At 51.6% G+C, this 1,042,538-nt stretch overlaps 264 protein-coding genes and 10 non-coding genes across 274 annotated transcripts; 157 read left to right on the forward strand and 117 right to left on the reverse strand.

Annotated features, from left to right (window-relative positions):
• Positions 1-8,033: 8,033 nt before the first annotated feature.
• SMAC4_07019 (uncharacterized protein) lies at positions 8,034-9,132 on the forward strand (the record flags this gene model as incomplete). The annotated part of the gene is made up of 2 exons (XM_003349619.2): positions 8,034-8,970; positions 9,029-9,132. Exons 1-2 carry the CDS (start codon positions 8,595-8,597, stop codon positions 9,130-9,132), a joined length of 480 nt encoding a protein of 159 aa, XP_003349667.1. The 5' UTR covers positions 8,034-8,594.
• A 1,614-nt stretch (positions 9,133-10,746) lies between these two features.
• Positions 10,747-11,983, forward strand: SMAC4_07020 (40S ribosomal protein eS1; the record flags this gene model as incomplete). The annotated part of the gene is made up of 5 exons (XM_003349620.1): positions 10,747-10,760; positions 10,975-11,059; positions 11,128-11,153; positions 11,273-11,774; positions 11,840-11,983. The coding sequence occupies 5 exons, from the start codon at positions 10,747-10,749 to the stop codon at positions 11,981-11,983; spliced, it is 771 nt and encodes a 256-aa protein (XP_003349668.1).
• Positions 11,984-13,306: 1,323 nt separating this feature from the next.
• On the forward strand, positions 13,307-14,706 carry SMAC4_07021 (uncharacterized protein; the record flags this gene model as incomplete). Its single annotated transcript, XM_003349621.2, has 5 exons — positions 13,307-13,379; positions 13,621-13,691; positions 13,865-13,918; positions 14,036-14,197; positions 14,297-14,706. 5 exons carry the CDS (start codon positions 13,307-13,309, stop codon positions 14,564-14,566), a joined length of 630 nt encoding a protein of 209 aa, XP_003349669.1. The 3' UTR covers positions 14,567-14,706.
• Positions 14,707-15,040: 334 nt separating this feature from the next.
• SMAC4_07022 (uncharacterized protein) lies at positions 15,041-16,641 on the reverse strand. Its single transcript, XM_003349622.2, has 4 exons — positions 16,179-16,641; positions 15,953-15,992; positions 15,227-15,869; positions 15,041-15,135 (listed from the first exon to the last, which is right to left on the reverse strand). Exons 1-4 carry the CDS (start codon positions 16,514-16,516, stop codon positions 15,104-15,106), a joined length of 1,053 nt encoding a protein of 350 aa, XP_003349670.1. The 5' UTR covers positions 16,517-16,641; the 3' UTR covers positions 15,041-15,103.
• A 299-nt stretch (positions 16,642-16,940) lies between these two features.
• Positions 16,941-20,360, reverse strand: SMAC4_07023 (uncharacterized protein). The gene is made up of 4 exons (XM_003349623.3): positions 19,251-20,360; positions 18,916-19,191; positions 18,578-18,862; positions 16,941-18,524 (listed from the first exon to the last, which is right to left on the reverse strand). The coding sequence occupies exons 1-4, from the start codon at positions 20,112-20,114 to the stop codon at positions 17,007-17,009; spliced, it is 2,943 nt and encodes a 980-aa protein (XP_003349671.2). The 5' UTR covers positions 20,115-20,360; the 3' UTR covers positions 16,941-17,006.
• A 186-nt stretch (positions 20,361-20,546) lies between these two features.
• SMAC4_07024 (uncharacterized protein) lies at positions 20,547-23,150 on the forward strand. The gene is made up of 2 exons (XM_066090552.1): positions 20,547-21,640; positions 21,698-23,150. The coding sequence occupies exons 1-2, from the start codon at positions 20,868-20,870 to the stop codon at positions 22,980-22,982; spliced, it is 2,058 nt and encodes a 685-aa protein (XP_065946052.1). The 5' UTR covers positions 20,547-20,867; the 3' UTR covers positions 22,983-23,150.
• Positions 23,151-23,492: 342 nt separating this feature from the next.
• On the reverse strand, positions 23,493-28,969 carry SMAC4_07025 (uncharacterized protein). The gene is made up of 2 exons (XM_003349625.2): positions 27,995-28,969; positions 23,493-27,920 (listed from the first exon to the last, which is right to left on the reverse strand). The coding sequence occupies exons 1-2, from the start codon at positions 28,470-28,472 to the stop codon at positions 23,890-23,892; spliced, it is 4,509 nt and encodes a 1,502-aa protein (XP_003349673.2). The 5' UTR covers positions 28,473-28,969; the 3' UTR covers positions 23,493-23,889.
• Positions 28,970-30,677: 1,708 nt separating this feature from the next.
• Positions 30,678-33,047, reverse strand: SMAC4_07026 (uncharacterized protein). Its single transcript, XM_066090553.1, has 3 exons — positions 32,011-33,047; positions 31,122-31,908; positions 30,678-31,044 (listed from the first exon to the last, which is right to left on the reverse strand). Exons 1-3 carry the CDS (start codon positions 32,620-32,622, stop codon positions 30,827-30,829), a joined length of 1,617 nt encoding a protein of 538 aa, XP_065946053.1. The 5' UTR covers positions 32,623-33,047; the 3' UTR covers positions 30,678-30,826.
• A 338-nt stretch (positions 33,048-33,385) lies between these two features.
• SMAC4_07027 (uncharacterized protein) lies at positions 33,386-35,541 on the forward strand. Its single transcript, XM_066090554.1, has 2 exons — positions 33,386-33,688; positions 33,771-35,541. The coding sequence occupies exons 1-2, from the start codon at positions 33,466-33,468 to the stop codon at positions 34,964-34,966; spliced, it is 1,419 nt and encodes a 472-aa protein (XP_065946054.1). The 5' UTR covers positions 33,386-33,465; the 3' UTR covers positions 34,967-35,541.
• A 199-nt stretch (positions 35,542-35,740) lies between these two features.
• SMAC4_07028 (uncharacterized protein) lies at positions 35,741-37,441 on the forward strand. The gene is made up of 2 exons (XM_003349628.2): positions 35,741-36,162; positions 36,234-37,441. The coding sequence occupies exons 1-2, from the start codon at positions 36,012-36,014 to the stop codon at positions 37,325-37,327; spliced, it is 1,245 nt and encodes a 414-aa protein (XP_003349676.1). The 5' UTR covers positions 35,741-36,011; the 3' UTR covers positions 37,328-37,441.
• A 3,003-nt stretch (positions 37,442-40,444) lies between these two features.
• Positions 40,445-45,291, forward strand: SMAC4_07029 (uncharacterized protein; the record flags this gene model as incomplete). The annotated part of the gene is made up of 2 exons (XM_003349629.2): positions 40,445-40,556; positions 40,619-45,291. 2 exons carry the CDS (start codon positions 40,445-40,447, stop codon positions 44,527-44,529), a joined length of 4,023 nt encoding a protein of 1,340 aa, XP_003349677.1. The 3' UTR covers positions 44,530-45,291.
• Positions 45,292-45,380: 89 nt separating this feature from the next.
• SMAC4_07030 (uncharacterized protein) lies at positions 45,381-46,910 on the reverse strand. Its single transcript, XM_003349630.2, has 3 exons — positions 46,099-46,910; positions 45,887-45,989; positions 45,381-45,748 (listed from the first exon to the last, which is right to left on the reverse strand). The coding sequence occupies exons 1-3, from the start codon at positions 46,249-46,251 to the stop codon at positions 45,678-45,680; spliced, it is 327 nt and encodes a 108-aa protein (XP_003349678.1). The 5' UTR covers positions 46,252-46,910; the 3' UTR covers positions 45,381-45,677.
• A 6,498-nt stretch (positions 46,911-53,408) lies between these two features.
• Positions 53,409-55,032, forward strand: SMAC4_07031 (uncharacterized protein). Its single transcript, XM_003349631.2, has 2 exons — positions 53,409-53,894; positions 54,024-55,032. Exons 1-2 carry the CDS (start codon positions 53,716-53,718, stop codon positions 54,982-54,984), a joined length of 1,140 nt encoding a protein of 379 aa, XP_003349679.1. The 5' UTR covers positions 53,409-53,715; the 3' UTR covers positions 54,985-55,032.
• Positions 55,033-56,641: 1,609 nt separating this feature from the next.
• SMAC4_07032 (uncharacterized protein) lies at positions 56,642-57,758 on the reverse strand. The gene is made up of 3 exons (XM_003349632.2): positions 57,610-57,758; positions 57,125-57,519; positions 56,642-57,061 (listed from the first exon to the last, which is right to left on the reverse strand). The coding sequence occupies exons 1-3, from the start codon at positions 57,647-57,649 to the stop codon at positions 56,951-56,953; spliced, it is 546 nt and encodes a 181-aa protein (XP_003349680.1). The 5' UTR covers positions 57,650-57,758; the 3' UTR covers positions 56,642-56,950.
• A 354-nt stretch (positions 57,759-58,112) lies between these two features.
• On the forward strand, positions 58,113-61,183 carry SMAC4_07033 (uncharacterized protein). Its single transcript, XM_003349633.2, has one exon. The coding sequence runs from the start codon at positions 58,413-58,415 to the stop codon at positions 60,681-60,683; it is 2,271 nt and encodes a 756-aa protein (XP_003349681.2). The 5' UTR covers positions 58,113-58,412; the 3' UTR covers positions 60,684-61,183.
• Positions 61,184-63,915: 2,732 nt separating this feature from the next.
• SMAC4_07034 (uncharacterized protein) lies at positions 63,916-65,666 on the forward strand. The gene is made up of 2 exons (XM_003349634.2): positions 63,916-64,541; positions 64,664-65,666. Exons 1-2 carry the CDS (start codon positions 64,014-64,016, stop codon positions 65,144-65,146), a joined length of 1,011 nt encoding a protein of 336 aa, XP_003349682.2. The 5' UTR covers positions 63,916-64,013; the 3' UTR covers positions 65,147-65,666.
• A 265-nt stretch (positions 65,667-65,931) lies between these two features.
• On the reverse strand, positions 65,932-69,158 carry SMAC4_07035 (uncharacterized protein; the record flags this gene model as incomplete). Its single annotated transcript, XM_003349635.2, has 3 exons — positions 65,932-66,759; positions 66,916-68,864; positions 68,928-69,158. The coding sequence occupies 3 exons, from the start codon at positions 69,156-69,158 to the stop codon at positions 66,066-66,068; spliced, it is 2,874 nt and encodes a 957-aa protein (XP_003349683.1). The 3' UTR covers positions 65,932-66,065.
• A 696-nt stretch (positions 69,159-69,854) lies between these two features.
• SMAC4_07036 (uncharacterized protein) lies at positions 69,855-70,836 on the forward strand (the record flags this gene model as incomplete). Its single annotated transcript, XM_024655838.2, has 2 exons — positions 69,855-70,090; positions 70,327-70,836. The coding sequence occupies 2 exons, from the start codon at positions 69,855-69,857 to the stop codon at positions 70,547-70,549; spliced, it is 459 nt and encodes a 152-aa protein (XP_024511662.2). The 3' UTR covers positions 70,550-70,836.
• Positions 70,837-71,056: 220 nt separating this feature from the next.
• On the reverse strand, positions 71,057-72,895 carry SMAC4_07037 (uncharacterized protein). Its single transcript, XM_066090555.1, has 2 exons — positions 72,067-72,895; positions 71,057-72,010 (listed from the first exon to the last, which is right to left on the reverse strand). Exons 1-2 carry the CDS (start codon positions 72,616-72,618, stop codon positions 71,171-71,173), a joined length of 1,392 nt encoding a protein of 463 aa, XP_065946055.1. The 5' UTR covers positions 72,619-72,895; the 3' UTR covers positions 71,057-71,170.
• Positions 72,896-73,389: 494 nt separating this feature from the next.
• Positions 73,390-74,271, reverse strand: SMAC4_07038 (uncharacterized protein; the record flags this gene model as incomplete). Its single annotated transcript, XM_003349638.1, has 1 exon — positions 73,390-74,271. One exon carries the CDS (start codon positions 74,269-74,271, stop codon positions 73,390-73,392), a length of 882 nt encoding a protein of 293 aa, XP_003349686.1.
• A 588-nt stretch (positions 74,272-74,859) lies between these two features.
• Positions 74,860-75,764, forward strand: SMAC4_07039 (uncharacterized protein; the record flags this gene model as incomplete). The annotated part of the gene is made up of 2 exons (XM_003349639.1): positions 74,860-75,684; positions 75,738-75,764. The coding sequence occupies 2 exons, from the start codon at positions 74,860-74,862 to the stop codon at positions 75,762-75,764; spliced, it is 852 nt and encodes a 283-aa protein (XP_003349687.1).
• Positions 75,765-76,067: 303 nt separating this feature from the next.
• On the reverse strand, positions 76,068-79,462 carry SMAC4_07040 (uncharacterized protein). Its single transcript, XM_003349640.2, has 7 exons — positions 78,695-79,462; positions 78,536-78,621; positions 78,361-78,481; positions 78,166-78,279; positions 77,863-78,108; positions 77,062-77,811; positions 76,068-77,005 (listed from the first exon to the last, which is right to left on the reverse strand). The coding sequence occupies exons 1-7, from the start codon at positions 78,723-78,725 to the stop codon at positions 76,674-76,676; spliced, it is 1,680 nt and encodes a 559-aa protein (XP_003349688.1). The 5' UTR covers positions 78,726-79,462; the 3' UTR covers positions 76,068-76,673.
• A 1,368-nt stretch (positions 79,463-80,830) lies between these two features.
• On the forward strand, positions 80,831-84,008 carry SMAC4_07041 (uncharacterized protein). The gene is made up of 4 exons (XM_003349641.2): positions 80,831-82,007; positions 82,301-82,424; positions 82,492-82,641; positions 82,713-84,008. Exons 1-4 carry the CDS (start codon positions 81,738-81,740, stop codon positions 83,375-83,377), a joined length of 1,209 nt encoding a protein of 402 aa, XP_003349689.1. The 5' UTR covers positions 80,831-81,737; the 3' UTR covers positions 83,378-84,008.
• A 112-nt stretch (positions 84,009-84,120) lies between these two features.
• On the forward strand, positions 84,121-89,150 carry SMAC4_07042 (uncharacterized protein; the record flags this gene model as incomplete). The annotated part of the gene is made up of 8 exons (XM_003349642.2): positions 84,121-84,277; positions 84,345-84,429; positions 84,491-84,535; positions 84,598-84,640; positions 84,751-84,913; positions 84,966-85,877; positions 85,936-87,931; positions 88,010-89,150. 8 exons carry the CDS (start codon positions 84,121-84,123, stop codon positions 89,040-89,042), a joined length of 4,434 nt encoding a protein of 1,477 aa, XP_003349690.1. The 3' UTR covers positions 89,043-89,150.
• A 165-nt stretch (positions 89,151-89,315) lies between these two features.
• On the reverse strand, positions 89,316-91,180 carry SMAC4_07044 (uncharacterized protein). Its single transcript, XM_066090556.1, has 2 exons — positions 90,454-91,180; positions 89,316-90,379 (listed from the first exon to the last, which is right to left on the reverse strand). The coding sequence occupies exons 1-2, from the start codon at positions 91,022-91,024 to the stop codon at positions 89,595-89,597; spliced, it is 1,356 nt and encodes a 451-aa protein (XP_065946056.1). The 5' UTR covers positions 91,025-91,180; the 3' UTR covers positions 89,316-89,594.
• Positions 91,181-91,425: 245 nt separating this feature from the next.
• On the forward strand, positions 91,426-92,915 carry SMAC4_07045 (mitochondrial 54S ribosomal protein uL4m). The gene is made up of 2 exons (XM_003349644.2): positions 91,426-91,794; positions 91,873-92,915. The coding sequence occupies exons 1-2, from the start codon at positions 91,714-91,716 to the stop codon at positions 92,839-92,841; spliced, it is 1,050 nt and encodes a 349-aa protein (XP_003349692.1). The 5' UTR covers positions 91,426-91,713; the 3' UTR covers positions 92,842-92,915.
• A 2,760-nt stretch (positions 92,916-95,675) lies between these two features.
• Positions 95,676-97,952, forward strand: SMAC4_07046 (uncharacterized protein). The gene is made up of 3 exons (XM_024655839.2): positions 95,676-96,420; positions 96,641-97,290; positions 97,354-97,952. The coding sequence occupies exons 1-3, from the start codon at positions 96,096-96,098 to the stop codon at positions 97,429-97,431; spliced, it is 1,053 nt and encodes a 350-aa protein (XP_024511663.1). The 5' UTR covers positions 95,676-96,095; the 3' UTR covers positions 97,432-97,952.
• A 1,111-nt stretch (positions 97,953-99,063) lies between these two features.
• Positions 99,064-101,843, reverse strand: SMAC4_07047 (uncharacterized protein). Its single transcript, XM_003349646.2, has 2 exons — positions 101,719-101,843; positions 99,064-101,623 (listed from the first exon to the last, which is right to left on the reverse strand). Exon 2 carries the CDS (start codon positions 101,562-101,564, stop codon positions 99,264-99,266), a length of 2,301 nt encoding a protein of 766 aa, XP_003349694.1. The 5' UTR covers positions 101,565-101,623; positions 101,719-101,843; the 3' UTR covers positions 99,064-99,263.
• Positions 101,844-103,038: 1,195 nt separating this feature from the next.
• SMAC4_07048 (uncharacterized protein) lies at positions 103,039-106,385 on the forward strand (the record flags this gene model as incomplete). The annotated part of the gene is made up of 2 exons (XM_066090557.1): positions 103,039-105,142; positions 105,253-106,385. Exons 1-2 carry the CDS (start codon positions 104,344-104,346, stop codon positions 106,383-106,385), a joined length of 1,932 nt encoding a protein of 643 aa, XP_065946057.1. The 5' UTR covers positions 103,039-104,343.
• Positions 106,386-110,655: 4,270 nt separating this feature from the next.
• On the forward strand, positions 110,656-114,851 carry SMAC4_07049 (uncharacterized protein). Its single transcript, XM_066090558.1, has 6 exons — positions 110,656-111,119; positions 111,202-111,329; positions 111,394-111,458; positions 111,511-111,846; positions 111,903-113,139; positions 113,195-114,851. The coding sequence occupies exons 1-6, from the start codon at positions 110,919-110,921 to the stop codon at positions 113,994-113,996; spliced, it is 2,769 nt and encodes a 922-aa protein (XP_065946058.1). The 5' UTR covers positions 110,656-110,918; the 3' UTR covers positions 113,997-114,851.
• Positions 114,852-115,100: 249 nt separating this feature from the next.
• SMAC4_07050 (uncharacterized protein) lies at positions 115,101-118,864 on the forward strand. The gene is made up of 2 exons (XM_024655840.2): positions 115,101-117,541; positions 117,598-118,864. Exons 1-2 carry the CDS (start codon positions 115,564-115,566, stop codon positions 118,425-118,427), a joined length of 2,808 nt encoding a protein of 935 aa, XP_024511664.2. The 5' UTR covers positions 115,101-115,563; the 3' UTR covers positions 118,428-118,864.
• A 601-nt stretch (positions 118,865-119,465) lies between these two features.
• SMAC4_07051 (uncharacterized protein) lies at positions 119,466-123,830 on the forward strand. The gene is made up of 2 exons (XM_003349650.2): positions 119,466-121,040; positions 121,112-123,830. The coding sequence occupies exons 1-2, from the start codon at positions 120,008-120,010 to the stop codon at positions 122,134-122,136; spliced, it is 2,058 nt and encodes a 685-aa protein (XP_003349698.1). The 5' UTR covers positions 119,466-120,007; the 3' UTR covers positions 122,137-123,830.
• A 5,989-nt stretch (positions 123,831-129,819) lies between these two features.
• SMAC4_07052 (uncharacterized protein) lies at positions 129,820-134,213 on the reverse strand. The gene is made up of 4 exons (XM_024655841.2): positions 133,061-134,213; positions 132,871-133,008; positions 132,108-132,811; positions 129,820-132,044 (listed from the first exon to the last, which is right to left on the reverse strand). Exons 1-4 carry the CDS (start codon positions 133,741-133,743, stop codon positions 131,395-131,397), a joined length of 2,175 nt encoding a protein of 724 aa, XP_024511665.1. The 5' UTR covers positions 133,744-134,213; the 3' UTR covers positions 129,820-131,394.
• Positions 134,214-145,914: 11,701 nt separating this feature from the next.
• On the reverse strand, positions 145,915-147,366 carry SMAC4_07053 (uncharacterized protein). Its single transcript, XM_003349652.2, has 2 exons — positions 147,118-147,366; positions 145,915-147,045 (listed from the first exon to the last, which is right to left on the reverse strand). The coding sequence occupies exons 1-2, from the start codon at positions 147,232-147,234 to the stop codon at positions 146,212-146,214; spliced, it is 951 nt and encodes a 316-aa protein (XP_003349700.1). The 5' UTR covers positions 147,235-147,366; the 3' UTR covers positions 145,915-146,211.
• Positions 147,367-147,854: 488 nt separating this feature from the next.
• Positions 147,855-151,655, forward strand: SMAC4_07054 (uncharacterized protein; the record flags this gene model as incomplete). The annotated part of the gene is made up of 2 exons (XM_003349653.2): positions 147,855-147,940; positions 148,023-151,655. The coding sequence occupies exons 1-2, from the start codon at positions 147,866-147,868 to the stop codon at positions 151,653-151,655; spliced, it is 3,708 nt and encodes a 1,235-aa protein (XP_003349701.1). The 5' UTR covers positions 147,855-147,865.
• Positions 151,656-152,741: 1,086 nt separating this feature from the next.
• Positions 152,742-154,904, forward strand: SMAC4_07061 (uncharacterized protein). The gene is made up of 3 exons (XM_003349660.2): positions 152,742-152,858; positions 152,920-153,676; positions 153,743-154,904. Exons 2-3 carry the CDS (start codon positions 153,051-153,053, stop codon positions 154,839-154,841), a joined length of 1,725 nt encoding a protein of 574 aa, XP_003349708.1. The 5' UTR covers positions 152,742-152,858; positions 152,920-153,050; the 3' UTR covers positions 154,842-154,904.
• Positions 154,905-156,118: 1,214 nt separating this feature from the next.
• On the forward strand, positions 156,119-159,092 carry SMAC4_07062 (uncharacterized protein). The gene is made up of 2 exons (XM_066090560.1): positions 156,119-156,804; positions 156,883-159,092. The coding sequence occupies exon 2, from the start codon at positions 157,732-157,734 to the stop codon at positions 158,905-158,907; it is 1,176 nt and encodes a 391-aa protein (XP_065946059.1). The 5' UTR covers positions 156,119-156,804; positions 156,883-157,731; the 3' UTR covers positions 158,908-159,092.
• Positions 159,093-159,394: 302 nt separating this feature from the next.
• SMAC4_07063 (uncharacterized protein) lies at positions 159,395-161,765 on the forward strand. The gene is made up of 2 exons (XM_066090561.1): positions 159,395-160,040; positions 160,099-161,765. Exons 1-2 carry the CDS (start codon positions 159,751-159,753, stop codon positions 161,630-161,632), a joined length of 1,824 nt encoding a protein of 607 aa, XP_065946060.1. The 5' UTR covers positions 159,395-159,750; the 3' UTR covers positions 161,633-161,765.
• A 498-nt stretch (positions 161,766-162,263) lies between these two features.
• Positions 162,264-163,958, forward strand: SMAC4_07064 (uncharacterized protein; the record flags this gene model as incomplete). Its single annotated transcript, XM_003349663.2, has 1 exon — positions 162,264-163,958. One exon carries the CDS (start codon positions 162,264-162,266, stop codon positions 163,956-163,958), a length of 1,695 nt encoding a protein of 564 aa, XP_003349711.2.
• A 190-nt stretch (positions 163,959-164,148) lies between these two features.
• On the reverse strand, positions 164,149-166,065 carry SMAC4_07065 (uncharacterized protein). Its single transcript, XM_003349664.2, has 3 exons — positions 165,928-166,065; positions 164,913-165,758; positions 164,149-164,846 (listed from the first exon to the last, which is right to left on the reverse strand). The coding sequence occupies exons 1-3, from the start codon at positions 165,957-165,959 to the stop codon at positions 164,651-164,653; spliced, it is 1,074 nt and encodes a 357-aa protein (XP_003349712.1). The 5' UTR covers positions 165,960-166,065; the 3' UTR covers positions 164,149-164,650.
• A 4,622-nt stretch (positions 166,066-170,687) lies between these two features.
• SMAC4_06582 (uncharacterized protein) lies at positions 170,688-173,735 on the forward strand (the record flags this gene model as incomplete). Its single annotated transcript, XM_024655843.2, has 2 exons — positions 170,688-170,873; positions 171,282-173,735. The coding sequence occupies 2 exons, from the start codon at positions 170,688-170,690 to the stop codon at positions 173,412-173,414; spliced, it is 2,319 nt and encodes a 772-aa protein (XP_024511667.1). The 3' UTR covers positions 173,415-173,735.
• Positions 173,736-174,932: 1,197 nt separating this feature from the next.
• On the reverse strand, positions 174,933-176,782 carry SMAC4_06583 (uncharacterized protein; the record flags this gene model as incomplete). The annotated part of the gene is made up of 4 exons (XM_003346068.2): positions 176,598-176,782; positions 176,259-176,470; positions 175,901-176,137; positions 174,933-175,850 (listed from the first exon to the last, which is right to left on the reverse strand). The coding sequence occupies exon 4, from the start codon at positions 175,698-175,700 to the stop codon at positions 174,933-174,935; it is 768 nt and encodes a 255-aa protein (XP_003346116.2). The 5' UTR covers positions 175,701-175,850; positions 175,901-176,137; positions 176,259-176,470; positions 176,598-176,782.
• A 1,794-nt stretch (positions 176,783-178,576) lies between these two features.
• On the reverse strand, positions 178,577-180,498 carry SMAC4_06584 (uncharacterized protein). The gene is made up of 3 exons (XM_003346069.2): positions 179,924-180,498; positions 179,641-179,853; positions 178,577-179,578 (listed from the first exon to the last, which is right to left on the reverse strand). Exons 1-3 carry the CDS (start codon positions 180,088-180,090, stop codon positions 179,098-179,100), a joined length of 861 nt encoding a protein of 286 aa, XP_003346117.1. The 5' UTR covers positions 180,091-180,498; the 3' UTR covers positions 178,577-179,097.
• A 640-nt stretch (positions 180,499-181,138) lies between these two features.
• SMAC4_06585 (uncharacterized protein) lies at positions 181,139-182,026 on the forward strand (the record flags this gene model as incomplete). The annotated part of the gene is made up of 1 exon (XM_003346070.1): positions 181,139-182,026. The coding sequence occupies one exon, from the start codon at positions 181,139-181,141 to the stop codon at positions 182,024-182,026; it is 888 nt and encodes a 295-aa protein (XP_003346118.1).
• An 87-nt stretch (positions 182,027-182,113) lies between these two features.
• SMAC4_06586 (uncharacterized protein) lies at positions 182,114-184,922 on the reverse strand. The gene is made up of 2 exons (XM_003346071.2): positions 183,769-184,922; positions 182,114-183,687 (listed from the first exon to the last, which is right to left on the reverse strand). The coding sequence occupies exons 1-2, from the start codon at positions 183,790-183,792 to the stop codon at positions 182,380-182,382; spliced, it is 1,332 nt and encodes a 443-aa protein (XP_003346119.1). The 5' UTR covers positions 183,793-184,922; the 3' UTR covers positions 182,114-182,379.
• A 2,372-nt stretch (positions 184,923-187,294) lies between these two features.
• On the reverse strand, positions 187,295-189,144 carry SMAC4_06587 (uncharacterized protein). The gene has a single exon (XM_003346072.2). The coding sequence runs from the start codon at positions 189,103-189,105 to the stop codon at positions 187,300-187,302; it is 1,806 nt and encodes a 601-aa protein (XP_003346120.1). The 5' UTR covers positions 189,106-189,144; the 3' UTR covers positions 187,295-187,299.
• Positions 189,145-189,184: 40 nt separating this feature from the next.
• SMAC4_06588 (mitochondrial 37S ribosomal protein uS13m) lies at positions 189,185-190,270 on the forward strand. Its single transcript, XM_003346073.2, has 3 exons — positions 189,185-189,475; positions 189,543-189,587; positions 189,672-190,270. Exons 1-3 carry the CDS (start codon positions 189,317-189,319, stop codon positions 189,981-189,983), a joined length of 516 nt encoding a protein of 171 aa, XP_003346121.2. The 5' UTR covers positions 189,185-189,316; the 3' UTR covers positions 189,984-190,270.
• Position 190,271: 1 nt separating this feature from the next.
• On the reverse strand, positions 190,272-192,254 carry SMAC4_06589 (uncharacterized protein). The gene is made up of 3 exons (XM_003346074.3): positions 191,768-192,254; positions 191,490-191,702; positions 190,272-191,413 (listed from the first exon to the last, which is right to left on the reverse strand). The coding sequence occupies exons 1-3, from the start codon at positions 192,123-192,125 to the stop codon at positions 190,482-190,484; spliced, it is 1,503 nt and encodes a 500-aa protein (XP_003346122.2). The 5' UTR covers positions 192,126-192,254; the 3' UTR covers positions 190,272-190,481.
• Positions 192,255-192,731: 477 nt separating this feature from the next.
• SMAC4_06590 (uncharacterized protein) lies at positions 192,732-196,844 on the forward strand. Its single transcript, XM_003346075.2, has 4 exons — positions 192,732-193,903; positions 193,981-194,162; positions 194,236-195,688; positions 195,751-196,844. Exons 1-4 carry the CDS (start codon positions 193,858-193,860, stop codon positions 196,707-196,709), a joined length of 2,640 nt encoding a protein of 879 aa, XP_003346123.1. The 5' UTR covers positions 192,732-193,857; the 3' UTR covers positions 196,710-196,844.
• Positions 196,845-198,516: 1,672 nt separating this feature from the next.
• SMAC4_06591 (uncharacterized protein) lies at positions 198,517-201,218 on the forward strand (the record flags this gene model as incomplete). Its single annotated transcript, XM_003346076.2, has 1 exon — positions 198,517-201,218. The coding sequence occupies exon 1, from the start codon at positions 198,552-198,554 to the stop codon at positions 201,216-201,218; it is 2,667 nt and encodes an 888-aa protein (XP_003346124.2). The 5' UTR covers positions 198,517-198,551.
• A 26-nt stretch (positions 201,219-201,244) lies between these two features.
• On the reverse strand, positions 201,245-203,510 carry SMAC4_06593 (uncharacterized protein). Its single transcript, XM_003346078.3, has 3 exons — positions 203,158-203,510; positions 202,077-203,075; positions 201,245-201,954 (listed from the first exon to the last, which is right to left on the reverse strand). Exons 1-3 carry the CDS (start codon positions 203,231-203,233, stop codon positions 201,602-201,604), a joined length of 1,428 nt encoding a protein of 475 aa, XP_003346126.3. The 5' UTR covers positions 203,234-203,510; the 3' UTR covers positions 201,245-201,601.
• Positions 203,511-204,350: 840 nt separating this feature from the next.
• On the forward strand, positions 204,351-205,474 carry SMAC4_06594 (uncharacterized protein). The gene is made up of 2 exons (XM_003346079.3): positions 204,351-204,688; positions 204,773-205,474. The coding sequence occupies exons 1-2, from the start codon at positions 204,475-204,477 to the stop codon at positions 205,231-205,233; spliced, it is 675 nt and encodes a 224-aa protein (XP_003346127.2). The 5' UTR covers positions 204,351-204,474; the 3' UTR covers positions 205,234-205,474.
• A 58-nt stretch (positions 205,475-205,532) lies between these two features.
• Positions 205,533-207,071, reverse strand: SMAC4_06595 (uncharacterized protein). The gene is made up of 3 exons (XM_003346080.2): positions 206,933-207,071; positions 206,719-206,881; positions 205,533-206,653 (listed from the first exon to the last, which is right to left on the reverse strand). The coding sequence occupies exons 1-3, from the start codon at positions 206,957-206,959 to the stop codon at positions 205,590-205,592; spliced, it is 1,254 nt and encodes a 417-aa protein (XP_003346128.1). The 5' UTR covers positions 206,960-207,071; the 3' UTR covers positions 205,533-205,589.
• A 7,999-nt stretch (positions 207,072-215,070) lies between these two features.
• SMAC4_06596 (uncharacterized protein) lies at positions 215,071-216,054 on the forward strand (the record flags this gene model as incomplete). The annotated part of the gene is made up of 1 exon (XM_003346081.1): positions 215,071-216,054. One exon carries the CDS (start codon positions 215,071-215,073, stop codon positions 216,052-216,054), a length of 984 nt encoding a protein of 327 aa, XP_003346129.1.
• Positions 216,055-225,085: 9,031 nt separating this feature from the next.
• On the forward strand, positions 225,086-225,193 carry SMAC4_13221 (uncharacterized protein; the record flags this gene model as incomplete). Its single annotated transcript, XM_066091320.1, has 1 exon — positions 225,086-225,193. The coding sequence occupies one exon, from the start codon at positions 225,086-225,088 to the stop codon at positions 225,191-225,193; it is 108 nt and encodes a 35-aa protein (XP_065946061.1).
• Positions 225,194-228,176: 2,983 nt separating this feature from the next.
• Positions 228,177-231,806, forward strand: SMAC4_06597 (uncharacterized protein). The gene is made up of 2 exons (XM_066090478.1): positions 228,177-229,633; positions 229,692-231,806. Exons 1-2 carry the CDS (start codon positions 228,718-228,720, stop codon positions 231,371-231,373), a joined length of 2,598 nt encoding a protein of 865 aa, XP_065946062.1. The 5' UTR covers positions 228,177-228,717; the 3' UTR covers positions 231,374-231,806.
• Positions 231,807-235,146: 3,340 nt separating this feature from the next.
• SMAC4_06598 (uncharacterized protein) lies at positions 235,147-236,777 on the forward strand. Its single transcript, XM_003346083.2, has 2 exons — positions 235,147-235,420; positions 235,495-236,777. Exons 1-2 carry the CDS (start codon positions 235,305-235,307, stop codon positions 236,075-236,077), a joined length of 699 nt encoding a protein of 232 aa, XP_003346131.1. The 5' UTR covers positions 235,147-235,304; the 3' UTR covers positions 236,078-236,777.
• A 79-nt stretch (positions 236,778-236,856) lies between these two features.
• SMAC4_06599 (uncharacterized protein) lies at positions 236,857-239,008 on the reverse strand. Its single transcript, XM_003346084.2, has 3 exons — positions 238,360-239,008; positions 238,044-238,264; positions 236,857-237,962 (listed from the first exon to the last, which is right to left on the reverse strand). The coding sequence occupies exons 1-3, from the start codon at positions 238,525-238,527 to the stop codon at positions 237,230-237,232; spliced, it is 1,122 nt and encodes a 373-aa protein (XP_003346132.1). The 5' UTR covers positions 238,528-239,008; the 3' UTR covers positions 236,857-237,229.
• A 1,242-nt stretch (positions 239,009-240,250) lies between these two features.
• SMAC4_06600 (uncharacterized protein) lies at positions 240,251-246,860 on the reverse strand (the record flags this gene model as incomplete). Its single annotated transcript, XM_003346085.2, has 2 exons — positions 245,951-246,860; positions 240,251-245,817 (listed from the first exon to the last, which is right to left on the reverse strand). The coding sequence occupies exons 1-2, from the start codon at positions 246,027-246,029 to the stop codon at positions 240,251-240,253; spliced, it is 5,646 nt and encodes a 1,881-aa protein (XP_003346133.1). The 5' UTR covers positions 246,030-246,860.
• Positions 246,861-247,191: 331 nt separating this feature from the next.
• Positions 247,192-249,856, reverse strand: SMAC4_06601 (uncharacterized protein). Its single transcript, XM_003346086.2, has 5 exons — positions 248,744-249,856; positions 248,539-248,674; positions 248,375-248,484; positions 247,815-248,317; positions 247,192-247,755 (listed from the first exon to the last, which is right to left on the reverse strand). Exons 1-5 carry the CDS (start codon positions 249,714-249,716, stop codon positions 247,477-247,479), a joined length of 2,001 nt encoding a protein of 666 aa, XP_003346134.2. The 5' UTR covers positions 249,717-249,856; the 3' UTR covers positions 247,192-247,476.
• A 3,495-nt stretch (positions 249,857-253,351) lies between these two features.
• SMAC4_06602 (uncharacterized protein) lies at positions 253,352-257,523 on the forward strand. The gene is made up of 4 exons (XM_003346087.2): positions 253,352-254,853; positions 254,922-255,213; positions 255,267-256,126; positions 256,178-257,523. Exons 1-4 carry the CDS (start codon positions 254,746-254,748, stop codon positions 257,174-257,176), a joined length of 2,259 nt encoding a protein of 752 aa, XP_003346135.1. The 5' UTR covers positions 253,352-254,745; the 3' UTR covers positions 257,177-257,523.
• Positions 257,524-265,460: 7,937 nt separating this feature from the next.
• Positions 265,461-269,664, reverse strand: SMAC4_13222 (uncharacterized protein; the record flags this gene model as incomplete). Its single annotated transcript, XM_024655844.2, has 2 exons — positions 265,461-268,841; positions 268,897-269,664. 2 exons carry the CDS (start codon positions 269,662-269,664, stop codon positions 265,632-265,634), a joined length of 3,978 nt encoding a protein of 1,325 aa, XP_024511668.2. The 3' UTR covers positions 265,461-265,631.
• Positions 269,665-270,249: 585 nt separating this feature from the next.
• On the reverse strand, positions 270,250-271,067 carry SMAC4_12772 (uncharacterized protein). The gene is made up of 2 exons (XM_024655845.2): positions 270,628-271,067; positions 270,250-270,571 (listed from the first exon to the last, which is right to left on the reverse strand). The coding sequence occupies exons 1-2, from the start codon at positions 270,655-270,657 to the stop codon at positions 270,428-270,430; spliced, it is 174 nt and encodes a 57-aa protein (XP_024511669.1). The 5' UTR covers positions 270,658-271,067; the 3' UTR covers positions 270,250-270,427.
• Positions 271,068-276,112: 5,045 nt separating this feature from the next.
• SMAC4_06603 (uncharacterized protein) lies at positions 276,113-279,741 on the reverse strand. Its single transcript, XM_066090479.1, has 5 exons — positions 278,882-279,741; positions 278,723-278,805; positions 278,338-278,635; positions 278,187-278,275; positions 276,113-278,132 (listed from the first exon to the last, which is right to left on the reverse strand). Exons 1-5 carry the CDS (start codon positions 279,219-279,221, stop codon positions 276,357-276,359), a joined length of 2,586 nt encoding a protein of 861 aa, XP_065946063.1. The 5' UTR covers positions 279,222-279,741; the 3' UTR covers positions 276,113-276,356.
• Positions 279,742-281,619: 1,878 nt separating this feature from the next.
• SMAC4_06605 (uncharacterized protein) lies at positions 281,620-285,076 on the reverse strand. The gene is made up of 5 exons (XM_066090480.1): positions 283,782-285,076; positions 283,505-283,689; positions 283,283-283,440; positions 282,969-283,227; positions 281,620-282,915 (listed from the first exon to the last, which is right to left on the reverse strand). The coding sequence occupies exons 1-5, from the start codon at positions 283,900-283,902 to the stop codon at positions 282,571-282,573; spliced, it is 1,068 nt and encodes a 355-aa protein (XP_065946064.1). The 5' UTR covers positions 283,903-285,076; the 3' UTR covers positions 281,620-282,570.
• A 15,181-nt stretch (positions 285,077-300,257) lies between these two features.
• On the forward strand, positions 300,258-302,019 carry SMAC4_06606 (uncharacterized protein; the record flags this gene model as incomplete). Its single annotated transcript, XM_024655846.2, has 4 exons — positions 300,258-300,354; positions 300,833-301,161; positions 301,237-301,474; positions 301,742-302,019. The coding sequence occupies exons 1-4, from the start codon at positions 300,324-300,326 to the stop codon at positions 302,017-302,019; spliced, it is 876 nt and encodes a 291-aa protein (XP_024511670.1). The 5' UTR covers positions 300,258-300,323.
• A 52-nt stretch (positions 302,020-302,071) lies between these two features.
• Positions 302,072-303,465, reverse strand: SMAC4_06607 (uncharacterized protein; the record flags this gene model as incomplete). The annotated part of the gene is made up of 2 exons (XM_003346092.2): positions 302,072-302,260; positions 302,407-303,465. 2 exons carry the CDS (start codon positions 303,463-303,465, stop codon positions 302,096-302,098), a joined length of 1,224 nt encoding a protein of 407 aa, XP_003346140.1. The 3' UTR covers positions 302,072-302,095.
• A 673-nt stretch (positions 303,466-304,138) lies between these two features.
• SMAC4_06608 (uncharacterized protein) lies at positions 304,139-306,551 on the forward strand (the record flags this gene model as incomplete). Its single annotated transcript, XM_066090481.1, has 2 exons — positions 304,139-304,964; positions 305,125-306,551. 2 exons carry the CDS (start codon positions 304,139-304,141, stop codon positions 306,549-306,551), a joined length of 2,253 nt encoding a protein of 750 aa, XP_065946065.1.
• A 6,677-nt stretch (positions 306,552-313,228) lies between these two features.
• On the forward strand, positions 313,229-316,015 carry SMAC4_06609 (uncharacterized protein). The gene is made up of 4 exons (XM_003346094.2): positions 313,229-313,445; positions 313,586-313,714; positions 314,592-314,702; positions 314,774-316,015. Exons 1-4 carry the CDS (start codon positions 313,443-313,445, stop codon positions 315,617-315,619), a joined length of 1,089 nt encoding a protein of 362 aa, XP_003346142.1. The 5' UTR covers positions 313,229-313,442; the 3' UTR covers positions 315,620-316,015.
• Positions 316,016-317,027: 1,012 nt separating this feature from the next.
• On the forward strand, positions 317,028-318,167 carry SMAC4_06610 (uncharacterized protein; the record flags this gene model as incomplete). The annotated part of the gene is made up of 1 exon (XM_024655847.1): positions 317,028-318,167. The coding sequence occupies one exon, from the start codon at positions 317,028-317,030 to the stop codon at positions 318,165-318,167; it is 1,140 nt and encodes a 379-aa protein (XP_024511671.1).
• Positions 318,168-318,325: 158 nt separating this feature from the next.
• Positions 318,326-318,420, forward strand: SMAC4_13223. Its single transcript has 2 exons — positions 318,326-318,363; positions 318,385-318,420. It is a non-coding gene; the product is annotated as a tRNA-Ile (tRNA).
• A 138-nt stretch (positions 318,421-318,558) lies between these two features.
• Positions 318,559-318,632, forward strand: SMAC4_13224. Its single transcript has one exon. It is a non-coding gene; the product is annotated as a tRNA-Val (tRNA).
• A 3,160-nt stretch (positions 318,633-321,792) lies between these two features.
• SMAC4_06611 (uncharacterized protein) lies at positions 321,793-323,546 on the reverse strand. Its single transcript, XM_003346096.2, has 4 exons — positions 323,417-323,546; positions 322,516-323,340; positions 322,425-322,452; positions 321,793-322,322 (listed from the first exon to the last, which is right to left on the reverse strand). The coding sequence occupies exons 1-4, from the start codon at positions 323,513-323,515 to the stop codon at positions 321,799-321,801; spliced, it is 1,476 nt and encodes a 491-aa protein (XP_003346144.1). The 5' UTR covers positions 323,516-323,546; the 3' UTR covers positions 321,793-321,798.
• A 367-nt stretch (positions 323,547-323,913) lies between these two features.
• SMAC4_06612 (uncharacterized protein) lies at positions 323,914-325,645 on the forward strand. Its single transcript, XM_003346097.2, has 2 exons — positions 323,914-324,098; positions 324,206-325,645. The coding sequence occupies exons 1-2, from the start codon at positions 324,005-324,007 to the stop codon at positions 325,420-325,422; spliced, it is 1,311 nt and encodes a 436-aa protein (XP_003346145.1). The 5' UTR covers positions 323,914-324,004; the 3' UTR covers positions 325,423-325,645.
• A 1,954-nt stretch (positions 325,646-327,599) lies between these two features.
• On the forward strand, positions 327,600-329,933 carry SMAC4_06613 (uncharacterized protein). The gene is made up of 3 exons (XM_003346098.2): positions 327,600-327,859; positions 327,923-328,098; positions 328,168-329,933. Exons 1-3 carry the CDS (start codon positions 327,652-327,654, stop codon positions 329,515-329,517), a joined length of 1,734 nt encoding a protein of 577 aa, XP_003346146.1. The 5' UTR covers positions 327,600-327,651; the 3' UTR covers positions 329,518-329,933.
• Positions 329,934-330,323: 390 nt separating this feature from the next.
• SMAC4_06614 (uncharacterized protein) lies at positions 330,324-331,031 on the reverse strand (the record flags this gene model as incomplete). Its single annotated transcript, XM_003346099.1, has 1 exon — positions 330,324-331,031. One exon carries the CDS (start codon positions 331,029-331,031, stop codon positions 330,324-330,326), a length of 708 nt encoding a protein of 235 aa, XP_003346147.1.
• Positions 331,032-332,543: 1,512 nt separating this feature from the next.
• Positions 332,544-335,820, forward strand: SMAC4_06615 (uncharacterized protein). The gene is made up of 3 exons (XM_003346100.2): positions 332,544-333,743; positions 333,804-334,092; positions 334,155-335,820. Exons 1-3 carry the CDS (start codon positions 333,569-333,571, stop codon positions 335,701-335,703), a joined length of 2,013 nt encoding a protein of 670 aa, XP_003346148.1. The 5' UTR covers positions 332,544-333,568; the 3' UTR covers positions 335,704-335,820.
• Positions 335,821-336,819: 999 nt separating this feature from the next.
• On the reverse strand, positions 336,820-338,775 carry SMAC4_06616 (uncharacterized protein). Its single transcript, XM_066090482.1, has 2 exons — positions 337,774-338,775; positions 336,820-337,686 (listed from the first exon to the last, which is right to left on the reverse strand). The coding sequence occupies exons 1-2, from the start codon at positions 338,158-338,160 to the stop codon at positions 337,054-337,056; spliced, it is 1,020 nt and encodes a 339-aa protein (XP_065946066.1). The 5' UTR covers positions 338,161-338,775; the 3' UTR covers positions 336,820-337,053.
• A 1,183-nt stretch (positions 338,776-339,958) lies between these two features.
• SMAC4_06617 (uncharacterized protein) lies at positions 339,959-341,398 on the forward strand (the record flags this gene model as incomplete). Its single annotated transcript, XM_003346102.2, has 3 exons — positions 339,959-340,037; positions 340,247-340,570; positions 340,641-341,398. The coding sequence occupies 3 exons, from the start codon at positions 339,959-339,961 to the stop codon at positions 341,396-341,398; spliced, it is 1,161 nt and encodes a 386-aa protein (XP_003346150.2).
• Positions 341,399-342,203: 805 nt separating this feature from the next.
• SMAC4_06618 (uncharacterized protein) lies at positions 342,204-346,800 on the forward strand (the record flags this gene model as incomplete). The annotated part of the gene is made up of 2 exons (XM_003346103.2): positions 342,204-342,369; positions 342,456-346,800. The coding sequence occupies 2 exons, from the start codon at positions 342,204-342,206 to the stop codon at positions 346,655-346,657; spliced, it is 4,368 nt and encodes a 1,455-aa protein (XP_003346151.1). The 3' UTR covers positions 346,658-346,800.
• Positions 346,801-347,146: 346 nt separating this feature from the next.
• SMAC4_06619 (uncharacterized protein) lies at positions 347,147-350,087 on the forward strand (the record flags this gene model as incomplete). The annotated part of the gene is made up of 1 exon (XM_003346104.3): positions 347,147-350,087. Exon 1 carries the CDS (start codon positions 347,169-347,171, stop codon positions 350,085-350,087), a length of 2,919 nt encoding a protein of 972 aa, XP_003346152.2. The 5' UTR covers positions 347,147-347,168.
• A 218-nt stretch (positions 350,088-350,305) lies between these two features.
• On the reverse strand, positions 350,306-351,466 carry SMAC4_06620 (uncharacterized protein). Its single transcript, XM_003346105.2, has 2 exons — positions 350,864-351,466; positions 350,306-350,778 (listed from the first exon to the last, which is right to left on the reverse strand). The coding sequence occupies exons 1-2, from the start codon at positions 351,117-351,119 to the stop codon at positions 350,645-350,647; spliced, it is 390 nt and encodes a 129-aa protein (XP_003346153.1). The 5' UTR covers positions 351,120-351,466; the 3' UTR covers positions 350,306-350,644.
• A 238-nt stretch (positions 351,467-351,704) lies between these two features.
• Positions 351,705-353,120, forward strand: SMAC4_06621 (uncharacterized protein). The gene is made up of 3 exons (XM_003346106.2): positions 351,705-351,997; positions 352,131-352,242; positions 352,353-353,120. Exons 1-3 carry the CDS (start codon positions 351,960-351,962, stop codon positions 352,998-353,000), a joined length of 798 nt encoding a protein of 265 aa, XP_003346154.1. The 5' UTR covers positions 351,705-351,959; the 3' UTR covers positions 353,001-353,120.
• A 222-nt stretch (positions 353,121-353,342) lies between these two features.
• On the reverse strand, positions 353,343-354,949 carry SMAC4_06622 (uncharacterized protein; the record flags this gene model as incomplete). Its single annotated transcript, XM_003346107.2, has 3 exons — positions 354,658-354,949; positions 354,002-354,483; positions 353,343-353,938 (listed from the first exon to the last, which is right to left on the reverse strand). Exons 2-3 carry the CDS (start codon positions 354,165-354,167, stop codon positions 353,343-353,345), a joined length of 762 nt encoding a protein of 253 aa, XP_003346155.1. The 5' UTR covers positions 354,168-354,483; positions 354,658-354,949.
• Positions 354,950-355,527: 578 nt separating this feature from the next.
• SMAC4_06623 (uncharacterized protein) lies at positions 355,528-357,864 on the forward strand. The gene is made up of 2 exons (XM_003346108.2): positions 355,528-355,739; positions 355,814-357,864. Exons 1-2 carry the CDS (start codon positions 355,683-355,685, stop codon positions 357,728-357,730), a joined length of 1,974 nt encoding a protein of 657 aa, XP_003346156.1. The 5' UTR covers positions 355,528-355,682; the 3' UTR covers positions 357,731-357,864.
• A 4,996-nt stretch (positions 357,865-362,860) lies between these two features.
• SMAC4_06624 (uncharacterized protein) lies at positions 362,861-365,143 on the forward strand (the record flags this gene model as incomplete). The annotated part of the gene is made up of 2 exons (XM_003346109.2): positions 362,861-363,812; positions 364,020-365,143. The coding sequence occupies exons 1-2, from the start codon at positions 363,578-363,580 to the stop codon at positions 365,141-365,143; spliced, it is 1,359 nt and encodes a 452-aa protein (XP_003346157.1). The 5' UTR covers positions 362,861-363,577.
• Positions 365,144-365,446: 303 nt separating this feature from the next.
• On the reverse strand, positions 365,447-366,635 carry SMAC4_06625 (uncharacterized protein). Its single transcript, XM_003346110.2, has 2 exons — positions 366,395-366,635; positions 365,447-366,314 (listed from the first exon to the last, which is right to left on the reverse strand). Exons 1-2 carry the CDS (start codon positions 366,426-366,428, stop codon positions 365,695-365,697), a joined length of 654 nt encoding a protein of 217 aa, XP_003346158.1. The 5' UTR covers positions 366,429-366,635; the 3' UTR covers positions 365,447-365,694.
• A 972-nt stretch (positions 366,636-367,607) lies between these two features.
• On the forward strand, positions 367,608-370,787 carry SMAC4_06626 (uncharacterized protein; the record flags this gene model as incomplete). Its single annotated transcript, XM_024655848.2, has 4 exons — positions 367,608-368,954; positions 369,010-369,525; positions 369,590-370,004; positions 370,059-370,787. The coding sequence occupies 4 exons, from the start codon at positions 367,608-367,610 to the stop codon at positions 370,235-370,237; spliced, it is 2,457 nt and encodes an 818-aa protein (XP_024511672.1). The 3' UTR covers positions 370,238-370,787.
• Positions 370,788-370,831: 44 nt separating this feature from the next.
• Positions 370,832-370,924, forward strand: SMAC4_13225. Its single transcript has 2 exons — positions 370,832-370,868; positions 370,890-370,924. It is a non-coding gene; the product is annotated as a tRNA-Asp (tRNA).
• A 423-nt stretch (positions 370,925-371,347) lies between these two features.
• SMAC4_06627 (uncharacterized protein) lies at positions 371,348-372,479 on the forward strand (the record flags this gene model as incomplete). Its single annotated transcript, XM_066090483.1, has 3 exons — positions 371,348-371,506; positions 371,566-371,740; positions 371,797-372,479. 3 exons carry the CDS (start codon positions 371,348-371,350, stop codon positions 372,477-372,479), a joined length of 1,017 nt encoding a protein of 338 aa, XP_065946067.1.
• Positions 372,480-373,115: 636 nt separating this feature from the next.
• On the forward strand, positions 373,116-374,347 carry SMAC4_06628 (uncharacterized protein; the record flags this gene model as incomplete). Its single annotated transcript, XM_024655849.2, has 2 exons — positions 373,116-373,509; positions 373,597-374,347. The coding sequence occupies 2 exons, from the start codon at positions 373,116-373,118 to the stop codon at positions 374,139-374,141; spliced, it is 939 nt and encodes a 312-aa protein (XP_024511673.1). The 3' UTR covers positions 374,142-374,347.
• Positions 374,348-374,616: 269 nt separating this feature from the next.
• On the forward strand, positions 374,617-375,876 carry SMAC4_13226 (uncharacterized protein; the record flags this gene model as incomplete). Its single annotated transcript, XM_066091321.1, has 2 exons — positions 374,617-374,695; positions 374,751-375,876. The coding sequence occupies exon 2, from the start codon at positions 374,773-374,775 to the stop codon at positions 375,874-375,876; it is 1,104 nt and encodes a 367-aa protein (XP_065946068.1). The 5' UTR covers positions 374,617-374,695; positions 374,751-374,772.
• Positions 375,877-376,057: 181 nt separating this feature from the next.
• On the reverse strand, positions 376,058-377,143 carry SMAC4_13227 (uncharacterized protein). Its single transcript, XM_024655850.2, has 3 exons — positions 376,886-377,143; positions 376,634-376,769; positions 376,058-376,553 (listed from the first exon to the last, which is right to left on the reverse strand). The coding sequence occupies exons 1-3, from the start codon at positions 376,886-376,888 to the stop codon at positions 376,486-376,488; spliced, it is 207 nt and encodes a 68-aa protein (XP_024511674.1). The 5' UTR covers positions 376,889-377,143; the 3' UTR covers positions 376,058-376,485.
• Positions 377,144-377,445: 302 nt separating this feature from the next.
• Positions 377,446-378,596, forward strand: SMAC4_06631 (uncharacterized protein). The gene is made up of 3 exons (XM_003346116.2): positions 377,446-377,882; positions 377,954-378,080; positions 378,283-378,596. Exons 1-3 carry the CDS (start codon positions 377,739-377,741, stop codon positions 378,432-378,434), a joined length of 423 nt encoding a protein of 140 aa, XP_003346164.1. The 5' UTR covers positions 377,446-377,738; the 3' UTR covers positions 378,435-378,596.
• A 442-nt stretch (positions 378,597-379,038) lies between these two features.
• SMAC4_06632 (uncharacterized protein) lies at positions 379,039-381,147 on the reverse strand (the record flags this gene model as incomplete). The annotated part of the gene is made up of 1 exon (XM_003346117.1): positions 379,039-381,147. The coding sequence occupies one exon, from the start codon at positions 381,145-381,147 to the stop codon at positions 379,039-379,041; it is 2,109 nt and encodes a 702-aa protein (XP_003346165.1).
• A 969-nt stretch (positions 381,148-382,116) lies between these two features.
• Positions 382,117-384,001, reverse strand: SMAC4_06633 (uncharacterized protein). The gene is made up of 6 exons (XM_003346118.2): positions 383,711-384,001; positions 383,419-383,517; positions 383,124-383,339; positions 383,034-383,059; positions 382,869-382,964; positions 382,117-382,810 (listed from the first exon to the last, which is right to left on the reverse strand). The coding sequence occupies exons 2-6, from the start codon at positions 383,470-383,472 to the stop codon at positions 382,696-382,698; spliced, it is 507 nt and encodes a 168-aa protein (XP_003346166.1). The 5' UTR covers positions 383,473-383,517; positions 383,711-384,001; the 3' UTR covers positions 382,117-382,695.
• An 87-nt stretch (positions 384,002-384,088) lies between these two features.
• On the forward strand, positions 384,089-384,162 carry SMAC4_13228. Its single transcript has one exon. It is a non-coding gene; the product is annotated as a tRNA-Val (tRNA).
• Positions 384,163-385,361: 1,199 nt separating this feature from the next.
• SMAC4_06634 (uncharacterized protein) lies at positions 385,362-388,923 on the forward strand. The gene is made up of 4 exons (XM_066090484.1): positions 385,362-386,483; positions 386,540-386,833; positions 386,885-387,298; positions 387,380-388,923. The coding sequence occupies exons 1-4, from the start codon at positions 385,882-385,884 to the stop codon at positions 388,380-388,382; spliced, it is 2,313 nt and encodes a 770-aa protein (XP_065946069.1). The 5' UTR covers positions 385,362-385,881; the 3' UTR covers positions 388,383-388,923.
• A 211-nt stretch (positions 388,924-389,134) lies between these two features.
• Positions 389,135-390,441, forward strand: SMAC4_06635 (uncharacterized protein). The gene is made up of 2 exons (XM_003346120.2): positions 389,135-389,396; positions 389,472-390,441. The coding sequence occupies exons 1-2, from the start codon at positions 389,331-389,333 to the stop codon at positions 390,345-390,347; spliced, it is 942 nt and encodes a 313-aa protein (XP_003346168.1). The 5' UTR covers positions 389,135-389,330; the 3' UTR covers positions 390,348-390,441.
• Positions 390,442-391,502: 1,061 nt separating this feature from the next.
• Positions 391,503-393,286, forward strand: SMAC4_06636 (uncharacterized protein). The gene has a single exon (XM_003346121.2). The coding sequence runs from the start codon at positions 391,676-391,678 to the stop codon at positions 393,176-393,178; it is 1,503 nt and encodes a 500-aa protein (XP_003346169.1). The 5' UTR covers positions 391,503-391,675; the 3' UTR covers positions 393,179-393,286.
• Positions 393,287-395,817: 2,531 nt separating this feature from the next.
• On the forward strand, positions 395,818-399,209 carry SMAC4_06637 (uncharacterized protein). Its single transcript, XM_003346122.2, has 5 exons — positions 395,818-396,296; positions 396,518-396,652; positions 396,719-397,303; positions 397,374-398,195; positions 398,283-399,209. Exons 1-5 carry the CDS (start codon positions 396,261-396,263, stop codon positions 398,730-398,732), a joined length of 2,028 nt encoding a protein of 675 aa, XP_003346170.1. The 5' UTR covers positions 395,818-396,260; the 3' UTR covers positions 398,733-399,209.
• A 195-nt stretch (positions 399,210-399,404) lies between these two features.
• Positions 399,405-403,236, reverse strand: SMAC4_06638 (uncharacterized protein). The gene is made up of 4 exons (XM_066090485.1): positions 402,860-403,236; positions 401,584-402,725; positions 400,916-401,512; positions 399,405-400,859 (listed from the first exon to the last, which is right to left on the reverse strand). The coding sequence occupies exons 2-4, from the start codon at positions 401,762-401,764 to the stop codon at positions 399,517-399,519; spliced, it is 2,121 nt and encodes a 706-aa protein (XP_065946070.1). The 5' UTR covers positions 401,765-402,725; positions 402,860-403,236; the 3' UTR covers positions 399,405-399,516.
• A 172-nt stretch (positions 403,237-403,408) lies between these two features.
• Positions 403,409-407,928, forward strand: SMAC4_06639 (uncharacterized protein; the record flags this gene model as incomplete). Its single annotated transcript, XM_003346124.2, has 3 exons — positions 403,409-403,874; positions 403,941-406,796; positions 406,858-407,928. The coding sequence occupies exons 1-3, from the start codon at positions 403,698-403,700 to the stop codon at positions 407,926-407,928; spliced, it is 4,104 nt and encodes a 1,367-aa protein (XP_003346172.2). The 5' UTR covers positions 403,409-403,697.
• A 687-nt stretch (positions 407,929-408,615) lies between these two features.
• On the reverse strand, positions 408,616-410,174 carry SMAC4_06640 (uncharacterized protein). The gene is made up of 4 exons (XM_066090486.1): positions 409,809-410,174; positions 409,546-409,591; positions 409,273-409,390; positions 408,616-409,091 (listed from the first exon to the last, which is right to left on the reverse strand). The coding sequence occupies exons 1-4, from the start codon at positions 409,967-409,969 to the stop codon at positions 408,970-408,972; spliced, it is 447 nt and encodes a 148-aa protein (XP_065946071.1). The 5' UTR covers positions 409,970-410,174; the 3' UTR covers positions 408,616-408,969.
• A 2,372-nt stretch (positions 410,175-412,546) lies between these two features.
• SMAC4_06641 (uncharacterized protein) lies at positions 412,547-414,747 on the forward strand. The gene is made up of 4 exons (XM_003346126.2): positions 412,547-413,142; positions 413,201-413,270; positions 413,330-413,542; positions 413,604-414,747. The coding sequence occupies exons 1-4, from the start codon at positions 412,720-412,722 to the stop codon at positions 413,909-413,911; spliced, it is 1,014 nt and encodes a 337-aa protein (XP_003346174.1). The 5' UTR covers positions 412,547-412,719; the 3' UTR covers positions 413,912-414,747.
• Positions 414,748-415,424: 677 nt separating this feature from the next.
• Positions 415,425-417,393, reverse strand: SMAC4_06642 (uncharacterized protein). The gene is made up of 3 exons (XM_003346127.2): positions 417,129-417,393; positions 415,884-417,023; positions 415,425-415,783 (listed from the first exon to the last, which is right to left on the reverse strand). The coding sequence occupies exon 2, from the start codon at positions 416,871-416,873 to the stop codon at positions 416,025-416,027; it is 849 nt and encodes a 282-aa protein (XP_003346175.1). The 5' UTR covers positions 416,874-417,023; positions 417,129-417,393; the 3' UTR covers positions 415,425-415,783; positions 415,884-416,024.
• Positions 417,394-419,509: 2,116 nt separating this feature from the next.
• SMAC4_06643 (uncharacterized protein) lies at positions 419,510-421,388 on the reverse strand. Its single transcript, XM_003346128.3, has one exon. The coding sequence runs from the start codon at positions 421,223-421,225 to the stop codon at positions 419,999-420,001; it is 1,227 nt and encodes a 408-aa protein (XP_003346176.3). The 5' UTR covers positions 421,226-421,388; the 3' UTR covers positions 419,510-419,998.
• Positions 421,389-428,350: 6,962 nt separating this feature from the next.
• Positions 428,351-429,811, reverse strand: SMAC4_06644 (uncharacterized protein; the record flags this gene model as incomplete). The annotated part of the gene is made up of 1 exon (XM_066090487.1): positions 428,351-429,811. The coding sequence occupies one exon, from the start codon at positions 429,809-429,811 to the stop codon at positions 428,351-428,353; it is 1,461 nt and encodes a 486-aa protein (XP_065946072.1).
• A 423-nt stretch (positions 429,812-430,234) lies between these two features.
• SMAC4_06645 (uncharacterized protein) lies at positions 430,235-433,705 on the reverse strand. The gene is made up of 3 exons (XM_003346130.2): positions 433,419-433,705; positions 432,356-433,364; positions 430,235-432,282 (listed from the first exon to the last, which is right to left on the reverse strand). Exons 2-3 carry the CDS (start codon positions 432,772-432,774, stop codon positions 430,512-430,514), a joined length of 2,190 nt encoding a protein of 729 aa, XP_003346178.1. The 5' UTR covers positions 432,775-433,364; positions 433,419-433,705; the 3' UTR covers positions 430,235-430,511.
• A 226-nt stretch (positions 433,706-433,931) lies between these two features.
• Positions 433,932-438,069, reverse strand: SMAC4_06646 (uncharacterized protein). Its single transcript, XM_024655851.2, has 5 exons — positions 436,995-438,069; positions 436,838-436,935; positions 436,495-436,770; positions 434,885-436,440; positions 433,932-434,822 (listed from the first exon to the last, which is right to left on the reverse strand). Exons 1-5 carry the CDS (start codon positions 437,071-437,073, stop codon positions 434,708-434,710), a joined length of 2,124 nt encoding a protein of 707 aa, XP_024511675.1. The 5' UTR covers positions 437,074-438,069; the 3' UTR covers positions 433,932-434,707.
• A 6,310-nt stretch (positions 438,070-444,379) lies between these two features.
• Positions 444,380-448,624, forward strand: SMAC4_06647 (uncharacterized protein; the record flags this gene model as incomplete). The annotated part of the gene is made up of 3 exons (XM_024655852.2): positions 444,380-445,689; positions 445,741-447,543; positions 447,620-448,624. The coding sequence occupies 3 exons, from the start codon at positions 444,380-444,382 to the stop codon at positions 448,122-448,124; spliced, it is 3,618 nt and encodes a 1,205-aa protein (XP_024511676.1). The 3' UTR covers positions 448,125-448,624.
• Positions 448,625-448,927: 303 nt separating this feature from the next.
• SMAC4_06648 (uncharacterized protein) lies at positions 448,928-453,181 on the reverse strand. Its single transcript, XM_003346133.2, has 4 exons — positions 452,135-453,181; positions 451,887-451,944; positions 451,080-451,786; positions 448,928-451,008 (listed from the first exon to the last, which is right to left on the reverse strand). Exons 1-4 carry the CDS (start codon positions 452,288-452,290, stop codon positions 450,088-450,090), a joined length of 1,842 nt encoding a protein of 613 aa, XP_003346181.1. The 5' UTR covers positions 452,291-453,181; the 3' UTR covers positions 448,928-450,087.
• Positions 453,182-454,991: 1,810 nt separating this feature from the next.
• SMAC4_06649 (uncharacterized protein) lies at positions 454,992-456,364 on the forward strand. The gene is made up of 3 exons (XM_003346134.2): positions 454,992-455,416; positions 455,505-455,580; positions 455,698-456,364. Exons 1-3 carry the CDS (start codon positions 455,371-455,373, stop codon positions 455,873-455,875), a joined length of 300 nt encoding a protein of 99 aa, XP_003346182.1. The 5' UTR covers positions 454,992-455,370; the 3' UTR covers positions 455,876-456,364.
• A 1,123-nt stretch (positions 456,365-457,487) lies between these two features.
• SMAC4_06650 (uncharacterized protein) lies at positions 457,488-459,825 on the forward strand (the record flags this gene model as incomplete). The annotated part of the gene is made up of 1 exon (XM_003346135.2): positions 457,488-459,825. One exon carries the CDS (start codon positions 457,488-457,490, stop codon positions 459,510-459,512), a length of 2,025 nt encoding a protein of 674 aa, XP_003346183.2. The 3' UTR covers positions 459,513-459,825.
• Positions 459,826-460,199: 374 nt separating this feature from the next.
• Positions 460,200-463,784, reverse strand: SMAC4_06651 (uncharacterized protein; the record flags this gene model as incomplete). Its single annotated transcript, XM_003346136.2, has 1 exon — positions 460,200-463,784. The coding sequence occupies one exon, from the start codon at positions 463,782-463,784 to the stop codon at positions 460,200-460,202; it is 3,585 nt and encodes a 1,194-aa protein (XP_003346184.2).
• Positions 463,785-464,306: 522 nt separating this feature from the next.
• SMAC4_06531 (uncharacterized protein) lies at positions 464,307-466,816 on the reverse strand. Its single transcript, XM_066090469.1, has 2 exons — positions 466,368-466,816; positions 464,307-466,307 (listed from the first exon to the last, which is right to left on the reverse strand). The coding sequence occupies exons 1-2, from the start codon at positions 466,399-466,401 to the stop codon at positions 465,001-465,003; spliced, it is 1,341 nt and encodes a 446-aa protein (XP_065946073.1). The 5' UTR covers positions 466,402-466,816; the 3' UTR covers positions 464,307-465,000.
• Positions 466,817-466,896: 80 nt separating this feature from the next.
• On the forward strand, positions 466,897-472,397 carry SMAC4_06532 (uncharacterized protein; the record flags this gene model as incomplete). The annotated part of the gene is made up of 5 exons (XM_003345929.2): positions 466,897-467,838; positions 467,917-468,010; positions 468,079-468,385; positions 468,442-471,875; positions 471,951-472,397. The coding sequence occupies exons 1-5, from the start codon at positions 467,834-467,836 to the stop codon at positions 472,395-472,397; spliced, it is 4,287 nt and encodes a 1,428-aa protein (XP_003345977.1). The 5' UTR covers positions 466,897-467,833.
• A 441-nt stretch (positions 472,398-472,838) lies between these two features.
• On the reverse strand, positions 472,839-474,205 carry SMAC4_06533 (uncharacterized protein). Its single transcript, XM_066090470.1, has 3 exons — positions 473,777-474,205; positions 473,358-473,651; positions 472,839-473,269 (listed from the first exon to the last, which is right to left on the reverse strand). The coding sequence occupies exons 1-3, from the start codon at positions 473,920-473,922 to the stop codon at positions 473,026-473,028; spliced, it is 684 nt and encodes a 227-aa protein (XP_065946074.1). The 5' UTR covers positions 473,923-474,205; the 3' UTR covers positions 472,839-473,025.
• Positions 474,206-474,361: 156 nt separating this feature from the next.
• Positions 474,362-478,349, forward strand: SMAC4_06534 (uncharacterized protein). The gene is made up of 5 exons (XM_066090471.1): positions 474,362-474,688; positions 474,833-475,537; positions 475,589-476,185; positions 476,236-476,479; positions 476,537-478,349. The coding sequence occupies exons 1-5, from the start codon at positions 474,593-474,595 to the stop codon at positions 477,523-477,525; spliced, it is 2,631 nt and encodes an 876-aa protein (XP_065946075.1). The 5' UTR covers positions 474,362-474,592; the 3' UTR covers positions 477,526-478,349.
• A 1,702-nt stretch (positions 478,350-480,051) lies between these two features.
• On the forward strand, positions 480,052-482,790 carry SMAC4_06535 (uncharacterized protein). Its single transcript, XM_003345932.2, has 3 exons — positions 480,052-480,364; positions 480,428-480,564; positions 480,632-482,790. Exons 1-3 carry the CDS (start codon positions 480,299-480,301, stop codon positions 482,490-482,492), a joined length of 2,064 nt encoding a protein of 687 aa, XP_003345980.1. The 5' UTR covers positions 480,052-480,298; the 3' UTR covers positions 482,493-482,790.
• Positions 482,791-482,876: 86 nt separating this feature from the next.
• Positions 482,877-484,498, reverse strand: SMAC4_06536 (uncharacterized protein). The gene is made up of 2 exons (XM_003345933.2): positions 483,950-484,498; positions 482,877-483,856 (listed from the first exon to the last, which is right to left on the reverse strand). Exons 1-2 carry the CDS (start codon positions 484,183-484,185, stop codon positions 483,223-483,225), a joined length of 870 nt encoding a protein of 289 aa, XP_003345981.1. The 5' UTR covers positions 484,186-484,498; the 3' UTR covers positions 482,877-483,222.
• A 268-nt stretch (positions 484,499-484,766) lies between these two features.
• SMAC4_06537 (uncharacterized protein) lies at positions 484,767-487,203 on the forward strand. Its single transcript, XM_003345934.2, has 2 exons — positions 484,767-486,023; positions 486,090-487,203. The coding sequence occupies exons 1-2, from the start codon at positions 485,958-485,960 to the stop codon at positions 486,765-486,767; spliced, it is 744 nt and encodes a 247-aa protein (XP_003345982.1). The 5' UTR covers positions 484,767-485,957; the 3' UTR covers positions 486,768-487,203.
• Positions 487,204-490,347: 3,144 nt separating this feature from the next.
• Positions 490,348-490,539, forward strand: SMAC4_12118 (uncharacterized protein; the record flags this gene model as incomplete). The annotated part of the gene is made up of 1 exon (XM_003345935.1): positions 490,348-490,539. The coding sequence occupies one exon, from the start codon at positions 490,348-490,350 to the stop codon at positions 490,537-490,539; it is 192 nt and encodes a 63-aa protein (XP_003345983.1).
• Positions 490,540-491,421: 882 nt separating this feature from the next.
• Positions 491,422-493,031, reverse strand: SMAC4_06538 (uncharacterized protein). Its single transcript, XM_066090472.1, has 3 exons — positions 492,835-493,031; positions 491,651-492,768; positions 491,422-491,550 (listed from the first exon to the last, which is right to left on the reverse strand). The coding sequence occupies exons 1-3, from the start codon at positions 492,854-492,856 to the stop codon at positions 491,503-491,505; spliced, it is 1,188 nt and encodes a 395-aa protein (XP_065946076.1). The 5' UTR covers positions 492,857-493,031; the 3' UTR covers positions 491,422-491,502.
• A 19-nt stretch (positions 493,032-493,050) lies between these two features.
• Positions 493,051-496,451, forward strand: SMAC4_06539 (uncharacterized protein). Its single transcript, XM_003345937.2, has 4 exons — positions 493,051-493,976; positions 494,033-494,150; positions 494,235-495,536; positions 495,606-496,451. The coding sequence occupies exons 1-4, from the start codon at positions 493,780-493,782 to the stop codon at positions 496,086-496,088; spliced, it is 2,100 nt and encodes a 699-aa protein (XP_003345985.1). The 5' UTR covers positions 493,051-493,779; the 3' UTR covers positions 496,089-496,451.
• Positions 496,452-497,997: 1,546 nt separating this feature from the next.
• Positions 497,998-498,467, reverse strand: SMAC4_06540 (uncharacterized protein; the record flags this gene model as incomplete). Its single annotated transcript, XM_003345938.3, has 1 exon — positions 497,998-498,467. The coding sequence occupies exon 1, from the start codon at positions 498,250-498,252 to the stop codon at positions 497,998-498,000; it is 255 nt and encodes an 84-aa protein (XP_003345986.2). The 5' UTR covers positions 498,253-498,467.
• Positions 498,468-499,907: 1,440 nt separating this feature from the next.
• On the reverse strand, positions 499,908-502,839 carry SMAC4_06541 (uncharacterized protein). Its single transcript, XM_066090473.1, has 2 exons — positions 502,372-502,839; positions 499,908-502,306 (listed from the first exon to the last, which is right to left on the reverse strand). The coding sequence occupies exons 1-2, from the start codon at positions 502,650-502,652 to the stop codon at positions 500,428-500,430; spliced, it is 2,160 nt and encodes a 719-aa protein (XP_065946077.1). The 5' UTR covers positions 502,653-502,839; the 3' UTR covers positions 499,908-500,427.
• A 12-nt stretch (positions 502,840-502,851) lies between these two features.
• On the reverse strand, positions 502,852-509,187 carry SMAC4_06542 (uncharacterized protein). Its single transcript, XM_024655740.2, has 2 exons — positions 507,517-509,187; positions 502,852-507,455 (listed from the first exon to the last, which is right to left on the reverse strand). The coding sequence occupies exons 1-2, from the start codon at positions 507,767-507,769 to the stop codon at positions 504,895-504,897; spliced, it is 2,814 nt and encodes a 937-aa protein (XP_024511573.2). The 5' UTR covers positions 507,770-509,187; the 3' UTR covers positions 502,852-504,894.
• A 5,068-nt stretch (positions 509,188-514,255) lies between these two features.
• On the forward strand, positions 514,256-517,548 carry SMAC4_06543 (uncharacterized protein). Its single transcript, XM_003345941.2, has 2 exons — positions 514,256-514,575; positions 514,874-517,548. The coding sequence occupies exon 2, from the start codon at positions 515,023-515,025 to the stop codon at positions 516,637-516,639; it is 1,617 nt and encodes a 538-aa protein (XP_003345989.1). The 5' UTR covers positions 514,256-514,575; positions 514,874-515,022; the 3' UTR covers positions 516,640-517,548.
• A 35-nt stretch (positions 517,549-517,583) lies between these two features.
• On the reverse strand, positions 517,584-519,773 carry SMAC4_06544 (uncharacterized protein; the record flags this gene model as incomplete). The annotated part of the gene is made up of 2 exons (XM_003345942.2): positions 517,584-519,012; positions 519,636-519,773. The coding sequence occupies 2 exons, from the start codon at positions 519,771-519,773 to the stop codon at positions 518,530-518,532; spliced, it is 621 nt and encodes a 206-aa protein (XP_003345990.1). The 3' UTR covers positions 517,584-518,529.
• Positions 519,774-520,150: 377 nt separating this feature from the next.
• SMAC4_06545 (uncharacterized protein) lies at positions 520,151-522,336 on the reverse strand (the record flags this gene model as incomplete). The annotated part of the gene is made up of 2 exons (XM_003345943.2): positions 520,289-522,336; positions 520,151-520,225 (listed from the first exon to the last, which is right to left on the reverse strand). Exons 1-2 carry the CDS (start codon positions 521,942-521,944, stop codon positions 520,151-520,153), a joined length of 1,731 nt encoding a protein of 576 aa, XP_003345991.1. The 5' UTR covers positions 521,945-522,336.
• A 1,139-nt stretch (positions 522,337-523,475) lies between these two features.
• SMAC4_06546 (uncharacterized protein) lies at positions 523,476-525,243 on the forward strand. Its single transcript, XM_003345944.2, has 4 exons — positions 523,476-524,044; positions 524,214-524,310; positions 524,370-524,515; positions 524,602-525,243. The coding sequence occupies exons 1-4, from the start codon at positions 523,876-523,878 to the stop codon at positions 524,907-524,909; spliced, it is 720 nt and encodes a 239-aa protein (XP_003345992.1). The 5' UTR covers positions 523,476-523,875; the 3' UTR covers positions 524,910-525,243.
• Positions 525,244-525,316: 73 nt separating this feature from the next.
• On the forward strand, positions 525,317-526,737 carry SMAC4_06547 (uncharacterized protein). The gene is made up of 2 exons (XM_003345945.3): positions 525,317-525,910; positions 526,001-526,737. Exons 1-2 carry the CDS (start codon positions 525,482-525,484, stop codon positions 526,391-526,393), a joined length of 822 nt encoding a protein of 273 aa, XP_003345993.3. The 5' UTR covers positions 525,317-525,481; the 3' UTR covers positions 526,394-526,737.
• Positions 526,738-527,454: 717 nt separating this feature from the next.
• On the forward strand, positions 527,455-528,667 carry SMAC4_06548 (uncharacterized protein; the record flags this gene model as incomplete). Its single annotated transcript, XM_003345946.2, has 2 exons — positions 527,455-527,587; positions 527,710-528,667. 2 exons carry the CDS (start codon positions 527,455-527,457, stop codon positions 528,546-528,548), a joined length of 972 nt encoding a protein of 323 aa, XP_003345994.1. The 3' UTR covers positions 528,549-528,667.
• Positions 528,668-528,746: 79 nt separating this feature from the next.
• SMAC4_06549 (60S ribosomal protein eL22) lies at positions 528,747-529,649 on the reverse strand. The gene is made up of 3 exons (XM_003345947.2): positions 529,491-529,649; positions 529,117-529,355; positions 528,747-529,023 (listed from the first exon to the last, which is right to left on the reverse strand). Exons 1-3 carry the CDS (start codon positions 529,503-529,505, stop codon positions 528,897-528,899), a joined length of 381 nt encoding a protein of 126 aa, XP_003345995.1. The 5' UTR covers positions 529,506-529,649; the 3' UTR covers positions 528,747-528,896.
• Positions 529,650-531,386: 1,737 nt separating this feature from the next.
• SMAC4_12752 (uncharacterized protein) lies at positions 531,387-532,954 on the forward strand. Its single transcript, XM_024655741.2, has 3 exons — positions 531,387-532,024; positions 532,119-532,227; positions 532,308-532,954. Exons 1-3 carry the CDS (start codon positions 532,008-532,010, stop codon positions 532,353-532,355), a joined length of 174 nt encoding a protein of 57 aa, XP_024511574.1. The 5' UTR covers positions 531,387-532,007; the 3' UTR covers positions 532,356-532,954.
• Positions 532,955-533,038: 84 nt separating this feature from the next.
• On the reverse strand, positions 533,039-535,049 carry SMAC4_06550 (uncharacterized protein). Its single transcript, XM_003345948.2, has 4 exons — positions 534,799-535,049; positions 533,971-534,482; positions 533,266-533,879; positions 533,039-533,211 (listed from the first exon to the last, which is right to left on the reverse strand). The coding sequence occupies exons 1-4, from the start codon at positions 534,894-534,896 to the stop codon at positions 533,182-533,184; spliced, it is 1,254 nt and encodes a 417-aa protein (XP_003345996.1). The 5' UTR covers positions 534,897-535,049; the 3' UTR covers positions 533,039-533,181.
• Positions 535,050-535,573: 524 nt separating this feature from the next.
• On the forward strand, positions 535,574-537,584 carry SMAC4_06551 (uncharacterized protein). The gene is made up of 3 exons (XM_003345949.2): positions 535,574-535,933; positions 536,051-537,136; positions 537,200-537,584. Exons 1-3 carry the CDS (start codon positions 535,685-535,687, stop codon positions 537,311-537,313), a joined length of 1,449 nt encoding a protein of 482 aa, XP_003345997.1. The 5' UTR covers positions 535,574-535,684; the 3' UTR covers positions 537,314-537,584.
• Positions 537,585-538,938: 1,354 nt separating this feature from the next.
• Positions 538,939-544,064, forward strand: SMAC4_06552 (uncharacterized protein; the record flags this gene model as incomplete). The annotated part of the gene is made up of 3 exons (XM_066090474.1): positions 538,939-541,553; positions 541,617-542,214; positions 542,264-544,064. The coding sequence occupies exons 1-3, from the start codon at positions 541,070-541,072 to the stop codon at positions 544,062-544,064; spliced, it is 2,883 nt and encodes a 960-aa protein (XP_065946078.1). The 5' UTR covers positions 538,939-541,069.
• A 2,160-nt stretch (positions 544,065-546,224) lies between these two features.
• SMAC4_06553 (uncharacterized protein) lies at positions 546,225-548,303 on the forward strand. Its single transcript, XM_024655742.2, has 5 exons — positions 546,225-546,659; positions 546,736-546,962; positions 547,073-547,252; positions 547,321-547,425; positions 547,494-548,303. Exons 1-5 carry the CDS (start codon positions 546,608-546,610, stop codon positions 547,986-547,988), a joined length of 1,059 nt encoding a protein of 352 aa, XP_024511575.1. The 5' UTR covers positions 546,225-546,607; the 3' UTR covers positions 547,989-548,303.
• A 181-nt stretch (positions 548,304-548,484) lies between these two features.
• On the forward strand, positions 548,485-551,328 carry SMAC4_06554 (uncharacterized protein). Its single transcript, XM_003345952.2, has 3 exons — positions 548,485-549,634; positions 549,755-550,054; positions 550,113-551,328. Exons 1-3 carry the CDS (start codon positions 549,575-549,577, stop codon positions 551,061-551,063), a joined length of 1,311 nt encoding a protein of 436 aa, XP_003346000.1. The 5' UTR covers positions 548,485-549,574; the 3' UTR covers positions 551,064-551,328.
• A 257-nt stretch (positions 551,329-551,585) lies between these two features.
• On the forward strand, positions 551,586-554,406 carry SMAC4_06555 (uncharacterized protein). Its single transcript, XM_003345953.2, has 2 exons — positions 551,586-552,643; positions 552,715-554,406. The coding sequence occupies exons 1-2, from the start codon at positions 551,751-551,753 to the stop codon at positions 554,297-554,299; spliced, it is 2,478 nt and encodes an 825-aa protein (XP_003346001.2). The 5' UTR covers positions 551,586-551,750; the 3' UTR covers positions 554,300-554,406.
• Positions 554,407-554,438: 32 nt separating this feature from the next.
• Positions 554,439-555,096, reverse strand: SMAC4_06556 (uncharacterized protein). Its single transcript, XM_003345954.2, has 2 exons — positions 554,834-555,096; positions 554,439-554,745 (listed from the first exon to the last, which is right to left on the reverse strand). The coding sequence occupies exons 1-2, from the start codon at positions 554,978-554,980 to the stop codon at positions 554,500-554,502; spliced, it is 393 nt and encodes a 130-aa protein (XP_003346002.1). The 5' UTR covers positions 554,981-555,096; the 3' UTR covers positions 554,439-554,499.
• A 1,148-nt stretch (positions 555,097-556,244) lies between these two features.
• On the forward strand, positions 556,245-558,395 carry SMAC4_06557 (uncharacterized protein). The gene is made up of 4 exons (XM_003345955.2): positions 556,245-556,741; positions 556,938-557,067; positions 557,167-557,943; positions 558,037-558,395. Exons 1-4 carry the CDS (start codon positions 556,721-556,723, stop codon positions 558,252-558,254), a joined length of 1,146 nt encoding a protein of 381 aa, XP_003346003.1. The 5' UTR covers positions 556,245-556,720; the 3' UTR covers positions 558,255-558,395.
• A 3,691-nt stretch (positions 558,396-562,086) lies between these two features.
• On the forward strand, positions 562,087-563,417 carry SMAC4_06558 (uncharacterized protein). Its single transcript, XM_003345956.2, has 2 exons — positions 562,087-562,469; positions 562,568-563,417. The coding sequence occupies exons 1-2, from the start codon at positions 562,323-562,325 to the stop codon at positions 562,640-562,642; spliced, it is 222 nt and encodes a 73-aa protein (XP_003346004.1). The 5' UTR covers positions 562,087-562,322; the 3' UTR covers positions 562,643-563,417.
• A 1,515-nt stretch (positions 563,418-564,932) lies between these two features.
• SMAC4_06559 (uncharacterized protein) lies at positions 564,933-566,420 on the forward strand. The gene is made up of 2 exons (XM_024655743.2): positions 564,933-565,941; positions 566,097-566,420. Exons 1-2 carry the CDS (start codon positions 565,577-565,579, stop codon positions 566,287-566,289), a joined length of 558 nt encoding a protein of 185 aa, XP_024511576.1. The 5' UTR covers positions 564,933-565,576; the 3' UTR covers positions 566,290-566,420.
• A 693-nt stretch (positions 566,421-567,113) lies between these two features.
• SMAC4_12117 (uncharacterized protein) lies at positions 567,114-571,064 on the reverse strand. Its single transcript, XM_066091063.1, has 2 exons — positions 568,361-571,064; positions 567,114-568,296 (listed from the first exon to the last, which is right to left on the reverse strand). Exons 1-2 carry the CDS (start codon positions 570,464-570,466, stop codon positions 567,361-567,363), a joined length of 3,042 nt encoding a protein of 1,013 aa, XP_065946079.1. The 5' UTR covers positions 570,467-571,064; the 3' UTR covers positions 567,114-567,360.
• A 24-nt stretch (positions 571,065-571,088) lies between these two features.
• SMAC4_06560 (uncharacterized protein) lies at positions 571,089-575,705 on the reverse strand. The gene is made up of 3 exons (XM_003345959.2): positions 574,555-575,705; positions 574,239-574,382; positions 571,089-574,143 (listed from the first exon to the last, which is right to left on the reverse strand). The coding sequence occupies exons 1-3, from the start codon at positions 574,607-574,609 to the stop codon at positions 571,493-571,495; spliced, it is 2,850 nt and encodes a 949-aa protein (XP_003346007.1). The 5' UTR covers positions 574,610-575,705; the 3' UTR covers positions 571,089-571,492.
• Positions 575,706-577,432: 1,727 nt separating this feature from the next.
• Positions 577,433-578,664, forward strand: SMAC4_06561 (uncharacterized protein). Its single transcript, XM_003345960.2, has 3 exons — positions 577,433-577,958; positions 578,070-578,453; positions 578,531-578,664. The coding sequence occupies exons 1-3, from the start codon at positions 577,589-577,591 to the stop codon at positions 578,638-578,640; spliced, it is 864 nt and encodes a 287-aa protein (XP_003346008.1). The 5' UTR covers positions 577,433-577,588; the 3' UTR covers positions 578,641-578,664.
• A 9-nt stretch (positions 578,665-578,673) lies between these two features.
• SMAC4_06562 (uncharacterized protein) lies at positions 578,674-579,573 on the reverse strand (the record flags this gene model as incomplete). The annotated part of the gene is made up of 3 exons (XM_003345961.2): positions 579,139-579,573; positions 578,856-579,004; positions 578,674-578,724 (listed from the first exon to the last, which is right to left on the reverse strand). The coding sequence occupies exons 1-3, from the start codon at positions 579,155-579,157 to the stop codon at positions 578,674-578,676; spliced, it is 219 nt and encodes a 72-aa protein (XP_003346009.1). The 5' UTR covers positions 579,158-579,573.
• A 2,096-nt stretch (positions 579,574-581,669) lies between these two features.
• On the forward strand, positions 581,670-583,650 carry SMAC4_06563 (uncharacterized protein). The gene has a single exon (XM_003345962.2). It carries the CDS (start codon positions 581,779-581,781, stop codon positions 583,072-583,074), a length of 1,296 nt encoding a protein of 431 aa, XP_003346010.1. The 5' UTR covers positions 581,670-581,778; the 3' UTR covers positions 583,075-583,650.
• Positions 583,651-584,611: 961 nt separating this feature from the next.
• Positions 584,612-589,718, reverse strand: SMAC4_06564 (uncharacterized protein). The gene is made up of 2 exons (XM_003345963.2): positions 585,305-589,718; positions 584,612-585,234 (listed from the first exon to the last, which is right to left on the reverse strand). Exons 1-2 carry the CDS (start codon positions 588,924-588,926, stop codon positions 584,681-584,683), a joined length of 4,176 nt encoding a protein of 1,391 aa, XP_003346011.1. The 5' UTR covers positions 588,927-589,718; the 3' UTR covers positions 584,612-584,680.
• Positions 589,719-590,910: 1,192 nt separating this feature from the next.
• On the reverse strand, positions 590,911-592,070 carry SMAC4_06565 (uncharacterized protein). Its single transcript, XM_003345964.2, has 3 exons — positions 591,968-592,070; positions 591,630-591,830; positions 590,911-591,504 (listed from the first exon to the last, which is right to left on the reverse strand). Exons 1-3 carry the CDS (start codon positions 591,981-591,983, stop codon positions 591,341-591,343), a joined length of 381 nt encoding a protein of 126 aa, XP_003346012.1. The 5' UTR covers positions 591,984-592,070; the 3' UTR covers positions 590,911-591,340.
• Positions 592,071-595,567: 3,497 nt separating this feature from the next.
• SMAC4_13229 lies at positions 595,568-595,649 on the reverse strand. Its single transcript has one exon. It is a non-coding gene; the product is annotated as a tRNA-Ser (tRNA).
• An 803-nt stretch (positions 595,650-596,452) lies between these two features.
• Positions 596,453-596,534, forward strand: SMAC4_13230. Its single transcript has one exon. It is a non-coding gene; the product is annotated as a tRNA-Ser (tRNA).
• Positions 596,535-602,185: 5,651 nt separating this feature from the next.
• On the reverse strand, positions 602,186-602,431 carry SMAC4_06566 (uncharacterized protein; the record flags this gene model as incomplete). Its single annotated transcript, XM_003345965.1, has 1 exon — positions 602,186-602,431. One exon carries the CDS (start codon positions 602,429-602,431, stop codon positions 602,186-602,188), a length of 246 nt encoding a protein of 81 aa, XP_003346013.1.
• Positions 602,432-613,181: 10,750 nt separating this feature from the next.
• On the reverse strand, positions 613,182-619,041 carry SMAC4_06567 (uncharacterized protein). The gene is made up of 3 exons (XM_066090475.1): positions 618,466-619,041; positions 615,350-618,326; positions 613,182-615,290 (listed from the first exon to the last, which is right to left on the reverse strand). The coding sequence occupies exons 1-3, from the start codon at positions 618,525-618,527 to the stop codon at positions 614,100-614,102; spliced, it is 4,230 nt and encodes a 1,409-aa protein (XP_065946080.1). The 5' UTR covers positions 618,528-619,041; the 3' UTR covers positions 613,182-614,099.
• A 2,346-nt stretch (positions 619,042-621,387) lies between these two features.
• SMAC4_06568 (uncharacterized protein) lies at positions 621,388-623,817 on the forward strand. The gene is made up of 2 exons (XM_003345967.2): positions 621,388-622,243; positions 622,323-623,817. Exons 1-2 carry the CDS (start codon positions 622,074-622,076, stop codon positions 623,743-623,745), a joined length of 1,593 nt encoding a protein of 530 aa, XP_003346015.1. The 5' UTR covers positions 621,388-622,073; the 3' UTR covers positions 623,746-623,817.
• A 59-nt stretch (positions 623,818-623,876) lies between these two features.
• On the reverse strand, positions 623,877-626,069 carry SMAC4_06569 (uncharacterized protein). Its single transcript, XM_003345968.2, has 2 exons — positions 624,896-626,069; positions 623,877-624,821 (listed from the first exon to the last, which is right to left on the reverse strand). The coding sequence occupies exons 1-2, from the start codon at positions 625,298-625,300 to the stop codon at positions 624,363-624,365; spliced, it is 864 nt and encodes a 287-aa protein (XP_003346016.1). The 5' UTR covers positions 625,301-626,069; the 3' UTR covers positions 623,877-624,362.
• A 2,049-nt stretch (positions 626,070-628,118) lies between these two features.
• On the forward strand, positions 628,119-629,954 carry SMAC4_06570 (uncharacterized protein). The gene has a single exon (XM_003345969.3). The coding sequence runs from the start codon at positions 628,131-628,133 to the stop codon at positions 629,499-629,501; it is 1,371 nt and encodes a 456-aa protein (XP_003346017.2). The 5' UTR covers positions 628,119-628,130; the 3' UTR covers positions 629,502-629,954.
• A 34-nt stretch (positions 629,955-629,988) lies between these two features.
• SMAC4_06571 (uncharacterized protein) lies at positions 629,989-632,234 on the reverse strand. The gene is made up of 3 exons (XM_024655744.2): positions 631,390-632,234; positions 631,270-631,321; positions 629,989-631,132 (listed from the first exon to the last, which is right to left on the reverse strand). The coding sequence occupies exons 1-3, from the start codon at positions 631,604-631,606 to the stop codon at positions 630,022-630,024; spliced, it is 1,380 nt and encodes a 459-aa protein (XP_024511577.1). The 5' UTR covers positions 631,607-632,234; the 3' UTR covers positions 629,989-630,021.
• A 954-nt stretch (positions 632,235-633,188) lies between these two features.
• Positions 633,189-634,321, forward strand: SMAC4_06572 (uncharacterized protein). Its single transcript, XM_003345971.2, has 2 exons — positions 633,189-633,525; positions 633,592-634,321. The coding sequence occupies exons 1-2, from the start codon at positions 633,267-633,269 to the stop codon at positions 634,161-634,163; spliced, it is 831 nt and encodes a 276-aa protein (XP_003346019.1). The 5' UTR covers positions 633,189-633,266; the 3' UTR covers positions 634,164-634,321.
• A 202-nt stretch (positions 634,322-634,523) lies between these two features.
• On the reverse strand, positions 634,524-635,716 carry SMAC4_06573 (uncharacterized protein). The gene is made up of 3 exons (XM_003345972.2): positions 635,454-635,716; positions 634,836-635,044; positions 634,524-634,771 (listed from the first exon to the last, which is right to left on the reverse strand). The coding sequence occupies exons 1-3, from the start codon at positions 635,575-635,577 to the stop codon at positions 634,691-634,693; spliced, it is 414 nt and encodes a 137-aa protein (XP_003346020.1). The 5' UTR covers positions 635,578-635,716; the 3' UTR covers positions 634,524-634,690.
• Positions 635,717-636,424: 708 nt separating this feature from the next.
• Positions 636,425-640,178, reverse strand: SMAC4_06574 (uncharacterized protein). Its single transcript, XM_003345973.3, has 3 exons — positions 638,887-640,178; positions 637,286-638,838; positions 636,425-637,186 (listed from the first exon to the last, which is right to left on the reverse strand). Exons 1-2 carry the CDS (start codon positions 639,436-639,438, stop codon positions 637,519-637,521), a joined length of 1,872 nt encoding a protein of 623 aa, XP_003346021.2. The 5' UTR covers positions 639,439-640,178; the 3' UTR covers positions 636,425-637,186; positions 637,286-637,518.
• Positions 640,179-640,701: 523 nt separating this feature from the next.
• SMAC4_06575 (uncharacterized protein) lies at positions 640,702-641,971 on the forward strand. The gene is made up of 2 exons (XM_003345974.2): positions 640,702-641,110; positions 641,220-641,971. Exons 1-2 carry the CDS (start codon positions 640,949-640,951, stop codon positions 641,538-641,540), a joined length of 483 nt encoding a protein of 160 aa, XP_003346022.1. The 5' UTR covers positions 640,702-640,948; the 3' UTR covers positions 641,541-641,971.
• Positions 641,972-642,344: 373 nt separating this feature from the next.
• SMAC4_06576 (uncharacterized protein) lies at positions 642,345-643,889 on the reverse strand (the record flags this gene model as incomplete). Its single annotated transcript, XM_003345975.1, has 1 exon — positions 642,345-643,889. The coding sequence occupies one exon, from the start codon at positions 643,887-643,889 to the stop codon at positions 642,345-642,347; it is 1,545 nt and encodes a 514-aa protein (XP_003346023.1).
• A 535-nt stretch (positions 643,890-644,424) lies between these two features.
• SMAC4_06577 (uncharacterized protein) lies at positions 644,425-646,071 on the forward strand. Its single transcript, XM_003345976.2, has 3 exons — positions 644,425-644,902; positions 644,983-645,826; positions 645,888-646,071. Exons 1-3 carry the CDS (start codon positions 644,675-644,677, stop codon positions 645,980-645,982), a joined length of 1,167 nt encoding a protein of 388 aa, XP_003346024.1. The 5' UTR covers positions 644,425-644,674; the 3' UTR covers positions 645,983-646,071.
• A 107-nt stretch (positions 646,072-646,178) lies between these two features.
• SMAC4_06578 (uncharacterized protein) lies at positions 646,179-647,432 on the reverse strand (the record flags this gene model as incomplete). Its single annotated transcript, XM_003345977.3, has 2 exons — positions 647,252-647,432; positions 646,179-647,167 (listed from the first exon to the last, which is right to left on the reverse strand). The coding sequence occupies exons 1-2, from the start codon at positions 647,352-647,354 to the stop codon at positions 646,179-646,181; spliced, it is 1,092 nt and encodes a 363-aa protein (XP_003346025.2). The 5' UTR covers positions 647,355-647,432.
• Positions 647,433-650,870: 3,438 nt separating this feature from the next.
• Positions 650,871-651,917, forward strand: SMAC4_06579 (uncharacterized protein; the record flags this gene model as incomplete). Its single annotated transcript, XM_066090476.1, has 3 exons — positions 650,871-650,903; positions 650,988-651,070; positions 651,131-651,917. 3 exons carry the CDS (start codon positions 650,871-650,873, stop codon positions 651,315-651,317), a joined length of 303 nt encoding a protein of 100 aa, XP_065946081.1. The 3' UTR covers positions 651,318-651,917.
• Positions 651,918-655,031: 3,114 nt separating this feature from the next.
• On the forward strand, positions 655,032-657,778 carry SMAC4_06580 (uncharacterized protein). The gene is made up of 6 exons (XM_066090477.1): positions 655,032-655,128; positions 655,192-655,602; positions 655,671-656,173; positions 656,241-656,755; positions 656,824-657,077; positions 657,133-657,778. Exons 2-6 carry the CDS (start codon positions 655,227-655,229, stop codon positions 657,570-657,572), a joined length of 2,088 nt encoding a protein of 695 aa, XP_065946082.1. The 5' UTR covers positions 655,032-655,128; positions 655,192-655,226; the 3' UTR covers positions 657,573-657,778.
• Positions 657,779-657,809: 31 nt separating this feature from the next.
• On the forward strand, positions 657,810-657,905 carry SMAC4_13232. The gene is made up of 2 exons: positions 657,810-657,847; positions 657,870-657,905. It is a non-coding gene; the product is annotated as a tRNA-Ile (tRNA).
• A 2,273-nt stretch (positions 657,906-660,178) lies between these two features.
• Positions 660,179-663,689, reverse strand: SMAC4_06581 (uncharacterized protein). The gene is made up of 2 exons (XM_003345980.2): positions 662,327-663,689; positions 660,179-662,093 (listed from the first exon to the last, which is right to left on the reverse strand). Exons 1-2 carry the CDS (start codon positions 663,055-663,057, stop codon positions 661,970-661,972), a joined length of 855 nt encoding a protein of 284 aa, XP_003346028.1. The 5' UTR covers positions 663,058-663,689; the 3' UTR covers positions 660,179-661,969.
• Positions 663,690-677,472: 13,783 nt separating this feature from the next.
• SMAC4_13233 (uncharacterized protein) lies at positions 677,473-677,730 on the reverse strand (the record flags this gene model as incomplete). Its single annotated transcript, XM_066091322.1, has 1 exon — positions 677,473-677,730. One exon carries the CDS (start codon positions 677,728-677,730, stop codon positions 677,473-677,475), a length of 258 nt encoding a protein of 85 aa, XP_065946083.1.
• A 7,208-nt stretch (positions 677,731-684,938) lies between these two features.
• On the forward strand, positions 684,939-688,995 carry SMAC4_08389 (uncharacterized protein). Its single transcript, XM_003343915.2, has 2 exons — positions 684,939-685,336; positions 685,451-688,995. The coding sequence occupies exon 2, from the start codon at positions 686,244-686,246 to the stop codon at positions 688,155-688,157; it is 1,914 nt and encodes a 637-aa protein (XP_003343963.2). The 5' UTR covers positions 684,939-685,336; positions 685,451-686,243; the 3' UTR covers positions 688,158-688,995.
• A 770-nt stretch (positions 688,996-689,765) lies between these two features.
• SMAC4_08388 (uncharacterized protein) lies at positions 689,766-692,273 on the forward strand (the record flags this gene model as incomplete). Its single annotated transcript, XM_003343914.2, has 1 exon — positions 689,766-692,273. One exon carries the CDS (start codon positions 689,766-689,768, stop codon positions 692,271-692,273), a length of 2,508 nt encoding a protein of 835 aa, XP_003343962.2.
• A 758-nt stretch (positions 692,274-693,031) lies between these two features.
• Positions 693,032-694,372, reverse strand: SMAC4_08386 (uncharacterized protein; the record flags this gene model as incomplete). The annotated part of the gene is made up of 1 exon (XM_003343912.1): positions 693,032-694,372. The coding sequence occupies one exon, from the start codon at positions 694,370-694,372 to the stop codon at positions 693,032-693,034; it is 1,341 nt and encodes a 446-aa protein (XP_003343960.1).
• Positions 694,373-695,914: 1,542 nt separating this feature from the next.
• SMAC4_08385 (uncharacterized protein) lies at positions 695,915-698,071 on the forward strand. The gene is made up of 3 exons (XM_066090793.1): positions 695,915-696,384; positions 696,454-696,704; positions 696,767-698,071. The coding sequence occupies exons 1-3, from the start codon at positions 695,970-695,972 to the stop codon at positions 697,817-697,819; spliced, it is 1,719 nt and encodes a 572-aa protein (XP_065946084.1). The 5' UTR covers positions 695,915-695,969; the 3' UTR covers positions 697,820-698,071.
• Positions 698,072-698,408: 337 nt separating this feature from the next.
• On the forward strand, positions 698,409-698,482 carry SMAC4_13234. Its single transcript has one exon. It is a non-coding gene; the product is annotated as a tRNA-Asn (tRNA).
• A 1,468-nt stretch (positions 698,483-699,950) lies between these two features.
• Positions 699,951-701,395, forward strand: SMAC4_08384 (uncharacterized protein; the record flags this gene model as incomplete). Its single annotated transcript, XM_003343910.2, has 2 exons — positions 699,951-700,890; positions 700,951-701,395. Exons 1-2 carry the CDS (start codon positions 700,460-700,462, stop codon positions 701,393-701,395), a joined length of 876 nt encoding a protein of 291 aa, XP_003343958.1. The 5' UTR covers positions 699,951-700,459.
• Positions 701,396-703,775: 2,380 nt separating this feature from the next.
• On the forward strand, positions 703,776-707,308 carry SMAC4_08383 (uncharacterized protein; the record flags this gene model as incomplete). Its single annotated transcript, XM_003343909.2, has 6 exons — positions 703,776-704,593; positions 704,677-704,900; positions 704,958-705,097; positions 705,161-705,253; positions 705,308-706,055; positions 706,133-707,308. 6 exons carry the CDS (start codon positions 703,776-703,778, stop codon positions 706,282-706,284), a joined length of 2,175 nt encoding a protein of 724 aa, XP_003343957.1. The 3' UTR covers positions 706,285-707,308.
• Positions 707,309-707,451: 143 nt separating this feature from the next.
• Positions 707,452-709,928, reverse strand: SMAC4_08382 (uncharacterized protein). Its single transcript, XM_003343908.2, has 3 exons — positions 709,420-709,928; positions 709,126-709,338; positions 707,452-709,071 (listed from the first exon to the last, which is right to left on the reverse strand). The coding sequence occupies exons 1-3, from the start codon at positions 709,576-709,578 to the stop codon at positions 707,953-707,955; spliced, it is 1,491 nt and encodes a 496-aa protein (XP_003343956.1). The 5' UTR covers positions 709,579-709,928; the 3' UTR covers positions 707,452-707,952.
• A 377-nt stretch (positions 709,929-710,305) lies between these two features.
• Positions 710,306-712,770, reverse strand: SMAC4_08381 (uncharacterized protein; the record flags this gene model as incomplete). Its single annotated transcript, XM_024655745.2, has 3 exons — positions 710,306-711,332; positions 711,402-712,035; positions 712,159-712,770. The coding sequence occupies 3 exons, from the start codon at positions 712,768-712,770 to the stop codon at positions 710,935-710,937; spliced, it is 1,644 nt and encodes a 547-aa protein (XP_024511578.1). The 3' UTR covers positions 710,306-710,934.
• Positions 712,771-717,946: 5,176 nt separating this feature from the next.
• SMAC4_12622 (uncharacterized protein) lies at positions 717,947-724,406 on the reverse strand (the record flags this gene model as incomplete). Its single annotated transcript, XM_066091076.1, has 4 exons — positions 717,947-719,110; positions 719,326-719,536; positions 719,592-723,152; positions 723,852-724,406. 4 exons carry the CDS (start codon positions 724,404-724,406, stop codon positions 718,284-718,286), a joined length of 5,154 nt encoding a protein of 1,717 aa, XP_065946085.1. The 3' UTR covers positions 717,947-718,283.
• An 847-nt stretch (positions 724,407-725,253) lies between these two features.
• SMAC4_08379 (uncharacterized protein) lies at positions 725,254-727,260 on the forward strand (the record flags this gene model as incomplete). The annotated part of the gene is made up of 1 exon (XM_066090792.1): positions 725,254-727,260. The coding sequence occupies one exon, from the start codon at positions 725,254-725,256 to the stop codon at positions 727,258-727,260; it is 2,007 nt and encodes a 668-aa protein (XP_065946086.1).
• Positions 727,261-727,434: 174 nt separating this feature from the next.
• SMAC4_08378 (uncharacterized protein) lies at positions 727,435-729,705 on the forward strand. Its single transcript, XM_003343903.2, has 2 exons — positions 727,435-728,910; positions 728,996-729,705. The coding sequence occupies exons 1-2, from the start codon at positions 728,178-728,180 to the stop codon at positions 729,625-729,627; spliced, it is 1,365 nt and encodes a 454-aa protein (XP_003343951.1). The 5' UTR covers positions 727,435-728,177; the 3' UTR covers positions 729,628-729,705.
• A 19-nt stretch (positions 729,706-729,724) lies between these two features.
• On the reverse strand, positions 729,725-732,258 carry SMAC4_08377 (uncharacterized protein). The gene is made up of 2 exons (XM_066090791.1): positions 731,152-732,258; positions 729,725-730,983 (listed from the first exon to the last, which is right to left on the reverse strand). Exons 1-2 carry the CDS (start codon positions 731,619-731,621, stop codon positions 729,921-729,923), a joined length of 1,533 nt encoding a protein of 510 aa, XP_065946087.1. The 5' UTR covers positions 731,622-732,258; the 3' UTR covers positions 729,725-729,920.
• Positions 732,259-732,511: 253 nt separating this feature from the next.
• Positions 732,512-734,229, reverse strand: SMAC4_08376 (uncharacterized protein). Its single transcript, XM_003343901.2, has 2 exons — positions 733,545-734,229; positions 732,512-733,471 (listed from the first exon to the last, which is right to left on the reverse strand). Exons 1-2 carry the CDS (start codon positions 733,770-733,772, stop codon positions 732,713-732,715), a joined length of 987 nt encoding a protein of 328 aa, XP_003343949.1. The 5' UTR covers positions 733,773-734,229; the 3' UTR covers positions 732,512-732,712.
• Positions 734,230-737,487: 3,258 nt separating this feature from the next.
• Positions 737,488-737,712, forward strand: SMAC4_08375 (uncharacterized protein; the record flags this gene model as incomplete). Its single annotated transcript, XM_003343900.1, has 1 exon — positions 737,488-737,712. One exon carries the CDS (start codon positions 737,488-737,490, stop codon positions 737,710-737,712), a length of 225 nt encoding a protein of 74 aa, XP_003343948.1.
• A 1,032-nt stretch (positions 737,713-738,744) lies between these two features.
• Positions 738,745-740,068, reverse strand: SMAC4_08374 (uncharacterized protein). Its single transcript, XM_003343899.2, has 2 exons — positions 739,827-740,068; positions 738,745-739,656 (listed from the first exon to the last, which is right to left on the reverse strand). Exons 1-2 carry the CDS (start codon positions 739,956-739,958, stop codon positions 738,862-738,864), a joined length of 927 nt encoding a protein of 308 aa, XP_003343947.2. The 5' UTR covers positions 739,959-740,068; the 3' UTR covers positions 738,745-738,861.
• Positions 740,069-740,590: 522 nt separating this feature from the next.
• Positions 740,591-741,646, forward strand: SMAC4_08373 (uncharacterized protein; the record flags this gene model as incomplete). The annotated part of the gene is made up of 2 exons (XM_003343898.2): positions 740,591-741,198; positions 741,296-741,646. Exons 1-2 carry the CDS (start codon positions 740,629-740,631, stop codon positions 741,644-741,646), a joined length of 921 nt encoding a protein of 306 aa, XP_003343946.1. The 5' UTR covers positions 740,591-740,628.
• Positions 741,647-741,746: 100 nt separating this feature from the next.
• On the reverse strand, positions 741,747-742,894 carry SMAC4_08372 (uncharacterized protein). The gene has a single exon (XM_003343897.2). The coding sequence runs from the start codon at positions 742,762-742,764 to the stop codon at positions 741,775-741,777; it is 990 nt and encodes a 329-aa protein (XP_003343945.1). The 5' UTR covers positions 742,765-742,894; the 3' UTR covers positions 741,747-741,774.
• Positions 742,895-743,158: 264 nt separating this feature from the next.
• On the forward strand, positions 743,159-743,245 carry SMAC4_13235. The gene is given in 2 exon segments: positions 743,159-743,195; positions 743,211-743,245. It is a non-coding gene; the product is annotated as a tRNA-Gly (tRNA).
• Positions 743,246-745,912: 2,667 nt separating this feature from the next.
• SMAC4_08371 (uncharacterized protein) lies at positions 745,913-749,506 on the forward strand. Its single transcript, XM_003343896.2, has 3 exons — positions 745,913-747,206; positions 747,310-747,503; positions 747,568-749,506. Exons 2-3 carry the CDS (start codon positions 747,350-747,352, stop codon positions 748,977-748,979), a joined length of 1,566 nt encoding a protein of 521 aa, XP_003343944.1. The 5' UTR covers positions 745,913-747,206; positions 747,310-747,349; the 3' UTR covers positions 748,980-749,506.
• Positions 749,507-750,303: 797 nt separating this feature from the next.
• Positions 750,304-750,696, forward strand: SMAC4_08370 (uncharacterized protein; the record flags this gene model as incomplete). Its single annotated transcript, XM_003343895.1, has 2 exons — positions 750,304-750,556; positions 750,632-750,696. The coding sequence occupies 2 exons, from the start codon at positions 750,304-750,306 to the stop codon at positions 750,694-750,696; spliced, it is 318 nt and encodes a 105-aa protein (XP_003343943.1).
• A 508-nt stretch (positions 750,697-751,204) lies between these two features.
• Positions 751,205-754,208, forward strand: SMAC4_08369 (uncharacterized protein; the record flags this gene model as incomplete). The annotated part of the gene is made up of 2 exons (XM_066090790.1): positions 751,205-752,179; positions 752,610-754,208. The coding sequence occupies 2 exons, from the start codon at positions 751,205-751,207 to the stop codon at positions 754,206-754,208; spliced, it is 2,574 nt and encodes an 857-aa protein (XP_065946088.1).
• A 531-nt stretch (positions 754,209-754,739) lies between these two features.
• On the forward strand, positions 754,740-756,193 carry SMAC4_12618 (uncharacterized protein). Its single transcript, XM_003343893.2, has one exon. The coding sequence runs from the start codon at positions 754,956-754,958 to the stop codon at positions 756,087-756,089; it is 1,134 nt and encodes a 377-aa protein (XP_003343941.1). The 5' UTR covers positions 754,740-754,955; the 3' UTR covers positions 756,090-756,193.
• Positions 756,194-759,822: 3,629 nt separating this feature from the next.
• Positions 759,823-760,668, forward strand: SMAC4_08368 (uncharacterized protein; the record flags this gene model as incomplete). Its single annotated transcript, XM_003343892.1, has 4 exons — positions 759,823-759,935; positions 760,072-760,123; positions 760,286-760,345; positions 760,414-760,668. 4 exons carry the CDS (start codon positions 759,823-759,825, stop codon positions 760,666-760,668), a joined length of 480 nt encoding a protein of 159 aa, XP_003343940.1.
• A 1,075-nt stretch (positions 760,669-761,743) lies between these two features.
• Positions 761,744-762,004, forward strand: SMAC4_08367 (uncharacterized protein; the record flags this gene model as incomplete). The annotated part of the gene is made up of 1 exon (XM_003343891.1): positions 761,744-762,004. One exon carries the CDS (start codon positions 761,744-761,746, stop codon positions 762,002-762,004), a length of 261 nt encoding a protein of 86 aa, XP_003343939.1.
• Positions 762,005-763,118: 1,114 nt separating this feature from the next.
• SMAC4_08366 (uncharacterized protein) lies at positions 763,119-764,414 on the reverse strand (the record flags this gene model as incomplete). The annotated part of the gene is made up of 1 exon (XM_003343890.2): positions 763,119-764,414. The coding sequence occupies exon 1, from the start codon at positions 764,094-764,096 to the stop codon at positions 763,119-763,121; it is 978 nt and encodes a 325-aa protein (XP_003343938.1). The 5' UTR covers positions 764,097-764,414.
• A 550-nt stretch (positions 764,415-764,964) lies between these two features.
• On the forward strand, positions 764,965-766,497 carry SMAC4_08365 (uncharacterized protein; the record flags this gene model as incomplete). Its single annotated transcript, XM_066090789.1, has 2 exons — positions 764,965-765,300; positions 765,398-766,497. The coding sequence occupies exons 1-2, from the start codon at positions 765,216-765,218 to the stop codon at positions 766,495-766,497; spliced, it is 1,185 nt and encodes a 394-aa protein (XP_065946089.1). The 5' UTR covers positions 764,965-765,215.
• Positions 766,498-766,580: 83 nt separating this feature from the next.
• On the reverse strand, positions 766,581-769,071 carry SMAC4_08364 (uncharacterized protein). The gene is made up of 4 exons (XM_003343888.2): positions 768,383-769,071; positions 768,046-768,306; positions 767,350-767,968; positions 766,581-767,288 (listed from the first exon to the last, which is right to left on the reverse strand). Exons 1-4 carry the CDS (start codon positions 768,525-768,527, stop codon positions 767,132-767,134), a joined length of 1,182 nt encoding a protein of 393 aa, XP_003343936.1. The 5' UTR covers positions 768,528-769,071; the 3' UTR covers positions 766,581-767,131.
• A 9-nt stretch (positions 769,072-769,080) lies between these two features.
• On the forward strand, positions 769,081-772,628 carry SMAC4_08363 (uncharacterized protein). Its single transcript, XM_003343887.2, has 2 exons — positions 769,081-769,716; positions 769,777-772,628. The coding sequence occupies exons 1-2, from the start codon at positions 769,648-769,650 to the stop codon at positions 772,471-772,473; spliced, it is 2,766 nt and encodes a 921-aa protein (XP_003343935.1). The 5' UTR covers positions 769,081-769,647; the 3' UTR covers positions 772,474-772,628.
• Positions 772,629-776,345: 3,717 nt separating this feature from the next.
• Positions 776,346-780,298, reverse strand: SMAC4_08362 (uncharacterized protein; the record flags this gene model as incomplete). The annotated part of the gene is made up of 3 exons (XM_003343886.2): positions 776,346-777,622; positions 778,298-779,104; positions 779,190-780,298. 3 exons carry the CDS (start codon positions 780,296-780,298, stop codon positions 777,085-777,087), a joined length of 2,454 nt encoding a protein of 817 aa, XP_003343934.1. The 3' UTR covers positions 776,346-777,084.
• A 2,193-nt stretch (positions 780,299-782,491) lies between these two features.
• Positions 782,492-782,937, reverse strand: SMAC4_13236 (uncharacterized protein; the record flags this gene model as incomplete). The annotated part of the gene is made up of 2 exons (XM_066091323.1): positions 782,492-782,704; positions 782,881-782,937. 2 exons carry the CDS (start codon positions 782,935-782,937, stop codon positions 782,492-782,494), a joined length of 270 nt encoding a protein of 89 aa, XP_065946090.1.
• Positions 782,938-793,865: 10,928 nt separating this feature from the next.
• SMAC4_13237 (uncharacterized protein) lies at positions 793,866-795,047 on the reverse strand. Its single transcript, XM_066091324.1, has 2 exons — positions 794,728-795,047; positions 793,866-794,663 (listed from the first exon to the last, which is right to left on the reverse strand). The coding sequence occupies exons 1-2, from the start codon at positions 794,819-794,821 to the stop codon at positions 794,509-794,511; spliced, it is 249 nt and encodes an 82-aa protein (XP_065946091.1). The 5' UTR covers positions 794,822-795,047; the 3' UTR covers positions 793,866-794,508.
• A 986-nt stretch (positions 795,048-796,033) lies between these two features.
• SMAC4_08361 (uncharacterized protein) lies at positions 796,034-799,782 on the forward strand (the record flags this gene model as incomplete). The annotated part of the gene is made up of 3 exons (XM_003343885.1): positions 796,034-796,371; positions 796,430-798,000; positions 798,050-799,782. 3 exons carry the CDS (start codon positions 796,034-796,036, stop codon positions 799,780-799,782), a joined length of 3,642 nt encoding a protein of 1,213 aa, XP_003343933.1.
• Positions 799,783-800,573: 791 nt separating this feature from the next.
• Positions 800,574-801,026, forward strand: SMAC4_08360 (uncharacterized protein; the record flags this gene model as incomplete). The annotated part of the gene is made up of 1 exon (XM_003343884.2): positions 800,574-801,026. The coding sequence occupies one exon, from the start codon at positions 800,574-800,576 to the stop codon at positions 801,024-801,026; it is 453 nt and encodes a 150-aa protein (XP_003343932.2).
• Positions 801,027-812,163: 11,137 nt separating this feature from the next.
• SMAC4_04067 (uncharacterized protein) lies at positions 812,164-813,470 on the forward strand (the record flags this gene model as incomplete). Its single annotated transcript, XM_003348174.2, has 1 exon — positions 812,164-813,470. One exon carries the CDS (start codon positions 812,164-812,166, stop codon positions 813,340-813,342), a length of 1,179 nt encoding a protein of 392 aa, XP_003348222.1. The 3' UTR covers positions 813,343-813,470.
• Positions 813,471-814,889: 1,419 nt separating this feature from the next.
• Positions 814,890-827,045, forward strand: SMAC4_04066 (uncharacterized protein). Its single transcript, XM_003348173.2, has 3 exons — positions 814,890-815,040; positions 815,115-826,036; positions 826,094-827,045. Exons 1-3 carry the CDS (start codon positions 814,989-814,991, stop codon positions 826,784-826,786), a joined length of 11,667 nt encoding a protein of 3,888 aa, XP_003348221.1. The 5' UTR covers positions 814,890-814,988; the 3' UTR covers positions 826,787-827,045.
• Positions 827,046-828,159: 1,114 nt separating this feature from the next.
• Positions 828,160-830,718, forward strand: SMAC4_04065 (uncharacterized protein; the record flags this gene model as incomplete). The annotated part of the gene is made up of 3 exons (XM_003348172.2): positions 828,160-828,471; positions 828,533-830,380; positions 830,465-830,718. The coding sequence occupies 3 exons, from the start codon at positions 828,160-828,162 to the stop codon at positions 830,621-830,623; spliced, it is 2,319 nt and encodes a 772-aa protein (XP_003348220.1). The 3' UTR covers positions 830,624-830,718.
• Positions 830,719-830,983: 265 nt separating this feature from the next.
• Positions 830,984-833,380, reverse strand: SMAC4_04064 (uncharacterized protein; the record flags this gene model as incomplete). Its single annotated transcript, XM_003348171.2, has 2 exons — positions 832,938-833,380; positions 830,984-832,872 (listed from the first exon to the last, which is right to left on the reverse strand). Exons 1-2 carry the CDS (start codon positions 833,053-833,055, stop codon positions 830,984-830,986), a joined length of 2,007 nt encoding a protein of 668 aa, XP_003348219.2. The 5' UTR covers positions 833,056-833,380.
• A 161-nt stretch (positions 833,381-833,541) lies between these two features.
• On the forward strand, positions 833,542-835,549 carry SMAC4_04063 (uncharacterized protein). Its single transcript, XM_003348170.2, has 4 exons — positions 833,542-834,118; positions 834,392-834,786; positions 834,918-835,117; positions 835,229-835,549. The coding sequence occupies exons 2-4, from the start codon at positions 834,601-834,603 to the stop codon at positions 835,332-835,334; spliced, it is 492 nt and encodes a 163-aa protein (XP_003348218.1). The 5' UTR covers positions 833,542-834,118; positions 834,392-834,600; the 3' UTR covers positions 835,335-835,549.
• Positions 835,550-835,850: 301 nt separating this feature from the next.
• On the forward strand, positions 835,851-836,879 carry SMAC4_04062 (uncharacterized protein; the record flags this gene model as incomplete). Its single annotated transcript, XM_003348169.2, has 1 exon — positions 835,851-836,879. Exon 1 carries the CDS (start codon positions 835,872-835,874, stop codon positions 836,877-836,879), a length of 1,008 nt encoding a protein of 335 aa, XP_003348217.1. The 5' UTR covers positions 835,851-835,871.
• Positions 836,880-836,886: 7 nt separating this feature from the next.
• Positions 836,887-839,902, reverse strand: SMAC4_04061 (uncharacterized protein). The gene is made up of 5 exons (XM_066090042.1): positions 838,821-839,902; positions 838,621-838,739; positions 838,478-838,566; positions 838,339-838,417; positions 836,887-838,275 (listed from the first exon to the last, which is right to left on the reverse strand). Exons 1-5 carry the CDS (start codon positions 839,359-839,361, stop codon positions 837,052-837,054), a joined length of 2,052 nt encoding a protein of 683 aa, XP_065946092.1. The 5' UTR covers positions 839,362-839,902; the 3' UTR covers positions 836,887-837,051.
• Positions 839,903-840,339: 437 nt separating this feature from the next.
• Positions 840,340-840,413, forward strand: SMAC4_13238. The gene has a single exon. It is a non-coding gene; the product is annotated as a tRNA-Asn (tRNA).
• Positions 840,414-840,601: 188 nt separating this feature from the next.
• Positions 840,602-842,624, reverse strand: SMAC4_04060 (uncharacterized protein). The gene is made up of 2 exons (XM_003348167.2): positions 841,819-842,624; positions 840,602-841,687 (listed from the first exon to the last, which is right to left on the reverse strand). The coding sequence occupies exons 1-2, from the start codon at positions 841,988-841,990 to the stop codon at positions 840,876-840,878; spliced, it is 984 nt and encodes a 327-aa protein (XP_003348215.1). The 5' UTR covers positions 841,991-842,624; the 3' UTR covers positions 840,602-840,875.
• A 1,402-nt stretch (positions 842,625-844,026) lies between these two features.
• On the reverse strand, positions 844,027-845,658 carry SMAC4_04059 (uncharacterized protein; the record flags this gene model as incomplete). The annotated part of the gene is made up of 3 exons (XM_003348166.1): positions 844,027-845,252; positions 845,333-845,413; positions 845,466-845,658. 3 exons carry the CDS (start codon positions 845,656-845,658, stop codon positions 844,027-844,029), a joined length of 1,500 nt encoding a protein of 499 aa, XP_003348214.1.
• A 1,314-nt stretch (positions 845,659-846,972) lies between these two features.
• SMAC4_04058 (uncharacterized protein) lies at positions 846,973-848,174 on the reverse strand. Its single transcript, XM_003348165.2, has 2 exons — positions 847,515-848,174; positions 846,973-847,448 (listed from the first exon to the last, which is right to left on the reverse strand). Exons 1-2 carry the CDS (start codon positions 848,139-848,141, stop codon positions 847,365-847,367), a joined length of 711 nt encoding a protein of 236 aa, XP_003348213.1. The 5' UTR covers positions 848,142-848,174; the 3' UTR covers positions 846,973-847,364.
• A 304-nt stretch (positions 848,175-848,478) lies between these two features.
• SMAC4_04057 (uncharacterized protein) lies at positions 848,479-850,613 on the forward strand (the record flags this gene model as incomplete). The annotated part of the gene is made up of 2 exons (XM_003348164.2): positions 848,479-850,271; positions 850,349-850,613. 2 exons carry the CDS (start codon positions 848,479-848,481, stop codon positions 850,461-850,463), a joined length of 1,908 nt encoding a protein of 635 aa, XP_003348212.1. The 3' UTR covers positions 850,464-850,613.
• A 1,304-nt stretch (positions 850,614-851,917) lies between these two features.
• SMAC4_04056 (uncharacterized protein) lies at positions 851,918-854,101 on the reverse strand (the record flags this gene model as incomplete). The annotated part of the gene is made up of 2 exons (XM_066090041.1): positions 851,918-853,817; positions 853,905-854,101. 2 exons carry the CDS (start codon positions 854,099-854,101, stop codon positions 851,918-851,920), a joined length of 2,097 nt encoding a protein of 698 aa, XP_065946093.1.
• Positions 854,102-856,790: 2,689 nt separating this feature from the next.
• SMAC4_04055 (uncharacterized protein) lies at positions 856,791-858,112 on the reverse strand. Its single transcript, XM_024655614.2, has 4 exons — positions 857,968-858,112; positions 857,754-857,911; positions 857,425-857,674; positions 856,791-857,338 (listed from the first exon to the last, which is right to left on the reverse strand). Coding segments are annotated over exons 1-4 (612 nt in total). The 5' UTR covers positions 857,970-858,112; the 3' UTR covers positions 856,791-857,136.
• A 611-nt stretch (positions 858,113-858,723) lies between these two features.
• On the forward strand, positions 858,724-860,613 carry SMAC4_04054 (rRNA processing protein RRP9; the record flags this gene model as incomplete). The annotated part of the gene is made up of 1 exon (XM_003348161.1): positions 858,724-860,613. One exon carries the CDS (start codon positions 858,724-858,726, stop codon positions 860,611-860,613), a length of 1,890 nt encoding a protein of 629 aa, XP_003348209.1.
• A 419-nt stretch (positions 860,614-861,032) lies between these two features.
• Positions 861,033-866,284, reverse strand: SMAC4_04053 (uncharacterized protein). The gene is made up of 5 exons (XM_066090040.1): positions 865,593-866,284; positions 865,456-865,506; positions 865,345-865,399; positions 864,227-865,287; positions 861,033-864,173 (listed from the first exon to the last, which is right to left on the reverse strand). The coding sequence occupies exons 3-5, from the start codon at positions 865,366-865,368 to the stop codon at positions 861,542-861,544; spliced, it is 3,717 nt and encodes a 1,238-aa protein (XP_065946094.1). The 5' UTR covers positions 865,369-865,399; positions 865,456-865,506; positions 865,593-866,284; the 3' UTR covers positions 861,033-861,541.
• A 425-nt stretch (positions 866,285-866,709) lies between these two features.
• Positions 866,710-867,157, reverse strand: SMAC4_13239 (uncharacterized protein; the record flags this gene model as incomplete). Its single annotated transcript, XM_066091325.1, has 2 exons — positions 866,710-866,886; positions 866,975-867,157. 2 exons carry the CDS (start codon positions 867,155-867,157, stop codon positions 866,710-866,712), a joined length of 360 nt encoding a protein of 119 aa, XP_065946095.1.
• A 189-nt stretch (positions 867,158-867,346) lies between these two features.
• SMAC4_04052 (uncharacterized protein) lies at positions 867,347-871,224 on the forward strand (the record flags this gene model as incomplete). The annotated part of the gene is made up of 5 exons (XM_066090039.1): positions 867,347-868,097; positions 868,204-868,796; positions 868,846-868,939; positions 868,993-869,075; positions 869,130-871,224. The coding sequence occupies exons 1-5, from the start codon at positions 867,753-867,755 to the stop codon at positions 871,222-871,224; spliced, it is 3,210 nt and encodes a 1,069-aa protein (XP_065946096.1). The 5' UTR covers positions 867,347-867,752.
• A 212-nt stretch (positions 871,225-871,436) lies between these two features.
• SMAC4_04050 (uncharacterized protein) lies at positions 871,437-872,993 on the reverse strand. Its single transcript, XM_003348157.2, has 5 exons — positions 872,751-872,993; positions 872,613-872,684; positions 872,479-872,523; positions 871,644-872,401; positions 871,437-871,575 (listed from the first exon to the last, which is right to left on the reverse strand). Exons 1-5 carry the CDS (start codon positions 872,916-872,918, stop codon positions 871,527-871,529), a joined length of 1,092 nt encoding a protein of 363 aa, XP_003348205.1. The 5' UTR covers positions 872,919-872,993; the 3' UTR covers positions 871,437-871,526.
• A 271-nt stretch (positions 872,994-873,264) lies between these two features.
• SMAC4_04049 (uncharacterized protein) lies at positions 873,265-877,948 on the forward strand. The gene is made up of 2 exons (XM_003348156.2): positions 873,265-875,019; positions 875,084-877,948. Exons 1-2 carry the CDS (start codon positions 874,503-874,505, stop codon positions 876,817-876,819), a joined length of 2,253 nt encoding a protein of 750 aa, XP_003348204.1. The 5' UTR covers positions 873,265-874,502; the 3' UTR covers positions 876,820-877,948.
• A 1,096-nt stretch (positions 877,949-879,044) lies between these two features.
• Positions 879,045-886,774, reverse strand: SMAC4_04048 (uncharacterized protein). The gene is made up of 2 exons (XM_003348155.2): positions 884,747-886,774; positions 879,045-884,671 (listed from the first exon to the last, which is right to left on the reverse strand). The coding sequence occupies exons 1-2, from the start codon at positions 885,877-885,879 to the stop codon at positions 879,769-879,771; spliced, it is 6,036 nt and encodes a 2,011-aa protein (XP_003348203.2). The 5' UTR covers positions 885,880-886,774; the 3' UTR covers positions 879,045-879,768.
• Positions 886,775-887,803: 1,029 nt separating this feature from the next.
• Positions 887,804-889,216, forward strand: SMAC4_13240 (uncharacterized protein; the record flags this gene model as incomplete). Its single annotated transcript, XM_066091326.1, has 1 exon — positions 887,804-889,216. One exon carries the CDS (start codon positions 887,804-887,806, stop codon positions 889,214-889,216), a length of 1,413 nt encoding a protein of 470 aa, XP_065946097.1.
• A 218-nt stretch (positions 889,217-889,434) lies between these two features.
• SMAC4_04047 (uncharacterized protein) lies at positions 889,435-891,027 on the reverse strand (the record flags this gene model as incomplete). Its single annotated transcript, XM_003348154.2, has 1 exon — positions 889,435-891,027. The coding sequence occupies one exon, from the start codon at positions 891,025-891,027 to the stop codon at positions 889,435-889,437; it is 1,593 nt and encodes a 530-aa protein (XP_003348202.2).
• Positions 891,028-891,493: 466 nt separating this feature from the next.
• SMAC4_04046 (uncharacterized protein) lies at positions 891,494-894,216 on the reverse strand. The gene is made up of 2 exons (XM_003348153.2): positions 892,323-894,216; positions 891,494-892,261 (listed from the first exon to the last, which is right to left on the reverse strand). The coding sequence occupies exons 1-2, from the start codon at positions 892,523-892,525 to the stop codon at positions 891,763-891,765; spliced, it is 702 nt and encodes a 233-aa protein (XP_003348201.1). The 5' UTR covers positions 892,526-894,216; the 3' UTR covers positions 891,494-891,762.
• A 15-nt stretch (positions 894,217-894,231) lies between these two features.
• On the forward strand, positions 894,232-895,392 carry SMAC4_04045 (uncharacterized protein; the record flags this gene model as incomplete). The annotated part of the gene is made up of 3 exons (XM_024655613.2): positions 894,232-894,398; positions 894,461-894,553; positions 894,616-895,392. The coding sequence occupies exons 1-3, from the start codon at positions 894,267-894,269 to the stop codon at positions 895,390-895,392; spliced, it is 1,002 nt and encodes a 333-aa protein (XP_024511488.2). The 5' UTR covers positions 894,232-894,266.
• Positions 895,393-895,695: 303 nt separating this feature from the next.
• On the forward strand, positions 895,696-897,796 carry SMAC4_04044 (uncharacterized protein; the record flags this gene model as incomplete). The annotated part of the gene is made up of 3 exons (XM_003348151.2): positions 895,696-896,105; positions 896,165-896,510; positions 896,572-897,796. Exons 1-3 carry the CDS (start codon positions 895,916-895,918, stop codon positions 897,794-897,796), a joined length of 1,761 nt encoding a protein of 586 aa, XP_003348199.2. The 5' UTR covers positions 895,696-895,915.
• Positions 897,797-897,985: 189 nt separating this feature from the next.
• Positions 897,986-899,049, reverse strand: SMAC4_04043 (uncharacterized protein). Its single transcript, XM_003348150.2, has 3 exons — positions 898,788-899,049; positions 898,483-898,622; positions 897,986-898,328 (listed from the first exon to the last, which is right to left on the reverse strand). Exons 1-3 carry the CDS (start codon positions 899,044-899,046, stop codon positions 898,179-898,181), a joined length of 549 nt encoding a protein of 182 aa, XP_003348198.2. The 5' UTR covers positions 899,047-899,049; the 3' UTR covers positions 897,986-898,178.
• Positions 899,050-899,133: 84 nt separating this feature from the next.
• On the forward strand, positions 899,134-902,934 carry SMAC4_04042 (uncharacterized protein). The gene is made up of 2 exons (XM_066090038.1): positions 899,134-901,262; positions 901,317-902,934. Exons 1-2 carry the CDS (start codon positions 899,539-899,541, stop codon positions 902,737-902,739), a joined length of 3,147 nt encoding a protein of 1,048 aa, XP_065946098.1. The 5' UTR covers positions 899,134-899,538; the 3' UTR covers positions 902,740-902,934.
• Positions 902,935-904,794: 1,860 nt separating this feature from the next.
• Positions 904,795-906,091, forward strand: SMAC4_04041 (uncharacterized protein; the record flags this gene model as incomplete). Its single annotated transcript, XM_066090037.1, has 2 exons — positions 904,795-904,983; positions 905,075-906,091. The coding sequence occupies 2 exons, from the start codon at positions 904,795-904,797 to the stop codon at positions 906,089-906,091; spliced, it is 1,206 nt and encodes a 401-aa protein (XP_065946099.1).
• A 3,675-nt stretch (positions 906,092-909,766) lies between these two features.
• SMAC4_04040 (uncharacterized protein) lies at positions 909,767-912,880 on the forward strand. The gene is made up of 3 exons (XM_066090036.1): positions 909,767-910,082; positions 910,142-910,646; positions 910,711-912,880. Exons 1-3 carry the CDS (start codon positions 909,933-909,935, stop codon positions 912,681-912,683), a joined length of 2,628 nt encoding a protein of 875 aa, XP_065946100.1. The 5' UTR covers positions 909,767-909,932; the 3' UTR covers positions 912,684-912,880.
• Positions 912,881-913,819: 939 nt separating this feature from the next.
• SMAC4_04039 (uncharacterized protein) lies at positions 913,820-916,564 on the forward strand (the record flags this gene model as incomplete). Its single annotated transcript, XM_024655612.2, has 4 exons — positions 913,820-914,045; positions 914,154-914,710; positions 914,808-915,475; positions 915,663-916,564. The coding sequence occupies 4 exons, from the start codon at positions 913,820-913,822 to the stop codon at positions 915,826-915,828; spliced, it is 1,617 nt and encodes a 538-aa protein (XP_024511487.1). The 3' UTR covers positions 915,829-916,564.
• A 321-nt stretch (positions 916,565-916,885) lies between these two features.
• Positions 916,886-921,098, reverse strand: SMAC4_04038 (uncharacterized protein; the record flags this gene model as incomplete). Its single annotated transcript, XM_003348145.3, has 1 exon — positions 916,886-921,098. Exon 1 carries the CDS (start codon positions 920,603-920,605, stop codon positions 916,886-916,888), a length of 3,720 nt encoding a protein of 1,239 aa, XP_003348193.2. The 5' UTR covers positions 920,606-921,098.
• A 3,053-nt stretch (positions 921,099-924,151) lies between these two features.
• On the forward strand, positions 924,152-926,862 carry SMAC4_04037 (uncharacterized protein). Its single transcript, XM_003348144.2, has 6 exons — positions 924,152-925,026; positions 925,147-925,243; positions 925,323-925,413; positions 925,525-926,141; positions 926,280-926,395; positions 926,489-926,862. The coding sequence occupies exons 1-6, from the start codon at positions 924,892-924,894 to the stop codon at positions 926,612-926,614; spliced, it is 1,182 nt and encodes a 393-aa protein (XP_003348192.1). The 5' UTR covers positions 924,152-924,891; the 3' UTR covers positions 926,615-926,862.
• A 169-nt stretch (positions 926,863-927,031) lies between these two features.
• Positions 927,032-929,179, reverse strand: SMAC4_04036 (uncharacterized protein; the record flags this gene model as incomplete). Its single annotated transcript, XM_003348143.2, has 2 exons — positions 928,359-929,179; positions 927,032-928,285 (listed from the first exon to the last, which is right to left on the reverse strand). Exons 1-2 carry the CDS (start codon positions 928,749-928,751, stop codon positions 927,032-927,034), a joined length of 1,647 nt encoding a protein of 548 aa, XP_003348191.2. The 5' UTR covers positions 928,752-929,179.
• A 436-nt stretch (positions 929,180-929,615) lies between these two features.
• On the forward strand, positions 929,616-931,709 carry SMAC4_04035 (uncharacterized protein). The gene is made up of 2 exons (XM_003348142.2): positions 929,616-930,260; positions 930,373-931,709. The coding sequence occupies exons 1-2, from the start codon at positions 930,135-930,137 to the stop codon at positions 931,339-931,341; spliced, it is 1,095 nt and encodes a 364-aa protein (XP_003348190.1). The 5' UTR covers positions 929,616-930,134; the 3' UTR covers positions 931,342-931,709.
• An 8,452-nt stretch (positions 931,710-940,161) lies between these two features.
• SMAC4_13241 (uncharacterized protein) lies at positions 940,162-940,389 on the reverse strand (the record flags this gene model as incomplete). Its single annotated transcript, XM_066091327.1, has 1 exon — positions 940,162-940,389. One exon carries the CDS (start codon positions 940,387-940,389, stop codon positions 940,162-940,164), a length of 228 nt encoding a protein of 75 aa, XP_065946101.1.
• Positions 940,390-940,874: 485 nt separating this feature from the next.
• On the forward strand, positions 940,875-944,051 carry SMAC4_04034 (uncharacterized protein). The gene is made up of 3 exons (XM_003348141.2): positions 940,875-941,230; positions 941,448-942,699; positions 942,763-944,051. Exons 1-3 carry the CDS (start codon positions 941,149-941,151, stop codon positions 943,082-943,084), a joined length of 1,656 nt encoding a protein of 551 aa, XP_003348189.1. The 5' UTR covers positions 940,875-941,148; the 3' UTR covers positions 943,085-944,051.
• Positions 944,052-944,757: 706 nt separating this feature from the next.
• On the forward strand, positions 944,758-947,551 carry SMAC4_04033 (uncharacterized protein). The gene is made up of 4 exons (XM_066090035.1): positions 944,758-945,596; positions 945,702-946,601; positions 946,676-946,841; positions 946,916-947,551. The coding sequence occupies exons 1-4, from the start codon at positions 945,515-945,517 to the stop codon at positions 947,349-947,351; spliced, it is 1,584 nt and encodes a 527-aa protein (XP_065946102.1). The 5' UTR covers positions 944,758-945,514; the 3' UTR covers positions 947,352-947,551.
• A 657-nt stretch (positions 947,552-948,208) lies between these two features.
• Positions 948,209-949,447, reverse strand: SMAC4_04032 (uncharacterized protein). Its single transcript, XM_003348139.2, has 2 exons — positions 949,023-949,447; positions 948,209-948,918 (listed from the first exon to the last, which is right to left on the reverse strand). Exons 1-2 carry the CDS (start codon positions 949,270-949,272, stop codon positions 948,509-948,511), a joined length of 660 nt encoding a protein of 219 aa, XP_003348187.1. The 5' UTR covers positions 949,273-949,447; the 3' UTR covers positions 948,209-948,508.
• Positions 949,448-949,639: 192 nt separating this feature from the next.
• Positions 949,640-951,088, reverse strand: SMAC4_04031 (uncharacterized protein). The gene is made up of 4 exons (XM_003348138.2): positions 950,709-951,088; positions 950,481-950,604; positions 950,091-950,394; positions 949,640-950,018 (listed from the first exon to the last, which is right to left on the reverse strand). Exons 1-4 carry the CDS (start codon positions 950,910-950,912, stop codon positions 950,000-950,002), a joined length of 651 nt encoding a protein of 216 aa, XP_003348186.1. The 5' UTR covers positions 950,913-951,088; the 3' UTR covers positions 949,640-949,999.
• A 196-nt stretch (positions 951,089-951,284) lies between these two features.
• Positions 951,285-952,824, forward strand: SMAC4_04030 (uncharacterized protein). The gene is made up of 3 exons (XM_024655611.2): positions 951,285-951,461; positions 951,518-951,625; positions 951,697-952,824. Exons 1-3 carry the CDS (start codon positions 951,452-951,454, stop codon positions 952,212-952,214), a joined length of 636 nt encoding a protein of 211 aa, XP_024511486.2. The 5' UTR covers positions 951,285-951,451; the 3' UTR covers positions 952,215-952,824.
• Positions 952,825-952,894: 70 nt separating this feature from the next.
• On the reverse strand, positions 952,895-953,939 carry SMAC4_04029 (uncharacterized protein). Its single transcript, XM_003348136.2, has 2 exons — positions 953,578-953,939; positions 952,895-953,395 (listed from the first exon to the last, which is right to left on the reverse strand). Exons 1-2 carry the CDS (start codon positions 953,787-953,789, stop codon positions 952,954-952,956), a joined length of 654 nt encoding a protein of 217 aa, XP_003348184.1. The 5' UTR covers positions 953,790-953,939; the 3' UTR covers positions 952,895-952,953.
• Positions 953,940-954,303: 364 nt separating this feature from the next.
• On the forward strand, positions 954,304-956,251 carry SMAC4_04028 (uncharacterized protein). The gene is made up of 3 exons (XM_003348135.2): positions 954,304-955,338; positions 955,403-955,581; positions 955,655-956,251. Exons 1-3 carry the CDS (start codon positions 954,917-954,919, stop codon positions 956,164-956,166), a joined length of 1,113 nt encoding a protein of 370 aa, XP_003348183.1. The 5' UTR covers positions 954,304-954,916; the 3' UTR covers positions 956,167-956,251.
• Positions 956,252-956,299: 48 nt separating this feature from the next.
• Positions 956,300-957,227, reverse strand: SMAC4_04027 (uncharacterized protein; the record flags this gene model as incomplete). Its single annotated transcript, XM_003348134.1, has 2 exons — positions 956,300-956,966; positions 957,022-957,227. 2 exons carry the CDS (start codon positions 957,225-957,227, stop codon positions 956,300-956,302), a joined length of 873 nt encoding a protein of 290 aa, XP_003348182.1.
• A 193-nt stretch (positions 957,228-957,420) lies between these two features.
• SMAC4_04026 (uncharacterized protein) lies at positions 957,421-958,965 on the reverse strand (the record flags this gene model as incomplete). The annotated part of the gene is made up of 1 exon (XM_003348133.3): positions 957,421-958,965. One exon carries the CDS (start codon positions 958,963-958,965, stop codon positions 957,538-957,540), a length of 1,428 nt encoding a protein of 475 aa, XP_003348181.3. The 3' UTR covers positions 957,421-957,537.
• Positions 958,966-959,091: 126 nt separating this feature from the next.
• Positions 959,092-961,790, forward strand: SMAC4_04025 (uncharacterized protein). Its single transcript, XM_024655610.2, has 3 exons — positions 959,092-959,547; positions 959,762-960,353; positions 960,423-961,790. Exons 1-3 carry the CDS (start codon positions 959,537-959,539, stop codon positions 961,083-961,085), a joined length of 1,266 nt encoding a protein of 421 aa, XP_024511485.1. The 5' UTR covers positions 959,092-959,536; the 3' UTR covers positions 961,086-961,790.
• Positions 961,791-963,230: 1,440 nt separating this feature from the next.
• Positions 963,231-969,759, forward strand: SMAC4_04024 (uncharacterized protein). The gene is made up of 12 exons (XM_003348131.2): positions 963,231-963,793; positions 964,174-964,308; positions 964,368-964,397; positions 964,453-964,517; positions 964,576-965,014; positions 965,069-965,432; positions 965,488-965,942; positions 966,016-966,519; positions 966,585-966,728; positions 966,797-967,075; positions 967,149-967,359; positions 967,417-969,759. Exons 1-12 carry the CDS (start codon positions 963,587-963,589, stop codon positions 969,234-969,236), a joined length of 4,653 nt encoding a protein of 1,550 aa, XP_003348179.2. The 5' UTR covers positions 963,231-963,586; the 3' UTR covers positions 969,237-969,759.
• Positions 969,760-970,582: 823 nt separating this feature from the next.
• On the forward strand, positions 970,583-971,845 carry SMAC4_04023 (uncharacterized protein; the record flags this gene model as incomplete). The annotated part of the gene is made up of 2 exons (XM_003348130.1): positions 970,583-971,266; positions 971,648-971,845. The coding sequence occupies 2 exons, from the start codon at positions 970,583-970,585 to the stop codon at positions 971,843-971,845; spliced, it is 882 nt and encodes a 293-aa protein (XP_003348178.1).
• Positions 971,846-972,819: 974 nt separating this feature from the next.
• Positions 972,820-975,966, forward strand: SMAC4_12855 (uncharacterized protein). Its single transcript, XM_066091111.1, has 4 exons — positions 972,820-973,037; positions 973,246-973,386; positions 973,866-975,555; positions 975,649-975,966. The coding sequence occupies exons 2-4, from the start codon at positions 973,346-973,348 to the stop codon at positions 975,658-975,660; spliced, it is 1,743 nt and encodes a 580-aa protein (XP_065946103.1). The 5' UTR covers positions 972,820-973,037; positions 973,246-973,345; the 3' UTR covers positions 975,661-975,966.
• Positions 975,967-976,223: 257 nt separating this feature from the next.
• On the reverse strand, positions 976,224-978,164 carry SMAC4_04022 (uncharacterized protein). Its single transcript, XM_003348129.2, has 5 exons — positions 977,950-978,164; positions 977,737-977,749; positions 977,475-977,604; positions 977,146-977,409; positions 976,224-977,088 (listed from the first exon to the last, which is right to left on the reverse strand). The coding sequence occupies exons 1-5, from the start codon at positions 977,961-977,963 to the stop codon at positions 977,024-977,026; spliced, it is 486 nt and encodes a 161-aa protein (XP_003348177.1). The 5' UTR covers positions 977,964-978,164; the 3' UTR covers positions 976,224-977,023.
• A 347-nt stretch (positions 978,165-978,511) lies between these two features.
• SMAC4_04021 (small nucleolar ribonucleoprotein SNU13) lies at positions 978,512-979,358 on the forward strand. The gene is made up of 3 exons (XM_003348128.2): positions 978,512-978,797; positions 978,863-978,942; positions 979,010-979,358. The coding sequence occupies exons 1-3, from the start codon at positions 978,664-978,666 to the stop codon at positions 979,180-979,182; spliced, it is 387 nt and encodes a 128-aa protein (XP_003348176.1). The 5' UTR covers positions 978,512-978,663; the 3' UTR covers positions 979,183-979,358.
• A 75-nt stretch (positions 979,359-979,433) lies between these two features.
• On the forward strand, positions 979,434-983,248 carry SMAC4_04020 (uncharacterized protein). The gene is made up of 3 exons (XM_024655609.2): positions 979,434-980,230; positions 980,296-982,126; positions 982,189-983,248. The coding sequence occupies exons 1-3, from the start codon at positions 980,026-980,028 to the stop codon at positions 983,171-983,173; spliced, it is 3,021 nt and encodes a 1,006-aa protein (XP_024511484.2). The 5' UTR covers positions 979,434-980,025; the 3' UTR covers positions 983,174-983,248.
• A 2-nt stretch (positions 983,249-983,250) lies between these two features.
• SMAC4_04019 (uncharacterized protein) lies at positions 983,251-984,980 on the reverse strand. Its single transcript, XM_003348126.2, has one exon. It carries the CDS (start codon positions 984,943-984,945, stop codon positions 983,518-983,520), a length of 1,428 nt encoding a protein of 475 aa, XP_003348174.1. The 5' UTR covers positions 984,946-984,980; the 3' UTR covers positions 983,251-983,517.
• A 1,962-nt stretch (positions 984,981-986,942) lies between these two features.
• On the forward strand, positions 986,943-989,868 carry SMAC4_04018 (uncharacterized protein). The gene is made up of 6 exons (XM_066090034.1): positions 986,943-987,056; positions 987,304-987,350; positions 987,432-987,527; positions 987,619-987,703; positions 987,772-989,430; positions 989,502-989,868. The coding sequence occupies exons 1-6, from the start codon at positions 987,000-987,002 to the stop codon at positions 989,616-989,618; spliced, it is 2,061 nt and encodes a 686-aa protein (XP_065946104.1). The 5' UTR covers positions 986,943-986,999; the 3' UTR covers positions 989,619-989,868.
• A 222-nt stretch (positions 989,869-990,090) lies between these two features.
• SMAC4_04017 (uncharacterized protein) lies at positions 990,091-992,384 on the forward strand. Its single transcript, XM_003348124.2, has 2 exons — positions 990,091-990,350; positions 990,426-992,384. Exons 1-2 carry the CDS (start codon positions 990,297-990,299, stop codon positions 992,199-992,201), a joined length of 1,830 nt encoding a protein of 609 aa, XP_003348172.1. The 5' UTR covers positions 990,091-990,296; the 3' UTR covers positions 992,202-992,384.
• A 578-nt stretch (positions 992,385-992,962) lies between these two features.
• Positions 992,963-994,221, forward strand: SMAC4_04016 (uncharacterized protein; the record flags this gene model as incomplete). The annotated part of the gene is made up of 3 exons (XM_003348123.1): positions 992,963-993,392; positions 993,452-993,655; positions 993,740-994,221. 3 exons carry the CDS (start codon positions 992,963-992,965, stop codon positions 994,219-994,221), a joined length of 1,116 nt encoding a protein of 371 aa, XP_003348171.1.
• A 1,683-nt stretch (positions 994,222-995,904) lies between these two features.
• Positions 995,905-996,960, forward strand: SMAC4_04015 (uncharacterized protein; the record flags this gene model as incomplete). The annotated part of the gene is made up of 2 exons (XM_003348122.1): positions 995,905-996,188; positions 996,252-996,960. 2 exons carry the CDS (start codon positions 995,905-995,907, stop codon positions 996,958-996,960), a joined length of 993 nt encoding a protein of 330 aa, XP_003348170.1.
• Positions 996,961-997,948: 988 nt separating this feature from the next.
• On the reverse strand, positions 997,949-1,000,573 carry SMAC4_04014 (uncharacterized protein). The gene is made up of 2 exons (XM_003348121.2): positions 1,000,112-1,000,573; positions 997,949-999,989 (listed from the first exon to the last, which is right to left on the reverse strand). Exon 2 carries the CDS (start codon positions 999,902-999,904, stop codon positions 998,192-998,194), a length of 1,713 nt encoding a protein of 570 aa, XP_003348169.1. The 5' UTR covers positions 999,905-999,989; positions 1,000,112-1,000,573; the 3' UTR covers positions 997,949-998,191.
• A 662-nt stretch (positions 1,000,574-1,001,235) lies between these two features.
• Positions 1,001,236-1,005,851, forward strand: SMAC4_04013 (uncharacterized protein). The gene is made up of 4 exons (XM_003348120.2): positions 1,001,236-1,001,716; positions 1,001,795-1,001,888; positions 1,001,956-1,005,604; positions 1,005,680-1,005,851. Exons 1-4 carry the CDS (start codon positions 1,001,686-1,001,688, stop codon positions 1,005,695-1,005,697), a joined length of 3,792 nt encoding a protein of 1,263 aa, XP_003348168.1. The 5' UTR covers positions 1,001,236-1,001,685; the 3' UTR covers positions 1,005,698-1,005,851.
• A 374-nt stretch (positions 1,005,852-1,006,225) lies between these two features.
• Positions 1,006,226-1,007,658, reverse strand: SMAC4_04012 (uncharacterized protein; the record flags this gene model as incomplete). The annotated part of the gene is made up of 1 exon (XM_003348119.2): positions 1,006,226-1,007,658. One exon carries the CDS (start codon positions 1,007,656-1,007,658, stop codon positions 1,006,600-1,006,602), a length of 1,059 nt encoding a protein of 352 aa, XP_003348167.1. The 3' UTR covers positions 1,006,226-1,006,599.
• Positions 1,007,659-1,009,017: 1,359 nt separating this feature from the next.
• Positions 1,009,018-1,010,832, forward strand: SMAC4_04011 (uncharacterized protein; the record flags this gene model as incomplete). The annotated part of the gene is made up of 1 exon (XM_003348118.1): positions 1,009,018-1,010,832. One exon carries the CDS (start codon positions 1,009,018-1,009,020, stop codon positions 1,010,830-1,010,832), a length of 1,815 nt encoding a protein of 604 aa, XP_003348166.1.
• Positions 1,010,833-1,011,547: 715 nt separating this feature from the next.
• SMAC4_04010 (uncharacterized protein) lies at positions 1,011,548-1,012,576 on the forward strand. Its single transcript, XM_003348117.2, has 4 exons — positions 1,011,548-1,011,702; positions 1,011,811-1,011,876; positions 1,011,946-1,012,103; positions 1,012,215-1,012,576. Exons 2-4 carry the CDS (start codon positions 1,011,842-1,011,844, stop codon positions 1,012,475-1,012,477), a joined length of 456 nt encoding a protein of 151 aa, XP_003348165.1. The 5' UTR covers positions 1,011,548-1,011,702; positions 1,011,811-1,011,841; the 3' UTR covers positions 1,012,478-1,012,576.
• A 3-nt stretch (positions 1,012,577-1,012,579) lies between these two features.
• On the reverse strand, positions 1,012,580-1,015,261 carry SMAC4_04009 (uncharacterized protein). The gene is made up of 5 exons (XM_066090033.1): positions 1,014,804-1,015,261; positions 1,014,659-1,014,739; positions 1,014,262-1,014,600; positions 1,013,458-1,014,190; positions 1,012,580-1,013,366 (listed from the first exon to the last, which is right to left on the reverse strand). Exons 1-5 carry the CDS (start codon positions 1,014,967-1,014,969, stop codon positions 1,012,796-1,012,798), a joined length of 1,890 nt encoding a protein of 629 aa, XP_065946105.1. The 5' UTR covers positions 1,014,970-1,015,261; the 3' UTR covers positions 1,012,580-1,012,795.
• Positions 1,015,262-1,016,468: 1,207 nt separating this feature from the next.
• On the forward strand, positions 1,016,469-1,019,578 carry SMAC4_04008 (uncharacterized protein). The gene is made up of 5 exons (XM_003348115.2): positions 1,016,469-1,016,899; positions 1,016,973-1,017,103; positions 1,017,164-1,017,938; positions 1,018,001-1,019,098; positions 1,019,162-1,019,578. The coding sequence occupies exons 1-5, from the start codon at positions 1,016,807-1,016,809 to the stop codon at positions 1,019,390-1,019,392; spliced, it is 2,328 nt and encodes a 775-aa protein (XP_003348163.1). The 5' UTR covers positions 1,016,469-1,016,806; the 3' UTR covers positions 1,019,393-1,019,578.
• Positions 1,019,579-1,019,916: 338 nt separating this feature from the next.
• SMAC4_04007 (60S ribosomal uL11 domain-containing protein) lies at positions 1,019,917-1,020,994 on the forward strand. Its single transcript, XM_003348114.2, has 5 exons — positions 1,019,917-1,019,981; positions 1,020,053-1,020,086; positions 1,020,193-1,020,313; positions 1,020,414-1,020,738; positions 1,020,844-1,020,994. The coding sequence occupies exons 1-5, from the start codon at positions 1,019,978-1,019,980 to the stop codon at positions 1,020,855-1,020,857; spliced, it is 498 nt and encodes a 165-aa protein (XP_003348162.2). The 5' UTR covers positions 1,019,917-1,019,977; the 3' UTR covers positions 1,020,858-1,020,994.
• A 6,197-nt stretch (positions 1,020,995-1,027,191) lies between these two features.
• On the forward strand, positions 1,027,192-1,033,443 carry SMAC4_04006 (uncharacterized protein; the record flags this gene model as incomplete). Its single annotated transcript, XM_024655608.2, has 2 exons — positions 1,027,192-1,031,490; positions 1,031,560-1,033,443. 2 exons carry the CDS (start codon positions 1,027,192-1,027,194, stop codon positions 1,032,253-1,032,255), a joined length of 4,995 nt encoding a protein of 1,664 aa, XP_024511483.2. The 3' UTR covers positions 1,032,256-1,033,443.
• A 5,405-nt stretch (positions 1,033,444-1,038,848) lies between these two features.
• On the reverse strand, positions 1,038,849-1,038,995 carry SMAC4_13242 (uncharacterized protein; the record flags this gene model as incomplete). Its single annotated transcript, XM_066091328.1, has 1 exon — positions 1,038,849-1,038,995. The coding sequence occupies one exon, from the start codon at positions 1,038,993-1,038,995 to the stop codon at positions 1,038,849-1,038,851; it is 147 nt and encodes a 48-aa protein (XP_065946106.1).
• Positions 1,038,996-1,042,538: the final 3,543 nt, after the last annotated feature.

Consider the following 1,042,538-nt stretch of genomic DNA (forward strand, 5'->3'; position numbering starts at 1 on the left):
TATTTAAAGCTAAATTAGTAAATAAAATTACCCTTCACATCGAAGCCCATAAGAGCTGGGATTGAAAGAGTACTATACTTAACACTCTAGTTGATGCGAGCCGACGCGAATCAAATAGAGTAATTATGACAGGCTGGAGTGTATATGCTTAGACGGCCAAACTTATAAAAGATAGGACGATGTTCTGCTTGGAAGGCAGAACTTGAAATGTACACTATATAGCCAATGCCAACTTGTGACACTAATATAGTAAAAGGGGGAAATGCAAAGGAGAAAAGTGTGACGGCGCTAGCAGCCAGCGACCCACATATAGGTTCCGCTATCACTCGTGCGACCAGGGTATTTTTCTTTAAGTTTGCACGCTTGTATCTAGTTCTCTTCTTTTCTTCTTCTTCTAATTTGAAATCTTTTGTCATGAATGGAATCTTAGCTTTACCTTTGACTCTCTTATACTATACCCTTGCAGAAAGTACAGAGGAAGAAAAAAAGAAATTTAAAAACGTAATAGTAGTAAATTATTTATTATTTTATAATTGCGGGGTCGATATATTGCAATGTAGGATCTTGCTATTAAAAAAGCTTAAAGAACTACTTAATAATAAAATTACTTCATTTACTTAATTAGAAGTTCTAATTGTAGAATCTAATCTAGTCTATTAATTGCTAATAATTACAACTATTAGTTAATACGTGTCACGGCGTAACTAGAGGACATGTTGTGTATGGTTTGATTATCTTGGACTAAGAATAAGAAGCTGAAGAGGGAAGGAATCCCAAAAGGGAAAGCTCAATACCAGAGCTGGGTTTTGTACCCAGACCACAGACGACAACCAGTGACAGCTGTCACAGCGCTGGCGGACCACTACATCACTAGGCTATGTTCCAAAAGGATACAAGTAACCGAAGCTGGCAATTCGGTCACTCAAGTGGTCTTATATAGTTGTGATAGCAGTCGAGAGGCACAACTGCAAGGCTGCTATCACAACAGCCCAACCCGTGAATGGGATGACCCAATTGAACAGCACTCATGGGAATGGAAGCCTTGATGGCAAGCATGTGACAGCCCAGATGGTGCCAGCCGTCACAATATAAGTAACTTAGGTTGATCTACAAATGCAATATATAGTATTTAAAAGCGTTATAAAAATTAATGCTGAAGGAAGAATCAAAAGCCAAATGCTTGCTCGCTAGGCGCATTTCTTATACAAACTCTTATTTTATTAACAACTTACTAGTAGATCCCTAAACGTATTACTGGGAGTCGTGCTGTAGCGCGCAACTCACACAAGCGACCACCTTCGTACATGTAATTATACGCGTAGCCCAATTAGGTATTACTAGACACTCTATAGGTTTATATAATCTATATACTTATTATTCATATGTCCGGTATTAGTACGCTTAAAGCAAGTATTTAATTACATTTCTAATTCATACTATTCTCCTTTAATTGTAGCTCTCGTCTATATAAGGTCATTCGAAAGTAAATTATTAAGATAAATGACATTTATTAACTTAATTTACTTATTGATAGAGAGGCTATATCTAATTTTAAGTGCCTCGATAGCTGTCACACGGACATCTGCCTACACTCCTTGGTTTGAGGTTCAATAGAGCCTCAATGCTTGACATCAATCCAACCTTGCCATACAATGCCAGCCTTGCCTCGGCCAGACTATTTGGCTAATAGGCACGGCTTACCCGAACTCCTCAACGCCACCAGGCTAAACGAGCTAACCCCAGAACTGCTGATGGCGCTAAACATCATCACAAAGCCACCTTATCATCATAAAAGCAACCACGGCCAACCAAGCAGAAGCAGAGCGCCCGGGCAAAGGCCGGCGCCAGAAGGAAGAAGGAGAATGGATGAAGGCATTTAGAAAGATCCACATGTATACAGGTCGCTAGATAAATGCCTTGGAGCCTCAGGTGACAAGGACCAGTACGTACCCCAGTACGTATCGTTTCTCTTTGACATAAGAAGGCCTTGAAGCCCAGCCTTCCCCTGGAGGTTGAGAGGATCAACAAGGCCTTCGAGACCAAAGTAGTTTATCAGCTGAATTGAACGACTGTTCCAAGCCCAGAATACTGCCCTTGTCACAATAGCGGCGACGTACGCGGACAAATCTTTAAGGGAAACGGTTAGTAAGTTAATTACAATCGAATAAGTTTCATCGCAATTTAGGACGACGAAAGAAATATTTCAAATAACGGCTATTGCAACATACTAATAATAGTAACTGGAAATTAATATTAATCAATAATAAGAAAAAGAGAAAACTAATAAATATTAAATACAATCGAGTGCGATTGAGTATAGAATAATTTAGTAGCGTTATAAGAGAAGAGAGCTAGCGGTGTAACTTCAAAATGTTAGATTTGGACAATTAGGTATGCAATTGAATAATATCAGAATTTTCGAATTATAGGGTAGCCTAAGTTGAATATTGACAATTAGGTACGAATATTAGCAATTAAGATATATAGCAATCCTATGGTATAGAGTAGGTCGATTTTCAAGGGGTAAAAATATATATATTTTAGTACCCATAACCCTAACCCAAAGATTTTGCCGTGTTGCCAAGAAAGCGGGTAAATATTTAAGTCAAGTTGACGATTGTATTTGACTTGCTCAAGTTAAGTAGGAATATTAATTTACTTGCGTATTTACTTATATTTACTCATATTTGCCAAGTACATTTGACTTGTCTCTAGCGCTGATTCATACATACATACATACAGTTCCTTTGCAGCAGCTGCAGCAGCCTGTAACATGTAATAACGGACAGACGGACGGGAGTATGCAGTCCTGCCAGTGTCCTTTTTGCTTTCTTGACACTGATGCGAAGGTTTCTGTAGAGGTGAGCATATACAACAACGCAAAGAGACCTGACCCAAAACACCCAACTGATGATTGACTGGCCCAAAGGAGGTTCCTTCGAGATCACGAGAAAGAGATTACTGGTGGTGTTCCTGGGAGCGAAAGCAGAGTGAAGAAACACTGTGTAGGAGAGTGCCTGAGGATCAGGAGTCCATAGGTGCTATTCGGCCCAACCAACCACTCGGAGACATCTAATTTTCTCTTCTTCAAAAGAAGAGATCGAGATGATATACAGCCCACACAGTCACAGGATTTGCTGGCCTCCCGCCACGACCGGCTGTTGCACGGTCAAATACGTGAGGTGAAGTGGAGGTGAAGAAGAAAGAGTCGATAGGGTAGTCGGATCGGCAAGGTCGGGTCGAACGGGTGAGGCGTCTTCTTGGTCTCGTCAGGTCGTCACCGAGCCGAGTGTGATGTTCAATGTGGAATTGTGATATACAGTACAGTACGTATAACTACGGGGAAAGAAAGGACTTGGCAGGTACGTGCTGTAGTGATGAACGCCCAGAAAGGCCGCGCCGCGGGAATCGGGAGTGAGTGATGGAGCCACCTTTGCCATCATTTCAATCCTTCCGGGGAAAAGAAGCCTTTCTCTCTTAGTTCGTCACGTTTTGACGTTTTGTGATTATCAGGAGATCTTTTCTTAGACCGGAGTGCGTAGATGGGATTACCCCTGGTCCCTGGGACTAGGGTAGGTACCATACTTTCTTGTGGTTGTAAATCGGTAGTTTTAGGGGCGTGCAAGAAGGATGAGATGTCTATCCTAAGCCTCTTTCTGTGTCTTTTTATTTCTGACTGACGTCTTGAGAATCGCTTGCCAGCAAGAGAGGCGTGGTGGCTGACTTGAGTCGCACGGCGCACAGTAGGTATGTCTCGAATGATGGAGGGCTTGTTAGGTATGTATGGGAAGTTAGTAAGTAATAACCCAATATCGAACGGACGGGAATAGGATTCAATAGAAGAGAAAGGATCTAGGATGGTGCCGTCGCCTCTTCCCTTCGCCGCCACCTTCGCTCCAGCCGTGCGGTTCGATAGTCTGAGAAAAAGGCCCATGGTGATACCATTATTGATTTCTGGCGAATGAAAAATCGAAGGGGGGCTTCGGAGTGAGGACCGCAAAAGTGTGTCACAGGTGAGCAAGAGAGAGGTCAACATGAGCGGGACTGCGAATCAGGGAAGAGAAGGTAAGAAACGCACGCCAATGAGAATCAACAAAGCTGAGTAAAATCACTCAAAAACAGGCTTTGGCGATGGAGGACGGAAACATTTCCTCGGTTTGAGATTCTTGGGAGAGGGGGTGGAATGTGTGAAGAAGAAGGTTTAAAGACTGTGTAATAGCAGTAAAGTGACTTGGTTTTGGCCGAAGGCATGCGGAAAGAGCAAGTCACTCACTGTCTGTCTTTGTAAGTGTCCTCCAAGAAGAGGTCGTTGTGGATTGGTCCACATGAATGGACGTCCATTTAGGTGTTCCTTGACCGAACCTAAACTGACGAACACGGGGACGGAGACTCGGGAGTGTCATCCTATCCTGTAGATCTTCGCGTTCTTCTTGTGCTTCGCTCATGTTTCTATCCGCTGTTCTGTGATCATCCGCCGCGCGCCTTGGGGACTCATGACAGCAAGACGCAATGCAACGGGATACAAAATGGAGCAGCACGGGGAAACTAAAGCAGGCAGCTCGCAAGCTTGTCTGTATCTGCCTCCGGCGACGTCGATCATATAAAAACCAAACTACTTGGGGTTTGTAGTGCAGTAGTGGAACCTTTCCTCAACCCCCTACTTATAAAATAAGGGGAAATTTTTCAATAGGACAGCGAAATATTACAAGACAATTTGAATTACAGCCAAAGGATTAAGAAATTTAATAGTGCAGCAACGCTCGCGAACTAAACGACTACAAACCCATTTTTTAAAAAATTACGAAAATTCTAGGAAGTTAAGAAGGCTTCCAAATAATTATTTTCCAATTTGCATTAATTTTAGCTTAAGTGAAAAGGAATGATGGAAGAAAAAAATTCGAAGCGTACCAAACTTTAAAATGCTAAAATACACTTCGTAAATGCACTTATTTAACTTTGGTAGCCAAATAATACCTTTTTTTTTTGCCGAACTCTCCTTAATAGAAATAAAAGCCCAAATTTTTGAATTCTACATTCTGATACAAAGAAAAGCGTATATAATTCTTAGTAAAATTTTAGAAAATTCTAATGTAGTTTGGATGCAATGTATCTCAGCTGGACTATTGGATTTCTTAGTGCTTTAGCTATAGTTGAAATTGCCCTATAATATTTTACTATCTTGTTGAAAAATTCCCCCCTCTTTTATAAAGAGAGGGTTGGGGAAAGGTCCCGCCAACCGAACCGCACTACAACCCCCAAGTAATCAAGAACTTTGCGTGGGAGCCAAAATTTGCAGTAGCAATGAGTAGCTAGTAGCAGAATAGGTAGGCTGTAGGCAACGCAAGCCAGGCAAGGCGAGGGTGCAGTAGTTCCGCGAAAGAAAAACCAAAGAGAAAAAGAAGAAGCGAACGCATTGCTGACTGCAATGGATCTCATAACATCGGATAACTTTTTCGACGTCGGTTCGAAACATGACAGGGCTTACTTGCAGCGACTGCCTAGGAACTGACGGAGCAAAAAGCGGCGAATACTTTGTGAACCAGCCAACGGTTGTTCGGGATGGATGATGAATGAGATATGGCTGCCCAGTGAGCCCATTTGATGCCCTACCAGCCGGCAGTGTTGATAAAATACGCAGTCATTCTCACTGGTCCAATTGATATGAGTGGTGGGGTTTCCTCTGCCCCTCCTTTTTGGGAGGACTGTCTTCGATGTGACTCTCTCTCCAACCGTCAAACCGTCCACAAGGCGTGTAGGCACTTGGCAGTTGAATCGAGCCGGAGACGGAATCCGGGGTCTGACTAGAGAACTAGTTGCTCATGTGTTGCCTACTAGCTAGCTACCACAGTACACGATAACCAGTAGGTACATTCATAGGAAGCTGAATACTATTTGGCGGGCGGGCTGCTGCGCGCACGACATGTCCTCTCACACGTGTGGAAGGCATGAGGAGATGCAGCTATCATCTGTACTCCTTGCATGAGATAGCACAAAATCAGAAACAATACTGTGTGGTTGGAAAGGACTCTGCAAGTGATGATGCTTCCATTTGGGAAGGGATCGTGGTACATGACACTTTCATGTCTAGCTAGCTTCACAAAGTTTACTATGTAGGTTGGTGTAGCTTTAGCCCCGCCGAGATTCGAGTGGCCCTCTGGATCCGTCTCCATCCTTCACCGGGAGTGTCAAGTGTTACTCGATATATCGACTGAATGCGCTGTGTATCCCAAGATTGCTGTCTATCGGGTTTCCCGCCGTGAAACGTGTGGTGGAATGGGATAGTGAAAGATTGTGATGTGGCTACCGGTCAAGGCGGATGCATATGGATAATGGGAAAAAGACAGAGCTTTGGGCCGATATAGAGATTGCAGGTGGGTGATATCGATCACAGAAAAGGCACATCAAAGTGACCATAACCCGCAACCGACAGCACCCAACTCCCACCCTTCATCGTTCGATGGTAAGCTATCCGGAACCCAGGGAAAGGGACTCGCGTGTTGCTTGGCTTGGAAGAAAGGAAGCAGCTGTATGCAGCACTCGTTCCTATAGGAAGGGGACCACTGCTCCTCAACCCAAATGGAACGGAGCGGAAGGGGGTGACTACCCCGAAACATGTCGTCGGCACGAGGGAAATTCGAGATCGGTAGAATCAGGAACGCTTGCGACAATACAGTGACAACGTATCGATCGTCCGCAACGGTGGTTGGCTTGGATCTCGGTTACGGCTTCTCGAGGTGGGAGCGTGTACATCGTGGTGGACTGATACTAACAGCTGGACAAGAAACGACGGATGAGGGGATGATTAGCAGCGACCGACGTTTGATCGAGATGAGAGATATGCCAGCCAACAAGGGCCACAAAAGAAGAAGCCGTACCTGACGAGCCGAGGTGCCCTGGTATACCGTGTTTGATGCCGTTGTTGCCAGAGAATAATACATACGTAATCTTCCAACTTTCTTTGCAAATCGCACTGGCTTGCCGTTCTTTTGTTGTTTTTCTTCCCCTCCTTTTTTGGACGACTTGTTGCATACCTGTTGTCTCTTTCCCCCCCTCTCTCCAGCTAGCACCGTAGCATTGTTCAAGTTGATCAGTTCTCAGCCTCTGTTTAAAGCCCTGTTCGCCTTGGTCAGATACACGAGAGTGACGGATCTAAAACTTGAGTAAAATAAGAGACAGGCGGGTTCTGGGCAAGCTGGAGAAGGCCGTATCGGTGTTAGGCGAAGAGGGCCTGGACGCCTCGATCGACTAACAAGACCGAACAGGACTGGAGCGAGACCACCGGCGTTTCCTGAATTGGGTAGTCTAGGCCTTCTTTTCGGGTCCCTAGTGCTCCCCAGTGTTTCCCCGGTGTGCAGCCAATGCCCAGTAAAGTTGTGAGCTCGAAAAAGAGTCAAGTGAGAAGATGCAACCACCTTGCATGTCGCAGGCTGGAAGTCTGTAAAGTGTCAAGTCTTGAGTGGCTGTCGACGCTGAGTGTACCCCACCTGATGTTTCGTTTTGGCGGTGTTTGGGTCACCGGAGGAGCCAGAGGTACCCTACTGCGACGGCGGTACAGAAGGACCAGCGAGTAGGGCATTGCGAAAAAAACGTCGCTGAAGTGCCGTGGAGAGCGTTGGACTTGGCATGTCCGAGACTCCGCTCTCGCCAGTGAAGCTCTGAATGGCCCGGCGGCCACCGGTCAGCACAGTCGACGAGAAACCGCAACACTTTGGTGTTCCATCCAGTGCCCAAGTTTCCCGGATCTTGGGGGTGCCAGCAATGATCAATGGCAACATGGGGGACCGGGGACCAGGGGTGGAGGGGAAAGGAGGGAGAGGTGGGAGGCCGGGGCATTGGCAAGATGGGGACGATGGGGACGGGGGGACGAGACCAAGACCTGCGGCAGCTACGTAGTGTACTTGGTAGGTACCATGATCCATGGGTCCTCCATTCAGGTGCTGTGCCATCCCATGTCTGCAGACGTGTACGGCGGTCGAGTCCAGAAGAGAAGAAGCACCTCACCAACTCGGTTTATTATCCAGACAAATTGTTTGGTCGTGACATGCACATTGACATGCCTCATGTAACAGGAGATACATCCGAATCGCCCGTTGGTCCGGCCTGGTTGCTTGTTGGACGGCCTGGCCAACTTGTACCGGCCTGATCTAGGCAGGATTACAGGCACAGTCACACAACACTGGGTTTGTTTGGGTGTGTCAAAGGGCTGGTTTTAGGGTGGTCTTCCACTCTCGGCCCCGGAGGCAACAACGGGTAACGGGCGGGTATGCTTAGCCTCCCCTCTCCCCCCTGGCCGACTCAACCATCGACTGACAAGTGGCAACCGAAAGTGCCGCTGTGAATGATACTGTAAGACACCTCCCCGTAGCTAAGCGGAATCGCACATTTCAGCCCAAGAAGGCTGCTTTTCTTCTTATACTCGGGTCCGCCTCGACTTGAAGCCCACCCATTTTGCTTTCTTTCTTCTTCGTCTCCTTATAAACAACGACCGAATTCGATGTGAAAGCCCAGCCCTTTTTGGTGTTCAACACTACAACACCTTGCACTCAACAACAATAACAACAACCTATCAACAACATACCAGACCAACGTTAGACATGGCGTCATCAACTACCGACTCGCGCCGCATGCCGCGCAGAGATTCTTCGACGGCCCGTGGCACCCGGAGCCCCAGCCAGAGGCCAAGACTTCTTCGAGCATCAGCCACCGAGCCCGCCATCACCACCTCCAATGCCAGCCGAGATGCGCTCGCCAACTCGTACTCGTCTCGCAGAGCAACGGAGCTCCTAAGGGTGGCTTACATCTCTGGCGGCTCATCGCCGGACGCCCTCACCAGAGCCACCTCCAGAGCTACTTCTCCCATCTCGACACGGCCACCACCTCCGCCGATGTACGATAGCTTGGGTCGCCACAGTGAGCTATCCTCGTCTCCTATCAGCAACCCAGATGGCTTTGATGAGCTGCGTGATTCCTGTGAGTTGCTTGCTTCTATCACCACTGTTTTCCGGAATTGAAGCTAACCCATCGATAGACTCGCATTCGCACTCGCAGCGGTACTTTAGCTTCCCCAGCTTTGACTTGTATGAGCCGCCCCACCAAGAGGAGGACAAGGAGGCGCACATGAAGTCTCCTTGAAAGGTGTGCTGGGACTGGGGAGGAAATCTGTTTTCGACTTTTTAAGTTTGCGCGACTCGACAAGCAAGCCCGGACTTCCACTTTCGTCATCGGGCCGCTCACCAAGACGACATCAACCCAAAAGAAGCCTCTATCACTCGGGGAACAGTTGCGCCGCCGTGCAAAAGCAATCAGCAGGCGCGATATTCCCAAGGAACAGGACCCTGGTGTCATTGGAACATGGCACACAAGCAGTCCACAATGAATGGGCGCAGGGAAATGGGCGAGGGACAGACGGATTATCCCAGCGTTTTTGATTCCTTCAATCTTATGAATCCCAATTTTGAGGTATTCGAGGTGGGAAACGAACGGATGGCAACGCGAGGCGCGCCGCTTCAGCACATTTCGTAGCTGGCGGGTGCTGCGTGCCCACTGGGTGGTTTCGGCGGAGTCTGTGAGAGCAGGAGATATTCCACGGGGACAAGGGATGAGGAATGGGGATGGAAGAGGCTGGTGATGCTATTTACCCGACCGAGCTGTGGGCCAACCTGAGCTCCCTTGGTCATGAGGACATCGCGGCCAGCAATTATGGCGCCAAGACACGCCTAGGACTTTGTAACGCAGCCAACTGTTGAAGATGCGAGAGTGCCCCGAGGGGTGCCGTGTCCGGTTGGCGACGACAAGACTGTCTTGTGTACAACAAACACAACAACATAGGATACCCGATAGGACTGAAGAATGGAAGTGCAAACTGCAAACTGCAAACAATCCTGGTGCTTTCTGAAACCTTCGTACATGTCGTGAGATGAGATGGCGGTGAATCCAGCAGCAGCAGCAGCAACGTAAGAGACATGGGGGCTGGTTGCTCGTCTCATCTGCTGGTTGAATGTTCGTGTTGTCAGGTAACCACGAGTAGTTGGTAGACATTTGGGACATGGATGAGCTTCGGTGAGTCTGGTGTGAAATAGCGTGATGTTGTTGAGCGGTGATGGCTTCGTATCCGATCGCCAAGGTTCAGTTGCCGGGGAATGCTTCATACAGAAAACAACAGCCAAGTGGCCACGGTAAACAGGTGACGGGGCCATAAACCGTGCGACTTTGGGAATAACACAGCCACATCTTGCTAAAAATGGGCGCACTGATGGTTCTGTTGAAATGTGATTTGGGTTTCGGTGATGCTGACGGCGAATGGTGATGATTTGGTGATGGTGTTTTGGTGACAAAGGCGGGAATGAACCAGTGGTTGAGAACTCACTAAGATCTCAAAAGTGGATGGAATGAAAGAAGGCCCAGTGATTGATGCCTGCACTCTGAAGTGATGGAAGCAAAGTCCCCAGAGTCCAAAGTTCAAGGGACCCAGCTGTGGACAAGAGTGGAGGCAGCAGCTTGGCACCGATAAGCGTTATCAGCTGGCGGCCCCCTGCTCGGCATTGAGCCCTAAGGTCCGAGGGGCCAATCAGGCTTAGGTCTTGGCAAGCCCCACCACCACAGTTTTTCCGGCCTACGCCCACACAACGGGACAGACACAATTTCACCCTTCGAGGAGAGAAAACCAAACTCCGCGTCCCAGATTGCACGGTCTCCATCACCACCCCAAGCAGCACATTTTGTCCCTAGGCACAGGTGCTCGTCAAGATGGCTGTTGGCAAGTACGTTGTCACCCCGAAATATTGCCAAAATCGATGCCATGACGATGCGGACGATGGATTGGAAATAATGAGCGGTCCGCGCAGCCGTCGTGCGGTCGCGAGGCGATGACGAGCTCCCGGTCGCGAATTACAGACAAACAACATCGCCCGATCCGAATCGCGAAATCACAACCCACAAGCAGCGCAGCGGCTAATCACTGGTGTTGGCGTGCAGGAACAAGAGATTGTCCAAGGGCAAGAAGGGTCTTAAGAAGAAGACCCAGGACCCCTTCGCCCGCAAGGACTGGTACGGCATCAAGGTGAGTTTTCGACAAGAATTCGCGATTCTCCAAGAGTGACAACAAACTAACTGGTTCCCCGTCTCTAGGCCCCTGCGCCTTTCAACGTCAGAGAGTAAGCCATCCGCCCGCCCTACATACATACCGATATCTTTTTTCCAGATCCGCACACGCAACTCGACCAGATATCAACACACCAAAATGCGAGAACGATATTCTAACTAGCTTGTTCAGTGTCGGCAAGACCCTGGTCAACCGCACCACCGGTCTCAAGAACGCCAACGATGCTCTGAAGGGCCGCATCTTCGAGGTCTCTCTCGCCGACCTCCAGAAGGATGAGGACCACTCCTTCCGCAAGGTCAAGCTCCGTGTCGATGAGATCCAGGGCAAGAACTGCCTGACCAACTTCCACGGTCTCGACTTCACCTCCGACAAGCTCCGCTCGCTCGTCCGCAAGTGGCAGACTCTCATTGAGGCCAACATCACCGTCAAGACCACCGACGACTATCTCCTCCGCCTCTTCGCCATTGCCTTCACCAAGCGCCGCCCCAACCAGATCAAGAAGACCACCTATGCTGCCTCTTCTCAGATCCGCGCCATCCGCCGCAAGATGACCGAGATCATCCAGCGCGAGGCTTCCAGCTGCACCCTCACCCAGCTCACCTCCAAGCTCATCCCCGAGGTCATCGGCCGCGAGATTGAGAAGGCTACCCAGGGCATCTACCCCCTCCAGAACGTACGTTTGGCCACCAGCTCGAGGAAACGACGCAGCAGCAGATTTGCTAACTCTTTGCGCTACAGGTCCACATCCGCAAGGTCAAGCTGCTCAAGCAGCCCAAGTTCGACCTCGGCTCTCTCATGGCTCTCCACGGCGAGTCTGGCTCCGACGAGGCTGGCCAGAAGGTCGAGCGTGAGTTCAAGGAGACCGTTCTCGAGTCCGTATAAAGGGTTGTCGGTACTGGGGAATGAACGCACTGGGCATGGGTTTCACTCGGGCAATACCTCTCTAGGGCTTTGGTCTTGCTTCTTCGTTGCATTGGCATGGTATCATGGTATTAGTCAAGGTAACGAATACCCTCCCGACAATGAGAAAACGGGAATCAAAAAACGATCACAAATGACCAAAAGTCGAGCGGTGGTTGAAAATGTCGTTTTTTAGAGACGGGGTGACACTCAGCTCAGCGAATTCTACGTGGTTTGGGAGACCTTGCCTGGATATGCGGAAGCACTGTGTAACCGTCGTTGACTTGGGTTTGTGGGGCGTTTAGGGATCTGAATTTCAGCTACGAGGAATCGTCATGAGAAGCAGCCGGAGTCCCATATACCCATGATTTCCGATGGTTGGCCATGAGAAGAGAGGGATGCACAAGCCGTGGTTGACGGGTGTCCGAGCAAGTAGTCCATCCAGCAGCAACAACACCATGTAGGGCGGGTGGACGGCGGTTCAAGTCAGCCACGCGCGTCCCTTGGTGCTTTGTAGTAGCAGTGCGTTCAAAGCCAATCCCAATATTCTCAATATCCATGGTGCAACTTTGTGAGTGACTGTAGGATCGTCGTCACTGAAGTCCAACCCCAACCCTCTTGGAAGTCCCGTGGTGTAGGGTTGTGCGTGAGTTTGGGCCGTCAAGGTAGCCAACCCTCCTGCCCTCGCGATTTTTGGCAAGTCCAGCTCTTACATAAGGAAACGTCATATGAGGGTGCAGGTGCACTCAAAGCGGCAGGTTGTCGCCAGCCCAGTTACCTACGGGGCGATTACGCACCTCTGCGCACCTCCAGTTTCTGGGGAACTAGCAACCCAAGATTTGCAAACGCAAACCTAACAACAAACCTCAAGCTCGTCGACGACTCCAGGGAATCTGATCGGGAACTAAGACGTACCGGAACAGTGTAACATTGCAGGGTTGGAAAGCATCACGACTTTGTTTCGCTTTTTTGTTCGCACCTGAATGACGGGACTTACACGTGCAATTATACCGGACCTCCCTGGGCTTGCGCCAGTTCGCCTTCGATAACCCAGCAACGACCCCTCCGAACCTGTCAACTGTCAACCTCCAACCTCTACATACAAGCTCCCCGCAATTGCTACCGACCTGCCCTAACGACCTAACAACACCGCCTCACTCCATCACCTCGAAACGACCATACCTCATTTCAACACCTGCAATCAGGTCAATCTAGACCGGAGCAAGGATAGAAAACCGACGACCAGCTCCCCTTGAGCCTCCCTCGTTCGATCCACTTGGCCCCGTGGGCTCCCCGCCCAGCCAGATGGCTTCGGATGACGCCCTACCTACGCTCAAGATCCTATTGATCGGGCCATCAGGAGCTGGAAAGTCAGCGTGTAAGTTATCATCTCTGATTCTCAAACCTTTACGTTTTCCCCATTCTCTCCATGGTAATCTGCGCCTGGGGGGTCCAATCTCACTTGAGGACATGGTAATGAGATCAAACAGCTCCATATCCGATGGAAGAGGTGCAAAGGACACGGCTACCATGCTCTCAAGGCATCCGGGGCTTGCTGAACATGCTTAATGCATACCCAAATATGAACGTTTGCACATGGTCTCTGACATTTTCCCCAGTACTCATGCGATATTGTGATGATGAATTCGATCCCGATACGGCGGCTGCAACTATTGGTATCGACTTCAAGGTGAGACATGCTTCTTTTATTTCCTCCTGAACACTCATGTTCCTCTTGATTTGTTCCTTATTCGCAAGTCTCAAGAGCCAGACTGAAGCATTTCCACCCACTGAGCTACCTTCAACAATTCATCATCAGGAAACCTACCGCGCAACAGTAAACTAACACCGTCATACCTCTAGATCAAGAGACTTGCGGTCCGTGGCAAGCCATATCGGCTGACGCTATTTGATACGGTGAGCAACGACCCTCATTTCTTGATGTTGACATACCCATCCCTAAGGCATCCATGCTATACGCTGTCTGTGAGCTTGCTACTGACAAATGAGTCATTGTTGCTCTCTTGATGACAGGCAGGACAAGAAAGATTTCGAACCCTTTCAACCAGCTTCTATCGCGGTGCCCATGGCGTTATTCTTGTCTACGACATTTCCAACAGAGCAAGTTTCATGTCTATGGAACGATGGTTTGACGAAGCCAAATCAAACACCGTAGAGGATGTGGCTCTGTACTTGGTAAGATTTTTTCCCCGGACATCATGAATGTCAAGAGTGACATATGCCCTCATCGGAGTGAAGGGGGTCACGGGTCATTACTAACACAGCAACGCCCAGGTCGGAGCAAAACTTGACAAAGCATCTCGCAACCGGGAAGTCACACAAGAAGAAGGGCTAGCACTAGCAGAACAGCACGGTGCCAGTTTCTGCGAAGCAAGCTCCAAAACGAGCGAGAACGTCCGCCGCCCATTTGTGGAGATCGTCAACCAGATCGTGCAGACGCCAGGTCTGCTCACCAACGCCACGGCAAAACGGCGTTCCGGGACGGTTGTGGTTGACAGCACCACCAACAACGGCTATTTCTCCCTTCCGAACTGCGCGTGCTAATTGGGAACGCACTTTTACGTCCTCCACGCCATCTCACATAATCCGGCTCTTTAGCAGCCGGAGTTGGTTACTCTGATTGAACACACAAGACACACAAGAAACGAGTTCTGATACCCCCTTCAGCCTGTTCATGATTGGCTACGAAACGCATGTTTTGAAGATTTTCCTTATTTCTGCAAGCTTAGGAAAAATGCTAGCTGCTTATCCTGTCTATCGTCTATCGTCTATGTCTAAATCGCATGTTCCTTCCCCGTCATCTCTCTTCGGCATTTTTGGAAGCATTATCTTGTGCTCATAGATTTCGTTGGTAGACCGGTATTCGTGGGCCAGAGCGCTCAGACGAGAAGACGCTTTATGTTCGATCACCGGTCGAGAGCTGAGGGATGTTCGGTATTTGTTGTCTGTTTCGTGTCTTTGTCGTCTCCGCCGTGGTAATGTCATATATGACGGGAATCCCATAGCCTCCAACGAATATCTGTAATACAACAACAAACATCCTTACCACCTCCATATCATAACGGGAGTTTCAGTTGTCTTTTACTCCTTTGGCTCAAGGAACCTGAGAACAGCTATCCACAGCAAAATGGCATAGTTAGCATCACCAACGTCACCCAAAATCTACAGAAGCCCCAGAAAGGAGAGAGGAAGAAGAGGACTCACCCTGTCTAAAAGCCTCTGGATTCTCCGAAATCACCCAATGCCCACTATCAATATCCACCAGCTCAAACAGCGGGAAAAACTGTCCAATAAGCGGCACCACCTCATCAGGCACGTATCGGCTCTTGGTGCCCCTGACAAACAGCGCCGGCTTGGAGAACCTCACGCGATGGGGGTCCTTGAAGGGGAAATCCCCCAAGTGATCCAGACTCTTGCCAATGATCCCCAGCGGGTTCCTGAACTGCAGCGTAGGACTGGGCTTTCCACCGGGGTCGACCCTCGGCCTATGCAGGTTTCCGAGCAAAAACTGGCGCACGACGAGGTTCTTCTCGTAGGGTTCGAGAATCTTGTCCGCAGCTGAGAGCGAAGATACCTTGGCTTCCTCGATCTTTTTCAGGCCCTGGATGTACCGCGCAAACGAGGACTCGAGCCGCGCGTCGACGGGCGCGTTGTCGACCGAGATGATGTTCTGCACCAGGTCCGGGTGCGTGAGGGCGACGGTCATGGCGGCCTTGGCGCCCATGGAGTGCCCGATTAAGGTCGAGTCTTTGAGCCCATGCGCCCGGATGAAGGCGGCGACGTCCTCAGACATGGCGGTGTAATCGTGTCGAGGGGAATGAGGGGATTCGCCGTGGTTGCGGAGGTCCTGGTATGAAAGTTAGAGTCTTGTATATTTTCTTGTATGAAGGGTGTGAAAACATGAGGAGCTTTTTGCAGGGCTTCACTTACGATAGCGAAGATGTGACGACCTAGGTCACGGGCGAGTTGTCTACGCAGAGGAACATGAAGTTAGTTACTGGAATCCCCTTTTTAAATTTTTAAAATTTTTTTCCAAGTTTGCTTAGGTATCATTCCTGTCATCGAAGACCAAATCTGACGAAGCGAATTTCACTTTTCAAAAAGAAAAAAATAGCACAAGCGCTTTTAAACGTTTTATAAGGGCTAGGCTACTCACTTACTCATACTCCTGTTATTCTTCTTGGACCCAAATAGTCCATGAATGAAAATGATCGGCTCCGTCTCCTTGTTCGGCACCCTAGGGTTCTCCGGCGAGTGAAGATCGTAGACGAGAGGGATTGTGGAAACCACCGGGGGCACGGTGTTGGTTGTTGTTGACGAGGGGGTGGCGGCGGAAGAAGAAGCAGAGGAGGAGGATGAGGAGGAGGAGTAGAGTCTTCGGGCCATCATGATGGCGCCGGCGCCAGCGGCGGTTGAGATGGCGGTTGAGCAGCATCCTCCTCCGAGTGATGCCCCGGCCTGGGCGGCCGTGCGGGCGGAGGCTATTCTCATCATTGCTTTTTCGGTGTTTTGAGGCTTGACTCAAGATTTCGGATGTAATAAGAGTCGACAAAGCGAGTACGTGAGATGGTCTTTTGAAAATAAGATTTATCGGTAAATATGTAAGGCTGAAAGAGAGATAGTACGCCGGAAGAGATGGGATGAAGAAAGATCACCGACTACCGCCCTAGCACGGATCGGTTCATGCACAATTCACGCCTTCTGGAAGCAAGTCGTTGCCCGTCACAGTCATTGATACAAGGAGAGAGATCCACTGAGCTGTTTGAGCGATAAGAGCGATTAGCGCACAGACCGTTTACGTCATTTACAGAACTGTGACCGATTTCCATACGCCAAGCACCGAATTCACTCCCGTCCGTCTCGGAGGTCTAGACCCGGCGAACTCGGGAGGGAGTACCCCAGCGTGTTCGGGTAGGCCGGTAAGGTAAAGTATATATGGATACAGATTCCAGTTTTAAACATGTCTCCTGTCTTGAACACGTCATTACACAACCCAAACGCTCTCAGGCGGTCCCATCAAGCTACTCTTCAACCCGCCTACATCCACCACCAACTTGGTCACCACCATCGTCGGCTCCAATAGCCAGAGCCTCAACTCGTGTCTTCCCTTCGCTAACTTTCCCAGACTCTGCTTGGACACATACGCATTCTGAATCACCGCCTCCGCCCATCCAGCCGGTTGCTTGCTCCCATCGCCCATGGGAACCGGCTGCACCGTGGCCAGGCTCGCCCCATCGACACTAAAGCTGTACTTATTCGGACTGTTCGGGTTCGCATTTTCGGAAGGCGAGAGGTACACGGTTAAAGTGGCTGTTGAAGCAGCTGTGAATGTGTAGAAGGGGTAGACTAGCACGTGCCCCTTGCCGCCGGCAGGTTGTGAGGGCGTCTTGGGGGGTAACTTCACTCCTGAGAGGGTGCGTCCGTAGTTGGGCACGATGATGTACTCGGCTGAGGAGGCTGGTGGTGAAGAGAAGTGTTCAGCTTCGATGGAGACTGCGCCGGCGTATTCGACGTGACCTCTGAAATCCGAGGGGATGGCTTCGTTGTCGAGAGGAACGGTGACGGTTGCGACGGTGGAGGGAGAGTCGACGTTGCTGATGGTGAGAGTGGCCGCGCTGGAACCAGACGGTGCGGAGGCCCAGTCTACTGTAATTAAGGAGCGGGCATCTGATGAACCACCGGGAGCGGTAAGTTTGCCTTGCGGGTTTGTGATGTTGATGTAGGATGCGCTTGATGTGATCTTGTAGCTGAAGGTCCCGTTATCGCGGGTGTATATCTCTACCCATCGGTCAACGCCCTTTGGTATAAAGGGGCTAAGCGGAAGAAGGGAGAGCTTTGAGGTGGTAGGGAAGGGGGCTGTGTTTCCTTGAGCAGTTACTCCCATGAGGGCATTTTTGGCGGCTGAGGTGGTGTAACTCAGCTTGGGAAGCGTCTGAGAACCGGGTTCTTGCCAGTTGTTGTATCCGATGTGGTTCTGGCTAAGGATCTTGTCCCATTTTCCGTTCAGGAGAGTGTGGTAGCGCTTGGTTATGGATGAGTCTGCGGAAAAGGCCGTTTGAACTTCTTTGGCGAGCTGGTTGGCACTAGTTCGATGCTCATTTGCGTATTTGCTTCCCATGGCGACTTTGGTGTATATCTCAAAGACTGTCTTACCCGCTAACACAGGATGAAGAACCATCTCGAAGAAAGCGACCTGGACGTCACTCGGCAGACTGTCATGTACAGCTTGAGCCTCCGCGAGCAAGTCGACCCATTCCTGATAGTTCAACTCTGCCTCGTCATAGTTGACAGTGTTGAAGTAGAACGGAGTCCTGCTCAGATCTTCATACTTCATTCGAGCCGTAAGCTTGCCATACGTGCTCATAATGTTAGAAGTTGCTTCGGCCACGGCTCCTCCAAACTGTCGTGAGCTCCAATCGGTGAGCCATGCTTGAATACTGTCAGCCGCCTGGAAGCTCTCCCTGTCCCAGGCCAAGGCCATAAAGTGGGCAGTAGGAAGTTCCTACGAAAATAGTCAGCAGGCACAGTAGGACTCTCGTATAGGTTTCTACATACCAAGGCCTTGAGATCTCCCACGTTGGCGATCCAGATATTCTCTATTCCACGGTCATAAGCAAGAGTCATCTGCTCCCAGGTCTTTTGCAGCTGAATGGTGTTGATCCACTTGTAGTTACGAGGATCTCCGACATAGTCGAAATGATAGTACATCCCAGAACCGCCGCTCCTGTTTGGTTCGTTGCCGATGGGAATTCTGCGAATGTTGCCCCTATTGTCATCACTCCACAGAAGCGTAACATCATCGGAGACCTTCATGCCTTTCTGCCAGTAGCCTGGTACTTCCTGAATGTTTTGTTAGTCTTCATGTTCGAAATCAAAGACCTTTGGCAACGCACCTTGTACATGACCCATGCCTGTGGGATTTGTGGCAGCGGCTTCCCAAGGGCTTTTGTCAGAGCGGATTGTTGCCAGGCAATGACCTCCTCCAGGGCGGCAGCAGTCAGAGTGGCAGAAGCTGCATCACCCGAGCCTCTCATTCCTAGCGTATATATCGTGCTCCAGTTCTTGGACCTGTTGGCTCCTTCTTGCATAAATGACTGCACGCCTCCTTTGTTGCTCTTCCAGTCCCAAGAGCCCTTCAAAAACCTGCTTTGCTCTTTATCTGCTCGGGCCTGCATTCACTTGTAAGCGAAGTTTCAATCCTTCCATTTGTTCACTTGTCACTACGTACCATGGGCTCATGATGGCTTGTCCCCATGAATATCCCATACTCGGTTGCCGTCGGTCCATTCTTGGCGTCATCAAGGTAGAACATGCTAGACCACATAGCAGGCCAGACGTAGTTCCCCTTCATACGGAGAACCAGCTCAAAAATCCGCTTGTAGAAGTCAGTAACGAAAGGACTGCCATACTGGCTGTCTTTGAACTTGGCATGTCCCCAACTCGTAAGACCTGGGGATTCATCGTTGAGGAAGACCCCACGATACTTGACCGAAGGCGGGCCTTCTGTGTAAGTGAGATCGCTCGCCCAGATATACTGCCTCTTCGTTGGAGGGACGTCAGCCCACCAGTACCATGGTGAGACACCAATCTTCTCAGCGACATCGTACGCCCCGAACACGGAACCGCGGAGGTCAGAACCGACAATGGCGAAGGCAGTTTCTTGTCCATCCCAAGGGTTTTGAATGACTTGGTATGAGAACGACTCCCATTTGGATACAAGAGTTGTCGTATCAAGTTTCTTGGAGGCGACTAGACCATCGATAAGGGTGGATCGACCGACTGTGCCAATGATTATGACGGGTTTGGAAGGTTTTGAGGAGGCGGTTGATTTCCAGTCAGCCTTAATGACCGTTGCATTGGTACCGAGAACCTTTCCAAAGTCGACGGCGAGGTCATTGGCAACTCGAATGACACCGGGCAAGTCATCAGGCGCAACTCTGATTTCCGGGGCTAGGTCTGGACCACCAAGTTGTAACCCATTCGGTGTTGAAGAGAAGGTGAAGGGTGAGGGTTTCTTCTGGTAGGCTTCTGCTGAGATTGCGAAGCATAGTGAAGCCAGAGCAAAAGTGAAAAGACGTATAAGAGTCATCATAAACAACTTGCCATGAGCGCTATCGAGAACTGGGTGATCCAATAGTCACCTTTGGAGATATGGTCTTGATATAACGTCGCCATTTTGACCTTTTGAGCCACCCCATAAGAACTTCACGGTATCGGTTCGGAGGTTATGGTAAAGAGAGCGGATAAAGTGAGTGTCACAGTGGGATCGAGGGAGGTTCTTCTAGGAGGCGAACCAAAGAGCTACCGCTTGGCAGCCACGATAGAAAGGAACCTGAATACCGAGTAGATTAACATCATATCTCCTAGGTGATCCTATGGACGGAATATCTTTTGTGGAAGCTCGCACCCCTGCGCTGTCTGGCTGTGTTTGGAAGCTTGGGCCACTCCGCGCGGCTCACCCCGAACCCCACAAGATCCCAAAATATGTCCACAGTTAGGGAGCCCCGCAATTGAGCCTCTTTGAGTCTTGGACAGCGAAGCACAGCGCAACGCGGAGGCCAGAGAGCATCGTGACAGGGGGTGCTTTCAACAACTCGAACCTAGAACTCCAAGCTGCGGAGCCCAACAATCATCGCGACACCATCCTCGGTTGACACTGTGAACGTCACCCACCCCCTTCGACTAGGTTTCCCTCTGACCAAGAACCGGCCGGGTACATACTACTACTACTAATACCTAGCGGCGGATAATGTCAACATAATACAACACAGACAGTCAGCATCAACATACCTCAGCATCCTCGCTTGATCCCTCCTCCCCAGGAGCGGCCACCACCACTATCACCATGTCAGACTCCGCCATCGCCGCCCTCAACTCCCTCCTTCGCGGGACGAGCATCGACGACCATGAGGAAGCTCTGAAGCTCGCCAATTCCGCCATCAAAGCCGCCAAGGGCAACCCTGCCGACCTTAGCACTGCCCAGCACACCCGCGTTGTTGCGCTCGTCAAGCTCGACCGATTCGACGATGCGCTCCGTGCCATTGCTGAAGGAGGCGCCGCCCTCGACAAGACCTGCGTGATCGAGAAGGCATATGCGCTCTACAAGACCGGCGAGCTCGAGGCTGCCGAGCAGTTGCTGGAGAGCACCGGAATCGACACCCGCGGTATGAAGCACCTCGCCGCCCAGGTCGCCTACCGTGCCGAGAAGTTTGATAGAGCTGCCGAGCTATATCAGGAGATGGCCGAGAACCATGAGGATGCTATGTACGGCGAGGAGAACGACTTACGAATCAACATCTTGGCGACCTACTCGCAACTTGAAATGCAGGGCAAGGGTTGGGCTGTGTCAGAGGAGCACAAGAAGCTCAGTAGGGATGAACTTGAGGTCTTCGAGACGGCATACAACGCTGCTTGCGGTAGCATAGCCCAGGGCGACTTCGCCAAGGCTGCTTTCCTGTTCAAGCGTGCCCGGGATTTGTGCGAGGCTTCAGATGATTTGAGCGAGGAGGACAAGAAGTCAGAGCTAGCACCCATCATCGTACAACAAGCCTACGTTGCTACGAAGCTGGGTAATCTGGAAGAGGCTGCGAGGCTCCACGAGGAAGTTGTCCTCTCTGAGTAAGTGCTGTTTGGGAGCTCTGGCAGCATGGACATCACTGACTTTGGATCTTCCAGTATCTCGGACGCATCAACCAAGGCAATTGCCCAAAGCAATGCACTTATCCTCAAGTCTGAGAGCAACCCATACATGGCCCAAAGACTCGCCGACACCCTCTTAGTGGTAACCGGAAACGACCGTTTGTTCGAGGAGCAGGCCACCATTTTCCGCCGCAACAAGTACGTCATCGAGCTTCAAGCGCAGAAGTTTGCGGGCGTCAAGAGCAAGACCGCCAAGATCTTGTCCAACGAGGCCGAGCCGACCATCTCGTCTAGCAAGTGCGATCTAGGCGCCCTCAACGCTGCAGCTGCTTCCGAGCTCCAAACCGGCAAGGAAGCTCTCCGCCGGATCCTCCCTCTGCTAGAGACCCGGCCCACCGACGTCGGCCTCCTCCTGACCGTCGTCCAACTCTACATCCAACTCCAAAACCCTGCTCAGGCGCTCAACGTCCTCGAAGCCTTCTTCAAGCGCCTCGAGACCGCAACAACATCCGACAACAAGGTCGACGTGCGCTTTGCCCCCGGCCTCGTCGCCCTCGCTGTTGCGCTCTACCGCCTACAAGGCCGCCACTCCGCCGTCCGGTCCGAACTCGCCAAGGCCGCCGCGCACTGGCAATCCAAGCAAAAAGCCGCCAGCAGCGGCGACTCACTTCTGCGCGAAGCCGGCATCGAGCTTCTCCGCTCCACGCACCCCTCGGACCTGGCTGCAGCAGGCGAGGCCTTCACACACCTAGTAGCCGCGCAGCCCGACGACCGCACCGCGACGGCCGGACTGATCGCCAGCTTTGCCACCAGCGACTTCGCCAAGGTCGAGCCCTACCTTGGCACCTTGTCCCCCGTCGAGAAGCTCACAGCAGGCGTGGACGTCTCTGCCCTTCTCGACGCCGGAGTGGCCGCCCTCCCCGTCGTTGCCCCCCAACAATCCCAACAAGGCAAGAAGCGCGCCCGCGAGGACGACGACCAGACTACTGGCGAGCAGCAGCAACAAAAACAACAACAACAACAGGCCGCGAAAAAACAGCGCAGAAAGAGGAAACTGCCCAAGAACTACGACCCCGCCAAGCAGCCCGACCCGGAAAGGTGGCTGCCGCTGCGCGACCGCAGCAGCTACAGGCCCAAGGGCCGCAAGGGCAAGAAGCGGGCGCAGGAGGCGACGCAGGGCGGGTATGTCAAGGGCGACGAGGAGACGCTGGAGCTCGCTGGCGGTGCTGGGTCGGTTAAGGTGGAGAAGGCGAACCCGGCTGGTAGTGGTGGAGGAGGAGGTGGTGGCGGAGCGAAGAAGAAGAAGAAGGGGAAGAAATGAATGGATGACTTTAGTGAATGGGTAGTGTGATGGGGTTGTGACCAGGGGAATGAAAAGAGGATGTGTTGGATTTCGATGATGTTTACATTAAGACAAACCAAGATTAGAGTACATAATACAAATACAGATTTGATGATGATGATTGTCGAGTTTGAAGTTATGTCCGCCTGATGTTTAATATCTTTCTAGTAGTACAAGATTTGGTTTGCCGAGCGTAACATTTTTATAAATTAGGGAAAAAATGCTAAGAAAAAAACCTCAGCCATTAAGCAACTTCGAAGCTGTAGGTAGTTGTCGTAGGATATGATTTTATTCGTGACCAAACGGCAATTATCATTTTGCCCCTTAACATACGCAAATAAACTACTTAAAAATTAAAGAGAGAAAAAAATGTTAGGTCCGCAATGGAACGGTTATTGCCCGGTTGGTAAATGGACGGGCCGGCCCGAAACGCTCGTGGCACGAGATAGAGATAACTTTGAAGCGGACAGACATGGAACCTTTGTAGTCAAGTGTATTGAATAGTGTAATGTAATGTACATGCTCTGAGGCTACAAAAACAAAGAAAAAGAGAGATCATGCCAACAAAGGAAGGAATTTAGCTTCATAGGACAGAAAAGGGGCTGCTGTGGTTCTCTGGACAACACGTCGTAAGGACAAGAAAAGACAAGTATTTGTCTGAGGAAGACGAGTGATAATATACAGTTTTGTTTGGGTTGGAAAACATTCTTTTTGATAAATGATATATTAATAAGATATACTCGAATCATGTATGTATGGTTGTCGCACGCATCATAATAACCGATCGAGCGAATGTGGTTCTGAAACAGATGGGTGTTTTTTTTACACAGCAACGACGGTAACAGCAACCCAGACAACTGCCACATCCATCATGACAATAAGAGAATCAAGCATTGATAGCTTTTTGTAGTGGTGGGCTCGCAACCAACTCCTCTCCTTCCTGTAGCACGTCCACCGCCGACGATGACGAAGGACGGGTGGCTTCATCGTTGCTGACATCCTTTTCTTCCTCACTATCCCTCCGCGACGGAGAAACGTCTCTTGTAGCTGCAGGAGCAGACTGCGGGGTGAAAAAGACCGTGTCGCGGTTCTCACCACGGTTGCTGGGCGGCGGCGTCACGTTGAGAACCTCACGTCGCCCCAGGGGGCCGCCGTTCTCCTCGCTTGGCTCCGACTCGCCCTCGATGGGAGGAAGAGGCGTCCGTCGGCCGTCTGAGAAACTGACAGCCGCATCGCTCTCTTCGTCAGAAGGAATGGCCAGGTTCGCAGACGATGAAGGAACGCTCCTCGTCGTCGCATGCTGAGAAGCAGAGTACTTCCTGTGCAAATCTCTGAAGCTCTTAGCGGTCGCAGTGCTGGCGCTGGCAGCAGAGCCGCGGTGCTCACGACGGGCGTGAGACGCCGACCTGGCTGTCAGGATGGATCGAAAGTCGGACCCCTCCGCGACGGTCTGATCACGGCTGCCGCCGTTCTCCGAGCCAAAGCGCTCAGTGCTTTCAGCGATCGACGCGTCATCACGCTGCTTCCAGTGACGGATGCGCTCCTCCGGGGACATGTTCTGCAACTGGAGCTCCGTGCCAAAGTTGATGACCGAAGCTTTCTTGCCATGTACAACAAAAGACCCAGTACTGCGAACGAGAACATCAGGACCCTCCTGGCCGGCCTCATCTGACACAACGCTAGCGCTGGCAGAATCCCTACCCTTCCGGCTGCGGGCGTGGGAGATATGGCCAGCGCCCTCGCGAAGAGTGCGCTGAAAGCTGCGGCGGATTCTGTGCTTCTCCTTTTCAGACTGAGCATTACCGTCCGTATCCGTGGCTAAGCTCGGAGGCCTCTGCTCCGAACCACGACGAGCAGACTCGAGCAGACCGGCTTGCGCCAGGAGGTCACGCTCTTCCGCATCGATATCGTCCTGATCGAACTTGCTTTCCGAGTTAGAGCCCGAGCTCGTCAACCCCCTGGATGGAGTTGCTGCCAAGGAGCGGCTAGAAGATACAGCACTCGACACCGACTTCTTGCGGGGGTCAGTATTCTCTACCTCCTTTTGCTGGAACGTTGGGCCAGTAGCGCTGGTTGGTGGTGTTTGGAAGACGTCAGTTTGGGGAGAGTCTTCGTCTGGCTTCCTAACGACAGTAGGTACTCTGCCCATCAAGGACTGGACAGGAGACTGAGGGCTCTGCGGGTACGCAGAGGTGCGACTGTTTCTCGTGTCCTCTCTAGTAAGAGGCTCCTTGCTGGGTGTCAAAGCGCCAATGGCAGTCTCAGCCTGCATGCCCAACATCTCACGTTCTTCTTCGAGATCCATCAAGAGAATGTCTCGATGACACTTGAGCTTCCAGATCTCCATCCTAGTCCACTTCAGCTGCGCTGCCATCCGCGCTGCGGATAGCAACATCTGCTCACGCGTCTTGGGTTGGATCGGTGCCAGAATTTGGAGATGTCTTGAGTTCCGAAGCTGCATTTCCAGCGTCTTCTCTGTCTGCAACAACTTCTCGTTGGCATCGGCAATCTTCTGCAGCATTATCGCCCTGCGAGCGGCCAATATGTCTTGCGCCATCTTGTGGTCAATCTTGCTTCGTGATACCGAGACTTCTCCTGTTGGCGTCTGGATTCGCTGTGAGCCCGTATCGAGCCTCCTCATGGCTCTGCGTCCTTGCCCGTCGAGATTAGCTCCAACTACACCCCGCATCCGCACTCCAGATGTCCTGAATGCAGCGGCGTAGTTGAGCTTGGCCAGCCAGTCATTCATCTCCTCATCATCCTCGGCAAGGAGAACCTCCTCAAACCCACCGTGCCTGACATAAACAAAGGCGTGCTTGTGCTTTTTATAGCTAGCGTCCATGAGTGCCACGGCACCATCTGTCGACATCAGAGCATCGGGCTTGAACTCTTCCAGGGGCGGTTTGAAAATGCACGGGTCACCGTCGTGGCCCTTTTTGACGTGGTCCTCGAACTGGTGCATAAGATGCTTGATCCAGGTAGTGTTGCGGAAGAAGTATAGCTGGGCTCCAGTAAGAATAGCACCCCACTCCTGCCATGGGGACCTGGTCTTCTTCTTCTTGGTGTCCTTGCGCCACAGTATACCGACCTTGGTGATCTTGATGTCAACGATGCCTGGGTGTGCGTCTTGCGGGTTGTTGGCTGTTTGATCAGACATGAATGCGTCTGGTCGTGACCGTGCTGACACTATCTGCAGTACGCCAGTCTTGAAAAAGGTCTTGTGGAGTTCCTTCATGTTGAGCGTCCTGGCCGTTCCCAAGTAGTTGTATGGATCCTCTAGATGCATCACTTCCCTCAGCGTAGGCCTTAGGATGTCCAACTTATTGTCAATGATTAGAGTGTAAGGATCTATCGGTTCCTTAGCAACCCGTTTTGCTGGATCGGGAGCGGCATGGGGGAATATCGACTTCTTTTTCGACTTATGAGCAATGATTCGCTCGCCATTGATATCCAGATCATCCTCGACATGGATGAACGGCGTATATGTGATATTGTCGTAGAAGACTTCTAGGATCTCATCAAACACGCCTTCGCCGCGCGTGTTCTTGAGGTAGTCCGCCTTCTGCATCTTGTGCTTGTTGTTCTTGTTGAATACATCGGTATGCAGGATCAACAATGAGAAAGCAATGAAGTATGCTTGATCTGCGGTTGCATAGATGCCAGGATTGCACTCATGATAACGGTTGGCAAACGCTTGTAGGGTACGGTCGATCTGTTGAGTCTCCTTGGGTAGTTCCGCCTCCATGAGAAGCTTACGGATAGCCATGTCCATCGGATCTTCGAAGAACTTGAAGCTGCGCATGTAGCTTCGGAGAACGGCCTGTGAGAACTGGTCTGTACCCTTGGAGACAATTGCAGCAATGACGCTCCGACTGACAACCTCCAATAATCGCTCGAGATATTTGCCCGGCGTATCATCTTCGCGACGTTCTGGTAGAATAATCGAGTCCCTTGGTAGTTGTATCGAGTTGTTCTTCGAGTTGCCCGACACTGGCGTTATGGGGGTCATGGCTCCTTGTTGGGTCAGCGTTGAGCTAGAGTTCTGACGTAATCGACTGAGACCAAGGAGATCCCCGAAGCTCTTCCTGCCCGTTGACATGGACGCCCTGGCGGTTGCTGGAGGAGCTAGGTAATCCTCCGTGGATTCTCTTGGCGAGTTTTTGCCTAGGGAGCTCAGAGTCGAGGACCTACCTCGCCTATGCAGCTGTGTCCGTGTAGGTGACGCGCGGCCGGAATTCCGTGAACTTGGTCGGAACAGAGCAGTTGCTGGTGAGCTCGATTTGGAGAATAGAATAGCAGAACCTGTCGGTGGCGTTGTAGCACCATGCTGAGTTGACGGCCGAGATGGGGTTGGTGTTAAATGGGTGCCAGAGCGTGACCTCACTAGCGCGTTTGACGAAGCTGCAGGACCCTGAGAGGAAATCGACATATCAGAGTCCTCTGCCAGGTTCTTCTTTTGGAGGTGTGCAATAGGGAACAGAGATTCGGGCTGCTTCGGTTTCCTGCGCGGGAGCCTAAAGAAGGTGGTCGTGGTGTGAACTGTATGGGTGGTCGTCGTCGTGGTTCCATATACCCTATCGCCTGAGCTCGCATCTGACCTCGAAGATTCGGATAATCGATTGATGGGAAGGGCCAACGTCGTCGTACTTTCATCGCCATAAGCTGGAGGAGCGTGATGTGATGACACCGGTCGCCTCGAGTCGTCAAAAGTGATTTGCTTCCCTCCCTGGTCCGCACCAGCTGTTCGCACATTCTTTCGACGCTCATAGGTATTATCTTCGCTTCTTTCATCAACCTGTTCCATCCTGGAGTGTTCGCCGGATTTGCGACCGAACCGGCTGGAGAACCCCATCCTCGAGGGTCGTCGTTTCGGTACTACGGGTTCGAGGGTAGGCGCGGTGGTGATGATCTCCGGAGCTACAATTGAAACACGGCATGAGTAACTGCTCTTTAGATACGAACAAATGACACATGAGGGGAAAGTCACATACGACGCGGAAGAGGGGGCGGCTTCTCTGAGGCAGCTTGGAGCTTCGCCTTTGCCGCTAGCTGAGAGTCGGACGCATTACGAAACCTCAACATGGAAAAACGCTTGGATTTCGGGGTCTCTGCGGGGACGGAGGGTGATAGGGAGTGGTCGACAGGGTCGTTGCCCGTAGGCGGGGGAGCATTACTTGACGTTGTTGCATCCAGATCGGCAGTGGGCATCACTGGGGTCACCGGGGTCACGGGCGAGACGGGAACGCTTGACAGGGGGACCTCTCCCTCCTCTGGCGTGGTTACGAGAACAGGAAGGTCGGTGGCGGAGCCGGGTCGAGGATGGGTTCCTTTGGCAGGCGGTACGGGAAGAGTGTCAAAGATGGTGTGTCGCCGCATATCAGACTCGCTGGCCGCGTTACCGCGGCGTCGCAGGAAGGGCATGGCTATAGGAATCTGCGTCCGTCGCAATCCATCGGGGACTGCATGCATGGAGGGCGGGCCCTGGGGGTATCGGTTGCGTTCAGTTGTTGTAGAATGAACAGCCCATCAACTCCAATTGCTGTCAATGATGGCCTATGATGGAGAGAAACAGTCCCGCTTAGCGACGGACCGAATGGCACCAAAGCGTGGTCGGAGACGAGCAACGGAAAACGACGGCGGCGGGCTGCGGACGGATTGGGGGTGTCGCTAAACGGTTATCGCGGAACGCGCTCGAGGGATGATGGAAGGCCGTGGCGAAAATGAAGGGCGCAACTGGGGAATACAGTAGTGTAGAAAGGTCGAGCGAGGTATTTCGAATTGAGGTCGCAGGCTGTTCGTCGGGGTCTGGATTGCTGACTGACGACTGGACGTGGCAGGATGTCGGGGGAATGGTTGGAAAGAACGAGCAGTATTACCAAGAGTCTGGGCGGAACTTGGGACGTGGTGGAAGCGTCAGCGAATGTAATCAATGATCCCTTTTTTTGGTAGTGTAGTAGTGAGCGGGAAGTGAGAGACACGAATGGGATGAATGGGATGACGGGGAGGGCGGTCGAATGTCGGTTCGGTTGTCCAGGCCGGGGGCCACACCAGGCCACCTTTTGTCGACTAAGCTAGCACAGGGCTTCGGTTGCTCACTTAGGTCTTATTCGTCTAGCCTAGACAGGTAAGATATGGTAATTGAGATACGTTGTCGTTGAGCAGGATTCTGTAGCGATTTTCGTTTTCCATGCACTTCGTTCTCGGTGCGTTGAGGGAAAGGCAGGTGTAAGCCGGAGGAGAGGGAGACATGCGTACCAAAGAAGGAGGTCGGTAGTAGGTACGTAGCAATCTGAACAGGTATGATGGTTGTTGACTTGTTGCTGTAGGTAGCTAGGTAGTAGCAGGTACACAAGTGACGGGTATGTTGTAGGAAGAAAGAACTTGGAAAGATTGGCGTTTGTAGGTAAGGTCCAGGGTATGGAAAAGGTAACAAGGTAAGGTAAGGTACGGATGTGTAGAAGTCGTGTCAGACTGGTCAGATTTGTTTTCTGTTTGGGGAAAAAAAAGGGGGAGACGGGGCGGGAAATCCAAAAAATAAAAAAAAATAAAAAAAAAAAAATTAAAAAAAAAATTAAAAAATTGGCCCGGCTGATGTGATAAAAGTTCAAGACGATGGAAAGGACGGGAAGCATTCAATGGAAGCAGGCTGGAATCCACGGAAGCATGCAAGTTCCGCTGTCGTTCTTCGGTTCCAAAACTGAAATTCAACATCCCGTCTCTCTCTCTGTTCGTTTTCTGGCAACTCCTCGTTTCCCAGCCGTAACCAGGGCCCCAGGGCAGGTGGATCTCGATAAAGTGGCCGTGGTGGAGTCTCCTTCCCAGCTGAAGGAAGGCCTCTCCAAAAACCCCACCACGCCCAGCTTTCCACTTTCTGAGACTGACCCGCGGGGGCCAATGAGTGGGCCCAAAAATCACGAAATCCAATTCCAGATTGCTTCCTTTTTCTTTTTTCTCCATCAACCACTACTCATTTCAGTCAACACAGAAACATCCGGTTTTGGGCATTAAGCGGTAATTAGATTCTTGCTGTCTTCCAACTTGGCGAGCAGAGAAAAACACCTCGAAGAATGATCAGGATGGATGATGCGCACTATGTATCAGCCAGCCAGCTGGGTACTTAACTAACCAAGACGTCGCGGATGTTGATGTCGCATTCCACGTACCACGAATCCCAAGATTGACCAGAATTTAATATCACGGAACAGTAATGTAAGGTAACAACCAAGAGCTAATTTCAATCGTTATCACCCAAATCAAACTCGGTGCTCCAGTGACTCGGGATTGCGCTGGGCAGTGAGAGTGAAATGAGGGGGTTTCATCCGCTCATTGGGCCTTTTCCGGCCTAACCTCTCCTCTCTAACCTCCCACGTCCTCCTCCACTTTGGACGCTGCCCATGCCACACACCGGGCCCGCTAACGAGGGCCCCACGCCGTTCGATCAGGTTGCAGAGCCAAGAATAAATGTCTGCAAATTAGCTTCTCGGCCACGAGGCTTTCCGCTTCGATCTAAACCCATTTGATACCGAATGTGCTCCAGATACAAAAGGGGACGGGTGGCCGAGGATGAATGCGTGCTCTCTCCCATTGTTCACAATGGAGCCCAGACAACGCCTCATCGGCCGTTCAGCTAGCCAGCCGGCTTCAAGCCACACAAATGTTATGTTAATGTTCACACTCCAGGAACTGACTAAGTGATAAGTATGTATAAAGTGTATATAACTGTCGTTTTGGAAAACCATCTGTAGCTAAGGTATAGAACGCCTGATTATGCCCCCATTCGGAATGTGTAACACTACATCAAACTACGTTATCGTCCGATATGCTCACTTAAGATCTACCCTGCCCTTATCATGCGAGGTGCGGTCATTGGCCTTCGAGATGCTCTCGATCCCGTTGTTTCCAAGCAAAAAGTCTCCAAAATACTTCAGAGCGTTCAACATCTCCTCTCCCGTAGGGATGATATGTGATCTAGGAAGCAAAAACCCATAGCTGCCGGTATCACGGAGCTTGACCTGGTAACTATAACGGGAGTGAAGTTCATCTGTTGTTGCATGTCAGCATATGCCATCCCGTACACTCCAAGCCGTTGTGAAGAGAGGCGATGGGATGAAAACTTACGATAGAACCAATCAATGGCTGAGCCACCAGTAGCCTCGCTACCGGTGTCTTTGCCGGCAACAGTGCCCTCGCATGCGGAACTGACAGTGTAGAAATTCCCACTGGAGAGGCGGATGGCCTTGGCCAGTCCAACTCCCAGCTCCTCAAGATTCTCGCGGTTCGGCGGGTCCTCATCGCAAGTGAAGGTGTAGGGGAAGAGGATCTGCTGCGAGTACGAGTGCAAGTCCAAGTAGCCGATAAACTTGACACCGTTCTCGGTCTGATTCCTTCCCCAGTCGGCCAGGCGGGTAGCCTCAACTGCCTGGAACGGCTCGTCGCCGCCATAGCTCTCTGAGCATGGGTCGACTTGAGATTTGGTCTGATCCCACACAAAGCCGAAAGCCTGGTCGAGATCAAAGCCACGGCACCAGGACACCTTGGTTTGCTGTCTTGATTTGCGCCACAGCCGATCCGTCTTCCACGTGTAATCATAACCGTCTGGGTTGAGCACGGGAATGAAGACGATGTCAAAGTGCTTGAGGAGCTTCGTGACCATCGACTCCTTTCCGTACGCCGTGATGATTGACCACAAGAGGTAGGTCACCGTGCTTGTTGAAATCCATTCACGGCCGTGGAGCCCACCGGTGACGAGAATCGTCTTACGAGTCCCATTGTTGGCGTTCTCGTCGCTGCGATCCCCAATGCGGAAAGAGTGGATAGGCCTTCCCTCGAATGAGTCTCCAATAATTCCCATTTTGGCGATTGAGGGGAACATGCTCTCCATGAGAGCCATCCAGCTTGTAATAACCTATTGCATGTCAGTCCAAGGTGTCACGGAGAGTCTTCTCCCGCAGCAGTTCACTGTTTTAGGTTTCCACGGAAAAATTGAACCAAGAATTGGAGGACTGACCGATAAGGGCTGGTAGTCGTGAAAGAAAATATTTCCCTTCAGATAAGCAGCATCCAGCTTTCCAGCCGCATCTTCAAGTTCTCCTGTCACATCTTTGGTGGGATATGTCGCCCAAACGGCCCCCTCAAGATCAGGAATTAGAACACTCCATTGTGTCTCCAATGGTACCGGGATACGGGTGAGCAGTAGACGAAGTTGATCCTTCTGTAGTCGGATATCCACGAACTGTGGCGTAGAAGCCCAAACGTCCATGCGATTTTCTTTGGCGGCCTGGCCTAAGAGAGTCTGGTCCCTTGGGTTCGTAACATTGAAGCGTACCACAACGTCATCTCGATATCGGGACAGCGGTACAGATACGCTGGGTGAGGTGGAGTCGCTATGTTTAGTCGATGGGTGCCCAAATATGATTTCAGAAACGCTTTCACGTAGCCATGTTAACCCAGGAAAACCACTGCCGCGCGCATCTCGGTAAGTGTTGTCGGTGTTCGCATTGTCGATGAGTCCAACAGGTTGCCCAGCGTGCCGAAAAGCGGCCGCACTGACGGTCGAAGGGGAAAGCGCAAAACCGATAACCAAAGGCAAGGCGGACAGACTCTCCGGAGACAGTCGCATTTTGCCGTTAAGTGAAAGAGAAAGGCAGCATATGAGGTTGGATGAGAGAAGAATACTTTTTGGTGTAAGAAACGAAGTTCCAGCGCCACAGCCGGTTTCACTGGCGTCCCGTCCGTTTTACGTACAGGGCATTGACGCTTTTGGGGCAAATGTTTGGATGTCGTTGGGGCATGGGCAGGCACTTCCAGGGCAGGTGTCCACAGACCTGCCGGGCGGGCGGGTTTGCAGACGGTCCACACCTGGCAGGGCTGACTCGCCAGCTGTCGTTAGGGGATCCATGAGTCGTCCGATTGAGGTCGAAGAAACCAAAGTCGGAATGAACTTCAGCTCAGATCTCTGTTAGCATGACCTCGCGATATGGCATTGAACCACCAAAGCACTTTAAGATGCGAGCCAGATAAACGGAAATGATTGAGCCATCCAGCCATCTGCATACTGACATCTATGTGTAACTGCCAGCCGTGTGACACTCCCAACTGGCTTCCAATCCCAAATTCAACATGCTCACCTTTTAGGCGCCTAACCAGCGGTGACACCGCTGGTTTACAGAAGTCGATTGGCTGATCGCCTCTACGATATTCTGTTTCTAAGCGCGGCTGCGAATGAGAATTCAAGGATTGCAATACTTGTACAGTAGAACTAGTGCTCCCCCCAGCCTGCGTTTTAAGCGTGCCTCAGAAGCCAAGGGTCTCTATTCACGGTTCCGCTTGGGTTGACTTTTGAATGCCCGACGTTGAAAACTTTGATGTTGAGTATCGAATACTTAACCTCGGGGTTGAGTCATTCAACGGGTTAACCACAGTTTATACTGATTCATCCAATTGTTACCGTTCGACTGCAAAGATGGCCTTCAGCGATAGCATCGCGGCCTTGCTGGAAACATACTCCAACTGCGCAACACTCCTAAAAGCCTACAAGCATGATGCCAACGGAGAAGATGGGAACGTCAAGGTGGACGCCCAGAATAAACATCTGCGCAAATCCTTGAAAGCCGATCGTGCAATGGTAGAGCGGGCCTATTCCATCAGATCAGCTGAGTTGGGCAGCCACTTGAAGAGGGGTGATGGTATGATAAAACATTCTCACATACATGGTGGCAGCATAGTTAGGTGACATGCAAAGGTCCTTGTGCTGATAGCTTCCTCTAGCTCGTTCGATATCTGCGGTAGACGGGATATTGAAGAAACTCAAGGCAGCAATTTCTAGTCTGCTCCGTGCCTCAAGCAGCAAGCAAACCCCGGCTCTGAATTACGACGCACTCGGGTCCCTATCTAATTCGTCAAGAATCGAGGCCATCAAGACCATTGACAACCTAGCCCGTCGTTTAGGAGGTTCTTCCCGCACAAGCAGGTCAACGGTGTCCATGTCGTCGAAGCATACGCGGGCCTCTTCACCCTCATCGAGAACTCGACGGCAATATCCACCTCTCTCCAAGTCGGCTTCTCTACCGAAAAGGCGTCACTCCGAGCCCAGCAACCCGACTGCAAGCTCGGTTTCAAATACTAGCCGGCATCGGAGGAAACCACCACCGGCTGAGGAAGAAGCACGAGTGAGTAAACAAAAGTCAAGTCCCAAGGAAAACATCACGGCACCAGCAGAAGTCAGTAATCCGACCGCAAGCGCAGTCTCTTCCTTCAGTCGACCAAGGAAGAAACCACTTATGTCCGAGGAGGAAACAGGAACCGAGGGGAGACACAGGTCAAGTCCTAAGGGGGAGATACCAGCGAATATCAAGAATGCGGCCGCAAGCACAGTTTCCTCCTCTGGTCGACATAAGACTAAGAAACCACCACCACGCAACGATAACGAAACACGAAGGAGCAAAGAAAGGCTACCAAGTTCCAAGACCAAGGAAAGCACTGTGTCGGCCGAAATGGGCAATCCAACTGCAAGCTCGGTGTCTTCCTCCAATCGGCGCAAGACTAAGAAGTCGCCGCCAACCGAGGAGGAAGCAAGAGAAGCGAGCAAGGAACAGTCAACTCCTAAACAGCCTCAAAGAACGAAAGTATCACCCGTACCACCGCCGCCGCCGCCTCCTCCTCCTCCTCCACCACCACCACCAGCAGAACACGTGGTGCAAATCCGACCACATCCTCGAAACAGCCAGTTTGGAACGGCGGTGCGCAATCGGATGTCTTTCATGTCTTTTGCTTCCGGAAGCACAAAACTGGGCGAGATGTCTGACAGAAAATGGCTGGCTCAACACACCATACCCGAGGCCAACTCGGATGAGTACGACGTGCCCGTGCTCTATCCGCTGAAACCATACAGGCCTGAGGTCAAGGAAAAGAAGTTCTTGGGTCTCTTTGGTCGAAGAAGGCAACGGCATGATGATGATGAATGAATGGTCTGGGTCAGCTAGCCCTTGCTCTCTTTGATGTTCAGGTCGTGGCTCCCTGCCGTTGAGATGGCTGGACTGGCACGTGGAGTATCACGGTAGTTGCGGGACTCAAATGCCATACCGGAGGATACTTGGGAAGGAACTTTGTCCAAAAACGAAATTTCGTCAGGAAGGAGGTGAAATCTGGACAGCAGTGACATCGACACCTGATGATATGAAGAAGGTACATGGTCGTGATCGTTCGGGCTCATTTAAGAAATGAGCTGTCGAATTGAAAGAGCTGAGGGCTTTAGTTACCCGTGCTTTCCACTTTAAATACAGCGAGCTATGGTCGGGATCGAACAGATCAGAGCAAGGAAGGGGAAAGAGCGCCCACTAGAGGCACCAAGTCAGACTACGCAGATTAGTGGTAACTGCCTCTCATATTTTTCACACTTGAGGAAGTCACAGTCCTCTCTGAAGCTCTCGGCCCAGGAATCTTACATGCCCTGCTTTCCACTGAGTTTCTCACAGTAAACCGAAGAGCAGTCCGTGTGTCATGATGCGTGTATCACAAGCGCACGTTTGTGAACATGATCACAGAGATGAGGCCAGTTCTCTCTTCCATATCTACAGCGAGTGTCAACAATATGAGGATATGAATCTGAATGGCCATCGGCCTTGGCTTCCGCTGCCTGGCTCCAGCGCCCCTTCAACATACCACGAACCATCAATAGTCGCGGAAGTCAACACGCACATGTGAGGCACGTTCCTCCAACGAACTGACTGCTCTATCCACTCATCCTGTTTCCTGCCTACAACTGCCATCTCCGAGGGATGCTCTGCAATACAACGAGGGGAAATGGCTATCCATGTTGCTGGTTCGTGAAGCCAATCGGTCGGACACAATCGGCATACATAACCAGGGCGGATCCCCCACCTCTTCACGTTCATCTCTAGACTTCTCTCCAGACCAGAAATTCATTCCAGTTTGGTCCACCGTCACTAGCTATATCGCTTTTACCATTCTTTAAACTGCATTCGTACATTTTCTTGTTCAGTCTTCACCATGGTTGTCCTACGCACTCTTGCCGCTTTAGCGATGACTGCAGTGGCTTCGATGGCCTGCCCAAATCAGAGATTCTCGAGGTTCTCAATTCCAGGCCCTCTCGCCATGCAAATTGGGGACAAGGTGGTTCCTCAAGACAATGATGTGGTCCGTAAGTCATAACGAAAGCAACATCTGCTCTTGTCGATGAGGATATGGACAACTGACTTCCTACCCCAACAGTCACCACCCAAGCCCCAAAAATTGGCACGTTTGAGCGTCTGTCCGGCTCCTCCTACACCGCCATCACCGTTCAGCCCTACGGCATCCTCGTCGATAGTATAGACTCCAACCTCCTGTGGCTTCAAAGTGGCCTGAAGCCATCCGCTACTCCATCAAACTTCGAGACATCCCAAGGGCTCTTCCGGGTCTATGAGTTGCTCAATGGCGACAACAAGACAATCTTTCCATGGACTCCGTCAAATCTGCAGGGTCCAGAGCATGCCAGCGTTCTCACACTCCTCTTCGATACCAGCAACATCAGCCCACGGGATGAGCTCTATCTGCAGAACGCAGCACTGAACCCTTTGAGATTCAATTTTGTCAACACGATGGAACAAACCTCGCTTGCAGACAAAGTGGGTGCGGCCGCCCTCTTCCTTGGGACTGCTGATTCCACCAAGAAGCCTTCGTCTGCCGCAAAGACCACCTATGCGACACTACGCAAGGCTTTGAACCTATCTAAAGCCGCGCAGGCACCCTTGATTTATCGCAGAAGCTCCGAAGAACCCGACGCCAATGTGTCTCCAGTTGTCCATCTTGCTCGGGATCTTGCTCGGGACAGGACTGTGACTACAACTACGACTGCATCTCCGGCAGATTACTATCCCATGGTGCCTGCAAGCTCTGAAGAAACCGAAGCCACCGTGTCTCCAGTTGTTCATCTTGCTCGGGATCTTGCTCAGGATCATGCTCGGGACAAAGTTGGGAATACAACTGCGACTGCAACTGTGAATGTTACAACGACTGCAAGTGTGACTGTAACTACGACTGCAACTCCGGTAGACTACTATCCCACATCTGTGCTTGCGAGGTCTGAAGAACCCCACATCACCGTGTCTCCAGCTGTTCATCTTGCTGGGGACAAGAATGCGATTACAACTGCGACTACAACTGAGGCTGTCACTACGACTGCAATTTCGGTTGTAACTACGACTGCACCTCCGGGAGTCCTTTATCCCGCGATCATGATTTCGGATTCGCATTCCTTCGATTCCCACAATAGGATGACTGTGTTTGGTTTTGGTTTGGTGGCCGCCATGCTGTTCGCTCTTTGATTTGACTTGCGCGTTTGGAGAAGTTTTGGCTGAATGCGGGGAAGGAAGGAAGATGATTGTGATGTCGGCTGTACCTACCTTATAACCTATAATCGTAATAGAGATATACCATCCTCTCAAAGTGGCCCCTCGAGCTATCTGATACCTGTTCCCGCCTGCTAGCAATGATGCCCTCCCATGGAAGACTTCGGATGACATGACCCCGCCCCAGGTCGCCTGCGCCGTATAAGGTCCTTACCTAGCCCTAATACCACAACGAGCCCAATGGTCAAATGGCCGAGTGGTTTCTGTTGGTGAAAACCCGTGGGTGCGTGGCACCCATGGTACGTTTTCGTAGGTTGCAGCTGGAGCGTGGTGGTTCGGTCTACCAAGTTTCACTGGGCACTGAGATTTTTGCCTTTTTTTTTTCCAACTTCTGGAATTACTTGATCCTATTCAAATGTGGTTTTTGATTTTTTCTCTCGACTTTTGAGGTTTATAAAGGTGATGTCTGCTGCAGGAGGGAAGGTGGGAGGAGGTGTGCTTTCCGCATCGCGGCCGTGTCACCGCGGTGGCAGATCACTTCACTAACCCGGACATATCTTTGCAAAAGAAAGTGAGTGATTCGCGGAAGGCATCTGGAAAACTCAGAGTGGTAGTATATATAGTTAGCCACGGAGTGCACCCATAGTTCGTCATCTCGTGTTCAGTATGCATTCCGTTACAAACCGATTTTTCTTTTTGCTCGATATAAAGCTGCACCAAGCTGCCTTGTAACTAACCCAGAAGATGATGATGGTAATTGTCATGGGGATGGTGATGGTGATGGTGATGGTGATGGTGATGGTGCAGGCTATTAAGCCGGACGGACGTAAGCAAGCCAGGTGAGCCAGGTAGATCTGTCTCGATTTCAACAAGACTACTCCAGCCAAGATTGGTCAGGTTGAACCGACTTGAAGCAAACTTGAGACTTACCAACTAACTTGCTTTGTGGGTTTTTGGTAAAATTTTGCCTCAAGGATAGGACGTGTCTTGAATTATTTCGAGGAACCGTTTTGCTTCAGTGCCGTTCTCAACAAGAGTATCACCCGTCTGCTCGGACTAGTCAAGTTAACTAGATATTCAAGTCTCGTGGGTAATCAAAGGGAAGATTTACTGCGGTCTATAGAGCTATGCCAGGTGTTATCCGGATTTCTAATTAGCTTGGTTTGGCTTTCGCGAGGCGCTGAATTAGTGAGTATCGACGACGACGGTGATGGCAACGAGGTCGATGCGGATGCGATGCTTCACGTTGTACGAGCCGCCGGTTTGGGATAATTTGTTAGTGTTTACGTTGTCTGATTGGATGCTCGGCTCGTGTTAGTGAAGTGGGTCTGCTGGATTCTTCGATGCATGCAGTTTATCCTCCCTGACTGTTGGTTCGACTGTTATCCTTTGGGGGCCATGATAAGTAAAGTGAGATGCCTTGCATTTGGTTGTCAGACAATTCTTGAGTTGCCAGATATTGAGCCCGTACCACGTGAACCAGTCCTGAGGTTTTCAAGTGTTGGGGAGCTATAGATACTCCCTTACTGGACGGTGGCTGAGACTGTCGGTTCATCCCCACCGCCCGTTTCCCGGTCGACGAAGGGATTTCTGGCGGAGTTGCAGTGGGTGGATTGTGGATTGCGGATTGATATGGACCCCTTTTTCGCCAATTGCGAAACGAATTGTTGAGATCGATGACGATATGCACAACACAACTGAGAATATTCGGTTACCAAAGGTGAAGATTTATGCAGGTGTTGTGGTGTTGTGAAAAGAAAAAGCGTCAGAAACGGAAAATTGTAAGAGCAGTGGCTTGATGTTTTGTTTTGTTGTGTGGTCAGATGTGGTGTTGGAGGTGGCCATTGGAAAACACCAAAAGTTGGAGAACAGTTGTGACAACGCACAGAACTGCGAAAGAGCGTCGGGAAATCCAATGTGAGGAAGAAGTGGGTGAGCGGGTGAAAGCGGCGGGCGTGTTGCGCAGTTGGAGGTGTGGTCAAGCGGGGGGCACCTCACTTTTGGGGGCAAGTATAAATAGGAGCTAGGTATCCCCCGAGTTCCCCAGATTTGCTCTGCAAAGTTCCCTCTTGTTTTTACTTTGCAACCGAGACCCAGACAGGGGGCTATCCAGACTCCGGTTGTTCTGTGAAAGCTGACCGATTTCTGGCTGCTCGTTGGCCGCGTGTTTTGTGACTTTCCCGTTTCGTTGTATTTCGACAGTGGGGGTGAGAGACAGGCGGGATCCTCCGCCAAACACAGCTTCCTGCTTTCCTCCACTGCAAAAAGGTACGTACCTCTCTTAGCAGTTACACACGCCTGTGCACGTGCTCCGGCGCGTTAAGCTGGTCTGGCCATTAAACGAGCATCCGCCAAGGCGCCAGCGCACCCCACATCGCGTCAGTTCCACCAGACAACCTCAAGCTTCCCGCTCTGCCACTCAAAACAGTCTGAACTCTTGCCTTGCACTCCACGACATCCGACGGAATCTGGAACTTGTGGGCTGAGCCCTTTCTTTCATCTCAGGCAAAGAGTTTAGAGAGTCAAGAGCAACGAAGCCGAAAACCATCAATCCTTCTGGTGTAGTCCATGTTCATGCATGCTGACCCTGCATGAACGGTTAGGTTGGTGCCCTTAACGCCAGACGCCAGAACACGCACGCCAGGGCAACGCCAACCTCGCATTCCACGCAGGAAATCAATTAGATTTCATCGTGTCAGGGCTCCACCCATCTACGCGACAAGGCCGAGCCGAACGCGCTTCCATTTCGAGGTCGCCATTCCCACTTTGGCTCACTTCCACTTTACATCCATCTACCAACTAGATACTCTGCCATCCTCAATTTGGGCATGAAGCCAGCCCCTTCCATTAGGTCCACTTGACGTCAGGCTACCTCTAGGTGGTGACGGAACCCTCTGGCTCTCTTTCCGTTCACGACATCACGACCAGGTCCACCTTTCCCTCAACCACCACTACCCTCCACAACAACCGATAATACCAACTATCGCAACACAACACAACAACCCATAACAAAGCTCTGTCGCGACTTCTAGACCCATTGTTGTCGCTTCCCTCAGTCGCGTGCAGGGGCACCGCGGCGTGAAGGACGTCACAATGGCTACCCCAAACAACATGTGGTCTGCGCCCTCACCACACCCTCACCATCACCAGGCTGTCCCGCCGATGGATGGAGATGACTTGGCCATGCAGGTCAGGCCTATGGGCTGTGAGTGCATCTTGATGTCCTGTTTGCCAAACCATGCGCTCTAACCCAGCCCCATGTGATAGTGAAGGTGCTGTATACATTCGATCGAGACGGCCAGGTGTCGTGCTTGGCCCGATGGCCTCACATTCTCCAAATCCAAACACTACCCGTCGACGAAAGGACAACAATCGGCGTGGTGGACCTTCGAACATGCCTCCAGGCTATTGCGCAGTGCAGCCCCGAGATTGTAAACCAACAAGAGAACGATTACACTGTATATGCTGTCGACTATTCAGAGCCGGATACGCCCCTGGTCGGGCAAGGCATGTTGTCGTGGGGCCTGGAGTTCGCAAGCGATCACAACAGCCAACGGCATCAACAACAACAATTGGTGACGGGACGGGTAACTCGGAGTTTGTTGCCCGTGTTCAGCAATGGAAGCCGCGAGACCCTGGAGGTCAAGATGAAGCTCACAGCCGTTGCCAAGATGCAGCGACTCGGATTTTCTGGCATGGACAACACCCTTAGTAATATGCTCAGGTCCGACCCTATACAACCTACAGACATCACCACGTCCGAGTGGGCCTCGTTCATACAGTCCAATCCGGGCCTAGGGAGCTCGGCCAATATGGCTTCCATGCACTCGCCCGCCATGTCTACAGCTCCACTGAACGTCAATCTCAACGGCGATGGTCGCTACAACATGGATATCAGGAGTGATCCGCCTCCACCGCCCACTCGGCCCGCTAGCATACTGCCGAGTGGTTCACAGCCGCAAAATACCGGTCCCGTGGTCAACAATATGCAAAACATGCAGCCTCTCCAGCCTGTTCCTCCACGGCCAGCTCCTACTGGCGAGAGTGCCTCATCCCCGGCTCCAAGCCAGTCTGTCGAGATCCCCGCCAACCAGTCGGCGCGTCCCACCTCGAGACCTTCTAGTAGAGCGTCCCGTACTAGAGTTCCCACCGGAAGACCACGAGGCCGGCCACGCAAGAAGCCTCTTGAAGCAGGCAACACGTCAGGCGTCGAGGAAGCGACTGATGGTGATGATGGCCCGCAAAAGAAGAGAGCCAAAGTTATTAGTGCCGATTTTACTAGTACTGCGCCATTTGGTTCAGCACCAGAGTCGCTGAGAGTTGCAGCAAGTACATCTGGTTCTCTGCGCAACATGAGGCCCGTGGGAGCTGGTGGTAATCCGTCTCTAGGAAATCACGTTCAGGACGTGCCTAGAGCCCCCACCCCTGTTCCGGACGGGTCGATGTTGCAACGGCAACAGAGGAGGCTGATCTTCGAAAACAAAATGAAGTCTGACTTTGCGGGTGATGCAGAGAGCAGCATGTACCAGTCGCGCTTCGGCCAGCAAACCATGCAGAGGAGTATGAGCCACGATGCTCGGTCACCCACCGATTCTATTGGCCAGTCACCAGATCAAGGTTACGTGCCTGAAGACAGTCCCGCGGATATTGGATCATCTCCTCCGGTTCCCAGGACTAGTGCCTACATGCACTCGAGTCCTTATGTTTCAAGTCCAGTCCTCCCGCCAATGCCCGTTCCTATGCCGCAAGTCGACTCAGGCTTTATGAGCGGTGGATTCGACGACATCTTCGATGAGGATGAGCTACTGCAAGATGCCCCTCAAGATCATGGCCAGGAACTACCCGGTCAACCACAAGATCGAATGGTGGTGAGCCCTCCGGTACCGCAAGTTAGCAAACCTAATGCTCGAAAGGGTAACAGGGCCCATCGACAGGGAATTAACTTTCCCTTCCAGGAAGTCAACCCCGGCCCAAAAGAGCTTCTGCCCACAAAGAGCATCTTCAACCCTGCTGGAAAGACGAAGGCGCTGAACAGGGTTGCTCAGGCGACATCAGTCCCACCCATGCCAAAGAAGAACGCGGATCGTCCATTCAAGCGGTCGAATACAGCGCCAAACCCCATAATGTCCGATCACGATCCCCTACTGCAACAACCTAATGATCAGCAAGATGGCGAAACTCATCAGGAAGGGACTGCTTCCCAGAACTCCCAAGCAGTTATGCAAGGCTCTCAAACTCAGCACCAGCCGCCGTTTAACCTTCAGCAACAATCCTCGACCCAAAGCACGGGAAACACATCAGCTCAGCCACCAGCTACCATCCCTGTTACCACTGTGATGCCCATTCCTGAACGGCCCGAACCTGTTCACAGCAAAGCAGCCCAGCCAGCCACAAAGCCCGTCTCGAACAACTCCGCTTCTGCTGCTCCGGCCAGCGATCCCGTTGTAGAATCTACAGGAATGTCCTCCCGCGCAGCACAGTCTGAAGCTCCTGCTCCTGCTCCTGCTCGCGCTCGTCCACCTCCCCCTCGGGAACCTAGCGAGCCCGAAGAACCGCCTCGCTATAACAAGAATATGGTGAAAAAGCAGTCGATCAAGGAGAAACTGGAGGAGGCCATCCAAAGAGGAGAGTCGCCGCCGTTCTGCAATAATTGTGGGGCCATAGAAACACCCACTTGGCGGAAGATTTGGACGCAAGATCATCGCGGAGTTCCTGGCGTCTACGAATTTTCCGACAAACCTGGATTTGTGACCACCATCGATATCCTCGAGAAGGATGCTGATGGACAGTCCATCATGTATCAACTCGTGAAGAAGAATCTTGGGCCTAGGGATGACAAGAAGCTCTGGAAAGAAACTCTTCTCTGCAACCCATGCGGCATCTGGCTCGCCAAGTTCAAAGTTCACAGGCCACAGGACAGGTGGGACAAGGATGCCGCCCGACTTAATCAGCCTCGAAAGAAGAAAAACTCGCGCAACAAGAAACGCAAGAATGATACCCAAACAAACCCAACTTCGGAGGCATATTTCACGACTGACCCTATCGGACCGGCGGATCAGGAATCACCGGAAGAGGCGCAATATCAAAATATGACTCAACCGACACACCAGAATGTGAATGAAATGGAGGACAGCAACAACAACCAATCCTTGCATCACATGATTTTAAACTCGCGTAGCTCCCCAAAGCGACGTGGGCTGGGGTCGACTCACTCTAGGGGCAGTGGAACGGCGGATAGTCCCATCGCAGTAGAGGATGATCTCGGCACCACCAGAAGGCTTCTCTTCCCCTCACCCAGGAAAGGGGGTGCGCTGAAGGTCCTTGGGGAGCTCGCAGGTAACGCCGTCAATGGGACCACTGTGTCTCAAGACCCGAAGTCTGCCGCCATGGGTAAGGAGAACATCGGCCACTCGACCGAGTTCCAGCCGACAAGACGGCCCAATACGCCTGTCCTTCCGGACCAAGACGAGCTCGACCAAGAACTCTTCGGCAGCCCCGTTGACCGGCCATCAACACCACCCCCAAAGAGCTCCTCCTCTGGTATCTTCAAAACGCCTACCCGGCCGACTCCGAACCACCGGCCCATTACTAGGAGTATATCTCGGTCCATCCGTACCGTCCGGTCGGCGCAGAAGTCGCCTGGTCAGCTCTTCACGCAGACTCGACGGATTCCAACCAAGACTCCGCGCGGTACGCGTATCGTCTCCGGTAACAACGGAGGCATTCTCGTTAGCGCGTCCAAGCGGCGAAGCCCCCGCCATGCACGCTTTGCGCTTGACGACAGCCTACACGTGCCTACATCGTCTCCGACCCATGACTTTGAGGCATGGGGCTCACTGAACCAGCTGTTGAGCGAGGCCGACCAGTTCACAGCCAACTCATCGTCGCACGGGCTTCTCGACGTTACCATGCAACACTACGATAGCGACAGCGTGCAGCAGCTCGTCGAGGGCGCGGGTGCTTTGGATTTTGGTAGCTTCATGGGTACCGATATGATCATGCCTAGCTCTCCGCCCATGACGAGGGTTCATCACCATGGAGATGGTGGCAATGGCAGCATGAGCTTTGAGGCGTCGTTGAGCATTGAGAGCTTGTGGGTGGAGACTACGGCTACGGGCGAAGGAGGAGGGAGCGTGGAGGAGAGAAATGCCGCCGCTGATGTGGATGAGTTGAGTTAGGGTCTCAATAATCAGCCGGAGACGCAGCCGGAGCCCCCTGTTGATGCTAATGATGTCCGGATGGGTCAGCTGTTGAGCTTGGATCTGAACAATCAGCTGGAGCCGACCGTTGGAGATACGGGAGGGCATTTCAGCTTTGACACAAATGCCGTGAAAGATCCGCAGTTCTTGCAACAAATGGGCACTGTTATTGTCTAAGTTACCGCAGATGGGAAGGGAAGGAACAAATGTTATTCGCATGTTGGGCGAAAAGTTAAACTACGATATACCCTCAGGAGATGCGGAAAAGCGGGAGGATCACATCACTGATTATACGCCACGCGTCGGCTTCCTTCCTCAATGTTCACCAGAAGAGAAAAGTGAATTGGGGGTTTTGGGCGTCAATATTTGGATGGGATGGGATGGGATGGGATACCATAGCGTTTTCCAGGATTTTCATGATTTTTCTGTTTTATTTTCCCCCTCATCTTGCTCCTTCACTGTCTATTTCCTGTTCCTAGATAATCTCCCTAGCCTCTAGATCACCCCATACCATCACGTCAAACCGTATTACATCACGATGATAGTGAAGTGGAAAGTCCGCAAGTCCGCAAGTCCGCAAGTCCTCCGCATCTCCACGTCTCCACGTCTTTTCTGCTGTCTTTCGTCCCAACCCTCAGAAGGGATGCATGCACCCCGTACGTGTCCTGCACAGTCCTGCGCTGTTCCTGCAAAGCAATATTGCCGCAAGATGAAGTGTCAAAGCGAGGCATGACAACATGTTTCCCCCGCATTCTGCTGCCACTGCCCCCGTACTGCGCCTCCCATGCTGCGTATGATAGTGCACGTGCGAGCTGCGGAGTCGCAGCCGCAAACGCTTGGGCGGTGTCGCAATTTGGTGGCGAAATCTTTTCAAAGTGAATATCGGATGGTTTTTCGTATTTTCGCGGTCTGTGGATGAACTTCCAGGTTTGAGAGCGCGGGGGATGTCGGAGTTACCCAGGGGGATCGCGAGTGACTGAGAGGTCCTTTTGGGTTCTGTGTTGTCATGAGTGGGTATCGATGTGTATTTTCGCCTCTTCTAGGTTGTTGGTTTACTTTACCACCTCACCTAACCTCACCTCGCATCCCTCCTTTCGTCTCATGGCTCATGGCTCGGCCCTTTTCTTTTAGTTCTCGTACAAAAAGAGAGGCTTGTAACGGTGGGTGACTTCCACTACAGCGTTTGCTAGGCTGTAATCTGTAAAAACATGCGTAAGTATGGGTACGTGAGGGCGCGTGAGGGCGCAATCAATACCACTAAGGCATGGAGGAGGGAGGAGGGAGGGCGGATGAGGGATGAGGGACTGGGGGATGGACGACGTGAACAGAAACTTACCAACACCCTGCCCCAAATCAATGGAGCTAAGCACCTTGATGGAAAGATCCGGGTTGACCTTGCCGATGAGCTGGACGCCGTTGTTTGCTGAGAGGTGTGCTTCCTATTTTTTGTTAGTTACGCCATCTCATCTCATCCCAGCCTGTCTTATCATTGAATGTGGTACACATTGTCACATGGAGTGTAATCAAAGAGGAAACAGGCGGACGTACGCGGTTAAGATAGGCATGAATAGTCCCATCAGCATCGATAGTCGCCTCCTCACCGCGGAGCTGGACGACCTTGCCTACGACGGTCACGAGCTTGCCGACATACTGGTTGAGATAGGCGCAGGTGATGCGGGGGGTGGAAGAGTTGCCGTCCATTTTTTTTCTTCGGTGTTCTGTGTCCGTGAGATGATCTCGGTGATATCGGAGATTTGGAGAAAGGATTGAGTGTGGTGAGTGAGTGGCAGTAGAGTTTGTTGGAGAGTTGGTGTTTTGCGGAGCAAAAGTGCCAGTGTCGTGAGTAACGTTGAGGTTGAGGTTCTAATACACTTTCGTTGTTTGTTTGAAGTTGTTGATGGTGATCTTGCTTTTGCTGTTTGTTGTTATCGTGTGTGCTAACAGATTTGGCGTTGCTGCCTGGTTGGATGCTGTTAGTGAAAAGAGTTTCACTACGGGCGGGGCACTGTGGCCCGGCATGTATCGAATTCACGAAGGGCGTGACTTCCGTTCTAGGGATGCTGTGTTAACAGGGAAAATCGCGGTCTTTGATTTATATGCTGGCTAAAGTGTTCAAGAATGCGTAATAAGGAAAGTAAGCAGCAGGCAAGCACTTTGATCGATTTTCACTTTCGGAGTTAGACGACGCGTGTGAATGTCGAAGCAGTTCGGGTCCGGCGCGATACGGGATGGTACTAGTGCCGCACTGTGCCCCTGGCTGCAGTGTTTGGGGGGGATTTATGTAGACTGCCCTGCCAGCACGATGGACAGGGGTGGTCAAGAGCCCCATCTGTCCCTGTGAGCCCTGGAAGGCAGATTGACCCAGTTGACGCCCGTAATTCTGCGGGGATAGCGGGGATACGAGGCCTATGGTTCCGTCTCGACCGATCGATTTCGAATAGCTGGAAACTCGCCGTATGGTGCCATATGGTTCTGAAAACAATCGGGACAGGAATAATATGGCGAGTTGGTTGGCCTGGAGGAACTTGCTGGCTCGGAATCTGTCTCCGTCACGGTTCAATTCACCGGTGATATGTGACAGTCATCTCCAGCGGGGAACTCACCAGCTCATCTCGAGCACTTCATGAACAGCGATGGGATATCTGACATGATTGACGATGTTTTCCGCCTGGCAGGTATTCGTGGTTTGGAGCTCGGACAAAAATCACTGGTACCGTAGGTTTTATTCTCGATCTACCGTAACTAACAGCCCGAAGTGGTTTCCGGACAGATCTTACAGGATAGGCCATCAGATGGGAATTGCAAAAATTATATGTGAGAGGGTGGCTATGGCATATCAAACCACCTGCGGCCTGATCTTTTTTGCTTGTACATGACACCTCTACAGCCGAATATGCAGTAGATGCAGGCTTGTCGCGAAGGCCTTATCAATCAAAACAATGGTTCGCGAATGCGAATATCATGATTTGCTCATATCCATCTTACCTGGACAGATCCAACTGCCTTTTGCTGGAAACCATCCACGAACTGGGAATGGATCTTCTCACCTCCTACCTTGGACGACAAGACAGCTTTATTCTAGATAACTTATAAGTAAGTTGCCCTGCATATGCTAATGCACCGAAAAAGCAAGTCATTTACTTTTCCCCAGTTTGAGATTCAAACCACGACTCCTTGCTTGGACCTCCACTCTTCTGCCATTCCACCTCGTTTCTTCTGTAGGTATGAACCTGTTCCGATGCTTCTGGACTCGCAGAGTGTACGATACCTACCGCATCTACTCACTCGATTGGAATACCCCTTGGCAAGCACCTAAATCTCTTAGCATACATGAAAGCGAGCCGCCATACCTAAGATGGGCATTGAAGCGAGGCGGCCACCTGTTGCTAGTGTACGCTAGACACCGTGACCTCCAGCTCGGTTACCTTCTACCCTCAGTTACTAGCCAAAATTAGGATATCTTTCAAAATAACCACGACTATAACATTTCTAAAAGACTTTGAGTATTGATAATACTAATATATCTTTCCTACAATTTAAACTAATAAATACTTTTCCTTTCAATACTAAAGCTGTAATATACTACTATTTAACTTTTTTCCTTTTTCTAAATATGTACTTTAAATAATGAAAAACAAAGAAAAATATAACACACCTATAAATTTATGTAATAGGGTTACCGCCTAGGGACTGTAGCTTTGATCTATGACTAGAGCTAATATGTAGCGCCATAGCTATATTAGTGCTGCCTATATTAAAACTTAGCTTCTGTGGTAGAACTGCTTTTTAAACAGAATTTTCCTTCTTTATAGAACCTCAATTAGAGTATACTACTAGTACTTATATTAACCGTATTATCCCTCTTATATTAAATTCTATTAATACAATAGATCCAATGGACAAGAATTACTTATTATAAATATAATTAAATATGAAAAGATTGTTAATTAATTTCGTTATAGCTACGACTTTTGTAAAATAATAATAAAATATGTAGTAACTTACTTTAAAGTAATTAACCACTTAATAATACTAAACAGCCTAGTAGTAAATTATAACTATTATTATTGTCACGGCGCTGGCGGACCATTACATCACTAGGCTATGTTCCAAAAGGATACAAGTAACCAAAGCTGGCAATTCAGTCGCTCAAGTGGTCTTATATAGTTGTGATGGCAGTCGAGAGGCACAACTGCAAGGCTGCTATCACAATTATTGAAGAAGAAACGAAATGATAAAAACGTATTTTAATTAATAAGTGTGCCTTTATTTTTGAAATATTTACAAGCAACAAACTCTTAAAAGCTATAAAAACTATAATTTATACTCCTATTACAAATTAGTAATTTACAATAATTACTGCTAATTAGAACGTCCTAATTAATAATATATAAAAAGCCGCCCTTATTTTTTATAATTCTAAGTATGAATATATTCGCTGATTAAAATAAAATGGAATCTTCTTTCCTTTCAATTTTTAAATAAGATAATTAAAATTTATTTACAAAGAAAAGAAAAGTAAGTCTAATTACTATAACAGCCGATGCAATACGGAACTACGTGCGGTTTGAAACAATTATATAAGACTATTTAAGTATTGAATCTTCCAGCTTCAATTACTTGTATTCTTTTGCAGAGACATAGCCTGATTAGTGTAGTAGTCTGCTACAGCTGTAATAATTACTACTAATAAAGTAGGATAGTTAGTATTAATAGAAAGTTTTCTTATTGAGAAAAAAACTAAAAGTAAAAGCTCTTTAGAAACGCAGTAAACTTTCGGATTAATATAATTCCAAAGAATCCTTCGCCAAATTAAAAGGTATTTTCAGTAACGAAAACAAAAAAAATACTTTACCTTTAGTCGGTTATATTTATTTTATTAGAAAGAAAAATAAAATTTTATTAAATTAAGTTCCTACCTTTCAAAAGAACGTTATAAACGTTAGAAGTTTCTTTTAGGAAGACGATTTTAAATTCCTCTAATTCAATACTTCTGTTTGCTACAATGCCTTAACTAGCCTATAATAATAGCACTAATATAGAGATGCTACGGTGAACTATGCACTTGTAGCAGAGCGGAGCGGCAGCTGTCACAGGTTAGCATTGGCTAATGCCAACCTGTGACAGAAGCGGTAGGAAGTACAACAGCAGTACTGAAGGAAGTAGCGTAGTTGCAAAGACAATAGAAAAATGTTGTAAAAGAGATCTTAGAGAGAACTCTGCTCTCAAGACAAAAGAGTACAGTAAACTCTGCACTGTGAGAAACAACTATTATAGTGAACTCTGCACTATAGGAGTAGACTGTATTGTATTCCTTAGATTGTGCTTGCTTGCTTGCTTGCTTGCTTAAGGAGTGACTAACTAAAGGAGAGAAGAGATCTTTATATATACGAACATTAAGTATCTTAAAGCTTCCAGCGTGTAGAAGCTTTTGTAAGTTGATAGGAGTGCTTATAGAAGCACTATACCATGAAAGGAATAAACTGAACCTATAATCTTCTGGTTCATTCCATGATGACAAATTAGTTTAGAAGAAATGCTGAACAAGTTAGAGAATTCCAGAATATAATAGCAAAACCTCTGTATTTTAGCACGTTTTGTAGGAACTGAGTGGACTGATTTTGTAGAAGGAATAGTTTAATTAGCTTTCTATACTACAAGGTAGTCCAAAGCAGTTACAAAGCACAGTACTAGCTACACGTTAATATTATTTCTTATCATTATTATAGTAAATTATGAAAATAATATTCTAGACTTAATAATATATTTATAGTGACTATTTAAATAAAAAATACAGTTAACAGCCAAATTTTTATGCTCGACTAATAAAAGTAAAAGTTTAGCAGCCTTCTAATATAAGAAAGGAAGAAGTAGAAAGATTTATAAATAAGTAAGGCTTTTTATTTTCTCTTTTAAAAGTATTATCTTTAACTTTAGTAATAATAGCCAGCAGATTCTTTTTAATAGTACGCAAAGCGTAAATTTACTTCTTTACTAAAAAAGAGGAGGAGTAGGAAGCCGCCGAAGTATATTTTTTAATAAATTAGTAAAGGGAGTTAAAAGATTCAAACTTAGAGGTACAAAAACAAAGCATTTATAATAATCAAAAGTTTCTAATAGGAATCGTATTAAAATTGGTAATATTTACCGTGAAAATTTTAATAAAAATTGAAAAAAAGAAAAAGAAAAAGAAAAACAAAGAAAAGAATAAAAAAAAAAAGTAAATATTTATATATAAATTTCTAAGTTCAAATAATAAAGCTACACTACTATTAACTAATTAGTGCGGTCGCTATTTAATTACAATGAAGTTGTACAAGTAGTTTTAATAAAAAGTACAAATATATAAAGGAAAAGAAAGGGGGCAGTAATATTATGGAACTACTATCGGGGTACTATAGCTCTATTTTATAATTAAAGCTAATATATAGCGCCGTAGCTATATCGGTACCGCTTATATCAAAACCTCGCTCTTGTAGTGGTGCTGCTTCTTAAATAGACTTTTTCTTCTTTATAAAACCTCAATTAAACTATACAACCAGCAGTCGTATTAACCGTGCTGTCTCCGTTATAATTTGTTATAAATTATCCTTAAATTTAGATTTTATTATAATATTAAACTAGTTGCCATTGGGAAAAATATTGTAGTCTTCGTGGAAAAAGTTTATAAAGTTGCTGATTGATTGCTTATAGCAAGCTTAAAAAGTCCTTTAAAAAAGCTAATTTCAAATTCAAATTAACATATAATACTCTTTATATAGTTTTTATTACCTATATAAATTTTCAAGAGAATATTTTACTTTTTCGCGCTCTTTTTATTGAATTTGACCGGGGGTGAGGGGTGACCAGGCTGGGGGTCATGACGTCTAGGCTCCCAGAACGTTACAGCGGGCCTGCGGGGGTCTTGCAGATGGGGGCCAGTCTAAACTGAGAGGAGTTTAAAGGGTATTCCAATCGAGTGAGAAGATGCGGTACACTGAATGAGGAAGCCTGCCGAGAGGGGTTTGCTTTCAGGTAACGCCAGAGCTGCAGCAAGTGCGGTTCGGAACGGAAAAACAGCCGAGACCAACTTACATGGCGAAGGTAGGCTTCATTTCATGCTCACGTCGAGCTCTCATCCCCATATTCTCGTTCATCATCCTTACAACCCCGCATTGTGCGACGTTATCCCGGGCCAAACAACCTTCGAATTCAACATTCGGTTTGCCGGGGCTCAAGCCACCAAGTCTACCCACTACAACGATCAGATGGAGATTCTCGATTTCCCATCGCTGACCGGTTCTCTGCCATTGGTCACAGTAACGTCTCACCAACTGTCTCCCATGACGGGAACTTTCAATCCGGCCCCAGGCATGGCAGGCTGGCAGGCCTTGGGCAGTATTGCGAGCCGATTACCAACCAAGAGGTACCGCATCTAAGAATGTGTGGGTGTCGAGAGATAAAGTATCTCTTGTGCAGGTAGACGCTTCCAAGTCACAGGCTGTCCGGATCCTGAACACAGTGTTGCGTCGGTCTCCGGAGTTCAGCAAACACCTCATCGGATCCAGGCCCAAGCGCATCGCCCCGCGTCCACAACTGCTATTTAGCTGAGGGGTTGAGATGGGATGAAGCAACTCGAATCGCCAGTGAAGCTCTATGGAGGGTGAAGCCGAGCTAACCTCGTACGCCGCCGACCAAAGCTGCACCTCCAGGCACGGTATCTTCTGCGCAGGGAACAATGCTGCATATCATGGCTTTCTCCTCACCTCGGCTCAAGACCGGGCATTTGATTATTAAGGTTGGGAGGCCAACAAAGCAGACGGAGCCGAGAGGAGCTCAAAGCTTGGGCTTGCCTAACCCAGATGCATCCCAGGATCATGAAATCTTTGGGGACCTGCTCCTTCTGTCTCCGCTTGTCCAATCCTGTCTGCTCAGTCCGCCACGCTAACAACATGGTGTAGCACGGAGGAAAGCATAAGGGTACGGTCATTGTTGCCTGCCTTATACCAGAAAAGAGGTACCATCCATCCCACCTGATGGTAGCCATGGTGGTATCAGACATATTCCGTCAATGTTGCCTGTTCACCAAATGCAAATCCAAGGCCAACTTCCAGATGCGTTTTTCTTTTCCGAGCTGGTGTTTGACAGTTGGTCATTGTTCCCAATCAACTTGGAAAGATCACCATGTCTTCTTCCTTCACCTAACCTCGAATTCCTGCCAGAGACAGCGCACCCAGAGTCTCGATAATCGGCATTCCTATTTCTTTTCGAACTCTCCTTTTTAGATTTTGCTGCATTTCGGGTGCCCAGACAACCGGGCTCCTAGAAATGCAGGATCGAGGAAGGCGCATTGCCTTCTGTTTTCGAGAGTGAACCAGTCCGGTCACACAACGCTCCGGTTTCGTCCCCAACCAGAAAGACGACTTCATCTTATTTCCCAAATAAAATCTACAACTTGGGCAGGTAAGGGTCACGGCCTGTGTTTGAACACTGAAAACAGTCTTCAGTAAAGGCAGTCACGTCCCGTACCAGCCGCCAGATCATTTGCGTTCCTTCCTTCAACAGCCGATTGGACTGTCAGGCCATCAAGACAGCCGGGCTGCCAAGCCAAGCAGAACGGCAGCAGTACCCATCAAGGTACACAGAGCTACGGACAGTGATTGAAGGTGCCTGCCCCTTTTTGCAAAGCGTGGAAGCCCTCCGACTCAGACGCATAGGAATAGATTCCTTCCTTCTCGGTAAGTTGCTAGCCTGGACATCACTTTCCCTTTTTGCAGCAACGATCCTGATATTACCCCTTTTCGAGCTTCAGTTATGCGTATACGCTCGAATTCCTCCGCGTGCCTGCTTCAACACCCACCTTTCCGTCTTTTACTCAATCAGTCCCCCTTGAATCGGTGCTCAAGCGGAACTGGCTCGGCTGGGTTGCACACGAATGCCCTAAGCTTGGGCAATCACCCGGCCGCCCGGTCTTTCCATCCCCAGGAGGGCCGGAGCTCAGGCCCGGAGCAAAACATCCGTCGTGTTCCGGCCTTGACGCCGTCCAGCTTGTGCTTCCGAGTCCCTTCTACCGTATCTGTGTCATCCTCCATCATTATGCTGAGTTCGTCCCAATACACTTGTTGCCGTTCCTGATCGTTAACTCTTTTGTTGGCTCTAGTCACCCCTGAGTGTCACCAACACGCCATGGACACTCCCTCACACTTCTTCAGCGACTCATTGGCATACGAGGATTCCAACCCATACCAAGAGAACGACCAGGATGTCGTGTATGAAGTCCCTCACGAAATCCCCCACGGCATCTCCCACAATATTCCCCATGATGTCCCCCCTGATGTAGGCATGGGCGAGGCCGGGCTTCAGTCGTACCATGTTTTCGATCACAAGCTGTCCATCGACCAATCTCCAATACCGGGCGATGGCCCAACGTTAGGGGAGCGGCCGGGGATATGGGATGGCTTCGCAGAACCAAGCGCCATGGAAACGAACAATAGGCTCTTTGTTGACCCGGGCCTATACGGAGGAGGAAGACATCAGGACGTGAACGGACTAGAAGGGCTCGGTGATCCGGACAGTATGGACGCGAATACAAGCTCTCTTTCCGATGTCATGTCACGGGTTTCCACTCGACGGTCTTCGAGCAATAAGTCAAACTCGCATCGATCATCCCAATCCGGTAGCATGTCGACGGACATAACTCCCCCAGACCAAGATCCGCCCAAGAAAAGGAAACCGAGAAAAAAGGACGCCAACATGGAGGCGGATGAGCACAAGAGGAACAAGTTCCTGGAGCGGAACCGACTCGCCGCGAGCAAGTGTCGGGAGAAGAAGAAGCTGTACACCCAGGAGTTGGAGGGAACAAAGATCAGCCTTGAAGCAAGAAACGGAAGTCTGCAAAGGGAATACAGTATTCTGCTCAGTGAGGTCAGCGATCTGAAGCACCAGTTAATGGTACACGCCAAGTGCAATGACCGCAACATCGACCTGTGGCTTGAGAACGAAGCTCGGCGTTTTGTCCAGACCAGCGATGCCTTTGGTCAACCGTTTGCCGGCCTGGGACAACCTGGACAGACTTCAGGCGTGCCAGGGGTGCCGGGATCCCCCAAAAGTCGACACGCAAGCATAGCTCCAAGCTACCCGGCAATGACAGGAGTCCAGCTCGGTGTTCTTAGACCAGGCGCAGAAGGGCAAGGCGGCAACGGCGGCGGCGGCGGCGGAGGAGGCGGATTGACATACGGTCAGTCACCGGGCATACTTGCTCCTCCAAATGCAAACACCACTGCTCCAACTCACGAGCAATCCGCTTCAGCTTCGGACCTATACCCAACTCCCGGTGGTGCCAGCGGTGGCTTCTCGAACACCATTCCCCCTGGTATGAAGAGAAAGCCTGACATTAACTATGACCACATGCCCGATGACATGTTCAGCGATCAGTCAACTTTTGGGGGCGGATAATGCGTGTGGTCTGGCTGGCAAGACTGAAGCCAAGGAAGAAAGAAGCTAGAGTTCTAGAGAAAGGGGTCAGCCGTTGCTTCCCTGCGTGGTTATATTGAACCTAATGTTTTGCGTGGCTGGTTTTGCGGCATCTCACCACTATCCTTTTTGACACTGTCGTTTCCATGGTTGCTTTGCCAGGCTTGAAATTATTATACGTTAAAACCCCCGTTCGCATGGGGTCATCGCGGAAGGTGCTGCTGGTGGAATTTGATGTTGATGTTTGGCAGCATATTGTCGGTGCATTTGTTGAAATGGCAAAGAGACGGGGCATGCATTGGGTGGAAAGTCGGAGGAGCAAGATTGCGGGCGCCGTTTTGATCGTACTATGAAGAGCATCATATTGCATTTGTTTCGGCATATCTTCGCTTGCTTGGTCAGCCGGATACAGTCGGAATGTCGTGCATAAGGCAAGTGGCATAGGAGTCATAGCAGTGCGAATCCGTGGTATGGTGCGTAGGAGGGGCCAAAAGCCATCATACTCGACATTTGGAAGACCTTCTGAACAACGATATAAGCGGATATACGACAAGGAAAATGCATATACGTACGTATAACTCGACACTGAAGATACGATTTGACGCTGGCATATGTACGCAATAACACAGCTGGAGACTCAATGATGGAGCAGTAGAATACGACAGTGGTAAAGGTAATATAACATGCGCTTCCTCAACACTCGAAGTTGGAAAAAAAAAAAAAAAAAAAAAAAAGAGTCTCAACCATAACCGTTTTGTTCTAGCATTACATAGGGGCCCAGCTGACCGGATACCAACCTCAACTTGAACCGGTGGCGTCACATGGCCAAGATGTTGACGTCTTTCTTCTCTAGCTAATTTTTCCCTTGGCTACTACCCTTTCCCACCTTGCTCTCATCTACACTACACTTTTATCTATCAATCAGACGAACCGTGACGCGAGTCGACGAGATCGAGCCGACTGGTTGGTGAAGTGGTGATCGGCAACTGAAGGCAAGCATTTTCTAGCAAAATGCCAAGACGTCGGAATGTTGTCATCGATCGACCAGGCGGTAGTAGTCTACCAAACACTTTTCTGTTCCTGGGAGGGTTACACCCGCAATTCAGCTAGATGTTGATTTGGGGGGTTATACTACTACTGATATGTTAACTATTCTAGACAGTAAATGTCAGGTTTAAAGAGTCCTGGTCTCTACGTACGTAGAGGGCATGTTTGATTTCTGGACATGCCCTAAATAGATGTTTATGTCCACACTTGGCTTTAGGGTATTTTCAACTACGCGAGTGACCTATAAGTTAAACGCAGTACTTGTACATACCTGCGTCTAACCTATAGCTAGCGGCCGGACTGCATATTCTACGAAAGGTACCTACGAGTCAAAATCTAGGTACAGTATGGGGATGATTGACATGGCTTTACCATAGAGCATGCTCATCTTATGCGTTGTCGTATTGTGAAGAGGTACTGAATAAGGACACCTCAGGACTTCCATTTTCAAGTCACCCTCGATGGTTCTTCACTTCGCCATACCTAACAAGACCAATCGGATATGCCCTGCAGTTAGTTCAACAAGTCTTCTTCGGCTTCAGCGTCAGATACAGCCCCCCAGTTTGCTTTGCATAAAATCTTCACTGATTCCCAAATATCCGAATTGTCTTTTTGATAAACCAGGACGCCGTTATGGCCCTGAACCCAAAAATCCCATGTGACAAAATATCGTCTGAATCCAACATTGTCTAAAATGTAGTAGTGTAGCATGATCCCGGTGTACATGACCCAAACCCAGCCAAATATTCGTCGGCGAACCCGTCCGCCGTGGTATATAGGTAAAACGACAGAATATCCCTGAACGCCTGTCGCCCAGCCCATCCGCAACTTTTGATGCCCCTTTTGAATCCCAAGAAAATGACCAATCACCCATCCGTGAATCCCCAATGGAGTTAGTTGTTCACAGGATCTCCTCATCATCCTCCTGCATCGTCGGCGCAACAGCCGGTATCATGGTCGCAGCCATGAGGCTCTCGACGGCCGCATTCTCATCCATGCCCTCGACCTCGTCCTCCCAGTCGTCGCCGCCATCCTTGTCCATATCCTCATCGTCATCAGCATAGAACGCGCGCACAGCCTCGTCCTCGGCCTTCTTCTGCAGGTCGACCTTCTTCTCCTTCTTAGGGGGCTCCTTGCCGATCTCAGCTAGCGCAACCACGTTGACGTCGTCCCACGTGCGCTTGCGCGACTCGATCACCGCGGCCTTGCGCAAGCTCTTGGCCTTTTTCGTCGAGGTGCGGTCCATGATGGCCTCGGCGCGGTCCATGCTCTTCTCCTGCCTCTTGCGCATCTTGGACGACAGCTGCTTCTTCTTGGCCTTCTTGGTGATGCCGCTGCTGTGGTGGGCGGCCAGGACGGTCGGGCGCAGGTTGACAGATTCTTGAGGGGGGCGGACGCCCTTGAGGGACTTGTCGAGATCGATGCCGGGAGAGGTCTGGCGGCGGGCGGCGCGAGAGTGTTTGCGGACAGCTATGGAAAAGAGGGCAGGGTGGTGTTAGGTAAAGTCATTGTTGAAAGGCGAGACAGTGTTTGATTGTTTAAGGGTGTTGCATTACTTACGCGCCGCCTTGTTGCTCTTTCCAATGGTTCCCTTGGCCATTTTGTTTTAGTTTGACTGAGGATTCTTGTTGCAGGTTGAAGAATCTGTCAGTTCACAGCGAAGTGTCCGGTGATGTTTCGCGGAAAGAGACCCTTCAAACCCGTCGACCCTTCCAAGTGCAGTGGGGGCCTCTTTTCTGTGGAGGGGTGTGAAATTCGGATGTCACTTGGGAACTTTTTTTCGACTGCAGCACCAACTGAATGCCCCACGCGTTGCGCCAAGAATTCTCTGGTTGGACAAGTAAAGGCAGGAGTGCCTGGCCTTCAGTCCCGCATGGCCCACCAAAAAGGGACAAGGAGCTGGGGTAAAGCCCGAGCAGGCTCGAAAGAGGATAGCGCAACCTCACTTTAACCTGGCGGAAGTCACAAGCAAAAAGGTGTCTGTCAATTCTTTCCACTTGCTCCCCAAATTTCCAGCTGTTCATGCTCGCAGCAAAAGCAACAGTAACTGACTCTGACCTACCTACGTTAAGCATCCACCACTCCATCCCGTCCTTCGACAACACTCAAGTCAAAAGAGACGTTATCCTTGACACACCCAATCGCGGTTCGAGAATTCCAACAATCAGTTCCTGGAAACGTCATGGAAGCGGCTTGCACCCGATTTCGTCGCCAGCACTACCGTTTGTCAACTCTCTGAAGCGGCGGTTGAGGCACTGCGACATCGGAGCGTTCTACGCGACCATTCTGCCTTCTCCTAGCTTCACCGCCATCAACGACAGGAGCCTCCGAGGCCTCTCCCAGTATCGCTTTCCCAAGTAACTATGAATTCAGATACCAGACGCATACAAAACCACTACCCTCCGCGCGGCCCCCCCGGCCACCCCAAGAACTACTACCACGCCTACCCAGCTGATCGCCAACTCCGGGACTACATAACCAGCCCAACCATTATCGTATCCGTTATCCTCCTCTTCCTATCCGCCCTCTATCAGCTGTTATTCAGCGACCAGCACACTCGTACGCGCTTAAAAAACATCATCTGGGCCCGCGTGGTCGATATCATTCCCGCCACTTTACTCTTCAAAGTCGACGGCTTCCTCAACCCGCCGCTGTTCCCCAATCCTATGACGCCCGCAGAAATAGACGACTCGCACGAAGCCAAGAGCCAGGCTCTCGGGAGGATATTGGGTCTGGACAAGCCAGGAGGCGTCATGGAATCCGTTACTTCGGCTGGGCTTAAGGGCCTCAGCACCTTGTCCAGCGTCGGCTGGAGCTTCAACCAAAGCGCTTCAGATCGACCGGCAGGATTAGGAAACAACGACAACTCATGCTACCAGAACAGCATTCTCCAGGGCCTGGCTTCGCTCCAGGGCTTGCCCAAGTACCTTGCCCGGGTATCTGAAACCTACAGCGACGCCAAGTCGACGATGCCGACCACACAGGCAATGGCGGGCCTCATCGCAACACTCAACGACAAGGCCAACTATGGGCAATGTGTATGGCCACCCGGCGTACTCAAGAACATGAGCACGTGGCAGCAGCAAGATGCACAAGAGTACTTCTCCAAGTTGCTGGATCAAATCGACAGAGAGGTGGCCAAAGCTGCGGCAACCCACAAGAAGTCCTTGGCATTCGATCGCGATCAGCTGCAGGATGATGGTGCTAGCAGCCTCCACAGCGATGATAGCGGCTACCATAGCTCCGGTCAAAGTTCCTCTAAATCCGACGCACCCACGATCAAGAATCCGCTTGAGGGGCTTATGGCCCAGAGGGTAGTCTGTGTCAAGTGTAAGCACTTTGAAGGACTGGCTATGATTCCCTTCAACTGTTTGACTCTTAATCTCGGCTCTGGACAACTTGGGTACGACCTTTACGAGAGGCTGGACTACAATGCCCGTGTTGAGTTCATCGAAGGTGTGCACTGTCCCAAGTGCTCACTGCTCAAGATGCAGGAGAAGATCAAGGGTCTGATACAGATGCCCATGGTCGCAAATGATGAAACTAGAGTTTCGGAGTTTCGTGAGAGGCTAGCGGCGGTGGAAGAAGCACTCGAAGAAGATATGTTTGACGACAAGACGCTAGCTGAGAAATGCAAGGTTCCGGCTAAGCAGCGAGTCGAGTCGACCAAGACGAAGCAGACGGCAATCTCTCAGCCACCCAAGAGCTTGGTTATCCACATCAACCGATCAGTCTTTGACGAGAGGACCGGCTACATGTACAAAGACACTTCCGCCGTGAGGTTTCCCAGCATGCTGGATCTAGGACCTTGGTGCCTCGGAAGCGCGAAGAAGCGGGCTGATCTGGAAGGCGCAAACGGTATCCTTCCAAGCTCGACCAGCAACGGTGATCGAGCCGCGGAAGACGAGGAGAAATGGAATGTTGAGCCGACAGTCTCCATGGTGGCGGGCTCCCAACGCCCATCGACCCTGACTGGGCCACTATATGAGCTGCGTGCTGTTGTTACACACCAGGGCCGACATGATAATGGCCATTATGTTTGCTACAGGAAGCATTACATCAGCCCTCCCGAGAAGGAAAACCAGGCTGAGGTACCGCTACCACAGCTTGTTGCCGAGGATGAGGCTGCCGCTCCGCATATCCAGGCCCCGGACGAGAAATCAATTGTCGAGACAACTATTACGCACGAAGAAAGCGCCCCAAGCCCTGCCTCGGAAGATGAAGAGAAGACGCTCGTGAGTGATGCTGAAGAGGAAGCTACCTCGCAGTGGTGGCGACTAAGCGACACGGACGTCCTTAAAGTAGACGAAGAGAGCGTGCTTGAAAGGGGCGACGTCTTTATGCTATTCTACGAGTGTGTCGAACCGGAGATGGCACGGATACCGGAACGAGAACCCACGAGGACTCTATCTCCTCAAGCCGAGCTTGCCAATCACGTCGATGATCAGTCAGAGTCCGTTACGTTGGTTGGCTCAGAGAAGCCGGGGGATGTGGAGGTGGTTAAGTCCGAGGCTCCGAAGGCTGTAAAAGATGACCCAACAGCAAACGGAAAGGGGACACTTGAACCGCCGAAGACACCGGCCCATCAGACGGACCCAGCTACGGCGTCGGAGAGCATGGAAAAACTTGACTAGGACTCGGGCTACGAAAGCTCTGCTCCGATTTACTATTTGTCCCCCAGTCCTCTGAGCCGGCGGCATCATAAACGGGGTTACGGTAGCCTGAAGAGGACTGGCCCGAAGCATCATCACTTGAGGCGTCAATGTCCGAGACGTGTTTTTTCTGCATAGCGATACGGCGTTTAGGATGGAAATGAACAGGATGGCGAATGCCCAAGAGTCAAGTTGAGGGTTTATGGCTGCATTGGTATTGTGTTTTTGATAGTGCTCTTTAGACATTAGTTTTTGAATCTTGTTGCTGTCGGGAAAAGCCCAAGTGTAGTGTAAGCAGGCACGGAAGAGCAGGAAGCACAGCAGTACGATCAGCGATTTGATGTATTTGTTACGGTCAAGATAGACAGATTATTGTATCTACAAGTGCAGCCTCACCGCGTTCTGAGACGAGGCTATAAACATACTACAACCCTCCTTCCTGACTTGTGCGTCAGGGGTTCATCTCATGATTGTGAGCCCCTTGCTGCGAACGACGCCCGGGTACATCGATAATTCCCGAACTGGTGGAGTGTGTATTGTTCGATGGACCAGACCTACGAAGCAATAAGCCAATAGGATCCTTCAAAGCCTATCGACACGCTTTCGTCGGGTCAGTCTATGCACGTCAAAATGTCAAGCTGTCAGGTGCGGTAAGTGCATATGACAGACGTGGTTCGAAGTCGAAGTTTAACCGTGATCAACTTATGGAAGTCAATATTCTAATGATAGGCAAGAGAGGAGACCTTAATGTCTTGACCAAGACCTTTGTAGCCCTCAAATTTTGGAATGGCTTCAGAACAGAACGTGCAAGGACAAAATTAACGGGACAAGACTTGGAACACATGGATCATCCACTGCCCCACCACGGCCACTGATCACAGTCTTTCTTGGCTGCCTGTTGGTCCATAGGGCTGTAACCTTGCAAGTTGCAGGACTTCAACTTGCTTGTCAAGTCCGCGGAGGTCGAATGTCATCATTGATTTTCCTAACCCTCGTTTTTTGTCAGAAAGGGGAAGCAATTCAATCGGCACGGTACCGGCCCGTCAGCCCCTCACCAGCCACTGCTCCGAGTATGTACAAGATGTGTACCTCACATACAGTACGCATCTCACCCACCGTTAGGGCACACAAGACCAATCTACTGGGGCGTTGCACTGACCGTGACACCGGAAAGAGATTCGGTTTTTTGAGTTTACCGTTCACAATCCATAGTTCACACCCGCAGCCCGACGGATTTTAGTGTACTGACACAGGACGAATCAGGCACGGGAGCGATTTGAGTTGAGTTGACCAGGGATGCCCGGTTTAACCAATGATCTGCTGTCTTGGCCTTTGTAAAAACTCACGTCAAGCCTGGACCCCAATTCCCCGTCCCCTGCCAGGATTCCATCCAGTTGGTTCTGCCCCTGGCGCTGAGGCTGTTCCATCTTTGCTGCCTGCTGTGTTGAGTGCTTGCTGCCACGATCCGGGCCATCGCTGTCACTGTCAGTCGGCGTTTCCCCCAGCATTTGACAAATCTATCATCCCGTCATCAATCACACATCCGTTCATCCCGTCTCTGTTCTCACCTGTCAACCTCGGGCCCTCCCTCCACCACCCGGGTATCCGTTCGTTCCTCATCAGTCGTTATCCATCGTTATATCGGCAGTCGGCATAGCCTTATCGTTCTCGAAGCAAGCAAACGGAACCGGCATCATCATCAACAGCGCTTTCGGCGGAAGAAGAACACCAGTCTCATCTTGAAACAAAAAGTACCTCTTCACTTCTCACCAGGCCCCAAGCAATCAATCTCAACGCACATACTCCCAAGCCTCTTTTCCAATTGGACGCTTTCTGTTGGGGGCCAGAGCTTCGATAAGCTTACTTTGCGCCAGTAGCTTGGCCTCGGCAAGGCCAGGTATTGGTAGTGTACAGGGCACAGGGGAGGAAGAAGTCGAAGAAAAGAAAAGAAAAGAAAAGGGAAAAAAAGGGATCCAGGAACAGACCGTTTTGGGACTGTGTGTGTGTGGACTCTGTGGATTGTGGACTGCATTGCGAAAGTGAGACCCTGCGTCAAACAGCGAAGCTTGTAGCCCATTTCTTTGCGGACCACCACGGCACAACACACACACACTGCACTCTCACTCGCCCATTCAGCTGTCCTCTGGCTCGCTCACCCTCCTCCATTCCCCGTTCCCGTCTCATTCTGGAGCGTGTCTCTCGCTGAGAACGAAAAAAGACAGAAGCCAAACACAGTTTCAGTGCCACAGTGTCTGTCTCGTCTACACTCAGCCCAGTCTTCTTTTTGGGCCAAACCCTTTCCGAACCTCTGCGGCACCTTAACGGCACAGCAACGGCTAGGCTAGCCCTCCAGCAAGAAGACACTTCCAGCTGCTCCTCCTCCTCCCGTTCTTTCTTCTTGTCCCTTTCCTCTCTGCAGGTTGGGATTTGTTCAGCCTCCTCCAACTAGTCCCCTCCTTCTTTAGGGGCCCTTCTTTGACCAAGGGGGTGTTTGCGCGCGCTTCAGCCTGTGTGCGACTCGCTTTTTCTTTTCGATACCTCTTGTCAGGGACCACGGTCGCTTGTCCACTCGATTCACCGGCGGCACTACCGATCACCCGGAACTTAAGCTTTTCTTGGCTTTGATCTTTTGGATTCCTCGGGATATCGCCCTGACTTGAGCCGTTCGCAACAAAGCGGTCGTTCGGGTTGCGTCTGTGTTTGGACTTGTGGTTCACGATCAGATACACGATACACATCAACTCACCATCACTCGCTCTGTAGACATACTAATCCGTCCGAGGTGGCCATCACTGACCTTGCTCTGACCCTCGTTAATACCTATTATCTCCACCTTTCGTTCATCAACAACCCAGTCGTCGATCATCATGGCCGACGATATCGAGACCCAGGCTGAGAAGGCTCAACCGGTGACCCGGTCCATTCATCCAATCTTTTATATCGCGTAAGGATCCTGCCTTCCACGCCTTCCCAGGGGGCGCGCTGTTGACCACTTGACCTTTTGGCAGGAGTTGGATATTCTTCTCTAATCTCACCATTCTTTTCAACAAGTGGTTGCTTGACCCAGACAGGTTCAGTGAGTACACATGTCCTTACACATGTACGCGTCTTGCCGAACTATACTGACTCTTATAACTGATAGGTTATCGTATGTTCATCAAATATCTGTCCCTGCTTTCACTCACCATAGCCAACTAACCATGAAACCTCGCAGCCACTATCCTAACATGTTGGCATCTCATCTTCGCAACCATCGCCACCCAGCTTCTCGCCAGGACAACCACCCTCCTCGATGGCCGCAAGAACGTCAAGATGACGGGCCGCCTCTACCTGCGCGCCATCGTCCCCATCGGCTTCCTCTTCAGCGGCAGTCTCGTCTGCAGCAACATCGTCTACCTCTACCTCAGCGTCGCCTTCATCCAGATGCTCAAGGCCGCCGCGCCCGTTGCCGTCCTGCTGACCGCCTGGGTCTGGGGCGTTGAGCAGCCGTCGCAGTCGAAGCTGATCAACGTGCTGTTAATCGTCTTTGGTGTCGGACTTGCCAGCTTCGGCGAGATCGCTTTCTCGCTCAAGGGTTTCCTCTACCAGCTCGGTGGAATCGTGTTCGAGGCCATGCGCCTCATCATGATCCAGGTTCTGCTTAAGGGCGACGGCCAGAAGATGGACCCGCTCGTTAGTCTGTACTACTTTGCGCCCGTCTGCGCTTCCATGAATTTTCTGGTTGCGCTGGTCACTGAGGTCCCCTCCTTCCGTATTGCCGACCTTTACAACACGGGCCTTTGGTGTCTCCTCTTGAACGCTGTGGTGGCGTTCATGTTGAATATCAGCAGTGTCTGCCTTGTACGTTTCTTTCTTTCTTGCTTCTCTCTCCCCCCCCCCCCCCCCCCCCCCCTTTCCCTGTTCTTGTTCCCCCATTCATAGCCTGTCCTGTCCACTAACAAAAACCACACAAAACCGTCTAGATCGGCAAAACCTCCGGCCTAGTAATGACCCTCACCGGCATCCTCAAGAACATCCTCCTCGTCGGCGCCTCCGTCATGATCTGGCAGACCTCCATCACCCCGCTGCAGTTCCTCGGCTACGCCATCGCGCTCGCCGGACTCGTCTACTACTCCCTCGGCCGCGACCAGATCGTCGAGATCGCCACCCAGCTGTGGACCTTCCTTCGCAACGTATGGGAGAACTCGCCAGTTTATTCGTCTGTCTCTTCGTCATCAGAAGAAGGAAATGGTCAACAAGGACAAGGAGGAGGCTTGCCGTCGGCGGTTCGAAGAGCGCTGTTAATGGGACTAGGCGTTATGATTGTCGTCATCTTGGCGGCTGGGTATATCTATAGCGGGGTTGACCCAAGTGGTGGCGATGGTGGTGCGGTGGGTGTCGCCAGGCCGCTTGGGGGTGGTGGGGACGCGAGTGGTGTTAAGCCTCCTGTCCAGGTGGCTTCATGATTCATGATTCGGGGGCAAGAGCACGGTGATGGATGGATGGATGGATGGATGGATGGGGAGATGGCCTGCTTGAACACAGCCACAACGAAAAACAAAATGACGAAAGACGGAAAGACGAAAGGATTTAAGAAACGACCGGTTTAATCGATGGAACGAAACGATTTGAAAGGGAAAAAGAACTGAAACGCCTCGAGATATCCATCCATCCAATGCCTCCTCCGTTCTGTCTATCTATCAACGAACAAGACAGATATTGTACACGGCCAGCCGGAACTACGAAAAAAGGAGTGTCTAATACTAGGGAGGTGGATTTGGAAAAAGGATTTGGGCTGGATACTCATGATATAACAACACGACGAAATACCACAAATACAACCAACCAAGGACCGAACGGAACCGGCTAGTGCTAATAAATATATGCTGTATCACCACTACTGTTTCTGGATGATCTTGAACTGGGGAGAAGTGAATTTAGATATATTTAGAGTAGGATGGTGGCTTTGGACGTTAAACGATTTTGTTGTATTATTGTTGATTTAATACATACTACAACGACACGGCATCTACCTAACTTGTTTGGATTCTGGACTGGTTGTTACTGGTTGACACACTTGCTACTACCATATAGTAGCTACACTCTGCGACAGGAAGCCGTCATAAATACATGATATAGGTAGGTAGGGGTGGGTGGTGATAGTCTTGATACACAGTGATGGATACAATTACTTTCTTGAGCGCATGATGCGTCATGCTTGTATTTGTTGGTTTTGGGTTTGGTTTGCCAAAGTGACTTCTGTATTATCGATTGACTATCTACCAACCTGATAATAACACGACTGACTAAGTTATATCTATCTGCCTCTCTTTCTTGCCATCTTGGGGATTCACCAGAAGTCAGAAGTCAGTAACCTAGACGTCCCTACCGTCTTTGACTACGACTCCTATCCCGTCTCCCTCTTCCGCCCGCTCGATCTCCACCACGATCCCTATCGCGGTCGCGGTCGCGGTCACGTCTGGAAGCCGACAGACTCCTGTCCCGCCTTGTGCTATGATGATGACTGTTACGGCGAAGATCCCCTCCTCGGTCCCTGTCACGATCCCTATCGCGACTCCTGTCCCGTCGACTGTCACGACTCCTCTCGCGCCTGCTGTCCCGGTCGCGGTGACGGTCGCTACGGTCTCGACTCCTAGATCGGCTACGACGCCGGACTATCGAGCTTCGACGGCGATCGTCTCGCGTGTCGCGGTCTCTGTCCCGCTCACGATCTCTATCACGATCACGATCGCGGTCCCGGTCCCGGTCCCGGTCGCGACGGTCCCTATCCCTATCCCTCTCTCCCCTCTCATCGCGGCCTCGGTCACCATCATAGCGATCCGGGCCCGGACGAGGTTTGTCCCGGTCTCTTTCTCTCCCCCTTTCGCGTTCTCTATCGCGTTCACGTTCGCGCTCCTCCCTGGCTTCCCTGGCCTCTCTGTCCCTCTCCCGATCCCGCTCGGCAACAACCCTGGCAGCAGTGGAGGGGACATAGCGGTTATCGGAGTCGATCAGCGGCGCTTCACGCTCACGTTCACGCTCGCGCTCGCGATCACCACCACGGTTATTATGGTCGCGGCTGTTGTTGTTGTTATTGTTGTTGTTGTTGTTGTTGTTGTTGTTGTTGTTGTTGTTGTTGTTGTTGTTGTTGTTGTTGTTGTTGTTGTTGTCTCTGTTATCCCGGATGTCTCGGGGAGTGTCCCTGGCGTCTCGTCTCCGCTTGAGATCGGGCGACCGGTCACCACCTCCGTTGGTGCTACCGAGGGGTGTGCCATTACCGGCTCCGATTCGCTTGTCGTCGATTCCGGGGATGGGCATGCCCTTCGCGCGGGCTTGCTTCTGTGCTGCTAGGTAGGCTTTTGCCTCCTGTTCGCGCTTCTTCACTTCTGCTTGTTTCCAAGCTTCCTTTTCATCGCGGTCGAGGTGGGAAGGAGGGCGAGGTGCGGTTGAGGCTATGGAGAGTGGGGTTGTGATCATGGGCACGGTGATTGTTGACGTGCCGGTGGTGGTAGGGCCGCCTGGGGTGGGTGGTGCTACTCGTGCGCTAGGAGTAGGAGCAATGGCCGTCTCTTTGGTGATGGTAATACTAGGGCTCTTGGGAATTTGTGTGGCTGCAGGAGCAGTGGTATCCTTTTCAGCTTCTCGTCGCTCACGCGAACGGGAGCGACTTCTTGCTCGCCTGTCCCGATCCGCTGTCCTTAAGCGAGACCGCGAACGATCCCGGCGATCGACTCTAGGTCGTGGAGAGCGACTCCTCTCACGACCATCTCGTGTAGTGCGTGAACGGCTTCTGGCCCGCCTGGTGTCGTCTCTCCTGTCGGTGATCCTCGCTCGTGAGCGGCTTCTGTCACGACGGTCTGCCGCCCTCCGTCGAGAGCGGCTCCGATCTCTGGCATGCTCATCTCGTCGATCGTCTCGGCGATCCAGTCTGGGACGCGAACGGCTACGCTCTCTCCGATCACGAAGACGGGAGCGACTATGTTCTCGCTTGTGTGAACGGCTTCGCTCGGTACGCCGCGAGGGCGGGGAGGCTGACCTGTCGTCTTTCCGCTTCCGGTCGTCGTCACGATCTCTGTCTTTCTCGACTTCCCTGTCCTTCTCCTTCTCCTTCTCTTTGCCACGATGTCCGCGAGCCCCTAGAGAAGGGCTCTTGCTTCTTCGCGAATCGACCCGAGTGGCGGCTTCCTTGGGTTCCTTGACATCCTTGATGTCAACTGTCTCCTTAGGTTCAATGACCTCCTTTGTCTCCTCAGTGACTCCTGGTTTGCTCGCAACATCTGCTGTCTTCCTGACCTCAGATACCTTTGGTGATGCTCGGCGGATTGGATCGATTGCAGATGCTGGCTTCGTTCGTCTAGGTGGCGGTGCGAGAGTGGTGTCAACCTCCAGCTCAGGTTGTTTCGCAGCTACACGCTTGCTCTCGCGCAAAAGATCGGCCAACGCCTCTTGTTCCAGGCGTTCATTATCCTCCTTGGAGAGTTGCGTCTTCACATCCTCGGGGCGGCCATGGTCATTCCTGCCCTTGGCGTCCCTACTAGGGCGCCTGTCCCGGCCTCTTGACCTATCCCTAGACCTTACCCGACCTCTGTCTCTGTCGCGATCACGATCACGGTCTCTGTGACGATCACGATCCCTGCTGCGATTTCGATCCCTCTCCCTGTGGCGGCGCTCACGGCTGAGCTCCCTTTCCCGTTCACGTTGTTCTCGTCGTGCGCGCCGCTCTTCACGCTCCTTTTCCCTGATGGCGTCTTCCTCGAGCTGCTTCTTCCTCCGTTCTTCCCGCCGTTTCTGCTCTTCTTTTTCCTTGATCTCACGCTCGAGTCTGCGCTTTTTCTCCTCCACCAGTCGGAGTTCTTCACGCACACGTTCCCTCTCTGCACGGCGCGTGGCAGTCTCAGCAGCATATTCTTCGTCCGTCTTGGAGCCGCGGATACGCTCTTCTTCGGCCGCCTCGTCGCCTATCTCTGCACGTCGGAGCTCACGAAGATGTGCCTCTAGTGCGTCGGTATCGATCAGACTCTCGATTACAGCCTGTGCCTTCTGGTAGACTTCGTTCCGGTCGAGGGCGCCGTCGATGAGGGCCGCTGCTTTGCCGCGGTCGAGTGTAAGCAGTTGTAGGGGGTTCCGCTCGACTTCTTGCTCGGCTACTTGGAGTATTTGTTTGACGATCTCGGATTCGTGGTCCTACAGAGCGATTGTGTCAGATATTATGGGGCCATGAGCTGAACACGCTGTGGGAAGACCTACACTAGCGAACTTCTCCCAGACCTGTTTTCGAATAGCATCATATCCGCCCTTTTTCTTGAAGCTGTGAGCTAACCCTTCAATTGCAGATCGTGTGGCCGAAGTGAGCGGTAGGTCAGACGCCTTGAAATTCCTGACGACGATTGGGACACTGATCGGGTTCGGCGTAGCCTCCTGAGTCTCCGCGCCCGAGGCAGCAGGAGCCGACGGCGAGGGATGGATGGCGGTCGACATGGTCAGGCCAGCGGCGGTACCACTTGAGGTTGGAAGAAGTGTGCGCAACAGATCCCTCAGCCAGTAGTGAGGTTATATATAAAGGCCACGGGTACGCAGAATGGTTGCGCAAGTGAAGAGTGTGACCGAACCTTAACACCTCATTGCTGTAAACCTGAGTCGGCGGGGTGCCGGGGCAGTTGACGGTAGCGCAGGTCAGGCAGCGTAATCGGCGGATGAAGGCAGGAGAAGGTTCAGTTCATTTCGTGCCGGCTTGCTAAATGATGGATAACTCCTAGTCGAATATTGTCGGTTTGAAGGATTGGACCTCAAATTCGGGGGAATTGTCGGCTTGTTCGTCTCTAGATTTGGCGGTAGAGTCCTCGGTGAGGTGTAGAGGTATGAAATGATAGTGTAAAGGAAACGCGATGGTGCAGGCAGGGGATTGAGGCGCGTTGCGGTAAAGTTGCTGGACCAGAAAGTTTCAGTGGGGGTCCTGCTACCGGCGATCAGGGAGCCACGGGGCCAAGCCTGGGGCCGGCAGGTGCAGTGAACAGGGGGTGTCGTGCCTGGACTCGGGCAACCCTTTCCCTGGACCGCTGCGGCGCTGCCGTCCTCGATTGAGTCAAATCGATTCAAGGTTGCGGCACGAGCCAGCGGGCGGAAATTTATCTAATACTCTATCTAGGGTTAGGGTCGAAGCTTCAATATCCTTGGATGGAGCAGTCCGACCTTCAGACGAGCTCGCGGGGCGCACGAGCCTCAGACACAGCACTGTACGTCGTCCAAGATACGAACCACCATCGCGAACATCGTCACCTTGCGCCTTCAACCCACGTCGTCGTCAATCTTGCCCATACAAAAGTCGCTGCTCGAGGGGCACATTATACCGCTGAGGTCGCGGTTTCAAAAGCACAAAATGGTTCACAGAATGGTCTTTTGGGCCGGCTTCGGTACGTTGCTCCGCTCTCTGCTCTCTCCATCGCATGGGAAATGGAGGACATGATTCATGAACCACCACCCACCCGCACCAATCCACCATCAATTGTGTACTCCACATGCTGTTTGTCAACAAACACCCATAATCCCAGTCTCTCTCCCTCCCTGCCTCCCTCTCCCATACCTTCATATACTGTAGAGATGTCCATCATAGCTAACCGTCGCCCTCCTTCTTCCTCCCCATCTACAGGCTTGGCCACCCGCGCCTGGCAACTGGGCATCGAGCGACGACCCATCCTCGGCAAGCAAACCCTCTGGGGCTACCCCGTCTTCGCAGCCATCGGCGCCAGCTTCGGCTACTGGGTTCAGGGCGTGGACGAGCGACAGCAGGCCATGCTCCAGGAGCGCAAGCAGGCCATTCTCGACAAGAGGGCGCGGAGGGCGGCGAGGCAACAGGAGGCTGGCCAGGGTGAACCCAAGGCGGCGGCGCATTAAGGAAACGGTTGACTGTTACGGACATCTTCACAAGTTCCCGGTAAAACGGCACGGGAGCGAACCGGGGGGGGGGGGAGACAACCGACTGACTTCCATGGACGCTTTGCTGGTATGGGAAGGGGAAAGTCTGAGAAACGGACCTTATGGAAACAACAGTACATACACATGGGGGATGGAAAGGGAACCCACAGAACCTACCTACACAGCACGTCTATCATCGAAGATAGTGAGAACATATAAACATCAATGCTACAGGCAGACACAGCAAGCCGAGTTCGATGTTGGGAGAGAGGAAGACATTGTTTGGCAATGGAGTCCATTTGAATTAAATGCTCTCTCTGATTTCCCTTCCCGTTTTGGCCTTTCCCTTTCCCTCAAATTTTCTCTCCCTCCGCATTTCTTACCGCTTCAGATGATCTTCTTCGCCGCATACTATGCGGTCTTGGTGAAGCCTCTTTAAGATCCAGGTATCTCTCTCTGTCTACCTACTCTAGCTTTCTGTCTAGCTGGCGCGCCACCACCAGCATATATGAACCCATGTATCTTTCTACATGCTTTCCTTCATCTCGCCGTCCACTCTCACATATACTTTTTGCCGTTTAAGCAATAGTAGGGTCCTCCCGCTTTCTCAACAGTGTCAAGATAGCCTGCGCCGGGGCAAAATCCGTACCGCTCTCGAACTCGGTAATGACACCGGTAATGTACTTGCTGTGCGTGGTATCAAACATCAGCCGGAACGACTCAGCCGAGCATCGCTCGGGGTCAATCTCGTTGTAGGTGAGCGAGTCCACCGAGACACGCTCGCGGTCAAAGTTGATAGTCTCGCAGAGGGCCACCACCTTGACGTTAGCGGCCGAAGCGGCCATGGCAACATCAGCAGTACCCGCGGGAGCGAGCAAAGATCCGTTGGCGAAGATGGCCTCGGTGCCGAGCAGCACGTTGCTCGCCCGCTCGAGGTGCACCCGCAGGCCGCCGAGGTTGGGCGAGTAGAAGACGGGGATGCCGGCCTGCTGTAGCGTCTTGGCGAGCTCCTTGCCGCCCTGGTCGTACGGGTCGTCGATGATGGAGACGGCGAAGTTTTTCCCGTTAGACTTGGCCCGCAAGATGGTCTTCTCTACCAGCCGGTGGCGGCCGTACGTGAGAACAACGCCATCCTCGTCGATCAGCTCAGCGGCGTTTTTGGAAATGACCACCTCGGCCAGGGTGATGCGCTCGTTGATGAAGATGTCGATAAACTCGAGAAGAGACTCCTTCGCCTCGTCCTCGGGCGTGTCGATGTCGAACTTGTTAACCTGGGACTTGAGGAAGCGGATGGCGTTACCCATGGAAAAGGACATGGGACGGCACTCGGTCAAGTACTCGATCTGGGGGTTCAGCACATGGGGGACAAAGTGACGAGAAAGTGAGTTGCCCTTCGGTGTTTCGTAAGACTCAATAACCTATCGTATGTCTTGTCAGTGTCCTGTCCACAGAGTCTGAGAATGAGGTTGCCAACCTTCTTGAACGCCAACAGGGTTGCCTCCAGCCTGGCAATGCTGTCCTTAAGAGCAAAAGTAGCCATCTGCTGGCCGACCGCCAATACGGCAGGGTGCACGTCCTTGTGCGCCTGCGAAGTCTGTATCCGCTTGGCCATGGGCACATGGCTAAAGCACTCGGGAATGCTACTCCTCGGATCCTCCTTGATGACGGCAGCCATCGAAGGCCGCCTTCCACCCACGGACGGCCTGCGGCCGGGAACAGACTTGCCCTGCTGCTGAGAGCCCGATTGGCCGCCCTCCTGCTTTCCACCCTTGCTGCCCTTGCCTCCCTTCGCATCTGCTGCCGCGGCCGCTGGTGGGGCTTCCTTCACCTCCTTCGCCTTTGCCCGTCGTGCTGCCTTCTCGGCCTTGGCCCTGGCTTTTAGCTGAGCGGGAGTGAGCTTCTGTTCGCCGGCGGCGTCTCCTCCGGTAGTGGGTGTGTCTTTGGCGGCAGCGGGCTTAGCCTGTTGCTTCCCCTTCTCCTGTGGTGCGGGAGCCTCAGCGGGAGCCCCAGTCGCTTCGGTAGCCATTTGTTGTATGAGATGCGATGTGCTTGGCGAAGTTGTCGCAAATGTTGTTTAAGACCAATGGGATCCGATTGGGTGAAGGTGAGGTGCGTCCCAAAATTTGCGTCGCGTTTCGACGAGTTAGGTGAGGACTCGAGTGACTGAAAATGAACAGCCGAGTTATCGCTTTGAGATGCAAAAACGGTATTGATGAGCAGGGAGAGGCTAATGGTAGTCTCCCTTTTCACTTTTTTGTTGTGTTGGCACAATGCTAATTCTCAAAGTGCTCAGTGCAGGATCATCAGCCAGATTCTGAACTGAGTCACGGATGCGATCAAGAGGTCGTACCACCAAAAACAACACCCCGCGCCCCGCTTTTCGTACACTGTCAGCCAACCAGGAGTTACAGATTCCGTCCAAGGTTGCCCAACGTCACTCAAAGATTCGGCCAGGACTTAAACTTCCATGGTTACAGTTTACTATGTGAAACTTCTAAATCTCTTCGATGTGGTTACAATCCCATTGTGTCCATGGCAAACCGTAAACATACAAGCTATAGGTAGGATGTTCCATTGCTCGAGGACCACTCACGTCCATCGAATTGACCGGCAAGGAGTGTTTTTATGCGAGGCGTCGGACCTCATTCCCGCCCTGCATCTATAACTATTAGGTACACATATGGTACAAGCATACATATCTACATATTGTCGAGAAAGCCGCGCTTTGAAAGCGACATGCTCCCCCCACTCGCACAACTTCTAAACAACTTGAACCAACGACCGCCTGAAATGGCGCTTATTCATCCTCCTTCTCCTCCTTTTCCTCATTCTGCTCCTCCTCAGCCGCCGCATTCTCCTTCTCCTTCTTGGGTGTAGGGCCCTGGAAGACCATCCGCACCACCTTTCCAAGCTCACCTTCCATGGCCTTCACCTCCTGAACCTTTGGCACCTCGGCAACCGCCTCCCTGATCAAGCGCACAACTTCCTTGCACTCCTCGCCCGTCGCCTGCTTAGTTTTCTGTCCCTTGGCCTTCTTCTGCAGCAGCATGACCTCCACCCTGTGTCCCTTCTGCAGGAACTTCTGGAGCTGTCGCGTGCGGAATCCCAAATCGTGCGCCGCAATCGCCCAGTTGATCTCCAGCTCCTTCTTGGTCACTTGCTTTTTGCGCTCCTCCTTAGCCTTGGCCTTCTGGGCCTCTGCCTCGGCGCGGCGGTCGATGATGACGCACACGGGCCACTCGGGCAGGTCGGGGTTTTTGGGGACCTCCGGGTCGCCGGGCTTGGGCCTGGGCGGCTGCCACACCATCGCCAAGCTGTAACGTTCGCGGTCCAGCCGGCTGATGATGTCCGCTGGCCGTTGCTTTCCTGAGAGATTGCCGTCCAGGCCACGCAGGTGTACAAAGGGTACTTTAATCGCGAGATCGCGCGGTAGGTTCTCCTGCTGTGCGTTCGACTTTGCCTTGCGCATTCCAAAGAATTTCGCTTTCGCCTGGAGAGAGCTTTGGGTCGAGAACGCGCATCGTGTCTGGTTGTTGAGGACGGCAGCAGTCGCGGCGGCAACTGAGAGGCGAGGGAGTAGGACTGTCTGGAGCAGCAGGGGTGCTGGAGCGGACGCGCTGTCGAGGAACACCCTCCGGAGGGCAGCTGCGGAATTGTAAAGGCACGGGGAGGCTCTCATGATCGGATCCGGTTGTTGGGCTTGTCGGGTGGGAATTTGCACCGAGGTTGAGGAACTCGAGGAAGGGCTAAGACGGTGGAAGAAAGGTGAAAGATGTCGTCGCGGGGAAAGAAGAAGAGGCTCTGTGGCAGTTGACGAGTCTAAACCAGAAACACTCTGGGCCGCGGAGCTGATGATGCAGATCCGGAGCCTTTGGGCCAACCACAAAGCTCCAATTCAAAGCTCCCCTGTAAGGTGCACGGGCACCCGATGAAGCCCCACATTTCCGCAAGCTTCCTCCACACCACGAACCGTCTTCGGCCCCACGATCCGGTCGGCCGCCAGCGCTTTGCATATCGCATTCATGATTCCGGGGGATTGAGAGTCTCAACATCCGCGTCGACATTCTCATCGGAAGGCCAAGATCATGAGCTATAGTTGTAACTCTGCATACTGGACAGCTCTTACCTCTAAGCTCACTCACGACTCATCCGATTCACCTCGAATCCCGTGAAACCTCTCAGAGCCATACACGGCTCCAAGTCGTCATCAATCTTCACATCCCGTCTCGTTCATCGGCCCAGGTCACATCCATACACCTAAACACCGATGCCGCCCTCAATACGACCGCCCACCCGGGCTTCCTCCTCACTCCTCTCCCTCCTCGCCGGTCCAACATTACGCACCTCAACCTCCTCACAAGCCACATGCCGACTCACCTTCCAACGACGGACAATTTCCCAAACATTATCCAGGAGACACGATGTCGTCGTCGACACAGCAAGAACGCCACCTCCCAATCACGGCCCAACAGTCGCCGGGTCCGGGATAGACTATAATTCACCTCCATTATCTTCATCCTCCTCCCAGCAACAACAACAACAACAACAACAACAACAACAACAACACCATCAACATTCCATACCACCACCACCACCACCACCCCCTCCCGCCGCAGGGGGGCTCTTCTCCAAAATCCTCCACTTCCTCCGCACCCACCCCCTAACCCTCTCCATCTCCCGCCTCCTCACTCACCTCGACAACCTCCTAGGCCGCCCCTCTTCCCGCCTCCTCTCGCACCCCTTCCACGTGCTCTTCTCCACCTTGAAGCTCCTCGCCTTCACCCATTTATTTCTCGAGCACGTGCTATCCATGGCTCCGGCCTCCGGGCCGTCCATGCTACCCACCTTCGAGGTAGTCGGGGAATGGCTTGTAGTTTCGCGGTTCCATAAATATGGAAATTCGGTGAAAGTGGGCGACTTGGTGGTTTACCAGATCCCTATCAGTACGAGTGGGGAGTTGGGGGTGAAGAGGATCATGGGGATGCCTGGGGATTATGTGCTTGTTGACACGCCTGTGCCGGGGGGAGGGACGGTGGAGGGGGAGGTCTTGGGGGAGAGGCGGGGGGGTGATGGGGATGATATCATGATTCAGGTACGTTTGATTGGTTGTTTGGTTGATGATGGTGATGGTGATCCCGGGTGCAGCGGGGAAGGAGCATAATGTGCAAGTGATCCATCGCTAACAAATTTTGGGGAATGATTTAGGTACCCGAAGGTCACTGTTGGTTGGTTGGAGATAACTTGACGGCCTCGCGAGATTCGAGGACGTTTGGGCCTGTGCCGCTGGCTCTGATCAGGGGCAAAGTGTTTGCCAAGACTCAGTCGAATTGGCTCCCCAAGTTGATAAGAAACCCTTTGGAAAGGGTAGAGCTTGAGGATGTGATGGCTTGACGAGATACCCATACGCAAAGGAGAATAGAAGCAAGCCTGAAGCAGCCCACTGAGGTCAAACCCTTCACCCTGTCAGTTCTGGTTCCTTCTTATGGTCACTCATGTTGGCTTGTGTCAACAAAAACCTGTCTATTTAAGCCGAGGACTAAAAGAAACTAATATCCTATAGCAGTTGCAAAGGTGTGCCCAACTACTATATCTTCACACTTGGACCGAGACCGGTGCCAGATGCGCCTTCGTCAACGCTGTCTCATTTCCATTAAACAATACGGAAAGAAACAAAGCGAACCGAAAAACAAAAAGGGGGGATGGTGTTCGGCGAACAATATAAATTAGGTCTGCGGGCTGATCATGAAACAACAAGCAGCTGGGACCCTGACATGATTTTCGTTATGGTTACAAAAGAAAATAACCCGGATCGGAATACGCACACGAAACGCGCGCCACCCATCATATCCATCAGCCTCTCCGATTTGCCCATAACTGTCGCCTCTTCCAATGGTCGCTTCCTGCCAATACAAAATCCCATGACTTCCCTCCCGTGTATAATCAATCCATTACTAAACAATGCTGCGCCGCAAACTCCACGCCAATCCTATGCGAAATACCTCAAGCCAGTCGAAACCAAGATCGGAAAATGCCAACAAAGCAAAGAGGGTTGAAAAGAATAAAACCATCAACCTCTCTCTTTTAGCCCTCGATGTGGGCCTTGGCATTTCCCTGGCCGAGGAGCTCCAAGCACCGCTGTGCAAGGCTGACCACTTCACCCTCGTCATCGTCCTCCAATTCGTTATCCGACTCAATCTGGCGGTTCGCAATCTGCCTGATCATATCCACAATGTCGTTCGATTTTCCAATCAGCCCAATAAGCTTCTTGTCTTCGGATTCGAGGAGCTGTAGCAGGGTCCAAATCGCAATGTGTTGGAAAGTGGCGTCGCCGCTAGCGAGGAATCTGCTCAAGTAGCCATGGATGCCATCGCTTGGTTCGTTCCAGTTATGGATGAAGATGCTGTAATCGCCCACTGTTTGTTTGTCAGTATGTCGGACCCGGAAACGGTTCAACAAGGAATCGACTAACCTTTAGATGAGAGGTTACCCAAAGCCGCAGCACTGTTTCCTTGAACCTCGATGCTAGGTGACTTGGTAAGAGGAATCAAAACCTCAAACACACCGAGCTCCAAAAGATTTGTTTTGAGTTCATCACTCAACGCCAAAACGGCAATGGCTGCGGTCATCTCTGACTGTACGGTCACCGGAACCTCCAACACCAACTGCTTGCATTTCTGTACAGCACCAGCCTCGAGCACCAACGCCTTGTTCCGGTCCGAGCTCGCCGCGAGATTCCTGAGGGTAGAGATGGCATGGCACTGGATCTCCTCATTGTCGGTCGACCCTAGGAGGTCGACCAATGGTTTCAAGAATCCGGCCTCGATAATGGGGGACTCGTTCATTGGATGGATAGAGATATTTCGAATGCAGGCAACAGCCGACAGGATGAGCGGTAGGTACGACGACTGAAGAAGACGGAGAAGGGGGCCGAGGCCGCTGGCGCGAACAATTTCCAACTGGTACTTTTCGTCCGAGGCGAGATTTCGAAGGGCCAAGGCGGCCTGGCACTGAACCTTGGGTGAAGAGGAGTCCATCAAGTTGACAAGAGACTGAACAAGCCGAGGTTCGGTTTGCGCAAGCTTCCGCCTGTTGTTGGCATCGACGGCAATGTTGCTGAGGGCGGTGGTGCAGTAATACTGGACGTCGACATCGGTGGAAGACAATAGCTGAACCAATACAGGGATAGCGCCGGCATTTACCAGTTGTTGGCGGTTTTCATCTGTCAAGTGTTAGCGGTGTGTAAATGATGTCCGTCACGGTACAAGCCTACCGGAGTGTGTCATGTTCAGAAGAGCGCCAGTAGCATTGCGTTGAACTCTCATGTCCCTAGATTTGGCGAGTCGTGTCAATGGTCCCAGAGCCCCGGAGCGTGCGATCTTGGCCTTGTTGTCTTCGTGTGTGGCCAAGTTAGTGATACAGCCAACGGCGTTACACTGAACCTCGACGTTGGGCGACATCATTTGGCGGATAAGGGGGGCCAAACCACCAAGCTGGACAATCAAGACCTTGTTCTCAGCTGTTTGCTTGTTAGCCATCGCTGCCACACTAATACGCCTCCAAGAAGAGTACATACTGTTTACCGCGAGGTTGCCCAGCGCCGCACTGGCTGCCCTTTGAACTTCGATGTCGGAATTTTGGAGAAGGAAGAGGATGGGTTCGAGAGTGTCCCTATCAACAGCTCGAACATCTGGTATAAGCGAACACAAAGTCAGCGACGTGATGGCCGAAACAAAGGGTATTGGTGCCGTGTTTTTCCAACAATACGTACCTCGCTCGGTGATTTCAGCAAACGTCAGACTTGCACTCCGTTGAAGATCGATATTCTCCGAGTAGACGAGAGTGCTCAGGGCGCGTAGGGGCTCTCCGGAGAAGAAGTCGGTCTCTCCACGCTACACATGTGTTAGCGCTTCCGTCATGACGTGGGCAGATATCGGTATGCATACGTTTTCGAGGTACTGGAGGAGGTCGGCAACGGCTTCCCGCTCACTATCGGCGAGGACATTATCATACAAGCCGTCGCGGGATTTGCCTGCCGGGTCCCGTTAGCTTTACTCCACGCATGCCATATGTATAAACGGAGGGGGGAGAAAGGCATTACATACCTCCGCAGCACGAGGAACAGGAAGCGCCCATGGCTGCTGGGGGACGCGAATCGATCTGCCGCCAACCGCGATGTACAACAGAAAGGACGGGCGTTTTTTTGGCTGTTGGTGTCGCGAAGTGGTGATGGCGATGATTGTCGTGGAATGCCGGGGAAGTCGAAGGGCCCCCGGTGTTATTGTTCTGGGTCCGGCAGGCGGTCGGTGGTGCCCTGGTCGGTGTCGGGAGTCGGATCGGTCGCTCCACAACAAAGTGGACGGTGGACGCAGGGGTTCTGGACGTTTGCGAGGGCAGCGAGAGCGAAGCGAAATCAATGACACAAATGATCGAAGACAAGCAGCGAAGTGAAGAGCCAAAGCAGGCCTCGAACGGAGCTCGGAGTATTGTGAAATCGGTAATGATGTGAGAAGCCGATGTTTCTCTGATGGTTGACGATAGAGGTTTCCGCAAAATCGGGGGACGTGGACGGTGTCGAGCGGGAACGGGCGACAGGACCCGATGTTGAATGTTTTTTGGGGGAGGGATTGTTGGGTTGCGTGAGGCGGCAGGACAGGACAGCGGAGAAGGTGGAAGGAATCACGGTCACAAAGAGATGGAAGAGACAACGCTAGGAATAGTGTAGCTCGCTCCACTGCTGGTCTGCTTGGTCGCGGAATGGAAGCAAAGCACGATGGACACGGACAGACACAATATGGATCACGTTGCCTTGCCCCGGTGCTGCTGCCCTTGTTGTTAATGCGAACAAATCTGTTGAACGGGGAGCGGCGGCAGAGGCATGAATGATGGATGGGTGAGCATCGTCGAAAGCTGCCTCGCAATCGCGCCCTGGAACCCCAATCACAGCGCACCATCACAGACTCACAGCGAGGCAGCTTCCCAAGGCTCGAGCCAGGGCCCGGGCGTCTGGGGTGAAAAAAGTGGGCCGTGCGCTGAGGTGGCACCTGCGGTTGCGCTGGACTGCTGAGGTGGTAGTGCTGGATGGTCCTTGCTACCCGAGCTACCGTGCCATCGGATGTCATCACCACAACGACGACGACCCCAACCTCCATGGATTCAGGGCCCAAAGGTAAAACCCGACCCAAAGCAACTCCAAAGGAATCATTGGATTCATTGCCGGCAGCGGGCAGGCGGACACGGGTGACCAGACACCCACGTCCATTGTTGGGTTGCAACAGCTATTCTTTCCTTTTCTAGAGTCTCCTCTTTGGCGTGCATTCTACATCAAACTGAACAGTATCACTTGCACTCCCGTCGGGTCTTTCCACTCTCAATGACATCCTGGTCCGAGCCGCATCACAAGAACAAGTCACCTCACCCACTATCACGATACAGAGACTGTGTAGAGGTACCTACACTATAGAATACACAACCTTCTGGCTTTCTTTTTGTCTCCGGGCCCAAAGGTTGTGTGGTGTCTCGGCACCAAGGAATACCCGACTCGTGTGCTTTGTCACACAAAGGGACCTGGGTGGTTTACGTTGTTAACAGACATACCGGTAGCTGTGTGTTCCGTCTAACATTAGGTAGAAGGATGGCTTGACGTAGTGCGGTGATAACCGTTTAGTGTCAGTTTGGAGATGCATGGAGGTGTCAGATGCGTATCTTGTCATGTTCATTGATCGTCATTCATCCGTCTGCTTTAGGGCTGGGCACGTTTATATGGAATCGTGGCACGATAATGGACTGCTTGGCCAGTATAGGTATGAGAACTAGGTGCTCAACCTGGGCGTTGGTGGACGTTTACACAACATGATGAACGTTCAACATCTGAAACATGGACATAGCTTTCCATATCTTGAATTTGTGAAGACATCGGAGATCTTATATCGCCGTTCATGCCGAAGATGTTCTGAATCCCTTGCTCAAACCAAGCAGTGTGAGCGTACCTCTATATAATCGTTAGCTCCCCAAGTCAGGCCACTAATACGGTATTCACATTCAACTCTTGCAACCAAAGAAGGGCTCAGCCGTATCTTTCGGGATTCTTTGAATACAAGTAGATGCCAAGCTTTTAACATGACAACCTGGAACATGTTAAGCTGTGAAGCTGTGAAGCGTTAAAATTTTAACTTTAAATCATACGTATAAGGTGAAGATAGTAAGAGCAGCCTTAAAAGGTTAAGGACAGACACACTCGTCCGGTCTCGGTCACGAATGGTAACGGTAAAAGCTTATCTACACGTGTATACAAGCCTTGACCGGGGCTCTTATCGGTTCCCAGCCCAGCTCCTGCACCAAAAGGAGGGGTCTGGGGTCAACACCCCAATAGCCGCCATCGCTACTGGTGGAAGCCCGATAAATGGAGCCCTCTGGCGGCCCAGCGCAATCAACATGGAAGCATCCCCTCCTCCGTGACAGGCTCTATTGTGTAGCGCTCTGCAAGTGGAGGGAGTCGAGTCCTCCCTGACAACGCCGACTTCTGCCCGTTCCGTCCAGCTTGTGAATCATTGCTCTAGATCACCATCCCTTTCCCATTCGAGTGCTCCCGTCCCATCATCTCCGAAATACCGTTGCGGGCGGATTCGACATCTTGCCTCTGAACGGGTCGACCGACTAGACGAAAAGCACGGCGATCAAGTTAATAATTCCATCTCGGTCGATTGCGCCCAAGTCCGTCTTCTCTGCCACTTGCGACGGCTACAGCTAGATCGTCCCGACTAAGTCGCTTCACCTTTCTTGCCCTTCTTTTTTTCCGTCCCTCGGCTATCATCCAAACGACATCCCCTCCGTCTTCGTCGCTTGCACTTCCCGGTCGGAAGTTACACACAACTCACCAACTCTACCCAAAGCCAATTGACGTAAAACCCCGAGACCGCCCACGCAGTCACAACCAAGGGGACAGGGAAAGACACAGTTAAAGGGCCGAGAGGAAGAGAGGGTATATCCAAGATATCGATACAGAGACATAGTCCAAAACTGTACCGGTAGAAAATTGTGGCTGGGCGGCGATTCAATCCTCCGTCAACGGAATCAAAGCTCCAAGTACCGAGCAAGACAAAGCTACAACGGGGGTCCCTCCCCAATGTATGTTCCACGACCACGATAATGGACGACTCTCGTACTCCCCCTGACCAGGCGGCGGCTTCTGGTACCGGCAGTGATGCCGCCAGTGTTTCTCCCCAGGCTCCCCAGCCTTCCACAACCTCAGTTGGGAACAGCAATACCGATCCTAATCTCAATGGCCCGTTGCCGCTCCGACCTGGTCACGAGCTACCTTTCGTTGCGCCATCATCCTACCTTCGTCCCAAACTAAGCAGTCGCACAATGTCAGATAAGACGTCAAATCCCCTGGACAAGGAGCAGATGCAGGGTCTGGTGAGCATCCCATTTCCGAGACAGCACACCCAAACTTCTCCCTACCTTCGATCCCTTCTTTCTCTTTGACTTTCATCCACATGAGAGTCCCATGGTCGCAAACTGCCTCTGTCAGCCTAGTTCGGTTCAATCCTTCCGGCTCGGATGGCCTCTATGCGGGATGCCGGCTTCCATGGCCCTAGTCCTTGCTTATGCTATGCTGCCAAAGAAGGCAATTTGGCAAAAGAAAAACGACAACACACACTTGGCCTTTCTTTACTGGTTTCTGGCTGACTGACCGTCGATGCAAACAGAGAGGGGTTCGCGAGTTCCTCAAGGTCCGCACCAGCTACGATGTCCTGCCGCTCTCCTTCCGCCTAATCATACTTGACAACGATCTGCTCATCAGAAAGAGTCTGAATATTCTGATCCAAAACGGTATGATAACAACTTGGAGCCGGTTCAGCCAGTGTGGTAACATTTGATGCTGACTCTCGTTATTCAGGCATTGTCTCGGCGCCGCTCTGGGACTCGCGTAACGGAACATTTGCTGGCTTGCTTACTAGCACCGACTACATCAACGTCATCCAGTACTATTGCCAGTTCCCCCATGAGATCGACCAAGTCGATCAGTTCCGGCTGAGTAGCCTTCGAGGTGAGTGCCATTATCAGGGGCCATCAAGGTTCTCTCTTGCGGGGCATCAGGCTGACAAGTAATGCGCGTAGATATCGAAAGGGCCATTGGTGTCCTGCCGCTCGAGACCGTATCCGTCCATCCCATGCGCCCATTGTACGAAGCCTGCCGAAGAATGCTTAAGACGCGAGCTCGGAGAATTCCCTTGATCGACACGGACGACGAGACCGGCCGAGAGACGGTTGTCAGCGTGATCACGCAATACCGCATCCTGAAGTTCATTGCGGTCAACAACGAGCAGCATACAATGTTGCTAAAGAAGCCCGTGAGGGAGATTGGCCTGGGGACCTACACCGACCTCGCTACGGCCACCATGAACAGCTCCGTTTTGGACGTCATTCACCTCATGGTCAAATACAACATCTCGGCTGTGCCAATCGTCGACAAGGATAACCGAGTTCTCAATCTCTTTGAAGCCGTCGACGTCATCCCCTGTATCAAAGGGGGTGCGTATGACGAGCTGACAGCGACCGTTGGTGACGCCTTGTCCCAGAGAGCTGAAGATTTTGCAGGAATCTACACATGCAGTGAAGAGGACCGCCTGGACTCGATATTCGAGACTATCCGAAAGTCTCGAGTCCATAGGTTAATTGTTGTTGACGATGACAGCCGCCTCAAAGGCATCATCTCTCTCTCGGATATCCTCAAATACGTGTTGCTCTACGGCGAGGAAGAGGATGACCTACAGGAGTATTAAAAGGGGAACACAAGGAATGGGCGGCACTTGTCATGGCCTAGCTAGGTTGGCTATAGGAGGATATGGTTTTGGTTTGCATTGCATGGCGCTTTTCTGGACGGTATGTGAAATTAGTGGAATAATAGGATTGTATATCCTTAACCCCCGATGGGCGACATAGACGGGTTCTTCTCTTTCCCTGGAACACGGTAAGAGGTGTTGTTATTGCTGATTAATGGCTTTCTGGTGGTCTTGACAAAGACCTCTACCTTGTCCCCAACAGCACGGGATTGATGTGGCTACCTTGGTAGTGATAATTAGCTGGCGAGCATATATAGATATGGCTACCTGAACGTTGAACTGACAACGCGGCAGGTTCAGATGAGAATGGGTTTGCTTCGAGTTGAAAAAACAAGTGCAATGGCACCAGCCTGTAGTCTAGACTCTAGGCATTAATGTAAGGAACTTGGCGACGATCGTGACTGTTGCTTCGGGTCTCACATTTCTCTGTTCACTCCACCTTCCTGTTGAGAAGATATCAGTCTTTTCGAGAAGGAACAGGTTGGACACAAAGAGCGACATGTGAACACGGGAAGCAGCAGTTGACAACAAACGACGCGATGCTTTCAAACCATGCTTTGGGCTTTCTGGAGCTCTTCTACACAACATCATCAGTTTACAACCACTTTGGATATCTTGTCTTGCCACCCGCCTCCCGAATACCTTCCTTTACTTGTTTGAACGACTGTATATCTTCCAAAGACATGCAAAACTATCATTACGAAACCGATCGGGCATCGATTGCATCGGTCGGTACTCCCTCGACCACCAAGAGCTTCTTGCCCAGACGCGTACCAAAGAGAGGGCAGACGGATGATACATCGACTACATGGCGCGGTATCCCTCAGTCTGCCACAGCAGGTCATTTCCCGGATCCTGTGGCATATAGGCGTGCGGACAGAAGCAGTGCGACATGGACATTATCCAGTGGCGATGTGGGCGGCTGCTCCGATGCCCATGAACTCCAAGATCGAGGGGACTTTGTCCGAGAGTACAACAGACTCGCAACCAAGGTTAGCTCATTTGCGTTTTGCAAGTCATTCTTGTCTGCGACCCACTGACTAGAGGTTATAGCATGGGCTACGTCTACTTTCGCCCGACGACGATGGCCACTCCTCGGTAAGTCGCCTTTATACACTCATCGCTCCATGAACCATTGACTAATAAAACACTTGATTCAGAGAGAAACCTCCCCAAGTCCGCACAGAAGGGGATGGTTTTCCCGTACGTTCCGGCGCCACCCGTCGGGTGCCAGCAATACCAGCTCAGCAAAATCGGGACGGTCGGAAAGAAAAGCGAGCCATAGACGGAGCATCAGCGATCTAGCATTGCAGTTGGTACACTCAGCAAAACGGGACGTTCTCAAAGATGAAGACTTGCAATCTCTTGTCCGTTTGTGCGGCAAGAGCATGTTCTACTTGCCATCCGAATATGCGCCCAGCTCCTTGATTCTCCCAACATGCCTTCGCGCAACCGCCCAATATCTTGTACAACACGGTAAGACCTGCATACTTCCACGCTGGTGAGGCATTCACTGATGACTTTACAGCTACGGAGACTCGCGGTGTCTTTAGAATCCCTGGGTCTGTTCGAGTGGTTAATGCCCTCTATGACTACTACTGCGCCGAAGGAGATCCGGACGAGATATCGAGCACAACCCGCTGCCCAAGCCTCCCAGTCCACATTAAGGCCGGTGTTGACGACGTGGCTTCAGCATTCAAGCGTCTTCTCTCTGGTCTTCCGGGCGGCATCCTCGGATCCCTCCCATTGTTTGACACAATGGTCTCAATACAAAGTCAGTTAAACGGGGATCCCGAGGTCACGAAAACCAAGCAGACGAAGCTCCGTGCCAGACTGATTGCGCTGGCAATTGGCAGTGTTAGGTCTCAATTACGTCGGGAGCTGATATGTGCAGTCTTTGGTCTCCTGTGCTTGATCGGACGCGTTGCTGAGACGGCACCCCGCGAGGATGAATTTGGAAGACCATTGCCTACAGCAGACCTAATGGGCTACAATGCTCTAGGTATCGTCTTTGGGCCGCTTTTGGCCGGTGATCTTCTCAACTCCTACTCAATCCGAAGCTCTAGTGTTCGCCTCATACTATCCCCAGTGAGCCCACCGCCCAACAGCAAGTGGGAAAAAAAGAAGTACATGGCATCAGAGGAGGCTATTGCCCTTTGCTTTCCAGATATGGACAAAATACATGTTGCCAACAGCATTGCCGAGATGCTCATAACCCATTGGCGGGAGGTTGTCAAGCAAATGAGGAGCCTTGATGTGTTGAGGGTGGTTGGGTCGGGCATTGCCGACCATTGTACTTCACGAAAGGGATCACTGCGTCCTTCCGTCTCGGAGCCATTTGTTCTACGAAAGCCACCTGAATGGCAACAGAATGGTCCGCAAACAGGCTCTTTTCAAGTATCGGAATCCCCTATTCCTCCGAGCCCAACGCCCGAAACTCGTATGTCCATCCCCATCTCAATCCCTGTTGGTGTCTTGCTGACCGGACGATAAACCAGGTGGACGAGTACCTAGCGGAGGACTACGAGCAGACAGACCGCGACCTACACTTGTGATACCTCGACAGCGCCCAAGATCCTCGCGCTCATTGTCTCGGAGTCGACTGAATACGCCAGGACCTGTGGTGTTATTGTCTCCTACCGAGGAAGAGCCTTCTGCAGGTGGTGCGTCTCTCTCGAAAAGACAATCAAAGGGCTCGATCACGTTTGTCGAAGAAACACCATCTCGTCCATACCGTGAGGGTCAACAATTTGATTCTGAGTATGCCGAAAGGAGACAGACAGGGTCCCCGACCAAATTGCAACCTGTCATACCAGACTCACAAATGCCCCGGACAGTCAGACGTCGGGGCAGCCTGATCAAAAGCTTTACAGAAGGGCTTGACGTCCATCCATTGGCCAGCTTCCGCGATCGAAAAGGAAATAAGAGTCAAGGGGATGCGCCGGTGTCGGTCTTTGGTGAGCCGACGACCAAAATGAGGAACTGTGGCTCTAGAGCAGAAGATTCAGAGCTGACTCCAAAGCCATCTGTGAGAGCCCCATCACAGGATCGTATGTCCATAAACAGTGGTCAAACGGATGCAAATGGAACGCTCCCGGACGGAAAGGTCAAAGTTAAGAGCTCGGGACACAGGCTTTCGAGGTTTCCAGGTTGGAGATGGGGAGAAAGATCTAACAAATCGACAGACCCGGCTGAATCAGCTGTAGAACATCCTAGTTCCGTCGTATCTTCTTCAGGACGCTCTTCTCGCCAAAAGGGTCGACGAAGATTGTCATTCCACTTGCGAAAATCGATAACAGCGGCTTCGGCGGAGGAACAGGCAGGTCAACAAGTCCTTGATCCCTCTCAAACCCCAACGGAGTGTTCAGCTGGCGCTGAGGAGACACCAAAACCGAGTGTCAAAACTAGCCATTATTCTGGCGGCCCTTTGAGTCACTTTGCAACATTAAGCCGGGCTACGGGCCGCATAGCTCGAACGGATCGCAGTCAAGAACCTCCCAGTAGACCACCAACAGCACATGAACAATCTCACGCAAAATCACGGGCAAGATCGTTGGCATCGAAGATACCTCGCGCACGGAGATCCGATCGGCGACAGACTCAAAGGTCTAGTCGGGAGTCTATTCGTCGTAGTACTATTCCCAGCAAGAGTCCTTCCAAACATATTCTTGCCTCTGTTCCTCCTGAGGTTCAATATGAAGAAGATCGGATCATTTCTGGCCAGGAGAAGCAAGTGCCGGGGTCAGGACCATCGGCTGTCCTGAAACATGACCGCATGGCTGATTACGCACTGTCCGCTACGTCCTTTGATGGAGATCTCCGACCACCAACTACCCCCTCAAGGCCAACATCTTACTACAGCAAGTCCTTCACCGGGAGTGCGGTTAGGGCAATGGCTGCGATGTTTGAGTCTGCTGCTGCGAAGGACAAAGACTTGAAGAGGCCTGAATTTCTCCCCATGCCTACGAGAATGACTGGTAGTGTGCTTTCGCATTATACTGTGAATCCGCCATCACCACGGAAATCACTGTCGTCGCCATTCGAAACACCTGAAAAAGGTACCGGTGGCATTCATACAGAAGGGCGCAGGGAACATGCAGAATCTAAAGGCAGTTCCAACAAGAGTTCCGGACGAGGAAGTCATGATGGGGTGGATGACGAGGACGAGAGAACAACGAGCCTAGCCGTGACATGGGAAAGGAGGTCAAAGAACTCGAATGAGCGGGCGAACGAGCAACAAAGCCACAAGCCAACTAGAGACCCTTATAAAAGGGCCGTTAAGGACCGCTCATTTGAACAGGAGGGCGACGTTCGGTTGATCCGACCAACGACCAGTGCTGGCGGCAACAATACTAAAAGCTTGTTCGGCAACGAAGCTCAATACGTACCCTTACCACAATCACCTCATATACTGAGACCTTTCAGCGCACCCATTGGAGCTCCAGATGCAAACAAGGGCTCCAGGGTTCCGATCGAATCCGGCACTTCGAACTAGTTGCTTGAAAGTGCTCTCCATCAGAATCCAAGGCATCGTTTTCAATCAACCCCACCCGTAACAAACGCCGTCGCTAGCGACTTGATGATTCTCCAAGCGCAAATTCGCCGCCTGCAAACACAACTCGACATCAAGACGGAGGAAAACGACCATCTCCGCCGCAAACTAGCAAGCTTTGGTGCGGGTCAGTGTAGTCTCCCGAAGGAAGTAAGCGTACGACGAAGCACAAGCATCAAGTTGAGCGAGCACCTGCGGCAGACGGAACGCGAGTGCAAGGCATGGCGGGAGAGAGCAGAGGCGGCGGAGATGAGAGTGGCAATTTTGGAGAGGTTGCTGAGGAGTAAGGTGGACGGGAAATCTTTCAATGAGGAAGAACGTGGAGGTGAGAAGATGACTACAGACTCAAAAGCCAATCCACCATCCACTTCTCAGCACACTTTTACAACAGAAGTTTACCGAAGCAATGGAACTGTTCGAGATCGACTCCGAAAGTTGTGCGGGGCCCTGGACGGTTGCTCTGAGATCGAATCCTATGAAGAGTTGGTGGAGGAGGAGGAAGAAGGCACTGTGAGGTGTGCTAGTGTACCTGTATGGAGTGATGGAGAGTATGAAGGCCCAGGGTCATCTAGTGATGAAACACCAGAACGGAGCAAGGACGAACGGTGTGTGTTGCAGGAGAAAGAGGTGGATGTTCAACAAATTACCACGGGGGAAGACGACAATGATGATGGTGTCCTGGAGCAAGATATAGAGTTGCCAGACTGGGATGCGAACGGCAGACATTCTTATGGCACAGATGAAGGGGAAGAGGAGCATCTATCTGCGAAAATAGGAAGTTATGAGCAAGATGACTGTCACGCATTGGGAAAGGATGGCAATGCACTTGACGCCAACAGAGCAACACTTGAGATAGGGTTGGCTGGATCCTCTGACATCAACGATCTCGCATGGAAGATATGCGAAGATGCCGAAGAGGGCGTGGCGGTGGATAAGGCGGAGGGAGAGACAATGGCAGTCATGAATAAGTGGATGACAGAGAATGATGAAAATGGGAAGAGGAAGAGGAGGAAGAGAAGGGAAAGTGTGACAAGCATCGACTTGTGGATGTAACGGAGCATGCAGAGATGCGAATTGAGTAGCCTACGCAGAGATATATGGAGCTTATCGGGGACATGCTGTTAGGAGTTGTATGTCAGCTGCATTGTTTACTGATTTCCTTTTTTGGACGGATGGTGTAAGGGGCTCAATGATAGGAAAGCTGAGAATATCTTAGGATAAGTGTACCAGGCCACGATAGACGTCTACGTTGAGATAGTCACACGTCTGGTTGTTCTATAGGCTTTAGTCAACATACATTGGATTGCATGATCCTCTTACTTTACCGCACTTATAACGTTCATGGCTTGTATTTGTACATTGATTAGGCGTTTTCCGCGCCCTTTTGATCTACTCATGTCTGATATAACTATAGTACAATACAAGGCAGCTTCACCCACCGGCAAAGACCATCCCACTGCCACGCCACGCGTCGTCGTCTCGGCCGTCGTAACGTGACGAATGCCGCTCTCCACAACAACAGCATCAACAAGAGGACAACATTGCTGACCACAACGCTCGCATCTGCACCTACTACACCCACATCCGTACTCAAGCGCTCCCTTTTTACGCAATGCGCTTGACGTACTTCCACAAGCTCTTGTACTTGGGCTTCTGCCTCTTGGCTTCCCAACCCCTGGCCTTGCGGGGCGGCTTGAGCGAGGCGAACTTCTGGCGCTTGAACTCGATCTCGGCGCCGGGAATGCCGTGCCTCTCCATGACCTCGGCGGTGCCCTCGTCCCACTCGGAACGGAAGAGGTTGAAGCCGACGGGCTCGAGGTCGAACTTTTCGCGGAAGCCCTTGAGCGAGAAGTTCTCGCGGTTCTCCAGATGCTTCCTGAGCGTCTCGCCATCGATCTTGGCGCCGGCCTTCTGCTCCAGCACGAAGACGTTGAGGCGGTGATAGGGCGAACCCTTCTGCGCAAAGGGAGGAAGCCAGGGCTTGCCGACGTCACCCTCGACGCGGTCGCCGACGCTGCGCAGCGACAGAACCGTCTTCGACGGGTCCCACGGAATGTTGGAAGCGAGGAAGTGGCACCGGCGCGAGAACCGGTCGTGATCAACATCGGGCACGTCCGAGTCGATGACCACCACGGTCAGCAGGCGCTCGCCCTTGTCGAAGACTTGCATGCGAAGTGTCGGGGCGACCTCGGTCACGCGGGAATCGAGGATCGCGCCGGGGGAGACTTGGTAGCCGCGGAAGGAAAGCTTGACGTCCATGGATGGGTCGAAAGAGGGCAGCAGATCGGGCACGACGTGGAACTGCGAGATACGTTGGGCGATGATCTTGTAGTCCATGGAACGCCAGCGGCGCTCGGCGAGGAAACGGTAGACGGGCTTGGTCATGTCACCTGTTTGGAGGAAATATGTTAGTTAGCTTGATGGGACCTGGGGGAGGGAGCATAAGCGGAAGTCATGTACGCACCCCTGCCATCCTCGAAGCGCCTCTTCACCTCGGGGTCGTTGATGTCGGCCAGGATCTTGAGCTCCTCAACGTAGTTCCTCAAGCTCTTGATCCGTGTCTGCTTGGCGGCCTCGCCGCCCTCGAACTCGCTAGCATCCCGCGCCTCGAGCAGCTTGATCTTCTCCGTCTCCTTGACAATCTGGGCAATCTTGGCCGCGCGGTCCTGCTGCAAGATCTTGCGCGCCTCCTGGAAGCACTGGTACGGCAGCTGCTCGAAGGGGAGGTTACCGGTCGTAGCCAGGGCGGCCCTTCTCCTTCGCGATCCAAGCTCTGGTCCTCCAACTACTGTGTCTGCTACTCCCGCCGACTTGGCTTCGGTGGCCGAAGGAGGAGGGGGTGGTGGTGTTGTGGTGGTGGAATCGGCAGAAGGGGTGGTGGTGGTGGTGGCGCCTTCATCTTTGCGCATCGGGGTCGAGGAAAAGGGCCGAACGGCGGCGACGGCGACGGACCGGGTCGAACATGTCGCAGCGCCGGGGCCGGCTTGCCGGAGACAGCGGACGAGTGGCCGCGCGACCTGCTGACACGTCGACATGGCGGGTGGGAATATGCGTGTATTCGAAGGAAGTGCGGGATCGCTCTCAATCGAGAGGAGCTGCACTCAAGGTCGGGTTCGGTCGACGGGGAGGACGGGGTCGAGGACGGGACGGGGACGGAGGGTTCGTGGTCCTTCAATTGCTGCAGCCCACTCGGACTCGGACCAGACACAGACTCGAACTGCGGCCAAAATTTCGTGGACCCCGGGCCGGCAGCACAGTGCGTTAATTGGAAGTACTTCGTAGTGGGGGTTGCAGTTAGCTGGTGTTCCCCGCGCAAGAGCTCGCCAGGTACGGGTACCAAAGCGCTGCAGCGCACTGTACGTGCACGTTGCACTCCAGATCTTTTTTCTCCAGACTCCCCTCGTCGGCCGAATCGATGCGACTTGACTGGGAGGACCGGCGCCCGCGACAAACCATCGTACATCCCGTTAGAGCCCCGTCTCGGTCCCGTTCCGTTGTCCCTCCCCCTCGTCCCGAAGCGCGCTCCACGTTTCCGTAGTACCGCACAGTCCGTACCGCACAGGCCCGTGGTTGCTCTCGTCTCTCTTTCTCTCATCTCTTTTCCTTCCGCGAACAACTGCCCCGAGCACCACCACGCTGACCTCCACCACTCCCGGTCACCACCCGCAACTCGAGTTGCATTAACTTGTAACTCCCGTCGCCTTGCCATATCACAACAGTCGCCATGGCCGGCAAGGGTCTCAAGAGCCTCAATGAGGCCATGAAGGCGCTGAGCATTGCTTCGCAGCCATGCAGGGCACTGCCGGTTCGTCTTCTACCTCCGCCGTCTTGCTACTTGTCCGCCGACTACCTTCGCTCACCAGTACAAATCATGTCCCACTAGATGCGCCCATCCTCTATTCTCTCCTCCAGACGGTCGATGGCCTCCGTAGCCACCCCTCCCGCCGCCGACATCACAAGATCGGTCTCGGAACCATGGCAACCCAGTATGAGCACCAACACGACTGCCAGCCTCGACAACATTGCCCGCGCCGGAAAGGTACTAACCCAGGATTCAGTCACCAACGTTCCTGTTACTGTCTATTCCTTCCCCGAACTCGAGCCGCGCTCCCTCGAATCCTACTCAGCCCGTCACCTCCACCTCCCGCTGCGTCGCGATATCCTCCACTTGGCCGTCATCTACGAGGGTGACTCGACACGACTGGGCATGGCGTCCTCCAAGACTCGCTACGAAGTTCACGGTTCGCACAAGAAGATGATTGCACAGAAGGGTACCGGTCACGCCCGCCGCGGTACCAAGCAGTCACCTCTGCAGAAGGGTGGTGGAAAGTCCTTTGGTCCCAAGCCCCGCGACTTCAGCACGAAGCTCAACAAGAAGGTCTACGATCTGGCCTGGCGCACCGCGCTGTCCTACCGCTACAAGCGCGGCGAGCTCATCGTCACCGAGGACGGCCTCGACCTCCCGCTCCCCGACGACTTCCTCTGGCTTGCCGGTGGCGGTAAGCTCAGCCGCGAGCTCGAGGACGCCTACGTCCGCAAGTGGGTTCGCGAGTTCATGACCGGCTTGAACTGGGGCAAGGAGGCTGGCAGGACGACCTTCATTACGGGCGACAAGCGCCCCAACCTTTTCACCGGATTCGAGTTGGCCGGTGCCGAGGGTCGCGCTTTGGAGTTATGGGACGTCGATGTCAAGGACCTCTTGGAGACGGGCAGGATAGTGATCGAGCGCAGTGCTCTCAAGGAGATGATCAAGGACCACCAGAGCGACCTTGTCACTCGTGTAGCAGTCAAGGGGCTCCGCCAAAAGGGACCCAAGCTTGGCGAGGTGCTCGTCAGGGCGCCGAGAAACTAGACAGAGGAAAAGAAGAAGATGATGAAGCGAATGCGTGTGTGCAACCACCGGCAACACTCTTGTACCATATCATGAATCGCGCAAGGAGGGCTGACTGAAGAAGACGGTTCGGCCAGCACGATATCAGTGTAATATCCATGTTCCCTTGTATGATGTACCTATGCGACTTTCCCTTGTTATTGAGAAGCAATTGGCGTATCTTGCTATCAGAACTTATCTGGTGGATAACCTCCGTTGTAACTGCAACCGTCGAAGCAGTAAAACCGGACCTTGCCTGTCGGGGAGGAGCATTGTGAGTTGGTGACAGCTCGTTCCTTATGTTGATATGAATGACATATACAATTATACAAAGAGTTGAGAATATGCAATAGGAAGGGGGTTGCGTAATTGTCTGTGACTGTGACTATCATGAGCAACTGCCATTGAGCGCCAGAGTGCTTGCAGTGAAGTGGCAGTGTTCGGTTCACCGAGCAAGGAATGACTGGGCAGTGACAGTCATCGTCGGCGTGATGCCTTCATCAAACAACCAAGGAGCTAGAGACATGAGATGGAAGTTGCAGCCAACTGCCTGAACAAGCTTGGCAGTCCCGCCTCAGCCCGTTGCCGGCCCGCCATGAAATTCCTCCCGGAATTTGCACTGGTGCACGGACCAGTGGTCAGGGCCCCTCCCCGCGCCTATTTAACCAAGCCAACCCTTCCCCGAATCTTTCAAACTCTTTCCTTTCTCCTTCTTTTTTTTCTCCATCCAAGTGCAGGGGTTTTACGCGTATCAGTGAGGATTCGTCCGAGATCGCGTTTTTGCTAGTTGAAAACTACATACCTGACCGCTCTCAGTTGGCTTCGGCTGGCTGGGGAATTTTTGGAAACATACAAATCCTATTCTTCGGACTGGAGACTTTTTCTTTCGAAAAACCCATTTCTCTTTATCTTTCACTGCCTACGGTTCCTACCTTGTTGAGGGGCCGTGGTGAGGAAGGAAACAAATCACGAATAATGCATGGCGTCGCGAGTCGCGTGGTTCTGTTTAGGTTCTAGGGGAGGGCTGAGGAGTAAAGATTCCACGAGCCGTGTCCATGCGACTCGTGCCGACAACGCGGGGTTATTTTGGGATCGTGATGCAGTCTCGCGGGCAGTTCTGGCGGTGTGAAAGTCAATGTTTCGCATTGCCTTGGTTTTGTTTCGCGGTCATCTGGACGCGGTCTGCCTCGAATGGGAAAACCTCACCTTGGAAGCCTGGTCCATGAGTGTCCGGAAAGTTCAAAAAAATATGTATGTCTACGCGTCCTTGGATTCAGCCGCCAGCTGTAAAGTGTCGTGATATTGCCGTTGCCAAAGTTGCGCTGTGTGTATGGATTCGGCCTTGCTACCAAGTTCATCACAAGCGTGCACACATCTTGCATTCGTGTATCCAGAGATCCCCTCAGCTCGCTTGCCTCGCCCTCTCGGCAAACGACAAATGGTCGATCTTGTAGACAAAGACAAAGCCTTCATCTGGATTATTCCATTGCTTCCGACATCACCACTCATGACATGACGTCGAAGGGCCCGAATATCGTTCAAGCTTTGGAGCGACGATCCTGCCCATCAACATGCGCCAACTGACTTCACTGCAACGAAACGAGGCGTGGCCGGGGCTGTCCGCTCCGGTCCTCGCTCCCTACACGGACCCTGGCACCACCAGGCTACCGTACACGATACCTACAGTATGGCATGTCGAGTCAACAATGGCGGCATGGAGGACGAGTCGTCAAATGTTGACAAAAGTAGTTCAGGGTCCAAATCAGCATCTCATTGTTGTCCAATCCCGTCACTTGTTCTCCTGGATAATGCTCCTTGTTTGCGTACTGTAATCAAAACGTATTGGCAGTTACTAGTCTCAGAGCTCTCTCGCTTCAATGCAAAACAGATTCCCCTAGCATTCTCAGAGGGACGAACCAATGTCAAGGGAGGATGGCTGTTTGGATAAGAGACCGCTCCCAGACCTTTCCCGCGATACCTCTCCGAAACCTGGACCCGTCCTAGATCGCAAGATCGAAAGCCATGGTCATAATAGGCACAAGATGTCAGCATGTCTTGCAGCAGCAGATTTGAACTGGCCGAGCCGTTGTGTAGTAAGCATCAGCAGCGGAGATACACTGTGATATCGGTGGGAGAATTGAGAAAGAAAGTGGGAATGCCGATTGGCCGGCGCGACGATTTCCAGATGCCAAGACCAGAAGTGTGAAGGCTGGAAGGTCGGCTCACCAACACGTTCCATGAAGTTGACTGCCCACTGGGGCCCGTGGGCAAGAAGAGACTTTCGACGCTGCTAGAGTTTTCGCTCCACTCAGCTGGCCAGATACGCCGTCAGATTGGTCAGCTTCGGTCACTGACCGTGTCAGGTTACGAACGGTTACTGTAAGATTGTATGATACGCCTGCCGCGTGACACAGTGCACCGCTGAAAACTGGAGGTGCGTCGCGCTGCTGGCTGGGCGAATGGCCCTGCTACCAGTCCCCGGCCGTCTTTGGCTGAAAGGCCAGGGCCGTCCAACTCTGCCTTCCACACCCGCTCGCCTCCTCCAAGTCCAAGGCGGGCGCCCTGTCTTGTTCACTCCAGCATCATCAACCGAACAACCCAAAACCCACCACCAACACCGACTGACAATCAAATCTGTCGCCTAACCCATCCAGCATCGCCGAGCGCCGACACGAGGCCAGCGATCACCGAAACGCCATTCGAGTCGATTCATTTCCGACTCTGATTTTTTCGATATTTCCTAGCGTTATCTGTCGACCGCCTATCTGGATTGATTGAGTTGGAAGTTGCAGTTTGGGGGAGTTGCACGCGGGCGGAGAGCGAAAGCTTCTGCGACAGTCGCCGGCAGTTTAGGCTCGCGACTCGACACGGCGAAAACACTCTTCCCCCTTCGACGAGCGCCCGCTTTCAGGCCTCCCTCTTGGACACCGCTGTCTCGTCACCATATCGGGCTTCGTCGGCCGATTATCAGCATCGCGTCACATCCGCTTCACGAGCGTCGGAGCGTGACACCCACCACCTGCTGTTAGGGAGCGGTGGAATTTCGTTGTTGTTTGTCTGAAGGAAAGAACAGACGCAGGTTCATTTCTTTGTTATCGCCGGACCACCACTTGTCTGCAGCGGACAAGACAGAGACAATCGCTTTCGCGCCAAGGATCCTGGTCGTTTATCCGTCGTTGTTCGGTCGCCTCACTCAACGTCTTCAACGACTCCACCAATTTTGCCATCATTGAAAAATGATGTCTTTTCACCCCCAGACCCCGCAAAGCCCCTCGCATTTCTCGCCCAGTTCGAGTGATCAATCCACGAGCATGTCAGGCTCCATGATTTCCACCACGACGACCTTGCCGACCCCAGCCCACAGCGTAAACGGCAGCTCCCTCGCCAACGACATGTCGTTCACAGACATTGTCATGGGAGAGAACTCTCCCCAGAAGCGCAAGCGCACCGCCGACGATGTAGGCGATCGAGAGCAGAAGAAAGTCCACATCGAGGACCGCAAACTTGGTATTGACGACCTCCATTTGGACGTTGGTGAAAAATACCTCCTTTGCAGATCTCGTAAGGCTCCCTTCACCTGCACCCACACGCAGCAGCAGCAGCGGCAGTGGCATATGCGAGAGATGCGATCCCGCTCGTTGTGGCTCATGTTGCCACAGCGACGGGCATTATCTCTCCGTCTGCTTTCCTGCCCACACCCCGTGCCAGTCACTGGGTGACCGATTATCGGTATTGTTTGTTGCACATTGAGAAGAGTCTTCGTTAACATTGACAATTGCAGAGCATCAACCGCCTCGTCCTCATCTGTCCGAAGACCTTTTCGAGATGTTTGGTTTGGCGGATCTTGCTGCTGAGTACGCGCGCATTAAAGACGGCCAGAAGAATGCTCTCCGCAAGACGTACAAGGGCCACATCAAGAAGCTGGGAGTGCAAGGTCACTTTGACTCGGTGAAGACGGATGAAAAGGACCCTGAGAGGATAGAGTACCTCATGGCCTGTCCCCAGGAAGAGTGGAACGCGCACTTTGTTAGAGGCAAGGAGATCACCAGGGGTTTCTCGTCAGACATGAAGAGCAAGATGTCGAGGGCTGTTACTATGAGCAGGGGGACCGTCCCTTCTACCCTTTGGAACAACTCGGTTCTTGGGGATATCGCAACGACCTCGTTGAAGGCGCACCTCAATCAGCCGCCATCCGCAAGACCCACGGCGCCGAACACCCCTTTGGCTTACGGGGGCCCAGCCATGCAACGTGTGAAGCCGCAGACCCCCGGTTTCCAGGACAACCGGCCCAGGCGCAACATCAAGAAGCGAGGCTACGGCGATTCCAGTTTTGAGGGCTACGGCGAAGGGTACGAGGATGATGGCGGGTTGGAGACAGGATACTCCACCGGCGAGGGTGACATGGCCTCTGGGTTCAAGCGTCGCAAAAAGGTGCTTATTTGAAGCAACGTCCCCGGTTGAGAGATTGGGGCACCCTTTGCTGACATCATACAGACTCAGCCCGGTACTCAGTCGTATGCGCAAGGCCGGCAGCAGTCGGGCTATGGCCATCATGGCGTGTCCGGGATATGACGTCCTGCGCGCGGCAGAAAGAGGAACGAGTACGCCGAGCCGCCGCCCTTACGGCAGATACCAACTGTTTTATCGTCGAGAACCAGCGAGACGTTTACGAATAGCCACGAGACATAATGCCGCCATGCATTTCCTTCGAAACGGCTTAAACGACCCGCCTGATCAGTGTTCAGGGTGATACCTGGATGATCAGAGATGTTTGTGGGACAAAACCGGTACGGAAGACAGGTCAGATCTTTTTGAGGCTCACACCTATGGCGAAAGTCTGGGATAAAGGCACAACGGGCGGTACTCGGGAGGTTGGCTCGGGGGCAGTAGTACGAGTCATCCTCATTGGCACACAAACAGTAGTCACTGGCGGTGTTAACTCATCGAAAGTTCTGTTGTCTGTTGTGCTTCATCTGCAGAACATCAAAACGTCTGCGACTTTTGCTTTTTTTGCTCTTTTTTTTCTTTTACCAAAACACATAACACGACATATACCAGCATGGCGTTCAGGGGGGGGGTTCTGCTTTTTTTTTTCTTTTTTTTCACAACACGTTTATTCTACGACTTGGTTTCCGGCTGATTTTTCACCATCACACAAGAATGCAAAAATGGGGTCCCAACATAACCCTTCTACATTGTCTGATTATTTGCATACTGCTCGGTTTTTTTCTCATCAGCTCTCTTAAGAAAAAAAGTGGTGGGAACCGAGGAAGAGAGAAGAAAGGAAAGAGAATGATATGGATCTCTCTATTGGTCTATTTTTTATGAAAGGAAGGGTGGAAGGAAAGCGAAGGTTGATACCATTCGGAGCGCGAAGAGGGAAAGGAATGCGCGCGCTCCGCGACGGAAATATAGGGTCCTTTTAGTAGTTAGGGGACAGAGGGGAGAGGGGATCACGGTCAGGTGTAGAACGAAGCGAAGCCCAAGTTGGTGGCTGGCTGGGCTTACGCGGAGATGGCGACTCTGAGGGTGATGGTTTCTAGACCGATCATGCTGGCCTCGCTCGTATACCCCTACTAGTTTAGTTCCAAAAGAGAAGTAAAAAAAGATGATGGCGACTTAATCAGAAGAGGAGAGAGAGAGAGAGAGAGAGGAGAGACAGTACGGAACAAGAGTCTTCATCCAGCCTTGTGTTAATGGAAGTGGTTCGTTCGTCCTTGAGAGTTACCTACCATGCGTGTGTGTGCTTTTTGCCTTTTGCCTTTCTGCTTACTTTGTCTGCCGGTGTCCATTGTTGCTTGTTTGTTTGTGATTTTGTTTTGTGTTTTGTTGTTTTCGAGTAGCGCAAAGTTTAGACAAAAAGGACTGGATTGAGCGCGTTATGGGAGGGAGGGATGGATGGATGGGATGAAAGACGGATAGGATGGGATGAAAGGAGGCGGATAGCTGAGGGTGCGCGGATGGATGGAGGGATGGATGAACAATGTCACATGTTTAATATAGGAAACAATGGAGTTGAATGGAACATCTTTAGCAAAGGACAAAGTCCTTTCATGCTTGCTTTACAGCTTGACATAAAGGCACACACGGACGATGTCGTTTTGTGGCTGACTGAGAGGACGACTTTGTTGGTATGCGGATCGCATGTGTGCATAGACTAAGTCTCAACGGCTCATTACTCTGCGCAGTCCATTCTTTACTACCCATCTCAGCTATCCTGTCGTCTTCTATCTGCATGTCTGTCATCGATGGGTCACTTGTCCTATTCCCCCATTGCCCTCATGTAGTGTGTGGTGTCTGTCATGTCATACTCATCCTTCCGTACCCATTCAGTACCCAACCCATCCCGAGCTATCTATCGTTCCATCATCCACCCCCTAAGCTACCCTCACTCAGTCTCTCACTCAATCAAGATCCAACCCCTGCATGCCCTCAAGCAACAACCTCTTGCTCGCATCATCATGCACCCACCCCACGATCCTCGAGCTGACATCCCCCACCAGCTTATCGTAATGCGGCCCCGGAAAGAACAAGCCGCAATGGGCGCCGACCTCGTCCACGCCCTCCATGTAGATCTGGATCCAAGTCGGGTCCATGAAGCCATTGCTGGATTTGGAGGGGACCATGCAGAATTTGCGAAGTTTTTGTTTCTTTGGTTCTTTCTCTTTCTCCTTCTTTTTCTTTGAGTCGTTTACTTTTTGCTTGTCCTTGTTCTTGTCCTTGTTCTTGTCCTTGTTCTTGTCTTTGTTTCTCGTGGTGTTGGTTGTTGTTGATGTTGATGCCTCCCCATTGCCGCCGTTTTCATTGTCCTCACCATCCGCAGACCCCGAAAGCGCCAAGTGATGACTCTCCAACTCGCCAATCCTCTCCGCCGTCGAACTCGCCTTGATCTTCTCTTCCTTCTTCTGTTTCCGCTCCCACTCCTTCTTGTCCTTCTTCTCCTGCTTCTCGGCCTCTTTCTTTATCTTCTCCTGCTGCTTCTTGGTGTCCCGCTGGAGTTTGGCTTGCGCCTTCTCGTGCTTCTCGACGATTTTCAGCCGCTCTTTCAGGATCTTGTCCCGGTTCTTGACGGCTGCTTCGTACTCCTTCCGTGCTTGCTTGGCGTCCTTTTCGGCTTGCTTGCGCGCTTCTTTAGAGGGTATGGTGCTGAGGTCAATAGCTGGGGGTGGCGAAGGGGTTTGGGGGATTGCGGGGAGGTCCGGCATGGGGAGGGAGGAGGGGAGGGTTGTTAGGGTGCTTGTTTCGTCGCCGTCGCCGTCGTCGCTGCTGCTTTTGCTCCTGGTTTCGGCTCCGCTGACGTTGCTGATGGAATGTTCGGCAGTCTTGTTAACATCTTCGTGAGAGACGTATGCAGGGGGCTTATCCTCTTCCTTTCGGTGTTCCGGTTGGTGGATGGGGTCGTCATCGGATAGGGGTACGGGTTCCAGTTCTGTGAGTTCCAATTCTTCTGAGCTCCGTGGAGTTGACGTTTGAGATCTGGCGGTATCGAAAGATTCACGCTCGGGGACCGCTTTCTCGGCCATTTTCGCCTTCGAGTGCGACCTCGAATGTCCTTCTGGAGCAGCCTCCGAAGTGACCGTTGGAGCAATACTCTTGCGAGCTTCCTTGTCCTTGAGTATCCCTGTAGAAACGGTATAGTAGTTCACGAATCGCACTCTGACCTCCTTGTCTGTTGAGGACTGTCTCAACTCATCCACATCTTCCAACTTCCTCAACCTGTTATACCTGGACTTCATGCCGGGGTAGTCGGCCAGACAGCCGCCAAACTCCAAGTGCGATATGATGTGGTTAGTAGCCGCCTCAACAAGATTCTCTTGGCTATGTTTTTGCGCAAAATGAGCAATGTTCTTCAACCAGCCTCGATCCACGAAGGATACATCGTTGAAGAACTTGGGGTTGAAGTAAGGATCTGGAGCCGAGGGAGAGGACATTGATGATGGCGTCAGCCTGGGTATAGGTGAAGTTGCCTCCGGAGGAGGGTAGATCTCGGAGTAGATAGATGCATCTGGTGATAGCCCTGGTGAGGGCTGGGCGACAAGCATTTGAGACTCTTGTCCCGCGTTCGTAGCTCCTGGAGGAGCTGGCGCCTTACGAAAAAGACTTGCAATTCCTGATACCACAATACCTGGATGGAGGCCTAGCAATGGAGCATCCAAAGACAGAGTTCCCAAGATCTGATGGCGAAACGGGGAGTCGCTGTAGACTACATCTTGAGGTTGACGGGGCAAAAGAGCAACTTCAGCGGCCAGCAGGCCACCCATAGAGTGGCCTATCAAGACAACATCGGTGGTGGGCGACTCGTGTGGCATAAGCCAGTTACTGAAGTTATCCCGGGCCACGGTAATGGACTTGTAAGTCTTGTAGCGGGGATAGATCTTGGAGTGGATGACGTGTGTCTCGGCCAGGGCTTCTCGAAGGAAGCTGTGGACATGAGCGGGAAAGGAGCGAAAGGAAGAGTCGTTGCCCATGAAGCCATGGATGTAGATAACGAGCAGCGTCCTCCTTTGCGAGTCCCTGTAACTGCCTGTCGGGGTGGACGGAGCCAAGGACTGTGTGGACGAAGTTCGAGGGTCGACCGGCCTGTTCCATTGCGAATACGGATAATTCGCTGGAGGGGGAATCGAGTTGTCTAGGCCGTGCCCTTGATCTGCCGTCCAGGGGTATTCCGAGGCATTTTGAAGATGTTGTTGCTCTTTATCAACCATGGCGATGCTTGGCAGTGGTGATTGTAAATGTAAGAAGGACGGCCGTGTTGATGGCCCCCCTGACGATGACGATACTGCCCCTGTCAGCGATTGATCTTCTACATATGGCACGGTCCCCGGCGGATTAGCCACTGAAGTCGGATTTGATACGTACCTGATTCAAGGGAAACGGTTGACTAGACAGTGAATTGAGAGTGTTCTGAGTTGCTTTCATGTGGGAGTTTGACCATGTATGTCGGTCGTTCTGCATCTGTCCACTTACTGGTGAGGTGGTTTTTGCCCACTACGAATGTACCACTACCTATAGTGTAAGGTCCGGGTACAGCGGGCTGTAGGACGGGCTGGACAGTTGACCTCAGGCGGTTAGAACTAGGTAAGGTAGTACCTTAGTTGACGATCCCCGCTTACAGCTAAAAGGGGTACCTTGTAGGCGAGACAATCATCGGCTGGCCGGAACTTCCAGGACAATCTCGCAATGACGGGAACTGAGGACAAACGAGGCGATTACTATCGTTTATCGGTTGGCCTGAGCGTTGAATATCAAATTCGACGGGATTTCCGCGATACAAGATGTCACTGTTACGGTACCTGGATACATGGAATCCTTGAGTAGGTGTTTTTCGGCTGGACTGCGTTTGCTACCTTATCAGCCTGGACCAGGACATTCAGTTCAACATGATTCATCTGTGGCACGTATCATCATTTTTCAACACAGCAGGGAGAAAGCCCGAGTTGGATTGTCCAAGGCTCGACCACGGCTTGACCCAAGGCTAAGCCACAGAGGCAGAGGTCAAAGATATGGAAAGTCAGATGGGGGAACTCTAGACTGGGAGACGGGACAGTGCCTTTTTATCGTCGCTCTTTCCATTCATGTGTGCGGTAACACAACACGAGACGGAGTGTGACGGTTGCGACATTTGCGAGATGCCAACCTCAACGACTGCAACTGCCCAGGCCCAAATGAGATTGAGCTTCGTATCGGCCATGGTTTCCATGTTGTGGATGCGTGGATGCTTGCCGGTATCAAAAGCTCTCCTTGATAATAAAAAGTGGTCCTAAGCAGCACCCCAGGTCCCGACTGCAGGTCCCAACAGGCGGGCCTGGCGGGGTAGGAGCCTCTTTGCTGCGCCCATCAGGGAAATCCCGAATGTTTCAAATGTTGATCGCAAAAAGATGTGCCTCTTGAATCGTGATTCTCAGGAGGCTCCTTCCCAGTCGATTCCCAAGTGCCAAAAGCCACGCCGTATCCATCGATGCCTGCCTTCAAGTTGTCCCCAGCTCATTCATCGGCATTCAGTTGTGCAATTGTTTTTGCTGTTTGTATGGACCGTCCGTTTAAATTGCAGCCATCGACTTTTGGCCAGTGCATTTACAGTACGACAGCCGGCCAATCACCGCATCAGACGTTGAGCGACTGCGGTGGACCTGATTGGCCAATGATGGGGCACATCCGACCAGAGTGGATTCCAGTGAGCCATGCGGCCCATGCCTGCCATGGCAATCATGGGTTTTCTGTTTTTGCTGGGTCGGCCACGGGGTAAAAGCGCAAAGAGGAGACATCGGGCCAAGGAAGCGAAATTACAGAGACGTGTTGGGTCCCGTGTTGGCCCCGAAAATGGCTCCAAATGCCCCCAAATGGACCCGTCCTAAGGGCATGTCGAGGCAACGACGAGGCATGTTGGACGCCGCGCTAGAAGGGATCCCGCAGCGGAGACCCTTTCTCAGGGCCACACCATTCAGGGCACCTGCAACTTCGACGCCGCGCGCGCAACGGGAGAGGGCGTGGAGGGCAGGCAGGAGGGACTGAGAGCCATGCCGCCATCATTTCAGGTGCAGGGCCCAGGAGAGGAGGGCATGCGCAGACGGCTGCGAGGGTTGCGACTTGCGAGGGCATGTTGTGCCCAATTTTGGCATCTCATTTCATCTGCGAGCCAGCCCATGGATTGATTGTATGGGTGTATGGGTATGGTATGGATTGTGGATGGCGTGGTTCCCGGAGGTTATTATCGTCGTGCAGCCCGCCCCCCGTTGTTCATTCAATGTTTTTCGGTCTTTCTCTCCTCTTTGCCTGTTCCTTCTCTCCACCGGCTCATATCTTGTTTTTCTGTCGTTATCGTTTCATTCGTTTTATTTCCCACAACCAGGCCATGTTGTTGACAGTCTGAAAAGGCCGAGTTGACTCCATCACAGCGCGGACGAGTACCGACCATTGAGAGACAACCTAGACTCCGACGGGGAACCGAAAACTGTCAAAGAGGTGGACTCCGAACACGACAGAGAAAGGAAGAAAGAAAGAAAAGGAAAAGAAAGAATTGGACCCCAAAGACTACCGACTACCTACCGACCACCGACCAAAGGATGGATTCGATGAGATCGTGCCCATGATCTTTTTACTTTTACCTACAATGCGCCAGCCAACCAATACCTTGAGTAGCTGTTGTTGTTCCATCGTCTCGTCGCCGCCATCATCAGCGTAGCTTCGCAGCTGTCGATTACGAACTATTGCAGACCGACCCGGCCACCCGCACACTCGAATACGGGAAACCTGTCGTCCTCTTGGAATCACCAGATCACGAAATCTCACTGCCAAATTCCTTGGCCAACCCCCGGCCCCGCGGCAAAAAGTCACCAAAAGCCGTCCATCTTGGACAAGTCGCTCGTTTAACCCTCGTCGCTCGTTGATCGCAGCCACATTGCGCGCCCAACAGCCCTCCAACAACCGGCACAACCCACCCGCAAGTCACTGGGCTGCCTGGCTGCAGGCACCACCACACACGCCATGACTAACCACATTGGCGGGCCTTCACTCTCTCAGGCCCGCAAAACCATGAACATCGACCATTCCCATACAGGCTCCAGCGCTGGGCACAACCACCGCCATTTGCACCACCAACAACACAACCAACAGCAGCAGCCACGCCAGCTCCATCCGGAAGAGGAACCTGAACTTGATCTCGATCAAACTCCTCACCAACACCAACACCACATCCACACCCACACTCACAGCCACAACTACAACCACAACCTCAACCACAACCACGCTCGCTACCACCACCAAGAACATTCATCACATGAAGACAGCGACAACAACACCTCTCAACGTCTCGACATTCGTTCACCACTAGACGACGCCACCACCCACCAACAACAACAGCAATCCGAACCAGGACTACTAAATGCACGTTCAGTGTTAGTGGTCCAGACTGTGTCCGTCATCAAGATCATAGATGACGCCGGCGCTCTCGTCCACTTCTCGACTCTGGCATCCCAACCTGCTACGCAGTCACCCGACCCTGTGGCCGTGTTAACTGCCGACGTTAGAGACCTGGGTAGCCAGTTGCCCACCCTGTCCGTCTCAGTTCCGGGACTTGGCGATGGGACACCGTCGCCAACTGCCTCCGTCGACACGGAGTCGTCTATAACGTCCGCTATTCTGTCTCTGCCCTCTGGCGTGTCTGCGCCGGGGGCCTTGACGTCCGCTCTTTACAACACTTCGTCCGTATCATACGATGATGGCGCCTCGACCTTCCCCACACTATCGTTATCCTCGGGTCTTTTCAACTCTTCTTCTTCTTCAAGTATGCATATGCACCTTCTTTCGTCCCATCTTTCCCCCAGTCAGATAGCTTCCATCCCATGCGCAGTGAGTGACAGACATGCTGACCAATGTGCGCGACTCGTCATATAGCTCGCATCCCATCGTTTTACGCCAACGGCACACATGTGTCCCATTCCTTGTTCGCAAACACCACCCGAACATCGATCTATGCAAGCTCGACTTCCACCTTCGCTTCTTCCACTAAAAGCCGAGCTTCAACCACTCGATTCACCTCCACCTCGTCGGGTGTGCCGACTCTCGTAGCAGGTGGAACCGGAGGAGGCAACAGCGGTAATGGGGGTGCCGGTGGCGAATCCGCAAACCCCGCCGGAGCGACCGACTCTCCATATGTCGACCCCGACAACACGGACGACAACTCGAGCGGCCTTACGCCCACCGCTCAGCGATCCATCATCGGAGGCGTCGTAGGCGGGGCGGCCGGCATGGCCCTTATTGCGTTCCTGTTATTGTTCCTTCTCAAATGGAAAAAGCGAAATGGCGGCGGCAACATCCGGTTGCTGGGCGAGGGTGGAGCTCTGGCGGCTGCAGCCCGGAAACGGGGCGGGCATGAGCAGGGAGGAGGAGCTCTGGAAGGAGGAGGAGGCGGCAGTGGTGGAGGTGGTGGAGGAAATGGAGGAGGAGGAGGAGGAGGAGGAGAAGGAGGAGGAGGAGGAATGACGGAAAGAGGTCTTCCATATGCAGTCCCGTCTGCTCTTGCCAGCCTCACGGGGGCAAAGCGATTTTCAGCTGCGTCAGCCGAGCCCCCAGTTGCAGAACGGGGCTTTTACCGGGTATCAGGCAAGAAGCTGATATCCGTTCTAGAATCCGGCGGAGATGGGTACAGCGACCCGGATCCGCACGAGAGTGTTTACTACCGGGATTCCATGGCGTTTGGTGATGGGACGGCAGGCGCCCTCGGCCTCGGTGGGCAAAGACTCAAACTTGGATCTCCCATGCGGCCCATAAGTGGCGTCCCCGTCTTTAGGTCAGGACCGGGGAGGACCGCGATTGTTCAGCAGGATGGAGGATCACCAGGAGTTGTAGGAGGATCAAGCCCCTTTTCAGATGACACGCACCCGGTAACGCCCACGTCACCGATTGGCAGTCATGGACCCCCAAGTCCGCCCGCACGTGCTTCATTAATGCCAGACCCCATCGGTCGGAGTCTGGTATCACGGGATGGGTCCCGAGGATCTGGGTCAAGATTTACTGAGGATATGTGATGGGATGGATATCTTTTTTTCATCTCATTTCTTTTTGGACATAGCCTTTTTTTGTACCATCTTGTACCCACATCAAGCCATCCAATTTTTTCCCTTCTTTTGCAATCATTTGTTAAAAATCTTGAAATCTTCATTGGATATGATATCAACCTTCTTTTTGATTCTTGTCTCTTTCTTTCTTTCTCTCAAAAGTTTCACGCTTTCGCCATTTAACTGGGCGAAATGTGGTAAGACATTCCTTTCGGCGCCATTTGTCGTTGTTGTACATGTTTCTTTTTCTGAACTCCCCTCCAACTTTTAGCACACGTACGCATTCTTGATTCTATAATGTCTTGTGGTTATCAGATGTTGTTGGAGGCACGGGCATAACGGACGGACTACGTACGCCGTGCCATGTTCAGTTGCTGTGGAGGGAAAATGGAAATGGGGTGGAGGAATTTTGGATACATGATAAAAGCTCTGTTTTTTTCAACTTCGTTTCATGGTTTTGGTGTTCAGGAGGCGGCGGCGGCCGGCCGGCGGGGAAGGAAGGAATGGAAGTGTTTGGCTGGAGGGCAGGTGGGCAGGTGGGCATATACCTTGGGCTATATGATAGATATGAAGATAGGGAAGGGAAGGGAAGGGAAGGGAAGGGAACTAAGTAGTAGTGCAAGTAGTGGAAAGCGAAGAAAGAGAAGAAGAAGTAAAGTGCTGCAGCAGAAAGAAAATCTGGGTTTCTTGAGACTGAACTGATAGTGATTCCATTCCCCGTACAGTAGCTGTCGCGTAAGCAGGGCCGGTCGAATTGAGCGATCATCTCCATCAGGTACCTATCGTGTAACATCCATCTCCTGGTGGTTGTTCAGTCTTCAGCCCGTCCCCGTTCGAGAAATACGGATGGCCCAATCGGAAGTATAGTATGGACGTGATAGCGTGGCCGGGTCGGATGCTCTCGTTCTTTTATTCCCGTGTATGTACACGTTGCACATGTACATGTACCGGTCGACGTGCGTGTGAGAGGACAGAAAGGAGGCGTTAATCAACAAGAGAAGAAGAGCGGCGTCGGTGTAAGGTAACAACTGAAGAGCTGTGCGATGGGATCATTGTGTTACCCCAAAGTGGCGGAAGGGGGATCGTATCGTATATGGATGGTCGTAGTAGAAGGAGTATCGAAGGGGGGTTCTGGTTGTGATCCAAATTATGGTACGAGGGAGACGAAGAATAATAATAACAATAATAATAAAGAACGGAGGGACTAAAATACGTAAAAGAAGATGGGAGATGAGCGCAAAGAGACAACTGAAAACCGGAAGAGAAGAGTCTCAAGTTATGTGAGAAGTAAAAGGCAAGTCCGGAGAAGAAAAAAATTACCATTCGTAAAGTCAAAGTCAAAAGCTGCAGAAGCAGTGGTTGCCATCCCAACTGCCATGCCATGCGCCAGAGCCTCCTCCTCCTGTCCACTACCTACCTAACATCACATCACACATGATGCAACGCGATAACATGTCATTCATAATTAAGGGTTCGCTTCAAGTGAAGTGTGTGTAGGTACATGCATGAAATGAAAGAAAGATGTCCGAAAGTTTTTTCTTCTCTCTCTTCCCTTTCCACAATGAGGTTCTTTACGTCAATCACATCGTGACATCGTGACATCGTGACATCGTGACATCCCTGCGACCCAAGGCAGCCAAAGCAAGGAGTTAATTTGAGACACTCATGAAACTTCCATGGGATAATGGGGGAAGGGGAGAAGCTATTCACAGTACAGTAAGAGACTGGTCTAAGAGCGTAGCATCAAGCGATGAATGGATGGATGGATGGGTGAATAAAACGGCCGGACGCCTTCCTTCCCGCTCGGCGCCCTCATGCTTGCCTACTACTGGCTGTCTCATCATTCAGTTAGTGTGATTCCTTCCTCGTGTTGCTTGTGCGCTTGGACGGCTAGACGGAGGGTCAAAAAAACACGGGCGAAGACGGGAAGTTGTGTAGTGTAATTGGATGGCTCGGATAGGAAAGGTTGACGCTCGATGATAACTGTTTTGTGGATAGAAGAATGAATGCAATGGCAGGCTGGCAGGCTGGTTGGCTGACAAATGCCAATCTTGGAGGAGATGGATGAAGTGTGGGATTTGGATGGCCGTAACGCCGACTATCAATTTCGATACTCGATCTATGGCTTGCTCTCTTGCATACCTACCGTTGAGATTTCCGCATCAAGTCTATGACCACCTACCTACCTCTCTGTGGGTGTATGAGTCGAAATGAAGCACAGGGAGACATGATACATGAGACATGATGGCTTTTATGGCGAGGTTATCGTGCCGTGCCGTGCCGTGCCGCAATGCACAATGCCCACCTACCGCCATACACCTACATTACAGTATTCACACATGAAAAACAGTTATGCAGATTACGGTTCGGGGTTAACGCCGTCATCAAGCCGCATCAAGCCGCCTCAAACCTTGATGTGATCTTGTCCCGAGGACTTGCATCCAATGGGTTTTAGGAAGAGAGAGATGGCTGATGATGCTTCCTAGCCTTGGCATCTTGCCCCGGGGTTCTGCAACTTTGCGGCGTAGTGAAATTGACGACGACATGGAATGGGGACAATGAAGGAAAAGGCCTTGCTGAAAACTACCTATGGATAGGAGGCTTGCCGCTTGCTTGGCTGAACTCGGTCAACTCAATGGTTGTTGCCGAGACCATATCGGAGATTTTATGGAACGGACGTTGTGATGCAGAAACAGCTTCCGGTGCCTTTGTGCCAGGGCTTTGCGATGGGCCAAGGAGAACCCCTTTCTTGGATCGGTTTGGGGTAAAAGCCGTGGGAAGTAAATACACACTACCCAGGGGGACGGGGCTTCCATGATATGTATGTTCGGCGATATGGTCGTGCTTGATATGCTTCAGACAGCAGTGAAGGTGCTGATGGTTTGGGTTCCAACCGGAATTTGGCTTATCATCTTGATGATATATCCCTTTTACTATCGTGGTTCTGAAAAAGAAATGGCGTCGTTTTGGTGGAGTGGCAAGTTTCATGTTTCATCCTCGACTCGAACCGTTGTTCCCAGCAAGCTCGAGGAAGGCAGTCATCGTGGGGTCGAGGTCTGGGCCACTCGAGGTGATGCCCCCATGTTGGAGTTGCAGCTCTGGCAACTGCAGCTGAGCTTCTCTTCAGCAGATGTCAACTCCACAGGAGTTAGGGGAAGTTTGCACATCATACTGTAATCACCAACACAACGAGCCTATCAGCGTCCAAGCTCGCTGTGAATAACGCCCGGGCGTCCGACTCAGGTCCTTCCTCTTTCGTCGCATCTTCTTCTTCCACTTCGTGCCTGCACTTCGATGCTCGGTTGACAAATGACTGCTGCATCCATCAAAGTTTCCACTTCTCTTGCATATTCTCTTTTTGTTCTCCAGACATCCCATCATCACCACATAAACGCATATCGACCTCTCTGGTTTTCGGGTTTCGAGCCGTCATTCGCTTCAGCCCTACCGCAATCTCACTTGGACCCTTTGAACAGCGAATCCCTTACGGCGAGCAGTCGGTACCGACAGCGCCCTCCATGCTCTGTGCTATACCGCACTAGCATACAACTGGGGCCACTAATCGTCCGACAAGAATCCTATCAAGCTGCACGTCTTCCTTTCTAGTTCATCTTTCCACATCCTCTTCACGCCGTTGGAAACCGTTTTACGGGACGCCCACCCATAGCCTACCCACGGCCCAGAGAGGTCCCCTAGCCCACAAGGAGCCTCAACGGCTAGGTATACGTGTATACCGGTCAAGCGCGGGCAACGGTCTAGAAGGGGCTTGCGGATGGATTTCTCCGCTTCAAATCTCACTGGACTCGGCGCACAACCACACATCACAAACCTGGAGTTAGCGACAACTTACCTCTACTGAAGACATCGAGTGCCGACCGCACACTGCTTAAAGGAATATTCAAACACGGCTCCGGATTTCCGAGCGATCCGGTCTGTTTTCCGGCCCCTTGATTCGACCGTCAAGTCTGACAATAGTGGTGTGAGGCGGGCTATAGTCAAGTCCCACGTTGTCCTTCACGTCCATTGCTACCACTCTACCACAGACCGCAGACGGGACCATCCGATAGGAGACCAAGAGATACCACAGACCACAGCCCAGTGTACGGTGTGAGAGGTGTGAGGGTGTGAAAGGCCTCCGGCTCCAGCTACTACACCACCTGCCCCTGCGTAACAACAGCACTCCTGCCCCTGTACCCCGGGCGCCTAGCTTATTTTTTTCGAGCCTCGACTCCAGTTCCCGTCAGGCCCATCTACCACACTACCCGCCGCCAGATCTCCCAGTTCATCAACGGCTTTCCACATTCTCCCTAATACATAACATCCGACTCCCTTCGACACCACCAACGTCACAGCCCGATAAGTGAAGTGCAAAACACTTATCTGACCGACCCCTGACCCCATAAGGCGACCAGGCGATCGCGATTCCGTTCAACGTATACTGTGTTTCTCGAGAGTTATATATATACACGGCGACGGCTGTCTCTTGCCACCACCACCACCACCATGGATCACCTCCACGGCGGTTTCCAGATGCCCATGGCACCTCCACCGCTGTTGAACCAGCCGCCTCAGATCTTCGGGGGCTACACGGAACATGGCATGCCCATCCAGCAACTACCGCATGACCTAGCTGTCGCACAAATGTTTGGAGAGCATGGACTACTTGAAGACACCAGCGAGGCAAAGAGGAGGAGGATAGCAAGGGTGAGTCATGGTTAGATATTGACGGAAATCAGAAATCAGGGAGGTAACAGTCGCTAACAAAAGTTCTTTCCCATCTCCCTAGGCTTGCGATATGTGTAGAAAGAAGAAGATCAAGTGTGATGGAAAGCTGCCAGCTTGCACACACTGCATAAACTACAAGACCGACTGCGTCTTTACCCAAGTGGAAAAGAAAAGGAGTCCTCCCAAGGGGTATGTCGCACCTCCACAGACCCTCAGGGTTGTGAACATTGGCTTATCGTTAAATGCCATGCAGTGCCAAGTACATTGAAGGCCTCGAGAACCGGCTGGGTCGCATGGAACATTTGTTGAGACTATCAGGTGCGTTTATTGATTTACCGTTGGCCTGTCATTGTACTCACCAGCTCGGCAGGTCTGCTTGGAGACGATGATAATGGGGCCACCGATCTCGGAACGCTGGAGAAGAAACTCGCAGAGAAGACAGCACAGTCGAGACAAAATTCACAGGCTGCCGCTTCCAACCCTACTTCACCTCAGACAACACCGGGTCAAGATGGAAACAATTCGACACCTCGCAGCTCGCTAGCCTCGCCTATGCCTGAACCTGCTAAAGATAAAGAGGGAGAAAAAAGGCCCTTGATAGCTCCCGACAAGGAGGACAAGAAGGAGACAGAACAGGAGGTCTCAGCCCTGTCTGAAATGATGTGCTCCCTCGTCACCAACACCAACGGCGAGACTCGCTACATTGGTACGTGCTCAACTTGTAGATTTTGCGCTGATTGTGTCACTGCTAACTCGTGACAGGATCATCTTCCGGTTTCTCAATCTTCTCTCCCAAGGGCATTCAGTGGGTCAATGAGAAGATGGGTGACAACTCCTTCCAGCAGATGATCTCCGATGTCTCGGTCGATGACCACAAGTGGACAAAATGGAAGCCTGACGTTTTTGGCGATCTGTTCCGCCGCGTAATTTTCAAGGAGCTACCTCCCAAGCCCGAAGCCATGTCTCTCCTCAAGGACTACTTTGAGAACTTCAACTGCATGTTTCCGCTCTTTCATCAGCCGACATTTATGCACCTAGTCGAAAGACAGTATTCCCCCGACCCGTATCAGGGGTCCGGATGGTGGGCGAGCTTGAACGTGGCGCTGGCTATTGCTTACCGTCTGCGGGTAATGAGCAACTTGGTTCCACAGGAAGAGGATGATAAGGCTTGGGGTCATATGAAGAATGCCATGGCAGTCTTCCCCGAGCTGACCATGCGTAACACTGACCTACTCAGTGTCCAGGCTCTTTTGGGAATGTCGCTCTTCATGCAGGGCACTCCTAACCCACAACCTTCGTTCCTTCTCATTGCTACAGCAATCCGTCTTTCACACACTATCGGCCTCCATAAGCGCGGAACCGGCTTCAACCTGAACCCAATTGAGATCGAACAGCGGAAACGGGTATTTTGGATCGCTTATATGTTGGATAAGGACCTCTGCTTACGATCTGGGCGACCGCCTGGACAAGACGATGACGATATGAACGTTGACCTTCCTGACGAAGACCCTGCCGACGGCATCGGTAATATTCCCCTTGCCGACGGCAAAGGAAAGATGAACCTTTTCAGAAAGATGGTTGAGATCTCCATCGTGGAGAGCAAGGTGTACAAACGACTGTACGCGACGAAGGCTACGAAGCAGTCGGATGGTGAACTGTTGAACACCATCGGAGAGTTGGACCAGGAACTCGAAGACTGGAAGGACAGCATCCCCATCGACTTCCGACCCGAGCATGAAATCAAGGCGTCCCATACACCACTAATCCTTCACGTCGTCATGCTGCATTTCACCTATTACAACTGCTTGACAACTATTCATCGCATGTCTATCCACCACGGATACTGGACTAGTCGCCTGTCAAATTTTGCCATCCAAGGCCTCAATGCAAGGCCCTTGAACCCTAGAATCTTCTCCTCGGCAGCCCTGTGCACATCGGCCGCGCGAGCCTCGATTTCCCTGCTGAAGTACATCCCTCAAGGCGACTTTTCGTGCGTCTGGTAAGTCTCACCCTCGATCAAAATGACATTGTACACTTGCTAATAAGAGTTACAGGATGGTGCTGTACTTCCCTGTCTCTGCCCTGGTGACATTATTCGGAAACATCCTCCAAAATCCTTTGGACCCTAGAGCACGCTCCGACGCAAAACTTATGAATGTGGTTGTGACTTTTCTGTCCATGCTTGGCCACGAGGCCGAAACCGGCGGTGTTCACCGCATGCTCGGTATTTGCGCTGAATTCGAGCGCATTGCTAAGGTCGTCATCGATAAAGCTGAGAAGGATAATTCGTCGCGACGCAAGCGCAAGGTGCAGGAGCAAGCCTCTGGTAACAAGGCACCATCGAGCAATACAGCACCCACGGATCCTGCATCTTCATTCAATCCGAACGCGACCATGACACCGCGGCCACCGACAACGAGCAGTACAGCCACACCACAGCCAAACCAGGGATCAGTGAAAGATCATCTTTCGCCGGGTGTACAAAGCACCCGCACCCCAGGGAGCGGATACAGTCCATTCAGCCAGAGTCCATCACCGGGGATGGCACCCAACGGATGGAATGACGGCTTCACAACTGACGCGCCGACAGGCATGGAGGGCATTGACTACAGCAATTGGGCTGATATGACTGGATTTGGTGCCATCGCGAATATGAACCCTGCCGACTCTGCAGTTGATGGGCTGCCAGACCCGTCTGCCGGCGACCCAAGAGCGATTTACCAGCAGCCGATGTTGCCACAGGATTTGTTCAGTTTACCAGTGACATTGGACTGGAACTGGGCAGAGATGAGCGGTGGTGAATATCCCAGTGTCGAGAATGGAAACTTTGGCAGCGATGTATCGCAGCAACGGTGACAGTGAAAGGGTCATCTCGAGCAAAGTGTTGGAAACTTGGGATGAGAAAAGGTCATGGAACCTAGACAAAAGGGGTTTGAAAATCTTGAGGATTAAGAAGAGAACCATTGGATGGAAGACGAAACCACGTTTTATGCATTTTATTGCATTGGGGAGCGGGCTATGATGGAGGGAAGGATATACACGACTTTGAAGGGTTTTATACGGTCTGTATCAGGAGGATACGCGTTGCATTCTGATGCTGAAAAACTCTCATCTCTGTTGCTATTTAACATTTACATTCTGGAGGGTCATAACATTTCAACAAGTTGTTTTGACTCATTATTTTCAATAGTTGTTTTAAGAGGAGGTACTTTCATACTCACAATATGGTACACATTTTGGCAGATGACTCCCCTTTTGTTGACGACTGGACACCATGGGTTTCCAGCAGAGGCTGGACACACCTGTGGATCCCGGAGAAATAGCAGCTTGTCAAGGAAATCTCCAAGGTGGAGAACCATCTCGCAAGGCGTTTGTGGGGAGCTGTGGATGATGTTGAAACTTGAAAGAACGAAGTCAGAAGGGGCTGGATCGTCTTTCTCGTCAGGTTTGTGTCTCCTTGCGCTCGCGGTCTAGCCAGCTGAGTTCGAGCCCAAGGCAAAAAATATCTAGTGTTCGGCAACACCGAGGACGGCGATAGATGTAGAGCTCGATGGATTGCAAACACAAGTGGCAAGGAGGAGCCGCAATTGGCGATGTTGATTGGTGACGGTGACGCTTGTTTGCAAAAGCTTATACGGTAAGCTGGATGTCATTTCTAGGATATGAGTTCAATACAGAAATTGAAGCTATTCCGAACAGTTTGTTTGTTCGACTTTAGAACAGACCGTTTAGACTCGTCCAAACGAACAGGCTGCCTTGACACGTGACGCAAGAGTGAGGATCATAGATGTCTGGAGTTGGAGTTTTGGAGGTGCCCGAGCGCTGAAGCTCGTCAGGGTCCAGCGGGTTGTCTGAGGCAGCTCCGACCCGAGTGTGGAGCATTTGGTACCTACCTACGGGCGGGTGGGGTCGTCGGCCGCATGATGCAAATGGCTTGACTTGATTTTCTCCAGTTGCCGCCCCCCGTCGGCCATATCGGACCAGGTGGAAGCCGCTTTGCGTGCAGTGTCAGTCAGTCCAGTCCACAGTCCAGTCAGGCCAGCTCGCCGGCTCCGTACCTCTACCGCCCCCACGACATACATCGTGTAGTACATCATCAAGTTACCTGCCTGCCCACCATCAACAACCCCGAGTCGACTACCTGCAGTCGCAACCTTCCAACGTCCCATCGCAAGCTCACCACCACCACCGAGTTCCCGCGACCTTCTGGGCGCTCACCAATTCACGTCGCCAAAAGTGCACAGCAGCTAGGGGACGACCAGTTGCACATCCATCTTTTTATTTCTAGATACACTGTTTTCCTCGATTGGGGTGTGCCCGCACTAAGCTCCAGCTTGGAATCCCATCCGCGCATCGCGCAACCACCCTTGACCTACCCCTCCCCCCTCAGCTCTCCTCCCCATATTCGACCGTTCCTCTTATCATGGCGGTCAGATTCCGACAATCGTCCCAGCAGCTTGCGCTTTGCGCCAGGCAGGCTCTCCGGACTGCCACCCGGCCCGCATACCGTGCATCCCGCCTCCCCCGCGCCTCCCTCTCGTCCGCTCGCCAGCTGCCCACCTCGAGGCTCTACTCGACACAATCGACCGAGAAGCCCGAACCCAAGAAGGATGACGACAACAGCTCGCCCAAGCCCGAGGAGAAGGAGGAAGACTTCGAGCCCAGACGCCCCTTACCCCCAGGATGGGTGCGCATGGAGAAGCAGGACCTGAAGGATTTCGACGCTTTCATACAGAAGGCCTCGGCGAAGACCGGAATCAAGATTGAGGGCCAGGATGTTATCCTCCAAGGCATCAAGCACTACGGCTGCCCACAAGAGACGCGAGAGCTTCTCAAAAAGTGGATCAGTGGCAACATCACCATCTTCGAGCAGCTCAGATGTATGAAGGCTCTGGTTATGCTGGCCAAGGACCTCGGTGAGCACGAGGTCGAATACATGAGGAGGAACCCTAGCGCCAAGTCTATTGCCAAGGGGCTCAATGACAACACCTTCACTTCGAACCAGCCAGAGAGCGACAGGAAAGCGCAGACGTCGGCGGAGGAGCAGAAGCAGCAAAGCCAAGGCAAGGAAGCCGGTGAGAAGCAAACCGGCCAAGAAGGAAAGCAAAGTGGCGAGCAACAAGGCCAGCAAGGGCCCAAGAGGCCCGGTGCTCAGGGTCAAGGCCAGGGCCAAGGAGGCCAGGAGCCTCCCCAGAGTGGTCCTCTTGACGGCGGTCTCATGAACTACGTTATTGGTACCGCCGTTCTGTTCTGGACCTACAAGGTGCTGTTCCCCGGAAACGACTCCCGCGAGATCACTTGGCAAGAGCTACGGAAGAACTTCCTGGAGAAGGGCCTGGTCGAGAAGCTCACGGTCATCAAGGATCGCGTAGTTGTGGATCTCAACAAGGAGGCTACCAGGCAGATGTACCCCGAGTCGGCCGCCACTGCCCCGGGCTTCCACTACTACTTCTCTATCGGCTCTATCGACGCGTTCGAGAGGAGATTAGACGAGGCCCAGTCCGAGCTCGGAATCCCGCCTGCTGAGAGGATACCTGTCAGCTATGCCAACGAGTTCAGCTGGGGTAACGTCATCCTTGCCTTTGGCCCTACCCTGGTGCTCGTCGGTCTGCTTGCCTACATCTCCAAAAGAGGTCCCGGTGGCGCTGGCGGCCCCGGTGGCATGTTCGGTATCGGCAAGAGCAAGGCCAAGATGTTCAACCACGATTCCGCGGTCAAGGTCAAGTTCTCGGATGTCGCTGGTATGGATGAGGCCAAGGTCGAGATTATGGAGTTCGTCCAGTTCCTCAAGGAGCCCGAGCGCTTCCAGAAGCTCGGTGCCAAGATCCCCCGTGGTGCCATCCTCTCTGGTCCTCCCGGTACCGGTAAGACTCTGCTTGCCAAGGCGACTGCCGGTGAATCCCAGGTTCCCTTCTTCAGCGTCAGTGGTTCCGAGTTCGTGGAGATGTTCGTCGGTGTCGGTGCATCCCGTGTCCGTGATCTCTTCGCCACGGCGCGGAAGAACGCTCCCTGCATTATCTTCATCGATGAAATCGATGCCATTGGTCGGTCTCGTTCCGACGGCGGCTTCAGGGGTGGAGGAAACGACGAGCGCGAGGCTACCCTTAACCAGATTCTTACGGAGATGGACGGTTTCAACACGACTGAACAGGTGGTCGTCCTTGCCGGTACCAACAGACCTGATGTTCTCGACAAAGCTCTTATGCGTCCCGGTCGCTTCGACAGGCACATCAACATTGACAGGCCTACGATGAAGGGTCGTCAAGACATCTTCAAGGTCCATCTGGCCAAGATTGTGACCAAGGAGGATATCGAGTACCTCACCGGTCGTCTCGCTGCCTTGACCCCTGGCTTCGCTGGTGCTGACATTGCCAACGTCGTCAACGAGGCTGCCCTTGTCGGTATGTATTCCCTTCCTTGCTGACTTCTTGAGGCAAAATGCTAACATTGTGAACAGCTGCCAGAGCGAGCGCGGAGACGGTCGCTATGACCCACTTTGAGCAGGCTATCGAGCGTGTCATCGGCGGTCTGGAGCGCAAGTCTCTGGTTCTCAGTCCCGAGGAGAAGCGGACAGTTGCCTACCACGAGGCTGGCCACGCCATTTGCGGCTGGTTCTTCCAGTGGGCCGATCCTCTCCTCAAGGTCTCCATTATTCCCCGTGGCCAGGGCGCGCTCGGCTACGCCCAGTACCTGCCTTCCGGTGACGCCTACCTCATGAACACCAAGCAGCTGATGGACCGCATGGCCATGACTCTTGGTGGTCGTGTGTCCGAGGAGATCCACTTCCCCGTCGTGACAACGGGCGCCAGCGACGACTTCAAGAAGGTCACTAATATGGCGCGGGCCATGGTGACGCAGTGGGGCATGTCGGAGAAGGTGGGCATGCTGCACTTTGACGACAGCGCGGAGCGGTTCCAGAAGCCCTTCGCCGAGTCGACGGCGCAGGCAATCGATAACGAGGTGAAGCGCATCGTCGACGAGGCTTACAAGCAGTGCAAGGACCTCTTGACGGCCAAGAAGAAGGAGGTCGGCATGGTGGCCGAGGAGCTCCTCAGGAAGGAGGTCCTGTCGCGCGACGACCTCGTCCGCCTCCTCGGCCCCCGTGAGTGGCCCGACAAGGAGGAGTTCTCCAAGTACTTCAACGGCGAGCGCAAGGGCGCGCCACCACCGTTCCCTGTGGAGAATACCGATACTCCCGAGGAGTCGGGGCCGACACCGGCTATGAAGGAGGGTGAAGCCGACAAGGCCGTGGGCAACAAGGAGGGTGAGAGCAAGGAGACAATGTGATTGGGGATGGTGATGAGATAGATGGATTGGCGGTGGATACCGGAATGTGGATGAAGTAGGGAAGTTGTTATTGTTGATGTTTTGTACCACCATATGTTATCTTTACAAAGGGGGGGGGGGGCGTTTCTTATACGTTTTTTGTTTGTTCAAGAAGAAGAAAGCATTAAGGATGAAGAGAAAAAGAGAGAGAAGAGAGAAAGGTCATGATGATGATGATGCCCTCGCAGCGCGTGAGTCGATGCCACCACTAAATACCTGGGTTCATTAGGTTCTTTTCATCTCTTGTACACAAAACTTGTAACTGTACTCTATTCTACTCTTGTACTCATATCGAGATTTGGACTTGGGTTGGGGAAGACAGAAAAGAAAAGCGGAAGGATATGAACACACATGATAAATGTGATCATTCATTCAAGACCAGACTTTGTTCACAAGCAAGCGCATCGCTATAGCGAGCATGTTATATCATCATCACTGAAAATGAAGATGGACGGGAGAAGAAACTGGGATGGGCATCGTTTGGGGTGTGTGTATTGGAAAGCATCGTCAATTGCATAAACAGAATGATTGCTTTCGAATTAAGATGTCTGGCGATACACCATGGAAGTATTTTTGAAAAGTGTCTGACTCTGGAACGGAACTCATGTGCCGGCGATATCAGTATATCGCCGTTTCTAACCTAACTAACTCTATGAGGAAAGCTGGAGGGGCTTTTTGCGGCGGTCTGTAGCGGGCGTTCGTCACCGATGTATGGCTTGGAAAGGGACCCACTATTTTCTCGCCGCTGAAATAATGAATGAAGATAGCGTTCGGCGGGACAGGGGTCAGTTTGGGGAAGGGATACTGTAGCCAAGAATTGACCGTCAATTGAAGAACGGAAAATTTGAACTATGAACAAAACGTAGATAGGAGGGCATGGGGTTTCCTAGCTTCATTCAATGATTTCTATCCAGCTTATTCCCGGAGTCGTGTCCTGTCCTTACTCCTGCAACTAAGAACTGGACGGTGAATATCGAAAAAAAAAAAAAAAAAAAAAGTTTGTCTTTACACTCACTGCGTACCTTGAGGTACCTCTACACACTCAACGCACGCACGCGTCGCCGATCACATCACGGCGGCGACATCGACGACATTTACGACGACAACGACGATCACATCAAAGCCATTGTGTCTGAATCATTGAACCTCACCGACGACTACATTACCCTGATCATTGGCGACAGTTCAGAAGCGCAGGATTCCTTTGTGTGTTGTTTAGCTTGAAGCACTACCATACGGCATTGGCTTCCATTGGCTTTGGCGGTTTCGCGAATTCATCAACTCATCCCCGACGGTGCTGTCGGCAAGTGAAATCCGGCTCATCTCATCAATACGATAACCAAGAGGGCGCGGACGGGAGAGTGAAATGAAACGAAGCGAAACGAAACAGAACAAAGCCATTGAGGTACCCCACAGGCCATACATAGGCCACGGCGACGCAACTTCCCCCTTCATCAACCAACTTCAGTTCCGGAAGTTCAGCGCTGAGGTATCAGGGTGAGATTCTCCAAAAAACTTGCAACGACTGAATACGGACTCCAATGGCATCAACGACAAAACCGGACCCCGGTCCCGGCCCGGGTGACTCCAGCAGTTTCACCCTCCCGGGATCCATCCCCGGGACCGGAGGACTCCGCACCGATACCACCACCGATGACCGAGAACCCGGAGCCGTCCCCGGAACGAAACAGAGAAACCCCAAATGGTACAAAATCCATCTCTTCCGGGGCATGATCAACGACCTGCGGCGGCGAGCGCCCTACTACCTCTCCGACTGGACCGACGCCTGGAACTACCGCGTCATCCCCGCCACCGTCTACATGTACTTCGCCAACATCCTTCCGGCCCTGGCCTTCTCCCTGGACATGTTCACCAAGACGGACCGGATGTACGGCGTCAACGAAGTCCTGCTGGCCAGCGTGCTGGGCGCCGTGGTTTTCAGCGTCCTAGCGTGCCAGCCCTTGGTCATCGTGGGCGTGACGGGCCCCATCACCGTGTTCAACTATACCGTGTACGACATCATGGAGCCGACGGGGACGAACTACATGGCGTTCATGTGCTGGATTGGGCTTTGGTCGCTTGTTTTCCACTGGATTTTGGCGGTCACGAACTCTTGCAACTGGTTGCGTTATGTCACGAGGTTTCCGTGCGACATCTTTGGCTTCTACGTGGCGTTTATTTACCTGCAAAAGGGCATTCAGGTGTTGGAGCGGCTGGGCGACGCGGAGCCGTTTTACCTGTCGGTCGTGGTGGCCTTGTGCGTCTTTGCTATTGCGTACATCTGTGGCGAGCTGGGGGACAGTAGCCTGTTTAACCACACGGTGAGGGTGTTTTTGAAGGATTACGGGACGCCGTTGACGGTGGTGTTCTTCACGGGGTTCGTCCACTTTGGGAAGATGGAGAATATCCATCTGGAGAACTTGGAGGTTAGCAAGGCGTTTTTCCCGACGCCGCACGAGGATGGCTGGATCAGAGGGTGGTTTATCCACTTTTGGGATATACCCGTGGGACATATCTTCTTGGCTATTCCGTTTGCTTTGCTGTTGACTATTCTCTTTTGGTTTGATCATAATGGTGAGTATCTACCTACCTTACCTTCTCTCAGCCGTAACTTGCCCGGCAAACCATTAACACCACATACTCAGTCTCCTCCCTCATTGCCCAAGGCACCGAATTCCCCCTCCGCAAGCCCGCCGGCTTCCATTGGGACCTCTTCCTCCTCGGCCTAACCACCGGCGTCTCCGGTCTTCTCGGCCTCCCCTTCCCCAACGGCCTCATCCCGCAAGCGCCCTTCCACACGGCCTCTCTGTGCGTAACCAAAGTCGTCACAAACGACGACACGGACGCGGACTCTTCCGAAGCCAAGGGCCATCCTTCATCAGAGTCATACGAATACAAACCCGTCTCCGTCGTCGAGCAACGCGTATCCAACCTCGCCCAAGGGCTGCTCACGCTAGGAACCATGAGCGGCCCCCTCCTCATCGTCCTCCATCTGATCCCGCAGGGCGTGTTGGCAGGCCTCTTCTTCATCATGGGCTACCAAGCGCTTGCCGGCAACGGGATCACGCAGAAGCTGATCTTTCTGTTCAAAGACAGCCGGCTGACCAGCCCCAACCACCCGCTCAACAACAAAGCGCTGAGGAGAAGCCGGGTTTGGCTGTTTGTCATCATCGAGCTGGTCGGCTTCGGCGCGACGTTCGCGATCACCCAGACTGTTGCGGCCGTGGGCTTTCCCGTGGTCATCTTTGCGCTGATCCCCGTCAGGGCCATGTTGTTGCCGAAGTGGCTGAGCAGGGAGGAGCTGGTAGCGTTGGATGGGCCGACGGCTAGCCCGTTTACTATGGAGAGTGTGGGCGGGGCATATGGGGGCGTTGAGGAGGCCGAGGAGGGTGGGGAGAGCAGTAGTGGTGCTGATGAGGGCAGTGGTGGTGGTGGTGTTGTGCTCGGTGGTGGTTCCTCTTCGGCTGTGGGAAGGAGTAAGTCGAAGAATAGTAAGGTGACCGGTGAGAAGAGCGCGGAGGAGTTGGCAGAGCTGGGGCAGGGTGGTCGTTTGTCGGTTGGAAGTGGCAGGAGCTCGTTGCGGAGGGGAATCACGGCTGTGGATAAGATTCAGCAGGGGCATAGCCAGGGACAGGTGCACAGGAGAGGCCATCATCAGGCTGGGAGGTAATGGAGGAGCAGTGAGAGATGATGACCATCTAGACGAAAAATATGTCGGTAATATGTAATCTTGTCGTTCTCGAAGGGGGTATGGACATGTAAAAGCCAGAGGTAATCTTGGAAAGGAAAGAGGAAGCAAAATAGGAATGGACAGGATACTTAGATAGTTGGGTGGAGATAAATCTTATGAACGTACTATAGATTCAAGCTAATGACTGGTTATACTCGGTACATAAACCAGCTAGCTGTCTCTAGGAGGATGCGGTAGTTGTCGGTCGGTCTTTGCATCACGATGTTGAGCATGGCTCAGCTACTTTGCATCATACATTGCATCCGCGTGTTGTATTTTCAGAGGCTGTGATGTCTTTATGCAATAATGCAGTTACCTTTGATAACGTGAGAAGACGGTACCTAGTCAAGCAACGGGATCTCGATTTCTTCCTACCCTGAAGTACGCTGGTGACAAAGATATTTCTCCCTCTTGAGTGATTCACTTCATTCTGCCCAGCCAGTCTGCTACCTCTAGCCAGATTCTGTCATTTTAGCTTGACTCACCCCTCCCTCTGTCATGTCCCACTCATTGCGCCTTCCAAACCTGAAGAAGCAAATGTCTTCCTTCCTTCCCACCTCATCCGTTCATCAAATGGCCCACTTGCACCTGCCGGACGGGCCACTAATGTGTGAACTTGCTCGAGTGGAAACGAGCGGCTGCTATTTCCTTTTTATGCTTTCCTCATGGAATGGAAGTGGCCTGAGGATCATAGGGTGGCACCTTCGTTCCCTTCGCACTTCTCTTATTTTCTTCTTGCACCCACTCCGCCTTCCTAGCGGACTGCTCCTTCCCGCCCGACCTGTCTGTCTCTCCGCAATCATCAAGGTTATCGCCCATTACCTGTATGGACTGAAAATCCCGTCCGTCTCTCAAGGTTCTTGCCACTGCAGGTCTCGTCCAGATTCCCCTCCTTGTCTTCTGGTGCTTCCAGCTTCAAGTTCCTCTGGTCTAGTCTCAACTGTTCGAACTTCGAAGTAGCGAAATGTAACTGGAAGGCTGCAGGCTCTGCTGCTCGAACGATGTCGACAATGACAGGATGTGGATAGGTTTTCGTTGCCCCTTCCATTGTTCGTTGTTATTTAATCCCTTTCCTTTCCTTTTTCTTCCGGCGTCTCCTTGCTCTTGTTATTGACGCTTTACTTGTATCTCTTGGCTCCTTCCTTCTCCGGTCGTCCCGTCCAATCTGCTTTGCTTCTTTTGTATGACTTCTCCTACTCTTGCCCTCTGCTTCCTATGTCTCACTCGTGTGTTGCCATCTGAGATTTTTTTTCCTGCGCAGACGGTATTTACTCTGTATGAGTAGGCTGGCATCATCAGGGCTTCGGTATCGAGTGCTCGGTGGATTGACTTCTTGTCGAGGATACTTCGCAGGTGTTGCCTCTAGTAGTACCGCGCAAAAATCACGGTAGTGTCTGATGACGGAAATATACGGTTCGTGGAGGTTGGCCGTGTCGAGATGGATTCGGTGGGGTCTGGTAAGCTTTGGTCGTGTTGTATACTTCAAGATGATTTATCCAACGTCTTTTGTGTTTTCTCACAGCAGAAAACCCAAGCAGCACTTCCTCAACAGCGAGATCGTAAAAACATCAAGGTTAGATGGGCACTTTATACCATTTCTCTCTGCTCTGGATTCATCAAAGCGCCGCATGAGACGTCTCATCCCCTTTGACCAACACAAACGCACAATCTATCTTTACTTTATTAGTATTAAGTCTACCAAACAGACCCTTAATTGACACCGCTGTCACAGTCATTGACAAGCGACTTATCAATCTAAATCGATCTACGAAATGTGTGCTTGTTTTTTTTATCACGCGCCCTCGCGTGCGCGGGCGGTTGACAAGGCGGGATCATCACGAAAAGGGACTCCAGTAGTATGGGAGAGGTCGCGGCTCGCGTAATAGAGCATAGTGGCCGGCCAGTTGAAATGGAATAGCAGTGGCCCCTTTGTCCTCCCAGAGCCATGGAATACATTATTGTAGGAGTCGGAGAGGCCAGTTAAGAGAGAGAACCAGAGCTTTCACGCAGAGGTTGCAATTTGGAGTTGGGGAGGTTGGGTATCAAACACACTATAACTAGATGGAGTAGTTATTACTAGCCGTGAATATGGGCTCATGGATCTCGGGCAGTCTTGCTTAAGAATCGAGCACATCAGCTCAGTGTACTCCTCATGACCCAATGCCAACTGTCTTAGCTAAAGAGCTTGTCGGCTTTCCCGAAGCCCACGTTTCTTTTCAGATAAGTTGCTGGTTCTCTAGAGAAGGCTTCTGTCAACTCGGGCATGATGGCACCTGCATACCCCCTCTCCGGGCGAATCAGGCTCGCCCATGGTAGCCCATGGTCGAAGGATCGATAGTTTGTTCAAGTACCGTTGGCTTCTGCTAGCCGGATGTCGCTTTCGACTCGCCTGGACAGCCGTATGGAGTGACTTACTGTGATGAATGCAACCCCTACTCAACAGATTGTACCAACGACAACGGATACCACGGCCCCAGCGAGATGCAATACATTTGCTCTTCGGGCCCGTCTTCTGATAATTATTTTGGCCAGCCAGCCGCTTCATACACATTCGGACGCTTTCAGAACAAACAGCCCGGGTGGTCACGAAGAGTGGTAGGCAACTCAGAGACGACCAAGTTCGCGGTCCGTTGCTGAATTGTTTGAATCTACCGAGAATCCCAGTTGTGGCGCAAGAAACAAACTGTTGTTATCGTGGAGTGATCACCGAAAGCCGGGATGTTGGTCCCTATCCCGTGCCTCTTGCCAACGCCAGGGGCGGCTTGGGAGAGAGAACGGCTGGTTGGCGCTCGAGATCAGATCTAGTCGACCACCCCTTGCTTCGAAGTACCCAAGGCGTTTCGACATATTGACCGTTCGACAAACTCATTGACCACACGCTGGAACAACCAAGGTAACTTCGGCTCACGATTGCTTTATCTCCACATGACAAGGTCAGAGGTATGGTGCAAGAAAGCACAGAGATTCCAGACCTCTCTCGCCCTGTACTAGTGACCCGTGCAGTGGTAGTCACTGGAAACACAAGCCGCGAAACCTGTACCGAATTTCTGGCTCATTCGTACCTGTGGGTCATTTTCTGAGAACAGTCAGGCCCAGAGCTTCGAGCTCACGCCGGGTTTCCTAGAACTTCAGTCCTGCCCTGGCATCTGCCGATCCCGACGGCTTAGAATATGAACTTGACCTAATCCTAGGGTCCTTCCAACATGAGAGATAGATGTATCTGTCAAGGATGGAGCAGCTGTCCCAAGAGCTCTGGACTGGCCTCTAAAGACAGCCCATCACGCTCAGCAAGACATAGTAATTTAGCCGGAAGGCACCGTATATTGAGCGGACCCAAATGTGCCCTCCATTTGGTCAGGCGATGCTCACAGCAACGCTGGAGATGGGCTTTGGCGATGGCCGACATGGGTAGGCTGGGGGTGATGGATACGAGATGGCAGAGAGGTCGGCATCATCTTGCCTCCGTCCAACAGTTCTTGTGTGGCGGTCCCGCCAGTCTGGGCAACTCGGATGGCGCAACACCGTTTCGGCCCATAGATAATGCACCCGGGATACACTAAAGATCTGGACTAGCGAGGACTACAGGAAAGTCCAATATTTTGGCGAGGAGGAGCTGAGTCCGAAGGGAAATCCAGGAGTGTCTGTGATAATGCCGAACCGTCGTCACTCAGCGACGTTGCACTTGCGGGACACTGCGGAGACAGCCCAGGGACCGGCCCAAGGTCGAATCGATAGGAGTCTGGATTCCATCTTCATCATATAGCTCGACTTGTCAACTATAACCCGTAGCTCGTTCCCGCCAAGCCAAGTACTCAGGTAGCGAGAGCAAGTCCATCTACTGAATCTGGGCTGTTTGTCATCTGGTTGCTATTTGACGTGACGTGGTCAGAGAATGGACGTTCAGGTAAAAGAAGGGCATCCATTGGCATAGGAGGAGGATAGTATTGTTGGAAAATGTTACTACTGCTAAGCCATCAAACAAAGTGATGCCAACGGGGCATGATGTGAGGGAGTGATGAAAGACTGGAGGAAGCTGTGGTTCACCCAGCAATCGATGCTCCAAGGCTGCAGATGCCATGCCGTTACGGCGTTGCATCCTGCCAAGTGCCTGCCAGTGCCTGCCGCACGGCTCTCGGCTGAAGAGTGTCGGTCACATCGAATGGACAGGTGGAGCCACACACAAGCCTGCCCCTGGCTCTTTTAGGCAGATATGGTCTGTGCGCATGTCGTTGTGGTCGTCTCTTTCCGTGAGATCGGCCACGGGCCGTCAGGTTGAAGGAAGTGCAACCGTGACAATGTCAACGACGGACGGTCAACAACGGTCAACGACAGAAGGAATGAAGGGCTGGACAATGAAACTGAAGTGACGTGACAAGTGCCGCAGTGAGCACCTTGAGGGCACGGCTGCCACGGCTCGGGCTCTCAGCGTCCCTCTTTCCCTTTCCATCGACTGTCGTCCAGTTGAGCCGTTGAAGGTGTTCCCGGGTTCCTTCCTAACATCACACTCGGCTCCCGTCTTGCTCAATTTCGGTCCCGTGTCTGTCATCTTGGCTTTCCACTCACGCTTTCCATCACCTTACATTTGATGATCCATCTTGCATCTTGCACCAACTAGTCCATCTCGTTTACTATCGCCTTCCTCTTTGAGCCAGGCGGTCCCCGTCAGTCCCAGCATTCAAGTCCCAGTTGGAGTTGTATTCCCACAACAACCATCATGATCCTCTTCCCGGAAACTCAATACATTCAGCACATCCAACAACGGACTCGGCTGGGCCGATACCGATGGCAAACTCGCTTGTTCTCATCTCCAGCCACACCGGGAGCTCACATATCCATGCTGCCCCGGCTGTTTCAATCGATCGGACCAGCGCAGCACGCCGGCATGGCCGCGGCGCACACGACCTAGGTACCACTACCGTAGGGTGGGAATGCGCTCATGGATTTCGGACATAATCCCCGCGCCAGAGCCCGACGACAGCCAGCACCAGCACCAGCACCGGCCGTGTTCCCCCTAACGATCCCAACAACCCTCCGGGCTCGACGGCAACAGTTACCGACGAGCCATGCCGTCCTCAGCTTCTCATTCAGCGGAACTGTTCAGGTGCCAATAGGCGATAGTTTCTGTGTGACCCGTCCGTTCTGGATCCTCGTACCATACGTCCATACGGTACGAGACATACAGCAGACTCCAGGCTGTCTGTTGTTGCACATCTGGCCCGCCACCTCGGAAGCCTCATCAGCCTCTACCCCTGAACGATAATCCCATCGCTGTCCTTGGAGTGGCAGCGGCAGTATGCGCTACGGCTACCCACTACGCTCATGTGCCGTCTCAGGCGTTGGTTTGGTACGCTCTTCGTTCCGCTCCTGGGTCCGGATTGCTCTTGGATGCCCTGCTCAAGCTGGCCCTGCCATGCTGTGCAACCCGATCCCATGCGACGAATCCTTTGCCTTTGTGGTACATGGTACTTCTTGCCATGTTAGCCTTCTTGTTAAATCAATAGCTCGACGGAAACATGGCTGAGCATCGTCATGTTAGGAGGAGGAAAACGGTGTCGCAGTGTAACAACTCCGCTCCGTTAGGGCAACCTTGTCGACCACAGCGCCATTCTGGACCAATCGAACCTCAACACTCCCTCTTCTACCGGACACCAGCGAGGAACCTCTTCACTTCTGTACCATCTTTTTCGTCTCGCCAGACCTTATTCCGAGCGGTGGCACGGCATACCCTCTAGTGCTTGCAAAGCCCACAGCGAGATGCAAGATAGGCTACACAAATGCCATGCCCATGCCATGTTTTCTGCAGCTTGTCACCTACAGCACACCACATCCATGGACCAGCCCCGCCCTGGTTACACGGATCAAACCAACGGGCTTGCAGAGACGCCTAGCTTTCTCAATGAGCCAGTACGCACATGAGGATAGCCGTCTCTGTGTATCTCGACAACTCACAATGTTGAAGTAATAAGCCTTGGTTGACGATGGCCCGTCCGACAGTCAGAATCGGAGCTTCACAGTTGCTCTCCCGGTTCTTCGGAGGGAACGACAAAAAGTAGACCAAACCGGTTGCGGTGGCCCACTGCCTCGTTAACCTGACGCCGGATCCAACCGTCCAGGTTGCATTTGCGGTATTGGTCAACCCGTCGAAGCATGAGGAGACCAGGAAATTTGCGACTTTCCCCGGATTATCAATATAACGACACGAGTTACATCCCCGTAACCTCAGTGAAGGACCAGCAGCTACGATTAAGAGCCGAGCACAATCATATTGATCCAGGAGGCATACAACCTTGTTTGTCCCGCACCGGCGGACGGAGCCAACAGCCTGTGGTTACTACAAAGTCAAGTCGGTGCTGCAGTGACATACTCCGCAAAACCTTCTTTTGCAGAGTAACCTATCACCAATGGGGAATGCTCTAATAGTCCATTCCGCTGTGCTCCTACGGATGATGATAAACGTAGCACGTTTCTTCATCTTTCTATTTTCCGATCGGGGCTGCCGCAACCCGCCAATGGGTGTCTAATCGTCGCCCACATACCACCCTTTCTGGGAAGCAATGACGATACATGAATATTGAGCTCAAGATTGGCGCTTGAAACATTTGGCACCAGATTTGAGCATGCAGTACCCACCTTCTACCGGCTGGCATCTACCCACAAGAATAATGTGGAATTCGCGACACAAAAGGCTCGGTCACAATCAACTGCGAACGAAACGCAGAAGAAAAGGGCAGTACCGTCAGGCATGAGTCCCTGCTGCTTTCCGGAATGGAAGCTTTCCAGAGTCAGCGGAATGTCCTGCTTGCTGTTCCCTTTTCTTCCTCGCGGCATGGCGACTGCATCAAGCCAAGATCAGGTTTGCGCTGATTGCAAGGGATGAAGCAAGTACCCATGCTCACCCGAACAGTTATGTACCCCAACTCCTGATCGCCGTGACCTTTTCGACCCTTCCATTCGTTTCACACCCCCCCAAGCTTCCACGATACACCCCACTAGACCCTTGACCTCTAGCGAGCTCTCAGGCACGTCAGATCCAACGCTTATTTCCCCAGTCCAACTCCCGCCCTTGCTAGTGTAATGCTTGTTTGAGCCGAGAGGATACGGTGTGTATGATCTGCACAGTATGCACTTAACACGGAAGTTTCCAGTGTCCTTTAACCACGCAGTAACGGAAGTGAATGGGTGTTTTCGTTTCCGTTCATTGTTGGTCGCAAGTGCTCTCTGTTACTTCGGGGTTTCACGTCGGAGGAAACGAAATGACGGTGTTGCTGAATGATGCCTGCTCTGCTTTTTCTCGATCTTGGCAGTTGACTTCCTCCGAGATGAAGCCGTCGCAAGGCTGGCCAACCGGAAGAACGGGATGCCATAGAGTTGGATTCTCAACTCCAAAACAAGTGTAATCTGACTGCTTCTTTTCCTTCTTGCGCTTTCTCCATTGAGACTACCTTCCTCCCCAGCAGCCGTGTTGAGTTTTCTGAGCATACACGAATTACTAAACAAAATTGTGATGGGAAGCTCAGATCATCAGATAACCAATGGCACGGCAGCGGAATGGAACCATGGCAGACAAACCATCATCAGATGAACGGTTCGTCATCTGTCCGCACTGTCTCTTGATTTCTTGCTTCTACTCCTCAACCACCCAGCATTTCACTTGCTATCCAAACATACACGCCGTTGGCCCGATGGCCCATTGTGAACACGAACCGTCATCCTCGAAGTCGATGGTTTGAACGGAAGGAAGCATCCGATTACATCACCAAAAAGCAGAGTACCATCACCCCTCATAAAGCCGTCCGTACCTGGCATGCATAGCCCTTGCATGATAGGGATGCAACTGGACTGCCCGGTAAACCACGCTGTTCCCGTTCATGCAATGCCCACGCCGTTTCTCCTTACCTTTTTTCTGCGGCTATTCTGCGCTGTTCTGCTGCTGCTTCTGGCTGAATAGATATCTTGCAGATAACGCTAATCTGAGTTCGGTCTCATTTTCTATGGTATGAAGTCTGTTTCTTTCCTCTGGGCCGTCTTTACATGCCCACACATGATACTGTCTCGTCCGTCCTACCGTCCGAAAGGATGAGGGAGGGCAAACGAAACGAAACAAGCAACGGGCAACACTGGCGAGCCACAATCCGTCCGTCGAAGAGGCCGAATTGGGGCTTTCGGATTTGGACGAAAATTTTTGCGCTGTTCTACCGGACTATGCTACGTTACTTCGCTGGAGGAAGAAAAAAGGAAACCGAGAGGAACACCGGCAGAGCGAGTATCACGGAGTGTCCGTCTGAAAGGGGAAAGAATGAAGATGAACAGACCCATGATGTCCAGTTGGCTCCCCTAGTGACATTGGCCAAAACCAAAAGACAGAGACGTACAACCCCTCAAGCTGTCTAGTCTAGCCCGTTGATTCGACGAGCGTTACCGGTATACTTGCTCGTTAGTGTTTCGGCTTGTGTAGCGTGCCGAAGTGGAATAAGGGAAGATAAAGACAACCGCCGCAAAAGTGAGCGAGCCCTTGTTCTTGATGCCGGTACCCCCATCACTTCGTTTTGTCTCGGCCATGGGTAACTACAAACATTCTTAATATCGGTAAAGGAACCAATGGAATGCCTTGGAGGTTAAACTCGTTGCAATGTGTGTAAGGCACAAGAAATTGAATACACAGATGCCGAGTTTTGAACACTCTGCGGCCACCGCTTTCACCCGTCCGAAATGATGCTATCATTCACCACCCCTCTACATGAGCCACCTAGAGAAACAATCTCCTTGAGGAATCCTCAGTAGTCGTAACCTTGACAAACCGTTGAATACCACTGAAACACCAAGATCATACATAGTGAAGAGTCATGGAAGAATTCAAACAAGCTGAAGCGAACAAAACAAAAGGAACGAATTCGTAGAAGCATCAAGAAGCCGCCCTGGTATATGGAATATAATGCCAGCGAGACATGTGACAAACAAACCGAACAAACCGAAGTGTCTTTTCCGTTTCCGCAAAGATCATACGCCACGAGAAATACAGCAAAAGAGATTGCCAACATATACCGCGTTACCACCCAAAAGGCACATTGCCACCCAAATCTTTGGTAAACACCCAAGGCAAATCTAGCAGCGACCCATATAGACCAACCCGACAAAAGTATGCCCACCCATGTCGTTTTCGGAAGAAGGAGAAAATAGTTGTTGTCATGTCGTGAATGTTCAAACTGCCGCGCCATATGCTCCACTCCCCTGTGCACTTGAAACTGCAGGCGCTGTTCCTGAATAACTCCGTTTCCGCTTCATGCCTAGGGGGTCATGCGCAGAATAATCGTTGGTCGTGCTGCGATGGCTTGCCGAATTATGATGGCCATGGCCCAACCCCAAGGCACTCCCTCCAAAATTATCCCTCAGCGGCTGTGTATTCCTCGAAGTTCCTCCACCACTCGACATGCTGGCCTGAAACGCTTGCGAGAAGTCGTTGGGAGGAGCGATTGGGGCGCTCATATGGGGAATGGAATAGTCCGTTGCCCCTGTCAGTGGCGGTGGCCTGTAGGGTGATGTACGGGGAAGGGAGTAATCGACGGGCGCCGAGAGGGGTGCGGAAGGGAAGCTCGACGCAGAGTAGCTAGAAGAGACGCCTCCACTTCCTAGCTGAGAAGTAGACGGTGTACGAGTAGAAGTTGGCGAATGTGCTGCTGACTGTAAGCTGTTGGCTCCTGCCGTCGAGCGAAATTGCGTTCGCAGATCGAGACCAAGAGGTAATGAGGCTGAGGAAGCCCTCAAGCGCGAGTTTCTCTGAGAGTTGTTTTGAAGACTAGATGATTGATAGTTGGGGTAACTCAAGTGAGTAGGGGACTGGACGGTCGATCCTATATGAAGCTGATCAGCCATTAGATATGATAATAGCAAGACTCAATCGAATAACAGCTTACCCGCATAGTGAGTTGAGTCATAGCTTCCCAAGCCAGCCGTGGGGGTACTGTTCATATGATCCTGGTGGTACAGGGTTTGCGGCCTGCTACCCATTGGGGGTGAAGTGTTGCTGCCATGATAGGTTGTATAATCAAGGGAATCGCCCTTCCATGACATACTGGTTCGGAGTGGAGATTGAAGTGTATCGGTTCGAGACCTATTCATGGCCTCTCGAAGTTGAAGGGGTTGTAATGGGCGTATTTGATGCCGTGAATGATGATTATGCATATGTACGCTCGTGTCGAGACCAGGTTGTCGTGCAAATGGATTTGACGACCGTGCTCCAGCGCTCAATGGCCCCGAGAGATGATTGCTGTATCCGTATCTATCGGTAGAAGGGGGTGACATTGGTGAAAGAATGTCTGGGTTGTTGAGCGAGTTCGAGGGATGGAAGCCTATACTCCCAAACGCGGGGCTCAAACCGGTCGGCGAGAGATGGTCATCGGTATCAGACCGCCGCACGTCTACCATAAGCGGTCTCATCATGTGGTCTGCATAAGAAGAGGCAGCAAAATCAACGGGTGAGGTTAAGGGTGTCCCAAGACCGTGAACCGCTCCATAAGGGGCATGAAGTGCCTGGACATTGTCGAAATCGTCGGGAACTGCCCTCATTTTCATAACGCGGTCCCTTTCGTCCGCTGTCAAGCGCTTGATCTTTGCTCGCCTAGCAGTTTATTAATCCACTGATCAAACTATTTATTGGTTCTGATTTGAGAGACTTACCGATTCTGGAACCAGACTTGTACCTGACGAGGGCTCAAGCCGGGTATTTCTCGAGAAAGTCGTTCTCTATGCGCGGCATCAGGATGGGGCTGTTTGGCGAACTCGCTCATTAAGAATCGTGTCTGCTGGTGGGTGAGCCTGGGCCAGTTAGTGTCTGGTTGGGTTCCTTGCGAGTTGCCGTCTGAATTACCTGAACCGCTTCATCTTCCGGCGCTGCGCTGTTCTCTCCGCTGCTGTTTGTGGCAGTGCTTGCGCCTGAGGCTCCCCTTCGACATCACCATCTATCATTTCTTCATCATCCAACACATCGTCATCCTCCTCTTTGATCGTCGACTGTGCTTCATTCATTGACTGTGCTGTGGATGATGATGGTCCATGAGCGGCCGAAGAAACGGAGCTTTGTGGATGGGAGCCGAGCGCATGATTAGGGGTTTCTGTGGACGTATGAGATTCTTCGTGTGTCGTCTCTGTAGCCTTTTGGGCATACGGCTCGCTGTGGCTTTCTGCCTGCTCAGCAACTGGGGACGGCTGCTTCGGTTGCCGTAGACCTAGAGGATCGGCTCTGTGTCCTAATGGCGAAGTTACCCGCTTGGATGGTTCGATCTCTAGAGGATTGCCTGAGCCAACCACAGATCGTGGTTGAGCTTGGGGGTTCGCAGTGTCTGTCGAGCCCGAAACGTGTTCGTATGACTGTGAATAGATATTGGTGTCGCCTTGCGAAAGGAATGAGTACTGGCCCTGCCAGTCCGACTGCGTCACGGGGTCAAAGTTCGACATACGTAGACTGTCTGCCGACTTAGGATAAGATGATCCGAACTTGCTGATAGACCAAGGACTTTGCTCCGTAGCTCCTTGCCTGGACGTAGCGAGCATTGGAATGACAAAAGCTCCCTGAGTATGCGGTGAATCTTATGCTCGTTGGCGAGATCGCTGCTGGTCCTTGTTGTGCCACGGGCAGCACGGGAAGCTAATCTCTGTTGCTGGGGGAGCCTTGAACGTGGTTGATGTAGCGAGTGAAGCTAAAGGAATCGGGCTGATAGTGCTGATAGCGGAAGTCTCAAACGCACATCGATGTCTGATTTTTCGTAACGGCAACTCCTATTCTGGAGGTTCGATGTTGCCGAAGACTATTGATAAGTCGGGGGTGATTCAATGACCAAGAAGTTATGGGGTTGTGCCGACAATCGCGGGATCCAAATCCGTGGTGCTAGGCTATCGCTTGTTTAAACGAGACGGAAAGCTCTGGGGAACGGGGCGAAGAAGTGTTCCTCGTTTGTACAGCGCTCGGGTATGGGTATGTTGTACCAAAACTGCAGAGTTGACCAGTCAAAATGAAGATCAAAACGAAGCAGTGGTGTAAGTAAACCGGCTACTGAGAAGGCCACTAGTCCACCGATTTACTGGTAAACGCTCCAACAAACCCTTGTTGGCGGTCTAGTTGGTTGGGCAATGGTGGTCTCCTGTTGACAGATAAAGAGCGGGTTGATGGCAAGAGTGTCTATAAAAACGGTTGGCGTCAAAATCCTTGTAGGATACTGTTTCTTGTTCTCATAGGTCCTCGTCAAGGAAAGCCAGATCCAGAACACTCAAGATGTTGTGGGGTGTATGTGTAAGTAATAAGGCCTTTCCTTGATGCCCTCTTGGCTGGTAGGACAGGTGTAGGATTAATACCGGCGGAGCCCCCAATTCAAACGGAGAAGGGTCGAGGCAGGCTCTGAATACAGACAGGGTCTGCACGGGCAGCCACAACAAACTTGGGAAGAGTTTGGATATGGAGTATCAGGGGACCAGGCACCAGATGGCGGTTGCTCGGTAAGGCGTGGCCTTTGGGGGCGTGTTTGAAAGAGTCCCTGAAATAGAGGCAAGCCGCAACTAATCGCCTCTGGCATGTAATACAGAAGACGGTCGACAACGAACGGCACAGCTGAGCCACACCGTTATATTCACTCGCTCTGAGTGTCCACCTGTGACGACGGGGCTCTAGTGATCAGTTCAAGATCATCGGGGTCTCGGCTGAATGGCTAATGCTGTACCAATAAGGCGTTCGGACCATCTGGGGCATGCCACTATGGTATCATCCGTGAGCAGGCTATAAAGAAACAGAGAAAACGCCAACAACTTAAACGGCGAGTAGCAGTGGAAGCCACATGGGAAGTGTAGAAATCTGCTTAGCAGCGAGGAAACGGTATGGCAAGCGCCGTGGTAAGCCCAGAACAAGGTCGCAAGAGGACAAGGCATGCATGGATACTGGTCGAGACGAGGTAGGCAAGGGCTTGTGGGCCAATGAGGCCGGCGCAAACATCCGACACTCATGGAGGCAAGACAAGGTCGTTCAACCGTAGGCTGCAGGCAAGCACTTGCGAGGACGCCGGTAACGCACTTCAAGTTGCATTCTAGGCAGGAAGTGATCTCACAGTCTCACAGTGTAGACGGAACATAACCCAGCGCGTTCAGCTGGAAACCCGTCATCATAGCTTTGTAGTATGCAACCGAGAGATGATTGCAGAGAAGGTACAAGTCCAGGCCGTGCGTGGTATCTTGGTTCGATCAGGGTGAACAGCTGATTGGTCTTTTGCGACTGAGTCCTTTGTCGATTCCACGGACGAAGGCATGACCGTTACAGAGTCGCCTTTCCCGTTAGGCCAATGAGAAAGGTTAACGACCCAAAGCAAGGGTTACGATGCCAATGTTGCTTGTTCCTTGGTCTGCGTGTAGGAGTGATGATGAAGAGGGGCCGGCCATGAAGGAATAAAGCAGGGGGTGAACGCAGATCAGATTAGGTAGCGAGAAGAGGGATAAGATGGAGGTCTCCTTTCAGCAAACCACACAACACCGTAAGGTCGGGATACCAGTGCTGGTTGGGGCAGTCAGTTGAGCTGGGTATGGTGGTGCGGGAAAGGAGGGGGAGCATCCGGCGATGCTGGGGAATTGAAAGTCATCCTTGTAACATGGCACCTCTGAGTACTTTGTGGCGGCAGAGCAGGGGGGTCCGATGGGGAGATCATTGATGGGCAGATCTTTCTTGCTGATGTCCCATCTGAACCCAAAAAGGCTTGACGACCTGGAGCACTGTTGGGTTTGATGTCGCCCTGGCAGCATCTGGACCTCTTTACAGGGCTCCATGAACCGAACTCCCAGCTTTGCAGACGCTGAAGCCTGGAATGCAGCGGGCCGGCCTGAACCGAGCGAATTTGCGTGTTGTTAAGCAGCAGGAATCGGGACCTGAGGCAGAGGGTTGAGCCGTGTGACCTTGTCTGTCACCTTAATGACAAGCCGAGGTATGCCTAGCTCACACGGCACTAGGCCAGTGTGCAAGCAGTGTGAGCTACATCTCTCGCTAGGTAAAATTCCGCCTTTCTCATCCGTCAGAACTTGTTGAGGAGACAAGTGCGAATGGCTCCATGGGTAGGGAATGACAAGGGCTAGGCTCAACCGAACCATGGCATTTATCCTGGGCAGCTATATCAATACGTCCCCCCTCCTTCAAGATAGACTTCCCCACGGTAGTCAATGCCGGCGTACGCGATGGCTTTGAGGTGCTACTTGACCTCCACTTGTTGGAGACGTATGCTTGTAAGGAGGAAAACATAGGAAGCTCAAGGCATGGGAGTCCATGGGCGGCGTGAGCGAGTAAGGAGTCGAGGAGAGGTGCGCCGAATAAGCCGTAGGCTGATATGATGTGTTACCTCCCAGGAAGCTAAAAAGGCTGGGTCCGGTGGGGTCTAGTGTAACTGTACGATAAAAAGCCCAGGAGAGTCGCGGTACCTAGAGGTAAATAGTGTGGGCTAGGTACAGGTAGGAGCGTGAAGGAAAGGTGTCTTGCAGGCGAAGGGTGGCATTGAGAAGTTCTGCGGTCTGCGGTCTGTGTTTTGCTCGAGCGTGGACGGCGGACGCGAGGAGACGGTCGTGTCGTTGCTAATGCCGTGCCAAGACGAAGGAGCACAGGTGCAGTTGGGCTAGAAAGGTGGCTCAACGGTCGAATCTTCTTCGGGGAACACACTCCGTGGGCGTGGACGCAGTCAAGACGCCAGATCCCAAGCCGGCGCATGCCATGGCTCCCATGGCTTCGAGAGGGTGCCCATGCAGAAGACAGGGGGCAGTATAGACAAGGGCCATGTCCCGTTGCAGGGGCAGCAGGGCAGCTGTATGGATAAGCGTAAAGGTAACGGCAGGGTAGGTAGCCAGGCGAGCCAGGGGTGCAGCCCACCACCACTACCATTTCCATGACAGCGAGAGCCACGGCTTGCACGGTTTCATCAGGGGCTGGCATTTGTGAGACGCGACGGTGACATCCAACAGCATGGGCGTGTTGCTGTCCGTACGATGCCGAAACGGGCCAAGAGCATAGACTGCTCGCTGATGGGGTGCGTCAATGATATCCCCCATCCGTTCTCCTGCCCTAGAAGCAAGGCCTAGCAGCCGTTATGCTTGTCTGGGTAGGGAACGGCATTCTAGCTTTATCCCGACAGCTAGGCACAGTGTTCCTGAATCTTGCCTAATCCGGATCGCCAATGGTCGAGGTTTGCGCAAAATGGTTCCAAATACTTGCGGCCTGGATCAGTCAAGCAGTCAGCGATTGGCACGGCCAAAAGTGCACGATTTCGGATGACTTACCTTGCTGTCCAAGATAAAAGCTGTTGAGACATTCAAGAGGAACAGATGCGTAGCCGGCAACGGAAGTGATGGGAGGAATACTGCAGTGGATTCAGGTTTGGGAGGAGAAAATTGGTTTCTGCGCGTACACGAATTGGATTCAAAATGGACGGGATCAATGTGGGAAAATCCAATCTGTCCAGGTCAATGTGCAAGAATAAGCAAGTGGATCCAAGACTGAGAAGAATAGAAAAGTCACTCGACGATATCGTGGGAATGAGGGAAGGTGCCTTTGCTTCCACTTCCAGTTACCTTGGCACCTCCTTCCGGCTTCTCACAGACCTTCTTGGTTGCTACCTTCCACTTGGTGGGCACTTGCCGTATGAGTGCCCTGTCTTGAGGCCAAACGCTGGCAGGCACACAGATGGGAGCAAATGGAAGCATCCCTATGACTTCCAAAACTGTAGTGAAGTCATAAGTTGAGGAAATGGATGTGGTCCAGACATCATCACCAGCGTCATCTCTAATGATCTCGATTCAGTCTGTCACTTTCTTTTTTGCGTCTCTGGGGGCCATGTAAGATCTTTTGCGCTCTGGGGGCTTCATCGCAGCGAATGGGGGAGCCAAGAGACGCTCGATTGGGAAGGTGGGTTGCGCCATCCGGGTCGATCCAGATTTCCCAGGTTCACTGCAGAGCATCAGAGCAAGAGGAACTTGATCGAAGAAGCAAAGTGAGCTAAGAGGTACCCTGCCTCTTCTCGCTGTCTTGCACATTTCACCAGATAGTCTGAGACCCGTCTGGAAGTAGGTATCCCTCCACCAGCTCTGAGCCCCAGCTTCACCTGTCGCGTGTACGACTCATAGTCTGTATCGTTCATCAGCAGATGGTTTCATACCATGGAAGAGATGCCGGAATATTTACAAACCGTAACCTCCGTCTGACATGGTTGACTTGGCACCAATATGCATAGGGTTGAGATGGAGGCACAGATGCGGCGGGCAGGGCGGGCAAGGCGGGTAGCTGACAACTTGAGGTCAAGGTGTAGCATTCCTACCATTGTCTCTCACCTTTTTCCACATGGCATCCAATGGAAACTTGCTGGAGAAACGAGCTTGAGGTGCGCAGAGGTATTCCTGCAGCTACCCCTCAGATTAAGGACTGTAACGGAAGAGGGGAGAGACCTCATACACACATAATACCTACCCCGTCTGGTCCTGTCTAGCAAGGCCCAAGTTTGTCTGCACGCAACCCCCTGGCTGGGCCGAGTTTGCTAGGCCATGCTAACCACTCGCTGCTGAAGCATGATTCAAATCGTGAATACGAGGACCATGTGGAAATTTCAGGTCGCCAGTTGTGTCTGGACTCCCGAACTCGGGTAGATCTGAGAAAGTGTCCGTACCTACTGCTGCGTATAATCGCCAACGAGCTCATGATGGACGGGTGTGACGGGTGTGACTGGGTAACATTGTACAAGACTGCTACCCAGGGAGCCCAAGCACCCAGGCATCGCCTCTGCTATTGTCGCACGTCATCTTCTCACTTGTAGCCGACTTTCGGCCCGTTCCATGCTCGATGGCCTTTAGGAGATGGTGCGTGACCCTTGAGGGTTGGTCAACTCAGCGAAGAAAGTCGCCTGGTTGGTCGATACCGTCTGCATCTCGGCTCGACCTCGTGTGATACTCAGCCTAGTACGAGGGCTCATGGGTACAGGACCGACAACTGTAAAGATGCGGCCGGACATTTTGTCTGCAATCTGAGCGGCGATGCTGATTTCCCAGCCAAGTGTCCGTTGTCAAGGACCGGGGGACCAAAGACAACACCAAGTGAACGAATCGGTGCGATCCGGGGTGATGATATAAATGCGATTTGTCGAGCCGAAACGGCGCAGCACCCGCTCAATCTTAGCAAGGACGGAAGGACAATGTCGACTGAGCCGTCTGGACGTGTGGTGCTGTCTTGGCTGGGCCAGGACTATCCCCAAAATTGACGCGACGGTTGATCATCTTCGGACTGGCTGGGTCCGTTTCCGCGATGCGGCCCGCTGGCACTGCTCTCACCATAACGGGCGGGGCATGGGGACATTTGGAATGGCGACGGGAAGCCTTTTTGTTTCAGGAGTCGGCTTGTTGAGCCGAGAATAGCTGTGCTGTACAGAAGCGCGCGCGGCGGCGAACCAACTAAAAGTCAGTCCACGGCTGAGATACCTATCATGAGTGAGGGTTGTCCGAGGAATGTCAAAGGACAATCAGAATTCAAAGGCCAGCTGCCCTGATGTTCGTGTCAAACGTCAATGCGCTTGGCTGACAGCTGCAACTTAGAATTGATTGGAGAATGCAGCAGCTGGCACCTGTTAGCTTCATTGGTCGGCATTTGCACCAAACTGGCAACTTCCACAAGTACGAGTGCAAGCGAACTCGCCAACTTGAACTTCATCGAGTGAGCGCAGATGGGCAGGAGCGACTGGAAGCGGGACACAACTTGAACTTTTTGCACGATCCCAGCCAAAACATGTCTCTCCCCCACGAATCGAAGCGGGACGAAATCTAGTACCTTTACTCCTCAGCTCCCATTCCTGAGCTCCCATTCCTGAACTCCCGCCCCTGCGCACAAAGCACCATACTGGCACCGTGACTGACCGACAGCTGGGGTTTTCATGAACCATGATTGAACCACCGCAGCCGATTACAACCTCATCCTCCGATTTGCCCGACGTGCTGCCGGCGCCGGTGCAACTGGTGCACATCTTCTCGGCTTCCTTCTTTTTTATTCCTGGCTTCATTCCCACCTCCGCGCCTCCATGTTAGAGGTACTGACTGAGTCTACATGGCGATGTTGACTGGAGTCTGGACACTGCTAGTCCTGGGTGATGAGCCATCGGTCGGCACCTAGGTAAACAGACCAGTTTGGGTTTCACGAACTTGAGGCCAGGACTGCAAGCTGCCTGTGCTGGCTTGAACGGTGTGGTGCGGACATGGCAAGTCTGTTTTTGACTGTGCTCGAAGCGCCAGAACACCAAACCCCCAGGTTGCCGCTCTCTCCCGCTCTTCGACACTCCCCTCCCGTCTCTTGATGTTTGTCGGTCCCGATGACACTTTTTTGACTCGCCATGCTGGCAGTGTGGTTCAGGCAGGGGCCCCTTTATTCTACTTCCCTTCTCTGATACTCGCCCTGGCCATGATTCTTGAACACCATCATCGGTCTACTCCGCTCTGCTCCATGCCTGTCTCTACGCGAACCGCTGTCTTGGGTATTAGGCGTTCTGCTGTATGGCCTGGTCCAAATTGCACCGACCGAGACGGCACATGTCTGGGTACCTTTATCTCACTTTCCACACAAGGTACGTATAGACGATCCTCATTCATGTCTACCTGCTCCCTGACACCTAACCTCGACTCCATCCTTTCTTCTAGTGCTCTCAACCTGGCACAGGCCAGTAGACATCCTGTCAAGATGTTAGCCGCAACCGCTATGCATACCTGGGCGGCTTTGTCCGACTTGCACACACCCTTTACCCACAAGTACCACAAACATACGGTGGAAAGGAAGCTTCGGACATATCACACCTCCAGCGGTTTCTTGCGTAAATCCTCCCCTTGGGATTGAATGTCGCTGAGCATGCCAAACCGTCACGAGGAGGAGCCGCTTGATCGAGGCTCTCGCCGAGCTGGCCTTGCTGTGAAACACGGTGACACAAACAAGACGTTGTCCTCGCACAATCTCCCGTCTCTCGCTCAGCGCGTCCCTGCATTTGTGACCTTCGGCGACAACCTTGTGTGAGCGGCCAGCTTCTGGATACCTTCGACATGGAAACCTCTGGTGTTGGCATGCAGCAATCCGCAATATTGAGCCAATGGCTTGGAACCCCAGCCATCGTGCCCAACTCGTCACAAGTCACACATCGGGCAAGCAGCAAGTCAATGGGAACCGCACAAATCTCTCACAATCTCGTGAATCGCTACATCATGGCTTTGGCCGTTGGCGGCGTGGAAGCCATGTGTGTCGGCTGCGTGCCTATGTTGGAAGCAGGCGCTCTACTAGCAAACCCGAAATCGAGCCGGCAAGAGCATGACCAAGTTCCTCCTCCAAGCAACGATTCCGGGTATGTCAAGGTGATACGAAAATAGGCATTGCATCTGTGCTTCGATTATATGGGCTACGGCCACAGCTCGGTCTCCTCTCAAATTCACCTTTTCCAGTTATGGATTGACTCAAACTTCCCGGTCGAAACATCTTGTCGTCTGTCATGGGACAGGGGTGGAATGTAATCAAAAACCCGTCACTCAATCCTCCAATTTTCCAGAACAGCTAGTATCCTTGGACAGACGATAACGATATCTGACCCTCTGGTTGCACATGTTTCGATTGGACCTTCTTGCGAAGTGACCTACACCAACCAAACCATACGCGGCTTTCCGATGTGCGACATCGTGCAGATGCGGTTGATGTGCCCTCGCACGTGTAGAAAGCTGGAAAGTTGAAGCCAGAATGCCCGAGGATGCAGTCCACTGTAAAACACGAGGCCGATATCAGTGGCGTCGGCATTCTAGTCCAAGCGAATTACAGGTCCACAATTCACGCCTCAACGGCTGAACTATTGGGATCGAGTAGTTCGGTGCCCTGGGACGCGATCTTTTATCTCTATGTCTGGGGGAAGCTTAGCATAGCTATATGTTGGAATGCGTATGATGGGAATCCCGACAAGGAAAAGATGGCTTTGTTCTGCAATCAACATCTCCGCCTAATATCAACCCGCGCCCAAAACAGGCGACGAAATCGCACCCCAGCTTTTATATTTCCATCACTGCCCGCAATCATGTGATGTCAAGCATGGGAGATGGAGGGCCTAGTGATCTCAAGGTGGGAAAAAACCATCTATCAGATAATGTTGGTGAAAGAAGCACTTCACGAAATCGGCTCAAGTAACTGACTTGCGCAACAACATACCCGGTGACCTGCCGCTGTCCCCTTTGATCAATCAATCAGTGAGGGAAAACCTATGCACAACACAGGGATCTCACCTGGTTGGAGGCAAGAGAGCAAAGGTATCACAACAAGGGCCTGCGTCTTAATACTTCTGCAGCAACTCCTTCAGCTTCTTCTTCGCCTTCTTATGATGATGCGAAATGCGGTGCGCTCGATATCAAAAGAGTCCACGCTCTGTCTGAGGGATTGGAGCGGATTGAAGTAGACGGGAAATGGCAACTGATGGGATCCGACTGATTTTCATCTGGGTCACAAATAAGCCTGATATTGTTACCACGGTGGCTATGTCACCTTGCCTTCATGATTGCTCTTTATTCCGTGGCGGCTACATGTTTAGCCGCTGAAAGATGACCCGCCGTGAGGCACCGTCTGATCCACCTTTTCCTTTGCAGATTTCCGTCCTTCGGATATGACATGTCTGTGGAAAGGCGGTATCAACTGTAGCAGATGTCCACGATTACGAGCCTTCCAAATGGTTGGACGTTTTCGCCTTGATTGTGGGACAGCGCCCGTCCAGATGCGCATATACGTATCGAGACCATATCATTTAATTCAAGGGGGAAGGAAAGCTTCAAGAGACCCGGCCGTGTAACTGTCACGCCCGAGACCAGAGCACTCGCCTGCCCGTCGGTCAGCGTCTGTGTCAAAACAACTTGCGTTGGCATGTGTATGCCGAGGAGTCGAAGCTTTCATCAGATACCCTCGTCGTTCGCAAGTGGAATTAACGACGGTCTTCGCGAAGCATACCCGGGATTTGCGCATCTCACACTCATACCTGCAATGGGGAGAGTACAACCCCGATAACGAATCTCGCTGTTGGAGGTGGAAGACCTGCAGAGAGAAACCCCATCGACCGTATCTGTAAGAAACTTCTCATTTGAGGCGCCTCCTGACAATGCTCGAGTGCATCACATCACTCAGACGTTCACCCAATTTTATCATCCGAGTCATACCCTCTCACCGTGGCGGACTCCACCATTCCACCATTCCACCACACAGAAACATTGAAGGCTAACCTATAGTCTAGGAAAAGGGCATGCCTCTAGCTTGATGCACTCTCGGCGCCGCTCCCGAACATCATGCAGTGCTGCTTATGTGTTGGCTGCTGAGTGTTAGCAGTTATCGACTAGTCCATCGAGCCTCTGCTCATTTCTTGCTCGACAGGGATCATCACACCCACCATACAAACCAAGGATAGTATCGTTCGGCATATTACCTGTTCTCTATGAGTGGGCAGGCACGGAATTTTACATATCACCTCTCACACACCCCCTTTTGCCTGGCCTGCTTGGCCACGGCTCGCCTCTCGCTTCCGGCCCTCCACTTTCGTCATGCTGCTTTCTACTGGCATGCTTCTTCAACATCCGATCTCACGCCTGAGGCCAGGGAAGGGGGTGTAGACACTAAGCGAAAACGTGGAGAAGGGGGCAAGGGCGAATGAAAAACCTGGAAGGTTACCCAAGTGGGTGAAGAAGGTATGCCGTCTCGCAGTCACTGGTCTTTTGCACTTGCATATGCTGGTGGTGGTGGACTGGGTATTACCTCTACAACCCCGGCCTCCTTTACCCCGCCGCTTTCGGGAGCCATTAGTCTCGTGTGGGTCGTCTTCTTCTCCTGCCAGTTCCAGTAGTAGAACTACAAACGACGTGACAACTACCCGGGATGCTATGTCCGAATAAAGAAAGAAGGGCGACGAGAAGAACGAGGGGGATATCAACCTCCCTCTTTTCCGGTTACGTTACTGTCTCGATGAAAGAAACGGAGAGGGTGCAGTGACTTGGTCGGTCTATCACCACCCCATCCCCCGACGACTTTGCAGCTAGTACGGCCCTATGGTGCGATGAATGGCTGATCTTCACCCCCTCTTTGTTTTCTGGTCCGTTGGACACCCGGACACCATCAGTCACGAGCGAGTGGGAAGTCCCGAAGCCGTCATCTGATTTGATGGAAAGCAAGGGAAGAATTCGCCGTCTTCGTTCTTTCGTGACACAGCTGGAGCTTATGCGACAAACTATCTAGTCACACGCAGAATGAGCGAAAACAGAGAGACCAACCATATGGAATGTGAATGTGTACTTTTGCGGGATGTAGTCATAAGTTGTCTTCGGGCCATGGATCCGATAGTTCGCTAGTTGTTGGCTTTACCCTGGACAGCGCGAGTCTCGTTACGAGTTGATCCGATTTTGACGTTCGACTGTCCATTGTGTTCCGGTCATCTGCCCTTCTTGGACAAGATGGGTCATTGGAAAGTGTTTTTCGTCTCCGTTACGGTGAGTTTGAAATAACCGCGATTCCTAGTTGCTTCTCCTTGATGGACACAGACACTCGGTAACAAAGCATCACAGGATCAAGAAGAAGCCATCTTACCTACTACATAGGCTCTGACAGGTTGGCATCCTTAAACCACCTATATACAAGTTTATCATAGCTCACTAGATACTGACAGAAGGGAAGCTGACCATCGGAACCTTCACCGCAGAGACCAGACATCGGACGAAAGCCCATCCGCCAGCCGGCCAGTCACCAGCCAGCCAGCGCTCCTTCCATTTGACCGTCGCCCACTGCCCGGCCACGCAACGAAACCTACCTACCACCAGTCACCGGCACTGAGGTTTATATACTAGGTCTTTCACCCAACTCTCGTCCCCTCCAGGTGGGACAATAGTCAAGCGGTTGAACGAAGCGCACGTTCACTTCAACAGGGCCAGATTCGCCAGTCAACACACCCTATGCGTTCGATTCCCAACGGCAGCGGCAAGATTTTCGGCCTCCCCGATTCACTGTCCCATCTATCCCTCCTAAGTCACTGCACTGTCCGACGCTCTTCTAACCAGGTCACTGCACTTCACTGCCTATATGTACCGAAGCCTACAACACGATAACAATACGACGATTCGATTCGGCGCACACGGCGGAAAACTGATGAGGAGGCATCGGTTGAGGGATCTGGGGGCGCTGCTTGACTATTGTTCTATTATCTTTTTTTGCAGCTTTTTCTTGCCCCTCTTATTATGGGTGACTTTGCTCGCAAATTGCTCGCTGGTATTTGCACCTTCGTTATTCCCTTCGCTCCTTCTCACCTCGTTATATCATATGAAGGCGACAAGTGGTAAGTGATCTTGAAGTGACTGCTTCGAAGTTACGGTTGACTATCGTGAGACATTTGTTATTATTTTGCTCTCGGCTGTGTCGCAGGTCCGCGTTGACTACCTCGTAAACGAGGAATATATTAATCTTTGGAATCCAATTAGGGCCCCACGCTGATGTGCTTATGGTCTATGTTCCCATGTTCGGAAACCCGTCGCGAGGTTCAATGTCGACAGTTGAATACTAATAAATGAGCTTGCGGAGGTGTTGAGGGTTGGCAAATCCTTGTTGAATGACCGTGATAGGAGTCGGCCATGGTATTGTCATGCTCATCCGAAGGAGCGAAGATCGGACACTTAAGGGAAATTATGATAGACGTTATGCATTATACCACTTATCCAAACTGACTTGCTCTATATATCCGACGTCTATACACATATTCGTCGCTGAAACGCATTCTCTTGCTGGCAACTTCGTCGAGTGGGCTTCTCTGCCCGGTACCATTCCCGGTCCTGTTGTTTACAAACGTCCCTATGCTCGCACTGGCAGCACCACGGTTAATCACCCCGAGATACTGCCGAAGCTATCCAAAATGGACATACCACTCTTCAATGCCTGTTAGCCATTGTTCGCTAACAAACACTCCTCCACATGCCCGTTTTCGCCTGACAGTCCATTTACTGGTAGTCATAAAAGCCCTTGCCGCTCTTCTTGCCCAACCAGCCAGCATCAACCATATTGCGCAAGTGCACACTAGGCCTATACTTGGAATCGCCCGTCTCCTCGTACAACACCTTCATGATAGCCAAGCAGGTATCAAGACCGATGAAGTCCGCCAGCTGGAGGGGACCCATGGGCACGTTGGTGCCGTTCTTCATGATGGCATCGATCGAATCGCGGTCGCCGACGCCCGTCTCAAGGCAGATGATGGCCTCGTTGATGTACGGCATCAGGATGCGGTTGGCCAGGAAGCCCGGGCTGTCCTTGGAGATGGAGGGGATCTTGCCCAGCTTCTTGCAGAACTCGACGGCGGTGTCGAGGGTTTCCTGGCTGGTCTGCAGGCCGCTGATGATCTCGACGCCCTTCTGGACGGGGACCGGGTTCATGAAGTGCGTGGACACGACGCGCGAGCTGTTGGAGGTGTCGTTGGGGTCCTTGGTCGTGGAAGCGGCGATGCGCGTGATGGAGATGGAAGATGTGTTGGTCGCCAGGATGGCGTGCTTGGGGCAGATCTCGGCGAGCTTGGAGAAGATATCAAACTTAAGCTGGGGGATCTCCGGCACGGCCTCGATCACGAAGTCGACGCTGTGCAGGTCGTCGAGGCTCGTGGTGGGCTGGAGAAGGGCGCGGGCCGCGTCGGCCTCGTCCTGGGTGATACGGTGCTTGGCAATGTCCTTGCTCAGAAGCTTGTCGGCGAAGGCGAGGCCCTTGTCGAGAGACTTTTGAGAGGCGTCAACGAGGGTGATGGGGACCTTGGCCTTGGTGGCGGCGACGAGGGCGATGCCCAGACCCTGAAGAATAAAGAGGATAGGTTAGCCGTTAATGTTGAAGATATGGTTATGAGTGACATGGGACGAACTCACCATCTGGCCGGCACCAACGACACCGAGCCTCTTGACCTCGGCAGCGTTGCGGGCGCATGTCGAGCTGAAGGCGCGAGCGCCAGTGGGCAGCTTCTGGGCGAGGGTTCTGGCGAGCATTTTGAAGGTAGTCTACGGTGAAAGTAAACAAAGCAGACGCTGTAACTGAGAAACCGGAAGGAAACAGATAGAAAAAAAGTGCAAGACAGAAAATGCGAATGCGACGATGCGACGATGTGAAGTGGAAGTTGTCCGATTCGGTTAACCTCGGCCGTCTCCGTCTCCAATTCGACGTCACAAGCCCGGCCCGGGCCACGGGGGCACAGGGGGTTACGGGCGGCTCTAGGCGGGGGAAATGGGGTCGGTTTTAGGGCGTATGGGGTACGCTAACCCACCTGCTCAGGGGGTATTTGCGGGCTTGATTGGCCAATTCGGCATCATTCATCCCCTTGTCCGCAGCTTCTCCATGGGGTTGAAATCGGGGTATTGCCGTAAGACCTTAGGAAAAACCTGTTAAACGGCTAGAAAGATAAGCAAGCCAAGACCTTGATACCATGAATTTCCATTAAAGTACGACACGCTCGACGCGTCTCCCACCCCTTCAAACGCGTCTCCCGATGAAGGGCGCCGACTGATGACAACACCCACGCGATAACAAAACGACATCCAGAACCAGCTGAGAGTTGAGGAGAGTTTGTGTGGTACCCATATGACACAGTTCTAGTCTTGGAAGCTGGGATCTCTGCGCAAAATGGAGGCCGCAGACATCAACGACGATGTCGTCCACCCGGAAGTGCGGGCGCACATCACCAACCTGGTCTCGGCGGTATGTTCTCTTCCACTTTTGGACCCCTTGTGTACATGATACTTGTGGCATGGTTGAGTACTGACTTTGGCGACTCAAATAGCTCGGTGGTTACAGCGTGGACGAAGATGGAAGCTACAAGCTCGGTGACGAAGCCCTCGACGTCTTGCGCGACCTGAAGAAATGGATCCGATTCTACGACGAAAAGACCAACCGTATGGACGTTGCCAGATGCCTGGCTGAAGCGAATCTCGTCGGCGGCGATCTACTCCAGATCTTGACACTATGGCCCCAGAACGAAACCGACAGCAAATACAAAGCCCGTATCGCCCTAGCCTGCTTCGAGGTCATGGTGCCCCTTACTTGGCCCATAGAGAAGGAGCGCGCGGAAATGACAATCAACCACCATCGCCACATGCCGGTCCTACAGCTTGCCCAGCTTGGCTATAAGCGCGCCATCATAAACTTCGATGCGATACCCATCCTCAACACCGCCGTCAGGGTAGCCCTGCCCTCCATGGCCATGCCTATTGGCGAGCGGACACCTCGAGACCTGGCTATCATTAAGCTCATTCTGTTCTTCCTGAGGAATGTTGCCATGATTGCACCTCCTCAAGGTGTCAAGTACGAAGGCGACGAGACACAGGTATCCAGGTCGGCCACCATCGATGCCTTCTCATACCAAGACATATTTTTGACCCTCCTCACCCTTGCTTCCAACATGGGCGAGGACTTCCGCACCGAGGATGTGATTGTTATGGAGATTATCTTTCATCTTGTCAAGAGAGTTGACCCCAGTTCGCTCTTCGTCAGCGAAAAGCAACTCAACAAAGCAAAGGGACAAGAGCTGGCATCGGAGATGCGCAAGGAAACCGCTATGCTGAAATCGTACAACAAAACTACAACCACCCGTCATAGTCGATTTGGAACAATGATATGGGTGAAACGAGCAGACGGAAAGATGGTGACAGTATCTGGCCAAGAGGCTCTTTTGGACGCCAAGACACGGGAGAGGAAGATGGATAGCTCAAAAACATTCAGACCGCCGAGGAGGGCGAGGAAACCCGAGAGGGAACCCAAAGACCTTGGGCCTCCAGTGACACTAGACGAAAGAGCTCGTCAGCAGCTTCGATCATTCGTCCAAGACTTCCTTGACTCGGGTTTCAACCCCTTGTTTCTGCACGTGAGGCAATCGATCGACCGGGAGGCATTGCATGTGCTGAACCAGCATAAGAGCCAGTTCTTCTACCTTGTCGCCTGGTTCCTCGAAGCCGAGCGGATGCGCAGAAAGGCCAAAAGGGAGGAGTCAAAGTCGACGTCCGCAGCCGGAGAAGAGGTGAACAGCTTTAACCTCGTTGCTGCTGTACTCCAACAGGAAATGTTCGCTTCCATGAACCGTGCGCTTGACCGGTCCTATAGTGATAAAGACTGGCAGTTGCTTACCTCGGTCATGCGATGCTACACCCAGATCTTCCTTACGGTCCAGGAGATGTCCGAGTCTCCCAATGAGGAGGACCAGGAGATTGCCGAAAACACCCTCAGCCGTCTCTTCTACGAGGAGACAACCCACGACCTTATCGCGAATATCGCCCGAACATACAAGGACCAAGGCTTCGAATATCTTGATGCGGCAACGGAGCTGGTCCACACTTTCCTCCGCATGTTGGAAGGTTACTCTAAGCAAAATGTTGACTTGCAGGTGCGCTCGCGGAAGCGAGCCCGCCGAAAGAAGAAGGCTGCTAAAGCTGCCGCTGCAGCAGCAACTACAGCTCCCGGTGAGGAAGCAGAAGACGTTGGCGTTCCCGAAGAGAATGATGCCGACGATTCTGGAGACGATGAGCAGCATGCAGAGCGGGTTACTCAGGAGCGCAAGTTTGAGTTTGGGAAATTCGCCATCAGATTTGCTCCTCAGGGTGTTGTCGACACATTTGTCGCCTTAACGAAATTCTATCGGGATTTGAATGATACGCAGCTGAAACGCGCTCATCGCTACTTCTATCGTGTTGCTTTCAAACAGGAACTAGGCGTCATGCTGTTTCGACTGGACATCATTAATCTCTTTTACAACATGGTGAAAGGCCCTGAGCCCTTGGACAAAAACTCGCCGATGTTCAAGGAGTGGGAAGAACTCTCTAAGCAGATAATCCGGAAGTGTGTCAAGAAGCTTCAAGAGCGGCCTGCGCTGTTTACCGAATTGCTCTTTTCCAAGATCGGCAGCACGACACACTTCCTTGAGCATGGCTACGAGAAGCCTGTTACCACAACTACCCCACGACCTGGTGCCGAGCTGGAGTTCAAGCGCGCCACAGAGCGCGACGAGCAGATCGGCATTGCGGTCAGCGTACTCATCGACAAACAGCAAACTGAGCACCTCCAATGGCTCAAGGATCAGCTAACAAGCGCAATGAACGAGCGGCAAGCATGGGAGAACGTAGACAAGGCCATGGCGGCCACTACGGAGGGCGCAGCTGACGGTGAAGCTGGCGAAGACAGCATGAACAAATCAGCACCGCCACATGTCACCATCCGCCCTGATACCGAAGCGCGCCGCACAGCCATGTTCAAGAACCCGCACCTCCGTCTCCTCATGCGCCTAGTCGGCATGGAGCGCCTCACCCCTACTCTCGACGAAACCCCTGACTCGACATGGATTCTCCCAGGCAACCACACCGCCGAGGCGATTCAAGATACCATCGATCTCATAAACAAAGCCGAGTTCTCCCCTCCCACCTTCGAGGACGGCGGCTCAGCCGAAGACCAGCTCCGGCGCAAGTCCGCCGCCGCTTCCCGCAGGACACGCGCCGCATATGACGACGACGAAGAAGAAATCCGCGGGTTCCTCGGTGACGACGACGATGAAGGCGGTATCGGCGAAGACTTCCTCTTTGCACCGGGTGGCCCCACCGCACGTAAGCCGGACGCCAGGCCGCAGAAAAAGCGCCAGCGCAGGCGCCGGAGAGAGGCTGGCAGTGGAGACGAGGAAGATGAGGGGGTGTCGGATGAAGTGTTGGCTGCGCGGGCGAAGAAGAGGAGGGAGAAGGAGCTGGAGAAGATGAGGAAGATCAAGAGTGAAATGTACGTGCATGCAAGCGACGACGAGACGGACGATGAAAGGGATCGGGAGTTCTTTGAGCGTGAGAAGAAGAGGCAGGAGGCGAAGGACTCGACTTTTGATAGCATGCTTGGAACGTTGGGGTTGTCAGTGTTGTCGCAGGTAAATGGTGGGGAGAAGAGCGCGTGGGAGGCGGTGTTGGATGATGAGGATGGTAGTGATGGGAGTGAAGGTGAGGGGGGGAGGAGTGCGAAGCGGAGGAAGAAGCAGGTTGCTTCTGATTCCGAAGAAGAAGAGGAGGAAGAGGAGGACAGTGATGAAGAGTTGCCGACGAAACCGGTTAAGGCCTCAAAGACGAAGAAGAAGGCAGCACCGAAACGACCAGTAAGGAGGTCTGCGGCACTCAAGAAGAAGGCTGTTGTGGAGCTCAGCGACGATGAAGAGGAAGAGGAAGAAGAAGAAGACGAGGAGGAGGATGCCATGGACGTGGATTCGGATAACGAACGCACGACAACGAAGGACGCACCCCCGCCATCCAGCCCCGGTGACGGGCTAGGGAGGAGAATAAACAAAATGGTGATGGATGATAACGACGAGGATGAGGATGATCAGCCGGTTGTGGCCGCTCGCCAAAGGCCTAGAGCCAGGGGAGGATTCGTCATTGACAGCAGTGATGAAGAGTAGATAAAGACACCACTGTGTCTATGTTTCATTGATTACCGCAGTGTAGTTTGGTCCGGTTGATGGGAATATTCAAGAGCATAGCGTGTTTGGTTGGGGTTTGGGGTTCTGGTTTGGCTAAAAGAGGCTAGAAGTGTAAGAGATTGTATGAGATACCATGGGATTAAAAGCAGCTGTCACGAGTCACTTTACGTATGCAATGCACCAAAATATCTGGCCCTCCGATCATTCACTTATATGTTGTAAACAGATCCTTCCGTGCCACACTGCAGTCGTGCTTCCCGCCCATTGGGCGATTAGACTGGGAGTGTTGGGCCGCGTTTACGCTATGGGCAACACATGATTTACACTGGCAATAGGCCTCGGTTTGCTCTCGGATTAATGGTTTTGGTGGACAGTTAGGGCATTGCTCTTAATTTTGTATGCTAGACTCACCGGTGCGGCACGTCTCATGCCCTACGGGAGGCGGAAGTAGACGTTAAAAATAACAACAACAACAACAACAACAACAACAACAACAACAACAACAACAACAACAACAACAACAACAACAACAACAACAACAACTGCAGTCGTGCTTGGCGAAATGTTTGTTTATTTTACCCCTGACTTATACGATCCCACTCATCAGTTTGCTTGTCGTCGGTGTAAGTCCATATCCAACCCTAACCCTTAGTACAGTGGCTTGTTGGAGCACGTCATTGACCTGGGAAAAGATCGAGGGAACGGCTTCAACACCAGCTTTATAAGTTTGATGACCAAGAGCTTGATGATCATCCCAAAGCTTGAACTATCGCGCCCTTTAATGATCGTCGGCTGAAAGATTAACGAATGGCCGAGCCCAAATCCTCCGATGTCCGAAACAAAGTCGCACTCAGTGAAACCGTTCCCTTTTTGGAGAAGGATTTGCCCCGCCCGAACATGCACACCAATCCGGATATCGCACTAACTATTTACGGTCCACTGGCGCCGTGAACGGCATTGGCACCCGGTAACGCCATATCAGCATGCATGCTAAAGCGCGTCCCGGTCCGGATGTCTTTTTTATCAAAATCCTTTTTCTCTTCTTGTGTTGAGTGACTAAAAAGAGGACGACCGTCGACAATCTCCGTTACAAGAGTAGGTCGCACAAGCTGGCACAATAGTTACCCTCCCGTCATCGATTGTCGGTTGTCTCGGACTCGGGTGTCCTCCGGTGATACCAAGGTACGTGGCTATTTCCGAGCGAACGCTGATGACTACCTACATAGATGCTAATTCCACGTAGCAGATCAGTACTGGAGCTCAAGGTGTCGTGTCTCATTGAGCTGTGCACCGGATCCTTTCTTCAGTGTTTCTTCAAACTTCGGGGTTGACTTGGATTCATCGCCTGGAAAAGCGATAGATCCCACCTAGAAAATGACTGGAATCACAACAGGCCACTCAAACGGTGACCGGGTCGTCGCCGCTCCCGGAAGCAGTCGTCACGACGTCGACGAGACAACATCACTCCTAAGCGGCACTACCCTCGAGGCCAACAAACCCATCAACAAGGCCGTAGAAGACGGCAGTGACGACGTTGGCAGCACTGGTGATGGCGAAATAACCATCGTGGCTGATGAGCTGTCCACCACCCGTCTGGTCGTCATTTTCGGCACAACTTGGGTGGGCGTCTTCCTCGGCGCCATCGATGCCAGCATCATCGCCACGCTGTCGGCCCCCATCGCGAGCGAGTTCCAGTCCTTGAGTCTGCTGTCGTGGATAGCTACCGCCTATCTCATTGCCAATGCGGCCTGCCAGCCCTTATCCGGTCGTATGACCGACATCTTTGGGCGCGGCCCCGGTTTGGTGTTTAGCAACGTTCTGTTCTCGCTAGGCAACCTCATTTGCGGTGTAGCCAAGAATGAGCAGACCATGATCCTCGGCAGAGTAATAGCCGGAATTGGGGGTGGTGGACTGATGAGTATTAGCACCTTTTTGGGATCGGATTTGGTTCCTTTGAGGAAGAGAGGTGTGGTTCAGGGTTTGGGTAATATTTTCTACGGGTAATTTATCATTCATTGCATGCTTTGGCTCATCAGCAAGTTTCTTACTGACAACTGTTTTTGCAGAGCCGGTGCCATGCTAGGCGGTGTTTTTGGCGGCTTCCTCAACGACACCTCCTCCTGGGGCTGGCGCCTTGCCTTCCTCGTCCAGGTTCCCGTCAGTCTTGTCTCGGCCGTGCTGGTCTACTTCCTCGTCAAGGTCCCTCCCAAGGTCTCCAACAAGTCGCTCATCTCGCGCATCGACTTCCTGGGCTCTTTCTTCACCATCACCTTCCTCATTCTCCTACTCCTGGGTCTCAATGCCGGTGGTAACGTCGTGCCCTGGACGCACCCGCTTGTGCTGATCTCCATTCCCCTATCCTTCATCATGCTCGCCGGCTTCATCTATTGGGAATCTCGCCCCTGCAACACCCAACCCATCATCCCCGTCCGCCTGCTCGCCCACCGTACCGTCTTCACCGCCTGCGTCACCAACCTCATGTGCACCATGGTCACCATGATGCTCACCTTCTACGTCCCCATTTACCTGATGGTTCTCGGTCACACCCCCACCCAAGCCGGTCTCCGCTTGCTCGCCTCCCCGCTGGCCGTCTGCTTCACCAGCTTCGGCTCGGGCCTGATCATGAAGGCCACCGGCTTGTACAAGGCGTTGGGCATCGCCGTCGTCTCGACGCTCGTTGCGGGCGTCGCCGTCCTCACCACCCTAGGTCTGCACACTCCCGGCTGGATTGTCTTTGTGGCCCTCTTCCTAATCGGAGGCGGCTACGGCGGCATGTTGACCGTCACCATGGTCGCCTGCATTGCGGCGGTAGACCACTCGCAGCAGGCCGTCATCACGAGCGCTACTTACGCTTTCCGCTCGGTTGGTGCGACGGTGGGCATCACGGTTGCGTCGACGGTGTACCAGAACATCCTCAAGACGGAGCTGTGGGCCCGCTTCGGTGATTGGCCGGGGGCGGAGCAGCAGATTGGTAGGATCAGAGACGACTTGGGCGAGCTGAACAGGTTGCCGCTGGCGTGGAGGGAGGGCGTGATGGAGTCGTTCATGGCGGCGTTCAGGGGCGTTTGGTTCACAGCCTTGGGCATGGCAGCGGCTGGGTTGGTGGCTGTTTCTTTGATGAAGCAGCATAAGCTGCATTCGACCCTCACGAGACGCGAGGATTGAATGAATGGCGGTGGATATGGAGCTGCGCCTTAAGTATGGCTAGAAGCTGTTTTTTTTTTTTTTTTTTTTTTTTTTTTTTTTTTTGGGGGGGGGGGGGTATGGGTGCGCTTGTGTTCAATGAAGAAAAATGATTGAGCTTGGTTACGCGGGTGTTCCGTTTGGTAGGTTTTAAAAGTCTGTTTGGCGTTGCCGTTGCGAAGGGTTCTCTCATTTTTGTTGCCATTTTTCTTTGCTTTGCAATATATTGTCTTTTCTCCTTTGCAACAAGATAGGTTACAAATATGCCAAGCTCTATGATCGCGATGTCCCCAACACACATAAATCAAGCAAAAGTGGCCTCAGCCATTTTGACCTTTTCTTTTCTCCAGTCTGCAATCGCCTGTCGCACATTCTTTTACGCTCTTATCCCAAAATTCCCCTGTGGCGTCACCATGTTACTTGGAATTGTCGCCAACCCACCAAAACCAAAAATGACGCCGCTAAAGAAGGACAGCTCGAGATATGTTCCCCATACACATCGATGGATTTCCATGAGGACGTCAACTTTCAAGGGGTACCTGACATTGTCTGAAGCGAGTTTCCAGACTAATTCATACGGACGGGCTCTTGGAGACTCCCTTCGTCTTGTGTTGACAATCCATATGGCTCGGGTTGCACAGTCGATATACATTCTGATCTCGGTACCCATGCATTGCAACTGACTGAATGGTAGCTCCTCTTCAAATGTGAGGTCATTCCGAGATGTCACGTACATACCATCATCAACATTCCCAATCCTGTTGGCTGTCTGTAAGACGGACGGGGGACTCGTCAGATATTCGGAGCTTGATCTCGGACTCGGAGCAGCAAGCCAATCATACCCCGGTCATTTTGGTGTAAGCTCGGAGTATGGCGGGCGACAGAGACAGATAGCGAATTCCATAGAGGTACAGACTGATTCCTTCGGACGGCTCGCTGCTGACAGCAATTTTTCTCTTCAATTCAATTCCAATTTCTTGTTTTCCCCCACTCTTCTACCCCGAGGATTGGTGTTTCTGCCGTAATTTCTTTACCAAGATTTTTTGATGCCGTAGTCAAGCTATACCAACCAACCTTGTTCAATCGGATTTCACTTTCGGAGTGGACCCTGACTTACACCGAGAGAGACGACTTACACGGCTTCCATTCGGAGGACAGTGTTCCCTAGGGGACTATGGCCGAGCCAGAACGGCGGCCCCTAAGGCTACGGCCCCAAGTGTAAGTGCTCCCTGGTATCTCCTATCGATATTAATAAGAATGTAAGTCACACGAGACTAATGGATCCATCCAGGTCGTGTGCGCTTTGCCGGAGGCGTAAAGTCCGGTGCAATCGGGAGACACCCTGCAGCAACTGTATTCGCTCAAGAACGTCCACGGCTGCGTCTATCAGGTCCATCCGCTTCCGCAACCTTTACCACCTGCACCGCAAAGGTCACCACGTCCGCTCGCTGCTTGTGATACTTCCACCAGAGACAGTCAAGCCCCTCCAAGCCTTGTCCAGCAGGGTCCCTTTGTCCGGTCGGTTCCAATTTCCCGGTCATCGGTTCCGGTTTCAGGTTCTTTCGTCACGATACCACCGTTTCCTACACCTTCAGCAAGCGGATCATCAATTGTTGTCTCGGGCCGTTCCTCGAAAGCTTCGTCTTGCGCCGATGCCTCGAGTTTAACGCACTCACCTGCCGCAACGATTCGGTCTACGGCTTTGGTCTCCAGCTCCAATCCCGACGTACTGAGGAGGAGAATTTGGGAGCTTGAGGAACAGTTGTCAAGAGCAGAACTTTCACGGTCCTCAAACACAGAAGCATCTTCAAGCCCGACAATCACACATGAATCTTCTCTTGCAGGCACGTTCACAACTCAGGCAGCCAGTACCTCTCGGATTGTCAATGTTTTTCACAAAAGCCGTCTGTTTGGCCAGAGCCATTGGGTCAATGGCGTTATCTTGGTGAGCAGTACCCGTGGTAGACGTCCGTTGTCCCCTTTTACCACTGCAGACACTTGTTGACCATAAAGCCCAACACAGCTGTTGGATATTTTCGAAACGTTCGAGCCCATGATCCGCAACGGCACCGCAAATAAGTCCATGGCAGGCGTTCCAAAGTGCAAAGCCTTAGCCCGAACCATCAAGGCCCAACGGACTCCGCCATGGCCAGCCATACCAACTCGCGATCTGCCCCCAAGGGCTATTACCGACCAACTCATCGACTGCTATCTTAGGACTTTTGAGTCCTTATACCAGGTCTTGCACATCCCTAGCTTCAAGCACGACTATGAGGCACTCTGGGAGCCCGCGCCGGTGCATCCGGATCCGGACCAACCGCCGCAGCGTGTCGATATGGCTTTCCTGGTCCAGGTCAAGCTCGTGCTTGCCATTGGCGCCACCGTTTACGACCAAGACTTTTCTCTCCGCCCCTCTTGCATCCGCTGGGTGTATGAGGCGCTCACATTCACCTCGGAACCAGAATTTAAGTCCCAATTGAACATCAAGTCCCTGCAAACCGACATCCTGCTACTGCTAGCGCGTGAAACGGCCGGCATAGGTGGAAATCTGGTTTGGATTTCGGCGGGTTCCTTGCTAAGGACGGCGGTGTACATGGGTTTGCACAGGGACCCGGCGCACCTCCCAAAGAGGACAGTGTTTGCCGCCGAAATGCAAAGGCGGCTGTGGAATACCGTGCTTGAGCTAACAGTGTCGTGCAGTATGAATGCCGGAGCGCCGCCGTAGATATCCCTGGACGACTATGACACAGAGCCACCGGGCAACTACCACGATGAACAGCTTGTGGAAACTCCTGTGGACAATGGGAGTGACCTTTCGCCCGTAATAGCGCAACCAGAAAGTAAATTTACAGAAACTTCCGTTGCAATCGCCATGCGGAAGATCCTTCCCATCAGGCTTGCAATCGCAAGGTTTCTGAACGACCTCGGATCGACTCGTCGGCTGGGCGATATGGCACCTGCATATCAGGAATCATTGGATCTCGATAGGGATCTGAGAGCAGCGTATAGAAACCTCACTCGAACCCTTCAAGTGTTTTCTCGCGACTTGTCCGAGGTGTGCTGGCCGGGTTCATGGTCGCCATCTCTGCTCTTCCCGTCTCAATTTATCGATCTCGTCATCAACCGTGACCTCTTGGCCCTTCACATCCCCTTCTACAGCGCTGCTCTCCACAAAGCTGCCTACGCCTTTTCGCGAAAAGTCGTGGTTGAATCCTGCTTCAAGATCTGGCATGCTGTCAACCCTCGGCCAACCTCCCCTTCCTCGTCAGATGCCACTCGGCAAGATGCCAACGCCCGAAGAACCATCAACCAATACATTCACCGCCTAGCTTCGCACGGCGCAGACTTCTGCCGCAACGCAGGGTTTCAAGTAAGCATGCTCCTCCTCGGCGAGCTGCACGCCCAGATCAGAGAAGAAACCGAAACAAGTGCTTCTCCCGTAGACCGATCACTCCTGCGACCGGATCTGCTCGCTATGGTAACCGAGGCCAAGGACTGGACCATGCGCAGCATCACCGCGGGTGAAACCAACGTGAAGGGATACCTGTTTGCCAGTATGGTGTCGGCGCAGATTGAAGGGATGATGGAAGGCCTGGAAGGAGAGGAGGCACTTGCGCAGATACTGGTGAAGGCGGCGGGTGAGGTTGTGGATAAGTGTGTGCCGCTCCTGGAGATGTTGGAGAGGGAGACGAGGATGAGGATGGCGAGTAGTGGGGACATTGATTCTGAGCAAACGCAAGGGCGAGAACAGAGACAAGGAGAAGCAGGAGCGGGGATGGTATCACAACAACAATATGAAGCAGACGGTTCGGCGATCACTCATGAATCGGAATCGGCGCTGGGAATAATGGGTTACTGGGATATGTTGGTGAGTGTTCTGCCCTTCACCATGTCTTGCTTGGGTCATTTGCTAATTAATGAGTTGACGGCTGCACTGCAGATGTTGGACGCTCAACACATCAGTGATTTTGGAAGCATCGCTGAACCGATGAATTGGGCGTTCATCGGAGCCACGTCATTCAGCGCAGGTGGGCCATTTATCTGGTAGTTTAAGTGACGGTGAAGAGACTTTGGGATGATGAGAAGGAGGCTGGTTGTTTGATGTTGACGGGTTGTACCTAGTATTGTACCCTAACACTCAATCCCCAATTCCTTAGCAGCAATCTTTCATCGAATCGGTTGTGTTCCTTTCAAAGATTGGAACCAGCCCCTGCCTGTTCAAATTCCTTCCCTGTCCATTCGTTCAGATCGGACCACTGCGCCTTCTACCCACAAAAGTGAAGCCTCATGACGTTACCAAACAACATGCCCGTTTTGCAGTCTTCAGGTGAAAAGTCGCGGCGTCGCCTTGGTCAGCAGTACGCGGATGCCAAGACCTGACGATGAAGTGTACGTACCCGCTTTCCCAAAATGTCTGGATGACAGATGAATCTAGGCATCCAGAAATGGGAACGACGACCGAGACTCCATCTATAAAAGTTATCCTTGCCAAAACTTGAACCGAGGCTCGTCTCCAGATCTCAAATTCTGGATTTGTTTTTTTGTCAATACCCAAAAAATTTACGAGGTTCCTCCTCAATCTCCGCTTCTCCTAAGGATCTAAACACCAATATTTCCTGATCCACCCTACATCTCTTTATCATTACCACTCCTGGACCACAGTCGGCTTTGTCTATCTGATACCGAAATCGCCGCCAATATCCAGAAACGGCAGTTCTGACTACGTCCTCAAAACGTCAAGAATTTTTACCAAATACTCAAGAACGGTCTCTGTGACGAACTGATAGCCAAAGTTTGTTGGCTCGTTACTTGCCTCGACTCAGGTCACACCCCAGGCTTATCAACTTAACAAACACCACAAGACAGGCCCGATAGCCACTCCACAGCAACTATGGGACTATCTTCATATCTGCCGAGCATTGTTCCGGCGTTTCCAGAGTATACAGGGCCCTACAAAGTGGGCGCTATTGACATCGAAATCCCAATATCGGAGATTGGCTCAGTGAGCGCAACGCCAAACGAAGCTGATCACATCCACACCATTCAGTTCAGAGTATACTATCCCGCCACCCCCGACACAAATAATGAGGGCATTACCTGGCTCCCGCCTCCTCAGCGTCTTGCTGTTTGGGCTTATAGCCAGTTTCTTGGGTTGAGTTCCAGAGTCGCATCTGTTCTATCGTCAGTATCACACCACCCTTGTCACTGATCGTGAAAACTGGGCTAACTCTGCTTTCAGATTTTTGCCCAGGCATCTCCATTACATCAAGATCCCGGTTCACGCAAACGCTACTCTCCTACCTCCTCAGTCGGCTGGCAATCCGCAAGCTCGATGGCCGACGGTTCTCTTCTCTCATGGACTTGGCGGTAGCCGAAACGCATACAGTCATGTTGCCGGATCTCTAGCGTCTCATGGCATGGTTGTGTTTTGCCCCGAGCATCGAGACGCCAGCGCGGCCATATCCGTAATCCGCGATCCCAAAGACCCCAAGTTGTCGCACATTGTACGCTGTCTTCGCATTGAGCATGTCCATACCCCCGAAGTCTGGGCCAGGCGTGAGACTCAGATCCGGATCCGCGCATGGGAAATAGGACTTCTCATGGAAGCGATCCACCGGATTGACCTTGGCGATAACGACATCATCAAGGCCAACCTCTGTACACCGAGTCTCACTCCGCTGTCAGCTCTGTACCAGTTTACTGGACGACTTGATGTACATGAGCCTGGTAAGATGATCTTTGGCGGCCACTCTTTCGGCGCCGCTACCGTGGTTCAGGTGGTCAAGAGCACATACTATGTCGACCACCCAAACATCGCCAAGTGGGATAACCCTCTCTTCAGACCAGTGGAGGACTCGGCCATCCGCCGTCAGGTCACCGAAAACACACCGACGTTCCTGCTCGATATGTGGTGCTTCCCTATCCTCTCGGCCGCATCCGCCCCTCTCTTCAACTTGCCGCTCCCCGCCTATTCTCCTACCGCTGCCTCTCCTGTCGGCGGTAACGGTATCTTGGCCATCGAGTCCGAGGCATTTTACAAATGGAAGGAGAACATGCACAGCACAGCACGTATCGTCTCCCCGGACCCTTCAGCAAAGACCGTTTCTCAGGCTGCGTTCGAGAGACCAGGTACCAAGAAAAAGAAGGGATCAGCGACAAAGCTAAGCGAGCCTAGCCTTTTCTACGTCCAGAACAGCGCCCATCTAAATCAGAGCGACTTTGGTGTCCTGTTCCCGTGGGCCGTAAAGAAAATCTTTAAGGGAGAGCAGCCTGAGCGGATTCTTCGGTTGAATATGCGCGCTGTTCTGCAGTTCCTGAGAGAGAACGGAGTCAGCGTTGCGAGGACCTGGTATGGTGATCTTGTGGAAGGCGGAACGGAAGAGAACATTGAGCTCAACAAGGAGAAGGGCGTCAATGACGGCATACACGAGGATAAAGCGATTCTTGAGAAGAGATCTACCGCAGAAAAGGAGGGAGACGCCCAAGATGAAAAGAAGGGAGAGAAAACGGCTGGGTCAATCGAGGCCTGGAGGTGGATCAACATCATCGGTATGGGCGCAGAATCTGGTCCTAGTGAGGCTGGACTGCAGTCGGGTGAGACCACGGCCCAAGAGGCAGAAGAAGCCGAACGCGATGAGGAGGAAATGGAAAGAGAGATGGAGCCTGGAATGAAGCACGATGATGTTGCGGAGCCTGCGACGGCAGCAACTTTCCCTAGTGAGGGCATCACCAGGAATGCTCGGGCGGAAGTAGACGAGCACACAACTCCTTAGGACTGCCTTGTGATGTAAAGTTTGCTGGCTTGGCTGGAATAGGAAGGAGAGGTTTAGAAGGGGGACTTCGATACCTAGGATGAGACAAAGCTTCCGCAAGGAAATCATTGATAGACGTCAACCCTTCTGGCATACACAAAAGAATATTACACAACCCGTTCCTGAATCCATATCAGAGCCTCTCTGAGTGGGCATCTTGAAACCGCCACAGCCAGGAAAGTGTTGCGCGCGATGAAATATGATGCAAGAATAACCAGAGGATGTTCTTGTAAGTGAGACTTCGGCAGGATGGGTGTATGACGGGTTGAAGTCGGGAAAAGTGGGGTTGTGCCGGCTTGTTGCCGGAGTACGAGCTCCACCCGGCAGGCAACTGGAGCTCTTGTGGGGCGGTTTCAGCGTCACATTCATTCGCTAGTGCCGGGATGGGCTTCGCTTCGAGTTGACGGTGTCGTGCCATTGATCAACTTGACATCGAAACTTCCCCGGAATTTTAGCTTTCACACCACTCTGAACATCAAACAGCACTATTCGGCCCATTCATCTTGTTCTTACACGGCATAACAACAAGACGAAATCCCCACCGGCTAAGATTCATAGTGTCCCGCAAGTTAACGATCATCAACCGTCCATAATGTCGAACCTCAAACGCCCTGCGAAAGAGGCCTTCGACGCCGTGGAAGGCCTCTCGCCAGCTTCGAAGAAGTCTAGAATCGATGATTACAGCAAGAGCCTTACACCAGCAAGCGCAGTCGAAAATGGCGACGAAACACGCGAAGGATCAAACGAGGAGAAGGCGGAACAGACCAATGGCGACAACAACAACAACGCTGAAGTAAACGACGAGGAGGATGACGACCTGAGGGCGGACGAGGACGAGGAGGTCGAGGAGAAGGCGCCAATCCGACAAGCCGCGCCAACAGAAGGCTACGACGATCTCTACCTCGACACCATCGACCGCAACGTTCTTGACTTCGACTTTGAGAAGCTATGTTCCATCAGCCTGTCCAACATCAACGTGTACGCGTGCCTCGTATGCGGCAAGTACTTCCAGGGTCGCGGCCCAAAATCGCACGCCTACTTCCACGCGCTCGACGAGGGCCACCACGTGTACATCAACATGAGCACGCAAAAGGTCTACGTGCTACCGGAGGGCTACGAAGTGAAATCCAAATCGCTCGACGACATCAAGTACGTCTCGGACCCGCGCTACACGCGCCAGGAGGTGATGGACCTAGACCGCAAGCCGCACCTGTCGCGCACGCTCCTGGGGAAGGAATACGTGCCCGGGTTTGTGGGCATGAACAACATCAAGGAGAACGACTACCTGAACGTGATCGTGCAAGCCCTCTCGCACGTCTCGCCCCTGCGCAACTTTTTCCTGCTGGAAGACTTCTCCAACGCGCCCGAGCTCGTCAAGCGCACATCCATCCTCTTCCGCAAGATCTGGAACCCGCGCGCCTTCAAATCGCACGTCTCCCCCCACGAACTCCTCCAGGAAATCTCCCTGCGGTCCAACAAGAAATTCACCCTAACCCAACAATCCGACCCCGTCGAGTTCCTCTCCTGGTTCCTCAACCACCTGCACCTCGGGCTGGGCGGCTCCAAGACCAAACCCCACTCCTCCGTCATCCAGCACATCTTCCAAGGAAAACTCAAAGTCGAATCGCAAGCCATCACCGCGCGCGCCGACCAGGTGCACGATCGTTTACGATTCGAAGAAGCCACGGACGTGCAATCTTCCGTTTCCCGCTTCCTTCTTCTGACTTTAGACCTACCGCCCGCACCTTTATTCCAAGACGAGCAAGAACGCAACATCATCCCGCAAGTGCCCCTGACCACGATCCTAGCCAAATACAACGGCGTAACGGCCCAAGAACTCAATGCCCAGCGAAAGCGGTACCGACTTCAACACCCTCTACCCCCATTCTTGGTGTTCCACATCAAGCGGTTCAGCAAGAACAAGTTTGTCTCGGAAAGGAATCCGACCATCGTGACTTTCGATGCGCGCAACTTGGACGTTTCGCCCTATGTGGAACCGGATCCGAATTCGCAGCATCAACACGGGGAGCCCATTTGGTATGATCTGGTAGCGAACGTGGTGCATGAGGCGGTTAGGAATAAGGAGGATGTGGCGGATAGTGTCGGGGAAGAGAGGAAGACGTGGAAGGTGCAATTGCGGGATAAGGCGACGGATGAGTGGGTGGTGGCGCAGGATTTGTTTGTTGATAAGGTGCGGAGCGAGTTGTTGTATTTGAGTGAGAGTTATTTGCAGATTTGGGAGAGGAGAAGGGAACCTCCCATGGGTAAGGGGAAGGGGAAGGCGTGATGATCGGATCACAGGTGCATAGGTAGGCGGAGGATATCCGTACAAGACACTTGGTAATGAGCAATGGCTCTTGGATGAAAAAGTGTAGTCATACCCGGTGGGATGGAAAAACATATATACGCATTCTGAACTGCGTTTTCTTTTGCCGTGAAGCCTGGCCGGGAAATCAACCGCTTACCCATATGTCTGATATGCCTCATACATCACTACAGTTACATATGCTCAAGATCCATCAACCTTGCCACGAACAAGCATATATTGGTCGTAATATTTCGCTTGGCTTAGTCCACCGTCCCATCCCATTTCATCCAGCCGTCCATTCAACCATCCGACCTTTAACCCCGTTTCGAACCCGCTATCGTCCCATCAAAATGATACGCCGTGCGAGTAAATCAAGTTCAAGTAAAAACGCGCAGTAAAAGGAAGGGGGAAACTGCCGTTTCCAATCCAATAACCACCTCCTTTCCGCATCAAGGGAAAAGAGTTTCCCAAAACTGAATAAGCCATGCTTGCTGCTGCTTTTCCGTTTGGATACTGTACATATGTTTTGCTTCGAGGTAGGACCGACGAGGCGCCTGACCTTATTACGCGCACTTAGCACGCCTTGTAACGTTGTTGTCGTCAGCGTCACTAGATAGAGTGGATCGCCGCCCGGTGGAAAATTGACGGATAGACGTCGCGATCGAACAGGGCTAGGTGTTCAGAGGTTGCGGGCGGCTATCAGTCTGTTGCTGTTGCCTAATGGTGGTCCGCTTGTCGCCGTCGCGGTTGTTCGCCTTTTCGCGACGCGACTCCTCAATGGCCGTGCGCTGCTGGATGCTCGAGTCGTGGCTCTTCCACTCGACCTTGGTCTCGGAGGGGAACGAAAGGGTCCGGCGCATGGTTTCACTGTGTAGCTAAAGTTAGTCGAAGATCACCAGAGTGACTATCCGGAACCAATGAGTGAAAACTTACCGAATCTTCAGGACCCGCTGGCCATTAGCCCGAGCCCAGATGCTGAGAATGTCCTCGCCGTTCCGAACGCTGAGGACAATGCCGCAGACATCGTCGTTGGCGTCGCCAAACTGATCACCGATCAGAGCTAGCAGAATGTCCTCCCAGTAGCGATCGGCCACACCCTTGCGCAGGCGCACAATCCACTTTCCTCCGTTCTTGTTCTCTTCGTCCTCCCATATTGGCCGAATTCCTTTCTTGAACAGGTGATAGTCGGATACCAGCGGCAGACCCGAGGGGCGCTTGAGGTGCTGATAGACAGCGAAGAACTGCTCAGCCGTCTCGCAGGTGGCGATAGGGTGCAGAGTCTTCTCATACTCGATGAAGCCGTTAGCCTTCGAGATGGGGGGCCGGTACCAGAAAACCCAGCTGTTGCGTAGCTGGTGATTTAGGCCCGAACTCGGGGAGTTGGAGACTGCGCCCTGAGCCCTCTTGTTGGCATCGGCAAGAGAGGCGCTGGAGGCAGTCTTTCCAACGGTCTTGCTGCTCAAGCCGCCCTCCTTGCTAGATTTCTCAGCAGAGGGTGTCTTTGCGGCATGACCGATAAGGGCAGTCTCGAACGGGTTGCCGCTAGACTTGGGGGTCTTGGCCGAACCGAACGAGGCGAATGCGCCAGATCCAAGGCCGAAAGCGCTCGAAGCGCCGGCCGTGGGCGACACCAGTCCGCCCGGGGTAGTTATAGAGTTGAAAGGGTTGGTCTTTCCGTGCGACGAGCTATCACCGCCGAATCGCTTGGAGAATGTGCGTGAAGACGAATTATCGACCTGGCCGCCGGACCCAGGTGTTGTCAATGAGAGCTTGCTCGAGCTATGAGAGTGAACAAAGGCATGTCAGTCAGCGGTTCGGGATGTGTTGAGTTGATTACCGTTTATGGCCATGTGTGATCGACCTCGTGGGTGGGGGAACGGGGGAGGGTGGAAGGTAAGGTAGAGGGGAAGAAGTATGCTGGGGTAAAAGGCAAAAACTCAACACTCACTTGGTACGGCGACTCCATAGGTTGGTATCCATGGAGAAGTCGGGAACCAAAAACTCGACGAACGAGAGAAAGGAAAGGAAAAGGGTATGTAGGAATACTCGTCACCGGAAGACTAATGCAACACAGTGAGCGGCGGCGCAAGCAATTCTTCAGATGCCGTACTGCAAGAAAAGCTAGCCTGTAATTATGCGGAAAGCCGGCGTATAGTGGGTGTTCGAGTCGTCGCGGGAGCGGGCACAGGGGCGGCAGCGGCGACGAGAAAGGATGACGGAGTTGGTGGTAATAGTAGCAGCGGTAGTGCAAATGATGTCAGGTAACTGAAGGATCTGGCAACAGCCCTGGGGCCGTAGAGGTGGTAGACGGGAATTCGTGATAGGGTGAAACCTTTGGACCTCGAAGGTGGCGGGCAATATTTTGCAGTGACGACGATTACTGCTGTGGTCAATCCGTCTCGTCCCTGTCTCAGTAGTATCTGGTGGTGAGGTCTAATAAGAGGGTAGGTATCGAGGGGGGGGGGGGGGGGGGGGGGGGGGGGGCAGGCGAGTGCAGGTACAGGCGTTCCTGGATTGCAGACGGAGGCTTGAGGTCGATCCGACACGGACGGGAATTTGGGCTTTGGGATGCGTGATAGATGGTGGTTGAATAGGATTGGTTGGAGGGCGAGGCGGGATGACGGGTTTTGGAGGTTTTGCTTGGGACGTTGGATCAGATCGATGGAGTGGATGGAATTCGGAAATCGTGAAAAAGGAAGAACAAATCTTGACCTATGGACCGCAAAGGCCCCGAGGCGAACAGTGGGCGCCCATCTGCGACCGAGAGACCACCAAAAACCCAGCCCGTCAGTGGCCAGTGGCAGCGACCGAGGGCGAAGTGGTCCGCGCAGTGGCGGGTCCACCATCCACTATCACGGGTCTCTCATCCCTTTAGCAGTGAAATTGAACCACTTTTTGCCAAGCCTTCTTCTACCTGCTATACTTCGTGACTTCGAGGCGACTTCGAGAGGGGTTGCCAAGCTCGCTAACAGGCTTGTCCATACAATCAATCAACGATGTTAAATGTGTACTTTTTGCTAATAAAATCAGTGATTTTATATTATTTATTAAGGATGAGAATAGATTTACTAGATTGTATCTACTTTGAATGCTTTTTAAGATATTAAATAAAAATATTATCAAGCCTTGCTAAGCTTTTATTGGTATTATAGCAATAAATTTATTTAATAATTTGAATTGTAATAAGCTTTCTATAAATAATTATTGTATTAGCGACCCTTTTTATCTCGCTAATTAGTTATGTAATAGAAAGATATATCTCTATTCAGATTAATTAAAGCTAAATACTAACGCTAATAAGTGTAATTTTTGTCATACGTTAACATTGGCCATATAGTGTGCATTCCGAGTTCTACCTTGCAAGCAGAACATTATCCTATCTTTTGTAGATTTGGCTGTCTGAGCATATGTACCCTAGCCTGTTATAGTATGTTCTGCTTAAACGGTGGGTTCGATTCCCGACCATGGCAATTTCTAGGGCGATTTTGAGATACTCTTGTTGGCACTTAATCAAGCGCAGCTCCTAAGAATGCAATAGCAATTGAGGGCTATGGATGCAAATCGAAGAGTACTGAAATGCCACGTATTGGCTCATTGGAAAATGTCCAACTTAGCAGGAAGTTGAATTTTTAGGTAGTGCTATATAAGCCATCACATTGCGATAAATCCTCTGCGACATTGTTATCCTCAGAAATGGGGCCGGAGCCGGGGCCTTATCTTGAAGATTATTAAAAGATAACTTCACTTTAAAAGTAGATAGTGATACAGGTTGACATTGGCTATATAGTATGTATTCCAAGTTCTGCTTTGCAAGCAGAACATCGTCCTATCTTTTGTAAGTTTGGCCGTCTGGGTATATGTACCTTAGCTTGTCATAATTTAATAATTAATTTTAAAGATGATTGCGACGACAAAATCCGCGACGATAGTTTTTCTAGACTACCAAGTAACCTTATCTCTAGTAATAAACTTCTTATAGTAAATTAGCGCCGCCTAAGCAAATAAAATCGTCCGATCCAATATTCAATAATTAATTTTCCTAATAATATACCAATTAAAACTATAAGGCTTATACCATTCAAACTACAGTATTTTTATATTAATACATTTAATTTGTACAATTTTCTCTTCGAACTTATTCGTAGCAATAATAGTATATTCATAACAGAAATATACTTTAACAGCGTTCTTATTTCTCTTTTATCAGCATTTTTCAAATGTTTTTCCCGCTGTAAGGTAAAGTAGTAAATTATTTGGACCAACATTTAAAAAATTTCGTTACTAAGCAATGACGACTTTTACTCCTCTAGTACCAAATAGTTACTAACGTATATAAAAGAATTATATGCTTTGCTTATTACATTACGATGTATTAGTCTTTATATTAAATTAAACTTCCTATTATATTAGTAGAAGAAAGAAGAGCGCTCGAATTACTTTATTTATGATTAAATACTTTTCTTTCAATTTGAAATATTATTGCAGCGGTTCTATATATAGGATCTCTTTTAAAAGAATTTTGATTTATAGGATAAAATCTGCAAATTTAATAAATATATTTAAAAAATCTATATTAAAATACGTACCCCACTATAAAATTTCACTAGCAATAAGAAAATAATAAAGTATACTAGTAAGAATAAAGTAACAGTCCATATTTCTAATTAGTTAATATTTTACAGTATTAACTATTATGTTTGTACGTTCGGCGAATATTTTTTTCGATTAGCAATAGTGTTATAATAAAAAGGTTATTGTCATAGAATGCACTCAGGTGCTTCTTCCGGAACAAACTATATAAGACTACTCGAGCGACTAAACTGCCAGCTTTAGTTATTTGTATCCTTTTGAAATATAACCTAGTAGTGTAGTAGTCTGCCAGCGCCATAACACCTAGCGTGTTAGATAAAAAGTAAACTATGACTTTCCTACGCTATATTACTTGCAATATTAGTATTTATAAGTGAGACTGTTATTAGATAGTTTATTTACGCTAGTTAGATTTAGGAATAGTGTTACTTAATTCAAAATTTATTAGTTCACTTCTTTCCTACATTCTATTCTGTATGCTCCACATCTAGTGCAATGTCAAAAGTGCTGCAAAAGCAGGTAAAATCAAGATATCTGTATAGGTACAAATGTTAATGTGGATTTAAATAGCCAATTGGCTGTCCTTCCAGAGGCCTTAGTACAAAATGGTTCAATTTCACCGCTAAAGGGATTGTCGAGGTGCTTAACTCTCACTCTCGGTGCAGTGTTCGTCGCTGTCATTTTCCTTCCTGTGTATCCGGTGAGCCGTCCAGCCGTCCCTCTCTCCCTGCCCCCCTGCCTGCCCGTTCCCTGAGAACATCGTCGCTGGAAGCTCAGAAAGCCCCACCCTGCCAGATGCTGTCGGGATTCCATGCAACGTGACTGGTCACTTCCAGCGGTGCATGCTTGCAGGGCAGCACCAGCAACGTTATGGGCGGTGAGCGGCGGCAGTAAGAGCAGACCCGCCGGTGGAACGTGCAAGATTTCAACTCAAAATGGCGCGACAAATTTCATTCTCCTTTCCTCCTCTTCTTCTTCTTCACAATCACGACCACAAATCCATAAAACACCGTTGGGCTGCACCTGATCGCTTCCGCGCGACCGACGATACGGATTGTGAAGTCAAGAAGAACTCCTCTAAATTGCCCTTGTTTAAAACCATCATCACGAGAGCCCCATTTGCGCGGCGTCCATGATGCGATGATGACCTGAAACAAGATCCGGACATCTCCTATTCCTATACCACAATGTTCTTGTATCTGGCTCGCTGCTGGTAGTTGTGCTGCGTATCCCCTCCTGCTTGTTGCCGTCAGGATGAAACCATGGATCGAGGCCGTACCCTGTAATGTGCATCGCATTCATTGTACATCGGGCTCTCCATCCATTGTTGATAGACACATGGCCATGAACCTCGGATCCACGAATGGTAAGTCCCAGTGTGCCTTCTCGTTTTCTGCGGCCCAATGCGCGTTCATGATGATACGAACATCATCCGGTAAACCGATTCAACAATGACGGAACCTGTCCGTGTTACATTTTGCGATACGGGCGAGGGTCCAACGTCATGGGTTGAATATGAGGAGTCGATATGGCATTCATATTCTGAAATCTGCGATACACCAAATCCGATTCTCAATTGACGTGGCTTTGTGTTGCTCGAGGCTAACTCGGCTGCTTCTCTACTAGATTCCTACAGGAACACGATCGCGGTTTTCGAGAGCCCAGACTTGAGATGACCGGCGTTCGAAAGTCTAAGTGCTGACTGCAAACTGACTCGGATGAAACATAAGAGGTCTTGGTCACAAAGGAGGGAGGAGGGTGGCAGACAATGTATCCTCAGCGTCGGGTACTAAGAAAGTAACCGATATGGTAGAGGTAGGTGCGTTCAGTAAGTGCTTCTGTTACCGGGAACTCTTCATTGTCGAGATGGGAAACACGAATGGATTTAGAGCCAATGATTGTAACGATATATCACAACTTTTTGAGGTTTGCCGCCAGTTTGGATTTCTTGGCCTTATTTTCAGCCCAAGTTCACTTACCTTGCAAGAACTGTCACTCTTTGGTCCTACCAACTTCCTCATCATGAGTGGAACATTGATACATTCCCATATAATCGCTTACCTTGAATGGCAATGCATTGCTGCTGGTATGCTTTGATATCTTTTGCTTTCAATATCAATGTCTGGGGCTGCCTTCAAGCCTCAGCAGCATCTCGGCGGCGCAAACAGAACTGCCGTTCTCCACACTGGCGACGGAACGCGCTGTCACCGCGACCATTGGCTGCCTCGAAGGGCCTCCTTACGTCAGGGAGCCAAAGAGGCCAAGGGATTCGACAAGCTACCCCACGCTACAACCTTCCCTGGAGTGGGGTAAAGGCTTTCCCGACCAGACAAGGTACCATTTGGAGAAGTGACGGCAGACCCCTTTGATCCTTTTCGGCTTTTTTTTTCTTAGTGACCACCTGACCGGGACATGGCAATTTGTTTCTCATCTGTGTAGACTTTGTCGCCCTTAGTTTGTGCCTTATCCCAAGATTCACGCTCAATACAGACTTTCTAGCCTTTGCAATTGGAAGACGAGGTACATCATCAAAGTGTCAGACAGTACTTGCCTAGGTGTACCTCCGACTGCGGAGTAAGAAAGACCCCGCCATCCCAACAATCACTGGAGGGTTGTCTCCTTGCAGCAGGGGTAGTCACCGTTTCTACCTACAGACAAAGAGTCACCACTCTTCAACACCACAACCACCAACAACAACACACCACTGCTGAGGTTCAATACTCAACGGTCATTTTAACGACATATATACACAGAATATCGCCATACAGAACCGAAATACGCACGATACCGTCCACAATGGAGAAGATCACGGACAAGGTCGCGGCCTTACCGCCCGACAGCAACTACTTCTCGCTCGAGTTCTTCCCTCCCAAGACCGCAATGGGCTTTGCCAACCTGCGCGACCGTCTCGAACGTATGGCCAGAGGACTTAGGCCGCTTTTCGTCAATGTCACCTGGGGCGCCGGAGGCTCAACCGCCCAGAAGTCTCTCGAGCTTGCCGAAATCTGCCAGCGCGAGCTCGGCCTCACAACATGTCTCCATCTTACATGCACAAACATGAGCCGCCGCTTGCTAGACAAGACTCTCGAGGACGCAAAGGTCCTCGGAATCCGCAACATTCTTGCTCTCAGAGGCGACCCCCCTAGGGCCGCCGAATACCACGATGAGAATGACCCTGAACCTACCGATGACGAGGAGTTTTCCTGGGCCGCCGACCTTGTCCGCTATATCAAGAAGAACCACGGCGACTACTTCTGCATTGGTGTTGCCGCCTATCCCGAGGGCCACGCAGATCAGAGTCACCCCCGTGAGCAGAGCTTGGAGCATGATCTCCCTTATCTTGTCGAAAAAGTCCAGGCCGGTGCCGATTTTATCATGACACAACTCTTCTTCGACATCGACGCTTACGAGCATTTCGAGAATACTCTGCGAGGCCACCCCAGTGGCGCCTTCAAGGACGTCCTTATCATCCCCGGCCTTATGCCCATCCAGAGCTACCAAATGATCAAGAGAACGACAAAACTCAGTCACGCCAAGATCCCACCGGCTCTTATGGCCCGCCTCGACGCTGTCAAGGGAGACGATGAGAAGGTCAAGATGGAAGGTGTTGCAATTGTCAGCGAGATCATCGAGCGCATCAAGGAGATCAAGAGCAGGACACATACCCCGCGAGGCTTCCACTTCTATACCCTGAACCTGGAGAAGGCTGTCGCATTTATCGCTGAAGGCACGAACCTCATTCCTCCTGGAACGCCCGAAGAGGACGAGTCTGCCATCCTGCCGGACTTCCCTCAACTTATGATCAATGGGTCTTCGGTCCCAACTCGTTCGATTCAGGGGCTGTCCACTAGAAAAGGCTCAATTGGCTCCGACCCGCGGGATCGGGTTATTGTGGCCAACCCGAGACCCTCGCACCCTGATTACGAGGCTTCGCCTTCACAGGCCGGTCTCCTGGCAGAACCCGTCAACACCAGAGCCAACACACTGGCGATCTCCGAAGGCGAGGGTGTCTTGGGCCGTGAAGCGACGTGGGATGACTTCCCCAACGGTAGATGGGGTGACGCCAGGTCTCCGGCCTACGGTCAAATCGACGGCTACGGCGTCAGCCTGCACGTCACCGTGCCCCAGGCGCTCCAGCTGTGGGGCTCCCCCAAGACCACAGAGGATATCAACAACATCCTCATCCGTCATCTGAAGGGTGAGCTTTCCGCCATTCCCTGGAGCGAAGAGGGCTTCAACGCTGAGACGGAAGCCATCCGGGACAACCTGATCAAGCTCAACTCCAAGGGCTGGTGGTCGCTCGCCTCCCAGCCGGCCGTGAACGGCCTGCGCTCCAGCGACGGCACCTTCGGTTGGGGTCCCCACAACGGCTTCGTGTTCCAAAAAGCCTTTGTCGAGTTCTTCATCCCCTCGGCCGACTGGCGGGCGCTCGAGGCGAAGCTGAAGCAGCCGGACATGAAGGATGTCGTGTGCTTCTATGCCACCAACGCCGCAGGCGACTTTGTCAGCACCGACACGGTCAACTTCCGCGCGAGAATGGCCGCCGATGCGGACGGCACTACTTCGGAGGCCGACCGCAGGCCGCACGAGCCTAGCACCAACGCCGTCACCTGGGGCGTGTTCCCCGGCAAGGAGATCCTGACGCCGACCATCATTGAGGAGGTCAGTTTCCGTGCTTGGAGCGAGGAGGCGTTTGGCATCTGGAGTGAGTGGGCCAAGATCTACGAAAAGGGATCCGACACCCAGAAGTTGTTGGAGGACTTGAAGGAGGATCTTTGGCTGGTTAATGTGATTCATCATGATTATGTTGAGAGGGACGGCCTTTGGGAGTTGTTGTTTCAGTAGATTTGACTGATGACGGAAGGAAGGGATTGCGTCATCTAAGGTCTGAGGGGAAGAAGTAGCACAACAGTATTGAAGGGTGTTTCACAGTGACAGGTTTAAATTAGATGCATCTGAGGCGGGTTGGGTTGGACGGAACCAAGCATAAAAAAGTTACGGGTTACATGTGTTGTACAATGAAGTGAAACTGAGGGGAGGGTTTGTTACTTTTCGTCTTTGTATAGGTAGAGTTATAGGTGTCACTTGTATTGGGTGAAGATACGAAAAGGCGTGGAAGAATTATCAACTGCTTTGTGGTTATCTGGGAACCTTTGGATTGTCCTAATGCTCTTCCCTTTCCATCTTGTGATCTGTAACGTTGAACTTGTAAGTTCCATTGATTAGAGAAACACCAAGTGGACCATGATTCCATACTATCAAATTCAGTTGCGCAGAGCAAAACGGGTTTTAAGAAGCCGAACCCTTAACTTGCGAATCTCTTTACTCTACATACATGAATCTCTACAAACACTGAATCTTCTTGAATAGATAACCGCAAAGAAAGAAAGATCTCCCTCCCATTGAAATGCACCATGCACCATGCGCCATTCGCCATGCGCCATTTCGCCGTTCGCCATTCAACCAACGACCACCCACCCATGTTTGATGACTAAGTTGCATTCCATTCCAGTCAAGTCCCTTCAACCACCACCTCACGCCGAATGCGAATGCGATATCGCCAGACCTCCTCCTTGCCCTCCAAAAAAACTCTCGACCAGACCAGCTCGCTCAAACTCCTCAACGCCCTTCCCAAGCCCTATCTAACCCGGAACAGATCCAGTCGAGCTTGATGAAATGCGGCTGAAAAGAATTCGATGGTTGATGCTCGAGAAACAAGCAGCGGAAGAAGAAATTGAGGATGGACCTGAGATCTGCTACTGCTGAAAAGCAAGAATGGCTGAGTGGCTGGCTGACTGGCTGACTGACTGACTGGGTATCCCTCGCCTCGCTGGATGGTTAAAGGTGCTCTAATCTTCCAACCTCAACGATCTCCAGGATGCCCGCGAGAATTGTACTGTATGTACACCCCGAGACGCTTCGAACCCGATCGCATACCATAAGGTAGGTAAATGGCAAGTATTCTTGTCCCGAAAGTATCATGCCCGAGTAGCGGGATTCTTCTTGCTGGTGACCTGATGTAGTACCAGGACTGGCTGCGTAGGTCCCTCAAGGTAGCCAGGTTTCCTGATATAGCAAGACCGTGACCCCATTCCATACTGTTCCGTATCTTTGAATTTCCGTTCTTTTTTTTGTTTTTGTGTTTTTGTGTTTTGTGTTGTGGGAGTGTGAAAGCAAAGAAGCAAGATTTTTGTTCCCACGTTCCCTAGTAACCCGGCCGACCATGAGCCCGAATGCTGAATGCCGAAAGAAAAGAAGGAACAAACCCGAAAGAAGAAAAAAAATATTGCTCAGATAATCGCAAACGTGGTTGTTGTCGGTGTCAGTGGGGTCTGATGGTTGCTGTTAACTGCCGTGGATGCTTTAGATCTCATATTGATCCTCATCCACGTAGAAGGACCCCATGTCACCGCCGTTCCCGTTCATGGTGCTCGGCAGGTTCATGCCCATTCCCATGTTACCCATGCCGCCCATGCCGCCCATGCCGGCATTAGTCATGGTAAAAGAAGGCTGGCTGAAGTTTCGATGTCCATGACCCTGTCCTCCGTGTCCGTTAGATGGCACCATTGTACGCTGAACGGCGGCGCCAAGAGCACCCTGCGACTGCGAGTGATCATCTTCGTCGTCACTAACGATGTTGATGTAGCCTGCAGTTTGCTGGGACTGCTGCTGGGAGTATCCACCGCCGTTGCTGTTGCTGTGGAAGCCGTGTGAGGTGTTGTAGTTGTTACTGACCGAGGTGTTGCCGCCGCCGCCAAAGATGTTAGTGGTTGAAGAAGCAAAGCTGGTAGACACTCCGCCGTCGAAGGACATGCCGGCGCCGTTGCTGTAGGAGATGGACTGAGACTGGGACTGGCTCTGGCTTTGAGCAGTGGGAGGGAACTCGGGCGCGGGAGTGTGGTACTCGGATGCGGCGCGGTCGTTGCGGGCCATGGTGTTGGAAGAACCAAAGTAATCTCCATTACCAGCATTGCTGCCGGTAGCAGAGATAGTAGCAGATGCTGCAGAAGTGGTCAGCGGCATGGGCGACGGCGAAGGCAGTCTATCGCTGACCTCAAAGGTCTCATCGAGATAATCGAGGGGCTCGGTCTTGAAGAGTGGCTGGGCGATCGGCGCGGCAGAACCAGACATGCGTCTGGGAGGCAAAGCAGTCTTGATCGGAGTGGTGCGTGTCTTCTTGGCCAAGTGGCCGGTCGGCGAGTCATCGTCCAAAGCGTCGTAATCAACGGAGGCAGCCGACTCGTCCTTATCCGTAGTCGTTTTCGGCTCTACGTAGCTGGCCTTTTTGGCCGTGGATCTTCTCGGCTTCGCTGTGGTATTGGTGCTTCTACCCGTGGCGGGGGTTCCACCGCCGCGGCTCCTGCCTGAGGCCGGAGTGCCGCCGGGTTGACGCCCGCGCTTGCGGCCTGAGGGGGTTTTGGCGGCTCCTGAGCCGGCGTTGTTGAAAGCTTCAACAGGGTCGTTGCCGTTATCCGCTGCGTTTCTCATGGCTTCGGCAGCCTGTTTGACGCCTCGAAACTGGAACTGCAGGCCGTCCGCAGTGGATTCGCCGAAGTATTTGGCAAGTTCTAGAGCGAAAGACAGTGTTAGCCATGTTCAGGAAGGCCACGAGAATGATGTGAGCTGCAAGTAAAGTTGAGACGGCCAAATATTTAAGAATGATGACGAAGTGACTGGTGTTGATGTTACCAAGGTGCTTCATACCGCGGGGTTCGTGGATGTCAACCTCCTCCGGATCATCGCCCCTGGTAACAGCAAGGCGCAAGCCATCCGCCTGCTTACGGACAGGGCGGAAGCGATGCTCAATAGCACTCATGGTCGCCGTCTTTCCATAGTGCTGCGCGATTGCTGGAATCTCATCAGCATCCTGAGTTGGGACTCGACCACTGGAAGAGCTGAGACTGGTGATGATTTTCTGACACGCTCATATTTGATGCGCTGGACGCGTGAGAGAGTGGGGAGCCATGGAGCAGACCACGTCGAGAGATGAAGTGATAGGAAGGAACAAAGAAATGATATGTTTCTTACCCTTGTAGTTGAGCCTCAGCTCAGGATGGGCCGCGATAACAGCGGCCAGAAGGCGTGCCTGGGCCTCGTAGGTCTTAAAGTTCGCCGGCATCTTGATTCTATTGTGAGATTGTCAGTTGGTATCGCGACGCAAGAGTGACGGACGGGGTACGAACTCGGTAAATGGCGAAAGGATTGACAGTCTGCTGAAGTTCACTGACCTGGTTCAGGTTCCGAGAGAGTTGGAGCGTCTTGTTCGGGAAATGATTTAGCTGTGGTAGACCAAATAAGTATAGATATATACGTCCGATCCACCATTGAAGTATTCGTTGCTTTCCTCTCTGCGGTCTTCCTCGGTACTCGTGTATTTGTGGAAGAAGGAGAAAGAAAACAGAGAAGGTGGGGTGAAAGATAAAAATCCAAACAGCGAGAAGTTTACGCGGTGAAAGATTGAACTTGGGAGTCATAGGCAACGGGATGGTTTACATCGGATGTGGTTTCCCCGGTAACTTTTATCATCTGATGTTCCTCGAGGTCGATGGATGACGGCAAGTGGAAGGCCTAGAATTCGGAAAGCAAACATACCTCCCTGTGGAAGCGTAATTTGGTCCGAGTTTCGAATTTGAGGCCAGATAGGTAGCCGCTGATGACGATGGTTAGCCAAAGTTCATTTGTGAGGGTAGGATGGATAAGGAAAACGGAAGATTCCTTGGTGATCAGGATCAAACAGACTCGGGAGGTGAAACTGGTGAGGAAAAAGCCCCATAATGGACTTCGGAACAAATGAACAGTGCCAACAATTTGGCTTGTATCAACATGAGAGATATATCGGGGCATTGGAAGCGATTGAGGAATACTGAGGGTATGCGAGGAGAGTCCTGATTCCAGAGGTGCTCAAAGAGCAGACCTCGATCTCGGATGCGGTTCATATGTCGGCATGCCCATATTCGATGTTTAACAAGAGGAAGCACATGTAAATAAGAACTGGAAAAAAAAAAGGGAAACGAAGTACCAAAGCAACGGAAGGAAATCAAATTCTTGAATTGAACAACTTGTATTTAAAATCGACCATGACTTACCTGTTAATCAGCTAACACTCAACGCCAGACGCGCATCCAGTCCGTTCGGCAAGCAGACACGAAATCCGGGGTTTGTCGGTCTTCAAGGTGTTTCTCTATCGTAAAATGAACACCCAGAGCAGGAATTGTTGCTCGATACCCAAGTAGAGCATGTAAAAGCCGAGTGTTTTTGCCAGTGAAACCGAGAGGCTAGTACTGGCCCGCAGCCCCCCCTTTTGGTGATGTAAACAAAGAGTGGTTGAGGTCTGGCGTGTGTGTGATGTTGTTGCCCAGAGCAATAAAGCTTGGCCCGAGGCTTTGTTTACTTTCTGTCAGCCCCCCACTTCTTCTCAATCAGGGGGGAACTTTTTTTTTGGGCTGCAACAAGCGAATTCTGCTCGCTCGTGAGATGGAAGATGAGTGGACTGCCCGCTCTTTTTGCACACTCCACTCGGTGGTGGGAGTTGGTTCAGATTTGTTTGCCCGAGACTTGGATGGGGAGATATCGGACGCTTGCGTGTCAGGATTCTGGGGGGTTTTCGGGGAACACAAAGATAATAGAAAACCTTCTTGTATCTTGTCATCTTGAAACAACTTTCTCAAAGCTTAATTTGCGAGTTTGAAGCTCCTTCAGTCAGTAATCCGGACGTGGCTAGGTGTCGTCTACTACCAAAGCTTCACCAGCCAAAAGAGAGACAGGGGTGAGCTGTCCACCCCTGACAAATTCGCGACCCAAGACTTGTTAGATTTGTAGGTGGATTTATAGCTAGCTATTTCTAGGTTAGCCTCCCCACTATCTAATTTTTAGCACTAGGGACTCTCTTCTAGATATTTCAAACACTTTCTAATCTTTTGGCACGGTCGTACATACAAATTATTCAATTAATTAATTTTGTATAGTTAATTTAATAATTAATAGAAGATATTTAATTGGAAAGATCTAAGCTTGGTTTATCTTTGGTGTCATCTGAAAGGTTGTGAGTTCGATTCCTGCTCTCCTCACTTCCATCTAGTTTTTTAAGTGGATTTACAAGTAGCCATTTCTAGGTTAACTTCCCAACCATCTAATTTCTAGTACTAAGGACCCCTTCTAAGTATCTCGAACACCCCCCAACCTTCTGGCACGGTCGTATACACAGATTACTCAATCAATCAATCCTGCACGGCCAATCTGACAAGACTGTCTCCAAATCCAAGCAAACAAAATATCCAAGATCCTGGTCGCATGATTGGTTGCACAGAACGGGTTTGAACATGGACAGGCCACCGCTTCTGGTGCAAGGGATGAGAATGCGAGCAAGATTTGAGGCTGATGAATATGGGACGGGGAAAGAAAGAAAATGCAAAGGATATTCAACTATAACCAGCTTTGCCAAGCCAGTGCCGACCAGGAGCAACTAAAAGGGGCCTTCTCGCAGCCATTCTACATTAATAATAATACTCTAAAAATCATCCTCTACCCTCTATATTATCCTCTTATCAGCCGCGTTCGACGTCCGCCTCGCCGCAACACCCTCACGGCCAGTAACCACGCTATGGCTCCCAGGCACGGGGTAATCGTCGAGCGGGTGATCCTTAATAGCCCCCGAGACACCCTCGCCGCTTCCGTACATCAGATACTGGACGCCAAGGTAGGAGTCGCAGCAGGCCTGGAAGATGCCGCAGCCCTTGAAGGACCAGGGGATCTCGCCAGCCGAGGTGAAGAACCAGAACATCTTCATGGCGTCACCGGCCAGCCACATGGCCAAGACCGACACGCGGAAACCCTTGCACGAGCGAGACTTGTGGTTGACGAGGATCTGGGGGATGGGAAGGGTCGCTTCGATGGAGAGTCCGATGTAGCCGATGAGCGAGGAGTAGGACATGTAGAGGGACTCGAAGGGCGAGAAAAGGATCTGGCAGACGACGAGGCCGGCGAAGAAGTAGAGGACGAATTGCCAGTATCTGTTTTTTCTGGGTCAGCTTTCATGTATTCCAACACAGAGATCACCAATTGGAACACGTACGGCTTGGGTGACTTCCACTGCCAGAAGTTGTATGGGCGCTGGTATTCCTCGTCTTGGGCCTTTGCGAACGGAACAGCGGAGTCACCTCCCCTGGAGGACGGAGCAGGGCGGTGGTCCAGCGCGACCTTGAGGAGCACGATTTGAACTCCGACCATGATGAGGGACTGGATGAGCAGGGCGGTGTCATACTTGGCTCCGGGATAGTAGAATATCCTGTTGAATCTCGAGCGTTAGCTGGAGTCGCGAGTCGCAATCCGGGCCTTGGAATTGGGGCGCAACTAACCTGAGCAAAGAGGCAACAAGCATGATCAAGGGAATGTCCAAAGAGAAGCCGGCGCTGGACTTGGCCTTGTGCATGGAGTGCGCTTGGTCACCATAGGAGAGGATGGGCGAGAGGATGATGAAGAGGGGAGTGATGCTGCCCGAGAGGGCCGTGACCCACCACCACATTGCGTCGGCGTGTTTATAGGTGAGAGGCGCGTGGTAGCCGGGTCGATGTATGTATGATTAGGACGCAACCGTGTATATGTGATCGCAAAGGACTATGTATCGTCGCGCTTCGCGTTGGTGTTGCGGTATCCAAAAATGTCTTACGACGAAGAAAAAGGGGGTCGAATGGGATCGTCGAGACGGGAAAGAATTATCGAAGGCTGGCGCGTCAAGTGGTACGGCGCATAGATGTCAAGCCGTGTGTCGTGTTGGTCGTCTCTGTACACTCGCAAAACAAAGTAAAATAAGATTAAAAACACGAATATCACCAAAGAAAGGAGTTTGTTAAAAAGAAGGTTGGACGGTTCACCGATCCGCTGGACTCGAACTCGGCATTCGAAGCCCTGCAAGGTCCAAGGCGGGAGCCCGAAACGTGGGGATTTTTCGGCCCCTGGAGACAAGTCAGGAATGGGAACCAATTGGCGTCGATCTCGGACGGGGACCGGCACTGATGCCCCTGGAGCGCGATTGGCGATGTGGACCTGTCATTGAGGGTGACATTGAGTGGTGTACAGGTATTTCAGGTACTTGACTTGTATAACACTTCGATGTTTCTTCATCATGTGCCATGTAGTTGTCTGAGCCGGTAGAATTTCACCTGAGCAGTTGATGTGCATCTCCAGCCGCATATGCGTCTTTTACGTTCTTGACAACTCCAGGTCGACAGTTCACATCGAGCTTCAGCAGTACAGATCCAATGTACCTTGATCACGGGTTGTAAGGAACAGGTACATGAAGATAAGAAAGTGGATCCGCACTTACAGGTACCTACCCCTCCACGCCATTCCATGTTCTGTAAATATCTCTTGCTCATGGTAGGCCTCGAACATGATGGCGTTTGCAACACATCTTCAAAACTCTTTACGACTACGGTGTCGGACAGCCCATATGAGTCCTTAATGACTAAGCCCAATGAAAAAGTAAAGCATTGTTAAGCCAGGCCAGCATAAAGAACATATCCTCAACCACAATCATCAAGAGAAGCTCACCATTCATCATACGACTCACAATGTCCGAACAACTAGCCGACGAGCTCGAAGCCATCAACTCCATCTACGGCGACGGCACCCTCCTCCCATCCGACGACTCACAGTCACCATCCACCTACATCCTGACCCTTCCCGACGAAGTCACCACATCAACACTCCGTCTCCAGTTCCCCCCAGCCTACCCCGATGAACCACCCGTGGTTCTCGGCACCCACTCCTCCGGCGAGCACGCTAAGCGCGGCGCCGCCGCTCGGGATCTGGCTCTCTTCCGGGACGCAGTCGGCGAGGTTTACGAGCCTGGACAAGTCTGTCTGTTCGACGCCATTGAGCAAGTGAAGGAGCTTATAGCCGCAGTTACCACAGCGGAGAAGGAGGATGACCATGAGGAAGAGGAAGACAGCGAGAAGAAAATATCATCGTATGACGCAGATGCTCCCTCATCAGATTCACACACTGGATCTGGAGGAGACCAACTCGGCCCCGAACCACCCTGGACGCTCTCCCTGCCCCATATCGAACTAAAATCAACCTTCATCGCCCGCTGCGCGCCCGTTTCGTCTCCGGCACAAGCGGCGCAGTACCTGCAGCACCTGCTGGCGTCGGACAAGCGGGTGCGGGCGGCCACGCATAACATCACGGCGTGGCGGATCCGGGGGCCGAACGGGACTTCGTTCCAGGACTGTGACGACGACGGCGAGACGGCGGCCGGCGGCAGGCTGCTGCATCTGATGCAGCTGATGGACCTGTGGGACACCATGGTTGTGGTGACGCGGTGGTATGGCGGCCAGAAGCTGGGGCCGAGGAGGTTTGCGCTGATCAATGGCGCAGCAAGGGATGCGTTTGTTAGGGCGGGGTTGGTGGAGGAGGAGAATAAGCAGGAGGGGAGGAGAAAGAAGGGTGGGAAATGAGGAGGTTTGTGGTGGTGATAGCCTCAAGATCGCCCAGCTTTGAGTGCTGACAATAATGGCACAGCAATAAACACCAAGGACCGACGACGACAAGATCTACAACGGCTATTTAGCGGGAATCAAAATGAATTATTCGCTAGATCACAGTCAAAACACCATCCAGCTCCGTCCAGCCATGCAACTTTTCCCGAAGACTACAGCCAATGCACGACTACCCTCGCGCCGGTTTTTTTTCACCATGAATGGCTATTCTCAAAGCCGAAAGCTCCGCACATCAAAGGCCAATCAAAGAGAACATCAACGCAACACAACATGTCCTTCTCAGCCTAGCATCACCACAATGACGGTCTCACTCACCCCTGCTTTTTCAGCAACGGCTCCAAGATTCCCAAAGCCGTCACAGCCTGCTCACAAGACAAGATCACCGCGCCGGCCCTCGCCGTCGACAAATATGACAGCTCCGCGCTCTCGGTCATGGGCATGTCCTTGACCAACCGCCCGGCCACCCCCGAAACGATGCCCGTTGCCTCGAACGGCAAGTTGACCAGGTCGAGAAAGATGGGCACCAGCGTGCCCTCCGTCGGTCCCACGAGCGAGTCGCCGAACAGATCCACCAGCGCCTTGTCCAGCAGCAAGCTAGGGGGGTCATCCTGCGCCAGGGTCACCGACAGGAACCGGGGCTGCGACACCAGTGCCGAGATGATGCTCGTGTACAGCTTGGTGTCGACCGTGTCGATCCAGCTGTTTCTCCTCCTCCTTGGATAACCGCCGCTGCCATTCGTGTCACCGTTCTCGCCGCCGGTCATCGAGTTACTATGTCCATGCCCGCGTCCGCCCTCGCCCCCTCCGCCGCCATGGATACTCGTCTTCTCCCTCCCTGAGCAATGCACCAGCCTCAGTCCCGGTTCCACAAACGGCACCACATTCCGCCTCTTGAGCGTCTCAAACGTTTTGAGCTGCAGCTCGCCCGCATCCGACGGCGGCGGCGTAGTCGGCACACTAGTCAACGGGGTCAACATTCCACCAAGCCCGCCGGCACTTCCACTTCCACTTGATCCTCCCCTGGCATGATGATGATACCCCATCATCGTCCCGGACGTCATAGTCACCGACCCCCTCCTCGACCCGTACCCATACCCTTCAAACCCATTTTCTCCATCGCCCCCTTCCTCCTCAACAAACACGAACCCGCCCTTGGCCCTCAACGTCTCCACCACCGCTTTTCGGTCTTTCGTCGGCACCAGGATGAAATCCGAGTAATACGTCGTGATGAAGAAAATCGGGATCCCCGCCAGCGCTAAAGGGCAGGTCAAATCGACGACGCGCGAGCCGGCGTCCATGCCCGCGCTGATGACGGAGAAGACGGCGTAAGCATCTTTGGAAACCGAAATAGTCTTTGCTTGGTCTTTGGGGAGGCGCGCGATGGCGGGCTCGAAGACAGTGCGGGCCCAGGAGGAGGGGCACACGATGGAACATTCGAGGGGAGTGATGGAGATGTTTAGGAAGGTTGTTTCATCTTGGTGGTGATGGTGGATGGCTGTTGATGACGAGTTGATGTCTGATGGTAATGGTTGGCTGGGTGGGAGAAGGATTTGGAGGATGGGTTGGAGAAAAGTTGGGTAGAGAGGGAGGGGTATGTGGATTAGACTCAGTGTTCCATCCTGTGAGCAAGCGTTAGTGATGCATTGTGAGGGAAGAAAACACTGGGATAAGGAAAAACAAAATGAGAGAGGTCTAGTTACCAGGAAGGTTATTTGTGCGTTCATAGCCGTGAGTGTATGTGTGTTGACTGCTCCTTATAGTTTTTGAAACTCCTTGTTGACCCTAGCAGAAGACTTCGTCTTGGTGGTTGATCAGGCGAAGAAACGCTAGGAGGAAACCCTTCCCACTTTTGTCTCCTTGTTCTCCTTTTGAATTTCAGATGGAGTCGGTTTAAGTCGGTTGAGTGATGAAAAATGAGGTGATCAAGGTGTGACCTTGTGACGTCTCTCGAAAAGAGGAGTCGAGTTGTAGGTAAACAGTTTTGGAGTAACACCTGGGTAAGGTGAAGGTGATATGCGTTTTGAGGGGTCCTCTTGGCTTGTAGTGTAGGTGACTGTCCCGACTCCCGATCTGTTCCGCACGAGCCAATGCAATCTGTCACGTCACAGGGTCTTGTTGTTGTTGGTTGATTGTCGATCCGCGAGATAGGAGATAGATAGGAGAATTGGCTTGGTGGCCTTTGGTGAAATATGTAAGGTAGGCTCGGTCGATGGGCCTGAAGGAGCGAGCAACAGTCCCCGAGGATAGGAGCGAGATGGGAATGGAACTAAATGGGCGGGGTATCGTCAAAAGTATATAAGATAGGAGATTGTGAAAGTGGACTGGAGGATGGTTGGGTGGATGAGTCAAGTCCCAACCAAAAGGAGAGAGATAAAAGGGTAGGGTACCTAGGTATTAAAGGGATTTGAGGTGGAGAGGAGAACGAAAGCAAAAGTAAAAAGAAATTGGGGAGATGATGAGGATGTCGAAGACAAATGGAAGTTCGTCAAAGTGATGACTTAATGGAAGAGATGTGAGCGTGTGACTTGCTTCTCCAGTTTCACTTCCTTCCGTCGGTTCTCTAACTGCTTGTCTGCCTGCTTCTCTTTGTGAGGTAAAAGCTTGGCGGGGGACAGAGCCAGGACCGGACCCGAGATCGGTGGGGGAGGGGGACGAGGGGATAGGGCCGCGTCTGGGCCCGAGAGACGAACTGATAAGGTAGAGGTACCTCTTGTCTGTGATTCCACTTGTGCTGTAAGCCGGGGGTGGAAGTGGTGCAAGTGGAGGGACTTGGGGAAATGATGGGCGTTGTGTTCGAGAACCTCTTTGGCCAGGTCCAAAATAGTTTAGTCTCAAGCTGGACAATCGGACTAAGAACCTAGAAGAAAAGTTCATCTGCATAAGTATGATGATGATGCCTACATGCGACGCAGTATCTTAGTGCTATGGGCTATCAATGCTACTTATGGAATGCAGGTCACAGTGATGCGAGCCCCCTAAATTTGATATTTGGAATGGTCACCGGGTTGCATACCCAGGGGGTTGATGATAGGCAGTTCCTCTGGTAGTGCAATTGCAAACGTTGTGTCCAGTGCAGGCAGGTGCCAGGCGGTGGGGGTGAGGGTGATAGAATACCTAATCCGACAAAACACCGACAACCAAAATATCAGAAAAAAAAACAAAAAACGAAGCCGGTGAACAATGTCTTTCTACAGAAACCCCGATGATTTCAGATGAAGTGCATGCTGGTACATCACCTAAACATTTATTTCATCTCTTTTCCCACCTCCGTGCTTGCGCATGTGCAGGTAAACGCCGGCGCTTGTCATGTCACCTCGGGTAGTACATCTAGCACTTTTGGGATGCTCGAGATCCCACAAGCCTAGAACCTATGTCGGCCTTTCTTTTTGAAACATTCGACAACTTCTGTCTCACATTGCTTTTGTCTTTGCGGGATGTTGACTTCGGTGTGCGGATTCGACAATCGATTCACCTTCTGCGGTGGTTTAGCTATCCGAATTGAATCATCATCACCAAGCACGTTCCCATAAGTGGATGACGACTAGGACGACGTTTTATGTACAGCTACTTTTACGCAACCGTCACCACCACCATTACCACCACCAACTTCAAGCCCAACAAGGCAAGTCCTCTCAAAGGAAACCCTCCCACCACCAACGCTCTGGACGAACGGGAGTAAAAAAATGGGTTACAATGCATCCTTCTCTAACGTACAATGACGGCAATAAGCATGTAGGCTGCTGTGGGCATGTAGAAGAAAGAAACGCAGGTACCTAACCTCATCTCTACTTTGCTTTCAAGGTTGCCTATCAGCCAGCCAGCCAGCCATTGTTCTTTCAACATCCATTCAGCTTCATGCCATTGCTAGGTGACGACCTGGCACCACCACCACGACAACAACCCTCACGAAAGAGACGTTGGCTCTTTCTCCGACCATCAAAAGAGCTGACAACCGACCTGCGAGCCGCCATGATGAACCTAGGAAGGGATGACGATTTGACCGGCGTGGGAAGAGCTGAGATCTCATCACTCGTCGGGGGTGCTTCTAAGCGTGTGTGTGGGGAAATTTCTCTTGTGGCGCAAAAAAAAAAAAAAAAAAAAAAAAAAAAAAAAAAAAATTTCAAATCCCGAACGGTGAACCCCCCGCCTGCCTGCCTTCCATTTTCGGTCGTCAGCCTGGACAAACAGCCAGCATGGGATGGAGAGGAAGAGATCTATCAGTTTTTGTTTTCCTTTCGGACTGCTGAGGCATTGCACGCTCTGGGGTAGTTGATGCAACGTCCCTATATCTCAGCCTCAGAAAGACCAAGCCAGCTTCTCGACAAGCCTTCACCTGAGAATTTCCTTGCCTCTTAGTTACACACCGGTCATCTGGAAAGGAAAACGGCACTGTAACTGTCAGAAGCCACCCCGAGAAACCTGGGTTAGCCCTTTGTACAACAAGAGATAACGCAGCGAAAGAAACGCCTTGTTTCAAAAGCTTTGTTCGGTTCTCGTATGATTGGCCAAATGAGCTCACTAAATGTATGTTCTGGTTTGCTCTGCCATTCTGGTTCTGGCACATATTCCTGGTTGACAGGTCGAGGTACCCGGGCTTGTGCCCCCCGGAGGAGGAGGAGGGTTGCGCATCCTATATCGGCCCGAGTTTGACTTGTATAATGTCTCGTGACAGCGTCTTTCTGCGAGCGAGCTATCAAGAAATGTGAAGATGAAGACATGGCATACAAAGACCACAGTTGATACCAATCGGGGCCTCGAGTCTTCTTGTCCAGCTCAAGATGCAACAGCAGACTGCAAGAAGGCTACAGAGCCCTCCGATCCAGGGGCGTGCTGCAGCGTGCAACAGATCGCCTCAACCTTGTCAGGTATTGCGACATGCTAGCTGGCGGTTCCCTATCGAAGAAGAATGCGGCCACTACGCGCACCGAAGGCGTGCAGAGGTTCGAAACGACCGTCCTGCAATTCTGTCCATTTGCGGCGGAATAACCCCCTGGAGAGATAGGCAAGTGGGATAGGATAACCTGGATGGACACAGTATAGGTAATACCAGGTCAACACAAGTCAAATGTTGTGCAACACCCCGCAAATATCCCAGGGGTACGATATTCGAAGGGAATGTTGTAGGTACACAGAGGTACATATGCGTGTGAAAGAAAGTGAGGTGGCTGGGGAGGAGGAGAGAAGGCACTCATCCGACATTCATTTTATTTCCTGCTACACACATCTTTCTTTTATTTCTTGATACCAACGACGACGAGGTTCCGGGGGCTCTGGCCATAGTCAAACACCGTCTCCACCCAGCAGTCGCGCACGATGTCGGAATGTTCCTTGAGGAACAGGTACCGGTCGGTCACGATGAGGGACTCAACTACCATCGCGCTGAAGGCCATCAAGCTCCAGATGGCGCTGAGCTCCCTCTTGCGGGGCAGGTACGCGGCCTCGTACTTGGCAATCTCCTCGTCAGTGATGTCGCTCAGCTTCTCGCGCACGATCTGGCTGTACTGGCTAAAGTCCGTGTTGGTCGTCAGCTTGGTGATCGCTCCGCGGACGTACGCGCTAAAGGAGGTGTAGCATTGCTTCCTGAGTGAGCCGATTACGACGGGGTTGGTGCTGAAGTTGAAGGGGCTTTCTTTGCCCTCTTCCTCGCCCTCGCCGTCGCTGGGCCCGTGGTAAACCTTTGAAATGACACCCTTGTCGAGGAATATCCTTTGCAAGACGGCGCGGTAGAAGTGGCGGGTGAAGAAGGCATCACTCTCCTTGTCGGTCCAGTTCCCGGGTGCTTGACACGCCATCATACGGGCTGTGATATTGAGTCTGATGCCTTGGTCATTGTAGGTAGAGAGCTTCTCGCTCATGGGAAACCCCTGGGGATCCCGTCTTTCGGACTCCCTGACAACACGAGCATTCAGTGGCTGAAGGGTTGGCCGACTGAAGCAAGGCTTGAAAGTGGGAGGTCCCAGCTTTTCGGTAAGAAGGTTGTAGCAGCAACCCACGATTGCAACGGCGTGGATAGATGAATTGAGAACCATGGACCGGATGCCGTAGTGAGAGAGGTTGCCACATGAGTGAATGGACACGGCCATCATGCTGAGATCATCCTCGCTGTGGGTTTCCGTGTACTCCAGCTGCGAGATAACAGGGGCCAAATCGGCATCTCCCAACTTGGCGACGACATATTCAATGCTGCCCTTTCCTTCCTCCCGCGCATAAGTGGCCTGAAGCTCCTTTCTCGATCGGAGGTCAATGGTGGCAATATCTTCGTCTGCCACACCCAATGCCTTTGCGGCGCGCTTCAGCGCTTCTTCGTCGTTGACTTCTGATGGGTCTACGCTTTCCATAATACGATGGTAGAGCTTCTTGTTGCGTATCCTCTTCTCCCGCTCAGCCAGACCGGACAGGATATCGAGATCCTTGGCGCCTGCTGTGTTGGCCTCCTTGCTCTCCACGGCAACAATATGCTTGTTGTACGGAGGGCTCGCCAAAGCGCGGCCCAGATAATTCTGGCCACTGCCAAAGTCTACCAAGTGCGTCAGTTCCTGTCCCCTAACCCGAGCGACGTCCTCAGAGAGTCTGTCGATGTATCCGGAAAAGTGAGTGACCTCGTGGACTTTCTTGGTGTTCATGCCCAGAGCCACCTGCCGAGGGAGTACTGGTAGTTTCGGCTTGCTTGGTTGAAAGGAGCGGCGCAAAGAAAGTTTCCTGATGTCCTTGACATACTGAACCAGCGTCTCTGGAGGTTGTTGTTCGGGGCCAGTTTGTCCGGCAAGTGCGTCGAGATCATCTCTCATCAAGAAATCCAAAAGCACCATGGGCTCGGTCTGCACCAGGTAGTCCTGCCATTCCTTGGGCACCGCAGAGACGAAGAGGCCGGGCTCGCTGGTGAAGAAGTCTAGAATGTGAACACCACCACAGAGAAACTGGAAAAGGTGGGAATTGGTCGCAAAGTCCAGCAGGCTGTCGACATATTCGTCCGCAGATGAGAACTCATCCGAGTACGGAAGAGGCTTTTCCGGCCTCGCAGTAAAGTCGACTGTCATGATTTTGTTTTGATTGGGATTATGGTGAGTGGTTGTTCATCTACATTTGGCACATCGCCATGAAATTTTGGCTTTCTTTTTGCAAGACTCATACGGTAAAGTGTTTACAGAGGTACATCGGGCTTGGTAACTTTTAGGCTGCCAGCTGGCGGAATGCCAAGCTCCAGCTGCTCAGAGCACCCGATGCTCCACTGCGGATTTTCGCTGGCCAATGCGGGCTCCCCCACGCTCCGTCGCCTGCCCGGCAAGCCTGCACGCCCGGGTTCCATATCGCGAGTTGCGGTTGCTTGGAGAGTCGAGACTCCTCCGCGATTCCAGAACCGAGTTATGCCCATTGCGACAAGGTAACTTATCGTCGGCTAACAAGATGGTACCTACGGCCCCTACAATTCCCTAGGTTATCGCTGTTCAACAGAGTTCTAACGTTCCGTCTTTAGGTGTTCATCCTGGGAGTCAACTTCAATGAGCAGAAGCTCGTCCAGGTGCGCTGCCCTCGTCCTCGTCCTTGCACTCCCACGATGTCCTGGAAGAACCACCCCGGTTAACTCTCATCTCCCAAACCACAGAAAGCTCTCGAGAGCTTCTACGGCCTAGGCCAGCAGGCCTCCGCCCGCATTCTGGCCAAATACTCAATCCATCCGCGCGCCAAGATGGGCACCCTCCCGCCCAAGATCGTCACCGCGCTGACGGCCGAACTGTCGACCATGACCATCGAGAACGACGCCAGGAGGCTGGTGCTGGACAACATCAAGCGCCTTCGTGATATGGGTACCTACCGCGGTCGTCGTCATGCCATGGGTCTGCCCGTGCGCGGTCAACAGACGAGGAACCAGATCGCCAACGCGAGGAAGCTCAACAAGATCGAGCGCCACGGTTGAGCGGGTCGACGAGGGTGATGGGAGCGTTAAGGAACATCACGGCATCTGGATATACCTGGAGCAACTTCTTTACTCGACACTTGCTTCGGTGGTCCGGGGCTGGGATCAAATACATGGGCAGAAGAGAAGAACGAGTTGCGCCTGACCTGGCTTAGCCGGGTGTCGACGAGCTATTAGGGCAGGCGGGCAGGCAGACTCAGTGTACGATACGTCAAGCCAGAACAAAACCACGCTGAGACGCGAGAGGGATTAGGCGCGGCGTTGTAGGACAATTCATCGGGTTAAGACAAAACAAGGGCAACTTTTTTTTTTTTTTCGACTACGGTGTTCGGATCATGACGGCCGTCTGTAATAACCCCATCATCTAGTTCATATGCTAGCCAGGTCTTGTATCGGATATAAGCCGCCTAGAACATGAAGGCTAATTTTGTAGCTATTTATCCAACCAAGCTTTACGGAAACATCCACTTATCTACTCCCTTACCCCCACTCATATTTCTACTCTTCAGGCATCAAGTCTTTCAGATCATCCTCAAGAGCCGGCTCACCAACCTTCTGCATCTCAACCGCCACACGCTCAACATCGCTCCACACGCGGAGGATGTTTCCGCCCACGATCTTGCTCGCGTCCGCATCACTAACACCACGTCTAAGCAGCTCAGCTACCAGATCCGGATAGCGCGAGACATCCTCCAGACCCTTGGGAACTGTCGGAATCCCATCAAAATCGCTGCCGAGACCGACATGATCATACCCAATCAGCTTGCCAATATGAATGATATGCTCAGCCACATGCTCCAAAGTCGCGTTTTCCGGGTCAAAATCTGGCAGTCCATCGTCCCTCTCCGGGGCCGCCACGCACGAGATGAAGTCCGGCGAGAAGTTGACCATAACCAGCGAGTTGCGCTGCTTGACCAGCTGCAAAACATCGTCCGGCACATTGCGCGGGTGCGGGCACAGCGCGTAGGCGCTCGAGTGGCTGAAGATGACGGGGGCTCTGCTTCCGTTCCATTCTTTACCGGTCCCTCCCAAAACATCCTTCATGGTCTCGACGCTGGTATGGGACAGATCCACGATCATGCCGATGCGGTTCATCTCGTTGACCAGGGCTTCGCCGGCCGGGCTGACGCCGCCCCAGTGGGAGGGCGCTTTCCGGAACGGATTCTCCTGCAGGGCCGCGTCGGCGTACTTGTTGCCGCAGTTGTGAACAAGCGTCGCGTAGCGGACGCCCAGGGCGTGGTAGCGGCGCAAAGTGGCGGCCGAGTTGCCGATCTGGTGAAGACCTTCGATGCCCATAGGCGAGATGAGCTGGTTGTGGTGCTTCCAGGCTTTGAGAGCCCCTTTGCTGGAGACGGCCGGGCCGAAGTCCTTGGGGTAGGCGGCGCGGAGACGGTCGACTAGGTCGATTTGTTGGAGTGTTGCCTCGACGGCTAGAGGTTGGTGACAATGATTGTATCAGTTTCTTTGTAGCCTATGTAGGAAGTGTTGTAAACGGATTGGACCAACCGGGCAGATAGTTTTCATCAGAGAAATCGGTGCCGTTGGCAGGGCAGGGCCAAAACAAGCTCCAGAAAGCTCCTCCGTTCATGCCATCTCTCAGGCGCGCAAGGTCGACATGGCCGGGGAGCGTGCCGTCTTCCCAGCCGGTGGTGAAGTTCTTGTCATTGATGTGATTGTTGAATTTCCAGCGCAGCATAATGGGCAAATCATTGTGTCCATCTAGTCACATTGTTAGTATTTGTTTCTTCTCTGGGGTAATAATTGCTGTTGATCTGTGGTCTTACCGATCAATGGAGTGTGTTTTAGGATGTACTTCACGCGTCTTTCAATGTTCTTCTCACTCGAAGAACCTGTCATGCAACCCGACATGCCATAGCTCACGGGCCGGAGGAAGACGTGAAGCAACAAAAGCGAGATGAACACGGCGCCCCAGAACTTGCGGCCAACTCCTCGCCGTTGGCGCGTGTTAGGAGCATCTAAGCGCTCAACGTCCCCGACATCGCGGGACTTCTCTTCTTTCATTTTTTCAAGGACGACTTTTTCTTTACCGACGATTGTGGTAACGCGATGATTGAGGGAAAGGGAAAAGAGAGGAGTGAGTTTAGGGTCACAGTTGTTAAAACAGGGCAGAGTGTTTACCATGTGTCGTCGTTGAAGGATTAGAAATCGCCTAAAGCTTAGCGGGGTTACTTCATCTTAGAGAGGTAGCCCGACGCATTGTCATTCGGTCAGCCCGACCTGGAAATGCATACGTCTCGAGTCGAATGCAAAAGAAGCGTGTAAATCATAGCCCTTAAATCGACGATGCATCGTATATAAGGGAGAACGAGACACAGTATTTTGGTGTTTAGATGACATGGGATGAAGACTCGAGCTACCACACCATCTTCGGCATCTTGAGGGTGTTGCTGCACTAAGATCTGGGGTATCTTGGCGTCATATGTGGAAACTTTAAAGCGCAGAATCCATGTTAATAACTGACCACACAAAACCTTTGCAAATTCCTCTTCTATCTTACACCCAGGGGAAAAAGGCCCTCAAAGGACGATAGTAAACTGAACCGTTCATTTGATTGTCTCTCCTCGGCGATAGTGACCCTGCTGACGGCTAACTGCCCGCTGCCCGATGGTGATGCTTACTCCGTGATGAGAGTCAAGGAGGCTCAGGTCTTGGCACATGGGATTCGACGAGGGACGCCCACAGTGGGGTTCACAGCCCAAGGTCTCAGCCAGAGCCAGCCCAGCACTCGCGGACCATCTTCAACTTTCCAGAAAACAAGCACGGGAAATCTAGGCTCCATCTCCAAAGACCCCTCGACCCCTACACGAGACGTTGAGGTTATTTTAGGGCGTACATGTACCTCACGTGTGGACCCGACGGTCCTTCCTTCTGACGCTGCCCCTCCAATGAAACTTGGAACTGGGTGAGGACTTGGAGATCAACTGGCGTGCTGAACGAGAGAACCTCTGGCTGCCCGACGAGACAATCCACCGTGACACCTTCCAGTGGACACCGTCCTGCACTTGCACTTCCACTTCGGCCTGCACCTGCAAGCGCATCCATCCTGCCTTCCAATTCTGAGTGCATCCATCTGCGTGCTGTAGGGTACTACGAAGTTGTGTGTTGCCCCTGTTTCACGAATGCCAGTTCGTCCCTTCTGCTCACTGCCCTTTTCGCACTGCGACCACAACATCGACTTTTGCTTGTGTTCTTCCACTTTGCTTCTCTGTCTGAGCCCTCCCCTGAAGCTCACTTCCCCAAGTGTTTCTTCAACTTCTTTCCATTGGGACACTTTAGCAGGCGATTTTGCTCTTGTATCAGATTCTTTGTTTCCTTCCTAGCTCCGTCGGCGCCTATCGCCAACTTCATTGACACCACTACCTACACTATCCAGATAGAGAATTCCAAGCCCTTATCCGGATAGTTGGATCCCACGACAAGGAGACCGACTTTTGTGCTCCGTTAAGAGACACCCCCGCCGCTGTCACGGTGCCTGCGTCGTCTCCATCCCCGGCCACTCGGCGGCGCTGCGCCCCCCCTTTAATCCCAGACCCGCCAAACCTACCCACCTTCCCGCCGCCTAGTTCAACTCTCAAAGAACGACACTGACGGAATCAACCACCCCGGACCGACTTGGACCTGCCCTGACGGATCGCATACCGTATTCACCGGCCTCTCCTCAATCAGAACTAGGCGAGGATTGTCAGCTGGGATCCTGCTTGCCTCAGCCTCACTCTAGCACCACGCCGACCAAAACTCTGGCTGCCCCTGCTGCCACAACTTTTCCCACATCCCGCCTTAATTCGTCCCAACATCATCGTCGAAGCTACATACCACCGACATACACCGTCGAGCGATAGCCCTCCTCACCACAATGCCGGGCTTCGCGGACTCCTTCTGGTCCAACGACTACGCCGCAGGTAAGTAGTCTGGCTGTCCCCCAGTGGATCCGCTGACTATTCGTTGTTGTCGACGGTGCTGACGCAGATGTGCTCAGGCCTCGGGGTCCTGTTTGGCAAGCTCCAGCAAGGCGTGGTCGAAAACCGCCAACTCCTGACCATCGCTCGCATGCGCGCCGAAGCCGAAGACGTATATGGTCAACGTCTATCCGAAATTGCCCCTGCCGTTGACAAGATTCCAAACGGCTTCAACCGCGACGATGGCGCAAGCGTGCGCAAGGTACGAATCACATGCCGGCAAACACCAGGCTTCATCATCGCTGAGATGGTTTTGACTAACATGTTTCCGCCAGGCTTATGAAGGTGTGCGGACCGAGATGGAGGACGCCTCCAAGAACCACAAGAAGATTGCGCAGAACATTCGAGACCTAGTTGTGAACCCCTTTACGCGCTGGTGCGACGCCCACGAATCTCGACTCCAAAACTCGCAGGAAGAGCTCCAGGCAAAGATCAAGGCCCACGACAAGCAGGCTGAAGTGGTCAAGAAGCTGCGCAGCAACTATTTCAACAAGTGCCGCCTGGTAGAGGATCTCGAGGAAGAAAACAAGTTGGCCTTCCAAGACCCCGAATCCGCAGCGAGCCCGAAGCCCAAGCAACCAATTCCCGAAATCAAGGTTGAGCCCGAGGAGGAGGAAGATGACGAGCCGTTCGAGATTGGCGATGAGACCTACTCGCCCGACCAGATCAAGAAGATCCTCGCCCACATGCTCAACAACATCAAGATGGGCGAAACGAAGGTCCCAATTCTGGGAACGTACCAGAACACATCGGCTGGCACGGATATTGTCGAATACTTTCAACGGCACATGGGCACCACGAGCGTCAGTTACGCGGAGAGAATCGGCCAGGACCTTATCACCCACGGCTTCTTGCGTTTGATCGGTAATGTTGGAAACACCTTCGCCAACAGTTCCAGGATGTTCTACCAATGGCGCCCCCAGGCTTTCAAGTTGGCCGGTGTCCCGGAAAAGAAGGCGCCTGTTAACAGAACATTCTCGATGCCCCTGTCCAACGGATCCGAAGGAAGCGACTCGCCAGTTGTCGGTGCCGTGAGCGAGTATCTTGCCAACTGGAACATCCCCGGCGTCAATAATGGGCGCCCTAACGAGACTCCGTCTGAGCGCATGCGACGTGAGGCCAGAGAGGCAGATGAGAAGTACAAGGCTGCTGTCCAGAAGCTGGATGAGATGCGTTGTGAGCTCGAGGAGGCCATCTTTCTGCACCTCAAGTTCCTCGAGCGTTGCGAGCTTGACAGGCTCAAGGCTATCAAGACCGTGGTGTTGGACTTTTCTGGTACCATCAGCAACGTCATTCCCAGTCTGCAGTCTACTGTGGACAACATGATGCTTTATCAGGAGACGGTCCAGCCACTGGGCGACCTCCGTTATCTGTTGGAGAACTATCGGACTGGTAGCTTTGTACCCAAGGTTGTGACCTACGAGAACTACTACAACAAGGTCGATGAGCAGACATTTGGTGTTGATCTCGAGGCCCGTGCTCGGGCGGATAAGAAGCGCGTGCCGATCATTGTCACTACCTTGCTAACATACCTGGATCACCATTACCCGGATCTTGAGGGCGATGAGGCTCGTCGTGGGGTATGGCTCCATGAAGTCTCCCTCAAGGACACTCACAAACTGCGCAACAAGGTCAACAATGGAAAGCCTCCCTCGCTGGAAGTCTTCGCCGAGTTTGATGTTGCCACTGTTGCCAGTCTATTGAAGCTCTACCTGCTTGAACTCCCTGGTATGTTCTGCACCATAATCCTGTAGAATCTTGGCACCGCCTTACTGACACTGATGTTTTAGACTCTTTGGTATCATCTCATGTCTACGAAATCATCCGAACTATCTACAACACAACACAAGACAGTAGTGAAGACGCCCGTATCCCTGTTCTCCAACAGACCCTGTCGCAGCTACGCCTCACCAACATTGCTACGCTCGATGCTTGCATGAACCACTTTACACGCCTCATCGAGCTCACTTCTGCCGACGAGGACTATGTGGCCAAGCTGGCAACTACCTTGGCGCCATGCATTCTCCGCCCACGTACCGAGACATCACTCACCATGGAGGAGAAGCACGCCTACCGCTTGATTCGCGACCTGTTTGCGCATAAGGATGCGATCTTCAGTGAATTGAAGCGCATGTCCACTCTTGGCGCGTCTGCTTCCATTTCAGGAAACAACAACCGTCCACGCGCAATTTCTACCGACGAGAGCAACCGTAGGGCGCACATGGAGGAGCGAAACCGATTAATCCTGGAGAAGGCCAACGGCGGCAGAAGCAGAGCCACCTCGCCTGCACCGGGACCGCGCGCTCACCGTCGTGACAGGAGCGTTGGCGGACCTGAGACCCGGTTCCCCATTTCCCCCAGCGGTATCACAAGCCCTACTTCTAGCCAGCAGCATGGTAAGAGGCCAAGCTTGGGCCCTGTGCTGCCCAAGAGGTCCAGTCTCGAGGTTCCGGATGAGGCTGGTTCAAGCCTGAGCCACCCAGCCGATGGAAACCTGAATGGCGCTGCTCCCGCTGAGGCCGGGACACCCAAGTCGGAGACAGCTGACCCCTTGGCGGATAAGCGTAGCAGCTTGGTAGAGAAGCGCAACAGCTTGGGTCGGAGTGGTGCACGCATCTCGGCCGGCCGTCGAATCCCTGTGGTTGCCTCCACAACCGCTTCTCAGCAGCAAAGTGGAAGTGAGAAGGAGAACTCGACTGGCCATGGGCATGCACCAGTGACGCTTACGGACGCTCCGATGGATTACTAGAGGCGAAACGTTGGGGCTAGGTAGATAGAGGTGCTCGGTCTGGTTGGGTAGCATTGGAAAAGATGGGAACGTGGTAATTATGACTCGAATGATAACTATGACATTTTATCCGTATCGCTTTTTATATTCGCTTCCCTTCCTCGGAGGTGTATCCGTTGTATATGGGTTCTCACAGATGGGTAGGAAGCCAGCGCCAAGATCATCGGCTACATACGTGATGCCATCCACATCTCTCCCCTTTTCAGCCCTATAGGTCTTGGCCAAGCCACTGACATCTTAGCAGGTAGCCGCTAAAATCCCTGGTAAGGCCAGTGAAATAAGGGTCCAGAAACACCGGCTGGACGGACGATCTTCAGCTTGATAATAGTGTATCGATGGCGGCTTGCAACCCTCCGGTATTGCTCCATGGTTTCACGCAACTCTGAAGAATCATTGAATTGCTTCTGTCAAAAGTGCATATCCGGCAAGGAGGACGGGCCATCGCTAGCTACCTACTACTTTCCGCGTTTGTTTCGTAGCTTCCATTTACGTTGGGTCCAAAGAGAAGGCGCCATGGACGAGCACATTCACTTGTTAAAAGCTAAAGTTCTAGACTTACAAGGCCAGGAAGAAACTCAACGTGAATGCCATAGCCATGTCCTTTTTTCCGGATTTTATCAAAAAACAAACCACAACCGGAATCTTCCATGGGTCCAGGTGTTGTTCTATCGTCATAAGTGGCAGCCCAGTGTCCACTCGGCGAGCAATGAAAGCTAGCCAAAAGGGTTGTAAAAATAAACCGAACACATCACGGTCAATACATTACACATTCAAGTATCTCCCCAACCACTTTAAACCTATCCTCAAGGCGTTTGCTGAACGGTCTAATCCATAAGTAAGTCTCGCTAATGTGTTTTAAAATTCTTGTGATCCGTATCACAGTTTTGTAACGGCCTTTCGTAGCCAAAGCGAGACATGTTGGACTTGTCTATTCGGCTTCTATGTTTTTTATTGACCCTTGGCTTGGCAACCGGCCAGCCCAATTCGCACGCCGCTGGCAGGGGTAATCTCCAGGCCTGTACGAACTACACTAGGGACGTTTGGGGCACTGTGGTAGTCCTTTACGGTTTCCCTCAGAACGGATGAAATCCAACGTCAGCAAGAGCAATTGACAAACCAAAGCTTCATTTCGAATTGCCAACGACACCACTGCAGCGTCCGGGCTGTTCTTTCATCAAACCAGTCGCGATTGCTTCTCTTCATACGCTCAATGGCTTCAAACACTTTGAACAACAAAGCTGGAGGCAAAGGTTCAATACGCACCTGTCGGACAGGCCTGGCCGGTTGACTCACCAAACACTGTGTGCACTGCAGAGCAAAGACTGGTACACCAACTCGCCGGTCCCAAAGCAGCTAAACCCTCTCGTTCGCCGTTGACTGTGAGGTGGTGGCATTACTCTTTCACCGGACGGATTTTCTATCAACGCTGTTTGCAGGATGGCTGTAGCTTCCCAAGTTGCCTCATGACAGGGAAACTGTCCGTCAAGATGAAAAGGCTCTCCACTCGTTTGTGGCAGTGATAGACAATAAACATGCGGCAGTGCCTCTTCAATGGAGTACATAAGGGCGGCCGCCCTCCGCTTCGTTTCCCATCTTTTCTGATCTGGACACACTCAACCTCTCATCTTCTTCTCTCACCCGCTGATCGACAGCATCGAGCTCAATCGTCACCAGTAAGTGGATAAACAACGCGTTGGAAACAGATCCCCAGCGGCAAAATCTTACCACTCATTATAGTCAAAACTTTATACGCATCGTACCCAAAAAAAACATAGACGCTTCTTCGGATCAACACCCGCAAACATGGCCGCCTCTTCAGAAATTCTCTCCCAGACCCTCTCCTCCATCACCTCCATCAAGCTGGACCAGCTCCAGAAGCAAAGGGATGCATACGAGACCGCAAAAGACGCTCTCATCTCGGCTGCCGACAAGGAGACCGATGTCCGCAAGCGCGCAAAGACCCTTCTCGACGGCCGCGACAAGCTGCCATCCATCAAGGAGGCTAGTAACCCCATGCTGTCAGCCGCCAACCTCAAGCGGTTTGTGGAGCAGGCGGCATTTGACCCGTCCGTGTCAGAGGTTCTTCTGCGCGAGTACGAGGAGGCGGTGAAGAAGGAGTTGAACATGACGAGCAACAAGTACAGATTTGCCAGCGTGTACGGCCAAATGGTGAACGAATGGACCAAGAAGACAGGGGTTGAAGGAGGTGACGGGGTTGCTAAGGATGACTTCGTCCCCGTTGGAAGGAAAGAGATGCACGAGCAGAGGAAGACGTGGGAAGAGTTTGTTTTTGCCGCCAAGGAGACGGATAAGGACGCCATCAAGCAGTATCTGGAGGACGTCTTCGTCGGGTCTTCAAAGGACTGCCAGCGTGCTCTGGCAGACCTGAGAAAGAATTTCAAGGACCTTCAGGACAGCAAGCATTCGAATTGGTCACACCCCTTCAACGAGAAGGTGGTCAAGGGATGCATCGAGGGCATCCTGCGGAGCAACAACGTGACGGGTGAGAAGCGCAGCACCCTTCGCGACTTTTCGAACAACTCGGTCGTCCTGCAGGAAATTGCGGATGTGCTCAACATGCGTATAGAAGCGCGCGCATCTTGGACCTGGGAGGAGCCTGTGGTGGTCGAGCAGCGTCGGGCTCTGAATGGGAAGTACAGGTTCTTCGTAGACGAGGACCTACTGCATTCACTGCTCCTCGAATACATTTTCCGCACCTGGGCAACCTTGATTCGACAACAGTTCAAGCATCTCGTCGATTCCAAGGGCGTATGGAAGCCTGACACGAGACCCATGTCAAAGCAGGATGCGAGACGCCGACAGTTTTTCCTGGACGACAAACAATCCCTCTCCAGTTACGGCAGCGTTGCCGAAAACCGCGATACTTACTTCAAGGATGAAATTCTGCTGGATCATCTCCCCCTGGAGATGTGGGAGATCCGTGGCGGGTATGATGATTCCTCGGAGGCGGATGCGGACAAGGAGCAGGATACGAGAGACGCGCCCCTAAAAGTGGTACAGGGTCTCATGCACCGGCTTGAATCCGACATTCTCGTCCAGAGGCACTTGGGTAATGAACTAAGTGTCATCCGATCCGATTTCAGATGGTTCGGGCCTGGACTGCCCCACTCGAGCATATTCGCCGTGATGGAGTTCTTTGGCTTCAACGAGGAGTGGCTTGACTTTTTCAAGCGTGTGCTAGAGGCTCCCATCAGGTTCAAGGAAGATCCCACTGACACTGCCTTTGGCGTCCGCAAGCGTGGTGTCCCAATCAGCAGCACAATCTCCGACGTTGTGGGCGAGTCCGTGCTGTTCTGCCTAGACTTTGCTGTCAACCAGAAGGCCGATGGAACTCCCCTCTACCGTCTTCACGACGACATGTGGCTTTGGGGTACCATGGAGAAGTGCTCTAAGGCATGGAAGGTGGTGACGGAGTTTACCGAGGTCCTGGGGCTGAGTCTCAATGAAGAGAAGACAGGCTCGGCGATCATTCTTCCCAAGAACAAGAAGGCGGACTTGGAGTCAGGCAAGGAGGATACAGCCAAGACCAGCCACAACCTCCCATCCGGCCCCATCACCTGGGGTTTCCTCGAACTCAACCCCTCAACGGGCCACTTCGAGATCGATGAGGCCAAAGTCGACAAGCATATCGACGAGTTGCGCCGCCAGCTCGCCGCTTGCCAGAGTATGTTCGATTGGGTGCAAGCCTGGAACATCTACGGCGACCGCTTTTTCACCAACTTTTTCGGCCGCCCCGCTGCCTGCAACGGCCGCGCCCACGTTGACAGCATGCTTGCCATGTTCGCGCGTATCCAGCAGAAGCTCTTCCCCGACCACGCCGCCGGGGTGGGAGCCTACGTCAAGGACATGATCAGCTCGCGCTTCGGCATCTCGTCCATCCCCGACGGATACCTCTTTTTCCCCACCTCAATGGGCGGTCTCGGTCTCCGTAATCCGTTCGTCTCGCTCTTCCTGATTCGTGATGGCCTGGAGAAGACACCCGAGGAGATGCTGGCCGAATACGAAGAGGAGGAAGAGACTGCGTACCGCAGAGCGAAGGAGGTTTTTGAGTTGCGCGAGGTGGAACGCAGCGTTAAGCAGTCAAGTTCCTACGACAGATTCTCGGACAGAGGAGGAGACTCGTTCAAGGACCTTGAGGGCGAGCCTTTCATGAGCTATGAGGAGTTCACGCGGCACAGGGAGCTGACGTCGTTGAAGCTTTCGGCGCTTTACCGGAACCTGTTGAAGGAGCCGTACACGAAGGACGTGGAGCTCAAGGGCGATGTCAAGGCGGCACTCGAGGATGAGGATGAGTGGGACAACATGAGCAGCTACGACAAGTGGGTGGTGCAGCTGTTCCATCGGGAGGTGGTGGACATGTTTGGTGGCTTGGCGGTCGTTGACAAGGCGCTGCTGCCCATTGGGCTGATGACCATGCTGAGGCAGAGCCGATTCCAGTGGCAGGGCTGAGTGAGTCGCGCAGATTTACTAGTAGGGCGGGAAGGGCGACAGGGAAAGAATTTCGAGGGCAATGTAAGATAATGACTATACAACTTAAACAGGATAAGGGCCTTGGAATATCAAAAGATGGCAAAAGAGTCAAGATAAGGGTGGTGTTGGTGGGTTTGATAAGCATGTATGATCGCCGCTCTGAACTTTAGATGGGATACGCTTAACATATCTCCGCTTCCAAAATAAAAGATAATGCGCTCAGCACATTTGAAAAGAGGGCAACGCTGCCTTACTCTATAGTACTGTTGTAAATCCCGTTCCTGAAAATCGTGTCTCATGTTCGCATCACCACTCGAACTGTCACCCTGCCCCATACTTGACGCTCCATCCGAACGTCCCCTTTAAACCTTGAACTTCTTGGGGTCCAGCTTGTCAATGTCCGCACTCTTGGCCTGGCCATCGAAAATCAGCTCAGACATCAACAAGCCGGTGGCTGGCCCGTTCTGGATTCCCCAGCACGTATGTCCGGCGGCAATCCACAGACCAGGCGTAGAAGTTTGGCCTATAAGCGGGCCTCTCTCCTCTCCAAATCGGACATGCTGAGGGAGGTAGCAGGCCTGCTTAGCTTTGACGGGGGCGGACGCGAGAACCGGGCTGATGGTGGCAATGTAGGAAATCAGGTCGTTGCACTGGTCTTCGTCGCACTGGACTTGATCTGCTGTTTCGGGCAGAGGGACGTTTTTGTCTGGTTCGCCTGTTTTGTTTTGATTCGTTTGTCAGTCATCCCAAGTTGTATGTATCCTGGGTATGATGGGTTGGAAAAGAAGCGGACGGTAAAGCAAATTCTGATAAAAGAAAAATGTAAAGTGAACATACCACAAGCATAAGCCTCCCCAAACGGCCTCGCATAAATCTCCGGATCCACATGACCTCTATGCTTCCTCTTCTGCCCCTTTTCCCTTCGGTGCTCCGGCGTCCACTCGCTCGGCAGCTCAATGTCCGTGAACACCGCGTACGGACTCACTTCCGCCTCGTACACCACGCTGTGGGCGCGCAACCCTTCGATCTTGGACCGGGGCAGGATCTTACCCGTCCAGGGACCGGCGGTTAGGATCACGTCTGTTACGTCCGTGATGGTCTTTGTTTCGTCGTTGTTATTGCGGTCTACGTATTCGACAGTGTCCACCCGGCCGTTGGGAGAGGAGGAGGACGAGGTGATGTTGGTGACCTTGGCGCCCAACCTGATATCGACGCCTTTAGAGGCGGCTAGGTCCGCCATGGTGTTGGTGAAGTGGAACGGATGCGCTTGAGCGGTTTCCGTCTCGCCCCGTCGGCCCATGACGTCCCACGAGCGAACGAGCGAGGAGTCCACCCAGTCGAGGTCAGAGGGGAGGACTGATTCGGAGAGGAGGGAGGTCGCGGCCGTGTCTTGTTTGGGAAGCTTTTCCCAGTCCTTTTCGGAATCTTTCGAGTCTTTGTTGTCGGTGCCTTGGATGGGAAGGTTGGCGTTGGGAGCTGCCGCGGTAGTGTCGGCGGGTTCCTTCAGGTCGGCGGTTGTCGAAGTTGATGTCCCCTGGCCGCGAGCTTGAAGGTCGGCATTCTTGACGACGGCACCGATAGTTCCGCAGCCGATCTTTTGCCGGTAACCCCAGCGCTCGGCCCCGTTATGCTCATCGGCAAGTTCCCGGTGGAGGCGGTAGGAGAGGGGAACGAGACATTCGGGATAAGCCCAGAGGGCGAGGAGACCGCCAGCTTTACCAGATGCACCCGCGGCGATGGAGCTGGCCTCGAGGAGGGTGATGGTATGCTGGGCCGGGTCGAATTTGGGATGGCGGGTAAGGAAGTAGGCGGTTGTGCAACCGATGATGCCGCCACCTGATGTGGTGATGTTGTGTTAGTTGAGAGCTATCGATTATGCGGGGAACCTACCCTAGTGGAGAAAAGTGACTGAACATACCGACAATGACAATGTTTCTTTTCTGTTGCTGGGCAGCCATCTTGACGAGTTGGTTAGTACGCAGCAAAGTGTTCATCAACGTTGGAATCTTCTTCAACGCCAGTTTGTTGTTGTTGATGATGGCTCTGAAAGTGAGGGGATCATGTCCCACCTCTCGAACGACGTCAACGGAGTGGCTATTGACGGCCTACCCACGTCTCTCTGCCACGAGCTACCCCACACGCTTCATTGCTGCGGTTAGTTTCCTTTTTTGGACGGGAATGTCAACTCGGAGACATTCATTGCCTCGCACTTGACCCATGTCTTGAGCTTGTCTTTGCTACCATCCTCTGTTCGATCTGAAGCTTCACAATCCAACAATCGGATGTTGCAATTCACTTCAATTGTGAAAGACTAAGGAGACCATGATCCAAACTGTGGTGTTTTGAGTTCCCGAACACAGAGACACCAATATCAGACTCCTCACCCGCTAATGCAATGATGATGTCAAAGCCAAGGATTTGTGTTCCCCGCCATCACTGGTGGTTCCTCTGCGTGTACCCACGGGTTTGCCGGGCAATCGAAGAAATCAGTTTTGAGCGTCGTAAGCTTTCCAATCCAAATGGCGTGACAGGAACCATCTGGGTGTCTTTTTGAGTTCTTTATATCAAAAGTTTCCGATCTTCAGGGCCCTCCTGCGTAGCGGGGCAGTCGTCCGCGATCGGAAAATAGGCGGCGCATGTCAACGCCGACTTGGGCGCTCGGTCGGGGTTCCTTGAACAGTAAACGGTCCCTGCCGAGGCGCCTGGGCTGTTGCTTAGTAATTCTCATAGCACGTCAGAACACCAAAAGCAAAGGGTCCCGAAGTATCGCAATAGTAGATCGACCAGAACAAATACAGACGTTAAGGTAAGGTACCGGCAGTAGAAGCTTGACTGAGCCAAGCAACGGAAACAACGGATGAAACACAAAGACGGGATCGAAAATCGACGCGAAGAAGATGTTTGAGTTGAATGTTCAACATGTGCTCACTGCCGTGATGGGATGGAACGACCAAGAAAGGGACCGCCGTAGGTAGCCAATGGCCCCACGCGGGAAACGCCCCGTAACGCTGGAACTGCGCAGGCACACGCTCGGGAACTCCCAGAACCCGCGCCGGGGTAGCTGTCTCACCTCATCCTTGTTCTCTCCGAATGTGAGCAAGGGCCTTTGTCGAACGTCGGAGGGAGTTCTCGCCGCCACGCAATCCCCGTTCAAATAACAAGCACCACCTTTCGCCTTTCTCACTCGTGTCATTCTCGACCTCTTTTGATCTTTGCCATTATCTCTCATTACCATATGATACCCCGCTGCTGCCATCGTTCATCAGCCGTTGCACTCACTCGCCTTGTGAAACCATCACAACTACCCTCAATCTCATCTCATCAACAACTTCAACTGCCAGTCTCCAAACCAGCATTCTATCACCAACCAATCACTCCCAGACACTTCGCGACAACAACAGTCAACATGTCTTCCGCCACTACCTTTTACGACTTCAAGTCCCTCGACAGTAAGCCACTCACTCACCCACCATTTCTCTCATCATTCACTCATCACCTAACCCATACTAACCAACCCACCCCCCGCTTAACAGAGAAGGGCTCCGAACTCCCGCTCTCCACCTACCAAGGCAAAGTCGTCCTCGTCGTCAACGTTGCCTCCAAGTGCGGCTTCACCCCGCAATACGCAGGCCTCGAGAGCGTCTACAAGGAGATCAAGGAGAAGTACCCCAACGACTTTGAGATCCTGGGTTTCCCGTGCAACCAGTTTGGCGGGCAGGAGCCGGGAACCGAGGAGGAGATCAGCTCGTTCTGCCAGCTCAACTATGGCGTCTCGTTTCCCATCATGAAGAAGGTCGAGGTCAACGGCGACAACGCCACGCCCGTGTACGAGTGGATGAAGAACGAGAAGCCCGGCCTGATGGGGCTGAAGCGCATCAAGTGGAACTTTGAGAAGTTTTTGATTGGAAAGGATGGCAAGGTTAAGGGAAGGTGGGCGAGCACGACTAAGCCGGAGAGTCTGAAGGATGCTATTCTTAAGGAGTTGGGCGAGTAAAAATCTCACACTTTTTCTTTCTGCGTCATGAGAGGGAGGTGGCTAACCGACTGCCGAGGGGGTGTAGAGGAGGGAGGTGCTAAGCTCTAGCTATGAGATGGATGGATGCATGAAGTTACGGTGCTATCGAGGGATGCTATTTCGTTCGGATCGATGAAATGCAAGTTTATACCCCGGTCATTCACATTTACCGTCCATCTTTGCAAACAGCAATGGAGTGATTTCCATGCCAGGTACCCGTGAAGATCTGTGGTGAAAAGGATATGAGAATTGTCATGACCAACCCCGTGATCCAAATTGATTTTCTTTGAAGTTGTTAACAAAGAAGGAACAAAAAGGGACCAGAGGTATCAAAACTAAATAAGCGTCCACTCCCCATCCTTCCTCTCAATCCTGACCTCCCGATTCTCGTCGATACTCCTGCGCCCCGCCTCCAAAATAGCCGTGGTAGCAATCGTATTCCTCAGCGTCGGCAAGCCCTTGTTATCCAAATCCCTCGGCGTCAGCGTACCCGCATTCACCGCCCGACACCCATCCACAAACTTCTCCATCGACACATATCCGTACCCCGACTGCCCGGCAAAGTTACCGTCCTCATCGGGCGCATACTTCATGTAAAACGGGTTATACCACATCAGCTGTCCCGCCGAGTCCTCGGCAACGTCGTAGCCGCGCTTGGCCTGGTCGATGCGGATCTCGCCGCCCTGCGCCAGGTAGTGGAAGTACTGATTAGAATGAACGCCGGCCTTCTGCGGCGCTGTCCACGAAGCCGTGTACACGCCCGTGGCGTGCTTGGTGGGATCGTCCTCCTTTTGCCAGTGGACGAGCAAGCTGATGGTATCCTCGGTCTTCTCATGGCACCCCAAGCTGACGGCGACGCCGGTGGAGGCCGAGGCGGATACCTTGACGGGCACGTAGCCCAGCTGCGACACCATCGAGTCGCAGATGTCAACGTGGTGGCTGTTGAGGTAGTACGAGATGTCCGAGTCGATACCCGCCCAGGCGGCGAACGTCTGCAGCTGCGACTTGGGTTGCGACATGTAGCTGTAGAAGTAGTTGAAGTCACCCAGGTTCTTGGCCCGGTGCTTGGCGTCCGCGTAGGCAGGGTCGAAGCGCTTGTGGTGCTCGATGTAGACGTACACGCCGTGCTTCTCGGCCGCTTCGAGGAGGGCGATGTGGTGTGCGAGCTCCTTGACGGCGGGCTTGGTGATCATGACGTGGATCTTGCGCTCGATGGCGTACAGGGCGATGGGGTAGTGAGTGGTGTCCGGCGTGAAGATGGTGATGGCGTCGCCGGGCTGGAGGGCGTCGATGGCGGCCTTGTAGGATTCCGGGTCTTTGGCATTGTCGGCGGGGAAGGAGTCGAACGAGGTGTCGAGTTTGTTGTAGACTTGGGTAATGTTCTTGTTGAGATGTTCCCCTGGAGGTTTGACGGTGGTCAGTACGAGGGCTGCTTCCAAGCTTCATGCCTCGGGGGGAACTCACGAATTGCTGGAAACTTTGTGCCATTGACACCGACCATGCCAAGCTTGCCGACCTTGCCTCTTCGACGAAGATCGAACATGGACAGTCCAACAACACCAACCTTCTTGTCCGAGCCGGAGGCACCGCCGCCGACGAAGCCGGTGGTGTACTCACCAGTACCGACCTAACCAAGTTAGTGATCGTATCACTCAGGTTCTGTATGCTGGAAACTTACCATCAACACATTGAGGGGAGAGGCCATGTTGGGCAACTTGATCTTGGGTCAATTGGAAAAAGATTGGCTCGAGTGAAGGAATGCCGGCAGTGTTTGTCTCTCGAAGGATGCTGGATGCTCGTTTGTATATGGAGGGAGCTCGACGGGAAGAGCTTAGCCGGGGTTGGATGCCGCTGGACTGATAAAGTATGTTACTGGACTATCTCGTGGCCGGAATAATTATCGTGACACGACTTTCAAGCTATTACACTTCGGGCCTTTTTGTCTGGAGTCTATTCACAACCACCCATCCCGTCATGGAAGGTTATCCTGGGCTTGACTCTCTTGGCCCCGGGGATATGAATTCCAACGTCTCGGTGAAATTGATATCATTGGAGCGAATAGAATCAGTTGGTCAATACATACGCGGTCAATACATGGGATGGATTCTGCCGATCAGGTCCCGCGAAAACGGGTTGTGTACCTTGATGGCCTCGCCATCTTTCAGTCCCATGTTATTGTCCATCGAGGTAACTACATACCGCCATTGCTAGCGTCACTAGGAGCTAAGATGTGCTTTTCTTTATTTAGCTTCCATGTTTCTCATGAAGATATCGAGCTTATATATCGTCATGACTTTGGCGGCTTGTGGACTTCAGGAAAAAGATGAACAAGAACCGTTTCATGGTGGAGGTACGTACCTTGGACGCGGGGATGCTTTCATTGGCGGGGTCGTGAGGGGGAAGGGAAGTGTGAATTTACCGTACTGCGAGGGGAGGGGGGTGTTACGAGTCGTATTTGAACGAGTTGAAAATTTGAAAGTGTTGTGTAATAGTAAACTCTGGTTTAACGTTTTAAATTATAGACGTTTGTGCATTTTGACGTTTGAGTGGGGCGAACTGTTAATTGACAGCTCGCATTACCAAATGTTTAAATTTTCTTAGACGTTTTGAAGCCCCAAATATATAGAAAATAACTAACATATACATATTAAATAAATATATAATTTGTATTTACACACTGAATTCCAGACCTCACTTACTAAATTTATAACTATATATATATTGTCTCATCATGCTATACTATTTATATAGTCTACCTAATAAGTAAGCGGTTATAACAAGCTAGGGTGCATATGTCCAGATGGCCAAACCTACAATAGATAGGACAATATTCTACTTACAAGGCAGAACTCGGAATGCACACTATATAGCTAATGCCAACCTGTGACAGCGGTGCTGCTTCCTTTCTTAGTCTAAAAGAAAAACTATGTTGTTAAATACTGAATGAAAACCCTTAGCTTCTTCATTTCCAACCGTAATCCTAAATCCGAACTTTCATCTCATCTTCAGGGCTCAGGAGTAGAGGAGGAGGGTGTTACTTGTGGTACTGGATTTCTTCGCTGATTGGCCGGTTAGCTGCCTGTTGTCACAGGTTAGCATTGGCTATATAGTGTGCATTCCGAGTTCTGCCTTGCAAGTAGAACATTATCCTATCTTTTGTAGGTTTGGCCGTCTGGGCATATGCATCCTAGCCTGTCATAAATATTACTGCTACTGATTTTGTCTCTGTTTTAATCTTTATTCTTTTTATTAGTTAGATATTAAAGGCCTTAGTTACTGTCACGGAATGCACTCGGATGCCTCTTCCAGGACAAACTATATAAGACCACTTGAGCGATCGAACTGCCAGCTTCGGTTACTTGTATCTTTTTGAAACATAGCTTAGTGGTGTAGTGGTCTGCCAGCGCCGTAACAGTTACTATAATTAATGAACGAGGAATAATTGCAAGTAATATAATTGAGTTTATTATAATAGTAGTATAAATTTGCGTGAAAATATTGATTAAGGATATCTTCATAGATGGAAATAGGGAAATTAATTATATCAAAGTTTATTTTATCATTGCCTTAGTTGATAAGGAGTTTGTTGGGAGTATAAAAATTGAAGTTACTATTACTACTATGATTATTGCTACTAGACCTATTATTACTACTAAGGTCCCTCAAGAAATATATATTTATTTTATAGTAATACTTAGTATTTTTGATATTAGTAGCGATAGTACGCCAAATTTTAAATTATATTTAAAATAAATATCTTTAGAAGCTTCCTGTAAGCGAATATATTGTAGAGCCGCTTATTGATTTCTTTAGAAATGTAGTGAGCCTTCATAATATTATTAAGACCGTACAAATTTATAAAATTAGTTGTTTCTATTTTAAAATTGGTAAATAATATATTCTTTATGTAAAATTCTTGTAAGTGGCAACTAGTGTTTATTTTGAAGTTTATATTTTAGAAATAGTTAGTGAGGTAGGTTATAGATTCTTTATTAGTCTTTCAGTACGAATTATTTATATTGGAGTCTATTTAAATACTTTAAAAATTATTTTAATTATTAGAAATAATTTGTAAGGTGAGCAATATAGTAATACAAGTGATTTTAATATTTTTATTAATATAAGAAAAATGATAATACTTTTATCAAGATTAAATATAAAACGCTAAGTTTTAAAACTTTTATACTTGTGTCACACGGACATTTCCCATAGTCTAAGGGTTAGGGTTGCAAGGCTCAACAGAGCCTCAACACCTGGAATGAGCTTTGAGATGCCCGGTGGCCCCAGGGCTACGACACTCACTTCGGCCGGACTCTCGGCCACGGGTACTAATTACCCGAGCCCCTTCCGACACTACCAAGCTAGCGAGCCAACTAGGGAAGTGCTGAAACACTGATGAAACATCATAAGACAATCCTCAGAAGTAACACAGCCAAACTAAGCAAGAAGCACGGCACCCAGAAGGAAGATAGAGAATGGATGAAGGCATTCAGATCCACATGTATGCAGACTGCTAGATAGAAGCCTTGAAGCCCCAGGCAACAAGGCTTAATACGTGCCTCAAGTACGTACTGATTCCCTTTGGCATAAGAAGGCCTGGAAGCCCAACCTTCTCTGGAGGTTAAGAAGATCAACAAGGCCTTCGAGATCAAATTAGTTTATCAGCGGAATTGAACTACTGTTCCAAGCCCAGAACACTACCCTTATCACAACTTGCGAGCGCACGTAATCTTCTTTTTACTTATAAAAATAAGTGAATTTTCTATTATTTAACGAGGAAAGGTAGCTATTTTATTGTGACAGGCTGGGATGCATATGCCCAGACGGCCAAACCTACAAAAGATAGGACGATGTTCTGCTTGCAAGGCAGAACTCGGAATGCACACTATATAGCCAATGTCAACCTGTGACATTTATTAGTAAGAATAATATTATTTTTATTATTAATATTTGTACAAATATTAGTATTATAAGTTTTAATAGCGTTGTAGTCCACGATTAAAGTATTATACTATTTTTGGAGAGCGGCGAGCTTTGCTTGGAGCTGGATGTAATTGAGATTTTTCAAATTAAAATTATTTTGGACTTTATTAATAATAGACTAGGCAATATTTAGATTCTTTTTGTTTCTTTCAAAATTAGTAGTGATATTTTCGTAAAAAGAGAATTGGGTATAGTAAAAAAAGCTAAACAGGGTGTCACAGGTTGACATTGGCTATATAATGTGCATTCCGAGTTCTGCCTTGCAAGCAGAATATTGTCTTATCCTTTGTAGGTTTAGCCGTCTGGGCATGTGCATCCTAGCCTGTCATACAGGATAATAACCGAGCGGAAAGCTAGGTTTTGATTAAATGAAATATATTATTAAAATTGTTTGCTGCAATGCCCTAACTGGCCTATAATAATAGCACCAGTATTGTGATGGCAGCCTTGCAGTTGTGCCTCTCGACTGCTATCACAACTATATAAGACCACTTGAGCGACTGAATTGCCAGCTTCGGTTACTTGTATCCTTTTGGAACATAGCCTAGTAATGTAGTGGTCCGCCAGCGCCGTGACAAGTATAAAGATAATACAGTGAACTATGCACTTGTAGCAGAGCGGAGCGGAAGCGGTAGGAAGTACAACAGCAGTGTTGAAGGAAGCAGCGTAGTTGCAAAGACAATAGAAGGATGTTGTAAAAGAGGTCTTAGAGAGAACTCTGCTCTCAAGACAAAAGAGCACAGTGGACTCTGCACTGTGAGAAACAATTATTATAGTGAACTCTGCACTATAGGAGTAGACTGTATTGTATTGCTTGGACTGTGCTTGCTTGCTTGCTTAAGGAGTGACTAACTAAAGGAGAGAAGAGGTCTTTATATACACGAACGTTAAGTATCTAGAAGCTTTTAGAGTGTAGGAGCTTTTGTAAGTTGATAGAAGTGCTTGTAGAAGCACTATAATATGAAGGAATGAACTGAATCTATAAGCTTCTGGTACATTCTATGATGACAAATCAGTCTAGAAGGAATGTTGAACAAGTTAGAGATTCTCAGAATACAGTGGCAAAACCTCTGTATTCTAGTACGTTCTGTGGAGGCTGAGTAGACTAATTTTGTAGAAGGAATAGTTCAATCAGTCTTCTATACTACAAGGTAGTATAAGATAGTTACAAGGCACAGTACTAGCTACACGTTAACAAAAATAAATACAAGAAGTTATTTATTCATTTTTATTATTTTTAATATTAGTAATAAAGTTAATAACAGTTAGGGTTTGTAGAAGTTTGAGAAGCGTTATATAACAAACGATCGTATCGAAAGTAATTATTTTATTAAATACGTTACGTATCTTTCTAAAATTGAAAGAGTTAGTAATAACTAGAAGGGTACTAAAATTAAGGAAATTACTATTTCATTTATTATTAGAGGGCGAAAAATAAACGGAATCGCTACTTAAGTTACTAAATATTAAATAATAAAAATCCAAAAAAGAAGAGATTGGGTGAGACTGTAAGGGTTCTACGAGATATACACGCAGGTAGGCCTTGGTGAAAGTTGTAATATTTGACAAAGAGGAAAAGAGAAGTTTGTGCCATATGGCATGGAACTTGCAGCTAAATACACAAGAGAGGTGCGGATATCAAAGGTGCCAGAAACGCCAAGGTCAGAACTATGGTTCGTGCAGCGCACCTTAGGAGTGCACTCAACCGGAGGGCAGGCCTGGCTTATATTGGGTTCAAGCCAGGCAGACACCCTAGGCGCTAGCTTTATGACAGAGACGAGCTTTATCTATTAAATAAAGGGAGCCCGGCCTTACTTATTAAATAAAGGTTAGCGATCTTAGATAGTTGTAATGTTGGTTATTAATGCTTATATTAGATTCAATTCCTCGTCAGGCGAGGCGATCTTTATATAAGCGCACGGAGGGTTTTTATCCGGCTACGGTACGGTTTTTCCCACCAACTAAAAACGGAAGCAGCACCGCATACCCACTGGGTAGACTATGTAGATAGTTTAGCGTGATAAGACAATATATATATATAAGCGCGCGATTAATAGAATTAATCTCATAACAAATAAACGAGGGGTTGCACTATAAATATAATAATCAAAACGAGTAATCAACTATTACGGATAAAGAGTTAATAGTAAATTTAATTATACGTAATTATACAAAGAAAGAAAGGAAGTAAGTACGACGAATAATTAGAAGAATAACTTTATGTAAGCTTAGGTACAAGATCTACTTAGCGGGTTGATTTATAGTATTTAAGCTATTATTAATTAACAATAACCGTAACTACGATAGCAGGTTAACCGCTGCTACACTCGCGGCTATAATAGTGATATAGTTTTAGAAGCTGTATACTATTATATAAATACAGCATAAGCTAGCCTTGTAGTAACCACTTTTCTATATATAACTATAAGAGCGGCCCAGTTATGTAATTAAGCATTCCATAGGTCTATGTAATCTATATATCCAATATGCATAAATCCAGTATTATTATTATATTGTGCTTATTATTATTGTATTAGTATTTGAAAGTAGTTTTATAGTTTTAATAACGATATATATTATTCCCGACCCAACCCTAAAGTTCAGAGTTAGGGTATAGTGTACGGGCGCGTAGCGGCTAAGTGCGGGTACCTGGGTAAAGTAGGACTAAGAGCTGAGCAATTCAAGTTAGAACTAATTACAATAGAGATAGTAGTTTAATTGATTTTAGATACCCTTTTAAATTAGGTATTTTTCACCTTTAAATGTTTAAATCCCAATTGTTGTCAAGAATTTCAGAAGTTATTTATAAATAGTATATAGATAGTCTCGCTAATCTAAACATTTAGCTATTCTAAGCATTTCACATCCTCTTATCGTTTTTATATATAAACATTTGTAACTTTTCAACACGTACTTCATCACGTAATTTTCGAAATATTTGAACAATATAACTATCGAAAAACTATAAATTGACAGTTCCCAACACCACCCCCCCCTCGCAGTACGGTAGTGGGTAGAAGGTGGGGTGCAGCCCCCCAGCACCCCCGGCCGACCCGCTCCTTCCCCCACGCTAACTTTTGGGGCTCCTTTTCCCCGCATTCTCCCCACTTCATCCAAACATCGTCATGCTTGACATTCTTTCCTCCGTTCCACCTTCTCTTTGTTTTTGCGTTTGAATTGCTTCTCCCAACCTTCCATGGTTTCAGGCTAGACTTCCCTCCTAGTAGGACCTTTCCAACAGCATTCCATCCTCACCGAGTAAGCCTCTTTTCTTGTCCGGTTGGAGGGACTCCAAAATGTGACGGTGGGGGTGTGCTCCAATCCTTGCCGTCGACACTTATGAAGCCAACTTGATTGGAGGAAATATTTGTTCCGTCTCGTGGCCGACACCAGAAGGGCTGCTAGCAGGCCTCCCCAGACTGCTTGGCACTTGTGAGCCTTCGCTTGACGTTCTCGCCGCCATCGTAAAGATCATGGATGGGTGCACTTCAATGTATGTACTACCTCACTCTTCATCAACCAACAAGCACAGCGGTCATCATTCAGTCCGTGACAGATGTCATGAAGCCAGAGTCGATCCAGAGTAACAGCCGGTCATGTTTACACCATCTCACCTTTTAGGTATTTGTCGAGATGACATCAATTCGGCAAGCTCCTCAGCTTGGGACATGTCTTCGAGTTCAAGACACCTTCTAACCGCCAGGAGCGAACATGTTTCTGACCGTCGTCTCTAACAGGCCACGTTGACGTTTTCTGCACTAGATATTTCTGCAGATCACCAGGCCATATTGTTGGGTCTCATATTGACCGGGTCAATGACAGTATATCGAGCCCGAGCTTGTTCGGCAAATTCCTTCTTCGCTCGCCGGATCCTGAGCTTTGAAAGGTGTTTGGAACTCACTCAAGGCCAGACACTCAGTATCTTGAAGCCGCGACGTACATTTAAAAACAAGTGTCTTGGACTTCAACGGTCCACAAGGAGATCATCCAAGAGTTCCTGGATATATCCCTTGGCGGAGCCCAATGACCCGGAAACCTCGATTTCGACCGCCGGATGAGCCGCCGCCATTCCCTCCCATTGACCCCATTGTTTTCCCGCTCGCCGCCATACCAAACCAAGTTAAGGCGATATTTTGGACAAACAAAAGGTGGATGCGTGATTTGTTTCCCCATAGATTCCTCTACCCTGGGAATTCGTCCCCCACCTTCTTCGTCAACTTTGGGGTATTTAAGCTCGGAGGACTGGCAGACCTTGAGATTTCCCTTTTCTTCCTTAGACCAATCAATCCATCAACTTTCTCTCCATTGGTTTCATTCCCCATATTGCTCCGTCCTACCACCCCCCGTCCGGCTGTCATATCCCTGGGGTGAGCCCCTCTCATAACATCTCCTCCTCCATCACCATCCCCCATCCGGGTCCATCTAATGGCTCGCTTCAACACTTAGCCGCTGTCTGTTTGCCTTGCCCTTTGTTTTTACCAAATCCCGTCTTCGGCCAGCAGGAACCGCACAGGCTGATGCCTTTGGTTGGTCGCCTCGGACCAATGTCCGAGCGAGCTGCTCCTGGCTGGTGAACTTTTTGCTTCAACAACACACCATGATGCCCCACAGTTGGGGTAGTGAGTCGGGCAATGCTAGATTGTTTGTCACCATGAACTTTCTTTTCTCGAATAAGTAGAAGGCGTTCCCTCGCTTGCTTACACCCGCTCATTCTGCCTGTTGCCTCCTTGTTCTGATCCCTCTACCACTACCTCCGTACATCACGCCTATCCAAAGCCTCAAAGCTTCAATCACTTGGCCCATTTCCTGTTGCCATACATACATACATCCACCATGACTGTGTCCAATGGTGCTACGAACGGCCAGCAGGCCCCGAGAAGACTTCTTTCATGCGGCATCTACGCCCCGACTATGACCTTCTTCGACCCCGAGACTGAGGACCTCGACATTCTCACCATCAAGAAGCACGCCGCACGCCTGGTTAAGGATGGACTTGCTGGTCTGGTAACTATGGGCTCCAATGGAGAGGCTGTTCATTGTACACGAGAGGAAAAGGCGGCAGTTACCCGCGCCACCAGGGAAGCTTTGGATGAGGCCGGTTTCAAGGACACACCCATCATTGTTGGCACAACTGAGGGTAGTGTTAGGGGAACAATCGAGTTGTGCAAGATCGCCCAGGAAGCTGGCGGCGATTACGTCCTACTCCTCCCACCCTCATACTTCCGTTTCCTCATGGACGAGCAAGCAATTCACGACTACTTCATTGCCGTGGCCGACGAAAGCCCTCTACCGCTCGTTCTTTACAACTACCCTGGAGCCGTTGCCGGTATCGACATGGACTCGGACCTGCTGATTAAGCTCGCCGCCCACCCCAACATCGTGGGCACCAAATTCACCTGCGGAAACACCGGCAAGCTCACACGAGTGGCACAGGCGAGTGACGCCAAGACTCCATGGGCCGAAGGATCTGGCTACATGGCATTTGGTGGAATGTGCGACTTCACTGTCCAGACCTTGGCCAGCGGCGGCAGCGGTATCATTGCCGGCGGAGCCAACGTGATGCCCAAGGTGTGCGTCAAGGTTTGGAACCTGTATGTGGAGGGAAAGATTGACGAAGCCATTGCGCTCCAGAAGACGCTTGCCAAGGGCGATTGGTTCTTGACCAAGTCTGCCATTGCCGGCACTAAGCAGGCTATTCAGAGCTATTTTGGATATGGTGGATACCCCAGGCGACCGCTCAAGAGGCTGGAAAAGGCCCGGGTGAACACCATCGAAGAGGGTATTAAGGAGGTTATGGAGATCGAGAAGTCACTGTAGTGGAGTGGAAGATGATGGATGGAAGACAGGGAAACATGATGGCAGTGAGCCCTTGAGTCCCTCATCACCTTCCTTCGTTGCCCAAGGAACGTGGGCAGTATCACCCAGGCCCTGGACGGACTTAAAACCCTTGGTTTTATGTCTCAATCTTGTGAGTAATGTGTATTATCTTCAAGGGCACAAAGGAATACGAAGAAGTCCTACTGTATGTAGGATCATGCGAATAATAATACACGAAACGATTGAAGTAACAAGTGTTCCCAAGTATGAAGAGTGAGCTCACCGTAACTGCGTTGATAGCGCAACATATCTAGCACGGCAGTCGACAAACACTTCTTTCCCATTCCATACCCTTTGAAGATTCCATGCGCCACTCTTTACGAGCCCATCGCCTGTAGCATATACCTGACTGTGAACCACTCTACCCTGGGATCTCTAAAAACACAACAGTGATATGGTTCCGTTTTGCATCGCCTCGGACCCAATGTCAACAGACCGTTTCACGACAAGTCTCAACCGTGATCTTATGGCCGAGCGTCAGTAACAAAATCTGGAACCAGAGAGTATTGAGCCGCGGTATGTAACTCTTGAATCTAAGCAGAAAATAGCTTACACGTTATGGCAGAGGCAACAAGCTGTCATCGGAAAATGGGTCTTTTACCCTATTACAACTACCTGACTTTGCTGCTGGGATAAAGTCGCAAGGTTACGAAGTGACACACAATAAGAAGGCGGACCTGGGCAGTCTTGGTCTTTCTTCTCAAGTCAGTACCGCAGAGATATACTGGAAGACACACAGCTATAGCAATATAGATTTTTCTTATAGTTATTTATAACGCTTGAGTCTTTCTTGTATAACACTTGAGGTACGAGGGACAATATAGCGAAGCTTGTAGCGTATAGTAAAGATATATCTTCATTCTTTGTTCACTTCTCTCCTCGCTTCTCTTCCTCTCTCTTTTCCTACTCGGGAACCTCCTTGCTCCTATGTCGGTCTTCTTGAGACGCAGCCAGAGATTCTAAAAGGGTTTTAACGACAGACAGACAGACATGCATCAAGACCGCCCTAGTGGGCCCCGTTGCCGTTCCGATTATATCTTGAGATTCTGGAGCAGCCGGGGATGACATTCATCTCTTTGGCACTTTTTTTCTTCCGTCTTTCCATTCTTGATTCTATTTTTAATTTAATTTCTTTCCTGGTCATAGCCGACTGCCTCTGGGTAGAACTATGAGACGAAACAAAGAAAAAGGCTAATAGCATTCACCAAAAAAAAGCGTAATGGTTCCTCTACTTTATTGGATAGATACCCATCGTTCTGTTGAGTTCATGTGAGAGGGTGGCATAATGCCCACAATGCTTTCACATGAGATGTGTCTTTCTGGAAGTGATGATTCCTTCCCCTCGTCACCCCCTGGGCAACGGAGTTGGATTGCAGCAGGTGTTGATAGGACGTAATGAAACTGACTGGGAAAGAGAGAGGTGGGTTGAGGCAGTGGGATTTATTTTTGGAAGGAGAAAACTCAAGAGGGGGACTTGGAAGCCTGAAAATATCAGCTCCCTCCAGGAAGAGACATGTTCAAAGCAGGTTCACTGTCTGGAAGGGAATATGCAACAAGTAAACCCGCTTCGCTCCTTCCGCAACGTATTCACAATCCGGGTCTCTTCAGATTATCAGCTGTTCGGGGAAATTTCGTTCTGAATTACTCGCTCTTTCCTACCCACACTCTATCGCTCCTTCTTTGTATACGTCGACCCTCCGACCGCCAATCTGGGGAAGGCACGATTACGGTCTAAATCCTGTAGTTTTGACTCGGTCCTACTGCTAGTTGTTGTTTATAGAAAGCTTTGTGAATATGAGCATAGTAAATGCCAAAATCATCTCTACTCCTACAACCATCAATGTTTGTAATGACAACTTGGTCGTGGATTCATGGATCAACTGTTGCGATTTAAAAGCAAATGACAAGTACGTGTATAATAGGCATTTGATTGTACCACGGGTCAAGCCACTGACAACTTCGCCACTCACATATAACGCCAGTACAAGTGATATAATGATACTCTCGGAGCTCGGCAAAACGGGCATCCCAGAACCATTTTCGAGGGCTGGAACTGCAAGACACTCGCAGGTTCAAGGACCTGTTTTAATTTTCAGCTCAGCAAACTTGTGAGATGTCGACCGCCCGATGACTCGCAAGAAGGTGAATCTTTGGTTTTCCGACTCATCGACGATGTTAGCGGACAGTTTCTAGCGATGTATCCAGATGTATACGCGCAGTAGGTGTAGCAAAGTCTCCATCGGAACGCACGTAGACCCTGAGCTCACCATTAGAAAACCCCCATGTTCCATCGTGATGCTTACCAGCTGCTACTGTCAGGGTCCTTCCTTAAATATGTGCGCTGTTTCGGAGGTAGTACTCGGCGACGAGCTTAACAGGTGCCGCCGACCCATTCAACTTATGCAGGACAAGTGACAAACTGCACCTTTTACCTACTGTGTACACTACATACCTACATGTCCAGTCTCCGTCCCGGACGGACACCCAACCTCCCGCTCGGGAGCCGTTGCGCCGTTCAGTTTCGTAATGCAGCCGGCAGCAAGGTATGTAAAGTGGACGGATGCAACGCCGCCGGAGGCACTGATGGTACGGACTCGGCACAGACATACCGCCGAAATCCAACAAGTCTGAAGTTTCTTCTTTTTTGTCACACGTGCTCTCGGGACCTGAACAGCTGGCTGCGTTCCGCTGGATTGTACACTCCTGCCGATGCCGACACGTAGCCAAGGAAAACCAAGGGAGACCCGGCAAAGCATTTCCTCGGTCGGCAGCGGGCGATCATCGATCGGATGGCTGGTGAACTGTTGTTCGTGGCATCCCATCCCCTATTCCGTACCTTACGGGGACCTCACACTTCATGTTCGAAACACCGTGACAGCGTGTCCAGCAGGTTAGCTAGCCTTGCGAGCCTGGCTCGAAGAATTGATCACCAGGATTCCTTCCCAACGACCGGCGAGGACTTGACAGGAACACAGGCAAACAGACAGATAGACACGACAACAACTCTGACACACACACATGTCGCGTGAACGAAACTTCATCGTCTACTAGTGCCGCCCATTCCCCTATCGACCGCCATAGACAGGAAGAGCGATGTCACTCCGACTAGTCCCCGCGTGAAGAGTCGTGCAGTCGCGTTTCATCGTCCTGGCGATAGTTCGAAAAATCTTACCCGGGGCAGACAGAGCCTGGGCTACACGTACAGCGAGCGGGCGAGATTCCCAGCCCCGTGTGTTGGGAATTTTAGAACCTGAGCCAACTCGGGCTTTTATTAACTGGCAAACCATGGAAGACGCCAAGATGACTCCTTTTTTTTGTGACCCGATCTCGCGAGAAACAATAGGCATTATTGGGGTTGTTGGGCGGCAGTTACATGTATCTACCTGAGGTGAAGTGACGATCAGCAAATATCGAGTGTTAGAAAAGCGTACGGAGACGGAAGAGTTTTGGAAAAAGGTTCACTCAGCATGTCAAGCATCATTCCAGTCCAGTATTGCTCGCTTGAGTTTTCTGAATCACGGCTCGAAGTGCAATCTGTTCCTATGTCGAACAAAAAGGGACGTCCAAAGGAAAGGGCCCATTGGTCAACGAGAGACAAAATCGTCTAGGCAACGAGTCAGATCTCGTGGTGTCTGGTTCGTATGTCTGTCTGTCTGATGCCGTGATCTTGCCACTGAGCACCAGGCACTCTCCTCGCATCCGCATCTCATACCCATATCCGTACAAACTGCAACACGGGGCGGTTGTAGTGTATTGAATCAGGGCATGTAGCACTGGGATGGAGACAAATCAGTGTGGATTCTTGAAGCAGTGAAAACTCGAGGCAGTTGGGCGCAGCTGTTTGAACGTCAAGAGTTCCAGAACCTGGTAGTCGAGCAGAGAGGAGCATTGTCTCCAAGACTGATGGCCTCGAACACAGTGAGAAAACCAACCCCGAGATTGAAAGTGGCGATCCTTCGGGAGCGGAAAGAGCTGTGCCTCCCCCGCAGTAGTGAGATTGTCTCCGTCAAAGTCAGTTGTGTAGTGTACATACAGTAATTGGTACCAAGACGGAGTTCCGGATGTGGTGAGAACGTATGTGCACGGGTGAGGGTGACGATAGCCAACTCTGACGAGTGTAGTGTAGTGTATCTCGTAGTGTAGAGCTGTCGTCGTCTGTGTCGATCAGCGATCCGGAAGCGTCCTCTGCAAGCACTGCAGCAGAGCTAACGACACAGTTTGTGGAGGGAAAAGATGGTAGTATCAGTACCCGTACAGCCTCCGTAATCTCGAACCGTACTGTAGATGATCTGTGGAGAGCTTTTCAGAGTCCACTTCGCCGTCCGTCAGAATAATCGGATACCGGAAAGAAGCTACGGCACGAAAGAAAAAAAAACAATATCATGACATCCCGGTTGCCCAGGCCGATTTCGCTGTTCACCTCGAGCAGAATTCAATGCCGGGACACCAACAGCCTCGGTGACAAGGTGAGGAGATCCGATTCCGGCGAGACTATATGAGAAGAGCGGAGCGCATAGTGTAGTGTTAGGAAGTCTCCGGGTGCCCAGACGTTCGAGGTGTGAAGAACTGGAATCCCTTCGACGGAGCCGTGGGCTGGACGAATCAGCAAGACTCGCGTGCTGCTGTCCAGGATTGCAACGTTCCATCGCCAATCAATCTAAGTGGGAACAGGCCAATGGGCGGCCGAGACCTATTGAATCTGGATGCGGCGGGCTCCGAAGTCCAGCTGATAATATCAATCTAAAAACACCCCTTCAGACTGGTGGGTGTTGGATTCGATATTTGGAATCTTGAAGTCTGTGACGCCTGATATCTTGTGAAGAGACGGTTGATAGTGGTTGTGGTGAGAGATTGGCAACAACTCCCAGCTCTTGTGCCTACCACAGATATCAACAATGTCGATAACCAATACGCTCAAATTGTCGCTTCCCGAAGCTGTATCGTTGCGACTTGCACAGCGGAGGACTCATAATTTCATCTGGTAGCATATGGCATCTGCCATTGTCGAAATTCAAGGACTCCAACGCTAGCTGAAAGTGAATCATGAGGAAAAGCCCGGACGGACGATGATGTCCGTTGTTTCGGAGTGAGCTCACAGCCACGGGCATCCCGTACCACAGCCACATCAGTGAGCCAGGTTAAGGGGCGCTCCGAGAAATGGCCGACAGCCAAGCCACAGCTCTATCCGGGAGACGGAGTGCGGGAGTCTTCGGAACGGGAGGTGGGCGAGAAGCTTGGGGGTGAAATTGAGGTTGGGAGTTGGAACACCGACGACGAGGTGAGGTGAGGTTGCAGTGAGACAATGCCGCGGCCCTGTGAGAGGTGTCAGAGCTTTGTACCTCTGTACATAGTGCATTATCAATTATTGGATCCACCAATGAGAACTAAGCTATATGACTTCAGCTACGTCCAGATTGGGCTAGTGGATGCGGACCTGCAGGTTCACTGCAGAAGCCCAATTTGAACCTTCCCGTCTGTTGAAGCATCACAGGACACTCCACTGGAAGAGCTTCGCTTCAGAGGCAGAGGCAGCTTGTTCAACCCCATTGATGGGCGAGGAGGGATTGACATGGCAGTTTTCCAGCACGTGGCCATTGACGGAGAAGACGGCTCGGATAACCTCCAGAGATCTAATCATTGACGGCTGACATACACAGCAGAAGGAAGCTTCTGCATCAAACTTTCAGTCGGTATCATTCAAGACCCCGCCGACATTCAAACGAACGAGCAACAAACTATTGCCCTCATTTCATGTAAGAGAATGACTCGGGCATAAGGAAAACAGCGTTGAATGAGGATGAATGACCGGCAAGAACTTGTTGAAACAGATCACGCGGTCCTTCTCCTCGACATCTGCGCGGTATCCAGGTGCCGAGCCAAGAAGGGCTGTCCTGGTGGTTGAAACAACACGGAGAAGAAAAGAAAAGAGGAAAAAACAGGACATGGGCTCAATTTCCCCGCATTATTGTCGTCCACCGACGTTCGCGACCTTTAGGTGCGATTTTGTCAGCAGGCTAGGGCTGCTGTGGACAAGGATCGGCATGGCCAGTGCGAGGTGATGAGTGGTGATGGGTGGTGATAGCGGGTAGAGAAGGGGCGCTATCATCTCTTTTGACAATGACAGCGTGACGAACTGCGCAGAAAAGACAGGAGATGCTTCTTTTCAAATTCTAGCGTCCAGGTACCAGAAACGTTGGGGATCGAAATGGGTGCCCGACTATCCTCTTTCCATCAATGTCAGCTCCGCATCAAGACATCTCTGGGTTTGTCTTCAGCTCGTGCATTCTTTCATGCGTCTTATCTCGACATCAAATCGTCTCACAGCGCAATGTACTGGGTGGAGCTTCTCTGACGCCTTCTCGTTAGTGCTGCTAGTGTGTTTTCGGTAGTCTGGGCGAACATGGGGTGGTCAAGGATCCAATGAAGAGTCAACTGAAAGTTGTTCGGACGCTCGGGCAGTCAACCGAACGGATATTCCCACTTCAGTGGAGGCTGTTGTTGGAAAAAGAGGAAACACTTGAAGAAAAATAGAAGAAAAAGGACATGGGCGATTTGATGCCTTTTTTTGAGATAGCTTCCTGCACGAACCGCAAGTTTCTGGTCTGCTAGTGTCAAATTTGTGATGGTGCAATTTGCTGGTCGCCGACCGTCACACAAGGCACTTTCTCCCTCAACAATGACGGAAGTCTGACATGTGAAAGAAAGGGAAGAAACGCAAAGAGCTTACCTGGGTGGGCCTGGCTAAAGATTCCAGTATCCAGCAATATTGAGCAGCAAATATAGCCGACCAGCTCGCGACGCGTTACACCTCATATCTATGCCATGACATTTTGGCGGTGTAAGATGCAGGAACTGCCGTGTAAGAAGCATCATAAAATTGACAAAATTTTTTAAAGTCAGTTTCGAGAAAAAGATCAAAATGGTTCAATATCCTGTGCTATGTACTCAGCTCATCAACATCTCATGAGAGCGTCAGCCGCCGTCTTCTCAGACACGCGACCTCTGGCTGTCTCGGAATACCCTATGGTCCATCATTTGGCCGACTTCTCGAGCGGTTATCTTCAGAAGATTACCTAGAGAGCAAAAAGAAAGAAGACCCCCACACAGTTACATGGTGCCAGCACGCAATGCCGTGCCGTGGTGTTCGCTTGTTCTGTGACGGAGCTTTTTACCATGACGGGCTAGACCAGCCGTTCACCTCATGTCGCGAAACTCAACAAAGTCCAATGGCCAAGCAGTCAAGAATGCTGGCTTGTGGAAGTTAGAAGGCTCGCTGGGCGTTACGGGCTTTCCAACGACCGAGAGGCCAAGCGCAAAGGGTCTTCTGGGTGCAACTATAGATGGATCGCTGGTTGATACCGTAGGCGAGCTGCAGCAAGGCTCTTCAGCACTGCTTCACCAAGGTTGAAAGTATCGAGAAGTAACTCTTCCTACCCGACAGTCATGAGAACAAAAGCTGGATAGGTACAGGAAACCGTCGTCAGAGGTTTGACTGTGGCTAACAGACGGGAAGGGGCGACGAATCAAGGAGCCTCAGTTGCGAAATCCCCTGTGGCGCCGCGGGCTTTCTCAGTTCAGTCTCGTCAGTTGGTGGTGGGAAGGATCGAAACGAACACCTCCATCAGTATCTGCATGTCAGCACAAGGTCAGCAACGGGAAGGATGGGGGCACAAGTGGAATGATTTGAAGTGTGCAGTGGACTGTGGAGTGGCAATCGCCCTCGACTCGATTCTCCCGCAAACCGCACTGAAGAGATTTGTCGCTGTCATCTGTCTTTTCAGTTGTCATCCACTTTGCTCCATGTCGACCATTGTACACAGTATGGTGACATATGATGCTGTTTAAGTTTCTTTTTTTAAAGAAAGGCTTTTTAGAGTTTCTGTAGGGGGTCCCGCCCGCCGTCCTTGCCGTCCTGGAACTGCAACGATGAACTGCCCTGGATTTCGATTTCCACAGATCTGCCTGAATCCCTTTCTCAGATCTGTCCCCACAGCCGCCGGGACCCACGGGTCGCCGGGCCCCGAGGTACATGCCGGCCCCAGTACATTCAGTACGGAGTGGAGAGTTCAATGGTACACAAAAGTTAAGACCCTCTAGACATCACCAGCGTCATTGAGGTATTTCGGTACGTATCCTCCTTTCCGAGCATGATCCGAACCTACTGTAAAATGTGATTTCTTGGCCAGAGTCGCCAAAGGGTTTCGAAGGACTCGCAAAGAAGGACCCGTCCGCATCCCACGGGCACTGCCGAGATCATCTTCCTGGAAGACTCTTCATGAGAAGGCCAAACCTTGCGAGCTTGCCCATGGAAAAACCTCGCAGAGGGGCATCCCTGTGGGAAAATGTCCACCGCTTGAAGTTGAAACTCGATGATTTTGCGCTGCTCGGAAATGAAAGAAGTGTTGAAAGAGTCGCATTCCGAGGGTTCAAATTGCATCTGTGAATGGAACCCTATGATAATATTTTTTTTTCCTCTTCTCTCTTTGCTTGGAGTTCCACTGCAGAGCTTCGGGCAGCGCTTCAACGTGGGAGGCGCGCGTATTTTCTTTTCGAAGAAAAAGTGGGCAAGTTAGGTTGCCCCTGGAGCAAGCATTCAGACGTCACATCGTGTCCGTTTGATAAGGCACTTGATCTTCCCTTTCTTTTCCTGTGGTGTATCAAAAGTCAATCGTACGACCGTTGCTACGTAACGCCAATGCTTCCCAGTACAAACCTGACCCAGCAACTTGCAACACCGCACAAGTATCGACGTTGTCCTTGTTAATATAGGTCTTTTTGACTTTTGCAGTGTAGTGTTTGAATGTGGTTGTTCTCTGATGCTTGTTGTGATGTCAGTCAAGGTTCTTGCTCGCCGCATAACACATCATCTCCGCTATCTCTCACCCACGTTCGCTTCAGCAGTCTGCCAATCCATGCCACGTTGATCCGGCTTCAACCACCACCACCGCAGATTCGGCGTCGGCCGATAAAAATGGGGGCATCTTCTGGTTCGCTCACCCAAGGTCACCCGCATGGAAGCCCAGCAGAAGGCGTAGAAGTCAGGAAAAAGCTGGGATTATTATGCTCAGAATGCAGTTGACAAGAGACAAGTCGCATGGACTTGTGCCGGTTTGGGGAGGTGAAAGACGTCTTGATCGGCGCCATGCAGTACTAATCTAACCTCGCGTGCGGTGGACGTGTTGTACCGCGTCGGAATTGGGATAGGGGACCACACTGGGCGGCCAGGTGTTTCGGTTAATTTTATCCTTCTTGACCTTCGATATCCGCAAGGCAATCGCGAAGAGGTACCTAACTCGAGACTGGGGTAGTCATCCTGCCATGGTACATTTCTGCTACACGGCACTGAATGAATTACACTCCAACCAGCTAGTCATGCTCTGCTTTTCCGTCATCGCTCTGACCCAAGAACCGAGGAGCAATCCTGCGGCCGAGATTAAAAGGCTGACAGATATATTGAGCGCAGCTAACTCAGGACGGCTTAGGTATCACACGCGCCTGGAAAGAAAACCGGATATATCATAGTTGAGCCGTCATGAAGCACCGCCGTCGCTAGGCGGTGAGAGAAGAATGAATGAGTACTGTTATCGGTGATAAATTGCTTGTGCGTGTTGACATGTATCAAGTGTGAGGTGTTCCTGCTGGTTCGGCCCACGAGACTGCGCCGACGTTGATACGAGAGCCCTGGTCGATAACACCATCACATCATAGCCAGGGGATTCGAATTGCTGTCCAACTGGAGCATCGTCGGTGGGGGACAGAGGTATGCTGTATTTGAGTGAAAACATGTGACGTGGTGCTGGAAGATGGGGAGCCCATGGTGGTTCCATCAGACGGGAGTTAGCGATCGATGAAGACTCCCAAGTCCAATCAATCGAGTGTAAACACCATGGTCATAGCGTATCGCGCAAGAGAATGAGGTCGTGATAATTAACAGCAGAGCTTAGACAGGTCATGGTGTTGTTTAATAATAATAATAATGAATTTTTCGACCTAGTTCTACCAAACATGGTGTTGTTTGTTAACTATAAGGGTGGGCTGACGGGAGCTGACAGTGATATGATAAAGGAGATTGCAATGCCTCCTGATTAGCCTTTTCAGAACAGGCATTTCCGGTGGGCATCTTGTCTTTCAGTGACGGATGGGAAATATGAACTTCATATTGACACTTTCACCGAGGAGGAAAGATCACACACGCACACACACAACCTTACTGCAATTGCTGCGCAGCGGGACGCTCAGTGCCCAAGCTTTACAAGCGATCCACCTTTTCCTTTACTAGTCCGAAAGTGGTTAATTAGGTGGATAAAAGTCTACAGGGATTGAGCTCATTGGCGGCACGGTGCGAGGCTGCCCCCGCACAGTTCTCAGTGTGAGTACGAAAAGAGCCAATGAAAGGAGATTGCCAGCCTTCTCCCTGTCTGTTGAACTCCCTCCTTTCGCTCCAGTTGTTTGTCGTCCGTCGCAACCTCGCAACCACACAGTTCGTGCTCGCCCACCATCCCAACGCCATCCTATCGGCCACCCTGCCAGCCAGCCAACCAACCAGTCAGCCAACCAACCAGTCAGCCAACCAACCAGTCAGCCAACCAACCAGTCAGCCAGCCCTTCGTCCATGCAAGTCAACTGCCCTGGAAGTCTCCCGGGTCCTTGTGAGCCCTCTTCCCCAGTGTCCCACCAAAGAAGCTTGTTATAGTCTGATGCTACGTCGTTTATCAGGGCATTGCACCATCCTGCCCATAGGCTCAGGGGGCTCCCGTTTGCACAGGCTTACAGCACCTGAAGCCATCTCCGTCATCCAGATTTCCGAAAACCCGACATCAAAAGCCGCCGTGGTCTCGTGGACTTCCCGAATACTAGACTCTCCATCGCCATGGGGTTCGCCGTCTACACTACGGCTAAGAGATTTGGCGCGTCTAAAATGTCTCGGAGACAGATCCAGGAAGCACTTGGCGAGCAATGGAAGCCGAAACGTGCAAAATTGGTGCCAAGCTGGAGAAGCGGATTCGGGAATTCACTGAATCACTGAATCCTGTTCCTGCAATCACAGCACCAAAAGCTAGTTCCAGGGGACCCCGTCCAGTCCTTCAGTCCCTGCACACGACGATAACATGCTTCGTAGGGCCTGGGGATCCATGTCTTGGTGAACCAGCGTTCACCTTGACACGACATCGAGCAACAAGTGCACTAAGACGACGCCGAGGTGGGTGTCTGTTCCATCTGGCCGACCTCTTTATACTGTCAGTATGAATATGGCGTATGTGTACTTGCCGTACCAGTAACTCTTCAGACTTGTTTTCTTTGCAGAAGGGCATCCTGTCTTCCCAGGGGCAACGTTCCCCAATCAGTCTCAGTGGTTCGTCAGTGGCTTGACTGGTTGCCCACACGCAAGACATATCTACATGTGCTCATCCCAAGTCGGCCGCCTCTCGGCTCTTTGGCTCAAAGAGAGAAGATGAACGACAGCAAACCACCCATACCGTCAAGTTGTTGGTGTTCAAATCGACCCGAAGCTGAGCCGTTCAGGGTATTGCCATGTGCGGATTCGCCCGGGAGGCTTAAGACTTTGGTTACTCAAGGAGAGGCTGCGCCATACAGTTAATTGCTCTTACGCAGTCTCTTCCAATCCTGCTCGACTACACTTCCAAACATCCTCGGCCGCCCAAAATACCTTCTCGTCCTGGACGAAATGGTATTTTCTCAAAACAACGGTTGGCATCTCGCTTACACGGCGCTCTCTTCTCGGCGCTCTCATCATCTCTGCTGCTGTTATCCCTATTAGTAGGGCTAGTCATCATCCGCAGCAACCAAGCACCAGACAGTCAGGCAGTCTCAAGCGGATTGCCCTTCCAAGAACCATCTCCACCTAGGAACCAGAATGGAGCCTGCTGCTACTTGCAGGGTGTTGGCGCGGGCGTGCGACCAAGACGCCCTCCTCCACTCCCCATCACCCCTTGTCGCTCTCGTGTCCCCTCATTTGTTATTCGCCGGCCGTTGCACCCACTCCAGGGCCTCTCTCCGCCCCCGGCAGAGAGGGCGCGACACTTGAGACTCGAGAGAAAAAGCCCCGGGCTAAAGATGGCCCCCCTTGTACTTACTTGTACACATGTACATGCCTACCCCATCAATATCAAGGGGGTACGGATACGCTAGCGGGCCACACTAAGGACTAAGCAGTGCGCTAGGTGACTGGTCAAGCGGGCGAATTGCTGCTTGGTTGCTGGCTGGCCATGCTGCATGCAAGACAAGCCTCGATGTCTCCCGCGGCTTCGTTAGATAGACTCGCTCACTCTTCGTCGCTGTCGCTGGGGGTTTTCAGTTAAAGACTGGCCATCCACCAGAGACCGCCTCCCCATCGCTAGATGCCACCCCCTCTACCTTTCTACTCTTTCCCACTTCCAGGTCTATTCGCCTCCCCACTATGGGCCAAGTCTTTCCATATTAACGCCCATTTACCCATACCACTCAACTTCCGTCATCGACAGTCCGGACCCGTGTCTTGGATAAACTTGCCCGTCGACTGTTTGGATAGCTTCTCCTTATGATACCTTTGGGGCTCGATACCTGCAGCATACCTAACCACCACGTCCCGCAGTCGTCACCACCATGACTGCCCCAATCAACACCCCACCTGCTGCGACTGCTAAGGATGCTGCTTCTGCGAGGAAGCGTAGGAGAAGGGCGCCCGCTGGCGGAGCCGCCGACGATTGCTTCACCTGCGCCAAGAGGAATGTCAAGTGCGACCGGAGGAGGCCGTATTGTTCGCAATGCTTGGAGATCGGAAACGAGTGCTCGGGATACAAGACTCAGTTGACCTGGGGTGTCGGTGTTGCCAGTCGAGGCAAGCTTCGAGGCCTGTCGCTACCCATCGCCAAGTCACCACCAGTGAACCCCGGAAAAGGAGTGACGGCATTGAAGTCGCCAACAACGAGGCAACGCACTAGCTCTATCGCATCCGTCAGCCAGTACTCGGAGACAGAGGATCGTGTTAAGCGTGAAGGGACAGAGCAGCCGTCTATAGACCTTCACTCACCTCTTCATTCACCACTGTCGGGCCCGCCTTTTCATCACTTCGATATGTCTCACATGTCGCCCGTGACGGAAGCTCCACCACCTGGCTGGACTCACATCCCGTTCACCTCACCCATGTCTCCGCATGATGGCCCAGGATATCCAGGAAGAAGCATGTCGCTTTCCATGGCATCCCACATGGACTCCATAAGTGAAGCTGACTACATGTCTCCCATCGCTCACTCGTTCCCGAGAGACGATATCTCTTATATCCACAGTCCTCTTCACAGCCCGACCGTCATCTACGATAGCTACCCCGGCCATGGCTCATCCGTCCAACATACTCCTCCATCCGCTATCATGATCGAGCCTCACAGGCCTCCGCCCTCGTGTCCCAGCCTCGGTTACTCACCTTCAGAGCCTGCTTCCAGCCTCCCTTCGCGTGTATCTCATGTGGACAATTTGGAAGCTCAGTTGAGTCGCAAGATGGTGCAAGAGTGTGATGTTTTCGGTGAGCCACTATACTCTCGGCGGTCGGGCTACCCATACTAACGGCAGCGCCATTTAAGTGCCGGGAACGCCATCCGACATTGAGGTGTTTAGTACGAGCGTCCAATCTCACGGCCCATTCTGGGCGCCATCTAGCGCAGACGACGAATCACTTTCGCAAAGCGTCCAAGAGCATAACCAGCTACCATGGCCGGCTTCGTTTCCATCGCAATCGCCCTCTCCGATCCTGCGAGTGAGCCCTGATCTTATCCATAAGATGCCCTTCTTCATGGACTACTACGAGAAGACCATTTGCCCCGGCATGGTCTTTATCGACAACCCCAGCAACCCCTTTAGGGAACACATCTTGCAACTTGGTACTACTAGCAGGAGCTTGCAACATGCCATTTGCGCACTCTCCGCATGCAACCTCAGGATAAAGCGACGGCTCAGTCTTGGACAGCACAGGCGCGATGTTGGAGAAAAGCGATTAGATTCCAGCCCCTTCGACGGCTACTCAGATACACAGCCAGAGGACCAGTCCCTCTCCGAGGAGTATCAGCACAGGAACCTAGCTGTTCATCTTCTGAATGAGCAGCTTAATGACCCGGAAAAGTCAACTCACGACTCGGTCCTGGCTACCATTCTCATACTTTGCCATTACCGGATGGCCGAGTCCGGCGTCGCCAAGTTTCAAACGCAGTTCGCAGGGGTCAAGAAGATCCTAGGACTGCGCAGAATGTCTCCTTATCCTGCATCGCGAGACTCGGCATGGATGGAGGCGCTATTTACTTACTTTGATGCTATCACCGCCAGCGTCAACGATCGGGAAGCTCAGCTCAACACCTCATTCTATGGCCTTCTTCCCGACTCTCAACTTCTTCCCCCTGGTACCGAAAACCTTGTGGGCTGCGATCGTGAATTGTTCAAAACGATTGTCAAGCTAGGCCGTCTGAACTTGCTTTCCCAACATCGACCAGTACAAAACCTCCTGGCCAATGCCCAGCGTGGACGCGGCAGCAGCATATCTGGCACCCCTTCGCCTCTCAGTGGCAGCTTCAAGCCCTCCCCGCCTGAGCACCATCACATGTTCGGAAGCTTCCAGTCTATGAGGTTTGAGGGCAGCGGATTTGGCTCGGCCATGGAGGATGACGAAATGATGGGGATGGGCCACACATCCATGGGATACGACGATCATGGTAGCACATTCTGGCGCGAGTGGAAGGATGCGCGCACCGCCCTGCAGAGCTGGGAGTTTGACGCATCGAGGGTAGTAGCCTCGTTGGCCCCAACACCGTCGTCGCCGCCTCCTACAGGCTCACAGGTGCGCGACCTCAGCTCGCTGAGCGAGGCATTCCGGTACGCAGCGCTTCTGTATACGGAACGCCTGGCCAGTCCCCACCTCCCCAGCTATCATAGTCACTTCCGGGATCTGGTTAGCCAAGTTGTCTACTATGCCACTAGCCTGGAAGCAGGCAGCGGCGCGGAAAAGTTCTTGCTCTGGCCTCTGTTTGTGGCTGGAAGCGAGTGCGTCAACGTACTACAGCAGAATATTGTCCGGTCCAAGTGCCGCGATATTATGGCTCGCAGCGGCTACATGAACAACATGGCTGCCTTGGACGTTCTGGAACGCCTGTGGGCAGAGGATGTCAAGGAAGATGGTCCCGGTGCCAAAATGAGGGGCATGATGCGCAGCGGACCATTCAACTGGTCGAGGTGCATTGGGGGACCCGGTGTGGATGTGGAATGGATCATGTTCTGAGGTTTAACAAGCGGCATGGGGGGTGGGTGTATGCTCACCATGACAAGGTGAAAGGGGGGGTTGCTTTGGCTTACTACTGCTATTACTACTTACTGGTGTTTTGTCCATCTTTTGGGAGCGGGATCTCTCTGTTTTCGGGTTACTTCTTTGGTCTGGGTCTGGTCACGGCGCTTAGGCACACAAAAAAAGCCTTTCTTCACATGTACTACTATATGCATATATGACCAGGGATGGATGGGATGACGGATTGGGGAGCATACGGGGAAGGGACGGAAAGGCTTTTGCTCTTTCGGTTTGTGGGTTTGTTTAGCTTCGGATAGGGAGGAAAGACAGGCTAGTTGGGCAGGCATCTGGTTCTTGCCCCCGTCGAGAGAAATGAACAAAATAACCAACATGCACGTCAATCCGAACTGAGATTTTGCGCCCGAACAGCAGTGAGAGTGAAACAAATGGAAGGAAAGGAAGGGCCCCGGGCCCAGCGGACCCTGACACTCGCTCCTACCTTGATCGCGGGGGTTCATCAGGCTCCATCGATCACTCCTCCCCGTTCCTTCCTTTCATCGGCTTTCGATGGCATTTCGGTTTGGAAATGCGCCTTCTCTCGGTTCTTTCCCATCTCTTCCACCGTTCCTATCCGCCATGTCGGGCTCTGAGTCCCCCAACATTCATACATACGTACATAAGGTAGGAGCATTGTACATCGCCAAGCTTACCGCAGCGATGGCATCATCGTAACCCTTCCTTCGTCTTGGCTTACATACTCTTGGGCTTCATGCCTGAACGTTGCACTCAGAGGTCTACCTCTACGAGCTCTACTACCGAGAAACGCGAGATGGTACTGTAGCTACACAGGTGGCACGAGTACATGCGTAGCAGGCAGGGCTTCATCGAACAGAGGGGCAGGGGAGGAGGTATGTAGTGTAGCGAAGGTGTACATAGACGCCCAATACCTACCCTAATTGTCATTATCTAAATACTACCTGCCTTTAATGTGTCGTCTTCTTGGGGGTCATTCATGGTGGCTTCAGTGCTTGGCTTCTGCTATGCTGCCGCCCGTCTACCGCTTCTTCACGGTCAATGGGAGTTACTCCAGGCTTGGTGTGGAGGTTCCGGACGGAACTCGAGAAAGGAATGATACAGTAATACATGATTCTAGAAGCTGTGGACTGAGAAGTGTGAAAGTTTACTATGTATGTGTTTGTGTGAGTATGATGTGTGAGTGTGAGGGTGAGTAATGAGTGGACGAATGGTGAGTGGTCACGATGGCGGTCAGTCGACGAGGGCATCGTCAATTGAGGATATCTCAGCGATAGTAGCTCTACTTGCCATGTCGTACCTAAGGACTATATAAGAAAAAAAACTTGTGAGTAGGAGAACTTTGAAGGCTGAACAAAACCAGCTGGAAATGATAATTGATTCGAACTTGGAAATGTCTAGAACTAGGTGCCCATTTTCGAGCTTCAGTCGAGCGTCAAAAGCCTGGCCCTGAGGAGAAAGACCACAACCGTTTACCAGCAGCAAAAATCTGATATGTCTTCTTTGGAGTACTACACATGACTTGCTAGCTAGGTAGTTTCAACCCTCAACATTACGCACCAAGGTGAGGAGCTCCTCTTCTTCCTTGCAATTGTACACTAGGTACACAGGTATGTAGCCAAGGTAGCCAAGGCTCCGCCGACTTGTTGTGAATCTTGGACTGAATCTCTTGGCCCCTTTTACCTTATTACGTACGTACATTCTCAAAATCCGGGGTAGCGCCTAAACCTAGACCCTTCGCGGCATCCGATGCAGTAGTAGACCGTGAAACCCCCAGAGAACTAGTAAGGAGAGGGGGGAGGGGGCAAAAGAAGAGGATACTACACAGTACCTAGAAAAGGCGGGAATATTTCGACCCTTCCATTGTTGAAGATTCAAGACATTCGTGAATTGTGAGAGAGGGGAAAGAGGCCGACGATCGTGGTGTGTAAGACGGGCGAGTACTTACCTTCGTCCGTCCGTTCCGTCGAAAACCGAGTTTTCCCTCCCTCCCGTCCTCTCAAGTTGTCAGCAATGGAGATCGATCGTGGATTATTATGTATGTGACTGACTGACAGAGAGACTGACCTCAATTAAGTAAGTCTACGTACTATGGATACAAGACACACTTTGTTCAGTGCTCACAGTTATCTCTCTCAAGCATCTCGCAAACGATGGGGTGATGCTAATCAAAAGGTTCCTTTCTTCACTCGTTACTACCACGTGAGGATCCTACCCCCATCCATTATCAGCTCGCGTAACCAGGTAAGTGGTACTGAGGTAGTCTAAGTACTAAGAAGTAGATAGCAAAGTACACCTCGCTCGCTGCTACCTACACTACTGCACATCCGCCAAAAAAAAATCCCACATCCCGCTCATTTCGACAAAAGCTCATGGGCTGCTGGGTTCGCGCCTAAGCTTGAATAGGAAGGCGGTTTTTGCAGCAGAAACAGTCGAGCGCTCCTCCTCCTCCTCCTCCTCCTCACGAAGTTTGAGGTTTCAATGTTGGAGTGGGGTTTTTGGGGAGAGTGGGAGAGTACCTAGTGTAGAGAGAGAGTTGGGGAAGACATCACGACCTCGGTCACTGTTTAGGTATAAACGCCTAGGAAACGGTGAAAGGTGATTGGTTGGCAGCTAGATCCATCCCCCTTGTCGAACGGCTTCCCATTTTCAGGAGTGTTCCTCCGGGCTCTCTGAGGGGCATTGTCCGGCCTGTCGCAGGGTGATGGATCGGATGTACTTTAATCAAAAAAAAGTTACCAGTTATTTTCCATATCGAATATCTTCGGAAGGTATAAGCCAACGTCTTGAGGCGAGTTGAGGCGATAAAAAAAAAAGAGAGATTTCAGGTTGACCGGCGTGCCTGCGTGGAGAATGGTGGCGGGGCCACGGGGAAGGTTCGGGGACGGACGGGAGCGAGTACTACTTTCAGGAACCAGAAAAGTGTGCAAGTCGGCATGCTAAACAAAGGTTGTTAGGTCCTTTCACATCCCAATTGGTGACGATCATGGTTGTGATGGTGAAGTGGTGGTTGTGAATGGTGGTGAGTGTCAGGATGTTTCGCCTCGGAGACCGGCGCGACTGCTGGCGCCTCACCACTTGCGAACAGTATAACAAGCCATTGCGGGAACCTGCATTGAAGGGGGCAAGAAGCTGTGGCTGTGGCTGCAAAATTAGGGGGTCCAGCTCCCAGAGAATGATAGTTAGGTAAGTGCCATCATTACTCTTGGGAGAAGAGTTGACGAACAACCTGGTGATGGTGACGAGTGTTCGGGGGGCAGGCAAGCTGCCCACCCTGAAAGGTTGGATCCTGGGATGCTTAACAGAAAAGTGCAAATAAACGTCAGGCCTAACAATTAATTTCGCAGACGCTGCGGTGGACGCACATACCGTGCACTAACGTAATGTTAGTGTGTGGGGAGCTTTGTATGCATTCTGCGGGCGAAAGGCACTATGACACTAACTGCACTTTTCAGCGTGAACCTTGCTGTAGGGAGAGAGAGATAAAGACAAGAGATAATAGCATAGAAGAGGTGAGGGAGCGTAACTTGCATCTTTACATAGAATACACAATTACACTCAAAGACTGTATCTTTGTTACGGGCCTCTGTCTTTGCCAGCTGGCGGCCAGATCCAGGTGCAAGTCCAGCACTGGTACCGATAAGATACAATAGCCCCACTATCATTCTCTTATCGGGCAGGAGCCATTGCAGTTCGAGTTCAATCGAGTTCTGGGGTATGGTTTCCCCAGAAATTTTGGTTCAACTTCCGTCTTCGTTGTCGTCGTCGCCGTCATCGTATTTTGCTGTTTCACTCCCATCCCGCCTTCTTCTTTTTCCGATATTCTGGCAGTCGAACTCCTGTCCTTTCAACAACAACAACACTCAGCAGTTTTTCCTCGAAAACCACAGCAACAATGGGCAGAGAACTCCAGAAGCGCAAGAAGCGCTCGTCTCGCGCCACCGTCCAGACGCATACCATCAAGAAGAAGCACTTGAACCCCCAGGGCAGCGGTATCGTTGCCAAAGCATGGTCAGTACTCTTTTTTTCTCAACAGTTTTGAGAAAGGGATCGATTACTGATTCGCAACCTTTGATGTACAATAGGAACAAGAAGGAGACCCTCTCGCAGAACTACTCCCGCTTCGGTCTCGTCGCTAAGCTCGGCACCGCCGCCGGCGGCATGGCCAAGAAGTGCGCTTCCGCCAACTACGCCGGAATCACCAAGGACGACCCCCTGGCCGTCAAGTCCTCCGACCGCGGCCTGCTGCAGGTGCGCGAGGTCAAGGTGGAGCGTGACGCCTCGGGCAAGATCGTCAAGATTTTGCGCCAGGAGAACCCGCTCAACGACCCGCTCAACGAGATCGAGTCCGACTCCGAATCCGAGGAACCCAAGCACAACCCGACCCACGACATCGAATGGAACGGCATCAGCGACGACCGTCAGGAGGAGACGATTGATCAGAGCAGCCGGCCCGAGGTCATCCGCATGCTCGAGGAGGAGGCGTCGCGCCCCGTGGAGAAGACGGTGCGGTACCAGAGCGAGCGCGAGCTCGAGTGGTTGCAGAAGCTGGTGGCCAAGCACGGCGACGATGTGGCTGCCATGGTTCGCGATATCAAGCTCAACCCTATGCAGCAGACCAAGGGCGACATTTCCAAGAGGTTGAAGAAGGCTGGTTTGTTGCAGTGAGCGGAACGGACAATGGAAGAGACCTGGAGGGGAGAGACGGCAAGCGAGCGTGATGCCACCATCTTTAGAGTGTGATTGCTCGAAATGGGGTGGTTGCTTTTGGGGCCTTGCTGAGCTGGCTTCATGATTGAGGAGAGGGAGGTGGGGGCAAGGGAGCCAGTGCTACAGGTGCCCGGGCAAGTTCCAGCCTCATCCAGTAGGCTGGACCACGAAAGTCTGCGGGCGGCAGGGAGGAATAGAGCTCCAGCCCATTTTACATCAGCCAGAGAAGCACAAGTCCCGGTTCTCTCTTCTCCCGAGCTCTGTCGACCAGGAACAGCTGGGTTTAGGGACCGGTCCTTGGATCTCTCTTTCCTTACTCTCCCGCCGCTGTCGCCCCATCCCTCTTTATTTCATGGAGCGACCCTCTGATGGAAAGGGCAGGCATGCTTTCCTCAAGCTCCCCCAACCTTAACTTTAGAAAGGGGAATTTCCTCAGGTCAAGGTCGCAACCAGCATGGACAATGAACGGCATCACTTCGTATTGCGCTCCCCTTGCTCGGCGATAATAAGAGAGCACAAAAAGGAGGAAGGGGGACAGGGGTCAGGATTTTCTGTGCAGCATACATGCTATTTATTCATCACCCAAGATCATAGGCGTTTTAGGCGTTTCTCAAAGTACATGGAAAGAATTTAGTCATTCAGCCACATATATCCTATACCACCTAACAGTCATATACCAAGCAAGGCATAGGTAAAAATATTTCAACGAAGCCGATATGGGAACTATATATGGTAGTGGTTTATTGTCATTGAATTCATAAAAGGTATATCTCTCTTCTTTTTTTATGCATGATAAAACCACCAAGAAGGACCTGTGACGCCTCGCCAACGACACCCCATAAAAGCAAAAGCCTACACACACATACATACAGAAGAAAAAAGCCCAAGATGTTTCGTCTAATGCCAGCCAGCCAACCCCCCATAACAAAAAAGGAAAGCAGGTTAGCCAAAGACAGTTTTTTACATGACCCAAGCATGCTTTGCGGCGCACAGCAGCTACCCAGTAATCATCCGCTTGCCAGATTCAAAATCGACCAGTCCAGCTCATCCATCATCCCTATCCCTTGATTTCACTTCCCCTCCCTTTCTTTTCTTTTATCCCTTAACTTTTTACACATGTCCCCGTTCAATTCCTACCCGGTTGTAGGGGGCTTGCGGGAATCTCGTCGATGGCTCATCCTCATAGTCCCCATCATGCACACTAGGGGGGGCGTACCGGCTACCGCCACCGACGGAGGACTGATAGTCGTTGTCGTTATCAAACGGGTTATCCTGCCTGAAGGGGTTCTCCGACGGCGCCACCGAGCTTGCGCCGTACCGGCTGGTTTGGCTTCCCAGGTAGCTCGGCGTCACGCCGCGGTTGTATGAGTCAGCAGACAAATCGGTCAAGGGCGTGGCGCCGCGGTACGGGTCGGGCGTGCGGGCCGTGTTCATGCTCAGAGGGGTCTGGCCGCGATACGGGTCGGGCGTCATCTGGCTCAGGGGCGTGTGGCCACGGTACGGGTCGACCGAGAGGCTGCTAGCCGTCGGGGCGCCGTAGGGGTCCGAATAGTCCGAGCGTCCGCCGCCGCCGCCGACTTGGCCGCCGAGGTGCGTGTTGGTGTCGTCGTAGTCCGAGTGTCCACCGATTCCGCCGCCAATCTGGCTGTGCTCATCGTCCCGGTCGTTCACGTTAACGGGCGCATAGGCTTCTTCGTCGTGGGGGGCGAGCGAAAAGGCGGCCTTGTCGGGGTCGATGTTCTGGTTGCGGGCGTGCAGGTTGTCGTAGCCGGGGAGACGGTTGTTCCACTTGTAATACATGAGGGTGTAGATGCTCAGGAAGGTGGTAACACAGAAGAAGAGGCTGAATATCAGAAAAGAGATGTTGTTAGTGAGGTGCCCGAGGGGAATTCTTTGCGCTGGTGGACGCGCTGGTGGGACGTACAAAACAAAGAAGCCAAGACCGACGATGGCCTTGCTGATGCCGCACACAGACATGCATGAGCCAGCAGTGTTGAATGCAGCCTGGGTGGAAAAGGCAGAAAGCCAGATGATTGCCATAGAAGCGTCAACGGCGACCATGGCATGCGGCTGCGCGAGCTTGCGTGTCCGAGGGAATCGCGGGGCCATGCCTAGGTAGATCCACGCCGGTATCGAAATGAAGAACTGTTTGTGTGGTTTGGCAACGTCAGTCTCTGGTTTTCCTCTATTCTACCACTACTACTTCTATTTCGATTGGAAAGATGTGAGTTTAGACGTACCACTGCGAAGGTCCAGCCATTCTGGCCATTGATGGGCACCTTATCAGTCTTGAAGACGGCAATTTCCAAACACCATACTACAAAGCCCAAAACAATCTGGGCAACGTGGAAGATCAGTTTGAAGAGGGGGATCTTCTCCGGGTCGAGCTCCCAAGCTTGCCAGCCCATTTTTGCCAATCCGTGATGATGACTCTGGTGATTGGTGTTGATATGTTTCGGTAGAGTTTGGCGGTTTTGTTTGTTTCAACTGGCGACGCCGCGGTGTACAAGTAGCGCTGGAGGGGTTGCGTGGGATGCTCGATGTATCACGGTCGTCGAAATAAGCTCTTGAGACTCGCGGTGTTTAGGCGCTGCTAGGCCGGTTTCGAAGTTGGGATGACAGCCGACAGAACAGGTACGAGAGCTCGGGTTGGAATCAGGGCAATTTGCAATGTCGGTGCAATGTGTGCGGGATGTGCGATGCGCGCGCGTGCAACAGCCTCGTGACAGAGCAATCTGAAGTGTGCTTGCTGATGACGGTACAGTTTTGGACTCTTTGGAGGTCAGATGAAACAGAAAAACGAGTCGGTACGCCTGAGATGAAGTCAGAAACACAATGTTGGCCGGATATCCTGAAGGGTAAAACGCTGGAAGAAAGCTAGTAGCTGAGCTGTTCGAAGGGAAGAAGAGGAGGAGGTGGTTGGCAATGTCGTGCAAGATGGTTTGAGCGTCTTCGTCTGAATCTTGTCTGGGCTTGTCGCAAGTGCCTGGCAAACCCCCGATGGGAAGTGGGCCATCAACCAGGGTGCCCGCCTGTCGTGCAGTGCATCTTGGAGGAAGGACTGGACCCGAATGACGAAGGCGCAGTCCAAACCCGGGCACATGGCTCCACCCTGGCACTGGCCCAGCCACCGCGACAAACTCCTGGAGGGCTGTCTTGCACTGGTTTGCTGACCATTTTCTTGGACAGCGGCAAGCCGACAGACTGATCATGGACCAAGCATATGCGTACATAATATTGGTAGCACATACATAGGGCAGAGAGGGGTGGGCAAAAAGCATATATCACACAGCATATGATAACCAACCACCGGCGTTTACAGGACTACAATACCTCTAGGAGTCTCTGAACTTCTGAAGCGAGCGGCTGAGACTGAGAGAGAGGGATATAAGAGACAAGGGCCCCACGCTTGATATTCAGGTTCGCGGTGGATGCCCCACTGATCTCCCAGCCAGCTTGTGCCAGCTTATCCAAGTCTTCAAGCTGAAGCTGTCAAAGCTGTCAAGCTGTCAAACTGGCTTGCAAGAAACAAACACTGAGGACGCCGCAGATGTATAAGAATAATAGAGAGGCATTTGTGAGTCTGCTCATCAGCAGCTGCTTCCCGAATCCAACCCGATCCGATTAACTGCATGCTTTCCACCTCTTGGGAGCGTGTCTTGGCTGTTTCGGGGTGACCGTGTCAAAAATGGTACCTCTGGCCGTGAGGTGTGCCGGGAGGCAGCCCGTGCCCGGGCCGGCCAAGCCCCTGAAGGCTTTCATCCCAATTCGGCAAAAGGTAAACAATCACCATCGTCACTAAAACAGATGCAACTTGTATATCACGCTTGAACCCAGTCACGCTAGAGCGCAAGCAAGCAAGCAACAGAGATATACAACCAAAAAAGACCAAGAAGAAACCAAGATATAAAACCGAGTTCGCACGATAATGATGTCTATATATTCCCACTGGGTATCCCTGAATGCACGTAACGTTCGTACCAAGCAAGTATTGTAAGCAGCAACAGCAGCCAAACTTCTGTGTCGCTGATGTTATCCATCCCATCAAATTCCGCTGTCCCATCTTTCCCCATTTATCGAATCCCATCCCATCCCTTTCCTTCTTTCCCCACTAACAATCGCTCACCAAAATCAACTCAATCGCAACTGACTAACCCTCGCCCCCGCCCTCCTCACTCCCAAGCCCGAACCCGAACCCGAGCCCGGACTAGGACTAACCGCCCTACTACCCCTTGCACTCCCCGCTCTACTACCCCCTCTACTCCCCGCCGCACTTTGGCTGGGACTCGTCATCATATAACTCTGATCTATCTTCCAGATCCAATCCATCTTGTCCTTCTCGCTCCTCGCCGCAAACAGCCACGTGTTGTCCGTCCCGTAGATGGCGAACACGCCTGCTTGTAGGCGCTCGCTTAGTCGGTGGAGACCACCGCCTTGTTGTTGTTGCGGAGGTGAGGGCCCGTTGGTGGCAAGCGTGCCAGTGGAGGATGCCGGGGAACTGGTGCCGCTGCGGAGGGAAACGGCCGATGTTCTCCCGCCGCCGCCGCCACTGCCGCTTGCTACCCTGCCGTTGCTGCTCCTCGCTGTGGAAGTCATCGGGTTGGGCGAAGGGAGCGGGCTGAAGGTGGGCCAGAGGGAGGAGATGAGGAGGGAGGAGGGTGAGCGGCGTTGTTGTGGCTGGGGTGTGGGTGTGCTGACGTTGCCGTTAGATGTCCTGCCTCCTGCTGAGCCACTCATAATGGTGTCTAGGGGTCCACTTGAGCGACCGTTAGTGGCTCCTCTAGAGTTGTTATTCATGTTTCCGTTCAGGTTGTCTAGTGAGCCGTAACCATCATCAGATCCGGGCCCGCCACCATAGTCATCGTTCAGCAAACCTAGTATCCCCGGCTGGCTATCGACGCGCGAGTTCCTCAGACTCACGATCCCAACTTCTTCTCCATCTGCCACGCTGTGGATATGGAGATACGGTCTCCTCAGTTCGACGAACCGTTTGTTCCACTTGGTCGCATCGCTGTTGGGGACGAGAAGGTAGCCGCCCTTGAGAACTGTGGGGTTCTTGGGCACGCGGATGACGGACGCCACAAACTCCAGAGTCGAATTTTGATCAGAAATCGAGTCCGCGTAGCCATCAGTGGGCGGATCGGTGTTAGCAGGACTGAGGATCTTGACTGTTGGGTCCGGGTAGCGTTGCCAGAGCCTTAGGCAACTGTTGAGGAGGTAGGTTTGAGCGTCCGTATACTCCGAAGGAGGTTTAGTTGGGTCGGTGGCGTCTGGCGTGGGTTGATTATATTCTGTACCATTTGGTTGCTCCTCCTCCTTTGATTCAGTATTTGATGCATCTTCCTCCTCCGGAGATGATCCTTCCTCGGACGTCTGTACCTCAAGCTCCTCTGGCGGGTCATCCTTCAACAGCTCAGCAATCGAGTCCGTCTCACTATTGGTTTTAGGTGGCGGCAGATCAGAATCGTTCTCTGCCTCATCCAGGCCATTCGACAGGTTATTTGGATCATTAAACCCAAGCTTTCTCAAGGTTCCTTGCACCGCCGTAAGCTCAGTCATCATTCTCTTCTTCTTCCGCGCACTGATGTAGTCTGCCACGAGTGATACGCCTCTCGGCGTCCAGGTGCCGAGGTTCTCTTCACCCTTGACATAGTCATGCTGGCTACTCATCCGCCATAGGTCACCGACGCGTTTGATGGGCGCTGGGCGCATCTGTACCGTGAAGATACCTGTGGATGAGTGCACGATGCGGATGTTCTGCCAGAGCGAGGAGAACATGGATGTCTGGCGAACGAAGTTGCGTGATACGATCTGGACAGCGACCGGAAGAGAGAACTTGATCGGTTCGGCGAGCTTCTCTGAATCGATCTCCCAGGAGACAGTCATTTGCACGCGGTACTTTTCTGACGTAACACGGTCGAGCAACAACGAGTTATGAAGACTAGAGTCCCACTGCCCAATCAGGGTAACACTCCGGGTTCCATTGGCGTTCACCCTGAAAGTAGGCTCAGATACGAGTCGAAGGGGCAGAGGAGGGCTCGCTGAGCCCATGTCGGGAGTTTTGCCTGCGCTATCCAAGAGTGCAATCTTGCCGACCCGCAAAGATTTCGCATCGTTCCATGGTAGAGCATCGCCCGAGCTATGAGTGACGGTGATGGCGACCCGTCTTTGCAAGCCTTGATGAAGTTGGAACGTGCCATTGTCAAGTTCACTTGTCTGTGTAACTTCGACGGGCATATAATCGCCCTCCTCATTCAGCTCCAGTATCTGTACCCGTACAAGCAAATCGTGCTTCTCCTCAGTGTAGAAGTGGGTTTCGTTGATTCTTGCACCCTTGGGCTTACTTTGGGACGTAGGTACCGCATCGCGCATATCATCCCAGCTGAGCAGCTTGTCGAGATGCATCGCTGAAACCTTGGCGAAAATAGCCACTCTGAGGCAAGTGTCTTGAGACGCAAACAGCGGAATGCCCATGCTATGAACACTCTCGAACCGAATGGGCCCCTCGTCAAAGTCTCTGATCATCTGGGTGGTGGTAATACCGTCCTCCTCAGAAATGCCAGGGATGAAGAGCTGGGCGTGCACTTCTGTACCCTCACGTTCGGCGAATCCGATCATCTCGTGCATCACCACGTTGAACTTGAGCGTATTAGTCGGCGCCCTCGCACTCGAAGGCTCTAACGCCAGCTTGATCATGCCAATAGCGTGCGATGTGTGCGGGGATGTCACGTCGAGAGTGAAGTCCTGTACCCGGCTCTCAAAGACAGTCTTCAACGGCACATCCACTTCGCCCACCAGTGTGTACTGCGGCATACATGTCTCGACGAAGGGGTTATCGAGGCTCAAATGTTGCGCGTATTCGGGTTGATCGAGATACTGGAACATCTGCCGCATCTGCCTCACCCGGTCGTGGAGCTTCTCTATGCTCCAAAGGTGGACGACGCTGTGCTTGTAATCAACGACGCGAATGCCGACGCACGGCTTCGGTGCCGTTTCGAGAGCAATGTCGTCTCCCTCACCAGTCAGCCCATTAAGCACCATGTCGTAAGATGAGCAAAGAAGATGACCGACGTCTACGATCGTGAACTGGAAGACGACGCTCTCATTAAGCTCATGACTCATGACTTGTGCCTCCTTGAGAGTGGCAGCATGCTGCAGTACTGCCTCAGCCATGAGGACGTAGCGTCGACTCCTCCATTTCCTAACCACCGCCTTTGCACGCTCGATCTCGTCTGCAGAGAGCTTCGGGTTGGCCTTGGGCCGCTTGAGCGGATCCAACTTCTCGATCTTTTCTTCGAACTGGCGTTTTTGTACCTCCAATTGTTTTTGCATGTCGGCCTTGAGCTGCATCAGCGTTTCCTCCATCTTGGCCTTCTCCTTCTTGATCTCCTCCACCTCCACGTTCGCTGCCTCGGCCGTCTTCAGCTGATCCTTGTACTCCTCCTTCTGCTTGTCGAGTTGGCTCTGCATCACGTCTCGAATCTGACCCAGCTTCTCCTCCGTCTCTCCTTGTTTGGGCGTTGATGGCATGGTGAGGGCGGTGTCCAGAGAGAAGTTGTCGAGAGTGCCGGTGGACATGTACTTCTCCCTTATCGGGTACGACGCCATGGACTCCATATCTTCATCCCCTTCCCGAACATTCACTCTTTCAGCTCGTGCTCGTTGGACGTCCTCAAAAAGCGCATTCAGTTCTTCGTCTGTCAGTTTGGCAAAATTTTGATCTGTTCCAAGGATGGCCCCTGCCGCTTCCCTTCGCGCAAAGGACCAATCTGATTCTTTTGTGTTTCTTGAAAACGGCGCGGGTGAGTCTGGACGGCTGCTTTCGCCTTCAGACACCGCCGTACTAAGGCTTCGGTGGTGGTTATGGCTGGGACTTAGGGCTGGCGATTTCTCCAAAGCCTGCAATTGATTTGCTGTGACGGATTGTCTTAGTAGGCTTTGTTGCTCGGCGCGCTCTGCTCGTTCTGCTTTCGCCTCAAGAGGATGGTTGAATCTGAAGATGTGAAAATCGCCCAGTATGATGCGATATCCAGAATGAAGTCGAGTGGGCTCAGTTACTCGTTTGCCGTTCACCATGACAGCCGCACCCTCCTTTGGGATGACAGTCACCGTTCCATCAGCCGCATTCTCAAAGACGCAGTGTTCGTGGAGGATCCTCGACCCGTTCAGACGAATATTTGCTTGGTGCTCTGCGTTTGACTCGACGTTGCCGACACTTGTTGAGCCTGGTTTGAGGTTATACACCAAGCACTCTGCTAGTAGCGGGTCGTCGGAAAGATTGACCAAATGGGGCATCTTCTTGGGGGTCGACATGCCGATAAAGCCCTTTTCAATGCTGATGCCCAGCTCTTCAAGCGCAGCTTCTCTTTCTTTGTGAATTTCTTCGGTTTTCTGCAGCTTCTGCTCCCAGGTCTGGTTCAGATCCTGCAGAAGCTTCTCGGATTGATTCAGTTGCTCTGCAATCTCGGCTTTGGAGACCTTCTTGACGGTGCCGTCCGGCGCTGTGATGCTGACAATCTGCTTTTCTAACGGCGTTCCCTCTGCGTAAACCTCCTCTCCCGGTACAGGAGCACCACCGATGCCTCCACTGCCGCCACCCAGTTTGCTTCTCAGTTGAGCCAATTCTTCCTTTAGCTCGCGGATCATGCGGGCATTGGCGTCCTCGTTGACAACAGCGTGGTTCTTGATTCTCTTGGCCGAATCAGCATAACGGAGCGTACTAAGCGTCTCGTCGTAGTTGATATCGGCTGGACTGATGGCTGCTATCATTGCCGTCATACTGTTACCGCCTAACGAATCCTTCAACAACCAGGTGAGGACACTGTCTCGATATGGTACTTGGCCGGCCGCGCCCCCTTTCTTTTTCTTCCCGGTAGAGAGGTCTGCTAGGGCTGCAATAACGCGCCCAAGCGTCGACAGAGACCGGTTAATCTCGGCACCTTCTTTGAGGCGGGCACCGGTGGCTCCAGTAGACGTTGCTCTTTCTGAACCTGCCAGATCCACCAGACTGATCTTGGCCGCTTTCTCCATTTCCATTTTCGTCTCGGGATCGAATCGTTTTTGGGTCAACATAAGGGTAAAGACAGCGTGACTTCGACTGGAGGTTTCGTTCATGTTGGTAGCCGCAACTGTTCGGGCCTTGTTTCCCTCGTCCATCAAGTGTTCGATCTCCTGGAAACTCCCCACGACAAGCTTGGCCAAGTCTTCAACGTAAGGACCTGTTGACGGATGTTCTCGGACCTTGAGATTTCCCTTGTTCGCCGGGTTGAGCAGGTCGCGTACACGTTCGTTGTAAATTTCGAGATAGGAGACTTCGACTGTACAGCGCAAGGTCTTGTCTTGTTGCATCTCGTTTATTCGCTTGAACATGTCCTGGCAAATCATGGGGATAATACCGGCATCCTTGCCATATCCCATCATCGAGTAGGACTTGCCGGAACCGGTTTGGCCGTAGGCAAAGATACAATTGTTGTAGCCCTGGAAGGCATTGTCGAGCAGCGGTTTTCCCAAGTCCTCATGTAGTTGATCTTGTCCGGCGTAGTTGGGCGCACTCTTGTCGAAGGACCAGTATGACCTGTCAAAAGCGAAAACCTTTCGGCCTGTGTCCTTACCACCCTTTGCTACGGCGTCAGGCGGAGGGGTAAGAACCGTCTGGTTGTCCTTCATTTCTACGATACACTGTGCACCGCGGTCGTGTTCTGGAATCGGGTAGTCGCATCATCAGTGTCTGTCTGCATGACGTAGGGACGAGCGCGTTCCATGGGTTTCCCTTCGTTGAAGGTTTCGCTCTTCAGCGCCGGCAACAGAGCTTCTTCGTATATAAGCACTCACCTCTTCCGTTGAAGGGACGACATCTGACCACAACCTTGATGTTTCCTCCACCCCCCATTGGGGCCGCGCCTGGAGCCATGGTGTCGCGAGAATGGCTCTACCGGTATCGCGGAGCGTCGCAGTGCTGTATGTATATATATCGGCTGGCCGCACGAGTGACCAAGGAGCTGTCGAAAGAGGTCCGCGATTCGTCTGGGTGGCCTTGTTTGAACAGTCGTTCTTATTCGGGCGTGGTTACAGCTTCCGAACGTCCCAACATGTGTTTCCCAGATCCGGCCGAACGGCAACGTCACTCATTCTACCATGCGCCGGGGGATTGCTGCGGAAGGGTCAAGACCAGCTCGTGTCTAGAAGTTGTCGAGATGTCGGTGGCTCGCTGCCGTGTTATGTTGCTTGACCACAGTCGTTCACTGTCGTCGTCTGGTCGACGGCAATCGCTGCAGGTGGACGGATGACGGCGCACAAGAGAGAACAAATTGGGGGATATGGGGCCGGGGGTTGTGAAGAGCGCGTGAAGTGCCCGTGATCGTCGCCGTTGTTGTGGCAGCCGCTGACGCTGTCGCGAAAAGGGAGATGCTCTACTGGTAGCTAGTAGGGTCCCAGGGTCGTGTATGCGTGTCTGCGTGTGTAGGTCGTTCAGTCGTTCAACGACCGCAGCTCGGAAGCTGCAAAGCCGATGTATGGTGTCGCAACAACAGTCAATGCTCGGGAAATCGTCAGATCGTAATAAAAGTCAAATTTGTAGATCAATAGGAACGCGGATTGTCGAGTCGAAGGAAAGGGAGCGAACGATGCCTGCCCGTGCTTGGTTGAATCTGACAGTTGGCTTGGAGGTAGTTGTTGGTTCCTTGCTTCGGGTTCTAGTTTGACGATTCGATCCCGCTCGTCGAGGTGAGTGGTCCTCCCCGCCGTTGGCGCCTGCAGCGGGTTTCTGCAATGAGTGTCCCGCTGCGGGCATGTGCCGCTATGAATGTGACAGCTTGGAAGGAAAGCCTGTGACGCGAGGCGCGCAGCAGTGTCACCACTGTAAATTCAGCCTGGGAGATGCCTGCTGCTTGTGCACGCCCTGGCATGTGCTCGATTCCCGCAGCGAATCGCTTTCTGATTGGTCACTTCTCTTCTTGTCCCCCACAGCTTGACTAACATCAGCTTGCGTCCCAATGTCCAACGTGGTCCTCATGCTGTGCACCTGTCGTCCAATGTGTTTGTTCCAGACGGAAACAAATGAAAATCCAAAGTTCTGGCAATTTTGTACTTATTCACAGGTAAGCTACCTACCGGAAGAGGGTAATTATGCTCTTAACCCGCCAAGAGCGTCTCCAGTTAACAAGCCGCTGTTGGTACATTGAGACATGTAATTGTCACATCAATTATAGCCACCATCATGATCATTGGCCGAAACTGCTGTCATGAGAGCATACTGTTACCCAACATCATCCATTTTGAATGATTCCAAACACTAGGAGCTCAGGTTGGCATACCCTGAACTACCTTGTACTCGCTAACATCCTCCCATCAACAGCCGTCTAAGCAGCAACGCCCAAATCCTTCTCAACCATCTGCCTGCAAATAGGGTGGTAAAACTCGCGGTTCTTCTCAAAGGTCTTAATCGCCAACTCCCGATCAACCTTGTTGAGGCCGCGGAAGAGGGGGCGGACGAACTTCATGCGGCCAACGTCTCCCAAGAGGTCAGCAACGCCCTGGTAGGCGCTGGTGTCCTTGGAGCGCATGGCAATGTGGAAGTAAGCGGCCTTGAGCTCGGCGTTCTTGGATTCGATGAGGCCGTAGGCCTTGCCGAGTGCTTGCTGTGAGGGTATTAGCATACTGCTGGCTGCCGGCCGAGAAATAAACACTTCAAACTTACCGATTGCTCAACCGTCAAGGGCTGCTCAAAGTCCTGCACGGCGTTGAGGAAGACCAAGATCTGGTTGCCAGTCCAGGATGAAACGTCGGATGGGCTAGGTGTGAAGTCCTTGCCCTTCCACTTTTCAGCCAGCTCGTAGCACACGTCCGCAAGGGAGGTGTCGAACTCGGGCTTGGGAGGAAGGCCAGTGCTGTGGAAGCGACTCTCCCAGTCGATTGAACCGATCTTGTCCTTGAGATCGGAGTACTCGGGGGCGCTGAAGAACTCGAGGAAAGTGTCCTTGAACTCATACGAGTCAAGCGACTTGTTTGACCACTTGCCAAAGTAGTAGGGGATGAACTTGTCAAAGTTTTCTCTTCCAACGAGGCGGTCGAGAGACCAGACGAAGTGGAAACCCTTCTCATAGGGGACCGTGCTGAAGGCATCATCAGGATCGATACCCTTGTGGCTGATGCAGAGCTTGGTGAACTCGTGATCCTCTCCGTACTCCTTGATAGCCTCCTCTGTGGAACATGTGTTAGTGGGAGAATCCTACTTATCGGAGTTGGCCCGTGTCTTACCAAGCGCCTTCCAGCCCCTGATGGCGGAAAAGTCAAAGTGGGCATCACCGCCGTGGATAGAAGCAAGAATGCGGCGCTCGAGATACATGGTCCATCCTTCGTTCAACCAGCTAGCCATGTGTTAGCACTCGGGGACGAATAATAATCAGTGACCTGCAACATACAAGTGCTCCCAGCTGCAGCTGGTGACCAGGTTTCCACTCCAGCTGTGAGCGAGCTCATGGGCGATAACATCAATGTTTTGCTTGTCACCACTGATGATGGTAGGGGTAGCAAAGGTGAAGATGGGGTTCTCCATGCCTACGGGGGATTACATGGTCAGCTTTCACAACACGATTCCACAATCATTTCTTAGGTGCTTGCACTCACCTCCGTAAGGGAAGCTAGGGGGCAGGACAAGAACATTGTACTCTCCCCACCTGTAAGGGAACACAATCTTTTCGGCAGCCTCCAGGAACTTATCCATGTCACCCTCCAGCTCCCATTGAGACTCCTTGAGCTCATTGGGACCGGTGCAAACGCAAGATCGCTTGCCGACAGGGGCGCTGGCAATATCTCCAGACGAGAGGGCGAACAGGTAGGACGGGATGGGCACCTTCTGCTGGAACTTGTACAGCTTCTCCTCACCCAGCTCCTTAGTCTCATCGGGTACGGGCACGCCACTGGCCACAACAACATAGGGGCTGGTGATGTTGAAGTCGTAGGTGCTCTTGACGTCCGGGGTGTCCTGGCAGGGGAAGAGCGAGCGCGCGTGGATGGCCTGGCACTGGCTGAACATGAAGGGGGCGGCCTTGTTGCTGGTCTGGGCCGGGGTGAGCCACTGCAGGGCAGTGCACTTGTCCGTGGTGGCGAGCTGGATCTCGACCTTGACGACCTCGCCCTTGGCGGCACCCTCGGGCACGGCAATGTGAACCGGAGAGCCGTTTGGCTCGGTGCGGGCCTTGGTCTCCCACGTCGAGGGGGCCGAGTTGAGCTTGATGGAGTTCACGGCAACATAGCTGGAGTCAAGAATGATCTCCTTGCTGGCCTTGTCCGTTTGAGACTCGAGCTCGAGAATAACGGAGCCGCGCAGACACTTGTCTGTGAAGTCGATCTTGAGGTTGGCCGTGGTGTGACGAGTCCTCCAGGCGTCATAGTTGGACAGGGTGTTGGGGTCGCGAACGGGAGCCATGTTTGCGGTGCTGGAGCCAAACCAACGGCCACGCTGATACTGAGAGGAGAGGAGGTTGGAGGGTGCTGCTGATGCTGCTGCTGATAGCAGTGGTCGTGATGACGGCGAGGATGGTGATGGTGATGACAGTTGAGCAAACTTGGCCCCTCGAAGAAGACCTCTACCCCACATCAAGAATGCCTCGGGGGACCCTGACCACTTTTCGTTGCAATTATTCCCGCTACGTAGTGTGCGCCAGTGTGTGGTACTACCTTGTTGGGACTATTTAGTAATCTGAGCTTTCAATTCGCAATGTTTTATCACAAAGAGCCGCTCTTACCCTTCGCTTTCCTTCACGCCTTCCTTCTTGGTCGTAAGGTGTGGAATGACATCAGCCGATAGGATAACGAGGGAGTCGTCTGTTAGTGCGGAGGGGGACGGATATCCTATCGCGATATTGCTGAAGCTTGAGCTTTGACCATCTCCTCAATACACCAGAGCGAACAACGTCCCTCGCTCCACACATCTGGAGAAGCTCGACTTGCACAGCACACGTAGGTCCGACTGGCTCTCCTTCCATATCAGAGATATTTACCATCACGCCTTAGTCGCCAGCTATCAAGTATCAAACAAGTACACTAATTATGTGAGTGCGTGCAGACACATGGCATTGTTACAGCCATCGTAAGGGTATCTTTGTGTGGGAAAGGAACAGGCGTAGCAAGGCCGCCTCCTTTTTTATTCGTCCCTCTTTGAACCAAACAGCCAAGCTTCAGTAACGATTCAGGCCCAGTCCAACGGTTATACTGAACTTGGCCGACGCGAATTCATGGAGAGAATGAAATGTTGAAGTATGCCAGGTAAGCATTGTATAATTCCATGTTTCACACCCTGTATTATCAGTTTGTTCGTTATAATCCGGCAACGTGGTCAAACGTCTCGGTCATGTCTGATTATATAGTCCAATATGTTTCGATTCTGCGGAAAGGGTCCATGGACCAGTCTGGACATACCTAGGTCTAGTGAAGTTTGAATGAATTGATCTGCTCAAGAAGAAGTGCCGACATATCAGCTAGTGAACCAGGATCGCCAAAGCATTTGAGAGCACTGCCGTTTTGTCTCTCTTCAAATATTGATGTGAGTCGTCGGGATTGGGCATGGTGACCCAAGCTACGAAACGAAACAGTTCGTGGGAAGTGCAGATAGGAGGTGGTATCGAGCAGGGAGGAGGAAGATTTGATATTCGGGAGCTGCAGGTGATAACACAGTTAATATATACCGTTCCCCTATATCATCACATTACCCCCACTGTTACTGCGTCCTCATATAGGCGAGCAAATGATAGTTCCCCAACATCACTGTGGCATGGTCTGATGCGGGCATGCCTGAACGGTATTCTGGACAAATCTGGGTAATGAACTCGCAGGCCGAGGGCGGTGTTGTGTTGCTGCTAGTTGTCGAGTTCCAAGGGTATCGTGACCTTGTGACGCCCATATGACCCTCTCTTGTCAATACAATCGGCAGCACAGCATGTCAGGTTCGTAAATCTTGAGGTGAACCCAGTCACGGAAGTTGTCCGCAATATATCGCTTCGTTCTCCGCAAAGGCCGCCTTCATCCTCCCGTTTAGCCGGCGATTAGTAAATACCTTTCCGTTGGCACAGCAGGTAAATCTGGTTTTAAGCCGCAATGAGATCGACACATTGTTCCTGGATTGAGGACATTCGGTACGTCTCGCGTTGAAGCTGCCGTGGACGGTGCTTTATTTGGAATTGGCGAATCAGACCTGCATTTTCATGAAACAACTGTTTGAGCCCCCCGCATTCCCGGCAATCTGTTAGATGTAGATGGATGTCATGTGGATGATGACTTCACCTGTTCGGCTTCTCAATCAACCCATAGACGAGAGGTGCATGTTGTTCACACGAAGTTGCTTGGCTCAAGTCACTGGCTGTATGATTTGCCTGATCATGCGAATTGTTGCTCATCAGTCTTTCACAGTCGCCAGCCACCTTATCCCTGAGGCTCCTGAGTATACAAACTCGGAGGAACAAGAAGCCATCGGCAGTGTAGAGGCAAGAGAAGATTGCCAGGGCTAACATCACCTCCACGGCCAAAGCGGCAGCAGGGGAGCCACCAAGGGCGAGACCGGAAAGCCGCTTGTCCGGACTCACTATGACTGAAGCACGGTTAAAGGAGCCGAACACACGGTCTTTGGCCTTGACAACTGATGCAACGTGGAGCCTTCAAAATCTTGGAAGGTCATGAATGGAATGAAATCCGAGCCAGGTGGTAACAGCTAGGCCCAGCTTTGCTCGTGGAATAGGTATCAGTTGAGGGATTGTGGGATAGTTCAATGAGTGATCATGATGGCAGATAGATGAGAGTCGTGCCGTAAAGCTGAGTGCTTCCTGAGCATGGCTCTGGATTGGCAGCGATGCTGATGATGATCTCGGCAGACCTTCTTCGAGGAATTGATCTCCGCGTAGCGACACGCGCAATGGGACAAGCTAAACGAGCTGGCGAGGATACTCGGAAGACGGCGGTGGTGAATCAGTCCTATGTAACGGTCTCCCGGCCAAAATTCCGATACTCCATCATCCGTCATGGTGCCTGGCATGCCTAGCACGAGCAAGGAAGATTCGGCAACTCGCTTAAGACGAGACCCCTGAGCGGTTCACAAACCGTTAAGAACGACTAACCGGTTCTGTGCACGTGTCCGTCTGGGCAGCCCATCGTTTGGCGGGAGGGTGGAATAGGGGTCCGTCGAGGCTCCGTGTTGCTGTCGAGGAAGTCGACCACGAGAAAACTGAGGGAGAGACCGTGGTTCTGGGTCACGCCGGCGTCTCAGGTTCGATCTTGGGTATACTGAAACCCCAAGAGCAAGATCCGGAAGCGGAGGACGGCGTGAGCTATCCAGAGTGAGAGGGCACCATCTCGGCTCTACTTGCCTCCGTCACACAGCCCTTCGTGATGAGAATTTAGTGATGCATATCGGCCATGGGTCGTCTGAATACCTAGACTTGGAGGGGCAAAACGTGGTGTGCACGCTATGACTTTTGATGGCAGCGACCTGGCCTGAATGAATGAGACAAAGCAGCAAACGGGTGATGAATAGAAAAGGCAGTGCTGAGTTCAGTGTGAGTCGAGCGATTGTTGTCGATTTTTTGTTGGTATCAACCATGAACCCAACGATTTCCGCATGTTGTGAGCTTTTGAGGGCAGATTCCGGTTGTTGTCTGTTGATGAAGCCCCTGTGGACCTTGGTGAATCCAAGCAATCGGAGACCAACCGATGTGGTGCATGGCAGATAGGGTTAGGGATGTAGGTGCCATTTTACGATGACAAAGCGGGCGTCTCCACCGCTCGGGTCTTGGGCGGACGGGAGCTGAACTGCTGAGGTTTCGTTTGTTTCACCATGGCAACTTCCTGTTTCGCTGTTTCTAGTGTAGTTTTCTGCTCCCATGCCTCCTTCCATCACTTCCCTCTGCCTTCTTCTTCTTCCAAATTCTTAGCTGCGACCTTGACCCCCTCCTTCTTCTCCTTCTTCCCCTCCCCCAAGCCAGTCACGAGGTCAAAAATAACTCGTGCATCTAGAACTTCCGCTTTGGCCAACTTCCCCTTGGCAATGGAACCTCGTCCTCAACGGCTTCGATTCAGTTGCCACTTCGATCATGCCTTTCCATTGCTGCCTTGATTCCATCCGAAATCCACTCGCGCTTTGGCGGGAAGACGGGGCTATCATTCATGCCACGAGCTCGCCACGAGGTATTCGTGCTTTGGTGCCCGTCTGATCTGACCTGTCAAGCACTAGGTCAGCTTCCTTGCCCAGACCCTCGAGCTGCTGTCTATCAAATTCGTCATGTCTGGCATCGAACCCGCGATATCGGCCATGTCAGTATCAGACCTGAGCTCACCCGACCGAACATCACGCACAAAAGCTCCCAAAAGTTGTCGTCGACAAGTCCGTGCAACTGCAGATGAGGTGGTCTCCCCCGCTTTTCGCTTCTGCCACCTCTGCTCTTCCCGTCCCGTCTTTCCACTCGGAATGCGGTGAAGCTGCGAGCTTGGAGGTGTGCTGTAGCTGATTGACGACTGGCAACCTTCAAAGTGTGCGCCGATGTGCTCCCGGACCTAGTGGCGATGCACATCTCAATGGGGGTCTCAACACCACGCTTCGTGGAAGATATGGAGGTACTGTGTCTTCCACAGATGCTCTCCATCTCTGTCAACGGACCTCCTTCATTTAGCCAGTTCAATGGCCATTGGCTGGATGACAGGGGCCTTCAGTCGAGAGATATCGCCGTCATAGCGAGGCCGAATATGGTCAAGCATCGATGCGAACGCTGCTTAACCCCTGCCAGTGCCACGGTGACGGATGGCTACCCCGTGCTTTTTTGGTGAGAATATCCCTGGAAATCTTTGCATGCCATCCGGAGCGGAGAGGGTTCAAGAGGTACGTACTGGAGACGGACAGGGCTAGAGGCCAATGGCGAACTCGTGGAAAGGGTCCAAGCGGTTTCAACCTGCCATCCCCAAATCCTTTGTTTCTTTTCCTCTGTCGGAATAGCCTCCTGCTTGTTTCTCCTTCCAGCCCTTCTACCCCGGCCTTGCCTGCATACTCTGTTGCACTCCCAGTGACTACCGCAGCATCGCGTATCCACCTGCATGCTTCACCTGGGCTGAGACTGGATGACGGGACTCTCGGTTCTCATACCTGGAGGACCCGAGCCTGGGCTGGCATTCTTCGTATCGTACGCCTCGCCATATTTCTTCCTCTTTTCTTCAGTGCTGGCGTAAGTATGCTGCTACCATTTACATGGATAATGGGTTTTCCCCGTGCTTCAGGTTAGCTTAGGATGGTGCCAGGCACCCTACCCTACCTTCCTGTGGGGATTCATGATGAGAAATCTAAAGCATCTATCGGTCTCGAGGGTTGTTGCTTTTATGATATAGTCCCCTCTCCCGGTCGATATATCTACAAGGGGTCCCGTACTAGTCCCTTCAACCCTGTCTGGGAACCAACCACGGTCTTGACTCATGACAAGGTCTGTCCTAAATCCAGTTTACGTGTATGACTTATATACCTTTTCATACCCCTAGCCCATCATCATCACTTTGAAGACCTTGTTCCCTTCTTGGCCTCTTCCGGCTTCCTGTACATCTGGTCTCGCAAGCTTGGTCATCTATCTCTAACACGGCTCGACCGACCCCTTGGACTCATGGCTCATATTGTTAGTTGTATGCTGGATTCCGATTCCGAGGATTTCAGCCTTTGCCTCAACAATTACATAGCAAAGGAAGTCACACCACAATCATCCAATGAATCGGTACGTCACTCCAAGTCTTAAGCCCCAACAAAAGCCGGTTAATGCTTACACATTTATGCAAATTGCAGCTAGGTCGAGCTTCGCCGTCAGGGGAGAAGCCGTTCACGTGGAGATTGTACCAACCAGAGAAGAGATATCAAAGCTCCAAGGACACACCGTCGACAGTTTCTGAGAAGTTGTTCGACCCACAGCAATCCTCTGTTCTGAGTATGGGACCAAACAACGAAGCCGGTGGAAAGTTGAACGCTGGATCTAGTTTGAGGATACATGTAAAGGATCAGAATCTTACTCGCAGGAGGAAAGTGAGCGTGCCTGAACTTGGCCCGATGACGACCGTTCAAGAGGCACCCATGGATTCCCGTATGTCTACCACAGATGGAATTTGTTCTATTCATACTGACAAGAGGCTCTAGCCACCATTCCCGGCCGTCCGGCGCTTCATGAACGTTCTATTAGTGCCCCAGGCCTTCCATCAAGGCCTAATCAGTGTAAAGGAACACTCCATGATAGAGTGCCTGCTGAGCGAGCACAGCCTGATGCCATCCGCCAAAGTAACAACCGAAGCCAGCAAGTTCGAAACGAGGCTCGACAGCCATTGTCGCCCAGGAACCTCACTCCTCTGGTGATTCCGACGCTCAGCTCTGCCACTCATAGACTTCATCAGAAGGCATCATGCAGTCGTCTACGAGCAGGTACCACACCTGTAGAATCTACTATCCGATCGGGAAGATTCGAAGATTCCCCCAAAGCGCGGACGCCGTTTACACCCCTTTCGGCTGCTTCAAGCGCCCCGAGATCTGCAACAACAAGCGCCAGGACTGCTTCCACACTGCCAACGCCTATATCAGCATCCGCCGACATTAGATCCTCGCCGATGCCATGGGATAAGGTGGACAATTATGCACCAAAAAGCGCCCTTCAATGCACCCCTGAGTTCCCATCAGCACTCGGGACAGGCATTGCTGAGAGCCCTCAGAGTACCTCGAAGACTGGGCACAAGAGGAGTCAGTCGGAAACGGGAAGCATCATGGAACGGGGCCGGCCACGAAAGAGAAGCGAGACATGCGAGGGTACCATCTTGCAAAGGTCATGCTCCAAAAGGAGTAAGAGCGCAGAACGGCGGGCGTTTGAACAATTGCCAAAGGGATGGAAGGCTAGCGATGCGGTCAAAATGCTCAAGTCTAGCGAGACTGCTGCTTTACGGAAGCAGGCCCTTCAACAAGCTGCTAGATTTGAGGTACTGCGGAAGGAAGACGTCGACAACCTCTCCAAGGTATGCCCACCCTCTGTTTCGTGCTCTGGTTCACAACTGACAATCCAACAGGAACTACGGCAGCTAGATGAGCGGACTGATTATCTTAGACGCACCTACACATCCCTCCGCGCTGGTAGGCGTAACCTCCATGCTCGGATATGTCAATATCTTCGATCTCCGCGCACAGCAAAGTTCAGCCATGAGTCCATGTTGAAGCAAGAAGAGGCTCTCGCGGAGCTTGACGCCTCAATAGATGACTGGATAACCAAGCTCGACCAAGCCGAGAATCGCCGGACCCGAGTTCGGCAAAAGCTTCTCGAGCACGTTGCTGCTGCCACCACACTCTCACTGTCCACCGGATCCGTGGCTGGCGTGAGCGAGAGTCTGCAGTGCGCCATGGGAGTCAGCTCTTTGAGCTCTACGAATGGCGCCGGCAACATATCTACGCCACCTCGCAGCCCGGCGAAGATGTCCTTTTCCTCACACATCATTTCCGCTTCTACATCATCTTCACCGCCAAGAGTGGCTGCTCACGTACCTTCCACCATCATGGAACAGCCATTCTACGAAGAGGAAGAAGCTGCAAATGATGAGGAAGGCGGCAGTTCACGGCGCGCCGAGACCATCATGGTCTTTGCAGGCAGTGATGTGTCCGCCCTCTTGGCTGATGTGGAAAATGCGCTCACCCAGATGGGTGGCGATGGTGCCACTGCTGATAGGGAGAAGCGGCATACAGTCAAGCTTGAGATATATTCTCCGGTGAAAAGGGAACATCCAGTCATCAAGGAAGAGCCGGCAGTCAAAAAGGAGGCACCTCCCCCCGCTCCACCGCCGTCAGCCAGCCGGCGGAAACACATACACCGCGCCATGAGCATTGATATGCTCAACGGGCTTCGTGCTAAGCCTGCACTCGCTATCAACACCGCTGAGAAGACCATTCAGGGTGGAAAATGTGGCACCAACAGCAGCAGCAACAACTTAACATGTCAGTCGGCTACTGCCGCACGAATGGTTAACAGTGAGGAGATATTCCTCACTAGTGCCGTGTTCCGGCCAACACAGAAATAAAACTGCGGCTACCATTCATCACGATGGATCTCATCATCCGGTGATGCACTTTCACACATGAACATTCTGTACAAACTCATTATCTCCTAATTTTTACTGTAATATCTGGCGCTTCAACTTCCCATCATCATGTCACTATTGGTTTTCTCTTTTCCCGGTCTTGTTTCATATCCAAACCTCGGAGTCGGCGCCATTTGCCAGGGTGTTTCTTTGATAGGTGGAGGGAGGGAAAGGGCAGCCGGAAAATCGCGGAATACTCGACTTCAAGCAGTGCGTCTGGTCAGGAACTACATACCCAAATGATACCCATTAAATGACCGACTAGTTGAAAGAAAAACCTATCCATGACTTTTGATCACTTCAGCAACTGAACTCTCGTTTTACTTTGTCTTCTATGGATTTGCCCACTCTTCTTTTGTACCTGATGATGCCATGCACATTTCGATGACCACTTCTAGTGACTTGACTCTCTCCCTTCGCAAGAGTTTGCGAAGGATTCATCGTCAATGAGAGGGCTTGAAACAATATAAAGCAGTCACAGGCTACTATCAAGCACATACGACCACAGACGGTAGAAAACTCGGGATCCCGTCCGCTCTCCCATAGATAAGCTACCAATGAAGATTATCTATAGGAGCCGTTTTCGACAGGGATTCGGATGACTCAGCTGAAAACGCCGCCCCCGTTTCTAGAACCGTTTTCCCATTGCCTTCGCCGTCGAGTGCACCGTTCCACTTACGCCAAGCCCAGCTGAGTAGGCTAGACATACACTACACAAGGTACTTACCCCTGCCATTTACCCTTGACACCTACTCCATATACTTAGTACTTCTAACTGGGAGGTGTGGTTAGCTTTTGGGAAGTGTGGTTGGCTTTTGGAAGGTATAATTAGCTTTTGGGAAGTGTGGTTGGCTTTGGTGAACATCTATGACAGGCTGAGGTGCATATGCCCAGACGGCCAAACCTACAAAAGATAGGACGATGTTCTGCTTGCAAGGCAGAACTCGGAATGCGCACTATATAGCCAATGTCAACCTGTGACAACATCACAATGGCCTCAAGATATACATTGCGTCTTTACCCTCAGATTCCCGACCGAACCAAACAAGCACACTTTTGTCCCATTCTCATTCCATTCACTGTATATCCATTCTTCCCAGTTGATTATACCGCATGAATTACGGCCCCTACGTTGCGAGGGTTGCGCTGGTTTTTCATACGAAACCCTCCTTCCGAGTTTTCTAAAGAATTTCTCCCCCCAAACATACTGAGCTCGTTAGCTATTGCAGCTTGAGAGGGTATTGTTTGAGTCTCACAGTGCCGATCACACTCCATCCATATGCAATACGGAAGGAAGGGAGCTACAAAAACCGCCGATACCGCCGACTGTACCCGACGACGAACGGAAAAGAAGAGTATTTGCCGACGTCGACGAATTTACGGTAACAACACATAAGCGTTCGCTTTGTAAGAAGACCAAAACCGAGCGAGAACGCGCGTGGCGTCTATGGAATAGGTATGTACCTTATCATTTTGTTATTTTCTTTGATATTGCGTACTAACGCTTTTTAGATTTGTCACCGATGTGTTACAACTAACACACAAAGAGGCTGATAAGGTTTGGTTTGGCGTGTGCCAAAACAAGAAAAAGTCTATTGCTATCTGCAAGAGCTTTCTGGCCGACTATACACGCTACGCAAAATGTAGGCGTCTGTATATAGACGGTACCGAGGAACAGAAGCGGGTACCAACAGTTCAGTCAGTAGTGACTATTATTGCTTTATGGAAGCATACAGTAGCTCACACTGATGCTGTAGTGCTCGCGAAGAGAAGGGATCATGATTCAAATGAAGATTCAGACGAAGGTTCCGAACAATGGACATTGCTTGGCAACCGTGGAAAGGCCCGTGGAGAGGTTATCCAGGTAGATTCCCTCCTTACCCGTACCGATACTGTGTACTGACATATCTTCTCACAGTGGATCCAATCAACTCTTGCACAAAAGTTCAACCTCATATGCAAACAAACATTTGAGAAAACCGAAGCCACAACAGACGATGTTCTGCTTATTCTTAGCACTTTGTGGGAACGCGCAGTCGATATACCTTGTGATCCTAGATATCGGGTTGCTTTTTATATATTGGTGCTTATAGGAAGCATTGGCCTTCGGCCCGGCACTTATGAGAACATGTTTTATCGACAAGTCAAGCTACTTGTCGTTCGCGATCCGAATACAAAACAGCCAAGGCTTGTTGCTGAGATCACGATCAATCAAAACAAGCTATCGGCTAACAAAATTGATAAGGGGGCAAATGTGTATGTATTCTTGCCTTTAACCGTTGATCCAAACTAACACTTTTCTAGTGTGACCTTTTCTGCTACTATGGTACCATGCCAGATCGTTTGTTTAGTTACGTTTGTAGCTATTCAAGCTCTACATGATGATGCCTTCGAAACAGAGTTTTCGTCCTTCGACGAGTTACTTCAGCGTCCAAAATTGGAAGATGTTGATTACATTGAACTTAGGTGGAAGGATGGGATGCAGGAAAAGCCTATCTTTCCCTTAAAGTACTACAAATATCTGGAACTTTGGAACCGGACATGGTTGGTAGCGGGCAACAGAAACACTCTCCGGCCCTATGCGCTGCGAATCGGCGGTGGAAATAAAATTGATGGTAAGAACCCTTTACCCGTTTCCCTTACTATTTTGCTTATAATTTTTACACAAGGTTCCCTTACATCCGCTATTCGAAACCACATCCTGAGCCATAACACAATGTCACACGGACATTGCCCACAGTCCAAGGGTTAGGGTCGCAAGGCTCAGCAGAGCCTCAACGCCTGAAATGAGCCTCAAGATGCCCGGTGGCCCCAGGGCTACGATACTCACCTTGGCCGGACTCTTGGCCACGGGTACTGCTTACCCGAGCCCCTTCCGACACTATCAGGCTAGCGAGCCAACTATGGAAGTGCTGAAACACTGATGGAACACCATGAGACAATCCCCAGAAGTAACACAGCCAAACCAAGCAAGAAGCACGGCGCCCAGATGAATGACAGCGCCAGAAGGAAGATGGAGGATGGATGAAGGCGTTCAGATCCACATGTATGCAGACTGCTAGATAGAGGCCTTGAAGCCTCAGGCAACAAGGCTTGATACATACCTCAAGTACGTACCAATTCCCTTTGGCATAAGAAGGCCTTGAAACCCAATCTTCTCCTGGAGGTTGGGAAGATCAACAAGGCCTTCGAGACCAAAGTAGTTTATCAGCGGAATTGAACTATTTGTTCCAACCTCAGAAATATGCCCTTGTCACACACAAAAACATTCGAAACCTCTTACCAAGCGAGGCATATTCCACACAATTTGATGTCATTCGTTTTCGATAGTACATCTGAAGACGATTCCAAGCTATTCAAGCTATTGGCCTCTGCATCCTTGCGTAGGGATGACAAAGCACCGCTTTACCCGACAGCGGCTACGCTAGAAACGTTTGAAAATCGCGAGGATATGAAAGCACTTTGCGCACAGCGTCGTCACTTCCGGGAAGAGCCCAAACTCTCTGCAGACAATAGAGAGGTAAAGCAACTTACCACAAAAATTGGAGATCTACGGACGGTATTGTCAAACTTGGCTGTCAAGCAGGCTCGAGAAAACTACTTCGCTGAAGTTGATTCCCTTAGGGCTCGTGGCCTGTCAACCGAAGATATGCCAGCCCCCCTCCCAAATCCTTTCAGATGCTCCTTCGGTCCCGGTTTACCTGCAGCAACAATCATTGGTCGATACTTGAACCCCAAAGATCCGGTTTCCGACACCGCTACGAAAATGGTTTTTCCAAATTCGACCGACAGTGGTTCTAACCAAACTACCCAAAAGCGGCTTGCAGTATCGGAAATGCTTTTTGCATATCTAAATGATAGGTACGGATAAGTAGAAGGGATTGCCCAGGAAATGGAGCAACCAGCCTCCGAACATAAGAAAGCAGCTTCCACGCTCTCTACATGTCTTCTCTGCCTACAAAGCTTCACTCGTCGACGTAACCTCAGTAGACACCATCGGAGCGTCCATTTCACAGCAACGACCTTTGAATCTTTCTCATGCCCCGAATGTCAGCGGCAAGGAAAGTAGGAGTATAGAATCGAGAGGGCATCGGAGTGGGGTAATCATGTCGAAAGAGTACATGGTTTCATCAATACTCCGGTTCTCTTCAATAAGCCAATCGTCAAACCCAAACCAATGGCTACAACTACCAAGTCGAAATCCGCTTCTTGTTTAAGATGCGGCCAATTGTTCTATGCCGGAATCAATTTGTCAAGGCATATGAATAAGTATCACAGAATCGTAGAGCCATTCGATTGTCCAAAATGTAAGGGAGAAGGGGAGAATATCCAGCTTAATGACCTCGCTTCGTGGCTTACACGTACGTCGGATGTTCACGGTTGTAATGGGCAAACAGGAGTGGTTATTGATAAGGAATGCCTACTAAAACAGGGACAGAAGAAGAGGAAAAGAGAAAACATAGTGGAGGAAGCTATAAAACGTACTAAATTAGAATCCTAAGTATATAAAATACAAACGAGAATGTTGTCTCAATCTCTCCCACCGAGATATCTCCTCCTGGAGCGATGATGCCACATCTCGCTCTCTACAAGCGTGCTCTGATCCAAAGGATAATCGACTGTAAACTAAAGGTGACACGGATCCAAAAGATGACGACTCAGCAAAAATAGTCGGCTGTACTGCCCGCGCGATCCCCGCATCCGATCAAACCTGCTTCACTTCGGAACTACAACGGCATCACCAAACGGCAATCCCGCTTTGTTGGGACGGCCCCGCGCCACAAATAGGTTGACTCGGGGATTCGCGATATTGCGATGTTCACGTTGAGGCTCGTCCCCACTGGACCAGTCATTTGAGGAGTCGTCTGAATCTATTCCCCAAGTAGAGTGAAGGCAGATAGTGCGCGAGTGGCGATGTCTGTTCTTCGCGAAAAATGAGTCACCGAGGAAACGTGTTCTCTTCGGTATTGATCACTTGTCAACCCTCCTGACTGCCAGCACACATTCCATCCATCGCCACAGCATGTTCGCCGCCGGGTCATTGCACATCTGAATTCGGGAAGAGAATCGAATCTTACAATCCTGCCTGCTCGAAGCAGAGTACGTAAATGACTTAACACCGATGGAAACCGCTAGAATTTCTCCTATAAAATAACTTATCCTCCCTGACCCTTCTGGTGTCAAGCTAGGAAAAAGAAATACAAAGGGTGAAAGAAATAGACTTCAAGGATATTAACGTCAAACCAATCGTGAAAAGCTAATAGTGAAAACTCGTCCCGACGAACAGCCGACGGATACCATCAGCTCTTGGACGGCGGAACACCTTGGGCGGTATCCTGGTGGTAACCAGAGTACATTATTGCCATTGCAGGTAATCCACGACTCACACTGTCCTACGCCGTATCCTTGCGCTACTAGATCATTTAGCCGTATTGTGTTTTCCGTAGTAGCTGTAGCTATTTCGATGCGCCCAGCAGGGAACCAGGCGCATCCGTCAAAGAGCTCTTCTACACTCAGCAGCAGCAGCGGCCTGGTGGCTTGTACCAATCATGGGGGTGTCATGGCCCAATCCTGTAGAGTAGATAAGGATGCTGGCTTCAGATCCTTAGAGCTGTGGTTGGCTTGTCGCTTCTCAACGCCGCCATCACCCTGTTTCGCAGCCCTATCATGCAGCTCTCTCCGCCAATCGATTGAATTTGGTGTCCTCTTTTAGGTAATTCTGGTTGATGCAAATGGCATCTATCTATATAATTCGTTCAACGGGTCTCGAAATCGGCATCGCAGACTCGCAAATTTTATGACCGCAGTACCCATGACCGACACTGCCCTCACAGAGGTACATACTACTCACATAGTTCTTTTTATATCTCAGCAATAGCTTCTGAAGCGTCAAAGGTATCAGCCTTGATCACGGAGTGGTCAAATCTCCAAGGCAAAGCACCAAAGGAGGTCAATCCATCGGTTTGAAGTCGGAGGACACTCGAGCATTCCCTTCTTGTGACAAGGGCAGGGTTCTGGGCTTAAAACAGTAGTTCAATTCAGCTAATAAACTACTTTGGTCTCGAAGGCCTTGTTGATCCTCTCAGCCTCTAGGGGAAGGCTGGGCTTCAAGGCCTTCTTATGCCAAAGGGAAACGGTACGTATCCAGTACGTACGGTTCCTTGTCACCTGAGGCTCCAAGGCACCTAGCGATTTGCATACATGTAGGTCTTTCTCGTATGACACCAGGAGTGTGGCATATGTCCGTGTAACACTTCTGCCCTTGCACGCACGGCTTGCATAATCAGAGTTGTTTGATACCCCAGTATTCCCCTTGAAATATCTTGAAATATACACCAGAACAGACTTGATTGCAACTGCAAAATGAGCCAGTCAAAGCTCTTAACGTGAACCCACTACCTAACCCAAGGGGTAAAAAGCAGCGAAGCCCATCGTATCCTTCTACAATCTTCATGATCTTCCAAGCCTCAAATATTTCCCTCGCGAATGCCTTCCGCGCTTTAGGAGTGTCTTCGATGCCACGACCTGCTAACACAGCTGATATACAACTTTTGCTTGCTCGATGTCGATTTTCATTTTCTTTTATGACTTTAGAAAGTCGAAAACTGGCCGATTGCCCGTGGGAGTTGGGCTATTCCCAGTGACAAGTCCTCCAAGAACTAGGAGACTGTCTAAAAACTAGGAGGAGAATATCCACATCATCGCCCTTCGTCGTCGTCGATGAGGGAAGATAGAGAAAGGAAGAGCAAGTTAGGGAGGAAAAGTGAGAAAGAGGAAGATAGACAGAGGTAGGGGAAGGAAGAGGATATTCATAGGAAGATAGGGGGTTGAAGGCAGGGGAAAAAAGTTGTCCGTCAGCCCTCAGAAGCCTGAAGTCCTGCTCCATCACCTTGTCGCTTGAGAGTAGATGATCGAGTAGGCGTGTAGGCAGTGTCAGGGCTAGTGAAGGAAGGTGTGGGCCAGGCTTATGTCGTGAGCTAGCTCAGTTGGTGAATTCAAGAGAGAGTGAGCCGCTAACAAACCATAGATAGCCTCAGACCTATGAGGAATATAAAAGAGCCAGGAGCTTTAGGCCCTAGGTAACCTGACAGTAGTCAATTAATCTTTATCACCAAGACTAGTCTTCATCCACATACTTGTTGTGAACGTTTTGGCTTTATAAAACAGCACTTAATAGTCTTTACCTTCAACTATTCTACGACCGTCTTCTGATCTTATCGTACATGCCCCTTTCGTCCTATTCAGCCAAACTGTCAGACCTGGCCGCCAGTGCTGTAACATCAAACCCCCCTTCTATGTAAAGATTGGCCGCGAGCCTTCAAAGCTTTCCTCTTAGCGACCAACGCTGTGAAAGTTATGGCCTCTGACTATTTAACTCTAGCTTGCCGTCGTCGGCATGCTCTCCAGTTCCTCCTCCGAGACGGTGCAGGGCGTCCTTAAGTATAGTGTATAACAATTTGTTATTGTTCTACGAAGCTAACTCTGGCTGTGCGTGGATTATGAATGAGTAGGGTCGTGAAGAGCCCTACTTGGCTGCTAGCCAGCGACGGCTGCCTGCCACTATCCCACCAGCAGCGGCCTAGCAGCTTGCACCGGTCATCGGCTGAACTTAGCCATGACTGGGCAACCTGGGCAGTCATGGGCTAATCCGATGGCATAAGTAGGAAACCCGTTTTGAACTGTATAGGCATTCCAATAAAATTCCAAAGGAGAAGGGCTTCCGCGGCTTCTTCAACCTCGGGTTTCTTCGGTAGAGGAAAATCTAGAAATGAGTTTGAGCGTTGAAGGCTGAAAGTCAAAGGCTTGAAGTAGCCCAAGTATGAGAACCGTTCCGAATTGTACTCGCGTAAGAAGATTCCAAAGAAGAAAGACACTCAACATCTGCAGTATGACTGACTCGGGGAAGATTGTCATTGACAAAAGATTCTGAAAGGGAAGAGTCAACTTCCGTAATTTCTTCAACTTGGTACTTCTTCAAGGCGGGCTCCTCCCACGGCGAGGCCTCCTTTCTTCATTCCTCTAGTCTTGCAAATCCATCCTGCCGCACGTCAAACACGGCATTTACGATATAATATCGACCATCTGGAACCCGAAAAGATCGGCTGAAAGCTTGAGCACAAAGCGAGGCATTGTTGCTAGAGCCCTCCGCACCTGCTGGAATATATGAGAAGATTTTGTCACTTTTGACTGCTGCAAATACATTCTGCGTGATATTGCTATTGCGGTCTCTCTAGCGTTGCTGTTAAAATGTACGACGACTAGGAGGACTTCCAATACAATAGGAAGTAATAGGAAGTAAACAATAAAGATTTGGGAGTAAATTAAGATCAATTCTTGCAGGAGGAAAGATTGTAAAAGGCTAACTCGAGGTGGAGTTGTCCTCCAAGCCTGCCTCTTAGGATGCAAGGCTGAGTAGTTTAACAACCGCTTTACGCCCATTCTTTACCGCTATATCCAGCGTTGTCAATCCATCCTTATCCTTAGCACCTACGTCAACCTTGCCGGTATCGAGAAGCAGCTTAACAACCGCCTCATGCCCATTCTTCGCCGCCATTATCAGCGCTGTCCCTTCATCCTTATCCTTAGGATCTGCGTCAACCTTGCCAGTATCGAGAAGCAGCTTAACAACCGCTTCATGCCCATTCCCCGCCGCCATATGCAGCGCTGTCCGTCCATCCTTATCCTTAGGATCTATATTAACCTTGCCAGTATCGAGAAGCAGCTTAACAACCGCCTTATGCCCATTCTTTGCCGCCATATGCAGCGCTGTCTGTTGATACCAGTCCTTAGGATCTGCGTCCACCTTGCCAGTATCGAGAAGTAGCTTAACAACTGCCTCATGCCCATAGTCTGCTGCCCAATATAGCGCTGTCAGTCCATCTTTATCCTTAGGATCTGCGTCCACCTTGCCAGTATCAAGAAGCAGCTTAATAACCGCCTTATGCCCATAGTCTGCTGCCCAATATAGCGCTGTCCGTCCATCTTTATCCTTAGAATCTGCATCAACCTTGCCAGTATCGAGAAACAGCTTAACAACCGCTTCATGCCCATTCTTTGCTGCCCAATGTAGCGCTGTCCGTCCATCTTTATCCTTAGGATCTGCGTCAACCTTGCCAGTATCGAGAAACAGCTTAACAACCGCCTCATGCCCCTTCTCTGCCGCCAAATGCAGCGCTATCCGTCCATCCTTACCCTTAGGATCTATATTAACCTTGCCAGTATCGAGAAACAGCTTAACAACCGCTTCATGCCCATTCGCTGCCGCCATATGTAGCGCTGTCCGTCCAGCTCTATCCTTAGGACCTGTGTCAGCCTTGCCAGTATCGAGAAGTAGCTTAACAACTGCCTCATGCCCATTCTTTGCTGCCCAATGTAGCGCTGTCCGTTCATACCAGTCTTTAGGATCTGCGTCCACCTTGCCAGTATCAAGAAGCAGCTTAACAACCGCTTCATGCCCATTCTTTGCTGCCCAATGTAGCGCTGTCCGTCCATCTTCATCCTTAGGATCTGCGTCAACCTTGCCAGTATCGAGAAACAGCCTAACAACCGCTTCATGCCCATTGTCTGCTGCCCAATATAGCGCTGTCCGTCCATCTTTATCCTCAGAATTTGTATCAACCTTGCCAGTATCGAGAAACAGCTTAACAACTGCTTCATGCCCATTCTTTGCCGCCATATGCAGCGCTGTCCGTCCATCCTTATCCTCAGAATTTGTATCAACCTTGCCAGTATCGAGAAACAGCCTAACAACCGCTTCATGCCCATTCTTTGCCGCCATATGCAGCGCTGTCCGTCCATCCTTATCCTCAAAATTTGTATCAACCTTGCCAGTATCGAGAAGCAGCTTAACAACCGTCTCATGCCCCTTCTCTGCCGCCAAATGCAGCGCTATTGGTCCATCCTTACCCTTAGGATCTATATTAACCTTGCCAGTATTGAGAAGTAACTGAACGACTACCTCATGCCCATTCGCTGCCGCCATATGTAGCGCTGTCCGTCCAGCTGTATCCTTAGGATCTGCGTCAGCCTTGCCAGTATCGAGAAGTAGCTTAACAATCGCCTCATGCCCATTCTCTGCCGCCATATGCAACGCTGTCTGTCCATTCTCATTCTGAGCATCTGCGTCAACCTTGCCGCTATCGAAAAGCAGCTTAACAACCGCCTCCTGCCCATTCCTTGCCGCCATATGCAGCACTTTGTGTAGCTCCTTACTATGCAAGTCGACCTCGACGGTGTCGAAAAGTAGCTGAACGACTACCTCATGCCCAGTTATCGCCGCTCGATGTAGCGCTGTCTGTCCATTCTCATTCTTAGCACTTACATCAACCTTGCCAGTATCAAGAAGCATCTTAACGATCGCTTCATAGCCTTTTTGCTCCGCAAGCCACAGCACCGTCTGTAGCTCCTCCCTATGCAAGTTGACCTTGCTGGTGTCGAGAAGCAATTTTACGACCGTCTCATGCCCGTTTTCTGCCGCTAAGCATAGAAGCGTCCATCGGCCCTTGTCCTCAATAAGTTGATTTACCATTGTTTCTTTTGCATCTTCCTTTTCTGAATCATCGGGACCTAGGCAAGTCTTTTTTAGGTTGCTCATGCTCCTCAATGCCCTCTCAAGAACCGCCGTTTCTTCCCGAAGATTCTTCACTGCAACTCCATACTGTTCCACCTCTTGTAATGCCAATCTAATATTCCGTATCCTAGTCGCCGCATTTCGACAACCTTCCAACACTGTCTTTGAATGCTCTGGAACGCTTGCAAAGTAGTCGTAGTTGTTTTTATCTTGCTGCTTGTTTGGATCTATATCCCAATTCCAGATAAGTAGAAAATTGTGTGGAAAGACCGTTATCGATTGTTTGATATCTCCGGTCGTAGCTTGTGGATCGCCTGCTGGGGAAACTGCAATCATGATAACCGCCCAGTGATTGTTGTATGGCCTGAGGATCGTGGGTCTCGACGCTCCTTGAAGAAGGCAGACGACATCTCCCTTTTGGACGGACTTTACCGTGGTCGGGAGGGTCCAGCAAAAGCCCCATGCTTCCTTCACGCAAATATAGCTGGGGGCATTCCTCCAAGTAATGGCCACATCTTGTCTGTCTTCCCAAATAGCATTTCTCTTGACCGAGGACACTTCGCCAAGAATGCAGCCCTTGCCCTCAATGATGGCAATCTCCCTATCGTCCGAAAGGCCGTTTACAGAGACCAATTCAGATAAAGCGAAGTGGATAAGTTTGTTGAAGAGTTGTTTCCACGAAATATCGTAGTCGGCGAATAATCCTGCTGCGGTTGGATTATCAGAGCTCATACCGAGTAAGGCATATACTTTATCGCGCCGATCCGTAGCTCCACGGGTGTGGTACATCTCTATTAGTTCACCCAGAGGGCGTATGTCAAGAGAAAAGTTGTCTGACTGACTGGTCGCGTATTTAGACCGGAAGATTGCGCCCCTTATAAGGTAGGTTACCGAAAGGATTCGAGCCCACAGGTCTGCGGGGAGTTCATTGGACAGGTTTAATGCTTTCAGGCCTAAGCAGAATGCAAATCCGTCAACCTTAGCAGAACCACACTTGATCAGGATATGGCGAGCCGCGGCAACTTCCTGAAGCACCTGCATCAATCTGTTAGTTTCCTTAGTCATAATACTTTGACATCAGTTCCCTTACCCAGATGCGCTGAAACCACGGTCGTTGAAGCAGTGTAAGGATTCCCGCTTTATTGTCTAATCGCTTTGTAGGCAGCTCGGCTGCGATGCGCGTTTCTTCGAGCGCTTGGTCGCGCTCGGCTGCGATGCGTATTTCTTCGAGCGCTTGGTCGCTACCGGCTGCCTCCTTTCCAAGCCAAACAATTACGCGACTTGCTTTAGCGTAAATCTTTGCCATAGATTGAACTTGGTGTCCTCTTTCTTTTAGGTCATCCTGGTTGATGCAAATGGCATCTATCCATATAATTCGTTCAATGGAGTGATCTCGAAGATGTAATAGCGCTGCGTGAAGGTTTTCTCTGATGGGCAAGTCGCACCCATTTATAGAGATGGAACAAGGCTTGGCCTCGGAGCCCCACACGTAGGATAAGGCCTCGTACGGACGAGTGCCTTTTGAGTCCAATGCGGTGCAGAAGAGCCGACAGTGTATTGCGGCGTCCTCGTTTTTAGACGGCAATAGTTGAAGCAAGCGAATATGGCTAGGTGATTCAGGAAGTTTAGAATATAGATTCTTTATAGGTGTTAGCGTTATTCTGAAATGTCGTAGAGGGAAAAGAAGTAAGCCTACTTCCACCTGCTTCGGCCTTTTGTTATCCACGCAGTCCAATTTAGATAGGAAGAAGTGGATGAGTTTGTTGAAGAGTTGTTTCCACAAAAACTTGTAGCCGGCGGACGTCTCTATATCGGCGGAACCGGTAGCTGGAGCGGCTGGGAGCCCGAGGGCGGGCATACGGGTAGCGGACATAGTGGTGGCGGCGGAGATTTGTTGCAAAGGTGCAGGGCGAGACTGCTCTTGGCCCTTATCATCTTCCCAACCCTCCGTATTGTGAAGTCGTTGAGACATCGTAGCTTTAGGGAACGAAGGTCTTGAGCGAGGCGACATAGATGAGGTACTCGAGAGTAATCGTGTTGCCCTGGAGGCAGTGAATGTTATACGGTTGACGATCAATGGATTGAATTTGTAAAAATGCTGGAGATTCCTCTATCCTGCCCCCAAGGACAAAATAAAAAGAAACTAGAGCACTATGTTTTCTCAAGGCTATGGTGGAGCATGTGGCATCGTGTTGAATCTGTTTCTGTTTCACCATATCAGGGGTAGGATGGCTGGCGGCTCCCTCCCAACTACACGGCCAATAGCCCAAAGGACATTTCTTTTTAGAGGCAGGGCATCCTGGACCCAGAGACTTCAGGGCGCCAATCAATAAACTCGACTTGGGCAAGGGTCGTGGCGCAGGTAGGGCTCAGCTTTTCAGCTTTTCAGCTTTTTCCAAATGTCACGAGCGACGTGGTCACGAGAAAAAAAGCTGAACACATTAATTCTAGGTCTATAGTAGAATCACAAGATAAAGAAGAAAAAGAGGAAAACGTGCAAAGGCGCGCCTGGCGCCCAGGGTTTCAACCCAGGGCCCAGATGGCCGGGACCCATCCGCCAGTGCTGTGACACCGAACATCGTTCGTTATGCGGCGTTATGGTTTCCAATCTTCCTCTGATCTTAACCCTCTAAGGTCCGGTCACCTTCCTCCGTGTCGGAGTCAAGGTCGAGATCATCATCCTCCTTGCTGCTCATCCGATCAAGTTCATTTTGCAACAATTCCATGAGCTTCTCCTGAGTGTTCTCGGGGACCTTTGCCACGATCTAGTGATAGTAAGTTTCCAGTTCCTCATCTAACTTTTTGCTGCTCGTTTGCTTACCTTGTCTCTGAGCAGATTCTTGGCCTTCATGTAGTCGCAACAACGCCCGATCGCATAGTCTTTCGCCGCTTTGGCCGTTTGCGGGGAGAGTTCACAGCCGGGGTGGGCGGGGATGGGAGGTGGGACGAGGACGGTTCCGTCCGGTCCGGTTATAGTGCGCGTGGATGTGCCCGCGATGCCCGTGACTGTGGTGATGATGAGTCCTATGGCTCCCGTGCCCGTGGTCTCTATGACAATCTAGGATTGCTAGGCTGGCGCTTCAGGTGCAACCGTAATAGTGGAAGGGGCAGTTGCAGGAATGGGAGACTTTTTGTCCGCATCTATGTCCGCTAAGGAGAGCCTGGCGTAGTATTGAGCCAGAAAATCCTTTTTGGATTGCGGATGAGCCAGGTGAACGGGGTTAATATGATCTATTGAGGCTGGTGCTGAATTTAGGTCTCTTGGATGTCATGTATATAGCTTCGTTTCCAAAATGTCAAAGAATCTGTCGACTATAGGTACGTGATCGGGATTGAATTCGGGTCCAAAAGTCGGAAGAGAACGAATGTGCGTGGAGTGGTGTGATGTCCATTCCTATAAGGGTCTTGAAGAGTTGACAACTGACATGTCCAATTCTGATGATACAAGGATAGGACGTGAATGCGAGAATAAGGCAACCAAAAATCGGGGGATGTCCTGAACTTTTATCTTGAAATACAATCCGTGAAGAAAGTATCTTTGCCTATCGCTCTATGTTGGATGAAGTACGACGTTTTCGACCATGGTGGATTGGCATCTAAAAAGCCCTTTCGGTCATCCATACTGTGCTAATGCTATCATCTGCGGTGATGGTCATGCAGACGCTTGCAGAAATTGGATGGTTGCGCTGTCGGGAGACATGAAGTCGGCTGAACAAGTTGCATTGGCATCGACACAACTTGGGATAGGGATCTGATGACAAGCATCCTGCTGCCTTGTCTGGGTGATCTGGGTTTCTCTCTCCTTTCTTTTTCATTTGGAAAACACCTTCTCCGGCGACTTACCATCCTTGACCATCACCCGTAACCATCTCGGGGAAGGCTCTCGATTTGAAACGCTGATTGGCCTCAAACTGGTCCCTTGCTTCCCCTGCCTTCAACCTCCTATATTCTTCCTCCCTCTTCCTCTCTCTTCCTCTAACTTGCTCTTCTTCTAACTTGCTCTTCTTCTAACTTGCTCTTCTTCTAACTTGCTCTTCTTCTAACTTGCTTTTCTTCTAACTTGCTCTTCTTCTAACTTGCTCTTCCTCTCTCTATCTTGTCAACGAGGCAGACAGGCTCGTATTCTTACTTGCCTGACGAACTTGCACAAATACCAGACATTTAGCTAACACCCACCTCCCTTCTCCAGGCAACATCCGCTCAGTGTTACGACGCTTATCATAGTTGTGAGGACTTCCGTGCGAGATACTAGGAGAAATTTGGCCGCACGCCATACGTTTTCCCCCGGATCCAGGACATGTGTTACCAGAGCTGTTTGGTATAGGCCAGTACTCCGGAATGTGGCCGGCGTGACACGAGAAGAGTCTTTTAGGGAAATCCCCGTTCCCTTGAGGCTCTCATTCGGTCACCATCTCGTGGTCTGGTCTGGTGTAATTGTTTACCCTAACTGGTTGCTATTGCACTGGGAACGATGGTCCGGAAGGACGCTAGTGACAATGGAAAAGAGATAAAGATAAGGGGAATGACGCCTAATGGATTGCACACCCTCTAGCGGCGGAAAGGTGGAGAATCTTCGTAGCGCCACACCTGGCATCAAGCCTGATGTCAGCGTGCCACATTAATGTTTCGTCTTTCAAGGACCAAATGCAGCTTTGATGCTGCAATGGAGGGCATGCCAAAAAGGCAATCAGAGCGTTCACTTCGGGTAGCGTTTGTTTTGATATCAAGGCTTCAAGCCTCGCTTCAAGCCAAGCCCCACGCAAGTAGGCCAGGGGGGTGAGCGTGTTGACACGGGCTCCCACCCAGGCTTAAAACCATCCCACCCTAGCTGCCGGCTTCTGATCCTAGAGCTGTGGTTGGCTTGTCGCTCTCAACGCCGCCGTCACCCTGTTTCGCAGCCCTGACATGCAGCTCTCTCAAAGAAAATAACGAGATAATCACATCCAAAACGGAGAATTAGGGGGAATGTTTGAGACGGGAGAAACGCATCGGGTTAATACCAAGTTTTTGCCTAAAAATTTGTGGAATTCTGGTTGAGTTGCGACGGGTACGTTGTGAAGTCCCACGCTAACGAACTTTCCAGGACTGATGTGTAGATTGCGACTTCACCCCCACGACAACTATCGTTTCCTTGGTCTAGATTTGCACCTTCAGAAGCATCACCTAGTGCTGACCGTGTCTTCCCGTCCATTTGATACACTTCTCTTGAGCCCGGGCTGCACTTTTTGCTCAGTATTTCTCGGCTGACCCGGTTTCCGTTCCTCGCCTTCCTCAATTAGCTTTACCGACCACAGAATCAACCTCGTTTTCCATTGTCGCCTGTCCACGTTCAACGTCCATCCACAAATGCTATGAGCCATGGACACGCACACAACCAACGACGAGCCGCCTGGCGTCAGGGCGCATGTTTTGTACAAAGCATGTGATTGTATCAGGAATGAATCCCAGTTGATCAAGTGGCTCAGTGATCCCAACCGCCCTGAAAATGAACACACACCCACTGATCGCGAGGGATTTTATCACAGCTGGGATTTGAATGATATGTTCGACGCAGCTGCCGGTGGTTGTCATATTTGCAGCTTGATCCACAAACAGGCGCAAGAGGCTGAAGTTTGGGGAGATACACACTTCTCCGAAATTACAGAAACTCCAGGAGCTATCTTCGTGGGTCTCCGGAGCCCCTGGGGGAGGCACCTCACCTGTTGACATGACCTTCATAATAATGGAGGTAATCGATAACGAGCTATCCCCCGAGGATCGTTCAAACTTGACAAGGCTTTGGATCACGGACGGGAAGCTGATGTCCCGCAGTAGATAATTGCACGACTTCCCATCAGCAAGCAACATGGCATAGTTCTGATGTTCTTTGCATCCATCATTCTTCTATGAGTTCTAACTGGACGTCTTCTCCCACAGATAGGGACATAATCTCCCCTCAACCCGCCTCAAGCTAGGAATACTATCCAATTTCAACTGGCTCACCCGATGCTTTGGATCTAGCTAGGTCTTGGCTGGATGATTGCCTCGAGCATCAAGAAGGGTGCAAGCAAAGTTCACTGGGTTCCAATGGCAAGCTCCCCACAAGGCTCGTTGAAATTAGTGAGGTGGACGGACAATTGGTTCCACGCCTGATTATCACACCAGCCGGCGCAACTTTGGCCGATATCCAATACTGCACTCTCAGTCGTGTATGGGCAGCAACAGTTCGAGGACCCCGAAAGACAGTCCAGTTGTCTCCTGACAACATCGAGCGGCTTCAGCAATGTATACCCTTTGAAGCACTCCCTCAAACATTTTAGGAGACCATGAAAATCACGAGACGATTGGGTTACCAGTATATCTGGATTGACTCACTGTGCATCATCCAACACCCTTCCAATACCGCATATTTTCACAAAGAAGCTGTCACCATGTGCGATGTATATAGCAACTCTTCGTGCAACATTGCTGCGTTGGGACTTGGGAACGATTCAGGGCCTCCAGCGGATTCAAGCTCTCCAGTTGACTACTGCTATACAAACCGCAACCCACTGGGGTACATTCCTTGCCGCATTGTCAAGTCGAATGAGAATGAGGCCATATACGCCGGCCGGGAGCAGCACAGGAGACTACCAAATTTCTGCGGAAATCTCCTTTACTCTCACGAGCTTGGGTATTACAAGAAAGATTCTTATCGCCCAGGATTCTCTATTTCGGCGCCGAACAGTTATACTGGGAGTGCTGCTGTCACACAAAGTCTGAAAGCCGTCTGGTCGATGGCAAACTTCCAACTGAGCATTGTGATACTTCTAGAGCCCAATTTTTGACGCTCTGTGACTTTTCTCATGGCCAAGATAGATATGCGGTTTCAGTCATTTGAGCCAAAACTTGACAGCAAGACCGAGAAGAGGATGGATGATGACATCAAGACAGAGTCTGTTTTTGGCAAAAGGCCCTACGAGGGGACAATCGATACCGTTGAGGTAAATCGTCAATTGATGATGATCTGGCATCGTGTGGTGGAAGAGTACACAGAAACCCACTTGACATACGCATCCGACAGATTTATCGAACTCGCAGGCATTGCCCAGGCAATAGCCAGCCGTCTTGGGTTAACATATGCTGCTGGAACCTGGATCGAGTTCTGGCCTTTTGACATCCTGTGGGTGTACGAAAGAGGTGTCCAACCGTCTGAACAGACCGCATGCGGAACAAACCTACCATCATGGTCTTGGGCTTCTACGGCTGGCCGAAAGCAATTTCGTTTCAACTGGTTTACCGGAGAACTAAGTGTGCCTACAACCAACCACCTTGCTACAAAAAGTCAAGTTCTCTTGCCCTAGCTTTACAGAACAGCACAACCACAATGGTAGAATGGAGGATAGACCTTGGGAAGACTTTGGTATAACGATTGCAATCCAAGCTTTCACAAGAGGCAGCGAAGTCACCGTTCTGAAGCATCGATACACCAGACAGATGGTACATGGCATCAATTTTGGGCAATGCCTGCATGACTGGCTCGATATATGGTGGGATGAAGAACCAAGGGAAGGTGACCTTGTCTTAGCGGTGCCCCTACTGAGATTGGATGGGTATCACGACAGCAGAGATACGGCGGGGTTGATTTTGATGCGAGACAAGTCGAGTCACATTGAGAACGACGAGCGCCGTTACAGACGCGTGGGTGTCTTCTATGAACACTCATGCGTCAGTGATTTCAGGATCCTTGGTGTAAATTTTGATGTCAACGAGAGGGTTAAGATATGCCTCTGTTAAAAGCCGATGTCTCTAGATATGCCACTACCTATATACATGTTGTCCTCACCGGTCTGTCGTGAAATGAATGTGAGTGGCTCAGACGGGCTGTTCTGCAAATATATATATACCTAGGTACCTGACAACTTCCGGTAAATACGATACGTGACCGAAAGATTCCAAATCCTCAGCTTTAACTCTGACTTCACTGACACGGAGTGATCGAAACCATTTTCCATAGTTCTTCTCCAAGTTGCCATCTCTGGACCTGAGATTCATATTCTCGTGCCTCCAGAAATTGTTTCATCTATACCATGTCTTTTGTTCCTGCATCCCCTGGCTAGAGGTTACTCCGTCCTACTATCTACGACAATTCAAGCACTTTGACGTCACATTGCCATGGAGTCAACTCGCAATTACCTAAAAATGCGCCCGCTCTTGCCCCAGCCCAATACTGTATAGCAGATATGTAGCCTTGAATATGGATGACACTGTAAAGTCCCAATCCATCGGTGCTGCGGCCTCCCTAGCGGCAACATCTGAAAATATATCAAAGTCTTCTAACATAAGAACAGAGCCTGAGAATTTCAAAAGATAGCTTATTAAAATTGAGTACTTGACCGCTGAATTTAGGTTTCCATGGTTTCCCAGGTCGGATGTACATGTGTCTCTCGGGAGGTAGGGGGTGCGTGAAGCTACTTAACAGCAGGTGTGGCAAGTCCATGTACCCTTGACCTCCCATGCAAACGTGCAAACGCAAGGCGAGTATGGAAACTACATCAGTTATTCATTAACCCATCAGTCATGACTACAAAATTACAGTTCAACCGTCCCCTTAAGCGGTAAATCCCTACTACTCCCGCCAACCTCAAGCACATACTTCCCACCCTTCATCAGCCTCCACCTCTGCCTCACCGTATCCCACACGCTCAAATCCCTCCTCATCAACTCAAACTCGACCGTCTTCTGTCCCTTGGCACCCACAAACACCTTGTCAAACCCTCTCAACTGCCTCACCGGCGCCCCCTCATCCGGAATCCCAACATATAGCTGCGCAACCTCCGCCCCGTCACGACCGCCCGTGTTGCTGACCTCAGTCTTGACACGGACGAGGATATCCCACAGATCAACCTGCCCTCCCTCGCGGGTTTCGCCGGTGGGGTATTCGTCCGTGTTCGCATCAGCGACTTTTTCGATGGAGAGGTTACCATACGAAAAAGTAGTGTAGCCCAAGCCGAAGCCGAACTCGTAGCGCGGTGTGATGTTCTTGGCGTCAAAATGGCGGTAGTCAACAAACACTCCCTCGAAGAAATTACTCTGCGGGAACTTGCGGAAGATGCCAGCTTCGGGGAGATCGGGTCCAAACACGGCGTAGTCGGACTCGTTACGTGCGACCGTGTAAGGGAGTTTGCCGGAGGGATTGGACTCGCCGTAGAGCAGCGAGACGAGCGCCTTGCCGGATGCTTCGCCGGGGAGGTGGGCGAAGATGAGGGCGGTGACGTTGGGATGGTCGACGAACTGGTCGACGAGGCGGATGCCGGCGTTGTGGAAGACGACGATGGTGTTGTTGCACTGAGCGGCGACGTGCTTGATCAGCCCGTCGGTGTAGTCGTCACGGGCAGCGGGGCGATCGGCGCCCTCGGTGGCGTAGGCGTTGCCAATGACGAGGCAGGCGTCTGAGGCTGGATTAACGGCTGGATTACCGTTGTGGAAGTCCCAGAAGAGCGCGGTGCCGTCTTCGTAAGCGCGGTGAACGATGGCTTCGAAAGGGGAGACGGCGAGCGATTGGGAGGTAGCGCCTGATCCACCGCCAGAGTAGAGCGTGCCGTTGAAGGCGATGGGGGTGTTACCTACGGCGGCGCTGCCGAAGAAGCCATTGGAAAACTCGTCGTAGTTGAATGATTGTGCCCCGAACACCCACGCAGATGAACCAAGTGATGGGCCATTGTGGTCAGGGTTCTTGGCGGAATATCCAAAGATGGATAACATCTTGGGGTTGCTCAGGGGCAATGTATTTCGCGTGTTCTTCACGAGAACATGACCCTCCACTGCGCCATCAAATAGCGTAGAGCGAAAGGTTGAGTTTCTGGCGTCTACAACGTTGCGAGGTTTTGTGAGATCGCTGGCCATGCCGATACCGGGTGTAGGAAAGTTTTCGTCCTGGCCCATCTTGTACCAAGATGCAACGATTCTAGTTGCCATGTCGTCAAGTCGAGATTCAGGAACTGAGCCATTCTTGACAGCATCAACAAGCTTGGAACCCCAGAAGTCGTCACCTCCTGGCATCGTCATATCAAGACCTGCCAAAGCAGTGGCGACACCGGCATGTTGGGCACTCCAGTCAGACACGACAAACCCCTCAAACCCGAGTTCTGTCTTGAGCAAGCCGTTGAGTGACTTGCTGTTTGCGCAGCCATACGAGTTGTTCAGTCGGTTGTATGAGCACATGATGTTACCTGTACCGGCACGGAGGGAATCCTGGAAGGGCCAGAGATAGAACTCATGCATCGTTTTGTCGTCGATATTTGATGATAGGGACTCCATGCCATTGGCGGGCATTCGGTTCGACTCTTGCTCGTTAGTGATATAATGCTGGTGTGGTGTTAGCGAGCTTTTCAGTTTTCGGATACGAGGATGTTAACTTGCCTTGACGCTGGTGATGACACCAACATCTTGGACAGCGTCGACAGTCTCGTAAACAAGAGCCCCTGCGAGATATGGATCCGAAGAGAAACCTAGTCCGTAACTATTAACACTCGGTCCAATCATTGAGTATCCTAACAGGAAGTGAACAAACCTTCCCAGTTGCGACCACTTAACACCACACGGCCCATGGGTCCAACAACGGGCCCAAGGAGAACATTCACTCCTTTCTTCTTGAACTCTCTGCCCATACCGGTGCCTCGCTGGTGTGCAAGCGACTTGTTCCAGCTGGCACCAACATGAAGCCCGCTCGGCCAACTGCTGACAAAATCGGTGTTTCTGAGGCCATTACCGGCATCACTCAGGCACATTCCAGGGAAGCCTACACGAGAGATAGGCCGGATGAAGCCGGAGCAGCTGGTGTTAGAGGTGGTACCTGTTGTTAGGTAAACCTGTGCGATAGCCAAGACGTCAGAGATGTGATCCCCCGTATGATCAAGAACATCCAGATTGCCCTCAAAATGTCTGGCAGCTCGTACCTTCTCATCAAGTGTCATTTGGCGGACCATGTCCCTAGCCTTCTTCAACGAGCTTGCCCAAGTTCCAGCACCGGTCGTATTTGCTGTGTTTTGAATCAGCCTCGTATCTTCAACAGTGAACCCATATACTCGATCGATGAGTCAAGCGAGCGTACGTACGTGAAGGATATACCGGTGGTGACTGGCCATAAAAATATTCGTCACTGGTGATAGAATCTCCTAAGCCGTCCGCTCCATCTCCCGCCCCGGCTGGGCTCTTGTTTCCTTTCTTTGGTAGAGCCGCCAGTCCTGCTAGACCTCCGCCGATAATGAGGAGGATGACTGCCACGGTTATGACAATCCCGCGCTTCGTCTTGAGGAAAGGAAGATGGCGTGAAATCAATGATCCACTTCCTAGTTTGGCATCTGGCGGAGGAATGCCATCAGGAGCAGAATCGCCAGAAACATGCTCGCCGGCAGAAGCGGCGGCGTTCACCTTCTGATACTCTGCGCTCGACATGTTGATTGCTGATGCCGAGACAATTTTAGCACCAGTTCCAACACCTTGCTTTCTTCCTATCCCAATCGTGAACCCTCGTTGGCATAGCTTCTAGTCAATTTTGATGGAATGGAACTTCTATTCCATCTTCGATTTCGCAAGTTTTGGAAATCCGTATTCTGCACAGGTAGCCGGCACGTCAAACTCAGCGTCCGACGAAAATTGGATTAGCCCTTTTTCTGTTCAGACAACAAGTGCTGTGGTATGATGGATCTGTTCTTCGTGGTTCCCGTGTACGTGATACAGTCGGGCCCCTTGTACGAACCGACGGCAGTCGCCTAGTATTTAAACACAAGCTTGGGGGTTGTCAGGGACAGTTTGCAAATAACAAACAATGACGGTACCACAGAGTTACCAAACGAGTGGAATATCAATGAACTGTTTCGAAAACGAAGACCTCCAATAATAGTGAGATTTCTGGTGTTCCGTGAAGGTCTTGTAGCCCGATCGTCTCGCGGGTGAATCTTCCGTGTTTTGCTTAGAGGATGAACGGTCGTCGTCAACTCGTTGCCCGGACGCCGACCGCGTTTAACACTGCGGGTGCGCTGGAGGCTGGGGCACGTTAACGCGCTGAGCCCACGCGGCAGCCACTTCCGAACGCGTTGATTAGCGAGCGTTCCCAGCGGCGTCAGCGGCCTCGGCTTGTGCAACGCCCCGGACGGGAATCTCAGGTGCAGTGCAGCTAGCCCCGTGCCGCTACAACACCCACACGGCAGTGACGGGTTCGACAGGCACCTTCCCGTCCAAGTTGGCACCTATCAAACAGTAGAGAGCCTTCGTCTTCACAGGCATCCTTTGAAGCTAGAAGAAATGCACTGCACAGACATTGCTTTTTTATCAATGACAGCTCTGACAGCAGCAACAGCCAACCGTAACCTAGAACCTCACAGTTCTCACCAAGGTCCTTCATGCAGTGCACTGATGAACTGATGCTGGAGGTGTTTGGATAGGTTGCTTTCCATGGCTGTGCCAAGTAGAAGGTGCCCCTGCCCTGAATCTGTCCCTGCAGCAGCAGCCCCTGGGCCGTTCGTGGGCGCCGTGGCGTCCCCCCCCCCCCCCCCCCCCCCCCCCCCCCCCCCCCCCCCCCCCCCGGGGACGCAGGGATGGGGCCAAGCAAATCCCAGGGGCATGCAGAAGCCAGAAAAGCAAAAGGCGAGACAGCAAGACAAGCGAAAACGGGAAGACTTCCATCGGTTCGAACTTTCACAAATTGAAGATTCGAGCATGCGTTGAATGGTTGGCTTGTGAAGTGGTCCAAGCACGCCTTGAGTGTAGTGTGTACGGAGAATGGGACGAACGGGGATAGCGTGAAACATGAAACCAACCGAACGACCATCACCGCACATGCCTCGGAAATACTTGTACATATGTGTAATCGCAGAGGACAAGGGATGTTGAACAAGTGGAATTACGAACCATCAACATACATACCTTGTTGGAGCCTTGATACCGAAGTCATGTCTCTTTGCTTCTCACGAAGAAGGAGAATGTCCAAATAGGGAAAGAAGAACCTAGCGAGCGCGAGCGAGGGAAAAGCACAGGCTGCCGGTGTCACCTCACAAGATGATCCCAATCCTCAAAATGAACATGGTCTGGGCACCGCAACAATTCCCTTTTGAGAACGAACAAAAATACGAGAAATATTGCAGCGCGATGAGCCTACTTTGACCCGTTTCAACCAAGGCCATGGCTCTACGGAATTCAATGTGGGTATCTCGTCAGTTTGACCGACGTGAAGCCTGGCGATTCCCCACAATAGCCATGTGTCTTTCACCTTTCTTTGTCTGCCATGAGGCGAACTGGAGTTCGTGTGAAGTTGAACGTTCCGCAATTGCCACGTGCTTTTCCTGTTGATTGGTCAAGGATGGAATGTGGGCAATGATAGCATTATTGGCGATCCCATAAGTCGGGACGTTGTCTAGCGGAGGGAGCAATTCCTGTCTACACCCACAGATGCAACTATCGTAGTGAACATTTTGAACTGGACAGGTCACGTCTATATCTGAGACGGGGGAACTACAAGACAAGCCAAATAATTGTGCTACAGTATATCACATATGAATCTCGATCATCCATTAAATGTGCGAGCCGTCCTACAGGGTACGGTAAAGTCGGCTCGCTCGTTATCACCAGGAATATCTAATCCTCTTGATACAGTAGCAATGACCTCCGCAATAACATTACCGATACGACATTGCCCTGCTCCTTCAAACCTCGGCCAAACTGCCGAATTAGAGACCGTTGCAGCTTCCCATTCAACATCGTTCATGTTGCAAGCTAACTTGAAATCTCCTTCTATTTGGACAAAACACCCAGTTCAGAATGGTACAGTATCATCGATTGCTCCTCACGGCTGAAACATGGATCTGATTGACCTTTGATTCATTGCTGTCTGACTTCCACATCATCATCGAGAATAGCTCCTCTGTACTCAATGACCCTCCCTCTGTAGACAACGCTGGGATACTCAACCAACGTGAGGGAGAGGTGATTGATTCGTTATGTCGTCTCCAAGTCCCAGTCATCCCTCTTCCGTTCCTACCTCTGCAAATCCACACGAAAAGCTTTTAGGGTATATCCCAATCCCAATCAAGCTGGCGAATAAAAACAAATAAAGATGTAGCGACGAACTTCCCTGTTCAATCTCAAAAACGGGTTTCCCTAGGCCGTAAGCAGAGCCAGGGAGGAAGGACATCTACCACCAGCCGCGCAAAGTCCATGAAAAAAAAAAGATTTTTGGAAAAGCAAATGCCGCCATACACCCCACAGGAGCCACAATCTACTATGATGCGAAGAGGGCGAACGGAGAAGAGGATGAAGAAACTGCCCGAGAGTGATGGCCGCCCAAGCCGCAAGAGTCGCTCGTGCAATGTCGAATAAGCACAAATATGGCTTGAAAATGACGGAAGGTGAGGGTTTGATGGTCGATGTCGTAGGATAGTGAGGGCTCCGCAGCCTCTGGGATATAGAACGCAAATGTGACAAGCGGGAAGCTGGTAATATACATGTGGACGGAACGCCGGCGGGGGGTCTTGAAGCGGAAGTGCTCGGAGGGGTCTGGGTCGGTAAAAATGCAAGGAAATGCAACACGAATAGTCGTGTCCTCGGGAGTTTCTGACCGAGATTAAAGCGCTGTAGGTTTAGACCCTATTCACAATTAGGTCGATTATCCATATTGAAACGGCTCGTGACGAGGAAGGGAAAGTTGATACATCCACAACCAGCAGTGTGCTAGTTCACTTCACCAAAGGCGATGTGTGCTGCGGAAGCAGATGTATCGGATGTGCAAGTCCAGTATATGAATATCCCCTTACAGGATAAGTTGTTTGAGGTTCCGCTGGATGATCATGTCCTGTACGGAACCCATGGTGATCTTCAGAAGATTGGTATCGGTCGCGTTTGTGAAATGCCCATAGATCTCTTTTTCCGGATTCCGGTTCAGCGCGCGAAACTTGTCCATGAAGTACTTGCTGGCCTGCTTAGCATCGTCCGGGGGACCATGATAATCAGTGAAGCCGTGGTTCGTTATCGGGCTCCGAGGCAGCTTCTCCTTGAAAAGGTCGATCTTGTTGAGGAACAGAATCAAGGCCGACTTGGTGAACCAGTGAGAGTTGGCGATCGACTCCCAGAGCATCAGGGCCTCGTTCATTTGGTTCTGTGCACAGGTTAGCATTCAACTCCTCAACAACGTCCGGGGGTTAGACGCACCCCGTCTTTGTCTTCAACCAGGCATTGATCGTAACCCGAGATAGCTACCAAAAATAGCAAGCAGTTGACGTTCTCAAAGCAGTGAATCCACTTCTTTCGCTCCGATCGCTGGCCACCGACGTCAAACATGCGATAGGTGAGTTGGCCGAGGTCGAAAACAGTCTCGGTGATACCAGTCGTCCGTAGCCTCGACCGCAGCAAATCCTGATCGCTAGGAACATAGTTCCTGTCCCATAGCCTGTCCAGGTCCGAGCAGAAGCTTGGGAATACGTTAGCGAGATGCGGAAACAAGGGGATGAATTGCAAACACATACTATTCGAGGTTGTCGTGCAGAGCAAACTCATTGCCCTTCTCAATGGCTTGCCTAACACCTGAATCTTGCCAGAGCTTCTTCGCAGGCTCAAAATATTCCAGCGGTAGAGGCTCGTCTCCTCTCATTTCGTAGTCGACCATCATTTGCACCATATTCTTCTGTAGATATTCAAGTTAGTTGCGGATATCTTGAGGTGTTAACGCCTGACTGATCAAAACTTGCCTCATTATCTTCATCCTCCAGCTTGATGTTGAACTCGTTCATTGCATCAAAGATCAATCGGAACGATTGCAGAATGTTGGCGAAAATAACAGGCCTCCATTCCAGCTTCTCATTTTTGCTGAAACCTTGTGCATAGATCAACTTCATCTGCTTCAAAACTGTAGACTTTCCGGATTCACCAGCTCCTATTGATGCCAAAGGTTAGAGTCGCCATGGTCACATTGATACGCACGCGATGGCCGCAGTGTAGGGCCCAACAACAACTGGAGTTCCGTACCTAGTAGCAACAGCTTGACCTCCTTCGACAGGCGCTTCTCATCCGCGCGGATCTGCTTGTCCAGCTCGCGCGACCGGGACGCCTCGGCCTCATCTTCCTTTCCACGACCCCCGAAACACATCCTGATAATATGTGTTGGATCCGTGTTGCAGAGCCGGAATGACTTTTCGGAGGATCGGGAAAGATCCAAGTTAACCAACAAGCGAGACCTGCTGTCGCTTTTTAGACGTTTCAGATAGAGCTCTGGTCAATAATACGGCGGGGATTCGCCTGCACGCCAACAGCGATAGTGCGGGCCGCAATGATGAGAAATGCGTATGGAGTCCTGGAATGCCAGGTCCGGGGAGATCCTGATCGGCAATGCGCAATCGACTGTCCGGACTCTTGTCTCTATCCGGGTCGGCGACGACAGCTATAACAGCACGGCTGCCTTTGTGAAGCTGTAGATATATATCCTGGGGAATCGTTGGGTCGAGTCGTTTCTCGATTACGTTGAGGCCCGGTCAGTAGGCGATGCCGGAATCGATCGTTATGTATGCGGTCGGTGGCTTGGCTTCGACGGGACGGGTAAGTGTGGTTGCGTTTAGCACCGGCTGCTTCTAGTCTTGAGGCGTCTGGGTTCGAGCAAAACTGACACCGCAGTTGTTGTTCTCGTGAGAAAAGCGTGGACAAAGAAACCGACGCAGATCAGGCCGTTCGAAACGGGAGAAGAAAAAGGGTGCGCGTGGGTGGGAAGGGGGAGGGAAAATAAGAAAGCCGGGCAAGACAAAAAAGGATGTGAGCGGCTTCTATGTAGCATCGACAACAATGACAAGGGAGTTAGCTTTGCAGCTAGATAAAGCAGGCCGGACTAGTAAAATCACCGCAATGCAGAAATGGCAGGCCGCTCGTCAACCCGTAGCAATGGAGACAGGGACGATCAGACCATCCGTCGGAGATCAGAAAAAGCATGGGCGGGCGGGCAGGCGGGCAACGAACGGCGACGGACGGGAAGGAAGCATGGACGAGGCCGGGGACAGGAGGGCAAGCATTACCTACCTAAAACCGTACTACTACATATTCTCTCGAGGCCCTCCTCGTCCTTTCCGCTTGGATCCTGCCATGTTGCCTTCGTTTCCAGCCTGGTCTCTCTGGGAATGGAATGGCCTCTGGGCAGCCGTTCCTTCTCCTCAAGGTAAGGTACTAGACTAGAGGTACCTACCCAATGACTGGTGGAACGGTGAGTGGGACAGACAGCGAGTGTGGTGGGAGCCACCCACACAGTTCCGTCGCTCCTGCCACTCGCTGAAAGCTGCCCGGAAGGTTCCAATTCTGCATGCTAGGCCCACTGGACCTGGATGCTCCATCCAATCCCCCGTGGCTCATGCCCATCCCACATTGCGGGCCACCGTGCCTGATGGAAGGTGCAGTGCGTTCCATGCCTTGGGCCGGTGTCACTCTCCCGTTTTGGTGGTGCTCAGGGCAGCGGCCGTGCAGTTTATTAGTGCCAACAAGGACATTCAGAAGAATGGGCTCGATTTGGCATTTAGTACACATCATATAGAAGTGAATAATGATGTGATCACCAACTCCATGTTCCCCATAAATGATTCAGAAGAAGGCCATTCAAAACCAATCTTGACAAGATCAGGCTGAAGAAAGCCCACTTCTGTACATTCACTAAAACGACACTGCAGGACCTGACGCGGGCGTTCAGGAATGGAAGGGAAGACCAGGGGTGCAGTGCAGTGCACATGTGGACCCCACGACCACGGCCGCCCTGCATGTCACTCGTGGCTTCGCTTTTTGCAGCACGACCAGGCAGTTTTGAGACTCCAAGAAATTACCATGTCCCAACTGGGGACTTGAGAAAAACAGCACCTGGCCGGGTAGCTTTTAGCATGACACGCTAGAATGTCCGCTAGGGCAACTTTGGCAATTAATCAGAGTGGAATCTTTCCTCGATTCCGCCCGCTGTTTCGGAGTCCCATGTCAGCATATACACCTGTCAGATTTGTGGGTGGGTTTATAGCTAGCCATTTCTAGGTTAGCCTCCCAACCACCCAATTTCTAGCTACTGGAGACCTCCTTCTAGGTATTTCCAATACATTCTAACCTTTTGGCACAATCGTATACAAATTACTCAATTAAGTAATTTGTATGGTTAATTTAATAATTAATAGTCTAATTTACGTATTTATAATAGTGTAATGATATGAATCTAATTAACAAGTAACTAATTACTACTATTATTCCTTTATAGTATTACTTTTGAAAGAAACTACTAATAAAGAAATTTTTATTATTTTAAAATCTTCTGAAGACTAGCATAACTAATACGAAGCTTTCAAACGTCTAGCTATTAGCAATACTTAATTCAATAATAAACTTTTTAAAAGAAGCTTTATAGTTTATTAAATCCTACCGCCCTAGCTAGAGGACTACTTTATAACAAAATAAGCAAAGGAGCGTATTCTTACAATAAAAAAGAATTTTATTCGCTTGAACTGTAGCGTTAAATCTTTTGAACTACTTATTGATAATTTCAAAGACTTAATTAATTTAATAAGTACGAATAATACTAATAGTACTAGTGCTAGTAATTAAATTAGAAACGAAGTAACTAGTAATAACGAAAAGAAATTCTTGGAAAAAGAGTTGGGGAAAATGAAAGTTACGAAGCTAAATAAAATATTGAGAAAGAATATAGTTGTTAGAGTCAATACTGACTTTACTGTTATAAGGAAAATAATATTTAATTAAAATAAAGCAATTTATTTAACTGTTTATAAATATTGGAAAGATTTTAATAATACTGATATAATAATACGCAAATGAATAAACACCTACATTACTACCTACTATACTAATATTAATTTTAAATAAAATAAAATAATAAAAGATTAGCTACAGAAATTGAAAACTAAATCAACTATGATCTTAATGATTATATTACTAAGCTTTGATAAAACCATTAAATCTTGGTTATTAAAATCTATAAAAGAAATCCTCAGAGATTTCAAAAAAAAATTATCCAATTAGAAAAATATTATAGCGGTTGGAATATATTCTAATATTAACAACTATTTGGCTCCTACATTGTAATTGACTAACTTTATCAATATAATTCACTTATATAAACTTAAATAAGCAGCAAAGTTTATAACGGCCAACGTGATACAAAAGTACGTGCGGTTCAAAACAACTATATAAGATTATTTAAGTATCGAATCTTCCAGCTTCGATTACTTGTATCCTTTTGTAGAGACATGGCCTGGTTGATGTAGTGGTCTGCTACCGTCGTGACATACTCTATTAAACTTAATTATAAATTTAAAAGTAATTGCGTCGTGTACTTACATAATTAGTGTTTCTAATTCGAAAGATTTTATATTTCATTACGAAAACGCTTTACTTTCAACCATAAAAGGAAGAGGAACGTAAATATATATAAAAAAATAAAGCTAACGCTTAAAATTTAGTTATAACTATACAAAAGATTCGAGTTTCTCTTAAATAAAATATATAAATCAAACTAATACTTAGTAATATGCTACTAATATTTAATACCTGAAGTACGAGATAATTTCAAGTAGTATCTGTTAATTACAACTTAGAAGTTAATAAGATATATATATTCTCTTATCACGCTGGAACTATTTATATAATCTACCCAATAGGTAAGCGGTGTTACTTTCTTTCTTAGTCTAAGAGAAAAGCTGTATTGTTGAATACTGGATGAAAACCCTCAGCTTCTCTATTTTTAACCGTAACTCTAAGTCGGAACTTTCATTTCATCTCACCATGGGAGTCCAGGAAGCCATGGTTACTTCGATGTTTGTCGTCCGTTCTTATTGTTATCTTCTTTCGTCCCAGTGAACGTTGTTACTTCTGATTGGCTGGTATACTGAGACTCCGCTTGTGACAGCCGACGCAATACAAAACTACGTGCGGTTCGAAACAACTATATAGGACCACTTGAGTATCGAATTTTCCAGCTTTAATTACTTATATCCTTTTGTAAAGATATGATCTTGTTAATATAGTAGTCTGCCACTGCCATGACACCGCTCTCCTCCACCTTACGCTTCAGTTGCCTCGAGTATGCGCCGGGTGATTCTTTTATTCTATCTTCAGGGTTCAAGGGTAGAGGAGAAGGGGTCTTATTTCTTGTACTGGATTTCTTCGCCGATTAGCCGGTTGGCTGCCTGTAAGACGTTATGAAACAGGAATTTCTTTTGGTAAAAGAGATAACAATTAGTCAATTGGATTTATTAAGATTCCAATTCTGAGAACCCTTATTAGTTGGCTTAGTAATACTGCGACTAATATTACTAAGCTTAAAGAAGAGATTTTCTACACGTGCCTAGTACCGTGTGTTCATAGGTAAACTAAGAAGTAGAGTGAGCCCAACATCATCTTTAACGCCTCTTATAACTAGGAAAGCGGGGAAGATTCTATCTGATTTTTAAAAACCGGATGGAAGTAAGGGAAGCAGAATTCGAACTTACGACCTTTCAGGTAACACTAAAGGTAAACCAAGCTCAGATCTTCCCAACTGAGCTATTCTTTCAATTATATACGTTGCTTTTTTATTTATTCTCAAATGTTTATGATTAACCTGTTCTTAAATACTTAAAAAAGATTGTTTGATTATATTTTTTTCTTTATACAACAAAACCGCTTTTCTTCATATACTAGGCGTCATGCTTATAACATACCTGCTAATTTATAATATTATTGATTTAGTTACTCTAGGTCCTAAATATTCAAATATTCGTATAATATTAATAGTATCCATATTGAAAGTATCCTTACTTATAACTACAAAGCTTATACAATTTTAAAAGTTAAATATAATATTATTCAAAAGTTACAAAGCTGAGACCATAATTTAAACGAATAATTTATAATCAATTTCATAAATTTCAAAGAATGAAAAGAACATTATCCTTCAGTAATAATTATTACTTATTACTATAATCAATATACTTGAGACATATACTTGATTAATAAAAACACAATCTTTTTATATAAAATGTACTAAGGTTAATCAATATAATAATTTATCAGTATAATATTAAAGTAAAATATATCGAAGTCGATAATAGATTAAATAATTATTACGTTAGAACTTTACTAGTAATGCGCTTTATAGAGCTTGAACTTTTAGCGTCCTATATTTAAATTCAAAACGGTAGTATTAAAATATTCAAAAATTATCTTGAAAGAAAAAGTAAAAGTAATAAAAAAGAGTAAGAAATTTTGTAAAACTTTCTAGCTATTTATTATTGTAGTAGCAATTTATTTTATTGGTATAAACCAAGCTATGAAAGTTAAATCTCAATTATTTACGTATTTATGATTGTAAAGCTTATACAATAATCACCATTACTTGAAACAAAGAAAAGAAATGCGACAAATTCTAAGCAAAGGTATAGATTAATTTCTTTATCGGCTATATTATTTTTTCCATTTACTGAATTTCAAATCTACAGACGGGCTGTATTATTTATGTTTATAATATAATATTTAATAAAAATGAATTCTTTATAAGCAAAATTAGAAATTATAGTAGAATAGCTTATCATGAAGAAGACTATAACTTTTCTAGATAAAGTTGATTCATTATTTTACTTACTAATATATTACTTTAAATTATATAATGCAAATTAAACTGTAGAGAATAAATGTTTTATTCTACTAATTCTTAAGCTACTCAATAATAAGTAACAATATAATAAAAGTAACTAGCCTATTCTAATTACCGCGGTTATTATTCTAAATTCCAATAGTAAAAATAAGATATTTATCAATTATATACTTAGTTACATCTCTTCACTAGCGTTACTTATAGCCGCTCCCATAATTAATTTCGTAACTGACTTTCCAAAGCCTATATTATTCTTAATATTCGAATCGTAAGAAGTTTCTTTCAACGTTAGAAAATTCATTTAACTAATAAGTACGTAATAAGAGAAAATGATCACAAAATTAGAAATTAACTGCTTTATTACGAAGGGTAATCACCTCGACTTTATTATACAATACGACTTTTCTTCAATACTTAAAATATATTTTGATTTAAAATACTACAACTTCAATAACTTTCTTTTTTGAATGAAGGACATATATTTCAATAGCTATAAAGAAATAAAATTTTAAATTGAAATTCACAAAGATATTCCCTGTACAGAAAAACTACAGATTCTAAATTATATATAATTATTCGTATTTCAATCAATAAATATAACCGTTTTTGAAAAAACTAAAATAAAATTCGTTATTAAAAAGGATTAATAATATTACTATAAGCAAAACCCTTATACTTCTACTCTTATAGGACAATATTTTTACTCTATGATTGTTTAAGTAGCGTATTTCAATTTTAAATCAATTTAATACAACCCTATTAACGTATTATAAATATTTATTTTAATCAGAAAATCTATAAACAAATACCTCCCAAGTATTAGAACTACAATATAATACTTAAATTTGTTGAAACCTTTTATAAACTACAGTATACTTGTCACGGCGCTGACGGACCACTACACCACTAGGCTATGTTCCAGAAGGATATAAGTAACCGAAGCTAGCAGTTTGGTTGCTCAAGTAGTCTTATATAGTTTGTCCCGGAAGAGGCACCCGAGTGTATTCCGTGACAATACTCTACTACTGTAGTAACGAAAGCCCAAGAATACATTTATAGAATTAAACTTAATCGTATCAAAATATTCTTATATATTTTCAAATATAATGTAATTTTAGTACTCTACTATGTTAATAATATTATATTCGCTTTCAATAAATCAAAATACAAAGAAATAACTTCTATATTTACTAAATTTGAACAGCAATATAAATTACTCACGGCAGCAACCTCCAATAATTTCCAAAGATCAAAATGATTCGAAATTACCAAGTAAAATCAATTTGGTTATTTTCACGTCAATATACCTGTAAAATTATTAGACTTATTAAAAATAACTACACCTTTGCTTTTATTCTAATAAGCTTTAAAGAACTCTTACCTTTCAATAGCGTAATAATTTTCGTTAGAATCTGGGGCTATTAAATCGTAGTTGGCTCTATTATATACGCTACTATTTCTATCTGATCAAATATCGCTTTCATAATTAATAAACTCGTTCATTATAATTATAATCCTAGGTTATAATATAAGAAGAGAGCTAATAAAGTATTTTATAACTTTAATCTCCACTCTAATCTATCGCTTTATTTTGGAAGCTTATCGCTTTTAAAAATTACTTTTAACACTTTATATACTAATAATACTAATTGACAAAATTTACAATATTCTACAATTAAAGTATATAGTAGTAAAGTCTACTAAAGTATAATGAAGTAAAAAGTAATTGTAATATTAATTATAAAGATTAAATTACTTTCCCTCTTTAATACAATTAAGGAAGCGATCATTATTATACAACTATATAAAGAAATCAATATTCTTATTGAAATAAACGTACCTATAATTAACTATAATAACCCCTAAATCATTAAAGTTATTACTATTAAAGCAGCTAAATTAATAATTAAATTAAAGTACATATATATTTATAATTATCAGTTATAGTAAGAGATACTAAAGGCATAGCTAAAAGTTAAATATTTTGAAATGAAAAAAATGCTCCCTAATGGACTAACAAAGGTATTAGGTCCATAAACATATAAGACTTTCTGGAAATTAATAAAGATAATAAATACGCTTCCCAGAATTGGCGATAGTACTATAGAAGTTAGGAATAACCTATTAAAAGACATTTATAATCTTACTAGGAAAATTACAATTCCAGAAAAAAGAAAATAAATCGATCAATCTATAAATAACTTTACTTTTATCCTATTTATAAAGCTTGCAAATGAGAAGGTATATTAAATTTATAGGTAGGTTTATAGCTAGCTATTTCCAGGTTAGCCTCCCAACCACCTGATTTCTGGCTACTGGGGACCCCCTTCTGAGTATCTCCAGCACCCCCCAACCTTCTGGCACGGTCGCACACAGATCACTCAATCAATCAATTCTGCACGGTCAATCTGACAGCACCACCACCACGGGGAGGAGCCGGGGGTCACTTGAGGTAAGGATGAACAATACTAACCAAAAGAAAGCCGTCCCGAGAGTGAGGACGACGACGAGAAACCAGCACACCACAGTCACCCGATGTACACACGGCGTGGATGGCTCGATGGATCCGTCACTGTTTCCTGAGATTCAAAGAGCTTCAACCACACCACCTGGCCCCCGAAACACCGAAAGTAGATCGCGCCCATAATCGGACATTCCGGCCCGCCAGAAGACGAAGACGTATCTAGATGGCGAATGGGGAGCCGGAAGACATCATCAACGCCTCACAGAAACAGACCCAGATGACTGCAGAAATCCGAATCAACCAGCACAGTAGTGTATGACGGAAAAGTGGATATGGATTCTTCCTTCTCATTTTCCAGACTCTGGACTATTGGCAAGCATCCAATAACTCCGGGTACCGGTCATCGGCACTTGGAATGGCAATTATGGATCAGAAATTGTCCACAAGTGGAAGCGAACGTTTTCCATTTTTTCTGACGGGAGATGACGGTGGCGATCTGACAGATACGCAATCGGCCATCCAGAAAAGGGAGACGAACCTGAGGGTCATGCAACTGAAACAGTGCGACCCTCCCGCCACCGATATCCATATGTTCACTCGGCGTGGGAGACATACTGTAAAGTTGGGAAGCTCATTTGGGCTGTCATGCTGCTAAATCACTGCCTGGAGCGTATTCAGGGCCATGGTTGGCACGGTCGATGACGGGTCTACGAGTTAGGGTACGCTGCCCGAGGGGACAGACAGACCATCTCCAACGACTCCACGATGACCCTCAAGACCCCTGACGAACTTTGCTCATCCGTATATCCCGACATCTTGGGAATTGCATCGCCTCCTACCCACAATCATTGTCCGGATCCTCTCCGATTCTACCCTTTGTTCCCCAGTTGAGTGACCTAGCCTCACATAATTACATTAATACACAGACATTTGACCTTTTCCCCTGAGTTGGACCCTGCCAGGCTGCTTTCTAAGCTGCTTTGACTGCGTGAGCCTTGGCCTGACGACAAGCCAGGCCGGTGGAGTGTCGCCTGGACTCTGACCAATAGTGTTCGTTGGACCCCTTCCAACATTTCCCCGGTGGGGGTCTCGTCCTCGTGAAGCACTGACCCATGCTCGCTCATGACGAGCCATGAGCAAAGCAAGGGGTTCGCGGATGCGGCTGGTTCACAGGAATCAGGAACACCAGATTCATCAGGCTTGCGGCACAGTGTCACAGTGACTGGAAGCGACAACTCATTCTTTTCAAGCTGACATCCGGCTCGTCTTCGTCTCCAAACCTGAAGGCAAGCCGAACCAGAATCGGGTTGTTCTTGGCCCTGTTTTGGGGCCCTGGGAGGGCAAGAGCGGGAAAGGTCAAACGTAAGAACTCTCTTTAAACCCCGGGGGCTTTCGCCTCTCTGCTCGTGCCTATCGAGATGGAATGTCTCAGTTTATCTTGGACATGGACGATTCCAATATGCAAGTTTGCCGGGTGGTTTTCCGGGCGATAACGAAGCGACACAAGGAACAAAAGAAGCAAAAATGGTCGATGGGTTGATGAGAAAGTCGCACGTCTCAAATGTCCGCAGAAACTCCAGGTCTTGGATTTTACATGGGATGTCCCTGGATGAGAAAAAAAGCATCCACGACAGAAACAACAACAACGAACTGCCAATAGGGGACGTTGCACCAAAGATCTCGTGGACCATGGGACGGTTTCTCTCGCTCGCTTTAATGTACCAGCAGGCAAGCCTTGTTCCGGATTCATCACGCCTCGTACATCAGCAAGGACGTTGGTTGAGACGCTGAGAAGGGTGATGATCGGCCCGGCAGTGGATATCATGACATTTGCGTGTGCTAGCGGCAGATGCAGGGGCAGATTGTCGACATCGCTAGCTATGAAACTTCTTCGAAAAGGAGGCCGGTACCTCGAAGAATTCTGACGCCATGAACCGGCAGTCTGGCACTGGACTGGTGTTTTGCGGAGGTGAGTGGGCATTCAATGACCTACCCATTGTTGAAATTCGATTTGGGTTGGTGCAATTTTCAGTGGTGGGAATCTGGACGAAGATATAGCTGATTGAAAGCTAGGTGTTGTACGGTTAAGTTAATCAAGAACCTTCAAGTGCTCTCAGCCCTCTTCTTCTACGAGATGAAAACTCTGATGTCCCGAAAGCCCCGAAGAGTGCTATTTTACTCTATCTGAGCTGCTGTTAATCAGGAGACTACAGTATGGAACCATGAGGGCATTTCAAAACCGCTTTCTTCACGTCGACATTTTCTTAAGCCCACCACCCTGCCATCAAGAGCAACACATGGTATGGTTTCTCCAGCCTGTGAAAGTAAGCCGTGCCGAGAGTTCGGAAACCAGAAAATGCCAGAGGAAGTTACACTCGGTTCCAGCATAGTATGCACGAACGTTCGCCGTTCGCTGGTCCCGTCAGGTTCAGGGAACCACTTTATTGTGTTCCAGTCAACAACGGACCCGGACGCCGTTATGATGATCGGCACCGGTGGATCCAGGGCAACTGGAGCCGTTAATAGTGTAACGCAACCTCACAATAACAGAACACTCCAAGAATGTTCTGCGGTACGGGCCCAGGCTAGCCAGCAGGGGACTTGGAACAAATTACATCCTCGGTTTCTTTTGCTGACGATTCTATACATACTTGGGGGTTGTGGTACGGCATGGGACACTTTCGTCAATCCCCTCCTATAAAAGAGGGGGCAAAAAAATTCTGGCACAGCGAAATATTCATGGGACAAACTGAACCACTCCTAGAAAGCCATCTATCTTTTTGCACATATAATTTCCTAAAATTCCAGGAAAGGTTGAGGAGGAGGATATAATTATAAAGAGGAAGTTTTTAAAGTTGAATTGATTTTGGTCAGGCGTGGAAGGAAAAATAAGAAATAAGGGTTTGAAACTATACCTATAATTACAATTATTAAATTTCGTCGCACGCAATGTTTGGTGGTCAATATTGCACTAACAAGTTTCCTAGTGTTTTAGCGCCAATATAAGTTGCCTAGAATATTTCGCTGTCCCAGAATTTCTTTTCCCTTTACTTAATGAGTATGGGATGAAGAAAAGTCCCACCACCACAACTCCTATGTATTGCCTTTGACCTGTAGCAGATTAGCCTGCGAATCCTTGTTTTACTATTGTTAACGTGTGGCTAGTACTGTGCTTTGTAACTGCTTTATACTACCTTGTAGTATAAAAGGCTGATTGAAATATTCCTTTTATGGAATCAGTCCACTCAGCCTCTACAGAACGTACTAGAATATAGAGGTTTTGCCACTGTATTCTGAGATTCTCTAACTTGTTCAGCATTCCTTTTAGACTGATTTGTTATCATGGAATGCACCAGAAGCTCATAGATTCAGCTCATTCCTTTTATGGTATAGTGCTCCTACAAGCACTTTTATCAACTTACAGAAGCTTCCACACTCTGGAAGCTTCTAGACACTTAACGTTCGTGTATATAAATATGGCAGGCTAGGGTGCATATGCCCAGACGGCCAAACCTACAAAAGATTGGACGATGTTCTGCTTGCAAGGCAGAACTCGGAATGCATACTATATAGCCAATGTCAACCTGTGACAATAAAGACCTCTTCTCTCCTTTAGTTAGTCACTCCTTAAGCAACCAAGCAAGCACAATCAAAGCAATATAATACAGTCTACTCCTATAGTACAGAGTTCACTATAATAGTTGTTTCTCATAGTGTAGAGTTTACTGTACTCTTTTGTCTTGAGAGCAGAGTTCTCTTTAAGATCTCTTTTACAACATCCTTCTATTGTCTTTGGTACTACGCTGCTTCCTTTAGCACTGCTATCGTACTTCCTACCACTTCCGCTCCGATCTGCTACAAGTGCATAGTTCACTGTAGCATCTCTATATTGGTGCTATTATTATAGGCCAATTAGAGCATTACAGCAAACAAAAGTAAAATTATTTATAGTTTATGGAGTATTATGTCCGGAAAGGTATTTAATTAGTTTATTAGTTAGTAAGTCAACTATAGTTATTTTAGAGGCAGGAAGTATTAACTAATATATTGATAATTAATAATGGAAAAAAAAAGAGCCGCTTTCCTACTACTATTTATAATTCAGAAGTAGAAGAAACTTTTAGTATTAAATGGGAAATAAATCCAATCCAATTCTAGGTAGTAAAAGTGTATTACTACTCTCTAATAGACTAATTTTCATTCAGACAAAAAGAAATTAATATAAAAAATAGTCTTAATTGATTAGGGTAATAATATTAAATTTATAAACTATAATATAGTTCCATCTATTCTTGCAAATAATAAGTAATGTTTTTATCGCACTTAAATAAAATTATACACTACGGCCAAATGCTCTAAAATTGTCAATAAAAGTATTAACTTCTTATCTTAATTAACCTCTAAGGCTCTACACTGCAAAATAAGATAATGTAATTAATTAAAAGAAAATTAGTAACATTTCGTCCTAATTAACTCTACGGCTCTACGCCGCGGGTTTAATAAGTAAATTAGTTAAAAAAGCAACTTCTAGTTCGTACTTAAATTAGGGGTTCTACTCTGCAAGCAAACTATCCATCTGCCATAGGTTAACATTAGCTATATAGTGTGCATTTCAAGTTCTGCATTGCAAGCAGAACATTATCCTATCTTTTGTAGGTTTGGCCGTTTGAGCATATGCACCCTAGCCTATTATACTATCTATTTATCTATCTATCATAAATATTCTGTAATATTTATCCTTAATTCCTCGCTCAGTTATTAGTACCCAGCTTCAAAGGTTTTCTCACGGATGGACTCGACGTTAGGTATGGATATAGATATGTGTAGTTGTACGAGGAGAGGAGGAAGAAAGTAGTGTGCCAGCCAAGTCTTATAGAGGGCATAGCTGGCCACGCACAACGTACGTGGCACGTGGTCACGTGCTGCACTCATCACAGGCTAATCCTGTGATAGGTTTTACTCTTTTCTAATTACAATGCGATAATATTAGTTGCGTACTACTTTATTATTATAAGGGCTACTAATTTCCTTATTGCCTGGAATTAGTACTTCTTTTTTATTATCAATTAATACTATTAAATTCTTAATTATTATTAATCCTTTTCCGAAAAAAACATCTACTTCTTCCATGTAAAAAGAATGTATTTTCTGTAAAGTATTGTATTAGTATACAAAAATAGAATATAAAGTTATAGTTAAGTATATACATTTAATTATTAAGTAAGTAATTATCACGGCGACGCATTTCACCAGTACGCTATAACGCTCCGTGTTTCCGCAAAAGGATATAAGTAACTAAAGCTGGCAATTCGGTTGCTCAAGTGGTCTTATATAGTTGCAACGGATGCCCAGTCTGTCACAGTAATACTATTATTATTACCAAAGATTAATAGTATTTAAATTCTAATTAAAACATAGGTAAGTATTAAATATTTACTTAGTAATTAACATTCCTACGTCCTTTAATAGGGGTTGCTACTTTGTTGTTTCAGATAATATTTGCGACGTTTCTTTCAATATATAAACACTCTTCTAGAGCTGAAAAGGTTCTTGTTGTAGGTTGGATTTAAGAATTAGATCCTTTAATTCAAATCTTATAAGAAACGTATAATTAGAGTTGCGATAGCGTAGTATAGTATTTGTTACGTTAAATAATTTATATACTTACTTATAAACAATAAAGTTCGCCATTCCTGTTTCAAATTCGCTTTTAAATACGCTTGTCTTACTTTTTTCGAATAGGAGTTTTGGATTTAGTTTAATAAAATATAGATAAATAGTATTTGTAAAGGTTGCTATTTTCTTACCCTTTTAAGAAAAAGAAGATCAACAACTTTGCTTAGTATAAATTGCAATTTAGGAGATAAATATTCTAAGCTTCCTTTGTTAGTAAAATGAAAGGTACGTTTTTATTTAAAGATTTTAAAGTTTGGAGTATTATTATAAGTATTTTATACTAAGAAAGAATCCTACTTCTTCTTTTAGTAATTTTAATCATAATACTCAACTTTCGTAATTATATAGGATAATACTCTAGCTTATACTTTGAAGTTAAGAAAAGCTTTTATAGATTAAGCTTTTGTTAATATTATGACAGGCTAGGATGCATATGCCCAGACAGCTAAACCTACAAAAGATAAGATGATGTTCTGCTTGCAAGGCAGAACTTAGAATGCACACTATATAGCTAATGCCAACCCGTGACAAGTATAAACGTTATTACTTAACTACTACATTTACTAAATTTCAATTTCATCAAAAATGCATAGACTTGGATAAAGAGTTAGATTAAATACGAATATTCTACTAGACTGATTGAGAACACTTTTAAAATAGCAATCAAGAAGGTATAAGAGGCCATATTAGAAAACTATATACTACACTTAGTACATTTAATATCTCAACGGTTGCAGGTTGTAATTATTGCAAAGATTATACCTATTATTCATGTTATGGCTACAAAATGATACCTGAGTTTTGTGAATTTTAGTATAAGAAATGTATTGATTCTCTGTAATTCTGTTATATCTATTCTTTCTATTGCTTATAATTTTATTAGTTTTAATCTGTTATTCCTCTATTGTCAGCATCCCACAATGTACCGAGCTAGCAATCAAACCAGAGGTAGAGTATAATACCCTCCTGAGTCCTGAATCCATATGAACTTTTGAGACTTTTGTCGTACGCTGCCCCGACTGCATATCTTACCGTTTTCGATTCACATCCCGATCTGGCAACCCAAGCACCACATCCACGTGGAGAGTAAGCTACAAGCTCTACACTACTCCCAGCCCATGGTACAACCCACACTCAAATTTTACTGTGCTGTCTGTGAATAAGATGTCAGGTGTGGTTCGTTAACCCGAATTCTAGGATATTGAGGTTCGACCTTCGCTTGGTTGCAGTCTGTGATCGAAGTTGTACGACATGAAACGTGCTGGCTGCGGCTTTTCACCCTCCATCTATCTCGCTCCGCGGTCTTCATCAAGCCCGATCCATGCGTGAGATCGACATCAGCAACGTGTATTGGGAATAATTTCCGTTCAGCCTCTTGTGAAATTGTTCTCTTTCGAATAGTGGAAGACAAGACCTCGGGCTGTGCGAAGTGTAGTGGAGAGCACCTGGGCTGTCCGAAGCTTGCAACGTCGAGGGAGAAGAACTTGAAGCACAATGTCTACGCCGTACTTATGCCGGATCTCGTCCACCGTGGTTCTCAACCTTTAACATCATGAGATCGCTGGGAACAAGCTGGGACTTCTGAGCGTGGGCGGATCCAAAGCATTGCTCAACGCATTATTGAGTCCTTCAGCTTGGGTAACTCTCTGGCCTCAACCTGCCATGTCTCCTTCGCCTGACCGCTCGCGGTATGTGGCACAAATAGTCTTCCCTACCCAGCCTTCTGTAGCAGTGATGATACACAGCACAAGCGCCATGTCCTAAGCCAGCGGTGACGCTACGCCCGAAGCCGCTGACCGTTTTGGGAGAAAAAGGAAATGCGGTGGTGGGAAATACATGTTGTTCGTGTTTTGTCTTTATCGGCCGAGCTCCCGGGATGACCCACAGCATGCCAGATTCAGTGTGCCGTATATGGAACCATGGCTATTTTGATATCGTGGTCATGGTGTACAGGTACATGTAGTTGAGTTGAATGAAAATGTCAATGGTCACTTCTGGTCCTATAGAGATATTCAGTCATTCCACGAACAAGTTCGTTAATCCTTGTTGCCTTTATTCGCCGTGGAATCTTGCTCGAGGTTTGATAGGTCACTAGACACCTCGAACACCTTGAACTGACTGAACCTGTCGAAAACGTCCGATAGATATAGCTGAAGTTCGACGTATCAAAACGGAAACATCGGGTCTCCCTTTGTAGCCCACAAGACATGAAAAGGAAAGAAAAAAAAAAGAAACCAAAAGGGCGCGTGCTTTCAGAACTTGAAGGTTTACACGCTAGAGACTTTCTGGGGTCGTACGTTATCGTGGTCTTGGCATTGGGTTGAAATTGTCCTGTCCTCACGAAGCTCGAAGTTTTGTCCACAGTTGCTCCTGGCAACCGCCCAGTTGTTTTCCACGTGCTTCTGCACGCAATCTGCACGCACAGCTGCACATTCTAAATGTACACGTAACGGCTTGTGTACAATGCCTCTCCACAGTTGCACTGTCAACCACGTTTTTATTCGCTCATAGGTCGTAGTGCTGGGAGGGGGGAAGGTCCAGAAAATTTTTGTCGTCTGGACCTGCGTGATTGGTGTGATTGGACCTTTTTAGAGTGCGAATTGTGCGTGGTCACTGGCCCCTCCCTCCTCTCAGGAAGGAAGGGAATTGAGTTTTCATGCTGGTTTTCCTACTCCGTCGCTGTTTCCCCCGGACTCGAATCCTGACATCCTCCTGCCAATTCAACAACCGCTTCTTCTCCAGGTCGACCGGTATCAATCAATCCCTCAAGATGTCCGAAATTACTCACCCCACGATCCAGGGTACGTGTTCTCCCGTGATGGTTGTCTCTGGCTGCACCAAGTGTTACCCCTCCATCCCATAATCCCATCGACGGGAACTACCTCATTGCGGGCCGCAAGCTATCGCAACCCCGCCATGTGCAATGCCAAACACGGCGCTCCTGTGGCACACGCAACGAGAACCCTTCCATGAGTCGGCTGCACCAAGCTTCACGACACATGGTGTGCGCAATCATGAACAACACCAATGGAACGTTGGATGTCTTGTTGTCTTGCAGCACTGTGATACGGGGGATCACGATGCTGTTGCTGCCGAGGGCCCGTGGCTATTGCGCCGGCATGACATGTTCTTCCTCGTCCCGATGCACCCCATCATACATCCCATTCACACCAAGACAACAGGACAGAATGCATGTTGATACGACTGGATGGCACATTGGTGTCATATGGACTCGGCTTGCGTTAGACAATGGGCAGACTGGCTAACCATACCGAACAGATGGCTGGTTCCGCGAGATCTCCAACATGTGGCCTGGCCAGGCCATGACCCTCAAGGTCGAGAAGGTCCTCCACCACGAGAAGAGCTTGTATCAGGATGTCCTGATCTTCAAGTCCACTGACCATGGCAACGTCCTCGTCCTCGACAACGTCATCCAGTGCACCGAGCGCGATGAGTTCTCCTACCAGGAGATGATCACCCACCTCGCCATGAACTCCCACCCCAACCCCAAGAAGGTCCTCGTTATCGGCGGTGGTGACGGTGGTGTCCTCCGTGAGGTCGTCAAGCACGACGTCGTTGAGGAGGCCATCCTCTGCGACATCGATGAGGTAAGTTCGATCCCGATCCGCATACCAAAGACCCTGCGCCTGATCCGCTTGCTAACCGCCATTCTTCCGTCACAGGCTGTCATCCGCCTCTCCAAGCAGTTCCTCCCCCACATGTCTGCTGGCTTCGAGCACCCCAAGGTCAAGGTCCACGTTGGCGATGGCTTCAAGTTCCTCGAGGACTTCAAGAACACCTTCGATGTCATCATCACCGACTCATCCGACCCCGAGGGTCCCGCCGAGTCTCTCTTCCAGAAGCCCTACTTCCAGCTTCTCCACGACGCCCTCCGCGAGGGTGGTGTTATTACCACACAAGGTTGTACGTCTCCTTTACTCGAGAAAGATCGAGCCCTGAGTGGAATTGGTTTTAGGCCGGGCATTCAACCTGCCTGTTTCCAGTCCTATGCGGTCCCTCAGGAACCTACCTAGTGGTAGTTCGTCTCGACTTTCACACATGGCGAAGTTTCCTCTTGGATTCGGCTTCTGTTTGCGCTGTCGTTGTCTTCAATCATCTCCTTTGTCAAGTCTCAAACAACCTCGCGCCTCTTGGAACCCCCAATTGCTAATATCTTCGTGCAAACAGCTGAGAACCAGTGGCTCCACCTTCCCCTCATCACCAAGCTCAAGAAGGACTGCAAGGAGGTCTTCCCCGTTGCCGAGTACGCCTACACCACCATCCCCACCTACCCCTCCGGTCAGATCGGCTTCATGGTCTGCTCCAAGGACCCCAACGCCAACGTCAAGGTTCCTCTCCGCTCTTGGTCCCAGGAGGAGGAGGAGAAGCTCTGCCGCTACTACAACTCCGAGATCCACAAGGCCAGCTTCATTCTCCCCACCTTCGCCAAGAAGGCTCTTGAGTAAAGAGTTTACTTTGATCAAAGACAAACAAAAACTGGTGATGACGATATGACGGGGTCATGGCGCCGAATCTGCGTGGTCAGAACTGCATAGCACAGATCTCAGGACTGGGAAAGGGGCAAAAGTCGACATATGTCGGCGAATTTCCGAAGTGCGTCTGTCCACGATCAAAGATAGCGGCGTCAGCGCAGGGAAAGGGTGTTCTGGAAACGTCACCCTCATGGGTAACCCTGCGCGCGAGGAACTGTTTGAACCAAAATATATCGGATTCGCCTCGCAATGTTATGTACAAATCAGGAATTGATGTGACCGTCATACGATGATCAAATGATAAGGATGTGACATTCACATCATTACACGACAACGAAGCCCGGCGATTCAAGAACTCACCTTCGCCTGGCTCACATCAGGATAAATGTCAAACCTCCGCTGATCCCTCAGAGGAATGCCCGACCTTGCTTCCTCAATCTTTGCCCCATCGAGCTCGGCACTCACAATCGTCTCGCTCTCCTCCGCCTCTACCAATACTTGCGCCATGGGATCAACGATTAAGCTGTGACCATATGCATGGTACCCCGCGCTCAAATCCCTCGCAGGACTGCATAGGGCCACATAAATTTGGTTATCCATGGCCCTCGCCTGTCCCTGCAGCCGCCAATGCAGAGGACCCGTTGTGGTGTTGAACGCGCCCGGATAAACGAGAGCAAAGCAGCCCTTCCGAGCCGCAATCATGGCCAGCTCCGGGAACCGGATATCATAGCAGATGGCCACAGCGATACGGCCGTAGTCGGGCAGATCCACCAGCGTTACGCTGTTACCGGGTGACAGCACATCGCTCTCCTTAAACTTGATCTTGCCCGGAATGTCGATATCGAACAGATGCACCTTGCGATGCGACGCAAGCAGCTTGCCGTCGGGGCCGAAGATCAAGCTGGTGTTGTAGTACGTCTTCTTGTCCTCTGTGCCCTCCTCAATCGCGACCTCGGGAATCGATCCACCCACCAGGTAGATGCCGTTGTCGCGCGCCATGGCGGAGAGCGCATGAAAGGACGGGCTCTGCTCCGCAGTCGGAGGCGAAGGGAGCAGCTGTTCGGCGTACGAGGGGAAGAAGTCGCAGCCGTAAGGGGAGTTGAAGCACTCGGGAAGAACGACAATGTTGGCACCGCCCGAAGCGGCCTCGCGCACCTTGTCGGCGGCATGCGAGAGGTTGGCGGACTTGTCAGCGCCGCTGGCAAGCTGGATGCAAGCTAGCTTGACGGACTTCTTGAGGAGGATCGGGTGCTTGTTGGAGGAAGCCATCTTGCGGGTTTGAGAATGGAGGAGTTGACGGGTGGCGGTGGGAAGCGTAAAAAATGGCTGGTGGTGGTAAGTCGAGCTTTTGGGTCGGGTGAAGCCTGCGATGAGAGAGTTGGTGAAGATTCGTAGGGTGCGCGAAGTGGTTGTTCGCATTATGGTTTGCGAATCGCAGTGCTGACGGGAGCAGGAAAGGATGAAAAGGGAAGAAGTGGAGGGGTTCCGCGATGTCGGTGCTCCCCGCCTCCCGCTGCCGGGACATGACGGACGGAAGCTTGCTTCTAGATGACCCACCAAAGCCGCAGTGACCCCGCGCCGACTGGGGCAGGTGGGGGGCTTGAGGTTACTGTAAGTTCCTTCCACCGGCAACTGAGCCACAGCAGGAGTGAGCCTCATTATGGGGTGTGTACACAGTATTTAGTGGAAACCCGCCACACATCGGTACGTTGGTACTTCCCACTTACACCGAGCTCACTTTCCATATTCGGACTCTCTGTTCAAGTTTTGGAAGGAACCTCAAATCACCACAGATCATAGGCAACGACCGCAGCTTCCTTGTTTATTTGATTTGAAGCTGACGTCGAAATTCATTGGTCTGAGATTGTCTGCTCACATTTTCCCACCCTTTCCGAACTCCAGGTCTCCCCCTTCCATGCCGCCGAGTGTATTGTTCAAAAATTACGCCCATAGCATCGATACCGGCTCGACGGTTTTCCGACCGAAGTCTCGTTACCATTCTCATATACTATCTAGTCGGCCTTGATGAGCCCTCTTTAAGTCATTCACGTTTCGCAATATTTTTATCCATGCTCGACAACTTCCTATCCCAATGGAGTACTCTTCGTCCGGGTCACGGCCATACGAGCAGACACCTCTCTCCAGAAGACTTTCCCAGTTCTTCAAAATGAACTGGACGGAGGGAACTTTATACCGCCATAGTCGCGGTAAACTCCGCAAAGCCAATGCTGATAAACAACGTCAGAAGGAGTACTTTGCGAAAGCTAAGATTCGAGCAGCTGAGCAGAGGGAGGCTATGGAGAACGGTCCTCCTCCGATCTCGTACCTTCAGTCTAACTCCGCCTTGCCAGAGCCCCATTCTGACACAAATGTCCCCGAGCGGAACTCTTCCTACGGTACCTCTCATAAGCGACGGGGATGGGGTGCGAGTGTCCCAACAGCAGAGGATTCTGCAAAGTCCGAGTATCTGTTACCAACAGTCGATCAGTTCTTGAAGGAGCAAGCTGGCAAAGCCACCACTACGGACACAGCGCCTTCTCGGTCAAACACCAATGCCAAGGAGGTGGAGAGGTTGAGACAGAGGCTCCTTGCGAGCAAAGACTGGGGTGCAGGCCGGAGTCGGCCCCCTGTCCAAGTCAACGAACTACCTCGCCTGGTGCCAGAGCAAGCAAGCCTAACTCAACCTACGAGAGCAACGAAAGAAAAGCCGGCGCATATTCTCCAGAGCAATCGGGGCATGTACCCTCAACAACACACGTCACGTTTACGTTCCCTTCGTCGGGTGGATGTGCAAGTCCGTGTTGGAAGTCAAGAAAAGCAGCTTAAAGAAAGCTCAACCATTAGCAGTGGAAGCTTCGGGCATGCAAGGCAGGATGCTCCAACTGAAAGAAATCGGCATTTCATGAGAAGCTCAAGTGGTACGTTGTTGCCCCAGAACAACATGAGAAATGTGTACTGACTTGAACTGTTTTTTAGACCGCGAAACCAGAGATACGCCACCTCGCAAGCGAGCCCGCAGACAACCTTCCTCAAATGCGGAAGATTATCCCCTTCGACAAGCTACATCACGACATACAGATAGCGATGATACACATCATATTGTGACATCGGTACCGAGCATCTTACATCCAGTCCCCTTACAAGCAATACCTGGTCATTTACTGCTCTCTTCGGGAACTCTGGATTCCGCAAAAATTGCGAGCCATGTTGCTCAGGTTGGACGAACAATATCCCCTGTCCCCCCCTCACAGAAAGCAGAGAACTCAATCTGGAGGTCCTGGTTGGAGGAGTCTAGCTGCGCTCCCGGTGCACCAACGAACCTCGAACCGCATGAGCCGGTGGCACGGCCCAGAATCAGTCCTGGGGTAAGCGAAAGGCACGAAGTGTATTCACCACCAGCTCAACCTCTCCGTGCTCGCGAGGGTGTCATTATCCTGCCTCGAACTCAGATTTCCAGTGCAGACGCACACTCGGATGTGCTTGGTCAATATGACAGACCAGTCGGCAATACTGGACACCTGATACCATCTCCAAACCGGAGGAGACTGTCAGTTTTGCTCGAAACATCGTCAAAGAACGTTGAAAACACAATGAATGAGGAAGATCGGCGTGTACCTGCTATTTCCAACCAAACAGTTTCAACTTCAGCCAAACTTACGAGAGGACTACATCACGATGACCCTATTGATGCTTGGAAGACATTCGTGTTCGGGGACGATGATAGTGAGGAGTTTGAGCGAAACGCATTAATTGAAGCAAGATATGATGCAGCTCAAAAAATACGGCCATACGATGAAAACAGCCTTCCATCCATCGGAGACGATGATCATTCTGGGCACGACAGCAACATTGCAGTGGCTGGAACGTCTTCTTCTGCCAACGCGGAGCTGCCCCAGCCTTATGAGAGACACTTTGTTATCGAACCTTCAATTCGAAGCCCCCGAAAGATCAATGGGCCATCATCGATGACTTCTGAGCCCAACTCAGCCTCGGCGGACGAGCAAGTCGTTATTCCTCATTATACACCACCCGCCAATAGTCAGAGTAGTGTTGCCGTGGAGCCTCTTGGTGTTAACGCAGGTCCCCTCAGTGACGACGAGCCTGAGACAATCGAGAACATGACGATCGCTGTGTCAAATGCGCTTGCCAAGTCGACCTCAGTAGCCGCTTCGGTAACCACATCTACAGACGCGTCTCTAGTAGTTGAACCAGCGCAGTCCCGATTCGGGGCCTCGGAGCCGGGGGAACAGTTCCGATTTGCGCCGCCGAAACCATTTGTGGGTAAACACTCTGTCCCATCACGCAATGACCGTCCGTCGGCAGCCATCGCCCCGGTCCCTCTTAAACGGAAAAGGGGTAGGCCGAGAAAACGGGCCCGTGACGGGAGAGCGGATATACGGGCACTGCCCAACTACAACGGCGACCCTATTGAGGAGATTGAAGAAGACGATGATGCTTCCCCGCCATCCTTGTTCGGCTCTCTGGATGTTTGTTATGATCAGTAATGGAATTTGTCGTCACCAAGCACCATATCTAAGACTATCCTCTTCAAGTAGCAGTATGTAGAGTTTCATGTCATATATGTCTTTTGTACCATGTGTTTTCCGGCTTTTTCTACGCCGTTCTTACCGTAACTGAGATTTCTCGTAATCTCTGTTCGCTGTTTTTCATGACTTTTCCTTCGGATTTTCGAAAGTCTAACGATGTCGGTCTCACATGGCAATATTGCTCGGTAAAATCTTGAGCCAGTAGTGTATAATACATGTTCATTAAGTGACACATGAACGAGATGTCTCGGAGAAGCTTTGCCGTTTTTGCGAGATGGAATCCCTGGAACTAGCCGAAGGTTTGTGCCTCGGGAAAGAAAAAGCAAGCAAGCATTCCCTCTTCACACAGTAGCTCGTGTTTCCATGTCGGATCCGTGAGCTAGCATGATACCTCAAGGGTAAGGTAAGTAACGAGCCTGCAGTCCTTGGACTGTGGCTTCACAGGCCTCCGATCAGGAACAGCAATGTTAAATATTCCTTTTCTTTTGTCATCATTTTAGACGAACCACAATATCATGATCATCAGCTTTGAACGCCATGAGATGAAAACTGACAGTGACTTGTCTCTAAACAAGCCGGACGCTCGGTTTCCGTCAAGTAACACAGATAACGTGTTTCACGTTGAGACTTTTGTACATGTGGGATTCGGGAGCCTGTGCCTGCATCTCGAGACCATACAGAATGGGATTGTTTGCTTGGTGGAGGAAATTCCATCCAGCCATTTTGTTTGACCCAGAGCAGATGTGATTTCCGTATCAGGGCAAGAATTATGGGCGAGGGTACCTTTAACGGCCGTCTTTGCGAGGCCGAAACTTCGCTCGAAGCATCCGCAATCTCGGGTCATGGTTTCGTGCCTTGGGGTTGGGCTATGGAAGATGCAACGCCGGAGGGAAGGCCGGGAAAGGAATATCAATCCGATATGACTGGCATTAGGCTCAGGCTCGCTAGGTCCGAAATGCCCATTCTGTTGACAATCGTTTGCAACAAAAATGGCGACGCAGCAAACATAGAAAGATCTAAAAACAAGGGCGGTACCGACCACGGCAAGAGGTGAGCCATACGAGAGTACCTATCCGGGGTATCGTGTAGGACGAGAACGGACCGAGTTTCCTCAAAAAGGTTCCAGAGCAAAAACTAGTCGACTAGTCACTGCTAGCAGGCCCCCCAGGACCCCATCATGGTCCATTATTGACTCCATGGGTTCCAGGTGAAGTTCGGTCCGAGGCGGGCTATATCTAGACTACCCCCTCCCCCATATCTTGACTACCTAACCACTTTGGGCATGACCCAAAGGGTTTGATTTTATTTTATCTCTCGCTAACACCCCAATACAGAACTACCACCAAGATGCGTTAGCACCCAAACTATTCTTTTCGAGGTTTTCTCCAAGAACACCGAAGCTGACCAACGTCCGCGTTCCCGAGCCCAACCGCAAAAGTCGAAAGGTTTGCACTCAAGGCAATGCACTTTCAAGAAATGCACTTGCGCAAACCTGGAAGTTTTCGAAGAGGAAAAGGCCTTCATTGTTTCCTGGTTCTTGACAGGACTACATTGCTTACTAAGTAAGAAACACTGTCGTTGGCAACAGGACGGGTCGGCTTCCATTTGTTGACTACAAGTGCGTAGGTTGTTCCTTTGCCATTTTTTGTGCGGTGGTAAATTTTGGGAAACCTTTTCCTAAAGTGGTTAGGTAGTCTAGATATAGGGAGAGGGGGTAGTCTAGACATAGCCCGCCTCGTTCGGTCCAGGTTAGATCGTGGCATTCTCGTAGATGCTTTTGCTCCACAGTTGGGTCGAATGGGTTTGTGACTTTGTGATAGCAAGTCACTTGTTACGTACGCTGGCACTTTTTATTGGGAGAACATCACATCAGCCCGGTCGTTGTCAGAGCGGAGTGGAAGTGGGAAGAAAAGAAAATCAAGCCGGCCCGTCTCTATCACACAGTGATGACTGTGAAACGGTAGAACGGTAGAACGGACGCGAACCAAACAATCAATGCAAGCTGAGGTCCGTGACAATGTGTCTTTTTTCCTTTGCTGAGGCATTTTAACAGGTAGTTGAGTTTCGTTGTAAAAAGGGAAAGACGGACGGACAAGAAGCGGTCTGAAAAGCATTATTATTTGTAACATATTTCGTATTTACTGGCCATCGTAATTGGAGCGCGCGAAGCGGAAGGAGGCTTGGAAATGGCAAAGCAACAAAAAACGAGAAAGCCAACAACAATCGACGAAAGCATATGATTTGACGTCTCGTCTATTTCCGTCCCGTCTTCCTTTGGAACGTGGTTTTCTTGGCTCCCTTGCCAGCCAGCAAGATGGAAACGACGCTACTGACGGAGGTAAAAACACACCAAAAAAGGGGAAGGCTGCAACGGAACCATTCCAGGTTCACCACCGAGACCACCACCACCGGCCAGGAACCACACTTAACACCCTGACGGGAAGATCTCGGGAAAGGCCGGGGTTCTCATGGGGAGCAATGATCTGAATGCGGGGAGGAGCCGAGAAAAATGCGGGTTGCGCAAAGGACATGGCAGACTCTGGGGAAAGAACGGAAAAAGGCGTGGAAGTGTTCGCCAAGACCAAGGGGAACAGCCATATGCAGGGGTTCACGGAAAAGGAACGGGGTGTTTTCTGTGAAAGGGCGTGGTGGAACTTTGGGCTAACATGCTTCGCAATGATCTACCGCCAATTCCGTTAGTGGATCTTTGGCTGTCTTTTTTTTTTTTTTTTTTTTTGAATTGTCCAAAGTAAAAATTGGAGACACGCACACAACCGCAGAATTGATCACGATTTCCCAATGACATTTAACCAAAAAGCTCAAACCATACGAAAGAAACTGGAAGGACACGGTACGACAAGACGTTGAAGGGAAAAAAAATTGTCGACGGCTCAACGAAAAGCTTCAAGTAAGCGACCAATGAGAAGGACGCGATAAGATCAAGGTTAAGCGTGGTGTTCGCGGCACGACCTAGAGCCAAAGAGCGAATCGGCTGTGATAGCCACATCGATGTCGTGGGAATTGGGCGATTCAATTGAATTATTCTTACCTACAAAACTGCAAGGGTCCAAGGGCACATCCTTGACCCCCGAGAACGGACCATCGGGTTGGGCGTGTCGTCGTGGAGGTGTCCGTTGTGGGACGGTAAGACGGATCCGTACCTGACGCTGGCCTGCTGTTGCCCTGCCCCGGCGGCTGCACCGATGCTGCACCGATGTTGCTCTGTGTGGACGGTTTGCAGGTCCGGCTTGTTCTGGGCCTTGCAGCTGAAGGGTTGCGCTGAAAGGTTGCGTTGAGGTTGCGCTGGAAATGATACCATGGCGGCATAGCCTGATACTGAACAACGGATATGCAGGGCAAGTGCAAGACGTTTTCATGCTCCCCTTTGTTGGGGGCCCCACTTATTGTCCTGGCGGCTGTCCTGACTTTTAACTTGATTCCCATTGGTGACGGATTTGACTCTGAGCAGTCCGTTTCTGCCGGCTTCAAAGAGGCAACTGAAACGTTGATCGGTTGAATGCCAAAAGTTAGGACTTTGAAGGCGGCAAGATGGTCAAAGTTCGCCGTCTCGAACCAGGTCTCTACTGCATAGTAGTGTACAGCATGTTTGGAAGCACAACCTGTACGTTATGTTGCAAAGTTATTCGCCCACGGCTGGCGTTTTTCTGAAAGCAATATTGACGGGGACGACGAAGACCTCTGGCCGACCTGGATTCCACAGGAAAAATTCTGGACACCACGCGTCTGACTTGGAGCGCTTGTACACAGTGTGTACAGTAATCGGAACAAACGTTGCTGGATAGGATCCTCAGCCGCTGTGTTCACCAGTGCACTCGGCGCCAGTCAGCCGTCTATTATGTCTCTTTATCACAAAACCATCTTCGACACGAGTTTCAGAGACCAAATGATTTATAGGAACAAGAGAAGTGAACATGCAGTTCCAATTTTGGAGGGTGGATAGGTAAAAACACAAGCGTGACCGGATGATGTCAACAAACAAAGAATACGGTCTTGGCAGGGGCTGGGTTGAAGGTCATGTTTCTCTCTGGTCCTACCACTGTGAGGTTGAGGAAAGATTGGAAGTTCTTGAAACCTTCCACAGGACGAAGGGTCTCTCCTGAGGTCGGATCTGGGGTTATGTTAAAATGCCACGGCAGAACGCTCATCCCCGGATCCAGGGGTTTTGGGGGCGATTACACGGTCATATGTCAATTAGAAGAGGGACCCACGGCCGCTCGCCCTGCCCCTCTTTCAATGGAACTGACAATCGCGGCTCGATTCCTGTTCAACCTGGGAGGTATCCGCCCACCTTATCCGCCAGTGTTTCCGCCTGACAGAGAGAGGAGCCCTCCCGGGCCGAAGAGTCATAGCGGGGGCCGACGGTGGACTGCCGTACGGTCACGATACCTGAAGCGATTTCTTGAATGACCTAAAAAAACGCTGAAAACAGGAACGCTCATTGATGGGGGAGATAGGGATGGATAACCGCCAGCGGAGTGCCGGGGACGCCAGGCATCGTCAGTGAGGAAGATCCTCGACCAAAGATCCATCCATATGACTCGACAGATCGGCCCCCTGTTGGGCGAGGTTGGAAGCATTTTTGGGGGAGTCGCACTTCCCGCTCCATCGCTGCTCCAGCCACTTCAGTGACGATGAGGGCGTATGCCCTCAATTGTCGAATTTGTGTGTGATGTCGTGCCCTGCTTGTGAGTTGTGATGCTGTGGAACATTCAGCCAAAGTTCGGTCGCTGATACTCCACCCCACGCTTCCACACACCCTTGAAACCCGTTTTTGGACGTGACCACCACACTTTACTTTTCAGCCGCGTTGACGGGTATCGATAAAGGCTCTTAGTCGAGCGTCTGATTGGTATCAGACCCCCAATTTGGATGTCTCAGGAACCACGAACCATGACCTCGAGGTTGAAGGAAATATCTCACATGAAATAAGATCGAAAAGGCCTCAACAATCTCTCGGGTGACTGCAAGACATAAGAATCAATTAGGTGATCACAAAACGTGGGGTTTGCCTATTCCCATCTACATTTACGTATAACCCCCGAGGTAATGACGATCTTGTAAAGTGGGAAAAGTTACATGTGAGCCGAAACCATCGGTAGTTTCTTATTCACCCTCAGATCTCCGATCGCATGGGAACTTCAACACCGCGGTGGCAAACTCCCCACAAGCCGTCGACGACCCTGAATTTCGAACAGGAAGCCATCGTCACGTCACTTCAATAGGCATTCCGCAACGAAGCGGGGGTTTTAATCAAAGCAGGCCGGTGACTCTGGTGTAAAACAGCATGGCAGCTGCCAAACTCACCGCCTTCAACTTATGCAATCCAAGTTGGAGATCTGTTGCCAAACGCCGAAAAGGGAAATGCTGGAATGAAATTATACATTACGGACGAACGGGTGGACACTGGAACAATGGGCAGATGCCAGATGCACATCGAGACGCAAAGACGGTCACGACACTACTGAACAGCGGACGAGATGAGGATGAGTCCCCAGTTCTCTACGTAATAGGGAAGCAACTTGGAACATCTCTTTTGGTTCCGTCGATCACGAACATTTCCCGTGAAAGGCTGCCGCTTGCCGGTGTTGTCGTAACGGGGTACTTCTGGGCTATTATGTCTTTGTTGAGACCCGAGCTGTGGGAGCGGTAAATGTGCCAAACGTGCCCACTGTTTTCCGCAGTGCAGCCCCCCGACTGAAATAGAACAGGACACAGAAGGGCAGCAACGAGGAACACCGACAGGCGGTTGCTGCTATAGGTAGAGGGCACCGGAGCAGGGGAACACTGACCTGCTGGAAGTGTAAAGTGGAAAGCAACAACAGCTCGGTCTAGAATTCTGCATGAATCGCCAAAGCAAAGACCACTTCGGAGTCTATGGTACACGTAGCAAAAAGTTACCAGCGAACACCGTGACAATGTCTAGTTAAAACTGGCCCCTGATGCCAATCGGCTCGTAAAAAGAGAGGCAGTAAAAGACGAACCGATGGATGGTTCTGCAGAGTGAGATTTGTTCCTGGACGGCCGAGCGAGTAGCCAGGTACGTACCCCCAACAAGTAGGACTGTCGTAGCTACCTCACGATGTACATTGGCTGGAGAGAAGTATACTTTCGTCGACGTAGCAGGAATCCAGCCCTCGCCTCCCCCCGCCTTGTCTCCTGCCTTCTCCATCCCACTGGCAAGCCGGCCCCAGGGCTGTTGACCGCGACCAGTAGGCTTGACGAGGGTAATTGACCACCCCACCGGGCTCACCGAATTAGACTGTTCCGCCTCTCCACTCCTCGTTTGGGCGGACCGTCAAGATGGCATGCACGGAGTGTCTGTGTGTCAGTGAGCACCGCGCCGAACACCACGCTCACGGGCATTTTCTCGATTCCTTGGGGAGCGTCGGTCGACCCAGCGTTTTAGCCAGCTACCCCTGTTTTTCTTGGGTGCCGCTTCTTATCTCTGGGTCCAAGGCCAGAAAAGTTTCTTTGGACTTGATGCACGGTATACATCCAGAACCGTACCACCCGTACCCTGCTCCGTATCTCGAGTACCTCAACACATCCCTAGATGTATCTCTATCCTGCGACAACGGTGAGGTAGGCCCGGCGACAGAAGCAAAAGAACATAAAAAGCCTCAGACCCCGCCGAAACTGCAGCCCGTATCTATTGTCTCTTCTCTCTATCACTACTATCATATCTTTGGACGCTAGGATACCCCATTGCCTCAGCTCTTTAAAACGCAACACGCCCTCTTTGCTTTGGTTTCCCGAACAAAACCCCGGATTCTTTTTTCCATACGTAATATTCTTCCCATCTTCACATTCACACACACAACCGCAAAAATGGTGAGTCTATATACCCTCTGTGCCATTCGCCTATGGCAGCCAACGACCCCAACCCAGGCCTGAACACCCGTTTGCCGCTGTTGAGGTCGTTGGTACACCTACATGGTGGGACTTGGTCACTGACCGCATCCGGACTACAGGCGTCAGAAACAACATTCCTCTCCAACGCGGAGAACCTCAAGAAGTTCATGCGTCTTCCCCAGAACGGCCAGCTTATCGCCGAGTACATCTGGATCGACAGCGAGGGCGGTACCAGGTCAAAGTCGAGGGTGAGTCTCTTCGTCTATTTTTCTTTTGCGCATTGTTCCGCGACTTTGTTCCATGGACCCTTTTGTCCGTCATCACTCTCGGCGCATCCACGAATCCACTATACCATCAGCCAATCGACGGGCTCTCCGACTTTGCCCTCTCTTTTAGTGCGCAACCCAAGCAGCCAACCACGACGGCGGAGAGTGCGACGATCCCCGAGTCCCTTTCCTCCCATTCCCACGCTCTTCGCGTCCCACAAAACCGGTTTCAGCCTGTCGTGACGTGGTGTTGGACTCTGCACCAGCCTCGAGTGCATTAGCATTCCGGGCGCTGTGCAGGGCACTGGCCTTTGTGGCGCAGTCATACGAGAAGCGTGACTGGATGACACATGCTCATCTGGTTCCGGTTCCCTATGGCTGTGCGGCTTGGTTAGGACTCCAGCATCCCTCTCGGTTATCCACCGGCTGCCCGGCGGACCCACGCCCGAAACTCAAGTGGCGTTCGACAAGAAGGGAAATGGCCCCGCTGGCTTCGCATCAACGAACTCCACCCTCTCCACCGACCATCGCCCGCCTGAAAAAAAACCTAGCATGTCACGCTCGCACGCAATCCACGATGCGTTTCCACCTTGCGCCGAGACCGCCGCCCGATAGCGAAGGCATTTCCTGGTCGGATTCGTGCTTATCGCGGTGGGCAATGGTTGTGCAGAATATGCCGACCAACCCTGCCGCAAGCCGGTCCACTAGCACGCCCATTACAATTACAGCCTAGCTTTCGATCAATCGCGATAGCGGATGCAGCGATAGGTTGTGCCGCATGAGTGACAACATGGAAACAAAAGCGAACAATGTGCTTTACAAAGAGTCCATGACATGATGCTAACTCGCCCTGTTCTAGACTCTTCCCGAGAAGGAGGAACAATATAAGCCTGAGGAGCTTCCCATCTGGAACTTCGATGGTTCGTCGACTGGCCAGGCCCCCGGCGCGGACTCCGATGTCTACCTCAAGGTAAGATACAATCATTAGCGTTACCACGCTCTCTGCCGAGCCATGGCGCTAACATGACTTTCCCTCCACAGCCCGTAGCCGTCTTCCCTGACCCGTTCCGTGGTGCCCCCAACATTCTCGTCCTCTCCGAGTGCTGGAACGCCGATGGCACCCCCAACAAGTTCAACCACAGATATGAGGCCGCCAAGTTGATGGAGGCCCATGCCGACCAGATCCCCTGGTTCGGTCTCGAGCAGGAGTACACTCTCCTCGACCTCAACGACAGGCCCTACGGCTGGCCCAAGAACGGTTTCCCCGCTCCCCAGGGTCCCTACTACTGCGGTGTCGGCGCTGGCAAGGTTGTCCAGCGTGATATCGTCGAGGCCCACTACAAGTGCTGCTTGTATGCCGGCGTCAAGATCTCCGGCACCAACGCCGAGGTCATGCCTGCCCAGTGGGAGTTCCAGGTCGGCCCTTGCGACGGCATTGAGATGGGTGACCACCTCTGGCTCGCTCGCTTCCTCCTCCACCGCGTGTCTGAGGAGTTCGGCGCCAAGGTCTCCTTCGACCCCAAGCCCATCCCTGGTGACTGGAACGGCGCTGGCCTCCACACCAACTTCTCTACCGAGAACATGCGCAATGAGGGTGGCATGAAGTACATCGAGGATGCTATCAAGAAGCTCGAGAGCCGCCACAAGGAGCACATCGCCGTCTACGGCGAGGGCAACGACAAGCGTCTCACCGGCCGTCACGAGACTGGCTCTATCGACTCTTTCACATATGGTGTCGCCAACCGTGGTGCCTCTATCCGTATTCCTAGGGAATGCGGCGCCAAAGGCTACGGTTACTTCGAGGACCGTCGCCCCGCGTCCAACGCCGACCCTTACCAGATTACTGGTATCATTATGGAGACTTGCTTTGGCGCTGTTTCGGAGTAAAAAAAAAATTGGGAACGGGTTTTGGGTTTGGCTTTCTGGGTTTCTTTCAGGCATAACTTGATTTCATCGTGGAGCGTTCGGGAACACCAACTGCGTGTTACATAGATCATTGAGCTTTCTCTCATCCTACTAATACCCCGGCATATTGAATGAACGGTAACATGGATCGATTGTTTATCGTCCACCCTCAACTTTGGCTCCTTCAGCCCTACTGAACCCCAGATTTTGCAAAGTGTCCTACCCCTATGTTGCCCCTGTCCTTGTCTGTTTACATCGCGGGGAATTTCATCCACACAGTGTCCCTGGTCATCTCAGCCTCGAGTCTTGGCATGGTGTTTTCCTCGAGCCGGTACCCGTAGTCGTGACCTTGATGGCCGTCCGTCCGCCAGGCAGGTTCGTAAACCGGAAATCTTCCGCTTTGTCAGTGACACCGGGCTCGGCATACTCCATCACATGGGCTAGCTCAAGTACGGGTGGAAATAAGGATCCATACTTGACGTTATTCCGACTTGAAGGCATTCAGATCCTGCTGGCAGATCAAATGTCCGGATGGATCACCAACTCAAAGATCGCATTGTTGACAATGACGTATGCCGGGTCAAAGGGTCTTGGCGACTGGTCCACCGCCGAGAGGATCACGATGATCAACTTGACATCACTTTACGTGATATTCAATAGTCCATGCAAGCCTTCAGTTTGGTTACATCGCGGTCTTGGTCACAAAAGACCGGTCGGTTACTGTGTACTCGAAACCGTTGTGGGTTTGGGAAATGGTACTGGCAGACAAGTTGTTGTATAGAGGTCGGTCAACGTTATCAACTTCTATATTGTCTGACCTAGGAACACTCTTCCTTGCCTACGTCGAATTCTTTCCTCTGTTCGGTCAACCTTCTTCACGGTAAACGCGGCTCTGGGCCATCGATCCTTGGAGGCCATGTTGGACGCACACTTCATTTACCCGGAAGCCAAGGCCTTATGAGGAAGTGCGGAGAGCCGAATGGGAGACCTCCCGTAAGAAGCTTGTCGGTGATGCTAACCACCGGTACGGCTAAATGAGGGAACCTCGCCGTCGGGTCAATCCTCCGATTTCCTAGGCTTCCAGCAAAGGTGAGGGGAAATGGGTTGTGATCGGTCACTAACACGAGATGATGTTTTATTAAGGTACGAGCGGGTAAATCCTATGGCGAGATCCCCGTGTTATGGTTCCATTTCCACGGTACCAGACAACCTCAAAAAGACACAAGAAGCCGTGATGTTTCTTACTTACACCTCCAGTCTACCCCTACACAGTTGACAGAAAGCGACCGGAACCCGTTCACTTTTGATTCGGGTGATTGTTCGGGCCTCTTTCCTCCCCAGCTTCCCCTAACCCCTACCCCCTAAACCGAGACACTCGGAGATATTCAAAATGCGGCTCCCTTTCGCAACAGCCGCAGCTCTCCTTCCCATCCTCACTCCTCTCGCAGCCGCCCAACTTCACCACTATGCCACCCTAGCCGGCCTCAAGTACTTCGGTGCTGCAACCGACACTCCCGGCCAGCGCGAGCGCGCCGGCTACGAGGCCTCATACGCTCAGTACGACGCCATCTTCGCTGACCCGTCCGAGTTCGGGCAAACCACACCCACGAACGGGCAAAAATGGCTCTTCACCGAGCCCTCCCCCGGAGTATTCAACTTCACCGAGGGCGACATCGTCGTGTCTCTCGCCGCCAAAACCGGCAAGCTCCTTCGCTGCCACGCGCTCGTCTGGCACAGCCAGCTTGCGCCCTGGGTGGAAGCCAAGAACGAGACCGAGTGGACGAAAGAAGAGCTGAGCGCCGTCATCGTCCGCCACATCGAGGGTGTAATGGGCCACTACAGGGGCAAGTGCTACGCCTGGGACGTGGTCAACGAGGCGCTGAACGATGAGGATGGCGGCTACAGGCAGAGTGTCTTCTACAAGGTTCTGGGCGAGGAGTTCATCCGGCTTGCGTTCAAGACGGCTGCCGAGGTCGATCCTAGCGCGAAGCTTTATTACAACGATTACGGCATTGAGAGACCTACCTCTGTCAAGACGGAGGGAACGAGAAAGCTGGTGAAGATGCTCCGTGACGCCGGCCTGCGCGTCGATGGTGTCGGCATGCAGGCACATATGCACGCGGACAACCACCCGACGGCGGGGGACCTCGAGGCCACGATGAGGGGATATGTCCAGGCCGGAGCGGCGGAGGTGGCGTTCACGGAGCTGGATGTGCGGATCACGATTCCCGTCAATGAGACCAGTTTGGAGTGGCAGAAGGATGGATATCAGAAGGTGGCGAGGGCGTGTGTCAAGGTCAAGGAGTGCGTGGGCATCACGCTTTGGGACTTTTACGATCCGTTTAGCTGGATTCCGTATACGTTCCCTGGAAAGGGTGCGGGGCTGTTGTGGTTTGAGGGCTTTGGGAAGCATCCGGCTTATGAGGGGATTATTGATACGTTCAAGGAGCTGATTAAGGAAGGGGCGGGGAAGTGTGGGAGGAGGTTGTCGAGGATGAGGAGGGCTACGCTGCCAAAAGGAAGTGCATAAAGGGCGAAGTCGCTTTGTGGTAGACGTTCAGAACTATGTCTTCCCATATTTCAAGCTATACATGGAATACTCTCTGCCCCGAGCAGACATCAAGATCGTTGGTGATTTCCTATGCTTGGGAATATTAGTACAATATCCAGTCATAAACCTTTAACGAAGCCCGATTAGCTCAGCTGGTTAGAGCGTCGTACTAATATCAGTTCTTTGATATCAAGTAATGCGAAGGTCAACAGTTCAATCCTGTTATTGGGCATATCTCTTCAAATCATCCTTTTTTTCTCGCTTTCAGGGATGAAGCTAGTTGTGATATTTCCACTTTTTTTCCTTATCGCTACCTCAGTTCAAGGGCACACAAGAGTACTCTTTTAAAGCGCATTGAATAATAATAACTGGTCCGATGGTGTAGTTGGTTATCACGTCAGTCTAACACACTGAAGGTCCCCAGATCGAGCCTGGGTCGGATCATATGTTTCTTTTTCTGCAAACTTCTTTTTGTCTTGTGCTATCATCAGGCCAACACTTTTTGGGGTTGTTCTGTGCTATTCTTCATATTGCTTCGTCCTCATTGATCTTCCGTTTGTACTGTTCAAATGTGTTCTGAATGTTATATTTTGGCTTGAATGACTGAGTGGCAGTGTCGTTAGTCGACGATCTTGTCTTCTTCTACCGCTTATCCAGCACGACGACTAAAATGCCATCCATCTTAAAAACGACCTCCACGAGAAATCGTTCTCTCGCATATCCATGAAAACCAAAAGGGCTATCTATGAGATGGATCACGAATGATGGGAATCATGTCGATTGAGGGATCCAGCTAACTGAAGCTGGAAGGGATCGCCAGCTATATAATAGCACAAAGAGGAAGAAGGTCTGCAAACGAGGGGATTCTGGGAAGTGCCAGGACCGCTGTCAAAGAGGATGCCTGTAGGGCAAAGGACTAGCGGTCTGGGCAGCAAACGCCCAAAATCTTCTCACACTATCTCCATCTTGCATTGCCCGTCAACTTTGTTATCAGGTACACTAGGCCATGGCAGTGCTGTCAAAATCTAAAACCGAAAGCCTTATCACTTTCTGCGCCACTGGGGTACATCACCTCCCACGATTCCTTCCGACCATATTGAGAACGAGGTGCCGATCAGGCTCCTAATAGTCGACAGAGCTATGTATTCGCCGCCCATTATGTGGGATTTGCTGATGTTTAGAGCTAATAGTTCGAACCAGGACTCGCTTCAACATCCAACTTGCCGCGCGGTTGCCTGGCATCTGCCTCTCTGGTATAAACTGATGAAGCATTGGACTATACGGCAGCCTGATCTCTCCTGTCCTTCGGCAACGCCACTCCCGATGACATTTCCTTCGTTGCCTGGACTTTTGATATCCATGAGCGGCATGATCTCTCCAGTATTTTTCACATTAAGTCGACGTCTCTGTTTCCGATAAGGCGACCACGTTCACATTTTTTTCCCTTTTCTTGTTTTTGTGTTCCCCTCCGGTTTTCAGTCTCTCTTTCCCTTCTCTTTAAGTTTGAAGACCAGCCTCACTTTCTGTCCATTCTCGAAACCACAATGAATAGCACCATATCGGAATGGCTTCAGGCTCCCGAAATATCTCCCATCCTCCTCGCTCTGAACCTGACTCGTTTGACGCCGATACCCGACTGCGAGGCAGCTGGCAGCTTTGCCGCAGACTTTAGGCGCTTGCTTTTGAATGACACAACTACTCTACCACTTACGAGTCTCACGATATTTCTTCACAGCTACCCCGATATATCTCTGACAATGTTACACTTGGTCAGCTTGGGGAATGGCTCTCCTGGATCGCCGATTCAATATGGCTTTACCATTACGGACCACGCAAGTGGGAATTACACGATGCTCAGACTGCCTACGACGCCGACAGACTTCTTACCATTATCGAAAAGCAATGCCAGGACAAATTTTGTAACAACATCAACTGGACAGGTGATCCGAATTTATCCGGTATTGGTGTAAGTCACTCTCATCCTCTTCGACAGTGATCGTAGACGACACTGTGGGTGAGTCTTGGTCTCTAACCCGGATGATGCAGCTCTATGCCATCAATGTTGTCCTGATGATTCTCACCACGCTTTTGTCTGTCATCTATGCCGCTCGGTTGATGCGTGCGGTGTGGAAAGACAGGTCGGGAAAACCTTGGAGCACATGGAGTGACCTTGCTGAGATCCAACCCCCTCCCGGATGGAAACGGCTTGACGACTCGCTTCGCTCCTTCTGGATCTTTACTGTTTTTTTCACCTACGATATTACCATGGCGGGCATCATTCTGGACAGTCTGGCGAAGACCGATCCGATGGCCTACAAACATTGGTTCTCCTACCGCGAAGCGCACCTTTCCTTTATGGTATTGATGTCTTTATGGCCGTGGTACCGAAGACAAAACACATATCCTCGTCTCACCGTCACAGCCCTCGGCATCCTCTTCATAATCCTGGCCACAACCAGACACGGGTACTCTGGCTATGCGAGTTCCCACGGGGAATCGATATACGAGTGGAGGTGCGTGATGATTGGGGATGTTGTATCTCGGTTCAGCGATGCACTGTTCATTGCTCAATTCTTTCTCCTCACCTGGATCGGAAGTCCCATTCTGTTATTGCTTGAGGGTAGGATATCGGCAAAGACCACCCGAAAATACATCAGGTTACTCCGTCGCTGTCTACCAGTCCTCACAGCAACGCTGGCATTTATTCTCATGTGGATGGACATGATCATATATGCTGTCTCGCGACATGAGATGAACTATCGTGCCGGTCCATCATATCAAGAAACAAATGGACCTTTGGGCAGATCGCTACCGTAACAGCCCTGTTGCCCTTGTTGGCGGACGTCTACCGGATCTGGTTGTGTGAGTGACACTCCATCCTATTGTCGTGAGCTGTCCTAGTCTGGAATAGAAGCGCCCCTGGCCTAGACAAGTGGAGGCTGTATGTTACTCTTTTACTAACGCATGCTCAGCGTCTGGCCTAATGGTTATATGTGAGGACTTATATGAGAGCACGATTCCCTCGGGGATGAGGGAGTGGATCCAACGACAACTTGCTGGTGTACAGAGGATAGAGTCCACCCAAGCGGACGTCGAAAGTGGAAGCGTGAAGAGCGATGTTGAGAGTGAAAGGAAATTATCACCCCTTCACTTCAACGGATCAGAAAGCCAGCAAAAGTTAGTAACTGCCGCTGGGTGAGAAGCGGAACGTTAAAAAGGGATGCAAAAGGGCAAAAAAAACATACAACACCTGGGATTTGCTGGTCATCACCGACCCAACTACTAGTCAGGCGATTGGTAGCTTATCTATGGGAGAGCGGACGGGATCCCGAGTTTTCTACCATCTATGGTCGTATATACTTGTTTCGGTCATTTGACATGCTTATATTCCCGTTACAAGTCCTTTTTGTCTGGCTCTGTTCTTATGGCACCAGGGTCGTGGGCAATGTGACAAAGAACGTCCGACTCGCTTGCACAAACCAGCACAGATGCGTCAGGGCCGTTTCCGAAGTATCCACCTTTTCAGAATACCTCGTACTTGTGACAGAGTTGGGAAATGACGCTTGATATTTTGCTTCAGAGATCTCTTCCTTGGTGTTTCTGTTGTCTTCTAAGCTTGGGCAGCAGCCTTGTCTTTCTCCTCCTTCTCCTTAGCCTTTTGGGCCTTCTTGGCCTCTATTTGCTTCTGCTTCTCGAGCTTCTTGAGCTGGTTCTTGGTCAACTTTCCATCTCCACCCTCAGTGGCCGCCTCCCCATCAGCGGTCTGCACCTGGGGCACCACGATAGGGGCACGAGGGTTTCCGTTCCACTTGAGAGGGCGTGTCTCCATGAACAGCTTGACAGCCTCGTCGTCGACCTTGGCCCTCCTTTCCTGGAAAGCGGCGACATATTTCTGGAGCTCCTTGATGCAGATTGCCTTGAGCTCGCCAGTCAACATTTCACCAGACTCGTAGGCGACGCGGATCTTCTCCAGCTCCTCGTCATCTTCGAGGAAGAAGCGCAAGTACTGGAAGGCCACATCGACGCTGGTGTCACCTCCCTTCTCGCGGTGCTCCTCAACGGTGACCTTGCCACCCGAGTAGGCATACTTGTTGATCTTGTTCTTGATTTGGTTGGGGGTATCTCTCATGAAAACTTTTTGCGAAGGTCAGCATACGCTCGAATAGGAGACCGCAGAAATCTATGTGGTCGGCCCAATTGTGACCTGCGCGTGAAAAAAAAGGGGCAATGACTTACTAGCAGACTCGTCGATGGAAGCGGACATCTATACACATGTCAATAAACACCATGCTCATTTTAGACAAAGGGATAAACGCCTAGTACGTACCTTTGTGCCGGGACCCTGAAGAGCATCAAGGAAACGGGAGTGAATGAGGGCTGGCTTCGCGTACGAGGTGTTGGTGTTCTTGTACTTCAAACGAGCGGAGACGTCTCTGGTCATTCTGAAGTAGGGATCCTGGTCGATGGCGCAAGGAATAAGGCAAGGAATAGCCACGGTCTTGGACTCATCTTCGCCGAAGATATGGGGGAAGGACGACGCCCAACTGCTAGCACCCTGAATACTGCCGAAGTGAATGCGACCGATGTTGGTGCTATCGTTGAAGCCGAAAATGGCGCGAGCCTGGTTGAGGGTGATGTGCTTGGACAAGCGCACAACGTTCTTGTAGAAGGCGCCACCCATAAACTGGAAATCGCTGAAGATGAAAGTCTTGTTGGGATCGAAGCCGACGGCAATGATATCCTTGGCGTTGTTGCTGCAGTAGCCCTCAACCTCCTCGATCGTCCTCTTGTCGGAGAAGAGGTACTTCTCGTCGTCGGTCATCATGATAACCAGAGGAACATCGAAGGTATCCTGAAGCCACTTTGTGAACTCGAAGGGAATGGTGTGGCCAACGTGGACACTGTCGGAGGAAGGGCCGCGGCCGGTGTAGAGGAAGAAGGGCTCGCCCTTCTCATAGCGGTCGAGAATAAGCTCGAGGTCGCGGTGGGAGAAGACAATGCCTCTCCGGAGGAAGCGATGGGGCTTCTTGCCGGTGACCCTCTCGAGGCGATTGAGCAGGGCCTGGTCGATCTTCTTGGTGCCGAACTCCTCGACCAGCTTGTTGTAATCGATGGCCTTGACAACGCCATCCTCGCCGACCTCGCCTTGGACCTGTTTGCGACGGAAGAGAGGCAGTCAGACGAATGCGCCGTACATATGCAAGTACACAGACCTAACCAGAACTGACATTGTAGGGATCCACTGTCTGCTTGGAGGCAGCTTGCTTCTCGAGGGCCTCGGGGATGGGCGTCTCCTTGAGGGCCTCGGCGTTGACATTTGTCGCCATGTTGGAAGATGTCTGTTGTGTGCTGGTGGCAATCCGGGTGGGTTGTCGAAAAGTCCTTCCAAAAGGGAACCTCTTTGGCTGACAGTGGTGACTCAAGTGCGCAACGGCTCGAATGGGTGGCTCGTCCAGGGGAACGAATTGCGACGACACCTCAGACGGAACAGGCACGCGCTGCGGGGGAGGGGCTGCAATTGAAAGCCAATTCATCGCATTTTGCCGGGATCTGGAGGTCCAGACTGACATCAGATTATTTCCGGCAGGCGATTTTTTACGGTAAGATACGGAAGATTTCCGGCAGGCAGTGAATGATGTATGGGGAAAGATACGCGCTGCGTAACGTTCAATTGGCCTATGGAATTTGGGAACCCCTCCGCCCGCAAAGTGGGAAGAGCAGTTCCCACCGGGAGGATTGGCATTTGACCTTGCATTGACCCGGGCAGCTCTGGAAGCTATCTGGATGTCGCAAAGGTTTTTCGTCTTTCTGCAACCATGTTGGCAGCACCATGGGTATGTCGGAGCTGCGCCCGTTCGTTAAGGCGCTCGGGTGTCTTCGTCTCTCTTCAACTTCGCAAAGCTAGTACAGGTACGTTCACAGCATCCCAAGTGGAAGCATTTCTCTCGTCGTTCTGGTCGCAAGCCGTGGAATCCGATCTGCTAAGAAGCACCTTCTGACGCGTCTCTTTGTTGCAGCCACTCAAACACTCGCAGGACTCCCACCTGTCCTCCTCGAACGAGCGCGCAAACTGGCCGCCGAACATCAACAATTGACGAAGCAACTTGAGAGCGACTACGAACCTGCAGCCGCGAAGCGCGCCGGCGAAATCTCAAAGGTTGTCGCTGCTCTACAAGAGCTGGACAAGGCCAAGGCAGCATTGGACGAGCTCCATGGACTTCTGAAGTCAGACGACGCCGAGCTGCGCCAGCTCGCTAACGACGATCTCGATGCAACAAAAAAGCACCTGGAAACTCTGGGGACGAATCTCTCAGCCACCCTGACACCGAAGCACCCGTTTGCGGACATGCCATGTCTGATAGAACTTCATCCGGGGCCAGGAGGCACTGAAGGGCGCCACTTTGCCGATACCCTTTTCCGCATGTATCAAAAATATTGCGAGAACAAGGGATATACTGCGCGAGTGCTGTCGTACCAGGAAGCCGAAGATCGCACGCCAGGCTTGGACGGCGAGGTTCCAATCTCAGAAGCCGTACTCGAAGTAACGGATCCCGGCGCTTTCGCAGCGTTCCGCGGAGAGGCGGGTATGCACCGCGTGCAACGTATTCCTGCGACCGAGAAGCAGGGACGCACTCACACAAGTGCGGTGGCAGTTTGGGTCTTGCCATCATTCCCCGAAAACAGCACCGATGCCGAGAACGACTTCAACAACCCTGAAAGTGACTTCTACATTGATCCGACAGAAGTCAAATCAGAGAAGATGCGCGCGAGCGGTGCCGGCGGTCAGCACGTCAACAAGACGGAATCTGCTATTCGGTTGACCCATATCCCGACAGGTATTCAGGTCAGCATGCAGGATTCGCGATCGCAGTCGCAAAACAGAGAAAAGGCTTGGCGCTTGCTCCGTTCGAGAATCGCGTCGCTAAGGCGGGAACAAAGAGATGCGCAGGCAAAGGACCTGAGAGACAGTGTGCTATCTCAGGCACAGATGTCGCGCGGTGATAAGATCAGGACGTATAACTACCAGCAGGACCGGTGTACTGATCATCGAAGTGGGCTGGATGTCCACAACCTCCCCAATGTCTTACAAGGCGGGGAGATTCTGGATAAAGTCATCAACAGCGTGCAATCCTGGCTAACAGCGATGGATATCCAAAACCTCATCGCCCAGGAAGAAGCGCAGGCTAGAGCGGCGAAAGGAGGGTCTGATAAAAAGAAGAAAGGCGGAAAGTAAGGCTAAATTCGGGGCGCTCTGATGACGACTTACTTGCTCACCACGCTACAAATACCGGCCTCACACAGAGCAGCCTTTGAATCTGTAGAGTTCATTTGTGTACTATACCCCTTCAAAATCAAACCACAACTGGTCAGATTCTCGACTCTGTTCGGCCGGTTCTGACCCCTTTGCGCAGTAATACTTGGTCAAGTTTGATTTTGCGCGGCGTCGACCTCGTTGGAATTGTTAGCCGGGAGCCGATATACCTATCTTCCTCATCGCCTGAGAACGTCACCAACACGGCACCGCGATTTTGCACGTTCGGCTCCGTCATCCAAGAGCGAGCGAGCGATGGACAGGGAGCGGACGCGGCTGGCTTTCTGTTGACCAATCAATGTCGCAGACTTGTAAGTGACCTGCCATATCGGGATGGTGGCGGCTGTTGTGGATCTCCGTGCAGTGTGCAGCATGCCCGGCGGTTCGTGGACGTGGGGAACATTGAGCAGTTCCGTTCCATGGATTTGGACAAAATATTCATTGTATCGCCAGTTCCAGACATTGAAGTTGCATTCTGGCGTTGAGTCAACCCGAAAGATGGAGACAACCAGACTTTCATCCCCCTGTCGCCAACTGCCGACGGAGACATAGCGAAGGCGATCGATAAACGACTCGGGATTCGGAACCGTAGTCTTTGATTTTTCAAACTATTCTTTCTGTCTTTAGTTCTGCGCGAAATTCAGACGACTCCGCCATCGTCCGGAACCGTCCGCATCTGCTCTTGAGAAAGTAGTTCAGTCTGAGCTTTGGACGGAGAGTTACTACCTACTGCTTTCTCCAATATTCCCTGGTATCCCTTCCCTGCGCCGCGGAACGGAGCTATGGTATTCGAACGAATATCGGGGATGAGGTAAGACAATATCCATGATTCATGTACCAAGGATCGATATGTACAGTACTCGACGACCAACAAAATGTGTGTGCATCATATTAGCTGATATCTCGGCGGTCCGGCTTTCTCATGGTTGTGAGGTTGACGTAGTTCATGTCATCCTAGACCTAGGCTGCAGTAATCACCAACATCGCATTGCTTCAATGGTACGGCCGTCTCATCAATGCTGTATCTTCTCACTCTCTCCCTCGAGTCATGTATCTCGACGCTTGTCAACCTCCCCAGTTGGGATGACGAACATGCCCACCAACACACGGCGCACGTAACCCCCCCCCCCCCCCCCCCCCCCCCCCCCATCCCATGCTGCACCAACGACACAATTCAAACTTGCTGTACAAGTCCGAGATCATATGGTGCTACTGGTCTGATCTTGTTAACCTGGGTCTGCACTTACATGCGTGCCGGTATCTGCACATCCATCCTACCTCAGTTGTGTCTTGCGACCAACAGCTTGGTTTTTCATTGCTTTATATCCCACTATTTGCACAACTGGTCGCCTCTCAACTTCCAGGACGGGTAGGTGCTTAAGGAGGAGACTGTGGAAAGTAAAGGACGGGATTATGATACACACCGTGGGAATGCAAGCAAACGTTGTCGTTGTGCGAGTGACGGGACCGGGACTGGGACAAGGACCAACCACCCTTTCTAAACCCCGTCCTTCCTAACTGTGACTTTGTCCTCCCAACAGCGTTGATGCTGGATGAAGGATCCTAGGTAAAGGAGCTGGCAAACTGCAGAATTTCATTGGACCTTTTGCTCCTTGGATTCTTCTGCCATATTAACATCATCGTACAACAGAAACGGAAAAAAAACGAAGAGAGGTATTATTTAAGCCTTGAACGGCCCGGACAGTGAAACCACAAACTTTTGACTATATACCAACAAGAATGAAGGAGGCGGTCTCGGAGGGAAGGCTGTTGCTTGCTAGCCTGCTAGCCATGTCAATGCGGAAGCTAGGCAGGGCGGAGTGGAACTCCAGCTTCAGATCACTTCCCTTTTCTGTTTAAACTAGTTGGAAATACTGATCTACCATCCCTCGTCGATTTCTAAGCCTATCGTTGCTCCGTTGGGATTAGGAACGAAGTACCTAAACTCGAAAGGAAGAAGCCTCTTCCTGTCTTGTCGGTCGAGTACTTCATGGTGAGACTCCCCCTCTCCCTACCTCTCACCTGTACAACCTCTCTTTTTTCTCTTCACCTCTCCCCCTCCCTCTTCTTCTTCTTCTTCTTCTTCTTCTTCTTCACACCGCACGGGCCCCTTTATAATAGGTGCCCGAAAGAAGTTGTCACCATCCCAAGATGCGTTTAACCACGCTAATCTCGTCGCTACTCCTAGCGACAACTGCCACCGCTGGCGGTCCTAGCTTCGGCCAGGCTGAGAAGAAGTACCTGGAGCATGTCGCCAATAGACTCAAGAACCATGCTGCTCAGGTCAAGGCCGAGCCGGTTGTTGAGCGTGATGTCGTCAAGACTCAAGGGTTCAAGTTTCTGAACGACAACACTGAAAGTGAGTTTTTATGCACGACTTGGAACGCTACTACGCTCTTGAAGCTGACACACGGAAACATAGAGTTTGCTGTCAACGGGACCAACATCCCCGATGTTGACTTCGACGTGGGAGAGTCCTATGCCGGTACTTTGCCCATCAGCCAGGACCCCGAGGAGACGAGCAAGCTGTTCTGGTGGTTCTTCCCATCTACCAACCCGGCCGCTAAGAAGGAAATTCTAATTTGGCTCAACGGAGGTGTAAGTCTGCCTTGAACCCCCCATAGAGACCCAGCAGGCCTATCTAACAAGTCATTCCCTCATATGTAGCCTGGCTGCTCTTCCTTGGAAGGTTTCCTCCAAGAAAACGGCCCCTTCCTCTGGCAATACGGCACCTACAAGCCCGTCAAAAACCCCTGGAGCTGGCACACCCTGACCAACGTGATCTGGGTCGAGCAGCCCGTGGGCACCGGTTTCTCCACGGGCAACGTGACGGCCACTTCCGAGGAGGACGTGGCTGCGCAGTTCATGGGTTTCTGGAAGAACTTCATCGACACCTTCGCCATGCAAGGGTACAAGGTGTACATCACGGGCGAGTCGTACGCGGGTCTGTACTGCCCTTACATCGCCTCGGCCTTCCTCGACGCCAACGACAAGGAGTACTACGACATGTCCGGCCTGATGATCTACGACCCGGTCATCTCGTGGGACGAGGTCGCCGAGCCCATCCCCGTCGTCCAGTTCACCGAGTACTGGCAGGGACTGTTCCCCTTCAACGACACCTTCCGCGAGCACATCAAGAAGGTCGACGCTAAGTGTGGCTACTCCGACTTTGTCTCGCAGTACCTCGTCTACCCGCCCAAGGGCCCGCAGCCCTCCAAGTTGCCTGGTACCGATAAGAACGGCACCACGCGCGACGAGTGCTGGGGCTTGTTCTACGAGATCTTCGACGCCATCTTGTTGCTGAACCCGTGCTTCGACATCTACCAGGTTGCCACCACCTGCCCCCTGCTGTGGGACGTTCTTGGCTTCCCGGGCTCGATGGAGTACCTGCCCGACGGCGCCGAGGCGTACTTTGACCGGGACGACGTCAAGAAGGCCATCAACGCGCCCGAGAACGTCAAGTGGTCCAGTTGCGCGGAGCAGGATGTGTTCGTGGGCGGACGCGATCGGTCGGAGCCGTCTGCCTTCCGCGCGCTGCCGCACGTTATTGATGCCACCAAGAACGTGATCATCAGCCACGGCGCGCTGGATATGGTCCTGATTGCCAACGGCACGCTCCTGGGCATCCAGAACATGACGTGGGGCGGCAAGCTGGGCTTCCAGAACAAGCCTGACCAGCCCTTCTATGTTCCTTATAACACCATGACGGACCTGTCGACGCTGGCGGCCGGTGGCGTGTTTGGATCCATGGGCAGCGAGAGAGGCTTGACCTGGGTCCAAATCGACATGACTGGACATATGGTGCCCCAATATGCCCCGTCCGCGGCGTACAGGCAGCTCGAGTTCTTGCTGGGCAGAGTCAACTGCTTGAACTGCACGGCCCCCTTCACCACGAACCCGGATGCGCCGCAGAGCCAGCAGCCCTTGGGCAAGGGCACGGCACCTCAGAGCTGGAGCAAGTTCTCGGGTAAGAAGGGGGGCCGCCAAGGAGGTGGAAAGGGCAGGTTTGCCATGTAAACGGATGTGATAGTCATGGGATTTATGACGGATGAGGAATTTAGATACCAGTGAATAAGATGAGAATGAGAATGATCGATCTCATAAATTTCCTAACTATTTTGTTAAAACCTCGTTAGCTCGTAAGGAACTTCCACCCATAGAACGAAATCGATAAGTACTAAACCGTAATGCATCACTCGTCAATGTCCACGTCCTCGTACCTCCTTTCAGATTTCCCTCCAGACGACCAGTCCTCAGCATGATATACGTACACACATATACGCTACTGAAACAGTGAATTGTTGAAACCGTTCCTTTTGATAACCAATACCAACACAAAGAGTGGAATGAAATAACACACAGGGTACTCGCAGTCCCTTAAACAGTCGGTCGACGCCGCAGCCGCTGGTCTCCTTCCTCCTTTTAGAAGCTTCAAGAATGGGTACGCGGGTATATGCTCGCGTGTGAGCGTGTCGTGAGAATCACTTCCCCCATCGTATGCGACCCAATGACAACATAGAACCTTGCACCAACGCCATGCTAAAATCAACGACAATGAGGTAATGTACAACGCGGCACCGAAAGGACAGTCCCCAGAGGTTTGGGAACATGTCGTCTTGCGGTGCTGTGGAAAGAGCGTCTTCCGTCGGGGCACATTCTTATCCAGATTGAGCGGAGAACAGGACGGGCCGGACAGGTCTCGCAGACGCTCAATGGCGGACAAAGGCCGCGCAGCAAGGGCAAGTAAGCATGGAATAAACTCTGACAAGGCCTCAGAGCACGGACGGCTAGACGGTCATCATCGCTCAGGCCCAGAAATCTGTTCAAGCCTTCTCCATGTTGCGTTCCCTTGTCATCTTTCTGAGCTCCAGGACGCCCATTATGCCCGACTGGCGAAGTCGCTCGAGGATCAGCTTCATGCCTTCTCGGCTCTTGCCAAGTTGGTCCTGGGTCTTCTTCGAAGCCAGGCTCTCAATGCTCCGCTGGATACCGTGGGCACCAAGCCGAGAAAAGAAGCCGCCCTTCTCTTGTTCGGCTTCGTGCGTGTGCAAGTGACCCAGCTTGTCGCGAATCCGCTCTCCAAAGCGAGATCGAAATACCACCGTCGTGGCAACATCAGTCGTAGTTCCATTATCATTAGTGTTCTTCGGAATCGTATAGATCTGCTTCTCCACCACCGACAGAACGCCAGCAAAGTTCAGATTCCGGCTTTCGGTCGACATCCAGCCCTCCTTCATGTCCACAACGCTGGTCTCCAGGATATAGGACGCCTTCTCGGTCGTGGCACCACCAGTAATGCTGATGGGGAGCATCTTCATGATAGCAGGTGGCATGCGCGACTTCTTGAGGTGGATGCGAGTCGTGTGCAGACGGCCGGTGGCCGGGTCGACATGCGACGAGAGGGTGTCGGTACTCATGACATGTTGGGAGAAGGGATTGAGCTGTGGGGAGCAGTACCGGAGGAAGAAGGCGAGCGTGACGGTTGGGAAAGGATGGCTATAGGTGTGGTTGGTAGTGTGCGTGAGAACCATTTTGACCGAGGAATATGCTAAGGCACGTTGCTAATGCGGAATGGGCGATTTCGGTACGTCTCAACCGGCGCAACGATGGGACTATGGAGGGCTCGTATTTCGGATGACCGGTTCCTAAGGCTGGATGTATATAGGGAGCACGGTTCGAAGCTAGGCTCGGACGGATGGGTTGGCTCTAGAAAGTAGCTAGGAATAGCTTGCCGAAACGTGGGGAGACTGGAGTGAAGTCACTGGAGGTGGCGATGTCTGGTCGTAATGGAACGACGTCGGGAGGTATCGTGTTGTAGTTTATCTGTGAGAAGCGCAGCTCACGATCGATGGTAAAGAAGATTTGACATTGGAATAGGGCACGGCCACAAGTTGTCAAATCCTCTTTTCCACGGTGTCGTGGTGACGATGGTGGTGGCTTGGAATTTCTGAGTACGAATGGAGGAGCAGAGCGAGGTAGAGGCAGTGGTCGGTAAGGTAGGGAAGTTGGGGAAGATGGAGGAAAGATAGGTTGACGTGGGGCAGGCAGGATTTGTAACTTTGGAAAAAAGGTACCAAGAGCCGAGAGCAACGGAAAAAGCGATGATGAAAGTGACCCGACGACGAACCGACGGGATGGGCCGATGGAGGAACCACACTAGGACAACAGGGACCGATGGATACCGACCGGTACACTAACGAGCACCGCTTCCACTTCGCGGGAAGGGACTTTTACGGTGGCGGCTCTGTAATTACAAAGTGGAAAACGAGGTGCTTGAGTTAAGTTCTGTAAGACGCAGAGTGGAGGATTGTGAAAGTGTTCTGTCAGTGCTTGCTTGTGCTACAACAGCGACGGATTGGGTGACCAAAGCTGGAGGTTCAAACAAAGACGGAAGAGAAGTGGAAAACCCAAAGAGCCACAGATGAAATAAATGAGGGGACTGCGCAACTCTGACGATCATGGGCTCATTTGCTTTGAATGATCCAACGATATCGTCGTCCGCCTGTCCATTGCCCGTCCGGGTGTGTAACACGGAAGCTGCCACTGCTCCCTTCAACGGCAAAACACATCGTCATCACCATCATGCACTCCCCTCATCCTACTAGCGCAAGCAGCTCGTGTGCGTAACAGTGCAACAATACGCATCCTGCAGTAATCCGGCCTGAATGCCGTAGATCGTGTCATAAATAACATTGAGAGTGATGCCAGCCTTTCAGCGACGTCTGAAATACAGATTGAAAAATCAAGGATGAGTTGGGACCATGAAAATGTGGTCATACATCCTTTCACCGAGTTAGTATGTCTATCGCCAAATGTTATGTTTGGTACGGTTGCCTATGCTTCCATTCTTGGGCTTTTGCTAGTGTAGACAGGTGTTTTCCACTGCCAGTCATTGCCAAGGAGTCTTCGGCTGGCTATCAGTGCCGGGAGTCTAGGCTTAGTAATGCCACCATTTTCAACCGTTTGGTGCACGGGCCCACTTCTCAAAAATGGGGAGCCTGCTGCGTCTCACTTTCAAACGCCCGCAGCACGTCCTCCTTGCCTGCCGGAGCTGCACCCGCAAGAACATTGCAGCGCAATCAATGCAATGCCCAGGCTGGCTGCTTAGTCATTCTACTTGCGTCCATCCAATCCTGCAATAGGCGCCAGCGTTAACATTCCACTTCCATTTCAGCTGCCCTCTTGGATTCCCCCGACCCCCAACCCTCCCGTTCATTTCTTCCTCCAAGCAAAACTTTCAACTTGCGACAACACGGCGAATCTGTCAGTTGGCCATCACAACTGCATCGGCCGACCAGCGATTTATCAATTCTTTTCTTTCCCACCGTCGTCGCTTTAGCGTTCACGACAAACCTTGCGCGATTCCTCACCATTCCATCAACGCACCGAACGACGACCGTCGATCCGACCCAAACGTGATTCGCGACGCTTCACGATACCACAGCGAAAACCAACCATATCAATACAGCCAGGGCGCGACAACGTGTTATCGTTCAACCACCGCCTCGACATCATCAAGCTGCTCTCACTTTCCTTTTGCTTCGCATACTGACATATTTCGAGACTCGATATTTTCTGGCTGTTGGCTCGCTGGCTAGCCTGGAAGGTGATCCGAGTCTCTGGCTGTGGTGCAATTGATTTGATATCTGGGACGGGAAACAAGTGCGAGTCTTCCAACAGGACCATTCATCCCCCTTGAACTGGTTGTTGCAGTCTCGCCGGGCCTTTGTACTTTCCTTCCTTTATCTGTCACTTTGTGTCTCTTACGAGTACATTCAGAATTGACTCAGTCTAACTCTGCAATATCAAGAGCGAAAAAAAAGAGAGGAACAAGGAAACATATTTGCTGAAAGGGAACAATTCACTACCAGCTGAGACTTCGCAGAAATCATTTTCACAAGCCCCAGCCCCCAACTCGTATCATACGTCAACATCGTTTAGGAGAGTCTTCTAATAGTACAGTGTTTGCCTTGGGCGTGGTGTTACTTCTGGATCCTGTTTGGCATCCCAGTTGCGCAACCTATGACCATTGCCTCTACAGTCAACAACACATCAACCTGAGCCCAAAATGGAGTCCTCAGTCTTTTTCAAGTTCAAGTCTAGCAAGGAGCCCACCCGTGTGGAGTTCGACGGAACTGGCATATCCGTCTTCGAACTAAAACGTGAAATCATCCTGAAAAGTGCGCTCGGCGATGGCACTGATTTCGACCTCGTCATCGCTGCCGATGAAGGCTTCAAGGAAGGTGAGTACAATCCAAGTGGACATCGAAATGGCTATGTTCAGATCGCTGACACGGGTCCAGTTTACGATGATGATACAACCATCATTCCAAGATCAACCACGGTCATTGCTCGCCGCATGCCCGCCAAGGTCCAGGGTAGGGGAGGAGCTGCTCGCTATGTCTCGGGCAAAATGCCTGTACATGCAAAGAATTCATCACGCAAAGAACAACCCATTGTCAAGGCCCTGGCAAAGCCGGTCGCCAACCCCGTCGTGCAGCTTAACAGTGCCATGACTGAGGAAGAGAAGATGGCGGCCGTCTTCCAAGCTCAGACGGAGAATTTCACCGCTAGGGAGGAGGAAATGGCGACGTACGTATACTTCTCCCCGCTCTGGTCAATCATGAAATGTGTTGATACTAACTCATGTGTAGGCAGCAATATGTCGCCAAATCTGGCCCCAAGAAGCCTGCGAACGTCCCTGATCATGACCCTCCCCAAGGATACATCTGCTATAGGTGTGGCGAGAAGGGTCACTGGATTCAACTCTGCCCGACCAACGACAACCCGGACTTTGATAACCGCCCCCGCGTAAAGCGAACCACCGGCATCCCGAAATCCTTCCTAAAGACAGTAGACAAGGCAACCGCCCTAGGTCAGAATGGGGACGGTGACGAAACCAAAACCCCGTCCGGCATCATGGTTAATGCCGACGGAGAGTTTGTCATTGCCGAGCCTGACAAGGCTTCATGGGAACAGTTTCAGGCCAAGGCCAAGTCGAACTCAGCAGCTCAAAAGGCTACTCCTGAGGGAGATAAGGAGATTCAAGAGCGTGGGCTGGAGTGCCCCATCGACCACAAGTTGTTCATAGACCCAATGAAGACACCGTGTTGTGAGAAGACGTATTGCAATGATTGCATTACAAACGCCCTCATTGAGAGCGACTTCATCTGCCCTGGCTGCAAGTCCGACGGCGTACTTATTGATGACTTGAAGACGGATGAGGAGGCGGTTGAGAAGATCAAGGCTTTCCTTGCGGAAAAGAACAGTAAGGCGAAAGAGGGGTCCCAAAGCCCTGGCAGTCCCAACAGCCCGACAGCACCAAAGTCTCCGGCATCTACCGACGCTCTTGCCGCCGAAACCAACACTGAACAAACCAAGCCGAAATCCGAATCTCCGACTCCGACAAACACTGCACCACCTGCATCGCAGCAAACCTCGCAGCAGCCGCACGCATCGCAAGCGCCAGCATCGATGCAATCCGGCTCCACTGGCAAGACGACGCCACCAACACAGGCTAACCAGGGACAACAAGGTCAGCAAGTTTTGAAAAAGCGCCCTGCCGAAGATGCCCTGGAGAACCCCAAGATCCCCAAGGCCCCCAAGGCCATGCAGCAGAAGGCTCAACAAACCCAGCAGCAAGCCATGATGGAGCAGATGATGAATGGGGTGCCTGGCATGCCTCCCATGAATGGCATGAACCCCATGAACTTTTCACCCCAAATGTTCCCTGGCATGCCCATGATGGGTAACTTTGGAGGTATGGGAATGCCCAACATGCCCATGGGCATGATGAACATGATGAACCCAATGATGGCCGGCGGGATGGGACCTGGCTTCCCCATAAACGGCGGGCTGGGCCCTGGTGGCTTCCCCGGTGGCTCCGGCGGAATGCCCAACGGCAACAATCCCGGAATGTGGAACAACGGCATGGGCATGAACGGCCCGCACGGCGGCGTTCCCAACGGTCCCAACATGGGTGGCGCCATGGGACCAGGCGGTGGCAGAATGAACATGATGAACCAAGCAGCCGGCATGGGCATGCACAATGGTGGCGGCTATCAAATGCAGCAGCAGCAGTTCAAGAACTTCTCCAACCAGCCCGCTGATGATGACGATGCCTATTTCAGGAAACCAGTCAACCCTCACCGCCACCAAAACCGCCAAAGGCGCGTCCGGCCGAGTGATTACCGAGAACTGTAAGGGACAAGCAAGACCTACGAATTAGGTGACGTCAGTTTCTCAACACCAGGCCGCATCCCCAGGACAACTTGTGCGATGCTCAAAGCAGTATCCAGCGAACCGGCAAAGAAGGGAACATATCCAGCACAAGAACCGCCGACAACCATTTCAGGATCTGTCAGTATATCGCCATTAACATCACAGCAATGACAAACCCATCCGCTCCAGCGGGTGGTAGTGGTGGTGGCCTGTCTACATTGACTTCTTTCTACCCTGTCGACGACGTGATTTGACCCATCAAGGACACGGGCCGGAAGACCTGGAAGAACAAGAGCATGTCCTATACATGCACAACATGTTGCGGCTTTCGAAAGCGCGAAAAAGCGGCAACATCACCAAAACAAGTTTCCACGAAAATACACAGATGAGGAAGAAAGCTACGAGAGACGGAGAGCCTAAGGAACGGGCTAGCCAGTACTCACCACGCGTTTTTTCTTTTCTTTTTGCTTTCTTGACAGCATTGGAGGCGTTCTACGGTCTTTATCCTTCGTTTTTTTTTTTCTTTGCACTTTAATCTCGAAACTATCAGGGAAGAAGTGAAGGGATAGGTGAAAGGGTGGTTGGTTGGTTGAGAGATCAAGAAAGGAAAGGGAAGGGAAGCAGGGTCTGGAAAGGATGGATGGACGGACGGATGGATGGATAGATGACTGGTCACGGGCGTGAAAGGCGTATATACGTGATGGATGGACATGAAGGCATGCAAACGAAACATCTAGGGGGGAAGGAAATTGAAAATGACGGCAAATGATGGGACGTTATGAAAAAGAAAGGAGAAGGACGGGTTGAACTTGGGTTGGGGAAAGGGGACTTTAGTGACCGCTACGCTACTGCTTAGCGGTTGCTTTCTCCTTTCTTTGATGATGGTTGGAGGGATTATGACGGGACAGCGTAGGAGAACCTCGGCATGAACCGACTTCTGCGCCATCCTCCCATGAACCCTCCGTTTGAATAGGCAATGGACGACCTACAGTACGGACTTGACTTACCATGTGTCTCCCACTCACTCCGTCTTTGATAGCTTGCTTTGATTTTGCTGCTGCGTGTTTACTCGGTTTAGATTGCTTTCGAGGGTTAGGAATCGTAATAGGAAACAAATGTCTTTTCATCCAACTTTCGCTCCCTGGTGATCCGTGTGTGACTGCTGTATTTCTCAACATGACTTGAAGTGAATAAGCTCCTAGCGCAATGCCTGGGCTCAAATGCCTGCTCCCACAATGACCACCCTCCTTACCCTATTCACGAATGAGGCAGGTTGACTGAAATACATGTAGATTATCATTATTACACCTTCTTACATTATATAACCCTCCTCTATTGTGGCGGCACGAAAGGCTTGACCAACATCTCGCTAAACTTCTCCAACCTCTCCTTACCACGGACCTCCTCCACCAGCAGCGGCATCTTGACAACGTTGAAATCGTCGTACAGGTCCTCGATCTGATCCAGGTACTTCTTCTGCATCTCCCTGCGGGCCGTGCACTGCTTGCAGTCGGAACCCGGCTTCGGGAACAGGAGCTGGTTGACCACGATGCTGTGGGTGTCGATGCTGTAGGTGGCCAGCTCCTGGATCATGCGCTCCGTCTCGTACAGCGACAAGAACTCGGGGATGCACACGCACACAAACGTGGTCTGGGACGCGTCCTTGAACTGCGTGTTCACCTCCGAGATGGTCGCCCGCAACGTCTCCAGCTTCTCCATCATCTCGTTCAGGTTCTGGCCGTTGGGCAGCGTGCCGTTGGAGCCGAGGAAGCCGTTGAGCAAGGGACTGTATTGGGAGGAAAGCTGCGAAACCTTGGCCAGCGCCTTCTCGAGGACCGAGGGGAACTGCAGGAAGCGAAGGGTGTGGCCGGTGGGCGCAGTGTCGAAGATGATGGTCTCGTAGGAGAGCGACTTGACTTGCTTGAGGACTTCGGCGAAAGACATGGCTTCGTCAATACCAGGGATCTGTGATTCATACAAAAGTCAGTACATGCTGCCTAGCCTATGTTCTACACGTGTGCCATGCCCACGGGACCAGAAAGATCAACGTACCGCAAATGCCAAATCCTGCATCATGCCGCCCACACCACCCATATCACCAGCACCCTCATTCTCACCCTGACCAGCCAGGAGATCCTGGATGCTGCCGTTAGGGTCAATCTCCATAGCGCTCAGGTTGGTAAAGCCATCGATCAGACGCGCCTCCTTGCCGAACTTTTGGCTGAAGGCGTCGCTGAGGTTGTGGGCGGGGTCGGTCGAGATGAGCAGGACCGAACGGCGGACCTTGGCCAGCTGAATAGCCAGAGAGCACGAGGTTGTCGTCTTGCCGACACCGCCCTTGCCGCCGACGAAGATCCAGCGCAGCGACTGCTGGTCGAGGATCGACTGGAGGGTGGGCTCCAGGTAGTCGTCGTCGGTGTTGATGACTGTGGTAGACATGATGATGGGCGTTGTTGTCGCGGATTCGGTATCGCGATATTTGTTGTTGTTCCGTAAAAGACTGGGTATATAGCGTTCGGACGAAGGAGAGGTTGAGCTGGACTGCAAGAGTGCGTTGTGTTGTCAGGGGCGAGTCTGGACGGAGGGGTGAGGCCTAGAATCAGTTGGAATCGCAAAGTCGACCTCCTTTTGGGACGCGATGTCGGGCATCCCCCCTCGTCCCCTCCAGTGAGAGGGGACAGCGTCACTGGGCTTTGGTGGGGTAGCTGTACCTCTAAGGGCAGGTGCCCCTATGCCTTATCACTGATAGAAGGCCATGACGACCTCCTGTAGGGAAAGCCTCACAGCCCCTCACCAGCATCCTTGGGAGAGTAAACATACCCCTGAACAGGGCAGAAGGCGATCCTCGTCCCCTCAGCAACTCAGCTTCTCCCAAAGGACCCGAGGGGAAGGAGAAGCGTGGCTATCCGGCCCTAGGGTGGGGAACCAACCATTTAAGCTTCATGGACTTAACAACTTCCCCTTCTGGGTGCGAATGACCTTTTCATTCGTTTTCATTTGTCGCAATCTGTTTATATATCTATTGGACTTCTACCTCCTAGGAAGGAACCTACCTCTAGTCTGATTCACCGGTTCCGGAGGCTATATTTGAGACCGGAACACCATCGCCATATCACGTAGCTTCCATGCCTACGGACTACCTGCGAAGATATTCATCTAGGCTCGAATGGAGACGGGGATCTCTTCGGATGATGTGCAAATTAATAAGCCACTCCATCAAGCCGGAGATCATAAAGGACTAACGCCGTTGAGGTCATGTTTCCACTCCAGCGGGGACATCCTTAGCCCGGAAGAGGTTCACCCACCACGCTTTGTTCCGGCCTTCTTACCGTTCCGCGGTACACCACATCCTGGGCGTGAAACTGCAGGCTCAACATCCTGGCGTGGCAGCCAATGCCATAATTGACTGGGTGTTTCGGTACCTCGAAAAGGCCTCCATCCCCGCATTCGTGCCGGACTGAAAAAGGGTTTCGGAAGCACATCCGAAGGCCATGCGCATTATATATGGGCACTGCTGCAGCGGCCGTCCCCCGGTTTGAGCCTCAACTACTTCAGATGATCAATCAGAACCAGAGGTTCGAACTTCGCCCTCCCTCATTTGCCGTGGTCCACCGGCTGTGCGCTATTCTGACCGCCGTGGCATCGATGCCCTTGGTTGGTGGGCAGCGCTAAGCAACAGGGATGAAGCCGTTGAGCTTCAGAGCAGCAGGCCCAATACCCAATGTTGCCATCTATGATGGAGGAAACAGACTGGCCTTAACAAAATCCGCTGTCATGACTTTTTATTCCATTCAGAGAATATAAATTCGGACCTATCTCAGAGACAGAGCTTCCCTCTTACAGAGTCTCTTGCTGAGTTACACCCTACGATAGGTATCGGACCCCATATCCAAACTCGCGTTTCACGGCAGCGAGGCAACACTCAGGCAGACCGAGGACGGAATCCACCGAACGACTACAGCACAGAAGAAACATCAAGACGCCGACTTCAACTATAACCTTGCGAAGATCACGGCATCCAGGAGCATATCGGAGGCACTAGTGTCACGCTGCCTCTCACTCACTGGCTGGCGTTGATATACACGCAACACAGCTCAACCAAAGGCTCCGGGGAAGCGTCTCCGGGTGTCGCTTTGTAGACAAAGCTTCAGCTCCAAACCGGCACCTTTGTTACGTGAGCTGAACGGCAACTGCTAGCGAACGAAGAAGCGAGAAACAAGGTTCCTGCTCCTTCAGGATGGCGGACCGCAAGCCTTCGGAAGCCGTGCCGACCACGAGCGGAAGACAGTCTCATGCGATTCCTGCAGCATCATTCCGTGCGTGCGCCACCTTTTCGTTTTACATGCCACCAATCTCAACTACATCACATCTTTCCAATCTTGATACAAACTTACTACCACGAACTGATGCCCCCACTATACTCTCTTGCCCCAAACCCTGTTCTTTGCTACTACCTCCCCCATGCCATGATTCCATATAACAGCTAAACACGGGCCGCGAGTCTGACCTGTCATGGACCAACCAGCAACCCACAACTCGCCGAGGACATGGCTTATAACGTCCGCACTCACACCACTCGCTATCCGGCTTATACGCCAGCTCCTAGCGCATGGTGACTACGTAGTCGCCTGTCTGCCACCACAGGAGATCGAGCACGAAGACCGCAGCGCCGAATTTCGTGAACTCATCAATGAGTGCAAGAGCAACCGCAGAGATCGTGAAGGATGGAAGGACCGGATCCGCCCCATCCGGTGTGATAGCCGCGTCATGGGCCAGTGCGGCGCTGCCGTTGCCGAAGCCGTCCAAATATTCGGGAGGATCGATATCATGCTCTGTTGCAGAGCTGAAGGTAAGTGAATCGGAAACGTTTATACCTACATAAAGACGAAGGCCGCTAATTGTTCTTGTGTCTCTTATAGCCGTTGTGGGGACCGTCGAGGAACTATCAACCAACCCTGCGACGCAGAACCTAGTGAGGGACCAGTTCGAGACCGTCTACTTCTCACAGGTGAACTTTATCAAGGCTGCTCTTCCGCAGCTCAGAGCGCAACACACAGGTCACATCATTGTTCTGACCAGCATTGGTGGCCACATTGGGACACCAGGCATGTCCTTTTACACAGCTGCGGTTTGGGCCCTCGAGGGCTTCTGTGACTCGCTAGCATACGAGATTGCGCCCTTCAACATCAAGATGACGATTGTGCAGCCCAACAAGGAAATCCTGAGTCTAACCAACAAGCTCATTTTCTCGCCGCCACTACCTCAGTACGAAGCCGATCTCAACCCGGCTCCAAACATCCGGGATGTACTGTCGACCGTCCTAAACTCGAATCCGGACACGTACATTGAGCAAAGCGAAGACGAAATACAGTTCCGCTACCCGAAACTTCCGCCCGCTACCTTGGACAAGCTAGTCATGGAGACAGTGCATGCCTTGACAGCCATTGGCGGGCACGAGAACCCGCCGGCAAGGCATATCGTCGGGTTTGAAGGTGCTATTGCCGTCAAGGAAAAGTTGAAGACGGTGACAGAGGAGCTGGAGGACTTTGTCGAAGTCAGCCTGGCAGTGGACATCTTTGACAGTGAGCTCAAGGCTGAGGCAAGAAAGGGTAGGTCAGTAATGGAGGCTGGACAGGGCATGGGGGCGGGTGACCCTGGCATGGGACCAATGTCATGATTATGCCAGACCCTTTAAGCGTCAAACCACTATCAGGTTGAGGGTTGCGAATCAGGCCAAAGAACTGAAGTTGATTGTGTTAATTCATTAGGGCTCTGGTCATTACAAGTCGATACCCTATAGGTTACCTAACTAGTAAATATTGAAACTCAATGGAGTCGCCGTGAAGGATGCCCGTTCCCCGGAGGTACTTCCGGATCATTAGCCGGTCTTCGCCCCACTTCCCGGCCGGGACCCCGTATGATGAGCGGAATTGTTTGCCGGAAGGCGGGGGGAAGGGATGGAAGCTGCTTAGAGCTTGGGCCGCCACTATACTACAGCAGGTACCTTCCTGTATTTTAGCACACAACCCCTGCGCCTTGCAGCTGCCCGCCTCCATCAACGCCATCCGATTCAGTTCAAGAGCGATGGACTGACCCACTAGCAACGCCAACCGATGCCCGCCCGCCAATCTGTCTAGGGGTTCGGGGTATTCCACAATTGACCGAAGGAACATCACCTCAACCACCTCCATACAAGGACGGGACTCGATGCCCGCTTGAACAACCAGCTCTTTTTAGTTTCTACATTTGAGGCAACCCCTTTCTGGGTTACCAACACGTACAGAAAATAACGACAGCAGCTGCGGAGCGGCAAAGCAAGGCAAGGTAAGGTAGCGGCAGTCGTGTGCCTGCCTGATGCTTGTGCGAAGCTCCTCTTGGACCCCGACATGTCCCTTCTCCCCATCTAAAGAAAGCTAGCAACACAACCTCGACAGCATCCCGCCGCGTCCTCAGAGCACAGGAATGACCTCACCGAGACAACCATGACTCCGGATCCTTTCCTGCCCGTCGCGCCGGCGAGGGTCAAGACACTGGTGTTGCCTATAGGAAGGATTAAGCGTGACCGCTTTGACACCTTTGTCAAGAGCCTGAACACCGAGAATGTCGTCCAGCTACGCGACGTCACCGCCGATGGCCGGCCGAACAGAAGTAGGGACCGCCAGCTTATGTCCAGCTTGGATCTGAGGCCTCAGTCCATCAGAGCTCTCGCTGACCCGCGTATCTGCCTCTTCTAGATATGTTCACTCCTCTGGCCTTCCCCGACGGCGCCATGTTCTACGATCTCATGACCCACGTCCCACCCCCTTCGCACCTTGCGCTGGTGCCCTTTGATTTGTACCGCGAACCGCTGGCCCTACTTGCCATTGCCGATGGCTCCGAGATCAATAATGTTGTTCTCAGCAAGAGGCAATCTGGCGGCAGGACAGTCGCCGAAACAAACATACGCTCGCTCGACCAGGAGTTGGAAGACCTAAGAGACCGCTACCCCAGGATACTCGTTCACCAGGTCCTGCTGTTCGACTATGTGCCCTCCGAAGAAAACCCAATACCAATTCCTGAAGGCATCGTCACGATCCCGCCACCCGAAAAACACAAAAGAACTACCATGAAGACGGTCATGTGTGACATATCCTCGTTGATTCTGGCCGAGATGACCACTCTCGCCAAATCATATGAGGGTATGACCTTTATCGACTCACCCGGTCACGCTTCCAGCGCCGAACAGATGTATGGGGGACAAGGACCTCTAGGAGACCCTTCGAGGAGGAATTCCCAGTTCGCATTGCCAACCAACCGATCAGTCTCAGCAAGCGGGCTTATAGATAGGGGACATCAGTCGCGCATGTCCATGCCTCCTGTCCCTTTCAAGGGAGGCGCTTTTGGATCCAACCGTGCAGTTTCCGGCCAACCTGCGACACCACCAAATGGAAGAAGTGGGTTATCCAATCCGCCTACGAATTTTGACGACATTGCGACAGGCGAATCGGTCAGCCCTGAGAAGGCATTGCCTCCGCGTCCCGATTTTATGGATGTGTTCAGGACCCAGAGCCAGGACAGGGTATCAGTCCAGGGATTTGGATCGGGCGGATCGACCGACAAGAAGTTGCACAGGGGAAAGAGCAGGTTCCAGATCGTCTTGGGCTCCCTGTATCTCCAGGCTGGTCGGTGGATTGACGCGCTCAGAGAGCTGACTGAGGGTGCAACTGGCGCCAAATCGACTAATGATCACATTTGGCACGGAAAGGCCCTAGAGCTCTCTCTTATAGCACTGTTGCTGCTGGGTTGGGCGGGCATCGAATTCGACGTACATCCTATCCTGCTGCCAAATGCAGACAAAGGGACAGCGCTCGCGAACCAGATCCTGGAGGCCGAACAGAAGGACCCAAATCAACCGCGCTGGCTACGGAGACTACAGGTGTACATCCCAGAGTTGCTCGAGCGTATCATCAGCCTCTACTCGAGGATAACAGCCGAAAACCTCCAACTACTACCCATGTCTGAGACCATCATCCGTTTCTGCAAAATGCTCACTGCTCTGCATGTCGTGGATGGGAAGCTTGATGAAAGGTCTTTGGAGATGATGGTCCTTGGTACACCACCGCCAAAACAGCTGACCACGTCTCCTCGATTTAATATTATCCCAACAAGGACTCATATCCTGTCGACCTTAATGAAGGCCTACCCGGGTTCTGCTTCCGAATTGCTGACTACCGCTGACCGAATAGTACTCCTCAGCGGCATTGCATCAGTCTTGGGAGTGCTAGGTTTCCAGAGGAAGAAGGCCATGGTCGTCAGGGACTTGGTATCGGTTCTGATCGGTGGATTGGTGGAAGCGCGCACCAGGGGAGCCGCAGATGTTGGGATTCATCCCGCAGCTGGGCTTGTCGGTCTTAATGGGCTCGGCGGGAACGGCCATGCTGGTGCGCTGGATCTTACAGAAAATGACATCGAGCATGGTGTCGGTGCCTTTCTCGGTCTCCTACTCAGGACGTACGGAGTGGTAACCGTTGACCCGGGCTCGACAGCATCTTTGGAAGAATCAGCCACAAGAGATGACTCTGACGAAGCGGTAGTTTCAAGAATATTGAAACAGTCCGATTTACGAAATTTCGGTATGCAAGATATCAAGCTCAACATTTTAAGGACGTGCGTCAGCTTCTCTGAAGCGCTTCCAGACTTTGCTGGAGTATTGAAATACTCAAGCGATCTTCTACGGACGGCTGGAAGCGGTACCGCTCCGGGCCTGCGGCGCGAGGACGCTTACCCGGCAGTCCATCGAGAAGACCAGATACGCTTCGCTACCAACATCTCGAAAACATCCAATCTTGCCAAACGCTTGGGTATGGGTCATTTGGCGGCCGAGTATTGGGACGAGTTTCTTCTCAGAGGCGTTAAGCTCGAACCCTTAGCCACGACACGAACACCAGTTTCACATGCTCGGAGCGTACTGCCTAATGCCGTGGCCACAACGAGGACCTCGCAGGACGTCAATCCATTCATCTATAACCCCTTCTTGAAACAGCCAGCCGCAGCAGATGTCGAAAAGGTTCTGGTTGCTGGAGAGGCGGCAACGTTCAGGCTTACCTTCCAAAACACATTCGAGATGGATCTAGAGCTGGAGAGCATCCGCCTAAATACCGAAGGAACCGAGTTCGAATCCGCAGTCGAAAGTCTTGTTGTAGGGCCTTATCGTACCCAAGTCCTCAGGATTTCAGGAATGCCGAAAGCTGCGGGGACCTTGAGGATCAAGGGTGCTATCATCAAAGTAAGGGGCTGCCGTGAAAGGAGGTTCCCCATTTTCATTGAGCAGTGGGCTCCTGAGAAAGAACCCAAGGTGAAAGGAATCGGCCTCGCGGCGCTGGATGTTGCTCTGGCGAAGCGCACACCTCCAACACACCGTCCAAAGCCAGCAAGCCTTGAGCTCAACGTCATTGCCGAACAACCTGCTGTAGTCGTCAAGTCTTCATCGCTTCCCCAGTCATCGGTTATGATCCTTGAAGGGGAACGCCAGAAGTTTTCGGTCACACTACAGAACCTGTCAGAGACGACCCCGGTCGATTTTCTGCTGTTTTCCTTCCAGGACTCGACTCAGGAGCCATTGCAGGCCGCAATGGCCAGCAGAGATGCCACTCCCGCTGAGCTTTACGAATATGAGCTCATCCTTGCCAAGAAGCAGGCTCTTCGCATCTGCAAGGAGGGGAACCAGAAAAGATACATTCCACCTGGGGGAACAGCAACCTTTGACTTTGAGATTCTTGGGAAACCTGGTCTTACCCACGGCCTCATCCAGGTTGACTATGCTTACCTAGGCGTGCCTCCCGACGAGCTAGAAGGAGAGAGGTTCTTCACTCGTCAGGTCTCGTTGGCACTTACTGTTACTGTCAATGCCAGTATCGAAATAGTCCGCATGGATGTCTTCCCACTGCACGGCAGCATCCCTGAACCTCTCTGGTTACGGGCAGGTAGTAACAGGGAGAGCACGTCTCAACTCACCGCCGATACGCATTGCCTGCTGATGCTGGATTTGCGCAATTCTTGGCCGAGTAACATGGTGGTCCAGCTCGAGTCAGAGGACGGAGCTAGGCTGGAGGAGCATATCCTTCCTGGAAACGTCAACAGAGTAATCTTCCCCATCAAGCGCGTTTACCTGGAGGACCCTTATGCGTTCATTCCTGTGTTGAACCCTTCCCGACAGAGGCAGTTCGTTGTCAGTTCAAAGCTTACGCCCGAGATGGAACGAGCCAACCGTGAGGCGTTCTGGTACAGGGAGAGGGTTCTAGACTCGCTCAAGGGAACGTGGCGAACCGGGCCAGGAGGGGGCACCATCGCTGGTGGTAGGAACGGAAGCATTGAGCTAAGAGCCATGAGGTTGACGAGCCGCATGATCGAGGCGGTAAAGGTGGATGAGATTGGAATCGAAATTTCCCTTCTGGATGCATCCGCTTCGCCATCCAACACCCTTGAAGACCAAAAACACATGTCACACGCAATCGCCAAGGTCGAATCCTTCTTACAGCTCCGCGTCGCTGTCACCAACCGCACAAACCAGCCCATCTACCCACTCGTCCGCCTCATGCCTTCCCTATGTCACCGACCGCTCAACGTCGCGCTCGACTTCACCCGCAAGTTTGCCTGGAACGGCACCTTACAGAAAGCACTACCTCTTTTGGCGGGTGGAGAGAAAGCCGAGGTCGTTATGGGCGTCACGGCGCTGTGTAGAGGCGAGTTTGAGATCTCTGCGAGCGTGGAAGAGACGATGGTGTGGAGGCCGAGTGAGGAGGAGGAAGAGGAGAGGCGCAAGAGGAGGAGCGAGGCGGAGAAGATGCAGGATGCAGCTATGGGGATGGAGATTGCGGGCAGTAAAAGAGAGAGGAGGGTGTGGTGCTCTAGGAGACCTGCTAGGGTTGTTGTGGTTAGGAATGATGGGGATGAGTGAAGCATATGAAAGGAAGAAAGGATGTTGGTTTGTATGCATGGCCAAGCGTTGATATTGGTTACCGGGTTGGGGTTGGGGACGGAAACTATGGAAGTACGATATGAAGCTGTATGACAACGTAGAATAAATATTAATCGCGATATAGGTATGCATTGAGTACGTCTAATTGTCCAGGGATACTAAGGAAGTTCTGATCATGATCTGCAGAACGACACGATTGTGCTGTCATTGTGAGAACGAAGACCCGATATCATGCCCAGGGTTAGGGTTTTGATGATACAATACTCCCGACCGCAGAAGCCGCTTTCGCTCGCCACTGCAATTCACCGAAATGGTGGCCAAGGCTTTCGAGATTTTGCGAATGTCACCACTGACTCACCAAATCAGCGCAAGACCTCACTTTCCCCCATTTTCTGTAGGAAGCGTTGGCCGGTGAACTGGGTCACAAGAAGGGGGTTTCTTTTCCAACATTTACCCGTTGCAGCACCCCTCCATCATTGATTTCCAAGGCATGGACGGCCAACCCAATAACACCAACATGGTTACACCCACCACCCAACATCCAGATCTCATTGATTCTTCTTCCGCGTCGCCTTCATCATACCCTCCTTCATCCGAGTCTTACGACAACATCAATAACAAAGACCCTGTCAAGATCAATGGCAACACCAATGGCAACCACGCCTCCCCAACAACAACCAAAAAGCCATTCAACCATGAGAGGAACGGCAACAAGAAGAAGAAGCACAAAATCCTCTTCCTAGACGCCTACGACTCCTTCTCCAACAACATCACCTCCCTCCTCACCACCCTCCTCGACGACGTAGATGTCTACGTCCTCTCCATCGACTCTCCCCTCCTTGACCCTACCTCGCCAGACTTCCACTCGAAATTCTGCAGGGAACTCGCCCAGTACACGGCCGTGGTATGCGGGCCTGGACCGGGATCCCCCGATAACGAGGCGGATGTCGGGTTGATGAGCCATGTGTGGGAACTCACTGCTGCGGATAGTGGACTGCTGCCCGTCCTGGGCATCTGTCTCGGGTTCCAGAGCTTGGTGAAGTACGGTGGTGGAGAGGTGAAGAGGCTTAAGAAGGGGTTGCATGGGATGGTTAGGGAGGTTTTGCATCGCTCGCATGCACATGCAGAGAGCGGAGATGAAGGCGGCAATAGCAATATCTTTCGGGATGTAAAGCCGTTCAAGGCGACGCTTTATCACTCGCTTTGCGGCGATATCGGGCAGCATGAGATGTGTGAGGCGGACTGGAAGGAAGAAAAGAGAGGTGCAAAGTGGAAGCCTATTCAAGAGAAGTGTCCAGATCTGTTGCCGCTGGCGTGGGTGGAAGAAGAGCGCGAGGATGGGGACGTGGAGAGGATCTTGATGGGAGTGAAGCACCTGAGGAAACCATTCTGGGGGTTGCAGTACCACCCGGAATCGGTGTGCACGGAGCAAGAAGGGAACAAGGTCATTGAGAACTGGTTCAGGGAGGCGCTGAGGTGGAATGAAGAGAAGGGGAGGACGGTGGTGGAAGTTGCTGAGGGCGGGAGATTGGCGCATCAGGCTACTAAGCCTAGTCTGCTGTCGAGGTTGCATGTGCCAGTTGGTGGCGACGACGAGCAGACGACGTCTTCTACTACTGCTGGTGGCGAGAGTAACAAAATTTGGTGGGAGCGCATGGGAAGGAGACCTCAGCATCGTTCCGTCGCTGTCCGTCTGCCGCATGGCGTGCAGGTGTCGGACGTGGTGGAGGAGCTGGGCTTGGATGGCTCCGACAAGGTTATGTTGTTGGAGTCTGCGAATGCGGCTGCTACGGCGTCGGCGAGAGCGGATGTGAGAGGTCGGTATAGCATCGTTGCGGCGGAGCTGGAAGAGGCGCTGCGGCTTGAGTATCATACTGGCAACGAGTATGCTACTTTCAAGCTTCAGAAGGTCAACGGCTTGCAGGTTGATCTGTCTGAGCGGGTCTTTCTCGGTTCTTACGGCGGGATATGGGGTCTCGTGGCCAGCTTCCAGGAGATGCGAAGCCTTGGAAGTGGTGTTGGGCTTCCCGATTTACCATTCCTAGGAGGATTTATGGGTTTCATCACTTATGAACAAGGCCTGAGCGACATTGACATCCATTTGGAGAACCGTCCACACCACCGGCCTGATGTCTGTCTGGCATGGGTAACAAAGAGCGTGGTCATAGATCACACTCTTGACTTGGCCCATATTCAGGAGTTGTATTCTTCTGATACGGACGTGGACAATGACGCCTGGATGCGGAACATCGCAGACCGACTTGTATCAACTTCAGCTCATCACCAACATCAGTTCCCCAACGATTTACCTTCTCCAGCCAAAAAGTCGAAGACGCGCCGTCCATCCACAAGCACATCGATACAAACACCTTTGACCAAAGAGTACGAAGCCAAGGTCAAGGCTTGCCAGGCGTTCATTGCGGCCGGTGATTCCTACGAGCTCTGTCTCACAGACCAAACCAAGATTACTCGGCCCCTGAGCGACGCCATCCCGTCAGCTACATCTCAAGAACATCAACGCCCAACAAGCCCAACCTTCAGCCGGAAACAGCAGCATCGTCGGTCCTCTTCCTCTCTCGTACCCACGACGACCTCAATCTCCGTCCCCTCCTCCTGGCACCTCTACAAAACCCTTCGCTCCCGCCAACCAGCCCCTTTCGCATCCTACCTCCGCCTCGGCGGCGCCACTCTCGTCAGCGCCTCGCCCGAGCGCTTCCTGACGTACGACCAACGCGGGCGGTGCTCGATGCGGCCGATGAAGGGGACGGTGCGCAAGTCCGAATCCGTCTCGACGCTTGAGCAAGCCGAGAAAATCCTGCACGTGCCCAAAGAAGAGGCCGAGAACTTGATGATTGTCGACCTGGTCCGGCACGACTTGCACTCGATTTGCGGAGCAGGGAATGTGGAGGTGAGCGATTTGCTCAAGGTGGAGGAGTACCAGAGCGTGTTTCAGATGATTACTGTTGTTGAGGGGCAGCTACCTTCTCAGCAGGACCAAGATGGGAAGAACGGGAACAAGAAGAAATACACGGGACTGGATGTTCTCGCCGCCAGTCTGCCGCCTGGTAGCATGACGGGGGCTCCCAAGAAACGCAGCTGCGAGCTGTTGCAGCAGATTGAGCAGCACCGCGAGCGCAGTTTGTACTCGGGTGTTGTTGGGTACATGTGTGTCACCGGCAGAGGAGACTGGAGCGTGACGATCCGAAGTCTGTTCCGTTGGGACGATGAGCGGGTAACTGTGCAGGGACAAGGAGAAGAAGAATATGCCCAGCAGAGTGAGGAGGAACATGAGGTGTGGCGTATTGGTGCTGGAGGTGCGGTTACCATCCTGAGTACCCCTGAGGGTGAGCGGGAAGAGATGTTTACGAAACTCGCTGGGCCGTTGAGGGTGTTTGCGGACCTGGGGTAAACTCGGAAAAGGGGTGTGAAAAGAAAAGAGGGTAGAATTCATCATTTCAGGCTTAGGCGTATCTCAGGGTTGGAAGGATATTCAACGTATCTATCTAGATGGGGGGCATGGTGTCAAAAATAAACTGGGTTGGAGTTCTGTGTATAAGTATATTGGCTCAACGGACGCATATGGAGGGAACTAAATTTTAGACATTTCAACACGATGCATCGAAGATAGACAGAGAGAAGACGTTTTAAGTCCTCTCGCTAGATAATCGATCATAACATAAAATAACCTCATAACTGTCTCATAATCATCCAAACCCAGCACAACCCAGAAGCCCCTCATCAGCCAGTGCCAGCCACTTTCCTAAAAGCCCATTGATCATATCCCATAGCCGTCGTCCGGCTCAAGTTCCGGCAATTGTACAGTCATAGTCTCCCACCATGTGTAAATCGGTTCCGCACCCAGCCGCTCTCCGAAACTCCTTGCTCCTTTGTGCTTTTTGTTATTGTTGTGTGTGTAGTCTCGGACTCCGATGCATTCTGTCGTTCTCGCTATCATTGGTCGGCTAGTCAAAAGTCTTGTTCTTCCTGGAAGAACATGGCGAAGCTAATAATGGTGCCATAGATCAACAGGCCACCGATAACGGACATGATCATGGCCGGGACCGTGATGATAGCCGAGTTTGCGAGAACCACTGGAAGAGCTGTTGCCGAAAAAGATTAGCTACCGTGCTTTTTCAACACATCGGGGATACATAAAAAACAGCAAGACGGAGGAGTAAAACCTACCAAGCCCCATCATGACCAAGAAACCAGTGCAGAAGCGACCCAGATCCAGCACCGCAGCACCCGAGCTCTCAACAAAATCGTCCGGGTTGGCGCAATGGCTGCAGATCCAGTTGGGTATGGGGGCCAACACGTAGGTGGCCACCACCAGCAGCGGATAGTATGCCTTCCATAGTGCGCATGACAGGATGACGAGGAGGAAGCCCACCGCCAAGACGAAGGAGAGCGCGATGATGGTCTTGAGTCCTGCTGCCGGCATCTTGGGTGATTGTGTCGGAACTTCTGACTGCGAAAGTGTATATGTTTCGGACAAAGTAAAAGTAAGGGCGTCGTTTGCGCTGGGAACTCGGAGGGTCGTGGAGTGTGTCAAGCTAGGTAGAATCCAAGAGTGTCGCGGGCCTGCCGGGTTCAAAGGTGTTTGTTGCGCGGGCGTAGATAACTCGTTGATCGATGAAACTGTATAGTGCTGCCTGCTGCTTTTCGTAATCTAGGAGGTGATAGTTATCGCATGAGTTTACTCGGCTTGCGCTTTTCGTTGACTCGTTGCTGTGGCAGGCGACAACCCGTGATGGTGGTGATCCAGTGTGCCGTGGTGGAGTTGTTGGAGTGAGCTCCAAGCCTCCAGCGAGCGGAACAAGTGACGACTGACGCTTTGCCCGTGGGTTCTGGCTGTCGTCAGCCAGCCTCTTGGCGGGTGCACCCAGCGCGCGCCTGGCCGCCTGCACTCAGCAGCAAAAGTGGGTCTGACTTTCTTTTGGCGGGCAAGGAAGGTACCTGCAGCGACGTACCAGTTGCCTGCCCACGCCTGCCCGCGCCTGTCCCGCCCTCCGCCAACAGCAGCCTCATTGCCTGGTGGGCGGCGGGACCTGACGAAGCTAGGAGCTGCCTGCGCAACTGGGGAAGGAAGCAACCACTGTCCACTGACCTCCGTCCATCCCACCCAGACTGCACCACCATCGTCACTATCAGCACCAAACAACAATCTTTCGCGTCCTCCAAAACACCAGAAGACACCGACGATATTTGCCGGCACAAACCCCGATACTTCCACCGCAATCCGCATCTCGTTTCCCAGCCTCTGCGATAGAGGAATCCAGTCATGTTCAGGAACAACTACGACAACGACTCGGTCACATTGTAAGCTAAGCTGTCCCGCAGCAGCAGCAGCAGCAGCCAAACTGGGCCCTACTTCCCAACGCCCAAAGCTCCTCCGCCTGCCACGTTATGAGGTCTACCCTCGACCTTTAGCTAACAACGGTTTTCCTACTAGCTCCCCTCAAGGACGAATTTTCCAGGTCGAATATGCGGCGGAAGCAGTAAAGCAGGGTTCGGTGGTGGTGGGAATTGCTAGCAAGACACACGCCGTCCTGGTAGCGATCAAGGTACTTACCCCCCTGATCACCATCCCCTCCGTGCACCATTCTGCCGACAACATGTCTCCTCCCACTCTACGATCAAGTTAAGCTGACCACTACCTCCTCTCTCCGTCTAGCGCAACGCCGAAGAACTCTCCTCGTACCAAAAGAAGCTCTTTCCCATCGACGAACATGTCGGCATCGCCATCGCCGGTCTCACCTCTGACGCGCGCGTCCTCTCCAACTTTATGAAGCAGCAGTGCCTCGGCCACCGCCTCACGTACGGTCGTAACATGCCCGTCCGGACTCTCGTCGACATGATTGGATCCAAGGCGCAGATCAACACGCAACACTACGGCAAGCGCCCCTACGGTGTCGGTCTTTTGGTCGCCGGGGTTGACGACCACGGCCCGCACTTGTTCGAGTTCCAGCCCAGCGGCATGACCGAGGAGATGGTTGCCTTCGCCATTGGCGCCCGCAGCCAGATGGCGCGCACATATCTGGAGAAGAACCTGGACGCCTTTGCCGACTGCGGCCGCGAGGAGCTGATCCGTCACGGTCTCAAGGCGCTCAAGGAGAGCTTGGTGCAGGACCGCGAGTTGACGATCGACAATACCAGTGTTGCCATTGTGGGCGTCGAGAAGCAGGAGGACGGCACGACCAAGCCGCAGCCGTTCAAGGTGTACGATGGACAAGACGTTAGCGCGTGGATAGAGAGTGTGGCGGATAACGCAGAGGCTGCCCCGGCAGCTGCCGAGGGCGAGGGCATGGACGTTGATAGTTAGACGATGGATTTGCGGTTTACTTGAAAGGGCAAAGGGGAAGATTAGCACAGGGAGCGCATACACCCGGAATGAAGTAATGAGATCAAACAGGTCACTTTGATATTAATGCATTTATTGTGTCTAGAACCATGGTGCTGTCAATCCCGTCGATCAAGCAAATGGTAACACCGAGAGCTTTTGGATATGGCCTGGCCTGGCCCTGCCTAGAAAAAGAGGACCCCTGAACGCCGTCATCATCCATCTAGAAAGCAGCTGTGCTATGCAAGGCAACAGCAACTGGTTTCCCAAGAAGGGAAGAACCTCGAGAAAACAAAATCCCTCCTCCTCTGCTACCCTCCTCGCCTACTCGTCACTCCACTTCAGCTTCAGAACCGCCTCGGATACCTTATATTCCCTGAGTGCCTTGATAGCATCGTCGGGGTTCTTCGCCTCCACCATGATCTTGCCGTTCGCCTGGTTCACGAAACCTTCCTCGATGCTGTTCTGGATCCACTGCAAGATACCATCGTAGAACCCGTTGATGTTCAGGAGCACAATACCCTTGTCGTGAATGCCCAGCTGGTTCCACGTAACCGTCTCGAAAAGTTCCTCCATGGTGCCGTAGCCGCCGCTCATGGCGATGAAGCCCGATCCGGGACCGCCCGCCAAAACCTCTTGCGCCATCATCAACTTGCGCGTGTGCATGTCCTTGACGATGGTCGTGCGGCCAAAGACGTTCTCGTCGGGGACGGCAAGCTGCTTGGCCTTTTCCTCCTCCTTCTCCTCAGCAGCGCCGTCTTTTTGGGTGCTGCCGTTGGTGTGAGTCGACGTATAGTTGGGGTCGCGCTCGTACCGGACCAAAGCCTCGGGGATGATGCCGTGGACTGAGTCAGGGCCCGATAGAGAGACCAGGGTCTTGGCGATCTCGCCCATGAGACCGACTGTGCCACCTCCGTAGACTGTGGGTTTCTGGTGTTAGTGAAGGGGGTTCAGTAGTATCTGGGTGAGTGAGTAGTAAATACCTAGGCCAATGTTGTTGGCGGCCATGACGCGGGCGAGCTGGCGCGCGGCTTCGAGGTAAATGGGGTTGTTCCCAGCGGACGCGCCGCAGTAGACGCAGATCTTGGTCCGCTTAGGACCGCCATCGGCGTTGGTGGAAGAGACGCCGTTAGTGGACATGTTGGTCATTTTGTTCGTTGTTTGGTGTTGTTGCAAAAGAGTGTTGATAAAAGTAGTTTCAACAGTACCCAGTCCTGGGATCTTAAATACCCTTTATGAGTGAGAGTGGTTGTGACTTGGTGAAGGTGAAGGTGAAGGGTAGTGGAGTGGTGACGTTTTGGAATTCGAGATATTTATACAGAGTGAAGGGCAAAAGGTGGATTCAGGCACCTGGGTCCAGATCTTTTTCAATGAACCTTCTGGTAAACCTTTGAAGCTAGAACTGGCAAAATCTATCCGTCCTACCTTGGAACAAGATGAATTCTAGATGTGGTTTCTGGCAAGGCTGGGTAAAGTCAGCATCCAAAGGTTCTATCAAGAGAGTGTAGTGGCCGCTTGTGGTTGAATGGTGACTCGATGGGGAGCTATCTCGGGGACCCTTGTAAAGAGGCGTGAATGGAGAGTGGATTTATAAGATAGACTGAGAACGGACTCTCCAAAGTTGCAGGGACGTTCAGACCTTCTGGGTTGGGTGTTGTTCAGACTATAAATCGTATCGGAATCTTCGCGAAGATGGCGAAAGTTGTTAAAAAATCAGATGAACAGTCCGAAAACAATGGACAAAGCAGGTGAATGGATGATTGTTGATTGTCAAGCTCGTTGCAAATGATATGGATTTGTTGCCAGCCTTGTTGTGCCGGAAGAAGCCGCAGCACACAACACCCAGATGTTCGAGCCAGAAGGTCATTTGTGCTGTGAATCAAACAACTCATTGCTTATAAGAGCAGTATCATGAATTTTGTGACTGTGACGCGCGAGTGTGGACTTTTGCGACTGGAATGCAGTATGACACGGGAGTGTTGATACTTTGACAGGAGGAAACATCGCGGGATGCCTTTCCGGGAAAGTCGTCGTTCGTACGTACTCCGGTTCTCGGTATTGAATGGTCCAAATTATATCAAGGTAGCACGGCGTAACGGCCAATCGACTCCGGATTTCTAGTCACGCGATGTCATTCTTATTGTGGTGTTATGGACCATCTCGACTGTATACTGTAAATATGAAGTTGTGAAATGTATGGACAAGGTTTCATGGGGTTGGGATGTCAAAGGATGATCACTCGGTTGAAGTTGAATCTCTGTTGCATCATTCAAGTGGACATGTTCGACGGACCCCTTGCTGTTTCCCCGCCGTCCCGTTCAACGGGAGCGCTGAGACAACTGCGAACCTGAAGCTTGGTGCCACTCGGCTTCCGGGGTCAGTCATAACAGGGGATACTTCGATCTTCAGCTGAGCAGTGAGGAAGAAAAAGTAGCTTTAGCTAGTGAAAGTAGGTCCACTCCGTTGGTAGCTCCCTACACCAGAAAATTGTACTGAGGTAGTGTACCACGTTGTCCCCTCCCGTCAACATCCTCACCATCACAACCGGGGCCACTCTTCACAACAGAGTCCTGCGGTAGCGATAGACTACAAGCGTCACCTTGGTTCGGCGCAAGTGGAACAATCATCATCCTTTGATTGTTCTTCATCAGTCACTTTCCCAAGATGCCCGAAGGAAATGGTGCCCAGCGCCAGCCTGCGCGGCAGGAGGAGCAGCAAGGCGTAAGTTATCAATCCAAAGTGGAAGCTAGGGCGGTGTATCGTGGAATAGCTTCTGACGGTCTCGATGTATCCAGTCCTCCATGTTCTCCAAGATCCTTCAGGCCGTTGCCATGTGGGCCTTGATGCAGCTCGTTATGAAGCAGTTTATGGGCGGTGGACAAAAGACAGCAACAGTTCAAGACGCGACCGGACAGGCCGTCCAAGTCTCAACAAGCCTTCCTTCGTACGACCAACGTCCCCAGCAACTCGATGATGGCGCCGTCTACAACCGAGTTCCTCAGATCATTGCGCCCATCTGGCCCGAGAACAGCCAGGTTGATATCATGGTCACCATCTCCCCATCCTTCGTTCCGACCCCGTTGAAGCAGACCTCGGCGGATAAGGTGGTGTTTGAGGAAAAGAAGTTCACAATCGGCAACTGGACCGACGCGCGTACCGAGGAAAGGACTATTGATATCCCCACCGAGGTCCAGAAGAATGGCACGCTTTGGGGTCATTTCTATGTTGGCTTGTCCGGCGCCTTCCTCGACCCTACTCTGCCCAACTACGATCCCGGTTCTGCATACCATTTCGTGTGGCCATTGACCCATTACATCCCCAGAAAGAAGGAATTCAAGACCAGGAGCCTACTTGCTGCTAAGGAGGACGCTGTTGAGGAGGTAGAGGAGGTGCCAGAAGAGCAACCCTCAGGGCCCATCATCACCAACTATTACCACCCCAACATCTCGCTCTCTTTCATCCCCAATACCGGTTCGATGCCTTTTGCCCAGACGCACCCAGCTGTTCGCCAGTTCCTCCGCCTCGAGGCCACCGGCGCGAGGGACGGCACCGGCCAGAACACTTGGTATTATCCGATCCTCTTTGTCAATACCTTTTGGCAGCTCAAGAGTCAGATGACCATCATCAACGAGACGATCAAGACCATGCCCATGCGCATTGATCTGAACAACTTGGCGGAATGGAAGTTCAAGACGATGGCTTCCATCGACCTCAGTGCCAAGGAAGCGGCGCGTGCGGCGGCTTTCGGAAATCCCCTGACCACGGGCAGCGATGGTAGCGAGATCGAAATGATCAAGGAAATCTTCCTGGATTCCAATCCCATCCTTCTCGGTATCACCATCTTTGCCAGTATTGCGCACATGATTCTCGAAACGCTTGCGTTCGGTTCCGACATCGCTCATTACCGCAAGAAGAAGGACAACGTTGGCATCTCGGTGCGCTCTATCCTCGCCAATGTGTTTATGCAACTCATCATCTTCTTGTATCTGGTCGACCAGTCGCAGAATACTAGCTGGATGATTCTCGGCTCCCAGGGCGTTGGTATTCTTATTGAGCTATGGAAGATCACGACGGTGGTCAACGTGCGGATTCGCCCTGCGCCTGGATCCATCATACCATACCGTATCTCCTTTGAGGACAAGCACAAGCTCAGCGAGACAGAGGAAAAGACGAAGGAGTACGATGAAATCGCTTTCAAGTACATGTACATTGCGGGCGTTCCTCTCCTTATCGCTTATGCAATCTACTCGCTCATCTACGACACCCACAAGTCGTGGTACTCTTTCGTCATCGCCACCCTCGTCGGCTCGGTTTACGCATATGGATTCCTGATGATGGTTCCCTCGCTGTACATCAACTACCGTCTCAAGAGCGTTGCTCACATGCCTGGCAAGGCCATGATGTACAAGTTCCTCAACACCTTCATCGACGACTTGTTTGCTTTTACCATCAAGATGCCCTTCCTCCATCGTCTTGCTACTTTCCGTGACGATATCATTTTCTTCATCTACTTGTACCAGAGATGGGCATACAAGGTCGACTACACCCGCGTCAACGAATTCGGACAGGGTGGTGAGGATGATACCGTTGAGGAGAAGAAAGCTGAAGGGGAGAAGGCGATCCTTCCTGCACCGTCTGAGGAGCAGATTGTGGGAACTGCATCCGAGAAGGCTAGCGGAGTGGAAGCTGGCAAGGCGAAGAAGAGGAAGTGAACTTGACGAAGCACGATATCAGACTCGTCCGACATCGATGCACCAGGGTAAAATGGTGCTCAGGGTCTTGGAGAATAGTACCCAAAAGTCTTAACCTATATATACTAATGAAGAAGAATATGCACCTGTTTGTGAGCTCATGCTTTCCGTGGAAGCTTAGGCCATTGATGTAGGGCACCCACCGCTGGTCAATGATAAGCCTGTATTGTGGGAGATAGGCGCAAGCTGGACGGCAGTCATAACGTTGCACGAGTGTAATATGTGTATATATATACAGCTTTAGGGTGTCAGCTTTTATACCCACCATGATGTCGGTCATCTCTAGTTGTAGGGCTGAGCATCGGGTGGGTTGCAACCGCTATCCATTGGATAGTAAGATGTTTTCCCCTCTCCGTCGTCGAAGCCGGGGGCCATAGGTAAGGCAGATGTCAACTGCTAACTGATTGTTTTCGGGAAATGAAGGGCTCGTGGGATCTGGAAATGGCTATATACATAATGCCCTGTCCTGTCCAGGACGTTCAGGGGCACCTAAATGCGCCCCGCCAAGATATGCGCGATCCCCACATTTTACAAACAAACCCGTCTCCTAACCCCCGTTTCATTCTCTCGGACAGAGGATACTAGGGGACTCCCATCACCAATAATACGGGTCAAACGTAATCCTGGTTGAGCACCTTGCTGTCCCTTTATAAGGTTCTATTTATGACAGGCTAGGGTGCACATGCCCAGACGGCCAAACCTACAAAAGATAGGACGATGTTCTGTTTGCAAGGCAGAACTCGGAATGCACACTATATAGCCAATGTCAACCTGTGACACTGGGCTGCCATGGAGGCTCTGGTGCCTGCCCAGCCGTTGCCCTGCGCTCGAGCCACTTAGCTCGCTGCACTGCATATCTACTGCGTGCAGACGGCTGGCTGGAAGCCAGGCCTTTCTTCCAAGACAATCTCTCTTTTACTCTTTATTTACACACAATATGGCCTCACTCTCGTGACCTCCTGTATTGAGTGTAAATCCCACGATTCCCGTATCAGAGACCCAACGTGGCCGACAAACATTGAACAACTCCACGACGAACTCGAGACAGTGGCGGGGGCGGAACGAATCCTTCGCTGGGCTTTGCGACTGGGACGACTGCAGGAGTACAAGCTGGCAGTGAAGATCGAACAAGCGAAGAAAGCAGAAGAGCTACTAGGGAATTCAGATTGATCTTTGATTCTGGAGAGCGGGAGTACGGTCGGGGAATCACGCAGCGGAATCAAAGATCGGGCCTCGGGAATGACGGTGAGGTTATACCGAGAGGAAGATAAACATCGAAGGCACGGCGTCGACGACGGCGTCGTTGCAATAGAGAAGCGGAGGGTGTTCATCCGGCTACGGTACGGTTTTTCCCACCGACTATGAACGAAAGCAGTACCGCATACCCACTGGATAGACTATGTAAATAGTTTAGCGTGATAAGACAATATATATATATATATATATATTTTAAAATTAATTTTATTACAATTAATATGGAACAGGATCTATTAGTAGGAAGATTTTAAATTTTAATAATACTACTAATTAAAAAGGTTTTACAAATCTATTTATCGTCTATTAGTTATCGACAGGTTTAGTAGCTATTGTAGTATAGAAGTTAAATAGTATACTAAAACGTTGAATATTATTTTGACAAGTTTACTTCTCTACTTGTGACAGGCTGGGGTGCATATGCCCGGACGGCCAAACCTACAAAAGATAGGACGATGTTCTGCTTGCAAGGCAGAACTCGGAATGCACACTATATAGCCAATGTCAACCTGTGACACTACTTAATCTATATAATTGTCACACGGACATTCGACAATACCACTAATCTCCCCAAGAGCCGCACGGCTGAACCTCAAGCCTTGCCACACAGCTGGATGTCTCAAGCAACTAGGCTACACTCCCCTTCGGGAAGTCTGTTCCTTCAACGGCACGACTTACCTGGAATCCCCTCAGTACTCTTAGCGCCTTCGGCGTATTTCAGCCAACGACACAGCTGCCGCCTGCACTGCCTCCACGCTAGGCCGCGCTAGCCAGGCCATGAAAGAAGAACACTAAAGGAAGCTATTTAAGAAGACCCACATGTAAGCACAATAGTGCACACTAGATAGATGCATTGTGGCTTTGCGGCCAGATTAGGCCGATAGGAAGATGTACGTACCTATTAGAAGGAAGGAAGGCTTTGGCATAAGAAGGCCAGGAAGTCCAGCCTGGATGAAAGGTTTGAAAGGATTCAATAAGGCCTTCGAGACCAAAGTAGTTTATTAGTTGAATTTGAACTACTGTTCCAAGCTCAACACCGCCCTTGTCACAATAATATAGTTATTCAATATCAAAATATCCTCGTTCTTCAAATTCTACTATTAATAAGTATTAAAATGATTGATTTAGTAAAGCGAATTTAACTTTATACGTATTATATTTATAAAGCAGCTAAAAATCAATAATTTATTTATATTTCCTTTATTGTCCCTTTTGTGATCCCTTTACTGATTATATTATTCTTGGTTTTTTGAAATATTATCGATAATAATCTAGTATTTATAATATCTTTAATAGCTTTTAAAAATACCAGGATGCAGCTAATTAATTGAAATTGAATCTTGTTTTACATTTAGATAAAGTAATTTAAATAATCCAATTCCGCTTTGCTGTTGCTATTTCTTAACAAGAACCGCTTTAAAGAGGACGTTGAAATTATTATTTATATTGAAAAATGAATACTACCATGCTTTCAATTTACTTATTTCAATCCGTTATTACGATACTGAAATTCTTATTTATAAACTTCTTTCAATTTATAATAAGATTTAAAAATACAACTATCAAAATAGAAAGAAGGCCGCTAACTTCGACTATTAAATAGAATAACAGGTAATAGAAGTACTTGATGTCATGGGGCTGGCGCCTAGGGGTGTTTGCCTGGCTTGGACTCTATGAAAGCCAGGCCTGCCCTCTGACTGGGTGCACTCCTGGGGTATGCCGCACGAACCACATTTTCGACCTTGGCGTTTCTAGCACCTTCGATATACGCACCTCTCTTGTGTATTTAGCTGTAAGCTCCGTGCCATACTGGCACAGACTTCCCTTTTTCTCTTTGTCGAATATTATCACTTTCACCAAGGCCTACCTGTGTGTATACCTCGTAGAACCCTTACACTTGAGGTTAGAAAGGGCAAAATTCTATTTTTATTTAAAGGCAAATTCAATTAGAAAGTTATAAAAAGATTGATTAAAGAATAGTAGCAGAATTTAAAGTGTTAAATTAAAGCTATTGAAGTAGGAGGCTACGAAATAAAGAAGTAGGTAAATAATAAGTAGGCAAAGAATGAAAAAGATAGTAAAAAGAAGCTCTATAAGAAAGTATATTAAAATAATTGGAAATAGAAGCGAATCAATAATAGTTTCATATTTACTTTTAACGAACATATTATTAACGAAGATAAAGAAGATAATAATGGAGAGTTCTTTATAGTTGATATACAAGGTATACTAATATTAGACTCTTTCAAGCGGGTGATAGGAGGAGAATTAAAAATATTTATCAATTTCTTTAGTAGTAATTTACTAAATATTAATATAAGTAATAATCTATCTATATTTAATTTACTACTAGAAGTCCCATCCTCCTTTCCTCGGCCACTCCTACTACAAGTAGAAACCACCTTTTCAATAGCTGCTATTATTAATATATAAGTCATTGCTTCTATAATCAAAGACGAGAGTACTTGTATTAATAATGATAATGATAATAAAATGATATTTAAAACAGTATATGATAGGAAAAATAATAATAGAGAGAAGGACAATAATTAAACTCAATTAATATTTTAATTTAGTATTCTTAAACTTCTTATACGGATTAAATTATTAATAATAGTTGTATTAATTTCTATAATATTTTGCTTAATTACTTCTACTTTTATATTATTTTGCTTTACTTTTGGTTTCATGTTCGCTCTCGTACCTATGTAAGTTTTCTAATGAATATTATCATAATCGGTCTTGAAATTAGTAAAATCCAAAGTAAAACTTTGTATAGAGGCACGAATAAAAGTACAAAACCAAGCTACACTAAAGAATACACTAATAAGAGTAAAAGTAATTGTCAAGAAAATCACGCTAATAAAGGAAGCACTAACTTCTATCCCTATATTTATACTTGTATTTATACTAATTATCTGCTGCAATGTCCTAACTGGCTTATAAGAATAGCACCAGTATAGAGATGCTACAGTGAACTATGTACTTGTAGTAGAGCGGAGCGGAAGCGGTAGAAAGTACAACAGCAATACTGAAGGAAGCAGCGTAGTAGCAAAGACAATAGGAGGATATTGTAAAAGAGGTCTTAGAGAAAACTCTACTCTCAAGACAGAAGAGTACATTGGACTCTGCACTGTGAGAAACAACTATTATAGTGAACTCTGCACTATAGGAGTAGACTGTATTGTATTGCTTGAATTGTGCTTGCTTGCTTGCTTAAGAAGTGACTAACTAAAGGAGAGAAGAAGTCTTTATATACACGAACGTTAAGCTTCTGTAAGTCAATAAGACTGCTTGTAAGAACACTATACCATAAAAGGAATGAACTGAGTCTATAAGCTTCTAGTGCATTTTATGATGACAAATCAGTCTAGAAGGAATGCTGAACAAGTTAGAGAATTCCAGAATACAGTGGCAAAACCTTTGTATTCTAGCACGTTCTGTGGGGGCTGAGTAAACTGATTTCGTAGAAGGAATAGTTCAATCAGCCTTTTATACTACAAGGTAGTATAAGGTAGTTACAAGATATAGTACTAGCCACACGTTAATACTAAGTTTGGAAAATAATAAACAAAGCTTGCAATGATTTTATTTATTTGCTTACTACTTAATTGAGTAATATTAGAAGTTTCTATAGCTTTGGATACTATTATATTGATTTGTAAAGTAATAATTTATTATATAAATAATTATTTTATTCGCCATTTTATATGAGATTTGTCCTATAATAAAAGGTAATCGTACGAAAATTTTTCCTCTTCTTTTATAAGAAGAGGTTGACAAAATGCCCCACTTTTCTCCAACCCCCAAGTATATTGAGAAGTTTGGGAGTCTCCCGTCAGAGGCCGCCCATGTTGATTCCCCATCAGGATCAGAAAGAGGAACAATTACAGACCCTGTTAATATCACCCGTTGTTCCGCTGCCACAGCAACATCTTCCACTGTTATGTTTGCACAGCGGCTTCCACGTCTGCCTGCTTCTGCCAAGCAGAGATCCACAGGGCCCTTCCAATAGCTTAGATCCCGCCGTAACCGTCGGATCGTTTCCAAGCGCCCGGGCCCCGAACCCCGTTGCACGACGATTCAACATCCCGTCCATCCCCATTTTCCTTCCTGGGCGACCGAGTCTTCCATGTGATGTTTCGTTTCTGACCGGACCCCTTTCTCACATCTCCAACTCCATGGTGAACATCTTCCTCACTTCCTCCGTACATACTACAGCTACCGGACCGGAGCTCTTGGTATCCACTTGATGACAACGGACGACAACAACACCAGCGCTACGCATTCGTAGAGATTAGAGATACCTTCTGTTAGTGACGAGGGCCTCGTTGGTGGCCCATTCAGCTTACGTCTACTTGCGGTCATTTACAACATACTGAAGCGGCATTGAATATGCGCTAGGCGGAGAAATCAAACCATTGATAAGAGGAATTAAAGACGACAACACGACGATAACGGCTGAGAAAGAACATATCAACGGGAGGAGGTGGAGGGGGATACGATATAAAGAGATCATAAACCCGCAAAGCAGCCATCGCGAACCAAAGAGATATGAGTACAGGTCCTAGCAAAAATAACGACACGGTCGGGTCGCTGTTGAAGGACATTGCGGATTACTTGACCAGTTCACTTCGCGCACTCAGATTTGCCGACAAGCGTCACTGGGGCCCTGACGAGTTTGAACAAATCCGCGCCCTTGAAGATGCATTGGATGATGCGAAGGTGGATTTCCAGGAACTAGGTGTATTGGTTAATGGGCAGTTCTACTATGAAGGGGACAGGACTTGTAAGTATATGACGAGATCCCAGATTTCTCCTCACTCTCATCTTGCTCTCCTTAAGCAGAAAGTCATCCTTCTATGACCTCTTGGACTTTTACCCGACACTCTCACTCACCACCTCCATCCACTACTGCACTCATCCATTTCCCACCACAACCACCAAGACAAAACCTCTCATTACCCGCTCTATTACTAACCCTTCTCACAAAAAGCCGAATCCCTCAACGAACTGCGCGCCCTCCTGATCAAATACGAATTCCACGCCCGCAACTTCCAAGACTGGATCCGGCAAGGCGGGCCCATCAACCCAATCTGGCTCAACGAGACCAAGGAACTTCAACTAGAGCTTCACCGCACACAGTGCCGCGCTGCTCGGCGCATATTCGCGGCTGAGCAGGAAGGGGCATGGAATCGATGTCTGGGCGCCTACCAGGTGTATCGCCAGCAGCGAAGGAATGAGGAGGCTGAGCGAGTACGGAAGCAAAGGGAGGAGGAGAAACGGGAAAAGGAGACTAAGGAAGGACCAGGAGTGAGGCAGCAACAGAGGGACAGGGAGCTCGAGAGGATACCGCCGTGGCAACGACATGAGTTCCAGCAACAGCAACAGCAGCAGCAAGGGAAAGGACCAACAGATGAGGGGTTACGGCCAGCGTTGAGAAGGGGGAGGAGGTTAAGCCTCGAGGACCTGGTTCCATGTTGCAACGCGGTCGGGAGATTCGAGAGGTTTGGGGAGCACGATGTGGCCTTTGTCTGCGACTTTTGCGACGGCTTCATCGTCTGGCCGGATCTACAGAGGATGCCGTCTACGAGGGCGCCATTGGACCAGACGAACGGTGGTGGGAGTACAAATACGACAACGAGTATCCCGACATCAACGACGGCAGCGACCAACTCCCCAAAGAAACTCATTCTACCGACCATAGTAACGCAATCATACCCATCAGTACTTCCACAACATTCAACCACAACAACAAAAGAAACAGAACCAGAAACAGCGAGGATAGAAACCACATACCCAAGATGGCAAGCCCATGGCCTAAGCGCCAAAACAGGCGAAGCCAAAACGGTCGTCTTCGCGCCCATAGCCATCGGAAACCACATCGCTCCCGTCCCCGGCGACTGGCTGGCGAGGATATGGTGTCCCTACTGCGACGAATACACGTACGTGGATCAGGGCGAGGACAGCGAGGACGAGGTGAAGTGGGCGCAGGACGAGAGAGGGTTCGAGGACTTGGCTAGCTTTCAGGAGCATCTGGAGTGGTACCACACGGCGTTGCCGGTGCCAAGTATACCGGCTTTGTTGCCGAAGGCGGCGGGAAGTTGTGCGGTTATGTGATGGGCGGTTGCCATTTCTGTCTGGAACCATAAAGACTGGCGATTTTGGCCGGAGTTAGGAGGGGACAGGCTTCTTAAATAGGGAAGAAGACTGGTAGGCCCTCTCAGGGGTAGTTTTGTACCAGTGGCTCACAAATGGATGGCGTTGGGTAGACAAATACCGGTCTGAGGTCAACCTGGATACACATGGATGAGCGTGGGAGACATTGCAGTATAGCGGTCTCAGCAGTCTGTAGAGACACTACCAGGCTTTGCGAAGTCATCGGATGAAGAATACAAGAACACGGAAGAATATGTCTTAATAGCTGAAAATTCACCCGGCCAAACGTCCTTTTTGCGTTCGTCCCCCCCTTTACCCAAACTCCATGCTAGGTTAAGCCGCCAAAAACAAAACCGATGCCGTACACACCCATATTAAGATAATTATAGAAGCCACGTAGCCTATCCGTCACAGAGCTATACAGCCTCAAAGCCGGAGGAACGAGGAACACTCCCAGACAGTGTCGTGTACAACCGCGCTAGAAATAATGGCCTCAGCCTGTGATGATCCGCTCAAAACAAGAACCTCCACCACAAGAAGAAGACAATGATGCTTCCCACCGCAGCAAAAGGGCCATACTGCTTCAGCAGCAAGTCCCAATTAATCCTGACGGCCGCCCTCTTATACTTCTTACTGTCATCCCTCAACCGACTGCTCAACTCGCCCATGCGCTCCAAGCTATCACCACGATAGAGCAAATCCTCGATATTCTTCGTCATGACCTTGGTGACGTCCCTCAGCTCATCATGCAGCTTATCCAAATTCTGCGTCGCGCGCGTGTCGCTGTACGTCGCCTTGGTGCGGCTAATGAAGCTGTCAAAGTCCATAAACGCATAAGGCCGAAGCGTCGGGTTCATGAGCTGCTGCGGCGTGTGCGTCGTCGCGAACTCGCCCGCGATGTCGGAGAGGTATGTAAAGGCGAGCTTGCGCGGGTACGAGCGGTCCGTGATGGCCACGTACACAATGTCGGACTGGATCAGGTAGTGGAGCGTGTACTGCGAGCCGCTCTCGATGCTCGCTTGTGGTTCCGAGGTGCGTGTGAGTCGGCGGAGGATCAGCTTCACTTGCGACTTGACTTCGCCGAGAGTAGATTCGGTGGCTTCGTCGTCGACGGAGGCGCAGAGCATGAGGCCTATTTGAGCGGGGGGGTTGGTTAGCTGACATCGAGTGGGAAGGGGGAAACGAGGATGGGGTTGGTTAGGGGGTGCGAACCATCCAGCCGGGCAATTTGTGTTGAGCGGATCATTTTGAATAATATGTTATGTTCGTCTTTCTTTGGTGACGACCTTGGATTTCCTCGTGTAACCGTTAAAAGGGACAGCTGCGTTCTTGGTTTGTCAAAGTTGGTGTTGTTGGATGGAGCGTGGTAGGTCGATGTAAAGTGGAAGCTTGTGATGACGGGCTGGAGTGACAATGCGGCCAGGCCTGTTAATGGACGTTGGGGGAGTTGGAGATGTCGGGTACGTTGCTTCTACCACAACCACGACGCTATTATTGTTGCCTGTCTTTCTTCTTCCGGATGAGTAAAAGATCCTTAACTTACTATTTTGACTTTACCCAGAACAAGAGATGTCACAAGAGAGTAAAGTGATGTAACGCTTTCCCCCGACCACACCACTGCAATGTGTACTCCTTTGATAAGGATTGAAGCCGTTAAACGGGGCATTGACGATAATGCTGGCGCTTGAAATGTCTTGAGAGCTCAACCTGCAGGGGCTCAGGGGCCTGTAAGTCTGTACCGTCTAGTTGAATAATAAGGCAATAGCGAATCTCGCCTACCACGCTATTCACGGCTAGTATGATCTCCAAGCTCGCTTCCGGGGTGTAACATGCAAGTATGCAGGTGCTTGGCGCCATAGCTTCAGCTTCCATCCATCCATCTCGTCCATTACACAATAGGGAAGGAGCAACCGCAACCGAACACCAACGGGGAAGGGGAGCTGGAGGTGGATCATTTTACTTCCGTTATCATTCACCAACTACCTTAATTCAGTTTGATTCTCAAAGTTCATTGCATATATCTTCCAGACCAGCGCGTCAACTTGTACTCTAGTACCACTTTGGTTTGTTTGACCACACTCTCACCTGAACACCATCTCATTCTCTAACATCATCACCACCCCCCGCTTTCTCCTCTCCTTCCACCAAATATCAGTTTGTTCGCGGATGTAACCACAGTCATATCAGCCGCATGAACCGTCATCGACATACGATAGACCGACGGTGACTTTTACGGCGCAACTCTGCCAATTTCTACCATCTGGTATCAGTTTATATCACAACAACAGGCATTTTGGACCTAATCCCGGATCTGACTCAACGGTGATTGTTCTTTGCCGGCAAACCGACATCACCGCGTTCGAACAACCTCAAGTCTCGGATTTCTCTCCTCACGCAGGGCGACCAACTGAAGGCGTTCTGAAGGATGAGCGAACAAGGGAATAGTTCCCCCCTCTCCTCCCCTCCCCCGTCGTCTCCTGGGGGCGTAACTGGTGACCGGGATGGCACTCCTGTGCAGGTGACCAGTGCTTCTGGGCGGACGCCCTTGGAGGAACTGGCAGCCGAAGATCTGGTTGTTGTATCACCAAATGTCGCCAAAGCAGCAGTCGGAAAGCCGGTAGCCAAAAAGGCACCAGCGAAACAGGTAGCCAAAAAGCCAGTAGACAAAAAGGCGGCTGTCAAAGAGCCGGCAAACGAGGAACCAGTACTTGAGGAACTAGAAGTTGAGGAACCAGTAGCCAAAAAGGCGACTGCCAAGAAGCCGGTAACCAAGAAGGCAGTAGTCAAAGAATCAGCAGTCAAAGAGCCTGCAGTCGAGGATCCAGCAGTCGAAGAACCAGTAGTCAAAAAGGCAGCAGCCAAGAAGCCGGTAGCCGAAAAGCCAGCAGTCAGAGAGTCAACAGCCGAAGAGCCAACAGTAGAAGACCCGGTAGTCGATGAGCCCGCAGTCGAGGAACCAGCAATTAAAAAGCCAGCAACCAAAAAGCCGACAGTCAAAAAGACAGCAGTCAAGAAGGCAACAGCAGCCAAAAGGTCAGCAGTCGAGAAACGAGCTGTCAAGGAGCCGGGGTTTCAAGGACCTGAATCACCTGAAAGAGAACTAGCTACGCCGTTGGCGGCACCAAGCGCTTCTCCAGAAAACAAGTCAGGACTTCAACCATCTAGTCACCTCAAACCTCGAGAACCAGAAAGGACAGGGTCTACATCTTGGAAGGCAATCAATCTCCCACCACCAAAAGCACGATCAGACGAAAAGCCAAAAGTTTCGACACGTGAAGGAGAAGAGGAAGAAGACGAAGAAGAAGAGGAAGAAGAAGCGCCTGTGCCATCAGCAGAGCCAGAAGTTCCGGCACGTGAAGAAAAAGCGACAGCGTCATCAGCTGAAAAGCCAGCAGTCGAGGGACCGGTAGTCAAAAGGTCGGCAGTCAAAAGGTCAGCAGTCAAAAAGCCAGCAACCAAAAACCGATCTGTCAAGAAGCCAAAGGTTGAAGGACCTGGAGAACCTGAAAAAGAAGCGGCAGCGCCATCAGCAGAGCCATCAGCTGCACCAAGCTCCGTCTCCAACAAGAGAAAGCCAGAAACTTCGACACGTGAAGAAGAAGAAAAAGAAGACGAGGAAGCGGCTGCCCCATCAGCTTCATCAAGTCCCGTATCCAAGAAGAGAAAGACATTGCCTGCATCAGTCAATTCCAATGAGGATGTGGCTGGTTTACGCACCAAGCTGAAACTGACGAGGGGCGCGTGTACTCCTTGCCGTGACAACAAGCTTAAGGTTGGTCAGATATGCTGATATTCCCCGATTGTTTTGTGTCTGACAGCTTCGATAGTGCCTTAAAGAGAAGCCTATCTGCTCGCGATGTGCCGAATCCGGTACGCATTGCGTTTACGCTTTTGAACAGCCGCGGAAAGGAATTTCAACAGCGACTCGTCCAGCATTGTCTAATAACGAGCATGGGAGCGAGCCAAAATCCCTGGGTCCGCCGAGTTCGCACGCCTATTTTGCAGTACAGAACCTGGCAGTCGATGGAGAAGTCAATATGCCGGAAAACGGAGCAGCAGCAGTTACTGATCCATCGATCAATGCAAATTGGCAAACGCCAGAGGAAGCTGTTCCAAACGATGGTGCACAGAAGTCAACAGGCACACATCGTTCTGTAAGCAGTGACGTGCAACCGGATACTGAGCCTAGGAAGCGTAAAGCATCGGACCAGGCCAAACCTACCAGTGCCAAAAAGCCACGACAGGCTGGAGCAGTGCCCAGGAGAACAAACATCGACAAAAAGTGGGAAGCACCTTTCGTCTATACCGATGAATACTCCCCTCTCACCAATGCTGATCTCAGAGTTCGTACCTCTTCCCTCTTTCAGAATTTTTATCTTACAGTTATGATCTGACACTTGAACATAGGCCATATTGCTGCTCCCACAAGCATGGGACGTGTTGACACCAGAGGAGAGGAAAGACATTCTCGCCAAATTCCCCGACGACGGCCATATCCTGAATGCAGGGACGGAGGATGCTCGACCGGATCTTGTCTCTTTGCGCAACAATGACCATTTCAGATATGATTGTGCTCGGTACCTTGAAAACATTGAGCGGGGTCGGCATGATGAGCACTGGCTTCAGGAGGCATGGGTCGCCCATGAGAAGCACAAACGAGGCGACTATGATGATTTTCTTAGAAAGGAGTTTGAGAACGATTGGGCAACGAAGATCCCAGAGGGGTTGCTCCAGAAAACCAATCGGAAGAACGAGACATTCGGGCGAGATCCCGCTGAAACAACGTCCGGAGACAATGCGATGGCAAATGGACAGCACAAAGGTAAAGTCCATGTTCGCCCATGGCAAGAATGTCCTGATACTGACTGTATTCCAGCCCTTTCTGGACGCGCTAAGGGCGCTTCAGCGGTGCAAGACGTGTCTCCTGTCAATTCAGCATCTGTCGATGCAATCCAGGCGAATGGAACTTCCATACACATCGCCGGGAGCACTTCCAACCCGAACGGAGCGCAGTATACCGCATTACGGTTCGAAATACCACAAGAGGCCGATTGATTGCTTCAAATAATTGAACACGGTGCGTCAACGAGGAAGCCTGGTGTCGATAAGTCGCTTTCGAAGACCCCCGGCTTGAAACCAGAGGCACATTTACCAGTAAACTATGTATCATCCCAACTATGAAGAATGTACAGATCCCAGAGTTGAACTGGGGTGGTGTTTCGCGAAACCTAAAGTGGCCACCATCAAAGGTTCAAAGCCCTGGAGCCAAGAATGCATAACTTTATCTGAGGAGATGCAATCTGCGGTGGGCGGACATGAGTAGAGTCAGTCGTCATACGCAGTATCCCTTTGTGGCACCCTTTTTTGAGAGCATGAAGCGTTGTAGCATGGATTGAGGTCGGAGGAGAAAAGCAGAGATCTCTTGACAGTTCTTAGAGGTTTCATGGATTAGCGATACCCATTCAAATGGATCTACAAGTGATACTAAGCCAGAAAGCTTCCCTGGCACATCAATGACTATGGCACTCGTGGTAAACATTGCTGACAAAAATGAAAGACATTCGGTTGTGCAAGGTAGAAAAGGTTATATAGAGGCTAGGTGGGGATGAGTTTTCAACAATCACTACGACAGTTGATCACAACTGTAAATCTTCCGTAGTATAGTGGTCAGTATGTGAGCTTGTCAAACTTGAACATCAGTTCGATTCGCTCGAGACCCGGGTTCAATTCCCGGCGGGAGAGACCAGTCTTTTGCTTTTTAGTGAACTTTTGCGCGCATTCTGAACATCCCTTAATTCTCTTTCATGCGGCTTGTTTCTCCTTTTACTTTTATTTTACCGGTATACTGATACTTCATGATTCTTTCAAATTTGCTGATTTGCAGCCACGAACAAAATGTGACCGAGAGTTTTGGTGCGAATGATGATGGCGGGAAGGATGCAAGAGCTGCGATCATCGCAATCGCCGCCCTAAAATCGATTTTTTGGCCAGTACGTCCAACCTTCTCTCTCCAGCGACAAGCAACAACTTGAATTCACGACACAACAATTCTTCGCAATACGCTTAGGCAGATAGATCTAATCTGTTTTTAGATCGTTCACTATTTCCCGCAAGTTACACGAGGCTGGTCCAGATATACCTCCACGACATCTGCCGAGCGTCAACATGGCGCCCTCAGCTCAAACGCATCATCGCTCTCACAGCCTGCTACTTTTTCAGAAGCTGCTGAATCTCCGAGACAGCGCAAGCCCACTCACACTTATTCTTGATACCCTGGAGCAAGGTGTAGGACCTCTCGTACAGGAATTTATCAGCAGAGGCAAGGTAAGAAGTTCCTTTCCCGTTATTTTACCCTTGCGCTTCATCAGCTGACGCGCGTACAGCTTGCTCGTAGTAAAGTGCTCTTCGTTTCATTCACAACTGTCAGAAAGCCCCGTGATGTCGATATCTTCATCAAGGCACGGGGGAAGTCAGTCCAGGCTCTCATAACCGAGATCACCTCACAGTGTGCTCCTCCCAAGGGCCAAACACCCAAAGATGCTGCCACAAACTCACAGAGCAAGTTCCACTCACCACACCCGCACAGAAAAAAACATGAGCTAACAATACTTCAGGGTTTCTAATCATAGTGGACTCACTAAACCCCCTCGCTTCGAAAGAGCCGCACGCCCTCCCCCTCTTCTTCGGCAGCATCATCAACCCCTTCGCCTCCCTCGTCGCCGTCTACCACAATGACGTCCCTCTCGTCCTCCCGCGAACCGTCAACGAGCACGAACCCCATCCGCTCACTCTCTTGTCACACATGGCCACCGCCATCTTCAAAGTCTCGAGTCTCTACCAGGCCGTCGAGACCAAGCGGGCACAAATGCGTAGCTTGCGCGAGCCAGAGTGGGGACTGCACGAAGGGCGCGAAGGCGTGCTTGTTGGCCTGCGGACGGGCCATCAAGCGGAGGGACTCGTGGTGGAAATGGAGATGAGGAGGCGCAGCGGGAGAGCTGTGGCTGAGAGGTTCATCTTGAGCCCTTCAAGTCAAAAGGGAGGTGCCGGGGCGAGTCTATCACTGCTTTCGGATCACCCGCTGTTTGCGCCGCAAAAGGACACGGAGAGCGGTGGCGAGGGAGAGATGGCGGATACTACGTTCAGCTTGGGGCTGACGGAGAAGCAAAGGAGTGATAGGGAGGGGATTGTTTTGCCGTACTTTGACGCGCAGACAGAGGTCGGTGGAGGAGAGGGAGGCCGGATTCTGTATGACATGGGGAGGGAAGACGATTTTGATGACGAGGAGGATGAGATTTGAGGGATGTCTGGTCACAGAGTGGGCATTGCCTTGATCACACGATCGACCAGGCGAAAGCATGTCTTGGCTCAAGATGTTTACAACGATTTAACTGGCATAATGAGGTCTTGACGAGGTACTGTACCATTTTATTCTGTACTCCATCTTTGACCAGAATGATGAACCTCACAAGACAAAAGCTAATCGCCCGAATAGCAGTTACTGAAAGCCCGGTCTCTTACGGTTCGAACCAAATCCACGAATGAATCTGATTTCCGGACACGGCCTGGGACTGAAAGTAGAGGTATTCCTACCGGTATATTCACAGATGCTTCGAGCAGGACATCACCGTCAGTGCATTGAGAACCCTGAAGGCTTGGGAAGTTCAACGCGGGGTGGTGGGGTAGGTGCAAGGGTACATGGCTTATCTTATCGCTTCCAAGGAATCAGACTCCACACGATCGGCGGCTGCATCCAGCCTTGCAAGCTACAACGGCCTGCAGCTTTCGCCTAGTTTCAGCCCGCCGCCTCTTCTTGAAGGCTCCAGAATTTCTCCATACAACGTCATCAAGAACACTCAATTTGCGATTGAAATCTTTCATTCTTTCTCAACAAGTCTTACAATTATCCAACATTTGGGACACTCGAGCACAAACCATGGCGGATAGACATAACCGTAACCCTCACCGTGGGGGCGGCGCGAGAGACTATAACGACAGAGACAGACACGGCAGAGACAACCGAGACCGCGACCGCGATAGAGACCGAGACCATGACCGTAACCGTGGTCGGGGAGGAGGCAGAGGTGGACGAGATGATCGCGACAGAGACAGCCGACGATACAGGTCCAGATCGAGAGACAGGCACGATGGGCGGGATCGTGACCGTGACCGCAGGCGTTCGCGCTCCCCGATTCGTAACAGAGACGGACACGATCGACGCGACGAGAGAGTCAGAGACGGAGGTAGAGGAAGCCGGCGCGACGGTGCCAAAGACTCTCGCCGTGATCGGGGTGACGCAGATAAGGATGGCATGAGCAAACCAGACCGAGGTACGTTTGGCAACCGAATTCACCCCCATCACAGGACCATTTCTCGCTTCGCTAGCAACACCGACAGGAGCACTGACGCCCCGAAAGACAGAAGAGACCTTTCAAAAGACAGAAATATCCGCCGCTCAGCCTCACCGCCCCGGGAGCTCGAACACCACACGAAGTCACCACGGAGCCCCACACACTCAGCAACAGCACACGACGATCACCGTCTTTCGATAAGGTCGAAATCCGAGAACGCCCCAGCTGCTGCCGCGGCACCAGCACCAGCACCGGTACCAGTGTCGTTCAAGGTTAAGGGACACGACCAACGCCGATCCGATAGCACGCACGTGGAGGAGCAGCACCAGTCATCCCGGGAGCGGACGGAAGAGCACGAAGAGGAACACATGTCGAGGGGACGGTTCGACGCCGATCCCATGGATGAGGACGAGGAAGAAGACGTGGTTGTTGAGGATGATGGCCTGGGAGATATGGCCTCCATGATGGGCTTTGGCGGCTTTGGCACAACCAAGAACCAGAAGATCAAGGGCAACAACGTTGGTGCGGTGCGGAAGGAGAAGAAGACTGAGTATCGCCAGTACATGAACCGTGTCGGCGGTTTCAACCGGCCCCTTAGCCCGGGCCGTTAGTGCTGAGGAGTTATTATTGGGTGTAGCGCAGCAGAGATGGGCATGAAAGGATTCTCGGGGCGCATTTGTTAAATATTATTGTATGGCCGGTTCAGATACCCAAATATCGTTCATCGTTTCCACTTTGCCTTTGGTTTGGGTCATCTCTATGGCTTCCACAGACTTCAAGATCGTAATGACTAAACTTTGCACGTTATACACCGTCGTAAACAAATCAATCCATGTGGGTAAACTATGAGTCTTCTTATGTACCTATCAACAATCAACCACTCAGTTTTATCCGTACTGGCATCGTTTGTTACCTTTTTGTTCTTAGCTCTTTTGTAGTAGAGCTATCGCAACTCATATCAGCGCTCAGTAGGGTTAGGGTTGTATGCTGCTCCAATAACTTTTTCTTATCTTCTTTTCTTCCTCAAGCCTCTTTCGTCCTTCAACCTGCAAATTGAAACTCAACCCACCAGCGCCAAAAGTTATTTCACGATTTACTTCGTACCAGGAAGATTCAAATTAGTATTTCAAGGACTTTGAGCAAGTTTTTATTTTATTCCGCAACGGTATGGCCATATCTAATCACTTAACAGGATCATCTCAACTAATGTTCATATCCAGTTCTTAATAGCCAATCTTCACAATGGGCGTCTCAACATCAGAGCACAAGGTCAAGAAGGAGAAGAAGGAAAAGAAGGCGCCCAAGACCAAGGAAGTCGCTGCTGCTGCTGCTTCCGAGCCCGCTGAAGTCATTGCGGAGACCGAGTCGGCAGCGTCCAAGAAGGAGAAGAAATCCAAAAAGTCTTCCAAGGCCGACAGCAAGAAGGACTCGAAACGCAAGCGCGAGGAGGAAGAGAATGACGACGAAGAGAAGCCTTCCAAGAAGCAGAAGTCCGAGGACAAGGAAATCGCCAAAACCGAGAAGAAGGAGAAGAAGGAGAAGAAGGAAAAGAAGAGCAAGTCCAAGGATAAGGAGGAGAAGAAGGACAATAAGTCCAAGAGCGACAAGGTGGAAGAGGAAGAGGAGCCCGTTGTGAAGAAGGAAGAGAAGTCTGAGTCCAAGGAGTCCAAGAAGGAGGAGTCCAAGAAGGAGAAGGAGTCCAAGAAGGAGAAGGAGTCCAAGAAGGAGAAGGAGTCCAAGAAGGAGAAGGAGTCCAAGAAGGAGAAGGAGTCCAAGAAGGAGAAGGAGTCCAAGAAGGAGAAGGAGTCCAAGAAGGAGAAGGAGTCCAAGAAGGAGAAGGAGTCCAAGAAGGAGAAGGAGTCCAAGAAGGAGAAGGAGTCCAAGAAGGAGAAGGAGTCCAAGAAGGAGAAGGAGTCCAAGAAGGAGAAGAAGGACAGAAAAGACAAGGAGAAGAAGGAGAAGAAGGAGGAGAAGGAAAAGAAAGAGAAGGCCGAGAAGAAGGAGGACAAACCCACCACCACCACCACCACCACCACCAAGAAGGACGACGCCCAAACCAAGTCTACACCAGCGGCCTCGACAACTCCCAATCCCGCGGCGGTCCTCGCAGCCAACTGGAACGTCAACGCGCTCGACGGCGGCGCATCTCGCCAGTCCAAGATGATGAGGTTGCTCGGCGGTAAGAAGCTCGCTGCCGAAAATGCGGCTGTTGCTGCTGCCGCCGCGGCTGCGGCGAAGAAGACGTTTGACGTCAATCAGGTCTCTCAGGAGCTTGAGCAGCAGTTCAAGGCTGGTATTCACCAGAAATTTGAGACGGGTGGTCAGCGTCGTGGTTTGGGTGCTTGAGGTGGGCCATCGACGATGACGTTCAGGAGTCTAATGAGTAAATTGTTTGGAGCTGCAGCAGGTGTTGCCATCTGTGATCGTACTTGGAACTGGCAAAAACGGGAGAAATAGTCACTGAATACCCTTGTGCAGTAGTTGTTAGTTTGCCAAAACTTCGGATTCAGAAGTTCAACCAAATTGCCCTTTCATTCCTCGACGAAGTAGAGAATAGGATAACAATGCCCTTTGTTCTGCGTTTTTGTGACCTCAAAATCAGATCCCCGGTTCCTTTTTCGTTTGCCCGTGTTATCCGTGGTATATAATGTGTGTGTGTGTGTGTTACAGGCGCTTTTCGCTCAAACCAAGCGCTAAAAAGATCTCCCTCTCCTGCCTTCTTCCTCCTCTTAGATGTCTCCTATTCCCACCTTACGCTCTCATGCGGGTGTTATGCTCTTATGGTTTTATCGGCTAACCCCGATCGGCTTCGGTGTGTTTGACTTCCTTGGCCCTCGACAACTCTTTTAATCCTCCGATCTGCTTTGAGCATCGTAGTCGTAGACAGCCTGTCTGGAATTCGGTGGCTTGGATACGATGGTGTTTCGTTCGGTGACGACGGTGGTACTCCGGTGCTTAGTTGAGGAACAGACGCGACAGAACCTCGAAGACGAGACCGCCGAAGACGATAAAGCCGAGGATAACTGGAAAAGTGAATTGACTGTTAGTTCAACCGGTCCGTATGTTTTGTGGCTAAGGAGGTGATGGTAGCAGTGCGTCTTACCGAGCCAGAACATGGAGATAGGAGACTTGGGCGCCTTTTCTACGCGCTTCTTGATTTGGTCCTCCGACTTGCCACGACGGGCCTCCTGATCCTTCTGGAACTTGAGGTTCGCTCGCCTTTGCTGGGGTGTTTGCGCCTGGTTCGAGAAAGGGGGTTAGCAAGGTTGAAAGCCGATGCGCTGGAGCCTCATTGTCCGGGTCCGTAAAGATCCTCGTAGAAGAAACCGAAGGGTTGAAGAGAGACTATTCGTACCATTGTGTTGTGTAGTTGTGTGAAGGGATGGGAATGAACGTGCCGCGACTAGCTGGTGATGCTGGGCGTGGACAAAGCAGTCGGATAGTAATGCGTCTTGTTATGGAGTGGTATATAAGTTGACAGAGATGCGACGATGGTGGCTCGAGTAGTGATCGGTCCGTCGAATGGCAAAATACTAGGTTGATATTGAAGGGTTCGTTGCTGGTTGCTTAAGAAGTGGAAGGGGGAAGCTTCGTTAATTGATTACGAATTGGGGACAGATTGCCAATGGACTTTTGGAAACACGAAACGAAAGTGACCGACCTGCACCTTCCCATCCAGTTGGGGCAGATCTGGCCATGTGTCGTTGATAGCACTTGCCCCCAAACTGCCCTGTCCGTTCCCCTCAATGCCCCTGTCGAACACGCCTGGCGAGTGGGCCAGCATTCCGGCAACTGAAGGGATCCCTGCAGCGGACGATCCATCAAATTAGGGTGATTGCCGCTAACTGCCCGCTACGGTTTAGCGGCTTCCGGGTATGAACCGCCCGTTCGGAAGGGCGGGCGGGCACCGTCGCCCGCGATTTTCAACGACGCCGACGGAAGCTCCGAGGGGTTGTGGATATCGCCAATCCTGTGGTCCCTAGAATTATATGCTACCTGTCCATGTCCTTTGCATTTGACGAATTTCGAAGCCTCATAAACAACGACCTTGACTTGCTCTCACGCTTTGATTTCTACCAGCCCACGAATAACGACGTCATAGCGTATCTTGCGTTCAGTTTTCACCTTGAAGTGGATATACCCTCACATTCAGAAACGAAGTCAAGAACAAACACATCATCAAATTGACTACCCCTACCATCAACATCATGATCCCCAGGACAGCGGCCGGAAGTGCCCTTCGCACTCTCACCAGGGCTACCACTCAGACCACCAAGCCTTCGTCCAGGACATATCTCCAAGTTCAGTCGCTGAGGCAATACTCTTCTTCCTCAAACCCGCCCTCGCCAACGGTATGTCGCTTGCTGTTAAGCTTTCCGATAATCATCATCAGGATACATACTAACGCCAACACAACAACCAGGGCGTATTCTACAAAACCTTCACCCGCCCCGTAGCCAAGTGTCTACTTACCGCCCTCTTCGTCTACCAGGTCATCTACTGGGGATGGTCAAAGCTGGAGGTTGATGAGATCAAGGAGGAGCGCCAGGGTGAGTTTCCATCATTATAATCATCACCATCATCATGACCTATCCCTACCCTCCCATCCCTCTCATTCCTTCCTTCCTTTGCTTCCTTTCCGTTCACCACACATACATGTGTCTAAGTACCAGTTTTTTTTATTACCGGTTTAGATTGAAGAAATGAGAAACGGGAGAACACTCACTCACACTTTATGAACCATCTCGCCAGCTGAGATAACCAAGCTTGAGGCTCAAGTACGGGCTCTGAAGTTGCAGAGGGAGAATGAAAAAGAGAAGGAGGCTGAGGCGGCGGCTGCTGTTGCTTTGAACACGGGAACATCCCCGTATTCTCAAAAGAAGAAGGGATGGGGGTGGTGGTGATGAGGATGGGATGAAGGAAGGTTTGGCGAGAAGTGGAACACACCCTTTTGGAGAGATTGAGAGCAGATGGATATTTTGACAGGCAATTCGAGGCCGAGTGCCTTGTGGAACGTTCTGATGGTTTCCTACCTCTCTGGTGTACGTGGACGTATCTTTGTGTGTCAAATATGAAACGCACTTGAGTACCAGGAGTGTATTGTACGGTTCGAGATACCACGGCCTCAATATCCTGGCCGAACGCCATGCCTTCTTCTATCATAATGTCCATGAACAGTTCCGGGATTTTTCTCTACATCGTAACCATTATTGTAATCTGTGACTTTACCCTCTGTTTGTCTCTCTGTATGTCTGTCCAACTCTGATGTACCGTAACGAAAAATAAGTGCACCAACAGTTTCCAAACGCTCTGTAACGCCGTATCCATGAAAACATCAAACGTGTGCATTCTTGTCAAAAGATCCTCCTTTTTCTACGTACTTCCGCGAAATTCGACGAAAGCGATCCAAACGCGCGCAACCAGATTATCAAGCAGCACAAGCGCCTCCAACACCAAAGCAAACCCTTCCGATACCGTCCTCTTTCGTGAAAAGAACCAGCAGCGCCACTAGCAAGCGAGCAACAGGCTCACTAACACTAGAACAGCAATGGTCAAAGCCACCGACACTGCATCCTTCGAGGAACCCGAGAAGATATGTGCCGAGCCTGGATAGTTACACACGACCTCGCCATTTGTTTCGTTCTTGACATAGTAGCTCGAATTGAACCCCTTCTGGCCAAAGAGCGGACAGCCAAAGCCCATGGACGACGGACAACTCTGAACCAGCCTGTAGCATAGGTAATCGCAAGGTAGGACCTCCTTATATGGGCCGGGCTTGATGAACTCGTCGATCCGTGAGCTGCGGCTCTCCATGAAGGCCTTACTTAACACCTTGCCGTCACCATACTTTTCTGCGTACCATGACATGGTGGCATTGTCGAGCGTCTCGCCATTGGGGAACGGCTGGCTCATAGCTCGCGGGTGCAAGTAGCTGGCATTGTTACTGAAGTCCTCGCAGCGGGGGATGGTCACGGAGCAGAGCCAGTCCTTGTACGCGGCGTCGCAGTCACTGCAGTTCCTGGTGAGCGAGTAACGCTGGGTCACAGGCGCCTCGCAAGGGATCTGAGCCAGAGCCTTCTTGAAGAAACCATATGCTTCGGCGGCATAGTCATCGTAGAACTTGGCCAGGACGGAGGCGTTGCCAAACTTTGGGTTGCTAGGGACCGAGTAGGCTACCTGATCACAAAAGGTGAGATTCAAAACAATGTTACAGTTCCCGTGATCTGGTTGTATTAGCTCCTGAGCGTTGGTCCCGACCTGGATGGATCCTGGATCCCGAGAAAAGAGCTTACCGGACTTGGTTTGGAAATTGGTGGCTTTGAAGACGTGGCCGCCGCTTCCAACGAGATTCGAACTGCCTGGGTTGGTCGCATTGGCCAGGATCCCGATATAGCTGGTGCTTGGCTTCAGGCCACTAAAAAAGAATTGCTGCTTAGGATAGTTGCCCTGTCCTCGCCTGGTCATGCCTGTCTGGACCATATTCGAATACTTCCCGTCCTTTGTGGTTGCAATCTGGGCATACTGTTCGAGGCCGCAAAAGGAATATTTGACACCGTTGATGGACGGATCCGACTTGTCCTGGGCGAACAGAACGTATGGCGGTGCTTCCATGTACTTCTGTTGCTCCCCCTCGTCGTTACTATCAGTCAAGTTATGAGTGATGAGCAATGCGCCCTGGGAGTCGCTATCAACCCAGATCAGATCAGCATCATCGTCCACGTTATAGCTGTAATAATAACCGTCCGTGGAGATGGCGATTTTCATGTTGTAAGGCCCGTCAAAGATTTCCGTCACGTTCGGCGCATGTACACTCACGTATATGTCGGACGTGGTGGTGAAGTTGTACATGATAGCCCCCTCCTTGAACACCATCGATACTTGAGAGCTCGAGTCCGCGTCCGGGCCTGGTTCGACGTTATCGGTCGACGTTGACACATACAGTGTGAGCTGCGGTGGAGGTTGTGTTGTCTTGGTCGCATTGAAAGCTTGAGGCTGCAGGCATGTGTTTGCAGAAATGAAGATTCGACGAGCACCTTGTTGTCGTTTCCATAGCTTCTGCTCCACGAAAGAAGAATTCGAGTCCGCGGGTTCTGTGTCCAGGCTCTCGTCATTCAAGTCATCCGAGTACTCGTCTTCCTCCTCCTGCTGCCGCTCCTCCTCTTTATCATCACCTTCTTCATCGTCTTCTTCTACTTCTTCCCACGTATGGTCTTCATCCCTTAGCTCCAATGACCCAACCTCCGGTTCCCGCTCGGACAGCTGTGACAGTTCGAATATGAAGCGCTCCGTAACCCCCTGTTCAACGTTCAACGGGAAAGCCTCATTGTTCTTTAGGACATTGCTGTCTCTAACTTGACGACGCCCGAGGATACTTTTATCGAAAGCGGCGAACTCGGGTTCGTACATCGGATCGAGCGGGCTTCCTAGGTCTGGGTCGAGACCTAGAGAAACATCAAGGTCGGAATCGACATCGTCTAATAGTATTATTGGCGGCGCATCTTGGAGCTCGGCCGCGAGAGCAAAGTTCGGGGAGAAAAGAGAGAAGTAGAGAGCGATTAAAAGGCATGATGCGATGAAGGAAGCCGCCAAGCGCGACTGTAAAGGACTGAGGTGCATCGCGAGCGCGCTCCCTCGAGAGGGGGCGCTGTTCGTGGGCGAGGATCTACCCCAACTTGTTGCCAGTCAGGTGGTCGATCGATAAATCGGTTGGCGCAAAGAAGGCCAAGGTGATGCCCGGGGGAAAATGCGACAACGGCTCCTTGATGTTCTCCGGTGTGAGGCTGCCCGTTGGTGTCGCTGGACGGGCCACTTCGATCGGGGCAGCACGGCTTCCTTGAGTTGCTGGCGCTGAGCCGTCGGATGTTCTAAGCCAGGCGAGTAGCGCGCACGCTGAATCCAAAATCGTGCTATTGTTCGATGCGCGTAGGAGATGGAATTCGATAATGTATCCTGAGGCCAGTCGAAATGCCAGGGGTCGTCGCCGTCGCCGTTGTCGTCGGATAAGTTCGATCAGGGTATTAGGTAGATGGATGAGACTTGAATTCGGAGGCGCCGATTCGTAGGGGCCAGGGCAGTGCAGCCTGTCTCTGACTTTTCCAGTCTGTTCCGTGCCAGGCCTGATATCCTATAAACGAGTGTTCGAGGTCAGCAATTGCCCCTTTGGTTAAAGTGAAAGTCTTCCCCCGGGTTTCAAGTTTCAAAACCCGTGGCCTCGAAACGAGCTGAAGCAAGGCGCACCCTTCAAAACGGAACACCAGTGGATGTTCTTGACGCTTCGGTAGAACGCTGTTGTCAGTAACACCCGGGTTGGTTGTTTTTTCAGGTGGCTACCACTGGAACTTTTGTTAGTGCCAAGTGCCTCCATCCGAGAGGGGCTCAGGGGCAACGTCTGCCGATCTCGTACCTGCTTAACAAACATGCAATTTGATGTCTGATTGATCCAATAGTGTTGTACCTTTTGCCTGTCACGCTAGTTTTGCTGGCAGGGGTCTCAAACAGCGGGAAGCCAGGAACGGCAACCATCCCGATGATGGCTTCCACGGGCGGTGGACTACCTCTAGTCGATCACAAAGAAGGACAATGACGTTGGCCTTCCACGGTCGTCATATGAAGAGAAGAGATGTTGCTCAGTTCGACGATAGGAAAACCAACGTAGCGCAAAAATGTCTTTCAGAGGTTGTCTAAATATCGGGAAAACCCCGTCCTGAGCTGTTCCAGCCAGAAGACTGTACATTGCAAGCATGTGATGTATCCTGTGCCTGCTTTGTATCTGTCTACGATGGTCAGGGCCTTTCATGTCGACCACATCTCAATGTCTCGGTGCTTCCCATTCAAATGCAATGCTCTATTACTATCACGTATTCAATCGTTAGATTCCAAAACCGTCCCTACTCGTCTAGACGCATCGGGTTTAATCATCATGTCACCAACATCTTCTATATCCACATGTCCTCCTTTACCACCACCCGTCTTCTACTTTTCCAGCTAACAAACTGTCCACATACCCCGGTTTTGTTGATGTTGTTGCACGCGTGTTAGATTGCCGACAAACCCCACGTAGAGGCTTGCCGGCCGTGCAGTTGTTGCCTGTGTCTTCTTGAGCCTCATTCAAAGCGGCACACTCTGAAACGAACTGGAGAGGCCCGGCAGTTGCCCGTGAGACGCTTAGTCGGTGTGGACGGCGTCAGCCTTGGCGCGGAGGCCGCTGGCGGTGGAGCCGTGCTGGAAGTAGCGGCCAAGGGTGGGGGCGAGGAAAGAGCGGAAGATGATCTCGGCGCCCCTGTTGACATGTGAGTTTCTCTTCCCGTGGTGTTGGTAGGAATTGGGAGGCCACTTACTTGAAGGTAGGGAGAGAGAGCCAGAGGAGGAAAACAAACTTGAAGGTGTAATAGAAGGGGAACCAGTAAACGACGCTGATCAAGCTCTCAATGACACTGTGACATATGGTTAGATATTAAGCGCACCCAAAAGACAGCAGACGCAAAGCCGGCAGAGATGCTTACGTGAAGAGAGAGAAAACAACCCAGTACTACAAATATGGTGGTTAGCGTGGAGACCAGAGGTAGGAACTTAATCAGACTGTCTTGACTTACAGTGAGCCACTGGGTATCATCCTGCTTGGTGGAAGTAAAGAGCGCATTGAGCGAGTAGTATCCGGGGAGGACAAAGCCAGCGAGGTTGGTGAGGAGCTGGCCTCCAAGGTTGAAGATGATGAGGAAGAAGTAGAGAGCAACGAGGCCGATGGTGGCATAGGCCTTGGGAACACCGGTGGTCTTCTCGAGGTTGTTGAGGGTAGGGTACTTGGACAGCTATTGAGGCCGGTTAGCTACGCAAAGCCCAACAACGCCGTCGCCGGCGTGTCTGCGTTCTGGCTGCGGTTTTACGAACCTCCTTATCGAGCTGGCCGATGTACTGCTGGGCGCGGTCCTGAGGGGAAGACATTTTGTGTGTTTGGTGCGGTAATCAGATCTATCGATCTAGAGCTAGCTGTGGTGTTTTGGTGTCAGCGAGATGCAAAGTCGAAGTTCAGGGGAAATCTGAGGCGGAACTGGCGGGGAAGCTGAAGCTGTGACAAAGTGGGTTGGGCAGCCGGGGGCTGGGCCCAAAACTCGCAGCGTGCTCGGCGAAACACACCACCAGCAGAGGGGAGGAGATGGGGAACTGAGAGAAAGCTGCTAACCTGGACTGCGAATGCGCCGAAACGATGCTGTGAAGGGCTATGTGTCCTGGGAACTTTTGCGGATAGGGGTGATGCTATCGTGGAAATGGCAGTCGGGTGTGGGAACGGGTTGAAGTGGGCTGTGGGCTGTGAGGCACAACAATGACGATTGATACGTGTGCAGACAAAAGGGGATCATCCTGTTCACAACCCGAAGCTTGCCCTGCCCGTGGGGCCGCAAAGCTTCTTCCCGTTATCATCTGCATCTGACTGGTTCCAGAACCAGTGACGCCACATCGGGAGCTGTTTCGCTAGGATTGGTGGACGAAGACCTGGTGAAACCGTCTAAATCCCACCTCATAGGTCTATCCCCTCGATGGTTCCCATCAGTCAATGATAGGTCCGATGGTGTAGTTGGTTATCACGTCAGTCTAACACACTGAAGGTCCCCAGATCGAGCCTGGGTCGGATCAGCATTAATGTTCTTTTTTTTCTTGTTCCTTTTTCACATTCTGCGACCTCTTCAGTTGACCTCCTGCATCTGTTTCAAGGCCTCTGTCCCTTCGCCTGTGATATTGTTGATTTATCTTCTTTTTCAAACATTCATGATTTTGCTCCAGTATTCTCCTAGCCTTGTCATCGATACTCACAAACAACTATCATTGGTGCCTGTTTACCGGCTTTTGTCAGGTTTATCTTGCCCAAATGCGCCGAACCTGTATCCGTCTATCTTCATTGTTCAGGAATATACAAAGAGTTCCCGTAGGCAGTAAGGGGGTGCACATTGCCTGAAGTTGCCTCTTCCGCTCTGCCCACTATCTTAACGCTTTGATATTTGGGACAGGAGATCATGACAACTTGTGGACGTTCTAAGTTGAGCTTCAGAACTCGTGACATGGACCAACATGAAGTCTTCCAAAGAGCCCCGCGATACCTCCAGCGTTTTCGTGCAGCTAGCTCCACATCACGTGGATGGATGTCGGCCATATGTACAGCATACTTCACATTAGCATGGAGAGGCGTAATCATCTGCGAGACGGCTTACACGAAAACTTTCTGTTTGATATTTCCAACGTCTCTATGACCGATATCATCGAGGAAGAGATTGATTTCCCCTCATTCTGCGAGCGGTCAGACGTGAACTAGCTTGCCAAGTCAATGCTGGTGCAGGCTTCAGTCAAGGGACTGAAGCAAATTATTTGGTCTTCGATGACGGTGATCCCATGGTGGGATAATAACTCGTCTAACGAGACACCCAGACTCCAAAATCTACGTACCTAGTGTAAGTCATGAGTGCCAGGGCAGCAAGTCGTAGTGGAACGTCATAGGGTACTGGCAGGCTGGATACTGTATCTAGCTCGGAAAAGGCACAGTGTGTCGATCAGGGACACATCTGTAGCCTAGGAATAAACAAAACAACAAGGAATTCGGTGGGAAAGAAATGCGCAGGTGTTCTGGTTCGTCAACTTTGAATTCCTCGAACAACAAAGGGAAAGTCAACAACACTCTCGAACGGGCAAACCGCCAATCAAACGGCATTCTGGTCCCAAGCGGGTCTGCATGGAACGTGCGGGGGAGCAGCTAGCTTGCCTTTGACTTGCAGTGGTTTTAAGTTCCCTGCCGCAGCCTCCAGTGGAACGTCGCTGCACGTTGCAGTCACGGCAGCCCGTCCGCAAGCCGCATTGCCCAGGTACGTCCCTAGCGCTTTCATGTTTGTTGATTCTTTCTGTTCTCCGCTCCCCATACAAACCACTAAAGAAAATGTGCAATTGACTCTTTACATGCAGCATCGACATCATCATTAAGTTTTCTTACTCGCGCATGCACGGCCCTGTTACTCGCGACACGTTCCGCGGTGTGCTCCCGACCCCATATCCGTTACCCTTATTATTAGCCTGGCCTGGCCGTGTTGGCATCCGCCAGGTTTGGAGTAGTCGCCGCCACCACCACCACCATTTATCCTTGTGTTTACTTGGGATATCCGAATACAGCAGAGCTATCAGTCTGCACGCCTCGCCCGCCGTACCATTACAAGACACGGGCGCTGATGGACTCAACCCACGGTATGCCCCTTTACGTCTGCTGGTCCCTTCTGTTCCCCCATCCACGACCTTGTCATCTACCTTTCTTGCCCTTGCCCTGGTCCCCTATGTACCCGGGCGCATACTTGTTACGCGACATACCATAGCGGTATGCTTACTGCTTGTACAGACCCTCTCGTCCTCACGAAGGCGAAGAAGCGGCCTCGCTCCCAAGACTCAGCAGCTTCCATCCACAGCGCCGCAACGCAACCAAATCTCGACCACGCGTTTACTGACGTACCCGAAGTTTACCAATCCCAATGGATTCCGAACGATCACGGTCGAACCCGAGAACTTGGCCACCCAACCTCCCAGATGACACAAGACGACATGGTGCTGGCCTCCCAGCTGCACACTAGCCGCGAGTTTGCCATGGATTCACAAGTCAACGTCTCGATGCAGAATGTCCAATATCATGGCAGCCACAGCATGAGCCGCCAGTCTTTGTCCGCCGATTCCTTTGCCGGAAACACCAGTTTTGTGGAGGACAGTCAGATGTTGGACCACGATGGCAACAACGATCATGGCCCATATGTTGGAATGTCGTCGCAGTCTAAGGGAGGATCGCGCTCGAGTGCGAACAACGAGGTGGAAATGCGTCAGCTATATATTGCCAACAGACACCGGGATCTTCAGGACGTTGCAGAGGAGCTTCATGGCAACGAGCGTGGTCCAAATTCAGAACGAACCCGCCAGGTTTTCGCAATGTTGTGGTACGTTGGTTTCTTGGGTATATTTTCGTCGAGACTGTGGGCTAACAATACGACAGGATCAGCCAAGTCTGTTCAAAGGGCAAAGGATCGGTACCTAGAGGGAGAGTTTACGCCAACTATGCCTCCAGGTGTGCCACTGAGAGGATAACGGTCTTGAATCCTGCCAGTTTCGGGAAGCTTGTCCGGGTTCTTTTCCCAGGGCTGAAAACACGTCGCCTTGGTGTTCGGGGAGAGTCCAAATATCATTACGTCAACTTTCAGCTCCGAGAAGATCAGCCTGATGTGCGAGATGTCTCGACTCAGCCTCAGGTTCCTCCAGAGGAGGAGCAGTCGTTCTCCCAAACTTTCAAGTGAGCAGCGACACCTTTGAACGCCTTTTATCCTTACTAATTCTGTAGTAGCACGGCACCGGACAATACAAAAACAACCGAACGCACAGTACTCCTCACCCCTGACCTGGGCCAGCAACCAGAGACCCGGGTGAGGCGGCCGCATGAATATGTTCACAGCCTGTACAACCAAGTCCAGGTAGCCAACATCGACCAGCTTAGCACGACGGTAACCAAGACAGTGCAGAAGCTTTGTTTTGCCGCGGAAACCGAGGAGACATTCCAACAGTCGGAGCCTCTCGTCCTTCCACGGATCGAACCCTTTCTACCAAAAAACACTGACCCAGACGCTGCCAAGTCACTGGCTGCGCTCTACAGGTCACACTGCACATCTCTGGTGGAATGCATTCGGTATTGTAAAGAGAAGACCTTTTTTCATCTTTACACCTCATTCCAGGGCACGCTCACGATGCCGGTCCAGAAGCTGTTCAGCAACCCGGCTGTTGCACCTTGGATAGAGGAGTGCGACTTTGTCTTGTACCAGCGCATGATGCGCATTGTCTCGAGTCTGGTCCTCCAAGTTGTTCCTAAGACGGTGCTCGATACATTGCGGAACATTGCAGATAAGCTCGTCCCACACATCCGCGATTCTTTCCAGGGACAACCTCCTCACGTCCTCAAGGCCAAAGAGGCACCGGCAACCCTATTCGCAGGCTTACTGGATCGGGTGCTCCGTGTCAACCTCACCGCTCATGCTGCGGCCAACATGCTCTCAAACCCAGCAAACCGCGATCTCATGTACGTGGAATGGATAAACATAATCAATTTACGAAAGGTCGCCGAGAGTGTTCCGTCGAGGGGCATGGATGATGTCGTGAATCTGCTCCTCAAAGAGATGCGCGATCTCCTAGACCCGGTTAACATCCCATGGGAAATCGAAGGCCTGACACTACACGGAGAAATGGCGATGCGGAATGGTCGCCAACCACAGGCAGGAGACGCTGAGGAATCCACGGCCTCGAACGTTTTGGATCGCTGGGTGAGCTTTCTTCGCCACCTGCCATCACACTTCCCCTACGCTTCGCATACCGATATTGTCTGGTGTGTCCAACGATTAGGCACAGCCGTAATGAGGGATATTACACTTGGCCAAGGCAAGAGTTTCGGCTCTTGGTGGGTCACCAAATGTTTTATCGATGAGATGATACTCTTTTTGGCAGAATACGGCGGGTTTCTCAAGCAAAAGTCGACACATGAGTATACGCTCCTTGTCACACAGCAACAAGGCGCAAGCAACGAGGCAAGCAACGAGGCATCCAGATACAGGAGTAGTAGCGATGATTCCAGCGCGTCCCGCATGTCCGAGTCGCAGCCGGATCGGGCTCGATTCCCGGTGGCTGCATCGATGGCCACCCAGCCTTCTGTCCATGACGACAGCGGCATAGGTATTCGGACACCTGATGAAGATTCTCCAATTCAAAAGTTTGGCTTCCAAACGAGTACTGCGAGCTCGCAAGATATTTTTGCCGGCACGGGACTGCAGGATGAGGACCGTTTGGCAGACATTTGAGTCTGGTTGGCTCTACGAGGGGACAAGTTTCGGTTCTTTGATGTTTTATTAGAAGGGGGCTTTAGTTGGCGGTTATACCTTGATGGATCTCTTTCTCTTCTACTCTTTACATGACGATATGAAGTAACGAGGACAGAGGTCATGAACTGCTGGATTGCGCGGATAAGGCGTCATTATGAAAGGCACCATGACTACCTGCTGCTTATCGTCAAACATTTGGGTTTGGGTTTTTCGGTCGGGGAGTCAAGGCTATACCTGGGAGAGGAAGTGTTTTGTTTGGGACTCGGTGTGCATCTTCCAATGTTCATTGTATGGATATAGGGAAGGCCAAAGCGTTGGCTTTAACATCAAGGATTCAGATACGGACTCGGAAGGCGTTAACATGCAAGCATTTACGTGTGGAGGTGAGGTGGGCGGAACGGCGTCTCGATTACAACAGGCACAATGAGCATTGATTTTTGCATCGTACAGGATAGTTTGTTTTGTTTCTTCGTGTGTTTTGGTATATTTAGATGCGTTGGAATGAAGTCGATCCCTCAGTGTTCTCGGAGCAGCCCACCGATCACCGATTCAAGACGGCTTTAAACTGCCACGTTCGTTTGGTGTGGGTGAGCGGGCTTGGCGACTTGCACGTTTCTGAACATGCTCTTACACGGCACGTGAAGGCGTTACGGAAACACTACGTTTTGGGACGTGATCTTAATAAGAGACCCCTCTCGTCATTAAAAAGAAGGTCCTCCGCTTTTTAGCACCTTTCACATTCCTTGGACCATACATCTCGCATCTCATTGTCCGAATATCCCGACAGCTTTAACTTGTTCCTCTCTTGGCCGTCACTCTGCCAGTTGGTACTAACAACGACCCAAGTGTACATAATTCCTGAGTCGAATCAACCCCGAGGACGTCAAGGGACCCGGCGCGTTACGTTTACAGCAGAAGCAACACAAGATGGTAGTCGAAAAGGAAAGCACCTTCAAGGTTGCGGGAGCATCATTGTATGCGAAGTCATGGGAGGTACGTATCTCACATCTTTCAGCTTTGAGCTGCCTCATGGGACCTCTTACTTACACGATAAAAACGCCACAACAGCCCGAAGGACCAATCAAAGCGAAGCTCATCTTCGTCCATGGCTTCAGCGACCACATCAACCGCTACTACGGCTTCTTCCCTTCCCTCGCAGCGCGTGGCATCGCTGTTTACGGGTTTGACCAGCGCGGCTGGGGCCGCAGTGTCAAGAAGCCAGCCGACAGGGGCCTGACGGGACCAACATCGCGAGTAATCGCCGACATCGTCGCCTTCATCGAGCCGCACCTATCCGATGTCCCCGGCGCGCCGCCCGTCTTCGTCATGGGCCACTCCATGGGCGGCGGCCAAGTCCTCACGCTTGCCTGCGACGAACAATACCAGGACCGTATCGTCAGCCGCGTGCGCGGCTGGCTGCTCGAGAGCCCCTTCATCGGGTTTGCGCCCGAGCTCAAGCCGAATCTGCTTAAAGTGTACGGCGGCCGGCTCGCGGGCAAGCTCTTCCCGCATCGCCAGATGGTCAACCAGATCCCGCCCGAGGACCTGTCGCGCGACCCAGAGGTGCAGAAGAGCATCGCGGCGGATGAGCTGATGCACAACACGGGCACGCTGGAGGGACTGTCGGGCATGTTGGATCGCACGGATGGCTTGACGAGGGGAACGATTAGACCGCCTGGAGGAATAGAGAATGCGAAGATCAAGGCAATCTGGTTTGGTCATGGGAGCAGTGATAAGGCGACGGATTATAATGCTAGTAAGAGGTATTATGATCAGGTAATTACGGGCACGGTTAAGGATCGGATGTTTAATAGGTATGAGGGATGGTATCACCAGTTGCATGCTGATGGGCCCTGTAGCGAAGAGTTCTACAAGGATGTGGGCGACTGGATCTTGGAGAGGAGCGAGGTCTCAGATTCGGCGAAGTTTGAGGCCAAGATCTGAGATTGGCGAAAGAAGATGTTGTTTGAGTTGATGTTTCTTTTTGCCGGCTACATATCATCAGGTTTACCGAGTAATAAATCTTATGTTATATTCACTGTACAATTCATGATTGAGATGTCTTGTACGTAAGGTATAGATGTGATATGTATTTCGGTGGTGTGGAGGTGCTCTTGGCCTGCAAGATCGCATCTTTACTGCACCCCACCAGCCAGTTAATATCGGGATCGTCTCGGCTTGAAGATCTTGAAACAGGTCGTAAACTCTTCCGAATACCCCCGAGTTTAAGCTGGGCTTGTCGTTCAGCTCAAGCATTGGCCATATAAAGATATCTACACCAATTACCATTTGAACTTTCCCCTTTCGCCTCCCTTTTGTGACCTTTCGAAATTCGACCTGGCAGTTCGAGCGATCTGCCTTGAGCTGCCGTCCACTGCGGTGTGGGTTGTTGGCTCTTAACAATTACTCCCCTGACTCCTGAAGATGTCCCACCATAACTTCTTATCAGATCATCAGTCAAGATGACGACCCTCTTTTTCCAAACTCCAAGGCTCCAGATTTCCATCTCACTTTTCCATCCAACCGCGATATTGACAGGATTTGATCCTTCAGCATACGGATAACGAGCCCAAAGTATCGAATTGGTGAACCCGATATGGGAACACGATGACGCCGTACCACCTGTTCGACTGCCCCAAGGGGGTCACCAGAGTTTGTTAGGTCCGGCATCACCTCGATATTGCGTATTAGTTGGACCGGCCGGGGCAGCCCCGTTGCCCAGGCAAATCGCATGTCGATGCCCCTCGATTAACAATTCCCTCCTTATGCAGGGCAGCGCTAGTGGAAAACGGGAATGGGGTATTATGAAGAAGCAACGTGCGGAAATGGTAGGTTCAGGAGAGCCAACAACGTGATTCAACAGGCTGCCTCTGTTGGTTGTTGAGATCAATTAACATAGCCTTTGCCTCCTCATCTGTGAGGCTTCACAACCCAGCCTCCCGTCCTTTCAACGGCTTCCATTTGTTGGACATTCATTTGGTTGATCGGCCGGCGACTTTCCGAACTTTGTTACCACAGGCGAACAACTGGCGCTTCCCCGCTGAGCCCCCCAACGACACAGCGACTATCGATTGACCGCCGTCTCACCCATCCAACCTTCGAGGATTCAGCCCTTTATCCTATACTTAACCTCCTGTAACCTTTGCGATTCGTTGCCTTCGCCTGATCAATACTGCGCGTCCTGCATCTTCCTCCCACCAGCACCCCACGTACCAAACCTTCTTCGAGTTTAGCAAGAGACGCGATCCGGTCGAAACGGTATTTCCGGCACCATGGAGCCTGATCTCTCGCACAGCATCTCGCACCACCCGCACGCGTTTAAAACCCAATCTCAGTCGGCCAGCTCAATATCGCTTCCGCATACGCATTCCCATCATCGACATCATCATCATCATCATCACCATCATCCGTCTCCGATGGGCAGGTACGGAGCCGCAGCCAGTAGTACCGGATGTGAAGCTACGGATGGAGAGGACCACGGAGTGACCCGCCACCGCGACGTCGAGGTAGAGAGCCAGCGAACCGGTCGCCTCCCGCTCGTCAGCGCCGAGCACGACCCTTACGGATTGTCGCAGCGATACAAGACGCCTTCGGAGCTGGCGGCCATCAAGGCAAACACGTCTAGAAAGCGCGATGCCGCCGTCCGGCCCGATTCCTCGGGCGTTGCCAGCACCGTGGGTGGAGCCTCGAACTCCGGCTCCGGCTCCGGCTCTCAGGCGCACGGATCCGGGTCAAAGTGGAGACCGCCCATCGGCCGCTCCGCCTTACAAGCCCGCCGCGTCCGGGGCTTCTATGAAGCCCAAAACGAGACCATCGAGCGCATGCTCAAGAGCGTAGAAGAGCACGTCGCCGAGGCGCGTCAGGAACAGGGAGACGACCACCTCAAGTTCCAGATCGCGGTCTGGGGCTCTTTGATCGCCAACATCATCCTTACAGTCCTCCAGCTCTACGCAGCCATCTCGTCCGGTTCGCTCTCCCTCTTCACCACCATGGCGGACGCAATCTTTGACCCGCTCAGCAACGTGACCTTGATCCTGACCAATCGGGCCGTGAACCGTGTTGACCCAGCCCGTTTCCCCTCAGGTAAAGCCCGCCTGGAGACGGTGGGCAACATCACCTTCTGTTTCATCATGACGGCTGTGTCAGTCGTGCTCATCGCCTTCTCGGCACAGGACCTAGCGCAGCACGACAAGCAGGACGATACCAAGGATTTCTACTTGCCCAGTGTCATCGCCGTGTGCGTCGCCTTCGCGACCAAGTTCTCGCTCTTCCTGTACACCTGGTCGCTGAAGGACAAGTACAGCCAGGTGCGCATCCTGTGGCAGGACCACCGCAACGACCTACTCGTCAACGGGTTCGGTATCCTCACCTCTGTCGGCGGCGCCAAGCTGGTGTGGTGGCTCGACCCTGCGGGCGCCATCTTTCTGAGCGTCATCATCACGGCCATCTGGCTGCGCACTGCCTTTACCGAGTTCCTGCTGCTGGTGGGCGTCACGGCTAGCGTGGAGATCCAGCAGCTGATTACCTACGTGTGCGTCACGCACTCGCCCTTGATCAAGCAGATCGATACCGTGAGGGCTTATCATTCCGGCCCGAGGCTGATTGCCGAGGTGGACGTGGTCATGGACCCGGACGCGACGCTGATGGAGACGCATGATGTGGCGGAGGAACTGCAGATGAAGCTGGAGAGCTTGCCGGATGTGGAGAGGGCGTATGTCCATGTTGACTACGAGACTACGCATAAGCCGGAGCATGCTTTCAAGAAGGACTTGTAAAGTGTAAGTTTCCAAATCTGAATGTTGTAGCTGTTGTTCTCATGGAGATGAAGAGTTCAACGATGAGCATGTTGGCTAGTATAACGATTATTGTTCGCATTGATTATCTGATGTATAATGAATTATTTTGTATTGTTGCTTCACTATTTCTCCACCATTACTACCATCTACTCAACTCTAATAACACCCCGGCTTCTGCTATGTGTCTTTGAATGACCCTCATGCGAATCTGTCTATATTGTTTCCACATCCTTCGTCCCCTCAAGCTACGCCTAGAATGATCACACAGTTGAGCAAGGGGCAAGGAAGATCACAAGAGGCACCTGTTGTGAGTTGTTTCTGGAATGATTCGGGTTTCACAAGCGTCCTCGAGTTCCGTCTCAATAGACGCTTCTTTCTCTTGCCAACTTGACCCTTCGACATGCCGGCGTAAAATCGGAATCGTTCTGTGCTCCTGTCAAATCTCAGTCTCATACGGTCTGAAAAGGAGTGTAGGACAACAATCGAGTCCTGAGCTGTATTCGTTCGGGCCCGTAACCTATTGGTATGGAGAGACTTCGTGTTTGTGTCTATGCCCAACTCTACTCCCTTCGTACCAGCGGGTATGTCGGTTTTGCTCCCCTCTCCTTCCAAGTCATTGCTGGCTGCTTGTTGGTGAAGGGTAATGGCTCGTCGGTCCTAGCTCGTCGGTCCGTTGAATGCCTTGATTTGTAGATTTGTGAGTGAAAATCGAGAAAAGCCTATGAACTGTGCTGCGAGTAAGATGGTCCAGGACGTTGTTGGATGGTTGATGTTCAGCCATAACGACACAAGCTGTTGCACAAAGATTTAGATGACGGCATCTCATTCGTATAACAAAGATGTTGCCGTCGTATTCTGGACATGCAGAGTGAGCTGGTCAATGTTCTAGAGCATCTCTCTCGTTCTGAATAAGGGGAAGAAAGCCCTTCGGGTTAGGCAATTCGTCCTCGTAAGGTTCGGGTACGAGTTCATTGAATCCATGGTGGTGTAGGGCGAATTTGATTGTAACTTGCCATTGATGAGAGGCTCGTCGACAAGAATCGGGCATGAGTAGATCGGACTGCAAGACTGTACCTACTTGGAAGGCATGTTGCGTTAGGCACACAGAGCACAGTACATACACATGTATGTGGTCCCTTGAGCGTAACGCTCCTTGCCTTCAAAACAGGATTCTGCTCGTGTGGAAGCGAGTAGGTTTCCCAACTGTGAATAAGTCGTACCCAATCATGAAGCTGCTGGCGAGAACTAGGCAGGCACAAAAAGAGTCCTGGCTTGGTGGTGCGGGGCATCAGATGTGAGCTGACGCGGGGTAGCTCCATGTACGATACCGAATGTAGGGCAAATAAGTGTCAGCCATGTTCGACCCTATCGAGTGAAGGCAAAAACGGGAACTGTTATCGACATCCTGTCAACCCGTCAGTCTTGTGTAACGAAATAGCTTCGAGTTTATACCACTGTATGATATGTCAAAGAAATGGTGATTGGGCGATGTCAGGCAGGCTCGCAGCTTGACGGCTTTGACCTTACTGGGCAAGCTGGGCTATCAGTGGCAACAGAAGGACAGAGACGGTCTGAAATTGGCACCCCAAGATGCTGAAGATGATCATAGTGATGAAGAAAAATAGCTGATCAAAAAAGGTGAGGACTCTGATTTGAAAAGATTTCCATGGATAATACTGCATGATGCAAGTCCATGTCCCTCCCCAGAAGGAAGCAAGCTGCAAGCCACTTCCCATCAGAGATACTGGAAGCAAATGCCATGCATCGCCAGAAGCGAGACATTTCACAACGGCTCTTGGCGTCCAAATGTGTCGAACTGTGTTCTTCCTATCATCGAGGAAGCCCACCGCAGCCTGTCATGCTTGTTCACGAAAGAGCTGACGACTGCCGATATCGGGATGTTGAGATTGATGCTTTTGGGTCACAGTCAACATGCATTGATGCCGTGAGGCTCAGGGTCCCCAGCCTGTCGGAGCATCGGGAGCTCTCGCTGATGGGTTTTGTCTGATATGATATCGACGGGAGCCATGGCCGAGCGGTCGTCTCTTTGCCTAACTGTAATGTTCACAGACGGTCTTGATCGATAGGTATCGGCCGTTGTTCCATTCAATTTTCGCCGGATTTCTGGGCCCGCTCTGAATGGAGCCTCACGCTGCAACAAGGACGCAATTGAGGCCGCAGTAGGACGCAATGGCATATGAAGCGACAGAGAGGATGGCATCACGCTATCACAAGCCAGGGGGGGATGAGGAGAGAGAGGCGGAGGCGGTATCAAGGTTCTCGTCCGGGTGGTTGGAAAGAGAAGGAAGGGAAGCCCAAGGAAAACCCTTGCAACAGTGACTCCAGTCTTCAACTCTTTTTCGAGAGCCACTTCTTCAACATGTCCCCAATTCCAATGCGCACCGTGACCGGGGCAGCCTAACCCGAGAGGCTTAGATGAGGGGCGCCGAGAAGGGTCCGGGTTCGGGCAGCGCTGGGCAAGCCCCTCACTCCAATGGTTCGTTTCCCCAGAGCATTCTGAATATTGCCCCGCCTGATGATGGCATCGCGTGCGTGATGTACTGTGTACGTACCTGCTTCGGTTTGTCCAGAATCCCGTCCTCCTCGTTCGCTCTTTCCGCCTTCCCATCCAACCAGACGAGATGGAGGTGGAATCTGAGGTCGGGTCCCAGCCGTCAGATCACCACGGTTGGGGCTCTCTCTTCTGTCTGTGCCTTACTCCCACCTACCTACCTACCCTCTTCGACCACCATCTCGGCCATCCCAGACTAACCTTGCAACCTCTTAACCTTGCCACACTGCAGCCTCCTTGACTGGATGTTCTGATAATCTTCGGTAACATACCTAAGGTACTTAAGTCTTGTTCGCCAAGTTTTATTTATTTACTTATAACACCGCTTGGCTTGCTCTCCCCACCTGTGTGCCGATTGCTCCTCCTCTTCTCTTCAAACATCTAAAGGCACCACTGCACCTCAAGCAAGTCATTGAACATCTGCCATTTCTTGCTATCCCTCGCCGTTAAACTCTTAAAGTCACAGCTCGAACCTCTGTGATTGTCAAAATGGCGATCACTAAAGGAGAGGATGTGTATGCTAGTGTAAGTCTTTCTCCTCCCTTTGATCCCATTGTCTCCCTCCTTCCTGCACCATCTGTGCCATAAAGAGGCTGGCAGCACTTGGTTAGTTGGTGCTCGCGCATCTATGAACTGCCGCATTGTCCAATCGCAGTCTCTGCTTTGCAGTGCGCATATCGCAAGCAGACTCGGACACTTCAGTTTCCGCGAAGAATCGCAACAGCTGACATGTTCTTTTTGAATAGCTTCTCTTGAACGACGGATACCTTCCTGGCGCACTTGTTCTTGCGCACTCGCTGCGTGATTCCGGCACCAATAAGAAGCTCGCTATCTTGATCACCCCCGAGACCGTCTCCAACGAGGTTGTGGAACAGCTTCAGGTAAGACCGCCAGCCACTGTCCGATTCCAATGTCCAAAGTAGAACTTGTGGCTAACTCCTTACAAGACCGTCTACGACTATGTCATCCCCGTCGAGACGATTCAGAATGACCGACCGGCCAACCTGTTCCTCATGAACCGCCCTGATTTGCACTCGGCCTTCACCAAGATCAACCTCTGGAAGCAGACCCAGTTCCGCAAGATCGTCTACATCGATGCCGACGTTGTCGCTTATAGGGCTCCCGATGAGCTCTTCGACCTCCCTCACGCCTTCTCCGCCGCTCCCGATATCGGCTGGCCCGACCTGTTCAACACTGGTGTCATGGTTCTGGCGCCCAACATGGGTGATTACTACGCCTTGTTGGCTATGGCCGAGAGAGGAATCTCGTTCGACGGTGCCGATCAGGGTCTCTTGAACATGCACTTCAGGAACACTTACAACCGCCTGAGCTTCACCTACAATGTCACGCCCTCCGCCCACTACCAGTACATTCCGGCCTATAAACACTTCCAATCGAGCATCAACTTGGTCCACTTCATTGGCTCGGAGAAGCCGTGGGTTCAGGGCCGCACCCACACCACCGGAAGCGGAACCTACGATGAGATGATCGGTAGATGGTGGGCCGTTTACGATCGCCACTACCGCAACAACGTGAGTGTCCCAACTGCTCTTTCCACACGATATGTCTTTCAAAAACGATATACTGACCAATGCTCAACAGTCCAACAAGACTACCGATGTTGTTGAAAAGTTCGTAAAGGGTGAACAGCAACAGCGCAACGTTTCTTTCCAGATCCCTCCTAGCCAGAGCCAGAGCCACAGCACACAGAACCAGATTACCCCCTACAACACCTACAACAGTTACGGGCAATCCTGGGATGCTGCAAGAAACTCCCCGCCAGCTGGCTCCAAGCCGGAAGCCGCCAACTTCCCAAACTCGCACTACAAGATGTCCTCGAGCACACAACAGTTTGTGGCGCCTGCGCGGTATCCCAGCCCGCCCAAGGACATGTGGTACAAGGTTCCCGAGGCGGCGCCGACCCAGAAAACCGCCCCAATCTTCCCTTGGGAGAAGCAGGCACCTGCACCCACTAGGGTCTTTGCCGAACCGCCTCCTGAGCAGCGAAAGCCCTCAGTTGCGTCAATTGTGACGCCGGCATCAGCTACCAGATCGCCAACCATTGAGCCGAAGAGCGAGGCTGTTACACCCACGACCCCCGGAAGTGCTAACACATGGACTTCTTTCACAACCAGAGGAAATGCTTGGGATGATGTACCCGAAATCAACCGATATGTCGACGCTTTGCAAAAGCACCGCCGCTCCGGAAGTAAGGGCTCGGCGGCAGCCACGTCGAGGCCGACTAGTCCTGGTCGCGCTCAGAGCAGATCTAGGAGAAGCTCTAGGGTGACTGACTTCCCGACCGAGGATGACCGTCCAAGCCTTCCTGTCACCCCCGCGCCCATCCAAGGACCGAGATCTTCGAGAGGTGAGAATGCGCGACAGTTCCCTGCTGCCGCCGGCGTACCAGCGCAATCCGAATGGGTATGTATACATGCACGCATTAGATGTTGCTAATATCCTGCAGCCTCTAACACCCTTGTGGTTGGCTAACAGAAATTGTGATTACAGGATCCCGCAGCCCAGCTTGAGAAGCTCGCGCTACACCAGCAAGAAACGTTGCAGAAGCTCGGTGAGCGACCTGCTTTTGGGGGATTGGCAATTGGGACAGCGGGTAAAGAGATCCCGGCTCGCGCACTTCCCTTTGGGTCCGAAGACGCAAGATCGCCAACTTATGTTGCCCAGTCTCCGTCGGTGCTTAGTCCGAAGCCGTTGAGAGCGAGTACAACCGGAACGAACTCGGTACGCAGAATCCTGACGATTGACGAAGAGGGAGGGAACGTGCCGCTGACGACTACGGAAAAAAAGACCCCGAGCCCACTGCCCACGCAGCCAAGCATTACCATCGCCCCGCCGAGCTATCAGGGACCAGGTGCAGCTTTTGAGAAGGGGGAAGACTTCCCCACTCATGAGACGCCTGCGCTTCCGACGGAGGAGGAAAGAGATGTCCTTGAGACGTGATCAACTACATCGACCTACAATCAGGTACAAACAACGCAATCGTTGGATTGACTGCTGATAATCAACATTCAGTGTACAACTTCCATGGGGGCGTATTCTTACCGGTGTACAAAAGCTCAAAACTGGCGGATCTCAAAAGGATACGGGGGGAGGAGGTTCTGGAACTGGAATGGCATGACGAATTTCTTTTCAGTTAACACCGGTTGTGCGCGCGGAGGACGAATCTGGGTCTGTGCATCGAAGGAAGGCTTCTGCTGGTGGATGCTGAACACAAACGATTTGGGAACAGCGATTTTTGGGCTTGGTTGCGGTATTCTGTTTCCTTATACCTCTTTGTTTTTCTGCTCATGATTGAATGATAGACTTGTGTTTCTTTTTCAGCCTTTCTTGACAGGATCTACGTGAGACCATCAATACTGAAAATCCCAATAACTCCCAAAGAGCAACAACCTCTGGGCTGTTCTGTGCTGCTGTGATTGTGCCGTTGCATTCTTCGGCGAACCTGACCGTTCTGCTGTAGAGGGCTGGATATGAGTGGGGCGAACCTCAGGGGTAAGTAAACAAATCGACCGTGACGCCAAGAATGGGCGTTGACAATACCGCTCCGTTGCTTTCTCTCTTTCACGACTCTTCTTCAAGACATTTAAGTAAAAACAACTCAGGATATTTCAGCTTCTAATATTAATGGCATTTGATCCTATCTCCTGATTTTACCCCTACTTATTCAAAAACAGCCATCCTGGCCACCTGTCCTCACCGCGAAGACACCAGCTAGCCACCCAGCTTACTGCACACTCCCATACCCCGACTTACACTGCTTGCCCAGCGCCGTGCTTCCACTGCGCATATAGCAAATCTTGGCCTTCGCACACTCCTCCGTCTCACACTTTTTGCTCTTCGAACTGCTCTTCCCCTGATACTGCGTAAACAGTTCAACAAGCGTCCTATTCCGCTCCATCGCCTCCGTTACCCCATGCCAGAACGTAGCATTAAGCGGTGCGTCGCTCGGCCAGTTGATCGCTGGCCCGTAGGCAGCGCGAGTCGAGTACTCCAACTCGAAAACCGGCCCTTTTCCTGGTCCCTCTCCTTTCCCATCGAGGTTGGTGTATGTGCCCACGTCGCTGTAGAAGGTATAAGCCTCCATAACCTCCCAGCTCCCCGTATCAACCTCATACATGCGATAACCCGAATTCAAGTTCTGCAGCGGCGTCATGGAGGGACCAACCCAGCCCGTCACCAGCCCATTTTCTTTTCTTTGATCCGTCCCGTTGTTTTTGTAGTAAAGTGTGAACTGGTCCTCATGCGAATGCCCGAAAAAGATATTGGCAATCACGTGCGGACTGTACCGCTCGACAATCTGGTAAAAGTAATCTGCCTGGTTCGGGAGCGCGCTGCCGCCGTCCCACCCCGTGGGGATGTGCGCGTTGATCCAGACGCGCTGCTTCTTATCCTCGGCGGACTGGAGCTCGTCGATCAAAAAGGAGAACATGCCGCTGTAGTCGGGGTTGGAAGCGTTGAGCAGCGCGAACGGGTTGTGTTGGTAGTACAAGTCGCTGTTCAAAGTGATTACTTTGAGACCTGGGTGGGCAGGCGGAGAAGAGACGGCGTAGGCGGCGTAGTGCGTGGCGGCTTGGTGAGCGACGGAGGGGGAGATCCAGTTGTAGTGAGCCCAGAGGGAGGAGACGTGGTCGTAGTTCCAGGAAAACTGCTGGCCGAGGGTGGAGTTGTTGTCGATGGCGTGGGGCGCTTCGTAGTCGGCTGGGGTCGTGTCGTGGTTTCCGAGAGCAGTGTAGATGGGCCCGCCGATGTAGGCCTTGAACATCTCCCAAATGGCAAGTTCGGAGGCCTCGACGTAGGTGCGAGAAGCCTGGTTCTCGTCGTCGTGGGCGATCATGTCGCCTGTGTAGAGGGAGAAGGCGGGCGGGTTCTTGGAGGATGTACCTGTTAAGGGACCGATGGATTGGAGGGCGGCGAGGGCCAGGTAGAACGGGGAATCGCACTTGTAGTAGCCGAAGAGAGGAGCAGAGACGGAGATCTCGGGGACGGTACCGTTTGCTGGTGGTTCAGAGTACCGACAGCACATGTAAGATATGCAGTTGGCTTCGGATCCAACGCTATATCGAGGGTCTAGATGTTTATTAGCATGGCTAGCGCTTGGGAAATGGATCAGTTGGTCATCTCACCGAGATGAAGATCCGACAAGTGCAACACCTTAACCGTCTTCCCACTCCGACGAGGCTGAGCAGGCTTCTTAGGCTTAGGCTTAGGGAATTTGGCTTTGACGGATTGTACAGTGGGATAATCGCAGGTGCCCTTGCGAAGATACGAGCAGATGTATTTTCCATCGAGTCCCGCTACATCAGCATACGCGAGGATCTGTGCCCAAGAAGCGCCGGACCCGTTGGGGCCATACGTGAGCTCGCAACTGCTGTATGTGCTGAACATGAGCTTGTGACATAGCGATACCATGCCAGTCGGGAAGCGAGTCGGAGCCAGCTTTGCTACCATCTGACCCACCGCCAGGGCAGCAACGCACTTGGAGCATGTGTTTGATCCTCCGGTGTTGTTGCTCTCGAAGATTCGCAAGATCTCAGAGACAGCTGCTGAAACAATGGCTTCACCGGTAGCATCTGAAAGATTGGCTACAGGTTGGGGGAAAATCACCGGGTCGTCATTAGAATCTGGGACATGCTTCTGGTCCGTGAGATTAGATGGGAAGGTGATGTTCAGAACAGGATCGTATAGGGCGGGCTGTGGCTGGTTCGTCGGACCGGGCTTGACTGAGATATGAATATCTGAGTTAGAGGGAGCTCTTGATTATTGGTGTAAAGCATTCATCATGTCATCTCACCATAGTAGCTTGAGAACACCGAAGTTGGGAAAGCCGCAGGAACAGTGAAAACAGAGACAGAGCCCGGATAAGAAACATCGTCTTGGTGGTGTGGGTGAGGAGGTTGCTCTGGTTGTTTTGGATGAGCAAAGGCTGGCGTGACGGCCAAAGCCATCACAGAGCACCACAAGAGGCCCATCATGGTAGGTGACCGTGAGAAGCTAAAAACTGCTATGAGCTTTGACCGAAGACCACTCAGCGATTGTTCTCTTGAGCTTCACCGACTCGAGAGGGACATTTCCGTATTTTTGTGGCGGGAGGCTGGAGAAAATTTGTAGCCTCCATGGGCATCGAATCCAACAAAATCTACCTCCAACCGAAATAGGAAGTTCGTTTTCCAAGTCGTGTAGATCCACCTTACCGATCCGACTTGTTAACACAAAGGTACTGAGGTCGTACCGACTGTCCTACCCCTCCTAGTCTATGATAACGACCCCTGATTAGTGACGTAAGTGTACCTTGCTCCTTATCACTGCCGTGTTCCGAGGGACATAGTGATCTTGAGGAAGCTGGGGAGCTTTACCTAGCACGTTCAGAAACGTCAATGTCCAATTGGGTGTGAGCGATGAATGTAGGTAATCCGCAGAGCTCCGAACTCCGAGTGTCCAACCTCAAGCCCACGTTTTCCCCAGAATAGCTTCTTTGAGTAGGAGGTGAACCACCATGGATCCCTTCCTTTTGAGTTCTGCTTGGATATCTCCGCACAAGCAGAACGGATCGGCATACACATAGAGCGGGGAATTCAAACGGAGTAGGCAAGGTTGAACCTTTGAGCTCGTGCTCGCAAGTAAACACGCCGAGTGTTCGCGAGGACGATACGGCTCTCGGTTTTGCTGGCTCATTCTGTTGTTGCTGCGCAGCAAAATGTCAGAAAGTCCCGAGTCGTTTCTAGACCGACACATAAGCACTAAAACCTATAACTGAGGTGAGGGAAGAGTGAGGGGCATTTGGCTCTCAGATACACACCGATGATGGTCTCACACTTTGCCCACTTGCTCACGCCAATTCTCATGGCGGCGACCGCTTGGGAGGGTGGCTGGAAGAAGGCATGCCAAGACGAGTCGAATGCATGATCAATAGAATCGTATTGTTGAGTCTTCCATCTGGTGTGAAGGGAATTTGTATTCAGCAAGATCAATGGTTGACAGAATTTTTCGCGAAGGTCCAGCCTCTGCCGCAGTGATTCATCTGATCTCGGGGCTGCGAGATGTTTCGGATGGAAACAAAATGGGCTTACCATTGTCTCTGCCGTGAAAGTCCCGCAGTTGTATAGGATGCGACTGGCGAGAAGTGACAGTCAAAAATCTACCAAGAATCGTGAAGCCATAATTTTCTTCTCCTTTCGGTTGTCTGCTCTTCCCAACTCGTCCCACGTTCTGAGATTGAATCTTCGCATAAGAAACCAACCATTCGAGACCGCAACAACAACCGAACAAACAAACAACCTCAATGCCGAAGAGGAAGAACCGAGGTTCTGAAGTTACCAGTCCCAAGATGGCCCCGACAACCATCAAGAAGACCTCGCAGGCTGATAAGGCTCAGCAATCGTCAAAGTAAGTGTCGAGGCTATTCCCATGAGGATGTTGTTTAGTGAGAGGAAGATCAATGCGATGGTTCAGAATGCAATCAATCAATGGGATGGGTCCGCCATTCAGTTACAGCGGCTCAGTGGCTTGTCAGTGCTGCTCTGCAGAAGGCTGGCCTATCATGGTGCCTTTTGTGGTGGAGTTGGGGCTTAATGGCACCGTTAGCGGCAACAAACAGTGGCTGACTTGTGTCTAAGCAGTGCGGCTGCAGGAGGCGACTTCAGCCTCGCCCAACCATCCGCGGTCAACTCCAAGGACCTAAAGAACGACGACGCCGTCGCAGCACACGAAGCTTGGAGAAGAAAGCTCCACAAGTCCGCGAGACGAGAGGCTGCACAAATCGGATCTTCTCGTACCAGCACGAAGCGTCCACAGCGCACCGCGGACAAAAGCGCGCCGTCAGATCCGCCCTCAACACCTCTCCGGCGCAGCAGCCGTGTCCCTGCCCCCAAGAGGAACATCGCCGACAAGATCAAGATCGAGAGGGTCATGCCCAGAGGGCGCCCCAGAAAGTCAACCAAGGCCAAGAAGCCGAAGAAGGAATCGTCAGAGACGTACTACCAAATCCGGCGCATTGCTGGAGAGAAGACCGAAAACGGACGGCTGTTCTACTACATCGACTGGGCTAACGACCCCAACACTGGAGAGAGCTTTGAGCCGACCTGGGTATGTTGTGGCTACCTATTACCTACGTTATTACATACAGTACACTAACCACCACTGCACTTACAGGAACCAGCTGAGTACGTGACCGAAGCCGCAATCGCTCATTGGGAGTCTACCAAGGACAAGGCACCGCAAAGCGACGACGACGACGAACCCGATCAAGAGAACAAAAACCAGGACGAGGAAGACGAGGAGGACGAGTTGCCAATTGTTCGCCGCCGTCAGAAGCACAAACTCACGCAGGATCGAGAGGAAGCCGAAGAGCAGCAGCAGCCACGGAAGCGAGCTCGGACCGCCGACGCGCAGGTAAAGGACAACACGGGCGCCAATCCTCGCATTCAGCCCGTCAAGATTGCTGTTGAGATTCCGCGCGAACCCACCGTCGACCCGTCCGATTTCGTACCTGTCACTATCTCCTCCCAAGACAGTTCCCAGCCCGCCTCGCAGCATCAGGAACCTGCAGCGCCAACAAAAGAAACCAGCCAACGGACGATTCCCGACTCGCAAAGCTTGGGTGATTCCCTGCCATCCCTGCCACAGGAGACCCAGGAGGAGCCAGAACTTCCGGTCGAAGAGGAAGTTAGCGATTATCATTCAGCCGTGGAAGATCGGGACTCTCAAAGCGCTCCTACTCCGTCTTCCTCCTTCGCGTCCGCCCAGGATCAGCTCACGCAGTCTGGGGCCGAGATTCCGTCCAGACAGATCGAAGATCACTTGGAGGTTGAACCCCAGTCCATCATCTCCTTCAGCGACCAGCAAACCACGACCGAGGAGGCCTTGCATCAACAGGAGCTTACTTCAAACCTGAGCAGCTCCCCGCCTGGAGGATTCTTGACGCAAGTCGAACTCGGTTGGTTGGCAGAAGAGATCTCGTCCAAGTCGGGAGTTATCGTCTCAACTAGCCAGGCCGTGAGCCAAAACCACGATAACCGCAGCCAAGGCCCCGCAAACGACGAACTTGAAACCACAAACACAACAGTTGCTTCGCACCCAACCTCGAACAGCGTTCCCTCGCAGGCCGCCCAGGTTCTGCTCCCTTCAAGCAGCGTTTCACAGCAACTGCGCAGTCAAATCGAATTCTCGAGCTTGATCGAGAATTCTACACCATCTGGACGGGCGGCCCTCACCAGCCAAACCGAGAGCGACGTCGTTCCCGCCACCTTGCAGAAAGAGGTCAGTGGCACCAGAGAGTGGCCAAGTGGCATCACAGAGCCGCCAGCATCATCATATATGATCCTGCGTGCACCAGACATAAACCAGAAGCAGTCACACTCTGACAACACAAACAGACTCGACCGAGAGGCATTGTCTCATAATCCGATAACCCCTCCCCCTTCTTCTTCTTTCTTGCCCACTTTGACCTCTTCAACCACCCACACACCTAATCAAAACGAAGACTGCGAGACAGCTAACTTCAGCATGGACGACGCGTTCTCGACGGAGACGCCTCAGCTCTCCGCAACGGAGACGCTACAACGTTTGATTTACGGCAAGCAGTCCGACGAGCCGTCCACACTCTTAACCTCGCCAGCCTCGCATCTAGACCTCCATACCACCCAACCTGAGCAGCAGGAACAACAACCGATGGCAATCTCTCCTGCCGATGTTTTCCCTGCGCCTCACCCTGATCCGACGGATTCGTGGGACATTCAGCCATCAGGTAATATTCTTCACAGCATCGATCCGAGTCCTGGGTTGCATCCGGGATCTGTCATTTCCAATGGTGAGACCATCTCTGCTGTTGATCAGCTTAGACGTAGTCTGGGACTCCCATTCACTTCCAACGCCCCGCATACCGAGCTCGATATCTCTCCAGAGCCGGTCGAAACCCACGAACATGTAGCGTCCGACGAGTTGCCTGCAACTATTGCCCCTTCTGATTTGGATGTATCAGCCGCCCATGATGCCCTTCCGTCCCACGAACAGGTCGATTTCAATCATCATAACGAAGACATGACCAACACATCTCGGAACATGGACTCCGAGGAACCGGAGGAAGAATCGGAGCTAACCGAGTTTCTGGTCACCCTACCGATGGCGGCGAATTCTCGTCCCCAGTACCTCGAAACGATCGACAAGAATAAAGTTGCTATGGAGGAGTTCTGCCAGGCCTTCAGGGAGTCTCACCCGGCGGTGCCCAGCGATACCCTCACCGCAAAAATCGACTCGATCTTCCAGCGACTGGGCGAGCTCTGCGACTTGCCAGCCTATGCGGACACCATCCCGGCGATGACGCCCACCGAAATGATGAAGCACGCAACGGGAACTAACACCAAGTTTTCTTTCATCTATGAGTTTCTCCACCTAGCCCGAGACTTGAATGCCCGAGTTCTCATCCTTTGCCGACCTGGCAGGACATTTGACTACTTGGAAGCTGTAGTCTCTACACCTGGTTTTAACTACAATGTTCTTGGGCGTGACGAGCCAAGCTCGCCTGATGACACTTCTGACGGGTTGTGGGTGGTTCTGGCTTCACCAGACCAGGATTTGTCCGCCATTCGTGGACCTATCGACGTGGTTATCAAATTTGATCACGAGACGAGATCAACCAGACTGCCTTCCGGCCTGGTTCCTGTTGTCTTGTCTCTCGTAGTCTCCTACAGTCTAGAGCATGTTGACCTCCAACTCAACCAAATGGAACATGAGTTGAGCGGCTTGGAGAAGAAGAACGCCCTTACTCTGGCGATCGCCACTCCAACAGCGAGAAGGCTGTTCGTAAACCCACCAGATGACGGGCATGAGCCGCACAAAGTTGCCGAGCTTTTCGCCTGCCTCTTGCAGAACCCAGATAACGATCTATCGTGGGAACCGCAAGTTCTTCCTGCAGATGTCTTTGATGGCTGGTTGAATTCGCAGGACCGTATGGAGTCAGCTCAGCATGTACTTCCCTCAAGAGATGCCACTGGCCGTAAGCGCCACTTGGTAAGTTTCAAAACCTAAACGTCCATCACATCTCATGAGTAGCACGCTAACCGGACCACAGGATGAAGTCGATGCTGGCACACCCAAGCGAGCCAGGCTTTCTCAGACCCAGACACCTCGGAATAGCACGCCATCCCAGATCACCGACTTGCTGAGGAGTACTCTGGAGAAATACCCTGGCAGGCCGGCAACACAGTTCATGGAGATTTCAGTAGAGCAGCTTGAAGCTCTCGCCTTCAAGATCTTCGAGCTAGAATCAGACCTTGAACGAGAAGCAAGTGACGAGAACCGAACCCGTCTGCTCGCCAGGAACCTCAGCGTTGAACTGGAATCTTTCAAGCGCACGGTGGATGTCCTTACCCCCAAGTACGCCGAAGCCCTGCACGACCGCAGCACCTTCGAGAAGACGTGCAAGAAGGCGGTCGACGACAACGCCGCAGCCCAAAAGCGGCTCGAAGCCAGCAAACACGACCTTGACACGGCCAAGAGGGAGAACAAAGCGCTCGAAGCCAAGTTAGCCGACTACCAATCACAATTTGCGAACTCCTCCAACCCGGACCTATCCCGTCTCGCCCTTGCCGAGCAGGAGCTCTCAGAAACCAAGACCAAACTGGCCGCTCTCGAGAAGCGCATGGCCACCACGACCAACGAGATGGAATACAGCCGCAGCGCCTACCAAAACGCCTCCAATGCGCACACGGAGCTGAACAACGAGAACCTCGCCCTCAAGCGCAAGATCGAAGAGCTCGAGCGTAAAGCCTCCCAGAACGTCGTGACGGTAAACAAGATCAACGCCGACCAGGAGAAGAAGTTCCTGGGCAAGCAGAACGACGAGTACCGCGCCCTAATCCGCGACCGTGAACGCGAGCTGGAGGTCGCCCGCGCCGAGCTGCGCCATCTCAAGAGCGGACGGCGCGAGACCCGCCAGGCTAGCGTCCCGCGGAGTCCGCGGACGACGGTCGGACGCAGGAATGCTGGGAACAACAACAACAACAACAACAACAACACGGCGGACACGGCGGCGAGTAGCCGGGGTAATAGTCCTGCGCCGGGTAATGCTAGTGATGGGAACGGGAACGGAGGAGGAGGAGGCATGAACTTCAATCCCCGGTGGGGGCACCTGCGTGATTAGGACGTGACGACTGGGAGCCAGACTAACCGGGGCCGGAGAAGGGGTCGGAGAGCGAAATCGATGGGTGTTTGAAAAAGAAACATCATGTCTGGCTGTCTGGCTGACTGTTTGTCGCAGCTGCTGTTTTTCTCTTTCATGGTAAGACACACTAGGGGAAGAAGACAAGGCAACGATTGAGATTGTCAAATTCTTTGACAATGGTGGAATGGTTATTTGCTTTATTGCTTCTGTCACACACATTGGCTATTTCCTTTTTCTCCCTTTTTTTCTTTTCTGTTTTCTATAGCCGATAGGGACTTTTACACAATACCCGTCTCCCTTAGCTCACGGCTTTATTAGATCAGTTGTCTTTTTTCTCGTTTCCTTTTTCATGTTGTTTAAAGGCACGATGGTAGCCAAGTTGCATTTGCGGCAGGTTGAGGGATGCATATGGAGAGAGGTTTGAGGCACTCGGCGCAATTAAGGCCAGATTACCTTCTCTAGATACGTATACTAGGCATAAGGAAACAGCAGAGTTTTAGAAATTGTGAAGCTGGACCATCCGAATGAAGAATGTAACCCGCATCTGACTTTGTGAATCCTACGGTGAGTCTCTCATCACTGTCATTTTGAGGGCATGTATTTTCTCTTCTCGTCGCTCACTGTGTTGTTCAAACATATCGTATGATATAAAGCGTCACAACCAACCGAAACCAACTGTTATCATCTATTTTTATCCAACTGCGTAGACAAATAGTCTGAACTCGGTCGATTCATCTCTCTAAACCCCTTCTTGGATATACTATGCCCTTATTTCCAGCAATAAGAGTCTCTGGTCTAAGAAACATGTACAGTATCAGGGCGGCAGCGCATAGTGCTCTCTCTTATTCGTGAGTTCCAAACACACATACGCACGCCTTCCGTGTCACACAACCTTTCCTCTCTCTTTCTCTCTCACCTCGTGGCTCTCTCATTTCCCCTCTCGTCCACTTTCAAAAGGTTCTGGTCGTTTGAATAGTGATCGATCATCATGTCAACTTCTAAATTACGTTGATCCTAAATTTAGTTGGCCTCCTCGGGGTAGAGGTCCTCCTTGAGGGTGATGCCGAGCTCCTCACGAAGGGGCTTGAGCTCAGCGAGGTACTGCTCGTACTGGCCCTTGTTCTCAACCTTGGCCTTGATGCCTGTTATGAAGAAAGCCCGTTGTCAGCATGGTTCTGGCTGCCCAAAACTGTTGTGTCGTCCCCTATCCACCCGAGTCTTCCAGCACAATGATATTGGCGCATAGACAGGTCGTCGATGGCTGCGATGTGCGGTTTTCGGAGGTGGCAGTGATAATGCTATGACGGGATCGGGGTCTCTTACCCTCGAAGACGCGGACAGCGGTAGGGAAGTCGTTGACGCGGCGGGCAGCCTTGAGAGCGGCGGCGAGAACGGAGGGGGAGGGGACGAGATCGTAAGCGAAAGCGTTGTTCAGGTTGCGCTAATTTCGGCATGGCAGCGTCAGTCACGTTGTTTCTTTCTTGCTCCTCATCCCACCAGTGGAACAATTGTCCTCTGATCGAGGATGCAAGCGGTGCGTCGTCGGGTAGGCCGTGGGAGTCGAGGTGGGATGGGAGCACGGGAGGTGGTGCATACCTGAAGCTCGAAAACATCCTGGACGCCATCAAACTCCTTCTCGTAGCTGTGGGAAAAGGCGCAGGTTAGAATTGGGTTGTTCTCGAGGACGCATGCAGATGTTGAAGAGGTGCCCCTGGCTAAGGCTGAAGGGGGACAGAGTCGGAGGCATCACGTCATAGTGAAGCCGAGCTAGGACGGGCAGGTAGCTAGCTCGGGCCTGGGACCTCGGGAGCTCGGAGAGGTAGTAGCTTCCCGGCCGGGATGCCGGGGGCAAGACTCACCGGGCAGTGAACTCCTCGAAGGTCTCCTCGTGGTGCTCGGAGCGGAAACGGCTGGAGGTGCTGAAGAGGCTGACGCGGGCGGCGACGGGCTGGGGGCGGGCGACGGCGCGGAAGAGGCCGGCGGAGGGGCCGCGGACGGCAGTGCGGAAGAAGGAGGCCATTGCGACGGAGGGACCGAGGGGGCTACTAGAGATGAAAATTAAGAGCACACGGTAAGAAGCTGGAACTGGAAAGCGAAGAAGACCGGGGGGAAGAAAAGGCAAGGCGGTAATTGGCGGCGGGGACGGAGGAGGCACGCACGTTACGTAGAGGGAGGTACGGTAGCTGAGAGGATGGTCTCAATTGATGCTAACGAGGTCGAGGTTCGATGGTGTGCGTCGTAAATGCTTTGGAAGTCTCCCGGTATTGCACTGCATCGAACCATTCGAATACTTCGGCTATGTCTTTTTCGCTTAGCTGACTAGCTGTGCTTTTTCCGCCCTCGAAGTACCTCTGGACGAGCCACAAAAGGGTCCGTGCACAAGCTCTCTAAGCTCACCTTACCAATTCGTACATGAGCTTTCTATGCAATTGGACGAGAAACAGCCCACTTTTCCGCACCAGCCGTGGCTGAAGTGGCTTGAAACGGCTTCTTTAACTTCATAATGGGGCTGATGTCCAGTCCAACAACCGGGGGGTATAACGCCTTCCTGCAGCTATGATGCAACCAGTGCGTATTGCTCGGGTCGGCCTTTCACACAAGACAGTGCTTGTCCGTGTTGCGGATAAGTACGTTCCGGTTTATTCAATCCAAGTCATCGTCATGTTGACCGTACCTATTAGGTATCTATCCATTGTTTTTTCCCTCTAGGTTCAGACGTCTTTTGTGACAGTAGACGCCGGAGACTTGCGAAGACATCATTCTACACAGTAGAAACCGACTGCTGACCCGAATGTCTTAAACGGCACATGGCCGGTCATCTTAAAGTGCACGTCTCGTGTGTGTGGATGGATGAGTGATGGGCCGGAGTCCGGAGAGAACCTAGGAAACGCGCCTAGAAGCATTGGTGGGTTGGGGTTATTGAGCAGGCGAGAGCCATGAGACATCAAACATGGACTCGACTGAACGACCGAGTCTTTATCCTCGCTGGTTAATGCCTTACCGTGGCACTGAGCCAAGTGGTGAGCCCAATCGGCTGGAGGGCAAGCCATTTATCCAGCTTCTCACAGAAAATTGGTCCGGGTTCACCTGGAGCGTTCTCATATTGATCCCATCAAGAAGGTTCTTGACAGCGCAGTCGAGATCTTCTCACCTTCCTGAAAGTTTGAAACCTCGGTATAGACTCCGATCGTTCGATCAAGAGCTGGCCCGTTACGGTCCGATTGTTAACGCTCCGCATCATGAACGAGGTATCCGATGTAGGGGCACCGTAGGCATTTGGTAAACGTCGAACGGCCTAGAAGGGTATCCCCGAGTGTCGAGTCAATTCTCGATCTCATCCGTGTTTCAACGGGCATGGTGGTTTTCAGTAGGACAAGCCCCTTTTGATGGAGCCCGCGTTGAGTCGCAGCGAAACAGGCACGAGACACGATTGATGGCGCGCTAAAACGAAAGTGAAGTTCTGCGTTGTTGAACCACACTGCAACCTCATCACGGGCTTCGCCGTGTCCACTCCGGTGTCATCAGTTCGGTCATCACTCCTCGAGAACAGACTCGCTGGCGACGTCGCAACCAGTCATGAGTGGTAGCAGCTATTCCGATTTCCGAGGTCTTGGGTCCGTACATACTGGTGCCGTACAACTGGATAGTTCGGCGCGGTGAGACAAAGATTCGGGAAGGTGATTGGGTGGTGAGAGCTGCAATGGCAAATTTGGGAACTTCACATGCAGGAACTGGAAATGAAAAGCCAAGTGTCGTTGGAGGCTGGGCGCGTCTGGGTGGGTGGCTACCCCTTTTCCACTTTGTTGACTACCGCCCAAAAACGGTCGCATTCACAGTGAGTAGCAGTCACCACTGCGGTGCCGTCCATGCGGCTGACTGGGCGGGTGCCATGGCCCCGGGAGATCAGTGCACACAGAACTGAAGTGCCTGCGTAAGGTATTGGAATGGAAGGCCCGTGGATGGGAAGTCACCGCCGTCAGCCTGGGAGCCTTGCCTCACTCTCAGCTTCCCCTGTCCTGTGATGAGTATCGGATTTCAGATCAGGTTCCAGGTTGCCCGGGGATACTTGCTCTTGGGGTGTTCATTAACTTTGTCCCGAGCATGGATGATGGATGTGGCCGCCAGGAACTGTAACACATGAATTGGAGTCGCGAAGGGCTGAAATTTAGCGGCCACGTTGGACCTTGGAACATCTGCGCACTGCACCATGCTGTCAACAAAGGTACATCGAATTTCTGCCATCGACATGTGAAGTCATCAACCTCGTTTTTTGGTTATTCGTTTGCTTGCGCACTCTTTCAATTCTTCTCGAACCACGCAGATTTGATTTTCATAATTTGTCACTCCAAACATTCCAAATCCGTTTTCAACGCTCATTTTTGGACGTGGTACGTCGACATCGTGATTGCTGCGACCCTCAGAAGCTCACTGTCCGCCTTTCTGCAGAGGTACCACAAGTGGCCGTAACTACTGCGTGGCCGACTTCTTGGCGGCGGATCTTGGGCCTAATCTCGACCAGTCTCCCCCGTGGCCCGCCCGCGGATTCCGAGCCTCGAATACAAAAATCTTGCCGCCTTTGGTGCCTCGCCCGGACAAACACAAGTCCCTGAATTCCGTACGCGGAGCCCCCCAACCCCTTTTCCCCCGTCGCGCGACGCTCCTCCACCTCCTGCCGTCCCTATATTGACCTCTTCCCCCCAGCACCCGTCCAGCTCGGCTTCGATTGTTGCACAACCACTCTGTCAACATCTCTCACTGCGCGCATTCAAGATGGCGACCGCAAGCCCTGTGTCGTTCCTCGACAGCCTCCCCCGGCCCACCCTCGACCGCCCGTTCGGCATCCACCTATGGCCCATCTTCAGCAAGGCCTTTGAGGCCGTCGCCGGCTACCCTGCCGAGGAATTCAGATTCGTTCCCGGCGAGACGCCCATGTCCACTCTGAAGGAGACCAGCATCTTCATCGTCATCTACTACACCATCATCTTTGGCGGTCGTGAGCTTATGCGCAACCGCGAGCCCTTCAAGCTGCGCACGCTCTTCCTGATCCACAACTTCTACTTAACCGCCATCAGCGCTATTCTCCTGGCTCTCTTCATTGAGCAGCTTCTCCCCATCGTTGTTCGTGGCGGCATCTTCCACGCCATCTGCCACATTGACGGCGGCTGGACTCAGCCCCTGGTTGTCCTCTACTACGTATGTTGCGGCTCACCGCCCGATGCGCCTTTGGGGTCGGCAGACTAACATTGTCCAGTTGAACTACCTCACCAAGTACCTCGAGCTCCTCGATACCTGCTTCTTGTTCCTCAAGAAGAAACCCCTCAGTACGTTGCCATTAAAGAAGAAATTACGATGTCGTACGACGATTCCTAACATTTTGCAGCTTTCCTCCACTGCTACCACCATGGCGCCACTGCTCTTCTCTGCTACACCCAGCTGATCGGCTCTACCTCCGTCTCTTGGGTTCCCATCACCCTTAACCTGACTGTCCACGTCGTCATGTACTGGTACTACTTCCAGAGCGCGCGTGGCATCCGTATCTGGTGGAAGGAGTGGATCACCCGTCTCCAGATCATCCAGTTCGTCATTGATCTTGGTAAGCCTCTCCCTCGTACGTAGTGGCCTCGTCACCCACGCTAACTCTTTTGCGCGCACAGGCTTCGTCTACTTCGCCTCTTACACTTATTTCACCTCGACCTACTTCCCCTGGATGCCCAATGCTGGCAAGTGCGCTGGCGAGGAGTTTGCCGCCTTCTCCGGCATTGGCATTCTCAGCTCTTACCTCGTCCTCTTCATCTCCTTCTACTTCGCCACCTACAAGAAGGACTCCAAGCGCCCCACTGCTCGCAAATCTCTTCGCAGAATGTCTCAGGCCCCGTTGCCCGACCCTAAGGATATCGTCAGCGCCAAGGCTTCTGGCGCCCGCCCCAGCAGCGCCGCTACTGCCCGTTCTCGCAAGGCTTAAATCGCTGGCTAGAATGCGCAGTTACAGGTCCCACTCATGGATCGATTTCACCAGAACGCTGTAAAGCGCCTTCCTGGCTCCAGATTCGTCCACCGACAGCCATTGCTGGCTGAGGTCCTACCGCTCGTGGCGAATTTATGACGACGAGGATGTCATGCCTATGGAGGCACATGGCCCCGGATCACTTACCGGACGATGCCTTCGGCACGATCCACCTCGACTAAAGATATTGTAATGATGGCCTCTTGATTCAATCACGGGAGTTATGAATGGGGGAACAAAAACAAGAGACGGCATGGGCCCGGAAAACTAATGACGACGTATACTTGGGGTAACAGGCTGCCAATCGATGACAAACATCTCGGTTTCGTGGCTGGCACGGGTTAAAGGAATGCGTCTATCTCATGACACTAATGGGCAGACAAAAAGATCATGTATGACTGGGATTCTTTTTTGGTTGGCAACCCTTCTTACCCCCTTCCCCTCTTTAGACGAGAGCAGCTTGGGTGGGGGCTACTGGATATTCTAAACCGGTTCGCCAACTGGGCAATTTGGGGTTGCTCTTGGGCTTTTGGAGGCTGGCAATGATGGATGGGCTTTGGACAGTCCGGCTCGACACACGTTTGGGTCGTCCGACTTCTTCCTCTACTTCTACTCTTTTCTTCCGCTGTCTTATACTTTTCTTCATCTTGTAATCCCTTTGCACCATGTATTATGCACGCGCGGACGGAGGAAGCAAGCCCATGGACGAGTCGGATCAAACCAGCCCAGAAAGAGACATGCTGAGCATACGGACCTTAAACCTACATAGAAAACATAATGCTATTGTTATTGTACAAAAAAAAAGCCGGTATCTACGATTCAGCATCGCTTGCAACAAACTGTCATTTGTCGATTTTGCGGATCGTTGTTTCATATGGATGGGGACCTGACCGGACTGCTCCTTCTTCAGACTGGCAAAATATCATCCCCTCGAAACCATCGTCTTGCCCACCACCTCGTTGCGCTACACAGTTGTGATGTGTTGGGCCGCGTTTACGCTATGGGCAACACATGATTTACACTGGCAATAGGCCTCGGTTTGCCCTCGGATTAATGGTTTTGGTGGACAGTTAGGGCATTGCTCTTAATTTTGTATGCTAGACTCACCGGTGCGGCACGTCTCATGCCCTACGGGAGGCGGAAGTAGACGTTAAAAATAACAAAAAAAAAAAAAACAAAGCTACACAGTTGTGACACAAGAAGCCTTGTAGATCAACAGCAGTTCATCCGATATAACCCAAAATATTTCCCCAAGCGCGGTTTCTACGGGGTACGCATTTTCTTTGCGAAAACATTCGGCCAGCTTGTCGTCGGCCACCCGGCTACTGCCAGCCCAATGAGAGGGGAGGTGGGGCCGTGCGCCGGGAATGAAGCGGGACGGCACGCGAACCGACTTATGACGGGATAAGTGGGCCTACCAACGGAGGTAAGCCGATCATGAGGTGGGTCTGCCGTCCGACGAGCTGACCTCCGGGATTTCGTTACATAGGTATTCATACAACGACACTACTCGAGTTGCCATGAATGCTTGACTGGAGTTTTCATACATATGATTGCTTGACGGAATCTGGGGTTTTGGCTTTGAGATAAGTGGTTCTCGTTTGGTAGCTGGTCCCATTTCCCACCCACATATGAAAAGAAGAGGAATGGTATGAGTCTCATTCATCTGCTCCCATTGCTACAGGTCTTTAGATGACAGAAAGGTCTTGCTTCCAAACCCTTATATGGTTACCTGTGTGTAAAAGATCATGCCCCGCACATAGGTTTCTTGGAATAGAGCCCATTTTCTCATAGGGAGATGGCAATCGACCTTTCAATTTGCAAAACCTGCTGTTAGGGATCAGCATATGTACCTGGGGATGTACCAATATCACGTAGGTGGAAGACTTTGGGTTGAAGCCCCAATAAATGACGCTGGCGAGCCACGTACCGTAGAGGACAAATTGACCAGAGATGATTCCAGATATGTTTTGTGGCATCCAGAATAAAACTACCTGAGTGGTATTTCCGGGACCCACCTTTAGACACCTCCGCGCGCCAAAGTGACCGGCTCCTTACGGACCGCTCGACTTTAGACCTTGACGAAACGTCCTTCTCCAGCATCCCACCGCATTGCAGCTGGACCGGAAGGCTGCCGCACCTCAACATTGATAATATTCGCCTTGGCCGGATCAAGCCCGCACATGGCCAAAATGACCTTGACCGAGGGTGGTTCGTTGTTGACATCGCCCACCCAGCCAATTCTACCCTTCTCGCCCACGGGGCCGTATGCCACCGCCGCCTGCCGCCCGACCTTTTCAGGATCCCAGCCACTAAGGCCTTGGGCAAGCAACGCAGCGATGCCCATGCCATCGCCCACCTCGCTGAGGTCGGGAACATACCACCTGTGCTCGATCTTCACGCCCGACAGGCACAGCGACTTGGCGCTGTAGGCAGCCTTTAGGCTCTTCTTGTCGCTGAGGTCCAAGTGCTTGCCGTCGCGGATCCCGTCGGCCTTTGGGTTCAGCACAACAACGTCGCGCTGGTAGTTGCCGCACTTCCAGTCGGGCAGGCCCGAGACACCAAATAACTCATCCAAGTCGTCAGGGAGGCCAAACGACGCAACTTGGCCGGTGAGCACGGCGGTGGCGTCAGTGCGGCGCATGTAGGCGAGACATTGTTCCCAGAGGGGAAGGTTCTCGGGAAGGGTGAGGGCGGCGTCGGTCAGGACGAGGGCGGAGTACGGCTCAGCATCCTCCTTGGTGAGGAGACGGGTGAGCGTGGCAGCCTTCTTGACGCGCTGGACAAGGGCCAGGTCGAGCATGGGAGTCAGGAATACGTTGATGAGGTCGTCGAAGGACTCTAGATATTCGAGCGAGATGACGAGGATGCGGGGCTTTGGCGCCTCTTCGGCGGCGTCCAGGTCGATGATATCAGCCATGGCTGGAGTTGAAGTTCAGGAGAATGCCCAAAAACTCAGGAAGAAAGATAGATTGGGAGAGAGCGGCGTGGTTGCGCCTTGAAAGCTGAATCCTGCGCAAGTCGCTAAAGTCTTTGGGCGGCGAGTGAAACGCTTTTTAATACCGAGTGGCTGCATGCGGGGCCAACATATTGATATCAGAGTCAGCTTCTGAAGGCAACATTCGTTTTGCGCAAAAGACGGGGAATTTGTTAAAGGTCTGCAAGAGGGACTCACCTATCAAGCACCAAGACCGCAGCCTAGAAGCTTCGTTTTTGGGAAGGTACAACGGATTCGTGACGTTACGAAGATATTTTGCGGCAGAAGTTGCGATTAAGGTTATGCCTGCATTAGGCTGCATTGGCCTGAGCTCCTGCATCTGCCCACGTTGGAGCATTGCAAATCATGGAGTAGGTAGTCTTTGTTTCTGTTCTTACTTTGTGTGTCTGGAAGAATATGAAGCTTATCAAACTTTATACCGGCTGGTGAATATACCCACAAGTTGGTGTTTGCTCTTTAAGAAACCACGGATGGGTACTTTCCGTAGGGCAGAGAGGGCTTTGAAACTCCTGGGTGGCTGCATAAAATGCACAAGCGCGCTGTGGGGTCCGGTTACACAGCGTTCTTAAGACGGCCAAAGCCCAAGAGTCCAAGACTGCTTGAAAATTGTAACACAGCAGCTGTCAACCCCAGCTTGTTAAGACATTGGACTCCCTTCCCAAACAACTTGTCTATATAAGAGTCTTCATCATCAGATTCATGGTGCCCATCCAAGAACAAGAACGAAACAACTAACAGCAAAGGCCTCCTATACTTTGACTTGTCGATTGTCATGATCTTTTAAGGCCTTTTGCGTGTTGGAGAAAGCCTCACCCAAGAACCACGCTAACGAATCACACTCAACAATTGGATTCGTGTACAGGATCCGGGATTGGGGCCAAAAGGATTCAGGAACCACAGGAACCGCCAGGAACGCGTTCATCTGAAGTTGCATCGGCCCCCGCATTTGACTGCATTCCCATATAATTTCCCCCCAATCGATCTGTCTCAGTAACTTCCGCAGACCGAAGAGACAACTTCGGTGAATCCAACCATATCAGGTAGGTGGAAGTCCATTTGTACTGAGTGTCGATAGCTTACTGTGGTACATTTGGTTCAAACCTCCACTCATCTACCTGTCTCCGTTTCCCGAATCCCATCTTCCTTCCTCCTCTGAGCTCTCGGGCTCCTCTCATGAGTGAGAGTGAGACCCCATAATTACACCTAGCCCACACCTAGCCCACCCCTTCTTCCATGGGTAATGGGGCAGGAACCCATGGGTTCCCATGGTCTCCATTGCCCCATCCCCATGAAAATAAATATCGATGGTGCTATCGTCGTCCGATTCCAGGCAAATACCCATACGGTTTACGATCTCTCCAAATCTCATTTTAAAATCTCACTGTCCCCAGATTTCTGCAAGTCGCACACCTAGAGATCGATCCATACTGAAATTTATCCATTATTTCATATAATTATAATTTTCCATAATTACCGCTATTTCAATGGTCAGTGCACAGGTTCGTGCCCCAGGCACTTAGAGCCTGCGGCGGCCTTCTGCTGCTGGATCTAGCGTCCTTCAGTGCCCAAAATATGAGTCCTGGCGGCCAACCTTAAAAAATGCGACCATATTTCACATAATTACCGGTAATTATAGTAATTACCGCTAGTGAGATAATGAGGATGGACCACTACGCACACCAACAGAAGAAAACGGAGATGGAGATGGAGACGGGAACGGAGACGGGGGACCTTGAGGGTTAGTGGAGTTGGCTTCCCGGAACATGTCGGATGTAAGAGTTACCTTTTCGAGGTCTGCTCGAAACGAGAGAAGGATGAAACAAAATTGTTTCCTGAATCGCGTTTTGAGATAACGGAGCAACAGTATCCATCTGGTCTTTACGATATCTGAGTTTTTGGCATTTGATGTGGTTCTACGGCGTTCGTGCATTTCTCCATCCTTCTTGCTCTCAGCCGTCAAGTGCCTGGATGGAAGCGACGGGTGACCTGAAATTCTGCAAACCATAATTCATCCCCCAATGTGACATCGTAAACCCCGAAGCTACTTATGTAGCTGCCGGCCAGCAGTTCATGCACTGTCAAAAATGCAGTAAGAGAATATCCCGACGACGCGTGCGCAATGAAAGAGCTGGGCAGGGGGAATGCAACGAAAGGAAGTGAAGCCAAGACCCCCCAAGGGGTTTCATTGAGACCGGTCGTTCGCAGCACTTGCCCTACGGAACTATTATCTCCGCACCATCCCTACCACTGATTCGCTTCGCTAGGTTACCCGGTGTGGCATGAAGAAAATAATGAAAGAATGAATAATGCAAAAGTGGATGATATTGGACAGCAAAGATGGGTGACATTCAGTGGCAGGCCGGCATGATCGATCTCAATGTGCAAGTTCGGTAGAGATCTGGTTTCATGAATCTCGCAAAAAAGCAAACGCAATGGCACATTCACTATAGCAAAGTCATGGTAGCGATTGACAGTGAGATCTGTGTATGTTGTTGTTTTGGCATACGAATGCCTGTCTTTCAATTTGATTGAAGCCATCTGTGTAAGACGGAAAGTAGGTAATAATGTGGAGAATATGCCTGAAGAAAGTAGGAACAAACAGAAGCGCCCTGTGGTATCATAACATTCGTAAAAACAAAACAAGAGCAACAAAAGAACTGATGTTGCGTGACGAGAACCTCCCATGTCCCAGAAACTCCCAAGATGTGAAAAAAGTCAAAATAACCGCCGGCCTGCTGCTGCTGAAACATACTTGCGCGCAGCCATGATAGATCGAGTTTCCTCCCACTCTGCTCCAATGTGTGTGATGTGTGTGTGTGTATGTGTGTGTCTAAGTCATTCCTGTCCTCGTCCTCTTTTGCGTATTAAGCTCCCTGAGACAATTAACCCCGTCTCCCGTGTGTGCGTGTGCGTGTATGCGTCTGTAGTGGAAAGTGTGTTGCCCGCTCCTCAAGCTTTCAAAACGCCATGCCGCTTGCAATATGCCGTGAAAAATATCAAGTGTGTATGGTTTGGTTTGATACATGCTCAGCGCGTATCGTGTCGCTTTATGCGGAGATGTTGATCCTCCCCGTCAGCTTGATGCTCTTGCGCCTTGCGGCAAACCCGCTCAAAAGTCCCCTCCTGGGCGCGCTGGTTGGGGAAAGAGGAGAAATGGGCGAAGCACACTCCTCGGACAGTGATGAAGGCTGCGATGATGGGGATGGTCCAAATGGCGAGGACATTCTGAAGTTCTTTCTTGATGACTTGTCAGAGGTTGCTGGGGAACCCGGTACAACAAGCTGCTCTGGAGCCTCCTCGGAAAGAGGAGTGGTCACAGAGAGAGGCATCATGCTGCTACGGGATGGTGGTGGCCTCATAGAGTGTCTTGAGGGAGGCGGTGTGGTGCGCTCCTGCGGTGGCTGGGGGCTCGCCAGCGCCGGACGGCTCCTCTTCCTGACGAGGCTGAAGGTCCTCGTAACTCCCTTCAACAGAGTCATGGTTGGTGTCCTCGGTGATCTCGCCGGGCTTGTTGCCTCCTCTGGAGTACCGGCTCTGGGAACATCCAGCGAGTAGGAGCTGCCGTTTGCGAACGGGTCAACGTTGAGGAACTGAGGCTTCCTCATGGGCATCATGTCGATGGGAAGACTGCTTTTCCTCTCGGGAAGCGCAAAAGCTGACATGGGGCTGGCTGGTGTGATGGTCCGCTCAATGGGGATGTTGCAGGACACTGTGCTTGACCGCTTCCTCATGTGCCCTAGGCTCGGAGCTGCGGAACCCCTCCTGAGGGTGGTGAGGTCGACGATCGAGGGCCTGCCAGAAAAGATAACCGAAACAACACGAGCGGTGTCTTCACGGCTGCCTCGTCGGGATGTCGGTGTGGCGGTAGTGGCTTCCTTCTCGTTGGTGGACTCGTAGCCATAGTCGGAGAGGCTGTCGGTGTCTGAGGAAGCATCCTCCTCAGAAGAGAGATAGACGTCGCCGAGTGGGGACGGCTTTTCCAACTCGGCAGTCTCAACCGTCCCACTCATCTTGAGCTGAACCAAGCTGTCAAGCAACCTCGAAGCCCTCAGAGCACTCTTCTGGGGCAATGCCGGAACAGACTCCTCCTCCTTCTGCTCTACCGCCTTGGTATCCACCACCTCATGGAATTCGTGGTACATTGTGCTGTCGCAAGATGGGTTCCGTGTGTAGATCTGGGCGGTTGTGTTATCGGATGTATGGGTCTCTGAGATGGTTGTTGTAAGATTTGATATGCTTTCCCTGACCGGGAGGGACTGTGTTTCTGTCGACATGGTGTAGCTGGTGAAGGGATTCTGGGTGAAGAGAGCAAAGTAGTGAGTGTTGAAGCCCTGGGGAAGGGCCGGCTCAAGTAGATATTAGAAAGCTAGTGAGTCTTTTGTGTGTGCTGCACTGGCTTGGCGTCGTACTATTCTGATGGAGGAAATGGGGAGGAGCAACGAGGAACGGCAGAGGGATCCACGAGGGTGGGCAGATGTTATTTTAATGAGACCCAGTTCTGCATGGGGTCATTACGCTTGTCAAGACCTGGTCAGGACCTGACGGGGGTGGTGTGCTGGGGATGGTGCTGGGGTACAGGCGCAGGCCAGACGAGACGAGACAAGTCAACCTGGCATGCCGCCGTCCTCTGTCCTCCGTCACACAACGTGGAAGCCGTGCCAGCCGTGGTAGCCGTCCGGACGGTGGCATGGTGTGGTTATGGTGGTGGGTGGTCGCATTTCAGATTAACGGTGGGCAACAAAACCCCCAAAACGGTCCCGTCAGAGGAGAGACAGGAAGAAGACAGGAGGTTGGCTTTGGATGCTGCACCTGTCGACGTGCATACAGCAGCAGCTACCTACAGTCAACAGATCGTCTAGCGTCACCGCACGTCTTCGATCGCATGCATCCCAATGCATGACACTGGACTGGACAGAGCGACGGGTTCTTGAATTTTGTTCCATCCATCACACACACCACTTTTCTAGCTTCTGGTGGTTGCATTTTCACACCATCTCCAGTTCCTTGGTGTCTCGCGTTTTTCCCCTGGGGCCGGCGTCGCAACAGGAATGAGCTCCAATGAAGGGGGCTTGCAAAGATGACCGGGATCAGAGGGCAGTCCGGTCAGGAAAGAAGCAAAAAAACTCTGAGCCCCCGTCCCGAAATCTCTCTGCACGCCCATCCATTCCTTCAGTATTCAGGAAATCTTCCAGCACCAAGCTCCCAATCCTCATCAATAAGCTTATCGACGGCCGAGCACTGTAGGGGAGGCGGAGGGGGGCACGGTCAGCCATCTAATTCAAGTTTAATGAGGACCCCGAGGACAATCGGATATGACCATGGCATCGACAGAGATGATGGGAATCAAGAAGCGCTATTTTGGTGATCAGAACAGTGATAAAGACTTGCGTTTCAAGTTAACCGGACTGTCGAGTCCACTTTCCCATCCGAACGCTCAGCTTTTGGACGTGGAGCCCTTGTCTTTCAATGCCTTGTCGTTCTCCAGGCTTCCAGCTTTTCGAGCTTCGTTTCGAGGGGTTTCCGCTAGTGTTTTTACGCCATCTTTTTTAGCGCTGCAAAAATGCAAAGACTTTCACACATTTCCCACACCACCACGGTCACCACCACACTTCTTGCCCCTCATCGACCAGGGATTGGGGTTTTGCGCTTCACATAGTTTTTATCTTCTCGGCGGTCACCTGGATGGATACGGGCTGGGCATCCGTTCATCTGCACACTCACCGTCGTCGTGACCAAAGCTTCACAAGAAGGAGCCGAGAAATCCTGAAATCCGAGTACCCCTATGACACTGGCACGCAGTACTGTACAGGTTATCTAGTGTTTCCAAAAGCCAAGTTCATTGCAGAAACGGCACAACCACCATAGCAATCTACGGAACCAAAACGGCGGCTCTGGTTCTCATCACAAGCCTCATATCAGTGGCTTCGGGTCCCTTCACGCCTTGGCTGCCCCAACGGGCAAAGACGAACAGGCCCAAGAACATGAGTGGAGAGGACTAGCCAGGGGCCTGAGACCCCTTCGACCAGGGTCTTCCATTGGTAAGATTGGCCGCCATGGGGGTCTCAGACTGGGAACGCCAAGGCATCTGTGATTGGATTTTCCATCTCGACATCGCCGGCGGCGGCAGCAATGACCTGTCCGTTTGATTGGAGCATTTGTTCTCGCTGGTGTCTGCTCACTCGTCTGCTGCGTAGTAGTTTTGGCAGTGTGGGAGACCATTCTTTGACATCGTCTGGATCTTCTAAACTTTGAACTCGGACGATGCTGCCGAACGTTGTTCTTAAACTCTTGGTATTGCAAAATCATTGGCTAACGGAGATATGAACAGAAGGCGCACTTGTAACTCCAAAGGGCAACACTCCGGAAGATCGTATTATTGTCAGTTACAAGTAAAACCCGACGGTTCTGAAGACTCATTCGAGAGTATATCATTCCGAAATCCAGAACGCCAAAACTGATATATCGACTCGACATTTCCCGACACTGTCTCAACTGTGTTGTCGCCCACCGCTTCATCCCAGAGATGCCTTACCCAACCGTCGGGACTTGATTGCAGCAGCACCATCGGACTCAGCATTCCTTCCTTCAAGCTTGCAAACCCTAAAGCTTTCGCCTTCGGCTTTCGACCCTGAATCTCTGAACAAAACCGAGCATCGCGTGGTTGAAATCTTTTGCCGTGCATCACCCGTCTGTCGCGACAACCGCCAGTGGCGCCTTCCTTCTGGTCCAATCATCGTCCAGATGGACTCATTCTCTCTATTGAAACCACCTCCACCACCTATCTCTAGTATCCCAACGTGACCATCTCTACCTCTAATACGGAACTCGGCCATGTTTGATGCACTCGCTGTCATGCCCATCATGTTGGCATCTCGCAAATGACCCGCTATTGTCTGATCACCGTGGAGTAGCGAATTGCTAAGGGGTTTTTGCTGATGGCGATCACCGTTAAGATCAAGATCCTCCTTATCCCAACCTTCTCCTTCCCCAGCCCGCCCAAAAGGAGAGTGGCTCAAGTGGCTCAAGAGGCTCAGCCGGCCCAAGGGGTTCGCGTTCCTGTGCAGAGCTGCCAACAACAGGCACCGGCATAAGGATTGAAGTCCCGAGTTATGCCTAAGCCATGGTCCGTAGGCGACTAGTTAACCAACTTCGATATGCGGCGCTCTTGCTCATCTCCCCAAAGCATATAGAGAAAAGGCGGTCATGATTTCGAAAAAGATGTTTGTCATCGCCTCAAATCTGAGTTGTGGACGCTGTACAACCCGAGATGTGATCACAGTTATCGTCAGCCAAAAACGTCCCCAGCGAACGGTGACACTCAAACAAAAACGGAGGACGGGAGAAATCCGGGGGACGACGGATTGTTGCTGAATCTGACAGTGCCTGCTGCATGGTGTTACCTGGAAACTCATGCTTGTCCTTCAATCAGGACATTCAGCTCGACATACTCCAAACTCCAACTTTGATCTTTTTTAAAACTCGCCATCTCCATCTTGCAATGTCGATCGGGATGGATACCTCCCGACGATGACAATGTGCCCCTGCTGTCCTCCCCGCGCAGAGGGATCTCCGGAGACATGTTCTGCACATCGGTATGTCCTTTTGGTATTCTGAAAACAATAATATCTTTATTTCAGTTCAGGATTCCCCGCAAGCGCACATCCTACGAGGGTTCACGATCTCGATGTTTCCGCAGTTACCAGGAAGGAGGGTTGTGTTTTAGGTGTGGGCAACCTTATCTGCCTCTCGTTTTTCATCCTCCTTTATTTTTTTCGGATTCAGGGGATACCGAGTCGGGATTCTCAGTGTCCAGGTACACTACACCCGTGGGTTGCCATGAGGAACTCCTGAACGTTGTGGTTTGATACACTCCCGGGTCCGGCGCGAATCTGCGACAATTTTGACACACAAAACACCACGGTAGGTAGACGAGCACCGGGTTCTCGAGAGCCCTCTGAGCCTGCGGTACCAGAAGTACCTATCGCCGCGGCACTTTTGAGGTTGTACAGGATATGCGGGCGGACGGGTTACACCAAAGACTTTCTACCATTTGATTGCGAACCAAGGAGCTCTCCTCTGGGCATCTGCGACAACTCCAATGGCATTCAAGCCAATTCTCGGGCCAGTTATGTTGACGGGCGCTCCCTGTATCACATACATGGTACCGTAACCATCAGCTCAATATCATCGTCTAGGTATCTAGGTAGGTAGGTATAGTACCTAGGTACCGTGACCTGGTAGCTATAGAAGATAAGAACTTCAATCGTGACGTTTACTGGAATATCTCGTCGTCACAATGGGACTATCTTTCAGTCATCTTCGAAGCAGGATTGCGTCAAACGGTGCTCGCCGCTCACGGTTTTCATCAAGGTGATTGAGAAATCTTGTTTTGAGGGATGGCTGGTATGTATTTTTCATAGGTAGATGTGACGAAGAGAAACCGATTTTTCCCTGATAAGATGACCACTCGCAGAATTCCACAATCCAACGTAGGTATATCACTTCGTCTTAATGCTCGCTTTGATGCGGGATGGAATCATTGAGGGCAGCGATCTCACCCTCACCGCATTCCTGTGATCCTGTCACCGAAGTTTGGTGGTTCAATGGCTGGCTGCCCTGGTGTGAACACCCAGCCCGTCTGAACATCAGGACGGGAAGTGTCGCGGTTCATCTTTATGGCGTCATCCCCTCGCTTTCACGCAGGCACTCGCTGTCGAACCCCGACTCCCCGCTGTCGGGTGGACTGCCCCTGTGGAGAGAGACGACAGGCCGCTGAACGAGCCCGCTCTTGCCCGCCCCAGGCCGCCGTAAGGGTCTGGCATGTTGCGTTCGTCTCCACTGCCAGCGGGTGGCCCAAGCTGCACGAATTGTCACTTCCCCAAAAATGTTACCCCACCTGTTAAGCTTCTCCCGAAAGAAAAGTGGCTATCCCTAGAATGACTTAGCTTCTTTCTCTGCTTGGAGAAGCGAAAGGTGGGGTAAGAAATGCTCCTAAAAAGTGTTTCTCGGGGCCCCGTCGTGGCCCCCGACCGCTCCGACAGCCCCGGTCCCCGACCCGTGCAAGTGTCCGTGCTCTGGCCGGTTGGTCCGGTGCACCGAGTTACCGGGACCCTGGGCTTTAGCCGACGTTTTGTGGGTCTCGTTTCGCTGAAGTTGGGTTGAAGGTAGGTAGGTAGTTTCAACTTCACTCTGTCGGCCATCAAAACTCCAGCATGACGGAGCATGAAAAGAACGACATCAATAACTTGATCGAGGCAAAATCTGGTCGTTACACAATGCTGTCGTCCTGCTCAAAATACGTGATTAGTGAGCTTTGGCTGTGCTACGAACGTACAAAATATACACCAGTTTCACAGTTTCACCTCCCCGACCCCACTATATAACCCGCGGCGTAGAACATCAATGGAAGATGGAACGCCTGCCATACATATGGATATGAATCACTCACGGAACCTGTCACAGGCTCACACCAGCCAGCCAGCCAGCCATCCAGCCATCCACTCTTGGCTTACGCATGGCAAGCATGGTTCAAGACTTCCCATGGACCCAGCCCTGCGGAACAGCAGCAGCCCATTGAAACGGATTCAAACGAGAAACTTTTCCGCGAACAACTGACCAGGCGAAGCGAGGCGAGTGAGCATGGTGCGGGCCGCTCGCTCGCTCGTCGGCCGGCTGGCGGGCTGGGCGAGATACCCAGACCTGGAACCTAAAATCAGAGAAACGAGTCAGACAATCCTTGATAACCTACCGCCAGGACGGTCAAAGTTAACACTAAAGGGTCACCGCTTTTGCGGCTGTGATGCGATGCGAGGATCGTTGAGGCGGATCTAGTTAAGGATTCTAGGATTCTAGGCTGGGCTGGGCTGGGTCGGCTGGGAGGGACCGGGACCCGGGGAAGCCAAGAAAGTGGGAAGAGTTCTCCAAACTAACGGTGACGCCGGTAGAGGCGGTGTGTGTGTTAAACCTTGACCAAGTATGACACACCTTAGTGTTCTAGGACACCGCTTTCAACGACTTTTGAAGAGTTTTCACTTTCTCACCGTTTTTGTTTTCTTGCGTGTTCCGTTTTCTCGTTCGTTTTACTAGTACTAGTGTACGCAAAGTTTTTACTCGGTTTTTTCTGGAAGGCTGGACCTGAGGAGTAGCCACACTATACTCGAGCTATAGCTCATCGTGAGCTACTAAGTAAAGCCGGAGGTCGGCATCCGGTTACTCCGGCTTACACCTCTTGCAACCTCTTCAAGTTGCACACGCACACGCATAGTAGTATTAACGTTGTCCAAGATTATACATACCAAGAGAAGTCTTTCCAACTAGGGGAAATAGTCTCTTTCTCTATTCTGCCTATGTTACAACAACGTGGTGTGGCATCACAAACCCCAAAACTGAGTGTTACGCCGCGAGCTTGAGACATTCGAACCAACCGGCAACCGGCTGCGTAATCTTCCAGTTTGACGTTACTCAAAGTTCGAATTAGAGACATTGGAGTGAAACCTGCCGAGTTTTCTAGGACGCGGAGACACACACGATACGCAGACGTGCATTGCAAGAGACATCCCGAGTCGGAACTGAGTTTTATCACTGGCTGAAAGAAATATGGACGGGGACTCGGACCTCCGAGGGGGGTTAAAGCTTTGAGAAGGACGGAAGAGGCGGACATAACAACGAGTGCTGCATGTCGACGGGCGTAGTGCTAGATACTAACACACAAAGATTCCAGAAAGGTAAGGAGCATATTGGAATAGGCGAACTGTGAAAAGGCGCAGAAATACGGAAACCATGCCTGAGCAAAACAGCTTGGCATGACTCAAGTTGGCATGATGTTTGAGTTTGGAAGTCATTGGTGATTTAAGGAAGGAGCAATCATATAGAGATGAGAGTATAGAAGGCACGCTGTTAAAACCGACAATCTGCCCAACCACAGCAGGAGTTGCTAACTGTCCATATTTGTCATGCTCGTTTGTTCCTGCCAATGCTCGTCAATGTCTCGAAGAGACCGTGATAGGAAACTACGACTTGGTCACGGGAGAAATAAGTCGTCGAATGAAATTTGAAGGGCCAAGCACAAAGGAACAGGTGGTTTCTCGTTCAGATGCATCAGAAATTATTTCCTTGATGAATTCCTCAGTTGGAACTCTTTGATAGGCATGGTCGAGGGACCTAGGGGACATATAGAATGTTGAACTTTTGACCAAGTGTTGTAGGAGCTCCTGTAGAGCCAGATTCCATATTCCATGTACACTAAGTACTGGATAATTAACACGCGGGCCATGATATCTACATGAGTGAAAGAAAGAGAAACAAGACAATTAACAAAAGAAGAGCTACTTACCTATTTATGCCACTTTCCAAACAATACTCCGTCTTCTTCAAGTTCCCTGAAGTAATCACACACACACTCAACTAAAACAACTTCGCTGCTTAGGAAGTTCAATCTCAACCACCAACGGCCACGGCGACGGCCCCCCTCCCTCTTCAACCGGCAGACCCAAAGCAGCATTAACAAACAACGTATTTCTCCTCGGCCTCAACCTCAAGTTCACCCAATGCTCATAATGCCTATCAGTATAAATCCGACACAACCCGCCATCCTTCCTGGACTCCGTGTCGTCGATCCTTTTGTCTAGGTCCGTGATGTCTCTCACCTGCCCATTACTATTTCCCTTTCCCTTCTCCTTTCCCTTTTCCTTTCCCTTTTCCTTTCCCTTCTCCTTCTCCTTCTCCATCCCCGTCCCCACTCTCCACATCCCTGAAATATCGATTGTGACAGGTTCCTCATGATCAATATCCGTAAAGTGACTCGCCATCATCGGCCGTCCATCGACACCATCCCTTGTTAATCCATCCCGCCACTGGACCAACCTAGCCCCCCATCCTGCATAGACAGTGTTTCCAAAACAGTGCAGCTTAGGTCTGCACATCGCCACTGCGGCAAAAAGATCAGGACATCCAATTTTATTCCCTTTCCCTTTCCCTGAAGCAGAGGTAGAAGCAGGGACAGGGACAGGGACATCATGATCAAGAATTCCCAAAGGTGGACCACGGGTAATCATCACATTGGCGGTATACCTAATATCAAACGGTGGATGTCCCTGGGCTTTGGTGTATTGAAACCCACCTCCACGTCCACATCCTAAGCCTGTCTCTTTTCCCTTTCCCTTTTCAACAGTGGCAGTTCCAGTTGCAGAAGTTCCAGAGATTTCAGAAGTTCCAGAGGTTTCAGAAGTTCCAGAGGTTTCAGAAGTTCCAGAGGTTTCAGAAGTTCCAGAGGTTTCAGAAGTTCCAGTTCCAGTTCCAGTTCCATTCTCAACAGATCCAGATCCAGATCTCTCCCCATCCAAGTCATCTCCAGGCTTCGACGAAAGTGTCCAAGGTGAAGCATACACCGCCAAAACAGCGTGGTTCGCCAGGGCAAATTCCCATCTTCCTTCATTCGCCATCAAAAAAATCCCATGCTGCCTCGCCTTTTCAGACAACAAGAGCTGACGAGCCTGCCCCGGCCTGCCGTATTCGGCGTACAGGGCCTCCATATCCCTTGGTAACAGGGCCCCAGTCCCGCCTTTTTTCTTATTAGTGTTGCTGGCTTCGGTAATTCTGGCTTCGTACGCGGCGTCGTCTAGAGTCCAGTCGTTGGGTCCGGGGATGATTAGTTTCAGGGGAACGGTGTTGAGACTCGAGAGAAGGGCGAGGGCGGTGGTGAACTCGGCGAGTTTGGAGTCGTAGGTGAGGTTGCCGCAGTGGATGAGGACGTCGATGCTGTTTGGTAAGGAGGCGGGCGGGTGAGGCGAGACATTGTCGTAGGTGTCGGAGATGATGAGGAAGCGGGTTGGGATCTCGGATTGGTCGAGTATTGGAACCATCTTATGAAGCTTCGTTACGAGCAGGTGGAAATTTGGCTGCTGGGCTAAACGGTTCGAGGATAGAAAGCAAACTGATAAGTGTTGATGAAGGCCAGATAGAGCTGCAGAATGAGTTTGCAGATGGGACCAAACCACAAAAAAAAGCCTTTGTAGTAGAGATCAAATATGGGTCTTCGAACAATGCTTGCTTGAAGGTTGGAACAGAACCTTTTAAGTATTCCTACTAGGTGGATGCATTGTTTTGTGTAAACAAACGAAGAGATGTAGAACATAGGTCAGTGATTACCTGACGAGCAAGTGCAGGGGGAGCTACGAGACACTTACACCAGCAGACCTACCATATCAATCTCGAGCCCGCCTTCTGCTAACATCGAAAAGGCAAAAGCGGCAGCCGGGACACAATGTGCTTGGAGGAAGGGGCGAGATAAATCATTTACTAGACTTTCGAGATATCACCGTAAACCATTAAAACGACAGATGCGATTCCCATTTCAACCTGGTTCTTATTAATCACCTCATTTACCGTTCCCGTAAACACTTGTCTACCGACACCCCTAATATTCCTCTTTATCAGACAGCCCAGCATGTTGCTCAACTTCCACCTTGACTAGTCGTGATAAGCAAGAAAGCCGCCTGATGCCCCTAGATTCCAGCTCATGGGGCACCACAGTCCAGTTGCCGTTCCTACTTCAGACTCAAACTACCGCCATAAATCCAGCTTCTCATTCTTCTTCACCCCAGCACTGCTCTTCGGCCTAGGCCACAACTCCTCATCCCCACCGCCGCCACCACCACCACCACCACCAAACCCACCAGTACCCCTATCCACACTGCCTCCTCTATTTCTGGCAGGATCTTCAGCCGGCAAGGCCAAAAAGCCACCGCCAGCACCCGCACCACCGATCAACACGCTTCTTCGCGCACCACCACCGCTGCCCCAGGCAGCCGCGTTCCCGCCCATGAGATCTGCGCCCAGCCCATAGCCGCTCTGCGGTCTCTCACCTGTGCCAGAGTATCCGCCGCCGCGACCACCAGAGGACATTACCGGTCCAGCACCACCGCCGACCTTTGCAAAGGACCAGGTGGTATCGTCGTCGCCTTTGGTGAACACCTCGAGCTTGGCAGGGAGGTTGGCAAAGCTGCCTGGTCCTGCGGGGGCTGCCAAGTTGGCGAAGGGGTTATTGCTGCTAAAGCGATGGTTGGTAGGCGGTTGTTTGCCTCCTCCCGGTCCTAGGAAGCCCGAGAAGCTGTTGACGGACGATACGGAGCCAAATTGACGATGGCCGGGCACAAAGGGCGCGCTGGGAGGAGCAAAGCTTGATAGACTGCCTTGGTGTTGATGGAAGCCACTGCCGGGAGAGGCAGACATGCTACCCATGCCCCTGTGAGGTGAGAAGTTGCGGTTTGAGCCACTGCTAGAAGGGCGTTGCATGCCGGCTCCGGCAAAGCCGGGGGAAGGTGGAGGGAGGCCGAGTAAGAGGTCAGGGAAGTTCGGGTCTCGCACATAGAGTGCTTGTAAGTTTGGTAGTCCGCCCGTCAGCAAGGAGGCAGCCAGAAAGCTGTAATAGCTCGCCGTAATACCGGAGTACTTGGGAACCGACGAGTGTGCGGTAATCTCGTAGTGTAGAGTGTGGATACTTGTTGAGGCAAGAGTCTGTGCAAAGTATTGACCTTGGGCGGCCGGCACGGCTTGGGCGACAGTGTCGATCACGGAAAGGTGCTTGAGCTTTGGAGCATAAGGCAAGAACTCCTGTAATGCCCAAGGGAATACGCCTGTACCGTTCAAGGTAATCACTCGTAGGTTGCTTTGCGCGTTCGGGTCTACTAACCAGCCCCTCAAGCCTTCTGTGGTGACATTGGGAACATTGGTGAGGATAAGCTCCTCAAGAGGGGGAAACGGGGGCAGCATGTCGTTCCAGGCCAAAGTCTCGTCGGTGATGCAGGTCGTGTCGGTAATCTTCAGGGCGCGCAAGTTACCCAAGCAACCAAGCACTTGGCGTAGCATTGCCGGGTCAACTTCTATGCGTACCAGCTCCAAGACCTCCAGGTTAGGCCATACTTTTCCAGTGGCCAGCATCTGCAGACTGTGCTCCGCACCGTTCATATATGTCATCTTTCGTAGGTGAAGACATCTAGCCTGTACCTCGAGCCGAAGTGTCATAAACGACGGTTCATCCGAGAATAGGCCTTCAGGAAGGTCGACGTATTTGAGGTTGGGCGTCACGGCTATCGTCCGCGCCAGATCGGCCTGGCAGGATTCGCGGAGCATATAAGGCGTCTTGAAGTATTCCACAATCCTTCCTAGCCGTACGGGATCCTCGCGGAGAGTGCGACAGAGCAGTTTGAGGCGCGCCTGTGCCGTATCCTCCGGCTCTCCATTGCGATCAAATCGGGTTTTGCGCTTGCGTAATTCGGCTAACTCTGCCTCGCGGTCGCAGTAATGGACCTGGTCGATGCGGATGCTATAGTATCTGTTCAAGTAGTCACCGCGTCAGTTTTTTTTCGACCACAACGGCAGCAGAGACCGAGAGAGTCTAGACGTACAGAATGTTGGCGCCCCCCTTCCTCCACCTCTTGCACACGGCGAGACAATGCGCCAGATCGCGCAAGTCGCACAGCATGCAAGCATCTTCGATCGAGCTGGCTTCACAAGTCTCGTAGCTCGTGTCCCTGCTATGGGGGCATACAAATGTGAATATGCGTTCGAGGATCGGGGCGGGGAGGTTCGCTAGAGTCATGGCAGACGCCCGCGTCGCCATGGAGCGGTACTGAGAAGCCCATGGTCCGTTCGAATCGTTCCGGCCGTGACCGTAGGAGGGATATGGGTTTCGAGAGCCGTCGTCGAGGCCAGCGCCCAAGGCTGGCCTGTTGGGGCTGTAACCAAAGCCCGGCAGGGCGGCTGCTATGGCCGAGCCACCGCCGCTGGCCTTCCGCTTGTCTTTATTACGCCTGAAGAACTTCATGTTGTTGCGGACCTGGGGATACAATGTCCGACACGTCGTGGGATGGAGATTCCGAAAAAGAGCAAGTAGGAGAAAAGAGAGAAGAAACAAAGGAAGGGCGGGACGAGAAGTGAGCCCCAGAAGAGGGGTGTCGCGTGGTTGATAATTGCTTTTCGAAATCCTCCGGGGACTCGTCGGGTGCTGGATACTATGGTAAGGGGCGGCTGCCGCCCTGGGAGAAGCGACGATCCAAACCCTGGGTAGGGTCGAAATATCGTTGGGTTGGTGGTACCTGGATGGCGATCGCAAGAGTGGTTGATGTTAGGTTGCAGGGGCGCGAGCCCGGCCACTGTTGTCAAGGGGAGCGAGGGGGAGTTGTCGAGGGGGGCCTGGGGAGATTCCGCGTTGGGGCGTGAATGCAGGCTGTGCCGCTGTTGCTGCTACCCCTAGCGTGGAGCCGTTTAATACCCCGGCCAACTAGCACCGACCGATAGCTTCGCGTGTTTCGTTTCACCAATGCCCAGAGTGGGATTGTGCAAAGTCCTGTTTGCTAATTGCGGCGTCTCGTGGGAATGTGTTGAATATAACGAATGCGCAGATGTCGTCCACTCCTACAACTAGGGAATCAGTCAAGATGGTGAAAGTAGTACTAGCAGACAACGTACCTAGAGGGTTAAGGCAGGCAGGGCCCAGGTTTTGAAGCAACGCACGATACAGCCGGTAGATATACGTGGTCTGTGGTGTACCATACCAGACAACGTCCAAGGTCGCACGGGACTTGATGTGCTTGCTGAAAGGAACGTGTTTGCACGTCGTGACCGAAAGGTGTTGCAACGCTCAAGCAGGTCAAATAACCGTTCCTCCCGAGTCCCATCTGTGAGGACTAAAGAATAGTTGGTGCGTCATCAGAAACAGATGGGAGTCGAAGCAGTAAAGACGAGCGGGACTGGAGTTATCAACATTTTCAAAGCACAAAGCTCGCATGGAACTGAACGCCTCATCTCAGCCGCCAAGCAACCGTCCGTTGTTGTCCCTTCCCGTTGCTGGGACATGCGTCACGGAATCGGTCTAGGACACTTTTCTCTCCTTTGACACTCTGAAATGACATATCGATATTGCATTTTTGCTTCAAACGAGCCATACCGTCCAAAGATGGCTGGTCAAAGTGCGACAAAGAGATGAGCTCCTGACTTTGCAATGATTGGCGATTGAGGCTTGTTTGCTTCGTGCCCACGTCCTTGTAAGTGCTAGGTCCCTACTAATATCTGGAGTGGGGACCTCATTGCACTTACTCTGCAGCCTATGAACGCCCCGTGCGCCCCTGAAAATGCAAAGGGAAGAACATCCATGTGCGAGTGTCACGATCCACCCACTCTTTTCGGCATTGAGCATTCAGCCTTGAAACCAGGTACGCAATACCTATGCTACTTCCGAATCCTCATTTTTAAAGACATCCCGCATATCTGAGCACAATCATCACGACCACTGAGTGTAGAAAGCCGATCTATTAGGTACGAGAAAACGATGCAAACCTCCGCCGGGCAAATACACTGTACAGTTACATACACCGTCGGTCCTATTCCTACCCCATTGTACCTGCTCAAAACCCGACGTCGGAACACCAGAACTGGCTTTGCTGTGCCTTCACGAGAGCTTGACTTTATCGGGGACTAGGAAGGTTGAAAGGAGGACCGGGAGGATATTGTGTCCCCATGTCTCGGTCCTTCTCCCGTCAACCCTTATACCTGCTCAACCCAACAATGATAGACTTCACCTATCGTAACCTCTTCGTATGGCTATGATCTGCGAATTCCACTTCTCCCGGGGACCAGGGTGAATGGCTCGGACGGACAAATCATATTTCCGCCCAACGAAGCCCGTTACTTTTAAACTTCAACGCTGACAACCAATTACTGAACGATGCTGAAAAAGAAGAGAAAGGCAAGAGACGGCGTTACTTGCTGCCGTTGATTTGCAGGCCTTGGATAGCACCATCGAGAGGGCTACCCGGCCCCGTGCGCTGCTTGAGGGTAAGCGGGAAAGGGTACTCTTCGGGGTCCTCTTCCTCACTAAAATCGGGCAAGTTAGTATCATGTCATCAAACTTTTACTGAGGGAACATCATCACTTACGGTAGCTTCCACGCAACGTAATCCTCGGTACTCAAACCCTCATGACTTTCCTGAAGACTAGCGAAATCGCCAGGGGTCATCATACCAGTCCGGTCTCTAGGTGAGCCCGGCACTGAGAAGGGACGAGAAATCTTCTGCTCGACTCCTGGGATGAAGTCTTCCTCCTCGTCGCCATTGAAAGACGTGGGATAGGCGCGGCGCAACGCGAGTTGGCGGGCCTTGACGTACTCCATGCCCATGCGCTTCCAGTCCAAGAGATCGCTCAAACGCTCGGTTCTGTTTCTCTGGTTGATACGCTGTCTGCGGCTCTTCTGGGCAAACTCAAACATGTACTGAGTAAGCTGGTTGACTGAGTCATCGACGCCCTTGGTGCGACGGTCCACGATATAGATACCGTAGTCGCTCGAGTTCTCAATGAGCTCCTCCATGTAGCAGCCAAATCCAGAAAGGTTGGTGGTGATGCTTGGTACACCCATAACCGTGCATTCTGCCGGAGTGTAACCCCAAGGCTCATAGTAAGAAGAGAAGACACCCAAATGGGTGCCGCGCACAAAGTCATCGTAGTCAAGAGGCAACACGGGGTTGGCCGAGCTCAAGAACTCGGGATGGAAAACAATCTTGACGCGGTCCGAGGGATGGTTGAAGAGTTGTACCCGGCGGATCTGGTTCAGAATCGGGTCTTCATGGTCGTTGAGCATGTTGTGGGTAACAATGGGCGGGAGCCCATGCCTCTTCATGGCGAAGAGACGACGACGAAGGAGGACACGGTCCTGGCTGGTGATCAGCTCCTTCTCATCAGGCAACGGGTCGCCCTCGTGCCACTTGAGAGAGCGCTCGAAGATGCGGCGGCCAATGCCACGCTCGATAACATCGACGGTGTCTCTCAGAGACTTGATGACGGCCTGCCCCTTCAATGCTTCAACAGTCAAGGAAGTGGTCTGGGCAGGCATGATGATGAAAGCAACAACCGTGGTCTTGCTTCCGGCGGTCTTCAGGCGGTGGTTAAGACGGGCAAGCGACTCAATGAACATATCCACACCCTTATTCCTGAACTCGTAGCGACCGGCAGTGAAGAAGTAGAGGGTGTTTTCTGGCTCGAAATCGTAATGGCCATAAAAGTGACCGCGGACAAAGTCGTGGATCTTTTCCTTGGACTGCTGATGGAGGTTCTGGAACTCATGCATGGCCGAGAACTTGGTGACGTTGAGACCGTTGGGGAGGACACCATCGGGCTTGCGCTTGAGCAAATGCTCACTCTCGTAGGCGGTGATGTGGGAAACGGTGGTGAAGACATCGCAAGAATGGGCGGCAGCTCGCTCGATGCAGTATCTGTGATAGATACCGCGCTTTCCAGCCTCAGCATCAACATCGAACCACTGAAGGTTGTTATAGAAGTCCACAGAGCCTGCGCACAAGTAGCGACCGAGAAGAGTGGCATGTGTCGTGAAGATAGTCGTAACGTCAATCTGCCTCCTCTTGGTCAATGGCAGCGCAACACCGGCAAGCCATTCGTGGAAGTGGGCAATAACAGCCTTCTTCTTCTCGTGGCACACGAACTGCAAAGTCTGTTAGCTTCGGGCTCCTCTCTGCTCTGTCTTGCAAATACTGACCTCGCCAAGGAACCATGCGACCAGGTAACCGAAGACAATAGCCTCGTTCGTCTCTTCGTCGTTGTCCGGGGATGGGATGGAAGCAACGTTCCAGAGGTCCGTCTTCCACTCGTTCAAGTAACCGTAGGCGGTCTTTGTATCGAAAAGCAACACTCTAGGAGCTCCCTCAATGAGCCATCGTCCGTACAGAATGCCAATGCCACGATCTCTCATGGCCTGGATCGTCGCCTTTAGTTCAGGATTGGTAGGCTCCAGTTCTTCAACCTCGACGGCCGCCTGTGATCACTACTGTCAGCAACCATGTTTTCCATACCACGGGGTAAGGGATGTAAGAGAATCGTACCGATTGGTGGTTGAGGGGACCGATAAGAGTATAACGGTCGCCATATTCAGCGGTTGTAACGGGGGCTTTCGACTTGATAACGGAGTAGATACCACCAACTATTGTGATTGTTAGACTAGGAGCTTCTTTCTGGCACAATTGGAAGTTTTGCGCATACCTCGATGGGCGACCTCGGTCGCAACCTCGAAGAGGAGGTGGTTCTTGACCTCGCGGGGTTCACGGTTATCGTGGGCCATGGTGGCTCAATGTAGGTGGGTGGGTAACGGGCTCGCCGAGATCAGAGATACTTCTGTCGTCCCAGCTTCGTGTTAGTAAACCAGAAACTGCCACAAAACACTGATTTTTCAGGTTCGTAAAGAGGAAGAGAGGACGAGCAGAGGTAGCAAGAAAGAGGAATAAGCAGATGGTTGGGTTCTATTTGAAGCAGATCAGGCAGGGCAGGCCGTACTGTACTGGTCGACGTAGCCAGGACGAGACAACACGCTTTGGTGGGGTTCAGTTTCTAGGAATGTCACCTGGAATGGGGCCTGGGTGGAAGCTCCAGGGGTGCAGCTGGGGATGCGGAGCTTTTGTATGCTCGGCCGGAAGCGGGGAATGGGGCCTCACTGAAGGTACTGGAACCTGAAGCTGAAGCGAGCTTCCAACCTCCTCGTACGGCTTCGAGTTCTAGGTTCGCTTGAGAGTCTGGGCTGCGAATACCGGCTCGGCGGCTCGACACAGGTGCTGCGGTGTCGCAGGGAGAGAGAAAGTGAGTCTGTCTCACAACCTGGAACGTACCTCGAAGAGTTCCACCTTCTAGGGCAGGGAAGCTCAATGGAACTGGAAAAGCAGTGCCTTCGGGCAGCAACAGAGAGGCAGATCTGGAACTGGATCTCACGATACTACCACTCAACCCGAGAAGAATTGGTTTCGAGTAACGCAAGGACCTAATGAACAAGGGGAGGTGGCTGTGAGGCGTGTGGAGGATAAGTCTGCCGCAGATGAGATGGGTACGGTAGAACAGACAAGAAGACAACGTTGACAACCTAAAGCTGGAACTGGATGACTAGAGTCTGAGTGGAAGCGGGAACAAGAGGGAAAGTAGGAGGTTGTGTCGGCGGTTGGATAGGATAATTGGGCAGTAACGCCAGACGTCCGGGTAGAAGAGGGGAGAGATTTTGTTTATACTCTGGACTGGGGGGCAACACTGCTACACAGATAGCTACCTAGTCTACTACCTACGTACGAATCATGACATTGCAATCCCAACGGGATGCTATTCCAGGTTGCCGCCGTCAAAAGGTGACCTCTCTCTCTGGATTGTCCAATCTCGATGGCAACTCTGGAGGTCACAGCTATCCAGTATGTGCACAGTACTGGGCACTAGGAAATCCCAACACGCGCTACCGGGCCACTGTCAATCCAGCCCAGTATCGAGCGTCAATGACATGAGATTGTCCGTGAGAGAGACCGGGAAGTTGCCCGTTCAGTTCTAGATAAGTCTTGGTAGTTACCGTGATGGCATCCAATTTTTGCGAGACCGGCCCGCTTGCCCAAGCTGCAGTGAGCACTAGCGCCGTCTTTAACGCAGGTCAACAGGCATGGCGTCAAGCTTGATGACGAGGGAACATTCAGATGCATGACGGTACCTCACCTCAACGCCTCAACTTCGGTGAAAATTTCTGTTTCTTTCACTTCGACTTCAAAAACATCCATGGACATTTCAGAGCCTCCAATATCTATCTGGCCCATGAAGCTCCGCTGTGCTTTGTTTCCCCATGAGATTTACCCCAAAGTCCCTGCTTCGGCCGTGATTCAAGGGAGATCCCGAGATGCATCACTCCAGGTACTTAGCATCTGTGGAAAGGTCCCCCAGATGTGTGCGTACTTATCCCCGCCCCAGCAATGGAAGCCATATCACCTCCAACTGTTGTCTTTGGCCTTTCCCAATGGGACCTACATAGTACCCAATTACCATACCATACATACTAGGTGTAACAACAAACGGCCATCGTTTCAATCCTTGGGTCGTCTTGGTCTAGTCTTGATCATCGCATGCTACTCTCTCGACTAACTGCACTCCTTTTTCACCCAACCAGCAGCAACAATGGCTCCCATGCGGCCTCGATCTCACAATCAGGCTGACCCAAAGACGTCCATTGAGAAAATTCAGACAAGAAGCGAGAGATAGTGCCTCTCTAACGAGTGAGACCGAAAAAAAACAAAAGCCAAGTTGGGCTGTTGGGTCCGCGCTGTCCGGCATTGGTTCCAGAGCAGCATAGCTTCCCATGGTCCCCTCCGAAGTCCCTTTCATTCCTGGTAACCAACCTATCGGCGCGGGGATTCCATGCATTAGGTTTCACCCCTCATGTTCTGCAACGGGACTCCATTCACTTAAACCCATATCAGCCACAAATCTCCCACCAGGGCCGATTGGCAAAGATCCATACGGCTACGTTTCTACCCAATTCTTTGATGGTTTCTATCTTGAACTTTCTCACTTCATATGCATTTCTGCTATATTACACCGTATAGATAGTCAGACACAGCGATCATAACGCCGGACGTTGATTATGACGCCGTTACTGTGTACCCAGAAATACTGGCAGGCGAGGACGACGAGGCCGCAGTCCCAACCATCCAACGATCCCCGCTCTTTTGCGTCATTCCCATTGGGGATCCATAATATCGCGCACTGTGAGGAGCTTTCCTAATTTGGAGAACAGCTCCCCTCTTGTCCCTCCTTGTCGCCTCAGGTTAGTCAGCATGACGACACGCCGTTGGCGGGGTATTATCTTGAGACGACGCTTTCTAGGAGCAATGGACAACTTGATCTTAATCGACGAGGCTGTTGAAGATACGAACGGAACAAAAGCAAGTCTAGACTTCAGCGGATGTGATCCACATGGCTTTAACCCCAGATATTGAGCTGCGTCCGTTTGTCCAGATCCTCGACACCGGAAGCGCCCAGCAGCCGTAGGCATCTATGTTTCTTGCGCGAACCTGGACTTCACGCCAAGTTACACTACGTTCGCACTGACGCACTGTAAATTCCCAACAGATACGATGTCGCATATAGTTTTCCATCAGCGCGGTAAGCCTTGATGGGTCTCATTCGCCTCTGATGCGACTGCAACAAAACTCACTCTTCAATTATACCCTCGTCATCCCAGATCTCGGAGCCCATGTTCGGTAGCGCCATGGTATTGCAGAACAACATTCACCTTTGGATCAAGTGGCCGGGCTCTTGAAATCTCCGAAAATTTCAACACCAAAGAAGACCATTCAGATACAATGGATTCTCGGCCCCTCTGCATCCCATTACAGTGACATTGAGGATGGCATCACGTTCCCGAGAGACGGGCTACCTACTACCTTAGTTAGGTAGAAACGCAGCATGTACCTACATTGACACGCGAGAACGACGGCGTCAACGGGAGGGTTATGTGTGCAGCACAAGGCACAGTTAGGTTTCATGCATTGACAATTCCAACCTCACCTCACCTTCGTTGATGCCTCATTGGCATGCAAGACACTTTCGGAGTGATCTTTTCAACCATTCATCATTCATAGCCAATCCTCTTCCGCCTCCATAGGTACCCGATGTGGACCACTCAGTCAACACATCGCCGTGCCGTGTTCGCCGCATCTTCGGGAAACGTAGATGAGATGACAATTGGGATCAATGGGTGGTAGTAAGGTGAAAAAAGAGAAAACTCTTTACATCGTGCTACGTACCTCTATGCAGTAGTTGCGGTTTCGGCTGATGGTTGATACCGACACAGGCCAAGAAGCTTGTGTGGTTGCAATGGAAAATGCTAGAAGTTTTCGAACTTTCACCAGCTAAGGATCTACATATGGACGAAACTGGACTCACCACTGGAAAGCATCGTCAATCTAAGGAAAGTATGGATTTCTTCTTGGTTTCCTATCCCAATAATGGACAACCAACAGCCTCGAGATATATGTTTAGCCGGGCTTTGTCGAGAAAGCTGATCGTATGGAATCAATGTTTGTTGATGTACAACGGCCAGTCTCGGTCAACGGGCTTACACTCGTCTGAATCTTGTTATGGACGAAATATTAACAACGACATAATCGGACAGCTGAAATAGCATAGTCTTCTCAAGTATAAAATACGATCGGATATCCAGCAGCTCCTGATACACAAACTGTAGACCACAAACACCATAACGTGATACTTCACCATGTGTGTCACGAGACAAAGGGAGCTAAAGACGAACAGTAAACAGAAACAGGAGAGGAAAGCAAGGCCGGTCATAAGAGAGTCATGGCAAAATAGACGGCTTGCCTCGGATAACTCTTGCCTAGTCCTCAGGCTAATATCAGAATTAACTTCACAGTTGGCTCCGAACCCATCAGCGGTATCATATAAACGAGTCATGGCTGTTGATGTAGAAAGAATAACATCGTGAGGACCATGGTATCTCAGCAGTGGTGTCAAAAACCGTCCGAACACCTGACATCCATCCATCGACAACATACAAACTCCCAAATCACGAACTGCACTCAGCACCACTGCACTCAACTTTCAATCCACAGAAACCGTCAAGAGTACCATTTGAACTGAGCATTATTTCGCGCAAATTTTTTAAATTTTTTTTAAATTTTACTGGTGCCGTTGTCTTGCTTTATAGCGTTCAGAACAACAGGGTCAGAGTCCCTGGATGTTCCATCTTTTTATATCTCCACCTGTCAGATCACCATCCTCAGTATTAACACAGCAGCTGAGCAGGTGGAATTATGGACTGACGCCCAAAAGGGTTCGGGCGAAAGTAAAAGCAAATGGAAACCAAAGGATAAAAAACATGGTGGAGGAAACTACTGTGGTCTACACTACATCAGATGGAAGGGAAGAGGGCCTGATACCTGTGCGATGACCTGAGTCCGATGAGATGAAAAGACTAAGGTAGACAGTTGCTTGACATATGCCATTACAGGTATGGCCTGTTGAAGGTTGACGTTTTCTGGAGCATAAAGCCTTCTACATTCAATACCATCCGTATTTAAACGTATCAAAAGTGATGTCGGACAGCGTATCAATGGATGCATGTGTCAAGATGAAAGCCTCAGCACTGAGATCCAGTTGGTGGATGTTACGAAGACGGACGGTACGACACTACCTCGAGCGATAAGCACGGGCCACCATAGTTGTTTTGGCCCGATCGGGCTGGTCACGGGATTGGCCCACAGCTGAGTCTCGGTGGCTTGGTTCACTTTGGCTCAGGATTCCCTCTGTCTGTCACCAACAGCCAATTGATGTGATTATCGCACCATTCAGCGCCCGTCGCTCTTCTAACTATCACGACATACTCTACCATCACTGCTTGACGGAGCGGTTCCCGAGCGGTCCCACAGCTTCATTTTTTTTCCCGAGGCATTCCCACGATGTGGCAACAATCCGAGACGTCGCCATTTGCGGGGCTTTCGAACCCAATGGCCAGCACCTGGGCACAGCATCAGAGACGCTCCAGAAGCTAAACCAATGCCCCCGCGTTGGCTACAAAGCCGTCACCACAGCCGCTCGAAGCTTAAGAGACACACATGCCATCGGTCTCCATCGCGGAAAACTCGTGGGGGTAACTGAAAGAAACATGAGGATCGCCCATTGAGGTCGCACACATCGCCGCCGCCTCCTATCCTTTGATCGTTACCGGCACCGCCTATTTACCAACTCACGGTTCCGGCCAAGGCGATACCTAAGCTCCGATACCACCTGCCAGCAGAACAGGACCGGTGACCACGGAGGATGGATGGACAACATGATGCTTCTAACACCATCCACATCATATGGAACAGGCCACCAGGACCCCAGAATCACGGCGAAAAGAGCAAGAAGTATTTCACAGCATCGTCGTCTCAACAACTCCGTTATCCTCGGCCGATGCCACAGTTTCGAAACTAGGATGTGATGTGCTCCAGCAGGATGCGCTCGTCCACTATGCCAGCACCAGTCCCTCTTGAAGAACCGGTTCCCCCTTGACTGTTGCGCTTACATGATGGCGTAGTGGGAAGGTAGCAGGTTGCCTACCGTATCCGCCGACATGCTGCTTCTTCAGGCATCTAACGATAATTGATGTGCTGCAATAAACCACCACGGGGATTGCCAAAGGGCAATGGCGGGGACCTTGAAGATGGTGTATATCTGCAACAACCATGATGTCCAGCACACAAGAGACAGAGCCCCGGTAGCTTGGTGTTATGTGGCTTGCATATGCCCCAACTGGAGTTTTGAAGTCTTGAAGGAGACGGCTACGTGCGAAAAGAGGTACTGACAATCAGAAAAACATGCACATCGGCAATATCATCTCGGGAGCTAATGCTCAAGGCTTCGAACGGTATGGTGGAGACCCTGTACTGGGTTGCTAGGTCTGGGCATCTATGGACAGCTTATAAGATGCACTCGTAAAGCGTGTCTTACCTTATATAGAGAGGATGTTCTGGTGATATAGAGTCCTGCATAGTCAGAGCATGCCTCTGCTCTAGGATGCAGATATGGACTGGGAGATATCATTGGTATGGTTTGGGAGCGGCAACCAGCGGGTAGGACGCCCACCGCTGTACCCTGACTTATAAAGGGTAGCGCGTTCGGGTCCGATTAAGCATGTTGGCTTCGAGGCTCGTCTACCTGGGGGTATATCCGGAGGTGCGCAAGCAAGTGCAGTGTCGCGTCAAGCTCCGGCACATGGGCGTTTAACCATAGGTGAACGTTCTACGGATGATGAACCCCAGCGCAGGCGCTCTCATACATCGCGTCGAGAGGGACCAGCAGATTGCAACATCCTTCATCGCCTGCCGTCGATGTAGCACCTCAGCTCTGGTCCCACTATCTGAACCAACGACATATTCGGCTTCACCGTCACATCAGCCTTTCCTCATCCTTCAAACACCAAGGTTGCTACGGGTTACTTTGAGCAAGGCTGTCATCGCCAGAGCAGAAGGATCTGATCTTTGCTTGTCGATTGCTAAGTAGCATCTCGCATCTACTAACTGCACAGCAACAGTATGGTCTGATCCTCACCATATCGCTTCTCCTCCTTCCACCTTCTGAGCACATATAATTCTGCCTGATCTCTCACATTTTGCAGCCATTCAGACAAGTCACAGACGCAGATATACAACACCTTGACGGATCATTCAACACACCAAGGAGCAAGGGTGGGCGTTGAAGGTCTTAGATTTGAACTTATACGGAGACGCGTTGGTGCAGCGGACGGAGCGTTGGCATTGATCGGTTCGCTGAGGTTATCAAATCCATCCAAGGAAAGTAGTAGCATCACAACGAACAGGGTGAGCAACTGCGGTTGCTGCGTGTGGAAAGACGCCCGAAACATTGAGTTCAAAACAAGACTGGGAGGTGGATGGCAATTGGATTTCGCAACTGGAACTGAAGGTCGTTACTAGGGAGACACTACCTATCTCAAAGGTGTTTCGCGTTCGACAGTGCCTTGGAGCAGGTTGCAGGGCCCGAGAAGGACGCTGGAGTGTGCACGCGTTTCTAGCGGGTCGCAGCGGGCAACCCCTGTTCGTCGGCCACGCAAGATGCCACTAACCTCAAAAGTCAGATACACTTTTGGATTCTCAGACTCCCGTCGACATGATGCTGCATTGCCAAATGGCAGCCGCATTTCCAACAACCAACCACGCAGTGCTCTAGGCATGAATACTTCACGTCCGACTACTTCGCCTGCCGCTGCCGTCGTGAACCGGTCCTCTGAACCTGATCTTGTTCCTGACCCAGCAGCCCGCCACAACAACAGCAGCAAATCCGGCAAACCTCGCGGCCGGTCGATCGAACCGCCCTCTTCGCGCCTGCCCCATCGCTCCCGAGACTCCCCACGCAGCCGCAGAGATCGCTCCCGCGAGCCTCGTGGTCGCGACGGCCACTTGTCCCCGGACCGACGCCATCGAAGTCCTGGCCCGCCAAGAGGCAGAGGGGACGCCGCCCAAGAACGTGGCCAGAACGTCGATCACGGAAAACAACACTCACAACTCCCTCCACGCCCAGCCCGTGCCTCTCAACGTGGTTCCTCAAGGTCGCCAGGCTCGAGCAAGCGCAGACGTAGTCGAACCCCATCGCCAGGTGGGCCGGACTCCAAAAAGTCACGACGTGGCCGGAGCCCTCGAAGAGGAGAAAGGGACGACGTAAATCCCGTGCAACATCCAAGGGACCGCCGCAGGTCGCCATTTGACAGGAGGCCATCTCGCTCCCCAAATCGCCACGAGCGGCGACGCTCCAGAGACAGGAAACGGTCGGGCCGATCCAAATCCCCAGATCGCTCTCGAAGGCGGAAATCACGGTCACCGGATCGTGGTGGGATCTTTGACCGATCATCGGAACGTGTACGCCGAAGGAGTCCATCTCCACGGCATCGTGGTCGCTCAGACCGGGCAGAACGTCCTGAACGTCGGCATCAGTCAAGGTCACGTTCTCGGACCCCCCCTCGTCGCGAAAACAGACACCCCGCTTCCGACGCAGGTTCGCGCAGACAGCCAAGTCCCGACCCGGACTCACGTGAGCCTTACGACCATCCTCAAGGCTCTCCACGGGATAGGCGACGTTCCAAATCCAGCAAAAAGGGCAAAAGCCGTGACGAACAGCGGCCTTCTAGCAAGTTTGATCCTGCATCTGGCGTCAATAGTATTGAGGTGAATATGGCCGCTCGGAACAGCTACCGAGGGGGTTATGGTGCCCAGATGCCCCCTGGGTACGCAGAGGCACATGATGGCCGAAGCTATTCACATTCCTCGGGACACGCAACGCCTAACTCATCCTTTCATGGCTCGCCTCCCGCCCAATCTCCTTACGGTGCCGGCCGAGGCTGGAACAACCAGCAATTTTCACCACAAAGGTATGTCCTACCAGAGCAAAGCTTTGATTTTCTTGACTAACATCGGAATAGTCAGTATGGATATCCACATGGCAATTACGGCCCCCCTACCGGGCCGCAAACACTCTACAATCAAGGCCATTCGCCACCATATCCTCCAACCGGCCCAGCGGCCCAATACCAAACAGTTCCTTACCGTGGTGGGCATCGGGCTGCACCTGGTGGTTTTCGCGGTGGCTCATTCGGCGGCCCTCGTGGAGGCCATCGGGGCAGCTCCAAGGGTCCACAATGGAGTCCCAACGCTCATAATTCCTCTGGTCGAGGCCAGTATTCAACAACGTCTGAAAACAATTCCACCCATGCTCAGAATAGTGCGCCCTCCAGCAAGCACGCTGATTCTGGTCCAAACACTCAAGAGGGTGGGAGGGAGGATGTCAACTCTTCCAGATCCGCTAAAGACTCTCAAGGCGATGATGCCAACAAGTCCAGCAAAGAGAAGGAAGAGCAAATGCAACCTCCTACCCGCCCAGCCGCTAGCTCGCAATCCCAGCCCTCGAACAAGTTCAGTTTCAGCATGAAAACTGCAGTAACAAAGCCAGTAGTAGCGGCTCCACGGCCTGAAATATCTCTCAAGTTCAATGCTGTCATTCCGCCACGGGAACCCTCTTCGCAAAAGCAACCTCCAAAAGCGCCTGCTGCTGCCCCGCCGACGGCACCATCTGCCCACAGATCCAATCGGGACCGTCATGACCTCCCTAAGAACGTGCCCACGGAACCGGCATCTGCCAGGGCTCGTCACAATGATCGCAGAGCGCAGGACCAACACAGGCCTATAGACAACCACAGGCCGGTCGATAGCCACAGGCCGGCGGAACCCCAGAAGCCGAGGACAAGAATTGTCAAGAAGATTGTCAAAAAGCTCAAGGAGAAGCCAGCTCTTCCCCCGGACTTGGCCAAGTCAAAGTCAGTATACCACAGAAAGCCAGGGAACGAATCGGTCATCGGTTCCGGTACGTATGGAAAGGTCTTCAAAGCCCTCAACGTGTATACGAAAAAACAAGTCGCCCTCAAGAGGATACGAATGGAAGGGGAAAGGGATGGCTTCCCTGTGACAGCGGTGCGAGAGATCAAGCTGCTCCGGTCTCTGAGCCACAAGAACATCGTCAAGCTCATGGAAGTGATGGTTGAGATGAACGAGTGTTTCATGGTATTCGAGTACTTGTCACACGATCTTACAGGTCTCATTAACCATCCCGACTACACTCTGGACCCAGCCCAGAAGAAGCACTTGGCTTTGCAGTTGTTCGAGGGTTTGGACTATCTTCACACTAGGGGCGTCCTGCATCGAGATATCAAAGCAGCCAATATCCTGGTCAGCAACGAGGGGGTTCTCAAACTTGCTGACTTTGGCTTGGCTCGGTTCTACGCCAAACATCACCAACTCGACTATACCAACCGTGTTATCACCATTTGGTACAGATCACCGGAGCTACTCCTTGGAGAGACACAATACGGCCCAGCCGTGGATATCTGGAGCGCTGCTTGCGTGATGATGGAAATATTTACGAAGCGTGCCATCTTCCCTGGTGACGGTAGCGAGATCAACCAGCTGGACAAGATCCATTCCGTTCTGGGCACACCGACCAGAAACGACTGGCCAAACATTATTGAAATGCCTTGGTTCGAACTGCTACGGCCAACTCAGCGACGAGCGAACGTCTTTGCGGAAAAGTATAAGGAGCTGGTGACACCGGCCGCGTTCGAGCTGCTCCTCTGGATGTTCAAATACGACCCAGATAAGCGGCCCAGCGCTGCCGAAGTATTGGCGCATCCTTACTTCACCACTGAGGAACCAGCGCCACGGCAAGCAATCGAGTAAGTTTCTTTCCTTTGTCATTCGTCATTACGCCCCTTCCAAGCGTTATTAATTACTAACAATCTGACTCCTTAGACTCAAGGACATTGATGGTGAATGGCACGAATTCGAGTCCAAGGCTCTTCGGAAAGAGAACGAGAGGAAGGAGAGGGAAGCGCGGCGGGCCGTCAAAGAAGGGGCACCAGCAACAACCGCTGCACCAAGTGGAGTTAGTGGCGGTAGCTCTTCAACTCGAGAAAAGGATCGTGATCCTCGAAAGCGCCCTGCCGAAGGTCGAGAAGCGCCACCATCAGAGCGCGATTCCAAACGTCCACACCTGGACCCAGCCGCCGCTACCAAACCACCAACAACAACTTCATCGTCAGCGCCACAGCAGCAGCGAGGGCCCGAACGATCCTCAGTACCCACCAGACCCAGGGGGGAACAACAACACCAACAACAACAGGAACAGCAACAACGTCGGCCACCACAAGCATCATCTTCATCACAATTACCACCGCCAACGGCACCGGCGCAGCCACGGCCGCAAGCGCCCGCAAATGCCCCAACCGGGCCGTCAGCAAGTCAAAGTCATAACTAGGAGAACATGACACGTTATGAGAGGATGATGTGGAAAAGGCGTTATTCTGACCAGTGGTTCGATGATGCTCCGCCTGGAATGAAGAGCTCGTTTTTGCAAAATATTCGAAATCGAAACCGTACCTAGGATGACGGCGGCGGCACCGAAAATAGAAAAGGCCGGAGATTGTCAGGGCGGAAGCAGAGGTAGATTAGGGAGTTACTAAGTAGGAAGTTTTAAAAAAGAACTCGTATCGTTTTATATGGCATGTTTAGCATATGTACTGGGTGGGGCTGGGACACATACCGAGGCATACCCAACAGCACGGCACGTCCTGGGTTAGGTATCATTGGCTACAAAGAGAGAATTGGGTGACGAAATCGGTGGGAATGGCATCATCATCATGGTATAGAGAACCTTTGGTAAAGCATGAGCATGAGGTACCTGCTGGAAGATTGGGGACACGGAGGGAAATATTTTAGGATTGATGGGATGGGATGGGATGGGATGGGATGGGATGAATGAGAATGGGGAACCGGGAGAATCACAACAGAAAGAAGAGGTGAAAATAAATGATTTGCATGACTCAAAGCTGTTGTTCTAGGAAGGAGTTGAAACGGTGATGATCAATAAGACCAGGTGAATGAACTACGTTACTGTTACAACCTGCCCATATCATAGAGCAACCGGTTCCGGGATCACTTCTTGATCCCTCTCCTCTGACTGACTCCTCACCGCCTAATATCAACTCAACATGATCTCCACAGGCTGTGATCCTCTTTTATACACTTAGGCGATAGATAGGTTGATGGATCGTTCAGCCCAAAGAAGATACGATTGTTACATTTTATTTTATACTCTGCTTGTTCCTCAAGGAAAATCAACGACACAAGGCAAGAAAAAATAAGAGTTCACAAACAGCAATTACATACCTATTGTGTGTTGTTATGAAATCAAGAAGTGAGTAACCTCAACCTTTCCTTAGCAAACCGTCCTGTCCATCCATCCGAACCAACTGAACCGACCGACACCCCTTCGCCTCCGCTGCCTGTTCTCCTGACCAATTTGACCGTTGTCCGTCTTTTACTCCCCTTTGCCTTGCCTTGTCTTGTCTTGCCTTGCCTAGCCTTGCTACTGTTCGAAATAAAGTACCGCGGTTTCGTTTGTTCTTGTGTGTATATGTGATTTGACTAGATGTGTGAAAAGTTGATTTTGGGAGGGAAAAAAGATTTCGAACAAACTTTGAAAGACAGACACCAAATTGGCAGAGAAAAATAGTACGGTTGACACACTCGTCCAATAGATATGAAAATGAAAGCCGCGCGGAAAAAGGCAAACAGCACCCATAGCCACCAGCACCATACATCCCCAACCGCCATCCCACCAAGAAACATAAGGCCAAAAATTACGATTTAGTTTTTTTACCCCTGCTCCGTTAACCCAGCTCCGCCAGCCCATGATATGTCTCGCTCTAGCGAACCGGCGTTGCAAAAATCCCGAGAGCCGCTGAGAGACCGTTGGCCTTAAACCGTAGCTCCTAGCAATGAATCCAGCCGTTCCCCGCCCCCTTTTTTTGCCATAAGCCAGCCAGCCAGTTACCATGCGTCGTTCGAGATGAAACTCCGCCCTGAGGGATGTTGTGTAAAAATGGCATGTTGCAGTTTCTCTTTTGATCATACCCATCCGATTCGCAAACTTTTGCCTGCCAGGCGCCGCTTCCGTCCCGCTTTCCACGCCCAAGTAAAAACCGCCGCAGTAGTTCTCCCAAAAGCCTTGCCTGCACCCGTGCTCCGCTTGCCCCATGCACCCCGTGAAGAAACAGTATAAGCCCATAGTTATCGCCAAGATTCCAAATTGATCTCTATTTTCGTTCCCAAAATTGTTCGCGGTGAAATTCACAACTGAAGAAACAATCGAAAGCTCGATGCCATGTGAGCAATCCGCCGTACAGCTTGGCACTGGGAAGAGTCGTGTTGTTGTTCCTTTACGCGGGTGACTTGCTGGCAGGAGCAGCACCGCCGTTCTGACGAGCATCCTGGTTGCTCACGGAGAGGCTGCCGATGCCGCTGGAGAGGAAAGCAAAAGGATCGTTCTCGGTCTGAGAGTAAAAGTTGTTTCCAGGTCCGGCAGAGGCGGGTCCGTTGCTGGCAGACTGGAAAGCGGCCTCGGCGGCACGGCTATCGAAAGGACCAGCCGAGTGAGAGCCAGGAGCGGGGCCGAAATGGGTGTTCAGGGAAGGGTAAGGGGCAGCACCGCCACCGAGGCCAGAGGGAAGTGCGTAGGTGCTGGGAGGGCCACCGAAATGCTGGCCATATCCGCTCGCAGAGTTGAAGCCACCGGCAGAAGCAAAGGGACCAGGCGCGGAATTACCGCCCATGGATCCCTGGTTCATGCCGTAGGAGGTTTGAGCGTCCAAGGGGGATGGATAGCCCGAGTCGGCGACCACAGCGGCGCCAGCACGGCTCGCTCCACAGCGAAGACAGCACACATTCTTGGCGAAATTGTGATATCCGCACACCTCGTTACCACACTTCCAGTCACCGGCACGGAAAGGGACGACACCAGAGCCGCCCATACGGCCGTGTCCACCGCCGTGACCGTGATGGCCCATGTGAGGAGGAGCGGGCATCATAGCCGGGGGTCCGTAGCCATAGCCATAGCCCATCTCGCCAGTGGGACCGGCACTGACAGCCGGGAAGGAGCAGCGGAAGCAGGCGGTGCGACGCTGGAAGTTGGAGAAACCGCAAGAGGGGCACGTCCAGTCACCAGGTCTGGGGCGGTTCTTGCTGGGAGGGAAGGGCGTCAGGATCTCGGAAGCACGATCGAGGACCCTGCTAGAGGAGGGCGACACCTCGATGGCCTTTTCGTTCAAGGCCCTTCCGTTCATGCAAAGACTTTCAGCGGCCTAAAGCGATGTATGATGTCAGTCACCAGAAATTTTAGTGATAAGCACTAGATGCAATAAACAAGACATACCTCTTCGTGGGAAGAAAAGACGGCGAAGCCGGTTCCAGTGGGCTTGTGCTGCTCCGGAGTGCGAAGAGTCCAGAACGCAATGGGCCTACCGCCGTACTGGGTGAACCAGCTCTCCAGCTCAGACTGGGTGGTATCGTGAGGCAAGCCAGACATGTGCAGAACCTTGCTGCGCTCAGACAGGAAAGCGCGAACGTCAGCACGGGCATCCATAGGCCGGGTAAGCACATCAGGATGCTCATGAGCGGGCTGAGACTTGCGAATCAAGCTGCGCAGGACACGGGCAAGGGTGACAGCTTCCTCCATAGCACGGCGAGGAGACGCAGGAGCAAGAGCCTGCAGGTGGAAGGGCAGGTTGTGCTTGATGGGAGCGCTGCTCTGGACAGCCTCCACCTCAAGAGCCGCGCAGATGTTAGCAAGCGACGAGGGGCCGAAAGGCAGCGACTCGGGGTGATGCTGCTGCCATCTTTGGTATTCGGTGCGCAGATCGAAAGTGCGCGAATGCTGCAGGTAGGGGGGAAGGACAACGGCCTTATCGCGGGCTTCCCTAGGGAGCTGGACGCGCAAATCCCAAGCCTCGAGGGTGACGAAAACGAAGTCGAGGTTGGGGCCAGTCAAGTGTTCGGAAGCAAAAGCATCGAAGCGGTTGATGGCATCCCTGAAGGTACCGGCGTTGCGGACATGTTCCCACGTGAGGGTCGTCAAGCTCGCTGTTGGGTAAGGGGTCAGCAAGAACTGCCTGCAGCTGCCACGAGAAGGGCCAATTGGCCCGGCCGGCAGAGGAAAATCAGGGGTTGAGGCTCGACATACTGCAAAGAGGAGTAATGGGGGTGTTGACCGGCTTGACGAGGACGCTCTCTCTGTGAATCTGCAACAAACGGTGTGGTCAGCATTGAGCATGGACATAATAGAATGACAGGACTTTGAATTCAGAGAGTTCATTTCAGGCCGAAAAGAGCAATACGAATGGATCCAAGACCGGACTCGACTCGGGACCGGGACCCGAGGCCGAGGCCGGCGACACGGCATCGGCATCAAAGGGGATGTTTCTTGCTTACCTCCTCGAGGTTGTTGGCATCCAAGAGGATCCAACCGAGCTCAATAACCTCGGCGGAATCCTTGGTCACGTAAACACCGTGCTCGTCGCAGGTGGTCGCAACGTGAATGACCACGTAGCGGTCCACCTTGAAAGGCGGACTTTGCTGGGTCGCCATGACGGGCGAGGAGGCACCCGAGGGCCTGGGGAGTGGACGGGAAGAAGGGCGGAAAGGAGGCGGATGGGCCGACGTCGATGAGAATGCGTCCGAAGATGGATGCAATGGAAGGCGAGGAGTCGGCAAGAGGGGTGGGTGCCTGCTCCGGTGTAGCTTGGTCAGTCCCGGGTTTTAGGATAGAGTTTTCGGGCGACGGTGAGGGAGGGTCGTCGGGGATGGATGCAGGTCGGGAGACGGGGGCAGTGGGAAGACGGACCTAGCAATGGCAGATGTGGACGGTGGATGGAGCAGCTTGGCCGTTTCCCGTTCGTCGACTGTTGTCAGAGTCCAAACCTTTTTTTTCCGTTGGCGTAGCTGGTTAGGAGTACCCAGCCCAAGTACCCGACGCAAGCACCACCTGGTCCCAGTCGTCCCCGGTTGTCCCCAATCGGTCCAGTTGGTGGTGCCGTTTTGGAGCCAATGTAATAGTGGAGGTGACAGCGACTGCCCGTTATCTTCTTAACACCGAACAGCCCAGGGATTCGAGAAAACGCAGTTGCCCTACGATATGAAGCAAAATAGCCAAGCAATAAAACGGTCCAAGGCTTTCTCCAGCTCATGGATATACCCAGGACGAAAAGGTCAGCCAATGTTGAGTTCTGCGACTGAACTTCACGGAAGGCTGGGCGGGGTGGAGGTGGTGGTTGAAGGTGAATGGAGCGAGGGCAACGGCTACCGAACAGTCCAGGTCATGGTCGGTCAGAATAACCAAACAGCAACTGCAATACTCGGTTCCTTCCTGTCTCGAGTCATATGGGCAACAAACAGCGAATCAATTGCATGTGGAATGCGGCTGCAATGCGGCTGCAAAATGAACGAACGAGGTTGACCAATATGTTCCAAATTTCGAAGGTTGAGATGACAAAAACGCATCTGTGAGAATACCGACATTTCATCTGCTAGGTCACTAACAAACTTTCACCCCTGTATACCTGTGCCTAGGTTAGCATTTTGGCGGACCCCAGGCGGTTCTTCATAACACAAGTGAAGGCCCCGTAGAAGTGGATGAAAGGGTGGAGTCAGAAAGGGGAAACGGTCAGGATAACAAGAGGAGATTTCCTTCACTTGGGGTGAACGAGTCCGCCGCGACACTCCGGTCGGACGCCCCGGTTGCGGATACCATTCTAGGGGACCGACCGGTTGTGGACGGCGCTGTGACAGACGACGGAACTTCTCCTAACGACATACCTATCTGTCATCAAGCACCTCGCCGGCGATGTTCACGACCGGAGCACCAGCCGGTGCACCCGCCGGAGACAAGAGAAACCGCCAACAATCTCATTCTAGTTGTAGGTCGGTCTATCAACGGAAGTGGATGAAGTTCACTGTACAGTTCGAGAGGTAACCCATACTCATGCATTATCTCGTACAGTGAGCAATGTGCTTCAGGACGGAAGTACCGGGTACTCCGCATCTACATGGCAAGCTCGTGTCAAAGCTACCTACAGGTCCTTTCCATTTTCAACATCAAAGCTCCTTCTTTCCGTCTCGCCATCTCTGACCAGATTGATAGCCGCAATACCTTCCACTCATTCAAAGACCATCAAGATGACTCGATGTTTACTTGGGCTGACAGGTATAATCATCTATGACACCATGAACCATCTCACCAGCCTAACCGGTGACGACGACCCTTGATCTGGCCAAATTAACTTGGGTTGCACAGAGTCAACAAACCCCATCGTGGCCTAGCAATCAATGAACGGCAAACTGGAATGCCTCGTCAATTCGAGCTCAAAGGAAGAGCTGACCGGCTGAACTGATTGGGGCGCCCAAACGAGCTGTCATGCAGAGCTTCGATTATCACGAGCTCCTCAACCTCCTCCATTTATTTCGATTGCTCAACCCCTCCCACTAACAAGACAATCAGGACCGCATCGGCGCCAATTACTGTCACAATTCCAGGCCAATTGGCACTCATTGGAGTTGTGTGCCTGCTACCTACCGAGCTACCCTGCCCGATATCTGATTTCTATGTTCATCTGATTGCGCCTCGTTGGCGTACCATATGTCGAAAATGACAAGCCTTGGCTAGGTTTGCTACAATATCTGGATGTTGGTTTGACTAGTCACTGATTATGAGACAATCCCAATCCACGTCAAGACCTCGGCTTTACTGTCAGAGACAAAAAAATCACACTCTTACATACTACATTTCAGTACATAGGCGAGACTCCTTACTCACGTTGCACAGCTTCGAAGCACAACAGCCAATCTCAGATGTTACCCTTACACCTTACAAAGACATCACAGTAGAGTTTCACACAGACACTCCTATTTGAATACTGGGAGTTTGGCCACAAAGGATTGATATTTCTACCCTCGGGCCTCGTCGCCTCGGTCTAGACCGTTAATATGATGCCATCACGAAGCTGTGTTGCTTTCCTTTCTATCATAGCATCTGGAGACAGCATTTGCCCCGACTTTGAGGAGGGCCCGCGGCGTTGAAAAAGATGGGATTCGCTGATCACGCTTTCCGGTCACCGCCGGCCGTGGCTCCGATTTGTGGATGCCGATGCCCCGGCTGATCCTCTGAACCGTGAAACAGTTGCCAATGAATTCTTGTTGATCCTATGTGTACTACTTCTGGAATGGACGCTCGACTTTGGCTACCTTTGATGCGTTCTCGTCCCGGTTAACCAAGTTCAAAAGTGTAGTGTACTTCAAAGTCGCATATCAAAGAATAACGGCTGAAGTGAAGTGGGGATGGCCGAGTACATACTGACAAGATTCCTTCACTTACACCTAGAGACACTTTCCCTCCCTGTATGTACAGATGACTATACTTGTAGGCAGCGATGCTTCAGTTCTTCTGAAACTTGGGAAAGCAAGGGTTAGGGTTATCCCAGCACAGACATACGTCATCGCCCGATGCGGTGTTGTTGTTGGGTGAACTGCTGAAACATCAAGCTCTGGGAAAGATCTTACGTCTTTCTTCTCCTTCACAATTCTTCTTTTTGCATACTATATCATCACTGTGAACCAGTTGCCAAAACCTCTTCACATCTTCACATTCTCAGCCAACCATTAGGAAAAAAGAAATGGGAGTGGCCTCAGCAATCTTCCTGGTCATTGTGACCATTTTCTGTACGAACCCCATAGGTCCCCGCTCACTCCCTCCGAATGGCATCTGTAGCCCCGAATGATCACATCCACTAACCCAAGAGATCCACAGGTCCTCCGATCGCCGTGTTTGCCATCGCCGGCTGTGGGGCAGACCTCCTAATCAACATCTGCCTGACCTTATTGGGGTACGTATGTTTCTGTGCTTGGATGACTTTCCATACATCTAGACTACACTATCCACAGATCTTCCGGGCAACACTGGGGTAAAACACAACTGACCAATTTGTCAACCTCATATGTAGTTATATCCCCGGTCACGTCCATGCCTTTTACCTCGAATATGTCTACTACGACCGACGGGAGCGGTTGAGACAAGGCTCCATCGTCACCGACCGCGCTCCCGGCGTCTACAGCAGTAATGTGCAGAATGGCGGGAACCCACACGGATATGGTACCATTGTGCAGCCGAACGCTTCGTAGGCAGGGCAAGGCAAGAGCCGAGTATGGTGATCAATACGGAGCTCATCTGACGTCGCGGATGGGAGGCATGAGGGTGGTGAGGCAGAAAGTCGGCGGGATGCGACCGAGATGCGCAAAGCTCCATCCTAGGCAGGAAATGAGATTAACTATGATATCGAATGTGTGACTTTTCGAAGGAAGCCTTCGGAGAGAGTCTCCCAATCCTTCGAGTGTTGATACAGGCTAGCAGTGAGTTCCTTAATGATACCTATTATACTTTTGCTCGAGTTGCTTCGTTGTGTCGTCGGTTGAGTTACCCGTCCATTTGAACTATTTCGAAGCCTCCATGTGTGCTATGCTGAGCGAGGGATTCACATCTATAGTGTCGTGAGTTGGTTTATGTTATGCGCATCTGCTGGTGTCTGATAAATGATTCAACACAGGCTCCGGTGCTGCCTTTTTGACAGGCCGGAGGTGGATCGTGGACTCGCACTGCGGCCCGGAGCAGCCAACTCCATTTTGCGGCGTCCAGGCCGGGCGGGTCCAGAAGATGGGCCCCCGCGCCAGCCCAAGCAGGCGACGGCAGTGGGCCCGAAAAGAACCACTGTACCCCGCATTCAACCCCTCAAGCTCCCCGGGTCTCAGCCACTCTCATTCGGAGGACCCCACCCCTGATCCCAATGATGGCTTCGGCCGGGGGACCTTTGAAAGGAAGCCACGACTTCTTGCAGTTGCAGCACGCATCCTTTTTCATCACTTGCCGTCTTTTCTTTGATTGCTCCCATTCGCCGGCCATCCCACAGTTTCACGTACATTATCAAAAACCAGTCCTTCTCAAGGACGAATCAGGAAAATGAAGGGGCTTGTCAGACTTCGGACTTGTTGTTCCACTTCAGTTGTTCCACTTGTTCTCTAGACGTTCCGGATTCTCTGCATGTCAAACAACATGGCGACAATGGCAGACCAACCCAAATAGGACTGGCAAGGAAGTCCAAAGGTTGCAAAGGACGGCAAAACACCTTCCTGGATGGTCGCAAAAAACGCAAAAAGACGCTTTTTCCGGACCTTCTGCAGCGACAGAAAAAGCACGAGCGAACACGAGTCGCCCACGTTGACGTCTGACAGCCGGCCATCCGAAGATTGAGACACGCAGAAAGGCTGGAAGCCGTCAAAGTCGTTCTGGTCTCGGCGATCCGTCTCATCCTGAGCGTTTCATCCTGAGCACCTTTTTGTTATGCATGTTGCTTGGAGGTTCATGCCCATTTCCCGCCTTTTCCCAGGTCCCACGCCTATTTCCCCTCCTCATCAACCCGAGTCGACGAGTCAACGAGTCCAGATCAATCGCAGGGAAGTCCAGTCCCGAATTCGGTCCAGTCCCAGTCTACCTCCTCAGACCTCCCTGGAAAACGATCCGCGAACTGCCAGCGACCACGACACACTTGCATGCTTCTTCTGCTGCTGCTTCCACTCGTTCGGCTGCGACTCGCTGCACTGCAATTCCTTGCTTCTGCTTCTGCTTCTGCTTCCGCTTCCGCTGCCGCAGTACTTTCTGACCTGCCCGCCCCCGTACCTTAGTCATACTTATCACCCGCATCTCGTCCATTCTGTTTCGTTTGATGCCACGCGGATAATTATGCACATATATAGCAAGCCACACCGTACCCGCCAAGGCCTGGCCGACTCTTCAAACTCGCTCCTCCACGACGAGGACGATGCCCGGCCAGTGATCCCGGAGCAGCCTGCCAGACAGGCTTCTCTACCCCTTCGGGTACAAACCCATCAAGGTCCTAATCCAGGTCCTCACCAACTTCGTGCTACATCTTCCTCCTTTTCTGCATCCTCTCCGTCTCTGCCTCCCCTATTTCGTCCGCCAGCTCCCTTACCCCCTCGTCTGTCCAAGACGCCGCCTTCTTCGGACACTGGTACTGTTGTTGGTGGGCGTTCCCGTAAGAAGAGACAGCGGCCCGGCGCAATTCCAGTCTCGTTTCCGCGCTTCTTCCTCCAGTCTAGGCAGACTGCGGTCTCCGTTATTCCCTCCACTGCTGAAGGAAAGCCCTTTCCCCTCGATGACACTTCAGCCCGGCAGAAACTGGCAAGCACATGTTCGGCCGCCTCATCTAGCAATCATCACTACGCCAAAAGCACTGGGGCCGAAAGCAGGACATATTCGAAGCCCGTTCTGGTAAGGACTCGCAGCTCTATCGTACCCCAATACCGACGGGGAACTAGCAGTCTCGCAGACTCTAGCCGTGTTCATCCATCTCACTCTCCGGAGCTCGAGGCCGATCCTCGAAGTGGACAGACTTATCTTGGTACGGGGATCAATAACCAAAACGCAGGATCTGGCTCTCAAGGGAATCAGGATGCGAACGGGAGAAAGGCAAGAAACAAGATGTCGACCTCAGACCAGCCCGAGAGCGGCTTCAACTCTCTGCCGTTACTATGGGAGCGACGGTCAACATCCTCTCGTCCGATCGTTGTCAAGTCTAGGAATGGAAAGCCGAAAAAACTTCCGCCAATGGATGCGTTCTCGTTCAAGAGCTTCATGGCCGAAATGGATGCCCAGGGTGGCAATAATATAGGAGCGGACCTTGACCGTATTGCCGAAATATGTGCACGATCCCGGTACTCGCTGAGTAACCAGTACGAGGTTCACATGGCACCCCACGGCTCAGGTGCTTCCCTCATCTCCCCGACGGGCGGACTGCCGGCACCTTCCCCGGGCCCCGTGTCGAAGCGGAGGGACAATGGCTCCTACACTTCGGGTCAAAGTGCTAGAGCAGGTCCTACGTTGCAGGCCATTGTCCCTGATGAAAACGAAAGTGGTGCTCGAAGGAGGCGGAGAGTACCAGGGACTGGAGGGAGGAGGACCAAAAGTATTGCATACGGGACTTTGGAGACGATTATGTCCTCTAGCCGCTCGTCAGAAGAGGACAAGTCATCGAAAAAGCCAGCCGCAGAATTAGCCGGAGAAGTCCGTGGAAGGTTCGAAAAACGGCACAGTAACTTGGGATTCTCTGAACATGGTGCAGGGTCAAGCGCTACTACCACTACGAATCATCAAAATGAGCACATAGCGAGTGACCATGGCTTGGACATGGGTGATGACCAACAAAAGTCCGGGGAAACCGCCACGGCCTCAGTAGCAGCCGCAAAGCTGGCAAGGAAGAAATCAGCATCCTTTGCCACAGCAGTCATGGACAGTCACAGCAGAAGCAGCGCCGGACAACTCCAGCGGTATGAGAGTACATCTGCACTAGTCAGCGAGCCAGCCCTTCCACAGACATCCGACAGCCATCTAGGAGTAAGGACCGCAGCCGCTCCCTCCGCCGTTAGCGATAACTCCATCATCGTCACCAGGCCCTCGAATCTTACGCGCTCTGCCAGTGATCTGCCATACCGGACTTCGAGGAAGAAGGAGTATGGGGCTGCTGTCTCTTCGTCTGCTTCGACGAGGGCGAGCTGGAATGCTTGGATTCCGTGGAAGGGGGGCAATGGTGGCGCTCCTGGACCACAACAACAGCATGAACAGCATGAGCAGGCTGTGAGGAGTGAGGCGGAGGAGTTGACACCGTCAATGGGTGCGAGTTTGACAGAACCTCGAAGGACGGTCAGTCATGCGGAAGGGAGTCTGAGGCACATTCTTAGGTCTCGGTGAGACGACAGTTGGTCATTCCCTATGGTCGGGGAATCTTGGCTGGGTCACATGAAATTCAAAGGGAGTTTCTATTTACGGATAACAGTTGGTGTGGCACTCTGATTTTTTGGTATAATGAAGTGATGATGAACGATTTACGATCATTCTAAAAGAGCGAGATATAGATGTATTTACCTACTCCATAGACATGCGCTAGGAGGGAGAATGACAAGAAGCTTCAAGCACGAGATTCATTCTATCTATCTAGTGTAGAGTCGAAGCTGCGAGACACGTCGCCCTTTCGTAGAATGGGCTTTCAAATATTTGACGAACTAGTCTAAACGCCCAACTCCTAGCTGCCACGAAGCAATAACTTTCAAGCAACTATAGCATAGCCTCCCAAGGCCTCGAGGCATGCATAGAGGTAGTGGTATGCACCGAACATCCATCTTTCTATCGTTCCTTCCATATCCTTTCCTTTCTGGGGTTACTCATCCTCATCGCTCCTTCCTACCACCTCCTTGCTTCCAGAGCCATCACTCCTTCCCATCCAGGAAAGGACTCCACCAGGCCACTTTAGGCACCTACAACAAAGGCACCTCATGACCAAACCAGTGACTCCAATCCACAAACACACTGTCCAGCCAATCTCATCCACAACTCCAACTCCAAATTCACCACTGCAGACAGAGGACACACATTCAAAAACTACCACTCCCGATACCACATCCTCAACTCCCTCTCCCTCCAGTCCCTATACCCCCTAGCCTCCTCGATCGTCCTGTCCGCTCTCCTCCGCAGCTCCTCCGCTCCGATCTCATGCGCACCATTCAGCAGGCTCGGATCCAGTCTAGCAGCCTCGCCGAGTAGATCGTTACGGTGCTGCATGTCGAGCCAGCCGCGCCAGTCGAAGTCTTCTTGGTCGGGATCGCAGTTGTAGTGGTAGTCCTCGGAGGGATAGGGGAGGTCGGGGTTGTGAGGGTTCGGGGCGTGGCTGGGGATGGGTCGATTGGGTTGGTTGATGGTGATGTTGGGGATGGGTCGGTTAGGCATAGTGAGCGTGATGTGGGATTGGTTGTGATGAGGGTTCATGGGTTGGTTGGCGGTGATATTGGGGATGGGTTGGTTGATGGTGTTGTTGCTGGGGATTTGGTAGGGATAGCCAGGAAAGGTACTGGCGCTGGGGCCGGCGTTGTTAGGGTTTGGATTGTAATGGCCGAAGTTGGGAGGGTTGTGGAGGTTGAAGTTGGGAGTCATGGGGGTGTGGACGTAGGAGAGGTCGGCGACGAGGTTGGCGTAATGTTCCTCCTCTTCCTCCTCCTCCTCCTCCTCCTCCTCCTCCTCCGTGTCCTCATCCTTTTCTTCATCCGTTTCCTCTTCATCCTCCATATCCTCTTCATCCTCCGTGTCCTCATCATCCTCCATGTCATTCATTCTCTGCAAGGCCTTCCTGTCCTCCTTCTCCTCCATATCCAGCATTTCCTGCCAGGCTTCCCTCTCCTCCACGAGTTCCATGTCCATGGCCAGAGGTACCGGTAGCTCAACGGGCGGTTCCTGGACACTATGATAATTTTGACCATTTGAACCACCACCGCCACCTTGGCTACGCGGCATGTGAAGCATCCAGCGGTACTTAACAGTCTTCTCAAGCTGTGCGGTAATCTGCTCGTCTTCCAACTCAGCGACTTCGTCGTCGGCCATGGCGTCGGCGGAAGGGTCAAGGTCGCCGGTGTCAAGCTTGGCTTTGTTGAGGGCCACGGCGCCCTTGAGAAGATATTCGGCCCGGACCACTGGCATATCGGCTTGGTCTGGGCTTACCGGTACCACCCAGCCGTTTTGGCGGCCATTCGTGGCGATTTCGAAGGCTTGATGTGCCTCGCGTGTGGGGTTACGAGGAGCAACGGGGGTACATCTTCTGTGACGGGGATCTTTGCCAGCAATTTTGACCAGTTTGTCGGCGACGACGTCATTCCAGGCTTTGTCTTGCTCTTGCTTTTCATCGCTGCTCTCGGCCATGCTATCGAACACCTGCTTGGCCATAAGGACTGACTTGTCGATCTGGGCATGAGCCTTGTCTTGTCGGATGAGCGTCAAATGGTCGGGTACCGGGCGGTCCGGGCCTAATCCCTCCATGTACTTCGCGCATGCCTCCCAGTCCTCATCATCGAAGTCTTCCTCTTCATCACCAAAAGGAGACGCATCGTCGGGCATTGGAACGCGGCTGTCGAACCAAAGGCCGTCGATGAAATCCTCTTCGTGACTACCCTCCTCCTTCTCCACGGCGTAGTCATACAATGCCTCCTCCAAGTCCGCAAGAGCCACATCCAAGTCACCTTCCACGTACCGGAAGTTTTTCGCCTCTTTGATCTCCTCCTCCGCAGCCAAAATGTCCTCCTTCTCTTCCTCGGTCAACGTATTCCACCTCGCCTTCCTCGCGTGCTTAGGCTGCCACATGCTTCTCTCAAAAGGAACATTCCCACAACCACCATGGGCCTTGCGATGCTTCATGATCCTCCAGCTCGAATCAGCCGGTAGGTCAAACTCGTCATCACTCATGTACATCTCATCCAGGCTGGGGACCAGCGGCCGGCCCGTGTTAAAATCCACATGACCGTAAATCATCATCCTCTCGGTCCTCAGATGCAGCGCCAACCCCCTCTTGTACGCTTGCCAGGTGACAATCTGATCCGGGCGCATCAAGTGTCTGACACCGCGGCCCCAGCCCTCAACATGCATCATCCCCATTTCGCTGGGCGGAACGCCGTTGATGGGATGTCCGTCCATGGCCTGCAAGATCGTCGGGCGAACATCGTACCGCGTCTTCATCTCCACGATCTCCTGCTCGGTCTGGTACTTCTTGCGCCGCAGGAACTCCCAAAGCGGCGTGAACCCCTTCTGGCCAAGGAACAGCTTGGCGAGCGCGGTGGATTTGGGGCCGAAGACGGGGTCGGCGAAGAGCATGTAGAGCTTGACGAAGAAGAGGCGAGCGCGGTAGAGGTCCTCGTCGGTGAAGAGCGTCTTGGAACTGATCAGCTCTGCGCGACCACGGCAGGAGGCGACGTCCATCAGCAGCCAGAGCTTCTTGAGGGTCTTGTGCGTGTCGGGAGGGGTGCGGTGGCCGTGGCGGGCGAGAGTGGCGAGGATGTCGCGGACTTTGATCTCGCGGTCGACGACCATTTGGAACCAGATCAGGGAAGGGACCTTGCGAGTCTGGATGTTGTTGTTGTTGTTGTTGTTGTTGTTGTTGTTGTTGTTGTTGTTGTTGTTGTTGTTGTTGTTGTTGTTGTTGTTGTTGTTGTTGTTGTTGTTGTTGTTGTTGTTGTTGTTGTTGGCCTGCTGCGGGTCTTCAGCGGGAGCGGGTGCGGGTGGAAAAGGATTGACGGGGCCGGCTTGCTCATTTCCCTGCTGGTTCTCGTACACAGCTCGGTTGGGAGCCTCGGTGTTGAAATACCGTATGTCGCGGTGAGTATGGGGATCTCGGCCGGAGGGATCGTCGATGAAATACTGGTAGTAGAGTTGGTGGCAAAAGATGCGAGCCGAGGACGGCGCCATGTGGTCCGTCCAGAGAAGAATGGTGCTCTGGAGGTTTGCGTTGACAAGGTCGTGGAGGGATTTCGACACGCTGTAGAGATTGATGATGTCAATGGGGCGCAGATGCTTGCAGACCTCAAGAAGAAGCTCAAAGTCGGTCATCAAGGAGCCGAAGAGGTCAAAGGTGCTCGCGCTAGGCGTCGTCGCTACCTCCGGTGAAGGCTCCTCCTCCTCATTGAGAGCTTTCCATCCTTGGGCAGACTCATTGATGGCCAGGGCACGCTGATGCCAGTGGCGATAAAGAAGAGCGACCTGTCGGTGGTCTAGTCCGTTCAAGCCACCTTCGTTAGCGAACCCTTCCCAGAGGGTATTGACCACGTCATCCTGCTCGATGTTGCTTGGGTAGACGTGAAGGCCGAGATTGAGGGTATTGACGTTACTGCTGCCAGAAGCAGGGTCGCGAGGAGCTACGGCGCGATCAGAGAATATCTTGTGGGCAGTAGAATCGGCTCTGGCTCTCTTGTTGATTCTCGACCTTGGCCTGAGGATCTCTCGCTCGATCATATTGACGTCAGGCACCACGCCTTCTTGCTCGATTTCCTCGATAATGGCATTTTCGCGAGCGGCTTGAGCCGCCTCGTAGCTTTGCTGTGTACCACTTCCGGGATTGTTGAAGTTGAGTGATGCAAGTCCGGGCAAAGGGTTTGAGACAGCTCTCACGTTGCGCTGCCCTTGCCCGCCGGGCACTTGGAGGTTCGACATGTTTCCCCTGATGATCTGTGTGCTGTGTAGTCAATTGCTTGCCCTTTCTTGGTTACTCGAATCATTCGAGTTGAAAAGTGTTGAAAAGTGACGATCGGTAAGTGTTGGAGAAAAATATTGCAAGATGGATTAGAAGTGATGTGGGAGGTGTTTTTGTTAACGGCCACTGTTTTTGTGCCGGGTGGTGAATAGGGACCGCTGCTGTTCTAGGCTCAGTGAATAGACCTGGCAATGAGAACAATAGGAAGGGACTGGAAGGGGAAATAAACTTCAGATGAAATCAAATTCAAAACGAGAACAATAGCAAGCGGGTTATGGGCCTTCCATCTCAACTTGGTAGAATCTGCTCGAATGGTCATGCGTGACCTTTCAACAATCGAAAGCTGCATACCTCCAACATTCTTGTAACAAAGTGACGACACGGGGAATAAGATCCCATGGGCTCACGGCCTAGAGTAGACGTAGTCTTCATTAAAAAATCAGGACGGGGGGTGCTGTCACGCTGCAGTCAACAGGTCTGTGAAATGATGGATTCAGTAGATAACATGCCTTCTCTCAAGTTTGCTCGGCCTATCTCTTCGCATACAACTCGTGGCTTGGCGTGGTCGAGACTCTCGGAGCTCCCTCTGCCACGTTATATCTTGGACCAAGCCCAAAGCTGCCTGCCATCATTATGCTGTGGTAAGCCTATCCTTCATATCCAGCTCAAAATGCACTGTTGTTGTTACCCGCTACGCCTAGAGAACCGTCCATTTTCCCGCCACCGCCGTCATACAGCCATTGTTGCCGTCATGCAGCAGCTCTATTGCTGCTTTTCCTTCTGCTGTGTTTCCGCGCCAAATGTTGTGCGTGAGCGCGTCTTCCGGTGCCGTTCTGCGCCTGTCATTTGCGCTGCTCTCCTTGCCTCCTCCACCGTTCGCAAGTAGGACTCGTAGACCGACATGCCTTTACTCTTGCCCCGTCCCTTTCGCTCAGAAGCGCTGGTGTCTTCCGAGTCATCGTCCCCATCCCCGTTGTCTCTGCCGCTTGTTCCATCTTGTAACCTCGAGCCCTCCTTGGGTGCTTCTTTACCTTTACCCTTTTCCGTCCTGGATCCAATGGTAGCGGCTTGCTCCGCGGACTTGTCATGCGCCTGTTGCTGTTCCTCTTGTTGCTGTTGTATCTCTAGAGTCTCGATCGAGGGCAACAGGACTTGGAAGGCCGAAGTTTCCTCATCCTAGTGACTAGACTGCTTTGGTTTCGGGTCGTCGAGCTCGGGAGTAGACATGTCCGCAGGCTCCTTGGAAACAATGCTGTTGGCCACCTTCCAGATCTGGAGGAGGTTATCCTCGGCAGCACTGCACACCAGCCAGGGGTCGTTGCGGTTCCAGCTGAAATCGGCTAGGTGGTTGGTGTGGCCGCCGTGCATGAAGAGCAGCTCCGGGGGACCATCGTCAGCGTCGTCTTGGGTTTGCTCATCTCCGACACGGCTGATGTCCCAGAACAACAACCTCCTATCGTAGCTGCCACTGCCCAGAACGGCCGACTCGGTCGGGTGCCACTCAAGAGAGGTAACCGCATCCTGGTGGCCCTCCAAGGTGTGGACCTTGGACTTCATGTTCCTCATGTCCCAAATACCAATTGTCTTATCGGCGGAAGCAGTCGCAATGATCGTCTCTACACGGGGATTGAATGCCAAAGCATTGATGGCGTCACTGTGACCGTTACGGGCGACAATGGCTCCCTTGTCGGTCTCTGGGCGGCGGACGTCGAGAATCTGGAGAGTGAGATCGTCCGAGACGGTACCGATCCATGACTTGACCATGGGGTGATGCTGAACGTCGTTGACGATGTGGCTATGGTGCGTGTACTTGCGAGAGTACTTGAGCTGCTTGCTGGTACCTTCGTAGGTCTTGAGGTCCCACAGGAGAACGGTCTTATCTTCGCTGCCGGTGGCCAGGCATCCTTCGTCGTGCGGGTTCCAGTTCAAGCCGAAGCCTTCCTCCTTGTGGCCGATCAGCTCAAGTTGAGGGCTAGGCGTGCCGGAGGGCGTGATGCTGTGCTTTGTGCGGTCGAAGATCAGGACACGACCGTCAACAGCAAGGGTGGCGATGATATCGGGGTTCTGGGGCTGGTAGCGGGCCTTGTTGACCTCGCCAGGGTGGTCGATCTTCTGGGTGATCTTGAATCGAATGCACAAGGGCTCTCCGGAAGAGGCCTTGCTGCCATAGCCACCAATCTCGCCGCGCTCCTCGTCGTAGTCGCGGGGATTCAGCTCGACCATCTTGGGAATCTCGACTTCGGCGATTTGGAGGTAGTTGGGCTTGCCCTCAGCGGTATGGGTTCCGAGAAGCAGTCTGTGGACGGTATGGCTCTTGTCTTTGGGGCTCTTCACATCGGGGAACCATTGTGTCGTGAGGGTAGGCCACTCCAAGGCGGTGCTGAGCATCATGTCGTAGAGAAACGGGCTGTTCTTCTTCCAGATTTTGTACTCTTCGTTGATCAGGCGCTGCTCGGCCTCGGCATCGTCCTCCTCCATGTTGACTGCGTTCTGATGTCAGCACTTTTGCACAGCTTGTCGGAATTCGAGCTTCATAAGCTTACCGTCAACATCGTCGACGACCTCGTCGCGCGCCATTTTGATTTCGTGGATGTAGTGAAGTCGTTAAGGTGATTTGGGTGGTCGGGAGTATTCGAGGTTCTAGAGGTGGCCAAGTGACGCTACTCGCGGTGCGCAGATGTTATGGGGGTTTTGCTTGGTGCTAAACGAGCCACCGCGGATGAGGTGAAGGCTACAAGGATGGAAATAAGCCCTCCTGAGGAATGCGCGAGAGTAGATGGATATGCCCGTCGAATCGGTCGTATAATGTCACGGAATGGTGTGGGGAGATATTCCTTTCAGCAAATATTTCCAGGGGGTCAAAGATGACAAAAGTAAGGAAAGTACGGCAATGGAACGGGAATCAAAGGCACAAGTTAAAGTTGACTATTGCCAAACCTATGCGACGGATGGCGTTTGCAGCGGTGGTTGAAGCGCTAACCACCTCTAAACGCGACGCGACTTCCAATTAATTGATTTCTGCCATCTTGTTCCGCCTTCTCAGGCACCACAGGCACTTTGACCTTGAGTTCCGTTGGAGAGACGACGGCTGCTGCTGCAGGGCGGATGGGACAGGGTTCATCAAGGTACTCCACAGAGCCTCAAGCCAACGCGGGCGGCGGTGGGGAAGGCGTTCCCTTTGATGTCACTCCTGAGCCGAGCGGCAGCAGTGACGGACTGCGGATGGTCCGTGCTACATTGCCCGCCCGAACAGCTTCACCTGCAGTCCGTCCCGGTCGCGGGGCTCGACACCTTGCTCCCTTGGCGGCCTGATGAGGTGGCGGGCACTCACGCTGGGGAGAGTCAGCCCGTGGGGCAATGGAGGCCAACTGGAAAAGGTAGTGTGTCACAGCCTGAACAGCCAGACCGGAGCCCATGACACCTCCCCGCGCCGCCTCTAGGTATCCGCCCGACAGACCTTCCACTTCCACTTCCACTTTCCATGTTGAATGTTGTTTTGTGGGTTCATCTCTCGTAGACATCACCACTTCTTCTACTATCTCTACCTTACACATAGGCCGCCACGCTTTAGGCCCCTCCTCGGATTTCCCATCCTTTCGCTTTTGTTAGCAGTATAGTAGCTTCTTTTCCCGCCTGCCGCTGTCCGTCGCTTCCAAAGACACACCTCTTCCTCCCTTCCACAGACGGCATTTTCAGTCCTGTAGCTTTCCATACTGTCCTTCAAAAGGAAATCTGGAAGCTTAGTTGGATCTTGCTACTTCGTCCTCATTCGGTTCATTACGCTATTGCGATCCCAAGAGGTTTCGCTACCTATAAGCCCGGCCATTATTATTCAGCGCCGGCATCTGAACGACCAGCTTGTCGCCTCTCCTTCGCCCCTTGAAAACAGCATCTAGGTAGACTTAGCAACGTCTTTTGCGATCGCTCAGCGCACCCCAACTCTCGACATCCTTCGCGAACTTCTACTTGTGCACACATCTAGTCCGGCGCCAAACGCCAGTCAGCCAACATGGGGTGTGTTACTCTCAAAGCCCCCCCCTAGCCGTGTATGCACGGGTCTTGGACATATGGCTAACACCTTCTCTCATCCAGTGTTCCCAAGTTCTTCAGATGGCTCTCGGAGCGGTATCCCGCCATTTCTCAGCTCATCGCCGAGAACCGTATCCCCGAGTTCGATTGCCTTTATGTTCGCTACTCCCTTCCGAGCCCTGAGGGCTGTCTTGTTTTACTTCGCTAGCTAACCGGTTTATCCAGTTGGACATGAACGGTATTATCCACAATTGTACCCATAAGGATACGAGCGATGTACAGTTTCGGATGACAGAGGAGGAGATGTTCATTGCTATATTCAACTACATTGAACATCTCTTCGGGAAAATCAAGCCCAAAAAGCTCTTCTTCATGGCTATTGACGGTGTTGCTCCTCGCGCCAAGATGAACCAGCAGCGTGCTCGTCGTTTCCGTACCGCCTTGGACAACGAGAAGGCCAGAGATAAGGCGATTCGTGAGGGCAAGGAACTGCCCAAAGAAGAGCCTTTCGACAGCAACTGCATTACACCTGGTATGTGTAACATTAGTTCCCGCTCAGTGTTTCTCAGAGGCTAACTGGCTGTATAGGAACCGAATTTATGGCCAAGCTGTCGCAGCAGCTGAGGTATTTCATCAACAAGAAGGTGTCGGAAGACAAGGACTGGCAGCAACCCGAGATTGTCCTGTCTGGGCACGAGGTCCCTGGTGAGGGTGAGCACAAGATCATGGAATACATCCGCAATGCGCGTGCCCAACCCGACTATAGCGCGAACGTCCGTCACTGTTTGTATGGTCTCGATGCCGATTTGATCATGTTGGGCCTCCTCAGCCATGATCCTCACTTCTGCCTTTTGCGCGAGGAAGTTACCTTTGGCCGCGGCCCAGCCAAGCACAAGACAAAGGGACTGGAGGAGCAAAATTTCTATCTGATGCATCTTTGCATAGTCCGCGAGTACCTGGAGCTGGAGTTCCAGGATCTCAAGAAACCCGGAGCCATGTCTTTCCCATTCGACATGGAGAAGGTCATTGACGATTTCATTCTTATGGCCTTCTTCGTCGGAAACGATTTCCTTCCCAACCTCCCGCGCCTTCACATCAACGAAGGCGCTCTTTCGCTCATGTTCAGGATATACAAAGAAATCCTTCCACGCGGTGACGGGTATATCAACGAGGGTGGTAAGGTCAACCTCCAGAGACTCGGTCTTCTCCTGGAAGAACTCGGCAAGGAGGAGTATCGCTTTTTCGAACATGAACATGAGGATCAAGGCTGGCTTCGCGCCAAGAAGATGCTCGAAAATGACGAGGAAGAGACAGCAAAGGCCAAGATCAAGGGCAAGCTCATCGTCACCACGAACCAGAAGAACCTCTGGAAGCAGAAGATTCGGAAATTTCTCACCAACAGGAGCACTAACACCCTTGATCTCGGTACCGAATTGAAGGCCGAGGACCGCAAGTTTGCACAGGACCTGGCTGATACTGCCCATATTCCTTGGGCAACGAAGGAAGATGATGAGGGACACCGTCATCTTATCTTGCAATTCCCCGAACGAGACGACGAGTCGGAGGAGGACGAGGAAGCCCAGTCAGCCGTTCTCCGCATCATCAAGAAGTACGACAACGCTCAAGTCGTGGATCTAACTGCCGCCGACTCGAAGGCTGCCATGGAGGCTAAGTACCAGCAAAAGTTCCAGGAGTGGAAGGACAAGTACTATGCTGAGAAGTTCGAGGAATGGACCCCGGAAAACAAGGAAGAGGAACTCCGCCACCTGACGGAGAATTACGTCCAGGGTCTTCAGTGGGTGCTCTACTACTACTACCGTGGTATTGCTTCTTGGCCCTGGTTCTATCGCTATCACTATGCCCCCATGATTTCCGATGTCGTGAAAGGCCTGAAGGCCGACCTCAACTTCAAGATGGGCCAGCCTTTCAAGCCATATGAGCAGCTGATGGGTGTCTTGCCAGACCGCAGCAAAAAGATTGTGCCGACGGTGTACTGGGATCTCATGACGAACCCCGATTCTCCGATTATCGACTTTTACCCAAGAGACTTTGAGCTCGACATGAATGGCAAGAAGATGGACTGGGAAGCCGTTGTCAAGATTCCCTTCATTGATGAGAAGCGCCTGCTCGCAGCAATGGGCCCTAAGAACGAACTCCTCTCGGACGTTGAGAAATCAAGGAACGATTTTGGTGTCGCCCTCAAGTTCACTTATTCCGATTCGGTGGATTTTGAATATCCTTCCTCCCTTGTCGGAGTCTTCCCATCCATCCCCCACTGCCACTGTATCGAGAACATTTTCGATCTTCCGCCCGTGGAGGGACTGGAGTATCGTGTTGGTTTAACCGACGGTGCTCTGCTGAACGCTTCAGCGCTGGCTGGATTCCCTTCTTTAGCTACTCTGCCATACACCGCTTCTCTTGGGCACCATGGCGTCAATGTATTCCAGCAAGAGAGTCGCAACCAGAGCATGGTCGTCAACATCCTGGATACGGAGAAGCGCACCAACGTCGAGGAAGCGAAGCGCAAGCTTGGAAAGCGCTGCTTCGTTGGCTATCCCTTCCTTCAAGAGGCCAAAATCGTGCGCGTATCGGACGAGCTTTTTGATTACGAATTGGCAGAAGGTGGTAGCGGACAGGTTATGTCGCGGAATCATGAGACGCGGGACATCGAGCAATGGGGCAAGACGGCTCACAGAATCGAGAACTTCTACAGCAAGCGCCTGGGTATACTGATCGGTCAGGTGGAGTCATTGGTCCACGTACACATGCTCAAGGGCCTGATCAAAACGGATGAAGGCGCTACAGTCAAGGAGTACGGCCCGATCCCAGGCATGGAGACGGACTACGCCGCACAGATCATCGTCGACGAGGTTGTCAACGAGGATGAGCGTTTTATTGAGAGGGCTGCCTTGCCTCTTGAGGAAGAGTTTCCTATCAAGTCCGTTGGCTTCTTCTTGGGCGAATTCAACTTTGGTCGCCCAGTTGAAGTTGAAGGTTACAGCAACAACAAGCTTATTGTCTGGCTTGCCGCCCTGAAAGAGCGGGAGCCGGATTTTGCTCGCCAGATCATGATCGACGCAGAACGGAACAACCAATATGTCCCGTCATGGTCAGTTGCCAAGGACTTGATGCTTCATCCTCTTACCTTGAGCAAGATCACGTCTTCCTACTTCATCACAACACTTGGCGGCTTGCGGGTCAACCTAGGCCTCAACCTCAAGTTTGAAGGCAAGAAGCAGAAGGTGCTTGGCTATTCACGCAAATCTCAAACGGGTTGGGAGTTCAGTCCGCTTGCTATCGGCATGATTGCTGAGTATATGAAAAGGTTCCCGGATTTCTTTGCTGCTATTAAACAGAATCCATCCGGCGCCGAACTGACCGAGACGGATTTGTGGTCCGAGCCGGCTGTTGCCTCGGCTAGAGTGAAGGAAATTGGCGCCTGGTTGAAGACGCTGAAGACGAGCCAGATGGAGCGAGTTCCGCTTGACGCTGAACAACTTGATTCCGATGTTGTCATGAGGCTCGCTGCTGAGGCCGACAGGCTGCAGCTCGGACAACTACCTGCTGCGAACAAGAGGGTGCCCAATGTTCCTCGCCATGCCCTACTGCGCCCTTGTGATGCGGAACATCGTCTTGGAAATCAGCACTTCAGCCTGGGTGATCGTGTCGTTTACGTCGCTGAGGTTGGCAAGGTTCCCATCGCCTACCGTGGAACTGTGGTGGGTATCAGCCGCGTCCCGACGGCCAAGTTGCTGGATGTGGTTTTCGATGTTACTTTCATGAGTGGAACCACCCTCGGTGACCGGTGCCCTCCTTTCCGTGGCCAGACGGTGCCGTCCCACACCTGCCTCAACCTTACCCACCGCCAAGTCGTTGTTGGCTCCAAGGCAGCCATGACTAGACAGCCCACCAACCCTTCAGTTACGACATTGACGGCTCACGGTGGTTACGGGTCGCAGGCTAATGACAAGCAATTCCGTGATGCGCCTCAGCCTCCTCCTCTGCAAGGAACCTGGCGCGGTGTTATCCATGGCGGTGGTCGCAGCCGTGGGGGTCGTGGAGGTTTTCAGTCGCCCCACCATCAAAATGGTCCTCAGCAGGGCGAGAACCAGCACAGCAACCTCGCCTATCGCCAGGCTCCCAACGGCCCAAGCGGTCATCACCAGCCCCAGAGACAGCCTTATGGTCCGGATGCCAGCTTTAAGGGTTCCTCTAACGCCGGTACCCCTCAAGGTGGGCGTGGCGGCCGTGGTGGTAACTTCAGGGGCAACTTCCGTGGGCGCGGTGGCAAGCCAGGAGGTGCTGACCAGTCGGCGCCTGCCCTCGTAAACGTCGATGGCAACTTCGGTGGTGAAGCACAACAGCAGTCTTCGCCAGCTCAGGGCGTGTACTCTGCGGTCCCTCCTCCTGCTAGCCTTGATTCGCCCAGGGGCGGTCGTGGTGGCCGTGGCCGTGGCGGTCGCGGTAGAGGTGAAGGACGTGGTCGTGGTGGCGCTGGTCGCGGTGCCAGAGGCGGTGCCAGAGGCGGCGCACCCCAGGCATAAGTGGCTTAGGCAATATTAGGTTAATATACCGAAGCTATAGGGCATCATGTGCTTGTATATACTTGCTTGGTATTGAACTTGTTTATACTCCGTGTGAATGGATAGGGATAAGACACAGCGGGTCTCACAGGACATGGTGTACAGCGAACCACTTAACAAAGTAGATAGTAGAGTATACCTCCTACCTTTGGTATACGATTGCATAGCGAAAACAAAAGCTCAATGTCCATATATTTATTGTCTCCCTTCATGTCCTAACATACAGTGGTGTCGTGATACGCCTGCTCTTCAACGTGACTGGCTGTTAGTAAAGCACAAGAGTTCTACATTGTCGAACAACGTCCAGGCACTAGTTCGTTCCTGGATATGCCGCTCACTTCCTGTTCCACAGTCCATTGACATGATGGGCCTTTTTCGCGGCTGAAATACCACGGGCAGAGTTCATACTGAACCACATTCTCTGGCACAAATCCCAAGATTCACGCTGCCCGCGATAATGCCCTGTATTCATTCTTCAGAGACACGTGCTTGGTGTTATCAAACGTAGCTTCATTACGCTCTATTCTCCAAAACACCCCCAACAGCCCTTATCCTTCCTTCCTTCTCACATGCATACGCCATGTTACCACTACCGACTGCCCGCCGACGCAGGCTTCTTCTCCTTAATAGCAGGCAGCTTGAAGCGCTTGCTCACCCCGTTCTTCAGAGCCTTCCAATACCCATAATCAACGTCCTGGTTCCAGGTAAGCAGACCAACCCACGGCTGGACGTTGTAGTGCAAACGGAGGGTGACGTTCTCGGTCGTGGCGAGCTTTCCGGAGGGATGAGTGATTTTGTACTTGTGGCGTTGGTTCTTGAGGACGAGTTTGCCGCTGTTATTCCAAAGTTAGTAAAACATGTAGGTCGACGAAGACGTGCTGCCTAGTTAGGTAAGTGGATATGGTAGTTAGAGAGGCTTACCGGTTAGGATCAATACTCTTCCCGCCCGCGCTCTTGCGCAGCTTCTTCATGGCGACGGGACCAATGTTGGCCAGGTGGTCGGCGCTGGGCGAGGTGATGATGCTATCCCAGATGACGGCCTCATTGGTCGCGTTTGTTGTAGAGTGGTCGGCCGCTGGCCACTCAGCCGTTACGTAGACGAAGACTTGCTTGGTGTTCCATGTGAAGAGCGAGGAGAGGTCGGCATCGAGAGAGAAGTTGATGACGGCGTATTCTTCCTTTTTGCTGGAGTAGTAGTGCGGTCGGCCTCGAACGCTGTTGTGGTTTGGCAGGTGTGGTTAGCGAGTGATATTTACTTGGGGATATACATGGCAGCCTTGCATGACAGTAGACATGGCGAAGTAATGCCAGGCACAGAGGGGAAAGGCTTCACGACTCACACTTGGACACTGGTTGTCTTAAGGGTTCGCACAATAGGCGCCCGTTCTGCGACGAAGTCGGAAGCGGCGATAAAAGCCGCGACTACAAAGGCGACGGTTGTAAAGAAACCAAATACATTTTGTAGTCTCACTACTGATGTATACATGGTGGGCGATAGGTGGATGGTCCCTTGTCTTGAAGCTTGGGGTTCAAGATGCGCTCCGAAGGAGGGGGGGTAGCTAGGGGACCGTTGACGTCGGTGTAAATACAGTTTTTTAGTCCAATTTCACTAGAAGAGTCTCATCGGCAGGTCCAAGTGGTTTCGGCTGGAAAGGTTGACACTGGCGTTGTTGTTGCTGTCACCATCGGTTTTGGCCAGCTTTGAAACTCCAAAGGGCACCTTGACGGACTTGTCGATAAGGCCAGATCGTGATGATGCTACAGTTGGGTTAGGGTTATGCGTTGAAATGGCATTCCGTTCAGGTTGAGACAGCAGCATCCCGTGCTGGGCCGTCCCCAGAACGCACAGACCAAATCGATCCACCGATTTGATGCCCGGCCCTTGGGGTTCTCGGGGTGGAACCACTTTCCCTTTTAGCTTCCCCCGGGACTGACAACCGCAGCCTGTGATGTAACGAACGAACGAACCGGTTGCACCTCACTGACCCAAACCATCTGCAAATCATCACAAAGTCCACCACCCCAACGAGCCAGCGACACGTCAAGAAACCAGAATTATAGCGGACCTACGTACCTCTGCCTCCCCATCCTCCGCTCTGGAATCATTTTGTATCGTGGCATAATCCCAATGAATGCTATGTCCCTAAGCTGCCAAAATGGGTGCGAGCGACTCTAAGCTGGTATTCAAGAAGGGCATCTTCCGCCTCTCTGAAGAACGACACATCCCAGCCGATGACACCTACTGGACATCGGTCAGTATTGCCTAGTCCATTGTCCTCGATACCCAGATGTCTCCTCCGCCCGCCCTCTTGTGTATACCCTCATGACAATGAACCCGTCCTCATCCACATCTGGCGGTAACCGGGGCTAACCGTGTAACTCTCGGGTGTTTGTAGTTCTGGGAATTGCCCGAAACCTCGGAAGATGTCTTCAGCCTCTTTGCCCCCGCCGACGTTCGCCGAACCCGAGACAATGCCTTGGAGAATTTAGAGACGTTGATATTAGCCGTGACATCGCGACTCTTTGTACTCCGTCACCACCCCTCGTTCCCCGATCCCGAGATCGCTCCCGACAGTCATGCTCTCAACTGCATCCGAGTCCTCACCCGCATCCTCCCGTTCCTCTACGAGAAAGAGTCATTGCAGTCCTGGGAGGAGAACTTCTTCTGGGCCCGCCGCCGCAAACGCACCAGGACATCTTTAATAGCCAACGAGGTGCTCTTCGACGAATCGCAAGAAGTCCAACCCAGACCGCCCGAGGAGTTCGAGGACGCAAAGCCGCTAGCTGAGGAGCTTATCGACACCCTTATCGATCTGCTGTTTTTCTCCGACCTTACGGTACCAAGACAGCCGCATGGCAGTCCCAAAGTCAGCTATTCGATATGGCAGAGCGGCGTGGGTTGTGCGACGTCGATACCGACTACCAAAGAACACGAGAGCAACCGATGTGAAATCCTACGGTTGTTACTGACTCTGACGAGTCAAAGCATGTACTTGTCGCCGAGTGTCTTGCCGTTGAAGGGAACCCGGGCCCTTACCCACATCACAACATGCCCAGACAAGCAAGTGGTTCTCTCGGTCTTGTGCTCGCTTCTGAACACGGCAAGTTACCATTTTCGTCCCCACAGGTCACACATACTAACCATGTGCTAGACACTCAAGTATAACCCTGCCACCTGGCGTGTGCCGTACAACACTCTTGTCTTCAAGGATCCCAAACAAATACTCGTCACATATACTCTGCAATTTCTCTTGGTGGTTCTGCTCTATCCCGTCCCAGAGGAGCCAGGAGTTCTGACACCCAAGAACTTCTACCGCCATTTTGCTGGCAGGCTCCATCGGCCCCAAGATTTCCAGTTCATCGTGGATGGCATGACGCGGATACTACACCAACCGCTTCAGGCCAATGCTTCCTATATCCCGGGGGCACAGAACTCAGTTCGGTTCGCTCCCGAGACCATCATGCTGTTCTGGGAACTGACCCAGTGCAATAAACGCTTCCGCTCTTTCATGATCGACACTGAACGGGCACACGACTTTGTAATTTTTGTCCTATTCTATGCACTCGAATACAAGGGCGACGCTTCGAAGCAGGGCGTGGTGAGGATGTGTGCTTTCCTGCTCCAGACTCTCAGCGCAGAGAAGAACTTCGGCATTAACCTGAACAAAATGTTCGAGGCTCAAGAGACGCTGCCCCCGGCTATTCGGATCACTGGCTTCAGGGGAACCTATGCAGACTTCCTAATTCAAGTAGGTTTCTCCAAGCACAACTCGAGATATCTGATTCTAACGGCTGCTAGTCTATTTATAATCTCATCACCAAGAGTCAGGGGAAGCTTACCGTCATCTATCCAGCTCTCCTTGCTGTTATTAATAACATATCTGCTTACCTCGAGGGACTCAGCGGATCTACCTGCAACAGACTCATTCAGCTCTACAACTCGATGTCATCCCCTTCGTTCCTTATGGCGAATGAGACTAATCACAACCTACTAAGATCATTGTTGGAGTCCATCAATGCTATTGTAGAGCATCAGTATAAGAGTAAGCCACACCATCGCTGGGATCCTAGTTGACATATGTTCTGACCATTTCCCACAGAGAATCCCCACTTCATATACAGCATTATTAGGAATAGAAAGCGATTCGAAGCCCTGCGCTCTTTCACATTGGAGAGTGGCCAGGAGGAGATAGAGAGACGTAACCGAAGAAAGAAGGAGGCTGCTGCCTCGAATGACCCATTGGAGACCAACTCAACGAGAAGCTCCTTGGATAGCCTAAGGAGCCCCACAGCGTCTGTCACGCGGGTCCCTACGCTTCATGATGTTCCCGAGGATGGAGCATTCGCGGTTGGTGACGATGATGATGATAGCGATGATGAGCAAAGGCCTACTCCGTCTCCTTCAAGCCACAGCGAGAATCCGTCCCGTGCATCATCTGTAGAACCCCATGCGGATGGCAGTGATGTACCAAGACAGCTTCGAGGCATGTCGGAAAAGGCTAGGGGCAAGATGCCGGCAGAACCACGTTTCTCTCGGCAAAACAGCACAACCAGTTTGGGCGGCTACTCCATATCTGGCCAGTCTCAGACCGGGGCCTTTGAGCCAACGGCTGAATGGATTGATAGCTGGCTCCCAGAGCTGCCGCTTCATACCATCTTGACGCTGATCAATCAGCTCACGGCGCTACTGCCTCGTCAATCCATTGCTACAGATTCGCCCACGCCGGCAGTTTTACAGAGGATCCAGGAAATCCAACTTGTTGGGGTGGATGCCTCGCCTGTACGAGTTCACATGTTTGAATGGTCGCCAATGGCGCTGGGATGGTACGAGTCCCTGCTTTGGGGGTTCGTCTTTGCCAGCGAAATGCAGGTGGCCAGAGGCACTGTGGGCATCTGGAACACGACCAATATCAAGCTCTTCCATGTGCAACAGACGGCAGCACAAGGCCCTTCGCTGACTTCCCCACGCGGAGCCGTGGATGCGGTTGGAAGCAACATTGTATCTCGCATCGGAGCTATCAACCTCCGGGGAGCTGCAGGTTCAGCTGTTCCTCCTGGAGGAGCCCAGGCCCCGCGACGTAGCGGCTAGAAGAATCTGTGATGATGGGTTTCAGCTTGGCTGCTTGGTTTGTTGGCTGTTGAGTCTGATTTCTTGATGGGGAAAGGGGGGGACACCAATCACAGTCATTGGTTTTCTTTGTGGCTGAGGTCCCATTGGGGCGACAAGAAGACCGGCTTCGTATGTGGCGGCGATCAATTACACTACAAGTGAGCGGTCCTGCTCTGCCTGCTTGTGTCGTTGGGTAACATGCCTGAGGATGGTGCATGGGAGGATGTGATAGGAAGGAGGGTTTCAAGAACATGGTTCTGCAAAGGACTGGAATAATCAATGGGCGGACAATGAGTCCCAGGGAGGCCGCCCACATATCTGCTCTCGACCAGTTGTGGCGAGTGCAGTTGATAGAGCAACTACAGGAATACATAGCAGACAAAATAATGAGCTTCAAGATCATCCCCAAGCCACATCGTTGGCCCATTGCTCTATCGAGGAGAGTGGCGAGTGCGTACGACGGACGCCTTTCTTACATGGAGTGTCATATAGCATAAGAAATACAGTATTAGTGGTATCAATTGGGCAGGTGGTGGTGGGTTACACACACCTTACCTCGCTTACACGCGATGCGATATACTTCGGGATTCGGTGATGATGGCAGAAAAGGCAGTGAGATGTCGTCGCTTTGAACCTCATCTAAAGCCTCAAGATGATGTCAAAGCCGTAATGTGACCTGTACCGCGGTTCCTTTATGCTTGGCTCACTCACGACCTTTCCTAGCTTTCGTAGTCGAGGTACGTGGTGTTTGTCTCTCCGCACAATCTTCAATGTTCTCTGGTGGGACAGAACCCCAAATCTCCCCCGCAGGCACAAGCGAGACAGCCAAGTTCGAATGACACACTCCCATTGTTGCATCCCATGGTCGAAATCGTCGAATCGTCGGTTTGGTGAGTTTGGTCGGTCGGTCGGTCGGTCGGACCCTTGGTTGATCAATTTCCCGTTCGAAACCTCGCAGGGGTATGGCAGGGACGCCAATGTAGGGATCTTAATTCAAAGGACTCGTCAGCACCGCCACTGTTTCATGACTTCCAAGGCATGGCTTGTGTGGCTGCTGCCGCGGCAAATTGAAGAACTGGCGAATGGAAAGTGCGAAAAGGACCAGCTCTAGCCACAGACAGTTGAGAGTGAGACGGGTTGGGATCGCCAGGGTTGCGGCTTTGTTGCGCGCGTCAAGTTCAACGGCTCGTGGGGATGACGATGGGCAATAAACGACGACAGACAGTTTGGACGACGGATTGGTTGAAAGGAAACTATGTTCATTGCCAACCGCCCCGAAACGTAACGACGTCTTGGTAGGTGTGTACGCAGCCGGGTCCCGGAAATCACACAGAATTGCATGTGCATGTGGATATGTATGCGACCTTGACGAGCAAGTCCTTTCCTTTTTTTCTTCCTTTCGGTCTTCTTTCACTTGGATTTGGAGATGATTTGACAATCTGTTTTCGAGACCCTCTTTCTCTTTTCTTTCTGTCTCCTCTTTCTTCTCTTCTCTCGGCCCTCCTCTCGCATTGCAGGCTTGTGACCTTGGTCACTACACTACCTACCCCCCTCCCCCCCCACCAAGCCATTCAAACAGGCCCAACCCCCCCTGGGCCCTACCTAGTCCGACCCCTTAAATGTGAACTACGGTATCATTGGCGATATGGCGCGCATTCGCTGCCGTCCTTTCATTGCACCTAGTGTACCGCCAGATGACAGATCCTGGGTTCCCTTCGTAGGGTTTCCTCCGACCGAACGGCTAGGGGCCCAAGCCAAGCCAAGGGAAAGCAAAGCAAATGGAAGGCGCGCGCGTTTCGGCAACCGTTAAGTTTTGCGGTTGTGCAGAAAAAAAAAAGAAAAGAGAGAGAAAGTTCGTGATGCGATAGGTAACACAGATGAGTCCATGAAGGACCGGGGGGGGGGGGGGAAAGAACAAGCAGTTGAGAAACCGAGGAAACCCATTCCAGAAAAAAACACAAGAGAGACTAAAACGAAAATAGCTATAACCCGACAACTGAACAAGCATACACTCAGCATCTGCATACCTACCTACATACAGCAGACAGAATGCGGGTACACTGCGTACCCGAGGGAAGTACACTAGAATGGCTTGGAACAAAAACGGTATACTGCGGGAATCCAATCTACATGGTCGTATTAGTCGACCCTGCATAAGCACAGCAAAAAGTTAGGTACTTTTTTCTCTTGGCCTGCTTCCCAGATGGCCTGATAAAGGTGCGCCAACGGCTTTTACGGCTTTTTTTGAGCGAAGTCCTCCGCATGCAGGTCCTGAAATTCTATACTTATAAACGGGGGAGGGGGTGTGTCTTTGCGCCTTCGGTTGTTCTCTTCTCTCAAGGTTACCGACCGTACCTCTTACTCTTACCTACTTTACCTGACCCCCTCCCTACCTCTCTTTTTAGTTTTCTCCAGCCCAGACCCATATCCCCATCTGGCGGCTGAGTATCCTTTTTCGTTCTGTTATTTCTTTTTTCTTTTCCTCTCTCTTCCCTTTCTCACATGTATGCATATTCTCGTTGAGGGACCGCCGCATGCCGACTAGGTGGTGCTGAACCTTTCAACTCTTCCTTTTGTTTTATTAACTTGTGGACTCTCTCGAACGATTTCTCGACTGTCGTTTTCGATAATACATATTTTCACATATATAATTTACTACTAACCATAGCCATCTTCTCACCATCTCAGCGACATCTTTGGACACGCCCTAAGAAACTCCTTGAAAGCGAGAAATAATAGAGCTGGATCAACAATGGCGGATCCAAGCAGTGATGTCCAGGTGGCCCCTGGTGAGGAAGTGAAGCCTTATAAGATTCATGTGAGTACACATAACTTCAACTTGTGTTTACGCTGAGACACATGGCTAATACGAGATTGTTAGATCCCTACCAAGCACCTTGACCTCACCAAACAGAAGTTGGAGCTTACTCGTCTTCCTCACGAGGGCTCTGGTTCGGGCAACAAGTCTCAAGACTGGTGGGAGCCCAAGCCGATCGTGGAACCGCTCATTGATTTTTGGTATGAACAACACATCAAACAGGATACTCGAACTCGAAGTAGAGGCATCAGGACACCAGACTAACAGGTATATCCGGAATAGGCTTGAGAGATACTCCTGGCGCGAAGCAGAAAGCACGCTCAACAGCACCCTCCCCCAGTTCCGCACCACCATCACCCTCCCGAACCTCGACAACGCCGCCCTCCGAGTGCACTTCATCCACGCCCGCTCTCCTCATCCTGACGCTGTGCCTCTCCTCCTGATCCCTCCGTTTCCCTTCACCAACCTCTCCCTGGGACACCTCATCAAGCCCCTCACAGATCCCGATGCGGCATCAGAAGATCAGAGGCAGCAGGCTTTCCACCTCATCATCCCCTCCCTCCCCGGCCTCGGCCTAAGCGACGCCCTCCCAGCCAACATCTCGCCCATCCCCGCCTCTGCCACCATTTTCGATACTCTGATGCACCGCCTCGGCTACGCCCAGTACCTCGTCACTGGTTCCGGACCGGGCCACCTGTCTCCCGCTACGATCGATTTCCGAGTGGTCAACAGGCTGGCCACACACCACGTCGACTCGTGTGTGGGCGCGCACCTGATCGCTCCACCCCTCAAAGCGCCGACAAGAAAGGAACAGGGTACCGGGGCGTGGGTCAAGTGGAAGGTGGCCAAGATGTTGAAGAAGGAGAAGTGGGGGTATGAGGCGGGTGATTGGGGGATTTTGGCGCAGGACAACAACGGCAACGGCAATGGGGGAAAGACGAAGGAAGGAACAAGGAAAAAGATGGGGTTGAACACTCTTGGTGGCGACGGCGGTCTGGCTGAGGACCCCAACACACTTGCTTACGCGCTATGCGACTCGCCCACTGGCATGCTCGTCTTCGTGCTCAGGGGTTTGCGCGCCATGGGGTTGGATGAAGCAGCCTTGTCTTCGCCGCTCTTCACGCATGAGAAGATCATCACGCTGACGAATATGTTGTGGTTACCCGGTCCGGAAACGGCCATGAGGTACTGGGCGCATTGCGCTGCGTATCCTGAGGACGATGGTGGGAAGTCAGCCAAGCTGGGCAAAAAGCCCAAGGTCGCGATAACGGTCTTCACTGGCACCGGCAACACCGGCAAATCCCCAGTAGCACCGGAAACGACAGAAGCGACGGCAGCAGCAGGAGCTTCAACCGACACCCTCCCCGCTCTCAACAAACAAGTCCCCTTGTCCCGCTCCGAAGCTGCTGCCCGCTCGGCTGAGAAGCACACCTACGTCTGCCCGGCATGGGGCAACTCCGTCTACGACGTTCTGTATCAAGAGCGCGCCTCAGGGTACGCTGACGGTTTGCTAGCGTTCACGCGGCCAGAGATCATCGTCTCCGGCGTTAGGGGACTGGCGAATGAAGTGCTGGCACGGGAACCGCGACTACTAAAAGCCAAGTCTCAGAACCAACAACAGAAACAGGCCACAAATGAACACCCACCGCAACCACAACCGACAGCTGTCGGTGGTTCCTCCCTAACTTCCTTCCCATCCCCTTCGTCACCAAAAACGAATCACGGCCCCGCCGCCGCCGGGCCTGTGTCTTCTCCCGTTCCCCTAGACAAAATCGGTGTCGTACCCGCTTCTCCCGTCGACGAGCCCTCCAGCGGCGGCGGCGGGCTCAAAAAGCCGCCCTCGGTAGTGGTAGCCCTCACCCCCGGAACCACCACGATCCCCGAAGAAGAAGCGGAAGATGATGGTAGCGATAAACAAAAGGAAGGAGAAGAAGAAGAAAAGAACCGAGGTAGATCGACGAAACCGGAGAAGGGCAAGGCGATTGCTGCCATGTCCAAGGTGCCGCCGCCGCTGCCGCCTACAGGCAACAATAATCCTAATTTGCTGAATCTGCCGACGAGGAATCAGTCGGAGGGCGAGAGTCCGGATACGTTGGTTAATACGCCGAGTCCGTCGCCTAGTTCTTAGGGAGGTGAGCGGAAAATGAGGGAGAGAGGGCGGGTAAAAGGGAAAAGGGGAAGCTACTTCTAATGATGTGTGATTTGGATTTGATTTGAGGAGAGGAGAGGAACTTTGCTTGGATGTTTTCTCTTCTGATAAGCGGATGTTTTTGGGACACCCATTTTGCTTTGTTAACCTTTTTTTTCCCTCTCTGATCCGTTTATTTTTGAGAGCTCAAATGATACCATGGGGAAAAGTAACAATTGGAGGAATTGAAGTTGAAGAGCAGCAGCAGCAGCAGAATTCAGATACAGATGAATGAATACCCAAAAACCTGTACTACCTACCAACCATTTTACAGACAGCGATGCAATGTGAAATGATCCGTACTACTCACTCTACCATGAGCCTTTGAGTACTGTGTGAGGCCTTGTCACGCCCTCATAATCATGATCGGAATGTCAAAGACTGAATCGAATACTTCTAGGGCTGGAAGAAAAAAACAAATGGGTATCTTGGATCAGTAGTAGTTCTCTTCTCGCTAAGAAAATGCGCCCCAAAACGGAAAACCCCATATTTTGCCTGATTTTGAATATGACCCCGCGGCTTATGTGAGAACAAAGCCATGCAACGTAAAGATCATTCTCAGCGTCCAGTCCATAGCTAACATACAAGAACCTTATACAGAAGGGAAGAAGAAAACTCCTCGACAAAGACGAAGCAAGAAACCGCCTTGGTGGTGCTGGTGGTCACAGAATCACAGACTCTGCTGCATCACGCTGCTGCTCGGCGACCTCCTTCCCTTCTCAAAAAGCCACTTGTTAGTCAACGCAACACTCGATACATTCGACCGCTTTCCCGACGCCGGGGTCGGCGTGGCCGGACCCTCTCCACCAAACACGCTGCTGCCCGTGCTAGATCCAAATGCGCTACTGCTGATGCTAGACAAGAAGGGGTTGTTGCCCGCAGTGCTGGCGCCGAGCGGGCTAGGAACGTTCACCGCGGACTGCCTGTTTCCCTGCATGGCCTTCTGGAAAAGAGGGCTGACGGGCGAGGGCGAGTACGGCTGCGCGTTGAGGGTTCTTCCCGGGCTACCGTTGTTGGCGGCCGACAGCGCAGCAGAGCCTCCAGTCTTCATGCTAGCCGGCATTCCTGCCATCGATGGCGTCCTGGAGTACTTGGGAGGTGTGCTGATGGAGGGTCCTCCTGGGGTCGCTTTCGTGATCGACGGCAGCCCGAGGAGCTTCCTCTGGGAAGGCGTCAGGGGGATGTCGGAGAGGTCATCGGCTGGGCGGAAAAGCGGCAGGAGTGCCACGACGATGTTGAAGAGAGGGACCAGGAGAACGGCGGCGTAGATCCAGCTGCTGGAGCTCTTGGAACTCAGGGTGAGGCTAATACAGATAAGTGTTAGCATATTTGGTACCATTGCTTGCTTGTTTGCCTCCAGATGAGGAAGGGACAGTGTGAGGAGAGAGACAACATACAAGTCCACGCGAGAGTAAGGGTGAAAAACCGTCCGCAGACCCTCGATGACGAAGAGGGCCAAAGAGTTGTATGCGATCTGCCTCACGTTCCTTTCGCCAAAGACAGTCCTGCTTCGCCGCTTCGTTATCTCGGCCAGTCGAGGATGCCTCCAGTTGCCGGGACTCGCTTTGACCGTGGCGGCGGGGGCGGTTTGCTTGACCGGAGTCAGGACATTTCGGGTCACGGTCGTCGCCATGGCAGGCTTAATGAATCAGGTTGTTGTATGGCTGAGATCGTGAAGGGGTCGAAAGATTTGGATGATGTACTGGATGGTCCGAGGACGCGCTTCGGTCTCAATGTGGTCGATAATGCTATTAGTATCGTCACTGGTCTTGTCGATGATGTTGTGCTTTTTGCGCCCGTACTGCAGCTGATCGGTCAAGCTGCTTTTGAGAGCTGTAAGTCGTTCTCGCTGATGGTAATGGTTAATAGTAGATGAATATTTGGCCGTAGCCGTGGGCGCATGCGGATGTTGAGCTTGTCAATGGCTGGGTTCTAGGCGTTCTTCTGGTGTCGTCAGTCGCAAGTCAAAGAACTGACGCTCGAGTCGCGCGCCGCGATAAAGTCAACACTGGGTGGGACTTCGCAAATGCCAGTGGCGGCTTGGCAAAGTGAAGCTCCCAAGCAGGTTCCGAACAGGCTCGGCAGGCAAAGGGCCAAAGCTTGTTGCCGGCCAATTGCCGGACCTACATGGCAGCCAAAATGCTGTCTTGGGTTAGGGTTGTGCATGGACCATCTCCGCTCGATCATCCACTATCTCAACGACACAGTCGAGTGCTTAACAACAACATTATGGGCTTGTCGACACTTCACTCATTCACCTGCAAAATACGTATTGATTTGTGCCGGAGTGAGCCTGTCATATACATATACTTCATGAAAGCAGGGCTCCAGCATATTTGTACCGGAGCCTTGCTTTTCCACCAGAGCAACCGCATTCTCCTGAAACCCAGTGAATCGTCCTTTATTAGCTAATATGTTCATGTACCAAGTGCAATGGTGAGCTCCCGTCTTCCGTCAACAGACCTCCATTCTTGAAGCTCTCATCCTAGAGTGACGCTTGCTTGAAGCAGTATTTATTTTGAAGGTTTGGTGCAGGACACCTTTGTTATGTTCATTGGTATCTCCTCTGATTGCCCAGAACGGCATATCACACTGACTCGGGCACAACAGTCTACCGCAGCACATACCTTTGTATTTGGAGATCTGGAAATTCGAGTCGCCCGCTGCAGTATGATTTCCCATCAATCAGGTCCAGCTCGAGCGAGAGTGTCGCAGCTTAATGTTTGGCAGTCATGGCCGGCATATCGAAATCACCGGAATCGTTGATATGGGTGCCCGTCGATCGACATCATCGCAGTAGCACTTATAGTATGCTGCTTTGTCCTCATTCGTCGTCCGGCTCAGTTTCGACTTCATCCGTCTTGTCCCTATTTCCATGTCAGCAAAAGATATCGTCGAGTTGTCCCGGTAATTGGCCCCGTGACTGGCCCGGTTAATGCCAGACGCAATCTGAAAGACGGGACAGCCGTTGATGGTAGCGACGCCCAACCCGTTCGATCGTTTTTGAACTCGAACCAATTTACAACCGTTCTTTAAGAATAAATTGCGGACACACTCTTATAATCCGGGGCCCCGCCATTCCAAGGATTACCGATCTTTCAAGCCGCCTGACAGACCGTGGACACCGCAGCCCATTCGTCTCAAGTGATGGTGGAAACCGGGGTATGGTGCTATTCATTTGTATGTGGCTTCTGACTTGCTCGGGACTTAGGGACTCGGTGCAATTCTCGGATGGACAAACTACCTCCGTCGGTAAAGGGTGCCATATTTCACGTATGGTGAAAGCGAGACTTCTTGAAGGGGATATAAATATGAAGTCGTGAGGGCAGCTTTACGATGGAAGTGTCTCCAAAGAGCAAGGCAGATAATCTCCAATAGGCACTGCTCGACTCGATAAACTTCACAATGAAGATCTCACTGCTATCTCTCATCACGTACGGGCTGGCAGTGGATGCACATGCCATCTTCCAGGTAAGCATGGACAAGGCACTCCCTCTTCCGAGAAACGGGACGTAGGATTGACAAGTGGGCTTGTAGAAACTCTCGGTCAACGGCAAAGACAACGGTCAGCTCACGGGCATCCGCGCACCGGGAAACAACAATCCCGTTCAGGATGTGAGCAGCAGCAACATGGCATGCGGAGCTTCTGGCACCAAGTCCCAGACCGTGATAAACGTCGCACCGGGCGACCGATTGGGGGCTTTCTGGGGACATGTTATTGGCGGCCCCCAGTTTCCAAATGATCAGGACAATCCAATCGCGAAGTCCCACAAGGGACCTGTTATCGCCTATCTTGCTAAAGTCAACGACAACGCGGCATCGGCCAGTTCGACCGGCCAACAGTGGTTCAAGATTTGGCAGGATGGCTTCGAAACCAGTAGCCGGAAATGGGGTGTCGATAACATGCTCCAAAACAACGGCTGGACTTACTTCAATCTGCCCAATTGCATCGCGCCTGGACAATATCTCTTGCGCGTGGAGATCATTGCCTTGCATTCGGCGAAGAACTCAGGCCAGGCCCAGTTCTACCAGTCGTGTGCTCAGATCAACGTTTCTGGGTCCGGCTCCTACACGCCTTCGTCGACCGTGAGCTTCCCCGGTGCCTATAAGTCGAACGATCCGGGCATCCTGATCAACATTTACGGTAAGCTGGGTCAGCCTGATATGGACGGCAAGCCGTACACCGTCCCCGGGCCGGCACCGATTACGTGCTGAATGGGGTCGTTTTCCGGGCTAAACCAAAGTGATGGAGATTTCCCCCCTAGCGCATTTCGGGCGTGGAGGTTTTGTACTGTGAAAGCGAACAGGTGTGGAGGTTGGCTCGGAGACGGAAATTCGATGGATGAGAGCGTTCGGATGGTGCGTTTGAGCATCGACGCTGGTAGGATTCGGATGGGATTGGCTTCGATGTGCCTGCTGTTGCTCTTAGCGATAAGCCCTGTATGATATTTTTGATTATCAAGGGAAAAGGAACCGCTGTATAGCAGCGCGTCGTCCACCACACATCCTTAATAAACAGTGGGAAATCTGTGTGTTCCTGACACCTTCGAGGTTCAATGTTGAGGGGTGTCCACCTGCTCGTGGGATGCCGGCAGTTCCTGAGTTGGAGTGCCCTTGGCCGTCATTCTGGCTTCTCTCAGTGGCTGCCTGGTGGCTGCACTCTGCTTCCAAGGTACTTCTCGAAGCCAGCAAGCTGCAGCCAAAAAAGGGGTACCGCATGGAAGGCTCGGAAGAGAAAAAGCTTGAAGGAACCGCGGCAGCGCGGCATCCACACGGCTCGGAACATGACTGGACGCATTGCTCTGCATCGTCGCATGGAGTCATGCACGGTATGTGGAGTTAACCGGGAATAATAGTGCAACACCTGTGGCTCTTCTGTGGCCCCCAACTATCAGTCGTCACCGCTCGTGGGCACTCTTCGTGGGCTCGGCAAGATAAGCAGAAATCTCGAGGGCGAGCTTGGCTCGAGCACAGGCACCCTGGTCTTTCTTAGGCATCTTCGGTATCTCGGAGCAAGTTTTTGTTCAAGTCGAACCCTCGACAACCTTTCTTTTCATGTGGTTTTTCTGACGTTCCTGCGCGGTTCCTGACCTCTTCCTGGCCCAGTGCCAAATGGTGCGTGCGCAGCTGAGAGTCGAAGAACCGCACCAAAAGTTCTGTCGAGAGAGCCCGCAAAGTGGCCGCGAGCGTGCGCGTGGAAACGGCAAAGCTCTGCGGCTGCTCTTCACCGACCAACTGACCATTGCGACACTGTGACCAATGGACAAGTCCTGTGTCTTCCAAGATGAAGAATGCGACTGGAGCCCTGGTAAATTGACGTTCCACTCTGGGCCACTTTCCCAAAGCCTGCTGGTCCGAGCTTATAGCTGGGGTGCTTCGTCCAAGTCGTCACCCCACTACGATATGCTGGTGCTGTTACCACAAAGAAACAGCTCATCAGTCAGATCGTGACGCCAGGACGACTTCCTCCTGCCTTTCCCCCATGCTCATGGTGTTGGACTCAGCTGTCTCGCTAGTCTCGACCTCGGTGGTGATCTCCTCCAACTATTCCCCAGCCGGGGTAAAATGAAGCGAACAATGATAAAAGAGGAATGGTCCCCATCCAAGACTTGATTGCCGAGGCGGTTAAACTTGGCCTATCACCAAGATTTTTGTAGTGGTGAAAATGCCTTTTCCCATTCCTCGTTCCCTCTTTGCGGCATCGTGAAGTAGTAGATGCTGCCAGGTCAGCAATTACATAAAGCATTGAATAATCCTTCATCAGGGTCTCTAGACATGCGGTCTGCGTCCGATTATTCAGGGTTCCTCTAGCTATGCACAACTTATGCAAAGGCAGACCCTAAAGCCTTTTTCGTTGCGCCGCTCCGATGGTTCCTACGCGGTAGGCAGAACGGTACCTGAAGAACTGTGGATTCTTCTCGACCGCCTTGTCTGTGTGGAGGCTCTACTGATCGAACGGATGTGGTTGGCGCCGCGAGTCGTGCTTCGTTCGTGCTTTTGGGTGGTGTATGTAATAAAGGTTTTTTTTTCTTCCGTTGCAAATCGCCATGATTGCACGGTGATTCTCGGTCCAAAGTTCTCCACCGGGTGCCCCCTGCCCCTACCAAGGTGAGCTAGGGCAGCGGCAAGAAGCAGGTACGACCGGAGCGCAACTGAATCCACTCCGCTTGTGTCGGCAACGAACGCCGCAATGGCACCGCTAGGTCGTGCTCGCTGTCGAATGGGACCTGGGCGGAATGACGGAGATCGCTGGCCCAGACTCCTACACTACCTAGTCAGAGGGGAAGAGGCCAGGGGGTCTCTTTTTTGACCGAAAAGGCTGGACAGACGCTGTTGTGTGCCTAATGTCAAAGTTGCTGTTAGTAAGGCTAGAGGTATTCGCAGGGGAGCAAAATCAGAGGGGACGGGACGAAGAGAACCACCAAGCTGTCAGCAAGGCAGAGCTTTTGCAGGGAATGGCCGGGGCTGGGGGAGCGAGGTCAGGTCGATCGGACTTTGGTGTAGCGGTGGTTGGAAGTCCCGCCGTCTTGTCGTGTCGTTCTGAACGGTCAGGCCCGCATGGGATGGGGTACCGTAAATTCGCGCACTGAAGTGAGGGATGCGCCCTGCAACAGCCAGGCTCGACGAGTCGACCCGGTGGCCATCTCTCAAGCTTTGGCCAACCTCCCGAGTCCCGCACCTAGAGCTTCTGCTGACCACCGTGCCATGCACAGTTGCAGAGCGCCTTCGCACTGACACAACTTTTCCTGCCCGGTCGGGCGCGCTGGTATCGTGGGCCGTGGGATGGACTTCGGCACGCCGTAACCTGCCAGGAATCGCTGCAGTCTGGACACAATACGCACCCCCCAAAGGAACTGAGAGAAAAAGCCCCACTTTGTTTCTCTCTTTTCATCCCGTCTGCCCCCTCGCATTCACGCGCCGATTCTTTCTTTTCTCTCCTCAACCTCACTTGACAGCAATCATCAGACAGGAGACTTCCGCCCTAGCCCGCTATACCGTCGGTTCTGCATCGTCCTGTGTTGTTCGCCAGTTCTTCTACTCTTATCATATAATTCGACCCTACGGCCCTTCATCCATCCCGTACCGTTCTCATCAAGCTTGAAGCTTCGCCCTTGTCGATTCGTTTCAGTTTAGCGAAACGCAGGATCAAATAATACCTATTACACCTCAGCTCTTTGTCGAGTTTTCTCAATCCGTAAGCCTTCCCGTTCCCTGAGCTCCTGTTGGTTTTCTCTTCCCATATCACCGTCACCGTCACCGTCTATATGGTCGACCTACCTACGTGGACGCCATGTGCACCATGATGCTTTTGCATCGCGCGCTTTTCCCTTGATTCCATCACCCACTCCCCAGCAAAGTTAAGCACGGCGGCACCAGCACAAACCGCTAGCGTGGCCATCAGCAGACAAACATGGCACTTCGGGTTGCGAGGAGAGGGAATTGTTTTTTTCCTCTCCTTCGGCCGCTCCGGATCTTCGCTATTGCAATTTGCTATGGTTCCGTTGGATGGAGGATGATGACGGGTGCCAAGTGCCATTTGCCAATTGGCGTCTGCGATTGGCGAGGTCCACGATCACCGCATCACCACGCGATACCCACTTCGCACCCCATTATTCTCATCGGACCTACCGGCCTTTGATCGGGCTTGTGTCGGCCTATGGGTCCCGTCTGACCGCCTTTGCATACCATACCCCACTCTTCAACTTTCTTTCCCACAATACTCTGCTCGGCATCGCCATTCAGCTTCACCTAGACAAACTTGCTAACATCGCCTTGCTCATTCAGACATCACAAAATGCCTGCCATTCAGCGCTCCGTTGTCGTCCGCGACACCCTCAACCTCATCGCCAAGCGCAGCAACTGGGCTGCCCGCGAGCCTGGTGTCATTGTCGTCTTCTGCATCTGCTTCATCGTCATTGTCGGCCTCGTCGCTCTGTTCATCCACAAGCAGATCGCTGCCCGCCGTGAGCGCAAGACCCAGTTTTAAGCTACCTACACAAACTCAACAAGTTTGCTGAACCCACCCCTCTCCCACTTCACGCGAGCACATGTCCGGCCACAATGAAGAGATGAAGAAAGGATGAGGGATGTTAATGAAATCGTTATGATTTGGACCTTCGGGAGAGGGGTGGAATGTATGTGGAAATGAATTTGGGAGGGTTCGTCGGATTGATTGGGTGTTTTGGACGGGGAGGTAACCCCTACTATTTACTACGGGCTTCCCCATGAGCTTACTCTGGCTGCAAAAGTGGAAGAAGGGAGTGCTGTTTCAAGGCGCGGTCATGGAGACTGGGAAGAAGGGTCCCTCGGATTCATCATTTCGTTTTCACCGACACACACACACACCACCATCCACCGATACCGATATTGGTCGTTCCCCAGCCGTTGCTTGTTGGGCTACAACCTTTTATTACTATTCTCCCCCTCGGTATTCGATTCTTTTGCGGTTTTTGGAAGGGCATGGGATAACACGGCCAACACGGAAATGGTTAATCTCTGCAAGAGGGCCATTTCTAATCGAACCTTGAGCGGTTCAATGGCGACTTCCCTTTGGACTTGTGGACTGCAGCTTCAAAGAACATTGGGATATCGCCATCGCCAAGGTCGGAGCGAGGGAAAGGTGGACGTTGTTGGGGGACCCTGAACGCCTTTTTACCACTGCTGCAGCCTACTATAAGCTCCTTCTATACTTCTTCAGTCATCCCTTAATATTATTGATACCTAGTTTGTCTACTCACAACCTTGTGGTTTTTGCGTCTTTGTGTGATTTTACTGCTCGGGTGTCTTCATTTCATCTCATTGCAGCCATGAGATATCAGTAAATACTGTTGCCATCAATTGTTGCGAAGTTGTCAACTGTCATGGTAAAGTTGTTCACCATTTCTTATGATAGGGCCGCTAGCACGTGTCTTGCACTACCATGTATATGGATGCTCAAACTCGCTTGCATTTAAGAGCAAAAGTCAGTCTTCTCCAAGTGTATCAAACCATTCGCCGGCTGTTTCACACATATCTTGCTGTTAGCATATCATCACTTCCAGCTCCGGGTTGCAGGCGCTCTCAGATGAGCACATAAGAAATACAACACCATCACTTACCGGGACGAACTGCCTCAACCTCACCCCCGCCTGTCTAAACACCGCCGCTGTCTCCCCATCCATACTATACCCCTGGCTATACACCACCTCGCTGATCCCCACCTGCGCAATCTTGATGCTGCACGTCAGACACGGGCAAGTATCGCAGTACAAGACGGCGCCCTCTCTCACCCTCTCCCGCCCGGCTTCCAATAGTGCATTCTCCTCCGCATGCATGCACAAACACGTCGAAAGCCCCTGCCCGGACCCCTGGCCCTCATTGCACCGCCCGCACCCGCCCTCGCCGCAGTTGATCAGTCCCCTCGGCGTACCGTTGTACCCCGTGCTGATGACGCGCTTGTCGCGGACCACGACGCAGCCAACCCGCCGCTTCATGCAGTTGGACCGCTGCGCGGCCAGCGAGGCGAGCGCCATGAAGTATGAGTCCCACGAGGGCCGCAGGCGGTCTGGGTTGAGCAGGTCGAGGTTGCCCAGCGTGGCGTAGAGGTGCGCAAGCGAGGGTGAGGTGTTGAGGAGCCGGACGGTGGCGCGCGACATCAGTGGTAGCCGGCCGGTTTGCGGGAGGAAGAGTTGCGTGTCGTTGAGGTGGGCGAAGGATTCAAAGGTTAATGGGTTTTCTTCTTCTTCCTCGTCGTCTTCGGCCTCGGCTTCGGCCTGGAGAGCGGCACCGCCGGCGGAGGAGGAGGTGGATTGCTTGTTGTTTCGGTGACGCTGTTGTCTCTTTTCTTCGCGCTCACGGAAACGGCGCCATCGGACGGTAAGGGGGGCATCGACGCTGATGAGCAGGAAGAAAGGTCGGCGGATGTACATGTCGAGGATCCCCTCGGTGGGGATGTCGGTCGTTACCCATCTTTCGCGCCAGTGTTTGGTGATGAAGTCGAGGAGATCGTCGGCGGAGGAGAAGACGTGGCCCTTGGAGCGGGCGGAGGTTGAAGTCTGCGAAGGGGTGGTGATGTAGGCGGGCAGAAGTTTGCGGACTAAACCGTTGACGTGGTCATTGGGGGATTCGCCATTGACGATATCATCAATGGTCTTGGTTGTGTGCTCTAGCGAGACGCGTGTAAAGCCATGGTGCTCGACGAGATATTGAGCAATGGTGCTCTTGCCGGCGCAAATACCTGTTGACAATGTGTAAGTGACTCAACTAGGTAGTAGATGGAAAGGTAAGAGAGGGGTTGATGTACTGCCGCAGATGCCGATGAACATGGCCAGTCTTCCTTCTAGATTTCTGCTTGAACAGGTTTAATGAGAATCGAGTAACTACTGCAACTATTTCATTAATCTGAGACAAATTCTTGTACGACAGTTCAACTATTTACTGATGGAGTCGATTCATGGGACTGTCGTTAACCTGACAAGACGCGTCGGGGAGGCTCTGAAACGCGTTTAGTGGATGCAGCCGCTACCAGGGCACCGAGGATCTGCCGGCGGGGTATTCCACCCATCGTGCATGCTGGGAGTGGGTTGCTGCTCCCGTCTTGGCTGCTCTTGGGTGTTGGTCGGGTGAGCCCTGTGCCAGATGAAGACTGCGGGGCACAGCTGCCTTGAGTGCTTCAGTTCTGCCCGCCGGGAAAGAGTCACAAGCAAGGCAGCCTTAGACAAAGACATTCCAACCCATCTTCCACCCCGTTCACTGGAAACTTATTCACGCAAGCGCACTGCATCAAAGAAGGCATTACTAAACGCACTCATCTACACAGCTTTCAGCAGTTTCGAGCAAGTTTGGTTCTCTAATACCATCGACACCCACTCGGTTCCTATATCGGAGAAGCGGTCCTGAGTGCACATTGGCGGCGTATATAGTCCGGTGACAAGGGATCGGGTCATAGGGAAGACAGCAGATGACGCAGAACTGCTGACCAACGCCCACGTTCTTGTGAACCCGTCTTCTTCGTTCATCCTGCAGCTTCCCTCCGGAGACGAGACTGCTGTCCCTGTTGTCGCAAAAAGATCGCATCAATAAGCTCTGAGCTGTACGCGCTAGCTAACTAAGGCTTCTTCGACCGCTACTTCTTGGGATAGAAACAGCATATCAACGAACATAAGGAGAGTCGTTACATCCATTATCAGTAGTTTCCAACATCCAAACTTTCTAAGGGCATCGCGGCCAGCTGTGCGCCCTCTCAGCCATGGACCTCAAGTTTGCGACATTCTCCTCGGAGATCGAGCTGCCCTTCTATTCGGCCCTCTTTTCATCCAAACTCGACCATGACAAGCTCGACTCTTCAGCCCGCCCCGTGTTGGGTCTATACGAACCTCGCTCGCAGGCGAACCCAGAGGCCAGCACTAGGATGCAGATCTTGGGAAGTGCCCTGACAAGCGACCAGTAAGTTCCCAAGCACACATTGCTTTTATACTTTACGAACCAAAGCCTGATGATAGGGACGAAAGCGGACCTTTGGGCATGACTCGAGCCGAGGGATACATTAAGAACGTGAACACGATCGAGGAGTTCAAAAACACGGACAAGAATGCAATGATCAAGAAGGCGGGCGAGCAGGTTCGTATCCCAGTAGCTTCACTTGGGTCACGCCAGTGCTTGCGCTTGAACAACAACAAAAGTTTGCTAATGGGTGGGTAACAGATCTGGGATGCTATTCAAGATGGGACGATATACTCTTGTCCATCGCTACTTGCCTCTTTCCGAATCCTCTCATACGCCGACCTGAAGAAGTACAGGTTTACCTACTGGTTCGCATTTCCAGCCCTACACTCGGAGCCGCAGTGGAAGCGAACAGAACCGATCGGCCGACTGAACTCAGACGAAAGCACCGCCCTGGTCGAGCGCATCGGGACATGGCGATACATGGTCGATAGAAGAGAGCATGGATTCTTTCTAGCAAAGAAAGTGCGAGGCGAGGCCTCAGGCCCCAGATCTTCTCTTGATGATCCCGGGGTCGATATTGGATACCGTTGGGATATTGGATCTCTCAGAGACTTCGAGACTGGTTTCTTCAACGATGCGGCGGAAGAGGATAGATACGTTGCTTTCGTGGACCCATCCAACTATCCCGAATACCCTTCGTGGCCTCTCCGCAATCTTCTCATCCTCGTCCGACAGAGGTATCGCCTGAACAAGGTCCAGATTCTTTGCTACCGCGACACGCAGCCTAGGAGACACGAAGCACGGAGCATCATCTTGCCATTGGCTATGGACCAAGTCGGTGATGTGGAGTTGAAGAGTATGCCCAAGGTCACCGGTTGGGAGAGGAACGGAAATGGCGATCTTAGACCACGGGTCGCGAATCTGGCAGAGTACATGGATCCTACTCGACTAGCAGATCAGGCAGTGGACTTGAACTTAAAGCTGATGAAGTGGCGGCTCGCGCCAAACCTTGACCTGGATACGATCAAGAACACCAAGTGCTTGCTGCTGGGCGCTGGTACACTGGGCAGCTATGTCTCGAGAAACCTGCTTGGGTGGGGAGTTCGCAAGATTACATTTATCGATTATGGGAGCGTATCCTTTTCGAATCCAGTACGGCAGCCGCTCTTCAAGTTTGAAGATTGTCACAACGGGGGCAAACCAAAGGCTATCCAAGCTGCCGAGGCTCTCAGAGAAATCTATCCAGGAGTTGACGTAGAGGGATATGCACTCTCTGTCCCAATGTTGGATCATCCGATCCACAACGAGGCAAAGACCAAGGCAGAATTTGATAAGCTGAAGGAGCTGATCGATTCACACGATGCGATTTTCCTCCTTATGGATACGCGCGAGTCCCGATGGCTGCCCACGCTGATGGGCAAAGCCGCGAACAAGATCGTGATGAATGCGGCGCTCGGATTCGACACATACGTTGTTATGCGACATGGTGCAAAGCCGTTGGACGACAGTGAAGATACTCTTGGATGCTACTTCTGTAACGATGTAGTGGTTGCTGCCGATGTAAGTATTGCCCGACCGACTTGCTCACAACGAACTGGGAAAGAAAGCTTACCAATTCTACCAATACAGTCCATGAAAGACCAAACGCTCGATCAGCAATGTACCGTCACCCGTCCCGGCGTGGCAGCAATCGCTTCCGCCCTCCTCGTCGAGCTCCTCACCAGCATCCTCCAGCACCCACTCAAGCAGCACGCGCCCGCGCCCATCTCGGCCGGCACCGGCTCCGCCGTCTCTTACGAGCGCGATCCCCACGACCATCCCCTCGGTCTCGTCCCGCATCAAGTCCGTGGTTTCCTGTCCAACTTCCAGAACATGATCATTCGTGGCAAGTCATACCCTCAGTGCAGTGCCTGCAGCAAACCCGTTCTCGACGCGTACAGGGAGGGCGGATGGGACTTTGTTAAGACGGCGCTGGCTAGCCGCGATTACGTGGCTGAGCTGAGCGGACTGGCTGAGGTGCAGCGGTTGGCGGAGAAGGCGGCTGCGGAGATGCAGTGGAGTGAGGATGAGGAGGGGATGGGTGAGGAGGAAGGCGAGGGAGAGTTGATTTGATCCGGCTTTTTGGATGGGTAGGGCTCTTTCGGGGTGATAGAGTTTGAGTGTGTTGGACCGAGGGAATAGAGAATATCGCAAGAGGTATCAGACCATGTCTGATTCTTGCGCTGGTGGCGGGATTCCGTGACTGTTTTCAGATGGGAAATTACGAGGGGGCCAGTTGCCGAGGAGTCAACTGGGGCTTCAACGCTCGAGGTTGTCGTTTATGTGCATCATGACAAGAAAGAGAAGGGGGTTATAGGTTTGTTTCCTGTTCATCCTTTTGGCGTTTTAGGTGTGTAGTAATTGGGTGTTGTTAGTCCTTTGGCTGTAAATGAGTTGAACCAAACCAGGATCTACCCTTGAACTTTGGTGATTTCAAGTCGTGTTATGATCATTGGCAACCAAGTGCTTGCATGAATGATATGTTTCACATAGAGACAACCTGTTGCAACCCCCACAACCACCATGCTTCCTCACATCACAATATAACGCATGCTGCAAAAAGGAAACGAAATACATTCCTCTCCAAATCTATCAAATCGACGCTGATTAGAGGTGTAGTAGGTACGGTTTCAGACATTACAAGTATTACCCAGCATTGCACTGCTTGGACACTCAATTCATTCCAGAGACATCACGATATCTGAACAGGAGTGCTTGCTTTCAAGAGGGTATCAAATTCCGTCTCAATCCTATTATAGTCCTCCTCCGTCGATGATCTCGACATCTCCAAATGACAAAACAAATGACATGATAAGCTCCCACAACTCCTGCAACAGAACAAAGCAGAGATACAACAACGAAGGCAACGACACAAATTCCAACACCAGTCAGGTAACATCCCCATCTTCCAATGCCATCCATCCAGCCAACCAACCAACATCCCATCATGAGTGAGTCAACACCAGCGCCGAGCGGCACCGACAGCACAACCGGTACCGATACGGAATACGGCAACCACCATCATGGCCAGGCCGACCGACAACCACGGTGCATGTATGAGACCAATGTCGATGAAAGGATTCATAAGCAGAAAGACAGACACAGAGAGAGAGAGAGAGGGTGTAAGTGAAGTTCCCCCTTCGGGAATGGTGATGTGTGGTGTGCGATGGCGTGATACGCTCCCATACGCCCACCATACACTCACCATTCCCCCCTTCTTAACCCTTTGTACTTGTATGTATAGGGCTCCGCATTTGACGACATGGCGTGATGAGAGGGTGAGATGGGACGATGGGATACAGGTACGCAAGTAATTGTACAATCCACTATCCACACTGCCGCCATGAAACCCCGAGTGTCTTGAACTGAGGACAGAAGCACACAGGAATATCGGCCCGTCATTCGCGGCGCTTGTTGAATTGAGTCGTTGGTGTTTTTGTCTTTTGGCGATGACAAAACTCAAAGCTACCTAGGTCGAAGCCGTAGGGCTGTCATGGAAGCTGGAGAGCCCGAAGATTGCCTGGTGGTGGGTGACACTAACACCCAAGATGCCAGGCGAGACGGGAGTGACATGTACTTGTTACGAACATATCTGCCTTGCCCGCCTGGAATATAGGCAGATTGATAGGTAGGCATAATGGACTCCCTTGCTCTTTGAAAGGTGAGTTCAGTGAGAGCTCATGGCCATGTTGTTTGTTTGTTGCCTTGCTGGTGTCTGGTTGGGAATCGCCATTGCCAATGCCGTTGTTGATGTTGTTGTTGCTGTTGCTCTGTTGTGATTGATATGCCCGTAGAGACAGGACTGCGCTTGCTGTTGATAGTTCCTCTATCCGCTGCTTGTCCGCTGTATAAAACAGCTTAAAAATTGCATTGCCCGCCGAAATCCCGCTTAAAAAAACTCAAAGTCCCGTTTCGTATGCGCCAGTGAATAGTGTGATGTCCAACAACAACAACAAAAAAAGAAGACAATCAAAATCTCATCTTAGCGAGAACTGTCCTTGTTGTTCCATCGCCAGTTGGAAGACGACGAGCGGTCGCTGTCCATGGACCGCTTGTGTTGCTCAGGGGACGGCGATCGCTGGAAGTAGCCCGAGAAGACGGACGAGTTGGTGGGCGATGGCAGCGGGCTGAGGCCGGTAGCATGGGGCTCAGGGGAGGTGCTGCCGGTGTGGTCTTGACGCCACGCAGAGAAAATCTCTCTGCAGAGGTGGGCGGACATGGTGTGTGTGGGCGACATCTTGAATGATATTGGGGGTTTATCTGACTCGATTTGTCTTTAAAACCGATGTTGAGGTTGTTGTACTCGAGGTGATTCTCTCGGAGAGGCAGAGGCGTGCTGGCGGGTGTAAGTGGTGAGTGGGGTCTTGGCGGTTGGTTGGAGTATCAAAGCGTTGTTGATGTTGGTTGATGAGACAAACGTCAAGGCTAAACCTTTCAGAGGAGGATGACTGGATAGTACAAATATAGAAGATCAGAGCAGACAAGATCAAGAGGGAAGAAGACGATGAAGCTGGGGGAGAAGCAGCTCTTTAAACGCCAGCCTTGAAAAGAAGCAACCTCACATCTGCGTATTGCTCGTTCCGCTTGACACACAAAAAGTTGACCCTGCAGAAAGCCCATTGGGATCGTTGCCTGTGTGTACTTGGTACGTACCTCGCTATACCTTACCGTAGGCGTTGCCGACCGCTTCTTAACAAGTCGCTTTTCCACTGTACAACTGAACGACAACTGGAACAGGCCAGAACGCAACGGCTCGCTGCACCAACCCAACCAAAGCAATCCCTGAAAATCGACTCACCCGAGCCTCGCCAGCATCCGCTTTCCCCAAGTTTCCGTCAACGATTCTGGCCGCTTGGAGCCGCTTGGGAGCCTGCTGCAAGCCTGCAACTTGCACCCTTTCCACCAATAGAAGATTTTCTATTTCAAAGAAAGTGGCTGAGCGTTGGTCCGTGGCTTGTCATTCTCGTCTGATTGTGCGTCCAGAAGTTCCCGTCCGTCGCAGCTGCAACCACAGAAAAGGGCAGTTGCTGACAAGGGGAAACCTCAAAAACACCAGGGAACCAGCTTCCGCAACACCACTGGCAAACCTCTCTCCCTGGACGGGGTTAGTTACGGAGCCGGGAGCGAGCGAAAGAAAGAACATCGTGCCACTTTGGCGCACTTTGGCGCATTCTGGGTGCAGGTTGGCCTCATTCGCTCTCCATTGGACCCCACACCTCACCGCCATCGACTGCCAATCAACGCCAATCTTGTCTCTTTAAACACACCTTTTTATGAGCGAACCGTGAGCACGTCTTCCGCCGTGCGTGTTGTGACAACCTCCATGGCTTCGCTTGGCTTCTTTTATTCTATTCTACCTTGCCCCTTTCTTCCTTTCAAAGTTTTACATTTTTCCAAAATGAACTAAACAAGCCCAGGCCCTTTCTCTCTGGATGAGGTTTCTGTTGAGTAAAAATAGGTAAAGGTATCCATCAAATAACGGAGCCCGATGACGGCAAAACTACCTCTACTGTATTATGACCATCCTCATTCCTCCTCAGCGGGACCGGATTTCGATTCGAAGCGAAATCTCCCTTATCACGCGAACGGAGCTATCATCATCGTACGTTCTGGAAGTACACATTCCGGAGCGACGATCAGGGAACATATAATTGCGCAAAAGTGCAAATCCCAACTTTGCAACTCCTTTCTTCTTCTTCTTCTTCTCCAATAACCCAACAGCATACCTAGGTATCATGGCAATCCGTGACTCAACAGCGGTGAAAACCTACCTCTATGGTACAACAGCCAAAAGGGGAAAAAGTCAAAATTGTGTTGACAACGAGTTGGCTAGGCGCTCTAACAGTTCTAGGAAGTGAGCCGCCTGACAAAACTGGGCAAAAGCCATGAGATCGCCCTCGTTTCGAAAGGAATATAGTTCGCCCTGTGATCATCCTCCTCAGCTCACCGTGGTAGTATATGGTCTGGAACCATGCAGGTCGATCCCCAAAAAAGGGGTTCCCGCCCACCAAGGCCCTCGTGACTCTTTTCTTCCTTGCCAGGCGTGAAGGGTTAGGGTTGCAAAAAGGGGCTTTTGGATTTGCACAACCTCCGCAGTCAGTCATCGCGGCATGAAGGCGACGTCACGAGACTCAAAACAATCCACATTTGTGTGACTCTTAACTCCCATTTCTCCATAAACTGCCACTAGGTAGTGTGTTTACGGAGTTGAGTCTCACCAACGGAGCGGGCACATCAGTTCATCCCGCCAAGTTGTGGTGAACCAAGGAGACAAAACGACATCTCGCATGAAGATATCTGCCAAAACGGTGCAGCTGGATTGACATGACTTGCTTGCATGGACACGTACTGCCCTTCCCACATAAAGCATAGCTATGCCTACAGTTCCTTTCTAATTTCAACATTAATACATTTAGTATGGCAACCTCGACTCAGACGTATACCCCTTTGGTGTCGGCCTGACGTCCTTAAGCGGATGGAGAAACATAGCCGGCAGACACGGCCTCCCATGACTGCGCTCCCACTCGGCACCCCCGATACCTGTATCTTCATATCCCATCCAGTTATGATACAACCGTGGCGGCGGGACGGCCCGGAAATACCACGTGGCACCCTGGAACCTCCCTTCTCTACCCCATCCCATCGCGCTCCCCAGCCCACCGCTCTGTCCTCGCGGTCCACCGTTGAACCATCGCGCCAGCTGGGTACCGTTCCATGGCCGGTCGAAGAACACGGGCATTGGGGCGTATACGGCCTTGAGTCCGTGGATCAAAGCCGTGGTCGGGGCTACCATTTCGGAGCCGACGTGGTTCCCCTTGAGATTCTCGGCGTGCATCACATCGACCAGCTTCCTCGACAATCGCGCTTGCGTGATGATGGTCGCCCTGCGAGGGAGATCTTTGCCTGAGAAGGCGTCGGATGGGTAACCCCACACTTGATCGCGCAGAACCCAGTTGCTGTCTATAGGGTTGAACATGGGCGACAGGGTGATGAGATCGGCTTCCTCGCCGACACCCCACTCATATCGGTCCAGCTCTGGTGTTGAAACGAGTGGTTTTGTCCCGATTGGGTTGACGACGGGTAATTTAGGGGCACCCCATACCGAATCCTGACCAGCCGCATCTTCAACGGTCTTTCGAAATTCCGTGTTGTAATCACCATGGTAAGAGGGGATATAAAATTGGCCGTTCCGTTCCCAAAGGCCCTTCCTCGGTTGCTTCCTGCTAAAGTCCTCAAGTTTAGCCAAAAAGTCGTAATGATGACCGGTCAGACGACTATCCACCTCCCAGTTCCAGACGTAGTCGAACTCTCGGAACTTCTGCATGAATACTTGGACAGACAAAAACTGTGCGTTGTGGACTCGGATGGCCTCCTTGCTCAGTTTCGGGTACACCAACTTCATCGAAGCCTCATCCCAGAGTACCGTCATCCCTCGGAATTCGACAGGAACGGCGGTGTCCAAGATTTCTTCATAGACTTCGTCGTCCGACCAGATGTCGCGGTCCTCCTTGACATGGACGAAAAGAAAGACCTGATATTGGCCTCCGGTTCGCAAGCTCAGCTCCGTTACCATGGATCTGATGACTTGCTTGTCGTTCTCCGTGTATTTCTTCCCGGTGTAAGAGCGCAGAAGGACTGCGCTTTTTGGCTCCGTTACCGTCGCGTCAGTTCTACCCGTCATGTTGGTAGGCGATCCATACTGCTTTACCGGATCCCACCATCGTTTCGCGTTCTTCGCGATCACATCTGCAGCTCCGTCTGCCTTGTGCTCTCTTTCTGTCACCACGTGGAACCCGCTGTCACTGTCGGAGAAGCTTTTGGAAGGATATTCCGTCGCAAACCGTCCCTTGTTCTTGTCTAGGCACTGCAACTGCAGCTCTCCCCAGTCCACGTTATCCCAATCAACAGGCTGCCCATTCTTATCCTCCACGGGTGCCACTCCGTACGGGCCTAGCCTGGTCTCTCGCTCAAAGCAAAGATTCTTGTCGATTCCTAAAAGCTCGTAGCTGCCGAAACCAGGTTGGGGAAACTTGGCTGGATGGCCTTTGAATACCTGGATATCCTCCACCTCTTTCCCTGTTGGACCCAAGCATGATGTATATGCAGAGTGTGACGCCTTCCAGGCTCGACTGTTGTACTGTGGATATGGGTTGAAGATGTACGGCTTGTCGAGACTGTAGGGCACTTTGCTGCGTGTTCTGGCGAGGGCTTTCTTTTGTTGAGTCGTCCACTTTTCTTTATCGACGAGTGTCTCGAGGGTATTTCCATAGATTGCGCCCGCGTCAGGATTACTATATCGACCAAAAATCGTCAGTCACTGGACTCAATTGGATGCTTCTTCAAGGCCACGGCTTACTCCAGCAGCTCCCTGCTCTCCTCCTCGAACTCTTCCTGCGTTGGTACTTCTTGGTGATTATCGGCCTCGGCGTCGGAGTGCATCACCTCATGGACCTGTGTAGTCGTTGCGCCATCCGTGGCCGTCGGCGGTTTGGTGAAGTCGGTCGCATCCGTGAGTTGTATCGACTTGTATCGCTGGCTCCTGAGAAGAAAACTCGCCGTGACGAGTATGACGAGTATGATAGAAACAAGAACGAGGGGCTGGCCCAGCGCCCGGTGACGCCGGAGCCGGACTATCATGGTTGGAGAAAAAAAAACGAGTGTGAGGTTTGAATGGTCGTGGGCACTCCAGGTGCCTGGGTTTCGCAAGCGCGCAAAGAAGGCGACGAGCGCCTGACCGTATCAAACAGTCCCGCCTAGTACCACTTGAAGAATCTAACCAGAGAAAGACTGTGATTTGGTCGTGGTCGAAATCATGATCAAGAAAGCTAGCGGGGAGTGAAGTCAAACGCTCACTTGAAGAGTAAGGGAGGGGCAAGACAAGTTTCTTCGTGGCCCGCAGGTCGTGGGTCGCAGGTCGAAGGTCGAAGAACTCGAAGGGATGCGGGCCGACAATCTCGATAGATCCTGGAATCCAAACCACGACACTATCAAATGTCTGGGTACTGTGATCGGCAGCTTGCAAGCGATGGCCCTGCGAGACATCAAGGACAGCAAGCAGGTAGCACGATGAAACACGCAACGCCCTTGTCAGTGCTCCTTCGTTTCTTCCCCCTTCACTTGCGTGGGAGGAAGGAAACCCGAAATTCGGCCGTATCCACGTGTTACGGCTCCCCACCGGTCCAGACCTGGACTCAGAAATGATGGGATGAAATTGGAAGGTGCGATTTGTTTGTGACTTCAAACTCGAAACATCCTTTAGTTGGGCGAGGATAGCACCTACCCGCGCTTTCGAGGCTGGGGCCTTAAGAGATTGTGGATGCCATGGGCCTCCCGTCAAATTTCATACAGCGGAATACTTTGTGGAAGAAGTGGCCTTCCGTAATGCCGGCTTTCAAGACATGATGAGTCTGGATGTTCCCAGGGGCGTGTTACGAAGACTCCAGATATTATATGTAAGAGCCCGTCTCAAACTGGGAGATTCGACACCTGCCGGCTGGGAGCCACTACTACACGTGTCTGAAAATAACGAGTACTAAGCGTTCATTTCTAACATCGTACCGTCCCGTAACTGTGGAAATTCCTACTGGATAATAAAGTGTCTTCACAAGCTTCGTTATGGCTACCTACCTCTTGCTGATTCCCTGGACTCTATTGTAACCTAGGCTGAGGGTTACACCAGCATATTGAACGGATACGTACCGAGCCGTTTTCCGGATGTGAACAAACAACTTACATAATTTGCTTCCCTAGCAGAGAAGACTAAGTGGTTGCATTTGCAACAGAGATATGAGTATGGCACCGATCGAGGGCAAAAGTCTTTCGTCTTCAACATCTCAGGACTGTATCCAGAATCAAACCCCAACGACCGATATATCCCCTGTTAAACAACAGCCAATACAACCACATGTCCACACACACCTTCCAACCTTTGGAATGTAGATGGCCCCATGCATGCGACCTGGATGAAGATCCCCTAGATCTACCAACCCAAGAGTCCGGGTACCCCTGACGACCGTTTGGTTTCACAATTCTCAAGCGAACGTCACACACTCAGTCACATACTTCCGCTATCTCGAGGAGCTCTAAGCAAAAGTACGGCCAAAAGACCAACTGCCGAGACCAGCGCAGGGACAGCTCGGTAGTACTCGCCCACAAATGTGTGCCACAATGATGTTTTGAAGCACATGATGGTAGGACACAAGATAGGCTGTAGTTGAATTCAACAGCTGTGACGCATTGCGTGTTGCAGCGTGTATATTTGCACTCTCTATCTTCTTCTCTCCTCCTTCAGATTCTTTGCCCCTTCTGCAATCTGGCGCTGCAACCTCCCGGTTGTACTACTACTGCCTGGCCCTTGATGTGTCACAGTAGGATCTCCAGCTCGCCCTCGTGCTTCCTTTCCCAGCAACACCTGAAGCTCAATTCCCTCTTCCTATTCTCCTCCCCAGCCTGTTCTGAACCTCCATCTGCTCCCACCTACCCAGGAGTAAGTAGAGTTGGTGATCGGGGGTGTCTGTTTCTTGTACATTGTGAGATTATCATCAGAAATTACATGTTATGTGTTTTTTGATACAAAGGGAAGGAGAGAAAGGAGGCTGTAGATAAAGCCAAACTAGTTGGTGGGTATCAGAAATTAACCAAGAAAGTAAGTAAAGTTTCGCGTCCAACCCAGTCTATGGGTCGCGCATATCCAAAAGAGGTATCTCTGGCACGCAAAACGCGAGTACCCGTGCATATTCCGTAAGGGGGAGAGAGGCCGAGACAATATTTCAGTCAAGAGAGCCGGCCCCCTCCCTCCCTCTCATAAGGGAGGAAGGAATATGTAAAGCCCTCGCGAGAACTATCAATCAGCTCTCGAGAGTACTGAAGCTGAAGCAGCTCACATCATGCCAAGTCTAGTCATACGCTTCTCCATGCGAGGCATGCCCGGCGGCGGCAGTCCATGCGCGCCCGGACCCATCCCCATGGGGCCCATGGGGCCCATGCCGGGGCGGCCCATACCACCCATACCAGGACCCATAGGCCCGGTCCGTGGTGGCCCGGCTGCTCCAGGAGGTCCGAACCGCGGTCCAGGCGGAGGAGGCTTCCGACCCGGACCTCCGCCATTATTAGCGAGCCACTGCACCCTCCTCCAAGCATCCTTTTCGCAGTAAGCTTTCCCATGAACCTCGAAATAGCCGTCCTTCAGCACGAGCTTGCAATCGCCACAACGGAAACAGCCGATGTGGTGCTTCCTGCGCCGTTCATCCTCGAGGTATTGGCCTTCGATGCCATTGTCGCAACTACCGCAGAGACTCCCGTTCAGCTCGTGGTAATGGCGCTCACAGTACGGTCGGTCCTGATGGACGTAAAAGGTTGCGGAGGAGAAGGGCTGGTGGCAGTTGAAGCATACGAAGCAGGCCTTGTGGTAGCGTCCTGTCAAACGGCCATCTGCGCTGGAAATGGATTTGCCCGTGATGGGCAGATTGCAGCCTTTGCAGTCGCCACGAGATGAGGTAGTCACAGGAGGCTGCCGAGGCTGCGAGGGCGCCCGCTCCCGGTCTTGGTCTAGCTTCGCAGTTCGATCGATGCTCCGACGCGGCCGTTCGTCCTGCCCTGGAGCCCGTGGGCTCGTTTGCGTCTTCGGTTCTTGTTGCTCCTCATTGGGCTTCGCAGATGGCGGCTCTGCGGGCTGCGATGACTGAGAAGGCTGTCGCTCCTTAGTCTGTGTTTTAATTTGAGGCTCGTTTCGCTCCTCTGCCGGAGACGCAGGAGATTCTGGCTGTGACGGCTCTTCTTCTTGTTGTTGTTCCTCCGGTGCGGACAGGGACTGGCTACTGCTCCGCTCTGTTGGGCGCTGAGAGGATTGAGAAGGGGGGCGTTCTTGTTGACTATTCGCCGTGGCGGTTGAGGACCGATCCCTTCTCTCAATTGTTGCCGAAGCCAGCAGCGGAGATGCAGATGGTGCGGGCTGTGTGGACACTCCGCGATCAAATTGGCGATTCATTGGGTCGTCGAGACCTGAAAGATCGAGAGCAGGTGAAGCTAAGGGCGACTTATTCCGCTGCAAGCGCGGGTCAATTCGTGGATCATATCCACCGTCTGGAGGTGGTGGCCTTTTGCTAAGGGGTGGTGGTCTCAGCTTCCGGAGGGCTTGAGGGATACCACCATCATAAGGGACTGATTGCGTGGACGGCGTCCGCGTCAGTTTACCTCCATCCTCGTCTGCGACAGACTGCAGGTCTGTCACAGAGCTGTCAAGTGTCGGCGTGTCCGATCCTTTCCTCCCACTAGATGCCACGGATCGGGGTGGACTGGTCCTCGAGCTAGCCTGACTTGCCTGACTTGGCCGGCGCTCCATGGTATTACCTTGGCTTGAACCCTGTGAGGAAGCCTGGCTTGACCCGTTGGACGAAACGGATTCGGATGGTTGATGATACGGGTTTCCGACTCCGAATTCCTCCGCGAGATTGATGGCTGGTACCGCTGGGGCTCCATCTGGCCCAGTAGTTCTCGCCCGAACGAGGCCGGTTCGCGGCGGCGGGGGACGGGATGTATCCGGGCCCCTACTCGGCCTTCTCATTCGATCATTGGTCATTGGAATTGGACCTGGCATCGCGCCTGGCCTCGGGCCTAACATCGTACCTGACATTGGACCTGGCACCGGACCTGGCATCGGGCCTCTTCCAGCATCTCTAGCTGCTTCGGACGGTCGTCGGGGCCGTTCGGGACGGAATCCAGGTGCGGATGGTGTCCGGTGAGGTGGCTCTGGAGTTTGGTTTGGCCGGGGAAAGGTTTCGGCGCGATTCAGCATGGTGAGGGCGTCGTCGGGCTTCAGGTCTTGTTGGACAGGTCCTGGTGGCGGAGGTCCCGTGGGAGGAGGTCCCGAAGGAGAGAGCCCATTTGGCGGCGGCCCCCGTGGGAGAGGGCCAAATCCTTCCGGCCCGTTCCCTCTCATTGGCGTTAGCGGATTCCCGGGTCCAGCAGAAATGTTTGATGCCGATGTCCCTGGCCGTTCAATGGGGGTGGTAGGCCGCAGATCTGCCATGTTGCCTGCTGGTGTATTTGGTCGCAAATTTGTCATGCTACGCGCTGGTGTGTTCGGTGCTAGGTCTGTCATGCTCCGCGCTGGCGTATTTGGTCTTAGATCTGTCATGCTGCGTGCTGGTGTGTTTGGCCGCAAGTCCGTCATGCTGCGACCCAACGGCGTAGTCGGACGGAAATCAGAGACACTGCGCCCACTCGCCGACGGCCGTCGATCCGTATCGAATGGCCCAGGGGTCATGCTGTTCATACGTTGTAGCAAGTTTGGGGCTCGGTCCTTCTCGTTACCCGTCGCGAAGGTGCTGGGCCGGCGCATCGGTTGTGAATCATCACCGAGACCAGGTCGTGCGTTTTGGGTCTTTGGCGATAGACTGATCGATCCGCGAGTGTCTTGGGACGGGCCTGTGGATAGTCGGTCTGAGAGGCATGAATCGTCAGTTATGGGAATCTGAGCCACATCAAAAAGGATGGAACCTACCACCGACAGAAGTGTCCACTTGCGGCGCCGGAGGCTGCTCTGCAGACAAGGCGCTAAAAGGGTTCAGTCGACCAAACAATGATGTTGCTGGCGCTGGCGGAGCTGTTGAGGCAGGTTCGTCTGCTGATGATGGGTCTGCCTTCTCGTCTGTGTCTGAACTTCCGGCGCAAACATGCTCGCCCATCATAGAGATTGGAACTTGGCAGCCACATGACGAGCATTTTACTGTCGGCATGAAGCTTTCCGAAGCCATTCTTGCCTTCTTTGGCTTGAAGCCGCTTCACTTAACAGGTTGAAAAGATTGAATCGGAAGGAACCACCATGCAGGTCCCCGGATTAGCTAGGAGAAGTTGGAAGGGGCGAAGCGAATGACGAAAGCCAATGTTGTGGTAACGGGTGCTTTATTCCGCATATGCTTCTTCATCCAAGCAGAACGCCTTCCTATTACCATTCACCACCTATGCCAGACGTATCACTCCAAGTCCCCGAGATATGTCCAACTCAGTGCCTACTTGTAAAGCAGGCGAGGCCCCAGGCGACCGAAGCGTTACGTCAAGTGGGTTGCTAGGTACTCGTTTAGGCGGTCGAGCAACAAAGATTGATATGTTCGCGGGCGGTAGGATATTAAAGAACGAACACCAAGTGGTCTTTGGGCCCTGGATCTGCTCAGTTGCAGGTGGATGTTGGATTCGGCTTTGATCGAAGACAGAAGTCGAAGGAATGCGCGCCACGAGCCGGAGTCGAGGCTTCCCGTCGAGTGAGGAGGAACGCGGCTAAGCACCACGAGGCTGTCGGTGGGCTAGACGACAGCGAAGCAGAAATGCGGGGAAGACGACACAACGGTGTCTCGGTGCGTCTCGATTATGGAATGTTGTCGGAATCGGGAAGAATTGTATGAACAGCGAGGAAGCGTTGAAGAAGGACGATCAGGTCGGTGAGGGTGAAGGTGGACGACCTACCCCGGCAACCCTTGGATGCGACCCTTGAACGCCCCTAGCTGCCAGTGCGGTAGGCTAGCCAACCCCAGCAAAAGTCCCTGGTCAAGTGGCACCCTTCGCGCGCCCCCCTAGTTCTCCGGTCTCCCACCTCTTTGAAGGGCGTGAGGCAGGTGAGGGTGTCCTCAATGTTACAGCGCCGCAACAGTTGACGTTGACGCGAGGTATTGGGGGGCGTTCTGGGCGTCAAGGGGAGGTCGATGACAAAGGGCCAGGTTGAGGCGGGCGTCAGGGGCACGTTGTTTGCCTCGAGTGACGCTGGGAAAGACAATGGCTATCGACGGTAGGCGAGAAGCTGGGGATGGATGAGATCACGATCAAAGGCGTGTCCTGTCCCAAAAGAGCGTGTGCGAAGAGGCGTGGGAGGCGTGAAAGAGGCGTGCCTGGCGACCCCTGCCCCTGAAAGATCCAAGATAGGTTAGGTATATTGGCGCTGCCGTCCGTCTTGGTGTGTTGGTCTGCTGCAGAACTGAAGCGTCAGAAACCCCAGGAGTCCAAGACCTAGAAGCCGGCCAAAAAGGAAGCCAGAGAAGACGAAGAAATTCTAGCGAGAGACTCTGTCTAACGTTCTACGCCAAACTAAAGGAGTGACGCCGGTATTCTCGGGATGGAAACAATTTCAGAGATGAGATAAGGTGAGGTCGTTAAAGGGCTGAAAAGGCGTCTCCATCCAGGGCCACTTTGGTGAAGCGAAGTGGTTGATGATGTTGCGACGGCGATCGAAGAGGCAAGGCCGCACTTGTTCACCTTCGACTTCAGCAGCAAGCCTACAGTATAAAACGGTTACATCTATTTAATGTTGTGTCGCATTCGTCAACGTTGGCATTATCCCATCCCTTTCATTTGCCTTCCATCAATTAGCAACACCACGCGCACCAAAGAGAATGGAAGGTTGCAACATACAAAGTAGGTAGCGTACCAACAATGAGTGAAGCTCATTTGCAGTGTGTTGTACCCGACCAAAGCAACATCATCTCCCTCGCGCCATTCCGTCCGCAATTAATCGCCGGTCCACGCAGAGAGAATAAAGATTCCATTGATTGTCCATTTGTCGATTCCTCATTATTGACCTCTCCACTTGGTCACCTCCCAGCCGGCCAGCCCGTTCTTGCCCTGGCGTAAGTCTCGCTGTAGCGTACCTGTTTCGCTGGAGAGTCGCTCATGAAGTCGAATTGGCAGGCAAGCGCCACTTCTCCACACATCTAGGAACGGGTGGAGCCGTTGGATGGTCCTCGCTCGCCGACTGGCTGATTGCTGGACACCCTCCTGGCCTAAACTGGCTGCTCAGGGCCCTGTACCTGGGCGTGCTTGCCCGTACCTTGCAGCGGTTCGGCTCATCCTCCAGAAACATAAAAAAGCATACCCACCAGCAACCTCTGATCATCATGCAATCGGCACGAGAAACATCTAAATCGGATTTGATGAAACCGGCGCGCCAACCATCATCATATCCCACCGTCAATTCATCACAACCTTCGATGCGCATGACCTCCCTCATGGTTCATCATGCCCCTGGGACTGGGATCGCCTCCCCGCATGACATGGAAGCCGTGAAGGTGGACGGACGGCTGAGGTGATATCAAGAACCATCCATTCAGCATCACATCGCAGCCAGCAAGGCTGGAAACTGTACATCACAGTACGACCTCGCCAGCGGTTAAATAAGGTATCTGCAAGCGAACTACTGTCAACATGATACACCAAGACCAAGGTTGATATCGGACGGTGCTTTGACTCTTCAAGTGAGGCCTCTTTCAAGTAGTATACCCGACACTGTCTATATCAAAATCTCTTCTGAGACGAGGCCATCATTCCCGTGGTACATAATTGGCCAGCCACTCTTTGATCGCAGACGTCTCATTCCTATCATGTGATTTCGGAATGTCCCTTTTGGGACTGATTGGTCTTCCTTTGGGAAGACGTCTCTTCAGGGGGGTGTTGGCTGTTGCAATTTGCAAGGCTCAAACAGTCAGTACATATGACTAACCCTTTCCAATGTGGTTGAATGGCTTGCCTTCTTTGAGGAAAAGAGACTGAAGCGCCTTCCGAGGCGGCCAATCATGCTCTGCCGTGAACTTCAAGGATCGCATAACCGCCATCATCAAGTGTCTGTCAAAGACGTTGGATGTGGAAGATTTTAACCAGCCAACTTGTCATCCTTAGTTTCCTACCGCCGAGCTTACCACCATGGCGTCGAACTTTGTGGATTGATTTCCCCAAACAATGCCTCATACCCTCCTCCCCTTTCACGAGGCACATTGTTTCAAACCTCTCGGCAGTCTTGCCTTAACCCGCCCAGTCGGCTTCATACTCGCCGAGTACATGTAAGAGGGCAAGGAGCTGAGAGGTCAACCTTTGACTCGATGCAATCGGCCGCTCACTACGTATATGTTGAGGATGGGGGGGAGGGTGTTACAGTTACCGTGGGAGCCTCCGCGTGGGATGTTGAAGCGAACGGATGTGTCCGAATCTGGCCCTTCCCGCCAAGCCGCTCCGTGGCCTGTCAACTCACCTGCCCGTCAACATCTGCATGTCAACCCCCATGGTGGTTCCGCGAATGGTGTGCGGTGGTCGAAGATCCGGGCCGCCTCACCTACACCATTCGGTTTCGAGAAGATTATCATTGGCGATTTCTTCATGTCAGTCAACGGATTTGACTCACTTACTTCGTCATCTGGTTTAACCTACAGTATTTACCTTTTTCTCTACGTGTTATTGTTTTTGCTTCTTTCCTCTTCCCTTCTCTCCTCTTCTCTTCGTCTCTCTGTCTTCGCCTTCTGCAACACCACAAATGCGAGACCTCTTGACTCCGGTTACGGAAATGCCGGTATTCCCAAGTTGCATGAATGTCCTTCCCAATCGGAAACTATCAGACCAGAGCTTCTGTCTATGTTAATACGTCACCACTATGAAGGGCAACCAAATCTCCAATAAGCTTCAAGTTGGTCTAGAACGATGACTTAGTCTTGCGCTGTGTAACGGCGTTATAGCCGTTCGTTGGCTATATCTGCTGTCTGGGCAACTGTAGTCGAGCAATACACCTGGAACGAAAAGGGTCTGAAACCCGCCATCTCAGTTCTTGCGGTAAGTTATGTATGTCTGTCTTGTCGAACTCGAGTCTTGTCAATCTGCTTCTTTTTGGCAATACCGTGTTGTACACAGGACAGGGAAAGGTCAACCTCGAGTCCAGACCGCCCGGGCGGTCAAGACCTTCCGATGTCAAGACACGCTCCGATTTCCATAGCCCGAGGCATTGCACCCAAGACACGCCACAGTCGGGCTTTGTGTTACTCAAAACACGTTTCCAGGTGAAAGGTGGAAAAAAAAAAAGGTTGAGGTTATGCCGTCTTTTCCGTGTAACGAAACTGGACCCTTGATCTTCGGTAGTACATTTCCTAATGTGTGTGCGAGTGCGTCGTGTCCGGGTGCTCTCCGTTCGGCAGTGATGAGGCTTTCAAAATCCCACCAAGTTGGCTCTTCGTTGCGTAACATGCATTCGTATTTCGGCGACAGATAGTAACTAAGAATGACTTAGCTCGATGGCGAATGTCACTTTCTAGTAACAGATGCCGTAAAAGAAAGGCTCTCAATTCGCTAGCAAATATCAAAATGTTCCTTCGGGACTTCGGGGGAATCACTCAGTGGAAGCATTTCGAATAAACCAAAAAATCTCACTACCCCTTAAACTGGCAGGAGGGAAAATAGGATAGGATGCATATGGAACCCGAAAGTAACCTTCATCATGCAGGCGGATGGGACATTTGGGGTTACCTATCAGTTCGAAAAGGTGTTCGTTCCCAATAGGGACCGTCCGTTGCCGTCATGATGCAACTTTGCGCTGTCAAATGGAAGCTGCATGCGTGGGTAGGACGGGACTCGAGCAGAAAGAAGGAAAGAAAAATAATAATCAGATTCTGATAGCTTTGTCGGGTGTTCCACAATGCCATTCGATGCCGAGTCTTTCCTTTGCGGTGATGGTGTAGTATTTTGCGCCGGCCAAAGGAGCAGAGCCCTATCGTGATTACAGCAACCGTATCAAGTTGCATTCTGGGCTTGAGCTGATAATTCGTATATGCTTGAGCCCAGCTGAAGCAGCTATAATTCTTGTTCGCCATGGTACGACCGTGGGGGTTTGTTGACAACGAGCTCGCTTCTAGCCTTTCTTTCTCTGGTTCTGTGCCCTCTGCTTGCAGACGAGACGACGAGAGACATATGATTCCAGAAATCCAGGCATCCCCGCGTGCTGCCACGACGACATCAGGGATCGACCAACAAAGGCGATAATACCTCACAGTAAGAAGAACAGAAACTAGCAGCTGCGAGACGACAGCACTGCAGTTATGGTTCGATCACTGTCAACCTACGACAAGCGAACACAGGCTCACAACAAAATGCTGATCCATGGAAATGCACTTTTCGGTGATGGACCAATGTCGGGCTTGAGACGCGGGATGCGCAAGAAGAGACAAAAAAAGTTGACAGACCGCTCTTCCATCCACGCCCGGCCACCGTAGGTACCGTAGTCACAGGCATACGACACCTATCTCGCTCGGCACCCGAATCTGTCCGTTATCGAGTGGACAAATCGGCAGGCTGGAGCGTTGTCTTGCTGTCTGGCGAGTCTGGGTGTCCCCAGCGCCAAAGAATATTGCATGGAAAGATGGTTCAGGGGGTTCCCGTGTCCGGAGGTGGGCCGGTAGGTGGAAGACGGGCGGGCCAATCAAGCGGCCGAGATGCCGGTTCTCTCCAGAAACGGCCTCAGTGACCCTCATCGTCCCCAAATCCCCAACCCCCGCCAGCCCACCCGCCCGCATGGAACCTGCACAACCTAACAACCGACACGCCGTGGCACAATGCAGCCAGCAGTGCAGTGCGGGCTGCCCTGTCGAGGACGAGGATGAGTGAACATTTTTGACTAAAGAATTTGTTGGAAACCCCGAATTTGACGATTTGTCGAAAAAAAGGTTAAAGGTTGTACAGACACTGTCTCTCCCAGGGGCAACTTTAACCGGCGCCTTTCGATTCGGCCGGCCCACAAGGGGAAGACAGCGGATTCAGACAGGATCAGGATGTGCATACCTGTTGAGGTTGTGAACAGATTCTGTAAAGGTTGTGCTCGTGCTTGCGTACGTAGGTGAAGGGTAACTCGGCTCTCTTTCGTGGGGTTTACATCTGATACCGCCTAGCATATTCAAACAGTTGGGGGGAGCTGTTGGGTTGGGGTGACATTGAAGGTGAAGAAATCGAGCAAGTAAAAAAAAAGAGGGATCAAAAATTCATCACGGAGTTAACCACAAACACTTTTTGGACGTTATTATTCCTTGGGAAAATCGGCGTCTGGGCGGTTATCATTGGCTCCTGCCATCCAGTCGTGTATCACGGTATCGTATCATTCCATGTTGCAGGATTCCCAACATTCACCTCAAAGTATCTCGGTCCGTCATTCAACCCATCCCCATCGTGATCTGTGATTCGACTTTGCAATCTGAAAATGTCCTCTACGCCCCGGACCGGACAGGCAGCTGTCACGGGCGGGCAAGTCTAGAGCCCGAAAACCCCGGAGCTTGGGCAAATGTTGCGAGACCCCTGAATGAATACTAGTCTACCTACCCCAAAAAGGTACCTTTTTCGTGAATTGCATTGGCGCAGCCTCGGGCGGTCAAGGGGAACGCCCGCCGCCCGCCGCCGCGCGCGCGTGGTGCAGTGGTGCATGGAAATGGAGCTCCAATCTCCAGACGTGCAATGGAGAATGGAAGCTACCCACATCCACATCGGAACCACCTCCCAAGAGGCTACATCTCCTGCCATGTCCCTTGCGGAGCCCTTGTCCTGCTGGTCTGATCCCAAGGTATAAAAAGAAGGCTTTCCAACCAACGTCCCTGCTCGTTCTTTTGTTTCGATCCCCATCGTCTTCAGAAAAGATCAAATTCTGTCAAGTCCAGATTCCCGCCGACCATCCCGGTCACGACCTCGCTTCCCCCCCGTAAAGCCAACTAACCATCTGATCGCGCTCCCGAGCCGCGATCCCATCATCCGCCAAAACGTTTTCCAACCTACTCAACTCGTAAGTCGCCCTTCACTGTTCCAAGTTTCTGCCGTCCCCTTCACGTTTCTGTCATCCCTACAACCCACCAACCAACCTGCCGCCCTTCTGCTGTGTTGCCATGCCCTCGTTTGTTGGACCTTCACCGCGCGGGTGTTCGTGAAGGGGCCTGGGGGGAAAACCTTGAGGTCATCCCATATTCCCTGGCCCGTTCACTTGCCCAGCCCACTCATCACCACCCTTGCGGCTCTGCGCTTTGTGCCACCAGCAGTTGGAAAAATATTCCAAATTCCCAACCCTTTGCTAATATAAATATCAGAGTCCATCACCCGTACGCAGGAGCTCGCTGTTCTGCATCACCCGGAAGTTCAGCGGACTCAGTCTTTACACCATAAAAGACTGCCATCAACCAAGATAGCCAACCAACCACTTACCTGCACCTGAACAACCACCCTTACTACCGTCAACATGCCTTCTATCAACGGTACCAACGGCACCAACGGCGCTCATGCCAACGGTGATGGACACATCAACACCACCCCCAAGACTTTCGTTGTCAACTCCCCCAACGTAGTCTACACCGACGAGGAGATTCGCTCCAAGTACACCTACCGCACCACCCTGTGCACCCTCGAGGGCGATAGCTATGTCGCCGTCCCCAAGGAGACCCTCTACGACTTCAAGGTCGACAGAAAGGTCCCCAAGACCGGTATGATGCTGGTCGGCTGGGGCGGCAACAACGGTACCACCGTCACTGCCGGCATCCTCGCCAACAAGCACAAGTACAGCTGGGCCACCAAGGAGGGCACCCAGGAGGCCAACTACTACGGCTCCGTCATCATGGGTTCCACCATCAAGCTCGGCATCGACGCCAAGGGCAAGGACGTCAACGTTCCCTTCCACAACGTCCTTCCCATGGTCCACCCCAACGACCTCGTCATTGGCGGCTGGGACATCTCCGGCTTGCCCCTCGACAAGGCCATGGATCGCGCCAAGGTCCTCCAGCCTACCATGAAGGAGCTTGTCCGTGAGGAGATGTCCAAGATGACTCCCCTCCCCTCCATCTACTACCCCGACTTCATTGCTGCCAACCAGGAGAACCGTGCCGACAACGTTCTCCCCGGCTCCAAGGCCAGCATGGAGCACGTTGAGCAGATCCGCAAGGACATTCGCGAGTTCAAGGCCAACAACGGCCTCGACAAGGTCATTGTCCTCTGGACTGCCAACACCGAGCGTTACGCCGACTTGATTGACGGCGTCAACGACACCGCCGACAACCTCCTCAAGTCCATCGAGGCCGGCCATGAGGAGGTCTCCCCCTCCACCATCTTCTCCGTTGCTTGCATCCTTGAGGGCACTCCCTTCATCAACGGCTCTCCCCAGAACACCTTCGTGCCCGGCGCCATCGAGCTTGCCGAGCGCCACGGTGCCTTCATCGGCGGCGACGACTTCAAGTCCGGCCAGACCAAGATGAAGTCCGCCCTGACCGACTTCCTCATCAACGCCGGCATCAAGCTGACCTCGATCGCGTCCTACAACCACTTGGGCAACAACGACGGCTACAACTTGTCTTCCCAGAAGCAGTTCCGCTCCAAGGAGATTTCCAAGTCCAACGTCGTCGACGACATGGTCGCCGCCAACTCGGTTCTCTACAAGGAGGGCGAGCACCCCGACCACACCGTCGTGATCAAGTACATGCCTGCCGTCGGCGATGACAAGCGCGCCCTCGACGAGTACTACGCCGAGATCTTCTGCGGCGGTCACCAGACCATCTCGCTCTTCAACGTGTGCGAGGATTCTCTGCTCGCCTCCCCCTTGATCATCGATCTCGTCGTCGTCACCGAGATGATGACCCGCATCCAGTGGAAGGCTGCCGAGGCTGGCGCCGCTGCCGAGAAGGACTTCAAGCACTTCCACAGCGTCCTGAGCGTCCTCTCCTACATGCTCAAGGCTCCCCTCACTCCCCCCGGCACTCCCGTTGTCAACGCCCTTGCCAAGCAGCGTGCCGCCCTTACCAACATCTTCCGCGCCTGCGTCGGTCTCGAGCCCGAGTCTGACATGACCCTTGAGCACAAGCTCTTCTAAGCGGTCAGTCGATATGGTTGCGCGGTCATGGTTTCGAAGAGGATCTTAGAGATCAATATCTGATCTCCTAATTGGAGGAATTTCAAGGGGTTTTCACTGTGGAGGAATTGCGAGCGTGTCTTTCGGTTGCTTTCTGCTTAGCACAGCGTTGATGGGGAAAGTTGAGGAAAACGGTTTAAGAGCAGGTAATTGGTCACAAGGAGGGTAATTTGGAAGAGAGCATAGTTGGTAGCTTGGTCTTTGCTGGATGCCTTGATAGGTACAATAATGAACACCGTTCTTACATATCTTGATGATTCTGCTTGTTCTCGGTGAGATGTGTAGTACTAACGTTGTGATTGGTGGTGACTCGACCGGTAAATTCCTGCCACATAGTTCTAGTCTACGCCGCAATATCTTGTCATACCTCGTCCACAACATCCCCGAGCCTCAACCCTTGATATAATCCCGTAACTGCTCAACATGACCATGAACATCGTACATCTCGGTCAGTCAAGTGATATCATATCAACCACAAAAAGTCGCCAATGGCAGTTCTTGTCGGTCATCTTCACCATTCCACGCCCAACACACAGAGCCGCTTAACCTCCGCGGACCAGTCAAACGTCAAGGTAACACGGGAGTACAGCAGTCGTTCCTCCAAATCTTTGAGTGAAGCCGGGTCAACTTTGATCAAGTCCTTCCAGATGTATTGGTGAGGTTGAGGCACAGCAAAATCAGCCTCATGATCTTCCTCATATTTGATACTAGAGTCAGCAATATCCTTACTTGGGGAGGATTCGGTCTTTGTCTCCCCATAAATCTGTTGTTTTCCTTAGGATTGTCATCAAAAGAAATGCCACAACCACCTCTGAGCAACTCAGACCATGCACGATCGCTCCAGACTAATTTGCCCGGGGCAACACATCCTGTTTCGTCGGCGACGGGTTCGGTGACGCGGGGGTTGATGGTTAGTTCACAAGCTTTGTGGCAGTTCTTGCATGTCGCGGACGACTGGTTGGAGTAAAGGGGGAAGTTGCAACTGTATCATATAAGGTATTGTCAGCTTCTGGCAGTCTTTTTACCACAGATAGTGGAAAATAGGATGCATGACATGTGCAACAGATGCAGTGCCAACCTGCGATCGGAACCGCCGCATTTCCCAGCAACAACCAAGACACAAACTTCGTCTAAAAGTAAGTGAAAATGGAGGAGGAAAATCCCGAGAACGCAGCCAGGCCATTTCACAACATAGCTGAATGCGATAAAAATCGCGAAAAGCTCAGTCGCATAGGAGACTTAGGGAACGAACCACCATGCTCCAGCTGCGACCTACGAAACTGTACCACGAGTACCGCGCACCCGGCAATGTCTTCATACACGGAACCGCTCGACCATTTGGCCAAGTGGACCGCGCTGAAATTAAGGCCTGGTGCTGGACCTTATATAGTGCGTAGGGCGAGGGGTAGAGGGGATGGGATGAAAGGCGGACTCGTATGTAAGTACCATGCGGGCTTGGTCCAGTTGACTGATTCACCATTCGAAATAACATAGTCTGTTCTGTCTCTGGGTCTCGCAGATGCTGGCGCCGATTATGAGGACGTTGAGCTTCCCAGTGAACACAACGCTGGGGTCCTCTCTCACCCTCTCATCCACGTCTGCCAAGGTGTACAGCACCCTGTTGGGGCCGTTGATAGCATCTTCAACATCCCAAACGCCGACGGGGAACGGGATGGGTATGCGCTCTCTTTTTGTTAGGGCTTCTGTCATCCTTCGAAGCCAGTGGGCATCTGGGAAGTCGGGATCCACGTCCACTATTGAGTTCAAGGCAATACCCAGTCCTGGGTTTATATTTCTTTTGCGAGGATGAAATATTGGGTTGGTAATGAGTAGGACGGTATGTCCAGCAGTCTATTCGCGTGCTGAAACAATCTGGTCACTCCAGAGTCTAATCACGTAGTGGTCAGTCTTGTCACACACATGAACCTCAACCAGGTCTAGAGTGCCTGGCTTGTTGTTGGTCTTGATGGTTTTGCGAGGGCCGACGCTGGAAACGCAGACGAGGACTCTTGTTAAGGTGTCGTTGTCATTCTTCTCATGGGTTTGCGTGCCTTTCATGAGGGCTTTGAGACTGATCAGTCCCGGCATCTCAGAGGCCGGAGAACCGGTGTCATATTCGAGAGGGACACGACAGAAACCCGTCTCCTCTGGGTTTGATCCCTCTTGGTGAAACTTGATACAGGATTGCGAAGCTGGGCCGGGGTGTACTGGAACGATCATCGACACGAAAGGGACCTGGATGATAGAGTTCTTGCCCACAAAGCCCGTCCATATCGTTACAAGCTTCCCGATGTGGAGGTTGGGAATATCGGATTGGGTGGCGAGAAGTTTGACCTGGGCGGGACTTCAATGTTAGCCAGAGGTCCGCAGGTTGCTTCTAGAAAAGTTGAGAAGATAAAATGAGGAAGATGATATACTCACGCCAATTACTCCCGTATCGTCTTTGACCACCATAAAGTGGAATCCAGAGGGAAGAGAGGAAAGAGCTCTGGGCTGATTGTCGGGCTTGTCCGGGGATATGTTGACAATTCTCCCCATGAATCGGACCTTGCCTCTTCCTGGCTGAAGTTCAGAAATGTTGACTCTCTGATAAGTGTCCTGTGGCTTCCAGATTTCTTTCAATGGCTTTCAGTTTGTGCCCGCAGGGCGGGATCCGAGTGATCCTTGGAGTGTCGAGGCCTGGGAGAAGGCAGAAGAGGCAGGCGGTTCCTTCTGATAGAAGGATTGGATCGGCGGGATGACCATGGCTGGGCAACCTCAATGTCACGTAATGGTTCCAGATAGTTGCAAAGAAGCTTCCAATTCAACGGACTTGATAAAAGTTGCCCGCTGGGTCCGCAAGGCTTGAGGTTGAACTTGACGGGACTGGAGGTCCAAGTTAGTAGACTGTGTTTGTGTGTGTTGCTGCGTTCAAATGAGGTGGGGACAGATTGGGAAATTGAACGCGAAGGACAGACCACGACCAAGGTAGGAGGTGCACTCCTGGGAGTGGAGGCACGCAGGACTGCTGTTCTTTCCATCTCGAGGAAGGTGCTTGAAAGCACTTTCCTATCATGAGCAGCAAGAGCCAAGGGAAGAGCGGGAGCGCGACCCATGGCTCCTTCCCTCACAAATACGTGCCATACACGCTGTTGAGCAGTTGCGATCCTCCGTTATATTTTATCCATCAAACACGGTTCCCGCTCCGTAGTACCTCATCGACACTCTCTTCTTCCACTGGTAGATACACTCGGCTCTATGGATGCATTCGGTTATGTAGAAACCCACTACCCTTCCAAGGTATGTACAAGGCCACATCTGGCACACATTTCAGCCCATTGCTTCCATCTGTTCCCTTCACATTTCCAACTCCTTGGCTATGAGATAAAGGCAGGCGTTATACCAGCACCACGTTCTCCTGGTGATACAACCTCCATCATCCTGCTTGCGAGAGGCGCGAGGGCTAACAGCGTCGGCCCCTGTCCATGTCTCTCTAGAGTTTCGATTTGATATCGCCAACCTCCTTATCCGCGCGATCCCGAAGTTGCCTGCGCAAAATCTTGCCGGACTGTACGAGTTACACGTTAGCACCCAGACACCTGCAGCATCACAAAACATGACTAGAACTTACCGGATTCTTCGGAATGTTGTCGGTAAAAACAACGCCGCCCTTCAGCTGCTTGTACCGGGTCACCTTGCCGGCCATCCAGTTGGCAATCTCCTGTTCAGTAATCCTTGACTGGGGATTCTGACGGACAATGTATGCTCGAGGAACTTCTTCGCCGTTGATTGTCACGCCAATCACCGCTGCATCGGCCACCTCGGGGTGCTCGAGCAACAGTCCTTCAAGCTCAGCAGGCGCCACCTGGTTGCCCTTTACCTTGATCAACTCCTTGAGCCGGTCGACGATGTGAATAGTTCCACCGGGCTTGTACGCGTCGAAATAGGCAATGTCGCCCGTCTTGAGCCAGCGAGTGCCATCTGCGTCGACGACAATGGTATCGGCTGTCGCTTCCGGCTTTCGCCAATAACCGCGCATCAAATTCGGGCCCGTAACCCAAAATTCACCTCTTTCTCCTGCCTTCGTGATCTCGGTCTTTCCGTCCAGCGACATCAGCTTTCCGGAGCAGTTGGGCATCATCTCACCCACGCCTGAGCTGGGCTCCTTGTTGAGAGGATCCCATGACATGCAAGTACATGTCGTTTCGGTCATGCCCCAGCCCTGGCGAAGGAGAAACTTTCCATTGAACAGCTTCTCCGCCTCATCAGAAACCTCCTTTGCCAACGGGGCAGCTCCGGAACCCATTCCCTCGACGCTTGAGAGATCGTACTTCTTGGTTAGAGGGGATTTGGCCAATGCGACCACAATGGGTGGCACGCACGTGAGTGAGGTAATCCGATAGCGCTGAACATACTCAAGCATCTTGACGAAATCGAAGCTCGGCATGATGTAGATGGGGATGCCGGCCCGAGGCATGTTCGCGACGAAGTATGTCTGGCCATAAGCGTGGTACAGGGGCAGGAAGCAGAGGGCACGAGCTCGCTTTTGCCGTTCCTGCCAGTCAGGATCGAGCTCGTTGAGGTGAATAACCTGAACTCCGTTTGCGACATAGCAGTAATGGCTGATCTCAACGCCCTTGGGAACTCCAGTGGTTCCGCTGCTGTAGTTGAGACAGCATGTCGTGGTCTGCGGATCCTTTGGCTCTTTCCAACTCCAGCTCTCGGCTTCTTTCGCGTTCCCCTGAAGGAGTTCTGTCCAGTGCTTGGCTCCCTCGATCCGACCCTTCAGGCCTGGTCCGGGATTGGAAGACAGCGCTACTTCCTGTGCTGCGGGAGTATCTCCGCCGAGAACGTAAATACGATCCCTTGGTAGACCTGCCTCCTTAGCTGCCTCAAAAGCCGTCTTGACAGAGCCCTGTGCCGTGACGAGGAAGGTCGCTTCACTGTCGCGAAGTTGATAGGCCAGCTCTCTGGCCACAAAACTGGGATTAGCACCTGTGAAGATGCCTCCAGCCATCAAGATGCCAAGGAAGATGGAAGGGAAGAAGATGTTGTTGCCAGAGAAGACGAGCACTCTGTCGCCTTCCTTCAAACCGGCTTTCTGTAAGCCCAAGGCGACGCGCTTGGACAGGAATCGATAGTCGCTGAGGCTGAGGTAGTTGGTATCGGGTTGCTCGGGGTCGATATATGCACGACGGTCTGGGAGAGGACCGCAAGGCGAGTCAAAGATCCATTGTTGCAGTGAGCACCGAGGAACCTCGGCGGTCCATCGTGACTTGACCGGCATCGTGGGGGTGGGCTTTTCTTTGAAGGTATCTGCTGAGAAGGGTTTGTGAACAATGGGTCAAGTACCGGCACCACCTCTCGCTTATATATGTTCGGGGGCGGGGAAGGGCGGAAAGGAAGTGAGTGAAGGACAGAGCCACTAGGTTTCAAAAGTCCAGCGCCACAAGATAAGTGAATGGGATGGCTCAACGGGAACAGCTGGCTATAGGTGAAGCACGGCAGTAGCGTACCGAGAGGTTACCATTCACTCGAAGCCGCTGTTTGGACAGCCCTCATGACCTCCCTCCCAAGGAGGGACGGAAGATAAATCCGTTCCCCAGTGCCGCCACTCCCGCATACCTCAGAATCTCGAAATGTATGGACAGGTACCGGTAGGAGTGAGTGGACAGGTTGCCTGGCAGCCGAACGAACCTCGCCTACTCGCGAACCCCCCATGTTCGTCAACAAAATGTAGGCATTCAAGGTTGCCCATTTCCGGAACTCAGCTCGCGGTCAATTGGCTGAAGGCATGTGGGTGTCTTCCTCCCCCGCATTTACAGGGGAGCAGATCCCCCGCAACAGCTTGGATCAAGGGTTGTTGTGCCGAGGCATGGAATCTCTCCTCTTCGAAGAAGCAACTAAGGAACTGTCAAAAGAGATGGGATTCCCTGATACACAATGCACTGAAAACAGGCGTCTTAGGTCCAACAGAACGTTGGGTCGTATATGACACGGAAAACTTCTGGTCTCGGCTGTGACGACGAAGCGATACAGGGGATTAGCTTACGAGGTTGAAGAGAGGTACCAACGTCAACCTTGAACTGTTCGCTTCAAGCTTATACGGGGGATGGAATGGCCAGCCTCGACTGTCCCCAAAGCTGCTCGGTCGTGATAAATAGAAGCTTTACGAGAAGTCCCCGGGTAATGGGTGATCTAGGTGATAAGGCGTGATGTTCACCGTCCGAAAGGCGGCATTGACCAAACACCACATAGTAAAACTTTGAAGCATTTGGTTGTTGTTTGTCGTACATTTAGGGTGATCGCGCCGCCTTCCGGCATAGAGGCTCGTCGTGCCATGGGAAATTGTAGTAGAAGTACAATATGTCCGGTAGTTCGGTAGCTGCCCAGAGCTCCGGAGTGGTACCGGATCGCGGAAAAAGCGGTTGAAGTTCTTGCTTTCCACCTACCTACGCACGTACGTACTTCTCAAAGTACCTACCTGTTGACTGTGTGTGGGAACTGGCCTTTGCGCTGGCCCAGGGCTTCGGCTTCTAAAAGAACGTCATTTCAACCAAAAGTGCCTTTACATATTTGTCTTTTCGATATCCTGTTTCTTTGTTTTATAACGTTCTCGATCGGAGGGGTGCACTAGGTATGGTTCATTGAACCAACCGGAGTGATAAACATCAAATTACCGACCCAACAGGCGGGTGCCAAGACCGAGTACTTCCACGCTAGTCACGCATCATAAAAGTCTAGATACCGCACGCAGGTACACTTATGCACGGACCATCGCTTGCTGAGCTCCGAAATGCGACAACGACGGTCATGATCTCAACTGATGTTGGTATGTGGTCATGGACGCTGGCTTCATGACACGATGAGTACTAGGAGATAATAGGAAGTCAGGTAACTCAAGACATCTAAGTCTTAAAACATCAACATCTTGTCGTATTGGACTTGTGGTCGCTCTTCCCCCCTTGTGTTTTCACCACGTTCGAGAAATACCAAAGTGCAACAAACCGACTGCAATCGCAGATAAAAATCCAGCATCACTTCACCTGGCGAGTTGCGGTTTGCACAGAGGATTCTTCATTTGACCATCGCATCGCATCCAACAACCACCACCATAAAATCTGAATACTATCCGGCTACATAAACGCACTGGCTTCTTGACTTGTCGAAAAAGATCCTAGTTTCGCCTCTACAACAAAACAAGCTACCGTCTTAAAGATGGCTCCCCCAATGATTGACCCCGCGCTCTTCGATCAGCTCAAGGAGAACATCGAGAAGGACGGCAGTATTCGCAAAGACCTTGAGAAAATCATCGAGGAGCTCAACCAGCATGTCTCTTATACTCAGGGAGTGTTGACCAAGATCCATTCTACTCCTCGTTCAAAGTGTACGGTTTTGCAGCCGAACTGCGTTCTCTTTCATTTACCAACTATCCGGTTCCTCCAAAGCCCTTCCCAAACAGTTTTCTACCCTGGGACTTGTGGAATGAGGCGTCACGATCATGTTAATGGTGAATTCATCAAAGTTTGAAACTGGGTGCTGACTTGCCAACTTAGATCCCGCACTGCTTGCTCAGGTCGAGGGTGGTATCAAGAAAGAGCTGGAGACTACAACTCGTCTATCCCAGTTTTCCTCGCAGTATCCTTACTACAAGTTAGTATAAACACCGGTCACTTACTTGATCCCACGAGCTGACGGATTTTCTTCACAAGGTACAACTACAAGTGGGGTCGCACGCTTCAGGATGCCATCGCGACCGTTCTACTTTGCGCCTGGTTGGGTGGCATGGGCAGCGACAGCAAACCCGGTGAGGTTGGTCGTCTCTTGACGCTGGAGGAAGTGGGCGAGGTATTCGGAGGTAAGATCTCGTGGCTTCATCTGGTCCGCTGGGAAAGCGGTCCCAGATGGCACAGGACAAACCGACGCTTACAATTCATGAACTAGTTCCCGTCAACCTCAAGGACCGTGACGCCTTCCACATCACCATCGAGGAGTATCTCCTGGCCCTCATCTCGGTCATCGAGGATCTCAGCCGCCTCGCCATGAACTCTGTGACGCTGGGCGACACAGAGCTGGCTGTGCAGATTAGCGGGTTCATCAAGGATCTTCACGGCGGGTTCCAGATGCTCAACTTGAAGAACGACATTCTGCGCAAGAGGACGGATTCGGTCAAGTACGCTGTTAAGAAGGTCGAGGATGTGGTCTATGACTTGTCTTTGAGAAACCTCATCCCGACTAAGGAGGCTCAATAGGCGATAAGTAACCATGGGTGGCAGCGATTTGAAGGTTCGGGTCATATGAGATAGCCCATCGAAGTCATGGTTGATGAGCATTTGGTCGTTGTGTATGACCCATCATCAATCTAGTCTCGGGGGTATACCCGGCTATATGAAAGCAGAGATCATCGCTTCTGCTAAACTCTTGAACCTCGGCCAGTATACCAAAATCGGCCAGTATACCAAAACCTATGAAGAGAATAACACATCAAAGTACCAAGCAAGGTTTTCTCCCATCTTTTATTACTCCTCATGCCACGAGGACACAAGTGACATCTTCACCAGAGGTGTGAGCAATCCAGGGTTAGGGGTCTGGGCTCAGGGGCTTGCAGTGGAGACCTAGTCTAACCGTTCCGCCCACCGTCGATTGGAAGCTTGGCCTGTTCATTCAACCAGCAACATTGCTTTTCTTCAACTTTCCTTGCGACAGCTGTTCGGTTCAACGACTGTACAGGTACAGTCCACTACTTCCACTACATCGACAATCACGATTGAAGCCACGAGGTTTCTTCAGCTTGTCCAGTTTTAGCTCATTCCATGCAACAATAATGCCCCTCGTGGACCCGGTAACAATGTCCTCGTCAGCAATAGTTAAGGGTACTGTAGCCCAGTCGGCCTCGACAACGAAAGCTACGTCCGGAACCCAAGGGGCAGAAGATTCGACGACGAAGACCACCGGTGCTAGCAGCTCGCTCACGACACTGCGACCCGTCCACATCAAGCAAACACCCGCTGCTCAGACCGTCCGCCATGCCTTGCCGGCCGCCTTGACCGCCTTGTACCTGCTTCGATTCGACGCCCTCGTCGCCGATCCCGTCCCAGTGATGCGTAACGCCTTGCCCGTTGTCGCGGCTCTCCAGATGACCTACGCGCTTCTCTGTCTGCCTGCGGCGGGCGAGCCGGCGTCAAAGTCAAACCGGAAACCCCGGCCGGGCGAGAAGAAGAAGGGCGGTGACATTGGGTCGAGCACGATCATTGTATGTTATGTCATGTCTCATCCTTCTCAGAGGATTAGGAGATCCCATTTGACATGTACCTTTGCTAATCTTTCGTGAAATAAATCATAGACCGCGCTCCTGGCCACCGTCCTGACCTCCGTCGCCACGCCCTTCCTCTACTTTGCCATGGTCCTCTTCGGCGCGCCCTTCCTCACACACGGATCGCATACCTTCCTGTGCGCCGCGCACCTCGCCCTCCTCACGCTCTTCCCGCTCTTCTACGTACACGGCGTCGACTCGGCCGCCTGGGCTGCGGTTGGCGGATTCCGTGCGCCGCTCGACGAGACCTTTGGCGGTTTGGTGGGCGGCCTGTTCGGCGCGTGGCTGGGTGCTGTGCCGATTCCGCTGGACTGGGACCGCGAGTGGCAGAAGTGGCCGGTTACCATTTTCTGCGGTGTTTATGGAGGATACTTGCTTGGAAGGGTCTTGGGAGGAACGCTGCTTTGGGGAAAGAGGTTTTGAATTTGAGAAGGAGGAGAAGGACGTTCGCCAAGAGCTGGGCTTCCTTCAGTCAAGGCGTCCTCTTCTGTCCCCGGCCATATCCACACGGCGGGAATTTTGGGCATGGCTTAGGTATCTTGGGGCGTGACATGGTTGGCTGTTGGACTGCTGGTAATGGTGTTGCCTTTCTGCAGGTCGGAAACACACGAGAGAACGGGGAAGCGGACCGTGAAACCATTCTTGGGGCTTGGAGGTTCGTCGTTACCCGGCACCAAGAGGATAATTCGGGAACACTTACTCTAGATAGCATGTTAATGTTTAGTGCGGACTCTGGATAAACTCATGGAGGATCCCAGGATCGTGGAAGTTAACAAATGACGGAAGGAGTCCCAAGATGCCCCTGGAGGCCGATGTTAGGAGCTGTTCTACCATCTATCGACCAATCACGGCACATCCGAGACATCACTAACACGGCAGCATCATGGAGCGCTATTCTTTCCTTCTCGATAGGTTACACGCGATACATGTTCAAACGAGAGCCCTTTTTGAAGACATCTAGGGATTATATCCCGATCGCCAGGTGGTCAAGATGAGACCTTTACACATGCTAGACTTCATTGCCCATGGGGCGGGTACACGGCAATAGCGGTTACTGCACCCCACCATCAACGGGGCAACCCCATCAGTGCAGCACCTCCAGCTTTTGAACTTTTTAGCGGGGACACTCACACCCCTGGATGGATGGACAGTCAGAGCTACCAGCTTCCGACTCCGATGAGGTCCGATCCGTAATTTTGGTGGCCGATGTGCCGGTCGATCGAGTCAAGGTTGTTTTGAAGACGGGCCCGTTTCTTCTTTCCTTTTCTAAAACTGAATTTGAAGAGAAAGAGGCACAGGTTATCAAGTGAGGTTCACCTGCCCGTTCCACGTCGTCGTCGGTCACGGTATCTCCTTCCTCTGTTAATGGGATTGGAAGTTCTTGACGTCCATATCTCAACACCGCCTTCCTTCATGATATAAAGCGAGAACCAATATACTACTTAGATCTCTTCCTCTTGAGGTAGAAGGAAGGCGCCGACACCATGGACGCCAACCTGAAAGAACACCCGCAACAAGCTCCGGTCCCTGCTACGGCGCCGGTAGCGGCCCAGAAAGCGGTTGCGAACTACAAGGGATTCGTAGCCGGCGTGTTCTCGGGCATCGCCAAGCTCACTGGTGCGTTATCCTTCGACACAATACAACAGTGACAGAAACCGTTTACCACACCTCACACCTCGCCCTTCCTCGAATTGCTGTGTATCATAAAACGTCAGTACTAACCCTTCCTCTTCTCCCAGTCGGCCACCCCTTCGACACCATCAAAGTCCGCCTCCAAACCACAGACAGCTCCCGCTTCTCCGGCCCGCTCCAATGCGTCACCCAAACCATCCGCAACGAAGGCATTCTGGGCCTGTACAAGGGCGCCAGCCCTCCCTTGATCGGCTGGATGTTCATGGACAGCGTCATGCTCGGCTCTCTGACGGTCTACCGCCAGTTGCTGCGCGACAACCTCTTCAACCCGTCCTGGCACCCCTTGCACGACCCCTCCAGACCTTTACCTTCGCACGGCCACGGCCTGGCGGGAATCCTGGCGGGCATGACGGTCAGCTTCATCGCGGCGCCGGTGGAGCACGTGAAGGCAAGGTTGCAGATCCAGTACGCGGCGCGCAAGGAGGAGAGGATGTACAAGGGCCCCATTGACTGTTTGAAGAAGGTATACACCCACCACGGCATCAGGGGCGTGTATCATGGCTTGGGCGCGACCATGTTGTTCCGCAGCTTCTTCTTTTTTTGGTGGGGCACGTATGATGTGTTTAGCAGGTGGATGAAGGATCACACCAAAATGAGCACGCCGGCCGTCAACTTCTGGGCGGGCGGGTTGAGCGCGCAGGTATTTTGGCTGACCAGCTACCCGAGCGATGTCGTCAAGCAGCGGATCATGACGGATAACCTGGGAGGAGGGATAGGTGATGGCGTCAGGAGGTTCCCGAGGTGGAGGGACGCCGCGGCCGCGGTTTACAAGGAGAATGGCGTGAAGGGATACTGGCGCGGGTTCTTGCCTTGCTTCTTGAGGGCGTTCCCGGCGAATGCGATGGCACTGTTGGTGTTTGAGGGCGTTATGAGGTCCTTGCCTTAGATGGAAACAGTATCGGCGTCGCATATTGGGATGGGTCGGGGTGATATCCAGGAAGGGTATGGCGCATGGGCGTTTGTTTGTCTGTTTACTTTTGGGTTAGATACTCATAGAACGGAGGCGTTACAGATGATTTACGAATGATTGGCAATGTCCGGAGGCCACATGTTCACATGCGCGAAGGAGAGACAGATATTGGTTTTGGCCAGAACGCCATGCCTCACAAGGAGGCGACTTGACATTTGCTCATTGAACCCCGGTTTCCCGCTAAGCACAATGCACACCCGTCCATCATATGGTATTCCCTGCCAGAAACCTCAAGTCTCCATTGATTCCCGTAGGTCATCAAATTTACTCCTCATCCTCCTCAGCCTCGTCGTTGACGACGTTGAAGAACTTGAGCTCGTAAACGCCACGGGAGGTGGAGACGACGCGGAGCCAGTCACGGAGCTGCATCTTCTTGAGGAACTTCTTGGTCCTGTTTCGCAAAAGAGTAACTGGTTAGCGCCTGCTTGGTTTCAAACGGAGGTTTCTGCTTATCGCGAGTGGTCGCAAGCGAGGGAAAACGTACAGGTACTTGAGGTAGCGGCCAGAGAGCTCATTGTGGGCAACGATCTCAATCTTGCCATCGCCGACCTGGGAGATCTTGATGGTCTCGCCGAGGTTGCCGACGCGGCCCTCAACCTTGATCTTCTCGGTGAGGAACTTCTCGAAGGCAGAGACGTCGAAGATCTTGTCGCTGGCGGGCTGAGAAGCGTTGATAACGAACTTCTTGGTGACCTTGGGGGCCTTGCCCTTGGCAGACTTCTTCTGTAAAACACAATTTGACTTAGCCTACTGCTTCACGCCATGGTCGCTCAGGACCAAAATGAAAGAGGGATGCTTCCATATCGGCTTCTGAGGATTGGGCCAACAGCAAAGCCATGGTCATGTGGGCGAACATACGGTGATGGGAGCCATTGCGTCGACGGGGATGGAGATGTGCTTGTGGGTTGACAAAGGACAAGTCGAAAGAAGGACGCAAAGAGGTGATATCCTGCGCCTTTTGTTGGGTTCTGAGGATTTGGTGGACGGAAGTGGTGAAGTGGAGGTCGCAACGCGCCGGGTGGAAATTTTTGACAAAATGTGTGGCCTGGGCTTGTCAAAATTTTAGGGCTCCAGTCGGCAGGCACAAACGCGGGGCTTGGCGGGCGGACGCACGGGGCTCCACATCGGTGATAAATGGGTCGCCCGGCCCGTTAAGGTCGTCCGGCTGGCATCCCCACCCGCCCTGTCGATCACATTGAACTCCGATTTTGCAAGAACATCCATATCCCGCATGTGCCAGTTCTCGGATTCAGAACCGACGAATGCACAGCCTGCTATTCGGGGGCCTGTTTGACGTGTTCTTTGCTTGCCGAGGTCAATGCTGCTTGAGAACTCCCTGAACTGTCGATGACCTGTCCGTTCATAGTGGCAGTTGGTCCCTTCAGTGGTCCACATCGCAGGTCGAGCACTCGCTTATGGAGTTTTGTTGGTCGTCAGCAGCAACAAACCATGCTTTTCATAAATCAAACGAAGGGGTCTCTATCTTCCCTCGGCAGGCTAGAATCGCAATCTTATAGATTCTCTTGATTTGAACACATCCAGTACCGTCCAACTCCCTGCAAAATCCTCAACAGGCATAATCAATGACATGTGATATCGTCAGGGCCGCTATGTTGCGGAGCCATTGTTTCTTGGTTTCACACCTTCGGCCACTCAAATCTTCGAACTTTCGATCACCAATCTCCTGTCCGTTGCGAACAATCCACAGACAAGCTCACGCGACCAACTGCCCAAACTTCTTCGCATCCCGAAGCCCAGAACGCCGATGTTCATACACATAGTGTATAACTTCCGCCGTACCCGGCTTGGCTGGCTTGGCCTGCCGCCCAGGTATAAAGCCGAGCCTTTTCTGCCAGCGTCAATGTCTGGGCGATACCGAAATTGTATTGCGCTTCGCTTGGAGTTGACGGTGAAATCAAGATCAACAGCTGTGGAATCGGTGATCGTTCTCGGCGTGAGCCCGCCGCGCCTGAGCTGAGCCCTTCCAAGCCTTCATTTCATGGTTAATGCGCCACACTTGTTGCGTATACCCCGCCACATTTGGCTGATTCCGGTGATGTCACTGGCTTGTTCTTTCGCTGGGCGGCTTGACCACAAGCCCTGGTTCAGGTTTGAAAGTCGTAGCTGGGTCTTGGCAGATGGCTTTGGTTGCGCTTGGCCGCGTGAGGATAGCGCTGGACGGCAAGCTCCTGACGGGCTGTAACGGCAGTTCGGCTCACCTGGCTTCGGTTACGTCACTGTTAGGACCCTTTGATTACCCACCTTAGGTTTCCTTAATTCCAAAGAGAAAACTCTCTGTTTCGAAAACATGGATGGAATCATCAGAACAAACATCCTGGTAGGGGTGTTCGTCATGTCATAGGCATTCAATGGCATGGAAAGAGGCTTTGCGATCTACCCAGCCCCGTTCGACGGGAAGACACACTGCAAATCCGTGCTGTTCCTGAGCTGTAGATGGACCACACATGTGCCTGAGCTGCGGTGTCGCGATATCGCAAAGCGGTGTAAGTTAGCGCTTTGAGGCCCTGTGGTCCTCTTCCGCCGGGATTACCCGCAGGGTTAGGATGGTTTATTTTTGATCACTTGTGAGGACTTCGGAGTCCCGGGGTCGAATCCCAGCATTCATTGTTCAGCATTGCTCAGCACTCTGATCAGGCGGCCCTCCTTCAGGTGTGTTCCCGTCGAGTACAACTCTTCGTTTCTCAAGGGAGGAATGTAGACAAAATTGGATAATAGTAAGACGGCAAACTGCTGTTGCTGAGTTTCCCAGAGTACCTAGGTACCTTGGCCATTTGTAACGGGGAGTATGGGTTGGTGTGTATGACGCATTCTTGCCGACTTCTCCAATCGCGTGTATGAATCGCCTTGAACATGGCTTGCTTTGTGCGTGAAGCTTGCGAAAGGTTGAACCATCACCTCATAAGGTTCCCTCCCTACCCGCTTGGCTCTTGAAAGGAACCGAGACACAAGGGAATCGAACGGCCCCGAGCAGCAAACCAAGCAAGGGAACGGACTGGGCAGAGAGGAAATGGACCACACCACCTCGAGAAAACCAGACAGGCACACCCTGTTCCCTGACCATCTGCCCTGCAAGAGCAACGAAGAGTCGTAAAAGGGACCCCGCCAGGTTTACATACAATTTATCTTGGCAAGGCGTAACGGCTGCTCCCCGTACATTCCTATATAATTCCTTGCCGCCCGCTTGTCTTGCTTCTTCTTTACGTCAGTCCACTCAAGCAAACAACAACAACAACAACCACCCCAACAACAAAGAACAACATCCAAATTTTCGCACTCGAGCAATCCTCCTGAACTCTTCAACCTACACAATAATCACACCAAATCTCTAATACCTTACAACATTAATCCATCACAATGGCTTTCACCGCTAGGTAAGACCTACCTGTTCCCGCCCGCTTGACGCAGCGTGCGCCATCTCTGGTTTTGAGTTCAACTTTAGGTACTAACACCTGCTCTGTTCTCCAGCGACATCTGCAAGATCATCGTTGCCATCATCCTCCCTCCTCTCGGAGTTTTCTTCGAGCGTGGATGCGGTGCCGATCTCTTCATCAACATCCTCCTCACCATCCTGGGTGTAAGCTTTCCCCGTTCCTCGTTTTCCTTCTGTTACCTGTCGCACACGACGGAACCTCTTGCTAACTAAGCTGCTTACAGTACATTCCTGGCATCGTCCACGCTCTCTACATCATTCTCAAGTATTAGATGAGCAGCGACATGACGACAAACAAGAAACACCAACAAAATTGTCTTTTCTTTTTCATTGAATGAGAAAGAGAAGGGAAGGAAAAGAAGTTACGTCGGGGGCCAAGGATGGATCCATGTATGGACATCCATGGATAGGTTGATTCCTCTCTTCCCGGCGGTTCCGGCGCTTGTTTTCGCCTTATGATACCCCTTGTCGAAACTACGGGCTGCGCCCTGGGGGGGGATTACGCGGACGGACGTTTCGGCACACATTTTGTTGCAGAGCATGAGGAAAAGCTTATAAAGTGGGAGAGGAGGAGATGAGTTTAATTGCGATGGGAGGAGCTTAGGAAGATCCTCGAAAGGGCTTACGAGAACGTGGGTTGGAACGATCGGTCTTTTTATGTAATGGAAGGAGAGAAAGCTTGAAGGGTTAACGGGCTTTTAATGACCACATGAACGCATGCATCTCATCTGATGAGCAGATGTCTTATCGCTCTCATACTGACCATTTGGGTCTTTCTCCTTTTTTTAAGCTGGCGACTCGAGAAAGAAGCTACGACGCTGGCAGGTTCAAGGGATTTAGTTGGAGGCATATCGTAGGATAAAGGCTTCCTTGACAATCGCCCCAGGCGCTTCTTCCTGCTCGCTCTATGTGATAACTTTACGCATTGCCTTTTAACTCAACTACAATGCTGCCAAATCGCTGTATTATGAGACGGTGGTAAGACGTGGGCCGAAAAGGAGAAGACTGGAAGATGCCGTAGGTTGAAGCAGGCAATAGCAACGGAAGCAGCTGGATTGAAGGGAATACTAGGCCGGGCGAGTTTCCTGTCTATGCTGCTTATGCTCGGCCAACCCTGAATGACAAGATCTGTGTGCAAGTTAGTAAAGACAATCTTCTGCTATCATACCAGGCAGGACTTACATCATTCTTGCCAACTGTAACAATTTGATCTTCGGCAACACGGATGCCCCCCGCACCTTCGACGTAGGCAATCGGCGCATCGCCCATGATCTTCCTGGCCACGTCGGCCACAGTTGAGTTCTTCTTGACCAGCACGCAGTCCCTGAAGACCGCTTTGTTCGCCGACTCATTCGCGCCCGACGTAAACGTCGTCGTATTCCTGACAGGGAAGACCGGCACCAAGCCGAGGACCTCGGCGGCTTTGGTCAACACTTGGTTAACGCCAGTGGAGCCGAATCGGTAAAGAACCATGTCTTTCAGGTTCTCTATCCTGTTCTTGTTCTTCTCGTCCAGCTCTTTCAGGCCTCCGCCGTCTGGATCACCGTCGGCTATTAGGTCTTCCCTCGTGTCAACGAACTCGCTGCCTTCTGTGTACTTGACATAGCCTTGCTTCGCCATCTTGCGCAAGAAGATTTCGGAAATCGCAGAACAGAGAACGATGGAGTTTGGGTCTTGCATCTTGGCGATCTTGGCGATGTTCTTGTCGGCGTCTGGGTGGTCGATTTTGTTGAGTGCGATCACTGTTGGGAACTTCTCGTCGGTGAAGGCTTCGACGACACGGTCGACGGTTTCCTCTGCGTACCGGAAATCAATATTAGCGCCATGCCACCGCAATCGTGCTGGTGAAATCCGCCCGGATGTCTAAAAGCAGAATCACAAACGTACCAGTCCATTCCTCCAACGGCTCCTTGAGCCCCAGCTTATCCAGCGTCCGCGCCACCACCGCAGCGGTACTGCCGTAACCACTGAACTGTCCCTGGAGTGTCTCGACCGCTGTCGCCTTGACAGCAATATGCCTCCTCTTGATGGAACCCCATTTGTTCCAAAGGTTTCCCTTGATCCAGGCCACGATCTCGGACCGCAGCCATGCAATGTCCACGGAGGGATCGTACCCACGCGTCACCTTTCCCTCGGCGTCTGTTGTACCCGAAGCGTCAACGACGTGTATCAGGGCGTCGGCGTGTCGCAAATCGTCAAGGAACTTGTTGCCCAGTCCTTTGCCCTCGTGCGCTCCGGGGACGAGACCGGCTACGTCGAGAAGTTCGATGGGGACACTGCGCTTGCCGTTCACGCAGGAACCGTAGTTGGGCTTGCACCTATCGCTAACCCCGTAGCGCGCGCAGGCGCAGTCTATTTGGAGGTAGCCGATCGCTCGTTGGGGGTCAATGGTGGTGAAACTGTGGTAGCGGAAGAGGCACTGTTGTTAGCGCAACATCCTTTGGGTCTGCTTGCGATTGTGTTCGTGGACGATGGCAGGAAAGAGAGGGCGGAAGAAGTGAGAAACAGGACAGGGTTGTCAAGTATATAGGCACCTAGAAAGTATGGGCAGAGGTGACGGGAAGAAGCCTACGGGAAATTTCCTGTATCGCGTGGCAAGCCGTATCAGCAGCCCGTCCGTACACAAGGCAAAGCCCCCATCTCCGCAGCAGAAGTGTCGGAGAGAAGAGAAGGCGAGGCAGATGTCCTCGTAAACAAGAACTACCTAGGAACTACCTACCGACTTTGGACGAAGCATCTGTTAGCGAGTTAAGCGTGCTAGATTTGCCAGCGCTTGGTTTCCCGACCAGTCCAATAAGAGGATCTCGAGGCATTTTGAAGGTCGGTTCTGGTTCGGTTGGCGATGATCAAGATGTATGATGGTTGAGGATACTGTAGGCGGTATTCGAGAAGATGTTGCGTCTAGAAGATATTTGCTAAGGCAACGAAAGACCTCGACAATCGCGCTCTGTTCTGGTGTTGTAGCGACTGTGCAATTCCAACCAGCAGCAGCAGCAGCAGCATGGAATTGGGGAGGGTGAATTGAAATTCGTTATCAGCCCCACCAAATAGAGATGCGATTGCCCCCGCCGCGCAAGACGGGAGGGGCAGTCCCTTCCCACTAAAACGCAGAGTCACAGTGGTCTTGTTTGGACAGTAAGCCGTTGCCAGGGCAATGCCAAGGGGGCGACTCGACGAAATGATTGTCGCAACACTCATTCCGAGGAAGCTGGGATGGTTTTACTAGTTGCAACTTTGAAGGAAAAGGAGTAATCGGAGATCATAACATGAAGCCAGGACCGGGCACCAAATGTGAGTGTGAATAGAGGTACTCATAGGAGGCAGTTGCGAACAACGGGAAGCTGCGGACTGGGCGTCTTAGGGTGTTATCTTTCAACGCCGTACACGGAATTACTCCATTTTACACCATCGTTACGACCGGGGTGCTGTCTAATACTGCAGTTACTTCTGTCGGTGCGGATTCACCTTCGCATTCAGTTTCATGCACGATTGGATTCGTAGATCGAGGTCAAACAAACTGTGACCCTCACTTATCCTACTTGTCAAGGAGGTTGGAAGGCATAATTATTCTGCCCGTACAGCAAGCGGTCTTCTTCGAAATATGGCACAACCCGGGCTCCCAATTGAGGCCCTGCCCGCTTGGGCTTTGCTCAACGGCATCACATTCCCACATGTCAAAGTCGCCAACATCGAAGGGAAAGGCTTTGGTGTGGTAAGCGATGGAGAGCTCAAGCCTGAGGTTCCTCTCATGACAGTGCCGAACACGCTCGTTCTGAACGTCAAGGCTGTGGATGAATACGCCAAAGAAGACAAGAACTTCAAGCAACTCTTGGATGCTGTTGGACATCATGTATGGGCGAACTGCTACAAATCAACCCCCATCCCCCTTTATATCCGGGAACTTCCGACCTTCCCCATAGACATTCTCTGGAAGACACTAGCTGACGTTATCTTTCCACACAAACAGTCAGCCAGAAGGGATATCTTGTTGTTCCTGCTCGTCCAGTTGGTGCTGGCGTCTAAGGCACATCAAGCTCCAGTAGGCGTCTCGAACCCGTGGACAGAGTACATCAAGTTCCTACCCAAAACGGTTCTGGTGCCCACACTGTGGACGGAAGATGAGCGACTACTCCTCCGAGGCACATCTCTCGAGTCGGCTGTGAATGCGAAGATGACGGCCCTCACTGCCGAGTTTGATGCGGTCCGGGAGGCCGCATCTAGCCTCCCAACCTGGAACGACGTGTTGTGGCCCTTTGAGAACGGCAATTCTCCGGCATCTCTACGTAATTGGATTCTTCTGGATGCACTTTACCGGTCTCGAGTCCTCGAGTTACCGAAGTCGGGGGAGTCGATGGTGCCATGCATAGACATGATCAACCACTCGACCTGTGCGTCGGCTTACTATGATGAAAATACCAAGGATGAGGTAATACTCTTGCCTAGACCAGATAGAACGATCTCGTCTGGCAAGGAGGTGACCATCAGCTATGGCGATGCCAAGCCGGCCGCAGAGATGCTGTTCAGCTACGGGTTCATCGATCCAGAAACAACCGTCGAGAGCCTCGTGCTCCCGCTGGAGCCATTTGGGGATGACCCGTTGGAAAAGGCCAAGCTCTTCGCGTTTAAGGACCTGCCTAAAGTCCACGTGGCTCACGACAAGGGTAGCTCTGCCGTGTCATGGGACAGCCCGTTCGCCTACCTCATGTGTGTGAATGAGGAGGACGGCCTGGATTTCCGGGTGCTGCAGGATAGCGAGGGTGGCCGACAGCTCCGTGTGTTCTGGCGAGAGGAGGACGTCACAGACCGGATAGGGGACTTTGAAACCCTTACTGAAAGTCATGAAGTGCCTACGCTTATCAAGTTACGCGTCGTCACTGTGGTTCAGGAGCGGTTACAGCAACAGCTTGAGAGAGCGCAGTCCTTTGCGGATCTCTCTTCACTCCCCACCGGCGACGTTGGCTTGTTGAGGGACGAATGTCAGCAGGCTGCGTCTCTTCTCAGGAGTATCGAAACCGGTCTTCTAGAAGTCGTCATAGAATATTTGGAGAAAGAGGTGAGAATCCACCCCCGCAAACTCCCCGGGTCTCCCCCTCACAATAATTGACAAGATATTCAGAGGCGCATGCTACTGGCTGATGAAAACGTGGTGGCATATCTCGGATCGATGGAAACTGTCGAATCCGACCTAGTTGGCGAGGAGGCGTCCAATGAGCCTGAGGATTTCAGTTGATGAACCACACATTTTGAAAAGGAGGCTGCAACACATCGTGATGCTTCTCTGATCCAAGCGTCTGGAAGTTTCTTCACTGAGGTTTTTTCCTGGGACTTTGTTTTGGTACTGTTCGGTTTGTATGCGTGAATGATACTCTGGGTGTACATGTACAGAAGCTTTACAAGCTCAAAAGAAATCGTTTCCTCCCATCAATGATGAAGGAAACTAGGCATTAATCAAACTACCGAGACTACTGCGGCGACAAGGCTGAAAGCTGGGGAGAGTTGCGGAGTTGAGGCCGATCTTGTCCTTTGGGAAGCCACTAGAAAGTGCGAAAACGAACATGAGGCGATTTAGGACATGGTTGTCCCCAACCCTACACGCCAGTTGTAGTGTAGTGTATGCTCCTGGCGCAGGATGACCACGAGTTTCATGTCGATGCATGTTGTTGAACCAGCTTTTTCCATGTCCGGTCAGCCAAATTGGTTCCGCCCAGAGGGCTTGGGAGCATCACACAATCCCATATCGCCCCGCATTTCGGCGATGAGTGGGAGAGTGGCTTGATATGTTACCGGGGCTGCGGCCAGTGATATGGCTGCGCTGACTGGGCGGTGATGTTCGTAGGATTTTTTTTCACTGTCTTTGCTGTGAGATCTTTGGTTCGGAGTTTCCGTCATGCCGGGGAATGCGGGCGCCGTATAGACAAGCACAGAAGGGATATGTTTGTCGAGATTTAGCTTACTATGCCGCGGACTCTCTCACTCACTTCTTCGAGGTTCATAGCCTTCGCTTGAATTTGCCCGAGTCCGACTCATCAAAAGTGGTGATAATGCCCGATCGAGAGCGAAAAGCAGAGGAATCCATCGCTAGGAGTTCTTGGCATTGCTCAACCAAAATGCGGGGAAGACCAACTCCAGATTCGGTGTTGCAAAGAGAAGGTTTGTGGAACATGTCTGGCAGATTTCAACCAATCAAGGAATGGAATCATTCGGTTCTGCGGGCCGTTTGGGGTTGGGTCTCTTTTACTGTGTGGAGGCGGCCGACTCCATCCCACTGCAGTGCACTGCTTTTATCTTTTGGAAGTTCGTGTGTGTGCGACTGCGGCAGCCATACAGAGTACATATCCCCTAATGCATCACCGCTCGCGTCTTATCATAAGAGCGAAGGCAACACCACCACGCAGACCGGTGGCTATTGATGATCGGGCATTTTTCTCCATCTTTTTAACCATAGTTATTGCTCACCGAATTTCTTTGGTTTCCGTTATGATTTGTGTGTGTCTCAACGACCCTGTTAGTTGACCCAACACACTGCGACGATCCACCGGTGGACCAGCCCTGGGCAGTTTTGCCTTGATCGCAAAACGTCCACGTCGTCGTCAGCGACCCCTTTTAGTGGAGTAGGTAGGTTGTTTACATCTCCAGTAGGCGGAAATGTGTCTCTCTTCGTCGTTTCCGCTGTACACCGTACCTTTGGCTTTCTGATGTCGACATTTTCTGAAGCAAAGAGGCTTCGTGTTTCGTATGGCCGCCAATGAGCCCCGAATAATAAGGTTCTGGGTAGGGTTACGGTGTGGAAACCGTTCAACGTCCCGGAGCCGATCCGAAACTCTCCCTTTTGGATGCTCAATACGCGCCTCTTCCGCCGCATATATCGACACCCAAGACAACGTATATGCAACTACCTGTTAGTTGGCCGCCTAGTCCGTAATGTCGTTGTTTCGACACTCAGTCATTTTTGCCAAACCACACAACCCTTGACTGTCCAAGGAGAAGAGGATTGTTGATCCCAAGACACAACCATAACAGTAACATGATACTGGACTCATGGTTTGCCCTGATCCTATCAACGAGGACTTCCATGTCTCTTAGAATGTTTCAATGCCCCCATTCAGCGTCACGCGGACCTGAACGAAGTCTCGCTTGACCTCGAAGTGAGGTATCCCCAACCCGAGCCATCGGTGCCCTGCACACAACGGGTTCTCGACCGTAACCTCAATCCAAGGAGGAGGCTGTTTGGCGGGTTTGGCGAGGTCCCGTCCTGTTCCTGAGAGTCCTAACCATGAAGGGTATCGTCCCGTAGTATCGCAGCAGAGGCCGTATGACGGTGCAGCTTTAATTTTGCTCAGGGTCTGGTAAGCAAAACAGCTTGGTGCCCAGCCCGATCGGGAGGATCTTGAACCTGGCCTCGCTAGTCTCCAGGTCGTAAGCAGGCCAGTGTTCTCACCATTGGCCAGTTGGCTGCCATGACCTGACGATCCATGCAGCTGAGACAACGGGGGTTCTAGGCCAGCCATGATGCCATCAAAAAACTCTTGCCAGCCCTCGCACGTCGCCGTCCCAACAAACACTGAAAAGGATGGCGTCCCTTGGTGGTTGCCCTGTGGTCCCATTCACGCCAGGAGGCGCCGGGAAGCCCCGGATTTCGCTTGAAATCCGACCACAACCCTCTTTGTGAAGCCTGGTGGAGGTTGTGGAGGTGTGCTAGAAAAAGGGGCCGGGGGCCCCTCGCGACCGCTACGAGAGAGCTGCGATTCGTCGGCTGGGCCGGGAGATGGGGATAGTGGACGGTGGATTCTCGCTCACAAAGGCCATGATGATTGGCGAATCTGGTGTTGGATTTGACGAGTAGATCCCTGCTCACCCCAGATTCTTCTTTGGCCAGGGGATGGCAATCAAATGGAGTCGATAAACGCAAAGGTAAGCAGGGTCAAGGTGCTCAGATAGGCATGCCCCAATCGCTAGTCTTCCTCACTTGCACACCGTCCGTTGCCTTGTCCACCTCACACTGGGAATCTCTGTTGATCTTCGGAGGCTTAGCAGGAATACGGCGTCGAGGCAACAGCCCAAGCGTCAAGGTGCTGTCACTGACGATAGTGTCCTGCTTTTGGCGTACATCCCTGTTCTTGCCGTCGAGGTTCCAACTTTAGAGGATCTTCGTAAGTGTACGGTAGTGCGATGTCGGTAGGTTGCTGTGCAGAGTTATGAGATCTTTCAGTGGGTTGAGTGGTGAGTAGGTATTGGGTACGTTACAACGGAAGTGTTGAGGTGACTCCTTCCTCACCGATCACCAAGAGGTAGCGGTACCAGCTACGCAAGTACAGACGACCAGGGACTCCTTCCCGCCCGCTTTTCCTCAGCGGGCATCAACCCTCGCGCCCTCGCTGCCTCGCTGCCACGCAGTGCTACGCTGCTTGCTGGCCCGCTAGCCAGTCCTGTCCCCTGGTCTCTCTTGGCTCACAGCAACACACCAGTGACCCCGTATGTTCCTTCCCACGGAATTCATCCTTAAATCACGCCGCCCCGCCTGTCGTGCTCTCCAAATCCCCCCTTTCACTGGACCGACTCGACTTTTGAAGGATTTAGGGTTCTTGGCTTGCTTTTGTCTTTTTAAGTTTCTTCACCCTTGGCCTCTTGACTTACACCATCATTACCACAATCATCACCACAACATCCTTCTACCCCCCCGACCTCGATTCACTGTGGATTACGGCAAAATCAACGTGAACAACAGACACCAGCAGCGAACTGCTCATATCAGCAACACCAACAACCACTCATCTTCAACTACTCTCTAGGCCATATCAACTTCCGACATTGGGTCTTGTGACGATTTTAGACGCATTTTATTTTACGAGTTGGTGCTGTATCGACAACCCTTGGTTACGTCCTTCGACACAAGCACTCGCCTATTTTCACCCACTACTTTGTTCTACCGGCATTATCGAATATCGACAGGCAGGGGATTCTCCCGGCCGCGTGGAAGACGCTCAAAATGCCCGGCATTCTACCCATGAAAGTTATCAAGGTGGGCAACAGCTCACAAAGTCGCATCGCCCAGGCTTGTGACCGCTGCCGCAGCAAAAAGATCCGCTGTGACGGAATTAGGCCATGTTGTTCACAATGCGCCAATGTCGGGTTCGAGTGCAAGACAAGCGACAAGCTCAGCAGGCGCGCTTTTCCCAGGGGCTACACAGAGTCGCTTGAGGAGCGAGTACGAGCGTTGGAGGCGGAAGTCCGGGAACTCAAGGATTTGCTGGACGAGAAGGACGAGAAGCTCGATATGCTCTCCAAGATGCACAGCAATCGTGCCCGGCCTGCCGAATCACCGCGAAGCACTCCGGCAGCAGAGATAAAGAAGGATTCCGGGATACCGGCAAAAGAGAACACATTCCGCGTCCAAGCATCGCCCTTGTTGCTAGGTGTCGAGAATTCGGACTCCTACTTCATGGGCGCCTCCAGTGGCCGCTCTTTTATTGGTTTGTCTTTTCCCCAGCAGTCCCCGAGAGATCCGCGTTCTTGGTAACTGACCCCATAATCAGAAACATTCAAGCGCAAAATCCAAGAGAACGGCAAGTCATGCACCGACTTCAACCCAGAGGCCTTCTTGCACATCCAGGGATGTTATCCTCTTTCGACAAAGGTGTCCCCTCAGAGCATGAGGATACCGCCTAGGCTGTTTTCTGATCGCTGTGTGAATGTTTACTTTCAAGAATGGGCGCCCATGTTTCCGGTTCTCCACAAGCCAGCTTTTCTTCGTGTCTACGAGGAATTTGTCGCGGACCCTGAAAAGATCAAGAACAACCACAAGCTCACGCAGCTCTACTTGGTCTTTAGCATTGCCGGCCTGTCTAGTGAGCAGCCTGACTTCCAACAGTTGGCCGCTTGCGAGACACAATGGCACAAGTCTTTGGAGGCCATCTTGATGGATAACACCATGCTCACTCTCCAATGCCTCATCCTTGCTTTGATGTACTGCACCGTCCGAGCCGATTACAAGCGGTTACAATACTACAAGGGCATTGCTGTGGGACTTTCTCATCGCCTGGGTTTACATCAGAGCCAGAAGCGCTTCTCCTTCGGTGCTCTGACTATCGAGACACGAAAGAAGGTGTTCTGGACTCTGTACACACTCGACTGGTAAGTGCACTCACTCACACGAGACATTGGCAATTGCTAACAGACGCAGCTTTTCTGCCGCTATCCTTGGTCTCCCGAAGCTTCTCAAGGATGAAGACGTCTATGCCGAGTTCCCATCAGACACCGACGACGAATATGTGACCGAGAAGGGCTTCCAACCAAGCCTTCCTGGCGAACCCACCAGGATCTCTAGCGCACTTGCCTTGTTCCGGGGATCCCGGATCCTGGGCAAGGTCCTTGAGAAGATCTACCCGGCTGCCACTTCGTACGAGCTCTCACTACAGCAGATGTCTTCGCTTGATGGGGAGCTCACCGAGTGGTTTGAAAACCTACCGCAGCACTTGAAGCTCAACTTCAAGCAGGATAAGCCCTCGACCGATGTGACAGGTAGCAGGTCTCCTCTCCTTGCCCTTGCCTACTATTACACTCGAATCCTCATCTATCGGCCGGCTATTGCATCTAGCCTGGGCCCGAAGGCTGCTCCTGCACTCATGTCTGTTGCCGAATCCAGCAAGAGCATTGTGCAAATTGTCCAACTGCTGGAAGAGAGATCCATGTCCTTCTCTTTCTGCCTCAACAAGGCGGACATTTTGATTGTCTGCGGTATGGCATTGCTGTATCAGACACTGGGACTCAAGCACGACAGCAAAGTGTTGAAGGATAACGAAAGACTGGTCAACGCTGTTATCAAGATCGTCACCAAGGTGAACGCTCCGGGATCCTATGATTTCAAGAGGGTCGCTGGAATGCTGGTTACCGTCGAGGAATCTCTTCCCCAGTCTTTGCCGACACCCCCTAGACAGAGCCCGGAGGCTTGTATGCCCACCCCACCGGCGCAGCAAGGGTCCCCTTCACCTTCAACTGTTGATCGTAGCGCTCAGCCAACCCTTGGCCGTCACCATAGCGCTAGCTTGAGCGAAACGGACCTTATCATGCAGCGGGACAAGCTACTCGCGATGACTATGCACCAACAACAACAACATCAGCAACTTCAACAGCAGCACAGGAACGAGCTTTACCGCGCCCGTTCTCAGACGTCATTCGATAACTTACGACAAGATGCGCAACAAGTGCGACCTCATCATCGTCACTCTTTAAGTCAAGCTCAAGTCGCCCAAGTCACGCTTATGGGACGTACATCAACTGGCACACAGGCGAAGCCAAACTTGGATTATCTCTCACTAAGCTCACCTCAGTCGCCCGTTTCCCCGGTGCAGATGCGCAGTCAACCGCATCAGCCCCAGCAGCAGCAGCAGCAGCAGCAGCAGCAACAACAGCAACAACAGCAACAACAGCAACAACAGCAACAACAGCAACAACAGCAACAACAGCAACAACAGCAACAACAGCAACAACAGCAACAACAGCAACAACAGCAACAACAGCAACAGCAGCAACAACAACGTTCTTCCACGGCATCTTCTCACTCTCAGCAAGGCCAAATGTACCCGCAGAAGACGTCAGCAGGCATGTCGACAGCTGAGTGGGAGGCGCTGGTAAGATCGTTGGACGGTGGACCGGTCAGTCTCTATACTGCGATTTACGGGGGCCCAGCTTTGGCACCCTTGGAGACGCCTTCGTCTGCTACACCAACGTCGGCCACGACATGGGGGCAAGATCCATGGGATATGTCTTCATTCAATCTAGGTGACTTTGTCCAAGGCGCTCCAACGGCACAAAGTGTTCTCAGTTTGAGTGAGGAAAGTATCTCCTCTTGCGATGATCTCACGCCCGGCGGCGACATGGGTCTGAATAACGGAAATGTGGATTATCGCAACACACTACTGCCCGTGAACTCGGCGGGCACAAACAATTTTCTTTTGGATGGACTACACGGGTATGGACTATAACGAGATAGAGGTCATTGGAATTTTTTCTGGCATTTGATGGGTGCGGGTTCTCACGATTTTTTTTTCCTTTTTTGGGTTATGACGGGGTACAGGCCGGGAAAACTATTTCTGCCATCTGGATATGTCGACAGGAAGCTTGAGGTGGGAGTTTCTGGGGTGCTCTAAATTTGCCGGGTTTCATGATTGGGAGAGGATCAACTGAAGACAGACAGGCGGACGACAGTATTCAACAGCAGTCGCGGGTGTAGCAGTGAGCCTGTAGCAGACGGGAGATAGCGAGTAAGCAAAAAGTCATCGTTATCATAAGGTTTCAAGTTCATGGATGTGACCTTGTGGAAAGCGTATCGTGAGTTTCTGTCCCACTGCTTCTTTATGCAGCTGCTTTAGCCATAGGACGGGATGCTTCATATGATGCTCGGAGGGAAGCGAAAAGCATCATAGATAGACACGGTCAACGTGACATTTGAACCCCATCGTATCCGTTCGAGGCCTTGCTTCTGGTCGTTCGCCGAGGTTTTCACATGGAGAAGGACGTTACATACCACGGCACAAAAGACCCCGGGTAGTCTCGGGTACCTGCTACAACCCATCTGATCTGATGCGCAGCGTACTACCGTCCCATTCTTCCCGCCCGTTTCCCACGTGTGCAGACTACCCTAGAAGGCGGGTAATGCGTTCTGATGCGCGCGCGGGCTTTTAGCCTGAATATGAAGTACTCTCACAGTTTCGGGGACGGGACAGGCGTACCGACGGGTTTCGATACCGAGTCCTTCTTTCTTATATCCAGCCTGTTTATCACGATAGGTGCCGGTAGGCAAGTTTCACAACAACTGTTTGTAACGTAGTCACGACCTCCCTCTGACCAAGTTCAAGGACCACAACCACGCTACCTTCTAACCTACACACTACCTAAGGAGTCGAGGCAACAGCGGGAAAGGTAGTGTAGTGTACGAAGTCCAGACAGAAGAAGCTGTCCTCGCTTGCCGCCTCGCCTCGCCTGGCCTCGAAGCCCCTGAACATCCACATCAGAAGAAACAAGCCTTTTGATCGCCGGGACCGGCGGAGTTTACAACAAGCCGCTGCGCTGGACAGCGGGCTGCGGAGTAGAAGTGGATCACTCAATCCTCACCGTAGTGACCGTACAGCCGTAATAATCACGGAGTGCGGTCTGTCACCGAATACTAGCACCCCGACAGCAATATGGGTCCGATTGTTTATGATGCGTATCCATCCTCGCTCGCCGCCGTTGCCGGGAATAGCCTTCTCATGGGTTGTCATGTTTCAGGCTTCCGCGACTCAGTGACAGGTGGAGACTAGAGATAAGGAGGTGAGGAGCTCTGGAGCTCGAAGATGGATACTACATTACTGGTTTCTGTCAGCTCTCAAGGTTCGCACCTACGGTGTCCGCACAAATCGGGGTTCAAGTTTGTTTACGTTTTGTTCTCACTGTGTCGCATGGAGAACTTTTGCAATGGAGTGGAAACGGGAATGACAAAGCGGGCTTGCAGTGTGGAAGGTGTCAACGACGGGGTTCAAAGAGGGGCTGGAGCACCTGGATGGACAGACTCCACGGCGTGATGTCATTAGTGGAAGCCGCTTCCCCTGATGCCGCTTTTAACAGGTGGCTCCACGCATTGCTGAAATTGGAAACCCGAATGCACTTGCCGCCTGAAGTGGACCTCATCTTTTGCGAGGAAGCAATTCCGGGTGCTTTGGAGGGTCAATAAGACGTATGAAATACTGGACTTGCTATGTGATCGGGATCAAATCCGAAATCGAACCCGACACACGACGGTTCACTCTGTTCTGGTCCAAATCCCGAAAGACACAATAGGTGGTACACCGATAGTGGGGGAAGTGCGGTCGGGAACAACCTGCGGACGCAATGTCCCTTCCACTTTGCACGCACACGCAGTTCCTGTCCGTGAGCGGCGCCGGGTCTGGAACAGGTACGCTGGCAACTGACCGAACGTTCGGAAGACGGTCAGGAACGGCCCGGGTCAAACCCTTGATGGCCGAAGACCTGCAGGGTCATGTTCGAGCCTAGGGAATTGAACCTTGATGGCTCACAACACTACCAGTCCTGAGAGGGCCCATGCGGACAACAAAGGGCAGACTAACCATCTCATATCACTTTACTAATCAACAGCAATTCCAGCACCTCAGTGGTCGAGTTTCCGATGAACTGTCCAGGTCGCGTTTGAGATTCAACCCTTAGTTCCTGAGCATTTCGAAGATCACCATTCCAAGCTTCTTAGTGTAGGGGTCGATCCAGGCGTGCCGGGCGACGAGTGCCGTTTGCCTGCCTGCCGCTATGAATAGCAAGTGGCTGTGAACAATGAGACCACTCAGGGCAGATCTCTCTCCTGGGGTAGCCTTCCACCACATCTTACCTTTGAACCCCTTACTGTTGGCATTCAAACTGTCATTTCACGATTGAGCTTTAGTGAAGCCATATTGTAAAGCCTGAACCTGTTCAAAAATTCGTAGCGAGCGTTCCTAGTCGAAGAAGGAAACGGACTTGAAAGCTCAAACCGCCAGGCATGTCTCAAGTACAGACGTATTCAGGGGAAGAAGCCCCACAACAGACAACAGGTAACATCTCACCAAACTATCTTCAGCAACCGTTTCTACACCCCGAAGCTAACCACCTTTTATATCACCCGTTCAGATTATCTCGCTCGCACGCCTTCTACTTCCGGGTCAAACACCAGTACATCGAACGGCAATGGACAGAAACCAGGGCCACGGTTTCCTCAAGCGATCGCGCATCGTGGGTACAAAGCCATGTTCCCGGAAAACTCCATGGGAGCTTTCCAAGGAGCTGTGGACATTGGTGCGCATGCGATCGAGACAGATTTACACTTGACAAAAGATGGGATTGTTGTGCTTGTACATGTATGTTTTCTGTTGTCCTCTTATTCATCCTTCTTCTTTCTTTTTTCCCACCAACATCCTCAGAACATCATTCATAAGCGTAGCTGTGTTGACTAACATGTGTCCAACAGGATCCGTCCCTTAAACGGTGTTTTGGCGTAGACAAAAAGGTCTCCGAATGTGACTGGAGCTACTTGAGTACGCTGAAGACACTCAGGGAGCCACAGCAATCCATCCCGAGGTTGCAAGATCTGCTTGAGTATCTAGGGCAACCTGGGCTAGAATCGGTATGGGTGTTGTTGGATATCAAAGTGAGTTTGACTGCCCTCTCCTCAACGTAAGCGGCAATGATGCCCAATGCTGATTATTATACTTCCAGATCGACGATGACCCGGACGTCTTACTGAGCACAACGGCCAAAACTATCGAAGTTGTGCCAACGACACGAGCCTGGAACGAGAGAGTAGTCCTCGGTTGCTGGAATGTACGTTTCCCCTTCACTCACTATGAATCTTTTGCACTCAACATGCTTACCATGACCAAATCAAAAAGGAAAACTACATCAACGTGGCCAAAACCTACTTCCCCTCCTACCGCTTCGCCTACATCGGCTTCTCCCTCCCTTACGCCTCCCGCTTCCTCTCCGAAGTCCACTCCGATGTGGACTTCAACCTCATGCAGCACATGCTCGTCGGTCCCATCGGCGCCCGTTTCATCAGCAAGATCCGCAAGGCGCAACGGAAGCTCTATATCTGGACCGTCAACGAGGAGCGATGGATGGAATGGGGCATTCGTAAGGGCGTGGACGGAGTCATTACTGATGACCCGAAGCTGTTCTTGGAGGTTTGCGAGAGGTGGTCAGAGAAGGAGGAAGAGCAAGTAGGGTCAGGGTCGAAGAGAGGAGGACAGTTGAAGAACTTCAAGATGCACGTGAATGCGTTCTTGCTGCAGATCTTGGCGGTGGTGTTTATTTGGGCCTATTGGCCGAGGTTGTCGACGAAAGGGAAGAAGAAACAGGGTAAGGAAGGGCCTACGACAGTGGTATGAATGGAGCTTGGTGATGAAAAAGTGGTGGTCTCTTGAGGGAACAAGGGCATGATAGATAGGGATGGGATTGTGACATGTAGACATTATTTCTCGGACAGGTTGGTCTGTCGATATGATGAAGATTTTGGGATGCTTGGGATGTTTGTTCATGGAGCTTTTTTTCGTTCAAGCGGGAGAGATATTCAAGACGGGAGTTTCCGCGATATCTCAATGGATGTTCTTGGCGGTTGGTAGTTACAGTGATGTTGGAGGTTCTGCTTTTCTCTCCTTGAAACCACCAAAACCTTATCTCGATCTGCCTGAGAAGCTCCCACTGAACGCCAACGAAGTTATCTCACGCCATGGCCATCCTGATTCGTAACTACAACCGGATAAAGTTTGAAGTTGCATGCGATATGCATCTCTATCACTACACATCATCCAAAGCGCTTACTTTATAGGTTGTCGGATCCACAATGTGGGGATGTAGAAGGAGCTCAGAGAAGCTGTTGCGATTCTCATCGCGATCTGGAGAGCATCGAAACTTCCTTCAACTTCCAGGTGTGAAAAAAAGGAGCCACTGCCGTGTTCCTTCCATTTCGGGAAAGTCTTATCACTCCGACTTTATTGGCCTCTGAGTGGTCTTTTTAAAGACAAAGTCTCCCGTCCCTCTACTTCTCTGGCTCAGATTTCATTTTGATATTTCTCTGTTTCGCATTTTGTTGTTGGGAAACTCGTCGACGGGAGCTTTGTAAGAAGACGGCTTTTAGCGGCCACATCACAGGGATATTCCCGCGGTCGGACTTAGCGTCTTGGGGATCGCAAACCCCACCACGGCAGGTTCTAATCCCTATTCTATTTCTAGGTAGGTACCTGCTTCACTGTCGTCATTACTCCAGGCCTACGCCCGTGTGGCCGGACGCACAGCGTTCGAGAATGAAGATGTACACTACTGCCGTTGCTGAGCCAACAGAGACACCTGACAGATCTCCCAACCAGCCATCCCTATGCCACAAAGCGACATGACCGGCGAGATCGGATGCGGACTTTAGGGCGTTCCACAGCCCATCAGAAAGTTCCGCGTCCGTCATGCCGCGTGATGAGGGCTCATGATTTGCTATAATGGACAGCTGAGCCCGCGATGCTCTTGATGTCCGGACGAACAGCGAGCGGGCGCATCTTGTTTCCCGTTTTCCGGTTTGCTGAGCTTTGGGCTGACATGCAATCTCTCTTCCAGGACATTTCATTAGTGCTGTCCGGGCAGTGCTGTTTGCGACATCTTTGGGCCTAAAGAGCGCCCTATCGGCCCCCCATTCATCCCGTGGCACCATCGCGGCCAGGCTGTTTTCGGACGGCGTCCGATCTGTCCGCGCCAACCAGCCAGCCAGAGCGTCATCCAAACTTTTGCAAGGTTTCCGGGCGGTTGGGTTGTTGCTCAGGGGGTTGCGCTATTCACGCAGTGGCGCCGCCCACCCTGAAAACCCACCACCAAGCTCCCTGTAAAGGCGACCTTTAAATTGCTTTGACAACCCACCCCATCTTTCAAACTGTTACCCTTCTCTTTTCGATCTATCGATCGGTCCCTGATCGCTGACCATAAACAAACCATGGCGGATTATACCGGAGGCGACGTTGAGGCTGACCACCTCTGCGTTTTGATACATGGTGTAAGTCTTGTTACCCCGAGCTTCTATCCGTGCTGTGCTTGTGCATGGCGCGTGATCGCAAATCCCATGTGGCCCGGCACTTTGCCGAACAAAACAACTGACCCGCAATATGAACTCCAGCTTTGGGGCAACCCGAATCATATGGCCTCTGTGGCCAGGGCTTTGCGCGCCCAGCACCCACGCGACAAGTTGAACATCCTCGTAGCGAAGCGAAACGCCGGATCATTTACTTACGATGGCATCGAACTCGGTGGCGAACGGGCGTGTAACGAGATCGAGGAGGAACTACAAGCTATCGAAAGTCGAGGAGGAAAGATAAAGAAGATCAGCATTGCTGGCTACTCCCTCGGCGGCCTAGTTGCCCGTTATGCGATCGGCCTTCTTTATGCGCGAGGTGTGCTGGATAACCTTGATTGCATGGTATGGGACTCTCGGGGAACGATCTGGACAAGACAACAAGCTGACGTCCTTGTACTAGACATTTACGGCATTTGCCAGTCCATTCCTAGGAGTGCGCACCCCTCTTCGTGGTTGGGCAAATCAGGTATGGAACGTACTAGGTGCGCGTACACTTTGCATGTCAGGGAGACAACTTTTCGGTATTGATAAGTTCCGCGACACGGGAAAGCCCCTTCTTGCGGTTCTGGCAGATCCGAAATCCATCTTCATGCGCGGCCTTGCCAAGTTCAAGCGTCGCATTCTCTATACGAACATCGTGAACGACAGGTCTGCCGTCCACTACACTACCGGCATAGCGAAAACGGATCCCTACACCGACTTGGACAAAGTGAAGGTCAACTACGTCAAGGGATATGAGCCTGTTATTCTGGATCCGACAAACCCCGTATCACCCGCGCCACCCAAGCCAAAGGAACCGTTTATCGCCAACCTGAAGAAATGGATAAACAGGGTGCCCTTTATGCTGGCCGTAGCGGTCTTCGTCCCCTTGGGATTGGTCGCTTTCTTTATCAACTCGGCGGTTCAGACCGTCCGAAGTTCCAAGAGAGTTAAGCTGCACGAGAAGGGCCTGGCTGGCATCAATGTTGAGAGTTACCGGGTGGACCTATGGATCAAGGAAATGCGCGAAGCTGTCGAACATGCGTATGAAGACCTAAACAGCTCTCAAAACCAGGACTATCTTGGGCTGTCCGATACCGATGCCGGCGAAGAGACGGACGATTCCTCTAACCAGGAGATATTGGCGCTCGAGCGCAAGCAATCACATCCGCACCAACCCACACTTGCTCTGGCGCCATATCAGTTCGCTGCTATCAACGCGCTGGATGCATTAGGTTGGCGTAAGTATCCCGTTTGGATTCACAATGATCGACACAGCCATGCTGCCATCATTGTGCGGATGGAGAAGCCTTCCTTTGACGAGGGCAAAGTAGTGCTCAGCCACTGGGTGAACGAGGAGTTTCTGGTTTAAAGCGAGCGTTGCTTGATTTCCATATGTACTATTCGGCTAGATATTCACTGTCTTTGGTTAAGGTTATCTTTTTGTTCCAGGAAGGCGCAGCATTTTGAGGCAGCGCTTCTTTCATCATGTACATCAAAATATGTTACAGGTACTTACATCATGCTGTGAAACGACGTTTAGACAAACAGCGGACGATGATTTTGGCTTGTTTTGAGACAAGGTACTCCGCGACTCCTAGAACCTAGAATTCGAGTTATATTTGAAAGCTCTCTCTTCAGTGATAAGAAGGATGTGAAGTCTTGAGTACGGCCCTTTGTGTGAACATCGAAACGTTCCACGTTATCAACCGACGTCACCGATGGACCGGCTCGATTTGAGGTTGGAGCCGACAACCTTACACAGTAAATGTGGCCTGCCTTTCCTAAAGCAACCTAGCGTTTGGCGGGGTTGGCAGGCGAGGATCCACAGCATTGTTGTTCGCCCTACGATTTTACGCTGTGGCTCGAGCTTCCAATGTTGTTTCAGTGTTTCATCTTATACGGCCTGACGGGCCTTTCAATGCAAGCTAGCTGTAAAGGTGCACGCGTCCGCGCAACCAAACAGTCGAACGATCCAAACGACCAGTCGAAGCAGCACATAACTTCAGTCGAACAAGCAAAGTCTGCTCACTGTTCCATCGCGTTCATTTATTGACCCATGAGGACGTCGCGCATAGCCAAAGAAACATCGAGGCTGTTCGAAGGAACAACAGCCGCCATGGTAACACCAGCAACACCACGTCGCTCAACGCGTCTGAGCACTCTCGCCCGATTCGCTTATGAAGCGAACAATGCGAATGCCAGCTCGAGTTCTGCGCCGGCTGATTTACGATCTTCGCCAGTACGCGTCGACGAGGAACACGCGGAAGACGAAGACGGAATCACCTTCGGGTCGGACATAGAAGATGCCGTCAAGTCCAATGGCTCGCCAGCCGTCAAGGTCAAGCGCAGGAACCCTATCGGCACGCGCAAGCGGAAGGCGACTGTGTTGAAAAATGAAGAACCCCTACCCGCCCCGACGAGAATCAAGACCGAACGGAAAAGCACGAGGATCATCACTCAAACGGCCGAAGCCGAAGTGAAGTCGGATTCTGAGATTGACATGAACGATATCCCAGCCGTTGGCACGTCAGCTACATCCAGCAAGAAACGCACCGCGCGCAAGCCCGCTCGCAAAACGACCGACGCCCTGACTGGCGAGGTCAAGGTCGAGCCGCCTTCGGACTGGGAGGAAGTTTACAGATTGGTCAAGGAGATGCGCATCTCTGGCCCCGCTGCCAACGCCGCCGTCGACACCATGGGATGTGAGCGTCTGGCCAGCAATAACGCATCAGCACGCGATCGGCGATTTCATACTCTTGTCGCTTTGATGTTGTCAAGTCAGACCAAGGACACAGTGAATGCGGAGGCGATGTTGCGGTTGAAGAAGGAACTGCCTCCCCATACCGAGGGCGCCGAACCAGGCTTGAATTTGGAGAATATGTTGGCCGTTGAGCCAACCCTTTTGAACGAGTTGATTGGCAAGGTTGGATTCCATAACAACAAGACGAAGTATGCATTTGCCCTCTTTCTCAAATTCACGGTTTCCATAGCCGCATACTAATACGCTATAATCCAAACAGATACCTCAAACAAGCCGCCGAAATCCTCCGCGACCGTTACAACTCCGACATCCCTGACACCATCGAAGGTCTCATGTCCCTTCCTGGCGTTGGACCGAAGATGGCCCATCTTTGCATGTCCGCCGAGAACGGCTGGAACCGCGTTGAAGGTATTGGTGTGGATGTCCACGTCCACCGCATCACCAACCTCTGGGGCTGGCAGAACCCACCCACTAAGACCCCTGAGGAGACCCGCCTTGCGCTACAATCGTGGCTGCCCCGCGACAAGTGGAAGGAGATCAACTGGCTACTGGTCGGATTCGGACAGTCGGTGTGTCTTCCTGTGGGAAGGAAGTGCGGTGATTGCGAGCTGGGACTGAGGGGCTTGTGTAAATCCGCAGAGAGGAAGAAGGTTATTGAGGGCAGAAAGAGGAGGGAGGTTGTGAAGGAGGAGAAGGTGGAAGTAGAGATTGAGGAAGACAGGCGGGGTATGGTCATCAAGAGGGAGAAAAGAGAGAGGAAGGTCAAGGTTAAGGAAGAGCAGGAAACCAGGGCCAGGGATGTTGTCAACGAGCCCGTACCGCCGGCGGTTCGGGAAGCTGCTGCGGATGAAGATGTGAAGATGGAAAGCACCGAGGATGTTGAGATGGAAGACGCCGATGAGGCTCAGTCCGGCATTGGCAACAATGGGCCCGCAATCGTGAAGCATGAAGGAGATACCGACATCAAGCCCACGACAGAACACAGCCCGCCCATGATCATCAAGCAAGAAGGTATGAGGGTGAAGCGCGAGAGGCTCGCCAATGAAAAAGAGGACAATGAAGAGGCTGACCGACAACCTGTTGTTAAGGAAGAAGTCCCTAGGGTAAAAGAGGAACAGCGTGTTCATGAAGTGGCTGCTGAGGAAGAAGAGAACCAGCTCCCGAACGTCATTAAGAGAGAGACTGGGCGCGTCAAGCAGGAGCCAAATACTCATGATGAAGAGGGGGAGTCGGCACGCCGACGTCGGGTCGTGAAACGAGAATCCCAAAGGGATCTATCTACCGTCAAGCAGGAGCTCGGTAATGACGAGCAAGAAGACGACCTTCAGCCGCAAAGTGTAAAGCCCGAGCATCCAAGAGTGAAGCGGGAGTTCTATGGCCAAGGCCAAGGCGAGGAAGAAAATCATCGCCCACGCACTGTCAAGAGGGAATCCCTCAATGGAGCTACGATCGTCAAGCGGGAGCCGAACCTTGATAATGACGACGCGGAAGACCGCCAGGCACGCTCGGTCAAGAGGGAGCCACTCCTGGAACGCGTATCAGTGAAGCAAGAGCCCAATATCGCCGATGGTGAAGAGCAGGAAGGCCATCACGGGCCAGCCATTGTCAAGCGAGAGGCTGGGCAGGTGAAGCAGGAGGCTGAGGAGGACAAGGAGGATGAGGAACAACTTGATGAACCAGTCGTGAAAAGTGAATCTGTCAAACGGGAACAAGATCCTGTAAGAGTGAAAAGGGAGGCCGTTGATGAAGGCGGAGAAGAGGAAGAGGAGGGCCTGCATGTGAAAACGGAACATGGCAGAGTAAAAGTGGAGGATGGAATGGCGAGGATTAAGCTCGAGAGATGATGTCGAGATACAATATTGGAAACGTCCTTGAATCTCTTAATAGGCAACGCGACCGTACTTTCAAGGTAAATAGGCTATATCATTCAATCAAAAGATCACTCGCCTCGGCGTTCAATTTTTCCTCTCCTTCACTTCACATCCCAAACCGCAGCTCTCCTCCTCCTGAAAACCCTCTCTTCTTCAAAACTCCCTCCTCAAGCTCAAACCAACCAAGCCTTAGCCTCCTCCTTCTTAAACACCTCACCCCACGTCTCGCCCTCCCCACGACGGAACTCCTTCACATCAACAACATCCTTGGCCCCAAAGTTGCCGTACAAGTGGGGACACCCGTTGGTATCCTCGACCTCGTCCCACTTGACACTGGACTGGTCAAAATTTGACAGGCGCAGCTTGAGGAGGTAGAAGGAAGGGGTGGTGGTGAAGAAGAGGCCGGCTGTTGTTGGGATCTTTTTTATTATTTATTTGTCAGCGATGGTGTCCACGCGCTTGGAGATAAAACTTTGAGATGTTGAAAACGGACGGAATAGAACATACCTGCCATGAGGTGCTCAAATGCACAAACCCATCCTTCTGGTCTAGCTCCGACAGTGGGTAGGACTCGAGGATTGGGCTAGGCGGGGCTTCGGGCGTGATCTTGTACACGAACTCGGGGAGCGGGGAAGGAGGAGGGGGGATAACCATTTTGGGAGATTGGCTTTGGGTATGGCGATGTAATTAAAAGAGTATGTAAGAGTTTTTGCGTCGTCGTTTCTGTCTTCTTCAATTTACGGAACGTGAAGCAGAAGTGAAGTGTGAGTTTGTTGATTTGTTGTCGTGGGTTGAGACTTGGTGTAGCTGATCTGCTGTACCCGTCTTTGTGGGTAGGGTTAGGGGTAACTGTGGGATTGGGACTACTTTTGAGCGACATTGCTCCACATTGGTTGTCCTCCGTCTGTCTTCGACTGTTCACATGCTTGACAGGTCGTTTCGTTGTAGAATGCTTCTCTTGAAAGAAGAGGACTTAAGATTCGTGAAGAAATGGAAACCAGGGGAGGCAAAGCATTTAGTCTACAAGTTACTTCCAGTTGAGTTTTTGCAAGGGGCTCATATAGTCGGGCAGTCATTACCTTGCAAGAGTCTGTGTCGCTCACGGCACCAACAAGGCCAAGCTAAACTTCACTTCATCACAACTCATATCAGTGATCTCCGCCGTCGAGCTTTGTTCTATCAAGAGGTGAGTGGTTAATGGACCAGTAACCTCCGGGCTCAGAGGAGCTTATTATATGGTCAGCTGCCCGAGGAGTGTAGCGTAGCTGGGCGACAATGGATACCGTTATCGTCATGATCCGAGAGCTCGTGGTAATTCTATGTACATACTTGAGAGCGATATCACAACCCTTGCGGACATGATAGCCAGGACTCAGTGGTACGTACTTCCTAGCTTCGAGCCGCAAAGGATGTGGCCCGGGAGCTCGTTTCTCGGCAACGATAACACCCGCCCGGCTGCCGGCCCAGCTGCACCTGTTGAGCGGTTCGGGAGTTTTTCTCGAGGCGAGATGTACATGCTAGAAGAAATCTTCAATCACGTAATTCTGAAGACATATTTAACAATCTGTCAATTCCCCCCGACGTGAGGCGCTAGCGTGAACAATAAAGTCCACAGAAAGCGGGATGAGACTCCGCTACACATAAGCTCGCTGCAACAGCGGCGGGGAAGAAGACTTGGGGGAGATGTAGTGTATAGGTACGTATTTGAAGTGAGTTGTAATAAGCTAACATCACGGCTGGAGATTGTAAGTGGCCGACAATGAAGAATTGGTGACTGGCATATGTACTCTTTGTGAGAAAATAGGTCAATGAGGAAATGAACAGAGTTAGTGGACATAGCGACGTCTGCCGAGACCGAGAGAGAGGCTTTTTAGTCGATAAGGCACGGGATGGGTTTTATATACCCAATATAGCTTAGTAAGAATCTCATCATTTTCGGTAACATAACCGCTCAAAACAGTGTGCTTAGAAAGCCACAGCAATCTCCGGGATCCCGTGAAACCACCGAAACCAGTCGGATAAACAGGCGAGAGAGACACTCTTCAAGACTTGCAGTGCTACTTTGTCATCGGATTGACTGTACGCTGTGTTTCCATCGTGTACGAGAAGGGAAGAGGCTAATGAGACACGCTCACTAAAAATCCGGTCCATGATCTCTTTTACCGGTACGGTACGAAACCCACTTGGCGGAACCCCACCTTGTGGAAGGCGGGGTCGGCGCTGCGGTTGATGGAAAGAGGCCCCGTTTTGCATCATTCCAAAGTCGTCGATTCTCACCGAGCTCGCAGGCTTTCTTGGTTCGATCGTGGTCAGATAAATTGACTTGACCTTCTCCGAACTTCATCTCGACTCGGAGTTGAATTTGAAATATTCATCTCTGCACATTCACACACAATGGCATCCACAGTAGGAAAGGTAAGCGAGAAAACCGAAAAGCAGAAGCTCAAGCTCAAGCTCAAGCTCCTCCGCACGTCATACGCTTGCTCCAGCTCTATTGAGAGCTAAGGTGTCCCGCGATTGGGAGGTCAAGAAGGGTTTATTTCCAATCGTCAGAAAGAGATGAGTTTGCGTCATCAGGGACCATGTGCTGATCCGGTTACCATCTCCGCAGACCATCACTTGCAAGGCTGCCATCGCCTGGGGCGCCGGCCAGGAGCTCAGTTATGAGGACGTCGAGGTGGCTCCGCCCAAGGCCCACGAGGTCAGAATCCAGATCAAGTACACCGGTGTCTGCCACACAGGTGAGTTTCCTCGCACCTCAAGAACCTTGATGGCTCGCTTCGGTTGGGGTTCCGTGCAGTTCGCAGTCGCATTAACCAAAGACATGGTGTGATACGCAGACGCCTACACCCTCTCTGGCAAGGACCCTGAGGGCGCCTTCCCCGTCATCCTCGGACACGAGGGTGCCGGTATCGTCGAGTCCGTCGGCGAGGGCGTCACCAACGTGAAGCCCGGCGACCACGTCGTCGCTCTCTACACCCCCGAGTGCAAGGAGTGCAAGTTCTGCAAGTCCGGCAAGACCAACCTCTGCGGCAAGATCCGCGCCACCCAGGGCAAGGGTGTGATGCCCGACGGCACCTCCCGCTTCCGCGCCCGTGGCCAGGACATCCTCCACTTCATGGGCACCTCCACCTTCTCCCAGTACACCGTCGTCGCCGACATCTCGGTCGTCGCTGTGCAGCCGGAGGCCCCCATGGACCGCACCTGCCTGCTCGGCTGCGGCATTACCACCGGCTACGGCGCCGCCACCATCACCGCCAACGTCGAGAAGGGCAGCCAGATCGCCATCTTCGGCGCCGGCTGCGTCGGCCTCAGCGTCATCCAGGGTGCCGTTGCCAATGGTGCCTCCAAGATCATTGTTGTCGATGTCAACCCAAGCAAGGAGGAGTGGTCTCGCAAGTTCGGCGCCACCGACTTCGTCAACCCGACCACTCTGCCCGAGGGCACGTCTGTTGTCGACAAGCTAATCGAGCTCACCGACGGCGGTTGCGACTACACCTTTGACTGCACAGGCAACGTTAACGTCATGCGTGCTGCTCTCGAGGCTTGCCACAAGGGCTGGGGTCAGAGCATCATCATCGGTGTTGCTGCTGCCGGCCAGGAGATTTCCACCAGGCGTGAGTTTTCTTCTCCATGCGTCACCTCATTCCTCCCCTAGCCATTCTGTGTGCAGAAGAAATAATGCTAACGTACCTTCTTCTGCTTTGTAGCATTCCAGTTAGTCACCGGCCGTGTCTGGAGGGGTTCCGCCTTCGGTGGCGTCAAGGGCCGCTCTCAGCTTCCCGGTCTTGTCGACGATTATCTCCACGGCAAGATCAAGGTTGACGAGTTCATCACCCACCGCAAGAAGCTCTCTGAGATCAACGAGGCCTTTGAGGTCATGAAGCAGGGCGACTGCATCCGTGCTGTGGTCGACATGTCGGATTAAGGGGGTAGTCATTAATTGCAACTGCGTTTGAGGGGGCAATTCATGTCTTTTCTTTTTGTTTCGTTGATGAAAACAGCCATTTGGGTAGTAGTATGAGTTATGCCAGCCTGTGATACCAAGCTCTCAATAAAGATCGTATTTTGAGCAGTCTGAAGAAGCAAGCGTCGAACGCCGTTCGCCTTGGTCTTGCTTTGTGCGAGTCGGTCGGTCATGGTCAAGTCGGAAGATGGCCACGATCTTGTTGTGGCGAACCATCCAGTCGTTTTGTAAGCCCGGAGTGACAAGGTGGAAAGAATGGCAAATGTCTGGTTCAATAATGGGGTGCATAAGCCAAGAAGTTTGCGAAAGAGGGTGGGTGATATGCCACTCAGGTTTTGTTTTTCTCATGAATTTGTCGCCAGCCCGAGGCGATGCTTGTAAGTCGCCGAGCTACCTATACATGCCACCAATAGTAGCGAGGTGGTGAGACAAAAAGCCATGCGAACGACGTGTCTTATGTTTTGTGCGTTCGTGGGTGCATCGATAGAAAGGACGTCTGCGGCTCACCGGCATCGGGTTTCCTCCGTACTCCGCGTCGGGGTCAACGACCCGGAGACGACGATGCCGTGGAAGCGTCCAGACTTTTGTTGTATGTGTGGCTTTCCGCGCAATATGTGCAACGACTTGGAGGTATTACGAGTTCATGATGGTAAGATAGCCAGAACCATCGGTGCGCTTACGCTCTCTAAAACAGACATGTGGAATTCATTTGAGTAGTGTAGTGGTACGCATCAAACGTGAAAAAAGCAAGCCCTTCCCCCAACGTGCATCAAAAATGGCCATCGAAGTCTATTGGCAACATATATAGGTAGGAAGCCATCGTGTTCTTTGGCGATTCGTCGGCGTCGCGGTTGTGACAGTGACCGAGTGACATACAATCCCTTGAATGGACGCAGGCGGCAACAGTCACTTTGCGGTCCCGGTTCCTGAATGGCAGTAGTGTAGAGAATGTGGCAAGTATAGAAAGCCGGGATTGCTATGAATGGAGCCAAACTCCTCTTCCTCGGATGGTGTTTGGGGGGGGTTGGAGGTCTTGGATATGCTTCTCTGGCGACCGAATGGAGACATACGCCGGCCGCCGGAAGCGGTGTAAGGGATCGTGGACAGATGCTGGCAAGCTGGGACCCCGGATCGGATGTGATACGGAGAATGGATAGATGGGGGAGAGGGGAGAGAAGTGAGGGGCTTGACGTTTGATCGCTTGCTAGTATTTGCTCTCGGTATTTGCTTGAAAGACGGGAGGATGCGATATCTTGTGCAAAAAAAAACGGCTAATGTACGCTCCCGAGTGCTCTTTCGTCGATGAAGTTGAAAATCGGCAAAAAAGATGTTGATGTAAAAAGGGAAGCAGTGCCCATGGCGTCTGTTGACCTGATGTTCTGAAAGCTGACGGGTGTTGGACCCGGCAGATCGATCACTAATAACAAAGGAAGGAGCCGCATCTCAACCTCAACATCACCCAGGCCGCTGAGGCTTCTGAAATGCATGTTGGCGCACACAGTGCAGCCACTCAGGGCCGGTGAGACCGAATCATATCTTGGCTGCACATGTTATGTGAGAAGTCAGATATAAAAACAAAATGGTTGAATCTGGCGTCGGGATTGATTAAGTTTTCCGGGCAGGTAGCAGATAGGCGGCTAGCCGCCCCGCGTCGATGGACCCACTACCGGTAAGTGGGAATATGCGGGACACTCAGTTACCATACCAATTTGACATTTTCTCATATTGGATCTCAAGCTGGGAAAACACAACACAATGTCCCCAACACGGCAGCTTGGAAAACTGGTGTTGGTGTATGTGTCTGTTATGGCGGTAGTTGGCATGGTGGGCAGTCTTCTCTCGGTGGAGGTTGGAGGTTGGCGGAGGACAACACGGCAACGTCGTCCACAATACCTCTATGGCCACTGCACACAAGGAAAAGCAGTGAGACCGGCTTCGGTACCAGACCAGAGCAACTTGAATGATGATTAGTTGCTTTATTGCTAGCAAAGGTGCAGTGCTGTAGCTTGCTATTGCTGCTGCAAGTAAACGCTTCCCGAGACATAAAGAGCCAGAGATGGCAAGCGCCAGGCAATCCAGGCGGACGTGGCCAGGGACAGATAAATCCTCGTCATATTGGTTCCAACAAAGACGATGGGTCTCGGACATGAGCAGCAACAAAGGTTATTTTTGCGAATATCGGCGATTTGTTTCAAAGGAGGTAGGCCGCTTGTATTAGGAATGGAATGCGCAACCTAAGAGATACTCTGGGGTCTCTGACGCACCCCCTATGTCTAGTCTCGCAACAGGGCCAAGTTTGTTGAAGGTATCCAGAGTCCTCCGATGGACCAGAGCAGTACCCCGGAAACGACCATCACCACCCTGGAAATATCAGTGATAGGCATGTACCCCGGGAAAGCGAGACCCCTAACCATGTGAGTTACCCTGTGAATCCCCGTACTGAATGCTGCACCCTGATACATAGTGCGCGCAGTAGGTACCACAGCTATCCCCGTGATGCAAGACCAACTGTCTTCTGCTGTTCATGTCACTGCTTGCCGCTGTCCAAGCAGGCTCGGGCCCGCTGCGCTGCCGGACGGACGCGCATTATTACGCATGACTGTAGCTGCCTGCAGGCGATGCCTAGTACCAAAAGTGATGATCCAGTCGTGATGCATTCATTACCAAGAAGGCGGCTTGCGGAGTGCCACTCACTCACACAAGTCACAACAGCCTAACAACAACCACAACAAAAACAACAACAATAGGTAATCGACAAAGGTTACCGTAGGTATGTTGTTTGTTGGTCACTGCATGGCGTTCCACCACCCCAACTGTCGTGAACCAAAAGGTTGTGCCGCATTGAGAAAATCTGGACTGGCGCCTGTGACCCCTTCACCATCAGGTGGTGGATGACTGATGTGATCTGAGAGCTGAGCTGAGGTCTCACTCTCGGTGCTAACGGGTCGGATTCTCGCTGCTCCTTGACTGTTCTCGGCAGGCCTGTCGAGTTCCATTCACAAAGCTGACAACTCGCCTGAAGACCTGGTCCCTTGGGAGGCTCTCCTGAGCTCATCCACCAAACCTCGCGGGGTTCTCGGCTTGTACGGAGTCGCTTCAAGTCGCTTGGAGTCACTGTCACTGAGCACTGGCACCACTTTCCGTCGATCCAATCCCTTCCAATTCCCGGCGCCAACAACCACGGACAAGGAAGCCTTGGGTATGGTGCTAGCGGGTCTTTATGGCCAAAGCACCAATTGGGCCCTGTATACCGTCCCCAGCATTGCCTCCCGTGCGGCCGTGCCGTCATCGACACGCCCACGATGGCCGTGCTGTTCTCGATGGGACAAGATGTCAGCCCCAGACGTTGCCAGCATATGCCATGCCATGCCAGCAGCCAGGCTAACTCTACCGCCTCCCTCCTCTCCTGCACACTGCGCACCGTCCTTAGGGTCCTGGTCACCTCGGGTCACTTGTAGCTCCCTTGTCACTTACACTGGTCACACATCACGTCCAAGTCTGGCCCCAGCTACTTCACCTACAACGCTTGTACTTACATCCATCCCAACTCAACCACCCCCCGGCCAACGAAATCCAACGCTTTCCAGCCATTTCCACTTGCAACAAGAGTCTCGCGAAACTAGCCCGAGTTAATCTGCCACTTGGCCGCCTATCCCTTGGTTGTCCCCAAAGATAACACCACGTGAGCCTTGTTGGCATCCGCTCATGACTCTCGGCTTCTCGGCTTGTCACCTCCACCGGCTCTGTTTATAAGCATCCCATCCCGCCAACCTCGAACCTCCGTTGTTCAATCTTTCCTGACTCACTCACTGCCTTCCGTCTCATCAGCCGTTTATCTATTGATCGATTCGTCACTCACCATTCACTCATCCTATCCTCGGAAAACCTAAACGACAACTTAAAAAACACAGACTAGAACTCGCCCCAAGGGTCGCTGCTCTTCCTCCTTGCCAATTCCACAACCTCCACCCAAACATCACCTTTACGTTATCCAGCCTCCACATCAACTCAACAACTACCTCTTACAACATGCCTGGACCCAGGAGACTCAAGTGCTCGCTCACCGAGTGCAGACTCCCAGCAGCACCTATCACAGGCGACTGCACTTTCTGCGACGGCCACTATTGTAGCAAGCACCGCCTGCTAGAGAGCCACAAGTGCAAGAACCTCGAAGACGTAAGTAGCAACAAGTCAAACTGGTGGCTTGCCGGGCTATCAGATGTCTTGCTTCAAGAGGAATTTCGTGCTGACATGAGTGTTTCTCCAATCATCAGTGCAAGAAGGAGGCATTCGAGGCAAATGCCCTGCAGCTCGAAAAGGAGCGGACGCGGGTCATCAGGGGCGTATAATGGACGACTCCGCCATCGTCAGCGCTGGCGACAGCGTCAACGTCGTCAAGAGCAACGTCTTTGCTCGTCTTCTACCATCGAGCGCGAACTCGGTACACCGTCAGATACTCGATGAGAGGATGACGAACGGCAATTTACCATAACGAGAGAAATGGTGGCAAATTGTTGCGATGCGATCACGGCGATATCATCGAACGGTCTGAGTGGGCGACGACAACGACAACGAATTATGCGAACGACACGACGCTGAGCGAGCAGGGTGGCGGTACTCACCCGGGATCCTCGGGCGATGCCACTAATCGTCAGCCACCCACCCTCATGTTGGCGACTCTTACTATTGCATTTGATTTCCTTCTTTTCAGGTGGGCGTTTGATATTTGGTTGGGGATTCTTCATTTCGAGAATAGGCGCTTAGAGAAAGCGCTCACATTCAGCAACACTTTGGAGCAACGGGGTTTGCTGTCAGCATCATCTCTGCATGGCGTCAATGGACCTGGTCATCCTCTTTTTATGCTCGTTGATTTATGCAACGTCATTTCGGTATTCGTGTGGAGGAAGGAAGAGGTCAGCCAAGGGGTGGCCTACCAACATGGCTGTGGTGTCGGTTCTGGGGATGGATGATGATTACATATAGATCTGGATCTGGGGACTGTCTGGGAACGGTTGACCGGGTCATGATGACCGGTCGGCGAATTGGGCTGTTTGCTTCTTCCAAGACGGGACTGTTAACCTGAATATCGGGTAAATAGAAATCAAAACTTTCCCAACGAATATGTGCGAAATCGTAAACTTGCGTGATGCTGTTCATTTCATCGGTTGAGAGTGTTGGGGAGTGTCGGAGAGGAACTTCTAACCACAAAGAGGCACCTTGTTGGGCAGCCGACAAACGGAGCGGTCTGCCGGCCGGCATCCGACTATATCCACCCCCTTGTCTTATCTTCCGATAACACCACGGGCCCCGGAGCCGGAGCTGCTTCCTCTTACACGGCACACTGACGACACTAAATGATAAGCCGATAAGACGATACTCGGTCCCTCGTTACTCTTGCTTATTATTGAGCTTATTAACTTGGGGGCTTGGTGAAACCTATGCGAGCACAGGAAGGACTGAAGAAAGATGACGGCGAGACGCCTTACATTATTTTCATACATTCCCACGAAACCCATCTACTTGCCTACCTGAATATATCAGCCACATCATGAATCACTCTTCAGAAACTGCTCGATGTTCCTTGCCTCATCGACGCTTACAGCTTTCTCATGTCATGGGCCATGCCAAGCTGCATTGCACTTTTGGCTGATATCAAGAACTGGCGCTTGTCCACAAACGATTAAGTTCCTCACTTCATTTCCTTTTCAGATTAAGCTCAGTTGGCGCTTCAAATCCGCTGCTACTTCAAGTTAAAGAATACTCTCTGGTAGGTACTTAATATTTCGAATAGCTGAGGCTCGACTTTCAAGCATTATCGTCAGTTCTCCGAATGAAATGATCCTTCCGCGGCCACTATAAATCATGGGCAATTCTTGCCTATACATATCTAGCGCACACGAAGCCCTCCAATAGACGGACATAACTCCGCTCGATTTATTTCTCATCAACTACTTAATACTCATCACCCAATCAACCCAAAAGAAACTGAGACTGCTTGAGTTTCCAACCGGCACAACCCAACAATTCATTCGGCCTCTTTCTCCTACCTTACCCACCAGTGTCCAGAGGTCCTATCCCACTTTAAGTAACTCCCCGACGTCTTGGCTCTTGAATCGCCGGCAATGTAACTCTATTTTGCTGAGAGGGTATCGACTGTGGACACTAGAGTGCGATGGGACCTACGTGCTTTGCATAGAAATTATTGTAGTAATAACCCTTCTCGCCTTTTGTCTTCCCTTACTTCTGCCGTTATATTTGAGTATACGTACGCAATGCTGCGTGATGATTAGATCGGATATCAGCTACCGATGGCAGTGGCACCTTCAAGCGTTCGAAACCCCCGAGAGACCCATTCATTGTACGTATGGCTTACCACATTTGCATGTCGTTGGTGTGAGTGAGAGGGGAAGGTTCTTGTCTTCCTTCCGCTTTTGTGAAAGGGCGAAGCTCCGCCGTGAGGGGATTCGGAGGAAAGGGCATGGCGTTAATGTACTAAAGGCGCCAGTTCGTGTGTATCTCTTTTCCCCATCCGGACCTATGGTCTTGTCCGGTCCTCAACAAGCCTCTGGAGGAATTCATCTACCGGGCGGTTGCATTCATGGCTCCTCCGCATTCCCAACCTCCAATCATGGTTGACTACCAAGATCCTCTTCTCAAGAATTTCTAGCAGGATTCTTGGCCAAATGGGAGGAGAAGTGGCCAATCAAACATCCAGTTTTAACCACCATTTATACATCCAACTCTCAGATGTCCTCGTGGCTCGTCCCGTTACCCAGCTCCATCTTAAAGAAGCAACGTCAGGTAACCCTTCCCCTCTCTCAAGCTGCCCTCTTGTTCTTTGCGGTCTGGTAAGAGTGCCTCAAAGGTAGACCTGCATATACCCACGAATGGGATGTAAGCAATCCAGCACGCCAAACCCAGCGTCCACATACCCGCACCGCACATCGCCGACTTCGACCAAAAGGTGACGGGCATCACTGCCCATTAAGGCAGGTTACAATATGCGACGACGGGACAAGATCCCATAACCGCTCTGGGATCAAAAGTTGGTTATCGTGTGTGTGTGTGTGTATCTCGTCGTCGATGAACAACATCACGCACACAAACGCCGACGTCGAGAGCCCGAACGGAGGAGACGGGGAAGGGGGAGGAACCCGAGAAGAGAGGTATAAAGACCAGATCATCCGGCCCAGCTGAGAAAGAAAGAAAAAGAACTTCTTCTCTTCTGTGTGCCAACAGCTCAGCAGTCAACTGTTCCACCTGGTTTGACCATCTTCATCAATATGAAGTTCTTCTCCACCCTCGCCCTCTCCTCCCTCCTCTCCACGGCCGCCTGGGCCTGGGCCGGCAGCGAGAGCGACAAGACCGGCGCCGGCTCCCTCTTCCGCCGCGCCGAGACCATCCAGCAGACGACGGACCGGTACCTCTTCAGCATCACGCTCCCGCAGTTCCACGTCTACCGCAACGCCAAGAGCCCGGCCACGCTCGACTGGTCCTCGGACGGGTGCAGCTACTCGCCCGACAACCCGTTGGGATTCCCCTTCACGCCCGCCTGCGACCGTCACGACTTTGGGTATCGCAACTACAAGGCCCAGTCGAGGTTTACGGACGATAACAGGTTGAAGGTCGATGGTAACTTCAAGACCGAGTATGTCTCCCTCCCTCCCTCCCTCCATCCCTCCCTCCAAATCCGTCTCTCCACCTCTCTCTTTCTTTCTTCGCCCTCTTCCTCAAGCCCTCAAACGAAACAAATCCATCATCATCATCTAACCCAAATGCTCACTCACTCCTCACTCCGCACAGTCTCTATTACCAATGCGACACCAACGGCTACGGCTCCGTCTGCCGCGCCCTCGCCAACGTCTACTACACTGCCGTCCGCGCCTTTGGCCGCACCAAGGGCGAGCTCCAGGAGGAGTACGATCTGCTGCTGGCTTACTACAACGAGCTTGTGGCTGAGGCCATTGACAAGGGAGAGGATCCGTTGTTTTATTAGTCCTAGTTCTTCTGGTCGTATCAAACGAAAAGAAAGGAAGGGAAGAGAGAGGGAGGGGAGGGGAAGAAGAATTGAACGTGGTTTTTGGATCAGAACAAACTGAAGTGTCTGTTGCTGACTGCGTGACTGACCGAAACGTGACTGACTGTGTATGTGTGTGGATTCAATGTCTCTTTCAATCTGCTTCCCCCACTGCACCTTCCTTATGTACCTTCCCTACCACTCGGACACTCCTTGATCCGATATCAGATTGGTCAGATGGTACAATGGTCTACCGTTTGAGTCTCAAAACTCAAAATCCATTCATTACCTGTCCGGCTCGGGAACGGTAATGCGAAGACACGTAAAGGGTTACCGCAAACCTAGTATCTGGTCTCGCTGGTCTACCTATATGGTATCTGGGAACACTCCGGTCGACAGACAGAATTCAAATAAAATAGATCCAGACGGCTCACACCACTACTCTGAAACAAGGGGTTGTTGGCTTTTGGGCTCCGTCCTTGATGACCTGGTTTGAACCGGTCGTTGGTACCTAATCTTCTTTTGTCACTTTTTGAACTAACTTTAAATACCATTATATAAAGGCGGCCGACGTGTGACCATGGTATTCGCTCGTTTGAGTAAGGCGGGTTAGGAGAAAAATAGGTCTGTCTGTATGAATGGGTTAGGATGGAGATCATGTACAGGAAGGTGAGTATAGTGGCAGTGTTCATGGGTTTTACCTTGGGATTTTATGCATGCCCTTCGTCCAACATAGGACACATCGAATAGAGACCACCAAACGCTTCATATAACCGATAAACGTTAGTAGGGCATCTCTGTATGCCATCTATCAACCACCAGTTTCCCATACACGTACACATCAATACATAAATAAACAAACCAAACGATAGTCAATAAGTCGATGAGAACCAGGTAGCTACAAACCACTTCTATTCGTTTTGTTCGTCTTCTTCCATGTAATCCGAGTCTTTATCAGCTGTTGCCATGTAGATAACATATCTGCCCTACAGTAGCAACATAACGTTCATCAACCATACCCAACTACAGTACCCTCTTTACCAAAGCCTCCTACCACAACGCATTATCCGCATCAGCAAGCCACAGTCCCGCCAAATCCTTCGCCACACCCAGTCTCAGCCTCCGCATAACATCGTCGCCGGTAGTCTTCGACGGCATGTCCGCCCTCCAGTCCCAGCCGCGCTTGACAGGGTTCATCTTGGCACCGCTCCCGACTAGTCCGCCGCTGAGCGAGTTCTTCAGCTGAGTTGCCACCATAGTACTGCCCGCCAGCACGAGGCTGCCGCTGGCATTCTTCTTGAGCATATCACCGGGCGTGGATCCCTTGAGACCATCAGGCGCTGAAGCAAGCACGATCTGCAGGAACTCCTCGCACGTGCTGCGGACGCGGTCGCTGACAGCCTGGAGGTCCTCGATGGCCTTGAGGATAGTGTCGATCTGATCGAGATTGAGGACGGGGAGGGCCTGCTGACCGAGGTGGACGTTGGTGTTGTCTGGGTTAGTGACAAAGGCAATGGCTTCGCCGAGGAGAGCGAGCAAGAAGTCCTCGCTGACGATGCCATCGCGCGTCTGGTCGAGAAGGCCGCCCCGGATGTTATCGTCGGAACTAGCGATGACACTAACCAGTGCGGTGGCGGCCTGCTGCTTGCGGGCGAAGGGAGTGGCGTTGGGAAGGATGCTCTCGTCGTCACGGATGATGAAGTACTGGCGGAGCGAGGCGTAGCCACTAAGCATCTTACCGAGGAGTTCGGCGGCCTCGAGGTCTTGCTTAGCACACTGCTCGAGAGTTTCGTTGCGCTCGTTAAGGAGGCGGTGAAGCCAGTCGTCGAGTTCTTCGTTTGGTGGAAAAGCTGTTGACTGGATGAGGGAGTATGAGATGAGGAGATTCATGACCTCGCGAACCTTGTGCGGTTTGTGCGCCAGAGCAAAGTACCACATCGCTTCACCATAACGGTGAGAGTCGCGCGCGAGAATATCAGCATAAGTCTAAGCGAAAGGTTAGCAAGTATGGTCTTGTTTTGGTGTGTCTGTCTTGACGCCGAGTACTTACCTCAACCACTTCTTCGGCATAAGGGATCATGCCAAGTTCGTTTAGGAGAGACCAAGTCTTGTCCACCACTTCGTTCGAGTCCACGTGCAAGCTATCGACAATATGCCTGACCAAGATTCCAATCATTTCTTCGGAACGCTCCTGCGAGTCCATACGGCCGAGTACGTGAATAGCTAGTTCCCAGCCATCCCGAGCTTCATCGTCAATCGTGATCGTTCCAATGTCCTCATCTTCGGTCAGTTGTTGTGCGTACTGAATAAGCGTGCTGTCCTTGATTCCGTCAACCTCGTCTGGCGCGGTGGGGTCGACTCCAAGCACATCCAGATCATCCTGATCGAGCCCCTCCATGAAGAGCGCTCCTGGCTGGTGCTGTGGAAGCCATCCGCCCAATGAAGCAATCTCGGCCACCGCAGAGGCGATGGGGAGCGACCAGCCACGGAGCAGACCGATGAGACCCTTGACGTTATCTTCGAAAATACACGCGATTCCCACTTCCACAGGATTGTTGGAGTTCAAATAGAAGTCCTGTTCGACGGCTGCATGGAAGGCATTGTTCAGCCTATCCAAGTAACTGTCGATGCTTGCCGATTGGGAGGCCAGCGTGAGGGCTTGCGAGCGGGCCATGGAGAGCGGGTTCCCGAACTTATCGGCTCTCCTGTCATCCCACCAGGCAGTGAGACCGATCGTGGCCTCACACCAGTCTTGCGCGGCATTGAGGATAGCACTCTTGGACCCCAAAACAATGTCGAAGATGATGTTCAGCTTCTCGTAGATCTCCCATGGAACTTGAGACTCCGCCCGTCTCGCCAGACCGGCCATGGACTCACGATTCCGGTTAGACGAAACTGAGGCCGTGAAATCGGAAAATGTGGAGTCGCCTAGCGTGCTATCGCGGCCCTCAGCGAAGCGTCTAAGGTGATCAAGCGCGCCCTTAGTTCGGACACGCCATAGAGTCCAGTCGCTGTTCCCGATGTCCCAGTTCTCATTGTAACCGGGGCAATTCTCCAACATAGCAACCGTTTCAGCTGTGGCAAGCTGCACGCTCTCCAGGGCACGGTTGATGTACTTGTTTTCGCCGTTGTCTTTCTTAACTTTGTCCCACCCGGCTTGTCTCAGCAGTTTGGCCGCATCATCCACCTTACCCCTAAGAAGGGTGACGAAGATGGCTTGCCAAAAGAGAGCATGAGACGCCGGGCTCGGCCTGTATCGTAGAATATCTTCCGTCTGGCCGCTGTAAACGTTGTGGTACTCGTCTAGCCACTTGAACAGTGTCTCAGGCAAAGGCGTAGGCCTAGTACGTCCCGTGTTGTCTTCGTACCGTTCGTGGTGGACATGTAGCGCCAGGTTGGCCAGGTAGGTCGCTTTCTCTAGTGGGGAGGTGTTGGGACCGGGTCCAACCTCCACCGTGTGCTCTTCGTCGGGGTGGGGGAAGTCGCTGATAGTTCTCTTCCAGAGGTCAGTAAGTTCACCGGCGACATGCGCAAGCGCCTCATCCAGCTTCTCCCCGTCCTCTTCTTCGCCTACACCTTCATCATACAGACGGGCAATAAGCCTCTCGGTATTTAAAATCATCTCTCCGGGCTCGATGAGGGAAGCGGTGCCCATGTGTGTATAGACGTCCTTCGCGAGGGCGGCAAATCTAAGATCGCGTATCCTAGGTCCAGACTGCGCAACCGAGGCGCGGAAGATACCTGCGGCTTCCTTCCGGACGCGCTCTGTCGCAGCCGGGGTATTGAGCATCATCAAGTCGGAGTCGTCATCGCCCATTTCTAGGTCGCCGCCAGAAGCGCCGCTCGTCAAGATAGAGCTGTCGTCCAAGTCGTAGGTGTCGTCGAATGGCAGGCCAAATGTGCCTGCCCGGTTAGCCACGACTTCCTGCTGGTTTGTCTCTGTTTCATCTTGGTCGTCGTTGTACATGACTGCCTGGCCAAGTCGCGAGGGTTGGAGGGGTCCTCTTGCAGATGGTGCGCCGGGTCGTTTCTGCGCGCGCTGCTGAGCGAACAAGGGCTTTTGTGGGGTTGAGTTCGTGTTGAAAGCACCCTTATATTCGGAGGGACTGGAGTCAGTCCTCCCGGAATTTCGCGTTCCTTTGCCCGAGAAGGCCATGTTGGTGGTGATGGTCGTAGGCGCGGAGGAGAGGGGCGGGCCAGCAGAAGTCGTTGGAGATGGTCGACCGTCGAGGTTGGGCGACAAGCTCGAATCGGTTGAAGTTGATGTTCGTGGTACAGATGAAGCGGAAGAGACACCTGGTATGTTGTCGGTGTTCGGACGGGTCAATGTCGGGACCTCTTAAAGACTGAGTCGTTGGTTTGCGCAGGCGAGCCGCTTTGTTGTCCTTCGCTGGAGATTCGTCAATTCAAACTATTACAGGTTGAAAGTCGCGAGCCGTTATGATTCGTCAGAGGCGCCAATGATACGGCGCGCTGGGTGGGATGATTCGTCCACCTCTGTTCGTGATGATGTTGTTTCTCCCGATGCCGGTCAAGGGTACGGTAGGTGGTCGTGGTGATGGTTGTGGGTGATAAGGTATTCTGGTGCGGGCAGCCTGAAATGTTGATCTTGGGGAGCTCCAACAAAGCGGGAAGCTGTTACTGCCGGCCTGCAAGCCTGGCTCTGGCACTGACGCGACTTTTTTCTGGGGACACTGCGCGACGCGGCATCTTCGGGCAACCTTCACAGTAAAGTTGGGTAACTTACATACAATACGGATACAATACAGCATACGGTTTCGTTTCAATCACGACCATAGTATTCGCACATGCCCATGAGAATAACGAGATGGAAGACTCTCAACTGCTACTCGTTCTGGGATAAAAGACGACTCGATATCTCCTCATACTAATCCTTTCGCTACCTGCCATTGCCTGACTAAGCCCGTGCAGCATGACAAAATGTACCGTCTGCGCCCCGTTCCCTTCCCAATTGTTCTTGAAATACATGGCGACATTAGGGATATACGTCTTGGATGATGACCACTGAAAACAAACCAAAAAAAAGAATCAAAATGAAGAAAAAAGGACTGGGAGGGTTGGGATATCCTCCTCCCGCGTGAACTCTGGACGTAAAGCAAGGCTGAAGTTGTGATTGCCTGGCCAGATCATGGATGTTCCCCAAATGGGTGCTTGGAATCGCCTAGGCGCTCTGAGGAACCGATCCATCCTTCTCAAATCCCAATCCACCTTCGTCAATGTGAGAGAGTCCCAGCTTTTCAAATCCCGCAACTCCGCTGTCCGCCTCGTCGTAGCTAATGCCTAGTCCATTTTGCTTCTTTGCAGCACCCTTTTTGTCGTCACCGGCATTGTCTTCACTCGCCTCCACCAAGTTCATCAAAGCTGGTGGCCTGTGACGCATCTGGCGCGCCTTGGTAAGCGAAATGGTCTTCTGCTGGTATGTCGTCGTGATTGGTTGGGTATCATCGCGATCAATAGTCGCCTTCATCAGAGCCGCCATCCACAGGCGACCCTGCTTGATGTTGGGCACAGCAAAGTAATGTACTGTGGGCTTCGTGAAGTTCACTGCTCGCGAGAGACCGGCTCGTGGTGGGACAAGCTTGAAGATGAACATCTGATCCCCTTCTTCCGTTGGATCCCGCTCTGCGTCCGCGTCCGCGAGCGTCTGGACATGGCTTCCAGCCGGAATTGCTGGGGAGTTACTAGCTCCCATCAGCGTCGCGTGGAAGCCAGTCAAGCGTTCGTTATCCGCCGGGAGTACCCGATGGAAGGAAATATCGATCAGGCCTTTCTCCTCTTGATCGTCTTCAGAATAGTAATACGCCAGACGTCTACCCTTGAGAACAAAGAGTCGCGGCTTCCATGTGGTCATGAGGTTGGCGCTCCTCTTCTTCATCCATCCACTGTAGTCCGCATCCTTGACCGCTTCCCGCGGGCTGATCTTTTGTAAACCACGGGTATAAGCACTTGTCTCCTTTTTGGTCTTCTTCCGATTTGCTGCTTGTTTCGCTGCCTCGGCAGCGGTGGCTACGGTGCTCAAGCTCTTGGCAGTCTCCTGGTCGAGGTCCAAACTTCGGCCGGCAGAGGGCGTGGTCGAGCCGGTGCGTGTGGGTGAAGAAATTGAATCCTTGGATGGCGTGTCGACTGGGGACGCCACTTTTGCTCGTTCGGTACCCGTGATTGCGTCTGAGGCGGCCCGTAACCCGCCGAAGCCGTTCTTTAGCATGCCGGCCATATTGAAATCCGGATGGTTGACTTGGCTCAGGCGTTTAAGAGCCGATCTGGGAGAGGATCTGTTTTGTTCCGGAGATCCCTCGAGTTTGGTAACCGTAGGGGGGTTCCGATCGCTAGATAGACGAGTTGATTCCATGGTGGCCGTGGAAGCAGTGCGCCTAACTAACCCGTAGTATTTATGTGCAGTGGGTATGATGCCGACTGCTTCGCGAGAGGAATCAATGCTGCCTAACCGTGACTGTCTGGAAAGCGTTGTAGCGCTCCGCACACGCTGCTCTTCGGTGTAGCTCGTCTTCGGTGATTCCGCGAGACCGGGCACCTTGCTCTCGCGCTTCTTCAATACGTTTCGCTGCCGAGGATCGGCATCGGTGCCTGAAAAGTAGCCTCGATCCAAGTCTACTGCCGAATCCTGGATCTCCGGTTCTTGAACAGCCAAGCTATGTAGTTGCCCGGCCGTGGGCTGCGAGCGGTTGGAATTGCCTGCACTGCCCAGCGTCCAGTTTCTGTCGAAAGACGGTTGCTTCTTGTGAGGCACATCTGCTCCGTGCAACGTCCCACCCGAGACCTTGGGGGTGGCCGGGGATGCTCCTGCTAGACGGAAATCAGTCGAGGAATGGCGACGAGAGTGGTGCAGGTCTCTTATATCTGCAGCAGAGGGTCTCCTTTCGTGGAACATACGGTTTGGGCTCTCCATCACAGGAGAGACTGGAGACACAGGCTGGACAGGGTCCATTTTGGGGGTTTCCGATGAGTGTTTCGTCTGGACCGACAGAGATTGGCTGGTGTTGGAAGAGTACCTCAAAGTCGACCCCGCGATAGTCGACCCTGTGAGGGTATTCGTCCTGCTGCGCATATTTCCTTGGACATCAGACCCGAACTCGCTCCCATACGTTTGACTGAGAACGCGCGAGCCTGGTCCCTGCCCGTTGACCTCATCCTGTAGGTTTTTGATTTTCTGCCAAGTCTTTAGCCGTCTCCCCACAGACCCCAGATCAAAGGCTTTGATGAATAACGATGTTTGATCCATCCCGAGAATGACCTCTCCTGTGATCTCCTGGTCACGGAACACCTCACAGTGGTGCTTCTCCACTCCTACCGTAAACAAGTATTCGGCAACTTGATCGGCGGACCAGGATTCAACCTCGCTTCGTGAATGATTTCCTTCTTCTTCTTCCTCCTCGTCTGTTTCTTCGCCTTGAATGTATGAGACACGGTTGCCTATGTGCGAGCTGTATTCGCTACCGGAATCTCCGGTGTTTCGAAGGGCTCCGTTGCTTTGCGTCGAGTTCAGATCTGTGATGTGTTCGTCGATAACATTCAGAGTCTCGTGTAGGACGTGACTGTCGGTGCTAGCGCCGGGACGTCCGACGCCCCCTGTTGGCAAACTACTGCTGAGATACGAATGCGCAGGGCCGTCGGGTGCCGAAGTTGGTTTGAAGGAGCCTAACGGTAAAGTTGCATCGGCCGTTTTGTTGAAGTTGTCGAAAGAGTAAGTGGGGTTTGTTGTTTGCTCGTTGACAATTTCGGCCAGCGGCGAGAGAACAGGCTTTTGGAGGGATGGGCTGCTCGAATGGGGCTTGGGTGCAGGACGCGTATATACTGTAGGTATGGCGAGATCAGTTACAGCACAATACCTGAGGCTGTTTGCCATGCAGCTGTTTTGTGGCTTATACAGAGGAGGGGTTTATATATACCTTCTGGGAAGAGACCACTGTTGCCATTTACCAGATGTTTTCCCAAGAACCAGCCGTCACCGAACTCGTCATCCCGTTCGATTAACTCCACACGGTCACCCTTGGTTAAGCTCAACTCGTCCGAGCTACGGGCTTGGAAGTCGTCTGTGGGATATGCGGGTCAGCCTTTTTATGTATCTCAAGTTTGCGACAGCGTCGACGCTACGTGGCGCCGTCTGTTGGATTTTCGAAACACCGACACGCCCCGAAGAAAAAAGATACTCCTTGATGAAGCTGCACTGTGTCAATCTATGACTGGAAGAGAAAACGAACTTACGGATGACCACCAGAATATCGCCCACATCGGGCTTGTTGGAACCTGGCGCAGCCATATTTAACCTTTAGTGACTGCTCAATTCCCGCACTCGTTTGTTGCGATGCGGAAAGCGTAAGCGTCGACAAACAAAACCCCATCAAATATTGTACAGAGTGCGACTCGACGTCAATGTGAGTCAACGCCAATCGGAGTGGGCAATCGGAAGGTGAATTGGGGTCGAATTAAAGAGTCCAGACAGGTCGAGGCCGAGCAAGAACTATTTGTCGCAATGGGAAAGCGCGAGAGTCCAGATTGCGATATGTCCTTGGCGGGAGTGACAACTCTGGCGTGTTGAAGAATTGGTCTTTTAGGAGCACTCGTTTCGTTCTATGTCCATCATTCGATCAACCTGGTTGCGGAGGGGCCTTGAACGAGGGCGCAAGCGGTAGAGTAGAAGCTGTATGCAGATCCCAGATTCGCGCAAGTTGTCGTAGACGGCTATACGAGAAAGACCGGATCAGATTGTGATGTCTTTCGAACAGTCGCGGGCGGAAAGGCTTCGGATCGCGAATTGGGCAAAGGCGTGTGCAATTCGTTACCGAGGCCGGTTTCCTTCGAATGCACCGCAAAGGCAAAAGTCTTATGGGATCGCGTCTGTGAAATATGTAGACTGGTCGCGATTGCGATAGTGGTCGGGCGAGGCGGATATGGTGGTGGACAATATCAGGAGGCGGGTTGTCGTGCACCACAGGACGATGGCGACGGCGACCATAAAAGCGACAGGAACGGCGACGGGTAGCGGACTCGAGGGACGGGGGGGAAGGGCCCCAGGATGTCGTGTCTCGAGGAAGCGAGAAAAGATTAGAGCAAATAGGACAGCTAAGCGGAAGCCCACAGAGCGTAACACAAGAGCGAAACCGTTGGCTATCGAGGCTCGAGTGGCTGCTTGGGCCAAAGTAAGCCAAAGTGTGGTTGAGGTCGCGATTGCGCGCCTCGCGATCGGGGAGGGGAGGGATTCGAGGGAAGCTCAGAGGGTGGCAGAAAGCGAGCTCGACAGAGCCTGGGTTCGACAGGAACTATGAAGCTGAAAAAAGGATGTCGTCGCAAGTTTGGAGTAAGTTCCAGGGAATGGAATGGTAGGCTAGGAAAAAGTCACAATCACGCCCTGGTCCTAGGAGCCAGAGAATGGGCACGATGGGGTCGTCCGCCTTTGGGGGCGCCAATGAGGTTTCAATGAGGGCCAGACAAGCGGCGGGGATGCGATAGTGATTGGGCCGCTGGGCATCCACGGGGGTGCTTCCACTTGTCATGGATCACCTCACTCGTCCGTGCCGGTGGGCTCGGTGGGATCGCTGACAGTTCCAGTTGCGGGTAAAACCACCGGAGAGGAGTCTACAGAATAGCGTTGCTCGCGCGGCTTTTCGTCCCGCCAGGCGGCACTGGAGACGGAGCGGCAGGTAGTGTACAGCTTTCTTCACAGTCCACGATGCTTGAAGAAGCAGGAGCATCCCCGCCCCTGTCAACGCAAAAAGACTCCAAACCTATCCTTCCTTCCCCTTAATATCGCCCATCATGTCCACCCTCTCCACCATTTCTTTTGCCGGCTGTTCCAAGACTTGTACGCCAGGGCAAAGCAGACCGAGTATTAACGGTAAATCAGCAAAAGTGGCATCCCTTCAAACATGGGATTCTCCGTTATAGACGAAACTGCCGCTCGTGTACAACTCACCCGAGTCCTCTTTTCTTTCATCAGCGGACACAACAAACGCATCACATTACACGACACTATCGGGTTCCCAGTTCGAAGGGCGGGTTTATTGGCTTGAAATCCATATGCTAGCAACGCTTCAGGTTAGGTACCTACGTGGTAGTCACGGTAGTGTAGCATAGAGTCCGGCGCATAGTAATCCGTATGCACATCCAAGGTAACCCTAGGAGGGATCAATAAGCGCCACCACCACGGATTGCCCACCAGGAATGCGAGGCATTGACGGAGGGGTAGCGAACACCTCTTATTTTTTCTTCTTATTTTTTTCCCGGATGCGCTTTTCAATCAGAATCCTACTCTGTGCCAGTTGCTTCAGTTTCATCTAGAGGTTGTGCCATTGAAGATGCAAACAACAAAACCGCGTCCGGGATCTATAAATATGCCAATTATAACACCGCTGCTCACATGTCTCTAATAGCAAAGTTCGGATGTACGGGAGCACCCACTATTTTACGCTCAATTCCCCCGCAACGGGCCTTTGTCCTTTTCAATGGTCCGATGTGGCTCCCGGCGCCGGCGTCGGTTCTTCATTCAACGTCACGTCTTGGTTCTTGGCCGTCCCATTCGCTTCTTTAGAGCGTGATCGATGGCGTTGGTTTTTGCTGACCGCGGTTAGAATCGTGATCTTTTAACTTTTTGAAGCCGAAGTACCATTTTTTGACTTGCTGACTCGGGTTAGCAAAACCCCCCCTATATTTTGGCTTATAGCTAACTACATTGCTCGCATCCTGCTGACCCGGGTTAGCAACAAAAAGCTGCATTTTTGGACATCCCGAGCGCTAAAACCACTGAAGCTACTATATTTTAGGGTAACGCAACCTAACAACGACAAAATCTCAATATAATTCCCAAAGACAACGTTTCAACGCTAAAAATTTGGCAACGAAATAATTCATGGCTCGTGCCACTTTCTAACCCGAAGTACCTTTTTCTGACTGCGGTCAGCAAAAAGAAGGGTACCGATCACACTCTTACCCGACCGTTTAACGGCTGCTGAGTTGCTGCTGCCCGCTGCAGCTGAGCCTCGGTAACTTTGACAACGTATCAGTCAACAACTCCTCCCTACTGCCTAGGTTACCATCATCAAGATGCAGCTCAAGATCTATAACAATCATCTTCATTTTCATCATAACTCTTTGATATTTATTCTCACTTGACTACTCAACTATACGTTTATCCAATCCATCTTCTCCCATCATCCCACCAATTGTGATATCTTCGTCCCTTCGTGTCCAATTCCGAGACGTCCTAAACATCTTCCAGAAGAACGACCACAAATCACACAAGATGGCTCAACAACAACAACTCAAGGGATACACATCCTACAAGCACTTCAACGTGACCTCGGCAGGTCCTGACTTCGTCGCCCACGTCGAGATCAACCGGCCCGCCAAGCTCAACGCCTTCTTCGAGGCCATGTGGCTGGAGCTGGGCGCCATCTTCCGGCAGCTGTCGTCGGATCCGGACGTGCGGGCCGTGGTCCTCTCGGGCGCCGGCGACCGGGGTTTCACGGCGGGTTTGGACATCCATGCGGCCAGCTCGAACAACCAGTTGCAATCGGGCGACGCCCCCGACGTTGGGCGCAAGGCGGCCCAGCTGAGACGGTACATTACTGAGTTCCAGGATAGCATTTCGGCTATCGAGCTGTGCGAGAAACGTATGTATTGAAATGTGCTTAGTTGCCACTTAAAGTTCTTCACTCGTACATGTACCAAAGACAATGGCAGACCGGTTAGAATCTATTTTGCTAACCTAAAACAAACCAAAGCCGTCATTGTCGTCCTCCACGCCATCTCCCTCGGCCTCGCCATCGACATCGCCTGCGCTGCCGACATCCGCCTTTGCACGCGCGACGTCCGGCTGGCCGTTAAGGAGGTCGACATCGGCCTGGCCGCCGACATTGGCACCCTTTCCCGGCTGCCCAAGGCCGTCGGCAACTTCTCGTGGGTGAAGGAGGTATGCTTGTCAGCCAGAGAGTTCGGCTCGGCCGAGGCGCAACAGGTTGGCTTCGTCAGCCACGTCCTCGACAGCAAGGCGGCTGCCATGGACCAGGCCGTCAAGCTGGCGGGCTTGATCGCTGGAAAGAGCCCGATTGCTGTGCAGGGAACTAAGGAGTTGCTGAACCACGCGAGGGATCACTCCGTTGCTGAGAGTATGTCTCTTCTCTTTCTTTGCCACTCATTTCTTGCACTTATTATTTTGAACGTTAAACTGACACTTTTGATAAAGGCTTGCGGTATACCACCGTCTGGAACTCGGCTGCTTTACAATCAAGAGATATGATGGACGCGCTATCGGCTAGCGTGCAGAAGAAGAAGCCCGTTTTTTCGAAGCTCTGACGGGAGCAACCAGTTGTAAGGGCGTTAACGACTCTAGTCACTGTCTGCCAGGGGTTCCTCGGGCCTGTATGTTTCCTTCAGGCGCTGTTGTAGGTAGGAAATTGTCAGTAAGAAGGAACGCGATGTAATCAGACATAAAAACGATGTTATATATAGCGAACCAAGAGTCACCGCTCGAAGTAGCAAACAAGAAAGAAAGAGAAAAAAAGACTTACGTCCTCGAGTTTCTGCTTGAGCAGTTGCACCATGTTTTCCTTAACAACCAGAGTCTGCTCATCTAGGTCTTCGATAATGATATCGTTGTTGACACTATCCAAGTGAACAATGATGGACTTGATGGCTGGTTCGCACTGGATGAGTACACCTAGACCAGGAACGTTAGCAGAACGACCATTTCATCGCATCACAGTGGGGGGCGTGATGTTGTTAATGGATCTTGGGCTGGACCATTCAACAGGCACGTCATTCATATGGTCTCTCATGGGGATTAGGACTGACCTCTGATTGCTCTCGGCATCTTGAATAACTGTGGTGTCTAGTCTTGATATAAAAATTTGCAGCGTCTTCGTCTATTTGCTGACTGAGTTGGCTTCTCGGGTGTGTTTTCAGATAGTGATGATATCTGCAACGTGTTTTGGAATGTCTCGAGTTATGTTGGTTGTTGGTTAGGATATGGTTGGATGGTTGGTTTGTTGGCGGAAGAACTGGGCATGTGAAGGGTGCTGTGTTGTAAACTAAAATACAGCGTTTTGAGCGTACGAATTGTAGGCTGCCGCTTTCTCTGTAATGATGGGTAAACCTTGAATGTTTGGAATGGCAGCGACGTGGCATTGCAGTGGCATGCACGGGCCCCTAGGCTTACGAAATACGGCGCATTACGTACGGGTTCAGGAACTTTTAGAGGTAGGTACCTGCCTTGCAACTACCCGCTTCAGTTCAGAACAGACGATGAGGGCATCACGACCCTCACTTCAACCTCCATCTGCAGGAGCAGTTCCCTTCTCTGATGATGCCTATGATTTTCATGAAAAGCCCCCTCAGGACCAAGAGGTGAATCGCTTTCTGGGTTTATACACCAAACAGAGTTATGGTCGAATTACGTTATCGGTATGCTTCGTGTAAAAGTAAAGCAGGGCAGCAAGGATGCAGTGAGGAGTTTCCCTCTGTTTAAAGGGTTTAGTTGGGTTGTTGGATGGAAAAACCCGTCTCCAACACTGTTTGGCGTTGGCACTCACAACGGCATAAGGATAAATCTTCCCTTGCATCAGATATCAGAATAGCACGAGCAAGCCTTATCTTTTCTTTTTCCAACGGTCACAATGCTCCATCCATGAGTTCCTGGCGGTCCTGGATGATCACATTGGATCTCAATGGACACTCTGAATGTGATCAATTTTCAGGCAATCGCAGGCAAGGGGATGATAGGAACCTGACCTGGGACATCTCCAAAAACGAATCTTGTACACTACCGTTTCGGGACTTGGGTGCTGCCAGGGATCGCTGGGCGGGAAGGCTTAACCGCTTGCAGTAAAACACCCCATATTTTCGCTTGGGAGTGCCAGCGTGGGAGCGGAGATCGAATCTCAAACTCGTGCCAATCGTAAGCTTAGATTGGTGATAGTCTTAATCGGATATTGGGTGCGGATACCGAGTGCTCTCTAGACTGAGAGTATTTCACCAAGTCGAGGATTCAGGAGCTGTTATGGAGACCGAGAAATATCTTTTCTGGCCAGGGAGCCCAAAGCCTCTTGGACTTGTTTGCTCTCGGAGGATTGCGGCGGGGAAACCGAGGTATGTCTTCTTGTTGGCTGACAATGATGCAAAGAAAAAAAGTACATCAAACCAACATGCCCTTTCGAAACACGCCCGCATGTTCAGTTCTTTATCCGCTGAGAAACAAAGAAAAAAAGACGTTGATATGACGAGGGCGACATCTAGAGGTGACTACTACGGTCTGAAAATGACAGTTTCAGATTCTGTATATCGGGACACTGCTCGATACCCGGGAGCGTCTTGTTACGCCAAACAGAAAATGTGCAAAGCGAAGACGGCTGGGACGGCCGACGAACTGTTAGAAATGCAGCCGCAAACGAAGCTTGTTCCATTTTGAAGCTGGCGGTGCTTCCTTCCCTTGTAATCTGCTTTCTAAAGACAGCCTTCCGGAAGCAAGAAAGAGCTCAGGACTAAGACATGCATGCCTCACAAACTGCACTGCAGCTGCCGTTGCCATACAATTGTCGTCTGGCTGCGGTCAATCCTACGGCAGTGATGCGGCAGTGAGAATGCACCCTGGAAATAAGGTTGGGCAGTTGGATGAAATGACTCCATCGACTGCAACCTCAGGTACTACCCTGCATTGCAGATCCCAGTATCCCCCGGCTTCACAAAAGACAAAAAGACCAGTGAAGCACTGTCACTGGACAGTTTCACGCACTAACACTGCAGTTCCCCATTGTCCACTTGCAGCAGCCCCAAGCTGTGCGGGCCGGCGATTCAACGCCATCATCACATCACGTACCGCTTGCCGACCCGACCTTCATCCCTCATCTAACCATTTTTCCTCCTCCTCTCCAGCTCCCCCTCTTCCCTTTCTCGACTTGCCCAAACATCAAAACCAGCGCTGACCGGTCCAGTCATGGTATCAACTTCAACTTCATCCACTGCCAGATCGAGTAATGTCAGCGTTCCCGGTTCTTCTACGGCTTCCCGCGTCACAGCCTAGAAAGTACCGCCAGTAGTACCACACAGCACAGTACGGGTTACAGCTACCCGAGACTATCTCTACCACGAACAGTCATGAATTGACTACCAAAGCCTCTACTTCCTTTCTACTACTTGCGTTTGACAGCCCTTGAAGGGATTCACCAATCGACACAGCTCTCACCGCATCTTCTCCTCCGCTAGCATCTCGCCGACCTGAATCGAAATCAGAATACAGCGCAAGCGAGCGAGCACGACTAGGAGCGCGACGCAAACGACAGAACGACACTTCGTCGGCTATCACTCGCTCTGGAGCTGGAGCTGGAGCCAAAGCCGGAGCTGTCTCACCCACCCTTGAACAAAATTCTACTCCAGCTTTTTCCACGGCCCCTGCACCCCCTTTCGACCCCGCCAGTTTCGAACAAGATATAGACCAGTATGTCCTCAGGGTCAGGGTTCGGGGGCTTCCCCCCGGGAATCACCGATGACGACGATGATAACAACCACCCTTGGGTCTGGGTTATGATTCCCGTCGGCCTCGTTATTGTCCTGGGCGCTCTGGCCCTCTGTCTTCACGTCCGCCGGCGCAAGCAATTCGTCGAAAAACGCAAAAGTTATCGTGTCCCCACCCCAGCAAGACGACCATCTGCCAATCATACATCAACAAGTCATAGCCGTGACGGGCAGACTCACTTCGGAGTTCGCGAGGTTGATGGCCCTTCGTTGGCGTTGATCGAGCGTGATCTTCAGGAGTCTTGGGTGCGCGGGGCGCCGACACAGCGACATAACAATACTGGTTCGAGATCTGGAACCGGGGGCGTGGCATGGGGTAGTTCTCGACCGGCGGCAATAAGGAGATGGGACTGGGCAGGCCTCTTCAGGCCTGAGGAAGGACTGAACGAGCTGGGTGAGGCGCCACCGCCATATGAGAAGCAGCCGGTTATGAAAGAAGGCAGCGATGTTGATCTTGAAGAGGGTGGGAATAGTTACCATGGCTATGGAATCGAAACGCCGGCTGGTCCAGCAGGGTCCGCCGTCGGAGAAGGAGCCAGCAGTGCTGCGCACGCCGGTGTAGAAATGCGAAACATGGCTTCTTGGAATTACCGTGCGGGCACCTTCTCACAACAATCTCTATCGTCGGCACCGTTGGGATCACAGGCAAGTCTACAGCCACCCCCACCGGTACATTACTACCAGCACAACGGATCGGGGATTCACAGCCAGAGCCATCCGAATCAACCAGGATATAGTAGTGCTGGTACCAGCCTGTTGAGTGCCAGCGTGACCCAGAGCGCCGCAACCACTGCGCCGACGTCTCCAAGCTTGACCAGGTATCCCTCCCCCAGTCCGGGACACAGTACCATCCACAGCCCGGCGCCCGAAATGACAGATCAAGATCATGTACCACCACCTGCATACGAAGAGACGCCTCCCTTATCGATAATGGGAACGGGGACCAACACTCCATCACGGGAGCCTACTAATGGGGGAGCAAATTCGGAGCAGCTTGACGAGCCTGCTGCTGCTGCTGCTGTAGCTTCTTCGGTTTCTTCTCCCGTCCCCGCTTCCGCCTCTCCCGCTTATGAGGCGGCGGCAGTCATTTCCGCGCCAGCCCCAGGGACAGCTTCTCCCTCCCCTCCCTCATCTGGATCCGGCCCTTCTAACAATGGCAATAATAACGCCACCGTTACACATCAGTCCCCATCACCGTCTGCTGTGCCACTACCTTATTAAACCCTTCCTTCCTCTGGCGCCATTCTCTCCAGTCCCGTCCCTTGAATTGGAAGGTTTCATCAACCCGGAACGGGCGTTATGAGCAGGAAAGTATGTGGAACATCTTGAGGTTCTCCAGGCTCTTTTACTGTCTTTGTCTTTCATTTTGTGTTTTAAAGTGGGAACAAAAGATTGGCAAATTAGAGCAAGACATGATGGCTCATAAGGCACTCGGGAAAACAACTTCTCATAACCACTGCGCCTGGCGGAAAGAACCAGTGGTGTGGACAAGAAAGCGAATGACAAGAAACCCTCTTGGGCACGAGGAGGAGAACATGACATTCGGGGACAAATACGATGTGCTTACCTAGGGGATAGATGTGATGGGAAGTAGTTACGACCATGACGACAAAAAAAAGCAAGAAGGGCAGGAAGGAAGTGTGACCGATGGCAAAACAGAACTTCGACCAACTTACCCTACCTCCCTACCTGCCTCACAAACCTACTTAACTTACTGGTAATGTAATGAAATGACAATAGCCCAAAAAACATATAGCGTCAACTTGAAAACAAATAAGACTCAAAAGAATCAAAAAGTACTACTACTTGTTGTTCACTACCAATGGTGGAACATGTCCATACTTTAGCAGGTCCAGGCAGGTACGCCACCTTGAGATGGCGATTGGTGGATATCACAAGGGCCAAACTCAATCGTCAATTCATCCGTTGTGTAGACGCTAGAAAAGTACCATCTGGTTCAAGAGCTGAAGCGGTAAATAGGTAAACAACATGAAAACCACGGCACCATCGGATACATTCTATTTGCCGAACCTGTGATGCTTCCTTCCTAAGTAACTGAAGTGCTCATTCCGCAACGGCCTCCCCCGGCCTGCTCCTCCTCCTCCTGCTCCTTCCACGCTCGTTTTGCCAACCGTTCCGTCCGAGTGTTCTTCCTTCCGCACCTCCCGCACCTCCCCCGCGCTTTCCTTCTTCGACTTTCCCCCAAGGGGCTCGTTCAATTTTCATATCCTAAGAGACGGACGGACCCGGACCCAGCTGAAGATAAGTACACAAACACATTTCGCGATACTTTTAGACTACTGACGAGAGATGCTTTGCGGGATATAAAGATAAGTAAAGGTAGGCAACCAACAGAAAGACCTCGCGAAAAAAAAAAAAACAATGCTATGCCGTATGTGTAGGAATGCGAATTTGAAAAGTTTTGTGAATCTGAAGGCAGACGGGACATAAAAAGAATCCCTTGACAATTGAAAGCCATGACGATCGATCCTCCCATCCATCCATGTAATGCAGAGCAGAATGAATATAACTAAGGTAATGATAAAAAACCAAAACCAAAAAAATGAACCTATACCTTACCTGATCTCTAGTTTGGACGCCTCGCCGCCACCTTCACCACCGACCGACCACCCGCACGCAGCACCGTCGAGTCTAAAAATACTCCGCTTCTAGTTCTACCCCATTAAATCAAAAAAAAATCAAAAACCGAAACAAATGCTGTGAACTACAAACTTTTTTCTTTTTTTTTGCAAACAACTCTTCCTATGCTATCCATTTCCTTAATCTGACCGATTCATCCATGCATCCTTCTTATCCATCTAACTCATTAATCCTTCTTTTCATTGGCCTTCTTGTGCTCCTCCAACGCATCGGCCAAAGCCTGCGTCGTCTTGGTGGTTAGCATCCAAGTCTCCAGACCCTTGCCATCGTCCGTCGCTGTGGTGATCTTGATGTTCTTGGGGGCCGCAGCATCAGGCTTGTAGGTGAAGTTGGGGAGGATGGTCTTGTTGAGCGCGACATTGCCTCTGGGTTCGACACGCATCAGCATGCGCACCGCACCCGTATCCTTGTGCTTGAGCAGACGCAGGGGACCGACTCCCTGCAGCTTCCACGCGGAGGGCTTCTTTTTCTCCTTGGAGCCTTCGTCATCATCGTCATCGGGAGCAGCGAGCTTATACGCCCTGGCACGAACTTCATACACGACGGACTCGTCCTCTTCCCCCGGGCCGCCTTCGACTAGCGAGATTTGCTCCTGTGGTGCCTCATCCCCGTCAGCGTGCGTTCCTTGAGCATCCTTGGACTCGGCAGCCACTGGCTCTGGTGTCCCCACAGCCGGCGTGGTGGCCAAGCTAGAGGCACCGCCAAAGGTTTTGGGGGAATCTAGTCGTTGCGGTCGATTAATGATAATTCACCGGCTAGAAGCGTCGCCGCGGTCGAGGTCTCAACTTACCAGTACCTGTTGATGTCCCCCCTAAGGGCGGCGCCAGGTTGAACATGGATCCACCCCCAGAGGGCTGTTGACCACCAAAGGCGAACATATTGGAGCTGCCGTTTTGTTGTGTAGAGTCCGGGGAACCGCCAAAGGTGATGGATGGAGTGTTTTGACTGTTTTGACTGTTTTGTCCAAACACAAACGGCGCAGAGGTACCACCTGTCTGGCCAAAGGTAAACGATGACGAGGTGGGAGTAGCGGCGCCTCCGGCAGCAAAAGGATTGTTAATAGCACTAGCATCCTTACCCGCAGCTGAGAACGTGAAAGAAGTGTTGGCTCCAAACATGTTACCGTTCTGCTCGGGCTGGGAAGGCTGCGAAGCAGGTGTGACGCCAAAGGAAAAGCTACCGCCCGGCTGAGGTGTGTGCGCAGGAGAACCAGAGCCGAAGCTAAAGCTAGAAGCAGCAACCGGAGCAGGTTGAGTAGTAGTCGAGGCTGCCGTGGACCCGAAAGTGAAGCTCGATGAGGCAGGGACAGGCGCAGGAGCAAGGTTGTTATTTCCGAAGATGGAAGCTGGCTTGGAGCTTTCAGGTTGACTACTCGTAGCACCAAACAGAGGCTTGGAAGCTTCGAGCTGGCTGCTGGGGGCACCAAATAGAGGCTTCGAGGCTTCGGGCTGGCTAGTGCTGGCGCCGAACAAAGGCTTCGAGTCCGAGGGTGTGCTTGAGGTAGTCGTGTTACCGAACAGACTCTTGGTCTCTGCAGGCGCGGTTGTGCTGCTGTTGCCAAAGAGGTTCTTGGTCTCAGCAGCAGGAGTAGTAGCGTTGCCGAACAGATTCTTAGTCTCCGTTGCGGGCGCGCTAGTGTTGCCAAAGAGGTTCGTGGGCTGAGTAGCAGGGGCCGCACTACCCGTACCGCCAAAAAGGCTCTTGACTTCAGTGACAGGAGCCGGAGTGGTGCTGCTGCCAAAGATATTTTTCGTCTCAGTAGCAGGAGTAGCGCCATTGGTGGTGCCAAAGAGACTCTTAGTCTCGGGTTTGGCAGCATCGGGAGCGGGAGTGGTAGAGCCGAAGCTGAAGGTAGAGGCAGCAGGCTTGGGTTCAGTACTGCCGAACGCAAACTTCTTCGCCGCCGGCTCGTCTGCTCCAGAAGCAGAGGCAGCGTCGAACAGGCTGGAAGTGGCGGGCTTTGACGCGCTGGCCCCAAACATCGAGGAGGCCGGAGCTTGCGTCGCTTGCGTTTCAGCCGACGTGGGCTTACTGAACATGCTGGCTGGTTGTGTCTTTGATGGTTCGCTGGCTGCCGGAGCACTGCCAAACAGCGTGTTTGATTGGAATACCGAGGGTTTGGGGGCTTCAATCGTAGACGACTCTGCAGGCTTAGCACCGAAAAGAGAGGGAGCTGGCGTGGTCTCCTTGGACTCCTGCGTATCCTTTGCTTGGCCAAAGATGAGGGTGCTGGTGCCAGAGCCGAAGAGCGAGCTTGTAGCAGCAGGCGCTGGGGCCGATGGTGCGGAAGTACCGAAGAGTGAAGGCGTGGAAGCGGAAGTATCAACGGTCTTTCCTCCGAATGAGAACAGCGAAGCCGTTGATGCCTTGGGGGATTCGGAAACCGGCTCATCGGCCTTCCTGGAAGGAGCCCCGAAAATACTCTTGGATTCCGAGTCCTGGGTGGCTTCCTTACTGGGTGCAGGCTCGTCTGCCTTCTTAGCTGCGGGGGCTCCAAAGAGGTTGCTCAACGCAGCAGGCTTAGATGCCGCAGCCCCGAAAAGGTTGCTGGGGCCAGAGGAAAACTTGATGGGCGTCTCAGTGTTCCAAGTGTTGTTGACCGGAGCAGGGGAAGAGGCTTGCTCCTGGATTGTGCTGAGTGGTCGATCCTCCTTGAGAGTGGCAGAGAACAGGTCAGACTTGCCCTCTTGAGGAAGGGGCTTGCGGATTGGTTGTCCGTCAGATCCTCTGGTGATACGATCGAAGATACTACGGCCCTGGGAGCTTCCTCCGGCGTCCGAGGAGGCACTAGGTCCACCATTCACCGCTGCTTGGCTTCCCAGTCCAAACTGAGGAGTAGCAACACCAGTGCTGGCAGACCCAGCATGCTGAGCTTCGGCCTCATCCTCATCGTCGTCAACGTTGGAAGCTGTCTCGGCATCGCTATCCGCATCGTCGTCATCATTGCTGCTCTTGCTGTCGGAGAGATGACCGAAGATATTGCCAGAGGATGCGGGCTTGGGAGCAGTTTCAAACACAGATTTAAGCGCAGGTTTGGTCGTGGCAGCCTTTGCAGTACCAGTCGCGGCCTTCTTGACTGTCGCGGTTGGCGTGTTGTTGACAATGCTCTCAAAAACAGACTTGGTGGCAGAGGACGCCTTGGTTGGGGTTCCCGAGGCCTTTTGCAGCTTGGCAGGCTGAACTTCGTCTGGCGATCCAACCATGGAGGCCTTGCGCTTAGGCTTTTGCTTGATTGGCGAAGGGCTGGTCGGTTCTGGAGCGCGCGGGCGCTTGTTACCAGCAGTGGTGGAAGCCTTTAGGGCGCCGTCAATTGGCGACAATTCCTCCTCGGCCTTTCTCTTGGAGCCAGCCGGTGTCCTGAGATTCGAGGATGCGCTGGCTTCTTCCTCGGATTCCGCAATTCCATGCTTTTGCCTCCACTCCTTCTTGACTTCTTCCGAAGCTCTAACCGTCTTGAATTCGTACAAGCCGTACCGCAGCATAATCAAGCTACGGCTCTTCTCATACTCCTTTGCAAAGTTCAGAATGTTGATTTTCCAGTCCTTCTTGGTGAATATCTCATCGGCGGCATACTTGAGTCGTCTCAAGTCTAGGATGCAAAAAAACTGTTTCTTCTGTTGCTCATCGAGATCGGGCGGGCAGTAGTGAGCCAAAAACTCGTCGGCATAAATGGAACCGGCCCTGTTGGGATCATCTGGGACTTCTTTAGCCAGTACCTCGCCAGTCAAGTGACGAGGAGGCTCGGGGATTCTCATCTTGAAAAGCTCCGTGTTGACCGGGACGGCACCAAGGAGCTCAGCGGTTGAATGGCGGGAAGTGCGACCGGGGGTGGTCTGGGGAAGGCTGCTATTTAAGCCGCCAGGGACGATGCGCGGAGCAAAGGTCGTGCCGCTGGGCCGCTGATAAAGGGAAGGAGTGCCAGCACGGAAGATGTTGCTCGGTGCTGTGCTCGTAGCGGTTCCAGAGAAGCTGGCTGCCTTCGCACCTTTTCCGCTGACAACCAGCCCCTTGGAGCCTGTGACGGGAGCCGGCGACTTGTAGGGATTGTCACCGGGCATCCTCCTCGTCGCGCCGGTGGCCGAAGCAGCCTGGAATGTAATCTTCTTTTGCGGCGCCGATGACAGTTCTGTGAAGTCTGTGCTGGAGAAGGACTGGGCAAGCTTGCTGGACGGGCCCTGAGGGCGGCCGATGAGCTTGCGGGATGCCAACTGCGCATCGGACGCGCGCTTGGCAGGGCTCTCGTGCGTTGCGCTGTTGAAGTCGATGCGCAGGACGGACTGTGCCTTGTTCATGCCATTCTGCTGGGGGGACTCGATCTTGTAATCCGAGTCGTCGGCGGGCGCAGAGGAGCCGCGGAAGAGATTGGTGGCCAGGCCAAAAATGCTACGCCTCTTGTTCGGTTGCGAATCCATGGCGACGAGACTGGAGGGGTTTCGCCGACCGAAATGTCAATGGACAAGGGCAGAGACGTGGGATTTAGGGATAGGCGGGAGGCCGAGGCGGACAGGTGTGGTGGCGTGGCGGTGTTGATTATTCTAGAGCCGAGTCACAAAGGCGGGATTATAAAAGGACTCGCTGTCGCTGTCGTGCATAAACAGGAACCCGCGATGGGTTTCGGCGCGTTTGTGGGCGCGTCACAACGGACGAGGAAGCGAGGGGGACGGGATGCTGCTCGACGTGGAATAAAGGTTGAGGGTTTTGTGTGGGAAACCTGGAAAGGCGTGGGAAATTTTTGGGGGTTGCGCGACAAGGCGGTCGGTGGTCTATTCCCAGCAACGGCGGCAGCGGGCGTGGGCAGCGGTGGGAGCTTCCAGGGCTTCGGCTTGCCTTCGAACAGGAAAGGGTAGAAACACGCCGACCGTGACAGGTGAAGTCCTTGACCAACACCGATGGCTGCTACGTTTACAGTACAGCAAGTAGCGACCGGGCTCGCGCGACCGTCAAAGAAGGAATGCCGTGTGGTGAAAGCTCGTCACGGGAGCGGAGGGACGAGGGCGGAGGGCGGGCAGTATAAAGACCGACCGACTTGGGCCTGTCAACAAAAGAGCAAAATAGACGGCAATGATAAATTCAAGTGGATGATGGATGCTGGCACAGAAATGGGATAAAGTCGATGATGGTTGGTGTGTTTGTCCACAGGGACGTGAATGGGAGATGGACAACCCTGGTTCAGTCCTTCTTGTTTCTTTGATGGCGCCGTGGCGGACGACTGTAGGGAAAAAAAAAAAACTAAAAAAAAACTAAAAAACTGCAGTGTCTGTATAGGGCGGAAGGAGGTGTAGAGGTACGTAGTGGTAGGTCACGTCGCTAGTAGAGTAGTATGTGCCAGAAGACAAGGGCGACCAGCAAAAATCGTGGGTCACTGATGACGGTCAGTGCCCTGCCGACCCGTGGAAAGTGTCAGACTGGCGGGGGACTGGAGTGTTTTGGCGGGATCCCGTCAGGAAAGGAACCATGCTCTCACCGCGTTGCATTCTTGTGCACGAGCCACTCACCACCAAAAGCCGACACACACAAAAAGAGGGATCGATGACCACAACGTGCGCCAATGGACGTGCAATCCATCGCCGATTCAGTTTTCTTGGCAGCTGTGCACGGGCCTGGTCGTAGTTTCCTGGAGCGTCCACTTCGAGTTGCGACAGTATTGATCCATTATTTCAGTCATTCTCCTATTTTTTCATGACACGGAAAATTTCCGTAATTACCGACCTGACCGGGTTCGTGCACCAGTCTGAACTTTCGATTTCCACTTACATAGACAGCTTCAACAACTTATTGATACAAGCACAAAGCTGACACCAGCCGCCCATTCAAGAGCATTTTAGTACTTTCCTGCTTTCCCGTTGCTCTAAGAGAAGCCCTAGGCCACTCGGAGGTAAGATTTTGAAGACTTTGCTGCTCTGAGAACAATATCAAGGAACTGTGCTGCCAGAATCGCTGTCAGGCTCACCATTTTTTCAATTCACTGACGGTAATTACTGTCACTGACCCTGACACATTCTGACGAATGGATCACTATCTTGACAAGGAGAGAGAGTGGCTCACTGGATCGCGGTGGCTGTCGTCGGAACCAATCAAGCCATCGGCTGCGATCGTGAGCATCTCTTGCCTCTCAGTCCCCCCGCACCTTTTTGGGCGTCCCCTTTGCTGTGCAGAAGTCGAAAGAAGTCAATGGTTCCAACTGTGTCGCCAAGTCGCAACCAACGCGAAGCCACCGCGCACAAATCGCACCCATCCTTTCCAACGAACTATTCGCAACCCTGTCAAGTTGTCTCAACGAATGGCTCACCAAGGCAACAAGTGTCACGCGCCACACCTACAAGTCGTTGGGCACGCTGCTGAACAGCCCGCTCTCTCCGAAAACCGGTACGAACTGGGTTCGGCTAACTACATTTTGCCCATCCTAGCCCATTTGCAAGTTCATGGGTGGCATGTGGCTGACGATGGACGAGCACTGTCACATGTCAAATGACAAACATCGGACGATTCGCAACTGGTACTTGCGATGAAAATAATAATTCCATCCCAAAGCGGGATGCGGACAGCACCAAGGTTGAATACATTCAAACTGAATTCAAATCTGTAGAGAGCCGCTGGCTATCATGTCCAATAGCTTCCCTTCCAGACGGGTATTTGTACAGCACAACAATACGAAACACCGACACACTAGCACCATCACCATCGCCATCACTATTCCATCCAATCAGTACACGTTACAGATGCCCCAAATCCACAATCATAACCACAACACCTCTGCTTGTCTTCTTTGAACGACGAAAATATCATGGTATCATATTGTTAAAAAAAAATTTGAAGCCAAAAGCATTTAGAGCTTGGCCTTGGTCTGGGCCTTCTTGAGGATGGGGTCGAGCTTGGTAGCCTTCATGACATCGCCCTTGATCTTGAGCTTGCCGGACATGAAGAGGCGCTGAGCGTTGGCCTTGCCGGCGACGAGCTGGGCAAAGTCGGCGTCGGAAAGCGAGAGGGTGACTATATTTGATAAGCAAGCGCTGTTAGTCTCTGTCGCTGCACAAAAGGAGAACATGAAGCCCAACTGGAAAGAAGCCAAAGGCGGGGTGGGGATGGATGGGCAGGTAAGTGGAAGGAAAACTAACCGGTGGGCTTCTCGCCAAGACCCTTGCCAACCTCGCCCTTGTTCTTGAGGTCAATGTGCCACTGGTCGGTCTCGCCGGCGGCGTTTTTGAGGACGAAAGCAAAGACGGCGTTGCCCTGCTTGATGGCGTCCTTGCGGTCGGCGTCGCTGCCGGTAAGGGCGCTGTTAATGGCGTCGAAAGCGGCGGAGGAAGGGAACTTGTCTACATCGTTACACGGTCGCAGTCAGCACTTATTCGGGTCGAGGAACATATTGACAAACCATTGCGCCCATCGCAGCGAGCGCAACATGGGCGCAAAGAGTGTGAACGCGGGTTTGGTCTAGGGGTAAAAGACATACTGTTCTTGAGAGACATTTTGGTAGATTTGGGGGGTTGATTAGATTAAGTGAGGTAAAATGTGAAGTGAGCGAAATGGACTAGGTATATGGATAGAGAGAGATGTTACGGATGAAACGGGATGACAGCAAAGGGGAAATGGGGAGGGCGACAACTTTATAAACCACGAGGCACACAAGAGATGACAAGGGTTCCCCACGGGCAAAGACAAGACCGAGAGAGAATGTCACGACCTCTCACAAGCAGAAACGGGACAAGCTACGTTCGGGATTACCACAACGGATACAGCTACTCGATTAAGCAAGCGGCTGCGCGAATCACCTGGGGAATTGGATCTGGCGTCAGTTTCACAAATCATCTTGTTGCTTTGGCGTCGAGCTTCCTACGGCTTCGATCCTGGATGCGATGACGCTTGTCCTGTGACGGGAGGCAATGCGCCGAGGTACATTTCACATGCGGAGAGATGGCCTGCCCAGGAAGCTCGGTCGACGTCCGTTGCCGACTGGACGCCTGTTGACAGCGGATGCCAGCCGGGAATGTCTCCAACGCCCGTTAACCCCACTTTGCATATCCGTCCTGCCGTCGCATCTCGTCCAATTCCATCCTGTATCATTGTATCTTTCGGCATCTTTCACTTCATCGATTCTGAAGGACAATCCCGTCAGACACCGCCGACAACCTTTGATTCTCACGTACAGTCGCGCTTTTACACACGTCAGGGCTGGCTGTTCACTACATACATATACATATGCTGCCGTCGAATGTTAGTTCTTAAGGGCGTCTCTTCCAGATGCGAGTTTCCTGGCGACTACAAAACGGTGAATTGCCCATTCATTATACAACTGCGGTGATGACGGTCCCGGTCGTTACCAACAACAAATGTAACAAAAACAAACCATTCCGCCGGCATCTTCTTCGCCGGAAACCTCCGCCCTCGGTCTTCTTTCACCGAATCACCTAGCTGCAACAAATAACAATATACAACTCAACAACACGATAGCCCCAAGTTCGAGCCATGGGACCACAGCACTTTTCCCGGTCATTCGGCTCTCCAATCTCAACATCATTATTACCACCACGTCCGCCGCGAGCTCCGTGAATGCCGCTCCTAATACACTTTGTCCCGGCCAACTTCCTCTGTTATAAAATAAGATGCTATCACACCTCCCATACCTCCTCTGAAGGCCTTCTGCTTGGCTGTCGTCTCCGGCTTATCCCCCGGAGTCAAGCCCAGCATTGTATATCACGTCTCGGGTTGATCTCATGCTAGTCGAATACCAAGCCATGTTCAATGCGCCGCTTAGGAACATCTTGTTCATTTGATACCCCAGACGTCTCGTCGTAATTGGGGTTGCGCTACTTGTTGTCGTTCATGGCATTGTGTGAGGCTCATAGAGCAGATCCGTGGATGACCACATCCTTGCTCAAAACCGAACACTGACCGTAGGCACGGAACACCTGCTGTACCGGCGAGAAGCGCAAAGACCGAATGATGGGTCACCATATGATGGGTTGGCCACCCAGGGCGCCGGTGCTCGTTGCTGAGTCCCATTGCCTTGCCAACACGGGCTTTTGGCCTGCTGGAGACCGGTATTAGATATCGGAGGCGCGATGGTGATTGTACTGATAAAGAGTGCAGCGTTGAAACGAGGTCCCAATCAGCCAAATGGGCGAAGTGCTTTCGAGAAGGAGACCACGACCGTCCGCAATGTTTAGGGGTTCATGTTCCGATGATGCGCCGTCCAGGCTGGGGTCTGCCACTAACGTCGACGCTCTCAACGTAGACAGAGGCTGTCTTGGTTATATGCATCAGCGCAAATTCCGCCTTGCAAGTCTTGGGATTGGGGTCCCGACACTTCTTTTCAATCGCAGACACGGAGTCGTCCGAGCTGCCGACGCGTATAAAACAGTGCCATAAGCCGACATCACTGGGAGTCGGGGCCTTGATGTTGACTTTGACAGTGACAGTTCCGGGAAGCACATCTCCAACCGAAAACACCATGTAGGGGAACTGGACAATTCCTTTATCGCCTTTCTTGCCTACATCTATAACAGGCTCTGGTATGGAGGCGTCTGAAAAATATCGTTCCAGCCGGTGATGACTCTCAACGACCTCCAAAGAGTCGCGAACCTGGTGGTACATGGATTGTCTGACGGATTATGTAGATCTCTTGCCGGAAAACAAGATCTTACGGTCAGCGTATTGCCGGAGTACGGCGTTGACTGCAGGTCCATCGTCATGGATATCACTTACGGTCGTGTGAGCAACTGAATCAGTGGCACCTAGACGGTACCAAGCAAGAAGTGGTCAACTTATACTCTCCCCACACACGAAACTCGGGCTCGTTCTGTACAAGCACATTTACGAATTGACTGACGTTATGGCTATCATCTTTTGGAATGGGCATTGTAAAGTACCTCCCACCAACCGTCAGCTTTTCGTGCCTGTAAAAAGGATGGCTAATGATTGGGACGCTGCCCAGCTTAGCACGTGAAGAGGAGAAGTTTCCCCGGGAATTCTGCGCTTGGAGACGAGGGGAGAAGCTCCTTTGTGAGTATTTCTGTAGTATACATGGGAATGTCAGCGCAGAATCATAGCTTTAAATGCGGAAGACTTGATTCAAAAGGGGTATGTTCATAAGATCGAGCCACCAGACCCGATGACTGTAGCCTTCACTTTGTCGCCGCCAACGGTGACGTTGTCAAGTGCAAGCGGACTAACACCGGATGGATAGCACCACTGGCGTAGATGTCCACTCTATACTCACAGTTTGAGAAAGACGAATCGACAATGGACAAAACTCCAGGGCTGTCAGACAGACTAGCACCAACAGCCACCATGCACTCAGGCAAAATACAACAGCCTTGGATGTACTGCTCGTTAAACACTTTCATGCCGACTGCGCCGCCGTCGAAGAATCTACCGCAGTCAGTCGATTGGCCAGCCAGTCATCGCAAGCATCATCAAACCTGTACCAACAGCGCCGAGGGGGGAGGGACGAAGACAGAAACCACACCAACCAGCTCGCACAATCAGCGATAGCCAACCCACTACCACCCATTTTCCATCGTTAAAGCAGTGTGCTTCAACCCCTTGAGCAACCATCGAAGCCAAGACCGTCCTAAATATGGGCTTGCCACCACTTCTTTGTGTGGACGACGACTGAAGGTTATATCTAAGGAAGCCATCATAACGGCACCCTGTAATCATGGCCGTTATCGCTTGTATAACCATCATAGCGTTGATAACTAGAATATATAGATATATATCATGGCCCAGTTCTTCACTTGTTATACCATCTCATACATAGGCATGACTAGAGCCCTGAAAGCAATGACACTGAAATAGCGAAAACTGGTGTATATAAAGTACCTTAAAAAGGATATTTGAAATAGCAAAAACTGGTGTATGTAAATTACCTTAAAGGATGTTGTTGCTACCTACCCGATGTTTTCATACCATCACACTAGCCCTTCCGCCTCCAAAAAAATTAAAGAACTAGTCTTGCCTCTACCACAAGGTAGAAAAAGAAATGAAGATCGGGACAGAAATATGCCCCAAAAACAAAATCGAAAAAATAAGTTATTGATGGTCATTCGTGCGACGTGGGCCTGATTCGAACAGACGCTCCCGAAGGAACAAGATTTCTAGTCTTGCGCATTAGACCACTCTGCCACCACGCCTAGTGATTGTTGTTGAATTTTCACCTCAAGACTACCATCTATTAACGAGACTCATGGTTGTTACGAATAGGACGGGATACGACGGAACTTGTGCCGCAGCATGACTGGCCCGACCCTTTGGGGCGCCCCTGTGCCATGAAAGTAGGCAGAGGAATCATTAGTTCGGGATAAGACGATCACGAACATTCCGATTAGGGGTCGGGGCTGCTGAGTTTGAGATTTGAGTGCGCGATCCGTATTGACACATTAGATGTTGTTCGATGCATGGATCGGGAGGGGTTGCGCGGCGGCCGCGGGCGAGGATTGAGGAAGGAGCCGAAAGCAAGTTACTTATACCAATAGATGGGGCGAGTTAGGAGGAAAGCACAAGTTGTGACGCGGCCGCAGTCGGAGAAGGTGTTTCGATCGAAGAAATGAAAGAGCGGGACGTGAAGAAGATGGTGCCTTGCAGTAGGTATTCGGTTGATCGGCGCATGCAGGAGAGGTCGAGGGCGGGCGCGGCGGGTACCGGTAGACGTAACTTCCGGCGTCCACATTGTTACATCATCAGCCATGCGTTGCAGAAGTACCTAAGGAGCTTACCACGACAAATTAACTCATGCTTTATTCATCCTGGCATCTCCTTCAAGTTATATCAAAGGGCCATTACAGCAAGCCTCGAACGCGAAACGATCGTCGTCATCACAAGTTTCATACGATCTGGTCCTGCGCCGGCACCATGGAGTGCTTCCGCAAAATAGTAAATGTTGTTTGAACTCATTTATAATGCCTAAGTCGTTCCCCTTCCTCAACAACAATCACTAGGCGTGGTGGCAGAGTGGTCTAATGCGCAAGACTAGAAATCTTGTTCCTTCGGGAGCGTCTGTTCGAATCAGGCCCACGTCGCACGAATGACCATTGTTATATCTTTTCTTTTTTTTCCCACCATCTTTGTCCACATCTTTTTGGCACCGGACATTCCCCTTTGCTTCCTAGGGTTTTTCTCCCATATTTCCGTAACATAAACATATTGGTGTCCTGTAGGTTTTTTTTTGCTACTCTCTGCTCAGGTGTCATATCTTTCAAGATACAACCTCCAATATCTATCAGCTCAACCTGCAAAACTCAAAATCGTTTTATGGTATTCTCTTTAGCGCTGACTTTCCTCCAAGACACTGATGAAAATAATCAATCAAAGTCGTGATCTCGGCGTCTTGTCCAAAGCCTACTTGTTGATCGCTGACAAATGCTCATATTCCTACCTATCTTCTGGCAAACCCCCACGCATGTTCGGCTAGGACCCGGAGTCTCTGACCCTCTGCTGTTCTGTTAGGCAAGTTTCTCAACCTCGAAACCTCGATTTGCTGAGAAGTTCACAGAAAGGCTCGCAAGTGCTCTCCTCATCCAACCACAGTTTGATCATAACTTACTAGGCTCAGAGAAGAGTCGAAAGAGCAACTGAAGGCGGCGATGGCGATTGCTTCATCAAAAACATATCAAGTTCCGGTACCGTACATGACCTCCGGTCTACGCTCTGTTCCCGTTGCTATGATTGTTACCGTTGCCGTTATTGTTACATGGGCCTTTACTAAATGTTACCGTAACGCTTCCTGTTCTAGTGTGTACCTGTAGGTTCTTGTTATTTTACTATACGGTTCATGGTTCCTGCCTATCTCCCTATGTATTCGGACTCATTTTGTGCTATGACTTACATACATAGGTATCTATATAGACTTATACTCTGCATCCTTTTTACAGACCTGCGATCTACTAGAACCCCCCCCCCCCCCCCCCCCCCCTTCCATTCCGTTCATACCAAATTCAGGTTTCACAAAACGGAAGCTGAGTAGGCACATTAGGTAAGAATCTGTAAGTGGGCGTGCGTGACCTTGCTGCATTGCCCGTACCAAACTCAACAAAAGTTTGGTACCGCGATAAGCGCGGAAGGTGTCTTGGAAGGAGACGCAGCAACAACAGCAGGAACATGAAGTAAGGAACCCGCACCCGCGTACGCAGGTAAGAATGTAACACTGTAAGCTATATGCGTGCGTGCTTGTCGTCTGCGACTTGCGCGTATCCGTTCCCAATTCTTTTTAGTCTTGTGAGTCTCAGACCTGGGACCCGGAAAGGCTCAAAAGCTATGTTGGTCGCAGCGAGGTTCGAGTTTCCAGGGGACTAAAATGATGATCGGTAAAAGCGTCACTATTCATTTGTGAAAATGGCACATTGCTTTAAGGATAGTAGTACACTTTGCGATCGATGCAAGTACCTTAGGCTCGTGTCGACGAGGCTCGGTCATGATCTACTTGAAGCAACGTTTGCGGAAGCCGAATATCGTACCGCAGCGTCGGTCCGGTTTCAGATTGCCGTTTTTGCTTTTTACTTTTACTTTTAGGTACATGGGACCTTGCATGTTGTTCTGCATACTCGACTGCGGACCGGTTACGTGCAGGCTGCAGGATAAAGATATACCCATATAGTGCGATATGATGTAAGGCTAAGAGAAGGAGGTTTAGGATACGATACTGGGATAAATGGAGATGAGTAATAGTGAAACGGTATTAGAGGACTTGATGTTTTGTGTAGATGCCGGTAGTCTCGATGATAAACCGCCCCCAATGTTGTTCGAAGAAGCGTCAACAAACAATTTCGATAGTCGTGGGCAGACAATCTTCGGTATCAAACTAAACGCAAAACATAAAAGACTATTGTAATCAACCACACCTCAACTACTAGGCTTCTCGATTGTCTGAAATCTCGACAGTCGAAACAGGCTTGCCAAGGCCCAGCTGAAATAGAGCTGAACTGTAAACCCCCAATCAGGCAACCAGAAAACGAGGGTAAGGCGAGCCAGCGATCGACGCCCCATCGAATTTGAGCCGCATGCCATACAGTACGAACATATGTCTGTATCAGACTCGGTAAGTCATGGGTATGGTTTCACTAACACAAGCAACGGTCCTTTTTCACGTGTGACAAATCGGGACGGCGAGGTTGACTTTGACCTGACCGTCAGGCGCATGCTAAGGTATCGAGGGTGTATAGTAACCCCGGACGGAAGTTGACAATACCGTTATGTGATCGACCCTGGGAGCTAAAAGAGGTTGTAAGACATTTATCCTTCTTGAGAGGCTGCTAGGGAGTGGAGTGAGTATTGATCACGGTAGTGGCTGCTGACAATTGAGTTGCCGTAAGGCACAATCGCGGCCGGAAAACGGAAGAATATCCGGGTGGTACCTCTGCTCGCTTTCCACGTAGATGTGAGATGTAGAAGATTGAAAGAGAGAGAAGAGGCAAAGGGCATGGCAAGCAGCGGGATGGCGTGATCCGATCACGCACCGTAGCCTCATCCATTGTAACTGCGAACGTCACATATGATTTGAGATCCCTCCTTACGGATGTCTTCCCCTGACCCAACACCGAGTGCACTTGACAGTCCCGGAACTGCGGACGTCCCGAGACGCTGGCAGAGGACGGAATAGTGAGATGGGATGACGCACTATTGTTGCTGCTCTTCCCGTATGCAACGTGTAAACCAAAAATACGACAAACGGGGTGCAGATCATGGAGGTGGGCAGGTGCGCGGCACGACACCCAACCATCTAACACGGAAACGTGCAGTAAACGTAGCCGCGCCACGCAAAGATCTACTGCATCGATATGGGCGATGTGTTTCAACACTTAACCGGCGGGTGAGTACTTTTGTAGGTGATAGTGCCGCCGTATGAATCAGGCCGATTGGTAGTTGAATAACTCGGAGCTTTTGACACATTTCGTACCCTGAAAGGTGACTCCCCGGGTAATATGGAACATGTATGGCTTGTGGTTGGTGACCTCTCTTGTGTAGCTTTGAAACGGACGACCGGTTCAACAACGTCATGCAACAAAGGTTGCGGTACATCAGGCTGATGTTGGGTTGTGATGTGAGGGCGCAACCGCCTCGAAAGGTGACAGAGTAGGAAGTGTTGGCGATGTTTTGCGCAGAGAACTGTGATGTAAATCCCGACTGAAGCTCCATGCAAGAGGAATATCATTGCCTGCTTGGTGGATGCCTGGTAGACTTTGGGGGTAAAGTTGGCGACGTCGTTGACTCCCAGGTGAGGCTGAGGACAGAACTGGATTTCACCGATGAAGATTATTAAGCTTGAGATTGTGCCAGCGGGATGAGATGTTCCGCCAAAGGCACATCGAAGACGGCGTTTGTCACCAGAACATTAGTAGCCGGTGTGGTGGTGCAGCCATGGTAGCTTCCAGATGGATGGGATCTGAAGGGGTGCCCGCGCATGGGAACCATGTGGCTGCCATGCAATCCCGACGATGACAAAAAGGGCGGCTTTGGGATGGTGGTGTTGTGTAGTATTGAAGCATGGAACTTCGAAGACTTGGTGGTCAGGAAAATGTCGAGCATGTCAACGTAAGAAAAAGTGTGCGTACCAGGAACAGAGAGGGTGTGGTCGTTGCTGTGGTGTTCATCGGGTGTCGGTCGGGTGTGCTGCCCGCAGCAATCACATCATCCCAATTTGGACCCCTAGATTCCAGAAAAAGAGAAGCAAGCGCCCGCCTTGATCCAATCAAAATACCGTTTTACAGGAGGGGTATTTATGGGCCCCACCGCTACACACCACGACCCACCAGACTGGTCTCCCACTTTCCCAAAATGCAACCCATGAAAAGCTTAGCATCCCAGAAATGGACCCAAGAGTTTTCCTTGGTGACCGTGAGCCCACTGAACGGGAAGCTTAACTGGCGGAACTGTTCCCTGGTGGGTCTTGGACTCAAGCAGGCGAAGGCATAAGCCACCGATTTTGTATCTTTGTTACCAAAGGTACCTATTTTTACCAGTGCCGTTCGAATGCCGAAACTACCAACAACCCAGGCAACATCGTTATCCAGAAACTATTTGGTTCAACCGAGACACTAGACTCGACGATCCGAATACCGAATGAAAACTGTCTAGGTGTGAAATTGTGCAACTTCACATTAAGCGCCTAAGCGCGCAAGGCGTTTTTCACTGTTAATTGTCTTGGTTTGATGGTAGTTCCAACAAGCTTCTTTGATTAGGTACCATCGTAAACTCCCAGTTGACTAGAGTATCACGGTAATCGAGAATCCATACAGGAATGACCACACACCTACCCAGTTCCAGTGATAAATTTGGGAAGCTCAGAAAAGGCCAAAAGCCACGTTATGGGTCCCGAAGGTGCAAGTGCTCGGCAGGGGAAGGAAGCAGCCAGACGAGTTGCAGGGGTCAATGTTTACGGCACGGTAACAGGAGGGAGTAAACATCAGCCAAGCTGCGAATACCGCATCGGGACACAACTTTCAACTGTCACTATTTTGAACTTTCCATGACATGCAGAATCGTTATGATCTCCGAGTGCTTTCAATTATTGAGAATGCTTCATATTGCTATGAATAGGTGATGACGTCTAAGTGTCTATACTCTGAACGTTGTTGTTATGCTTCTAACCTAGTAACACCAAGAAAGCTCCCCATCGGAACCTGCCAGGGGCAACTAAGCCTAGTACCAGACTAGCTTGAGAGATCTCGACCGGAGAAAAGGAAATCCATCAAAGGGCCGCTCGCTGTGAGCAACGCGGCCATGAAGCACACAGTGCCTTCACATTGCCCATATGTTCCTTGACCGGTACAATCCGTTGCGTCCCATCGCTACTTCCAGCGCAGAGATAAGAGCAAAATATGAAATGGGTACAGTAGTAGCACAATGTATGAAAGGCTGGAGTGAACAGAAACTGTAACTGAAAAAAAAAAAAAAAGGAGGACCAAAGAAATCAAACATGAAATACAGAAATCTGACCAGAAACGCAAACCTGAACCCCTTTTCCTTCATACACCAAACCAAAAGTTGACATCCAAAACGCCTGGTATCGTGCCCCGTATGCATCGTGCCATGCAACCCTAGTCCTCAGGGTATGTTCGAGAGTTGTGAAACAAGAAGTGTAAATGATAAGAAACATGGGCGATGCTGAAGCCCAAAATAAACCGTCCCGTCGTCAGGAGTTGTCGTCGTATGTTGTTGTACAGTTTATCGCTATGCTCGCCAAATCGCCATGCTGAAGCCATTCTCCACGCTATGCCTTCCCAGATCCAGTAAAAATCTTCGAACTGAGCGACAGAATATAAAGGGAGTCTTTGACATGATGGCCAATCCGAGGGGGTTCTGCCGTGTCGTAATAGGTAACCCAGAAAACCCGTCCCATCCTGCGGCAGGAGGGAGCACGCTGGCTAGCGACCAGGCCCAAAATTTCCGTTTCCGACAATGAACTGGCTGATCTTCCGGGAGCTGGCTGCATCCTTCCAGGTGGAAAAACGGGGCGGTCGATTTTATGACGAGTAAGGAGTCACCTAGTGTCTGTTGGCGCTGGAAAAGCCCCCAGACCACGATGAACCCAGAAGAGAAGAGAGAGCTGGGATGATAAACCTGCTGATCCACCTCCGAATGAAAAGACATACAAGACCCATTCCGCAAAGTTGAAGCGCTTGAGCGCGGTTGGATGCCGTGGACAGCAGCAGCCCAGTGCCAGAAACAGGATTCTTCATCGGTAGTGGCCACGGGAGGAGGCCTTGGGTGAGTGGCTTGACGAGTAGCCTGAGTCGGAGTAATGTGTAGCGCCGTAGGAATATCCGCTGCGGCTCGAGTGGAGGCCGCAAGAGTGTCCTACCAAAACCTCCTTCTTATGAGGACGATGGCCGGGCTGCCCATACGCCGCGCACCGGTCAACGGCGTGCTGGTAGTAGAGGCACTTGCACACCGAGTAGAGTTCGACCACCTGATAGCACATGGTTGCTAATCTTTTCCCGACGTTTCTGAGCTTTGTTGTGGTTGATAGGTGCTTGGGAGTGTGTTTTCAGGGCCGCGGCCGATATAGTGGGTAGTTGGTTGGTTGGTAGGGGCAAGGTAGTTGTAGTGGTATAAGAGGGTTGACGTATATACCGGAGAGTGTGAGCCGGAGCCGGGAGATGTGGAGATGGACAAGATCCAAATAGACGAGATACCGTGAGGCAAGGAGTCTATAACTGAAAGACAGAAGACTCAAGGAAAACAGTAAAGTGGAAGCGACTGTCGTTCAAAGAACCAAAGTCTTGCCTGATGATATAATGAAACGGTGTTGGATATCGAACATGACTTCCAACATCATGAAGGAGGGCATTCCGGCGGCCTTATAACACTTGATGCTTTGGCAGCCTGGCAAGGTGTGTAGTGTGTCTTCTTGATGTCAACGGTACTGAACGGAGATGTGACTGGGGAGCTATCTGCGGCGTGAAGGCAGCAATGACGCCAGAGCCCGCCGGGGAGACAACGGGACTGTGGAAGGTTCTCACCTCGACGGCACTTGGAGGTCTACTTAGTGACAACCTAAGGTAACAACGGTACCGGATTGGGGGAGGGTACCTTGCACCTGGGCTCCGTCTCCGTCCCTGGCTCCGTACATGACGGGCAGCGCGGTAACGGGAGTTGAAGCTAGTGCGGATGAAGATAGAGTGTGCCTAAGAGCTGGGAGAAGGCACAGTCAGGCATTGGATCTCTGGGTTTAGATCATGGGCGTTGAGGGCGCAGCCGCAGACGGAAGGTGATGGTGTTTGGAGGTTGACGGACAGAGTGCCCATGAGAATGTGAGGAAAGTCAAAGAGCTTCGCCGGGATCGAGGTTGCATTGATTACGGACAAGGGTGGAACCAGTGAACGTAGGGTGGAAACGGTTTCCACAGGAATTCTGTATCTTACCATATCTGCCCGTAATTTTAGGTATCCAACAATGAGCGGACAGGGGACATCTCAGTACGGGTACTAGGACGAGGGCATGGGCCCCCGTGGGCTGGTGTTACCTCCGTAGGCTGTTGCCCAGGGGACCGTCTCCTAAAAAAGACCACTCTGCAGCAACACCCGTTCCAAGAAAAGGCCTGCCTCTGAGGCTGGAAATCGCAGCCTCTTTGGACTGGCCCGAGAAACGGTGGCTTTACTCTACGATTACAGGTGCCTAAGAACTAGTAAAGGTAACAAGGTATCGTGACAATTGACCACGGGATTGGTTGAATTACCTACCAACAACGAGTCTAGTATACCGTGGGGCGGTTACGGAATCCTCCCGACGGACTGCACCTTTGGGGCTTGCGAACCTGCGACACCGGGGCATTGACGGAGACATTTGTACAGCAAACACCTCAAGCACCATAGGGCTCAATTAAGCATTTTCGCCGAACTTTAGGAAACATCCGTCCATCACCGAGCCGGTATGACTAACAGTTCTTTTCCAAGGTACAGATCGAGTGGAAGCCCGATGTCAGAGGTCACGGCCACTAGAGCCCACCACTTTAAGAATACTCGCGTGGCTTGGTTCGCGGATTACCACCTATGATACCTCAATCTGGTGCCTTTTGTTAGGATCCCGACCTCTAGCGCAGCTAAGTCTTACCGGATTTTACCGCCGCTGTTACTTCCGGATTTGGGACCAATTGCATAGCATGAGAATGGACTGGTCAACCTGCAGAACTGCAGGCTTACGTTGACGTCAACCTCGGTATCGTTCTGAAATGTATACACGTTCTGTTTGGCCATTTCGCGCCTAGATCTCGGTAATCGGTAGACATCCTGTCATCATGACAGTGAATGAACCAGAGAAAATTCACCACAAGAGGAATCCCTGGCTCAATTAGCAGTGGGCTGAGGCTGACATTCGACCCTGGAACCTAGGGCGCTAGAAAGATGATTCTTTGCGGGAAATAGACGCAGGAACGCGGCTGCGATAGAAGTCTGAATGCTAATCAGAATTCGATGCCTCGGTCGAGCAATGGCTCGTTGAATGCGTCTCGCCATCAGTATCATCCTTCGACACTTTCGGTTCGGCGACACCAAAGGTAACCTGGACGACGCCATACCAGAACTGCCCCAAGGATCAAGCCTCCAAGCATCACGAGCAAGAACACGCCGCACAAGTTCGACGGCACGGGATTGTCTCTTGCGACCTCAAGGTCTGAAACGCCGTTTGATGACTCTACACCAAGGCAAGGTGTTCATATCCCACGGATACTCCCTTAGTAGTTGCCCGGCCGGATCATCCAGGCACTTTCCCCGAGGGCAGAGGGCGTGAGGCGTACTTGAGGAGTGCCATCTTCGTTCTGATGGGAACCTCTGACTGGCTCAGAATTGTCGATATCCAGCTCTATGGCGAATTCCGGCGGCGATTTGAGTCAACTTGCAGAGGTCAGTTTGTCTGCCTGAAGAGTAAGTCATCTTGAGACTGACCCCAAGGTGGCGGGGCATACATTGACCGAGCATGGTGGTCGTACACACACCGATACAACAGGTTATACATTTGATCAGTACTTCCAAGTCAACTGATCGACTTGCTTCAAAATAAGTCGAACAAAACGGTCCTCGTAAACAAAAGCTTGCGCAGCGGTGCTTATCCCAACTCCAAAAGCCCCCCGCAACGCTGACTTGCTCGAGCGGACCATTCTGCAGCATAAGTCGAAACAAAAATCCGCGTAGCATCCAATCGAAAGAAGATGAGTTACACAATCTTTGGTATCAACGACTACGGTGTAGCCGGGTACCAGAAGACATGAAGCGTGGTGGGGTCCTCGCCCATAGATGTGGTAAAGGCCGCATCGGGTGGTAGCACTGGGACAACCACATCGCTATCCCCCTGTGGATTGTAGAAATGTATGAAAAAGGTGGAGTATACGCCAATTGAACCAATATCCGCGATGCCACGGATAGGAAGGTTAGAAACAGGCCACCACAACGGGCCCGTCTCTCGAGACTGCCACTACACGCCAAGAGATGGGGAAACGGCCACCATGGTCGCATATGAACATTGGCGATGTGAAGCGTGGGTTCTGACTCTTGAAACCTCATGTTTGGTACTGTAACAGTTCAAGCCCCGGCACTTTCAAGACAAATGCTTAGTACAGACACTGCAGTCTGACAGGTCCCGATTTAGCGGATGCAGTAATCAGGAACGACATGGGGAGCCCTACCAGTGAATTTGCTTCTTGGATCCAAGCACATGTTACCACCACGGCGGCCTCTACGCTGACGGCCAGCCATCGGTCGGTAGGGCAGGCTCGGCAAGGGTCCGGGAGCACCGGCCGCCGCCCGAGGCCCCGGCGTGGGATCGGGTCGACTCAACGGGCCATCTCAACCGCATCATTGGGTACGGTACGTCGCACCAACCAATCGTTCTGTTGGGGATCCCTGACGACATCAAAAGACGTTGACAACACCATGCCCAGATCGTCACGAAATAAAGCCAGGGGTATACACTCACCCGCACTTTCTCCAGAGTGCCCACTTCACTCATGGGGTAGCGGAATGGCAATACAAGATGGATTCGTCCCGACTAGTATCCTTCCCCTGCCTTGTAACATCATACCTTTTACCTACTGGGAGTTATGATTCTCCGTCCAAGTCGGTATGACTGCATGTAGGACAGGTTCTGAAACATATTGAACCCTTCATCGTGAAGTTACATAACGGCAAGGTGACTTGGCTCCCTGTTGACCAGATTTACTGGCGATCATTCCTCCATAGGCACGATCCTGACCGTGGCAGCAGAGTTCTAGAAGGACACCATATTTTGCGTATAAGTGTACCTTTTCCTGGCACGGCCTGCAGGCAGCCGAGGAGGACTTGGAGTCTTGAACCGTATCTCGCCCAATAACTGGCCAATGCTTCTATGCACTGCATCATCAGTGACCGATGGAGGTGAACCCTACACCTAACCCTCCTACCGGTATGACTGACAAAGCCACTATCAAAGGGACCGTTCTAAGATCATAGCCTGTGCGGTGACTTGTCCGTTTCGCAATTCGACGTAACGGAAATAAGTGATGGTAGTTTTATCCCAAGTGGGTGGCCTTTGAAAGTTCCATATGGATATTGTCAGTGAAGCCCAGTTAGTGCCGCCAACCTTTAACATCCTCAGACGGCCCTGGAGCAGCAGGGTCCGCTAAGAATCCTTAGCAGATCTGTATTAGGGGTACCTACAACTGGAGACTAACTAAACCGGATACTACCGCGTCTTTTGTACCAAAAACCCTCCCGCTCCTGGTATTCTAAATCCTACCTAATTTCCCTTTCCTCTATCAATGGATTTTCCAATAAGATCATCAGGGTCATGTGTGTCATAGCCAGTTCTATGCAGATCTCTCCCCACATGATTTCATCGACTTGCTGCGCAAGCGTTTAGACCCGTGATCTCCTTCTCTCTTCCGGTTACTTTTCAACATTCCGACCGTAACGGAGCTGCCCGCCGTTGGTCACCGTCTCACCGACTGCATATATGCCAAAAATGTTGTCGTTGCCCGGATTTCACACCGAGTCAATCTTAATGGCTTCCGAAAGTGATGCCTGCAACAACTCGTGACCCCAAGACACTCATATGTAAGGCATCTCGGTCGGTTTGGGATTGAACCCGGTGACCCGGCGTCGTGCCTGGACTGTTCGGCGATTCATCGATAGGTAATTACATGAACGGCTGTAGACTGCACGGCGCAAGCCGCAACAGCGATTCACCTCGCAGGAAATCACCTCAGTCATGTTCCTGCATATTCCCAGCCCTACGGTCATACACACACTGCTCGGTCAATCAATATCAGGGCCACCATCCGACATGACGAGTATTGTGTTGCATTTATGGATGTTGACAGAAGGAATTGATGAACTTCAATTCCCAATTCATCCATATGTCCGTGATCAACTTCCCGTCCCTTGTCTCTTGCCCTACAAGGTGAAGATAAGATATCACCATGTAATAGTAGAACACGCCAAACCTGAGGCAACCCTCCCTCTTTTCAGCCTTGTGACGTACATCAAGGATGTTACACGCGATGATACATGGCTAGCGTGAGTTTCTTACCTTTGGACGGTGTTTCAGGAAAAAAGCTTGTTTGACAAAGTGAAAGCTAATGAACTGTTCCTTTCCCCCTCGGGGAGACAACTTGGGGCGTGTTCTAATTTTCGGTGCACGAATTCATTTTGTTAATCCGTATACAACTTTAAAATCTACAGTACTAACAAGGATAAATTTATATTATTTATTTTTTAAGTTTTTCTTTCTTTTATCATATAGTAGCGCTTGCACGTACTGTAAGCGAGGCTACAAAAATTGTGTAAATTATTATCAAAATACCTAGTAAAAGACTTTGTCTTTCTTATTATAATACTGTAATTACTATAACAAACTCGAATTCAAAGTTATTTACAAACAGACGATTTCGTTTAATAATGAAGAAATTATTTTACATAATAATATATTATTTATACATTTGTTAAGATGATAATTAATATTATTTAATTATGTAATTTAGGGAGGGGGGAAGAGAGGATATAAGTAATAGTTTTCTACAATAATAACTAGAATCGAATAAATTATTGAAACGTTCATTCTTCCACTATGGAGGTGCTGTGATGGCAGCCTTGCAGTTGTGCCTCTCGACTGCTATCACAATTATATAAGACTACTTGAGCGACCGAATTGCCAGCTTCGGTTACTTGTATTCTTTTGGAACATAGCCTAGTGATGTAGTGGTCCGCCAGCGCCGTGACAGAAATTGCCTAATCTCAAAGTGAGAGTTGATAAACGATGGGAGATCTAGCTGCCCACACACAAACATTTTATTCTAGCTTACGACCGCTATAATCATATAGAAAATCACTACATTACCTATACCTACCTACTATAATAAGTAAAGTTAAAAGACATTTACAAAGCGTTTGTAAAGCAATTGTCACAGGTTGACATTGGCTATATAGTGTGCATTCCGAGTTCTGCCTTGCAAGCAGAACATCGTCCTATCTTTTGTAGGTTTGGCCGTCTGGGCATATGCACCCTAGCCTGTCATAGCAATGACAAATACCTAATAGTATTAATTAAACAAATTTTAAAATGACGACCCAAAATAACAGGTAAATTACAAATTTCTTTATTGTCTGCTGCAATGCTCTAACTAGCCTATAATAATAGCACCAGTATAGATATGCTACAGTGAGCTATGCACTTGTAGCAGAGCGAAGCGGAAGCGGTAGGAGGTACGACAGCAGTGCTGAAGGAAGCAACGTAGTAGCAAAGACAATAGAGGGATGTTGTAAAAGAGGTCTTAGAGAGAACTCTGCTCTCAAGACAGAAGAGCACAGTATCTGCACTGTGAGAAACAACTATTATGATGAGTTCTGCACTATAGGAGTAGACTGTATTGTATTGCTTTAATTGTGCTTGCTTACTTAAGGAGTGACTAACTAAAGGAGAGAAGAGGTCTTTATATACACAAACGTTAAGTATCTAGAACTTTCCAGAGTGTAGGAGCTTCTGTAAGTTGATAGGAGTGCTTGTAAGAGCACTATACTATGAAAGGAATGAACTAAGTTTATGAGCTTCTGATACATTCCATGATGACAAATTAGTCTAGAAGGAATGCTAAACAAGTTGGAAAATCCTAGAATACAGTAGCAAAACCTCTGCATTCTAGTACGTTCTGTGAAGGCTAAGTGGACTGATCTCGTAAAAGGAATAGTTCAATCAGCTTTCTATACTATGAGGTAGTACAAGGCAGTTACAAGGCACAGTACTAGCCACACGTTAACAATAGTCTACCCAATAGGTAAGCGGTGCTGCTTCCTTTCTTAGTCTAAGAGAAAACCCGTATTGTTGAATACTAGATGAAAACTTTCAGTTTTTCTATTTCCAACTGTAATCCTAAGTCCGAACTTTCATCCTGTCTTATTATGGAAGCCCGGAGAGCTGTGGTTGCTTCAATGTTTTATCGTCCGTTCTTATTGTTATCTTCTTTTGTTTCAGTAAACTTCGTTACTTCTGATTAGCTGGTATACTGATATGACAGATTAGGGTGCATATGCCTAGACGGCCAAACTTACAAAAGATAGGACAATGTTTTGCTTGCAAGGCAGAACTCGGAATGCACACTATATAGCTAATGCCAACCTGTGACACTACCTCCCTTAAAGCAAAGTTATCTTTCGGTAATCTTCAAGATAAGGCCTCGGCCCTGGCCCCATTTCCGAGAACGACAATGTCGCAGATGATTTATTGCAATACGACAGCTTATGTAGCACTACCTGAAAATACAACTTTCCACTAAGTTGAAAATTTTCCAATGGGCTGATACGTAGCATTTTAGTACTCTTCAATTTGCATCTATAGTCCTCAATTGTCATTGCATTCTTAGAAGCTGCGCTCGACTAAGTGCCGATAAGAGTATCTCAAAATCGCTCTCGAAATTGCCACGGTCAGGAATCGAACCCATCGTTTAAGCAGAACATACTCTAACAGGCTACGGTGTATATACCCAGACGGCCAAACTTACAAAAGATAGGACGATGTTCTGCTTGCAAGGCAGAACTCAGAATGCACACTATATAGCTAATGCCAACCTGTGACAAAAAGGTTGTATAAAGGGAAGGAAATAACTACTAGTACTTTCAGCACTTCTAGTATAACATAGTACAATAAGATCCTTATCACGCCCGATCAATTACAAAAATACAACTTTTCCTTATATTTTTAAATTAACAACTCTTAGTATTTTACAATACCTTTTTAAGAAGATAACTAAAGCTTATATAGGCGACAAATTAATTACAAATAGATTATAGAGGTATTACAAAGCTCCTTCGTCAAATTAATACTTTTTAATAGCCTAAGTCTCTTCCTACACTCTTTATATAGTATAATTTACTACATATTAACAATAGGGGTCGATTTCATATAGGAATCGGATTCGTGCGTCGGAAATTGGAACACGCCCTTGGAAAACAGCAGCAAAAGATGGCTTCTGTTTCCCCCAACAACCATGACGCCAAGAACCTACGATGCACAAGTGGGGATTTGCAAACAATGTCTCGCTAGACAACCAATCGCTTTGATTCCCGCCCAACCCTCCGTTTTCTTTCACGACTTCGAGACGTCAAAAGGCCCCAAAAGAGTCCGCAGGTGATCGGTGACTGACAGACCGTGAGAATTTAGAACCAGTGAAAACACAAGGAAACCCACATTCGTCCAAGCACCGCCTCGAAACGGCTGACGAGATGCCACCAATCAGTTGTCGAGATATCTAACGGATCACTGTCTCGACCTCACTTCCTCCCACATCTTACCTGCCACAGCCCCTGGTTCCAGGTTCGGGACGAATAACTGTTGAATCGATACTTGATACCTTGGAGGAGGATCCGGGTCAGGACGGAGATGCCGTTGAGTGTTGACATCAGAAAGTGAACGGTCGGCCGACCACACTGACCGTTGACATCGAAATGGCGGGATCCTATTCCTTGTCCAATCTCCACTGATCAACGAACGGTGGGGCAGTGCGCTTGGCACCCGACACAGACAAAGACAAAAGAGAACAGTTAACATACCCCGGTCCGGTTCCGGCCCCCATCCGGCCTCCTCCAGGCAGAAGCGGAAACAACATGTGATCATCCGGGAGGCCGAACCGGAAGGTTGAGCCCCACATGCGGCGGAGAGACCCACTTTACCTGCGAACCTCCAACGGGATGGACGACGGGCACTTACACAGTACTCCAACCCTGAAAGTAGTTCTTTTTTTCATTCTTTGAGACAAAATTGTTGAATCATACAACACCCTCCCAATGCTCTGTGTGGAGAATCATGTCATAGTTACCATTACCATCACTGCCGCCGGACAGTCGCCCGGTATACGCGGCGGCTGTCCGTGGATGACGGTGCCTAAAACTGAACGTTGTGATTGTCAGGCCATCAATCTCTTCTCATCCCCCCGACTGTATCTTTCCTTTTGGTCTATGATAGAAGTCATTCACCCAACCCCTGACGCCGTCGGGAACAATTAAGACAGGCAGTGCAGCCCGCGATGACCCCGAACCTGGACAGCATCTCGACATAACTGCGTCATCAAGTTCCTATATTGCGAACGGCCTCCTACACACCGTATAGTTGGTACTCAACACCAGGTTACCCCAAAGCCTACCAAACCACCTCCACCATAACCGCAGGTAATCATCGTTAACCAACAGTAACGTTAATTCGCAAGACCCTAGGTAGCTAGGACCACACACCCCCTGGGCCCTTACACGATACCATCGAGTCACGGCAATCTCATTACCGCGCAGACATTACTCCTCAACTCTCATACACACTGGATACATAACTTCATATTTGCTGCCTTAAAAAAAGGCCGCGGCTCTTACTCACTCCCCGAGACTCGAGTGGGATTTGGTTCGAGCGCCGCGTCCCCAGTCCCGCCCCCGTTCCGGCCCCCAAAATTCTCCGTTGTTGTGCGCAGAAGCGCTGGTGAGGTTCTGGGGTTCTTTCTTCCCGAAAACAGTTGCCTGCTTTTAATGAACTTACACAGCTAAATCACAGTGTTCTACGAGAAAGTTTCATGCTTCTTAATATGTAGGTAGGTCTACATGGGACCCGGGCCGGAGTAGGCGGACAAAGCTATCATCCAAGACACGGGTTTTTGCCGTCTAGTTTAGTTTAGACCTAAGCCTAGGCATCATGATGAAAATGTTGGTATTTTGCGGCATTCGATGATGAAGAAGTGACTCCGAGGAGTCGAATATTTTAACTTGATGACCGTCATGTACGACAAACGTAAGGGAGAGAATAGACACAGAATGACTGGAGGAGGCCATGGGTTAATTATACTAGGCTACGCAGACCTTCGGGTGGGCAATAAGTACTACCTGCTACCATAGTTGCTACTTGTCATCAGGTAAAGACTCTCGAGATACCTACCGGTTGATGAGACACGTGGGATCTTGAAGGGACGAAGTGATGTAGGTAGGAAAAGCGATCGATCAGACTTGGTCCTGTTACTTAACATAGGCGTGGCCATAAATCCACCCATCCCAGCTAGCAGCTATCACTCACTTAGATGCCCAGTCTCACCACGAGATAGAGAGGAGAGTAGATTTTCCTCTCAGTCAGAAGAAGACGAGCGGTGTTCCTTCTTACTTCTTCCTGTGCGGTGCAAACGGGCCGATTCGTCTTCATGAAGTCAAGTCGGTAAGGTAATACTTTCTGGGCCCCAATTCGGGACTAGACTAAGCCCTACAGTGCCTCAAGGTAACAGAAGAACAAGAGCATATCCCATTAAGTGAAGTTAACCTTCTTACTCATCCTCTTTCCCACCCCATACCGCCCACACTACGTACCTACATAGCTCTTACTTACTTTACTCTACGGCCTACGCCATAGAGTGAGTGAGTGAGTGTGGCAGCCAGCCAGCCAGCCAGCCGTGCCGCCCACGCCACCACCACACACCACACACCACCCAACGGACAGCAATGTGTCATGATGTCCACCGTTTCTGCGTGGCTTGCTGTCGGTTTTTTTTTTCTCACCACGGGATTCTCTTCAACGTACGTCCGGAAAAGAATGTGGCTGAGACGGGTCTACCTCGGCTGCGAAGCCACTTCGCTCCAGCACAACGCCCCAGGGTTGCTGACTGGATTAATATCCCGAACATGTCTTTCTCTTCTAGGGAGAATGATTGATCTCTTTGAAGAGATAGTCATCAAGGTTCGTGGTGATGAGGTGAATCGACATGGTCATGACGATCACGGCGATAGTGTAGATAGTGTATATGGCTGTATCAGCAACAGGAAGACACATTGAAAAGGACATGGGAATCGACGCGCAAGGTGGATCTCGAACAGACAGAAACAATGCGAAGCAAATTCAACGAAGGACGAGATATTGGTTGATTGACAGCTTGTGGCTGGTTACCACTTCTCCTAGACCTCGTCACCACTTAACCAGTTCCTAATCCTTTCTGTATTTTCCCGCAGTGCTAAAGCCACTTCGATATATCCACCATTCGTCATGACATTCCAACAACTCCTCCTTTATCACCCATAGTTTATAGACACCTCTATACCTTCTTTCTGAGCCCACACCTCCAAGACAAGACAAAAAAACTCGTAACAACGCCGTGAAGAGAGGGTGAGGTAAGTTATACACACATAAAGCGAATGTTATGATAAGATGAACTGACACACGCGTCTTTACTCTTTATCCCCATGCAGACACCGACCGTACTATGATGATGATGTTGACGATGATGACAATGATGACAATGATGGGAATGATGATGATGATAATGATGCACAGGAGAAGAAAGAAGCAAACGGAAGAAAAACGATGACTGCACCTTTTCGACAGGGAAGGTCTGACAACTCAAAACAAAATTCAGGTTCGACGCCATGCTCGCTTTCGTCTGTTCGTTCGTTCGTCCGTTCGTTTGATCGTTCGTACCGTATCGTTCGACACTTTGGCAACACCCACCCGAGACCCTTGGAAATTTTCACGTCGTGACCCGTCGCCTTCTCTTACCCATATAAGACTTTGTGATAACTACCCAAAACTTCCCGCTTCAACCCAACGTTTGCCATGTTTGGCCCCATCGCTCTTCCTATACCCAGTCGAACCCTTCTAGCCCATCGTTCCTCCTAGGCCCTGCGGCTCATCATGGCCGCTGTGGCCCCTGCAGCTGCGAGATCTTGTTGCTGTTGCTGCCGGGCACTCGTGGTACGGACCGCTGCGCGCGGTAGACTGCTCCCATTAGAGCCCACATTTCCGGAGGTGAAACTGCCAGCTGTCGAGCCGGTGGTACCTCCGCTTGCTCTTTTCACGCCAGAAGTCGCCCCGCTACCCGAGGCCGTCATGCCGGATACCTTACGGGAGGAAGGCAAAATACTACTAGCAAGAGTAGGTTTTAAAGGACCCCCAGGCATACCGGAGCCGACGACTCCTGACCGTAGTGAGGTTCTAGTAGTCACGGCGGCTGGTGGCTCCGGAAGCGGGCGAGGTCCTCCTCCGTTCAGACTCTGTACACGCTTGGTTGGGGACGACTCTCGCGTCGATGCAAGGCGTGGCACTGGCATGGAAGATGAGGGCGGAGTCTTCTGCCCGGTAATGAACTCATGCCGTACAGCTTCCTCGGGCTTCATTCTCCTGTCAGGATCCCACCTGAGACAGCGGGCAATAAAATCCAAGAATGGTTGATCATCGCATTTGAGAACCTGCTGCAAGGTTTTGGAAGATGGGCGGCGGCGGCGGCCCTTCGAGGAGACAGTAAGACGCGGCTTACCAGAGCTATCGAAGAACAGCTTCTTGCGTGTCGACTTTTCAATGAGGTGCTTCTCCGGAGGTCCGAATACTTCCATGATGCAGGCCAGCTGTTCCTGTTCGTTCTCACCGGGGAAGATGGGAACACCAGTGAAGAGTTCCGCAAGAATGCAGCCCAGTGACCACATGTCAATAGGTAGGCCATATGTCATACCCAAAATAACCTCAGGGGATCGGTAAAAGCGTGACTGAATGTAAGTATACACCTTCTCGTTTTCGAAACAGCTGGAACCGAAATCGATGACCTTGATCTCCGAATGTAGAGGGTGTCGGAGTAGGATGTTTTCTGGCTTCAAATCGCAGTGGATAACCTTGTGTTGCTTTAACAGAAGTAGTGAACTGAGCATCTGTTTGGTGAACCGCCGAATCAACTTGAGTGAGAAGCCCCGGAAAGCATTCGACTTAATGAACTCATAAAGGTTCATATCCAGGAGTTCTGTGGAAATGCAGAGATGTCCGCGGAAATAGAAGCTGTGGGTGAAGTTGACCATGCTGTGTTTGTTCTTAGGGTCCTATAGATTTATGTGTTAGCGAAAAAATGCGTTCGAGTAGACAATCGTCAAGGGCTTACCCATTCGCGAAGCTTCTGCAAGATATTGACTTCCACAAGGGCTTGCTGGTGGAACCGCTTCTTGTTCCGGATAATTTTGACGGCCACAAGGACGCCGGTCTTGTGATCGATGCACCGAACAACCTGACCGAAACTGCCCTTTCCGAGAACATCAATGATCTCATATCTGTACGCAAGATGATCGCCAATAATAATCGAGTAGTCTCCACGCTCATCGTCGTACCCGAAGTTGGGGAGGTCTGACTGAACGTTACCAACCACCTTGGCCGCATTTTGAGTACCGCAAAAGTAGACGTCCTTATAGTCCACAATTTCGCCGCGCTCATAAATATTCAGGACGGCAATCCTGAGGGCTTCCTGAGGGCCAACGCGTTCCTTGGCAGTAGCACGCTTGCGTAAGGCGTCAAGTGTCCGAGCCGCCATTTCCGTTTCCTTACGGCGCGACCCGAGTTTCTTCATCTCATCCTCGGCCACCATATCATCCTTGTCGAGATCGGCCGTCCAGACGTCACGGGGTTGGCTCAGAGTCGCACTTGAGTTCTTCGGCTTCAGGATCTTTTGCGCCGAGCTATACGTATGGATCGATCGCTCCGCCACCGTGTCCAGCGTAGATTCCTTCTTGCCCGCCGCCGCATCACCTCGTTGACGGTCCCCTGCAACAATGGCATTGAGGCTCGAAGCTGAGCTCTTCCGTCTCCTGGACTCCAAGTAGGTCCCTGTTCCATTCGATTTTGAGGAAGGCGTCGGGCTTGGGGCTTTTGTAGCTGAAGGCATGCTGCCCAGCGTCGCCGATATCGGAATCTTTGGGGGTGGCATAGAGTCGTGTTTGATACTGTTCGGATCAGCCTTGTCAGGCCGATTGTTACCGTTCTTGGATGCGCTTCGTTTCCATGACAGACTCAGTTTCCGCCTGATGGAGGTGCCAATTGACGATGGAGTTGGAGGCTCTTCCGGGTCAGTGGGAGGTGGTGGTGACTTCGCGGTTGACAACTTCGCGGCAGCAGGCTTCGGCGCTCGTGGTCCAGAGGGTTTCTGGGGAACAGATGCATCGGGATCGCCGGTCTTTGGTCGATTGGAAAACGCTGACTCCTGGCTCTCACCCTTGGCCGCAGAAGACGCGATATATGGCGACATTCCTGACTGTGGCATAGCGTTCGACACCACTCCCCCCATCGACTCGTTTGAGCTATACGAGTCAATACTACCACCCTTTCCTCGATTAATTGTGCTTGTGCTCCTAAGGTGCTGAACAGTAGGTTTATCCTCAGTTCGCGTTGTGGTGAAGTAGGTGCTTCTTGACGCTGTCATGGGTGTCGACGGCGTCTTTGCGATTTGCCTACCAGGAGGAGAAAGATTCCGTTCCGATGCATTGTGATCCTGAAGCGCCGCGATTTTGGCAGCAGTTGTAGTGCTTAAGGGTCCTAGAGCAAGCGGGGGTAGACGAAGAGGCTGCAGGTTTTTCTTTGAGTTTGAGGAAGAGGACTTCTTGTCCACAGTCGAGGTGTGTACAGATTTTCGTTGGCTTGGTTTGCGCTGCAGCTTAGCAGGCGGTGGGTCAGTCAGCTGTGCCCCAGATACGCTCCCTGTTGAGGTGCTATTGATGCTACTAGTATCAAACGCCCTATTGGACTTGCGCTTGTCCAAAAACGACAGTTCGCCAGGCGAATCGTACAGCTTTGGTATTGCTGGAACTGGTGGAACCTCTTCCTCTTCCTCGCCGTTCGCCGTGCTCTGGGAGGGTACACCCTTTGGAGCAGGTAGCCTAGAGCTACCACTCTGCGGGATCCGCGGTTGAATAGAGCCAGTCGATGATCGTACGGTGTTGTAGCTATTTGCTGATGTAGCCGAAAGACCAGAGCTGTAGGATTTTCGGTTGTTCGCGTCGGGGGTAGTCCGAGAGGAAGCTGGCGTCGGGATCTTGCGTGGCAGCATGGATGGAGAGCGAGATGAAGGACGTGATGTAGCTAATGGCATCGGAGCTGTTGGCACTGGAACTGGCGCTTGGGAGGGTTGATGATGTGACATACGCTTCATCAGTCTCGTATCCGTCGGACTGATTGTCCTGGCGCCTAACCCTGTGGCGTGCGAAGTATGAGGAACACCAGGCATAACAGATATCCTCTTGGTCGAGGACGGAACTGACGCCTTGACCGCAGTCCTGGGGGAGCGTGGAAATCCAGGTGAGCTACCGGAACCCAAGGCAAGAGCGCTCAAATCGTGGGCCAGTGTAGTAGCATCACTCCCTCGAGGCGGCGGTTGTACAGATCTCGCCTTGGAAGTTCGCGTAGACTCGGGCATAGGACGGGGCCCCCCGTCTACGGACACTGATGTGCGTACTGGCTCCGTCCCATTTCGTTCCCCGAGTGAAGCGACACTCGGCCTTCGTCTCCGTGCCTCCGCGTCTGTATTACCGAGCACGTCAGGCCCAGCCGAGCGCCTGGGAGCTTTCACCGTGTTGTTCGTACTCGAGACTGGAGGGTAATGGTTCGGGCGGCGAGTACGGATGGCGGCCGGAGCGGTAGGGGTCGTAACACCCGAGGCGTTGGATGCTGTTGTTCCTAAGCCTGCCTGTCTGGTAGTGCCATTTGTTATACTAGGTCTTCGCAAAATTGACCCGCTCCTGGCAGTCCGCGTCGGGGCAGGCTGCTGAACGGCGACTCTCGCGCCGGTCGCATTGATGGAGATGTCGGAATGGCCGCCCATGCTTTCGGGTGTAGAATTTTGGCCAGGCGGTGTTGAATAGTGGGCCAGCTTGAAATCGGTCGAGGCCGACTCGAGGCTGCTCTGAAGATCGTCGAAGCTCACCGAGGGCAAGAATTCGAATGCTGTGCTAGTCGACGATCCGTCTTCGTTACCATTCCGGCTGCCAAAGGAGAACAATGAGTGGTTGTTGAACGAGGAGGCGCTCAGCATCGGAGGGTCCTCGGTAGGTCGACGGTAAGCGTTAATTTTGGAGGGACTGGCGTTTTCCTTGCGCCTGTGCAGAAAAACCACGAGCCAATGTTAGCTAGTCTGCATCCAAAACACGAAAAGGAACTTATGGCGTGGGAGCCACCACTGGGCGCGATGCAAAAGAGAGTAGCACTTGAGAAGACGAGAACAAGGACGGGAACAACCTGGTGGGTGACTGGGTTTCCCCTCTGGGGCCAGCGGGGACGTGCCGCTCCCTATTGTTCATGGGTGGAATGGAGCCGTGAGGCCGGTGGTTATGGAGTCACGCAGCGCGAGGCGGGCCTCAATGAGCGGAAGCAGTCAGGACGACAGGGCCGCGGTATACGGTATAGGTACGGGCAACCGCGACCACAACTGGGGACGGAACGGAGCCTCTTGCTCGTGCTAGGAAAGGGCTGAGTGCTGAGTGCTGACGGGGGACGAGGCGAGACCGGCAGACCGGCGACAGGAATCGCGAGAGGCGGTCTGCCTGCTTCAGACTTTTAGTAGTACCTTTGCTTGGCCGGCGTGCAGCATGCAGCGTGCAGCAACAGCAGCGTGCGTGTGGGCGTGAAGGGCGGTACGGATTATTATGGTGGTAGTGGTGGTGGTCGTGGTCGTGGTGCGGTGGACTGTGGTGGTGTTGATGGTGGTGATAATGGTGTTTGTTCCACTCTTTGGGATTCAGATGGATGGTTGGTTGGTGCGTTCGCTTCAGTTCTCTCCACTGCAGCTCTGTTAAGGTATCCTGTCCTTTGCGGTCCGAGTTGTCGATTCGACGTCGAGCCTAGGTCCAAGTCGTCGACAGCCAATGCGGGTGGGAGGACGGCGCGCGGGCTCTACCATTGCCCAGATCAGCGAGACTCTTCTTCTTCTCGTCAAGGGCTCAGAGTCCGGCCAAGGAGCTGAGATGGATATCGAGCGCTACCTCATTCCGAGGACGCGGGTGAAATCGTCGTCCGTCGAGCGTGTGTTCGAGACACAGTAGCCGGTCGTCGTTCGCTTGGTCGAGCGAGAGATGAATTGTTTAGTAGCAATGGTAGCAATGGGAGCAACAATGGGATGGAACCTAGACAAAGTGGAAAATTGCTTTTGTTGCCTTGCTTGCCCTGGGGGCCTGTGCTAATGACCTGGCAAGGTGTCTGTCTGCCCTCTCTTGTGTGGTGCTACCGGGCCGCTACCCTTCTCTACGACTAGCCTGGTTTCGCCTGATCAAGGAAGGCTGCTTGCCAGGGTAATCGCTAAGGTATTTAGCTCTAGTGCCTCGCGAGTTCCAAATATGTGTGTGCGTGCGCTCCCAATGAGGTCCTGCCTTGGCCATGGTCTTTCCCATGTGTGCAATATCCTGCTCCGTCTTCGCGAAGAAGAGATGGCATGATGGCTCTGATTGTACCTGGTCTCCCGCTCTGCCTGACAACTCCCCTTTGAGCAACATGGAATGAGGTTGAGAACCTGAACCGGCGTGACATCAAGCGGCTGCTGGCCGGCAAGTGGCAGCCGCCATGAAGCAGACACTTAACATTAAAATGCAGTTGGAACATTGCTTTAGCATCGGCCACCGGGTCAACCAAATGCAAGAAGCCTCCATCTTACCGCAACTGTACCTGATATCTATCAAGCACTCAGGTTCCTTGTGATGCCGCTGCTGCGTAACTCTCATGCGTGAACTGCCTGGGTGCGTGTACGAGGTGCGGCTGGTGGAAACGAACAAAAGTGCCCTAGAAAATAAAGGAGCCTTGGTGTGTTTTACCCTCCAGTCATCGCTACCCGCGCTTGATGAATTGAGGTTGCTCCAGCTCTTCCACAGAGACTTGAGAGACAAAGCGACAATCCAAAATTTCACAGGGCAACAACTCCTCAGGGGAATGTTTTTGTGGGGACCGAGAAAGTCGCAAGTAGCAAAAAAAGGAGAAAGCCGACTCGACGGCGGGAACTCCCCATTCAGAACATCGATGGAAAGATGCACATGCACCAATCCACCTCAAGGCCTTCCCCTCGTCTTGTTCTTTTTCTTCCTTTTCTTCTTCTCCGCAATCCCTTGATATCCACCCCTAAATGGCATCCACAGTCTAATTCGACAGAGATAAGATATACGAAAGTGCATCTCCGAATCCCTCCTAACTTTGTGGTGCTCATTGCTCATTCAGAGACTAGACCTTCTCGTCTGAAAGAGATGGCGGGGACGCCAAGGTCGGGACGGGAGCCAGTCCAGGTCCATCCAGATTTGAGATGTCCGTTCCAAGGGAGGATCCTGGCGGCGGCGATATTAAGGAAGAGTCGTGGCAAGGACAAGCACATGGCACATGTCCAATTTCAAAGTGTTTCTAGAGAGAAAACAGCATTTGCCATATCCTTCTGGTAGGGTTATGAATGGTTCCTGGAGATAGTTCGGCGCATCCTCGACGCCAAGACCTAGGAACCGACGTTAACAAGCAGCAGTGGTGTTGAGATCTGGAAACCCAACCATGATCATAGGGTCTTATTCTCGTGCCTACGCAGTATTCCTCCCTTGCGTTCAGCTAGTATATTTGCCCCAAGTTACATGAAAAACAACAAAAGCAAAGCAAGGTTGACTTGGTCCCACGATGGCTTCAAGAAATATCTCTACCTACTTAATATGCCAGGTACCCTCGCCTTGCCGTGTAGGAACGAGTAATTTCCAATCTCATCCGGCAGATGAACCTCAATGCCGAACTGCATTTGACAGTACAGTAGACTATGGGGTTGACAGGTACGAACTGCAGGGTTGTCACCGTCTCATTTCTACTGTGTACCTCTTTGATCTTCATTCACAAACCTTCACATAGATCGCCTTTCAACAACTTCTTGTCGATACCATTGATGCGGGTTAGAGCGGGCACGATGTTGGCCCGTAGAAGCACGGTTGGGTAGAAAGATGTGCGGACGTGACATGTCGTTGGTGCCAAATCCCCTTGGACTTGACGCCAACGAAGATCAAAACTGGAGCCCCTCCGGCTTGGCTGAAGCCCAACTGGAAGCCCGATCTCAGGATTTCAGTAGCTGTTGGATGCGGGGCAAGTGTGAATTCAAGATAAACTTGTTCTTGAGTCCTGAGAGGGTGGGTTGCTTCAGGAACAGGGACTGTGGTGTAGTGATAAATGAAGGCTTGCCATGCAGGGTCCCCTACTTCACGACCACACCTTCAATGGTCGGGCCTTGCCCGTCGTCACAGACCGTTGAGATGCCTGGAAACGTGCTTGGTTGTGACAACTTGCGGCGCGGACAAATGATATCTCGCCGTGAAGTTTAAGGATTTTGAGCAGGATGCGAATGACGTCTCATCGAGAATGTTCACGTTATAGACCGGCGCTAAACACTAACAGAAGATATGGTGCGACCAAAATTGTTCACCCTCTAAGCGTCGATTTGGTTGAGATATGACAGCCTAGTAGGCAGGGCGACTACAGTGAAGCTAGGGCGGGGCTGTTAACGGCCAGTAACAGATGTCACCCTGGCCGTCGCGCATACCGCTTTCACATGCACAGCTCCTCTCACTCACCTCGCACCGCATTCCGTCATCATCAACATCATCATCGTCCCATTTACAACTCCAACACTAACCCTACGCTTGCTCATCCTATCGAACCTCCATTCACACGCCCATTTTATCTTCATCCTTCCAAGGCGTAGTAAACATAAGCGGGGTTACGTAGGCAATTAAAAACCGAAGTACAGACGGAAAACTCACCAAAAAAGCCCTGGGCTTCCGCAAGTTGGCTAGAATGAGATTCTCGAAATCGTAACAACCCAAAACCGCGTGATATTTATAGCCATGGACGACTTAGCAGCTGCCTTTCTCGGTCCGGGAGATGACGCCTCAATCCAGGAAGAGGATGACGGCCAACAAGGCTCCGGCTCCGGCACCGACTCGATCACCACGGCCCGGACATTGCGCCGGGGGATTCTCAAGGCAGCCAACTTACAAGACAAGCTTCTAGAGAAGTACTTCCCACCTACTTACCTATCTGGTGATATTCCGCCACCTACTACTCGTGAGTGCTTACTGACTTGCTGAAATCAGACTTCTCGCCCAAGTCATCCCTGTAGACGATGGCCAGCCTCACGAGGCCGGCGGGAGCGCCGAACCCTCATCCTTCGGCGAACGCCCCGGCTTCACGGTAGGCGCTATGTCCAACAACTTCCGGCGGTTCAACGCGCGCATCGGGGTCGTCTTCAAGTTCCAAGCCAAAGCGCTACGCGTGCTCTCCTGGCGGCGGCCGACACACACCCTCTCGCTCCTAGCCGTCTACACCTTCATCTGCCTAGACCCGTACCTGATCTTCGTTCTCCCGCTCGCCATCGCCCTATTCGGCATCTTCGTGCCCTCCTTCATCGCGCGGCACCCGGCCCCTACTTCTTCGTCCGAAGCCCACGCCGTGCGCAACCTAGGCTACAGCCCCCGAGGTCCTCCCTTAGCTCCTGCGCGAACGTTCAAGCCGACCAAGGAGCTGTCGCGCGACTTCTTCCGCAACCTGGGCGACTTGCAGAACGTTATGGACGACTATAGCGTGGCCCACGACAAGATCATTGCGCTTGTTGTACCCAAAACCAACTTCAGCGACGAGGCGCTGTCGTCTGCCATCTTCGTCTTGCTGTGCGGCGCCTGCGCCCTCATGACCGTCACCGCGCACATGATCCCGTGGCGCTACATCTGCCTCGTCGCCGGCTGGGCGGCGATCTGGTCTAACCACCCCACCGTCTCGCGACTCATCGGTGAGTGGCAGGCTCAGTATCTAGGAGGCGACCACCAAAAAGAACAACCAAGCATCACGCAACAAGCCGTGTACGACAACGACAGGAAGCTGGAACAAATCCAGAACCACCCGCCCGGCCCCAGCGCCGATTCGTCGCTAGCGGCGGAACGGGCCTTCGATGCCTGGGTGCGGTCGGACATCATACTGGACGACGCGCCCGAGACGCGCGAGGTGGAGATTTTCGAGCTGCAGCGCCTCAGCGACACCAGTGGCGAGTGGGAGCCGTGGCTGTTCAGTCCGTCGCCGTACGACCCGCTGTCTGCGGCGCGGATTGCTGGGGACCGGCCGACGGGGACGAGATTCTTTGAGGACGTGCTGCCGCCCGAGGGGTGGGAGTGGAGCGGGAAGAAGTGGGCATTGGATCTTTGGAGTAGGGAGTGGGTGGAGGAAAGGATCATTACGGGCGTCGAAGTCGAGACGGAGGGTGAGAGGTGGGTTTATGATATCTATAACGAACATGAGAATGGCGGTGATGGTGGCGGTGGTAACGACGACTTGGGGGCGGCGTTGGGGGATGGGGACTACGAGACGCCGGTGAGGAGTCAGGATCAGAGTCGGAATACGCCCAAGATTGGGCCGACGATCAGCTGGGAGGAAGGAGAGGAGGGGATGGGAAGGAGGGGAAGTTGGCGGAGGAGGAGATGGGTGAGGATGGTGAAGAGAAGAAATGTCAATGGGGCGTCGAATTAGTGGTTCCCGTCTTGGTGGGTGCCCTTTGCGGCTGCTGGGTATACGGCCATGGGAATGATGGGAATGATGAACCTGAGATGATTTTACGTATGCGTTACTGCGTCATAGCTTGTCAAGCAATTTGAATAGGTAGAAGGGGTATATTGTATTCCAAGGGAACTACTCATCGTGTCCTTGTTGTGCCCAGCCCCTTTTTGCCCTCACAAAACCGCCCATATTTCCCTAAGGCACCAAGCCCCTGGAGCGCCTGCCTTTGCCCCTACTGATATGCAGAAACATTACCATACTAATACAAAACAATAAGGTATAGGAATGATAAGTAAGCCCTGAAATGTACCCTTGTTCTCTCTTGGCCCCCAGTGGTATCATCCGAGGGTACTACCAAGAACACATCCATCGAATCAACCGAAGATGTAAAAAGCCAAACCGTGCCTGAATACGCAGACAGCCATATAGACCAAGCCCATAGTCTCCTAAAACAAATTCCTCAAGGTATCAAACGCCACGCTTCGCCAGCCAAACCGATAATAGAAAGAACAAAAGCCAATGAAGAAAACAAAAAGAAAGAAAGAAGAGACTAAAACAGAACGAAGACGTGGGAGCTCAACAGCGCCCGCTCAGCTCAACACTCCACCAAAAGGCTTATATCGATCCAAATCTCTCAACAAGGCATCAACGACACCCGGAAGATGTTGATCAAGCTTTCTCTTCTTGACATCCACCGACAGCGTGACGCCCCCGTTGGTTTTGCTGCCACTGCTTTGTTGGCTAGCTGTATCGCTACCGGCCCTGTCCCTCGTCGGTGATGTGGGTGTTGATGACGATGTTGGTGACGACGCCATGGAAGCGGGAGGCGCTTCGGGGGTAAGGTAGAAGTATAGGAACTCGGTTAGGCGGAACTTGACTTCGCGGCCGGTTTCTCTGCTCTTGAAAAGAGATGCCACGGTCAGAAGGCCGTCAAGACGTTCAAAGACGCGGACGTTGGCGGGGGAGTCGAGGAGGGCGACGACGAGGGTGATGATGGTTGCGCATTGTATGGCCGGGGTGTTGACGGGTTCTATCAGATCGAGGAGGAGCTGCAAGTTGGGGGAGGGCATATTAGCCGGAGTTCTGATATTCTCTTAATTTTTGTTGATGGTCGGCAACTTACATTCATGTGCGCAGCCCTCGAGAAAAGGACCTTGCTGGGTGGGTGTAGAAGGAGAACACCTTGGATCAGGTCCAAAGCATTGAGGATAAGCAAGTCATACTGCCCCTCGCCGCCTCGGGCCACCAGAAAGTCGAGGGTTGTGAGCAGCCGCTGGGCGACGTTCCATTCGAACCCCTCCTGTAGCTTGAAGAACTCACGAAAGGCTGGGTCACCAGCGAGGTCGCCTAGGCCCTTGCGCTGTAGTTGTGCCTGTTCCCCGGCCGCAGCCGCATCTTGTTCCCTCTTGGCCGGGCCTGATAAGCATATTTGGGCGAGCAAGCCCTCGACCTGTTTTAGGCCTTTCTTGATCTTTGCCGGCTCGAAGGCGGAGAGGTTGTCGAAAGCGAGCGATAGTAGTGACTCCATCGTTGTGACTTGTGTGTCTGTCTATCTGTATGTGTCGTGATCGGAGTTTATGTTTGTGGTTGAGTTTCGGATTCGTGGATTCGGAGAGGGGTTGCTGAAGATGTCCGATCGATCGACGATGAAGATGGTAATACTTGGAATAAGATGGGCAGCGCCCAATTGCCTATGATGTAATTTTGCGACGCCCGCAAGGTGAATGCGACCGGCAACCCCTGCGCCGAAGATCTTCAGGGCAGAAGAGGAGTTGATGCCAGGGTTGAATGGCTCTTGGCGCTAGTCGTTCCCAGTTCGGTCGGCGTCTAGACAAACAGTTGAGATATGGGATATTCGAAGTCGAGAGATGCTATTCAGTAAGATGTAGATGGCTGGATTTTAGGGGAAAAGAAGTGAACGTTTTCCCCAAATGCGCCGCCGCGGAAGGGGTTCAGCTGGCGCAAGAGCTAGAGGATCGGATGGGATGGTCTGATGCAAAACTGGAAGCCAAATGGCACTCTGACACCCACGCGTGTGCGCGCGCAGACAGGGGGTCACCAGAGGACCGGGACTGGGACTGGGCCTGAGAACGAGGACCTGAGGCGGAAGTGGATCCGATGATGTTGACCGCAAGATGCGAATTGGTTCGTTTGTGCGAGCGTAATGGCGCCGGTGCCACGACGGTCCAGGGATTTGGAGGGAGCCGGTGCGCTAAGGTTTAGGGGACCGCTAGGCGTACGGGGCAGGAGAGTTGCAGATGGACAGGAACCGCGCAAAAGAGAGAAAAAAAGAAAAGAAGATGGAGAAAAACTCAGAATGCGGAAAGACGGGATGAAGATGGACCCCCATTTTATCACATCCATCCGACCATGTGTTTCTAGTCACACCCAGTCAGTCCAAGGGACCCGACGACGAGAATGTAGCTGTTTTACTTGCAACAACCCGACCAACGGAATAAGCTGTCCCTTGCTGCCCAGGCTCGACCCAGGCTGCCAGAGCTGCCCGAAGCCGGATGCCACAGCAATCGGAACGGAGCTGGGGAAGCACGAGGTGACGGGAAGGTGGGCGATGGTGGGCAGAGGTGGGGTTGTTGACTTTGTGACTTCCCTGTGTCTGCATGTTTCCTCGGGCTTCCCGCTGGGCAATCAGCACACGGTGGGTTCCAGATTCAGTGCCGTCGCCAGCCCTCAGCTGCACAGGGCAGGCACCCGCCCGCACACCCGCCCGCCTTGCATCCGAGGTGGATTCTCCGGAGAGGGCAAACAGGGCTCCGAGACGGCACCCGGACCAACATCAACATTTCAACTACCAACGCCTTGTGATGATCGACAAATGCATGAATGTTTCGGCCTCACAGGTGTAGGAGGATGCGGGGTGTGTGATGAGTTGAATCCAGCGGGTCCAGGTTTTTGGGAATCATGGTTCAGTGCGGAGTAAAGAAGAGAGGCTCATGTTTTGCAACTCGGTGCAGCAGATATGATGCTCTCAATTCACTTGTGTTCGGAATCTTTCTCCGCCGATGTCTCATCTCATGGTTCACATAACCCACGAGAAGTTGGAATAGCCTGAAGCGATCACGGTGATTTCGAGCCCTTCACACAGTACTCTGACTTTCGTTACTCCGCACATGAATTTTGCCTTGCCCTGCTTTGCCCACCCAGCTGAACATTCTGGGGTTTCTCCATGATCTTCACTTTGATTCACATCGGCGCTTTCCTGGTGTCATGTCTTTGGTCTTGCATCGCCGACAGACATGCACAAAGTCAACGCGTGCGGTCCTTGAATCCCTTGAAAGTGCCTACATGATGTCCAAAAGATATAAAGCGTGCAGACTTCCCCTTTCCTACATGTTCGTGAATCCATAACCTGCAGGAAACAGAGTTGAACATCCGCTTTCGACCGCTTTTCTGGAATACTCCTAATTTGCGCGAGGTCCACAACGGCCGATCTCGTTCGCTATATCCCACCACGCCTGCATCTTTGACGAGCCCCTTACCAGCAACAACAACCTCAACCCCTATTCTCTGTTTATTCAAATCGGTCTGAAATCCCTGACAAAGAACACCGGAGCGGAGATTCCCACGATTTTCCACAAAGTAAAGGTAAGAGAGCCACTCTTTTTCATCCCTAAAAGATGCCAGTTTCACGCAGGGAGCTCCCGACAAAGAGCAGCGCGAGTCGGGCTCGACGGGATCGCCCGTTCGATCTGCCTGGCTTGTGCTTGTGAAGCTCCAAAGTCGTCTCCCCTGTGAAAGCTCCCCGCATCTGATACCCCACCACGCTATTTTCAGGTGCCCTTGAGGTTCCATTCCTAACACCACCCACTCCATCTCTCCGTCGGCCGCCTAAAAAGTCTCCGCGCTTGCGATCACTTGCATCCACCGCCAGGGGAAAGCAGAAAGGGCAGGCAGGTCAGGGTAGCGATCCGAGAAAAAGCTACAGCGACCGAGCTTGGCCCGATTTGTCTACCCGCAGTTTCCCTTCTTGATCGGTTCCGCGGACTCAATGACGATGGCTCGCATATGTCAAGATCGCGGATGGAATCTCTCTGAAGCTTTGCTGAAACCGAGCCCAAGGAGGACTTGTTGTTGGCGTGATTATTCGCTGACCCCAGAATACAGATCTCTTGGCCTTAGCAGGCGAGCAGGGCAAATCCCCCTTCTTATAGCGAAGTGAGGTCGATTGCTTGCCGATTGGCACACGACCTGTCAAGCGGTATTATCGTCATAGCGTGCGGGTATCGAATGTTGCCCAAGTGACTTGTGAAGCAAGCTTCAGTTGTCACCAACACGTGAACTATTTATATAAGAGCGCCGGCCACTTTTTGACCATCGGACGACGCACGGGGTTTACTTGTATGTTCCTGTACCGACTGTTTTCCAATAAACATAAAAAGGAAGAACAGGAACACGTCACCATGGCCGTAACTTCCTCCTCACCTCCCCTCGCCCCGCTTTCCGGTCTCTTCAACAACGACGAGTTCGCTCCCTTCAACATCAACAAGTTCCCATCCGCCATCATCCCTCCAAGAACCTCTTCGAATCCCTTGACATCAGCCGTTCCAGGCCAACCGATTCCCCTCGCCATTCCCTCCAATTGGATCTCTCCTGCCGCCGGTCTGGTTTCAACACAGCAGGCGCAAAATCGTAAACGCAAGGCCTCGGTCGCCCAAATCAGTCTCTCCAGCATGCTCCCAACATCCTTCTCGCCGTACACGATGGCGCCCCAGCCGCCTCAGCCACCCCCGAATCCAGACCGTTTTGCGACCGAAGACTTCTTCAGCCCCTCGCGGCGCACCTGGTCCGAAGAGAAGGAGAAAGTCCTAACAGGCCCCTACGACTACCTCAACGGGCACCCGGGCAAGGACATACGCTCGCAAATGGTGAAAGCCTTCAACGCCTGGCTCGACGTGCCCTCGGAAAGTCTCGAGGTGATCACCAAGGTCATCAGCATGCTGCACACGGCCTCCTTGCTCGTCGACGACGTCGAGGACAACAGCGTCCTGCGCCGCGGGTTTCCCGTCGCCCACTCCATCTTCGGCATCCCGCAGACCATCAACACGTCCAACTACGTGTACTTCCACGCGCTGCAGGAGCTGCAGAAGCTCAAGAACCCCAAGGCCGTCAGCATCTTTTCCGAAGAGCTGCTGAACCTGCACCGCGGCCAGGGCATGGACCTGTTCTGGCGCGACACGCTCACCTGCCCCACCGAGGACGACTACCTGGAGATGGTGTCCAACAAGACGGGCGGCCTGTTCCGGTTGGGAATCAAGCTGATGCAGGCCGAGTCGCGGTCGCCGGTGGACTGCGTGCCGCTTGTCAACATCATCGGGCTGATCTTCCAGATCGCGGACGACTACCATAACCTGTGGAACCGCGAGTACACGGCCAACAAGGGCATGTGCGAGGACCTGACGGAGGGCAAGTTCAGTTTCCCCGTCATCCACAGCATCCGGTCGAACCCGAGCAACATGCAGCTGCTCAACATCCTCAAGCAGAAGACGGACGATGAGCAAGTGAAGCGGTACGCAGTGGCGTACATGGAGACCACGGGTAGCTTTGAGTATACCCGCAAGGTCATCAAGGTACTGGTGGAGAGAGCAAGGAAGATGACGGAGGAGATTGATGATGGAAGGGGGAAGAGCGGGGGGATTCACAAGATCTTGGATCGCATTATGCTTCATCAGGAAGAGAATGTGCAGCAGCAGGAGAATGGGAAGACTGAATGAGTGATTAATATCGCGAGTGGGCTCTTGTCATACATACCCTTTTCTTATACTTTGGTTTGCCAATTTTTTGTTAGGTTTGGATTTTTCATGGGATTGACTGTATGGGTGAAAGGACGCTCCTTGGTCTGGTCGTATCGCCCAGAGAGTGATTATTCCTGGTATGGAGGGACACGGTGCTCAACCACATGGCGTTCATCTCTGGTATGTTTCTGATGGTGTTTGGGGATATCTCGTTTGGGTCCATTTCTTTGAAACGCGGGAAAGCAAGTAAGCAATCAAGCATAGCGGATTTGAAACGTCTCCTCTGTTTTTATACTTAATCTGTGGACTGACTGAAAGAGCTCTCGGGCATAAGTCGCATAAGACTACCCTTTCAACCTATTCTCTTCGCAAAGATGCAGGAGAATATGAATTGGCCACCCTAGTATCAAAACATTGATTATCCATATTATAATTCGCTAACTTTAACTCGCCTAACATATCGTTTACTCGCCAACGCCCTTTCAAGTCAAAAAGCATCTCAAAACTTCTCTACCGGCTTCGGCGCCTCCTGAGATGGCGTCCTTAGGGTTTCCGTATACAGCGGTGATACCGGTCCTCCTTCCATATCCAAAGGCCCAGATCCATACAGCTCATACCGCTCTCCAACCTCTTCTTGACCACCTGCGGGTTGTCCAGTCGCCGCAGCATAATGCGACGTCGGTGTCGCTGTGGCCTCGACCCCTTGATGATCCTGCTCCGTCATCATCCTGGAGTCAATCTCGACCGGTACCGCTATATCACCAGGACCATGCGGCTGGAGCGGGACTCCTCTGTCCCTATCTACACCGGGAGTCGTGCCCGCCGATGGCAACCTAGACTCAGAGTAAGGCCCAACCACGGCCTCGGGGCCGAAGTAATCTTGAGTCCCTCCAGGTCGAGACTGTACATCAGACGTGATTTCGGACATAGGCTGCTGTCCTCTCGGCCCTCCACCAACGATGGCGCCGATAATTCTACCTGGCCCTGAGCGACGTGAGGTGCTAGCTGTTGCGCCGTCCGCTTCCCTTGCCCTTCTGCGCCTACGCGATCGCAGACACCACCAGGTCAAGACGCCGGTGACCAGGCCAAAGCCGACTACCACGCCAACGGCAATACCAGCTTTTGCGCCGGCGCTCAGGCCGGGATCGGGGTGGAACTCGGCAATGCCGCTGATGGTTGGACTCGCAGCGCGTTCGGCGCAAAAGGCTCTGCCCGTGATCTGAGTGCAACTCTGAGTGAGATCACAGCATCCGCCGCCTATGCTGGCATCACAGGAGGTTTGGCTAGTCGTACAACCTGGAGGGACCAGCGGGACCACTGTGCTGAGTGAGGACGAGGACGTGACGGTGGCAATGCACCGGCCACCTTCGCCACAAGCCTGGCCGTAGGGACAGCAGCCATGACCTAGGGATTCCGGGCAGCGGTAGAAGGAGGTTCTGGTGCATTGGCGCGCGCAACAAGCTGATGAAAGGCTTACGGTGGATGTGCCACTTGTCGTTATGGTTGTTGTGGAAGCGCATAAGGTCATGTCTGACGGGCAGGGAGAACCGCAGTTGGAACCGATCGCGCAACACGCTGCCTTGTCCAAAGCAGTAGAGTTTGCCTGACAACTGTGGGATTTATTAGCTAGTTGAATTAGAAGAAAGGGGAGAACAAAGAGATGATGAAGAGGAGACAATGGTACATCCATATCCAGTGAAGGTATACGGCCAGTCCAAGCCCAAGAGGAGGAGGAAGGAGCACATACAACTGATCGTTCCCACAGCAGAAACCGGCACCACCATTCCCAATCTCTTGACCTAAACATTATACAAGATGGACTCGTCAGCCTTTGTAGCCCTGCAAATCAAGCATGGGCAGTTCTTACACGAGTGCTGGTTATTGGGGCATTGAAACTGGCCTTGCCGCTTCTCAAGCGGGCTCGCATTTGAGGCGGCGTATTCTTGGAAGTATCGTGGAGACATCAGAACGCCTGTTTCCACGGCCTGAAAGTTCTCATAAGCGGCGACGGTAACAACGGCCGGTATAAGCCAGACGAGCAAGGCCAGGACTCGGACTCGGATCGAAGCCTCTATCATGGTCATGGATGGGCTATACTAGAGTCTTGTTATATCCTGAAGATGGTCGGTGGCATGTGGGTATTCAAAGGAGACAGCTCTAAACCATGACTCTCGGAAGGTGACGCAGGGCTAGCTGTCGGCTCCGGTATGGTGTCCAAAGAGAACGAGTGCCGACGACGACAATGGTGTTGAAGGCGGGTGGGCAGATGCGGCCGTGAAGCAAGCAAAAAAGACAAATTGCGAGTGACTACTTCACTACGTAAAGATCTTACGGCATGTCAGCATTGAATTTGCGCCAGTTGACAAAAGAAAAGGCGCGTGGTTCTCCTGCAAAATCCCGTCGCTGTATGTAAGTGCGCCGAGGAATGGTGACTTGAAGGATCCGGGGGCCTGGCTACCTGTTGAGGTTCCATTATTCTCAAGCAACGTGCCGTTGCAACGGGCAAAGGGTTTCCCGGTGGCACAGCGGCCCAGACCTCCGGACTGGTCCTAGTGGCGGGGCGAAGAACTGAACCTGCACGACATATGAACAGTGGGAATTGGAAATGCAGTGTTCTGGATATTGCCGTTGTTGTCTTTGCTCACAGTGGGCGACAGTGGTGTGTGTCTTCTCTGTGAAGTCACCAACGGCAACAAAAAAAACGTCTCTCGGTTTGGGGCGAGAACTCGCCAAGAGGGGGGGAAGTTAAGAAGCAAAAGCAAGCCAAGTCCCAAAGAGGAAAGTTAGGCGAGTTGGTCGGTGGTGGTATCAAACACACAAGGTTCCATGCAGCGTTTCGCTTCACCGTCGTACGGCGGTTCTGAGTATTGACTTTTGCGCTTCGTCGCCCATATCCACGGGGGGACTTGATACACGATGATGGAAGAAGTCGAGATTCTCGCATGAGATTTCAGCGGTGCTGCGAAATCATCTGCGTCTCGGTCGATTCGGGCCAACAAGTGTGTGGCTGGAATGATGACGCATGCTGGATAAGGAAAAGTAAGTCCCTTGTCGATTGTTCAGTTCGTTGGCATCAGAGGAACCGAAGAAATTCGCATGGTCGGGATCCTGAGCGACTTCTCTTCAGTCATGAATGGATCGTGCTTTCTGATTGATGAGAATTTGACATTTCTCCTTGGGGTGAAAGGAAAGGTGGCTAAGGTGTAGGAGAAAGCACGACCAGCACATCGACCTTTTCCTCGTTATAAGTTCATACTATCGGCTCAGAACGATCCCTGTCCTCTGCACGGTTCTTTCCTCAGATTCCTCTGCACTGCAGAGCACCAGAAAAAGTTGGGAAGGAGTCGACGGCCCTGCCAAGATTCACGACTCTAAAGTCGATCTCTCCACCACAGACATGATCGTGAGATCCAAGCCAGCACACACAACTCCGGCTTGCCGGTGCCGATGAATGCAGCTGGGTCACAGATGCAACGCAAGGTACCATGAACCAAACCAAAGATGGTCAAAAGGGTCTTGATACCTCTATCAAAAACATCCATATTTGGACTGGTGTCTCGGACAACGTCGGTGCCTGGAGAGACCAAGCGAGACAAAGCATGGGTGATTCACGGGAATAAATGAATATTTGTATAGCAGCCGCCGCCGCCGTTTGATAAGTATAAGCAAAAACTCCATCTTTCTTGCTCGCGTTCTTGTTCTCCTCTTCCAACTGTCAAGTGGCTACAAACCTACCATTCAACAATGCGGTCCTCTTCCATCCCCTCCGTGCTTCCAGCACTTCTTCTCGCCGCGCCTTTGGTGAGCGCACACCCTAGCGCAGACTCCATCGTCGGTTCTCTCTTCGCACGTGCCGATGATGGTTATGAGATCACTGTCTGCCGGCCTCCGGGGAAGGAGGGATCCAACGGTCCCCTCCCTCCCTGCATCAGTCTGGAGAACATCGAGGCCCAGTGCGCCCCCAACGGAACCTCACCCCTTGCTCTGGAGGCTCACAAACAATGTAAGCAAGACCTCATTCATCCCTCGTAAAGATAAATGGAGACAACCCACTAACACACTCCCAAAGGCATGTGCGGCGGCTCCTTCTTCACTGAATGGCCCTTCTGCCAACAATGTCTCTTCGTTCACGGCCTGCGCTCCGAGCGCGATGCCAAGCGCTACGTCGAGGTTCTCTCCTCCGTGTCCTCTGACCTATGCGGCGCTGCCACGCCGACGGCCATCTTCCGCGACATCTTCTCCAGCGTGGCCTACGTGGTCCCGGAGCCGACTGACGGCGCCACCGTCAGCAGTGACAAGGCCGTGAGCAAGACGGACATCAGCTACTACATGACCACCACGATCAGCCAGGGTCCCGGGAAAATCACAGGGTCGGCACTGAGTGCTACTGCTACTGATGCGCCGCTGGTGCCGCAGACTACGAATGCGGGCAATGAGGGTGATGACAATGATGAGGATGGGACGACGAGTACTTCCCGCCTAGGGCCTCTTACCACGACCGAAAGCTCGTCGGCTAGCGGTCCTAGCGGCATGGCCGCTGCTGAAACCTCCTCGAAGCCTAATGGTGCTGTAGGAGTAAAGGCTGGTATCACGGGTGTTGCTGGCGTTGCTGCTGCGATGGCAGTTGCGATGATGCTATAAGGTAAATGGGAAGACACCGATAATGAAGAAGATGATGATGATAATGAAGAGACGATATGAGACGACGGTCTGAGGGGACAATATAAGACATCTGGTTCAGATATTTTGACTATGTCAGTCCGAACTTCCAGTTACATAATGAAAATGCCATGGTTCGCCGCGCTCAAGTTTACGTGAAGTCTGGAAGTAAGAAAGAGTCGAGTAATTCTAAGATCAAACGAGGTCAGACTTAATCAAGCTTCGTGCTGAGAGTTGACTTGCCATGGATCCAATCAAAACAGTACAAGTATGAGTTCCCCATTACACGACGCTACCATCGCAAAAGCAGACTGGTACTTTGCAGTTTTATTTCATTTCCGTTTCATTTCAAATCATGATCTACGCCGCCGCCGCCACCACCATCGGTCCAGGACCTAGTATGCTATCCCAAAACCAACCGCTCGCCCAGGTATCTCATTTCTCATATCTCAAACGCCCACCCATGAATCTAATTCACACAAATCGACAAAAGGCCCAAAGTCGCCAGTTTACTGGGGCATGCCCTCGAAGGGCTTAGCCAAGTGCTCCTGGCAGAAGGGGAGCTTGCTCTTGGTCCAGATCTCGGTGTCCTGTGTCGTGACCGTTAGTTACCTTTACGAAGATAGAAGGAAGGTTGTACGAAGAACAACGTACGGGCTTAAGATTCTTCTTTATCTCAGTAGAGAGAGAGCCGGCCTTGAGGGCAATGATCTCGGGAGCAGCCTCGGGGTCGTGGGCGATGGGGGAGCCGCACTCCTCGCAGAACCAGCGCCAGACGGCGTTGCCGGAGTCGGCGGTGCCCTTCCACTTCTTGATGGGGCCGTTGACCTCGAGCTTGTCCTTGAGGACTACGGCGACGAGGGCTGTTTTGTGTGTGTTAGTTCATCTGTGCTCAAGTCTTAAATCGGGTAGTCATGGCGAAGGGCGAGGGGAAAGGGGGGGATGAATGTATCAGGGTTCGGGTTATGTGACTAGGTAGAGGCGATTCCAGCAGCCCTTCAACCATGAAAGCTGCTGGGGCTCATAGTTGGTAGGTAAAGCTAAGACCACAGCTTGAAACTTCTGTGCAGTGCTGCAGCTGCAACACAATGTAGAGAGATATTGCGGGGGTGGGGCGGGGTAGTGGGAGCTGCCGAGCTGGCTCGATGGGGGAGCCATGCCGAGCTCGGCGGTGAGAGAAAAGTCTCTGCTATGAGAGCAATCCTTTCACCCATCCCGTTTCTGAAAGAGGCAAACATCCAAGATGTTCAATCGTCTTGGAAGGCGACTTACAGTAGGTAGAGCCGGACTGACGCTGGCAGTCATCGCAGTGATCATAGCCAGTGAGGAGGGGCTCCTCGGTGTCCTTGACGGTGTAAGTGACAGCCTTGCAAAGGCAGTGACCGGTAAGAGGCATGTTGGCGGTTGTGGGGGGGTTGACTTGAAAAAGGCTTTGAGTTGAGGAAGATGTCCGGACGAAAGAGTCGAGGACTGAAGATGATAGAGCTGGTGGGATTTATAGGAAGCTGGTGGATGATGAACTGAGGATGAAGGTGGTTCCTGACAGGAATTCACTTGGTTCTTATAGAAGTTGGAGCATGACAGACGTAGTAGGTACGTATGCACGAAGCGCTCTGCAACTCGCTCCCGTCCTATCAATTAGGGAAACTCAAATCATGGTCTCCGTAATCAAAGCCCGAAGCTCCATCAATCTCACAGCTTCGCCGTTCGAAGACAGGAGTTGGCATACGCCTCAGAGAACGGCGAATCGGTTCCACGCTGCACGCATGGTAATCTTGTCCTCCACACTGCTACAGACAAGGTCTCAAACCCCACTCTTTACCCACCAACACGGCAAGTTGACGGTGAGCTCCCACGAGGCTGGATATGAATATCACATACTGGGTAAGTAGCTGCGCGGCTATCATGTAAGAGGTTCTAGAGACCAGTTAGACAATTGAAACAATTACCCTGGGTAATAGGGGTTGCCGCTCTCCGGGTGGGTGAACATGGCCTGTACGTCAGTAATCTGTACATGATCGTCCAGCCATTGGTATCCCTGGAATATTCCCGAAACCAACACAAAAGTACCCAAATATGGGACTTTTGCTGACATTTTAGGTTTCGGTTGGTCGCCTAGAATCACTAGGTGCATGCGGGGTAGGTAGTTTAGCGGGGCAAGAGTGACAGATCCGCCAAGTCGCCAACGAAGGCTATAGTCTCTGAATACTTTGAGGCCTCATTTGCTGAAGAGCTCCCAAAGAGCTTCCACGTAGCTACCCAACATATGACAGCGAAAAGACCAAGGTCCTCCAAGATACGTGTATGTCATCCGGTATGCCAGATCGTGGGAGTTGCGCTAGCTGCCTCAGACGTCCTCCTTCATGTGGGTAAAGCGAACGCAGAGAGGCACAGCACCTGTGGCAGTGGGGTGAAGGTATGATGTTCTATCCGGGGTGGTAGAGACTTCACCGTAAACCTCAAGAAACCAACTACCGTGACGAGTGAACCATGGCCCGAGATAACTCCAAAGGGTGATGATCCCGAAGCCAAGTTCGTACCAATATTTGTCAAGGGGTGCGTTATCTGGCTCTATTGGAGTATTTGGAAACCCGCAAGGCTGTTGAGCTTGACCGACTCAATTTGTCATTGTTGTTTTTGTGAACCCCACGTTGGGGATGCCGGTAAACGGGGCTCCACCGACTGCTTACCCCTTAGCTGGCTGTTAATACAAGGGGTACGCGCAAGCATAAACGCCCAAACACTGTGTTTCCCGCATCATGATTTGGAATTGATAACATTCGGATTTGAGTCTGGCCTGTGTAACCCGCAACTCTTTGCAATGCTTACCTTGCTTCCGAGTGCATGTAATCCCATGCAAAGAAGTGATACAGCGGAGATTCCGTTTACTCGAACTCCAGATCCCATCCATGAGATCTCATATGCTCGGCGTCGGGCTATGGAATCAGAACTCCGCCCTGATGGACTTTGTACGGAACAAAACTCCGAATGGTGGAACGGTCTGTCTATTCCCATGGTCAATACTAGCACCCATCTAGGTCCAAGATGGAAAGATGAGCAGCCTGCCGGTTAGTCATTGATTCCCAAATATCAAGAAGACTCACCGCAAATGTTAGAGGTAGCATGAACTGCTGCACTCGGCTTCGACAGAATGCCCTTGAAAACATGACTACTGCTTCCTTCCCTTCGACCACAAGCCAAAGGTTCAATGCCAAAGTCGAGCATCCTTCCCAGACCACCACAACCCAAACTGGCTGCCGACCATCAAACTGATGCCCTCTGTTTCCGTTAACCGCTCGCCATCCCAGCGCGACCTCCTCTCAACAACAGATCTTTGTTAGCAACCGCTACTCCAAGGGGGGCGTGCGAGCATCCATGCAAACCATGCCAATGTCACGAATCGCTGGACTTCGAGAACCGACACATATCCGAACGCAATCCTCTCTGCGAAGAACAGTTTCAAGACGCACTCCTTATACGCAGCTTTAGTGGCAGGATCCTCGTGTGTCAGGACGTAGGCGTCCATAAACGAAGGACGGAAGTTTCGAATATCAATTGCTGCTTGTCTCGTACGTGGGACTGCATTCGAGGTCAATGGCCTCTCGATGGGGTCGGGTCGTCTTCGCAGGTGTTGAATGCACTTGAAGGCGAAGAATTCCCAGGGATTCGTGACGCTCAACGGCGGTGGAAATGTTTTCCGCAGAGCCAGCGCCGGTAAAACCTTTGGGTTGGACAGCCATATGGTGCAACTTTCGTCCATCTCACTGAAGAAGGCCTCTATGTCGTGTGCATAGTACACAAATCTCGAGTAAAACGCAGGCGTGAGGACCTTGAACTCAAGCGTCTCAATGCTGGTCTTGTCGTCAGTGGCCTTATGAGAAAGCATCCTTTCAGTGTCATGGGCTATTCCGCTCGCGACGTAGCTGACTTCAAGGGGGATAGTTGCTCCTTCAACCAGATGTCGCAAGAACCTTCGAAAGACTTTCTCCAGTTGAGACTCAATGGGATTGGCGTTCCGGGCGATGGTCCCCTTGGAAGGCTCAGGACGAAACCAAACATGAAGCTGGCGGTAAAAGTACAGCGCGCGAGCTTGCAGGAGGATACGGGGGGCAGTAGCAAAGCCAACCCATCCCCAGGATCCTATGAATCTGGCTTTCTGGTAAGTAGTCATGGAAAACGGGTCAATGGCCGGGCCCTCATGGTGAAGTCTGGCCACCAATTTGTCGTGGCCTTCCGAGGTTGAAAGTCTAATGGTGACATCGACTATTGGTTTGCCATTGTTCCGAAGGCTTAAAGGATCGGTGGCTATCATGGAATAATATCCTTTGCGTGAGTTGAATGGCGATACATGGAAAACCTTTGGCCATGCCTGTGTGAAGGGGATTCCGTAGGCCTGGTCTTCAATCGCACCCGGGTCCTGGTTCTCACAATCCGCCAGGTTGTGTTGTAGGTGATAGTTCAAAATACCCGGTGCATGATCCCTTTTCAAGAAGTACATGTGTCGTTCACCGAAGGTATTGTTCACTTCCAGGATCATGGCGGCTAATGAATTCTGTGAATCGTATAGGTACCAGAAGGAAACAGGGTTGAAGTGATAGCAGAGGAATCGAGCTGCTGTAACCAAGTAGGCGTGAGGATATGTTGCCGGATCAACGCCCTGTAAGGGTTAGTGAATACATCATGGAAGGAGGTCGGGTTTGCGTACCTGAGTTTGAAGGTAACTATCGAGCTTCTCGCGCAGGGTCAACTCTCCGCCCTGGCGCTGCAAATAGTCAGAGGCATCGACGTGGAACCATCCCTTTTGTAGTGATGACGACGAGAACCATAAGGCCCAGTCCGATGGTTGCTCGACTCCGACGGAAACCATGTTGGCCGCGTTACCTCGGTAGCCGACAGGAACTCCAACGACAAGATAGGCGTAAGAAAATGTGTGACTTTTCGGGCTGAGTCTCGTGTGCGTCGTCCGGCATGGCAGAAGAAGAACTTGTCCTGGCCCGTTCCATTCTGTAGCTTCGACACTTGCCCATCGAAGTCGGAAGAGCTGGAGGAGCTGCAAAAGTAGGAAAATGACTGCGGCGGCAACGAATATCCCCGCAACTCCCCTGCATATCTCGACTGTAGTTCCGCCGAAAAGGCCATTGCGAACGAGAATGAAAAAGGCCAGCAGCGTTGCGTCAAGGAAACCGGCGTAGAGGGTAAGAAAGCAGACGTAGTTGACGAGAGAGCCGACCGCGGCTGTCCCAGACAGGCCGTTCATAGGAGAAATAAAGCTAAAAAGAGTGAAAGAAAGCAGGTGCCCGCCTGCTTGGGGAGGTCGAATTGAATGAGACGTGTCCCTGACGGGGGTTTGTAACAACTTCTAATTTTGGTTGAACGAGAGTGAAAGTCCGAGTGGTGTTGGGAGAAAACGGAGAAACTTAAAGTATTATACGTGGTTGGCGTCGTGCATCATGAGTACCTTGATGGACACTTGCCTACAATAAGACCGCTCTTATCACTCATGCCGTTTGCGGGCACCCACTATTGACCCATCTCACCTTCGATGATATGTGACTAACGACAGTCTAGACCACGTCAGCCTCCCACGCGGCTGGCGTTAATTTCCTCCCAACGGAAGGAGCGATGAACGGTGATTGATAGGGAAGAGAAGGCGCAATAGGCAGAGAGGTCAGGATGAAAATTCCCTTTTCGTGAATGATCGTGACGGAGCTCGACTCCATCACAGGTCTTGGTTTGTGGGGAAAGGGAGCTAAGGAGCAAGCGCCCGCAGTCATAGGTATTCAGGAACCTCAACTTGTTCAGCTGCTCGAATATCCAGTCGGGTCAGGGCAGTCTGAACTTGTGTTGTCTCCACCTGTTGCTCGATTTTATGGATGTTCTTCATGTTCTCATCCGAACGAGAAATCGCGGTGAAGCAACGAGGGCTTGCACCGATGCCACAGACTGACGGTTCTGCGATGTGTGAACTATGCCAGCCGGGACGGAGCATCACCATTATTCATTCCACATTTGGGATGTGAGGATCTGACAAGATCACAAGGGAATGGAGGAGTCGTGAAGCGCAAGGATCCACTGCTGAGCGTCATGGTTCCTGCCCATGCTGCCGCAAACCCGCCGAAAGGAACCTGGCCGTCGGTCACTGTGCGTGTGCCCAGGCCTCCCTTTGAGGATCCACTATGTGAAGGATTTGGCCAATGGAAAGTCATGAATCAGCCTCAATGTGGCGGGGAAAGTCGCTTTGGCCGTTCGAGTCATCACTCGCCATCGTAGCAAGTGCCGCCCACCGTGCCAATGTTCGACGGCAGCCCATCGCATTCCATCCACGTATCGCATGTTTCGGCGAGCGGACGGTTTCACCGGCGGGTATCGAGTGGCTGATACAGTGGTTACGGCTGACAAAAGACAAGTTGCAATAGTAATAAACTCGGTTTCTTTGTCAACTTTGCCTCACTCTCTTTGCTGTACTTAAAGTATCTAAACCAACTGGCGAGCAACAGAACAAATAACCCATCTTTTCCCCCGTCTTCCATCACCAAAACCAACGGTCCAGTTTGCCGCTACGTAGCACATAGGGCCCTGAATTCCCTGAATCCACTCCAGCCTCTCCACCTGGCACCTTTATATTTCTCAGGCGCGACATCCACCCCACCATTATCAGCAATCCTCTTCCTTCTCTCGCGTACTTTGATATCACGACTCCAAATCGCATCTCAACAACAACTTCGATTCCAACCACACCCATCAACAACCAAATAAATACCGTCAAAATGTCTGCCTGGGATACCGACGCTGTCAAGATCGGCAAGAACGTCAGCCGCGGTGGTGCTGGTCCCCGCGAGACCGTTGTCCGCGGCAAGTCTGCCCTTAACGCTGCTCAGCGCAGTGGTGCTATCATCGCCACTGAGAAGAAGTATGGCGCCGGCAACACTGTACGTATTCATCGTCCCCATGCTCCTCTATTCGTTGTTACGCTCGCTGCGGTGCAAACATCATCTTGAACGCCGTCATACATGTGCTAACCTATCTGTCTTGCAACAGGCTTCCAAGCCCGGTGTCGAAGGTCAGCGCCTAACAATGGTTGACCGCTCCGACGACATCATCAAGCCCAAGACCGTCAGCAAGGAGGTCGGTGCCGCCATCCAGAAGGCTCGCAGCGCCATCATGATCGGCGACAAGGCCATGACCCAGAAGGAACTTGCCACCCGCTGCAACTCTACCCAGGCCATCATCGCCCAGTACGAGCGCGGTGAGGGTGTCCCCGATCAGAAGCTCCTCGGCAACCTCGAGCGCGTCCTCAACGTCAAGCTTCGCGGTTCCGATATCGGCAAGCCCAAGTTCGAGAAGAAGGAGAAGAAGTGAGCGTGTTCCTCTTAATGGAACCATCTCTCATAAAGGGTCTTCGCTCCCCCAGGTGCCGGTACCGAGGCCACATTCGGCCAGCTCGGGACTGTGTCTCTGATTCGCGGCAAAACCTCCGCGCTTGACTGGGACCGGCGCCCTGGGAACGTGCTACTACACGATTGTAATCATTAGGAGGAAAGATGATGCGCATGGACGCAGCAAAAAGGATCCTGTTGCCTGCATGATGGATGATGATGATGAGGGAGGGTCGAAGGGCACAACATCATATAAGAATATGTGCCGATGACCTGGTTTTTTATTTGCATACATCTACATTCAAGCGAGGGTGTCTTGCACTTTTTGGAAGGCATTGCTTATACTGCTTTCTCGGAGGGAAGGCGTTTGCTGAAAGATATCACGGGTCCTTTGTTCTGCGATAGACGACGGGATAAAATAGACCTTTTTCGAATTCGTCTCACTTTGCCATGTTTCTTCATTACGCTGCTTCTTGTCTCCTCATCTGTGCCATGCCCTGCGTACATGTCTGACTGGTTTGACGCCGTGTATGCCAATGTTTGTCATTTGTCCCTCAGTAACACCAGATGCTCTATCTCTATATGTACAACTAAAGGATACAACAAGGGTATATCCAGCAGCCAAGGAAACACCAAAACTCCCAAACAATATCGCATGCTTTAAATGTCCGACACGACTTTGTCCTCCGAAGTTCATTCACTCAGCTTCTGGCGATCCATATTTGCATCTTCGGCATTTACTTTGTCACATGGGGCAGCCTCGCCCAATTTATTCGTAGCATTGCACTCAACCCAACAAAGCCTTAGCCCTCTGCGCAACCTCTGTCTTGCTCGGCTGCAAAGCCGTTTGAATAACAACATTCTCCCTCCCACCCACCGTCACGATCCTCAGCCACTGCGGCGCCACCTCGCTCGCCAAAAGGCGCACGCAAGTCGCCGCGTCCTCCTGCGAGGTGGGCGTCCGCAGTGAGTCCTTGAGCTTAATAAGTAGCGCCGACATGGTAAACGCCATACGTGCCTGTGCGCCCGTGGCCGTGCACAACATCCCGATCACGGCTGCGATGTCCTCTGCTCGCTGAAGCGCGGCGCGACGCGCGAGCTCAGCGGCCGAGGGACCAGTCAGAGCGGCGAGGGCGGCCTGGTTTTCTTTGAGACGGATGCGGTCGAGAAGGGAGAGTTTGGTACCGTCAGGCTTGAGAGGAGCAGGAGGTGTTATGGGCTGCTGCTTCGTTTCTTGTTGCAATTGTTGCTTGCGGACGACGCCGTTCTTGAGTTCTTCGAGCGTGCGCTGGTTCTTGTTCAAGAGGGAGGCGGCTTTGATCGCGGACGCACAGGCCTTGATCGGTGCCTGTGGAAGGGTGCTGAGGAAGAGTGAGGCAACTTGGCCTGGTCGGCGCGAGTTCCAGAGGGCTCTGAGGCTGGACTCGAAGTCCATGTTGAGCTTGTGTTCGTGGAGAGGGCCCGTGTGGCTCTCTTGTAGCTCGATGCAGATCTTGCCGCGGCCGTAGTCGGAGAGGTAGAAGGGGGCTGTTGTGGTGGCCGCGGACTTTGCAGATGATACCCAGTTCAGAACGCCGATGCAGCGCTGGATATCCTCGATCGTCACCTTGCGCTTGCCCCAGGTTCGGGTGACGCTGGGCAATAGTGTCCGCAGGTCGACCGGTGAGTTGGAGCCGTTGTGCGCCAATTGCATTGTATAAGTTTTGAGGAACGCGGCTTGGAGGTCGAGCAACTGGACGAGTTCGCTGCTTTCGCCTACATGATGTTTCAACCTCTTCGCGGGCGATTGGAGCGCCAAGCGACCCAATAGTTCCTCGGCTTCTGTAGCATCGCAATTGTTCTTTTGTAGGGGCTCGTCGTCTTCCTCGAGCAGCCGCCGCTTTCGACTTGCGGAGATGGCTGGCGCACGGAGGTTCGGTGTGGCTTTGAAGTCCAGCTTCTTATTTTCGTTATTCTGATCGGTCTTGACCGACACGATGTCCTCGAACCTCACGGTCTTCTTCTTCCTGCGTGGAGTTTCGCAAGGAGCAATATTCTCGTTGCCCTTCGTCTCCTCGCTCTTCTTTTGGCGGAGCTTTTTGGAGATGGTTGGTGAAGATTCAAGATCAGAGTCATCGTTAACTTTTCTCTTTCGTGAACTGAGAACAATCTCGATCGAGGAAGTACGTGTGGTTTCGGCTTGGGTGCGCTTCTTCGAGGTGCTGTCTTTGCTAGGGCTCTGTTGATTTTTGGCAAGACGAGCGAAATCGCTAATATCGGGGGGAGGAGCTTGTTTACTTGGGCTCAGCTTCCCACGGGCGGATCGTGTGCTACGGGAAGTCGCGCCGGGCATGTTGATGATATTGATGCTGATGATGTTGATGTACCGTATGGAATTCGTTGACGGAGTAACTGGAGATAGCTGGTGATGGGGTCTAATGGTAGAATGGGAATAACTTTGAAGTTTAAAGGCTGGCACCGGGGACCATTGTTTAGATATTGTCCTAGCAACGAAATACTGAAGCAAGTGGATTTTGAAGAATACCAGAGCCAAGACAAGAAGGTTGGGACAGGGGTATGACCTGAAGACACCGTCACATTCGTTGGGACGCGGTTCAACCATTTCACGCGTAAAGTGGAAACGCGACGCGAGCCCCGGGCCGGTAGCACATTCACAATTATTGCAATACATTGCACTTGCCGTCAATCATATGTGCATAAACTTGTGCATCAATATGCGCTTTGGAGAGAAATGACATGTGCATTCAAATAACCCTAACCCTTGAGGTCAGCAGCGGGGTACGTCACTGAGGGGCTGTGTTCACTTGTTCAGTGTTCAGTGCTCCTTCCGCTTCCACCTCCAGGACCCCAGGATCAGCAACGGACCACTCGCTTCCTTCCCAGCGTGAGATGAGATTCCGCTCCATTGTTGGCGCTCTTGGTGCTTGATTGCCCGCACCGTGTCATGCTGCCTTTGATCGTATCATTCCATCTGTTGGCTTGAACTTGACCATCAACCTCCACGGCGTTTCTCCTCGGCACTTCTGTTGTTTTATAACTTTCATCTTCCGCAATACCAATCAATCTTCACAACCTGAACATCTCCGTTTTCCTCCCTCTTTTGACCAAGTGACCATCATGGCCGATCCAGAAGTAGCAACCAAATCTCCAGAGAGCGACGCACTCGAGGACATTCCCGTCGCCGAGCCTACAGAGCATACTACTGTACCTTATAATACAGTCGATTCGTCTTTGACCTCTGCTGCCGCGCCAGCTCCGGCTTTGTGCGATAACTGTACCTCAGACAGACCTACTCCTGCTGGACAAAAATCAACGGGTGAGATCATCAAGCTCAATGATATTGATGTTCGTGTTTCTTCAGTTCCTACTTTGGCATTCGCACATACTGTCCATTATAAGTCTAACAAGCATTCTTCCACTCGCAGGTATACGTCTCGAAACCGGCCGACTACCCTCACACTCCATCCAAGCTCCTCCTCCTCCTGACTGGCGGCACCGGCCTTCATAGCGTCAACAATCAGATCCAAGCCGACAGGTTTGCCCAAGATGGCGGCTTCGTCGTGGTTATGCCCGATCTTTTCGAAGGTGACCCAGCGCCCAACTCGACAACTGCACTAAGCCCTGAAGAGCTCCCTACCACTGACGCAGGCACGGGCTCGACTGCCACGACATCATCGTTTCTCGACATCTTCAAGATCAAAGCCGCCGAAACAGCCAAGAGTTTCCTCATCGACATGTGGCTGGCCCGGCACACCGAAGACAAGATCATGCCCATTCTGAAGAAGGTCTTGGACGGGGTGCGCGATGAGTTTGCCGATGCGGTAGCCTACGGCGACGGAATTTATGCGGCCGGATACTGCATCGGCGGTCGATATGTTCTCCTGCTGGCGCGCCAGGAGACTCCTGCTCCTCGGAAGGCCTCGATCAGTGAAAGGTTGAGCGGAATTACGCTTCCATGGCAACATAAGCCTGCTGTTCCTGCTCCTGTTCCTACCGATTTGGGCAGCAGTGGGGAAAACAACCAGAGCGGTGATGATCTCGAAGCGAACAAACAGAATAAAACGTCGGGTCCGTGGATCAAAGCGGGAGCGATCGCGCATGCGACGCTGGTGTCCAAGGACGATTTCAAGGGTCTGAAGGCCCCCATCAGTATGGTCTCGGTGGAGAATGACCCCGTCTTCCCGAATGAGGTGCGCATCGCGGGCGAGGATTACATGAGCGAGAACAATGTCGAACATGAGGTACAGGTATATCCCGGTGTGCCACATGGTAAGCTATCATCTGCCTCCGCAAATATTAGTATTGTCCCCGCTAACAGAAGGAATAACAGGTTTTGCCGTTGTGGGAGAGTATGAGGATGCTCATATCAAGGAGGCGCAAGCTACCGCTTTTGAGCAGATGCTACATTGGCTTGCAGATCATTAAAAATGTCTTGTTGAGGTTTCGCATTTCCTACTGTATTCGGCGCTCAGATGGAAGGTTATAGGTACGACGTTCGATAGATTATGGCAAATGGGTACGGCAAATGGGTATCTTGATGATTTGCTTGCAACGCTGGTTGGCGAATGGTCGCAGAGGGGAATAACTAGACGCAATCTCCGTCCTGTGCTGCTACTGCCGTCTATGAGACAGTGCAGATGATCTTGCCCATGGTTTTGTTCGCCTCAAGCTGCTTGTGAGCCTTGACGATCTCTTCAAAGGGAAAAACAGTGTCAATAAAGATCTTGAGATCACCGCTCTCGAACTTGGGCAGGTACTCGCTCAACTTGTCCCTCAACTGGCCCTGATAGTTCTCGTCGCGGCTCCTCAAAGTACTCCCTTCCACGCGGGCCCTCTTGTAGAGTAGCTTGGAGATGTCGACCTTGTCGGCTACAGCACCGCCCATCAGTCCCAGCATGCAGATGCGCCCATCACGCGCAACCACATCCAGGTTCTTCTGAAAGTAACTGGCGCCAATGAAGTCAACGACCAAATCTACATCCTTGCCATCCGTCTTCTTCAAGATCTCCTCGACCCAGTCCTGCTCCTTGTAATTGAACGCTGCCGTAGCCCCCAGCTCGTTCTCGATAAACTTGCATTTATCAGCCGTGCCCGCCGTCGCAAAGATCTGTTTTGCGCCCGCCAGCTTCGAGAGCTGAATGCCCGCAATCGACACCCCCGAAGCTCCAGCATGCCACAAGATCGTCTTCCCTTCCTCGCCGATCCCACCCAGCACAAAGTGCAACGCCTGTGTCGCCGTGATCCACGTCTCCGGCACGCCCGCCGCCTGCTCGAAGCTCAAGTGCGCCGGCTTGTGCAAGAGCATCTTGGATGAGACAGCAATGTACTCGGCGTAGGCGCCGCCGTAGGCTAGGCCGAATACTTCGTCGCCGACCTTGAAATCGCCGTGGTCACCGTCACCAAAGGAATCGATGACGCCGGAGAACTCGACACCCAACGTGCTGGGCGCCTGGGGAGGCAAAGGGTAGTGGCCTTCGCGCTGGATCAGGTCCATCCGGTTGAGGCCGAAGGCTTTGACTTTGACAAGGGCTTGGCCGAGCTGAACTTGGGGGATGGGAGTGTCAGGGTTTATGAAGAGGGCGTCTGCGGAGCCTTTGCCGTTTTTGATGTCTGTTTTGGTTGGGATGTCAGATAGGTACCTATCTGGAGAGCTTGGGTTTTTGATGTGCTGGTAGTAGGTTGGAGGAATCTTACCGACTGCTTTCATGGTGTTTGGTGCCATTGTGACTTTTTTAGTCTCTTGTCGCTGTAACTTATGGTGTTTTGTTGAATCTGCCCGCCTAACTAAAATGATCATCCCTCTGAGGTTTCAAAGGATTAGTTTCCGCGATATCAACACGAAACTTGAGCAGAGCAGCCCGTGGTGGTGGTTTTGGTGAGGGGATTGTCAACAGACGTCGGACCTGATGACGTTGACGATCTGATTTGTAAACATTTCCCCACCATCCATCTAGTCTCTCTGCTCCTCGGCTTGTTAAAAGTGCTAGCAACACCACCACAATGAGCCTAGCATTACAGCTTCATGCTGACTTCCGTTCGTTGCAACCTTCTGATAATCAATTGCAATGCATTTGTTCTTGGGAAGAAGCTCGAGTTTTCGGATCCTCTGTGACGAAAATTTCAAAGGCTCTTCAAGATCTGTTCACCTCCAGAGCCTCTTCCGAACCTCTCCAGAATCCATTCAAAACCCATTCAGAACCTCTTCTGAAATCCCCAAGTTGCGGCACCCTAGCTTAAGGCAGAAGAAAGACTTGGGCTTGAAGAGGCATCTTGCCTGCCCGGATCAGCCCTAAATGTAACCAGCGATCATTTGGTTTCCCATAGCCAAATGTACGCAGCGCGAGCTCCCACAGAACCTGAAGCCATCAGGATCGGAAAGAAAGACGAAAGTTGAGAAACACCCCCCGAGGAGTTGAAGACCCGGCAGTGCCTACCGATTCACCGGGACTCAACTCGGAAAAGAAAAAAAAAAAGAAAAAAAAGATTCGACTAACACAGGGGCGTCTCGGACCCTGCCATGGTTGCCTGTCGTTCATCCAATGTTGACATTTGCTTGCTGTTTGCTTTCAAAAAGGAGCAACCGAGGTTTGTGTGGCACTCGGCCTCACGCTGGCAATGTACATAATGAATGGCTTCTGTCAGAAAAGACAACCATGGTTGGGACTTTGCAATATGACTGAGGCGTATTTGGTTTTGTAGTCCAATTCATGCGACAAGGGCCCTCCTGCCCTCCTAGGCGGGCCGACACAATAGTTGGAGATTGTGGAAATTGCCATTTTCTCTCTCTGGCCATGCTGCCGATGGCCTCGTACCCGAGACCGGACTGAGTGTGGCTCTGGAACTGGCTTCCATACCCGCAATCCCGCAAAAGATGATGGAGGTTGGTGGGAACATGTGATAAGATTATTAGAGGTCCACCAGTGTGGATTGCACTCCATGGGGATGGACTCCAGTTAACTCCATTCAGTGCCTCTCTAAGGATTCTTTCATGAAGTGCAGGGAGCTGCTGTCACCGCCAGTGTCCACGACGACACTCGTGAAACCGGAACAGAACAGGCTTTTGTTGTGGGCACCAGAAATCCGTCGATGGGGAAGGTCGAGGTTCATGGTCCATTCTCATTCAACCCGTCCGTCGACCTACCTACATGTATCCATTTCATACCGGGTATCTTCATCATCCACCTCTTCGAGACTAGGAGCTTGGTGAGAAAAGACCTGGAACTTCGATTCGAAAGAAGATGCGACTGGGCTAGAACACGGCCGGTTAAAGGTCAAAGTGCTAACCCTGCAAGTGGTAAATTCAGGCGTGTCCAATCGCCTCAGAGCTTCGGAGGAACCCCTTTCCAGGAAGGCTTCCAGAAATAGAGTCCATCGAGCGCACTGTAGGGAGTAATTTCCAGGAACCACCGAAAAGATTCGTGGACAGCCAGCAACTGCACCATACCGAGTCACACTTCCTCTGGTCGTGGGTTCCTGTCCATATGTAAAAACTTTTTTTTTTCAATGATTAATGTTCCAAGCAAGGCGAAAGCATCCATGATTCCTACCCACAATAGAAGGTGATTTTTCATCAAACAAATAGTTAGAACAAAACAGCGATTGTTGATGTGCAAACAACGGTGACGTTCTTTGGCGATCCGATTTGGTGTTCTGGCTGCTGTGAGAGCGCAATTGGCACTGTCGGGTGGTTCGTGTCCTGGCTGGGCCTGCTGCAAAGTTGCTGCAAAGGCCGGGGGACATCATTCCTTCGGAAGAAGGGGATGGCTCGCTCCGACCAACCGAAGACGCACCCACGCGCACCCTCTGGACGCTTCATTTCCGTCTGACCATCTGCTGCAGGTACCGCACCAAAACGAGACGACACATCCCAGCATTCATCATCCATGATCACGAAAAGAGGCAAAAGAGGATGAGGGAGGGTGGGCGAAAAACGGTTGTACGAGATCGGCCGCCGCTGGGAAAGAACTCCAAATGGCCAAATGAACGAACCGATTGCTGCTTGCAACTGGTTGGATTGGAAAATGACGGTTTGGCTATGAGGGCATGCTATCGATCCAATCACTTCCTGTTCCTGGATATCTGTGATAATTGCCTTGCAACCCACCGAGACCAACAGGAACATGGCAGAGACAGCCACCACCACATTGGAGGATGACAGCTGCACCCTCTCAGCAGAATCCAGCCTGTCAGCACGCAGACCAACAGGCACGCTCAGGCACAGAAGAGACGGTGACAAGGGACGCTGACAGCAGGAAATAATATTAACTTCCCCTGTCGGCACCGTCAAACATGTCAGCCAGGAACAAGTCCCTTTGTTGAAGAGTGGGAGGTCCAATCTCTCTTGGGTCGCTTGCCACCATCCCATTTACGGGGTCCACCCACCCCTTCTCCTTTCCCACTCTGTCGACATTGTCATGATGGGCTCCAAACGAGCCCTGGCCAAGCACTCCCACGCAGTTCCTGGCAGTCCAAGCCCGTGTCGGCGAGGTCCAAGGCGGTCCAAGGCGGTCCAAGGCGATCCAAGGCCACACCCCCCAGCACGCCCAGGTGTGCTGACGAGGCGCCGTGATTCGAGTGATCGATTGCAATGGCGAGAAGATGGGTCAGGATTGATTATCCCCGGTGGTGAGGGTGGCTAGCGCCATGCTGCAATAGCGACGAGATGCAAGGTGATGGATACGACATGGATACCACCCAAGGTGGTTTTGGGTCGACAAGGGGCCTTTTGTGGCCTTGCGACGCTGGGACGCTCCACTAATGGAGAAATCTCCCCAATTTCCATGGTATATAACAGACGATCGCTCGCGAAGCGACTCCATTTCCCCTTTTCCTCCCTCACCCACATCCACGCTCACTCCACACACCTTGACTTTTCAGTCAGTTCCATTCGTTATAATATCTCAGCTGCCGACCTTCGCCGTCCTCAACTTTTCAATCCCAACGACGAACATACAACTCCTTCTCTGAGTACATAATCCCAGCCAACAAATTAGCCAAAATGAAGTTCTCTGCTGCCGCCGTCCTTGCCGCTGCCGCTGGCGCCCACGCCTGGAGCAACGTGACCTACACCACCGAGGTCGTCACTGCCGTCACCACCTACTGCCCTGGTCCCACTGAGATCAGCTATGGCGGCACCACCTACACCGTCACTGAGGTACGACACGGTCCGATCCGAGACGCGGGGGGGGGGGGGGGGGACGATGGGATGGAAGACGGGAACCGAAGCCAGAGCCAGAGCCTGGACCTGGATTGTGTGAGGGAACGCTTGTGTTCCGGTGTCCCCGGTGATACCGCAACAACGAAGCAGAGCCTCATGGAACCTGGTCCCGGCCCGGCCCCGGATTTTGTCCCACCTTCTACCTCTTTTCTCCGCAGTCTGCTATCCGCTTGGGACGAGAACCTCATTGCTAACGCGTCCTTCTTTCTCTAGGCCACCACCCTGACCATCTCTGACTGCCCTTGCACTGTCACCAAGCCCATCATCACCACCTCGTCAGTGATCTGCCACAGCTGGTGCGTCCCGTTTCCTCACGGGACCGGTCTTAAGCATGAAATAACTAACATTTTTCACAGCACCGGCTACGTCAACTCCACCGTCCCTGCCCCCACCTCCGGCGTCGTTGGCACCGGCAGCGCCCCCGCTGTCGTCTCTCCCACCGTCAGCCCCTCCGAGGTCCCCACCGCTGGTGCTGGCAAGGCTGCTGCCCTCTCCGGCGCCGGCCTCGCTGGTGTCCTCGGTCTCGCTGCCATCCTCCTCTAAATTCCTGTCCATACGTGACAGCCAAGCGTTTCGACTTCCACGTCTCATGATCCCACGATTCTCTTGATCGGTAATAGCTAATACTGCCCGCCAACGGCCATGCTTCGGCATGACGTTGCGGCGCCAAGGGGGTTGCGCTTGGAGAACTCTAATGGCTGTGGAGTTGGATGAGATTATGGATCTGGATTTAGAGAAGGGAGGAAGAGATTTATTTAAAGGATACCCAGGGCTAATGATAACGGGGAACGCAGAGTCCCAACTTTGTTTGGATTTTGTGTTTGTATGAACTTCTTAAAGACTTTTTTTTTTTTCGGGAAATCATGGGACTTTGCACACACTTTCAACCCTTCTACCACCATTTTTGCATTCCTTATTAGATGGCTTGGTCCGCGGTGTTGTTTTCTCATGTATCCCCTTACAAAGTTTTGAACGACGGCTCACATGCACCCTTCTTACCCTTGGTGGAATTGTGTTCCAATGGAGAGTCCAGTGGGTTCTCTCTCCGATTGCAGATAATATCAACACTCTTTCCATTTTGAACAAGATGCATTTCGTGTGACATGAGATCTACTAGTTACCTGAACCAACTTGAAACCTCCAATGCACCTTATGATCGCTGAAAAACTGCTCACGAATGCCTGGAAGCGCAGTGGATTGAGTTGCTTTGGCGACCATCCCGCTGACGATCTTCCGCCTGGCAAACACCCAAAGCGCTCGAATCAGCCAAGGGTGTGAAAGAATTAGGTGTACATTATACCTTCTCTTTGGTGGTGGTTTTTGGTGATTGGTGTACCCTTAATTCTGTCACCCCCTTGTCAGCCCCCAAACAAAAAGGCTCAACGGTCCGACTTCCAAGGTGGCATGCATTGGCAACCAAGTCCACCACGGCAGGGTCCACACCAGCGCTATCACAAAAGCGCTGATCTCGCCATGGACAAAAATGGTGTTCTGATAGGTATCAAAACGGGTGAGCCAACCTCGCCGAAAAAAGACGATGACGACGGAGCAGAAGCATGGTGGTCAGCATGCGATTAGTTCCTGATGAGGGTGGAGGCCCGACTACATAGTGGAACCGGGCAGCCGTTATCGCGATGGCCTCTCTAGATGACCAACCGACCGACCGACCGACCGCCTTTCTGCACCTTTTGCACCTTTTTTCCAAAAGGTTGTTCGGCAGTTGCGCTGGCCAAAGGCGGTATCTCAGCAGCCAAGAAGCTGACTTTTTCCAAAGAAACGATCACAATCAATGATTTTGACAGACACGAACGGAAATAGTTGCAAAACATGAGGATACAGACCGAACCTCATGAACACGGAGTCACATTTCATCAATCTCACCACTTTACGCCCTCACCAAAATTTCAATAAACATCAAAAAGCACGTTCACTTATGAAGTCGGTCCAAACTCATCACCGTCACTTCCGCCATTTTCGATGGTGACGTGGCTGCACACATAACAGGCACAAAGGAAGGTCGGCCAGGCCCGCTTCTCAATGCAACATTTTATGCAAGGTACGCGCCTCTAGCATCATCCCCTATTGGTCCGATTAGGAAGGTTCATCACGGACCACTGCAGTATCTTACGTTCTGCACACCGAGTGTGAAAAGTAAGGTAACAGTGGTAATTACCTGGGCAGGCACAAGCGAGATTACACCGTGCAGACTGGGAAGTGGGGGCAGTCACTGTGTGTAGTGTACGATAAGTAAGGATGATAAAGGCCGTTTACCAAACCCGACAGGAAACCATCACCAAGACACCATCAACGGAGTGACGACGATGTCACTCGGTTGGAGTTTATACATCACCAAATTATCACCAAGAAGCGGAGGAAAAGATTTTGAAATCATAATAGTACGGTTTTCTTCATCACTTTGTGAGACATCTGCGGCGGCAAGACATCAGCGGTAACCTCATTCATCTGTGCCCAGCCATAAGACGGGTTCGAGTAATGGCTACGCGGTGATTACCAGCCAAGCCAGCCAGTCTAGCATGGTAGTGATCATCTACCCACTCTCAAATCCATTATGAAAATATACTAATTCAGTCCGGAATACCTGACGGACTATCTGTGATAACTCAGGATATACCCGTTCCAAGTCTCGAAGCGGCGGCTGACCGGAGTGAAATTTCCGCGTCACTATGAACATGTTTCTGATGGCCTGCTGAGGAGTGTTGATGACTTCTACAAAGTCATTTTTTTCCCGTCACGCTTGTTCTTGGATCTTTTGTCCGATATCTCAGTGAATCTGTCTCATTTGATGACAGCAAGCTGGCAGAGACTTGAAGGGTGCCCCTCGCACCATAGGATTCGTTGCTGGTTACTGATCCTTTGATTCCGTCAGTTGGCAAGCTTCGTTTTGACAGCCGCTCCAACTGACAACGATCATCCAGCCATATTGGGCAGGTGTTCGATTACAGATATGGTTTGGAAGTCAAGTGACTAAGCTTCTCCGTCTCAGAAGGAAGGTCGGATATTGAAAGGAACACCGCGGTGGATTTAGATCTACAAGAAGCCATTCGCGCTGTTGCTGAGTACATACCTCAACCTCTGGTTGATGTCCAGAGCCTCCTCTCCCAAGGAATCCCAGACCAGGGAGGTAGCTTTTAAAACAAGCAGCAACTGCTCAACCTGAATCTTGGAAGACAATCTGGAAGACGGGACATTTAAGGCTGAGAGGGCCCCACATGTGCCGCGCCGATCCGGCCCACGTGGATGAAGCCGTGATCCGACCCCGGTGTTTCGGGCGGGCTACCAAGAGTCCGGGACGGGTCCATCCACTCCTGCTTCTCGCTGGGTCATATAGCCTTTTTCATCATGCATGAATATATGGCTTCAGCTGGCCTATCCCTGTTGCTGAGCCAAAAGGCATCCCGCTGCTATGGCTAGCTCTCGTTGAATTTCTCGGCTACTATCATGGGCAGACTCTACCAGTTTCTTCTATTTATCATGTGCAGATGGGTTACCTATTCTTAGCTAGGGAGCGATAATATCTTCTGTTACTTCGGTTTCCCCTGTAGAGAAAGCCACCTAGTGGTGGTTGTGGGCAGACCCCCATGAGATCATGAATCGGATTCCTCAACCGATCCAGTACCGTCTAGTCTTCCTGAACCATACCTGGAAAAGCGGTACACCATGCCTTTCAACCACTTGACCCAAAACAACAACACGGCCGGCAGCCATTCACCCGATCCCTTTCTATAGCCCTAACCCGCTGCGGGCTAGTATGATAATGCCCGGACGGTCCTCCGGATACCGAAACCCAGGATGGCTTCAAACGCCCAAAAGAACTCTCCATGTCTCCGACATGACCACGAGTGCTCGGGACATTCTGCCCATTCACATCATCGCTTCGGCTACCTCCAAGTCCCAAACCAGAGATGGCGTTAGCAGGTCCTCCCTTAGGGCCTTCCCCGCGTCGATCCCCCAGACGGACCTTTGGGGTAGGAGCATGCGGGAATGCGGGGAAATACCCACTTGGCACGCCGACGACACATGCCACGAGCACGTCTGTCATCTCGAATCTAGGCCAAGATCGAATTGGAAGACCGCCGAAGACCTCCTCTCCACCAGTTCTCCAAGACCAAGAACTCCGAGGCTGACGATCCTGTTGGCAATGGGGTTGGAGGCCACGGATCTCATATCACTTGTTTGCTTGTCTCCTCCCTGACCTCCCCCTCCTATATATACCTAACCAGTCCTGTCACTGAGATACTCCCTCTTCTCTGTGTTCTTTGTCTTTCACCCACGTATCCCAATCTCTGATATATCTCCGGGCCTTGTCGTTGACTTCACTGTACTCTAGTCTCTTGTAAGCGTGTCCTCAAGCAACAGCACGCCCCCTTGTGAATCTTTGTCAGCTAACAGTCCATAGATGAAAGTATAACCCATCACGAATCACTAGACATAATGGCTCACCCTCAAGATGAGGCCCAGCATCTCTCCCTCACCGATTCCGAGACCTTCTGGGGTCATCAAGCTGAACAGCTTCACTGGCACAAGAAGCCTTCTGCGGTCCTGAAGCGTACGACTAAGAATCTGAAATCAGGTACCTCTCACAACCATTGGGAATGGTTTCCCGATGGCGAGTTATCTACCTGCTACAACTGCATTGACCGTCATGTCTTAGCCGGACGTGGAGATCAGCCCGCCATCCTCTATGACAGTCCAGTCACGAACACCAAGCAGCGCTTGACCTACAAGCAGCTCCTTAACGAGGTCGAGACGTTTGCCGGGGTTCTGCGGGAGGAGGGCGTCAAGAAGGGGGATGTTGTTCTCGTTTACAGTCTGTTGCCTATCTACAGCTTTCATGGTTGTTCACTAAGCTTCATACTGACAACCTCGTCTAAACAGTGCCGATGGTGCCCGCCGCTTTGATTGGTATCCTCGCCGTTAACCGTTTAGGTGCCATCCACGCTGTTGTCTTCGGTGGCTTTGCTTCTACCGCTCTAGCTCAACGCATCGAAGCTTCACGTCCCGTCGCCATCTTGACCGCTTCTTGTGGTATCGAAGGTAGCAAAGGGCCTGTCAGCTACCGCGCCTATATTGAAGAAGCTATTAGCATCTCATCCTTCAAACCACCCAAGACCATTATCTGGCAGCGTGAGCAGCTAGTGTGGCGCCCGATCAAGAAGACTGAAGGCGAGCGGGATTGGCAGAAGCTGGTTAAGAGCGCCCGGGCGAGAAACGTCAAGGCCGAATGTGTGCCTGTGAGGTCGGCTGATCCCATCTATATCATCTACACCAGTGGAACCACAGGTCTGCCTAAAGGTGTTGTGCGCGATAGCGGCGGTCATGCTGTAGGGCTACATATGTCCATTTCATATTTGTTCGGCATACATGGACCGGGTGACGTGGTAAGTCAGCCTCTTGTTCACTGCTCAAGGCTTTATAGGTGAACTGTGCTAACAAATCCGGAACAAGATGGGCTGTTTCAGTGACATAGGCTGGGTAGTCTCCCACAGCTACACACTCTATGGTCCTCTTCTTACTGGCGCTGCCACGGTTCTCTATGAAGGCAAGCCAGTCGGGACACCTGATGTCTCAGCCTTCTGGAGACTAGCCGAGGAATACAAGATCAACACCATGTTTACCGCACCAACGGCACTCCGAGCCATCCGAAAGGAAGACCCTGACAACGTCTTTATCACCGAGGTTGGCAAACGGGGTGGGCTCAAGAGCCTCAAAGCCCTCTTTCTTGCTGGAGAACGGTCCGAGCCAGCTATCATCACCATGTACCAGGACCTGCTCAAGCGATATGGCGCGGCAGGCTCCCAAGTCGTTGATAACTGGTGGTCGTCAGAGTCCGGCTCGCCGATCTCGGGTGTTGCGTTGGTTCCGCACGCAGGCAAGAACAGGACTACGAATGTGAAGGATCATCCGCCACTCGCTATTAAGCCTGGGAGCGCTGGAAAGGCCATGCCTGGGTTTGATGTCAGGTATTTATCATACGCTATTCCCGTTCCGTTAGATGCATGGGTAACTAACGTTGAACCGTAATAACCAGAGTTGTGGATGACGAAGGGAACGAGGTCCCCAGGGGAAACATGGGAAACATTGTTCTAAGCCTGCCATTGGCACCTACTGCGTTTCGGACTCTTTGGGAGGATGAAGAACGATTCTGGAAGAGCTACATGCTGCGCTTCAATGGCAAGTGGGTAGACACTGGCGATGCCGGCTACATTGATGAAAAGGGCTACATTCACATCATGGCGCGGACTGATGACATTATCAACGTTGCCGCTCATCGTCTTAGCACAGGCAAGTTTGCATTACACCCTCTTATGCATTCTCGGTCTCTAACTCACCCCATTAGGCACGCTCGAGCAAGCAGTCACCAGCCACCCCCTCGTCACCGAAGCATGCGTAGTTAGCATCCCCGACGCCCTCAAGGGTCAGCTCCCCTTCGCCTTCGTCAGCACCTCGGACGGAGGCGGTGATAACGCCAAGTCCGATGAGCAGCTGTTCCAGGAAATCCAAAAGCTTGTCCGCACCCAGGTTGGCGCCATCGCCTCGCTGGGCGGGATGATTCGGGGCAAGGGCATGATCCCCAAGACGCGCTCGGGCAAGACTTTGAGGAGAGTCTTGCGCGAGCTGCTGGAAAACGCGGTCCATGACGAGTTCGATAAGCAGGTCAACATCCCCTCGACAGTGGAGGATCCGAGCGTGGTGGATGTGGCGAGAGAGAAGGTTAGGGAGTATTGGCATGAGAAGGGCGGGTTGCATGCAGCTATCGAGGCTAGGGCGAAGCTCTGAGAAGTACATGCATCAAAGTTGTATTTGCTTCTTGGCCATCGTTCTTTCCTCAATCTTCGAATGACAATGGTTTTATTCTGGAAAAGAAAAGAAGAGCAGCGAGATGGATGGAAGCCATAGTCGGTGGTCCAGACAAGGCGCACCCGACACAAGGTTATCCTGTTCTGACAGCCCCACACCACCAACAGATATTGCAATATAATTCTTCATACCCACATATATCTATAACAATCAGCAGCCCGATTAGCTCAGCTGGTTAGAGCGTCGTACTAATATCAGTTTTCTGATATCAAGTCCATGCGAAGGTCAACAGTTCAATCCTGTTATTGGGCATATCTTTTCTTACTTTTTTTTTCTTTTCTTCCACCACCATGCCAAAATGAACAGACAGAGACTATGTCACTTATCTTCTCTTTTGCACTTTTTGATGATTTTGTTCATCTTATTCAAAACAAACACCTTGCCACCGGTTCCGACATTGATTGAGTCTTCATCCGCCGTACCTCGCAGTTCGAATTGTCACTCAACTGGACTGGTTGGTTGCGCGGTCCCGATGCCGGGTCCGGGCCCGTAGCCAACACCAACTCTACCAGGTTCCAGACTCTTGTTCCCCAAGTCCAACAAGATAGAGTCCAAGGATATACTTCAAATACGAGGTGGACGAAACCAGCGGCGGCCCAACCAAGGCCGTTCGTTCGCTCGTTGAACGTTGGAGGGGGGACGGGGCTTTGTGACACCAACCACCACACAAGAGAGTTGTGGCTCCATGTATGGGTTGGACGGGAGAATGTTTGGAGATTTGAGAAGGTCCATGGCACTGCACGGGTTAGTTGGTTGGTGCTTGGTAGGTAGAAGGGGAAAGAAGGGGGGTTTGGAAGATTGCCTGGATCGGAGGGTACCGGACCCTATCAACTACCATGTACCTTAGCTGACTGAATACTAGGCGGATCAGGTCATATCAGGTCAGTTCAGGTCAGGTCAGGTCAGGTCAGGCCAGGTCAGGCCAGGTCAGGTCAGGTCAGGTCAGGCGAGAACTGATTGATACAAGGTAATTTTTGATGTGTATAATGTGTACGGTATGTGGATGTATTGTTGAGACAACGAATAGCGTGTACTCAAGTGAAGCGGAAGCGGCCACTACGGGACTACGGGACTATGGGACTACGAAGGGGGAAGGGGGGGGGAAGAAATAGATTGAGAACGATTATGTTGTGTAACTGTTCGATTTCAGTTGTGTTCACTTACATACATACAGTCAGCCAGCCAGCCAGCTAGTTGGTTGGTTAGTTAGTTAGTCAGTCCATGCTTTGTCAGTTCCGGTTTCGCTTTGCTCTTTACTCCTCTTGTCAGTGCTTCCTTGCTGGTTGTAGTAAAAACATGTTCACTCCAATGCTGGTTTATTTGTTAGCTTGGTTCTCCTATCAGACTGGACAAGATCCATCCCAAACTGTTTTATACCCCAGAAGGACAAGATTTAATGACTAAGTACGACCGAAAAGGCATTAGTAACATTCAAATTGTATATTGAAACTCCGAAATGGTATATTCAAGGCATGATTACGCCTTGGTCATAGAACAAAACAAATTAGGTACATATCAAAACGCCTAAAAAGGCTGATCCAAGGTCTCGAGCTAACAAAAAAAGAAAAAAAAAACCAGAAACAAAACACCATATTGGACTATAGGCAGGCATTCTCTTATCTCTTTAGTTTTCGGTCGTCTAAAGGATCTGTTTCGAAGCGCGTTTTTAACAGTTGTGGATTCATACCACCTCTGTTTAAATCAAAGCTTTTGAAGTCTCAAAGTAAACATGGTATGTGGTTCAGTGACATATGAGTAGTGTACTGTCTGAACAAGTTTGAGTGGTTGAGTAAGAGTTATATGAGACATAAATGCCAGCTCTGTTCACTTATGACGACAGTGAAGCTATCTCGCGGGATTTGGCACACGAGTATCAATTTTGCGAGGAAGGAGAACAAGCAACTAATACATTTTAAATGTCAAATGTCTGGTAGATATTAGTACAGAGCAGTTCTCACCACACCTGGTTTTCGGCGTTGGACCATGAGGTCTCACAGGACTGACAACGCAAGACCAAGAACCAAGTCGGTTAGTTGGCTAGGCCAACATGGATCGAAATGTAAGGAGGAAGTCAACTTGCAATGCTCATGGAGCCTTCCAGTGATGATTTTAGTTTCCTGATTTTGGAGGCAGTCATAACCTAGCAAGCGGCAGAAACGGCCTCCCGATGCCCCAGGATCCAATCCAGACCCTAGCCAACAGAAACCAACGAAATCAGAAGAGATACCAGCCATAAACAAATACATTCGTCGGCTGTCCTCTAATATTGTGCCGAAATATTCAAAGAAGGGACATTTTATCCGGTTGAGACGGTCTAGGTTACTACTAGCGTAGATACGTTCCACCACCGGCCATCCGGCCTTGACGGCTCAGCCCATCTGCCCATATTTTATCGGTGGTCCAGACTTCAGAAAGAGGGAAGCGCAACGCAGATATCCGACAATGCAAAAGCGTCAACTCCCTATTGAGCAGCTCCCTTCGGTAACCAAGCTTACCCTACCCTAGCTTTACCTACGACTACCTATATAGAAAACATGTGCGTGTACGTTATGTGAAGCGCTGTAGGTATCCATCCGTGGCATGACAGGCACCGCAGAACCAACGATTTGCAAAGAAGGAATCCAAACGATCTGTTGTCTGTGTTGTGTCAGTCTCCATCCAAGGTGATCCTAGTTTGACATCATGCCATGTCATGCCATGCGATGCAATGCCATGCCATGCTATGCAAGAAGGGGGAGGGGAGGGAAGATCGGGGTGGGAACGAGCGTGAGGGAGGCACGGAAACAAAGGGAGAGAGAAGACTTGGGCGGAGGCAAAGGCAACAGAGAGAGAGAGAGACAGAGCGTGTATGAGGGAGGGGAATGAAGAGAAAGGCAACGGCAACGACGACAACACTAGCATGCGATAACCCGTCCATCACGAGAAAAAGAGAGTAACGGTGTGACGCCACGCACTATAGCTTCTCCTTAACGACATCCATCCATATCCATTCAATCCCCCCCACACACAGCAAATTGTTGTTGTGTACATAGTATAGCGATATTCATAATCCAACCCTAGTCAGCTTCGGCTGGTCCCATCCATCCAGAACTCCTGAATTCCCCTCTTAAAAAAACAAATAACTTGCACCCCCTTGCTACCCTTGACGAAAACCAAGAGTCGTAACCAAGCAACCAAAGCAGGCGAGACGGGTCGACCACGTACGTGCTGCAGGTTAATATATCGTGCAGCTTTTTGTTTTTCGTTGGAGCAAACAACCTCCCCAAAAGAGATCGATTGACCACCAACACCCCCGCCCATGCCCATTCAGCACCACCACGACCACCACCGCTCATCCTCATTCACCCCTTGTCCCTTGTCCTATCTGTCCGTTGCCTCATTGTATGCATGCTGACCGACCCGGGACAACAGAAAACCAGGGGGAGAGGCACCTTTGGTTACGGCGCGCCGCCGATGCCGCCTTTCAGCGTTCGCCTGGAACCTGATACGCACCCATTGTCCAACCATACCTCTGATGCAGCCAAGAAGACAGCGAGCGGTAGAGGGAGGGAATAGAGACTGTTGCTCATATGCGGTGAAAGCAGATAAACAGATGGGGTAACATGAGGAGCAGTAAAAAGTTCTCGTAGTGGCGAACAGACACACCAAGCGTCGGAAAGAAAGGAAGGAAAGGGCAACCAGAGACTGCTTTGAGGTTCAAAAAATGATAGGCAGTAGACACACCCGAACTTAATGATGGTATACGGATGGGATAGGACCGCATGGTTTTCGAATACCTGGTGGGCTTTCGTTGTCATCGTGACGAACCGTGCCTCGTCTGGCCTAGACTCAGACCCTACCTTCCCCAAACGCCGTACGGCACAAAACTCCTCATCCCGGCAAAGTGTCGTGTGTCGTGCTGTTCTCTCTGTTGTATCTCTATCGTTGATCGTGGTGCGGTAATACATTGCCATGCTAGTATGTGGTCCTTTTGCTTCGTTCCGCTGGATTGTAAGCTGTCGTGTCGTGTCATCATCGTGCTAGGGATGGAAGGCGTGCGTGCCACTGCCTCTCGTACACATCACTTTCCTCCCCCCCCCTCCTCTCCAAGGTTACTCTGCTTCACCCAGCTAACGCAAGCGAGGCGTGAGGTCGGGAAAGCATAGTAACCCGGAACCTTGGACATGACAAGGAAAAAGAAGGACCAAGATAGTCGAGGCAGCGGTCGCCATACAACACACCATGTAGGCTCCCGTGTCTGTCCTTAACGGCGCCTTTTCGTCTGGCATTATCCTCCCTCTCATGGTCGGAATGCGTCCTAGTAGGTCCATCTGATATCATGCTGGCGGCTTGTTCTTTGAGAAGGCGGAGAGAACGCTGTGCTGCCCCTTTGCCGCGATCTTGAGGTTAGCGAACCTCGCCTCGGGCAGCCGCTTGCCTGCCTTGATGCTCTCCAGAACCCTGGTCGGAAAGGAGAGGACAGCGTTAGCACAAGCACAGTATCCGTCAAGCAGTGCCTCATACACCGCAGGTCCAGACAACGGAGAGGGGGTGGGTGAATGAACGTTTTGGTTTAGGAAGAGACTTTACGGAGTCCCAGGAAGGACGAAAACATGGAAGGGGAAGAGGTAGTAGCACAGTATACGCAATGTCCTATGCCCAGCTTGTTGCTGGGGAAAAGAGGGGGGACTTACCATTCAACACCGACATACTTGACGCCATAACCGCTGACTCTACGGATCTCTTTCTCCAGTTTCCCGCCGGCGAGTCCACCACCGGCGCCGGTATTTCGACCGGACGGTTTGCCTAGGATGACGTGTGTGACTTGGCGACGACCGAGATGGATTGACGTACGAGCACCATTCTCGGCGAGGACTTGCTTCAGTTTATGATCAGATATCAGAGGATGAGTGCTGCCGTTCACGTAGATATTCAACCCATCAAAGATTTTCCTGCTGGTGCTTTGGCCTTCCTCGTTCTTCTGTCCTTGTTGAGCGTCTCCCAGCCCCCGGGTATCATCGTCTTGAACATACTCTGCTCCTTTCTGCAGCCCTTTCTCTTCTGGTAGACAAGCATGTGACTGCGAACTTGCTTGTGAGGCCGTGGCCATGGTGCCAGGGTTCCGTAGCATATCGGCAACGCTGTTCAGTGCGCGAGCTCGTACCTCCTTTGAAATTAAGACGCCACGCTTCTCGTCGAAATCTTGGGCGCCAGCCCCAACAGAGTCCAACATCCGGTCGCCACCGGAAGGACCGGCGCGAAACTGATTCTGCAGTTTCCTGGCACGAGATTCACGCCACCCGGTTGGCACCCGAGTCTCGGCTCGCTGATGACCGGCCGCTACCGAATTCCACGGGTCGAAGGCGCGTCCAGAATGAACTGGCTCTGCCGGTGGCGGCTGCTTGAGATGGACAGGAGGAGCCATGGCACGGGCGTAGATTGTTTGTTTGCTTTGCACTCGTTGGTCGTAAGGGCGCCTTAGGTTCCAGGCTGTCACGACGTCAACCGATTTATTAGAGCGGTCCAGTAGGCGGTCGTGGCGTTGTCGGGATCACAAATTGAATATGCTGGTCAAACAATAGCCACTGGCAGATCAAAACTGGAGTAAAGGGGCACGGCAGGTTGGTTGAACATTGCAACTGATGGAATGGAATTTGAGTGTTTGGTCAACACGCCAAACCTGGAACACGTCTTTACAAAAGATTCCCACTCCATTGCCGCGTCTCCATCATCAAACCTGCGCTCGCGAGGTCATGTGAGTCGCGCTGAAGTGTGCTTTGTTTCAGCGGTTGCTTTGTTCCTGAGGCCTGTTATTGAGAAGCCCTGAATTGTATAGGCTTTGCGGTTATGCGCTAACAGAGGCTCTGTCTGACATAACATCCCGCTTCACATGTCCGGCTGGCATCCTTCATGCCTGCCGGGTGCCTCAAACTTTGGACGTACAACAAACATCGCCTGTTGCCCTGGAGCCCATTGAACTTGGAGCATTACACACACTCGAGGCATCGAATACGTCCCCATATTGATTTCCTGTTAGACCTCATTTATTTTGTCCCTTTAGGCAGAGTTGTTGTCAGCTTTGGATACAACGACACCAACAAACCCGCGCCTGTTCTTGTCAGCCTCCCACGCCATCACATCCCTCTTCTTTCAAGTTGACCCCCCGACCCCCCCTTCAAGGTGCTGTTTGCTATCAAGAGCGAGACTGTTTTCTGAGCCGCGCAACTGCGCCGCCGCCGTGGACTCAGGTCGGCTGGCCGGGAAAGGCGCACAAACAAAGCAGGGACTGGTACCGAATCACATCAGCCTGACAAGGGTGACACAAAACCACGAAAACAGCAGGCAATCAACAATACCCAGCCCCGGCAGGAGTGAGTGGCTCGAGAAGGGGTGCTTGAACACGGAGGCAACGAAAATAATCAGTGTGGAAGGAGGCGGCGGCGTTGGCGTACACTACCTACTTCTTTCTCTTGCTGGCCAGCTCTCTCGCTTCGTGAGAAACAGTAAGGTCTGCTCTCGTGATAAACTCTCTTGAATTCGGCTCTTCCTTCCCCTTTCTTCTTCTCGGCTTCGGCTAGGAAGGACCCTTTTCTCGACGTCCCTTCCCGAGACACGGTATGATCCACCACAAAACACACAAAAAGAAAAGAAAAAAAGGCCTCGACAACAGAACAAGAAAAGAGGAGGCTGCCAATTGTTGCTTGCTTGCTAGTTATTGCTATGTAGGTACTTGTGAGTATCTCCGGACAGGTACTGTAGCGCGGGTTACCATGTCCCCAGCCTCCTCACAAATCATCCGCCGTCAATGTCATCACATCATCCACCTTTCCCATCCTCAAATGACCCTACCTCTAACACTAGACTCTCGCTACATTGTGAAATCCCCTCCAAGGACCGTGTACCCATCACATTCACACACCACCCCAGCTCGCCTAGCCAAGCGAAAGTAATACATACATGGTGAGAAGAGGAGGCTCAAGGGTCGACCGGTGGTCAAGATTCCGAATCTCATCGCCCACCACTGCACTGTAGATCACCGAACGGGCCGCCTTGCGCCAACTGCGAGTCTCAATTGCTCATGTACAATAGGTATGCGTAATGCAAGTACTGCAGTAGCTATGCACAATTTCACATACAGATGCATCAACGGCTATGTAAGGCATGACCGGTAGGTTAGCTAGGTGGTGTGGATGCCATCTGGAGTCTACACATACTACTTTATGCATAACGTAAGTATGTGTACGGTAGTGTATAATCAGTGGGTGCCGCGGCGGTTGACAGGACGACGACACAAGAACAATGACGGATGCATGTGAGAGTTACTTGTTGAGACTGTCATCATCTCCTGCTTATTCCTTTTCATACAACTGCCGAGACCTGGCAAAAGCAAGGAACAAAACAACTTCTCTTCTGTTCACATTGGAAGCTCTCTTGCAACCAGGGATCATCAGTTCGATATTGCGGCAAAGCAGCAAAACCCGGAGACTAACATTTACCAATCTCTTGTCTTTTTTTCTTTTGTTTTGTCCTTTTCGTTTCCGTCCATCGGAGACTTTTCCCTGTCCTTTTGCTTCAGAAACGGACAACTCCACCTCCCCCCAATCGAACATCGATAGACAAACATGGAAATCCCAGACTGTATCGAATGCAATCAGTCGAATTATAGGACTAGTTCCAAGATCCCAGATTCTCCAGAGCCGAAGTTGGAGTTTGTTTGAAGTTGAGCAGGGATCAGCTAGAGCCACTAGAGACTATACTCCATATCACTTAGGTAAATCAGACAAACCCTTTCGCTTTCTCTTCTTGTGAGAGGATGAACACAAGATAGTCTGCGGAGAAGGAGAGACTGGGGAGGGGGTGTGTTTGATATGGTGATCAAGCTAAGCTTTCCAAACGGGCACTAAACCGGGTAAGCAATGCGTATGGTATGTACTTTGGCAGATCGAAAAATAAACTGTATGGAATTCAATCATGTAATGCTATGTACACTGTAGCCGGACAGAGATCTTGAGCCGAAAACTCCATATGTAAATTCCACACAGTGAAAGTGTGGATAATCTTCCTGTTCAGGAAAAATCGCCCGAGCCAACTGAACAAAAACCCCCGATGGAGGGAAACATGACCAAGAAAACGGGAAGATGCAAAAAAAAGAAAAGGAAAAAAGAGAAATTAAACGAGAACAGAAGAGTGTCCGACAACATCACATATTAGTTCAACAAAACTAATTCTAAAGATGAATACCCCAAAAAAGTTAACAAAAAAATTAGTCAACAATAGAACGAATGCTAATCATGGGCACGTAGAATAAAATTTTTGCGCATGTAGAGTTGGCTCACTTTTACAGCTGAGTAAGCCGGGCGCCCAGCTAGCTGCGCTATTGCCTATTGTGTGCATCGCTGCCTAACTTCGTCACTATTACGTAGTCTGTTAGCAATTATTAATTATGTTACGCAATTGAATGAAATTATTGCGAGACTTTACTTACCGTTATGCAATTGTTTTAATTGATTATTTTATAATTTTTATTATTATTCTATATAGTATCGTTGAGTTTGTTGTATTACTATTCCGCTTTAAGATTTTACGACCGTGTGCTTTGTGTAGTTGAGGTAAGTTAGATTCCTACCCAATTATAGAAATTATTGTTAACGGTATTTAATTAGAAATCTCTATAGAAATACTATTAATTTTAATTCGAATAGTTATTTCTAACAGCGCTATAGTTACGGTTTTTTAATTTATAACGCTATTAATTAGTAGCCGCTATAGTTGCGATTGTAACAAAATATAGTTATTATAATTTTTTAGTAAGCGTATTAATAGATAAAAGTTCTTAATACTTATGAAGTTTCTAATTCCTTTACTGCTGAGGTTATTGCTACTATTATTATTTGTATTATTTGGGTACAATAATAAGATTGTTGCTTTTAATACTTTATAAGACTATTATATATAATAAAGCTTTATAGTTCTTTTATATAATTACTTAAAGATTATAAGAACAAGAATAAAAGAAGTTATTCAGATTAATTATTGCTATATGTACAGCGGAGTTTATACGGTTTATAATTAAGGTATTTGAAATATAGTTTTGCAGTATATAGATTGCAAATATCAAATAAAAGTTGTATTGTAAAGAAGATGCGGCAGTTAATAGTTTATTAAAGCAATATATAATATTTACAATTACAATTTTATTGTAGAGAATTTATTAGTAATAGTATTTATTAACAATAGTTCCGTTGTAAGTATAAGGAGATTGTTACTCCTACGGTTGAGAGGTTATTTAATATTGTTAGGATGATTATACGTTAGATTATGTTAACGTGTGGCTAGTACTGTGCCTTGTAACTGCTTTGTACTACCTTGTAGTATAGAAAGCTAATTGAACTATTCCTTCTACGGAATTAGTCCACTCAGCCTCTACAGAACGTGCTAGAATACAAAGGTTTTGCCACTGTATTCTGGGATTATCTAACTTGTTCAGCATTCTTTCTAGACTAATTTGTCGTCATAGAATGTACCAGAAGCTCATAGATTCAGTTCATTTCTTTCATAGTATAGTGCTCCTACAAGCACTCCTATCAACTTACAGAAGCTTCTACACTCTTGTGACGGACTGAGCATCTGTTGTAACTATATAAGACCACTTAAGCAACCGAATTGCCAGCTTCGGTTACTTGCATCCTTTTGCGGAAACATGGAACGTTATAGCGTAGTGGTGAAATGCGTCGCCGTGACAACTCTGGAAGCTTCTAGATACTTAACATTCGTGTATATAAAGACCTCTTCTCTCCTTAGTAACTTCTTAAGCAAGCAAGTAATGTTACGAACTTATGAGGACACACGAGCCAACTACAGCACTGGTAGCACAACAGACCCAAACGGGCAAGGCCGTGTTACCCTACAGGACCAACGGATCAGGAAGGCGCACGCACGGGCTCACCAGTACGAAGGGCTCACCCGTGAGCCACTGCTCACAGTGAGCTAGGAGGGCATCGTGAGCCACCACACACTAGATAGACCTATAGGGCTCGACAAGAGCATCCGGAGACAGATATCTCGCAGAGGGCGAGCAGGTATAAAGGGACTACGGGAGAACTTAGATTGTCAGATAGTTCGACAGTAGTCAACAGATCACAGTTACCACAATTGTTCATTGAGACCAGTACCACGCACATACTTGTTGTGAACCTTTTGGCTTCACCGAACGACTCTGATAGTTATTACCTTCAGCTATCTCATTTAGGCAGATCAGACTGCCGTTCGTCACAAGTAAGCAAGCAAGCAAGCAAACAAGCAAGTAAGCATAATCTAAGCAATACAATACAGTCTACTCCTATAGTGCAGAGTTTACTATAATAGTTGTTTCTCATAGTGTAGAGTCCATTGTACTCTTCTGCCTTGAGAGCAGAGTTTTCTCTAAGACCTCTTTTACAATATGCCTTTATTGTATTTTCAACTACGCTAGTTCCTTCAGCACTGCTGTCGTACTTCCTATCGCTTCCTCTCCGCTCTACTACAAGTGCATATTTTATTGTAGCATCTCTATACTGGTGTTATTATTATGGACTAGTTAGGACATTGCAGCAAACGGATAATAATCTTTATACTCTACTTATTAGAACTATTTATTATTCTTTTAAACTTACTTATCACAGTAACAATAAAATATATAAATTTTCATACCAACGTTATTAGTAGCTTATAATAATTATAAATATAAACCGGTATATCAATAATTACTAAACTTGTAAAGTCTCGAAGGTACCACGTAATAAAACCCCAAGTTTTTTACATTTCATATTGCTTTCTAAAGAATGCTAAGTATTAATTCATTAGTAATAAATTTTGAAGTCATATTAAAAGACCGCTATAGTTATGATATAATAATTATTATCATAAATTACTTTATACAAGTAAATTAGAATATTCTTTATAAAGATATCATTACAGTTAGAAATGTAATTATTTTATTTTACTGAAGATTATATTATGTTTATAGTTTACTAGCTAAAGTAATTAGTAAATGAAGCTTCTAATTTGTTTTTTAATTTATATAAAAAGTCTCTCTATTATTTAATATTAAATAGAAGCTCGCTACCTCCAGCCATTTTAAAACAGCCGGATAAATGAAAAATTTGTATTGATATCTTGATTAATATTTGAAATCGTATATTATTTATAAATAAAATAATGAATTAACGTTCATTCCCGCATTAAATACTATACAAATAAGTTTACCATATAATTATTTAAGAGAGGTTTCGTTTTGAAAAAATATTACGAGTTATATAATACTTAATGTATTAAATCAGGAAATTCTATATCAACCGCGTCTACTACGTAAGAAAATCAACCAATAGAAAGCCTACTAATCAGTAAATTACTTAAAAGTATACTATATAGTAGCTTGGGAAGTAATTAAAAAAGTATGAAAGTAATAAACAATTTAGACTAATAAATACCAACGGGAATTAGATTTCAGTGTTAGTAATTAAATGTTCATTACTAAAATGGGAAAAATTACGGATTGCCCTAATAATAAGTTGAATTAGTACTAAACTCGTATTTCATCTTAGATTAAAGTTATAAGAAGGTATTCATACAAATTAGGAATTCTTAAAAGATAAAGGAAATTGTAACTTACTACGCGGATGGATTAAAGAAGTACTTTAATAGTCCTTTACTAAGCGAGGCTAATACTAGTCTCTCTAATAAAATAATTAAGAATAGAAAAGAATAGGAGGTTTTGAAAGTAGTATTATTAAAAGTAACAAAAAGAAAATTAGAGTATTAAGTAAAATAAAAAAGTTAAGACCTTAACCTAACCTTTTAACTAATAGATAATTTTATTGATTCAGCTGATTTACTGAAAGATTAGTATACCATTAATTTAATGATATTAATATTATTTAACTAATTAAATTAAGAGTTATTAGGAAAGATGGACCTTTATAAGAACGAGAATAAACTAATTAAGAAATTACAAATTAAATTTAAGAGGAGAGCGATAATAACCAAATAAAGAATTATTTTATGTACAATTATTCTTAAAACTCTAAGGTTGAGCCATAACACAAGGGGGAATGTAATGTAAGAATATAAGTTTCGTAACTACGGTGTCAACTTTATATGGACCCACTCGCTATATTAATCGTACTATCTAGTTGGTTAATTGTTTAATTAGATAACTACAAACTGTTTAATAGATAACACAACTAGCGCAATCTGTATATTATATGCATTGTTAGATTAGATAAGGAAGGCAGTCAAAGGTGGTAGAATATAAGTATACTTAACGGTTCTCAACCGAATTAGAATCTAACCTCTTATCTTTTCTTTCCCTAGCTTTAATTATTTTATCGTTTTATACATACTCGTGGTGCTTCAATTAAACACCCCTATGTTGTATTCTAACACTAGCAATTATTAAATAGTTAATATTTTAGTAATAATTAGTATTTCAATTTCAAAATTAAGAATATTAGAAAAGTAGTCTTTTTTTTTAATTACTAGGAAGGGGGGAGATAAATAATATTAGTAATATAGCAGTACAAGTACCAACAAATATTTATAGAAATGTTTTTAGTATTTTTAATTTATTTATAGAAATTTAATAAAGGAGGTCTTATATATATGTCACAGGTTGGCATTGGCTACATAGTGTACATCTGAGTTCTGCTTTACAAGCAGAACATCATCCTATCTTTTGTAGGTTTGGCCGTCTGAGCATATGCACCCCAGCCTATCATAGTATGTTCTGCTTAAACGGTGGGTTCGATTCCCGACTGTGGCAATTTCAAGAGCGATTTTGGGATACTCTTGTTGGCACTTAGTCGAGCGCAGCTTTTAAGAATGCAATGACAATTGAGGACTATAGATGCAAATTGAAGAGTACTAAAATGCTACGTATCAGCCCATTAGAAAATGTCCAACTTAGCAGGAAGTTGCATTTTCAGGTAGTGCTATATAAGCCGTCGCATTGCAATAAATCCTTCGCGACATTGTCGCCCTCGGAAATAGGGCTAGGGCTGGGGCCTTATCTTGAAGATTATCAAAAGATAACTTTGCTTTAAGTGGAGGTAGTGTCATAGGTTAGCATTGGCTATATAGCGTGCATTCCAAGTTCTACCTTGCAAGCAGAACATTGTCCTATCTTTTGTAGGTTTAGCCGTCTGGACATATGCACCCAAGCTTATGATATATAGTAGGTATTAGAATCTAGATATTTGCGTATATTCTAGGCATTTTATACAACGGCGGGCAATAAATCCAATATATGTAGCAACTAGTGTAATTGCTAGTATAATAATAAGGATATGAATTATGGTAGTAAGAACCCTACTAACCTTTTTAGTGATAAATAATTGATTAGATTAGTAGTTCTAAATAGCTTTATGTAAAAAAACAGTATAGATTTTATGATATGAGCAATGTAGTAGGTGGTGGGCGATGGCGCGGCTGGGCGGGCGCCCGGCTTATTTAGCTGTAAAAGTGGGCCAACTCTACGTGCGCAAAATTTTTACTCCACGTGCCCATGGTTACCGGAGAATGAACTACACATTACCTCTGGTAAGTTCATTAGCGTACGACTTTACAACGTGCTCTTCGCAACTCAACCAGAATTCCACCAATTTTTGTGCAAGAAGTTGATATCAGCACAATACGTTTTGCCTGCTTTGTATACTCTCTCCAATTTTCCCCATCCAATGTGGTTATCCCGTTGTTTTGCTGTGAAGTTTTGTAAACCCTTGTCACGAGAACCGCGCTAACAAACTTTCAAGGGGTGATGTGTAACACCCATCTCAAAAAGCACAAGCCAAGTCGTCGTCGGAAGCATCTACCTATCGCCCCGATCCCGCCTGCCCGCTCACTCCACCTTCTAAAAAAGCACACACTTGAATCTTCTCCTCCACACAAGAAAAAAAAAACCCGCGAAAAAAAAGATACAACCAAACAAGACCTTGCGAATCCAATCCGATTCACAATTTCGCAATCTGTCTATCTGTAGGTATTGTCAGACACCCCTCAGGACCCCCTCAGGCCCCTCACCCCCGGCCTTACATCCAAGTTCAAATGGAACCCCCCAGGGGTTCGCGCACAGCGGCGGCCGGTCGGTTCGGTTCTTTTCCCGGCTAGCGGTCCGGCCTTCGGCTTTCCCCTCACCAAGACCGAGAACACCCCCCCCCCCCCCCCCCCTCGTCCCTTCCCCCGCCCGCACCTACTGCGTAGTAAACCCCGGTCATCGGTGGCCGGGGTTAAAGGTGAGGGGGTGAGGGGGTCGGGGGGTAGCGTTGAAAGGGAAGGAACAATTTCACTATCCGAACGGAGAACGGAGGGGGAAAGAAAGGAGAAATACCCCAAGAAAGAAAGAAGGAAGGAAGGAAGGAAGGAAGGAAGGAAGCGAAAATTAAAAGTCAAAAGACAGACATACCTACCTCTACGCACAGAGAAGATCCGAAAGAGCGAGAGGACAAAGGTCGCTAGGTGATCTATCCTCACCTCATGGGAGAAAGGAACAATACAATCGTGAGTTTGCGAAAGCGGACATACCTGACCTCAACCTGTAGGATCAAGAACTTTGCGTACAGTACAGTGACAGTAAGCAAAGCAGAGCAGTTGACGTGCTCTTGCTTGCATCCCGTTGTTGCGATGGGATGGCTGGGTGCTGGATGGCTGGATGCTGGATGGCTGGATTGGGTGAGTGGTTGGGGGGAGGAAAGGAAAGAAAAGAGACAAAAAAGTCCATTTTGAAACCATGAAGCTTGCCGTCATCGTGGAAGCGAAGTCTGACTTGACACATGAATAGATAAAAGCCTGGCTAGGGGAAGTTGGCTGGCCGGGTTGTGATTATTTTTGGTGTATTTTGTCTTACCGCTTGTGGCAAAGATGGGCGGACGTTTTGACGATCTCGGGATCAGTGACCTGTTGAAGCTTCTCCATGCTACGGCAAGGGACAAGCCAAAGTTTTGCGCCTTTTGGATAGTGCCATTTTTGTGACCAGAGGCACCGCCTTAGTATCTTGACCGTTCGGTGGGTACGCAGTAGCTATGCCTATCGGTCTGTCCATCTTGTTTATCATTTTGATTTTGATGATATGCGGTATCAAAATCGATCAGATAAAACGTCATCTTAACGCGTAGTATATCGGGTACACTACAATTATGTCGGATCATATATAAACGCTGCACATGTACGTAAGTGTATATGAGCCCTCAGCTTGGTAGACACACATCAACTCCAGACACACTTTCTGGAAGCCAAGCTCAACTTTTCAGGTATGTTTTTCTCCAAGACAAGCAAAACTAATAAAACGATGGCAAAAGCGATCATGAGCATGCATAGACGGCGGCACCGCGGACACTGCCGCACTTGCAGGATATAGAGAGGCAGGCATAGCAAGCATAGTAGGGCAAGTATTGATGGTTGCTGACCAGGGAGGGGAAACAGGCAGTGAGTGACAAGCCAGGTCACCCAAAAAGTCCCTACTGCATGCCGCAGTGGTAGTTGAAGTGGCAAAGGGACACCGAAGCCCCGTGGCAAATTATCTTACTATGTACGTCGCTCACCTTGTTTCTGTTAAGCTTATGCCCAGCGGCACTGTATGTGCCATGCACCACCACACCATCTCATATATCGGGGGGTGTTAAAAGAGGCAACTTTAGCTCTGTTGGTGAAAGTTTGGTGTATCTCCAGTCGTTCTAGAACAAAACACTAAAAACAGCGGCAGCATCACCAATGGTTGGGAGAGGATCTCGGTATTAGGGTATCATGGACCCTCCCATCACAAGCAGAGTGATTTCCTGTCAGCTAGGCCTGCCAGTTAATGTCAGCGACTCTGCTTACTCTCGTTTCCTAGACTTGTGGATAGAGGTATACTGGCATATCAAGTATAATATTACCGGCCGCCCGGTCTCAAGGTGGGCCACATTTCTCGGGGAGTATTGCCTCTGCCAATATAGGAAACTGATGCCGCATTCACGCCGCATACGTTCCCCGGGAGTCCATGGACCAACAAGAACTCTCCTGCCCGTACACAACATGCTCTTTAGGAGAGACCCTTTCGCCTTCTGTCCCTTCCCGGACTCCTGCGCTGCGCAGTGAACAACTTGTTCGACAAAAGCAGGATAGAGGCAAGACCAGACCACTTGAGAGCCGGAGTTTCTGTGTGCCACTCGGAAACAGAGGTGTGAAATGCCCCCCAAAGATAAGCAGGTAGAGGAGAACTGTGACGGAAACGGTTGCTTTTGTCCAACACGAGGAAGAAGGGTTTCGGGATAGGGATAGAGAATCTCGTGTTCCACAACACCTCCGGGGAATCGACTCTCTACCCAGCTCCCGAGCGAGAGTTGCCAGGCGCATTGGTTTGTATAGAGGCGCGCTATATCTCAGCAGTCCCAATACCGAGGGTACTTTTTGCTGTGCTGACCGTTGTCTCGACGTGAGAGCCGTTGAAAAGTGTCGGCAGTGATGAGGTCAAAGATAGGTAGCTGTTGAAGCAACAGAGAGGCACATGTATGTAATGCGAAGCATACTTGCGTCGAATATGTAGTGATGTTGATGGACCAGTAAGGCAACAAGGGTTAGAGGTGCAGTGCACTGCGTCGTGCATCCCCGCACCATCATCGAGAAGCAGTCCCCTGCCGTTCAAGGGCAGGCATCGAGTGGTTGGTTGGATCGCTGGATGGATGGCAGAATGGTGGACGAGAACCACGGACGGTTCCCTTCGTTCAGATTCGAGTCCCCTCCCTCTCCTCGCGGGTTGGTCAACGTTCTGGCGGTCTTGCATTTTAGCCCTTTTGTGTCTTGCTCAGTGCTATACCAAAATTGCCATCAGTCGCCAGATACGTGCAATTGGCTCGCTCCTAGTTGCCCCGGCTTCACTGCCTTGACTGTAGAGTGATTTCATCATTTCATGTCGTGCTAAACAGACCGCGTAGACGAGAAGCGGACCCTTTATCGTATAATCGCGGAAGATGGCAAAGATCTCGTAGATTGCTGCAGGTCGGGCATGCAAGGTGAGGGTACGCAAGAGCACGCAGCAGAGAAACCGGTAGCCGAAGAGGAGGAGGTACCGCGAGCAAAGTCAAGCAACTGAATGGGGTTGCCCTGAGACTTCTGGCCTGGACTGACCATGCAGCTCCATCATACCCGCATCCAGCCAAAGCAGAAGCAGGTGGACGCCGTGCATGGAAGGTGATCCGGAGAGGCACACACACGCCTGCCACGGGCTTCTGTTTGATCGAGTAGCTTTCTGTTCCTACCATGGTTTTTTTTTCTTTCGCTTTCACTGATTCCATTCCCTCTGTCGGCTTGGCTCAGTATGTTCAGCTCCTGGAACATCTGCCCATCCTTTCTATTGTCTGGAACGGGTTGTGCTGGGACGTGCCAACCAAGATACGGTATGGGGCCGGAGATGCCAGTTTACAACCAGTCAGCTCCTTGGTAGATACGAAATTGAGTTCGTCTACTTACCGTAGAGCAGCCAGCGAATTGTGATGCAACTCCTCGGAACAGATGCTTGTTGGTGATTGCTTCTTGAACTCGTCTCGCCCCTCCACATTTCCACGTTTCCCCTGCAACTGGCAAATGGGCCAGGGCTTTCCCTCCGGCTACCGGTCCTGTAGGTACGGCTTTTCGACCTTCTGGCGAGATGGAAGGGGCGAGGCTTGCGAGAGACTGACTGGCTTGTTGACTCCTAGTTGACTGGGTGATTGACGGTCTCGACTGGCTGACAGGGAGTGGCAGGCAAAGGTCAACACCATGGAAACCATGGGGAGGGGGGTGTGTGGACTTGCTTCGCTGCAGCATCTACGTAGGCTAATGTAGGACAGCGCATCGGGAGAGACAGATAGATCTTCCATACATGATGGGGACTGGAGAAGCTACTGACGCAGTATCCCGCCGCCGCCCGCGCTGGCATACGCAGGTGTGTGGAAGAGAACCCTCTCACGCATGGCCACGACACTGCGTTGGTGGGGATGGCCCCATTCGAGAATGAGGGGGTCACCTCTTGGCGCGAGGAAAAAAGAGGCTGGACGACTGGAAGGGCGAGAAAATATAGAATAAAAAATTTAAATGTTGTTGATTTCTTGCGTGATCAAAAAGCCAACCGTCCACCGTGCTCCACAAAGATCCAAGTCGGTCCCAACCACCGGCGGCCACCAGTGTACCGTGCGTGCATCCGAGGGGTTCAGAATGCTACTTCTTGTCGTGACGGATAACCGACAACGTTTGGATTTGATCTTGGTAAACAGAGCTGGCTGGGCCTGACGGTCTGGCTATTATTAGCGCATAGCTTAGTAGTACGTGAAACGGTGATGGATGATAGCTTCATTGTTCGTCTGTATGAAACTTCCCATGGCTAGATTTGGGAATGGATCCGAGACCACGGGGATGAGAGGGATGAGGAGGCGGCGAGGGTGAGGGCGAGGGCGGGTAAGAGGGCGGTGGGTTCGGAGGGCGGAGGGCGCCTGTGACGATGGGTGGATGGTAGAGATGGGTAGCCTCAAGCGTGGAAGCGTTGACCTCACAAGGCACACTCTCATCGTCAAGTCACTACATGTCTGCTGGAGGTAGGTAAATACCACAATGGGCGCGCCATCAAAGTCAAAGTGGTGCAAATGCAATGAAGGCAGCGGCACAGCAAAAAAAAAAAAAAAAAAAAAAAAAAAAAAAAAAAAGGTGTCAATGATGTTGGACAGGGGAACACAACCAAGGTAAGATGAAGCAATTGAGGTTGTCGTCGGCAGATGCGAACAATGGGATGGCAGAAGAAACGACGAAACAAGCACCAAATGGAAACGCTTGTGTTCGTGATTTCAGTTTTGCATGTTCCACTTCCCTTCGCTGCAGACCTGAGTCTGGGCCCCACTTCCCTTCTCGTCCCATCTTGCGGTTATCAAGCCCACATCCTGATCTCGCATTGGGGTAGCGACCACTGCGGGCTGGATCGTGACTTCCATCTGATGGTGAGGGGTCGAAGAAAAACAGCAATCACGAACAGGGCAGGTCGGCAAGGTAAGGCAGCCTCCCAGATGTATCTTACAGTCGAGATACCGGACTGTGTGGTATTAAACAGCGGGGTTGAGAAAGAAGGCCGACCGGGGAGGGGGGTCTGCGCTTCGACTGAGAGCAGTCGGCACTCGCTGCAGCTTGGGTTGAACTAGCGGTGAAGAGGAGATTAAGCTAACCCTATTCTGGAATCCCACAGTGCAGTGAACAAGCTCGGTCGAGGTACCCGGGTTGAGGTTGTTGATCTGTTGGGTGCAGTGTCCTCGCATGTCCAAGATGCGCCGTTGTATCGCGAATTCGTGGAGGTTTACAGGTATGTAAGCCGAATAGAATATGGTCAATGTTGACTTTTTGATGCTGATGCGCCGTAACAGAAATTAATAGACTCGAATTGTGGGTGAGTATAAGCTTATACTCCAAGTCTTTGGTCATCTACACAGGTACCTATCATCTGGTGTTTTGTCCTGGTGGCGTACATGTTCCGTTTGTACACAAGTCCATGTTTGGCAAACTGAGCGCTATCTGTACCAGGTTTGGACCAGACGCGAACGATGGCGATATCAGACACCTCACCACAAAGCCGGGCTCGAACATGATCTGGCATCCTTCCTTGCTCCAGACTCTGACAATTCCATGAAGTGTACCTGAATTATCCACTCGTTATGTCGTGAACGTGTTCAGGCACATCCATCGTTGACCTGCAGGAGCAGGTGTTAATGCATTCACCTCTTTCTTGGGACGATGCCAATTCAACAAGACTTCCAAATCTCCACTGTGCATGAGAACAACGCTACAAAACCTCTGGCAAAGCGAGGATGACTTGTCAGTCACTCACCTCTGGCATACTTAGGCTGGGGCTGGCCCTGGCTCTGTCAAGCCTTCGAGGCAGGGAGGTACCCAACCTTTGAACTTGTGTCTTGCGACTTCGCACTTGTGTTCTTCCCTCTCCACCGTCACAGTTGCTTGCTGCATTCCCGGCTGCCCATGTAGGGCGGAGAACGGTCCGCGCATGCAGCTCGTCCCCGGCGAATAGGATGGGATGGAAGGGGTGTAAGCACGTCGCGGTGCCTATGATTTGCATAACGCCGGGCAGTTCGTGCAGTCTTTCTTGTCCCAACCCAAGGGTTTGGGGTTTTTAGTCGCGACGACATCCCTCAAGAAGCAGACACATCCTCCAAATCAACCGTCTTGGACAGGGCAAAGACCACGACAACATGTTGCCCACACCGCAAGAATGAGATGGCAAAAGTTGCGACAAAACTGGACCGGCGAAACCGGGTCCTCCAAGTTCTAGCCGAGCAACAACAACAACAACAACAACAACTCTCCGCGCGCTATCCCCGTCGCCATTGCCAGCGCACAAATCATTGGACCGCGCTCTGATACGATGAGAGGGAGCATGTTGATCTCGAGGTCAGCTCGTCCCCCTCGCCAATATCGAATGGGAGACAGCCGGCCACCTCGACAGGGCGTGTGGTGGTGTGGTTGTGGGCTTGAAGACGTGGTGGGCCATGATTGGATTGATTACATGGTGGCTTTCCATTTCGTACCACACCCGGCCAGAAGCTGGCGCGGGAAGATAAAGCCAAACCCGAACGGCAGATCAAGCTGCATTCGCTGACACCATGTCTTACCATTGATCCCAGCCTGGCCTGGCCGACCTCTGCCAACATCCTTCTCCGGTCGGGGGGTCGGTGTTTTGAAAGCAATCAGTTAACAGCCCCCCAGAGGTAGCCGGTGAGTCAAGTACCTAGCGAGATTCAAAAGAATAATCAACAGGATCACGGATGAGGGACGACGAGCTACGACGGCGGAGGATTGGAATTCGCAATGCGCTGTACAGCGGAGAGAACGTCCTTCAATTTCGGTATCGGTAAACTTTGCCTGTCATATGTCGCACATAACATGGGACGGAAAGGGTATGCCATGTGTTGATCGGCGGAGAGGCATGTTATCGAACATCGAGTTGCGCCAAGCGACCTGGCACTTCTAACCCCGTTGCTTTTCCATTATTCGAAAGCCAAGGCGAGGATTCTGGTAGTTCTCTGACTGTTGCCAGGTCCCATATTCGAATGGCGATACCTCCGTGTTGCTGTCGGAACGTTGGAGTGGCCCCAGAAGGTGTCCAGTTTCCGCAGCTGTCCCCCGTCGTGCCCGTGATGCTGCTGCAAGGCGTCAGAGCCTGAGCCTTACCCGGGACGCAGGAAAGCTAACGATGGACCTTGGAGGAACCTGAAGCTTGTGACCGGCTTCGATGGATCGACCTCCGAAGTGGGAGTTTTCTATTTCCGTTCAAGGTCCTCGACCCTCCGCGGATGGACTCGGCGAGCACACACAGCACGACGTTCTGATACTGCGCCCCATCTTGAGGTGACTATGTGGGTGCTTGGGGAGTCTCATAAAGCACCGAGGTAGACTTCCCAAGAAGATTTGTGCGATACACTGTGTACAAGGTCAAACCATCTCCACTCCAACTCCTCTGTTTCTGTGTACTGTGTAAGGCTGATGCGCTGTGCTGCCCAACCTTCCCCAGGATAGGGCTACCCACAACAACGGCGGCGTGAGGTACAGGTAAACAAAAAAAAAAAACATGAAACAAGCCGACGAGGCGCCATCTCTGGCCAAAGAAGAATTATGATTGGTAGCAATTCATTCATGCACAAGCACCTAACCGCTCTGCATTCGCTCCATGCAAGCGTGGGTGTCCCAGTTCCTTCCTTTGTTGGACTGCCAATGCCTCTGGTGATGGCCGCGGTAGGTACGATACACGATTTTTTGGTGTTCGTTACCGACGAATGTGGGTTCAAGATTTGCGTACTGGATAGGTATCAGCAAGATAGTTGGAGTTTATAGTCGTTCCGTATTCTTTATTGTCGCTGTTTCCATGAACAACCATCCTACTTCTGATGATATAGACCTGCGTGGTTGCCCTTGTCTGCTCCTCAAACTTCCCGTTACCTCAACTGCGAAGTTGCCGGTAAGGTAACCCAGGATGCAGGGACTCGGTGCGTTACTACCTCCGAACCTGTTGATTTCCGATTCCCGAATTCAAAACCAGGTCGAGATAAGGCATGTCGTGGATCTTAATAAGCTCACCGGACAGACATGGATGGTTCCTCTGTAATCTTCGCGCAAGAGCACGTTTATGTTGGTTCTGGTCGATGTCATCTACCTTAGGTACCTACCGTGAAGCACCTTCCCTATGACAGTTACCCCTAACCACAATACCCAAGCTGGCAAGTGCTTATCAAGTCTCAAGACAGGGCAGGCAGGTAGGTACTGTTCGCTGTTCAACACGACAATGTCACCGACGATGCGCCTGCATTCATCCATGTCGGCAGAGGTATATCGAAGTGAAAGCACATACCTTTCATTGGCAGATACCGGGGACGAAGAAACAAAAAGATTACCTGACCCTGCATGTGCATCTTGCGCCAGTGATTAGAGGTATGGATCAACAAGATCAAAGGTTGTTCCTACCGTAACATTCGCAGTCAGATGTACAGGCTCACAGGAAGAGGGGTGCTGTTGACATTAAACCCGAGACCCTTAGGTCCCTGCCTGGAGTGAAGATGAGAACCAAGAACTCGGAAAATTTCAAAGGCTGCGTAATGGTACCGGGGAACACCTAGAAACAAGAGGTTGTCTCACCACAACTTCTTGCTACAGTGTACCATAGCGGCGGGCCATTCTTGGGTACGTGAAGACTGAAGCATCGTGACTTGGTTTCGAAGACAAATCTGAATGTCAAACTTGGCAAACTCATCGTGCCAGTCGACGAAGGGTAAACTAACGTTGTATTTTTCAAACAGAAAACTCACAAGTCAAAGGAGCCCCAAGATTGCCACGCATGTGCAATAGCCGTACCAACTCGAACATCCCAGCGAACTCCCCCCTTCATGCTGGTTCTCGATTCGGAACCTGTTCCCGGGGAGTTAAGGTTACTGATTTCCAGCACCACCGCCTCTGGACCGTATCATGATACCAGATCCGATGCGCCAGGTAAGTTTGGTCTTTGCCATCAGGCGAATAATTGTGCGTTCATCTGGATGGCGGGTTGTCTCTGAGACGGTACTTGCCCAGCTGCCCTGCTTTGCAAAATGACTTTGAACGAGATCAAGTGACCGAGAAAACCAGCCAGTCTCCGAGGACCACGAATCTTTTTGCGGGACACCAACCAGTGCACCCCCAGAGAAAACCCAAGGAATACTTTCCAAGGTGCCACGAATTCCAAACAAAACCACGCGAGGGAGGCTCTCTCCGGCACAGCTACCTATCATAGAATCCTTTCCGAACAGGTGATACTCACTCCTGAGCCCTGCGTTGAGATTCAGCTCTGTGATTGCGCGCCCAGAACAGAGAGATTCAAGGCTTCATCGCATATTGGTTGCAATCGCCTTCCCTGAGTTCGACTGTCAAACTTACGGTGTAGACGTTGAGCTGTAGAGTCTCAGGGGCAGGCGTTGACTGACACTTCCCAAAAAGATACTTGTACCGTACCGGCAAAGTAGATCAACTGGATCTCCCAGAGCTTTGTATCAGCTACTTGCGCGTGTCCTGGCCGGATCTAGTGTGTGAGTGGTGGACGTTTTGAGGTCATCGATCTGATGACACCGTGCGCGATGAAAGTAGAAAATTACCAAAGCACTAGGCGTGGTGCTGCGAAAAAAAAAAAAAAACCAAAAAAAAACCGAGGTCATCGTCGATTCGGACCCGGTGATGACGGGAAGGTCGGAGCATCGGCTCCACGGCGCCGTCGAGTGGGGTTGCTGATCGGGGGTTGTGGGACTTGTTGCCCGCCGGGTGGGGTAACCGATGAGATTCTTTCCCGGCTGCAACCGGCCAGCCAACAGAGCACGGGTTTGACGATCAGCCAGGAAATAGTGTTTCGGTAACCTTTTGGCCAAATTGCTTGCTATCATGAGGTCAGACGACACAACTGAATCGGATACAATGCGACAGCAAAAAGGGAACATACCCGAAGGCAATGGCAATGCTAGAAGTACGAGCGAAAGCAGAACGGCGAGGTAATGCCTCCCTAGCGGCGAGGTCTGTACGGCAACAAACCGAACACACGTTCATGCAAAATCCCCCCTCACAAAGTGTTTGGGGTTTTCTTAACAAAATTTTGACTGCGAACTGTGCTTTTGAGGAAGTGCCTCTTCACCCCCCATTCGCTCAACGCTCTGAGATCGCATATTCACGACAACACCGAGAGATCTTGCCTCGCCTGTCACTAATGACGTACACTGAATCGCTTTTACATGTGTACATCCACGAGAAGTCTTTTACATTATACATGGCTGAGAGCTTGAATTATACATACAAATTGGACAACCTCTCGACAAGCGTTTTCCATTGAGAATCTATGCTACAACATCAGATCGTGGTGGGTGAGAGTCCGTGACACTGAGAACGCTTTGACCTTATAGGGTTCATCCGGTTCATTTCCAGATTCTTCCAAAAACCACAAGTAAATTCAACGAAACAGGTTTCCGAACTTCCGACCGGGAATACTCTCGGGGACTCGGTGGCCACCTGATGCGAAAGCTGTTCTGCTTGGTAAGTTGTTCTGACTCAAAAAGAGTGCATACTCAAAGGTGATGCGGCAGTCGGAGACCAAAAGCAGGCGCGCAGAGTTCATCTCTTGCATGTTGGAAACCTCAGAAGTCTAATTATGCACATGTCGCTCATTTCATATGCAAACCTCTGTTTACATGATCTGGAGCGTTATCTAAAGCACGCAATCGAGCATCACCAGAGCAGTCATACATATGCATGCACTGCTCGACGCCCGCCTGATTTTATGAATCTCTGCCCGCAAAGCTCAGACCATCGGTTCAGACGGAGAAGTCCGCACCAGACCTGGTTTTCGTCGCTTCTGTAAGGAACAGAGCTCTACTATCGATGAAAAAGATGGTTAGACATAACGTTGTTGGTTTGGAGATCGACGGAACATCCCCACGTCGTGAGTGCCTGTCGACAATGGCACAGCCTGAGACCTGCATAGAACGAGCGAAAGGGGATTCTGGAATCCAACGCCCATGCACTCACTTGGTTTCAATGGCTCCGAAACGGGCAGTTCTCCAATCTTGCTATTCCAAGATACCGTCCAAAGTCCACTTGTGAGGCTGAGGAGCAAAGGTGTTCTGTGACACGGCCATTGCATATGACAGTAGATCTTGGAATGCTAGAGACACGCAGCAAAGAGGTGATGTGGAGAAAGGGCGATGTTAGTAGATTGTAGCTTGTGCCAAAGAAACTCCCCAATAACACTAACAAAAGCCAAGCTTCGACCAGGAGCTCACGCATAGCACACTAACATGACCCCATTTTCGGGAGCACTCGTTTGGAATCCTCTGGTAGACGCGTACTCATGTAGAACTGACGTTATGTTGAATGCATTCTGAACAGGTCCATCGACCACAAAGCCCCGATAAACACGGCAAATCGCCGGATTGAAAGAATGACGAGGCGGAAGATGGAGAACTATGACTTGATCACAGAGCAAGTCGGGATGGTGTCGATGTCTGTTTTTGTTTTGTTTGGGTCCGTTCACTTTCGTTCTTCATCCCCTCTTTGGCTCCTTCCCCAGCGGTTTCTGTGCAACCTTGGCAATCTGACAACGTTGCCGCTCGGCCATTTCTCCTCACCCGAACTCATTTTTTCCTGACGCCAGCTGCCAGTCGAGGAACTCCACGCCGGGTCTGTAAAGTGATGGAAGGGGTCTTCATATTGACCTCCGTTGGTTTTCTTGTCTTCCCGATACCTTCCAAGTGTAAGTTTACGCCGGTTTCCAGTCCCGAAAATCGTTGCTCGCTAGGAGATGAGTCGCGAAACTGCCACTAAGCTCGATCGTGAATGCGGATACTTGGACTTGATTACAAGTAGCTACTAATTCCATCTACGCCTCTGACGTTGAGCATTATGTACCCCTTACGTTTCTGCCTTCTCAGTCAAGGTCCAAGCAATAGCAGGAACCCGTCGCGCTTTCGCCGGAACTCTCACTCGAACTGATGTTGTTTCCAGACATCAGGTCTTCTGGCCCATGGCTCGAAAGGTACCTGAGCTGGACGCTCGTTGTCTGTTGGCAGTCCTGTTTACGACGGCAACGACTGAGAGGCTCAAGAAGACATTGGCTTAGATCACTGTTTGCTGGCGTTCGAATAGGTAGTCAGTTCCTGGAAACCATGACCACAAAGCCGTCAGAAACAAAATCGATGGAAGTGTCCGACAGAGACAGAGTGGTCGTTGGCTGCACCTGTACACAGTAAGATCTCTGTTTACACACACATGAAAGTACAACAGCCCTTAGAGGCTCCGGCTTGCTACAGTTGGAATACAATCAAAATACTGTATACTTCAGAAAACAGTCAAGACCACAGCTTCCAGCAGACCACAGCTTCCAGCAGACGACTTGTTTACCTATTATCGTTGGTCGTAGTATCAAGCAAGAGAAAAAGTAACGTAGTCAGCTAACCATAAATGGCCCTCCAGTCTGCATCTGGCTTCCCAACTGTATCTGTCGCTTTGCTTTCCCTTCACATTTCGCAGCCGTTGAGACTGGACAAGACCTGTGGTAAGGCGGAATTGATGGGAAACCCAGCTTCTACATGGCTTCCGGCTCACCTCTATGTTAGACTTGAATCATCAGTGGACATTGCGTTTTCCATGGGTTGTACCTGCTTGTTATCTTCCCGCAGAGCAATCAATTGCACCGCGTCTGCGATCAAGAAGGCTTCTGGTTCTCCAACAACCGCTGGGAGTTGACGAGATGCAAAAAGCTGACTAGCAGCATAAGACTCCAAACCCGGCGCTAATGCTGAACAGGCAGTAAATTTCTGCGTGGTATACCCGCTCAGTTCTGTTTGGGTCAATGTAACGAGAAGAGAGTATTGAAAATCCAAATGGCGACCTGAGTGGTTGGTCGCCGCCCACTTTCCAGCCTGGGGGAGGGGTTTGTGACAGCAGGGATAATTAAGATTTGGACCCCCGTGCTACGTGTTTACTTGGGCGTTTTTTTTTTTGCTCAGGAAAGCCCATTGGGGCCAAATGGAATGTCTGCCAATCAGAGCAGTGGACGAATTCGAGGAACCGAGACGAAAGGTTCGCTTTCCTCCCGTGGAGATACCTGGTACCTAGAATAGCGGAGCACTAGTGGACACTACCCTCCACAGGTTTCCCACCAGGCACACTGTACCTGCCCCAGCACGCCCGCTCCCACACTCGGCAGGGCCCCAACACTCGTGGGCCTACGGCGCCAGTAAAGACGACTGAAGTTGTAGGTAGGCCTGGCTACCAGGTACACTAATGGAAGGAAGGTACCTACCTTACTGTGTGTGTGATGATGCGGAAACCGAAACGGTCGACCGGCCGGGCCTGTTGTCTGTTTTCCTCAGTCCGTCCAGTCTTCGCCTAGTACCCGTCTGTCTATCCATCCGACCCCGGGCTCTCCATCTCGACTTCCCGTCCTCGCTCCTCACCACCACCGTGACCTAAATCCAGCCGGGCCCCGTCCTCCCTCTCCCCAGCTCTTCCCACTTCAGTTCCTTCGCTTTTCCTTTCCCCGACTCCCTCTATCCACCCACCTCCCCATTTCCTTCTCCCACCTGCACGCTCTTGGCATCGGAGGTGCATTTGCAAGGACGGAAAGCAGGTTCCTGTGAGGTTAGTTTGAGAAAGAGAAGGTGAGTGTACGCTGCAGTGGGCTGCGCTGGACTCGCAACTCGAGCAGCCGTCTGAACGGGGGTCACTCCTAAAAATTTTGCGGGTGAGCTAATTCCTCGACTTCAATCTCTTAGAACCGACCACTGCAAGCAGTACGCAGTTTATTCACCCATTACGCGACGAGACCAACTACTATTTCACTTTACCTCTTATCCGATCATCCATTCACTTGCATTGGTTGCCCAGTTTCCCCTTGACCACTATCCCGGGGAAATCGACAACGCAGAACAAGAGTCACGACTTGGAGCTCCATCTTCTGGTTTTTCCTGTCTCGGCTGGGTCTTTGTCACAAGGAGACCGATCGAACCTCTCGCTGTTCCGGCTCATCTTGCATGTGCTCTGCCTCGATCACACCAGGCCACGCATTGGAGCTGCATTGCGTCCTCGGTTCTGCATAAGATAGCGCTTGGAAGACCTCGATTCCAGCTGTGGTCATTCTTGGGAAGCGCTGCGTCAAGAGGACATACGCATGAGACTGGACACGGCGTGATTGCACCTTGGGAAAGCACACGTCTCAGCAGCTTTCGCCTCTTGCTGTTTGGGCACATTTTCAGCGATTTTTATCTGCACACATACAAGTAGTCGGACTCTCCCCGACCTCTCGATTGGAACTGCTATTCTTTTACCTATTTCCGTTTGTTTAACAGGCACTGGGACTACAAGAACCGAACGAACCCACGACAACCCACATCAGTACCAGCTACCGCTCACCATCTAGCAGTGCTCGACACAAGCATCACATTCCCACTACATCAACGCACATACGGCCCCACACTCTCGGGACCCTCGTTGCCCGACATTTCCCCCAGCCATCAACTCCCTGGTCCAACGGGTCAGCAAGGCTCAGGATCAGAATCCTATCCGACCATGAACCCCAACGGACCATCCGACGTCTACTACGGACAGATGTCCCAGGGTAGTTCGATGCCCGTCACGACGGTGCCTTCCCACTCCCATTACCCTCCTCAACAGCCCCCGCCGCTTTCCACCTATGCTCACCAGTATGGCAACCCCCAATACGGATACGCCAATGCTCTTAGCTCCCCGGCCCCGATTCCGCCGTCTCTTCCTCCGTCCATGAACTCGATGGCCGGCCAATCGGTCTTGCCCCTTCCTGGCAGCAGCAGCATGGGACAAGCTTACCAAACTGGTGGTTTCGACACAACTGGTCAAATTGCGCCCCCCGGCATGAAGCCTCGTGTGACTGCCACGCTGTGGGAAGATGAGGGCAGTCTGTGCTTTCAGGTCGAGGCGAGAGGCATCTGTGTTGCTCGCAGGGAAGACAATGCCATGATCAACGGCACCAAGCTGCTCAACGTCGCTGGCATGACCCGCGGACGCCGTGACGGTATTCTCAAGAGCGAGAAGGTCCGCCACGTTGTGAAGATTGGCCCGATGCACCTCAAGGGTGTCTGGATCCCCTTCGAGAGAGCCCTGGATTTCGCCAACAAGGAAAAGATCACCGAGCTTCTTTATCCTCTGTTCGTACACAACATCGGCGCCCTGCTGTACCACCCTACCAACCAGAGCCGGACCAGCCAGGTTATGGCCGCTGCTGAGCAACGCAGGAAAGACAGCCAAGGTCAACTTCGCGGCCCCCCCGGGTTGCCATCCCTCCAACAACATCACCATCACTCTATGCTTCCAGGTCCTCCGTCCTTGCCCTCGCATCATGGCATGGGACGGCCGGCGCTTGACCGTGCACACACCTTCCCTACACCGCCAACTAGTGCCTCGAGCGTGATGGGCTCTATGGGCAATTCGGACGGCTATCAGTGGAGCCAACAGAGCATGAATGGCCCGCAGGGCAACAGCTCGATCTCTCTTGACACAAGCCTCGGTAGCAATGCTCGCTCTATGCCTAACACTCCAGCGACAACTCCCCCAGGTTCGACAATCCAGAGTATGCAAAACTACCCTCCCGTCAGCCAGTCATATGACAGCTCTCGCCAGATGTACCAAGGACATTCTGCCCAGCAAGCTCAGTACCAGAGCCAACAGCACTATCCTAGCCAATCCCAGCATCAGGACCGGTCCGTCTACAACCAGAGCAGCTACATTAAGAACGATATGGGCCCGCCCTCCGGTAGACCTACCGGCCAGTCCAATGACACATCCGACTCCAAGCCGCCTAGTGGCTTGAGTCACCAGAGCCAAGGGCAAAGCGACTCCGGTGCTCATGCAGGCTCCGAAGAGGAGGATGACGCGAACAACGATGGCGAGTACACCCACGACAGCAGCGGCTATGACGCGAACCGCGGGTCATACAACTACAGCACACAAGCCGTCAACTCGCTGCCGCACGACCACGGTCTTGCCCCTGAGATTGGTGGCTCCCCCCATCAGGCTGGATCAGGCCGCGCTACCCCAAGAACCGCAGCGGCGCCTCCGAACTATTATTCTGCGCAGGGTTACCATACTCCCCCGCGCGGCCAGCCCTCAAGCAGCTTGTACAATGTTATGAGCAACGAGCGAACCGGTAGCAACGGTACACAAGGAAATGACCTGTATGCGGGCGCGGCTGATATGCCTAGTTCCCTGCAGAACGGCTACTCCGCTCAGCCATCCGTTATGAACGGAAGCTCCGGTGGGCTGAAGCGGGGACGGGACGATGATGATGATGGCGGTAGGCCTACGACCGGCGCCCCTAACCTGGGTCAAGGAATGGACATGAAGCGCCGCAAGACTATGATGGACGGAGGCAGCCTCCCATCACCTACGTACACGGCCACTATCTCGCAAGCCGCACCATCAGCTATCGCGGCCCAGAGGCGGAGGTAAACATTGAGTGAGAGAGCATGCCCGAAACTCTCACCTACACGGCGCACCTATACGGCGCACCTTCACACACAGCGCACCTAAACAGCGCATTGTTTTGTATTTTTCACGGCGACATAGAGCGACTTGACGGAATTTGCAGTCGGCTGGCTGTCTCGGCAACGTCTCAACGATCTACGATTTCTCAGTTTCAGTGTCCTGATGATGGCTTGTACATGGCTCATGAATCATGTGGATCCGCATAAAGATTATGATAGCCACGGGCACCTTTCCTCTCCGATCTTGTCTTGTCTTTTAGACCAGATGATAGACGATGGGGCCCGGTGGTTTACGAGAAAACGTCGCATCGAACCCGCCTATAACGAACCTAGGCGGGGGAGGAGGAGAACAATTAAGAGGGGTCGGAAAAGGGCAGTTGGTGGTGAGTAATCAGGCGTTGGACTTGGTACCAGCGATAGTTTGTCACCTACCGTCTACCTTGGGTGAGCTGCCGCGACCCCTCTCGAAGTGTCTTGTGGCGGTTTCTTTCTCTTTTGTTTTTTATGACGTTTTCACTCATGTTCGGCTTGATGACGCTTATGACCTTTATGTTATGATTTTTGTTCGATTAAAAAAAGGGTGGGACGGGAGTGGGTGTTGATGAGAAGCGTGGGAGGTGGTATGCTTCTTTTTCTCTCGTCTGATTTTGGCTTGGAAACACATGGCTCGGTGGGTTGCCTTTCTCTGGGTCACGACTTTATGATGGAGCTTGTAAATACGACTTTAGAGGAATATCATCAATGCATGCCCGAGTTGAGTGGTGCCTGAGGAGCCTTGGGTTAGCCTTCATCACTCAACTCTTTTTAACGTATACACATTGGAGATCCATCAGATCATGTGCTGCCGTGGCGTTTTTCAGTGCCGGGACGTGACACTACTTATGCTAACAACAACGGAAAGGTGAAATCTAGCGCAAGTCAAGATACGACGGGCAACCGTAACACAGCAACGCACGTCCTTCAATTGACTCGGACAGGCTCACATAGGACCAGGCACGCCAGGGGCAAGATGGGCAAGATTGGGCAGATCGATGCCCTGCGGAAGTCAGGGTTCCGGTAGGTACGAAGCTCAAGCTCTTCCAGGTTTCGCGTACCGTAGTGTATGTACGGGCAGGTAAAAGCCAGCATCAACCTCAAGGAGGTACCTGCTAGGCCGTTAGCACGACGGGAGCACAAGGTTTCCATGCCAGCCGGGCAGGCTCGCCAGGCCCCCCCCCCCCCCCCATTTTTAGAGGGGACACACACGGCAGCGTGACCCAGCAGGCGCCTGGCAGCGGTTGCATGGGAAAACAAAAGAAACAAAACACAATGCTGCAGGGGCAACGCTCAACGCAACCTAAGTACCTACAACAAGTCTATTGATCTGGACGTCAATCGCAGCCCACACTTTGCTCATTTCCTGATCAACGTTTCCCACACTGAATCCATAATAACCATCGACCGCGACCTACACCAGCTACCAGCTTCATCCCCCACTATTTTCAAGTCTGACCAGGGGATTATCTCGGGGACTTGTTGTAAGGTACGCCACGGTTGGTCCACGCCCCGGTTTACGACTCTGCGACGCAGACATATGCTTGGGGCTTTTTCGCCGATACCGAATTCTGTTCTCAACCTTTCAACCCCTATCAATAACCATCGACAACCAATCCTCGACATCATGGACATGGATCTAGATGACGCTCCCTCGAGGAGAAACAACACACACCAAGCTACCGCGGGCGACCACATCGACGACAGCAAGAGCAGTGAAGCTGGCACCGCGACATCGCCGCCTATCGGCCGTGATCCCTCGCCGCCGAAATCTGTCCGCCCCATGTCGCGCATCATCTCCGGCAACGAGCTCTCCCCTCTCAAGATCCTCCAGCACCAGCCGCAACAGCAGCCATTGCCTGAAAGCGCCGACTCCCCTCTATCGCCTGCGGCAAAGAGCATGGCCCCGCCCCCGCTTCCGCAAAGCGCCCGCAAAGCTCCCATCAAGCGTTTCCCCGTCAAGGTCAGCCCTTCGTTGCCCGGCAGCGAGTCGACGCGCTCCTCTTCAAGAGACTCGCAAGATCGTCGGATAAGCCTGCAGGATGTGATACGCGAAAACGGAGGCATCAAACAAGCAATCGACATATTCGAGGATGACGATGTCGACATGACCGGCATCGAGGGCGACAACGGTTCCAAGCACTCGCTTCTACAGAATGCGTCGGCAAACAATACGGGCGGCGAACATGAACAGGCGATACACGACGAATCCGTCTGCGAAGGGAACGATACCATGGTCAGCACGTTTAGCACGTTTTCGGCCGTCCCCGACCTCACCAAGTTTTCGCACATGCGATCCGAGAGCGCAAGCAGGTTCTCTGTGCTCGGTGGAGGGGTGTCGCCTACGAAGCAGACACTGCACGCAAACGGCCTGGTGTCTGATAACAGAACAACGACCGGAAAGAAGAGAGATTTCGACTCTGGCAATGGCTCGAACCTGCTAGACTTTACGGATACGCTACGATATGGAGGCTACGGAGCACCACAGACCTCGCCCACACGCCGCACCCAGTTTGCACCGCCGAGGCCTGGTAGTACCGATTCTGCCACCACGACGCCCCAGCGCCCGGGCAGCAATCTCTCTAACATTCTCGACTTCGACATCCCACCTATGCCGACACCTCGCAGCGTCCCGACCATCACACCTCGCGAACTCGAAACTCTGAAATCCGGCTTCCTTTCCGAGATCAGCAGCCTCAAGGCTTCGCTGAGCGGCAAGGAAGCAGAGGTTACGTCGTTAAAAACAGCTGTGAGCGACGCCGAGAAGCGGGTGGGCGAGTGCATGGAGAGGCTTCACGAGGTGGAGAGCAGGCACGAGTCACTGGAAACCGAGAAAAACACATGGGAGCGGCGGGGTCGAGAAATGGAGGTCGTGTTGCGGCAGGTCAAGGAGCAGATCGTGCTCGGCCAGCGCGAGAGAGAGGAGCTCGAGTTCAAGCTGGACGAAGCCGAGAAGCGTCGGGAAGCGGCCGAGATGATGGCTCAGGATGCCGAGAGCAAGATGGCTGGTATGCGTGCTGGTAAGGCCAGCGCGGAGGCTGCTGCTCACGAGTCACCTGACAAGGCGAGGGGACAGCCTTCGTCCAACAAGGAGGTGGAGATGGCGGTGGAACGCGTGGCTCGCGAGCTTCATGCGCTGTACAAGAGCAAGCACGAAACCAAGGTGGCGGCGCTCAAGAAGAGCTACGAAAGTCGCTGGGAGAAGAAGGTGCGCGACCTGCAGGCGCAGGTGGATGAGTTGAGCCGGGAGAACGAGGAGCTGCGAAAGCAGAGAGACCAAGACAAAACGGCGTTGGCGACCCTCAACCCGGCGCGGCTTACAGAGCTGGAGGAGGAGCGCAAGGCCGACCGGGCGCGGAATGCGGTGCAAATCAGGGAGTTCGAAGCCGAGGTAGAAAAGCTCGTGGCTATTCTTCAGACTGTCAAGGAAGATAATGATGAACTTCGGCAACTCCTGGAACAGGAAAGGGTCGAAAAGGGAGAACTGGTTCGCCTGGCCGAGGAGATGATGAGCATGCAACAAGAGCTGCCGACGCCCGCGCCCGCACCTGCATCCGCACAAAACAACAACTACCTGTCGAGTACCGGTGGCCGGGGCCCTTCCGACCGTAGAGGAAGCGATGTCAGCGCCACCAGCAACGGCGACAGCGGTCATCATGCGCCGCAGCCAGTGAGCATGACCTCCAAGATCGGAGCGAAGCCAAGACTCGGCCTCGGAGGTGGACCGGGAGCCGTACGCGCGCCAACAAAGACACAGTCAGCATCCGGAATTGCTCCTCCATCGGGTATGGAGGGGGCTTTCCGGGCCGGTGGTGTCGGACGTCCGACCAGCATGAGGGCCCCGGGTGGCAATGGCCTGGGACTGAAGGCCTCGGCGGGGAGCAGAATCGGCGGGCTTGGTGGCGGTTTGGGTCACGGAAGGGCCCAGAGCGCCACGACATCAGGGCCAAATGGCGTGAGTGGATTGCCGCGGCCTGGGTCAGGAATGGGATTGAGAGGTAGCGGGACCTTGGGTGGTGGTGGTACGGGTGGCTATCGGGGACACTGAGGAGGTGTGACCAAGCCTACTATGAGTACTACCCAACCTCTTGTTATGAAGGTTTTGAAGCCGCAGCAGCATAAAGGAGGTGGAGAGGGCGGCAATGGGGAGGTTGCGATGACAACCACCACGGCAACCAAAACGACAGCGAAACGAACTGATGCGAAATGAAATGTGTTCAGATTATCTTCTTTTGACTTTTTCTACATTATATCCACATACACCTTATTCTGTCTTTTTGTCTGGCTAGGTCAAGGGGTGAGCCATCTTTTTGGACAGTCCCAATAGGACTGGCTGGTGGAAGGATGAGACGGAGTAGTACAATTCTGATTTTATTCTCTACCGTCCTTGCCTCTCTTCTACATTATATATAGGATCGGTGCCATAGATACATACCCTTTGCTTCAGCGATGTTACTCCTTTTATACTCTTCACCAAATGATCTTTAATGTTCTGCTGTGATGTGCCGTGTGAGCACCGCTCTGGTTATGAGAACCAATGTTGTCCCACGTCTATCACAAACGAATTTACATAGATTTCAACCTCGACCCTGACATGGTTTCACTTATATCACTATGAAGGAAGATTGTTGCTCATCAGATCATATTTCTCTCTACGATTTACCGACATAATTCAGAGGAACTAGATGGGATGAAAATCATTCACTCATAAATCTAATATCATCCCAACCCGGCCTTTTCCCACCCGTTTTTTTAGCCCCTTTTACCAAGTAAACCCTTTCAAGCCATTACAGTAACACCCCACTTTTAAAGATCCAACTTCTCATGCTTAAACCTCCTCTTGCCCTCTCCCTCACCATAGACCGCACTAACATGTCCCTGCCCCCTAATCTTGTACTTGTAAATCATCAACCCTTCCAGGCCGACAGGACCGCGCGAGTGGATCTTGTTGGTGCTGATACCGACCTCGGTGCCGAAACCATAACGCATGCCGTCCGCGAAGCGAGTCGACGCGTTCCAGTACGCGCCGGAAGCGTCCACGGCCGACATGAAGCGCTCGGCCTCGTCCTTGTCGGAAGTCAGGATCGCCTCGGTGTGGTGCGAGCCGTGCGTGTTGATGTGGTCGATGGCGGCCGACAGGTCGGGGACGGTCTTGACGGCGAGGGTGAGGGAGAGGAATTCGGTGTCGTAGTCGGCGTCAACGGCGTCGACAACGGTGATGTTGCTAGAGGAAGAAGAAAGGGCGGCCTTGGAGACGGCGTCGCAACGGAGCTCGACGCTCTTGGCGGCCAAAGCGGAGGCGACGGCGGGGAAGATGGTGCTGAGAGCGGATTCCTGGACCAAGAGGGTCTCGACGCTGTTGCAGGCGGCCGGGTAGCTGGTCTTGGCATCGACGACGACGTCGGCGGCCAGCTTGGCGTCGGCGGAGGCGGTCAGGTAGATGGAGCACAGGCCGTCGGCGTGGCCGAGGACGGGGATCTTGGTGTTCTCCTTGATGTAGCGCACCAGCTCGTTGGAGCCGCGGGGGATGACGAGGTCGATGTCGCGGTCGAGGGCGAGCAGCTGCGGGATGGACTCGCGCGTGGTGACGAGCTGGATGGCGGCATTGGGGACCTTGGTCTGGGACAGGGCGTTGGAGATGACGGTGCTGATGGCCACGAAGGATTCCGTCGACTCCTTGCCGCCCTTGAGGATGGCCGCGTTGCCGGACTTAACGGCCAGAGCGGCGATGTTGGCGATTACTTCGGGACGAGCCTCGAAGATGATGAGCAGCACGCCGATGGGGCAGGTCACGCGCTCCAGCTCGAGATCGTCGTCCAGCTTGGTACGAAGAGTGACCCGGCCGACGGGATCCTCAAGGTCGCGCACGTCCAGGATGCCCTTGAGCATGTCCTCCCACTTGCCCGTCTTGCCCAAGTCGAGGCGCGACACCAGGCTGGCGCTCAGCTTGCCGTCAGCGGCGGCTTGGCGGGCCAGCTCAAGGTCGCGGGCATTGGCGGCCAGGATGTCGTCGCGCGCGGCAGTCAGGCCGGCGTGGATGGCTGTCAGGGCGTCGTTGCGGGCCTCGGCCGAGAGCGTGGCCAGCACGTGGGAGGCCGACTTGGCCGCCCGAGCCGCATCGGCGGGACTTGCGTTGGTGAGAGACATTTTTGTGCTAGATTCCTAGTGTGATGAACTGATTAGTTATATGAGATGAAACACTTGTGTGAAGTTGGTGATGCTGTGGATGTAACTCACTTGAGTAACACACTTGAGGCGAGAAAGTGGAGTTTGACTTACAGAGAGACGGGGAATAAGGTAATGACAATGTACTTACCGTTGCGGCGGGTGGTGTACGGGGTAACAAAGTTTTGACTCAAGGTCCCGCTTCTCGCTAGGTACGGGGATCCAATCCAGGTGTTCCGGGTGAGTCAAAGTTCTGGAACTTCAACTTCTTGGCCTCTGCCCTGTGCCCGTGTGTCTTCGGTGTTCGTGCCGTCGCAGTACCGGGAGAGGTCTTGCTATGTACGGAGCCGTAGAACGGGGGATTCTATGTCAAGGGTGCCTGTACTCCCGTAACCGGCGCCGTTCAGTGGGTGATTTCGTCGGATAGTGGAGTGAGTGCCGAAAACCCGAGCGGGAGCGGGCTGGCTCCGGAAATCGGAAGTGGGAACTGGTGGAACCAATTAGGAGCGTTTCCCACCGCCCATCACCGGGCCGTCCTCGGTGCTGCAGGTGTCTTTTAATCTTTGCATTTTCTAATTGACCCACTGCAAAGAGAACTGGAGCGGCTCAGAACGGCTCGTGCGAGCAAGAGCACCCGACTGAGCACATGAACACCGCCAAAATCGAGAAAGGGGAATTTCCACGATGTATCACATCAATTCCTAACCCCCACATCGTGTCGCCCTTTTTGGTGTCATAAGCCATCATGCGCAACAGAAAGCCATTTGCAAATGCCCGACGTCGTCACCGATGAACTACCGGCGTATGCTGTGGAAGGAATTGGGAGCCTGCTGTTCGAAACGGTTCATCCTTTTAAACTTGACACTAGTATCGAACGGCCGCATGAACATCAAAGGATTCCATGTCAAGACGGTGGATGTTCGCGGGCGCTAGAACTGACCTTACCCTCTGTGTCTCGTTCTGGAAGGCGCACCCTGGCATCGAGATTGCCATCGGCACCTTTCCCCGAAGAGCACTGAAAAAGTTGGTGAGTGCAAGTGCAATTGCAAGTGCGGTGGAATGAAACGGCTCACCCGCCCCTGCCTTTTTCGTTATTCCCGTTCCATGCCGACCAAGTTGGTCGGTGGCTTCAGGTTTTTCACAAGCTGTTGCAGTGACTGAGTCCTTCCTCGTTCTCCCTCTCATTGCGGCTTTGCTGCTCTTTCTATCTCGTTTCAACATCCTGCCTTTTGTTATCTTTGCGAGACAATTTTGGTGTACTCACCAACTACTCAGAGTTATCCACATTGGCGTGTCTCGGTATCTCCTATCTTACTCTCCCGAGTATCTTGCCGTTTCGTTTAGCTTCAGTTTTTCTTACAAGGGCATATCTTAGCTATGTACTTCCACTATCTTCTGTGGGCAACTTCACCGTTCCTTTGAGCCTTTAAGGGACAGAACTCTATCCTACAACTGCCACTCGAGACCATCTATAACTTTGTAATAGTCCCCGGGTTCCACCCATACTCGGAGTTGCTTGGCGGCTTCAAGTATTCCCCCCCCCCCCTTATTTATCCTCAGATCACCACCAAACATTGCCATGGACGAAGGACATCAAGAAAAAGAATTACCAAGGCCAGCGGCTCCCACTGATACACAGGAAACCCTCTCAGGGGGTATGGAGGAAAAGAAGGACATGAAGGAGCATATAACCTCTTCGGGCTCTGATACCGACGGACCTGAAGTTGTCGATGACTCCGGTCATGAATCAGGTCCAGAGCACAGCGACCCCACCTTGCCTCAGCCCTACCGTACCAAGAGTACTCTCTCTTCGTCATGGGCCCATACGGCTTGCGTTGTGCCCAGGTCAGATCGAAGAGGACTCCTGGCACGTTTTGCTTTCATTCCCGAGGTTGAGCGTCCTGTTGAGTACAAGAACAAGACAAAATGGATGATCACGGCTATTGTTGCTCTGGCAGCCGCCGGTGCCCCCTTTGGCAGTGGCATCTTTCTTCGTAAGTAACGTCGTTATGGTTACTGGTTTTGAAATTTCGCTATCCAGAGGCTGACCAACAATACCACAGCTGCTCTTGAACAGATGGCTGAAGACCTACATTCATCGCCAACTATCACCAATTTGGCAGTTGCGCTGTACATGCTGGCTATGTCAATATTTCCCCTCTGGTGGTCGTCATTCTCGGAAACGTTGGGCCGACGGACCATTTACATCGCCTCTTTCACCCTGTTTGTTGTCTTTTCAGTCCTGAGCGCTGTCAGCGTAAATACTGCTATGCTTGTGACAATGCGTCTTCTTGCCGGAGGAGCATCAGCGTCCGTAAGTGCCTTGTACTTTCTTGAAGGGCATTGAGATGAAGACTGATTCGGACATACTATCAGGTCCAAGCCGTCGGTGCCGGCACTATCGCCGACATTTGGAAGCCAGCAGAGCGTGGCCGAGCCATGGGCATCTTTTACTTGGGCCCCCTAATCGGCCCTTTGTTTTCTCCCATTATCGGCGGTGCACTTTCCCAGGGTTTTGGATGGCGATCAACTATGTGGTTTCTCGCCATCCACGGCGGTTGTATCCTGATTCTGATTACCTTCGCATTACCTGAAACGCTCACTGTTCGCAAGGCCCCCCCAACCCCGCCTGCCGAGGACAACGAGCTCAAGCGTGTCTCGACACGCCAATCTGTTGCCAAACACTCGAAGCGTGCTGCCACCATTACTAAGCGCTTTATCATTGAGCCACTCGAGGTCCTCCTCTACTTGCGGTATCCTCCGGTTCTAGTGTCTGTTTACTCTGCTGCTATTGCGTTCGGCGCCCTCTTCATCCTGAACATCTCCATCCAGACCACATTCCATTCGGCACCCTACGGTTTCTCTACCATCATTGTCGGCCTGCTCTATCTGCCCTCTTCTCTCGGCTACATCGTTGCCTCGCTTTTTGGTGGACGCTGGACCGACAAGATCATGATGCGCGAGGCCCACAAGGCCGGCCGCTACGATGCCAATGGCAACCCCATCTTCCTACCCGAGGATCGCATGCGCGAGAACATCTGGCTAGCTGCCAGTATGTATCCGGCCGCTATGATTTGGTTCGGTTGGACGGCGCACAACGGTGTCAATTGGATCGTGCCCTGCATTGCCAACTTCTTCTTTGGATGCGGGTCTATGCTCGTATTTGGTGCTGTCACGACCATGTTGACTGAGTTCATGCCACACCGGAGCAGTAGCGGTGTCGCCGTGAACAACTTTGTGAGAAACATCTTCTCGTGCGTGGGCACAATCGTCGCTCAGCCGCTTATTGACGCCATGGGTGTTGGATGGTTGTGCACCATGATCGGGTTGTTCGCGTGGTTGACTGGCAATTTGGCCATTTGGATGTTGAAGAGGAACGCGACTAAGTGGAGGGAGAGTATGGACAAGGCGTTGAACAAGAAGGCCTAAGAATATTAGCTGGTGACTTGGCTGCTGTTGTGTCGATGGTGTTTCGCACAAAAGTTACATATCGAGAGTAGGAGATGAAAAAATGATGTGAAGGGTTGAGTGTTTGCTTCTGTTGGAGAAGGGGTTATGAAGATATGATTTAATGGTTTGGTTGGATGAACGTAGACGGGTGCGGCACACGCAATAAACATTCAGCGACGAACATGTATATAATGATTCTAGTTCATAATAAGCGATATACGCCCTCAAAGGGATGATCTTGACCATCGCTCCAACATACTTTGTCTTCACCTATTATCTGGGCATCTCAATAATGTGCATTCCGAAGCCAATAAAGTTACACAAGTACTGCTGTATGTGTGGTCAACCGAGCCAGTGTATGTATACCCAGGTGTCCAAGAGGCCGCTGAAATACTATTGGTCACATCTTCTCTTCAGTCGTTCTAGATATAAAGCCATTACGACACAACCACCTATGCCATGCATGACCTTCATTGATATTGCGATCCATCTGCACTCCGTGGAAATATTAACATTGAGAGATATAAGTTCAAAATCTGCCAGCTGTAAACCATCCATCAGACAAGATTCCCTCGTGGCGCAATTGGCTAGCGCGTCAGACTGTTAATCTGGAGGCTGTAAGTTCGATCCTTACCGAGGGAGTTTGAAATTCTTTTCTACTTTTTTTTGCTTTACCTCCCTCATCATTTGCTCATGGGCGCTTGATTGTCGAGGGTGAGGCTTTGTTAGTCTTTTTGTTGCTTTCTTTTTTACAGTATATTGTGAAAGAATTTGAAGTTCTGGTTGATGGAAGTGGTGGTAACGATATGATTGCGGTTTCGGGTATCGTCATTTCGTCATTGACGAGTGCATCATGGAGTTGAGCCGGTGATGTTTACATGCTGATCAATGATATGAAAAGAAGCTGATGAGCAACGACGTGTTGGGCTCGGGAGGGGCGTGATGATGAGATCAGGCACACTCGGTTAACGTCGATCAGGTTTCCATTCTGTTCGAACATTGATCATTCCTGTGCGCAATCGATGGCATCACGCATTCACAATTTTTTTTTCTTTGGTGCCAAGATGGTCATCTTTACGGCTGTCCAGCTGGCAAATCCCGTGCCGCCGCTGCCTCCGATCTCGTTTGCCTCGTGATTCGTTCGTCTTCGTTGCTTCGGAGCACGGGGAAGAAAGAGGGCAAAAAAGAGACCGGAGACCGGTTACTCATCCATATCCACGCCTTTGCCGTCGCATTTTGGGCGTAACCGAAGACCTGGAATGCTCATCAGCCAACGGAATCGATTGCCTCGACACTATCAAACTCGTCGCTGGAGTACAAAGAAAGGGATGGGTTATCTTCACGCCGTCCAGCACCTGAATGTTTGGACTGTTCAGGGGCACGTCGTGGTTGCTGGGAATCATGGCCGGGTTCTGGTGGTAAATACGTGCGGTGATGGACGACGACAACGACGTTGATGATGGTAACAGAATATAAGACGCCCGAAAAAACCGACGGGACCGAGTCCTGAAAAAGGAACCTGGAAGCTTCGTTACGTTTGGGCCTGGATCCTGATCGGGATGCCTTTTTGACTCGAGGTGATCCTAAATCCGACGCAGGGCAGGGCTTCCGGTTCATTCCCCCCATCCGCTCACAAAATGGAGCCAAGAACGGGGGAAAGGGCAAACTCCAGAACTGCAATTCACAGACGCAACCTGAAAGGAACGAAACCTGACTGTTGCAGCCAAATTTCGTCAGCAACGACTCGCCATGCAGGGCACAGTTATTGGCAAACGCTGCAACACCACTTCTTCATCTTGATACAATTTGGCACCCCAACAAGAACCTTTTAATAACCACATGTAACTGTCGTAGCAGAATGCGCTTGTAAATACTACCTTGTCGTAGGCCATGTCTCCCGTCATTACAATACAGCCAGGCGGGTCATCGGATTCAGGGATCGCGCCAAGACTCGGGGTACAGAGATACTTAGGGTTGGGGTTGTAGGAGTGCACATGGTGTGTTTTTGCCCTTGCCGTACTTTGGAGTAGCGCTCGTTGGATCTCATGGTCTCCCCGACACCTAATGTTCTTTGCCAGCATGAAGGCAAAACAGGTGGACGCCCGCCGCCTCAAGGCTGCTGGGTGACCAGACTTTTCCAGACCTGTTCATTCTTGGTCTCCTCTTTCATTACACCACCCACACAGATGCTCATCACCACCGCATCCCCCCTGACGTTTCCAACATCGCAAGTCATCTCGCGCAACGCCGCCGCGAAGTAAAAGTGCGACGCCAAAACTCCAGCACCTAGACCGGAAGACGAGAACCGACAACTGCTTGCTCTCTCCGCGTCAGCGCCCAAGAGCCAGCTGCCACCCCATCAACCACCCCATTCACATTGTGTGCGTGCCCGGTCACCGTCCAACCAGTGGATCGCCCAATTCCGAACCGCGAGCCTGGGCCAAGGTACCAACGATAAATCTATTCCCTCCATCTCGCCGACGACCCGGATTTTCTTTCCCACATCATCTTCGCTTGTTGCAACAACCAACCTTTGACCGTCTATCCATCTCTACCCATCAATCAGCCGTCAGATTATTTTTCACGACCTCACCCTTTACGCCAAACCACTCCTGAGCAATGGCTCCTCCTGTCAAGAACAGCGCAACTCCCAAAGACCGACGAAGGTCGAATGGGGTCGGCGTCTCTGTGGCCAGCTCTAATGGCGCGTCATCGAAAGTTGTTACCCTCTCCGTGACACCAAATAAGCTACGCGCTATTGTCGACCCTGGCTATGTCAAAGAGGATACACCACTTGCCAAAGAGACCAACGATTCGCCTGCCGACTCGACCGTCATCCCTGCCGTCACGAACTCAGCCGCTGAGAATGCGTCCGACTCAAACGTAAACACTCCCGCAGCCGGTACCCCGGCGCCGCAGTCCGTTCCTATGGGCCCGCCTACCGATGGACTGAAGAAGAAGGGTGTTAAGCGGGCGGCAGGTGCTGGCGTGAATGGCAATGGCGAGGCCAAGGTTCGGGGCAAGCCGGGTCCCAAGAAGAAGCAAAGGCTGTACGTGCTCTTCCCCTTCTGAATGTTTCCTCATCCAGGCCAAGACTAACAAGCATACAGAGAAGACGGTACCGTCGAGGGCGGCCGAGGCGGCTTGGCTGCACACAAACTTGGACCCAAGGCTAACATGGGCGCTATCAATGCCGGTCTCCGAGCTCTTGACCGGTCTGGCAAGCCTTGCCGGAAGTGGACCAGAGGTGGATTTACCCTCAAGAGCTTCACCGGCGTTGTGTGGGAGCTTCCGCGCTGGACCGCACCGCCGAAACCACGGCCGGAACCTACGGCAGAGGAACCCACTCCCGTTTCAGCATCCGCCGAAGGAAGCAGCAAGGAGAACATCGTTTCGGGGCAGAACACCCAAGTAAAGAGCGAGCCAAGCAACAATGGGGCGGATGTCGAGATGAAGAATGCCCCCAGCTTTGCCGCCGCCAACTCAGCCGCGCCGTCACCGGGACCGACTCCAGCCCCAGCACCTGCAGCAGCACCGACAGCCATTGCCGTATAGTCATGGCATTGAGTCTCGATCACTGCTTTGCACATTCGACTTTTCGGTTATACAAAGGGGCATAACTGTTATAGCTTGGGCATGATGGGCTGAGCAACATGGTTCGAATGTTGGAAGCATTCGAACACATGCACAGGAAAGGAAAAGGAACAGGTCATGGGGAGCTATCCCCCTACAAAAGCTCGTCTGCCGCCCGAGGTATGGAGCAACAGTTTGGCGTTTATGGCGTGTAAGCAGGGACTGCAGGATTTTCTTCCGTATGAATTAGAGGTATACATGGCCACAGCGAGGCCCGGAGTTGGCGTTTCGGTATCAGGGGGATTTCTCACGTCTGGACGACGAGTGTTGCTTACGGGCTCCGCTGGCGAGTGTCTTGCAGCTTTAATATGAGGACATCAAGACCTTTACAAGCAACCTATACCCGAGTATGTACTTTTGGTCATTAGTCTGGTAGTAATGCGTGGATGTCGCGCTTGATATTCACATCATTGCCTTTATCCTGAACAAATTCTGACTGAGTGTCGACAAGTTGAGCCCAAGAGAGCTTTGAATACAAAGCACATGTGACTGAAAGTGTTGCCTGTGGTGTCTTTACCTTCTTTGAAGGGACCTCGACACAACACAAAGACTTGCTTCGAAGAAAGCTGACATGAACCTGTCTGTCAGCGCCTGCTGGAGCATCGCGCTTTGAATCGACACCTCTTGCACACCCTATTGCTCGGCGTCTTGCAATGTTAACCTACCTACCTAAACAACACTTTACACAGTATTGATCTGACCAAGTGGAACAAGGTCCGCGAATGGATTTTCCAGCCGAAGTTCCATGAAAGCACAAACGAGGGAGGTGTGGTGTTGTTGCTTGTTGGTCCTCCGCCTGCCTCCTGACCAATCAAATGTTGGAGTACAACGGTACATGCTGTTGCAGGCGTTGCCCGGATGGCAGCAGAAGCGAAATCGATTGGGACACGGCAGGCAATGCAGGCGTGTTGGTGTCATTGACTGCCGGCCGCCGGCATCTTTGGACCAGGGTGCTGGGAGGTACCTCCCGTCTCGAACTTGGGACAGGTCCATGGAGTGTTCAAACCACCTGGGCGGGCAGTTGACGATTTGGGAGTTGAGATGTGAGTGCTTTCTGGAATTCGGCTGTGGTTCTACTGCCATGAGCTGTTACTAGATATGCCAAGGTTAGGAATACTTAAATGAAAAGGACCAGCTTGATGCCCAGTCACGGCAAGCTGAGATATGAAAGACATCGATACCTCTAACCAACGGTGGATCACTCACCCCGCTCCATTCCTGGGGAAACCTTCAGTGTCATGGTCACCACTGCACTGGGACGGGACTTGCTCCCCTTCCTGTCACTCCCGCCGTGATGTTCAGTGTTAAATGTCGGGATGGAAGACTCTCAGCCGGTCATCTCATAACATCTGTACTGGCCCGGGGGCTACGCTGAGGTGAGAAAGATATAGAAAGTAGGCTTGTGTCGCCGGCCTCGCTGTCCCGGTAGGCGATGACAAGGACCCTAGCAGGTGCCAGGTTAGGGAACCCACAATAGGCGTGGGAGCACCTGCTGACCTCACCCTGGTTCCCCATTGCGATAGAGCGGGAAAGCGGGACTGAGCACCTCGAGGGCCCAGCTGATAACAGCAACACCCACCTGCCCTGGCCAACAATGTAAACCCGCTCGCTCGCCCAACCTTTCATCCCTTCGATTGCCAGTGCTCAAACATCTCGATAGACTTCTCTTTGAATCACAACTGATTGACTTTTGAATATCTTCATTACAAAGTGCCCAACCGCCGACCACTGCCGCCCATTTTGACAAATCAGAGAGCAACTTCCAAGTCAGGCCGTCCGGGGAAGTGCGTGCATGCGTGGAATGCGGTAGTGCTTCGGTAGGTAGGTTCCAGCTCCGAGCACGACCATTTGCGGGTTGTTGAGTGTTGAATGCTCACTCGTCTAATTATGACATAGCGGCCTTGGATTGCTCGTGCTCTGCAAGTTTCAACACCTCAACGAATCGCCTTCCACCTCCGTCATTCGCACACCACACCCACTCTACCACACAGTACACCACATCGGTCCAAACCGCTCCCGAAGCCAGCAGCACCCTCTATTGCCAACCCGCATAAGCCCATCTAGACGTACTAGACAGACAGTTTCCACACAACAACGAACTTTCTTGGACACCATCAGATCGGCGACATATCTCGTTCCCGCCTGATCCTCCTCGGATATCAACCAGTTCCGGGAGGCCAGGTTCCTCGGGCACGGGCAACATCAAACCAGACCAGTCGCCTGGGGCAGTCGACAGCGTTAACTCCGACCATCATACGCACCTCCGCCCTCCCCACTCAGTCGCTCAGACACCGCTTCCACCATGACCAACCCAAACCCGTTCCCACGCCGGACGTCTCTCATTGCCTCGGCCAACAATGGTTCTCGCCCCGTTAGACCCGCCGGCTTCTCCCACTTGTTGAACCCATCCCCCGATAATGGCGGCCAAGGGAACGGCGCCAGCTCGCATGCTGGCGCGCCCTTCTCCTCCCTCGATGCTGGCGCCGCACACTCGGGGAATGCTCCTCATGGGCTGGGTGAGGGGCGCGGGCCGCACCGGACGTCTGGCGGTAACTTGCCGTCATTCTCTCGCGCCTTCGACATGTTCACGAGCAAGGAGCCGTTACTGGCGGGGGCGAATATGACATATAACGGAGTCGGGCCCTCGGCCAACGTCAGCAAGACGGGCTTCCTTTTGCCTTCGTACCTGCGAGGGTCCGGTTATCTAGAAAAGCTCGCGGAGCAACACAAGGCCAAGCTCTCGGCTGACAGAGACAACTTCTCGTCTAAAGGGCCATCTGGAACAGTATTTTCCGGGAATACAGGGAACACGGAAAGCAGGTCTTTGACGCTTCCCCTAAAGCTCACATCCGGCACACATCGAGGTGTGGCGTTGAATTTGATAGAGCGTCCTCCCGCATCAGCTGAATTCGAAGATGTCGTCAGCCCGCTTCCCACTCGATGGAACAGTGACGACAAGGACTATACAGTGGAGGTCGTTGGCGATGGTTACGAAGTAAAATACACAGGGACAAAGCTGGCTGACCATGAAGCGGGCGCGATACGAGCGGATAACCCGATGCCCGCGCAGTGTGGTGTATACTACTTTGAGGTCATGATCCTCAACAAGAAGCGAGAAGAGTAGGTGCCACTTGGGCGTTGAGGTCTCTGTGGAATTTTGCTAAGCCGGGCGAACCGACGCTGACTTGACCGTGTCCGCATAGAAATGTCATCGCCATAGGGTTCGAAACTCGAAAGGCCTCCTTGGCGAGGTTCCCGGGCTGGGAGGGTGAGTCTTGGGCCTATCATGGCAACGACGGAAAATTCTTCCCGGGTAGTAATGCGGGAAGATCATACGGCCCAACGTACGGCGCCGGCGACACAGTGGGTTGCCTAATGAACTTTCGGACAAATCAGGTGTTGTTCACGAAGAATGGCGACGAACTAGGTATGCTTAAGTGCAAGAGTGGGCTGTGTGGTCTTGACTAACACGTGGCATGTATAGGGATCGCGTTTAAGGACCCTATCTTTAAGGATACTACCAGGAATTTTTATCCAGCCGTCGGGCTGAAAAGGCCTGGGGATCATGTTTGGGTTAACTTTGGTCAAGTTCCTTTCCAGTTCGACATCGACGGTTACATGAAGGTGAGGCTACCCTAATACACTGTCGGCGCAGTCTTGATGTGGCATTAACAGGATATTATGCAGAAACAACAAAAGCTGGTCACAGACAAGATCAGAACCACAGATACTGCGATGTTGGCGCCTCCTCTAAATGATACCGAGCTCATTCAGCAACTTGTAAGTTTGATTCGGTCCCTGTCACATTTTACTTGAGACTGATTACTTCAAAAGGTTTTGCAATTCCTTCAACACGATGGCTATGTGGGAACTGCCCGTGCCTTTGCCGAAGAGATACACAATGAAAAGCAGGCTCTCAACCTGGACGCCGACGTTCCTGTTGAGGGCGTCAGTATTAAGGATGATGAAGATGCTAACAACAGGCAACAAATTCGCCGTGCCATCCTCGAAGGCGACATTGACCAGGCTCTCCTCTACACCAGTCAATTTTATCCCAAGGTCTTGGAGGAGAATGGACAGGTCTACTTCCGGCTACGCTGTCGCAAGTTCATTGAAATGATCCGAAGGGAGGCGGAAATGAACCGTTCACTACAAGAGGCCGGAGTGAAGGCTAAGAGCACCTCTCAGGCCCGACATTATGCTGAGAATGACACGCAACGAACATACAACCAGCATACAAGCGGCAGGGAGGACGAAATGATGACGGAGGGCGAAGAAGAAATGATGGACACCGCAGAAGATGGTACCGAGGATCGCTCGCTGGGGACAGTCAACCCCGAGGATGAAACCATGGCGATGGGCGCTGCCGGGGTGAGCGAGCTATGTCAGGACGCGCTGGAATACGGCCAAGAGTTGCGGGATGAGTTCAAGAACGACCCAAGCCCCGAAGTCACTAAGCATCTTAACGAGATATTCGCGCTGATGGCGTACCCGAACCCCTTAGAAGTGAAGGAGGTCGCACACCTCCTGGAACGAAAGGGGCGTGTGGCGGTGGCCGAGGAGTTGAATTCCGCCATATTGAGTAAGTCCATTATTCCCTTGCTTTTCCTCATTCCGTACCACAGAGGCAATCATACTAACCATCTTTGTCACTCACAGCATCCCTCGGGAAGTCTTCTCGCGCAGCGCTAGAGAACCTCTACGCCCAAACAACAGTCCTACTCGATGATCTTAGGAAGGACGGAGGTGACGGCGCATTTGTCACGATCCAGGGCGTGATTGACGAAATACCCAAGGCACATATGAATTAGGATTGGGAAAGTGACGAGGCAGTTTGTCAGTCCACGGACCAGGTCCAGAAAAGGAAGCGGGAGCAGGAAGAGGAGCAGAAGGAAAAGAAGAAGCAAAAGCAAAAGCAGACGCAGGGCGATGATCAGGGTCACGGTTAGGAGCTGGATGTAGACATGGAAGAGGCCGATGATTAGGTTTCGGAAGAGAGCCAGGAAGTACCTGATCGAGAATTTTGGTCTGCAATCCGTGACCGGTTCTCCGTGGTGGATGGCGAGCCTCATGTTCTTAATCAGGAAGAATGGGAGCGGATCGAGGATACAATTGATTGGTGGTGGTTCGAGAGAGAGGGCTGCGGAAATCAGAGTCCGAATCTGGAAGAACAGAAGCGGCACCTCAATGCAATTCTTGACCGGTACTGCGTGGAACAGGACGAAGCTCAGGGTGTGCACCCGGCAGTACGGAATCGGATCCTGAATGCTTTTTTTGAGCACGAGAGTCCAAACTTGGATCCTGATTCTACTCATTGCAGTCCTTCAATACAGCGGCTTGGGGATGTGGATGAGGCTACGTTGGCTGAACTCAGATCTAAAGCAGGGCTAGGAGGGTCATCACCTGGAGGAAGACGAGGATCTGGATCTGGATCTGGATCTACCTTACCTTGACCAGATTCTTTCCAGGGCGGTCAAGGGTAATGAAGCCTTGACAAAGTGGTATACATACACCAGAGGAGAAGCATGGGAAAACAGAAGCAGAGGAGACAAACGCCAGGAAGGGTGAAGAAGAAGAAGAAGAAGCAGAAGGGACCAAGAGCTTGAATGACAAACAGCGAAGACATCATGATTAGGGTATTGGTTGGGTCACCATGGATTTTCACGACATGGGCAACCACGTACGCACGCTGTTAAGCGTTGAAGAAGGGAATGCATGGGTGGATAGGTTGGGATTGGGTTAATTCTTTATAAATCGAGTAGAGCACTAGGGTAGGTATCATCATCATCATCATCATCATCACCATCCCTTTTTCGGCGGATTACATCTGTGTGGGAGAATGTGGACTGAAGTGACTCGGTCCGTTTAGCCCTCGGTGAGGATTTGCCGCTCTGCATAGCAATGAAATACATACATCATCGAAGTATGGCACCTCACAGTCTCACTATCGTTACCAATGGTTGGGAGGGAATCATGGAATCTCAGTTAGTACTGGGACTTGAAGTAGCCCAACTCCGAGGGCTTACTTGAAGTAGCTAAGCCCCATCCATACCACAGTCGGGCAGCATAACAACGATGTCTCAGACGATAATAGCTATCTATCTTGCTCGCCAACATCCAGTCCCGTTGGTATCATGCGATTTACCCACAAAAAGCGAACGTCAACAGCTTTCTGTAGCGGTAACTATGATCATCGACGCCATCACCCCCAAGTCTTCCATGATTTGTTTCACGGCTAGGAGTGAGTAACATTGGAAGATAACATCTTTGCCCGTTATGTACGCAACCGATGCTCTGCTTTTCCCCCCTAACGTCTACTGTTGTAGAGAAAAGTCTATAAACGAGTACAAATCCGTTTATCTCTTGGTCGCGTCTGCCCCCCATTGCTAATAGCCAGCCAACTAACCAAATATCGGCTAGTTCATCCCCTGAAAAACGGATGGGAAGGCATCAACTTATGGATCATCCTCGCCATAAAACTAATGGACGGGGAGACCACTCATCAGATCCTCCTCCTCCTCGATGTGGAACGACTCCTCAAACCCGCCACCTGCGATCTGAAGACCCAGCTTGTGTTCGCGAGCTGCGTCAAGCTGTCGCTTGACCGTGTGACTGATGTACTCGCGGTTGCTGGCCAGGCGCTTGTTGGTCGCCTCAATGATGGGCTGCAGAGCCTTGATGCCCTGCGCTACCTTGTTCACCTTGGCCGAAAACTCTACCTCTGAGAGACCTTGTGCGGGCGCCGACAAGAAGGTCAGGTAGGCAGGGCTGCCGTCTGTGGGCCGCTCGATGGCGCCCTGGAGACTCCCGTCGGCGATCATGCTTTGCAAGAGCTGGCCTACCGCTTCTACGCTCGGTAGGGGCGCGCCCGTTTCGGCACTTTGTGTTCGCTCGCGGATCTTGTCGAGGGAGATGTTAGTGTAGACATTGCGCAGGTTGATAATTTGCCACCGCTGGTAGTGGGCCAGCACCAGCTTTGCGAGCTCGACGTTGCCCTCGTTGGGCAAGAGCTCGGCGTTAAGAACTTGAAACTCGCGGGTTAGATCCCCGGCATTGTCTGCCTTGAAAGCTTGAGCGAATAACTTGTAGGGTTTTCCCTGGGTTGCGAAAATCTTCTTTGCTGCTTGTGAAGTCGTTTCCGGTAGTGTTGGCGGCTTTCCGGTCAGGAGCAGGCCGACAAGGATCCATTTGTTATATGCTTCTGTCATGACCTTGCTGCAACCGCCATCTCGCGTCGGATATGTGACGCATCGCTCAAAGGCATCGAAGGCTTGCTGCCACATGCGGCGCTCGACGAAGCACAGGCCGCATAGAAAATCGTACTGAAGCACCGCGAAGCTGGTGAGAGCGTCGGTGAGCTGGCTATCAGGGTTGATGTATGCCGGTGGCGGTAGAGACATGTCGCAAAGGGGCTGGGTTGTCGACATGCCCTTGGCCGGCATGTAGATGATGGGTTTCTGGATAAGAGGCAATACCGGTCCTACATTGCCGGTGCTGTATGCCAGTTCGACGAGGTGGCAGTGGTGGGATGTGAGCATAGAACCTGAAGGATCAAGTCTTAGGAGGGCAGCAGTGACCACCTCAACGGCAATGGAAGACTGGTATTGAAGTCAGCAATGGCTACCCCGCGGAGAGAAGTATAGGGATCCTACAGGAAACACGCTGTGTTCATTATACACCTCCTTGAGGATGTCTGACCAAATGCTTCCCGTACACCGTATTTGGCGAGCATCGAACTGGAGGAAGAACTCGGTCATGTATGATGCCAAGCTCTCGTGTGCCTGCTGAGAGGCCCGCCCGGAAGCCTGTAGTAGATAATCGAGGATCATAAGATATGAGAGGGAATGGACGGCGGGGTTGACATGCTGCGCAGACGCTACCGGGTCAGCTGTGTGAACGACAACTTTGTACAACGGACAGTCCCGGTTTGGGGAAGTACTATGTACCTTGAGAATATCATCGGCGGACTCCCTTATCCACTGCGCGTTGTCTTTTATGAGTTCTCGCACCCGCTTGGCATGTTGCTGGCTCTCTTTGTAGTATTCCTCGTTATCAATCCCAGCGGCCGGCGGGAAGGCCGTCAGGACCGAAAGGCGTCGGTCCATGGCTCGCCGTCTAGATACGGGGAGAAATGTTGGTGGGCGAAGAGGTTGACGACAGAAGGAAAACGATTGATTGCGGTAGCACTGATGGATTTCAATGGCTCGGTGGAACTTGAGAAAGCGTCGTGAAGGTGCGCGGCGGGGGGTAGCTGGTGCCTGGTTGCTTCTGGGGACTCGAGGAATGACAGTTCAGGTTGACGCTGATGGCTGGATAATATGGTGATGACGCCGTGTATCGATTGACGGGTCACAGGATGCTCGTGTCAAAAAGGACGAATAGACAAACAAACAATGGGCGTCCAGAAAATCTGCGGTATGGGAAATGGTGATTATGGTTTGGGAATGAGCTTGGGTGCTGTGGTTGTAAAAAGGTAGAAAAGCACCTTTGCGGCCTGCCCTGTAGCGTGTAGTGGTGCTTGTCGATGCGGTGCGCTGGGGCTCAACTCAGCTGTCAGTTCCAAACGGAAAGCTCCCCCGCGCGTGAGTGGAGACTTTCAGTGCTAGGATGAGCCCGGCGTTGACTGAGGGAGAACGTCATCAATTCTGATTGGTCAAGTTAGTTAGGATATATGGGAGCCACAGCCACACATCGTGTTTTCAGCCTCAGTGGCTTGACCTGTTGTCCACCAAGGTGCTCAACGACACTCGTTGAACTTCACACTTGCACGCACAGCGCCATCATACTTTCACGATCATTCAACGCCTTATGGCATTGAACATCATCACTTCCCAGCATTCTTTGGCGGAGCTCGACACGACAGTAACCAACTTCTAGCCAAGGAAGCGACCTTCACTCAATGTTCTGGGTACCATCTTCGCGGCATGGGCTTAAGAATCCAATATCACTATCACTGCCCCCCGAAGATGGCTCACTGTTCAAGAACGTTACAAAACCAATGCAACACTCTATAAACTATCTTCAGAACACCCTAAGCGGAGTTCAGGGAGTTTTAGCCCAAGCTATCATTCAGTCACCACCTAGGGCTTAGGGATCTCTCTGATGCCTATATCTTTTTCACCTCAGCATATCCAGCCGCAACACTCAATCTTGATTTTTCCTTCATCCATGTCATCTTTCTCAAACATATACTCCATCCTCAGCGAGCCATATCCTGAAAAAGCCTCGCATATATGAAGTCATTAACCATCAAAACCCCCTGTTTGCCAAGTGGCCGCCGGTTCCTGGTTGAGGGCCATCGCCATGAGCTTGAATTTGTTGGCTTCTGGGCTTCGGTCTCTAACAAAAAGCGAATAATACCCGATGCGCGGGCAGGTAGTTGCATCGTTATACCACGGTACTTGGTTGTTGTCGTCGTCTTTTTCCAGTGGTCTACCAGTGGAAGCAACTCACCAAAGCATCTAGTCCTGGTTAGTGTCCCTCGACCACTTCCAGTGAGTTTCCGCATCCTCGTAAGCAGGACCCTTCCAGTGAGCCGCCGTGTTGCCGCCACCTTTGGTCTGCTGTTGCTGCTGTTGCTGATGATGATGATGATGCTGCTGCTGCAGCACGTGGACCTGGGCTCCTCCTCCTCCCGGCGGGCCGCCTTCGTCCTTGCCCTCGTTATCAGAGCTGTCGGGGGTCGTGGTGGTCGGAAGGAGGCGGTAGGGGTGAGGATGTTGAGGGAATCCGGGAGGAGCTTCGATGCGGCGGTAGTTGTTGACTATGCTGGGATCACCGCGAGGATCTCGAAGTTGAGGCTGAGCGGGCTGTCCGATGGGACCGAAGCGGCAGGGACCTTGGCTTAGGATCTGGGGGCCTGTTGGAGGAGAGTCCTTGTTAGTTGGAAACTAAGTGACAGGATTCACACGAATGTCATTTTGCTTACCAGTCGGGATTCGAGAAGGTCCAGAAGAACCACCTCCAACACTCGGACGCCAGTTGTTCAACTCACGAGGGCTCGAGCTTTTCTCACGCTGGTAACCACCGCCTCCGAAGGCCTTGACTCCCATACTGTTAGTGGCGGCGTTGTTGCTGTGGCCTCCCGTTCGCATAATGTCACCACTGCCACCAGAAGCCGATCCCTGATCAACTGACCCTCTGCGCGAGATTGGACTACCAGAAGCCGTAGTCAGCGACCGGCCACGAGGACCTCCACGGAGCGCGGACAGATCCATCGACCCCTTGCTGGTACTTGACTCATCGCCGTTGGTCAACACCTGCCTCTGCCTCATCAGCTCGGCTTGCTGCCGTTTATACCAGGCTGGCAAGCCGTGGAAAAGGCCGAGCATGTGCTGAGTGGCCCTATCGTACGGCATCTCGTGCTTGTACTTGCAGCCTTGCTGTGTGAAGGCACAAGTGCCCTCGTGCACCCACTTGTCGCAGAAGATCTTGGCTCGCTTGGGGCCTTGGCCGTGGAGAGGAGGGGGAGTCAGGTAAGCGGCTGCGGACTGGTGGTGAGTAAGGCTCGTGCTGTTGGCTGATGGGCTGTTGCTGGCCAGGACAATTTGGTCGATCTGCGACTGCGGTGAAGCAACTTGTCAGTCATGCATTCAACTCTTTGAGGGTATGGTATTGGGGAGTGTCTTGTATGGATCGGAGCTAATTGTTGTAATTCTGTATAGGCTTTGTAGAATCTTACATACCTGAACAGCATCCTTCTGCGCCACCTGGGCCTGAACGGGCTTCACGTTGGTATTGCGCTCGTTGGCATCCAAAGCCTGGGGAAGCTCAACAACGAACAGACGAGAGATGTCGGTCTCATAGGCGGGCACGCCCACGAGTGGAGGAAGCATATCGGCTGGGATCAGTCTCGTGTAGCAACCGTTTCCGCGGTCGTAGGCGTAGGCGTAGAATTGATGGGGATATTGCGGCCCCCGTGCGTTGTGGTGTGCCTGTTGCGCTCTCTCCGCTTCCTCGTACTGCTGAACCATCTGCCTCCCGAGGAAGTCGCGCGTGTTCTGCGTAAGAGGCCCATGAGTGTGACTGACGAGCTCTTTTCTGGGGTGGGGTCTGGTGGCCACGATGGCGGTGTGACGAGACTGCTCCCATTCCGGGCTGGACTCCTCTGAGTTGTTGTTAACATCCGTCGCCGACTGATCTCTGGGAGGAGTCGGGGCAAAGTCCATGCTCATCGGGGAGGAGACAGGCGACCCTCTTTGGAGTCTCCAGTGGGTATTGAGATCCCTTCTTTTGATGGCGATAGGCGAATGGGGCTTTGGGATCTCGTTGATTGGGGAGTTCTGGCTTGGCTCCATGGTGACTGAAAGGCCCGGCAGAAGTGGTTGTGAAAGGGACTCAGCCGGCTCTATAAAGAAAGACTGAAACTTCGGAGTTCTAGGTGTTGAGAAGCTCGAGCTTGAAGCTAGTTCGGACACTGCTGATGAGGATCCAGTTTCTGAGTTGGGCTCTGCTTGATGAGTGTTAAGAGGGGTATTAGTAGCAGCGGAGTAGTGGCCGTGTTTGACTAATCCATCCATGTCGAGTCTAGGTATATCGGATCAACGATGTGACGACACGGAAAACACTGATGGGACAATTAGCATGCTACTGACTCCGCAGCTGTGGGTGCCGGCTTGGGTTGGACAGCCACTGAGGATGGAAAACAAGCAAGAGAAACGCTTAGCAAAAAGCGTGAGCACAATGAAAACACACGCACCATCAACGATACCAACAGCTCAAGTGGCATCAAGCTGGCCACCCCTTGATTCCCAGCAAACGAGGGACCCGGTAGACGTGAAAAATCCGGGGTTGTCTGTTTTAGTATTTATACCGCCTATTCATATCCCCAGGTGCGTCTTGAAGGTAGAGAAACAGAAGCAGAATGGCGGAGAGCGAGCAGCAAGCCGTCGAAAAGATATGTGGCAAGCAATGGCCGGGGAAGCTTTGCAACAGTCCGAGCCAGGGACTTGAGAAGGTATATCAAAACAAGCAAAGAGCAAGGAGCAAAAGCCGGGAGCCGCAATCAAGTGAAGGACTACCTATTTCTCCTCTCTGCCCTGTCCGCCCTTCCGCCCTTCCGCCCTTCTGTCTACAGACAGGGCTTGCTCGGTCGCCCTTCTGAAGTGTCGTTGTTGATGCTGCGTTCGAGTTATGTGGTTGGGTACGGTAGTTGTTAGGCACAGGTCCGCTTCCGCGGGATTGGTTAGAGGCTAGGTAGATGGGCGGATAGATGCTTGATGATTGCAGTGATGTTGGCTTGCATGTTGCGGATGCGGCGAAGCTAAGGGGGCCACGGGGGGTGTGACACTGGTACACATACATACATGCTTTCCTTTGTAGCACAAAGTGGCCGCGGAACTGGACGTACAACAGAACGATGTGGCTTGTGAATCGTCGGTAAGCAAGTCTTGAGGAATGGAGAGCACTGCGGTGACCCAACAACTTTGAGCTAAAGAAAGAGAAGAATTACATACGTGTATGGTGGTGACAAGATCTGGCTGACCTTGACCGAGTACAGTAGCGGAGCAGACAATTTCCTAGTAAACCCTACAACGTACCTCACGCTCAAGCCTCCGATACAATTCGGACATAATGGTGGGCGTAAAGATGCCAACTTTTTGGCAGGAAGGAGTATGATTGTGATTATCCACTGACCGCAGCGCGGTGGAAGGTGGTTTTCTTTAGGGAAGCCTGAAAGCCGTTCCGAGGTTGTTTCGTTCCTTCCACCACCCAACACAACCAAGTGTTGGGGAAGGTAGCTTTGGATTATCAGAATGTGTGCTAGTCATGCCGGCATTTTTTTACGCCATTAGCCCGTGCTGCATTCTCTCTCTCTTCCCGTTGTTGCTCGTGTGCCATTACACTCGTGTACTCTTTGGATATCTGCCATACCATATCACACAAACGAGCCGCAGCCATGTCAATACCATCAGCCCTCTTGGTAGCAATGCCGACAGAATGGTGGGCCATTGCGTGCCTACTCCATATACCCGCGTTATGTGGTCTTTACCTATTTCTACGTTTTTTCCAGTGCAGTTGAAGTTCCGAACCGCGCGGGGACAGACGACGGGCGACCAGAGGCAAGACGACATGGACTGTCGTTTCTAGGTCTGCAACAACAACAAGAACAAAAACCATATGCGAGCAAACGCAAGACCCCAGAGAGACAACATCAACGGGAATTGCGGAGGCTACTTTTTGCGGGAACTTGCATTTTTCCCTGCTCTGGCTCCATGTGACAAACAGGGAAAGCCACAACGCCATGGCGACGGTGAGCGGCGAACCGATTTACTTCAGAAGGTGAGACATGTCCCTTTGGGTCTCTCCCCCATGAGGCCCGGCTGCCTGGTGTTTTTGCATACTCATGGATATGGAGTAGCACAAATCCCCAGTGCTGTTGTTCTGGGGAGAGTTCGGAATTGCTAATGTTGACAATTACCTAGACACAGGAATGCTCCCTCACTCTGGTGACAACTCTACGGAATGGCTATTATGAATAGTCCATCAATGCTTTGAAGTTCAGTCTTTCACGACACATTCATCTAATTTATTCGTAAGTAGGATAGCCCTTGTCCTACGCTCGCCGCTTTCCCAGTCTCGCCTAACTAATGATACTTCTCATTCTTAAGGTACACGATCATTTGTTTCTATATCGGCTACTATCTGTTACCTATATACGTACAACAACATTCCTTATCGAAGCGAAACAAAGGACGTCATCACGCGAACTTCTCAAAGCGGCACGGTTTTCTTACCCAGGCAACAAGAACCCAACACAACACGTCATTGAATTCTGAAGTTGGGAGAGATGGATCTGTGACATATTGCATTGGCCCACTGTTGATTCCAAACGCGAGGGCAAGAGTGGGATAGCCAACCGGTATCATCGAACATCTCAAGACACTATGACAGCCCAGGATATGCTCGACAGTCGAGAGGCAGGGGTAACATACAATGGGTTCTATGAACAAAGGCAGTCATGATTTCGAAGACACCACAACCCCGTCTGCCCTGCTATCAAGCCAATCGTTTTTATGGGGGGTTCTGAGCCAGTCTTGCTCAAAATACGGATCACTGTATGAAAAGGTCATATGCGAGACCTGAAGTAGCAAGCGAAGCAACACACAAAGAAAAGCAAAAAGCAAAGGGTAGAAGCAGAAAAGGTATCGATTATCGCGTCGACATAGATATCCGAACACTAGCTATATCTCCAGATCCTGATCTGGTTCTCTGTGAACAAAAACCAAGGGAAAAGGCCAAAAAACGCAGTAACAATAACTAGATCCCAATCCAACATCAAGCATCTGAGGGTAGGCATCTGATACATCCAGCCTGTAATGGCAACGACGGAGAGAATCAACTGCCAATAGGTAAGATACCCCTGAAGCAGTCAGTCTCCCTTTTCCATCGTGCTGGAAATAATCAGTACCTAACCAGCTGGCCCAGCCCTATCATCCATTGTTCTACCCTCTCCTACCCCCAATTCTGTCCTCAATAACACTTCACCCTTCTTGGCAACCACCAAGTCTGGAGAGCATACTAGAGATAGAAGTTGGTAGGTTAGAATACAAAAGTTGGACCGGCTAGGTAGCGATGAGCTTATAGACTTGGACCTACCAACTACAAGAGTCGTTGCCGATCAGGACCGGCTGATGGAGAGAATACATGGCCGTACTTATTGTATTCCTCCTCCATATGAAACCTGAACTCCACAGCATTCAATTCATATGCATGCGCCTCTTTCCAGTCTTCGTCTGTCATTGGTACCAGCTCATCCTTAATCTCCGAGTACATCCTGAGGCGGTTTTCATCAGCTGTATTTTAATTCCCATGATCGTAGGTTAGCGCGGTTTCGCCATGCACAGGAATTGCGGCTAGGGTTTGAATAATCCCAGAACCCAGGCTCTGCTTACATGGTGATATCTCCGCTCCTTTGACTTCCGTTTCTTGCGATGCGACTGCCATGCCGGCCAGATGAATCTCTTGTAGCTCTCCTAGATCTTCTTGCCATTTGGGTCCGAGAGGTCTCTTCTCCGGCCCTACTAGCTTGGAGATATTCTCTCCCTTGACTACCTGGACACGAACCTCCGTCCTGAACAGACCAGCTTCGGGAAACTTGACATTCTCGACCACGAAGTACAGATACTCGAGAAACAATCTCAAATCGCTCTTTCCTCTGAAGGCCGTTTTGACCTCCACTGTCTGGAACTCGTTAAATTTTCGATCGTCTTTCTTCGAAGCGTCGAGAACTTCGCGTAGAGCAAACCCAATTTGGGCTGATCTCCAGTGAAGAATATTGGGGGTCGCAACTTTGACTACCGCCGCAACTTTGATCTCGATATCTGAGCCAACTTGACATCGGCTATTTGGGTTTTTACACTTCATACCAACATTCCGATGTTGGCTGGATCAATTTGGCTTCTCATTAATTCTCGCCTCGCCCTTCTCACGCGACTCCCTTTGTAACCGCCCGAACATACTCGGAGAATATGCTCATAACATATTTATCACCACGATGATCCTTTACACCGAGACAGAAGGTTGGCGGTTAAGTTGGTGTCGGAAAACGAGCAGTTGGCCGTGCACAAATTTGGAGTGAGTCTGGCGCCTGTATGTGCCTGTCCCAGCTGTGCCAACGCTAAACTTTTGACTTCCAACATCCTTTATCCTCATAACATGCTCTTCATCACGATGATCATCGTCGCACCGGAGAAAAGGGTTGGCGGTGATTTTCGAAAGCGGGTCGTTGGTTCTGATATATATTGGGAGTGCCTGTGCCTGCCTGCCCGAGCCGTGCCAACATACACCAAGGACTAGTGGCACTTCGAGCCGCACTTTCTGCTTTGTTCAGCAAATTCCAGGAGTTTTTCTACTTTTACCGCTGTGTTCTTGCGTTGCGATGGACCTCATCCAAATTGATATTCTACTTCCCACTTGATGTTATCGGGACGAATGTGGGCAGTGTCTCGTGTCCGCACCTTCCTTCACGGAGGGCGGAGGGCAAGAACCAACACACTAACACTAGGTATCGGACGATCCTTCCATCTGGACCACCTGCACCTGCACCCACCGCCAATCCGCCGCCCGCGCTTGCCCTTCCACTTGATAAGCAATCAGTCTAGACCATGGAAGTTGGCAGGATTTTATCCTGACTAGTACCTATCAGTGCAGGTGAGGGTCTCTTTCAGCGTGTCCTACCTTCCATCCCCCGGTCCGGTTTACGAAGAGGTCCCGCATTTCGACTCTCGGTTGCAGGCATGACTGAGCAGAGACACAAACTCATGATGAGAAACTAAGAACCATTTACAGTATCATGGTGAGTCTTGGATAGATAAGTTTGTCGTTGGGACAATTGAAGATATGTAGCAGTATAACGGAGGCACACGCGCAAATGTCCAGCATACGTGCCACTGTCACTCACTCACTCATCGCCCGAGTTTGATGCGAAAGGCAAGCACAACCACAATCACTATCATCTGTCTGCATCCCATGGTGTTATACTGACTGATTTGTTATTTGCTATAGGTATGACACTTGATGTATGGAAGTCAACGTCTGAGGCATGGTCACCATGAAGTGTAAACCACCGCGAGCAAACCTAGCCCAAGCATGCTCTTCTAACTTTTGCCCACTCTTCTCGCCCTTGATTCATTCATCCGTAGCAACTGAGCAAGCAAGGGAAAAAAAGAAGGCGAAATCGAATGCAGGTTCTTGGGTAACTACAAAGACATGACTTAAACAATGCAACCGACCAACTAGCCAACCCGTCCTATTCATCCACCCCTCAACCTAATGAATGGTATCTCCAGTAAACCAAGCAGTCGTCTTACTATGATGGAGGCCTTGGAACTTGCGGTGGTCCTTGTCCTTGTCCTTGTCCTTGTCCTCCTTCCCCACCTTCCCTCTGCTGGGGCGGTTGACCCGACTGCCTCTGCTTCGCCTTCATAGCATCATCCTTCCTCCGCTGTACCACCCTCAGCATCTCGAGCAAGAATTTACGCTTGACTTCCAACCTCTCCGGAGTCTGGTGTGGTATGAACCTAAGATTATCCAGCGCCAGCCGTAGAGGGACTTCCTGGCTCATCTCGGGACACATCCACGTAGGAGGGTGTACGAAGCCGCAGACGAAGCACGAAGTATGAGGGACATTTGGCGGTACGGGTGGGCCTTGGTTGGACCAGAGAGCACTGGGCTTGGATGGCTGTTTGGTGGCGTTTGAGGGGAGGTTGTTATGCTGTTGGTTAGGTATCAGATTGGGAAGACCGTTAAGAGACGGTGGGCGGATTCCGGCTCCTAGGACGGGGACGGGAATATGAGTATTGGAGGTTAGTTTCGAGGCTCCGTTTGCTCGCTGATTGGCGGGGACGGGCCTGGGGTGAACGGCAAGGTCGCCGCCGATGGCATTGGGGGACACGGCATTGGGGGGCATGGCAACGCCGTCGGGAACGGGGGTTTGAGCTTTGGGTCTGTTATAGCCGGCAAGTCGGTAGATGTCTTGGCCGTTGCTGCCAGGTCGGGGTGGCTTTGGTTGGCGGCCGGTTGCTTTTGGGCCTGCTGGGATGGGGACGGGCGTAATTTGGACGACGAGCTGGCTTTGGGAGTTTTGCCTTGAGCGGTTTTTTTGGGGGTTCCGGGGGTCCGAACTGTCTTGGGCATCTGCTGTTTGCGTGAGCGTGGTGTCTTAGTTGTTGAAGACGAAGAAGATGACTGAAGAGGAAGCTTCTTCTGCTGGCTAGCTCTAGACTTAGGCGTAGAAGCCGACTTGGGCGTAGAAGCTTTGGCTACAGTGGCCGATGTGTTCCTCCTTGAGGCTGCGACCACTGGAGCCTTCGTCTTGTTCTTGGTTGGGGCTTTGTTTGGAGTTTTCGTACCTTGTTGTTGTGTATTCTTTGCCTGTAACTTGCGTGAGCTGCCTCCGTTGGGTAAGAACTCACCACGGGGACTGTCCCGATCTTCATTACCGCTTGTTTCCCCATCACTTGCATCACCGCCCATGAAATCACCGTCTTGATCGCCATGGTCACTCTCATCTCCTTCTTGGCCTTCTTCAAACTCGAACTTCTGTCCGCGGTAGTTCGCCGTCTAGTCAAGGGGTTAGCGCCATCAGAAAGCACACTATTAACCTGTTATCACTTACTTGACGTCGTCGGCCACCACGTCCCATGGCCTGCATTTCCTTCTCCCTCTCGAGGCGTGCCTCTTCTTCTCGTTGCTGAAGAATCTGGTCCCAAACACTCATTGTTAATGCCTTCTCCTCCGTCTCCACGTCATCCTTCAGCCCATCCTGTGCCCAGACACGGGCAAAAGCGAACGCAGACTCGGCGGACTTGTCGCCGTCTTGCTTCGTTTCTTCCTTGGCCGAACGATCAAGAAGCTTTTCAATCGCTGCTTCATCATATACGATCCTGTCCTTCTTGCGCCCCTCTCCGAACAAGGCGGCCGCTCCGTGCTTAAGCACATTCTCCACATCGTTAACAGCCTCGCCTTCTTTGTCGTCCATGGTCTCAATGAGAAGATGATCAAGAGCCATCTTCTTACGACCAATCTGAAGAATCTTCTCCTCGGCAGAGTCGACGGTCATAAGCTGGAAGCAAAGCACCTTCTTTTGTTGACCGATACGATGGGCTCTCGAAAGCGCCTGGATATCCTGATGAGGGTTCCAATCGGGATCAAGGATAATGACGGTGTCGGCAGTCGCAAGGTTGATACCGACGCCACCTGCACGGGTTGACAGAAGCATGCAGAACAATTTGGAATCCGGGGCGTTGAATGCATCGATTCTTTTCTGCTTTTCCATGCCAGAATGACTTCCGTCAAGTCGTTCATACGGAAGATTCATACTCGCGAGGAAGTCTTCCAAAATTGTCAGCTGGTCGAGGAATTGACTGAACATCAAAACTCTGTGTCCACGCTCCCTTAGTTTAGGAAGCATGACTTCGAGCAACAGAAGCTTGGAAGAGGCCTCGACCAGGTTCCGCTTGCTGACCTCCGGGGACAGGTTCCGATCTTCGATCGACTGACTGTAGACAAATGGATGGCACAGACACTTGCGGAGCTGCATCAGGATGTTGCTCAACGAGCCACGGTCCTGTGACTTGAGCTTTCCGTTGGAGGAGAAAATCGCGCGGATTAGCTGAGGATTGCGCTCCATGATCGACTTGCAGAGCTTTTCCTGCAAGACAGTCATGCTCACTGGCAAGATGATCTGGGCCATCGGCGGCAAGAAGGTGAGTACCATGGCCTTGGTACGACGGAGGAAGTATGGCCTGATCAGCTCATGAAGCTTCGGAAGGTTCTCCTTGGTAATATCCTTGAACTCCTCGTCAAGCTCCTCCGCTTTAAGCTTCGGGTCGATAAACTGCAAGAGGTTGAAAAGCTCTCGCTTGTTGTTCTGTAAGGGTGTACCCGTAAGCAAAAGCTTAAAGGGAATATTAATGGCCGAAAGTGCTTTGTAGAGACTGTTCTCGTCATTCTTCAGTGCCTGTGCCTCGTCAACAATGAGGCCAGCCCATTTCACTGAGCTGAACCGACTACGAGTGTCGGTATCTTTGATGGAGTCATAAGACATGATGACGACGTGCGCCTTCATGTCCTTAGTACCACCCGGGAACAGCTCATATTGAAGGGCCAGAGTTTGTGATACCCGGCCGCCGTAGTAGGCTACTACCCGAAGGTCAGGAGCCCATTTCTTGATTTCACGGCGCCAGTTGGCGCACGTCGGGTTGGGGACAACGATCAAGAAGGGCCAGATTTTCGGGTTATCCTGGATCATGCTGGAGAGCAAAGCAACCACCTGAACAGTCTTTCCTAGACCCATTTCATCGGCAAGAATAACGCTGCGGTCGTGGCGGAAATTATAGAGCATCCAGTTGAGGCCCTCAAGTTGGTAGGCCATCAGCTTGCCACGAGTAAGCCCGGGTGGTTGTTGCTTGACCTCAATAGCACCGTTGAATTCCATCTGCCTGAATGCTTCAATGCGTTCCTTTTGGTTGCGCCATGGCTCCGACTTGAAGTGCTTGCCGTTGAGGTATTCCCGGTAGGCCTCAAGATAGGCGTCATACATGGAAGAGTCCGCAGGAGGTGGAGTGTCCCAGACAGCGTCATCGTAGCCCAGACCTTCAAACTTGACGAAGATTTTAACAACGTGAAAGATGCGGCTCAAATCGTACTCCATCCTGTCGGCAAGCGACATTGCCTTATACTTCTTTGTGTCTTCAATCGACTTGGCAGCATACTGGACATCGAGGATGATATCGGGGGTCAACCATGAGTCATGGATGGCCTCTTTCTCTGTCCATTTGAGGAGCGCGTCAGCAGGCTCATCCCTACTGGCCTGGTCTTCCATACCCTCTCCGAGGGCCCTCTTGATGAAAGAAAGACGCATATTGCCCTTGCTGACACCGTAAACCCATGGACCTGGCACCCAGACGCAATGCGCATAGGACTTGTCCTCCCATTTGACCAAATACTCGATCTGATCATCGGTGAAGTCGAGAATGGTCTGACCTTTGCCGTACTGGCTGGGCTTGATATTGACTGGTCTCCACGCCACAATCTTGTCGATCTTGAGATCCTCGGTATCAATGCATTCTTTGCATCGCCACGTTGTTTGGTATTCTTGTAGGCGATGACTGCGTAGATTGAGAGGATCATTGATGGCCGGATCCCGTGTCTCGTTGGGGTGAGGTAGGTGTTCATAATGCCAGCCTCGATGGCATTTGCTACAACGAAACAAGACATTTTGAGGATTGTTGACCAGCTTCGGGTCTACTGGCTTGATAGGATCCACTCCATCATTTTCCTCACGCAGTTTCTCTTCTTGTTTGGGTGTTTTCTTCTCGGAAAAGGGAGTGCAGGACGGGTTGACTTGATGACAGGACTGGCAGGTATCGTGTTTCGGAGCACGATTGTCCCTCTTGGCGTAGTAACCGGTGCAAAATCGACATTGCATGACAAAGGAGTCCGTGTCGACTTTGGTGACCCGCTGCTCACGGGTATTGCGAGTGCCGAGACATATCTTGTGGTAAGAGTTGGAACAACCTTGACAGTGAACGAAGGCTCCCTTGTTTGGATTACCCTCAGGGTACCCGCAGCTGTCGCACACCGGACGATGGGCATCCTTAAAGTCCACCGGGGCCGGCTGGAAGACCTCTCGAACACTGGCAATCCTGGGTGCGGTAGGTTTGGTATCTTGAACGTAGAAGATGTCGTCATCATCATCGTCGAAAATCTCCTTCATGCTCTTCCTGGATTTGTTGGCCCGAGAGGAACGCCGTTTTGACTCGAACTCGATATCTGAATCTCCCCCTGACGCCTTGACCTTCGTAGTGGACTTCCGCTTTTTCCTGCCTCTGGTTTTGACGATGTCAGATGTGACAACAAGAAAACCATCGTCATCGTCAGAATTTTGGAGTTCATCCTTGTCGTAATCTCGATATTTCTTCTGTGAGCGGGGTCTCAGCGCTCGTGATTCGGTGCCGCTTTCATAGGCTATGCTCCTTTCACTAGAAGCGCGGGCGCTACGCGTGCTGCGCTTGGCACCGTTGACAAAGCCATAGTCATGAAGGGAGTGGCGACCACCGTATTCATCGCCGGAGTTCTCCTCGTAGAGTTCCTCGTCGTCTTCATACCGTCTCTTTCGCTTGCGCAGGCCGAGGCCCTCGAGGTCGTCATCGAACCGATAATCATCGTAAGCGGGCTGTGTGCATAAATGTCAGCGAAAATCAGCCATGATGGATAAGTATGACTTGAGAGGAGCATGAGATCGCTGCCTCCAGCCAAGGCCAAAGTGAAACGAGACCAAAACGCTGTGAGATTCCATGAACAGGAAGTGGGAGCATGGTGAGAACGCCAAAGCGATGTGATCTTTGAGTGAGCTCTTACCATATTGCTTCCTGGGCTGCACAGCAGTATCTTGATCGAAGCTTGTGATTCGGTGAGGAAGATGAGGGGGTTGTAGAGTATTCAACGAGAAGGGCTGAGTTGTGATGATCAAGAACAGTTTCTGATCCAGATATAGGAAAGTGTAGGGAAGGAGAATGAAGAAGGGGTAGTAGAGATGGGGAGGGTAGGAGTCACGGCGTTTGCTGCAAGTGTAGAGGTTCGATCTGAAACGCAAATCCAACCGCTCCTACAAAGCTCCAGAGCTCAAGTATGATATCTCCAAGTCTAGATGGGAGAAGATGCCACTTGGACACATAATCCAGCGAAGAAAGCGGAGCTCTACGTGGGCAAACAAACAGACTCGATTGCCCCGAGACCAGGTCCCTACACCTCCGCCTTCCATCGCAAAGTCCATGTATGTATCTTTCACCAAGCATGGCACTAGCCATGGCCTCTATTGCCTTATCGCGAAACCGGGAAAGGTGTAGTATCGCGCCAACCAGGTATTGCTTACCTTGTTCCTTCGCCTGCGGGTATCATAGTGTTTTGCTCCCTCATCCCAATCCTCAACCTCAACATGGGTGAATGCTGCCCGCTCCGATGGCGGGATCCAGGGCAAGGCAACCTCGATGTCAACACGCCTAGTGCCGGTTCTCCTGTGGACTGTAACCCCGCTGGCCACAGCATTCACGCTTCCACGGCAGCTGGCTAACGCATCCGACTCTCGTTTCTTGGGTTTGGTCGAGGAGGTTTCCGCTTTCGTCACTGCCGCGAGAGCAGCCGCGGCTTGCTCGAGGAATGAACCGGGGTTGTCATCGTCAGCTGGCGCGGGGGGTAGGATGAAAGGCTCTGGTTTCGGTGTGGCGGCGAAGGGATCAAGAGAGCTTTTGGATCGATCGGCGTTGGGCGCGGGTGGTGATACCGGCTTGGGCGCGGCGGGCTGTGCGGTAGCGACTTGGATTTCGTCTTCAGATAGATCAGACTGAAAGGTATACGCCATGGGCTCCGTTGCCGGGGACACAAACAGCTCATCGTCAGAGCTTGGGTGGGCGTTACCTTCGTTCGCCATCTCGTCGTAAATACATGGAGTCGCCGTTTGCTATCGAGAACTGCTATGGATAGCACCAGAAGGGCGACGAGGGGGTGGTCTGGATCCGATCAGGTTAGAGGGATTAGCAACACGCTGGGAGACATAGTCTGGTTCGCCAACCTTTAATACATGGGTTGCAGAAATATCGGCCAGTATGAGGACTGGTACAGTATACAATATGGCGGCCTTGAAGTTGTTCGCGCGGCGAGAGATTTGGGAGGCTTTTGCCGGGGTGGGAGGAGGGGGACGCGACAGCCGAGAATAGTTTCGAAGAGACGCGACGTACCTAGCATGGAATCATTTAGGTGACAATCCATTGACAATCCAATCGGGCGATAAGGAACTGCGAACACCCATGCACTTCGAAGCTTCACCCCACAAACAGCAGCCCTATCACTGACTTGCTTTGATCCACCATGGGAGGCTCTTCAGTGGAACACGGGGTGTTGCCGCTGTGAACGTCAGCGTCGAAAGATATGACAAACAGGGGCTCTTAACAATTATGCGCATTCTGCACAGACCCTATGCTTTCCTTTGAGATTTTTAGCATCTGTAGATGGGATCCGCCGGGCCTAGAATCAGATCTTTGCATCTTCTCGTCCTGTGCTTCTCACTTTTTCTATAGAAGAAATTTCCAGTGCTTCACTCACTCTTTGTTTTTCTCATAGCTTATACAAAAGCCACTCTTACTTGAAACCATTCATCTTTTCACTCCAGAATTTGAATTCGTTCCATACTTTTCACCAACATTCGAAAATTCTTCACATATCACAGTCTTGGGCCAACAAAGTCTCCAGCAACACCGACTGCAGGTCTAAAGCAGACCATGACACTATCCATGCTTTGCCGGGCTGCAAGGCCTACGGTTCTCAGCCAAACGCCGGCGACTGCAACAGTCTTCACTTTATGCATGAGACAAGCTCATTCTCTTTCAGCAATACACGCCGGCATCCGGAGGTCAAGCAAGAATGAATCCAGCATGACATATGCCGAGAGGAAGGCAGCAAGAGAGGCACTACCGAAACCGACCTACAAGATCCGGAAGGGCAAGAAGGACATTACCGAATACCCCGCCAAGGCCGATCCTCAGTCACGACGGGCTCGTTTCTACGATCCCGAGTCCAAGTTTGGCAAGAAGAGCTTGGTGTACAAACTCAAGACCGGCTACCTGGATGAGGATGTGAAGGAGGCGCTGGTGCGTGAAACTGGAAAGGCACCTTGGAAGGAGAACGAGGCCAGGTCATCTGGGAAGAAGTCTGCTTCAAAGCCTGCGTCCAAATTCAACAAGGACCTCTTGGATCCAGCAGACTTTCATGCGGCCTTTGCGGGAGGTTCATCATCAGAGCCCGCCAAGTCTGAGAAGCCCGTGAGGCGGGCACCAGCACCATCCAGGGACTTTGGCAGGGAACCCCGTCGGGAGTCTTTTAGAGATCGACGAAGTGAACCACGGAGAGAGGGCTTCAGCAGACAACCCCGCGAATTCGGGCGGGAGCCACGGAGGGACGGCTTCAGCAGAGAACCCCGCGAATTCGGGCGGGAACCACGGAGGGACGGCTTCAGCAGAGAACCCCGCGAATTCCGTGATGACGACAATGGGTTCAGGAGGCTTCGGGAGGAGCGGACTGTGGAAATCAATGAGGAGCTCCGCGACGCCGTCGATGAACCATTCCCAGAGCCCAGTGAACCTAGAAGGGACTTCAGGGTCTCCCGCAGCGAACGCAGGGACCAAAGACCTGAAAGAAGGGACTCCTTCAGAGACACTCGCAGCAGCACCCGGGAACGGAGAGAGACCGACAGAACCCCTCGCAGGGAATTATTCAGGGATAACGACAGGGAAGAAACAACGCCAAAGTCACTATCCATCCCCTATACCACCGCGGCCTCGCAGTTCCTGTACGGCACTTCAGTGGTAGAGGCGGCTCTTCAGGCGGCCAGACGCAAGCTTTACAAGCTCTACATCTACGCCGGAGCCAACCGTGAGAAGCTGGCCAAGGACGCCGCCATCCAAAAGCTCGCTCAGAGGAACAAGGTCGAGATCGTTTTCGTCAACGAAGACGGTCTAAAGATGATGGACAAGATGAGCGGATCCCGCCCGCACAACGGTTACATCCTGGAAGCGTCCCCGCTCCCACAACCACCTGTGATCTCCTTGGGAGAGGTCGTTGAGGCCGAGACCGGGCAGGGGACTACCGGTTATAAGGTTGTCTTGGGCCACCAATCGCACGAGGAGGCCCTCATCAACGGCAAATCCGATTTTGTCTCTGCGTCCAGCACCACTCACAAGCCCTTGGTTGTCGTGGTAGATCAGATTTTGGATCCCGGTAACCTCGGTGCCATCCTCCGCAGCGTCAGCTTTCTAGGCGCCACCGCTGTTGCCATTACCAAGAGGGAATCGGCGTCCATGACCCCGGTCGCTCTCAAGGCCTCTGCGGGCGCATCCGAGTCGCTCGCTCTCTTCTCCGTCGGCCACCTTCCCAAGTTCCTTCAGGACTCGAGGGAGAACGGTTGGCTGGTCTATGCGGCCGTCCCGCGCACCAGCGGCTCTGGAAACCTGCAGAAGCACCTGGACCTTCATGAGATCGAGGAAATCGATCCTTTGCGCACAAACCCCTGCATTCTCCTTCTCGGTAGCGAAGGCGAGGGTCTTCCTGGACAAATCAAGAGCAAGGCGGACTATGAGGTCAACATTCCCAACATGTCGGGTGGCACGGTGATCGACAGCTTGAACGTCAGCGTTGCGGCGGGCTTGCTTACCTCGGCCTTCATGAAGGGACAGGTGAAGTCGGAGTTTGAGCAGTTTAAGGTTCAGGAGGAGAAGTCGCATCTTTGGTAAAGGTAGAGAAAGGAGATATGTTGGTGTACGATAAAAGCCGTGTACGAGGGGAATGTCGCATCTATGAGCACAGCAGGGTATAGATTTTCATGATACCATACAACTTAGAATAGATACCCATCATTGATAGGATAGAGATGTATGTACGTTTGCATACCTCGTTACAAACCTGAACAAGAACAATGACCCGGCCCGGCTTCGGGATTCGGAGCCGGCGACGGGAGCATGCAAGAAAGGGCGTGTCGTGGGGTTCCACCACACAGAGCGGGAGATCTCCGTGACTGTCGCTGTCGTCCACTCATTGCCCCCTGATTATGTCCCACCTCCCGGCGTTTTGGGCCCAATGGCTGCCTTCAAAAGCACCTGGAAGTGCCACTTATTCGGCCCACTACCACTTGGCGTACGCTGATTCTCTCGTTCAGGCAGTTTGTTTTTCAGGCTCGGAGGTGTCCACGGCAACCGGCAACCTCGATCTTCGACATCTACCACGAGAGGTAGCCTGCCTTTATCAGTAACGCTACGGCATCAACTTTCTTTTCGGATTCTTCTCTGGCCACAGGGAAAATTGTCCGAATCTCAAGACTTCTCAAGCCTTCTCCAGGCTCTTAGAAGAAGCTTCATGGGGCCGGGCGCCTAGGTATTGACTTTGGTTGGCGATCGGGTACGTGTAGTCTCACCGCTTGCAAGGTATCCCAGGTATCCATCGAGGTTCTCCCAGCCACCCAAAAGTTTAAACGAAAGTTGCGAGCTGAATCACGACAACAACAACTTTTTGTTTCTCTCAAATATTTCTCTCCAATTCACCACAAAACAACCATCCCAACGGAATTTTACCTACGGAGGAAGCGGCGGGAAAAGGGTTGAAAAGAAGGAAAAAATCGAAACCCAACATCCCAAGACTCAGTCACCAACCAACCATGCGTCTCCTCCCACACTCACTATGGCTCCTCATCGCCGCCCACCTCGAAGCCGCGCAAGCTCAACAAGAACAACAACAACAACAACTTCCCACAGCCATCAAGAAGATGCCTCCCGACCAAAGCGAGAAATTCCACCCTCACTACGTCGCCTTCGCCAATGCCGATACCATGGGTTCCAATGACGATGACCGCCTGCCACCCATCATGGGCTTCATCTCAGTCGAGCAGCAGCAGCAGCAGCAGCAGCAACATGAACAAGTCGAAGCCGAAGATCCCGTCCTCGCCGCCCGCCGTCTAGCCGACGAACAAGACTTCCACCTCCTCCAACCCAACTCCTCCTCTTTGATATTATCCTACCGTCCACCCTTCGCCAACCACGATTTTCTTTTCCAAAGAAAGCTAGAGGAAGAGCAACGAGCAGCCTGGAGCTTATTCCGCCGGTCGCGGGAAGCGCTCGCCCGCCTGCAACAGCACGACAAGCACAAGCGGCAATGGAACTGCCCCGAAGGCACAGCCAGCTGTTCGCGCATCGGGTACCCGAACAGTTGCTGCAGGACGTCGGAGACCTGCGTGGAGATTGAGGATGTCGGTCTGGGGAAGGTAGGGTGTTGTCCGGCGGGCGCGACGTGCGGCGGGTCGGTGTCTACGTGCGCGGATGGAAACACGGGGTGCGCGTCGGAGATTGGAGGCGGGTGTTGTTTACCTGGGTTTGTGTGTGCTGGTGTTGGGTGTAAGTTCTCTCTCTATCCATTTCCCCGTCTCCTGGTTGTCCACCATACCATAGCAGAGTACCATACTGACTTTTACATAAATAGGCATCAAAGAAGGCACATCCCCCACAACCACCCTCCCAGCTCCCACAAGCAGCGACACAACAGCCATCATCCCTCCGGTCCGCCCAACATCCTCATCCTCAACTACTATCACCTCCTCGCCTCCTCCCCCACCGACAACCACCATGCCCCCAAGTAGCAGCGCCCTCTCCTCCTCGCTGGACTACTGCCCAACAGGCTTCTACCCCTGCCTCGCCTCCGCCGGCGGCGGCTGCTGCCAAACCGGCCGCGACTGCAGCGTAACCAACTGCCCGCCAATCGAGATGACCACGATAAAGAACACCAACGGGATGACCGTCGCGGTGCCCATCACTGCCGTACCGACCACGACAGCAACGGGCACGTGCGCTTATGGGTGGTACATGTGTGGAAAGGAGGCCGGCCCGCTGCCTGGGTGTTGTCCGAGCGGGTACGCTTGTGGAAGCGTCAGTTGTTCGGTCGTGATTACGCCTACGGGCTCGGGAGAGTTAGCGACGGCGACGGAGGCGAAGGAGCTGCCTACGTATACCAAGGCACCGGCTGCACCGCTGGTTGGTGCAGGGGCGGCGAGGGAGGTTAGGGGCGTGGAGGTGATCGTTGGGGTGGCGGTTGTGGTAGGGGGGATGATGGTTTGATTCCAGCCTGGGGGTCCTTGTAGAAGAGATTGACAGAAGGACGACGCTCCTGGGCTCATCATGATTAATGCTAATATGTGTATATGTGGGTAGACGATTTTTCATGTCGGTTGCATTACTTGGGAGTTTTAGCGTCTTTCATGATATTTCTGAACTGGGTTAATGGACAGCATTCTTGCTAATGAAAAGAAAAATAGTGAGGTCAAGAGTCCCAAATCCATCGTCAAACGGAATACCAATGCTTCAAACAAGTCATAAGTCATAACCCACCTTCTCGGACCATCGCCAGGACCCTAAGCGCTGGATACCCCCCTCTCCTCACAAAACTTCTTTACCTCCTTCTTCAACGTCTCGTCCTGTCTCCTCACCAGATCCATAATATCCTTACACTCCTCACCCAAGCCTCCCGCCTCATCTCCTCCCATCCCCTCATACAAACTCACCATATCCCCCAGCACAGCCTGCAACTGATTCGGCAACCACGTCACGATCGGACTGCCTCCTGTAGCCGTCGGATGGCTCGTCTGCTTAAGGATATACTCCCTAGCAAAGCACCAATGACGCCAGCGAAAGTCCCGGACCTGATTCAGCATCTGAATCCACAGGCTCCGAGAGCGCCTCACTTCGTCCCTCTCTTCCTCTATCATATTATCCGTACCATCATCAAGAGCAAGCGCCCAGTTCCTCAACCCCACCACCTCGCTTCCCCTCTTCACCCACTCCAAAAACGCTCGATGGTTGCTGGGTCTGTACGACCGGAAATCCTCCAAAATCTTGGTCAGGGGCGTGTCAGGCATAGGGATCTGCAAAAAGTTATCCATAAGAGGGATCATCGAGTCGTTTGCGCCGGACTCGCCGCGGAATGAGAGCGGCTTGCCGTCTGAGCCCGGAAGACCCTCATACACGACGCCGTTGGGGAACATGCTCTGACTCTTAATGCCGAAGATGAAGGTACGGAACGAGGTGTATTCGTTGGGCTTGGAGCGCTTCCACATGGTCTCCATTGTGGCATTGACTTTCTTCAGGGCGGCTAGCATCTTGGACAGGGACATGTTGAGGGATTGGCGCGCGGATAGTCTGGCCTCGGGATTGGTAGACGAGGAGGAGAGGGCAGATCGGCATACGTCGAGAGAGGCTACGGCGCCCGCTACGAGCGGACCGGAGTGCCGGACCATGTCAATGTGGACGAGCACGAAGCCAGCTTCGGAAGAGGTAGGGTCCAGGCCGTTCTCGAAGGCGCGGATGAGGCGGACGTTGGAGGGGTCCGAGAATGAGAAGCCGAGGGAGGGGTCGACAAGGCGGTAGTTGAAGAGGGCATACGAGCCGGCATATTCCATGAAGGGTTTGAATTCGCATCTATGTTAGGCGGAGCTTGTCAGTCATTTGAGGATTGATATGAAGCAGGAAGAAAGGTGGGAGAGTGAAGACTGAGTTGGAGTTGGCACCGAACAGAGACGAAGCTCCAAAGACAACCCTCGACGCAAAGATTTGTGGGATCGACCAAAGTAAGGGGTGAGCACTTACATCTCAGCACACTTAGCAATCGGTCTCGCCACATTCGCCGGCAATACCTGTCTCCCAAGTCCATATTCTTCCCCTTTTACGAACCTCTCATGGCAGGGTTCCAACAAGTATGCCGACGCCAGGAACGAGTAGTCCCGATACAGGGCGTTCATCAGCGGTAGGTCATGCCTATACTTGTCCACAAACTCGGTCAAGTCCGGCAGCTCCTTGTGGACGGCCTTGCCAAGCAGCCCCTTGCCCTTGGCGAGCAGGCCTGGTTTTCCAGAAGCAGTCTTGACTGGCATGCATCGGAGGATGCATTCAAGGGGGTCGAACTCGGAAGGTAAGTTGACGACGGGATCCATACGTGGGAGAAAGCCACGGGTGGTAGAGACCATGAATGCGGGAAGGGAGACATCATCTGGACGAGGGTTGTGGAGGATGGGGAAGTCGGTGTCGTAGACAGCGGTATCCTTTTCCAGGGAGCCCATTGTGCGGATGTCGTAAATGATCAATGATGATTACGATGATGATGATGATGATGGCGATGGTTGTTCCAAATTTGAAAAAGCGAGCAGAAAAAAGCGATCTAAGAGGCCTTCGTCTGGAGGATGATGCATATGCAGAAGTTGAAATGTGAAAAGACCGAGTATCTCTGCGCCTATATAGACCGTGGCCGGAATCCATTCCGGCCTCTCGTAGCATGCTCAACCCAATCATTTTCCCATGTCTCGTCCATCACAGCAGGCGCGCCCCAAGGCCGGTTTCTCTTTGTCATGGGTTGACGGGTTGCAAGAGACAATAGCTACGGGTTGTGATAGTTTGTCTGTGGTCCCGCCTTCCATCCATCGACCACTGCAAGGGAGTAGGAATGAGAGATGGTGTATAAATCTGGCAGCCACGATGCAAAACGTGAAGATATCTGGCAGGCGTCAATCCCATTCGGTTATTGTGGTCGATGAGGCTTTCTTTCTCCAAAAAAAACGGAGAGTTTCGACATAGTGTTGGCCTAATATCGGCGAGTGTCTTTGTTCAAAGTGGTCTAACGGGTCGTCTCAATGATTGTTCTTATCATCGGCCAGCGAGACAAGTTCCGTCTCAATAACGACAAAGCTGTGAAACTCAACTCCAAGTACTTCGGCCCGGCCTGCATCTCAACCGTGCACAAACCAAGCCACGATGCCGCATGTGTCGTCAGGCGTGCGTATCGGTGTGTACATGTGAGCCATGACACCGGGATTGACTAATGGGAATTGGGAAATCCCCACTTTGCTCCGGCCCTAGCCGGTCCCAGCCGGCCTCAGCTTGCCGATGTTAAACCCCACTTGGCCGGAATGGTTCCGGCCACTAAGTCCGGTCACCGGTGATCAATAATAGTGACCCGTACTATTGGTTCCAACTCAGTCCCGCCCTTATCGCTTGCTAAACCAACCTGACATCAAGGTTCAGCGGGGTATCTATCTATGAAGTTGTCCTCTGTTTCTCCGGGATATCTTACATTGTACAGTTTACTCTGGTCGTAGCCCTCGTCATGCATTCCCATAGCCAGCTTGAATCTGCTCACTTCCAATGACCTGTTTCCTCAAGCCTTGTCGTTGAAAAGGTTGGCACTTGAGTCTGCCGGCCAAAGCAGCTCAAAGAGCCGGTCATGGTGTTGCTCCAATTCTGCCGATCCAGCTCTCCTAACCATATTCCCTAACCTCCTAGACCTGAAAATGGATCCCCCATCATCCTCTCCTTCGCCCTTGGCATCACTCATATACTGGAGCATCAGATGCGTGTAAGCGAAAACACTTGCGTCAAAAATTGTCGGCGTCTGCGCTCCAAAGAACCACCCAGTTTTGCTTTCCGAAAGCAGTGTCGCCAATGCCTCAAAGGCATTCACAGCCGCTCTGTACACGGCGTCCTCATCAACTAGTAGAGATAACGCCGTAGAAGCAGCGCCACCGGGCCCGGTCTTTAGAATCTCGGCTTCTGCTGCTCGGCGCAGTTGGTGTCTGAGTGCGCCGCGCACCCAGAATGAAGAGGAAGCTGTCGTGATGTAGAATCTATCTAGCAGATCTGTGCACTCGGGGTCGCGGTAAAGGGCCTGTAGCCAGGCGTTTCGGATGGGGACGTCGAGGAGGGCTTGGTAGGCGTCAAGCCTCAGGGCTGAAACATCTGGAGGATTTGAAGTACCGTATTTCAGGGCATAGTCATAGAGTTTGGATGACGGGATTGGTGATGGGGCGTCGGTAGGGGCCGATCGCTTAGGGAGGATGAACGGAAGCGCGCCGGTAGGTGAGGCATGGTTGGTCGAGGGCAGGATTTGGAACTTGACACCGGCAAGCTTGAGGAACGCCTATTTGATGTGAGAGAGTAGAGTTAGACATTCGTAGCTTGACCCTCTGCAAGTAACCTTTTCGGCGACGTACCTGCCACTTCAAACAGCTCGGGTTGAAGCTTGGTGCCCCCAGTAGCGCATCCTCCTCGGTGGAAAAGACGTAAAGTGTAGGAAGGTTGCCGGAAGTAGCCGATTGTGCTCGCGCGGGTAGGGCGTTGACGTCGTAAGCGACAAGAGGAAACGTATCGAAAAGCTTCTGGAGCGGACGAGGGACCTGCATCCACTTGCGAGGTGGTGCGGCGGCGGTGGTGGTCGCCATGGTTTGTTCTCGGATCGACCTGGTACGATGTGTAGAAAATATGCGATGCGACGACTGGAACGATGATGGTTCTTGGCTTTCGATTATGACGGCGAGCGGGGTGGTGTATGGCGTTGTGTAGAGACTTCAAGCCGTACCTTATGGAGGGGTAGGTAAGTTGTTTCGATCGGTATCCTAGGTTCCGGGCCTGAAGCGGAGTGTGACAAGTGAAGTGGCTGTTCCTGAATCTCGATGTCGCAGCTTCCGGATGGAGACAGCTACGCGGTACGTCAACCTTTTCGGTTCCTTCCTTTCCGTGTCTCCATAACGCGGCTCGGCTACCTCTAGTGGAGGACCGGGCGCGCGGGCAGTAAGTGGGGCCGGGTGTACTGAAAGTGGGGCATTGGGCCGGCCTCGCCTCGGCGTGCAAATGCACCGAATGCATTTCACCGAACCGAAGCCGCACAAATGTCGGGAAGTCACGCCGGTGAGCCTACCCGAAACTCGTTCCGCTATAAAAGCCAACATGGCCCAAGCTTTTGTATTTCTGCCCGTCCACACTACCGTCGCGTACCTGCAGCGCCCGGGACTTGTGCTTCTCTTACTTGTAGATTCATGAGGTACCCCTCCGTTGTCCTTTCAACCGCCTTGCCGCCATTCCCAAATCCGACTGATTGCATCAAAGATCAACAGCCCAGAGAGGCAACTCGAAGGTGGAAGCATGAAAAAAAATGAAACGAAATCACAAAGCACCCCAAAACGCCATTCGAACTCTTGGTTCGGCTGTACTTCCGACATAGTTCGCCACTCTCTCGCCGACATCTTGTTCTCACCGTTGATTAGCTCCCTCGAAGCGACGGCTCTTGAAGCCAAACTTTCCGCAACTTGTCCCGCGCCAAACGTGGCAGGTCGCTGACTAGCTTAGGGATACCGGGATCTTTTGCCGCGTTATCAGTCTCATCAAAGAGGATTAGAGGATTCAATTTTCGGAGTTTATAACATCAATCCTCAACATTCGACGCATATGCGGCTTGCCCGGGTGGGATTGGCAGCATTGTGGTTCCACTGTCGTTCGACCCTTTTAAACTGTCAGGCTTTTGCTTCTCTGAGTGACACTACACAAGGGCTACCCAAGCTACCTACCTCGACCTACACATACAGCACACGAAAACTACCGAAACATTATTAAACATCAATGTCTGGGAGATTTATCCATGAACCCAAGCAAGAAATTAAACCCCGTGTTTGGATTCTTGGAGCTGCGGATACGCATGTGGTCGCGGGCGGGCGGGCGGGCGGGCGGACAAAGAGGCCGAAATTGAAAAAGCCAAAATGCAGCCCTGTAGAGCCAAAGATTCAAGGTGCCCCCACACTCACCCACCCTTGCTCCGCTCCGGGCCGGGGTTGCAACTGACTGGGGCCCTGCCCGGAAGATAGCGATGAGATGCTGCCGGAAGAGGGCTTCACATGTGCCAACTCCCGAAGCAGTGCCAACTCAACAAAGCAGATACCGAAGGCAGAAATTTACACGATACCCGGAGAAAGCTCACATAGGTGTGTTACAGGACAAAGGAGCTGGCAACTGAAGTGCCAGCGAGTACTGTATCTAGGTAGGTTGGCTCCTAGGAAGGTTTCTGCTCCAAAGGAACGAACTGGCTCCCACCAAATATCCGTGAAACATGGGGAAATACCAACCGGACGGCACGAATCGTGTATCATCAACAGACCATCTCGGGGTCTTGTCGATCTAATGAGATCTATTACACCTGAAGATATTTCTGGACGAACTATGCTCGCCCTGGGTCAGCCTGCGCATCGCCATTCGCTGTGATTGCGTGCTTCACTTCATTTCAAATGTCAGGGGTCACGAGTTATGAGTGTCCCTTCAGATTACCGAACCTATTAATAAAAAAGAGCTTGAAATAAGGAACGAGGATTGTCGGCTTGCGACTGAACCCTTACTTGAAGAGTTGGTCCACTCGTCTGCAGAAAGATCAAGTAATCTTCAAAAGACTCTTGCGCAAGGTACGTATGTACACTCAGGTTGGAAGGACCGACAAATGGTAAATGCTTGTCGCCATGAGCTAAACACACGTGTGGCCCATTTGCTTGTATCTGTCAGGGAGTATTTCTTACTGGCGCAATAGGGATGAGAACTTAAAGGTCAGATGAGAATCATGAAGAGTGTGGGGGAACGGGAGCACCTGGGCCTCGACGGACGGGGTGGACATCATGATATGGGGCGCATATGGAGGTGGATCAAACGTCCCCCGCCCTTGTCTGCAAACCCCAGACAAGCACTTCCACGCTGCAGAGTACCTGTGAGGTACAGGCTTTGGCTTTTACGGAAAGCATTGGATGACGAGGAAATGAGAGCAAATGACAACGCAAATGCGACATGCCGGCTGTTCTGCGGAGGTACCTCGCCCGTACCTCTTACAGGACAATCTGCTGGCTTGGCACGGTTAATTGGAAGAAGCCCCATTGTTGATCCTCCATCACCTATGACGCCGAAACAATGAGTGTCACCACGGTCACTACGGTCAGCCGCTACTCCGAGCTGGGTATCTACACATTTATCCATTTTGAGGTACCTGGAAGGTGTCAGTCAGTCTTGTGGAAGAAGAAAGGTGAAGATGTTGATTTGTGAAGCAACTAAGATTACATGGCTGGAGGGGAGTTGTTCACGTCCACCTGATGCTTCAAAGGATGGAATTCAGAATGTGATATATTTCACCGTCATCCACCCCCAGTCGTCCCAAGGCTTCTTCCCCATCAATCCTACACACCAACGCAACCTAGCTGTCCTCCATTCCCTTCGATATCTCATCGATCGATCCTGTCACTATCGGACACCGCCGGCACTGCAGTATCACCACGTCAACGGGCATCAAACAACAAGACACACCAGAGGTCACTTTGCATCTTGCAGCCTGCACCATCCCCGTTTCCAGTACACCACTACAAAAGGGGACAGATTACCAGGTATTGGTTGCCGTATTAGCCTGTTGACTGTCCTCTTCTCCCTCGTGTGCTCTGTCCTCCTTCGACAATCATTGCCTGGTTTTACACAGTATCTCGTCAGATACTGTTTGCTTGCTTGCTTGCTTGCTTGCTTCCAAGTTGTATCGCAAAACCAAAGGACTCAACATCGGTCGATAATCTGAAGTCATAGCGGGGAACCTTCCATTCCTGGAAAATTGGAGAAGAACGAGCAAAAACCGGAGCAAAGGGTTGAGGAATTCAAGAACCAAGAAACAGTCGTATACATCATCCTTGGCGTTGGTTCAGTCGTGAAGACAAGCACCCGCCCCCGGCCTTTTTTTTTTCTGCTGCTGTCGGTCGGTCTCGGTCGATCCACTCAAGAGGATCCCATCAAATCCCACACCCTACCCTGGACGGAATTCGGAGAGCGAGAAATTCTCTTATCAGCGAGCTTCCTCCGCGAAAGAACGAACACACACCATTCTTTTTATATACCTCTCTCTCCTACCTTCCCTCCCAAATCTCCAACAACTTCTTCCCTCTCTACCGCAGCAGCGACCAAATATTTCGACCACACACACCTCCCTCAGCTCAGCTCCCGCGATCACCCCAGAGCACTTACCAGCAAAACCTTATCAACAACAACACTCACACCTTCTTTGAGAGTTGCCTGTCCATCACCCGGCAACCGCTCACTTCCAAATACAAAAACACCAGACAACCCCCAAGACTTCGATTCACAGCAATCATCATGGACGCCTCCAACTCCACCCCCACAACTCAGCAGACCTCCTCCATGGCTTCCATCCAACGGTCGCCCGTAGCCGCCAAGATCGCGCCGCCTCAACCTGCTCCCGCCAAGACTGGAAACTCGACGGACGCCTTCCTCAAGGACTTCACACTGGTCGCTGAGGCCGCAAAGCGCGCCCAGATGGCTGTGATGATGCGTGACTTTGAGGATATCGGTCTTTCATAAACGACTCGATTGATCACATGTTGTGATTGAAGAAGGCATCTCCTGCGAGGATCATGGGGTAGAGACGACAATCGGTGTTTTCTCCACTTTGGGCAACAACGACAACAACTTCTGGGCCGAATTGGAGTCGGATTGCGACATCGCTGGCTGCTGTTGTCACCAATCGTCCCCAAATGGCGAAGAGGTCCGGAAACGAGAGTGGCCTTTTGATGGAAGTCAACGAGCGATTCATCTGGCTCATTGACGGAACTGTTTTTCACCCTCCCCGACGTTTCACCATCAAAGCGACTCGAAATGGGCAGTTTCGCCAACCGGTCACAGGGAAAAACTCTGAGTATCCGGAAGAGACTTGGTCTGCGACATTGGTTCATTCGGGAAGCACACATGGCATGCCACCGACAATAACTCAGGAACCATTGCACCTGAACCACGGCACAAGAAAACCCTCACGGATGAGACTCTCTGAGGCAGCATCAGCTTGCTGAGAAACTTGATTTTGTCACCACCCCTCCTCTCCTCTACACCAACAAGAAGAAGAAGCCTTCGCAGGCAGCCCTTCACACACATTTTCCCCTTCTCATCACTAATACCGTCTGGGCGTTACTGGGGCGTTTCACACTTTGATTTTATTTTATTTTTTGACATTTCGGACATACGGCATCATGGAGTACAAGGGTCCAGGGCACAGGGAAACCACGGGGGAGCATACACAAGCACAAATATACCTTACACACATAAGAGACGGACGGCGGCGCAGAAGATCCGGGGCAGGCGGATGCTGAATTTTTTTAATTTTTTTTTACCACAACGGGCGGCGGAGTGGCTACATGTATCATCTCACAGGGGAGTGAGAAGGATTTTTTTGTCATAATAAGCATTATCGGCTGGATATATCCCATTTGCACTTTTCCACTCAGATATCTCTGCTCTCTCTTTTTACTACCAGCACAAACCAGATAAAACGTATACATGGATGGATAGATATCAGCCGAGATACTCATGGTTAGGTAATAATTTCAAGCGAGAAATCACTGGATCATCAAGATTACCCAAATTTCGAGTCCATACGTGTGTAATAATAAGAAAACGCTATTATTAGCAATCCAGTCCAGACCACCCTAACGAGCTAACCTTACCATTCAAACTTGATCAAATCTTCGACATAAGCGCCACTCCTCCATCAAGCGTCACCGTAGCCCCATTGACAAACGCGCCCGCCCTGCTCGCCAAAAACAGGCACGCGCCCGCCGCGTCCTCCGGCGTTCCGATTCTCCCCAGGGGATTCGCAGCCTTGATATCCTCGCCAAAGTCCCTCAGCGTCGCCGCCATCATCTTGCTCGGGAACGGCCCGCACGCCAGGGTATTGCTCGTAATGCCCCTCGGCCCCAGCTCCACGGCCATGTGTCTGCTCAAATGGTGCAGGCCGGCCTTGCTGGCGCTGTACGCGTACGTCGGCAGCAGCGGGACTCTGATGCCGTCGATGCTGCCGATGTGGATCACGCGCGCCGGGTCAATCACCACGTCACCAGTCGTCGTCTTCTTGGCCGCCTTCTCCAGCAGCGGCGTCAGCGCCTGCGTGAGGGTGAACACCCGGTGCAGGTTCAGCGTGAGGAGCTTCGTCCATGCGTTTTCGGGATACTCGTCGTAGGCGGCGCCCCAGGTGGCGCCGGAGTTGTTGATCAGAACGTGCAGCTTTTGCTCGCGCTTGGAGAGTTCTTGGGCTAGGCGCGTGCACTCCTCGGCGGAGGAGAGGTCGGCGGGCAAGGCGACGGCGGAACCGCCCGAGGAGGTCTTCTCGGCCAAGGCGTTGAGCTCGGCGGCGGCGGACTCGCACGCGGAGGCGTCGCGGGAGGAGATGTACACTCTGGCGCCGTTGCGGACGAAACCTTCGGAAATCATGCGGCCGATGCCTTTGGCGCCGCCGGTGATGAGGACGACTTTGCCCTGTGTTGAATCAAGTTGTTAGCGTTCATTCTTTTGGGGGTCGTTCGTTGGGGAAGGGAATATGTATGCTATGCGCATTGTATGATGTGCATTTGCAGTGCGGTGCGGTGCGGTGCGGTGCATGGGAATGACATGAAATGACGTAGACTTCAATAGACCGTTAGACGTACCTTGATGCCGAAGAGAGTGTTGACATCCATCTTGATGATTGCTGCGGCTCCTTCTTTACCGACTAGTTGTGGTTTCGTAGAGGTAGTTGTCAGAATTGGTGGGTTCTCCGGTGAAAACAATCCAAAACCCATCTCTCATCCGGGATGATCGGGGCCGGAGGATATCAAGAGGTTCTTTAAAACCATCTTTCTCCTACGTACTACCAGCCAAACGATATCCGGTCGGTGCTGTTCACTAAGACGGGAAACTGTCGACCGAGACGGTTTCAAACGACAAGCCGAGGCTCGTTGGCGTTGCGGTAGTTGGCCAATCAACGTGTCCTTCTTATCGATAGCTGTCACTGATAATAGTTTCGCGGGGAACATCCCAACGAGATCGGCCAGCGGGCCAAGGGGGTTGCGGTGAACGGTGAGCACGGTGAGCACGGTGAGTGTTAGGTAAGCCCGAAGGACGGTCAAGGTGAGTGACGCTGACCGAGGAACGGACTCTCACGCAAGCCTACCTCATTATGACAGCTGGGGGTGTAAATAAACTATGAAACGCTCGCATTATGTAACCTCTAATATGAGGATGATAGTACTTGATTGATTACGCAATATGTGGAGGCATGAAAGTGCCTAGGTACGGTCAGCCACAGCTGTTCTCGTTTTACCGATGAACACTCTACGCCCACCTCCGTGAGTCAACGGTCAACCAACGTGAATACGAAGGGCTATACGAGGAGACATCTCAGAATCTTTCGAAATAGCTTATTTTATGGTTTATACAGTTGCACTTCATAAGCTCACCCACTAGCACACCATGGCAAGCGATCCCGAACCCCCCATCAACACCCCAAGCGCCAACGACCACGCAATCCAAGGCCAATTCCAGCGCCTCCGTTCGCTCTTCAAAGACTTAGACTACTCTAGCCACCCGGAACATTGGGACACGCTATGGAAAGAATCCTTCACCCCGTGGGACCGCGGCGGACCTAGCCAAGCTCTCAACGAAGTCCTTTCACTGCACCGGGAGCTCTTCCCAAGAGCCCCCAACAGTTCTGACGACTGGGACCAGCCGAGACCCAAAGCCTTAGTCCCTGGCTGTGGGAGAGGCCACGACGTGCTACTTTTGTCTGCACACGGCTATGACGTCTTTGGACTTGACTCGTCTCCGGCGAGCTTGGAGGAGGCCAAGAAGAATGAGAAGAGGGTCGCCGAGGAGGAAAATGAGGGTAAGCGGAAGGAGTTGTATGCGCCGAGGAAGGAGCTGGGCGTCACTACGAAGGGAAGGGTGAGGTGGGTGGCGGGAGATTTTTTCGAGAATGACTGGGTGAACGATTCGGGATATGGAAAGGTGAAGAACGGGTTTGATCTTATTTTCGACTATGAGGTATGGTCCCTGGTGCTCCGTGTGCTTTGAAACGTTCTTTTCTCGCCTCGGCTTGCAATCAATTAGTCCAGACACACTGACTGGGATTTCTTTCCAGTTCTTTTGCGCCCTTCCGGCTGAAGCACGCCCACACTATGCCAAGAGGATGTCCGATCTTCTCAACCCGGACGGCGGAAGACTCGTCTGCCTCGAATGGCCACTTGACAAGGACCCCTCAACCGGTGGCCCGCCTTGGGGTGTTTCGGGCGACCTATATCTTGCCCATCTTGGGCATCCGGGACAGGAATTGCCCTACGATGACAAGGGACGGGTGATGAACGGAAGCGCGGATACAACGCCAGGTGCTCTCAAACGGCTAGCACGTATACAGCCCACATGCACACACAAGGCTGGGTGTGACGACCAAGGAAACGTGATTGATCGTGTCTCGGTCTGGAGCCACCAGTAAGGATGGTCAAGCAGAAACCTTTTCGGTACCAGTTACTTTGTGTGTTGGGGAAAAAAAACTTAGCGACAGGGAGGGTGACACTTTGATCGTTTTGCTTGAGCAACTTGCCTTTTGGCAAGACCATCGTCTCATGCGCTTGCTTTGCGCAGCGAATTGTAATGTTCTCCGAGGCCATATCCATGGCGATAGTACGCCAACCACAGGACCTTCAGCTCCTCCTTGTCCGCATTGCTCTCCCCATTTGCGACAGCGTTGGGCTGTATCACCTCGGTCCTACCGTCCTGCACCACCCTGATCTCCACGTTATACGCGTTTGCCAGTGCCGTCAGCTCCAGCTGTCCACCCCACTCTGCTGTATCCCGTATCTTGGCCACGTAGGTGTCGAAGGGCTCCTCGAGAAAAGGCGCAAAATCGTCCGCGTGTTTCTCCATGTAGTCAACCGCCGTATGACGCACGACCCTATATGGCGGAAGCTTCTCTTGTGTTTGCGTTCTCTTGCTCTTAGACAAGAGACCATCTACCGGGAGTCCGTGGACGGCAAGCTGGTCTGCCACCGCGGAGAAGAGACAGTGTCCATCGGGCTCGATATCCTTCTCATCCAAAGAATGTGCCTTGAATTCGCGCGACATGTATGCCTTCTCGATACCGCGGTGATCCACCATGCTCGAGGCCTCTTTCTCGGCTGCTGCAGCAGCAGCTTCGATTTCTGCTTGGCGACGTGCGAGACGCTCTTTCTGACGATTTCGTTTTTTCTCTCCGCCGCCCGAGGACTGTTCCACCGAAGGAGGGGAACTTGTTTTACTCGACTGGTCAGAGACTGTGGTCTTCTGTAGCTGCTCGGTCACATCGTTGACTGTTGATTCTCCGGCATTTTGCTCATCCTCCTCGGGCTCTTGGGCCTGCTCGTCGTTATCGTCGGCGCCGCCGCCTCCTTGCAGCTGCCTGAGCTCATCCTCCTGTCTCGCCTTCAGTTCGAGTTCCAGTTGGGCGCATTCATCGTTGACTCCTTTGCGGGTCTTCTTGGTCGCATTCTTCTTCTTGTTTGTGATGCGTGACACAAGGTCTCTCTGCTCCTTGCGATGCCGAGCTTGCATTTGCTCGAGTGTTTCGGACTCCATATTTGCTCGCTCTTGTAGAACCTGTTACGCTTCGAAAGGAAAATGGTGATTCCAGGCGAGTTCAGATATGACCGAGGTTAAGGCTCGAATGTCCCGTGCAGGTAGCCGTAGGTTTGAAGGTCTTGTTGTGGTTGAGAAGAGTGAAGCAAGGCCTAGGGACGCAGTGTCGAGAAACTCGCCAACATGGAATTCGAACGCGAGTGGGTCGGTGGCGGGGTTTGGCAGCTCAAGGTGCTACCTGTAACCCTAACCCCGTACAAGGTACCGAAGGGGTAGCGCGGGGGTGGGGTCTTTCAGGCACCGACCGATCTGTACAGATTGCGAGAACGTTCGATGCAAGCACGACCAGCCTCATGAACCAATATTAGCTGCATCGTTTTCAACAAAAACCACTGCGCCGTTGGTATAGTGGTTAGCATACTCGCTTCCCAAGAAATCCTCTAATTAGCGAGTGACCCGAGTTCGAATCTCGGACGGCGCACTTCCTTTTGCCTTTTTCTCACTCTATCTCCTAGTATAGTGAAAGCTCAGGAGATGTTCGAGGAATTCTTTTTTTTGACTCTTTTCACTCTACACATACAACAACAAGGTCAGCCTGGCTTCATGTAGCCCGAGTTAGAACCGGCCAGATTGGTTGTCATGGCGCACTCTCAATTCACAAACAGCTGGCAGGAAAGACATTCGTCGTCACTGTCAAGTGTATACATGGTCTTACACAATTCATCGCATATATATACTCTGGGTCGTCATTTAAAGCTTTCATCCAATTGCAAGGTCCCTCCATGTTGCTCAAATCACCTCCCAGACAGATAAGATTGGACACAACCTGCATTGACTCCTACGTGTAAGTAGAACAGTCCTCAGGTTCCGATTTGTCAACGGCCATCATTGGTAGTCCAGTCATGCACGCGAGACGCCTTTCCCGTCGTGCCCGTTTCCACTCACCCAGACAGACGTTGAGATGTCTGGATGCTGTCTTGTCTCTTCTTTACCGCCTTGTTGCTGCTGTACCCGTATCATGTACTGTATGTAACCGTTTCTTTTGCTGGCCTGTGGTACAACAGGCAGACATGTAAGGTACAACGCATACCCTTTATACATGTTACCGCCGATGTGGGTTTTCGTTGATTTGCCTTGGCCGTATTACGGGGTGGTGGGTACACTACAAAGAGGTTGATTATCTTGATGTTGTTCGATACACCCACGGACTTTGCCGTCTTTGTGAGGGAAAACCAGGAGGTGCTCATGAGTCTTTGAAATTGCGAAGTGCGAATATTGCTGGCTGTTGGCGGGGTAGCAAACGTATCAGGACTATAACAAATCCTTCGATGCCTGCGGGCAAACGTCCCATATATGGCAGCTGGGCCAGTGTGGGAGATGAAGGCTGAACTCATTTGGCTGAGTTATCGAAAGGTGGTTGATTCCAGGCAATGAAAGGAATAACATCTCCTTCCGCAACAAGTACTTGCCCGAAATCTTGCCCACATGCATGTTGGTGGTGCATTTGGGCCAAGCTTGGGGGATGAAACGAGGCCGACGTATTCGTACTCATGTACTCACATGCTGTATCTGTGGGAAAGAAAGTTACAACGAAGAGGCGCGAACTGCATGCCCATTGCATGGTGATGCTGCATTAGAAAAGAAATTGATGGGTTGAAGAAGGACGGGGGAACTATGGAAAACGTGGGGCAGGAACAGACGAGGGGGTGCGGACGGGTTGTTGAACCAAAGCAAGGATTGGCCGGCGAGACATGGGAGAGGGGCTCCACTAGCTGGCACACAGCTCGCATCATTCGTCCATTTCAAGCATGAAACGTGTTTCAGACGTTTGGAGCCTAGCGGGTGATGAGCTTCTGCAAATCAGATCAATTAGAGTTGCGAACGACAACATTCTTCGCTCTCTATTTTCAATTAACCTCGAACCCCTTTGTATCTGGAGCGCTTGCTGGTGCCACTGGAACTATCACGCTCCGGGTAGTACCCCGCTCTGTACTTATTTTTCCTTCCTTCTTTTCTTTCATCCCAACTTTGTCAACACGTGCTCTCGTACGATTGTCAAGAAGAGACGATCAGTCACTGTTGTTGATCAACTCCTGTGACCGCCTTCTCGCTCACCGGGCAACGGTCGCTCAATTGCACATCCAAGTTTCCCCTTATCGATCGCAATCACGGCAGTCCATCCGGCTTCAAGCGTGCCGTACATCCACAGTGAATGCCGACGCGGTTGTAAGAATGGGATATGCGCCTCAGGAGTGGGAAAACACCTGGGTGAATTTTTGGTATCGGGAGGGGTGCATTGGCGGGTGGCAGGTTGGGCGGGAATGGGACCGTACAGGTTAAATAAAGCGCAGTGCAGCGGCGTACCTACATCATGTAAGGTCAGATGCGCAATGTGCTACACAAAACGACACTATGTAAAGATATTTGGTGTTACCTCGGCGCAGTGCTGGGCTTCTCACCCTCGCAACTGGACAAGACGAAGCGGCTGTCGCGATTACGATTGATTCAGGGGCACACCAGAACGGCCACGCAGCGCATTTCGGTCTATCATTAGCGGATGCCCATCAGGGTTGCACATCGACAGACTGGCGACGGGGAGGTGGGAAAGTGGGAGATTTGCACGATTATTGTGCTGCGGAGTTGGCGGTGGAGGCTTTGGGAAATCGCAGGACCCCATCCGAGGGGATCGCACAACGGCCCAAGAGTCCAAGACCTTCTTCTTCAGCTTGTTCGAGGAGTCCCGTCCCAACTGGAAACACTGGTCAGTCAAGGGACCTGCAGCAGCAAACCCTCGGCGGCATGCCGTCCCACCTGAAATTCCTCACGATTCCCTCGTGAATGGACACCTCGGATCTGGCGTCTTGATTGCTATGGTAGTAGGGCAGCAAACCTGGAGTCACTTCAAGTAGAGTTGCTTGGCCCGGGCTCCCGTCCCTGCTGCTGCCCCTGGCACGTGTCTGAGCGCCATGGCCGCTTTTCCCGCTTTTCTTTCGCTGTCCAAGAAGATAGCGAGAGTGATTTGCATTCGTTCGAAATTGGGAGCAAATTCTCACGCTCCACCATGGGCTCCAAAGTCCAAACAGGAGGTCCCTATAGTCCTTGGCCGCGTCTCTCGGCTCCTCATATAGCCCTTTTATTTTCCCTTGGCCGCCAGACTGCCAGTGTCCAGCATTAAATTAGGGATGTAGTGGCGACTCCCAAGAAGGAGCAGGACTTGGGAGACATGGGCTTGGAATGCGCGGGCCAATGGGCGCTTCTGAAGAGGTGGCTGATCGCCTTGTTCGGGAAAGGGTGCGATGCGGCGAGAGCAAGGGCAGGTTCGAAGGGGGCCACCCAAATACCACCCAGACGAGCCGATACACCCAGGATTGCGACCCTGGAACGGTGCAAATACGATACGTACCTGCAGCAACCCATGGCAGACCCATGCCTTGAGGAGGGTCTGGCAAGTCTGGTTAGGGTTCTGAGCGCGACGTACCTTCCACCCTTCCTTTCCTTCCAGTCGGGTCTTCTGTGGAAGTTTCAAGGGTATGGGACGCTCAGGTACGCCGCAGGTACCGTAGGTGTAATCTGCGGGTTCTTGGGTTGCCCTCGTCGACTCGTCGTTGCCCCCAGGCAGGCACCCCCGACCCCCGAGCCCCCGGGCGCCTCTCCACCCGCAAGAAATCGTGAGGGTTCCTGCCCGCTGCAAAGTGGAAAATGAATATCTTCCGCTGGGTGTCTCGCCTTCCTCATCAGTGTTCCCCTCTCCCTTCCCCGTAGTCCATCGTCGCCTTGTGGTTCTTCTCCCTCGTCATTCCCTTTTCCAGTCGTCATTCCATCCATTCCAGGTGGTCTGCTGCGAAGACTCTGTCCGACTCGTCGACATTTCACTCACTATCACCACTCGCTCTCTGTTGTACTACAGTCACGCTCTTTCACCACTCAACATCCCCATCTATCTTTCTCTTTTCCGCCCAGGGCGTTGATCACGCATTCTCGCATTCGATTCTACGGCATCTCTCCAGTGTCCATCCGTATTTCGACAAAAGGCAAACAATCTCGATAACCGACTCCGACTTTGGAACAAACACTGGTCAGCTGTGCGGCCTATTCAGTCATTTTAGAATCCTAAGAAAAACACGCGGTTGTGGACTCGTCGTGCTGGTCATATCTGGTGGATCGATCTCTGTCAAGAAGCAACTTTTACCGCAACTCACCGACTCGTCCGCTCGATTTCATCCCATATCGATACTTCGACCCCGCTCAACCGACAAGCGATTCTTGTTTTTGGCAACACAACCTTGGTGGGACCATTGTTCGTTTGGTTCAGTAACTTGGACGATTATCATTCGAGCATTTATTCTGCAACCTCGCCGTTGTCTTGACAGTCTTCCCCTCAAGACATCTTGCAAGGGCCTGAAATCGGACAACCGGATAACATCTGTTGTCCTTGGATATTGGTCAGTGCATTCTTGTGAAGAGCCAAGCTTTGGTGCTTGTTCACTTCTCGTTCTGCAGTTCCTTGCTGCGGATTCACTTTTCTAACATTGCACTCTTTCTCAGATTCCCATCACTCTTTCACCAATACAAAATCATCCTCAAAATGAAGGTTTCTGTAGCTATCCTCGCCGTTGCTGGCGGTGCCGAGGCCTTCTGGCGTATGGAGTGCCGCGGCACTTTGGCTGTCGGTCGTATCGACCCTCTGGTCAACTTCGGTGAACCTGCGGCTCATGCCCACTCGATTCACGGCTCTTCCGGTATGTCCATTTGTCCCAAGACACGCCTTAGGAGATGACAAATGTGCTAAATATTCAACAACAGGTTTTAGTGAAAAGGCCGATTTCGAGGACCTAGTTGGGGCTGACTGCACTTCTTGCGCTGTCACCCAGGATATGTCTGCGTACTGGACTCCTTCTCTCTACTTCCAGCATTCCAACGGCTCCTTCGAGCTCGTCCCCCAGGTCGGCGGTCTGTTGTCCTATTACTTCCTCTTCAAGGATGCTGCCAACCCCGACAGCGGCATCAAGGCGTTCCCTCCCGGATTCCGCATGATTGCCGGAGACGCTGCGCGCCGCAACTATACGATTGCCGGCAGCAACGTCAAGGATGTCGACCCTGAGAAGTCCGTGTGGGCCAGCCTTGGACAGACTTCCCAGGACGATCTGACTCAGCGTGCCATCGGATTCAACTGCCTCAACTACAACAAGGCTCCCGAGGGTACTCTGTACCGTCACTACATGCCGGACAAGGACTATCTCGATGCCAACTGCGCCGATGGTATTCGCGCCGAAATCATGTTCCCTTCTTGCTGGAACGGCAAGGATCTCGACTCTGATAACCACAGGTCCCACATGGCGTACCCCGATCTTGTCATGAACGGCAACTGCCCCAAGGGTTTCGAGACCAAGGTCCCTGGTCTCATGTATGAGACCATTTGGGCTACTAATGCCTTTGTCGGAAAGCCTGGTCAGTTCGTCTTCGCCCACGGTGATGTTCAGGGCTTTGGTTACCATGCCGATTTCATGACCGGCTGGGACGAGGACTACCTTCAGCAGGCCGTTGACACCTGCACCAACGACAGCGGAAGGATTCAGGACTGCCCCATCTTCAACATCCAGAGCGAGGATGACCAGAGACAGTGCACCTTCAAGAAGAGCAACTGGCTCGTCAAGCTGTTCCAGGGTACTCTCAACGAGAAAGTTACCGGCATGATTGGCGACTCCCTTCCCGGCAACGTGAAGATTGCTTACGGACCCGAGCCCGCCAATGGCCCCAAGGCCGCATCGCACACCACCCCTATCGAGGTCCCAACTGCTACTTACTCTCAAGGTGCTACTGTCACCAACGGCGACTACATGCCCGGAGGCATTTTCAAGGCTGCTAAGGTCGGCACCTCCGCTGCTGGAAGCGCTGTCGAACCCATCATCTCGACTACCACTCTCGTCTCCATTGCTAAGCCATCCTCGGTCGTCCCCAGCTCGACTACCGAGGCTTCGTCTGTTATCACTGAGGCACCTTCCGTTGTCGCGGAGGAGGATGGCGAATTCACCGCCGTCAGGACCGAGTACATTACCAACGGCAACGTTGTCAGCATGGTTATCGTTAAGGAGGCTCTCGAGTACGTGACCGTCACGACCACTACTGTTACGGCTGTCCAAACCGTTCAGGCCCGCCACTACTCTCAGTACTTGCATCGCCACAAGGTCCGCCACGCTGCGAACCACCGGGCTTAAGCCATGTGCTATATGACTGAAATCCGGTATCCTTACTTCACTTCTGCAGGCCTTGTTCCCTTCCTGGTGACAATTGGCTCTGGGCCACATTTGTGAAGAGCAATCTTCATGGCCATTTTTTCTTGTTTATGCTTTGCTATATCCCTGATGGATCTTTTTTGGTGGGTTGGACTGCATCTTAACAGACCATCATCCGATATATCCGGTCGAGGAAGTGGTATGGGAAAGCCAGCGGATTTAGGGAGATACACCTCAGAAAGTAGAAAAGGAGTTGATAATGCAAAGCCTTGTTCCCTGCACTTTTGCATGTTTGTCGTGGTCATCGGTAGGTATTGAGTACCTAATTGTTGTCACTTGTACTTTTTTTTTATCTTCTCTATTAGCATGGGCAGGCGTTCTAAGGTGACACATCCCAGTGCCTCTGCATAGGGCCAGGTATATAGGCCGATTTCTCTCCTGAGCGAACAATATAATAGCATAAAGAAACAAGTAAGATGGTTACCTACAGAATCTTAACCCACTTGATCCATCCGATGTATGCTCGAGTACTTTCTTTGCTGGATATGGTGAACTTAGAGGGGATCCGGGCACGTTCACAATAGTTGCCATGTCAACACCACCACCATCTTACCATACATCATATCTATTATTTATGTTTTTCTCTTCGCGATGGTTGACTCAACACAACATACCTCAATGTTTACGTTGCCATGGCGATGGCGAGGGCTGGAATGTTGTCATGAAGTCTCGTGTCGTGGTGTTGTGGTGTTGCTCGGCGCAACGCATTCCATTCCATTCGCAGCAACAATGCTGCACTAAATCAACAATAACACTCCGTTTTATCTCGGCCCTTAGACATATGTTGCCATTCCGGAAACAAGAACCATTGTTTTCGTGTTTTCCGGTTCACATCGTCACTCTTTCTCTCAAAGGTTTCGTTGTTGAAACCACCACGTTCGTTTTCCTCACGTTCATTACCGGGTGACTTAGGACGACGACACACTGCGAATAGCAACAACAAGGGCCGAAAGAATCAACAGCTGTCGCCGACTTTACTGACAGACTGGCATTTGATCGTCAAAGAACCCGGAAGAAAGCAAGAATACGAAGCAAGAATACGAAGCAAGAACACGAAGCAAGAACACGAAACAGCACAGCACGGAAGAAAGCAAGAATAACAACATAACCCCAGCAATAATCGAAATACCAGGCAGGGGAGGTTCGAAATTGGAAACAAGCAAACTGCAGTCGAAGCCGTCATCGCGGACCAGCGGGCGACAACCCTAGCCTCACTCAAAAAAGAGTAAAAGAGAAAGCAACCACAATGGCCGCCGTCGCTGGCGCAGGGGTTGCTCTCCTCCCCTTCGGCGCCCTCATCTCCATCGTCCTCCTCGGCACATTCACCGTCTCCGTCACCGTCGCCTTCTTGGGCATCTGGCTATCGCGTCGTCGTAGACTAGCAACCTCAGCAAAAGCAAACAACAACAACAGCAAGGAAAGAAGCGGCGGAGCATGTCATCATGACTTGACTGGTGAGACGACCATTGCCGGTGCCGTTGCGTCCATGGAGATCGGCAGTTCGTGTTGTTGGCAACAATGATGATGATGGACTCAACGGCGGTGACGACAACTCCTCACCGACGAGAAAGAAGAGCCCAAGGAAGTTGCAGAAACTTCCGTCTGCGTCGTGGACGAGGGCGTCGGCTTCGAGGTTTAATAGTACTACTTCGCTGCTGCCTAAGGTGAAGGGGAAGCGGAGAGGTATTAGTGATAATGAAAGGTTGGGAGACGGAGGAGGACACGGAGAAGGAGAAGGAGAAGATGGTGTGCTTTCTGTTTCTATGCCACCGGGCATGTCGTGGATGGGTACTATGGGCGGCGGGCATGGCGTGCAAGGGCAAGGGCAAGGATCGCTGTTGCCATTCAGCAGGTTGAGAAAAACTTCTTCCGGCAGCCTTCTTCGTCAGCACAAGACAAAGCTGGGTCTGGGCCTGGGCCTGGGCAGGAAGAAGAGCAGTGCCAGTGAAAGGTGGATGGCGAACTCGGCGTGGATCGATGAAGAGGCGCTTCATGGACCAGAAGTGAGTGGGTTGAGCAACATTACTGATGAAAGCGGAAATGGTAATGACAACGAAAACAACGGGAGCCGCAAGTCATGGTTGCTTGGCTGGAGAAAGGGGAAAGGCAGAGATTGGATCCGGGAATCATGACCGCTGAAGACAAGAATGCCTACGGTTCCCAGGTTGGATGGTGACAATCAGGAACTTGCCGAGATTCAGAACCAGGGACTTCCCAGTGACGAGAGAGCAGAGCAGTTGGAGACCGAGACAATGACGGGTCATCTTGGGATTCTTTCTACTGATAGCGGTCGACGTGCGGTCAGATCTGCCTATGGCGCGATGGAGAGGCTGCTTCCCGAGCCTCCCCAGCCCGCGGTAGTGAGAGGACAAGCCGAAACGGGTGGAGGATTCGTCGTTCAACACAGGCAAACCAAGAGCGAGCCGCAGAGGATCTTGAGGGTCACGAACCCAAGCCCTACTACTAGCCCTGCTAGGCCTACTCCCATACCTGGAACGCAGTCAATCCCGACGAAGAACAGACAGGTATCAACAGAGTCGACACTGTCCGATATTCTCAGATCAACGGAGAGGAGGCTTCAAGAACGTGGTACCAGCGGAGTGTCGCGGCGAAACCGAGCGACAATAGCAGCGGCATCTGGTCCCCATCGAGGCCTGTCTCTGCATGTGGCCAAGAGACTTGAGGAAAGCCGTGACCCTGGTCTTCGACGGAGCGAAGCTCTCAAGGAAACTCGAAGGACTCGAGCAGAACATGAACTCCCCGTAATCAGTCCATCAAGGAGTGGTCTCGTGGCACCACTAACGCTCGTTCCTAAGCCATCGGAGCAGGAACAGCGGCCAGATTCACGGGAATCATTGTCCTCGGACCCGGATAGTCTTCTAGCCGAGCCTGCATCCTCGGAAATGCCGTCAGGACTGACGAGTCCAAGCCGGGTTTCGAGCATAGCCGGAACTTCGAGCGTTGCCGAGACAGATATCGAGATGCTCCTCTTGACTATGGATATGCCGTCGAACCGCAGCTCCATGACCTCGGCAGCATCTCTTTCCACTATTCATAGCGAGGACGAATCATCTGAAGGGGAGCAAGAGTATCGGCAGGGACTAAGACGCCATCCCCCGACCGTGCTGCTATAGTGGCAGGAACCGGAAGACCCGCGGTCACCCTATAGACCTCCATGCTCAACAACGAGCGATTCGCCTTGCCGGCTCCGTTGTCCACTGTAGATGCATCTGCACCTTCTCTACCCCCTGGATCCTCTAGCCGGCCCTTCACAAGCTACGGATGTCCTATACCAAGACCTCTTTCAGCGAGATCTCAGGGTGAGGCTGAGAACAACAGGAGATCGTTTGTGCGAAAGTCCATTATAGCACAAGAACCAATCGGCCCCATACCATCGATGCTCACCAGGCTGCTGCCGTGTCCAGGGGTGCCTTCCGGGAAGAACTGTGTGATTGCCCAAGCCAGCTGTGGCACATGGCATACCGCAATGGCTGATCCCTTCCAGATACCAGTCAGCCCGACCTATCTTCAGACATCGACAGACTCCGCAAGTCCGACATCGTCTTCGGGCTCCATGATATCAAGGGACTTCGCTCTCCATCCAACAAGAGCACCACCTACAACAATACGCTGTTAAACTCCATAGTACTCCCACCACCGACAAAACATAGATATGTCGATGCCAAAACGGTGGTAGTAGAGAGCAAACCACCAGTCAGGTCAGGGGTAGCTCATACTCCCGAGCGCAAGCGTCGCTGGCCCTTCATAAACACACACACTAGGACAGACGACGGCAATATCCATCAGCCGCCCTCGTCAACACCACGCTCAGGTTCGCGCCTTTCCCGACAATGGTCATTGCAGCAACAAGAACGCAAAACCAGCGAATCATTATCCATATACTCGCAAGACTTTGCGGCCAACGAAGCCTTCAGCCCAGCATCGGTACCGACATTCATGATGCCCATTCCGTCCAGTCCCACCCGGACATCCCTCCCGCCATCACCAACCAGCGTGGGACTAGCAGCAGCGCAAGCTCTTAACACCGCCAATTTTCAGAGGAACTCCATCCTCTTTGCCGGAGCCCAGCAACAGACCCCCTCTCGCCGCACTTCGCGTACTGGCAATACCAACAACAGGGTGTCCATGCTATCAGCGCGGCGACACATCGACGATGTCGAAGAGGACGATAACAAAGAAAATATGGCGATTACACCCAAAGCCAGCCCCATAGCCGCCACCATCGCCCAGCTGCGACGCATGAACAGCGTCCTCAGCACCGCCTCCAGCGTAAGCAGCATCAACACCGAAGTCGCCGACGGAGGCGGCAACGGCAATCTGAGCAGGAGGAATAGCAGTGTGGCAACTGCCAGCCCGTCACAGTCGGCGCTTAGAGGCGGTGGATTCAACCCCAACCCAAGACGTGACAGTCATCATAGTTATGGCCATTGGCGAAGTGGGAGCAGAAACTATCTGTTTGTGCTGAGCGGCGGTGCTGGAGCCGTGCCGCCGACGCCGTCGACACCGAAAGTTTTGAAGAGAGCGGGAGGAAGCGGCAACGGAAGTGGTAGCGGGGTGCGTCCGCTCTTAGCACAAGTGAACGCGCACTACTCGCGGACTGGATCGGGCTCGGACTCGGGTTCAGGGATAGGAAGAGTCGTGTCGATATCCCGATCTGGGTCGCCGCAGAGGACAACATTGACTCCGACCCATGGACACCATCGAAGCCTGGGTGGTTACGGCGGCAGTAGCGTATTGGGGAATCCCAGTCCGATTAACGTCAACATTTTGAAGAACCGGTTTCAGTTCAACGACGAGGACGACGACAACAATGATGGCATGAACGAGAGCGGAAGAGCCGGTAATGTTGATGGTTCTGCCCGAAAGCAGGAAAGTAGTGGCTTTTTGGCGGGCAGCAGGAAGAACGACGTGGGCGAAGAAGAGGAGAGCAAGAGGAAGCTTCCAGTCAGATTTACGTTGCCGAATTCCTCTCCTACCAGTATTGAAGTAACGGTGAATTTGCCTCCGTCGTCGCCGTCGCCGAGGTCAAAGCAGGCTCAGACGGGCATGGTGTATGTGACACCGAAGGGGAAGCGATGGAGAGACAGAGTAATGAGAGTTTGGGGCTTTATGACCGGGACGGCTTCTTGATTAATTCGCCTAGTCGGCCGTCGGAGGCAAGTCCAAGTGCGGTGCGCGCTTAGGCGATAAAGTTCAAGTAATTATAATGGGGTGAGAAGTCAGGGGCTCTGTCGAAGGTAGTCGAAGGAGGTGTTGGTGTAATTGATGGCGGCCTTGTTTCTGTCTTGTTTCTGATGTATCTGTTGGATGTGGCATGCTTCGTTTTGTTATACCCGGCGTTTGCTTCTCTGCTGGGGAAAAAGCCCGGCACGTTTTCTTGTACATGTTAAGATACCGCCAGCACAGCTGGTTATTTCCCTTTGACAACAGTTTGATCGAACAATTGAAGAAGTGATTGTATGGTGAGAAGCTTGATATCAAATTGGCATGAGGTGAGGAGCTGAAGTGGAGGGGAGGAAGCCTTCCTTTGCTCTGATTGGTTGCTAACGAAGCCAGGCAGCTGTCAGCTGCCTACAGCAACCGCCACCAGCTGAATTTGGACAGTTCGCTTGGGCTTACACTGCCGATGTTTCGACCTGATACAGCCTCACTTGCCATGAACAGCATTTCCCAAGATCCAGCAATACCATATTCTTCTCATCAGGTCGCTTGACTATAACATCCCATCATCATCATACATCTCCCATTTTACATTTCTCTTGCTCATCCATTTGCTAAACCAGATACGCCTACGGTAATCGACCTCCTCAACAACCCCAGATCACAACATCACAACCAATATCATCGTCACCAAAACAACAACATCAACAAAGCAAAATGCCCCCGCTCCCTCACCAACATGTCCCTCGCCTCATAACCTACTACCAAACGCACCACACCCCCTCGGGCGACCCCATCTCCGTCCTCCCCTTTCTCCAAAAACCCGGCATCCACCTCACCCACCTAATCCTCGCCGCCATCCACATCAACTCCGACCCGGAGGGCATCACGCTCAACGACCACCCGCCCTCACACCCGCGCTTCGCAACACTATGGGACGAGCTCCGCATCCTCCAAGCCTCAGGCATCAAAGTCCTCGGCATGCTCGGCGGCGCCGCCAAGGGCAGCTTCGAACGGCTTGACGTCTCCGATCCAGATTCCGACATCGAAGGCATGCCCCGTTTCGAGCGGTACTACCAGCCTCTCAAGCGCCTGGTTCAGGAGCGGGGACTAGACGGTCTAGACCTGGACGTCGAAGAAGAAATGTCCCTTTCGGGGGTAATCCACCTGATCGACCGGCTGCGCAAGGACTTTGGGCCGGAGTTCCTCATCACCCTGGCGCCCGTAGCGGCCGCGATGCTGGACCCGGAAAAAAACCTGTCGGGATTCGACTACGAGGCGCTGGAGGTGATGAGGGGCAAGGAGATAGCGTGGTACAACACGCAGTTTTACTGCGGGTGGGGGAACTGCAGCAATCCGGTCATGTACGAGATGATGGTCATGAAGGGGTGGGCGCCGGAGAAGATTGTGGTGGGTTTGATCACGAACCCGGAGAACGGCGGCGGGTGGGTAGCCTGGCCGGCGCTGGCGGGCGTGCTGCCGCTGCTGGTGGGCAGACATCCGAGGTTCGGAGGCGTGATGGGTTGGGAGTACTTTAATAGCTTACCTGGGTCGAGGGAGAGGCCGTGGGAGTGGGCGCAGGTCATGACGGCCCTGTTGAGGGGGAGACAGGCGTCGGATGCGGGAACGCAGTTGTTGGTTGGGCTGGGGGCTCCTTTGCATCTTGATGTTGCACAGCAGCAGCATCAGCAAGAGCAGCAACAGCAACAAGAAGCAAGGCAGCCTCCACAGACCGAACAACAAGAAAAGGGAGGAGTGGCTGGGCTAGTGGACAAGGACGAAGTGGACGCGCCCATTGCAGTGCCAAATTCGTTTGATTACCACACTGATGCAGAAGATGAGCATGAGTAGACTCACACGAGATAGGCAGACAGACAGACCTACTCTTGACTCAAGCGTCCCCATTCCCAACAACACCGACGGAATCACATGTTCAAAAAAGCAAAACTCTGTTGATAGCAGCACGGGTCTACCAGTACCGGCCAGTAAAAGGGCGTATAATTCTTACAGAACCCATCTTGAAGGAGTCAAGACCGCACATCAGCACATCACGTTGACGCAGACATGACTAATAACTTACGGTAACTGGCCCGAACCGGTGAAAAGGAAGATATCGTTTATGAACAAAGGCGAGCCAGATCAACGAGGGAAGGATCTAGGGGGTTCATCCCATCTCGGGAAGTCAGGAGAGCTTATCAATCCCCCCAAAAGGTCAACACAACAAGGTTGACGTGATTGCACCGTGCAGGATTTCTGCGAGAGCGGCCTTGATTTTTGGCCCGGAATGGTGGCCTGATGCTGCCGTGACTTGGACACTTTTGGGCAAGTGATTGTTGACCAAGACCCACGAATGCCCTCAAAGACAACCCTCAAGATCCCCAACATATGTCTAGGACCCTGAGGATCGGACCCCCTTTGCACTGTACGTCCCCTGGTTTGTGAGTTTGAGCGGCCAGCTGTCGGAAGGAGGGCATTCCGGGATGATAAGCTCTATTCCGAGTGGCCTTGGCCCACCGACAAAGCTTGAGCGGCCAGTTGCCAGTCGAGGACCAACAGTCCGGACTGGATTCCGAAGGCTGTGAATGGTGGCAACCAAGGAAAGGAAAACTAGTGTAGTGTAGCCAAGCTGACCGGACCCAGCAACATGCGATGCTTCGGAAACTTGGGATGGCGCCAAGCATCTGTCCCCTCTCTCTGCAGGACAACATCCAAGCATATGCCGGCGGTCGGGCGTTGTAAAGAATCCGTACACGACTTCCATTCCTTTTCGATATGTTGAACTTGCTCATCGAAACACCTGAGAGATTTTGACTGCAGCGAAAGAGTCATACATGTGTGATGCGCTGAGCTGGGTCAAACCTTGGGAAAGATTGAAACCACATCTCGGTGAGATGCAAAGCGTGGTAAGAGATACCAATGACCTTCAGTTTATTCCGTTTACACGAGGCTGACGAATGCATAGGCCCCTCTAGAGGAATTCAGTTCACCTTATGCCGGCCGTATCTTGGCTCCAATTCTAGTTGCGTTTCAGTTTCGAGAAAAGTGTTCTGGTCGAGGGCGGTAACATCCTTTATGGATGTTCAATCGATGACGAGAAGCATGTCATAGCATCTCACCTTACCCAGATTCCGCATACGTAGCGGTGCACGTACCCTCGTTTTTTTTTTTTTAGGGGTCCCAGCCTGCCAACCCAAAGGCGGCTGCGTGACGCCATCCTATGATGTCCCACAGACGCGAGTGAATCAGAAGCTAACGTCAGGGACGGCAGCATCATACCTACCTAGGTTACCTGGTAGCCGCATCTCTCACGAGTGACGTTGTCCTGTCGACAAGGGGAAAAGGGCACAGGCACAAACATCCGACGTCGTACAATGATGCCAGAGCTGACGCCGTTTGTTGACGACAAAAGACGGCTTTGAGGTCATCTCACCTTTGGGGACGTTTGCGATGCGGTCATCGGCGGGACGGGGAGACGGGACCGAAGGGGACGTGTTACCGGACAGCGACGTCAGTCGGTAGGAGCCAGATGGGGAGAAGGGGGGGGTGTGCAAACTCGAGAGTTAAGAATGTCGTTGCAGTGGCAATCAAGTGAGGCCGGACTTGTTGCTGTGAGCCGCCCGTCAGCGTCAGCGTGGCTGCGTCAGAAGAGGGCTGAGATGCCCCTGGGGGAGACGGAGAAAAGGCCGTTTTGACGTCAAAGGCGGGTATTGCGCCCGGAGGCTGAGATGATAGAGCCGCGCACTAATGTCAGTTTGGTGGCGCCGGCAGCGTCAGGTCCCTGAGTTTTGGGGGTCCAATTTGCCAAATACGGGCGAGGACGCGGTGACGGGCTTTGTTCCCCTGTCGTTCGGTGCCGTTGGCGGCTCCCCGCGCCTTCATTGTCCTCCCTTGATGATGATGACGGCACGGAAAAAGGTTCTAGAATGCCTATGACAGCAGAGGGTCCATGGGAGACAACGAAAACAGAGAAACCATCGGGAGATCATCATCATCAGAGCGGCTCCTTTGTTCGGTGTTAGAAAAGACTATGCGAGGGCCATATGTTTTTGGGAGGTTTGACAAGTCAAGCAATGACGACAATGGGTTGCGGAGGCGATTTGTTTACCGTTTGTTTGGTCGCACAAGGGAAGAAACATCGCGAAGTGAGGTCGGCTCTGGCGTCACTTGTTGGGTTAAGCTTCAATCTATGTTCGCCAAACTGACCAATGAGTGCTCTTGGTTCCTGCACCGAGAGCCGGGCTGGAGCTTTCTCGCTTCTCCTCCAGAATCGGCAATCACTCGTTCGAGACCACTTAATGACCCACTCCTTTCTCCATTGCTGGAATGGGAACACCAAAAAGGCAGGAACAGCAAAGCCAAGAAAGTACAACTGGAAGTAACCGTGATGGTTGCAATCCAGCGCAGAGGGAACAGCAACCGAGAAACTGAAGATGAAGACAGAAAGTGGCAGGCAGCCAGGCAGACTTTGGCCAGTTTCCACAAATTCAAATTGAATTTCGAACATGATGCGAAAGGAGCAAAGAGTTGCAAAACCCGGCCAGCTGTCGACAGGGACACGGCAAGTACCTTGTGGGGCAGGCACAGCAAAAAGAGCCAAGACTGGCGCTAAGGAGAAAAGCGGGTCAATAATGGCCTGAGACTGATGTCATCCATCCTCGCCGCATGGGTGGCGCCTTCTGACCTCGACAGCTTTTTTTTTGCAAAAGCTCGCCGTTCATGCCTCGCCAACACTGTTCGCTGTCCACCGGGAAAGAAGGTGCTGAGTTTTCACCGCACTGAGAGGGTGGTTGTTAGGGCAGCTGCGATTGGCAACCATCAGCATATCGTCATTACTTCGTTGTTGTTTCATTTCGCTGCCTCGGATTGCTTTTGGCCGCCCCGTTTGAACTCGGTGAGACTTCTGGATCTTCATGTGCAATTGGATCCATTCTGAGGCTTCAAACTTCCACCTTTCTGTCATTGTTTCCCCCTCTGTCAACGGGCTCAGGGGATGAAGCCTGGGCAAGGTCGGCAGCGCTATCTCTATGTGCTAAGCTATCCCACTGTGTGATACCACTTTCCAATAACAAGCAACGCAGGGTCTTTTGGGCCGTCTAAATGGGAATCTGGAAGAATGCCCAATCCCTAGCAGAGTCAAAATTGCTTCATTCCAATGGTAAAAACGGAAATGCCATGTTTTCTCTGGTCACTGCCCTCGCTTCCGGCGCCAGCCATGCCGGCCTGCCAACTTTTGGTCCCCTCCTCCTTCCAAACCTCGGCCCCCTCCCCCCTTCGAGCGGAACACCCGTCCAATACCCATTGGCCGGTGGCCCAACTTTTCAGCTGCCGTTGAGGTTCTGGCTTCCGAATTGCGGACATCTAAACGCGAGCTGGCAACCGAAGAACAGCGGTCATACTCAGTGTTGAAATGGCTTCTCCTTAACAATGCGTCGCCCACTTCCCCCAACCGTTAACACTAGATACTGTGTGTATTGATAGGCATGGACTATTGCGGCCAGAACCCTTTCTCCCTGCATTAGAGAGGGGAGGGCAGCATTCGAGGAGCAGAAAGGTCCGCTTCTTTGGCCGCTCAACCATTGACATCATGGCAAACCGCGAATCCCTTCCCAACACGGGCACGGGAAATACGCCGATCTCTGTTTCTGGCCTGCAGTCACGACAAAGGACTGCTGCTGCTGTCGTCAGGTTTATCAGATGGTAAGCCCCGGATGCTGGTTAGAGTAGGTACTGTGCACACACTCGCAACTCACACTCACACACTTCGCCTCTCTCGGTCTCCCGTGTCACGGGCTGGCTGTTATTTCCCTTCTTCCTCTTCTTCCGCCTTGCCCAGTCCGTCACCGTACCGCACACGGAATCCCTTCAATTTCCCCTTCCACTTCCACGTATGCTCCACGGCTCCGAATAGGCTCTGGTGAAACTACCGGCGTGCAATTACCCACAATGACCTTCCTCGTGCTCTCTTGCCCCGAGCTAGTGGCCAATAGAATGACTTCATCTACACACATCATCAATCTCCCCAAAGACCTCCGATGACCTGAGATCAGCAGGGTCTTGCCCCTTTGGGCGGCGGTTACTTGCTCCAGGAGAAAGAACCATTGGAACTCGTAAGCAGAATCTCCGCCATACGCCCTCATGGCTTCAGATGCTACTGTATCATATCTCACAGCTATAGGTAGCACACACTCCCCCTACGCAACACTACGAGGACGAGGCTGACATCACCTACTATGGGTCATCTTACCGTCTCTTCACTTTTGCCGTTCAGGCCGTTGCGCCGAGGACAACGAGGCAGCCCAAGACTAACGGCCAACAGACGGTGAGACTCTTCGCTCGCTCAGCCTCCACAGCTAGCAGTCTAGCCAACAGGTACCCGGGTCTGGAAGAGACGGCCGGCTTGGAGTACCACGGCGGGCTCACAACGGCCTGAAGGAGCCATATCGTGTCGGCTACAGGCCAGTCAAGCCTGGAGATTGATTGGATCAGAGGCAGAGCTTTTACGCCATCTCGTGCAGCTCGTAGGCCACGGTCCCCCATGTTAACCATGTTCATCACTGTCGATCACCAATCGAAACAGACAAACCTGTGCAGTTGTGGGTAGCATTGCCAAAAAGACGCATTGTCGTGGACTTGAGGACGACACAGAGAAAAGGTACGGGGAATTCTTCTTGGTCGTCGTCCTGTTGGGGCAGGGGGGGTGGGGGGTGCGAGTTGTTGACGGCACCTTGTTGGGTTTGCTGTGCACGCCCCTCCCATTGACCCCTTCTTGGCTTCTCTGCCACCCGAGATCTGACATCCGCGGGCGAAAAAAAAATCCCCAAAGAGCAAAGAGGAAAAAAAAAGAGGGGAATGCAGATCACCTCACGGTGACGGAGGAGTCCAAGGAAAGAGAGGGACCGCGGGGACAGAGAGAATCCTTTCACCCCTCCCGTCCTTGCACTTGGGGCACTCTGGCACTGCTTCCTGGCACTGCTTTCTCTCCAGACCTTCACCAAACTCGGTCTCCATCCCCATCTTCTGACCACCCCTTCCACTTCTTTTTCTGTCTTCGACCAACCGTTGCCCCGGCTGCTTGTCCCCTCTTGATACCCCCCTACCTTGGGTTTTAGTGTGGGCCGCATCAGCGCATCAGTGCACACCCATTCCCGCCCTAGCGTACGGTCGCCTTATGAGACTAGCTTTTTTCCTAGCCAAGCCATCTATTATATAGTTCCCCTCCTCCTTCTTCCCCCAGACCCTCCGTTCATCCGTCTTCTCGACATCTTCACATTCAGCTGATACTTCCTCAACGCAACCACTACCAACCACTTTCATAGGTCATCTTTCCTACCGTCATTCTCCTTACTGTTCAAGCCTTCAGCATCAAGCCTTCAGCATCAAGCCTTCTGCATCAAGCCTTCCACCACACTTCTCCAACACTTCGGCAAACCAAAAAGCTTAGCTGCCCAACGCCAACGCAAAAGGCTCACCACCAACAACCACCACAACAAAACCACCAAACAGAAATGTCGGCTGCTGCCCAGAACTCTGCCTACTCCATCACCATGTCTCCTCCTCCTCCCTTCGACTTGGGTTCTTATTCTCGCTCCATGCACCAGCACACCAAGCGCCAGATGGAGGCTTCTCAGACCACCCTGCCAAGGTCATCGGGTTCGCCTTCCAACAACCAGACCTCCAACGGCCAGAGCCAATCGAACGCCACACCAAGTCTGCCTAACGGCGTCTCGGGTACTCGCTCGAATAGCGATTACAGCCATTCATCCTGAGAGCCGGCCCGAGAGTGTGAGGAGGAATGGAATGGAATGATTGTTTGAGCACACTCCACTCTTCACCACCGCCAAACCCACGATCAGGCCTTGCTCGCTTCCCCTGTCATCCCTCAAACATTCGGGATGACATTGAACGCTCTTGAAAAAAGTCAGAGCGACCCACAGCAGCACAATTCTGCACGCTGGGAAGGAGCAGGGTCTGCATGCGACACGCACATGATGCGGATCTAGCAAGAGATCTGATCTCATCATGCACCTCACGACCTGCTCCATTGAGCTAAAAAGGCCCATGTTGCATGTAAACCTTTTAGGTGTCGGGTTTCGGCGGTGGTTGTTGTCTTCTTTCTGATGTTTTATCGTCATGTAACTTGTGGGTTATCGATTTGAGAGGAGCTTTATTTCTCCTTCGCATATTGGTGGCTTGGGATAACTTGGCGGGTTTTTGTCCTTTTGGTGCTTCTCTTTTATATTTGTTATTTCTGGCACGGCGTTATCGGGAGACGGAAAGGTTCATATTTTTTGCGAACTCCCAGGGGGCATATATCTAAAGGGGAAAGCGATTTTGTCGTTATCATACGCGAGGGGGGGGCCTTTGTTTCTGGAAAGCCATGACATTCGGGATCTGGTCTGGCAGGGGAAACCTTTGAGGTCGATTGTACATATTAGTCGCCAGATTTCCCGGGATGATTGATGATTTAGACTCATTCATATGATCTTGTTCATAATTGTGTTCCTTTTTTGCTGCTGAACGTGTGAAAATCTTGTGTTGCAGCTACGATGCTCTCCTCTATCTAAGTGTGAGTGTGTGTGGGTTTGGTCAATTGGCGGTTATTTATTGACTTTGTAGAAGTAAAAACTCACTTGGGTATTGTTGATTAACATCCATCATCCACGTCGATCATGTTTTGCTGCGATGTGCACTAGAAGGTTGAAAGAATAAGTCGTAGCGGACCGCTCCCTCGTGGCATTCGAAACAATCTGCAACCTCTCTGCAATCCTCATCCTAGGATTCATGGGGGAGCCGAGCCTCTCTCCACACCCTGACGTGCACTGTCGCCGAAAATATTCAAATCAAGGTAATCCTCACTTCTGCCCGGATTGTTTCCTCCGTCTAGACCAGGGGTTGCTTCTTTTTGATACCAAGCAAGGCCGAGTGATCCTTCTTTTTCTTGACCTGTCGCTTGAAACTGGGAGGGGGCATATCAGTTGCAGCCGCGGTTGTCGGGTTCGAGACCGTTGCCGCCGCCGCCGCTGCCGACGCCGCGGTTGTTGAGGGGCCAGCAGCAGCAGTCGTACTCGAGGAAGAACCCGACGAGCCCTCCCCATTTGTCACAGCCCCAGGTACACCCGGAAGACCCAACACTTCCACCTCCGCCGGCCCTTCCTCCAGCTTCTGCTGCAGTCTCGCAAACTCAAACGCCTTCCTCGCCGCCTCCGCATCCTCCTCCTCCTCCCTCCTCCTTCGTTCCTCCTCCTCGCTCAACCCCCTCCCGCCCAGCACACTCTCAATATCCACCCCGCTCTCCCTCTGCGCCTTTTCGAGCCTGGCATTCCGACTCCTAATCTCATCCAACGCATCCGCAACCGCCATCTCCCTCTTCGCGTCCGCCGTCTTCTGCTCCAGCTCCGCCATCGCATTTCTTTCTTCGGCAGCAGCCACCTCCCCATTCTCATCCGCCATCTCCCTCTCTATCCTGTCCAGCCGCTGCTCATCCGTCTCCTCCAGCTCGCCCTCAAGCCCGCGGCGCCACGGTTCCGTGTTCCGCTTGGCGCCCTTCTCCACGGCGTAGTCCTGGTTCTTGGGGTCGGTGCGGAACACGATCTCGGCGCTGCAGCGCGTGCACCGGATGTAGAAGCGGTAGATCTGGATGTTGAGGTAACGCTCGTCTACCGGCGTCTCCTTACGCGCGTTGAACTTGCGGCCTTTGTACATGTACTCGCCGCAGGAGGAGCAGCGGAGGGAGAAGGGCGCCATGAGGCGCACGGTTTGGACTTTGGGCCCGGTTTGTTTGGGCTGTCGAGAGCGCCCGACGAGCGAGGGGTCGAAGTCCGGGGGGTAGTATTTGGTTAAGACTTTGCGTTCGGACATTTTGGCGAAGGTTTGTGGGCTTTGGCTTTGGCTTTGGCTTTGGCTTTGACTTGGTTGTGATGGGCGTTGTTGTTGGTGATTTAATTAAGCTTGAGAGGTTGAGTGTTTGGTCGGTCGCTTTGGCTAACAAACAGGCAGCGAGTGCGAAGTGCTCGTAGCGTGTAGAGAGTCGGTGATTTTTGGGGTGTTGAGGCGGGTGCAATTCGCGCGACAAACGTTCGGTGTCGTGAAAATGGTGAACTTTGACAATGGGATGTCGTTGAAAGTCTTCGGAAATTCGGCAAGGGAAGAAGCGGAAAGGTAAGGTCGTGGTTCAGGTTGCTGGGTCAGATAAGCAGCAGATCGAGATCGCGATCCCCCCAAGACACCGGACTTATCCATCAAGGTGGGCGCGCCACGTGAGGCTGGGGTGCAGGCAGGCAGAAACCGAACGGGACGGAGCTTGCTTGGGGTGTGCCACGCCCCACTTTCCGCTGTCAACTTTTAAGAGTTTCATCGGTGTTAACGGGTTACTTTCTACAGATAATCGAGCTCACACATCCAGGCACGCATGGGCTGATCAAAGGTGCCGATACGCTCGGTCAGGATGTTGTATTTTTTTTCTCGCCAGGGAATATGAGTTCGATCAGCGCGGAGTATGTTGCACATGGCCGATCAATTGTGGCTTTGTTGCTTTCTGTTGCTGATCTTGGTGTACAACAGTTATGTAACACTTAGGGGGTTAGGGTTATATAGGGTGATCCTCCTTTTAAGCCGCTGCGCGCTGGTGAGCTTTGTGGATATACCTCCCGTTAACACCAACCGCAACTTGAACGAGATTCGTCCATTGTTGCCGACGGTTCAAAGACTTATAAAGTCTCGTATTAAAAAAAAAAAAGGGAAAGATCACTTCCAGATCACCTTCATCACTGCATTCACAGCGTCTGGTAAAGTTAGTCGGTATTCCAGGTCCTGGTCATCCAAAAACGCATTCAATCACACACAAAACAACACTATCACCGTAGTTGCCTGGCATGAGATAATCCCATCACCACCCGCCCGCGGCATCAACCGCCGAGATGAAGTCAACCAAACATAAACAATAACACAATGGCGTAAAGCTAAAGCAGAAAGATTACGATGGATGAATACGACAACACTACACCATCTCGCGGGAAAGACAACTTTCCCCGGAAGATCCTTTCCCAGCTGCATGGCTCAAATGGTACGTTCACGTTCTCTCTCACCTTTATCAACTACTCATATGTCATTTGTCATTCTAATCCCCAGCTACCTAACCATACTCTTCTCCATCCACACAGGCCCCGTCCACGCAGTAACCTACTCGGCCTCCCCAGGGACTTACATCCTCACCGGCTCAGCCGACCGATCCATCCGTCTTTACAACCCCATCCCGGCTTCAACCACCTCCTCCTCTTTAACCACCACCTCTTCAACCTCATTCATCACCAAACCCTTCCAGGCCCCCTCCTCAACCACTACCACCCCCCCTCCACCAGCCGGCCGTCTAATCCAAACTTACGCCTCCCACGGCTACGAAGTCTTGTCATTGTCCGTCTCCGCCTCCAACGCGACCTTCGCCTCTTCAGGCGGCGACCGCGCCGTTTTCCTCTGGGACGTATCCACCGCGCAAACCATCCGCCGCTTTTCCAACGCCGGCCACACAACAGGGCGGATCAACAGCGTCATCTTCGCAGGCGTCGACGATTCCCTTTTGATTTCGGGAGGCCACGACACCACCGTTCGAATCTGGGACGTGCGCTCGCAGAGTTCCGCCAGGCCGGTGCAAGTGCTGGGGGAAGCGAAGGATGGGGTCACAAGTCTGGTCTTTGATAGTCAAGGGACGGGCGCGGAGGTATTGGCCGGCAGCGTGGATGGAAGGGTGAGAACGTATGATGTGCGGATGGGAAGGCTGGTGACGGATGTCTTTCCGGGGGCGGTGACGAGTCTGTGTTTGGCGAGGGACGGGAAGACGGTGCTGGTGGGGAGCTTGGATAGTAAGATCCGGTTGATGGATAGGAGCAATGGGCAGTGTTTGAGGACGTACGGTAGCAGCGGTGGGGACTCCAGCGCTGGTGGAGGTTGGACGAATAAGGAGATCAGGGTGCAGAGCGTGTTGGGAGGAGGGGAGAGGTGGGTTGTTGCGGGTGATGAGAACGGAGCGGAGAACTCGAATGGAGAGGGACGGGCGTGGGCTTGGGATCTTCTGACTGGCAAGCTTGTGGCTAAGCTTGGGGTTCCGTGGGGCCCGGGTGGTGGGAAGGTTGTTGTTGGGAGGGATGGGAAGGAAAAGGAGCGGAAGAATGTGGTCAGTTGTCTTGCGTGGAAGGATGGTGGGTTTGGGAACCAGTTTTGCGTTGGCGGTACATCGGGGTTTGTGACGGTGTATGGAGAAGCGTGATCATCAAATACGGAGGAGTACGGGTTCTGTCATAGTCACATGGTGTTGAAGAAAACGGATCGATATTTGAGAGCTCCTACAACCGTTTATGTTCTCACTTGCCAGCGGGTACCATAACCTGGTCTAAGAAGGGTCAGGACACATAGTACGTCACGTATTATGCAGACTTTGGTGCGAATTTTTTAATCATCTTCTCTGAACAAATATTCAACAAGAGTGAGCCATCCCAAATTCTTTTAACAATCTGATCCTTTTTAATTTTCAGAACAGGCGTATCAGCAGCTTCTTCAGTGGCATAGAACCGCCCTGAACATCCAAGAACACCCTCCGTAACCACCCCTTTTGATCATATGTCGTGCATCCGGAATTCGTCATTAATTTAGTATGTACAAGCATCATTAGATGGCTAGATACCGCCAGCACCAGAAAACCTCCTTCGTCAGTTCCATAAGCGTATGTATCCCGAAAGCATGTCATATGCAACGCCGAAAGGCTACGTAGCCGGGTATGATACAGTAGCGCGACCCAGTGGCTTCTCGATGTCGAGAAACCAGCTAGAGTCAACGCTCCATTACTGTTTGGTGTTTTATTTTATTTTCCATTGTGTTTGTCGTTTGGGGTTCGGTTCACTAGCTTAGCCCATGCCGACATACTTGAACCAGTTGGGTCTGCAATCTTCCCTGTTGAGCCAGGCCTCGCCATCGGTGAAACGGCCGGTAACGCAGCCTTTGCACTTGGGCGAGTTAGGGCAGTTGAAGAAGGGAATGTGCTGATAGCCAATATCACGGAACCTGGTAGAAAATGAAATAATTAGCATAAAGTCCTTCGTGTCAAGGTTCCGACCGCACTCACCAATGGATCTTGCTAGAGTCCTCGAAAAGACCCAGGGCAATACTGTGAACGGGCGCGTCACCCCAACGCTCGTAGAAGAAGCCACCGGCACGGTCCAAGTGGTTGAAATAGTCCTCGTACGCCTTGCTGCGCCAAAAGTTCATATCACCAATCTCAAAGTTGCTCCAGAAGTGGCATGTCGAATAACCACTGGCATCCTTGGTATGATCGGGACGGCGAGTCTTGTCCGTCAACCAGTTCATGGCGCTGTTCTCGTGCACGTACTCGGGGTGCTCGGCCAGGAACTTTTCGGTCTCGGGCCACAGAGTTGTGATGGAAGCCGGGGCGTCGTACAGGTTGATGGTGAAGCCGTACGTCTTGTTGTTATCGTGCATGTAGCGGAAAACGTCATAGTCGACATCGCAGAAGAAGTGAACGTTGGGCTCGACGCGCCAGTAGTACTGCGTGTTGGCCAGGGCCGGGTGCTTATAGAACATGCCGCTGTTCCACCGGCACATTTGGTGGTACGAGATCTTGTCGGCATACTGGATCTTCTTTTCTTCGAGGATCTTGACCGACTCGTCGTACAGGTCCTGGTTAATCCACGATGGCATTTCCCAGTGTTCCTTGGGGATAAGTTCTGTAACCGTCGCAATGATATCAGCCCGCCTGCTCCATGTATCCATACCGTGTGGGTTGCTACACCGCCTTACGTACCGTATCTGACCTCGGCCTTCGTTACCGCGCGCGTTCTCTTCTTGAACTCTTCGGAAAAGGGCACGTCGTTGAAAAAGGTCCAGGGGTAGTTGAACTTGTGGTTCCATGTCCGCTCGAGGTCGCGCATCGCCTGCAGCATGCCTTCCAGCTCCTCGTTTCGTACCAGGGCCAGCAGGGTGGCATTGATTCTGGCCGAGTTCGTTGCGCCCGGCGCATAGTCTTCGGACGCGCGTACTAGCTTCCCTTCGGGTTCTCCCGTAGCTGTGTGATGCGCAAAAGCATGTTAGCATCAAGCAGCAATGCGACTGCAGATGAATCGAAAGCGCTCTATACTTACGGTCAAGGTTGGGATCCCGCTCGAAGGACAGGTACTTGTCTTTGGTCATAGCAGTTCCCGATGGCGACAGAAGCTGCCAGATGAAGAAACACCAGACGAGCGCAGCCGCCAGGGCCAGGGCTCGTACTGGGCGAGCAATCGCCATTGTGATAGGAGGTTAGTTGAGACTGGAGTTGTCCAGGTCCAACCGGATGGGTTCGAGGTGTCACGGCCACGGGGTTGACTACTTCATCTATCAAACGGTGATATACGTGATGGTGGGATCGCAGCGCGGGGCTCGGCGACGTGCCGATTTTTGTACTGCGATGACCAAGCTCGGCGGTGGTTCAGGTGGTGATGACCTGAAAAAGGGGGGAAGACAACAGGCAGAATTCTGGAAGCTAGAAAAAGATGGAGATGACAACGCCGGTGGTGTTGCTTGTCAGGCGCAGATTGGCACAGATCAAACCCGACCCGACAGACAGCTGTAGCAGGCAGGAAGGGCGGGAAAAGGGGATCACTAAAAGTTACAGCGGGCAGCAAGGTCCCACGCTGGCTCCCACTGCCGCCACTATCAGCTCCCTATCGGTGCGTCCAGATGACCGGGATTCGCGTGTCTGAGGCTGACCAGGCCGGTAGCGTTGTTGCATTGGACGGGTGCTTGTTTGCCTTGGCACACCACTCAAACGCTGGCAAGCAATTGTTTGGTTGAAATAGGGGTTCATTGAAGCTTTCTTGGCCGCTGCGGCCGTCTCTTTGAACTTGCTGCCACCTGTGGCTTGTTACTGCCCGTTCGGGTCTTATCGTCATCTTGATGACCGGACGCTAAGGCAAGAACGAAGGGATGTGGCTGGCCCGTGCGCCCACATACTATCGTCCGCTGCTGCCCGCTGGAACATGGACGCTGCAGTGCATCAGGTGTGAGACCTTGTGCCCTGGGTGAGAACCCCTCAACAACTTCACTGCAATCCGGTTTCTTCCCTACGAAGCTTTTTCCTCTGCTTCACAAAAGATGGTCCTGCTCGATACGTCACATGTTTTTATTGAATGACTGTACATTTGACTCTACTTCCTTCTAGTAGCAATCAGTGCATTTCACGCCCTTACCACTTCATAGACTGCTAATTTCCCAGCAAGAGCAGCTCGGCAATCTGGAAATCAAGCGATGCTAGTGGACCAAGTCGCGTCTAACACTTGCAACGGAACACCAGTTTGAGCCAGTAAACATCATCTTCCTTGTTTACTTATCCCATTCCCAGGATGCTCAGTCACTGCAAGGCGGCAGCATGTCATACCTTTCAGAGCTTGCGGCGCTGACCGACGAGCTCATTGATGCCGTTGCCGCCGTCCCAAAGGTCTGTTGCTGTCAGCCCCCTTTCCTGGTCAATGCCTGCGTTTACTAACATTGCCATCAGACTCAAAAGCGAAAACTCAAGTCCCTGAGGGAATCAACAGTGCAAAGTCTGCTCAACCAGAACTTTCTTAGGACGAACCAGTTCGAGGTGCAGAATCAGCTGACAGGGCTCGTTGAACGCTTCCGAGTCGTCAATCGAGAGCCCCTCGGAGACGCCCTTGAGCAACGACTAGAGGCACTCAAGCCGCACGTCAACGACTTCACTCCTGAAGTCTTGCAGTTTCTTCTGGAGTTGTCCGACAAACCTGCGCAAAAGTCCAGACTGAGCGATCTTGAGCGTCTGAAAGAGCCAGAGAAGGATGCCGTACCCAAACTGACTTGGCGGCAAATCGCCAAGGAAGATGGTTGGGCTCAAGAGCGCGCTCTGTGGAAGATTCTTGACCATGCTCCCAGTTCAGACGAAGAAGACTACTATGAACTCGAAGAAGCCCCTTCTGATGTTTCCGTTGCATCCCCAAGCACGGCTTCTTCAGTTCCAGACGATGCTCCGCCCACAGCACAGGACTTGGCCATCAAGCTTCCAGGCGGTGAAGAGCTCCTGAGACGGATTTTAGACAGCCAGGACTGGAGAAATGCTACCCACGATCTTGACTCTCAGGGACGACAGCAGAAGACGCCCGTGACAAGTCTTCAAATTCTCCGCGAAGTCGTATTTATGCTGCGCGGCCTGCCAACCTCTCTTTTTGACCCAGCATGTAAACCTGTTCCCGGTTACATACTGGAAGGAGTTTCATGGCAAACCTACGATGCTCTGGTGAACACCTTTTCTGAGTGTGGCCGAAAGCTCGCTCCGCTTCGCATCTACGCTGGCAAAAAGGAAAAGGAAGAACCACTTCTCCAAGTGTTCCAGGACTCACTTCAAAAAGCTCTTCAGTCATTTGACCATGAACTGACTACTATTCAAGGACGGTTTGTTGCCACTCACAAAGATGTCATTGTCAGCCTAGTGGCCATCTTAACGGAACTGGGGCCTTCATTAGCTCCGTTATATGTACTCTCCGGTATTGTGCAGCAAGTCCATCGGGAGCGCAACACGAAGGCATTTCGCTACCTCGAACTGCTGTATGACGCAGTTGGGATGGCACAAATGGAAGGCAGTCTTGACGCATACAAGCTTCTTGGGACCATCTTTCTAGATTGCTTCCAGGTCTACCTGAAACCAATCCGATTCTGGATGGAAGAAGGGGAACTCCTCGCCGGAGACCGTACCTTTTTCATCGGCAAATCATCGGCGAGGCCCCAGTTGCACCAAATATGGGAGCAGCAGTTTCACCAACTCGTCAGCCCAGAAGGGGTCTTGAATGCTCCACGGTTCCTGAGTCCCGCTGTTGATCGAATTGTTCGGGCTGGAAAGAGTATCGTGGTCTTGAAGCATCTCAAGAGATATTCACCTGTAGCAACCCGGGTGAAAGCAGAGGAGCCACCCATGGATTTTGCTGCGGTCTGCTCGGATGTTACTAGCTTTGCGCCATTCTCGGAGCTCTTTGGCAATGCCTTCAACAAGTGGATTCAAAGCAAGTATCACTCAGCATCGATCACTTTGCTTGATATCCTGTTCGACTCGTACGGGCTCTCCCGGGCATTCGACGCTCTCCGATGTCTCTACCTTATGTCCGATGGCGCTACCTCGGATGCATTTGCCTCGACCATCTTCAGACAGCTGGACAACTTCAGCACGAGCTGGAACGACAAGTTTACACTGACCGAGATTGCTCAGGAGGCATTTTCACAGTGTGTGGCCGGGCATCGCTTGTCTGCCGATATCGACCAACGGTACATTGCCGACAGTCCAGCCGCTTCCCGAGCATCAGTCCGCAGCACGCTCCCTGCTATTCGCCTCATCTACCACTTACCCTGGCCCATTCAGATGATTATCAGCCCGGCCGAGGTCAAGGGTTACCAAACAATGTTTGTTTTCCTGCTGCAGACCCGCAGAGCCATCTACCTCCTCAAGCATCCCCTCCTAGGAACCACTGCCACACCAGCCCGTCACCAGTCCACTTATTACCTCCTCCGCACAAAGCTCCTCTGGTTCTGCAACACCATAATGAGCTATCTCACCACCCTCGTCTTTGCGCCCAACATCAACAAAATGGACGAAGCCTTACAACACGCTCTGGACGTCGACGACGTCGGCGAGGTACACTCCAGGTTCCTCGACCGGATCCTGAGCGAGACCTGCCAAGGCAAACGACTTCGTCCCATCCGCGACTGCATCCTGGACGTTTACGACCTGGCTATCAAGCTGGAAGATAGTCACCAAGCTGAGATGGCCAGGCTGGAGGAAGAGCAGCAGGAGATCTCGAGGCTCTCGACCTTTTCGGCTTCGCAGCAAAAGCTACAGCAGCAAAAACGCAAGACACGAGCAGGGAGGACGGCTTCGTTGTATAGCAAGACGGGCTTAGGGGTAGGACTCGATGGGGAGGGTGATGGTGATGATGATGAAGAAGGCGAGAATGATGCTGCTGCTAGAAACAACAAGTGGAAGAGAAGTATCATGGAGGATGCCCGCGGGCGTGGTAACTCGACTGCTGCAGTCATGAAGGAAATGCACAGCGACTTTGAGCGACACCTCAGGTTTGTCGCAAGCGGATTGAGGGGTGTGGCGAGGGGGAGCAGAGAGGATGCGGCGGCCAAGTGGGATTTGTTGGCAGAGATGCTTGAGGGGGGAATTAAAGAGGCGAGACATGTTTTCTGATCAAGATAGCTGGCTGTTACTAGGGTGTTCGTTACTTGGGGTGGGGTATCATCAGTGATTGTAAGGAGGTTGTTAATGCTATATAAAGAGTGCTGCGTATGTTCATTATATCTAGGTCGTGAGCAGTGTAGCACGATATCAAGAGTCTGATGGTGCATGCGAAGTGATTTTGTTTTACCGTGAACTGGAGTCTAGAGCATCGCGAGACCGTTCATCTGATGACTCGTGAAAGCCGGTTCGTAAATGACTATATAAGCTTAGCTTCCGTCTGGAGTAGATGACAACAGTCCAGACTTGGCCCAGTGGCTGAGTGGTGCCCGCGTTGCCTCTACGAAACTGAAAAGGCCATCGGTTCGCTCACTTGAAGTTGTCGGCAAACTTTTCTGGAGGGTTTTCCACTACTATGACTATGGGAGAGTTGTCTGGGAAAGTCTTGGGCACTCTCCCATGGTGGCCTGGGCTCACTCACCGTAGCGAAGGTCAGCGAGATCCCCAAGTACAGCGAAATATCTACAGCGAACATTTACAGCGGAGTATCTACTGCCATGTATTCACTGCCATCTATCTACTATATATCCGCCATTTACTGCAAAATATCCACCTCGACATGTCCAACGAGTATATGTATGTGAGTCTTTCCAAGCGGCTTCTTGGTGCCATTCCTGGGGGTAAAAAAATTTTTGGGTTTTTTTTTAGGAGTTACTTGGGCACTCTTCCTTGATTAGCGTACCCGTATTGGCGTGGCTATGCTACGGCCCAGACTACAGAGTATGACACTATCACGATACCTCCAGCCGGCTTCACTTATGACTTGGGGGTCCGTGAAGTGATAGGAGGCTCGCCCTATGTTAACATGGTAGCGACCATGAAATAACTTTTCAGCAGCCTTGTAAGCTCGTTCGGTTTCCTATTTCTATCGCTTCCACTGAGAGCCGCAAATTCCAAGATCATGTCCTCAAGGTGTGCGAAGAGAGGTCCGAACATACTTGAACCAAAAGAGTCCAAGAGGTATTTGATCTTTTTCTCTCGCACTTCAGCTGCCCTGGTTTTGTTCCGCGATAGTTTCTATCTTTCCTCGACTGTTCGTTGAATATGTCAAGGAGTATCATTCAGTCAATCTTCTCGGCCCTTTCACATAACCGACAAGACTCCCTTCAGCTTCAACTGAAATCTTGAAAAGTCTATACACTTGCACAAGCATCGGACATATCGACCTATTACCGACATGCCGTTGGGCCCTACATGATGTCGCAACATAGTTGTGCCACGCACCAGCAGCGAAGTTCTATACGTTCTATGCAAATGCATCGAAGGGTTCTTTAGGAACTTCCATCCAACCTTCCATCCAACCATCCACTTTCGTTCCATTTGGCTGCCGTGTGTACTGTGTACCAACCACCCCACAAGGCAACACACCACATATTGACAACCTAGGTACCGCAGAGAAAACATTCCGTGCTGCTTCTAGAAGGTCAGCCCGCTGCGGCGTTGCGGCGTGGCAGACACTGAGACGCATGTCAGATTTGTTGGCGTTAGACCGTCTCAGCCGTCATATGCGTGGAAGGATGACAGAAGTGCGGCAGAAGCAGAATAACATGTTGGATCAAAACCCATGGTTGCATAAGGTGCTGCAGGTGGCAGCCATGCTGCGGGGAAGATGAAGATGAACTGAAATGGAAAGAAGGAAAAAAAGAAAAGAAGAAGAAACGAAGGTTCAGAAAGGTGGGGGGTTTGTGCAGGTAGGTAGGTAGGTCGGCGTAAGCCGGGCGTGAGGTGGAGGTGGAAGTTATGATTTCGCGTGTGATGGCGGTTGTGATTGCGGTTTGTGTGTGATAGTGGCTTTTCAAAGGCTGCATTTGTATCATCTCTTACTACATACCTATAGCGCAGTGCAGTGTTTGACGTCCGTTGTCCACTTATGTCATGAATCTATCTAATGAGGATAGACACATCCAATGCCAACCTCTTGATTTTGAAATGCGAGAAAGGCTCATGGGCACAGTGATAAAAGGTGAAGGTGGCCGACAAGGCGATTACTTCGCGAAACTCCGCGAAACTCAACTTGCACATTTTCTCTCCCTCCCACCGTGACTAAAATGCTAGGTCAGGAACAGCCCTGTTGGTCAACACATTAATCAACCAATCACTGACTAGTTTATGCCAAAGTCACGGTACAGCTACCGTAGATACAATATAGGAATGAAGACGGATGGATTCGCTGCTGTGTCACTCTGTTGTCCTATTTCCAGAAACCTCCCGCCCATTAACCAACTCCTCCCGTGTCTTCTAGAATGATGAGCTGATGTTCCCTTCCATCAACGGCCAATTACAAGTATACCGGTACGGCACGACCGAACAAGAACGACCGAACAAGAGAAGGCACAGTATCTAGGTATTTGATGCGGCGTGCTCTAGATTGAAAGCTACCTTTCGACCTTCTGAGGACTTTTTCCAGAACATTTTTGGTTGAGGACCTGAAGGGGGCAGTCGGGTGAGGGCATACCTAGGTACCGTCCAGTGTGGGGGAGACGGAAAGAAGACCGGCAAGGGCGGGAGAGAGAAGCGATCCAGATTCCGACGAGGAGCCGCGCAAGAATTGAAACTGACAGAAGAACCAGGGGAGAACAAGTGGGATGTCGAGGTCGGTACGTACGGTTGCATCAGGTTCACTTTTGCGGAAAGAGTGACTGCAATGGTACCTACCTTACTGTACAGTAGTACCTGATGAACTGACCTTAAAAAGTCAATCGACGGACGGTGAACGGAAGTAAAGTTCTTTGCTTCCTTCTTTCATGTTTCCAGAACTCCACGATCCCGCCTGCCTGCCCTTCTGTACTTGCATATCATCTGTACTTTGTACCACGGTACCAAAGGTGAGACACATGCGGTACAGCTGTACCTACCTACCTACACCATGTTCAGACGGGCGGGAGGGAGGTGGTGCGGCAGAAGTACCTCTCTCCATGGTACTAAAGCGGTTACGCTTCGTAACCGCGCGAACCACGGCATATCGTATTCTTACAGCAGAGGGAGGGCCTTGCAGAACTGTTTCCAGGTTCAAGTTGTGATCGGAGATGTCAAATGTGCAGCAGTCTGTGCAATCTACCTAGGTACCTACATGCTTCCAGTGTTCCTACCCACCTACGGTAGTCTACCTTACATATACGTACGTACGTATGTACCGAAAAGCTGCCGGAAAACATACCAACGGCAGGTAAGCCACTTCAAGTTTACGGTATTTGTGGTAACCCAGCAATCTCGTTTAACCCTCCCTATTTACCGAATCCCTTCTACATATCTGACCACCCGAACCATTCGGTATCATTCATTCAGTGTCATCGCGTTCGTCGAAGGTTTCTGGAAAACAGCTGAAGTGAGTGCTACATGCCAAATGAATGTGTGAACTGTTATGATGCATTGCATGTGCATGTAGTATGTGTGATGAGTTGGAGGTACATGGCATGCATGGAAGGATATCGCATGATATTCTAGAAGCAGCAGCAGCAGCAGTGACAGCCAGCCAAGTACGGTACGTACGTAGCCAAGCGAAGGCATGCACTACGGCATGCAAGCCAAGAGGGCTGACGACCTTTCGTTACCCTTCGTTACCGAAGACACACAGCGTGGCACTAGTGCGAGCGCGCAATGGCAGCCTCATTGGGAAGAACTTGACTTGGGTAGGGACCTAGGTAGGAAATGATGAGCAATGAAGCTGGTTCAGGTTGTACGGTGGATACTACTACTACTTTTTCCTTGCTTCATTTTGGTACAAAGGACCTTCAAACAGATATTCGGCTTGATAGGTCCCCAGCCAGGTGAATACAATGTTGTGGATGATAGACAGACAAGCGGTTTCGAAAGGTGAGGCGATGGGGCAGACGGGTTAATATTATTGATCGGCAGTGCGACTCTTGAGGCAGCCATCCAGACCGAATCATAGTCTCGCAGTTGCGAGAGTGAAGTACCACGAACAATACATGCTTAGCTCCAGGCTCCCTCTCCAATGACTATCTACCACTAAGCCTCCAGTTCCTGGTACCCTCACCGAAGCGAGGATGTCGCGTCATCTTCCGCCCCCAACTAAAAATGCAGTAGTTTTTCCAAGCCACCCCTTGAAGGACAAAAACGCCGACACGCATCTTGCGCGTGTATGTGAAAGATATGAAAACATGTTTATCATAGTAAACAGGGGAAAGGAAAATAGACGATGCATCTAGCCGCCAGCTCTACCCAGATACAGAGGTGTCCTAAACAATGTGATCGTTGACCCACGAGCTGTAGATGTTGCGAGAGGTCGACAGAAAGAAAGAGAAGAGAGCGATGTCCGACGAATGGTGACCCCCAAGAGGGGATGAAATCAGTAAGAAAATAGCAAGAATCGAACAGGGAAAAAGAGAATCGACTGAAAGCGTGCACTACTTCTTTCCACTCTCGCGGTCACCCGTACACCTTAGCCGTACCGCATAGCCCCCCTTCATTGTACACATATCTTCATAATAAGAAAAGTAGAGGGCATAGTCTGGTCGCAGAGTCAAAAATACTCTGCACACCCATGTTCGTAAAAGAACTTATCGTCATAGGAAAAACCCTCCAAAGCGGCGTCTCCCTTGTTCAAGCTGCCATGGTTCTCGGCGCATGGGCCGTTGGTAGTCCGGCATAGATGCAGTCCATATCCCTGGGAAATCTTGCCTCAAGAGTTTCGCCCATTTGCCAGCTTAGTATACCTTCCGAACCTGTAGCTACAGCCTGTTTTCCGTCTCTTTCATTTCCATAGGGCTGGTCAAGGCCGTCGTCTGGATTTGCCACGTAAACCCGAATCCCGCCAAGCTCAAACTCATACTCTGACATATTCCTTCGTCCTCTTCCGACAAGCGGTACGACAAGAGCATCGTCCAGACCCTCAGTTCTCTCCCTGAGAGCTACCAACCTGTCCAGTCGGTGATCCAAAATTGTCTTGTGTGCCCTTGCATCTTCCCATACCGTATCCAGAATCTCCAAGACACTTCGTGCAATGGCAAGACCGTCAATCAGCCCCGGAAGATCTTTGATGTGTCCCTCCGCGGAAAGCACATCCAAAGCCTCGAGAACAGCGAAGCTGGTAAAGGGTGGTGGCATACTCGTGCCATCGGGGCCAGCGTTGCCAGTAGCCCTGATATGGTCTGCTACCGTGCACACCAGGCCCAGCAACTCATGAGCATTGGTGCGGGCTATGCATGCATGCTCGAATCTCTGCGCTGACGAAGTCGAGAAACGTGGATGAATATGTCGATGCGCTTTAACCATAGCGAGGTGGTAAATAAGATGCATTAGGATAAGGGATCCCTTATTTTCCCTTTGCACGTTGTCGAGTGTGGCGGCAGAGAAAAGAAAGCCAGGGGAGAGTGAAGTTCTCCAGCTTTCGAGCCGGGTTAGTAGGCGTTGATGGAATTTGGCCATAACATCCACCTCATCTTCTGAAAGACGATTACCGCAGTGCGCAGTACGATATATCAAGGCCATAACCTCTCCCCAAAGGGCTACCACCTGAATCAGGCAGCCCATCATTCCTACTTTCGTCCCCTTGTCGACTATCTGCGTCTCACTGTGCTTCTGGTCTGGCTCAGGAAGACTATAGGAGTTGAAGTTCTCAAACGCCGAGACCGGCACGGAGACGTCCTCTTGTTCTTCGAACGAGCCGATATCCATTGGAAGCCGGAGGAAGATGTCAGCTGGGTTGGTGACAGCCATCCGGGTTGGAAAGAGGCCATTGAGTCTCTCTAATAAGAAACATGACCAAAATGTCCTTCTCCTGCACTCTGCAAAGCCAGCCCGTGTCAATCCATACGGGAAGGATTTGAGTCCTACGTCAGGCGACTGATCCAACTCCAGATTCAGCTGCAAATAGGTCGCTGCCGAAACAGCGCTACTGGACATTTCGTTGGCATCGATAGGCCTCGAAACAGCCATGTAGTAGAGGGAAAGGAGGATTCTTGCCTGCACAAGCTGTAGTGACATTGTTGCGTGCTCTGTAGCGTAACGAGCTACCTGAGCATAGTGGTTGATTTGCTCCTTCCTAGGGTCGAGCCCGCTGGACCCAGCGGTCGACAGGAGGGAGCCAAGAGCGAGGATGCTATAGACGAGCATCAGATTTTCTGGGGACTTGTTTCTATGGTGAGCATTGTTCTGTACCCAGGTTTTGAACGCCTTCTCGGGGAGGAATCGGAAGGTCGTGGCATCGGTGGAGACGAAAAAAGAAGTTATGGTGCTGATCACGGACTCAGGATCGGAGACATACGGGTCTATTTGCCATGCACGGCACACTGCATCCTCGTGGACGCGGGGAAGTTCAGGCTGACGGTGCCAGGACAAGTTGGAGCGCATCATGTGGTCCATCTCCGGTGCCATAGGCGGCCGGTGTCCCCCTGCGGGAGCATAGTGGTCGTAACCTATGCGAAGCCGTTTTGACGGCACGGATGAGGCCATCTCGGGACTTGCTGGGCGAAGAGTGGTGCGTGGTGAAACAGATTCACTCGAGTGCGCGCTCGTCCTTACATACTCGTGCGGTGGTGGTCGAATTAGGCTGGGCAAGCGACGAGCATCGTCAACTTCGGCGGGCGGAGTCGAAGGCGAAGTATTGTGTCCACCTCTCGGGCTATATTGCACATATTGATATTAGACGGGGATCTGTGATCACGCAGAACACGAGCAGCTCCTGGGTAGGGGACAGAACCACTTACGCATTCTTGAACTTGCAAGTACGCCCAAACTTCTCGCATTGCGCGCATCTAGGGTAATCGGGATCACACTTGATCTTCTTCTCCCGGCAAGTGATGCAAGCGATTGCCAGCCTCTTTCTCGGCTTCCCAGCTTTTGTCACCCCCCAATGAGCGTTGACCTTCTCACCATCAATGATATCTTTGCAACGGGTTCCATCGTCGTAGATGAAATACGTTTCACCATCGACCTTTTCCTCCCTGACAAATCTCGGCAAGAAATGTGTTCCTGTCCAAATCTTGGGGCCCAATCCATCCTTGCCCACGATGACCTCGGAGGCACCGGTGCTAGCTGGTGTGGGTGGTTGTGCAGCCGATTGCTCGCTACGTAAACCCAAGCCTTCCTCACGGCCCGGGATCCCGTTCGAAAGATGGCTATGGGGTCGCTCAGTGGGCGATGATCTGTACGATGCGTACTCCCGGTTTCCCAGCCCGTAGTCTTGGCCAATTTCGTGACGCAGCGACCATTTGTTCCCAGCGCTGAAACCAGACTGAGAGTGAGGCCTTTGAGGCTCCGACTCCCTGACTATGGGTGATAGAGGGCCTGGGAGTGCCCGTAACGGTGGCGGAAAATGGGGCCGTTCATCAAGCCTGGGATCCGGTGTACTGCGTGGCTGCGAGGTCAATGACGGAGGAGGGAAATAAGAGGAAGATGCCGAGTAAGGTCTATCCCAGCTGCCAGCTGGGCATCGGGGATGATCAAGCGGCGACGATGATGTTGTGTACAGTCCTGGACGGTCCGAGAACGTCGGCGAATGTAGTGGGCGAAGTTGCGTTGTAGATGGGCCAAACAGGCTACTCAAAGAGGGCAACTGCTGCCGCCCAGCGTTCTGGTTGGTGCCGACGTCTTTCCGGGCTTGTGCCTCATCGGGACTGTTTGCGGAGGGCATATCGCCTGTCCTAGATACGGGGTCATAATGGGACATGGGCGGGGAGATTGGAACGGCGGAGTTCCGGGACCGCTCTTGGAGTTTCCTGAAGTTGAAGGATGATATATCTGAATTCGGCAGCTCGGGGGGAGTCGTGGGAATGGATAGCCGGTAATAAGTGTCGAGGCCAGAGGTAATACCCATTGAGAATAATGTTGGTTCAGCTCTGATAGGTTGGTGTCCTTGTTGTCATTTCACACCTCAAGAACCAGGCGGCTATGACTAGAGGCAGCCAAGGGAACCAGTGAGTTCTGATTCCTAATATGTAGCAAGCCCAACGGTCTGCTGAAGCACACAAAGAGTCGAACAAGGCGGCTGGCAGCTAGACGTTGGCCGAATAAAGGTGCGTAGGCGGCACAGTTCACTCACAAAGCCCTTGTATATGAGCACATGGAGAGAACTACTTAGTCGAGAGCTTAAATCTGGATGAGCATAAAGGTGAGTGCGTGGGATCGTGAGTGACGATGTTGGTTCTGACGATGATGATCGGGACTAGCGAAGGATTGGATCGAGGCGTCAACGGTTACAAGATCCTCGGGAGAGGGTGTTGCTAAAGTTGATGTTTGGGATGAAGGAGAGTAAGAAGGACGAAGTCGAAGTGGGAAGCCGAATGAGAAGCCGGGCAAGAGCGCTTGTGGCTGAGAAGGCTGTAAGTGGAAAGGGTTCGGATCTTGTATGGGGGTCCTGTGCATCTCCCGGCAAGAGCCTAGACGTCCTGGTCGGCCCCAATCTGGTGAAGCAAGCCGCTGTGGGATCCACAGACGAGGCAGGCTAAGAAGGAGACCACAGGACAGGGCTAAAACTGCTAGTGCTTTGTAGGGCCCACGGAAGGGGGGGGGGGGGGGGGGGGGCCTGCGTATGCTGGGGTAGTGGAGCCAGTGTCCAGGAAACCGAGTAAGGGGAAGGGGCACCGACGGGGGCCGCAGTGAATGGTCTGCTGCCTCGCTGCAAGACCTATCTGACCCGGGGGTTGGTTGGCAAGTTTTACTGTGTTTAAACCTTCACACGTGCCTCTGAGTTGTGCCGGTTTTCGTGGCCTCTTTCGTCCTGTATCCCAACATGGAAGCTTATTCGACGGAGAACGACTATTCAAAGCTCGTGTCCGATGCGTTCCGGCACAGCAGCGGCGTGGCGTCTTGTCCCTCTTTGCGTGCAGAAACAATGCGGAAGATAGGAAGCATATACACTAAAAGATACGCGAACTAGCCAGTATACAGTTGGTGTTCGGGAGTTCGATCTTTCAGTCTTGAGCTAGCCTGAGAAGGTGCTGGCATGGGGAAATGAGCGAGTCCGTAGAATGGTCTGATATGACCAGAAACGAAGGCTTGGGACTTTGTCAAACCAAGGGAACAAGGAAGAGAAACCAGCAAGTCCCCGGCATCGACTTTGGCGACCCTGCCTTTGCAATCCATCTGCCTGTTCCTCGTGAACTGCTAGCCGCATGGGATTATGCCGTAAACTTAGTCTGTAGAGAGGAGGGGCGTGGGGAAAGCATGTAAGGGGGCGTCGGAGCACCACGGGAGTTGCACGGACTGGAGTTCTCAGCAGTGGGTACGAAGAGTGTCCGCGCACGGCGGAGGGAGATGTGATGCCATGACGGGCTACCACGAGGCAAAAGAGGGTTCGGGAAGATAAGGGGCTGCTTAGTGGTTGAGGTTCGTTAACGGATAGTGGGAGGCTTTGGCCTGGGGGATCCGGGATGACAGGGGACGGGGATTGGGACCGGGTCTGTCAGTCCAAACAGGGGACGCAGCCAGGACCAGGGGCACGCTACTGTGTAAGATGCAAGTCCAATGCCCAGCCGCCAAGGACGATGGAAAGCCGTAAGAAGTTGAAGACTTTTTTTTTCCCTTTCGGCTTGTGAGGTGACGGGGAATTGGAACTGGAACTGAAGCTGGGGCTAGGATGGGCGAGAGCTGGATGGAACCACTGGCGAATACCGTACCGTGACACTAATCGCGGGATGACCGATTCATCTGTTCAAGATGATCTATCTTGTCTCGAGTAGAAGGTGGCCCGCGTGGGCGAGGAACGTCGTGTGGGTGTGCGGGAGCAACGGGTCTGGCAACGACCCTGATGACTTCTGTATCGATACCTGCCTGGCCTGTCTGCCCTTGCGTGCCTACCGTACAGCGTCGTAGTGTGTGCGGTACACTACCAGGCTCGTAGGTACCTCTACCATTTACCTTTCTGTGCTCGCCGGAAATGATACCCTGGACCAGAAGACAAGATACCGGGGAGGGCAGGTAGGGTAGGAAAACAAAAAGCGCCTGCAGCTGGAGCCAAATAGCGAGTGATCATGGTAATGGCCGCCTGTCTGCCCCAGTCCTCGTCGCATCAGCCTGTCACCCTGCAGTTGGCGAAGTGGCTCCCACACACAGCTCCAACAGGACGGCACTTGCAGCCATTTTGTGCTGTGAGGATGGTGTAGTGTAGGTTACGCAGTCGAGGTAACCGTCCGCGCAGGATGGGCACTGGATCTCGGCATCGTAGTTCCGCACTGTTTCCAGACGGGCTAGAAGGGTGTTCGTTATGCCTTGCCCCGGGAACCTGAAGAAGCATAAAGATTACCGTCCTACTGCCTCAAACACGCCACGCAGCAGCAGCGTGGCTCGGCGAACAGTGAATCAAAGGACGGATAGGATGGGGCAAGGCGCAAAGTGCAAAGGAGGAAGGAACACGGCAACGCTGGATGATGTCTGGGGCATCGGGAGATGGGGACATACCTTTGGCTCGCTTTGGTTTCCTCGAGGGGACTGGGAAAGAGACCCATGGGGGAACATGTGAGGAACAAGAGGGGGCAGACCTCTAGTGTAGGGGTGAAGCCATTTCTACCGATGAAGGACACCGTTGGTGGTTACGGCCAAGTATCTCCAAGCATTACCGTCCGGTACTTGCAAAGTAGTCCCACCCACCGCAAAGTGGCCATGCTGCAACTTTGCTTGTGTAGGCCGGCAGCAACATCGATTGGCAGCCTGTGGTTTCTTCTGATGAACCGTTCCGACTGCCTTTCTTGATCTGTGCCGCCGCATTCTGCTGCTAGTGCTGCGTAATACCGGACTTGCAACTATCCACACGCAAAGCAGAGGGAGCCGAAACGGGATTTGGCTTCCTTGACGAGCTGACACTAAGCTGGCCGGCGATTATAGTGCCGACGGGTGCCAATTGTTGCAAAGGGCTGCCCCGTCACGGCGGATAGCTTCGTACGATGATGGACTCCGCCAAGGCCAAAGCTTCCCCCCGTTGGACTAGAGGATTGCTGTGTCCTGTATGTCTTGTCTCTGACTGGAATAGCCGGTGGCGTCTTTTCTTCCCATTTTTTTCCGTTCTTTCCCTGGTCGGCATGTCTCTGATGCCGTGCTGTCACTAGCGAGATGAGACAAGATCATGCCGCAGCACAGTCGACATCCGACGACTTTCTTTGTTGCTGGTCCAGTCTCTGGTCCAGCCGATGATGGCTGATCGGCTCGCTGCCATCTTGTCCCCAAATACGATGACCATGACGCTGGTGATGCCGATAATGGTGCAGCAGGCACAGTGCTGAGGACGGCCAGTGTGGCAGCCTGCTTCTGGGTCATTGCAACGAGGGGTTGGCTCGGTTGGAATCCATACACGGAAAAGTTGTTTTTTTTGTTCAAAAAGGTTGCCGGGAGAAAAGAAAAGTGTCCCCGGCTGTTTCCCCGAAGAAGAGGGGAAGTGGAAGCTTTGGCGGAGCTCACCTTGAACGCGCTAACAGCTCCCTTGCTAGTGCATACCGCAGACGCAAGGTACACTAGCTCGATTAGCTGTAGCCATGGGTAGGGATCTGTTAGCGTGCTGTTAACAGCTCCACTGCTTAAAGTGTCCGAGTCCGACCCTTCCAGTTCCATTCCGTTTCAACCACCTGGCACAGATCCCTCCAAAAGGAAGGAGAAGCTCGTGAAGCCCTCACCGAGTCACCTTCCTCACTCAGCGCACTCTTAGCGGGCAGGTGAAAGGTACCCGGAGGCTGCATGTGTTAAGAGCGCACCGGCTCATGCATGGAAAAAGTAACATTGGTGCCTGTCGAGGTACATTGCCGGCTGTTTGCTGCAGGTGTTCATTTCCCAAGCTGCAAGGCCAACGTTCCTTCCCTCATCCACTCCATCGAGGTCAGCGTCAGCTTCCATTCCCTCCTTCCTGACACCGATGGGCACCAAGACTTGAGGCCGGCGCTTGCTGTTACATTGAAGCAAGTCGCCTTCTGAAATTGCTGGAGGTATCCGGCTCTTCTTCCATTCCCTTTCTTCTCCGTCCCCCACGACATCTTTTCGGTCAATTACTATCATCGAACGGGGTCTTATTGCAGCCAAGTTTCAGGATCGCGCGATAACCATTCCTTACAGACGAAGGTACCTATCTCGACATCAACAGGACTGCGCCACCGAGACACATGTTTCCAGAAGACCATGCCACAACGACGCATTGTACAAAGATGGCCGACAGTGCCTCTGTTTGTATCCAACAATGCTGGACGAGAATGCCTTGCATCTCCAGCCGCCCTTTGGACATAAATGGCCAATATCTCGGCAACACCTGCTTTAAGCCAGTAAACTCACCTCTCGGCCCGGCATCCATCTGCCTCTCAGATCATCAGATTCCCCCCTCCCGGCGGCGGAGGTGTTCCCGCTGTCACCAATAACTCAGCATGTAACTACTATCATAGTGTAGTGTACGATATGCGTTCATACCAGCGGGATGAGGTGGGACATCTCCCGCCTGGGTTGTACGCTACACAACAATAGTCTCTTGGGCCCGCGCGTCTGTTGCCATCATCACCGGGCTACCCACATAATATTGCCGTGGTACGCTGTACAAATGGACGGAATACGCAGATGCCCTGTCCTCCCCGAAGTTGTCCTCCCTGTCTTAGCCGCTTCCTCGAACAGTGTGCAGGTCACGATGCGACGGCAGGATAATAACCTTGCAGTGGACATGGATATCGAAGGGGGCTAATAAAGAAGAACGGGCTCGGCATTGGACGTCCTCACTAGCATCCCAATCTCCTGGGATCTGTGGAAGGCGGAGAGCCTGGACATACAAACACAGACACACATTGCGTTGCCTTGCCTTTGTGCCTGTACAACTTGAACATTCCCCGGCTGGGGATGGACAGGCGGACGACGGGCTCAACAAGCAGGCAGGGGCAATGACTGCCGTCACCCGTGCTGGCACACAGAAGCCGGGACCCGTAGACATCACTCCACCGAACACCACACAACACGATGCTCGTGGTAGAGATCGAAGCCGGCGAGAACATGTGCCTCGCTCCCGCAGCACCTCTACGACACGTACACAGTATATACCTGCTCTCATTTTCGGGTCTACAATCCTCAGATCACTCGGTCTCAAAGGTCCCTCTTCGTCACGGCGACGTAGCCCACGAGGTCGTCACCAATTCTTGTATTCTTGGTGATCGTATCGTCCTGCTAGTGAACATCACACCCATCTGGCCCATTTCGAAGCTGTGGGGACAGCTTATGGCAAGTCGGCCATGTAACCCGATCAGACGCTCAAGGCCGCCCGTTGATACCCGTGCTTGTGGTCCGCCGGTTCTTGGTGGATCAACCCAGGGGAAGTGAAAGAAAGGCGGCAAAAACTGTGTTCCATCTCATCCACATGAACCTGGAACAGAAATGTTTCCGAGACACGTCCAAAGTTCCAACACCCTTCTTCCAAGGGCCCAAAGACATCACAAGGCAACAGCTCAGATATACCTCACATGTGGTCGGCTCAAACAACTTCACAGCGGAAGTCTGAGCCAGAAAAAGCTGCATATCCTCTTTTAGACCTCTTGACCAGCCGTCGTGTCCTTTGCTGTTTCTTGTCCTTCTTCTTTTCCATCCCTCCGAAAAAAGCAAGCATTGTGGCTGGCCATTTTACCAGGGTTCGTCCCTTACCAATTCCCCGTCTACCAGTCAGTTGCCTAGCTACGCAAGTACAGTACAGAGATCGGCCCCCTTTTTTCTTGTTTTCTTCTTCTTGCGCCGTGGTTTGCCGTACCATGGTCGGGTTTTGCTGCTCAATTCTCCGGTTGGCGCATCCTCAAAGCCGCCTTCGCCGCCTGCTCTTCTTGAACCTTGGCATCGCTGGACTAGCGCAAGCGCGGGGAGAGGGAAAAGCCACACGAGAACCTCAAAAGCTTCCATCCAACATTCGGGTCACCACACGCGGTTGCTCCTCTGCTAATATCTCCCTCTGATTCGTGCGGCACCTCACTCTCTCAGTCCTACCTGGAGCGCTGCAAGCTAGCATCCGTCATAATAGTACCGGGATGCGGTAGGCTTGGTTGCGAAAGGCGGATTGGCTGACTTGAATAAGAAAAAAAGGGAAAGAAGGTTAAGCGCTACCCATCATCCTTCCATCTTTTATCATCTCACCACCAGCCTTTTCTTCGTTGAAATGGGCTACACACTGAGACGCCTACGTACCTACTCTCAGATCTTGATCGTTGCACACAACAGCAACTGCATGATATTGATCATTGCACTGCGTCCGTCGGAAAGCTATGTACGCAGCACGCAGTCAGCCGATGATGAGAACTGTCCCGTAAATTATTCAAAAAGACTTGGGTTCCTAGCAGAGACTGTGAGGGAGTGAGTCCATCATTCAGATGTTCGTCCGATCGATCAACGGCGCCGCCATGGCCGCCGGAACCGGGTTCCAGTTTCCAGTCGCTACTCGCTAGTGTAGTACATACCCATACCTTTTGTCACTAGTTCGCTTCTTTGGCGGAGTTCCAGTCGTAGGGCAATGCCTAAACATCTGCCGGTGCGGAGTCTGGAATTGTGCTTGGGGGTTGGTTGATCTTTGATCTTCCAAAGCTTGGACTCTATCAGAGTTTATGGGGTGGGTATACGGGCTACTGGGAGAAAAGGCGGAGATGCTCGCTTCGTTGCATGCCTCTTGAGCAATTATTACCTACTCATCCGAACCCGCCACGGCAATGAGTTCGTGCATTACCTACAGTCAGGTACAATACGTAACCACTCATGTATCCATCCGAAAAGGATTCCAGCCAGCAAACGGTAACCAAGTAAGTCAATGATGCAAGGTACCATCTTCAATTGCCTTCTTTATCGTTGAGTTACCACACTACTCTTTCACCTCCACGACCATTCGCAAAAAGAGAGAGAGAGCAACAAAACTCTCGCCGTTGCACAGCGACGACGGCGGCGACACGGAGAATGGAAGTCCCACGCAATCTCCGCTAGGACTTCCCTCAGAACTTGAAGGGCCGCGTATCCTACATACCTGCATGAGACTATCTGTTTGGGATGCTGTTGGAAGTGAGAAAGAGAAATACCGAACCGCAACCGTAACCGCTAAGGACCGGCGGGGAAATTTCTTGCAACCGCGCACTGTTTTCCACGATTTCCAAGAAAATTCCAAGACTGCACTAACAGCTTTTTACCTAGCCAGGCTTTGGGGTTCCTAAACCCAACAGCGACCAGCGTAGCATTACCGAGTCCGAGCGAGGCTCAACCATTACACCAAAGTGCCGGGTCTTTTAAGTGCGAGAGACTCGTTAACAGTATTAGCCTCTGAGTGTGCGTATTTTATACATTAATGGCGAATATTTGAAAAAGTGTGAAGTTCTTGTAGGGTAGCAGGGTTATGTCTACACTTTGACATGCACTCATAGTGAAATTTGGGCTGGGTATGTCGAAATGGGGGTATTGCAATTTCAGGATATTTTACTGAATCGCGAGAACGTCTGAAAACGTGATGAAAGGACCGTCCGTGACCCTCTGCCGCGGGTGATAACGTAATGGGTTTTGCTAGTGTATTTGTTTTGGCGCGCTTAGCATTACGAGCTGTTGCCCGTGCAGACCACCTAGTGTAGAGGTACGTACGGGGACGGAGTGTACACCACCACTTGAAAAGAAGACCCCGAATTTAAAAGTCCGCCGGTAGATAGCACTAACAGCTAGTCTAAGTAGTTGGTCAAGACAAACCTAGGATGCCACATGTTGCTCAATAAAAGCATGTGATATTTGCTTGATGAGCTCTTGAACCTTCATGTTCTGAGGCTTGTGTTGAGCAGGTAGGTAGCTGGCACTTTTTTGATCCCTACGTATCATGACACCTTTTTCGAGCCTGACTTCAGCGGTTTAAGATATACGGATGACGACGATGGCTAGAGGTAACGAGGTAGAATATGTACCAGGGAAACAATCGAGTCGTGGTCGAAGAAGTCTTAATGGTATCTTCAGTTAGTAGGTAGGTAATCGGAAAACCCTACCGGGAGCACGCCCCTGTCCTCGTCCGCCTTGCTTTACACGTAGACTTCTTGGAGGCAAATTCAACATGCCCCCATCCCGAAGGCAGACACAAAAACATAGCAGCCGGAGAAGACATGTACTCTCCGTAACACAATCACTCACTCACTCACTCACCTACAGATGGAGCTAGGGTAAACTGTGCGAGGTGACTGCTCTTCTTTGTCTTTCTCGTATGGAAGAAGGCAGGCAGTTGATCTCCGCATTACTGTGCCGCTGATGGGCAGGGAGAGATTAAGGTAGGTAGATATGCATAGAGTTAGCAAACATCGACAACGCACCGGGCCTTGAGAGGAGAGAGGTTGGTGCCGCACTTGCTCTCTCAAGAATGACCATGGGAGTACGTTTATGTATTGAATCTGATACTGTAAAATAAGAGAGAGAGATATCAGTAGAGTCAATGAATAGGCGGCCTAGCTTTAGCTTGGTATTGTCAGTAGCCTTGTGAACTCACGTCAGTTACATAGCAGAAAGTACCTGTATCCAGACACTGCTTAGTTACCACTATGCAATATCAACAAGCACGATCCCGGAACATCAAGACGCAAGCATGCCTCAGCCGGTCTCAATCCCTCCAGTCGTCGAGTCCTCATGTCGTGCGACATGACCACTTCGGAACTTTCTTCGAGACATGCCGATGTTGGGTAACACCTTCAACCTTTGGAGTTGTACTGTACCTACAGCACTGTGTGCCAAGTCCTTGTGTAGCGGTATACGCAGCCTTTGAGGCTCGCTGGGTAGGTAGCAAGCAAGCAGGCCAGCAGGTGAGCAGGCAAGATCCGATCCCTACCTATCTCGGTACAGGCTCTCGCGTACCTCATACTTTGTTGTAGCTGCTGCAAGTTTGTCTGTAAAGAGTGATGTCTAATTTCCGCATGTACCTACGATGGGGTGCAAATGTCAGATGAAGGACTTTCAAAGTTTGCCGAGCGAAAAGACGGTAGCGAAACTCTTGAAAGCAAAAAGGAGGTGCCCATGCCGAGAAAGGGAGCTCACATGGATCGGATGGGATGTGAAGGTTTGGCTCAACTGTAGGCAATCCGAAAACGAACCGAGGTGCCATTGTGTGTTTTGACCTCTTCATCGTTTCGCATGCTTTTGTGTAGGTCTTGTTGGCTTCACCTCACACAGTACAGCAGGCATCTCAGGTTACGTACCTGTCTTCAATGTCAGCTTCGTAACCCCTTCATTTCGGAAATGCTAGATGGGTAGACTCAAAATGATCCCTGGGGCCTGGGTAGACTAAATCTGCTTTTCTGGCCGAGTGTCAACGGCGCAAAACCTCACCAAATCCTCGGTTTTTCGCGCAAAATCTTCAGTATCGTCACTTCGGTTAATGGACAGGTGCTTGAGCTGTTGATATTGGTGCAACGGCTGTTCCGTTGTCTCTTTTGCGCAACAGAATGGTGTTGACTTCAAAATCAACAGCAGCTCCAAAGAGAGCGCCCGCGAATGCACTTGCACTTGGCTGGCGATGTGGTGAGGTTCCTTGGCGAGGGCTGTTAGGATCCAATCACTTTGGGTGCACGCCTAGAAAAGTGGGTTTTAGTCTACCTAGGGATCATTTTGAGTCTACCCATCTAACCTTTCCGCCTTCATTTTCGTTCCTAGACGGGTGTCCACAGCTACCCCATACTCATGGAGTTGCTTTCGAGATGGGGACACTCCCGAGTTCCTTCCCCATCTCAGGGCAAACTTAGCGGATGCTACACTTATCAGGAGGACGGATTGATATCAAACCCATATTTCAAGCGCCGATACTATAATGGAGTAGGGCAAGGATTGGGCTGGTTTGATGGGCTCGTGGGGGTACGGTTGTAGAAAGCCGAAAAGCGAGTGTGTCGAAAAGCGGCTCTTCGTCAGCGTGTGGTCAGCGTCATTGTCAGGAATGGTGCTATTGACTGGGGTCAGCTGGCTATTGAAAACAGACGGATCTCAATTTTTGATTTCTCACGCGGCAAGTAGGTGCCGGATAATGGAGTCAAATGGGGGAAGCCAAGTGATGAGGAGCTCCCCCAGAAGACGAGGCAGGATCGGGATTAGCGTACTGGATTTGGGGGCCGCCAAGCACTATATGTTATGCCTCTGTTACGGACGGTGAACTGGTGGTGATGTTCAAAACAACACCACAAAAGGTAGCACCCAGTGACTGGTCTTTTGATACCATCTTACTGTAGCCATAACATCGAGCGGCCATTAGTTACGAATAGTTGGTCTATCGAGTACATCCTTCGTTAATACTATGGGGCAGTGTGACAACCTCGCCGAGAAGGCCACTGACCTCAGCGAGACAAGTAGGACGTTCAAAACGTCACAAGTCAAATCTTTCCAGACTTCGTAGGGTACCACCCGCCCTTCTATGCATGGGTCAGCCAGAGGTAGACGTTTGAAAAAGGCGACTTAGTACGTACTCTTTCACACTAAAAGTGTGCACTCTGAAGTCACAGTGGCCAGTTAATCAATCTCGAACGACTGATGCCGAAAATCATATTGGACAAAGCGTCCAGGAGCATCGCTTTGCTGTTATGAGCAAGGAGCACCGCTAAGATCGCCATAGAGTGGTATTTGACGCAGTAAACCAACTCTCCGGGTCCTGCTCGCGCACAAATTCAAAATCAGGTAGCGAGTTATCGGCCCCTTTTGCCCCTCATCTTCGGATCCGGAATCATTCTGGAAGGTCAATTTCGTCGAGCACAAAAGAAGCAGGCAACTTCCTCCGCCAACACTAGCGACTGCCACTCCGGTGGAAAACATACCACAGGACAAGCCGGTCTGAGATTTTTCGAACGTGAACACCCTCCTGTGGAACAGGCGACTTGGCGGTCATCATTGTTTCCTAATATAATTAGCCTCCGAATATCCAGTCGACGAGACCATGGCCGTTGGATGGCACATGCTTCCCCTTCAGGGAATAGTTCCGGACGGTGGCGTCGTTGTTCCGGACCAAGCATGAGACGGCCCGAGACCCTGGCAGTATTCTGCACCGCGTCTAATTCCTGAAAGTGCCTGTGGGAGAATCAGCGTAGATACGTAATGAGAAACGCATTATCCTAGCGTACTGACCATGGAAAAGTTATTTTTTTTGAAGACCGTACAAGAGATCAGTCACAGAGACATTGGGATGCTTCTGTCTTCTGTTCTGGAACAGCGAATGAGGCACATGCATTTCTGCTCCGTCCTCGAAGCAACGCCAATCTGTCGATGTGCTGCGCTATGCCATCATTCGGGGTCCAAGGCGGGGCGCTCCAAGGTCTGGAAAGCCGGCCGGTTGTTCCATGCGCTAACCTCATGTTGAAGGCTGTACTGTGTAAGCCCTAGCTGTTGGAGGGATTGCTGTCCCACAGCGAGTATTGCTGGTTTTGTCCAAATGCTCCTCACATGATGCCGATAGCATTCCATCTGTTGTGTTGATTTTGGAATGCCACAGCCAGAAAAGAAGCATTTCGACAAAGAGTTGATGTACGTGCAAGACAGTATTTACCGAGATGTCGTTCTGCTGAGCTATTTTTAGGCTATTGAATTGCTGTCTTTTTCTCACCGTCGTACTGAATGAGAGGACAGTCTTCCGGGACATGTGTGTAACTGCCCTAGCCCAATCAAGAACAACGTTATCGAGTGGTTGCGAGCGGCACGCAGTGGCACGGAAATGACAACTGTGTTGCTCCCTTAGTACCAAATCATTGTTGATGCAGCCGCCCGAGCATATCCTTAGGAGGCTGCCAGGTCCTGCGGCTCAAGATCCTGGTGTCCGACCAGCAATATCTGCATTTGATGGCAATTAGCCTGTTTGAATGGCCGCCAGATGCGTATCATATGCATAAAAGCATTGCCTGACGAGAAAGCAACCTTTGGCGGCCCAGGACCCGGGCTCCTTCTCTCAAAGTCTCGGCATGACTTCTATTGGACTGTTCAAAGGGATGCACTGGCTCAAGACCGGGTGCACATCTGCTGCTCGGCATACCTCTCCGTGACAATGGTCCCAGCTCACGGCGTCCCCTGTTACTCTTTCCGGGTGTGAGGGCCGTTCGATCCTGAACTTGTCCCATACCAATGGACTTCAGAATGCCGGTTATGTGTTGTCTGGTTGTCTAACCATTACACTCGGACGTGTTTGGCTACGTGCCGATGTAGGGAATGAGCTTGTAGGCAAGAATACTCCTACGACGAACGTGGAAACAAGCTGCAGAAGCAATACCGACGCAATTGAGATCTGCAATATGTGTGCGAGATGTTAGCAGGCGGTATACACAGTGGTTCGCTTGGTTGAGCTTATTCTTGCTCTTCTTCATGGCTACGGCTCTCGAAAATGCCGAGTCATTGTTCGGTGTACTCTCAGAGAAGGTCATGCGAGGAGTTGTTGGAACGCCAATGGCACCCATTGCGAGGCTCACATGTAATATGAGCCTATGACATACCGCCGAAGGTGTAGCATTTTGCCCCAACGGGCCTGCTGGAAATCAAGATCCGGCCTGCATGTCATGGCTTTCAGCTGGAACGGACACATACATGTCTGTATGTACCTCGATAACTGACGGTGTCACCAGTTGGCTTTTCGAACATCACTTATCACCCATCAAAATATTATGTCGAGGAAGAAAAACATTGCAGTGGTATCAACCGTACGTGATACCAAATGCCAGGCTCACCAGGTTGAGGACTGTGACCTTTCCACGCGGCTACCTCGACCCAATTGTTGTGGGACCTGTTGCGCGGCACTCGAGCAAGCTGAAAATAGACACCAATCGCATCAACTTTCCCCAGCCTCTTCGGTACTGCTCTCCCACCACCACCCGTAGCGTGGCGCACTGTGGAGGATGGGCTGACAGGGAGTTTAACCGCTAAACCTCATGTAGCATCGTGGGCGGAAGAGTTCAGTATCCCAAAAGGACCCTCGTAGGTGGCCTTTACAGCACACCATAGCACTCGGCTTTTTGAAGGCCCTTCCACATTGCTTCGATGCACCGAGTAGCATGACAGAAACGCCGCGAAGTCAGGTGCTCATTCAAGGGATCCGGTTCGGGCGATGAAGCACCTAAATATTCGGGCTGAACTGGGAATGTTTTATATGGCACGGGTTTGCAATGATTGGGCTTCCAGACCGGCAACAGTCCAGCGTGCAGTGTATAGGGTACGGTGGCGGGATGAGGGAGGTTCCTTTAGCATAGCATACCCATCAAGACCGAAGCGAATAAAATGAAATGGTGATGAAAAGCCATCGGACTTTGAGCGGTACGATGTGAGTGTATGGATGTTGTCCCTAGGAGTGGGATTGTCTCGTGCGCAACTCCGTCTGAACGGGTTAAAGGTAGCGAAACCGGTCCTTGGCAACCGACCCGGTATGTGGAAGCGCCGAGTGAGCTCCGAATGTCACGTTAGTTTCGCCGACAGAATGTTCAGGAGGCTCTTGACACCCAGCTTTTACCTGCTGTCAATTTTGCTAACTGTCATACTCGCCTCGGCGTTTCAAGCTCAAAAGTTGGCTCAGTACAGCGTCTCCAACCTAGGGTTATGTCAATAGCGATGTGCAAAGATGAGGTTGGGCCTGAGATTTGACTTCAAGACCACGAAAGAGAAGCTGGATGCTCTCTGAGTATGGGCCCGCACAACCGTCTCCGTCCGATGACGAATCGAGTTTTGGCGGTACTCCACTGCACCAACGATACTTCGGTTAGCCCGTCGCCTGCAGCGGTAGATGCTGGCTTGGACGAGGTGGAAATTGGAGAAAAGGGGGAGGTGTCTTATGTCTTTGGACACCCTCATGATGCTCCAATTCGTATAAACCTTCTGGATATGGTATGGACACGTTGTAATTTGGCTTATTGTGCCTCTCCGGTGGTGAAGCTGTATGCAGCTATGGCGTTGTTTGTTGCACTTGACTGGACTTCGCTGACCCTGGGGATTTCAAGAGGGACAGATCAACCGGAAATGGAGGGTGCTGTTCCGCGCCGCGGCATTGCTCAGAGCGCGGAATTTAATCCGACTGAACCGCGCAAGTCGCGGAGCATCCGTATGCCAACGGTTCGCCATCAGAAGATATTCACTCGAAGCGAGCTCTTATTGTCGAGGCGCCCATAGTTGGTGACACGAAGCAGTGCGGTCGCTGACACTGACCACACATGTAGTGAGCCCGTTTGGCGACTCGGGTGTCACGATGTCCGTCCCATTGGGACATTGCAACGACGGATCAGTCTTTCGTCGGCAGTGGTTAGCTACAAAAGGGTGTTAGCACGGTATCTAATATACACGAGGAGCAGGTATAGAAAGTTGGCTAACCCAGGCATATCCCGAACATGCGCGACGACCCCCAAGTTGACCGTTGACGACAAGTCGATATCTGGCCCAGGCTCAAGTTTTCTTCATAAGCCATGGTAAAGGGGATGGATCAGAGCACATGTGCTGCCTGTTGCTGACCATGATCCTCAAGGATGTAGCGAAGGTTGGGATGATTCTCCTCGTTTGCCAGAACAAGAGCGTCTAGGCCCAGGATGCTGGTTGAAAACCCCATTTGGGATGGGTGATGAGGCTGTCAACGAAGGAAAAGATCATGGAAGACTGAGGTGATTGAGTAAAAGTTTTAGATTTGGCAAAGTTTTCAGAATGATGATGTCAGTCGACTCGGGTTCTTGGGTTGCGACTTCCGTTCAGAGCCAACTCCGCGTCGTCACGTCCATCCTGTGGCAGTGCCGCGGCCGGCAGATGCAAACCCAGACACTTCCTTCCTTGCGGCACCGTTTGCTCCTTCCTGCATGATCAACCAACCAACATCTACCGTACAGCTGTGCCTGTCAGTTGGCAGGCAGTTGCCGTGTTGGACCTGCGCCAATTCGATCCGACTTCTCTTTCCCGTCCCGTCGGTGCTCGAACTGTCAGCTCAAGCTTGAACATCACAACCCCATTTTCTCAGAATTTACATCCCCAACATTGCCGACACATTGTGTGCCGACGGGCATCCTAGAAATTCCTCTGCGCATCACGAAACCGGGCCGTCAAAACCACAAGCAGTCAACACAGTGCATCAACTCATAATAGGCGCTTTTGGTGCTCTCATTGGTCAATCATGAGGTTCCTGGTGGCCCTAACGGCAAGCGGCCATTTGCCGAAGCGTTCCTAGTGGCCCGCCAACATAGCACCCCCGTTATGGTCGGCCGCATCACGATTCTAGGCCAATTTCAAGGGTGTTTGCGCTTAACTAAGCGCTGGAAGAAGATGAACATGGCTCATAGGCGCCCACGAACATCTTCAAACTGAGCAAGAGGCTATGGACATAGCTAGGAGATGGAGACCGTAATGTTTACTTATACATTATAGTTAGCCCTACGGTAGAGCATCATGTGTCAACCAACTTGAAATCATCCTTTTTCTTTTGTTTCTTCTCCTTTCGTTAACTCACGAACCCGCTGGCGGGTGTTACTACTTGTAAGGGTAGACTACGTTCATTTCAGGCTGGCAGGATAGTACGAAATATGTCAAAGATGGCAGAGCACGTCTTACAGTCGGGTTTGGGTAAGTTTCAATCATCAATTCCTTGCTGCTTCCCAGTCACTGACTATCAAAAGAGAGGGGATGGAAGCCTCATACAATGCGAGCGCCTACTTTGGCCACGTTCATCGTTGTGACTCTCGCCATGGCTGGCATCAGCGAGTTTCTCGCCCAGAGGAGTGAAAGAGAGGGCGGCTTGGCTCTTTCAGACTGTTCTGAATGCTTATCTGGCCTATCGACATTCGGGTATCTATACGCTCCGACTATTGTTTCGGTTCTGTATGGCCTTGTGTGGACGTGGATCGATCTCGACATTAGACGGATACAACCCTGGCTGGAGCTCTCACGACCGGAGGGTGCCACTGCGGATTCATCACTCCTCCTAAACTATCCTTTCTCGTTTCTGGCCTTTGTACCCTTTTCAGCAGGAAAGCGAAGGTGAGAAAACACCTCTGAAGCGTAGTGTATGAGTTAATATACTAACTGTAAACCATAGACACTGGCCCGTGTTCTTCTCTGGAATTGCGTCTATGATGATCTTTTGGGGAACAACACCGCTACTTGGAGCAATCTTCGGTGTAAAATCCGTCGCTGTGGTTACCACTGCGCCGATGGCTATATCAGCCACTTTGCCCTCACTTGAAGACCAGACTTACAAAATAGACACGTCTATGCTGTATGGCACCTATGGTGTGGCATGGCTCAACCAGTCATACCCGGCCTTCACAACATCTGATTACGCAGTCGTTCCTTTTGCTCCTACGATTGTGGGATCACGCAATCGCACCGAGGAATCATGGACTGCTACCACGCAGATGCTCAGCACCGATCTGGACTGCTGGCCAGCTTCTATTACCACCACTCCCAATGACCGAAGCTTCGTCTTCGATAATGAACGTGGCTGCAATACGACTGTTGCGTTCTTCCAGACGAGCCCGTTTCCAGATGTCAACAATGTCTCTGTAGTGCTTTACATCGGCTATCACGGAGATGCACACCTGGACTACCAACTCAAACAGCCAAAATGTAGTACGAATACTTCTCATCAATTCCTAGCGGTCTATGCCGACCAAACTAGAGACTCGCTAGGAAATGTTGTGTATAAAAACATTACCGGCTCATTTTGCGAAACGCGCTATCACAAGCAGCAGGTGTCGGTTGCGGTTTCGGCTGATACGAACAAACCACTTGATGGATCTCTATCCTACTTGGGACCGAAGGAACAACTTGGCGAGGATGAGTTCAACTCCACGGCCCTTGAGTTTCTCTTGAATACCGGAAAGCCTTTCACGACCTACGGAAATTTCGAATTCCCCACGCCCGTTCGCGACTTCGCAGCTTGTACCACCTTGGAACCCTTTGGCGCGTTATCCAAGAAAGACGTCGCTTGGCCGGTAACCAATATGGTGAATACAGCGCTGGGCCTCTCTGACAGGCCGGTGAAGCAATGGAGAGACTCAAAAACTCTTGAGGATTCCTTTCGCACCGCTCACAAAGCCGCTTTTGCTGTCGCTGTCTCGAATCTATTAACACCAGTGCAAGTCTCAAACGGAGATGATGTCTCTGTGAAGCGCACAATGTATGGGGTTGTCGTCAACAGAACAATTGCCTATGTCTTCGAAGGGCTACTTCTTGCGGTTGCATTTCTCATCGCAGCAGTGTGGTACACAAGTGCCCGAGCTGCAAGCAATCTATCTGACGATCCGGCAACAATAGGATTCACCCTGAGGGCACTTCAAAGAAGTCGAGCTTTGCTTGGTCGATTTGCAATGGAAGATTGTACAGGCACACCAGAACTTAAGAAGAGTCTTCTGAACGAACGGTTCAACCTCGAACTGGACAATGATCAAAGTATCTTGGACATCATCAATTCATCCTTCTCTAGACCATCAACGCCCGAGTCTGAATTGAAGGACGATTCTTCCAGCGATCGTCGAAGAGACATTAAATATGCAGCAACACAGCCTCGAGACTTGCACCCAGCAACAGGGCTCATCGTAATATTGGTCATACTCACTGCCCTCACAGTACTTGCTTATCTCAAGAAACAAGAGCAGGCACTTAATGGTATGTACTATGCTCCATTCCGCGCATACAGGGTGCTAACGACACACAGGGCTGTCGAGACCGACGGAGAATTTCACTGTCCTTCAGATACTCGAGAATTACATTCCCACGGTTTTCTCAACCTTGCTCGAGCCATTTCTGGTTGTCTTGACCAGGATCATCTGCATTCTACAGCCATTCAACGAACTGCGTAAGGGGAGACGAGGCCCCGAGAGTACGCTTGAAGCACGATACACGTCCTTGCCGCCTCAACTAGTCTTATGGCGAGCCTTGAAGTCGCAGCATTTTCTGCTGGTATCGCTTTGTGCCATAACCCTCTTAGCCAACGTCGTCACAGTGTCTCTTGGAGGTATTTTCAACGAGGCACCCGTGGCGGTTGAGTACCCTCTCAGGTTTGCTGAGGCACAACGTGGTGCTCTTACCCGCGATACCATTATGGATCCTGTATACACGCAGCATGTTACCTCGGGTCACACTTATGACCATTTCTATGCGACTTGGTCAAACCTATCCACGAACACCACTTTACCCCCATGGACGACGCACAAGCATGCGTTTCTGCCTGTCGTGTTACCTCAGGAGATACAAAAGGAGGGAGTATTTCGGACACAGTTGAGAGGGTTCGGGGTCGACTCAAAATGTACACCATTGTCTTCATCCAAGTCAGCCTCGGAGTCATACGCCAACTTGACCTATGTCAGAGGCGGACGCGAAAAACCGACCTACTTATTTCACCGGGATAATGGGTCATGGACAGAGTGTTTTCCTCAAATGTCCATGACTGGGCCAGACCCAGCCGGACGCTCCGCACGTGAATTCGCGAGTGGACTTCAACCAGATCCCCTCGGCCCCTGGTCATTACCGCCCAGCGACAAGAGCGGCTTCTGTGAGGACAAGATTGCTTTGGGCTGGCTTCGCATCAACTCCAACGACAGCTCTGAGATCATACAGTCAACATTTATGACGTGCGAGGCAACCCTAAAGACAGCAGTCTTTAACGTGACGTTTGATCACACGGGCCGCATCCTAAACTCTACCCAAGCTGGAGAGTTCGACGATATTGAACTATTCATGACCCGTAACCAGTCGCAAATATTGGTTAGGGAGGCTAATGGCCTCATCACCAACGTCGGCCGAACTGGCCCCAGTCTTTACCCTTTGGGCTGGCACAATACCTCCATCGCCACAGACTGGTTCAATTATCTGCTCAAATTTTACCTTAATACCACGGACCTGGTCGACCCTCAGAAAGACGTGCCAGACGTGGACGTCTTGATTCCCGCAGTGCAAGACCTCTACCAAAGGCTCTTCGCTGTTCTTCTCGGTCAAAACTTGCCGATGTTCGAATCTGTTGACACCGCCAACGGCGATGCTGTTGTTGATGGCGTCTGGCTTGGCACAGAGACACGAATCTTTCTGGATGATAACGCTTTCATCATCAGCGTTGTCATCTTGTCGCTCAACGTGGTTGTCTTGACTGCAATTTACTGGCGGAGAAAGAAGTCGTATCTTCCAAGGTTCCCGTCTACCATTGGCTCCCTTATCGGTTACGTAGCCGCAAGTCGAGCGGTTCGCCATTATGGAGAAGACTACGACGTCAAGACAAGCGCATCTCGAACCATGTCGTCATTCAAGTCGTTTTCTCAATCGACTTATTCGTTTGGTCGGTATATAGGAGTCGATGGGAATCTCCATCTGGGTATCGAGATGGATCCGTTCGTCGTGACCATTGATGAGACGATGAGGGAAGGAAGAAAACGATGGTATAAGAGGGGGAAATGAGAAGGGATGGGAACTCTGTATATATTTATGGTTATCACAATAATGCTTAATTTCCAGCTTCGCACACAACATCTCCATACCTGTGACCATGCTCAGGAGAAAATGAATCACAGGTAGGAGGGAATGATGACTGTGCTGGTTATATACGCTTTGCAAGCCTACAGCTTATTGTTAGTGCAGAAGTACGCACTAATATTTTCCCTCCATAAATAGGCTGTGTGGAGATAAATCTGTGATAAGTTGATATCTCACGCCCCTCAGGCAGCAGGTGGGAAAGAACCCCTCTCACGAAGGCACCTCATACTCGGATAAAACCAAACTACTGCGAAGCGCGAGCGCGATTGCCAAAACAAGAAACATTTTTGAACATTTTACATATCGCACATCTAGCAGTCGAAGATCCAAGAACGGAGATGGGAGTCATTGATCTTGGCGTTCTGAATCCTCTCGCAACCTCAAAATACCACGCCACACTCAAAGCAGCTTTTTTTGGCGGACATCCGTTGCCCGGGCAGTTTGACGCAGTTTGAGGAGTCCAACCTCATCCTCACGTCTACACAAGAACGCAGCTCCAAAAGAAACAAGAATAATGACTGAATCAGCACAAAGCGACGACGGCGTGCACTGCGCCTTCTTCTATGGTAAGTTATCTTCACAGTCACATCTTCACCGGAACGCATCTCTTCCACCGGGTCCAGGCACTCAACGCAGCTGCCGTGGCGGGAATCCTAAAACCTACATCTTATCGTATATCCACCCATCCAACTAACCTACCATAACCAGGCACCCTAATGGTCCCCGAAGTCTTCTACACAGTCTGCTACAACACCAAAACGGTTCCCGACGCCATCGCTGCTCAGCACACCTTCACTCCGGCGATCCTGCCTGGGTACTGCCGGCGCCGCATCAAGTGGGCCGACTACCCGGGCATCACCGAGGACGCGGACCACACCGTCTTGGGCATCTTCGCCACGGGTCTGACACGGGCCAATATGGGCAAGCTGGATCACTTTGAGGGAGCCGAATACGAGCGCAGGACGGTAAAAGTAAAACTGCTGGAGAAGGTGGGCGACGTCAAGACCGGGGAGGGTAACGTGGAGGCCGCCGGCGGTGAAAGGGAGGCGGAGGTCTACGTCTTCATGCCGACGCAGCACTTGGAGGAGAAGGAGTGGGATTTGGAGGAGTTCAGGAAGGAGAAGCTGAAGCTGTGGACGAGGGCTGATCTTATCTTTGCTGGTAAGTAGTGTCGGAAGTACCTTTGGTAACAGGGAGTTTTTGAGTGAGGAGGGGAAGGAAAAAGGGAAGACGCATCAGCGGTCTCCTTCAGACTTCAGTCGCTTCACAAGGAGTTGGGGCCGGGATAGACGATGATGTGGAAGGGTAATTGCTAACGCTTCTTTTCGCTTTAGATTGCGATCCTGATAAACCTGCTACATTGGCCTCAGCTGTATGAGGAGGCACATTAGCTGATACGGGGGAGGGCAGCTATTCTCCAATAATAGCCTCTAGGTTCGCGACCGGCAATGTTAAGCCTTTTCTTCCCGCTGTTATCCTGGTCACGGATTATTGTGGCTCAGGTGAGCGTGAATACTTATGCCTCAGGGGGGCTTACCAGTTTCATTTCTGAGGGTGATTTCACTTGCTGTGCCCACCCAGGCATTCACCAACAGAGGCAGACCGACTCTCCGGGAGCCAGCCTACTCCGGGAAATGTTGTTTGAAGATTAATCACATCCCCCGTACGGCCCCGAAATTCCGGGTTACTTTTAAACTGAAGAGAGTTCGTATTCTGTTTGAGTTTCGGTGCTTGGTGAGTGCTTATCACGGCGAGCATGGCTGTGCCTGGGAATGCGGCGTTTGCGCTTCACCGGCCATCTTTTTTCGCTGTGGCCCGACGGTTGACATGCAGAATTATCTTTTCCGGTACACCTTTGCCTGCAAAAATATTTTTCGCGTATGCTATGGACCGGCGCGTAACCGCAGCTGCATCATGGAAGCCTAGGCGCTGACTAACAGAGAGTGGAATATAGAAGTCGGTGTGTCGATGTGGTGGTGTAGGTGGTGGGCGTGCCGGCGTTATCATTTGTGACCACTTTGCCCGATTCCGAGACGTTGTTGGTGCAAAGACACGGCGCGCTCCGACCGAAAACACTTCGAGCAAATTCCTTCACGTGAGAGTCACTGTCCCTCAATTGACGAATGATCCAGCTTCAGTTGACGTTTGGAAGCTTGGTGGAAGACGTTGTTTTGAGGGAGAGGTGACTGCCGTGGCTTTTGACATTTAACCGAAAGGTGAAACGGAACCCTGCATTCTGTTTCATCACTTTGGCTGGCCACACCAGTCAAACCCTCCAACCCCAATCCGGGGGCACAACTCAGGGGGTGGCCCCATCAGCCTACAGGGGTTTAAACACAGGGGTAGCCTTCCAGTCGGGACAGCGGGGGAGCTCCTCCACGTTGTTGCATTTTATCAATAACTCTTCCAGGGTCTTTCCATATCACACACATTTCATCACAACCTCGTGAAAGAAAGGTAAGACCGACTCAGTCACCTATTAACTAAAGTGGAAGGCACAAAGCACAGATAGATACCAACCGAACTGGGTAGGTTATTGAAACGCCCATGCCCAAGCAAAGGAGACGCGGGCTCACCGGAACGGTGGCGCCATTACTAGATCTCGCACCAAAAGTCGCGCGGTCCGTAGGCCCGCTTCAACGCGCTTTAGCGCAACGGTTTTATTTAGACACTGCGATTGTACGTAAATACGGACTAGTTATGAATTTATAGGAATAGAATTGTAAAATACTATTTCATTAGCTATTTTAAATAGTATTATGAGTCTATTATTTCTTAATCATACTAATTAATATGGTTTATATAATTTTATATATATAAAAATGATTAAAATCATATATAATAATGATAAATTGTAGTTATTTCTAATTAGACTTGTATATAAAAGCGATATCAAATGCGGTAAGAGGTTGTATTACTGTCACAGGTTGACATTGGCTATATAGTGTGCATTTCGAGTTCTGCTTTGCAAGCAGAACATCATCCTATCTTTTGTAGGTTTGGCCGTCTGGGCATATGCACCCCAGCCTGTCATAATTACTGTAGTTGTTTGCGATTATTTGCATTTTATATTTAGGATTGTTGTATTCAATTACTATTAATAAGTATTAGATTTATTAGTAACTTTATTTATATAGTATATTAATAAAACTAATGTAGATTAATAAAATATTACAGTTACTATTGTATGCATACAATTATTACGTAAATATATAATTGAACGTATTTAGTATTTTACTATAAATCGAATTTCCGCTTTACTTGATTTCTTTTTTTTTTATATTAATCAATGATATTTCTACGTAGGAATTAATACAATAATAACGTTAACGTTAAGCTATTATACATTAAAAGTTTGAGGTTAAATGGTAGTAATAATAGACTGTCCTATTAAACTTGGTTTAATTAGCTTTTTTAAATTCATTAGTTTCATTACACATATATAGTTATTAATTCCAAATTTATTATCCTTAATATTAAACTATTTAGATTGAAGTTAGTTCCATTACTAATAATATATTGTATAAAATCAGTAAGTAATATTTAAAACTAAGTATTATATGTAGTATTTCATTAAATTTATATTAACTTACTTATAGAATAATAAAAAGACTATTTAAATCCGCCGGAAATAAATCTAATTTCAATATGATTATTATTAGTACGATTAGAATTAAGAGAAAAATATATTGTTTACGCTATTCTTAACAATATTGATTATTCCAAGAAACTTTAATTTATAGGAATTTACCCCTAGCTACTTTGGTAAATTCTTTTACTACTATTATTATATATCGCACTCTTCTATCGATTATAATTTAATAATAAGTGTTCGTTGATTTTGTAATAGCGATTAATAATTTATATATTTCAATTATCGGTTTGTACAACTTATTTCTAGCGTAACTTAATTACCGGAAATTGGTTTTAGTATAATAGTAATAAGTAATTTATCTATTTCAACTACTACGGTTTTTAGTATATTAATAATTACAATATATAAATTATTAGTTATATATTTCATATATAGAATAAAGGGTACTTAATTAAGGTCTTTGATTAATACAAAGTTTATGCCGACTCTGATAGTATATATCTCTAAATTAATTATATTTGATAGTAATTATTTCAAACAATATTATTGTACATAGTATATGAATTAAGTTACGTTTAAAAAAGTTGTACTTAATAAATAACCGAATCTCTCAATATCCTAGTAAAATTAGTTGATAATAATGATAATAGTAATAGCTAATTTATTTCCAATATATGATACTTCATTTATCCGATTTATAACGTTCCTTAGCGTTTTATGAATTATAATCCTGCTATCTAGCTTTACGTAATATATATCTATAGAACTCCAACTTCTAGTATTTATAAAGATAATAAGATACATGTCTGCTACAATAAAGAATTTTAATATTGTTATTCTTTGAATAGATGAATTTGTGAGTATAATTATTATATAAAGTGTTTAGAACCGGATTATTGTTTTAAGTTGGAATTTGATAATAATAATAAGTATTAGTGATATAATTCAATTTTTATTTATAATTCTAATATTACTAATTCTTTTAATAATTTTAGTACTACTAATTCTCTAAATAGTTCCAACATTATTGATTTCTTTTATAGCACGGAAACTATAGATACTATTAACGATCTTATAGATTTTATACTTAATACTCTATAAATTCCATATACTTCGCTAAGCCTACGTTGCGCTAAACGTCCCGGCTACTTAGCCGGCCGAAGAGCCGCCGCTACCAGCTAATTTTCTTAATAACTAATTTATATACTTCAATTCTCTAGTATATTCAGCATTAAATTTAAACGCGACGCCCCTCCCCCCCTCTCTTTACCAGTTATATAACCGCCCGAACTATCTCAAATTGCTATTAAAATTATATTATAAAAAGAATATAGTCGTTACAACGAATAGTAGTTTAATTTTAGGATTCATATTCATGTAGTATATAAGCGTTGTTTCCGTACTAACAGTAATTTACTACTTGACAAACCTGTCGAAGTTAGTAGTATTCATGATATAAACTTTAATATATTCGTTAAAGAAGATAAGATATTCCGTTTCTGATTCCCAATTTTTACGAAAACATATTTATTGTACAAATCTATATTTATTATTATATATATACTTTCAGGAATTCATAACACTAGTAAAAAGTTACTATATCAATTATTTTTGAAACATTGGTTTTATTTATATTCATTTATTTAAATTGCTGTATACTTGGCACTGGCCGCTGCTGACCCGGCTCCTCCCTCACCTAACCCTATAACGCCGTCTCCCTAAGTAAATATCTTTTGAATATAGCTATAGAACTACTACAGCTATCCAAATATCAATAGAATGTAAAAAGAATTAAGAGTTAATTGCTGTAAGGGTTCTACGAGGTATACACACAGGTAGGCCTTGGTGAAAGTGATAATATTCGACAAAGAGGAAAAGGGAAGTCTGTGCCAGTATGGCATGGAGCTTACAGCTAAATACACAAGAGAGGTGCGTATATCGAAGGTGCTAGAAACGCCAAGGTCGAAAATGTGGTTCGTGCGGCATACCCCAGGAGTGCACCCAGTCAGAAGGCAGGCCTGGCTTTCATAGAGTTCAAGCCAGGCAAACACCCCTAGGCGCCAGCCCCATGACAATTGCCCAAAAGTCAAAATATATTTAGTCTTCTTCAAGATATATTATCCCAATTATATAAATATTAGAATCAACATGAAGTAGTTTAATTACCTGCTAGTAAATAATAATATACTTAATACTGTTAACTATATTAGCGTAAATGATATAAGATTAGAGAGATGTGACGAACTTAAAAAAGCTATGTTATATAAAATATTGAAGGAAGCCAAGTAAGAAATTGCCACTACCCCTAACATTATAGATTAGCTACTACAGAGTTTGAAATAATTTAGGACATAATTCTTCAGCAATTTCTTATCCAACTTGAATATCCTACCTACTTATTTGGATTATAAAATTATTAAATAATTAACAGCTTTTGAAAGCCCTAATTTAAAGTCCCGCCTTAATTCTAACTAAAATTTGTATATTTAGTTTAAATCCGTTTTATAAATACCTGGCTTTTATATTTCATTTAATAGTAGTTCCGAGACTTATTCAAGAAATCCCTTGTTACTACTATATTAATCCGGGTCCCTTTTGTAGTACATTTATGAATGGATTCTAATATTAATAAATATTATCATTTTAAACTTTCTTTATCCTTTATTTTTGTAAACGGAGTAAATTTTCTGTATTTCGATTAAAAAAAAAATTACGCCAAATATACTCAGTATTATATACATTAATATAATAGTATATTTACTATGTAAAATTGCTTTAAATATAGTGTGTTCAATTCTTTTAAATATAGTTATTATATCAATGACTGAGCGTTTAATTAAAAAATATTTAGGAATTAGAAAGCTTTTACTAATAATTTCGAAGCCCAATTTGAATTATGAAGGTTGGTAAATTTAATTATATTAAGTTGAAAAGTTCCACAAATTAGTATAATGTATTAATTTCTTTAGTATATCAAAAGATAGTTATCACGTTTAATATAGTCGATTTATATTAAGAGAGTTTAATAAAATATATTATCAACGTGTGGCTAGTACTGTACCTTGTAACTCCCTTGTACTACCTTGTAGTATAGAAGGCTAATTGAATTATTCCTTCTACGGAATTAGTCCACTCAGCCTCCACAGAACGTACTAGAATACAAAGGTTTGCTATTGTATTCTAGGATTCTCTAACTTGTTCAGCATTCCTTCTAGACTAATTTGTCATTATGGAATGTACCAGAAGCTCATAGATTCAGTTCATTCCTTTCATAGTATAATGCTCCTACAAGCACTCCTATCAACTTACAGAAGCTCCTACACTCTGGAAGGTTCTAGATACTTAACGTTTGTGTATATAAAGACCTCTTCTCTCCTTTAGTTAGTCACTCCTTAAGTAAGCAAGCAAGCACAATCAAAGCAATACAATACAGTCTACTCCTATAGTGCAGAGTTTATCATAATAGTTGTTTCTCACAGTGCAGAGTCCACTGTGCTCTTCTGTCTTGAGAGCAGAGTTCTCTCTTAAGACCTCTTTTACAACATCTCTCTATTGTTATGACAGGCTAGAGTGCACATGCCCAGACGGCCAAACCTACAAAAGATAGGACAATGTTCTGCTTGCAAGGCAGAACTCGGAATGCACACTATATAGCCAATGTCAACCTGTGACAATTGTCTTTGCTACTACGCTGCTTCCTTCAGCACTGCTATCGTACTTCCTACCGCTTCCGCTCCGCTCTGTTACAAGTGCATAGCTCACTATAGCATCTCTATACTGGCCCTATTATCATAGGCTAGTTAGGGTATTGTAGCAAACAATTTATAATAAATAATACTTCCGTAGGTATTAGAAAAATACTATAGTCAGAGAAAGTTAATAAAAAGAGTATATTATTTATCACAGTAATAGAGGATATACGAATTTGCCGTCAAAATTTGTTAATTAATAATTGCTATAATTTTTAATACTGACCTTCGTCCTCCGTATATATAACCCGCTTTTATACCTTTAAGAAGTCTTTGTAATAATTTCTATAAAACCGTCTATTAGAGTCATATTCTAATACGATACGTGGCTGTGATAGGGGCACAACACGTAGGTAGTCTGCCTCTTCAACGTCTCTTTTGATTGTAACAGCGCCAATTACTCTATCCTCCTCCATTCAACGGACTATAACAGCGGCGTTATTTTCGATGGCAGTAGCGCTAGCTATTCTATCTTCCTCTATCAAGTGGTCTACGGCGGCAGTATTATCTTCCTTGTCCGAATTATTACTAGCGGGGTCTTCGTCTATATTACTAGCAGTATCTTCATCCTCCTACCCTAGTCTCTAGTATAAAAGGGGATCAGAGCTTTCGCTATTTAAATACCGGCGTATGAGCGCAAGAATTAGTAGTGTAGGATTGGAGAGAGGCTCCTGTTGTCCGGACGGATCAGGCTAAATTTATTTCTTTTTAATATAATAGTTTACATTTTTCATAATGTACTATATATAGAATTACTACTTTACGTTGGGGTAGATTATAAGAGCTGCTCTTTTAAATCTTCTATAGAAGTTGGTAATAAAGATAACGGGGTTTAGTATATGCCCCTGGATCTCCTTCAAATAGTTGAGATACTATATAAAGTTGTTTTCCATTTCGCTACTTGAGAGATTAAATGTAATATTGAAATTGCGACCCAAGGTATTCATACTAGTAATATCGAGGAGGATAAGGTTGAAGCGTTTAACTTATATATAAAAAAAGAGAGTTAGTATGAACTCTTGTAGTATAAAGAATAAATGGAATTATCTATATAATATTAGAAAAGTCGCTCAATATATTCAATTTCACTTACTTTATTCGTATTATTAACTAGTATAATATATGGGTAATATCTCTACATTTCTATATACTGCTTCAAAATTTGAAATATACAATATATATTTTATTAATCAGGAATGATGTTATTATACTTAAGGAAGTAACAAATACTATACTCATTTTTATACTTCTCTGGTATATCGATAAATATTTTAGTTAAAGTGAAAGAGCCGTACTGTTCTCTACAAAAGCGCTTCCAAATGCTTAATACCTCTTGTAATATAATAAAGAATTTCCGACCGTGTAGGGTAGTTACTAAACCATTATTATCAAATTAACAAAGGTCCTCTTCTCTAATGTTATTAAGATTCTCGAAGGTACTGCTAAGGTAATATAGTATTTACTTTAATATTATTCTAACGTATTTAATAATTTTTTAATTACAATAGTAATATTATTTTCGTAATTTATATATACTTGATGATCATAATTGGAATTAGCGGCCAAGTTCTTAGTATTATAGTAGTAGCTATAAGGTTTATTTACTTCTTTAATAAACTATTTATCTCTCTTCTTTTGATCTTATACAGCTTTTGCTTAATATTTATACCTAATATAATGCAAGCTTCTATTGTAGGTGTGACAGGCTGGGGTGCATATGCCCAGACGGCCAAACCTACAAAAGATAGGACGATGTTCTGCTTGCAAGGCAGAACTCGGAATGCACACTATATAGCCAATGTCAACCTGTGACACTACCTCCCCTTAAAGCGAAGTTATCTTTCAATAATCTTCAAGATAAGGCCTCGGCCCCGGCCCCATTTCCGAGGGCGACAATGTCGCGGAGGATTTATCGCAATACGACAGCTTATATAGCACTACCTGAAAATGCAACTTCCCGCTAAGTTGGACATTTTCCAATGGGCCGATACGTGGCATTTCGGTACTCTTCGATTTGCATACATGGTCCTCAATTGTCATTGCATTCTTAGGAGCTGTGCTCGACTAAGTGCCGACAAGAGTATCCCAAAATCGCCCTCGAAATTGCCACGGTCGGGAATCGAACCCACCGTTTTAAGCAGAACATACTGTGACAGGCTGGGGTGCATATGCCCAGACGGCCAAACCTACAAAAGATAGGACGATGTTCTGCTTGCAAGGCAGAACTCGGAATGCACACTATATAGCCAATGTCAACCTGTGACAGTAGGTACTTTAACTACTAAGTTTATATTTATTGCTATAGTTATAGTAAAAATTATGCCGCTTTAGTTTTTCGTTTTTGGTATTGCTTCGAATACTCTTTTATATAATAACAAAGCTCTATTAATAATAGTACAAAACAAAGGTTTAAATTGCTTCGCCTTTGGTATTAAAAGGTTTTACAACAAAGAGTAGTTATAATAGAAAAGAGATCTTTTATTGAATAGTAAAACGTTTGTTAGAGGGCAGTAGCGACTGCGTTCTTATTCAATTAAGTTTATAATTATAGTAGTAGATTAATAGAGTTCGAATTTTGTTAGCGAAATCGCGCTCCGGTTAGGAATAATTAATCGCATCGGATTCAAACGCATTTTAATTAGGGATTTCAACTAAATCCCGTTAATACTAGTTGTTATAGTGTGCTAGGTAGGAGTCTATTTACCTTAATCATACGGAGTATACGATTGTACGATTTGTAAACAGGCGGTTAAGGAAGTATAGCAGTATAATATAATATAGCGAGCTTAGTAATATTTTATCAAATAATGATGAAAATAACAAAATAATCGCTAAAAACAACTACGCAACGATAGGGAAGAGTTTATGATAGTTTCATTCAATTACGCAGCAAGGCTAACAATCGCTAACAGACTACGCGACGGCAACAAGATTGGGCAGCGATGTATATATGGTGGATAATAGCGCGGCTAGGTAATAGCGTGTAAAAGTGGGTATAGGAGTGCTGGTTACCATTTTTAGGGGAGATGGTTACCGTTTCGCTGATGGACGTGCATAGCCTAACGGCTTAACCAGGCTTTAATTATGGGCTATTTAATAAAAGTGGGGGTGGTTTTCTCCCGGTTGGGCTTTCAGTTTAGAAGGTTGGTACGACACTTCCGAACCTTGAGCATCTGATAACCTGCTGCCTCAACGCACCACCGACATTTGAAAGATCATACAACATTCAACGCCTCAAAAGCCGGTTTTTGACGGTCAAGGTCTTTCAGGTAACGATGACTGCCAGGTGTGAATTACAGGATTTACACAGCTCAACATCCTCAATGCATACCCCTATGCCAGTTCGAATGTGCGGCTTGAAAGCCATCGAATCTGAAACCCCTGTCCCCTCGCTCTTGGCAGGAACTGAAATGGGACGACCAATGGAACATCAGAGTCACCTCTTGGTGGAAACGATTGGGCATTTGTGCGATCTCGGTCCTCCACTCGTGTTTCTGCCCGAACTTCAACTCTTGCCCCGGTCTCACAGCTCCGAGTCTCATCCATCGGACACATCATCAGCACCTCATATCGCCGTTGGTGAGGGTGTAACAATTGGACCCCAGCTGTTAGCTATCATCCGCACCTTGCCGCTCTCCAACGACAGCGATGCGTCGCCGAGAAGGTACCTAGCAAGGGACCCCGGCCTGTCAAGTGACATCTCAAGTCCCGCGGTCGTGGAACCGAGGGCCGCCTTTACAGGTCACTACATCAATCCCCATTCCCAAGATCCATTCGGGCCTCTGATATGGTCAACATAAGGCAGCGTATTCGATCAAACCCAAGGAATGACTATTGTATATTTGATCGCTTACCGCGGCCCAACAAGACTGGCATCAGCCACATGACGGCAGAGATGACTACAAATGCTCATCCTGGGACGCCACTAGGAAATCAAAGATAACCGCTGAAAAGGTTCCTAGATCCTGGCTGTGACACTCGACGAGAGCCACACGATTTGTCTAGACCGGCAAGCACAAATCATTAGTTGGCATCATGTTTGCAAGAGCAAGGTTGGGCCTGGTGCTCTTTTGTTTACAGCAGAGCGAGGTCTAGGTTTCCCCTGATTCTCCCGTCGTTGCAGCCGTCCGAGCCGTATACCTTTCGTTTACCTAGATCAGGTGCCGATATGCTGACTGCGTTATACGTAGGTGTACATTAGTCTGTTGTACCTGTGTTAGTACCTGCCACGCGACTGCAGGACACCATCTTGAAAGATTTTCAGGCATCCCGTTTCCACTCAAGCCTTCGAAACAAATCATCGCATTGCCCACCAGCCTATCAAGATTACCGTCCTAACCTTTGACTGGCACAGGATGTTCTTCGCCATCCCCTGTGCTTCAAGATGGGGCGGGAGCTAGGAGATTCTCAAGTGTAACTGGATCAGTTCCACGGCATTACCCAAATTGCCTCCAGCACGATGAGATTTCACTCCGTCTAACTGGGCAAAGGTCACCATCACTGTTCTGTGTTCTTTCTCTCATGCCCAATCAACTGGTGCATCTCGTTCGTTCCTGCAGCAGTTCCTTACCCGTCTCTCTTGGTACGAGCATCTTGTACCTCAAGCATCCATGATGTTTAGTGCCGTGTTCCGGTTGGGGTTTTGATATAAAGAGCAGCTCTCTCGAAGACAAGTGTTTCTGTCATGTTCTATATCTCCGGTCAAGCAAGCAGCCTCATCCATTCCTTGATGAGCAGACTTCTGTTCTCTTTGTGAAACTCTATCTGCCTGGTGCATTACTCTCCTTTCTCGCTCAAGAGACTCAAGTCAGACGTCAAAACCTCTCACGGAACACTCGAATCATCCTTCCCAGTTGCAATCAACCTATCAGCAATTATCATCCTCCCGGATACCCGTCGCAAATCGATTCAGCACATTCCTTCAGAAAGTCCCGTCTGGTACGGACCTCGATTTACGACAAGATGATCTTCACACAACTGCTCTTCACCGCTGGTGGATTTGTGGCTCTTTCAAATGCCCATCTCCTTATGAACACTCCAAAGCCCTTCAGTTCACCCGCCCTCCTTAATGGGCCCATCGAAGAAAACGGAAGCAACTTCCCTTGCCAGGCAGGCTCATCAGGCAGCTATGCTGGAGACGCTACCGTCATGCCTCTTGGTTCCAAGCAACCTCTGCTTTTTACCGGTTCCGCTGTGCATGGTGGTGGCTCTTGCCAGGTTTCCATCACGTACGACATTGCTCCGAACAAGAACAGTGTCTGGAAGGTCATTCATTCCATCGAAGGCGGCTGTCCCGCCAAAGACACACCCGGAAACTTGCCCGAAAACGCCGCGGCTGCCACCCCGTTCACATACTCGTTCCCTATCCCGAGTGACATCCCGGCCGGTAACGCGACCATCGCTTGGACTTGGCTCAACAAGATTGGCAACCGCGAGTTCTACATGAACTGCGCCCCTGTCAGCCTCACCGGCAGTGGAGGCAAGAAGGAGAACTGGGAATCTCTCCCGGATATGTTAGTGGCCAACATCGGCGACAAGGCCTGCACTACTGAAGAGGGCAAGGACTACAAGTTCCCCAACCCTGGAAAGTCTGTTGAGCGTTTCGCTCCTGCGGACAAGCTCGCCTTCCCCGTTGGAAACTGCGGTGCTAAAGGGGGTTCCGGTGGTGGCTCCGGCAACGGTGGCTCCGACGGCGGCTCTGGACCGGCCCCTGCGCCAACCACCACTCCTCCGGCTGCTGCTCCCACTCAAGCTTACGGTGGAGGTGGTGGAGGTGGTGGAATCTTCATCACGGCTCCGATTCCTGATTCTCCGGCCGCGACTCCTACTTCTGCCCCCGCTCCTCCTGCTCAAGGCGGTGGCGGTGGCGGTTCTGGCTCCGGCTCTGGTTCTGGCTCTGGCTCTGGCTCTGGTTCTGGCTCTGGCTCCGGCTCTGGCAGCTCCGGTGCTGGATCTGCTTGCAGCGCCGAAGGAATGTGGAACTGCATTGATGGAAAGTCTTACCAGCAGTGTGCTGCCGGCGTCTGGACGCCCATCATGCCACTTGCTGCCGGCACCTCTTGCGATGTCGGCCAGTCTACTTCTCTCAACATCAAGACTGCCGGCAAGAAGATGAGGCGCCTTGTTCGTTTCCGGGGTTAAAGCATGAAACCCTGTCACTCATTCAAACACTCAACAACACTTCGTTTCTCTTCGATCATTACACACATTTTTTGGGATATCTCTTGGGGATTCTTGCATTGGATAAAGCAAGATATCAGCAATACCTGGCGGCTTTTTTTTTGTTTAAAAGCCTTTTCTTTTCTTGTTACAACCATATTGTAGTATTACAGTGTACATTCACTCTTGAAGATAGAATAACCATACCTTGGACATACATAGGATCTTTAACCCTAACCTCCTTGTAATTACATACATGTCAAGAAAACGAGACCAAACTCAGGTGAAAGCGGCAACCTAAAGTGTCTTCACAGCTTAACCGGAACCATCAGACTTCCGGCAGGCGCAAATGTCGTGATGTCAATGAGTGTACTGGAGATATTTTTATTTATTACATAGACAGGCGAAACCTAAAAGTGCTATGTCAAATAATTCTCATGTCTTTCATTCCTTTTGTCCTTTCGCTTCACCGTCGTGCAGATGTTGGTCCCGTTTCCATCAATCACATAAGGAGGCCGTTTGATGTCACGGTCCGGAAAAGCGTTGATCGAAAAAGGCAGTTGCGTCAACCTTGGCATTCCGTGTAAGTGATAAGATAAGGCCAGACGATAAGATTAGATCGACAGCACATCAGCCGCTCGTACAAGGAACCGGCTTGCCTGCCGAGAATCCTGATCTTATGCTTTAAAGTTGACGAATCACAGTCCACGACGCTCCGGAACAACGTTTAAACGAATGCCTAGCGTCGTTGGAATTGGCGACCGGACGCCCCAGCTTCGCGTTCCCTGGGATTTTCGATTTGTCGACCGCGCCGCAGACTGCCCGCCCCGTTGCACCTTCCACTGAGCAGCAACTGTCGCAGCTTGCAACACCTTCTGACAGCGGCGCATTTTCCCGCTTTTGCATTTCACTTGATACCCCATCGATAACTTTTGTTTTATTCTAAACTCTCCACTTCCCGTCAATATTGCGCTGCGATACTCTTCCTTTGCGATACCCCGTCTTCCACATTTGGACGATAATAACGACGATTCCCTTCTGCTATGGCGTCATAAGTAAGTGTTGATTTCCAGTTACTTCTCCAGGGCGACGAGGCCATGTTTCCACTCTCATCTCCAGCCTGATGGATCAAGCCTTCCCCATACCGCACCGTTACCCCTCTACCTACCTTATCTACCCGCCAGCCTCTACCGGGACCCCCGATCATCAATGGCTTGAGGTTGCTGTCGGTGTTTACTACCTCTACCTGCTTTCGCGAACCTGCGTCTATCTCCCTGCCCGCCTTTGGACAGTTCATCTGCACCTGCCCTGCGGCCTGGTGGATTGCCTGTTCCGCGCAAATACCTGCCTGGACTTTGTATGTTTGGGTGGATCGAGCCTGCCCCCTCCACTTCTCTTTTGATATTCTGCCGCCTACAAACCGCGAGGCTTGGGTCACAGCTACCTTTCAACAACTTGAGCCCTGTCGTCCGATCAAATCGTCCGAGACTTGCAACCTGGAGTTCATCGTAGCTAACTGAACTCCCGTCATACAGGCTGGACACAGTTATCCTTCCTCCCCTCCCTCCATGCCAATAGAGCTTTACCGACAGCTTTTCTACTACTGCCCGAGGTGAACACCGCCAGCCATGGCGAACCTAATTGACGATGTTATCAGAAAGCTGTGCACCCCCGAAATTGGTACGTTTGTCCATCCTTGCCCACCCTTTTGGTGCTTTGTGAGTCGGCGCTGACAGCAGTTGCCTCCTTAATAGAGCTTCGGCTCAAGGTCGAAGCCGCAATAAACCTCCGCGACAGCCTCGACCACTATGTCACCGGCCCAGCATACTCGCCGTTCCTCAAGCGTATGATGCCGCCCTTCATCATGATTCTCCGACAGCCACCAGTGTTCCAGAGCAAAACGATGGATCAAGTCAACATGCAGAAGCTGCGAAACTGCATCCTCGAGATCCTTCATCGCCTCCCTACCTCGAACACGTCGCCCGAGCCCTTCGAACCTTTCGCCGAAGAAGTCGTGGACCTACTCATGGGGCTTGTGCGAGAAGACAATGAAGACAACGCCGTTCTCTGTGTTAAGATCATATCCGAGATCATGCGCCACCAACACAAAGTTCTGGGTCCCAAAGTCCAGCCCTTCCTCAACCTGATACAGGAGCTCTTCGAACAGATGGCATTGGTGGTAAAGGAACAGCTGGACGACACGTCGACGTCTGTGGTTGGCCCCCCAGGCGCCCCTTCAACTCCCGGTAGCACCCAAACGAGCTTCATGCCACACCAACAATCGCCGAGGCCAGGCTCTCCCGTCGCCCCTGGCGCTGCCGACTTCAGCGCAGATGCAGGACAACAATCCGGGCGACCCTTGCTGAAGGGCATGCAATCCTTCAGGGTGCTGTCCGAGTGCCCTATTATTGTTGTGTCCATCTTCCAGGTCTATCGCAATAGTGTGACAGCCAATGTCAAGCTGTTCGTTCCGCTCATCAAATCGGTCCTGCTTTGCCAGGCAAAAGCGCAGGAGAAAGCTCATATGGACGCCGCGGCTAGAGGGACCATTCACACGGGCGTTAGCCCCAACATCAAGAATAGGGTGGCATATGGAGAGTTCATCACCGCGCAAGTTAAGACTATGAGTTTCTTGGCTTACCTGCTAAGATCATACTCCAGTCAGTTGTCGGATTTTCTCATGTCGTTGCCCGAGATTATAGTGAGGCTTCTGAAGGACTGTCCGCGAGAAAAGTCAGGCGCCCGAAAGGAGCTGCTTGTCGCTATTCGCCACATTATCAACTTCAACTTCAGGAAAATCTTCTTGCCCAAGATCGACGAGCTGTTGGACGAGCGTACCTTGATAGGCGACGGCCTAACAGTATACGAGACGATGAGACCGTTGGCGTACAGCATGTTAGCCGACCTCATCCATCACGTAAGGGACAGCCTTACTCCTGATCAGATTCGCAAAACAGTCGAGGTCTACACGCGAAACCTACAGGACAACTTCCCCGGCACCAGTTTCCAAACCATGAGCGCGAAGCTTTTACTTAATATGGCGGAATGTATAGCCCGCTTGCCGAATAAAGTCGATGCACGACACTATCTAATGATGATCCTCAATGCCATCGCCGACAAGTTCGCTGCCATGAACAAGCAGTACGCCAATGCGGTCAAACTCTCGAAGCTTTACGCCCAGCAAGCTGCCGACAACACGCCCGAGACATATTTGGCCGACAAGGAGCACCCCCCGCAGTGGGACGAAATCGACATCTTCTCAGCAATGCCCATCAAGACTTCCAATCCTCGGGATCGTGCTGCCGATCCGGTCGTTGACAATAAGTTCTTGTTCAAGAATCTCATGACGGGCTTGAAGAACACTTTCTACCAGCTGAAGAGCTGCAATCCGACGACTGTGCCAGATCTGGCTAACGCGCCCGCTCACTGGGTTGATGTTGCTTACGGTTTTACCGCTGAGGAAGTTGAAGTTATTGTTAAGCTTTTCCGTGAGGGTTGCTACGTTTTCCGTTACTATGATAGCGAGAAGCCTGCAGCCGAGTCACCCTTCACTTCCACAGTCGAGTACATGGCAAACTTCTTCATGGTTTCCCTCACAAAAGAAGAGAAAGACCTCCTTGAGACCTTCGCTACAGTTTTCCATGTTGTCGACCCCGCGACTTTCCACGAGGTTTTCCAACAAGAGATTCCACGATTGTATGACATGATTCACGAGCATACGGCCCTGCTTCAAATTCCTCAATTTTTCTTGGCGAGCGAGGCGACATCACCCAGCTTTTGCGGAATGCTTCTGCGCTTTCTGATGGAGCGGATCGAGGACGTGGGCTCTGCCGATGTAAAGAAGTCGGCCATCCTCCTTCGTTTGTTCAAATTGGCATTCATGGCGGTTACGTTATTTGCGGCCCAAAATGAACAAGTTCTGCTTCCGCATGTGGTCGACATCATTACTAAGTCTATTGAGCTCTCGACAAAGGCAGAGGAGCCGATGAACTACTTCCTTCTCCTTAGGTCCCTGTTCAGGAGTATTGGTGGTGGTAAGTTCGAGCATCTTTACAAGCAAATTCTGCCTCTTCTCGAGATGCTTTTGGACGTTCTCAACAACTTGCTCCTGGCGGCTCGCAAGCCGACAGAGAGAGACCTCTATGTAGAGCTTTGTCTCACGGTCCCAGCACGCTTGAGCAATCTTCTTCCCCATCTCAGCTACCTCATGAGGCCTCTTGTGGTGGCTTTGCGCGCAGGGACGGAGCTGGTCGGTCAAGGCCTGCGAACTCTGGAACTTTGCGTTGATAACTTGACTGCGGACTATCTGGATCCAATTATGGCTCCGGTCATTGACGAGCTGATGGCTGCCCTCTTTGACCATCTCAAACCACACCCCTACAACCATTTCCACGCACACACGACTTTGCGAATTCTTGGCAAGCTAGGCGGCCGAAACAGAAAATTCATGACGGATGCTCTTCCTGTCAAGTATCGCCAGTTTGCTGATGATGTGGCCAGTTTCGACATTCGCCTTATCGGGTCCAAAATTGACAGAGCATTCCCGGCACATTATGGTATCGATTTGGCAATTCAGAAGTTGATGGAGGTACCGCGATTTATGAAGGGAGTGTCGGCCGCACCCACCAAGCAGCAGGACGCCTACTACAAGAGGCAGGCGCTCCATTTCATCAAAACCCAGGTGAAACTGCGCGTCGGATTTGACAATCTGCCTGATGATCTCCCTCGTCTTCTTCGACTCCAAGCGCAGGATCTTATCAACAGGAGAAAGGATGTCGATATCTCCGCTTTTGAATGCACCGACCGCGATCGCTCGATCGCCAAGAAGAACGAAGATGAGGGAGAGCTTAAGAGGCTGATCAAGGCGCTCATGTTTGCGCTCTCGCTACCGGAGTTCAGGCCTGAGGTAGATGCGTTCCTCTTAAACCTCGCCCGGCATTTTACTATCATAGAGGTTGGTCGTGCATTGGTCGACTCTAAGAGGTCTACTACTCCTTTCAACGTCGATTCGGGAGCTGGTCCGCTCTTCGTTGACACGCGGATTCTGTCGGATGCCCTCCTGGAGTCGCTCGCTTGCGAGAAGCCAGAGGTACGAGAAGGAGCTGAGCAAGTGATTCAAGAGGTCTACAATTCTGCCGCCACCATCTTTGGGTCCCCAAGCCATGTCTCTAGGCTAGCCTACTTTAACAGCTTGGCGAACACCTTCTGCCACGGCTGTTACGAGGAGGAATGGTTTACCAAAGCCGGCGGTACCTTGGGTATCAAGATCCTGCTGACGAACGTCGATCTTGGCGACTCATGGGTTGCTACCAAGCAGATCGAGTTTGTTAGAGCGCTGATGTATGTCATCAAGGACATGCCCCAGGATCTTCCTGAGAAAACCAGACGCTCCGCACAGGTTACACTTGAGATCCTTCTGAAGCGCCTTACCAAGAATGCCAAGAAGGAGGATTGCTTGCCTGCGCAGCCAACACCTCAGCAGCCGGGACAGCCGCAGCCTCAGAAGCAGTCTCGTCTTGCTCAGATCTGCATGATGCTCAACGGCGAACTGTCCCATATGAACAGACACGTTCGCAGCACTGCCAAGAGGTCCATTGAGCTGATCGCCAAAGCAACTGGGGCTGAAGTCTGGGAGCTCCTTGAGCCTCATAGGAAGCAACTTCTCCAACCTATTTTCGCCAAACCTCTTCGTGCTCTGGCATTTGGTATCCAAATCGGCTTTATTGATGCTGTTACATACTATATGTCATTGAAGCCTGACTTCGTCACATTCGACGAGCACTTGCACAGGTTGCTTATGGAGTCACTTGCACTTGCTGATGCCTCGGATGAGTCTCTTGCGGGCAAGAACCAAGAGTTCAGAACCCGGGAGCATATCGTCAACCTTCGTGTATCGTGCATCAAGCTTCTCAGCACAGCTATGGGCTTTGAGGAGTTCATGAAGGGATCTGGAAATGCCACGCGTGCCAAGATCGTCGGTGTTTTCTTTAAGTGCCTTTACTCGGAGCAAGCACCGACCATCGAAGCAGCTAACGACGCTCTGAAATCGGTCCTGTCACATACCAGTAAGCTGCCCAAAGACCTCTTACAGTCAGGCCTTAGACCGGTCCTACAAAGTCTTTCGGATGCCAAACGCCTCACTGCCCATAGTTTGGAAAATTTGGCTCGATTACTGCGACTTTTGACGACCTACTTCAAGGTAGAGATAGGCGCTCGTTTGTTAGACCACATCAAGGTCATCGCAGACCCCAACCTCCTCCAGCAGATATCGTTCACTTTCTTCGAACAGCACGCCTCGATTAAGGTCATTGCGTCTGTCTTCAACATTTTCCACCTGCTACCTGATGGAGCTAAGCAATTCAAAGAGCGTGTCATTGAGAGCGTTTTGGAGCTGGAGGAAAAGCTTAGGCGGACTCACCACAGCCCTTTCCGCAAACCCTTGTACAAGTATCTCAACCGATATCCCCTCGATATTTGGGAGTTCACATTCAGCAGAATCGACCAGTTAAGGTACGGCCGTTTCCTGGCCCAGGCATTACGCGATCCTGAGAGTCAACCACTCAGGGACTACGGTATTGGGAATGTGGAGGCTCTTGTCAAGGCTTGTGGCGACGTTGTCAACCAGAACAAGGAGACCAAATTTGCTGCTATTGTCAACACAATCAACATCCTCGAGGCGCTGTGCCAGAACTCCAACTCACTGGCTTGGATGGACAATAGAGAGCACATGGAGTGGCTGAAGACCGTTGGCAAGGAGCTTGAACAAAACCTCAAGGCGAACAAGCTCCCTGCAAATGTCCGCCTCGCTGCAGACCAGGCATCTGAGCAGCTCATGGTTATCTTGACCAAATCGCTTGAGCGCAATCTGAAGGACATCGAACCGTTGCTCAGTCTCATTGAGTCGATCACTTCAGATGATTTCCGAGAGACGCATACCATGCTTTCCTATCTCTACAAGAATATCATTTCTAGCGACTCGATTGACTTCTGGCGCACAACCGTACTTCGCTGCTTGGATATATATGCTGGGAGGAGCGCCAGTCAACGCATGAAGTGGTATCTCCTGCACAATATCGTCAACCCCATCGTTGCGATGGACGTGATGCGTCACTGGAATCGCGGTGAACCGGCCAAGAGTGGTCCACGCTTCCTCGATCGGGCGGTTATTGAGTCCATCAACACCAAGATCTGGAAGGTGAACTTGGCGGATCCCCATGACGATCTTTCACAGCCGCATATTGACCACACCAGGATGGAGGTTCTCCAACTCTCAGCCATGCTGGTCAAGTATCATCATGCCATACTGCAAGATGCGCGTAAGGACTTCATTAAGTTCGGCTGGACGTACATCAGGCTCGACGACGTTATCAACAAGCACGCTGCTTACGTCGTGATCGGATACTTCATTGCTCACTATGAGACTCCTGCCAAGATCGTCTCACAGATCTACTTCTCGCTCCTCAAGACCAACCAGAATGAGGGTAGGACCTTGGTCACCCAGGCTCTTGAGCTGATGGCGCCCGTGATGCCTAAGAGGTGCAATACCGCGCCCGGCGACAGGAACGCCGTTTGGGCTGTTGCGCCTCGCCGAATCTTGGCGGAAGAAAGCCAGAACGTCCAACAGATGACCAGCATCTTCCACTTCCTCGTCAGGCATCCGGACTTGTTCTATGACTCTCGCGACAAATTTGCCATGCTCATCATTACCTGCCTCCGCAAAGTCGCCGCGCCGCCCAACCCATCCAACGAGAGCAAGAAACTGGTGTTGAATATGATGACTTTGATTTGGCAATGGGAACAGCGTCGTGTTGAAGGCAAGCGGTCAGAACCCACTCGCTCTGTCTCCGAGTCCCCTAATGCCAAGAAGAGAAAACTCGAAGACCAGCAATCCCTTTCGCCTGCTTCAGCCAGACAAAGCGAGAGACCCGAATTCGAGATCCCGGCTATGGGCCGCCAGAAGATGATCAAGTATCTGGTTGAGTTCATCGCTCAGTTGCACGAGCGTCATCAACTTCCTTCGGCCAAGGGGCGGGACACTCCTGCCACGGCTGTCCCAGCTTTGGCTGCGCCTTCTGGCGAGCTCTGCAAGAAGGCGATGGCGCTTCTCTACAACCTTCTCCAGCCGCAATATTGGGGTGATCTTGATTTGGACCTCTTCCAAAACGTCACTGATATTGTCCTGACCAGCGAGAAGGCTTCTCTCACATTGTCCAATGAGCCGTCCGACAAGGAGAAGGCCGATGACAAGTTCCTCACCAACATCATCAACACCCTTCAGGTCATCCGCATCATTCTTCACTTCAAGTCCGACGAATGGGTCGTCAAGAACATGAGTCATATTCAAAAGATTCTCGAGAAATGCTTGAAGTCAGACAATCCAGAGATTCAGGACTGTCTCCACACGGCTGATAAGCAATGTGATGGTGGCCGTGAGGTCCGGCCGATCATCAAGCGAATCCTCGACGCGGTCCCAGAAGATGTGCCCATGGAGGACGCCGATGCTGAAGGCGAAACGGAGGCGCCAACTTCGGAGGCTGTCACGTTCCTATCCGGGATTGCCACCGAGAGCATGGCTGCGACGAACTACGTCTCCGGTATCAACATCTTATGGTCGCTTGGTCGCCGTCGTCCTACAGCCATCGACCAGCATATTCCTGCAATTATGAAGTCGCTTCAGTCCAAATTGGCTAGAGACCACGTTTCCCACTACGCGGCGTTGGCGCAGGGCGGCATCCCCCGACCACAGCCGGACAATGCCAATGCAGCAACCGAAATGAACGCTTACGACCTGGAGATACAGACAGGGCTGATCATCAAGGCCATAGAGACCGTTTCCCTTCGCATGGACATTCTCGGCGACAACCGTAGACCGTTCCTCAGTGTGCTCGCTACCATTGTCGAAAAGTCTTTGCACACCGGTCTCTGTGAAAAGATCCTTGACATGGTTGAGGGATGGGTGTTCCGCTCCGAGGGAACATGGCCTTCCCTCAAAGAAAAGACAGCCGTGCTTTCGAAGATGATCACATTTGAGCACCGACAAGACCCGACCATGCTTATGAAGTTCCTCAACCTCGTTCTACACATTTACGAGGATCCCAAGATTACACGGACTGAGCTCACCGTCCGTATGGAGCATGCATTCCTCATCGGAACAAGAGCTCAAGACGTGGACATGCGCACCCGCTTCATGGCCATCTTTGACAAGAGTCTCTCCAGAACTGCCAGTGCTCGGTTGGCCTATGTCATTCTGTCACAGAACTGGGACACCCTTGCCGATTCATTTTGGCTGGCGCAGGCGATCCAGCTTCTTTTCGGAGGAGTGGATATGAATCTTCCCATCCAGCTACACCAAGACGATTTCCGGACCTTGTCAGCATCTCAACTGATTGGAAGCTATGCCAAAGACACAAGAGAACCAGCCTTGATCACCGATGACAAATACGACGCGTTCATGACCAGCCACCGCCGCTTCATTACCGAGCTTGGAGACATCAAGGCCCGAGACATTCTTGAGCCGTTGACCCAGCTGCAACACATTGACAATAACTTGTCCAACGATATCTGGGTTGTTCTTTTCCCAATGTTCTGGTCCGCGACCTTGAAGGAGGATAGACCCGAGCTTCAACGTGGTCTTGTCACTCTTCTTACCAAAGATTACCACTCGAGGCAGATGGACAAGCGGCCAAACGTGGTTCAGTCACTCCTGGCTGGAGCCGCCAAGGCTTTTCCTGAGTGCAGGCTGCCACCGCATGTCCTCAAGTTTGAGGCTAAAACATTCGATGCGTGGTATACAGCGCTCTGTCAGTTGGAGACCGCTGCCATCAAGCCGGGGGATGACTCAGCGATCGTCAAGGAAAGCAACCTCGACGCGCTGGTTGATCTCTATGCATCTCTTGGTGAGGAAGATCTCTTCTTTGGCACATGGCGCCGTCGGTGCCAGTTTGTCGAGACCAACGCAGCGCTTTCGTACGAGCAGAATGGCATGTGGGATAAAGCCCAAAAGATGTACGAAGCAGCCCAGATTAAGGCTCGGACTGGCGTCATTCCTTTCTCTGAAGGTGAATACATGTTGTGGGAGGATCACTGGGTTCTTTGCGCCCAGAAGCTCCAGCAATGGGACATCCTTCAGGAGTTCGCTAAGCATGAGAATATGCAAGACTTGCTGTTGGAGTCTATCTGGCGCAACACTGAGTACTGGCAGAACCAGGAGAACAGGGAGCAACTCGACAACCACATCAAGGGCCTGATGGATGCGCCTACGCCCCGCAGAAACTTCTTCCAGGCCTTCATGTCGTTGTTGAAGTATCACAATAAGCAAGAAAGCCTTCATGACTTCAACCGCGTCGTTGACGAGGCGATCCAGCTGTCCATCCGGAAATGGCATCATCTTCCCAAGCGTCTCACGACAGCTCACATTCCAATTTTGCAGAACTTCCAGCAGTTGGTTGAGCTTCACGATGCCAGTGTCATCTGCCAGAGTCTTTCGGCTACTAACCAGAATAACCTCGATGCGCGGTCTGGTGAGCTTAAGTTGCTTCTCGGCTCATGGCGGGATCGTCTCCCCAATACATGGGATGATATCGTTGCATGGCAAGACCTGGTCACTTGGAGGCAGCACGTCTTTGGTCTTATCAACAACACGTACCTCCAGCTTCTGCCGCAACAGGGTGGACAGAGCGCTGGCGGTGCTTCGTTTGCGTACCGTGGATTCCACGAAACCGCCTGGATTATCAACAGATTCGCGCACGTTGCCCGCAAGCATAACCTTAACGAAGTGTGTATCAATCAACTCAGCCGCATCTACACCTTGCCGAACATCGAGATTCAAGAGGCCTTCCTTAAGCTTAGGGAGCAAGCCAAGTGCCACTATCAAAATCCCGAAGAGCTGCAGAACGGGCTGGAGGTCATCAACAACACCAATCTCGGCTACTTCACCGGTCAGCAAAAGGCTGAATTTTTCACTCTTAAGGGCATGTTCCTGGAGAAGCTTGGCCAAAAGGACGAGTGTGATACAGCTTATGGCATGGCACTTTCGCACGATATCTCTGCACCTAAGGCGTGGGCAGAATGGGGTTACTTCAATGACAGAAAGTTCAGAGAGAACCCGGCTGATGTGCTCGCCGCCAAGCAGGCCCTTACGTGTTACCTGCAGGCTGTGTCGAGCTACAAGAATCACAAGTCAAGGAAGCTTATCGCGCGGATCTTGTGGCTTTTGAGTCTCGATGACGCCAACAATACCATCTCCAGCGGGTTTGACGACTTCAAGGGCGAGACACCGACATGGTATTGGATTACGTATATCCCTCAGTTGCTCACCGGACTCAACCACAAGGAGGCACCGAGATTGCAAGTGGTTCTGAGCAAGATTGCTAAGAGCTACCCTCAAGCGCTTTACTTCCTGCTCCGAACCAGTCGCGAAGACATGCTGCAAATCAAGAAGGCCCAGGAGAACAAGGAGCGTATGAGACAGCAACAGCAGCAACGAGCTCAAAGCGCAGCCGCCAGGGCAAGCGCTACTCCTGGCCAGCCTACTCCTGCTGCTACAGCGTCGGCTACTCCCAAGCCCGAAGGTGATTCCCGACCCGCCACCGCTACTGGGGATGCTGCTGGGCAAGTCAAGCCCGAAGTCAAGGCTGACGGTGCACTTAACGGTGTTCCTGCAGCAGCAGCTCAGGCCGGCGTTCCTACTCCAAACCCTGCTCAAATCCATGCTCCGGGTGCAGTCCCTGGCGTGCAGCCACAGGCTGTCCAGAAGAGGCCTCCCTGGGAACTCACCGATGAGATCATGAGCATGCTGAAGACGGCCTTCCCTCTCCTGGCGCTTTCTATGGAGACCATGGTGGATCAGATCCAGAAGCACTTCAAGTGCCCACCTGACGAAGACGCCTACAGACTCATTGTTGCGCTCCTTAATGACGGACTGTCATACGTGAGTCGTATGCCGACTTCGTATGCCAGAGACGTCAAGCTTCCAATCGCAACCGAGGCCAACATAACTCGTTTTGCGGAGACGATACTGCCTGCCCACATTAGAGGTACCTTCGAGCAGGAGTTTGTGAAGGCGAAGCCTACTATGTATGAGTACATCCAGAAACTCCGGAAATGGCGCGACAAGTTTGAGGAGAAGCTCGATCGCCGTCGCACAAGCATGCCTCTGGAGAACTTCTCTCACTATACGCCGCATCTCAGCGAGTTCCGGTACCAGAAGTTCGATGAGGTGGAGATTCCGGGTCAATACCTGCAGCATAAGGACAAGAACCAGGACTTCATCCGTATCGACAGGTTCCTGCCCAATGTTGATCTCGTCCGCACTTCCAATGTGTCGCATCGCCGGTTGAAGATTCGTGGCCACGACGGTAGCGTTCACTCGTTTGCTGTCCAGCACCCTGCAGCGCGCCAGTCCCGTCGCGAAGAGCGTCTTCTGCAGCTCTTTAGGCAGCTCAACCAGACCTTGAGCCACAAGAAGGAGAGTCGCAGGCGTGATCTCCAGTTCACGCTGCCGTTGATGGTACCTCTTGCACCTCATATCAGGATCATTCAAGAGGATACTTCATACATCACTCTCCAGGGCATTTACGAGGATCACTGCCGGAGGTCGGGAGTGCACAAGGATGAGCCATTCCTCTTTACGATGGAGAAATTGCGCGGGCTCATGGATGGCAAGTTGCCGAGTGTGGTAAGTTACGGTACATCACCAAGGAATGGAGGGGATCCAGGACTGACATCGGTGCAGAAGTTATCTGAACAGGGACAGAACGCTGCGGCTCGTCTTGAAGTTCTTAACGCGATTCAAGAGAAGTGGGTGCCGCACACGCTTGTGCTGCAATACTTCCAGGCCATCTTCCCCGACTTTGCCGAGTTCTGGCTCTTCAGGCGTCGCTTCTCGTACCAGCTCGCCGCGCTCACGTTCATGACATACATCTTGCACGTCGACAAGCGATACCCGCACAAGTTCAACATCGCGCGCGGCTCAGGCAACATCTGGGGCTCTGAGCTCACGGCTATCATGGCAGCCAACAAGCCTTACTTCAGCAACACGGAGCCGGTGCCCTTCCGTCTCACGCCCAACCTGCAGACGCTCATGGGCCCGCTCGCGCTCGAGGGCATCTTTACTGTTTCCATGATGGCCATCGCGCGCTGTCTGACGGACCCGGAGTTCCAGCTCGAGCATGCTTTGACGCTGTTTGTCCGCGACGAGATGATCTTTTGGTTCACCAGCAGTCACAGGCCGCTGAGCCTGTCGGATAATCAGCTCAGAGAGACAGTACAGGCCAACAGCGAGATGATTGTCAAGCGGGCGGCGAGCCTGGCTCAGGCGCCGGCGGGTAACTTGCCGGCGTTCCAGACGATTATTGATCTGATTGCGAAGGCGGTTAGTCCGTTGAATTTGGCGCAGTGTGAGGCGTTGTGGATGCCGTATCTGTGATGGAGGTTTGTGATGATGTTGGTTGTTGGAGTTACAACTCAAGGAAAAGGTTACACAGGAATTTCGGAGTTTGTGTTTTGGGAAGTCAAAACGGAGGAGAGGAGTACAGTGCGTATATGTGGTAATGATCGGGTTGTATTTGTGTTTATATCGTTACTTGTAAGGGGCGGGGATTTGCATGACTCCTGGTGTTAGAGGAGTAAAAATGATCAGTTAGCAGTAATGAATTAGATGAGCAAGAGCCTACGGACTTAAGATGATTGATCTTGTGAGACTGTGGAAGTTGACTTAAAGTCCTCCCCCCCATGCTTCAGTTGCTTCCCCTCATCCCATCTCGGGACGGGAGTGTTTAATCCCGATGTAGCCGCATCACGGAGTTGGAGAAGATATCGGAGTTTGGAGTAACGGGAACCCCCTGACCCCAAGTTCGTCCTGCATGCACACAGTTCAACACAGTAAAAAGCAAACAAACAGGCCACTAAGCTTCCCGGGCCGAGGCCCAACCAGTCGGCCGGAAAGCGCTGATCCCCCCCTCGAAACTGCGGGAACTGCCCCTGCTGGCAAGTCCCGCAAGGTATCACCGTACTACCAAGCTGAAAGCGGTAAAAGGTACCCCGGTTCCCCGCATTAGCCAATTCGAACGACCTCTGTCCTCGCCCGGAGAACAGTCCTAGGTTCTCAATTCCTACCTCCTCCCAGCAGGTCTCCAGTCTCCAGCAGGTCAGCAGCCACCAGAGGAGCATCTCACAAGACACCAAGTCCACGTATTTCCCTCCACCACATACCTTGCCATTGGCTTGTTCGGTTCCTCCTCCGACGTCGAAATAGCGGTCTCACATTTCTCCAGAGCCCCAGGTTCCTGCATGCCACCGAGTGATCGACGTCCGTCATCGCATTTGGGGTGTGTGGATGTTTGATCACGTATCGCGGTGAAGGAGGTTGAAACGAACCGGGCTACCTAGCTAGCTCTAGCTATTGCGCCGCATTGGTCGACTTTGAACGCCTTGGACGAGTTGGATTGGTTGACTGTGGGTCAGATTCAGAGCCAGAGAGATTCCTGGATCGAGGATCGAGAGGTTGTTTTGGTGATAAGAGAGAAAAAAAGTGGAAGCGAAAGGGGGATATATAGTTGAGAAAGACTGACCGTCGGTCGGTTCTCCTTGGTAAGAGATATTCCATCCCTCCCAAGTGATTTTGTTGTTGTATTGCTCTCCCTTTTTTACCCCTTACGTACCAATCTTTGCTTCCCGGATATACCAAACACTTTGCAAGACAAGATGTCGGTGGCAGTGGAATTGCCGTTATCGGCGGCTTTCACGTCGTCGTCTTCTGCAACTAATGATGATTCCTTGACCTGTTCCGTGGAAGTCAAGATGGAAGTTAACACAAAAGTCACAGAGGTCACAGAGGTCACGGAAGACACGGGAGTCACGCGAGTCACGGGAGTCACGCGAGTCACGGAAGTCACGGAAGTCACAGAGGTTGTTACAACAGAACAACTCCTCAGCACAGAAACCAACACAAACAACACAGAAATCGAAGATTCACTAGAAGACGAAATCGACGAAATAATCATGCGTCCAGACGTGATCCCGAGAAAGCTCTGGGAGCACCCGGACCCGGAGAGCACGCCTATGTGGCAGTTCTTGCAGAATGTTAACAAGAGACATGGGCTTAACTTGAAGGTCAGTAATATTCACCCATCCGTTGACCCATCGTAACCCGATATTGACAAATAGTGTCTAGACCTTCCCAGAACTCCACGAATACTCCCTCCAAAACCGCTCCCAGTTCTGGGCAGACGTGTGGGAAGAAGCCAACTACATCCACGAAGGCACCTACAGCCGTGTAGTTGACGAATCCGCCCCCATCGACGCCGTCCCCATCTGGTTCGAGGGCGTCAAACTCAGCTACGCCGAGAACGTGCTCTACTCCCGACCCAAGGGCAGCAGCAACTCTTCGCGCTCCACCGTAGGAAAAGAGGATGACAAGGTAGCCGTGACCGAGGTGCGCGAAGGCGCCAGCGAAACACGCAATGCCACCTACGGCGAGCTCCGCGAGCGAGCAGGCCGACTAGCCGCCGCGATGAAGGCGCGCGGCGTCAAGAAGGGCGACGTCGTGGTGATCGTAGGTGCCAACAGCATCGACACCCTTTTGGTCTGGCTGGCCACCTCCTGGCTGGGCGCCATCTTCAGCAGCAGCTCGACCGACATGGGCACCAAGGGCATCCTGCAGCGGACGGTGCAAGTCAACCCCAAGCTGATGTTCATGGACGACGCGGCTCTTTACAACGGCAAGATCGTCGATCTCCGTTCCAAGATGGCCGAGGTGGTCGAGGGACTGAAAGACTGCACCAACTTTGACAACATCGTCTCCATCCGCCGCTTCGCTGAAGCCCGCGACATCTCGGCCGTTCCGAAGGCCATCACCATGGACGAATTCCTCTCCTCCGGCTCTGGGACTCCATTCCCGGACTTCGTCCGCATCCCCTTCCACGAACCCTACCTAATCTGCTACTCCTCCGGCACGACGGGTACTCCAAAAGCCATCGTCCACTCCCTGGGCGGCGTAATGATCTCCTACTTCAAAGAAGGCAGCTTACACGAAGGGCTCACCGGCTCCGACGTCACCTTGCAATACACCACCACGGGCTGGATCATGTACCTCGCCAACGTAGCCATCCTACTCTACGGCGGCAAAACCATCATCTACGACGGCTCCCCTTTCAAGCCCGACTCCTCCATTCTCGTGCACCTCGCGGCCCAACACCGCGTCACCAAGCTCGGCATCTCCCCGCGCTGGATGTTCGAGTTCGCCAAGAACGGCCAGTCCCCGCGCGAAATGGCCGACCTGTCAAGCCTGCGCATCGTCACTTGCACGGGCATGGTCCTTTCCGACCAGTTATTCGAGTGGTTCTACGACGCCGGCTTTCCGCCCTCTGTGCAACTCGGCAACATTTCCGGCGGGACAGACATAGCCGGCTGTTTCGGCATCTGCAATCCGCTTACACCCGTCTACGTCGGCGGAACCCAGGGTCCTTCCCTCGGCGTCGCAGTAGAAATCTACGATTCTCTCGTAGGCGACGGCGAACCAGGCCGTCCCGTACCAGAAGGCCACGCAGGCGAATTAGTAGCCACCACGGCCTTCCCCAACGTCCCTTGCTTCTTCTGGTCCGACCCCATCCCTTCTGGCCAAACCAGCCCCGCCAGCCCAGGGACAAGATACCACGCCGCTTACTTCGCGCGCTTCCCGCACGTGTGGGCGCACGGCGACTTTTGCGTGATTCACCCGACCACGCGCGCGTTGCACTTGTTGGGGCGCGCAGACGGCGTGTTGAATCCCAGCGGTGTGCGGTTCGGGTCAGCGGAGATTTACAATGTCATTGAGCGAAGGTTTGCGGACAGAGTGCAGGATAGTCTGTGCGTGGGGCAGCGAAGACCGAAGGATCACGATGAGAGCGTCATGTTGTTTTTGCTGATGAAGCCTGGAAATAACTTGGATGCAAGGTTGGTGAGGGAGGTCAAGCAGGCGATTGCGGCGGATTTGAGCAAGAGACATGTGCCCAAGTGGGTTTTTGAGACGCCTGAGATTCCGGTGAGTGTTTCCTTTTTTTTCCCCTTTCCTTGAGGATAGTGTGCGGTTTTGGGAATGGAAACTGACAATGAATGGTAAAAACAGACAACGATCAACCTCAAGAAGGTTGAATTACCTGTTAAGCACATTGTGTGCGGCCGCAAGGTCAAGGCGAGCGGGACGCTGGCTAATCCACAGAGTCTGGACTTTTACTACCAGTTTGCGAAGGTGGAAGAGCTGGTCAATCCTCATCCCAACCTTTAAGGGTACAAGGAGAAGTTGTTTACGAAGTCACGATAATCCTGTAATGTTTGATGTATGATCAAGGGACTTGGGACGATGGCGATATATACGGAACGGATGTTGGGATATGATGATATAGTTGAATTCAAGACTTATAAACAACTCTAAATACCCATGTAGGGGCTGTGATAATCCAGTTCCGATATGGACCTTTTTCTTCTAAAACTCCATGCTCCTCCTTGGTCCCCGTTCCAAACTTTTAGTTCCAGCTACTTCCAGCCTTGATTAATATCCTATCCTGGACGCCATCGCTATGCCTATTTTACCGTGATGATGTGCCAAATAAGTATAATCCAACAACAGTGCTAATCAATCAAATCCTCAATCACTCAACTCCATGTTATCCACCTCTTCATGATCTCCCCTAAACAACCTTGTACCTCCCCCAGCCGGTGCCCTCCTCCCACTCCTAGCCACACCCTTCCCTTTATCTTTCACACCACCACTCTGTCCCGGCGTCTCGGCAGCAGCTGTCCGCCTGCCCCTTGCCAATTTCATTCTCGCCGCGAACTTCTTTTCCCCCAGCATCTGCTCGAAGCTAGCCAAGTCCCCAGTCATCGCCCCGTCGTCCCCTCCTTCTCCGCCAATCCCCGCATCCGCAGTCCCTAGCAGCCCTATATCCCCTGCTTCCGCCGATTCTTCAAGCGCCTTATTCAGCAACTCCGTAGCAATGGGATCCTGCGGGTGTATCGCCAACGCCTCATGCAGCACCCGCACTGCCTCGTCTGGCCTGCCCTGGTCCAAGTAAATCAATCCCTTGGCGCAAAATATCTGGGCGTCTTTCCCGCCATCGCGAAGGACCTGATCAAAGTGATCCAACGCCTCGTCATATTTCCTCAGCCGCCTCAGCGCATGTCCCAAGTTCGTGCGGGCGCCCAGCCAAGCGTGCGGATCGCTGTCGGTCTCCGCCGCGATCTCGAGCGCCACCTCAAACATTTTGACGGCCTCCTTAAGGCGGTCCTGGTGGTAGAGCACGATACCCATCTCGTTGAGCAGCAAGGGATCGGTTTTACATAGCGAGTAGGCCGTCTTGAGGAACTCCTCGGCGGCCGTCATGTTGTTCATGGCGTGGTTCTGCATGCCCAAAAAGACTTGTGGCAGGTGGGTGCCCGTGAACAAGCGGGCCGCGGTCGAGTAGGCGGTTACGGCCTGGTCGTGCTCGCCCTCGGCGGCGAAGGTGTGCGCAAAGCCGATCCAGGCGGGACCAAAGTTGGCGTCCATCATGCTTGCTTTGCTGAAGTAGCGGCGCGCGTCGGCGATCTTGCCCGTGGTGAAATAGTAGACGCCGACGGCGAGCCACGTGCAGGGCTCGTCCGGGTGGGTGTCGGCTAGCTCGTGGGCGATCAAGAAGAGTACGTTCGTTTTCCGGAGCTCGTATAAGCAGGCGAGATGGATCGGGTAAACGGCGAAATTATATTTGTCGTCCATCAGGATCGACTCGGTTATCGCAAGCGCGTCCTTAAAGCGGCATTGCGTATAGAGCAGGTCGGCCTTGGCTAGTAGAATATCGGCATTGTTTTCGAGGCCGTAATGTGTGGAGAGCGACTCGATGGCCGTGTTGAACGCTTGTGGGTTGTGGTACTTGGAGAGCTGTGTCTGGTACAGCATCTGCACGTAGTCGGCAGGTTCGTCCTCCATGTCTGGGTCGTCTCCTGGAGCACAAATCGAGTTGAAGGCGAGCGACTGCATAAACTCGTCCTCCTCATCGGGCGACATGAGCGAGTTTTTGACCAGCTGGCTGAAGGCCTCGAAACACTGGACATCGATCCGTAAAGCATCTTTGTAGGCTTCCTTGGCTCGGTCGAAGGCATTCTGCTTGGCGTAACAGAGCCCTCGGAGATAGCACATGGAGGCTTCGTAGCGTCTGTTTGAGATGTCTTCCTCCGGTATATCATCGCCTTGGTCGTGGTGCCGTGATGGTGTTTTCGAGTTGGCTCTTGCTGTGGCGGCGCGCACGCCTCGAGTAGTCTTGCGTTTCGCATTGGTCGCAAATAGGTGTGTCGGGGTGTGTTCGCCTAAGATCGCAAGGGCTTCGGCGAAGTTGTTTTGTTTTATTAGGCAGTGCGCTGCAAGATATCGACAGGATGGATTCGAGGTGAGCAGATCGTTTTTGACAAGCAGATCTTGTTTGACAAGCAGTGCCTGTGCTCGGGTGTAGTTTCCTGCTGCAAAGTGGACTTGGGCTAGGAAGAAGGCGTCGTGATCGTCATCTGGAGCAAGCCAACAGTTAGAGATTGGAACCAGTACCGAGTTGGCGCTTCATACAATTGCTTACTTGTCATGGCTAGGAGCTTGTCTCCTATAAATATGGCTGACTCGTACTGGGCCTTGTTGAGGGCATCCTGGCGCCATTCGCGCAGGAATCTTTCCATGTTTGGTTGTGAAGAAGCCATCCTCAGATCCCGGCCTCTTCATCGGCCGGCATGGAGAAGTCGTGTTGGTCGTCGAGGACTCGAGTCAATTCCGGCAATTATGTGTTTTGGTAGTGCGACGCGATTGATGGCGACAGGAAGAATGCGACAAGTTGCGACAAGATGCCAAAATCAGCGAAGGCTCGGTAAGGTGAATTGTTTGTGCCAAAGTTAAGGGAGGTCGGTAGATGCACCAAAGCCAATTGTCGTCAAGGGTATGTTACTAGGTCAGGAAGAAGGATGTACATAAAGGAAGTCAAGGATGCTCGAGCAATACAAAGTCTCCTTCTCGGTTAATTTGTTGGAGGGAAAGCTGTATTTCAACGCGACATTCTGCAATGACGAAGGACGGACCGCGTTGGCGGGCGGCGGGTGCAGGCGGCAGGCAATGGCGGGGAACGCGAGCTCAGGTGAGGGGCTCCACTCACCGACGGTTACACTAACTGCATTTAGAAGTTTGTTGATAGTTGCGCCAAGCATCGCGCCTTCCCCTTTTCTGTCTTCCTTGGTGTGTATCCCTCATTCCCTCCTTGACAAGAAACTCCGGATGTCTTCGGCGGAGATCTATGAACATTGAGCCTTCTCATTTTTCAGTGAGTTCTTCATGCAATGGAATAGATGTGGGGCGAGAGGGATGCCGAAGATAAAGCTCCGTATCACCACTTGTTCCCTCTTGAGCTTTTTGCATTGGCACCGTAAGACGCGAACATACGCAACGTCGCAATATCCCCCATAAAGCTTATGCATGCCATATTGTGCCCTCTTGTGGAGTCACATCGCCTTGGAGATGACTAAGTTCCTGCTTTTCATTTATCTCGCGGTCTATGAGCTTTCAATCTGACTCTGCTTAGCCTCCGACGTCCAGAGCCGGTGTGACCTCGGGAGCGTACCAATCACATTCAGCATTGATGGGTATTCTCTTTTGACCTAGAAGACTTGAGCTAGAAGCCATGTCATATGGTTCTTCTTCAAACTGTTCTTGCTATGGCCTCGATATCGTCGCCCAGTGTCATGCCCATGGCCAAAAAAGATATTCTGGTGAAGCGTACGTCGAAGACAATCCTTTCAATCCATGTCAAGTCCCCGGACGGTATACAAATTCTTCTTGAGGTTGATGTCTTCGAAGTTGGAGCGTCTACAATAACACCAAAAGTTGGTGGAGAACAAGCTATCCGTTCGCCTCGTTACACCTACCTACATTCTCAACGCCAAGGTTACAGTGACGGTAATGACACTCTTCGTGGATTGACAAAAGGAGGTCAACAATAAGCTGAGATCGGTAGCATCGCATGGGGCTATTACTGATTACACTTGATAGGACCTCCATGTGAGACTCGGCGAAGGCCTATTAGGTTTCGTGACCAACAACGAAGAGGGGGTGACGGAATATCAACATGAAATGCAGAAGATGTATAAAGGAGGATATTGCCCTCTTCTACGAGGTTCAACTTATTATCAAAATCAGATCAAACAGTACCCTTCCTTCACCGCAAATTCTCAGTCCACCCATCTCTCAAATCCAGCAGAATGATCGCTCCCAAGCTCCTCGCCGTCGTCCCCCTCCTTTCTGGAGCCGTCTTCGCCGCTCCCGCCCCCGCCGTTGGGCTCACCGATGCCAACGGTGCACCTGTTCTCTTCAAGCGCGGCGAGGGCATTCATCTCATGAACTGCGAATATACCGGCAGCGTCCCCAGTTTCGCATCTCTCGTTGTTGTATGTAGTATCCTTTTCAATGTCCTTGATCTATCGTCATGCTGTGTTTACTCCTCTTTCAGCCATGAAAGAACCAAGTTAGGTAAAAGGTGATGATATATATTGATGCTGACCTTCCTTGTTTTGATCAGTACTGTGCCAACGACGGCGACTGCAACAACCTGTCTGTCGTCCACCCCAACTCGAACGTGTGCACCAAGAGTAGAAGTGGGACTCGTAGTTATCACACGTGGGAGGGCAGCACGCAGTCGTGCACATTTGGCAGTGGCATCACATTCACTTGGAACATTCCAAGTAATGCCCAGTCTTTGCCCAATTATAACTATGTGGGGTGAGTTTTCTGTCCTTATACCTATTCATTCTTTTCCTACACTAGCAGGGTAGAAGGGCAGGTTGCGGGTTTCTGATGTGATCATTGGCTAACCTTACTTCTTTACACCAGAACTGGAAGCAACGGCTATAACACGTACTCGGGGTACAAGGACGACCAGCATTTCGGCGTCCAGTACTGGGATTCCAAATGCCGAAGCATCTACTATTACATCTGAGTGGGTGGAAGGCCCGTAGAAACCGTGTAGGGATGACGTATGTGGATGAACGGTAGCTATGTGGCTTTCCTTGGTTGTCGCCTCATCTTTGCAAGAGAGCTGGATGCTGAGACGCAGCTTTCATTCATTCTACGCTTCTTTTCGTTTTTATGCAATTTACTCTATTTGAGGACTCTCGTCCACCGGTTTCCTCTCATTAACTTGCTTCATTTTTCAAACCTATACATATGTCAATGGGAAAGTGTACAAGCTGTACCGTAGTCTCTCATTCGTGACTATCGAATGCAATGGATGGCATGCCAAATTTGATGACGAGCGGAATCGGCTCGCACGTGGTGAGACTAGCCAAACGATGTTAAAGAATTATCTGAGAATAAGGCAAAGAATGCCTCACACTAGCAAACTCGTAGGGCTGAGTGATACCTAGACTGCGCCTCCTTTGGGTTACGTTACATTCCCCCCTCGGGCATATTCAGCCTCACCATATACCTCCCCCGTCCTTAAGTCCTCGGTTCTCTTCACTCCAACATCACAAAAATGGGATTGAAGACGACAACAACTAGGTACCTAGTCAAATACTCACAGTCCCAACATCTCAAACACAACAGATCACCAGATCTTCCACCCATGGCAACATTCCACCCTTTCCCCCGTCTACCCACCGAGCTTCGTCTCCGAGTCTGGGAATTAACCGTCGAGCCACGCACCGTCAATTTCCGCATCAAACAAAGCGCCGCGGACGACGTCGTCAACAACCGTTTTTCTATCCATTACGGGTCAACCAGAATCCTACCCGTCCACTCATCCACTCCGGCACCAGCGGCTCTGCACGCGTGCCACGAAGCCCGTAACCACCTATTGCACTGGAAACGAGTATATCAGCAAGTCTTCTGCGTCATAGTCAACCAAAACCCCGCGAGAGATTCGACATATGACGAAGGCTACATCTACCTCCATTTCGAGCTCGACACCATCGACATCGGCACCACTTGGTTTCATGACTTTTTGCTTTTTACGTACTACCACCTTCCATACTCAGACTCCTCCCAACGCTTGCAGCAGCAGCAGAACCAACACTCAAGTTTCTTTTCTCCTCCCACGCCAGTACCCCTCGCCTCCAAAATCCTCCGCCTAAAATTCACCCGCAACTTCGGCGACGAGTACCTCGACCACTGGGACATCGTAGACGGTCTTCGATACTTTGTCAGTCTCAAAGAGGTCTTTTGCGTGTGTGGAGATGGGATCATGGCGTGGGGTAGCGCAACGGAGTGGATCGGGTTTGGGGACTTGTCTTGTGGGGAGGAGGGGGTGTGGTTGATTGATGGAAAGAACGGTGGTGGCTTGGGTGACGGGGAGGACAAGGCAAGGAAAGCGGTGGAGTGGGATGAGATTTGGGGGGCGTTTAAGATGGAGAGGGAACGGGAGAGGGGGTATGGTGGTGGTGGTGGAGGAGGAGGAGGAGGAGGACCAGGAGGAGGATATCAATACCCCCCACCACTGCCACCACCATCACCACCCTCTCTTCCATCTCCTCCCACCTTCTGAGCCGCGGAGACAAGGTAGAGAGAGGTAGACTGTATGTATGTATGTCTCTTTTATTCAAATCTCAAATTCATTGCCCTTGCTTAAGCTACATGTACCTTCACTTTTGGCGAGAGAGAGATAAATCCTCGGGCCCACAGTGTCATCTGCTTAATACCCCAGTGGCATATCCTCCTCAATCCCACTTCCCATTCCCGTTCCCCTTCCCCTTCCCACCACCAATAGTCTTATTGGTCGGATGTCCCAATCCCAAGCAATCCGCAATCTTGAAGAACACATCCGTATTGCTATATACCCCGCCAAAGTTGCCCGAGCAAGGGCCCTGCGCAAAAACGGGCACATCCGTAAGCGAGTGAACACCCTGGCTCTCAGTCGTAGGCAACGTGCCGTTGACCACAAACCCGCCCGTCCTATCCGTGGGATTGACATAGTAATCATTAGACACTCCGACACCCGGCAGGGCTGCAGCGGGCGTGCGCGAACCGTTCTTGCCAACGCCGTATTGCTCTCTCCGATCGGGAGCGGCGCCCGTGCCGGCAGCAATCACGTAGCGCGGGTCCCAGTTAACAGGGAAGTTAGGTCCCGTGTTGTAGCTGACGCCGGGTTGCTCGACGGTGTACTGCGAGAGACCAGATTCCTTGTACACGCCGATGGCGGCGCGCTTGTGGCGGTCGTCCTTGTCGTGCTGGGCGGCGAGGTACTTGGTGTCGGCGCCGCCGAAGACGTCAAAGCCGTGGCCGTGGTCGGCGGTGACGACGATGAGGGTGTTGTCGAGCTCACCAAGGTCCTTGAGTTTCTGGATGGTGGCGCGGATGGTGTCGTCGAGCTCCAAAAGATCGCCGAGCGCCCGCTCGTAGTCCAGCACGTGCATCTGCTTGTCGATGGAGGCCGCTTCGGACATGAGGAAGAAGCCGTCTTTGCCGCCGCGCTTGTGCAGGATGTCGATGGCTTTGAGAGTCATTTCTTTCTGGCCGGGGATGTCCTTGGCCGGGCCCGAGGCGCCTGAGGGATCGTTCTTGAGCTTGAGGATGTTTTCGGGGAAAATGTTGCGGTCGAGCCAGACGGGCAGGTTGGACTTGCAGAAGATTCCAAGCGCTCTCTTGTCGTTGGGGAGGGAGAGGAGAGAGGTCTTGTTGAGGCTGACTGAGTACCCTTTCTTGGCGAACTCGGCGTAGTAGTCCTTGCCCTGGTATGAGGCAGAGCCGGGAAGGAACTGCTCGGCGCCACCACCGAAGTATACGTCTGGACCGTCCAGCTTTGTCCATGAAGTGTTTGAGAACCCGTTGAGAGCTTGCTCGATGAGAGCGCCGTATTCATAGCGAGAGCGCGTGTGGGCTGTGAGAGCAATAGGAGTGGCGTCGGCGATGAAGGCAGTCGAGACAGCGCCCCAGGCGGAACCCTTGAAGGAATTAGCGTCAGCAGAGAATATTCAATGGCGGCAGATTTCTTGTTTATCACTTACCCAGATCCGCTTGAGAAGCTCGATAACCGTCTCGACCTTGGGATCATCGAAGTTGTCAGGTGAGGAGTCAACGTAGACACTACGAATGTTGTCAGCATTGCCCGAGGTATGTTCCATCAGCATGACTCCCCGAACTTACCCCATAGCATTGACAGTGGTCTTATGTCCTGTATACAGCGCAGAGGCTGAGTTTGCGCTGTCGGTAATGAACGAGTCGATGGAGTGCGTCTGTGAAGATATTCGTCAGTTACCGAACAGCAATACCTGAGTCTCCTTACTAACCATCTGATGACCCAAAGTCGGAAACTTGTCAAGCTGCAAAGTACTCTGATACTTGCCATTGATGGACTTGTGGGCGAGCAGCCGAGCAGCAGTGATCATGTTGGTAGTCATACCGTCTCCTGTAATGACCAAAAGGTCAAATGATCAGCCGACATCCAATGTCAAGTAACTCGCCCTAGGGAAGCAAAAAGACAACATACCAATAAAAAGAATAACATTCTTCGCCTTCTTCTTAGTCGCCAGCTGTCTCACAACCCACGTAGCCGTCGTTTTCTTCCCCGAGTAATAATTCAGCGTAACCGTATACGTCCCCGGCTCATACAGGGCCACTCTCCGGTAGATCTTGGACGCAACATTGACGACGGACGGAGTCTTCGCATCCTGAGCGAACAGGTCTTCGTACCAAGAAAACGTCCATTTCTCTAGCGAAGGTTCTTTCTTCAGGTCAAAGAAAGAGGCGATGCTCTTGGGTCGCCCGTTGTCCTTGGCGATGGTGACGGTGAACTTCTCATCGGGAACTCCGTCGTTGAAGGCCTCGGATCCGTTCTTGGGGGCGTGTACCTCGAAGCGGATGTCGAATTGCTGTCCGGGCAGGAAATCTTGCTGGTCGGGTGGGAGGATGCAACCCAGGGTTGGACAGGTGCCGAGTCGTTGGAAGGTCTGGCCATTCACAGAGACGACCGAGAGCGAAGTGGCCAGCAGGGCGAGGACGCCGCTTAGCCTGCACATGCTGGAGACCATAACGCCGGCACGAGGCGGGGAGGTGATGGTGATGGGTGTCTGGTGGTGGTTGAAATGCTGGAGAGAAACATCATGGAGATCGAGTCAGTGCCGATCTGCCCATATATATTCCCAAACTTTGGATGTGACAAAATGGGCAACGAGGATGTTCCATTGCCCTGGTAGGAAGGTGTCCGTTCCCACGCAGGTACGAGCATCATGCGCACGTGCTTCAATATCCAGCACCACTCGAACTCCGGCCATAAACGTCGGTCGTCGGACATGCGGTCTCCCGAGCACGTGTCGATCGCTCGACCATCTTTCATTGGTGCTGCCGCCGTGTTGTTACCATGTTGGTTCGGGACGCATCACAACTTAGCAACCTCATCAACACCACCACCACCAAATGTTGTGTGCATGTCGTATCGCAAGCGACCTTGACTGTCTGAGTGCCTGGCTTCTACATCGGGTTAACCTCGAGGAACCAGGGAAGGATATGCTGAAGAAGAGGAGTTGATCGTAACCGAATCAAGCAAGGTATCGCCGAGCGGTCGATAACCGGTGTTGTTGCGGCCGCATCCACTCGCAAACCAAAAGCTGGGGATGATGCCATGTGCTTCGTGAGCGGGAACTCCAGAGATTGAGGCGACGATGCGAACGTGGTGGAATTGGAGAAAGTGATTGGCGATTGAGCGGTCTGAGAGGGGCCAATCTGAATGCCCACGGATGCTACCCGAACGAGCAGATACGTACTTGTATCCCCATGTCATTTCAAAAGTGACTTCCACCCCCACGTTCCGTATAAAGCTATTCCCGCTTCTGGGATGGTTTCATTGCATGTCAGGCCATGTCGTTGAAGTTATGTTGTTGATATGTTCGAATGGGGGATGAATGTTTGGACATTGGAGTAGTGTTGTTGGATAACTCGGTGCCAAGGCGAAGTAGTGGTAAGTGTATATAGGCTCCACATTTTTGCGAGCTTACAATAACAACTTAAGATCCCTCGTGGCGCAATTGGCTAGCGCGTCAGACTGTTAATCTGGAGGCTGTAAGTTCGATCCTTACCGAGGGAGCTTTCATTTTTTTTATCTTTTTTTTCTCCCAGCATCGCTTTACACTTCTCCGTTCTCTTTTTCTTAATTCTCTTTATTATCACTTTCGTCACACACAACCAACAACAGCACCAATAAACTACTTGGATTGTTTTCGTATCAGTATCGCTCTTCTTGCGCTTCCTCTTTTTGTTTATGTTATGAACTGCCTGCATATCGCAAATCTTCATCATCTGTTTGTTGTTTGTCCTCTTACTTACTCACATCTTCATCCTTCAAATCGCCTTTTCACATCCTCAACTCTAAGAGACTCTTTTCTCACGAAATTCGTTGAGCTGTTGTCTCAAATCCATTTGAACGACAGGCAAGCATACCGTGACGGCTATTTGTTCCCTTCCATTAACCACCTCCTTTCCGCATGACACCATTGTCAACACCCATGAAACCTACCAGGCCGAGATCAGAGCAGAGAGACATATCCCACTAGGGCATGCCTATAGCAAACGCCGCTTCCATCTTCCTCATTTCTGCCAAGATATTCCGTGCTTGGATCTTACTGAATTTCCCATATGTCCAGCACGAAGAGTGAAGCCAAAAATCCCGATGCTGCACCACATCCTTCGTTGCAGTGCATATCTTCCACAAGTTGTCACTTCGAAGACCACCGCCAACGATCAGCTCAAACCTGTCTTCTTCCTCCTTTCCCTTTACTAGCGCCGCTCGTCCAAGTTCACTCAGAGTTTCCAGGTTGGAAGTCGCGTGTCCCCATCCTCCAGACGTCAACACTCCCCTAAAGCCGAGCCCTTTGACCGCAGCTACCAGGTCCTCAATCGAGGACGGCCGTACCTCATTTTCGGGAGGGTTGTAAATATCCGGGTCCTGTCTCGTTGAGAGCACGCCATCAAAGGCACGGTGCAAAAAGCACGGAAAGGGTCGGGCAGCCTCTATCAACCTTTTGTTGGCCGCAGCATCCAATGCCAGCCCGTGCAAGCGCTCTTTACAGCGCCTCTGTACTCCAAAAACGAATCCATCGCCGCGCTCCGGGCTCAAGAGACCCTGGCCTATTCCCTTGAAATCTTCAATCGACTGCAACATTCTGAGCAGCTCGTCTTGCGAGTACTGAAAATCCTGAAGTTCAGATACCTGGAAGCCGGATCCCTTGTCCCACGCCTCGGCCCGGGGCCGGATCATGATGCGAATGGCTGGTTGCTGGTCTTCGTTGAGTCTCCTCGATTTTCGTAGGTAACGGAGGAAGTTAATCGTGTTTTCAACGTCGGGGGTTAAACCACCGGCTTCTAGATTTGAAAAAGCAAGTTAGGTAGGGCTGACTGAAGCCCTCACTCAAGTTTACTCTCTCTCTTTATCTGCCGCCTTGGTGGCCAGAACAGGATAATGATGATGATGGATGGATGGATGGATGGCTTACCATAAGACCCAATAGCGTTTAACTCCAACCGCATACGTTGAACTTTGAGACGACCAATGCTAACCTCTTCGCAAATGTCCATGAGCTCAGTCCATGCCGATTGTCCAAAGGAACGGTATTCATGCTCTTCTATGTCGGCTGTAAAGATTGGGATCTCGAGTTGGAAGGGCATTGTGGTGTCTTTCCTGAAACGTGGAATGTGTATTTTCGAACAATAAATGGCTGTGATCGTAAGAGTAACGAGTCGCTATTGTTGATAAAATGAAAAAGATGTTGGTTGGTTGGTTCGTCGTGGTCTGATGTTCAGTAACATATGATTGCTCTCAGCGAGATGACCAGTATTTACGATAAGCGGGGATAGTGGGCGATGACCAATGGGAAAGATCTGGACCAAGAGCTGGGGAAGAATACCTCTACAGAGGAACAGAACCAGAAAGAAGATGAAGAAGAGTAGGGAGTATGGTTTTATATATGAAAAAGTGCGGAGTTTGCATCTAAAATGTGTATGTTGATTCATTGTAGTTCAGTTTTCTCAAGTGAAGTTGTCCGCGGGTTCGGTTTACTCTTGCCGCTGTTACTCCGATCGTCCCCGCCTTCAATGACACCTCATCCTTCCGCTTCCGCAACGTGCCTGCCGGTCGCCTTGTATTGCTAGCAATGCTCTTTCCCTGGACTCATAATATACAATTATTTGGACTCAATGGCATTTAATTCCAGTCTTGTCACTACCGTTGGTTGTCACTAGTATCCTTCTTGATGTCAGAACCAGGCATGGGACAAAGATGGAAACACCAAACAATCGGGTCGGCCCGCGTCTCGTCCTTTTCCGTCGTTAGATAAGCAAACGTCTCTAGGTAGATTACCTTCAACTTCACACATTTCACAGAGTTCCAGGTTACTAAGCCCATCCTAACTTAGAAGCTAATACTCAAATTATTGCTCCCTATCATCAATCTTTAAGGCATTTTTTAAGGTACTTCCCGGATATGTCCTAGGACGTAAGATACCTGTCCCTTTCTAGGGAAACTCTTAGCTCGCCCTCAACTCGTAGGGGAAGAATCCAAGCCGTTACCATCATTATCTTCCCCCCTCCTCGTGATCGCAGATCCTCCCCAACAATAGACTGTGACTTTGTGAAACCATGTTTGTAGAGGATAACACTATGATCGAGCCACCGGAAAGGTAACCCAGTACGTGTCTGTTTCTCCTCCACATCACATTTTTTCCCTTCCCTCCGTCTCATGAGCAGAAACAGTAGGTGGCGATGATGTGAACGCGAAAGTGCTGAGTATGTAGAGGGTTATTGTTTGTTGGTATTGGCTAAAGCTTTGCAAGGCAGTCGTCCGCTATTGCGCGATGATGTCCGAGAGAAACCTAGGTTAAGCACCACTGCTGCTACCGGATTCAAGACTTCGTATACTGTCTATGTATGCCTGTTTTTTCGCGCCCTTCCAAGAAATCCTTTTTGTTGTGTTGTCTTTTTTTGTTGTTGAGGTTTTGTAGATTTTCGTTACTTCATGATGCTTTATCCCTTTGTTGCTCCTTTGAGCAGCCCTTCTTTCCTTCCCGCCTTTTTTTATATCCCTGTCTTCCTTCCTTCCTTCCTTCCTTCCTTCCTTGCTTCTTTTCTCTTGAGCTCTTTGAAGCATGTCCATAAGTGCCCTCCTTCGGCGTATCTCCTTGAATGCTCATTTACACGCTCTGTGTTCGTCTAAATCCTATAGGGGCATACTGTAATCATTACCCCTATGGGATCTAGTTGACAGTGTAGAGTCGATAGGTATGGATGCGGAGCTGAAGAAAAACCGCCAGAGGCCCGTGGGCAAGGATGGAAGTCTGTAAAAGGTAAATATGCTGAATATCGATGCTCACGGGGTAGACCGTGTATGTACACCAGAACCCCCAAGTGAATGAATGGAAAGAAAACACTGCTGAACTTTCCGAATGCTGCAACGCCTGTTTAAATGCTATTTCGAAGAAAACCACGCTGTCTTTGTGCTTTTCGATGATGATGATGGTGGAAATCTTGCAGACCGAAGACCGGAGAAAAATGAATGCGACCAGAAAACCAAAATAAAGGGAACGCGTAACCGATTAATGTGAGTATAGTAGACCAAGTAATATGTCTCCTGCGAGACATGGTGGAATGGGTCAGGAGTCACAGCCATGAGCCATGATCCATGATCCTTTGTAAGAGGCTAGCCTGATTTAGGCGCGAACCATGGACTTCTGAGGGCCACGGCTGTTGTACATAGGCAACTGTTCGTAATCCCCGGTCGGAGAACCACTGTTTTGGTAGTTGTTGTCACTGCCGAGACTATGGTACTCGTCGTTATGAGCCTCCGAATCGTGAGCTGGATGAGTGGCGTTGCTAGAAGAAGTTCGGGTAGCGGAGGACTCATCTTCGTTGCGGCCCTGAGGAAGTCCAGGGGGGCTCGAGTCATAGCCTTGGCTGTAGCTCTGGACACCATTGTTGTGTCCTTGGGGACTAGAGTCGTAGCCCTGATAGTAGTTCTGGGCACTATTGCTTGGTCCTTGGGGACTGGAGTTAAAGCCCGGATTGTAGTTCTGGACGCCATTGTTGGGACCTTGGGAGCTGGAGTTGTAGCCTTGGCTGTAATTCTGGACGCCATTGCTGTACCCTTGGCCGTAAGGGATATAGTTAGACGTGTAGTTTTGGGAGTAGCCATTGCCGTATCCTTGATCAATACCCTGCATGTAGCTCGGGTGGTAGTCGTAGCCGCTCTCGAAGCCATAACCGTTGTTAACAGAGCCCTGATAGGCTTGCGGCAAAGGATGTTGCTTGGCTGGAGAGCTGTTCAGGAGATCCTGAACACTCATGCCAGCACTCGCAGCCTGCCTCTCGATTGCCGACTGTTGGCGCACGGGTTGAGGCATCTGGATGGGCGGACTCGAGTTGATCTCGGAATATTGTCCTGGGATAACAGGACTGTCGTTGCCGTAGGGCGAAGTAGTCTGACGAGCCGGGAGAGAAGGAAGCTCCTCCTCATCCATGGGCGCCATGGGTATTGTGGGAGCGGTCGACATGCCGCTGGGGCCGAGAGGCATCATGTTGGGCTTAGGATGGCGAAGGTGATCGGCGTATCCTGTGTAGCTGGGGGTGCTTGCCTGGCTGCCAATGCCTGAGAAACCATTGCTGTTATTGTTGTAACTGGGAACAAATGGAGACATTGACGACGGAGAAGCCACTTGGTGGTCGCTGTCCATGGTCCTCTGGGTAGCCAAATTACGAGGGCGAAGTGGTGTGATGGGGATTTGGGGTCCGGCGTTGCCCAAATTCTCAGTCTTAGGGGGTTGCGGCGCGTCGTTCATGTCGCGATTGAAGTCGCTGTCGCCCGCCTCGCTGGCCACACTGTTGCCTTGACCGTGGCCCTGACCGTTGCTCTGACTGCTGCTGGCGTCATCTTGTGCCTCTGTATATAGAACAATCTGCGTTAGTATTTTCTCTAAAATAAACAGGAGTATAAAGAAAGGAGCATGGTCGTGTACATACTCTGCCTCAGATATCGCCGCACCAGTAGTTCGGCGTGAGGAGAAAACTTCTGCTTCTCAGCATTCTGGAAGTAATGCTCAACTGTTTCTGGTCAGCCCATGAAGGGACTCGAGACAAGACAATAAAGACTCACAGAGACACAGCTCAGTGTAGGTTCGACGAGGCTCTTTAAGTTCTCTGGCCATGCGACGTTGCATCCAGGCCGCGCAGTCCCTCCAATTCATTTCGGGCTTTTGTCTATCCCTTCCAACTCGCTTGGGCGATCTCGGGACGACTTCCTTCCAGAAGACGAGCTCCTCCTGTTTAGCCCATTGTTTGCCGCCCATTGTGTCGAGATTAGGAGGGGCAGGTCCCTGAGCGCAGCTAGAAAATGGGGAATTTGTGATATGCGGCAGGGTGGCGAAAGCAAGAAAGCGAACCCGTGGTAGGGCAAAGAAGGACTGGCGGTTGTCGGTGGCGACGTGCTTGAAGGATAAGTTCTGAAGAAGTCAGCTCTGGAAAGAATGGCGCTGAAGGAGGACCAGTAGGAAGAAGGAAAAAAAAAATGAGGTGAAGAAAAGGACGACATACCCTCTGTTGCTCGAAGTGGTCGTGGAGAGATGATCAGCTCTGATGGAAAATCAGTCTGAGGAACGAAGGAAGAGGAGGAAAGGAGACGGCAGCCCTCCTTTCTTATAGGAAGTTCTGGCAGCGACCCTCGAACTTTCAGAGTGCAAAGTGGTGCAGTGAAGGATGAGTTAAGCCACCGCAACCTGGAATAATGGGATTGTCTTGTCAGGGCCCTTATTGAAGATAGCTGTGACACACCCAATCTTCCTCGAGATCAGACGACAAACAAGATCAGTCCGAACTGCTAGGTCGGATCAAATGGACCTTCTTTTTGGCACTCGTCCGGTTTGCACGCGACCGGATCACTCAACGGCGGGGAAAGGTTGAAGGAAAAATATCGTATGACAGCGTAAATCTTTGGACCAAGGTCTTGGTAAAGCTGATCCCAAAGTGATTCTTTGAGGCTGCTCTCAGAATTTCGAGGATTGCGCTGCCTTTTGGGTTGTGGAAGGGGATCCAGAAGTTGCGCGACTGCCTTGCGCTAACCTCGATCGGTTGTGAATTTGACGCCTTCGAGAACGGGTTTCAAGGCACCGAATGACGACGAGGAGTTGGGACGGCAAACAGTTTGGAGGTTTGGCAAGGGGATGTTGTGGGTCGACAATGGCCTTCAACTACGGGTGATGAGATAGGTGAACACGGCCACCGACGACGTTCCTGGCACCTGCCAACCCGTCCCAACACCAAGGACCGCCCGAGCCAGACCGGCCGGCAAACCCTGACCTCCAGATACCATTCACCAACTGACCAACTGGGCACGAGTGAAATGACGAGTGACGTGCTGCCAAACCTTGTTGGCAGCAAACGTCCCGGCAAAGGGTTGCAAGTTCGACTTGGTCCTACGCACACGTAAATTGCTGAGCAGTCCTCGACCACTCTCAAGGCCCTTGGACTTATCTGGAGCAATCGTCGTCAGGTCAGCAACATCCCATCTTATTCAACTTTGCGGGGCCCGTTTGCCTGATAATCAACAGGTTCAGTTTAGTGCTTTCATTGTGCCCATCGCCAATACCTGTGCACGCACCAGGTACCGGGCATTCACTTCCGTCAGTAGCGTTTTCAATTTCCAACGGAACAAGGTATCATATTGAGTACCAGCCAGCCAAGGCAGATAACACTGTCGCTGATAGTTACCTCTGGGCTTTCAATGTTTGAAGACGACCTGTAATCGCGGAGAACATCCGAAGCACGAATGTACCACTATTAAGTGAGACAAGAAGCATTCTTAGAGTGCCATAAAGAACCCAGATAACACGCGAGGAAAGGCATGGCAACATCGAAGAAGAAAACAACGGCAAAGGGACAATTAATGAGGATGGGGGACAGATTCGAAAGAAAGGAGAACCCACCTCAGCTATTGAGCATATCCACAGAACATACATTGCGACACGGTATCTTCTTTCCCACGGCGAGCAAAATGAAGTTACTCGAAGGGGCTCACTGGCTCGGGAGCAGTATAACCACGAGACACGAGGAAGGGCGCAACGCTCCTCTCAACTCTCGACCACTATCATATCCCAGTCAGCACAACACATCAAGTTATCACGCAGCTTGGTTTCGGGCTGATACTCACGATGCTCTTCTTCTCGTGGGGAACAACTCCATCTTTCACCCATATGCCATAGCTTCCCATCATGTTGGCAAGCATCATGTCGGTGGCCAGTCGGTCTCCAACAACAGCGATCTGGTGAGGACTGGTGACGCCGGTCTCCGGGTGAGCACGGAAGTACGACATGATCTCGTCGCCGCAGCCTGGTTTCTTCACCCCATGAGGAAGGACAGTGATACCGGTAGCTCTTTCAACTGCGGATGCCATCTTGCCGTCCTTGTCCCAGCTTAGAGCTCCGGCAGTGTTGGACACGATCAGAAGACGGCGGCCAGGGTATGCTGCCTTGAGAGCCTCCATGCGTTCCTGGGCTGAATTAGCCGATGTGATTCTCAAAGGACTTGAAAAGAGATAAAGCCCCACCTTATAGTCTCCGTATATTTCATTGTGATCAGGAATGGCAAAGCAGTCATCCTTATCCAACACGACAGCCTTTATGTCGACCTTCTTCTCGCCGTTGCCAAAGGCCTTGTTAAGAGGAATTGGTAGGTCATTGAAGGTTGCGACAGTAGCGTGGGGCAAACATAATGAAGGCTTAGCAATAAGCTTGAAGATGTTCAATGAAGCAGACAAGTTGAGATTGAGTTTTGACATGGTGGCTGTGATAGTCCTCTTGGAGTTTGTTTGGTTGAGGTGACATGAGGTTGCCCGTGATGCAAGAAAGCTGGGGACGCCCGCCTATAACCCTGCCGCTATTGACAGCGGCTAGGATCGTTCCTTCTGCTAACCCTGGAACCGTCCTAGGTACCTCTAGCAGGTACCTCCCGTGATCTAGCGTCATCCCGGCTTGTACAGCTTAACGCGTCACAATTTAGCGAGCGCGTCTTGACTTCACAAAGTTTCCCCAAGACTTCGAGTTGCAGAGGAAGGACTCCAAAGCATGCCACACAGTTCAAACAACACATACACCAAAGCCAATCACACAGAAGATATGCCTCCTCGTCGGAAATCAACAGATCAGCACGAGCTAGTCGAACGCCCTTCTCGAAAACGGCCACTCCCTGCCGACGACCCCTACGAAATTCCCGATGAGGATGATGCGATTCCCTCTGCAAAGCGTCAACGGCGACAGTCACAAGATGGAGGCACACCTTCGAAGGGAAACGCTACCCCGCGGAAACAAGCCGATTTCCTCCACAGCGATCTAGCCTCTGTGCCAGAAGAACCCGAGTCACTGACCGAGCAGACACCCAGCAAGAAAAGACTAGGGCGGCCACCGAAGGCCTTAATAGGAGGAACACCAAGGGGCAAGCCGAGTACCCCATCGGCCCTACGCAACAGCCTAGTTGACGACACACCACTCAAACTCCGGGGACTCAATGGTGTCGACACACCCAGCAGGCGAGGAATCGCCGACCGATCGGCTAGAAGGAAGAGCGCCAGGGCCTTGATCGACCGAGTGCTGGAGGGCGCTGTGAGCGACGACGAGGATGAGGAGCAACAAATCGCACGAGAGATCTACGAGTCAAGCGAGGAAGAAGAAGACGAGGAAAACACCCAACAACAAGAAAACCTCGCTGACGAAGAGGCCGACCTAGCCGCAACAACTCCATCCAAAACAGGGAGAGGGAGAGGAGGAGGAAGAAGGAGAGGACGAGGAGGCCGACCTCCCGGCTCAGCAACAGCACGACGAAAGAAATCACCCACGCCACCACGAGATCTTCCCCCTCACGAGCAATATTTCTACCAGAATAAGCCGGGATCGAACAAGACGTCCAACAACACGCTCTCCTCGCTCGACCTGCTCACGCACGAAGAATATTTCTCCCTCCTCCGCGACGAACCCGGCCTCCAGAAAGACCCGCACGAAGAACAAATCCAAACTCTCCAGTCTCACCACATCGCCTCTTTTCCACAATGGGCGTTTGAGCTCTCCCAAGGCTTCAGCGTCTGCCTGTATGGCTACGGCTCCAAGCGTCGACTGCTGCACCAATTCGCCGAGTACCTTTCCTCCTCTTTTTCCTCTTCATCTTCGGAAGAACAAAACAACAAAATCATCATAATAAATGGCCACCACCGCACCCTCACCATCCGCGAGATCCTCACTACCATCGCCCTCGCCGTGGGTGGTCCCACCTTCCGCCTTCCCTCGGGTAACCCGCTGGCCATGATCCAAAACCTCTTTTCCCTCTTATCCTCCTCCTCCTCCTCTTCTTCCCCAACCCCTCCCTCTGGTAGCCCAAAAATAACCCTCCTCTTCTCCTCGCTTGACTCCCCCCTCTCCCCCACCCTCCGCAAACCCGCTACCCAATCCCTCCTAGCCCACCTCTCCTCCCACCCGCTCATTTCCCTAGCTTGCACAGTCGACACCCCCGATTTCCCTCTGCTTTGGGACTCGAGCCTGCGCTCCTCTTTCAACTTTGCTTTCCACGATTGCACCACTTTTGCGCCCTTTTCCGGACCAGTCGGGCCAGTTGGCTCAGAGACAAAGACAGACGAGATGGACGTGATATCCGAAGTGCACGAGTTACTGGGTAGAATGGGCAAGCGAGCAGGCGGCAAAGAGGGCGTGGCGTTTGTGTTGCGGAGTTTGCCCGAGAACGCGAGGAAGTTATTTGGGTTGATTGTGGGTGAGGTTTTGGTTGCCTTTGAAGAAGGTGGTGGTTCTGCTGGGGAATTCGGTGGGGGCGAAAGCCCAGGGGTAGAGTATAGGATGCTTTATAACAAGGCTGTGGAGGAGTTTATTTGCAGTTCGGAGATGGCGTTTAGGACGCTGCTTAAGGAGTATGTTTTGTTTTCAAGTTATTTCCTCTGCTACCTAGCCTATGTTTTGGACAACAGCTGACAGACTTTCACGACAGATTTCATGATCATCAAATCATTACTAGTCACAAGGACTCGATAGGGACGGAGTATCTGAGCTTACCCTTTAGGAAAGAGGAGCTTGAGTCCATCTTGGAGGAGTTGATGTCATAGTCAAGTGTTCTTGATACTGTATCATGACAAGCAAGGGTTTGAGACTAAGGGAAAACACATAGACCTGGTTTAGAAGTTACTACACCGGGCAACACTAAGTATCACCACATGTGTTTGAATAGAAACCTACTTGTTATAATTCAAGATTTCAAACCATGGAATTCTCGCCACATTGGGCATCGCTTATTGATTATGCCACGTTCTCATAACAATCTATACCAGAGACGACCTGCTACGTTTCAGCACACCACACCTGTCATCAAAGCATACTACACAAAATCACTTCACTGTCACCAAAGCACAAAAGACGTTAAGATTATAACGAGGTTGAAATGTTTTTGATTGGATTCCTCAGTTCAAGCAATTCCGTCTCGCGCGCCACGGATGCCAAGGAGACAAAAACAAGCAGCCGCCATGTCCGGGGAACTTTTCCCAAATGCCCAGGCTTCGATCTTGGTTCAACCGTAATAAACCAAGCCCAAATCCCAAACCATGTCTAGGGAAAACAAATCTTGTGCAAAAGAACACCTCCCCTTCCCAAGCCTCTGCCCGTTTTAACGCTCTCCTTTTTGATTAGCCCATTCGCAGACGCCCTTTTTGGCTTTTGCCCCGTGTCCGTTCAATCCCAAATAAGAACCCAAGAAGGACGCACTTTCCCCTTCTTCCCAGTCTCTTAAGAAAAGACCATGCGTATGTCGAAAAAAAGGGGTATCATGCCTCCTGCTAACCGTCGTAAACGCGCGCGTTTTTTTCCCTCCCGCAATCCTTTTCATTCCTCATCTGCCGAAAAACAATTACCGGTCTATGAGACAGGGTCTCTCTGGAAAAAGCAACCCCGTCGAAGAAAAGAAATCCTTGGGAGAGACTGCCCAGACGCGGTGTCGTAGGTCGACCGCGACCAGAGGAACCGAGTAATCCGCTTTTGTCTATGTATGATGCGTAATGTCCAGAGAAAAAGAGAAAACATGAAAAAGTTGGCGGCGCGTCATGACCCATTCATCTATGTGAAAGCAAAAGGCTCTCTCTGAACGGCAAGAGTAGAAACATGAAATCGTGAAGGCTGACGTAGAGATCTAGTTCGTTCTAAATCGTGTCAACCGTGGGCTGCAATCGATGCAAAATCGCACCATCTCGCAGCTCTTCTCTTGTAGAAGGCCCAAGCTTTCGCGATCTAAGGGTATCAAAGTTGTTGCCGGAAGTTCTCGGAATGAACAAAACAAGGCGAAGATGTCTATCGTGAAAGCCCGAGTGTAAGCCTTAAAAGCCTGCTCCTCCCAAACCCGATGTGAGAGGAAAGGCCATGTCTCGCCGCGGTAAGAAATGCCGAAGAAAAAATCAGAAACCGAAGAATATGATAAGAAACCGAAAATGAAGCGTCGAAGGATATTCGATCAGGGCGTCGTGGGCCAGGTGCGCAGCATAGTGTGGCTGCAGGAAAGGTGGTTGATGTAGGTTTACCACCAAGACTGGCCACCGGCACCGCCAGGGTTGCCGTAACCGCCGCCACCATAGCCGCCACCGCCGCCGCCACCGCCGCCGTAGCCAGCACCACCACCACCGCTGTAGCCACCGGCGGGAGGAGCACCACCGCCATAGCCGCCACCACCGTAGCCGCCGCTAGCGGGAGCACCACCGAAGCCGCCGCCGAAGCCACCACCACCGCCGCCGCCGCCGAACTTGCGGTAATCGGCAGTTTGAGTGCGACCACGACCGCCGCCACGACCACCACCACGACCGCCGCGACCGCTACCGCCGAACGAGGACTCGCGAGCAATGGTCTCAAGGAAGGCGGGAACCTCCTGGTTAGCCTCCTTGAGGAGCTCAAGAAGCTCACGGACGACACCACGGTTGCCACGGTTGAAGAAAGCAGTGGCAATACCAGTGTTTCCGGCACGACCGGTACGACCGATGCGGTGAACGTAGTCATCAATATCGGTAGGGAGATCGTAGTTGATGACGTGGGTGACGTTGGGAATATCCAAACCACGAGCAGCGACAGCAGTAGCGACCAAAATGGGGCAGCGACCGTTGCGGAACATCTCCAAAGCGCGCTCACGCTCACGCTGAGTGCGGTCACCGTGAATGGAAGTGGCGGGGAAGTTCTGGTTGATCAAGAAGTCGGACAGCGAATCAGCCATGCGCTTGGTTTCAACGAAGATAAGGGTGAGACCACCGGCGTGGGTGTGAAGAATGTCGAGAAGGACGGAGCGCTTGTCAACATCCTCAACGTACTCAACCTTCTGGGTGATGTTCTCAGAGGTGGAACCGACACGACCGACGGACAGGAAGATGTAGTCCTTGAGGAAATCGCGGGCGAGGATCTGGATGTCGCGGGGGAAAGTGGCCGAGAACATGAGAGTCTGGCGCTGGTCGACCTTGGGCATGTCCTCACCCTCAACGATGCGGCGAATTTGGGGCTCGAAACCCATGTCAAGCATGCGATCAGCCTCATCAAGGACAAGGTACTTGATGTTGCAGAGGGAGATACGGCCACGCTCGATGAGATCGACAAGACGACCAGGAGTAGCGACAAGAAGATCGCAGCCGCGCTCAATCTGGCGAAGCTGAGAGCCGATATCGGCACCACCGTAGACAACGCAAGGACGGACCCACGAACGGTAGGCGAACTTGCGAGCCTCGTCGTAGATCTGAGAGACCAACTCACGGGTGGGAGCAAGGATGAGCGAAGTGGGGTAGGCCTTGCGCTGACGACCATAAGCACCAGCAGCGCTGGCGGGAATGGGAGAAGGACCAGTGTGGAAAGACTGGGAGAGAATGGGGAAGAGGAAACCACCAGTCTTGCCGGAACCAGTCTGAGCGCAAGCCATCAAATCACGGCCACCCATGACAATGGGGATGGAGTACTTCTGGACCGGAGTGGGGACGTTGTAGCGGGCGAGAGCGATGTTGGAAATGAGGTGGTTGTCCAGAGGAGGGTTGGTGAAGGTGAGGACGGGCTCGGGCACGTTCTCGCCGGAAGCCTCAACGGGAATGTCATCGTACTTCTCGAAGTTGATACCGGTGTGCTGCTTGGACGGGTCGTCGGGGGTACCGAAGAGCTCACGCTCGACACGGGGATTGGCAGGGCCGGGAATGTGCTTGCCATCGCGCCACTGACCATCGCCGGAGCCACGGTTGAAGTTGCCGCCACCGGCACCAGCACCGGCACCAGCGCCAGCGCCAGCGTTGCCGCGGTACGCGTTGGGGTTGAAGCCGCCCTGGGGACGGGGACCGCCCCAGCCAGCGCCCTGCTGGCCCTCAAAGGCGGGGCCGGGGGGACCACCGGGGCCACCGGGGCCACCGGGAGCGGGCCAGTTGCCACCACCTGGGCCACGAGCGTCATAGGTGTTGTTACTGCAAACAAAGATCAATGTTAGCTCACGCTCCTTGTTTGATCGGCTGGTGAGGCCAGTGTTTTTTTTGTTTTTTTTTTTTACTTACCCAGCCCAAGCGCTGTTGTTAAGGCCGTTGACGGCGGCAGGAGGGCCGGCCATGGGAGGAGGAGCCTCGCCCATCTTACCGCGAAGGTGGGGAGGAATGTAAGAGCGCCTCATCTGGCCCTGACCGCCCATCTGGGGGCCCGAGGGAGGCTGGTCGATGGACAGGTTGCCCATGCCGCTGCTGAGTTGATCCGCCATGATTGCGTTGGTGAATATTTTCTTCTCGGATAAAATCGCGGTGAAGGAGTGAGAGTTGTTTTGGTCGTTGGACTGCTGGAATGAAGTCGACTCGACGAAGCTGTTGCTTTTTCGAAAGGCTCCCGAAAAGAACGAATGTTCAAAAGGAGAACCAACGAAAATGAATCGACGAGAAAAGAAGGCAAAAACCGAACAAACTGAATGCTCGCTCTTTTCTCTACTCGTGTATCGCAAGTATTAAGTGTGGGAGAATTGTCTCCTTGAGTATCCTTTTCGAAGAAAAAAAACAGATCTTCAAAAGGAAAAAGGAACGACAAAGTGGTAAGGGAAATGCGAGTCGGATACGAAGGGGGGATGGATTAAGAAATCCTGTTGGGTGTGGTGAAAGAGAAAAGGGAAAAGAAGTTTTTTTTAATGGGAGCGACCTGGAGAAAACCCCAAGTGTTTTGGGACCTGTGACTCCACTGCTAGAACGGCAGCTCAACTGCCTGCAGTTCTAACTGGCTAGATGGAAGGTGGCCTGCCCACCCACTGTGGCAGGAAGGGTCCACTCTTGTGAGGTGTCCAAGGCTTTGCCCGCTCGCCGAAGCCTCTCTCTGTGGCATGCTGGCTGCGACACCCTTGCCCGCCAATCTCATCATTCTCTGAAACATGGAAGTAGAGGTACCTCTAGAGGTATCTGCACGCCGTCGCCGCTCATTGATGATGGGTGTTTTGTCAGCCTTTGAAAGGGTTTCTTCCCAATTACTATCGGCTCTACGGACTTTGCTGACATGGTGGTTGCCCACTTCATGGGTCTACTGGCTACAAAAAGAGAGGGGACCTGGACTTTGGACCCCTTACCTCCTCTCTACCTCTGCACTAGGAAGATGACGGAAGCGAGGGGAGCGCAATGTACTGCGTACTGCGGATGTGCAGGCGGGCAGCGAAGACTGTGCAATTGCGGCTGCGACTTCCAACTTTCAACCGAACACAGGACAGACAAGATGGAAGGCACGAAGATAACTGAAATTTCAGCTTGTCTTTTTCAAAAACCGCCCACAACCCGTTCCTTTTCTTTTCTTTCATCCGCTCCTTCGTTCACCCGTCTTTCTTTTTGTCCTGATCCAGCGTTCGCTTGCCATGTTGCCCGTTTCTGCCCAGCCTTTTGCCAGCGCAACACGGCGGCGGCGGCGGCCACCCCTTTCCCACCAAGTGGAAGCTGACGGCTGTCAACCCCTCAGAATCCCACCTTCCTACGTGGGGAAGTGTCAAAAAGATGCCAGATGAGCCCCCAGTGCCCCCAAGGACGGAAGGGCATTGCCATCTGGGTAAAGGTTACTGCAGTCCGGGCTCTGTTGTTGTGAGCAACTGGGACCGGGACCTGAACGTTCATCCGTCCGTCTCCTCCATGGATCCCAGGGCTGTCATCATCCTGATGGCAAAAAAAGGGTCCTTGTACCGGTACCTCTCCGGTTCTTTTTTTGACGACGTTGGTCATGGCGATTGGTGATTGCAAGGCAGCAAGAGCAAGGGCTGGGAGCAAGGCAACAAGCGGCGGCGGAACGTTCACGTCTTTGCTACCTCTAGGCCTTGCCAGGCAATTCAGGTGGCGACAAAATAACATCATTGCCATCCTTCTCTGCCTCTGTTTAGATCTCGAACATTTGGATGGATCTTTATTTGACTTTTCGGCTTTTTGCTACGCACAAACACACCCATTTTTGGCTGGCCAACAGTAATGATGCAAGCGCCCAAACCTCAATCAACATGCTGAGTGGTCTAAGTGGCAGACACAAGAAAAGGGCAGTCTCAGTACCGGTAGTCATCACTCAGCAAGGACATGGAAAGCCATAGAGGTAGGTAGCTTTGACCCTTTTCGCAGGCAAAAATCATCGAATTGCACTTCCTTCGTCCTATGGTAGAAGTCAGGGGGGCGGTTTGTCCTTTTGCCTCTTGTCGTCTCTTCTGTCCCCCTTTCAACCGGTGTTGCCGGTCTCATACCTCCGGCTCTTTCTGTACCTGCACTCCTATCCGATATTTGCAGATGTTAGAACAAACTCTCAGATGACAGTTGCAAATACAGACATGCATACTGAGCTACTGAGGCTCTAAATTTAACAAAACCTCATTTATACCTGCGTACTATGCAGAGATACTGGTTGTGTTATCCAGGAAGTTTTGCAGAAAGGCTCCCAGAACTCCCCACGTTGTTCAATGTATCACCAACTCATCACCAACCATCAACGCTCGTTCGGCTCAGCTTGATAGCGCTCACCGCCCTGACTGTTAACCGTCGTTGATGGGCCTCATTCCTGTCAGCCAACAATCATTGATACACTTGTACATTGCTTTGCTTATACTGCATGCACTTAGCAGCAATTGCTGCAAGTCCCTTACGGCTTTTCCTCCGTGTGCAAGTGGGCTTTGAATGATGCTGACTCAGCATATGAATGAGAACCGACCCTTTGCTGGCACGAGCTGTTTGTTTGATAGTTCTCTATGGTTGTTTCAAGGCTTGATCGGTAAGTCATGACTTTGTTACAGCTTGATGGTTTCAGAAAGGTACACAGAACGGATTACTAGTATCCATTGCTTGTCGAGCCCCTGTCCCCAGCAAAACCATTTGGCGGGACGAGCTCCTTCATGTTGGGTACTATTCTCCCATGATCACTAAAACTGCGCAGAAATTTGATTTTCTTCAACTGCGGCATCGATACCTACCCTGTTGGAAAGCTCTTATAGATATATATCAAGAGAAACTATACTGACATAGCGCTATGGTGTGACAAGGTGTATGATCGCCTCAAGCGCACTTCACAGAACACCCTGAAACCGGGAGCCGCAGAGACTGACTCTCGGACTTCACAACCTCTCAACATGACAGCCTTATTCCTCCGTCTCTCTCTTTTATGATCATAAAATTTGCCAGGGGCCTCCCGTTAGAATAGCCGACCTGGACTCATGCATTTCCGTCGTATGGGTATTATTATACAGAGTCGTCCTCCCCCGCAAAGGCTCCCCAAGCCGCAAGCAAGCAAGCAAGCATCCCCACATTAAGCCATCTTAACCACCTTGTCGTCGTCGAACTCGATATCGATGATGCCGTCCTTCGTTACCGCCTTGACCGTCATGCCCTTGAAGTCTATGGGTAACCTCCTCTTGAGCTCGTCGGTGCACATGTTGAGGAGCTTGATGCCCTGGTGCAGGGTGATGTCTGGGTGGTGGTGCTTGTCGAGGATCGAGAGGCAGTAGTATCTGTTGAAAAGGACCGGTCAGTACGTCTGTCCATGATTCTCTCGCAACGAAAGACGTGTTTATAGATATCGGACGAGAAAACATACTGTGCGTAGCCATGGGCGGCATAGGGGACCTCGGCCAACGACGCCAAGTAATCGAGCCAGTAGAGGCTGGGCTTGTGGGTGATGGGGTCGACACCTCCGAGAAGAAGGTTCACGTTGTAGGGTTTCCGAGAGCGCAAGCTCGTCGCAAGCTCACCGCGGACAAAGTGGGCAAGGGCGGAGGGGGAAAGGTCGGTCTCGTTGCGCATGGAGTAGAGTTGGGCGTTGGCTTGGATGTACTCGGCGAACTGTACTGTTGATGGGAAAGAGAGTTGGTTAACTTGATTTCGGTTCTCGGATGCGCCACCATCACAGTATCGTCGCCGCCGTACCTGTGTCACCAGCTTCACCGGAGAATGCCATCAATGTGTGCTTGTTCAGCGACCTGGTCTTGTCGTCGGATGCCTTCAGGATGGTCGCTCCCCGCATAGCGGCCTTGGACGCCGCAATGATGGTAAAGTCCTTGCCCGTGATGCCTAGTAAAACCTCCCTACATGCTGGTCAGCTTGGATATAATCTCCATAGAACGCGACCGATGCGACGTACATTTTGGCTGATTGTTTTGTGAGTGATGGATGAATATGCTGTTGTTTTGGCAAGCTTGCGTTGGCTTGCACGGTTCTCGTCGTTACCTATGGCGGGACACTGGCAGTTGGAGCTTGGACTATTGACGGCGACGGGGAACGCGCAACTGGAGCTTCAGCCTGCAAGTTGACATGGAAGCACGGGCCAGGCCGTCCAGGTGCCCGCCATCTTCCCATCTTCCTCCCAGAAGGGCTGAAAGCTGCAACCACTGGACGGGCAGGCACGGCAGGCAAACAGACAGCGAGGGACAGCCCCACTTCGTCATGAAACCTGGGATGGACATTTGGAGACAGCAAGAGCCTCCCCACCAGCCCATCGAACACAGCGGACCACTAACAGATGGCTAACCAGATTGAGCGTTATGGAGCTGAAGTGTTCGTTAGCGGCACGGTAAGATAAAGTACACGGCACGGGGATTCCCTTCTCCGACTTTTGCAATCAATCGTGCCAAGCCAGTGGAGGAGACCTTGACGAATCGGCGTGCTACTCCACCAAGAGAAAGCTTGCAGGGTGGACAACTTTTTTTTTCCTTCGTCGAAGTGTCTAGGCGCGAACGGCCATACCAAAAATTTCAATTTCAACTTTGATAGCCATGCCAGCAGCGTTGAAGTGAAGCCAAACGCGACCCCAATTCACATTCCAGTGTTTCATTCTCTACCACCAGACGACTCCAGTGCATTTGGACCGACCGCCCCGGGCCGCAATTGCCAAAATACCATGTCGTCCTTTTTCACAGCACCCGCTGGGGAAAAGAAGAGGAAGCGTGCCTCTGCCAACGAAGCCCCCCAGAAGCGAGTTGCGACCGGCAAGTCGACTGCCAAATCGTCCTCGGCCAAGGCCCCTGTCGCCAAATCACGCCCTGCCGCCCCCAAGAAAGCCGTTGAGCGCGACGAGTCGATATCCGGCAGCGACATTGACAGCGACGATGGCGACCACCACATCGAGAGAGAGGATGGATCGGAAGGAGAGGAGGAGTCGGACCACGAAGGAGAGACGGCGGCCGAGAAGCGGTTAAGGTTGGCACAGCGATACTTGGACAAGGCACGACAAGAGGTGGAACTGGAGGAGGACGAGTATGCCTTCGACGCCGAGCAGATCGACCGTGACTTGCTGGCCGAGCGTCTTCAGGAAGATGTGGCCGAGGCCAAGGGCAAGGTTTACCGCCAGCTGGCTTCCAAGCTCGACTTTGACGGAGCCGCCCACACACAGTTTAGGTGGAATTCGGGAACGGTAACATCAGTCTCGGTCTGCGCGCCGTACGCCTACACCACCACAAAAGACGGCTACCTCACCAAGTGGAAGCTACAAGACTTACCCAAGAACCAGTGGCCACAGACGACCAAGAAGAAGCCAAAGAAGCCGCCTGCGCCGCCCAAGAAGAAACCCGAGAGAGTATGCTTCAACAGGGCGAACCCGACCAAGGCAAAGGACAAGACATATCAGGGCCACACCAACGCGGCCATCCTGACGGTCAAGGCCTCCTCGGACGGCAAGTTCGTCGTCACCGGCGGCGCCGACAAGCGAATGGTCGTCCACGACGCCGAGACCCTCAAGCCCATCCGGGCCTTTACCCAGCACCGCGACGCCGTCACCTCGCTCGCCTTCCGCCGCGGCACCAACCAAATATTCTCCGCCTCCAAGGACCGCACGGTAAAAGTCTGGTCGCTGGACGAGCTCGCCTACGTCGAGACGCTCTTCGGCCACCAGGACGAGATCCCCGACATCGATGCCCTGGCCGGCGAGCGCTGCGTGTCGGTCGGCGCGCGCGACCGCACCGCCCGCTACTGGAAGGTTCCCGAGGAGTCGCAGCTGGTGTTCCGCGGCGGCGTGTCGGAGAAGAAGTCGTACAAAAACCGGGACCAGCAGGTGGACCACGACGGCACCATGGACCAGGTGGCCATGATCGACGACGAGCTGTTCGTGACGGGCGACTCGGCGGGCACCTTGGCCCTGTGGGGCATCAACCGCAAGAAGGCGCTGTTCACGCAGCCGTGCGCGCACGGCATCGACCCGCCGCTCAAGCCGAGCGAGGTTTCCGCCGACGCGAACGCGGACGAGAGCGTCGTGCCCACCCCGCAGCCGCGCGCCATCACCGCCCTCCGCACCATCCCCTACTCGGATGTCATCCTGTCCGGCTCCTGGGACGGCTTCGTGCGCGTTTGGCGCCTCAGCGAGGACAAGAAGAAGATCCTCCCTGTTGGCGTGCTGGGATCCAGCTCGGCGCTGCAGCAGCTCGACCAGGCTGAGGCGCAGAAGCAGAAGGAGGAGGCGAAGCAGAAGGCGAAAGATTCCGGCGTAGCAACCGCAAGCAGTGGAGAGGAAGGGCAAGCGGACGACGAAGCCTCCGTCGATGGATCGCAAGACAAGAAGAAGAAGCAAGAGAGCGGGCTGATCAGGGGTATCATCAACGACATTGCTATCTTCGAGCGCGGCGACCGCGGACGCGACGGCATCTGCATCGTGGTGGCCACGGGCAAGGAGATGAGGCTCGGAAGGTGGAAGGTCATGAAGGATGGAAGGAACGGGGCTACCATCTTTGAGGTGCCCAAGGTTGCTAGGCGAGCGGGCGCCAAGGGTGAGGATAGTGAGGACGAGGAGGAGGCGTAGAAGTGCGATTCATACCATCACATAAGAAGGAGAAGAGATCCATAATCATCATCTGTTGAATTACAAACTGCATTGGACATTGTATCACCATTTTGCGGCAACCAAGCTACCTAGCTATAGAGAAAGAGAAAGAAGGAATAAGTAAGAAGAAAGAGAGCAAGTATTGTACATACCACACTTTATCATGTAGCCTCATTGCATTTGGACGGAGTTGAAAAGTTCTTGTCATACATCCAGTTGGCCAGGCTATGATTCTGTGGTGCACCTATGTTGTTATCTGTTCGTCTCTCCGGGGTGCCATGGATGGTGGTGTCGTCTTGGACTGCCTGCGTGTGTGGCTGTTGAGCCCGCGCGAACTGTTATGGTACGTACACTTTATCTCATCAAATCTCAGGGCAATGGTTATAAACTCTTCTGATATTCCCTCCGTGAACATGTAATGTACCAATCAGAGGAGTGATTGACTGTTTTGACTACTCTACGCTAGGTACTCTTGCTTTGCCTTCCCTTCGTCCTGAACCTGTTCACCCAACAACTGTTCGTTCTGTTTAAGGTCCCCAAACCGAAACCGGTTGGCCGAATAAAGGTGACCCTACACGGTATCCTAGATACATCTAGACTCGGATACAACCAAACAGTCGAGGGCGTTGGGAGTGAAGATACAATGTACAAGACTTGGGAGTTCTAACTCTGAACCCCTAGACAGTCAAGCAACCAGCTCTCAAAAGACAACGCACCAGCCAGCTATGCACACCAGCCAGCTATCAAGAAACGCCAATACATGCAAAATGTGTAAATGCATAAAAATGAATAATGCTTACATGACCAGACAACCATAAGTAACTCCAACGCTCCAACTCTCTCTCTCTTCTTACTCCATCACCCGTTACCCATTCAAAACAAACAAGACTAATCCAACTCAGCTCACTCAGTTGTCATCAGTCAAGTCAATAGCCGCGCTGTGCAGGGCGGGGATGTCAGACACAACTATCGCCGGAGGGGGTGAATCGGGGATTTCCTCAGTGGTCTTGGTCTCAGCCTTCCTCTCGGACTTGGCCTTTTCCTTAGAGGTAGTCTTGGTAGGGGATGGTTGCCGCTGTTGTTCTGCACGGCGACCCTTTCCTATCCCACTTCCACTTCCACCTGTGTTGTCCACGACTCTCCTAGGGATCCTGGACTTTTGGCGGGTGAGCTTGTCACTTTTGCCGTAGGTGGTCTTATTGTTATGATTGACCTGATTGTTGTTGTTTTTGTCCTTACCATCAACCTTGTCGTCGATCTTCTTCTCGACCTTTGCTTTGCTGGTAGTCGTCATCGGTCTTTGAACTTCAGGGGTAGGCGGATCGAAAACATCGATCGGCGCGGCGGGTTGCGCTTTAGGCTCAAGTGAAGGCGCCATCTTACGTGCGGTTGATGTTGCCTTTGCTCTACGCACTGGTGACGACTTCCGCTTCCGTTCTACCAAGGGGGACTGCGGCCTCGGCGAGTACGGCTTCAGTGACTGTAACTTCGGTGATTGTGGCCTCTGAGGGACGTTGGAGTAGAACGTTTGGGGGCTTATCTCCAAAGCAATGCCTGAAGTCCGCCTGTCAGAAGCCGGAGAAGAGGAGGGCAGAGTAGGTATGAAGTTGAGCTCAGGACTTCCTTTAGGAGTCTGCGAAGAGACCGGCTGCCGGGGAGAGTGGTTGTGATCCTTGCTTCTAGGTCGATGGTTCTCACCAGGTAAAAGGTCAGGGACCTCGTCCTTGAGCTCAGATTCCTCCTGTTCCAAATCAACGACAACGTTGCCGGCGGTTTTCTGAGGCCGAGTAGATGGTCGCGGAATGGGCGCAACCGGATCTAGGATATGGCCATTAGAATCGCCTCTCCCAACGGCCACGGCGGCAGGGTTGGTAACTGTCACGGTTGATGGAGAAGCTCCGCCTGTTGGTGGTGACTTGATGGCAGTTGTTGGCCTTGGAGCAGGAGTAGGTACGTTCAGGGTTGTGTTCCGAGAAACGACTGGCGGTTTAACAAATTGAGGCGCGGAAGAAGCGTTGTCGGCTGTAGAATCATGGGACAAACCATTGCGTTCCGAAACCTGTCTCTCTGTAGCACTCATCGCTGTGTCGGATGGAGTTGAGCTAGCAGCCTTGCGTCTAGCAGCTTCTTCTTTCTTTCTCCTCTTTTCCTCATCATGCCTCGCCTGGTATTCCTTTTGCTTCTCAAAGATGGTGTTGCGCCAATACTCCCGTAGTTCGGAAGGGTCAAACCTCCAGTCTGGCTTATCCCTCCGCAACAGGCAGTGTGCGAACTGGTCCGGGTCTTTGACGAACTCTTGGATATACCCAAGCAGGTATACACCACAATCCGAGAAGTTGTCCTGCTCTGGGATGTTGCTCGCCTTAATTCCGATCTGCTTACGAGGATCCTCAATCTTCGTTTGCCTCTTATCCTCGAATTCCGCCAGAAGGTATTTCTTGAGTGATTGCACCGCTGGATAATGGGTGTTACCCAACGAGTCCAGTGTAAGGATCTTGGTCTCTTCCGAAATATCCTTTTTGGGCGGCTTTGCTATTTTGTTGAGCTTTTCTCCGAGGTCGTTGTCTGTATCCTCGGCTACCAAGTCCACCACTGCGTTTTTCACCTTTTCTGCCTTGTTGCTGCTGTCGATTTCAACTCGCTCAGCCGACTTGCGAGATTCTTTAGCCTGGATCTCCTGCCCCTGGTCTCTAGACTGTACGTTGTCAATGTCTACCATTTCAACGTCGTCTGGCTTCTCGACGTTGCCATCCACTTTGCCCTCAATGGTTTTACTGTTGCTGGCCTCCCTAGTTGGGTTTGTAGAGCGCTGCGGGTGGTTTGGATCCAATCTGCCGGGGTTACAGATGATAGCCACCCACCAGTGATAGTACTCATTGACCGGGACAACAATGTAGTCGTAAGAAAGCAGGTCAACCTTTGATGTCCATCCTTTGACGCCATCGTAGTTGATATCCCTGGACTTGGTAGCCTTGAGCTTCTCGTAGAAAAAGGTGTTATGCACATACACCCTTTTCCTCAACTCGCTATGCCGCTCCGGGTATTCTTCGAACAAATAGTGCAGACCGAAGCCAAGAAGGTTGTCGTTCAAACACTGGTTTTCATCCAGTCGGGGGATGTCATCTTTGTCTACTATCGTCCGATGGAAAACCAAGGGTACCCGCCAATCCTTGGACCACTCAGGGTGGTCTTCTGTCCACCGACTCACCGGGGGAGATGATACCGGAGGGGCGTCTATCATGAGCGTGTCATCGTTTTGGCTTCCCGATGACTGCTGGTCATGCTGGGGAACAGGAACTTGCTGTGAAGACAGCATTGTGTCCACAAGCCGGAGCCGGCGGCGTGTTAATGTTGTAGGAGACTCTGCGGTTGCCTGTGCTACGGGGCCAACCGATTTTGAGGCCACACTCCTAGATCCTTCCAGATCAAGAGCTGCTGTGGTCCGCATGGCTCTTGAGTTTCTGAGTGGTGACGGGCTTTCGGATGAGGCCTTCTTGATGTCGATCATGAACCTTTCGTACGTCTTGAAGAGTGTTTCACTATTGAATGTTAGCATAATTATACCATCAAATCCGACGATGTGCTGTAGTACCTATCTGTCTCTGTAACCTTCGCGCTTAGGTTTTCCTTCGCCCATTGCACGAATATCTGGGCTTCCTCTGCTGTAAAGAATTGGAAAACCATGTTAGCGCCAACATTGACTGTTGTTGACTGACAGATTTTGACAAATGAGGATTTGGGATTATGCAGGATGGCGTTAACCCTCTTTGTGATTTCAAGCCAGTCCAGTTCTGACAGCAAATTCCCTTCTGTCGAACACGCACACAGCTGTAAGTGTTTGGCACCTGTGGGGACCACTTCGCCTAGAGAGCACCATCCCTGGGGTCCCTTCCTGATATACCTGTGATTTGGCTGACAGAGCGCACTCTCGAGGCGAACAATAACCCGCGCTTTTTTAACAAGGTCTTGGGAGTTGTTTCGCTCTGTTGTCTGAATGCCACCCTTGTTGACCAAGCTTGAAGCTGCCCGCCTGGGGTTGCGGGAATTGGGGGGCGTTCCAAGGGCCAACTCATCCTCTTCGGGATCAAGCTGGCGTCGTAGGCGCTTCGGTCGTTTCTCAGGGCTCCCTAGGATTGCAGAATCAGCTGCATCCACCATGCGCCTTGTTGAGTTGGCTCGTCGAGGGAGAGGGCCGCTTGAGAAATGTGGGCTCTTCTCCCCAAGCTCGTCCCGGTCCGAGTTGTCAATATCGTCTCTTCCTGGCTCGATACTTGGTCCGTATCTCGGAGTGTTGGTCCCGGGAGATTGACTTCCCCCGTGAGAACGGCGACGCCTATTAGAACGGCGGGTTCCGCCGTCTCTCAATCCCAGGTCCTGGACATTTTGAAATTCGATAACACCCTCTGTTTGCAGCTTGAGGCTCGTCCGGCTACCGTGACTTCCGCTGCGGTTTGTCCGGGCAGCGTAGTCGGACGGAGCATCTTCGATAAGTTCCGGGGAAAGGGCGACGTGGCTGTTCGAATATTCGTTTGTAACGGTAACTGAGCGGCCAGTTTCAGACCCAGTCTTTTGTTTCTTGAAAGGCGGACCCGTAGCTTGCGGTGATGAGTCGAGGGTATCGACAGGTTTGAATGAGGCTGTAACCATATTTTTCTATTTGGCGAGACAGTTAGAGAAAGGCGCCTCGCAGAAACCTTGATCGCATCTTACCACTTTGTTGAGTAAGGACGGCATCTTGACTGCTCCCTCTATGGACTCCTTGGATCTTTCCCCCAACAGTCAGCGCCTATTCCCCAAGACAGAAAGGGCTCGGGCCCATACCCATAATCGGGGAATGAATGTTGGGTGATGTGAAAGTCGTCTCGAGGCTGTCTGCAGTTTTCAAGCTGGTCAGCGGGCCTGCGCGCCACTGGAGGAGGGTTGATCGGAGGGACGTCGGTCGGTGGGATGGGTCGTACTTTTTCGTTGCTTGCGCATTCTGTGTTCTCGGCAAGCGGACGGTATCTATTGAGTTCCCACTCTTCGCGTGCCCCGTACCTGCTACGGCTGCGGCAGACGAGTTTGTCGGACCGGGAGACGGCTTTTGACTTTGGGTTGAAGGGCCGGCAGAATCTCTGTAAAGTCGCGGATTGTGGATGATTTAGCTGTGGGGCACTCGTCTGAACTTGTAGCGGTAGCGGCGCAAAAGGCGCTGGGGGGTGGCCGGAGGGTTCTAGGCCTGGAACACGCACATGCTCGGCAATAATACCTCTTTTTCTGGGGGATGGGATTGTCATTTGCGCCAACGCACCTTGATTGAGCCAGCTTGAAGACCTCACAGGGCACCTTCGTCGCGGAGGAATATCAGGGTGTGTGATGCGCTTTATTCCGTTTTGGAAGGATACTAGTGAGGGCGGCCGGCTCACAGCGACTCGATGGCCTGGGAAGTGACGGGACGAGAAATGGTACGGGATCTGCTGGTCAAAGATGGAACCGGTATGGTATCACGAGGTATTGAATGATTGACCCGATTTGGTCGGATTCTTGTCTCGCACAAGTCAAGATACGAAGTATTCAAAGCTGACAGTAATGGGATTCGCGGTTGAGGTGCCACGTCTCCTTCTCTTCTTTGCTGTTTGGATGAGTGTGTGACCTCACAGGAGACGGAAAGCGCAATCTGCCTGGATGTATTGTGTACGTAGTTGCCGTCCGGGGTCCCTGCCACCTTGTGCGCCTGCCTGCCGCGAGCAAATCAATTGTACCGTATCAGCGTATTGATCAATCAACCACGGCAACAACGTGATGTTATCCGGCATTTTGACATGACATTCAATTGCTTGTCTTCAGCCCTGCATCCGTCACTGCATGGCTCCGATGCTTGTGCTTCCACGTTTCATTCCACTTATCGCCGAGCCGCTCCTTGCTGTCCTGCCATCCACATCTTCACATCCGTGATCCGCGGCGATGGCACCTACATAACATGTCTCAGGCCTGTCCGCTTGTCATCCGTGGCGGCTCATGGGGGTTGTCTAGGTCTTCAGCCCAACCTCCAGACCTCTCCTCTCATATGTACACATTCTCTCCTTTGCGTACACCTCACGAGAAGCCCATGGCTTGCTCCCACCATCTGGATATCCCCCTCTTCTCCATGGCAGCAGCGAACTCCTTCACTGTTTCCACCTCGAATAGCCCCGTCGGGTCAGTGATCTGGGCTGACTTGGTCTCTATCGGAGCAGGCTTGCAGGCCAGATGGAAGTCCTTGTATCTCAGTCTCTGGTCAAAGTTACACATTGTGATCATCAGGATTACTGCCCTCTTATACTCGGATATCCAAACGAAACAAGCTAGGTAAAGGACTGACTTGGACAGTGGACACCCACCCCTTGACGGCTTCCTCGCTACCTTTGCAATACATGATGCCAGGACAACCCCCGCTTCGAAGGAGCGCATAGCAGTCCAACTGGCCAGCCGCTTTTCGGAGATGGGCGACCTTTTTGCGGGACGTGATGTGGTGAGTCCGGATCAAAGCATGAAAGAAAGCCATTGATGGTCATGAATATCAAAGACAAGAGAAAAAGGAGGGATACAAAGAGACAAGTACCGACAAGAAGACACCACACTTTGTCCAAAGGGGCATTACAAGTGAATTTCATTATTCAAGGTTGCACAATTTCCATTTCTTGTATCATTCATCACGCACGTGTTTACGCGCCATGGACCCACTCTTGGTTGCAACCCTTAACGCGGTCGCCTATTCTGTCCCTCCGCACCTTCTTCTCTCGATGGAGGTTATCGCGGGGCAGTGACTGTGCTGACGGGGACACAAGGCAATTCCATTGTAACCCAAGCGGGTGCCACTGAAGCCTGGAAACACCTTCACTCGGACAAGTCGACCGAACCTTTTCTTCCTTCCTGCCCACATTCGCACCGCACCGCGCATTACCGTATATAACTGTCATCTTGTTTTCACCACCGGTTACGTTCTTTGTCGCGGACATGAACCAACAAACTCTCCACCAAAACACTCTTTGAGAACAGGTCGCGGTGCATTCCTTTTTGGATCGTCTTGGATATCGCCAATGCCCCGGTCGCCGGCGCACCTCGAAGCGCTTTCTCCATGAAATAGCTTACCACTAACAATGCCCTTCCTTTTCTCGTATGTGTGCAACCTCCTGCAGGCGTTAGACGACAACCAGCGCACAAAAACTGGCCTGAAGCCTACTGCCAATATCATCCAACAATGGTTCACCAAGCATCGCTCGCTTCTCAACCGCGGCGACCACAACGATGCTGCACTCCTTTCCGCTCTATTTCCCGAAAAGAGAACAGATAGGGTCTTCAGGTATGGCCTTAAAAGGTTGGAACGCACGATCGGAAGGGGACTGGGACTGGGGATGACCCGAAAGGAAGAACTTGGGAGACATGAGGATGCTCAATGGGGCATGGATCTTGCTGAGTGTGTTGAGCGTATTTTGAGGGACACGGTAAGTTGTACGACGTGACAGGTTGAACCCGCTATTTGGTGGCTCTACACAGCTGGCGGGGCCATATAGATATTACCTTGGAAGTATGGAACTGACGTTGAAGTAGCCCAACGCTGATCCCATCAGCCCAGTTACTGTTGAGGAAATTGACGACCTTCTTCACGACATCGCTTCGCATTGTCACTTTAGTTCCCCTGCGGTGCGCAGCTTCCCTCCCAGTTCAACACCGAAAAACAGAGAGGAGGTACTTGGAAATATTTATACAAGATTCTCCCCTCGAGATGCCAAGTGGTTCACCCGGCTATTCTTGAAAAACTACCAGCCCGTCATTCTTGACCAGCAGCTAGTATATCGCCACTACCATCCTCGGTTACCCTTGATACTAAAAGTTCGGGATGACTTTGTGGATGCTGGTCGCATATTAGCGAGCCACAAACGCGAACGAACTGTTACCGAGAGGGATGAGTTTGCCAAACACCTGCAACCAAAGTTGGGTGTCAAGGTCGGCCGCCAACATTGGATCAAGGGAAGAAGCCTCAAGCAATGCTTACAGATTGGTTATGGTCGGATGAGCTGCGAAGAGAAGTATGATGGTGAATACTGTCAGATACACATCGACCTTACCAAGGGTTATGACTGCATCCAGATATTCTCCAAAAGCGGAAAAGACAGCACGAAAGACCGGAAAGCTCTGCATGAGTAAGTATTTCCCTACCACATTTAGGAGAGCGCTGCTGATCGCAGTCAGATCTATCCGGCAATCACTTCACCTAAACAAGCGCTCTTGTCCTTTCAAGAAGGGGTGTGTCTTGGAAGGAGAGCTGCTAGTATATAGTGACAAGGTTCGTTCAACGTATATGCATTGTATATTCCTCCACTAATCCGCCCGTTACAGGAAGAAAAGATATTGGACTTCTACAAGATCAGAAAGCATGTCTCCAGGTCTGGTACGTTCCTTAGCACGGAACAAGACTCACAGTAAGACCCTAACGACCCATAATCCTTCAGATCACCGTTGCTGACTTTACCTAGACGAAACCCCTGGGAACATCTGATGATCGTCTACTATGACATCCTCATGGTCGATGACGAGTCGCTCTTGGCTGTCAAACATTCCGAGAGGCATCAACGTCTGCGAGAGATAGCGACAGAGGTCAAAGGACGCTCGATGTTGGTCCAGCGGCAAACCATTGATTGCAGTCGACCATCTGCAGAAACAGACCTACGGCGTGCGTTTGCAAAGTGCATCACCAACCGTGGAGAAGGTCTGGTACTAAAACCTGACACCACCTACTTCAACTTTGGGCCGTCATGGGGAAACTCTGGCAGCATCGCCATCAAGCTCAAAAAGGAGTACATCAGAGAGTTTGGGGATGTCGGCGACTTTGCTGTCGTTGGGGCTCGCTATGATCCCACAAAAGCCAAGTCCTACGGCTTCCCAAACATCAAGTGGACGCACTTTTACATTGCGTGTCTGGGCAACAAGGAAGAGGTTTTGCGCTTCGGAGAACAACCGGAGTTCGTTGTTACCAATGTGGTCGAACTGAATGAAACGCAAATGCGTGCTTTCATGACCACTATCCAGCCGGTCGCCGTCAATCCGAACGACAATAAGGCATTCTCGTCGAGGGTCGAGGAAGGGGTCGATAGCCGAAAGACACCAACAACAATCTTTTCCGAGCCCCCGGTGTTCGACATCAGGTGTTTCTCTTTTGATAGACCCGGCAATGTCGGGTTCTGGACTCCGAGATTCCCGATGGTAAACAAGATACATTGTGACCGAACATATGTTGACGTTCTATCGTTTTCTGAGCTGCAAGAGATGGCAATTCATGGGACACAAAAGCCCGTGGACAAAGAAAGCCAGGAGCTGTTGGACTGGATAGGTCGTTTGGAACAGGCTGCTCCCAAGACAAGAGGCGTTGAAATCCAGAGCCAAACGACCGTCTCGACCAGCCAAGCACCGTCGACACCTAATAGGTCGTCATGTTCGGATCCTCTACCACCATCGTCTTTGCCCTCTGTTGGCAGAGAGTCTTTCACAATCTCAACTTCGACGGCCATCGCTATCAGAACACCTACAAAGCCCAAAGACCGACCCCGTCTTCTGTCAACTGTGGTTGAATCGCCGAAGACCTCAACCGTTGAGCTGTCAACAATGGCTCGCGGAGAAAAGCGACCCCACAGTTCCTCGGCCAACCTAGATGATGATTGTAGCAAACTGAGGAAGCACAGCGATGCAGAAGGCCAGAAAGACGTTTCCGCATCCCGCAGGGAGAGCACAGCTTCATCAGTTGTTCAGCGAGAACCCCTAGCCGTCCTCAAAACAACCTCATCACGCCGAAACCTAAACCCTACTTCATCAGTCCCGTGCCTTGTGGGTGCAAATACCATGTACCAACCTATTACCTTGGACATGGAGTACCGCCGAAGTACGAACACCAGGGGACGGGTTTCTCTTCCTCACTCAATGTCACTGGGCACAGGAACCAATGACTTGACCTTCACCGTGCCCCAATCCTCAGCCCGACCTCAACTCTGCTCTTCCCCCACGGCGATCGGGTCTTTGAGAGGAAACAAGTGCTGTCGCTACCTCGGCGACTCGTGCACATTCGCCAACATCTCTTTCATGCTTTCCCCGTGCATCGCCGGCTACCTTTGGGTAACAGAGGATCTATTAGGTTGTCATGGGATAACCGAGTTCGCGTGCGATCCCAAACAGTGGGCAGCAATAGAGCAACTCACTCCCTCAACAACCATGCCCCCGACAACATCAACAACCACCACAGAACCCACCATGCTACCAACCAGCTCAGCACCAACAGCCACTGGCACCACCCCCTCATGCACCCCCAGCGGTGGAACCAAACGCAACAAGAAGATCATCCTCGTCGACCCCAAAAGGAAGGAAGCCAACAAGGCGTTTCTCCAAAGCGTTAGAGACGCTGGGCTACGACATAGGAACGGTGAGCCTAGACATATCCGGGTGTACGATTGGAGGGTTTTGGAGGAGTTGAAGGAGGAAGAAAAAAGGTGCGGGAAGAGTGGGAGGGAGTGTGATGAGATTAAACTTGATATGAGGAGAAGTGGGAGTATTTGGAGGAGGTATTGGGTTGGGTTGACTTGATTTTTTATTATTCTTTTCTTTCTTGTAGAGGGAAGGGGAGGGGAAGGTGTTGAAGATGGCATTGCATTGCATTGCGTTGCGAGATATTATTTATTTTCGGGAGGATGAGGTTTTCTTATTGGATTCCTTTATTGAGGAAGTTTAGTTTGGGTAAGATACTAGGATAAAAGGGAAAGATCATATCATTTCTGGAAGGGGCCTTAGGGTCTGGTCTTATTGATACCTGGATTGCATCGCAGATTCTGCTAACCGAGGAGATACTTGAAGACAGAGTCTCGTCTATATCATACCGACGCAAATCATTACTCCTTCTTCTCATCCTCATACAACTTCAGATAGCTCGCCTGCAGTCTAGATTCACACCACACCGTTAGCAATACATAGCCAAAATTTGTGAAAAGAATAGCAAGAAAACGTACCTCGACATCAAATGTTCATCAGCAGTCAACATCTTCCTCTCCCCATTCTTCTTCACCTGTCCATTTTCCTCCCCAAACTTCCTAACCCTCTCACTAGGCACCGGCTCCAACTTGCTCGTCCCCACCGGATGACAAAAGAACGCAATACTATACCTTTCCCCTTCGCCACTTTCCCCCTCCACCATCCCATTACTTCCCTCTGAAGCACCAGCCCCCGCACCAGGAAACACAACCCGATGCACCGTACTCCTCAACAAGCCATTAGTCCAATAACTCAACAAATCCCCAATATTCACCAAAATAGGCGGCTGCGCATCATCCTCTGTTCCCGGGGGGCAGACCGGGACGGGAACCCATTCCCCTTCTCTCGTTTGAATCTCCAACCCTGCTTGGCCTTTCAGTCGGAACAAGAGAGTAAGGCTGCCGTAATCAGAGTGTGCACCTGCCCTGACGTCCCCATCGCTCTTTTCTTCTCCTTCTTCTGAAGTGATAGAGGACTGGGCAGGGTAGTAAAGTAATCGGAGGATGGTTCCCGAAGCACCGTTCTCGCGTAAGTGCGCGGAGGTGAAGAATGAGGGAGGAGTGACGGAGAGGCCTATCCCCAAAAGGGTGTTGAGGCGGAGGGAGAGACGGTAGCATGAGGTGTGGAAGTCGGTGATGAAGGCGGATGAGGAGGAGATGGTGGGTGGGATTGGTTGTTGGAGGAGGCCTTGGGGGGAGGGTTCGCCGAAGTTGAAGGCTTCTTTGAAGTCGCCGACCTGGAGAAGATGGGGGTGTGAGTGAGTGAGTGAGTGAGTGAGTGAAGTGGTGGATGGCTGGATGATTGGTGACTTACACGCTGGTTCTTGGGGTCGAGGGTTTCGTAGTGCATGGCTGACCACTGGATATCATGAGGTGGTTAGAAATGTCATATGGTTGAATATGGTTATATGAGACAAGATGATATCTCATGAGAATTCGTTGACGTACACCACGATTATTCTTCTGAATAGTGCATGCTTGCTTCTCCTCAACGGGCGTCTCCTTGAACAGCTTCTTGGCCTAGGTGAAGTTGTTTGATTAGCATTTCTTTCGTAGAATGAGTGACCGGTGCTGATGATGAAATACCAATTCGAAAGCACCATCGACATCCTCCGCGGGGATATCTTTGCCTGTGTTCTTTATGTAGATGAAGCCATGTTCGATAGCGGCCTCGACCAGCTCCTTGGCCACTTGGGCTTGGTCTTGGGAGTCATCGGAGATATCGATGACTGGAATCTTTGCAACGGTGGCCATGGTCGGAACACGAGATGTTGACGAAGATGGTTTCGAGGGAAACGAGTGATGCAAAGGTTAAAAGTGACTGTATTGTGTTGCGTTGTCATAGGAACCCCTCTCGGGATACACGGTGGTGCTACAGCTACAGCTACCTAATCCAACCCCATTCAGTTAAGCATGCCCCTCCTCTGGGGTCATCTTGTGCTGATAAGAAATAAGAATACCCCAAACTGACGATGCTCGTGGAGGTAGTAGTAGTTGCACAAGGTATACCTAAGGTACTGTCTACGGATCTCGGGATTACGAGTGAAATTCGGGTTCGATTCAATGCAATACGTCTAAAATACATGGATCGGGCATGTTGCCCCGAAAGAAGTGCAAGTGCATACTGCAGCTTCTGGCATCACGAACATGTGCTCATGATGCGGATGTTTCATAAACACATAGGCTTTAACAACGCTCGAGCCATAACACGAGTGGGCCCGATAGCCTTGGCGTCACAACAGATAACCGCGTTTAGTGGTCACCCTTTGGTGTGTGGATGCCAAGGGTCCAGGGTCGAAACGTCACTGACCGCGATGGGCGACGGGCAACGGGCAACGGGCAAAGGCTCACCCACTGCACCTCACACGGCTCGATCGCCAGAAGCAGGCATCGACACCTGCAACACTCGGCGACACCCATTTTTTGCCGGCCAAAAAACAGGACGCGACGATGCACCACACACACTGCACACACGGGGCTTCCGAAGCGCCATGGCCGACGCACACAATTTGACACCATGATGGTCCAGAAATTGCGAGAATTAGCACCCGCTTATTGATGAACTTGAAGCTGGAGATTCAAGTTAGTTGATGGAAGAAGGTTATCAGATGGAAGACACGGGAGGTCACCACGGTCCCGTCACGTACGGCCACCACGGCACACAAACCTGGAAGGGGAAGCTGCCTGCTAGCATCATGTCGGTTGAAATGTATTTTCTTTCTCCGTGTTCCTTCCTCGTCGGTTCCAGTCTCGCCAACTCTCCTACTACTGCTTGTGCCTCCCATTCAGTTCACTCAGCCATGCCAATCCCTTCATCCCTTTCCGTTCTTTCCTCCTCCCACCAACCTCAACACCACCACCACCACCACCACTCCTCCCTTCTTCCACATCTCGCAGACTCGCAATTTCTTGGGCTGCCCACCAGCAAGTCATGATTTGTTTGCATCGCCATCTCCTTCACCACCCGCCCACGTGAATCATTCGGCCATTTCTGTCAGGTACTCGCGACATTCATTCATCCTATCCTGCCCGTCGCGCATCAACTCCAGCTGGTTGCTGCCAGTTTCCTGCGATTTCCCTGCGCGCGCGCGCCCAGTCTGCGGTCGGACTCTGCAGGCCCCATCAGGAAACCACAAACGCTTCATCACCAACCAAAAAAAACTGCCTGTCCTTCCCCCTCGTCATACCCGCTGTACCTCAGCAGCATTCGTCAGCAGGGTCAGATCGGACCAGGTCAGACCAGACCGAGTAACTCCGACGGGCACAAACCGATTTTCGATTACGGCAACCTGCGACCCCAGAGCCACCCGCGCTCTCGCAGCTAAATAAATACTAGCCATGGCCGCCTCACCCAGCTCTCGTGCTGTCTCTCCTGCACTGTCAGATGTCGACATTCCCAGCTCCCCCGCCCACCAACCCGGCAAGACTTCTCACACTGCCGCCAGCGTAACTGAGGACAACGACGCTACCATGGCTGCCACCCCCGAACCAGGCGAGTCCAGGCTACCTCGTGGGAAGCGAGGACGTGGCCGAGACGATGGATCAGGGACCAACGTTATTGGCAAGATCAGGCATCTGAAAAAGGACGACGGAGAACCGCTTTGGCGAAAAGATATCCAATACGATTTTCTCAAGGCCGTCTTCGACAACGAGCTTAAGGTCTTCACCAACAGCTACGAGCCCGAAAAGATTGGCAAACAGTGCTTTGCCGATCTCTACATCGACACAATGTCCAGGAGTAGCAAGACATCAAAAGTCCTTCGCGACAAGCTGCTTAGTGATCGTGAAGCCGCGAAAGGAATGGCCATGGTCTGCCTCCTCGTCAACATTGGTCGGATGAACACAACACTCAACTGTAAGCCACCTTCCCGTCGTGCATCCGCCTTGTGTCTTCTTGTTGCTAACAATCTCCTCCACAGTCTTTCCCGAAATGCGTGCACAGCTCCGTACATACCACGCTATCCCTTCGCTCCAGGCCCAGCAGGACCCCCATGCGTACAAGCAACTACAAGATGCTCCTCGTCTAAAATCTATTCTAAAAGGAGGCGCCGAGGATAGGGATGAGCCCAATTCTATCGACGCCATCAAGTCGCGTGCCACCCATGTACCGAGGACAAATCCCGTCAATCTCTTGTTCGTCATCTGCCAGCAGGCTAGCAAGATCGCCGAGCTGCATTTCCCTCCTGGCCGAGAGTTCCATGACTTGATCATGAAGACCAACTATTCCAGCACCAGCCGTGCTCGTGCCTTTCTATGGCTCATGTGGTTCTACCTCGAGTCCGACTTCACCGAGGAAGGCTGCGATGAGAATCCTTTCGGAGCAGGTGTCGACTATGGTCTTGACGTAGCAAACCAGGGCGTGCCGCAGCTGGAAGAGATGACGAAAGAGGAAGAGGAAGCCGAGAACAAGGATCCCGACGAAGAGATCAAGTTCGGTTTGGACAAGCAAAAGATGCGAGCCAAGATCATCGAAGCAGACCAGCAGTTCATGGTCGAGAGTCAAACTAGAAAAGGTGGCAGAGGCCGTGGCTTCCCTGTTGGTGATGAGATCGGCCCTACAACTGGCATCCTTCCTCGAATCAGGCCCTCCAAGGTTGAGAGCGACCTGGACAGCATCAGATCCACTCCGCCGCCCAGGGCTTTGGTCGGTCGGCATCCTGCCGCTTTTCAACCAACCACTAACCGTAGGGGTGGCAACTCCCTAAAGTATCAAATCTTCGAAGGCTCGTCACCTGGTGGTGGGCAGATGCTCGAAGGTGTTGTGCATCGGAAGCCTCGCCCACCGACCGCCCATCAGATGGCCGTCGAACGTAATCGGGCTGCACGGGTCGAGTGGATTCTCGACCGAGGACTCAGGCGAAATCACCATTACAGCCGAAAGCACCGTCGCGTTGATGGCTCCATTATCCGTGTGGTCAACAGGCTCGACAAAGCCAAGGAATGGGCCGATTTCAGCGATAGCGAGGATGAGGAGACAGTGAACTACAACAAGCAGGCTCTCCTCGCAGGGGCCGTGAACTACACCGGATACGGAGAGAATTATCCCTTCCGTGAGAAAGGTTACGTCGGTCTCTGCCAGCTTAAAGACGAGGATGATGATTTTGGAGAGGAGTTCGCCTCGTACGCGGCCGCCTTAAGGCGCTCCCAGCGCCGACTCAGCCGGTGGGAGGAGTCCAAGGATCCGGACCTTGGCGTTGTCAGGCCGATCAAGCGGCCAAAGCTGACTAATGGAGATGCCAACGGCGATGGCGAAGGCCAAGGTGACGAAGACGACGGGGAGGGCTCGCCGTCCAAGCACGACATCGATCCGGCGGAAACCGAGGACGAGGCCGATATTATGGAGCGTAATGCCCATCGTCGTGCTTACGCGCCCACCAACAAGCCGGTCATTCTTCGCACCGGCAAGACAAACGGTATCCAGAGGCAGGATACTGCCGATACCAATGATGCCGATACGCCCATGGACGACGTCGACGATTTGGATGACGACGACAAGGCGCTGCTTGGCCTCGGCGACGGTGAAGGCGAGGGTGATGACGCCGAGGATGATGTTGACGGTAATGACGATGGTGAACGGGACGCCGAGGATCAAGAAGATTTGGACGATCTCGACAAGACGTTGTTGGGCATGGATGGCGATTCAGAGTCAGAGTAGAGTGATACTCAAGAGATCACCGAGAATGATGCTGCCGATCGGAATTCGGATGCCTTGTCACGCGCGCGAAAACCTTACCACCGCGGGAAAATTGACTGTCCGCTCTGTCTAGAGACTGGTTTGTCATACCAAGATCTGAAGCAACATCTGTGCGCATCACATCCGGATTTCGCCCAGCAAAATGCTACCAAGTATCACTTGTCATTATGTCCAGTCTGCCGAAAGGCAATCATGAGGGAAGGACGGCTAAAGGATCATCTATGTTCATATCACCCCGATTTTGTCAACAACAATCATACCAAGTATAAATTCGCTCTATGTCCGATATGCACAAAGGTATTCGGGCGCAATTCAATGCTTAAGCAACATCTATGCACATCACATCGGAATTACGCCCTGGAGAACGCTACCAAGTATGGCATCCCTCTGTGTCCGATCTGCCAACAGCCGTTCGCGGACGAAAGCAAAATAAGGAAGCACGCGAGCACAACACATCGGATTTCTTTTGCCCAGACTTATACTGCCAAGGACATATGTCCGGTTTGCCAAAAGCCATGTGCGGATAAAGGGGTACTAAAACTACATCTAGCCCATGGGCATCCGGATTTTGCCCAAAAAAATGCCATCGAGTATGGCCTTATTCTGTGTTCGCATTGCCAAAAGCCATTCGCGTCCCAGTCACGCTTACGCCAACATGGAACACTATGCCAAAAACAATCAACGGCAGAAGCATTCGGGACAGCGTGTCCCAGCGGCTCTTAACTCGGCATAATAAGGGTCGCGCAAGGAATGGAGAGCGATACATTCTTCCAGGCATACTTACTACACATGGCGAACCCGATGGATATACATATGGGCTCGCATCGGTTTTTGTTTTTCTAGTTCAACATTCACTCCTACCACTACTTTTAAATAAGCAAGAGTAGTTTTTCACGGTTGTATATTTTCACGGTTGTATAGATTCCTAGGAAGCGTTTTTTTCTTCTTCTGGGCAACAAGAATGGCTTGTACAAAAGGGATGAAGAACGGACGGACGGAGGGTTTGGGGTCAATATGTATAGACTAGAGAGGGAAACAAGAACAATCAAGCAATGAATCAAACAGTCAATCAATCAATCAATCATGGAGATTACATAATGAAGTGTGTTCAGTGCTGAGGAGAAATCGCTCGCTCACGTCGGTAGTCCTCAATGTCTCGATAGACAGACAGTTGAGAAAGTGATACAACAAGGACGTGAAATTAAATCGGACCGTTGACGAGTGGAAGCCACTCTGACTCCCCTGCCTGAGTAGGTAATAAAGTTTAGATACTACGCGGATGAGAAAGAAATCCAACTGAAAAATCCCACAGACAGAGAGGTGAAGATTGACGTCTAGCAATCGGAAATCGACTGTGAAGTGAAGTGGGTAATCACCATACGCCTACAATAAACAGCTTCAACTCTCTAGACTTTCCTCTTTTACACACACTTTCAGACAATCAATTCACCTCGTGTTTCCAGTCTTTCTCCCCAGCTTCCCCTTTCAGTCCACCCAAGGAAAGTGTAGGTTTTGCCGTTGTGGTACCCGACGGCTTGACTTCCCACCTGTGACCTCTTTTTGTTCTCAAACTCCTAGTCTAGAAACCTGAAAACCCACGAGTAGTGTCGCAGGATAGGACCTGTTGGCATTGGCTGTATAGTGTGCACTTCGAGTTTTGCCTTGCAAGCAGAACATCGTCTATCTTTTGGAAGTTTGACGTTGTCGGGACATGTGCACTCCCGCCTTATTATAAGTAGGCACCATCCTATTAAGCTTGTGTGGGTGCCTTGCGTGTATGCTCTGTGTGTGCGGGTGTTGTGTGTGTGCGCGTGTGTATCAGTTCTTGTTGTGCTTCTTTAATGTTGAGCTATGCTTCGAACTTCACTTCTTAAACCAGGAACGCCTAACTCATTCATTCAGTAATTGACATACCTTGCAAGTATGGGCCAAACCTCACTCACATAATACGGCGACGATGGATATTTTGGTCAGTTGCTTGTAGTAGTAAGTATATTTTATTACCCATCGATGAAGAGTGTGTGAGTCTGCGAGGGGAAGAATACATTAATAGATGGGAAGGGGGCCGGTCCTTTTAAACCATCCATTCACTTTACTACGAAGACACTCACTCACTCACTCGCCAAATATCATGATTATTAAATGGAGTGGAATAAACGGAAGAGAATAGCGAGATACTGTACTGATAAAGGAGGTCTATTGATTGCGTTCTTCCCGCCTGTGATAACTAACTTGGTAGCTAACTTTTGTCTAGATAACTTCCTCCCTCTCTCCCCGTAAGTTCTTCATAAACGCTGCCAATGCCATGGCCCACGAGTGTGCCGGGTCTTTTTGCGTTTGTTTTGTCTAACACTGACATACCATAGCTTCTGTGGATGTCATCTTACCATACCATACCATACCATGAGATACCACAACAACTCATTAACTCCCCATAAAAAAGGATGGATATATCCGACAACTCCCTACCATACTATTTGCATAACCATCATTAAATCCTAATCATAACCGTGCGAGTATGTGCGCGCGCGTGTGTGTGTGTGTGGCTGATGAATGTGCGAGAAAAAAGAATAACAGGAAATAAGAAATAGGACCAATATCAAGCTTGTTCTGACATCATCATGAAAGAATCCGATCTTCTTTTTCCATTTCCATTTCCATCTCAATTCCATTCTCCTCTCCCGTGGTATCAAAGTGTCCTAAGTAAGGGCAAACAACCCCGATAACGCCTACTCGCAATGTGGTGAGCGCGTATGTGTAAATAACGCTACAAGATAATAACAATGACAATATGCCAACAATCCCATGACTTCCATATTCTCCACTCCCTGACATAGACATGTTTAAACTTCCTTGAATTCTCTCCCAAAACTACACAATAATCTTCTTATAATCCGGAAATCCATCTCTCTAAGAAGCACCGCTTACCGAAGATGGCATTGGAGGAGTTGGTGGCGGCGGGGGAGGCGCTTCCGCCGGAGGAGGGGGAGGTGGTTGAGGCGGAGGAGCTTCCATAGGCGGCGGGGGCGGAGGAGGAGGAGGAGCCTGAGTAGGTGGGGGCGGGGGCGGGGGTGGAGGAGGTGGAAAAGCTTCAACAGGTGGAGGCGGCGGAGGAGCCTGAGCAGGAGGCGGAGGCGGCGCCGTAGAGGCAATGTTCGTTGTAACCGGAGCTGAGGCCTGCAATTGTGATCTCTGCTGCTGTACTCGAGTTTGACCCGCCGCCTGGTGCTGAGATTGAACGGGAACCGAAGCCGGGTTCGTAGCCGCATATGGTGCAGCAGGTGCAGCAGGAACAGGAGTTCGAGCTGGAGCCGGAGATGCTGGAGCAGCCGGGACCGGATTGGAACTAGTCGGAGCTGGAGCAACGGACTGAGCGGTAAAAGGAGCGGGGGCTCTAGGCACAGAAATAGCTGGAGCAGTTGGGCCTGGTTGAGCAGCTGGGCCAGGTTGAGCAGCTGGGCCAGGAGTTGAGGTACTCGGCTGAGAAACCGGCTGAGAAACTGCCTGAGGAGCCGCCTGAGGAGCCGTCTGGGGAACAGTCTGAGGGACTGACCGAGGAAGTGGCTGAGGAGCTGGCTGAGGAGTTGAGTGGGGAGCCTGGTGAGTTGCCTGATGTGCTGTCTGATGAGCTATGTGAGGACCCGACTGAGAAACAGCCCGAGGAAGCGACTGGGGAACCGATGAAGGAGCCGGTTGAGGAGCTACCTGTGCAACCCGCTGTGTCATAGCAGGTGCCGAAGCCACTTGAGTTGCGCCCACAGCAACCGCCGAAGTAGCTGGAGCACGAGTGGAACTAACAGGCCGAGGAACCGCCTGTGCGGCTGGATGAGCAACAGTGGACACCTGACCAGAAGTCACATGTTGTGCTACCGGCTGGACGGGGGAATGGGTAACCGGTCGGGCAATCGCTTGAGCAACCGGCTGAGAAATCGAATGGGCAGCCGAAGCTGGATTGGCCGTAGCCCGAGCAGCAGGAGGTTGGGCAGCTGCGTGAGTGGCTTGAGCCGAAGCAGCAGGCGCTGAGGACGGGGTGGAAGCAGATGGAGTAACCGGAGTAGGACTAGAGATAGCTGGAGCTGGACCGACTGGTCGAGAAGGCGGCTGAGCTGCCTGAGGGGCTGCACCTGTCGAGGGTGTGGATGCCGATCCCGGTGCAGACATTAATGGCTGGCCGGTAAATGGAGCAGAGACTGATGGGGCAGCCGGCAAAGGAGCTCGAGGGATAGCCGCTGCTGGAGTTGTTGTTGTGGCATGGTTGGGCGGGCTATATCTAGGAACGGAAGACGGCGGCAAAGGAGTCGCCGCAAGGCCAGATACAGTTGATGAGACGGTCCCAGAAGCAGTTGTCGGGAGTGCTGATGGCATGCTCTTCTGACTAGAAGGCACAGGTGACGATGCTGGAGGATTATAGACCCCAGATGCAGGCCTTTGGGTTGAGGCAGGGGTACTCGCAGGACCTCCTGTTTGACCAGTTGTCAAAGACGATGGCCTTGGTGAAGGTACAGCCTGAGAGACAGCCGATGTCATAGGTCCCTGCCCAGAAGTGGATGCTGGCATCGTGGAAGCATTGGTAGGCCTAGTGTACCCGGCGCCCGCTCCTGAGGAGGCTGAGGGAGGCGCTGTCAAGCCCGGAGGGCCGGTTGGCACGTAAGACATTTGACGGACCGTGGAAGACATTGGCGTGACAGACGTCGGCGCTGTGAGTGAAGCAACCGGGGCCCCCGTGGAAGGAAGAGCTCTGGGGATCGAGGCATTCGTTGGCCCCGCTGGTGCCCCGGAGTAAGTCTGTTGGCCCACGGAACCTGTTGGGACAGAGGCAGCCAGAGTGCTTCGTGGCATGGCAGTTGGAGCTGCAGTACTAACACCATGAGTGAGAGGCGGGCTTCTAGAGACAGGGGCAGTGACTCCCGTAGCGGCCCCGGCGTGAACACCCATATAAGGCCCCGACTGTACAGGGCCCGAGACAGCGGCGGACGCAGGTCGAGCTCCCATTGCGGCATTCGTGTGGCTAGCCGTCGAGGGTGCGATAGGTTGTCCGGAGGTGGGTGCAGCTCGAGGAAGCAACGGGGCCGGAGCGGGAGACGGCGCTGCGGGCGTGATGGTTCTAGGCACTGCCGAAGGAACACCGCCCGGGGGGTTGACTCGCTGGGTCATACTCGGTGTGGCAACTCTTTGAGCCGCGCCAGGAGCTGTCGCAGGGGCAATCGTATGATGGTTTGCGGGTGGTGCGCCTGGAGTTGCTGTCACATGAACTGGTGCTGGTGCCGTTGCGGCTGCCTGTTTCCGTTGCCATTCTGCCACTTTCATTTTGATAGCAGGAATCAAAACCTTTTCGGCATTATTGAACTCCCGCATCTCAGCCTCCGTTCCTCGCGTAATGGTCTTGTCAGCTAAGCCCAGGACCTGATCAATAGCGGAGAGAACCAAGCACTCGGCCTTCCGTGAGTCCAGTTTGGCCTCCAGAGTGCTCACCATGGTGGCCTTGAAGGTGAGTAGAGTCTGCAGCAGATCTGGATCAAGCGATTTGTGGCTGGTGCCTTGAATTCGCTCCTCAAAGACACGGAGCACAACCAACTCCAGTGATTCCTCATCAGGTATCATGCTTCTTGTGGTTAACTTCAAGCCACGGTTGATAACAGACATGGCGAGGATCTGCGGAAACTTCGACGTCTTCTGGATGTATTCCAGCTTTTCAACCGTAACCTTGAAGCTCTCAAGCCATGAGATAAGCTCCGGCGCGATAACTGGACTGAACTGCACTGGCGACGTGGTATTCGTTGTTGGTGTAGCTTGCTGAGCCGGCCTAGCCCCGCTGGCAGCCGGTACTCCAGTATGTGCAGTAGCGGGTGGTGGGTTGACCCGTGGAACACCGTTTACCTGGCTTGGACCGTTGACCGGGATAGAATGCTGTCTTGCCATGCTGTGGGGAGTGGCACCAGACTGTGCCGCAACAGTCGGCATGGGCGGCCGTGGTACGTATGGTGACGAGTATGTCGCGGCAGGTGTACCTGACATCTGGCGCGCTGCGGTAGGCGGCGTACCATACACTTGGGCCTGTGCTGGCGGGCTTGTTTGAGCAGCAGCCTGGTAAGTTGGCCGAGGAGGCTGCTGAGGCGGAACACCGGGCTGGGGAGTTGGAAGATGCTGAGGCGGGTGTTGGCTGACTCCTGGCTGCCCGGTAGTGACATAGCTAGGTCGTTGGCCCATAGTGCCTGGATGATAGCTTTGTTGGACCCCGTGCTCTCCGTGGTACATGCCAGGATGAGCAGGCATGGGTTGCGGTGCATAGTGCTGGCCGAAGTTATGTAAGGAGGCGGCGTGGTCAGGGGAGGGTGCCTTGCGCTTCTTTCCAGCATCGATATCGATTCCGGGAACGCGACTCCAGAGGTGAGTCTCCTCGTTTTTCTTGAACGCATCGTTCCCAATGAGGTTGTGCCGGACACTGCTTTCCCACCCTTTGGTATCCACGTTGAAGTAGTAGAACGGATATTTCAACTGAATTCGTTTGTAGATCTGCTTGAGTGTGAGCCCGTCCGGCGCGGCAGACAGAACTTCGTCGATCAGGACGCCGTAGTTCTTGTTTGGCTTCTGCAGCTGTTCCTCGGTATAATCCTCCCTGCGGAGCTCGAGCGGAGGCGTCTTGGGTTTCTCGCGCCGCTTCTCCTTGATGGTCTTTTCGGCGTCAGAGGCGTCGCCCTCTTCTCCGTTCTTCTTGCGCGGTTTGTACTTGCGCTTCTCGGGTCTATCCGGGGCATCCTCAGGAAGAGGATGCTTCCTCGGCCGACCGACCTTGCGTTTGACTGGCGGCTCTCCAAGAGGCTGAGGCGGTTGGTTCTTTTTGGCAAGCTCCATGGCCTGCTTTTTCCGAAGCCTCTCTTCTCTCTTAGACATGATGCCGTTCTTGGGGGGCCTTCCAGGACCTCGTTTCTTGGGAGGATCCATAAGTGGTACGCTGGACATGTCGGGGAACTCTGGCCTCGGCTCAGGTTTCACAGACTGAGACTGAGAGCGGCGGTCACTCTCGTCATCTTCTTCAACATCTTCCTTCTCGACCGTTTCCATGACATGGTCCGGTGCGTCGGGCAGGAGGATATCTTCGTCTGGAGGTTCTGACAGCTCACTTTGGCTGTCGTCTCGGTCAGGATCAACGGACATGGGCACTGCATTGTCTTCGGGACTGGTGCTACGCCTGTCGACCTCGTGAATGCTCTCGAAATCGAAGCTCATCTCCTTTCCGCCTTCTGAGTACCTCCTCGCAGGTGTCTCTTCTGGTTCATACTCTTCAGCACCGGTCTTGCCTTCGGCCACGCCGTTGATGATGAAGACAAACTCGACATCCTTGACCTGAAGGCGGTCTCCGCTTTTGAGAACCACCTTGTCGTGGCTGTAGTGGACGTCTTCACAGAAGAAGCCGTTTTTGTGCAAGGGGATGGCTTCAAAGACGCCAGCCTGGGGGTTAAACTGAATCTTCAAGTGTTCTCTGGAGATAGCCTTTGTCTTGGCAGCAATGTTGGGACCTGGAGAATGAATACCCAGGAAAGGTGTGTGGTGTGGAGAGGGTCGGAGAGCGCTGAGATTAACAGCTGCAGCTCCTGGGGTATGCGAGACATATTGTCTGTTGGACACAGGACCCTTTTCATCACCAACAGCTGTGACACCAGGTATCGAGCTCATTTCAGCTTCTCCAAACGAATCCACAGGAACAGGTACACCGCCGTTCATCTTCCGTTTCTTCGGAGCTCGGTTATCTGACGGGCGTCCCTCCTCATCTTCGTCGTCATCCGACTCGGGCCCCAACATGCCGCCCTCCTCACTGATGTATGACTTTGCGAAGCGGCGAGAGTCCGCAGAAGGGGGTGCAGGAGGGGCTAAGCCCCGGGACTCGTACGATTGTTTCATTCTATTGTATTGCTCAGCACGACGCTCCTCGTCCTTTGCTATCCTCCAGGCACGCTGGTCACGACCGATGATGAGGGCATAGGTCGTCATTTGGAAAACACCGTCGGCGAATTCTAGTCTGGCAAAGGACTCGAGGGAAGCGTCGGCGGCGGCGGCGGCCACGGGTGGCTGGAGTGCCCCCTGGTCTGTTGTTGTATGTGGCAGGTGAGTGGCATTGGCTTGATCGAGCTGCATCTGGGCCAGCGAGACCTGGGAAGGACGGACGGTGTTTGGCGGGAGGGGAGGTATTTGCTGTAACTGTTGTTGCTGGTTGGTTGCGGAGAGCGACTGGAGGAAGGTCATCAGAATATGGCCGTTCTGGGACTGGAGGAGATCGATGGCGGAAGAAGTGAAGTCCATGTTGGCCATGCCGTCAAGACCTTGGGGGGCGTGATTGTTGAAGGGAGCTATTGGTGTGCCGTCCATGGCGAGACCTGAAAGGGCTGAAGTAGTTGGGTTTGAAAAGTTTCCTGCCACGGTTGAGGTTGGTACTCCTCCTGCTGCTGCTGCTGCTGCTGCACCTGCAGTTGCCCCGAGGCCCGTGACCTGCGCGGTGTCCCTGCCACCTTTGAGGTCTGTGTTCGGTCGGGTCGCTGTGCTGGAGTGCACATTGCCGTTCGTCTTGGGCTGGTCGGCGGCATTATTCGTCTCGAGTTCGGTTTCTAGGGGCTGTACGGAAGGTTCGCGGGTACGAGGGTCGGGGACTGGATCAGTCAGAGGAGAGATGGCAGGTCGCGGGGGCGAATTGAGGGTATAGCCGATGCCGTTTTCGAGGGTAATAGTATCAAGCTTGAGAGCAGGAACATCGAGGACCTGTGGCTGAGGTTGTAGTAATGACGACTGCTGCTGCGATTGCGACTGGGACGGGGTATCTGGCGGAGGGGGTGGTGGCGGCGGCTGGGCCTCTGGGGGTGGTGGAGGAGGAGGAGGAGGAGGAGGTGGTGGTGGTGGTGGTTGTTGTTGTTTCTGTTCTTGCTGTTGTTGTTCTTGCTGTTGTTGAATCTGCGGCTGCGGCTGCGATTGCGGTTGTGGCAGCGGTTGCGGTTGAGCGCTCTCGGCGCCTGAGGGTGCGGACGAAGTCATCGCTTGCTCCAAGATAACAAGCTCCTTCGCCTACAGCGCGAGGTGGTGGTGGAGGTGGTGGTGCCCTGGTCGAGGCCGGCTCCGAGGTGCGCCAGTTTGTCAATTCGCAACGCGACGATGGGTGACGGGGAGAGTTCAAAAGTCGCCAGGGCGGAAGGTGGAATGACGGGAAAGATTAACGATTGACCGGGGCCTGACGACGGGACGGGGACTGGAGCCGGAGACGGGACCGCTGGGCTGCTAGCACAGGTTGGAACAACCTACTGCAACTGCGACTGGACGGGGAAGGGCCCCGCGTTGTTTCTTGATGCGCAATCCGCAATCCGTAGATAGCGCGTCCCTTTGCTCTTCCTCTCTCTCGCTTCTTCCCCTACGTGACGAACTGAAAGATACAATCGGATCTTCCTTGTGATAGCCCAGCCTTGTATCGACGGCTCTCTGCCTTCCTGGTTTAAAGTGAGCAAAGTGGAACAAAAGTGTCAGTCAATGACAAGACGGACGAATCGGGTGTAAGGACAGTCCCTTACAAGTTCCTTCCCCCAGCGGATTCAGAAGGTGTTGAGAGCCTGTCACGCTCCTTCGCCGGTTGCCTACGATTGCGCTGCACTTGCCTGCTCAGAAAAAGGCTGACCTTCCACCCTTGCTTGTTATGGAGTCCAAACTTTTTTTGAAGTCGTGCGGGAAGCAAGGCAGGACTTGTGATTGGCTGTTCTACCTCGGGGATCCCCGCACCGTTGCAGCTGAGCTCCATCGTCCTTTTCATCATTCCCCACTTTTAACGCAAACTCTCATTGACTCTTTCCTACTGTACGCTAGTCTCCCGCCTTCACCTTCCATTTCTCGGCCTTGGACCTTTCGCTCCTTCCATGACTTTGAACTTTAAGTTGTCATCCAATTTCCCGCGCTCTCTTGCACTTTCTCTCCTCAAGTGAAGAACCTTCTCCCATGAACTGTTCCTCTATCATGTCTTCTTTTCAGGTTCGAATTCGCGAGCATGAAGGAACTCAACAGAGTGCATTTCCGTCCCATATACCGAGTGAGCGAGTTCCATCCGGTCCCTCCCCGGACCCACCAAGGACCGGACTGTTTGACGATCGGCCCATCCTCCGTGACTTCACCTCTTCTCCGGGTCCCACACTCATCAAGAACCGACAACAACATCTGTCCTCTGTCTTCAACTTCATGACCACTTGTTCTTCATCTACAACAGTACCTGCGCAGCTATCTTGCAAACAGAATACAGCCAACAAGGAGGCAAGTGCCTTGCATGGTAGCGTTGTCAGCACCACTGTTGCGCGTGAGTGGTTACCTCTAGCCACACCGGCTTGAACCTACCCAAAGTTCGAGGGTTGCAACCATGGGTACCATCATCACCACTTCACCGTGCCACCCCCAACCCAGCCTCAACCGAGTGGGAAGCTGAGCCTGCATGAAAACCTGTGTTTGTTTGAAGACACCCAGCAAAGTCCCCTTTCTATCCGTCTCCTCATCAGCTCATACAGCTTCTTACTCGGAGCTACTCCTTCACATCGCTAATAGTAGAGTCGCCCAAGTGGAAGTCTGCTCCCATCCGCTCAATATGTAGAGCCGCATAGCCCCTAGGTTGTATTTCTATGGTCCGAATGGAATGTCAACACCAAAATGTTAACACTCCATTGTCGACATGCGCGTATCAACTGCGCCGCTGGTTCAGCACTGGTGAGACTGATGTTGCAAGTGCAACTCCTGATACTCGGTGTGTCTTCTATTTACGTCCCCATGGAAGATCGAGAGATTCGTTTCATTTTTATATATACGTATCATCTTCATCTTCTGGCTTTCTTTCATTGACCATGTGTGACCATCACCTTGTACTTTCAACCCATTTTGTGCCCTCAAAATGGATACCCAACTTCCTCATCCTCAAACACACATTGTGCATCTCATGTGTGGCCCAGAACACGAAACGAGGCAAAAAGATGCCCCAATTACACAACTATCCCAGAATGGACATTTCACCTTTCTAGAAGAACACTCCAGGTCATCCTCGGTGTATGACGAGATAGTCGAAAGCTATAGCGATACAAGACGAAGGAGTCACCAAGAGAGTCACTCCTCGACTGTTCGAAATGTTGCTTCACAACCGGCACTATCACGCAACAAACCACCATGCCCACGTCCTCCTCCTCGTACCGGCCCCTTTTTCGATGCCTTCCGCCAACAAGAAGATTTGGGCCACCTAAGGCCACCGCCTCTCTCAATATCAAGACCTGTCGAGACGACTCGCCGTCAAGGCCGACCACGAAGCTCCTCCGTCCCACTTATGCCTTACCAAACACCCAATCTCACCCTCTTTCCAAGGATTGATCCAGTTCCGGCTCCAACGTTGACACCAAAACCTTCCTATCCCGGCTCCGAAATATCTTCAACATCTCACTATCCAGCATCAAGCACAGCTGTCAGTATCTCGACCACAAACCTCTTGACCATACCACCACCTCTTCCCCCGAAAGACATCCCACTACGACCAGTCCGACCCCTTCGATCACCTGTTGTTCCCCGAAAGGACACCCCTACTCTACCACCCCTCAAGATCCCTTCACAAAACCCATCATCATCTGTTGGCGACGTATCCATGAGCATGAGAAACCCTATCAAGGGCCCGGCTCTATACACCCAGCCCCGTCCCCTTCCGACTCCAAATCCAACTCCAACTCCGGCTCCAACTCCCTGCCGTCACCAGCGCAAAGCAATGCGACTCAACACACCTTACATGCAAATGCTCCTCGCCCTGGACAAGATCCCTCGTCTCCATAATATCTTCGTTTCGTACTTCACTTGGCTTCTGCTTGTTGCGTTCATCATCGCCACCGGCTCCTTCACATCAGTATCTGGATCGGTCCTACATGTCATGCAACCGTTGTTCATAGCCAGCCTAAGTTGCATGGCCCTCGGCATCCTAGGCTGTCTCTGGCTCGGCATTCGGTGGCGGAGGAACTATGTGTGGTTGATCAACAGGCTGTATATGCCGTTGTTTCTGAACGGACTGGCGGGGGTGTTGGCGACTTTGGCCAGTGTGTATGCGCAGCATGAAGGCAGGTGGTGTTTTCCGGCGGTGGTGGCGGTGGCAGTGGAGGGCGTGTTGGTGGTTGTGGCTGTGGTGTTGTTTGGGGTGTATAACTTTTGGTTGTTGAAGAGGGTGAGGAAGTTTGAGAGTGGGTATTATGGAAAGGGGAGGAAGTTGATGGGTGAAGATGTGGGTGGAGGGGTTCAGGAAGGGGTTAAGAGTGTTAAGAGTGGGAGATGGTGGAATGGAAGGATGAATGCGCCGCCTTGCGCACCGGGGAGTGTTGTGTGATGATGGTTGCATATAAGTATGGGTAGGATGGGGTAGTACCCTTATGCTACTCTTGAAGAGGCTATATATAATGTTTAAGCACTAGTACTGATGCGGGTCATCAGTCAAGACATGAAATGAAACACTACTATAATTCAGGGCATCAAACCAGCCCAAGACAAACTCGTAAACTTCATATCATTCCATCACCACACCTCAAATCCTCCAATCTCACAATCTCACCTCAAAAGCGGACTCTCCTCATCATCCCCATCGTCCTCCTCCGCCCACAACCCCCGCTCCTCTTCTCTTCTCTCCCTCCTCTCCATCCACCTACTCAACCACCCAGCAACCCTATACCCCCCATAGCACCCCATCCCCGCTAAGAACCCCACCCCATCGTTCTTAAACGCCAAAATCGTCCCCGCAGTCATCAACATGACCATCCGATCCTCATCACTTCCTTCCACGCTCATCACACCAACCCTCGCCAACTCCACTCCCGCTCCCAGAACCATGACTCCCAGAAACGCTCTTGGGAATTTTTGGAGGATCCTTAACAATCCCGATCCAGGAAAAAATAGTCCCAAAAGGAATTTTATACTCCCCAAAAAGATGATCGAAGTCCCGCTCCGCGCCCCAAAGCGGTGTTGAGCAGCCAGTCCGCCCGAGCCGTGGCAGAGGGGCATACATCCGAAGGGAGCAGAGAGGAGGTTCATTAGGGAGATGGAGAGGGAGAGCGGGGTGAGGGGGACTGGACCTTCTTCTCTTTCTTCAAACTTTATTTGTGAGGAGGAGGAGGAGGAATGGTGGTCTGAGGAAGCATCTGGCCACGCCCCTGGTACTGCAAAAGTTTCGTCATCGTAGAGTAGGGGATAAGAAGCCCGAGGAAAAAGGTCGGATGCCAAGGCTGAAGCGGCGATGATGGAGTTTAGGGTTGTCAAGGGGAGTTGGGCTAGGGCCATGCTTAGGGCGCGCGGGGTGAGGAGGGAGTGGAAGACGGAGGGGTGGATGTGGTTGAGGGGGTTGAAGATCCATGAGTTTGTTGGGTTTGTTGGTTGGTCGTAGGGTGGTTGACCAGGAGAGTTCTTGGAGAGGGATACCCGCACGACGGCAAATAAAAGCCCAAGTAGGAACAATACCAGCGCGTATGGTACCTGCATCGGCATCCTGCTTCTCCCCCTCGCATTTCGGCCAGGCTGATGCTGCCCCTGGCCCAACGTAACAACCAACCCACCAAAAGCCAACACCGCCAACGCCCTACTATCCAACCACCCCCCTATCCCTCCTCCTATCCCTATCTTCCCATCCCCATCCTCAGTCCCTTCGGGAGTCGTAAACCACCCCAAAGGCTTAACCATCCCACCCCCAGCCGCCACAACCAAACTCATTCCCGCACCAACTTGCACCCCCCTCACCACGGGCCCCGGCACCCACCTCATAACCTTTCTCAGTCCTCCCGTCCCTCCTAGCAGCAGAACAGCAAATCCCACCCATGCACCCGCGGCGACCGTTACTCCCAGATTTCCTTGTCCCTGTCCCTGGTCCTGCAAAGAAGCAGCAGCAATAGCTTTCATAGGCTGCACCGGCAGGGGAACCCCAAAGACTAGCCCTGTCAAGATATTGAAGAGCCCGGAAAACACTAAAGTGGAGGGTAGGTCGATACTGCCTTGCAGAGAGAGGGCGAGGAGGAGAGGGAGGAGGGTTCCCAAGTCGCCGAGGGAGCCGGATATTTCGGAGAGGAGGACTTGGGGATGGGGAGAGAGGAGGTGGGAGAGATTGTGGGTTGTTATGCGCTTGAGGCGCGATTTATACTTTGAGAGGGAGGGCATCTTGGTGAGTTGGTGGCTACCAGGTGGTTGGTGGTTGGTTTATTGTTGCGATGGACGATGGTGAGGAGGCAGAAGAGGAAGGGTTGGGGTTTCAATGGCGGGGCATAGCGTGGTGACTGTGGTGAGGTTTTGTTGTCGGACGAAGAGGAAACTGATGGTTTTGTTTGAAGATAGATGGGTCGTATAAGGTTTGAAGGTTATGTTACGTTGAAATGAGTACTTTTGGTGTCCAAGAAATCAATGTATGGCGAGGAAAAAGAAGTTGTTGAGGGGAAAGATAACCGGGTGGGTGGTCCCCTCAGTGATTGCTAGTCCAGTTACGAGATAAAAATTAGTGGAGTCATTGAATCGCCCAATTAGGAAAGTCATCAATTACACATGTAGACGGTGCTACGATATCACGAACCTTCGACTGGGACAAAGCAACCAAAATGAACAACTGGGACACCAATCAAGAAGAATTATAGTTCATCATTAATTCATTAAGATATTACAAATCGAACGCTAAACCACCCGTTGAAAAGTAAAGTAAATGACAAAAGAGAAGAAGTAGTAACGCTCTGAAAGCTTGGTATCATTCCGCACAAATTCGTAAATCGTTTCCTCCTCCACTGAAATCATCCCATAACACAGATTCTGGTATCACAAGTTGCCCATTACTGACTGGGTATCACCCCATCTTTTTTCTGTTTGCAACAAACAAGCATCGGTCTTCGAGTCACCATCAGTGATGACTTAGAACCACCTCCTGCGGCGAGGAGCTACAGGAGTAGCAACGCCGTAGTCGTTCTTGGGCTCGACGTGCCTGTTCCTCTTCTTGTGGATTCTAGCCGAGCAGCAGGTGATGAAGAGGATGATCATGCCCAACAGCGAGCAGATGGCAGCAGCCAGGGTGGTCCAGGCGGCGGAGCCCCAGTGCGCGCGAGAGCCCGCGTTGTTGTCGTTGACGTTCGACTTGAGGATGCTGAAGGTGACAAAGTCCATAATCATGATGACCACGGTGACGATGAAAGCCAGGGCAGCGACCATGGAGGCGAGGAAAGAGCCGACGAGGCCGGCGCCGAGGGCGAGGAGGAAGGCGATGAAGTTGAGACCGCAGGCGATGGGGTGCAGGATCATGGCCTTGGTGAGCGCCTTGATGGTGTTCTCGGAGTAGTTGGAGAAAGAGGTGCCGTCGATGGTGCGCATCACGTTGGCGGCGTTGTAGCCCACACGAGATTTGGAGCAGGAGTCACTGTTTAGGAGAAGATTAGTATGATGTACATCTGGGTGTTGTATCAAAAGGTAAAACTCACGATTGGCCATCGGCAATCTCGCACCAGCCAAAGGTACCAAAGGTTACCCTCTTGAAGCGGCCCACGTGAAGGCTACCGAGATCGACTTTCATGATCGAGATGTCGTTGACGACAGGAGAGGAAATGCAGGTAACGATGAGCAGCACCGTTGCTGCTAGCAGCAGGAAGGTGCCGAAGTGGTGGAAGAAGCCTGTCCTCGCCATTGTGATGATGGTGTTGTTGAGTTGTGGTGATTAAGGTGGAAGCCTGGCAAAGTTGAAGCCGCTGGTGTGTATAGTCCTCCCGCGTATGAAGACAGGTCGAAGATGTTTGCTGGTATGTGAATCACAATAAGGGAAAGAGTTCAACTGGACAAGAGAGGGTGACCAAGGCTGATATAAAGAACCGTCTGTTGGTCTGGCATCTTGAATCGACGATGCCTGAAGGGACCATGGCAACCAATCATAGAAGGAAGTGCCTATGACCGTGTCTTACATGTTTCCGGTTCTTGGCGTGATGCCATTCCTCATGGGAACCAGCCCTGCGACGTCATTCCAAGCCTCCAATGTTCCTTCATGCTTGAAACATAGTGCTCCCTTCACTCAGCGCAAGGCACATGGAGTGGCCTGCCCTGCGGCCCAGCCTTCACCCATTGGACTTGGCATCTTGTCTTCAGTGGCTGGCTCCCTTGCCAAAGCTGTCTTTGTTCCATGGGTATCGGTTGTGACGGCCCCGGAGGTCTGTCTGTGTTAAGCGGCCTGGGCATAACCTGTTGTGTATGTGTGACCTTGGAGGTGAGAGGTCCTCACATGTGGTGGTGCCGCCAAGCCTGTTTCACCCCGGCAGTGCTCTGGCGGAAGTGACGTAAGGCTTGTTAGGGGTCAACAATCACGATCCTAGGCCCGGAGTGCCGGTGCCGGGTAATCTTGAAACCCTGAAACTTCAGGGTAGCCAAGCAGAAAGCTGAGGAAGTTCTCTCTGATGATTGGGGGATGAAAAAGGTAGCTCGTTCGGTCGTAGCGGAGGTGGGGCTTGACGTTGCCCAAGCCAACCGTTTGCAAGACCCTGTTTTTGGGGATCATTGGAAAAGTTGAAAATCTTCATTCAGGGCAGTCGTTATGATCGATATGATGGTGATGACGGAACCAGCTCGGATAGGTCATTCGCTGAAAAATTGAATCTGAGAAGACTGTGGTGAGCAATGGCAGTACACCTTACACATGTTTTGTCGCATTCTCTCCCTCGCAAACATCTCGACTTAGGGATAATGTCCCTCCTTGGTCGATTAGGTCTCTCTTCTCGGGATGTCTTGTCGACCTGAGACGGAGCGGTGGAAAAGAGTAAAGATAGCCGTCCATCGTAACTCACGATACCAGTGCTGCTGTCTTGATATTCCCGATAGTCCATCTTGTGTGACCTGCGATCCATATGTCAACAGAAGGTTGAGTTCCAGAAGGGACAGCTAAAGCTCCTCCAATCACATATGGGAAGGGGAGAACTTGATGATCAAGATATCACCGAAGCTACTTGTGGAGATAAGTGTTCAAACATGCTCGTCATCTGTTCCTGAGTGAAGCGCGGTACCCCACGATTCTTGTTGTCGCCACTTTCAGGGCCAGGAACGCAACATGGCTGCCACGTGCTTGCGGGCGGAGACAGACCAGTTCCCCAGATTGCGCATCGAATATTCCGACGGGATGTCTGGAAGGGTTTGAGTGTGTTGTTCTGATGAAATGGGTTAGATTCAAGTGGAGATGAGAATAGCTGAAGTGATAGTGCGTGATTGAATTCTGCGGTTTCCTCAGAGAAGTTCAGGCGGCAGGCCAGGTGGGGTCAAAGGGGGATACTTTCGTTACAGTAAACCCTAACCCTGTTTTCATGCGGACTTCAACTTGGAAGACGACCACATCATAATTCCCGTTTGTCATCACTGGATGCGCCGAGTTGTTTGCTGAAGACTAAAGAATGTGGTCGAGAGTCCAACACAGACTACTCAAATTCCTGCCAATACGGAGTTTCTCATCTCTGAAGGACCCTCTTTTTACGATGTCGAAAGAAAGCCATCTGGAAAGAACCGCAAAGGAACCCCGTGATGAGGTTGTTCACCCAAAGCTTGTGATAAGTGTTGAATAATGGCATCATGACTGACACTCTTGTAGGCACTGCATACGGTGATTATCAAACATGTCAACCAAGTCAATGATTCTATCAGAGTGTTCCAGTTAGCGATCCCCAACCAGAAGGCGATACGTGTAAGCATCCCTTGAGTGAGGGACCACCTTTACTTGTGGCGGCGTGCTGACTCAAACCTCAGTTTTCTGCGGGACAATGGCTCGACGTTCATGTTCCGACCGTGCCCAAGGCTGGAGGCTTTACGATAACCTCTGCGCCCTCAGCTGCAGTTGCGCAACAGGGACCAGATGGCCAGGTACCGCAGGCCTATCTTGAGCTGGCTATCCAGAAGTCGCCAGCCAACCCACCAGCTGCTTGGCTCTGGCAGCCTCTCCCGGCAATCATGAATGCTGAAGTCAAAGTCCGGGTTGGAGGCAGCTTTGTCTGGCCGCCGGCCGGTATTGACGTTTCGTCACTCCGCAAGGTTGTGCTTGTGGCCGGTGGTGTCGGGATCAACCCCTTGATAAGTATACTTACCGCCATTGCGGATGACAGGAAGCATGGAAGGCTTCCTGAAAGCTGCGAAGTGGCGATGCTTTATTCGATGAAGGACCCCGGGCCACCGAGACATGTCAAGAAGATGCTGTTTCTGGAGAGGATTACTGGGCTCTTCGCCAAAGGGGCGGTCCGGGGCACATTTCGGCTGTTTCTTACTAGACCCCATGATACTCCTCAGCAAAGTGATGCGGTTCCAAATATGGAGGCAGGCATGGTGAACTGTCATGGGTATGGAGTGAAGTTCGCCGCCAGAAGGATATCACTAGCTGATATTGCATCCGCTGTTGGGGATGATAAAGACTCAGCAGTGGTATACGTATGCGGTGTTCCTGCCATGACGGATGAAATGGTTGAAAGGTTGGTATCCAAAGGCGGGCTGGGTATGGAGCGCAACAGGGTTTTGTTCGAAAAGTGGTGGTGATTCACGCTGCTTCAGTCTGTCGTTGAGGAGTCGTGTAGGTCAAGATGGCGACAGGAACGAAGGCTCTGGTGGAGAGAAGCCACAGTGTACCAGGTAAACGGGAGGTGAAGCGACGGCACTGCAATTCTTCCAAACGAAACTCTTCAGTCCGGACTCGGCACCGATCGAACCTTCCACTTTCGGGTGAATTGGATTCGAGGAAGTTGATGTGGGCGCGCGTTGCCCCGATGCACCTTCCCATTTCCAAACCTTTACCCACCCCGCGCCTGGAATCCCTTATGAATGGATTTTTTTTTTTTTTCGACAAGTGCAGAAACCGACGATTCAAGGAAAAGACGGACGTCTGATCTTCCCTTCAGTTACGCCCTCGACTGCGCATCAAGACCGAAAAATCTTCTGCGTGCGCCAGACAAGGTACAGGTACCTACAGCACCAGCAAGACATGCCTGTCTGAAGTATATCTTGTGTTTCCCACTCGGTCCCTACGAAGCGATCGCCTGCTCTTCCTTCACCACATTTCATCATGCCGTGCCTCCGTGGAATCGAGGTTTCCCTCGTGACGGGGTCATCGGACGAGTGTATTCCCGAGTTTCCGCATCCCGAGGGCTCGTCCGCCCGCTTGATCAGTTCTCATGGCGGTTCAACAAAGCAGGAATCTATATCGACACGCAAAGCTGGTCCCACGATCGCGACGTACATACCGTCCGTGCCAGGTACTACATCTTTTTCTGATCTGTCTCGTCCAGCATGCTAACTGCCAGTACGTTTGTAGGCCACTGCTTCGCGATCAAGTACCACCTCAACGTTGTACCCCCCTCGCCTTGCAAGCATATCGTCTTTAAACTGTTCTTGAATGGCCGAGCGATTACCACATGGGGCATTGACCCAACCGAAAAACAGCATGGCACCGTTGTCAAGTCTCTGTGGGCGCCTGGCCCAAGCTACAATGGACAAGCAGGCCTCGAGTGTCGCAACTTTGTTTTTCTTCCAGGCCAGGAAACCAGATCACCTGCTGAAGACGGCGGTCTTATCGAGGTGAAGGTTTTTAGGGCGCGAGATAGAAAGGCTCAAGCGCCCAGACTGGAGGAGTTCCACCCTCAGAAGAACTATGGCATCGCGTATGTGGCCTCTACGGCGTGGAAAGTCTATGATGTGGTGGATGGCTGACAAATGTTGTAGTTCTCCCAGTATCGGCCTCGTGGATCTTCCTCAGGAAGCCCGCTACTATGTTTGGCATCTCATCGATCCCAAAGATTTGCCTTTTGCAACATTCAGGTTCCACTACCGCTCCTGGGAAAGCCTTGAGCAGCTGAACCTCATACCACCGAGAGAGTTCGAGTTTGTACGATCCCTCTCTACCAACGTACTAAGCCGCAGCACGACAATGGAGTTTGCCGAAGGCATGCTCCGCCACGTGGATGATAGTCAAGCGACACTGTTCACAAAGAACAACCATGGTGACGATAGTCAAGAGGCACTGTTTACGAAGGAAGATCATGGTGACGAGGAGTCAATCTCATTGGTCACGACCGATGACTACGAGGACAAGGAGTCAATCTTTGAAGAAAGCAAAACCCACGGTAAGAGAGGAGACCAACCTAACTACTCCCTCGGAAGCCCTCCGATTGTGTTCCCTCTATCTTCACTCTCTGGAAACATCCCTCAGCCAAGCAAAGCCCTCCGAGATGCTTACCGCGACTCGTATCTCCAGCGGCCCTTGCCAGAACTCCCACGCGAAGAGCCGAGCGTCGTACCACGGCGTTCCTCAGAATCTTCTGCTGCGTCTATTTGTCCGTCTCTGACTCCTTCTCTCAAGAAACTCGTTGACGATGGCGCCTTTGACGATGATGCTGCTTTTGAGATTGGCGTGGCGCGGACCGTTACACTGTCCAATCCAAACTCTTTCGGCACCCCGGTCAAGAAGAACACAAGGTCAGAGACACTCGAGGACATTTCCATGTCAGACTATGCGACATCGCCAGCTTCGACCAGCGAATATTACCCAAGCAAGGCCCTATCTCCTGGCCGATACCTACCAACGACCGGCAGCAGTTTCGACCTTGGTCTTGAAGGCTTTACCCTCACCCCGCAAAAGGAAGATGCGGCTCCAGTTTCTCAGACAGAATCGGATCGAAAAGTGTCCACAAAATATTCCATGCCTCCCTGTCACAAGTCTGAGCAAGACCTGTCCCGGGTGACGAGACTCAGGTTGTCAGAATCAGAGTGGATGAGCCGAACACCTTCCCCTCTCGAAGGGGAGCAGGCAAACACTGCCAGACGTCTATGGAGCCCTCCTCCTAGCACCTCGGCACGCACTGGCAGGTTTTTGGGTTTCCGGAAGAAGTCTTCGGAGAGTCCCGAAGAGGAAGAAGTTCGTTCTCGAGTCGTGGGCAACTGGATCTGAGTTCGTTATGTCCAACATCGTTACGTCGTTCTGAAGCTATCTGGGCTTATCGTTCATCATTTCAAAGGAAATCAAGGGTGGGAAAGGAGTTCTAGGTTGCGTACTAAACCCTATCTATACCCCAGAGTTGTTCTTTTCCTATCGGTACTTCCAAAGAGGTTCGCATTTCAGCCGCATAATGTAGGAATTAATGGGGACAAGGGGGGAATAATACTCAAAAGACCTCCCAGTAATGGTAGCACATCTAGAACTCCGTATGTCAGGAGGCGTCTAATAATTGGTTCTGTTTTCTCTTCCGGCTCGCTCATGCGGTGCCGTTCTGTTGTAATAGTTCTAGTGCCGTATTCCTAGCAGTTATGTACGTATCATCATCGCGATTCCCTTATTTCGAGGTCAACACCGCCCTGGAATCCTCCTCCTTGCCCAGGATTCCCAAGTTCCGTATCTGGCCGGCCGTCGGTGGGTTTGCCTTGTAGCCTCCTTCTGCTTCGGCTTTGCGGTAGGCGGCTTGGAGGGCTTGGACTCTGGCGGCCTGTTGTCAAGGGGAAGAATCAGGTTATAAGTGTTAGTGACCAGGCACAATCTATGTTTATATGTGGATCTTCGGTCTCCCGCGTGGAGTTCGTTTGTATTTGTCGTGGTCTTCTTGACTTGGTGATGGTTCGGACACGGTTTGGGTTACGCACCTCCTTCTTGTGATGCAAGCACTCGTAATAATCCTCCAGCATGGGCGCGCACTTCTTCTTGCCCGACGAGTCCTCCTCATTGCTGTTGACCACATAGCAGGCGAGCACTTCTTGCCAGAAGGGAAAGCACCGGGATGGACCTGGTAGTTTATCAAGCAATGTATCAATTAGCATTGGTATTCACAACGAACGAACGGGACGCAAATCGCCTCGGTTTCGCGACAACACATGGAGGTCTAACTGCATGCCGCTTCCAAGTGTCTGTCCAAGTTGATGGGATTCGGTATAATTGATCAATAACATACCCCCGTTCATGCCATAGCCGGACGACATGGCGGGCTGTTTTGTATATGGGATGCGCTGCTGGCTACGAGCGTCGGTTCGGTGGGTTGTAAATTGCGGGGGAGGCCGGGAGGGACCTGAGTCGTGACTCGCGTGAAAGTGGATGTCGGAGCTTCGGTGGTGGTGCGGGTCTCTGGCTGGCTCTCGCGGGTCTCTCTCCTCGACGGACGACGGCGACGACAACGGCGAGCGTGAGGTTGAACGCTCGCTTGCACCAAGCATCCAGTTCAAGATGTGGCTGGTATTGCTGGCTTAACGTGGGAGTTTGAGAAGTGGTAAGCCACACTTCTATGACATGAGTGTACGGAAAGCCACAATTGTCTCCCCAGATTTCGCAAGAGGGGACCGCTAGCTTGGCGGGAGCTTTCAAGGACCAGGGCTTTAGCTGGGCTTCTGGCGGCAGGCACTGGTGGGGGTCCGCTAGAAAGTCCAGGGTTGTCACCGCACTGCAAGTGGAAGCTTGGGAGCTGTTGTTGCACTCGCTGCAGGCAATGTGTTCATCAATGTTCCAGAATCCACATTCTTGACACCCATCCCACTCTCCGTATCGCGACACATTCATGTTAACGAACATCTGACGAAAGGATACCACAGCTTTTACATACCACCACTACAGTAATTATTCACAGGCACGGCTAGCCATGAAGTCGGAAGGCAACCCAACGCCCAATTGACCAAAACCATCGAATCCCTCCAAACGAACACTACGCGACAATGGCCCTCTTCCTCTCTCCCCCTAAGCTCGTGCTGCTCGCCGTGCACCTTGCTGTCAAAGCCGATATCGACAGCTTGACCTCTCTCGCCGCCCACCATGGCTCTGTTCTTCGCAAAGAACTCCTCCTACGCATCATTCTTACATATCTTCCCGAAACTCTGCGATCGAGCGACTACGTCACCCTAATCGAACACATCGAGCGTGGAGACTTTTCCGAATCGCAACTTGATCCCACGGAAACCGAGAAGCAGCATGGAATCGACATTACTTCCGTCGAGCCGCTTACCGAAGAAGAGGCCATCAAGAAAGTCAAGAAGCTCCGACTGCTACCCCTGTCCTCGCCTGAGGCCGCTCCATCCACAGCAGAAGTCGCCGCCGACGACACTACATCGCTATTTCTCCTGCGCAGGTCCTACAAGGTGGATGAAGAGGCTGGTTTGCTCACCGAGCTGCCGGCCTTGTTAACACCGTTCCTGGATCACTCGCCCGCAATCAGGTGGCTATTGGTCTCGACGATACTGCCGCTCCTGCGGCGCAACTGCGAATACTATCCCCACGAACCGATTCCGTACACACTGGCGGCATTCCAAAGATTGCCGGACAGGACGATAGCCAACTTGTTATTGTCACAGACAGGCGCTCGCGAGGAGGATTATGGACAGATCGGACGAGACCTGAAGGGCATCATTGCGCCTTGGTTGCTGGATAAGAAGCGCTGGATTAACGGTGGTCAGAAATCTGGCTCTGCTAAGGACTCGACGCCTAGGGGTGCCGACGCGGATGAGGATCCTTGTCCAGGGTGGAATCAGGTGTTGCGTTGGCTCACTTCGATTGCATCGAAGAACTGGAGGGTGGCCGCCAATGCTTTTGATCAATGGGAGGGTCCTCGGTCTGTGGATTTGGGGGGCATTTGGGTGGGAGAAGAGGAGAGCCAGCCAAACGACGAGCAGCGGCGTCATCTCGACTGGACGTACGCCCAGGCTGCTCTCGCATCTACATATGCGATCTCGGTGGCTTTAGTTGAAGCATTGGAAGGGGCTTATGCGATCCTTAACAGGGCTGTCGTCATCACGAATCAGGATCCTCTTCCGCCACTACAAAATGCAGTGGGCTTGTTAGCACCGCTCGCTGAGCAAGTCGATGGCATTGTGGCCTCGCCAAAGAACGCGACATACCTACGCAATGATCTCCTGGAGTCCTCGAACATTCTTACGTGGCCAACGGAGACGTCAACTGCTTTCTGCCAAGCCTTGATAATAAGCGCTTTCATCCTCACCAGAGCTGGGTCTCCATGCACCCTTAGGAGGGCGGGTGAGCTCGCACTGCTGCAGGATGAGCGGGAGCAAAAAGCGGAAGCCCTCAAGCTTATTCACGCTCTAGCTAACCAGGGACCGAAGACGGACGACAAGTTCTGGATGAAGGCCAGAGATGAGTTCCTTTGGCTTCGTGATTGGGGTGCTGAGGATGCCTGGGGCGCCACCGACTCGAGGCCCAAAGGCATCTTCAGCCAGTTGAAGAAGGAATTTTTGGAGGTCGAGTTCTTGAAGGCCTTGCTTACCAATACTCGTTACGCTTTGGCAAAATCGATTTACGAAGACTCGGTAGAACGGCCGTTGGACGAAAAGGTGCTGAAAGATGCCGTTTTCTCCACGGCCATGACTGCTTACGATAATGCCTCCAATCCTAACCGCACAAGGGGTGGGCTGAAGAAGTGTGATGACATGTGAGTTTGCCAGTATCCATGACGTTGTACGGATCATACTAACTCTAGGAATAGCATCAAAGCATTCCCCAACACGATCTCAAAGTCGGATCCCGTGGCCCAAAAGATCGAGGCCCTTCTCCAAGCCACACATTCCCTCAGTGAATTCCGTCTAGTGCTAAAACAAGGCGAACCCTTTACACCAGTTGTTCTACGAGTCCATGCCGACCCTATCTCCATCATCGACAGAATTCTCGAACAGAACCCCAAGAGCTACACACGGCTACACGACCTCCTCGATCTTGGGACCCGCATGGTCAAAGCTGGATTAACCGCCACCACAAAAACTCCAGCAACCAAACAACAGCATGGAAGCTACACAGTCGCGACCCTCTCTTCTGAAGAGGAAGCAAAGCAGCGACTAACCGCCGAGCGCCGTATCACTGCCATGTGCATCGACGCCGCTCTTACCGAGGACGACTTCGAGACCGCCTATTCCTACATACTCAACCGACTTTCTTCCCCACCATCCAAGAACAAGTCATCTTCATCCATTGTCGTAGACGACGACTACTCCTGGAAAGCCGCCCTCCAAGCCGGCAAATACCGACGCACCAGCCGCACCGTCCGGCCCACCCACCTCGGCACCAACGCCAGTGCCAACCCGGAGATCCGGCACCTCGAGCAGCGCATCGAGTGCCTTTCTACGGCTTTACGCATCGCGCCCACCCCCACACTCCAAGAGATCCTCAACGCGTACCGGCGAGTGGAGGAGGAACTTGACTCAGCCTTGAAGGCGGAAGAAGAAGCCGAAGACGCGTGGGATACAGCTGGTGATTCGATACATCATGGCGGTCGGGTGCCGGGTGCTTTTGGGACGCCACCTAGCAGAAAACCTACCAGCATTACTGGTATCGGAGGAGGAGGAGGATCAAGCGCCGCCGCGGCAGCTGCTCGCTCGTCAAAGTCAGACTCTTCTCGTCCCCAGCTGAAGCAGAAACAAACGGAAGAAGCACCCATGTCGCTCTTCGACCTCTCCCGCGCTAGCGTCCTTTCCGCCCAAAAGAACCTCTCCGCTTTATCTTCCCTGCAGCGCGTCGCCGGCGGACTGGGTGGACACCTGGGAGGTGTAGCTGGTGGTGTAGCCGGCGGTGTCGGCCAACTTGGCGGGCTCGTTGGCGGTTTCGGCAGTGGTCTCACGTCAAATGCAAGGAATAGCATGAGTAGTGACCGAGACCGAGACAACAATAACCGGCCGGGAAGTAGAGGTAGCACTTCTACTGCCGGTGGAGGCATGACAAACAGTTTTTATAGCGACAACGGAACTGGAAACGGGGAGGAAGGGAATGGTCAACATGGCAGAGTGAGGAAGAGAGATCAGTTAAGAGAGGCGGCGATGGGCACGCTGGTGTCGGGCGTGGGGTGGTTGGTTGGTGCGCCGGCGTCAGCACCACCACCGCAAGGAGAAAATGGGTCGACGGGGCATAGAGATGATTAGGAATAAGGCTGGGATTGGGAGTGGGCTGGTGCTTGTAGCAACGGTGTTTGATGATTCTTGGTCTTCTTCTGGATAAGGGTTGGTGCGAGTTTGGTTGCATGACATGATTGTTGTTAGCGTTTGATTACTGTAGAGAGAGAAAGGGGTTAATGATAAATGGAATAGTGTTAATGTACCACTTTGTTTAATTTCCGTGGTTCTTGGGTACTCTTGAGAGGTCCTGACTGGCTGACTGTATGACTTCTAGAGTACCTAGTGTCTTGATCCTCAACTCCTTCCTTTGGTCCTATCTAATTCTCCGATGGGTACCGAGGTGGGTGACACTCCACCCAAGGTCCGTCCATCTTTTGGTCCATGGAACTGTCCAGTCAAGCCATCTGTTGGGTTACTTCCATATAACTAATCCACCCGAGGGTTGACCGACTCCCGGTGTTCATTCCAAGGAAACATCAGATGAGTGGGAAGTAAGAACCCCTCAATCAGCAACTGAGGACAAACGGGGTATGAAAAACTTTGGTGTAATCCGATGTAGAAGTCTGTCCCGTCCAAGCAAGTGCCGTTTGCGGACCTCCAGCTAGGACTGACCCGACGTCATTCCCTTGGTATCTCTACCTACCATTGGAATGTTGATACTTCGTGTACTTCACGGGCCGTTTTCGGTGAGTGCCGTTACGAGCGCGCCGCCATTCCGCTGTCACTGCCACTGCCGGCAGGGCGTTGGTATTTTTGGATGTCTTAGAACTAGCAGGTCTTTGGTATTTGGTTCAGGTGTAGGTATGTACCGTACGGGGACGTTAAGTTGAGTTGAGTGTTGCTGATAAGCACATTCCAGTATACTAGCAGGGTTATACTCGGTTTCTTGTGGATGGATGATAGTGCAAAGGTATGGTGGTAACAACAACACTTACTAGGTATACTCCGATTGCGGTCATAGACAACTGAACGGGAACGGAAGAGAAATATACATCTAGGTAGATAGGTAGGGTGAGATACTTGACGATAACATCACCACACTCACCTTGCCTACCGAGCTACCTTTGGTTTGCGACGAGAACTTTCTGATGCAAACACTTGAAGGAAATAACAGAATGGAGGAACGCATTCGCCGGCGTCGACCCAGCAGAGAGAAAAAAAAGCAAAACATTCGAGACATGGTTCAGCCCGTCCGCCGTCCATCCGTCCGTTCTCAACTTTGGACTTTCTGCGCCGGGATCCATGCTTTTCTATTCCTGTAGACCAGACACTCACACCTCAACAGCAACGACTTTCCGTGAACGGCGTCGCTAGCAAGGTAGGACCTGCCTCCGGCTTGACACTCTACCATAGCACCACCAAAAAAACCAAAAAAAAAATAAAAAATTAATTTTGTCTCCGGCAGATCCAAAACGGCCAACAAGCGTATGTAGGTTCATCCAAGTGCCGGGTCAGGAATCGTACAATGTGCGGGTAAGGCGGATTGGCGGAGGCCGGAGGGGTAGACAGTCTTGCCTTTGTTTGCAGAGATTTCAGGATGGAGAGGAGACTGCCTATTGCGTACATATCGTATGTAGTCACTTCATCCCTCAGTATGTACCTTGGTAGCTAGGTAAGGTGGGCGGTGGGTGTAGCGTGCTATGTTGCCTATGCCTTACCACCAGATGTCTGGCTGCTTTGTTCTCCAGATCGTGCCAGTGGCTGACTGGACGATCGGAAACGGGGAAAGACACAAGGTTTGAAAAAATTTGCGATATGCCGTCTTCGTCATCACAGAGGTAGGTAGAGGTGGCCAGCCATGGCCGGATGTCCATACTTGGTAACTCTCGCTCGGGTAGCAGAGTCTAGAGTGGTCTTCAAGAGGGCGAGGGTTCCTCTTATAAGAACTAATCATGTTCTCTGGCTTTGAACTTCAATCTCCATCGACATCAGGTTTCTCATCATCAACATCTGACTTTTGTTGTTGTTTGCTCGTTCAACCCGCCACCTACCTTACTGCTCCCGACCTGCCTACGTACCTCGTCAACATCACTCGCTCAGCCTTATACTCTCGAGAAGCACCACAGCTATCCAGGTGGCAAGATGAGGACCTTCACAACCCTTATCTCACTGGTGGTGGGCTATGCTGCCATCGCCAACGCTCAGGGGCTCTACGTCGATACCCGTGGCCGAGCCAGATGCACCCTCCCCAACGGTTCCTACTGTGGTGCCGATGGCCTTCTTATCCGATGTGACGGCACCTTTGCTTTGGCGGGGTTGAACTGCAACGACGTGAGTTCACTTTTGCACACTCCCTCCTACCTCGGTTGACGATGTCGGAAACAAAAAAAGATTGAAGGAATGCTAACACGAGAGACGACAGCTTCTGATCGAAGCGGTCCCCCGCGGCATCGACCTCAATAATCCAGCCACCTGCTGGCAGGAGACTGCCTTCACCGGTAACGCCGTGTGCCGGAAGAACTGCCGCGTCTATGCTAGTCCGCAGCCCTTCGACCTGGCGGCTGATGAGTGCACCCCTTACTTTCCCGGGACCGCCACCGTTCTAACCATTGCTCCTACGACCGTTCCCACGACTGTTCCAACTACTGCCCCAACCACCGATCCTACTACTGCTCCCACTACCGCTCCCACTACTGATCCTACTACTGATCCTACTACTGATCCTACCACTGATCTTACCACTGCTCCTACCACTGATCCTACCACTGCCCCTACCACTGATCTTACCACTGCTCCTACCACTGATCCTACCACTGCCCCTACCACTGATCCTACCACTGCCCCTACCACTGCCCCTACTACTGCCCCTACTACTGTTCCTACAACGGCCCCTACTACTGCTCCTACAACGGCCCCCACCCTCCCGCCACCCACAATCCGTCCCTCCACCACCGGCTCCACCACTCTAACCTGGGACCACCACCACTGGAGCAAGTCTCACGGCCCCTGGCCCGACTGGACCAACACCGCTGCGGCCTCCGCTTCCAAGTCCGCCTCAGCTTCAGCCTCCACTGCCCCAACCCGCGGTCCCCGTCCCGGCCCCTGGACCAAGAAGCCCAAGCCTGACCACCACAAGACGGACAAGTGGGAGACGTCCACTGACTGCGAGACGGATACCGTTACGGCCACTGCTGCTCCTGTCACGGTCTTGCCTACCAAGGTTCCGGTGCCGGTGCCGGTGCCCGTTCCTACCACGCTGGTTCCGGCTCCGAACCCGCCTGTCATCGTTGTGCCCACCACGTCTCCGGCGAAGGAGACGAGCGCTGCTGATCCTGTCGGTGTCCCGGCGCCGGCGGTGACTGCTGGTGCGCCGCAGAGGGCGAAGGCTGCGACGGCCGGATTGCTGGTTGTTGGTGGCGCTGTTTTCTATTTCCTTTGATTTTTGGTTTTGTGTATGACGTTTTCATTTTCTATTTGTCTTGTTTTGTTTTGTTTTGTGATGGTATGAGGGAAGACTCGTGGCGGACTTGGCGCTCCTTTATGGTTTTGAAGAAGAATGTGAGATGACACTGAGTGAGGTGAGGATAATTTGTAATAATGGTAGAAAGAGATGGACATGACAATGGAAGTAACGACTAGGACTACTAGATGTGACTCAGATAATTAGGAGAACTGAATGAATGGCCTTGAAACAACGCAAAAAGGACCGGACTGCTGTCTTTGGTGTGCGTGAGCGTGAACTTCCAGTCGGTTGTTTTGGTGCAAAAGTCGCTATCGGTAAGTTAGCGCGGTATGTCCTGACAGACAGACCCATATATTACACAGGTCGTCGGTTTGACTACCCAGAAGAGGATTGACTACCTACACTCGTAGTGTCTGTCAAATCTATGACCAACTCCTCTTGAATCGGAAAAAAGACTGGGTACCTTGAGGATAAGCTGACTGTCGCATCCTCAGCATCCATCAGTCTGATCTCTCTAGGTTTGATCATGTTGACCGCGCTTGCTGACCAAGCAAGATGGGCATGAGATTTCAAGTAAGTCAGTAGAAAAAGAGGAAACCGTGAAGCTGGTTGTTCGCAAAATGATTTGTTTCGACAGGTGTGTTAAGGGAAAAAAGGGAGTAGGCTATAGATAAATCGGCAATGTGCTTGAATATGATGAGGAAAAGTAAAGAAGCCAACGTAAAGGCTGGGAAACGGGATCATACTTGGTTCTTCGTATCCCACCAGATTTCCAATTCCGCCGTCTGGTATGTCCCGGGCGATAGCTTCCTTCCTGTATAAAAGAGGCGGCTTCGCTCCTCATCAGATGGCCCCTTCCATGCCCGTATTCGGTAGTTACCTTCCTGCTTGCCAATCTCGCGATAGTAAGCTGCGCGATAGTAAGCTGCGCGAGTGGGTTCTGGACCTTTCTCGGTCCCGACAGAGTGTCTGTTCGGTAATGCTTGTTCGCTTGAACTCATATGGCTCCAGGGTTATGGTACGTGATAATTGAACTCCAAGAGGTCAGATTGTGAAAGGAAGCGGAAGGTAGAAAGTGATAAGCTTTTTCTGTTACGCGGCCACGCCGTCAGCCTTCATTGTTCTTCTCCTCCCCATATTGACACAGTCAACACTCAATCTATTCAGAGCTAATTATGGATGCCTGTGTAAGCGCAAAAGGGGTCGCATTCGGTCCCGACAAGACGGGCTGACCGTGGTGGTGAGGAGGACGCGCACTAACAAGAACATGTCAGCAATGGTAATTTGATTCATCGTTTTTGGTCAAGCTCAACCTGTTGTCATTGCGAAAAGACCGTCGGGGTGGATAGCGCTGAGTGGTAGTGCCGGTAATATCGGCCATGTCCTCCGTGTTTGTGATATTGTCGATGTGTTTTCTTTTTTGACCTTTTGTTGTCAGGTCGTATGCTGTTCCAATTGGGAGGAAGGAAGGGAGGTGGTGGTGATGGGTTGGCTGACGTTGATTTCGGCTAGCTGGTAGGCGTAAACAAACACAGAAAGGAACACCCCTGAACGCCACTGAGCGCCTCCCCCTGGCGATGGGCCCAGGCGGCGCTGTTGCCGGTGCAACCCCCCTTTCCCCCGGCCCGTTGTTTGTCCCCCAGAACTGCCAGGGAGAGGTACCTCACTCACGCTCCCACAACTTTCCAGCAACTGAATTTCTCTTCTTCACAAGCTCACCACAGACCACCCCATCTCGCTCCCCATAGATTAAATGATACACACAAAACGAAGATCCACGCCTTGCACGGCCCGTCTTGGCACCTATCTTTGGAGGTAACTACCAACCAAGTCTACCCTCTTACACTAGCTTTACCAATCTTTTTGCTCTTCCATAAACAAATGCTCGTAAAGAGGGGAGTTAGTAAATTCGGATGAATCTGGTTTGGTTCTTTTTGGTTATGTTTTCGTAGAGTTATCGTTGTATGAACAGTGGTGGTGTCGGTTTTGGTGTATCGTTTAATCATTGGGGAGCGAGCCCATCCATTGATCGTGATGGGATCTGCAACATCTCCATCGGTTCGTCATGGCTACCCGCTCGCCTTGGTCTCGCCTTGGTGATCGTCTCTGATAAGCGTTGGTCTTGAACAACTCTAGCAGCTTTGGCGCGCGGGGTTAGCAAGTGATCAACAGCGCCAGCCAGGAATTGCCGACTTACACATTCACATGAAAAACAAAGAGTCGATTTGTTACCGATATCACCGAGCAAAGTGGAAATTCATCAATCAACAACACATGCTCAATCATCACTTTCAACGCATTGCATTGGCTTCTTTTTCATAACCTGTCAATTAGTGGTCATTTTATTCACGGTCCACCGGGCGTCCTGTGGGGCTAAGCTCGTAATGGCAGCAGTGGGCGTCGTTGGCGAGACCGGCACCATGCCTCACCAGGACCGCCGAGATGGACCCTCACAAAGAATTAAGGAATACGCTCCGGTCCTTGAACTTCTTCCTCTTCCGTCGTTCCAATCTCGACTGCGCCTCCCCGAGAGCGAGCTGTGAATTCGGGACCTCCTCCCTCGCTCACAACCCCAGGTTCAAGGGCCCATACCTACCCAGATGGCCATAACCCATACCGTATCCATCATCTGCCATATGGCACCATTGATGGGTTTGGCCAACACGCTCCCGTGCCTCCCTGCAAGACACTCAACACTGTCGCATTCTCCCCTTTTCTCGGCGCTCTCAGTTGGCGACGAGATGCTGGCAGTTATCGAAGCTTATCCCAGATGACCAATGGGACAAGGGCAACTTTGCTTGTGCCTTCCGGCCCCTCCAACAGGCTCTGTTCCTGCACTTGGACCATCTTGCTCCCTGGCTTTCTGTCCACTCCCCACCCCTCCTCTCCCCTTCTAGAAACGCCGGCTAACCAATTCCCGTCTGAAAGAATCTGACATGCATCCTTTCCATGGTGGCCATCCATAAGGAAAAGATTTTCTGATCTTGAAACTCAAAAAGAAGAGGATGGGCGAGACAGCATCACATCTCTGACAGAACCTGCAGACATGGAGGCTGGTAGATACGCTTTGATGTCATCCAACATGGACATCAATAGAGCTGGCCACGATCAACGTTCAAGAGCCTCCATCAGGCATGAATGACCGCCAAAGCAATCCAGATTCTACTTCTGAAAAGAGGCCCCTGTCGACAATGAGGCTTCTCTTGGCATCTCGTTGTTGCCTGTTCGCTTGGGCCTTTCGGTCCACCAGGGTAACCGTTCACGGCAAGAGGGCCATTCAGGGTCTGACTGAAGACGCCTTCGCTGTGAAAAGAACTGACGACAGTGCAGCGCCTGTCCCCAACCGGCCAATGAGCCGCCGATATGCTCCCAGGTACCGTGGGTGGACCCGTGGCTTACCCCTGACAACACCACCCCGAGTCTGGACTGCGAGTGTGGACCATCCACCTCAGTGTTGCCCTTTTTAGCATGAACCCCCGGTTAGCGATGCCCCATGTTGGTCTCCCATGTCAGCCTCGACAGGCTCCCGGAGGACCTCTCGGTTCCCAAGTCCCACTCGACTGGATATGCCCCCCCAAGCCCCCAATGTATTGGTGAAGAACGTACAGCCGCGCGTGTCAGAACAAAAAGTCCAGAGCCCCCCAAAGATGGATGATCTTTTTCTTCTCTTGTTTTGGTGCCCCATCAGCCAAGACTATCTCTTTGCTGCTTCAGTAGCTACTATATTTTCGGAGCATCTCTTTTTGCTCGTCCTCTGACGTATCGTACGTCAAGTCCACTCATTCTTTCAGTTTCACTGTCACTCCTTTCAGACGGTATGGCTCCGTCTATGCTCAAGCTGGGTGCTGTTGCCCTGGCTTACACCTTTGGTGTTTCTGCCCGTAGCTCTCCTGCCTCCGGCAAGACCTACCAGTTGTCCGAATCTTATAACTCGGGCAACTTTGCTGAAAAGTTCAGTTTCTTTGAGGTAAGAACTTTACATAAATCCAAGACATGACAGAGTGATGCTGACGGATTTGAATAAAGGGAGGCCGCGAGGAGAAGGTGAGGGATCCCAACAATGGATACGTCAAGTACCTGGGCAAGGATGCGGCAGTGTCCTCGGGCTTGATCAAGACCGAGGGTGATGATATCCGCATCGGTGTCGACAGCAAGACTTCCGGTGCTCCCCGCAAGAGTGTCCGTCTCGAGAGTACCGCGTCCTACAACACCGGTCTGTTCGTTGCCAAGTTCAGCCACTTCCCCAAGCCTGTCTGTGGTGCTTGGCCTGCTTTCTGGATGGTCGGCGACAACTGGCCCCAGGACGGAGAAGTCGATATTTACGAGATGTGGTCATTGGCCGATCACAACAGAATTACCTACCACACCGGAACTCCTGCTCAGGTTGGCGAATGCAAGCTCGTCGACGAGACGCACGTTGAGACTACCGAGACCTGGAACTGCGACAACTATGCTACAGGCCAGTGGGTAAATGAAGGCTGCGGTGTGACGGAGAAGCAGGGCCAGTGGGGTAGCCCCAGCGGTGGTGTTTGTAAGTGAACTTGTCTCTTCAACTTCAGAGATCGGGAACTGTGCTAATAATACATCACCTTCAGATGCTATCGAATGGACTGAGGACCACCTCAGTGTCTGGAGCTGGGCCACCGAGCCTACCGACATCGAGAACGGAACTCCCAACCCCGAGACCTGGGGTAGGCCGCACATGTCCGTTACAAGCAAGACCTGTGATGTTGAGAAGGCTTTCAAGAACCTTCGCTTCATCCTCAACATCAACTTCTGCGGTGATGCTGCTGGCCAACTCTTCGGTCTGGATCCCAAGTGCGGTTCCAAGGGCTCCTCTTGCGACGCATATGTCTCCAACAACCCCAGTGATTTCGATGACGTCTACTGGAAGATCAAGTACATCGACGTCTACCAGCTCCAGAAGGGCCTCCCTACCACCACTTCGTCTGCCATCTCTTCGAGCACCACCTCCTCCGCCATCGTCAGCTCGACTGAGACCAGCACCGCCACCGCGTCGAGCTCTACCGTCACCTCCAGCTTCGTCTCTGTCGTCTCCAGCTCCGCTGCTTCCACCTCCGAGGTGATCTCCACTTCCGCTGTTTCCACCGAGGCCGTCTCTAGCTCTGTTGTTTCCAGCTCTGCCATCATCTCTAGCTCTGCTGTCTCCAGCTCCGAGGTTATTTCCAGCTCTGCCGTTGTCTCCGCTTCCGCCGTCCCCAGTTCCGAGGTCGTTTCCAACACCGATGTCTTTAGCAACATTGCCTCCGCCTCCGGTGTTGCCTCCAGCTCCGACGCAGTCTTCGTCACTGCCACCTCTTCCGCGACTCTCCCTACCGAGACTGACGACGATAGCGACTGCGATGATGATGACGAGGGCGACGTCTCCTCCGGCATTGTTGTCCCCAGCGGCAGCGCTACTGTCAGCATTGTTCCCGGCGGTAGCGCTATCCCGAGTGATATCGTCATCCCCAGCGGCAGCGTTGTCCCCAGTGCCAGTGTCATCGAGACTGGCAGCTCTTCGATCATCACTTCTGCTCCCAGCGGTCCTTCCGCCGGTTTCCCGGTCATCTCTTCCTCCGGCGTCGTCTCCGACTTCCCCATTTCCTCTGCTCCTGCTGATCCCTCGGCCTCCGGCGGCTTCCCCGTCCCCAGCGGTATCTCCACCGGCCCCGTCCTCTTCCCTAACAGCACCATCACTGCTTCCCAGGAGTGGACCACCTCTACCATCTACACGACCAGCTACTACACCGTCACCTCCTGCGCCGCTACCGTGACCGACTGCCCTGCTCGCGTCGTCACCTCCGTCATTGCCATCTCCACCACTGTCTGCCCTGTCACGCAGCATCCTGCTGCTCCTACCAACGCTCCCGGCGGCGGTAACGGTGTCCCTGTTGTTCCCACTCAGGTCCCTGGTGGCTGCAACGGCGTAAACTGCCCTGTTCCTACCCAGATTCCTAGCGGCCCCAACGACGGTGGTAACGGCACTCCTGGCAACGGCACTCCTGGCAATGGCACTCCTGGAAATGGCACTCCTGGCAATGGCACTCCTGGCAATGGCACTCCCGGTAACGGCACTCCCGGCAACGGCACTCCTGGCAACGGCAACGGCAATGGTGAGGGTGTTCCCCCTGTTGTCCCCACCGGCAGCGCTCCGGGCACTGGCTCCGGTGTCTGCAACGGCGAGAACTGCCCCGTTCCTACCGGTAGCGCTCCTGGCTCCGGCTCTGGCTCCGGTGAGGGTGAGGTCCCCGCTGTCCCTACCGGCAGCGCTCCTGGCACTGGTTCTGGCAACAATAACGGCTCTGTCCCTCCTGTCGTCCCTGGGCCCATTCCCACCGGCACCCTCCCCGGCAACAGCAACGGCACTTACTCCGTTCCTCCCGTTTCCGGCACCGGCGTTGCCCAACCCCCTGCCCCCATCGGCGGCGGCTCTTCTCCCAGCGTGTCCATCGGCCAGCCTCCTATCCCTACTGAGGATGTGCCCGTGACCGCTGGCGCTGGCAAGAACGCCTTGAGCGTCGGTGTGGCTGTTGTTGCTGGTATTGCTGCTTTGCTTGCTCTTTAAGTAAGCAAAGAGCACCGCAAAAGCGGATGGGTGTAAGATAAAAACATGTGCACATATGTAGATGTAGATTGGGAGGTTTGCTCTTTTGCTGCTGTTGTTGGGATACCATTTTATAATTTCTAGAGTTGACCTTTTTTTTGTGTTGTTACCTTTTTGGATGGAAGCGATGTGGATATGGAGGATATGTGTACATGTTTTTGGAGATAAAGGAAGAAGACAAGAAGAAGAAGAAATAACATCCATTCCCTTGTGGTTGATACTACAACTTATTTATCTCAAGAAGTGATTTTGATGCCCGCCGTTTCCCCCTCCCCTTGTGAGCCCGACTCTTGAGGCAAACTATACCTAGGTATTCAAGTAGAATAACTCAAAAAGATAGATAATCCCCGGATAAAGTTTTTACATAATCCTTCAAGCAGGGTAAGCATAGTGTAGCAGTGTAGGATTCCGCAGCAACAGCGACAGCGAAACATCGGACTTAAAGCGGAGGCTCGAACGAACAACGAATAAGAACCCCTAGAAACTAGATTAGACACTAATATGTGCATACTACACAGTCCAAAGCGAACAGTATGGACTTTCCAAGAACCGATCAACAACAACAACCGCAAGCTATCATTGCACAGATCCATCGTGTAGTGTCGTATTCAACGGCCTGGGCAATGGTCGATTTTTTGCATGCAATGCTAAATGCCAAACGGGTCTGATCATATTGTATCATCAGCATATCATTTCCAAACATGGCTGGTTAACCTTGCATAAGTAAGCTATACATACGACTTTAAGTTGCACTCGACGTTTGCCGGTTGTTACTATATCCCCGGTATCACGGTGGATCTTCTGTTGCTGCGTGAGGTCGTGCGGGCTCGGAAACTAGAGACACTCGAGAATGGTTACCTAGGTCGGCAGGTATTGTCGCGCGGCAGATGGATCTCGAGGAAAGGGGTTTCAGGATGATGTTCGGAATATAGGTATATAAAGACCTGGTTCTTCTTCCTGCTCCCAGGTGGCTCTCTCTTTCATTAACTGGGCTATTAGGTGGGGTACTTGTTTCCCAGCACTTCGTGACCATCGTTACTTTCTATCCCTCAAGCCCTTTAGGAATCAGCTCACGAAACAGGTTCTCCTCTTCCACCATGAGTCTCCTGGCAGACCTCCTGCCAGCAGCCACATGGTGGCATGTTGCCGTGGCCGTCACGGTTTACTACGTGAGCCGGACGATATACCGCCTCACATTGCATCCACTTGCCAAGTTCCCCGGTCCCAAGTTGGCTGCCATCACCAGGCTGTACGAGGGCTACTACGACGTAATTCAAGAAGGGCAGTACACCTTCAAGATCGCAGAACTTCACAAGCAATATGGTCAGTCAATCATAGTCTCCTTTCTCCTTCCCGTAAAATAGGCCAGGTAGTCATGACACACAACGAACGGCGGGGGGGCTAACACAAAAAATCCCCCATCAAAAACAGGCCCCATAATCCGCATCAGCCCCTACGAGCTTCACATCAACGACTCGACCTACTACGAAAAACTGTACCGCAACGACGGCGGCCGGTGGGACAAGTACGACTGGGCGTACGCCGCGCACGGCCGGGGTCTGGACGTGGCCATCAGCGCGCCGGACCACTTTCTGCACAAGGCGATCCGGCAGCCATTATCGCCTTTTTTCTCAAAGGCCAACGTGGGCCGCAAGATGGACATTGTGCGCAAGCACCTGGACAAGCTGCAGGCTATCATGACCCGCAAGGCGAGCACCAAAGAAACGTTCGATTTGGGCGCCGCCATCAGTGCCTGGGCCAGGGACGTGTCGAACGAGTTCATCATGGGCAAGAGCTACGGTAACCTGGACAAGGAAGATTTTGACAAAGACTTCACTACCATGGTTACGGACGAGGGCCGCATGTGGAGATATAACAAGCATATTCCCGTGCTGAGGGTCGCGTTTAGCTTGCCGTGGGATTTCATGCTGTGGCTGGCTGGGTGGTTGGGGGATAAAGGGTTGAAGAATGTTTTTACTCATTTGAAGGTACTTTTTTCATTTCGTTTTGTCATATCATCCGTCCTTTACCTGGGTAGCCAGAGGTATCGTCATGAATTAACACCAAATAATCCCACTCCCACAGGTAACCCTCCACGACACCAAGCAAATCATCGACGCCCACCTTGCCAATACCTCCTCAGAAAAACCTACCTCAACCTCTACCTCTAAAACCCCAGAAACAACCCAAACCCACACAATCATAAACGACATCCTCTCCTCCCCCTCCCTCCCTTCCCACCTCAAATCCCTCTCCCGAATCCACCAAGACGTCTTCGTAATAACCTCTGCGGGGTTCGAGACCACAGCCTCCACTTTACGCTTGATAATCTACAACCTCTTTTCTTCCCCTTCCATTCTCTCCCGTTTACGCTCCGAGCTCTCGCAATTCAACCTCTCGGACCCTTCGAGTTACGAATACCGCGATTTGGAACACCTCCCCTACCTGACGGCTATTCTCATGGAGGGACTCAGACTCAGTCCCGCGGCGGCGAGTCGGTTGCAGAGGGTGGCGCCTGATCGGGAACTGGTTTATCCTGGGCCTCAACAGGGGAATCTGAACGACGACAAGGGAGAGAAAGAATGGACGATCCCCCGCGGAACACCAGTGGGTATGACGCAGATCTTGATGCATTGGGATGAGAGCGTTTACGGGAAGGATGCGAGGGAGTTTAATCCGGAGAGGTGGATGGATGAGGAGTTTAAGCGCAGGATTGCGGGCGGGGAGAGGATGTGGGCGCCTTTTAGCAGGGGGTCGAGGAATTGTTTGGGGATGCAGTGAGTTTTTTGGTTTCCTTTTTTTTTTTTCCTTTTTTTTTTCTTCTTTTTTTTTTTTCCTTCCCTCTTTCATCACTTCCATTTGTTTCGTACCTACATGCCCAACTCTCTGTGTTTCAGGATGGCAACTGACCATGATGCTAACGTGATACTACCCAAACAGTCTCGCTTGGGCAGAGTTATACCTCTGCATCGCGACCCTCGCACAACATTTTGATCTCGAATTCCCAGGTCATAGTGCTGAGGACTTTGAGGCTGCTATTGATGCGTTTGTCATCTTGACCAAGAGTAGGGGTGAGCTGAGGACTGTCGCCAAGGTTCGCGATTGAGCGAGGTAGTTACCTATGTAGGAAGATGATGTTCGAGTAAAATGATGGGTTATGGTTGGGGGGCTGTATTGGGGGGTTGGAAAAATAACAAAGGGGTCAAGTAGAAGCACATAAGTCTAGCTAGGTCTTTAGTCGAAATGACCGAAACGCAGACATTCGAAGAAAAACAAAATCAAAGTCCGTCATCATAAACATCTGAATTGCATTCCTTAACTTTCATCCCCTTCTTCCTGTCATAACATGTCCCTTCAAATATGGTTGGGTTGATAACCTAGAACCCCTTGACCCTTGAACCCTCCTCTATCACATTTCAATCATGATCATCATAAATCTGATATATAACTTCCATTACAAGATGTCCCTTCCCCCATCCATCATCATCGTCACCTATCACCGTCGTAGCCATATAGAGAGAAAAAAGAAAAACAAGAAAGACGAAAACGGGAAACTCTTTCAGGTATATACGTAAAACAAAAACTAGCCCGCCCAGCACGCAATGAAATCGTAGCGGTGATGGCTCTTCCTTATTCCGCTCGTCGTTTGCTCTCTCTCTCTCTTTTCTTCATCTTGTAGGTATATAACCAAGACCGAATTTGTAGAGATTGCGCGCGATGCAGAAATAGACAAGGAGCTGAGCTAAAGCAAAGAGAAGAAGAAAACAGAAATGTGGTATATGTAGCATAGTTTTGTTGAATAAACCCCTACCACAAAAAAAAAAAAAAAAAAAAAAAAAAAAAAAAAAAAAAGAATAAGAAAGGAAGACATGCAAAAAAGGAGTGTCGTCGATTTTGACGTATGTGCGTGTGTATGTATCGTTGTGGTAGTTCATCAGGTCATGCTTTCATTGCCGTGTGTTGTGCTCTTCTTGTTGCTGTTTTCGTTTCGTGCCGTGTAACAGTTCGTATCGTAACCATGGTCATTCCTTCTTCTGAGTCGTTCATGATCAACATGATTGATGCATTCTTTTGTCCGTCTCCATCGTGTTTTGTTTTGTGTTGGCCCATGTACTCCCAGCTCAATATGTTCCTTGTCCTTCAATTTCATGATCTCCGACATATTAAATAGGAGACCCCCTCCCTATCCTAGGCGGTGACCCCCTCCTCGCAGGGGTGCTCATAGCAGGCGGCGACTGCCTCAACTGTTGTCCCGGCTGCTGTCCCGGCTGACCCTGGTTCATCGCAAAGATCTCCCTCCCTGTATCATGCTTGATCACTTCGCCCAATCCATCCCTGACCACTCTCGGATGACTGATCGTCTTCCGCATCTCATCCCTCTTCTTCTCCTTCCGCTTCTCGCTCAGCCTCCGCACAATGTTGACCTTTTCGTTCAAGACAGGTAGGATCTTCTCACTGAGACTACCGCGTCTCTTCATGGGTGGCGGTTGTGGCGGTCCTCCAGCTACAGTGGGTGGGGAAATAGAGGTGGCAGAGTAGCCGGTCGCAAAGGTGGACACGGAAGAGGGAGTTAGGGGCGGCGCTGCTGACGAGACAGCAGGGGGAGGTCGTGGCTGGCGCTGGAAGAGTGCGCCGTAGTTTCTTCGGACGCGGGGCGGGTAGAAGCGGGGGTTTTCGGAGGACATGGAAGGCCGGGTTGAGCTGGAGTCGGGGGAGATCGAAGGTCGAGGAGGCGCTTCAGTAGAGATAGATGGTCGGGGTGTCTCTGAAGGTGATGATATGGACGGTCTGGTGGGTCTTTCGGACGAGATGGACGGCCGTGCCATGGACTGCGCCATAGACTCCAGGCTTTGCCGAATCTTCATGACCCGCAGACTGCCGCTCGGCGTGCGTCGGATAGTCCGCTTGTATTGGTCAGGCACGTCACCGCTATCTGTCGAGTATGAGGCGTCGTACTTTGAGCCGTTGCGCAACGGCATGATGGCGAATGCCTTCTTCATCCTCTGGCTCAGACTCCGTTTAGGCAGCAGACCCGGCCGTTGGGGACGGTTGTCGATGGGCGGGTAGTCCCAGCGCTCCTCGTCCTCGCTTCCGCTGTCTGAGAAATCGGACTGGTAGGATGGCCGCCAGTCAGGGTGAAGCTTGTCTGGCTCGACGGGGGCGTCATCGGCTGTAAAGGACCTCTTCAGGTGGGGTCTCTTCAGCCTATCACTGCTGCCACCATCCGACTCGTAGTTTTTCGTATACTTTGACAATGAAAATGTACGCGTAAGGAACCCCGGACGGGACCCAGTTGTTTCCGAGGTCCGGCGACGGCTTAGCTTCCGGCGGAGCATGGCGAATCCGCTTTCGGGTTTAGGCTCCTCTGGCTCGGGCATATCATCGTAGAAACTACCAAGCTCCTTCTCCTTTTCCGTGGTTGGTGTTAGACCCGAAGGCGTTGCCGGAATGAAATTGATTGCCGGGGGTGGTTTGGGGGGTGCTCTTGGGTTTCTCAAGGGGGAGAAGTTTTCATCACCCCTTGAGAGGTCTTGCGGCGGTGTTATAGGATTTCCTTCGGCATCGGTGGCGGCAATGATGGGGGTGGCTGTTGGAGGAGACCTTTGCCGATCCGAGGAAGAGGCCTCGGATGGCTTATTGGAGTGGTTTACAATCATCACAGACTTGTTCTGATGCGGGTAGATCGGTATCGCTCTCGCCTCTGATACTTCGGCATGGGAGGCGCCCGTCTCTACGGAAGCTTGCGAGAAAGGGGTATGTTGAACAGAATTCCTCTTGTTGTATTCGTAACTGTGACGAGGACCGCCATCATCATTGTGATCAGCAGGAAAGCTACGCGGCGTTCGCGGGTCACTGTTGTCAAAGTTGCTTGACTGAATCGAAGGGGAGAATTTGATGTTGATAGTCCCAGACTGACGTCGCTCTGGTTCCAAGTCGTTTCCGTCAATCGTCCTGCGGTATTGTCTAGACGTATTTACCGGCTTTGGAGGCGGCCGCTTTTCCCTCTGTAGTTTTTCTACTGCCCGTTCAACTGTTTGCGAAGCTTTCTGTTGCTCGTAGAGTGCGTCATGGGCTCGGAGGCTTTCCGCCGTGAGAGACCCCGTCCTTGACACGTTGCGACTGGTAGTAGCGGAAAGAGAAGATGACCGCCTAGGGATGTACGGCGGAAAGTCGGCAGTTCGAGGATCGCCGGCTCGAGATCTGTCAGATTCGGAGATGTTCCTGCTGCGCCGCGGCTGGTCCATATATATGTCAATAGTAAAGTTGCTCGCGGACGCCTGTGACCGTCGCCCAACGGAACTCAGGCTTTGGCTCCGTTTAGATCTCCGACTGCTCATCGAACGAAGAGAAGGAGGTTTTCCATTGGACTTGAGGGAGGTCCGACGCTCTGGTACGATCACCACAGGTATTGACCCAGTTTTCCACACATCCCTCCTGGCTTTCCGGCTGGAGGTGGAAGTGGTTGAAAAATAACTTTCGCGGGGAGGACCGCCTGATTTTTGCTCAAGCTGTGGTCGTCGTTGGAAGACTTCTGGTGCTGGAGCCAGAGCCGGAGCCGGGGCTGGAGCAAAAGAAGTGGTTGATTGAGCAAGATCGGAGACAGAATCACGCAGAGGCAGAGTGGGCTTTCGTACGTGTCGGAGTGTGTTGCGTCGCTGAGAACCCGTATCATCACCGACGACAATAGTGCCCATAATCGTGGAGGTGGCGGACTGGTTGGAAGTCGTGGAAAAGCGCCGCGTGTCCCCACTCGTCGATGGCTCTGAGCGAGGGAGGGCCCGTTGCTGTTCCTCGAGGTTCATGGCGCGTAGAGGTAGTACTCTCGTCATCGCAGCTGTTGTTGGTGTAATTGTTGTCGTGGTGGTTGGCGGTTCCATAAACACCGAGTTGCGATTTTTGGTAGCGTTCCATCTGGGTGCCGCACGTCGCCTGCTGACAATCACATTCCTTTCCAGATTTTCGTCCCATTCCTCAACCACCTCTTCTTCAGAATTCAAGTTTCCTCCCTGCGTTCCCTGGCCGCCCCACCCTCCCTCGTACGCATCTCGCCCAAGCTGAACTTCCCTCTCTGCTGCTGGCGTTAATCCATCTCCAACGCTTGAGTTCACCCCGATGTCAATGCCCAAACCTACAGTCTGCGGTTGCAATTTTGCTCCTCTGTTAGCCTGACGGATCGTACTTCGCGATGTTCCCCTCGACGACATCTCGGGCCGCACAGTCGATTTTCCGTCATCCTCATCTTCTGGAGTGATAGGGGCTTCGGGTGCTGTCTTGAATGATTCCGATCTTGAATCTACTGTCGTCGCTTTGGATGGCATCCGATCGTCAACAAGAAGCCGTGGTCGGGGCCGGGACTGGCCTGAGAACTGGGACTGAGCCTCAGGCTGGGTTTGGACCTGCAGCTGGGGCCGGGCAGGACGTTTTGGTGGTTCAGGAGCCGGCGGGGGAATTCTTTCGGGGGTCAAGTTCGGAGTTGGTGGAGTACGTTGGTTCGGTGGCGTGGTTGGGGGACGTGGTTGAACATGCTGCACATTATCGGTGCTTTGCAGCGGACTGCCCGAGTTTGTTGGGCTTGACTGGTCTATTGATTGCATCGACTTGGCTGATGACGAGGTACGTGAATGGGTAGGCGGCGTCGGGGGCGGTTCGGGGCCGGCCGGTCGATATCTTGACCGTCGTAGCTGGGTAGTCCGCGAAGGCCGAGCGGGACTTGAGCTTCGCGAACCAGTCGACGATGCTGTACCCGGTCGGGGCAAAGTTTTGTGTCTTCTGAAGATGCGCTGTGGACTTTCCGTCCCATCCGCATTCCGGACCATGGCATAGTCGGCTTCAGAGTGAACCATATTGGGCACCGCCGGCCCAGCATCAACATTCCCTCTCATGACAACTCAAAAAGAAAAGTGAGGTGAGTGTTGAAGATGTAATGAGTTTTAAATGTTTCTTTTTCTTCCTTCCTCTCTCTTCTTCTTCGTCTGCTTCAGTCTCTTGATCCAAGCCAGGATGCGCGCATGTTGTGTGTGTGAGTGTGTAACTACAGGTGTGGATTTGATAAGGCTTTGAATGACGGGGAGACGTTTGCTTGTTGGGGCCCCTCTGGGAGTCAAGACCCTTGAGGCTCAGCAGCAGTGCCGAGTGGCTACCTCTATTAAGTCGGCGTCGGGTACCTTGCGTTGGGTACGACACAGACTTTTCTTTCCTCTTTTATTTCGGCCGGATTGCGACGGTCGGGGACAGATTCCACTATGCCAGCGGCCTTTCTGAAACACAGACAAGTGGCTCCGATGGACACCTTCCCGCTGGTTTGTGCTGGCAAGCTGGGCGCAGGAGAGACTGGCAAGACCGGGGAGACTGGGGATGCTGGGGAGTGGCAGAAGCAAGCAGTGGCCGCCGTTTCATGACCGACCTTTTTCGTACACGTACAAAGCCGGTGGAGGCAACGGCTTCTCGTCACCAATCGCGCCGTCGACAGCGGTGTCAGTGGGAGCAGCGGCAGTAGCAGCAAGCAAGCACTCAAAGACTCCACGAGACAAGCTAGACCCAGGATGCTATTAGGTCCCGGCGCATGGTCCAAGGGGAAAGGGAAACAAATAGGCTTGATTCCTTCCTCTCGAGTGGGGCGGGTCCTATGAATGGTATATACCAGATCTGGCGTCTGATTGCTGAGTTTCGAATCCTCGGGACGGCAGACAGGTTGTCGATGAGTGGTTCGAACAGCGTCAAGGTGTTGTTGTTGTGGCTCGTCGTGGTCGAAGCAATGGAGTGGCTCGAGACTCGGGAGAAGTGGAAAAGAGAAAGGACAGGGCACGCTGGGCTTGTGTGAAGGGCAGTTGAATGGGCCTCGACGGTCTGAATGGCCTGGATGGGTGCGCTTCGCTGGGCCTAGGCTGGATGGCGTTGAGGCGGCTCAATGGTTGGTGATTGGCTGGGAATATGACGCAGCAGGAAATACGAATAGAAATGGGGATATGGAAATGGAAATAGCCACAGCAAGCTCGATCTGGACTGTCTGTTTTTTTTTCGCTGGACGGGTCTGACGGGGCCTTTCTGCAGGTCGCAAGATGGAGCAGCAGCAGCAGCAGCTGTCCAGAGCCCGCCGTCTAAACTGGCAAGACGGCTTTGACTGGCGCAGGCACAGCTGGCAGTATGGATCCGGATCATGAAAATCGGACAGTGATTCGATGCAAGTCGTTGACCGTACTTTTGGCTTTTTTTGATCCTGACCCCTGGTTGCCTGGCTAACGTTGTTTTTCTCAGGCGACGGGAATTATTGTCGATGTTGTTGCCGATGTTGTTGCCGATGTTGTTGCCGATGTTGTTGCCGATGTTGTTGTTGATGTTGTCGATACGTGGTCAAAAAGTTGCAAATAGGGACTGATGGAACTGGATATGAGGTGGGAGCATATGAGTGAGGAAAGAGGCAAAAAACAATGACATGCACATGGGAACCATTCATGGGGCGATCATAGACCCTGGTTCGCGGGTCTTTTTAGAAGCCTCAATCAGGGAAATGGTACCGTCTTTCCACCCCAGATTTCTTATAGAGAGAGGGACCTGACTGACGTCGAGCGGCACCAATTTTACCTGCCCGGCTTAGCACATTCAGGAACACCCGACAACCTTTCTCATTCAATGTTGTCAGTAATCAGTGGCACCCCTTTCGGTGCAACCTAGTGTGGATGATGGGATGGAGCGAGAGCGATAGTGGACAGATGGGCCACTGCATCGTTGCCCTGTCTGCATATTGTTTGGACAATGTCCTCCATCTGTGTCTTCCATGGTCCACACATGGGACAAAAGGGGATCCTCTCTCTTTCAGTTCTCCTCTTTCTCTTCCGTCCTCCTTGCGGCGTCACGCCTCAACAAAAAGTGGCACCTGCGCCTCCCCTTTTTTTTCTGCTGCTTGTGCATCCATCTGCATCATTCTTTGGAAGATTCATCATCCTCTTCTCCATTTCCCAACCTCCTCAGACCTCAAGTGCTGACCGTTCCGGGTCATGTCTTGCCGCCCTCACCGTCGTCGAGCTAGGCGTGCTGGGTACCTCTGGCTGGAACTGAACTATATGGAGGTAATGTTCAGGTACCAGATGGAAGAAAGTCGGGGTAAAAGGTACTACTGAAGTCTGAAACGAACCTTTTGTCCAATGAGATCAATCATATGAAGCCAGCCCCAAAACCCCTCCCGTCTTCTGTCCTCAGTCTTGGCCTCATCCTGGCATCCAAGCACCCATGTGAGTGGTCGGCAGGCAAAGACCCGACGACCGCTATAAAAGTCCAAAAACACCACTAAACACAAAACCCAGCTGCGCCCATCGGTCAAACCGTCGGGTTGCTTTGCAGGCTCGAGCAGCAGGCTCTGAGCATTCAAGAGGCTCATGGCCACCGATTCGATTCGATGCTGTGAGATGCATGTCGCTGGCCAAGGTGAACAGCCCCGAAAACAGGGTCCAGGCCGGGGCGGAGCACCATATCGCTACCCGACCAGCTGCCGGTTTCCCATGTTTTCATCCATGCCACTATCGCGACAACCACGGCGACGGCGGCGACTGCGGCATCAACAAACATGGCCAGCGTTATGAGAAGAAGAGTCCAGTCATCCAGTCCAGTCCCGTAAGACAAATGACTGCGTCTTCAGCTGGCACAGTCCTCCCTCAATTTCTTCGTCCCCTCAAACACCTGCACGCGTAGGGATGGTGCAGTTCATGGGCAACGAATGACTCCCAATGCCGTCAAGTGTCAAGTGGCACCATGACAATTCACAGAGTGTGTCCTGTTACACCCGCTCTCGAGTGTGAATATCGGGTTTTATCTTTACCTATTTAAGACCCATGATCTGATCTGTCTTTGAACGTTTCTGCTGTTGTTGGTTGCCGTTTGGTCTTTGACATTGCCCGGCTTGGAGCTTCGACTGTTATAATTCGGACGTCGTTACAAGCCCATTTGGCTCACACCACATCACAGAGTCATGAATGTCGTTGGCCTCGAGGTTTGAGATATGGCAAGCGCCCAACCTCTGGTCGTCGGCGAGCTACCCAGTTAAAGAGGGAAAATCCTACCAGCCACGCTGTGTTGACAGCAACATGAAATGCGTAGTGCGCTTCCAACATGTTGATAACCTCTTCCACAAGATGCCGGTTCTGCGATTGCGGCGATCGATGGTTTGATGCTGTGCGGTTGCGATAAGACAATGAAACACAGTACCAAAATCTGAATCTTCTGAATCTTGTAAAAGTGTTAGTGTCCTCAACTGCCAGAATGGTAATATCTCGCTTGCCATGTTAGCACACTATCCCTCTATATCCGAGTATGCCCAAAATGGACATGAAATGGCATCCCCTGCAGAATGGCAGAGGTCCTTTCGATGTCATATCTCCCAAAGATGGACAAGAACCTTTAAATCACGGGAATATGCATCTCCGGCAGATAGTACTCTCGCTCTTATCTCAGCCCCGCAGTCATTGAGACGCAACTACGATGCTGAAGCCCAACATACGACTGGATATCTCATCATCCATCATACCGTTCCAGGAGATTCCTACTTGGAATGTTTACGATCGGTGGCTGCTGCACCTCATCCCGATATTTCCATCAATGGTACCAATGAGCTCGCATGTCGGCGTGGGAGTGTCCTGGATATCATACATCCCCTCCGTCGACGGCAAGCTTGCAATTGGCCCAATATCCAAATATGTCTGGCTCTTATCTACTGCGCATCACCTCTTTCCCACTTACGACAGCTCTGCTTCCTCATTCTCAAGTTGTAGTTTACATAACAAGAATCTCCGCATTGCATTGTGCACTTCAATCGACCATGGCAAGCAAGGTCGCATGAACAGACTTGGACATGTTTCCCCGTTGGACGATCGACAAACAACCTATCAGTGACGAGACGTCGACAGCGAGCCTACCATTCGAGATAGGTGAAGCTCTGGATGGTGAATAACGAAAACACAACACTCGACAGCACTGTTCTACACGATGTCTCGCTGCTGCAGTGAGGAACGGGATATACCATGCTGCTTGACCCAATCGATGAGAATGGAGGGGTTCCAAGGAGACACTGCGGGAAATATCGATAAAAGGTCATGGTCCCAACCCCTCTTCAGATCTCGAGAGGATCATTTGTCTCTCGTCTGTCATTGAGACGCATTATCGGGAAGATTCGAACGAAATGTTACGCCCAAGCTGCATTGCCTCTTGTCTCGCTGCTCTGGCGGCAGCACATGGCGACCATAGTCAAAAGGTCGTGGCAGGCCCTCATCAAGGCTTGTGGTACAATCACTTGCCCGGGGATGGAGGCACTCAGGTATGCTGGATTCGAAAAAAAAAAAAAAAAAAAAAAAAAAAAAAAAAAAAAAAAAAAAAAAAAAAAAAGAAAAAGACTCAGTGTTTGCCGAGGAGGAGTTGAGACTGACGCCACCAACAGGCTGATTCTGTCTTCTCCGGCATCTCGACCTTTGGCCGTCTACCGTACCTACCATGTCTTGCCAGCAAAGATATCAACTACGATATTGCCTTTATTGGTGAGTGGCCGGCCGTCTTAGCTCAACACCTCCATGAGAGACAAATTCTGGCAACTAACTAACTGTCCCTATATTAAAGGCGCCCCATTTGACACCGGCACTTCATATAGACCCGGCGCTCGCTTCGGTCCATCAGGAATCCGTCAAGGATCTCGTCGTTTGAACCTATAGTATGCCCCACCCACCCGTCTGCTCTACATATTCTACCGCTAAATCATCTCATCATCATGTCCATACCGACACTAACTAACGCCTTCTCCGTCCGTTCCCCTTATATATAGCGGCGGCTACAACGTCCCGCTAGCCACCAACCCCTTCAACAGCTGGGCCACCGTGATCGACTGCGGCGACATCCCCGTGACCTCGTACGACAACACCTTTGCGCTCTCGCAGATCGAGCAAGGTCACCACTCCATCCTCTCCCGCGCCCCCGCCACCGACGCCCACAAGCCCGGCCCTTCCCTCCACGGCGAGACCCTCCCCCGCGTCATCACCCTCGGAGGCGACCACACCATCACCCTCCCGCTTCTGCGGAGCATCAATCGCGCCTACGGCCCCGTGTCCGTCATCCACTTCGACAGCCACCTCGACACGTGGCGGCCCAAAGTCTTTGGCGGGTCCCCCTCGGAGGTCGCGTCCGTCAACCACGGGACGTATTTCTGGCATGCCGCGCAGGAGGGACTGCTGAGGAACGATAGTAATATCCATGCGGGGATACGCACGACGCTGAGTGGCCCGTCGGATTACGAGAATGATGGGTATTGCGGGTTTGAGATTGTCGAGGCTAGGGAGATTGATACCATTGGGACGGAAGGGATTATTAAGAAGATTCGGGAGAGGGTGGGTACCGAACGGCCGGTTTATTTGAGTTTGGATATTGATACTTTAGATCCTGCTTGTTAGTATTCCCTTTCTGTCTTTTTTTTTTAAAAAAAAAATATTTTTTCTCCCTCTCTCTTCCTCCCTGGTTTGCCCCGTTTAATGGTGGGAAGTGGGAAGCTAGGTAACTAACGAGTGAGCGCTTGTGTACAAACAGTTGCCCCAGCCACCGGCACCCCCGAGACAGGCGGATGGTCTACCAGAGAGCTTAGGACCATTCTAAGAGGGTTGGAAGGAATCAATATCATTGCTGCTGATATTGTTGAGGTTGCGGTAAGTTCTTCTTTTTTTTTTCCGGTCGTCTCCTCCTCGCTTCCTTTCTTAGAGCTCTCACTCACTGATGCATCTTTAACCCTTTCTATCTAGCCTGCCTATGATACCAACGCTGAGCACACGACCATGGCGGCTGCCGATGCCTTGTACGAGATCATGAGCATCATGGTTAAGCGAGGACCGCTTAGCGTAACCAGTGCGCCGCCGCGCGATCTCTAGAGCCTTTCATCTGGCGGATGAGGAGGTATAACTCTGAAGACAGACAAGTCGATACAACCGAGTGGTAGATGAGTGTGGTTTGGCGCTTAGAAAGGGGTGAGGGAAGCTGTCAGGGTTTTGGGTATGAGGTGACAGGAGCGAGATCAGCATTCAAGTGTCATAGTGAATGACTTACTTGGTGGTATCCGAGTGGTTTTTGGAAAGATGCCTTTCGGTGATTTTGCCTAAACCTTTTTATTCAAGTGTCCTTACCAGTTCTTCGTCTCACTTACCAGAATCCCTCATACATCTTGAGAAGCACAACTCAAAGCGATACCCCTTGTTAGGTTCTCAGGAAAAAAGAGTGTACGACAACAAGAGTATCACGAAGCAAAACATTACAAACGAGCGAACAAACCAACGCACATCCCTCCTCCATTACCGCCTTATTACCCTCCTCTCCACCCATCTCGCTGGGATAAACACCACCACCGCGCACAAAAACGCCATCTCAAAGCCCACATCCCCATACCTTCTCACTCCCGTTCCATCCTCTTGTCCCCCCGGAATCAACTTCGCCACAACGCCTGTATACCAACTCGAACTGAATCCCAAAAGCCCACCCACAATCCCCGCCACGAACCCCAGCCCACCCCCAACCCCCACCGGCATTTTTTCCCTCGTATCCCACGCCTCCAGGTCATAATCAGCACAACACCTCCGCAACCCATGCCGAAAAAGATAATGCTCCACCACCATAACAGCCACAAAGCTCGTTACCCAGCACCCCAACAGGCCCAGGAAGTTCTGCAAGAACACCAGCAACTTATCCCTCCCGACCAGGGACAGCAGCACCACGGCTATGAGCAAGCCCACAGTCCAAATGAACCGCGGCACAACCGCCAGCTTCCTCGAAAACTGCTGGATGGACAGACTCGCGCTATAAAACGAGATGGAATTCGTCGCTATACCCGAGAAGGCGAGCAGCACGAGCAAAAACTTGGCGAGGCCGGTGGGGTAAATGATGGTCTGGATCAGAAAACCGATGCCGCCGGTGTTGTACGCGGCAGACCAGGCTGGACGGGAAGAAAGAGCCGAAGAGACGACGGCGCCAAGAGACATGGCGAAGCAAGTGGGGAGGGCCAGACCGAGCGTGGTGAGCAGGAAGATCTTGATGCGGGAGGTAGAGACGGGGTATTCGACGTAGTAATCTGCCACGATGGAGGCCCAGGAGACGGAGGAGCCGTAGACTACTGAGAAGAGTTTCAGGGAGGCGGCTGTCTTTGCTGGGCCCGACAGAACAGATTGGAGGGGGGTGGTGGGTTGGGCTTGGGCTTGGGAGTGGGATTGGGACTGTTGAACGGCGGGTACGGCTTCGGTGTACAGGGTTATAAAAACAAACGCCATCACCAAGCCCGCGAACTTGTCGTACGCAAACACGGCTTTGAGGCCGATTATGGAGACGACGAAGCTGATGGCAGTGGACAGGACCACGCCGATCTCGAGATGGATGGCGCCGTCCGAGACGGCGGCGAGGGCAAGGCCGCTGGTGATCGAGCCGACAGATGACCAGCCGATTTGCCCAATCACGTTGAGGATCGCGGCTGCTTTCGACGGCCACCAGCCGAGGGAGTAGCGGGAGATGGAGATTTGGCGGAGGCCGGTGCTGGGGCCTAGGGTGGCACACCATCCCTTTAGGTTTTGCATATTGTCAGTACCTATACTGAGGAGAAGGGTTGCAAGATCTGTCCTGAGTGAGACCTACAGGAACGGCACTCCCTAGGAATGCGGCTGTGGTGATGATAGTGAGTGATGTTCTCAGATCCAGTCCGAGTGCCGTGCCCAGGAAGCCAGTTGCAAAGCAGGCTAGATTCAGGGTCGAGCTCATCCAGAGCAGAAACATGACGGCTTGGTTGTGCCATACAGCGTATTGAGGGTCGCGATCTTCCGGTGTCTTTCTCTGGACTGCGCGGGCTTCGATGCCGAGCTTTCTGTCTAGAGCACCTTCATAGTGCCGGAGGGTATCGAGCCAGGTGATATGGCGTTCTTGGGGAGGATCGTTGTTCCTAGATGACAACGGTTTCTCAGGTTTCTCCTCCCGGATATCCTTGGCACCATCGGCCCCGATTCTGGATTCCTCGTCGGTACTGTGGTCCATTGTTGAAGTAGTATGGGTATTAGGTATGGTACGTGTAGGTAAGGAGAGCGAGGGAGCAGCAAAGTATATGGGAGGTAATATTTCCTAGGATATTCATACGTAGATGCGGTTCGAGACAGATAACTCTTGTTAATGATATTGAATGCATTCCCAAACGTGGACGAGTACGTCCAGAAGGAAAACTTAAAGAATCCTACATCTTCGCTTGACATTCTGGTCGGCTTCTGTCATACCCTGTGCAAGTTGTTGCATACTACCGATCAGAACTTTGTAGGAAGGTGCACCTTGGACTTGTGAGGCAAAGGACCTACCGGTGTGGTCAAAAGTGTCCAGCTCATTGTCACCATCACAAGACGGAAGGACAACCACATAACCGGAAATCTGCGCGCGGGATGCGGTTCAGCAGGAGCAACCCGAAAGAACAGCATCGTACTGTTACCGTGCCGTTGAGATGTTGCACAACCTCAAGTACGCGAATCTTGTCAACAGATGTCGTGTGAGCTCCAAGTCGTTAGGTATGCAAATGCTCTACGCCCAGTGGTTGAAGAGGACATGTTGGAGTTTATCGATTCTCTTGATGGAAACTGGTCCCTTTTTCACCATTGGACTTTCGTGCCTTTCCGCCGAGGACGTTGAAAAATTGTAACCAGATGAGGCACGCCATGTGGCAGCCGGCAAAGGAGGCAGGAGTGATGGTGGCATAAGGCTAATGGAGAGACGCTCTTTCTCAAAACATCTCCCACAAAACTGGACCTAAATTCTATTTGATTAGCTCAATGCGAAGAAGTTTTCCACTCGAGATTTGATATCGTTCTGAGTGTTTGGCCTGGTGATGAACGATCTTGGTGTTTTGGCTTTCTTAGTGTTGAGGCTACTCCAACCCCTGAACACAACACAACAACACCAAAACTCAGCATCACAACAATTACCTGGCAAATCTCTTGGTCTGGCATTAATGACGGGAAACTCATGCGAGTTTGAAACTCGACTGTTATTCGATTTCCGTTCGATTTCAAATACCAGTCCACGAGTGCGCAGATCGAACCAGAGACGAGAGTGGACTTTTGAAACGAAGCTTGGGGGAGGTTATTGCCCCGCGGTTGCGAGCCGAGGTACGAAATGTCTCCGCGGTACCCAGGTATCTAGTGAGGACAATGGCGGTATAAGTCCCATCACCATCAAAACGGCACAACAACGACTTGACCATCGTTTTCGTTGAGATATCCGGTTTGAATACTAATTCAAACCTGACTGACCAATTCATCTTTTCAACTGAAAATTGTCAGTCCACTTACAACAGCTTACATTACACTCACTCTTGCTTTCTTTGACAGACAGGAGACCACATATCATCAAACGGCACTACACACTCACGCTGCAATCATGTCGTCTTCGTCAACTTCCGGCTCGCAACAGCCGCCCATCGTCTTATACCACTATCCGTTCTCCCCCTATGCCAAACGGTTAGTCTGGTATCTTCACCTACGTGGCATTCCGTACACCCAATGTGTAAGTCCCCTTCTATCTGTCCCATCATCGCGGGTGTAACTCCCGGAATCCCCTATCTTTCTACACTTCTCACCTTGTCACCATGTCACATCACTTACACAAAAAAACACAGCTCCAACCAATGATACTCCCCCGCCCTGACCTCTCCTCCCTTTTGGGAATCAAGTACCGCCGCATCCCCCTCCTCTCCATCGGCAAGGATGTCTACCTCGACACGCGCCTGATCTTGTCCAAACTCGAAGAACTTGATCTTCCGTCCTCCTCTCAACCCAAACTCTCCGCGGCCCCTGGAACCGACGGCCTCGCCCTTGAGCGTCTCCTCTCGCACTACTCCATAGACGGCGGTCTCTTCTCGCGCGCCGCGCAGCTTTTGTTTTCCTTGGACAACCCCCTCTTGCGCGACCCCAAATTCCTTGCTGATCGCGCCGAGCTTGCCACGGGAGGCGGCGCTCCCCCCAAGTTCGCCAAGGAAGACATGGCAGCGCTAGGTCCCGAGGCGCTCGCGGATCTCAGAGATTACTGCCAGATGCTGGAGACGACGGTGCTTGCCGATGGACGTGACTGGATTCTAAAGGACACCCAGAAGCCGGGGCTGGCGGACATTGAAGCAGTGTTTGTGCTGCACTGGGTCAAGAGCTTACCGGGCGCGTTGCCGAAGGAGCAGTTTAGCGAGGAGAAGTTTCCGAGGGTGTGGAAGTGGGTGGAGAGGTTCAGGGTGGCTGTTGGCGAGACTACCAAGACCAAGCCTCCTCAGAAGGACGGCCCCCTGATCACAACGGTCAAGGGCGATAAGGCGCAGGAGATGATTCTTGGTGCGGGGTGGAATGAGAAGGACTTGGAAACAAAGGGGGTGGATGTTGGAGAGGCGATTGTAAAGTTGCATGGCCTGAGGAAGGGGACGGTGGTGGAGGTGTGGCCGACGGATAGCGGGTCGGGGCAGGCTCATAGGGATGTTGGCAAGTTGGTGAGTTTGGATGCCAGGGAGGTGGTGATTGAGAATGAGAAGGGCGTGAGGGTGCATGCTCCTAGGCACGGGTTCCGGGTGAAGCCATCGTCGCAGGCGGTTGCGAGTAGCTTGTGAAGGTTTGGCCCATGTACCCGGAGACCGTAGTGATAAGTGATGCTGGTTGGTTTTGTTAGTTTAAATGAAACTGAGTGGAAGAGATCTATCCCTAGTGGCGAGGAACTCGGAGCTCTGGGATGAACCTGTGAAGAAGCTCTCTCTAATGTTGCCCGTGAAGTCAGCATTGATGCTCACTGCTTGACTATGAACGATGGACTCGGTTGGTTGGGTGTTCTTGCTCTCAGACAGCTGAGTGGTGTCACGCGGTTTGAATGTTCTCTGTAACCAAAGAGCCGACCATCTGATCTCGTTCTCCTTCGGTTGCGATCAAGTCGCAGGCCTACAGATTTCATTTCTGAGAAGAAATTCTGGACACACGATGCGAGAAATTCTATGCCTGATATCTGCTCGACATGAGCTTAGAAGGTAGGCGAACAGATTCAGCACCTAAATATGGTCATTGGGGTGTTAAGATCAACCGAGGAGTTCGGCTAAGGGCGTAACCGCCAGGGTCAACCCGTCACCACTTGAGATCTGAAAGTAAGATTCAGCCCTATGATTACCTCTAACGGCAAGTCATCGGTGGTCCCTGGAAAGGTCTTCTTTGACTGACGTCGGCGGCTCTACTACGTATGTAGTTGGCTGACAGTTTTTCGGATTACCTCTTGTTTGATGTTTTCAAATTACTGCGTGAACCACCTTGGGTTGAGCTTCAGCAACTTTCGACGTTGACCATCTGTCGTGAAGTTCGCTTTGGACCTGTGTACCCCCACAGGGTCTTTGGCACTATTTTGGCTGCTAGGCTTTTTTTTTTTTTTTTTTTTTTTCTTTTTTTTCGTGCGGCTATTGCAAGCTGTTAGCAATTAGGACGTCGTTCATCAAATGACAGGATCTCATGTTTTCCAGGTCTTCTTCTCTCATCAAACGCACTTGTGAGATTTCGCATCAACACCAAGTCAAGAGTCTCTGCAACGCAACAGCGAGCTCGTGATAGGCTTCCAACCTCTCTGCTATAGTGTAGTGTAGGCCAGCGCTCCGGGGAGAATAAAAGAGAAGCCGAGGGAAAATGGATGAGATCGACAGCGTCCAACAGCACTTGCAGAGCACTATTGTTTGTGCGGCTGGATTGCCCTTCACCCCCTCTCTCAGTCGGTACGGTGACTTCATTCACCACACGGTACGCCGGCCTTGGTCAGGTGCCGGCCGCTGAAAGGAGGGGAGAGGTGTGCCAACATCGGGGAGCCGGCCTCCGTCTCCAGCGGCGCGGCCATCCCCGCACCGGAAGAGGGCGGCACCTCTTCCTTTCAAGCGCTGCAATCCGGAACCATCCAATCAGTGCGAAAAGTCGGGATGCTCTGGAGCTTTTGACGAAAGCGAAGTTGGCGAGGACCAAACTAAGCAAGGTGGCCGGTTGCTCTTCCCTAGTCCTTGACGTTCCAGCGGGCCAAGCTGAAGGCTGGAACATGATGGGATGATATGTTTTTTTTTCGTGCTGTGTTGATGTCCATATTTCCCATGACTACTATGACCAGCAAAAAGGTCGGCATCGGAGACTCATGCCCAAACCGGTCATTTCTCCCATTTTTCGTCCCATTGTTGTCTTTTTCCTTACCGTGCGGTCGTGGTTGCATAGTGAGGTGCCATCAGAGAAAAGTTCGAAAAAGGAAGCTGATTCGCCCGGGGATTATTCCAGCGGTTGTCTGTGGTGAATTATCAGTACCGGTCCGGCGTACTTGTCGTACTGTTCTGGAAGTTGTCGACCGTTGGTTTGAAAGGCCGAAACGCGCTATGTACCCTGGACCCGCAATTTTCAATAGCTTGTTAGCCAATCCCTCATCGTTAAGCCGTGAGAAGACGCCAAAGGTGCGGGATCCAGATCTCTCTCGCTCAATTACCAAGCAGACGCCATGAGGGATGACCAATTGTTAGGGAACAGGCTCGTTCAGAGCAAGAGTCAAGATCTGTCAAGAAAACGTGGATGGGTGTCTTTTGTGTTCAGTTCCTGGAGCGTTGGGTCTTTGGGTCTGCGGTTGTGTGCCTGTGCTGGCCTGCTGGAGACTGGAACGAAACAAGTGAAAGAGAGGAAAAGCCAATGAGAGCGGCTGAATGAAGCCTTTTTCGCTTCAAAGTCACGGTCGCGCGGGCCAAGTGGCGCCGCTTGGTGCGTCCATGCAGTGCAGCGTGCATGCCCAATTTCCATGCAAGTGCGTCATAGGGGCACCGGGGGTCTAGTTAGGGGGGTACGGGAAAGTCAGAGGAAAGGAAAGGTAAAAAAAGGGGTTGACTGCCAGACTACTTGGCTTAACTGGCAAACCTCGAGGACAACACACGGTTCATGCCCCCAAGTTGAAAGCCCATCCATCCCCATTCCCTGAAGACTATACTGTACCACAGAGCTTGCGGCGTATGAACAACACAGGGCGCCAGGTTTCCCGATGACCGCGCCAGAATCCGATAACAACTGCGGGCCTTTTGTCGATACTGGATGGAGCACGCGAGCCCACTTTTGTGGTGATATTCGATATTTTCCCAGAGCCGCGCGACGGATCTGTTTATCTTCCCAAACTTAGATTCTAGCCTGGCGAATGGGCGACCGCGAGAGGAGACAAAATGGGAACCACGGCAACTGGCAGCTGGCCTGGACCAGTTGTTCAGGTTGTTGTTGTTGCTGGCAGAAAGAGTTGCAGTTGCAGAGTTGCAGAGCCAAGCGGAATTCAGTGGTTGCAATGAGAATTGGGAACTTTTCAACACGGTGCGAATTCTGCCGTATGAGAAGACCTCGCTTTTCTCAAGACCACCAATTCCATCATTCATTCTGTCCCGCCCACCCTTACGTCATTGGTGTCAATGAAGTCGGACAAAACCAGCGCCACCCTTGTTCCTGTCGCTGGAAATCTGACAATGGACGTCTGCGCTCCCGGAATAGGGCACGGTGAAATCGACCGATCGAACACAAAAGGGAATGCTTCTGACGATCGCCAATTGAGTGGTGTAAGTGTACATGAGACGTGCTGCAGCGTACTATCAAATCGTATACTTTGTGAGCACTGGATGTTTGTTGGCTGCTTTGTCGATGTGTCTTTTGGGCAGCACCGTGAATCCAACTCATCCTGACCTGACGGGACGAAACGAACAAGCGCGGACCAGCGGAAGGGTGCGTTGATTTGGATGGATGGAAAATAAGGAGCGGCAAGAGCAAAAATGGGGGGCTGCGAATAAATATCAAAAATGCGAACCCTAATAAACAAAAGCATTTCGACGTGGAGGAAATTGCGCGCCAGTCTAGCGTCTGACGCAATGTCCCTTCGCGTGACAATTTGGGGGGTGTCCGGGAGCAACCTACCGACAGGGCCTCGCGAGTCGCGAGGGAGAGGACGGCATGTTTGTGTGGTGAGGGTGGGAATGATAGAGATGCAATGGAAGTCCGTGATTGGATGGAAGATAAACACAGTTTGCCACAGGTGCCCCACTCTTGCAACATTTCTCTCCTGCTCGTCCTCCTCACTCCACGACATACTGTGTGGTGTGGTACCCGTTGTCCATGCAAGCCATGATATGGCCCAGAGCGGTGAGGTTCTGGTTCTTGATTACCGGTGATTCGAGACCACTGGCTGTTGACATCCGGGCGGCTACCCGTGGGTGTGAGGTTGGCTCTCGTGCCAAGGCCATTTTACCTATACCCACCCTCTGAAAGAGGGTGAGGGAAAAAACGCCCAGACAGTTAAAAACCCCAGGACAGCCTTGGCATACCTAAGTTATGAAATACACTATTTCAATTGGAATCTTATAATAAATTCAGTTTTAGCATCATGTAGATATGAAGCATTTATATCCAGACTTATAAAAGATTTAATGTAGACTAACTGATTACGTTAAGAGAGGTTTTGTAACGTTCTCAATAAGTGATGTAGGTGCTGGAGGTAGTAGTACAGTCGCTAGCACAAATGAGAAAGGAGATATTGGTATTAGTATAGATGAAAGATGTGACAGGCTGGGGTGCATATGCCCGGACGGCCAAACCTACAAAAGATAGGACGATGTTCTGCTTGCAAGGCAGAACTCGGAATGCACACTATATAGCCAATGTCAACCTGTGACACTACCTCCCCTTAAAGCGAAGTTATCTTTCAATAATCTTCAAGATAAGGCCCCGGCCCCGGCCCCATTTCCGAGGGCGACAATGTCGCGGAGGATTTATCGCAATACGACAGCTTATATAGCACTACCTGAAAATGCAACTTCCCGCTAAGTTGGACATTTTCCAATGGGCCGATACGTGGCATTTCGGTACTCTTCGATTTGCATACATGGTCCTCAATTGTCATTGCATTCTTAGGAGCTGTGCTCGACTAAGTGCCGACAAGAGTATCCCAAAATCGCCCTCGAAATTGCCACGGTCGGGAATCGAACCCACCGTTTAAGCAGAACATACTGTGACAGGCTGGGGTGCATATGCCCGGACGGCCAAACCTACAAAAGATAGGACGATGTTCTGCTTGCAAGGCAGAACTCGGAATGCACACTATATAGCCAATGTCAACCTGTGACAAAAGAGGTTATACTTCTGACGATGCCTTTTTATTTTTTTATTTTATTATTTAGCTTACTTAATTTTCTAAGCGTTAATTAAACAACTAATTTTGGTATATGTTAGTTTTTATTATTATTAGAGTGGTATTACTAGAGTAGATCATTATTATCATTAATCTAGTTTGTAGTATTATTAGAAAGAGGATATTATTGGGTAGAATAAGTAAGGTGGATAGCTTTAATTATTTAATTGTATTTTCGTTGTCGTTATTCTTTTGAATATTGATATTAAGAAGGAAATTTTCGATATATTTATGAGAGTAGGGTTATGAATATTAATAAATTTAATTTCATTGCTAAGTAGTAGAAGATTTTCTTTATTTAGTATTATATTTTATAAAGATTTTATTACATTGCGGAATATTATAATAGAGCGTTAAGTATTAAAAAAAGGAGAGTTGTAATTTTTCATTATAAATTTATAGAACATAAGTACAATTAAGAAGAATAAATTCCTTTTACTTTATTTTAAAGAAACATTTTTCAAACGCCCGTATGTATAAATCATTATTAATATTAGGAATCTTGCTCTTTATAATACGCTTCTATTTATTTTACTTTTCCTTTAGTTTTTAATAACGGATGTATGTATAATGAGTATAAATTACATAGACCCATAGAGTGCCCAGTCACATGTGACTGGGCTACTCATACGGCCACATAATCAAAAGCGGTTACCTAAGTCGCGTCACGGGCGCGACTCTCAGCGATACAGCTAAGAGATCTACTTTGTGACGGCTGGCACCATCTGAGCTGTCGCATGCCTGCCATCAAGGCTCTCATTCACATGGGTGCTGTTCAATTAGGTCATTCATTCACGGGTTTGGCTGTCACTGGTTGTCGCCTGCAGTCTGGGTATAAAACCCAGCTCTGACATCGAGCCTTCCCTTTTGGAATTCATTCTCTCTTCAGCTTCTTATTCTTAGTCCAAGATAATCAAATCGTACATAACGTGCCCTCTGGTTACGCTGTGACATACTTGTAGATCCTTTAATAAGATAAGAGAGCTTCTATAAGAAGTTTGCCTATTGGGCAAGCTTTTAGCTTTTGATTCTTTTTTTAATATTATTTTTCAGAACGCTTTTAAATACTATATATTGTATTTGTAGAGCAACTTAAGTTACTTATATTAAATAGTAGTTGCAATTATTACTGTTTGCTATGATGCCTTAACTGGCCTATAATAATAGCACCAGTATAAAGATGCTACAGTAAACTATGCACTAGTAGTCTGATGGCAGTCTTGCAGTTGTGCCTCTTAACTGCCATCACAACTATATAAGACCACTTAAGCGACCAAATTGCCAGCTTCGGTTACTTGTATCCTTTTGGAACATAGCCTAGTGATGTAGTAGTCCGCTAGCGCCGTAACAAGTAGCAGAGCAGAGCGGAAGCAGTAGGAAGTACGACAGCAGTGCTGAAGAAAGCAGCGTAGTAGCAAAGATAATAGAGAGATGTTGTTAAAAAGATCTTAAATAGAACTCTGCTTTTAAGATAAAAGAGCACAGTAGATTTTGCACTATGAGAAACAACAATTATAGTAAACTCTGGATTATAAGAGTAGACTGTATTATATTGCTTGAATTGTTCTTGCTTGCTTACTTGCTTAAGAAGTGATTGATTAAAGAAAAGAAGAGATCTTTATATACACGAAGGTTAAGTATTTAAAAGCTTCCAGAGTGTAGGAGCTTCTGTAAGTTGATAGAAGTGCTTGTAGGAATACTATACCATAAAAAGAATGAACTGAATCTATGAGCTTCTGGTACATTCTATGATGACAAATCAGTCTAGAAGGAATGCTGAACAAGTTAGAGAATCCCAGAATACAATGGCAAAACTTCTATATTCTAGTACGTTCTGTGGAGCTTAAGTAGACTAATTTTATAGAAGGAATAGTTCAATCAGCCTTCTATACTACAAAGTAGTACAAGGCAGTTATAAGGCATAGTACTAGCCACACGTTAACAGAATATAATACTAATAATATAATACGGAATATTTTTCGTATTACTTGTTTTAGAATTTGGTATTAAGCTAATCATAATATTAATTTTACTTTATAAAGATAATAATTCCGTAGAAAATAAAGTTGCTTCTTTAGTAAAGCTTTATAACACTTCTAATATAATTAAAAGTATTTTTAGTAAGAATTGTTACGGTGGTGGCAGACCACTACACTAACTAGACTATGTTCTTGCAAATGGATACAAGTAACCAAAGCTGGCAGTTTGGTTGCTCAAGTAGTCTTATATAGCTATGATAGATGACTAGGCTATCATATCTATTGGCCCATTGGAAAATGTTCAACTTAGCAAGAAGTTGCATTTTCAAGTAGTGTTATATAAGCCATCGCATTGCGATAAATCCTTCGTGACATTGTCACTTTCAAAAATAAGGCCGGGGTTGAAGCCTTATATTGAAGATTATTGAAAAATAACTTTACTTTAAGGAGAGGTAGTGTCACAGGTTAGCATTGGCTATATAGTATGCATTCCGAATTCTGCTTTGCAAGCAGAATATTATCCTATCTTTTGTAGGTTTGACTGTCTGAGCATATGCATCTCAGCCTATTATAATATAGCGATTTAGAAAAATGATGAGAATTAATATAGTACAAAATTATATGGCAGGAATACTTACCAATGAGAAAAAAATCAAAAAAAAAGTTTGTTTTCGATTTGTATACGTTTCACTAATAAAAAGGAATAGGTGTATACGCTAAGATTGTCCAGATGTTTCTAACTGTCCGGGCGTTTTTTCCCCCACCCTTTGAAAGAGGGTGAGTATAGGTAAAATGGCCTTGGCACGAGAGCCAACCTCATACCCACGGATATATCGTGATCTTTCGAGTTCCCTTTTTGTCCAAAAGGTCGAGAGTAAGACTACTTACCTAACGTGCATCGTTTCTGACCACGTGAACAGGATTTGAAATCCCGAACTTCGAGATACGACTGAAGATATGAAAACATGCTCTCTCAGTGATGGGTTGATGGGGGAGTGTCTTCGTAACGGGCTGGGAAATGGGTGTGGTGTCTTGGGGGGAGAGGCGAAAAGTGCGACACCGCTAGCAAATCTGCTCCCGGCGTCGTTGAGACTGGCGAGAACCGCTCCCGTTCGCGTGTCGGTTGAAACCATCCAGCAGCCAGCACCCATCGCATTCGTCTCCCACTTGTTGTCGGACGGACGAGTCAAGCACACAGGGGTCTCGCTGAAGTCTTCGGGCTGGTTGCGTGTTTTCCCTTTCTGTCTGCAAGCCAAGGATGCAAAATGAGCGCCAGAAGCTCGTGTGCGGTGGATCCGATACCTCAAGGCACCGTGCCAAAAGCTGCTTACACTCAAATATCTTTGGGTATCGCCGGCTGGGAGCATCACCGTAGTTAGGACTTAGGAGCCCCTAGGCCGATATCCTTTGCGGCTTTTCCCATGAGAGATTGCTGCCGGTGGTGGAACTCAAGATGCAAAGAAAGATGCAGAGTAACAATGTATGAGATAATTTCAAGTTGGTGATATCGAGGGAAAGATGGCCCGGGACATTTTGGCAATAATTGCCTGCCATGGCAGACCTGCAGCCAATGCCGTGGTTGACATCACAAGGCATGTCCCGAATTGGACGGCCTGAGGGATCGCACGCACAAACGCTGTGGAAGCAGTCCCACGAGCCAGCGGCATTTTGCCCACCTCAACGGTTTATGACATGGAACGCGAATAATACCGGTATTTCAAGATGCGCTGCCGGTGCGCGATTGCAATTGTGCATATGCTCCTGTTGTCGTTAATGAGAGGATGAATCAGCCTCAGCTGCTGTCGGCTTTTGTGACGGTCTAATTCTACTTAGGTAGTGGGTTCAAGTACAACATCCATTCTTTTGGGATTTCCTGGGAGACCTTCATCATACACTCGTCGACATCATTCCTCGACTGTGGGCGCAGAGATACCCTGACCCAGGCAGTCCTGAGGCAGATTGAATCGATTCCAAAGTCAACAAGTTACTCCATTACTGCACTGCCGTACACAATCTAAAGCCGACAGCACATTGCTAGTGAAGATGAGAGACCGTAATCAAGACATCATGTTGTATAGTAGGTAGACATGCCTTATCCCCAAGAAGGGAATAGGGAAAGGGATGAGCTACACCTCAACTATCCAGCTTTTCCAGCCTGTTGGGTACCAGTATGCTATCTTGAAGATCCCGAATTGCTGAGATGGAAGAACCGATTGATGGGACATACACCCAAGACAACACATACCTTATGGTACAGTCCATCCTTTCAGTTTGAGACTGTGCATGCTCGTACCGTGGAGTGTGTCCCACTCAGGTCCCAGTCGGCGGTTGTTTCTCGCAGCCTCCTGTTTGGCTGTCTTGTTACAGGAAGAACCATTCCCGAAGTCTGCACTAGTAACAGCCTCCCAGTGGTCGGCCACGGGTTTTACAGTGCGCAAGATGCAGGCCCATTTCACACTTTTCTGATCCCTCATCCATTCCACTTTTCCCTCCCACCAACCGAGTTTTGTGCGGTTTCTTCCCTAGCCCCAAACGTAGCGTTCCGAGCTGCCAAATCTGAAGGCCCTCTATTCTCGCCTTGTCGGAATTCTTTTTGGCATTCTGTCGTGGTCCTGTCAAGTTTCTCTTTGCCTTGTCGCGCGCTTGCTTTCATGCTGTGCAGTCCCCCAAAAGCGGGCAAAAACAGACCCCTTGGCCCTTCTTTAGTAATAACCCGCCAAGCAGGGGGCAAGGGGGGGGGGGGTCGGGTATCTTCAACCCGACTTTCAGTCCTCGGTCGTCGCTGCCCTCTGGTTGCCCTGATTGGCACCTCTGGCAGCTGGCTACGCAGTGCTTACTCACTGGGTCGTGGGCAGACGGGAGCGGGCCCCATCGTTTTTATTTCCCTTGCGCCATCTCTTTTCCCACGTCATACCTGACGTCTTGTCCCAGTCTTGACCTTCCACTTTTCTCCTTCCACACACGCACCCACGAAACACCTGGTCGCGAGGAACTACGTAAGGTATTTACGATCCCCGATACCAGCAACGCAGCCGCGAGGCGGAAAAGACGCTGCATTACGAACATAAGCGTGCAGCCTTCTACCTACGCATTCTCTCTTGCGCTTTTGTGACCTCATAGTCGTCCGCGTTTTTCCCTTTCCACCCCGTCGTGTCCCTCTGGCCTCTGGTCGCTCGCATCCGCACCCGCACCCGATTGCAGCACGAAGGCGCCGCAAGTTTTGGATTGACATCATGGGGTCGTCTACTGGAGCCGCCGGCCGAGGTGAGTCCAAATCACCCAAGCAATCCAACAAGACATCCCCACCGCGACTAGGTGAGTAGAGTCGCTTCCCTGTCCCGACCGTCATCACCTATTCCCCCATTGTCGAGCACCTTGTCTGCCGTCTGCTAGGTACCGCGTTCCGTCCCTGCAGAGAGGCATGAGAGATAGAAGAAGAAGAGGAAGAGGAAGAAGAGAGAAAAGAGTCAAAGCCTCATACACCATATACCCAAAGAGACATCGTTGCCAACTCAATTTTTCTTGCACCTAGATGGTCATCCCGAATCGAAGCATGAGCCTCCCCTGAAACCATCCGAGTCGACGACGACCAATGCCGAACCTGCCAAACCACTCGCGCCTCCTCCCCGTCCCGCGCAACAGCAGTCTACGAACAGCCCTTCCGACTACTTCTCCCAGAACCCCATCGGTGGTTCGCTCAGCCTGGAGCCGAATCCCTTTGAGCAATCTTTCGGCGGTGCCCCCGAGACTCCTGGCGGTACCAAACTCCCGCCCGTCGCCGCTCTAGCATCCCCATCATCCATCTTGCCACCCGGCTCAACACCTTTCCCCTGGGGCGGTAGCAACTCGTTGCGATCCGGCCCATTGAGTCCGGCAATGCTGTCGGGCCCTACGACCTCCGATTATTTCGGCGACCACATTCGCGGAGGTTTCCCGACACCAAACGAGAGTTCCCTTAGAACAGGATTGACGCCTGGTGGTAGCGGGTCTATGTTCCCTGCCCCGAGTCCTAACTCGACTCTCTTTGCACAGCTTGCCGGCTCTGCTGCCACGCCTGGAACCATTGACTTTCACCGAACCGCCATCAGTGCCGCTGCCGCCAAGGCCCAAGCTCAAGCGCAGGCCCAACAACACGCAGCACAGCAACAGCAACAACAACAACAACAACAACAGCCACAACCGCCATCGATTACGTCACAACCAGCCTCCGATATCCCTAATGGCATTTCGCCTCTGAAGCCAGAGACGAAGCCACCAACTGGACCTTTTGACCCGCATGATAACGACGCGGCAAATGGTCTTTTCATGTTAGCACAGGGACGAAACGCATCCCAGCCACCAAGCCAATCGTATAACGTAGTGTCGGCGCCTCCCCCACCTCCACCAATTCACCCGCACACAGCGCCTGCTCCTCCTGTTGAGCCAGTCAACACTTCACCACAGATGAATGGGAACGCATCTATTGCAGGAAGCTCAGCACGTGGTGTTAGTGAAGTTAGCATCGGATCAGACGACAGTGAACTTGCCAGACCCAATACCCGTGGCAAAGGGAAGCGTAATTCCACAGGCGCGCCGGCGACCGGTTCTCGTCGTAAGGCTGACGACGCCCTCGGCAAGGCTCCAGCCAGCAAAAAGACCAAGACGAACGGATCGGTATCTTCACTCAACGGCATGGATTACTCAGGTTCGGAAGATGAGGACAAGCCTGGAAAGGATGATGGAACGGGTCCCAAGTCCAAGATGACGGAAGAAGAAAAGCGCAAGAATTTCTTGGAGCGAAACAGGTATGTGTGCATTAATTGCCTTTGGTAGGCCACTTGACAAAACTTGATACTGACTGTCTACAGGGTTGCCGCTTTGAAATGTCGTCAGCGAAAGAAGCAGTGGCTCGCTAACCTTCAGCAGAAGGTGGAGATGTTCAGTCAAGAGAATGACGCCCTTACTGCAACAATAACACAGCTACGAGAAGAAGTGGTCAATCTCAAGACACTTTTGCTCGCACACAAGGACTGTCCAGTGACAGCACAGCAAGGTCTCCATCATGGTGCGTACATGCAGCAAGCCATTGAGCCATTCAGCCACCAAATGAACCCTTACGGTATGGGAGCTGGCATACCTAATCAGCCCGTCGGCATGCCGCCCAATGTTGCCCCTCGCCGATTCTCATAGCGAGGGACTTTGGTGGATGAGGCCATAAACGATGAACAACAAGGCAACGACCTTGGCCAACAAAGGTCGACTTATTAACCTACTTGACCTCTCGGGCGTCACCCATATTGACCATAATCACCATTCAACATCAACTGCGCTCGACTATCCGCAGGCTGTCCTTTCTTGTTAAAATCATTGGGCGGCGTGCAAAAGGAGGGAGCGACGATCTTACGACGTTCGGATTCTAGAGACTGCGCTATAACCGACAAGGGCCAGTCATTTCCATTCTCTGCATTGTATGAGTTCTTGTCAGTGGGCATCTTGCTAGCCAAGTTCACGGAGTCCAAGGGGTCGTCGGTAAGGGGTCTCCTGAGCTGGAGCAGCACCATTGCTTCTGGCCTTTAGTCTGTGTATCTATGTTGTGGCCTAAGGGCATACAAAAACCGGCGTCACTGGTGTTAAGGGCTGCTTTTCTCTTGGCTTTTCCTTTCAGTTTGGTGTGGTAGGGGAGGAAGAACCTGAACACGGCTGGAAAGGGATGAAGGGAGGGTGGGAGGAGGGAGGCAACTTGGGGAGGCGTTTTCTCTTCAAAGCGATTTCTTTAAGTGGTACCAGGCGGAAGGGCAAGGGTGTGAGTTCGGGGTCTGCTTGCTCTCTTCAATCTGGTCACGGCGAAGGCCGCGAGAAGTACGCGAGAGTTGGGGAATTTGGCGACCTTGACTTTCAGTCCTCGCCTCAAGCGGGAACCGGTTATTATCCTTTGTTTATATGGCGTGTACATCATTGGCGTTTGCCATGAGGCGCCTCTCACGATATGAGTAGGTTTACCATGGCATGGTATTTTCTGGCAACGGTTAGCTAGCAGCTGGTAGGCAGGCAACAAGGGAAGCTGGCGTGGAAATTTTAAGGCATATACATATTAAGATACTTGGTAATCGTGATGAGGACTGAATCATCCTGGGAGACACGAGACAGGAGAGAAACATACAAACATACAACGATGATAACCTTGAGAAGACTTGCGCTGGTGATGGCGGTAATGAAACCGTACGAATAACTGCTTCACAAACTGAATGTGCGGCGAAAGGCATCATCGGGGTGAGTAACGGAGGGGCCATCTGAGGTCGTCCAGCGGGTTAAGATGATCGACGGGAGTCCGTCCCATTGATACGTCAAGCGTACGGACGCTGTTTGAAGCACATTGCACAACCTGGGGACGAAAGGCCAGGTACGACAGGACGACAGTATTCCTCGCTTGGGTCGGTCATGCCCGGGGCAGCACAAGGAGAATTGCTCGCTGGGAACACGGCAGGTAGCTCTTGCAAAAATCTGTAGGGGCGACACTTGCCGTTCGTCCGTATTATCATTCGAGAAATGGAGGAGTTGCATGGGTGAGAACTATGCAGCGGACAGATAGATACATGATGCAAGATGGACCCATCATTTTAACAAAGGCAAAAGTGAATTGAGTGTGCGATCTAGCGAACAATGGAAGAAAGGAATGTCAGATACAGAAGTCGTAGGAAGTTAACGGTATTTATCGATGCACATTCTTTCTTGAGCTGGAGTTTGAACACGGAAGGAGCGGAAGTCGGACGGCGATAGCATCATCTCGCAGGCGGCAGGGGCACAGTGCAGGCCATCATCAGGCGGTTTAACTGCTCGGAGTTGGTGATGGATTTAAGCCAATGATATCGCCCCAATGAAGCTGGAGAATGAATGAGTTGTCAAATGTGTCAGCCTCGCAGAATGTGGGGTAGCAGTGAAGAAACAATCCACTGCGTGGGATAAACTATGCGGGATGTGGTCCGAGCGTTCCTTGGAACAGCCTGCCCGCGATAAACAAACCAACCGAAAGGGTCGCAACTTCGGTCGCGCCCGGACGCCCAAGAACACATTCAGACCTGCGAAACTTTGCGGCACAGCGACAAGACTGAAGGCCCTAGGACGACGGTACGACGATACGACCAATTTGCACAATACCGGCATACCTTAGACGATATACCCGATTACAGTCATTTTTGACGACGCCCGATCTCCATACAAGCATCCCCGTATCGCGACAACATACCTGCCCGACCGGTCCAACTGCTCCCCAGTTTCCAAAGCCAAAGCCAAAGCCCCCCCGAATCGACGCGTCCGTGACACCGTGCTCCGTGCCCGCTTCGCTTGCCCACCCGGCCGCCGCCCAGGCCCCCTGGTTCAGTCAGATCGCCATTTGACACCAATTCTTCGAGTGTCACACCCAAGTTGGGGAGGAGGAGACGCGCTCCGCTCACGTCGGTTTGGCCCGGTCGCAACCCAACGTCAACATCACCATTACAAATTAGCGTCACCACCGCCCAAATTACGATAGAACCTGCGAAACCAGCGACGACCTTTTTAACCTCCCAGTCTTCTCTCCAGCTCCGAATTATTCGAGTTCATGTACTCTAAAACCCGCCATCCATGACGACTGTCGTACGGACCCGTCAGCCGCTACAAATCCTGAGCATGAGCAGTAACCAGAGGCGCAGCAAACGCCTTGCGGGTAAGCTGCAATCCATCCTTCAATTCAATGCCATTATTCGCTTGTTCGGCGCTTCTAGGCGACCCAGACACCTGAAGCTGATAGGATCCTGAAAACGTGACGCAGCCGAGGCAGTATATGACGAGCAAGATGGCGACTTCCTATTCACGCGCGGTTCCAAGAGAGCCAGAACCACATCGATAGCTCCAGCATCCACGATAGAGGAGCCCGAGAACGAACCAGTGCCGATATCGGTGCCCGCGAAGAAGCCCGCCGGGAGACCACCAAAGAACAGCGCAAGGAAGCACGCATCATCCCCTGTGCAAGAGCAGTCGCCTCCGCCACCACCAGCTGTACTACAGCAGCAAATTTCCGGACCGATACCGAGGAGGACGTCGAAACGAAAATCAAATGGTGCTGCTGCCCCGCCAGCACCCGCGCCTGCACCTTCAGCGTCACCAGCCGACAATGAAGAGGATGCTGCTCCCAAACCGAGAGGTCGGAGGAAAGGCCGCCCACCAAAACAACAGAAGGAGAATAAGGCACCGCGACCAGTAAACGGCATGCGCGCGGTACCCGAAGAGGAGGACGAGGACGAGGACGATGGTGACGGGCCGAATCTCGTGGGCGCGACGCCAATGGACATCGACGATAGACCGGATGCGAGGACTAAGGGCCGAAAAGGAACAGGGCGAGGGAGCTCCAACGAGCCACAGCAAATCGTACTACCACTCAGCGACACGCCAATCATCAACCGGAACAAAGAGATGAGGAAAAAGGGCGGTGCTGGTGGTAGTCGGCGAAGCAGCTTAGGGATGAGAGGGCGACGAGCCAGTTCCTTGATCGAGAACGGACATAGTGCGATACCGCATCGCGAGGTCGACCCGTCCGAGTTCTACAAACATATCGAAGCTGAGGGGCTGAGCGAGCCAAGGCGGATGAGGCAGCTTTTGACGTGGTGCGGTGAAAGGGCTCTTAGTGAGAAGCCACCGCATGGTAGTCATGGGTCCAGTGCAATTCTTGGAGGTAAGGAGCAGCGGAAGAAGATTTGAAAGCCGAGCGAGCGCGTGGGGCATGATGCTAACGGTACACAATCACAGCGCGGGCGATACAAGACCAATTGCTCAAGGACTTTGGAGCGAGGTCAGAATTCTCGGATTGGTTTGCCAGGGAGGAAGCGCCGAAGCCGCCAGTGGTGCTACAACCGAACCCGCGAAATCTCGAGCACGACGCCAAGATTGCCGAACTGGAAACGAAGATTAAGAGGTATGAATGAGCTTCCCTCACTTTTTTCCGCCCGTTACCAACTTCTTAACTAACAAACAACCCCCCCACAACAGGCTAAAAGAAGAGAAAAAGGCCTGGCAAGCCCTCGCCAAAACTCTCCCAGACCTCGAACCGCTCTACCCCGACCCCGACCCCACAAAGGCACCACTACCGGAACCGTTCCTTCTCGACACCGAAGAAGCCAAAATCCTCGCCTCCTTGACCGAATCCGACACGGTCTTCAGCTCCTTCCGGCGCCGGACGCGGTCGCGCCTGCAGAACGTGCAGTCCTCGCTCGAGTTCAAGATCGACCACCTGGCCGACAGCGTGCACAAGCTGGACATGCGTGTGTCGACGGCGGGCCGGGAGGCGGATCGAGTGCTTGCGCTGAGCGCGGCACGGCTGAAGGAGCGCGAGGAGAGGGAGAAGGGTAAGGTCGGGACGAGGGATTTGCCGACTATTGAGGTGTTGAGGAGTTTGGGGAGGATATTACCTGCTGAGGGGGGCTAAGTCCGGTTCGGTTGTAGAGAGCAGAGGAAACATGACTGAAAGTTCCGATGGTTGTGCGGATACCCTTGGTTGATTCTTTGTGCTCTTGTTCATAGGACCAAGGGTTTAGGGCAAGACCGTGACTGGGCGGCAAGGGGCGGGGGGTTCTTGTTTGAAAGCATATGCGACGGCGTTCAAGTACGTATAGTGTACCATGGGCTTGCAGTTTTGGCATTCAGGTCGGAAGGCGAAGGAGCATTAAATTGAGAGCGTTCTCGGGCGTGTGACTCTGTTCTGAGGCCAGCATTCACTGGTCCAATGGCATTGTGTCCAACATCATATCATGTCTTTTCTATGTAGTACATCAGAACCACCATTTGGACAGTCCAGGGAGACTGTTCCGTGTTTTGCTTTCAGCGGCTTCATCCTTGGCCCCAATTCAGCATCATTCACTGTGCTGTACATGTTTTAGCATTTAATATGTTACTGGAGCCCATAAACTGATAGAGGGAGAGAGTAAAGGCCGAGCAACGTCGTTACCATAAGGCCAACCCATCTCTCCTGAGCCAGAACCCAGACATCTAACCCAAAAGCCTGATAACCACCTTCCCACTGTTTCAATATGCTCATCCAACCACGTATCCAATATGTACCCTGTCTGTCTTTTTGGCCCATTTGTTGGCACACAATCGTACTGAAATACAATATCGTACAACAGTTCCCATCCTCTTCGTCATCCTCATTTGCCGGGTAGCTGGCTCAGCTCGTCTCACGAACATCTGACTAGATTAACCCAGCCTCATCCAGGTCCAGGTCCAGGTCCAGCCTCGAGACAGCGATCCGGAGACGCATTCCAGATGCTAACATGATGCGTGCAGCACCAACCTGGTCATCATCCTTGGTATGATGCAGGTCGCCAAGAAGATCCCCTTCGAGGATCCCAACGTTCTCAACCTCTGCCGCGCTCTTTACGCGCTCAGCAATGTCATCATCCTCAGCATTCACCTCTACATCATGAACACCATCAACAAGAAGAAGGGTATGTCGCGCTTCTTCTTCGAGATCCGAAATCCACAGTCTGCTAACTCTTGTCTCTCCAGATGCCCAAGTTCACGACCATGAGCCTCCTAAACCTCACCCTGCCCCCCCCATATGGCCTCCTCCCATCTCCTGACCATTCACTTATACTCCTCCAACCTAGGCATAAACGCCATCCCGCCCTTCCTCCCCATGCCCTTATCCTTAACATGCTGCCTCAACAGCTCCAAAATCTCGCTCCCCTTCCACCGCGCGGGCACCGGTCTGTAGGCAGGCTTGAACGTGCCGATCGTCTGCGCCCACTCGCCCGAGCGCGGGTTGGGCGGCAACTGCTCCTTCTCTGAAAGGGCCTCGCTGTTCTGCAAGTGCTGGTTCTCCTGGCCCGGCAAGGGGGGTTCCTGCGTGGCCCAGTAGTAAATGTCCCAGTCATTTTCGTCGAGGAAGAGGTCGTATTGCTTGAGCTGCTCCGGAGTCATGGATTGCAGGTGGGACTGGGCGAAGGTGGAGAGGATGAGGTCCGATTCGAGGGTGCCGCGCTTGCGGGATTGGTCTGTTTTTTGAGAGAGGGTTAGTTGGCTGTTGTTTCGATTGATGGTTGTTGTTGTTGTTGAAGAAAGTGAAAGGATAGGTATGGTAGAGCAGGAAAGGACGTACAAAGAAGACGCGCCCGCATGGTGGCCGGGTCCTCGCCGACTCTCCGGAGCGGCTCGATCTTGAAAGTAGCGCCTTGCAGTTCACCGACGTCGAGATCCCTCTTTTGCTGGCTGTCCGTGCTGTCGTTGCTGGCCGATCGCGAAAAGGCAATGATGTATCTGCTGGCGACAGAGGTGGCGGGGCGCACGGCGGCAGAGGCGCGCGCAAAGGTGGCGGCCGCGGGCCGGAGGGCGCGAAGAGAGGAAGCCATCGTGGTTGCGGGTTGTTTGTTTGTTTGAACAATCGAGGATGGATGAACCGTAACCGGGGAGAGACGGATAGAGGTGTATAAATCGCTCGGATGGGGCGGATGTGGAGAGTGTGCCGTTACGCGAACTAGACTGCTCCGGCTTATAAATGAGGATGTCGAAGTGACGGATTGGGGATTGTTGTAGGATTCCGTTCGGGGCCGATTTACAGACGCTACAATACCCCGTCCCTTACACTAGTTCGGCGGGCTTGGCAACCTAGTCATCATACAATGCACGGGGGCCGAGGCCGAAAAATTGTTGCCGGGGCAGGCCGGTTCCGGTTCATATCCATTCATGACATCGCCACCGTCTCCATTATGTATCTTGTGAGATGTTGATATCTCAACTCATTACCATACACCTTTGGGATGCGATTTGTCGTGGCAATGCATCAAGCACACTTCACGAACACTGCGTTCCAACTATTCTTGAACCTCGAATTAGACGGCTTATTCAGCATGCAGTCAATTCTCCTTTTCACTCCATAGCTTTTTGGCCGAAACACATTACCGTATATAGTTACACCCGAGATCTCCAACCTATTGTATCCCATTCGCTCGCCTGCGTTGCGTGTAGTAAAGAGTTCATAAAACCTCCCGCCCGTCGTTACCATAAAAGCCGTATAAATAGTAAGGTGGTTTGGACAGTGGCAGTTGTGGGTCGCCATTGTAGGTCGCGCCCAACCCATTAAATAAGATGCTTGGATCTAGTGACACAAATTTGTTAGTCGCGGAGACCTTCAAAAAGCCAGTTCAGGATCTTGAGAGGTAGAACAAACCTGAAGTATGCCCTGAGGTACATAATCTGCCACCCCCAAAGAGCAATGAGGAGGAAAGTAGTGGCCATGCCGAACCACTTGACACGGTTGTTGGTGCTCTCGTTGGTATCACGGAGCTTCTGCTCACGAGCACGCAAGTAGTCCATCTCGCTAACAACCTCGCCGACCATCTCCTCGATACGGCGCAGATCGGTTTCGAGTGGCTTAAGCTTCTCGGTGGCCTGGATAGCGGACCAGTCCTTGGCATCGGCACCAATATCGATATCGAGCTCGACGTGACGGCGGGGGTTCTCGACATACTTGGCTAACCATCGCAATCTTGTCAGTATTCCATCCGATCCTCTGTATGGTGTTTGCCCTGTTGTTGTCATGGCCAGGGGTTGTACGTACAGCCAGTAAGGTAGTTCTCAAAGCACACGTCGAAAGCCGCGTCGTGATGCGAGGTGAAGACAATGCGCTGCTCGCCAGCGATATCCTTGGCCTTGCCGTACTCGTTTCCATGGCTATCGGAGATCTGTGTCGCGTCCAAAGTCAGGTTCGTCCGTGTAATTGACCGCCCTATCACCCATCCCCTAGCCCCTTTAACTTGCACCACCACCCAGGAGGGAGAGCACCTACGTGCATGTTGACGTTCATGCCATCGCCCTTGTATCCATCAAGCGTAGCCGTTACAACCACCAACGTATCCCTGTTGACAAAGTTCCGTATGCATCGTCGCTGGTTGCCGTGGTATGAAGAGGTGGCCTCGAGATCGAACTTGAGAGCTTGCGCAGCGCCGGCGAGCAGCAGGAACCCGCTCAGCAGCGACTTTATGGATGCCATGGTTGCTGTGTGACGGGGTATTAACGGGGGTTTGGCGGTGGCCGGTGAGAAGTACGAAATGTCGTCGAGATGTCAACGCCGTCCAGTTAAGCTATGCAATGGCCTGGTCGTGTCGTAGTGGGCTGTATTGATTGATGGGAAGCTCCGCGACTTGGATCTAGGGGAAATCTGGCGGCTTCTCCTTGGGCAGGCAAGGACAGCTGGGACACCAGGTCTGGAGCATGTCCACACGGTTGACAGGTGTGCCCCACCCCGCCAATCAGCAACCACAAATCGCATTCAGGGGAGCTTTTTTGGGGAAGCCTTGGGGGGTCCACTGTTGCCAAGAACCTCAAGGGCCAACCTGGTCCCGCTTTGGTCATCGCGTTCCAGTGCAGTGTGTCCCAGTGCTTCTTCAGCCTTGCAAACCTTCTTTTGTCTTCGTCGTTGTCGCGCGCCGCATCATTTGTTGCCATCCAACCCACAATCATCCACGAGGGCAACACCAACGATTTCGAATACTTTTGATTTAGAGTAATTTGCAATCGCATACTTTCAAAATGCCGAAATGTAAGTAAAGCTTGCAACGCTAATCTTCAACTCGATACTAACAACATCTTGTACAGTCTTTTGCGATTACTGCGATGTGTACCTCACACACGATTCCATGAGCGTCCGCAAGGCGCACAACAGCGGTCGTAACCATCTACGAAACGTTGTTGACTACTACCAACGTATGGAACTACCAACCCCCAATCCACCATTGCCGACTTCACCGCATTACTAACGCGCTTTTGTTTTCCAGAAATCGGTCACGAGAAGGCCCAATCCGTTATCGATTCGATCACCTCCTCGTACGCCGCCGAAGGCCAAGCCCACGCCAACCCCATGCTTCCTCAGAACCAACCCGGCGGAATTCCTCCCGGTCTCGGTGTCTTCCCGCCCCCGGGCGCTGGCATTCCCCCCTTCCCGCCTTTCCCTGGCGGCATGCCCCCTCCGTTCCCAGGCATGCCCGCAGTGCCCCCTCCTGGAGCCTTTGGTGCCCCAGGCGCGCCAGGCGTTATGCCTCCGGGAGCGCCAGGAGCTCGTGGAATGCCTTCAATGCCTCCTTTCCCCGGTATGCCTCCTGCTGGTATGCCTGGCGTACCACCTCCGATGCCCGGTTCCGGTGGTCTGCCATTCCCACCCCCTGGAGGTCTCGCCTTTCCCCCGCCTGGAGCAGGCAACTTCCCGTTCCCTCCTCCCGGTGCGCCAGGTGGGTTCCCCGGTATGCCCCCTTTTGGTGCCCCTGGTCAAGGGCCTCCGGGTGCCGACAAGAGGTGAAGTAGACTGGTGTACGATGAGAGTAGCTTGAGAAAAGGCACGACAACATAGCAGCTGGGACACATCGCCGAAGCGAACATGACATTCACGGCTTCAAGCTTCAGGTTCATTCAATTGGTGTTTTACAGTTGGGTTTCACTTTGACGGAAAACGATACCAACATTTTACGGCGGCGCTAAGGCGTTATTCTTTTGGAACAAAGTCATTTCAGGCCATTTGGGAACGGAGGAAAGATGCAGCGCAGGTCACTTAACCAGGCTGGAGGCAACCCTTTGCTCGAGTGTTTCAGCTAATACGGCAACCGACGAGTCATCCCGATTTGCCTCACTCGGAAACATCGCAAACGATGGTCAAGCGGGCCTCAGCCGCCCCAGCCAGTCCTTGATATCAGAAAGAGATCTTTTAGAGGGTGGTAGGTATGCTGCTTTTGCTTCTGGTGCAGCCCACGTTGCCCAAGCTCTTCAGTCATTCTTTCGTTGACTGACACAATCAGCTGAGATAACCTGATGCGTATATGTCTGGTCTGGTAAGGCGACGGAGTGGCAGATGTAAAGCCAGCATGATGAAAGTGTCACTCGCACGCAGTCTATCGGTACTAAGGTATACAAAGAAAAGCGGACAGCATAGAGGTAGCACATCCAGTAATAAAAAGAACTTGTGACATGCATTTTCAAAGATCCTATCATCAGCAGACTGTCTATTCGTCATCTAAAACATCTCAATCACTCCATCTCCCTTCTCAAAGCCCCTCGCCCTTCGCAAACCCAACCTCCTCCTCCCACCACCCCTGAAACACCCCCAACCGCTCCGTCCTCTCCCTCATCAGCTCCCTCCCCACATCCGTCTTCGCCAAGTCCACCAGCCTCACCAGCTTCTCATCCACATGCTCCATGCTGCCCGCCATGTCCCTCCCCGTCTTCGCTCCGCCGAACGTAAACATGCGTCCCAGTCCCACCGCGCCGACGGCGTCCAGCCTGTCTGCGTCCTGCACCACCGCTAGCTCTGGGTGCTCCTGGATCAGAGAGGTGATGAAGCCCGGGTTGGCGGGGTTCTTGGTCTCGGTGCTGTAGGAGACGTTGAGGCAGATGGTTTGGATTTTGGAGGCTAGGTCTGAGGGGCAGGAGAAGGAGAGGAGGAGGGCTTGGATGAGGGTTGTGGGGTCTTCGTTTTCTTTGGTGTATCTGGATAATGTTGAGTTGTGTTAGCGAGGGTAGGTATGAGGGTGAGATGAGGGTCGGGGTGGAGGGATGTTGACTGAAAGATGAGAGAGTTCAAGACTGGACTAGACGGGTTGAAGGTTTGGGTGACGCTCAAGACATGTGAGAATGAGTGAGGAAGAACGGGCGGTATATATGGAACTGACTTCTTATCACCGACGTCGTGTAAAAGGGCTGCAAGGTGGATGGTGCGAAGATTGAGTGAGTCCTTGTTGGCGGACTTAGCGTAGATGTAGTGCGAAAGACCGACGACACGCTCGATGTGGCTCCAGTCATGGGACGCGTCGTAGTTGCTCATGTAGTCTTTTACGTAGGCCGTGACGGCTTGGACGAGCGGGTCATCGTGGAAGGTGTCCATTTTAACTGGTGTATACTTGATGGTTGTTCAGGACTTGGAGTGGACGAAGTCTACGGAGTTGCATGCTTTCAGCAATCTTTAAAACATTTTATAGAACCATTGATGTTGGAGAGAAGTTGTTGAGGATGATTCATAATCATTGAACCTTCAACAAACAGTGATGAAGAAGAACTACGACTCTGAAGCCCGTGGCTGCCTACTGTTGCCTAGATGCCTATCTGCGGCTGGCTGGGGGGGAAGCAACGCTGATTACGGAACGCGGAGCGCTTACAATTCGGCCGGAAGACCGTAGCATACCCCGAATTAAAGCGGGGCCAGCGCCGGGTGGGCCCCGCTTCGTTTGTGTCTGGACCGGTCCCGTTCGCCGGTCTTATCGGGATTGGATGAACTGGGCATGTTCATGCGTATTCATCATGGTAGCCTTCGAAACGTCCTCAAGATCTTCTTCAAATTGGCAAGTGAGTTCCCACAGATCAATCAATGACCAAGTCCAGACTCAAGTTGCTGTCATCGTGCCAAACTGACATAAGTACGACTAAACACTTCCCGAAGATGGCACTGTTTTTCAAAACGAACTGCAAAATTACATACAGACCCTGAGTACCTATAGTTCATCGCTTGATATCCGATAACTACCATCGTAATCATTCCTGCAGCGGATGATGCGGCAGAAGAACACCAAGGTAAGGGGAGCCCAAAGAGGTTCTCCGACCCCGCCTGTAAAGCCCCTCCCGTGGGCCGTACCGGTGCCGTTTAGGTGGGGTAAGCACGACCTCCCGCCCGCACTCCCTCCGCTAGCGTCCCGGTGCCTCGGTTCATCGCCACCGAATTGTCAAACTGATCTTCACTTTCATGTTTCAAAGTGGTCTTAATCTGTTAATCTCTCCTTCATAACATCTCCCCTCTCACATTGTGTTTATAATCCCACCTCAACCTTTCATCCTCTCCTTCCCCTCAATCATCTTCAGCTCCGTCCATCCGCCCGTCCGATATCCCGCCAGGACCGTGCAACGTCTCCTTCCCTGTCAACAACAACAACAACAACAACAACAACAAATCGCCCCTGATCCGAACTTACATATTCAACTTCCAAGATCAGAGGAACAGCCATACCAACCACCGCAACAATGGTTGTCCAAACCGCCTCCAACTCCGGCGGCATCTCCACCGACGGCCTGCCTCCCGTCGCCCCCATCTCCCTCAAAACCATCCCGATGGCCGGCGTTCTCGTCGACGTCTACGGCCTCGACGAGCTTCCCGCCAGCGTCACTCGCGTTTCGTGTTTGTGGCTACACCACCAGCGGACGCGGAACAAGGAGCACATGAAGGAGATTGCGGCGCGGTGTGTTGGTGCTTGGAACGAACTCAACGGTACCTCAAGTGAGAAGGGTGAAAGGGGGTTAATCGCACTTGCCTACGACCAACGAAACCACGGGACGAGACTGGTGCATGATCCGGCGAACGGAGCGTGGAGGGAAGGGAATAAGACACATGCGCAGGATATGTTGGGGGGGATTGTGGGGATGGTTGGGGATCAGAGGGTTTTGTTGTGAGTTTTTGATACACTTCAGAGGGAAGCAGGGAGGATTGTGTGACTGATGGTATCGATTTAGGGACGTCGTGGAGTCATATCTCTTTCATGAAAGCGGAGAGGAAGGGAAGCAGAGAAAGGTGATTGACCACCACCTTGCTCTGGGCGTCTCGCTGGGCGGACACAGCGTGTGGCAGCTTATGTTTGCGGACCCGAGAGTGCGCGCTGGCGTGGCGGTTATTGGGTGTCCCGATTATATGAGTGAGTTATGCTTCTTACTTCTTTTGCGTTTTGAATTACCTACCTAGCAAATAATTAACCGTCTGATACATAGACCTCATCACCGACCGCGCCCGTCTCTCAAAGCTATCGACTTACTCTGCCGATACCGGCGCCGCTACCTTCCTGGGGAGCAAGGACTTCCCTCCTTCCTTGGTCGCGGCCACTTGCAGGACGGACCCGAAGGGAATCCTGTTTGACACTTCTCCCATTCCCTCGTCCTCATCCTCGGGCTCTTCCTCTCCCAGCTCAGCAGACGAAGAGGAAAGTCAAAGACGGCAGATTCTTATTGAACGTCTTCAGGGGAAGCAGTTCCTTCTCTGCAATGGCGCAGAAGATAAGCTCGTGCCCCCTCGATGCGGTGAGGCATTCACAAAGTGGTTCAAAGAGGCCGCGGACAAGTACAAAGAGGCGAGGATCTCGGTGGATGAGAGGACTTATGCGGGAGTAGGACACACCTTCAGCGTAGGCATGGTCAAGGACGCCGTTGAGTGGGTAAGGGAGGTTGTCAAGGGCGCTGATGCGGATATAGCTGCTCAAGCAAGGAATGGGAAGTCGAAGATTTGAATATTCGGTCATTCACAGCACTCACTCACTAGACGTCCAGTCACCACCTCTAGATTTACAATTCCCACAGACTGGGATACCTTAATTGACCACACAAACAATAACAAGCACAAACATACACACTATCTCTCACCTAAATAGCCCAAGGCCTCGGCTTCTCTCCATCAACCAACACTTCACTCCCATCCTCCAAAATCCTCGTCTCAACTGCACTCATCTTCCTCTCCTCCTCACTAAAGAACAGCCGCTGCTCCACGCCCCAACAATTCCTCGCCCTCCTCTTCCCAGCCAGTTCCTCCCCAACCCCATGCGGATCCTCAGCCCACTGCCCCAAAGCCAACTGCACCCCTTGCATAGCTTCCTCCTTCTTCTTCACGTCAGAAGACCCCCCATCCCCATCCCTTTCAGCAACTCCCCCGACCGCATCGACACCAGGCGGATTAATTCCCACAAACCTCACCCTTTCTTCCAGTACCGACGACGAAGGATCAAGACCGAAAATAGCGGCGCAGTGGCCGTCCACCAGCCGGTTCCGCTTGAAGGTGTGGCTGACGATGGTGATGCGCTCCGGCCAGGCGTGCTGAGGGTGTACGACGCGCCAGTAGTGGATCAGGGAGAAGAGGATGTTGTAGTACGAGTCTAGGGCGCGTTCTTCTAGGTGGATGCGGTCTGTGAAGGAGCAGGCAGCAGCAGTAGTAGAGGGGGAAGAAGCAGGTGAGAGACCGAAAAAGGAGTTGGCAAGAGCTAGGTTGTAGTAACTTTGGGCTTCGGAGAGGGGGGTTTCGGGCCGGGTTGGGCCACTTTGTTGTGGTGGTTAGCCATATGTAGATAGAGGTCAAAAGTTGGGTGACGAACCCGGAAAACATCAACACCGCGCGGTCATCTTTGGCTAGTTCTTCCACGCCTGCTTTGATGTGGGCAATAAACGTGGGCGTTTCACCCTTCTTGTAGGGCTCAATGAGCCATTCGGATTCGTCCCAACCGTTTGCTGGGCCGTCTAGCCAGATAGCGTGTCCGCAGACGATGATGAGGTGGTTTGGTAGTGGTGGTGGTGATGGCATGTTGATTGGTGATGGGGATGGTGATGGCGAGTGTGAGATTGTGGAAGAGATGGATCTGCTGCTGGCGGGATTGACCGCTTTTTTCTGATATATGAGTGATCATGTGATTCTAGCTTTGACTTGGGGCAGAGGCAGCGGATATGGCAAGGTAAAGAGAGTGATGGAGAAAATGGTGGTCTGAAAACATTGGCCAAGATTTATTCAGGGGGATTTAAGTGAGCCCCTTTTCAATCACAACAAAACCACTCCACGGGCCACGATTCCAAAATTTTCCTTTATCCAAACTTTTTCTTTTCCAGTTGTCCATGCCTCATACTTTTTGAGACTCGGCCTCTCGCATAAGCCGTAGAACGCTGGAGACCAGATACAAACTTCCCGCAATGACAATCGGGCTGTCTCCCGCCGCCTTGGACGCCCACTCCAGGGCAGCTCGCACATCATCTCCCGAGTTGTGCGTGTTCTGAGTATCGACGCCATAACGGATTGCCTGATTGATCAAGTTGACAGGGTCCTCAGCTTTAACCCACGGCATTCCATCAACTGGCCCAAACTGCACGGCCGTGACTTGATCACTCGGCTGGACGTTATGTGACATGATACTGTCCACATCTTTGCCCTTGGAAGCGGCCAGCACCCAGGTGATTTGTTGACTCCGCGAGCGATAGTGCTTGTTGACATACTCAGCCAAAACTTCGGCTGACTGGCTATTGTGAGCTCCGTCCAACAGAGCCTCTTGATGTCTCCCGATGATCGGAAAGAGATCGATCCTTTGCAGACGACCGGGCCACTGCAGCTGCTTAACGATAGGGAGGAGACGGCTCATCGAGTGGTCAAGGTCCGGACAAGCCAAGCGGAAGGCCAAGAAGGCGCACGCCAGGTTCTGGACTTGATGCAGCTCGTAGCCTTCTTCGGTGAGAACCTGGACCAGGGCCGAATCCGACGAGGGATAATGCAGCTCTAGGCTCCCGACCTCCTTCGCGTGGTCTTGGATGACTCTCAGGACCGAGGACTCGTTGCTGTCATCAATGACACAGGGAACGCCAGAGCGGATGATGCCTGCCTTCTGCAGTGCAATCTCCTCGATGGTATTTCCTAGGAAGGACTGGTGATCAAGACCAATTTTCGCGATGACGGTAACGGATTTGTGCTCCATGATGTTGGTTGCGTCCAGCTTCCCGCCGAGACCAACTTCGATTACGCCATACTCAACCTTTAGACGGTGGAAGATCTCAAAGGCGGTTGCAGCGAGGAGCTCAAACTCGGTGGCCCCGATCTTCTCGTCCTGGTCCCGCTGCTTGACCAAGCCCTCGACCTGACGGAATATCGTTTCAGGGACCGGCTTCTCGTTGATGGTGATACAGTCCCAGCGATCGATGAGATGGGGTGAGGTGAACCTTGCACAAGAGACGCCGCTGGCATTGAGCATGGCTGAGAGATAGGCGCATATTGAGCCTTTGCCGTTGGTGCCAGCAACGTGGATGGCCTTCCAGGTCTGCGGCGTGTGCCTAAGAAGATGCCCGATGCGGGCCAGTCCGAGATCGATCATAGCGATGTTTGGGTGAACTGGTGATGAACTCACTAACATGCAACAACCCTCATTACCTCTACAGAGACTCAGAGTCACCAGAAGAACTCCAAGAAGAGCCAGAAGCTGTGGACACTGGCCCGCTATCGGCGGATGCTTATGGCGGGGCGCATAAAGTCGATCTGCGTGGGGCAAGGAAGACCCTTGATTCATTTATCCTGACTGAGTGGATTAGGAGACTTTGATTCTTTTTCTGGTGTGTGAAGCTTGGGCGAAATTTGAGGGCGGGGAAACCGGATAATTGCATATTCAATTGATAGCATGCATTTAACCCTAAATGCCCTCAGCGCACTAAGCCCTATTGCAATGGGGCATGTTGCAACCTGGAGATGGAAAGACCCGCCCAGCCGCTTTCATCTCTCCCGCCCTGCGGCTGTCACAAAACCCCAATCCCCCTGGACACCTGCAATCCCGTCGCCCCTTCGCTCGTTCCGATCAAACCAAACCAGACTGAATCAGATATCCGCTATCCGCTTTCCGCAGCGCAAACCCCACGACCGCCATCTCGGCAAGGATTCCAGAACAGACGGAGGCCGGGGCGCATTCTTTCATCGCAACATCAAAATTCCTTACCTATCCATTGACGAGCCCCCGCCATCACCAACAAGTTCTCGCTTACTCAACCCGTCACGCCCGTTATTATCTTCCCTTGCTTCCAGCGTCGCTCTATCGCTAAATCCCAAGCGGTCCGTCTGTCGCGACATCGCGCCTCAAAGCAAACACCATGGGTCTCCGGTAAGAACACCGCGTCAAGGCGTTTCGCGTTCGCGCTTATCCTCCTTTGCCATCCTGTATCCACCACGATTTCGTCACTTTCATCTCTCGCACATGCTCGAGATGGTGCTTTTCATCAACCCGATGATGCGCCCCCGTCAGGGTAATCGACCCAGTCGCATTCCCCTATTCTACTTTGTAGGCTTGCGCTGACCTGCCACGTCCTCCCAATCAGATTGTACCAAGCGCCCGTCGAGTCCGACATCCAATCGAAGTCGGCCGCGGACAAGAGCTCTGCCGAAGCTCGATCCTCCATTAGACGCAGCCGCCTCCAAAATTCTGAACGGGTGCAGCAACGCCGACGTCGCCTCGCCATCACTGCTGCCATTAACAGTGGCAATGCTGCTGCTGCTGCGAGTTACAACTATGAAAACTCCAGACGCCAATCCCATCCGGCCGAACCATCAAGCGGCTCCAGCAGCGACAGCAACAGCAATAGCAACAATGCGCCCGACAATGCGGAACCTAGTCGCGACACTGCGCTCGACGGAGCTAGTCGTTTAGGTGGTATGCTCGATGACCAGGTCATTGCCTTGTTTGGCAGGCGGTTGGCTCACCTGCATCCCATGTCCCAGTACCCCGGCGCCCTCACCGACGATGAGGATAACGAGCCTAATCCTTTCCTCGCGCCTATGAGGGCGGCGGACCCATACCTTGGGCAAATGGCCGTTGAACCTGGCTTTCTATATCGTAGAGTGCCGCCGCCGCCACCGCCGCCCGTAGAACCTCGTACATCGTCTCAGATGAATCGGGGTCCACCTCCCCCGGTATGCGCTCACCTTTCCTTCCCACTCACCGTCCGAGTCAACTGAACACCGCCAACTGACAATTAGCAGATTCGAGACCGCGCAGCTTTGCGTCGCATCAGGGATCGGATCGCGGACCGGGCCTCGTCTTTGTACGGCACGTGGGGAAACCCTTATCCAAGACCTGGCCCAATTTCTGGTCGCCGCCGAGGTGAGCAGGCACCGTCTGTTGAGCCGCCGCAACTGGATGGTTTGGGAGATCGCAACCGGAGCCTCAGTCCCGAGGGCGACCATGTGTGGGACCTTATCACGACCACCCTGACGCCAGATCCACTAACACCCAGCTCTGGCTCCTCGTTCGCTTCCGCATCGGCATCTGCGGTTGCCTCGCAAAATGCAGCGGCACCCTCTGTCGGGACTTCTGTCACTGTCCCGGATGCGCCCGTAGAAGCTGTGGAAGTAGTAGAGCTGTGTGAGTCGGAAAGTGAGAATTCCGACACGGAAGGTGATGAGGAGGACGAGCCGGACGTGAACCCGCTTACTCGTTTCCCCCCTAGCTTGAACAGCATTCGACGGTCGTATGCGGATGTTACCCGCAGCAGTGATAGCAGTGATGATTCTCTGGAGATCTTGGGTGGTATGGGAGGCCTGCAGCGCATCGTGCGCAACCTTGCCACGCGCAATGATGTCCCTGATGAGTGGTGGGCTGAGGCTGGGCTTAGCCGGATGCTTTCACGAGCATCTGGAAACTGAGCTCGGAACTACTTCAGTGCCTGTGCGGATGTTTTGAACTCGTGGCATTTGCTCTCAAGAGCAAAACTTGCTCGTGCAGTTAGTGGTGCACACTTGGTTCCCGATATTTTTCGGGTCTTTTTTTTCCCCCTGTTTTTGGGCGCATACGGTGAATGGCGTTGTGGTCTATCTGGGTCTATTTTCTTCTCGTTCGATTCTTTCGTCCTTTCCATCGACCTACGCCTGAGCATGGTTCATTATTTGATTCCGTCAGACATGACGAAAAAGGAGTTTCCTCATAAGAGGACTCTGCTAAAACATAGTATGACTGAGAGTTGCCAGCGCTGCGCTGATGTATTATACGATTGCCCGGTACATATCAGGCGAAGGCCTTCCAACGAACCGGGGAAGGAAAAGAAAGACAAAATCGGGAGCTGGAGCGGCCGAGGGATACTAAGTTAATGAATGGTAATGATTGACTCTTTATGTCAAAGAATGATGATGCATGAGGTTTTATCACTTGCGGTTACCTGTACAGGTTGCGTCAGGTAGTGTTCCAGATTCATCGGGCCGGTATCTACAGTATCAAGCAATCTTCTGGTCGGTAATGAAATGTCTGAGATAGAGACGATCTCGACGAGATAGATGGTACCGAAGAGGATAAAACATGGGCGGAGGTTCCACTCTGAAACACAAAGAAAGAGCTTGGACCCAATGATGATTTTACACAGGTGCCATGTGTAAAGCTTTAAAGACGTACTAGCGGTGGAGGGATATGAAGGAAGCAGAAAGCTCCTCTAGACTTACCGGTCAAAATCTGGAATGTTGATGTTGATAAGATGCTGTGTCTACCTAGGTAGAAGAGGCATGTTAGAAATGGCGTCTATAGGAGCTGTACCTCCGCACCACAGCAGCTGCTGCATGCACGTTGGAATTGATCTGTTGCTAAACTTCATGCAAGCTTTATGAAGTTGCATTGGATGCACTGCGTGACTGGATAGGAATGCCTACCGCCGGAAGCAGGTGAAAGTGAAGATGAGTGTCGTCGCATTGGCGTGGAAAGCCTGGGGCGGGAAGGTCCAGTCCTGGGATTCTGTCATTTGTCTCTTTTTGGTGCTTCTGTGATGACACTCTATCGACCCGTTGTTAGTGTAAAATGCCTAGTCTACGGTAGGCCCAGCGCATATATGCCAAACACTACCTCTAGCAGTGATCCACTCTTTTCAGCTGTTGCAGTGTTTTCGAGGCGTCCAAGACATCCAGGGCTTCACTGCAGCACCACTTGCAACACTTCCATTTTACCTCTACCAGCTTTCTGTTGTGGTGGATGTGTGAATGGTCAAGTTGTTGCAGCGCAAACAGTCCGCCTATTTCGTCGTGGATATGATTACACATTACATCTTTTCCCCCGGGGTAGCTTCGTTTCTTTCCTTTGCTCCTTCTCTTTTCATCAACCTTGGCTAATAGATGCCGGATGAACTCGTCAATAAACAGGGTTATCAAGGTACCTTCGTCTCTACTTTTACCCCGCGGTACGCCATCTCGAACGATCTGACTGACACACCACAACAACCGGATCCAGCACCTGAATAAAAACAATAACATCCAGCATCATCCAGGCTCTCCAGCACCCAGCATCCGGCGTCTAACGGCAACGCCCTTGTCCTGGCCTTTCTCCACACTTAATCTTCCAAAGCGCCAGCAAGGAATAGCACCACCATCTTCGCCTTGTCCCGCTGAACCTTCGGCCTTGTTCTCGGCGCCTTCATATATCAATAACATCCTCCGTCTACCGCTTCAACGCTGTCAACGTCTACCCGCGAGTCTCGCAGAAACGAAAAGAATACACGACTCCGACGATACCCCGGCCGTATCGAAGCAAGCATTCTCGCTATTTACCAACACAACCTGTTGTATACTCCGAGTCACCAGCTTCCAGTCTACGGACCTCTTCCCGTCGCGCTCCTCCACAAACATTCTTTTCTGTACCCCACACACAGATCCGATCTTGTTTTCGCATCGAGATTTCCGGCGCATCTCGTTCGGCATCACATCCGTAGCGGGGCACCCACTATACCGAACGACGCCCACTCCATTTTACTACTTACAACTTGGGGGCCGGCGACCACCCCGGGTTTCCATATTGCGAATCAACAACTGGAAAGCGGACCCCCCCCCCCCCTCCGTTGGTGACCCTGGGATTGGGAATGGGATACAACAGACTACCACCTCGTCGATATCCACCCCTATACAATCTCTCTCGGCAAGAACCCTTGAACAACCAACCAGCTAGGCAGCCAGTTAGTCAAGTCAGCTTCGACTCTCTTCAACAGAGTCTCTCCAGGCCCTCGGGCCTCCTTCGTGTACACATATACCTGCCCACCGACGGACAGACGGGCAGACCCAAAACTTGGGAACATATAACATATTAAACCTCTGTGGAGAGAGGGTATACAATCTCAAAAGTGGGGGGAATCTTTGACTGGATCGGTAAAGCCTTCCGGAACGGGGCCGCCGCAGGCATGGCGCCGAACCCGCCGGGCTCCTCCTCTACAACCGAAGGTGGTGGTCGCTCGTACTATGGCGGGAACGGCAGCAAGGCAGCAGCAACAACAGCGGCAACGGCGGCAGCAGTCGTGGCTACTAAAATGCCGGGGACACCGCGTCGGGAGGCTGGCAGCGGCCATGCTCGAGAAAAGGCGGTTCAGGATCCGGGCCTAAAGGACTATGTACGTCTTTCTTCTTTTTCCCTTCCCCCCGTCCCGTTTCTCCCTGGTGTGTGTCCGTAATGGGTGATTTGCTATGATTCTTGTAGGAGATATTTGTGTTTGAATGGGTTTGAAGTCCTAGCCAGCGAGGCCTTGGATTCCAGAAGGTTGAGGACTTTCTACCCAGGGCGCGGAAGGGTCGTGGCGAAGCGGCCGGCCCGTACCTACATTGCCTACATATGCACCTCTCGGCATGCTCAGTGGCTTGCATCGTCTGATTTCTCTTTGTCCAGCAGGGCCGGCATGGGGCCACAGTGACCCGACTTTTCAGTCAAACGATATCACACAGTTGATTTTTTGCGAGACATGGCTGACCTCTGATTACATACGTGTGTATCTAGCGACTCGGTGATTGCATTGGAAAAGGAGCCTTTGGATCGGTCTACAAGGCCTTCAACTGGGGAACCGGCGAGGCCGTGGCCGTCAAGCAAATCAAGCTGGTCGATGTACCGAAAAGCGAGCTACGGATGATCGAAGTGAGTGGGCTGGCTAACTACTAAGAAATTCCTGGTTGCTTCTCGCTGACATTGCGTAGGCCGAAATCGATCTCTTGAAAAACCTTCATGTAAGCAAATACGGTGGCTATTAACATGATGGAGAGACGTACTAATTCAATCTAGCATGACAATATCGTCAAGTACATCGGCTTCGTAAAATCGGCGGATTGCTTGAATATCATCCTCGAGTAGGTGGCTTCCACTAGCCGTGATGAGACATTGAGGATACTAACACGAATTGGACAGATACTGCGAGAATGGCTCGCTGCATTCGATATGTAAAGCCTACGGCAAGTTTCCGGAAAATCTCGTCGGTGTATACATGACCCAGGTCCTCCAGGGGCTACAGTATCTACACGACCAGGGTGTCATCCATCGAGATATCAAAGGTGCCAACATCTTGACTACCAAGGACGGCACCGTCAAGTTGGCAGACTTTGGGGTGTCAACCAGCACTTTAACAGGCCAAGACAAGGAGGCACAAGTAGTAGGGACGCCCTACTGGATGGCCCCCGAGATCATCCAGTTGTCCGGTGCTACCTCTGCCTCGGATATTTGGAGCGTCGGGTGTACGGTTATCGAGCTCCTGCAAGGAAAGCCTCCATATCATCACCTGGCCGCGATGCCGGCTCTTTTTGCTATTGTTAACGATGACCACCCTCCCCTTCCAGAAGGTGTATCACCGGTAAGTCCCTATATTTCAAAATTTGTGGATTATGCATGCTGACGATGAGTCCAGGCTGCTCGTGACTTCTTGATGCAATGTTTTCAAAAGGACCCCAACCTCAGAGTATCGGCAAAAAAGCTTTTGAGGCATTCCTGGATCCAAGGCTGTCGGAGGAGTGATGCGCCGATATCAAAAGCACCGTCAAACTTTAGCCAGGCCGTCGAGGAAGTCAAGCAATGGAACAAGGCGCTCAAGTCATCGGAAGCCAACCCAAGAACATCGATTGGCTCAGACCACGGAAATCCTTCCGCGCAGAATAGGAATACTTCTGGTCAACATCGTCCAAACCTTGCCATCTCGACAAAGGTACCTCCGCAGCAGCAAGCGAAGCCTAAACCGAGTGCAGAGGCCTTCAGGTCTTCGGGGGTAGAAGCTGGTAAGTCTCATAAACATAAAGCTTAAAGAAGGGTGGGCTAACTTATAGTAAACAGATGATGATAACTGGGACAATGACTTTGCCACTGCAATTTCACCTAGTGCGCTCCACCTCCCTCACATCAAAGGGCAGGACAACTTCGGAGGACTTCTTTCCAGCGATCGGCTCAAGGCGTTTGCGTCCATTGACAGTTCGCGAGAAGACACTGAAAATTGGGACGAAGACTTTGGCGGAGATTTCGAGCAAACGATTCGTCCGTTGCCGAAACGGTCCGAGAGGGCATCCGAGTTAAAGTCTTCTCAGCAAGGACATAGGCGGCAAAGAAGCAGCAAGACCACGGTTCCAAGCGCCTCGCAGACTAAGTCGCCTGTGAGGACGCAGTTCGGCAACAAGTTTGAGCTTCCGCCTCGTCCTGAATCAATCTATCGTGAGCAGTCTACCGAGGACTATTCTGATCTCTTTGGCGATACGGACTCGGTGTTCAACAGTCGGCTTAATGTTTCCGTCAAGGTAAGACCCTTCTCCCGTCATCTTTTGTCTCCTGATCCCTGTCGCCAATTTGCTGATCGTTTTGTTTTTCTAGGACGCCCCACAACTGTTTCACCCTTCGGACCTCACCAGTCTACCGCGCTCTACGGCATCACCTGTTAATGGCAGCAGCATGCGGAGGCAGTCGGCTTCCGCGCGGCCACCATCAGCTCCTGAACAGCCCGCCGCCGTCAGAAGGACAAGGACAACAGTGGAGATCACAAAGTTTGCGGAAGATGAGGGCGATGAGGACTTTTCGGACATTTTCGGGGCTGAGCCGGAAAGCCTCACGAAGCCGCCCAAGAGCGAGGAGGGTTCGGAGGATGGCCAACATCAACTTATGCTCCTTTCCAAGTTGTCCAACAACTCTTGGCTTGGGGACGATGAAGATGAAGATGATCCCTTTGCCATGATGGACCCAGGTTGGGATGAGATGGATCTCGAGGCAAACATCGCTCGCGATAGACATGCTAGGTTGGCTGAGAAGGTGGAAGAGAGAGTCAAGTCTTTGAAGCCGACGGAGGCTGAGGACATACTTGCTGATCTGGCTGAAGACTTGGTAAGTTTTTCTGTTTGTCTTGAGCTTTTGGTACGGTAGTGGCTGACAGATCAATGTGGTTACAGCTCGCCCTACTATGGGAGAACACCGAGGTCAAGGATCTCATCATCAGTGCACATGGGTTGCTCCCGATCCTGGAGATCTTGGAACCCTGCACGGTGAAGAGCCGTCAGCATATGATCTTGCAGCTGCTGAAGATCGTCAATGCGGTAGGTACCCATATCGGTGTTGTTGATATTTGAAAAGCTAGGACTGTCTGTATACTGACTAAGAGCAGATTATCTTGGACGACGTCGAGCTGCAAGAGAACCTATGTTTCGTGGGCGGTATCCCAATCATTACCAAGTTCGCTGCTCGCCAGTATTCGAACGAAATTCGCCTGGAGGCTGCGGCCTTTGTTCGGCAGATGTACCAAACTTCTACCTTGACCCTGCAGATGTTCGTCAGTGCAGGCGGTCTCAATGTCTTGGTAGAGTTCCTGGATGAAGACTATGACATGTCCCCAGACCTTGTTCTCATCGGTGTGAATGGCATTTGGAACGTCTTTGAGCTTCAGGTAAGAAGTCCCGTTCTTGAACACCAACCTGCCTTGATGTCTAGAAGTCGTGCTAATTTGTCAATCCCTATAGGGCCCAACACCAAAGAACGACTTCTGCCGCATATTCTCGCGGAGCAAAATCTTGGACCCATTGGCTGCAGTGCTGCACAAGGTCTTGGATGAAGATGACAGGGATGAGCTGTCCGAGCTGATCGAAGCTCGCATCGTCAATATCTTCTATCTCTTCTCGCAAGCTGAGAACTATGTGAAGGAAGTTGTTTCCGAACGCTTTGTACTCAAAAGTATGTACTCTTTGTCCATAGTGATGCCGAGTCAACTGCTAACAAGTACCCCTATAGCTGTCCTAAAGGACCTCAGGCGGATGACACCTGCTCACCAGATCACTATGCTCAAGTTCATCAAGAACTTGTCCATGCTGTCAACTACGCTAGAGTCATTACATTCTGCCGACGCGATTGACTACTTGATTGACGTGCTAAGCAACTCAATGAAGAGGGGGCAGCAGCATTTCCGCGAGATTTCCAACCAAGTACTCAACACCATGTTCAACCTATGCCGGCTCAGTAAAGAGCGTCAAGAATACGCTGCCAGCAATGGTATCATTCCATTACTGCTGAAGATCATGAAGACTGATCGCCCACCCAAGGAATTTGTCCTCCCTATTCTGTGTGACATGGCACACTCGGGCAGCAAGGGTAGAAGATATCTGTGGCAGAACAATGGGCTGGAGTTTTATGTTTCACTGTTGGCAGATCAGTATTGGCAAGTCACCGCGCTGGATGCCATCTTTGTCTGGCTAGAAAAGGAGACGGCCAAGGTCGAACACCACTTGCTCGAAGGCAACTTTACCGCGGCCATCACGTCTTGCTTCAACACCAACAAAGCAAATGCTTTCGACGCCAACCTTCTCGAACCCCTTCTCAAGCTTGTGCGACTGAGTCCCTCCGTGGCAGCATCGCTTGCCAAGGCGGAGATGTATGCCGGCATCGCTCAAAAACTGAGCCACAAGAAGGCTGTTGTGCGGCTCAACTTGCTCCGCCTCGTGCGCAGCATCATGGATGGTTGCGAAGCCAACAACACGCCCATGGCAACCCTGGCCACTTCGACTGCGGGCCGTGCTCTGCATGTTCTCTTTGACGATATACAAATACTGGCAGATAAGGATCCAGCAGTACTGGTGCGCAACTTGGCATCGGAAATCGTTAGAAGCCATATCGACATCGACCTACAGCACGACGCAGCAGCCTTGAGTGCACTGAATATGGGTGCTGGCCCTTCTGTCAATGTCAACCCGCTCAATCCCCTCAACAACCTGAATTCTGGACCACGCTCGCGGTCTGGCCCCCGGCGCAATACTAGTTATACACCGCCAGGCCTGCACGCCAGCATGTCCATGCCACCCACACCAACGCACGGCCATCGAGCTTCGCAATCTTCCTCGGCTGCATACATCGAAGTAGCATCGACGCCTAAACGCTCCGGTATCTCCCTAGCTCAGGAGCGCGAAGGCATGTTCCGGCCGCACAGCAGAGACGGTGGTGTCCCGCTGATCAACATCCCCCGCCGAGTCAGCCAAGACACCTCAGCGGGCACTACTTCGTCGTCCTCGTCCATGGGTTCGGCCGGCGGCGGCGGCGGTATAGGGACACCCTCAAGGATGCGACTGCCCCGCATGTCCATGACGCAGTACAGTTCTCCTAGACCGAGTCTATCGTCTGCCGCCACGGCGCCCGGGGCGGTCTCAGCCACGGGCATGGGCATAGGTATCTCGGGCATAGCGAGCAGTCGCGCCGAGATGCGTGAGCGGGAACGAAGTGATAGCTCGCTGAGTAACCACCACAAAGAAAACTTTGGGCGGATAAGATCCGGATCATCAGTTGCGGGCCCCGAGGCGAGGATCCTAGGAGGAGGAGGAGGGTTGTACTCGGTCTCGCCGACGGGGAGCGCGGTGAGCTTGTCTAGTAGTTTTCAAGGAGGTAGTGGAGGAGGTGGTGGTGATGGTAATGGTTTCTCACGTAGCTACGGAGCGAGGGAGTCATCGTTCTCCGTCACGGGTATGAGTGGCAGTGGCAGTGGTGGTAGTGCGGGCGCCGCCGCCGCCGCAGGAAACGCTAAGCGCAGAAGTCGAGCGCCTAGTTCGGATATGAGGTGGTCGTAGGACGGTCATCCTTTGTTGCCGAATAATAGGCGGACTAGCGCTGAGCCTGGTGATTCCGAAAGCCAACAGGGGCGTCCTGGTAGTGCGAGAGGGAGTTGTGCTTCTGAGGCGGGGGGAGCGTCTGCCTCTGTTTCGTCGTCTACTACGGCGCCGAGTACACCCACCACTACCACTACCAGTAGCGGCGGTGGGAAGGGGGAAGTTCCGCTTAGTGCTTGTGGGAGAAGAAAGAGTGCTGCTGCTAGTGGTAGCAATGTCGCTTCTGCTTCTGGTGTCGGTGGTAACAAGGAGGGTATTATTCCCCGACCTAGTTCTCCTTGTGGTGCAGCAGGTATCATCAGTAGTGGTGGTGATGGGGTTGGTGATGGAGTTGTTGGAGTTACTGGTGGTGATCTTCGGCATAGTAGACAGACCAGACGGCGGGGCTTATTATTGTCTGCTGGTCTTCGGACGAATTCGTATCCTACTCCTACTTCTTCTTCTACTTCTGCTTCTGCTTCTGCTTCTGCTTCTGCTTCTGCTTCAAGGGCGGCGGCGGCGGCGGCGGCGGTTAGAAATGACGATAGAATAAGAAGGAGATAAGATAAAATAAGATAAGACAAGAATAGTATTATGGATCAAAGAAGAAGAAAAGAGACATAGGCATGACATGAAGGGATGACCAAAAAGACAAGGGGAGTGGGGAGTATGAAAGGTGTTGCTTCGCTGGCCCAGCACATTTTTATTGTATATGGTAGGTATTTTTATACGAGGCATGTAAGCTACCTTTACGTACTTTATTCATGAGGAGTATTTGTACTTGGCGAGGAGGTATATACCTAGGTATAAAAAGTCATCGTGGGAGCTGGACTGACAGCTCCACGTCTGTGCATACTGCTTGGTGCCTAGCCACCTTCCATCTATGTACAAATGCAGGGACTTTCCCAGTATTTTACATCTGGTAGGTACTTGTGCAGATGCTTGAGATGCATGTACGAGCGCTTGCATGGCAGATGTCCTACGCACAGCACAGTGACGGACGGGATGACGGGATGACGGGATGGTGGTGACATCTTTTCTGTCGGTGGGGAGTTCGGTCCTGTTATTGATGCGATCCATTCGTCGACCTTCTTCTTTCCACCTTTCCATCCATCCTGAACATCTTCTCCTTCAGCAATATCACATTTAAATGCGGGAGATGGGATAGATATTCCACGATGACCCGACGAAGCGTGTATATCATGGCTCTAGCAGCTTTTATCGCCGGTGAGCTTGCACCCTTTGTTGTCCTTTTGGTTCTGGATCGATCCAAGCTGATAAACCAACCAACTAACTCCTCGCACCAAACACGAACAACAGTAACAACAATGACTTTAACCTCCATCTTGCTTCCTCGCTGGATTACTTACTCCGTTACCTCCCACTCGAATTCCGTCACCATCTTCGAGGATCGACTCGGCCTCCACCAACGCTGTCAGACTCCCGTCTGCTTCAACTGCAGCAGCAGTGCCAGCAGCAGCAGCATCAGCAGCACCGTTCGCAGCCACGACAACCACCACGGAAACCACGACGAACACGAGAAGAAGAAGAGGGAAAAGCTAAAATGCATCCCCTTCCCCTCCCCCCGGTTCTGCTCCGGTTTCAATTCCGGAGGTCCTAGTCTCGGCCCTCCTCCCTCTCCTGGTCCCCCTCCTAGTCCTGGTCCTGGTCCTGACCCGAGAAATCCCAATATCAATCCCAGCCTCGGCCCTAACCCCAACCATCAAGAACAGCGCAGATTCTTCTGCAACACATGGAAATCCACAGCCTTTCTGATGAGTCTTTCTCTGGTTTTGGAGGCGGCTACGTTGGTTGGGTTTGTGGTTGTGTTATTGATATTGGGTGGTGGTGGTGGTGGTGGTAGGGGGCAAAGTGGGGGAGAGAGAGGGAGCGGGATAGACAGAGGCAGGGTCTCGAGCAGGAATAATTTGAGGGACTCGAGGAGGAGAGACCCAAACCCAAGGAAAGAAGATAAACAAGGGTGGAAGGTGTTGGCTTGGATGATTGGGGCGGTGGGGGTTGGGGAGGGATTAGCGGGTGGTTTGGTGGTGAGTAGTTCTTCTTTTTTTCTTCCCCTTCTTCTTCCCTTTTTGCTACGTACTGGGTAAAGTCGATGGGAGTAGTGGTGATGTCAACGGTAGTGATGATGGAATGTGGACAACGGGATGTGGACAACGAAGATTTGATGGTTACCTGGGTAACGAAGGAGATGTTTATGGTAGAAAGACGGTGATGGGGATACTCAATCTCGCTTCATACCCCTTGTTGTTTTCAGGGTACATTACAGGGTAAAGAGGCAGTACAGAGGCTAACTAACGTTCGCTCGCTAACTGGCGAGCGCTTGCTTGCTTGCATAGGCCTATCTCTTTCATCACGATGATCTGTTTAACCAGATTCCGGGGTACCGACTGGGTGCGTCTTGGTATCTTTGCATGTTTGGGGCACTGATTTCCATGGTGTGCGTGGCTGGGTTGATAGTTTCGGCTTTTGTGTTGCCGTTTGAGGATGTGTATGGTAGGGCTTTGGGTGGTGAGAGTGGCGGTGGTGGTGGTGGCCAGAGACAGAGGGAACGACGGCCTTTGCTTGGATGATTTGGGTCAAATGTTGGTTTTGTGCTGCTATGGTAGGTATCGCGGAGTGGCAAGAGGTTCTTAAGTCCGAGCGATACTCGAGGCTAATACCTATCGAGAATCGATAGTTCGGAGGAAGCTGACTGTAATTTCACTACGCGCTGAACTTGCCGACTACCGTCGAAGCGAATTGGTTTGAAATCCATAGTCGGATGCGTTCTGAATCCTGCCGAATCCTGCTGGATTATAGCGAATACGAATACAGACAATTTGAAGGTGCTGGTCGATCAAGAGGATCAAGCGCACAACGCAACCTGTGATGTTGTCGTTGTGTTGTCCATCCCCGGGTTTCGGCCGACCAAATAGGGGTATGCATGATCGACCTGCTAAAAGAGATCTAACGGTTCGGGAACAAGTCAGACTTCTGAATACGGAAAGATGAGGGCTTGAAGTTTTGAACAATAACATCGCCGTCAAAGTCTTTTGGATTTTATGACCTGACAGTCATGTTAGTGATGTCCTTGGACTCCGATGATCTGATGTTCGCACTCCGTGGCTCCCGTTGTCAGGGAACTAAAATCTTATTCTCGGTTTCGCAAAGGACCGACTGAGGAATCAAGCGACTCTGGGGAAGATCCCGGCACAAGCCAGGTTGGGACCAATTAACCCAAAAGTTGGGACGCTAGCCCAATTCCACGGAGCATGGGAACCTCAGGACGAGCGCTCACTGGCTGGAATGTTTTATGTCCAAATTCCAAAATTCCAACGAACCCAAAGTTTTGATATTTTGTCAACAAATGGATGTCGGCCCTTTTGCATCATGACTCCGTGCTGCAGTCAGCAATTTCGTTCCCGCCCATCCTCTCTGCCAGATGCTGCTGTGTGTGGTGCTTGTGTCTCTTTTCTGTGCCCCTGGATCCTGGATCAGTGGTGGTCCTGGTGGATTTTCGTGTTGATGACACCGTATCGGGTCTCGGAAGTGGATGCATTTGACAGCAAGCCCAAGACAACAGGGGTTCTTCAGGTCCCGTCTTGTCTTTCAAGAACTCTTCCGCTTTTCGTCCCTGGGTCTTGTGTCTTTTTTGTGTGCCTCTGCCTCACATCACCATCTCCTTCCTCAGTTCATCACATCCCGAGGGAGATTGTTGGTGACAGTGACACCCTCCCAGCTTGGACTTACCCCCCCGGCTTACCAGCTCTGCTTGGACATCCAGTAAGATTGCCTCTCTTTCATATGTTCGGGAGTGTTCGCGCCAAGGTTCGGATACGCGTATTCGTTCTTATACACCTCTTGGCCTGTCTTTTGCATCTTTTCCCCCGTCCCCATGTTTTAATCCCCGGACTGCGTTCTGTTATCGGTTTATCCAGGTTGGGATTGCTTTTTATTTGTTGGAATTGCTTCTCACCGCCCGTGGTTTTAGGCGCCAGCCTTATTTAGTCTGAGTCCGATCGCTTTCATATAAAGACAACCTACCGTCGTCGTTGGGTGGTGCGCCAGAAACCCCCTTTTTCTCTTTCATAATGTCGTCGTCGTCAAGGTACTCGCTACGGCAAACTCCACGGTACGTGTAAACAAACCCCCTTTTGTTTGCTTTTCTCCCTTCATCCAATCCCAAACCCGTGCGTTACTCGAGATGGATGTAGCAAACATCCAATACCTTCGCGTGGGAGTTCATCCCAACTCTCTGTGGCATATGCGACCAGAGAGGCGACTTGCAGTCTGTGCTGGAAGATGGCGGCGCAGGGAGGTCAAGGCGCGCATCCAGATCTCAGGGGCGCCTTTGACGCAGGCACTGCAGAAGGGTCTTGGAGAATCCGTCTCAAAAAAGTTGGAGATTTCGTCCCATAGATTAAAAATCTAGGGCAAGTCCCGCTGTCGGGTGGTGCAGGTTCCGGAAACCACTTTCCCGCATCTCCCGATGGGCCCAGACTTGTGCCACCATGTCCCTTTCCCAACAGCGCAAATTTCCCTGCTACCAGGGCCTTGCGAGGCCGCCTCACGAGGCAAGCGCGGATTGCTGACGTCCAATTTCCATGACAGAAAGAAGGAACTCTTTCAGGGCATGGTGGAGACCCCTGTACGCCGCAACACTCGTCGCAGCAAGTCCCAAGTCCCAGAGTCTTCCGACGGTGAATCCAGTGCCTCTGCCACCGAGAACGTCGTGTCCAAAACGACGAGCAAGGCGAAGAACGACACCCTCCGGAAGCGCAACCTAAAGACCACCGGCAAGTTCTACGAGCACCTCGACGAGGCAGAGAAAACGATGCAGCCCACACCACCCTACACCTCCTCGGAGGAGCCCGATATTGAGAACGCCCCTCTGCTGAACGGAAACGCCAGCAGCAGCAGCCTCGATGGCAAGCCCAGGGAGGAGAAGCTCATCGACGGCTGGAAGCCCGGCATGGACCCCAAGATCGACACCTCGGGCCACTTCGAGTTCGGTGGTTCGTACGGCACCGGCGCCATGATGATCTTCTTCCCCATCCTCATGTGGTACATGTGGATTGGCGCGACCCAATACAACGGCGGCATTCCCAGCCGCGAGCCCGGCCAGAGCTGGGGTGACTTTGCCGCCCACTTGTTCGACCTCGTCTACACCAAGGCCTTTCCCCACGCCAAAGCGTGGTTGTGGTACTGGACCTTCCTCATCTTCGAGGGCGCCTTCTACTGCCTCATGCCCGGCGTCACCGCCTACGGCAAGCCTCTGCCCCACGAGGGCGGCAAGATGCTCAAGTACCACTGCTCGGCCTACGTCTCGTTCTACGTGACCTTCGCCATCGCCGGCGTCCTGCACTTCACCGGCATCTTCCCCCTGTACCAGATCATCGACGAGTTCGGTCCCTTGCTCTCGGTCGCCATCATCTCGGGCTTCATCGTCTCCATCGTCGCCTACATCTCGGCCTTTGCCCGCGGCGCCACTCACCGCATGACCGGCCGCCACATCTATGACTTCTTCATGGGCGCCGAGCTCAACCCACGCATGTTTGGCGTTCTCGACTTCAAGATGTTCTTCGAGGTGCGCCTGCCGTGGTACATTTTGTTGCTGCTCTCCCTGGGCGCCGCCGCCCGCCAGTGGGACCGCTACGGCTACGTGTCCGGCGAGGTCGGCTTCCTGGTGATGGCGCACTACCTGTACGCCAACGCGTGCTCCAAGGGCGAGGAGCTGATCGTGACCACCTGGGACATGTACTATGAGAAGTGGGGCTTCATGCTGATCTTCTGGAACCTTGCCGGCGTCCCCCTCAGCTACTGCCACTGCACCATCTTCCTGGCCAACCACCACCCGGACGAGTACCGCTGGAACCGCTTCGCCCTGGTCGGTCTCTACGTGAGCTACCTCTTCGTCTACTGGGTCTGGGACACGTGCAACTCGCAAAAGAACCGGTTCCGCGCCCAGGAGCGCGGCAAGCTGCTGTACCGCAAGACCTTCCCTCAGCTGCCCTGGCAAACGGTCAAGAACCCGGAAAAGATCGAGACCGAGACCGGCGACAGCATCCTGGTGGATGGCTGGTACGGTCTCGCCCGCAAGGTGCACTATACCTGCGACGTCTACTTTGCTATCTGCTGGGGTCTGATCACCGGCTTCAGCAGCCCCTTCCCGTGGTTCTACCCCGTCTTCTTCTGCTGCATGATTGCTCATCGCGCGTGGCGTGACATTACCCGCTGCCGCGAGAAGTACGGTGATGCTTGGAAGGAGTATGAGAGGAGAGTGCCTTATCTTTTCATTCCGGTGAGTTTTTTTCTTCTCTCTCTCTACCTGTGACCAACTCCTGTTGCCGAAAACTGTATATCTTAACTAACTCGTTTGTTTCCCTCCATCTAGTACGTGATCTAAAACCCGACTTACTTACTTACCACATCAACCTTGTCCTACTCACGCCCTATCTCAATAATAAGCCTTCTTGCCAGGCTGAGCGAGCTGAGTAGAGGTTTGGAAAGTATTTCTTGGGAGGGAGGGGCGTTTATAGATGGAGGGAGAAGAAGAGACGGAAAAGAAGAACAAGAACCTATACGAAATGATCCAAAATACTACTCTCCCTAATCATAGAGAGAAAGAGATGTTGTAATGAAGATGAAGGAAGAGAAAGAAAGAGAGAAAGAGATGGGTTCAACTTACCTACGAATGTACGACAGTATTAATGGCTGTGATGAGATGAAAGAGAAGGCGAAAAGGAAAAAGGAAAGGAGGGGCATGGAAAGGAGTACGGTTCTGCGATTCCTCTTACCTTAACCTACCTATCTACCTAATCGTAATGAAGAATTCAAAGTGCAAACATATCAGATCCCCGTACATGATGGCCATGGCAGTGAACTTCGTTAATACTACTTCCGGGCCTACCCAATCGCATGGAGAAAGACAAAGTGTAAACACGTTGCCATCCCGTACATGACAGTGAACTCGAATGATGTTGACGCGGGTTTATAGTCTACCTATGCCAGTCTATCAGGTGGGATAACAATTATACGAACGAGACAAAACCGGTAACAGGCAAAGCAAGAAAGTAAACAACCCAACTCTTTACCCTCCAATGCATAAGAAATACTAAAAGCATTGCAACACAACCTAGTTCTAGACTACAGTACAGTCTTTTACCGTTCATCCTCCCCTTTCATCCCTGTCTATCGATGCCGATCAAGAGTCCAGAAAAAACAAACCCTTTACAGAAAACTGACAGCCGGAAAAAAGTGAGATGTAGTAATGCTTTGCGTTTGACCAGACCGTAATTGTGACAATTGTACAAATGTAACATGCTTAATCCATGAAAAAACGCGACGCCCGTTGAGCAAACTCCGCGAGTGACGCCTTTCCCCTTCCAAAAGATATGCGCCAGCTCTCCTGTGTTTTCATAACTCTCCTCTCCCTCTCTCTCTCTTTCTCTCTTTCTCTGTTATCGTTGTTGTCTTTCCTCCCGGCCTTCAGCTCCCAGCACTGAACCGCCGCTCGCCATTTATATCCACCAAAGCAAAAATAAAAGCCATTATTTTGCGTGATTAACCGGGCTGAGCGACAGTCAGGAAGAACTGAAGTGTGTGTGGTGAGGATATGAGAATCCGTAGTCGTGTTCTTGAATCATTTGTTGTTTAGGTTCCAGGTATGGGGCTCTATGTTGTCGGTGTGCACGTGCTTGTCACACCCATACCGGCGAGGAAACCTAGGTCGAAAGCGTTGGCTGCTCAGGCGACTGATCATCAGACCGCTAGCATGAGGTGTTGAGCGTGGCCTTGGAGTTCATCAAAAGAGCAACGATCAAGCCGTAAAGACCTAGAAAGCAGGTTAGCAGGTTGTGGAACTGGAAGAACAGATTTACAGAGGACTTACCCAAGACTTCAGCGAAAATGAGAATAAGAATCATGCCGACGAAAAGTCTGGGTTGTTGAGCAGTACCACGGACACCAGCATCACCAACAATACCAATGGCGAAACCAGCAGCAAGACCGGCGAGACCGACGGCGAGACCAGCACCGAGCTGAATGAAGCCAGTGTAGAGAGCGTAGTTATCCTGCGTGAGAGCATCGGAAATCAAGACGGAGACGACGAGACCGTAGATACCAATGATACCAGCCATAATGACGGGAACAATGTCTTTAGAAGGCAGGTCAGCATATGTAAGTCCAAAGCACAAGTTGACTTTTGGGTATTCGACATACTCTTGACGATGAGGTCAGGGCGGAGGACACCCATGGCAGCGATACCAACACCGGACTTGGCAGTCCCGTACGAAGCACCAAGGCAGGTGAAGACGATGGCTGCTGTGCAGCCCATGGCACCGAAGAAGGGCTATCGAAGCACATAATGTTAGTTATATACGGACGTGGTTGTTGGGGCCGTATCTGATGGTTTGGTGGTCGAAGTTCAGAGGCCGTTGACGTCGCCGCCAAGGTTCGTGAGCAGAGCCGGGAGGGTACTAACCGCGTAAACGGGGCTGTAAACAAAACATCGTTAGCGCATCTGTTCTCAAAAGATAACTAGCTGTAAGCTACATCATTGAAGCCGACGTATATGATGTGTTTGGTGATGCCGAATAGCCCATGGGGCTAGGTGTGGATTCGGAACATGGGCGAGCTCGGCGCGGGCCTCCAACTCCTCCATCATCGCGGACCGGGGTGGATGCGGATGACCTACCAAAGATCGGACATTGTGAATGTGTTGTCGCGCGAGGCTGTATCAAAAGGTTGGATATAGAGTGGGTTGGAGATTGGCGTGCGAAACGTCGTGTGGTGGTGTGGGATGATGCGTGTTGTTGGGAAGAGTCGGGACTCGCGATCAGTGATGGGGTTACGGTTCGATGGGTTGGTGACGGATCGAGTGTCAACTGTGTTGCTGGCTGGCAGGCTGGGAACGAGGTGTTTCCAGGTTGGCGCTTGACTGGGCCACTGCTGGGGCGCTGGGGGCGAGCATCATGTTCCTGCCGCCAATCAGGTAGCACTTGGGAAGACGGCTGCAGTTACGTAATCCGGAAGCGGACCAACCCATTCTTCCCCATCTGATCATTGCAGGCCGGAGAGGTCACTGCACCAGCAGCAAGTCCAGCGCTGTGCAGTGCTGAACGCCAGCAGTTTCGGGGCTACCACAATTGCGAGTGTGGCTTGCCGTTCGTGGCTACCTTGGCTGTGGCTGATCCCGAAATTTTCGAGTCTGAAACCGAGTCGGTAGCAGGCGCGCGAAGTCAATTCGTTATCGCCGCTTTTTTTTCTCCAGCTAAAACGATCCACCTTCAATCACCTTTTCGCCCATCTCTTTTGCAGTTGAATCTCCCCAGGGCGAGCACAACGCAGTGAACCCTGGTGTCTAAGTTTTCCAATCAATCATCCTCAAACAACAAACACTCCTATCAAAATGTCTGGTCAAAACGAATCTGCTGCCTGGCCCAAGGCCGAGGACGGTGCTCTCGTCCAGGAGCTCCTCGACTGCGTCCAGCAGGCCAGCCACTACAGACAGCTCAAGAAGGGCGCCAACGAGGCCACCAAGTCGTATGTGCACCGCAAGCTCTCTTTATGGCTTGTCTTGGTCGGCATTCAGCTAACACAAATAACAGGGTCTCCCGTGGTACCAGCGAGTTGGTCATCCTCGCTGCTGATACCCAGCCCTTGAGCATCGTTCTTCACATTCCTCTGCGTACGTCTATTCCCAACCTGGGGGAAGCCCATCGACTTGATCTGAACACTCACTAACGTGCTTGCAGTCTGCGAGGACAAGAACGTCCCTTACGTCTACGTTCCTTCCAAGACCGCCCTCGGCCGTGCCTGCGGTGTCTCCCGCTCGGTCATTGCCGTCTCCCTCACCTCCAACGAGGCTTCCGATCTCAACTCCAAGATCCGTGCCCTCCGTGACAAGGTCGAGCGTCTCGCTATGTAAGCGCAGAACACTATTTGGAAAGGATATAGTGGAATAGGAGAATTTTGTGTTAGGTTGATAATACCCCGGGTCTCGTACTAGCTGGAAGGCAGTCACGGCGACTTAGAAGCGGGAAAAAAAAAATTGGAAAAACGTTCAAACTGCACTTCTGGCTTGAACGTCGATGGCCCCGTTCATGTGCAACTGCAGTGGTGACTGTGTCTTGGTGTTCTTCTTTGGCTACGGCGCCTGTGATACCTTCAGCATGACCTCGCAGTTTCAGGGTTTGGGTTATAGGTGGTGTAAAACTTTTGCGGTTCGCGACACGTCAAAAAGAGTCCCTTGCTGGCCAGAACCATGAAAGTGGGGGTCTGGAGACACCCTCGGGTCATACACCCCTGGCTGAAAAGAGTGGAAAATGACGTCGGGTTCCATCGACTCTAGCGCATGTGCCCCACGCTCTGTCAGGACCCGACATCATCGGCACCAGTGGGCAGTCACTTTCCACCCGTCCAACGAGCGAAGGACGACCCAGGAACTGCCCGAACCCAGGGCAGCACTGCATCCAACCCAACCGACCGGATACTGACCCCGTTCTTTTCCCCAAACTTTGGACTCTCCCCCCTGATTTTCCTACTGTATCTTGTTTCCATCCCAAGTATCGGCTGAAAGATCTCCTAGGTTCCATCTTATACCAACTAGTCGCTTCTCGATATCCACTCTTTGCGCATCGTCGCGCCCTCTCTACTCTGTCTGGTTATCCGAATTCAACCTCTTTCAGAAAACCGCCAGGACGTAGGAAGGAGGTCCCATTCGACCATCAACTCAACTACTTCATGAGAGGAGAAGCATAACTGAACCAAAATGCCAGGTTTGGCGCGAAAGGTGCTGGTATGCGCCGCGGTCGACGGCCTTATCCTACAACCTCTCTACTCCAAGAAAGATCAGCAACGCGCTTCACCTCTGGTCAAGATCAAGTACGGCACTGCCTTGGTATCGCATACTTCCAAAGACTCAGTACCCGAACTATCGAACCCCGACTCCTCCTTCGAAGCTTTTGGAATTGTTGGTCAGTCTTGCGCAACCCAGGGACCCTTTGCGACACTTTTGGCTGATTGTTGGCGCATCTTACAGGCATCCTTACCGTTTTCCGATACAGCTACCTCATCTCCATTACCGGACGCCAGCAAGTCGCTCAGATCCGCGGCCAGCCCATCTATGTCGTAACCGAAGTCGCCCTTACGCCGTGTACTTCACAAAGCGATGCCGCCGAGGCTGTCGCCAAGACTTCCCTAGCCCTCAGCAACCGCGAGGCAGCTCACTCGGACGACGATACGGCGAGCGAGGATGACGCCCCGCGGGATTCTGGCAGTAACGATGAGGCCATCGACGATGTTCTGGATCCGACCGAGGGAGAGGATTCAGCGGGAGAAGCAGGCCCTAGTACCATCGCCCGTAGCAGTGTCGCACAGGATGTCATTGCACGTCGTGGAAGCTATGGTCGTTTTGCGAAAAGCTGGTTTAGTCGCTCTGGTTGGACCATGGATCAGAAGAGGAACATGGGTCTCAGCGCAGAGCAGCTTGAGAGGGCCAATGCCAGCAAGGCCGAGGCCAAGAAGGGCTCGGATGCTGCGAAGCGCGTACCTCGCAAGTTCCCCTTGCCGAGCGATGCCGTCGAGAACGATTCGGCTGCAGTGAGCTTGTTGCCAAAGCTGCTGCGGACCACCCAGATTCTGTTTGGCTCGAGTCGCACGTTCTACTTCTCATATGACTACGATATCACTCGTAGCGCAGCCAACCTGGCACCTGCTTCTATACCCCTGGTACCGTTGGTTAACCATGTTGACCCGACTTTCTTCTGGAACAAGAACGTCCTCCAGCCTTTCATTGATGCTGGTGTGGACTCTTTGGCTCTACCCCTTATGCAGGGTTTTGTAGGCCAACGTACGTTCACCGTCGACAGCAGTCCGCCGCAGGTCGATGATGCTGCTAAGGACTCGCTCGAGATGAAGGACATGGATTGTGACAACAAAGCTGCGACTAAGCCAACTCCCACCGGTGCAGAAGGAGGCTCTGAGGAAACTCGCCCCACGGAGAAGAAGTTTGACATTACGGTCATTTCCAGAAGGTCAACCAAGAGAGCAGGACTGAGATATCTCCGTCGCGGTATTGACGAAGGAGGCAACGTTGCCAACTGCGTTGAATCCGAGCAAATCCTCTCACCTGCTGAAGAGTCATCCGATCCCAGTGCCAAGATCTACTCCTTTGTTCAGATCAGGGGAAGCTTTCCAGTGTTTTTCACACAGTCCCCATATTCGCTGAAGCCAGCACCAGTCCTACAGCACTCACCCGACACAAATTACGCGGCACTCAAGAAGCATTTCGAATGGCTCAGGCAGAAGTACGGGTTGATGCAGTGCATCAACCTTGTGGAAAAGCATGGGGTTGAAGCGCCAATAGGACAGCGATACGAGGAGAACATCAAGCGACTTAACGAGGAAGAATCGAAGCCCGAAGATGATCAGATCGCATTCGAGTGGTTTGACTTCCATCATGTCTGTCGCGGGATGAAGTTTGAAAACGTATCGGTTCTCTTGGAGACTTTGGGCCCCCGGCTTGAGAAATGGGGAAGCACAGTCATGGTGAATGGTCAGATTGAAAGTCAACAGGTTGGTGCCTTCAGAACCAACTGCATGGATTGTCTTGATCGCACCAACGTTTGCCAAAGCTCTTTTGCCAAGTACATGCTGGACACGCAGCTCAAGGAGCTAGGCTTCGATATGAACTTGCAAAAGGACCAGGAGAACGCTTGGTTTAACACTCTCTGGGCTGATAACGGAGATGCAATCTCCAAGCAGTATGCCTCCACGGGCGCAATGAAGGGTGATTACACGCGGACACGGAAGAGGAACTACCGCGGAGCTTTGACCGATGCCGGCTTGTCTTTGACTCGGTTGTTCAACGGGTAAGTACAGATCTAAAAACCCATGAAACGAAAGTAGACGCGTACTGACTTCTTTGTGCTAGCATGTTCAACGATTTCTTCCTCCAGACAACCATCGATTTCCTCCTGGGCAATGTGACCTCCCTAGTGTTTGAAGAATTCGAGGCCAACATGATGACCAAGGATCCGGCAATGTCCATGCAGAAGATGCGGGAGCAGGCTATTGAGCTTTCACAGAAGCGAGTTATTGCCGACGAGTCCGAAGAGTTCATAGGTGGCTGGACTCTCCTGACGCCAAATGTGCCCGATACTATTCGCTCTTCCTCGTTCGAGGAAGCAGTCCTCTTGCTCACCGATAAGGCTCTGTATCTTTGCCGGTTCGACTGGAACCTCGACAAGGTCTCCTCATTCGAACGCGTCGACTTGGCCCATGTTACCAAGATCAAGTTTGGCACGTACATCACCTCGACGATCTCAGCTGCCCAGGTCGATGAGATGCGTAACGTAGGACTTGTCGTCGAGTACAAGCCTGGCGCCACAGACATCACCCGAGTCAACACGCGCTCACTATCCACCTCGGTGTCCGGTGCGTCCAAGATGGGCCGCGAGCCAACTTCTGGTATCGATGCCTCGGAATCGGAACTTCAGGCGGCGAAGGAAGCTGCCGCTGCTGTCGCCGAAGATAAGCCGGCACCTGCCACAGCCCCGATAGCTGGTATTGCCGAAGGCATCGCAGGGTTCTTCACTCCCCGCCCTCAGGAACCGCAGGCCCGCAAGGTTGCCCTCAAGGCGCTTCACAGTATCACGTCGGCAGCTGACCCCATGGCCAAGAGCAAAGACGACGAGCCGGGGCCGATCACAAGACTGTCTGAGATGCAGCAAGTCATTCTCATTGCCTCTGAGATTGAGAGACTTGCGATCAGGAGTCAGCCTAAGCTTCAGGCCAAGAAGGACGGTGAGTCCGGGCTGATCGAGAAGGGGGACATCATCTCTTTGGCAGATGCGAAGAAGAATACCGGGCTGTTGGAGCAACTGGGACATTCTCTCAAGAAGATGGTTTGGGCTTGATGTACGTTGTTCGAGAGGGTTATAACCGGCGTACATGCGGGCATACGAAGGTACCAGTTACTCTCTTTTTTTTTTCCCTTTTTCTGCTAATAGGTGGGAGGATCCGTCGAAGGATGATATCAGGAGCACGAACACACACACACACACACAGGCAGGAGGATAGTTAGTTAGATATCGGACACTCATACCAAACGCAATGACCTTTTTGAAACTCCTTGAAACGCCCATTAAGAAACCAGCCAGCCACCAGTATTTTTTCATCCATATAGAATCCAGGTTTCCCACCCCCCCTATTCCATATCAACCACTCTGCTCTCATCCCCATCACTCTTCATGACTCCAGGTCACTCCTCGTCACTTTCCTCGCTACCCTTCTCCTCCTCCTCCTCCTCGGGCTCATCCTCATCCACCAACCGATACAAATGCAACTGATACCTCATATTCTCCAACCCAATCGGGTAATCCAGCCCAGGCTCCCCTCCGCGTCCCTCAGCGAGTCTAAACCAGCTTGATTTCCTCGTCTCCAATTTCCTCCACTTCCTACCGTCCACCACCGCCGTCGCTTTCCCGGTCTTGGGATCAGCAGCCAACAACACCCTGTCCAAAAGCCACGCCATGGGATATTTCTTGCTTGCGTCCTTCCCCACCGCCGTCTCCGAGTAGCTACCGGGACTGTCGACCACTAACAAAAGGGAGTTAAGCGGAAGCGAGGCCGTTAGATCAAGCAGGAACTTGGTCGTTGCGCCGATGCCCGAGGAGGTGAAGAGTTCGTTCAGCGTGAAGAGGAGGGTGGCTAGGATTGGTACATCTTTCTGACTTTCCAAGACGGAGGTGAACCCTTCCTTGCCCAACTCGAGAGCGTCGCGCTGGATGAATTTTGACGAGATTCGCGAGGCGGGGGACAGGAGAGGCACGTTGGCGGCTTTGGCGGCCGCGCTGGCATATTTGGAAATGGGAGGCGTGGCGGTTAGGGATGTTTCCAGGCGGGTGAGGAGGGGAGCGTAGGGGGCGGAGTCCAGGAGGGTTATGCTACCTGATAGACTAGGTGAAGACAAGGGGGTTTGTTGGTTGAGGAAGGAGCCGAGAGCGACGAGCTCGGCGGGCCCGCCGCCTATGCTGAGGATGTTGAGTTTGGGAATGACGGTTGATGTTGTTTTTTGAGAAGGGGGCTCGGAGAGGGAGAGGTTGGTGGTTTGGGAGGCGAGGGGGTCTTCCTCTTCTGCTGGGGTATTGTCCTCTTTTGTTGTTTTGGGTTCTTCAGTGGTAGTCTTTCCTGAAGGGGTCGTCTCAGTCTCGGCCTCCTCCTCAACAATGACACCATCCAAATGCTTCCTAATGCCGCCCAAGATAGAAGAATAGCACAACGCCCTCGTGGGACTCCATCTCGTGGCATAAACAGCCAGGTACTCCGGGTCGCCAAACGCCTTTGCGAACTCGCGCTCGTAGAGGGCTTGCTTCACGGCCTGCAGGGTGGAGGTGAAGGTGTCGGAAAAGAGGACGTCCGAGAAGGTATCCCGGAAGATGTTCAGAATAATCTGCTGGTGTTTCTTCTCAAGCCGAGGGAAGGGCTCGTAGTTTTCCTGCTCTTCTTCATCCCCTTCTTCCTTGATCGCATCTTGTCCCTGCTTACTGCCCGGTTGCTGTGTTTTCCTGCCGTCGTTGCCGTTCCGGTTAAGATTGCACTTTCGCGATCTGTGCGATGAGGGACGACGGGATCCTCCGCCGTGGTTACCCTTGCTGTTGCCTTTGGCGGCACAATTTCCCTGGACCATTTTGATGACTTTTTCAATTTGTTGTTGTCGTGGCTGGTATTACTAGCTTTTCACATTAAGTTCGAATTTGGCAACCCTTGAAGTTGTAAGTTTGTTGATTATCTCCATTATCAAATGCCGGCGGCATCAGTTAGTGCAGCTACATTTGCAATGTAACCCCGCCAAAATTATTTATCTTATCGGCATCACCTCTTATCGTTACCCTAACCCTGCATCTCCCTTTCTCTGACGTAGCTCGTAGGTACTTTGCTGACCCCATTTGATGCCGCAGGGACGACGATTGTGACTCGGACTCTCTCGACACCGCACAGAGAATCAGGTTCAGGGTCTTTTTGTCTCCTATCTCAATGAAGACGTGCCTGATAATATGCAAGGTGTGGCAAGATGGGCTGGACTGGGCTGAACTCTCCCATCCCGCTGGTGGTTAAGTCCGTGGGGGAGCAGAACCTCGTGGGGAAGGGACCTGATCCATGTTGAAGGGTTCAATTGCTTTGATGAATCCGAAGCCCCAAGCGACCAATCATCGTTCGTCGACTCAAGGGGTATCGCCGTTTTCGCAACCTCTGGAGCGCCAAAACCACCAGATGATGGCGATATCGCCAGCCATATAAGTGGGGGAATCCGGATGAAAGCACTTTGATCTGATCCCGAGTTTATGGGATGAGATATCCAATAACCCACGAGGCTTTGTCGTACCCGCTTTCATAGCGCAAGGGACGTGTGAAGGCAATTCCATCAAATGTACGGCTTACCTCGACTTACAACGCAGCCGAGCGCAGCCACATGGTAACCGTTTATGGGAAACAATGTGGAATCATCAGCAGGTACTTTCATTCATTCATTCATACCTGGAATAAAACGGCGTCTGTTGCTTTGATCGATCAATGTTCCAGCCAACTTTAAAGTTCTTGTTTCATACCGGGAGCACCGGCTCTCATAGCTAACAAAGCCATGGAGGTCTGAGAGCGGTCGAGACAGTTCGCCGCTTGGGATGGAATGAAGGTGTGTGTGCTTGACCCGGTTGTTGCGGATGGCGGATGGCACGGGAAACAGACCGGCAGGCGAAGAAGCCCGTCTCTTAATGGCAGAGTCGGAGGTTGCAACCCAGCATCCAACGGCAAGTTGTCCTTCAGTCGAGATCTCCGGCTTTTACCCCGGTGAGTGGCACTCTCAGGTGACGCAAGCGATTATTTGGAAAACCCACTCAAGCTTCAGTGCTGGACCAGTGAGCTCCGATGCTAGGAAGAAGCATCATCCGTCTCGGTGTAACTCTGGGGCCAAATGGTCTAAAGAAGACGGGCTTCCAAAGAGTCGATTTTAGAGTCACAACTTACACAACAGAAAAAGAATGTAAAAGTTCCCAATTATTGATATCTCAAAGAAAAGATCCGCCAGGAGACCCTGATGTCGTCCTAGCTGATGCATTGTAGCTTGATTCCAGGGCCTGTCTCGGCCTGTCAAAGTTGGATCTGAATTCGCTGGGTAAAGTGGTGAACTCCACTAAAACAATTCATCCGGCGAACCACATCAGCCAAATCGTGCAGCACGGCACCCGGCCAGTAATAGGTGGGTTTCAAGTGGGCACTGTTCATGATGAACCGTGAGCGCGGATGACAGTAAATGGTAAAGAAGCCGACAAGGAGGGTGGTGATGGTGATGATGAGGCTTCAAAGCGGTTGGGACTTTGAATTTGTGAGAGGTAAAGAAGCGCCAAAGGTACCTCATTGTAGCGGGCAGTACCTGACCATACCTCCACTGGACAAGTCTGGTCCCGGTCAATTACCACACAATACCCCACCTCCGGTTCAACAAGTGTCGAATAATCTTCCACCTCGATGAACGCTCGATTGCTCGTCCTGGACTGACCCCCAACGCTCTCTCCTTAGCCTGTGGTGTCCCAGGTGTCCCTGCCAGGTGCTCGTCTGATACATAACTCGACCCCGCCTCCCAGTTCCTGTCTTTATCTTCTTCTCTTGTCTTCTGCTTCTGCAAATTCTCTTCCTGATACCCTTTCTCCCATACCATACCCGACATCTTTGTCCATAATCGCAAACATGTCGTCCTTCACCGAGACAGATCAGCTCGCCATCAACACCATCCGTGTGTTGGCTGTAAGTGCTACCCATGCCCTGTGTTTTGCGCTCTCAGAGCTCTCCAAAATCCCAACAAAGCACACTTGCAATTTCCCCGCGCCTCTTCATGGGCAGCGCGAGGTTTACCCCACTAAGAGTCATCATCGCGAGAACCAGTTTTCTTGGGCCTCAACACCACGAGCAATGGGTTTGCGATGATGAACATTGGGAACTTTACGGGATCTCTACAATATGAACCCTTCATGCTGACAGCTTTCCCACTCAGGCCGATGCCACCGCCCATGCCAACTCCGGTCACCCTGGTGCCCCCATGTAAGTTGCGCTGACAAGACAGCTCAACTGGAAGACTGCGTGCTTCTCTCCAGCGCAAATATGTACTGACATCTTCTTTAGGGGCATGGCTCCTGTTGCCCACGTCCTTTTCAACCGTTTCATGAACTTCAACCCCAAGGACCCCAAGTGGCTCAACCGTGATCGCTTCGTTCTTTCGTAAGTCCAAAATTGCCCCGCGCCGAAAACGGAGCTTTAGCGAGCTCCATGGGAGCAAGAATTTGACTAACACGCCTGTTCCTCTTCCTAGCAACGGCCACGGCTGCATGCTCCAGTATGCTATCCTCCACCTCTACGGCTATGCCCTCTCCATCGACGACCTCAAGGCTTTCCGCGTAAGTTTCCACTGTTTCTTGGCTTGGCAAAAAGAATACACAAGGCTGACACAGTATCGCGCAAACAGCACATTGACAGCATCACCCCCGGTCACCCCGAGGCCCACGACACCCCTGGTGTTGAGGTCACCACTGGCCCTCTCGGCCAGGGTATCTCCAACGCTGTTGGTCTTGCCATTGCACAGGCTCACACCGCTGCCGTCTTCAACAAGCCCGGCTACGACCTTGTCAACAACTACACATACTGCTTCCTTGGTGATGGCTGCTTGATGGAGGGTGTTTCCGCCGAGGCTTGCTCTCTGGCCGGTCACCTCCAGCTTGGCAACCTCATTGCCATCTGGGATGACAACAAGATCACCATTGATGGTGACACCAACCAGGCTTTCACTGAGGATGTCCTCAAGCGTTACGAGGCCTACGGCTGGCACATTCTCACCGTCGAGGATGGCGACCACAACCTCGACAAGATCGCCGAGGCTCTCCAGAAGGCCAAGGAGGTCACTGACAAGCCTACCCTTATCCAGCTCAAGACCACCATTGGTTTCGGCTCCAAGGCCCAGGGCACCCACGGTGTCCACGGCTCGCCCCTCAAGGCTGACGATATCAAGCAGCTCAAGGAGAAGTTCGGCTTCAACCCCGAGGAGAGCTTCGCCGTTCCCCAGGAGGTCTATGACCTTTGCCACAAGGCTTCCGCCAAGGGTGCTGCTAAGGAGGAGGAGTGGAACCAGCTCTTCGCCAAGTACGCTGAGGAGTTCAAGGCTGAGCACGACGATCTCGTCCGCCGCCAGAAGGGTGACCTCCCCGAGGGCTGGGAGAAGAACCTCCCCGTCTACACCCCCGCCGACTCCGCCGTCGCTTCCCGCAAGCTTTCCGAGACTGTTCTCAACAAGATCTTCGAGGCTGTTCCCGAGCTCGTTGGTGGTTCCGCCGATTTGACCGGCTCCAACCTCACCAGGTGGAAGGGTGCCATCGACTTCCAGCCTCCCTCCACTGGTCTCGGTACCTACGCTGGCCGTTACATCCGCTTCGGTGTCCGTGAGCACGGTATGGGTGCCATCCTTAACGGTATGGCCGCCTATGGCACCATCATCCCCTATGGTGGTACCTTCTTGAACTTCGTCTCGTACGCTGCCGGTGCCGTCCGTCTCTCTGCCCTTTCTCAGGTCCGCGCTATCTGGGTTGCCACCCACGACTCGATCGGTCTTGGCGAGGACGGCCCTACTCACCAGCCTATTGAGGTCCTGGCCCACTTCCGTGCCCTCCCCAACTGCATGGTCTGGCGCCCTGCCGATGGCAACGAGACCAGCGCTGCCTACTATGTCGCCCTTACTTCCAAGCACACCCCCAGCATCCTCGCTCTCTCCCGCCAGAACCTTCCCCAGCTTGAGGGTTCGACCATCGAGAAGGCCGTCAAGGGTGGCTACGTCCTCCACGAGGTTGAGGGTGCCGACATCACCCTTATCTCCACCGGTTCCGAGGTTTGCATCGCCATTGATGCCGTCAAGGAGCTCAAGGAGAAGCACAACATCAAGGCTCGTGTCGTCTCTATGCCCTGCATGGAGGTCTTCGATGCCCAGCCCAAGGACTACCGCCTCAGCGTTCTTCCCGACGGCATTCCCTCTCTGTCCATTGAGGTCATGAGCACCATGGGCTGGGAGAAGTACTCTCACGAGCAGTTCGGTCTCAACCGCTTCGGTGCCTCCGGTGCCTACCTTGATGTTTACAAGGCAAGTTCCCCTTTCAATTCGGTGTTTGTATTTATCTTCGGAGCATTTACTAACCTCTTTGCGACTTACAGAAGTTCGAGTTCACCCCTGAGGGCATTGCCAAGCGCGCGCTTGCCACCATCGACTTCTGGAAGCCCGTCTCCAACATCCGCTCTCCCATCAACAGGGCTTTCGAGCAGCTCATCTAAGAAAAAAAGGCGTCGTTTTCGGGTTAATGGAAGGAACGAAAGGAAAGGGATATCTCGGTACGGATTTATAAATAAGGCAACATTTAGGGCACGGGCGACATTCTATCAGGAGAGAAGTGTCAGTCCATGCTTTAAAGGGGTCAGAAGCGGCAACAAAAACCGCCGCCCTCATGATACGAATGTTATGAAAAATAGAATCCATTTGAAAGTTCACATAGCGTTTGTAATAGGAGTGGTTTTGATGATCCCGACGGACAAGCAGTCGCGCAAAAGTGTCGTGTTCATGATCCGTATCGAATGTGAGGTCAGCTTATCGTAGCAAAAAGGGGGAGGGGTGTTTGGAGTCGTGACATTGCTGTGAGAACCCCTGCGGCTCGCTAAATCGGATACCCCTGCCAGCCGATGTTAGTGGCGGCAACCAGATGCCAGCTGGCCGCTCAAGTGCTGTTGCAGCTCCCTAGCATGTCGACCCGCGTTGCGACAGCTTGGGAAGCTACAACACCCAATACAACCACAACTTGCCCAGCTTTCCTACTCTTACCAACTAATTCAAAAGCGCGTGAATTCATCGACTGTTGGCTTCCAAATAACTACAATTACTTTCAAGCTAGTCGGATCCGGACGGAATTACTTCTGTCATCGGGAATTGCCAGTTAATCACTTTAGACATAGCTCATTATGGCGGACGAGGACAAGGCCAAGGCCGAGAAGGTCGCCGCCGCTAAGAAGAGGGTATAGTACCGTTCTTGATCATAACCTGTATTACTCAACGCTTAGCATATAGGTACTGACAATGGTTTTTTTCAGCTCGAAGCATTGAAGAAGCAGAAAGCCAAGAAGGCGGGCGGCGCATCCAAGAAGGAGGAGAAGAAAGAAGACAACCCGCCAGCATCCAAAGAAGCCCCTGCCAATACTCCTTCGAGTCCCAAAGAATCAGCGAACGAGACCGAAGAGAAACCATCCGAAGAAGTCACTTCCCCAACATCTGCCGAACCTACAGCCGAGGAGCCTACTGCTACCGGAACAACCGCCGCCGAAGAGGAGAAGGAGAAGGACGAATCCCCGGCCCCCTTGCAGCAAACACCAACACTCCCCTCTCTCGCCGAGCAATCCCGAGCCCGCTCAACCTCCTTCCGCAATGCCTCCATCTCGGGCGGCGCCGCCTCCGGCCCGCTATCGCCCAGCTTCCTCAGTCCAGAAGGCGAGACCGCCCCTGACATCTACCGCAAGCACGTCAGCCGCATCCAAGAGCTTGAGAAAGAAAACAAGCGACTGGCCAAAGAGGCCGCCGACACCGAAAAGCGGTGGCAGAAAGCCGAGGAGGAACTGGCTGATTTCCGCGAGGCCGAAGATGGTAAACCAAGCGGGGAGCTAGGGTCTGCCGAGGACGTGGAGAAGCTCAGGAACGAGCTGGCTGCGCTGCAGCGCCAGAATACACAGCTTCAGTCGCAATTGACGCGCGCAGCAGGCGGCGGCGCCCACGGCCGCTCGCCGTCTATCTCGGTGGGCGGTGGTGCTGGTGCTGGTGCTGGTGCTGGTGCGGGCGGGTCACCGCCGGCCGAAACGGCGCAACTGGAGGCGCAACTGCAGAGCAAGTCGGCGACGATTGAGACCATGGAGCTGGAAATGTCAAGGCTGCGCGCGCAGGTGGAGAAGCTTGCCGCCTCGGCGTCGGGACCCTCGGAGCAGATCGCCGCGCTGGAGGAGAAGCTGGCGAGGGCGGAGAAGGCGGCCGGGTTGGCGCAGCAGGAGTTGGCGGATTTGAAGCAGAATTTGGAAAGGGTGTCGAAGGAGGCGGTCAAGGAGGGTTCGCAGCGGGCGTCGGCGGAGACGAAACTGAAGGCGCTGGAAAGGGAGGTTGAGGAGGCGAACAAGGCTAAAGAAGAGTTGGCGAAGAAGGTTGAAGGGTTGGAGAAGAAGGTTGCGACGCTTACGACGTTGCATAAGGAGCAGGATGGAAGGACACAGACTCTGAGAAAGGATAAGGAGCAAGTGGATAAGGAGGTGGCGGAGTTGAAGGCCAAGGTTGAGAAGTTGGAGGAGGAGAACCTGAAGCTAAGAAAGAAGGATGCCCGGGAGGGCGGCGGTGAAGAGGAAGGACTGGATGAGTTGGAGGAGGAGGGCCGCCTCAAGTTGGAGAAGCGTGTCAGAGAGCTGGAAGCTGAGAATACTGATCTCAGGAGGGGCATCTGGCATGAGAAGAGGAAGGAGCTGCAAGTCGGTCCGGAGGCCTTCGAGACTGTTGATCTTGGCGGTGGGCTTCACTCGTCATCTGCGCACGGTCACCAGCATCACAAGAGCCGCGGCGGACTGGGTGACTTCTTCACTAGTGGCCTTAATGCGCTTACCGGCGGTGATCACCATCATGGCCATGGTGGTGCTCTTGATGAGCTACTTGAGGATGACGATGAGGAGTTCGACGAGGAGGCATTCCGTCGGGCACATGAGGAAGAGCAGAAGAAGAGGCTGGAGCGGATTAAGGAACTCAAGAGGGCGCTGAAGAACTGGGACGGATGGAGGCTGGACTTGGTTGAGAATAGGCGGGGCGGTGGTGAGGGTATCGGTGAGATCTTCGAGATCTGAAGAGGGTGAAGGGTGGGCAAAGTGAATGAGTGGTTTTGGAGTTGGGATGAAATCGCAGGTTCTCGGTTCATGCATGCTTGACAGCCTGTGAATAGAACCACAATCGTATTGTGCAGTTTTGTTGAAGGTTCTACTTGGCAGCCTGTGAATAGGGAACAATGGGATTATACGGTTTAATTGAAGGTTTGTATTCTACAAGCCAGCAACTGGCTTGGGAATTTAATATTTATTTGGGTGTGGCTCTCCCCTTATATTTTCCCTCCCTTTTCGAACTCACTCCGAGCTAACAGCCAGCGACACTCCGTCCACCTCACTTCTTGATCGGCTTCTTTTCGACAACTTCCCAGTCTTTGTCGAGTCTCGAGTTAGACTTTCTTTTTACCATCGCATAGTGTCGTCCTTCCATCGACACCATCTTCTCTCAACTCCTCAGTCAACTACAACAGCCTCGTCCTCCGACTACCTCGTCAGCGTTGCGCTGCTAGGCCAGGCGTTCTACTCTGGCAAATTACCTGTGTCGCTCGCATTTATTTCCCTACGATCTCTCCATCGGGGAGGCTCTTATCACATCGGGATCTGGTCACAAGTCTCTTGTTGTTCGAGCCAAGTCCTGGCCAACAACACTTGAAAGCCTTTACAGAGCAGAATTGAAGTCTTAATTTTTTTCCACCGGTAAGCTTTCAATCACTCAGTAATATTAATTCACTGATTGTATCAGTGTGCTAACTTGACATAATGATCATTGATAGAAACTCGACAAAATGCCTTTCAATATCTTCGAAGATATGGAGCCGGAGGTGGCCCAGCCACAGCCACTCGACGATTTGGTCGACTCTACCACTCACAACAGCGACACTACGTCTCATGCCCTACGGGAGGCGGAAGTAGACGTTAAAAATAACAACAACAACAACAGCAACACTTTCGAGCTGTCGGCCAGCACCACTAACCATCACGCCTCGTTGAAGCGTAAGCTGGACGACTACGAAGAACCGTCCGATCCTTCGTACGACGCAGAAGGAGAGGATGAAAGCTTCGAGGAGCCGGAGCCGGAACTGGAAGAACCTAGCCTGACCTTCCCCCCCTTCGACACAGACGACGAGTTCGAGGGCCCAACCTTCCAAGAGTGGTGCGCCATGGAGAGGTCCAAAGAACGGAGCAAGCGGAACGTCAAGGATATCCGAAAGCTTCGTCACTGCCGCCATCGCCGCTTCTGATCCAGGTTGGCAAGGGCAAGGTATGCGACACAGCCGGAGACTCAGACGACAACGACGCAGCTCGCGTGCTAAACGGCATCGTCTCCATCAACTTCCTTGACTGGCTTTGCGAGAACCACAGCGACATCATTGACTCCGTCACCGACTCCTGGGGGATCAACAAGTCCGGTCGGCTGTTCAAGTTGCCTGGTGACAAGCAGCCGGGCGGCGAGGAAGAAGAAGAGGGCGACCATGGTGGTAGCTTTGCCAGAGCTTTCTAGATCGCACTTGAGGAGCACAGGGCCAAGGAACGGGTCATTGACCTCACCGAGAAGCTGCTAGAGGAGATTCTGTCCTTGGGGTCCCTGCCTGTTTTCCCTGACGATCATTACCTCAAGTTTAACTGGATCTCGTTCATCGCCCTCTGCCGCTGTGTTCTTATGACGGACAAGTCTTCTCTCGACGATGATGATGAGCAGCAACAACAACAAGAACTTCTTCAAGACCTCGCCACCCAAAGCCGCACTCTTTACCGGTCCGTTGACACCCAAGTCATCGGGTTGGTCAGTGACCAAGCTGAGGCTTTGGTTCCTGTGCTGCCGGAGGCAGCTTGGGTTATCAATGTCTTTGAGATTGAGAAGGTGATGGAGGCGCTGGGGCTGAACGGGGTGCAGGATTACTTGAGACTGGAGATGAGCGAAAAGGGGGACAACGAAGGGATTGCCGAGTTTTTGATGGAGAGGTTGAGGGCGGTGGAGAAGGTGGGTGAGATGGCGATGGCTTTGAGGGAGGCGGTCTTGGCTCTTGATGAGGGAGTTTTCTGAGGACATGGAAAGGTGATGCTGTTTAGGCACTGGTGAAGATCTTGAGGAGGGTCAGCTGAATAGTGAGGTGCAATGATGATATAAGAGTGGTAGTGAGGTTAGCGGTTACTCTAGGTGCACGGTTCACGGAAGCGCGATACGGTATTCGGGTCGTTATCTTCATGCTACCAGCTAGTTGGTAGTTGCTCCTTCCTAGGGAGGTCTTTTCTTTCTGATCAGCCCAAGAATATCAATCGCTCCATCAAGTGTCTGCCCTAACAATACTATTGGCAAGCGCCACCATCTGCAAGCTCTGTTTTGTTTGTTACTTGAATCAGAACGTACCCGAGATGCCTTGCCTGCTAGTTCTCTCGTTCATCTTGCGTCGTTGTGCCTATGTTTGTCTTCTTTGGCTCTTTTGCCGACGGCAACTGTCTTCCGGCACGTCCTCTCCTCCTTCCTTAATGCGAGGGTCGACTCGCGCTTACCGTATGTTTTGCGGATGCAGAGTTGAAAGGAGGTGTCCGACTACTCGTCAGGATTAAGAACATCTCAGACCCCAGGACTTACCTATCCAACAGAACGCCCGAGAAGGAGGCTACATCGACACAGCCCAGATCCTGAATGGACAACGTGCCGTCGAACAACTTGGGCAACTCCATGTTGGCATTGAAATGCTACTAGGGTTTTTTTTATTTTTTTTTATTGACCAGTTTAGCAGGCTCTCAGATAACGCTTCTGGCTCGGGGTGCGGAAGCTTCGCAAAAGAGTTCACGCAAGTCAAGGATACGAGAAGTGCCCCGTTAACCGTGTTATCGCTTCTCCTTGAGTTTCTCCTGGATGCCGAAGAGCTCTGGGGTGCAAAGGGTCACAATATTCCAGGCAACACCTGTTGTTATGGCATATCCGGAGACTTGGGGAATCCATACATCCCATCCAGGAGACCGTGTTGAATGTCGCCTCGATAATGTGTGGCAGTGTCTGCAGCGAAATGCTGAAAAGGAGCAAAACGGACAGATGGCATGAGATTGAAGAACCAGAGGTGAGTCTATCAAACTCACCGTCCTGAGACGAAATCTGCGCAATCAAATTCAAAGTGGATGGAGTTGAATGAAGTTGGATGACGTTCCGACACTCACAGGAAGCAAACGTTGGATTCCTCTTTCATCTCAATATTGCTATCCTGTCGCTCGTTTTTGCAGTGTCGAAGTGCACCATAAAAGGACCCTTTCTTTCCTCGAACCAGAACAAAAATTTCTCTCCCTTTTCAACCACGATCTCGAGCCTTGATTGTCGCCAAAGCAGACCTCAACTGACCAAGGTCGTTTCCCCTGCTGCCTTGCCTATTACTATCCCCAGGCACTCCCATTGCGCAATCTGGGTGCTCCCAACTCGCTCATATTACGTCTTTGGCGACAACCCATGAGAATCTGATCACCAGGACATCACTCAGCACCTCATTCGTTCGAGCCTTCGACTGCCCCGGCCACATTCTGCGTTTGAGAGGATACGGAAGGCATGCCACGCGGCAGGACTACATTTCAGTGGAATTTTCTACATCGGTAACCATCTTTTCTTTCAGACACGCTTCACTTGTCGCTTGTCCTAGAGCGAAGTTCTGCCCTGGGGACTTTTTGCGAGTGAGTTCCTTAAATGAGATCGCATCTAACTCAGGTTTCAGCAGAGAAGAGTCACGTCGCCATTATGTCGACCTCTAAGCAGCACGATAATGCTTCCGAGAAGCAGAAATACCAGACGCTTGAGGAATGGGTGAACGAGAGCCCCGACCATGTGACGAAGAGAATTCGCAATCTTCATCGCATCCCAGAAGTTCCAGACAACAAGGTGCTCTCAGACGAGGTCATATTCCTCAATGGCAAGGCCGCGGACTACTTTTTCTATCGCTTGGGGACGCGCTCAGTCACTGCCAAAGACATCGGCATCGACGAACACGGTCGTATCATTCTCAAGACAGAATACACCAGATTGTATTAGGATGAGATTCAAAGGGCCGTTCAGCTGGCCGATGCAAGGAACGAAGTGCTAATTAGCATTCGCATGATCGTCGATCGTGTTTTCACACTGCCCGGAATCCACTCGTGTCTGAGAAGCGTGTCGGATCTTGCTTCTTACGCGCAAAGCGGCGTGGAGAACGGGGTTGATGGAATGGATTTCGACATACTCGAGGAGAAATGCTGCGCAGCCTACGAACTACTCTCCCCAAGGGTGTCAGAAATTGGGGAAGCCATGACATGTTTGGACCCTGGCTCGTGGTTCGACCCACCATTGGACTCAGACATCCGGAAAAGTACAGAAGTTCTGAGGGATACCGTTGAGCTGTTCCATCTAAGCGCTTCTGAATTCGAAGAGCTGGAAAAGCTCATGCAAGATCCTCAGCCATCACCTACAGTCTGTGATCGTCTACAATACGGATTCTATTCACTCGAAGAGTTGGGGGAGGTCATTGAACATCTTCAGAACGATATTTCCTTTTATCGCAAGTGTCGTTCAGCTTGCCTCCAACCCATCACCGAGCACTTGGAATCAAACCAAGAGCTGGAACCTACACACGATCAGCCCACATTTCATTCCAATGACAACAGCACCGACAGCTCGATCAGCATCCCAGAGTCCCAGAAGTCTCAATTGTCGCCGAATCAACAACGGCAGATCGTCACCAACTCCAAGCCATTCCCGACTTTGACATTGCTTTCCATCTTGACGGTCTCCATCGTCCTCAACATCTTCCTGTTGTACTAGACCCAGCCATTCTCGACAAAAGCTCGTTCCCGGCAGCAGAATTTCACAGACACATATTCTTTCCTTTGCGGTTAAAAAGGCGACATAGATATCTTCATCCACCAGAGATCGTTCGCTATTCTTCAAATCCATCAAAAGCAGGGGAGACGGGAAACAACCTGGTGCAGTGGTAGAGCATAGGTACTTAAGAGTCCAGGTGGCAACATGATACGGAATATCAACTCAACCAACACGAATACTTTTTTCTTCCGTCTCAGTTCAACTAACTACATGATACGGGAAGTTCAACTCAACCAACACACTTTCTTTTCTTTCACAGTTCATTCAACTTACGACATGATACGGAAAACTCAACCAACACAGACACTTTTTTTTCTTCCATATCGGGTCAACAGACGACATGATACGGGAGTTCAACTTCAATTCAACCAACACACACTCATTTCTTCCACAGTTCATTCAAAAGACGACATGATAATACTTACACCATTCAAGTTATCGGCAGTCGGCACATTTCAGGGCACAGGCGCAGGATCAGGAGGTACAGGGCTCATCTTATATCTACGTAGTACGATCACCTCTCTCAGCGCAGAGGACACAATGGCTCGGGATTCTCGGGGCGGGTCTCGGTCATGCACACATGATGAATCCGGAGATACCCGTGATCGAGTGGTTGGAATTCGATGTGGAAAATCTTCGCAGTCGGTACCGGTCTGGGGTTTCGCAGATTCCACGCTAGGTATATAGAAAGTTAGCTACTTTAACAACTTGATTTGATCGTTTAGAATGCAGCACTAACCACCCTTCGTGATTCAAGCCGCATATTCGCGTGGCCTCGGTGCTCACAACGAGGCCCTTTTTTGTTTGACAGAAATAGAAAAAGAAAACCAAAGAAAAAGGTGCGCCGGGTCTACATATATACGCGATATAGTAACCAAACATCATCACTTGGTCAAGGCAGAACAGAAAACACCCGTAAACAGATCAGGTAGTCAACATTGATGATATTAAAACGTAAATAGATATGGGTATTTCAACTTTCACCCAACCAGTTTAGTTCTGCTGCACCAAGCCATGTCCATACAACTCGTACAATACCGCCGCTGTACTGCCTCACTTCAACATAACTTAAAAGTGCCCCTCTGTAAACGAAAACCAAGAAAAACAACCATATCTCAAAACCCCATCAAATCGTAATAACATGCTCGCTATACAAACAAACCACACCAAATCAAGACGGCGCCGCTCCAGCGGTAAACAACTCCGCACCCGGCCTTCTTGCCCTCGCAACATCCTTCGCACCGCCATCCACTTCCGCACCAGTCGCGTTCGCGCTAGCAGGTAGCTCGCCCTTCTCCTCGGTCAAAAGCGGAATGTTGTCCAAGCTGCTTGTGCTCGAGCTAGAGCTGCCATTGCCGTTATCCTCGCTCTTCAGGGCTTCGCCAAGCCTCTTACTCTCGTCATCGTGCGTTCCGGCATGAGGGGTCAACATCGGGCTATGCATCATGCCATCGGGAGAGTTCTGCCACTTGGCCACCTCGGCCTTCATAGCCTCGAGCTCCTTCTGGAAGCGCTTGCCGAACACGTCGATGTAGTAAGTAGACCCGTTGTAGACGGACCAGGTGAAGACGCCCATGAGGAAGGCGGCCGACAGCCAGCGGTAGTAGAACCAGAGCGGGCAGGGCAGCATCGTGAGGACCGCGTACGTATACTGGATCAGCATGAAGGCGGACTCCTGCAGCGATTCGGGCAAGTTTAGGATCGCCTTGCCGAGCCAGTTCTTCGAGTACGATTTGCGCAGCCAGGTGAAAGAGGTCGGGCGGCCGGCGGCGATCTTGTCGCGACGTCGGACTGTGATGAAGAAGTAGTACGAGAGTTGCCAGATGGCGTACGGAATCGTGGACCAAGCCAGCATGGAGATAACGTTGGCGTAGGCGGTTGGGGAGCCGGGAGGAGAGGTCTTGATGGTCCAGATGGAGGGGAAGCGCTCGCGCTGCTCGGCTGGGTCGAGGAGGTGCACGATGCAGTGCAAGGTGGCGCACGGCATGATGTGAATGAAGAGTGAGGTGACCTTGTCGAGACTGTGGAAAACCAGGGAGTTGCGCCACATGATGATGGCTACAGCGTTGTTGCCGTAGGCCAAACAGTAGACGGCTGTGAAGAGGCGCTTCGAACCCGGGAACACCCATAGGCTGAGGAGTAGGAGGAAGTTGACGAAGTAGCAGAGATCGGCAAGGAAGTAGTGGTATCCTTGCTTGTGGTAGCTGTAGAAGCGTATGGGCATGAAGTAGAGTATCTGAACCGTGTACCAGATATGGAACCATTCGGGGAAGGCGCCGATTAAGTAGCCGCTGATAAAGATGTTCATGACGCCGAAGATGAAGGCTAGCTTCTCGCGGAGAGTAATGGCTTTGGTGTCGTTCCAGCGCTTTCCTAGCTTATCAACGTTGGTGCGCATCCGCTTTTTGTATCGCTCTAGCTGCTCCTCGGCCGTAGGGACTCGTTTGCGCCATTCATCCACCATGCGCTCTCGAGCAATCGCACTCTTTTCTTTCAAGGCCTCGCCCGACTTACGCATCTTCTCCGTTCGGGCATGGATGCCTCTCTGCAATTTCTCCAGTTGCTGGGGGAGCGCAAAGTTATCGAGGAGGTCGAGAACGGTCAAGCGATCGAGAGGCGGAAAGACATCCCACTCGTCGTGGAGAGTGCTGCTCATGCTCCCGGAAAACGACGGATTCCTCGATAATACTGGTGGACTTTTCGGGGTCGTGACATCGAGAGTCGGGGTATCCGGATCATGGTCTCCTGGCGAAGAGTTCAGGGGTGGTGTTGAGGTGGTGTCTGGTGTCAAGATGGCCTCGCCATCGGTAGATGGTGCGCCTTCTGACTTGTGGCTCAGTCCCGGCACCGGGAGACTGATCTCCGGTTCCGCCAGATCTGCCATGGCTGATGGTTCTTGTTCTATGCTTGTTGTATGTTGTTATGCGACGAAATCATTGATATCGGAGATGTGGAAAGGAACAAAGTTTCTGTGACGGAGAAGTAGGTTAGAATGAGTCCGCAAAACTTGGCAGTATCGCGGTGGGCAATGGTAGACATATATGCTTGATATGTGCTGGTCAGGACCGGTCATATGTGGAGATTTACTTACACAGCCTCCAAATGGCGACGTCAATGGATGGAGAAGACTCGTAGTTGGCAGAAATGAAACCAGCAGCCGGCGTTTTCGGGGTCGAGGGGACGTGGTAGCTATTTCTAGATGATCAAATGTGGAGCAGCAAGGTCGAGACGAGATGATGTCGTCAAGATTGGGCTGCAGCGCGTCGCAGAAGCTGTGTTGTGTTTCCGGTATGCGGGCAGTGGCGGGCCAGGGTCTTTTGTTGGCTCCCGTCAAACAGCTATGCAGGGAAAATGACTTATGCTTTAACTCCGATGATATTGCTTCAGATAGATTTCACGATGCTGGCATCGACCTGGAGGAGAAATAAGCGACTTGGATGAGATGGAAACACGTGGTCTGAATTGATCAGATCAAAGGCTGGAAAGATGGGAGGGAGTAGGTTAGATGATAAGAGAAAAAGAAAGGACAGCGTGTGACTCTCGATGTCTCAGATTCGAAGCTGGAAAAAGAAGGCCTTGTGACAACTGACGACAACGGGATGGCCAGAGAGGTTGCGTGTTAGTGTTGTTAGTGCGAGGACTCCAATGACGGTGTACGGATGCATATTCTCCCAGCATGTGATGCAAGCAGGCCTAACATTGGCAGGGAATGCTGGACCATTGGCGATCCGATCGCTGCTGACGTTGTTGTTGCAGATTTTAGTGTCCTGCTTTCAGAACCCTGGAGAGCTGTTGCCAAGTCTGTCATGTCAGTCAAGCCATCCACGCCACATCTTGTTGTTTTTCTGCCAACTGACGGGACTGTTCGAAATCCATCGAACACAACAGGTCTTCGTCCAAGAGATCCGATTAGATCCGGAATTTTGAAAGCTTGATTTCGTCTGTTTCATAAGGCTGGAAAGATCCGTGGCATCCTTGGCTTGATGGATAAGTTCCACAGAGGCAGGTCCAGAACGTCTTATTGCTTCTTTGTACATACGGGCCGGTAAACTGTGCATTGCCCGCAGCTGTCTTGAACCAAGGAGATGTTGTCAGAATTCAAACGTATCTTTGCTGGTCAGTCTGGAACAAATTTCTACCGAGTACAAAAATTGCAATGTCATTCTCAAGAACTTGGGGACCTCGTCTCCTTCAGCTCCCAGTAATGCAAAAGCCCATGAATATGCGATATAACCCTAACCCTTAGATGTAGTCGTTGGAGCTAAGGATGGATTGCATGGTCCGAGCTTCCGTCTGTGTCCTTCAACCGCTCAGTGCTCCCCCACCTCCTGCATGCGACAGATGCTCGACCTTGGCGACCTGCCCTGGGCAAATTATTGGGGAGAGTCGCGACACTGGATTGACCCGGTCGACATTGTTGCCGCTACCGCGCCCACGTCTGCCTGCGATTACAAGGCTTGCGATTCCAACCCAGAGCAACACCCTCGACCAATTTACGCGCCTTTGTATGTTTCCCGATCGCGCCGCCACCGCGAATTCATGTCGCAGCGCGTCGAGTCTCCATTTCTAGCGAGTATCATCTGCGCTAGCACCACAGCACTATAACCAGTATCCCGTTCGCATACCTCCGGCGCGTCCTCCTGCAGGAGACCAGCAACCGCAAACATGGGCAAGCTCATCCGTCTCGAGCTTTTCAGTAGGTCTTGATTTTTGCTCCGAAGCACGACACTTGGTTGGGAGCGTGCCGAAACTCACCATGTTTGCCGTAAACTAGACTTCAAGTCCTACAAGGGCCACCATACCCTCTTGTTTGGCGACTCCTACTTCACCTCCATTATCGGTCCCAATGGCTCTGGAAAGTCAAACTCGTAAGTTGCGCCGGGTTGCGATCGCGATAGGGGCTGCTTTCGTATTGACAGGCGCGCGCGTTGCTAGGATGGATGCCATCTCCTTCGTCTTGGGCATCAAATCATCACACCTCCGATCGACCCATCTTCGAGACCTGGTCTACCGTGGCCGTGTTATGAAAACCTCGAAAATCCAAGAAGATGGCACAGCTGCCCCCGCTACTAACGGCGTCAACGGGCACGAAGATGGCGAAGACGAAGACCCTTCCCAGCGGTCATCTAGGAATGACCCCAAGACGGCCTGGGTCATGGCCGTTTACGAAGACGATGCTGGCGACGAGCAACGGTGGAAGCGAACCATTACAAACAGTGGCTCCAGCGAGTACCGCATTAACGACAGAGTGGTCACCGCCCAGCAGTACAACGATGCGCTCGAGGCCGAAAATATCCTGATCAAGGCCCGTAACTTCCTGGTCTTCCAGGGAGACGTTGAAGCCATTGCCTCGCAGTCACCTCAGGACCTTACACGCTTGATCGAACAAATATCCGGAAGTCTCGAATACAAGGCCGAATATGAGAAGTTGCAGGCCGAGGTTGAGCAGGCTGCCGAGAACCAGAATTTCCAGCTACACCGGAGAAGAGGTATCAACTCGGAAATCAAGCAGTATCAGGAGCAAAAGAAGGAAGCTGAAAACTTCCAGCGGAAAACCGAGGAACGAGACGAGGCCGTCATCACTCATATTTTGTGGAAGCTGTACCACTTTCAGAGGGTCATGGATGAGTCTAGCGCGCAAATCCAGGAGCACCAGGAAAATCTGAAGGAGTTCCGTCGCAACGTTGAAGCCTTCGAAAACAAACTGGATGCTGCTCGTAAGGAGCAGGCTACGGTAGGGCGTGAGATGGGCAAGGTGGAGAGGAGCATCAAGGCCAAGGAAAAGGACATCGAAGACAAGGAAAACAGTCTTGTGCCAATCGATGAAAAGGTTGCGCAAAGCACCCAAGATATGGGTGTGCTACGGAAGCGCATTATCGAGGTGAAAAAGGACCGCGACAGCCAAGCATCCAACATCTCCAAATTGCAAAAGGACCTCGCCACCGTGGAGAAAGCGCAGCAGCAATTCGAAAAACAATGGGCCGAGACACTCAAGAAGCAAGGCAAGGAGCTCAGTGATGAAGACCGCAAGGAATACACTAGTCTCCAAGCCGAGGCTATGAAGAAAACTGCCGACAACCGGGCCAAGCTGGCCAACCTCACGCGCCAGCTCAAGAGCGACGAGGTCACCGTCAACAACCTGAAAGGTAAAATCGACAACTTTGAGGCCGCTATCGAAAAGCTGCAGACCGAGGTTAAGTCGATCAAGGATCGAAGAGACGCCAGCCAGGATGCGGTAAAACAACTCAAAACCGATATCGCCGACAAGAAGAAGGAGTATAACAAACTCCAGTCTGAGCGCGTAAGGATAAACCAGACCCGAACTGCCCAGGAGGAGAAGCTGAAGGAAATCCTTCGCAAACTGGACGATGCGGAATCTGGCCGGCGTCAGAATGAAAAGGAGACGAGGTTGAGGAACATGATCAGCGACCTCAGGCGCATTTACCCAGGTGTCCGAGGCCGGGTTGGCGATCTCTGCAAACCCAAACAGAAAAAGTTCGACGAGGCGGTTATCACAGCCCTTGGACGTGACTTCGATGCAGTCGTCGTGGACACCGAGAAGGTCGGTATGGATTGCGTGCAGTATCTCAAGGAGCAGCGATTCCCTCCCTTGACGTTTATTCCGCTCGACAATATCAAGGTCAACAGCTCAGTTTCGGCAGTTAAAGGCATTTCCGGAGCACGACTGACCATTGATACAATCGACTTTGATCCTTCCCTCGAGCGTGCCATCAGCTACGCATGCGGTGGATCTGTTGTTTGCGATAACCTCCATATCGCAAAGGACATCGTATACGGCAGAAAGATCCAAGTCAAGGCTGTCACCCTGGAAGGTTTCGTAATCCACAAGGCTGGTACCATGACCGGTGGCCGCTTGCCTAATGAGAAGGGCGGCAAGCGTCGCTTTGAAGAACATGACATTCAGAACCTGCAACGGATGGCACAGTCCCTGAAAGACGAGGTGGCAGCTCTGGCGCAGTCTGGGCGACGAAGTGCTAAGGAGGATGCTTTGTTCGTCGAGTTCACAGCGCTTGAACAACGCCTCAAGATTCAGGAAGCTGAGCTGGCCGCCTTCGAGAAGAATCTCAAGAGCAAACAGAAAGAGCTCAATCATCAGGAGCGGCAGCTGGACGACTATGACCCCAAGTATGAGGAAAAGCACGGTGAGCTGGAGCGGACGCGGGCAACGGTACAAAAGTTCGAAAAGGCCATCTCAGACGTCGAAGATAAGATCTTCAAAGATTTCTGCAAGAGGCTGGGCTACGAGAATGTCCGTGCCTATGAAGCCCAACAGGGCACCTTGGAACAAGAAGCTGCCCAGAAGCGGCAGGATTTTGACATCCAGAAACAACGCATCCAGAGCAATATCACATGGGAAACCTCACAACACACGGCGACCAGCGACAGGATACAGTCACTAGAAAAGACCCTGAAACGGCACGAACGAGATCTGAATTCATACCGACAAGAGAAGGCCTCCATTGAGGAGGAGATGGCGGAAGACCGGGAGGCGCTCGGGGAGCTTGAACAGAATCTAGAAGAGCTGAAGGTTTCCCATGCAGAAAAGACCAAGAAGGTACAGGAGGCTAAGCAAGACCTACAGAGGAGGAGCAGAGACATTGAAGTCAGGTTAAAGGAGATCAGCAACCTGGAGGCTGAAGTACAGCAGAGTAGTGCCCAGAAACTCGCCCTGCTAAGGAGATGCAAGCTTGAGCAGATTCAAATTCCTCTTCAAGAAGGCTCGCTTGACGACATTCCCAATGAGGACGTACTGCTCCAGAAGGACCAGGATGCTATGGACATCGATGGCGAAGACGAAAACCAGGAAGCGCAACTTATGGAGGCTGCCATGGACGACTACGGCATCGAGATCAACTACGACAACCTCGATGACGCACTACTGGAAGACGCGAATGATGAAGTCGAAGACAAGCTGCAAGAAAAGATCTCGGCACTCACCGCCGAGATCGAGAAGCTCAACCCCAACATGCGCGCCATCGAGCGTCTCGAATCGGTCAAGTCGCGCCTCGAGTCGACCGAAAAGGACTTTGAGGACTCGCGCGCCGCCCTCAAGGCCGCCCGCGACGCCTTCAACCAGGTCAAGGACAAGCGCTTCGAGCTCTTCAACAAGGCCTTCACGCACATCCAGGAGCAGATCACGCACGTGTACAAAGACCTCACACGCTCCGACGCGTACCCGCTCGGCGGCCAGGCGTACCTGGACATCGAGGAGGACACCGACACCCCTTACCTGTCGGGCATCAAGTACCACGCCATGCCGCCGCTCAAGCGGTTCCGCGACATGGAGCACCTGTCCGGAGGCGAGAAGACCATGGCGGCGCTGGCGCTGCTGTTCGCCATCCACAGCTACCAGCCGTCGCCCTTCTTCGTGCTGGACGAGGTGGACGCGGCGCTCGACAACGCCAACGTGGAGAAGATCAAGAAGTACATCCGCGAGCATGCCGGGCCCGGAATGCAGTTCATCGTCATCAGTCTCAAGGCCGGGCTGTTCCAGGATAGCGAGAGTCTGGTGGGCGTTTATCGTGATCAGGATGTGAATAGCTCAAAGACTTTGACTTTGGATGTAAGTTACTTACTGCCCCCTTCTTATCACTCACTACCTTTTGGATGGTTTACTGACAAAGGTTTCTTAATACAGCTTCGCAAGTACAACTAATCGTTGGAAAAGGAGGACTCCGAGTCGCTGGTAGAGGAGGAACCCTTGTAACGTCATGTCATGTATGGCCTTCCATTACTTCAAGGCGGTTGGGGTGGTGGTTCTGTTAGTCAACAAAGCGAACGGAAGGAGTTTTAGGGAAGACATGATCAATCAAATGGTAGTTTTAACTGCAATGTGGCTTGAAGGACGTGGCCTGAAAATTTCCTTTCTTGATATTTGTTTAGATGATTCCCCTTCCCATCCTGGTCTTGTGCGGTTTCTTTCGGTCGTTTCTTTATGTGCTTGTGGGACGTCTATGTACAATTTGTCTTTTGCTCAATGTATATAAGAAAAGCAGTGACGAACTAGGCCTTCCGCCAGGTGCAATTTGTTATCGAAAAATAAGAGCTTCAAGAAGAGGCGGGCCGATGTCTTCTCCCCGAAGATTGTGAGAGTTTTCACTCGTGCCAACCAGATTGATGGCTTTACTTCCAACTCCTAATGCTTAAGTAACAGCAGGCTTCCCCTCTATTTTGATGGCATCCGCCACAATGCCTCGTACATCCGTCTTTGACGTCTGCTGTGCTTTTTATGGTGCGTACCGTACCCAACCTTCTTTGCCGAAAAATCATGCTGATGCTTCTTAACTCTCTTTCAGTAGCCAAAGCGGACTGGTTTCCTGCTACATCGGAGCTTAGATAACTCCTGATGAACACCGGCAGTAATGGGTGCCTCCAGGTACCGTATGAAGAGGCTCTATGGCCAACCCCATATCACCAGGAGCCATCGTGGTGATGCCAGAGCGAACAATGATATCTTTCGCCAAGGCATGTTATGCTTGTGTCTTTTCGTAGGCCCCGTAGGACTTCTCTGGGTTTTCTTCATCCATTCAAATGTTCCCGATCTATTCACTCCGCTCCTCACATGACGTCCTCAAACTCGAGATCATCCTCTTCATCATCCCCGCCCTCCATCTTGAAGCTCATCGGCATGGGATCCTCATCCTTGACCGAAATATCGCCCTGGATCTCCAGTTTGACCTTCTTAGCGGGCGGCTCATCTACCGCCGTCTCATCCTTAACTGCCGACGATGAATCAAGCAGCGACGCCGCAGCAGGCCCAGTAGGCTTGGACCCACCTGTTGTCGGCACCGAGCTGGACGTTATCCACTCCGGCAGTGCGTTCTGCCTCAGCAGCTCCTCCTGCCTCTTCCTCGCCGCCTCCGCCTGCTCCGCATCGTCGTCGCCCGTGGAAATGATAACCTGCATCGTCTTGGGTCCCGTGTTCGCCAGACCCTTGACAGCGCTGGGCTTGTTCAGCGCCGAGTCCACCGGCACGCTAATCGCCACCTCGTGCGTCTCCAGCCGGACGATAGGCCTGGCGTTCGCCAGCGCCAAATCAAAGTTGCATTCCGGGATCACCACCTTGTCGACCTCCTGCAACATGTCCGTCATGAACTTGAACTGGTTGTTCATCCTCGACAGCTGCTGATGACCGGGCGCCTCCCGCTCCTTCGCCTGCTCCAGCACCGAGCCGCACCTCTGACAGGTGAAGCCGCGTGAGGAGACGCTGTCCAAGACCTCCATCTGGCTCCACTGCGCCTCACAGCCCACGCGCGGGCACACGTACTCCTTGTTTTCCTCGGACGGCTTGGCGATGCCCTGCATGTCCTTGTCGGTCTTGTATACGCGCCACTTGATGGCGTCGATGGTCTGCCGGTAGTCGATGTAGTAGTACGTCTTGTTCTGCGGGCGGGACTTGCCGGCCTGGAGCTCGGGGCGCGTGTGCACCACGAGGAAGCGCGTGTCGCGGAGGCCCGCGCACGCTTTGTGTAGGTCTTTGTTGCCCAGCTTCATTAGGTGGCCTAGGTCGTCGTCGCGCAGGCAGGAGTGTTGCACCAGGGCGTCGATGATGAGGATTTCTTGCGTGGAGTAGAAGGCGCGCATGACGCAGCGGATGAGGGTTTTGGCGATGTCCATTTTGAAAGACGGTTGACCCCTTTTCGGGTGCGCTCTCCCTTGGTGGTGGTTGGTTTCCTTTCAAAGTGGTGTGCGGCGTATGTTGATGAGTTGAGGTTTGGTGGAATGCTGTCTTTTCAGTGGAAGATGACGAGAGGAATGCTGATATGGGACGAAGGTCGGCGAGAAACAGTCACCCGGCGGCGATAAGAAGTTTGGCAATGGTAATACACAAAAGAGTGTTGCCCGCCTGGAATGTCAGTCTCGAAATGGAGGCTCCGAGGAGTTACGAGAAAGAAATCGAAGGACCGAAGGGAGAGGTCTGCCCGACGCCGGTCCAAAGAAAGATTCGTAATTACAGTCCGTTAAAGAAAGGCCGGCCGTTTGAAAACCTCGAGTCTTCTAATCTGCTAAAGTCACGTCGATGGTTGAGGCACTGGAAGCCTGTGGGCGCAAATGAATGAAGCCGGTTGAGGATGGATCAAAAGTTGAAGTGAAATGAAGGTTTGAGGTTGAAGGTTGAGGCGGTCTTAAACAGCGCCAAGAAATATTACATAGTAGTGGATGGCCGCCGCTGCATCAAATACTCGACGCCCGCATTGCATGCAGATGCTCCTTGGTATCTGTATTGTACCTTTGGATTACCTTAAAGACAAACAGTCAATAGAGATATCCCAACCGGAAAGGAGAGTTCAATCAAATCCAAGTCTGGGGTATCAACTACATCGGCGACTCTGTTGAAGTATTTGAAGGAATTTAAACTGAGACGAAGAGATCCCGTAAGATTTGTAAGATACGGTACTTGAAGTTTCTCGAACAGGCGCATGGACCACCTTCTCTTGAAATGTTAAGCACAGTTACAGATCGAGAACTTGCACGGAGTACATCTGCAGTCATCTCCGTCACTGCGCTCTTCGAGACTCGAACCAATCCATTTCATCATGCCCGAAACCGACAAACAGAACTCCGTATTGTTCTGCTTTTTGGAAACACCATACAAATTCAACTGAAGTGGTGATTTCGCATGCTTGATTTTCACGGCTAACTTACGATCTTTACTTTCTTTTTTGGTGGTTACCTTAATCTTCTCATCCCATCTTCAAGGCGTCTGCAAGGTTCGCTCAAGGCTCAACACTGATGCACGTCACAGGCCGGTGAAGACTCCCCGACTACCGGTATCAAACCTGACTTGTTGACTGTCTTGGACTAAAACCTTGGTGTCGATTTGATATCAACTGTTTTGGACTGTCACTTTCTGGATATCGCGGGATTTGGTCCTAGCAATACACGGGCAACACTCCAAAACTTTCGACCCTTTGGACATCGCCATTGAATAATGTCGAGATATTTGGGCGTTGGAATTGTTGACATTTGGCCACAATGACGCTGATATTCCCGGCTATTTTTCTGCTACCCACCAACCTAGGAGTGGATGAGCTCCACAAGCTGGAAGAGCAGATACCAACCCTCACCTACGACATCAACGAGGCCGAAGTTATCTTGGGAAAGGTGCACAGGAAAGAACGAGCCAAGTTCGAGCTTAGAAAACACATGCTTGCAACTGAGGAGATATCGACAGAGGAGGCAGACGAACCTACATCTCCAAATCCGAAGCGAAGGATATTCCAGACACCGGCTTCTGTCGCCACAGAAGACTCAGACACTGCGTCAGATGGCGAGTTTCATCCTCTCCTATCACAGTCGACGCAGTCAACTCTGAAAGAATCTCCCACCATTGTCAAGGTGGTGAAGCTCGCATGGTTTACCGAGTCTCTCAAAGCCGGCATAGTCCTCCCGATAGATGACTACACCTTGTACAGAGGCCGAAAACAGCAGAAGCAGAGCAAACCCGCCAAAACGAAGGAAGCTTCACCAGCAAAGGCAGCAGATGTCATCAAGCGAGCCCTAGCAGACCCAAAGCCTTCTTTCCATGGCTCACGGCCCGGGTCTTCTCACAGCACCGCCAGCCATGGTCGACGCGATCACTTCCTCCCCAAAGCCCCGGCATTGCTCCATATGACCACATCAGAGCACGATATAGAGTTGCCTCCCATACCGGCCTACTTGCACACCACATATGCGTGCCAGCGTCCTGCACCCATGCATCCGCCTAACGAGCCCTTCATCGAGGAGCTGATGAAGATCAGAACGGCCAGGACATTACTAGGCGACAAGATCGGAGTGCGCGCATATTCAACCGCCATAGCCGCTCTAACTTCCTATCCCTATCCTCTCCAGAGCACTCTCGAAGTAGCAAGACTACCAGGTTGCGGCTTCAAGATCGCCCAGTTATACGGAGAATTCCGAGAACACGGCGAGCTGCAGGAAACCAAAGAAGATGAGTCCGACCCCCGCATCGCCGTGCTCAAGCTCTTCTACGAGATCTGGGGCGTTGCCGAGACCACCGCCCGCGAGTTCTACAACAAAGGCTGGCGCGACCTCGACGACATTGTCGAGTACGGCTGGGACACGCTCACGCGCGTCCAGCAGATTGGCGTCAAGTACTACGACGAGTTCCAGCAAAAGGTCCCTCGCGGCGAGGTCGAGTCCATCTCCCAAATCATCCTAGAGCATGCCAACAAGATCCACCCGGGCTTTCAGATGGTCATCGTAGGTGGGCACCGGCGCGGCAAGCTGTCGAGCGGCGACGTGGACGTCGTGCTGAGCCACCCGGACGAGGCCGCGACTAAGGGCTTCGTCGAACAAATTGTTGTCGCTCTGGAACAGTCGAACTACATCACGCATACACTGATCCTGAGCACCAAGAACACGGAGCGCGGGCAGGTGCCTGTTGCATGGAAGGGGAACGAGAAGAAGGCCGGGACGGGATTCGACACGCTGGATAAGGCGCTCGTGGTGTGGCAGGATCCGCACTGGACAACGGGCGAGAAGAAGAATCCAAATCCGCACAGGAGGGTGGATATCATCATCAGCCCGTGGAAGACGGCCGGGTGCGCGGTGCTGGGGTGGACGAGCGGGACGACCTTCCAGAGGGATCTGAGGAGATACTGCAAGAAGGAGAGGTCGCTCAAGTTTGATAGCAGTGGGATCCGGAGTAGGGCTGATGGGAGGTGGGTTAATTATGAGAGTGGACCGAATGGTGAGCCGGCGCCGGATATGTTGACGGCGGAGAGACGGGTGCTTGAAGGGTTGGAGCTGGAGTGGCGGCCGCCGGAGGAGAGATGCACTGGTTGATCGGGTTTGAGCATTGGAGTTGTGGTCATTGTATACCTACCCTTGGAGTTGGTTATGTAAGGCCATATTTGAAGCAAAGGGGCCTTCTGTTATAGGGCTGAAATGATGCAATCCCTCTGACAGATATCGCTATTCGGGATGGTTGGCTGCGAGATGTCCTTCAGCGCTGTGCCGCACCCGGGGATCTGGATGGCCCTGAAATCACCCGTTTCCCGCTCGATTTTCAGGGGAATTAGAGTTTAGGGTGGTAGCGGGATAACGGTTATGCAAGCCATGACGATATCCTCCAGATGCATTGATGCCAGCCATCTCATCTTCAACTGCCTGGTGTATGGTTTTCGATATCCGCAACCGTGGTGCCGTGAAAAGCCCGAGACAATGATTGACAGAACATATGTACTAAGACCGGCACTCGTCAGCAGCAATGAACCAGGAGCATGACGCCGAAGAGTAAAATCACCTCTGGAATTCATTTCACCGAGTACCACAACAGTCGGTCGGCCGGGGCAACCCGATCCCCATTGCACGGAAAAGGTGCACAGAATCGCACCGTGTCCTTTCTGCCGCCGGGGTGATATAGAGCCCGAGGTCACACATGATTGGCCAATGGCTAGCGTTGGAAGCAGCTGGAAACTCCACAGATGACCACCTCTCTTAATGAGGGAACAGAGGAGTCGGCAGGGTCCCGGGTGTTACCTGGTCAGTTTTGCGGGAGCGGACGGATACAATGCGTTCATCATAGAAACACGACGTGGTTGACTAATCAAGTTTACTAGGGTATAAGAGTGAACTTCTCATATTATTGAAGAAGTGGAAAGAGGTTGGGAAAAAGACAGAATAATAAAACAGTTAAATACCCAAAAGATAGTCGTGAGTGGTTCTTACTTCCTTCCCATTCTTTTCGTGAACCATCTTCCTGTTTGGACTTGTCGAACTCCGTTATCTTTACTTACCCTTCTTCCTCGTTACCTCTCCCAGGTCAGCAGATCAACATAAACAAACAAGCAAAATGGCTATCATCGTGACACTCCCCGACGAGTACGGGTAAGTTAACACCCTCACCACCATCCTTCATATTATGGTCTCGCAATAACTAACACACACAAACCACAGCTACGTCCTCCTAGCCACCGTCTCCACCTTCTTCGTCAACGTCTTCCACTCCCTCAACACCGGGGCGCAGCGCAAGGCCTCGGGCGTCAAGTATCCCGCCGCCTATGCCTCTCAGGAGGTAGCCGAGAAGGACCCCAAGGCTTTTGCCTTTAACTGCGGTATGTCTCTTTTTCTACCTCTCCCATGCCCTCTTCTTCCCTTCCCCTCTCCCCTGGGCCAGACAGAGCTTTTGGCAGGCAAAAACTAACATACCTCCCTCAAAAAAAAAGCCCAACGCGCCCACGCCAACTTCACCGAGAACCTCACCCCCGCCATTGGCGCCATGCTCATCGCGGGCCTCAAGTACCCCGTCCTCGCCGGTGCTCTCGGTGGCCTGTGGAGCTTGAGCAGGGTGTTCTACACCATCGGCTACACCAAGGGCGGACCCCAGGGCCGCACCAAGTTTGGTGTTGTCAGCTCGCTGAGCTTGCTTACGCTTAAGTTGACGGCGGCGTATACGGCCGTGCAGATTGCTTTTGCGGGCAAGTACTAGACGACGAGAGGTGGGTATGAATGGGGTGTGTGTTGAAGCGGTGCAGATGGGTAGATAAAAACTAGAAGTACAAAATGGAAATGGAAACTTCAGTCGTCCTATTCGAAACTTATATTCAGTTTATCGGATGTCAACTGTCTATCTCTAGTTGTGTTGCTCGCCACGAATCAGGGTCTAAACGCAACCAAGTTGGTATGGTATAATCTATGTGTGTCCTTAAATGGCGCCATCCCTTCCTTGTCAAGTCTCGGTTCTATCGTCTCATCGCGGTGATAACTTCACACCTTTCGCCATTGCCATTACCATTACCAGCCTTACTCAAGGCATCTCACTAACATTTCTCCTCTCCGGCATCTCATGAACAACATGATCCGGCGGAAGCTCATGAACCGGCTGTTGATGGTACCCATCTACACCATACCCATTACCACCAGGGTAAGGTTCGTAAGCCCCCGGCTGCCACTTGCTTTCCTGTACTTGCTGCTGTCCGGGTCCCAGCGACGATTGTTGTTGATGCTGCTGCTGCTGCTGCTGCTGTCCAGGCAGCCCTGGCTGCCCTTGCGATTGTTCCGCATTCTCCTCCATCAGCCCCCTCTTCTTCGTACGTCTTCGAGCGAGAAAATAACCCAGCGCTATCCCGGCAGCAATGGCTGCCACGCCGCCTACCACGCCGCCGGCAATGGCCCCTGCGTTGCTGCTGCTGCCGCCGCCGCTTTTGCTTCCGTTGCTGTCGGAGGGGTCATTTGTTGAGCCGGAGGCAGATGGCGAAGAGGGGTCGGAGGGAGTCGATGGCGAGGAGGCGTCGCTGTTGTTGGTGGCTTTGAAGTATTGTTGTGCGAAGACGGATTCTAATTGGCTGTTCGTGAAGCCGGATTCGGGTTTTCTGCCTCTGTGGTGCAATGGGGGACTGGTTAGTGATTTTTTTCTACTGTGTTTTGCTATGTTTTTCCCTGAAGGGTGTCGAAAGGTCAGTCACTTACTTGTCGTCGTAATATGACTGAATAGCCGAGGCAGGCGAGTACGAGGTTCGGTTCGCTTTGTAAGTGTCTGTAATTTTCAAGGTAGCCAGATCAAATACCGCGATGCCCTGTGGGAAGGGATCGCTGGTCGTGAATGTACCCTTATACAATGTTCCGGGCCCTTCTCTGGTACTGTCGACGCCTCCGATTGTTATGATCTGACCACCACCGACGCCGTTGCAGCTGAGCGAGTGTCTGGGGTTCCGTGCCGTGTAGGGGACTTTGGTCCAGTAGAACCCAGGCAATGTGAGCACGTATGCATCGTCGAAAGATACAGATGAGCTGCCCAGATGACGACCCCAGCCGGCGTAGATGAGAATTTCGTAGGTCTGGTTGTCCGACGCCACGCCTGCCATACAATATTCCTGTCTTGGAGCAGGCGAAGTGCCTGATGTGCTTTGTTCGAACCACGCATTGCTGTCGATGTCGAAGATGCGTGCGGTGTCCATGGAAACCAGCTTCTCGTCGTCTTCGCCTGCCTTCATGGCCCCTATGAAACCTCCCACGGAAACCAGGATCCCCTTTTTGCCGAAGTTGGGAACATAGAGTATGCTGCCAAATTGTTCCGATCCTTCTGTGGAAGCAATGGAGACGGATGTATTGGTGGCCGTCTTCGACGCGAAGTCGTACGTGAGAAGGCCACTCACCGGTCCCTCGCGGAAGTCAGATTCATTGGTGCTCCACCTATTAAATCCTGTTGTGATCAAGGTCAGCTTAGCGAATCTCCTCAAAAGTTTCTAAGACTGGGGAGGGAGGGTTGCGTACCTCCGAGGAAGTAACCAACACCATTGCCACTAGCTGTTTTCCCTTTGAACGGTCTCGGCTTTTCTGTAAACGTCTTATCCGCAGTGCTGTTCAGGTTTTGCCAGGTTCCGCCGCCTTTACCATCTGGCTTAAATGACCATAGACCTTGAGGTTGATTGGCGTTGTCCCCAAAGCTCGACTTGACGCCGGCGAACCCCGTGTATAGGACACCTTCAGTCTCGTCTACCCAGATTCCTGCGCCAGCGAGGTTGGCGGCACCGGTCGGTTTGGATGTTGAGTCGAACCGGACTGAATCACTTGTCCAGTCCTTGGACAGATCGATAGATAGCAAGGAATTAGCTAGACTAGAGTTAGGGTGGTGCTGTAAGCTCAATAATTCGTTCATGAATAGGCTTACAGTATTGAAAGTTGATGTTGGTACCGCTGTAATACGAGACTTCGCCACCGTCAATGTACACTCGCCCGTCCAAGACCGCGGCTTTGGTTCGATTAGCCCGATTGTCATGGAGCGCTGAGGAAGAGACTTTGATGACATTACTAACACGTATGATAGCCTCTTCGCAGAAAAGTTGACGAACTGACAGCGCCGTTCACCTGTCGTGGAAGAACAACTGGATCCTCTGGTTCGGGGAGGGTGGTAATGGTAGCCGCCTGGCAGATCCATGGCTGTATTACACACCATAAAAGGGGAGTCGACCTCCTGACCATAATGTCTGATTTCACCGGAGATATGAAAAAACTGCAACAAGAGTGTGGAGGGAAAAGAAAGAACAATGGGGGAGAAGAATAAAATTCTTGGAAACCATACTCACCGCGTCAGCTTCCTACGCACAGAAAGGGCTAGATCCCCTGAAGCGCCATTGAGACATGGTGGTAGGTGAGGAACCTATAGGATCCGACTGTGATTATAGACGAGGGCGGGAGATGTGAGCCACGGTCAGATCATCGTCGATGGTTGACTGTTACCTGGTGACTGCTCGCCTACCCCCGTATCTTAGCGTACCCAGGTGTTGCAATCAAGTCAGCACTACATCATGAAGTCGCCCAAAATACGGCTGATCACTACTCGTCGTGTAACAGGTGGGAATGAGCCTGCCTGGAAAGGAGGTGATCGCCCGAGAGCGTTCGTGCTATGCAGCACAAGCCGCAATTTCACCAAGCTGTGGCACTCTGATAGGATGATTGACTGAGGGAGCAAGTGAACGGCGATTTGATGGACTTTTCCGCGACAGATGGACTTGTTGAGGATTCCCCAACGGTAGCACGAAAGGTAATCTGGTCATGCACCGGAGCAGAATTCGTCACGGTGGGCTGAAACAGGGGTACGATTCCTTCAAGAACACCAAAAGCTGGCATGGTGATAGGCATCGTTATGAGACCGAGCTTTCGAGTTTAGATGCGAACAGCCCAATCAGAACTAGCTGATAGTCAACGGTCACTGGTAAGACTCATGGCTGGCGCCGATGGGCATCGGAATCAAAAGGCTGATGCCTCCCCAGGTTTTGAAGGATGATGGTAATGGCGAGCATATGATGCTGAGTATGACTTCCATTTTGGATGTTTGATACCGCAACCCGCCAATTGTATCTGTCGTTCGTGGTCCAACGGCGCGGGAATATCACCGCACCGGGAAAACACTTGACACATCCGGGAAGGTGTGCTGACGGAAGAGGTTGCGGGTGTTCTAGGATTGATGAGATGCAGTTCACCACGGTGAGAGGGTGAAGTGGGTGTGAGTGGGTGAGTGTGAGTGTGAGTGGGTGAGTGGCGTCAGCTCGTCAAGCAAGGTGCCTGCCAGCTGCCAAGAAGTTTCCTGCCGCCTGTCAGTAGAGCTAGCCTTTTGCGGGCAAGAAAGAAACCTACCTGTCCTTTTCGACAACTGGAGGGGAGCGAATGACAACAGAGCCGCAAATCAGGAATTGATATCGCCCGCTGCAGTCGGCATCAGTTCAGGAAAAGCAATTGGGATATTTCTTGAACACCTTTCGTCCCATCACTAGTCGAAACCACCTGGCCCGATTGCAGCAGAGCAGCGTGTCACCAACTTTTCGATCTTGAGCAAGGCTTCCTGGACGGCGGTCAACACTTTAAAAGTGGACCTTGAATTTTCAGGAGCTTCGAAAGAAAGAAGTTCTTAATTGCTGTCAATCTTCCTGGCGAGACACACGTGCTGGGATCCCGTACGTACCTCATTGCTTCCCCCGCGGTACTCGCACGGAGCCCGCTTTTCCCCCCTAGCTTCCACATCCAGCCTCAGGTCCCGCCTGCCGCAACAGCTGCTGTGGTGGAAGGTGGATGTCGAGAGTGTCTCGTGCATTCCAGGTCTCGGAGCTAATGACACCTTGCACGTAGCCGCCCGACGACGTTGCCCGTTGCCCGCCGCCCGCCCCGTATCTCTGGAGCTACCACCGCGTAGACGATCATCCCGTCCACATTAATTCCCTTAATCCTCTAATCAACCGTCAACCACCGACACCACCACCCCTTGTTCCTCTTTATCCCCGACTGCGAGCTCTCACCCACCGAGGACGCCGTCGACATCAATATGGATTACGAAGCGCTCAAGGAGCAATGGGGCGAGGTCGAGGACCGTGATGGCGTTCGTCTGAGCTGGAATGTCTTCCCCAGCACCCGCATGGTCAGTTCTGCTCTTTCGCATAGCTACTACTTCGCCCAGCCCCTTAATCATCCATCGCTGACCCTTTCCACAGGAAGCTTCCAGGCTCGTCGTCCCCATCGGCGCCCTTTATACCCCTCTCAAGGAGAAGCCCGACACACCTTTGCTGCAGTTCGACCCTGTTAGTTGCAAGCAGCCCTGCCGCTCCGTGTTGAACCCCTACTGGTGAGCCCTCTATTCGCCCCGAGTTGTTGCGCATGTTGCTGATACCCTCTCCTCGCCCAGCCAAGTTGATGTGCGCGCCCGTCTGTGGATCTGCCCCTTCTGTCTTTCGAGGAATCCCCTCCCGCCACACTACAAGGACATCACCCAAAATGCGATCCCGCCCGAGCTGCACCCCTCCAACACCACCATCGAGTACAGACTCTCGCGGCCCGCTCCCGCCCCCCCGATCTTCCTCTATGTCGTCGATACGTGCCAGGAGGAGGACAGCTTGGCTGCCCTCAAGGAGTCGCTCATCATGAGCTTGAGCCTCTTGCCCGAGCACGCCCTCGTCGGTCTGATCACATATGGCACCATGGCCCAGGTCCACGAGATCGGCTATACCGAGTGCCCCAAGTCATATGTCTTCCGCGGTAACAAGGAGTACGCGGCCAAACAGGTTCAGGAGATGCTTGGGCTCGTACAACCCGCGATGCGCCCAGGTATGCCTATGCAGCAGCCTGGCAGGCCCTTCCCGGCCGGCCCTGCTTCAAGGTTCTTGCTCCCGGTCTCTCAGGCCGAGTTCCAGTTGACCAAGGCCATCGAACAGCTTCAGAAGGATCCTTGGCCTGTTGCCGGCAACCTCAGGGCCTTGCGCTGCACCGGTGTTGCTTTGTCCGTTGCTGTTGGCCTGCTTGAGACTTCATTCCAGAATGCCGGTGGTCGCATTATGCTCTTTTCTGGTGGCCCGGCTACCGAGGGCCCTGGCATGGTTGTTGGCCCTGAGCTGAGAGAGCCCATCCGCTCCCATCACGATATTGACCGTGACAACATCAAGTATTACAAGAAGGCGCTTAAGGTACGTCTTTCTTCAACGCAAGGCACGGAACGCAGTCCATGTCATGCTAACATTCGTTATAGTTTTACGATAACCTCGCTAAGCGCACTGCGCATAACGGCCACACCATCGATATCTTTGCCGGCTGTCTCGATCAAGTCGGTCTGCTTGAAATGAAGGGTCTGTGCAACTCGACTGGTGGCCACATGATTCTGACGGACAGCTTCACCTCATCCATGTTCAAGCAGTCATTTGTTCGCATTTTCGAAAAGGACGCAGATGATAATCTGCTGATGGGCTTCAATGCCGTTTTGGAGGTTTTGACGACGAAGGAACTCAAGGTTACTGGGTTGATTGGTCACGCCGTTTCGCTCAACAAGAAGTCAACTTCCGTCGGTGAAACCGAGTGCGGCATCGGTAACACTTGCACGTGGAAGATGTGCGGTATCGACCCCAGCTCCAGCTACGGCATCTACTTCGAAATCGCCAACCAGGGTGGCCCATCTCAGAACATTCAGAGTCCTCAGAAGGGCATGATGCAGTTCCTGACTTATTACCAGCACTCGTCAGGCCACTTCCACCTTCGGGTGACCACCATTGCCCGGAACCTCAGCGGCCCTGCCGGCGACCCCGCCATCGCGCAATCATTCGACCAAGAGGCGGCAGCCGTTCTCATGTCGCGTATTGCCGTTTTCAAGGCAGAGGTTGATGATGGGCCTGATGTGCTCCGATGGGTTGACCGCATGCTCATCAGGCTCTGTGCCAGATTTGCCGATTACCGCAAGGACGACCCGTCATCGTTCCGTTTGGAAAAGAACTTTACGCTATACCCACAGTTCATGTTCCACTTGCGCAGGAGTCAGTTCTTGCAAGTCTTTAACAACTCTCCCGATGAGACCGCATTCTACCGACATGTTCTCAACCATGAGGATGTTAGCAACTCCCTCATCATGATTCAACCAACGCTTGACTCCTACACATTCGACCAAGAAGGCGGTGTCCCCGTTCTGCTCGACTCTACTTCCATCCAGCCCACGCATATCCTTCTGCTCGATACCTTCTTCCATATTTTGATCTTCCATGGCGAGACGATCGCGGAATGGAGAAAGGCCGGCTATCAAGAACAAGAGGGATACGAGAACTTTGCTGCACTTTTGGAACAGCCCAAGGAAGATGCAAGGGTAAGTTGTTCCCCTGTTCAATCTTAATCGATCTATGTTGGGGCTTTTACTAATTATGCACAGGATCTCATCACGGACCGTTTCCCTCTCCCTCGTTTCATTGTTTGCGACCAAGGCGGTTCTCAAGCTCGTTTCCTGCTTTCCAAGCTTAACCCTTCCACTACCCATACATCAGGTGCTGGCGCCTATGGCGGTGTTGGAGCTCAGAGTGCCCAGACTATCTTCACGGACGATGTTTCTCTGCAGACTTTCATGGAGCATCTCATGAAGCTTGCCGTCAGTGGAACCAACTAAATGTGAGGGCAGTGGACAGGCCGAATGAAGTGTTGGAAGGGGGTGAAGAAGTTGAATGCAAGCCCCGAAAGCGGTTGACGACTTTGTTGGAATTACCTAGCGTTAGTTTTATGTGGACTTATACGAGCACAAAAATAGATCCCATCATTAATATGAATTCAGTGCGCTGTTCTGTTACATCCTCACTCGTTCTATTTGGAGTTTTGCCACCGATGGGACGGGATGGATGTCGTTGTGGTTTTCTGGGCGGCAGATTGGAGACCTTGGCCTTCTGTCCCCATTCACATTCAGGGGGTTGTTTTCCCAGGTTTGGCAGGTGTTGGCAGGCGAACGTAGCGGTTGCAGCACGGGCTGCACGGCGCTGACCAAGCATGAAACGGGATGGATTGTGGCTGAAAGTTGTCACATTGTGGCTGGTACCCCGCCAAAAGCACCAGCCACACACCGCCAAAATCTTAGGGCAGGCAGGTCCAGATCCCACAACTGGGATTTTTTCGATTTCGTTGTTGTCTTGGATCCTCGGTACGGTCTCCTCCTTCCCACGAACACCATCCAAGTGCATCTTGACAATCACCAGCCGTCACCATGCGTAAGTTATGGCCCTACTATTTGCCTGGCAATGATTGACGACACGAAACTGACAATATGGCCAATTTGCAGCTCCCAAGTTTGATCCTAATGAGGTGAAGGTTATGTAAGAACACACCCGACGATCCGTCGCTCGAGGCGACTCGATGCGACACCGATATCCGCGACGAACACGAATTACAGACATACTGACGGACGATTTCTGTGTGCAGCACCCTCCGGGCCACCGGTGGTGAGGTTGGTGCCTCGTCGGCTCTTGCCCCCAAGATCGGTCCTCTTGGTCTCTCCCCCAAGAAGGTCGGCGAAGATATCGCCAAGGCTACTGGTGACTGGGTACGAAATTCTGGCTCTCTATCCGACTCTACATGAACGACTTCATGAGCGAAACGAATGGGAAACAGAGTTCTGACAATGGGATTTTCAACGAATACAGAAGGGTCTCCGCGTGACCGTCAAGCTCACCATCCAGAACCGTCAGGCGGCCGTCTCCGTCGTCCCTACCGCCTCCGCGCTCGTCATCCGTGCGCTCAAGGAGCCCCCCAGGGATCGCAAGAAGGAGAAGAACATCAAGCACAACAAGTCTGTTTCGCTTGATGAGATCATTGAGATCGCCCGCACCATGCGCTACAAGTCCTTCTCCAAGGAGCTTAAGGGCACCGTCCTCGAGGTTCTCGGTACCGCTTTCTCCGTCGGCTGCCAGGTCGATGGCAAGAGCCCCAAGGCCATCCAGGAGGCTATCCACGCCGGCGAGATCGATAGTACGTTACCCACCAATGCGCTTCATGTGCCGCCATGATGGGCGCGTCTTGCGCTTGTCTCTCCCCTTGGCTTCGGTTGTGAGCGCCCCTGCTGACTTGTTACAGTCCCCGAGGAGTAAATTTCGGCTACAAAAGGTCGGATTGGGATTCTTGGCATGTGTTTAGGAGTTCAGGGCTTGCTTTACGATCAGGCTTGCCAAACGACGGCAAATCAAAAATCACCAAAGACGATTTGAAGGCCGAGCCGTCGTGTTCCTCGCCTTATGATGTGTGCACGTGTATACAGCCGTCCATTACGACATTGGACATGGTATCTAGGTTTGCGAGACACTCGAGGAATAAGCGCAGCGCCGAACCCCTACTCATTGCCTCCAACCATTTCCCCCGTCTGTTTCGTGTGTTGATATGTTTCCGCCCCTCCAACTGACTATGCAGTCCCTGAAGTTCACCCGAGTTTGGCTCCTTCTCCATGGTCACTCCCGGTTTTATTTTTCAACTCAGGAAGATTAAACGTCCATTTACTCACCACGGGTTCCGTTGGCATTTGCTATGGAAGATCGAGGTCCATATTTAGGTCTACACCCCCTCTCGCCGAATGTTTGTCGCCTTGCCGATCGATATACCAACCCCACCTACTATTTCTTTTCCCATCGAGCGATTACGTCAACACAGAGATAGAAAAATACAAATATGATTTCGAAGAACAATGGTCCCAATGAGCAGTGTTGCTTTTGAGATGGTGTGTCTGGATGCGCGACGGGGGATGACTACCGGAATGCTTGGGTGATGAACCGGGTTGGTATTCCAACCTCTGTTCAGCATCAGTGTAGCTCGGTACCATATCAGGGATAGACAACCACGGTTCATGTTCACGCCGTCCCGTTGAACTGGTGTGCACTTCGATTCGGTCTAATGATGACAAGATGCTTCCCATCCGCTCCTCGGTCTGCCCTCTTGATTCCTGCCTATCGTCTCCAACATCACATCTAGACTAAAGACCATGCCTTCCCCATCCGCCGCAACTTATATCCTCCAGGCAATATTTCTCTTCCCCCTCTGTAGACATATTAGCACATATCTGCTAGCTTGGGTGATGTGGACTAAGAAATCATCATGTGTCGGTCTATGACCCAGCAACTAGGCTAGACTATAGTGCAAGTAGCTATCCAACGTTGGGTTGGGTAAACCACACCTTCAGGCTACTCACCATTCACTACCCTTCATGTATATGCGGACACTTCAAAATAGCTCGACCGGATAAATCATCATCTTATTTCACTGTACTGATACTCTTACATCATCGACTTTGTACTGTGTCGGGCTAGCAAGTTTCCGCTTAGAGCCAACAAAGCCGGTACGTCAAGATAGATGAAGAAGTGTGCATACATACGAGATAAGGAAAGCAAGGTAACCTAAGTCAGGTATTCTAGGTATGCGATAGATAATGATGTGCGTGATGCGATACGACATGAGACGATATAATGTGGCTGATGTACGCAGTAGATCTAGATGTGGATTTGATGCGCTTAGGTGGCCGTTCGTTGATGGCATTGCCTCTTGGGTATACATACCTAGGCGGACCGACGATGTTTTTGCTTTTATGGAATTTCCCATACCTACTCGTGATACGAGATCTGTGAAAAAAAAGAAGGCTTTCCGGAAAACTGAACCTCATCATGGCGCTGACAACTGTTGACACTCGTAGTGCAACTAGTTCTTTTGGGTTACTTCCGTGTTCGTTCGAAAGGAAAACAAATAAAAATAAAATGGAAGGAGTATTGAAAAGGATCGGCTCCGTTCATTGTGACCGACCAGTCTCAACTTTGTAATGTATAGACTACCGTGGTAGGTAATATTGTACGCAGGATACGACCCACCTACCTACTACCTACTTGGACACTCATGGTTTAAGGTAGTTTGTCGTTAAGTTCCATGCTACCCTTCCTCGGGGCGTCAAAACCTTATTCATGTATGAACCGAAAGAGATAGCGTTTGGGATTGAGGCTCGAGATCACTTGGAGATTGTGAAACAGCAACTATACACTGGGCTTATGATATATATCTCCACGGTCGTAGCTGACCGATGGCGTGGAGCTTTTAATGTGTTACTGTGTTGAACTCCTAGGTTTTCTTGATGATATTCTATTCGTTTTGTTTTTTCTCTCTCGATTGTTTCGACGGAGATCAATTAGGACGTGTGTAGGAATATAATCCTTGGTGTGCTGACTCGGGAGAACAATGCTTGCCTGTCTCTGTCTGTTTCGTCCATTTCCACCATTTCATCTACCAGGGCATAAAACAAGACGTTTCATCGACCTTTTGGGTTCTATATAACCTTGATCATGTGTTTCGTGTTGAATCATTATCTGGCACCCCCCACCGCTAGATAGAACATGGGATCCAGATTCTTGGAATATCGGGATGTTGGTAGCGACGGTACGGTAAGTGACTTGACCGTCCACTTGTCCTGATGTTTTAGATTGCCCGCATTGCGGCTGTGTGATACCTACCTGTGAGAATCCGGATCACACATTGTATGTGTGCGTGCTGTCTATAGATATATGTATGCGCAACAGCTTACTTCCGTCTGTAGGTAGCACTTGATAGCAAAGGTATGTCCGTCGGTGGGTGTAGGTAGACATCGTAATCGTGCTATGTAGGGAAGATTAAGTTGGCTTGCCATATATACACTGCTCAGTGCTTGGTGCTTTGGCACTGGTTACAGTACGGGGCTTTTGGTGGTACAGCATTATAAGTCGTCTCAAACGTGTGCGGCACGTAATAACTTCGGTGGTCCGCCCTGTATAACGAAACGTTCCTGGAGGTGAGGCCGGCAGAAGTATCCACCCTTCCTATCTTCCAAACAGGGAAGAAACCCACAAACAAAAAGCGAAGTTCGTCAAGAGCCCTGCTTGTCCAACAGGTGTTTAATGTCATCAAACGGCCAGCTTGTCAGGCAACTTCGGATGGATCCGTGGTGAAAGCGGCGTTTGATCGTTCGGAACTCATTCAGCTGGTCCAGGGAAGTTCTCATGAAAGTACCTGTCGATGTCAGCGATTCATCCGCTTAGATAGGTGAGATGGCCGGTGGATTTTCTTCCCTGACTGAACAAAATTGCGGCGGCAACGGGATACTTCACAAGTTACTCTCCATGTCACAAGCCTGTCCGCCTGTGTAAAGATCCGACTTGGCTCTTCATCTGTGCCTCGTGTATATGTGTGTGACACATGTCGGTTGCGCGTCCGCTGAATATGGACCCCGGACTCTTGGCCACCGTTGGCTGGCCGCAACCCAGGACACCACCGCCGGGTCCGGGTTATGTGACCGGACCACCCTTTCTTGACAAACCCACCAAGATCTGTCCAGAAAGGTGTGGAAGGAGGGAGGTATCGTAAGGCCTGAGACAGCTGAAGCCCACCCCTTTTTTCGTTGTTTCAGCGATGAGGGTGTTTCTGTTGTCGCTGCTTATTCCAAAGCATCTCTTCGGAAAAGACAACGAAGCAGAAGCATGTTTTGGTGCGGCAAAAGCAACTCAGCCGGCAACGGCGGTGATGGTTAATTGAGGAGAACAGGTAAGCAAAGATGACTCCCTCCAGCTCATCCGATAATGGCGAGAATGGGTAATGAGAAGAGAAGCGAATGTGATAGACGTGCTGCACCACGATGGATTCGGTTCCCATGGTTCCATCCATTCAGCAGATCCAGGGCGCCACAGGGCGCCAAGGGGCAAGCTCATTAGGGGCTGCCGAGGTGCCGAGAAAAGATCTAGCGTTGTGATGGAAGTGGTGGGCTGGCCTGTCAAATGTCGATGACGGGGAGAAAAGGGAAGAAGATGCAGGTTTCTTTGGGAGGATGCGAGAGCTTGGGCAAGGCTCACCCTCTATCGAGGGATTTTGAGCCAGTAGGATTTCTGTTTCGCCCTTCTTGCGGGTGACTGGAGTGACAAGCCTAAAGCTTCTGGTGGACTTCCTGATCTTCTGAATCTTTCCTTGGTTCCGGTGGTGGCTCATGGATGAAAATAGCCATGCGGATCGCCGCAGTCATTGGGAGCAGTTACATACAACGGCCGGTGTCTTGTGTGACCGGGGACGATGGATATAACAATTGGTAAAGCGAAGCGGAGGTACTTTATGTAAAAAGCTGAATATGATTACGGGGTACTTGTCCACAATATGGAACCCTTTTGCACCGGCGGGGAGTCCGCCCGGCCATGCTGCTTCGATCCTTCTCCCCTGTTCCCGGTCAGCATTTCGCTGATGACAGTCAGAGCCAGGAGGGGTTGGGTAGCTTTGGAGGGGCAAGACAGAGAGGACTCCCGTCAGAGGAGAGGTGAGGACCCAAGAGGACCCTTTTGGTCTCGTCAAGGACGATGTTCAGGGCTTCACGTCCGTAGGGTTACTATGGATTGCTTCTGCTCATGTCGTGTTAGTTGGACGAGAGCAGGAGATAGGTATACCTCTTCTTTTTGTAGTCGCTCTTGGGTAGTGGGCGCAGTTGCTGGGCGGGCTAGGCCACCGATGGAGAGGCAAATCAAATGGAGTGACAAGATGCAGAGTGCAACCCTGTTTCCCACCTCATGTTGCCTGTTGAAAGCCTGCATACGTCTCGCATGGCGCTCTATTGGTGACGGCTTTCCCGTTGCTGATGCTGAAGTGGGTGATGGTGGTGGCACTGAAAGTGAAGGTGCTTCGACTCTGTCCGTGTGTACATCGCCTCTTGATACCTGTACCTTGTGCGTTTGTCGCTTATACACCGAGAAATGAGGTCTCGAAAGGCTTCAGTTTTGGAAACACACATAGGACACGATCTCAATAATGATTATTGAAGCGTACAGAAGCGTCCAGTGTTGAGAGAATTATGGTCGAATATGCATGGAGGATCCCCATGAATTGACATCGTCGCAGTTATCGTTCCTGACCAGCTAATTAGCGTCCCCCACGCCCCCTCTAGTCGCAGGTTCCTTCCCACTGGAGCACGCCAAACCGGGGGGTTAGGTGGAAGGCGACAGGGGTGCAACAGGCGGACAGCAGGGTCCCCGGATTGATAGCGTCCCAGGCGAGCCAGGCAGGGAAGTTCCGTGTGGTTCCGTTGGCAGGCCGCAGGTGCGAATGTGCACCGCCTGATGCCTTTTGGTGCCTCTTGGTCGCTCTTGGTGCCTTTTGCTCTTCGGCCGCTTTACTGGATCGAGAATATCAGACATTGGCTCTTGCCGCGTATAGGGTAGGGCAGCACGGCAGGCACATGGAGACCGGGCTAGGTAGTCCTTCCAATCTTCAATTGTAAATGCAGTGGAGTTGTTGGTGGTGTGTACCTCTAAGGAAACTCGTACTTACCCTACCAACTCCGGTCGACACCTCCAACAGAACTCACACCTCAACTTTCTCCTGCTGCAACAAACTGCAAAGCCGACCTCCAAACCGCTTGGTTCTCCCTGCGATCACCTCCATCCCATCTCTTTCAATACCTGCCTCGAGGCTGCATTACAGGACACCTGCTGTTCAATGGGCCGCAGTCAGTGCCGGGCGCAAGTGCTTTAAAGTACGAATCGACACACAGTACGCGCGTTAGACAATCGGACCCCATTGCTCCACCTTCCGGCGCTATTTCTACCTTTCGAGTCCGGAGTCCCGCGTTCGAGCCCCGTCCTCGCCGTCTCCGTTTATACCGTAACTCTGGACGTCGTCGCCGCCGGCAGACCTGATCCACACTTGTTCGCTCCCGCTCGCCGAAGGTCCCCGCACCCGCACCCACATCCACATCGCACCGCACCCAGACTTGTCAATTCGCGAACCCACGAATTTAAAGAATCTCACGCCCTACTCGGCGCTGTTGTCTGTCTATCGTCTCTCGGCCTCTGGTACGGGCGCGCAGGGTGCTGGCACCGGCAATCGGGGCTGGTTGATTGGCCAGGATTGCTGGTTGCTTGGCCATCACGGATCATCACAGAATTTTGCTTCGTGTTGTGCGAGAAACCCCCCACGTGCGGGACCGCTCTTGACGGGAGTTTGGACAAGCAGAAAGGTGAGAAGGAGGAAGGCAAGACTTGGGACCAAAGGATACAGAAACTGTCGTCTCAGTATCTCCACTGGTATCAGATGATAACGGGTCTTGTGCCTGGTCCGACCGGTTCGCTCACGTTCGAGTTCTGGATGGCCGCTCGTTAAATCACCATCAACATCAGGATGCGTTGACCGGCAAGGAACCAAGTATTCGGCCTGATCAACTCGACAGGCTTTAAGCTCTTCGCCAGCTCAGCTCCTCGTCACTCCTTTCTAGTCTCGCACGTTTTCCATGATTCGAATACCTGCTTAACCCGGAGATCTATACCCCGTCCTTGGACCTGTTCTCGTTCTCCATCTTCCTCGCCATCACATCTACAAGTTACTTACCAGCCCTGATCAGCTTTCGCAAAGGTTTACACGCGTTCGACCTGGCTATCGTTAGATGATACAATGACACATCTTGTCCAGATGCACCATATGGTGCCGCCGTCGTTCGACCACCGGGGCTCCTTTCAAGCACAACATGGGCATGGCCATGGGCACTCGCACGAACAAGACTACTTCACTCACCATCAGGGCTTTTCGCACTACCAACAAGGGCATCAAGGGCATCAAAGGCACCACCAACAGAATCACCAACAAGGCCACCAACAAAGCCACCAACAGCCGTCGAATCTTCATGAACACCACCTTAGCAACTTGAACCCGACACCCCGGTCGTTCCCTTCCCGGAGCACCCAGCCGACCTTGCACCGCATCACGACCACCTTTCACCGACCCCACGCACCGGACCACAGCGCCGAACATTCACTCCGACGAAAAACTCCGAGAGGAACTATCGATAATGGTTACGATGGCTCACTAACACACCTGGCATCCGGGCCACCTCCCTTGAAGCAGATGGCCCTTCCGGGTCCATCAAGGCTCTTTCCCGCCACTGTTGATCCTGGGCTCTCTGGCCCTTCAACATCAAGCAACCTTCAGCATCCAGTACCAGCCAGTCCCTGGCCGTATTCCGTCCCACTGACCCCAGGAAGCCTCGCTTCAGCCACCGAAACCCTTTCGCTCAAGTCGGGTCCCGTCACACCGCTGGGCTGGGGAGTTGGTCCGTCAAACGTTGGGCAAGGGTTTGGTGCCGCAGATTGCAACCTTCTTACGCCGCCCATCCCCCAGTTTGGTCACCATACCGTATCCAATCTGCAACCGCTTCTGGGGCCTGGCTATTACAACCAGTTCATGACTCCAGGAGTGTACAGTCCCGCGGCGCTCCCACAACCTTCGGTATACAGAGACGGTGTCTTTCCTGACTTTCGAAACTCGTTTAATCTTGGGGGTAATTACGCACAGCCAAGTGCAGTCGTTGACAGCGCTTTCGTTCCCCCGAACTCGGCTATCCAGCAGAGTCTTCCTCAAGTCTACGGGCCGGGTTACGCACACTCACTCAGATTGCCGTTTTCAGCCTACCCTCTTGATGATGGCTTCTCGCACTATGGTCAAGGGCCCTTCACGCCACATGCCACATATGTTGGTGGCACCACGCAGTATATGAACTCCAAACCAGACGGCCGCTCTCGGGAAGGCAATGGGGAGGCCTCGTCACCAGCTCACTTCAAGGATCGGGCACTACATTTAGCCCACAAGGCATATAATGACCTAGTCTTGTATCTGAATCACCTACATCATGGCGAAGGCATTAAGCCAGGAAGTCGGCACCGGATTGCCTATCCGAGACCGCCCAGGACGCTTGCTCTTTTGAGTCCCCAGTTCGCCGCCCCTTCCATGCGTCCAGACGCACTCGGTAGCTATCCCCAGCACTCGAACCAAAATGACGCTACCTCGCGGCCCCTGAGTTATACCTCCGGCCGCTCTAATCTTCGCTCGCTCTATCTTGATAATGTCAACGGCCATCCAAAACCTGGCTCACAAGGGCATTACTATCAGGCCAAACTGCCTAAGCGTCAACATGAGTTTAACTCACCTCCTGGCGCAGCCAAGACTACCTTGGATGTGTTGTCAAACCTGTGCGAGCAGAGTGGGTGGAAGTGGGTGGATGGTATGTTGCTTGGCGGGTGCCTTCATTACGCACTCGAGCGTTACGATCAGGCACTCGAGTGGTTTAGACGGGTGCTGAGCATTGATGAAAGCCATGTTGAAGCCATTTCCCACATGGCAGCAACACTTTACTCCATGAATAGACCTGAAGAAGCCGAGCACCATTGGACGCAAGCCGTCAAGAAACGACCGAGCTATTTGGAGGCGGTGGAGAGCTTGGTGAATATGCTAATCTATAGACACAAGAGCCCGGAGGCGGTCAAGGTGATCGACTTCGTCCAACGCTCTTTGAGGATGCCCAGTCGTGGTTTAGCACATGATCAAGCCAGCGAGACTGGGAGCGAAGCGGATACAGCATCGACAGCAACCGTCACAGACTCTAGCCCTGACCCATTTCTGCATGATGGGGATAAAACCGACAGTCCCGAGACGTTCTTTGCTGTCACTGCGGAGAATAGCAGGCAACCAGGTTTTGGTTCCAGTGGCTATGCGATTCCTGGGAGCGAGAATGGTCGGATGATTAGCATTATCCATGCCAAAGGGAACATCCTCTACTCTCTGAAGAACATAGACGGCGCGTCCAAAGCATTTGAGGAGGCTGTTCTGATTAGTGCCGGACGACAAGTCAAGGGTCTCCGGTCACTTATTCGCCTGATACAGAGTGTCCTCATTCCAGGCAGTGGTGGGATGGTATCGCTACAGAATCCGACACGAAAGAATCTATCTGCGCCGCTACTGCTACCTCCTGAGAGAGCAAAGCACACTGCAAAGCTCGTTTTTGCGGCTAGCGGTGGTCATCTCCCTGGGCTTCAATACGTCGTATCGAGTAGTCAGAGGAGATCGGCCGTATCAACGACAAGCAACGCTCTGCTTTCACTGGCCAAGATCTTGCAAGATGCCATGTCCAATGGCGGTTCTGGTGCAGGTGTCTCCCAGCAGTCACCCAGCGTTGGTGATATTCTGGCTCTTTACTACCTGTCTCTTTCTCTCCAGGAAAGTCCATCCACAGCTAATAACGTGGGTATTCTTCTTGCGAGCGTCCAACTCACGGCGCCACAACAGGTGTCTGTCCCAGATGCCTCTATGGCGGCAACGATCCCTGGCATTGTGCCTGGAAGCGGGCTTGCTTTAGCTCTGGCTTACTATCAGTACGGACTCACATTGGATCCGAAACATGTGCATCTTCATACGAATCTGGGCAGCCTTCTCAAGGATATCGGCCAACTCGATCTAGCCATCTCTATGTACGAAAAGGCAGTGGCCTGTGATGGCACCTTCGACATTGCCTTGACGAACCTTGCAAATGCGGTCAAGGACAGGGGTCGCACCAACGATGCCATCATCTACTACAAGCGGGCCGTAACCTCCAACCCGGATTTCGCTGAAGCCGTCTGTGGACTTTCTACAGCTCTCAACTCAGTGTGCGACTGGAGGGGGCGTGGGGGAGTTCTGCTTGCCAACGGCAGGTATGATCGATATCATGTTAACGAAGAAGGAATGTTTGAGGACGTCGTGATGATGCAGGGCAAGGGAAGCGGCCTCATGCAGCGCGTGGTTGATATTGTTGCCCAGCAATTGAGGGAAGCTTCTGCCTGGGGTTGCGGTGTCTTGCAAGAACAATCCACTATGCAGTTGATGTGTTATCTCAGGACTGCCAGAGCTGCTATCGCCGATGGTTCACTGGACCTGGATGCGGAATTGCGTAAGTGGTCTGGTCGATCATGGGAAGGCTCCCGGGTATTACGGCTTATTGAACGAGCTACAAGAGCTACCATGCGGTCCTGGTATCGGGACAGATACATTCACGGCACAGAGTCGGCTTCTGGATACGCTCGGCCAAGGCTTCCCGTTACTCTCACGGTTCCAACCGCGCCCACAGTCCTACCATTCCACACTTTTACATGCCCTCTCACAGCCAAGGATGTCCGCATGATCTCGCAGAGGAACGCACTTAGGATCTCGTGTTCTACCCTCAGATCATCATGGATCCCCGCCGCAGTATATGAACCTCCGAGGCCACCAAGTCCACAGCTCAACATAGGCTATGTATCTTCCGACTTCAACAACCATCCTTTGGCACACTTGATGCAATCTGTCTTTGGATTCCACGATAAAACGCGGGTGAGGGCGTTCTGTTATGCGACTACAGCCAGCGATAAGTCGATTCACCGCCAACAAATTGAGCGCGAGGCACCAGTTTTCCGAGATGTGAGCACCTGGTCATCCGACAGGCTGGTGCAGCAGATTGTTGCGGATGGAATTCATATCCTCATAAATCTCAACGGCTATACTAGGGGAGCTCGCAATGAGGTCTTCGCAGCACGGCCCGCGCCGATTCAAATGGCCTTCATGGGATTCGCAGGAACACTGGGGGCTGAGTGGTGCGATTATCTGCTCGCAGATACAACTTCAGTGCCGCCATCGACATTGCGTCCACATCGAAACAACCTAAGTATAGAGGATGTATTCCGCGATGAAGCTGATGCCGAGGCCGAAGATTGGGTATACTCTGAGAATCTGATCTATTGCAAGGACACATTCTTCTGCTGCGATCACAAACAGTCTGCCGATGGCTCGGATGAGAGAGGGATGTCTTGGGAAGAAGAACAAAGGAGGCGATGGAATATGCGCAAGATGCTGTTCCCCAATCTCCCAGACGACAGGATCATCCTCGGAAATTTTAATCAACTGTACAAGGTACGTGTTCTTAATTCTGCAAGGGAGATTGCATGTGCAGCCCAGCTAACAGACACTCTCGTACAACAGATCGATCCCACTACGTTCCGATCCTGGCTTCGCATCCTACAAGATGTTCCGAAAGCCGTCTTGTGGCTTCTCCGGTTCCCCGAGCTCGGCGAAAATAACCTCCGCCGAACCGCTAAGCAATGGGCCGGTGAAGAGGTAGCCAGCCGCATCATCTTCACAGACGTGGCTCCCAAACAGCAACACATCGCCCGCGCCCGCGTGTGTGACCTCTTCCTCGACACTCCCGAGTGCAACGCGCATACGACCGCCGCTGATGTCTTGTGGTCAAGCACGCCCCTCCTGACCCTGCCGCGGTACGAGTACAAGATGTGCTCACGCATGGCAGCGTCCATCCTCAAGGGAGCTCTTCCGAAGAGTGAAGCGGGAAGACGGGCGGCAGAGGACCTGATTGCCGATGATGATTATGAATATGAGAACAAGGCTATTGAGCTTGCGAATGGGTTGACTTATGAGTTGGTTGTGGATGGCTTTCCTATGTCTGGGAATAACGGTGCTGGCGGCGGTCACGGTGGTTACAAGGCTGGTTACTATGGTAAACCGGTCGGAAGGCTTGCCGAGTTGAGAAAACTGCTGTGGGAGAGCAAATGGACCTGTGCGTTGTTTGATACGCGGAGATGGGTTAGAGATCTGGAAAACGCATATGCTATGGCGTGGCAGAGATGGGTTGATGGCGTTGGAGGGGATATTTATCTTTGAGCGCTGGGTGGGTAAAGGGCCACTTGGGTTACTGTCGGCGGGTTTCGTCATCTTTTAGCAGGATTAGAATCTCAGGCTTTCTCGTTTTCTGCTTTTGTTGTGGTTACCTCTAGGCAGGGTTTTTTGGTAGATTTGGCGGAGTTGCTGGGGGAGGAACTGGAAGTCATCTGCACAAAATATGTGCACATTTCAACCGAGATAATACTTATTTTCAACAAATTTTGGTGGCGTGGGAAGACACAGCGCGAGCTGGACTTACAGGGAATGAATGTCCAAATACAACGACTCTTCTTGACACACCACGCCGCGGAATCAGTTCGTGTAATGTCTTCACCCCACTCGGACACTCCCATCTTGTAGTCTGTCTAGCGGTACCATCGTTCTGTCTTCTCTTTTCCCGAACTTCATCCCTGCATGTATGACACGAAATAAAGGCAGTACGGCATTTTTCCCGACGTCGAGCAACTCGAAATGCGTCTACTGTATGAAGAAGGCCACTTTATAGGTGCCCTGCCTCTAGCGAGAACAACTGGGGGCAACTGGAAGGTCAGTCATCGAAATCTAGTCCACCATGTGAATGTGATGCGGTTTACTTCACATGCCGCGCACCGCCGTGAGTTCCGGTCCCCTCGACAGAGACACTTGAGGCTGGGAGTCCGAACTCACCACTTTCTTACTGGTATGAGCAGCTAACCGGACTGGACGGACGCAGAAGAGGCCAGGTAATTCGCTTGTTGACACTCGTCGGTTGCGACAGGTTCAAGTTCAGTGAGGCAGTGTCATGACGGAATCCAAGAACCGATTTTCGAGGACTGGACTTTGGAGACGAACCGGGACCTGCTGGCTGCCTGTACGACGTTCAAGTTGTTGACATTTAGGTCTCCTGCTCCAGTCCCGGAATCTTGTCTTTATAGTGAGAGTCAGTCGCGGCCACGGTGACGAGCAACTCAACTGTTACCATGGAATGGAGCCGTGGCACTGCGGGCTGCGTTCTTCGTGCTCAACGAGCGGATGTCCGAGTTACCTCTACTATTCATCGAGTCCGTCAAGATCATCATGCCGCAGCGGCATGGAACGCACTCAGCCGGTGGGTTGGCCTCACTGGACTAGACCGGACGCACCAACTGGTCAGCACAACTCCATTTTGGTCACTGACACTGACATTGCCAACACCTTCAGCTCCCGGCCATCAAGAAGGGAATTCATTCAGTTTTTCACGCTGTTGTCTTGCACTCAGCACGGTCAACTCTACCTCTAGGTAGCTAGGTAGGTACCTGTAAGTAAATATCCGGCTACTGGAATTGCAGTTGCCCTGATCGAGTGGCTCAAAAAGTGCAGCTGAATGCCCAGTCGACACGATCAATGGTCACGACGAACGACGACATACAGCGAGTAAATGAGTGAGTGTAACACTCCAGTCGCCCTCATCCGCCGCGGGTCACGCAGTCGGTGTACCAGATCAGCAGATACTCCATTCCAGCTTCAGTTCACCCAGTTACTGCCGTTGGTGTTCCCAAGGCCGGCAGTGACGGGGTCCTTTAGAGTTCAGGGGCAGTTGTCCGTGACTGCATTGCGGCTTCCTCTCTGTCCTCCGCTTGCAGTGTACCTCCTCCACGGGCTTGCACCTAGAATGGGAGGAGGCCTTATGGGTTCCCTCCCGGGAACCGTTGCGAGCAGGGCAATCAACGGTCGAGTAGCCGTCCTTTCCCTGGCGTGTCCGAGTGAGCATTCCCAGCTCGTCCTTTCCGCCTTGACTCTCATGTCCAACCGCGGCCACCACAATTGCAAGCAAAGGGGCATCGCTCCTTCTTTCGTTCGCGGCGCTGCAGTGAGGACAAGATGAAACGAACAAGAACTCGTATTTTCCACTTCGTACGAGATTTAACGGCGAGTGAAATTCCCATATACCCGCTGTTAGTGAGGGCATTTCTCGATCATGTGAAAATCAATCGCTCTACTACCCCTTCTAACAGCTGAGATGATGAGACGTGAAACTTCTTTGTACCTACCTTACCTCTACCGTAGAGGTACATGTATCAAACCTGCGTGAAAATAGACCGTTTCGCAGCCGCTCCAGCTTGTACCTCTACTAGTCGTGGATGACCAAAGCATCAGCAAGTGAACCAGCAAGCGTTTTCCCCTCATGGATGATTTAGACCGACGAATGATCACCTCAATGTATGCCGCTTTTCTGCATGCTGAAGCTTCAGTTCACTTGTCACTCGTTCCTGGTACTAAGCTAATTGCAGTCAGTACTCCCAATTCCAAAAAAGGTCAACTCTCCCGTCATATTGTCGGAGTGTCCTCCCTCCCTCCCTCCGATCCACCGGCCTCCTCATTCCGAGACAAGCAGCTCAGAGTGCAGCCAGCGTAGAAACAAAATTACCACACAAGTACATTCTGGGAAACGATCACCTTGTGAGGGGCAAGGAGACAAGTAGTATTCCCTGGCTCAACTGGTCCAGCCGTCTCTGGTGATCGGGGGAGTCGTGACGCGTTCCGTTAATGATGGATGGAAGCATCAAGCCAATGACGCTCCAACATGTCTCAGCAAAGAGGCAAGGTTGGTATGCAACCATGTTGACATCCATCACACCAAAAGGCTGGCCGCTTGATAAGAACGGTTGGGTTGGGGCTGATACGAACGGAAAAGGGGGAGGAGAACCAACAGCAATGTTCCCTGACCCTCACCTTCAACCTCCCCGCTTCCGCCTATGCTCCCTTCAACCAGTCCTGGGTATCACATCCCAGTTGTTCTGGATGCGCTCCCCCTCTGCCTCTCACTGCAAGCCTTGATGTGGAATGAAACCCACCCCAGTTATTCACCTTCTTTTTACAACCGCCGCGCCCACATCTCATCCGTTCTCTCTCTTTGGCAACGTACATTTTTAACCGTCCTCCTTTCTTGTGGAGCAGACGGTCTGTCTCAACCGTACTCACCGGTATAACGGCCTTTTATTAGCTTGCTAACCCAGTCCAACACGTCTAGGTTAGGCTTACTTCATGATACTAAAGTTGTGCCTTGCTGTCGTTGCTCACGAATAGCATCTTTTTTCCAAAAAAAAAAATGTGTAATTTCCCTCTAGATGTGGACTGACCAATCCAAATGCTCATACACAATCCCGGGACTTGATTGCCTTCTTTTGGAACTAACCAACCAGATCTTGGGAATTTGGTCAGACCCCGAAACCGAGAGATGGCTGAGATGGCTGAGATGGCGTCAAGTGGAGGACTTACAGAGTTTCAGCCATAAAGCTTCCATTGGGCAAGACTCATTGAGCTCCTTGTCACGTCCCCCGCTTTGAAATCAAAAAAAAATATCGGAACTCCTGTTTGTAACCGTCTCTGAAAGCAAGATCGTCTTAATACGCATTGTTCAAGCAGAGTGCTGTGCGCCAATCACCCTGTCGTGTGGTCCATTGCTCCGGCGTTGATACACCTCGTCTGAACGGAGTCAATTCCGTCGACATGTCTCAAGCTTCTACCACCGGTTGTCGTCACCTTTCATGCAAATAGTTAGCTGACTGAGTGGGAAGGCACAGCCCAAGTGGGCCACGGCAGTCGGCGACCAAGCTATCTGCTTTGCCGACATCTCCTAGTCGGATATCGCTGCGACTGGAAAGATTCCCATGCTTAGCTTGACAGCCAGCCAGGAGAGAAGGGAACCGAGCGCAAATAAAGTATGCGGTGGGTTAACTGCCTTCTCTCAAGGAACTCGGCCTAATTAAACGGCCTTTAGAAAAGTCACACATCGCTTCGGCACTTTTGCGGTGCCTCCGCCCTCCACTCATCTGGATTCTTGCTTTATCCTGGAAAGTTTGGTAGACCGCATATCAGAAGAAGTAGGTAGGACGGGGATGGGACCGACGAACAAGTGCGTTGGCATCCATACCTTCCCCCCTCCTTCATATCTCTTGCATCCATACCCTGTTCATGTCTCACTTTGAGGCCTCTCTCAGCGATAGTGGCAACAGAAGAAAGATGGATGTCCAGTGGACTCTCAGGATAAAAGTGTCGAAGATCTGGACTCCGGCCGGGGACCAGGGAGCGAACAAGAAAGGTTGCGGCATGAGATGTGCTTGGCCGGGCGGGGGTCGGCCGCACACGGAATTCGTGATGACCTTGATGCAGCCGCGGGCTGACTTAATGCCTTTCTGAGCATGTTGCAGCAAGGCTTTTGATCAGGTCGCCGACCTATATCCCTCTGGTTCAGTATCAGCCCTGGAACGGCAACTGAATTGTGGGTCTGCAGGACGTACAACGTAAGCCACATAATTGCCTGGTGTCTCCGTATCTGCCGACCATATACGGAGTTTCCCGTATTCCGGCACCGACTCCCTCATCGGTTGTGGTCTCGATGACGCCAGCTGCCAAAGGCTTCCACCAAGCCCGACACTCGGGCCTCTAGTGGGCAGGCTCAGGCCAGCCAACACGTTAAGAAGACAGTGGCATTGCATCTTCTTCCCTGATGTTAGGTCGTACTGATGGCAGGACTTCCTTCGCCATGCAGAAGACCCTTCCGGATAGACCGGGCAATATCCGGTCATCCAAAACGCTGCTAGCCCAGCTGACCAACTTCGTTCAGCCGTTTAAGCAAGCGCCGATTCCATTGAGTGTCTCGGAGATGCGGATGCTGCGCATAGGATGGAGAAACCGTTAACCAACAGGCGGGACGAAAAACCAGACTAATGGAAGCTGCCGTGATGGCCTTGTCTTGAATGTCCAACGGCCACCATTCTGAAGTAGGAAGGGTAAGCAAAGTGGAATGGAGCGAGCTAAATGGCGCTGGTTGTTGATGCTCTATTAGTCGAGTGGATCCATGATTTACCATCAGGAGCATGGCAACGAGGCGGATCTTGCCAACGATGTGCGTAAGATAGGCGATATGACGCTTATGGAGAACGGCAGTGTGTCCGTCGAAGTTTAAAACGGGACTCCAGTCCCAACCACTGTGAATGTGAGTGGCTTTCATGCCATCTTGCATGGACTCCGTCGAGGCGGCTCTGGGTTTGAGCTGGACAGGGGTTTGGGCATTACAGGCATCCAATAGCTGACAGAAACGGTTCGCGGAGACTTTTGTTGGTGAAGGTCATACCGCTAGCGGCACAACCAAGCGTATCATTCAATCTCGCGACCGCTCCTGCCACCTGAATGACAGGGTGGTCGGTTCCTCCTGATGATGTCTTGCTAATGTGGTAGGGACAATTGCATGAAGATAAACCCTGTATTCGGTGTGGAATTGAGCATCCGCCGGCTAACTGGAGTTCGATCTTACTATTGACTCGCTCATTCGATTGAGGCTCTCGGGTCCGGTGGATGAATATAATGAGCCACTTCCCATGTTAGTCAATCTTGGTACCACGGTCAGTTTTGAGAATTATGGCATTTACTCACCTATGGTTACCTCTACCGTGGTGCTGCCGTATCCAAGGTTACGTTTGCATTTCGCTCCTGTTCCAGTACTCGCAACTTCATCGTCAAGAAGGTTTAGTGGACGGCCAGGGTGACCGTCAAAACGAAGGGGGTGAGCCGTCCACCGTTACAGTGAGTGACGGGGAAGCCCTAAGGAGTGCTAGCAGGCATGCCCCTAGGCCGCTATTGTTGAGGTTTCAGGGCACTTTGTCCGCTAGCACTGCATAGCTACATCTTTTATCAGTCTTCGGTGTGTCTCGGTAGCTCATTGTGTCTGATGCGGAAAGTGTAACTTGTTTATCCCATCGTCTTGCCGTGGTTGGGCTACCTTTGACTTGCTACTCTCTTCTTCCCGCAGAACACAATGTAATGACCGTTTGGGCAGCGCGTTTTGATGAACAACAATCGAAGTAAGATGCCCAGCGACAAGGGCGTTGAAGATTCCCCATTTGGGCATTAGGGCGCCAAAGCCTCAGCTGAACGCTCGCTAGAAATCGCCAGGAAAGGTTTAGTGGGGAAGGTGAGTGGACGGTACGCGACGGTAGGGATTGATAGTGGGCAAGGGGGTCGACAAGGGGATTACGGGCAACAGTCAAGGAACGCCACCAAAGAAGATCTTCTTGCCATCATTGGACGCCTCTTGACCCGAAGCTGTGTGACAACGGTTTTTTGCGTCAACGCTAAAGAGCTTGGCGGACGGATCGCTCCCCTTCTTGGGTCCCAGGTCACCGAGTCGGGCTTTAGCCACATGGTTTGAGGGAGGGTGGTGCCCGAGCCGCTGGCACGCAGCCGTATCGTATCCGTACCCAGTGTGCCAGTCCTGCCAGTGTGGCTGACTTGGTTCCATTTATACCGTTTTTCTGGAGCACCGGTCCGTTCAGGTTCCGAGGAAGGGGAAGCCCGTGGCTGTGGAGCAGTGTGATGGCCACCGGCGAGTCGGCGACTGTTGCGAGCTTCGACTGGGAAGACGACGGCTCCTTCGAAAGACGGACAGCAATGGTGCCCAAGCCCGTCCGGGGATCGTCCCGTGGTAGTGGAGGTGGCCTTTTTGCCCGGTTTCCGTCTCAACGTAATCCCCAGTTTCAAGCATGCTGATGTTCCATGCGTGCTGGAGCTGCGACTGACATCAACACTCCAACGCCTCCGTCAGTCGGGATGTTGGCGGCATCTTGGGGGCGCACCTAAGCACGTCTAGTACCCGCTCGCTCCTCGGGCATCTCATGGCTTGGATGGAGACGTGTGGAGCGATTATTCGCTGGCCTGTGCCAATTCAATCCAGCATGCCCAGATGTGGCAGTTGTACGCAGGCTCAGCAGGATCGTGACCATCCGGTACTGAGTGCAAGTTGCAACCAAGAACTGGGAGATTTCCTCGACACGGAAGCTTTCCCTCGCTGTTCCGCCATCTTGGCAAGCTTTGGATCGAAATTAGTCTGTGTGCGTTTGCTCTCTCTACAGTCGTGACTTGCAGGTTGCATTCGTACCGTGGTCATAGTGAATAGATTGCAGGCCGTGACGACGAGGTCGATCGAAGGCGGGTGAAATGGGAGATGGGAGTCATTGAAGTCTAACCACTTCTCCCAGGCTCCCAGTGGACTGCGATAGCGACACTCGACCGGAGCTGGAGCTGACAGACGGACGGCGGAATGATGGTCTGGATTGACAGTGGGGCAGGTGATGAGACGCAAATTATTGAGGTGCTGTTGCAATGCGGCTGCAAGTCATTCAGTTTTGTTGAATGGATATCGACAGCCTGGCCGGATGTCAGACTGTGATGTGCCTGGTCCTGGGCCCTTGCCCTGCCCTGCCCTGCCCTGCCCTAGGTATCCTCTGTGTCCATCACCACCAGGTTCCAGTCTGGCAAGAGCGAGCCCTCAGGGTGCCATTCGACTGGAGCTGGGCTATAACATGGTCCTGCTATGATTTGCCAAATTACAGCTGTTTCACTGGCTGCAGTCGGACCTTGAGGCCAAGGTATTATTGCGTAGACAAGGAAGGGACGACTTACCCCATATGCCGTGGTAGTGTCACGAGTGAGATAGAGTGAGATAGTCGATATTATAGGGAAGGTGGCACTCCATATTGGCCGGGCCCCTCGCTATGATCCCGACGAGTTGGGACCACCGCGGGGAAAGGGCACAGCAACTTCCATCACGTTGAACAGAAGCTTGACTCGGAAGCTCAAGGCAGCCGTGATTGCTTCGGTGGGTTGCAACATTTGAAATTGTTCAACGCCAAACGCGCCGCCGGGTGTTTGTTCCGTTTCTGCTATGATGTGAGCGGGAGTACAGTGTTGTGTGTACAGTATAGGGCCGTTGAAGATAGCAGAGATGGATTGCTGGTCCTGCTTACTCAAGGGCTCAACTTGGTTGCCCCGAGAATGTACGACATTGGGATAAACACAGTGAAATTCTCATGTCTCAGGTTGGAAGCCACGCACCGGAGATATAACCATGTCGAGAATCGCAGACATGCCTCCTCCGGCGCGGGCTTCGTTATACGGGCCTGGGGCTTCATTACCTTTACAATACGGCGCGGGCTCGGAGTGCTCCGTCCGGACATCGATCCCAATCACCATGCGAATTTGTTCGCTTGTTCGTCCCCTTTTCATCCGACTTTTGTCGGTACGGTCTGCGTCCAAGCGTTGCCAACTCTGGCTCGCTGGCTGACACACTGCCTACATACTGTGCGTTAACCGTTGGGTTGGTGAGATGGACGCGCCGTTGTGTCCTCTGAACCCCTGCTCCGATGCATTTAACCGGTCGGGAACCCAAGTTACTGGATCGCTAGAATCCCGTCACGCTGATGACCTTTGAAGCCACTGTTCACACAACCCTGGAGTTAATCAATTCTGTCCAGATTTAGCAACACACGGACGGAAAACCGGCGGAATCTCCCTCCCAAGCCGAGGCACGGAACCCACGACACACTCAGACCCGGGCTTTAGTAGGCTCGTAAAAGGCCAAACGCCCGCTGTTTGCTAGCGCTTGGTTCGCCTTACTACCCCAGATCTCAAAGGTTACCGACATGTATACGTAGTAATATCGAGATTGGTGCGATGAGTTAGCGATTCCCGCCGTGTAACCTAACATACTTGAGTGCTTGGCCTGTCAGTGTTCACGCTGCCCTCTATTTTCTTTCCTTTTTTCCTCTCTTCTCCTTGGAGTTGGACCGAGCTGCCCACCGCCAGTTTGGCCTCGGCCAAGGAGAGAGTGGTAACTTGACTGCGAGCAGAGGGAACCACGGCGTAAGCATGTCCATCCTTGGACATGTCTTGAAGAGGACATGCAAGATAATCCGCGGCAGCAAATCCGAGCCCTCCGCTGCCGTAACAAATATTCGCCAGGGGGACGAAACCAGCCAATGTGTGTGAGTAGATGCATGGCTGACGAGAATAGAAAGGGTACCAGGCCAGTGGGAAGGATGCCTGTGAGAGCGCTCTCACACTCAGACGCTCCAATATAAACAGTAGCGTTGTGTATGTACATACCTACCGCGTTATGCCTCTCCCACCTCACCCCGATTCCTCACCGGGGCAGTGGGAAGGACGTCCCCAAACGCACTATACGCTGGGGTTTGGCATATCAGATGCAACCGACAGTTTGGGTGGGCGATGGATTTGGACGGATCACGGACGCGGAGCGGATTGGTGTGGATGGACCGGGTTCAATATTATCAAGCGAGCGCTCCTCGAGTACAGTGGACGATTCGGGTTGGTTTTGGCGATCCTGCCTTCCCTGCTATTCTTGCTGTTGTGTTCCTGTCAAGTATCGACGCCGGTAGGCCTATTTACTCGGAGGCAGGTAAGGGGTCCTTGGGTCTTCCGGTTCTGAACTGGGCTTTCTGCGATCGCTGAGCAAGGACTGGGCAATCGGACAGCGTCTGGTCGGCGTCACTCGAACACAGGCAACACACAAGCTTCGGCTTTGGCAGTTCCCGGGAGCGCCATGGTCAGGGTATGGACTGGTCGGATGTGCTGTCAATATTATTGGATCGAGCGAATTGAGGGCTCGCAGCTTTACGGACATCAGGATGCGACCAAGTGCTACCTACGCAGCAGACACATCTCTAAGCACACGCAAATCAAACGCAGATTAGCACTCGTTTGCCACTTTCCTGCGGAATCATTGATCGAATCGACGGGAAAGGGTTGAATCAAACTTGTGCGTAGATTTGTCAATCCAGGAAATGGTGTGGCTTGTCTTCCACTTTGGTGTCATTGTGGTTGCGACTGGAAAGGTGCTGTGGACAGAAGGCTTGGAGAAGACCAGCAGGGCACCGAGCAATGATTCGGTTGGCTGCCAACGACGTGGACAACTGGCTGGCCTGACGAGCCATCTATCCAATGAGGTTCAATGAACACTAACAATTTAGCAAGTGCACGGGCTCTGGACTTGGACACTTGAGGTTTCTCACGTGCCTCTTACCTCTTGGCTAATCCACCCCTTCCTGGTCACTTAGACAAAGTTTCAGTAAACACCGCAGTCAATGAGATGAGATGAGTTGGAGGCTCTGACTTCTCGGTATGTTTTTTTCCTTATCGAAATATGCATCCTCCCCTCAATCTAGGGGCAGTTCGAATACGTGTCGTGAGGTACCTCCTCCACGCACGGATATCAGTTCCATTGGCATGGCGAGCATCAATTCCCCTGTCCAAAGCTGCGCCGGGAGCAGGCTGTCAAGCAAAACTAGGACAGCATGGGGACCCCTGCCCTGTCCGGACAAGCTCACCGTTTTCATTACAAGCCAGACGTCATGGGCTGACCGTTTTGATCTTTGCGCTCTTTCCGTAACCGGTACTGGCTACGCTCAATATGGGTACCCCAGTGCATTCAGGTTGACTTAGCTTACGGTGGCATATCAGACAAGGGG

This window comes from Sordaria macrospora, chromosome 2 (genome assembly GCF_033870435.1).
Source record: "Sordaria macrospora chromosome 2, complete sequence".
NCBI lineage: Eukaryota > Fungi > Ascomycota > Sordariomycetes > Sordariales > Sordariaceae > Sordaria > Sordaria macrospora.

What these genes read in the sequence shown, in the direction of transcription:
- SMAC4_06640 (XM_066090486.1), bottom strand. Translation starts at nt 409,969, where the DNA reads ATGGCCTCCTTCTTCCGCACTGCCGTCCGCGGCCCCTCCGCCGGCCTC. An exon ending in TTCGAGGAGTTCACTGCCCG is followed by an intron (nt 409,592 to 409,808) that starts GTGAGTCTTGCC and finishes CTTTTCCCACAG; the next exon opens with CTACGAGAAGGAGTTTGATG. An exon ending in AGGATGTTTTCGAGCTTCAG is followed by an intron (nt 409,391 to 409,545) that starts GTATGCACCACC and finishes TGCCGAAATTAG; the next exon opens with CGCAACCTGAACAACGCTTT.
- SMAC4_06637 (XM_003346122.2), top strand. Translation starts at nt 396,261, where the DNA reads ATGGCGATCACTAAAGGAGAGGATGTGTATGCTAGT. An exon ending in GAGAGGATGTGTATGCTAGT is followed by an intron (nt 396,297 to 396,517) that starts GTAAGTCTTTCT and finishes CTTTTTGAATAG; the next exon opens with CTTCTCTTGAACGACGGATA. An exon ending in AGGTTGTGGAACAGCTTCAG is followed by an intron (nt 396,653 to 396,718) that starts GTAAGACCGCCA and finishes ACTCCTTACAAG; the next exon opens with ACCGTCTACGACTATGTCAT.
- SMAC4_06598 (XM_003346083.2), top strand. Translation starts at nt 235,305, where the DNA reads ATGGGCAGAGAACTCCAGAAGCGCAAGAAGCGCTCGTCTCGCGCCACC. An exon ending in GGTATCGTTGCCAAAGCATG is followed by an intron (nt 235,421 to 235,494) that starts GTCAGTACTCTT and finishes GATGTACAATAG; the next exon opens with GAACAAGAAGGAGACCCTCT.
- SMAC4_06635 (XM_003346120.2), top strand. Translation starts at nt 389,331, where the DNA reads ATGGTAGTCGAAAAGGAAAGCACCTTCAAGGTTGCGGGAGCATCATTG. An exon ending in TGTATGCGAAGTCATGGGAG is followed by an intron (nt 389,397 to 389,471) that starts GTACGTATCTCA and finishes ACGCCACAACAG; the next exon opens with CCCGAAGGACCAATCAAAGC.
- SMAC4_06612 (XM_003346097.2), top strand. Translation starts at nt 324,005, where the DNA reads ATGTTGGCAGCACCATGGGTATGTCGGAGCTGCGCCCGTTCGTTAAGG. An exon ending in ACTTCGCAAAGCTAGTACAG is followed by an intron (nt 324,099 to 324,205) that starts GTACGTTCACAG and finishes TCTTTGTTGCAG; the next exon opens with CCACTCAAACACTCGCAGGA.
- SMAC4_08371 (XM_003343896.2), top strand. Translation starts at nt 747,350, where the DNA reads ATGAAGGTTTCTGTAGCTATCCTCGCCGTTGCTGGCGGTGCCGAGGCC. An exon ending in CTCGATTCACGGCTCTTCCG is followed by an intron (nt 747,504 to 747,567) that starts GTATGTCCATTT and finishes ATTCAACAACAG; the next exon opens with GTTTTAGTGAAAAGGCCGAT.
- SMAC4_08376 (XM_003343901.2), bottom strand. Translation starts at nt 733,772, where the DNA reads ATGGCGACCACCACCGCCGCCGCACCACCTCGCAAGTGGATGCAGGTC. An exon ending in CGAGCTGTTTGAAGTGGCAG is followed by an intron (nt 733,472 to 733,544) that starts GTACGTCGCCGA and finishes CACATCAAATAG; the next exon opens with GCGTTCCTCAAGCTTGCCGG.
- SMAC4_04029 (XM_003348136.2), bottom strand. Translation starts at nt 953,789, where the DNA reads ATGGACACCTTCCACGATGACCCGCTCGTCCAAGCCGTCACGGCCTAC. An exon ending in CACGACGTCGGTGATAAGAA is followed by an intron (nt 953,396 to 953,577) that starts GTCAGTTCCATA and finishes AACATTATCCAG; the next exon opens with ATACACCAAAGAAAACGAAG.
- SMAC4_08372 (XM_003343897.2), bottom strand. Translation starts at nt 742,764, where the DNA reads ATGGAGTCCGAAACACTCGAGCAAATGCAAGCTCGGCATCGCAAGGAG.
- SMAC4_04013 (XM_003348120.2), top strand. Translation starts at nt 1,001,686, where the DNA reads ATGGGCAAGCTCATCCGTCTCGAGCTTTTCA. An exon ending in CATCCGTCTCGAGCTTTTCA is followed by an intron (nt 1,001,717 to 1,001,794) that starts GTAGGTCTTGAT and finishes GCCGTAAACTAG; the next exon opens with ACTTCAAGTCCTACAAGGGC. An exon ending in GGCTCTGGAAAGTCAAACTC is followed by an intron (nt 1,001,889 to 1,001,955) that starts GTAAGTTGCGCC and finishes GCGCGTTGCTAG; the next exon opens with GATGGATGCCATCTCCTTCG.
- SMAC4_07051 (XM_003349650.2), top strand. Translation starts at nt 120,008, where the DNA reads ATGGCATCAACGACAAAACCGGACCCCGGTCCCGGCCCGGGTGACTCC. An exon ending in CTTTTGGTTTGATCATAATG is followed by an intron (nt 121,041 to 121,111) that starts GTGAGTATCTAC and finishes CCACATACTCAG; the next exon opens with TCTCCTCCCTCATTGCCCAA.
- SMAC4_06581 (XM_003345980.2), bottom strand. Translation starts at nt 663,057, where the DNA reads ATGGCTCCTCCTGTCCATCTCAAGCAGCCGCCACCGGCAGAGCCAGTT. An exon ending in AAGTATGTCGGTGTTGAATG is followed by an intron (nt 662,094 to 662,326) that starts GTAAGTCCCCCC and finishes CTTTCCGACCAG; the next exon opens with GGTTCTGGAGAGCATCAAGG.
- SMAC4_07049 (XM_066090558.1), top strand. Translation starts at nt 110,919, where the DNA reads ATGGATCACCTCCACGGCGGTTTCCAGATGCCCATGGCACCTCCACCG. An exon ending in ACATTTGTTGAGACTATCAG is followed by an intron (nt 111,459 to 111,510) that starts GTGCGTTTATTG and finishes CCAGCTCGGCAG; the next exon opens with GTCTGCTTGGAGACGATGAT. An exon ending in GGCGACTTTTCGTGCGTCTG is followed by an intron (nt 113,140 to 113,194) that starts GTAAGTCTCACC and finishes TAAGAGTTACAG; the next exon opens with GATGGTGCTGTACTTCCCTG.
- SMAC4_06603 (XM_066090479.1), bottom strand. Translation starts at nt 279,221, where the DNA reads ATGTCGAGCGCAGAGTATCAGAAGGTGAACGCCGCCGCTTCTGCCGGC. An exon ending in ACCACCGGTATATCCTTCAC is followed by an intron (nt 278,806 to 278,881) that starts GTACGTACGCTC and finishes TTCAAAACACAG; the next exon opens with CAAATACGACCGGTGCTGGA. An exon ending in AAGTGGTCGCAACTGGGAAG is followed by an intron (nt 278,276 to 278,337) that starts GTTTGTTCACTT and finishes GTTACGGACTAG; the next exon opens with GTTTCTCTTCGGATCCATAT.
- SMAC4_07053 (XM_003349652.2), bottom strand. Translation starts at nt 147,234, where the DNA reads ATGCTCGCCAGAACCCTCGCCCAGAAGCTGCCCACTGGCGCTCGCGCC. An exon ending in TCGTTGGTGCCGGCCAGATG is followed by an intron (nt 147,046 to 147,117) that starts GTGAGTTCGTCC and finishes TTTATTCTTCAG; the next exon opens with GGTCTGGGCATCGCCCTCGT.
- SMAC4_06636 (XM_003346121.2), top strand. Translation starts at nt 391,676, where the DNA reads ATGGAGCCTGATCTCTCGCACAGCATCTCGCACCACCCGCACGCGTTT.
- SMAC4_07052 (XM_024655841.2), bottom strand. Translation starts at nt 133,743, where the DNA reads ATGCTCGCTACGTCCAGGCAAGGAGCTACGGAGCAAAGTCCTTGGTCT. An exon ending in CGGAAGATGAAGCGGTTCAG is followed by an intron (nt 133,009 to 133,060) that starts GTAATTCAGACG and finishes TAACTGGCCCAG; the next exon opens with GCTCACCCACCAGCAGACAC. An exon ending in CAAGTCTGGTTCCAGAATCG is followed by an intron (nt 132,812 to 132,870) that starts GTAAGTCTCTCA and finishes ATAAACTGCTAG; the next exon opens with GCGAGCAAAGATCAAGCGCT.
- SMAC4_07062 (XM_066090560.1), top strand. Translation starts at nt 157,732, where the DNA reads ATGCGGAAGATCCTTCCCATCAGGCTTGCAATCGCAAGGTTTCTGAAC.
- SMAC4_13237 (XM_066091324.1), bottom strand. Translation starts at nt 794,821, where the DNA reads ATGGCTTATGAAGAAAACTTGAGCCTGGGCCAGATATCGACTTGTCGT. An exon ending in CATGTTCGGGATATGCCTGG is followed by an intron (nt 794,664 to 794,727) that starts GTTAGCCAACTT and finishes ACCCTTTTGTAG; the next exon opens with CTAACCACTGCCGACGAAAG.
- SMAC4_06601 (XM_003346086.2), bottom strand. Translation starts at nt 249,716, where the DNA reads ATGTGGGGTAGAGGTCTTCTTCGAGGGGCCAAGTTTGCTCAACTGTCA. An exon ending in CCCTAGCTTCCCTTACGGAG is followed by an intron (nt 248,675 to 248,743) that starts GTGAGTGCAAGC and finishes AATCCCCCGTAG; the next exon opens with GCATGGAGAACCCCATCTTC. An exon ending in CAGGGGCTGGAAGGCGCTTG is followed by an intron (nt 248,318 to 248,374) that starts GTAAGACACGGG and finishes CATGTTCCACAG; the next exon opens with AGGAGGCTATCAAGGAGTAC.
- SMAC4_06546 (XM_003345944.2), top strand. Translation starts at nt 523,876, where the DNA reads ATGGCTCCCCCAATGATTGACCCCGCGCTCTTCGATCAGCTCAAGGAG. An exon ending in TCGCAGTATCCTTACTACAA is followed by an intron (nt 524,311 to 524,369) that starts GTTAGTATAAAC and finishes TTTCTTCACAAG; the next exon opens with GTACAACTACAAGTGGGGTC. An exon ending in AGTGGGCGAGGTATTCGGAG is followed by an intron (nt 524,516 to 524,601) that starts GTAAGATCTCGT and finishes TTCATGAACTAG; the next exon opens with TTCCCGTCAACCTCAAGGAC.
- SMAC4_07026 (XM_066090553.1), bottom strand. Translation starts at nt 32,622, where the DNA reads ATGCGACTGTCTCCGGAGAGTCTGTCCGCCTTGCCTTTGGTTATCGGT. An exon ending in ACGACTACCAGCCCTTATCG is followed by an intron (nt 31,909 to 32,010) that starts GTCAGTCCTCCA and finishes GACATGCAATAG; the next exon opens with GTTATTACAAGCTGGATGGC. An exon ending in AGCCATTGATTGGTTCTATC is followed by an intron (nt 31,045 to 31,121) that starts GTAAGTTTTCAT and finishes ATGCAACAACAG; the next exon opens with ATGAACTTCACTCCCGTTAT.
- SMAC4_06558 (XM_003345956.2), top strand. Translation starts at nt 562,323, where the DNA reads ATGCCTGGACCCAGGAGACTCAAGTGCTCGCTCACCGAGTGCAGACTC. An exon ending in AGTGCAAGAACCTCGAAGAC is followed by an intron (nt 562,470 to 562,567) that starts GTAAGTAGCAAC and finishes TCCAATCATCAG; the next exon opens with TGCAAGAAGGAGGCATTCGA.
- SMAC4_04032 (XM_003348139.2), bottom strand. Translation starts at nt 949,272, where the DNA reads ATGGCTTCCTCTCTTCGCGCCCTCCGGCCCGCGGCCGCCACCTTTGCG. An exon ending in CATGCGGGCGCGTCTTCTTT is followed by an intron (nt 948,919 to 949,022) that starts GTACGTCCTTTC and finishes CTCAAAAAACAG; the next exon opens with ACCAATCCCGCAAGCGCGGC.
- SMAC4_06555 (XM_003345953.2), top strand. Translation starts at nt 551,751, where the DNA reads ATGAGGACGTCGCGCATAGCCAAAGAAACATCGAGGCTGTTCGAAGGA. An exon ending in TTCCATAACAACAAGACGAA is followed by an intron (nt 552,644 to 552,714) that starts GTATGCATTTGC and finishes TAATCCAAACAG; the next exon opens with ATACCTCAAACAAGCCGCCG.
- SMAC4_06565 (XM_003345964.2), bottom strand. An exon ending in TCTTGGCGAGAAGCCCACCG is followed by an intron (nt 591,505 to 591,629) that starts GTTAGTTTTCCT and finishes TATCAAATATAG; the next exon opens with TCACCCTCTCGCTTTCCGAC.
- SMAC4_06568 (XM_003345967.2), top strand. Translation starts at nt 622,074, where the DNA reads ATGGACGACTTAGCAGCTGCCTTTCTCGGTCCGGGAGATGACGCCTCA. An exon ending in CAAGACAAGCTTCTAGAGAA is followed by an intron (nt 622,244 to 622,322) that starts GTACTTCCCACC and finishes TGCTGAAATCAG; the next exon opens with ACTTCTCGCCCAAGTCATCC.
- SMAC4_07032 (XM_003349632.2), bottom strand. Translation starts at nt 57,649, where the DNA reads ATGGCCAAGGGAACCATTGGAAAGAGCAACAAGGCGGCGC. An exon ending in AAAGAGCAACAAGGCGGCGC is followed by an intron (nt 57,520 to 57,609) that starts GTAAGTAATGCA and finishes TCTTTTCCATAG; the next exon opens with CTGTCCGCAAACACTCTCGC. An exon ending in AGAAGGCCGAGGACGAGGCT is followed by an intron (nt 57,062 to 57,124) that starts GTGCGCGCGTTC and finishes GACGACTGGGAG; the next exon opens with GACGAGGTCGAGGGCATGGA.
- SMAC4_06567 (XM_066090475.1), bottom strand. Translation starts at nt 618,527, where the DNA reads ATGAACAATAGGGAGCGGCACGTCCCCGCTGGCCCCAGAGGGGAAACC. An exon ending in GAAACCCAGTCACCCACCAG is followed by an intron (nt 618,327 to 618,465) that starts GTTGTTCCCGTC and finishes TTTTCTGCACAG; the next exon opens with GCGCAAGGAAAACGCCAGTC. An exon ending in TGCAGAAGCTTCGCGAATGG is followed by an intron (nt 615,291 to 615,349) that starts GTAAGCCCTTGA and finishes ATAAATCTATAG; the next exon opens with GACCCTAAGAACAAACACAG.
- SMAC4_04022 (XM_003348129.2), bottom strand. An exon ending in CCCTGACCTCATCGTCAAGA is followed by an intron (nt 977,410 to 977,474) that starts GTATGTCGAATA and finishes TGCCTTCTAAAG; the next exon opens with ACATTGTTCCCGTCATTATG. An exon ending in CATTTTCGCTGAAGTCTTGG is followed by an intron (nt 977,089 to 977,145) that starts GTAAGTCCTCTG and finishes CCTGCTTTCTAG; the next exon opens with GTCTTTACGGCTTGATCGTT.
- SMAC4_06534 (XM_066090471.1), top strand. Translation starts at nt 474,593, where the DNA reads ATGGGTGCGAGCGACTCTAAGCTGGTATTCAAGAAGGGCATCTTCCGC. An exon ending in ATGACACCTACTGGACATCG is followed by an intron (nt 474,689 to 474,832) that starts GTCAGTATTGCC and finishes GGGTGTTTGTAG; the next exon opens with TTCTGGGAATTGCCCGAAAC. An exon ending in TGTGCTCGCTTCTGAACACG is followed by an intron (nt 475,538 to 475,588) that starts GCAAGTTACCAT and finishes ACCATGTGCTAG; the next exon opens with ACACTCAAGTATAACCCTGC.
- SMAC4_07031 (XM_003349631.2), top strand. Translation starts at nt 53,716, where the DNA reads ATGGACACTCCCTCACACTTCTTCAGCGACTCATTGGCATACGAGGAT. An exon ending in GGCGAGGCCGGGCTTCAGTC is followed by an intron (nt 53,895 to 54,023) that starts GTACCATGTTTT and finishes AACGAACAATAG; the next exon opens with GCTCTTTGTTGACCCGGGCC.
- SMAC4_07027 (XM_066090554.1), top strand. Translation starts at nt 33,466, where the DNA reads ATGGCCTTCAGCGATAGCATCGCGGCCTTGCTGGAAACATACTCCAAC. An exon ending in CCACTTGAAGAGGGGTGATG is followed by an intron (nt 33,689 to 33,770) that starts GTATGATAAAAC and finishes AGCTTCCTCTAG; the next exon opens with CTCGTTCGATATCTGCGGTA.
- SMAC4_07063 (XM_066090561.1), top strand. Translation starts at nt 159,751, where the DNA reads ATGGGACTATCTTCATATCTGCCGAGCATTGTTCCGGCGTTTCCAGAG. An exon ending in AGAGTCGCATCTGTTCTATC is followed by an intron (nt 160,041 to 160,098) that starts GTCAGTATCACA and finishes CTCTGCTTTCAG; the next exon opens with ATTTTTGCCCAGGCATCTCC.
- SMAC4_06573 (XM_003345972.2), bottom strand. Translation starts at nt 635,577, where the DNA reads ATGCCTCTTACCGGTCACTGCCTTTGCAAGGCTGTCACTTACACCGTC. An exon ending in TCAGTCCGGCTCTACCTACT is followed by an intron (nt 635,045 to 635,453) that starts GTAAGTCGCCTT and finishes CACACAAAACAG; the next exon opens with CCCTCGTCGCCGTAGTCCTC. An exon ending in TAAAGAAGAATCTTAAGCCC is followed by an intron (nt 634,772 to 634,835) that starts GTACGTTGTTCT and finishes GTCACGACACAG; the next exon opens with GACACCGAGATCTGGACCAA.
- SMAC4_06641 (XM_003346126.2), top strand. Translation starts at nt 412,720, where the DNA reads ATGGCGACCGCAAGCCCTGTGTCGTTCCTCGACAGCCTCCCCCGGCCC. An exon ending in CCCTGGTTGTCCTCTACTAC is followed by an intron (nt 413,143 to 413,200) that starts GTATGTTGCGGC and finishes AACATTGTCCAG; the next exon opens with TTGAACTACCTCACCAAGTA. An exon ending in CCAGTTCGTCATTGATCTTG is followed by an intron (nt 413,543 to 413,603) that starts GTAAGCCTCTCC and finishes TTGCGCGCACAG; the next exon opens with GCTTCGTCTACTTCGCCTCT.
- SMAC4_06593 (XM_003346078.3), bottom strand. Translation starts at nt 203,233, where the DNA reads ATGAACACTTTGCTGCGTACTAACCAACTCGTCAAGATGGCTGCCCAG. An exon ending in AAGAAACATTGTCATTGTCG is followed by an intron (nt 203,076 to 203,157) that starts GTATGTTCAGTC and finishes TCACCACATCAG; the next exon opens with GTGGCGGCATCATCGGTTGC. An exon ending in TGGGGAGGCTTATGCTTGTG is followed by an intron (nt 201,955 to 202,076) that starts GTATGTTCACTT and finishes AAAACAAAACAG; the next exon opens with GCGAACCAGACAAAAACGTC.
- SMAC4_06648 (XM_003346133.2), bottom strand. Translation starts at nt 452,290, where the DNA reads ATGGCGACCCAGCAAAGTCCGCCTTTCAAGGTGGACCGCTACGTGGTC. An exon ending in ATGCCAACAACCTCGAGGAG is followed by an intron (nt 451,945 to 452,134) that starts GTAAGCAAGAAA and finishes CGTTTGTTGCAG; the next exon opens with ATTCACAGAGAGAGCGTCCT. An exon ending in TCTTTTCTTCCCACGAAGAG is followed by an intron (nt 451,009 to 451,079) that starts GTATGTCTTGTT and finishes ACATCGCTTTAG; the next exon opens with GCCGCTGAAAGTCTTTGCAT.
- SMAC4_06609 (XM_003346094.2), top strand. An exon ending in GTACCAGGTCAAAGTCGAGG is followed by an intron (nt 313,715 to 314,591) that starts GTGAGTCTCTTC and finishes GCCCTGTTCTAG; the next exon opens with ACTCTTCCCGAGAAGGAGGA. An exon ending in ACTCCGATGTCTACCTCAAG is followed by an intron (nt 314,703 to 314,773) that starts GTAAGATACAAT and finishes TTCCCTCCACAG; the next exon opens with CCCGTAGCCGTCTTCCCTGA.
- SMAC4_06559 (XM_024655743.2), top strand. Translation starts at nt 565,577, where the DNA reads ATGAAGTTCTTCTCCACCCTCGCCCTCTCCTCCCTCCTCTCCACGGCC. An exon ending in GATGGTAACTTCAAGACCGA is followed by an intron (nt 565,942 to 566,096) that starts GTATGTCTCCCT and finishes CACTCCGCACAG; the next exon opens with TCTCTATTACCAATGCGACA.
- SMAC4_04040 (XM_066090036.1), top strand. Translation starts at nt 909,933, where the DNA reads ATGGCTCCGTCTATGCTCAAGCTGGGTGCTGTTGCCCTGGCTTACACC. An exon ending in AAAAGTTCAGTTTCTTTGAG is followed by an intron (nt 910,083 to 910,141) that starts GTAAGAACTTTA and finishes ATTTGAATAAAG; the next exon opens with GGAGGCCGCGAGGAGAAGGT. An exon ending in TAGCCCCAGCGGTGGTGTTT is followed by an intron (nt 910,647 to 910,710) that starts GTAAGTGAACTT and finishes CATCACCTTCAG; the next exon opens with ATGCTATCGAATGGACTGAG.
- SMAC4_06631 (XM_003346116.2), top strand. Translation starts at nt 377,739, where the DNA reads ATGATCCCCAGGACAGCGGCCGGAAGTGCCCTTCGCACTCTCACCAGG. An exon ending in CAAACCCGCCCTCGCCAACG is followed by an intron (nt 377,883 to 377,953) that starts GTATGTCGCTTG and finishes CACAACAACCAG; the next exon opens with GGCGTATTCTACAAAACCTT. An exon ending in GATCAAGGAGGAGCGCCAGG is followed by an intron (nt 378,081 to 378,282) that starts GTGAGTTTCCAT and finishes CCATCTCGCCAG; the next exon opens with CTGAGATAACCAAGCTTGAG.
- SMAC4_07046 (XM_024655839.2), top strand. Translation starts at nt 96,096, where the DNA reads ATGATGTCTTTTCACCCCCAGACCCCGCAAAGCCCCTCGCATTTCTCG. An exon ending in ATACCTCCTTTGCAGATCTC is followed by an intron (nt 96,421 to 96,640) that starts GTAAGGCTCCCT and finishes TGACAATTGCAG; the next exon opens with AGCATCAACCGCCTCGTCCT. An exon ending in GGTTCAAGCGTCGCAAAAAG is followed by an intron (nt 97,291 to 97,353) that starts GTGCTTATTTGA and finishes GACATCATACAG; the next exon opens with ACTCAGCCCGGTACTCAGTC.
- SMAC4_06556 (XM_003345954.2), bottom strand. Translation starts at nt 554,980, where the DNA reads ATGGTTATCCCCCCTCCTCCTTCCCCGCTCCCCGAGTTCGTGTACAAG. An exon ending in ATTTGAGCACCTCATGGCAG is followed by an intron (nt 554,746 to 554,833) that starts GTATGTTCTATT and finishes ATAATAAAAAAG; the next exon opens with ATCCCAACAACAGCCGGCCT.
- SMAC4_04061 (XM_066090042.1), bottom strand. Translation starts at nt 839,361, where the DNA reads ATGGTCTCCAGCATGTGCAGGCTAAGCGGCGTCCTCGCCCTGCTGGCC. An exon ending in GAATGTTATTCTTTTTATTG is followed by an intron (nt 838,740 to 838,820) that starts GTATGTTGTCTT and finishes TGGTCATTACAG; the next exon opens with GAGACGGTATGACTACCAAC. An exon ending in AGCTTCTCAAGCGGATCTGG is followed by an intron (nt 838,276 to 838,338) that starts GTAAGTGATAAA and finishes AATTCCTTCAAG; the next exon opens with GGTTCCGCCTGGGGCGCTGT.
- SMAC4_06611 (XM_003346096.2), bottom strand. Translation starts at nt 323,515, where the DNA reads ATGGCGACAAATGTCAACGCCGAGGCCCTCAAGGAGACGCCCATCCCC. An exon ending in AGACAGTGGATCCCTACAAT is followed by an intron (nt 323,341 to 323,416) that starts GTCAGTTCTGGT and finishes CGTCGCAAACAG; the next exon opens with GTCCAAGGCGAGGTCGGCGA. An exon ending in TTCAGGGTCCCGGCACAAAG is followed by an intron (nt 322,453 to 322,515) that starts GTACGTACTAGG and finishes ACATGTGTATAG; the next exon opens with ATGTCCGCTTCCATCGACGA.
- SMAC4_06594 (XM_003346079.3), top strand. Translation starts at nt 204,475, where the DNA reads ATGATACCCCGCTGCTGCCATCGTTCATCAGCCGTTGCACTCACTCGC. An exon ending in CGACTTCAAGTCCCTCGACA is followed by an intron (nt 204,689 to 204,772) that starts GTAAGCCACTCA and finishes CCCGCTTAACAG; the next exon opens with AGAAGGGCTCCGAACTCCCG.
- SMAC4_08389 (XM_003343915.2), top strand. Translation starts at nt 686,244, where the DNA reads ATGAACCCCAACGGACCATCCGACGTCTACTACGGACAGATGTCCCAG.
- SMAC4_06561 (XM_003345960.2), top strand. Translation starts at nt 577,589, where the DNA reads ATGGCTCAACAACAACAACTCAAGGGATACACATCCTACAAGCACTTC. An exon ending in TATCGAGCTGTGCGAGAAAC is followed by an intron (nt 577,959 to 578,069) that starts GTATGTATTGAA and finishes AACAAACCAAAG; the next exon opens with CCGTCATTGTCGTCCTCCAC. An exon ending in GGATCACTCCGTTGCTGAGA is followed by an intron (nt 578,454 to 578,530) that starts GTATGTCTCTTC and finishes CTTTTGATAAAG; the next exon opens with GCTTGCGGTATACCACCGTC.
- SMAC4_06557 (XM_003345955.2), top strand. Translation starts at nt 556,721, where the DNA reads ATGGCATCCACAGTAGGAAAG. An exon ending in TGGCATCCACAGTAGGAAAG is followed by an intron (nt 556,742 to 556,937) that starts GTAAGCGAGAAA and finishes CCATCTCCGCAG; the next exon opens with ACCATCACTTGCAAGGCTGC. An exon ending in CACCGGTGTCTGCCACACAG is followed by an intron (nt 557,068 to 557,166) that starts GTGAGTTTCCTC and finishes TGTGATACGCAG; the next exon opens with ACGCCTACACCCTCTCTGGC.
- SMAC4_06613 (XM_003346098.2), top strand. Translation starts at nt 327,652, where the DNA reads ATGCGTTTAACCACGCTAATCTCGTCGCTACTCCTAGCGACAACTGCC. An exon ending in TCTGAACGACAACACTGAAA is followed by an intron (nt 327,860 to 327,922) that starts GTGAGTTTTTAT and finishes ACGGAAACATAG; the next exon opens with AGTTTGCTGTCAACGGGACC. An exon ending in TAATTTGGCTCAACGGAGGT is followed by an intron (nt 328,099 to 328,167) that starts GTAAGTCTGCCT and finishes CCTCATATGTAG; the next exon opens with CCTGGCTGCTCTTCCTTGGA.
- SMAC4_06616 (XM_066090482.1), bottom strand. Translation starts at nt 338,160, where the DNA reads ATGTCTACCACAGTCATCAACACCGACGACGACTACCTGGAGCCCACC. An exon ending in TGCAGGATTTGGCATTTGCG is followed by an intron (nt 337,687 to 337,773) that starts GTACGTTGATCT and finishes TATGAATCACAG; the next exon opens with ATCCCTGGTATTGACGAAGC.
- SMAC4_08374 (XM_003343899.2), bottom strand. Translation starts at nt 739,958, where the DNA reads ATGGGTTTTGGATTGTTTTCACCGGAGAACCCACCAATTCTGACAACT. An exon ending in ACACTCTCTTCGGCATCAAG is followed by an intron (nt 739,657 to 739,826) that starts GTACGTCTAACG and finishes GATTCAACACAG; the next exon opens with GGCAAAGTCGTCCTCATCAC.
- SMAC4_04058 (XM_003348165.2), bottom strand. Translation starts at nt 848,141, where the DNA reads ATGTCAAAACTCAATCTCAACTTGTCTGCTTCATTGAACATCTTCAAG. An exon ending in CCCACGAGAAGAAGAGCATC is followed by an intron (nt 847,449 to 847,514) that starts GTGAGTATCAGC and finishes GGGATATGATAG; the next exon opens with TGGTCGAGAGTTGAGAGGAG.
- SMAC4_06602 (XM_003346087.2), top strand. Translation starts at nt 254,746, where the DNA reads ATGGCTCATATTGTTAGTTGTATGCTGGATTCCGATTCCGAGGATTTC. An exon ending in CACAATCATCCAATGAATCG is followed by an intron (nt 254,854 to 254,921) that starts GTACGTCACTCC and finishes TGCAAATTGCAG; the next exon opens with CTAGGTCGAGCTTCGCCGTC. An exon ending in AGAGGCACCCATGGATTCCC is followed by an intron (nt 255,214 to 255,266) that starts GTATGTCTACCA and finishes AAGAGGCTCTAG; the next exon opens with CCACCATTCCCGGCCGTCCG.
- SMAC4_04063 (XM_003348170.2), top strand. Translation starts at nt 834,601, where the DNA reads ATGATCGCTCCCAAGCTCCTCGCCGTCGTCCCCCTCCTTTCTGGAGCC. An exon ending in GTTTCGCATCTCTCGTTGTT is followed by an intron (nt 834,787 to 834,917) that starts GTATGTAGTATC and finishes TGTTTTGATCAG; the next exon opens with TACTGTGCCAACGACGGCGA. An exon ending in CCCAATTATAACTATGTGGG is followed by an intron (nt 835,118 to 835,228) that starts GTGAGTTTTCTG and finishes TCTTTACACCAG; the next exon opens with AACTGGAAGCAACGGCTATA.
- SMAC4_06575 (XM_003345974.2), top strand. Translation starts at nt 640,949, where the DNA reads ATGTCTGCCTGGGATACCGACGCTGTCAAGATCGGCAAGAACGTCAGC. An exon ending in AGTATGGCGCCGGCAACACT is followed by an intron (nt 641,111 to 641,219) that starts GTACGTATTCAT and finishes GTCTTGCAACAG; the next exon opens with GCTTCCAAGCCCGGTGTCGA.
- SMAC4_06541 (XM_066090473.1), bottom strand. Translation starts at nt 502,652, where the DNA reads ATGATAGTCCGGCTCCGGCGTCACCGGGCGCTGGGCCAGCCCCTCGTT. An exon ending in GAGAGCAGGGAGCTGCTGGA is followed by an intron (nt 502,307 to 502,371) that starts GTAAGCCGTGGC and finishes TGGTCGATATAG; the next exon opens with TAATCCTGACGCGGGCGCAA.
- SMAC4_04017 (XM_003348124.2), top strand. Translation starts at nt 990,297, where the DNA reads ATGGCGGACGAGGACAAGGCCAAGGCCGAGAAGGTCGCCGCCGCTAAG. An exon ending in TCGCCGCCGCTAAGAAGAGG is followed by an intron (nt 990,351 to 990,425) that starts GTATAGTACCGT and finishes GGTTTTTTTCAG; the next exon opens with CTCGAAGCATTGAAGAAGCA.
- SMAC4_06649 (XM_003346134.2), top strand. Translation starts at nt 455,371, where the DNA reads ATGGGAGTGGCCTCAGCAATCTTCCTGGTCATTGTGACCATTTTCT. An exon ending in GGTCATTGTGACCATTTTCT is followed by an intron (nt 455,417 to 455,504) that starts GTACGAACCCCA and finishes AGAGATCCACAG; the next exon opens with GTCCTCCGATCGCCGTGTTT. An exon ending in ATCTGCCTGACCTTATTGGG is followed by an intron (nt 455,581 to 455,697) that starts GTACGTATGTTT and finishes CCTCATATGTAG; the next exon opens with TTATATCCCCGGTCACGTCC.
- SMAC4_06538 (XM_066090472.1), bottom strand. Translation starts at nt 492,856, where the DNA reads ATGTTCATCGGCATCTGCGGCA. An exon ending in GTTCATCGGCATCTGCGGCA is followed by an intron (nt 492,769 to 492,834) that starts GTACATCAACCC and finishes CATTGTCAACAG; the next exon opens with GTATTTGCGCCGGCAAGAGC. An exon ending in GGTTGAGGCAGTTCGTCCCG is followed by an intron (nt 491,551 to 491,650) that starts GTAAGTGATGGT and finishes TGTGTGAAACAG; the next exon opens with CCGGCGAATGGTTTGATACA.
- SMAC4_12618 (XM_003343893.2), top strand. Translation starts at nt 754,956, where the DNA reads ATGCCCCCGCTCCCTCACCAACATGTCCCTCGCCTCATAACCTACTAC.
- SMAC4_06620 (XM_003346105.2), bottom strand. Translation starts at nt 351,119, where the DNA reads ATGCCGGCAGCAGGACTCAAGACCATCATCGCGCTCTCCTTCGTCTTG. An exon ending in CTTGGTCATGATGGGGCTTG is followed by an intron (nt 350,779 to 350,863) that starts GTAGGTTTTACT and finishes TTTCGGCAACAG; the next exon opens with CTCTTCCAGTGGTTCTCGCA.
- SMAC4_04055 (XM_024655614.2), bottom strand. An exon ending in CGGTGAAGCTGGTGACACAG is followed by an intron (nt 857,675 to 857,753) that starts GTACGGCGGCGA and finishes TCCCATCAACAG; the next exon opens with TACAGTTCGCCGAGTACATC. An exon ending in GCCGCCCATGGCTACGCACA is followed by an intron (nt 857,339 to 857,424) that starts GTATGTTTTCTC and finishes CCTTTTCAACAG; the next exon opens with ATACTACTGCCTCTCGATCC.
- SMAC4_12117 (XM_066091063.1), bottom strand. Translation starts at nt 570,466, where the DNA reads ATGGCCTTCTCGGGCAAAGGAACGCGAAATTCCGGGAGGACTGACTCC. An exon ending in ATGCCGAAGAAGTGGTTGAG is followed by an intron (nt 568,297 to 568,360) that starts GTAAGTACTCGG and finishes CCTTTCGCTTAG; the next exon opens with ACTTATGCTGATATTCTCGC.
- SMAC4_06580 (XM_066090477.1), top strand. Translation starts at nt 655,227, where the DNA reads ATGGCTCACCCTCAAGATGAGGCCCAGCATCTCTCCCTCACCGATTCC. An exon ending in GGATGTTGTTCTCGTTTACA is followed by an intron (nt 655,603 to 655,670) that starts GTCTGTTGCCTA and finishes TCGTCTAAACAG; the next exon opens with TGCCGATGGTGCCCGCCGCT. An exon ending in CGCTCATCGTCTTAGCACAG is followed by an intron (nt 657,078 to 657,132) that starts GCAAGTTTGCAT and finishes TCACCCCATTAG; the next exon opens with GCACGCTCGAGCAAGCAGTC.
- SMAC4_04030 (XM_024655611.2), top strand. An exon ending in CGTTGTTGACTACTACCAAC is followed by an intron (nt 951,626 to 951,696) that starts GTATGGAACTAC and finishes TTTGTTTTCCAG; the next exon opens with AAATCGGTCACGAGAAGGCC.
- SMAC4_06642 (XM_003346127.2), bottom strand. Translation starts at nt 416,873, where the DNA reads ATGGCTGATATCATCGACCTGGACGCCGCCGAAGAGGCGCCAAAGCCC.
- SMAC4_06563 (XM_003345962.2), top strand. Translation starts at nt 581,779, where the DNA reads ATGTCCTCAGGGTCAGGGTTCGGGGGCTTCCCCCCGGGAATCACCGAT.
- SMAC4_06621 (XM_003346106.2), top strand. Translation starts at nt 351,960, where the DNA reads ATGTTCAGGAACAACTACGACAACGACTCGGTCACATT. An exon ending in GACAACGACTCGGTCACATT is followed by an intron (nt 351,998 to 352,130) that starts GTAAGCTAAGCT and finishes TTTTCCTACTAG; the next exon opens with CTCCCCTCAAGGACGAATTT. An exon ending in CCGTCCTGGTAGCGATCAAG is followed by an intron (nt 352,243 to 352,352) that starts GTACTTACCCCC and finishes CTCTCCGTCTAG; the next exon opens with CGCAACGCCGAAGAACTCTC.
- SMAC4_06597 (XM_066090478.1), top strand. Translation starts at nt 228,718, where the DNA reads ATGACTGCCCCAATCAACACCCCACCTGCTGCGACTGCTAAGGATGCT. An exon ending in GCAAGAGTGTGATGTTTTCG is followed by an intron (nt 229,634 to 229,691) that starts GTGAGCCACTAT and finishes GCGCCATTTAAG; the next exon opens with TGCCGGGAACGCCATCCGAC.
- SMAC4_04066 (XM_003348173.2), top strand. Translation starts at nt 814,989, where the DNA reads ATGGCGAACCTAATTGACGATGTTATCAGAAAGCTGTGCACCCCCGAA. An exon ending in GCTGTGCACCCCCGAAATTG is followed by an intron (nt 815,041 to 815,114) that starts GTACGTTTGTCC and finishes CCTCCTTAATAG; the next exon opens with AGCTTCGGCTCAAGGTCGAA. An exon ending in ATGGCAAGTTGCCGAGTGTG is followed by an intron (nt 826,037 to 826,093) that starts GTAAGTTACGGT and finishes ACATCGGTGCAG; the next exon opens with AAGTTATCTGAACAGGGACA.
- SMAC4_08377 (XM_066090791.1), bottom strand. Translation starts at nt 731,621, where the DNA reads ATGGGCTCCCTGGAAAAGGATACCGCTGTCTACGACACCGACTTCCCC. An exon ending in ATTGCTAAGTGTGCTGAGAT is followed by an intron (nt 730,984 to 731,151) that starts GTAAGTGCTCAC and finishes CGCCTAACATAG; the next exon opens with ATGCGAATTCAAACCCTTCA.
- SMAC4_06605 (XM_066090480.1), bottom strand. Translation starts at nt 283,902, where the DNA reads ATGTGTTTCGGGGGTCGTGGAAAGGAAGATGAGGCCGAGGCGTCCCGG. An exon ending in TGGAGGATGAAGATAATGAG is followed by an intron (nt 283,441 to 283,504) that starts GCAAGTTTTGAT and finishes GAATATCTACAG; the next exon opens with AAGAATATGGTGCAAATGAT. An exon ending in TGGTTGAAGACAAAGACGGG is followed by an intron (nt 282,916 to 282,968) that starts GTGCGTCTAACC and finishes ACCTGTGCACAG; the next exon opens with AACCAAATGAACGAGGCCCT.
- SMAC4_06643 (XM_003346128.3), bottom strand. Translation starts at nt 421,225, where the DNA reads ATGTCGACAGAAACACAGTCCCTCCCGGTCAGGGAAAGCATATCAAAT.
- SMAC4_07065 (XM_003349664.2), bottom strand. Translation starts at nt 165,959, where the DNA reads ATGGATACCAACCTATGGAGTCGCCGTACCAA. An exon ending in CTATGGAGTCGCCGTACCAA is followed by an intron (nt 165,759 to 165,927) that starts GTGAGTGTTGAG and finishes TCACTCTCATAG; the next exon opens with CTCGAGCAAGCTCTCATTGA. An exon ending in CAGCGGGTCCTGAAGATTCG is followed by an intron (nt 164,847 to 164,912) that starts GTAAGTTTTCAC and finishes TTAGCTACACAG; the next exon opens with TGAAACCATGCGCCGGACCC.
- SMAC4_07028 (XM_003349628.2), top strand. Translation starts at nt 36,012, where the DNA reads ATGGTTGTCCTACGCACTCTTGCCGCTTTAGCGATGACTGCAGTGGCT. An exon ending in TCAAGACAATGATGTGGTCC is followed by an intron (nt 36,163 to 36,233) that starts GTAAGTCATAAC and finishes CTACCCCAACAG; the next exon opens with TCACCACCCAAGCCCCAAAA.
- SMAC4_04033 (XM_066090035.1), top strand. Translation starts at nt 945,515, where the DNA reads ATGACGACTGTCGTACGGACCCGTCAGCCGCTACAAATCCTGAGCATG. An exon ending in GCGCAGCAAACGCCTTGCGG is followed by an intron (nt 945,597 to 945,701) that starts GTAAGCTGCAAT and finishes AACGTGACGCAG; the next exon opens with CCGAGGCAGTATATGACGAG. An exon ending in CTGGAAACGAAGATTAAGAG is followed by an intron (nt 946,842 to 946,915) that starts GTATGAATGAGC and finishes CCCCCACAACAG; the next exon opens with GCTAAAAGAAGAGAAAAAGG.
- SMAC4_07040 (XM_003349640.2), bottom strand. Translation starts at nt 78,725, where the DNA reads ATGGGCGCTTCCTGTTCCTCGTGCTGCGGAG. An exon ending in TCCTCCAGTACCTCGAAAAC is followed by an intron (nt 78,482 to 78,535) that starts GTATGCATACCG and finishes ACACATGTGTAG; the next exon opens with CGTGGAGAGACCGACTTCTT. An exon ending in GGGCAACCTCGCGGTAAACA is followed by an intron (nt 78,109 to 78,165) that starts GTATGTACTCTT and finishes ACAAGCAAACAG; the next exon opens with CTGAGAACAAGGTCTTGATT.
- SMAC4_07025 (XM_003349625.2), bottom strand. Translation starts at nt 28,472, where the DNA reads ATGCATGCAGTCCCCGATGGATTGCGACGGACGCAGATTCCTATAGCC. An exon ending in GCCGCCCCCTCTTCCGCGTC is followed by an intron (nt 27,921 to 27,994) that starts GTATGTGACTTT and finishes TTTCAATTGTAG; the next exon opens with CTCCGGAGATCATCACCACC.
- SMAC4_06560 (XM_003345959.2), bottom strand. Translation starts at nt 574,609, where the DNA reads ATGGCTGCGCCAGGTTCCAACAAGCCCGATGTGGGCGATATTCTGGTG. An exon ending in CGATATTCTGGTGGTCATCC is followed by an intron (nt 574,383 to 574,554) that starts GTAAGTTCGTTT and finishes CATATCCCACAG; the next exon opens with ACGACTTCCAAGCCCGTAGC. An exon ending in CAGTGGTCTCTTCCCAGAAG is followed by an intron (nt 574,144 to 574,238) that starts GTATATATAAAC and finishes CCATACCTACAG; the next exon opens with TATATACGCGTCCTGCACCC.
- SMAC4_04009 (XM_066090033.1), bottom strand. Translation starts at nt 1,014,969, where the DNA reads ATGGTCAGGAGGTCGACTCCCCTTTTATGGTGTGTAATACAGCCATGG. An exon ending in TGTTGGTTACTTCCTCGGAG is followed by an intron (nt 1,014,191 to 1,014,261) that starts GTACGCAACCCT and finishes TGATCACAACAG; the next exon opens with GATTTAATAGGTGGAGCACC. An exon ending in CAGTCATATTACGACGACAA is followed by an intron (nt 1,013,367 to 1,013,457) that starts GTAAGTGACTGA and finishes ATTGCACCACAG; the next exon opens with AGGCAGAAAACCCGAATCCG.
- SMAC4_06533 (XM_066090470.1), bottom strand. Translation starts at nt 473,922, where the DNA reads ATGTATACATCAGTAGTGAGACTACAAAATGTATTTGGTTTCTTTACA. An exon ending in AAGACAACCAGTGTCCAAGT is followed by an intron (nt 473,652 to 473,776) that starts GTGAGTCGTGAA and finishes AAACCACAACAG; the next exon opens with CGTTCGAGGCCGACCGCACT. An exon ending in AAGAGTATTGATCCTAACCG is followed by an intron (nt 473,270 to 473,357) that starts GTAAGCCTCTCT and finishes TTGGAATAACAG; the next exon opens with CGGCAAACTCGTCCTCAAGA.
- SMAC4_06646 (XM_024655851.2), bottom strand. Translation starts at nt 437,073, where the DNA reads ATGGCCCACGATAACCGTGAACCCCGCGAGGTCAAGAACCACCTCCTC. An exon ending in GTCCCCTCAACCACCAATCG is followed by an intron (nt 436,771 to 436,837) that starts GTACGATTCTCT and finishes TAGTGATCACAG; the next exon opens with GCGGCCGTCGAGGTTGAAGA. An exon ending in TACGTTGCGTGGAAGCTACC is followed by an intron (nt 434,823 to 434,884) that starts GTAAGTGATGAT and finishes GCCCGATTTTAG; the next exon opens with TGAGGAAGAGGACCCCGAAG.
- SMAC4_04037 (XM_003348144.2), top strand. Translation starts at nt 924,892, where the DNA reads ATGTTACGCCCAAGCTGCATTGCCTCTTGTCTCGCTGCTCTGGCGGCA. An exon ending in CCGGGGATGGAGGCACTCAG is followed by an intron (nt 925,027 to 925,146) that starts GTATGCTGGATT and finishes CGCCACCAACAG; the next exon opens with GCTGATTCTGTCTTCTCCGG. An exon ending in TCTCGTCGTTTGAACCTATA is followed by an intron (nt 925,414 to 925,524) that starts GTATGCCCCACC and finishes CCTTATATATAG; the next exon opens with CGGCGGCTACAACGTCCCGC.
- SMAC4_06599 (XM_003346084.2), bottom strand. Translation starts at nt 238,527, where the DNA reads ATGGGCTGGCAAGCTTGGGAGCTCGACCCGGAGAAGATCCCCCTCTTC. An exon ending in ATGGCTGGACCTTCGCAGTG is followed by an intron (nt 238,265 to 238,359) that starts GTACGTCTAAAC and finishes CCACACAAACAG; the next exon opens with TTCTTCATTTCGATACCGGC. An exon ending in GGTCTTGGCTTCTTTGTTTT is followed by an intron (nt 237,963 to 238,043) that starts GTACGTCCCACC and finishes TCTGATATTCAG; the next exon opens with CCTCTTCTTCTGTGTTACCA.
- SMAC4_04020 (XM_024655609.2), top strand. Translation starts at nt 980,026, where the DNA reads ATGCCAGGTTTGGCGCGAAAGGTGCTGGTATGCGCCGCGGTCGACGGC. An exon ending in CGAAGCTTTTGGAATTGTTG is followed by an intron (nt 980,231 to 980,295) that starts GTCAGTCTTGCG and finishes CGCATCTTACAG; the next exon opens with GCATCCTTACCGTTTTCCGA. An exon ending in TTGACTCGGTTGTTCAACGG is followed by an intron (nt 982,127 to 982,188) that starts GTAAGTACAGAT and finishes TCTTTGTGCTAG; the next exon opens with CATGTTCAACGATTTCTTCC.
- SMAC4_07050 (XM_024655840.2), top strand. Translation starts at nt 115,564, where the DNA reads ATGGCGGTCAGATTCCGACAATCGTCCCAGCAGCTTGCGCTTTGCGCC. An exon ending in CAACGAGGCTGCCCTTGTCG is followed by an intron (nt 117,542 to 117,597) that starts GTATGTATTCCC and finishes CATTGTGAACAG; the next exon opens with CTGCCAGAGCGAGCGCGGAG.
- SMAC4_04028 (XM_003348135.2), top strand. Translation starts at nt 954,917, where the DNA reads ATGGTTGTCCAAACCGCCTCCAACTCCGGCGGCATCTCCACCGACGGC. An exon ending in GGGGATCAGAGGGTTTTGTT is followed by an intron (nt 955,339 to 955,402) that starts GTGAGTTTTTGA and finishes GTATCGATTTAG; the next exon opens with GGACGTCGTGGAGTCATATC. An exon ending in TGGGTGTCCCGATTATATGA is followed by an intron (nt 955,582 to 955,654) that starts GTGAGTTATGCT and finishes TCTGATACATAG; the next exon opens with ACCTCATCACCGACCGCGCC.
- SMAC4_04049 (XM_003348156.2), top strand. Translation starts at nt 874,503, where the DNA reads ATGGCCGCCTCACCCAGCTCTCGTGCTGTCTCTCCTGCACTGTCAGAT. An exon ending in GATGAACACAACACTCAACT is followed by an intron (nt 875,020 to 875,083) that starts GTAAGCCACCTT and finishes TCTCCTCCACAG; the next exon opens with TCTTTCCCGAAATGCGTGCA.
- SMAC4_06588 (XM_003346073.2), top strand. Translation starts at nt 189,317, where the DNA reads ATGCGGGCTCCCCCACGCTCCGTCGCCTGCCCGGCAAGCCTGCACGCC. An exon ending in TATCGTCGGCTAACAAGATG is followed by an intron (nt 189,476 to 189,542) that starts GTACCTACGGCC and finishes TTCCGTCTTTAG; the next exon opens with GTGTTCATCCTGGGAGTCAA. An exon ending in ATGAGCAGAAGCTCGTCCAG is followed by an intron (nt 189,588 to 189,671) that starts GTGCGCTGCCCT and finishes CCCAAACCACAG; the next exon opens with AAAGCTCTCGAGAGCTTCTA.
- SMAC4_06634 (XM_066090484.1), top strand. Translation starts at nt 385,882, where the DNA reads ATGCTTACTGCTTGTACAGACCCTCTCGTCCTCACGAAGGCGAAGAAG. An exon ending in CAGGTTTTCGCAATGTTGTG is followed by an intron (nt 386,484 to 386,539) that starts GTACGTTGGTTT and finishes ACAATACGACAG; the next exon opens with GATCAGCCAAGTCTGTTCAA. An exon ending in ACGATGCCGGTCCAGAAGCT is followed by an intron (nt 387,299 to 387,379) that starts GTTCAGCAACCC and finishes CATTGTCTCGAG; the next exon opens with TCTGGTCCTCCAAGTTGTTC.
- SMAC4_06531 (XM_066090469.1), bottom strand. Translation starts at nt 466,401, where the DNA reads ATGGCGCGCGACGAGGTCGTCGACGATGTTGACG. An exon ending in GGTCGTCGACGATGTTGACG is followed by an intron (nt 466,308 to 466,367) that starts GTAAGCTTATGA and finishes ATCAGAACGCAG; the next exon opens with TCAACATGGAGGAGGACGAT.
- SMAC4_08385 (XM_066090793.1), top strand. Translation starts at nt 695,970, where the DNA reads ATGGACGAAGGACATCAAGAAAAAGAATTACCAAGGCCAGCGGCTCCC. An exon ending in TGGCAGTGGCATCTTTCTTC is followed by an intron (nt 696,385 to 696,453) that starts GTAAGTAACGTC and finishes ACAATACCACAG; the next exon opens with CTGCTCTTGAACAGATGGCT. An exon ending in CCGGAGGAGCATCAGCGTCC is followed by an intron (nt 696,705 to 696,766) that starts GTAAGTGCCTTG and finishes ACATACTATCAG; the next exon opens with GTCCAAGCCGTCGGTGCCGG.
- SMAC4_06550 (XM_003345948.2), bottom strand. Translation starts at nt 534,896, where the DNA reads ATGCCTCGAGATCCTCTTATTGGACTGGTCGGGAAACCAAGCGCTGGC. An exon ending in GCCGTTGGAGGAATGGACTG is followed by an intron (nt 533,880 to 533,970) that starts GTACGTTTGTGA and finishes TCCGGTACGCAG; the next exon opens with AGGAAACCGTCGACCGTGTC. An exon ending in TTACAGTTGGCAAGAATGAT is followed by an intron (nt 533,212 to 533,265) that starts GTAAGTCCTGCC and finishes ACTTGCACACAG; the next exon opens with ATCTTGTCATTCAGGGTTGG.
- SMAC4_04019 (XM_003348126.2), bottom strand. Translation starts at nt 984,945, where the DNA reads ATGGTCCAGGGAAATTGTGCCGCCAAAGGCAACAGCAAGGGTAACCAC.
- SMAC4_06569 (XM_003345968.2), bottom strand. Translation starts at nt 625,300, where the DNA reads ATGGAGTCACTACTATCGCTCGCTTTCGACAACCTCTCCGCCTTCGAG. An exon ending in CGAGGGCTGCGCACATGAAT is followed by an intron (nt 624,822 to 624,895) that starts GTAAGTTGCCGA and finishes CCCAACTTGCAG; the next exon opens with CTCCTCCTCGATCTGATAGA.
- SMAC4_04025 (XM_024655610.2), top strand. An exon ending in ATCGGGGTCCACCTCCCCCG is followed by an intron (nt 960,354 to 960,422) that starts GTATGCGCTCAC and finishes GACAATTAGCAG; the next exon opens with ATTCGAGACCGCGCAGCTTT.
- SMAC4_06537 (XM_003345934.2), top strand. Translation starts at nt 485,958, where the DNA reads ATGAAGATCTCACTGCTATCTCTCATCACGTACGGGCTGGCAGTGGAT. An exon ending in ATGCACATGCCATCTTCCAG is followed by an intron (nt 486,024 to 486,089) that starts GTAAGCATGGAC and finishes GTGGGCTTGTAG; the next exon opens with AAACTCTCGGTCAACGGCAA.
- SMAC4_06571 (XM_024655744.2), bottom strand. Translation starts at nt 631,606, where the DNA reads ATGACCATGATAGAGGCTTCGATCCGAGTCCGAGTCCTGGCCTTGCTC. An exon ending in CCCCAATAACCAGCACTCGT is followed by an intron (nt 631,322 to 631,389) that starts GTAAGAACTGCC and finishes TATAATGTTTAG; the next exon opens with GTCAAGAGATTGGGAATGGT. An exon ending in TGCTGTGGGAACGATCAGTT is followed by an intron (nt 631,133 to 631,269) that starts GTATGTGCTCCT and finishes TAAATCCCACAG; the next exon opens with TTGTCAGGCAAACTCTACTG.
- SMAC4_04050 (XM_003348157.2), bottom strand. Translation starts at nt 872,918, where the DNA reads ATGGCCACCGTTGCAAAGATTCCAGTCATCGATATCTCCGATGACTCC. An exon ending in TCGATGGTGCTTTCGAATTG is followed by an intron (nt 872,685 to 872,750) that starts GTATTTCATCAT and finishes AACTTCACCTAG; the next exon opens with GCCAAGAAGCTGTTCAAGGA. An exon ending in TCGACCCCAAGAACCAGCGT is followed by an intron (nt 872,402 to 872,478) that starts GTAAGTCACCAA and finishes CATCTTCTCCAG; the next exon opens with GTCGGCGACTTCAAAGAAGC.
- SMAC4_06638 (XM_066090485.1), bottom strand. Translation starts at nt 401,764, where the DNA reads ATGATGGGCCTCTTGTGGTGCTCTGTGATGGCTTTGGCCGTCACGCCA. An exon ending in GGTGTTCTCAAGCTACTATG is followed by an intron (nt 401,513 to 401,583) that starts GTGAGATGACAT and finishes TTCATATCTCAG; the next exon opens with TCAAGCCCGGTCCGACGAAC. An exon ending in CTTGTCGGATCTTCATCTCG is followed by an intron (nt 400,860 to 400,915) that starts GTGAGATGACCA and finishes ATAAACATCTAG; the next exon opens with ACCCTCGATATAGCGTTGGA.
- SMAC4_04048 (XM_003348155.2), bottom strand. Translation starts at nt 885,879, where the DNA reads ATGACTTCGTCCGCACCCTCAGGCGCCGAGAGCGCTCAACCGCAACCG. An exon ending in TACAATAGAATGAAACAATC is followed by an intron (nt 884,672 to 884,746) that starts GTACGAGTCCCG and finishes GTCATACATCAG; the next exon opens with TGAGGAGGGCGGCATGTTGG.
- SMAC4_12772 (XM_024655845.2), bottom strand. Translation starts at nt 270,657, where the DNA reads ATGAAGGCCAAGAATCTGCTCAGAGACAAG. An exon ending in AGAATCTGCTCAGAGACAAG is followed by an intron (nt 270,572 to 270,627) that starts GTAAGCAAACGA and finishes TACTATCACTAG; the next exon opens with ATCGTGGCAAAGGTCCCCGA.
- SMAC4_04043 (XM_003348150.2), bottom strand. Translation starts at nt 899,046, where the DNA reads ATGCTTGGTGCAAGCGAGCGTTCAACCTCACGCTCGCCGTTGTCGTCG. An exon ending in CGGCTATGGCATGAACGGGG is followed by an intron (nt 898,623 to 898,787) that starts GTATGTTATTGA and finishes ATAAACTACCAG; the next exon opens with GTCCATCCCGGTGCTTTCCC. An exon ending in GCTTGCATCACAAGAAGGAG is followed by an intron (nt 898,329 to 898,482) that starts GTGCGTAACCCA and finishes CCTTGACAACAG; the next exon opens with GCCGCCAGAGTCCAAGCCCT.
- SMAC4_04014 (XM_003348121.2), bottom strand. Translation starts at nt 999,904, where the DNA reads ATGGCAGATCTGGCGGAACCGGAGATCAGTCTCCCGGTGCCGGGACTG.
- SMAC4_08363 (XM_003343887.2), top strand. Translation starts at nt 769,648, where the DNA reads ATGTCATACCTTTCAGAGCTTGCGGCGCTGACCGACGAGCTCATTGAT. An exon ending in CCGTTGCCGCCGTCCCAAAG is followed by an intron (nt 769,717 to 769,776) that starts GTCTGTTGCTGT and finishes CATTGCCATCAG; the next exon opens with ACTCAAAAGCGAAAACTCAA.
- SMAC4_06574 (XM_003345973.3), bottom strand. Translation starts at nt 639,438, where the DNA reads ATGAACGGCCTGTCTGGGACAGCCGCGGTCGGCTCTCTCGTCAACTAC. An exon ending in ATAGTTACCTTCAAACTCAG is followed by an intron (nt 638,839 to 638,886) that starts GTACGCAAACCC and finishes TAACCCTTACAG; the next exon opens with GGCGTTGATCCGGCAACATA.
- SMAC4_08364 (XM_003343888.2), bottom strand. Translation starts at nt 768,527, where the DNA reads ATGGCGATTGCTCGCCCAGTACGAGCCCTGGCCCTGGCGGCTGCGCTC. An exon ending in GAAGGCCGAGGTCAGATACG is followed by an intron (nt 767,969 to 768,045) that starts GTACGTAAGGCG and finishes CGACGGTTACAG; the next exon opens with AACTTATCCCCAAGGAACAC. An exon ending in GACTCTAGCAAGATCCATTG is followed by an intron (nt 767,289 to 767,349) that starts GTGAGTGCGGTC and finishes ATTTTCTACCAG; the next exon opens with GTTCCGTGATATTGGCTATC.
- SMAC4_06542 (XM_024655740.2), bottom strand. Translation starts at nt 507,769, where the DNA reads ATGGCTTCGGAAAGCTTCATGCCGACAGTAAAATGCTCGTCATGTGGC. An exon ending in AGTGGACACTTCTGTCGGTG is followed by an intron (nt 507,456 to 507,516) that starts GTAGGTTCCATC and finishes CATGCCTCTCAG; the next exon opens with ACCGACTATCCACAGGCCCG.
- SMAC4_06570 (XM_003345969.3), top strand. Translation starts at nt 628,131, where the DNA reads ATGTTCCTGTACCGACTGTTTTCCAATAAACATAAAAAGGAAGAACAG.
- SMAC4_06564 (XM_003345963.2), bottom strand. Translation starts at nt 588,926, where the DNA reads ATGGATTCGCAACCGAACAAGAGGCGTAGCATTTTTGGCCTGGCCACC. An exon ending in GGGGACATCAACAGGTACTG is followed by an intron (nt 585,235 to 585,304) that starts GTAAGTTGAGAC and finishes CGCAACGACTAG; the next exon opens with ATTCCCCCAAAACCTTTGGC.
- SMAC4_04031 (XM_003348138.2), bottom strand. Translation starts at nt 950,912, where the DNA reads ATGGCATCCATAAAGTCGCTGCTGAGCGGGTTCCTGCTGCTCGCCGGC. An exon ending in GCATGAACGTCAACATGCAC is followed by an intron (nt 950,605 to 950,708) that starts GTAGGTGCTCTC and finishes GACGCGACACAG; the next exon opens with ATCTCCGATAGCCATGGAAA. An exon ending in TGAGAACTACCTTACTGGCT is followed by an intron (nt 950,395 to 950,480) that starts GTACGTACAACC and finishes TGCGATGGTTAG; the next exon opens with CCAAGTATGTCGAGAACCCC.
- SMAC4_13227 (XM_024655850.2), bottom strand. An exon ending in TATCTCCATGTTCTGGCTCG is followed by an intron (nt 376,554 to 376,633) that starts GTAAGACGCACT and finishes TCACTTTTCCAG; the next exon opens with TTATCCTCGGCTTTATCGTC.
- SMAC4_06586 (XM_003346071.2), bottom strand. Translation starts at nt 183,792, where the DNA reads ATGAACGCACAAATAACCTTCCTG. An exon ending in ACGCACAAATAACCTTCCTG is followed by an intron (nt 183,688 to 183,768) that starts GTAACTAGACCT and finishes GCTTGCTCACAG; the next exon opens with GATGGAACACTGAGTCTAAT.
- SMAC4_06539 (XM_003345937.2), top strand. Translation starts at nt 493,780, where the DNA reads ATGGACCTCAAGTTTGCGACATTCTCCTCGGAGATCGAGCTGCCCTTC. An exon ending in AGTGCCCTGACAAGCGACCA is followed by an intron (nt 493,977 to 494,032) that starts GTAAGTTCCCAA and finishes GCCTGATGATAG; the next exon opens with GGACGAAAGCGGACCTTTGG. An exon ending in TCAAGAAGGCGGGCGAGCAG is followed by an intron (nt 494,151 to 494,234) that starts GTTCGTATCCCA and finishes GGTGGGTAACAG; the next exon opens with ATCTGGGATGCTATTCAAGA.
- SMAC4_08382 (XM_003343908.2), bottom strand. Translation starts at nt 709,578, where the DNA reads ATGGACCGACGCCTTTCGGTCCTGACGGCCTTCCCGCCGGCCGCTGGG. An exon ending in CCGCCGATGATATTCTCAAG is followed by an intron (nt 709,339 to 709,419) that starts GTACATAGTACT and finishes GCGTCTGCGCAG; the next exon opens with CATGTCAACCCCGCCGTCCA. An exon ending in ATGAACACAGCGTGTTTCCT is followed by an intron (nt 709,072 to 709,125) that starts GTAGGATCCCTA and finishes CTTCAATACCAG; the next exon opens with TCTTCCATTGCCGTTGAGGT.
- SMAC4_06553 (XM_024655742.2), top strand. Translation starts at nt 546,608, where the DNA reads ATGTCTCAAGTACAGACGTATTCAGGGGAAGAAGCCCCACAACAGACA. An exon ending in GGGTGTTGTTGGATATCAAA is followed by an intron (nt 547,253 to 547,320) that starts GTGAGTTTGACT and finishes TTATACTTCCAG; the next exon opens with ATCGACGATGACCCGGACGT. An exon ending in TAGTCCTCGGTTGCTGGAAT is followed by an intron (nt 547,426 to 547,493) that starts GTACGTTTCCCC and finishes CAAATCAAAAAG; the next exon opens with GAAAACTACATCAACGTGGC.
- SMAC4_04053 (XM_066090040.1), bottom strand. Translation starts at nt 865,368, where the DNA reads ATGCCGTCCTTACTCAACAAAGTG. An exon ending in CGTCCTTACTCAACAAAGTG is followed by an intron (nt 865,288 to 865,344) that starts GTAAGATGCGAT and finishes CTCGCCAAATAG; the next exon opens with AAAAATATGGTTACAGCCTC. An exon ending in AAGGTTACAGAGACAGATAG is followed by an intron (nt 864,174 to 864,226) that starts GTACTACAGCAC and finishes AACATTCAATAG; the next exon opens with TGAAACACTCTTCAAGACGT.
- SMAC4_07022 (XM_003349622.2), bottom strand. Translation starts at nt 16,516, where the DNA reads ATGATGAGAATAGCCTCCGCCCGCACGGCCGCCCAGGCCGGGGCATCA. An exon ending in AATAACAGGAGTATGAGTAA is followed by an intron (nt 15,993 to 16,178) that starts GTGAGTAGCCTA and finishes TCCTCTGCGTAG; the next exon opens with ACAACTCGCCCGTGACCTAG. An exon ending in GTCGTCACATCTTCGCTATC is followed by an intron (nt 15,870 to 15,952) that starts GTAAGTGAAGCC and finishes CTTTCATACCAG; the next exon opens with GACCTCCGCAACCACGGCGA.
- SMAC4_06595 (XM_003346080.2), bottom strand. Translation starts at nt 206,959, where the DNA reads ATGGCCTCTCCCCTCAATGTGTTGATG. An exon ending in CTCCCCTCAATGTGTTGATG is followed by an intron (nt 206,882 to 206,932) that starts GTAAGTTTCCAG and finishes TAACTTGGTTAG; the next exon opens with GTCGGTACTGGTGAGTACAC. An exon ending in CACAAAGTTTCCAGCAATTC is followed by an intron (nt 206,654 to 206,718) that starts GTGAGTTCCCCC and finishes TCAAACCTCCAG; the next exon opens with GGGAACATCTCAACAAGAAC.
- SMAC4_04008 (XM_003348115.2), top strand. Translation starts at nt 1,016,807, where the DNA reads ATGGATTACGAAGCGCTCAAGGAGCAATGGGGCGAGGTCGAGGACCGT. An exon ending in TCCGTGTTGAACCCCTACTG is followed by an intron (nt 1,017,104 to 1,017,163) that starts GTGAGCCCTCTA and finishes CTCCTCGCCCAG; the next exon opens with CCAAGTTGATGTGCGCGCCC. An exon ending in ATTACAAGAAGGCGCTTAAG is followed by an intron (nt 1,017,939 to 1,018,000) that starts GTACGTCTTTCT and finishes CATTCGTTATAG; the next exon opens with TTTTACGATAACCTCGCTAA.
- SMAC4_04021 (XM_003348128.2), top strand. Translation starts at nt 978,664, where the DNA reads ATGTCTGGTCAAAACGAATCTGCTGCCTGGCCCAAGGCCGAGGACGGT. An exon ending in GCCAACGAGGCCACCAAGTC is followed by an intron (nt 978,798 to 978,862) that starts GTATGTGCACCG and finishes CACAAATAACAG; the next exon opens with GGTCTCCCGTGGTACCAGCG. An exon ending in CGTTCTTCACATTCCTCTGC is followed by an intron (nt 978,943 to 979,009) that starts GTACGTCTATTC and finishes ACGTGCTTGCAG; the next exon opens with TCTGCGAGGACAAGAACGTC.
- SMAC4_07033 (XM_003349633.2), top strand. Translation starts at nt 58,413, where the DNA reads ATGAATTCAGATACCAGACGCATACAAAACCACTACCCTCCGCGCGGC.
- SMAC4_06535 (XM_003345932.2), top strand. Translation starts at nt 480,299, where the DNA reads ATGGCGGATCCAAGCAGTGATGTCCAGGTGGCCCCTGGTGAGGAAGTG. An exon ending in TGAAGCCTTATAAGATTCAT is followed by an intron (nt 480,365 to 480,427) that starts GTGAGTACACAT and finishes CGAGATTGTTAG; the next exon opens with ATCCCTACCAAGCACCTTGA. An exon ending in GAACCGCTCATTGATTTTTG is followed by an intron (nt 480,565 to 480,631) that starts GTATGAACAACA and finishes CCAGACTAACAG; the next exon opens with GTATATCCGGAATAGGCTTG.
- SMAC4_07061 (XM_003349660.2), top strand. Translation starts at nt 153,051, where the DNA reads ATGACTGGAATCACAACAGGCCACTCAAACGGTGACCGGGTCGTCGCC. An exon ending in TTGGGTAATATTTTCTACGG is followed by an intron (nt 153,677 to 153,742) that starts GTAATTTATCAT and finishes CTGTTTTTGCAG; the next exon opens with AGCCGGTGCCATGCTAGGCG.
- SMAC4_06547 (XM_003345945.3), top strand. Translation starts at nt 525,482, where the DNA reads ATGCCCCTCGTGGACCCGGTAACAATGTCCTCGTCAGCAATAGTTAAG. An exon ending in TTGGGTCGAGCACGATCATT is followed by an intron (nt 525,911 to 526,000) that starts GTATGTTATGTC and finishes AATAAATCATAG; the next exon opens with ACCGCGCTCCTGGCCACCGT.
- SMAC4_04018 (XM_066090034.1), top strand. Translation starts at nt 987,000, where the DNA reads ATGTCGTCCTTCACCGAGACAGATCAGCTCGCCATCAACACCATCCGT. An exon ending in ACACCATCCGTGTGTTGGCT is followed by an intron (nt 987,057 to 987,303) that starts GTAAGTGCTACC and finishes TTTCCCACTCAG; the next exon opens with GCCGATGCCACCGCCCATGC. An exon ending in CCTACCTTGATGTTTACAAG is followed by an intron (nt 989,431 to 989,501) that starts GCAAGTTCCCCT and finishes TGCGACTTACAG; the next exon opens with AAGTTCGAGTTCACCCCTGA.
- SMAC4_07030 (XM_003349630.2), bottom strand. Translation starts at nt 46,251, where the DNA reads ATGGACGGCAACTCTTCCACCCCCCGCATCACCTGCGCCTATCTCAAC. An exon ending in TTCATGCCTATCTTAACCGC is followed by an intron (nt 45,990 to 46,098) that starts GTACGTCCGCCT and finishes AACAAAAAATAG; the next exon opens with GAAGCACACCTCTCAGCAAA. An exon ending in TGATTTGGGGCAGGGTGTTG is followed by an intron (nt 45,749 to 45,886) that starts GTAAGTTTCTGT and finishes ATGTTTTTACAG; the next exon opens with ATTACAGCCTAGCAAACGCT.
- SMAC4_04024 (XM_003348131.2), top strand. Translation starts at nt 963,587, where the DNA reads ATGGCGCCGAACCCGCCGGGCTCCTCCTCTACAACCGAAGGTGGTGGT. An exon ending in GGCTTAATGTTTCCGTCAAG is followed by an intron (nt 965,943 to 966,015) that starts GTAAGACCCTTC and finishes TTGTTTTTCTAG; the next exon opens with GACGCCCCACAACTGTTTCA. An exon ending in GGAACGTCTTTGAGCTTCAG is followed by an intron (nt 967,076 to 967,148) that starts GTAAGAAGTCCC and finishes CAATCCCTATAG; the next exon opens with GGCCCAACACCAAAGAACGA.
- SMAC4_06543 (XM_003345941.2), top strand. Translation starts at nt 515,023, where the DNA reads ATGCCTTCTATCAACGGTACCAACGGCACCAACGGCGCTCATGCCAAC.
- SMAC4_06551 (XM_003345949.2), top strand. Translation starts at nt 535,685, where the DNA reads ATGGCACAACCCGGGCTCCCAATTGAGGCCCTGCCCGCTTGGGCTTTG. An exon ending in TGGATGCTGTTGGACATCAT is followed by an intron (nt 535,934 to 536,050) that starts GTATGGGCGAAC and finishes CCACACAAACAG; the next exon opens with TCAGCCAGAAGGGATATCTT. An exon ending in TAGAATATTTGGAGAAAGAG is followed by an intron (nt 537,137 to 537,199) that starts GTGAGAATCCAC and finishes CAAGATATTCAG; the next exon opens with AGGCGCATGCTACTGGCTGA.
- SMAC4_06536 (XM_003345933.2), bottom strand. Translation starts at nt 484,185, where the DNA reads ATGGCGACGACCGTGACCCGAAATGTCCTGACTCCGGTCAAGCAAACC. An exon ending in CCTTACTCTCGCGTGGACTT is followed by an intron (nt 483,857 to 483,949) that starts GTATGTTGTCTC and finishes TATCTGTATTAG; the next exon opens with CCTCACCCTGAGTTCCAAGA.
- SMAC4_06587 (XM_003346072.2), bottom strand. Translation starts at nt 189,105, where the DNA reads ATGACAGTCGACTTTACTGCGAGGCCGGAAAAGCCTCTTCCGTACTCG.
- SMAC4_06577 (XM_003345976.2), top strand. Translation starts at nt 644,675, where the DNA reads ATGGCCGATCCAGAAGTAGCAACCAAATCTCCAGAGAGCGACGCACTC. An exon ending in TCAAGCTCAATGATATTGAT is followed by an intron (nt 644,903 to 644,982) that starts GTTCGTGTTTCT and finishes TTCCACTCGCAG; the next exon opens with GTATACGTCTCGAAACCGGC. An exon ending in ATATCCCGGTGTGCCACATG is followed by an intron (nt 645,827 to 645,887) that starts GTAAGCTATCAT and finishes AAGGAATAACAG; the next exon opens with GTTTTGCCGTTGTGGGAGAG.
- SMAC4_07034 (XM_003349634.2), top strand. Translation starts at nt 64,014, where the DNA reads ATGACGGGCCGCCTCTACCTGCGCGCCATCGTCCCCATCGGCTTCCTC. An exon ending in ATATCAGCAGTGTCTGCCTT is followed by an intron (nt 64,542 to 64,663) that starts GTACGTTTCTTT and finishes AAAACCGTCTAG; the next exon opens with ATCGGCAAAACCTCCGGCCT.
- SMAC4_12855 (XM_066091111.1), top strand. Translation starts at nt 973,346, where the DNA reads ATGTCGTCGTCGTCAAGGTACTCGCTACGGCAAACTCCACG. An exon ending in TCGCTACGGCAAACTCCACG is followed by an intron (nt 973,387 to 973,865) that starts GTACGTGTAAAC and finishes TTTCCATGACAG; the next exon opens with AAAGAAGGAACTCTTTCAGG.
- SMAC4_06625 (XM_003346110.2), bottom strand. Translation starts at nt 366,428, where the DNA reads ATGATCCGCTCAACACAAATTGCCCGGCTGGATG. An exon ending in ACAAATTGCCCGGCTGGATG is followed by an intron (nt 366,315 to 366,394) that starts GTTCGCACCCCC and finishes CCGCTCAAATAG; the next exon opens with GCCTCATGCTCTGCGCCTCC.
- SMAC4_07041 (XM_003349641.2), top strand. Translation starts at nt 81,738, where the DNA reads ATGGACGACTCTCGTACTCCCCCTGACCAGGCGGCGGCTTCTGGTACC. An exon ending in AGGAGCAGATGCAGGGTCTG is followed by an intron (nt 82,008 to 82,300) that starts GTGAGCATCCCA and finishes CGATGCAAACAG; the next exon opens with AGAGGGGTTCGCGAGTTCCT. An exon ending in GAATATTCTGATCCAAAACG is followed by an intron (nt 82,425 to 82,491) that starts GTATGATAACAA and finishes CTCGTTATTCAG; the next exon opens with GCATTGTCTCGGCGCCGCTC.
- SMAC4_06633 (XM_003346118.2), bottom strand. Translation starts at nt 383,472, where the DNA reads ATGTCTTCCCCTCAGGACCGCGCCCAGCAGTACATCGGCCAGCTCGAT. An exon ending in TCGGCCAGCTCGATAAGGAG is followed by an intron (nt 383,340 to 383,418) that starts GTTCGTAAAACC and finishes CGGCCTCAATAG; the next exon opens with CTGTCCAAGTACCCTACCCT. An exon ending in ATGATACCCAGTGGCTCACT is followed by an intron (nt 383,060 to 383,123) that starts GTAAGTCAAGAC and finishes CCATATTTGTAG; the next exon opens with TACTGGGTTGTTTTCTCTCT.
- SMAC4_07047 (XM_003349646.2), bottom strand. Translation starts at nt 101,564, where the DNA reads ATGGTTGATAAAGAGCAACAACATCTTCAAAATGCCTCGGAATACCCC.
- SMAC4_07024 (XM_066090552.1), top strand. Translation starts at nt 20,868, where the DNA reads ATGTCAGACTCCGCCATCGCCGCCCTCAACTCCCTCCTTCGCGGGACG. An exon ending in GAGGAAGTTGTCCTCTCTGA is followed by an intron (nt 21,641 to 21,697) that starts GTAAGTGCTGTT and finishes TGGATCTTCCAG; the next exon opens with TATCTCGGACGCATCAACCA.
- SMAC4_07037 (XM_066090555.1), bottom strand. Translation starts at nt 72,618, where the DNA reads ATGGCTACCGAAGCGACTGGGGCTCCCGCTGAGGCTCCCGCACCACAG. An exon ending in CCCTGTTGGCGTTCAAGAAG is followed by an intron (nt 72,011 to 72,066) that starts GTTGGCAACCTC and finishes GACATACGATAG; the next exon opens with GTTATTGAGTCTTACGAAAC.
- SMAC4_07045 (XM_003349644.2), top strand. Translation starts at nt 91,714, where the DNA reads ATGGCCGGCAAGGGTCTCAAGAGCCTCAATGAGGCCATGAAGGCGCTG. An exon ending in AGCCATGCAGGGCACTGCCG is followed by an intron (nt 91,795 to 91,872) that starts GTTCGTCTTCTA and finishes ATGTCCCACTAG; the next exon opens with ATGCGCCCATCCTCTATTCT.
- SMAC4_08378 (XM_003343903.2), top strand. Translation starts at nt 728,178, where the DNA reads ATGCGTCTCCTCCCACACTCACTATGGCTCCTCATCGCCGCCCACCTC. An exon ending in TGTGTGTGCTGGTGTTGGGT is followed by an intron (nt 728,911 to 728,995) that starts GTAAGTTCTCTC and finishes TTACATAAATAG; the next exon opens with GCATCAAAGAAGGCACATCC.
- SMAC4_06615 (XM_003346100.2), top strand. Translation starts at nt 333,569, where the DNA reads ATGGAGTCCTCAGTCTTTTTCAAGTTCAAGTCTAGCAAGGAGCCCACC. An exon ending in CGATGAAGGCTTCAAGGAAG is followed by an intron (nt 333,744 to 333,803) that starts GTGAGTACAATC and finishes ACACGGGTCCAG; the next exon opens with TTTACGATGATGATACAACC. An exon ending in AGGGAGGAGGAAATGGCGAC is followed by an intron (nt 334,093 to 334,154) that starts GTACGTATACTT and finishes ACTCATGTGTAG; the next exon opens with GCAGCAATATGTCGCCAAAT.
- SMAC4_07023 (XM_003349623.3), bottom strand. Translation starts at nt 20,114, where the DNA reads ATGATGACTCTTATACGTCTTTTCACTTTTGCTCTGGCTTCACTATGC. An exon ending in AGGCATGGGTCATGTACAAG is followed by an intron (nt 18,863 to 18,915) that starts GTGCGTTGCCAA and finishes CAAAACATTCAG; the next exon opens with GAAGTACCAGGCTACTGGCA. An exon ending in TGGGAGATCTCAAGGCCTTG is followed by an intron (nt 18,525 to 18,577) that starts GTATGTAGAAAC and finishes CTATTTTCGTAG; the next exon opens with GAACTTCCTACTGCCCACTT.
- SMAC4_04035 (XM_003348142.2), top strand. Translation starts at nt 930,135, where the DNA reads ATGTCGTCTTCGTCAACTTCCGGCTCGCAACAGCCGCCCATCGTCTTA. An exon ending in GCATTCCGTACACCCAATGT is followed by an intron (nt 930,261 to 930,372) that starts GTAAGTCCCCTT and finishes AAAAAAACACAG; the next exon opens with CTCCAACCAATGATACTCCC.
- SMAC4_06572 (XM_003345971.2), top strand. Translation starts at nt 633,267, where the DNA reads ATGCGGTCCTCTTCCATCCCCTCCGTGCTTCCAGCACTTCTTCTCGCC. An exon ending in TCTGGAGGCTCACAAACAAT is followed by an intron (nt 633,526 to 633,591) that starts GTAAGCAAGACC and finishes ACACTCCCAAAG; the next exon opens with GCATGTGCGGCGGCTCCTTC.
- SMAC4_12752 (XM_024655741.2), top strand. An exon ending in TCCTCCTCACCATCCTGGGT is followed by an intron (nt 532,228 to 532,307) that starts GTAAGCTTTCCC and finishes AGCTGCTTACAG; the next exon opens with TACATTCCTGGCATCGTCCA.
- SMAC4_06590 (XM_003346075.2), top strand. Translation starts at nt 193,858, where the DNA reads ATGCCGGGCTTCGCGGACTCCTTCTGGTCCAACGACTACGCCGCAG. An exon ending in GTCCAACGACTACGCCGCAG is followed by an intron (nt 193,904 to 193,980) that starts GTAAGTAGTCTG and finishes AGATGTGCTCAG; the next exon opens with GCCTCGGGGTCCTGTTTGGC. An exon ending in CTACCTGCTTGAACTCCCTG is followed by an intron (nt 195,689 to 195,750) that starts GTATGTTCTGCA and finishes CTGATGTTTTAG; the next exon opens with ACTCTTTGGTATCATCTCAT.
- SMAC4_06645 (XM_003346130.2), bottom strand. Translation starts at nt 432,774, where the DNA reads ATGAAGTTCTTCAGGCGTAATAAAGACAAGCGGAAGGCCAGCGGCGGT. An exon ending in AAGGGGGGCGCCAACATTCT is followed by an intron (nt 432,283 to 432,355) that starts GTACGTCTAGAC and finishes CTACTTGAACAG; the next exon opens with ATACTATAGCATCCGCATCG.
- SMAC4_04034 (XM_003348141.2), top strand. Translation starts at nt 941,149, where the DNA reads ATGGGGTCGTCTACTGGAGCCGCCGGCCGAGGTGAGTCCAAATCACCC. An exon ending in GACATCCCCACCGCGACTAG is followed by an intron (nt 941,231 to 941,447) that starts GTGAGTAGAGTC and finishes TCTTGCACCTAG; the next exon opens with ATGGTCATCCCGAATCGAAG. An exon ending in AATTTCTTGGAGCGAAACAG is followed by an intron (nt 942,700 to 942,762) that starts GTATGTGTGCAT and finishes GACTGTCTACAG; the next exon opens with GGTTGCCGCTTTGAAATGTC.
- SMAC4_06554 (XM_003345952.2), top strand. Translation starts at nt 549,575, where the DNA reads ATGGCGGATTATACCGGAGGCGACGTTGAGGCTGACCACCTCTGCGTT. An exon ending in TCTGCGTTTTGATACATGGT is followed by an intron (nt 549,635 to 549,754) that starts GTAAGTCTTGTT and finishes TATGAACTCCAG; the next exon opens with CTTTGGGGCAACCCGAATCA. An exon ending in TGGATAACCTTGATTGCATG is followed by an intron (nt 550,055 to 550,112) that starts GTATGGGACTCT and finishes TCCTTGTACTAG; the next exon opens with ACATTTACGGCATTTGCCAG.
- SMAC4_07044 (XM_066090556.1), bottom strand. Translation starts at nt 91,024, where the DNA reads ATGTCGACGTGTCAGCAGGTCGCGCGGCCACTCGTCCGCTGTCTCCGG. An exon ending in GCGCTTCGAGGATGGCAGGG is followed by an intron (nt 90,380 to 90,453) that starts GTGCGTACATGA and finishes TCCTCCAAACAG; the next exon opens with GTGACATGACCAAGCCCGTC.
- SMAC4_04042 (XM_066090038.1), top strand. Translation starts at nt 899,539, where the DNA reads ATGGCCCTCTTCCTCTCTCCCCCTAAGCTCGTGCTGCTCGCCGTGCAC. An exon ending in CTGAAGAAGTGTGATGACAT is followed by an intron (nt 901,263 to 901,316) that starts GTGAGTTTGCCA and finishes CTCTAGGAATAG; the next exon opens with CATCAAAGCATTCCCCAACA.
- SMAC4_06549 (XM_003345947.2), bottom strand. An exon ending in GGCCGCTACCTCAAGTACCT is followed by an intron (nt 529,024 to 529,116) that starts GTACGTTTTCCC and finishes TTTGCGAAACAG; the next exon opens with GACCAAGAAGTTCCTCAAGA.
- SMAC4_06584 (XM_003346069.2), bottom strand. Translation starts at nt 180,090, where the DNA reads ATGTGGTGGTGGGTCACGGCCCTCTCGGGCAGCATCACTCCCCTCTTC. An exon ending in CTTGTTGCCTCTTTGCTCAG is followed by an intron (nt 179,854 to 179,923) that starts GTTAGTTGCGCC and finishes GAGATTCAACAG; the next exon opens with GATATTCTACTATCCCGGAG. An exon ending in CAGTGGAAGTCACCCAAGCC is followed by an intron (nt 179,579 to 179,640) that starts GTACGTGTTCCA and finishes CAGAAAAAACAG; the next exon opens with ATACTGGCAATTCGTCCTCT.
- SMAC4_04007 (XM_003348114.2), top strand. An exon ending in CCTAATGAGGTGAAGGTTAT is followed by an intron (nt 1,020,087 to 1,020,192) that starts GTAAGAACACAC and finishes TTCTGTGTGCAG; the next exon opens with CACCCTCCGGGCCACCGGTG. An exon ending in CCAAGGCTACTGGTGACTGG is followed by an intron (nt 1,020,314 to 1,020,413) that starts GTACGAAATTCT and finishes CAACGAATACAG; the next exon opens with AAGGGTCTCCGCGTGACCGT.
- SMAC4_04046 (XM_003348153.2), bottom strand. Translation starts at nt 892,525, where the DNA reads ATGGCGAGGACAGGCTTCTTCCACCACTTCGGCACCTTCCTGCTGCTA. An exon ending in GAGATTGCCGATGGCCAATC is followed by an intron (nt 892,262 to 892,322) that starts GTGAGTTTTACC and finishes TCTCCTAAACAG; the next exon opens with TGACTCCTGCTCCAAATCTC.
- SMAC4_04010 (XM_003348117.2), top strand. Translation starts at nt 1,011,842, where the DNA reads ATGGCTATCATCGTGACACTCCCCGACGAGTACGG. An exon ending in ACACTCCCCGACGAGTACGG is followed by an intron (nt 1,011,877 to 1,011,945) that starts GTAAGTTAACAC and finishes CACAAACCACAG; the next exon opens with CTACGTCCTCCTAGCCACCG. An exon ending in GGCTTTTGCCTTTAACTGCG is followed by an intron (nt 1,012,104 to 1,012,214) that starts GTATGTCTCTTT and finishes TCAAAAAAAAAG; the next exon opens with CCCAACGCGCCCACGCCAAC.
- SMAC4_06589 (XM_003346074.3), bottom strand. Translation starts at nt 192,125, where the DNA reads ATGGTAAACACTCTGCCCTGTTTTAACAACTGTGACCCTAAACTCACT. An exon ending in AAAACACACTCCATTGATCG is followed by an intron (nt 191,703 to 191,767) that starts GTAAGACCACAG and finishes CAATGTGACTAG; the next exon opens with ATGGACACAATGATTTGCCC. An exon ending in TGATGAAAACTATCTGCCCG is followed by an intron (nt 191,414 to 191,489) that starts GTTGGTCCAATC and finishes ACCAACCTCTAG; the next exon opens with CCGTCGAGGCAACACTCCAA.
- SMAC4_04060 (XM_003348167.2), bottom strand. Translation starts at nt 841,990, where the DNA reads ATGCCCTTCCAACTCGAGATCCCAATCTTTACAGCCGACATAGAAGAG. An exon ending in AAACGCTATTGGGTCTTATG is followed by an intron (nt 841,688 to 841,818) that starts GTAAGCCATCCA and finishes TTTCAAATCTAG; the next exon opens with AAGCCGGTGGTTTAACCCCC.
- SMAC4_06623 (XM_003346108.2), top strand. Translation starts at nt 355,683, where the DNA reads ATGCCCGAAGGAAATGGTGCCCAGCGCCAGCCTGCGCGGCAGGAGGAG. An exon ending in GGCAGGAGGAGCAGCAAGGC is followed by an intron (nt 355,740 to 355,813) that starts GTAAGTTATCAA and finishes CGATGTATCCAG; the next exon opens with TCCTCCATGTTCTCCAAGAT.